The sequence below is a fragment of the Malaclemys terrapin genome, chromosome 5, assembly GCF_027887155.1.
Source record: "Malaclemys terrapin pileata isolate rMalTer1 chromosome 5, rMalTer1.hap1, whole genome shotgun sequence".
NCBI classification, from domain to species: domain Eukaryota; kingdom Metazoa; phylum Chordata; order Testudines; family Emydidae; genus Malaclemys; species Malaclemys terrapin.
Window position 1 is genome coordinate 49,579,446 of NC_071509.1, and position 858,247 is coordinate 50,437,692.

The window sequence follows — 858,247 nt, forward strand, 5'->3', positions numbered from 1 at the left end:
GTGTGTGTGTGTAATACACTACAAAACGACATCGTTGCACTGGCGCAAAACTCTAATGAAAACATGCTGCACCAGCATAAAAGCTTTATACCAATGCACCGTAATCTGATAACATACAGATGTGTGTTTCCTTGATTTAGAGAGGGCCTAAGTCATTTTATGAGAATCCATTGTAGCATAATAGGGTGACCAGACGGCAAGTATGAAAAATTGGAACGGGGGTGGGGGGGTAATGGGTGCCTATATAACACACAGCCCCAAATATCGGGACCATAAGCATCTTTATACTGGTATAAACTGTATCCACACTTGTATTGTATTTTCACTGTGCACAGCTAGGGCACTGTAGCACCATAGTGTAGCTGCTCCCAGCCATGGTAGAAAGGGTTTTTCCATTGATGCTGGTAATTCATCTCTTTGAGCAGCGGTAGCCAGGTTGACAGAAGAATTCTTTCATTGACGTAGAGTGTCTACAGTGGGGGTTAGGTTGGCATAGTTATGGCTTTGTGGAGGAGTGGGGGGGGTGAACTTTTCACAAACCTCCTGAGTGTGATAGTTATGTCAGCCTAACTTTAAGTGCAGACCAGGCCTAGAGCATTGCACTTATACAGTTAAGTGGTTAAAAAAAAAAAAATTGTGTAGATCAACCCTACAAGTTAATGTTTTTAATCAGTTTGAGTAAATGTCTCTTTCTTAACAGCTAAATGTTAGCACTTGGGATGTTACCACTTCACTTTTTTCATCCGTCAGCACTAAATTTCCCAAGCTATACATGACCTGAACTTTTAATTTTTTAAAAAATGTCTTTTAAAGCTATCTTTCTGGCCACCTTTATGTAGCATAAAAATGGGCACAATCCCTTTTTTTTAAATTCACTTTTAATTTTGATGTTTATTTTTTTTAATCTTGAGTACAAGCAAATCCTGATTGACTTGTGTTTTGATTTTTTTATATTCGTGTTTTCCAGAGCAAATTTTAATGTTGCTATAAATCTCCGAAAGTATAGAACCATAAAGGAAATGTTTAAAAAAAAAAAAAATATCTTAACAATAGCAGCATTAGCCAGTAATAAATCTTAAGACAAAAACTGTTTTGCAAACTGGTAAGTAAGTCATGCCCTTCATTTAATAGGTGTCTTTTCCGCATAGCAAGGTTTTTTTACTTTACGTAGTTTGACTGTTGTAAAAAGGTGAATCTGTGAAACTAGTCTCGGTACAGACAACCAGATCCTACCATTTGAATGGAGTTTGAGCACACACACCACCAGCCACTGTCATCTTTGTAACAGGGAGATGATAAAGTGTTTCACTATTTCTGATTACACTGTCCATAGTCCAGTTGTGCAAACAGTAGTGCTTTCAAGGGGTATAATAGGTGGCTTGCCCCTTAAAGATTAAAGGCCTGGGGTCAGCCAACCCTGATTACTGAAGAGGCACACCTGAGCAAGAATCCCAATTTTCCTCAATAAGAGCAGCGGGAAGCTGTAGAGTCCTCAGGTAGAAGTGTGGGTGGAGGGGAGTTCAGGAAACGAGAGAGTGAGAGGCCCCTGCAGGGAAGACGCTGAGACACGGGGGAGTTTCGATCTGTGACCAGATTGAGGCTGGAAGGAAGATTGTGTTTGATTTTGAACTTTAAGTTAACAGCCGTCCTGAGGATCTGGTTTATGTTACTGGACTTATGAAAACCTCTTTTTGAGTTCGAGGCACCAAGAGGAGAAACGGAGGTGAGGGACTGCTTGCAGGGCTGCTGTGAGCCCACCAGAGGGCACCTGGGAACTGGAAGGGCCACTCCATGACAAGGGGCTTGACATTAAAGCTAGGGAAAAAACGGGGTGTTAATGAGGCCGGTTTGCTAGTCAGATGTTCTCACTCCATCTATGATGTATGTGTCTTAAACATTAGTGTGAAGTTGAAAGGTTAGTTACACTGAAGCATTAGCTTTAACTTTGTGTTCTTGTACAAAGTGGAAAATAATCATTCACCTCAAGCATAGCTTTTCAGTAAAAATGCACTAACAGCCTCAGGCTATCATACAAGTTGATTCAAAGTCATCGTGAAAGTACAACTGTAACGTACAGGGGATGGAAGGCTTCATGGAATCTTTCTGTCTAGTTCTAGTTACGTTACAACTGATATTTTGCTCTCTGCACATTTACATTGTGCTGAAACTCTGCCTATTATTTGTCCATATCAATGCTAATCATTTTGAAATAATGTTATTGGAGAAATACTGATCTAAAGATATTCAGAGAAGATTATATGGCTTAGTAAGTTTTTTTTTTTTTTTTTAATTTCCCACTACAAAAATGTAATTTAATCCAAAATATTTGTAAGCAGTCACACTTCTTCATCTTCCTATTAATATTCTTTATTGGTAACACCCATGAGAAATATGGGTAAGTTGTAGAGACAGAACCTGAACAGACGGATACTGTGCTAAGAAAAGGCTAGCAGTAGTATGGTAAGCAACTTGTCACATGTATGCCAATATGGTTTCAGGGCTATTTGAAAAACACAATCACAAGAGAGTAGAGGTATCGCCTTGCCTCTAACTCCTTTCATTTGAACTGAGTCTCTGGCCAGAATAAAAACATGTTTATTTTAGATCACAGAAATTATTGGAAAATTGTTGTACATATTTGTTTAATATGAGTAGAAATAAACACATCTACCTAGTTGGTGCAGTGTTAATTCCATGTGGAGCTGTAGCTGTGATAGAAATGAAACAACAAATGTGTTTTATCATCTTAAAATGGGGATACAATTGTTAGATAATTCTGATTGTCAGTGTTATGACAATTCTCAGGAAAGGACTAATACATTGGAAGGAGGGAGTAAGTTTGACTCTTTAAAACCTACATACATTATTATGTGCACATATAGAGGGGGAAAAGCAGTATAAAAATACAATTATAAAATTACAAATATCATCTTTACATGGAATGTTGTGGCAGAAATTATTTGGGAAAAAAAAACTACTCCTCCTTTCTAATGCCACTTGGGATGCATACTTTCCTAACAAAGGTGATTATATTCAATGGGCTATATGGTGCCACCAGATTTTAAGCAGAACTCATTTATTTTACTGGGGAGTTCTGCTAGAAAACTGGTGGTAGGCTGAGGCCCAAGTAATCAATGAGGAAATAAGAAATTACCTTAATTATTATTTCTTGGCAGTGCTTACATATACATAGAATGGCTTTAAGTGTTCCAGTGCTTTACAATAAAATCAAAGCCAACTTTAAGTACATCTTTTGGTGAACAGAGACGGCAGGAGAGGCTGTTCATTTTATGACAGCATTTTTTCAATTTTTTTTCCTAATACTGAAAACAAAACTCCCTAAAAATCCTGTATTTCAGAACCCAGCTCCACTCTATTAAGGGCCAGAGCTTCAGATGGTTTATATCAATATGGTTCCTTTGACTTTAACTGAGCTACACCTGGTTACACCAGCTGAGGACCTGGTCCTACAGAGAAAGATGGAGCCTGGGCTACTGGAAGTTGTAATTTCCACACCTTTTTGCATTTGAGATTAGGATGTTGACAATCTATCTTATCTTGCATGAGTTAGATGTAGCCCTGAACTAGAGAAATTTGGATGCAGCTGTATTATTTAGAGGTTGGGGAGAGTTATTTTGCTGTCCCCTAAGCCCCTAATATACAATGAAACATACTGTCATGTCACTAGGTGAAACTGCAATGCAACAGTGACTTAAATATTAAGTGTTTTGGACTTTTAAACTACTTTTATGAATACAGTGACTGTTTCTATAGGACACTATCTGGTACAGGTTACATTAGGTTAATCAAAACAGAAGGTATTGAATTTTAGAGGTAAATGTTTCACTTAACAGTAGTCTGAACTATGTGACTTAATTGTAGTGTGACAGTATCTAAACCATCCACTTATCAGTTGCAAAGAACTACACATTCTCCCATGCTGGTTGTATTTCTGACAAGGCCCTGCTATGCTAACATGGGAGCAAACTCGAGGTAGCAGAGAAGGGCTAATTTTAATATAGACCTCAGTGTCATCTTTGAGAATGTATTGATTTTATTCTTCACTGCAAGAATTGTAGGCTAAAACTGTGTGTGCTACTGTTTATTTTTCCTAAAAAGTTTTATAGTTTTACTAAGTCTGTGCTACAGCTTAATTTAAATGTCTGAAAGGCAGAAGATTGGCTGATTCTTCCTTTAAGCCTTGTGTGGTGCTTGGAATGCACACAATACAGCTAAAGGAAAAGTCAAAAGGATTACAAAAATAGTATTGTGCCCCAATGTATCGCCAGGGGCAGAGAGTTTAATCAATTTATTTATGCTGCATTTTCCATACCTCCCCATCAACAACACAGAGCTTGCAACTTCTTCTTAAGTATCGTGATTGCACAATCTTCAATGTTTAAAGGCCATTGATCTTTGCCTCTTGTGTGTCAGCTTCTGGCATTAGTTTAGTAGAAAGGTGTGAATGTATATTTGTCTTTCAATCCATTCAGTGAAGTGTGACACATTGCTATAAACTCCAGGTCCCAAAACTTTGGAAAAGCAGACTGAGCCCCATGAGGTTAAACCAAACAATGTCCAGCGTCCTGCAGGCTGCTCACAAACGAGAGGTCCTCCACTGTCGCCCTGTAATGGGAGAGGGAAAAACACAACCTGTGGATGTTACAACCAATGCCATTATGGCTCAAGCTATATCTGAGTTTCTATAAAATCTGCTTTTCATGACTAATGCAGCTGTAAAAATAGGTTTTAGCTTATCTCTACAACAGCATACAAACTCAACTGCTAATATTTTGAAACCATGTCAATAAGGTTTGGTTGGCTGGTATGTTCATACAAAAAAATAAATATTCACACCAACTAAAGAAAAAAAATCAGCCTACTACTTAAAACACACTACTATTTAGAGGCTTTAAGCAGTAGCTCATAAGTAAGGCTATGTTTTAGTTTACTGCCCATGACCTGTCCATGACTTTTACTGACTAAACAAAAATCCATGGCCCGTGACCTGTCCATGACTTCTACTATGTAGCCCTGACTCAATCTGGGGAGGGCTGGCCTGGGGAGGCAGGTGCCAGCGGGCAGCCAAGGACCTGTACTGGGGGAAGGACATGGGGTGGCTGTGTGCCTGGGGGGAAATGGTGGGGCTGGCAGGCTCCCAACCTAGCTCCACACCTTGCCAGAAGCAGAGCCATCCCCCTCACTCAGCTCCTTGGTGGAGGTGTGGCCACGCAGCTCCACACGCTGACTCTGCCCAGTGTGCCGGCTTCACAGCTCCCATTGGCCAGGAACCGCAGCCAATGAGATCTGTAGGGGCGATGCCTGCAGGTGGAGACATCATGCAGAACTGCTTAGTCACACCTCTGCCTAGGAGCTGAGCAAAGGGCATGTTGCTGCTTCCCAGAGCCTGCCTCCCCCCTCCTACCATACCTAAACTCTGCTGATGCAACTGGGGCAGGGGCCAGGCACACCAGCCATTTTGGTGGTCATGGACAGTCACGGACTCTGTGACAAACTTGCATACAATCATAATCCATTTCAAAGTTGATTGTACCAATAGAAATAAATAATGGGTCAAAAATGTTTGAGTCCATTTCTAAATAACCACTATGAAAATTAATGTTACCTCTGTATCAGAACTAACCGCTAGTGCCTCTTGAAATACCATAGGTGCTTAGACTTTTATTTAAAAAAAATCTGCTTCATGTTTCTACTCAGAAAAAGGCCTACCATGCAAGAGTCCACAGTTCCAGACTCATACCCTGCACATAACATCCTGCTGGTGATGGTCTTCATGTCAAAGTATGACTGGCATTGTTCTAGGGAAATAATACGAACTTCTCCTTCTTGAAGTTTAAAAGGCACTGAAAAAAAATCTGTATTAAAGTATGCACGGTAATGTATAGAAATACTTGTATTCATTGCTAGTTGAGATTGCCTCATTCTTTTCTACTACAATAGGCTAAACTTAAAAATAGTAATGATAATAAAATTAGCTTTAAACGTGTATTTAATATAAGAAGAAAAGCTGCTTTCCCCCATCCCCACCAGTACAGACCACCATGGAAGGGGGGGAGCACGGGGGTAGTTTCATATACTCCCACAAGTAAGGATTCACATTTCTCAAGCTCACAGGACAGTGGAATATGGGTGGAGATTGGTCCACCTTCTATTCCAGAGTGGGTAAGCATTTTATATTGTGCCTCCAGCTAAATCAGACTTAGAGTTGACAGACTGGGAAGGGAGCCTTTAAAAGACATGTTATGGGATTTTTGAGAATGGGGGTTGGGAAGAAGGCATGATTAGGGAGCATATACTTGGGGCTCAAAAGCCATGTCCACAACAACATTGTCACCCTCATACTTGGTATAATAAACCCATCAAAGCTGATGGCGTTACTCTGGGGGTGTCTACGTGAGGGCTTCGTTCACGGCAAGCAGGGGTGTGACTCTAGCCTGCACACATGGTCTGTGTGCACCCTTCTCCTACACACTAAAAGTTCTCTAGTGGTCAGGAGCTGCTGAAAGTGCACTAGGAAACAGTGCATAGCAGCAGGATCCACACAGCCACTTAGTGTGTGGCGAGCTAGACTGGCCATGAACTAAATGCCTGTGTAGATGAGCCTCAGAGCGCTTATCAGAGGAGAGTAAGACCTATCACACCATTCATCCTGTTCCAAAGGGGCCAATGAAGGCTTGTTCCCTGCTGTAAATCTCTGCCGAAACTCAAAGGTGAAGGGAAACTGTTAAACTTAGAGTACAAAGTACTAATCACTATGCAATCAAGATGAACACCTTTGTTTTATGGTGCTTAGTAATCTGTAACTTTGAAAGTGATGTCATTGACAACATGACAGTTCTGGCCAGTAAAGAACACCACCACCACCACGTTTTGTCATTGTCCAATGGTATGAAAGATCATCACTGCATCATTAGGTCTGCTATCTTTAGACTAGGTGTATGCGGAAAGAATGGATTTGTTGTTAGCAAACAGACTACACCAGTCAGTGGCATTTAAGAGTTCAGGGCTTACCTCCTTCCCCTGCTAATGATTACAATAAATAAAAAAAGAGAAATATTTCCACATCACTGGTACTTAAGAGCCAGAGCAGCCAGAACATTTCCCCTATGCTCTGTGTCATGGGACCCTGGCCCTTACAATTAATAAAAACCTTTCTGGGCAGAAAAGAGGCACCCGGGGATTAGGTGGGAGGTGGGGTAAATAGTGGCACAAGGCCACAGCATGCTATAGAGAGTTTTGGTTTAAAAAAAATAAATCTTGGTTAGTCAAGCAACAAGCCAAGATTTGAGCCTGAAGCTTTGCACACAGCTAAGAACATTATCACCTTCTGATCATTTGACACACTCTCAACATAGCTTCAAATGCAGCTTAATCAAGTAACAGACTACAGACGCCTCCCCAGGTTACACAAACCCGACTTACACAAATCCGCACTTACAGAAAAAGTTCCATAAGCTTGAAATAAGAGGGTATTTTTGCGTAATGGTCGGGTATATGTTTCCGAGTTACGCAAGGCATTCTGGAACGGAACGCTTGCGCAAGTCGTGGAGCATCTGCATAGCCAGGATTTTCAGGCTATTTCCTTTGTAGAAGCTCCTGGATGGGCAGTACTCTTAAAAATCACATCATGTATGTAGCTGCTGAAATATGTATTTAGCAGCCTAACTTTAGGCTCCTGATTTTGACAAGCTAAGCTCTAGCCACAGGCATAGCCTTTTGTGAATACATACAGATTATGTATAAGTGGCCTAATAAGGCACAAGTATATAACTAGAGGAAGACACAGTGGTTTGCAATTGGAGCCAAGTAGTTGATCTGGTTAGTAGACGGTTAGATTGCTCTAAAGAGTCTGGAAAGCATTCATCTTACTTTTGTTGCCCATGTGTCCCCAGCCTGTGATGTAGCAGTAGGTATCTGGCTCAACCAACTGCTCCCTGCTGGGTAAGCAGACTGGCCTTACATAACTTGTCTCGTTGATATCTTCATTTAGTTCTACAATGCTGATATCATAGTCAACTACTGCTCTGTTATAGCGTGGATGCAAGATAATAGTCTTCACCAGTCGGGTCTGCATGAAGATTGATGGATGATCCAGATTGTTTATACCAAACACCACTTTCCAGACTGCAGCATTTTCTCTCCTTTATAAGAGGGGAAAAAATGTAAATTTTCTCCTATAGTTCTTTTATACACAGTTGTATAATTGAGGACTTCTGGATACCTTTCTGCAATGCACTGAAAACACAAGTGGTACTATATAATTAACAGAAATATTACTTTAAGAGGTTACACTAAAAATTAAGATCTAACCAAAACCACAAAATAATACTTTCTTTCCTTCAAATTTTCCACCCAAGGAACACAGGGCTAGATTCACCAAGGGACTTCAGGAGAGTGAGCCTGCAGAACGTCAAGTTTTGTGAGTTCCACTGTGCCTTAGCTGGATTCAGGGGGCCTGGGGCAAAGCAATTTTGGGGGCCCCTTCCATAAAAAAAAGTTGCAATACTAGAGAATACTATATTCTCGTGGGGGCCATGGCTGGATTTGTACATACCCACGAGTAAAAACTTACGCCCAAGTCCCCCATGTGAATCTAGGCCTCAGTGCTCAAACATTCATGAATTCACTCTTTCCTCACTCTTGTGATGTTAGAAAGTTTCATAGTTGTTATGTTATAGATGGATAAAGTGAAATACTGCAAGATTCAGATTTGCCCAAGGTCACAGAGGAAGCCTGTGGAAGAACTGAGCAAAGTCTCCTGACTCCCGTCCATGTATTTTAGCTGTAGTACTATCCGTCTCTTGATAGTTTGTGCAAAAGAAAGAACAATAATCTCAGGTTGCAATTAGGTCATGGCAAATTTTAGAAAACAATTCCTGAATAAAAATACCGAAAAAAGCAAAAGTTACAGAACCATAATTGGATGGGTGGTCACCAAATCACTAGTATAAAGTTATACCCAAAATAATCACTCATGTTTCCATTTTTGTGCAAACCACAAGAACAGTGCATATGCTGTTTTGAACATGAAGCACCACATTAGAACATAACTTAGATCAAATTGATGTGCCCCATCCCTGAGGTCTCCTATTATTTTTAAGAAGAGGCTGTATATATTTTAACTTTGGTGGAGGCTGGTCCTTCTGGGCTCCTGTAACGTGCCAAGTGCCCTCAATTCCTATTGCCATCAAGATGCTCAGTATCATTAGGACAGGGCTAGGAAATCCACTAATGTAGTCTTTTGCCTCTATCTTGCTTTGTCACTAAGCAATTGATTTCTATGTGCTACTCAAGCAACTCTGAATTTAACTTTGCAGCTCTTACGAGAGAGCTGTCCTTGTATTCAGCCACTAGCTAGTACCAAAAAAATCATCACATCACTTTGCTCTATGTGGAAATTATGAAAGTTTGGTCGCTCCAGCCTTAGGTGTTGGGCCCCAAGATGTCAAGTGTCAGCAACCTAAGGTTGAAGATCACATGTCAATTTGACGTTTAAGCATGACTGCCTAAGACTACGTTTCCATGATTGTATTTTTAAAAATTGTAGCCATCATTACTGACATTTGTGGATTTTTGCAGTTGAGGGAAGGGGAGGTAATAGTGTCGAGAGGACTGAACCAACATCATTGGAGCTGCATGCGAACCGCCATGTTAAAATGTGGGCTGTATTAGAGACTAAGAGTATTAAATCACATGATGAGAGCTAGTGGGAAGTCACAGGTTCTCTGACTTCCCTGTGGCTTTAAAAAAAAAAAAAGGAAGCATTTAGTATTTATATAGCTGGTTGAACATTGTTTTGTAAAGCTTGGCTGCCTTTATAGAGACTGTGGCAGAAAGAAGCTGTGAAAATGCGCTCTCTCAGCATTGTGGTTTTCTGATTGCCCTTGCTGACATTTCAGACTCTCTCTATCTCAACATAAGACCATGGCTTTCTGTATGACAACAAACCACAAGATATATTTATGTCTTACTGTGTCTTGTGGGAACAAAGCAAGGAAAGATTTTGAAAATGCAGAGCCAGGGGCAATGAAAAGTCAAAACATTCATATATTCTCAACAGAAAAGAAACCTTTAAATTTTAAATTGATCTTAGGCGTTTTCATGGGATTTATTGCAAAATAGACTCGACAAAACCCTAGGGTATACAATGAGGAAACACTAGCAATGGCAAGAACATGGACTAGATGCTTTATGAAGTCTCATCGCTATTGTCTATTAATATCTGAAAGCACGTTTGCTGTAATGTGCTCTGTGCGTGGCTGTAACACTTGTATACACATAATCACTGCATGCTGGCTGACTGTCTTTGCTAAAATGCCTCTAACTAATAAGTCTCAGGATAAAAATATATCATCTGTTAAGATCACTTTAAAATTCCTCTTTAATTGCTTCTTTTTTTTTTGATTGGCACAATTTAAAATATTTTTCCAGAGACCATCTTAATCCACAATACAACATCATAATGTCAAACAGATAAGGAGACAGACGGGGCTCTCCAATTTATGAAAGTATACTTTTAAAATGATTTAACAACATAAGACCTCGCATTTATAGTTTGGTGCCACTATAGGGTCAGAAGAGTGAGCATAACCTATTTCTTGTAATTTCACAGTGACAGATTCAAACAAGATATTGGTGTAGAAATTTACAAACCTTTTCATCCCAGCAATTTCAAATGGCCGGCATTTGGGATCCATTCTGGGACACAGAGTGTTCTTTTAAAGGAGCAACAGAGGGTCCTGTGGCACCTTTGAGACTAACAGAAGTACTGGGAGCATAAGCTTTCGTGGGTCAGAACCTCACTTCTTCAGATGCCACAGGACCCTCTGTTGCTTTTTACAGATTCAGACTAACACAGCTACCCCTCTGATACTTTTAAAGGAAACATTCTAGGTATACACTGATGCAATATAGATCTATCCAGGGACAAATGAACCATTCAAAAAGTCTAAGTGCTCTAGAAAGAAAACTTCCCCAAGCAGTTTCTCTCCTCACTCATCATTAACGGGTAATACCTCTCAACTGTCAAGTTCTAAATGGTGCAATATTGTTACTGAGGGCTCTAGGACGAAGCCCCGCCCTTCAACTCAGCTTACCAAAGAAGTTCTTCCAAAACTATAGAAAGAGTCCAGCAATCGATAAACAGCATTAAGAGGAAATTCTGTTGACTAGTGTTTGTCTCCCTTTAAAGGAAAAAAAATCAATTTATTGTAAGTTAGAAGTTACATTCTGGTCTTCCAGAGTCGGTTGTATGAGAAGAGAAGCTACTAACAGAAAAAAAAATGTATCAGGTAAGAAATTTCTCATTGTGCTGCATAGCGTCTTTCCTCATTCATCACAGAATCACAGAAATGGGAGAAGTGGAAAGAGGAATTTTAATTACTGTTACAGCAGAATAATAGGCAGAAATAGAACTTCCCTCTATATAAAAGCACAGCTTTGTAATTTGTTTAGGAGCCAATCCAGCAGCAACTTTCTAATAAAGGATGTCGCTACAGAGGAATGGAAACCTACTGTGTAAATGAGATGCTTTCTTTCCACAGTGCTACTAGGACCCACGTAAAGGGCAGCCTTGATGCCCTCCATGCATGGTTTCCCAGATGCCTAGCACAACAACTGGCTCAGGATTTTAACATCTTGCCCATAGCAACTATGAAGCTCTCAGACCCTGGCATTTAGAGTAAATGAGATGAACAGGATATGCCTGGTGTGTGTATCCCCGAGATGTCTTTAGATCTCTAGGACTGCACATGTATGCTGCATCCTTTCAAAGAAGTGTGGAAGCTTGGAACAAAACAAGAAAGGCCAGCCACAGGTTTGTCTAGTCTGGCCAGGCTGATCAATCTTGACGCCTAATGATACTTAGTTGTAGAGTCAGATACATCTGTATAAAGAATGCCACTAGCACTGACAGCAACTTTTCATGGTGCTTGGTTGCAGGATTTTGACCAGCCATCCAGCAGAAACTCTAATGAAGCTAAGATCGCCAGAACTTTCGGATTATTAATTGCATTAATTAGAGGCCAAGGTGGCATTGTGTTGGGCACTGTACAGAGGGAGCTTACTGTTTCCCTTCATACCAGAAATGAAACTTGACCACATCAATGATTGAAATTTTCTGGTTAAGTTTTGCCTAGATATCAAAATGTATCAATGAGGCGACAGAGAATTCCTGCTGAACTACACTTCTCTTCTGATGTGCAGGCTGTTAACTAGATGGTTCAGGTCAGGATGAAGGAGGTGTCCCTACTTCAAGAGATCTGTTCTTTTCCACAGATGCAGTGAAAGTTCCTTGACTGTCTATTCAGTCCAAACCAGTGGAGGGCTAGGATGACAACTTCAGCTCTTGTGTCTTCTTTACTGTACCCTTTATGTGAACTGTCTTTAAAAGCAGCAAATTCTTCTGACCAGGACATTATTTCAAATGCAACATAGAAATGTTGACCTCTGGCTACTTACTGGATTTGGAAGGGATACAAACATTCAAATTTAAGATCATAAACCAACTTCTAACTACCCAGGAGGAAGGTTCCTCTGGGGGCAAGTTGTTCTATAACTGTCCACTATGGGGTTTCTTGCATTTTCCTCTTGCAGCTGGTACTGACCATTAACAGAGGAAGTCCTGGCTGCTACGGTCTGACCAAATATGGGCATTCCTATATGTGTTTGTTCAGCCACTCTGCTGCTAGCCTGCTAGAGCTGTTAAAGTGAACTAAAAGGATATGTACTCTGAGATTTTGCAAAATTATGTAGCACAAGGTGTGAGCTTCAGAGAGCTGGATGCTTTCCTTTTGCTAAGTAAGGGACCATAAATCCTGAATAATCATCTCTTCCAAATATGCACCCCACCTTGCAACGCTTGCTTCTGTAGCAAGTATGCAAGGGTCTACAAGTGAAAACTGAGTAAGCTGTCAGCAAGTTGTTTGTACTTGCCCATAAAAGGGCATTCAGACATGATCCAAGAATGACACCTAATTTTGCACTGCATCAGATATATTATTCTACAACCTCAGAAGGAATCTCTGAAGGCACATTGTGTGAAATCGCATGCACAGGTTGATACTGATGCATAAACCAGTAAACCTAGTCAGCGAAGACAGTTAACTATAGTTGGCTGCTGGTAGGAAACAACTTTTGCAATGATCTTCGATCTTTGCAAATCTTCATCGTGGTGATAAAATTATGACCTGTGCTAGGCCTTTTTTGACTCTTCTTTTTTGACAGTTTTCTGTGTTGGGCTCAAAAAGCCATTCTTGATTTTGAACTGGTGCATTTGAATCCTTTCTAGGAGTTGGCAAGTTATGAGGGGTCTGTTTCTCTAAACAGGAACTGGATTGTGAAATTATCCATAAATACGTATAGATGGGTAACTACTAAATGCCATTTAAGACTTTGGGTGCAGAGGATGGATCAGAAGGCAGAGTCTTGTACATGAACTGTGAGCTGTCATACACCAATGCTCATTTTGTCTTTGTCATACTGAGGTTTATTGGTTTGTGAAGAAAAAAAATATCTAGGTCTTCCTTGGGAGCTTCTGTTCCAGATTATTTTCTCTGCTAATAGAAAAAGTCCCTTCTTCAGTACCCTGTTGGTGGTGACCAACAGATTGCTATGGTGGATTTCATAGAGATGGTTGAGGCCGCTCAGCATTCTCAGATATTAATTTCTCCAAAGTTTTCTATGGCCTCTCACGTATACATTTGACTGCACAAGGTATCTGTTTAGGATGAGTGATTGGTACTCATGGTGTAGCCATGGAGTTAGGAGCCAATGCTCATCCCAAATCACATCAAGAGTCAGGAAATATTGCAAAGAAATCATATTTTACATGCTGCTGCCAGAATTGACCAGAATATGAACCTGGGACCTCTGACATTCAAAGCAAAAATCACACCCCTAGATAGTAGCAAGCAAGAGGCTCATCAAGTTGGTTTTCCTTATAAAGGATAGGATCTGAATCACTCTTACAGTCTATAAGGGATCTTTTAGAAGGAAGCCCCTTTCTTATGGTTTGACTGTCTTTCACTGGTGCAGCTACTGCTGCACCAACTGTAGCTTCCCAAAGTTTATGGAATTTTCATCCATTTTTATATAACATTGTAGTTTAACATTTAGTTTTAACCAGAAATCCCCGTTCAGATCTTATGATGTTCTTAAAGCAGGCACATACTGGAAACTCTGTATCTAATTTTGCTTAAAGGGGAATATTTTATTATTATTAATGAATTCTTTGTGAGCCACTGGCTTGTTGCCCTGTGAGAGTCATGAGTTTTTTGGGTTTTGTTAGTTTTTTGTGGTGTGCATATGAGACTTCCCCTGGTTGTTGGGAGGAGGGAGGTAGCATGCTATTCATCCTGGCCTAGGGACCACTTGATTGAGATGGGCACTGGAACAAATATCCTGATTGGTGTTCTTTCGAAGGCTGGTGGGCTATTTCCGCAATCTACTGCCCACGCTGGCTATCACCCTGGTAATTACTTCAGGAGCAACCTAGTGTCACTCTCAGGCTTTACGCATTAAATCAGGAGTCATTTTGAACATGGGAGGGGATTTTTCATTTGTCTTGCTGTAATTGCATGATGGTTGAGCTGCATCGGAAATGGAGTCCTCTGGTTCCCCGTTCTGTCACATACTGCCTGAGATGCTCCTTATACTTTAGTATGGAGCCAGTCTATAGGGAGGGGGAAGGATAGAGAAAGACCCCCTTCCTACCTTTCAGACTGTGAGCCCTTTTCCCTGGCAGAATGAAGGTCTGCAGGCTGACAACCTGATAATCACAAATTCTCATTACACTACAGCCTGAGACAGGGCTTCTCTGCATGCCCAGACATGGCGTAGGATGGGGGGGCAGGGAACCTGATACAGCAAGACATGAGAAAGTCCTGTAGAGGACAAAAGCCCCAACAAACCCTCCCTCAGGGTGAGATGGCAAAGGAGAAAAGGTTCAAGCCCTGATTTTTACACCACTTGCTCATTAACAATATGAACTGTTGCCTTACAAAAGGGACACGTTGCTTTTGTCTTTTTAAAACCTGAAGTCTCGCTAAGATGTGAGGGGTTCTCTGTACGAATGATCATGCTCCAGGTGAGCCCTCCCGTGATGGAGTCATGGATTTGGATGGCAGATGAAGACCTGGCACACCTGTCTGGCTCAAAGCTCCACGGCCTGGCCATGCAAGTTGGCAACCTGGGGCAGAAGGCCATAGCTCTCCCTCTGAAGCCCCATGCTCTGGCAATGCAAGGGTGAGTGGCAGTAGGCCATATAGCTCACCCTTTGAGTTTCCTGAAAAGCTGCCTACAGTACCCTTTGGATGTGGCTCAACGCTTGCAGGGCTTCTCTGTTGCTGTGGTGGGAGGGAGAGAGAGCCTATTCAAAGGGTGCTGCACCGGAGGAACCAGAGGGATGGAGCCTCAATGTTCCAGTGATTCCTCACTTCAGGAAAGGGTAAGGAGAGCTAGAAGGTGAGATGAAATTGCTACTGCACAAAAATGAATACAAATTAGAGTTATAAAACAAAGTGGGGTCAGGAGAAACTGAGCCACCAGTTTGTTCTACTGCCAGAAGCAGAATTTCTGGTGGCCTGAGTTGAAGGGTGGCACTTTGTTCAGTGCTGTTGCTGGAGGCTCCAGGATTGTCTCCCAACTCCACAGGTGGTAGGCATCTCCCATTAGGGATGAATGAGCTGAGAAGCTGTGTAGCAGAAATGTACTTAGACTATATGAAGGGAAAAGCACTTTAACTAATGAAACACATTTTAATTCTCTTTAGAAACCTAATTAACAGGATTTGGTGCAAAACTGGAAGTAAGGTAATAAATTTCCACCCAAAATTCTGTTTAATCAAAATGATACCACAATTAGCATTAAACTGTCACCCATGTCTGGTGCCTGAGGTACATCAATGGTTCTTGTGCTTCAAACAGAAAATCCTTGTGGTATCAAATCTCAGATACTAGAAATTGCCACTCCATGGTAAGTGCTGGCTTTTTAATAATGACAGCCCTAGTGGAGATAGCGTAGTATTTCTCTATAGTTAGAAAAGGCGATAACTCCATCATCTCAGATACCACTGGGGCTAAGTGTCTATTTTATTTTTTCTGGTTAAACAGCTATCACTGTCCCCGTATTCTTGTGTTATTTTTATTCTGGCTCTCAGTGAGATGATTTATTAATCTATAGTTATATGTGACACATTAGTAAAATATCACAAATGAAAGGGATAGTTTTTTTATGACTTTCCTAGCTAAAAGTCAAAGCTTTCATCAACTTTAGGTATCAAAGTGAATATTAAAACTAGTCAAACCCTCAGCTGAAATCATTTAATAATATTCATTGTCTCTTTAGTCTCTAAAAAGAGATTTGTTGTTTTGACAAGATCACCTGCTGATTTTTTTTTAATATATATTTACGTGGAAGTTATTTGTCTAACTAGCCATTTGTAGGTCAACAGTAAAACTTGTCTCAGCTCTGCTCACCCCTCAAAGCAGTGTGCTACCGTCAAAACCCATTTGTTTGCAATCAAAACACAGCCACATATGTGCCCACTTGGTTCACTCTGCAGAGAGCACTGCCACGGCCACCGTCCTGGACGACTAGTCCTGCCGCCAAGGATCCTCTTGCTCATGCGAGCTGCAGGGCGACGGCCACAATCTAGCAAGAAATGTATGATACAGTGTGTTATTTACTGCCACAAAATTCAATGTGCATAGAATGTTCTCGAAATCTGCTCTGAAAAAAAGTATTGCAAGAGGGTTTCTCTATACGGAATGAAATTATGAAACTCATGAAATTGTGTCGCACCTATGGGAAGAATTTATAAAAACTCAACACACTGTGTTTGAATTCCATATACAATGAGCCAAATTCATCCCTCCTTTCACATCAGTGGACTGAGCCCAGAGATTAATTTGACCTATTTAGGTTCCCAAATAAGACAAATGGGGGGGGGTGCGCGAGCCAGACTAAGTTGGAAGAGTTTGGCTTTCTCGGAGAAGTAGAGCTACCGACTTAGCCTTGGGCAGGGGGGTTATTTGTATACCAGTCAATCACCAGCATGTTGCTGCTACCTGGCACTGGAGTAGCACATTGGAAAGCCTGTGCCCAGGCCCAAAAGCCCAAGCGTGGGATGTGCATCTAGCTGAAGGATATATACTATTTCTTTACTCATGGAAATTTCCAATGGAAAATAGCTATTTGCTCATACATAGCTTGCCAGTGCTGATTTATTTTTTTACAATGCCTATTTTAGTGCTCTGTCCATTCTAGTTTTAAATATCCACCACTTCCCTTGGAAACTATAGCATATTGTTATAAATTTCACTGACAAGAAGTTTTCCATCAACTTACTGGTCAGCTACACACCTTTTAAAAATATGTTCATCCCTTTCTTTTAGTTCTCCTTTTTAATTCTGGGATTGTAATGTGACAGGCTATTATAAATCGCTTGTTTTATTACTGCCCAATTTAGAGAATTGGCTGACATAGTATCAGTTTCTGGAATCCTTCCCCAGGGAAGGATATCCTGTTTTTGCATATATGTTGGAATTTAGCGATGAAGAAATAAATTAGTACAATGTTGATTTGTAACTATTAAATTCTTAGCACGTTCCCTCAAATAACTTCTGGGGACAAGGACTTTTGTGTTGCTTTAAAGTCCTCTATATGTACTACATGTAAGAGGCAAACAACCTTACCAAGTCCTACCAGATGATTTTTCTGGTAATAATAAACTGAGTAGTTTCCTGGATCTAGGTCATGCTTTATGATTAATCTGTCTCATCAGGCTAATATATTTATTCAAAATGTTCTTCAAGAAAGCTTTTCCGTTTTGTAGAACCTGACATCCATCTGAAGAATTGCTGTATTTTCAAACCACTTAAACTTGCACAATCCACTATGCATTTAGATTTAATCTGGAGTTTTCTCCTTTAAATTTCCCTATCCCCTTGACAGTCACAGCTACAAATGGATCACATACCACATCAGGAGCTTACTTATTATAGCGGTAGCAAAAGATGTTCCCAACAGCAACAAAAGTTTAATATAATTAAAACGGATATTGACAAGATTAGGGCAAACCAGGAAGTCATCCTTTGGTTCTGGGTCCATTTGCAAGACATTGGAAAGATGATGCTACCAGTACAAACAGTTAGTGATATAATTTCTGGGCCAGATTCTGTTTTCAGTCAGTCCAGAGTAAATCCAATAAAGTCAGTGAACTTACTCCAGACTCACTAATATCTCAGTCTGACCCTTTCTCATTAAATTCTATGGACCAAACCTTCATGTCTTTATTCAGGCAAATTTCCACAGAAGCCTGAGAGAGTCTTCCTAAGAAGCACTATAGAACATGCAGTACCTGTAACTATATCATCATACCAATTATGGACCAAGCCTGCTCCCTTTGAAATTAACTGTAAGACTCCCATTTAATTTTGCGAGGGCAGGAGCCAGCCTTAATCCAATACAATGGACAATTTCATCATCAAAAGGGGGAAAAAGATGATAACATTGGATGTAGTGAAAAAAAAGGGAAATAACAGGTGAACAAAAGTATATCAGATTTCAAAGGGAAATACACATTAAAGATTTGTTTTTGAGAAAGTATATTTCAACATATCAAAGACACATGCTTAAGAGTCCAAATAAAATGTTCTTCATATGTTGTTCCAGGAATTATATGTTTTTCTCTTACCTTTTTTGCTACAGAGAAGGGACACTTTACTTCTGCTTTGACATGACTGCCTAAGTGTTGAAACAATAACATGAAAAACATATTATTGACAATTTACATATCATATTATATCGGCTCAATATAAGAGCAATTGCATTTAAACACGGCAAAATCAATCCACGATACAATGAAACACCAGGAGTATTATATTGGGGCACCAGAAATTGCACTGGCTTCAAGTTTGTTTCTGAAGGCAGTTAAAGGTGTTATTTTAGATCTATATAAAGCCTTTATGAATCGAGTGCTGCATATCTTAGAGACTACCTCTTTCTTTATTAATTAACCCAACAGCTGAGATGCACTATCTGATAATTCCTAAATTCTGAAGGCAAATAAATCTCTGTGAAGTTCTCTTGGTTCTTCCAGGTAGGTGAAAGACTTTTGTTGACACTTGCTAGAAAATGTCTTTTAGATTAAACAGAATTTTTTGCCAAAAGAATTTTGGTCTTTTGATGAAAACCCAGAAAGTTTCCAAGGGAAACATTTATGCAACTGAAGAGTTCACATTTTTGTTGAAAGTTTTTGGGAGGGAGAGAATCATTTTCCTACCAGTTGTATGGATTCTACAGTTCATTTGCCTCCTTGCCTCACATAGTCCAAGGTCCACTGACTTCAATGGGATTACTCACACTAGGAGTCAAGTTATTCATGTGCATGGCTGACAGTGCCTGCAAACCATTAAACCCAGTTAATAAGTGAGACATCTTGAATAAGATGAAGTCTGAACAAGACATCAATTGCTATGAAGATCTCAGTATTTATTTACTATACGTATGGATTTGCTAAGAATGGAAGGCCAAAATATTGTTATCCATGTTTTTAATTTTTTTCTATGTGTCTTGAAGGATTGATGAGCACAATATACTAGTGCAAAAAAATATTATGAGAGGCTTTCTTAGATTTCAGTGGCAATACCACTTAAAATCTGGACAAGTTCTCAACCAAAACCGTATTAAAACATAAATCAAATTTGTTTTTCTCTTTTATATCAACCCATATAATTTTCAGGCCAGCAGAGAGATCAGGAATGTGGGCACATATGGAAATTAAAGAAAAATCAAATACAGGTCAAACTGCAGGAAAAATCCTTGTACTGAAAGAATGATAAATGTGTCCAGTGTTCTAAGAGGCAGTATTACACGCTGTTATAACATTGCATTGTACATAAGAACAGCCATACGGGTCAGAACAAAGGTCCATCTAGCCCAGTATCCTGTCTTCCGACAGTGGCCAATGCCAGGAGCCCCAGAGGGAATGAACAGAATATGTAATCATCAACTGATCCATTCCCTGTCACTCATTCCCAGCTTCTGGAAAACAGAGGCTAGGGACACCTCTCTGCCCATCCTGGCTAAGATGCCATTGATGGACCTATCCTCCATGAATTTATCTAGTTCTTTTTTGAACCCTGTTATAGTCTTTGCCTTCACAACATCCTCTGGCAAAGGGTTCTACAGGTTGACTGTGTATTGTGTGAAGAAATACTTCCTTTTGCTTGTTTTAAACCGGCTGCCTCTTAATTTCATTTGGTGACCCCTAGTTCTTGTGTTGTGAGAAGGAGTAAATAACACTTCTTTATCTTTATTACTAGATAGAGCAAAAAAGGAATGAAGCATACTAACTTATATTTATATTGTGCTTTTCATCCAGAAGGATCACAAAGTATTTTACAAACTTACTGTCACTTGCTGGTTTAAACTAGAGGAAATGGTGGATTCTCTGTAACATCAAGTCTTTAAATCAAGATTTGAGGACTTCAGTGGCTGAGCCAGAGGTCTATTACAAGAATGGGTAGGTGAAAGTCTGTGGCCTGTGATGTGCAGGAGGTCAGACTATATGATCATGATGGTCCCTTTTGGCCTTAAAATCTGAGTCTAATTTAAACTTATACACAAAATACTGTATAGAGTAAAATACCGTATACTAGTGGTTTTCAACCTGTGGTCTGTGGACCCCTGGGAATTTCCAAAGGGGTGTGGCACCTCCATTTGAAATTTTTAGGGGTCTACAAATGAAAAAAGGTTGAAAACCACTGGCCTATACCAGGCAAACCAATATTACACTATGGTGTAAGACAAAATAATAAATTCCCTTGCAACTATTTAGAAATTTAAGATTTTTTTTTTTTACATAAACAATTTTTTTTGTAATTCAACTGGGAATTTGGCTAGGCTACTGGAATTAACACTTCTGTTGAAAAATGCCATGGGCCCTACTCAAGCCACCAGTGGTCAGGAACTAAATTCTATATATCACTGGAAAGATGGAAGACCTCTAGCTGGCCATAATGGATGAATACACGAATAAATCCAGCTCTGAAGTAAACTGGCATAACCCCAGTGACATGAATGGAGTTAGAATCATAGAAGATTAGGGTTGGAAGAGACCTCAGGAGGTCATTTAGTCCAACCCCCTGATCAAAGCAGGACCAACACCAACTAAATCATCCCAGCCAGGACTTTGTCAAGCCAGGCCTTAAAAACCTCTAAGAATGAAGATTCTACCACCTACCTAGGTAACCCATTCCAATGCTTCATCACCCTGCTAGTGAAATTGTGTTTCCTAATATCCAACCTCGACCTCCCCTACTGCAACTTGAGACCATTACTCCTTGTTCTGTCATCTGCCACCACTTATAACAGCCTAGCGCCAGCCTCTTTGGAACCCCCCTTCAGGCAGTTGAAGGCTGATATCAAATCCCCCCTCACTCTTCTCTTCTGCAGACTAAATAAGCCCATTTTCCTCAGCCTCTCCTGTAATCCCCAGGTCTTTTCTGCAGAACTGCTGCTTAGCCAGTCGGTCCCCAGCCTGTAGCGGTGCATGGGATTCTTCTGTCCTAAGTGCAGGACTTTTGTTGAACCTCATCAGATTTCTTTTGGCCCAGTCCTCCAATTTGTCTAGGTCGCTCTGGACCCTATTCCTACCCTCCAGTGTATCTACCTCTTCCCCCAGTTTAGTGTCATCTGAAAACTTGCTGAGGATGCAATCCATCCCCATCATCCAGATCATTAATGAAGATGTTGAACAAAACCGGCCCCAGGACCGAGCCCTGGGGCACTCCCCTTGATACCGGCTGCCAACTAGACATCGAGCTGTTGATCACTACCTGTTGAGCCCGACAATCTAGCCAGCTTTCTATCCACCTTATAGTCCATTCATGCAATCCATACTTTTTTAACTTGCTGGCAAGAATACTGTGAGAGACTGTATCAAAAGCTTTGCTAAAGTCAAGATATATCACATCCACTGCTTTCCCCATATCCAAAGAGCCAGTTATCTCATCATAGAAGGCAATCAGGTTGGTTGTACCAGCTTACACCAAACACTGAATTTGGACCATAATACTTAAATATTTCAATGGTTTCTTAATTATGGTTACCACTTTCTAGCTAGCTATTCAATGTAACAGATAACTCAAACTTGAGAATGGGAGATGGGGGGAGAAGGGTGGATATTGTGCTCAGAATCCTACAACGAAAAACTCAACAGTGAACTGTTTGTAGTTCTGTTGATAAATATCCCCCATGGAAAACATGCAAACACTTTTTTAAAATAAGAGGAAATATTATTATTGCTCAAACCTGACTGGCCATACATTTACACAATCATTATTCTTTTCCGTGATTTCGGGCCAAATATTCAGCTGATTTACAAATCTGTTGAAATTAATGGGGTAGCCTGAAGTGTACGTTGTATAAAAATTGGTGTAAAAATCTATCCCGCTTTAGTCTGAACACAGATTGCAAAATTCTATTTTCAGACACTTGGCCAGTCTCAGTAATGTAACTGTTCTCCTTACATGTGTGAAACTCCTAGGGAAATTCCTAAAGCATTTCTATCTATGTAAGGAGTGCAGAATATCAGACTAGTCATATCCCTGAGAATAGATTTCCCCCCCCAAAATGTTCTGTCTCCTGGTCAAATAACCATCCTCCCCAAAGAGCAAAATATAGATGAATGTGTGCAAAGCTTGCACTCTGCTTTCATCCATTCAAAACATCTTTTTCCAGAAATATTGAAGCATTTGTTAGTTCTTGCCAAAGTTCTTGTCAGTCTAGTAAACTGGTGTCTGGTGCTTCTCTGTGAAAGCTATTAATATTAAGCTTGCAAGAGATCTAGAAAAGAGAATGGACTTATTCAGTAAATAATATATTTCTCTTTTTGGGTGCCACAGAGCTATTTTCCTTAACCATTCCTAATACATGACCAACCAGAGAAAGACACTTATTAGAGGAAGAAATAAACACATGTATTCAGTTTCATATCCCAGTTTGTCCCTTTGAGTGTGTATAGTTCTTACCCTACCCTCAACATAGTATACCAGAGGTAATCAATAGGCTGACCACAGGCCAAATCCGGACTGCCAGATGCTTTTGAACGAATCCTGAAATCATTATATTAACTTATTACCATTATTTTCTCTGGAGTCTGGACCTTGACTATGCCTTGACTGAAAAATTTGGACCTTGACAAAAAATAATTCACTATACCTGTAAAAAGCAACAGAGGGTCTTGTTGCACCTTTAAGACTAACAGATGTATTGGAGCATAAGCTTTCGTGGGTGAATACCCACTTCATCAGACGCAAGTCCACAAAAGCTTATGCTCCAGTACTTCTGTTAGTCTTAAAGGTGCCACAGGACCCTCTGTTGCTTTTTACAGATTCAGACCAACACGGCTACCCCTCTGATACTCGTCACTATACCTGGTATGCACCCACACAAACAGGGTTAGCATCCAAAACTCATTCCCACTTACTAGTTTCTCTTTTATTCATAACTTAAGGATAATAAAACATAAGCCTTATTCTAAGCTTCCTTCTGAGCTGGCTGTTTATAGGGTTTTTTCCTCCACATGACCATGTCTCATCTTCTTGTCCAGGGTTCAGACACACCCTTATTAGTTTGGTGCTAATGAGACCCATCCAATCTGCTTGCAAGGATGAGTCAGCAGAAAAGCCTTTTTGAATCTTGATGCAGGGTCTTAGAAATTGACACCTTGCCTCAATCAGTCTACTAAGATTCTGAATTAAGAATGGAAAGTTTGTTCTTACCCGTTAATTTTATTTCTAGAATGGTCCCATCTATAAATCCCTTACTATGGGAGCTTCCTCTTCTCCAGCCTGCATTGAAGGCAGTACAAGACCCTTGGGAAGTGGCTCAGAGGCTATGTTCCATCCCTTTCCACCTGACTACTTTCAAAATGATATACCAGGGGTCAGCAACCTTTCAGAAGTGGTGTGCCGAGTCTTCATTTATTCACTCTAATTTAAGGTTTCACGTGCCAGTAATACATTTTAACATTTTTAGAAGGTCTCTTTCTATAAGTCTATAATATATAACGAAACTATTGTTTTATGTAAAGTAAATAAGGTTTTTAAAATACCGTATTTTCCGGCGTATAAGACGACTGGGCGTATAAGACGACCCCCAACTTTTCCAGTTAAAATATAGAGTTTGGGATATACTCGCCGTATAAGACTACCCCTCTTCCAACGCACACCAAAAAAAAATTAAAAAAATATCAGATTTGATTTCAATATGGTAATTTTAATTCAAATGCTTATGACATGCAGGTACTTAGCAGGAAAACTGTCACTTATAAACGTAAGGCTGTTTGTCATCAAACATGTAAACATAAAACAGTGGAAGTGGATTAAACTTTTCCTAATTCACTCTAAAACTGAAAGGAAGGATAAGACAATAAACCCATGGGAGCTGCCATGCTGTTTGTTTTCTAAGCTGTCAACCAAACTGGAACTGATGATGATAGGAGGAAGATAACAAACAAGAGAGAGAGAGCAAGTGCCGGGCAAGTCCCTGGCGAGTTAGCAACGCCCATCATAACTGCAAGCTACGGTATTTTTACAGGTTTTGCTGGCGTGACAGTTTCCCTTTAAAAGCCTTCAAAATCCTCCTGTTCGTCATCTGATATCATAAGTACATCAATGACATCTTGTGATACATTTGTAAGGCAGTCATCGTATGGATCGAATTCCGTATCAGATGGTGTGGTCTCAGCTTCGGCTTCCTCTTCATCTTGCCACAAGTAGTCGTCTTCCATACCATCTAATGAATTTGATATGCCACACTTCTTGAAAGACTTGATTACTGTTTCTGCATCAATATCATTCCAGGCTTTTATGACAAACTTGCACAAAACATCCAACTGTGGAGCACGCATGTTTCCTCCTTTTGTGAACGACTTTTCGCCGCTAACCATCCATTCATTCCACTGTTCTTGAATGCGATCTTTAAATGGCTTGTTTAGGCACACATCCAGTGGCTGTACCAACGATGTCAATCCTGCAGGAATAACTGCCGCATCTGTGTTTAGTCTTGCAAGCATTTGCTTGGTGCTGGGAGTTAAATGAGCCCTGAACATATCCCACACCAGTAGACTACATTTTTGAATAAGTCCACCTGGTCGCCTGCTCCATACATTATCAAGCCATAGCTTTACCCCTTCTTCATCCATCCAGCCTTTTTCATTCACATGTATAAAACAACCAACAGGGAACTTGAATTTCGGCATTGTTTTTCTTTTAAAAATAATCATTGGTCTCAGTTTGGCGCCATCAGCTGTGCATCCTAGTACCACTGTAAAACTGGACTTCTCATGTCCTGTTGTTTTAATTAAAATTGTTTTTTCACCTGTTTGATGGACAGTTTTATTTCTAACCATATCAAAATTCATTGGAGTTTCATCCATATTTCCAATACTACTTAACGCATAGCCATGTTTAGTGCGCTGTTGTATTACGTATCGATGGAAACTATTTACTTTGCTATCAAGATCTGCAGGTAATTTTGGGGCAATTTTCATCCTTTGTCTCAGTACCCCTCTGTACTCAGTATGCCTTCCCATGAATCTAGTACACCAGGATACAGTGGCCTTAAATCTGTTGCTGTGATCTGGGTTAGATTTGGCCCACTGAAGTGCAAACAAATGTATTTTATTTCGTGTCACTACATAACCGTTTTGGCGATGCTCATTCACCATGTCTGCTACATGTTTTTCGAGTTCTGGCCAATGTGGAATGCCTCTTCTTAATGCACACTTACCCCTTGGCATACTCTTTAATGCTTTTTCATTTGCTTTCCAGTCCCGAACCATCTTTTCTGTTACTCCATATTGTCTTGCAGCAGCGCAGTTATTATGTTCCATGGCAAAGTTTACAACTTTAAGTTTGAAACTGGCTTCATATTTCTTTCTTCTTGCTGGTGGAGCCGTGATGGGGTTTTGACTGTTGGACATTTGTATACTGTACTGTATGTACTGGTGCTATACTGTATGAACAGGTACAGATACTGGTGCTGTACTGTATGTGGTACCCAGTATACAACAACCAGCCAATCACGGCAAGCGATGTACCTTACCGGCGATTGGCTGGTTGTTGTATACAAAGCCTGCTTGGATTGGTCAGCTCTCCCTGCCTGCCCAGCCCTCCCTGTCTCCAAGACTATCAGAGCGGTAGCGCAAACACGCCTCTTTCACCCGTCTGGCCCGCCCTTGTATCCTAGTACCTCCTTCTCTGCCTCTCAGATCTCGCACATGCGCGCCTGCGCCGCTTCACTGCAGTCCTCAGGAGCGAGATCTGAGAGGCAGAGAAGGAGGTACGGTAATAGGATACAAGGGCGGGCCAGACGGGTGAAAGAGGCGTGTTTTTCTGGGCACAGCGCCGCTCTATGTCTTTTTTCCATACCCCGGGCGTCCCGGACGCCTGCAGCTTGCTCCGCCCTTCACTTACACCTTCCCGGTGAGGCGCCCCCTCACCTCGTCATCGGGTGGGGATGCGGCCGCGGCCGTTTTTGAGCTCCCCCCACCATATGCGGCGACCGCAGATTCTCCAGTCCGGTTCGGAAGTTTCAGCACCCGCCCTATAAGACGACACCCGGCGTATAAGACGACCCCCGACTTTTGAGAAGATTTTCCTGGGTTAAAAAGTAGTCTTATACGCCAGAAAATACAGTATTTAAAAAGCTTCATTTAAAATGAAATTAAAATGCAGAGCCCCCCTGGACCGGTGGCCAGGACCCCAGGCAGTGTGAGTGCCACTGAAAATCAGCTCACCATAGGTTGCCTACCCCTGTGATAAAGAATTTAAATGCTAATAAGATTCTTGATAATAACTCTAAGAAACTAGCAATATGTCAGAGAGATGCTCCCTTTGATCAACATTCTGAGATCTTTGTTCTTGGTATTTACTCTAGACCCAAGCACTTGGAAGAGATTAGGCTGGTGAACAGGGACAGTTATGAGAAAGGAAAAGAGGTAAGAACAAATTTTCCAGTCTCAGGCATTGTCCTGTCTCCCAGTCCCCATTATGGGTAACTTTTCTTTAAGTAGGTGAACAAATGAACTGGAAATGAATGGGAAAGAATGTCAAAACACTATGAAACTATTCACAATAGATGAACAGAGGAAAGAAGAAGTAACTTAAGAGGACTACCTCCTTCAGTATTCTTCTGATGAATGAAGATGCTACTCGCTTTTGTGGTTCAAATTAATACTGTCGCCAGCTAGTAAAACTTTGCACATTTGAATAGGTGATTGCCTTTCAAATCTTTTCATATGAAGCCTTGGAGCCTTCTTTCCAGGTAACAGATACTTCTCTGGTTGAGTGTGCTGTGAACTTTTCCAGTGGTGTTCCTCAACGGGCTAGGTAAGCGTCTACAATAGATTTGCTTGCTTTGTCCAGCAATGGTAGTTTCAGATGAATTCCTGAGTTGAGACAATGTGATTTTTCTCCCAATTTACGGAAAAGTCATCACAGCCCTGGCTCAGCCACCTTATGAGGTTGCCCTAATTAGTATATCAGTCAGGAAGGCTTTACATATTATATAAAGGTGCCATTTCCCCCTGAAGGATGGTATGCTGAATATTTTCTGGGCTCTTCGGATAGCACTTGTAGAGAGTTTCTAGAACTCTACTGTCCAAAGTGATAAATAACCATTTGTTCTTTGAAACTATTCAGTCTCCTTCCTAACAAGCAGATAACCTCTTTTAGTCCTGAGCTCACTCAGCTGGGTTGAGGCTGCACAGGCTCTGGTACCTCCCGAAAAGGGACCGACAACCCAGAACTCTGCAGGGGAGACACGCCCCCTCTCTGGGGACCCAGGCTCCCTCACTCCGGGTGAGCTTGGGGACAAAAGGAACCGCAGGGAGGAAATGGACAGAAAAAAATGTAGCCAGCACCACCAGCAAAAAGCAGCTGCAGTCAGTACTTGTAGGCTCTGATGATGCTCTCTTTGTCCAAAAGTTTTTCACATTAGCCACCACCAATTAAACAGAGTCCATTACTGAATCCACCAAGATGTCCAAAACAAAAGATGCTGCTGAGAAAACCTTCTGCTGGGAACTTTAACTTCTGGTGTTTAGAATCTGTGGTCTCTGCAAAGTCCAGACTACAACAGTCCTAGCAAGGAAGGTGAGAGTGTTGCTGATGCCTTTGCCCTCTTGTCTCTTATGGACCTTCCCTATTGGTCAATAGAGACTTGCTTGAGCTGTTGTAAGAGTCTGTCAGAGTCTTTCCATCATTTGTCTGACCTCTCTTGCACTTGCCCTATTTACCTGCCTTGTGAGGCTGGCCTATTGAGTCTGCAGTCTTCTTCCCTGAGGGACAAGCTTCCACAGTCGGAGGGCTTGTAGGAGCACTGACCCGAGTCAGCAGGGAAAGAGGACATGCATCTGAAGAAGTGGGGGTTTTTTTACCCATGAAAGCTTATGCCCAAATAAATGTTAGTCTTTAAGGTGCCACCAGACTCCTCGTTGCTTTTGTGGATACAGACTAACACGGCTACCACTCTGATACAGGGAAAGAGGGAGGCTGTGATTCTGTGATTAAAAGCTTATTATGATAGTTACAGTCTACAAAATTACAATCAACCAGAAAATTAGATTCAGTGAAGAGGACCCAAAATGAGATTGAAGTTGTAAGAGACATTAGTCTCACTGTGGAATTTACATTACGTCATGCATAAGTATGTTTATGTGAACGCAAACACAGATACCTTTCTGCACTCAGAACACAAAACTCACTAATGGAAATACCATCCTTCATTGCTATAGTTCCATCCACCTCTCTGAAGCACATATGGAGCACACACTAGCTGTCCCTTACCCTTTCACTAGCAGGGCAGGTAACGTGGATGCATTTTTATTCTTCCAGTCAGAGTGCAGATTCAGCCACTTTTGATGGTGTAGTTGCTCATTTTCTCGTACAATTTTTGTTGCAGACGGCCCCCTGAAATGAATAAAAACAGTCCATGGATCTTCAAATATCTTTGACTCTCACTTTCCTGACATTACAGTTATGGGAGGGAAAGATGCTTTAGTACCTCCCCTTTATGCCAAAGTCAGGCAACTGAATGATACTCCAGATCTGCAGATGGTTGCGGGACAGGTTTTGGCCAAAGTCAGACCTACGCACATTTTATTATTATTCATGAAAAATGTTCTAACAAGTGGGAGTGGGAAATGGAAATGGCAAAAGTTCTCTGGTGGCAGAAAACATAAGCATTATTTCACATCTGCTTTATTCATTACCATTACATTTTGGTTATAATGCTCATAATCACATCCAAGCTTTTTCTTCCCATAAATTTCCCTTCCAAGCAATTTTCAGTTACCCACTATGTGTCTGTTTAGCTCATATTGCTTCCGCAAGATATAATCAGGAATGATGATCACAGTATGGATTGATTTTATTCATACTGATCAACAGAACCACTCAGACAGAGGAAAATTTCAGAACATATAAAAATAGAGTCTCTTAAATGAAAGTAACCGATAATCAGATTTGGCAGATTGGTAAGATTAATTCACCCCCCCCCTTTTTTTTCCCTGGTAAGTAAGACTTCCATCTCTCTCTTTGAAGCTCTTCATTGTAAGGTTACTTATACAAAGAATTGAGCCCTCAAGCACTTACTTGGTTCTAGATTCAGCAACTGCTTGGTCAAAAAATTATACATTTTTCTCCTGAATTAATTTGCACAAGATGCCATTTAAAAAAATGAAAAGATTTTTTTAAAATCATTTATGCATCAGACAAGCAGTTCAATTTAAGGAAACATCAGATCATTCTGCCCCAGAATACAAATAAATAAAAAAATTTGCAAATTCTCAAACATAACAGCAGGAAGATTCTTCATGGATTTGGATTTCAAAATATATGGTGAATATGTGCATTAACATGAAAACTGGGTAAAAGTAGTGATCATTTGTTAAATTTCATTTCATTTCAGGAGATTTTGCACTCTTGAAATATTGCTCTTCTGCAAAACATTTGGCAAAATTGGCTATTTTTATCTTAAAACCCTGCAAAAACACCCATTTCTGAATATTTGCTCTTGTGCTGGGAATTTGAAATGTGTTCCATATGTAGCTCTGCAGCATCAGTTCATTAACAAAATACCAGATCCTTAAGTCCAGCCAAACTGTACCAGGTACAGCTCAGGTACACTAAAGTTCGCCTTTATGCTCCCCTGATCTATATATTGGAGTGGTTCCCAAGCATAAGAAAGAGCAGATACTCTAGACTCTAGAGTCATTTACCCTACCTGTGATCATCTCCAGGAGGCTGAAAAAGCAGGCAGGAACTGACAAGGCATAGGGAAGCCTCCGTCATGTTCCGTTACCCCTGATCGCATGCCTCCTTCTCCAGTAGCAGAAAGGCAAGGCTACGTTCAGGCCTAGGTAACATCAAAGCACAGTGGGACTATGCAGCTCCATAACGATCTATATGACAGATACCCCAGGGCTAAAAGTTTTGCCCCTCCCAAAAAGGGGGACAGAGAGCTGAAATTAAGAGTGTATATATTTGAAAGAAAAGAAAAGAAAAGAATCTTAGGGGGACACACACACAAAGAAAATTGAATAATAATATGGAAGACACAGGAAAAAGAAAAATGTGTATGGGGGCTAGCTCCAGACATTACAAACTTTTAGATTTAGATTGACAAACTTTAAACTGATAAATAGATGTTACATCATCTGGCAAAAGCAAGTTTTTGTTTGCTTGAGTATTTAAAGAAGTCAAATAAATTTTGGAAGATTCATATGAGGTACCTAAAGCAGCTTTCTGTCTGGAGCTAAAGCAATGCAATGGACTACCACGGAAAATCTTTCAAAGCTGGTGAAACTAGAGGCGAAAACCCACCCAACTGTGATTTTACTAAGGTGGTGGCAAGGGTCCAGGGAAAATAAGTGGGAAGGAAAAATAAAACCCTGTTATTACTATTGTTATTTAAGTAGAACAGGAGTACTTGTGGCACCTTAGAGACTAACAAATTTATTAGAGCATAAGCTTTCGTGGACTACAGCCCACTTCTTCGGATGCTGTAGTCCACGAAAGCTTATGCTCTAATAAATTTGTTAGTCTCTAAGGTGCCACAAGTACTCCTGGTCTTCTTTTTGCGGATACAGACTAACACGGCAGTTACTCTGAAACCTGTTATTTAAGTGTTGACAATGTCCTTAGGAATGATGGTCCCGCTTCAGCAAAGTGCTCAAGCATGTGCTTAACTTTTAGCATGTATTTAAGTCCCATTGACTTAAGTGTCACTACGTACTGATTAGTTAGACATTGGAAAAGGGGGAAAAAACCGAGCACAGTGGAAGTTATGGCTAAAGAAAAATAGTTCTGTACATATTATTAAGGGTCTGATTGTGCCTTCCGCATGCACCCAAAACTCCCAGTAAAGTCAGTGGAAGATTTGGGTACATAAGAAATGCAGGATCTGCACTAAGAAGCACATGCTGACTGTGAAGATGAATGATGAACAATGTATTGTATTTCAAAAAAGTTCTGACCTTGTCTGAGCAATGGCTGTAAAAAGAAAACATGACGGATTCTCAGATTCTGCCAAGATGCCTTTAACCTTTCAATGAAACATTCAACTCTCAGACTTATATTTGTTCCCTCATCAAGATTTTTTTTTAAATGACAATCTAAAGCAATGATGACTCACTAAAGACACAGAAAAATCTGGTTTTCCTCAGCAGGAAAAACCTGCAGGAATGACTTTTTCAAGATTCTAAAAAGCTGTAACACATGAAGAGTTTTTAAAAAGTGTAAAAAAACCCAATACTGTTTTCCTTTAAACTGAAGTTAGACAAAAGTCATGGGTAGGTTTGGAAAAATACAGATATTCAGGGCTACTGCACAATTAATGAACCATAAACAAACTGATTCATAGTTTAATTGTATTTTTAACCATCTTACAGTTTCTAATGCTAGATTCCCCCCCTCCCCCAGGAAATCTGTTACTATTTGGGCCTTTCCTGGAAAACTAATTTGTTTTTCAGATCCATCCATTTGATCTACTACAGAAGTGTCCGTCATGTCCAAGACCACCCTTCTACTCAGAAGATTATACAGTCCCTAAGCTTGACAGCTAAGGAATCCTTTATGGGAGAAGAGAAGGATAACACTTAGTATAATTTAAAATAAATCACTTATCTAATGTTAAAAAAAATAAAATTCCTTCTAGTATTTTTTAAATTAGACATGTGGGAAATTATGTTAAATTATATATTATATACACACACACATGTAGTAGTAGAGAGTTTGGGGTTTTCTAATTCATATTGACCATCAGAAGCTTGGTAACCTGTAAAAATGTAAAGATAAAACTGAACTTCAATTACAGCATTTAACAGTCTGAGTCCAAGTTTTCAAGTCTGCTAAACAAAACAAATAGCTAGGAGAAACCTGGGAGTCTACATCTGTCCAGCAGACAACTGAAAATAGGTTGGAATGGTTGCACTAAATGATATTTTCAGATTTATACCTCTTCAGCCCAGCCATTATTTGTTATTATGTTAACAACTCTGCCTGTGTATCCTCTGAATAAGTTGCTGGTTTTGATATGTTTGAATTGCTATATGAAGGAAAGGGCATAGCTCATAAATGGCTCCAGACACCTCATGGTTTTCCTGTAAAGAATGATCTATTAACCATAAAAATTAACAATATGGTACATCATGTTCTATGTCAGCAGTGAGTTAGTTTGCCAGGTCTGCATCAACTAAAATCTGACAATAACCCAAATTCTGGATTCCAGCCAATGGAAGGAAGAATAAGAAAAAAAAATCAGGAAAAATGTCAAAGGGCCTAGAGATTGCACCTGCATCTTCCTCATAGGGCAGCACATGGCATTAGGCTATTTTAAAATCTGAGTTATATTACTTTTACAGTTGTTTAAAACAGGTAGCATCCATTGGTTAGCTTACTATACAAGTTGTTAATGATCAACTAAGCATGGTTTTTTGGCAATGGTTGTCAATGTTACCATATGGAAATACTCTCAGCAGGGCTGGCAGAATTAGAGACTCTGAGGTCCTATCCTTGGATTCTGTCCATTTCTCCTCTGGACATATTAAACTATTATCACTCCATGATCTACTAGCCAGCAGTAGTTGCTAATGAGCTCTTTTAAAACAGTTCTCACCTCATCAAATGAAGGCTCTTCTGCAGCAAAGAGCTTCTCCCTCCTGTGTCTGCTTATGGTAAACAGACACAGCTGTCTCCTTCTATTAATTTCCAGTATTTTCTCATTTCCCCTTCCATCTCCTCCAACAATGTTCACAAAAACATTTTGTCTAACATTTTTGATCTGTCTTCTTTGTATAAAGAATCTGCCATGAGCAACTTCTCCATTACTTCATAATTTTGTAGAATGGTGTTTTATCCATTGTGTGGCTTTCACCAAATATGTAATTTATAAAATACATAATTCAGAAATATGTATTTTAAAAAATGAACATCATCATACTGGTTGATGGATGCAAGCTTATATTACCACAGCGGGTCTCAAACTGTGGGTCGGGACCCCATTTTAATGGAGTCGTCAGGGCTGGTGTTAGACTTGCTGGGGCCCAGGGCTGGAGCCCGAGCCCCCCACCCTGGGCGGTGGGCCTAGGGCTGGGGCTTCGGCTTCAGCCCTAGGCAGTGGGGCTGGGGCTTCGGCTTCAGCCACGGGCAGTGGGGCTGAAGCCCTTTGGCTTTGGCTCCCCCACCCCCAAGAGCAATGGGGCTTGGCCGAGTTCAGGCTTCGGTCCCCCGTCCTGGGGTCATGTAGTAATTTTTGTTGTCAAAAGGGGGTCTTGGTGCAATGAAGTTTGAGAACTCCTGTATTACCCCCAAAATTGTGTGATCTTAATAAGGTAAAACAAACAGACTGTAGCTAGCCTGTGCTTTGTATTTATAAAAAGAAGTCATTCCAGATTATATTCTATAATAATATATCCATTCACCACCATTTAAAGGACACCATCAATTTGAATGCTCTGAAAGTGACTAAGTATTAAATCTAGTTCCTGAGCTCCCCCTCCACCCCTAACATTCCACAAAGCACTTCAGCATGTGCATAATTTTACTTATGAAATCAGTGGGAGTACTCACAAGTGTGCTTTGTGTGATCAGGGCCCTTTTAAATAGTAAGCCCTGATTGTTATTTCTCTCTCTTTTTCTTTTTGAGTTCTTTTAAAATATGTTTTTATCTGGGTTTTTCTCCTTGCTGATGTTTATAAGGACTTTTCAGATAGAAAGAAATAGATTATATAAGGAAAGCAGCAAAACTGACTACATACATACACACAAAGATTAAGATCCTCAGTACCCTTTCTGTCCTTTTTCACCCTTTAGGGCCATAAATGGGCCCTAATAACCCCAATTCCAGCTGGAGTAAAATTCCCAGTGTAGGCAATGCAGAAGTCAGCTGCGAGGCTAATTTCCGAGGAGCTTCTGGCAAACCTAGGCATAGTGGACAGGGCCAGGGACACAGTTTGGAGCAGGAGTAGCAAGGCACGACTGAGGTGGGGCCTGTGGTGGAGTTTCTGGGCAGCTCTGCAGCCCAGAGGCAGCCATAATACTTAGAGAGGCCCCTGTATCATGATCAATGGAAATGGAGTCAGAGTGCCCATGTTCCCTGCAGGGGCTGTTATTGACATGACAACAAGGGAACAGAGAATGAGTGGAGTTAGGCTGGAAGCAACTCAGCCACATGGCCAAAGCAGTGCACAAGGTTTAATAACGTTCCACTTCTTCAACTTAACCTGCTCGATTCAGCTTCACTCTTTGCTAACAAGAGAGCCCTCAAACTTGTGAGGGTGCAAAGATGGCCACTTAAGCCACTCCCACCTCCTGGCTGCAAGATCCACAGTGCACTTCTTACAGATGCAGCACAGAATTTCACCCATGGAATACAACCTGGACAAAGGAAGAAAATGGTTTCTTCCCTAACTTCTTTCAGGGTTAGTAATCTAATAAATTGGAAGTACCAAAACCACAGTATAACTTGTGACTGAAATTGCAAAATTTATTTTAAAAATTTGAAAATCTGTAAAAGAATAATAAGCATATGCAGTCATAAATAGGCTTGAAGTAATGCATGTTAGGTAGCATGTGAATACTCTACCATGTATCTATGTGTGTGTCTGTAAATAGATGTAGTGATACTATAACAATTCATGCTTTTAATTCCAGAAGTTGTAACTTTTTTCAGAAATTGTTTCCTTTCTAGTTAGTATTCAACTTGTTTTGCTAGTCTGATGCCTCAGGATACATATACTTGTGAAGAAGGAGGATGGTTCAATAGGTACAGTGCTAGGTTGGCCTCTGGGAGACTTAGGTTCAATTCTACCTCTGCTGCCAGGGCCGGCTCCAGGCACCAGCTTGCCAAGCAGGTGCTTGGGGCGGCCACTCCTGAGAGAGGTGGCATGTCCAGCTATTCAGCGGCAATTTGGTGGACGGTCCCTCACTCCTGCTCAGGGCGAAGGACCTCCCGCCGAATTGCCGCCGCAGATCGCGATCGCGGCTTTTTCTTTTTTTTTTTTTTTTGCACCACCTGGGGTGGCAAAAACCCTGGAGCCGGCCCTGTCTGCAGACTCCATGTGTGACCAAGGACAAGACACTTGGGCCCAGTTCTTGGGCTTATTATTCTTTTACAGATTTTCAAATTTTTAAAATAAGTTTTGCAATTTCAGTCACACGTTATACTGTGGTTTTGGTACTTCCAATTTATTAGAATTATTTTTTTCTCTGTTTAATAAAACAAATGTATGTTGATGAACTCTCTATGATCTTCACTCTAATATATTCCCAAGGATTTCATAAAATACACATGGACGTTGTGTGTTGAGTGTATTAGAGAAAGAGCAAACATATTTTACATTCTGTTGAGTGAGTTTTGAACACTAGGTTGAATTAATGAGTTGAAATACTGCAGTCTTCACATAGCATTTGATTTAATAGCTGTCCTGTTTATTCTTAGAGCAAATAATGTATGTTGGATTCAGATGTTCAAACTTCTTTTAATAGTAGATTATGTATCCCTTTTGATTTCCTTGATGTTTCTGAGGACTTGTCTACATGGTGGGATAATGCGCACTACAAGGTGTGATTTCTAAAGAGCACTGATGTGTGGTGCATTAATTGGTCTATGTAGACTCTGCTGGTGCATACTAAATGTTTCAAAATGTGCTAGGGAACATGTAGCAGTGCACATTACCCCACTGTGTAGACATGTCCTGAGCAGAAGAGATGCTGTCTCAACTCTTCGTTTTTCTAACTCAGACCTGGTTAGAAGACAATAATCAATGGTCAGCATAGTAGTTCAGATGAGAAATAAATTAGTTTGTTAGCCCACCAGCTAGATAGAGCACATATTATTCTTTTGTATTCCAAAGCAGGTTACTATAGTTTACCATAATGACATCTGCTATCTCGTCCTAGCATAGGAGGAGAAAGGGAGACTATTCCATGCAGTTTTCACAGAGTTGCTAAACAGAAATATTTGCTAGAAACTTGCTTTTGGCAGACTTCAACTTTGAATAGACCATGATTGTTTTATCACTGCCTGATCAGCAGATGTGGGTTTCCAAACACATGAGAATAACTTGACCAGCCCAATGTCAAGTGAAAACTATAACCATCTAGGCCTACTATTCTTACCATTCAGTAGAGAATGCCCATCTTTAGAAATGTACCAGCTGACCCTCATGCAGTGAGAAGGTTTCCAGTCCGCATGGAAGCATATGAACAATTGTTCACTTCATGTTTAACATTTTTTTCACATTAGGAAAAACATATGAACTTCAAAGAAAAAAAATACATTCCATCATTTGACCAGTGGACATTTTGCCAGACTACTTATCAAAGCTTTTGAGACAATGTTTTCATCGGTCTCGTAAGTGCAACATGTACAGTTTTCCATATCATATCATTATGTTGTGCTGTAACAAATTATGGAAAAAATACCATCAGCATGGAATTAATATTGACTGGCAGTCAGACAAATAGCCTGTGTTTAGTACAATAGGCAGAAACTGGGTTACTTTTTATGTTGCTCCAGCTACCAGAGGTCAAGTTTATTATACCTACATTTTCAAACTGACTTATGTTTTAGAATCTGTCATTTAGAAATGTTATTCATGTGTATTTGGAACCATTTGCTAAATTCATCTAACAGAACCACATTTCATTGTCATTAAATTCTATTCATTTGTTTGCGGCTAATTTAATTCTCAATAATTAAAACAAACAAACAAACAGATTCACAAGCAGTTAGAAAGACATTCCTTCTATGTTCTAAAGATTACAGAGCACTGGGACTTGTCATCTGGAAATTCACTACTAAATACAACTATGATTTCTATCTTGAACAACTGTACAGAGAAGAAAAGTACCATGTACTACTTTCCTCATAATTTCAGGCATAAGGTAACATAGGCTCACCTGAAGTATTATTAAACAAATTCTATATCTATATAACAAATGCTTTCTGTATAATGGCATCATACAGGTGGCATTTATTTGTTTATCTCTTTAAATTTATTCATGGTGGCAGGGAACGTAAATCACAAAATATTCCCTTTTTTAAAATCACTTTATGCTCTGGATTATTATGCATGTCCATGCACACGAAAAAGGTTTTGCTCAAGATGTTATTACCCTTAGAGCAGAATGTGACTATTGCATGGGAAAAACATTTTTCATCAATACTTTCTAGCCTTATATAATATATATTCTAACTTAATATATAATCCATCCGTCTGGAAATAAACAACCTACTGAAAACATGCCAAATATTATCAGTCTACTATTACAGGCTTTCTTGTTAGAGGCCATTTTATATCTAATAAATGATACAGGATGTCAATGGCAAACAGGTGAGGTATATGACTTGAAGTCTGATTTCAAAGTAATATGAAATCCTGAAAATATTACATCATCTAGTACCTCTCCCTGCCAATGCAGAAAACGTTCACATAAGTGATGTATTTACTGCCAACTGGCTTAAGGTCTAAAGAAGAATTAAATATGTTATAGTCGTTCAAATTCCTTCTTTCCACAACTGGTTCTGGTAAATGTATTGTGTTTCTCATTTTTCTCGAAGACCTCCTTCAAAGATGATTTATGCCATTATTGTGTTGGCTCCATCACTGTGTAATGAAAATAAGCAGAGAAAATGAAGCTTCAGATGACTGACAGAATTTTGCCTCAAGAGTAGGAAAAAAGAACCTGTCTCATGATTCTTTAGAAAACTGAAGCCATTAACATTTATTGTTACAGACAGGCACAAGCCACAAACATAGCTTCTGGATCTGAATTTCTCAACGTCTCTTACATGGTTACTCATCACGGCCAAAAAAGCTTTATTATGCATTCTACCCTTTTATAAAATAACTTTGAGAGGGCTGAAATTTTTGTCTCATATAGTCACTTAGAAGTGACAGAGTTAAATAATTACTTCTATAGGGAAACCCCACAGAATGGGGACAGAAATTAGAAATTTCCACTCACATTGTTTCAGTGTCATTTTCCCAATTGGGAAGAGGAGGTGTTCTTTGCCCTTCTTTGGAGAAGGGAAGTATGACTTTGCAAACTTACAAACATCCTGAGATCCATTGGGAAAATTCTGATTCAGGACCAGTCGGGCTAAACATTTTTAATGCCTGTCTTAGATAATTGTATATTAATCCTATACCAAGCTGTACTTCCTCTTTATCCAACTTCTTATTCTATCTGTGATTTATGATTCCATTAGAAAGGAGACTGGCACACTCTATTATGTCCAGAGCATTCTTTCTGCAATCTTTAGAGCTACAGAATTTCTGTTAACTCATTGGGGCTTGAGGAATGCATTTTTAACCATTGAAAAGTAGTTTCTCAAAAGTTTGATACAGTTTAGAAATAAATGGAGCCCTGTGTAAGCGGTCTGATTGCACACATTAAGCTGTAACTTAGGTTAACAATTCTGGCCACATGTGGTGCTCCATCAGTGAAAGAGCTGTCACTGACAAAAAAGCAAGTATAGGATTGGCACCACGAATGGTATTATTTGTGTCCCAGCTGACAGGTACATATCACTCTTACGGGTGCTAATTCTCTCTTTTTGTGATGGTTAGTTTTGATTGGACAATTAGGTCACATTCTTTCTGTTCCCATCAGATGCAAACACTCGTGTCTCAGAGTGCAAAATTTGCTTTCATGAAAATTTTCTAATATTTTCTTCAAAATCATTATTTTGTGTATATATCTGACAGTAAACTCATTCACTATAATGTTTGCAAAAAGTGAACACAAAAGGAGCATAAACACAGCCAAAGTAGAGTTGATGTTTTCATTTGGGAAAATATTCACAAAACACAAGCTTTAATCTAGGCTAGTGTAATTTTAAAAGAATCTTTGTGATTCAAATATTAATACACAATTTAGTATTATGAAAATATTGCATGATAACTGCTAATCCACCTAATACAATTGGGAAATATTCTTTTATTTCATTCACAGATAGTTTATTAATTTGAAAAAGTAGCTACTTTAAGAAATGGAACAAAGATGGCCTTTCACAAAGTACACATATTACTTATGAGCTTTACTATACTTAAGATTATTTTTGAAAACTTTCTGATTTATGTACATCTGCTCTGAACTTTCCCACATTTATCTTTTAGTGCCTGGTCTCCTCTTGCCACTCCTACACCTTTTTTGTTTTATCATTTCAAGTTTAGTCATATCACAACTTGTGTTTTATATTTTCTTATAGCTGGAAATCCTGATCTTGCAAAGACTTTATGCACTGTGAATAGTCCCTTCGACTTCAATGTGACTACTCACTCTGCAATAAGTTAAGCATGTGTATAAATCTTTAAGGGATTTGAACCACAGAATGAAAATGTTGATGTTTATGAGACAATACACAATAAGCATATACTGACATAAAAACAAAGAGTAACTGAATGATTAAAGAGTAGCATGTATACAGCAACAACCTAATTCCAATGCATATGAAGACCCTCAACTGCTTTTTCAAGAGAGTAAAAATACAGAGGGTAGGCCTGAATCTCCACTGCTTTGCACTTTGTTTAATCACTTAGCTGTGTGTAAACAGAGTACCAGTGTGGTTTGGTGTGTGCAGTGTAGTTGTAGCCATGTCAGTTCCAACTGACAAACTTTTTAATGGACCAACTTCTATTGGTGATAGAGTCAAGCTTTCAAGCCACACAGACCTCTTCCTCAGGTCTGGGAAAGGAACTTCCAGCATCACAGCAAAATGCAAGGTGTAACAGAGGTTTGGTCTACACTGGAGGGGGGGAAGGAATCGATCTAAGTTACGCAACTTCAGCTATGTGAATAACGTAGCTGAAGTCGACGTACTTAGATCTACTTACCACGGTGTCTTCACTGAGGTAAGTTGACGGCTGACGCTCTCCCGTCGACTCTGCCTGCGCCTCTCGCCCTGGTGGAGTACCGGAGTCGACGGGAGAGCGCTCGGCGGTCAATTTATCGCGTCTAGACTAGACACGATAAATCAACCCCCGCTGGATCAATAGTTGCCTGTCGATCCAGAAGGTAATGTAGACAAGCCCAGATTGTTTAACATAGATAGTTAGCACATACTGTAAGGGATCATTCAAGGTAGAGTGCCCCATTAATATTTGTAAGCGTGTAGGTGGGTGTGACTCTCCCTCGCTGTCAGTCTCTGAGGGAGACCACGCCCCTTTGCTGACACACTCCTGAAACCACAGTCTAAGTAAAGGGGGAAGTTAGCGGTCTCTGGCTCCAACCCTTAGGCAGGGTAACTGTGAGTGGTTCGGGGGAGGAGGAGGGGGCAGGCCCTCAGCCAAGGCAGGGCACCAAACAAACAGTTTAGAATGCCGGTAGGAGTTAGGAATCCAGCAAGAAATCTAGGGGGCTGGCAGAGGTGACCACCACCCCAGTCTGTCGTCCTGGCTCTGGTGGGCAACAGACAAACTCAGGCCTCTTGGCCTAAGGAGGGGGAATACTGCCATGCTGAGGGGAGTGGAGTGGCAGGGGTAGGGAGACACAGGCCCTCCCGACTCCACTGCATCCCAGGCTAGAGCCATAACAGTGGCAGAGTGGTCTGCCACTGGGTCAGCAGGGAATGTTGGAACGCTGCCTCCCCTCCCCAGCTTTGTCTCCCCTGCTGTGGGAGGTGGGGGGCTGGCATCTCCACTTGCTCCCTCCACATTGCACCCCACTTTTATTTTTTTTCCAAAAGTGGGCATCTGTCCCGTTTGCTCTTGCCAACTGATCAAGGCAGCAAGAGCAAACGGGACAAATGCCCACTTTTGGAAAAAAAAAAAAAAAGAGAGAAGGGACAGGGCTTAAAAAAGGGACTGTCCCAGTCAACACGGGACGTATGGTCACCCTAGCCTAGTGGACAGGCAGTCCAGATCAGCAGTCAAGAATTTATACAAAGGTTCGAAAGCCAGGAGATCCAATCCGAGGGGAAGAAACTTGGAGAAGTTAAGTATGAAGCTGACTGCAAAGAGTTACAAAGGGACCTCACTAAACTGGATGACTGGGCAACAAAATGGCAGATGAAATTCAATGTTGATAAGTGCAAAGTAATGCACATTGGAAAAGTAATCCCAACTAAACTTACAAAATGATGGGGTCTAAATTAGCTGTTACCACTCAAGAAAGATCTTGGAATCATCATGCATAGTTCTCTGAAAACATCTACCCAGTGTAAAGTAGTAGTCAAAAAAAAAAAAAAAAAAAAAAAACCCAACTATGCAATTATGAAATAGCAGACAAGGAGTTATTTGCCATCAAGGCTACATTTGAGAATTGGTGACACTACTTTGAGGGGGCCAAACATCCCATCCTAGTTTTAACTCACCATAAGAATCTAAAATATCTATGATCTGCCAAAGCTCTGAATCAGCATCAGTTGTGTTGGACCCTATTCTTTTCAAGATTTGATTTCATAATGATGTATCATCCAGGCAACATGAATGGCTAGGCTGATGGCCTCTGATGAAAAGGGGAATACTATACACTAACCCCAAAGAACTGCCACCTTACACATTAAATCCACACCATTTAATTTGTGGGTCTGTAGCCTCGGACTTCCTTACCATGCTTTGAGCAGCTCTCCCAAATGATCCTTTTTTAAACTCATAACCTCATCCAAGGAGGATCTCCCTAGTACCACCGCATGCCACTATTCCTGGGTCAATAACCTCCTCTATGTCAATGGCTCCCTCTACGACCCCAAAGGTTTCCCAAGATGGGAAGTGCTGTGCATACATCATGATACCCCTTAGGCAGGTGACTTTGGGCAATCCAAGACTCTGAGTTGTAGCCCACTTGTTCTGGTGGCCACAAATGCAGGATGACATTTGGTCCTACAACATCTGTGCTTGCACAAAACTCCTCTAGAGCAGGACTTTCGGCCTCCTGATGCCAATGTGGGATCCTTTCCTGGCCCTGGTCACATATTACCCCTGATTTTTATAATGGAATTACCCGAATCTGAAGGCCTAACATCATACTAACTGTCGTGGACCAACACACCAAAAAGGCCAATTTTGTACCATACACATGTGGAAACTACTGAATGCCTTCTAGTTACACATATCTTCTGCCGCCATGGCCTCCCAAAACATCTTGCCACAGACTGTGGCTTCCAGGTCATATCCAGGTTCTGGAAGGTTGGGTTTCCCTCCAAGATGTCCAGATCATGCATCCACCACACATCATCCTCAGATGGATGGCCAAACAGAAAAGGTCACCCAGATGCTTAAATAATAGATTGACAAGTAGGTAGGAGTGATGACTGTGTATTAGATATATAAGTAAAGCATGTCTGGAATGCAAAGCCTAGAGGCTGAGGACTGTAAGATTTTAGTTTAGCCATACTAGGTCATAGGCTTAAGAATGCTTGACATGAGTGGGTAACCTAGGAATAGCCATATGCTAGGAAGGTCAGAAGATGACTGTAAAAGATGGGCCAATAGGTGATGTTATGGAAAAATAGACCGCAATGTACTGTCAAAGACCACAAGACGCCTGATTGTAACATCATGGAATGTCCTGTTCTGACTGCAGGTTACCATGGACACATGTTGTGTGTAGATGCTAATGAGAATAAGGGGAACTAAGATAACAACCTATGAAAAACGGGGCACCCAAATATTCCTGGAGTGTGGAAGTACAGATAAGGAAAAGAGTGTTGAAACCTTCATGCATATGCACAGGGTGTTAAGTATGGTGAGAACAACAGTATAAAAGAGATTCCCTGGTTGGGTAAAAGTGGGAAGACCCCAAGGGAAGACCCACAGGAAATCCCAGCAGGAACCACCTCTACCCCCGGTTCAAGTTCAAGACCATGAGACATATCTCGTCTATGACAGCCTGGACTTCCAAATGCATAGAGGGCCCCTGTATTATCTGATCGATTGGGAGGGTTATTGGCCTGAAGATTGCTTTTGGGAGCCAGCTCATCATGTGCACACCCCTGCAAAAGTATGGACCTTCCACAGGAATCATTCAGAGAAGTCTGACCCCATGGATTACCCTAGGAGATGGGGTGGCATCAGGCACCACAGGTCTTGATCCCAGGCCTGGGCAGCTGCCAAGCAGGAGCCTTACTCTGTATACCATCATGTTGCAAGAGCTGATGAGGGAACTGCTGCTAATACCCCCTTCCCCCCACCAGAAGCTACACCTGCTGATTCAGTGGGGTCAGATGACTAACAGCAGATGGCTGATTGGACACTACTGATCATAAAGCTTCCTCTTCCTGTCCCATCTCTTGTCTGAGCAACTAGTTGCTAGGCTTGTTGCTGCCCAGACTGCTGAGACCAAGTCCCCACCTCCTTGCCTTGTTCCCTTTACCCATATTTGTCCCTATTCCTGTTACCACACCTTGTTCCCCATTGCTGATTCAAGCTGTGACCCTTGGCATGACTTCAGATTCTGACTCCCGCTTTGACCTCTGGTGTGACCATGACCCTGACCCTACTCCTGACTCTCACCAGTAGGTCAGACAGCTCACATTATGGGCCCTAACACCTTTCATATTCAAAATGCAGTTTTCTGTTAGTCCCCTAGACAGACCCTGACTAGATTATAGGCGCTCCTCACATCCAGCTTGGTGACTAACCAGGCCATTCTTAATTGGTCTATGAGCTCTGGGATCGGGGTAGTGTAACATTTTTGCATGGTAATTTTATTTAGGGCACAGTAGTCCACACACAGCCTTAAGGATCCACCCGTCTTTTTTATGAAAATGACAGGGGCTCTGACTGGCGAGGTGGACCATCAGATAAAACCCCTTTTAAAATTCTCATGCATACATTCTAAAAACAGAACTCCAGTGAACAAACTGAAATTACCATAGTTTTTCCCTTTCGTTTCATAAAGCTAACTGTTTGTTTTTTAGTCGCTGGGAACAAATATGGTATCAAATTTCTAAGCTATAATTAGTTTAAAAAATAATTATAAATTCAATTTACTTTCCAATACCTGGCTGAAAGGTTATCTTTTTAACTACCTCCTTTAATTACAGTTGTGTAGTATTTGTAAAGTGTCAGAATTTTAATGAGAGTTTGCTTTCCAAGAGTTCATAGAATTCCACTACCCTTTTCCTTTACTACCCCTTTTTGTACTAAGTTTAATTTTGCACAGGTCACACCAACAATAGTCACTATAGGCTCAACTAACTCTGCTGCCCCCATCACCCTCGGAAATTCATCAATGCTACAAACTACTGACCTTACCCTAAACCCATTTGATTGCAGGCCAGTTGGCTTAACTTTTCTTGCCACTCATCAGCACAAACATGGTAGTCAGTAGCTGACCTCTGAATAGTCAGGAATGCCAAAGAGCTTGCGTTTTTAGATAGGGTCACTGCAAAGAAAAAGAAAAAGAAAAGTAACTTAAGTATTTCTTCAGCAAGTTGGTATGCTATTTGCTACATTGTAAATATAAGAATACTTTCAAAAGTGTCCTCGAGTAATGCAAGATCCAGTTATTTTTTATCTCCTCTATACTTTATGAAGATTTAATTAAGAACATAAGAACATAAGAATGACCATACTGGGTCAGACCAAAAGTCCATCCAGCCCAGTATCCTGTCTACTGACAGTGGCCAATGCCAGGTGCCCCAGAGGGAGTGAACCTAACAGGTAAGGATCAAGTGATCTCTCTCCTGCCATCGATCTCCACCCTCTGACAAACAGAGGCTACGGACATCATTCCTTTCCCATCCTGGCTAATAGCCATTAACGGACTTAACCTCTTTTAAACCCTGTTATAGTCCTAGCCTTCACAACCTCCCCAGGCAAGGAGTTCCACAGGCTGACTGTGCGCTGTGTGAAGAAGAAGTTCCTTTTATTTGTTTTAAACCTGCTGCCCGTTAATTTCATTTGGTGGCCCTAGTTCTTATATTATGGGAACAAGTAAATAACTTTTCCTTATTCACTTTCTCCACATCACTCAAGATTTTATATACCTCTATCATATCCCCCCTTAGTCTCCTCTTTTCCAGGCTGAAAAGTCCTAGCCTCTTTAGTGTCTCCTCATCTGGGACCCATTCCAAACCCCTAATCATTTTAGTTGCTCTTCTTTGAATCTTTTCTAATGCCAGTATATCTTTTTTGAGATGAGGAGACCACATCTGTATGCAGTATTCAAGACGTGGGCATACCATGGATTTATATAAGGGCAATAAGATATTCTCCGTCTTATTCTCTATCCCTTTTTTAATGATTCCTAACATCCTGTTTGCTTTTTTGACTGCCGCTGCACACAATTCAAGAAGGAGGCAGCAGTGGCCATCAGAATGTAGGTAGTCCTAGACAAGACAATACGTAAGATAACAAACAAGAGAGACATCCTGAAGTTTAGCTCTAACCAAACCACTTTAATTCATCATTTGTTTATATGGGGCTAGAATGAGAACCTCTCTCATGTTGAGTAGTACCTTAGTCCACAAGTAGTCCAACTGAAATTTATGAGACCATTTGTGGGATAAGGTGCTGCTCAATATAAGAACAGTATCAGAATCTGGCCCTTGATAAATTTATATTGCTCCTATTATGACTATATCAGGTGTGTTTATAGAAATGAAAAACAATCAATAGCTATTGCCTACAAAAAAGACCATCCTCTGCTATTATCATCATCTCTTTCCCCAACCTGTTTATTGGTTTAATGTCTGCCTTTGTTTTGATCCTGCACAAGAAAGTTTCCAAATGGCCAAAAATGCATTGAGGTAAACTTAGATCCCCCTATATTGTTACAGTTTGTCACAGGAACTCTTGACAGAAGGTTTTTGTGTGCATTCCCCCCCCCAAATACATATTGTTTTTATTTAAACTTTGTACTTCTCACTTATTCTTGGATTTCATTCATCCTAACTTAGTTATTAAGCATTTTTCAGTCATACAACACTGCTTTTACCTCTCTATAAGAAAATTATATATTAATCTTTGATTCCTCCTTCTTGGTACTTCAAACTCATGTTTATATTTTGTCTCCACTGTCTAAGTAATTTTGATAGATGTGTGCCCAATGTATTTTCTCAGCATTATGAATAAAGAATATTTGTTTCTCTAAATAACAGGATATCTTTCTCTTTTACACTAAAAATGTCATAAAACATCCGATTTCTTTGTGGTACTGTATTACCTTCATACAGAGAAATAGATTAGCTTCAGTAGCACCACATATACAGTGCAGCCAATTGCTGTCTGGTGGAGTTAGGGTATATGGGCGAGGACACCACAACACACACACCCTGCTTCCTTCAAATATTGCTATTGCTTATGTGGGACCTACATAATTCTTACTCAAACAGTCATGCTTTGAGAACTCTTATTTTAATAACACATAAAAGCATGAGGCCTTTTTATGGGTGCTGGTACTGCAGGTGGGTAATAGTCAGGTTTCTCTGCTGACTGTCCCCTTTCTCACTTCCAGTCCATTCAAAATGGAGCTGCCAGGCTTATTTTCCTCTCAGCACCACTGAAGTCAATGGGAATTCTGACACTGAATTCAATGAGTACAGGATCAGGGCCCTAGTCATTCTGCCCAGGTCACTTCTATACTTCAGTTTCTTCATTGCCTCTCTGCCTTCTTTTACAGCAGTCTCAAGACTCTACTCCTCACTTCAGAAGCTCTCCACATTTCCATTCAGTCAACATCACTTCTCTCATCTTATCCCCTCCTGCATCTTGCAGTATCCATACACTTGCCATCTAACCCTTCCTCTTTCTCCTTTGCCCACTGTACAGTTTGTACTGACTTTCATGCTTTCCTGGAACAGGCTCCTAGTCCAAGTTCTTCCCAGTCCCACTTTGGAAAAATGTTATAAAAACTCAACTATTTCATTACATGTACAATCCACAACATCACTTCCAGCCAGTGGCACAGATGAGACTTACCACAGTTCCATTCATCTGAGTTGTCCATGCAGTCTAGCTGCCCATCGCACCACAGCTCACTTGGCACACAATCATGACTGGCACATTCAAGCTCATCCGCCTTGCAAAATGCTGCCGAGACAAACACAAATATTAAGATGATGATTTTAAAAATGACTATCATAAAAATGCACACTAAGATCTGATTGGGTAAAGGCATAGGGACAAGTTCAGAGCAGGTTTACAGAGCAGGGGGATAGAGTCAGCAGGCAGAAAAACTATTGGGGGTGAGGAGGACGACTCAGCTGGAGGGGATCTGTGGGAGGCCAGCAAAACCTCAGAGGTGGGAAATGGTGTCTGGAAATGGCATGGCCAGGGTACATGATTCAGTGCATCCTACCTACCGGGTTTCAACTTTGGTCCTATCATTATAGCATTGGAGTCCCTCACAAACTTTAGATGGAAACTTTTTGTTTCTCACTTTTTGCTGGATTGCATTAATCCTAACCCAGATAGTTATTCTGTGTTGATTAGACATTCATCCTTCACCCTGAGATACCTAAAATTCGCAAGTATTGTCATCGTCATTTCAGAGGTGGGAAACTGAAGCATGGAGTGGCTTGCTCAAGGTCACTGCAGCAGGGTGGTCACCCCGCTCCAGCCCTGAAGGGGTTAAAGCAGCCATGAAGAGGGCTGTGGCTAGAAAAAACTGGGCTGATTAGAGAAGCAGCCACAGCTGGGACCATGCCCTAATCAGGCCACGGCTGGCCCTATAAGAGGACTGAGGGCCAGAGGCTGTAAAGACACTCTCTCTCTAGCTTCCTTGAGAGAGAAGGACCTGGCTACCTGGGAAGCTGAGAAGGGTACCTAGGGTGGCGCAGTACTGGGGAAGGGCAGAGGGAGCTGGGGAGCTCCAGCCTAGCAAAGCCACAGGCTGCAGGCCAAGTTAAGGGACCACTAACGGGTACTGGGGCTGCAGGGGGGCAGCCCAGATATAGGCAGAGGCAGCTGGTCCAACCCCCCTGGCCAGTGATGAGTGGTTTGCAGACTGCAGTCTGCCCCAGTGAACGGGGGCTAGATGGGGACTGGCAGTAGCCACTGAGGCAAGGTGGGGATAGAGGGTTGGGGGTTCCCCTGGGTAGGGAGACCCAGATTGTGGGTTACTGCTGGGGTCAGAACCCTGAGGTAAAAGGCACCGGGGTCCGGGAGGGACACAGGGGCCAGCGGCAGGTAAGACACCGGCCTGCAGAGGGTGCTCTGGGCTGGAAGAGCTAATTCCCAGGATGACCAGCAGGAGGCGCCACACCGGTGCATTGTTGCTCCACTACAGTCACATAGATAGTTTGTGGCAGAGCCAGGACCTGAACTCAGGTCTCCTGAATTCCAGTCCAGTATCCACAAGATCATCCAATGTCAGTTTGTGCTCACGTACAGTCCCCATAGGATTTTACAGCTACCCCAGCCATCACAAAATCCCCAGGAAGGGCAGTCATGCAACATTACCAGCCCCACTTTATCAGGCTTTTCCCCTGGGGCCCCAGCGCAGGCTGACACAAGGAAGTATAATTAGCACCGTCATGCAGTAGCTTTAGTGACTCCAGATCTTAGTTCTCATTAATTTTTGTATATGTCTTATTAGTTTATAAAGTGTATTACTGTACAAATCAGGCATTTATTTACAACACTAAGATCCATGTTAACATACATAAAACAATCCACAATGAAAACCATAAAACTATATAAACTGATATTGTCTGCTGTGACATTAACAACCATGTGTCTTCAGGCCAGGAACAAAGTATGTAAACCCAGAAAAACAAGAAAACACACACACACGCACACGCATGTACAAAATCAAGAAAAAAATAAACCAAACAACCACGCCTTGCATCATGCCCTGAAGCTCTCTAACTCTGGCTCTGAAAGGCCTCCAAGGGGAACAAATTCCAGAGTTAGAGAGCCCTCAGCTGAGAAGCTCTATTGCCATTCCTGAATAATTCATCCCCAGGACTGACAGCAAGAGTAGAGAGGAAGGATAGTGCAATGGTTAGGGTGCTAGCCTGGGACTCAGGAGACCCAGATTCAGTTTCTTGAGGTCACAGACTTCTTATGTGACCTTTGGCAAGTCACTTAGTCTCTCTGTTCCTCAGTTCCTGTCTGTAAAATGCAAATAGTACCTCCCTATTTCACAGGGGCATTGTGAGTAAAAGTACATTAAAGATTGTGAGACATTATTCTACAGTTACGGGAACCATATAAGTAGCATAAGTACAGTACCCCAGCTGATCTGAAAAGCTGTAGTTTATTATGTAAAGGGAGTTGCTCTCAGTTATTCACATCTCAAAACATTCAGAGCTTTAGAGACCATCTTGACTTGTGTAATCTGTGCATTAGTTTATGGGTTACGCTGAGTCCAAAACTAGCTAATATGCGTTAAGATAAAATATAAGGGAGAAATGCAAGAAGCCAACAGGCCTAATCCTTTAAAATAGTAACTTAAGCAGTTAGCATAAGGATATGAACTTTGGCATAAGTAAATTGTTTAGCTTACTGTACGTTAGCAGTAACGCTAGGTCATAAAATGGCATAAGATATAATTTTGCAATAAATAATTTTGTTGAAATTTTGCAGAATGCTGATGGGTAACTGCAAAAAGTCAATTGATGCCAGTTTGGAGTATTTTGTGATAGGCACATTAGCAGATGCTTACCCACAGAATTATTATAGTAACCAATTGACATATATGCTAATGAGTTTGATATAATTAATATACTAATCCATAGATTAGAACAAGGAAACCCCAACATTATTAGGGTAAAACAGTTAGTTATGGGCAAAGGAGACTCTCATTCATTCTTATGAATATTCATGACAGTCATCAAACCCTACAATAGGCCTGACCATGAGGTAGGCTGACAAAACCTCGATCCTAGCAATCATTATTAAGGCTGTGAGTCTGTCATGGAGGTAACGGAAATCACAGATTCCATGACTTTCCGTGACCGCCATGATTTCTGCAGCAGCTGCACCCATGGCGCCCCTGCACCTACACCCCCTCACCCCAGAGCACCCACGGCCCCCTGCCCAAGTTTTAGTCAGGGTGGGTATTTTTAGTAAAAGTCATGGACAGGTCACAGGCCCATGAATTTTTGTTTACGGCCCGGGACCTGTCCATGACTTTTACTAAAAGTATCTATGACTAAAACATAGCCTTAATCATTATGCAAGCCAGAGAGAAGACAGCTGGTGGTCCATAGGTGTCCTGTCTCATTACTTCTAGGTCTCCAGAAGAATAGTTGTGAGTATATGCATGAGATGATACTGGATGTCAAATTATTATCGTATTATTCATACTGTCATCTGGACAGGAACATTTGTGTGTTAACTAACTTTAGTAATACAAATCTTAAAAGAGCAAAAGATCTTTTCCAGCCATACATGTCAGGGTTCCCAACTGAACAATAATCCTAATAATACTGGATCAGATCTTCGGACGAGAGCCTATCAAACCTCAATGTGTTAAGTTATTAATTGGGAATTCTTAAGTAATCAATCCACCATCAATAAATCAGGCAATACTTGCACCTGTAAGCATACAGGAAGCCAAAAAGAGATTTGAGCACTGATGCTGTTTTCTTCTAGAGAAGAGCAGCTGCATTCTGTATGGCAAAACATGTGCATTTACCCTACACAGGTGGTGCAGACACTGCCTCTTTAAGCATCTGCCCCTTCCAACAAGCATCACAGCTGGTCAGGAATTATATGTCAACTTGTTTTTTCAGCTGAAAATGTGGTTTCCACAATCAGAATGAAAACAAATGCTGAAATATCAGAATTTTCTGGGGGACTGAAATTCAGATTTTCAATGAGTTCTAATAGACACCATTCCTCTCTTTGGCAGATCAGATGGCAGAAGATGAGACCATAGAACTGGGTTTGATTAAAAACAGACGAAACAGAGAACCATCAACGTATACATTACATTGCAGCCAAAAACATTTCCCAATCTCCACTAATGACTTCACATACACATTGCAAGGATAAGCAACAAGATGGAAGCTTGTACAGCAGCTGCCACTCAATAGCTCCTCCTCCTTGTGGAAGCAGAGAAAAGAACTGACAGAAGGGAACTGCAATGCATGATGGTTGTTAGCAAGAGTCAGGCTTCGTTAGCAAGAGACAGTCTTTGTTAGCAAGAGTCAAGCTAGCTGTGACCCTGATAACCCTGATAACGCGAGATTTGTAGAAGTGAGGATTGTGTGAGGATTGTGTGAGACGGGTGAGAAAGAGCTGTGTAAGAAGTCATTGTGACCTCAGTATAGATAAGGTGTAGAAGACCTTGTGTAGATAAGGTATAGAAACTAATTGTATGTAGGCAAGAGTCAAAACAAGTAAGGAAATGAGATATCAAGATGGCCTATGTATAAACAAAATGCAGCTGTCCCTCATTATTTCTGTAATGAAAGGTATAAATGCTTGCTGTAATTAGTTACCAGAGAGAGACCTACTTGCTCTCTCCTCTGCACATGTGAGAGTTAATAATAAAGCCTCTGACTTGCTGTACCTAAACAAAATAGTGAGAACTCAGTTTTTCTCCGACAATTTGGGGGCTCGTCCGGGATGGCAACGCCCACTGAGGCAATGGCAGCTGCTACGGATCGTTCCCCTTCGAACCCCATGGCGCCACAATAGAGGTAAGAGACCTTTTGAAATCTCTATTGGGGTGTCGGAGGAGGACTGTCCGTGGGGCCGTCTGCCCCTGTTGGGCTCACGCCATCCGAACTCATTGACTGTGCAGCAAGGTCAGATGCTGAGCGGCGTAATAGGGGAATTGTTTGCCGCCCCCTGTAAGCATATGCTAGGTGCATAGGGTTTGCACCTGTATTGAGGAGTTGTTACTGCCTCAAGAGGGGTTTTTACCGCCTCAAGTGATGCATCAAGGTACTTGGGAATAGTACCTGGAGGTACTCAGGAGTAGTACCTGGTATAAGGCCTTGGTATGTTGGAGTGTGTGTGTGTGTGTGTGTGTGTGTGTGTGTGTGTGTACACAGTGTGAATTGAGTGTTACCGGAAGACGCCCAGAGTACTCTGCGAAGTCTTTTGGCTCGTGACCAGAACTACTCTAACGCAAGCCCGGTAACTAGAGGATCTTTTAGGAGATCCGACCCATGTAAGTTGACTCGGCCTGGCATCGTCCGGCGAGGAGGCTACCTGGGTCTAGGAGTGTGTGCACCCATCTTCCCTCCCCTTTTCCTCTTCGTGTGAGCCACTGACAGTCTGACCATCTCACTGGATGCAACAGAGTAAGCGGCGCTTTCTCTCTGAGATTAGCCGACGCTCTTTGCTGAAGGGAGGTGTAGGGGGTCATGGCTATCCTCGTTAGTCACTCCTGTGTGAATACCCTGTAGGGAGAGATCCTTAGTTTATGAGCCGCTAGCGCGGACAGGGCATCCTTCCCCTTTTGAGTGTGTGATTGGAAATGGGTGAGGGACAGTCTAAGTCTTCCCTCTCACCCCCTAAGGGTACCCCAGCTTATTTCATGTACGTACATTATGGTCCGAAAACCTGCAGGTATTTAAATAGTTGGAATCTTTACACGCGTGCTAATCCATCTAAACAATGTCCACTAGAAGGTACCTTTGATTTAGACAAACTTAAATACCTTAAAGAAACTCTGGCTTCACCAAAAGCCTCTGATACACAGTGGGAGCAATTTGTCTGTTGGTGGGAGGAAGCAACAAAGAGACTCCACGAGTCTCGAGTGCAGAGTCTAAAAGACTCCCAGGAAAAGTTAAAAGCTCAAGTGCAACATTTACAGCTTAAATGCAAGGCATCCAGCTGTCTTCCCCCTAGGGTGATTCCTTCAGCTCCTGTGTATCCTAATCCCGTTCAAGCAATTCCTTCTGCTCCCCTTTATCCCCAATTAGTTAGATCTGACCGTGAGGAGGAAACTGCTGAGGATATTTTAGATTTCTTCAGTAACATTCAGCAGCAGCAGCAGCCCATGCTGCCTCCTCCCCCTGCACAGCCTGGGTCTGCTAACGAATCTCACCCGGCAGTGCCAGTTTCACCACCGCATGTATCAGCTGCATACATTGTTCTCTCTTCCCCTGGGAGAGAAGCCTCCTCTTCACCACAAAGAGGTGATTCTGAGCCTCCCAGTAGCTCCCCTGATTCTAATCCCTCTGAGGAAAGTACCCGTTATCTTACTAGAAGTGTGGCACATGCACTCCAGGTTCCTTTAAGAGGCCTGGAACTATTTCTCAAATGCGTACTTTTCTTGGCATGACTGGGTACTGTAGACAATGGATTTTAGGCTATGCAACAATGATTAAACCCTTACAGGATCTGACTAAGTCAGGTACCCCTGAGCCTCTTCCTTGGTCTCCAGAGGCTGAACAAGCTTTTGTTGCTATCAAGCAAAGTCTGTCCAGTGCACCAGCCCTGGGACTTCCTGATTATGCTAAACCCTTCACTCTTTTCTGTCATGAGCGTAATGGGTTTGCTTTGGCTGTATTAACGCAAAGGCACGGAGACAAACACCGTCCCATTGCTTATTACAGTACTGCCCTAGATGCTGTGGCAGCTGGATTTCCCCCTTGCCTGCGTGCTGTAGCTGCAGCAGCTCTTGCTGTTCAGGTATCTGAATCTATTGTCTTAGGATCTCCTTTGATTGTTGCTGTTCCTCATGCTGTGGCTGCTCTCTTGTTAAAATCTAAGACACAGCATCTATCCACTTCTCGTCTTACAAAATATGAGCTTGTCTTGTTGTCTTCATCTCATATTACTTTGGCTCGTTGCCCTGTTCTAAATCCTGCCTCCTTGTTGCCTGGGCCCAAAGACGGAGACCCACATGACTGTGTGTCTGTGACATCGGTTCTCTCTCGTCCAAGAGATGATTTACTAGATGTGCCTTTGCAAAATCCTGATCTTATTTACTTTGTAGATGGTTCGTGCTTGCGAGATTCTAAGGGCAAATTGGTTGCTGGTTATGCTGTGTGTTCTGCACATGCTGTTATTGAAAGTGCTTTCCTTCCTTCTGTGTTTTCTGCTCAAGTGGCCGAACTTGTGGCTTTAACTCGAGCCTGCATTCTCGCTCAGGATCAAGCAGTTACAATCTATACAGACTCTCGTTATGCTTTTGGAGTGGTACATGATTATGGGTTGCTCTGGAAGTATAGAGGTTTTCTTACATCCACTGGTTCTCCTATTAAGAACAGTCTGTAGGTCTCTGCTCTTTTAGATGCCCTTTTATTGCCCAAAGCTATAGCTGTCGTGAAATGTACAGCTCACCAGACCCCTCATGATGAAGTTACCCGTGGAAATGCTTTGGCAGACTCTGCAGCCAAAGCAGCGGCCCTTTCTGCACCTCAGGCTGAATATACTTGTGCTTTGATTGAACAGCCTCCACTAGCCTCCCTTGAGGATCTGGCCAAGATCCAGGAAGCTGCACCGGCAGCTGAGAAACGTTTTTGGAGTGCTAATGGCTGTATTCTACACCCTGACCATCTTTGGCGTGCCCCAGCTGGTCTCCTGGTTGCACCGAAGATGCTAATGCCCTATCTTGCTCGTGTATACCATGGAATGGCTCACGTGAGCAAAGGGGGGATGGTTGCTGCAGTTAACCGAGATTGGTGTGCGTTCAGGTTCCCAGTCATTGCACATCACTGCTGTCAACAATGTGTGATTTGTCAGCAGCATAACATTGGTAAAGCTGTTAAAGTTAGGCAGGCAGCTCACCCTCCCCCTTGGGGACCTTTTGTAAATATTCAGATTGATTTTATTCAACTGTCTAAATGTTGTGGCTATGAATATGTATTGGTTTTGGTGGATGTATTTTCAAATTGGGTTGAAGCTTTTCCCTGCAGGAAAGCAGATGCCAGGACTGTTGTGAAACTTCTGCTTAAAGATTTTGTACCACGATTTGGCATCCCTGTGAGTATCAACAGTGACCGTGGAACTCATTTTACTGGACAGATTGTAAAGGAGTTATGTGCAGCTTTGCAGACTCAACACAACCTTCACTGTCCCCACCATCCGCAGTCTGCTGGGACAGTGGAACGCCAGAATGGAATTCTGAAAAATAAACTGGCCAAGATTTGTGCTGAAACAAACTTGAAGTGGCCAGATGCCCTTCCTCTGGCACTAATGAGTATGAGGGCCACTCCCAATCAAAAGACTGGACTCAGCCCTCATGAGATTCTGACAGGGCGCCCGATGAGACTACCAACTGCACCCCCACTAACCCTAGCTCAGATGGACATTCATTTAATGGATGACACAATGCTTAAGTATTGTCAGGCACTAATGAAATGTGTTAAGTCTTTCTATACACAGGTGAAAGAAGCACTACCCAAGGATCCTGTGCAGCCCTGCCACTCGCTGGAACCAGGAGACTGGGTCTACATAAAGGTCCATCAGCGAAAGACTGCCTTGGCTCCATGCTGGAAAGGCCCTTTCCAAGTCCTGTTAACCACTAACACTGCTGTGAAGTGCCAAGGACTGCCCACCTGGACCCATGCTTCGCACTGCAAAAAGACCCCTCTGCCTGGAGAGGATTCTCCAGCTGCTGATCAGCCTGTTTCTCCTGCTAGCTCTGCTGTGCCTCCTGGACAGCAGGGAAAGAGGACAAGGTGAAGTGCTAGTAACCTCTCCCTTGTCCACTGACAGATCTACTGTGCCTTTGAATTCTTTTACAGGAATCACACCAGTACAGGGTGAAGTGCTAGTAACCTCTCCCCTGTATTATGGTGAATCACAACTGCTTTTGAAGAAGAAAAGAAGAAACACTCGCTCTGCTGAAACCACCAAAGTCCAGAACTTTCTAACTACAAAAGACATTAAGAACTGGCCCTGGTGGAAGAAACGAAGTATTGTTTATTGGCAAGGAGGGAACTGTGGGGAACGTTCCTGGGAATGTGGGGTCCAGTGGTGGGGTGGATTCTTTCCAGGATCAGGGCTTTGTGCTTATGGACAGGTACCTTCAGGATGCACTGCCCTCCCTAATTGGCTTTCAGATGATAAATATCAAAAACGCCTTGCCACTACAAAGACTACACCTACCACTAGTCCCTTGACCCTTGCCACCACCACTGTAACTTATCCAGATACAAACAGTACTACACATTCCAATGATGAGAAATTGGGCCAACTAGAGAAGGCCATAGGCCTTGTTTCTGGAGCACAACTAACCCAGGTACAGGCTGGAGTTGGTGAGTTACATGTTATCTCCGCCCTTAGTTCTATGACCCAGAAGTTACTGACAGAGATGGTATTGAATATCATCCGAAGAAGTGAGGTTTTTACTCACGAAAGCTTATGCCCAAATAAATCTGTTAGTCTTTAAGGTGCCACCAGACTCTTTGTTGTTTTTGTAGATACAGACTAACACGGCTACCCCCTGATACTTGAATATCACTGAGGCTGGGAAGGCATTGCAGTGGGATCTAGCATGCTCAGAGATTCAGGATTTCTTGAATGACCAGCTAATGGCCATTCGGAATGATCTAGAGCACCAGGCTTGGCCCACTGCCCTTACAGACACGTCAGGAGTGCCATCTGACCTGTGGCCATGGAGACATACTTGGAAACTTTCTGGGTGGAAGTGTGGACGTTCTCAGTGCTCCTTCCAAGCATATGGACCGGTACAGGGGGTGTGGGCTCCCACATACCGTATCCTGCCAGGTCCATGGGGAGGATGCATATGGGATTGGGTAATTCATCGAGACATCTGGGAAATTAGACCACCTGGTATGCCCAATCGATTTTTAGTTAGTGCTCCTAGGATTACACCTAACATTTGGATGGGGTTAGATAACCTGTGGACATTCTGGCCATTAGAACCCCCACAGCTTCAGTGTACACGTAAACGGAAGCCAGGAGAAGTTGTCACTGTCTATGACTACGTTTGCTGGGAGGGTAGGGGACAAGGAACTACCCTGACAGGACACTTACTCTTCCAAGCTAATGATAGCTGTGTGTATGTTAATGACACCATATCACAAGACATACATTTTAATCTCACTACCACTGCAGACAATCATATCATTTACTGGCCTGCAGATAGAGTTTTTCAAGTAGCCCTTAGGTTCCAGATACCCTTTAATTGGACTAGCTTACTATCTGATAGATTTCAAAATTTGCTTTCATTGTTACCTGAGATTCAGAAAATCTCTGAGGTACAAGGGCAAATTCACATGCTTCAAAATGTATATCAAGTAGAAAAGTATGCCTTTCACACTGCTTATAGAGTATCTACCTTATGTACTAAATATGATGTATTGTGCTTTATGACAAAGGCTGTACAACAACCCCATTATAGTATTGCTATGGGAATGTTATTGCTTGTATTGTTATTAGTTAGTTTAGGATTATGTTATTGTTGTTGTAAAAGACGTAATAATAGTAATACCTTTCATGTTCATGCTAATCATGCATTATCATTGCATCCAATCAAAACCCCTAAGGTTGAAGCATCTAATTTAGAATCTGAAGTCCAGGACTTGATGCAAATAGAGATTTGAGAATGTTTGTTGTACTAGAAGTACAAAAGGGGGGGGTTGTGGAAGCAGAGAAAAGAACTGACAGAAGGGAACTGCAATGCATGATGGTTGTTAGCAAGAGTCAGGCTTCGTTAGCAAGAGACAGTCTTTGTTAGCAAGAGTCAAGCTAGCTGTGACCCTGATAACCCTGATAACGCGAGATTTGTAGAAGTGAGGATTGTGTGAGGATTGTGTGAGACGGGTGAGAAAGAGCTGTGTAAGAAGTCATTGTGACCTCAGTATAGATAAGGTGTAGAAGACCTTGTGTAGATAAGGTATAGAAACTAATTGTATGTAGGCAAGAGTCAAAACAAGTAAGGAAATGAGATATCAAGATGGCCTATGTATAAACAAAATGCAGCTGTCCCTCATTATTTCTGTAATGAAAGGTATAAATGCTTGCTGTAATTAGTTACCAGAGAGAGACCTACTTGCTCTCTCCTCTGCACATGTGAGAGTTAATAATAAAGCCTCTGACTTGCTGTACCTAAACAAAATAGTGAGAACTCAGTTTTTCTCCGACATCCTCCTCTTCCCATCCCACTGATAAGCTGTATACTATGAAAAGGAACTCATGTCAGTTCCTAGCTATCAGCTGAAGGAAGGAGGAATTTTTTAGTGGTTGCAGTATAGAACCATTACCCAGGCTCCAATGGGAGTCATTGGGGTATCCCTACACTCTTGTTTGCACTGCATGGGATACACTTGTATTCCCTCTTGCATTCATAGCCACCTTGGATATGGTGAGAAGGAAGAGACAATGGAAACATGGGAAGAAAGGAGCAAAGGGAGCAGGGGGAGAAACAAAAACCAAAAAGTCCTGGGATTGGGTAAGACAACTAGGAGTGAAGAAGATCCAAGCAGCCATAGGTTATATGAAAGGGAGTTAAGGGGCTTAGAGGAAGAGACAGCAGCCAAGGAGCTACAAATAAAAAAAAGCAGCCAAATGGACACATGCGGAAAGAGACCAGGCAAGGTGAGACAGGGTGAGGTGGAGATATGGAGCCACAGCAGTGAGAAGTGGAACCAAGGAGAGAGATTATAGGAGGGAGAACTTGGAGCAACAAGGCAAATGATAGGAAGCTAAGGGGAAGGGTGGCGCCTTTATGCCTTTAGGGGTCTGCTTCTACAGTTTGTCCAGTGCCCCCAAAATTCTAGATTCAGTCCTGACTATCACCCAGGTTAAGCACTTACAGCAGTTCTTTTCATCCACCTTGTCAGGACAATCTGGAAAGCCGTCACAGATCATGGCGTGCTGGATACACAGCTTGTTTGATGGACATTCCCAAAGACCCCTTTCTCCACAACCTGGACACAGAGAACAAGAGCTTTGAGATATTCCATTTTAACATTTACATGCAATTAGAGCTGTGTGAATGGCTGATTTTTCAGTTAGCTTGCAGTTCTGAGAAACAGGAAAAAAACTGGTTCAGGTCAAATTTAAACAATTTTTTTGAAATTTTAGGTGAATTGAAAAAGTTGGAAAAAAATTGTTTCAGGTGAAACTAAACATTTTGTTCAACCTGAAACTTGAATTGTCATTGGGTCAAAAAGAGAAAGCAAGTGAGAATGACTCTGTAACCCAGTGGTTAGGGCACTCAGCAGGGAGGGGGAACATTTGGGTTCCAGTCCCTGCTCCAGTGACTCTTCAAGGATTTTATACAAAGAAGAACAGCCTCAACAGGAGAAACTGATTTCAGAGGGGTAGCCTGTTAGTCTGTATCAGCAAAAGGAGTCCTTGTGGCACCTTAGAGACTAACACATTTATTTGGGCATAAGCTTTTGTGGGCTATAACCCATTTCATCAGATGCATGGAATAGAAAATACAGTAGGCAGATATAAATACACAGCACACGAAAAGATGGGAGTTGCCTTACCAAGTGGGGGGTCAGTGCTAATGAGGCCAATTCAGTTAGGGTGGATGTGGCCCATTCCCAACGGTTGACAAGAAGGGGTGAGTATCAACAAAGGGAAAATTATTTTTTGTAGTGATCCAGCCACTCCGAGTCTTTATTCAGGCCTAATTTGATGGTGTCAAGTTTGCAAATTAATTCCAGTTTTGCAGTTTCTGGAGAAACTGAGAGCGAGCTACTCCAGAATACCCTTAGCTGGGCACTCCTAGGAGACCAGGGTTCAAGTCCCTGCTCCAGAGTAGCAATTCAAACTTGGATCTGCCATATCCCAGATAAGTGCTGTAACCACTGAGCTAAAAAGTTATGAGACCACCTCCTTCTCCTGTTTTGTGAATGGTGCCTGAATCTCCTTAAGCATCTAGCCCCCAAAAATCTAAATGTTCCATTTTGATAAGGTCAAAACAAATCACTTTGACATTTCCAAACATTTTTCTTTTTTCATATTATCCAAAAAACCCTGCTGAAATCTACACAAATTCATGAAGTTTTGAATGTTGCCCCAGATCTACTTCCAATATCAGATCTCTATAAGGTGTTTTTTTCCTTAATGTTTCTGAAAAATTCAAGGTATGTTCAATTTTTAATATATATTTTAAAAAGTATCAAAAATAATCATTACTGATGAGGGAATAGAAGCAAATTGTCAAAGTAAACACTTATTCAAATAGGCATGAAATATATAATGTTCCATTGTTCTTTCTGATCAATTACTCTTACCTTATCCTTTGCTTATACTAGATCCATCAATTTAGGCCCTAATTCAGGAAAACATCAATACCAAACTACTTCTGATATACATCACTAAGGATATGTGAGTAGTTCTCATCCTGGATTCTGCACAATTTAATTTAAAAGTAAAGGGCTGTGTTCAAAATATCAACATTTTGCATACTCGTCTTTCAAAAATGGAAATACTATGAACTTGTTTCTTTTGGTAATCTCCATTAAATACCATGAATATTTTTTCTTGCAGTATTGATGTAAAAAGAGGCAGAGAACAGAATGAGAGGTGGAGAGGAGCTAGCCATATTGGGCATAAGTACATTTCCTTGCTTGCAGTAATCTAATATTTTACCACTGCATCAAGTGGTTACACAGATTCACCCTTGCCAACTATATGCGTCTACCTGAAAATTCATTATTATGCAACTAACACAGCCATTTTCTCCTCCAAGTGACATTATTCAGTTGCACTGGCTTCATAAAAAAATCAAGATGAACTCTTGTAAAACTGGGTCAGAGTTTTTTGATATGTTTCAGAGTGGTAGCCGTGTTAGTCTGTATCAGCAAAAAAGAACGAGGAGTACTAGTGGCACCTTAGAGACTAAAATTTATTTTGGCATTAGCTTTCCTGGGCTAAAACCCACTTCATCAGACGCATGCAGTGGAAAATACAGGGAGATTATATATATACACATACATACAGAGAACATGAAAAAATGGGGGTTGCCATACCAACTCTAACGAGACTAATCAATTAAGGTGGACTATTATCAGCAGGAGGAAAAAAAACTTTTGTAGTGATCATCAGGATGGCCCATTTCAGACGGTTGACAAGAAGGTGTGATTAACAGTAGGGGAAAAATTAGTATGGGGAAATAGTAGGCACCTTGTTTGTCAAATGGAGGAAATTAAGAATGGCATGATGTAGGCTTATAAAACATCTAGCTTTCCAATTTTATCTTTACAGTTTTCTGTAAATAATTATTAAAACTTCTCACTACAACATCAGAGTTTGGAAACAGTTCACTTTGATGAAGAAATGTCCTCATGCATCATTGACACAATAGTAACACAGGAGGTCATAATAATACATGATAAATAGAATTCCCTTGATTTTACTCTACTAATAGTTATTTAAATTAGATGGAGTTGTGGCTGCCTTTTTTAATCCATTCTATAGCCGATCACATTGGCTTTCATACTTTAAACTTAATCTGAGTTCAGATTCAGGTGACTGGCCCATGTGATCAAAACAAAAAATAAACAAACCTCGGTTCTGTGAGTTCCTACAGTACGAGTGGCTTGGATGGTATAGTACTATTAAACTTTTCCTGCGGCTGGAGTTCATGTAGTGCACTAGTTCAGCAAAGGAGAGCAGTTACTAAGTTAGCAAAAGGAAATGTAGCTTACACAGCGTCTATTTCCAAGGTGAACACATTTATGATTGAGTGAGAAAAGTCAGCTCACCTGGCTACAGAAATAATTTATTTGGGTTCCTCCATCAGTAATTGTAATGTAGTATACTGAATGCACATAGTACTCCACTTCATTTACATCTTACTTAATCAGCCACATTAGAACTGTTATGAATTGTACACAGAGGAATAATTGGCCTTCCTGAGAGGTCACGCATTACTGGGGAAGAATAAGCAATATTATGATGAACAAGTGTCAGGAATGAGGATTTGCAGCGGTGTCTGCCAAGTCTCCAGGCAGCCTATGAGCACAGGTGAGCAACAACAGGTCCACCTGATAGGCCACTTTGCCTGACTGGCCGAGAAAGTCAGCAAATCTACTTTTAAGCCCCACATCAGCAACTGATCACTGGCTCCTCAACGCATGCACCCATACCTGCTATCTTTTCTGTGGCTGCCCTGCTCCTAGTCTCACTCCAGCCTTGCTCCTGCCTTGTTCCCAGCCTTGCTCCTGTCCTGCCCAGTCCACTACAGCCCTGCTCGGTTCCTGACTCTGACTCCAACCACTAGGCTGACCACCCATGTCCCAGTTCATGACAACCAGAATGAGGCATTATTAATTTATCTTCATTTCTCATATTTAAACACCTTGGTGCTGACAGTTATCAATTGTTGAAATGGTTCCCGATGGGCCAAGGAGGCAATGGTGAAAGCCAGGTTATCATGCTCTGTGTTTGGCTCAGTGTAGGTTACAGATTCTATCCCAAATCAGAGCTAATATTTGGGTTGAAGGTGCCAATATCTCAGAAATCGATTTTGTGAAATTCCTGAATGCCCTTCCTCTGGTTGAATTCCCTCCTAAGTTACAGAAGTCCAGGGGGCAACACGTGTGTGAGTTACACTTCCCTGTACCAGAGGAGGGATAGCTTATGCATCGCTGTCCCAGGTAGGGCTTTTGTATCTTAGGAATATGTCCAAGGTCAAATTCAGAGGCTTTGTCTTCATTTTAAAGGCACTTAATGGTCTAGGCACAGGATACCTAAAAGATTGCCTGAAACTCCAGGATTGGGCCTATGCTTGGTATGTGGCTACTCAACACACATACCCACATCTGTGATCTCTCCTGTCCCTGTCCTGCTCCTTGGGACAATAGAGTTATCCACTGCAAGAATAAAGCTCATCTGTGCAGTGGCTAGAGCTTTCTTGGGAGCCAGAGCAAGGCTGCGAAACAAACTCTCACAGGTTCTAATACCCATCTCAAATATCACCACTTTCCATTCCAAGTACAAGGTGCAGCTCTTTGACCATGCCTTCCTAATAAATACATATAGCATAGCAGACATATATTGAATGAACAAAAAAAAAAAATGTTAAACCTCCCAAACCTCTCTGCTAATTTTCCCTTTGAGAGTGAAAAAGGAGGTGAATGCTAGTCCCATTGCTTAATGTACTTGTGGAAGGCACTCGGACAGCACGATGGTGAGGGGAGATATAAGAACCTGAATAGAACAGAATAAGTGACTTTAGCCTAAGAATCTAAGGGCTTGTCTGGACAAACAGTACATGGCAAGCTGGGCTGTAAACCTACTGTGCACTAGAGTGCGGTGTGGTAACTGTCTGTAGGGGATCCTGCTGCTGCATAATAAAAATTCTGTAGAACACTTTGATCTACTCCACTTTGAAATGGGAATAGGTCAATGCACACTAAGGAACTTTTAGTGCAGCGTAGCAGAGTCCACATGGACAGCTAGTATACAGCCTGCTAGTGCTCTGTAAGTTTACACCCCAGCTTCTGCTGCACTTACTGTTAGACAGGCCCAAAGTTATGCATCAGTCTGACTAAGCATTTACCACTAACTAAATATTTGTTCCCAGTTGCTATTGATTACTTTTAAAATTTGTACAATGTTTTGCTGTCAAGTGTCCTATGACTCCTGAGGACACTACATAAATGCATTAACACTGTTTATCTTTGAATGGAACAGAGGCACCCGTTAGAACAGAAATTCAGTGTGTATATTTCAACGACTCTGGCCATGGACATATAAACTATTTTTGCAGCAGAAGATTGAGAGTTCTATTCTGCATGCCAAATGTGTCGTTTTTGATGAGCATCTGTAGAATAAGGATTTTGCAATAACATGACTTTCTTAATTTAATGTTTATGAAAACATGCCTGTATTTATACAATCCCCATCTCAAATACTTCTTTTGATGGGAGAAGGGGATTGATGTACTATCTCACCTTTGTTCTCCTTAAAGTTATGTGTTAACTCATTGTCACTGATATATTCATTGTGCAATTCTTATTACTTGAGTCCTTAAAATTAAATGCCAGGACTTTTTTATCCCAGCTAAAATACTACAGTGAGAACTAGAGTTGCAGCAAACTGGAGAGGACAAAATGCTGATTTTGAAGGTTATGCTCCTTCACATCCACAATACTCCTGTTTGCCACCTTTCTGCTATTTACTGGCTATCCCCAGTGGAGTAAGGAAACTCTCAGATCTAGAGCAAAAGCCTGCAGAGCTGGTCCTAAGACAACCAAGCAATCCATCCAACCCCAAAGGGCATGTCAGAGCAGGGAAGGGCAGAAAGGGAGAGGGCATAGCTGGCACTGAGCACAGCTCTATTCTGCCAATTTTAAATTTGCAGATGGACTCTTACAGGCAGCCTAAGGGTTGTTCTAACTTACACTCGAGCCAGGGCAGCTTGAGAATGTGGGAGCTGTAAATGGCCCCCTTCATCCTGTGATGTGCAGATCTTGTCATAGGACATAAATGGACATAATCAGTCTGGTTGTCCTAACACGGTATCCACTACTGGTTGTTTATGGCATCTAAAATATACATTCTGTAAATACAGCTTGGTGAACTAATGGTACAAAAATCGGTGTGTTCTTTTCTTAAAAAAAAATAATAAATCCAATATATTCTGAGCTAGCCATTTACACAGGGAAAGTTCAATGATCTCTGAGTTTGTCCTACACACAAAGAATATGAATGAGCTAGAGACAGCAACTTCTAGAGCTCTAAAAGCACTGGCTGTTCTTCAGTAACATCATTACCCATGGTCAATGTAATGTCATTCTGACAGCTGTAATTTTCTAGCAGATGCAGCCTTCCATATTTATAGAGGCTGATAAGAATTCCGTTGATTGCTAGCAACATTTTGTCTAGACTAAAAAGAGAGAGATCTACTTAAGAAATTTGTTTTATGTATCAAAGCAATATTTCAGACCTTAAAGTCAAGGAGTATAAAATGACTCTAAAAGATAGTTAGCTATTAGTGTTCTCAGGAGTTAAAAGCAAGTGTCAATGACAATAATTTTGAAGGAAGGGCAACCAAAACAATTGTTAACTAACTAGAATTTTTTTCCAGGGGATTTTCTCATTGCTGCTCAGCCAAAGAACTTTCTCTACATTTAAGCAGTAAGAGTTGCTTTTCACCATGAAAAAACTCTGGAATGAAACTGAAAATAAAGTTTGCAGTTACAGTAACATGTAACATTTCACAGATTTTTCTTGAGGAAAAGGGGCTTATCTTTTGAACTTTCAGACTGTGCACTGAACAAAATGAGAGAGAGCAACAGTTATGTCCTCTGATACTCCAGCCATTTTCCATTAAATCAACTGACTCATTTCATTTATTTACCACAGTTGTCCTCGTCACTATCATCTTCACAGTCAGCCTGGCCATCACATCTTCTGGAGGCCAAGACACACCTTCCAGAACGGCACTTGAAGTGACTGGGTGAGCACTCTGTCAATGTCAGAAAACATAACACTTTCAGCAAACTGGAAAGCATTAATTATCACACAGTACTCGTTATTTATTATTATTATTTATCACTTTGACTGAGTTAAATGGGTAAAAGACAGGAACAGAAACCCTGTGAGATACTAAGTTGGAGCTATGCAGAAACAGAAACTATCCTAGACGAAAATACGGAGGATGGGGTGGGTTTGAATATACATCACTACTTTTCCACAGCCATCTCTTCACATACTGCCACCTCTCAAGTTTCGAAGCCTCACAACATTATTGACAGATATTGTTTAGATTGAGGGCACCGCTTTTCTAGTTATATTATCCACTGATGTTGTGTTGAACAGATAAAGGTAAACCATTCAGTGTGTTGATTTTATAACAGATAATATTTAGCAATTACATTGCCTTTTTTAAAATTCAGAGTCCTTAATAAGTATTCACCAATTAATCCTCACATCACAATGGCCAGAAAGGATTTTCAGAAGTGCCTTAGGGGAAAAAAGTACCATTGAAAGTCAATTTGGATTTTTGCTCCTAAGTCACTTAGGGCTAGATTCACAAAAGGATTTAGGTGCCTAACTGCCATTTTAGGTACTTAAGTCCAACATTTAGATGCAATTGAGATCCTTACAACCCCTGCTCAGCTGCCACCTAACCCTGGAGCCACCTAAAGTCCCTAGGTAGCTGAGTTTCCACCATTTAACTCCCCAAGGCACCTAGGTTTCCACTAGTGAGTATGCACACAGTTGCCTCAGTCTAGGCAGCTTGGCTCCTAACTCTGGCCTAAGTCCCAGTGGGATCCTCAAACAAGGGGTCCCTCTGCCTATCTTTCTGTGAACCCAATCCAGTAGAACTTCTCAGTTATACACTTATACACATACAAAGTTACAAATAAAACTCGTGACCTTAAGAAAATAGCAATGTTTTCCACTTTCTTTTAAACAAAAATAATTATGTTGACTATCACTGCTTGGGGATAAAGTCTGCTGTGAGTAAATTCATTTGAGTTCACTGGGCATGCCATCTTGGAGCAGTTCATTCTTGGATTCATCACGTACTGTAAGGTAGCTGTTTTGGGGAGGTTAAATGATTCAATACTGTAGTGTTTTTGCCAGCTATAGTTTAAGTGGGCAAATCACCTATATTCTGTAATCATTAATAGGACTCCGTGTCTGTCACGGAGGTTGCGGAAGTCATGGATTCCGTGACTTTCCGCGACCTCTGTGACTTCTGCAGAGGCCATTGTGGCTGACCCCAGGGCTGCCCAAGCAGCTGGTTCAGGGGCCAGCTGCTCAGCTGGTTCAGGGGCCAGCTGCTCAGCTGGCCCTGGGGACAGCCACACCACCGCAGCTGGAGCAGCTCTGCAGCCAGCCGCTCAGGCAGCCCTGCTGCCAGCTGCACCGGCTGCTAATGGCCCCCAACAGTGGTCCCCAGTGCGGCCGGAGCAGCCACTGCTCTGACAGCCACCAGCAGGGGAGCGGCTGGAGGGGTCCCCCAGGGTGCCCTCCCTGGGGCGGCTGGAGAAGCGGCCCCCCGGGGTGTCCTCCCTGCAGCAGTACTCCCTCCCCCCCCGCAGCAGCCTCCCCAAGATTTAGTCAGGGGTATTTATAGTCTAAGTCATGGACAGGTCACAGGCCGTGAATTTTTGTTTACTGCCCGTGACCTGTCCATGACTATTTACTAAAAATACCCATGACTAAATCGTAGCCTTAATCATTAAAATTTAAAAGGATCTCAAAGGCCTAATTTATTTTGCTGTAGTGTCCTTCCGAAATATTTATTATAGTATTTTAAACTTTCCAAGAAGGCTTGTCTTTCTAACTAACATTGGCAGCTGGTGCAAATCTTTCATTAAACAAATATGAAATATTAGCAGTGAGCCAGCCTAAGGATAACTTTGATAGCAGTGCTTTACTAAGCAATTAGGCTATTTATAAAGGAATAACTAACAGTATACATTTCTCTTTTGATTTGTTCTACAAGGGTGTCTAACCCATACTGTCAGTGACAAGATAATAAATGGACAGCCTGGTAGTCAGCCCAGTAGCCACATTCTATCTTACTAATTTAACTGAGATGTTCCTGAAAGGGACTTTAAAGGAGATGCTGAAAAAATGTGTGCACCCAATTTAACTCTGTAAACATTTCACAACTGTTTTTAAACATTAATTTAAAAATGTATCCAATTACATCCTACCACTCAAAACCAAAGTTTTTACTTCACACAGAGGAGGGATAGAAGTTAATTTATACACTGCAGATTAACACCACATTATTTTTCCTACAACTGGGGATTTTCACTAGGATTCCTTGCAGCAGAAGTTTGATTTTATTTCCCCTATATAGTACCTTCTATTAATGGATGATTATTTTACCCCACCAGATTGCTGCAGGGCATAGCTTAAGGCTGAATTTACTCTTATGTCTTCTAGCTTCTCAATATAAACTATTTTATTATTATTACATGATTTATGCATATCTTTCATGGTGATTTGGGCACACAGACATTGGTGCAGAGTGTAGAGTACAGGAAGTAATATGTTCTCACTGTCCTGGTCCACTCAGAAGACTGTCAGTCATATTCTGCACTAACCAGGCCAGTCCAGGTAGGGCATGTTGCATTATCCTAATCTAGAGAGAACAAAAGTGTGTACAAATGGAGTTTGGTCCATACTGTGAAGGTATAAAAAAAAGTGGATTTGCTCACTAATGCAATCTTAAAATCCAGGAAGCAACAAAGACTTTATAAGGCCTCCTGAATGTGAACCAAATTGGTGATCTGCAGATAAACACCTTGGATGCAGCTATACCCTTTGATGAACCATCAAATGCTTCCCTATCCAAGTCAGCATCCTATCTTTCTTATCTAGCTGGATTGTAAAACAACTGGCTTTAAACTTTCAGAGTAGCAGCTGTGTTAGTCTGTATCCGCAAAAAGAACAGGAGTACTTGTGGCACCTTAGAGACTGTGGAAGCAGAGAAAGAACTGACAGGAAGGGGATTGCAATGCATGACAGTTTGTTAGCAAGAGTCAGGCTAACTGTAAACCTAATAACGCAAGATTTGTAGAAGCGAGGAATGTGTGAGGCGAGTGGGAAAGAACTGTGTGAGAAGTTGTTGCGACCTTGTGTAGATAATATGGAATGTGGACTAAGAGTCTACATTAGTGAGCAAAACAAGATATCAGAATGACCTATGTATAAACAAAATGCAGCTGTTGCTCATTATTGTCTGTAACAAAAGGTATAAATGCTTGCTGTAATTGTTTACCTGTTGAGAGACCTGTTTAGCTCTCTCCCCCTATGCAATTGATAGAGAGAAAATAAAGTATCTGATTTGCTATACCCAAACAAAAAGTGAGAACTCTGTTATTCTCTGACAATTTGGGGGCTCGTCCGGGAGGGCAACGCCCACAGAAGCACCAGCAGCTGCTACGGATCGTTCCCCTTCGAACCCCATGGCGCCACAATAGAGGTAGGAGACCTTTTGAAATCTCTATTGGGGTGTCGGAGGAGGACTGTCCGTGGGGCTGTCTGTCCCTGTTGGGCTCACGCCATCCGAACTTATTGACTGTGCAGCAAGGTCAGATGCAGAGCGGTTCTGGGGAATTGTTTTGCCGCCCCCAATAAGGTAGTTGTATGCGGTTCTGGGGACCTGTTAGTTTGGCCGCCCCCATTATGCATATGAGAGATGCATAGGTATGCACCGGTGCAGAGGGGTTGTTATCGCCTCAAGAGGGGTTGTTACCGCCTCATAGTGTGTTGAGTCCGGACAGAGGGGTTGTTTACCGCCTCAAGAGGGGTTGTTACCGCCTCATAGTGTAGACGCATCGTGGTACTTGGGAATAGTACCTGGAAATAGAGGCCTGTGTGTGTGTGTGTGTGTGTGTGTGTGTGTGTGTGTGTGTGTGTGTGTGTGTGTGTACACCAGTGTGAATTGAGAGTTACCGGAAGATGCCCAGAGTACTCTGCGAAGTCTTTTGGCTCATGACCACAACTACTCTAATGCAAGCCCGGTAACTAGAGGATCTTTCAGGAGATCCGACCCACGGTGGGCTAACTCGGCCTGGCATCATCCGGCGAGGAGGCTACCTGGGTCTAGGAGTGTGTGAACCCATCTTCCCTCCCCTTTTCTTCTCTGTGTGAGCCACTGACAGTCTGATCATCTCACTGGATGCAACAGAGTAAGCGGCGCCGTCTTTCTGAGACTAGCCGACGCTCTTTGCTGAAGGGAGGTGTAGGAGGGTCGTGGCCATCCTCGTTAGCCTCTCCTATGTGAGTATCCTGTAGGGAGAGATCCTTAGTTTATGTGCTGCTAGTGCGGACAGGGCATCCTCCCTGTGTGTGTGATTGGAAAATGGGTGGGAGACAGTCTAAGCATTCCCTCTCACCCCCTAAGGGTACCCCATCTGATTTCATGTACGTACATTATGGTCCTAAAGCCTGCAGGTATTTAGAGAATTGGAATCATTACACGCGTCAAAATTCATCTAAACAATGCTCACTAGAAGGTACCTTCAATCTAGATAAGATCATACATCTCAGAGGAGCTTTTAATCACCAAAAAGCCTCTGACACACAATGGGAGCAATTTGTCTATTGAGGAAAGGAACGGGTTAATTTGAAATTCAGCTTGGTCCAGAGATAAAGAGAAAGTTAATCTGCGTTCAAGGTCAAGAATCAATGCAGACCAGGCTAAGTACAAAGCAAAACTGCTTTCGGCTCCAGCTGGCTGTGAAAAAAACATAGACAGAGTCAAACCAAAGGCAATACAAGTTACAGTGCTGAGATTACATTTGCAAAGCTTAACTGTCCAGTGAGATCCAACAGTCTGCCTTTGCAACCCTGGAGCCGGCGTGGTTTGGAGATGCTGAAGAAGCCTCCAGGCAGCTGGCCTGGACTGGAATCACTGAAAAGACGCCCCAGGAGACCCCAGGGTGTAAAAGAACTGCCCTCCCAAGAGAGGAAGCAAGTTGGAGATTGCACAGCACCTTCTCTGAATGTTATACACAGACATGGCCAGTCTGGACGTACGTGTGTGAGTATGACATTGTGCCTACTCTCAGCTGCAGTAAGTCTGAGAACCGGAGAGGGATTTAGCATTCCTCTCTCCACCCCGGTTGACCAGGAAGGGTGTCAGGTGGATCCACACCAGTCGTAGCAGGACTGGGCAATAGAGAAGTTGGAGTAATAGGAAGAGTTGTGTACTTGATAACTAGAATTGAGCAATTAAGAGCATAGATCATGAACCAGGCAGCAGCTCAACCCTACGCCCAGGGCAAGTTGCAAGCCTTGAGACAGGACTTCCAGGCAAAAAAGGAAGCACTGGCTAAGCAAGTACCGGTCCTTCAGGGACTTGTCAGAATTTAACCATTTGTGTTTGCATATGCTGTAACAGCAGTGTGTTTGCCACAAGAGAAAACTGAATAGTTAAATGCCAATGAGCCATGCATTTTGCCCAGGTGGCAAGCCTCATGAGGGAGGACTCGGGTAGCCTTGTGAGTAAGAATGTTTAAGGGAAGAGACCAGGAAGGGTGGGGCTAGTTGAGAAGCCCACCCTCCTAACTAAATTGGTAGTGAAAAAGCCGGTGCCCATGGAAGGGACGGTTCAGCGAGAAAAGCAGGATTGGGCCCAAGCGGGCAGGCAACAGATAGAGAGATTGGAAAACAGGTTGGAAACTTTGAGGGCATAGTGGAAGGAAAGGAGTAAGTAATTATAAGCATGGGGATTTCAAATCCCCAGGATAATAATTGGAATGGTAAAATGTGTGTAAGACAGAGTCTTTGTACCAAGGTGCAACGCTCTCCTTTCTTCTGCAGAATAAAGCAACTCTTCCTTATCCCTGTCTGGCTGTTATTGGCTCTCAGCTAGGTGGACCCGATATTTCGGTGACAGTTACTGGCAACTCCAGTTAATGAATTTCTGTCTTATACATTTGGGCATTAGGTGTGTGGACGGAACTGAGCCTCTCATTCGTAATTCCTCAGAGTGGAAGCCATCGCGTGCAATGAAGCTCTGAGGTCTAATTGGGATCCTTCTGTCCCGGTCCCCTATAGCGGTCAGTATTAGTAGAAATTCCTGTAATAAGATCTTATTAGGCCATAATTCCCTCTGTTCTCTGTGTAATTCTCTCTTAGAGTGTCAGCAGGCAGATGGGTGGGTCTCTGGTAAAACCCTCAAAGGATAGCCCTTTGAATTATATGTTAAGTAAATGGCCTTCAGAAAAGAATGTCGAAGAGATGCTTGTTGCAGCTTTGCACCCAGGATTGGCCAGCCCTGGGCACTGATTGGCCCGAATCCAGATCTTTTGACATTCCGACTTACTTAACTCCCTTGCGCCTGGTACAGGAAAACCAGGCACCGGGACAAATAGATTATTGGTTTTTGTGGGATCTGTGTTTTATAAGTTTGAGATGAATTGGTATTGTTTAAAGTTGCAAAAACCGAGAATACTTTTGCCAGACACAGGAAACTAGTGTTGTTTAATATGGTATTTTATGGCATTTAATCCTTAAGGTGACTTAATGCTTTACAAGATTTAAAATGTTTTAACTAAAGACCAAAGGTTATGGCTGCAGCAGGGTTGTCAAAGCCAGGAGAATAAAAGATTTGAATTTGTTTTTGGGTAACAAAATAGCAGATAAAAGATCTGGTAAACAGAGAGAAGGACAGTGCCCCTGGCTCTGTGTGGTCGAGCTGTCACTTTACTAGGGGTGCATGGAGGTTTTGTAAGCACAAAAGAAATAGTTACACCTTGTGTAAAAATTGATGTGGCTAGTGTTGTGGAAATTGAATTGTGGAGAGGATGTGCATTTTCCCCAGAATATGTGCACTGTGTATTGTAGTAAAGGTAAAAGAAATGCAAACCTACCAATATAGGTTGTGTTGTCTTTTTCAGATCACTGTGTGTTTGAAAGCAGACGTTAGAAGTAAAAGGCAATCAAAAGTCTGGGAAAGTTAATTGTGTCCCTTTTTAAGTAAGAATCTTTAAGCTGTGGATAGCTTTGGATCTGGAAGCAAGCCAGAAAGCATCCGTATTAATGCAATTTTCTAACTAATAAGGTAGAAGCCACTGAAACCTGGGCTGCCTATGAAACAAATACAAGGAAATATGGGGTAATTCTTCTGTTTTGTCTAAAATCAACAAGAGTATGTGTATATAAAGGAAATATTTTAAGCAATGATTGACTACCCAGAAGGGGTAGACCTCTGTTCTTTTGTCTTTCAGATCATCAGAGAAAACGGATGCCAGCTGAACAGCATTCAATGTACCATGTATTTACTGGCACAATAGGAATTATTTTTGTGTTCTATGTCCTGTCTTGTGGTGTTTGTCTTGTGGCCAGAATTGTTGGGTTTAATATTTTCATAAAAGACAGTCTAGTTCAAAATTAAATAGAAGGGTTAAATCAAAAAGCAGATACTTGTTTTATTCAACTTGGAATACAAAGTGTTTGGATAAATCAGGAAAATATGATATACTAAAGTCTGATACATTTGCTTAAGTAAGAAAAAGAAACTTCATTGGCCAGATTTTTTTAATTGAAAAATTGTTGTTAAAATTTGCATACCAATAGTCTTTGGAAGCAAGGACATGGAAGGTTAACCCACTCCCCATATTGCACATGGGCTCCTTCTGGCTACCTCAGATTTCTAGCCAGAAGGTGGGGAGGGAGGAAAGCTATTGGACACCAGAGGTTGTACCGAGTGGATTCCTCAAAAGTGGGTGTGCTTGTCCTGGTTTGTTGCTCCAAAGCTCTGTAATAAAGTTATTTTACTGGAAGGGTGTACATGGCATACATTGAGTAATAAGACTAATGTACTGTATAATGGCAATGTGTATGTGTTCATTGTTGGGAAAAGGTGTATGGGTGAAGAGTGGAAGTTTCCTTTGTAGGTTAAAAGAAGTCAAGAAGGGAAAAAGGAAAAAGAACAGAATGAGTTAACTGGAAAAAATAGCTAGCAAGCTCAGTCCAAATATAAGACGCTGGCCCCATCCAAGGACACTGCCCACAGCTAAGACTTGGCTGACAGCCAAGAAAAGGGGGGCCTGAATGTGCTCAAGCAACTATGAGATCTGCAAAACACTGCCAGGCATTAATAAAATGTGTTAGGTTTCTTTTCTCACAGATAAAAGAAGTGCTACCCAAAGACCCTAGCAGCCCTGCCGTTCATTGAAACAAGGAGACTGAGTCTATGTAAAGTCCATCAACAAAAGACTGCTTTGGCTCCACACTGGAAAGGCCCTTTCCAAGTCCTGTTAACCACCAACACCGCTGTGAAGTGCCAAGGACTGCCTACCTGGACCCATGCTTCTCACTGTTAAAAGATCCCTTCACCTCGGGAGGACTCTCTGACTGATAAGCCTTCTAGCTCTGCTGTGCCTTCTGGACAGCAGAAAAATGGAAAAAAAGACAAGGTGAAGTGCTAGTAACCTCTCCCTTGTCCACTGACAGACCTATTGTGCCTTTGGATTTTTCTAGAAGAAGCAAAACCATTACAGGGTGATGTGCTAGTAACCTCTCCCCTGTATAATGCTAAACCACACTGTTTCAGGAAAAGAGACGAAGGAACACTTGCTTCATTGAAACCACAAAGTCCAGGGATTCCTGCCTACAAGAGACATTTAGACCTGACCCTGGTGAAGAAACAAAGAATTATACACTGGCAGGAAGAAACTTGTGGGACCTATGCTTGGGAATGTGGTATTGATTGGATTTTGGGGTTTATTCTACAGGCTGCGCCCTGTGTTTTGGATAAGTCCTTCAGCATGTATTGCCCTCCCTAATTGGATTTTAAATTATAAGTACCAAAGGCACCTTGTTGCCATTGCCCCTGCCATCTCCTCCATTATACTATTACCCTTGTAACACATCCAAATACAGACAATGCCATATATTTGATAAAACCAATGGCCAAGGCCTTCACACTTTAGTGATTTATTTAAATATTGTTTGAAAAAAAATGTTTAAGGTTCAGGATATCCTATATAAGTGAACAATTGAATGGAAAAGAATGGATCCGTGGAGATAAAAATATATGATATCACTACCAGTGAACCCCAAGAATCTGTAATTGCAATTGATCGGTTCTATAGCGAATGTTCCTGGAATTTGCACTGTGTTAAATGAGAGAGGCCCTTATTGTTATTTGGTCACCCAATTAGTGAACAATTAAACGAATACCCAGAGTTTGTTTTGCCACTGGAAATTTTACCTGCATAGAAATTATTCCAGTGACTAATAATGTGACCTGTACCTTATTGCAATACACCCCTTCTTATGCCATTAATATCAATGCCTCCCGGAAGAACATAAAGGTGTTCAACCAACAGATGTGGTATAGTACTACACCAAAGAGAGATGTATTAGGATATCAATGGACTGTGATTAACACTACACTAGGGACTGTTAAATTTTCATTGCCCTTATCCAGTTTCCAGATTACCTCTACATACCCAAATTGCTCACAGGAGACTGCCATTAGATTAGCACAACAGAGGGCTTGGGTTATTTCTTCTAGAAAGAAGAGAGACTTGACCGGATCCCTATGGGATGGGGCCAATAGTGCAACAGCAGTTTGGAATATTTTTAAGAACCAAGAACATGATGAGAAATTGGGGCAACTAGAGAACGCCATTGGCCTTGTTTCTGGAGCACAACTAACCCAGGTGCAGGCTGGAGTTGGTGAGTTACATGTTATTTCTGCCCTTAGTTCTATGACCCAGAAGTTGCTGACAGAGATGGTATTGAATATCACTGAGGCTGGGAAGGCATTGCAGTGGGATCTAGCATGTTCAGAAATTCAGGATTTCCTGAATGACCAGCTAATGGCCATTCAGAATGATCTACAGCATCAGGCTTGGCCCACTGCCCTTACAGACACATCAGGAGTACCATCTGATCTGTGGCCATGGAGACATACTTGGAGACTTTCTGGGTGGAAGTGCAGATGTTCTCAGGGCTCCTTCCAAGCATATGGACCGGTTGGGAGCGGGTGGGCTCCCACATACCGAATCCTGCCGGGTCCATGGGGAGGATGCATGTGGGTAATTCACCGAGACATCTGGAAAATTAGACTACCTGGCATGCCCAATCGATTTTTAGTCAGTGCTCCTGGGATTACACCTGACATTTGGATAGGGTTAGGGAGTCAATGGACATTTTGGCTGTTTGAACCCCCACAGCTTCAGTGTATCCGTAAACTGAAGCCAGGAGCAGTTATTACTCTTCATGACTATGTTTGCTGGGAAGGTAGGGGACAAGGAACTACACTGACAGGACACTTACTTTTTCAAGCTAATGATAGCTGTGTGTATGTTAAAGCCACCACATTGCAAGACATACATTTTAATCTCATTACCACTGCAGGCAATCATATTATTTACTGGCCTGCAGATAGAATTTTGCAAGTAGCCCTTAGGTTCCAGATACCCTTTAATTGGACTAGTTTAGTACCTGATCGATTTCAAAATTTGCTTTCACTGTTACCAGAGGTTCAGAAAATCTCTGAAATACAAGGGCAAATTCACATACTTCAATATATATATCAAGTTGAAAAGTAAGCCTTCAAAAAAAAGTTAATAGAGTGTCCACCTTATGTACTAAGTATGATGTATTGTGTTTTATGACTAAAACTGTACAACAACCTCATCACATTATCGCTATGGGAATGTTATTGCTTGTGTTGTTGTTAGGAGTATGTTATTGTTGTTGTAAAGGACGAAATAATAGTAATACCTTTCATGTCCATGCTCATCATGCATTGTCGTTACATCCAATCAAAACCCCTAAGGTTAAAGCATCTGATGTAAAATCTGAATTCCAAAACTTAATGCAAATAGAGATTTAAGAATGTTTGTTGTACTAGTAGTACAAAAGCGGGGGTTGTGGAAGCAGAGAAAGAACTGACAGGAAGGGGATTGCAATGCATGACAGTTTGTTAGCAAGAGTCAGGCTAACTGTAACCCTAATAACGGAAGATTTGTAGAAGCGAGGAATGTGTGAGGCGAGTGGGAAAGAACTGTGTGAGAAGTTGTTGCGACCTTGTGTAGATAATGTGTAGATAATATGGAATGTAGACTAAGAGTCTACATTAGTGAGCAAAACAAGATATCAGAATGACCTATGTATAAACAAAATGCAGCTGTTGCTCATTATTGTCTGTAACAAAAGGTATAAATGCTTGCTGTAATTGTTTACCTGTTGAGAGACCTGTTTAGCTCTCTCCCTCTATGCAATTGATAGAGAGAAAATAAAGTATCTGATTTGCTATACCCAAACAAAAAGTGAGAACTCTGTTATTCTCCGACAATACTAACTAAATTTGTTAGTCTCTAAGGTGCCACAAGTACTCCTGTTCTTTTTGTGGCTCTCATCTGTGATTCAATCTCAATCAGACACCAGGAGACTGTGGAGACATCTACATCTTAGTCAAATGAAAGGGAGATTAAAGAGTTGAGGGTAATAAGCATATTGCTGATACTCTAGCTCATGTCACCTCACTATCACAGCAATTAGCAAAGACTGACAAAAAAATGAAAGGCAGGATGGAGTTGCCCAACTCCACAGCTGAGGCCCTTCAGTTTGGAGGAGCAACTGTACAAACCAGCCTCCCTCTCTTTATAGGGAATAAACAGAATCATTTAAAGGCAATTCCATTCATGTGTTCCAGACTCCTGATTTGCATCAACAATATTTGGTGAGCAATAGCATGGATGGGATCAAGACATCTGAGGTAGTCAGACGTTGTTGAAGTTGGCCTGATACAGTCCTTTCAGACCTTCCCCCAGAAGGAGAAAGAGAGCAGACAGTAGTTGGCAAGGACACTAACATCTGTAGAATTGGTTTCTTAAGCAAAGACTGGATCACAGCTTGTTTGTTTAGCATTGCCAAGATCTTGGCTCGCCCTTAGATAAACAGTAATGCTTCACAGCAGCAGGTTGGCAGGTCTGCAGGTAACTGGGCTCCTATGCAAATACAGGCAAGTGGGAGGTGTTTTGTTACCCAGATATCTCAAGTGTGGGTAATCAGAATAAGAGTAATTTTATCCTTCCCCAGAATAAAAGCTCTTCAATTTCTTAACAAAACTTTCTCCTAGATGTAAATAGATAATACGTAGTTGGAAGAAACAGAAATTCTCCCAAATCTGATTTTGAATCATTTGCACAGTATATTAGCCATACTGAGAGTTTAATTCACCTACTTGACATAATATAATTTCAAGTATGAAATGGGATCACTAACTTACGGCAAGCGACAAATTTATATTCAATATCCAATTATAAATAATCTAACTAGTAACCTTCCACATCCTCATCAGGTGTTAGGCAGGTTCGGTTGTCTGAGTTTTCTTCTGGGAACTGAGTGCAGTCTGTGTCTTCTGGCCACTGCAGGCCCACAATTCCAAGCACAGATTCACATCGTTCTTTGGAATGCTCACACAGCGTCCTGGAGGAATGAATTGGAGAGGGTGAGTAAAGACATAGGGTGGAAAAACATGTCATGACAGGTTACCAACAATTGCTGGAAACTAGCACTCCTAGCTGAGGATTTGAAGATAGGGGACGGGGGGAAGCTGTTAATCTTCCTTATATGACAGAAAACTTTTCTTACATGCATTTACTTTCCTTAGACTAAAAAAAAAATATATTAAAATGTTTCATCACTGCTGATATTTTTGTTAAGAAAATTATGGTAAGCAAACTATTACCTGAGTCATACCATAAAAGTCACAATAGCAATTGTAAAGTTTCTTACAAACACCCTTCACTCAGATGGAAATGACAGAGAAGCCTTTCTTAAAGCAAAAGATACTGAACTCCTTTCTATGCAGAGAGATCAGGGAAAGATATTCTTCTAGAAGAAATTCTTAAATGAATCAGTGTAACAATACTAATATTTCAGCTACACTGAGACCATCCTCCTGAAGGATGCCAAAGCACTTCACAAAGAGCGTACATACTGCACCAATGAAATATTGTCTCTTGTGATGTGGAGGGTAGCAGCCATAGCACATTGCATAACAACTAGCAGGGAAAAGAAATTTTTGACCAGGGACACTGGATCATATGCCTTATCTTACAAAGAAGTGCCATAGGAACTTTTAAAGTTCATAGAGAACAGGCAGGTTCTAGATTTTTAAGGTCTCTTCTCAGAGACCCACTCACAGGCTGTAGTACACTATCTACTGCACAGATGGTTGCAGGGCTGAATCAACCCTGCCTGTATTTGAACCTGTGGTTCCAGGCTGTCTAGGGATTTCATACCTGGAAAACAAAAGAGCAAAAGACTTCAGTGAATTTTGTAAAATTAAGATGGTTTGAGACAATGTGACCTAGTTTTGAGGGTGTGGTCACTTTAACCATCAACATTTGTATCAGTCTATAGAGGCAAGAAAATTGTGTTGATTTTGAATATTTATTTTCCATCATAGAAACATAGGAATTGCCACAGCAGATCAAATCAATAGTCCATCTAGACTAGTATCCTGTCTCTCAGGATGGTCAGTACCAAATACTTCAATTGAATGGAAAGAAAACCCATAATTGGAAATTTTGCAATAACTTGTCTATAGGCAAAGCTTCCTCCTAACCACAGGCAATTATTGACTGGCTTATGTCCTGTATCAGGGGCTGATATATCTATAAAAATTTTTATTCTAGCTGAGTAACTGCAGATGATATTCTTATATTCATGGAATGGTCCAGTCCTTTTTTGAATTTTACAAAGGTCTTTGTTTCAATTATATCTTTTTTCAGTGAGTTCCACAGGTTAATTGTGTATTGTGCAAAAAAGGGTTTTATTTTATCAGTTGTACATGTTGCCTTTCAACTTCAGTGAATGTACCCTTAGTTCTTATATTATGAGAAAGTTATTTAACAGGAAGGTCCAATTTACCTTCTCTATATTTTGTGTGCTTCTGTCACATCACCTCTAATTTGCTTCTTCTCTATACTAAACAGCACTGATCTTTTTAATCTTGGCTCATATATGGAAGTCATTCCATGTTACTAATTATTTTCATGGTCCTTTTCTGGACTTCTTCTCCTTCTGCTCTGTCACTTTTGAAAAGTAGTGACCAAAACTTAACATGCTGTTTAAACCAAGGTCATACATACTGCGCCAACAATGCATATACTGACATCATAATATTTTCAGTATTATTCTCAAATTTAATTTGGTTTTGGGGGCGAGTTTAAAAAAAAGGTTTGTTTTTGTTTCTGTGCCTGAACCTTTCATTTAAATAGTAAGAATGAAGTGTGTATGTATTTTAGAGGTATATGTGTGTACAGTGCATTCTGCAGAGAAAAGTTGCAAAATCAGTTGCCTGTGTGGCAAGAGCTGGAAACTAGAGTGGATAATGGCAGTTATCTTTTGTAAAGGCAAATGGCATCTGCATATTCTTTTTAGTTAGCCACAGAAAACTATTCAGCTATTTTACTTGTGACTGTAACAGGATTCACTTAGAATGAACTCTATTTCTGTGTCCACTTGAAATGAGGTACAGTGTACTATAAAGAGATTCATTTTATAAGAATGGTCTTGAATCAACTTGCTTTGTTATGGCTCAGCAGTATTCTGTTTCCTTTTAGATGTGCTTCTCCTCCAAACAAGCTTACTACTCTGTGTTGATTCAAATCACATTTGAACAGTTGACCTACATTGTTTTTTAGTTTGGCCTCAACATTCTGAATTCCAGAGTTTTCTGCTCTCCTTATTTTCTGATGACAGCCAGAGCCATGAAAACAATAAAGTAGATTTTAAAAGTTTTGGTCTAGTTTACTGAAACATCTGAGTAACTTGTGCCTTCAACATGTCCCTGCTCCTTCAACCTCACCCCTTCAAAAAACCAACCTTCTCTCGGAGGAGACAGTTTCCAATAATTGCCACAAGACATTCAGTTTTAATTTTGGGGGAATAAGTAAAATGCAGTTAACATGTCAAATAGATGTCTGAAGCCAATAACAGTGCAGATGTTAGCTCTTTGCAATATAGCAAGAAAAAACAGCACATGATTTAGAGGAACAATAATATTGCCTTTTGCTGTTCCAATAAAATGTCTTCCTTCTGGGGTACTGGATGGATTAGAGGCTTGGTAACAGAATACAGAGGCTTTTTTTTACTTCTAGGTCACTAGTTCAAACCTGGTCTTGGTTGTATTGACCAAGGTTGACATTTGCTGGCTATTTGGCAGTGTGTGTGAAATGAACTGGTGGTCTGAATCTTGTTCTTAGTTAATAGGCAACCACAACAAAGTGGAGACAAACTACCACACTAGTTTGACAGAGCCAACAGAAAGTCCAAGGAAGAAATGGGTAGCAGAGAACAAGGATGATGGTCACTGGCAAAGCAGTGAGGCAGCTCTCTCTATTTTGTATTAAATCAGGGACTTCAGTTTCCAGGATTTTCAATCTAGCACCTTCCATAAATATTAAACTCATTTAAAAGTAAACTGAAATAAAAGTGGTGTAACAAGACCCCAGAGGGCCTTCTTGCAAGAATAAGTAAGGGACCCCCTTCCCAATTCCACCCCCAACACCTCACCCACTGAGCTCCAACACTCCCTACTCACCCCATGCCATAGAAGCTAAATTGGAGTGAGTGGCATTGTGACCCCATTTGCCAGGTGAAGTGTCAGAGCATTGCACCACTTGCACCACTGTAGCTACGCCACTACGAAATATTTCCTTGATCTCTGCAAAATGCCATTAATTCAAATACAGGGGTGACACAGCACAAAATGATGAGAACATCTAAATGACATCAGTCGTGAGGAAATTTAGTCTTCCCAGAAATCTGTTGCTGCCAGCACATTCTTTATGCCACAGACCTGATTGATCAAACAATCAAAATCACTAGAAACTACTTGCAAATAAAAATAATGTAATCTCAAAATCTTGGAAGGGAAGCTCTGAATGTGGAGGGCTTGAAGGATCATGCCCTTTGTCACTGCAGAAGTGCTATGTACTGTTCAGTTAACAGGACCAGGGCTGATACTACAAATGCCTTATTAAAGGTGAGTCACATTGCAGAGAATTTGAAATCATACATGACAGATCAGTAAGTTGCCTCAATAATAGCCATCTTAATTTTCAAAAACTGGTTCAACATGTTCCCTTTACTATACGTGACCTTCTTCAAAGTCTTCTACACTAAAAATAAAGCATAATGATCAAAATAATAATGAAAAGGTGATAAATTAGGTGCTCTTCATAAAGCAGGGGCATATGTTATATACCTAGAAAACAGAAATAAAATTGCTGATCAGTATTACCTAGAATAGAAAACGGAGCTGAGTATCCCCAATGTCAATAAATCTTATATTCATCAGATGGGTATATGTTATAACAGATGTATGATTACAATGTGAATTTGAAATCCAAGGTTGTAAATTGCACTTGGACTTAGAAAGTTTATCGCAGGGAAAATTACATTAGCTGAATTTTGTTTAATGTTTACAGAAAAAGACAGGTCAAATACAAAGTGTATGCACTATTCAAACCAATTAATCACTAGTTTCAGAGTAATCACTGCTATCATTGAACAAGGGTGTGCTTAATTTGTAAAGGCTGAAGCAGATTCTAGGAAAATAGTCTATTCTTAGAATTTTCCAAGGGAAAGTAAATAAATAGTCTGCTTTTTAAGAGCTTCAGACAGCAATTAAATATTTAAAAATAGATAATTTATATTTCTGTCTCTTGCATTTACCCAAGTTAAATCACAGTCCACTAGGATGAATCCATTTCTTTATAGCTTCCAAATAATTTTTCTATTTCTATCTATTACTGTGTCCAAAGTTCTTCCTAAATCAGTATAATCTGTGAATCAATCAAATATAACAATTTACTACTTAGTCCATATTTTAATGGCAACACTTAACATTACAAATCCCAATGCTGATCCCTGTGGTAACTTCTCTTGATAAAAATAATTCTGTTTATGATCTAGGATAGGACAGAAAAACTCGAGACCTATATGAAAATAATTCTACTAACATTAGTTTTTTGTAAAGCTGTTTTTTTTTAAAACAACTGAAATTTTGTGACTAAAGCTAGTATTATTAAGCCCCTAATTTGCTAGGTAGACAAAGACAATCCCTCCCTGCCCTGAAGAGCAGTCAACCTAATTGTTGTCCCTTTATTTAAAAAAAAAAAAAAAAAAAAAAAAAAAACCCAACAACTATGCAACAATTAATTCTGGCTTTTAAAAACTGGGATGACTTTTAAAAAAAAGATTTTGGTTAACACACACGTGGACTATGTTTCAGCAGGTCACTTTAATAAGTCTTCCTGATCTGTTAGAGTTCGTCATTTAATTCGGTCTCTATACCATGTGCATTATTCTAACTTTCCAATTACAGTAGATTCCCATGTGGGAATTAAGCATATCAATTAGTGGTGCCTTATGAGTTTTCACTATGAATTATTATTAGCTTCCACTAGAAAATTGACAATGTTTCTTTGCCTAGTGATCAATTTGCCAACTTTAGAGGAATACCTCTAGATAGCCTCCCAGTGTTATAATGTAGGAAACCACAGGATACTGGTGTGCTCAAACAATTTTTACAGTGCTGGTGCTGAGAGCCTGTATATAATGGAAACCACTTCAAGCCAAAGGGTGTGGCAGCATCTCCAGCACTCCTAGTTCCAGCACATATGATAGGACACATACAGTAATTTTCAATACAGTCTTCTTTCAATAGAGACTTTAATATATTGGACCTTAGTGATATTTATTTAATAAGGAAACAGAAAAGTCCTTGCACTGATAGACTAAGAAGCATTTTAGTTTGTACATAAAAAACAATGGGGCAAAACTGGACTATATTTCTACAGTACTTGCTCTCCAATTTTGGAAAAGTGACCATCACATTCAAATATCGTCTTTCATTAGTTAATATTTGCTTTGAATATATAAAGCTTTCCATACGAGCTAAGCACTATTATGAATACTTGTATTTCTAGCTACACTCTTCGTTTGCTGTGTGTTTTTATACCCCTACTATTGGTGCAATTCTTATCTAATATCTAACAAAGGATTAGAGCAATAGAATATTTTATAACAGGAGTTCTCAAACTGGGGGTCAGGACCCCTCAGGGGGTTGCGAGGTTATTACGGGGGGGTCGCGAGCTGTCAACCTCCACCCCAAGCCCCGCTTTGCTCCAGCATTTATAATGGTGTTAAATATATTAAAAAGTGTTTTTAATTTATAAGAGGGTCGCACTCAGAGGCTTGCTATGTGAAAGGGATCATCAGTAAAAAAAGTTTGAGAGCCACTGATTTATAAGATTGTATATACATAGTTTAAAACAGAAAACATAATGGAATTGCTATTCTTTTACCTATGTCATTAAATATTTCAAAAACTACAAAAAATAATCACACATACATAAAGAAGTACACTCCTTTCACTTTGCAAAATATGGGCCCAATCCTGATCCTACTGAAGTCAAAAGCAAAACTTCTGCTGATTTCAATGGAAGCAGAGTTAGCCTTTAAGAAAGATACATATGGTGCTGAATGAAACTAGTCAAGAATCCAGTTAGGAAGCAATCACATTACCTGCAGGGTGGGATACGCTGATTCGTTTGAGGGTCACATTTTGGCACCAAGATTGTACAGGCAAAAAACATAAGGTACTTGTAGCAGTTAGTCTGAACCAAGGCTGGAAAAAGGGAAGATTCCCAGCTGATAGAGGCTTCCTTCTGAGTCCTATGGCCCAAGTAGTTTGGGTAGTTAGTATAGTTGTAAGGCAGGTTCATGCAGAGTTCCAGAGTAATTGGTTCACACTGACCTTTTGAAAGAAAAGAACATACATTCTGTAAAACAAGATGAAACCCAAAATAAATAATTACAAGATTCTGATTATTTAAACCGGTTATACTCTCTCTGGCCTCCTAAAGTAGGTCTTGTTTTACATAGCCCAAGGTGGCTTGCGGAGTTTCACCAAGTGACCATTAGCCTCTCTAATCTTTAATATAAAGATGTAGTTTATAATAACTACAGGTCCTTGAGTGGAGTGGTCCATATGAGATTAGTCACGTCAGCAAGGGAAGGAGACTTCGATCTCTACACAGCTAGTCAGTTAATCACAACCTTCATATTTATACTTACCAAGGTCTTTCTGTATCATAACTTTTGGACGCTCATTTATAAAAAGGAACAAATAAACTATTACATGAGCTAATTCTTTTCAGCTAATAACTCTTTAAACATCAAGAGTTTTTATATAGAACTATCAAAATACAGCAGATTGGAAAGCATTCCATCAACATTCCTCCCACTCCCAAATTAACAAGACTGTTTAACAGAATAAAGAATATTATTTCTATTACACTGTACCCTGAAGCCCCGATCAAGATAGTCCCATTGGACTAGGCACTGTACAAACACGTAGAAAGAGGCAGTCACTGCCCCCACAAGCTTACAGTTTAAGACAAGCAAATGTAATTAACAAAACAGGAAGATACATGGGGAGAGAACAAGGGTAACAAGTATGCACGGTTATGCAGGCTAGCTATATGTTTAATTAGCAGGTTTTGAGGGGTTTTATAACATAAATAGGGCTGGTCAGAGAATTATAAGTATTTCCCAAGAAAAACTGTTAAAGAAATGGAAAATCTGGACCTTAAAAAAAATATATTCATTTTATCAAAAGAAAAGGAAAAATATTTTAAAAATTAAAACAAATAATTCATTTTAATTCAATTTGATATTAAAGTTTTCATTTAGAATTGAATCAAAATTAACATTTTGTTTCATTTAAATGAATATTTTTTAAATGAAAATTTTCCAGGAAGAATTTTGTATCATTTGATACCCCATATTTCATTGGAAAAAAGTTTTGATTAGCTCTGTAAACAAACAAGATATGTTAATGATGTTAGTAATCTACGCTGGCCACATGCCTAGCCATTATCAGTTCACAGTTTACTGTAAGTATCATTATATAGGTGAGTCTTGAGGAGAGATTTGAAAGAAGATTCAGTAGTATCTGATAATCTTGCCTGACCTGACAGTTCCTAGTGCAACCTCCTTTAGCAGTCACCTCTCTAATACAAGAAAGACTCAGATGACAGTAGGAATTCCTGAGATCTAGTTTTGATCTGTGTCGGACCTTGACACACACTGTCTTGACACACTGCCTTCATTCAACTGTGTATGTTGTGCCATGCAATGTAGTGTAGGCAGATCCAATTTTGGAGCATGTTAGGTTGTCCATTATGACCTGACTTGGTTGTGCACTAGCACAAGTCAATAGTATTTCTAAATTCATAAATGCATACAGCTGAAACCATACTTATTGCCCTTGAAGTTAAGTTGTTTTCTAGCTGAATCTAGATGGGAATGAGTGGCAAAAAGTTGTTGGCTCCCATGTGGACACAGAATCCATAGGAATCTTAACAGGGAATTCTCTATTTTGTATTTAAATTATCAACTATAACATGTAGTAGATTTAGGGTTTTTTTTCCTCATCCTCAACTGCAAGTAAAACAAGTTTTATGTTTGGAAATTAAAACATAGCTCAGACTTAGAATTGACAGTAATTATGGCATAAAACCATGATGGAAACCTCTCAAGCCACCTTAGTCACATGATGTTAATGTGACAATACTGCCTGAAAATGTAAATATTTATAGCATGTATGGCAAGAATACTGAGAAAGGGTAAGGGGAGGTCAAATTCAATTCCAGATTCTCTTAATAGTGTGTGGTCTGGAATGAGATTATTTTGTGGAGTTGAGACCGATAAAAAGACCTGAAATTGATTTGCTTTGTGCACCTAGACTGCAAACTCTTGATTGCATAAAAGTATTTTTCTTGGGTTCTGAACAGCTTATTCATCTTACTGTTGAGTCTACATATTTAGTGCTTACTATCATTCATTCCCCCTCTAACTGCTTCACAGCTTAACTGATTCTTTGCACTATTGATCAACAGTATAACTGATAGACTCATGGAATAGAAGATTACTCATGACCAGTCACCTCTCATCTGTTGCTCTGTCCACCTCCATCTCTCTTCCATTTCTCACATTCACACATATAATCAGTTCATACACCTCCTCCGCCCCCCACCACATACACACAATCTTCTGCCTTTCTTCTTTGTCTCCAGCAACATCCACCCCAGCCCCCTTCCTTGCTCTCCTGCTGCTGCTTCTGGTATACCCCCTCCATCTATATCTTCACCTCCTGGTCCCTCCATCTCCTGGGTCTCTGAGAAACCTGATTCTTCACTTTCTGGCACTGCCTCTACCACTTCTCTTTCTTACAATGGTTTCTCCTCACACACATACATACACTGAATACACAACTGAATTTCTTCATATTGTTGAAATGTTTGCATTTATTTTCACAGTGCTCCTTTTTTTATGCATTGAAACAACGAGGAGTCTGGTGGCATCGTATTCATAGATTCTAGGACTGGAAGGGACCTCAAGAGGTCATCGAGTCCAGTCCCCTGCCTGCATTAAAGACTAACAGATTTATTTGGGCATAAGCTTTCGTGGGTAAAAAACCCCACTTCTTCAGATGCATGGAGTGAAAATTACAGATGCAGGCATAAATATACTGACGCATGAAGAGAAGCGAGATACCTTACAAATGGAGAACCAGTGTTAACAAGGCCAATTCAGTCAGGGTGGATGTGGTCCACTCCCCATCATTGATGAGGAGGTGTCAATACCAAAAGAGGGAAAATTGCTTTTATAGTGAGCCAGCCACTCCCAGTCCCTATTGAAGCCCAAATTAATGGTGTTAAATTTGCAAATGAATTGTAGCTCTGCAGTTTCTCTTTGAAGTCTGTTTTTGAAGTTTTTTTGTTGAAGGATGGCTACTTTTGAATCTGTTACTGAATGTCCAGGGAGATTGAAGTGTTCTCCTACTGGTTTTTGTATGTTACCATTCCTGATGTCTGATTTGTGTCCATTTATTCTTTTACGTAGAGACTGTCCGGTTTGGCCAGTGTACATGGCAGAGGGCATTGCTGGCACATAGAATCATAGAATATCAGGGTTGGAAGGGATCTCAGGAGATCATCTAGTCAGGGCCGGCTCTAGGCACCAGTAAAGCAAGCAGTTGCTTGGTGCGGCAAATTTGCAGGGGCGCAAGAATCCAGCATGGGAGCTGAGAACCAACAGGGGGCCCTGGGAGCTGCAGTTCCTTGGTTAGCTCCCTGCCTATAGAGCCAGCCCTGGAGCAGGGAAAGAACTACATTTCCCAGTATTCCCTCGGCCACAATTAACAGGAAAGCGAGGGGGAAGGAGTGTGGAACTGAAACCTCATGCTGCAGCTTGCTGTGAATGGTAGGGACAAAGTCAGCTCTAGGTTTTTTGCCGCCCCCCACCCCAGCCCTGGGCTCTCCCCGCACCCCCATGTTGCCCCAGCCCTGGACTCTCCCCTGCCCACACCCCCTGCTGCCCCAGCTCTGGCCCCCACCTGCACCCCCCTGCTGCCCCAGCCCTGGGCTCTCCCCCCACCTGCATCTCCTGCCCCCCCAGCCCTGGGCTCTTCTCCCCCCCACACATACCCGCAGCAAAAAACCTAGAGCCGTCCCTGCATCTAGTCCAACCCCCTGCTCAAAGCAGGACCAATCCCCAACTAAATCATCCCAGCCAGGGCTTTGTCAAGCCTGATCTTAAAAACCTATAAGGCCACATGATGGCATATATCACATTAGTGGATGTGCAGGTGAATGAGCCCCCGATGCTGTGGCTCATGTGGTTGGGTCCTCTGATTGTGTTGCTAGAGTAGATATGGGGACAGAGTAGGCAACAGGGTTTGTTACAGGGATTTGTTCCTGGGTTAGTGTTTCTGTGGTGTGGTGTGTAGTTGCTGATGTGGTGGTAGTTGCTGGCTTTTATGCAGTGAGATTTGGTATGAATTTGTGATTCTTCATTATGAAAGTCAGATGCACTAATATAGGTTGCAAATGCAAATACATGTAAACTTTCTAAGAATTTATATAATATAAATTTAATCTAGGCTGCAGGAGAGACCGATTGTCTTCTCGACATACATGTGTATTTCCTATTAATATTAATAGGATTTCTACTCATGTTTGGAAGAAATAGAAATTAAAACTAGAAAAGATCAATTAGATCAGCATTTTTCAAACTGGGGTCCATGGTCCCCAGTGATCAACTCCTCCTCTTTCCTCCCTCAACTCCTCCTCCTCCCTCCCAGTGCCTCCTGCACGCCAGGGAACAGCTGTTCCCCAGTGTGCAGGAGGCACTGGGAAGGAGGGGGAGGAGCGGGGAACAAGGTGCGCTCAGGGGAAGATGCGTAAAGAATGGGGAAGAGGAAGGGCAGGGGTGGAGCAGGGGCGGGAAGAGGTGAGACAGGGATGGGCCTGGGGGAAGAGGTGGAGTGGGGTCAGGGCCTGGGGATGAGCAGGAAGGGTTTGGGGTCCGCCAAAAATTTTAAATCAAAATAGGGGTCCTTGGGTTGCTAAAGTTTGAGAACCACTGAATTAGATCATGCAGTCCATCACCTAGTTGTTCAGTTCAGTTTTACAGGACTCTATTAATCATGGTGGACTGATTTAAATCAAAGCAATTTAAATTGTCAATCAAGTTTAAATCAGCAAGCTGGAAACATTGATTTAAATCATCAATTTAAATATTGTTTTGCATTTGTGCCTTTTAGTTATTTTTAGAGCTGTTAATTAATCACAGTTAACTCATGCGATTAACTCAAAAAAATTAATCACAATTAAAAAATTAATAGCGATTAATCGCACCATTAAACAATAAAATACCAACTGAAATTTATTAAATATTTTGGGATTTTTTTCTACATTTTCAAATATATTGATTTCTATTACAACAAAGAATACAAAGTGTACAGTGCTCACTTTGTATTATTTTTATTAGAAATACTTGCACTGTAAAAATGAGAAACAAAAGAAATAGGATTTTTCAATTCACCTCACACAAGTACCGTAGTGCAATCTCTTTATCATGAAAGTGTAACTTACAAATGTAGATTTTTTTTGTTACACACAAACAAAAGAATGTAAAACTTAGAGCCTACAAGTCCACTCAGTCTTACTTCTTGTTCAGCCAATCTCTAAGACAGACAAGTTTGTTTACATTTATAGGAGATGCTGCTGCCTGCTTCTTATTTACAATGTCACCTGAAAGTCAGAACACGCATTCGCATGGCACTTTTGTAGCGGTGTTGCAAAGTATTTATGTGCCAGATATGCTAAACATTTGTATGCTCCTTCATGCTTTGTCCACCATTCCAGAGGATATGCTTCCATGCTGATGATGCTCATTAAAAAATAATGCGTTAATTAAATTTGTGACTGAACTCCTTGGGGAAGAACTGTATGTCTTCGGCTCTGTTTTACCTACATTGTACCATATATTTCATGTTATAGTAGTCTCAGATGATGACCCAGCACGTTTGTTTTAAGAACACTTTCACTGCAGATTTGACAAAACACGAAGAAGATACCAATGTGAGATTTCTAAAAATAGCTACAGCACTTGACCCAAGGTTTAAGAATCAGAAGTGTTTTCCAAAATATGAGAGGGACGAGGTGTGGAACATGCTTTCAGAAGTCTTAAAATAGCAACACTCAGATGTGGAAACTACAGAACCACCAAAAAAAGAAAATCAACCGTCTGTTGGTGGCATCTGACTCAGATGATGAAAATGAACATGCATCGGGCCGCTCTGCTTTGGATTGTTATCGAGCAGAACCCATTATCAGCATGGATGCATGTCCTATGGAATGGTGATTGAAGAGGAAGAGACATGAATCTTTAGTGCATCTGGCATGTAAATATCTTGCAACATCGGCCTCAACACTGCCATGCAAACCCCTGCTCTCACTTTCAGGTGACACTGTAAACAAGAAGTGGGGAGCATTATCTCCTGCAAATTGTAACCAAATTTGTTTGTCTGAGCAATTGGCTGAAGTAGGACTCAGTGGACTTGTAGGCGCTAAAGTTTTACATTCTTTTGTTCTTCAATGCAGTTATTTTTTGTACATAATTCTACATTTGTAAGTTCAACTTTCATGATAAAGAGATTGCACTACAGTACTTGTATGAAGTGAACTGAAAAATACTATTTTTGTTTTTTACAGTGCAAATATTTGTAATAAAAAATAAATATAAAGTGAGCACTATACACTTTGTATTCTGTGTTGTAACTGAAATCAATATATTTGAAAATGTAGAAAACATCCAAAAATATTTAAATAAATGGCATTCCATTATTGTTTAACAGTGTGATTAATCGTGATTAATTTTTTTAATCGCTTGACAGCCCTTGTTATTTTCCTAAAGAATGGTTGATTCTCATTGATTGGTAACCATTAAATCATGTTGACTTGCACCTAAATAGAACCTTTATACTAAATTTGGTACTTATTTTTGCTAACTAGGAATTATACTATCTATACAGATTTATTTCAATAATTACATGACTTAATTTCTACATTTTTTATTGTTAGAACAGGGGTTCTCAAACTTCATCGCACCGCGACCCCCTTCTGACAACAAAAATTACTAAAGGACCACAGGAGGGGGGACCAAAGTCTGAGCCCTCCCAAGCCCCGCTACCCAAGGGCCAGGGGGGCAAACTCAAAGCCCCACTGCCCCAGGCCGGGGGCCCAAAGCCAAAGCCCAAGGGGCTTCAGCCCCAGGCAGGGGGCCTGTAAACTTAGTCCTGCCACCGACGGCTGAAGCTCTCAGGCTTGGGCTTTGGCCCTGGGCCCCAGCAAGTCTAAGCCAGACCTGGTGACCCCGTTAAAATGGGGTCATGACCCACTTTGGGGTCCCAACCCAAAGTTTGAGAACCTCTGATAGAAAATAGTGAATAATGCGTTTCGAATTTATTAAATGATTAAAATTTTGCTTGTGATTTGTGTCACACTCTTTGGATGGAAATTCAAATTGAATGACAAATGCTCAAAAGGAGCATTTTATTTTAATTAAATAAAACTACCTTAAATATTCTGGATACACAAGAAAAAAATCAAAACATGTTTTGCATTTAAAACTAAAAAAATTATTAAACAAAGGAAGTATTATATATAGTTAGTGAACGACCTGAATATTTCTGGGAACTATGTCCTTCAGGATTCTGGAACTAGTAGATCTCTTCCTCTTACGCCTACTTTTTAATCATAGATTAAAAAAAGAAAACAAGCTTTCCTGTTCTTTCAACTCCCAGTTGGTTTCTTAGCTTTGACTGAACTAGACATTGAACTGAACTAAGGCTAGGTCTACACTACCCGCCTGAATCGGCAGGTAGAAATCGATCTCGCGGGGATCGAATTATCGCGTCTCGTCGGGACGCAACAATCGATCCCCGAATCGACGCTCTTACTCCACCAGGGGAGGTGGGAGTAAGCACCGTCGACGGGGAGCCGCGGAGGTCGATTTTGCCGCCGTCCTCACAGCGGGGTAAGTCGGCTCGGATAGGTCGAATTCAGCTACGCTATTCGTGTAGCTGAATTTGCATATATTAAATCGACCCCCCCCCCCCCCGTAGTGAAGACCTGCCCTAATTGAATACACTGACATGAAGAAAATATTCTCTCTGCACCTGCAGAAGAAGCTACTGCTGTCAAAAGTTGGTTTAGCATTTCTGCACACTTTGGTTTGAGGTGCTTACCCAGTGACTTCCACCAGTTCAGTGGCTTCACTTTCTTTAAAACTTGGCAGCAAATATGTATTGTTATTATTTGTTTTATTTATTTATTGAAAAGATTTTAATAGATTATAAACGTAGGCCTCAAAATAGGATGTTAATTTCAAATTTAATTTTAAATAGGTTTATTTTTTCAAAATAAAATTGGCTTTAATTTAAATTTAAAAAATCTGATTTTTTTAAATCATTGATTTTTATTCACTCTGCTAGTAATAGAACCATATTATTTCCTTTTGAAGTATATTCTATAGTTTAATAGGAAATAAACCCTTATCTCTAAGCACAAACTAATGAGCAAGGGACAAATAATAAAATCCCTTGCATTTGTCATCTTAAGCCAAAATCTTATAGAAATATCATAGAAATGCAGGGATGAGAAAGACCTCGGGAGGTCACCTAGTCTAGCCTCCAGCACCAAGGCAGGACCAGGATAACTGTTAAAATATTTTTAAAATATACAATAAAAAATAATTTGCCTCATCCACTAACAAAATATTAGGCCCAGATCTGAATAAAAGCATTAATTATATTAGATATGAGGATGTCTGATATGACAGTAACATCTCCATCAGCTCCCTTCGAGACACTCTCAAAAGAAGCATCTAAGACAACTATACTGTCATTAAAAAGATGCCATGGCTACATTACAATGTCAGCCTAAATGGATTGGAAATTATGATGACCGGAGGGCATTCAGTCCATACTGAATGCTTTGAAATGTAGCCCCCTGCTCTCACTATTTTCCAAAGTTACTGGACAGACGTCAGTCATGTTTTACATGGGGATGATGCCTGTAACAGGTTATTCTTTAAAAATAAGTTTCTTTATGGTAAAACTGGTTAGAAATAAAGAAAAATACTTGATCAAAAATCATTTTTGCCCCCTTTAAAAATAAACCATTGTGCATATTCCAAAAATGTCTCATTGAGGCCAGCTACCTGTAGAATATGTTTCATCTTGATTAAATTTGAAATTGTCAGACTAGTAAACTCATAACCCAGAGTCTAAATCTAAAGCCCGAAACTCTTTCAGCAGTAGCATATGAAAGCTATAACATAACATACTTCTTATGATCAAAGAACAGCTGGGAAACAACGGCTCAAACTAATAATGTGCCTATTCTTAGGAAAACTATATCACTATAGCCAAATTCATCACAGCCCAAGTAAACAGACCTTTTGCAGGAGGACCTTTGATTGAGGAGATGGTCATCCCTCAAAGTCATGGAACACTGGCACTATTGCTACCAGCAGCAGCTGGAGAGAGCTGGGACAGACACCGCTGCAACAATGCTGCTGTGAGACAGCCCTTCTGATACCCCATGCACCATTAAACATAAAACTAAGACAACTTATCAATCATGCCAGATGCTACAAAGTCATAGCTGGCTAACACTGCGGTATGCTCCAAGCAATTCTGAAATAATTAATAAGATCCTTGGGAATGACATTCCCAAATCCCCCAGGCTTTTTCCTACATGATCTGCCAAAGTCAATATACTCACTTCAGGGCTAATTCTGTGAAGTGCTGAACATCCTTAACTCCCATTGTCTTCAATTAAATTAAGGGCACTCAATATCTTGAATAATCAAAGTGCATAGACTACACAAAATACGTTAGGGAGGGGGTGGAAGTTAACTACACTAAATCTAAGGTCTGATACCAATGGAAATCAATGATATGGAAATCATTACCACCTTCCCTCTGAGACTGGTTCCCAAGCACAGCCAAAGTGGTAGCCAGTCAATAGCTCATTTACAACTGAAATAATTCCAACCTGAATTTATAAATTTCCAAATTTTCTTTCATACCTGTTCAACTTACTCCTCAAAATGATTTTGCATCCTCCCAGTAAACAAATCACTGGTGGCGATAAATCAAAACAGTGGATGTGATATACCTTGACTTTAGCAAAGCTTTTGATACGGTCTTCCACAGTATTCTTGTCAGCAAGTTAAAGAAGTATGGGTTGGATGAATGAACTATAAGGTGGATAGAAAGCCGGCTAGATCATCAAGCTCAACGGGTAGTGATCAATGGCTCCATGTCTAGTTGGCAGCTGGTATCAAGCGGAGTGCCCCAAGGGTTGGTCCTGGGGCCGGTTTTGTTCAATATCTTCATTAATGATCTGGAGGATGGCGTGGATTGCACCCTCAGCAAGTTTGCAGATGACACTAAACTGGAAAGAGTGGTAGATACGCTGGAGGGTAGGGATAGGATACAGAGAGGCCTAGACAAATTAGAGGATTGGGCCAAAAGAAATCTGATGAAGTTCAACAAGGACAAGTGCAGAGTCCTGCATTTAGGACGGAAGAATCCCATGCACTGCTACAGACTAGGGACCGAGTGGCTAGGCAGCAGTTCTGCAGAAAAGGACCTAGAGGTTACAGTGGACGAGAAGCTGGATATGAGTCAACAGTGTGCCCTTGTTGCCAAGAAGGCAAATGGCATTTTGGGCTGTATAAGTAGGAGCATTGCCAGCAGATCGAGGGACGTGATCATTCCCCTCTATTTGGCATTGGTGAGACCTCATCTGGAGTACTGTGTCCAGTTTTGAGCCCCACACTACAAGGAGGATGTGGAAAAATTGGAAAGAGTCCAGCGGAGGGCAACAAAAATGATTAGCAGCCTAGAGCACATGATTTATGAGGAGATGCTGAGGGAACTGGGATTATTTAGTCTGCAGAAGAGAAGAATGAGGGGGGATTTGATAGCTGCTTTCAACTATCTGAAAGGAGGTTCCAAAGAGGATGGATCTAGACTGTTCTCAGTGGTAGCAGATGACAGAACGAGGAGTAATGGTCTCAAGTTGCAGTGGAGGAGGTTTAGGTTCGATATTAGGAAAAACTTTTTCACTAGGAGGGTGGTGAAGCACTGGAATGGATTATCTAGGGAGGTGGTGGAATCTCCTTCCTTAGAGGTTTTTAAGGTCAGGCTTGACAAAACCTTGGCTGGGATGATTTAGTTGGGGATTAGTCCTGCTTTGAGCAGGGGGTTGTACTGGATGAACTCCTGAGGTCCCTTCCAACCCTGATAATAAATAATAAATAATAATAAATTAATGGAGATATCCCATCTCCTAGAACTGGAAGGGACCTTGAAAGGTCATCAAGTCCAGCCCCCTGCCTTCACTAGCAGGACCAAGTACTGTTTTTGCCCCAGATCCTTAAGTGGCCCCCTCAAGGATTGAACTCACAACCCTGGGTTTAGCAGGCCAATGCTCAAACCACTGAGCTATCCCTCCCCCCCAGGCCATTCTATGATTCTCTGAAAACTTCCTATGAACAATCCACTCCTAGAGGGCACGCTCTCCACACTCTTCTCCCTTTCTTTTCCTCTCTCTAAAACTCCTCTTCAAACCATAGTACCCAATTGAACTCTTCTGTATGCATGCCTCACTTGGCCTATTTTAACATCTGTCCAGAGTCAATCTAAATATTGTATTATCCTTATGTTTGGCCACCTGTTAAGGTACATACTTGCCACATAAATAGGAAGAAAGCAAAGAAAGAAGAAGTGGGACCGCTGAAGTCTATTGCCGGAGAGGAGATTAAAGACAATCTAGGCATGGCGCAATATCTCAATGAATATTTTGCATCGGTGTTTAATGAGGCCAATGAAGGTATTGGGGATACTAGCACCACTACAGAGGGGCATTCGGGATGGGGGATTACCGTATTCGAGGTAGAAACAAAACTTGATTGCCTTAATGGGGCTAAGTCGGGAGGACCGGACGATCTTCATCCGAGAATATTGAAGGAATTGGCGCGGGAAATAGCAGGCCCGTTAGCGATAATATTTAACGAATCTGTAAACTCGGGGGTGGTCCCGTTAGACTGGAGAATAGCTAATGTGGTTCCTATTTTCAAGAAAGGGAAAAAAAATGATCCGGGTAACTACAGGCCTGTTAGTCTAACATCTGTAGTGTGCAAGGTGTTAGAGAAAATTCTGAAAGAGAAACTAGTTGAGGACCTGGAGGTTAGTGGCAATTGCGATAAATTACAACATGGTTTTACGAAGGGCAGATCGTGCCAAACGAATCTGATCTCCTTCTTTGAGAAAGTAACGGATTTATTAGATAAGGGAAATGCGGTGGACCTAATATACCTGGATTTCAGTAAAGCGTTTGATACTGTACCCCATGAGGAATTATTGGTTAAACTGAAAAACATGGGGATCGATATGAAAATCCAGAGGTGGATAAGGAATTGGTTAATGGGGAGAATGCAGCGGGTCGTATTAAAGGGTGAACTGTCGGGTTGGAGGGAGGTTACTAGTGGAGTGCCTCAAGGTTCGGTTTTGGGACCCATTTTATTTAATCTATTTATAACTGACCTCGGGACCGATTGCAGGAGTGGGCTGATAAAGTTTGCGGATGATACGAAGATGGGAGGCGTTGTAAATTCGGAGGAGGATAGGGATATCCTGCAGGGAGACTTGAATGAGCTTGTGAATTGGAGTATCAGAAATAGGATGAAATTTAATAGTAAAAAGTGTAAGGTAATGCATTTGGGGATGACTAATAACAATTTTAGTTACAAGATGGGGACGCATTGGTTAGAAGTAACGGAGGAGGAGAAGGACCTAGGGGTCCTCGTAGACCGCAGGATGACTATGAGTCGACAATGCGACGTGGCGGTGAAAAAAGCCAATGCTGTCTTGGGATGCATTAGGCGAGGTATATCTAGTAGGGATAAGGAGGTCCTGCTCCCGTTGTACAAGGCGCTGGTGAGACCTCACTTGGAGTACTGTGTGCAGTTCTGGTCTCCCATGTTTAAAAAAGATGAACTCAAACTGGAACGGGTGCAGAGAAGGGCCACTAGGATGATCAGAGGAATGGAAAACCTGTCGTATGAAAAGAGACTAGAGGAGCTTGGGTTGTTTAGTCTGACAAAGCGAAGGCTGAGGGGGGATATGATTGCTATCTTTAAATATATTAGAGGGATTAATACAAGGGAGGGAGAAGAATTATTCCAGCTTAGTACTAATGTGGATACGAGAACGAATGGATATAAACTGGCCGTGGGGAAGTTCAGGCTTGAAATTAGACGAAGGTTTTTGACCGTCAGAGGGGTGAAATATTGGAACGGCCTTCCGAGGGAAACGGTGGGGGCGACGGACCTGTCTGGTTTTAAGATTAAGTTAGATAAATTTATGGAGGGAATGGTTTAATGGTAAAACATAGTAGTCAAGGAAAACCAAACAATGGTAGGTAAATCGTATAATGGCTGACAGGGGTCAGGCTGGTGACTCTTGCCTATATGCTCGGGGTCTGACTGATCGCCATTTTTGGGGTCGGGAAGGAATTTTCCTCCAGGGCAGATTGGCCGAGCCTCTGGAGGTTTTTCGCCTTCCTCCGCAGCATGGGGCAGGGATCTCTAGCAGGAGGGTCTCTGCCGATTGAAGTCACCTAAAACAGGATTGGGGACTTCAACAGCAGAGTCCAGGGAAGGGGTAGGGACGGTTTTATGGCCTGCAGCATGCAGGGGGTCAGACTAGATGATCATAATGGTCCCTTCTGACCTTAAAGTCTATGAGATATACTAGACTGTATTTTGTCTAGGGAGACCTATGTTGATTCATGAGTCATACTCTTTACTTTGTTTCCTTTGTGCACATTTTAGTGTTCTTTAACTTTATTTAAACAAATTGCAACAATGAACACCCACACAGCAGAACAAAACAAAGAAAATATGCTGAGGAAAAAAATTAGGGTCGAATGTCAAAGATGTTAAAAAGTGCATGGCATCTTAGTCATGATTCAAGATAACAGATTTGTTTCTGGTTTGGCCTAACCAAGACCATTTCAACAACTTAACTGCTAGACTTGCAACCATTTGTCATCAAATTAAGCTGAAATGAAAAGATTCTTTCCTTCTGTATACTGTACCACATCTTCATAAATTCAATTACGGTGAAAGCTCTGGAAATGTACCCTGAGACAACAATGGCAGGAAATACATACTCTACTTACTACAGTTTGTCTGGCTATTGTTTATGTCACAGAAAGAAGAGGTGCCACAAGAATCAGGGCAGAAAGCATCAATACATCTCTGGTCCCCTTCCTGACATGGTGTTTGACCTGAAGAAAAAACAATAAAAGCTTGTTACTATAATGATTTAGTAGAGGAATAAAAGTGACAGTGTAGTGGTCAGAAGATACAGTTACAGATTAACAGACACAGACTAAAAGTGTTCCCAAGTTCATTAGATGGTATAGTAACAATCTGCTGTTAGACCACCAGAGTACTTGTCATTTTTAAGGTATTTTCTGTAGTGAGCATAGAGCCCCCCAGTATTTCCACTACTACAGCTGGACACCAGTGTTTAAAACATTTTTAAGGTGGAAAAAAACACATTGGTGTTTAACACAATTTCTCCCTTTTCTTTTCTTATCCCCAGGTTTAAATTAATATGTGAGAAAGTTTATATCTCAGATTCTGGGCTGTGCATGAGGAGTGCTTTCAGCCTGTCACATGGCTATTTGGGGAAGAGTATAAGAGGAATAAGAAGCTGGGTCAAAGGGGAATGGTATGTCCTCTCGCCTCCCGGCTGGTTAAAGCAGGGAAAGCCTGTGGGAATTATACCTCTGTATTTTTCAACTGATTTGCTTTTTGTTTTGTAGACAATAAAACAAAGGGCCTTAAAAGACTAATGCCTAAAGCTTTGTTTTCCTTCCTTGGCTAGTGAAGCTGCCCACCAGCCTGTAGAGCAGTGGTTCTCAACTTGTGTCCTGGGGGTCGTTTGTGGCCCAATTAGCTCACAACTGTGGCCTATCTGACATTCTCAGGGCCATACAGGTAGTATATATATTTTATGGATGTGGCCCATATAACACATAGAAAGCGGCATATGCAGCCCACAATGGTAAATAGGTTGGGAACCACTGCTATAGAGGTATATACAACAGCCAAATGCAGCAAAGCTTACGCCTCACCAGAAAGCTTCCGTGTTTGAAACTTTGGCCCATCCACATTTCCTCTCACAGAATACTATCCCTACTGCTCTACTATCTCTATTACTATCTATGTGCTGTATGACTCTGAGTCCTCCCCACCCAACTAAAATCTTTGCTAGGGTACAGCCAAGGCTGGCATTGAAAGTCATCTCCTTTATGTGGCTTTGGCTGTTTTGTAAAGTTATCTCAATTAACAGCTCTTGAACACAAAGACTCAAAAGTGTATAATGTTATCAGTCAGTCAAGTTTAAAATCATATTATTACAGTTGTCATTTGTACTGCAGTAGTGTCCATGGGCACCAGACACTGTGCAGGCACACAATAGAGACAAGACACTGTCACCAAAGAGCTCACAATCTAATTTATGTAGCTTAACACTGAGCTAGGTATATCAAGAGTATCTTTTCACTCTTTTGGTGACTTCACTTCATCTGAGGTATGGCAGAGGATGTATGTTTTACATCTTTACCACATTTGCTACAGTACAATATGGTATGCACATACAGGAACTAATAGATTTTTGGTCTTTTTATTTTACAAGAGCACTTGATCCTAAAATGAAACTCATAGGATAGGAAAAAATCTTTACAGACTTCCAAAATTGTCACAAATCTGGGCATTAAAACATATTTTTAAAGTCTTGCCACCACCACGTCTCAGCTACCTCCTATCAATCTCCCAAAGGGAGGTCCTTTCTCAAGTCCTTGGTATGCTACCATTTGTGGGTACAGTACAGATTCTTTCTAATCATAATACAATCCACATTGAATTCCTATAAACACAGTCTGTCATGTCTTTAGAAAGCATCAGACCCAGTTGTGATTACTTCCATATTGGATTTCTATTTTCACAGAATGAGACAGCATTAAGGTCATAATTACATTTCCTTAAGGTATGTAAGGAAGGTATGTTTTCTCATTCAGCAATATGGTAAGCCAATATTCATTTGAGGATTATATGGATGAAGTAGCAAGTTACTAACTGTTCTCCTTCTCATATCTATTCTGATGATATCACAAGTGTGCTACTACTGCTCAACTGTTTTTTGAAGCCAAACCAACATCCTAAATCATTTAAGAACTTCTCTGCCTCTCAGATGCATCCACACTCCTTTAATTTTGAAAAGATGAAAGAATGGTTACTTACCCTTCAGTAACTGTTGTTCTTCAAGATGCTGTAGTCGGTATGGATCCCACTCTAAGTGTACATGTACCTCATGTGCGCAAGCTCAGAATATTTTTAATAGTAATGTCTGTTAAGAAGCGGAGGTGGAGCACCCCTGGGAAAAAGCAAAAGTCAGCGCTTATGGGCAGGAAGTCATGTGATCCATACTGACTACATCTTGAAGAACCAAGAAGATCTGGTGTAATAATCGTTCTTTCTTTGAGTACATGTCACTGTGGATTCCACTGTAGGTGACTGGCAAGCAGTATCTTCTTCAGGTTGGTGAACATGAGGAGTATCAACATCATCAGTCAAATAGAGATTGGAGTACAGTCTCCCAAACTTATCATCTGCTCTAGCAGCCAAGTCCAGTGCATAATGTTTGACAAATGTGAGCAGTTTACTTCACGAGCAGCCCTGCAGAGTCTGGATACTGGCATGTTGCAGAGACATGCTGAGAATGCCGCTTGAGCTCTGATAAAATAAGCCCTAACTGTCAAAAGGGCATCAGCCAGTTGGCAGCACAGTGAGATACAATGTGTTATCCATTTTGAAAGTCTTTAGGATGAAGTGGCTTACCCTTTGGAGCAGCCAGCCGTAGTCACAAACTGACGTAAGGATTGTTTGAATGATTTGGTCCTGTCAGCATTGTATTGGAGTGCTCTGCATACGTCCAAGGTATGGAGCTTCTTCTCCCCTGGGATGGAATGTGGCTTTCGGAAAAACACAGGTATGTTGATGGAATTCTGAAACCATCTTGAGGAGGAATTTTGCATGAGGTTTCAGGACCATCTTATTGCTCTGAAATGAGGTGCATGTAGGTTCTGCCATGAGCCCCTGGAGCTCACTGGCTGAAGTGATGGCAACCAGGAAAACCGTTTTGAGAGGAAGATGGTGGATGGAACACTCCGAGAGGGACTTGAAGGGAGGCTCCATAAGTTTGTGAAGGACAGCACTGAACTCCCACATTGGAGCAGAGTCTCTAACCAGTGGGTAGGCATGCATAAGGCCATTAAGAAATTTGGATGCCATCAGATGGGAGAAGATCAAAAGTGACTATCAGTGGATGATATGCTGATATTGCAGCCAAATGAACCTTAACTCAACTGAATGAAAGTCCAGAGTGTTTTAATTCCAACAAGTAGTCCAGAATCTTTGGTATCAGATCCTGCACCAGGTGTAAGCCATGTTGGGCCATCCATATAGAGAATCTTTTCCATTTAGAGGAGTAAGTTTTCCTTGTGGATAGTGTCCTACTCCATGACAGTATTCCCTGAACATATGAGGAGTAGTCCCTTTCCATGATGCTCATCCAGTCAACATCCAGACCATCAGCTGCCAAACTTTGGGTGTAGATGGAATATTGAACCTTGATCTTGAGACAAGAGGTCTAGCCAATCCAGAAACCTAATTAGGGGTTGTGCAGACATCTGCATCAAATTCATCAGTCAGCACAGTCTCAGCCATAGAGAATGGGGTGAATCTTGCCTGGTCTCCTCTGGCTTTGGCAATCACCCTGGGGATTAGTGTGATCAGTGAGAAGGTGTAAAGAAAGCCCTGATTCTATCGCAGAAGGAAGGCATCCAGCAAAGATCGCTGGTTCATGACTCCTCTGGAATAGAAGTTTGGGTACTTGGTGGCAAACACCAGTTTCCCCACTGGTGGAATATTGAGTTGATGATGGATTCATCAGTGACTACTCATGGTTGGTAACAGATTGCTTGATGAGGAGGTCTGCCAGGTCACTGTTGTCTCCCAGAAGTTGCAGCTCTGTTGGATTTATGCTGCATGGGGAGCACCAGTTTGATAACATGATCACTAACTTGTGGGGGCTGGGGGAGCAGGGAGACAGGGAGCAGGCACCCCCTTGTTCGTTTAGATAGTATATTGTGGATGTATTGTCTGTCAGTATCTGCACTATTCAGTGTCACAGAACCAGGAGGAATGCCAGACATACCAGCCTGATGGTTCTGAGCTCTAAGATGTTTATCATAGTTTCATTTCTTCCAAGAACCAAACCCCTTGTATCTGCAGATTATCCTTGTGGACTTCCCAACCTTTACCAGATGGGTCCATGACTATTGGTCTGAATGGTGAAAGAGTCACAATGGCACCCCTTTCTGAATGGTGTCAGGAAGCAATCACCAGGTTAATGTCATAAGTGTGTGGAATGGAACCACAATAACTTGCTCATCTGATGCGTTGCAGGAAAGTACACTGAGCTGAGACAGAACTGTAGGGATCCCAGATGAAGGCTGGCAAAGTGTGTCATGTATGTACCTGTGGACATATACCTAATAATTCTGGGGTATAAATGCCCAAGGATCTGAATGTTGCCTCATCTTTTTGTACACTAAATAAATCTATGCCATCAAAAGGTAAGTCCTCAATTGTCACCTGGACCACCCTTGGTATTCCAGATGCCCAGCACATTGTGATTGTCACGGCCATAAAACAGACAGTTGTACAGGATTCATCCATTATCATTTGTAGCACTGTCTTGGTTATCATCTACCCCTCCTTGACTGTGTCTTTTACTTTTTCCCTCTATTTCTATGGGAGCCAAGACAGAAATGGGTCACCCTTTCCTACATCAAAAATCTGTTTTCATGAACAGTGCTTGACAATTCACTATGTGGAATTGGAGGGCTGCCTAGGAATAGACTTTCTGGACAAAAGTATCCAGCTTTTTGGTGTCCTTGTCTTGATGCCCTTGGTGGATCTGGTCTTCTCCTACACTACAGAGATGACGAGCAATCCCAGTATCAAATGGGCATAAAAATGCTAAAAGTCCTTAGGTGGGACCTAGTAGTGTTTTTCCACCTGCTTGGAGGTGGGGGGGAGTAAGACCAGGTATGCCACAGATACTTTGCTGGATCCAGAGAACCTTCAAAATACAAAGTACAGACTGAGGCAGTGTGATCTGTCTGGGTCAGTAGAGGGAGACAAAGTTATAGGACTAGCATGAGCTACTGAAAGCTTGCCAAAGGCACACTGGTGTGGGGGTACCAAAAGTTTAAACAAGATGTAGATAAGTATTTGAATGTGTGAAAGTTTAGCTGAACAGGCCCATGTCTACAAATCCTCTGATTCTCCCATTACCATTCTGAAATGGGGTATATGGAGACTATACTTTTATTTTAAAAGATCAGATGGTCAACTAGCACGGGAGCATGCCACGTCTTCCCGCAGGCTTGGTTAATTTCTGAACTGAACGCGCTCATTAACATTAAAAGTATAGGAATTTACTCTTTCAATTGTCTTAGAGAGACTTTCAGTGTGTCGCCTCCAGCCCCCACTAACATAATATTTGGCTTCACTGTAAACTGATTCTGCACCTGTGTGTACGACACAAGAATCCGCACAATTTGGGAGTTTCTTAAGCACATATTTGGTAGTATTACATGGGTTAGAGAGAAATTTCAATTGTAAGGGCCATTTTCTCACTATTTAAAAAAATTAGCGGGGGGGGGGAGTTTTCATGTTTGGGCTCTGCCTGGAATTGAGTTTTTGAAGAAAATTTGAGAAAATCCCTTCATCTAGTTTGGATCTGGTAAAACAGCCTATTCTCATGCTTTAGAATTCCAGTCATATTTCCTCAGACAGAGTTACAGCAGAAAAGACTGAAGATAGAAAGCTAAAGCTGGGCATAGTCCTAAGTGAGGACAAAAGTCATTGCAAGGATTGTTTTGGCAAAGCTATGACTCCTTGAAAACTGTTTACTGAGCATACAAGACAGATGCACACAGTTCCCCTATGCAAAGCTAGTTCAAAGACGGGACCAAAGAATCTACAAGTTCTCTTGGCTTTGATAGCAACGTTTGTAAGTTATGTAAAGTGACATTATAACAAAAGAATGTACAAGCTCGGATAGCAGAGGCAGCAGAATATGTGAAGCACACAGTCTGAGTAGGTCTCAGCTGCACCCTTAGGAAAAGCACAGGAAAGTCCTCTGGCTTTACAAAGTGCAGCTTATTTCTCTTTGTACAACAGCCAGTTCTGGAGTATGATGGAGCTGAGGCATGGCCCAACCTGTTCTGTATGCCCTGGGGCAGCAGGGAAGGAGTGGTCCCTGAACTCCCAAATGTATGGACAGGAATTCTGCCTGGCCCTTATGTGGACTGTGCAATGGGCAGAATAGCAATCTCCAGAGTATGCACCCTGATAAGAACCAGGCAGAACTTCAGTCCTAAGTGAATTTAGAGAGATGTTTTCCCAGTGGGAAATCTTTACAAGGTTGTCTAAATGAATGTCCCTGCTCTAAAGCAGATTGCTAAAAGTGTTTAACAGCATTTTGCTAAATATTTAGGGATAATGAACAGAAGAAGAAATTTTCTTATAATTTAAAGGCATTGCAGCTAAAGTGTTTAGATGGGAACACTAAGTTGTAAGCATATACTCAGAACATTGACTGTATAATAATGGCCCCTTCTCACTCTTGATCTGCTCCTTGTATCTTTGAGTCATATCTGGTCACTTTACTGACAGAAACAAAATTTTATTATTCTTAGTCCCACAGTGGCAAGAAAAACAATGAGTGAGAGAGAGAGAGCGCAAGAGAGACAGACATGCACCTGGATTCTATTGTACCTCATGCATCAATGTGTCAGCTAAATCATCTTGTACTAGCGATGAATAATTTAGGAGGCAGAAAGTAAGGTGGATGTGACAAGGCTACTTCGGAAAGGCATCTTTCAGAGGCTGCTAGAAACAGTACTATAGTTTCTAGCATATTCCACTCTCCTTTCTCAGCTCCCCTCCTTTCCCCTCTATTTTGCAACCTCTAACAGGAGAAGTAGAGGGACCTGGAAAGTACAGTATAAGGCTGGGGATGCAGAGAATGACAACAACAAAAATAGACACCAGAGAAGGGGAAATATGGAGGAGAGGAAATTGAACCTTGATTGGGGTTGCACAGATATAACTGAGGGCAACATTTGGCTCTGGGTTTTACATCTTCATATGACAGAAATGTAAAAACTATCCTGCTGTAGCTTTCACCAATGCAAGTTGTAAGATCTAACAATCTTGGTAGAGGAGAATGAATTGAAATTTCTCTGCTTTACTTCTTCATTTATTCTTTAGATGAGATGACTTAAAATAGCAATGGGAAGGGCCAGAGAACTTAATGGAGGAGGGAAAGGAACAGAAGAGTTGAAAAAGGCACCAGATGACCCCAGAGGAGAGTGGACTTATATGAAAGGATTTCCTTTTTTCCAAAGTGTGTCAGTTCTGTGTTCTGCCACTATTGCCAGTTGTGAGGATTTCATAGAATCATAGAATCATAGAACCATAGAATATCAGAGTTGGAAGGGACCTCAAGAGGTCATCTAGTCCAACCCCCTGCTCAAAGCAGGACCAATTCCCAGCTAAATCATCCCAGCCAGGGCTTTGTCAAGCCGGGCCTTAAAAACCTCCAAGGAAGGAGACTCCACCACCTCCCTAGGTAACGCATTCCAGTGTTTCACCACCCTCCTAGTGAAATAGTTTTTCCTGATATCCAACCTGGACCTCCCCCACTGCAACTTGAGACCATTGCTCCTTGTTCTGTCATCTGCCACCACTGAGAACAGCCGAGCTCCATCCTCTTTGGAACCCCCCTTCAGGTAGTTGAAGGCTGCTATCAAATCCCCCCTCATTCTTCTCTTCTGGAGACTAAACAATCCCAGTTCTCTCAGCCTCTCCTCATAAGTCATGTGCTCCAGACCCCTAATCATTTTTGTTGCCCTCCGCTGGACTCTTTCCAATTTTTCCACATCCTTCTTGTAGTGTGGGGACCAAAACTGGACACAGTATTCCAGATGAGGCCTCACCAATGTCGAATAAAGGGGAACGACACGTTCCTCGATCTGCTGGCAATGCCCCTACTTATACAGCCCAAAATGCCGTTAGCCTTCTTGGCAACAAGAGCACACTGTTGACTCATATCCAGCTTCTCGTCCACTGTGACCCCTAGGTCCTTTTCAGGAGAACTGCTACCTAGCCATTCGGTCCCTAGTCTGTAGCAGTGCATGGGATTCTTCCGTCCTAAGTGCAGGACTCTGCACTTGTCCTTGTTGAACCTCATCAGGTTTTTTTCTGCCCAATCCTCTAATTTGTCTAGGTCCCTCTGTATCCGATCCCTACCCTCTAGTGTATCTACCACGCCTCCTAGTTTAGTGTCATCTGCAAACTTGCTGAGAGTGCAGTCCACACCATCCTCCAGATCATTAATAAAGATATTAAACAAAACCGGCCCCAGGACCGACCCTTGGGGCACTCCACTTGAAACCGGCTGCCAACTAGACATGGAGCCATTGATCACTACCCGTTGAGCCCGACGATCTAGCCAGCTTTCTATCCACCTTACAGTCCATTCACAACATGCCTGTTTTTTTCCCTTAGTGAGCTTCCTACATTTAACCAGTAATTCAACAATGAGAACACAGTCTTTCTCTAATTCTCTGTTTTCAATCAGGAAAGTCTTTCCCCAGGATGTTCCTTGCCAACTGGCAATAACCACTAATGATATGTAAATGCCATTGTGCCATCCTAACCTCAGGGAAACTCTTAACAGTTGGGTTTATTGAAATACAGAGAATACTAGTATTTTTTAAAAAACTGATTAGTTATGAAACCAAATTCTAGAATGGCATTTCCATCTCTCTTTGCTTACCCTCAAGGTAGATTCTTCAGGAGTGGTTAAGAAAAAGTTCTGACTGTAATGTGGAGGGGCGGGGGGTGGGGGGGTACCTCTTGTGTGCCACTTAGGGGACAGACATCCTTATGTTCTTATTTCCCACAAGGAAGTTCCAGTACAGAGGGGTCATTGGGGATTGGTTGACTTACTGCAAAGAGAATGAAACACAGCATACCCTTATTTTCACTGCAATTATCTTCATCACTTCCATCTTTACAGTCATTATCCCCATCACACTGGAAAGCACTGGGAATGCACTGTCCATTTCTGCACTCCACCAGACCCTGACTGTAACATGCTGGGGAAACAAGAACACATTCCAATCATCCTACATGTCTACAGGTCTCTCATTTCTTTTAAACATATTTTTTGAAATAAATATTATTGGAGGGGCTGGCAGCAATGCTTAGAAAGGTAGCTGAACACTTACCATTATTATAAAGACCCTGTTTTCAGCTAACTTTTTCAAATTTTAACCATTTGGGCTGAAATTTTCCTTATCAGGTGTCTGGCTCAGGCTAAATTCGTCTGGAAATTTTCAGGCAAATGGTTTGGCTTTTTCTAAGAATGAGGCTAAGGAAAAATAAGTTTTTTTGCCCATGTTAAAAAATTGTTCAAAAATCTTCAGTGCCTGCATTCTTTGGAGCAGGGACTTGAATTTTGGCAGGGGGTGGGCTTTAGTTGTCTCTGAGCAAAAACATCCACATTTTGCCAAATTATAAGACTTTGTGGGGGGGGGGGGGAAACAGTTTACACATGATCAGTAGATTTTTGCAGATAAATTTTTGGAAGATTCTGTCTGCTCTGGGCTTTTCCTCAGCAGAACTTTCCATGTAATATCAGCTTTGGAATGATGACAGCTCTGCCTGGTCCAGTGTGGGTAGCTGAACGGAGAGCCTCTCTCTCCTGTGTGGTCAATGGGTATGGCTACACAGGGATAAAAAACCCACAGCTGGCCCAGGCCAGCTGACTTGGGCTCACAGGACTCAGAAATTTTTCAGCCCAGAGCCTATGTCCCTACTCCAAAATGCTTACAATTTAAGAAGGACAGTTGCAGTATTCCAATTGAAATGATAATGAACCAGAAGGAAACTACAATACATTTTGACAATCAGAAGGAAAGGTTAAGAACATAAGAACAGCCATACTGGATCAGATCAATGATCCACCTAATTCAGTATACTGTCTTCCAACAGTGGCCAATGCCAGGTGCTTCAGAAGGATTGAACAGAACATGTAATCATCAAATGATCCATCCCCATCACCCATTCCCAGTTTTTGGCAAACAGAGGCCTGGGACACTTCAGAACATGGTTTTGCATCCCTGCCAATCCCGACTAATAGTCATTGATGGAGATATCCTCCATGAACTTATCTAGCTCTTTTTTGAACTCAGTTATAGTCTTGGCCTTTATCACACCCTCTGGCAAAGAGTTGCACAGGTTGACTGTGTATTGTGTGAAGAAATACTTCCTTTTGTTTGTTTTAAACCTGCTGCCTATTAATTTCATGTGGTGACCCTTAGTTCTTGTGTTATAAGAAGGAGTAAATAACATTTCCTTATTTACTTTCTCCACACCAGTCATAATTTCATAGACCTCGATCATATCCCCCCCTTAGTTGTCTCTTTTCCAAGCTGAAAAGGCCCGGTCTTATTAATCTCTCCTCAGATGGAAACTATTCCATACCCCTAATCATTTTTGTTGCCCTTTCCTGTATCTTTTCCAATTCCAATACATCTTTTTTGACATGGAGTGACAACATTTGCATGCAGTATTCAAGATGTGGGGATACCATATAGAGGCAATATGATATTTTCTATCTTATTATATATCACTTTCCTAATGATTCTCAATATTGCTTTAGCTTTTTTGACTGCCACTACACACTAAGTGGAAGTTTTCAGATAACTACGCACAATCATAGAATCATAGAAAATTAGGGTTGGAAGAGACTTCAGGACGTCATCTAGTCCACTCCCCTGCTCAAAGCAGGACCAACACCAACTAAATCATCCCAGCCAGGGCTTTGTCAAGCTGGGCTTTAAAAACCTCTAAGGATGGAGATTTCACCACCTCCCTAGGTAACCCATTCCAGTGCTTCACCACCCTCCTAGTGAAATAGTTTTTCTTAATATCCAACCTAGACCTCCCCCACTGCAACTTCAGACCGTTGCTTCTTGTTCTGTCATCCGCCACCACTGAGAACAGCATAGGTCCATCCTCTTTGGAACCCCCTTCCAGGTAGTTGAAGGCTGCTATCAAATCCCCCCTCACTCTTCTCTTCTGCAGACTAAATAATCCCAGTTCCCTCAGACTCTCCTCATAAATCATGGGCCCCAGCCCCGTAATCATTTTTGTTTCCCTCTGCTGGATTCTCCCCAATTTGTCCACATCCTTTCTGTAGTGGAGGGCCCAAAACTGGATGCAGTACTCTAGATGTGGCCTCAGCAGTGCCAAACAGACTCCAAGATCTCTTTCTTTAGGGGTAACAGCTAATTTAGACCCCAGCATTTTATATGTATAGTTGGGATTATGTTTTCCAGTGTGCAGTATTTTGCATTTATCAATATTGAATTTAATTTGCCATTTTGTTGCCCAGTCACCCAATTTTGCAAGATCCCTTTGTAACTCTTTGCAGTCTGCTTTGGACTTGACTATCTTGAGTAGTTTTGTAATTGCAAATTTGTAACTGCAAATTTTGCCACCTCACTGTTTACCCCCTTTTTCAGATCATTTATGAATATGTTGAACAGTACTGGTCCCTGTACAGCCCCCTGGGGGACACCACTATTTACCTCTCTCCATTGTGAAAACTGACCATTTATTCCTACCCTTTGTTTACTATCTTTTAACAAGTTACTGATCCATGAGAGGACCTTCCCTCTTATCCTATGACAGCTTACTTTGCTTAAGAGCTTCTGGTGAGGGATCTTGTCAAAGGCTTTCTGAAAATCTAAGTACATTGCATCCACTGGATCACCCTTGTCTGCAAGCCCCCCTCAAAGAATTCTAGTAGACTGGTGAGGCATGATTTCCCTTTACAAAAATCATGTTGACTCTTCCACAACAAATTGTGTTCATCTATGTGTCTGATAATTCTGTTCTTTACTATAGTTTCAACCAATTTGCCTGGTACTGAAGTTAGGCTTACTGTCCTGTAATTGCCAGGATCACCTCTGAAGCCCATTTTTAAAAACTGGCATCACATTAGCTAACCTATAGTTTAACTATGTTTGCCACAGTATGTTACCTGCAAGGACATTTACCACTTACTAAGCTATATGAAATCAAATTCCCTTAAATTCTTGTCTTTCTAGCAATATTCCATCCTTAACATTTTTTTAAAACAATACTGATATGGAGACTAAAGAAATTAGGTAACTTACAGCAATTGACTTCATCTGACTTGTCTATACAATCATGGTCACCATCACATACCCAGTCTACCGTTATACATCTTCCATCTCCACATCGATGTTGCTTAAATGGATTGCAATCTGATGAAAAATTAGGAGAGAAAAGAAAGAGAAAAAAATTAATACCAATTGTGTAATTCCTATTTCTCTGCTTGACAATTCCGTGCTCTGAAAAGGTCATTATCATTACAACTTTGGCAATTTAGTGTTAGATTAACTACAGTACACAAGGTTACCATACCTGCAGTATTACTTAAACTATTTTATACTTATAGTAAATGCCTTAAACAAGGCAAAAACTGATGTAAAGTGAGGTCAGAATGCTGAGAAAGATGGAGCTTGCACCAGCTCTCTAGCCACTATTAGCATTAATTAGGTTCCTAGAGAAGGCCTAATTGGTCAGAGATGGGCCTGATTACTAGGCAGGGGTTAGGAAGTTGTAACCTGAAGAATTATTACACTTATAAGATTATGTATTGGGGAGCGACATGCACTTGTTACAGATAACTGGTTCTTTTCCTAGGCAGGTAATTAGAGTTAATTGAGAAGATGGTTATTTGGTGAAACACACAAAAACTTTATTTAATACAGACAAGTATAATTGACATAGTAGGAAAGGATCAATATACATAAATATAAGGATAAGATAAGTGCAGTAAAGTGGTTTCCTGTATTGTTCATACTTACAATCTTGCATGGTGCATATTCACAATTTATGGAGACCATTGAAAACCAAGATAGAAGGGAAAGTAAGTGGAGCCCATCAGAAGGGAGGTCCTGATTCAGATTACACCATCTCGGTGACGCAACAAACCCAAAGAAATGGGAACTGGGTGTAATATTTTATACCATTCCTTATGGTAAGAGTATGGATATATACCATATTTGATCCTTTACCCTAATTATTATAAGGTCAATAGCTGCCCCACCCACATGTAGCCTTTGGGGTGTCCGTAATTAAGCATCAAACATTAATATTAATGATTTATATACTTATTTCTTAATAATTCCTATATGTAAATGAGGTCTAACTGCGCACATACTCCATAGCAACCTCATTACCAAAGCCCCCTATGATGGGATTCCTGGAGTGAAACCTGGACTATGGGACCGCTGAGCCCTCCAAACCTACCAGCCTGAGCTGCTTCTCACATGGTCATGTTAATGTCAAGGTACAAGCCTCTGACAGGCACTGCATTTACACAGTCAGCCACAGGCAGGGGCACACCCAACTGACTTACATGAATGATCTCCCAGTCACTCATGAACCATCAGTAGGGAGGCTTCAGCCAATACCCCCCCCCCCCAAATTCCAGAACTGTGCTGTCTTGCACTGGTCAGAGCCTGGCCAATGTAAGCTCATTCCTTAATTCACTACTTCTTCATAGGAAAGTGGGCATGCACCAGCCTTTGTAACCTAAGTTGAGATTCCCCTAGCACTTCAACCAAAAACACACTGTTTTAGTAAAATATAAAATAGATGTATTAATTATAGAAAGTGAGTATAAGTAATAGGCATAGAGATCAAAGTTGGTTACCTAAGAACTAAAAATAGAAATAGTCTACATTCTAACTTTAACAGACTAAGCAAGATTTGAATCAAACAGTTTCTCACTCCACAGGCAGCTTACAGTTCCTCAAAACACAGGCGGGACTCCAATCCGGCCTGGGACCGGTATCCCTAGTTCCAAGTCTTTGTCTTCCATCTAGATGATCTTCTGGATGTTGAGACGGGAGGTGGGGGAGAAACCAAGTGATGATGTCACTCTCTCTCTTTCTATACCTTCTTCCAGATGCTAGAAAGATCCTTGCTGTGACATGGGGGTCAGGCAATCCCCATTGGTCAAGCAGTCTCCATTGAGTACATGCCTCTGTAAGGAGCCTCTGGGATAGTGAATTCTTTTTGGTGGGCCATCTACTCCTGTCTGGCTCTCCTTTGTTGCAACTGAAAGGCTGGCTGTGGGCATCTCTGAACCTTACAACATATTTCTGTAGCACATGTAGCAATACTTCATAACTTCACATACAATGATAGTACATACAAACCAACAGGGATTTTATTAATGTTCAATAAATCAAGAGTTTTAAAATGATACCTTGCTAGATATACAAAACATATCAACATATGGCAGTGGTGAATATGGGGGTTGCAGGGTGCTACGTTGAGGTGCAGAATGTCACACACACCCTTCTTGCAGATCTCTGTGGTGTACTGTAACCATTTGCGGTTACTTGTTTGTCTCCCAGAATGAGAGCGCAAAGTTTCTGACTTGGGTTTATTGCCTTAAATCTTTCACTTTTTAGCTACACTTCAGGCGTTAGTAGAATTCCTTGTGACGGGGTGTGACTCACCACTCTGGCGCCTCCTGTCAGCTGTTATGGGAATTAGCTCTTTTTGTCAGTGCACCCTCTTCTGGTGTTGCCTCGCTGCTGTCACTTCTGCTCTGTGACTCATGTCACTCCCAGGACCACGGCATGCTGTTCAGTGACACAGCCATCTGGCTGTGCCGCACTCTGTGCTCCCCACTTCCAGGGGTGTAGTCCAGCCACTTCTTCAGTGGCGAGTGGGGTTGCGGGGGACCCGGGCCCACCCATTACTCTGGGTCCAGACCCAGGGATGCTGTAGATGGCCACTGCTTCCGGAGCCCCCTCTGACTCCTCCATAGGTTTCCCTGGGCCACTTCCCTGCGGCCCAGCACCTTCTTTGCCCTTGCCTCAGAGCCACAGCCTGCAGCACACCAGGAGCTGCCTTTAGATCCCTGGGTCTCTGCCTGCAGTATTGCTGTCCAGAGTGCTTGCTGCCTTCAGCCTGCAAGGCACCCAGTCCACCTCACTCCTCAAACTCCAGGGAGGACTGAAGCTGCTCTGTTCTACAGCCCTTCTTATATGGGCCAACCCGGCCTTGATTGGCTGCTCATTGCAGTCCCTCTGATTGGCTGCATCCTGCGCAGCCTCCCCAGGGCTCTATTAACCCCTTAGATCTCAGTGTGGGGCAGGCGCCCCATCACATTCCTGCACAAAGCTTTCACCTAGTATAACAGATCTTTAACTCTAGCAACCTTAATAATCCATGTACTTATGTTCACCTATTTGCCCCCCATGCAAGTTTGAAGCTAATAAACAATACACCCCTGACACTCCTATAATGTCATTTTACCTCTAACAAGCATAAAATCACCCACAAGATGTAAGAGGGGACCATAGGTCATAAGCTCAAGTCAGGGGTTAATATTAATGAGCTAATTAACCCATGAGCAGGCAAGTGGTTAAAAAGGAGCACAGGAAAGAAGTGCTTGAGGAGGAAGGGGGAAGAGAGGAGGCTAAGAGAGCCTGACAAGGCAGCTCTTGGAGTAGAGACATCTCAGCCACTCACCCCTGGAAGAAAGGGCCAGAGAGCTGGAAAAGAGTGCAAGGATGTGGTTGCACTGATATGCACTGATGGAAGGACTGAGACACTGTAATTAAATTACATGCTGGTGTTCACAAGCAGGAAGGTCTCAGAGTGGTCTGTGTTGGTGGAAGAGGTGGAGGTACAGCAGCTGTGACCTGTCACAATGTTACCTAAGGCAACTGCCATGTTTCCAATAGTGACTACCATACTATAGACCAATATCTTTTTTCCTATTAAAGTAATTTGGATTTATATTAACAAATGGGAAATATCCTGGACAGAGAAACTAAGCAGCTAGCACATGTAATTTTGTGCTTTAGCCTCATATTTTAGCATATTATTTCATAGACAGTTCTGAATATGAAATTTAAGGTCAAGTACATCCATTTAATTTGCAATTCCTACATAGAGATGTCAGTATGATAAAGTATTTGTTCCCAAACTGAAATTCACAGATCACTCTCAAATTGTCTGCAGAACTGCATCTCTCCTAGCATATCAACATCTATTGAGAAATGATCTGTCCAATGGCCATGTGATGTGGGTAGAGTGAGTAGCTATGCTGAGGTCCCACAGAATTACTAAAACCCACTGGTTTGGTAATTTTTTTTTTTGTTTTGTTTTTGACATTTCACTCAATTTCTAATAGATCATATGACTGGAAGAAATAAAATATTTCTGAGGTAAGAGATGAAACTGAAAACTCAAATAGTATAAAAGGAATAGACTATAGTCTGGTTCCTCAGTGAAGTAATGCTAAGAGGACTGAAGAGACACCACCTTGGATGCCACCTATTTTAAAAGAGTCTTGGAGAAACTCCAACCAATGAAAGAATTGCTGGAATCGCTAGTGATCTCCAACAAGGATTTGGAAGACTCTGTGGCCAATATTGCAGAGAAAACAGTTCATGCTGAAGAAAGAATTTTGATGGCCAAAGATGCTGCATCACCAAAAAGAGGCCAAGGTAAAAGATTTTCAAAGAGATCTATCTGTCCCTATTGAAAGATAAGATAAAGGATTATGAACAGTGACATAAGGCACAGCAGAAGGCAATGATACTGTGTTTGTGGAAATGCTATTTCTTCCTATTACACACTCAGCTGAAGACATCAGTTGAGAGTTGGAATGAACACACCAAACACTGGTTCCCAGATAAACAAAGCATTCTTCAGAAGGCTAAAGCTCTTGCGGTCTTATCTATTATAGACATAGCTATTTATTTTGCCAGGCTTCTTGGTTAAGGTAGAGGGAAAATCTCTTTCTTCACTCCCACCATAAAATTGTTTAGAAGTAAAAAAAGATAGATCTGCATTGCATTATGGGATACATAATGATCCCACTAGCCTGCTAAGCTTTGGAAGAGGCCAAGAATTTTCCATAAGAAAACTCCAAGAAAAGACAGAAGTCTTAGCCTTATTTTGCCCTTTCATCATTCTGTTTCCTCAAGTAATGAAACTTTCTTTGTCGAACCCTTAGGAAAGGTTGAATATACAGAATACACTTGGTATAAAAGTTCTTGAGAGTATGTTAAAGATGAAGAAGAGAGAATGGGACACAACAAATCTGAGAGTAATCACTGTCAAACATTGTTTTTATGTCAGTGTTTTCTGTTATTATGCTATTAAGTTAGGAAGTTTAACTTGTTTCCATTTTTCTCAAAAATTATTACCAACCATGCTACACAACTGAGCACTTTAATGGGGCCAGGATTTCACTGTAAGGGCCTGATTCTACCAGCTTAGCTCACAAGGAGTAATACCTTACAGCACAAGTAGTCCCTTTGATAGATTCCAATGGAAGTACTTGAGGAATAAGGAAAAATCCACACCCCTGAGAGATGTAGTTATGCCAACCTAACCCACAGTGTAGACAGTGCTAGGTTGAAGGAAGAATTCTTCCATCATAGATTCATAGATTATAGGACTGGAAGGGACCTCGAGAGGTCATCGAGTCCAGTCCCCTGCCCGCATGGCAGGACCAAATACTGTCTAGACCATCCCTGATAGACATTTATCTAACCTACTCTTAAATATCTCCAGAGACGGAGATTCCACAACCTCCCTAGGCAATTTGTTCCAGTGTTTAACCACCCTGACAGTTAGGAACTTTTTCCTAATGTCCAACCTAGACCTCCCTTGCTGCAGTTTAAACCCATTGTTTCTGGTTCTATCCTTAGAGGCTAAGGTGAACAAGTTCTCTCCCTCCTCCTTATGACACCCTATTAGATACCTGAAAACTGCTATCATGTCCCCTCTCAGTCTTCTCTTTTCCAAACTAAACAAACCCAGTTCTTTCAGCCTTCCTTCATAGGTCATGTTCTCAAGACCTTTAATCATTCTTGTTGCTCTTCTTTGGACCCTTTCCAATTTCTCCACATCTTTTTTAAAATGCGGCGCCCAGAACTGGACACAATACTCCAGCTGAGGCCTAACCAGAGCAGAGTAGAGCGGAAGAAGGACTTCTCGTGTCTTGCTCACAACACACCTGTTAATGCATCCCAGAATCATGTTTGCTTTTTTTGCAACAGCATCACACTGTTGACTCATATTTAGCTTGTGGTCCACTATAACCCCTAGATCCCTTTCTGCCGTACTCCTTCCTAGACAGTCTTTTCCCATTCTGTATGTGTGAAATTGATTTTTCCTTCCTAAGTGGAGCACTTTGCATTTGTCTTTGTTAAACTTCATCCTGTTTACCTCAGCCCATTTCTCCAATTTGTCCAGATCATTTTGAATTATGACCCTGTCCTCCAAAGTAGTTGCAATCCCTCCCAGTTTGGTATCATCCGCAAACTTAATAAGCGTACTTTCTATGCCAATATCTAAGTCGTTGATGAAGATATTGAACAGAGCCGGTCCCAAAACAGACCCCTGCGGAACCCCACTCGTTACGCCTTTCCAGCAGGATTGGGAACCATTAATAACAACTCTCTGAGTACGGTTATCCAGCCAGTTATGCACCCACCTTATAGTAGCCCCATCTAATTTGTATTTGCCTAGTTTATCGATAAGAATATCATGCGAGACCGTATCAAATGCCTTACTAAAGTCTAGGTATACCACATCCACCGCTTCACCCTTATCCACAAGGCTCGTTATCCTATCAAAGAAAGCTATCAGATTGGTTTGACATGATTTGTTCTTCACAAATCCATGCTGGCTGTTCCCTATCACCTTACCACCTTCCAAGTGTTTGCAGATGATTTCCTTAATTACTTGCTCCATTATCTTCCCTGGCACAGAAGTTAAACTAACTGGTCTGTAGTTACCTGGGTTGTTTTTATTTCCCTTTTTATAGATGGGCACTATATTTGCCCTTTTCCAGTCTTCTGGAATCTCTCCTGTCTCCCATGACTTTCCAAAGATAATAGCTAGAGGCTCAGATACCTCCTCTATTAGCTCCTTGAGTATTCTAGGATGCATTTCATCAGGCCCGGGTGACTTGCAGGCATCTAACTTTTCTAAATGATTTTTAACTTGTTCTTTTTTTATTTTATCCGCTAAACCTACCCCCTTCCCATTAGCATTCACTATGTTAGGCATTCCTTCAGACTTCTCGGTGAAGACCGAAACAAAGAAGTCATTAAGCATCTCTGCCATTTCCAAGTTTCCTGTTACTGTTTCTCCCTCTTCACTAAGCAGTGGGCCTACCCTGTCTTTGGTCTTCCTCTTACTTCTAATGTATTGATAAAAAGTCTTCTTGTTTCCTTTTATTCCCGTAGCTAGTTTGAGCTCATTTTGTGCCTTTGCCTTTCTAATCTTGCCCCTGCATTCCTGTGTTGTTTGCCTATATTCATCCTTTGTAATCTGTCCTAGTTTCCATTTTTTATATGACTCCTTTTTATTTTTTAGATCGTGCAAGATCTCGTGGTTAAGCCAAGGTGGTCTTTTGCCACATTTTCTATCTTTCCTAACCAGCGGAATAGCTTGCTTTTGGGCCCTTAATAGCGTCCCTTTGAAAAACTGCCAACTCTCCTCAGTTGTTTTTCCCCTCAGTCTTGATTCCCATGGGACCTTACCCATCAGCTCTCTGAGCTTCCCAAAATCTGCCTTCCTGAAATCCATTGTCTCTATTTTGCTGTTCTCCCTTCTACCCTTCCTTAGAATTGCAAACTCTATGATTTCATGATCACTTTCACCCAGGCTGCCTTCTACTTTCACATTCTCAACGAGTTCCTCCCTATTTGTTAAAATCAAGTCTAGAACAGCTTCCCCCCTAGTAGCTTTTTCAACCTTCTGAAATAAAAAGTTGTCTCCAACATCAACCTAGCTATTGCCTCTAATGGATGTGGATTACTTATGCCAATAAGAGAACCCCTTCCGTCAGCATAGGAAGCGTCTACTCTGAAGTGCTAGAGCAGTGCAGCTGCAGTGGTTTAAGTGCAGACATACTCTAAGATCTCCTCTATACTTAACATTTTTTTTGAATAATCTTTTGGTTAGGGGTGTGATTTTTTTCTCCCAAAATAGTTATATCAGTAGAAAGGTGACTTATACCTGTATAGTTATTTCCCTTCCCCTAGCTATACCCTTGTAAAGCAACTGCATCTGGACTAGGGAGGTTAACTATACTTATCTTTGAAGCAGTACAGCTTTTTAGAGTAGACAAGTCCTTAAACTCATGTATAACTTTGCTCACATAAGAAATCCCACTGAAGTCTTCAAAATAGTAAATTCATCAGTCACATGAAGACTACTCACATGAAGAAAGCTATGCACAAGATTAAGTGCTTGCAGGATTGGGGCCTATTCACTGTGAGTAAAAGTGATCAGATTCAATGAAAAAAAAATTACAAGAAAAAATGGGTGGGACAGTTGTGGAGAGTTTTTGTTATCGCAGGTTACTAATGCCTATTGTCCATCAATGCAGCTATTACTGCCTATTACTCAAAACCGGCCTAACAGACTTGTGGTAGGCAAGATTGGAAGTATCCAGGGCAGTGAGGAGGAGATTACAATAACCAAGGCACAAGACAATAAACACTTGACCAAGCCGTAGGTAGTTTATATAGAGGAAAAAAGGTTGAATCTTAGGGACATTATATAGGATAAAGTAATATCAGGAAGACAAGATGTGATCAAAGTTGGATGGAATTTTTTTTCAGTTAAAAGGTTTTTAATAAAAAAGAGCTTTTGTCAAAAAAAATTTTCAATAAAATCTCATTTTTGATTAAATTTTTCATTTAAATATATTGAATAAAATTTTTAGAAAAAACATTTATTCAGTATTTTTGAAAATGTTTGTTTTGAAATTGTTAAAAAATGGACACCTTCTCTCCTCTCACTTTTCTGGGAGGTGAGAAGAAAATGAAAGTAAAAGCTAAAAAGGAACAGGTTTTTTTATTTTAACAAAAATATTATTTTTCATGTTTAATGGTAGCTCTTTCAGAGAGAAAGTAGAACTTTCACTTTGTTTAACTTTTTCTCTCTGGCAAAAATTGGAAAAATAAGGTTTTTCCGCACTAACTCTTTAAATTTTGCATCAGGAAACCATTATTTCCTGGTGGCAAAATTTCAAATGGGGACTTTTCCCCCCCATGAACATTTCTATGGTAAAAATCCCATTTTCAAGCCAACCATAGATGTAATGTGGATTGTGAGACCAAGAGGATCTGCCAAACAAGACATTGAAGAAGTGATCAGAGAGGTAGGAAGATAATTATCAGTGGAAAGAGCCTTGAAATTCAATGGAGATCAGGATTTAAAGAGCAGTGAATAGCTGATGGTCAAGGAGGACAAGTCTGTCCTGATGCTTATGCAGGAAGAGTTTAGTCATAATGCTCTGCTGGCACCAATGATATGCAGCATTTTTAGGTTCTATTTTATCTCATATGAGCTGCTGAATTATCTGGAAAACTGAAACATACCTTGAATAAGTTTACAATAAATAACAAAGTCAACATTTCTTCAATAAAATATGCACCTGATTTGTATAAAACATAAAAATTGTGTAAAAATATCATTTGCTGAAAAAGCATTGAATGATAGAATTCTCCAAATCTTTTAAATTAGTTATGAAGAGTCACAAACTTTAATCTGTGTTCACTTCCTTGCTAAATAAAGTGGAACACAGGGTATATTACTGTTTCTGATAAGTCTAAGGGAAAAGATTCTGTCAGTTTAGACAATGCTATTACATTAAAGCCTTTAGAAAAATGTAACACTCCCAATTACCACAGTTTTGTTCATCACTCAGGTCTCCACAATCATCATATCCATCACAAACAAAGGTGTAATTGAGGCATTTCCCAGTAGTACAACGGAACACATCATCACTGCAGTCTGCAAAACAAATATTTGTAAAGCACATCAACAAAACACTACATTGTGTTCTATGTTTACAGCACCACAACAGTGATAGAGCAAGTTAAACTACATTAATAGCTACACACAATAGCTATATTATAGTAGTAAACACACATATAAGCCAACAACTATATTGCATAAGCACATCAGTTCATTAGAATCCAATATGGATACTGAATATAAAAAGAAGGATCAAAGACTCTTTGTGGACCTTTTTGGCTGCAGCCAGGAAGAAAGTATTGGGACATGCCTTCCCCGGCCCACAAACCTGTCTGAGGCCAGAGCTCAGCACAACTCTGCACTCCAGTGCCAGGGCAGGATGCAGACCAGAAAGCACATGGAAAGATAGTGTGCAGCCCCAGCACTTCCCTGGTTACAGCCCCACAGACTTGCCTGTGGCCAGGGACTTTCTTCCTAAAAAAAAGTGGTAAGCGGCATGCCTGTTGCCAATATCCGAATCCAATTAATATTAAAGTCAATGGAACAGGATCGGTTCCCAGCAAAATGTTGCCATTAAATATATAAATAAATAAATTAATGGAGATATCCCATCTCCTAGAACTGGAAGGGACCTTGAAAGGTCATTGAGTCCAGCCCCCTGCCTTCACTAGCAGGACCAAGTACTGATTTTGCCCCAGATCCCCAAGTGGCCCCCTCAAGGATTGAACTCACAACCCTGGGTTTAGCAGGCCAATGCTCAAACCACTGAGCTATCCCTCCCCCCCAAAAATAATATATGGAGATATACCTCTCTCATAGAGCTGGAAGGGACCCTGAAAGGTCATTGAGTCCAGCCCCCTGCCTTCACTAGCAGGACCAAGTACTGATTTTGCCCCAGATCCCTAGGTGACCTCCTCAAGGATTGAACTCACAACCCTGGGTTTAGCAGGCCAATGCTCAAACCACTGAGCTATCCCTCCCCCCCATGAAAGATGTTAGTATACAGATTGCTATTAAGCAACAGCTACTGTATTTACCGCACAGAAAGTATGTTTCTTTGCCTCAAAATGGTGATAAGGTTAATTCTCAGTTCTTCCTACTATTCTCAGGAAATGCATTGGCCAAATCCTCCGAAACAGTGAAGTCCCTTTGCACCACACTGCACACACAACCTGGTCATTGATAAACATATATGTGGCTCAAGAAGGATTTCCAGCATAGGGAGATTCTCTGGTGATGAAAAGCCTGCATAAAGATTGCTACCCTACCTTCTCTGCCAGTGACTGGAGGAAAGTGTGTCTGGCTGGGAAACTCACGGGTTGTTCCAAAACCTGGCTATGGTTTCCGCCCCTTGTGGAATTGGTAGCAGAAGTAAATTGGCAGAAGCCTCAGGCTGCCCTAATATATGCCCAGGGACCAGCCCTGCATACCGTGACCCCAGAATCAGGCCTGATTTGTTCTGCACGTTCCTTGGCTGAAGACAAGGGTCTGGGCCTGCTGTATCTTTTTTAAGATACAACACATCTCTCCTGAAAGTTGGAGATTAGTGTAAGCACTGGAAATCTGCAAATGGAAAGATTGTGTTGGTTTGGTGGGCTGGATCAAGCGTTCACAAATCTTGCACATCACATCTGCCATTGTACTTATAATGTTATCAAGACATAGGTGAGCAAATTTTAACATTTTCCAAGGCATGACACAGTGCTTTGTGTGACAAGGCACTGCCTTTCTCTTGCAAGACTTAGTGCTTCCCCCTCTGGCGATGGTGGACCTGACGTAATCATCCCCTCTCAGGGCAGGGTTTGCCTTCCCTCTTCTGTGCTTCCTTAGTCCTATTTTCAGGGTAGGCCTGAGGATTGGCCTATGTGGTGATTCTCCACCAAACAAAAAGGAAACAGTCTCAAACAAAAAAAAACACCCAGAGGGGTAACTTTCGCTGCCTCCTCACTGGTGCAGGGTGTCATTCTGTTGGTTGCTCTGGGGTGTCAGTCCTTCCCCTAGCAGGCGCTCAGGTTTCCCCTAGGGGAAGGAACACAGCCTCTCATCCTGGAGCGGCTTATTTCCCTGCTGCTACTAGCCTGGCAGCAGCTTGTCTGTCTGCCTCTCTTCCCCTCTTCTCTGCCCAGAGGAGGGTTTTTTTAAAGGCCTCAGGCAGCCCTTAATTGGAATCACTTGTCCCTAATTGACCTGAGGTAACCCCTTCTCAGCTTATAGGGAAGAGAGCCTTTAACATTCTGGGGCTAACATATCGGCCTACCAAGACCCTCTTGCAGCCATCTGGCCTGACTTTGTCACACAGACATACACCCCTGCTCAACACCATGGGTTTGGGCTACTTGGGTCAAAAAACAGTGCACCCTTGACAGGCCATCAGCGTTGGTGATGTGTTGGTCCCTGACCTGTGTTGCACTCTGAAGTGGAAGGGTTGTAATGACAGGAACTATCTCGTTACCCTTGCATTTCTTTCTTTGGGTACGTCTTCACTTACCGGAGGGTCCGGCGGCAGGCAATCGATGTTCTGGGATCGATTTATCGCGTCTGGTTAAGACGCGATAAATCGATCCCGGATCGATCCCGGAAGTGCTCGCCGTCGACGCCGGTACTTCAGCTCGCCGAGAGGAGTATGCGTCATTGATGGGGGAGCCTTCCTGCCGCGTCTGGACCCGCGGTAAGTTCGGACTAAGGTACTTCGAATTCAGCTACGTTATTAACGTAGCTGAACTTGCGTACCTTAGTCCGAAGTGGGGGCTTAGTGGGGACCAGGCCTTTGTTCAGGTGCATCCATTTCAGGGGGGTATGGTTAGCGATGAGGATAAACCTCCATCCAAGTTGTATCGGAGGGTTTCCATGGCCCACCTTACTACAAGGCATTCCTTCTATACCACGGCATACCTTTGTTCTCTGGGCAGGAATTTCCTACTAAGGAATAAGATTGGGTGGTCTTTCTCTCTTACCATTTGAGAGAGCACGGCTCCCAACCTGACCTTGGAGTCATCCGTTTGCAGCAAGAACTCCTTCTAAAAGTTCAGGGATACTAGCACTGGATTACTGCAGAGAGTGGTCCTCAGATCTGTAAAAGCTTCCTCAGTTGTGCTGGTCTATTTCACTATGTCTAGGCCCCAGGTTTTTATTAGATCCATCAACTGGTATGCTCTGGTAGCAAAGTGGGGAATGAATCGCCTGTACTACCCAGCTATTCCCAGGAATGCTTTGACCTGTTTCTTCCAGATCAGTAGGGGGTTTTGTATCGCCTGTAATTGTTCAGTTGGGGCTTCACTATGCCCCTCCCAACTACGTACCTAAGGTATTTGGCTTCTGCTAGCCCTGTTGCACATTTGGAGGGATTCGCAGTGAGACCTGTCTTCCTCAGGTTATCCAATACTGCTTCCACCTTTTCTAGGTGTGTCTCCCAATCTGGGCTATGTATGATGACATCATCAAGGTAAGTGGCCGCATACTTGCCATGTGGAAGGTTGCGGGAGCCCCATGTAATCCAAAAGGGAGGACTGTGTACTGTACAATCCCTCTGATGTCGAAAAGGCATTTGCCAATAGCCTTTGGTCAGGTCAAAGGTGGACAAAAAATTAGCTTTTCCCAACCAGTCGATTAGCTCATCTATCCTAAGTATTGGGTACGCATCAAACTGGGACACCTCATTTAATTTTCGGAAGTCACTGCAGAATCTCATGCTGCCATCTGGCTTAGGTACCAGGACAACGGGACTAGACCATTGACTATGAGACTCCTCAATGACTCCCAGCTCCAGCATTCTCCCAACTTCAGTCCTGATCTCCTCCCTTTTTGCCTCTGGGATCCGGTATGTCTTAACATTCACCTTTACTCCAGGACATGTGATGATGTGGTCCCACCTGGCTTCTCTGAGAACACGTCATGGTTCCGTTCAATCATATTGATGACTTCTGCTCATTGTTCAGGGGTCAATTTAGGGGATATCCCTAACAGTCCCTGATGTTTGCTTTCTTGGGGTGATGTCTCTAGGATGACCAAATGAGCTTCCATGTCTTGCCAGGGTTTCAATAGGTTGACATGGTAGATCTGTTCCAGCTTCCGGTGATCAGGATGTCGAACCTTATAGTTGACTTCCCCAGTGGCTTCTGTTACTTCATATGGCCCCTGCCATCAGGCCAGGAGCTTGCTCTCAGCTGTGGGCTCCAGCACCATTACCCAATCTCCCGCCTGGAATTTCTGGGCTGTCGCTCGGCAATTTTAATAGGTCTATTGGGCCTCTTGTGCCTTCTCCATGTGTTTCCACATTATGGGGGACCTTTGGCTATCCTGTCCTTCATCTGCATCACATGCTCAATGATGCTTCGTCCCTTGTTAGGTTGTTCTTCCAAGCCCTCCTTAGCGATGACAGCTCAAAGGGGGAAAACCCAGTTGAAGTCTGGGGAACCTTCCTTATAGCAAACATCAGGTAAGGTGGTAAGATATCCCAATTTTTCCCATCCTGGCTCACCACTTTCTGTATCCTGTTCTTCAGTGTCCTATTAAAGCATTCAATGAAGCCATCGGTCTGTAGATGGTAGACTGACATTCTTAGGCCCCATACGTGGAGCATTGCACACAAGTCCTTCTTCAACTTTCACACAAAGGGGGTTCCTTGATCTATCAAGATCTCTCACCCTAGAGAAAATTTTGGTTAATTCCTTAGCTATCGCTTTGGACATTGTGTTTCATAGGGGTATGGCTTCTGGATATCAGGTGGCGTAGTCCAGAACAACGAGCACACTCTGATGGTCCCAGGCTGACTTCTCCAGTGGGCCTATCAGGTCCATGGCTATCCTCTTGAATGGGACTTTGATAATTGGCAGAGGTACTAAAGGGACCCTCAAGTGTGGTGGGGAGATATGCAATTGGAATTCTGGGCAGGAGGCGCAATATCATCGTACCTCCATATAAACTCTTGGCCAAAAGAATCTCTATAAGAGTCAATCAAGGGTCTTTTCTACCCCCAGATGTCTTCCGAATAAATGACTATGAGCTAGGTCCAACACTGCCCTGTGGTGCCTTCAAGTACCAAGAGCTGCTCCACCTCTTGCTCTTGCAGTCAGACTACTCTATATAATAGGTCCCTTTTTATCATGAAATGTGGCCCTGGGACTTCGGTTTTCCCCTCCACTGGGACCCCATTCACTTCAATTATCTGTTTTCTAATATTATTGTATAGCAGATCATTGGCATGATCCTTCCCAAAATTCTCAAATGAGGGTCCAATATGCCTAAATTCAAGGGGACCTACTTCTGTTTCTCTCTCAGGGTTGGACTCCATGGAATTGGGTCCAGCTTCTAACTTGTCGACTCTGCGTCGCCCCCTGCCAACTGGACACAATTTCTTCCCTACGAGTGCAGCCTTTTGGTTCTGGGCCAAGATCCTGGTTCCCAACCTCTTGTCTGCCCTCCTTTCTTGCCTAGTCTTCCAAGGCTTCCCAGTTGTAGAGAACAAGTCCTGGGCTAATTCACAGAAGACTGGGAGAGGGCTAGCTACTGGGTCCATTGTATTAATCCCAGGGTCACTACTCTCCTCTGACTCCTCTATGGGGAGTAGGCTTCCAAACCCTAAGAAGTCTCATCCTATAAGGACCGGATATGGGAATTTCGGGACCACCTCCACCATCACCCTTGTGGTATTCCCCTGGACCTCAATTTGTACAGGGATGGTTGGATAATAATTGACAGCACCATGTACACAGGTTATTCCAGTGCATTTGGCCCGAGACAACTGGTCCTGCCCCATGAGTTTCCTTGAGACCAGCATGACAGCACTTCTGGAGTCCACTAATTCAATCGTCTGTATGCCATTCATCCTAACTGGCCGTATATATCTATGGGGGGGCCATCGCGACTCCCACAAGGTTTATCAAGCCACAAAGATCTTCATGATACCCCAGATTGCACTGCATGGGCTCCTCCACATTAGGGCACTGGGCCACCATATGCCCCATTTCCCCACAAGCATAACATCTATATCCTACTCGAGGTATCCCTCTATTCTTTGGGCCAGTGGGCCTTACCACATGATCCTTTCTCCCCAGGTCCCCAAGTCCCTTTGCGGCTTCAGGCCACTCTTCAGCCTCTTCTCTCCCTCCTCCCCCCACCCCACCAATATAGTTCTCCTAGTGCTTCGGAAGCACAGGCCCTTGGAGTGGGGACTGGCCTCTTGACCCAGCGCATCTCTTCCCCGGTAGTCTGAGAAAGTTCTTTGGCCATTAAGTGTCTCTCTACAAGGGCAACTAATGCATCATAGGAGGAGGGGTCATTTTGGCTGACCCATCCTCATAGATTTGGCAGTAGTCCTCTCATGAACCTTTCCAAGACTATGACTTCCATAATTTTCTCCAGGTTGTGGATCTTGGGGCACAGCCACTTCCTCATCAGATGGATCAGGTCGAACAGGTGGGACCTCAGTGCTTTGCCATCCTGACACCTTCACTCATGGAACCTCTGAGCCCTTATAACTGTTGTCACCCCGGACCTCCCCAGAAGCTCAGCCTTCAGCTGGGGGTAAATGTAGCTGTTTCCATTGCCATGTCATAGTAGGCCTTCTGGGCCTCCCCACACAGGAAAGGGGCAAGGATGCTGGCCCACTGGTCTTGGGGCCAGACCTCACGTTGGGCCATTCTCTCGAAGGCAAGAAGATATGCCTCCACATCATCTTCCAATGTCATCTTCTGTAGGTAACTACTTGCCCTTAGGGACCGTGTCCCGTCATGACCATGCATCAGAATGGTCAGGGCCTTCAGCTGGTTCATGACCTCCTTCAGGATGGCTCAATCCTGGACTGCTGGCACATCAGCAGTTGATTCATACCGACTTCTATTGGGCAGCCATCTAGACCTTGGTAGTCTTTTGTTTTGCTGCCGTGGCCTGTACCAGTGCCCTCACTATGTCGTCCATTTTGGGGGTGGAAGTGATTTACCTTGCCCTGGGATGATTCGCCATGAAGTCTATCCCACTGCTAATACCACGTGTGGCAAGGCACCTCCTTTCTCTCGCCAGACTTAGCGCTTCCCCCTCTGGCAATGGTTGACCTGAGGTAAGCAGCCCCTCCCAGGGCAGGGTTTGCCTTCCCCCTCCTGTGCTCCCTTAGTCCTAATTTCAGGACTGAGGGTTGGCCTTTAGGGTGATCCTCCACCAAACAAAAAGGAAACAGTCTCATAAACAAACAAAAAACCCAGCGGGGGTACTTTTCACTGCCCCCTCACTGGTGCAGGGTGTTGTCCTGTTGATTGCCCTGAGGTGTTAGTCCTCCCCTTAGCAGGCACTCAGGTTTGGCTGTTTCCCCTATAGGAAGGAGCACAGCCTCTCATCCTGGAGTGGCTTATTTCTTTGCTGTCATTAGTCTGGCAACAGCTTCTCTCTCTCTCTTCCCCTCTTCTCTGCCCAGAGAAGGATTTTTTAAAGGCCTCAGGCAGCCCTTAATTGGAATCAGGTGTCCCTAATTGACGTGAGGTAATCCCTTCTCAGTGTGTAGGAAAAAGAGCCTTTAACATTCTGGGGCTAACATATCGGCCTTCCAAGACCCTTTTGCAGCTGTCCGGCCTGACTTTGTGTTATAGACCCAGAGCAGAGGGAGCTAGGGCTACATTATGAAAATCATTTTAACCTATTGTGAAACCGCATGTGCAAATCAATTTCTCATTGTATCCAATGATTTTCACAGCATAGAACTGTCCAATATTGTTCTCATGTATTATTCTCTGGGGCTCAGAAATTATAGCAATTGTGACTGCTCATCCTTACTCCCATCCTCACTTCCAGACCACCCAGGATCACTCTTGATTTTCAAGGGCCACAGCTAAACAAAGAGTAAGCTGTTTTGAAAATATGACCCCAAGTCTTTTACTGTAAGAACTTGTGGGCCTGATTCTGATCTTACTAGAATGATTTCAAAGGCATAACTCTTGGTTTACACTGGTGTGAGCTCAGAATTTGGTCCACTATTTTCTCTCCAAATGATCTACTAATACAGACATCCCCAAGTGGGTTTACTCTTTCTTTCCATGACTGTCCATTCTGTGGCAGATGGGACAAAGGACCCAGTAAACTAAGTTCCCTGTAAGCTGCATGGCTGCACAGCAGCATTCCTAGTGCCACTCAGGGAACCTGCCCGGGGACCTGCTGGGGCACCCTTCCCCCGGTCCCAAGTCTGCCACGACCAGGGTGCCTGGACCAACTGGGGTGCCCCTACCCTGGCCCAAACCAGCTGCAGCCAGGGCACCCCTACCTCGGCCGGGGCAGCCCTCCCATGGGCCAAACCTAGCCCCATCGTGGACTTGCTGCGGTGCTCCTCCCCCCGACCCAAACCCAGCCCAGCCCTGCCAGGGAAGGGGTGCCTATCCTGCAGCCCCAGCCCCAGAGCTATCACGGTGGGTAGAGGCACCTCTCCCCCACAGCCCAGGTGCTGTTGTGGGGAGAGAGGGCTGGGGGGAGTCCTCTCTCCCTGGCATAGCCCCAGAACACTCTCCTGCACCCCAAACCCCTCATCCCTGGCCCAACCCCAGAACCCACACTCTCAGCCGGAGCCCTCACCCCCTGCACCGAACCCCCTGCACCAGCCCTGAGCCCTTCATCCCCATCCCCACCCCAGAGCCCACACCCCCAGCCGGAGCCCTCACACCCCTGCACCCCAACCCTCTGCCCCAGCCCTGAGCCCCCTCCCACACTCCGAACCCCTCGGCCACACCCCCAATACATGAATTTTGTTATGTGTCACACATCACCTCCATATTAGTGGGAAAATTAGAGGGAACACTGCCAGTCAGTACTCTTGTGTTCAGTGTAAACACTTACTATCCTGCTTAATTCAGTGTTGTTCCACGTTGTTACAGTGTGAGACACTAAAGTACATAAAATTATTCACAATTAATTTTTTGGGGTAGCATAATTAACAACACCGTAACAGGTACATTGTTTTGTTTTGTCATATCTGATGGCAGTAGTAAATCAATGCTAGTACCTGCCAAACTGTAACTTAGAGATAAGTGTAGCGGTGCGGGACTCACCCCTGCGGCGCCTCCTGCTGGTCGTCTCCAGGAATTAGCTCTCCAGCTGTTGGAGCGCTCTCTGCAGGCCAGTGTCCCGCTACCGCTTGGCCCCCGTGTCCCTCCCAGGACCTGGTGCCCTGTTGTCTGGGGTGCTGCCCCCTGGCAGTAACCCCTCACAGCTCTGGGTCTCCCCCTCCCAGGGGACCCCCCACCCACTATCCCCACCTCGCCTCAGTATACGGCTACCACCAGTCTCTATCTAGCCCCCGTTCACTGGGGTAGACTGCAATATAAGCCACTCATCACAGGCAAAGGGGTTTGGACCTGCTGCCTCTGCCTACCCATGGACTGCCTCCTGCAACCCAGTACCTAATAGGCCTTACTAGGCCTGCAGCCTGGGGCTTTCCTAGGCCAGAGCTCCCCAGCTCCCTTGGCCTTTCCCCAGCCCTGTTCCACTCCAGATACCTGGTTAATCTCCCTGCAGCCAGGCCTTTCTCTCTCTGAACGCAGAGAAAGACTGCTTCTTGGCCTCTGGCTCACAGCCTTTTTATACAGGCCAGCTGACACTGATTGAGGCGTGAAAAGCTGCAGCTACTTCCCCAATCAGCCTAGCAGCTTTTAGAGTTGCAGCCCTCTCCATGGCTGCTTTCAAGCCCTTCCAGGCAGGAGCGGGTGTCCACCCCGCTACAATAAGTGATTGATTCATTGATAGAAAGGATACAGTTACACTGTTCTCTGGCCACCCAGCTCTGAAGGCAGTGCAGAAGTAAGGGCAACAATGTAACAAGGAAGATAAGAAACGTAATTACAGCCATACTGGGTCAGATCAATGGCCCATCTAACCCAGTATCCTGTCTTCTGACAGTGGCCATTGCCAGATGCTTCAGAGGGAATGAACAGAACAGGCAATCATTGAGTGATCCATCCTCTGTTGTCCAGTCCCAGTTACTGGCAGTCAGAAACTGGGGATACTCAGAGCAGGGGGGTTGCATTCCTCACCATCTTGGCTAATAGCTATTGATGGACCTATCCTACATGAACTTATCTAATTCTTTTTTGAGACTCGTTATACTTTTGACCTTCAGAACATAGCCAGGTAGAGTTCCACGGGTTGACTGTGCATTGTGTGAGGAAGTACCTCATGTTTGTTTTAAATGTACTGCCTATTCATTTAATTGGGTGACCCCACGTTTTTGTGTTATGTGAAGGGGTAAATAATACTTCTTTATTCACTTTCTCTATGCCATTCATGATTTTATAGAGCTATATCATATCCACCCTTAGTCGTCTCTGCTCTACGCTGAACAGTTCCAGTCTTTATAAAATCTCCTTGTATGGAAGCTGTTCTGTACCCCAAATCATTTTTGTTGCCCTTTTCTGTACTTCTTCCAATTATAACATACCTTTTTTGAGGTGGGACGACCAGAACTGCATTCAGTATTCAGTGTGGGCGTACCATGAATTTAGATAGTGTCATTATGCTATTTTCTGTTTTATTATCTACCCTTTTCCTAATGGTTCCTAACATTCTGTTAGCTTGTTTGACTGCCACTGCACATTGAGGAATTATTTTCAGGGAACTATCCACAATGACTCCAAAATCTCTTTCTTGAGTGGTAATAGTCATTTAGACCCATCATTTGGTATGTATAATTGGAATTATATTTTCCAATGTGCATTACTTTGCATTTATCAACAATAAGGTTCATCTACCATTTTGTTGCTCATGCACCCAGTTTTGTGAGATTCCTTTGTAACTCTTCACAATCAGCTTTGGATTAACTATCTTGAATAATTTTGCATAGTCAGAAAACTTTGCCACCTCACTGTTTACCCCTTTTTCCAGATCATTTATGACTATGTTGAACAGCACTAGTCCCAGTACAGATCAGTCGGGGACCCCACTATTTACCTTTCTCCACTGTGAAAACTGACTATTTATTCCTACCCTTTGTTTCCTGTCTTTTAACCAGTTACTGATCCATCAGAGGATCTTCCCTCTTAACCCATGACAGTTTACTTTGCTTAAGAGCCTTTGGCAAGGGACCTTGTCAAAGGCTTTCTGAAAGTCCAAGTACATTATATCCACTGGACCACCCTAGTCCACAAGTTTGTCGACCCCCTCAAAGCATTTTAATAGATTAGTGAGGCATGATTTCCCCTTACGAAAGCCATGTTGACGTTTTCCCAACATATTGTGTTCATCTATATGTCTGATATTTCTGTTCTTTACTATATTTTAACCAAGTTGCCGGGTACTGAAGTTAGGTTTACTGTCCTGTATTTGCCAGGATTGCCTCTGGAGCCTATTAAAAAAAAATCAGCATTACATTAGCTATCCACCAGTCATCTGGTTCAGAGGCTGATTTAAGTGATACGTTACATACCACAGTAGTAGTTCTGCAATTTCATATTTGAGTTCCTTCAGAACTCTTGAGTGAATACCATCTGGTCCTGCTGATTTATTACTGTTTAATTATCAATTTGTTCCAAAACATCCTCTATTGATGGGACAGTTCCTCAGCTCTGTCACCAAAAAAGAATGGCTCAGGTGTGGGAATCTGCCTCACATCCTCTGCAGTGAAGACCGATGCAAAGAATTCATTTAGCTTCTCCAAAAACAGAGTTAGTTCCTTTAGCACCTTACTGATCCAATAGCCCCACTGATTGGCAGGCTTCCTGCTCCTGATGTACTTCTCATCTTCCTGGTAGAGAGCTCCAAAGTAAATCTGCTAACCAAGGGAAGAGGAGAAAGTTCACCAAGATAAAGAAACTTTGATTCCTGGTAATCAGGGAGTGAAAAGGGCCAGAACTCCAGTAACCACTACACTCCCACACATATTGTTACATCATATGGTAACATCTGTTATTACTCTTTTTAGAAGATGAATATCCATCCCCAAACCCTTTGTCTTTGCACACAGGAGCCACATGAAGATAACTATAGCCCTTTTGCACTTATTTGCATGGAGAGAGGGGGTTGGAAATACTCATGGCACTGTTTGGGGGAAAAGAAAGGGTAGGGAGTTCATTAACATGAGCTCCTAAACCTTTAAGCAGTAACCAACCACATAGAGGGTGCAGGTCTCCTCTTCCCAACCTTAGACATGGGGCTTGACAGTCTTCAGGCTTGGCCTGACTGCTTTAGTATTAGCACTTCTGTTAACAGAACTAAGGGAGTGGTCTCAAATTTGGGAGAGCTTGGTAAATTTGTAGAGCTTCCCCAGGCTTAACAACCTTAATTTTAGACTATGGATATTAATCACTTCCTACCCCCACAAAAAGATTTGTTCTCTCTACTAATTTTGCATTATTTCAGAAGTTCACATCTGAACTTATGGCTTAAAGCCAAGCACTGTGTGTAAGAGAATGAAATAAAATAATCTCGCTGTCTTGAATTTTTCAGACCAGTGTATAAAAAAAAGAAAAGGAATGAAATGGCAAATTCCAAAACCATAAAACTAAATGAAAATATGTGATTTCTGTGTATGTTTCATATGAGCAGAACAGCACCCTGCTAGGTTTAAAATTCAAAACATTATTTGTCTTGAAACTGTATCAGCATGAACTACCCTGGCAAGCCTCTCTTTTCCCATCGGTATGTAACTCTGACTGTATCTATTTCTTATTATTCCTCATTGTAAACAAAACAAAGCTGTCTTTTCCCCATGGTGCCTCTTCTGACTAAGTTAACTGTTTGATCTGCATTCATGCCCTAATACATATTTACACTCATCCTTTCATAGCTACAAAAATGACATTTAGAGCATGGCACAGCTTGACAACAGCACTCTGAAACTTAGACAGTGTAATTTAAACAAAGGCACACAGATGTCTTTGCAAGGGCTGAAGTGAGTGAATATGCAAGTCTAAATGTCTTAACATTTTCATTAAGGTACTGGCAATAATATATTAGACAGCTACTTATTCTCATCGTTATATAAATCACACTTCATAACCTCCACTTGTAACTGGTAGAATTTAATTTTCATTAGGGATGGGCCAAGGCCAGTTTTCATAAAATAAGTATTAGTTGAACTTCAGTCCTGTTCCCAATCTCCATTAAACCCAAATCTTTTTTAAGTTTCATACCAGTTTGGTTAAGGCTGGTCAACCTTTCAGATTAACCAGCCCTTTGAACTCTATTAACGTACCTGTCCTTTCAATTTCACTATTCCAATACACACTCTTCTGTCTGTCAATTCTCCGTCTCACCCCTTAAAGATAATTGTAGGGGTTCCAGCAACTTCTGTGTCATTTGTTTTAAAATATGTTTGCATAATTTCATCAGATTTGTTTAGTAAAATTGGGGTCAAGGAATCTTAGATGCAGTATGACAAATTCTGCCTTCAGTTACATCCATCCACGTCAGTAGGGTTGCACAGTGTGTAAGTCAGTGCAGAAATTGCCCCATACTTGTAAACTTAGTAACTTCAAAGAAGTCTCTTACATTTCATGATTAAAATTGCCATATTAATCGTGTGTGTGTGTGTGTGTGTGTGTGTGTGTGTGTGTGTGTGTGTGTATATATAGAGTATCTGCCTGGAAAATAAAGAAACTACAGTCTCTCACATAAAACATGAAATGATCATTGCAAAGGGCTCATTGGATTCTGCCATTGTCTAGACTCTAAATAAAAAGAACAGGAGTACTTGTGGCACCTTAGAGACTAACAAATTTATTTGAGCATAAGCTTTCGTGGGCTACAGCCTACTTCATCAGATGCATGAAGTTAGTCTGTAAGGTGCCACAAGTACTCCAGTTCTTTTTGCAGATACAGACTAACACGGCTGCTACTCTGAAATCTAGACTCTAAATGTTACCTGAATAATTTATTTGGTGTATCAAAGGCGAGATAGGAGGAGTGTGTATCAGAAGGAGCTGAGGAGAGGAAAGGAAGATAATGTACTGTACAATTTAATACTGATAATTTATTGATGCAGGCCACTTAAAATGCTCTGGGATTCATCTCTTTAGTATCAGTAATTCTTTTTTTAACCTCTATTTCATGAGCCTGCATTTGCATTATAAATTATTTTAAAAAATAAAAGTATCTTGATTGGGGCCTTTGGATGTTACTGCAATACAAATAACAAAAGACATCTCAATGAGAGCTGCCATTTTACTGCTAATGTATTTCCCAGAAAGACATTCTGTGTTCTGACATAATCCACAATAATGGAAGTATTAACCAGTAGATTAATTCAGGAGAGGCTGAAGAACTCCCTAGTTGTTTTAAGGTAACTTTTATTACATACTAGAAAAGTTTGCATGGAAAATCTGTAAACATTCTTTGAACTAATAAAGAGTTCTATAATAAATAATAGATATTGACTGTGAAAATCACTAGCCTTCCCCATGCATTCAAATGCTGAGAAGCCCTTTCTTCGTTACAGACTATGGACTAAATCCCACTCACTTTCTTCATATGAGTAGTCCTCTTGAAGTCAATGACACTTTTCATGCAAGGAAGGAAAGCAGAATTTGTCTCCCTAGGGGGCCAGATCCTGCAACTCGGTCCACCTGAGCAGACACTTACACCCATGCAGAACAATGGTGCTGTATGCAGTTGCAGGAGTCCACCTGAGCAAATCCAGGTGTAGCCACAAGTTAGCAGACAAGCAAGATGGGTAGCTCCCTATTTCTTCAGCCATTTGGAATTATTATTTAATTTAACAAAACATTAGGAGAAAATAATGATTGTTTTGAACATTTAAAAAAAACTAGATGAAGTGATTACATAATTGTTTAAAAATAAGTATTTTGCTATACTTGTTTATCAACAATTTGACCTCCCCAGCTCTCACATGCTGGAGAAATCATAATGCTCTTATGCTTAAATCTAAAACAGACTAACAAAAATGTTTTCATTTAAATCACAAAACATATTCCTGAAAGTATTTCTTTTCATCTTCAATTTAATAACCATTCTGTCTTTACATAATCCCATATTTTTACTTCACTACAGCTGTGCCAGTTTACAACAGCAGAGTTTGGCCCTTTGAACCTAAGGGTAAGTCTACATTTGTACTAGCAGGTGCGATTCCCAGCTTGTGTAGACGTACCCATGCTGCTGTGTTTGAGATAGCACCTGCAAATAGCAGTGTGTCCACAGAGGCACACCGAGCATGTCCTCAGTGGGCAGGAGTGTCCCAGGCAGGATTGTATTTGGGGCAGCTAGCCTGAGCAGCCACCCATGCCACCGTAGAAGCATTGTTATTTTTAGGCGCTAGCTCAAACAAAGCTAGCATGGGTATGCGAGCTGGGAACCACACATCCCAGCTCAAATATAGATGTGCCCTAAATCAGTCCAGTGCCCTTAAAAGATACAATTAACTACATTTTAAAGTCTACTGATCTGAAACCGGATAGAGTTTGTTGGTTAATTAGTTTACAGACAGCCTTTTACATCATTTCAAAGAAAAAAAATCTTTTTTTTAGTTTTATGAAGTTATGTAGTGTCACTGTCTAGACACACTGAGGACTGATTTAATTACAGTACATCAAATCAATTTAAGTGAACTACTATACATCAACACGGTGTACAACCAAGAGAAAGCTACTTCCACAGCAAGTTATTCATCATTGTCACCACAGCCTCATTCTGTTCACACCAGAGAAAACACTCTGGACAAACACTCCTCCCCTGGGCCAGGAATAAATGAACAGGTTTAGAAAAGACTACCAAGACACTGATACTGCAAACCATTAAGCCTGTTGGTAACTTTGCTCACATGAATGATCTCATTGTCTTCAACAGGATTACTCTTGTCAGCAAAGTTATGCAAGTGCTTAATTGTTTGAAGGATCAGGATCCAAATTTGTTTCTCCACCTACATTACTAGAAGCCTTTGCTTCCACCTACTAATCTTCATACAACAGTACCATAGAAGTGAAGTTACACCAGTGTAAATGAGATCAGAGTTGAGCCAGAAGTTTAACAACTGGTTAAATTACTTAACATAGCCAGAACCTTATCACAGATTCTGTAGTTAAGTCTGCATCTGCTGTTCCATAAATCCCCTTTTTTCTCTCCAAAGGTTTACAGTTGTAGCATTAAAACAAACTTCATTCCAGATCAAACTTATTCAAGATCAAATAAAGTTTGGACACTGTTAAATTACACCAGTGTAAAAAGTTTCCCAGGTGTTGTTCTGGATTCTGCTAGATACAGGAATGCCACATATCAACATCAGTACTAAGTTAGTTTATGCAAACTAGTTTAAAGCACAGAAAGTTAGAGAAAAGCACATTTTCTTTTCCTCTCAGTTATCTTCTTAGACAGATCATCAATCATGTAATAATTCAACTGATCAACAACACATCAAAATATTTGGGGTAACTAGCACATTTCATTATTATGAAAGCACTGGCCTTGGTTCCAGTTACTGTCTTACACTTAAAGCAGGGATTGAAACACTTTATTATGTTTCAAGAACACTTTAGCAGCAGCTCAATGCACAGCAGTGGTCAAAAAGGCTAACAGAATGTTAGAAACTATTAGGAAATGGATAGAAAATAAGACTGAAAATATCATAATGCTACTATATAAATCCACAGTGCACACACACAATTAACCTGTGGAACTCATTGTCATGGGATGTTGTGCTGGCCAAAAGTGTAACTGAGTTCAAAAAAGAACTTCATAAGTTCACAGAGGATAAGTCTATCAATGGCTATTTGTTTTAATGTACTTCATATGTTAGAATTTCATATTGCTTTAAATATTGCTACATTGTATCACGTCTTTTATTTACCTGTTTTTATCTGGTGTATCCCATTTGCATTATCCCTGTTGATTTAATTGTTTATTGGTTTCTTTTTTCATTTTGGATATTTAAATAAATGTTTCTTTATTTCAAAGTCACATTCAATTATTTATTTGGTGACATCCTTTAGTGTATAGGGAAAACAATTCTTTGTAAAATGTAAGTGGTTACTCCTTGAGTGCAGTCTCATTAATAATCATAATCAATAATTCCATCTTTTGATTATCCTGTATTCATCATATGAGAAGCAATTAATTAGTTATTCCATGTAATTAATTGTTGGTTCTCCCAAATATCAAGTTTGATAATTGTTTGTTTTCTTTAGGTAATTTTATTTTAAAAATTACCTGGTGCCCAACCTCTTTCTATCCCACAGCACCCTGTGTCTGATCATGCTTTTGCCTCTCAGCATCAGAACAATGCAGACTCTTCAACCTACCCACATAGCTAAAACTCATTCAAATCCCACACATTAACTATATCTGAAGATTTGTTTTAGAATTAATAGTACTTTTTGCTGTTATTCTTCATAATTGAAAGTTTCTTATTCAGCAGGGGCTGACATATAATGTTCTTCCATTTCAAACTGGCTGCCGCTCTGTTATTGCTGTCCATGAGAGCAAGCCCCCAGCCTGCTCTTAGCTACTTATTCCAATAAGAGTAAAAGCGAAGCTGCCCTCAGGGAAGGCGTACTCAATGTCAGAATAGGAGACAATGCACAGTTAAGGCAACCAAATAACCTTAACTCTCCCTTGTGTGCCACTACGAAGGGAGAAAATAGAAAAAATCTGTGTCTTTAAAAATCAATTTATTTTAATCTAGCATTAGAAATACTGATGCACTAATCATATTTGTATGTTGATTGCACAGCATTATGCAAGTTAATGTTAAGGTTGCCTTAACTGCATTTCCATTCCTTCACATGTTTGGATTTCTTTTCACTTTAATCTTAATTCTGAATTTTCTGAGTTTGTAATGCTTGTTTTTTAATAATTACAACATCCCTGTAATGCTTAACTGTTAAATTACTTCTATGCCCTCAACCTTTCAATTGACTTTCAATAGAATATAGGCTCCTAAATCATGTAGGCACTTTTGAAAATGTTATTCTAAATTAAACTGGAGTCAATACTGAGGGTAAAAACATGACAGGTGTGGCAACCTATAGTCTCACTTCTATTGAGACCCATAGGAGATAGCAGCCATCACTTGCTTCTAATAGATTCCCAGATAAAAACTATGTGTAAAAATTTCCCAAAGCAGCTAAATTATTTGTGAATTTAAGTCCCATTAATTTATGGACTTCCAATGTGACTCAGAATCCTAACTCACTTAGGCACTTTTATGTATGTTACACATAGTTTCCCTCTGGGAATCCATAAGAGGCAAGGGACTTTCAAAAGTGAGCCCAAGCTACATAGTTCAGATCCTAATCCAGATCTAATCCAAAGTTTGGGAGTATTTGGATCCAGAGTTTTGATCTGACTCTCTGATAATTTTCCCTATACACCCACCATTTACTTATCCCCAAAACTGTCCCTCTTTCTTCCTATTTCACTGTTTTGTCTACTGTTCATTTTTTCAGAGTCTCTGAACATAGGGGTTAGTTTTAGAAAACAGATGTGTTTGAGCTTTGAAATATATTCTACAATGGAGAATGGAAATGACAAATGAAGAAACCTAATGGGCATATATATTCTCATTTTCCATGGCACCTCATAGTAAAATTTGTTTATAAAAGCCACATTCAGGGCTGGAGAAGAAACAACTTTCTAAGCAGATGATTTTGCATCTGCTGTAGAATCAAAACCAAGTACTAGAACAGTATACACTCAAAACTCGTAACCTGGTTATTTCTTTACAAAAATGGTCTTTATGGCAAGTTACTTATCAATTAAAAAAACAACAGCCCTCTGCTATAATACTTCCAACCGCCATAGGTCCTTGGAGAAATCTTAGCTGTTCAACTGCCAATAAAATCAAGCTTCTAAACATAAACTTTAAAAGGTCTACAAAGACATTCTGTAGTCAGGTTGGGCAAAGGCAAACATATTCTTAGGCACCTGAAAGAGAGGCCAGAAGTGAATATATGCACAAGCTACGCAAAGCTCTTATCCTGTTACAGTAGTTGACTTTTGTTTCTAGGCTCCCCTGAATGGACTCAGTATTCTGTCTAGACAAACACTATAAGGGTTTAAAGTAACATACTGCAATGTGCCTCATCGCTCCAGTCATCACAGTCATTGTAACCATTACATTGTAGTTTCCCGGGGATGCAGATTCCACTGGCACATAAGAAGCTCTCATCTCCTCCGCACAGCACTGGGAAGGGAAGGGAAAGGAAAAAACACAGGATAAGCTTTTCAGATTTTAAAAAATAACATTATAAGCAATATCTGTTTTGAACATGTGTCATCCATTAGAAGTGTATTCAAACAACAAACTCACGATTAATCAGTCTTAATTAGAGATGGGCTGGAAAAGTGGAATTCAGATGCATCCATATTGAAGATGGGCAACTGCTGATATGTTTAGGATGCATTTAGACCTGTTATTATGTTATATATTTTCACTGTAAGGCTTCTGTCCTTCAATATATATACTCTTCTTTGAGAGAGCTGTTTGGTTACTAGTATCGGGGGTAGCCGTGTTAGTCTGTATCCACAAACACAACAAGGAGTCCGGTGGCACCTTAAAGACTAACAGATTTATTTGGGCATAAGCTTTCGTAGGTAAAAAACCTCACTTCTTTAGATGTGAAGTGAGGTTTTTTACCCATGAAAGCTTATGCCCAAATAAATGTTAGTCTTTAAGGTGCCACCGGACTCCTTGTTGTTTGGTTGGTTACTGATAACCACTGACATATATTGATCAGAACCCTTGGAGAGAAGGCAAAGCACAGGTGCTGGATATTAGTCACACCTGCCAGGATAAACTCAACAAATTGCCGGGGAGCTACAGCCTAACTCCTGATGAGAAGGGTCAGGGATGCGGGTCCCAGCCCAAAGAGAGGTGACAGCTAGAGGCCTCTGACCTGAAAAGGCATTCCTTAAGCATTCCACAGAGGAGGGGGCCACAGGTGCAGTTATCCCAAAACTGACAATTATTATTTACTTTGCGGTAATGTCTAGAGGCCCCAATCAGGAGCCAATGTTCTTGGCATACCTAGATGCAGATCTGCACTGGAAAAGTGGAAGCAGTGCATTATGCATCCAGAGGACATTGAGAGACTAGTGAGCAGCAGTTCTTCCTACATCTTTAGAAAAGGTGTAGCAAATGTTCCCACCTATTGCTACCCTGCCAGCTATTACTACCTGCGACTACTAGGTTTAAATCCCATGGGGGAACTGGTTCCCTGACAGGCAGGAACACTTGAATTAGGTCTTTTGGAAACCTAATCACTATCAAATGAGAAGACTGTGTGATTCTCTGCCAGTGGGTCGTAAACTGAGATGGTTACCAAGTGATACTTGACAGAGCTGAGAGACAAATTCTTTCTTTTTAGCTCAAGTAACTAGTGAAGAATCTGCAGGATCGAGGAGTAATGTGGAATCAATGAGTTGTGGTGACACTAGTGGGAGAATCTCATCCATTTTGCCAGGTGAGTTTTTGTCTTCTACTTATTAGAAGAGCAAGACTGCTGCATTGATGACATCCATCCAGTCACCATCTATGAGGTGCAGGGACAGTAGATTTGGATGTAGGATTGGTTCTGGTTCTGAGACAGCAGGTCTGGGAGCAGAGGTAAGTCCTGGGATGGGATACTGACAGGTTCAATAGACCTGTGAACCAGAATTGTCTTTTCTTGCACCACTGTGACCACACGGCAGGAAGGGGTGCATGTAAAATAACTCCGCACCTATAGGGGAGGCACTTGCATTGCAAGATATAGGCAGTGCCAAAGCAGGCATCCGCCACAGGGTTCTGGCATGGTGCTCACTGACAGGGAGGGCTAGCTTTCCTGCAGAGGAACACTGACGTATATCCACCAACTTACATGTCTACTGCTTTACTTCCTCAACAGGGATTTGGAGGTCCTAGGCCATCCTTTTTAATAGGTTTTAGATAGCCTTGTAGTCAGACATTTCTGAGTCCAATGGTGGCATTACAGCAGCCTCATCTGGGACAAAGAGGAAAGGATTACCAATGCCGGAAGGTCTTCTCCTGGTGCCTGTTCTTCCATTCCTTCCTCTTTTGCTTGTGGCTATACTGGAACCCAGGGGAGGATATGGGGGGAGGGGCACTGTTAGGATTTCTTTGTGTGCAGTGCCATGGAGCAGATAGTCTTCTGGCGATATAGTTGCTCACTCACACCAAGATTGGTCTGAGCCAACTAGAGTCCCCAACAGGGCAACATGGGAATTGGTGGGTAAGAGCCTGGTGGTCAGGGTGTAGGGAATCATGAACGCAGGTTCTGTGGGTCCCAGTATCTCTCTTGTAAGAAATTTCTGGACTCTCTATAAGATGTTGAGGGCTGTGGTGAGAATCTGGGTGAGTGAAGATGCTGCTGGTATCAATCTTTCTCACCCTCTGAGTCTGAAGATAAAGCTGAAGAGAATGTATAACCCAGATCCGGGTGGTGCTTTGGCCTTTGGGCTGATGAAGCCATCCTAGTGGATAAAGTCAGAGCTGACTGTAGTGCTAAAGTTGACAGAAAAGGGGACTGTGGCTCCAGATGTGCCATCTGTGCAGGTCCATCAGTACAGATCACCTGAAGAATGCTGTGTGGGGTTGTATAGGTGAGCTGAAACCAAGTTTTCTCAGGGTAGTATCACAATCTTTGTCATGATGATGGTGCACTACCCCAATCAACCTGATTCAGGTGCTGAGAGAGTCAGTGCCAGGGCCAGTGAGACAGACGGTGCTGGGGTCAATGCCAAACCATTTCCCGAAGTCCCAGATTTCAGTGCCAGGCGTTTTGGTGCCATACAGTCAGAATTAGCCTGAGACCGAGATTTGGTGGGAACTGGGCTGGGCTGTGAAGTCTCACATGATGTTCACTACTGTGGGGTGGTTTTCCTTTTAGAGAAAGCCCTGGTAGGTGATCTACCTTTGGAACTTCTAGATGCTTGTGGTCTGTCTGAGGACGATGTTCTCATCATCGTTTGATCCGGGGCCCTTGAAGGCAATGAGCCTGTGCTCATGTTCTTGGATTGTGAAGGTCCAATGAGCCCAGTTCAGAAATGGGTCTCATGGATTTAGTCATTAGGAAGACCTGAAGGTGGGCCTCCCTGTCTTTCCTAGCCCAGGAGCTGAAGGAATTACAAATGGCACATTTACTGGGAATGTGCAATTCTCCTGGAGCAATAGAGACATTTTGAGTGTCCGCATGAAGCTGGAATAGTTCCCTTGCAGGAGTGGGAGCATTTGAACTCAGGAGAACTGGATGACACCATTCCCAGTGACAAGTAAAAATGCTAACAACTAAAGGTTGCAACAGGCAACGGGATGAATAAATTAGTAAAATGATAAACTAAATTGAACTGTAAAAAAAAAACAATTAGCTATGAAGTACAGATGAAAGGCTAACAGTCTTTTGGACAGTGAGGCTCTGTCCCTAAACTGGGAAGTGGTGAGAGGAACTGAATAATGGCAGGCACATCTCGCCCTTATGTGCCTTCTCAATGGAGCATGAGGACTGAAGAGTGCATGTCCTTAACTATTTTTTTTTAATGTGAGTTTGGGAGAAGGAGAACATGAATGGGGGGGGGGGAATTCTGGAGGGTTATGTACAGGGGGGAAAAAAACAGAAAATGAAGGAGGTAAATAAAAAGATGATAAGATTAAAATAATATAAATAATGGGAGAAGATTTAAGCCCTTAAGCTGACAACTCTGGCAATTTTTTCATGAGTCTCATAATATTTGAGGCTTTTCTTACAGTCTAAACTGTGAGTCAAATGATTATGTGAGAATCTCAACTTTCACGTAAAACAAAACAAATCTTCTAGCCCTATGGTTGCTTGAAAATTTGGGCATAGTGTAACCTAAAGATTCAAAAATTAGAGAGCAAATAAAAAGAACCAAACATTTATTTAAATTTTTATTCTTTTCAACCAATAATGATTTTTTTTTTGGAAGGCCTGAACTTTTTTGAATGCTTGTGGAGGCAATACTGTTCAAATTTCTTCTGTAAAATGAAGGAGGAAAGACATATGGGCATGTTCAGTATCAGCAGTTACAGCATTTCTTCCTTCTACCATCTCACGATAAGATTGTGCAGATTAAGGACAGCATGTGGCTGTCTCTGTTCCTGCTTTAAAATTCTCAATAGCTGCATTTTTCTAAAGTCAAATTAATATTTTCTGTACTTTTAAATAAAGTTTCTTGTGTGTTTCTCTTCAGTGGCTGCAGACCACTCTACAGAGCCAGCTATGGTAAAACAAGGAATGAATGTAATGCTGCATTTTCCACCTTTTGAACCTTATGCTTGAGCAAAGGTAGCAAAATATATTTTACAATTGCACAGCTAAGAAGTGCAGCTAATAAAAACTGTGTTGAAAAATTTTCATTACAGTTTTTTAAAATATATTTTTAATTCTTTATAAAGTAATAATAAATGTTTACATTGTGTGTGTTTTATGCAAAGTCAAATAAAGTAATTCAGAGGGGGGAAAAATTAATGTTACAAACTTTAGTAACATCCTGAGTTTCCCTGAGTGAAATTCACCTTTGCAGAGTGCCAGAACAATGCTAACACACCACTTAAAGTCCTGTAAATCACTAACAGTTCACATTTGTTATGGTAAGTTTGCTTCAGATTTTTGTTTTGTTTAAATAGAGTTTTATATTTCATAGAGCTTGAACTCAGAAGGGACCATGAGATCATCTAGTCTGATCTGTATATCATAATCATTACATTTACCAAAGTACTCCTATATTAAACCTAAATACTTTAGTTAGACCAGAACATTTCAGGGTGCAGGTAACTAAAGTGTGTGCCTCAGGCCAAGACCTCTGATAGCCCCATAAACAGCAGATGTACAGGTTATCTATAGGAAACGGAGAAACAGCTGAGTAATCTGTATTTTAGGCACGTTATAGGCAAAACGTCCATTGATTTCAATGGTGCACACTCAGACCTAAAGCCTATAAGTCCCACTTAATCCACTATAGGTACCCTTCTCTTTCTGCAAATTTTTGCAGACAAAATTTCATTTGCATGATTCTTTATGGAAAAAGTGGCAATTCAAATACATGCAGAGGGAGTTCATCATTTTCATTTATTTAAATGTTTATGAATACTTTTTGAAGTATTGGGGGCAGGGGTACGTAATATTTACCCAGCTCTTTGCTATTCTATCTAGTCAGAGTTATATTCAGTTCTTAGGGTCTGTGTTATACATTACATTAGCAAAAGAGGGGAGGGAAAATTTTATCTGGAAACATATGTAATCAAAATGTTGTTTTCCACAATGTTTCATCCATAACAGTTAGCCCAGCAATGCTGCTGTGTATTTTCATATTTACATATTTAAAGGAGAAGAGACTTATGATTTAACCCCTCTTGCTTGACTGATGTGTAGTACTTAAAAGACAATTGCTATGAATAGGGCCCTACCAAATTCACGGACCGTGAAATCTGGTCTCCCCCCATGAAATCTGGTCTTTTGTGTGCTTTTACCCTATACTATACAAATTTCATGGGAAGACCAGTGTTTCTCACAATGGGGATTCCTACCCAAAAGAGGGTTATGGGTGGGGGGGCTGCAAGGTTATTGTAGGGGAGTCGCAGTATTGCCACCCTTACTTCTGCGCTGCCTTCAGAGCTGGGTGGCCAGAGAACAGCAGCTGCTGGCCAGGTGCCCAAATCTGAAGGCAGTGCCCCATCAGCAGCAGAGTAGAAGTAAGGGTGGCAATACCATACCATGCCACCTTTTCTTCTGTGCTGCTGCCTTCAGAGTTGGGTAAGGACCCCATCAGTTACAACACTGTGAAATTTCAGATTTAAATATCTGAAATAATGAAATTTACTGTTTTTAAAATCCTATGACCATGACATTGACCAAAATGGACCATGAATTTGGTAGGGCCCTAGCTATGAATTATGAGGGCCAGATTTCTTTTTATTTGATCATGTTGCCAACTGTCATTTTTCAACAACTTTATTCAAGAACTGAAAGACTCTAATATATGCACTAAACTGGAGGAAATGATTTACGATACCCCAAATTAGGCTCCTGTCAGAAGAGTTCTTAAATTCACTGAAAAACAAAGCACTTTTGGCCTTCATTATTTACAGTTTCCTGTTAAACAACAACAAAATCACATTTAAAACTTAAGCATACATAAACTTGATCTAAAAATTGTGTGGCAGACATCTATCTTGCAATCAGAGGCACTAAACATAACTTGAATTTTCTAAAGTAGGGAGAGGATTCTTGGAACCTCCAATAGAAGATTAATTTGGTTTCTGCAGAAATGTTCATGCTTAGCACATACAAACAATTATAAAACAATTTGTTATTGTCCCAACCATAAGGAAATTTTAGCATGACAGTTGGCAATTAAACAATTGTTAATCTTCTGTTTAATAACTTTTGTTATTTCATCCCTGATATAAAGGTCACAAACATTTTTCACTTAAACATCTCAAAGCACTTTACAAAAAGATAGTGCTTTACAAAAGCATAGTGTTATTTTACATATGGGGAAACTAAGGCACAGAGGTAAAATGACTTGCCCAGGCCACATAGGGAATCAGTGGCAGTGTAAAGGGCGTTCATGGAAGTCCCTTGGTAAAATTTTACCCCCAAACTGAAGGAAAGGTTTTGGCAATTTCCCTGCTTCTGATGGAGTTCACCTGCTCATTCGATCCTTCTTCAGCATTGCTGTCAGATGCAAGAGCTATGAAAATGCTTCTGAAGAGCAGACACTTTTGATTTTGGAAAACCATATTGCACAGAACTGCAGATATTTTTTAAATATTTCTGGGGGAGCATACTCTTAGATCCCCTTGAGAAGTCCAGACCCCCTCATGGAGTCCTCAGACACGAACCTTCAAATTACATAAACTGTACACTGTTACCCTAACGATAAACTCATCAGTATACTTTTTGGGATCCAAGTATAAACTTTTTCAGGAAAGTAAAACTTTATACAGGTTTACTAAATTCTGCTTCCTTGCTTGGTTTTGGTTGAGAAAAATCTTAATTTTTTTAAAAAAATGAATGGATTCCCCAGTCTCTCACCCTTCTCACTGCAAACACATACTTGTCTGAAAGTTGGAGTATGGGGAGGTTTTTGTTCCTTGCACTGTACTTCTAATGTTTTATCCAGATTAACTTTAAATGTCTCAAATGATGGAGGTTCCACCTCTTCCTTTGAGATATTATTCCACAGTTTTATACATTATCTCACTGTCAGGATGTTTCCCCTGATATTTAGTCTAAGTTTTCTCTTTCTTAACATCAACCTATTACTCCTCATTATAACCCAATGTGCCACACTAAATACATAATTTTTCTCATTCCTTCATGCTTCAAATATTTGTAAACTGTTATCATATCCCAACTATACATACAAAAAGATGGGATCTCAATTACCCGTTACCCCTCAAGAAAGAGATCTTGGAGTCACTGTGGATAATTCTCTGAAAATATCCACTCAATGTGCAGCAGCAGTAAAAAAGCTAACAGAATGTTAGGAACCATTAGGAAAGGGATAGATAATAAAACAGAAAATATCATAATGCCACTGCATAAATTCATGGTATGCCCAGACCTTGAATACTGTATGCAGTTCTGGTCACCCCATCTCAAAAAAAAAAAAGGGATATATTAGAATTCGAAAAAGTACAGAGAACGGCAACAAAAATGATTTAAGGGTATGGAACAGCTTCCATATGAGGAAAGATTAAAAAGAATGGACTTTTTAGCTTAGAAAAGAGACAACTACAGGGTTGGGGGGGGGGGGATATGATAGAGGTCTATAAAATCAGAAATGGTGTGGAGAAAATGAATAAGGAAGAGTTATTTACTCCTTCATATAACACGAGAACCAGGAGTCACCCAATGAAATTAATAAGCAGCAGATTTAAAACAAACAAAAGGAAGTACTTCTTCACACAACACACAGTCAACCTGTGGAACTCATTGCCAGGGGATGTTGTGAAGGCCAAAAGTATAACAAGGCTCAAAAATAAATTAGATAAGTTCATGGAGGATAAGTTCATCAATGGCTATTAGCCAAGATGGTGAGGGATGCAACCTCATGGTCTGGGTGTCCCTAGCCTCTGATTGCCAGAAACTTCATCTTAGTGTATATGCAACATGCCTCAGGTGGCATGTGACAAGGATTCATCACCGAATTTGGTCTGCTGATTGGATCATTAGCTTCCCCGGCCCGGGCTGGGTACCAATAGGCAGTACAATGTGAATGCTGATCCATGCTTCCCTTACAGAAACTGGGACAGGACAACAGGGGATGGATCACTCAATGATTGCCTGTTCTGTTCATTCTCTTTGAAGTATCTGGCATTAGCCACTGTTGGAAGACAGAATATTGCCAGCTCTGCCTTCCCATTGCTTTATGGATATTCAGAAGAAGACACCTTGTACTCAAATTCCCATTTGGTGCTGAATCACTTGAATTCTGCTTCAGTGTACTGTATTCCATTGTCTGAGCATACCATGTCAGCTAAGCCATACCTTGCAAAATGCATCTTCTGTTTCCTGATCAGAGTTCTTGCCTAGGTATCCTCCAGATAGTCCACATCCTAGAAATTGGAATAGTAATCTACTGTGACCATGTAGTTTCTGCCATTATAAGTAAGCAAGTCTTTTCTAAGGGTCAGGCTGGGATTTCATGAGGCTGTAGAGTCTCCTTCTGTTATCCATCACTATACTCTTTGTACATCATGTGCTGCTTCATGCATGCTGTCAATTCAGCATCCATGCCTGCCCAGCAGATACTATCCCTGGCTCATCTCAGGCATCTGTCTGTCCTCAGATGTGAAGCATGTATCTATCTTCTAATGCCAGCTTTTAAATCTACTGGGATTACTGCTCGGTCCTCTTTAAACAAATACTGTCTTGCATACAAAGTTCATCCCTCACGTGGTAATAAGGGTCAATCTTCTGGGGCACAGCTGCTTGTGATCTGGACAACTCTAGAGTATGAACTGTTGTATTGCTTGTAGTATCCCAACCAGCTCAGCACTTTGTTGAATTGCCAGGAGCCTCCCATCAGAGGGATGGTAGCCTGTTGACAGACTTCTCCTGTTCCAAAGAGCCATCTTTATGGTACTATGGAAGGTCTGCCCTGCTCAGTATAATTGTCACCAGTAATGACTTCCCTGTGTAGTACCTTATCCTCAAATCCTAGTGCTGGAGTCTCAATAACATGCATTGTGGCCACTTGGGTACACTCAGAAGTGACGACTTTGTGATGCTTTCTGATGGCTTGTGAGCCGACTGCATGTCCACCTTGTGCCCAAAGGTGAACTGATGGAATTGTTCCATGCCAAAGAGCCCAGACAGTAGCTCCTTTTCTATCTGAGCATAACCCCTTTCTGTGTCTGTCATTGCTCTACTAGCAAATGCTATAGTCAGCTGGCTTTGTATCAGTGCTACTCCTAGACCTCTTTCTGAGGCATCACGCTGTAGCTCTAGCTGCTACACAGTGCTGTAGTACTGGTGCCTTACCTATGATTTTATTTTCTCTTTAAAATGCCTATTTTGGGGTCTGACTACTCATTGTGTGTTAATGGTCTCAAGGGTTCATAGGTTTCTGTGTGCACAGAATCCAGAAAGACAGGTGGTCATCCTTATAAATCGCTGGACTCCTTTCACATCCTTTGGTCTTCATATTTTCTTAATGATTCTGTAACTCAGGATTCATCTGGAGTCCCTCAGAAGTCAGTAGGTATCTGATGAATGGAACTTCAGTTCTCTTGAGGTCCAACTCATCTGCATTCAGCCTAATATTCTGCTCCCAGCACTTATTTAGGGGTGGTCACAGTTTGGTACCATGTTCCTGGATTGTCTCCCTTGTCATCTCTTCCTCTTCCAATAAGAAGGTCATCAGCTATAATCTTGATGCACGGGAATCCCTCTGGTGCCTAGTTTGGTTTACACTGGGGCCAGGCGGATGCATTTAGGCATCTGCCCCCAGAGCGATCTGCCAAAAAGTACGGCAAAAGGTGTCAGGCAGCTGGATGGCTCATCTAGCTCAATATGCCAGAACCCATTCTTGACATCACAAAAAGTGAACATTTCTGCCCTGGATAAATTGAGCAGTACATCCTCAGCCATTGGTAAGGGGTTTGGGGTGATTTCTTTTCAATGCTCTGTTCAGTGGTTTCGGGTCAGTGCAGATTCTCAGTTTACCTGAAAGTGTTCTCACTGCTACTTGACAGCTGATCTACTAAGTGCTAGTTTCAGCGAGTAGAATGATGCCTCTTCTTTACAGGCTTGCCAGTTCTTTCTTCAGTGGCTTCACCAGAGCACATGAAACTCTGTGTTTCAATAGTCTCATGAGCTGCATACAGGGGTCTATTTCTAACTTCAGCTTCCTCTCTAGCTGGCCATCTCCTTGAAAAATGTCCTTATATTCTGTTATTCTAGACAGAGCCCATGGTGATGGTTTTCCCTCTTCTTTCATGTTGAAGATATTCTGGTCTTTTACTGTGAAGAAATCCAAGGCTTGCAATGGCCTGTTGCCCAGCAATGGGTGGTACTGTGTGTCAATACCAAGCAATAATATCTGTTGTTTCATGGGCTTCTTATCAACAGTCTGCATTAGCCCACTCACCTCAGAATGGTTTTATTGTACATCACCAGCACTGGGTCACATTTCTCCAGTCTTATTATATTGCTGCTTATCAGTGTTTGTGAAGGGTTGGATCACAGAAACCCCCTTTGGGATTACCAGCTGATGTGCTGTGGCTACCTCTGAGTCTGTTTTCCCTGCCAGCTTAGTACTTCAGTGCCCTGCCTGGTTTGAGCCAGACACGCTTGCCTGCTGCAAACCCAGACCCAGGTCTGAACTACGTCCCTCAAAAGCTGCAGGCTTAACTGAAAACAGCTTAAGAAATGTTCCTGTCTCCAACACTCAGATGCACAGTTCCCAATGGAGTCCAAACCCCAAATAAATCTGTTTTACCCTGTATAAAGCTTATACAGGATAAACTCATAAATTGTTTACCCTCTATAACACTGATAGAGAGATATGAACAGCTGTCCCGTCCCCCCGACAGGTATTAATACATACTCTGGGTTAATTAATAAGTAAAAAGTGATTTTATTAAATATAAAAAGTAGTATTTAAGTGGTTCCAAGTAATAACAGACAGAACAAAGTGAATTACCAAGCAAAATAAAATAAAACAAGCAAGTCTACACCTAATACAGTAAGAAAATTGAATACAGATAAAACCTCACCCTCAGATGTTTCCATAAGCTTCTATCACAGACTGGATGCCTTCCTAGTCTGGGCACAGTCCTTTCCCTGGTACAGCCCTTGTTCCAGCTCAGGTGGTAGCTAGGGGATTTTTCATGATTGCATCACCCTTTGTACTGTCTCACCCCCTTATATATCTTTTGCACAAGGCGGGAATCCTTTGTCCCTTTCTGGGTTCCCATGTCTCCTTCTAAGTAGAAAAGCACCAGGTTAAAGATGGATTCCAGTTCAGGTGACATGATCACATGTCACTGTAAGACTTCAAGCCTTCATTCCTCCCAGCCTGACTCACAGGAAGGTCTGCAAGCAAACAGAGCCATCCACAGTCAATTGTCCTAGGCAATGGGAGCCATCAAAATTCCAAACCACCATTAATGGCCCACACTCTGCATAATTACAATAGGCCCTCAGAGTTATATTTCATATTTCTAGTTTCAGATACAAGAATGATACATACATACAAATAGGATGACCACACTCAGTAGATTATAAGCTTTGTAATGATACCTTAGAAGAGATCTTTTTTCATGAAGCATATTCCAGTTACATTATATTCACACTCATTAGCATATTTTCATAAAATCATATAGAGTGCAACATCACAGTGTTACTGGGATTTTTTCCAGCTGGCTCCACAATCCATCCGGAATCAAACTAGTCATAGATTTAATAGAATAGTTACAAATGTGGCAATTGAATGGCTGGCAGCCTTCTTCTGCAATGCATGTACATTGAGAGTCTTTGTGTCTACTAAAATCACACTGCAGACTTCCTCCTCTTCAATGGAAGTCTGTATGTTCTCCATCACAGCATACAAAACCGCTATTTTCTTCCTGAGCTAGCTATAGAATCAGGACAGAAAGTAGTTCTGTTTCCACCCCTTGCACTATTGCCACAAACTGAGCATTTTTGTTTCTGCCTTTCATGTTGCTTGCTACAGTATACACACTGAACCATGATATCTGCATTCTTTGGGTATGTCTACACTCTGAAGTTGTCAACAAAACTTTTGTCTTCCATGGGTACTTAAAAAAGACCCCCGTAAAAGATAAAAGTTTTGCTGACACAAGTGGCAGTGTGAATGTGGCTTTGTCGGCAGGAGCACTGCCGACAAAGTACTGACAAAAGTCAGTGTGTGTAAACACTCTTTAACGACAAGGCTGTGTCGACGCAGCCTCGTTGCTAAAAGCTGCGGAGTGTAGACAAGCCCCCGGACTATCCCTGTCTTGCTTGCTTCCCCTCCTTTAGCTCAAGCCTTGTACTTGTTCTGTACCAGTTATTGTTTTGATCTTTTCCCTGGAGAGTTTAGCTGCCCTTGCTACTTGAAGACACTTCTCTAGGGTTAGATCTGTTTCTCTCAAACACTCTCTCCTGCAAGTTGGAATCATGTGTCCCACAAAGTACCCTCTCTCTAATTAGGGAATCCTTAATGTCTCCAAAGTTATATGTGGAGGCCAGAGTTCCTAGCTCTGTAACTTAAGTATCTATTCCTTTCGTCTGCTTTTTAGTTTCAGGCAAAAAGCCCAGTATCTCTCTACAGTCTCATTCAGTCTAGGGCACAGTACTCAAACACCTTTATCAGCTGTTAAGAGTGTTTCAGACGTTAATTCTGCCAACAGTCTCTAGCTCACTTCTCATCTTTTTTCCCCAGTGAGATAGTGAAAAGTTTTACCTTCATTATTTCATCTTTATCCCTCCCATGGTCAGATCTGCATACACACTCAATTTTTGCTTCTGTGAGGCAAAGCCACAGCCAGACCAGGGTTGTTTGCTCAGCTGCCCCTCTAACAGAACGGAGAGGAACTCTGTGACTGTGCAGCTATTTCTGATCCTCCCTTAAGTCAAGTCTCCAGGCAGAGTTTCTCTGGGTCGTGTCCACTGGCTCCCTGGACACCTACGAGGAGGAGTGGGCACTGTCTGAGGTTCTAGATCCCTGCTTTTGACCCTGTGACCCTCACCTCCTGTTCCTGTTTTATCATTTGTGGTCCTGCAAAATTTCTTGAGCCCTGTGTCCAGTAGCTCCTCCCCTTAGGCTGGGGTTAGGGGCCTTTAGATGCGAGTCTGCTTGCACCCACCCAGCCCCAGAGCCTCAATAGGTATGCCTGCAACAGAGCCGCAGTGAGACATCACACAGGCATGCAGCAACAACTCAGCTGCACTGACTTACCCTTCCCACAAATCCTTCAGTGACTCAGCCTTCAGGCATGTGGCAGCAGCCTATCCCTGAGCACAGCCTGGGTCAGATGACCCCTAGCTCAGGTATTTTCCCAACCTCACCAAAGCTGCAAATCAGTCTGCTATACAACAGAACTACCTTCCCAGAAACCTTTCTGATGCCTCACAGTGTAACTGACTCTCTAGATTCAGTGGTTGCTCTTGATTCAGTTCCTGCCCCAGCCTTTCATGAGCCCTGTTCCATTCTTGTCCTTGCCATACCCTGATCTTGCCCCAGCCCTGTTACCGACCCACTCCAGTCTTGTCTCCATCTCCTGATCCTTTCAGACTCTGACCACCTGACTTCAACCTTTGGCCTACACTTGGACTCTGACTATAGTACTGATTTTGACTCATCTATGGACTCTGAGCTCGGTTCTGACCGCAGCCTGACTCTGGCCCTCGGTTTCAGTGCTACCTCTGGCCCGGTCCTGACCCTACATCCAGCTTTGACCTTTGCTCCAAACACTAAGACTGACTACCCAGAAACAACACCTGACAGCTTCCATGCTTGTACAAGGTTTTTTGTCTAGAAATCCAGCATTCCTGGTGATCTGAATTCCTCCATGCTGCCTCTTTAATCTGCTTCTAGGTGCTGGTTTGTTTGCCTGTTAATCACACTCTCTTTCTTGCTGTGCGTCTCACTAGACTGACCATTGTCACCATGTTTTATGTAGCACATACTGGGTAACGACATTAAGGACTACATGATTGTAAAATTTAACTGGTTCTTTATGAAAAAAAATGTACAGAGAAGTTGCAGCTAGTATTCTAGCCATGTGCATGCAGACTGACTTCCTTGTGCCCCCTCTAAACTCGTCTCTCCTGCAACCTGTGCTCCTCTCTCAAAGTTTCATGCAGTCTGCTACAACGGCTATCTTAAAGCAAGATACTCTTGTGGGTAGATGATCTTTTCATAAGGTTACTCTATATATGGTTTGTCACAGCATAGTGGTTTCCTAAAATAATATCTTTAAAAATCCTTGAAAGGATTTGTCACCTTTGGATTCAGAATTCTGTTAAATCTCTTCACAGCTGTAAATAAATACTACTTATGTGATGGATAGTTCCTTACATCCCACCTCAACAACTGTAACATTCTTCCCTCCGGCCTCCACATACATACACATTGCCTTCCTTCAATCCATACAAAATGCAGTTACCAAAGTCATCTACTTTGCCTATCAATTTGATCATGTCATTTCCCTCTCTGAATCACTCCACTAGTTCCCAATCCACCAGTGCGACAAATTTCTGCTTCTTATCACCATATTCATAACTCTGCTTATCCTCCCCTTGCCAAGATTCACATTGCCCCACTACTTTTCAATTCTAAAATGGCTCCTGACAATAGCCGTAAGTGGCTCATCCAAGTCTTCTTAAACCAGAAACCACCTTCTGGAACAATCTTCTAAAATACAATAGTACAACACAATAATGCACTATCATGATCTTTACCAGTAACACATGGTAACATATGCAGGACAATTAGACTTTCTTCTAATCCTTCTCCCCCCTAGATTAATTTTCAGTCAAATTAATATAGGATAGCTTTCCTTCATTTTTTATTATCCTAAAATAAAACACACTGAATATTGCACTGTATCAAATATTGTCATAAGCTTGTCAAAAATTCACCCCATTTAATAAAGCAAAGGGCTCCCATTCATATGAATGAAACAGGATTGTCAATTTCTGCTTTGGATGTTACTGTGGTGAAGCCACATGCCAAAGATCAAATTAATTATTATACTGAGCCATCTGGTATCCAGACAACTGGCTGCAACGTGTGATAAAAAGAAGTCTCTAAACATTTACAGGCTTATGAATGATGGGTTTAACATCTAGACTATCAAACAAAATTTTCAAACAACAACTAGGTATTTTATTATATATTTATATAATAGTATGCCTCTGCAAGTGAAAAACAGTTCTGAAAGTTCTTCAGGCATATTTTAATTGATGGAATAATGTGTTGTTAATTTAAAACGGTTGTTTAAAGTTTGCTGTCTATTAGGTGAAGTTTTGCAAGCAAGTCATTATGTGAAGATTTACAAACAGATATCCATGAACAAAAAAGCAATGTTTTATCTTACATAACACTAAGCTCAATAGACCTCCAAAATACATATTGTGAAATGAAAACACTTACTCTAAATAATTTTTTGCCCTAAACATAGATTGGAAAAATGAGCAAGAATTGATTTATAGCTATCATTTTTTACCAGTAGGCATGCATAAGTGCTACCCAGCAGAATAATTCAGAGAACATGGAAATAATTTAAAATAAGCAGCAGCTTCTTGCATGCTAAACAAACAGAAATTAAAATTAATGGTTCCTCAGAACTTCCAAACTCAACATTAAATCATATTAAGGGGCTAATACTGGCCTCTTTACCCTGAAACAAATCATACCCTACACAATAAAAACCTGTATTAGGGCCAGGAAACTTCATGAATTTTAACTTGTGTACTTTCCTACACATCATCCTGCTTGCCCTTCTTCCTCATTGTCATAGAGTGGTCAGAAGGAAACGTGGCCTGAAAAGGCCAATACAATATAGCTAATCACAGAGAGCTGTGAGCCAGAGGGAAACAAACCCAGTTACCATAATAGGAAGTGGTGCCCATTTTTGTACAAGTCCCCTTCACTTCAAGGATGTTTTGCAATGGGATGATTTCACCCATAGGCAAAATTGCCATTGGCTACAATGTGCGAGATGACTGAGTCAGGAAGAGCTAGATCAGGTGCTGAAGGCGCTCTAGCATAAATAGGCTTGGTAGAATTCATTTTTTTTTTTATAATTTCAACAGATAATATTGATGTTTATTTTTAAGCATCTTTTTAAATTTTTATCTATTTACATTTTCACAATTGTACAAAATTAGGGTTTTAAGGGTCTTTTAAATTTAATTTGAGGGAAATTATGGGGAGCATCAGACAATAATTATTTAATGACAGACGTAAAGATTCAAGAGGTTAATCATTAAAACACAAACTGTCAATGTCACATATTTAAATGTACAAAGCAAATATCCTTAAATCAAACTCTAATAAGTTCTCAAGCAATATTTTTCCTACTTGGCCTATCTGTAAATTTTGATTATCAATGAAAATACTTTTCATCAGTTGGTGTGTGTGTGTGCGTGTGTGTGTACAGTGACCAATATTTAGCAATAAAAATCAAATCCTTCCAAGCCTAAGCATAATGTTGTTCAGAATTAAAGTTAAAAACAAAAAACAGTTAAAAATTATAAGAATCTTGGAAAAAAATATACTCTACAGTTAAACATTTTGGTTAAATAGTGTCATAGAGTCAGCATTAATATCCACATAAGCTAGGGTGACCAGATGTCCCGATTTTATAGGGACAGTCCCGATTTTGGGGGCTTTTTCTTATATAACCTATTACTCCCCACCCCCGTCCTGATCTTTTACACTTACTATCTGGTCACCCTAACATAAGCAAATCATTAATTATTTGTACGATTTATTAATTTGTTGAAAAGTGTCATGTAACTGGTAATTGTTGTGATAAATATTCCATGCACTTTCAGTTTCTGGGGGAAAAAACATCACACCAAACCTTTTAATAACAAGTCTACTAGTTCTACAGTGTATTGAAGAAAAAAAACTTCATGTAAATTTATACTCTGGCACTTTATAATAATACATCAATGTGCTTTTAGAAGAGCTGGCCAAAAAATAATAAGCATTTTCTGCAAAAATATTTTGAAAGCAGCAATTCTTTTTTTTTCAAAAATTTCCAAGGAAGTTCTCAGTTTTTTGATGGGAAAAAGAAAAACAATATATTTAGTATTTGAAAACTGTGGTGGGATGGCTGCCCCAGACAGGGAGAAGAAGGGGATTAAAAGCAGCATCAGGGAGGCTGCGCAGAACCCACGAATGAAGAAAGGGCTTATTGAGCCCACCAATAGGGGGAAGGCTTGCTGAAGCAGCCAATTAGGGCCGGCGAGGGCCATATATAAAGGGCTGCTCAGCAGAGCAGAAGAGAGTCTCTCTCTGGAAGGCAAGGGAGGAGGACTAGCTGCCTGAAGAAGTGTCATAGGCCTGGTCTACACTACGGGTTTAGGTCGACTTTAGCAGCGTTAAACCGAATTAAGCCTGGACACGTCCACACAACGAGGCCCTTTCTTTCGAATTAAAGGGCCCTTTAAACCGGTTTCTTTACACCACCTCCGACGAGGGGATTAGCGATAAAACCGGCCTTTGCGGGTCGGAATTGGGGTAGTGTGGACGGAATTCGATGTTATTGGCCTCCGGGAGCTATCCCACAGTGCTTCATTGTGACCGCTCTGGACAGCGCTCTCAACTCAGATGCACTGACCAGGTAGACAGGAAAAGACCCGCGAAGGTTTGAATTTCATTTCCTGTTTGCCCAGCGTGGAGAGCACAGGTGACCACGCAGAGCTCATCAGCACAGGTAACCGTCATGGAGTCCTCCCAGGATCGCAAAAGAGCTCCAGCATGGACCGAACGGGAGGTACGAGATCTGCTCGCCATATGGGGAGATGAAGCAGTGATAGCTGAACTCTGTAGCAGTAAAAGAAATGGAAAAGTATTAGAAAAGATCTCCAAGGCCATGAAGGACCGAGGCCATAACAGGGACACACAGCAGTGCCGCGTGAAAATTAAGGAGCTAAGGCAAGCCTACCACAAAGCCAGAGAAGCAAACGGAAGGTCCGGGGCAGAGCCGCAAACTTGCCGCTACTACGCGGAGCTGCATGCGATCCTAGGGGGTGCAGCCACCACTACCCCAACCGTGTGCTATGACTCTCTCACTGGAGAAACACACAGGGAAGACGGTTCGGGGAACGAGGAAGATGACGATGGAGGTACTGTAGGTAGCTCACAGCAGCAAGGAAGCGGAGAAACCGGTTTCCCCAACAGCCAGGATATGTTTGTGACCCTGGACCTGGAACCAGTAACCCCCGAACTCACCCAAGACCCTCAGGGCACACAGGAGACCTCTGGTGAGTGTAACTTTGTAAATATTTGTAAACATTACAAAAAAAAAGCAAGCAAGTCTGTTAACGTGTATGGGGATGGAGCGGAAATCCTCCAGGGACATCTCCAGAAAGCTCTCCTGGTTGAAATGGGGTGATTTTATTAAGGGGGACATTCAGAGGCGCCCGTTCCTGCTCTTCTGACCAGAAATGTTCCCCGCTGTTAACCACGCGGTGGGGGGGAGGGGTGAAGTGATCATCCCAGAGAATCGTGTGTGTGTGTGGGGGTGGTTTACTTGTGTTTGTGCCGCATGTTAACCGGGAAACCGCAGCCCCCTCCTTTTACATTGAAACCCCATTTTAAATGGACAACCCAATTCATCCTTGATATGGGAAATGCGCTGCTGTTTGCAACCTTTCCCGCATGTTAAGAAGGTTAAAAAAGCCAAAACACTGTGGCCTACGATGGCTGCCTGCAAGCCGAAATATGCGACCTTGTAATGAAAGAGTGTACCCATTGTTCCCTAAAATGTGTCTTTTTTAACCACCTCTCCCTTCTCCTCCACCAGCTGCAAATGTTTCTCCCTCGCAGTGGCTCGTGAACATTAGAAAGAGAAAACGTAAGACGAGGGACGAGATGTTCACGGAGCTGCAGATGTCCGCCCAGGCTGATAGAGCACAGCAGAATGCGTGGAGGCAGTCAATGACGGAGATGAGAAAAGCCTAATATGAACGAGAGGAGAGGTGGCGGGCTGAATCGCGGGAAGAACAGAGCAAGTGGCGGGCTGAAGACGATAGGTGGCGTCAGCTTGCAGACAGACGGCAAGAGGCAATGCTCCGTCTGCTGGAGCATCAAAGTGATATGCTCGAGCGTATGGTTGAGTTGCAGGAAAGGCAGCAGGAGCAGAGACCGCCGCTACAGCCCCTGTGTAACCAACAGCCCTCCTCCCCAAGTTCCATAGCCTCCTCACCCAGACGCCCAAGAACACGGTGGGGGGGCCTCCGTCCACCCAGTCACTCCACCCCAGATGATCGCCAAAGCATCAGAAGGCTGGCCTTCAATAAGAGTTAAAGTTTTAAAATGCAGTGTGTCCTTTTCCATCCCTCCTCCTCCACCCATCCCAGGCTACCTTGGCAATTATCCCCCTACCTCTGTAAGGAACTAATAAAGAATGCATGAATGTGAAAAAACAATGACTTTATTGCCTCTGCAAGGGGGAGGGGAGGGTGGGGTGGTTGGTTTACAGGGAAGTAGAGTGAACCGGGTCGGGGGGGGGGGGGGGTTGCAGGGTTCATCAAGGAGAAACAAACAGAAGTTTCACACAGTAGCCTGGCCAGTCACAAAACTCGTTTTCAAAGCTTCTCTGATGCGCACCGCGCCCTGCTGTGCTCCTCTAACCGCCCTGGTGTCTGGCTGCGCGTAATCAGCGGCCAGGCGAGTTGCCTCAACCTCCCACCCCGCCATAAAGGTCTCCCCCTTACTCTCACAGATATTGTGGAGCGCACAGCAAGCAGCAATAACAATAGGGATATTCTTTTCGCTGAGGTCTGAGCGAGTCAGTAAGCTGCGCCAGCGCGCTTTTAAACGTCCAAATGCACATTCCACCACCATTCGGCACTTGCTCAGCCTGTAGTTGAACAGGTCCTGACTCCTGTCCAGGCTGCCTGTGTACGGCTTCATGAGCCATGGCATTAAGGGGTAGGCTGGGTCCCCAAGGATCACGATAGGCATTTCAACATCCCCAACGGTCACTTTCTGGTCCGAGAAGAAAGTCCCTTCCTCCAGCTTTCGAAACAGAGCAGAGTTCCTGAAGACGCGAGCATCATGTACCTTTCCCGGCCATCCCACGTTGATGTTGGTGAAACGTCCCTTGTGATCCACCAGGGCTTGCAGCAGCATTGAAAAGTACCCCTTGCGGTTTACGTAGTCGGTGGCTTGGTGCTCCGGTGACAAGATAGGGATATGGGTTCCGTCTATGGCCCCGCCACAGTTTGGGAATCCCATTTCAGCAAAACCATCCACTATTGACTGCACGTTGCCCAGAGTCACTACCCTTGCTATCACCAGGTCTTTCATTGCCCTGGCAAATTGGATCACAGCAGCCCCCACCGTAGATTTGCCCACTCCAAATTGATTCCCGACTGACCGGTAGCTGTCTGGCGTTGCAAGCTTCCACAGGGCTATCGCCACTCGCTTCTCAACTGTGAGGGCTGCTCTCATCTTGGTATTCTGGCGTTTCAGGGCAGGGGAAAGCAAGTCACAAAGTTCCATGAAAGTGGCCTTACGCATGCGAAAGTTTCGCAGCCACTGGGAATCGTCCCATACCTGCAGCACGATGCGATCCCACCAGTCTGTGCTTGTTTCCCGGGCCCAGAATCGGCGTTCCACGGTATCAACCTGCCCCAGTGACACCATGATTTCCACATTGCTGGGGCCTGTGCCTTGTGAGAGGTCTATGGCCATGTCAATTTCCTCATCACTCTCGTCGCCGTGCTGCAATCGCCTCCTCGCCTGGTCCGGGTTTCGCCTTGGCATGTTCTGGCTCTGCATATACTCCAGGACAATGCGCGTGGTGTTCATAGTGCTCATAATTGCCGCGGTGATCTGAGCGGGCTCCATGATCCCAGTGCTAGCTATGGCGCCTGGTCAGAAAAAAGGCGCGAAAGTAGTATCTGATGGACCAGGAGAAGGAGGGAGGGAGGGAGGGAGGGAGGGCCGAGTGACGACATGGCGTACAGGTACAGGAACAGGGAGAAACACAAACAACTGTCACACAGAATGGTCCCCCCAAAGATTAAACTGGAAACCCTGGGCTTAGCAGGCCGTTGATTTCACGGAGGAAGGGGAAGCAAATGAACCCAGAACAAATCTATTTTTTACATCTTAAGGTGGCAGCCGACGCTGCAGCATGAGTGACAGCCATACCAGTACGATGATGATGGGTACCAATCATAATATACCATCATCTGCCAAAAGGCAAGGGGCTGCTGCTGTGTAGCAATGCAGCCCCACGTCTGCCAGCCCCACGTCCGCCAGCACCCAGCATTGCCCTCGGCCTCTTCTGGGTGCTTAGCAGACAATATTGGGCAATTGGCAGAAAATAGTATATTATGACTGGTAACCGTCATCATCGAGACAGTAGCATGTCTGCCCAGGTGGCCATGATTGACAGCCACTCCAGTACGATGACGACGGGTACCAGTCATAATATACCATCGCCTGGAAGGGGCTGGTGCAATGCAGCCCTACGGCTGCCAGCCCCACGGCTATCACTCATGCTACACCGTCTACCGCCAAAAGGCAGTTAGCAGCTGCTGCTGTGTAGCAATGCAGTCCCACGTCTGCCGGCACCCAGAGGACATATGGTGACGGTGAGCTCAGCTGTGCTGAGCGGGCTCCATGTTGTCTGCACAGGTAACCCAGGTAAAAAGGCGCGAATCTATTGTCTGCCGTTGCTGTGACGGGGGAGGGAGGGGCCTGACGACATGTACCCAGAACCGCCCGCGACACTGTTTTGCATCATCCGGGCATTGGGATCTCAACCCAGAATTCAAAGAAAAGGCGCGAACCGCTTCTCGGCTCGAGCTGTGGCGCAAACGTAGTATCTGACGGCCTAGGGGAAGGAGGGAGGGGGGCCGAGTGACGACATGGCGTACAGGCACAGGGAATTAAAATAAAGAACGGTGGCTGTGCATCAGGGAGAGACACAAACAACTGTCACAGACTGGTCCCCCCCAAAGATTAAACTGAAAACCCTGGGTTTAGCAGGCCGTTGATTTGACGGAGGGAGGGGGAAGCAAATGAATACAGAGAAAATCTATTTTTTACATCTTAAGACGACGGTGCAGCGTGACTGATAGCCCTCGGCATCTTTCTGGGTGCTTGGCAGCAAATACGGGGCGGTGTATGACGATGGTCTTCAGGCCTATTGCACGAGCTGCTGCTCAGGGAAGACTCTGCTAATGTGCGATGACCCGACTTGTAATAGGCCGGCTAACATTCATAATACACCATTTACTGCCAAAAGGCAAGCCCCACGGCTGCCAGCACCCAGATCGCCGATGAAGGCTACCAGTCTACTGCACCGTCTACTGCCAAAAGGCAGTTAGCAGCTGCTGCTGTGTAGCAATGCAGTCCCACGTCTGCCGGCACCAAGAGGACATATGGTGACGGTGAGCTCAGCTGTGCTGAGCGGGCTCCATGTTGTCTGCACAGGTAACCCAGGTAACCCAGGTAAAAAGGCGCGAATCTATTGTCTGCCGTTGCTGTGACGGGGGAGGGAGGGGCCTGACGACATGTACCCAGAACCGCCCGCGACACTGTTTTGCATCATCCGGGCATTGGGATCTCAACCCAGAATTCCAAGGGGCGGCGGAGACTGCGGGAACTGTGGGATAGTTACCCATAGTGCAATGCTCCAGAAGTCGACGCTAGCCTCGTACTGTGGACGCGGTCTGCCGACTAGAGCACCTAGAGCATTTTATTGTGTGGACATACACAATCGGCTGTATACAACCGATTTCAATAAAACCGGCTTCTATAAATTCGAACTAATTTCGTAGTGTAGACATACCCATAGCTATAGCAGTGCTGGGCAGGGACAGCAGAGTGTGAGGGTGAGCTGCTGGCTGACCACTGCTAGGCTGGGGCCTCGCTACAAGAGCTGAGAGTGTGCTAGGGCTACGAGGCAAGCGGCCCAGGGAAAATAGGCAGCAGGTTGGAGGAGGGCAGTAGGTGGCTGCTGGCTATAGGGTCCCTGGGTCGGGAACCAGAGTAATGGGTGGACCTGCCCTCCCCCTGCTTGCACCCCACTTGCCAATGAGAGTGGCCGGTATCCAGACTGCAATTTGCCCCTGAGGCAAGGGGCTGGACCTTGAATTGCAGTTGGTTGCTGAGGCAACTGCTGTTGGTCCCCCCCGGAAGGAGGGGGGAGAAAGCAGAGTGGGGGCACAGCCGGAGGGCCATGTCCAGAAGAGGACACTGCAGTCTGGGGAGCGATGCGGGTCCAAAGAGTGGTGACAGCATTGACAGCAGGTGTGACATCATTAACTGGAGGCAGACTGGAAGGGCCGAGAGCTAATTCCCAGGATGGCCAGCAGGAGGCGCCACAGTGGTGAGTCCCATCCCATTACAAAAACCAAAACATTGTTGAGCTTTAGTATTCATTTTTCAAGGGTTTTTTTCTGACTCTCCCAGTTTTCCCTCTACTTTTCCTTTTTCCCCCACTCTTTCCTTTTTCCATTTCCAGTGACAAAATGGATAAAGGAAAAGGAGTGAAACAAAATAGGGAAAGAAAGGCATTTGGTTTTCACAAATACCTTCTTCTTGTGTTTTCTGCTAAAACCCAAAAACTGTGTTAAAAACAAAAATTCTCGAACCATTTAGTTTAATCAAAGACTAATTTTTGATGAAAAAAATGATTTGATGAAAATTGTTCTTCCAGCTCTGTTTTTGAGTGAGAACTGTAAGGCAGTTGGACCAAAACAACTCGATTTATCATAGTGTCAAAATGGAAGTTTAATTTTTTTTTCCTTTTGGAACAGTATTTTTGCCACAGGCATTTTCTTTATTATAGTTGCAGAGAATGCCAATGGATTAGTGCCAGAGAGCCTGGAGTTTCGCCATGGGGTTTCAAGTGAGCCACATTGACTTCGGTGGAAATGGTTCATCTCCTCTATGAGGAGATTCATGCCCCAGGAATTTGCAAAAAACTGTAAAACTTGAAATTCTAACTTTTTCTAGTGAGATTTGCAGCCAAATCTCTTCCAACATCGGGTGATTTGACTTAGTGTCAACAACGCAATAGTGTCTTATTCAACACATACAACAGATAATACAAACAAATATGACCTTACCATGCTTGCTAAGTTTTTCATAAACTACATTTTAGCAAAATGATCTATGTTATATCACAGCTGGGTCAGGGTTTGAACAGAGCATATTAGGTAATGAAGCGATAGGCTGACAGCTCCAAAACTATAAGAAAAAATAGTCGCTTCTCAGAATATTTAATACCCAAACAAATTTCATTGTGGAACACACATGGCAATCAAACTCTTTCATGCTATTCAAGAAATGCTAACATTCCTGCTAAAAACCCGGTGACTAATAAAAAAACCCGTCACAATTAGTATTGTCTTTTAAAATGAACTAATTACTAGAATATCAAAAGAAGAAATCAAAGAATCATAGAATATCAGGGTTGGAAGGGACCTCAAGAGGTCATCTAGTCCAACCCCCTGCTCAAAGCAGGACCAATTCCCAACTAAATCATCCCACCCAGGGCTTTGTCAAGCCAGGCCTCAAAAACCTCCAAGGAAGGAGACTCCACCACCTCCCTAGGTAACGCATTCCAGTGTTTCACCACCCTCCTAGTGAAATAGTGTTTCCTAATATCCAACCAGGACCTCCCCCACTGCAACTTGAGACCATTGCTCCTAGTTCTGTCATCAACCACCACTGAGAACAGCTGAGCTCCATCCTCTTTGGAACTCCCTTTCAGGTAGCTGAAAGCAGCTATCAAATCCCCCCTCATTCTTCTTTTCTGCGGACTAAACAATCCCAGTTCCCTCAGCCTCTCCTCATAAGTCATGTGCTCCAGACCCCTAATCATTTTTGTTGCCCTCCATTGGACTCTTTCCAATTTTTTCACATCCTTCTTGTAGTGTGGGGCCCAAAACTGGACACAGTATTCCAGATGAGGCCTCCCCAATGTCGAATAAAGGGGAACGATCACGTTCCTCGACTTGCTGGCAATGCCCCTACTTATACAGCCCAAAATGCTGTTAGCCTTCTTGGCAACAAGAGCACACTGTTGACTCATATCCAGCTTCTCATCCACTGTGACCCCTAGGTCCTTTTCTGCAGAACTGCTACCTAGCCATTCGGTCCCTAGTCTGTAGCAGTGCATAGGATTCTTCCGTCCTAAGTGCAGGACACTGCACTTGTCCTTGTTGAACCTCATCAGGGTTTTTTTGGCCCAATCCTCTAATTTGTCTAGGTCCCTCTGTATCCGATCCCTACTCTCTAGTGTATCTACCACGCCTCCTAGTTTAGTGTCATCTGCAAACTTGCTGAGAGTGCAGTCCACACCATCCTCCAGATCATTAATAAAGATATTAAACAAAAACGGCCCCAGGACCGACCCTTGGGGCACTCCGCTTGAAACCGGCTGCCAACTAGACATGGAGCCATTGATCACTACCCGTTGAGCCCGACGATCTAGCCAGCTTTCTATCCACCTTACAGTCCATTCATCCAGCCCATACTTCTTTAACTTGGCGGCAAGAATACTGTGGGAGACCGTATCAAAAGCTTTGCTAAAGTCAAGGAATAACACATCCACTGCTTTTCCCTCATCCACAGAGCCAGTTATCTCATCATAGAAGGCAATTAGGTTAGTCAGGCACGACTTCCCCTTCGTGAATCCATGCTGACTGTTCCTGATCACTTTCCTCTCCTCTAAATGTTTCATAATTGATTCCTTGAGGACCCGCTTCATGATTTTTCCAGGGACTGAGGTGAGGCTGACTGGCCTGTAGTTTCCCGGATCCTCCTTCTTCCCTTTTTTAAAGATGGGCACTACATTAGCCTTTTTCCAGTCATCTGGAACCTCCCCCGATCGCCATGAGTTTTCAAAAATAATGGCTAATGGCTCTGCAATCTCACCCGCCAACTCCTTTAAGCACCCTCGGATGCAGCGCATCCGGCCCCATGGACTTGTGCACGTCCAGTTTTTCTAAATAGTCCTGAACCACTTCTTTCTCCACAGAGGTCTGGTCACCTTCTCCCCATATTGTGCTGCCCAGTGCAGCAATCTGGGAGCTGACCTTGTTGAACATCTTGCCATTTTGAGTGAAAAACAGCACATTTTTCCATCTAGACATTTTTTCCTTTTACATTTGCTTCTTTATAAAATATTTTTTGAATTATTTTTATAGTCATAGTTCAGGGATAGTTAGAAAAATATAATTAAAATAATCATGTATTTTATCTGGTAACATTAAATTACACCTTATGTCCTTTTGTACTATAAACCTTTGTTAGTTAAAAAGGTCTACTGGGCAGCACAGTGTGGGGAGGAGGTTAAGGACTATTTAGAAAAGCTGGACATGCACAAGTTCATGGGTCCAGATCTAATGCATCCAAGGGTGCTGAGGAAGTTGGCTGATGTGATTGCAAAGCCATTGGCCATTATCTTTGAAAACTCCTGGTGATTGGGGGAGGTCCCAGACAATTGGAAAAAGGCAAATGTAGTGCCATCTCTAAAGAAGGGAAGAAGGAGAATCCAGGGAACTATAGACCAGCCAGCCTCACCTCAGTCCCTGGAAAAATCATGGAGCAGGTCCTCCAGGAATCCATTTTGAAGCATTTGCAGGAGAGGAAGGTGATCAGGAACAGTCAACATGGATTCACCAAGGGCAAGTCATGCCTGACCAACCTGATTGCGTTCTATGAGGAGATAACTGGCTCTGTGGATATGGGGAAAGCAGTGGACGTAATATATCTTGACTTTAGCAAAGCTTTTGATACGGTTTCCCACAGTATTCTTGCCAGCAAGTTAAAAAAGTATGGATTGGATGAATGGACTATAAGGTGGATAGAAAGCTGCCTAGATCATCGGGCTCAACAGGTAGCGATCAACAGCTCGATGTCTAGTTGAAAGCTGGTATGAAGCTGAGTGCCCCAGGGGTCTGTCCTGGGGCCAGTTTTGTTCAACATCTTCATTAATGATCCGGATGATGGGATGGATTGCACCCTCAGCAAGTTCATAGATGATACTAAGTTGGGGGGGAGAGGTAGATATGCTGGAGAGTAGGGATAGGGTCCAGAGTGACCTAGACAAATTGGAGGATTGGGCCAAAAGAAATCTGATGAGGTTCAACAGGGACAAGTGCAGGGTCCTGCACTTAGGATGGAAGAATTCCATGCACTGCTACAGGCTGGGGACTGACTGGCTAAGCGGCAGTTCTGCAGAAAAGGACCTGGGATTATAGTGGACGAGAAGTTGGATGAGTCAACAATGTGCCCTTGTTGCCAAAAAGGCTAACGACATATTGGGCTGCATTAGTAGGAGTACTGCCAGCAGATTGAGGGAAGTGATTATTCCCCTCTGTTCGGCACTCGTGAGGCCACATCTGGATTACTGTGTCCAGTTTTGGTCACCCCACTTACAGAAAGGATGAGGACAAATTGGAGAAAGTCCATCGGAGGGCTGGGGCACATGATTTATGAGGAGAGGCTGAGGGAACTGGGATTATTTAGTCTGCAGAAGAGAAGATTCAGGGAGAATTTGAGAGCAGCCTTCAACTACCTGAAGGAGGGTTCCAAAGAGGATGGACCTAGGATGTTCAAAGTGGTGGCAGATGACAGAACAAGGAGTAATAGTTTTAGGTTGCAGTGGGAGAGGTCTAGGTTGCATATTAGGAAAAACTATTTCACTAGGAGGTTGGTGACACACTGGAATGGGTTACCTAGGGAGGTGGAATCTCCATCTTAGAGGTTTTTAAGGCCCGGCTTGACAAAGCCCTGGCTGGGATGATTTAGTTGGGGTTGGACTAGATGACCTCCTGAGGTCTCTTCCAACCCTAATCTTCTATAATTCTATGATTCAATGGTGAATATTCTGAAAAAATAACTGTAAAGTGACCTTATGCATTAGAGATCAGCAGACAATACTACATAAGAAAAACTAGGCAAATCTAGGAGAGGCAGGAGGATTTTATGTTTAAGGCACTGTAGTGGCGCTCAAAAGTTGTATGTTCAGTTCCCCATTCTGTACACACTCTGGAGGAGTCATTTAATCTTTCAGGGCCTCTGTTCTCCTTCTGTATAATGGGGACAATACTCAGAGCTTAAATTCTCACCAAATAGTTCCCAAAGCCATGGGGCTTCAGCCTCGTGGGAGGCACCGGGGCTCGCCCGCAGGATGTGCCAAGGCTTGGACTTCTGCCCCGTGAGAGGTGCCGGGGCTCCTACGGGTTTGAAAATATTTACTGGAGCTCTGCTCTGAACAGCTCTGGCTGAATTGAAACCCCTCATAGAGGTGTTCTGAGGATAAAATCTGTCAGTGTATTGGGGTACTACAATGGTGAGCAACATTGGAAAGCCTATAAAGTTATTTTCATTCTGATGAAAAAAATTAAATTGAAGGTTTCTCCTGGGAACTGAGAAATATATTTCCAGTTAGGAAACATGAGGACAGCTCCCAATGGAAGATACCTAATTCAATGATAGTTGAGAGAAAAGCTGAGAGACAAGGTGTGCAAGGTGACCTGGAGGAGAACACTATGTAGCTCGAAAGCATGTCTCTTTCACCAACAGAAGTTGGTCCAATAATAGATATTGTCTCTCTAAATTCCTGGGACCAACAGGGCTACAACAACTCTATAAACAAAGAGAAAAGCTCTAAGATCAATCTTAATGGAAACAATATAATTGTTGTAGAACAAAACAATTAAAACTGCCCAATATGAATAATATATTTTGAAAGACTTCAATGGGCAGCCTTAAGAGATCAGTAGACCTGGTAATCATGTCTTGTACAGGATAAGGAGCCTTTAATGTGCTTAAGAAAGAAAAACTGGATTTCTGACAAGGAGCGGCATTGCCATGTAGGAATGCATTATATCTATTCTCCACAATTATTTTGATCAGCTGGCAAAACAATGGATGGATCTGATAAACTGTCCAGTGCTGGACCACCCACACAAGGAAGGTTGTGATTTTCAAAGGTGCCAGCCATCCACAGTTAGCATAGACTTCAACTGAAATTACAGGTGCTCAAGACCTCTGAAAATTAAGCCCTAGGTTTCCACTGTCTTGCAGCCCCGGGACACAGTTGCTCATCCTATTGTATTATTCCAGTATCAAAAAAGGTCTTCTACAGTACTTCCACTTGTTAAGAGCTAGTTGTTGACAGCAAGACATTATTTTTAAAGCCTACTTACACAATCTTGAAGCCCTGAATATTAAATCATCCTCCACAAGAAACAAATCAGTCTTAAAGTTAGTAAATCAACATACAAACTTGTATAGAAAAATGTGTTTGTGATAAAATGTATCTGAATAATTCAAAAATCTCTTCTACACATTCTCAGGTGCACTTCCCATACGGTCATATATCCTGGCCCCCACACTAGTCCCTGTGCTCTCTATTGAGGGGTAGAACATTGTATCAAAATTATGTAATGGGGTCACAGATACTGCAATCAGAGACATTTAATATAATATGACATCTGTCTTAATGAATGTCTATAGCTCCAAGTTCTGTGACAGCAAGATGACCAGAATACAAAAGACGTTAAAACACAGGTTTTGGACTCTATTGTGCTATTTTAACACAAACATTAGTAAGAGCTAGTACCACTGGGGAACACTGCAAGGTGCCTCTGAACAGCCACTAGTCAGTGCACTCCAGTACTCTCCTGTGAGGGCACACCTTTTTACTCCCTGCCTGACCAGCCAAGTTTGCTAGCTGGTGCATGTGGAAGAGCTTGGAGCTATAGTCCTACCGTCTCACTGCCCTTTTTGAGGCCCCATGCACCCCAAGGTAGTAGAGAGGGATGGAAGACTTCCCGCACTCTCCAAAGGCCTCTACAAGCAGCGAGGTAGCTCCTTACACCATCCCCCATCACTGTGCTTAATACTTTTATTTTCAAAATACTCCTGTAACCTTAGTTAGCATTAGCCCCATTTTACAGATGGGGAACTGAGGCACAGAGAGATTATGGCCAAGTTGTCAAAGTGCCCACTAATTTTGGGTGCCCAATTTGAAATGCCTAGGCCCTTATTTTTCAGAGTAATCAGGTTTTTTATATGTAGGCTTGGCAGAATTTGGTTTTTTATATATAGATATAATTTTGACAGATAATATTGATGTTTATTTTTAAACACTTTTTCCACTTTTATCTATTTAAATTTTAATGGTTGAGGGAAATTATGGGGAGGTCAGGCAATGGGGGCATCAGGCTGTAATTATTTAATGACTGTAGATATTGAAATAGAAAAAATTTAAATTTTATAATCATTTAAACAAACTGTCAACATCACATGTCAAAATATACTAAGTAAATTCCTTAAATCAAACTAAAAAGTTCTCAAGCATATTTTTTTCTACTTTGCCTGTTTGTAAATTTTGATTATTATAAATGGAAATATTTTTGTCGGTTTGTATGTGTACGGTGAAATTGACCTTTACCAACATTTACCAATACAAATCTAGTTGAATGGACTTCCTAAACAGTTTTGTTCTTTCAATGTAAAAAACTAGCGCTCTGCGGACAGCCAATGAGTGAAGCCTATGCCCTCTGCCGCTCAAGTGTGGCTTAGGATAGAACACTGGGAGGAATATGTCCTGGTTGATGTGAAGCTGGGAGACAACCTTTGGGAGAAAAGCTGGAGTGGCAAGGTAACTGGGGCTTTCACGGACATTTCCAGGAGAGATGTGTACCAGTTTTGGCAGGGCCAGGTTGGAGCTATCAACGTCACTGAAGGACCTACTGAGATGGTCCGCCAACTCGTTCTATACTCCCAGGAGGTACAATGCTTGCAGGTGTATCGAATGAGCTACACAAAAGTCCCACAGTTGATGGCTTCCTGGCACAGGGGAGAGGAGCGTGCATTCCCCTGTTTGTTGATATAGAACATCACCGTGGTGTTGTCTGTCATGACTGATACTGTGACAGACCAGACCAGTGGGGTACAGGAGTCTGGTAAAGGGCAAATATACTGGTCACTGGATGAGTAGTTTTCTGTTCCTTGAGTGACCAGAGAAGGGGCTGCACTAGAGTAATCAGGAACCTGCTAGAACCAGTTAAGGCAGGCAGGCTAATTAGGACACCTGGAGCCAATTAAGAAGAAGCTGCTAGAATCAATTAAGGCAGGCTCATCAGGGCACCTGGGTTTTAAAAGGAGCTCACTTCAGTTTGTAATGTGAGAAGCTGGGAGCAAGAGGCACAAGGAGTGGAGAGTGAGAGGGTGTGCTGCTGGAGGACTGAGGAGCACAAGCGTCATCAGATACCAGGAGGAAGGTCCTGTGGTGAGAATAAGGAAGGTGTTTGGAGGAGGCCATGGGGAAGTAGCCCAGGGAGTTGTAGCTGTCATGCAGCTGTTACAGGAGGCACTATAGACAGCTGCAGTCCACAGGGCCCTGGGCTGGAACCCAGAGTAGAGGGTGGGCACGGGTTCCCACCAAACCTCCCAATTGACCTGGACTGTGGGTTCTTCCAGAGGGGAAGGTCTCTGGGCTGTTCCCCAACCCACATGGTGAATCTCTGAGGCAAGAAAATCCACCAATAAGCGCAGGACCCACCAAGATAGAGGAGGAACTTTGTCACAATACACCTATACCGGTCAAGTGGGCTTGGAAAGTCTGGCATGCCAGATGCACTGCTCTCAGCTCTCTGACATTGATGTGGAGAGCGAATTCCTCCTGAGACCAGAGGCATTGTATCCTGAGGTCTCCCCGATATGCTCCGCAGCCCAAGGCTGACATGTCCGTCACTAGCAAGAGGGATGGCTGAGGACCCCTGCACACACTACCTGTGGGTCAAGCCACCACTGGAGGGAGTCGAGGACCAGGCGAGGCAGAGTCACTACCCTGTTCTAACTGTCCTGAGCCGGCCAATACACTGAGGCTAGCCACGATTGCAGAAGCCAGAGTCTGAACCTGGCGTGTTGCACATAGGTACAAGAGACCATGTATCCGAGAAGCTTCAGGCAATTCCTTGCTGTGCTGATGGGAAACTGCCTGAGACTTCAAATGGTGTCACCCAGGGCCAAAAGCTCCTTCTCATGGCAATTCCGTTAGACATCACTCAAGTAGCTGCATCAGCCCCATCCAGAGTGGCCTGCAACGAAGCTCGGGAAATGAGCTTGACTTCCTCCACCAGAGCCGAGAATTCAGCATGGGAGTCCTGCAGCAGCAGCTCTGTAAACTTTATCATTGTCTCACATGTACTGTAGCAGTACCTGCTGATAATGGTCTGCTGATTAGGGAGAGGCCTTGGTAGCCCTGGCGCTTGTTTTGGTTAGTAGCGTCCACGACCAAGGAATCGGGTGGAAGATGGGTATACAAGTGCTCATAGTCCCTGGATGGCACAAAATAGTGTCTTTCATTGCGCTTAGCCCTAGGGGGCAACGAAGCTGGGGTCTGTCACAAGGTTTTTGTGATGTTGGCAATGGTCTTTATGAGGGGTAGAGCAATACATACCAGTCCGGAAGGGGTGAGGATATCCACCATTGGATCTGTATCCTCCACTACCTCTTCTGCCTGAATGCCCAGGCCTTGGGCAACCCTCCTCAGCAATTGCTGTAGGACCCTGTTGTCCTCCAGGGCCAGGGCTACTGAAGTGCTCACCAGTGCTTTGACTGGAGAGGAGGAGGAAGAGACCCCCTCAAGAAGTGGTTGCTCCCTTTCCTCCACGCCCAAGGGGTCCCATGGCACTTGGGGATTCTGGGTGGGACCCAACACGAATGGTGCGGTGGCTCTCATGCTGGAGCTATATGCGTCGGTCCCGAGGCCACCGGTGCTGATGCCGGAACCGATGGTGTTGGGACTGTCGGTGCCAAGGCTGTTGGTGCTGAGGCTGTCAGCACTGATACCGCTGCAGCTGGCGTAGCTGACGCCAGTACTGCAGGGGTTGGGATGGTGGCATCAGGGACCGATGGAGCTACCCCCAATCCTGCCGATGCCGATGGTGCCAGAGTTGATATGAAAGTGGCTGAGGCCACTGACGCCACCCTGGCATGCGACCCTTCGCTCCATCCTTGGCCTTGGTGAAAGGTCCAGGGAATCCAAAAGGGCCACTGTGCCAAGGGCTGCCACTGTGTGCGCCACGGTGCCAGGTAAGGGTGCTGGTCTCGTGATGACCTGGACTGTCTATTTCTGCTCCCACAAGATCGATAGGAGTCCGACTCTGAGGCCTCTGAATAGGAGGACCACAGAGGAGTGGTACTTCGGGGCACCGAGGGTCCACGCTAAGGGCTTGGGGACCAACAAGGTTGCTGACCCTGTTCTGGCACCGGGTAGCAGTGCACCGGGGATGGAGACCGCCAGGCCATCATTGCGGGCTTTCCCCTTCACGGTGCCAGGGGAGTGACCGGTGCCTGCGGGCTACCACTCCCGTCTAGGTGGAGAGAACGGTGCCATGAGCTGGAGCACGTCCCGTGCTGCCTCAAACGCCTCCGGGGTCAACAGGAGGTGAAGTTGTCAGCTCGGCCTCAGCGAGCGAGAAGGGTCCGGACTCAACCGCCCTTCCATGAGAGCAGGAGTTGACGCGACCATATCTGGCAGCAAGGCTAAAGTAGTGTGGCCCAACTCGGGTCTCACAACGGTCAGCTCCTTGGGTTTAGCCAGGGAGGAATGACCCATCTTGGCCTACTCTTCTTCTGCGGCACCGGTGATTGAGACTGGTGCCTGCCTGCGGCATGTGAGCCACGAGTGGAGCCATGACCGTGCTGAGAGTCTTTGTCTTTACTCAGCACCGATCCCCATGCTGACGGTGCCAGGACACTGCATACCGAAGAAGAGGTACTCGGCACCAGGTCCGCCAATCCGGGGTCAGACTGAGGCCAGAGTGCCACTTCCATTAGTAGGATCTTCAGGTGCTTATCTCTATCTTTCAGTGTCTTGGGGCAAAATCCCCTACAGATCCTACAGCCGGGGTGGGCAAACTACAGCCCGCAGGCCACATCCAGCCCTCCAGCCGATTTAATTCAGCCCTTGAGCTCCTGCTGTGCACCCCTCCATTTGCCCTCTCCTCAATCTACAAAGCTATTATAGGAGAGGGGCACAGTGGATCCCTTCCACTTGGGCAGAGGAATAGGATGATGGTGGCCTAAAAAAACAAAGACGCGAGGGACTAGGGAAGCACAGAATGGAAACAAAAAGAGACAAGGAGTAGGAAAGCAGGAGAAAGGAGAGACACAAACGGCGGGGGTGGCATACGTGGGGAGAGAAAGAAATCAAGGGACATAATCAAGTATGAGTCACTGATGGAGAAAACTGCGCTTTGGGAACTCCTTAATTGTGAATATTGCCCTCAGCTTTCAGCTTCACATGACAGACCACAATCTCAAGAACTACTTTATCTCCCTCAGGGCAATATTTTACTATGTCATTCTTCCCCGCCACAAAATAGCAATATTATACATACACACACCATATCTTTCTCCCGCTCTCTGACTCTCACTATATAAAATTAATGCAAAGATGAAAAGAAACGATAATGTTTTCCTGATTTTAGACAATCTTTATCAGACAGTTTTTATTGTTGGATATACAAAACAAAGTCACAATTTTGAATAAGAAATACCTGCCCACAGCCAACTACTGCTAATCACTCTTGGTTTGAAAACAGTTCATTCCCTAAATTTATACTTTACATTTATGGGCCGGTGGCAGGGAGACAGATTGGCTGTCAGAGACAATAAAAATTTGAACCAGTTCAGTGGTTCCCAAACTGGGGTTTGTGAACCCTGGGGGTTCATGAAATGTTACTGGGGGTTCTCAGGAAAAAATTCCCTAATGGCAGAAAGAGCCATCCCTAGGGACCCCGGGCAGCCTGGGGCCAGCAGCCCGGAGCCCCTGGACTTCCAAGAGCTAAGCAGATCAAAGCAAGCATATCTATCACACTGAGGAGATTTACACTTCAAGAGTCCTTATAAGAAATGGAAAGGGAGGTGGATATTTTTTGCTGTTTTTAAAATTAAATAGGCAGCTAGTAGTTTTAAAAACAATATTATGAAGAACAAGTTTAAGCTTTGTTGTAACGTGCGTTGTTTGCCTGGACTGCTCAAGACCTGAATGCCTGTTTGTGTAGGAGGAACTCTTTGAGTTGGCTTCTTAAATACCTTCATTCTTTCACATCTGATACTCCTTGATGAAACATAGGAGCCTTGTCTTATAATAGGCTTATTCAAAGTGATACAAGCTGTGAAAGTGAGATCTTGCCGTTTTCATAATGTAATAAAAATACTGTAATGATAAATAATAATAATAATAGTAATAAATAGTGTGTAATAAACATGTCATAAAACAAATTTTATATTTCCAAGATCACTGCTTTTATAATTTATACTCAGGTAAAGGAGAAAATCCCTGGAAATATTCATTTTTAGGAGGAGGTTTGCGAGACTTCACATTTTAGTGAAAGGAGTTCACAGGTTATTAAAGTATGGGAACCACTGAACTAGTTCAATGTGGAAAGTAACTTGTTTCTACAGCTTTATGCACCTGCCATTATCTGGCACATCTTGGATATTTTCTGTTTAAAAATACTTTGGACTAAAAAGTGATTTTAGTATTGTCTGCAGTGCACATGACAAGATAATGTACAGTGCTATCAACTATCAAGAGGAAACTTGATGGAATAGTTCAAACTGGAAAAGAAAGCTCAAAGCACTAGCCTAAGACAATGTTTTTTACTGTATTGGGAAAACAGATCAGAAAGCTCTCTGCAGCCCCTCCCTGGAAGAGAGAGGAATGTCCGTAAACCAGTGGAAGGGCTACTCTGCTGAGTTTCCTGTGCCAGTGCTGAGAGGCTGGAAAGGCCAGAGGGCTAGGAAGCCTGAGGAGAGCAAGCCAGCAAAGGCTAGTGTGGTGTGAGGCATTGTGAGAGATGCTATTGCTGTACTGGGTGTGTTATATGTATTGTTTGGACTATGCTGGGAATTCCAGACTATGGTCGTGGAACTTTTATTATGATTTGTGCATGGGATTCTTGTAATAAATTAACTCTGCAGTGGATTTTAGATAGATAAGATACGATAACATACACACATGGAAAGTCTTAATGACTATTTCTGGGGTCTCTGAAAGAGGGAAACTGAGGCAGCTGCATTTGTTGTGCCACAGAAGGATGCTCCAGGTGGGGCTCTCCTATTTCACTACTGATGACCCTTAAAATGGCATTCAAGTATGTAACAGCTTTTTGAGTTTTGTAGGACTTTTGAATAGTATAAATGTACATACCCTTTGCTAAGCTTCTTAATGTGGAGTTCCTATTAAAAACTCCTTATCCAGATTAACATGTATTAAGGACTCCTGTGGTGTCATCTACAAACAGACTAAATAGCTCACTCCAATTATTGAGCTATGTAGCCCTTTCAGTCCCCTGAACATTGCTCAGAGTCCGTATTTGCACAGCAATTAATTTTGTGGTTTTGCCAAGAAGGGAGCTTATCTACGCTATCTGCAGTGGTTTTTTTGCTGGAGAACACTCCTGACCAGAAAAAATCTAATTAAAATACTGCATCCAGATAAGCATGCGGTGAAAAGTTCACAAAAATAAATCTCCTCTACACAGCAGTTAAAGTCTCCAAGTTACTTTTAATTACACAAGTTTCATGATATTTACCCATAAATCACTCACTTCCCTTAGAACTCAACTGATCTGCCTGCAAACATCTGTTATTAAAAGTAAGTCTGCACTGATTTACAAACAGACATATTCTACTTTCTATAACATTTCAGTTAACGAAATAACCGTAATGTGATGGCTGTCAGGTTACCCGACAGTATCATGTTTGGTCATCTAGGTCTCCAAGAACAGCAGCATAACCACAAGGAAGGCTAGGTGCTAACAGGAAATGTTAATGATTAGAATCTCCAGAAAGTGTTACAGCAGACAAGGTCCTCAGAATGGTCTAAACCAGGGGTAGGCAACCTATGGCAGGTCTCTTTAGAAGGTCTCTTTCTATAAGTCTATAATATATAACTAAACTATTGTTGTATGTAAAGTAAATAATTTTTTAAAAATGTTTAAGAAACTTCATTTAAAATTAAATTAAAATGCAGAGCTTTCGGCACGTGAGCTGATTTTCAGTGGCACTCACACTGCCCGGGTCCTGGCCACCGGTCTGGGGAGCTCTGCATTTTAATTTAATTTTAAATGAAGTTTCTTAAACATTTTAAAAACCTTATTTACTTTACATACAACAATAGTTTAGTTATATATTATAGACTTATAGAAAGAGACCTTCTAAAAATGTTAAAATGTGTCACTGGCACGTAAAACCTTAAATTAGAGTGAATAAATGAAGATTCGGCACACCACTTCTGAAAGGTTGCCAACCCCTGGTCTAAACAAAGAAGAATCTTCTGTCCATCGAATGAGCTAAGGAATCAGTCACCCTACTGAGTGTGAGGTATGTACATCACATCCCAGTGATGTGTCAGGCAGGCTGATTTTCAGACCCAGGCTTCCACTTGTGCATATGTAATTTTGTTCATAAATTCTTGATGAACTAACACCTGATGAGCATCTGAGGAGAAGACTAGGACTTGTAAGAAGAGGTGTGTTTTAAGGAGTGACGTAAGGAGGAAGAAGTGGAGGCATAACAAACAAGGTCAGGAAGGGATTCCTGGGGAGTCCAAATGGAAGGGGCACAGGTGCAGAAGTGGGAATGTAACACAAAGGGGGTGGTGAGTCAGGCAGGCTGGCGAAAGTAAATGGGGCAATGAGGGGAGAAGGAGGATACAAGAACAGAGTGGTAGGTAATGATAGCCACATTGTGCAGGGCCTTAAAAATGAGGACATGGAACTTGAATTGTATCTGGTGTGTGAGGGGAAGCGAGTGAAGGGATCTTAAGCGGGTTGGACGTGGTCAGAGCAGTGGGCTAGGAACATCATTTTTGTGGTAATATTTTGGATGGACTGAAGTGGGGGATGAGATGAGGGTTACTGAGGCTGGGGCTAGAAGGAGTCAAGGTGAGAAATAATCAGGGCCAGGGGAATGGAGAGAAACAGAAAATTTATGGAGGGAAAAAAACAGCAGTGTAGTTTCTGCACTGGGGTATGAGCCATGACTTTAGCCCACAGCTTTCACTCTAATAGAAGTGAAATTTTGATTGTAAGAAGATTTGCAATAAAACATGGGAGCAGGAAGAGTGTTTTGATCCAAAACCTACACTTTTTGAAATATCACAAAAACCCTACTTGGGGGAGGTGAAATCACCTGAGACAAAACTGCAAAAGTGTCCAGGAAAAATGTGGCTAACAACGTGACACAGTCCTACTGCTAATTACAAAAAAATTATTTTACTATCGCAATAAGCAGGATTTATCTGATCTTCCTGTACCATGTCAGCGGAGGGCCACTAGATACTACTATAATATAAATAAATAACAGTGTGACAGTCTAATGGAATATAGAATCTTTTACAATTACAAAGTAAAATTTTAAAAGTCCAAAAATGAACAACTGTTTTCCACCCAAGAAATGGCATATAATTCAGAAATGTTAAAATCTTGCCCACATCCTGTCATATGGGCCACTTGTGCGTCAGTTTTTAATAGTACAACAACAATAAACATAGAGCCTCTGCTGTGCAGCAAATGAATATACAGTACTCTCCCTTTGAGGTGAGTCAACTTTATTTTTGTTTTCCTGTAGGGCATTTAGGGGAGAAAACATAAAACAAATCAACAATTCCAACCACTGCCCTAGAATAACCTCAGAATTAAAATGCATTTATTGTGCTTTCAAAGTTAAATTTTTTTTTCAAAGCTTTGTGTGTTAGGGTAGCAATAGAACTACCACTGTCTCTGATCTGCATCTCATCTGTTGCGCTGATCAGCAGTAAAGCCACCCTCCACCATGTGAGCTAGTCTCTTTTAATGTCACACAATTTATATTTAGAAATGTTGTCTGTGCAATTATGGTGCAATTTTACAAATTATTTTCTAGCTACTGGCAAGAACATGTGACCAGAGGGTAATTTATTCTTGGGACTTACCTTTCCAAAGAATGTTGTTTAGAAGAGACAATGCAGAAATGAACCAACTACATGAAGACATAATATCGGTCAGCGTGGCAGGCAGAAGGCTTAGCACACCGGCAGCCTAACTGTTGTAATTTTTTTTAAGGCATTATGGCACAGGAGAGTTTTGAAGAGTTTTAAGGATCTGAAGGAGAATAATGAAGTTTGTACATTTACAGGAAACTCCTTGAAAGCATGAGGGGCAGCATGGGAGAAAGCAAAAAGAGGCAAGAGTTGACAGCTTGATTGCAAATGAGATATGATCGGTAGGGTGGGAATAGGCTATGAAGGGCCTTGAAAGTGAAAATAAATAATATATGTTTGGCACAATAAAGAAAGAAGTGGTGTGGTCAAAGTGACAAGCTAGGAAAAAAATCTTTACAGGAACATTCTGAATGGAGGAATGGGGCAAGATGGCATTTTGCCAGTCAAGATCAGAGAAAAGGATTTTGCAATAATCAAGAAATGAGAAGTTGAGAGCTAGGATGAGAATTTTAGCCATGTAGATGGATAAAAAAGGCTGCAACTTAAATGTGATTCTAAAAGAATTTGAAGACCTAGACTGAGGTCGGAATCAAAGATGATGCCCAGGTTATGGGCCTAAGTGGGAAGGATGGTCATGTGGTCTACAGTCCTCGAGAAAGGAGGTAGCAGGGAGGCCTTGGAGGGAGATTGAGCTTGATCTGATGGCTAGATATCTATGAGGATATGTCAGAGACAGGCTGAGATTTTAGTTTAGACAGAAGAGGACAGGTATGGAGTAGGGAGGCAGATCTGTGAGTCATCTGCATAGAGACAATAGGTGAATTTGTGTCTGCAAATGAGATTACCAAGAGATAAAGTCCAGGGAGAGAGGAGAAGGAAACCAAGCAGAGAACTCTGTGGAGGCCCCACAGAAAGCTAGAGGAGGATTGAGGAGGATCCTCCAAAGCACATGCTGAAGGAATAGTTAGAGAAGTAGGCGAGAACCCGGAGAGTCAGCAGCACAGAAACTAAGGGAGGACAAGATTTCATAAAGAGCATGGTTGATGGTGCTGACAGGTCAAGGAGAATGAAGATGGAGTACTGTTTCTGAGATCTGGCTAGGAAGAGGTCATTAGAGATTTTGGCATGGGAAGTTTCAATTGAGTGCAAAAAACAGCAGCAGGACTGTGGAGGGCTTGGGTTGGAACTGGAGGAGAGGAACTCCAGACAGTGGTTGTAGACAGTTTGCTCAATGAGCTTAGAGGGGAAATGGGAAGGGAGATGGGGCCATAGTTGGAGAGGCAAGAAGAGTGTGTGGGGGGGAGTTAAGATAGAAGAGACTAAAGCATGCTGTATTGTGAGAAGAAAGAGCCAGAGGAGAGTAAAAGGTAAAGGAGAAGAGTGCTAATTACTAGGCAGCAATGAAAGACTGGTATCAAGGAAGGATATACAAGATATATTAAGGGCTTATGTACATTACAAAATGTTAGTGTTTGAATACAACGATGACATGCTGAACATGATTATTCCTAGTCTACATTGACCACAAGGTCTGGTCAGCACTCTGTCAAAAAAAATTCATAATTCTCTTTGAGGCCACAGAAAGCAGCACACACAGAACCATAAACTTGAAAGCAAACTGACTCCATGATCCATATTGTAAGCTCATTTCTGTTGAAGTAATGCCTATGGGCCCCTGGATCCATTGTGCAAACACAACCCTACCCAGAAGAGATGACAGTCTAATTAAAATGTACAAATGGTGATGATTCAGAAATACAGCTTTCAACTAGACACCATGAAAGTGACGACTTAGCAGCAGCCACAACTTTGCAGCTACTGAGTGATTCCTCAGACAACCTTGATAGCCCATTCCAAAAATAAAGGACATTAATGAGAGAGAAACTTATGACTGATTGTTAGCATTAATGAACAACATTACTAAAAGCATGAAAAAGTAAAACCACAGTGTAATGAAGAGTACAGCAGCACCAACAGAAGGCAATAGACCAGTTCATAATGTATCAAATGTCTTCCCTGCTGTACTAGCTCTTGCTGCATTCACTCATTTAGTAACAAATGAGACCTGTTATACAATTACACTTCTTAAGCTCGTGTGCTCTGTAGGCTACCTGGTAATAGGACACTTCTCTACAGTTGTCCCTCATTGCAAATCATGGCCCTACTGGAATAAAGGGAGGATGTCACTCAGGTGCCTAATGAGCAAACGTGCTACACAATCTATGTTCTGCACATCGAATGAAAATTTCCCCCTTAAATATCTGGTAATTAAATTAAAAATCAATTAACTTCACACACATTTATGCAGTGAAAAGATGTCTTATGTACTATATTCCATGTGGGTAATTGGTCCTGTTTTGCCAGCTTACCTACTAAGATCCATTAATGGGTGTCACAGTTATCAAGGGCCTTGATCCCAGTAAATCTCTCTCGCAAAAGTTTTTAAAGCAGAAGTAAATAAATTATTAACATTTCTGTATACACCTTCTACATAGTTAACAGAATAGGACTAAAGTCCCACAGAAGTGGTCCAAGCAGACATGTGCAACCAGTATTTTAACAAGGGGCTTCCACAAACATTTTCCCGCTTAGTCTTTGTTAAACCCAATATGATGGGTCCGTGTGCTCTCGAATACTGAGGGGAGAGAGACTAGGAAATCCATTCACTTCTTTTCATTAAACAAACAAACAAACAAAGGTTTCTCCTGGCCATAACCAAAGGAGGAGGCAGCACCACTTTGCAAACCAACATATATTGTTTGGCACCTTGCCAGAAATGTTTAAGCTTGCATCCTGAAAACGATATTGACTGTAGGGATACTAACAGCATAATATTCATCTTTTGTCATTTGAAATGGAGTGAAGGTGAACAAGGCCTTTAAGAAGACCGGTCAGGATCCTCCCAATGGTGTTAGTTGTGACTGTTTAGAGTGGCCACTAGGGGGCAAAGAGCAAGGAGGCTGTGTAAATGGGAAATACAAAGACAGTCAGTAGTATAAGGACCCTACCATCAATCAAACCCTAACCCTGCCCCATTGACCCCTTAAGCCACGCCCCTTGACCCCTCCCACCCCTCACCGGAAGTCCCACCCTATGGGGATATTACTTCCAGGGTCAAGGTGCCACCTGACCGGAAGCAAGGTGTGTCATGTGACCCATCTAAGAACTCCTCCCATCACCCTCTACCAATCAGGAGGGGTTTCGTTCCGAAAGGACCGCCCCGAGAGGAGATTTTGACCAATCAGGGTGACTTCCGGGGCGGGGGTGACCAGTCCGGAAGTGGGTCATGTGACTCCTCTAAGAACTCCCACCACCACCATTTTGTACACTGCGGGTCCGAAGAGTGCACCAAATCCGAACTAGACTTGCTTAAAATAGCCCCTACACAGACCAGCATCAAGAAAAGCATCTACATCGAGTTGCTGCCTCTATCGGCCATTATGGAGTCTGCCCCCATTGACTTTTTTATAGCAGGGAATGGCATAGATTATATGGATTTAAACAACACGCTGCTGTGCCCGTGTTGCAAGATTGTAAAAGGAGACGGAACTGAACTCGCCATGGACGCTGAAGTGGGTCTGGTGAATTACCCTGTGGCCTCTATTTTCAGTCAATTGGATGTCACGCTGGGAGACCGCCTCATAAGCCAAAGCAACAACTGCTACTCTTACAGGGCCTTTATAGAATCGGTGCTCAATTACAGCGACGACACCCTTGCCATGCAATTTTCCGCCGGCCTGTATTACAAAGACACTGCTGGACAACATGAAGAAACAGAGTTGGATGGAGGGAATCTAGGGTTTGTGAGGCGTGCAAAGCTGACGGCCGAGAGCAGAACGGTAGAGCTGCTGGGCTATTTACACAGCGACCTGTTTTTTCAAGAAAAACTTTTCTTAAACAGAGTGGATGTGAAAATTAAACTGACGCACAGTAAAGACGCTTTCTGTTTAATGGGCAGTGTGGCTGAAGGCTTTAAACTGCGCATTGTATCAGCGTCCCTTTTTGTGAAGAAAGTACGGCTGGCCCCGGGAGTCCGTCTGGGGCACGTGGAGGCCCTGCTTACCGCTAATGCTAAATACCCCGTGGACCGTGTGGGAATGAAAGTGTTTAGCATCCCCGTGGGCAGCAGGGTCAGTAACCAGGAGAACCTGTTCTTGGGACAGTTACCCAAAATGCTTGTCCTAGGGTTTGTGGATAACGATGCCTTTAGCGGAAGTTACGCTAAAAATCCCTTTCATTTTAAACATTACGATATTAATTTTGTGGCCTTGTATGTGGATGGTGAACAGATACCGACCAAGCCTCTGCAACAGGACTTCGAGGCAGGACGCTGTGTGAGAGAATACATGAATTTGGTACAGACAGCTGGTAAACACATGAAAGATCGTTCTCTGTTAATCGACCGTAAGGAGTTTGCACAGGGTTACACCTTGTTTGCCTTTGACCTGTCTCCCGACCAGGAATGCACTGATCACTATTTCCTGATTAAAACCGGGAACCTGAGAGCAGAAATACGTTTTGGGAAGGCTTTTACGGTTACCGTCAATATGATTGTGTATGGGGTTTTTGACAATGTCATAGAAATAAATCAGAGGAGAAACGTTCTGTTTGACTACATGTGAACATGGACACCGTGCAGCTCTCACGTGTCTTATCAACGGACCCTTACACGAAAAATTTCAGAGTAACAGCCGTGTTAGTCTGTATCCGCAAAAAGAAGAACAGGAGTACTTGTGGCACCTTAGAGACTAACAAATTTATTAGAGCATAAGCTTTCGTGGACTACAGCCCACTTCTTCGGATGCATAGAAGAAGTGGGCTGTAGTCCACGAAAGCTTATGCTCTAATAAATTTGTTAGTCTCTAAGGTGCCACAAGTACTCCTGTTCTTCTCTTTACACGAAAAAGAATTTCTTAGATGTGTTCCCTTGCGATTGGCTCCCAGGAGGCAAGCTGTCTCAGAGACCCCTAGGCTTGGTGGTGAACATGCATCCACACAACCAACCGGGTGAACACTGGCTCGCCTTGTATCTGGCGGAGCGTAACTGTGGAGAGTTTTTTGACTCATATGGGCACCCCCCAAACAGTGTGGTGTTTCCTAAAAGCATTATGAAATTTTTAAACAAAAATGCCACAGACATGGTGTTTCACAATAGACAATTACAAGACCCACGCTCCGTCGCCTGCGGCTTTCACTACGTGTTTTTTTACATCATCGTAGCCAGGGTTTATCTTTTGATCGGATTTTAAAATGGTATTCTAACGACTTAGTGCAAAACGACCGGATGGTGATGAATTTTGTAAAAAAGAAAATGTAAATTCTTGGGCATGCCTAGCCTTGCTCAAATCATGTCTCAACAAGCCCAGACATGTGTATCTTGCAATGATTTTCATAGCCATGTTACCCAATAAAGCACCCCAGGTGAGGGGTTTAAAGACAATTGATGTTTGGTGGGTTTTAAAAAACAAACAAAAACAAAACAATTGAGGAAGAAGTACACAGATTTTTTTTTAAATTATAGAAATGTTTTATTTAAAGCAAAACATTACCAGGTTTTTTTTTTTAAATTTAGAATGTGAAAAACGTTACACAACTGAGCCATTCGGCTCTTTTATCCAATTTTCGTTTTTTAGACGGCAAAAAAGGGGTCACGGTTTCTTGATCCACCCCGGTGTCAGCAGTCAAGGCCTTGAAGCGTTCCAAAAGATCTCTGTTGGCCGCATTGCCCATGACGGAAGATGGTACGTTCAGTTCTGCCATGGCATTCATAAACACATCCCATCCTTTAGGTACATGTCTGCTAGGAACAGAGCGAGTCTGGGTGATGGCCCTGACTAAGTCGAGCATGTTAGAACCATTAACCACAAAACCTTTGTACACAAAAGACCCTTTATCGTTCCATGAAGAGAGATTTTTATCCTGGCCCAGCTTATTTAGCAATACTATTGCATTTTTCTTATAACGCTTATTTACGTTATCCAACACCTCCTGAGCAACAGAGTCTGAGTTCTTTGGTGTTTCTGGGGGTTTGGCAGTCACACTTTGTTCCTGTTCCAGTAGAAACAGACTTATTTTCCCTTTATCCGCATCGCTCTGCTTCACGTACATTAGGTACCTTTGAAGCACGGCGCTGTAAAGTTTAGCCTCTCTTCATGGAACGATAAAGGGTCTTTTGTGTACAAAGGTTTTGTGGTTAATGGTTCTAACATGCTCGACTTAGTCAGGGCCATCACCCAGACTCGCTCTGTTCCTAGCAGACATGTACCTAAAGGATGGGATGTGTTTATGAATGCCATGGCAGAACTGAACGTACCATCTTCCGTCATGGGCAATGCGGCCAACAGAGATCTTTTGGAACGCTTCAAGGCCTTGACTGCTGACACCGGGGTGGATCAAGAAACCGTGACCCCTTTTTTGCCGTCTAAAAAACGAAAATTGGATAAAAGAGCCGAATGGCTCAGTTGTGTAACGTTTTTCACATTCTAAATTTAAAAAAAAAAACCTGGTAATGTTTTGCTTTAAATAAAACATTTCTATAATTTAAAAAAAAATCTGTGTACTTCTTCCTCAATTGTTTTGTTTTTGTTTGTTTTTTAAAACCCACCAAACATCAATTGTCTTTAAACCCCTCACCTGGGGTGCTTTATTGGGTAACATGGCTATGAAAATCATTGCAAGATACACATGTCTGGGCTTGTTGAGACATGATTTGAGCAAGGCTAGGCATGCCCAAGAATTTACATTTTCTTTTTTACAAAATTCATCACCATCCGGTCGTTTTGCACTAAGTCGTTAGAATACCATTTTAAAATCCGATCAAAAGATAAACCCTGGCTACGATGATGTAAAAAAACACGTAGTGAAAGCCGCAGGCGACGGAGCGTGGGTCTTGTAATTGTCTATTGTGAAACACCATGTCTGTGGCATTTTTGTTTAAAAATTTCATAATGCTTTTAGGAAACACCACACTGTTTGGGGGGTGCCCATATGAGTCAAAAAACTCTCCACAGTTACGCTCCGCCAGATACAAGGCGAGCCAGTGTTCACCCGGTTGGTTGTGTGGATGCATGTTCACCACCAAGCCTAGGGGTCTCTGAGACAGCTTGCCTCCTGGGAGCCAATCGCAAGGGAACACATCTAAGAAATTCTTTTTCGTGTAAGGGTCCGTTGATAAGACACGTGAGAGCTGCACGGTGTCCATGTTCACATGTAGTCAAACAGAACGTTTCTCCTCTGATTTATTTCTATGACATTGTCAAAAACCCCATACACAATCATATTGACGGTAACCGTAAAAGCCTTCCCAAAACGTATTTCTGCTCTCAGGTTCCCGGTTTTAATCAGGAAATAGTGATCAGTGCATTCCTGGTCGGGAGACAGGTCAAAGGCAAACAAGGTGTAACCCTGTGCAAACTCCTTACGGTCGATTAACAGAGAACGATCTTTCATGTGTTTACCAGCTGTCTGTACCAAATTCATGTATTCTCTCACACAGCGTCCTGCCTCGAAGTCCTGTTGCAGAGGCTTGGTCGGTATCTGTTCACCATCCACATACAAGGCCACAAAATTAATATCGTAATGTTTAAAATGAAAGGGATTTTTAGCGTAACTTCCGCTAAAGGCATCGTTATCCACAAACCCTAGGACAAGCATTTTGGGTAACTGTCCCAAGAACAGGTTCTCCTGGTTACTGACCCTGCTGCCCACGGGGATGCTAAACACTTTCATTCCCACACGGTCCACGGGGTATTTAGCATTAGCGGTAAGCAGGGCCTCCACGTGCCCCAGACGGACTCCCGGGGCCAGCCGTACTTTCTTCACAAAAAGGGACGCTGATACAATGCGCAGTTTAAAGCCTTCAGCCACACTGCCCATTAAACAGAAAGCGTCTTTACTGTGCGTCAGTTTAATTTTCACATCCACTCTGTTTAAGAAAAGTTTTTCTTGAAAAAACAGGTCGCTGTGTAAATAGCCCAGCAGCTCTACCGTTCTGCTCTCGGCCGTCAGCTTTGCACGCCTCACAAACCCTAGATTCCCTCCATCCAACTCTGTTTCTTCATGTTGTCCAGCAGTGTCTTTGTAAAACAGGCCGGCGGAAAATTGCGTGGCGAGGGTGTTGTATATATTGTTTGGCACCTTGCCAGAAATGTTTAGGCTTGCATCCTGAAAACGATACTGACTGTAGGGATACTAACAGCATAATATTCATCTTTTGTCATTTGAAATGGAGTGAAGGTGAACAAGGCCTTTAAGAAGACCGGTCAGGATCCTCCCAGTGGTGTTAGTTGTGACTGTTTAGAGTGGCCACTAGGGGGCAAAGAGCAAGGAGGCTGTGTAAATGGGAAATACAAAGACAGTCTAAGACCATCTGGCGTTCACCCCACCATGGTGTGCTCCACATTGCTGTATTTGCAATAATGTTCAATGCTTGATAACAATCATTATTCTAAAATTCAGTGTCATTGTTTGACTGTCAAAATAAACTGCAGGATGTCAACAATAACCAGTGTCCCAGACAAAAACATCATTAAGCTGAGGTTAAAGCTGACAGTACATAGCAATAACATTAGAATAAAATTTAAAAATGCAGATATAGTTATCAAAAACACCAACCATTAGCAACCTAGGAAGTTCAAAGTTTAACAGAAAAGAAACCTAAACATTTGAAAGTGGGGAGCTCTCAGTCAGAGTTCCAGCTACATGAAGGTTTTGTCTGGAAATTGTCTTTTTTGGTCTGAGTTATTTTTACAATTTTGAACGTTCATTACTTGCATAGGGAAAAAGGAAGCACGATACCCTGTGGTACTCCTGAGCTTTGGAACTGGGAAAGACAACAGGAGAGGACTCTGTAGATCACTGGACATGAGGGGGAAAGCGGAGAGCAGGTAACTCTTGTAGCAATCAGGAGCTGCATGCTTCCGAGTTTCCATGAGTCAGCTCCCATTAGCCCTAGAGACACTAAACTTTGATTCCTGTTCCCACTCTCAGGTTGGCCTCCCTACAGACCTTCTAAAGTCCACAGGATGTGTTGCAAACAGAAGTCAGCAGGAGGAGTGGACCAGAAGTGCATTCTACTGAGGGCCACGACAACTTGTGCAGATTTTAACATGTCCGCAGGGAGGCAAATATGGGAACAGAAGCAGGAATCTAGGTGTGGAACCTGCAAGAGCAGTCGAGTCAGGGCGTTAGTGGGAAGATGACTTTGGGAAGCCAGGAGGGCTGTAAAACATACCAGGCCAGGGAAAAAGTGGCACAGAACAGGATCTCTTTGGGCCCTCTGAACAAGAGGGGAACTGGGAAATTTAGGATCTTCAAAGGGCTACAGGAGTCCTCCACGCATGAGGAAGTTGGAACCCAGCTGCACATGTTCAACTATGTAATCTGCAGGTGTTTGTGGCTGCTATCTTGCCAGCTGCTGCCTATTCAGGGTTGTATCTTGTATGGGTTTCACACACTGTATGAAGTACAGCACCATCTATATTCACTGTTGGTTCTAAAATAAACATTTTACAATCTAGACTATTTACTTAAGACATAATTCCAGGGCTCCCCTATAGGTTTCAAGCTTATAGACGCCAGCTCCTTGCATTCATTTTTACTTCTTATTTAAATTACCACATACTATTTATTCTTTCAAGTACACTATCACCAGCTTTGGCTAGTAAAAGCAAATAAGATATCAGGGAGGTGGAGGGAGAGCTAAAAAAAGGGAAAATAACTGAAGTATTTTCCTGGTTAGGGAGGTGCATTTTAGACCCACAAGAATGCTATTTAAATATTATTTTTTCCAAGTATGCAGACAAGGTAGTGGATAGGTTAGAGGGATCAAGTGGGAGGAAAGAGTGACAAAACTTGACCTTCACTCCCTTACTTACTCACAACTCATCTGTGAAACTAATGCAAATATTTTTTTAAAACCTCTGCAGATGAATTCCCAGAGCTCTTTATTTTTATATCAGCCAATTTCTCTTTCAGCCTTTAGTGGGCACATTCTGCATAATAATGGAAAATAGAAAAGAAAATGGGCTGCATAATGAGATGTTTGCCAGGCAATGAGAGAGTGCTAAGTGGCCTTGTCTTCAGTGATGCTTTCATTTCCCTACAAGACCTACCAGCGTCAGAAGTTGCTAACGTTTTTCAAAAACCCAGGTTCCCTTGTGACATTTGCAACTAAAAAAATTTTGATTTAAAACTCTCCTGTATTTCATTGGTGGCATTTAACAGCTGAGAAGCCATTTTGTCCTTTGACTGAAGTTATAGAGAACCATGAACTTATTGCATTGTGATATGCTTGCATTGTGTTGTTTTGGTCACAGTGGCATCTATATTTGACATTGTGTCTTTCAGACTGAAAAGTCTAAGTGCTACAGAGGCTGACACAAAGGCTACCCCTATGACAAATTTCAAGATCTTGCTCCAAAGCATGGGGGTCCTAGACTTTTCAGAGAAAAGGTCACCACATTTTATTATTTTATTACTTTTTCCTAGCCTTGTTCTTGGAAGTGGCTGTACTGTTTTGGCTGAAATTCTCCCCTCAAAATATTAGCTCCAGCATGCACACAACATGGAAAATTTCAGCACAAATGGTTAATGTTTGTCAAAACAACAACTTATATCAGGTTCTCATAAAGGGAAGCGTTGGGCTACCTTAACAACAGGCCGCACTACCAGCCTCATCTTATAATTACAATTTCATCCCCTGGAAGCTTTGATTTTGAAGGCTTTACCCAAAGATGCGTTATTAACAAAACCTAATAAATACAATTTGATGATTAAAACAGAGTAACATACGTTGTTTTCCTCTCTCTTGCCATGGCGAGAAACAGACCCTCGTGGTGTTGTCATTTTCAGTTCTGTTTTGGAACTGGGAGCATCTGAGGAACTCAGGCCACGAAGAATTCACCATCCCCAGAACTGGTTCACAACCTTCCTTTGCTGCCTCACAAAATGATCTACAGGGCAGGAGGCCTCGACTGGAGGAAAGAAAGAAAAAAGAAACAAAGAAATAATCTATTGTTTTACAAAATTATTTCTACTTTTTTCTCTATTTTTTTAATTTAAAATAAATCAACATTTTTGAGTAATTGTATGTTCAACAAAACTATGCAGAGTGATATGAAAGTGGATAAAATGATCTGGAACTAAGTCCTCATTATTCATCAAAGGTCCCATCTACACTGTCTTTTAAAATAACTTTAAATCCAAGTTAAATTCAAACCAATTTCTTACTCAGGCCAATCCCGTCCAAGCTGAGCAGCCAAAATATCCTACAAACCAGACTGGCAATGAAGATTAAACATGATTGAAAAAAACAGTGTAACAGGTTTAAAGAAATTGTACTTGCCTATTTTATTTTCTCACTCTGACATATATGTATGTATACACCTGCTTCCCTTTGGTCTTCCTTAGTCATACAGACACACACTCACACACATACATATAAATATATATATAAAATCAGAACAAGGGAAACATTACACTCATAAATATGAAACACCTCCAATAATGACCTAATTAGATTTTTCTATTTTTTCTATATATTAATACATTTATGAATGATCTGGAAAGGGAAGTGATCAGTGAGGTAGCAAAATTTGCAGAGGACACAAAATTTTTAAAATTAGTCAAGACTTGAGAAAACTGTGAGAAGCATCTGAGGGACCTAATCAAGCTACATGAAAGGGCAACATGATGGCAGATGAAATCCAGTGCTGACAAATACAAAATAATACATATGGGAAGAAATAATGTGAAGTGTTACTAGATTCTAAATTAGCATTAGCAGCTCAGGGAGATGTGGCTATCATTGTGGCCAGCTCGATGAAACTCTGCTCAGTGTGCAATAGTGGTCAAACAAACAAACAAACTGTATGAGGAACGGGATGGAGATTACTGAAAATGTGATAACACCATTATATAAAATAGAGGTATACCCTCATCTGGAATACTTTGTCCGATCTCAAAAAAGGCATATCAGCAACAATAGATTAAGTTTAGAGACAGGTGATAAGATAAACTCTGATATGATAAATGACTGAAAAAAACTGGCACTATTTATCTTACAGAGGATACAAACAAGAAAGGAAATGATGAATATATACAAAATAGTAAATGATATAGAGAAGGTAAATCAGGAATTCTATGCACCCTTCATTATAATTCCCGAACAAGGAGATTCAATTAAATTAAAAGTTGGCAAATTTAAAACTGATAAAAGAAATGTTTTTTCATACAACACAACTAGCTTACAGAACTCACTGCAAGATACCATTGAGGGCAAGAGTTTAACAGGATTCAGAAAAGGATTATTTATATGGATTAGAAGAATCTCAAATTATTAGAGTAAGGATTAAAAATAGTTCAGGGTTTTGAAGGGATATCAACTCTTTTGCTTGGGGAAATAAATCAGCTTCTAACTAATGGGGATTAGGAAGAAACTTTTCTTGCGGGCAGGCTATGCCATAACTCATTTCTTCAAGGTTTCTTGCACCTTCCTCTGAAGCAGCTGGTAGTGGCCAATGTCAAAGCCAAGAAACTGGACTAGCTGGACCACTGGTCTGATCCAATATGGTAATTTCTAGGAACCTATGAAATATCCTGGCTTTGGAGTATGATCTCAGACCTTTCCAGGGTTAAAAGCAGGTACTGTGTATACCGGTTGAGAGCTGGGAATCTTCACATTTCTATAACTCTAGTACCATAAGATGTCAGAAACTAAAGCTTATGCAATAGCTGGTATCAACCCAGAACTGAGTCTTGCTCATCCTCAGTCCCCAGGAAGGGAGTAATTTTTACAGGAGAAATTCCAAGTTTGTGGGAACAAGGAAACAGTTCTTTGACAGGCCAATTCAAATAAAAATGGCTCCTGCTCAAAGCCACTCCAGGGTTTGGAATATTAGAGTAACTTCTGGGGAGATGGCTTAGTAGGACATATCTGAATGGTTTGGGATGACCAGCATTCCTCCTGCATGTCTGTCATGAGTGAGCTATGAGCATATCCTAAACGCATGCTAGTAAAACCCTTATACCTCTCTATACCAACCATTCTAGTAGAAATAACCCCACAGCGATTTATAATGTACGTAATTGGGAGCGGTTATTTATCACTAAAGAACAAGTCCTGTCCTTTCCCCTAAAGCTGTGGAGGGTCCCCTGGAAGCGGAGGAAGTGCAGTTTCTCAGTGCAAGGTTGGGTTCCTGATTTGGCATCCGAAGAAGTGAGGTTTTTACTCACGAAAGCTTATGCCCAAATAAATCTGTTAGTCTTTAAGGTGCCACCAGACTCCTTGTTGTTTTTGTAGATACAGACTAACACGGCTACCCCCTGATTCCTGATTTGGGAACCCCTACTCATTAGGAGCTATCCGCATGGCAGAGTGCAGGATGTGGGGAAGGAGAGGGCCTGGCCAGACGATCTGCCACCATGCAGGTCCTCCACCCCACAGCATGGAGATCTAATTCAGCAGAGCCCCCAGGGAGGGGCTCTGCATATGCTCCAGGCCTGTGAGAGAGGATTCTTCCCTCTTGCTCATCTACTCACAACCCAGTCTGGCTACTCAGAGTGAGCACTGCAATAAGCGTTCAGCCCAAGTGACTACAGTTTGGAGACTATATAGGCCAAGATTTTCATGTCCATATGTATAGGCTCCTAAATAAGTGGCCTGATTTTCAGAGGTGCTGAGCACTCAGCAGCTCCTGCTGACTTCACTGTGTTTTCCTGTTTAGTGTATAAATGGGTTAACCGGTCAATAATAACAAAGTGATACTATGCTGGGGATCAAAAAGCTACAGTAGCTGTCAGATTACTAGTGGTGCAGGGAAGAAAGAGAATCAGCTCACATGTTTATGAGAATGAGCCTTCTATTTTATAAATATAAAAACTGTATTAGATCAAAATCACAGGAGCCTGAGATTTCAGTTTTCCCCCTTGTCCTATTGTGTTGACTAGTGTTTCTGAAATCAGTCTGATGGCATTTCTCTGCTTTAAACACTAATGAAGTATATGTACAGCCAGTACCCTTATCATGTTTACAGGGCATCCTGATTGACTGTGGAGCTGGAACTGGTGTTTAGAGATATGTTCTGGATATGGAACTGTGTAGAGATGCATAGCTCCCGAATCGCCAGTCCACAGGCGCGGCAAACTGCTCCCATGGCTACGAGGCAGGAGTGACCTTCAATCCAGCGTTTGTGTTTGGGAAACTTATTTGGCTGATTTGATTGTACCCTCGCAGCTGGTGTTCACGCGCTCAAGAGATGGGTTCGTTATCTTATGTGCATGTATACTGCCTGGCTCTTCTATGCGCAAGAATGTAACCACTAAGAAGAGTTGTAAACAAAGTAAGGAGAGAAATAAAAACCCCAGGAAAAGTTTTCCTGGGAGGCTTTTTGCAAGAGGCTTGTAAAGCTCTCTAGCTACCACAGACCTGGCGTTCTGTTTCCTTTCCTGCGTCGTCACCACAGCTGGTGACCCCGACGTGATACCCCTCTACTCACCGGCTGGATACGCCGAGCGCGCCCGCGGCTGTTTGCCGCCCCTTATTCGTGAGTATGGGGGGGAAACTTTCCAGTGCCCAGAAGGAGCACGCAAGAGAGTTACAAGAGATTATACGACAGCGATCATGTGTCGCTGTCCCGGTCGCTCATATTGAGGACCTCCTAAGGGAAATAGATCGCCAGTGCCCCTGGTATCCAGACTGCGGGTCATTGCAGCTTTTTGATTGGATACAGATTGGGATCACCTTGTATAGTAAACCCCGTGCCCCAGTTCAGTGCCTGCTGCTCTGGCAGCGTTGTAAGGAGGCACTGGAGGGGATCGGCCCCAACAGCCCCAAGCCGGTCCCCCTTTCGCCCCCAGGTGATGGGCCACCCCCCTCCTGCCCACAGCTGACCCTCCCTGCGCCGCCGCCCGTGGCGGCGCCCCCCTGCCTACCGGTCGGGCAGGGGGGCGCTGTCGCCGCGGCGGTGCGGCAAGCGCGTGAGGCCGGTCTCTTGACCGATGAGGAATCCAAGTGTGGGTTCGAGGCGTTTCCCGTCTCTTGGCGGGATAATGGAAATGGGGGGCAGATAGTGGACTGGGAGGCTCTCCCCTACTCAGTTCTGCGCGAGCTCCGCAAGGCAGTTCGTGAGACCGGGGTGCGGTCCACTTTCACCCTGGGGATCTTGGAAGGTGTGTCAAACGGTTACTTCTTGCTCCCCCAAGATTGGAAAGACATGTGTCGCATGGTGCTGTCTCCCGCGCAATACGTTGTGTGGGATAGCGAGTACCAGCGAGAGGCGCTTGCAGCAGCAGCGCAAGGTGGGGGGGCTTATCTTGCTGAGCAGTTATATGGCACAGGGCAGTTTTCGAGCATCCCCGAGCAGGCGGCGGGCACGCCCCGGGTAGCTTTTCCCATCATTGGCCAGTGTGTCCGTCGCGCGTTCCGCAGGGTCCCCGCTGCAGGCGAGTCCTCTAAGTCCTTTGCGGTTACTCGGCAGGGTGCCACCGAACCATTCCACCAGTTTATTGACCGCCTCCAAGAGGCAGTCCAGAGGCAGATTGATAACCCGCAAGCCCAGACTGAACTAATGATAAAATTGGCTTACGAAAATGCCAATGCAGACTGCCGCCGTGCCATGCAGGCAGTGGTCGGGCGCCCCGGGTATACCCTGGCAGAATTGCTGCAGGCGTGTGCTGACGTAGGCACTCAGACCCATCAGATGGCCCTGCTGGCAGCTGCCCTGCACAAGGGGCAGAAGCCTCAGGGGAACTGCTTTAACTGCCAGAAGCCCGGACATTTTTGGCGGGAGTGTCGGGCCCCTGCGGGGGGCATGTGTAAAAACAAACCCAAGCCCCGGACAGACCAGAGGCCCCGCACGCTGTGTCCGAAATGCAAAAAGGGCTACCATTGGGCTGCGCAGTGTCGCTTGGCCGGGGGTGACAGCCGGGTCTTGGCTGCTAACCGAGACAACCCCCCGGGAAACTAGTAGGCGGGCCTGCGACCAGCCCGAGACCCAAGGCCGCGCCCCTCTCCGTGCACGACGCCCCCGCCGCCACAAGGGGCAGTGCGGGGATTGACCTTGTTAATCAGGAAAATATGGATATCACTCTCCCCGGGGAGGTCCTCCTCATGCCGTCCCAGATTCAGGGCCCGCTGCCGGAGGGCATGGTGGGCCTTGTCCTACCCCGCTCGTCCGCCAGCAAGCAGGGCCTGTTTGTGGTGCCTGGGGTGGTGGATTCGGACTATGGTGGAATTATCCATGTTCAACTGTGGAGTCATCTCCCGAAACGGCTGTTTCAGGGAGATGCCTGGGCGCAACTCATACTTGTGCCCTACTCCCTTCCGGCAGGGGGAAGAAACGTTCCCCGAACCGGAGGCTTCGGGTCCACCGACCAGCGCACTATTCACCCACAAGTGGCAGCAGTTGTTAAAGACATTGGAGCACCCCAACCCAAACGCATTTACTGCCTCAACGATCAGCCGTTCGAGGGTGTTATCGACTCTGGGGCAGACATTACCGTCATTGCCGCTGCGCAGTGGCCCGCCCATTGGCCCACAGAGCAGGCTCCGGCAGTTTGGGGTGTGGGCGGGGCACAGGACTCACAACGAAGTGCCCGATGGTTGGAGGTTAGGGCGCCCCAAGGCATCCGCCGCGCCCGTATCCGGCCTATCATTCTCCCCGTCCACCTCAACCTGTGGGGCCGTGATTTATTGACACAGTTCACTGCCACCATCCATATCAATGATTAGGCATACGGCCCTCCCCCTCCGTTGGCTCACTGACGAACCCGTATGGGTTGCGCAGTGGCCGCTTCCTTTAGAAAAGCTGGAGGCCCTCCAGCACTTGGTTAATGACCAGCTGAAGGCAGGACGTTTGAAGGAGTCCACTAGCCCCTTTAATACCCCCGTGTTTGTGATTAAAAAGAAATCTGGCAAGTGGCGCCTCCTGCAGGACCTTCGCGCCATTAACAAAATTATACAGCCTATGGGTCCCCTGCAGTGTGGTACCCCTAATCCCAACCTTATTCCCTGTGATTACCGGTTATTTGTAATAGATTTAAAGGATTGTTTTTTTACCATCCCCTTGCACCCTGAGGACCGGGTGCACTTTGCCTTCACTGTTCCGGTTTTGAATCACTCCCAGCCCACTCCACGCTATCAGTGGAATGTGCTCCCTCAAGGCATGTTGAATAGCCCCACCTTGTGTCAGCATTTTGTTGCGCAGGCCCTACGGCCCTTCCGCGCAGCACACCCAGATGCCTTAATTTACCACTACATGGATGACATCCTGGTGGCTCACCCCGTCCTCCCTGATGACTGGCTGGACGAACTGCGCCACCAGCTTGCGGCGTGTGGCCTGGTTGTGGCACCGGACAAGATCCAGCGTCAGCCACCCTTTTTGTATCTTGGTCACCGCATGCTCCAGTCATATGCCCGTCCAGTTTGTCCCGAGTTGGTATTGCCCAACCCTCTTACGTTTGTACAGCTTCAACAGTTATTGGGGTCCCTTAATTGGATTCGTCCTTTTTGCCCTCTGACTACCTCCATGCTGTCCCCTCTTTTTTCTGGCCTTCGGCAGGGCCGTCTCCCCGGAGATATCATTCCCGTTTCCCAGGAACAGCGCCAAGCGGTCACCCTCATTAACCAGACCCTGGCCCAGGTGTGGGTCGACCGCCGAGAAAGGGAACAGCCCCTTTTTGCCATTTTGCTTCCCACACTCTCACAACCGACAGCTGTCCTCGCCCAGGAGGGGGCGGCAGCGCGTCTTCGTTTAATTGAATGGATTTATTTGACCCACTCCCCTCCGCATACTATTCAGACACTCCCTCAACAGGCCGCAGAGCTGATTTTTAAAGTGCGAGAACGGTCCCGTACCCTCTTGGGTTGGGACCCCGTTGCCATTATTGTCCCCATCCCGGCTAAAGACTGGGAACGCACTGTCTCTTGCAGTGCCACCCTCCAATTGTCTCTTGCTGACTATGTTGGGGAAGTTAAATATCACATTCCCCCTGACCCCCGTCTTTCATTCCTACAACAACGTTGCCTTCACCTCCGGCCGTCCTTGTCAACCGTCCCCATTAAGGATGCACTTACCCTTTTTACGGACGGCGGCCCAACACGAGGTGCGGTCAGCTGGCAGGTGCAAGGCACTTGGCAAGTCCGCTTTACCCTGCCTCAGCGCTCCCCACAGCGCGCAGAGTTGGCTGCTGTCATCCTGGCCTGCCGATGCTTCCAGGATGACCCTTTTAATTTGATTACTGACAGTCTTTATGTTACTAATGTTCTTAAGTCTCTTCCAGGTTCCTATGTGTCGCCCTCCTGTGATGACAATTTGTTGGCCCTTTTTCTTACCCTGCAACAGCTCCTTTCCTCCCGCTCTAGCCCACTGTTTGTGGCACACATTCGCAGTCACACCACACTACCGGGCCTATTAACAGAAGGCAACACGGTGGCCGACCAGGCGGTCAAATCGGTGGCCTCAATTTTTTCCTCCCCAATCGAAAGCCACGCCTTTTTTCATCAATCCGCCAAGGCCCTTGCCAAGCAGTTCACTCTCCCATTGTATCAGGCGCAGGCCATTGTTCGCCAGTGTGACCTTTGCGCTTCTCTCTCCAATAGCCCGGAGGTAGGGGTTAACCCTCGTGGAACCTCGGCCAACCAGCTCTGGCAAATGGATGTTACACATTTCCCTCCCTTTGCCCCCTGGCAGTATCTTCACGTGTGTGTAGATACCTTTTCCCATTATGTGTGGGTCACCCCCCAGAAGGGTGAGGCCTCTCGTCATGTTATTAATCACATGATTCGCGCTATGGCAATCATGGGTCACCCATCCCATCTTAAGACCGACAACGGCCCCGCCTACTGTAGCTCGGCCTTTGCCTCCTTCTGTACCACGTGGGACATTGTCCACACGTTTGGTATCCCGTATAACCCCACAGGCCAGGCCATTGTGGAACGAGCCAATCGTGCGCTCAAACAAGCCCTGGTCCGCCAAAAACAGAAAGGGGGGATTCCCGTAGGCCTTCCTCCCCGCCAGGAATGGCTGGCTGCAGTGCTTTTTACCCTGAATCATTTGAATTTGACTGACAACTACTCTGCAGCAGAATGTCATTTTCGCAGCTACCAGGCCTTGCCCCGCCCCTTTGTTAAATATCGCAAGGCCCCAGACCCTCAGTGGCATGGCCCAGTGCCCCTTATAACGTGGGGACGAGGGCATGCTGCCGTTTCTCTTCCTACAGGTCCGTTGTGGGTCCCGGCGCGTAACGTCCGCCCGTGGCACGGCGATGGCCTGGCACCAGGGACTATCGAACCCCATTCCACAGTTCAACCTACATCTGCAGGATCCCGAGCGTCCTCGCCAGCGCCCCCCGCGGGGGCCCCCGCAGCGCATAACCTGGGGACAGGTTAAAGCCCTTTCATTGCAGGCCGAGCAGCTGCGAGTGCAGCAGCAGCTAGAACCTACTGCAGAAAATTACCTTGTGACATTGTTAGCTTGCCTTAATGCTAATTCACTCCTTATTTTGTGTGTATTGGGGAGTTTCCTGTTGGCCCCTAGCTGCCAAGGCGAACCCCAGATGGAGCAGCGGCTGCAGTTTAACACCTGGGTCCACCTGGCAGAAGTATTAAATCAATCTGATTTCTGCCTGGCCGTTGCCCCGGAAATGCAAGGTCTGTTAAGTACCTGCCTTGTTCCTGTCTGTAAACCACCCAGCAACATCTGGGGTGTGAGACAGTGAAAGAAATGTGCTGTTTTAAGCTTGCTGATAATAGTTTTGTATGCAATAGCAAATTGATATGCTGAAATGCTATGCTTAAGTCATCCGCCAAGACGTTTTTCTTCCTTGGTAGGATTATATTTAGTTATAGCCACCCTTAGAGTGGATAAAAACCCTTTTATAGTATGGGGTCCTAGTTTTGATTTTTGGCGTTTTACTTTGCTGCTTTGTTTAATGTTTACCCAATCTAGTGGCATTGTGTATGCTACCCTGCGAGAGTGTTTTGTTTAAACACCGCATTTATAAAATAAAACAGGGGGAGATGTAGAGATGCATAGCTCCCGAATCGCCAGTCCACAGGCGCGGCAAACTGCTCCCATGGCTACGAGGCAGGAGTGACCTTCAATCCAGCGTTTGTGTTTGGGAAACTTATTTGGCTGATTTGATTGTACCCTCGCAGCTGGTGTTCACGCGCTCAAGAGATGGGTTCGTTATCTTATGTGCATGTATACTGCCTGGCTCTTCTATGCGCAAGAATGTAACCACTAAGAAGAGTTGTAAACAAAGTAAGGAGAGAAATAAAAACCCCAGGAAAAGTTTTCCTGGGAGGCTTTTTGCAAGAGGCTTGTAAAGCTCTCTAGCTACCACAGACCTGGCGTTCTGTTTCCTTTCCTGCGTCGTCACCACAGAACTGTCTTTAGAGATATGTTCCTAAGTCACGCTAAGGACTTTCACACATGCTAAATGCACTTTACACTCTGAAGTGCAGGAATTATCTCATATCTGAGATAAAGATCTGTATCTCTAAACTTGTCTCTTGTGGCACCCTGAGTGATTATCTGTAGTTGGCAGTTTGTTTGTTGCTTGGAAATAAGCACTTACATTCTAAAATAGTACCTTTCACCACGACTTTATGTCATGCTGAAGGCAGATAGTTTCGATAGCATGTAAAAGGTCTGGCTGAGTGCAGAAGAAAAAACAAATGGCTTCTGGATTCTTCTGTTGACAGTAAGAGCTGCTGGTTATTAATATTCTCTTGATGTTGCCAGCACACTGTTCTGGCAATTAAAGACTCGCTATCAGAACCAGTAAAACCACTTCAGATAAAGTCATTCAAAAAACACTTTTCCTGTTTTTTATGGAGCCTATTTTTGGAGGGAGAGAGAGAGTGAAAATATGAGAGGGAGCATGTGTGTATGAGGTCTTTCAGTGCCTGTCAATGTTTATCTGCAGAACAGGCCTAACAGTCCCTATCTCACTTCTGGGAATATGGCACGACAAAATTAATTAACAATTTCCTTCCAGGCACTTTTATTTTTTTTATCCCAAAATGCATGTATGGGTAATACAAATAGCTTGATAATAATTTAGAAATTACTAGGCTATTAAAGGACAATTGCATGGTGATTAAATAAACCAACAGAAAGTATGTGCTTATGAAAGGTTATATATGCCTGATCCTAAAAGGCTATTTATTTCTGGGCAAAATTATTTATACTTATGAAAAGGCTGTATATGCTTGATCAAAGTTACTTAGTGCTTATGAAAGGCTATGTACGCATGATCATGTGTGAGCAAAGTTACTCACATGAGTAGTCTCATAGACTTGCATCAGTAAGGGTTGAACAATTAAGTCCATAATGTGTGTGCATGTATATAGAAAATTCTAGAAGAAATAGTTTCATAGATGTTTAAAATGGTGGTGAAGTTACGTGAGGCTGAACCGTTCCAATATCTCAGCAATAAATGAGATGCCATATATCTAAAACAGAACTAGAGATTAATTTACTGAATTTAGCCATAATCTATATAGACTGATCTTTTAAAGTCCCAACTGGTCAAATTTAAGAAAATGTATAAATTACAATATACAACTACATTTGAATGGAAAGATGTAAGGGGCATAATTAATGAGACTACTGACTAATTCATTAACTATGAGCCACTCATTAGTCTGATAGAGCTCCTCTATTGGACTCAAGGCACAGTTAAAAGTCCATCTATTCTTTTAACCCAGGGGTGGCTAACATGTACATTGCCAAAGAGCCACAGTATTCCCTCAGCAGCCCTCCCATTAGCTCCCCCACCCCCCACCTGCCAGCAGCCCTGCTGATCAGCACCTCCCCATCCTTCCCCAAGCCTCCTGTGGCGAGCAGGAGGCTCTGGGGGGAGGGGGAGGAGCGAGGGCATGGCAGGCTCAGGGAAGGGGGAGGTAGGAGTGGGGGCCTTGGGGGAAGGGGGGAAGTAGGGGCAGGGCCTGTGGCAGAATTAGGGTTGAGCAGTGAGCACATCTCCCCCTCTCCCCCCGGCACATTGGAAAGTTGGCTCCTGTAGCTCCAGCCCTGGAATTGGTGCCTATGCAAGGAGCCACATATTAACTTCTGAAGAGCTGAATGCAGCTCTGCAGCCACAGGTTGGCCACCCCTGTTTTAACCTTTGCCTGGTGGGGTAATGGGAGGGTTATTTGTTATGTTTAACAATTCTATGGTTTGTGTCCATTTATTTTTAGTTAACACTGGCTAACTAATTTTGTATTGTTTTTAAGGTTTGTACAAACACAGTGACAAAGGAGAGTGACACATTTTTAAAAATATTTTTAAAAATAAAGTCCTCTGACAATCTCATATGAAAGGCATTACTGAAATGCATAGTGTCCCTATTTGATCTTAGCACTCACTGTCTAAATCTACAGTCCTCAAAATAATTTACAAATTGCTATGTTGCAGCACTCTGGCAGTTCTGCCATATATTTCTTCTAAGTGATGTGAAGAATGTGACATTAACCCTGTTAGATAGTGATGCGGCTATCCTAATCTTTGCAAATGTAACTACAACATATTGGCCCAAATTCATCACAGGTGCATAAGATTTACGGGGATTTACGCACACAAGATACATTAAAAGTTTCATGGGTAATTTTTTCAGGAAACTTGTATACATATAAATGGACTTATATCTTCTAAACCATGCATATGGAAAAAGTTCAGTATGAGGTCTTTCAGTGCCTTTCATTTGGTCATCTTATGCAATTCTAAGTCTAAATGTTACACTGCAGTATGCATGTACGGATAATACAAATATCTTGATAATAATTTAGAAATTACTATGCTTTTAAAGGAAAATTGCATGGTGATTAAATACACCAACAGAATGTATGGTCTCTAGAGATACCTTGACAAACTAGGAAATGGCAGGATTATCCAACAATTACTGTAATAATTGGCCCAGTTACAATATTCAGTCATTTGTGCACCATAAAAATAAATATTTTTGGACAGTGATCAAGTTTAGCATGGACATATTTGCTTAACCTCCTGAAGGATGAAAGGATGATTAAGCATTCCCATCTTGATTACTCTTTCTTTACGACTACTTAGAGACCAGGCTTTTTAAAATAAACAGGGAGTGCTGTTAGAATCTTTTCACAATTTATTTGGCACCAACACAGGACACAGAATAAGATTACACAGTTTTAGGGCCCAATTCTGCTCCCACTGCTCTACAAAAAAAACTCCCATTGAACATAGGTGAAGGTAATTACATTATTATGTGCCAGTTCTAACTTTGTGGTTTGTCTTCCCCAACCTTGAAATTCATATCTCAGTTATTTCTTTGTGAACCCCTTGTAATTGCCCCTCCATTGTGAATTGTGTGGCAACAGCAGGAAAAGGGCTTATTATCAAGGTAAACAGAGCTTCACATTAACTTTTTTTATTTCTGCAAGAGATGTTATGATAACTTCTATGGAAAAGAATATAGTTGCATTTCCTTACAATTATTTAAATTTTTCAAATCCAGCTACGGATTTATAATGTGGCATGTGCAAACAGGATTGCTTTTATACAAACTGGGAAAGAGGTAATTCAGTTTTCCCAACTAAATATTTTATGCTGAAATTTCAAGTACTTTTCCTTATCAAATACTTGACTGATTCACTTGGGGTCAATACTGTGACCTTCTGCCCAAAGGATGATTGTTTAGAACTTACTGAAGTAACAGACAGCTTTAGCATTTTTGGATGGACCTGTAAGAAACACTGTTTCCGTGTGCTATCCCTCCTCTCCATTGTGGTCACACCACTATGCACATGCTCACTGGCCTATGGACTTTAGAAGAGTCAATGAAATTATTATTTCAGACACCCCAAAAGTTAACAGACTTATTTGATACAAAAACTAGGGACAAGATCTTTGGGCAACCATCAGCCTCCTGCTGCAAATGTTGGTAACTTTATTATATTTTCAGGCAACAATTGTCCAAATAGGTTGGGGGTTTGGAGGACACCACAAATTGAGTAGTCAGAGGACCGTGTTTACATTCTGGTTAATTCTAGCACTAAGGTGTTCTATCACACCCATCACTTTAGTATCCATAGTGACAAATATCAGAGGGGTAGCCGTGTTAGTCTGAATCTGTAAAAAGCAACAAAGGGTCCTGTGGCACCTTAGAGACTAACAGAAGTATTGGGAGCATAAGCTTTTGTGGGTAAGAACCTCACTTCTTCAGATGCAAGTACAGAGTGACAAATGTTAGCTTTACACATTAATTAACAGTCATAATTAACACCCCTTATGAATTGTGTTAAGCATCTGGTCACAATTAACATTTTTAGTGAAGATAGGCAAAATTAGTATTAAACACCTCAGCTTTCTTTGTGTCAGCTTTCCTTCCCCATTAAGTAGTGAACCTACACTTTCCTTCAACTTTCTCTTGTTTCTAATGTGTTTTACAGAACCTCTTCCTATTGCCTTTTATGTCCCTTGCTAGGTGCAATTCATTTTGTGCCTTAGCCTTTCTGATTTTGTCCCTACATGCCTGCGCTATTCTTTTGTGACATACTGCTGTTTCAGAAATGCACCAAAGCACACTATGGAACTTTTAATGCAAAGCAGCAGGGTTCATATGACCATTTAGTGCATGTCAGGATAGAACCCTGTAGATTTACATCCTGGCATGCCACACACTAAATCACCAAATAGACAAGCCCTTGCTTCCTTACCTGAGTCAAAATCTAACCCCAAGTACATACATGAACTCAAATGCAAAGACTGTACTATGTGCACCCTACAAAAGACGTGGTGGGGACTCCACTGTTTGTTAGTTTGTTCCAACACTTACAACCTTTGGAAAGGCAAGAATTCACTCCAGAGGTGTTCCAACACACTGATCTACCCTGTCCCCTTTATTAGCACGTACAGAACTCCAGTGCCATTGTAAAGCACAGTCACTTAGTGGGAGTACAACATAAATACAAGATGCCTAAAAGGATTTCTACCTCCATCAATCATAAACAGTTTCCAGGGCCCCTCCAGCCTCTGCTCCTTTGTCCCAGATTAAGGTACTTTCTTCCCTTTGGGCTGTGTCCAATTCTCATGTGCAGTGCTGGCTCATAGGAACCAAACCTCAGGCAGCTCCATGGTCCTGTCCCCCTGCCCTGAGCTCAGACTCTGTTTGCTGTGTCTCTGCAGCAGCAGCATATGCCCTCTCCTGCAGGCCACCGAGTCCCTTCTTAAATGGTAATGTGACACTTCCCAGGGGTACTGAGGGTTGCGAGGCACCTCACCACCACCAGCCCAGTGAGAGAGCCTGTCTGTGATCAGCTCCCTGAAACCACCTGCCTCTGGAAACACAAACAGGCCTCGCTTTCTCTGTACAGTTTAGTATAAGTACATACCAACCCCCGAGTCCTTCAGGTGTCCCTCTGGAATGTTCAGCCCGTTCCACTCAACTCTCCCAGAACTCTCATATCCGCTGTTCCCAAAGCAACAGTACATACCAGCTTGTAAGATTGAACTCTGGATCACCACTTTGCTTAGCACAGCGCACTTAATTTTAAATGTATAGTGAAAACAAGAATATGTTTATCATCAAAGAAGTGATAGTGATAACCATTTGTTTAGAATATTTTTATGTATAAACAAAATCATAACATGCTTTCTAGAGACTAAATTTACCTAAAAAGGCATTCCTATATCTTCAACAAGATAGTTTATCACAAGTTTTTCCCCAGCCTTTTCGACCAGTTTGGTTGAGACCCCGTCTCACAAAATCAAGCCCCACAGGCAGCTTGTCCTCACAGACTGAAGGAATACCCAGTGGTTCCGCTGTACTCTAGATATAGTTTCGAACAGTCATTTTGTCTTACTCCTAAGCAGGATAAGTTCTGCTGTTTTTGTTTTTCCTCCATCCCCCATAATCTGTTGATTAGCATTTTGCTCAGACAGGACGTTCACTGTGAATGATACAATACTGAATTTGCATGTGACCAGAGTGAGATAAGCATGCCAAGTGTATGTAGATTACCTTTTGGTGAACCTGTCTTAACTCACAGACCCAGAGAACATAATTTTTAGTACATATACATAACTCTTCATATATTTTCCATGTATATATCTTACAATTATTACGTTGACCAGTGTGACACAGGCTTTCACTAGAGACCGTACATGACATTCTTTTGGTGAACCCAAGGGATCCCTGTATCTCTGTGTCCTCTGGCAGTTGGCATCAAGAGGGCCTTGGATCACAGTAATCCCATCTTCCAATCAGAAGAGGGCTGGCAGCAGGAACCAGAGGTCAGATTTCCAGCCAGTTCTCTAGCCAACTGGGAATCAGGGAGTGAGGGGGTACAGGTAGAGAGTACAACTTCTCCAGTCTACCTATCCCCAGCTGATCAGGGTTCTGGGGGCAAGGCCAGCCCTCACAGCACTGCTGCTCATCTGTGAAGTGGGGGCATCACCCAGATTATATATTGTATTCTAAAATTTAAAACATAATCCTTGACTGTATTTTTTATTCATATTATAAAGCAGCTATAATCAGAAGATCTTTATACCAAAAGTGAAATCCTACCTCCAGTGAAGTCAATGGGAGTTTTGCCATTGACTTGAGTGGAGCCAGGATTTTACACCAATTGTTTAATATTATTAGGGTGAACACTAGACTACAGTTAGAGAGGAAACTTGAGGACAGTTTGCATGAGTTTGATTCAGCAGTGTGAGCTTTCAATGGTCTGCTTGCCAGTGAAGCAGCAATGGCTTCTGATAGGCAGCTTTTTAAATGGTAAGCAATGGTGCAAAGAAATACACCATTGCCTTTGATGTCAACAAAGCCTTCTTGCAGCACTTTGCTCATCTCTATAATACACCTTTTGGAAAGGGAATTTCAGATATTGTACCTTTTCTCTTAGATCATTTGAATGTGTCTAATGAGTTGTCCTCAGATTTCTATAAATATCATAATGAGCCTTCTCCTAACAGTGTTGAACTGCAATTTCATTGCTACTGGAAAGGCCAGATAAAATAGTGGCAAAAAATGGCAGATTGTGTTCGGAAAAGCTTAGCTTTTTCTGTACCAAGTTCCAATACCATGCAATTCTTTTCTGAAATTAAGATGTCCATATCTAGGAAAAAGAGTGAGGATGCCTAAGGACTGCAATAAAGTACCGTATGATTTTTATGATAAAACTAGATTTTTTTTATGCAGCTGTGTGATACTATGTTTGACTTTTAAAACCATTTTAAAAAAATCAACATCTAATATATTTAAGTAGTTCATTAAAAATAATCAAAACCATTAATGAAACTGACTGGTAATGGCTTTTTGATAGCCATTTTTAAAAACAATCTAAAAGCATTGTTTTTATATTATATTAAGTTTATGCTAAAATGAGAATAAACCCCAGAATTGGAAAAAATAAACACAGGAAACATTATTTATGTCTATAAAACAAAGTATCAAATGGGTTGTTCTAGTTAGACTTTCATACACTATTTAATTTAACCCTATAGAACACCTATCCCATGGCCCACGAAGTTTTGGAATGTGTGTGTGAGTAATGGGGCAAATTGTAATTATTTAGTTTCTTTGGTTTCTTCTAAAGTGATAGAATATACAAAACTTTGTATGTAACACCACAGGAAAGGACCCAAGTTTTAATAGTCACCAACCTGTTGCGGGTGTGAAAAGGATCAGCTTATGGAATGTTCATATCTATCTCACTAAATGACTCAGTTCACTATTTTGGAACTGTACATGGTTTAAAAGGTTATTAGTGATAAACTAGGTGTTAGAAGAAACTAAGTACATTCTGGGACATCAGCTAAAAAGTGTGGGAACTCTCCAAAAATCCTTTTACCCGAACTACTGTACAACCTGAAACCATTCTTTTTTTATTACAATCTGCAAAAAGAGAAAATATGTTCAACTACTATTAAAGTTTTGCTATATAATAAAATATATTCATCCAACTATGTCTCTTCAATTGTTGACTCTGGTTGGCACAAGTCTGACAGGTTACATGATCCAGTGCTAATTCTGCACTAATTCTATCCTACTGCCTGTGAAAATCTAGGGAGGTATTCAGAGCTCAGGTGCAGTGTATGTTCCAACTGATTACACAAAATAAGTCTATTTCCCTCCCTTGTTTTAAGAACAATGGTTTGTTTATCTGAACTACAAATTCAAATGTTTAAACAAATCTTTAGACCAATCTTAACAGGGGGTTATTATGTTCCTTTCCTGATATGATGTGAATAATGGCTTTAATTCCTTAGAATAAACTCCCATTATTTATTACAGATGGCTTGATGCTGTTCTAAGTTATATAAAAATCATAGGTATCAGAGGGAGCAAGTGACCTATGATCCCTAGTTAACATACCAATTTGTAGATCAGAAACTACACATAATAAATTATATGTACTGTACACACTCAACAGTAAAATATTATACAATATTTGGGGGCTGCAAGCAACCAACCAACCAAGTGCAAGTTCATAAAATAAGCAATCTTTCTGATTTCCTTTTATGCCTCCCTCCCCTAACTCATGGGGGCAATGTTATGAAATGTTTTCAAAGGGATGTTTCCATGTCAAGATTGTATAATAAATGTTTTCCCCTGCTCAATAACAATACATCTCCATCCTCTCCCACAAGTCATCCCAAAACACACACACACTCTCCACTGTGGAAGGAAGGGCTTCTGTGATGTGGAAAAGCTTTCATGGATGATAACACACTGTGAAAATCTTTTAAGATCATAATAGAGTAGTGTCCTACTCCCTGAAAAGGGCAAACTAAGACAACTGGATACATAGTTTGCTGCCTACTGCTTTTAGTAAATGTCAGTATCCTCACACACTAGACCTACAAAATTATTTAACGCGCCCCCCACTGCCACTGCTGTTTTTCCCCTATACTATATAATCCAGAGAGTCTCCTTCAATCTAGTTTAAATTATTTTCAGCAATAGTTCTTCCATTTTTCTCCCAAGCAGTCCTGTATTTATGAATATAGATATACGTAAACTCTATTCTATGTTTTTTGTTTGCTTGTTTGTTTTGTTCAAGAGAATTCTCTCATGCTTTCTAGGTGATTATATAATCAGTGTCAGCAGAGACAAGATTTCCTTTCTTGATAAAAAAGTCCTGTGTCAAACATGGTAGTTTGCTAGTAAATGGCTGCTATACAAATACTCTGCTCCTTCCCCGAGATCACATAGGATAGCTTTCCTTTGTTCATTATAGTGGGCCACCAGTTTTGCTTCTGTCATTTTCAGTTTGCCTGACATTTTTAAATGTATTTGTCCTCTGTTCATTTAGATTGAGGATTCAGGCAATGTCATTTTCACAACATCATTTTACTATGGCAGTTTGTATGGCACTTGTCATAATATGTAAAGTAGTCCCATAACAACTGGTCACAATAATTGGTTTAGTACTATTTAACAGCTATCTTGGTCAGAAATTTTTGCTGGTTTTTAAATCTCTTTGTTTAAAAAGTGCATTAAGCCTCTCAACCATTCTATCTTCCTGTTGCCATACATAGGTTTTATGTTGGTGTAGTATTTATATTATGGTAGCATACAAAGGCCTAATTGGGATTGGGGTCCCATTGTGCTAGGTACTATAGAAACACAACAGCACCCCTGCTAGAAATCCTGACCTTGAAATAGCACATGGTCAGTTTTGACATTGTTGGGATTGACAATGATGGTGAATATTTTGTCTCGTGCAAGCAGTACAGCTCTGGCTGCATCTGATCTTACTTATTCTAGCATACAGTATTCTGAGTATTTATCAGTAATGCCCCTCTCCCTGAGAGCTCACTTCTAAAACAATAGAATCCTCATGTAATTATAATTACTGGGAATAAACTACTGGGAGGCAGTGTGGCCTAGTGGCTAGATCACTAGACTAGGTCTCAGGAGACCTGGGTTGTATTCTCGGCTCTGCCACTAGCCTGCTGGGTGACCTTGATTGAGTGACTTTATCTCCCTGTGTCTCAGTTTCCCAACTGTAAAAAGGGAATAATGATGCTTCCACAGTGCTTTGAAATCTACTCATGAAAAAGCACTATATAAGAGCTAGGTATTATCATTACTGTTCTGTAGTTTCTGAGTGAAATCATCATCATTTTGTCAGCAGTTTACAGTAGTCAGAACAGGTCTCTTAACTGTGTCTACAACTTCCCTAATTATTAAAGATTTTGCAGTTGCATTGATACCAATGTGATTGGCATGCTGATCCTCTGGTGATTACATTGTTTTGGTGGTTATGGAATGAGTGAAGTTGTCATCAGCTAGGCTGATCCTTCCAGGTCTACATTAAAATGGTAAGCGTCACGTTGTAGACCTCACCATTCAATTCTGGATAGCTCTTTGACTTTACAATAGCCAAACAGAGCTAATAGTGTTTGGTGATTAGTATCAATGGTGGGTAGGGCATCTTACACATATAGATGAAAGTGTTCACAACCTCACACTTCACCCTAAAGATTCTCGCGGTCTGAGAATTTTTGCTTTCAGCATTTGTCAGGATTTGATTTGAAAGGGCTATGACATGTTATTTATCAGCTAGATGAGCTTTCGTGAACCACAAGTGTACCTGAAAACTCAGAGAGGTATTATGACATGGTTATGTATTCAAAGATAGATTGTATGACTTTGATGCCTTAAAATATTTTCTTCCACATAAACAGCCTGTCATGTTTTGCAAGTGCTCAAAGTGAAGAAAGGGCAAAATTTAAGATGACTTGTGCAGTAAATGCACCATGCCAATAAATTACTAAATATCTGCAGTGTTGCTGTCTTGAGCAATCTTCTAAATTCTTTAACCTCTATTGTAGCTGGGCTGGCCACAGCTGTCTGGAAATGTATGACAGAACAATTTAAGCTGTTTAAAAAATAAAATCTGTCCTTATTTAATGTAAAGTGGTATGTCTTCAAGCATTTCAGGGCATTGAGTGCTTTACCATGTTCTTGGCAAATTGTTCTAAAGTATCAATAAACATACACTAATATGTACCTTACATATTATACATTGTTATACCTTACATTGTTCATTACACAACTATACATTATTGCAGTATAAATAGGTTTTCTACAAGATGGGTTGGCTCACATCTTACCTATCTAGTTTCTTGGCCACAGGACCCATGATGACCCCAAGTTTAGCAATCTTTGAGACAGGGATGGGATGGGTTCTGCTCACATTTACATGAAATATAAACCAATCTGAGTGCAGAATCAGGCTTACGGAATCATCCACAAACCTTTTCACAACCACTACAACAATCTCCCTCACTGCAGTAGACTTCATCCCACTATGGAACCAGAACATGGAATGACTGTTGCTCAAGATGCAGCTAACTGGAGCATCAAGCTTTGGGGATGGTATTGATAGCACACCGGCATTCCCAAAACTCAGAATATTCACTTATCAGAAGTTCTGGATACCCTAAAGGAGTCTCGACCCAAGTCTTGTGAATCAGACCCAGGCCCTTCCTTCTTGTGAAAGAGAGTCATGAACAACAGGTGTCACTCCTGACTGAAACAGCCAGTGCCTCATTCAGAGAAGGAATCTTCTCTTCCTCCTTCAGACACATAATAGTATGCCCAATACTGAAGAAACCTACCCTAGATATTTCGGTCTAGCCAACTACCCTGTGTCAAACCTCCCATTTCTGAGCAAGCTCATACAGAAGCTAGCAGAAAGGCGAACTACAAGTTCATCTAACTGAAACTAACTTTCTAGACCTGGCTCAGCCAGGATTTGGGCCAGGACGTGAAAGCAAAATCGCCTTAATTTTGAGGTATTTTTATTTGCCTTATGGGTTTTGATCCTTTTGAGTTCACTCAAGTTACATTTTCAAGCTTTTCTTCACAACTATAAGGGCTAGAAACTTGTCTTAAAAAAAAATCTGAGATTTTCATGTAACCACTTGACTCCAAGAGATGAAACACCAAATACCACAAAACTCTATAAAATTGCAAGAACTGGCACATAGGTAAATCAAAGGACATGTGTAAGTATTTGCAGGATCAGTGCCTTAGATTACAAGGTCCTTAGGGTAAGGACTACTGTGCCTTTTATTTGTCTGTAAAGTACCAAGCACGGTTTGGCCTCTATTGAGCAAACCATCCTTATTCAGCAAAGCACGGAAGTCTCATTAATTCGAAATGATTAAAATTAAACATGTGCTTATATATTTGCTCAATAGGGCTGGACTTAGGCAAGTGCTTAAATGCTTTGGTGACCAACACTGAATATTTATGCTTTGTATACATAAGTAGATAACGGTCTTAAAATAAAAATGATCTTAGACCCTGACCTGGGCAATACAATGAAAGTGATGCAGAGAAAACAATTCTCTAAAGATTCTATTAGCCATGATTAGTTTTAAGTAGTATTTCTCATTAACTGTCTTATTAAAAAATCCAAACAAAATCCACTAGGTTGTGAGCACTATGTACTTCTAACTTGCAGGGAATGACCAAGTCAGTGAACTCGTGCATGTCTTGTAAAATAAGACCCTCTGTAAACAGATGGTGCCATCTAATTCAATATGGGTTGTTTTTCATATTTTTAAAAGGGACATTGAAAAGATTTTAATTTACATTTTGTTATTATCCGCTTCGGGTGGGGTATGCCATGGGTTATGGTTGTTGTTTGTTTTTGAAGTTTAGTACTCCAGCACAGGACATTTTAAAACATTTTTAAATACTTACAAACAGAAAACAGAATTTTTTTTTTTTTGCTTTTACAAATGACAGAAGATAGATGAAGCCCAAGAACCAGAAAAATGGGAAGAAAACAAAAAGTACATTTCTCACAATCATGATACAGCAACTCTAAAAAATATGCTAAATTAATGACACATCTATACAAGATGACCAAGAATTAAAACAACCATTCTCTTCTATTAAGACCGAATTATCCTTAATTTCATAGCACCACAAAAATACATAATTTCAATTCCCTTCTGCTAGCTTTCCAAGAGTTTTTAACTGACCACAGCTGTTTCTACAGTGCACATTATTTCATAAATACTAGTACTTAATTTAAGGGCTTGTCCACATGGAGATTTACCGCATGGCAAGCCAGGGTATAAACCTACCACACACTAGTCTGCTGTGCACTTAGTCTCTATGTGGACCCTGCTGCCACATACTAAAAGTTTGACAGTGCACTGGTATGGAACATTTATTGTACAGTAGCAGGGTCCACAGAGAGACTTAGCATGCAGCAGGCTAATGCACTGTAGATTCATGTGCCAGTTTGCCACGCACTAAGTTTCTATGCAGACAAGCTCTTCGACAGTTTGACATGACAAAATGCTTTGTAGAGAGACAAGATGGGTGAGGTAATATGTTTTGTTGGACCAACTTCTATTGGTGAGAAAGACAAGCTTTCAAGCTTACACAGAGCTCTTCTTCAGGAAAGGTAATGGGAGCATCACAGTTAAATACAAAGTGGACTGATGACAGACATCCAACACAACAACAAAAAGTGGAACCAACTACAACAACTCCATAAACCACAGAACACCACCTCCAGGAGAAACCATGGCACCAGGACCCACCACATGGTCACTATACAACATCCCAACATCATCAATTTTTCAAGACTGTCCTCAACCAGAGCTGAAGTATCTGTACTCTCCAAAACACTGAATTTCTGCCTCACCACAGAACCTGATCATACTAGCATATTAACATGTGGAGAATTAGAAGAATTCTTCTATCAACTCCACCTCAAAGAATTCTTTCATAGTGAAGACACCACTCACAATTACCACCTCCCCAGGCAGTCATATGAAAAACAAATCATCTGTCTGAACACCCCACAGCAGATGAAACCACAGTCTTGATCATTACATTAATTACTTCAGAAAAACAAATGATTGTGAAATACTTAACATCACATGCATCATAATCTCTCCACCGTTGAGAGGACAGCTGAGAGGACAGTCCCTGAAACCCAGCCACAAGTAGTGATCAATGGCACCCTGTTTGTCTGCTGGTTTGTAGTCCTCACATGGGATTACTATATTAACAAGGCCAACCGACAACTCTCTGACACCTCCTACTATAAAGAACTCAAAGAACATCCTTCAACACAATTTATGCAGGAATTTCAGAATATCATCAAATCCTTCCCCAAACAACTCCAAGAGAAACTCTACAACCTCATCCCCATGAAACCACCCCAGAGACTTCCCAAGATACACAAACAAGGGAACCCAGACAGACCCATCATATATGGTCACAGCACTCTTATTGAAGGAATATCAGGACTCATAGAAACCATTCTCAAACAACTAACCACACAAAGGGCCAGCTTCCTCCAGGACACAACCGACTTCCTCCAGAAACTGCAACATTAACGCCTCCCTCAGAACACCATCCTTACCACCACGGATGCCACCTCCCTAAACACCAACATCCCTCACAATGACGGCATCCCTGCCTGCCTCAAATATTTACAAGCTAATGGACAACACTCCGATATCCATCTCAAACACATCACCAAACTCATCTATTTCATCCTCATCCATAATAATTTTACATTCAACAACAAACTCTTTGTCAAAGCCATGGGTACTAGAATCGCTCCCCAATATGCCAACTTCTTCATGGGTCATCTTGAAGAAGAATTTCTGGATAAATGCACCAGAAAACCAATGATATACCTGAGATACATCAATGATATTTTCATCCTTTGGAGAAACGACCTAACCCCACACAGATTTCCACCATAACCTCAACAACCACCATCCATCCATTAAACTCTCTCTAGAACACTCCCACACTATCATCAGCTTCCTGGACACCATAGTGAGTTTCAACAATGGAACCCTACAGACATCTCTATACAGGAAACCCACAGATCACCAAAACTACATTCACACATTCAGTAATCACTCCAAACACACCAAGAAATCTGTTATCTACAGCCAGGCGCTCAGATACCACAGAGGAGAAAGTCCGGGATATACACCTTAAAACACTTAAAACCAACTTCACCAAACAAGGACACTCCATCATAGAAGTAGATTGCATCATGGGATGGACTACCCAAACACCCTCAGAAAATCTGCTTTAACACAGAAATAAAACCCTCTCTGATCACACACCTCTAATTGTCACCTGACACCCCACATTGGAACCCATATGGGGTATCATTACATAACTATAACCCATACTCAATGGGGACCACATCCTGAAAGAAATCTTTCCTGAACTCTCTTTTCTGCCTTCACACGATCCCCCAACCTCTTCAATCTCATCATCTGAAGCAAGCTTCCCATAGACCAGTACACACCAACTCACAGCGACACCAAACCCTGGAAGAACAACAAATGCAAAACTTGCAGACATATCTCCACTGCTACAATGACCAACACCCCATACAAAAAACCTTTCAAAACTGGATCCTACAGATGCCTATCACAACATGTAGTCTACCTCATCCAGTACACTACATGCCCCAATAACAACAACTACGTGGGTAAAACAAGACTATCACTACACTCTCAAATGAACTCACACAGGAAAATGACAAAAGACAAAAAAAAGTATCACCTGTCAGTGAACACTTTTCACTGAACTCTCTCTACCTCTGACCTCTCAGTCCTTGTCCTCAAAGGAAACCAGCACAACACCTTCAAAAGATGAGCTTGGGAGCATAACTTTTTTACTTTGCAAGATACTAAACATCATGGACTAAATAGAGACACTGGATTTATGGCTTATTACAACAATCTATAGCCCACTTAATCGCCCTCCAACATTATTTTTCCTTTCTCCCCTATGACTGGAGAGATGTTAACAGGCCACTTCACCTTGCAAAGTCTTCTGAAATGTGTGTTAACTACTTATGTTAAACAATCTGTTCCACCTCGTATTTAGCTGTGACACTCTGAGTTCATTTCCCAGACCTGAAGAAGAGCCCCAGTGAGCTCAGAAGCTTGTCTCTTTCACCAACAGAAGTTGGTCCAATAAAAGATATTACCTCACCTGCCTAATTTCACTAATATCCTGGGACCAACACAGCTACAACACTGGATACAAAAATGCTTTGTGGAAAGTAGCTGATGAACAAAAGAAACCATGTTAATTCAGCTTCTTTATAATCTTAAAGGGAAATAATCTTTTTCAAATTAAAAAGACAAATTTGGTGGGGAAATATGTTTCTGTTCCTTCAGTGGGTATTGGATAAGGCCCTAAGTGAGTAAAGCAGATCGCCAGCATAGTGAATATGCAGGTTTTATTTGAGTGGGAAGATAATCTAGTGATTAAGACTCCGGATTTAGGAAATCTAGATTTAACGCCTAGTTCTGCCACAGACGTCCTGTATGACCAAGTCATATTGCATTGTATCTCAGTTTTTCATCTGTAAAAGAGGATACTACTACTTCCTCTCTTCCGTCCTCTGTCTGTATTGTCTATTTAGATTGTAAGCTCTTTAGGGCAGGGATTGTCTATTAGGATTGTTCAGTATTTGCATAGTGCCTAGCACAAGAGCCATGGTCTCAACTGTGGCCTTTAGGCACACGTATAATATAAATAATAGTAATTTCACAAGATTATTTGCAAATGCGGTTGATATACAAACGGCTATAGCATGTGAACTATATTACATACCTGGATGAACAGCTATATTAAGTATTACACACTGAGAGCACATTATGGCTATGGTTTATCATTTGCTCTGCCTGCCTATTAGTTTCTAGGTAGAATTGAAGTTGTTGGGTTTGATCTCCTAAGGCCTAAATAATTTGGGACCTACCTACATAAGAGACTGCCTGTCTCCTTGGGAGCTACTTCCACAGAGATCAGTGGAAGCACTTGAGCTATCAGTTCCTGGCTTAGAAGAATAGAGGAGGACCATTTACAAACAGAGAGGGGTCTTTCTCCATGGTGTTCCAAGGCCTGGTTGATTGCCATGGTAGATTCACAAACAAATGCAGGGTTGTGTGGAGGATCCATGATGCTAAGATCTTTCACAACTCAGTTCTATGTACTTTAATGAATAAAGGAGACTTTGCCCCCATGATCACTATGGACATTAATAGTGTGGAGATTACTCCGGTTATCCTGAAACACACATAATTTGCTTTTCTAGCTAATTAAGCAATTCACAGGGTACTTGAACAGAAGGAAGAAACTGTTTAAGTCAGTGGCCTCAATAGTTGCAGAATGACAGTGGAGCATGCATTTGGCCTCAAAATATACAGCTATACATCCACATCTTATCCCAGGAAGGAGGGATGGAGAATGGATTGTGAGCATTGCAGTCTCTTTTACGGGGTGGTAGAACTGGCACGTTGTGGCATTCTTTATTTTATCTTGTGATTGTAAAATCCTATAACTTATGCAAAATTTATTCATTTATTTATGAATATATACCATTCATCGCAGATTCTTTATGAATGAATTTAATGGTTTTGTTATTAAATAACAATTTTATATAACAACTACAAATAAACCTTTATTTAAAACAACAATGAAACACTGCAGTGGAGGGCACAACAAAACAATGTGGGTCGGGGGAGGTCTCCAGTTCACAGGTGAGAATATGCCTTGCCTCTGCATCTTCTTGTTCTTCTCTCTTCTGGTGTTGAGTGTTGGAGCTTGAAAGAGCTGGGCTTGCAGGTGCAATTGTTCTTGCTGCCCCGAGCTTGGGCCAGGGAGTGGACTGGCATCTGGGAGGATGGCTACAGGGGGACAGAGGGGAACACATGCTGCTGTTCCCAGTACTCTGTAGTGTCCAGAGGCTGCAGAACATGGCAATGCCCTGGTTGAGGGCACTACTTTGTCTGCAGCAAAGCATTCTGCATCTTTTTGCCTCCACGGGTTGCTTTTGCATGTCCCTGTCTTTCTCTACAGTGTCTTTTGCCATGGCAATGCTGTCTCTGGCTACTTCAACACTCTCTCTGGAGAGCTTCCTGTCTTTTTCCCTCTGAGACCCCAAATACAACCTCCAGCTCTCTCTGATGTTTTCAATTGGGGGGGGAGGAGGCGTGCTTCGGCAATGTGGTCTGCAAACATTTCATCCTGACTTCTCCCTTTCTTCCTCTTCAAGTTAGCCAGCCATTCAACTGTTGATGAAGACCGTGTCCTTAAGGGTCTGGCTGCTGCAGGTGCCATGGTTAGGAGAATAGGGGGAAAAACCAAGCAGTTATTGTTCATATTCCAGAGAGGCTAGGAGAGCATTTTTAAACATGTATTTCTCATTTTCCCTCCCTGAGATTCTGTCCAGACTTAAAGAGACCTCAGAGATGGTCAGTGGCATGTGCATGGGGGCTCGATTGGGAATTTATAGATGTGCAATATATGCTGTGTGGATTTGCAGTTGTGCCTTACAGGCTCCAGATGGTTGGGAATTATATTCCCAGTTTGGCTTTGCAATTTAGGCAGTGCCTTGGAGATGATTTTATGGCATCAGAGGGGCTAATAAGGGCCATCTGGAAGAGAGCGGGAGAGTAATCCCCTCTATCTCCTTTTTATGCTGCCCTGGCTCTCAATAATGTTACAGTGAAGCAGGTGACAAGGAGACAGAGAATAGTATTATTCCAAAAGGCAGAGGGCAAACCAGTGAGATATGCTGTGAAGTTATTCACCAAGATGGTCCCCCCAGAAGAGCTGCAGGAGTAGAAGGTAGTTGTGTGCTGTGCCAGAAGCAATGAGTGCAGCTATCCCACAGAATGTTTGGACCAAACCTCGGCTATTTCTTAGTCTTAGACATGCAGACATGCTGAAAGTCCACAGAAAAACAAATAACAGGCAATCAGTGCAGAACCATAACTGCTCCCATTCTTTTTCTATGTGAACCCATTAAAAGCCATTAAGAGCTGCATGGCTATGCTATCCCTAAGGTAAACTTCTTATCCTATATGAATGCATCTTACAGGTCATGTATAAATCAGCAGGGAGTGGTAGTCTTTGTTCCTTTATGGGCATGCAATGCCCATATCTACCTCATGTAAACTGAAAACACTAACCAAACTTTTTTTCCCTGTAACCACTGTCTCCATAACCTGTTGAATTTCATGCAAAACTGAATGTTTTCATTATCTGGATATGCTGCATGAGGGGAGATGAAGAGTGGTGGGGCAGAGGTTACAGCTGTGCCTTGCTGCTGGCTATTATTTTGAGCAGGCAGCTTTGTTTTGTTTGGGGAGGCGGGGGCATGCATTCACTGAGCAGGACAGATGCAGGGAGAGAAAAGGAAACTAGGTAGATTGGTATGTGCCTTCAGTGCCATGGGCTTGGAAACAGTTGATGGTTGGGCTTTTAGCAGGAGACAGAAGCAGACTGCCCGGCCAATCCAGCCACCATTTTGAAAACATGTACACGGGGGCCAAACAAATGAATGAGGACAGAACAGGCTGAGGGACGAAGGCAGGTGCTGCAGATTTGTAAAGGCTCCTAGCTCACATCTGCGGAACAGACATTAGCACAGCAGTATAGTATAATAATAAATTGTAAAGACAGAAACTTACGTGCTGATTTTCCATTGCCAGGATCTGCCTCCTCAGTCTCAGGCTGGGTTTCTGACTGGGAATCAGGCTGGCTTCCTACATGGCTACCCTTGGGGTCCTGAGTCCTGAAGAGATCCTGGCTTTCCAGGGAGAGCTCTTCACTGCCCAGCTCATGTTCCTCCTCTGGCAATTTTTGCTACTTATCTGCAGGAGAGGTCTGCAGGGGGCGGTCCACAGGGTCCACAACCTCCTTGGGTTTATAGTGGTGTAATTATTTAATATCCTGGGCAGCACCTCAAAAAATGGAAAGGTTATATTTCCATGGCCAGACTGTTTCCTGGCAACCCAGGTTTTAGTGTAAGTTCTCCTGAGATGTTTTCCCTTTATCTAGCACTGGATGGTGTTCTGCCCCCTGGCAACCCCTCGCAGACATCGGACTACCAATGTCCAAAGACACATCTTTATTGTGGTGGCTGTCTTGCTGCAATGCTGCTTCTCCCAGATGGCAAGGAGATCTAGGGTTTCAGCACAGCTCCAAGCAACTGCCAGAGCCATGTTGTGAAGGCTGCTGTAGTTCCAATATATTGGAATCCAGGAGCAAATGGTCCAATTCTGGCTCTTTGCCAGATTTTAAAAAGGGGAGGGGACATCTGGTCAACTTGACCCCAGAGCAGTGGAGGATACACAGGTAAACAGGTCAGTAACACGCTCGCAAAGCAATATGAGGTTGCAGTTGGAGGACTGCCAGATTAGTGCATGGCAGCATTGCATGCACAATGAACTAGACTGCACTAGCTCAATTAGCATGAAACGTAGTGCACTTTGAAATCGGACTCCAGAGTTCGCAATAAATACAGACTTAATGCACTCAAAGGGATTGTGTTGTGTGTACTCAGGCATTTTTTTCAAACCATACGAATGCCTTTTCTGCACTACCGTTTTGTCAGCACAAGGCAGCCTTTGTCGACAAAACAGTGGAGGTGTATACACAATGCTCCTCCCGCCGGCAAAACTCTCCTGCTTTGCCAACAAAATAAACCCACCTTGACAAGTATCAGAGGAGTAGCCATGTTGGTCTGTATCCACAAAAACAATGAGGAGTCCGGTGGCACCTTAAAGACTAACAGATTTATTTGGGCATAAGCCATCTGAAGAAGTGGGTTTTTTACCCATGAAAGTTTATGCCCAAATAAATCTATTAGTCTTTAAGGTGCCACCGGACTCCATCTTGACAAGAGGCATAGAGCTTTTTGCAGTAAAGTTAGATCGACAAAGCATCAGTATAGACACTGCATTCGTTACCCCGCGATAACTGGCCTCCAGGGATATCCCACAATGCTCACCATGACCGCTCTGCTCACTGTTTTGAACTCCCCATGCTTTGTATCCAGCTACGCTGGTATGCGCCTGTACCCTTTCAAAGACCAAGGAAGCTTTGAAGCTGCTCAGTGTAGAGAGCTCAAACAGCTACTGCCCAGCTGAGGATTCTGGCTCCTGGCAGCAAACGCATTCCTGCTTGGCCCTCAGGCAATGGGGTGGATCTCCTGGATCTGTGGGGAAAGGAGGCTGTGGGAGAACTCAGTGGGAATCACGGAATCAAAACATTAATGAGGAATCCTGTTCTCCGCAGCAATAGGATCGCAGTGGCAGGCAGGCATGGCAGACTCCTGCTGGGGGCAGAGGGAGGCAAGAGAAGAGACTTGTGCTGTGGTGCTATGCGAAGCCAGGGAGGGAGGCGGAGGCTGATGTCGGGGTGCCCTCCTCCCCTGCCAGTGTACTGGTCTCTGCTGAGCTGGGGTGGGGGGAGAGGGGGACACCAGCTGTCTGTGCACCAATTCTGCCTCAGGATTGGTTATTTCTGACAGCTGTCTGAACTTAAAGAGACAGCATGCTGACACACTCACTCTCCCCCAACACACACACTTCCCCAACTAGGGTGACCGGATACCAAGTGTGAAAAATCAGGAGGGGGTAGAGGGTAGTAGGTGCCTATATAAGCAAACGCCCCAAATATCGGGACTGTCCCTATAAAATCGTGACATCTGGTCACTCTATTCCCAACACATACACTGTGTCTCTCTCATATACACACTCCCCCCACACACGCTCTGTCTCTCTTTCTCACACACACCCTATCACACACTCTTCCCCCCCCCCCACACACACACACACTTCTGTGGGCTTCTCATGTTCGTGTTCAGCAATGTCAGTTTGGTCATATTACTGAGTGCAAACCCTTCTAAAGCACGCTGCAGTAAGTTGCACAGTGGGATAGCTTCTCACAGTGCACTGCTCTCTGTGTTGATGCAAGAGCTGCTATTGTGGATGCGCTCCACCAACACAAGGAGCATTGTGTGGACATACAACTGTGGTTTAATTACAGCAGTGTCTGTATGTTGGCCTAACTTGTGTCGACAAAACTCTGAAGCGTGGAAAAGGCCTAACTTAGGCCCTGTCTACACTGGCAAGTTTCTGCGCAGTAAAGCAACTTTCTGCGCTGTAACTCCCAAGGTGTACAAACTACCAAGCCACTTAGTGCACAGAAACTGCGCAGTTGTAGCGCTCTAAAAAAAAAAAAAAAAACCACCCCAACGAGAGGCGTACAGCTTTCTGCACTGGGGTACAGCACCGTGGTGGCAGTGTAGACACGGTGGTCAATTACAGTACTGCGATTGTCCTCCCAGAGGTGTCCCACAATGCCTGTTCTCGCCTCTTTGGTCATTGGTTTGAACTCTACTGCCCCGCCCTCAGGTGACCAACCATCATCCCCACCCCATAAATTTCTTTGGAATTTTGAAAGTCCCCTTCCTGTTTGCTCGGTGACACATGCAGTGGCCTCAGCGCATCTTTCCAGGTGGCCATGCTTGCTCCATGCACCAGGTGATCTCCCACTTGGAGCAATGTTGAGCTACTGGACCTTGTCAGCATTTCGGGAGAGGAAGCTGTCCAGTCCCAGCTGTGCTCCAGCCGTAGGAATTATGATACCTACGGACAGTTTTCACGATGCATGACAGAAAGGGGCCATGATCGGGACACACTGCAGTGCAGGGTCAAAGTGAAGGAGCTGCCCCATTAACAATAACTTTAACAGTAACTTTCCCGTGCCACTGTGCCATCACGCGGGGGCGGGTGAGTGGTGGAGAGAGACCATTGCTGCACAGAGGGGAGCCACATAGAGGCCAGGACAGAAGCAGCAGTCTTGATTCCCTGCCCTTGATTCCCTGCTGATCTCGGCAGTGAGATATCTTCCATAATGATCACATCCTGTGGAAAGTGTGGGGACAGGAATGATTATCAGGTCCCCCTCTACAGTGCTGGCTCTTCCAAAGAGCCACATGCCCAGTGTACAGCAGGGACTGGGAAGAGTGATTTCCCCTGCCCCTGCAGCTACTCACCATTTTGGGGGTCTTGTGGCTCGTGTGTGCTTGCCTGGGGTCAGCCAGTTAGTGACAGTTATGTGAGTACTGGCTGAGTTTTAAATCACTGAATCAGTGTTCTCTGTGTTGCAAACAATACTGCTTCAGTACAATGTTGTGTTTTAACTTCACAGAGATAACCTGGGGAGCCAGGTCTCCCTCTTTGTTATCAGCAGCTGATCAGCTGTGCAGAATTAGAGAGCGGCCAAGAAGAACTAAGGAGGATTTTCTGTGTGATGTTATGATGCAATCAGTTGCCGAGAAACAGGAATTGAAGGAGTGGCGGGACAGCGAGAAGAGGGACCGAAAGGAGAAAACGGCACACCAGAATGAAGCCACAGAATGGCTCTTAAAGATTATGGAGCACCAAGCAGACATGCTCCAGGCAATACTAGCTCTTCAAACGAAGCAGCTCCACGCCCGCCTGCCCTCCCCTGCCGCTACTGTCGCAAAACTCTTTCCCAGGCTCCCCCCAGACACTGCCAACACACCCTTATCAATCTCCTGGCTCCAGTCTATACTCGCAGCATTCCACTCCTCCCCCCTCACAGTCCAGCACTGTGGACTGCCACTACCCACTGCAGTCAACACCAACCCTCTGCAGTTTGGCCCTGCTGAAGTACAGCACCCACTGCATTATACTCCAAAGGAGAAGGTTGGATATGATCCCTGGACATACACAAATCTTCAGCCATCCCAGGTCCCCCCCTCCTCCTGTGACCTTCCCTTTTCCCTTCCCCCATCCCCCTCACTGCTGATGGGTTTTTTTGGTTTGACTCTCTCCTCCGGTTGTTGCTTTTTAATAAAAGAATTGTGTTGGTTTAAAAGCAATCCTTATTCTATTTATTGAAAGCAAAAAGAGGCCTGCAAAGCAACATACAATTATGTTAAGGCCCTTTCATGCATCATGTGCACCAATCACCTCCTAGCATTATAAGCATTGCAATCAGAGCATAGCAACAAATATTAGTGGCTTTTGGCTTCAGATTGCTGCCTCAAGGCATCCCTGATCCTTATGGCCCCGCGCTGCGCCCCTCTAATAGCCCTGGTCTCCGGCTGTTCAAACTCAGCCTCCATGCGCTGAGCCTCTGTGGTCCAGCCCTGAGTGAACCTTTCACCCTTCCCTTCACAAATATTATGGAGCATAAAGTACCCAGATATAAGCACAGGAATATAGTCTTCAGCCAGGTCCAGCTTCCCATAGGGGCAGCACCAGTGGGCTTTTAAACTGCCAAAAGCACACTCAACAGTCATGCTGCACTTGCTCAGCCTGTTGTTGAACTGCCCTTGCTGCTGTTAAGTTGCCCAGTGTATGGCTTCATAAGCCACGGCATTAAGAGGTGGGGGGGTCACACAGGATCACAATGGGCATTTCGACTTCCCCTATGGTGATCTTCTGGTCAGGGAAGAAAGTCCCTGCTTGCAGCTTCCTGAACAGGCCAGTGTTCTGAAAGATGCGTGTGTCATGTACCTTTCCAGACCAACCTGTGTTAATGTCTGTGAAATGCTCACGGTGATCAACAAGCACCTGGAAAACCATTGAGAAATACCCCTGGAGATTAATGTACTCAGTGGCTAGGAGGTCTGGTGCCAGAATTGTAATGTGCGTGCCATCTATCACCACTCCACAATTATGGAATCCCATTTGTGTAAAGCCATCCACAATGTCATGCACCTTGCCCAGAGTCACAGTCTTTCTGAGCAGGATATGATTAATGGCCCTGCACACGTCCGTCAACACGAGTCCAACGATCAACTTTCCCATGGCAAACTGGTTAGCAAGCAATTGGTAGCAGTCTGGAGTATCCAGCTTCCACAGTGCAATCGCCATACTCTTCTCCAACGGCAGGGCAGCTCTGATTCTCGGGTCCTTGCACCGCAGGGCTGGGACAAGCTCATCACACAGTCCCATGAATGTGGCTTTCCTCATGCGAAAGTTCTGCAGCCACTGCTCATCATCCCAGACGTGCATCACGATGTGATCCCACCACTCAGTGCTTGTTTCCCGAACCCAAAAGCAGCGTTCCACTGTGGTCAGCACCTCCGTGAATGTCACAAGCAATCTCATGTCGTAGCTACTACACCTGGCGAGATCAATGTCACACTCCTCTTGCCTTTGTAGTTTAAGGAATAACTCCACTGCCATTCGTAACACGTTGTTCAGAGTGAGCAGCATACTGGTCAACAGTTTGGGATCCATTCCTGCAGCCCGAAGAGGCAGGGCACGCAATACACAAACCATTGAAAGATGGTGCCAAATGCAGATGGAAGCACAGGGATTGCTGGGGATGCAAAGCAATGCATCATAGGGCACTGGGACAGGACCCAGGATGCCTCATGACCCCCTCCACCTTCCCACAACAGCAGAAGAGAAAGAGGTACTCTGTGGGATAGCTGCCCAGAGTGCAAAGCTCCGAATACCGCTGCAAGTGCTGCCAGTGTGAACACACTATTGCGCAGGCAGCTGACAGTGTGAACACACAACAGCAGTTTCCCTTAAACGCTCTCTGAGCATTGCTGTAACTCCCAGCGCTGTAACTCTGCCAGTGTAGACATGCTCTTAAGTTAGTGCAGGCTAAACCACCCATGTAGACAAGCCCCCAGTCTTACAGAAAGCTGTCTTCAGACAAAGAATAATGTGTGAATTTATTCTCCCTCCACTCCATCCACATCATTGAGTTACGAACTCTGCACCCCTCTCCCATCCCATTCACTTTCAGGAAGGGGTGTGAACTTCAAATCCTAAATGGAACATTTAAAGGTGACCTGAAAGATCAGATGTTGTTTGAGTTGGGTTTGTGCCCTTTTTCACTTCTTTATAACATTATAAAGAGGATCTTTTTTCTACTTGTTAAACCTTATCTGGAAAGTTAAACATAGTCATCCAGCAATACCAGGGAAGGCTTTTTGTTGGGGACAGAATGTCAGAGGTGTATACTGTGAACTCTCACTTCTTAACTGGAGGAACAGAAATGCTGAATCTTTAACTGAGACATCCTTTCACTCAAGCATTCATTAGGCAATTAAGTTAAAGAGGTGTTAACACAAACCAAAGAATTTTAAACACTATCAAAACATCTTATCCCTTCTCAACTGTTGGGCTTTCAGACTCTTGGCACAAAGACCTGAATTTCAAACGTAAAAAAACAGGAGTAAAAAAGTGGTTTGTGTTTTTGGTTTGTTTGTTTTTAGTGTAAAAAGAAAAACAAAAAACAATGTTGCAGACCTTCTGTATTGATCAGAAACAAAAAAGGCACCAACCTCTTTCCCCCTTTATGTCACTTTTAATTTTCAACATTATTAAACATGAATGATCTCATGAAGAAAAATCAGTGCAAAATTACATGAATGGGATATGAAAGTTGCATAATGAATGCATAATGAATTGTAAGAATCAGGACATGCTATTGTTGAAGTTCCTAAAACAGTATTAACTCTGCCCCTTTCCATACATGCTGCAAAATGTACACTATAAAATACACAAGACAAAAATATATTAGGCTTCCCTTACTATATCTTTTTCATTGATTGTGCTAATAAAGCAACCCCTGACTACATTACAGTTCTGTTCTAACTTGTGGCATAAATTATTCAAACTGTTATAGTGACACTAATTAATTTCTTCCCAGCAAAAAATACTAAGCTTGTTCTAACAGAAGAGCTTGAAGACAGTTTAGTTAGGCAGAAATGCTGGAGGAATAGCTTTGACTGGCAGGATTTTTGCAATGAGAAGGCCATAGGCTTAGCTAGGACTGTTTTGTTCTGATTAGATATGCAGTATTATGCTACAATTGGCTCTAACCACTGACTGATTTTAGTTCCCAAATACCTGTCATCACCATCACTGATGCACTCAGGAAGAGCAAGGCTACAGCCGAACAGCATGATGTGTTGATAACAGCTGAGGCGGTTGAGATAACTGAAGAACTTGAGGAACTTTTCCATTTCAATGCTTTTGACAATGGAAAGAACTGATGTTAGAGTGGTGTGGTTATATGGCAGCATTTGGCACTGGCTGTACGTGATATTTATGCAGGCACCTGTGAAATCAAAACAATTAAATTTAGCACATATGAATCAATTAAAACATTATATGGTGATAGTAAGTATCTGCTGAATTGAATAGTTAACATTAAACACTATCACTTCACAACATGAAAGAGGAGCATTTTCCTAGTGCTTGAAGAACCTGGAAAAGTTTCAAGTATCAGGGGGTAGCCGTGTTAGTCTGTATCCACAAAAACAACGAGTCCAGTGGCAACTTAAAGACTAACAGATTTATTTGGGCATAAGCCTTCGTGGGTAAAAAACCCACTTCTTCAGATGCATGGAGTAAAAATTACAGATGCAGGCATTATTATACTGACACATGAAGAGCGGGGAGTTACCTAACAAGTGGAGAACCAGTGTTGACAGGGCCAATTCAATCAGGGTGGATGTAGTCCATTCCCAATAATTGATGAGGCGGTGTCAATGCCAGGAGAGGGAAAGTTGCTTTTGTAGTGAGCCAGCCAACCCCAGTCCCTATTCAAGCCCAAATTAATGGTGTTAAATTTGCAAATGAATTTTAGTTCTGCAGTTTCTCTTTGAAGTCTGTTTCTGAAGTTTTTTTGTTCAAGTATAGCTACTTTTAAATCTGTTATAGAATCTGGAAAAGTTTGGGGTTTAGTTTGGATACTCAGCCAAAAGTTTGGCTTTCACATTTATCTAAACCTCTTGGTTCTTCCAAACTGGATTGGAAACTATACATAACAAGCTCCCTCACGAGTTTTATGTTAAAGTTAAGATAGACAGACCATGAGAATACCCTCTTGTGGTATTTTTACCTAAATGGCTCTATCTGAAAGAGCGAAGGAAGCAGAAGAGATCAATTAAGGCAAATTGGGTTCTGGATCCAACAAAATCTTGGGCCTACCACAAGCTTCCTCTGTCCTCTTTTTATTTTATCCAGATTAGTTCTCCCATTCCTATTTTTTCTGCAATATATTGAAGCTACTCAGAGGCCCCAGAAGACTCAGCAAAAATCAAGGGGTAAAATCTTGGCTCCATTGAGGTCAATGGCAAGACTCCCATTAACTTTACTTGGGCCACAATTTTGCCCAAGGATTTTTAAGATTTCCTCTCCTCTGCATACTGCTGATGAAAGGAAGAGTAAAACACTGACTTGAGGGAGGCATAGTACAGGTGAGCATTACACAAGCCTTCCCATACCACTGCACAGGAGTGCACAACACTCTTGATCTTCAGTTCCCTGTTAGTCCCATGCTGAGCACCTTTTGGTATATAGAGTGCCAAGTCTATTTGCAGAGCCAAATTTTTCAGAAGAATTTAGGGTCAGATTTTCAAGTGCACAAACGAAGGCAATTTTTCAGAAGAGCACATAAATAAAGGCCAGATTTTCAAAGGTGATCAGCACCCATTTGTTCCCATTGAGACACCTATGGACAGATTTTCAAAATCTATATTCAATATATTTAGCTCTTCTGAAAATCTGGTCACTTATTTTGGTGCCTATTTTGGGCACAAAAGTGAAATGCTTGCAAATGTACGGAAATTTTTTTAAAACATCATAACAGAGGCTCAAACTAAATGTATGTCACAAATTAAAAAAAAATATATCAAGAGGACCAAAAAATAAAAATAAAAATGCCACCATGGCTAACAAATGAAATTTGAAGAGCAACTATCAAAAGTCACAAAAACGAACAGCAAAACAAATTTTAAGCACATCAGAAGCTGGAAATTTTAAGCACATCAGAAGCTCCAATCAGTGGAGCCACTGGAGAATGGAGATGCTAAAGGAGTACTCAAGGCTGTTGTGGAGAGGCTAAATGAATTCTTTGCACCAGTCTTCACTGCAGAAGATATGAGGGAGATTCCCATACCTAAGTGACAAATCTGAGGAACTGTCCCAGACTGAGGTGTCAATAGAGGAGGTTTTGGAAGTCAGGTATGAAATTGCAGAACTACTAACTGTAGTATGTAACCTATTGTTAAATCAGCCTCTGTACCAGATGACTGGCAGATAACTAATGTAACACTGACTTTTAAAAAAGGCTCCAGAGGCTATCCTGGCAATTATATGCTGATAAGCCTAACTTCAGTACCACGCAAAGTGGTTGAAACTATAATAAAGAAGAGAATTATCAGACACACAAATGAATATAGTATGTTGAAGAAGAGTCATCATGGATTTTGTAAAGGGAAATCATGTCTCACTAATCTATTAGAATTTTTGAAGGGTTCAACAAACATGTGGACCAGGGTGATCCAGTGCATACCACATTCTTGGACTTTCAGAAGCCTTTGACATGGTCTCTTACCAAAGGCTCTTAAGCAAAGCAGGCAATCATAGGATAAAACGGAAAGTCATTTTATGGATCAGTAGCTGGTTAAAAGATAGGAAACAAACGGGTAGGAATAAATGGTCAGTTTTCAGAGTGTACAGAAATAAATAGCTGGGTCCCCTAAGAATCTGTACTGAGCAGTGTTCCTTCCAATTTTTTACATCCATGGGCAGAATGAATTTTGTTATGTGCACCAATATGGAGGTGATGTGTGGTGGGGGGGGCGAGGGGTTCGGAGTGTGGAAGGGGCTCAGGGCTGGGGCAGAGGGTTGGGGTGCAAGAGGACATGAGGGCTCTGGCTGGGGGTGAGGGCTCTGGAATGGGGCTGGGGATGAGGGTACTGAGGTGTGGGAGGGGGCTCCAGGCTAGGGCACAGGGTTGGGGTGTGAGGGGGATGAGGGCTCTGTTTGGGGATGTTGGCTCTGGGATGGGTCTGGGGATGAGGGGTTTGGCATGTGGGAGGGGGCTCAGGGTTGGAGCAGAGGGTTGGGGTGCAGGCTATGGGGTGGGGATGGGGATTAAGGGTTTGGGGTGCAGGTTGCCCCAGGGCTGCGGTGGGGAGAGAGAGGACTGCCCCCAGCCCTCTCTCACTGCAGCAGCTCAGTGCCAGGTGAAAGGTGCCTCTCCTCAGCTGCAGAAGCTCTGTCAGGGTGGGACTGGGCTGAGCCGGGCCAGGGAAGAGGCACCTCTCCCAGGCCACGGCAGTTCCAGCGGTGCTGGGTTGGGCCAGGCCGGAGGAGGAACTCCTCTCCCTGGTAGCTCTGGCTGGCCTGGGTTGGGCCATGCTGTGGGAGGAGCTCCTCTCCCCACCTGCGCAGCCCTCGCAGCGCAGCTTACAGGGAACTTGGGTACTGGGACCAGTGCTGTTCAACATATTCATAAATGATCTGGAAAAAGGGGTAGACAGTAAGGTGGCAAAGTTTTCTGAGGCCTGGTCTACACTAGGAGGTTATGTCGAATTTAGCAGCATTAAATCGAATTAACCCTGCACCCGTCCACACAACAAAGCTATTTAATTTGACATAGAGGCTCTTTAATTCGATTTCTGTACTCCTCCCCGACGAGGGGAGTAGTGCTAAATTCGACATGGCCATGTCAAATTAGGGTAGGTGTGGATGGAATTTGACGCTAATAGCTCCGGGAGCTATCCCACAGTGCACCATTCTGTTGACGCTCTGGACAGCAGTCCGAGCTCGGATGCTCTGACCAGCCACTCAGGAAAAGCCCCGGGAAAATTTGAATTCCTTTTCCTGGCTGGCCAGTTTGAATCTCATTTCCTGTTTGGACACCATGGCGAGCTCAGCAGCACTGGCAACGATGCAGAGCTCTTCAGCAGAGGTGACCATACAATCTCAGAATAGAAAGAGAGCCCCAGCATGGACTGATCGGGAAGTCTTGGATCTGATCGCTGTGAGGGGCGATGAGTGCTTTCGGAGGTGCGCTCTAAGAAACGGAATGCGAAGACCTACGAGAAGATCTCAAAAGCCATGACAGAGAGAGGATACAGCCGGGATGCAACGCAGTGCTGCGTGAAAATCAAGGAGCTGAGACAAGGGTACCAGAAGACCAAAGAGTCAAACGGACGCTCCGAATCCCAGCCCCAGACATGCCATTTCTACGAGGCACTGCATTCCATTCTAGGTGCGGCTGCCACCACTACCCCACCACTGACCGTGGACTCTGAGGATGGGATATTGTCGACGGCCGCTTCCTCGGAGATGTTAGCGGATGGGGAAGATGAGGAAGGAGATGAGGAAGACGAGGCAGTCGACAGCGCTTACAACGCTGATTTCCCCGACAGCCAGGATCTCTTCATCACCCTCACGGAGATCCCCTACCAACCCTCCCGAGGCATTAACCCGGACCCTGAATCAGGGGAAGGATCAGTCGGTAAGTGTTTTAAACATGTAAACATTTATTTTGAACAGAACAGGAATATTATCAATGGGTTTTTCATGATTAGTTTCCCCTAGGCACTTAATGTTTTAGTGCTTGGCAGTGCAACTACTGCAAAAGAATCTAACAATGTCCGGTTTATCATGATTAGTTTGCCTTAGGTGCTCTACTTTTTAGTCCTTTCCAGTGCAGCTACTGGAAAATAAGGTCTATATGTCCGGGGATAGAGCTGAAATCCTCATGGGACATCTCCACGAAGCTCTCCTGGAGGTAATTGGAAAGCCTTTGCATGAGATTCCTGGGGAGAGCGGCCTTATTGCATCCTCCGTGGTAGGAAACTTTTCTGTGCCAGGCTATCATCAAGTACTCTGGGATCATTGTCTCGCAGAGCATGGCGGCATACGGCCCTGGTTTTTGCTGGCTTTCACGCAGCACGCGGTCTCTCTGTGTGTCAGAAATCCTCATCAGAGTGATGTCGCTCATGGTGACCTGCTTTGAATTAGGGGAATGTTAGTATTGGGACTGATTGCCTGTTCCTTTACATAACTGAAACCGGCGGTTTACAGCCACGCGGTGGAGGCAGGACAGGGGCAGCATACAGGGATCTTTCCCGGGGACAGCCGTGAGGGGGTGGGATGGGGCAGAGTTCATGCTTGCTGGATTGCCGGCAGCAGGAACTGGCCAACGCTAGGAGCATTGCTTTGAACGTGAAAGGAGGGCACTGCTATAATTTAAGTTGTAAGCAGCCAAAAGTCTACGGCTTACCATGTGTCATAACTATAAAGGGAAGGGTAATAGCTGTCCTGTGTACGGTACTATAAATCCCTCCTGGCCAGAGACTCCAAAATCCTTTTCCCTGTAAAGGGTTAAGAAGCTCAGGTAACCTGGCTGGCATCTGACCTAAAGGACCAATAAGGGGACAAGATACTTTCAAATCTTGGGGGGGGAAGGCTTTTGTTTGTGTTCTTTGTTTGGGAGTGTGTTCGTTCTCGGGGACTGAGAGGGACCAGACATCAATCCAGGTTCTCCACATCTTTCTAAACAAGCCTCTCCTATTTCAAACTTGTAAGTAAATAGCCAGGCAAGGCGTGTTAGTTTTCCTTTGTTTTTCTCAACTTGTAAATGTACCTTTTACTAGAGTGTTTATCTTTGTTTGCTGTACTTTGAACCTGAGACTAGAGGGGAGTCCTCTGAGCTCTTTAAGTTTGATTACCCTGTAAGGTTGATTTCCATACTGATTTTACAGAGATGATTTTTACCTTTTTCTTTAATTAAAAACCTTCTTTTTAAGAACCTGATTGATTTTTTCCTTGTTTTAGATCCAAAGGGGTTTTGGATCTTGATTCACCAGGAGTTGGTGGGAGGAAGGAGGGGAATGGTTAATTTCCCCTTGTTTTAAATCCAAGGGGTTGGATTTGTTTTCACCAGGGATTTGGTGAAGGTTTTTCAAGGTTTCCCAGGGAGGGAATCCATTGAAAATGGTGGCAGCCGAACCAGAGCTAAGCTGGTAATTAAGCTTAGAAGTTTTTATGCAGGCCCCTACATTTGTACCCTAAAGTTCAAAGTGGGGATCTCAGTCCTGACATGGTGAATAGCGGTGGGATCATTTTAAACCCAAAAGCCAGTGAGATTTTTTTTTTCCTTCTAGCTGCTTGGAAAGCCGAGCTGGAAGTAGATAGATGCATATCTTATCTCTCCTTGCCTGAAGGCAGAGGTGTTAAGTTTTTTTTACAGGTCCTTTGTTAAGAGAAGAGTTCAATTAGCAAATGACTGGTAAAAGGTATTTACAAGCTGAATTGTTTTTTTTTCTTTTTACATCCTCCGGAGTAGCTAGTTAGAAAGTTACTGTTAACTCTGCAGCAGCCAGAGCTGAGAGCTTCCCAGTTTGTCAACTACAAAGGGGGTGACCCAGCACAAGAAAACAGGAAAATGACTACCAAAGAAGAAAAAGCCAAAGAGGAGGCCCACAAGAGAGAGATAGAGCTGAGAGACAGAGAGGAGAAAGCCAAAGAGGAGGCCCACAAGAGAGAGATGGAGCTAAAAGAAAGAGAAGAAAAAGCCAAAAAGGAGGCCCATGAAAGAGAGATGGAGCTGGAAAAAGCCAAAGAGGAGGCTCACAAGAGAACTATGGAGCTGAAAGAGAAAGAGATGGAGCTGAGAGAAAAAGAGATGGAGGAGAGAGAAAAAGAAAGGAAGCATGAACTGGAAGTAGCAAAGGCTAAGCAGGATGCACCAGCCAATGCTAACAACCCCCCTCCAGGTACCACTTCCCATCCCAGAAAATTCCCCATCTACAAGGCAGGCGATGATACTGAGGCCTTCTTAGAAAATTTTGAAAGGGCCTGCCTTGGATACAGCATCACTGCAGACCAGTACATGGTAGAGCTGAGGCCGCAGCTCAGTGGACCCTTAGCAGAGGTGGCGGCTGAAATGCCTAAGGAACACATGAACAGTTATGAACTTTTTAAAAACAAGGCCAGACTCAGAATGGGGCTAACACCCGAGCATGCCCGTCGGCGGTTCAGAGCCCTAAAGTGGAAACCGGATGTGTCATTTACCCGTCATGCCTACCACATTGACAAAAATTGTGATGCCTGGGTATCAGGAGCAAATGTTAAATCTCTGGAAGATCTGCTTTCCCTAGTAAAAATGGAGCAGTTTTTAGAGGGTGTTCCTGAGGAAATAGAAAGGTACATCCTAGATAGGAAGCCCAAAACTGTAACTGAGGCGGGGGAGATTGGAGCCCAGTGGGTGGAGGTGGCAGAAAAGAAAAAAACTAGTAGCAGTTGGAGCGAATATCAGAAGGGGCAAGCCGAAACAAAACCTTACCACCGGGGACAACCCAAGGCCCCACCCACATCCCAAGGGAAACCCCAGACGCCTTCTCACCCCACCACACCAGTCTCCACCAACCAACCTCGTCCCGGTGATACCTTAGCAGGGCGATGTTTTAAATGTAATGGACTGGGACATATAAAGGCTCACTGCCCCAAGAACCCCAACCGATTACAGTTCATTACACCCCAATCACACCAAAGATCCCCAAACCCAGATGCCTCTCTCATACCCTCGGAGCGAAGGGAAACCTTGAGAGTGGGCGGAAGGAAGGTTACCGCTTGGAGGGACACTGGGGCTCAAGTGTCAACTATCCACCAATCCCTAGTGGACCCCAAACTCATCAACCCAGAGGCTACAGTGACAATTCAACCCTTCGTGTCACAATCTGTAACCTTGCCTACAGCCACGTTGCATGTCCAGTACAAGGGCTGGTCAGGAATGTGGACTTTTGCAGTCTATGACAATTATCCCATTCCCATGCTGCTGGGGGAAGATTTGGCCAACCATGTGAAGGTAGCCAAGAGGGTGGGAATAGTCACCCGCAGCCAGGCTAAGCAAGCTTTCACCCCCATCCCTGTTCCTGAGCCATCCACCAGGGCCCCGTCTGTGTTACCGGAGACCCAGACAAAGGTGGTGGAACTGGATCCTCTGCCAACGACTGCAACAGCCGTAGTGGATCCAATCCCAGAGACCCAGCCAAAGCCAGTCCCAGAACCGGAACTGGCAACGCAACCAGCACCAGAACCATTGCCAGCCCTGAGTCCAGCCCTTGCAAACCCGTCTACAACTCCAACGCCAGAGGGCACCAGCGAGCCTGAACTGGCAGAAGCAGCAGATAACCCTACCCAAGAGGCTCAGCCAGAGCCTGAGATACCACATAGTGCACCAGCGGACAGCGGTTCACAGTCAATGGAAACAGCCCCAGCACCTGCATCGCTTCCAGAGGGACCAAGCCCCAGTCCACAGTCCAAGGAGGAACTGATGTCTCCAGCATCAAGGGAACAGTTCCAGGCTGAGCAGGAAGCAGATGACAGCCTTCAGAAAGCTTGGGCGGCGGCGCGGAGCACCCCACCGCCTCTCAGCTCTTCTAACCGATCCCGGTTTGTTGTAGAACAAGGACTTTTATACAAGGAGACTCTTTCTGGTGGGCACCAGGAAGACTGGCATCCTCAAAGGCAGTTGGTAGTTCCCACTAAGTATCGGGTAAAGCTCTTGAGCTTAGCCCATGATCATCCCAGTGGCCATTCTGGGGTGAACAGAACCAAAGACCGGTTGGGGAAGTCCTTCCACTGGGAGGGAATGGGCAAGGACGTTGCTAATTATGTCCGGTCTTGTGAGGTGTGCCAACGAGTGGGAAAACCCCAAGACCAGGTTAAAGCCCCTCTCCAGCCACTACCCATAATTGAGGTCCCATTTCAGCGCGTAGCTGTGGATATTCTGGGTCCTTTCCCAAAGAAGACACCCAGAGGAAAGCAGTACGTACTGACTTTCATGGATTTTGCTACCCGTTGGCCGGAAGCAGTACCCTTAAGCAACACCAGGGCTAAAAGTGTGTGCCAGGCATTAACAGACATTTTTGCCAGGGTAGGTTGGCCCTCCGACATCCTTACAGATTCAGGAACTAACTTCCTGGCAGGAACCATGGAAAACCTGTGGGAAGCTCATGGGGTGAATCACTTGGTTGCCACCCCTTACCACCATGAAACCAATGGCCTGGTGGAGAGGTTTAATGGAACTTTGGGGGCCATGATACGTAAATTTGTAAATGAACACTCCAATGATTGGGACCTAGTGTTGCAGCAGTTGCTTTTTGCCTACAGGGCTGTACCACATCCCAGTTTAGGGTTTTCACCATTTGAACTTGTGTATGGCCGTGAGGTTAAGGGGCCATTACAGTTGGTGAAGCAGCAATGGGAGGGGTTTACGCCTTCTCCAGGAACAAACATTCTAGACTTTGTAAGCAACCTACAAAACACCCTCCGACATTCTTTGGCCCTTGCTAAAGAAAACCTAAAGGATGCTCAGGAAGAGCAAAAGGCCTGGTATGATAAACATTCCAGAGAACGGTCCTTCAAAGTAGGAGACCAAGTCATGGTCTTAAAGGCAATCCAGGCCCATAAAATGGAAGCGTCGTGGGAAGGACCATTCACGGTCCAGGAGCGCCTAGGAGCTGTTAACTATCTCATAGCCTCCCCCACCTCCAACATAAAGCCTAAGGTATACCATGTTAATTCTCTTAAGCCCTTTTATTCCAGAGAATTAAACGTTTGCCAGTTTACCACCCAGGAAACAGATGACGCGGAGTGGCCTGAAGGTGTCTACTACGAAGGAAAAAAGGATGGTGGCGTGGAAGAGGTGAACCTCTCCATGACCCTTGGACGTCTGCAGCGACAGCAGATCAAGGAGCTGTGCACAAGCTTTGCACCAATTTTCTCAGCCACTCCAGGATGGACCGAACGGGCATACCACTCCATTGACACAGGTAATGCTCACCCTATTAGAACCCCACCCTACCGGGAGTCACCTCATGCCAAAACTGCTATACAAAGGGAGATCCAGGACATGCTACAGATGGGTATAATCCGCCCCTCTAAGAGTGCATGGGCCAGTGGTTCTAGTTCCCAAACCAGATGGGGAAATACGCTTTTGCGTGGACTACCGTAAGCTAAATGCTGTAACTCGTCCTGACAACTATCCAATGCCACGCACAGATGAGCTATTGGAGAAATTGGGACATGCCCAATTCATCTCTACTTTAGACTTAACCAAGGGGTACTGGCAAGTACCACTAGATGAACCCGCTAAGGAAAGGTCAGCCTTCGTCACCCAGGCAGGGGTGTATGAATTCAATGTACTCCCTTTCGGGTTGCGAAATGCACCCGCCACCTTCCAAAGACTTGTAGATGGTCTCCTAGCGGGATTGGGAGAATCTGCAGTTGCCTACCTCGATGATGTGGCCATTTTTTCTGATTCATGGGCAGAGCACATGGAGCACCTGGAAAAAGTTTTCGAGCGCATCCAGCAGGCAGGACTAACTGTTAAGGCTAAAAAGTGTCAAATAGGCCAAAACAGAGTGACTTACCTGGGGCACCAGGTGGGTCAAGGAACTATAAATCCCATACAGGCCAAAGTGGATGCTATCCAAAAGTGGCCGGTTCCAAAGTCTAAGAAACAGGTCCAATCCTTCTTAGGCTTGGCTGGATATTATAGGCGATTTGTACCCCACTACAGCCAAATCGCCGCCCCGCTGACAGACCTAACCAGAAAGAAACAGCCAAATGCAGTTCAGTGGACTAATGAGTGTCAAAAGGCCTTTAACCAGCTTAAGGCAACACTCATGTCTGACCCTGTGCTAAGGGCCCCAGACTTTGACAAACCGTTCCAAGTAACCACAGATGCGTCCGAGCGAGGCGTGGGAGCAGTTTTAATGCAGGAAGGACCGGATCAAGAATTCCATCCTGTCGTATTTCTCAGTAAGAAACTGTCTGAGCGGGAAAGCCATTGGTCAATCAGCGAAAAGGAATGCTATGCCATTGTGTATGCGCTGGAAAAGCTACGCCCATATGTTTGGGGACGGCGTTTCCAACTACAAACAGACCATGCTGCGCTACAGTGGCTTCATACCGCCAAGGGAAATAACAAAAAACTTCTTCGGTGGAGTTTAGCTCTCCAAGATTTTGATTTTGAAATACAACACATTTCGGGAGCTTCTAACAAAGTGGCTGATGCACTCTCCCGGGAAAGTTTCCCAGAGTTAACTGGTTAACAATTGTTTTTGGAATGAGACATATTGTTAGTTTTTATACAATCAGTAGTATGTCTAAAGGTACATGTGTCTTATTAACTCTGTTTTCTCCTAGAACTCCAGGAAGAAATCACAGCCAGTGTGGAACCAAACATCCAACACTATCTGTGATTTGGGGGGCGTGTCATAACTATAAAGGGAAGGGTAATAGCTGTCCTGTGTACAGTACTATAAATCCCTCCTGGCCAGAGACTCCAAAATCCTTTTCCCTGTAAAGGGTTAAGAAGCTCAGGTAACCTGGCTGGCATCTGACCTAAAGGACCAATAAGGGGACAAGATACTTTCAAATCTTGGGGGGGGAAGGCTTTTGTTTGTGTTCTTTGTTTGGGAGTGTGTTCGTTCTCGGGGACTGAGAGGGACCAGACATCAATCCAGGTTCTCCACATCTTTCTAAACAAGCCTCTCCTATTTCAAACTTGTAAGTAAATAGCCAGGCAAGGCGTGTTAGTTTTCCTTTGTTTTTCTCAACTTGTAAATGTACCTTTTACTAGAGTGTTTATCTTTGTTTGCTGTACTTTGAACCTGAGACTAGAGGGGAGTCCTCTGAGCTCTTTAAGTTTGATTACCCTGTAAGGTTGATTTCCATACTGATTTTACAGAGATGATTTTTACCTTTTTCTTTAATTAAAAACCTTCTTTTTAAGAACCTGATTAATTTTTTCCTTGTTTTAGATCCAAAGGGGTTTTGGATCTTGATTCACCAGGAGTTGGTGGGAGGAAGGAGGGGAAAGGTTAATTTCCCCTTGTTTTAAATCCAAGGGGTTGGATTTGTTTTCACCAGGGATTTGGTGAAGGTTTTTCAAGGTTTCCCAGGGAGGGAATCCATTGAAAATGGTGGCAGCCGAACCAGAGCTAAGCTGGTAATTAAGCTTAGAAGTTTTTATGCAGGCCCCTACATTTGTACCCTAAAGTTCAAAGTGGGGATCTCAGTCCTGACACCATGTCAGCCTGCTACCCGAATTCCGCTGTCCTGCCCCGCTTGTCTGATCTCCACTGCAAGATCCCAGGCACTGAATGCGAAGGCCAAAAATTCGACCATGTCCTGAGTGCGCATGTGATAGGTGCTGTGCATGGTCTTGCTCACAGAGAAAGACTATGTTCATTGTTCACAAAAATATATCTTTGTGAGGAATTCACTCCCTTTTTCCCATCCCACAGCTGCGACTGTCTCCTGACCTACCCCGGCATCCCCCTCCCAGAGGCTGGCTCAGATTAGGCGGAGAAAGAAAAGGACACGGGACGACATGTTCTCAGAATTTATGGGCTGCTCCCGAGCCGAGGTGGCCCAGCAGACCCAGTGGAGGGAGAACATGTCGCAATACCAGCGATCACACAGCGAACGGGAGGAGAGGTGGCGGCAGGAAGACCAGCAGGCGACTCAAACGCTGCTTGGACTAATGAGGGAGCAAACGGACATGCTCCGGCGCCTTGTGGATGTTCTGCAGGACCAGAGGCAGGAGGACAGAGCCCCGCTGCAGTCTCTCTCTAACCGCACCGCCCCCCCCCCCCGCCACAAAGTCCCATACCCCCCTCACCCAAAGTCCCAAGAAGGAGGGGCAGCAGGGGCCATGAAAACTGTCACTCCACACCTGCAGAATGCTCAAGTACCAGAAGGCTCTCATTCCCAAAAATTTGATAAGTCCTTTCCTTCCCGCCTCACCCAAGCCCCCGTCCCAGTTTCATCCCCTAACTGTGTAGTTGCCAATAAAAAACACATGTCTGTTAATTACTGTTTGCGTCATGTTCTTTTAGAGGAGAGTGTGTTTGAAGGGGGGGGAAGGGGGTTGGTAATTGGAGAGGACAGTCACCTTTACCAGGGTACAGACACGGTGGCAGGTTCAGCAGAAAGTCACACACACATTGCAGTCACTAGGCACCCTGGTCAGTCTGGGAGGTGGTTTTCATGTTCTGTGTGGGAAGGGGGGGCTATGTCACTTTGTGGCGGGGGAGGGCGGTTAGAGATCTTATGCAGCGGTCCTTAGCCTGGATCACAGAGCCACGCAGCAGGGGATCTGTAACCGTCCTCCCCCGCCACAAAGTCATACAGCCTCCACACACAGAGTCCCGAAAAGGAGGAGTGGCAGGCGCCGTTGAAACAATCAGTCCACCACTGCTCTAGGAGCAGGAGCCTGTCATTCCTCGAGTTTAGAAGCATTCTTTCCATCACTACGCCTGCTCCCCACTACAGTCTGCATCCCAGTTTCAACACTTTACCGCGAAATCCATAATAAAGAAAACGGTGTTCATTAAAGTTACATTTATTTTATTTTTAAACGTGTGTTGGAAGGGGGGGAACGGGGTGAATGGGGTATGTAACTGGAGAGAATAGTCAGCATTAACTGGGTAAAGAAACGGGGGCGGGTTCAGCTTCTCTTTAAACAAACTTAATAGTCACAGGTTACCCTGCTCACTGAGGAACCTAGCTTTCAAAGCCTCCCAGATGCACAGCACGTCCCGCTGGGCTCTTCTAATCGCACGGCTGTCTGGCTGGGCATAATCAGCAGCCAGGCTATTTGCCTCAACCTCCCACCCCGCCATAAAGGTCTCCCCCTTGCTCTCACAGAGATTGTGGAGCACACAGCAAGCTGCAATAACAATGGGGATATTAGTTTCGCTGAGATCAGAGCGAGTCAGTAAGCTTCTCCATCTCCCCTTCAGACGTCCAAAAGCACACTCCACCACCATTCTGCACTTGCTCAGCCGGTAGTTGAGTCCTTTTTCACTGTCCAGGGTGCCTGTATAGGGCTTCATGAGCCAGGGCATTAGCGGGTAGGCTGGGTCCCCGAGGATCACTATAGGCATCTCCACATCCCCAACAGTTATTTTGTGGTCCGGGAAGTAAATGCCTTCCTGCAGCCGTCTAAACAGACCAGAGTTCCTGAAAACACGAGCGTCATGAACCTTGCCCGGCCATCCGACGTTGATGTTTGTAAAACGTCCCCTATGGTCCACCAGTGCTTGCAGCACCATTGAAAAGTAGCCCTTTCTGTTAATGTACTGGCTGGCCTGGTGGTCCGGTGCCAGGATAGGGATGTGAGTTCCATCTATAGCCCCACCGCAGTTTGGGAATCCCATCGCAGCGAAGCCATCTATGATAACCTGCACATTTCCCAGGGTCACTACCTTTGACAGCAGTAGCTCAACGATTGCGTTGGCTACTTGCATCACAACAACCCCCACAGTAGATTTGCCCACGCCAAAGTGATTCGCGACTGACAGGTAGCTGTCTGGCGTTGCAAGCTTCCAGAGGGCTATGGCCACTTGCTTCCGGACAGTCAGGGCTGCTCGCATCCGGGTGTCCTTGGACTTCAGGGCAGGGGACAGCAACTCACAAAGTTCCAGGAAAGTTCCCTAACACATGCGAAAGTTTCGCAGCCACTGTGATTCATCCCAGACCTGCAGGACTATGCGGTCCCACCAGTCCGTGCTTATTTCCCGGGCCCAGAATCACCGTTCCACAGCATCAACATGACCCATTGCCACCATGATGTTCACGGCGCGGGGTCCCGTGCTTTGTGAGAGGTCTGTGCCCCTCTCAGACTTAATGTCCTCACCGCGCTGCCGTAGCCTCTTCGCCCGATTTCTCAGCATCTGACTCTGAAAAAGGTGGACGATAAGGTGCAAGGTGTTGACAAAGGCCATAACTGCAGCAATGATCGCAGTGGGCTCCATGCTCGCAGTGCTGTGGCGTCCGCGCTGTCACTCACCAGAAAAGTGCGCGAAGTGATTGCCCGCCGGCGCTTTCAGGGAGGGAGGGCGGGAGTGACGGTTCAATGACGACAGTTACCCAAAACCACCCTCGACACATTTTTTGCCCCAGCAGGCATTGGGGGCTCAACCCAGAATTCCAATGGGCAGCGAGAACTGCAGGAACTATGGGATAGCTGCCCACAGTGCACCACTTCCAATGTCGACGCTTGCCCCGTTAGTGTGGACTCACAAAGTCGAATTACTGTCCTTAGTGGGGATACACACGTTCGACTTTGTAATATCGGTTCCACAAATTCGATTTAAGTAGAATCGAACTACTCTCGTAGTGTAGACATACCCTGAGAATATAAAATTACTTAAGATAGTTAAGTTCAAAGCTGATTATGAAGAGTTACAAAGGGATCTCACAAAACTGTGTGACGGCAGTAAAACAGCAGATGAAATTCAATGTTGATAAATGCTAAATAATGTACACTGGAAAACATAAAACCAACTACACATACAAAATGATGGGGATCTAAATTAGCTGTTACCAATCAAAAAAGAGATCTTGGAGTCATTATGAATAGTTTTCTGAAAACATCTGCTCAATGTGCAGCGGCAGCCAAAAAAAGCTAATGTTAGGAACCATTAGGAAAGGGATAGTTAATAAGACAGACAATACAATAATGCCACTATATAAATCCATGGTATGCCCACACTTGAATATGCACTTGAATATGGGGCATGCAGTTCTGGCTGCCCCATCTCAAAAAAAGATATATTAGAATTGGAAAAGGTACACAGAAGGGCAACAAAAGTGATTAGGGGTATGGAACAGCTTTGATATGAGGAGAGATTAAAAACACAGAATGAAATGAAAAGCTCAGAACAAAGCATGTGAGACGTGGGGACAAAGTATTCTCTGTCAAGAAGATCCAGCTGTGGAACAATCTTCCAGAGGATATCAGGCGAATTCAGAGTCCGACCATCTTTAGAGAATGTTGCAAGGACTTCCTCTTTGAGAGAGTCTTTCCACCAGCAGTGACGCTCACAATTCAAACACCCCTTTTATTCTGAAATTCCTTCCACCTCCTCCATCCCTCCCCCTCAAAAGAAAAAGAAAAAAAGCCCTAGCCCAAGCAGGGAAAAGCGGAGACTTTATTAAGTCCACTAGGGACTTCACTCTTGCTATTAATTGTACATGAAAGGTGCTCAGATATTATGGTGATGGGTAACAGTATAAAACCCTAAAGTAGATAAGTGAATATTCGTTCGTAGATTCATACATTTTCCAAACTAGGACTGTGTTTTTCATGAGATTCATAGATTTTAAGGCCAGAAAACACCATTGTGATTATCTACCCTGGCCTCCTGCATAGCACAGGCCACTGGACTTCCATGAATGAATTCCTGGTTCAAGTCCAATACCTGTGGTTGAACTAGAGCATATCTATAACTAGAACATAGAGAAAAACATCCGATCTTGATTTTAAAATTTCCTGTGATGAAGAATCACCCACAATTCTTGGTAAGTTGTTCCAATGGTTAATTTTCCTCCCCGTTAAAAATGTGTGCCTCATATAGCTCCACAGAGATACGTAACAGTTTACAAAACAAATAAAGATGTTGTCTCTGCGCTGCGAAGGTTCAACTGTACCGTTAAGTAACAGCCCCTCCCTAATGGAAGTGTTGAGCCACCCTGCCCCATGAGGTGCTAAACAGTAATGATACAACTCCAGATATGATGTAATTAGTCAAACATCTAGCTTGGTGGTCAGCGCCACCGTACCAGACAGTTTAAGGTATTTTACTGAACATATGTAAAAGTATTTTGGACCACCTGAGAAGTGCCCCAATAGTCTATTAATCTTAGCCTGGCCTGGCTAATTGCTATTAGAATCTGGCTCCTTAATTTTACATTTCTTTAAAAAAATATTTTAATCTAATTTTAGAGAAGGACTTATTGAGCCTATCCTTCCACTAAAACAATAGTTTCTAGTAGAGAACTAATGAAAATATTAGGGAAAAACGTATAAACGCCTCTATTATTTTGAATATGTTCATTCTTATATTATCTTTTTGTATATACTTAAGTTTCTGTATTCATCAGATCCTTTCCTCAGTGAGCCCAGTTACACGTCTCAGCAGTGGTGTATGGCCCAACAGCCACTTTCAACTCAGTTTCTATTGCAAAAAATGATTTGGGGTTAAAAAGCACTGAATGAATTAAAATTAGGTGATGGGCCACGGACTGGTGCTAAACTACAGTCAAGGATTCAGAGCTCATCTGAGGAAGGCAGCCCCTTAAACCAGCTCCTAAGTCAATTATTTAAAGCAATGTGCAGTTCAAAGATGTCTGGCTACCTCTGGAAAACTGCACAGTTCTGAGGCCAGGCTGAGGGGAAACAGCAGCTTTCCTTTAAATTGCCACCAGGAGGAGCACTTGCCATTAAATATAAGGGGCAGAGAGATTTTACTTTTTCTTTTGGTAATGAAATATTCCAGCTGCACAGATGGTAGTCAACGCACAGCAGTGATATCACCCAAAAGGCCCAAATGGTTAGAAAGAATTTGACTTTGGATAATCAGTGTCCATACCAAACTCTGTTTATATCATACCTAGTTTGGTAGAATTTAAGGCAGTCAGGTTGGGGTGGGCAGGGAATCATATTTTTCAATTTCCAAAACATTTTAAATCTTCACATTTTTACTGGTTGAGGTTTTCAAGTACCTGTGGCTTTCCCACAACCATTATGATTCATTATTTCACTTGGCATGCTGCAGTTAGGTACTTGATCTAGTGGGTGGCCAAACAGAATTAAATCTCTCCACATATGCTACTGCTACTGACAAAGGGCTTGTCTACACTGGCAATTTACAGCGCTGCAACTTTCTCGCTCAGGGGTGTGAAAAAATACCCCCCTGAGCACTGCAAGTTTCAGCGCTGTAAAGTGCCAGTGTAAACAGTGCACTGGCGCTGGGAACTAGACCCCTCGTGGAGGTGGGTTTTTTAGAGTGCTGGGAGAGCTCTTTCCCAGCGCTGCACCGCGACCACACAAGGCATGCTAAACCACTGTTGTGGCAGCGCTTTAGCATTGCCAGTGTAGACTAGCCCTGAGTTATTATTTATTACTGATATTATAATAGTGCCCAAAGGTGCCCATAGGACTGAAGACCTATTTTTCAAGGTGTTGTACCAATAGAAAAGTATGGTCCCTGCTCCTAAGAACTTAAAAGAAAATGACTTCTGTTCTCAAACTGAGGCAGACAATGAGGGGGTGGAAGGAGAGAGAAAAAGAACCCTGTAAATCTGTTGGCCTTCAGCCACTTGAAATAATTTTTTCCCCTAAGGTCCAAATTTTGCCTTCAAACACCAGTAAGAAATACAATGTACACCTCCATCAGATACAGATTTTGTAAAGATTCTGATTCAGAAAAAGCACTACCAGACTGCATAGTGTTCTTCAGCTTCTCAAAGAACTAGAGAATGTTCTACAGGAATCTATGCTGGACTGGTAACAGCATGGACTCAATGAGTCTTCCCCATTTCTAATTTCTATGTGTACTGCTCCCTTCTTTGAAGCTACTCCAGTGTTTTGTCTAAGGAATTACTTTAGACCACAGTTTTGTAACGAATGTCAAGTAGTAGGAAATCCACTTAAACTCAGAAAAGAAAACATTTATTTAATCAGGAATTGGGACTTCAATAAAAAACATTATAATTGTTTTGTTTGGAAAAAACGTTTAGTAATAGGCAATAATTTTAAAACTAAAGGGGTAATTCAAAGTAATTAAATCAAAACTTCCTGCCGAGAAATAGCCACCAAATTAAATAAGAACATAGTGAACCCCAAAATTTATGAATAAATCCACCACTGAGTTGCCACAATAACAAATGACAAAACATGATATCACATATGAAGCCTAAATCCACTTTACAAACGCAAACTTTCAACATAATACCAGAATGTTAACAAAATACCTAAGTGAATCTGACTAACACTATGACATACCAATACCAAACACACTACAAACCAACAGGGCCAGCCCACAACATTTTGGCACCTGAGGCGGGGAGCCCAAATAATACCCCCATGTCCCCTCGCTTGGGCCAAAACTTTGAAAAGGCTCAATTCTGCCTTCTTCCTGTTCTACTCCTCTCATGGTACTGCTCTCTACTTATCCCAGTAAAGGAGAACTAACAACTTAAAATGCCTTGTTCAAAAATTTTAAGTGACGCTTAACTTTCAAACACCTGAACAGCAAATGTAACTTTTCTTGTCTGCATAGTAAACACTGGCATTTTCATCTGTTTGAATAATCAAAGTGGTGCTTTCCATACTGTCTTGGTTGCAAAGATTTGAACTGCTTCCTGCTGAAGGTCCACAGTCTGGGCCAGCTCATGCTCTATTGAGATGGTTGCAAGGCGACCAGCCTCTCCTGTGTCATTGTGGAGCATAGATGTGTTTTTATTAACTTCAGCTTGGAGAAGCTGCGTTCTCCACTGGCAACTATTACAGGAAGTGCTAGAAGTAAGCGCAGAGCAACAAAAGCATTTGGAAAGAGGGTGATCATCTTATTGGGGCACATATATTCCAGAACAGCCTTTGGGGTTGATCCTGCTGAAAAGGCTTTCAGTTCATCACCAAAATCACTCGCATCAATATCGTGCATGTCATCATGTGTCAACACTGTCTCTAGTGCCCTGCATTGCTGGTGTAGGTCTTCTTCGAGTATAGTGAGGAGTTTTGGAATATCATAGAACATCCCAAATATACTGCTGTGTTCCTTGAGCTGCATGAAACATTCTTCAACTGACTGTATTGCACAATCTAGCACCTGGTTAAATTTGAATTGTTTTTTGGGGTCTCTTATGGGATTATCCTGTGCTTCATAATCAAAATGTCGTCTTCTTCGGCGACTCTTGTATTCTTGAATGGGTGGGAAAATAGCTTCAGTGTGAAGTTCCTCTGCCAACTTCTGTGCACTCTTCAGAACATTTTGAAATCCCTCATCTGACTGGTAAGATTGTAGGTATGACTTTGCTTTGTCCATTTGTTCCATTGCTCCACATATATCAAGGTCAACACCTGGGAGTCTCTTGCTTACAACATTTATTTCAAACAGTATGTCATGCCATAACAATAAGACACACAGAAATTTGAAGTTATGTATGTTTCTGGTGATTTCATTTCCTTCTGTCACTGTTCTCCCACGTACAGTTCCTGTCACAGCATTATCCTCCATAATGGCACAACTATGGCATCATCTATCTTCCCAATTTGGTGTTTGATAGGCTTTATCGTCTCCACTCGACTTTCCCATCATGTGGCACTCAGTGGTTCAGTGTCAGAGCAGATGTTCCCAGATGTTGCTTCAAAATTTGCCATCGATGAGTTGATGCAGAGAAAAATATATAGATGCTTTGAATTACATTAAAAAATTCAGCAGCCTCACTAGAAGCTGATGCTGTATCACTGACCACCAAATTCAATGAATGAGAACTGCATGGGACAAAAAAAGCTTGAGGGTTTAACTCTTGGATCTGTGTCTGCACTCCTCGGTTCTTTCCCCTCATGTTGGCACCATTATTGTAGCCCTGACCTCTCATGTCAGCTATCGCAATTCCCAGGTCTTCCCTCTTTTTAAGAAGCACATTTGTCATACCAACTCCTGTAGTATCATCAATAAATTCTAGAAAATGCTCCTACTGGCTCCTACTACTTCAGGTGACTGTCTGTTCTCCTCAAGTTGGTTCAGGGAAGCAGCAGGAAACAGGAAGCTCCCTGAGAAGCTGGTGTTAATCAGTTCAGGCTCCCGGGGGCGCTAGAGAGGTACATAAGAGGTTCCTCCTCCTCTCTCTCCCTGCAGCTCCTGCTGCTTTCTGTTATTCCTTCTCACCTTTTCTCCTGCCTGCCTGTTATGTCTCTTGTGCCCTCCTTCCTCCAGCACAGCACTCCACCATCTCTGTGCATCTAGAGTAGAGAGAATACATATGCACCGGCAGCAGACACAATTTTCTACACTCTGGGTCCTAGTGGCGCCACCTTCCCCGCCCACAGTCTGGCACTTGAGGCAGCCACCTCAGTTCGCCTCCTGGTAAGGCCAGCCCTGCAAACCAATTGTAGAATGAACCAGAGATGGGAAAAAAATCAGGTATGGGTGCAGCAGGAGACTCGATCCAATAAGAACTTAAGAACAGCCATACTCGGTCAGACCAAAGGTCCATCTAGCCCACTACCCAGTCTTCTGATGGTGGACAATGTCTGGTGCCCCAGAGGGAATGAACAGAACAGGTAATCATGCAGCAGGACGCCCTCCAGTCCATGACTGCATGTCTCGGTGCTTACTAAAAGTGGGCTTATGCTGCAACATGTGCACGTTTTTCCAGTTCACCCAGCCCGTTCAACTATTTTGCAGTCATTCCATCTGCATGACATATGTCCATACACATTCAAGGGTTAAATTGTCTCCGTCAATAACCTGCACCGAGTCTGACTACCATACTCAATGCAGTCTTTAATGAGCGAGTCACACAGTTCTCCAAATTCACAGGATTGTGCTGCCAGTTTTAAATCAGTCCCATATTGATCTATACTTTCTTCTTCTGACTGACTTCTAGTGAAAAATTTGTGCCTCTCATGTGTGACATTTCTTCATGAGCCTCAAACTTATTCTTTCAGACTTGTGGTTTTTCTTTAGCTGTTGAATTGTCAAATTTAAAAGTGTTAAATACCTCTCTTGCTTCTTCACCTGCCACAAGATGAAATAATGTTGTTTGCAGCTGTTCATCTTTTTTGTTTGCACCACTCACAATGCTGTACAGCTCAAATCCTTGCTTTTACTTTCTCCAGTTTTCTGCTGTATTTCCTTCCTGGAGGCTTTAAGTCAGTCCATTTTTCAGATGTTTTCTACTCTCTTCTTACTTTTAGCTTTGTTCTGACACCATGTAATAGCTGTCGCCAAGCAGCTATTATACTATAAGAAAAGATACCGGAGACTTTAAATAATGGTAAACACTTAAGTTATTGTTGAGAACTGTAGAGATAGGTATTATTAGCTTGCCTGCCTGGCTCAAAGTGATGTAGCAAATGCAATGTGCTTCTGCTGATAGGACTCACTACATAATGATTTCCCCCATACAACATTATGAGTAACTTTGGTTTCTCCTCCAAAGTTCCTACTATCATTATAGACACTACACACTGCAGTGCAGCTGGGTTAGGACAGCTGAGTTGCACTGTTAGAGCTGCTGTCCTTCAGATGAGACATTAAAAGAGCAATTTTACTCTAAAAATTGAATGTGTACAGTTGGTGTGGTTCTGTGTTTATTGCATCTGACTGACTGTGCAAAAATTATGAGTTTTCTAATTGCCATCCTGCAAACATAACCTGGGATCTGAAAGTGAAACTGGGCTCTGTCCTCCTCTTGCATCTTTATCAGTAATAAAGATTCTGCAGGCCAAATTATGCCCTCGTTTACATCTGTAGAAATCCATTAAAGCTATTGGTGTGTGCCATTTTGTTCAGAGGCCTAGATCCTAATTGTAGTATTATGCTCCAAGTTGATAAGCAGCAAACAAACGTCAATCTTAGGTACACAATTGTAACAGAATAGAGAGTTGTAACAGTACACACAATTTGGCATGAAGGCTTTTTATTTCTGGTAATGATGCTTGAAAATGAAAGGACTTGGATTGACTTTCAAATCACAGGTGTAGTTTGTACGGGTGTCAGAAAAAATCATTTTTATTTCTAAACTCAGCAAATTTTCATGTAGTCATTAAGAGGCAAACAGGGCCTCACAATGCTGTTTTATAAAGTAACTTTTCAGCACAGAACTATACTTAAAGGGAAAAAAAGTCCCTGGATGAAATCCTGACCGCATTGAAATCAAGAGAGAAACTCCCATTGACTTCAATAGGGCCAAGATTTCAGCCCCCATCTTTGGAAGAGAAATGGGTCTGCAGCCTGAGCAGAACTCTCCCTAATGAATAGGAAGGACATGCAGCTCCAGTAGTGGCCCCAGCACTTCCTCACTGGACTTTACCACTTGAGTGTAACCCATGAGCAGCAGCCCATAAATCCCCTAGTATCTCCGGAACCCCAGAGGGACATATCTGCGGAACCCCAAATAGAGAAGAGGGTGTTTGTTCACCCTCCATAAAATGAAGCTCTACCACCATCATGGAGACAGGTTTCTCAGCCATGGTCTACACTGGGGGTGAGGGGCGTAGCTGAAGTCGGCGTATCTTAGGTTGACTTATCTGGCCGTGAGGATGGCAGTGAGTCGACCACTGCTGCTCCCACGTCGTCTCCGCTTCTGCCTCTTGCGAGCTAGTGTTCTGGAGTCGACGGGGAGCGCATTCGGGGATCGATTTAGCCGCATCTAAACGAGACGTGCTAAATCGATCCCCAATAGATCGATCTCTACCCACTGATCTGACGGGTAGTGAAGACCTGCCCTCAGTCTGAATCTTTAAAGTAACTTGAAAACCCCTCATACTTTCATTTTAAAAACTAAAACCTATCCAGCGCATCATCAAAGATCTACAACCTATCCTGAAAGATGATCCCTCACTCTCAGATCTTGGGAGACAGACCTGTCCTCGCTTACAGACAACCCCCCAACCTGAAGCAAATATTCACCAGCAACCACACATCACTGAACAAAAACACTGACCCAGGAACCTATCCTTGCAACAAAGCCCGATGCCAACTCTGTCCACATATCCTTTCAAGTGACATCATCATAGGACCTAATCACATCAGCCATGCCATCAGGGGCTTGTTCACCTGCACATCTACCAATGTGATATATGCCATCATGTGCCAGCAATGCCCCTCTGCCATGTACATTGGCCAAACCAGACAGTCGCTACGCAAAAGAATTAATGGACACAAATCTGACATCAAGAATCATAACATTAAAAAACCAGTAGGAGAACACTTTAACCTGTCTGGTCATTCAATGACAGACCTGCGGGTGGCAATTTTGCAATGGAAAAGCTTCAAAAACAGACTCCAACGAGAAACTGCTGGGCTAGAATTGATATGCACACTAGAGACAATCAACTTAGGCTTGAATAGAGACTGAGAATGGCTGAGCCATTACAAACATTGAATCTATCTCCCCATGCAAGTATTCTCACACTTCTTATCAAACTGTCTGTACTGGGCTATCTTGATTATCACTTCAAAAGTTTTTTTTCGCTTACTTAATTGGCCTCTCAGAGTTGGTAAGACAACTCCCACCTTTTCATGCTCTCTGTATGTGTATATTTCTCTCCTCAATATATGTTCCATTCTATGCATCCGAAGAAGTGGGCTGTAGCCCATGAAAGCTTATGCTCAAATAAATGTGTTAGTCTCTAAGGTGCCACAAGTACTCCTGTTCTTTTTGCGGATACAGACTAACACGGCTGCTACTCTGAAGACTACAGTTAGTAGTCCTGCAACTTCACATCTGAGTTCCTTCAGAACTCTTGGGTGAATACCATCAGGTCCTGGTGACTTATTACAGTTAGTTTATCAATTTGTCCCAAAACCTCCTCTAATGACACCTCAATCTAGGACAGTTCCTCAGATTTGTCACCTAAAAAGAATGGCTCAGATTTGGGACTATCCCTCACATCCTCAACCATGAAGACTGATGCAAAGAATTCATTTAGTTTCTCTGCAATGGCCTTATTGTCCTTGAGTGCTACTTTAGCATCTCAATCGCCCAGTGGCCCCACTGGTTGTTTAGCAGGCTTTCTGCTTCTGATATACTTAAAAAAAAAATTGCTATTACTTTTTGAGTCTTTGACTAGCTGTACTTCAAATTCTTTTTTGGCCTTCCTAATTATATTTTTACACTTCATTTACCAGAGTTTATGCTCCTTTCTATTTTCCTCACTAGGATTTAACTTCCACTTTTAAAAGGATGCCTTTTTGCCTCTCACTGCTTCTTTTACTTTGTTGTTTAGCCACAGTGGCTCTTTTTTGGTTCTCTTACTATGTTTTTTAATTTGGGGCATACATTTAAGTTGAGCCTCTATTATGGTGTTTTTCAAAAATTTCCATGCAGCTTGCAGGGATTTTACTTTTGGTGCTGTACTTTTGGTGTCTAGATCAACTGGGAGTATGACATTCTAGCTAGGGTCTGGTCTTTGAACAAAACTACTTTCCAAAATTCATTCTCTTAGTCCCAAATTATAGTACTTTGTTTGGATCTCTATGGTATCTTCTACATTTTTCATACCTGTCAACATAAAAGACAGCCAGCCCTCCTGGCCTATTTCCAGTCTGGAATTTCCCTTGATGCAGTCCATTTTGGACCAGATTCTCATTTCAGATGCCTGCTGCATAACTCAAGAAAAGCCCCTGCCGTGTGATTTTCTTGTGATATGCCACAATGCATGACACTTGTCTGAGATTAGACTGTATTATACTACCATCAGGGGGATCTGCAAACTGTTTTTCCCTTAATTAAAATAGCAGTATTTAGATCAACTATATTACAATGAAAGTGTACTCTATAAAAAAAATTCATACGGGCTTTGAGTTCAAAATAAGATGAGAGTTTTACATTCCAGAATTCTCAGAAACTGCAGCCTCACTTTCTTAACAAAAGAAATAATATATGGAAATATACCTATCTCATAGAACTGGAAGGGACCTTGAAAGGCCATTGAGTTCAATCCCCTGCCTTCACTAGCAGGACCAAGTACTGATTTTGCCCCAGATCCCTAAATGGCCCCCTCAAGAATTGAACTCACAACCCTAGGTTTAGCAAGCCAGTGCTGAAACCACTAAGCTATCCCTGCCCCCCAGAAAGAAGTTGGTTGCTGGGCTGAATGTCCAACTGATATTAAACTCTGAATACTTCAAAGAAGTTTTTCCTATATCTGCTCAAAATGTTCCTATGAAGATAATTTTTCACTTCCTCCATAACCTGTCTGGTTTGGTCAGTCATTGAAAGGGTACTGTAATTTCTTGATTACCTGTTCTGGTTTCCTCTATTATTTCCACTTCAGACTCTAGAAAATACTTGTCTTTCTGACATCTGTCCTGCATTTGCCATTGTAAAATAATGAGAAAAAGAATGCATTTAATTTCTGCAGCAATGTCAAGTGCTTTGGTGTTTAAATTATCCTTACCATCTGTTAGAGACCCCTGCTGCCTCCTTCCCAGGCTTCTCTTTTGTGATGTAAGTGGCGGGAATTTTTCTTTTTATAACTTAGCTTCTTATGTAAATATATTTCTTTTCATTCTCTATCTCTGCCTTTTCTATCAGTTCTTTTTTTAAGTCAACTTCATTTCTGTAATATTTGACAGTCCTCTTGTATCTTGAATAGGTCTCTTATTTTCCTTTACAGTTTATATATCCTGGTTCATACAATGAATAAAGTGACTGGTACTCATAATCCATGGACATATAATTTATCTTTCAATATTTTTCACTTCCATCACATTCCTTTTTTAATTTATTCAATTCAGATTTCACTCAACATTTCCTGCGGTTAAAAGGGACACAGTAATGTTTCAAATCACAATTAAAAAATTGCCTTACTTATACACATTAGATTATTATTCAAACACACATCACTTAAAAATAATCTAATTTACAATTTCCTCTTTATGCTGCAGATGGATTTTAACTTATTTAAATGATGTAATGAATGCCAGTTGTAACCAGGATATGCCTGGTCATCTTTAAGAAAGTAGCGTTCTTTAAAAGACAGGGGAATCCAGTAATTGTGAGCAGCACAAAATGCTACTGGTGCTCCCTGGATGAAGAGATCATCAACTTTAATTCATAAATAAATACCAATCATAATAAATAAGAAAACTTATTACTTTAACTGAATAGTGCTTCACAAACATTAATTTATTAATCTGAATACTCTGTGAGGCAGGCACATTACTGTTATCAAACCCACAAGACTCTTGATTTTCAAAGGTACTAAGCATCCACAATGCCCATGGACTTAAATTGCAGTTCTGGGTGCTCAGCACTTCTAAAAATATCAGTCCCGAGATTGCTCAAGTTGGGCACCCAAAACCAGAGGTCCCTGACTTAACAAAGGTTTCAGAGAAAATCAATGGTATACCTAAAACTTGAACAAGGAGATTCCCAGACCTGTATACAAATATCTAGACCACAAACTGCTTTTTAAAAACATTAATTGTACTATAAACCAAATTTTTCAACTTAGGTGTCTAAAGTTAGACATCAAAGTAATAGTGGCCTGATTTTCAGAAGTGCTGAGGACCAACAAATTCCACTGAAGTCAATGAGAGCTGTAGGCACTCAGCACCTTTGAAAATCAGATCACGTTTTAATATTAAGCAATCTAACTTTGGCCCCAGTTCAGGAAAGTATCCTTACCCAAGACAGCATTTTAGTATGTGCTTAAGTGCTGTTTTGAGTAGGGATCACTTTAGTCCATGCACAAGTGTTTTCCTGAACAGGCATCTTTCATGGTAGGCAGCTAAGTTTGAAAATCTTGGCCTATGTTATTTGCAGATATCTTGAAATGTAATGTGTGCGCCAACATGTAATATTAGGCAACATTTAGAAGAATAAGAGGTTCATGGAAGAGGTGACTGTAGCTGAACAGAGAGGACATTCCAAGCAGGTTCCAAATTCTGTGAGATTGTAGGAATGACTAAGTAATGTGGAAGATGATAAAGAAATACAACATCACTTTAGATAAATGCCTATGCATGATGACTGAATAATAACTGGGCACAGGAAAAGGCAGAGTTGTTGCAAAATCCTCACAAATCAATGACAACAATTCTTCTCATCAATTCTTCTACAGCAATTTAGACATATAAATACCACAACAAGGAAATAAGAATGTATTTAAGGGGGAAAGTCTCCTTTAGAAGAGAGGCTCACAAATATTTTCATAGTATGGACCATATCTCACTAGATTGTTATATAGACTTTCTTGTCTCCCATTTGTTATTGTGCAGATCACATCCCCTCCCACTCACAATTGCTTACATGGAAAAGTAATGGTGGAAAAGTACTGAATGTACGTTTCGCTTCCCTTAATGCGATTAACCAGCTAGAAACAGGGAGGCAGTGTAGTCTAAAGGCTATGATGGTGAACTGAGAGTCAGGAGACCTGAATTCAATTCTCCACTCTGCAATGGACCTATAGTGTGACCCGGGGAAAGTCTCTTCCCCTCTTGCCTGTTTATTTAGATTGTAATCTTTTCTGAGTGGAGACTGTGACTGAGCAGAGTGTGCCTAGCACAATGGGGGTCAAATCTTGGCTGGGGCCTCTAGGTGTAATACAGATAATACTGCTAGTAACAGTGAATTAGTGCCAGGTGGTTAACCAGCTCTCCATAGAACATCACCAAATACTGTGTGGACTTCTAATAGTCTGTGGACCACTGCTTTGGAATTCCTGACTTACAAAGAAAAAAACAAAAAAACAAAAACCATCTCACCTTAGAACTCTTCTCAGTATGGTTACAGCAATGTAAAAATACTTAATACATTAATAAAGATTTTCCAGCATTCACTTCAATATCTCTCAAAATATCATCTCATGATCACTCAGCATAAGCAGTGATGATGTTGCCCAAAATATTTTTTAGGATACTCTAATGGTTCTGCAAACAACACAGAGCTGTCCTTTCAAAACTGTTACTATCTGGAAAAATTGAGATAGGTGGTAGCCCTGTAACCAAAAGTAGTTAAGATATATTTACACTGCCCTAATGCCTTTCAGAGTGAAAACAACATGCTTAGGGATCCCAGGCTTGTGATAGTATAGCTTTTGCTGTCATGCTTCAGTAATTTACTAGAGAATCCAAAAGATCTGCAGCTTTCAGTGATGCAAAAAGGTAACAGATCTTCCATTGGCATACAATTGGCAAAAGGCTGCATTAAACCACAAAAGCATTAGAGTTATGATAGTTACCACTATCCTTTTTGCAAAGGATATAAAACCTATTGCTTCAGATTTTAAACCAATGCACACCTCATCCTCCTTAGGAGTGGGTCGGGGTAGTGTCTATCAGACTGTCCTTAGGCACTTAGGCACTGTCCTTAGATACCACTCCCTCCACCTCCCTGGACCACTTCCTACCACATCTCCACAGTGTCATGGTCTCCAGATTCCCTTGTGAGGGTAAATCCCCGGGAGTCCAACTCTCAGCGATTCGCTGGAGATAGCAGTTCATCAGTCTGGCCCCTGGGTTTTTTGGAGCCTCCCCCAGGTGAGACATTGTTGGCTCTTTTGTGGCAGGGAGGGTAACAATTGACTTGGCAGATTTTTTTTTTTTTTTTTTTTTTTTTTTTTTTTGAAGGGGGAATGTCACATATCTTGCTTGGAGAAAAGTTTCAAAAGCAGCAACTTATTAAAATTTGGGGAGCACATCACAAAGGCAGACACCTAGATGACTCAGTTTTTATGTGCAGAGTTTGTATGGTATTGTTACATGTGAGTAGGCTCTTCTGATACTTGGTATGGGTACGTTCCTTGAAGACTCGAATTATTTTGTTTTCATATTTTAGTTCAGGGCTGAGGTTTTATGCCTAATATTTTTTGTTCTTTTATATGTTGTGAGCAGATGATTCGTTAAACCTCATCTTTCCTCAAACCAATCCTGAGATTGGCTGATTTGAGCTGTTATTTGTTCCATACCTTGTATTTCGTCTAGTCACAGCCTAATTTTATTAGTCTTTAGTGTACTATATATGTAGATACATTTCCAAGAAACAAGTGATAAGATTCATTTCATTCTGTGTTTTTCTGAAGGAGCTGGGGGTCTATTTCCAGCATCACAGAAGGCTGGATTGAGTGTTGAAGGTATATTTGAAAGCTGTTGTGTGAGAAATTAAACTTTTTAAATACAAATGTGTTTGCTGAAGAAGAGACACAGATACTCAAATGCAATGCCTTACAAATGTGTTTCCAATAAATTAAAATGAGGACTGGGTTACATTAGTACAATTTAATTATTTAACTATACATGTGTTTTCATATTTTTATAGTCGGAATAACAAAGACAAATATTTGTTAACAATAAAGATTCACAGTAGAGAGATAAAGGCTACAAATAGGGAAGGAGTGAGCTATCTAAACAGAGTCTTGTTGGATTCCCAGTTACCAGTAGTTGGTCACCATTTACCAGTAGCCAAAGGTACTTTTTACAGTTATGTCCAAGAGGACATCATGACCTCTTTTTTGTGATGCAACCTTATCACCGTAATTCATGCCTTCCTTACCTCCAGACAACACTAATGTAATGTGCTCTACTTGGGATGGTACCTTAAATCTATTCAGAAACTAAATCTAGGGCAGAATGCAGCAGCCCACTTGGTAACTGGAGTACTGCAAGTACATTCAGTCTGGATGTTCTAATCTGCAATGTCTCCTTTGGATTTTCCAGGGGAAATTTAAGATTCTGGTTTTGATTTATAAACTCCTAAATGCCCTGAGGCTGACCAATCACCACTCCCTATGCCATAATTCCACAACTGAGTTCTATAGAAGCACTCAAGCTGGACCTCCACTGAAAAAAAACAAGAAGAGGTTGCTAACAGCAGTGTTTATGAAAGACCTTTTCCTTTGGAACATTCTTCCCACTGCCCCAAAATAATGTAGCCCAGATCTGTTGACCTTCAGGGCAAATGTTGTGATGCTGATGCTGACTTTCTTTTACATACTTTAAATTGTACTTCTAGGTACTTTGATATTTTCAAAAGTGCTCAGTGGTGGCCTAACTCTGCTCTGAATGAGCCTATGGTAAAACTCTCCTTGACTTCAGCAGGAACAGAGTTTTACCAATCCTGATTACTTTTGAAAATCCCACCCTTAATTATCAGAGGCATCTACAGTGTAAGGCAAGTACCCTTTCAATTGTATAAATATAAATCAAATGCAATAAATAAAATAAAAACAAACTGCAGTGTCCAATACTTCCCGGGGAGGAGAGGGGTTGGAAAAAATCACTTACAATCTCACTCAAGATAGAATTTATTAAATAACATCTCCTTTTATAAGCCATTGTAAATTTAAAATTAAAATCTCACATAACACACAGTTATGTGCACAACAATATGCAGGCATATCTGACAGGTACACACTAAGGTCCTGATCCTGCAAGCTTGTTAATGCAAACTGACCCTCTGCCCACATGGAGCCCCAATGAGGTCAATGGGGCTCTGTGCGGGCATAGCAATTACGAGGTTAGCAAACATATTAGTTTGCAAGATTGGGGATTAAACGTCTTGCAAATGTTTTGCAGGGTCGGATACTCTGTTCTTTCTAGTTTGTCACCTTATGCTTTACTGTAAAGAGAGACGCGCATAATTGTTTTGATCAAACAGTTTCTATCAGGATCATTTACTGTTTAGAATATATCTATGTTAATAGCAGATATCAAACTTAAAATCTATCAAGTATCAGGGGGTAGCCATGTTAGTCGGTATCTACAAAAAACAACAAGGAGTCTGGTGGCACCCTAAAGACGAACAGATTTATTTGGGCATAAGCTTTCGTGGGTAAAAACCTCACTTCTTCAGATACATCTGAAGGTTGAGGTTTTTACCCACGAAAGCTTATGCCCAAATAAATCTGTTCGTCTTTAGGGTGCCACCAAACTTAAAATGTGATTATGATAAAAAAAGTGGCAATTGGAAAACAATATTTTCTCACCTCCAAAGACCTGTGTGTAGTCTGGGTCCTAGCTATTTACTGACCAAAAAAGTGTTTAATATTTATCACTTGTTAGTGCCACAGAGCCAATTCAGCTCTGTCAGATAGTATGTTGGGCTCTCTTCTGGGTCTCATATCAACAACAGGAATTGTTAATTAAAGTTCTGTTTGCAGAATATTTATTATTGGTGATGTGCAAACTAAAGAGAATACAGCTTGGCTATCAGAGTTTGAGGAACTGGCCGTTAGGAAAACCTTCTTTTTACATGTAAATTGAGTAGCTTTAATCTGGATGTCATTGAGAAACAATAAATATGAAAAATTTTACACAGTCACTTTTCAGAGTAGAGCCACACTTAAATTGTGCAAATAATTTGCAGGCTGGAGGTTTGTAAAACTCAAAAAGAGTATTTCTGAATGCTCGTACTTCAACTACTCCAATCCAAACACAAAGTCTTTTTATTTCTTTAACGTCATTTGTCTAATAAGTAGAGACATCTTTCCTCAGTCTGGGCTTTTTTAGACCTTTACATGTTAGTTATGCTGATTACAGCAGATTACCATAAAATCAGGCCAAGACTGCTTTCAGTACAATTAAGCAGGCCCCCTTATTATATCTTATGCAATTATTCAGACATGCAAATTCTAATTATCCAATATCCCAAGACAAAGATTTTTTTAAGAGAATAGAACCATTTATTTTTTCATTTTTATCAATCATCATGACAAAGTTCATGTAAATAGATTTTGTGCCTGAGCTAGTAAGTTTTCATGATAATTTTGCAAGGCTCAATTTATTATTCAAGCTTCAGCTGCTTGAATAATAAATTGGCCAATTTATCATCACCTCAAATTTCCTGTTACCAAATTATTCTTATTTAAAATGTATTTACTTTTTATTTTGTTCTTGGACTTCAAAAGTTTTCAGTGAGAAAAGAAAGAAAATGTTAGAAACAGCAAGAGATTCAGATTGAAAGACATGACCTGTCTTTGCTGGTTACATGTGAATATTGTATTCTCCAGATAATTCTATGCAACATGACAGTAGTTCTGAACCATAAGTTGATGTATCAATACTAATACTTCAGGCTTTGTGCCTGATATTCTAGATTCTACCTTGGTACATTAATGATGAGTCTACGTCCACATCCTACTTTACTGGATGTGCTATAATCTACAATGGATCATGCAGAAGCATGAAGTAGACCAAGTCTGATTGTAAGTCACAGCATCCAGTTGCTAGAAGCAGGCACTAGCTAATAAAGCCAAGGGATACATCTAGTAATCTGGTATAAAGACCAAAAAAATAACCATACAACAAGACAACCCTAATCTACCTGGTACTCTAGCACAATAGCCACAAATACTCTTTACTGAAATAACCAGATAATTCATTTTACCTGTGTTTTTGAGAGAGAAAGAAAGAATGTGGCAAGTTTGAAAAGGAAATAATACGGTTCTCAGCCAATTAATTTACAGTACCACTAGCGTTCACTCCTGCCATTCCTAGGGAGTATCGTGCCACCCTTGGCATATTACTTCATACATAACCTCTTGGCCAGTTGATAGTTTATTATTTTGTCTATAAGCATCCGTTTAAACTATAAGCCACAAAACGTAAAAATGTACAACATATGCACAAGAAGGATCATTGGCTCAAGGCTGAAAAGGACTTGTGCTCTTTACATAAAAATTGGTGTTAAGGTGCTATGTCTATAATTTTAAATGCAAATAGATGACTCATAAAGGCAGGGGAAAACAACAGGTAAAAAACCCGCTTCGTTCTAACCTGGAAGTCTCCCACTCAGCAGCACAGCACAGTGCCAAAAAGCTGAAGAGTGTAGACACATGAGCAAGTGAAAATGTAATTGTGAGGGGGTGTATGCAATCATGTATTCATACTACTACATATAGTATTCATTCCAATGTACATCTGAGGCTGTTAAATATATTATACAGAGGATTGTTTCACTACTATGTATTTAGGTAGGTGATCATCTAGAAACTAGATAAGCACAATAAGGAGCATGAGTTTAGGGTGACCAGATGTCCCGACTTTATAGGGACAGTCCTGATTTTTGGGTCTTTTTCTTACATAAGCTCCTATTACCCCCTGTCCCGATTTTTCACATTTGCTGTCTGGTCACCCTACATGAGTTAGCACAATACTTGTAATGAATTAAAGTCACAAACTTAGTTGGAAGGACAATATATGATGGGACTGAAAACTTACTAAAATTTGTGCCCTGAATGTTGGATATTTATTTATTTTGTATACTTCTAATTGCCTATGAAGGGAAAAAGTTAAAGGGTAATAAGTCTCTTTTTCCTCTTAAACACAAACTGAAATGAAAGAGAAGGTTGTATTATTATTCCAAACTCTCTGTGAAGTTAACTTATTTGTAAAATGGAGGGCTGATACTTGACTGCCTCCTAAAGTAGAAGTACAAGACCTTGCTCAATAAGACATTATAAGCATCAGTGAGTAGAAGGGTGAAATGTGACCTCACAGGGCTAGTTTACACTGGCAACGCTAAAACGCTGCCGCCTTGTGTGCTCGCGGCGCAGCGCTGGGAGAGAGCTCTTAAAAAAAAAATCACCCCCATGAGGGGCGCGGCTCCCAGTGCTAGTGCACTGTCTACACTGGCTCTTTACAGTGCTGAAACTTGCTGCTCTGAGGGGGGTGTTTTTTCACACCCCTGAGCCAGAAAGTTACAGCACTGTAAATTGCCAGTGTAGATAAGCCCTATAGTCTCCTGGCTCCCAGCCCCTGTGCACCTTTACTTAGGCTAAAGGGTACTTTGATTCAGAAGACTCTTCCCCCCCCCCCCCCCCTCTGACTCACAGTGCTTCAGATCAGGGAGCCTGCTTCATCTGAACTGCAGAACATCCTACAAAATCTGATACACTTAAGAGCTCTCCTCCTCTCCCTCCCCCAGCAACATCAAAGTCTCCCTCCCTCCTTATAATATAGCTGCAACATATTTGTGTTTCAACAAAAAGTCAAAATAGCTCGAGGTAAAAAACATTTTTATTTTTATCTTGAAGAAACACTCTATGTCCTTTAAGATAAACCAACACATGTAAAAGTATTCTTTATTTCTATTTACTGTCAATTAGTGGATTAACAGAATACCACACAGAAGGTTTCTAAATTAAATGAATATACTTTGTTTGGACCTCTGGATTCTTTACAAGTTTCCCTGTTGCTATTTTTGTTCTTAGAAAACACTCACATGGACTATGCTTGACCTATGCCAGTGTCTTAAATCTATAGAGCACACTCCGTTTCCAAAACGACAAACCAGAAATACAGCCACATTAACTCAAACCTCTTTACCGGAAAAAACATATTTCTCCCCTTTCCTTCCAACACAGATGTAACTCAGAGTATTCCTTTACTAAACTACTTTAAAGGAATTTAATTTCCCTGTTCACTACCTTTATTTAAAAATTAATTTTCAGTCACCTGTTATTTAACAGAGAAGAAACCAAAACCTCTCTCAGTGAAAATCATCTTTTGTTTCAAAACCTCCCATCTATGGGATAAAAGTTAAAACTTGATGATAGTGGAAGATAGGTCACCTAAAACTATGTTAGAACAAAAATTACATCTAATGATAACAATTTTACTGTACTTGGTTTATAGCTGTGGCGACAACTAGGGAATGTTTACTACACAACATAGGCCAGTGATATGAATCAACCTAAGCAATAAACTTAGGAAATTTCATACAAAAAAACAATGTTAAGAGAACACTGAGGTTACCGCAAGGACATCAGAACCATTAAATATATGGAGGCACTATTTTAGTCAACTACTGAATGGTGAGCCAGTGGCCAATCCCCCAGATATAGAGGACAGAGACAATCTGTATGTCAAATGAGGGCTAATCACCAGAGTAGATGTAGAAATGGCCATTAATCAGTTAAAAATTGGAAAGGCACCAGGTCTGGACAACACATTGACAGTGGTTCTTAACATAGTCTACCATGTTCTGCTAGTCATTTGTATAGGCCTCTTACAAAAGATATAGGAAGAAGTAAAAATACCAAACAAATGGAAAAGGGTCTATAGAGTGAAACTGCCAAAGAAAGGAGAACTCAGTCAATGTAAAAGCTGGAGGGGCATTCCTATGCTGTCTATTCCAAGAAAGGTATTTACATGTATTATTCTATACAAAATAAAGAGAGTGGTAGATTCACAGTTACGACAAGAATAGGCAGAGTTCAGAAGGAGGAATCACATATAGATCAAATGATAATCTTATGTATCATCATAGAAATGTGGATCGAATTGCAATCACTACTTTATTTGAATTATATAGATTTCCAGAAAGCCTTTGACACAGTGGATGGAACAGTTTTATGGAAGTTGTTTTGCCACTATGGAATACCTCAGAAATATGTGAACATAGAGAGCTTTTATGAAAATATGACATGCCACGTTACACATAACAGCAAACTGACTAAACCATTCAAGGTTACTATGGGCATCAGGCAAGGATGTCTTTTGTCACCCATATCTTTTTACTGATAGTGGATTCGGTAATGAGAACTACCACAAAACCAAAGGGCATACAATGGACTTTAACACAAAAGTAAGAGGACCTAGATTTGCAGATGACATCAATTTACTATCCCATTCCCAGAGAGACATGCAAGCTAAAATTATCTCTCGGCTTATGCACAATTAGTAGGGTTGAAAATCAACATTGAGAAAACTAAAATAATGAGAATCAACCCATAACAAGAAACACCAATAACACTTTCTGAGACTGACAAAGAAGAGGTCCGATATTTCCCATAGCTTGGCAGCACTGTAAGTACAACAGATGGAACAGACAAAGGTTCTTTTATTGTTTTAATAAGTTTTCTCTGCATTGTTCTCACCTTAAGAATAAATGTATTTGCTTATAAAGAGCTATGTGCTCACTTGTAACTGCTGACAGTTATAGCTGTTCATAGCCCTGGGAAAGAAAGCAAAGTGTAGACTCTGTCCCATTTACTCTGGCTTGATGGGGACATCACAGTGTAGGCAGGGACCTGTGCAGGCTGCCAAAAACCCGGTCAGGAGTGAGAAAGATGCTGATCTCCACCCAAGAGAGGTGACAGGTCCAGATGGTCTAGATAATACTTAGTCATGCCATGAGTGCAGGGGACTGGACTAGATGACCTTTTGAGGTCCCTTCCAGTCCTATGATTCTATGACAGCAGAGGAGCCAGGAGCCTAGCGTGGGTGTCCTTGGTGGACCACGAGGGGGAAATATAGGTGCATTTGTTCTGAACTGTGACAACAGTGTGTAATATATTCCTAAAATTTACTCAAGAAGAGAAATCAGAGCTCCCAGCCATCCACCCCTTTTTTGTGTCATTGTAGGAGGAAAAAGGAAATAGGACTTGGAAATGTCTCTTTGGATTTAGCAAGGGCTTATCCTCTGTTATGCTGAAGAAGAGAAAAGCAGATAAAGAAATCCTCAGTGCTGAAGATATAAATCGTATCTCACATGAAAATTTTACACTAAGGGTTTTCTGATGTGACATTCTTAAATCACATCAGCTCAGCTTGAATAATACAACAATGATTAAAAATTTCAGATAAATCAGTATCGGATGTTACTACTTAACTAGCCACAGTGCCTGGCAGCAGAGTATGGCACGCAACATTATCCTCAAAATAACCAGTAGTATAAATCTTTCAGAAGCAGTTACCCCCCATGAGACACTGTCTCTCTTTCCCCAGTACAGAAGTTCTCAAAAACACCATGGCATTACTAATTGACTACCATTCTCATATCATTCTGGTTACCATTTCATCTCTGATGAAATCTGATAGCTGATTTATTCCAGTTCTGTGAAGATGCTATTGATCACCTGATACCACAAAGGTAAGACAGTGATATCAAAGTAAAGGGAAGCATTCAATGTTATTTTAATACTGTACCATTGTGTTTTAGAAAACTATGCAGGAATGATACCAATGAGTCCCTCCCCCATCCCGCCAAACTCTGCTAATAAGATTACCATAGTGTTACGGTATTGCACCAGTAGCTGCAGTCATAATGGTAAAACCTGACCACAATTATCTTCAATATTATTTGTTGTTGTTGATGATGATTATTTCTTTAGAGTCCCCACAAATGTGATAGAATATGTATTTGTAAAGAACCTATTAGCTTCAAATTGGGCAGGAATTTGTCCAATAAGATATGAAAAAATGTAACTTTACCATTAGGGCCCCTATTCAGCACTGTGCCTAATTTTAAGCATGTGAGTAGGCCCATTGACTTCAATGCAACTACTCATGCACTTTAAAGATTTAAACCATCTTTCTGAATTGGGGCCTAAACTGATTTTTTAAAATCACTGAAATATGAAAGAACTCAGTCTAAAACACGGGGTTAAAATCTGTATAACTCACTTTCAGACAAGATTCATAATTGTAGGACTGGAAGGGACCTCGAGAGGTCATTGAGTCCAGTCCCCTGCCCTCATGGCAGGACCAAATACTGTCTAGACCATCCCTGATAGACATTAACCTAACCTACTCTTAAATATCTCCAGAGATGGAGATTCCACAACCTCCCTAGGCAGTTTATTCCAGTGTTTAACCACCCTGACAGTTAGGAACTTTTTCCTAATGTCCAACCTAAACCTCCCTTGCTGCAGTTTAAGCCCACTGCTTCTTGTTCTATCTTTAGAGGCTAAGGTGATCAAGTTTTCTCCCTCCTCCTTATGACACCCTTTTAGATACCTGAAAACTGCTAATATGTCCCCTCTCAGTCTTCTCTTTTCCAAACTAAACAAACCCAATTATTTCAGCCTTCCTCCTCTATTAGCTCCTTGAATATTCTAGGATGCATTTCATCAGGCCCTGGTGACTTGCAGGCATTTAACTTTTCTAAGTGATTTTTAACTTGTTCTTTTTTATTTTGTCTGCTAAACCTACCCCCTTCCCATTAGCATTCACTAGGTTAGGCATTCCTTCAGACTTCTCGGTGAAGACCGAAACAAAGAAGTCATTAAGCATCTCTGCCATTTCCAAGTTTCCTGTTACTGTTTCTCCCTCTTCACTGAGCAATGGGCCTACCCTGTCTTTGGTCTTCCTCTTGCTTCTAATGTATTGATAAAAAGTCTTCTTGTTTCCTTTTATTCCCATAGCTAGTTTGAGCTCATTTTGTGCCTTTGCCTTTCTAATCTTCCCCTGCATTCCTGTGTTGTTTGCCTATATTCATCCTTTGTAATCTGTCCTAGTTTCCATTTTTTATATGACTCCTTTTTATTTTTTAGATCATGCAAGATCTCGTGGTTAAGCCAAGGTGGTCTTTTGCCACATTTTTTATCTTTCCTAACCAGCAGAATAACTTGCTTTTGGGCCCTTAATAGTGTCCCTTTGAAATACTGCCAACTCTCCTCAGTTGTTTTTCCCCTCAGTCTTGATTCCCATGGGACCTTACCTATCAGCTCTCTGAGCTTACCAAAATCCACCTTCCTGAAATCCATTGTTTCTATTTGGCTGTACTCCCTTCTACCCTTCCTTAGAATTTCAAACTCTATGATTTTGTGATCACTTTCACCCAAGCTGCCTTCTACTTTCAAATTCTCAATGAATTCCTCCCTATTCGTTAAAATCAAGTCTAGAACAGCTTCCCCCTAGTAGCTTTTTCAACCTTCTGAAATAAAAAGTTGCCTGCAATGCAGTCCAAGAATTTGTTGGATAGTCTGTGCAAACATGCAAAGCTATCACAATATGCAATATGTCAACCAAACAAACAGCAGTCTAAGTAAGAGTTACTTAACCACAAAGGAGGTTCGTGTCTCTTCCTCATCAGGGCTGACTATATATTCTGATAAATTGATTCCTTAATATATGGAGCCTGCATGATTAAAACTATCTAGAACTGACTTCTATTCCTGAGAATTCATGGGTTTGGGAAGTATTCCAATCACAATACCAACTGTATATTTTTTGTACTTTTTGTGTTATAATTAGTTATAGAGTCAAATAAAATATCGTCTTACTTTTTTTCAGATTCATTTCTTGTACAGCAGCTGGATGGATAGAACTTAACGTAGGTAGAGAGGATATCCTGTCTGTGGACCAACGAGTTTTCTCCTCTGTAGTGGCAAATGACCACGTATGGTCTTCAGGGGCTCTGGTCAAAATACCAACATCTGTAGTAGTGGGGTTGAATGGTGGGACTGGTGTAATAGGAGCCGAGGAATCTTCCTGTAAGGCCTGCCTAAACATGCTTAAGTTTTCATGCATTTGGTCAACATGGGATAAAGGGCTTTGGGTCCAGGATGATGGCAGCACTTTGAGATCCACTGTGGGAACCACATCCGAACCATTTTCAACATTTGGAAAAGGAATGTCAGATGTTCGAATGTTGCCACCAGCAGCTAGAAGGTCACTCCCATTTGAATAAAAACATGTTTTTTCTAATATACCTGGAAGAGAAAAAAAAAAAGTTCAACACTTACAATCAACACATTCACCAGGATTATTAGGAAGGACAGAAATTTAACCAAATAGTTTTTGAAGGCTATACTACTTCTAATACAATAATAGTTAAAATAATGTTGTGACACTGCATCCTATATCCTTCACAGTGATATTATGATGATATGATTATGACATAATTATGATGTATTTTATGCAAGATAGGTCATGTGAGGTGTCATTGGAAAAGTTATGATTTGCTGAATATGATTATCCTATTTGCATGCATGTATCACTTTTGTATCTGAAGTTATGAATATTGACTATGTATCTGTATTTTCAAATGTAGTTACACCTGGGTAACGCCCACTAGAAAAGATGTTTTCAGTCTAGATAGTGGGTGGGGAAGGGCCATTAGGAAAAAACAATAGGCCTCAGGAGAAGCTTATCTCCCATCTGGAGTACCTTCCTGAGAACGCTACAGTCAGCCTCCGAGTAACGGCTGCTATGACTCTACAAGGACATATGATGAGACCACATGTCTCTGGACTCCATCTTGGGATGTCAATATTTTTCCAGAGACTGGTCTGGAAACCAAGCTTTGGGAACAAAGGGTTCCCCCCACATGCAAAAGCTATATAAGGCAGGGAGTGACATCATCTGGTCTGTGTTCTTCACTCCTCACACAAGACGAATCTTGGAAACCCCTGAGGAACAAAGACTGAACTGGGGGAAGTGCTGGACCTAAGGTAAAGGGATTTTTAGCCTGTGAATGAAACAGCTGGGGATTCCAAACTGTAAAGCAACTTCAGCTTGCCCCTTAAGAATCTGCAGTCTGCCTGTATCATCTCTTAGGGTGAGACTTTGCTATTCATATCCAATCGATTTAGTATATCAAGCTTAGTTTGCATTTTTTGTTTATTTGCTAAGTAATCTGCTTTGATCTGTTTGCTATCACTTATAATCACTTAAAATCTTTTGTAGTTAATAAACTTGTTTTTACTTTATCTAAATCAGTGCGTTGAAGTGAAGTGTGTGGGAATCATAACTCGGGGCAAAGGTTGTTACAGATTCCTCTCCACCTTGAGGGACGGAGCTTACGTTTTACAGTTTTTTTAATGAGTTTATGCTGTACAGTTCCCTGTGCAGCACAAGACAGTATAATTTTGGGTTTATACTCCAGAGGAGGTGCGTACCTGAGGAGTTGGGAGTTGCCTTAGCTGTAGCCTTCCTATGCAGGGGCTGGTCAGAGAGCCTGCATGTAACTGCAGCTGGGTGTCTCCCTACCTGTATGTATGCTGGCAAAAGTGCAGGCTCGAGGGCTTTGCAGCTTGTCACAGCAGTACAGTGTGAGAGGGAGCCCAGGCTGGTGGGTCATGGGGCTTAGTGATACCCCAGTTCCAGATGGCACCCAGAGGAAACCCGTCAGAAATCTATTTTTACTTTTAAAAAGTTTCATAGGTTAGAGGTTTTAGTTCTATTCTAAGAATTTTCAAAAGGGCCACCAAGTAAAATGAAACCACAGCCAAATAAAAGCAACAACAAACATATTATTAATTTGCCACCCAACACAAATAAGTAGTCCTCACAAAACACAAACTAAAAACAATTTAGCCTTATCCAGAATGAAGTCACTGGGCTTTTCCCTTTTTTTTTTTTTTTTTTTTTTTTAGAACTGCGGAATAGAGTGGGAGCAGGTATGATGTGTAGTTGTTCTAGGCATTATTTTATTAACAAGAAATAATTTTCTTTCTATTGCATCACTACTAGTCTACACATTGCCAGCTGTATCTTTAGAAGGCTACTTTCCAGCTTCAGAGAAGATGATATATTTTTAACACAGTAACATTTAAAATGGAAAGTATTTTCTATGTATAGCATTATGCAATTTAAAGTTCAATGTTAAAAAATAGATTCAAGAATTATTTGGCTTCCTACTCTGGTGCTTAAGAAGATTTTTTTTTTTAATATATTTATATCTAGATTTCTAGACACTTGATAGACTGTATTTTATTGGTTTAGAGTAAAACAAACATATATTGTGTTTATCTGTATGTTTTTGACACTTACAAATTATTACTAGATACAAATCAAAATAGATATATAGCTGCTTTCTATCTTAACATTGTGATAACTCAGAAGATGACATGGTTCTATATGCTTCAGAAAATTCAACCCAAATGATAACATAGTCTGTGCTTAACCATGGCTGTTCATAAAGGTATTTAATTTCTTGTAGAACATGATGAAGAAATATGAATTACAGGAATAATTAACTTGCTGAAAATTATTACATTTAAAATGGGTACGGGCCCTTTGCCTAATAGTTTTGTTAGTTGATCAGGAGTTATATTTAAGGGCTATTTACACAGTGAATAAAACGCGCTATTCTGTACTGTAGTATATGAAACATATGGTAAATAGAAATTATTTTTGCTTCTAGTTAATCATTTAAGGGAGTATAATGACATAAATTTACTTGTAATAGCTAGACAGACAGATATATTCCATTACAAATAATTAAAGGGAGTTCCTCAGCACATAAACCATTTCATCAGCTGTTCTTAAACACCCCACTAGTAGAGATCAGTATTATTAATAGCCAACATTGTTGTTTTTTCACCAAATACTGGAATGTGACAGTGCCCAGCAGCAAATATTAAGCTGAAGTCTTAATTGTACACAGTTGCTTTTACTGTTCTGGTATGCTACAATTGCTAGGACTGCACTGCCTTTTTGAACACAGAACAACACTCTTTCTTGCTTTGAACTTCCCCAATTCAAAATGTTTCTACGTCAATAAAGAAAAGCAAACATGTAATAGTTGTGTTTAAGGCTATTGAAACTTGATGGGACTCTACCCTTATCATGAGTTTAAACACTTTTCTGGTATGCATTATTATATAAACAGAAAAGTACATGCAAAGAATGATTCTCTCTTTAGGGACTAAACATAAAAACACTACCACTCTTCTTAATCAACATCTAAAGCAAAAGTGTGGCTCGCTTCAGCCAGGTTCAAGATGGGAAGAAGAAACAATACACGATCTGCAGAGAGCACAAAGGTGGCTTAAAACCATTGTAGGCATAAATTGACCCTAACTCTGAGCTCAACTGTAAAAAGTATATAAATGTTCATAAATATCAAAATAACCTATTATAACAAATGTTAATAAAAGTACAACTCATCCACAAAAGCTGAATTAGGCCACACAAAAAGCCTACTAATATCACTCAGACTGTGTTAAAAGCTCGTTTAGCAAACAAGAAAATATAAGAAGAACAGGAGTACTTGTGGCACCTTAGAGACTAACAAATTTATTAGAGCATAAGCTCTTTTTGCGGATACAGACTAACACGGCTGCTACTCTGAAAGAAAATATAAGTATCAGCAGGGCCGGCTCCTATCACCCCAAGTGGCAGGGGAAAAAAAAAAAAAGCCACGATCGCGATCGATGGCAGCTCCACCACGCTGCTTTCTTCTTCGGTGGCAAGTCCATCCCTCCAAGAGGGACTAAGGGACCCGCCGCCAAAGACCCCGAGGTGCCGCCCCTACCCCTTGGCCGCCCCAAGCACCTGCTTGCTGGGCTGGTGCCAGCCCTGAGTATCAGAGGGGTAGCCGTGTTAGTCTTTATCCACAAAAACAACGAGGAGTCTGGTGGCACCTTAAAGACTAACAGATATATTTGGACATAAGCTTTCGTGGGTTAAAAACCCACTTCTTAAGATGCATGCATGCGTCCATGCATCTGAAGAAGTGAGGTTTTTTACCCAGGAAAGCTTATGCCCAACAATAATAAGTCCAACAATAATAAACCAAAATTGGAGTGTGAAATATTAAGCCTAGTTAGTAAACAAAATAATGAGGGAATGGGCTATTCCACCCACCCTCCCTTTTTGAGTCCTTAAATATAAAAACCTTGTGTAAGGTGACTATATTTCCCGAAGGGAAAACGGGACACTGCACTGGCCCAAGCTGTCTGTCCCGTTACACACACACACACACACAGCCACTCCTGTGCAGAGCTGGCCGGAGCTGCTCTCACATGTGGACACACACCTCTGATTAAGTTGGCAAGAGCACATGGGACAAATGCCCATTTTTGCCAAAAAACTCGGGACGGCTAGGACAGGGCTTAACAAAGGGACTGTCCCAGCCAAAGTGGGACATAACCTTGGGTGGAAAAATACAGAAAACAGTATGGAGGCTACTAACAGAAGCGTCAGCCTTATGACTACTGCCACCACTGTCTCTTGGGATTCTGGGCCTTTGTCAACCTAATCCTGAGTTGTCCTGACCAGACCAGGCCACAAAGTGGCACCAGTTGACACTGTCACCTCTACTGCCTCCAACTGAATCCCACACAACGTGGGATGACATGGGATCAGAGTTTAACAACAGCTCATCTCAACTAATTTCTTCTCTTTTACCCAAAAAGACAATTATTACTATCTTCAATACCATCTAAAAGACTGTCAAACACGGGGTTTTTTACCCTCTAAAATTCTCTCCAACTAAAAGGAAAAAAATATTGTTAAAATAAAAGTAATAATGTAATACTTTATATTTCAAATGTTTTAATTGTATTTCCTTCTTTTCTTTATCTTTAATAAGAAGTTAAAAGGGTTTTTAATAGCGTATTTGCTATAGTACTAAGCAGGCTAATGTCTCTTATGCCAAACTCCAGAGACCTTATTTAATGTTAGACAGCAACAAACTTATATTAATACCTTTAGGCTATATATTATATCTAAATAAAAACAATTCTCTCCACCCCACCCTCTCTGCTACGAGTTCTGTGGCACACCTCTTAGAGACACAGCACAGAATCTTACCCATAATATGTGTAATATTTTAGAATGCAGGGGTAAAAAAAAGCCATCTAAAATTGCAGTATCAAAGTTCTATTCTTTCCTGCAACTTTCTCCTGTCCCTGATTTTAAGGGAGCTGTGGTTTGGAGAAATTTGCTTGCTGTAGGTGTTTCACTGAGACACTTAAAATCTCCCAAATGTAGATCTTCTCAGCAGCAGTAACCCCTTTCTTGAGCCTTCTGGTCAGGCTAGACAGGAGAATGAATGTGCACTGATGTCATAGTTTGTGACAATACTAATACAGGTACTAATAAAAATCTTAGCAGATAGTACTAGGCATGCTCAAAAATTACTTGCAAGCATTTGTAGCTTTATTTGAATATTGTTTCCCAAAATGAAGCAAATCACTGACTCTCAATGGCTATGACCCTTCCATGTTTTAAGTTTCAAACTTATGCCACTTTTTATTCTACCCTTTAAAAATTAGAAGTGGGTTCTTTTTTCTTCCATTGGAAAAATGTAATTTTTGTTTTCAATCTCCTATAATTAAAACAATAGCGAAGAAGGTTTTGTTCTAACTCTACCTCCTGTTTCTTCCACAGCTTCAACCTCCCCTGCCTGCCAGTGCCCCCTCCCTCATGTTCCCCTCCCTCAGCATGGAATACCAAGAATGCAAAACTTCAGCCCAAAAGTTGAAAGTTTGAAAAACCTCTGACTACAAGAAAATGAGGGCATACATTATTAGTTATTTATATAACACTGAAAATGCTAGGTACATTATAGATATATTGCCAGACAAGTCCCTGTCCCAAAGAGATTTTAGTCTAAACATTATACCACACCAATGTTTGAAAAAGATAAGATTTTTTTTAACCTCTTACTCAATTGTCCCTATTATATTCCCATACAGCCTTATTTCACTCTTGGTTATAAACCAGAATTATACATATTTCCTATAATCTCTGGTGGCTTCAGTTTTTAAATCTTTTGTTGATTTCCCCTAACACTTGCACATTTAGCCAATGCTTTTCTCTTTCCTACATTAAAAATTTTAGTTTTAGATTTCCCTTCCCTAGTGAGAGTAACTCCCACCCTCTAGCCTCCCATCGTCCTACAGGCTGCATCACATAATATCATAAGAACAGCCATACTGGGTTAGACCAAAGGTCCATCCAACCCAGTATCCTGTACCCTACGTTCATCCCCAGCACAGAGGCTTTTCCAAATCTACTATGTCCTCAGACAATTGCTGCAGACTTCTTAAAGCCCTGTAAAAGTCCTTAGACTAAAATAAATCTTTCAAAGAGGGTAGAAAGGGGGCAAAGAAGGGAAGCTAAGAGGCTGGTGTCATTGTGGAGGCAGAGCCATGGCTTTTGGGATATTACCTATGTACTTCCATACTTTCAAATCTTTGGGCATATGCTAAATTTGAATTTCACAGGTTTCTAGCAGTTGTTTGTTTTTGGTTTTGTATAACTCCAGTGTTCTTGTAAAGATTTTAATCCCTAAATTACTGGTTTATACCCTCAAACTTTAACCTGATTTTACAGAAATGTTTTTTTGTCTAGGAACAACATTCCAGAAAGTCTAGCAGAACCAGTTAATTTCAAGGCTCATAAGAAAAAAGCACAATCCCAGATCCTCAAAAGTATTTAGGCGCATAACTCCCACTGTTTAGAGATCCCTTGAGGAGCTCATTCATGGGGTTCTAAAACAATAGTTTATACCTCTCCAAGGTACTTAGAGCTGTGTCTCTGCAAGGTCTTAAACCAGAGGTGGGCAAACTATGGCCCACAGGCCACATCCGGCCCGCAGGACCCTCCTGCCCGGCCACTGAGCTCCTGCCCTGGGAGGCTAGCCCCAGGTCCCTCCCCTGCTGTTCCCCCTCCCCCGCAGACTCAGTTCGCCCTGCCACTGGTGCAATGCTCTGGGCGGCGGGGCTGCAAGCTCCTGGGGCACCGCAGCTGCAGAGCCCGGGCCTAACCTGGTGCTCTGTGCTGCACGGTGGCATGGCTGGCTCCAGCCGCACGGTGCGGCTGCATGTCCTGCTGCTCTGGGCAGCGTGGCTGTAGCGCTGACAGCCACTGATGCTCCAGGCAGCATGGTAAGGGGGCAGGGAGCGGGGGCGGGGGTTGGATAAAGGGCAGAGAAGTTCAGGTGGTGGTCAGGGGGCAGGGGTGTGAATAGGGGTCGGGGCAGTCAGAGGATGGGGAATAGGGGGGTTGAATAGAGGCAGGGGTTCCAGGGGCAGTCAGGAAGGAGAGAGGGGGTTGGATGGGGCGGCAGGGGGCAGTCAGGGGCAGGGAGAAGGGGTGGTTGGATGGAGCAAGGGTCCTAGGGGGGCAGTCAGGAAGGAGAGCAGAGGTTGGATGGCAGGTCCGGGGGCTGTCAGGGGACAGGGAACGGGGGGGTTAGATGGGGCAGGAGTCCCGGGGGAGGCCATTGGGGGGCAAGAAGCGGGGAAGCGGGGGTCGGATGGGGCTGGGGTCCAGGCCATGCCTGGCTGTTTGGGGAGGCACAGCCTCCCCTAACCGGCCCTCCATACAATTTTGGAAACAGGATGCAGCCCTCAAGCCAAAACGTTTGCCCACCCCTGTCTTAAATAATATACTACAACATGCATTATATAAAAAAGATACACTATTGATTTCATTCATTTACATATGTGTGTTATATCAAAATACTCTGCAGACATGTCAGATTTGGCCATCATAACTGTGGCCAAATATCAAAGTTAATAAACGTATCTGTTTTGGATTTGCGTCTCAAACTACAATTAGAGATGACCAGATGATGGAAGCATACGGCATGCTGTCATTCAGTGTGTTCAGTATAAAAATGAGAGATGCGCGCCAAGCTCATTCAGTTCAGAGCAATACCATGCCAACAATTTTACTGATCATTTTCCAGTTTTTTGCTAGTGGAAAATTAATATTTTATTTAAAGATGTGCAACAGACAGTGATGAGATCTAAACAAAGATTCACATACTCTAAGCTAGAAGCCAAACAAAGAGGATTAAATGGCAATTTTGGCTGTGTGTAGTGAGGGTGACTTCTAGGCCATTTCTACAGCAGGAAAGGTCAGGCTAGTCTAAAAATGTGATCAAACAAAGCAAAGAGCCTAATGAAGAGTATGTAACAGATCAACCAGTTAGCGAGAGAACAAAATATTGGTTTATGATTAATTACAGAAATATTTTTAACCAGTTAGCAACTATCTACTGGTACCTCCTCAGCAGACTGGTCCTATTGTAGATACTGGAACTTATAGAGTTGGAGGTGGAAGGCAATTTGAATACAGGACTTTGATGTTTTGACAATTTGTGGTGGTCAAACCTACCAGGATAGGTGAACCACTGAATGTCACAGCTCATTCTAGCCCCTATCTCAACCAGGAGCTGACCCAGCACTGGGCCTGAGCCCTTTGAAATGATTAGGTAACTGTAATGTGCTAAGTGCTTAATTTGGGATATACATTGAGATCACTCATAAACTAAACCAATCGCAGAATGCAGTGGCTGGTTTACTATGCAGAGATTCTTATCAGGAGCACATTACAATTGTCCATGACCTGCACTCTTTGCAAACAGGCTTCTAGGGGGAATTCAAGGTGTTTGTTGTAAACCTGTAAAACCCTAAATAGTTGTATATTTTATGTATGTAAATAGAGCCCAAAGTGCTCCTCTGCAGCCTCAGAGGTGGGGGAGGAGGGCTTTGTCTGGGGGAAAAAAAAGCCTTTTCCCCTTTAAGGATTGCTGCATCCCCTCCCTTCCTCATGGGCTTGAGGAGGAGGAGGAGGATGGCACTCTGTGGCTGTTTGGTAGGACAGAAGAGTGCAACATAAGCCTATTTACTCCCACATACTGAGTGGGGAGGTCTTATAAGCCCTTCTGCCTGGTCAAGGGTGCCATTCTGTTCTAGGAAGAAAAGCTTCCCCCTTCTTCCCCTCTTGAAATTAGAGTAGGATCCAGTGTGGCAGCCTTGCTGTGGGTATTATGCTGATCACCTTTATGGGGCTAGGAAGGAATTTTGCCCTCAGTGCCAAACTGGCCTGGGAGTGGTAGGTTTTTTAACCTTCCTCTCAGCAGTGCAGGGAGCCAATGGGGTAGGTTCACTTGTAAAACTCATTTTGGCACAACTGGCAAAACTTGGCAGGTGCCCAGTTCAGGTCGTTCAGTAAGGGGTCTGTTTCCTTGATCAACTGGAATTGGAAGTGGATTCGGAGAAGGTATCCCCTAAAGAAGGTGGGAAATGGGGCAGGGGTCCTAATGTCTGGTACAGTGAGGAGACAACCCCATCTTCTCCACCCTCTTATCCCTTGTTCAAGGGGAGGGTGATGGGGAGCCTGAAATGGTGCTGGGACCAATTTATTGGAGTGGGGAGGATGATGGCAGCCATTCAGATTGCAATAGGAGGGATGACCTGCACTGAATGAGTTATTGCCCAATAGTTCTCAGATGTATTGTTTAATAAAGCTGTGCCCTTGCTAAACCACATTTCTGGTGTCTTGTCTTTCTGCCTGCATTGCCCAGGACAACATAGCATAGGTACCTATCGGGGCTTTTATAAACCTAAATAAATATAACTCTGACCTAAAGCCACCACTGCATCTCAGAAATCCGTCCGAAAGTCTGTAACCATGTTAATCAATCCCCTTGAACTGGCCACTGAGTGTTGCTTGACTGGCTACCCAGGAACAATACACATTTGCTGAATCCATGTCTCCACCATCACATCATGTTTGCACTCCAGCTTGCCACATTTTTTTTTTTTACTTCAAGTAAAAAAGGCAGGCAGTATCAGCCAGCACTGAAATAAGAGATATAGTTATGCTGCTAAACCATTGAATGCATTTCAATAAAAAAAATTTCTTTACTGGCAAAAAAAACAAAACAAAACAAAAAAACAAAACAAAAACAAAAACAAAAAAAGTACACAAGCAACTACAACCCTACCGTACTGTACACAATAAAAACAAAAAGTTATATAATGTGTTATCCGAACACACTTCTTTCTCTCTCATCATAGGTACGATTTAATTGCAGGCATGTCAACTTTGTTGTGAAGGTAACAAAGAACTAGCTTTTTTAAAATTGTTGCTCTCTAATAAATCATTAATTTGTTAATTCCATACCAAACATGCAGTTAATTAATGGATTGAATAACTAAAAAATTAAGTATAGCTGCAGATCTATCTTCAATGAAATAGGATTGTGGTTCTGAAATTATGTGTCTTTACAGTTAATAACAAAACACTTAGATTTTATTGGTTACGGGGAGGAGATTTTGTAGTCTGTTCAGAAAGTTTTATTGCTACTTGTAAATTAACTTTCTCCTGAAAATAGATATTAGGTTTATAAATTGGTGTGTGTTATGTAAGGGAGCAATATGTTGTGCCACTTAGAAATATTTAAATATATTTATTTCATACACACACACATATATATATTTAAAAACTTATCATTAAGTGCTTGTAAGAGTGACTATTGAAAACAATCAATATAATGTATGTCCAAGGCAGCAAGTATATCAAAAATTAATTTTCAAAGCCTCAAAAATTTCCTCCTAATTACTTTTTAATGAATTTTAAACAAACAATCAAAATCAGGTATTCTCTGCAACTGAAGCAGCATAGCAGAACTGAAAAAAAGCATAATTTACTTACAGTTTTAAGTGGATGTTCTAAGACATTTGTTTACATTCTAAAAGTAGACTGGACTGTGAGTTTATAGTGCTTATTTGTATCATCTTGTTAAAATACAAGTATATTTCAGCTTGCTTCTCTTTAGTTAAGACTAGTACTCACCTACAAAGGTAAGCAGGAACACCAATAGGAGGATGAGAGCACAGATGCATGGAATCAGTATTAGAAGCAAAAGTCGAAGGTATTTGGCAGAAGCCAGCTTCTGAGAGCAACCATCCCCCATATTATCTTCATCTGTTCCTAAGACCTGAAACACAGAAGAGTACAGTTTTATCATTCTGATGTAACTCAGTAACTCCAATGAGTTTATATTTCAAAACTACTGTTATCTGATACACATAACAGCAGAAATATATGCCATAAATATCTTTAGGTCATGAATGAAAGGTAATATAAAAATTTTAACTGGCCTGTCAACAAATAAGCAGTACACATAAGTTACATGTTTAGCTCATCCTTCAATGTGTCAGACTGCGTCCACCACTAGCATTTCAGAAACTTGTTTGCTGAACTTTTTAAATCGCTAGGCTGAGTGAAAGTCATTGCGTTTTGAGAGACCTAAAATAAATACGAAATTTTAAACAATAGCGGCTAAATTCTGCCCACCTTACCCAGATGTGTAGAAAGTAGTCCATTTAAAAAACAGTTATTAATGACTGCATAATTGACTTTATCTTTTCAAGGATATATTATTAAGGAATCTGTCAGTCTATTATAAATCCTGTTTTAAATAATAATACTCAGCTCTTAAGCACCATGATGCTTTTTCATCTTCAACACACTTTACAAACTGTAACTTATTTTTCCTCACAGCACATTCTGAAGCTGATAAATATTATTTCCACTTTACAAATGGGGACATGAAGGGCTAGGGAGCTTACGTTGAATTTTCTGAACTCGGTGGAACTACTCAATGTGCATAAAGTTAAACATGTGCAAAAGTATTTGAAGGATCAAGTTTCAGAATGCATGATGTACACAGAAAAAAGTCCTTATATGCCAGAACTGTATTCAGGCCTATGCTTCAATCTACTAGAAAAATACTATCCATTTTAAACAGAGACGAAACAAAATTATGAACATATGTTTAACAGGAAGAGTGGATTTGTTGTCATTCAATTTTTGTAAAAGTTGATACACAATCCCGGTTTTAAAAAAATTTTAAAGTCTACATTGGTTTTTGCTTGAAAGACTCTAGGGTGAACAATATGCATTTGATAAGGTCATAGGATGGTGAAGTTATTAATTTCAGACTGCGTCTCCCCTAAATCTGACTTATCAGTTGAGTGACATGAACAATTATCTAAGTTCTTTGTCAGGAAAATCAGTCATACTGAAGTTTGTCCCTTTTGCACTAGATAGAGGGAGACAGTGACAGGATACAAGAGTACAAATACACCCATTACCATGACAGCATCTTACCCCAAACACATGAAAAGGGACTTTGGGAAGCTAAAACCCATAACCTATGGCTGGGATCTTTGCCCACAATATAAATGCCAATGGTTAAGTGTTCTCCCACTGGTAGTTTCTGTTATAAATGTCTTTTTGTGGAGAACAGATTGTCTGACATAAACTGAAGTTTGACTGCTGCTTAAGAAACTGTTTCTTAACACAGAGGTCTTACTTATTTACCTCCTTGGCTTAGCCCTCCCTTTTATGGAGGTGGCCGAGAAGACTGTAGATGACAAGTATCTAGAATAGAATTCTTTGGCATCATCCCATCTGTCCGGTCCTAGAATGGCACAAACAATACTAGTGTGCAAGATGGATGCGAGACAACTCTCCATCCAGATAACATAGGAGCTGTCATCTGTTTTTGATACTATTGATTATGAGTTGCGGTTGACCCAACTGTATGGACAGGAGGAAATGACCAGGATTTAATTACTGTGATTCCATTTATTTCTTTTGAACATCATTGGGTAACGTTACTCATCTGCACTGAGAACCCTCCAGTATGGGATCCCACATAGATTTCTTGTGTCACTATTGCGTTCAATGTAAAGATAAAGTAACATTGAAAACTGATATGGCAGCACCATAGCCTGAGCTATTAGCAGTAACTCATGATACCCAAATATGCATTGCTACCTCTTCTTATCACAATTATTCAGTCTCAGCACAGTTGCATTGTCTGGCTCAGGTTGCAGGTCAAGCTACAGAGGGAGGAGATATTGCTTTCATGACAAGGAGAGCATTTGAAGCAGTCCACTTTGGGGCCAGGGTACTGCTAGCTTTTGATATGGTTTTCCCGAGTGAGCTGACAGGACTCCCAACTTAGAGGCCACAACAAACTGATTATGGAAACCAATGTTTTATCAGTTGTCAGGAGTACTTTTTTAACCCTCAAAATATTCAGAAGTTGCAATCTTATTTCTCGACTAAGACCAGAACTCAGGCTTTTGTGACCTCTCAGCTAAATTACTGCAATGCACTCTTTAGGTTGTAGCTACTGCACGGTATGCACAAGATTCTTCACCAATGAGAGTCCATGAGCAGAACTTGCTCCCTACCGTTCAGCAAGTGCACTTCAAAGTTAATCATTTCAGTTTTTAGGTCCCAGGCAAAGCCAATTGAAATCATCCTGGTTAATAACCCTTGATGAATACCTATTCTCCATGAACGTATTTAGTTCTTTTTTGAACCCTGTTATAGTTTTGGCCTTCACAATATCATCCCCTGGCAAAGAGGAAATAGTATTCCAATAGTAATAAAATCCTTCACTGCAGGCTATTCCAGGAGATAAAGGGCCTTCCCCGTATAGCTGACAATGGTGGGGACTATTGCCCAATCGCTAAAAATAACTGGCAGTCAGTGTAAATGCTGACTCATGGCAGTACCAAATGCTTGGCTTAAGAATAATGGAGATATGATATGAGATACCATAACAAAGTTTTGTAGTCATGTAAAGCACTGAGAAAACAGTCAGCAGTGTAGGACCATCAATTTCCTTTACTAATTTTCAATTTTCTTCCATGTGGGGAAAAGGAGATTTAACATTGGTCCTACATGAGATCTTAATTCTTTATTCTGTGCTGAGTGGCATATAATTGAGAATATGCAGCCACCATAGTAGAGTTGCCTGAAGAGTCATGTAAGGAGAGATCTAAAACATGTTATGACATACCTGTCTCGCCAGTGCAGACAGTGAACTTCCAAAAGCCCTTCACCATGTGTTCCTCAGTCTCTGTGAGAGACATTTTCCAAAGTGCTACTGACATAATTTATGTGAGCCATCTTATGCAAGAATCTGTGTACTAGAGATGTATCACATGAATCAGAAATATTTAAAAGCATGACCAGTAATGGTCAAAATGGTTATAAAGAAGATTTTACATGTTTTGGATTTAATAGTTTTTGTATCTATCTATAGTCAATACATATTTTAGATATTTTCTTTACTACAATTCAGTTGCTAAATGCAACCAAAATAAATCCTAACTATTTCACTGACAATCTACTTTCACAGATGTTAATGTGATATTAAGGAATTATTAGATATAAATTTGCATCCAATGACTGCTCAGGAATGGAATGCTGAATTGTGGAAGAGATGATTTTATAAAAGACCCTTTCGCTAGCATAGTGATAACAGCAAAGCAAATATTTATAAAACTAAAAGGACTGTTCTGTTTTTCCTATTGCAGAAGGAGTTCTTATTACTCAAGCAGAAACACTAGACTAACTTAACATTACCATCAGTGAGTCATCAGAAATAAACTCAGCAAATTTGTTTTCTTTCAGTTGAGCATCTTTATGTTTTTTACTCACCCACATCTATGGAAAATGTGAAATAACTAGAGGTTGTTCTGATGGAGGGCCATTCTCTATCACAAATGAGAACTTAAGGGTATTGATTAAAAAGACTGGGCCTTTTCAGCTTGGAAAAGAGACAACTAAGAGGAGATATGATAGGACTATAAAATCATGAATGATGCGGAGAAAGTGAATAAGGAAATGTTATTTACTCCTCCACATAACACAAGAACCAGGGGTCACTCAATTAAATTAACAGGCAGCAGGTTTAAAAACAAACAAAAGGAAGTACTTCTTCACACAACACACAGTCAACCTGTGGAACTTATTACCCAGGGATGGTGTGAAGGCCAAAACTATAACAGGGGTCAAAAAAGAATTAGATAAGTTTATGGAGGATAGGTCCATCAATGGTTATTAGCCAAGATGGCCAAGGATGCAACCCCATGTTCTGGGTACCCCTAACCTCTGACTGCCAAAAGCTGGGAGTGGATGACAGGGGATGGATCGCACAATAATTGCATGTTCTATTCATTCCATCTGAAGCACCTGGCATTGGCCACCGTCGGAAGACAAGATACTGAGCTAGATGGAGCATTGTCTGACCCAGTATGGCTGTTTTTATGTTCTTACGTCCTATAGAGCTAATTATAAAAGCATTCCACTTGCTATATTATAGAATCCCTGATGTCATTCTCTTCCCTGCCACCACCGAAACTTTGGTATGGGCTAGGAATTAGAATCATAGAATCAGAAGGTCAGAAGGAAATACAAGGGTCATCTAGTCTAACCCCATGCCAAGATGCAGGATTTGTTGTGTCTAAACCATCCAAGACAGATGGCTATCCAGCCTCCTTTTGAAAACCTCCAGCAAAAGAGCTTCCACGGCCTACCTAGGCAATCTAGTCAATTCATGCACCAATTCATGTTTGAGATAGTGTCCTAAAGTAATACTTTTGTCTACTTGATCCTCAAGAATAAATGCCACCCCATCACAACAGGGGAAAGGCAAACCCTGGAGTCCTGAGAGAAGGGGTCAAGGGAGGGGCAAGCTTGACTGCTCAGGGCCTTCCCACTCAGAATACACATGGAGATCCTGTCTTTAGCTAGGTTGAGGGAGGGAAAGAATTGATGGTCTTTCACACCATCCTCCCTTTATTTCTGTATGTGAAGCCTTCAGGGCATAAAGCAGTCATTCTGCTGCCATTGCTGCCTGCTACCCCACCCTTCCTGCCCTATAACGATGTATGATTTGAACTGTGTTTCTAGGCTGCGGTGGGGCTGATCAGTAGTTTCTGAGAATCAAGAAGGAATGTTTCCTTCAGGGCAAAATTGACAAGGTGTCCAATGGTTTTCTTCACCTTCCTTGCACCATCCTGGAGGCCTGGCTTTAAATTAATAAGGAGTAAAGATGGGAGATTTAAAAGCTGTACATTTATAAGTGCATTAGTAATTTCTTTTCAATTTGTGGCAAGTGTCCACTGATGTCAAGAGGCTAAAAGATAAACATGAGTAAGAGAGCCAAGAGATAATTATTGGAACATACTGGCCTTTAGAAAGACCTTAACTCTTCATATACTGAGCTACTCTTCATGTTTACCCTCATTCCCCCTTCTGAGAAAAGGGCGAGAAGCCTGGGGGATAGGCCAAATCCTAGCAGTGAGGACAAAGGGGGCTGACCCTGAATCTTCTTATTTGACAGGGAGAGCATTTAACACTACACTGGACCCTAGCTCAGTGATTTAAGCATTGGCCTACTAAACCCAGGGTTGTGAGTTCAATCCTTGTAGCAACCACTTAGGGATCTGGGGCAAAATCAGTACTTGGTCCTGCTAGGGAAGGCAGGGAGCTGGACGCGTTGACCTTCTCGAGTCCCTTCCAGCTCTATGAGATAGGTATATCTCAAATAAACACCTGGTGTTTGGTTTGATGTTTCTCCCCTCACTGCAGCTAATAAAGTTGCAGTCTTCCCTTTAAAATTCATCGCCATGTCTATGTTTATTTCTCCAGCATGTCCTGATCAAAATTATGTTGTTTAACTATTGCTAACCTGGTGGATAGGGTGTTGTAACAAGAATTAGTACTGTAAATGCCTCCTGTAGCATGTGAGTACATAAACTTCCCTGTATAAATAAGACAAATATAGAATCGTAATGACAACACCAGTCATAAAAAGTTGATTCAAGGAGGGTTTCTTTCAATTAAGTTATGGGCTCACTGGTAGTCTGAAAACTTAACCTTCATTTTGTGCGGTTATAAAAATCATTTTTCTTCAACATAATCAGTTTCCATACTAAAACAGGTGTCAGCTGTGAATATATAGCATGCTTAAAACATTAAACTGCAGGCTAAAACATTCTCTCCTACTGAACTGCTATTAACTGCTACTTAGCTGAGCTCCATTCTTCCTGTATTGATTGCGATAAAGGAAATAAAACTTGCAATAAGCATGAGCTAATTTTAATTCACTACAAGAAAAACCTAGTCTGATGATAGCCAAAACACTCCTTTAATCCCCACTGTACACAGCGCAGCTGGCTCTCTCAAGTGGGAGAGGCTCATTCTGACCCATTCTGTTACTTTGCCTGCTTCTGGTCTCAGCCAGCTGTGGACCAAATGTGAGGGACAATGCACAAGAAAGATACAGAATGGGGGACACCAAAAAATCAAAATGCCGTGGGGGTCATTCCTTCAGTTGAAATATTTTTCCTGTAACCTCAGTTTCAAAATTCTTTATTTCTGATGTAAATAATTTTCAACAAATTTGTTTGTCACAGAGGTAACTTTGGGACTATGATGAGTGACATTTGAGAGGTACAGTGTTCACTATGTGTTAGAGCAGGAGTGGGCAAAATCCGGCCCACCAGCCCTTTTAATCTGGCCCTCAAGCTCCCACTGGGGAATGGGGTCTGGGGCTTGCCCCACTCTGGCCTCCAGCCAGGGAGCAGGATCGGGGGCCGCTCCACGGGTTAGAACATATGTTCGACTTCGCCATCAATTTCCCATGCTTTGTCACTTCAAGATTACATTACTGCAATGTACACTACATGGGACTACACCCAGGGCTGGATTAAGACCTCTAGAGGCCTTAAACCCTGAAAAGATTATGGTGCCCCCCCATATTTAATTCAAAATGAAAACAATACTATACCGTAAAATAAAATTTTATTTTTCGAAATGACGCAAAACTTACATGTATGCTGAAATTAAAATAGCTTCTTTCTAGATTTTCTGATTGCAAAATTCTGAATAAGTTCATTGAAGCTGACTCGACAAGCATGTCCGCTTACATACACAATAGGGAAAGTGAATCAAGTCTGTCCTGACACATTGCTGTTCTCGGAGGGTTTTTTATTCTTTTCAGCTGAGAAAAAGAGTGTCCTGCGGAGCAGTTAGTAATCATCAATGTTAAAAAAATACGTAGTGCAATCTCTACATTTGGAAATACACATTGTATTCCGACTTTCAATATTGTGTCATGAAGATCAATGTGACTGAATTTCATTTTTCCTGTTTCATTAAACTTTGTGTGCATATAACAGTGGAACTGCCGTACTTCTCCACAGAGATTAATGTTCAAGTCAACAGGGTATGAGTCAACTAGCTGAATATTGTTCGTCAGATAAGTCCATATCGTTTACAAAAGAAAATCTACTTGATACTTCTTTGTACACTTCACCTCTCCTCTTCATATGAGCTTCAAGTGTATCAATTATAGCATAGTAAGTAGATATGCGAAATTTGTCTCTAGGATTCAATGCTGTTTCTGTTGCATTGTATCATTTGCTTGTTTTTTCCTGATTCGCTTGCGGGACTGGGCTTCTTTGTAGTTCGTATCAGGCAAGATATCTTTTGATACATCTTCAAATCTTTCGAAATCATTCCTCAAAGTGTGTAAGTGGTCTGCTGTAACAGTTTATCTTTGGAGAGTAAAAAGAAATTTTGAAACTACTAAGGGTGTGGGTGTGCACATGCACATAACTGTCTTATAATAAAGACTAGTACTGGATTCATAAGAAGAGAAAGAAAGGGAATCATATTATAATTATAATTTCCACTTAGTATTTAGAGGCTTCCTACAGAAAATCCAGTCTCTCGCATAAATATGAATTCATGATCTGTGAAAATATTTTAAGTCAGATAGAGGAGTTCTGTAGCACATAATTGTTAAGTAAGTTTACTTACCTCCCCTCTCTGTATGTTACCAATAATGAATATTAATCAAGACGTGGACGGGATGTGCATTTGACAATCTGAAAAGGTCTGTTGTCTGTGGAGGAAGCAACTGACAATGAAGAATATAATATAAAAATATACGAGGAGTCAGCCAGAGTAAAAGATCATCTGGTCGCAGTAATAAGCAATGGCCGAGCATGCATCCCAGTCCAAGAAAGGAGAAAGCAAATCACCAAAGAAAGACTTGAAAGACTTACACAGAAATCAGTGCACAGACAGTAGTGGAGAGAGATTGAATGCTTCCATGATTGAAGATTAATAAACTCATGGCTTATAGAAAGATACCTCAAAAAAAGAGATAGAGAGCCTCATGATGAGTGCACAAGAACAGTTCTTCAGGCTTAACTACTGTTGACACACAATTGACCAACAGAATTGTTCCCCAAACTGCAGAATGTGTTTTGAGAAGGAAGAAATGGTGGAGCATGTGCTGAGTGACTACAGGAGCCTGGCTGAGAGAGAATATATGAACAGAAACAATGAGGGCACCAAGTGTCTGAATTGGAGCCTCTGTGGGAAATATGGATTTAAACAAACCATACAGTATTATGACCTCAGAATTGTAAGTGCTATAGAGAATGAAGAGGCTAAGATTTTATGGGATCTGGCAACCGTCACAGACTGAATGGTGCAGGCAAATGGGCCAGACATAGTTGTGGAAAAGAAGACAAACAAGACTATGTTAATTGATATTGCCATACCAGCAGACAGAAACATCAAAAAGAAACAAGAAGAGAAGAGAGTGAAGTATGAAGAACTTTGCCATGAAGTGGAATGGCTGTGGAAAACTAGAAAAAAGACCATCCCTATGGGTGTGAAAGAGCAGCTCAAGAACACATTAGGTGTCAAGACATCACGATCAGTGACTTGCAGAAAACAGCATTCTTAGGCACCGTGAGAATTTTAAGACAAGTTAAAGGAGAATTTGAGCACCTAAAATGCTGGAATTCTGCAGAGGGTTTAACAAAATTCCTGACTACCCAAATCTTTGGAGTCCATTTGTGGTCAGGATTTATTGGTGACTCAAGGGAATAAATTTTAAACAGTAGTTTTCCCCTTTTTATGCTTAAAGATCTTGTATGTTCTGAGTATTAAAAAGGAAAAAAATATCCATGATGTAATACTGAGAGATAACAAAGATTTGGCCAGATACATATATGGATGGGAGACCTCCAAGGAAAAAAAGAAAAGAGAAGCCTGTAGAATATTTTTATGCACCAGATTATAGCTACTATTTTATCTCTTTGAACCTCTTCCAATATTTCTTATTAGCGGGGCTTGAAAAATCCACTCACCCCATCACCAGCAGAGTGGGAAGGTTTCCCTGAAGAACGTGGGAGTCTAAGTCATCCATTAATGCAGAAATTATGCCATTTAAAAAAAAAACTACCTACACCTTATGGTTGCAAAGATAAGCTTTCAAATGAGAACTGATTGTAAACTATTGCCCTGTCTTCCTGAATCTGGAGAGACAGCTCCAGTACCTTACCAGTTGTCCATACTTCTGCCTAGTAGATGCAGAGTAACATTAACAAGACTTTAGTCAGCTTCACTAATACTATTCAAAATTATGTAGGCAGCAGTGAAACTGTCAAGATTCATGTCACTTTTCTGCTTCTGCTCCTTGGGAATTTGATGAGCAGAGGCAAGTAGTAGAGCTATTAACACAAGAAAACAGAGTCTGGAGGCAAAAAGAAGTAGCAGAGATTTCTTAACACGCCCTTGCAGCAGCCAAGAGACTCCAGGCAAGAGACAGATTAGCATAGACCCTCCTCCATTTTGTGCAGCTAGGACAATTTGAAGGGAAAGAAGAGACAGCAAGTTTTCCTCTGCCCTTAGGATTACATCTTTAAACATATTAGAAACCAACCAGCTTGTGACCTTGAACCCCATAAGGCTTCATGGGAATATGCTTATGAATGTATATATGATATAACTGGAATATGTTTTATGCTACATATGCCATGTAACATATTTATGTAAAGGTTATGATCTACTGAATATATTCATCCTATCTCTATGCACGTGTCATTGTTGTATTCAAAATTATGAATATTGTCTGTGTATTTGCTTGATTTCTAAGTAGCCTTCAGCTTTTTGAGAAAGGAATGTGCAACTTAAGTGCCCAATCAAGAAACACTTAAAGGACAATGAATCCTGGAAGGCTCCAATCCACATAAGAAGTCTACCTGAGGACGTTCAGGGTAGCATGTAAACAATGGCTGTTGCCTGTAAACACTGAGTCATACATGGACATGTGACTTGCCCATGTGACTCCAAAACTCCATCTTCTTTCTCCACCCACAAGAGAAAGTCTATTTAAACTCCTGGAAGACCCCTTCATTTTGTCTTCAGCTGGCTCAAGAGATAGCCTCTCCACCCCCCCAAGGATACCTGAAAGAAACTGGAACAAAGGACAGTAACTACAGGTGGTCTGAGTGATTGCTGGACCCTGACTACAAGGAAACTAGTCTGTAAAAGGAAGCTTACTGGAACACCATGGAGGGCGAGATTTTGTCTGTATTCAATTTTCTTACTGCATTAGACTCAGACTTGCGTGTTTCATTTTATTTTGCTTGGTAATTCACTTTGTTCTGTCTGTTACTACTTGGAACCACTTAAATCCTACTTTCTGTATTTAATAAAATCACTTTTTACTTATTAATTAACCCAGAGTATGCATTAATACCTGGGGGGGGGGATGACAAACACCCGTACATATCTCTCTATCAGTGTTATAGAGAGCGAACAATTTATGAGTTTACAGATTTATTTGGGGTTTGGACCCCATTGGGAGTTGGGCATCTGAGTGTTAAAGACAGGAACACTTCTCAAGTTGCTTTCAGTTAAGTCTGCAGCTTTGGGGCACATGGTTCAGATCTTGGGTCTGTGTTGGAGCAGACTGGCGTGTCTGGCTCAATAAGACTGGAGGTGCTGGAGTCCTAAGCTGGCAGGGAAAGCAGGGGCAGAAGTAGTCTTGGCACATCAGTCGGCAGCCCCAAGGGGGTTTCTGTGATCCAACCCATCACAATATTAGACACCAACCAGCTAGCTATATGAATACAATAATTTATCATGTTTAAATTCAGGGAAATCCAACATCTCAAAGGAAAGATGGGTTGAACATTTGTCAGGAAGGGTAGGTGCAAGACTGTACTAAGAGGAAGAAATCATCTTTAGGGCATTTGTCCCTTAATACTTTATGGGTTTTTTTAAGAAGATATAAGAAAAATATGTAAGTACTACTCCCCCTGCCATAAAGTTTTGTTAATGCAAAATTAAAATTTAGGATTCAAGTATGACTTTTCTGAGTTGATACATTAGCTTTGCACTAATGATTTTTCTTTAGAGAGAATTATGAGACATTATTCTATGGGGATGGGGCGGGCAGTAGCAACATCTGCTGTCTAAAAGGAGTGCTCTTATTTAGAGTCAAAGTGACAGTTTTACTATCTCAAGGTAGAAGAATCCTTATTATAGCCCTCTTTCCATAGAGGAAAATGGAAGCATACAATGACACATATGTTGCTAACTCATTAACTGTAAAACTGAGATAGGTGAATAATTCACTTTTCATTAGTGATCCTCCATTCAGAAATATTTAGACCTTGATCATTTTGCTTCAGTGGAAGGACAAGAAAGAAAGGAAAGGAAGATTTTTAAACTACAAGGATACCTTGACAGAAGTAATTAAGAGAGGTGACTAGTGAGCAAATCTATTTTCTGGTTCATGAGTCAGGTAATAATGAACTGCTAAACGAAGCTCGAGGTTAAATGGTTAATAATGCACTTACGTTCTTGTAATTTTTTTAAAAATTGACACTTTGATATTATATTGAAGCCTTAATGTTGATAAAGGATCCCCAGGAGAAAAAACATCTGCCCAAAGTCACCTGAATGCCATTACAAGGCTTACAAGCCCATCAATATAAGTTTCCAGAAAAATTCAACAAATCAGTCTCTCAATAAACAAAGATCTTACTGCAGTTATGACTTGAGTCAGGAAGTAAAAAACTATCTGATTTGAATTTCATCCAGAGAAAACATTTTTTCCTGCCTTTCACACTTTCTCTGGGATCTACAAACAGCCCACACAAACCCCCTACCATATGATGAGGAGGAAGCAAAAGAAAACCATCTGGGCACTTAACCCTTCCACACCGCTATCAACCGAAAATCTAGATACTCTGATTTCATTGAAGTAGGGGGGTGTTAATAATTTCTGAACAGTTGGAATATGGTCTTCATCATGGCCTTTTACTTCAGCTTGGCATGCTTCAGATCTCTTATCTAAATGTACACCTATATTAATGCCAGTACAGAACAATTCAACAGCAACAGACCTGAACTGAAACACTTCAGTAATGTTTTTATGAATGATATGCATGTCAGCAACTTATTTGACTTGGTATTGCTACCCAGTGGATGTAGACGGGTTAAGAAGCTGCTCCTGGGTAAGAGTAGGAGATATGAGGTGCTTGTGTGTGTCACATAACTGTCTGGGGCGATACGAATGGGCCATTAAGAATTGGCTGCAACCAACACATATCAATGGACCATCTGGAAAGATAACAGGAACCCCATTGACTGAACAATTGAGACTTAGCAAGGCGAAGCTCCAGCAGGCGGAACTGGTAAACTCAGCATGGAATGCAGCAGGAGGACAATGGAACGAGAGATGACAGGAAGCAATGATAAGAACTGGCCTCCCAAAGACACAGAAGCTCTCATGTAGAAAGATAGACATGGAGCCAAGATGGTTTCATGGAGCCAAGATGGTTTCTACAGCAGGTTGGCTGGGTGAAGCCCTGACACTGGTCAGTCTGTACTGTCTTAACCTTTGCTTCTCTATGCTACCCTAAGGACCTCTCAATGCTGTATCCCAGTTGACTATTAAAACCTACTCTGTTTTGAAAATGCTGCCTGGTGTCTCTAAAAATATTTACTTGTCAAAGTGCACTGTCCCCTGAAGGGAGTCAATGGCTTTGAACAGGAGTCTACTTCAGTTGGACTTGCTGGGCAGAGCTCACCATGAGAACAGGAATGCTGGAGCATGGAACCTCAGTCTCTAAGGCATTGAGGCCACATGGCAGAGTGCAACCACTTGGGGGTTTGGGACACTGAAAGGATCCTCTCAAGGAATTGTTGAAAGGCTGGGCATAGTACAGATCCTGTGGATCTGTGACTGACGTTATATGATTAAAATATGACCATATTGATCCTTGTTGCAACCACTGTTATATATTTGCAGGAAATCTTGTACAAAGGTTGTCAATTGAGGTGTCTATGAAAAGGTTATGATTTGCTGGTTATGATTATGCTATGCGTATGTATGTATCATTTTTGAATTTGAAGTTATAAGTATTGGCTCTACATCTGGATTTCAAATGTTTGCTCCTAGGATACCACCCACAAAGTAGCTAGCCAGCACATCTTGGAAGGATTATTCAAATTAAGCGGCTCAAACACGTGGTTGACAATGGACCATGGGAGACTCCCATCTACACTGAGTGGACTGTCACGAAAACATATCTTCCTGCAGTGAATGAGAGAAATTGGGCATGAACATGTGACTTGCCCGTGTGACTCCAAACACCATCTCGTTGCTGTAATTTTCCACAGTAAGAACAACATGATGCCTTCCACATGGCAAAAGCTATAAAAGGCCCTAGAAACACCTCCATTTTGTCTTCAGTCCTGCTTCTTACCTCTGGGGGAACTTTGCTACAAACTGAAGATCTGAACAAAGGACTGAATGACCCATCCAAGCTGTGGATGTACTCCAGAGACTTGACTTAAGACAGCAGTTTATTCCATCACTGCTACAAGCCTGAACCAAGAACTTTGCCATTACTGTATGTAATTGATTCCTTTAACCAATTTTAACTCTCACCTTTCTTTCTATGAATAAACTGTTAGCTTTTAGATACTAAAGGATTGGCATCAGTGTGATTTTTGGGTAAGATCTAAGTTACATATTGAACTGGGTGTGTGGCTGGTCCTTTGTGATCAGAAGAACCTATTATTTGATGAGACTGGTTGTAAAGAACCACTCATCTCTGAATCCAGTGTTTTTGGTGGTAATATAAGAACTGGAATGCCTGAGGAAACTGCCTTTATGTTTTCTGATTAGCCAGTGTGGTGAAACAGGAGTTTACTTTTGTTGCTGGTTTGGTATATCCTATGGGGGATTAGTCACCAGTCTTGGAGTGTATCTGCCCTATTTCTCAGCAGTTGCCCTGAATTTGGCATCCTCAGTTGTGACCCACTGAGGCAGGATTACAGTGACACCCAATCATTGAAACTCAAATAGCGAGGAAAAAGAATGGTTACTTACTCTACAGCAAGAGGTTCTTCCAGAATGGAGTTGGAAAGTGGTTTAAACCCAGACTAATTTATTTGCTTGGGGTACAGATTAGAACCTGAGCTCTAATTTAACTCAGGCTGGAATTCACCCACTTTGCAGTGAGGACGTAGCCAAAATCACTTTGATGCTGATAGTCCTCCTATGCTTTTCCCACAATTTCTCCCAAAGAACAGACAAGTTCTCCTGCAACCGCCAGGGAAAGACTCCTAGAGCATCTCAACACAAAGAACCACGAGATATGCCCCCCGCAAACACATACAGATGATTGTAGAAATAGTGAGGACACTGGAACACAGGCTTGGGCTTTGCTGTCTGGACACACACCCAGATGAAGCTAACTCAGGATCTCAGACCTGGGTCCCAGTCACCCAGGTTAATTGTGCAGTGAAGACATACTGTTTGCATCACCTTGTCCAGATGGAATACTATACAAGGTGAACCCACAATGAGGACTTGGCTCTTTCCTATTCATCAAAGTAGAGCTATAGCCACTAAAAAGTAGTCTTCAGATAAGTGGTATAGAGCAGAGGTTCTCAGCCTCTCTCTTTCTGAAGGTCCCCCAACATGCTATAAAACTTCACAGTCCAGCTGTGCCACAACTACTGGTTTTCTGCATATAAAAGCCTGGGCCAGCATTAAGGAGTAGCAAGCAGGGCAATTGCCCAGGGCTGTACACCCCAGGGGCCCCCGCAAAGCTAAGTTGCTCAGGCTTTGGCTTCAGCCTCGTGTGGTGGGGCTCTGGGCTAGTCCTGCACAATGGAGCTTTGGCTTTCTGCCCCGCGAGTCTAACGCCAACCATGCTTGCAGGACCCCTTGGAACCTGCTCACAGCTGCCCAGCCGGTCCTGGACCCCTGGTTGAGAACTACTGGTATAGAGAAGTATCAGAGGGGTAGCCATGTTAATCTAGATCTGTAAAAAGCAACAGAGTGTCCTGTGGCACCTTTAAAACTAATAGATGTATTGGAGCATAAGCTTTCGTGGGTGAATACCCACTTCGGCTGCTAAAGGTTCAAATGGGGCTCCATGAAACCTGATAACATGACACTGAAGTCCCAGGCGGGTGGAATGTCCCAAACAAAAGGAGAGATGAATAAACGTCCCTGAGGAATGAAGCAACTGTTAGGTGTGAGAAGACTGTGTTTGTGCCCTCATCTTGAGAGTGGTCATCTTTCCTACCCTTTTCCTCTGAAAACTGGGTGGACAAAAGCTTAGATGCCCTTCCTGATTCAGAGGGCTACTTTCTAGAGAAAGAGCAAATCGTGGAGCTTGGGTGTCTGTTTCTTTCATGTTTGTCCATCAGAAAATAAATGGAAAAACAACAACACTTGGAAGGGAACTATGTGCTCACCTCCAGTATACCAAAAAGAGCTGTGTGTGTCTGGAAAGCTTGTCTCTCTCACCAAGTTGGTCCAATAAAAGATAATAGATCACCCACCTTGTCTCTCTGATATGTTTTTATGTGACAGTGACTCCATATTCAAACCCGTTCAGTTCACAAGTAAAAAGGAGGTTTTCCTCCCAATCTCCAGCTCCGCAAACTCAAGCTGGGATCCGAAAACGAACTCCGTCTCCTGCACACTCCCACCGTATTAAATGTTCTGCGATGGGCCCTTACCAAGTCGTCCCCGTGCTAATGCACAGCTGGAACCCAGCTCCCTCTCCCTTAGCTGTGCTGGCTCTGCAGGGCTAACGGGCGTCACAAGCGCTGGGCACTTACTTCGCTCCCCAAAGGCCCTGGAACACGCACAGGAGATCCCCCGTAACGCCAGGGGAGCCAACGGCGCTGCACCTGCCCAAGCGAGAGAAGCGGGGCACTCGGGGAGCAGACGCGGGAGGGAGCCGCGCGCTTTCCCACTCGGGCCCTTTTCCCACCACACCTGAGCTGCCCGGCTCGCTCGCCGCAGCGGCCCGTTGGCCCACGTGGAAAATCTGACCAGGTCCTGTAACCAATAGGGACCGCTCCCTGCAAACAAGCACCTGGGACTCCGGCCCCTTGGCACAGGGGTGCCGCAGCAGGAGGGGCCCTGGCGCCCCTGCTCGGCGCTAAGCTGGGGGCGCGCCCCGGGGTCTCGCCAGGGCAGCGGCTCCTGCCCGCTGGCGCTAGGACCTGCCGCGGCGCCGCTGCCCGACTACTTTATTTTTACCGCGGTATTTTAATCTGCAGTCAGACTTTCCACTGCCGGCCGCCCGAGTCAGGGGACCCGCTGCGCCCTCGGAATCTGACAGCTCGGCCGGGCCAGAGCTATTTATAGCCGGGGCTGCGGGCTCTGCATAGCTCCTGGCCCGGCTGTGGGAACCCGAGACTGTAGCGACCCGCCGGGGCCTTTGGCTGTGGCGGTCGGGGAATCCCCGCGGAAAGCCGCTGCGCGCCGCGCTGCCAGTCCCGCCAAGCGCTGGAGAGGCAGCCCCAGGGGAGCAGCTCACCGGCACCCGGAGCGTGGGTTTCAGGCGCAGGGTGCAACAGGGCAGCTCCCCTAGCCCCCCCATTTCTCCTTGCTGCCCCGCTCCAGGAAAGTGCACCCCAGTTCTCCGCTGTTCCTCCTGCCAGGCTCTGCGAAACGCTAACCTGCTAACCCAGGGCAGCTTAGATAGTTCCCATCACGGTCCTACTAGCAAGGCCTCTCAAAAAGATCTTGGAAGGTGACAGGGTCAAGGCTAGGAGGGCCAACCCATGGGACCCTTATTGAGGAGGCTACAACTGCCTGGATACCCCTCCTAAAAAGTTGAGGGCTTGTCTGAAATGGCCTTTATGAGGTTAGCTGACAGCTAGTAAGAAGATTGGTGCAGATTGAACTTTAGAGGCGTGATGGCCCTAATGGGGAAACTGCCAAATGGTACAAGGTGATATCATCCGCTTGACTTTCACCTGGGTTTCATAGTTGTGCTCCTTATGCCTGCTACTTACTAGAGTCATTTCTGTCTGGGGGAGGGACTTGTTTACTGGTTTGTTTGTTTGTTTTTTTGCCTTCCTCTGCTGCATGGGTCACTGGCAAGTTTAAACTAGTGTAAATGGTAAATTGTCTGTAACTTAAAGTTTTGAAGTCATGATTTGAGGACTTCAGTAACTCAGCTAGCAGATGTGAGTCTATTACAGGAGTGGGCTGGTGAGGTTCTCTGGCCTGCAATGTGTAGGAGGTCAGACTAGAGCATGATGGTCTCTGCTGGCCTTAAAGTCTGAGCCCTCCTGGATGAGCATGCAGTGAACTCGTAATGAATCTGTGATAATGTATTTTCTTGGAAACCAAAGTTTAGTCACATAAATAGTTTTATGTCTAAAGATGGTAACCTTGAATTTTTTCAAAACACCAGGCAGAATTTACATTGAAACTTCAAGTTTAATGATTGGGTGAGTGGCCACCTGGTAGTGTGTACACACTGCTGGAAACACAGGATGTATTCGGCATGAAGAATTTGTACTTTGCTGGGACCGGATCAGGCAATTCTGAATTTGCCTCCCTGCACTCTTGCAGTTCTTTCAAATCCCTGAATGGATCCACACCAAAAGTGCTCCTACCCAAGATTCCAATGCTATTCATTAAGTCTTCTAATCCTAATTGGAGGAGGACCCAGATCTCGGTACCCCTGGATTCTGCTAGCTGCCACAGTGTGTTGATATTTTCACTAAACCACAGACAAAGTAATAAAAAATGAAGCTGGTTGATTGATTTTATAATGTTAATTACAATCGTGAGGTTTCTCTCTACCTTAGTCCACGAGCCCATTTGTAGCTCTCAGTTTAGGCCAAATAAGCAATGATCAGATTATGTGCTTTGCTCCTCCTCTGGATGTTACTGTTCCCTGACTCCATATTTTGCAAAGTGCTAAGGGCTAAAACAATTATGTATATCCTTTTTAGCAGTAAAATGCATCCTACTATATTGATATAAGGCAGCATCTTTTTTAAATTGCTGAATCTCACCAGAGGCTTGACTTTCCAATCATATGTTGGGATATTATCAAACAGTAATATAGATATTTGTTAAATTTGTACTATAAATCTTGTATTTATATAGCACCCCACATCCTGAAAGATTACTAAGTGCCTTATTCTTTTGATTCCCTACACACGTAGTTATCCACCATAGATATGCAATTACCTGTGGGGTGGAATACACAAGCCACTCAGTGCCAATGAAGTTTTTAGGAGAGGAAATGAAGAATACTTTATTCAACTGAAGCTACAAAAGGGATTGGACTGAAAATCAATATCCCACTGGAAAAGAAATTGGAACACTAGATTTAGTACCCATATTATTGCTAAAAGTGTCATGAGATTTTATGTATATAGATCATAGAACATAAATCAAGAATCTGTTATACCTCCAGTGTCCAACAGATGGATGAAAAACAGACTGGCAAATTCCCAGAAAATGGTTCTATCAAATATTAACATAGTAGCATGAACACAGATTTTCTAGTCTGGAAAAGTGAATTTGGCCACTTCATTCCCCATCCTGCAACCTTTCTCGTGAGTAGCTGCACTGAAGTCAATAGAACTAAACATCTGAGTAAGAACCACTCATGTTAGCAAAGTCTGCAAGGCTGGGCTCTATCACTTTCCTTCAGAAAGAGAAGTTGGTCTGGAAGTGAGAAAACCCTTATAACATTCAATAATGCTGATTTTCAATAAGTCTTGCAACATCAGACATGTTCCAGAAGACTGGAAAAAAGCTGATGTTGTGCCAATATGTAAAGAGGGCAAATGAGATCATCTGGGTAATTATAGGCCCGTCAGTCTGACATCAATCCTGGCCAAGATAATGGAGAGGCTGATACAAGACTCAATTAATAAAGAATTAAAGGAGGGTAATATAATTAATGTTAATCAACATGGGTTTATGGAAAATAAATACTGTCAAACTAACTTTAAATCATTATGATGAGAATACAAATTTGGTTGATAAAGGTAAATAGTGTTGATGTAATATACTTAGACTTCTCGAAGGCATTTGACTTGGGACCGCATGACATTTTTGACTAAAAAAATAGAACAATATACAATTAACATGGTGCAAATTAAATGGATTAATAGATGGCTAACTGATAGGTCTCAAAATGTAGTTGTAAATGGGGAATCATCATTGAACGAGTGTGTGTCTAGTGGAGTCCCACGGGGATTGGTTGTGGGCCCTACACTGTTTAGCATTTTTATTAATGACCTGAAAGAAAACATAAATTCATCACTGTTAAAGTTTGCAGACGACACTGTGACATTCTGTACCTCAAAGCAACACCTGGGACTCCCATATTTACCTTGGTGATATATGTTTTGTACAAAGTATGCTTTGTGAGGTATCATTTTAAAAGTCTTGATCTGTTGTATATTAATATATTGTTGGATTGTTTTTGCTGTTGTATCTGGTGTTATGAAGTTTTGCTATGTGTTTGTTACTGAAATATGTTGTGAGGTTAAAAACAACCAAAACCAGCCTTTCAGGTACAACAACAAATAGGCCAAGCAGCATTGGTAGCCCATTGACGGAAATACACATACTCACAAGGATTACCCCAAGAACCGTGTACAATGGAAACCTCTCAGAGATAACACATACACAATGGAGACCGTTTGAATCATGTCACAGCAAAAGATCTTTCCAGCAAACTGGAAGAAGCTATAAAAGGGGGAAGCAACATCATCACTGGGCCTCACTCCCCCCACAACTAAACACCTGGAAACACTTTACGAACAAAGACTGAACTGGGGATGTAGTCCCAGGTGGGAAAGAAGTAATCCCAGGCTGTATATGGAAGATTGGTGGGCTGTTTGTACCATCAGAGTGAGACACTTCTTGATTCAAATCCTGTCTAGAGTATAGAACTTACAGTGTGATTTTATTTCTTATGGTAATCAACTTTGATCTGTATGCTATTACTTATAATCACTTAAAATTTATTTTTCTGTAGTTAATAAACCTGTTTTACATTTTTTACCTAAAAACAGTGTGTTGTTTGAAGTGTAAAGGAAATCTGCTCAGGGACAAGGGCTGGTGCATTGTCCTCTCCACATTGAGAAAGGGGCGGACTGAGTACTAACTTACACTGCTCAGGCTTTTGACCAGGGTAGGATGGTACAGATCTGGAGTCCTAGGCTACGGTGCTGGGGGAAGTTGGCTGGAGCCTCTCTGTTGTTAGTTCATGAGTGGCTAGGAGAAGCATTCATGTAACTGCAGCTGGGTGTGTCCCTGTTTGTGTAAGGCTGTGTGAGTGCAGGACCTGGAGGGGAATGCAGCTTGTCAGAGCATCACAGTGGGCGAGGGAGCCCAGGCTGGGGAGACAGAGGGCTCAGCAGTATCCCAGTTCCAGATTGCATCCTGGGAAAGTTCATCACAGACACAAAATTGGGAGAGGTAAATAATGAAGAGGACAGGTCACCAATACAGAGCAATCTGGATCACTTGGTAAGCTGGGGCAAGCAAACAATGTGCATTTTAATATGGCTAAATGTAAATGTTCTATATTTAGCAACAGAGAATAAAAGCCATACTTACAGGACGGGTGAATCTATCCTGGGATGCAGTGACTCAAAAAAATTTGGTAGTTGTGGATAATCAGCAGAACATGTGCGATGCTGTAGACAAAAGAGTTACTGCAATCCTGGGAAGCATAAACAGGAATCTCAAGTAGGAGTAGAAAGATTATTTTACCTCTCTATTTGGCACTTGTGTAACCACTGCTGAAATACTGTGTTCAGTTCTGGTGTCCACAATTCAAGAAGGATGTTGATAAAGTAGACAGAGTTCAGATAAGAGCCACAAGAATGATTAAAGGATTAGAAAACATGCCTGATGGCAGACTAGCAGGGTCTAGAATAACATGGGTGCCTGAAGCAATCTGCCTCCACTGACTTCCAAAATCTACTAAAGTATCCCCTCCCAAAAAAATAACCAAAAACAAGAGCACAGAATTGCAGAGGATGGATTCTCCAAGAAAATCTGAACATTTAAAAAGATACTTCACCAAGATAAGTGTTTCTGGCTCACAGCATGGAGAGATCTCTCACGCTTCAAGTGACACATGGCAGCCAAATCAGGCAGAAGTACCAGGGCTGAGGAAAATCAAATGGCTAACAAAGCAAACATTCTGTAGATGATAGCTCAGCTTAAGGCCATGAGAGATGATCTGACAACCAAACTTCTCACAGTACCGCATGACACTGATGGAGCAGAGAGAAAGAGAAAGAGCTTCATCTTAAAGTGGATTATGTAGAAAACAGATTGAGAAGACACAACAGTAGAATTAAGGGGCTGCCTGGAAATGCTGAAGGAGAAAACCCAATCTGGTTTGTAAAAACTTTAATTGTGGACCTGTTACATCCAAGCTCCCTGGAAGAAGTAAAAATGGAGAGAGCCCATAGGGTGCTGCTCCCCCTGCCTGCGCCTCATAAAAATACAGTAATAAAAACCCAGAAACCTAATTATGAAACCTCATAATTATCATCAGAAAAATTTAATTATGAAAAAGCCAGAGAGCACTCTAAGCTCATAGTCAAAGGCCACAAGCTGCAATTTTTTCCATGAACACTCTGTCCTAACTTTATAAAGGAGAAGAGAGCTGGGGGAAATTACAGCAGCACTCAGGAGGGCAGATATCTGCTGCAGATTGGTATTTCCATTTAAATTCTCAATCAGTTTCCAAAATCAGTATTATACAGTAAGAGACTTTAAGTAAGGAAAAAACACACTCCAATGACTTGGAATAGAAATCCAAACCGCAAATGTACAAAATGACTGTCCAGAGGGAGAACTCCAGATAAGTTTCTGAAAAATTCTTGGCAAATGGTGAAATACAGGAAAAAGAAGATAGGAAAAGACAAAAAATTCTAGCAACTGTATTGGCAATGGCAGAAGTAAAGCTGAACAAGAGAACTTGGATACCTGATGAGTAATCTAAAGACCAACCAGAAGTGACTTTCCGGGAGTCACCAGAAATTAACAGATGAACAGTAACTATGTTACTGTTATAAAGAAAATAGTATAAAATTTGCTTTAATTGCAGTGATCAATAATCGCTGTGTTCTGTATTTTAAAACATAGAGGAAATAAAGGACAATAACAGAGGAGGGGGAGAGGATGGAGGAGATTGGAGAAAACAGAAAGGGAATGGCAAGGAGCCTTTAGGGATTCTCTGTAAATTCTTCTCATAACTCAAATGACCAGACAGTAATCCATTCCTAAGGGCAAGGTCCCATAGGTAGAGATTGTACCTCATGTGGATTGCAAGAGAAGCAGGCCAAGTGTTCTTAGGGAGAGTTTAGGGTTCACAAAACACACTCATTTGGGGTTGTTTCACATATTATGTTGGTAATTCATTTGTGATTGGATTTAGGTCTAGTCTACACTACAAATTTATATCAGTATAACTACACCACTGAGAGGTGTGAAAAATCCAGTCTCCTGAGCAACATAGTTATACTGACCTAACTTCCCTCGTCCCCATGCTTCTCTCACTGACATATCTACTGCCCGTTGTCAGAGGTGGTAGGCTGGTGGAAGAGAGCTCTCCCGTCGGTGTAGAGTGTCTTCATTAAAGAGCTACATCAGTACAGACGCATCAGTGCAGCTGCACCAATGCAGCATTTTAAGTATTGATGTGCTGTTAGAGTAAGAGGAATGCAGGAGAAGGGAAGGAACTGGGAGATGGGGGGAGCGGACGTTTACAAGCAGAAACCAAGTTATATTCAGGTACACAGTCATGAATGCAACAAAAAAACAAGAAAGACATTGACAACACAAGGGTTCGTGCCATCAAGTAGCTAGAGAATCTCAATAATTTCAAGTTTTTCAATAAGCTAAATAATTACTCTCAATAGTTTTAAAGTGATATCTTTGTCAAAAGGCTAAATAATGTCATTAAAAAGGGGAAAAAATCTAGGTATCATTTATTTTTAAAAAACTTTCAGATTATTCAACTCCAAGAAACCCATTTTCAGGAAGAACAAATTATGGGCATGAAAAGTAACTGGTTTCAGCAGACATTTTTTTGCTTCAGCAAAAGAAAAGAGGAGGGGGTTTTACACTTGCTACACATGTGCCTTTTCATATTGAAGATCAATTTAAGGAGAAGGAGGGATGATTTATATTGTTGAAAAGCACAGTTGCTAGGTTAATAACAACACTGGACTTAGGCTATGCTCTCAACCAAAAGCTAAGTAAATAAGAATAAATACATAAATAAATATTAAGGACATCTTTAAAACACTGCAACACTTTGGGGAAGGGGAAACTATACTGGGAGGAGACTTCATTTGGACTGGGACAAATCTGATAAAAAAAGATAAGGGGGATACAGAAGCAGATGGAGCATTGATTTCGCTTTGCCAACAATGTGATCTGTCAGATTGCTGAAGAGAATTGTACTCAGGAGAAAAAGATTACACATTTTATTCACATCCTCATCAGTTATACACTAGAATAGACCTAATGTTAATATCTAAATCATTAATGAAGTAGAAAAGATCTGTGGAAATTGGCAACATTATATGGTCAGATCATGCTCCAGTGGAAGTAATATTGGATAACTGGGTTGACAAGCAACGCCTCTCAATTGAAAAAAAGAAATAGTTCAAGAAAAAATAGAACTAGAACAGGAGATTAAAAGTTACAAGATATTCACAAAAACACAAATTAAAAAAAATACTAACAATTAACTAATATTAGAGGGAAGTTGAATATGTTGCAGTAGAGATGCCACTGAAAAAGCCCGTGGGTATACAAAGCAGAAGTTTTATGAAAATAAAAATGATAGGGTATTGGCTCAAAAACTTAAAAGGATTCTACAGCAACGTATTATTTCACTCATAAAAACAATCAGCAAAAGATAGTTATACACCCTGATGCAATAAGTGCAACTTTTGCTGCTTATTATAAAAATCTCTATACCTCATAGCTCTGAAGTTATTCAAAAATATCTGGAAGTAGCAGGCTTGCCAAAGATAAGCAAAATTGATAAAGAAGCTTTAGATAAAGAAATAACAGAAAAAAAGCTTCTAGAGACAATAGCAAGTATAAAAAGTGGTAAAACTCCAGGACTCGATGGCTTTCCAGTTAAATTTTACAAGATATTTAAGGAGGTATTGGTGTGTATCTTTTGAAAGTATCAGAGGGGTAGCCGTGTTAATCTCCTGTTCTAGTTCTATTTTTTCTTGAACTCTTTATTTTTTTCAATTGAGAGGCGTTGCTTGTCTTGCATCTGAAGAAGTGAGGTTCTTACCCACGAAAGCTTATGCTCCCAATACTTCTGTTAGTCTCAAAGGTGCCACAGGACCCTCTGTTGCTTTTTATCTTTTGAAAGATACCTTCAATACTATTCTCTTAGGAATAAGTTCTGGAGGAACTTCCACACCCTATGAAAGAAGCTGCTGTGGTTGTCCTCCCTCAAGATGGAAAAAGTCCTTACCTTATGCAGCTCCTATAGGACCATATCACTTTTAAATCATGACATAAACATTTTAGCAAAAATACTAGCTAGCTGATCTTTGTCTTTGTTCTCAGCTTTTATAAATCCAGATCTAAGTGAATTAATTAAGGATAGACAAATGTCAGACCATATTTGGAGAGTACTTGTAATCATCCATAATGCCAGATCAAAATAAGATCCTTTTCTTATGTTAATACTAGATACAGAGAAAGCCTTTGATAGAATAGAGTGGAACTGTTCATGGCAGAGGGACATTGCTGGCAATGTACATTGGCCAAACCGGACAGTCTCTACGCAAAAGAATAAATGGACACAAATCAGACGTCAAGAATTAGAACATTCAAAAACCAGTCGGAGAACACTTCAACCTCACTGGTCACTGAATTACAGATCTCAAAGTCGCAATATTCCAACAAAAAATCTTCAGAAACAGACTGCAACGAGAAACTGCACAATTGGAATTAATTTGCAAACTAGACACCATTAAATTACGCTTGAATAAAGACTGGGAGCGGATGGATCATTACACAAAGTAAAACTGTTTTCCCAAACAAATTTTTCCCCTACTGTTACTCACACCTTCTTGTCAATGGTTGGAAATGGGCCATCCTGATTATCACTACAAAAGTTTTTTTTCTTCTGCTGATAATAGCTCACCTAATAGCTCACCTTAATTAATTACCCTCGTTACAGTTGGTATGGCAACACCCATTTTTTCATGTTCCCTGTGTATATATATTTTCCTACTGTATCTTCCACTGCATGCATCCAATGAAGTGGGTTTTAGCCCATGAAAGCTTATGCTCAAATAAATTTGTTAGTCTCTAAGGTGCCACAAGTACTCCTCATTCTTTTTGCTGTTACAGACTAACACTCTGAAACCAGAGGGACTAAGCAGGTATGTTCATTGTCCTCTTTATTTTTCCCACTGGCCATGAATCCTTTTGTGTAGAGGATAAGGAACAATGACTCCATCACAGGAATAAACCTTACAGGAATATATCAGAAAATAATGTTATATGCAGATGATATAATATGTCTATTTACACCAAATATTTCCCTAAAATTAGTTGCTAAAGAAATCCAGGACTTTGGGAAAGCATCTGGTTTTAAAGTAAAATATGCCAAACCTGAAATGCTAGTTATAAATTTGCCAGTTTCTGAAAAGTCACTCCTCCAGAAAACATTTGGGTACAAATAGGCAGCAACTACAATACCTTGGAATTCAAATCTCAAACAATCTAGAAGAGCTCTATGATTTAAATGTTAAACCACTACTTCAGCAAACGAACTAAGATCTGAATGCTGGGAGACGTATGAAATTTCTTGGTTGGGAAGGATAGCCACAATCAAAAGGAATATTCTGCCAAGGATATATTTTTTGTTTCAAAATTCTTCTATGATTATCCCAGATAAAATCCTAGCAGGAATACAGAGGATGTTGTTAGAATTTATATGGAACAAGAAAAGACCAAGCGTGAGTGCAGATATTTTGTACAGAACCATTAAACAGGGTAGACTAGCTGTTACAAATATTCTATGGTGCTATCAAGCCAGCCAGCTCAAAGCCGTAGTGCAGTTGGGGTGCTCTAACCCAGTCAAATACTGGATCTTTATTAGACAAGAAAATGGTAACAGTGTAAACATTGCTAGGCTACCATGAATTAATAAAATATAGTGCTCTCCAGAAATTTACACACATTCTTTAGCAAAGGCTAATCTATGGGTTTGGGACAGAACTAGAGATAAGATAAAATATTTTTCCTCGCCGATGACACTCATTGCAAATAATCCAGATATTAACCCAAATTGTGAACCAAAAAGCTGCAAACATTGGAAGAGCTATGGAATACACATGGTTGGCCAGCTATTCAGTACAGACAATTTTCTAATTTATTTAGAGATCAAAACTAACTTTAATTGGCCCACTCTCCCCTGATACCAGTACTTTCAGGTGAGAAGTTATGTTTCTCAACTTTCTGTAAAAGTGATGGTGTCTGGTCAATTAGGAAACAAAATAATTAATCTATTAATGTATTTATTTAATTAATTGATATCAGTCTTTGCAGACAGCTTTTCTAACAAAAAAAAGTCTCCATATATGACATACTGTGAAAAGGATGTGGATAGATAAATTACCCCAGAGAAATAGGGTTTGACCTGGAAAAGAGGACCAGCAACCTCAGTCTGTAGCATAATAAAAGAAAAATTCTTTAAGATATTGTTTCAGTGGTAGTCAGGGTAAAATATATAGAGAGATTGAATGTGGATAAAAGTCAGAGAAATTCTGAAACAAGAGATTTTATGCATATATGGTGGATATGCCTGGACATTAGAAAGTACTGGGATGTAATCCATAATGGTATTTTACAAATTATCCCTTGGTAATCCTTCTGGGGCTTCCTAGTGGAAATGGTCACTCAAGAGGAAATGAAGAATTAATCTCTCATATGCTAGTAGCTGCCTGACTATTGGTAGCCTCTCTCTGGAAAAAAAATAGTCCAACCATAGAGGAATAGTTCAATATTATGGGAGGTTTTGCTTATGGAAAAATTAACATACCAACTAGGTACCCACCAAAATGGAGAACAGATAGATATTTAGATATTTATATCTAGACCTTTTATTCGTTACTCACACAAAGTATACTCACCCGCAAAAAAGCCTCAGCACACCTGTCCAATTTTTTTAATATTAATATTTGATAGATGTGCCTGATCTGTTAAATATGTTTATATTGAAATGTCACTTAATAAAATCACTAGAAATTACATATTATAGGTGTTGTAATGATGCTCACTCTGTAATATGGTAACACCCTGTTAAATAGAAAGATCTGATGATGTATTCCTGTATAATGTCTCTTTAAACAAAAGCTTACTGTTGTAATGTTTGTTTTGATTCTAATATTTATATGGCAAGGATTTGTAAACTTGTTAAAACTTCCCAAATAAATGAATAGTTTTAAAAAGAAAAGAAAGGAAAACATGCAGTATAGTGATAGAACCCTGGAGTTCAATTTATATGCCTTAAGAAAGAGAAGGTTAAGGGATGACTTGATTTCAGTCTGTAAGTACTTATATAGGAAACAGATATTTAATAATGGGCTCTTCAGTCTAGCAGAGAAAGGTATAACACAATCCAATGGCTGGAAGATGAAGCTAGACAAATTCAAACAGGAAATAACTGCACGTATGTTTATCAGTGAGAGTAATTAACCATTGGAATAATTTACCACAGATCCTGGTGGATTCTCCATCACTGGTAATTTTTAAATCAAGATTGGATGCTTTTTCTAAAAGCTATGCTCTGGGAATTATTTTGGGGAAATTCTATGGCCTGTGTTATACAGAAGGTCAGACTAGATCAGTGGCTCTCAACCTTTCCAGACTATTGAACCCCTTTCAGAATTCTGATTTGTCTTACATACCCCCAAGTTTCACCTCACTTAAAAAACCCTACTTGCTTACAAAATCAGACATAAAAATGCAAAAAGTGTCTCAGCACACAATTACTGAAAAATTGTTTACTTTCTAATTTTTACCATATAATTATAAAATAAATCAATTGAAATATAAATATTGTACTTACATTTCAGTGTATAGTACAGGGGTGGCCAAACTTATTGACCCTCTGAGCCGCAAACAATAATTTTCATAACCTCGAGTGTTGGGTATACCTGCTGGGGCTCAGGGCTTCAGCCCTGTAGGGCTCACCTGCAGGGGCTTGGGGCTTCTGCCCTGCAGCAGGGTGGTGTGGCTTGAGGCTTCTGCTCCATAGGAGGCACCTGCCAAGGCTCAGGGCCCCAGCAGGTGCATCCGGCAGGCTGAGGCCCTGAGCCCTGCCAGAGGCCAGAAGCCCCGAGCTCCCCGCCCTACCAGTCTATTAGGCAGAGAAACAGGGGCATGGTGGGCTCTGGAAGCTGCATTTTAACTGTAAAAGAACCACATGTTGCTCATGAGCTGCAGTTTGGCCACTCCAGTATAGTATATAGAGCAGTATAAACAATCATTGTCTGTATGAAATTTTGTTTGTACTGACTTCGCTAGTGCTTTTTATGTAGCCTGTTGTAAAACTAGGCAATTATCTAGATGGTTGATGGTATCCTTTGGAAGACCTCTGCATACCCCCAGGGGTATGTGTACTTCTGGTTAGAACCACTGGACTAGATGATCACAGTGGTCTCTTCTGGCTTTGCAATCTACAACTTCTCTGCCCTGAGATCATAGAATCATCAAATATTAGGGTTGGAAGAGACATCAGGAGTCCAATCCCCTGCTCAAAGTGGGACCAACACCAACTAAATCATCCCAGCCAAGGCTTTGTCAAACTGGGCCATGAAAACCTCTAAGGATGGCAATTCCACCACCTCCCTAGGTAACCCACGCCAGTGCTTCACCACCCTCCTAGTGAAATAGTGTTTCCTAATATCCAACCTAGACCTCCCCCACTGCAGCTTGAGACCTTTGCTTCTTTTTCTGTCATCTGCCACCACTGAGAACAGTCTAGATCCATCCTCTTTGGAACCCCCCTTCAGGTAGTTGAAAGCAGCTATCAAATCCCCCCTCACTCTTCTCTTCTGCAGACTAAATAATCCCAGTTCCCTCAGCCTTTCCTCATAAGTCATGTGCCCATGCCCCCTAATAATTTCTGTTGCCCTCCGCTGGACTCCCTCCAATTTGTCCACATTCCTTTTGTAGTCGGGGGACCAAAACTGGACGCAATAATCCAGGTGTGGCCTCACCAGTGTCGAATAGAGGGGAATAATCACTTCCCTCGATCTGCTGGAAGTGCTCCTATTTATACAGCCCAATGTGACTAAAGGACCTGGATTTTAAATCAAGGGAGAATGGGAACAACTTAATATACGACAATATTTACAAACGTTTCAAATAATGGGCCGTGTTCATTATCGTGTTATATCGTATGCAGTGTATAACATGTTTTTAAAGTGTACTGAACGCTATTGCTGTACAGTGCCAAAATGTAAAGCCGGTGTTTTGAGGTACCTTCCTAGACATTGTGCAAGAAGCCATTAGCTACTTAGCTAGAAGTGAGTTTTGAAATGTTGTTCTCCCCCCCCCCCCCCCCCCCCCAGCAGGACTCACTCCTTCGTTGGGAGTTCCGGTCCTCTCCTTAGAGCAGGACATTATAACACCCAGTGGGGAGCAAGGCTCTGGACATCACACGCACACTGTTAAAGCTAATGCCCCAGTGGCATTACATCTTAGCTCGGTGCTAAGTCGGGAATCCTTTATAAATTTCCCTTGCTGCTCTTTAGGCAGCTCAAACGTTTATATTCACAACTTCCCCTTAAGCGCCCAGCAGCCCCTGACTTGGCGACCCTTCCTTCCCCGCGCCTTACCCCGAGAGTACCCCGAGTCTGGGGCAGGTGCAAGAGCTCCGAGACACGCCCGCTCTCCTAGTCTGGGGTCCAGGGTGCACCTGGGCGAGCGACATCGAGTTAACACTACGATTTTGCCCTGTCTACAGTAGGATTTTACAACGTGTTAGTTAACACGTGATCGCTGTCCCGTTGTCTCACTTTTTCCTAGCGTAGCCATGGCCCCAGCATTCTCCAGCCCAGGCAATGTGCCTAAAGGAGTGGGGACACCCGGACTCTGCACATCTTCTCATTTGTATTCATCACAACTGCGCTGTCCCCCAGAGTGCGATTAACTGCCCGATTTCGCCTTACATTTCACTCCCGTGTCTTCTGTGAGCCCGCAAGAGATGGGCGCCGCATGCTGCTCCGCGACAGGCAGGAAGAAAAGTACAAGTGTCGCTCTACCTCTGACCTTACTGCTGCCTAGTTCTGCCTCTCCCCTGCTTAGTCCTTGAGGAAGGGCAATAATCACATTGAAACTCACTCGGGAGAACTCGGAATGCAAACGCAGGAGAGCACTTGCTCCGCACACACATGGCCAGACAGGCTGAGCGAACCTGTTGCCCGCTGCACTCTGCATAACTTTTCTCAGCTCTCGCCAATCATCGGCCGCAAATGGATCCGATTAAAAACAAATGAATCCTCTTTGCTGTTCTCCTTGAGTCCGTGTGGCTAACAGAAGGCGGCGGGGCTGGCAACAGGAAGGTGACTGCGGATTTATCATTTGTATGGCAAGTCTTACACTGGACTTCTGCTAAACTTGTGGGCTCAGCCCCCGCCTGTCTCCAGGGCGTCAGTCCTGTCTGGGGTGAGTTAGATGCGGTGGTATTTTATTTCAGCCCTAAAGGGCATGGCTATTGGAACACATTCGTTTTGATCACTTCCCTGATTGCTAAGCGAGGCTGGGGACAGAACCACTGGCGGCATTTGTTGATTACACACCGTCCTCCCTTGACAATGAAAGGAAACGAAACGTTCCCTGGTTACATTAAAGGGCAGCAGGGCCGTTTCTCCTTGCCAATTATTCGCCACTGTAAATTGTTGTGCCATTGTGGTGTCTCGGCGGAGACAGGCTGAACTTTCTCGAGTGTCTAAATAACCTAAAAAAGAACAGGAGTACTTGTGGCACCTTAGAGACTAACAAATTTATTAGAGCATAAGCTTTCGTGGGCTACAGCCCACTTCTTCGGATGCATAGAATGGAACAGACAAGACTGACTCCCTGCAGACAGGAGAGGGCTGAGCCCACAAGTTTAGCAGAAGTCCAGTGTAAGACTTGCCATACAAATGATAAATCCGCAGTCACCTTCCTGTTCCCAGCCCCGCCGCCTTCTGTTAGCCACACGGGCTCAAGGAGAACAGCAAAGGGGATTCATTTGTTTTTAATCGGATCCATTTGTGGCCGATGATTGGCGAGAGCTGAGAAAAGTTATGCAGAGTGCAGCAGGCAACATGTTCCAAACTATGCATCCGAAGAAGTGGGATGTAGCCCACAAAAGCTTATGCTCAAATAAATGTGTTAGTCTCTAAGGTGCCACAAGTACTCCTCGTTTTTTTTGCAGCTACAGACTAACACAACTGCTACTCTGAAACCTAAATAACCTAAAGTTAAGTGCCCCTTAACAAAATATAAAGCGGGCGGTGGAAAGGCAGAGGGCGGCTACAGGTGCCGTGTAAAGTGCAGCGGCTCGGCCACCAGGCTGGACCTGCTCAAGAAGTTTCTCCTTTCCCCAGAGCGTTTCTCGAACACACACATCGGGCCCGAACGAGACACTTCGGTTTCTGCCCCGAAGGAATTATGGCCCCTTTAAAAGGGATCGTTTCTGCAAAGCTAAATCGGCGTGAGCTGGGTACTCTAACTGGAACCATGTGGATTCCTACCCTGTTGCCCCTCACCCCGGTCTGCGAGCGACTCAGCGAGGAGAGCGCCAGGCGCTGCCCAGACCTCTACGCTAGCAGAGCGGTGTTCTTGTCCCCGTTCCGCAGCGCATCTTGCGCGCCTCTGTGCGCGGTCCCCGCGGCTGGCAGCCGTTCTGGGGCTTACTTACTCATCCGGGAGGTGGAGACAACTCCATCGGGGACCGATGAGCTACGGCCCCAGCCCCGGGCACGCCAGGACCCTGTGGCCACCGCTGGTGCCAAGGGAAAGGACCCACGCGGTAGCTGCGTAGGGTGGCCGGGGAGCTGCGCTTGTCTTACCCGGTCAGTGGCGAGGACCTGGCGGTAACGCTCTTCTTCCGGAGGCAGGGCAGGGAACTGTTGCATCGAGAACATGCTCTGGCTGCTGCTCAGTCTTCTCCACCTTCCTCCCCCCACTTCTTTCTACATCTCACACGGACGTGCCACGACTGCCTGCCTCCCTCCCAAACACACAGGCTGGGCTCGGGGGGAGGGGGCTCCGCATTTTGTCTGCTCCCCCCGCTACCCTCTCCCACCCAATAATAATAAACCTCAACGAGCAAGCCACCATACCCCCCCTCCCCGCCCCTTTTGTTCTCAATGACTCGATTCCCTGGAACAGGCTGGCTGGGAGCCAACTTGCTTGTTAATTTCTCCCCGAACTCATCGTACTGGGAGAGTCAGGCTGATCGGCCCCAGTTTTTACCCCCATGGCAGATGACGTGCAAAGGGATCGAGGCTATGCCCGGCCACCACTAACAACTCGCTAGAGCCAAGGGACAGGGGCTGGTCACGGAGCTCACCCCACTTGTGTAGGTGATTTTCTGTCACTCTGACCTATCCTCGCCTTATCCGGGCTACAGGGGCTCCCCTGGAGAAAAATGACAGCACTCCTTGCCCCGACACCTTTTGGTTCCCTGCCAATAAAACGATCCTATCGCCCTACCAGGTTCTGCTGGCTGGCAGGTAGCCTTTCCGGGGGAGCCAGGTGCATAGTTCGCCCAGATGAGCTAGCCTCCATTCTTTCCCCGACTGATCCCAAAGGAAAGGGAAGGTTGGAATCTATACCTCCCCCAGCCCAGGTTCTGCTATTCATTTTATTCAGGCAAACTTGAATAGGAAGCCACTACTGGCTACAAAGACTATTTGGCTTCTGGGTTTTTTATTTTGTTTTAATGGTCCTGTCGCCGACAGTTTGATGCAGCAGGGATTACAAAGATCTTCTCACAGCAAGGGCTTTTACTCCTCTGTGCAAGGAAACATGAAAGGTGGGGAGATAATTGATGACCATATTTGATTAGACAGAATGCTGTGATCTATTTCTACAGACTCGTGGACAAAGTACACGCTGCCGCTCTGCAGCCTCCTGAGGGACTAGAGAAGAATGGGAATTAAGCCCCAGGGAAGTGCTGATTAAGACACCCTTTACATTCCCCGCCGAAGATGGTAGGTGGTGAAATTATCTGTGCACATTTAAAATTAATGATTGTCCTCTGAGCCCACGGACTACGTGAAACTGAGGCTAGAATTCTACAGAGAAATGGGTTGTTAGACGTTGCCAGTATAAAAGGAGAGCACAACCTGTTCAGGGGGAGAAGAAAGGTTGGAGGAATTGACTCCTGGGAGCTTGAAACAGGCCAGGAGCTTCCTTCACCCCTACCGAGACCTCCAATTCCAACGCGTTCAGGTACCTGAGCAAGATCCAACTCTTCACTTTATTTCCTAGGGGGTAAAAGTGCCAGGTTGCTGAAGGACTCAAAGTCCCGGAAGGGGGGAGAGCAAATCACAGGTGGATGATTTCATATACAGCCTTCCAGCCCATAGTCTAATCTCCAAAACCTAAGAAACATGTAAAAAAAAAATTAAAGATAGTGTGACAACTACCGTACCCGGGTCCTCAAAAACTGAAAGTGAGAGTCTCCACAGCTTGAGCTACAGAGCCAGCCGCTCAAGGTCAGAACTGTGCCAGACTAGCATCGCTGTGGATTAGGCACAGGGAGGAGCAACCTCACACACATTGACCAGTGATTACAATCCATATAAAATTTGCACATATTTTGATTGGTTCCCCTTCCCCTTGTACATTGCTTGTTGGCTCAGGCCCCAATCCTACATCTGAATCCATATAGAAGGACTCTTATAGCCAGATGAGGTCTCACTGAAGTCAGTGGGTCTCTGCAAAGTTCCCAGGGTCCACATGCATGCATCTGATTGCAAACCTGCAGCCAAAGATCAAGGCAGAGAGTTCCTGTGTGTGCGGACAATGCCTACTACATTGTGGATGCTACCAGAATATAAAAGGATTCAGTACTTTTCCAGGAGCTGCAGTCACCTTTCACTTAGAAAGGACACCATCTTGTGTAAGTAGATTATGAGACTATGCTTTAGCTCTACTTGCTAAAACAAATAAGCTTCTACTATTGTACTTTAAGAATGCTTTTTAGCACTAGTGCAATGTCACTGTAGTAATCAGAAAAAAGCGCGAATCTAGCTCCATCAACAACAAAACCCTAGACTTGAACCCTACTTCCATCACTGATCTCCACCCTGGCTCTCATTCCAGACACTACCCCATATTTTAGTGTAAAAGAGAGACCACCAAGGTACATAAACAACAAGAACATCTCACGATCTTATGCCAACCCATACTCTTCCCCAGCCCTCCAGTGTCATCATCCCTTGCTTTATGTCATGCCTAATTTACCTGCAAGCTCCTAGAGCAGGGACTGGCCATTTTGTTTCTCAAATGCCATGCACACCAAACTGTACATAAATGCTTCCAATCCAAATGCTATGGTCCAATCTTGCATTTTTCACTTGGACAAAATCCCCCTGGTAGAAAATTAAGAGTAGAACAAGTTGCTGCTACTCCACAAATAATAGCAAGTGTGTGGAATAAGAAACAGAGAAGCAAATGGTTTAAAAGACTTTGTGACTGCTGAATGTTTAACAGTAGACAGACACAGAACTAGCCTTTACATAGTGATTTTCTTGTTAATATTTTGTAAAGTATTTTAACTATTCCTCTCAAATGCCTAAGTTACAAAGAGGGTGAATAGTGTCGTTAACCCCATTTTACAGATAGGGAAACTGAAGCCCAGAGGTGAAGCCCACAGCAAGTCAGTAGTGGAGCCAGAATTAGAATTCAGGATCTCCTGACACCTCACCCCACTCACATTCTTTGCTGCCACTCCAGTTGCTGAAGCCTCTGTGAAAACTATCCACATTTTTATTGTAAGGTATGGGAGCCAGGGCAAACGTAAACTAAGTTCTGTTTCTAGCAGCTATTTTACTGAGACCACTACATTCCAGAAATTAATATATTAACAAAGTGTTCTGTTATTTTAACACTCCCCCCTCCCCATTGCTTTGCTTATTAGTGGTTTCCAGATCAGGAACATAACTTGCCATTTAGTCTGTCTTCACACTAACTAGATACCCACACACAGTTGCTGATATTAGTATATCAGTGGAAAGCAGAACTTGTTTCCCAATGGAATGAGCTGTATACATTTATATTACAGTGCACAATTTTTTAAACAGTATTACTGAGGATAGTGAAACAAGGGAATACATATTGTCTCCTAGCAAATTTGATTTACTAATATAGACAATTTCTCTTTGATTTTATTGTTCTCAACCATATGCCTTGGCTTCCACTGCCTGGCAGAGTGCAGAATCCTTTTGTTAAATTTATATTTATTGAAAGCAACTGGTTAATTTGGTTAGAGCCAAAATATAAAGACTAAAGTATATACTTGTATTTCAATGCAGCTAGAGGGAGAAATGTCTAAAGTAATGCATGAAAAGTAATTTAAGAGGAAGAGATTGGCATAAACAATAGTTGGGAGGGGGGGGGGAGAATAGCTCAGTGGTTTGAGCATTGGCCTGCTAAACCCAGGGTTGTGAGTTCAATCCTTGAGGGGGCCACTTAGGGTACATCTATACTTACCTCCAGGTTTGGCAGTAAGCAATTGATCTTCTGGGATCAATTTATTGTGTCTTGTCTAGATGCAATAAATCGATCCCAGAAGTGCTCACCGTCGACACCGGTACTCCTAGTACACAGAGTCGACGGGGGAGCCTTCCTGCCTGCCACGTGTGGACCCACGGTAAGTACCTTGTAGTTCAAATTAAGGTACTTTGACTTCAGCTACATTATTCAAGTAGCTGAAATTGCGTATCTTAGTTCGAACTGGGGGGTTAGCGTGGACCAGCCCTTAGAGATCTGGGGCAAAAATCTGTCTGGGGATTGGTCCTGCTTTGAGCAAGGGGTTGGACTATGACCTCCTGAGGTCCCTTCCAACCCTGATATTCTATGATTCTATGTCTGACCTCTGCCTGGGTATGCAGTCTTCTCCCAATCTATGCATCACAGAACAGAACAGCAGCCATACAAGAAGTGTAGTTCTTAGTCCAGTGGTTCTCAAACTATTGTACTGGTGACCCCTTTTACACAACAAGCCTCTGAGTGCAACTCCCCTTATAAATTAAAAACACTTGTTTATATATTTAACACTATTATAAATGGTGGAGGCAAAGCAGAGTTTGGAGTGGAGGTTGACTGCTCACAACCCCCTGAGGGGTCCTGACCCCCCCTTTGAAAACCCCTGTCTTAGGCTCTCTGGCACAAGAACTACTTCTGGCTATGAGTATTAGCCATCCCACAAGTGGTAGGAATTAGCTTTCTGTCCTCATCCCTGTCCCCCACCCCAGCAGCCAAACATAGCTAGAATCAGATAGGAGCACATTCACACACACTGTCTAAGAGTGGTGTATAAGCAGCACCCCACCAGGCATCATGGCAGAGGCATGCCTGTTGGAGCCCCTACTTGGAGTCCATGTTGGTACATTATCCAGTATAGGGTAGCATTTTAAAGATTCAATTCAGCCCATAAACTTTGTACAAAGAGTTTTAGTTTCTGTGTGTCTATGTAGTGATATTTTAACCTTGACTGTTTAATGCAGGAGGAATGATGGAATGTCTGTGCGACAATATTGCAATCCCATGCAATATCTTTGGGGACCATATTTTATTAAGGTTATGAATTGTCTATGTGTAAGGGGACTGGTGCCCCCTTACTAACATTCAGTGGGGGTGTTTTGGTTGGCTACCTCCCAGCACTAAAAGGGGAAGGGTCGATGGGAAATCAGGAGCCTGAGACTGACAGTCCCCAGGAACAATGGGGAGAGGCCAATGCTCCAGATCAGCCTGATTGACAGGGCGGGCAGGCTAATCAGGGAGTCAGGAGGCCAGGGGGGTCCCGGCCTCAGTGTGAACTGTAATGGCCTGAGTCAGACAGAGTGGGGCCGAGCTAAGTTGCTGGGAGCAGAGCTGCAGCCCCAAAGCCAGAGCACAGCCCACAGAGAGCAGAGCTGCCCTGGGGCAGAGCTGTAGCAACCAGAGCCAGAGGTGCCAGAGAAGCAGCCCAGGGAGCTGAAGGCAGAGCAGCAGCAGCCGCCGTGCTGAGGCAGAGTGGTGGAGCCGGAGCTGGGGCTGGAGCAGTCCGGAGCTGGGTGCGGTGAGCAGCTGGAGAGAGTGAGGGGGACCTTGAGCAGCAGGCCAAGCGCAGGGAGACGCCTCAGCCAAAAGGCTCTGCAGGCCAAACTTGAAGGGGGATCATAACCCTGTCAGGGTGGGGACAATGCTGGGGAAAAAGGGTCCTGCCACCTAGAGCCTGAGAGCGTGTGGCCACCGCCAGAGCAAGTGTCCAACCCGCAGCGTCTCTGCAGCACAGCCAGAGGCTGAGAAGGAGCCTGGGACCTACAAGGAACAGACTGAACTGCCCTGACATTCCAGAGACACTGTTTGTGACATTCCCTGCCACAGAGCGGGGTGATGTGTTTTCCTTTAACCTTCCCCATTTTTCCTTATTCTTTTTTTAAATTGTTAAATGACTTGTATTTGCTTTAAATTGTATGAAATGATCAGTGGGTCAGGGAGGTGCCCAGTGCAAAGAGAGTACCCTGGAGTGGGGACACCCTAGCCCCTGTCCTGGGTGACCACAGCAGGGTTGGAGGTTGAGCCCCCAGGAATCCTGGACCCAGCCTTGTCGGGGTTTACGAGGACTCTGCCAGACAGGAGAGTGGAAGGGGAGTCCTCAAGGGCAGGGAGGCCTCTGGGTAAAGGAAGTGGGAGCGAGGACTCAGATCCTTTCACTAGTCCACTTCACCAGGGTAGGGCAGAAGCCAGGAAAGTTCCCCACAATAGCGGGACCATTCCCCCGCTTACATATGTATCACCGTGGGCCAGGAACTGTGTACAACTCCAAGGAGGAGGGTTATCACAGCTCTGAAAGGTGCTAAACAGAGTGGCTTAGTGATTAACGCGTCTCACTCATGTTGCACACACCATCAGAGAAGTACCATCCCCTACGGAGGCTTGCATATAGTGGGTTTTCAGAGACCAACAGATACAGAAAGAGCATTTGGTATAAAAAGGCTGGGTTTAAACTGAGTCAGGGCCTTCTCTCTAATCCAGCAAATGGACCTTCTGTCCAAGGGAAGCCCCCAATCCTTCCAGAAGGGTTGGAAAGATTTTTGGCCTACTAGGGCCCCGTAACACTGAGTGACTCTAGTAAGCTTTTAGAATGCATATGGGAACTTTCTCTTTTATGTTTTCTCTGTAATGCTTTTTTTATGAATATGCTTGCTTAGAGATACATGGAAACTGGAACCCAGCCCCCCTAGACAGAGCAATGCATGGACCCTGGCCATTAGGCAGACTGGTTTGCTGGAGATACCACAGTGTAAGGCAGGGAGCTGTGCAGCCTTAAAACCCCTTGTCAAAAGAAAGTGGGACAAAGGTCCCTCCCCAAAGACAGGTAAAGGCTGGAGTCCCAAGATCTGATTGGGTGCTCCTGGAATGGACTACGGGGGCAGATACAGGTGCAGTTACTGTGAAACTATCTGTATTTAAGTTGGATGTATATTTGAATAAAGTGCATGGATAGGGAAAACAGGGCTGATATACCAACATGTTGGTCAAAGTGAGCTGAAGACCATTATTAACTCCCTCCCACATGATCTACTTGAGTGAACTCCCCCTCTTTCAGCTCTCACTTTTGCCAGTGCATTAAAATGAAGGAATATGAATAAATAATTGCAATATTAAAGCTGCCTACTTTATTGCTCTATCTCCATTCACCCCCCCCCCAGTTCCCCTCTTTTAGTTTTTGTTTAAGCAAAGTCAAATTAACTATAACAGTGATTGGATATTATAAAGGTTTGAGATGGAAAAGACAGATTAGGTCACGTTCTCTAACTTTGCAATAGTTCAGCATTGTTCTCTAGTCTACAGTAGATTGGACAAAGTCCTGGAGAATATAATTTTAAATGACAAGCAATGGAGCTACCACCACTTCACGTAGGAAAGTAATTCCACAGTTTAATAGATCTCAGTAAATTTTTTCCTAGAATAAATTTAATCTCCTTCCTCCTATTTATAGCGCAGGGACTGAAATGAATCTTCAGGAGGGACAAAGAAAAAATCAGGGAAGTAGCCATCAAAAAGGGGGATGTGATAAGTAGGAAATTAACAGAGTTTTTCCATTTTGATCCATCTCAAAGTTTACTGTTTAAGTAGCATACGCTCCTTTATTATATTACTACTTCAGAACAAACAAATGATCTAGATTTTATGCCACGTTTATTGTCTGGCAGAGTTTTTTTTACAGATGACTAAGGTATACAGTGCCATAATATGCTTGGTATTTTACAGATAAATGACAGGTCTCCTGCTGCCAAGGAGCTTACAATCTAAGGGCCCAATCCTCCAAGATGCTGAATGACCCCTGCAAGGTAACAGAGCACCTTTAACTCCTATTAATACTAGTGGGAGATGAGCACCCTTCAGGAGGTATTCAGATTTGGAAGATACTTTGTACTTAAATATATAGCTAAATATACTGTATTTTAAGATTGACAAGTATGTATACCAATCATGCATTTCCCTTCTAGTACTTATGTCACTTGTGCTGATATAGACTTTTCCATTCTTATTTTCTTTGCAAAATAAAATTAAGATTTGAATGTTTGTTCATTATGTTGTAATGTAGTAGAAACATACTATTTAAATGGTTGCAAATAACTAGCTTCAATATTTTTCCTATGCAAGTTATAAACAATTCAAGTATTGAGTAAATGATCATAAAAGTGTTATCTGCATGTTGTACTTCCAAATACTTTATTGCATCCATAAACAAGACTAACCTCCTCATCCAACATTAAAATGTAAGGAATCAAATGTATAAGATCACATAAGTGGAAGAGAAGAAAAGTTAGTAATCTGTTGCATTTAAGATGCTGATTGTTTTAACCCACTCACATTCCTTGATGCTAGGATTCTTGAATATTTAGATCAACAAGCACTGCTTGTAGTAAACATAGCAACTTTAAAGAGTGCAAATGACTAAGATGCTTTTCTGTGGTTGGATTATACATCACTACTTTTGATATTTTGTCTATTTTAAGTTCTCTCTTTCTCTCATACCAACAGATCAGGAGAGAATTTAGTCCCTTTAATAAGAGGATATGTCTTTTACATCTGAAAAGAAAGAATTTAGAAATGGCAATGTGTTTTCCTGCCAATCAAAATGATTAAGAAATACAAATATTTAACATGATCAATGAAGTAGACAGTATTTCCCTCCAATATTTTACATCAAGTTGATACAAAATAATCAAAGCAATCTACACAAAGCTTCTGATGCAAGAGCAGATCATTTTCACATGGTTTCTCTATTTGGAAAGATGGATTCCTTCTCTTTTAGCAACAGAAGTAGAGCTAAGCAGGCAGACACTTTACAATATATTTGTTTTAATGAAGAAATAGCCAACACAGTCAGAAAAAATGTGTTCAAGTAAGGCGAGAACTGCTTCAACAAAGCCCTGCTCACACTGACATGAACATTTCTGCTGAAACAGGTCCGCAACATACTACTTGACAACGGAACAGACTATTTTCATATATCCGTTTAAGGAAAATCTCCTCCTCTTTTCTCCTCGCTACATCAACAGGAGGATTACTTGGCATAAGTGTTCACAAAAAAATACTGTTTGCTCTCTGGCCTGAAGGAGCAAAGTCCACATTTATGGCATGGATTTGGAGTAAGTCTACTTATCACTAAAGGAATATATGAAAGCAGAAAAACAAAGTGGGTTTTTTCTTATACTGTAAAGGAAATTTGTTCAAGAAACAGATGTCACAAGACAGCACAGCTTTGAGAGCTCACTTCACTGTCAAGTGACTTCCCATGTGATCAGCACAAGTCTGCGATTCCATTAGGCTTTTTTTTTTTTTTTTAGGCACAGGAAAATTGAGGATTTGAAAAGTAACTATGTCGGACCCACTGTACTGTTTGTGATAGCGCCAGCAAAGTAAATAAATCTTCTGTGAGGAAAGCTGGCATTTCCACTGTGGAAAGTCCAAGTCTTCTAGACCATTTGAAGTTCTATATCAATAAAATGATGATTAAAGTTGCCGAAGGATGGACCTTCCTATTTTGTTTTGTATGATTATGATTTATCTAAATCAAAGAATAAAAACATTAACCTTTATTAACAGTGGCAGCTCAAGGCAATCTGCTGCCCTAGGCAACACTTCAGTGCACTGCCTTCACATCACTGAAACGTGACCAGGCCAAATCTGAGAAAGTGGTAGCGCAACCTAGGCTCACACCACCACTCAAATTTGGGCTGACTGTGTCCCATCATCACAGAGAAGCAGCTGGACTAAATCTTCCTTTCTAGGCCGCTGCCCAGAAATTTGCCATACTAGGCAGCTGCCTAGCTTGCCATACATAGAGCGGCCTCTGCTTATTAAAGTGGCAAAAATACTATGTTGATTTACTGCAAATATGGCTCAATTTAACCTCATTTGAGAAATGCCCCGGTATGCGGTACAACTACATTTAAAAAAAACTATGCTTAACATTGCAAAGTGGAGTTAATGAGAAATACAATATATTAAAAAAAGAGCTGGTGAAACTGGGCAGGATTGACTGCATGACCACATGCACTATACAACTTTAAACCATTCTACTTTGAATTCATCTTCTTGTGCTGTTGGCTAAGATTTAAAAGCTTCACATGCTTTTTGTTTTTCCCTCATGACATCCATTAAATATACAACTGAACTATGAACATGAAGTTCTATTATATACAGACTAACATTCTAGCAATAAGAGGTACCTAAAAGCCCAACAGAGATATTACAATAGATCAAATTATTTCAGTTGTTGTAAGCCATGAGCCACGCAAGCATCACAACAGCAACTCCACACACTGGCAGTACGATAAAATTCTTATATTTTTGCCACACCGATTGCTCAACTTCTACTTCATCCTTTCTTCTCTTGTTTTTTCGTCGTCCTTTTAACCTGTTCTCAAAAGCCTCTAGTTCAGCCTAGGTAGGACAGAAAACAAATATTTGACATGTTTTCAGCATTAAAAACTTGGAAATAATACATTTATATTTTAAATGTCAATTTATGACGACAAGTTAGTGGCTTACGAAATAGATCTATATACAATGGGGGTGGGGGTGGGTAGAGGGGTTGGTAGCACCACTTACTATTCAGATTGCCCCAAACTTCCCCTTTTAAGAACTTGTTGTCAGTTGCTTATAACACAGCTAAACTTTTACATATCAGATGTCTGCCTCATTGATTTTTTTTTTGGGGGGGGGGGGGGGGGGAAGGGAGAGGGGAGAAGGGGAATTTAAGCCAAAACTGTTCAGTCATTTCAGGGAAAGGAAAAATTCATGTTGTCCAGATTAAAGAATTCTTGAGGCCTCTTCTTTGAATAGCTCTGGAGCAGACCTGACATTTTACAGGGGGTGACCTTTGTGCCTTTTGCCATCTCTGTAAAAGAACGCTCAAATTTCTCCAAGTTATAAATTTGAAAAAAAGATCCTTTGGGGAAAAAAATAATCACAGTTCACACATGCTCAGTAGAGACTTTTCAGATTTTAATAGCTAAAAATCACTGAAGACTCCATCCTTGCTGAGCATACTCAAGCCTCTCGTAGCTCCTAGTGCTGACCAGACTGCACGTGCACCATCCCCACAAAGCAACTGCGCATGCTTCGGACCAGGCAAAGGTGAAGCCAGACTTTCCCTGTAATGGCTGCTCCAGGCCATGGTGGAGCTGGGCACCTGAACTGACAGCAGGTCAGTCTCTCCTCTGTTCTCAGTGACCCCGTTCCTGGCACCCCGGCAGCACAGAGGAGGACCAGCTGATTTGAATGCAAAGGGGACAAAAGCCAGATAGGGGGAAGGAAAGGAGCGTACTGGAACAAGGAATCTGAAACTGGAACTGGTTGGGCAAGGAAATTAGGACTAAGAGCTAGTGAGGCAAATGGGCAATGGGGTGGGGAGATAGTGAGATTAAAGCGGGAGCTCAGAAAGAGAAGGGAGACCAGGATTCAGATGCAGTGTGTATGCAAGGAGGGGCGGGGGGGAGAGAATGGGAGAACCCTGACAATGACCTGGATGTGGGAGGAGAACTGGGACTGGCTCGGCAAAGAGATTGGGACAAGGAGAGCGGGAAGACAGGGACAAGGAGCCATAAAGGGGGTGAGGGGAAAGAGAGATTGGATGAGGAGACTGGGGAGGGAGACTAGGTTTATGAGCCAGTGGGAGGGCAGACACACATCAGACAAGGAGCAGGAAGGGGAAGTGAAACTGGGATTCAGACAGCAAGGCCAGAGGGGGAGACTAGCATTGGTTAGGCAAGGAGACTGGGAGGAGATGCCTGAGGAATGGAGATTGGGAACGTGTAGGAAATGACAACAGGGCTGGGACAAAGAGTCAGAAGTATGGAAGAGACAGGCATAAGACAGGTTAGGTGAGAATGTGGGTAAGAAGGGGTCACACTTGGGATGACTGGACAGAAGAGTTTGTGCCCACCAAGGACACTCCCATCTAGAGCCTGGAATAGAACATTCCTTTGCTGTCAGCAAATATCTGAGAAACCCACTGGCAAAGTGTGTCATCCTCTTCTGCAGCTGGTCCACAGAGGATGACAATCTACTACTGCTAAGAGTTACTCCCTTAGCTTAAGTGACAGAGAGATGTGTGGTGGATCTACAGGTTCCAATCCTGCAAATGTCCTACATGGAAGTCAATATGATGCCACATGTTGGAATGTGTTTTTTCAGATTGTAGGTTTTTAAAAACCTACAAAATTACACACAAAATTTATGTTTAAAGAACATTAAGGTGGCAAAGTCAAGCACTCAAAAGTTAGGAAATGTCAGAATTAGGTTGCCGGTGGAAATCTGAATGTGGACCCCTTGTGCACATGCAGCATGAGACAATATTTAATTACATGACCACATACTATTTTTCCCCCCCACAGGACCCCAGCCTCATTCAGTGCACAGGATGGAGCTGCTCTAGGTAAAAATCAGGGATGTGTAGCAAAGGAAGCTGTTGTCTGTTGGGCCCCAGTCTCATTTTTTGCAGAGGTTGAAGGATGTATATTGAACGAGGTGGGGGTTGCAGGAACAGAAAGGAGGGTTGCACAGTTAAGAGCAATTGAATACTACCCTGGAGAATTGGATTCTATCCCTGCCTCTGCCACAGATTCCGTATGTGAGGCTAGTCAAGTCCCTTAAACAAAAACTTTTTAGTTTTTCCACACGTGGCTACTTACTCCATTCCTCATTTTCTAGGTGTCCAATTTGATTCCCTGTGGTCTGATTTTCAGATGTGCTAAGCACTCTCAGCTGCAACTTAAGTCATCAGGAGCTGTGGTTTGAACAAGTGCTATATAATGCTAAGTGCTCTGAATAATTGGGTTGTACGTGTCTAAAATGGGGCACCCAAACTTAGTGGAAACTTTTGACATTACTCTCTGTGCCTTGACTTCCCAATATGTATGGGTACAGAGCCACCCCCTCACCTACCAACGTGTTGTAAAGTTAATTAAACCGAAGGGCTGTACACTTTGTAGTTTCTCCGGGCTGAGCTCATTGCCCTCTATCGCCCCCCACCCCCCCCACAAGGTCTCTGTGCACAAGCCTCCCATCACCCTCTATTTCAGGGATACCCTGAAACCCCCACCTCCACATTGCAGGACCTGTGCACCCCCCTTCCCCTCTCCAGCATATGCATAGGCTTTGTGCACCCTCCATGTCCCTCTTCCCCCACACTACTGTCACCCACTTCCCTCCCATGCCAGGGAGGAGGTGTGCCATTATTCTTCCCATGCCCTCATCCCCTCCATTACAGGGTGTCTGTCCTCCCCAGCCCCGCCTTTCAGGGGTTTAATGCGATTCACATTGCCCTCATGCCAGGGTTCCAGTTCCCATCCTCCCACCATGCCAGGGGTTATACACACTTGCCCTTTCCCTCCTGCTCCTGCACCATTCTTATTTATTTTATTTCTGGGAGATAAATCATTCACACTGTCAAGTGTATTGGGAGGATGGGCAGAGCTGAGATGGGCTATTGTTATGCTGGAAAGTGTTAATGGGGTCAATAGCAAGGGTTCACAAACTTTTTGTTGCCATGACCCCATTTTAATGAAGTATTTCCTGCCAGGACCCTAGACAGCACGGAGGACACTATTATGAAGAGCAAAATGGCATCCTCAGCCCATTGTGGCCTCGCAAGCACTGTATACTGAGGTCACGCCAATCCCTATTGTGTGGAGGACACCTTTTTCCTCCATACAATGTGACCTTATACATATGGTGCATATGAGGTCATGCTTCATCCACTGTGATCTCACATTAACCATACACGCAAGGTCATTTTGTGCAGAGCAAAATGACATCTTCCATACATTAGGGTTTGCTGAGACCCCATTTGCTAATGGCCTGACCCTATTTGGGGCTGCGCTCCACAGTTTGGGAACTGCTGCGCTGTAGACAACTGCAGACCTGCATGAAGCTGATGGACCTGCTAACCAGATGCCAAAGGCGCCATTTGTCCCCTATTCCCCCCCTTCCAGTTTTCCTCACACATATACAAAAACCCGGGGGGGGAGGGATAGCTCAGTGGTTTGAGCATTGGCCTGCTAAACCCAGGGTTGTGAGTTCAATCCTTGAGATGCCACTTAGGGATTTGGGGCAAAATCAGTACTTGGTCCTGCTAGTGAAGGCAGGGGGCTGGACTTGATGACCTTTCAAGGTCCCTTCCAGTTCTAGGAGATGGGATATCTTTATTAATTATTATTATTAAAAGAATACTGCCCATTGATGCCTAAAATAGTCCGATAAATTTTGCGATTTAGCGGATGTTATGTTCAGAAGTTATGTTACTGGGGCATTTCTCTGAGTTGAGTGTGAAGACTTGTCTACACATGAAAATTAATTCAGAAAAAGGCAGTATGTAAATTTAAAGCAGATTTGCTATTCCTGATTAATTCTTGGGGTGGGGGGGATGCTCTAATTCCAGAGGCAGAGTGACTTGTTTATATTTTAGAATTGGAAAAGGTACAGAGACGAGAAAAAAAAAAGATAAAGGGTAGGAACCAGTTTCCATATAAGAAGAGATTAAAAAGACTGGAACTTGGAAAAGAGATGACTAAGTCGTCTATATAAATCATGACTGATGTTGAGTTAGGAAGTGTTATTTACTCCTTCATATAACGCAAGAACCAGGGGTCACCCAATGAAATTAATAGGCATCAGGTTTAAAAACAATCGAAAGGAAGTACTTCACACAACACACAATCAATGTGAGGAACTCGTTTCCAGAGGATATGGTAAAGGCCAAAATTATAAGGGTGTTCACAAAAAGAACTAGATAAGTGCATAGAGAATAGGTCATCAACGGTTATTAGCCAGGATGGGCAGAGATGGTGTCTCTAGCCTTTGTTGCCAGAAGCTGGGAGTGGATGATAGGGGATGGATCACTCAATGACTGCCTGTTCTGTTCATTCCCTCTGATGCATCTGGCATTGGCCACTGTCGGAAGACAGGATAGTGGGCTAAATGGACCATTGATCTCCCAGTATGGCCATTCTTATGTTTCAAATTAGCTTAATCAGAATGATGGTGTCCATGCATGGAGTTAATCAGGAATAGGTATTCTGGAATAACTCCCTATATAGCCAAGCCCTTAGACCTCACTTTGCTTAGCCAATTAATATTTACGAAGTACTGTGATTCTATAGTGATAGGCACCATAGAAAAGCCCACAAGGAAATTAATAATTTTATTGTTAGAGCTGGGTTTGACTAATGTACAGTAAATAAAGCCTACAGCCAAATGAGCAATGAGGTTAAAACAAAATATTGAATAGCAGCTGATTAAGTGAGCTCTATTCATCCTGCGTATTAAATGAGACTGGGATCCTGTAGAAAAAAATAGTATGGGATCATGTAATTAAAAATGGAATCATAATGCACACACACGAGGGACAAAGTAAGGTTGCATGAGCAACTATGAAACCTAACTTTTTAGGGCTTGATTTTTCATCCTTTCTAAAATGTTTTTTAAATCTCTTTTTTGAATACATAAAAACAAATTTAATTACCTCTCATCTGCAAGGTTTGAACCCTGAACCTCCAACACTGCAGCAAAAGACTACCACCACTTGCGCTACAGAACTAAATACATTAACTGACAGCTGCAGAAGTCTTAACGCAGAATGAGGGGTGGACAGCTGGATCTACAGGGTTGGGCAGCCCAGCCTGGCATTGCCCCCACGTGGGGGAAGAGAGCACTGAGGAACTCTGGCCCCATGTGGTGCCTCTGTGTTTGGAGTGGGAAGGAAGATAGGTTGCTGGATCCTGGTGCTGGATCTAAGGGTGGTCCTATGGTGAGGGCAGGGAACCTGACCAGGCTCTTCCCCACTCCACTGGGAAGATGGGGGATCCTCCCCTATGTGGTGTCCTCAAAGGGGCTTGGGCACTGGGGCCATGTGTTGTACACAGAACAGCTCTCTCCCACCCCGTCTCACTGCTGCTACAGTACAATCTGCTGCTGCCACTATTTTGGCATCAGCCCAACCTTAGATTTTTTTTGTTCAGTTATCTTGGAAGGCTACCAAAATTTTCCTGGGGTATGCGAACAAGAGAAGAGAAATTGCAATTTTAAACAATTTCTAGCTCCAAAAGCATGAGCAAGGTTTTGTGGAAGAAAGAAAAGGCACTTCTACAGCCTGAGTGCTATCAAGCCTGCTGCAAAATAATGGAGGTGTGAGACGTTCTCAAAGAATAGGTGCAAGAATATTTTATAAGTGTAAAGTGTTACGAGGGGTTGCTACATCAAGCATAGGCATTTATTTTAATAAAATATATACTTTTACCTTGTCAGAAGGAGAAAGCACAAACAGGCAATGTTTTATTGTACTACGAGGTCCCTAAGAAAATTGCAGCCTCTATTTAAATGCTTACAGGGTCTGTTTCTGCAACCAAAACTACATTTTCCTGAAGTTTATTTTTCATATTTTATAAAGGTTTGGCAAAATGTAAAAGAGCAATTACATACAAAAATACTAATTTAATACAATATTTAAGATATTTTAACTCATGAAACACGAATCATGAGTTAATCATTTATACATGATTTTGCACATACTTATAGATTTTTGGTGATGTGAGAGAACACTGTCTCTTACTATTATAAGTCACTCATAACATAGGCCTGAGTTCTTTGGGCCAGAATCCTTAACTGGTGTGAACAATCTTGGCCCTTAGCATCTGAAGACAACATACTACAAACCTTTAGCTATGCATAAATTAACAGATTTACCAAGAGAACTAAGGCTATGTCTACACTACAGATTATGTTGGCATAATTTATGTAACCCAGGGGTGTGAATAAATCACCCCCCTGCTAACCCCCGGAGCGATGCAAGTTATACTGACATAAGTGCCGGTGTGGACAGCACTACGTTGGTGGGAGAGCTTTTTCCGCCAGCATAGCTTCTGCCACTCACAGGGGCTGGAGCAGTTAAGCCGATGGGAGAACTCTTCCCCCCCACCCCACCCCGATCGGCTTAGAGTGGCTACTTTGGAGAGCTTACAGTGGGGCAGCTGTAAACTCTCTAGTGTAGCTATGCCCTAAGACTTAGGGAGAGGTGCTGGGGTCAGAGGAAGAAGAGTTGGTACCTGTTGCCTTCGCTTTTCTTCTTCAATAGCAGCTTTGGCTTCTGCCTCTTTTATCTGTTCAAACACATACAAAATAATGGGTAACTGACATTGTAAGATACTGATTATAGTATAAATTCTGTTTTCTTATTTCTCATAGGATCCTTTTGGCTTTTTACAGAACGAGCCATTATAAAAATACCAAAAAAGTGTTAACTTCCTTCTAGCTGAGCTTCTAATCTACTACTTAGATTGTAAGACACTCAGGGCAGAAACTGCATTATCGTATATATTTGAGAAGTATCTAGCACGTAATGGGTGCCTTTGGCTTATAAATAATAGTAGCATACTGTGACAATTTGGGAATCTGTCTATACAAATTATTAATTGTGTTTGATACTGGGGGCTTTGTACGTATCCGTGTCAGACTGCAAATTCCATTTTCAATGTGCAGCCTTTTGCCTTCTCTATTACTTGTTTGCCTCCATGCTGGACTGAAAATTCCAAAGGCTGGTGGCAAAAGAACAACAGAGTTGTAAAAATATGATGATCAGCTTTCCAAATGACAAACAGATCGGGGAGAGATTGCCGTGATTACAAAGTCAATTGGCAGGGCTCTCTGGTCACCTGCGGATGCTGGCATCGGGGTCACCTGACATGGGGGCTAAAAGTTATAAAAATGGGGGGAGCTGACTTTTCTGGGGCCTCTGGCCATTTTGTCTCAAGCTGAAGAGGAAAGAGAAGCATCCCAGCATGTAGATCCCCTACAGGAGGTAGGGGGCCCTGCCCAGTTCCCCCCACTCCCATGGGAAGGGTAAGCTAGTAAGAGGCATTGTGGTTAGGATGTTTGTCGTCTTCTAAAGGATCAAATGAAAGAGAAATGATGTTAGACTCTCGCAAGGTGTGCTAAATACTTTACAACTATCACGTTGCCCCCTGAGAGAGTTCACTGATAAAGCAGAAGGCTCAAACCTTGAAATGGGATTCTGCGAGAGGGTGTCTAAGTACAGGGGAGTCCGAATGGTCAGCAATGAACCTAAAGGGGCTAGGCAGCTGAGAAGCAGGTTTCAATTCTCAGGATGGTGACAAAGGATCAGCACCTTGTAGAGTGTGCCTATGGACCTCGACATTGGGGCAGTGATTGGACTCTGTTCAGGCCTGGAGGCTTAAAACATCTGGGGATCCAGTGACCCAGAGGCTTGGACTCCCTTCACAACAGTCTGGTGGGTGACCAGCAGGGGCACTCAACCAGATCTGACACATGCAACATTCAGCAGCTCTAAGTTCCTCAAAGATGTACTGAGTTTCCTGTTATACATATACTTCTGGAACAGCATTTCTCAGAATACTATAATGTAACAGTGAACTAGCAGCAAGTAGGAAAAATAAAACATTAAGTATATATAAAATGAAACTAATGCAAAGTCAGGCGTTAGCTTTAGCTCTTGGCAAAGTTTCTTGAAAGAAACAGCATTTCTAGATCTTTAATATTTTTAGCTATTGTATTACTCTGATAAAGTTACATTCAAAATCTGGTTAATAACCTGAAAGCAAGCACCATCTAGATCCAAATATTAACTTGAATAGATATTTCAATTATTATTTGCTTGCATTCTGAGAGTGATAATGTGCTAAACGTTGTCCACACAGACACGTCCCTGTCCCAAATAGCTCATAATGTTGAAGACAAAGTGGAACTCTCAGAAATTCACACTATATAGTACATCATGTACACGTTCATCACTGATGGCAATTTAATAAGCAGCCCAATAACCGTTGTAGATTTTCACATAGCCTTTTAAACTGTTGAGGCATGAAGCTTAAAAAGCTACAAAAATGGCTTACAGAATTAAGAACTGCAATAAACAAAATGCAAAGTGAAATTAATTTTAAAAAAGAAAGACTTGATTGGAAAAAAAATTTCAACCACATATACTTGTACCCAAAAAATATGGCGTGAGTAAGTGTACAAATACCAAGTATCTGATATTTTACTGCCACCTACTGGTAAGGCATCAGCTCTGAAAGATGAGTTAGCCATCCGTGATACAACACAGCTAATTGTCTGAATGAGAGCAGCAGAAAGACTGTTTCAAAATAGACTATTGTGGTTGATTTTGAACCAGGGGGAGAGGATTAACCAAAATGATCAGTGTATGTTCCACTGAGAAAATGAGATAGAGTAGATAGAATTTTTTTTTCTAAAAATAAGAATGTGCATTAAAAGAAATCTCAAACTACTCAGCAGTGCACATTCATTAGGCACTATTATACTGGCTTGTACAGGTAAAACGTCAGTGATTTCTAGAACCTGATATTCACCTTGTAACAGTGCAAGATTATTTCTTTTGTAAATGTCTGCAGTCCTAATCAAAATGCTACTCAGTCTTGATATGCTGCTCTGAACTGTAATTATGTGGAGTGTACATAATAGGAGTTAATTCTAATTTGTCATTATCAAGCCTTCACATGTTCCAGAATGTTGCCTAATAATAAGCACTTGTAGAACACTTTTCAACTTCAAAGCACAGAACACCACTCAATTCTGAGGCAAGTACTCAGTTATCCCATGCCCAAGGTGTCTGTGGCACCGTATGCAGTGAAACCTGGGAGTACTTAGCTACTAGTCTTATGTCCAATGCACTAGACAATTCTTCCTTGCGGATTACAACAAGATTGCAAAAAACAGCAGAGGGTGTACAGCCAATTTATGCTCACTTGCTAGTGATTAGAGTCTGAAAATTTCAGTTCTTAAACAGAAAAAGTCTAGTCCGAGACTGTTGAAATGACTCGCAAGATAACCGAAGTATTTTTCAGCTAGGCCACGAACATAAGTGACCAGATCGCTTGTTGCCATCTGATAGTTGTTCACCTGCTGGTGAATTAGTGGTTTCAGTCCAGTCTCTAGTGAATATGTGCCCACATCACTAAAATTACAATCACAAATTGTGGTCTTAGCAAAGGCGCCACGGACGGAACAAATAAATTCTCCTATTCCTAGTGACTGATTTTCTATAGGAAGGTGGAGGCATATTGATAGCATGAGAATGCTGGTATTACAACTATATGTGAGGACAAAGGATGTCAGTCTCCTTAAAAGTTGCAGTCACATTGCCAATTTATATAGAGACATTTTAATTGAAAAACACCTTTAGCTAATGAGACGTACAAAATCCTTCATTATACAGAGAATGGGCCAAATTCATCTGTAATTTACACTCGTATAAATCCAGAATAATTCCATTTGACTTTAGAGTTATTCCAGATTAAGGTCAGAATAAATGAGAGCCTAGTTTAGCCCAATGTATTTTCTACCAGCTATTGAGAAAGTTCTATGATTTCCCAAATAGAGCTATTCTAACTAACTGCAACAGGGTATACAGAAATCCACCATATGGCTACCTTGCACTGCTTTGGCCATTCACAGTTTCTGAGTTAAATTCATTCTCTGACATGACTGGAAATCAGTGGTAACATGTCTTGAGCAAGCGATGTTCCTGGGGGACAGTGCAGAAGTACCGCAGAATCAGAACTGAATAACTATATAGTTTGAGGATTTCAAGGGCATGTTCAGTTCCCATTCCACAAAAATACAAAACCTTCCCCTAACAATAGTATAAAAACGGGTCCTCCACAAGGTTAACTGTGTACAGACTGAAGCATTTTTCACTCCCCTCAAAGGCTTTGCCATAGTGGGGCACCATTTAGCCCATGAGACAGGCGGAGACACATGAGAAAAAATTACCGGAGTATTATTCTAGCATAACAAGTATAAGTTAGTGAACTTTTGGGTTAAGTATTAGCACTCTGTCTACAAATAATATAAAGAACTATTTTTCCACATTTATCCAGAACCAACAGTCTGAAGCAGCAGCTGTTAAACATGTACATTTGATTTGATTACATGATATTTCTTGCTGGTATTGTCTTGGAAAATAAATCTGTATTCATTTCTTGTTTCTGAAGCAGTGAGAATATATTATAACCACAAGAGAGACATTACCTCAGATACTTTCCGTTTCATTTCCTTACACAATGTGTCACATTCTAGTGAAACCTGGCCTTCTTGTACCTTGCTGCATTGTAATTCCTGTAGGTATGAATAAAAACTTCAAATTTAAAAATCACTTCTCTACATAAAGTATACAGTTTATTAATTTTCCAACATAAAAGATACGACAGATTTCTATTTGATAAAACATGCCCCAAATAATGTGTTTTATAAAATGGGAAAAAAAAGCTAATTCTAGACAGAACATTTTCAAGTCTATAATTTTATTTTTGAAATTCAGTGAAGATCAAAGTATCAATACAATTAATACCATGCAATGTGTTTTTTTTTAAATTAGTTGTGTTTCTATTTCACCATTTTCATTGTGCTCTCCACCCCTCACAGCCTCAGAGGTCGGGGGGGGGGAGGGGGGAGCTTTGTCTGGGCCAGCAAGGAAAAGAAAATCCTTGGCCCTTTTAAAGAATCACATCCTTAAGTGTAATGCAACTAGCAGCTTGAACATTTAGGTATAGACTGGGGTGTGAAAGAATTTACTCCACTCCATTTGAGAGCAGAGCTAGCCCCCTCACAATTTGACACTACAATCTTGGGTGTCATGGGTACACTCTGGGCTAGCATCAGAGACTTATTGAGTTGTTTATTGAGCAGCACACTTTGCAACAGGGTATCAGACTACCAGAAACAGTAGCAAGTTCTAGCTAGGCTATTGGAGGAATGAAATCTACCAGGGCTAATAAAGAGACAGAAGGGCAGATTCAGATGGGGCCTTTGGCATTTAGGGGTCTGCAATGGGTTAGGAGAGAGATTTGACAATCTGAATCTCAGTGTGTCAAAGAAACCAATTAAGGGCTGACAAGATAAGTCATTATACTTAGGGAGTGTTGGGAGGCTGGGATTTGGCCAACCAAAGCAGTATAAACTTGTTGTGCATGGAAGCTGCTAGTGCCAGGATGGTCTTCCCTCGCTGGAAAAGAAATTACCTCAGAAAAGAAAGTTTCAGTTCATGGTGATGTCAAAGAAGCTGTATTTTTGAGGTTCTCCTACTGAACTGGGATCCCATTTATTCAGGAATAGGAGCCAAATTGGGTATCAATGGTGGCATCCAAATGTAGAAACGGGTATGGAGACCCATCAGGGAGGCTATTCAGTGCACTGTATGCACTAAACACTTCCTATTTATTCTTTCCTTCACAAGAGTTGGTGATGGGATGTTTGGGCACAACACTGTGTATTTGACCATAGGTAGGTGGCCGGTTCCTGCTGTAAGTTCACTGCTGGGCCTCAGTGGTGAGGCAGCTCTGAGTTGGTCTGGGTGGAGAGGCATGCCCTGTTGCCAGCAGATGCCCTTGTAGGTCTGTTGGCTAGGGAAGGGCCACGTGAATGGATCAGTTTATTAATGATGGTCCCACCATATTTGCATTCAGCTTTACACAGAAACTTAGCTGTGCCAATGGATTTTTTATGTAATTAAATATACACTTCCCTGATCTCTGGTCAGAAAAATGTACTTTGTTTTTCTTTTATTTGAAATAGTTTTGAGTGAGACTTATATACTAGTCTCCCAGTGGAGTTATAAAAATCCAAGTGTATTTGAAACAGTTCATTGCAATATTACAATATTTGTAGGTTACAGAACAATTTTACATCTTCAACGCATCCTTTGATACTAAGGGCAAGATCCTCAGCTGACATAAGTGTTATAGCTTAATTAAAGTAATTGGATCTACTGTATACCAACTATTTACTCCAGTGATGATCCTGCCCTATGGATGCAGAGATAAAAAAAAAAAGGAAGTTTACAGCTACAATTCTCTCAAACTTACAGCACTGAATTTACCTTTTTCATTCTTTTGCATGGACATCTGAGTTTAACCTTCTGGTTGCAATTTTGAGGACAATCACCTGAATGGCAAATCTCTTTACATCGATGACCACAGGACAACTGAGAAACAAAGAGACCGATTCTCTGCAACTGGACTATAAAATGTTTCTATTTCAAACACAGCATTTAAACAGAAGAAAAGCCAGGAAAGCCCAATTAATGTATCAGTTTCCCACTCATGTAGTAACTAACTACATGAAGCAGGGAATGGGCGACAGGGGATGGATCACTTGATGATCACCTGTTGTGTTCATTCCCTCTGGGGCACTTGGCATTGGTCACTGTCAGAAGACAGGATACTGGGCTAGATGGACCTTTGGTCTGACCCAGTATGGCCATTCTTATGTTCTTAACTTGTTCATTAATATTTGCTTTTTATTTTGTTCACAGCATTTTTTAGTTCCCATTACTAGAAACTATGTAACATGCAAAGTATGATTTTTCTTTATGAACTTCATTTTCACAGTTCGATTGAAAAGAAAAAAAAAAAAGATCGTTATTTTAAATAGAAATTTTCAGTAAGTACAATATCCCCTTTAAAATGATACACACAACAACAATATACAACTCCAGCTATGTGTATTTTGGAGGGAATAAGGTTTGGAAGAAGGGGAAAAGGAGGGAAAGAAAAAATTAGAAGCTGTTGCTCTGCATTCCATACCTTCAAGTTATACTTCAAATGGGAGAGAACAAAAACAGAAGGAAATGGAAGTTTCTACTATTACATATTTTGTAAATGTTTTGATCCATAAACTGCACTATAGGGAAGCCAGATACACTACATCAAGGGGTTTTTTAGCCTCCTTTCAAATTCAGAAAATCTTAAGTGTGTGACTTGGAAAGACTATCCCATTTCTCGTCTTTGGGATATGGGGACTACAAACTTTTTTCCTATTATAAGTAGAAATCGTTTAAATAAGACTACAAAAACACAATTCAACTGCTTTTTTTTTTTAAATATTTTTATTATCCTACATGACAGACATTTTTTTAATGTTACCTATCCCTGTTCTTGTAGGTGCTCATTGAAGATTTCACTAATTTCTTACAACAGCATGGTGATTGTAATGAATTTAGGGATGCACCAAACCCTATGTTAGATATAAAACACGAGAGGACAGAGAAATTTTTCATTTAAGGTAAAGAACTTAGTATTTACATATATATGTAAAGGGATATGTGAAGCTTTTTTCACCCTCAACTGCTAAACATGTTTTCAATAACCTAAGCTGCTACTTAAAGGTAGCACATTTGATTAGGTGATTTATAAAGGAAGTTTAATTCCCAAAACTGTTCAAAAATTTATCTGGAGATGCTCGTAGTTTAAAGTAAACTTTCAGCTGTAGTCAAGCGATTTAATACACTCTGGAAAATGTCAGAAGAGCCACAATTATTTTAATATTTAGGATGTGTGTTTTTCACATTTACTGGTAACTGGAAGTTTATAACATATTACATGAATAAATCCACAAGAATAGAACGTTGCGTACTATTATAAAATAACCCAAATGAAGTACATTATAAGTTAGTAAATTCAGATTCATGAACTTAAAAGAAGTACTGATTAACTGATTTAACCAAAGAGTCCATAGATACAGAGTCCATGCTTCAATCACAGAATTTGCATGAACTTTAGATAGAAAGTTTGTTCACATACCTGCTCCTACTAGGTCTCAGACAAAATTTCTTTGTGCAAGTATGTAGCCCTAGCAATGTCTGTCATTATACTATTAATGTACCTATCTTTTTGAATGGAGTACAGTTGACATTATGCAACGGTGTTTGACTGTGTTTACCTGCTGGTGACCATAAAATTAGTCTTTTACAGGTTCTGACAAAGTTTCCTTGCACTGCTCAGTAGTGCAAGAGTGTCAAGGAAGAGCAGAAGGAACTGTGTTTGCCTCCAAGACAGAGAAATAAAATGTCAAAATATATCTAACAAACATTGCATGGCACAGCAATATTTTTAGCCCTATACTGCAGCTCTTACTCACATGAATAGTTCTGAAGTGAGTGAGATTACACACAAGTGCTACAGGACCAAGCTCCAACGCCTATAATGTTTTTTTCTTAAAAAGTCTCCCACTATTGCACTGCCTCCAGTGTAACCTCATGGTGGGACTGCTAGCGTAGACCACCTGCTTGCATTTTAATCAACATGAGCCAGGTTAGATAACAGTGGTAAAAAACCCTGTGCCTTCAATTTAAATTAGATCCCACTCTTGCTGCCGCCAAATTAGATCACCACTGGTGCAATTGTGGGAAATTTAAAAAAGCTTAGTGTATATACTCAGATCAAACAGGAATGCAATGTCTGCATTCCATTAGCTCCCTTTTACACTATGCAAATCACACTCCCAGTAGTCCATAGCAACTAGACCAAATGCTGCACCTATCTGACTAGGTAGTTGATAGATGCCAAACATTTTAAAGGAAAATCCTTTATTTAAAAACAAAACCCAAAACCAAATAAACCAAAAGCTACAAGAAAACACAAAATTCCAAAACTTCTTTCATCTGGGTACCAAGTTCAAATCCTGTTTTCAGCTTCATAAGGAGTGGAAGAAGGGCTACTGCAATTTGCTGCCTTAAGAGAGTGAGGCCATACCACCAGAGCGCTCGCCTATGGATTAGCAAACAAATCCAGATACTTGGAATTGAGGTGATCATTTTGGCTGGCTGACTCAAAATTTTTTCCTCAAGTGCATGATCTAACTATACTATGCATAGGTCAAGGTGGAGAGTGGGAGGAAGCAGCTGGTTGTTTTGCACAGGATCAGAGCACCTGAACTATCAGAGCTGGATGAAGGGATTTTTTAAAAAGGGATAGAATTTATCTATTGTATATTATACTAAAAATAAAGAAGATAAAGAAACTAGAGATAAAAAAGAACTAGTCCATCATGTGCATATTCCTGTCAGGGTCCCTCTGTGTATGCAAATCAACAGTAATCTGACTGAAACAGTTACCATTTTTGGGTGTTCACTGGTTTCCACAGTTCTAAGTGAACAGATGTTGTCTCTTAAAAAACAAAACCACCACTCCTGAATGGCACTCTTTTTGGCAGCCTCAGAGGCAGAGTACAAATGGAAACAAAGATATTCTTCCTTTCAACCCTAGTTGTAGGCCCTCAAGTTTAATGTTAAAGATCCATTAAGCAGGGCTATGTGGGAAAGCTTACATTCCTCCTGCCATGCCTTGTTGCGTGTGGCCTTTATCCCCGGGACATTCTTTCACAAGTACCGCATTCACTTTTTAAAAAAAAAGTACAGCAAGCCACCTAAATTGTCAATATTTTATGTTAAGACTCCAGTAATTAAACTATAGAAAGAGAAATTTTACAGCTGTGCATCAGCAGGTAAAAGTTAGAGCTACACCTCTACCCCGATACAACACGACCCGATATAACATGAATTTGGATATAACACAGTAAAGCAGCGCTCTGAGGGGCTGCGCACTCCGGTGGATCAAAGCAAGTTTGATACAACGCGGTTTCACCTATAATGCGGTAAGATTTTTTGGCTCCCGAGGACAGCGTTATATCGAGGTAGGGGTGTACTACAGGTTTTCAAGTATGACTTTTACCTTTACAGTGTTGGAACATTAAAATAAACTATGCCAAATCACAGGTCATGTATTGCTATTAAATTGAAAACCAATCTCCTTTGTAATAGTAAACTTTGATTACAGAGAACATGAGTACAATGAGTGATATGTTTAAGCAAAGATTAATATGAACATACGAACTTGGAAAAGTTTCTAAATTGCGAACACTTCCCCTTTAGAATTGTCCTAAACATTTACAAATGTGTTCTGCATAAGAATTTGAGTAGTCATTACTGATATATAATTTCCTTCCTCAGGATATTTGGTTTTACTGCCAAATAAAAAAAAGCACTTTAAAAATGTTTTAACTTTACTAGCATCAAAGCCTTTGCTATTCCCTAAAGCAGAAAGGACATCTGAAATAAAAGTACCACTTGTATCAGACTATGGAAGTCCTCTGAGTGGTTTGTATAACCGTAGCCAAAACACAACTATAAAACTTGGCAAAACTTCTACAGTTACTGCTATATCTTGTAAGCTACCAGTCTATGTAATTAAGGGTCTTTCACAATTCCCAATAGTAATATCAGACTTACAATTCAAATATTGCATGATACTGTCTATTACAAACTGCATCAATTCTCAAGAAAAAAAAAAAAAAAAAACAGTAGTGCCTAAAGGTACGACTTAAGAAATAAAAAACTTATTACATTTTAGAGAAGCAAATTTTTATTACTCTGGACTTTGGTGGAGGTTTTGTTACAGAGCAATGTGCAACAACAAGCGACAAGCTCACTAGGCATTTCCATACAAACACAGGGCCAGTCATTGGCACTTATATGAGGATTTTCTCTCACAATAAAAAGGAAAAATACATTTGGATAAAAGAAAACAAAATCAATTTAACATGGCATTGATTAACTTTTTGAGTTTGTCACAACAGTGTGCGAACTCATGGTGCAATGGTATTAATTACATATTATGGAGGCATTGTTTGCAGCACCATTAAGGTTTAACTGAGTTTCAAACTCTCCTTCAAAGAATCTTTCCATTTACCATTGGCCTTTTTTGTAAACCTAAACCATTCAGCTCCCACTATCCATATCAACATTCTAACCTGTGGCCTGTCTATTAAAATTTCTGGTCTCTGAAAGATCTCTCTGCCATGTTCAGTAGTAGATGGATTTGCTTTATATCATCAGTCTCTGATTTTCAAATTTACCTAAAATTCCTCTAATGGCTTTTGTGCTTGTCCAGGTCCTGCTTCCATATATTAGAATATTTTCATCTTGGTTCTTAAAAAAACCAAACTATTTGACAGACCTACTTTCAAAGCCTCCCACAATGTGCAGTCCTATCGGGCTGGTCTACACTAGGGGTGGGGAATCTATCTAAGATATGCAATTTCAGCTACGCGAATAGCGTAGCTGAAGTCCAAGTATCTTAGATCGAATTACCTGGGGTCCACACGGCGCAGAATCGATGGCCGCGACTCCCCCGTCGACTGCGCTACCGCCGCTCGCTCTGGTGGAGTTCCGGAGTCGACTGTGAGCGCGTTCGGGGATCGATATATCACGTCTTAACGAGACGCGATATATCGATCCCGGATAAATCGATTGCTACCTGCCTATACGGAGGGTAGTGAAGACGTACCCATCGATATCTCCTAATCTTTGAACAAGTCACTTAACCCTTGCCACAAGAGGGCCACAATTAGCTTGGTCTTTTCAGACTGCAAAAGGTAAATACACCTCTACCCTGATATAACGCTGTCCTCGGGAACCAAAAAAAAAAATCTTACAGGTGAAACCGCATTATATCAAACTTGCTTTGATCCGCCGGAGCACGCAGCCCCCTCCCCCTCCCAGAGAACTGCTTTACCGCATTATATCCTAATTTGTGTTATATCAGATCACGTTATATCGGGGTAGAGGTGTATGTTCTGAGCCTGTTGCTTTATATTTTGCACCTGTTTTACATATTCATATTTCCTTTAAGGTAGCAAGAGCTGCAGAAAGATTCTCTGGAAAATGGTAAGATATGACAGAGTGATAGGAATAAAAACAGACTAAGTTTTATTCAACTCCCATTTAAGTCAATGGCAGTCTTTTAATTAACTTTGCAAATTTGTGGCCTTCCCCAGTTCCAGTGAAGTAGACTGGACTAATCCAAAAAAGTTCTTAAAACAAAAAGAGCAATTTTAAACTGGATCCTAAAATACGTGGGGCCCCCCCAATAGAACTTTTAAGGTTGCAAGTTATGTGGTCTTGTTTCTTTTTGTGTGTGCAGCTGGGTCATTAAAGTCAGAGAAGTCAGTTACAATAGTCAAGATGAGATATGGAAGAGGTTTCAGAAGAGGTGGAGCTGAGGCACTGGATTATTCAGTAAATGTGGCAGATAGGTACATTAGCAGACAAGAGAAGGAAATTCCAGAACAAAGGATTCCAAGATTACAGAAGAGGCAAATGAAAACTGAGTTAAGTGGGTAGATGGAACGGATAAAATTGTGTTTGAGAATGCTCCTCTTGCCCCCAAAAAGCACTTTCAGATACCTAGCTGAAGGAAATTGTGATAAATCTACTTACAGTATTTACTTGTTCAAGATAAAGAGAGGCTGAACAGGAAAGAGCCATTAAAAGGCACACACATGGGCTGAAAGCAGCAGAGGGAAGGAAGGAAGGAAGAGGAAAACTAATTCTGAGCCTGGAAGGCTGGGTATGTGTTTCTTGTGAGCCTGGAAATGTTGGATGGGAGGATTCAGAGCTGTGGAGAGGTTCAGCAGGAAGAGTGGGATTCTCAGTCGGGGGTTATATATAAGTGTATCGTGTTTCTGAATAGGCTTGTTTGATGGGAGCTGAGGGAATTTGGAGCTTGAGCTGGCAGGGTTGTATGAAAGGAAATGGAGTTAACTGATGAATGAAGATTTGAGTGAATTGGGGGGTGTATGTAGGAGACAAAGGGAGTTTGTGGGGCCGAGGTAGATTGGAGAGGGACAGCCTGAGGCTAGGAGAAAACAGTGAAGGGTTGGTAGAGCGATAAATATTGTCCTCCCGTCCCCCTCCACACACTATCCTTTAATGTAAAAATGTGTCCCAGTTTTTCACTCAAGTGGGGAAAAGATTGCCCCTTCTTCTTACCCAACCTCTCCTCCTATCTCCCAATGGCTTCTCTGTAATCTCCCTGACTGCAGTATCCCTGTTTCTCATCTTGAAAATCCTACCTGCAGTTGGGAAGGGAAGGAAGAAATTGCTATTTGTAGCCCCTCCAGTTAATTTGGCACTAGCCTAAAGATAAAGATATGATAACCCAGAGAGAGGTGGTGGTGGACAGGAAACAGAAAAGAATAAATTGCTTCCTGGGAATGCCAAAGAAGAATCAAAAGGAAGCATTAATTTACCAATACAGCTTACCTCTTTTGGACACTGATTTTTGCAGGAACTGAGAAGATCCTTTTCTTTTAAGTCAGCACAAGTTATTTTTCTATTAAAAAAGAGAAAATGCTTAACAAAAGGCCAAATTAAAACTAATTCAATCAAGTACAGTTATGAACACAATTATATATTTTTGCACAGCAAAGAGAAATAGTTCAGCTGCCTGCATACTGTACACAAGAGAAACTGTCCCAAATAAAAATTATTTAAGAACAATTGACTTTCTGGACAACTCAGATCACCACTACCATTGTGCTGGCAATTTAATAAAGCAAACAGCTTCTTTTCACTGTCAAAGCTTAAAGCAATTGTTGATGCAGCTGACTGGGAACATTTAAATTTAAAGTGGGAAGTGTTTAAAGATATCCTATTGGATACCCAAAACATCCCGATTTGGCAGAGATGAAAAAAAGGTTAAAAGGATACGTGGAAACAACAACAACACACACATGAAGCTAAAGGAGTCAATGAAACATCAATGGCTAAGAAAGCTAAAGGCATTTTTTAAACATATTAAGTATCAGAAAAGCTCTGGTCAGGTCTAGGTCTATCACTAGATATAGATGGTGGAACAGTAGATGTTGATGTAGAAAAGGCAGAAATGTTTATAGATGTTTTTGCTCTATACGTGGAATGAAACAGGAAAATGTATCCATCCAATAGGATGTTGTGGATGGACCAGAAAGTTTACCATCTGTAACAAAGAATAATGTGAGGTAGCATTTGTTAAAATGAAACATTTTCAAAATCAACAGGCCCAGGTAACTTACACCCGAGAGTTTTAAAGGAACTAATGGAGAAGCTCTCTGAACTGCTAGTTAATTTTTTAACAAATCTTGGCAAACTGGGGCAATTACAAAGGAACGAAGGACTGCCAATGTAGTTCCAATATTTCAAAAGGGCAAAGAAGGATAACCCAAGGAACTACTGACTGGTTAGCCTGATGCCGATACCAAATAAAATAATGTAATGCTTTTTGGGGATTCTATTAACAAAGAATTAGAGGCTAAAAATATAATTAATGCCAGTTAGCATGGTTTCATACAAGGTATTTTTCAGAATTTTTTTTTTTTGTAAAGCACCCTTGGCCATAGACTTGGTTGATATAGGCAGCTGTGTTGATACAGTGCATCTGGATTTGTCCAAGGCATCTGACTTAGTACCACATGACATTTTGATAAAAAATTTGCACTGTAGGGAATTAACAGGGTACGCATTAGTGGATTAAAAACTAGCTCAGAGGGGTCCACCAGGGATTGATTCTTGGTACAACACTAATATTTTAATCAACAATCTAGATAATGACACAAAATCTTTGCTGATATTTGAAGATGACACAAAGATTGGTGGGGTAGCATATAATAGGTCACTGTTAGAGGGATCTGAATTGCTTGATTAAATGATCACAATCTAACAAAATGGGTTTTAATACAGCCAAATGCAAATTAATATATCTTGGGAACCAAGAACGCAGGTTATACCTATAGGATAGAAGATTGCCTTGGAAAGCAGTAACTCAGAGAAGGACTTAGGGACATCATAGATAAATTGCCTCAAAATGATGTTTCAGTATAAGGTTATGGCAAAAAAAGGGATAATGCAATCTTTAGCTGGATAAAAAAGGGAATATCAATTAGATGTAGAAAAGTGATCTTGCCTCTGTACAAAGCATTGGTAAGACCAACATCAAAACTGAACATAATATCAAGATACTGGAGAGAGTTCAAAGAAGGGGCCACAAAAATGATCCAGGGGGTTGAAAACAAACCTTTTAATGCGAGATTTAAAGAGCTCATCTCACTATCAACTGGTGTCTTTAAAATGAGATTAGATATAGTTTTAAAAGTTATGTTCAATTCAGCTTCTGGGAAAAATTCTGCAGCTTGTGTGCATGCACCTGGGCTGGGTATGGTGATCTCCTTCTATCCTTGGCACCTGAAACTGTGGATTCCTTGTTCATCCCATTCCTTCCTGGGCCACAGAACAGGCTTATCCACATTGCCCTCATCATAACTGTAATACTTGCAACTCTGAATTAATGTAATCACTATAATCAAATTTTACGTTTCGGCTGGTCACTTGCAGGGGTCAGGAAAGATTCCCTCCCCACCCCCAATGCACAATTGGATAGATTTATTCTTCATTTCCCCCTCCACCGAGTTTTCCTCTGAAGCATCAAAGCCTGGCCATAGCTGGAGACAGGACACTAGACATGCCAAATCAGTGATCTGAGGCAGTACTGAGAATCCGTTGTAAGTGCCTTGCTGGTGTGTCTTGCTCACCAGCTTCTAGTTATACTGATCACCAGATTTGTGGTTGAGAAGGAATTTTCCCCCAGGTCAGACTGGCAGGTAGCTTGGAGGGTTTTCATCTTCCTCTGCAGAATAAGGTGTAATTCACCTGCCAGGATCATCCAATATTTTTAAAACAGCTGGCTGAGGAGTTTACTGGAACATTATTGCTGATTTTCAATAATGCTTGGGGAAAAAAGCGTATGTGCCAATATTTAAAAAAAGAGTCAATGGAATGACACAGTTAGTTACAGCCCCATCAGCCTGACATCGATCCCACACAAAATAATGGAATGGCTGACATAGGACTCAATTACTAAAGAATTAGAGGGTAACATTAATAACCATCAGCAAAAGTTTATAGAAAATAGATCCTGTCAAATTAACAACAAGTTTGGTTGACAAAGTAACTAGTATTAATGTAACAGACTTCTGTAAGGCATTTGACTTGGATCACAAGACATTTTGATTAAAAAAACCTAGAATATAAAAACAACTAGGCACACATTAAATGACTTGAGAACTGGCTAACTGATAGGTCTCAAGGTGTAACTGTAAATGGGAAATTATCAGTGAGTGGATATGTTTCCAGGGGGGTCCATAAGAACATAAAAATAGCCATACTGGGTCAGACCAAAGGTCCATCTAGCCCAGTATCCTGTCTTCTGACATTGGCTAGTGCCAGGTGCCTGAGAGGGAATGAACAGAACAGGTAATCATCAAGTGATCCATCCTGTCGCCCATTCTGAGCTTCTGGCAAACAGAGACTAGGGACACTATTCCCACAGGGACTGGTTCTTGGCCCCTCACTATTTAACATTTTTATCAAAGAGAGAAAAAAATAATCAAAATAATTATTGATAAAGTTTGCAGATGACAAAGATTGGGGTAGTAGTAAATAATAATTAAGAGAACAGGTCACTGATAGAAAGCAATCCAGATTGCTCTGTAAACTGTGCACAAGCAAACAATGTGTGTTTTAATGCAGCCTCACATAAAAAGCATATCTAGGAACAAAACACAAGGCAATACTAACAGGACAGGGGATGCTATCCTGGGAATCAGTAACTGAACAAAACCTGGGAGGCTATGGTAGATAATCAGCTGAACCCACGTGCAATTCCAGGGCAATGCTGTCACCTAAAGGCTTATGCAATCCTTGGATGTACAACAGGGGAATATCAAGAGTAGAGAGGATATATTTGTAGACACAAAAACTAGACAGTAATCCACAAAAATGTTGATAAATAGGAGATGGTTGATGGAAGAGCCACAAGAATGATTAAAGGATTGAAAAACATGCTTTATAGTGATTGTTAAACTAAATTGATTGAGCTTCTGGAAATTAAGAGAAGGTTATTGTGTGACTTGATCACCGCCTATAAGTACCTATCAAGGGGAACAAAAATTTGATAAGGGGATCTTCAATCTAGGAGTGAAACATATAACAAGATCCAGTGACTGGAAGTTGGAGACACAAATTTGTACTAGGAATAAGGCACACATTTTTAACAATGAGGATAATTAACAATTTGAACAATCTGCGACGGATGTGATGAATTCTCCACAACTGGCAATTTTTTAAAATCGATACTGGATGTTTTTCTAAAATATAAGCTCTAGTTTAAACGGTAATTTGAGGAAGTTCCATAACCTGTATTATAGACTATAATCTATCAATTACAGCATTTTAATTGAAAAGATCTTTACGGAACCCAGTAAGTTTGTGTACTACATTCGTTCTAAAACTACTCAGGAGAATAAAGTCCATTTCTGGCATATGTTACCAAAAATTCAACTACATCCAGAAACCAATTATGCTCTTAAGACTGTTACTAGCGATAGTGAATCAGATCTGAATGGACAGAAAAACAGATGGAGATTTTTTTAGTGCTGCTTTTTCTGAGCCATCATCAATTGCGTAATCTTCAAATAAAAAGTTAGAAGACCCGACCAAGAGATACATTTTAAATGCCTCCTTCCAAGTAGTCATATTTCTTTAAGATTTGAATTCAAGCTTCCCCTTTATCTACTTACATGCATTCAATATACAGGTTTGTGAGTTTGCAGTGACACTTTATTTTAAGCATTTGGACACATGGCGGACATTGGTCAGGATGACAGGGCAAAACGCATGAGTGAGGACAGCCTGGTGGTCGCGGTTTGGTACACGCCTCCTCACACGGAGAACATTCTGGACTAGCCTAATAAAACAATACAAGAAAAATTATTGAACCGAACAGTTGTTTTGCTAACTTATCATTTTAGTGAAAAAAAAAAAAATCTATGAAGAACAAAGCTCCCTTTTTACAATGAGAGGTCTAAAACTAAATATTAAAATATGTTTTTAATAGAATGGAAGGAATGCCTGCAGTCAGTAGTCAAAGAGAGAGGCTCCTACTTTCCCTCCCAGACATAAAGAGGACCACTTACGGTTAATACTTTGAAAAACGGCCACTCAGCACTCCTATATTAAGTTTGCATGGTTAAAAGTAGTTAGTCAGGAAATGCCAAAGTTAAGACCGAATATACAAAACTTTAACTTTGCACCCCCAGTGTATATTCATCATGATGTGGTAATCTTATAACATACTACTTCTGAAATACATTATTTTTTCTACAACAGCTTTAAAATATACTTGCACTAATGTAAGTTTCATAATGGTCCAAAAACTACTGATTTAGTACCACGTTTTGAAGGCTGCTGAATACTGCCTCAGTTATGTACAAGTTACAAAGTCTACAAGAGCCGTGGTCTTATTCTCAGCCCTAGTCAACAAGGCAGATCACATACAGACTTCGCCGTTCTTTAGATGCTCATTTAGCCCTTGATTGTGCTATCAGATCCACATGGATGAGCAGACCTGACTGCACAGATGAGGCCTTAATGAACATAGCAAAATATGAACTGGAGTGTGATCATGTGTAGAAATAAGTCAGCCAAATTAAAGAATTTCCTAAAGAATCAGGTTGTGCATTGCTTCTCCAGGAAGACAAACTCCATGATGTTTTGACTGCAGGGCTGTTCAAAATAAGGTCATAAGATTTTTTTTATTCATTCATTCAATAAGGAAAATGCCATTTCCCTCCAATCTCTCTCATCCTGCTCACACATGAGCTGTTTTCACTAACGTTTAAAAGAAGTAGGCACCGCTGGGTAATGACTAAGCATGGAAAGCATCACCCCAAGAAGTGCACCTTCCAGTTACTCTTAATTTTCTGAAAGCAGGTTGTAAGGAAGGCTGTTATGCAACTTTAATGACAGTAGGTTAATGAATAGAACAGATATTTGTACAGTGCTTTTCACCTGCAAAGTACTGAACAAACTTTAACTTGATGCAGGAAGGAGTCATTGCTCAGAGATATCAGAAAAATAAAACTAACCAGGCTTTTATATTAAGCCTGTTGTTTTGTATCTGCCAAACAGCAGAGAGAAAGTCCTAGAAGGAAGGGGTTAAAAACTTTTTATTGAAAAAAAGTATTCAAAGCGAACGTGACAAATATGAATTATTGATATTCTGCACTTTTTGCATTTCTCCTGCCTCAAATAGCAGTTTAAGCAGCATTGGGATGGAAACCTATTATATAGCAGGCTGAAAAATTAGTACAACGGAATTATTATATGATTAAAGTATGCATTTCAGAACGAGGACAAAAAGACTCAATTCCACAGACACGGAGAATAATCCTTAAAAATCTTTTTTTGTCTGTTATTATAGTGAGGTTTAAATTTATTCCAGTAGGGTTATTTACGTAGCAAATTCTAATCTACATTAGCAGAGTCAAGGAAACAAGCACTATTTCCTTCAGTGGTTAAGATAAAGCTCATTACTGAACAGCTAGAGATGGGCACATAAAGCAACAGACAGTTTTACTTTCATTCAGACACTAAATGTGCCACTTTTTTCTTTTACATGATGATGACTTTAAAACATTTGTGGAATATAATAAACGGTTAATTTATATTTAACCTTCAGAATTCTATAATAGCATTTGATTGGGGTAAGAGTAACTTATTTACTTCTACTATTCTCTGAAGCCAATATCTTTAAGTTAGCCATCTGAATAAGCCTATCAACATGCCATCCAGAGAGCACTCCAAACCATACAATTTCCTACCTGCCTTCCTATCCAGTGGCAAGTAGATCTCAGGGAGGGGCCTATATCTCACCAGCTGAACTCAAAATTGAGTTGATGGTGAGTAATAAGGTGCTTTTTTTTCTCACCATCATCTCAATTTTGAGCTAGGCTACTGAGACATAAGCCTGATCTATACACACAATTTCAACTAAAGGGTGTTATTTTAGACCAGGGGTGGGCAAACTTTTTGGCCCGAGGGCCACATCTGGGTGGGGAAATTGCATGCAGGGCTATGAATGTAGGGCTGGGGCAGGGGGCTGGGGTGTGAGAGGGAGTGCAGGGTGTGGGAGGGGGAGCGGTTCGCAGGAAGGGGCTCAGGGCAAGGGGTTGGGGCGGAGGAAGAGGTGCAGAGGGGCTCAGGGCACAGGTGTAGAGTGTGCGAGGGGGCTTAGGGCAGGGGATTAGGGTGCAAGAAGGGTGCGGCAGGGGTTTGGGGTACAGGAGGGTTACAGGGTTTGGCAGGGAGCTCAGGGCAGGGGGTTGGGTGTGGGGTGCATGAGGGATTCGGGGTGCACGCTCCGGGGTGGCAGCGGCGCGCAGCAGGGCCAGGGCAGGCTCCCTGCCAGCCCTGACCCCACGCCGCTCCTGGAAGCGGCTGGCACCATGGGCCATAGTTTGCCCACCCCGGTTTTAGACTAAATTTATTTGCACTAGTGCAAAACACTACTCTTACAATCAGTTTAAACCTGGCATACGTTGGGGTTTACCTTATGCTGGTGAATTTGCAGTTGCAAGCTAAACAGCTGCATAACCAGTTTTGTACAGATATGAGGGTGTCCAAATAGGAGTTTACGCAGTTTTATCAGTTTTTTTTTTTTTTTAAACAGTTTTTAGTTAAATCACTGTAGCTTATGAGCACAGACAAGGCCCTATATAGATTGTTTCTTTCCAAACAGAAACATACAATTACAGATAAGTAATCTGTCCTCATTCCAAGAGGCAAGTACTATTGGAGTGTTCCACTTGTGAAGATTAAAATTTTACAGTGTGCCACAAAGGCATATAGTTAAGCTAGACCCAGAACAGAGAATAATTGAAGGAATAGAATAATAACCTTTATAATAATTTCTTATTTCTCATCTAAGATAAAACTAAGGCAGACAATTATTTATTGAAAACTTACAGGTATTCCACAAAACTAAGATTCCATTACCTCCATTGGCTCCTTGTTTTAGATTTACAATAAATTCTGCATACCTTCATCATTATTGCCTTTTGAAACTCCATCCCTCCCTTCTTTATCCATTTTAAATAAGTTCTGCTCCTTCCACTCCAACAGTTCTAAGCAAGATCACCAGTTTGTCTATGCCTCCCATATTCACACTTCTTCCATGCTGCTTCTTAAGTGTGGAATGATCTTCTTGTGTTTTGAGGAGAGTCTATGGGCTAACTCCTCTACCATGCTGCTGATGGAAAATGCAAATTTATAATGGCTAAGTAGATGGCCAGCAGGGATTGCTGATATTTATTATGTTTATACCTTATGATTTTAAAAAGCGAAGCAACTCAATATCATCTAGTTGTGCACAGCTAGCCTAGGCAACCATGTATTTTTTAGGGAATGGAATGAAGACAATGATTGTACACCAGCTTGTTGCATCTTGTCTTAATTTAAGTAGTAAGAACCAACACCTATTCTAAAGAGCTTGTAATGCGTTAGTACATTGCCTAGCACATCAGTGCCCCCAATCCAGAATGAGACTTTTGGATGCTACCATAACACAAATAAAATCAGTAATTGTGTAACATGGAATTAAAACAGGACATTCTATCCATAGGCGGCAGCATGAAAGAAGCTTGTGGGAGAAGTGGGAAAATCTATAATAAAACCTCAAATCATTGACTTGGTAGTGATAAAAATTTAGATGAAAAAGGTTCCACGCAGTTGGCCTTGTAGATCTCATGGAACGAGGTGACAAGTTGGTAGCCTCTAACTACCTCTTGTTCGGCACTGCTTCAAGAGTCTGTGGTGGCACTGCTTCAAGAGTCAACTGACAAACAAGTAATGTACTACTGAATAGCATCAATTTAGCCAAGAAAGATGATGGGTTTTTATAAGTCTGCCTCGGAGAAAACCCACGGGACATTTATGTCCAATTTACAGAGCATGAAGAAACCTATACTGGTAGGTGGGTTCAATGGTTCTGTTAGGATTAAGTTTTACAGTGAGTCCTCCTACCTCCTTATCCTGTTGGAGTATAAAATACACCTTTCAGAATTAAAGTTGTATTTTCTACCCCAACTGAATGCTGCTGAACTGGCCAAATTTCTAGCATGTCCATGAAAAGCCAAGATCTCTGGACTAATCACTGGATGTGAAACCCTTCTTGGTGAGCTGCCCAATTGAGGTTACGTGTACTGGAATTAACAGAACCTGTATCTGAAGAGCTTGGAAAGTTGTCTTTTCATACCCATGAACGGCTCAAAGGAACTGCTGAAACAGTCAGCCCCAAAACTTGAGCCTTTGTTCTAACTAGAATTTTACTCTGACTAAGTCAATAATCCTCTATTTGGAAGGCCCTAAAAATTGGAACTTGTTAATGTCCAAAATCAGCTTGATTGTAACATACTTTGTGAGGAAGGAACAGATCATCTAACAAACTGAAGTGTTCAATGAGAAAATTTCATGAGTGATTCCCAAATCAAGAAGGGAATGTGATCCTTTGTGAACTGAGACAATCAAGACGAACCTTTGCTACACCTCAGCAAAAGATTTACATTCTTCTCCATGCAGTATGAAGGTTCAAACACCTTTTCTTCCTCCAATTTCTGCAAGAGCACAGACCTTGTGAACCAGGGACCTCTGGAGCCAAATGGCAGAGGGCACAAGGAGTGCTTAGAGTTTTAAAGGGATCCCCTGCATTGGATATATGCATAATAATTTACTATGGGTGGCATCTACCAAGAGCCCACTGGCGTCATAATCACTGCAAAATATATGAACAGATAATGTCTAAGGAACTATGCATCTGTACTGAAAATTATGTTCCTAAGGCATATGAGTTAAGGCAGGTCACCAGAAGGTGACCAACATGCTCCTTTCAGGTAGGAGGGAAGAGATGCTCAGCTCTCCTCTGTCTGGTCACACATGTATTCACAACAGAGGCCTATCCACAGTCTGAGCCATATGCCAATCAAGAGATTGTGAAGTTGACAAGAAAGAGGCAAACAGGAAAAAGCAATTAGCATAGGGGCTTCCTGTTTAAGAGTAACAGCAATGTTTTAGGGGGGTATTGCTGGGGATGGTGTGTGTGTGTGGGGGGGCGGGGGAGTACAGGGAGACACCCTGAAGCTTTTCCACTGAGAGAAGCAGACAGCATGACTTGTCTCATGAATGGAAGATTACAGTCAAGCCTGGCTGTGAAATGCTGGAAGAACTTTGGAGGTAAGCATTAATTACATAAGTCTAGGTTTTAGAATGCATGTTATGATTTTATTTTATATGCAGCCATTTATTTCCAATATTTCTACCTGCTACCATTTGGAGCTCTTCCCTTTGTTAAATGGGCTTTTAAACTTATACAATAAACTTATTTAAGTTACACTATAAACTTATTTAAGTGCTGCAAGTTAAGTGGAGTGATGAGCTCAGTGGTAACTGGCAAGCAGGGGAGTACTGCTTCTTTGGGAGCAGCGAATCTGTGAATACTGCAAGTGTCCAGTGGGCACTCCAGTGGGACACTCGGAGGGCTCAGGGGTTGAAGTGTGCCCATCGCTAGCCTGCAGAGAGACAGCAAAGTCTGCATAGGCTCAGAGGGAAGTGTTTGTGTTGCCTGTGGCAAATTGAGTCAGAGCTGACCCACAGCAGACACAAACAAGGCTTCCTCACGCTAAGAGCTGGTGGTCGCAGGGTGCCTCACAAACCTAGGTAGACCCAGGAAGGACCACAGACTCTTAAATGAGATTAGGACAGACATAGTGACTTTAGTTGCCTTTACTGGCTACAGTAAATTTTGTTTCCAGTCCTGCTGGATCTGATCAGGTTTGGAGCGTGCCAGTTCTGATGACTAACCCCCCTTTTTGTACTATTACTACAGTGGTGTTAATGGACCACGTTCACCTTGAAAGGGCTCTGGTAATGTATGTTACCTACTTATGTTTAACAATCTGTTCCACCTAGTATTTAGCTGTGACACTTTGAATATTTTTCCCTGACCTGAAGAATTGGTATGTGTACGCTTTAAAGTTTGTGTCTCTTACCAACAGAATTTGGTCCAATAAAAGATCTTACCTCACCCACCTTGTCGACTCAAAACTAGGCAGTTCGTCATCCCTGCCCAATCTCTCATTTTTGTTTCATTGTAACTCCAGCAACTACTATCTTCTAACCCCTGGTTTAATGTACTCAAAAAACAATCAATCAATCTTATAGTGCAGGAATTTTTTTTAAATAGTCTCTAATGGTCTCTTAATGGATCTTAACATGTGGTCTCACTACTTTTTTTGTGTGGAAATCTCAGCTTTGTGGTTCTGCCATGTTTCTAGTGACGAGGTAGAACTGTTCTACTGTTAAAGGGTTTGCTGGCCTCCCGTACTGCAAGTTTGACTGGTGAACAATTTCTCCCCAACAGACTATAAGGGGGTTCGTGAACCCCTCTTACCTCACCCCTCAAGATAAACCTGGATTCCTCCCAACGCCACATCAGTAGGCAACACAACCCAGGAAGGGTTGTCATATTTGATTTTGGAGGAAGTTTATAAAAATACAAAAAGTGATACTAAAAGGAAAAACCCATTCTACATGACTACTTAGCTTTAAAAATGTTAAAACAGGAATAATACTGCTTAACATTTACAAAATAGCTAATTGACATTATCCCAATTTTAAAGATGAGGAAATGAAAACACAGAAAGGTTAAGTGATTCGCTAAAGGTCACCAAGTAAGTCACTGACAGAGCTGGAAACAGAACCTATGTTTCCTGATTGCAAATCTTGTGCTCTTGAGCCAAGAACAGACGAAAGAAAAATACAACCTCTAAAACTTACCTTTTGCCTGTCAGCATTACCATTTACTTTGGTAAATTTATGACATTCCTTCATGCAGGTATGATTCTGACAATCAAGCAGCCGTCCACAAAATCTTTTACATGAGTAGGGGCCCGCAGAGTGACATGGTAAAGGACTCACCTAAAAGGTTAAAAAAAACCAAAATATGGCATTAGCCTCATTATACAGAACTTTTGATGCTTCTGAACATCTTTGACAAATAACCTTAATTAACACAGTAAAATGAAAAGTTCAATTAAGTTTGTTTATGTACTTGATTTTATATTATACCTAAGTAAATAAAAAACTTTAACAAACTTGCTTTCTGAAAACAGCCGCTGAATAGCTGGAAAATAGACCATCAATTGCAGACTGGAGACTTTCAGTATGTTTTAGTAATACTTTGTATGTCTATTGTGTCCTTTGTTAGATATTCTCAAAGTGCTTTACAACTGTTAAAGAATTAAGCCTCACAATAACCCTGCGGAGACACAATGTATAGTGACCTTACTCAAAGTCCATTCCAGTTCTAGAATTAAGCTCCATAATCTCCCTACATATAGGATACATCATTGGATATATCTCAAACTCTAAGCTCTAAAACCAGAACTTTAAGCATATTCACTGTAACTCCAGGGAGAAACAGAACACAGAAAGGTGTCCAACATCAAACAGCACGTCAGTGATAGAACTAGAATTTTAACTTATTCACTCTCAGTTCCCATCCTTTAATTAATACACCATGTTCACATGCAAAATTTTTTTTGTGATGCTGTCACCCATCCATTAGGAATTGAAACTTGATAATTTCACAGAACACTGAATACAAATTTTGTCAGACTAGGATAACTTTCAGTAACTACTTACACTTTGGCTAGACTCCAACTGGGAAGTCAGGAGATGAAAGGCTCCAGATTGTTACCTACACACTGACACTTCCAAATATTTTGTGGGCCTTATGCAAAGTTCTGCCCCCACCCCATATAACTGGGATCTCTCCCCAACTCTCACATACACCTAATTTCTATAATAATTCATTTTTGTGGCTGCGTGGACTCTGGTGACAGCCCTTTCAGGGGCTGGGAAGACAGAAGATGGAACTGAAGAAAGATATCCTCATCAGGGAACCTGAGTAGTGCTCTGGCTGGCTATTTGGTTCTATGATTGTGGCATGGGACATATGGAAGAGAAATCTAAGGATGTTATTGCCAAATTACTCCACCTCTCCACAAAAGAGAATTGAAGCACAAGCTTTCGTGGGTGAATTCCCACTTCGTTGTATCTGATGAAGTGGGCATTCACCCACGAAAGCTTATGCTCCAATACATCTGTTAGTCTTAAAGGTGCCACAGGACTCTGTTGCTTTTTACAGATCCAGACTAACATGGCTACCCCTCTGATACTTGACACCTCTCCACAGTATCATGAGGAAACTGAAGCTCTCTCTGCTGGCTGAAGCATGAGCTATCTTCCCAAATACCTAGAAGTAGGAGACTCTTCTGGGGTTACAACAAAACAAAACAACACTTTAATTAACATTTTAAGTTACTTTATTTTCTTCTCCCATTTCACTTCCACTTCCTGACTTCAGGCAGCTATCAGTCATTTTGCTGTGAATGTCAGTGACAGATCAAAAGAGCATCTGCTGATGAGAGTGGAAGGTCACTTCTAGAAACTGATTAGGAACAAGAAAATGTGGCCTTCACCATTTCCCAGTACAGATCTACCAGAAGGAGACTGCAGAGGGATAGAGCTAAGAAGAGAGGAAGTACAAAATCTTCTAAATTTGAGCAGTTCATCCCAGTCTTTTCTGCATGAAAAGTGGTTTTGATATCAGCAACAGAACAACTTAAAGACCTTTCTGCAACTGGAAAGTGGAATTAAAACCAAAGACAAAAATATAGAGGAATTTTAAATACCAGAGATGGAGGGTTTAAGGAGTGGATGGACTGTTTGCTTTTGCTTTTAAAATTAGTATTTGATTACACTTAAATTTTAAATAGGTAATTAGGGAATAACTGTACTTTAGGCTAAAACTGAACCACATCTAAAAAAGGAGCTAGCATAGAAGAATGTACACACACGTCAGATTATATACCCATTGCATCAGAATTCAAAAATGAAATTAAAATTAAGAGAAAAACAAAATATTAGATCATAAAATCAGAACATAAAACCACCAAAATGGTTGTACCAAAAAACAGTCTGGCTGGCTGTTTTCCATACAGAAGGATGACAGTATGAATATCCCACTATACGGGGGGGGGGAAAAAAACGGTCTAGAATACCCATAATAGAAATCACTAAATCAAAGCAAAGTGGAATTCTTTTAAAATTACCTCTTAATATTTAACGAACTTAAGCAAATTAGTGAACTATGAGTATCTAGCATTGTAGATTAAAGCAACTTTTGCTAAAGTATTGTAGTATGTGCAGTAACCTAAATGAATACCTAATCATAATATGACAATTTAGAAAAGGTGACAAATTTAATCCTCTCACTTTCCTAAAAGACATTTGTTCAGCTGTCTGGACAAAGATACTCATCTACTGTCTTTAAACACTGTGTCAATGTACTAGATATTTATTTCTGCATGACTGATATAGGGACTATTCAAAATATTAATACAGCCAAACTGATTAACAAACTAAGCCTATTTAAAAACATTATCTGAAATTTCTAAACCAAGTCTGGAATGAAAATTAAAGCCTAAACCAGTTAGTGCTAGGAAGGATAATGCATTCTAAATACACAAAAAGTAAATGCTATTTGATACTCTATCTGATTAAGGCATACTTGGCTCTGTTTCCATCTGTAGCGTGAAGGTTCTAATTAATGCATCCCAGAAGAATTGACTTTGTTCAAACTTATTCATTTTCCAAATTTCAACCATCAAATGACCATAAGTCGATACATCTGTTGTTACAGCTACAAGAAATAAGTTTTCACACCAATCCAAAATTCAACGTAATCCATGAGACAAAAAATTTTCAGTTTAGATAGCAACTGTGATTTCTTAGGTTGTTTTATTACTAGACTATAACTTGATAATTAAAATTGGAATGCAGCCTTTTGGTTTCTATAAACCTGAAAATGAAAAGCTATCAATTGTTCTAAATATATATGAAGACTTTTTAAATTATGTAACTTCCTAGGGTTTTTAAGGGCGAAACTAAGAAAAAAAGTTACAGCACACACATTTATAGAAATTGTATTCAGTAATACTACATTGTAGCCCACAGGGAATCTCATTTTAATTCAAGTCTTGTTGAATCATACTTTTTATGCTTATAGTTTGCTACACGCATGTCACCTGGCCATAAAACTTATAACTCTGTTGTCCCAAAGTGGTGGATCATTTACAAGATATATACAAAAGATACCAATTCTATACACCCTACTTCTCAAAAAAATAAATAAATAAATAAATTAAAAAAAAACCACACACACCCAACAACAACACACCCCACACCCTTTCTGAAAGCTAATACAAAACAAGCAATTCTAGGGAAAGGATCTACACTACAATGTTTACAAGCACATCTAACACCTAAATAAATTAAAGTAAGTGCTCAATTCAAATCTTATATATGTAAACAAAATGAAGTCTATTTTTGATAGCATTAATATCTACTTCTTGAACTATTCTTCTCTAGCATCTCTTACATACTTATCTTCTTCAAGCATTCAGTGTTAAGAACACACAAATAGGATCCAAAATGTTTGTTTCATTCTTAGGGTATTTTTTTTTTTAAACTATCACACTACTTGAAAATCTCAGTAGTAAAGTATAAATGATAATATAGTAAAGCAAGTGTTGTAATGAATTTGTAAATGGTTTCTCTGACTGGCACTGCTAAATAACCTGAGCTCCTTTTGCTGGGTAGCTGCCAGTGTAGCAGCAGAATATTGCAGATATACATTAACAATGTATTTAAGATCTTAGAGGAATCCATGAAAATGTTTAATGTATGTTTATTTATGGTGCATATTACACAGATTTTCCAGATAAGGGCCTCCTTCCTTCTCTTTCTACCAGTCTAAAAGTTTAGGATATTGTTCATTTGATTCACGATACCGTAAAACTCAAGCAGGAAGAAAACTGCACTCTGCTGGCTGACAAAATACACAAGTTTTATCCACAAAAGTACATAGAGCAAATGCATACAAGCCACTAGGATTTAAAAAAATACTTCCACTACCATATATTCACAACAGTTTATATCAGCATAGGAGGAAGGGAAGGTAGAAAGTTCCCTTGTGTGCTGAATGCCACTCTTACGGTAGTCAAATGATTCGGGGGTGTGCACCATGTTAACCCATACACATTTTCACTCCATTTTCTCTATAGTACCCAGTATAGTATTTAAGTGCTTTAAGAAGCTATTTGCAGGTATCTTTAAGGAATAATTCTATGGAATTACTTTGTTTAATGAAAAATAAACTCAAAGATAGACTTTTTCCGTTGTTAAGGTGTAAATGTATGCACTTTCTCTCAATATAGATTTGAACCTAGCCATAAATTCTGTTTTCCTTCCATATAGGTATATAGAGGAAGATGATTAAAAGACATAACTGACATCAGGTCTTTAAACAGGCTCAAATTTTGTTCATGTATCAATCCATGAAATTTTAATGATACATCAAATCCTGACCATGATGAGAGATTGTTTTGGATTGAAATAAACTTTACTTATGATAAACCTACAAGTTTTAGCATTGAAAGTATTCCATACACAAAGACAAAAGGCTCTATATTTTGACAAAGATATGTGCTCATTATCTCCTCCCATCCATTCTTCACAACATGCATTTATCTTACATGATAGGCATGCTGCCTGAACAGTAATCTGCTGAAAAACCCACCCTAATTTCACATAGGTATTCAATGGGTTACTTAGATTACTGTATGGACTGCAGTAACAGTGCATTTGTTCTTACATTGTCTGCATAAGTGAACTATTATCTATAGTAGAGAGGAAATAAAAATCCAACAAATTTCCAGTCTATCATGTCAGGTTTATCTACATAATTTATTAGATTGTGTTTAGTTACTGTATATATGTTTGGGGAAGTTTTAGATTATGTATTTTTCTGTAGTGGGTATTTTAGAAGTCTATGTACCAGCCTTTAGAAGTCACATAGTCAAAGGGATGCAATAACATGCAGATTTCAAATATGGGCATGAGGGTTTATTTATGGCACACTTTTGGATTTCATGACAGAGTACAATTCACATGACTTAGTACTATAAATTTGTCTCAAAACCCCGAAATATCTCTAATGTGGGTAGGGCAGGGGGCGGAAGGATGACACTGTCCTGAAAGGGTCTGTGCCATAAGTAGTGACATACATAGAACACATTCCTATGCAGCAATGAGATATAAAAGGGACACAAGAATTCCAAAATCCAATGAGTGGGATTGTCCCAGCCGTGCAGGAAGGGAGGTAAAATGCAACAGATGTGATTTAATTAGGTGGCAATTTTATTAATATACCTCACCTGGAAAATATTCTGCAATCTGTCGTATAGCACAGGCCATCATTATTTCCTTAATCATTCCTACCTATTTGGAAGGACTGTTGTCAGCCTTCAGCCCTCACCCCTCCCAACCTAGTCCTTGCCCATTGTTGTGACCATACAACCACACCTTCATACAAGGGTAGGGGAGGCAATAGGAAAAGGGAGTTGTCTCCTTACTGTACCAGACATTAAGAGAGCCAACTCCCTTTCCCAGCTTCATTAGGGGATGTCTTTCCCCAAAGTCCATTTCCAACATCAGTTTTATGAGGGAACTGGACTTCCTACCTGCACTGGACTCTTGCTACCTGATAGGCTGAGACAACTTGACCTAACCTCATTACCTACCCCAGTACACACAATGGCCAATGGCCCACCTGAGCCAGCCTCTTCCAGTTGCCCTTGGCTTTGGAAACTGCCCCTTTTGCTCTCCTTGCATACCCCAAAGGCAGTAGGGGAACTTAAAGGAGCCATAACTCCTTTTCATCCTGCCGAGTGGACAAAACCCCACTAGACTGAGATTGCAATGAGTGCAGACTCATTGCGGTCTTTGAGAAATAGCTTAAAGTGGTTGAAGTAAAATAGGTAGAAAGCTTGAGAAACGGTTGAAGTAAAACAGGTAGAAAGAAGGTATGCATACATGATGATGAAAAGGAGACTACTCACCAAAGAAGAAATGATTTAGATCAACTTTGTGTAATTTTTGACCTATAAAATTATTGAGATCAGTAAAAATACCGATTTTGGTTACACACACCTAAGTCTCTCTCTACAGAAGACAATTTCTATAAAAAAAATTCTAATACTTTATAGAAAGCACATGTGAAGTGTATACCTTTTATCTAACTTCTGAAACTTTTCCTATTTTCTCCCCACTGACATTATGCATATACAGAACCATAAACCTAAATCCTGACACTCTCATACTTCTCAGGTTTCCATAGAGATGCATTAAATGACCAAGGAAAAAACACCAATTTCGTTTAAATCAAAGGAGACATACTGTACATATTTTTTTCATTTACACTACGGGACAATGTATACACAAGATTAGGACAGTTGTTTGCCAATATTAAATATTTACTTAGCCTTTTAAAGAGTACATACAACTTTGTAACATCTGACCTTCCATATTACTAGATAAGATGGGGTAGTTTCTACTTCAACATTCAAAACTAATTTGTAGATGCACTTACATGACATCTACAACATCAAGCCAATAGTACATGGTGTACCAAAACTCAGACACTCATTTTATATAAAAACATTCCAACATAAATTGGAAATATATTGAGGAAAGTGTGGGAGAAAAATGAGTTCTTACTTTGAGGTTGGTTGCAACATGCTAGAGGCAGCTTTATTTTCTTTAACATTTGCCAGGGGAGAGTACTTACGGGCAGGGGTTCCCCTCCTGAGGCAGGTCTCCATTAGATAAACAATTAAGGCAAGCATTTATACCTTTTGTGACATACAGTAGTGATCAACAACTGCATTTTGTTTATATATATTCATTTTTTTCCCACTTCTACAAAAGTTATATGGGAACAGTGAACATTTGATTTAAACATCTCATGGTTATGATTACAACAATTATGTGAATTATGAATCATAATGACAGCTAACAAATACATTTAACATCTCAATTGTCTAATTTAAAAGGGCTCTAAATTAGAATGTCACTGATATTACAAAAACTTATGACATTAGTGAAAAGTCTGCAATAAGCCTAACAACAAAACACCTGCTAATACTATCATTAAAATGTAGCTGTAATTTTAAATTAGTGAAAATTTAATTAGAAAAGTAATCCAAAAATCATTTACCACGTTTTATAACTGTCTCTATCTATTAAATGATTGTGAAAAATTAATTATCTTTTCCTCTAGAGTAAATGGACACGGAAAATCTCTACTTCTAGATTATAGAAGGCTGCATCAAATGACAACTTAATTGGCAGGATCTCTCATAGGAGAGTCTCCACCACACTGTCCAATCTTCCCACTCTACATCTAAATCACATAGTAGCATTACAGTTTACTGTCCCATATGCAATGCAAAGCCTCCATCCCTTCTGAGGAATAGTGTAATGATGGTAGCTACTGGGACAAGAAAATTTGATAGGGAGAGAGGGAACATTGCTTACATATAAGCCAAATGAAAAAAGGGAGTGAAATACTTAATGAAACAGACAACATGCAATTAAATACACTCACTAGTCCAAGAGCACTTCACCATTATAACCCATATAAAATGTAGTTTCAAAAGCCAAGAATTTAAACTTTGATTGAGCAATCTAAAATTCAACTGTTGTACATTTTCTAATACAGTGCTATAATACTGTCCTAATTAATGACAGCACTCAAATAAAAACACTTCATAGATTTTAATGCAACAAATACTTTTTGTAAGAATTAATCAAAACAAAATGATGCACAGTTCATATTTCACTTAAATGGTAATTTCTTTGTGACTCACCTCATGCTGCCCAAGACATTCCCTGAAAGAGGAAGAAAAAGAAAAAAAAAAGTGAGATAATTGCAAATAGCTGTACTCCTTAAATCCATAAGGCATCTGAAGCAGTATCAATGTTTTGCTGTGGGGAAGAATCAGTTATTAAAAAGGGAGAGCCAAATTCAGAGCCAAATGCTTAAAAACTAAGAAATGCCAGAATTAAGGTTGCTTGTGCCACCTGAATTTGTCCCCCTTGGGTGTATGCACTATATAATCACATACTACTTTTTCCACTGTAACCCTGCCTCATTCAGCACAGAGGATGGAGCCGCTCTAGGTAAAAAAAAATCATATTTGTATAGAAAAGGAGGCTGTTGTCTGTAGGACCCTGCCTCATTTGTTGCAGACGCTCGAAAGTGAGTAATGAAAGAGGCAGAAGACTACAGGAAGACAAAGGAAGGTTTCATGGTAAAGGCAGTTAAATGCTGCCCTGGAGAAATGGATTCTCTCCTGGCCTCTGTCACATATCTGATTGGGCTCCGCCCGCTGGCTACCCACCACCAAACTGCTATGAAGGAAATCCCAGTCTCTGGATCCCTGTGTGTTTTAAGCTTCCTGGGTCTCAGAAGGTTACAGCACTGTTTCCTCCCTTCATCCCCGTGGCACATTTCCTGCGCACTAATTCTCAGTCTGCTACTCCTTACTGGAAATGGAGTCCCTCAGCCCACCTGCCTTAGGCCCCAGGACCATGCTGGACCCCCAAGATACACCAACAGCTTGAAAACATACTCTCCCAGAATCCCACCAAATGCACAAGCCTTCTGGGTTATAGTTTAACTCTTGCTGGAGGCATGTTGTAGTTGTGTGTATGTTAAATGCTTCACACTTTGCACAAAAACTTACACATTATTTGCTCATACTCAGATGAAAAATATATGGATCTTTAAAAATTAACTACATGCATCTCCCTTCACTCTAGCTCACCCTTCCCTTGGGAGTTCTTTGGGGACCACCTGCTTTGGTGGTCCTCCAGTCCCCTTGCCTTAGCCAGGGCCTGCACTGGCTTCCATCATCTTGCACTAGTAAAAATGGCTGAAGAGAACCCTGAAGAGAGCAGTTCCTGTATTTTTATAACCTTCCTGTCCGTCAGGTGATTCCCAGGATGAGACTCCCCAGGTGATCACAGACCCCCTGCCAGGTAACTTCCAGATTACATCTCCCATAATAAACCAATTCCTGATGGGGATACAGTGTATTGTTTAGGGCTATTCCTTTTCAATGGAAGTGCACTTCAGATGTAATGATCTTCTATTGGCAGTACTGTCCCACTACCTTGTTGGAATTTCAGTCCAACATGGAGGTAAACAGACAATAGAGAAGGACAAAGAGGATGTACATTCAAAATGAAGTCAAAAGATACATACAGAAAGTTCATAATTCCACCCAGAACTAGAATTTATCTGTACTATCTTTTAAGTCATCAGAGCCTCTGCAACAGAGTTCCTATGTGATGCTAGTCAAGTCATTTAAACCAGACTTTTCACAGGTGGTCACAAATTCCTCATTTTGTGGGCAACTGACACAAGACACTGGATTCTGATTTGCAGAAGGGCCTGGCATTCACAGCTGCAAGTGAAGTCAATGGGAGCTGTCCTTTGAGCATGAAGTGCTATATAATGTTATGTACTCTGAAAAATAAATTCCTACGTGTATCAAATGGAGCACCCAAATTAGTGGGTATTTTTGATCTCTCTGTACCTCAGTCCCCGATCTGTAAAATCTTCTTTTAACATAGCTTTGTGCATTTGTTTATACAGATTTTAAAATCAGGCACTTATTTTACTCTTCCTATACAGCCCTTAGTGCATCAAGCAGACCATTCCAGGATGCTACCCATTGGCCACCAAAAGAAATTCCCTGCCTTATATTATGTTTCCACCAAAAATATAAGTCAGACAGCCTGCCTCAGTACAAATCCTTGTAAAATTCTGAAGCCTTCAAAAAGTGATGCCTTCCAACACATTATATAGCAATGTAAAATTTGATACAATTTCAAAGCAAAAACTTTTTATACTTACGTTGGTATAGGAACCTGACACGGGGGGCAAGGTAATGCAGTTTGAATAAAAGCTGGCTCAGATGGCTGTTCCCAGGGACCAGCAGGTTGGTGCTGAGAGCAAAACAAATACATTACTGTGTTTATATTATTATATTACAGATGCTCCCCGGGTTACGCAAACCCGACTTACACAAACCCATACTTACGGAAAAAGTTCTGCAAGTTCCATAAGCGTTTGGGGTTTTTTTGGTGTAATTGTCGGGTATACTTCCCCGACTTATGCAAAATTCGACTTACACAAGGCGTTTCGGAACAGAATGCTTGCGTAAATCGGGAAGCCTCTGTATATAAAAAACTGTAGCGACAACTGGAGCCATCTGTTTAGCTATAAATATCTATAATGCCTGGTAAGATCTTAGTTCTAACAGGTCTATTTTCCCCCAACTGAAGAAATTCTATTACTAGAACTAAGACATGAATGCAGTACATGCCTGTATAATCAATTCATTTTCTGGCATGGCTAAGAATAGGAGACTGAAGGCCAAGTGGCTTTATTATACCACAAGTCATGATTTCATTCCCTTATGTTTAACTTGAGGACAAGGACAAGTCAAAAATTAGTTTAACATTTAGAATGATTTTACAACAGAGGAAAGGTAAGTAAAATTAACAATACATTCTCACCTGCTCAAAATACTCTACTCCAGGACTATAATTACTTTGAAGTTCTTACTATACTTTGCACATGAAGTTTAAGGTCTGAAAGCTTCAACGTACAGTTTCCTATTTTGAAATGTACAATTTCCTATTTTGCTTCCCAATATGATAGTTTAGCAAATACCTGCAAGCTAACCATCACTTTTCATACAGAGGCAAATAAAAATTAAGTTGACTGCTGATATTAAAAACAAACAAGATATTAAATAAAATTGTTAACAAAAACTTAAAACATGGGGGAAGAGGAAAGAAAAGGAAGACTCTAGATTTACCTGTGGAAATACATGAAGAATCAATTATCAATTATGGCCAGGATAAAAAGCAATTAGATTTTAAACAAGGCAACTAGAAGCAGAACTTTAATTTCTCAGTTAAGCATCACGCAGCATATCTATCCCTAATTATTTACTCCTAGTAGCTATACTTTCCGACATAAAATCAGGGACAGAAGTGTTCCTCATTCTTCTTGTTAAGCAGAGTGCTAATACTTAATACATTTCTGGCTATCGTCTTACCAAGCCAGTTTGCTTCACAAGAGCTTCATCATGGCAAGAAGCAGGACACAAGTGACCGCACTTTAACACTTTCTGGCAGGACTGACGACATGCAGGGCAAGGGCCAAAGTGACAATTGTGTTTCTCTTGGCTGGGGTGATGGCAGGTTGGTGGCCGACTGAAGTAGAAAACCAAGAACAAATACAATATGAAACGTAATTGCAGTCATTAGATATATGCATTAATACAACCATAAAAAAAAATTGGGAGCAAATTTAATAATTTTAAATAAAACCCAGTTTAGCAGTGCTTTGATATGCCTATATAAAGCTACACACACACACACACACACACACACACACACACACACACACACACGTGTATTTCGCTAACTCAAAATGACCTTAACATAAAATGTCTGATTTGCCCATACTAGAGCAAACCACTGGTCCATCAAATCCATTAGCCACTTCAGGGGAAAGGTAAAAAAAGAAAATGTACCTAGCCAGTTATTAAAAACAAAAAAACCCTATGTATTAGGGAAATGCCTTCCTTCACCTTACACCTTGAGCATGATTAAAAATTTACACTGAGCTTAATAATCATAAAATTATCCAGCAATAATATTTGACTCTGACCCCCGTGGCAGTGAATTCCACAGGCCAACAAAACACTGCAGGGAAATGCTTCTTCCCACATGTTCCAAGATACACTAACCATTGTGGAACATCCATAACAATACAGACAGTCCAGCACATACAATGTTTTCCAGCTCCACCTATTAGGAAGCAAGGAGGTAAAGAATCTAACAAGACCCCAGTTTGTCCACTCTGTTCTTATATGGCCTCAAACTCTGTGGAAACCAAGCACCTCACAAAACAAAACAAAAACAAACAAAACAAAAACAAACAAACAAACCCTCAATGATTCATGAGTTCACCTCACAATCATTGGGAAGAATGATCTCCAATTTACAAATGGGCAACAGACATGGAGGGTTTACAGGAAATGAGAGCCAGGAACTGAATGCAGATTTCAATTGTAACTCAAGTACTCTAATCACCAATCTTCCTCTACCTTCCACTCCAATGTAGATACGGTCTACTCCTCACATTTTTGCAAACCAGTCGTTTGCTTTCATGGTTTCCCCTATCTTCTTCTCAGGACAACCTGCACCCAAAAGAAGAGACTTCAACAGCACCACCACCTCCTCTGCTGCCTACCAACGTAAGCAGCCCTACTGAGATCAGGTTGGCTCAGCTTCCACCTTTGCTTTAAGTGGAAAGTCAAACGTGGCACTTCTCAAGGACTTCAGCCACCTCTTCTCAGGACAGCTGAATGAGGTATTAACTTGAAAGTGTTATGCTCTTCTTGGGCACTTGAGCACTAGTACTTTCTCTCCATCCCTGTAGGCCCTCATGAATCATCAAAAAATTAAGATTTTCTGGATAAGAGAGACATTCAATCAGTTGCCATAGGCAATCGGGGTAGGTCAGCTCAGTATTTTATTTTCATTACTCTCTAAAGCACAGGAATATGAGGTTTTGCAGTTGCTTCCTGAACTTGTGCAAATGAAAGGTTTGGATGGAAGGCAAGGAGACCTAAGGCTATCTGTCTCACAGGAAAGTTTCCATTACTCAGCTGACCTTCAGGATACCTATCTTCATGTCCCCATCCACCTGGGCCAATGGAATGTTCTCCACTTCGCTTCAGACAAACACTACCATTTTGTCTGTCACTCTTCAGTCTGTTCTATATACGTTTTTTTACACCATCCTCTTCCCTGTAGCATCTAAGCATTTTCCAGTAGTGCACTATATCACATGACTAACATCTGTCACATGTGGTTTGTTCTCAATCTTCAGTTTTTCATCCATCCCCATGGAGCTTCACAAGAACCTGGCAATTCTAGTGGCCAATTTTGATCAGGCTAGGATATACTTGTTTTCCCCTCTCAAAGGCATTCTGATCAGAGCCCTGTTGAAGTGGTCACGGGCCAAGGTTCTGTAGTACCATGCAACCCAGGGCTTCCTAATCATTCAGGACAATTCACATTTGCTTCTTTCAGGCTCTTCTGATCCTGGACAGTAGAGTGGCAAATGAACACATTTCTCCAGATAGGCTTTAGGGCTCTACTGAAAAGACTTAAGACATGGAATAATCTGGTCAAAGCCTCTCTTTGTCTTCTGAACCACTTTGTAGCCTGTGGTGAGCTACATCCTGGGTTTATTTTCAGCATCTACAATACTTCCCTCTGGCCAGATGGCATTCTGCCTCTTCCTCCAAGTAATCCCTCTTTTCCACCAGCAGTCTCTTCCTTCCTTTCCAGTTGTTCCAATTTACCCCATAACATGGTGGACCCTTCTTTTGCTACCTAGTTTCTGACCATGGATACCAGTCCCAGGATAGGACTTGCACCAGGGTTCCCCCACACTGCAGTGGACTTGGTTCCTTCACAGAGACTGATCATCAGCTGACTTGAGCCTCAGACCATCTTAGCCCTTCAGACACAAAAGGTATTGTACTTTCACAAGTACCTTCTGATGCAGTCTAGCAACTGGGCTGAGCAAGCAGGGACCAAGTGCATGCCTATTTTCAGAATCCCTCTCCTGGATCTGAGCAGAGTGTCACTTCTGGTCATTTTGGGCAGGCTATTTGCAGGGGAAAATTGGAAGGGCAGTTCAGCTGACACCAACTGACAATCAGTGAATGGTATTTCAATACCTTCAGCTCCAAGCAAATATACTGCATCCTGGAATTTCAGTGATTGACTGTTGTAGAATAAACTGATCTAGCTTCCTTGCTCTCTGTACACTCAGGCCCTCGTGTATCTATGTTAATCTTTAGCCCAAAGTACTAGGCGAAGAGCCAAGATTCTGCTCCCCCGCAACCTTACTCCTCCCCCTCTCCCGAGTGCTTAAGGTGGTGAAGCAGGACAAATAAGATATGATACTGTTAGTCTTTTGGTGAGACAGACACCCCTGGTTTCAGGAGTTGATGAGCCTGCTGGCAGACTGGGTCAACCTTCGAATCGCATCAAATTATCATTTTCCCACTCTGCCAAAATCTACTTTTCCCAGACAGATAGACTTCACTTCCCAGATAAACAGGTTTATTTTTTGTCAGGTTTCTTTTTAAACAGGAACATTATTTTTGTCTCATTCACAAGCATTCAGTGAGGTGTGGCAATTATTTTGAGAGCTGTCATAAATCCATCATCACCAGACAGCATCTTCCTTGCCTATGAGGAAGTAAAACATCAGTGCTACAAACTGGTCAAAGATCAGTCTGCTAGTCATAGTCACTCCCCAGACTAGGAGTTGAAGACCCCATTTCAAACGTGTTTAAGACAGCAGTACAGTCTTCTCTACAAGTGGTAAAGTGCAGTCAATCTGGATCTGTCCATATCTGAGAATTGTTTCTTCAGACACAGTTCTTCACAGGGTAATAAGTTAAAATCTCGTCCATACGGTACTGCTAGTAAGTTTTCTGTGTGTCTGTGACTGTCCCTACTGCTGGAGTGAAAGAAGAGGGATGTACAAAAGAAAGTTACTTATTGGCAATTTCTTGTGTCACTGTCTCTCCCATCCTACATCTCACTCTCCTCCCATTAGAAGAGATGCTCCTTTATATACTTAAATCTCTTTCCTTCAGTTCTTTAACTCGCCTGAAGAAAGACCCTTTCTAAGAAGGCAGGACTGGGACCTTATTTATAGTTTGACAGATTCTTTACCTCTTTGAGGTAGAGCCATGACACTATGTCCTTGACTGTTCCATAATGTTAGAAGAGGACTGAAAAAAATAACCGCAAGCAAATAAAAAATAATGTTAAAGGAAAATTAACTTCATAGTGAGACAGTCAATCTGAATCTTTCTAACAACTCAATAGAACCATTAAACCATTATTTAAATATATATGTACTTAATTATTAAAACTGATTTTTTCCTTAAACAAAGATAGTTGACTAAATTGTTTTTAGTCCTATGCCACACAAAAAATCAAGCTATTAAGCTTTAAAACGAGCACATTAAAATCAATAAAATAAGTTTTCTATGGATTTCAGTGTGCGTTTTCCCCATCCCATACACTGAAATCAGTGGCCTTTGGGTATTTTTATATACAGATGTTTTAAAATGCCAGCTCTTTTGGCAAATGAAAAGATTTCCATAGTGCAAGGTTTAAGCCACTAAAACCATATTTCAATTGTAAAAATGAAAACAAGGCCTTTACTCCTCAACATCAACTACTTTGACCAGTTAAGAAGGAGAACTGTTGAGCTCCAAAGAGATGCAGTCCTCTGAGGACAGAAGAATAAGAGTCAGCCAACTAAAAGGGTAATCTGAGTTCAAGGGACACTGATGCAATCACCTGGTGTAGTTGAGTATACAACCAACCTTGGGAAGACAATGGTCTTACATACCCCAAATCTGACATAATGCATCCTTCACAGAAATAGTAGCATGCAAGTATTTAGATGAATTCAAATTCTTGAAGTCATCCAAAGAACTAGGAACCAATGTGCGTTTATAAGTCTTCTGTACCAACCTGCACAGCTTTTTGCATTTTGGAGGCTTGGTGCTACGTTCTCTGCCACAGGGTACTTTGAGAACAGTTTTACCGCAATTGCATAACACATCTACTGTCTCCGGACATGGGTAGCAACTACCTAAAACAAATACATGAACAGAGTGATAGTCAAAAATATCCCATTGCTTCTAGAAACAGTAATCATCACAATTCTGAATTTGGGAACCTTTTTGTACTAATCTGTCTGCTCTGAATTGTCTGAAGAAAAAAACTAATGTTACACTTGCATCTCGATTCAAAGTTTCAAGAACCAATTTGAAGGGACAATTTCAGACTTTGAAACAAATATTAAGTTTGATTGTTCTATAGTGATATAACTACCATCCAAATAAGAAAAGTTCAATTTGTAGATTTAAAATGCAAGGCAGTATTATCAATGCTAGACAAGTCACTTACATAATGCTATTTATATTTCACAGACTCTTATGAATGTGAAGACAGATTATAGCCTTTCATCAATTTCTAAAAGGTCAACATAAAGAAAATCAGATTTCTGACATTTATAAGATGCCATTTTGCAGCTTTTATCATGCTTGACAAAAATGCAAATTTGTAGCTTAACTGCACAGAGACTGATAAAATGCACCTATCTAATAAGTCTTTCTTCTTTTTAAATTATTCATATTAGGAAACACTAACATATTTCAAAATTAAAAAGGTATAGATCAGAGAAGGTTAAAATAACTTTTTTTTTTAGACTCTTCCATTCATTTTATTTATCAAATAACAAATGTAAAGTTTTACTGCGTGTGCCACTGCTGACATCAACTGCATTAGAAAGCAGACTCAGAGATAGAAAGGTTCAGGTTTCCACTCCATATCTGTAACTCTATTTTCTTGTTAAGTTTATGAAAAAATGTATAGTTTAAAACCATTAATGGGGATATAACTTTGTGGATAATCCTGGCTGTCTCAATGGTATCTGAGATGCAATATTTCTAGAATCAGTAGGCCTCTCACTGATAGCACAAATTGCCCAAAAAGGATATGCAAGTGTCCAGTTTTTAATAAGGGGTGTGTGCGCGTGCATTTTTTACTTATACTTATATATATATATATATATATATATATATATATATATATATATATATATATAAATAAAAATGCAATTATGTTAATGAAATAGACACCAATGTACTGTACTACCAGAGTAACATGTATTTTTATAAAAAATTAAAAGCTCTATGGCAAGACTACACCTCGGACTCTGGATAATGTGTGTACAACTTATTTAAATATTTGCATCAATGGGGACAACTACTGGCATTCCTAGAAAAAGGGAAGGGGCAGATATGAGATTTGACACATTTGGGACTTTCCACATTTTGCATTCCTATATTTAATACATACTTCAGAGGGTCATTCATATTTTCTGCCTACTTCTGTCACTTTTCAGCTGACAAATGCACCTTTACGTGAAGAACAGGCGATAGCCATTGTGCATGCAAAAGATTCTGGAACTGCCCTATCAGCTATGCAGCAGCAGAAACAGAGACACCCAAGTTAGCGATGAAAGGGACCAGTGCCATTTCCTTTGGGAAGGACATTTTTGCTAACTGTCAACAAAAGAGGTCAGCTAATGCACAAAAAGTACTTTGCCAAGGTTTGCAGCATTTTCTCATCTGTCTTGCACTCATTAAAACGGTGGTATTCCTGAGGTCAGTGCTCCTCCCTCTCTCAGTGCACAGAGCATCAAGAGTGTTAACTCTGCAGTTACTCTTGGATTCAGCACTACAATGTTTTTATAACTTAAAAGTGAAAATAAAGTTTACATGGGTTAGAGGAGGAAGAACAACATATATTAGGGGACAGTGTAAAAATGAAGGAAGGAAAGAAAACACTCATGAGGAATCACTCCTTGCTTAACACTACCTCTCTTGTTGGTGCTAGAAAACTGACCTGTTTAATAATTTGTTCCAGATCTTTCCAGGTCTCACAGGTCTATAATTTTCCAGGTCCTCTTTGTTCCCCTTTTTAAAGCTCGGTAGTATATTTGCCCTTCTCTAATTCTCTAGGAACTCACCTGTTCTCCCTGAGATCTCAAAGATAATTGTTAATGGTTCCATTATTGCCTCAGCTAGTTCCTTAAGTACTGTAGAATCAATTTTATCAGGCTCTGCCAATTTAAATACATCCACCTTAACTGAATATTTAACCTATTATTCCCCCCTATTTTGACTTGCTTTCCTTTCCCTTTGTTAATACATATTGTGTTAATTACCTAGTCACACTCTTAATTAACCTTTTTTTAAGTGAAAACTGAAGCAAAATGAACATTCTGATATTCTTTTACTCTGCAGTTATAAAGGTAATGATACTATGAAATAGCTTGCACTTGAATCATATATTTTTGCATTAAAACTTGAAGGCCTGATTTTAGATCAAGTTATTTTCAACTGAAAATGCTCTAAACCATTTTATTATCCTTCTCTGCATCCTGAACCAACAATTTTCTAATTACATGAATGTTATCTTGTTACCTTCAAACAAAAATGCATAGTTATGAGGCAAGAAATAAACAAAAGGCTGCTTAAAGTCTCCACACATTCCAAACCCTAAATGAATGACCTCCTGGTTCTTTATTCCCAACTCTCTTTGTTTATATTTCTATTTAACACTTCGAATAAGCCCGTGTTAAAAAACAATACACTATTAAAGCTGGAAACAAGATGCAACACTCCAAAAGGTCTCAAAATATACTTCGTATCAAAACAAAGCTTTCAATTTGTGACACAGAATAAGCTACAACAGCAACAGAGAAACCTACACAAATGATGCTAAAAGGAACAAGGTCCCACATAATGAAGCTATAAAATTAAAGTCTGGACAGCAAAGTGAGACCATGAACCTGAGTGTCTGCAAAATAAATTTATCATCTTTCAGCAAACATTATGGTCCCATCGCAGCCATTAATGCACCTCTTAATGTGCAAAGGAATGAATTAATTTAAGAAGTAATCTCACAACATTCCCTAATTCATACATTAAAGTAAACAACCAGTGTTTTAGCCATACAGAGAACAATAAAACTTTTATGACATTCCTGTAAAAATGTAAGGAGTTCAAAGGCTTTCTGTAATAAAGTAGACCGTTGTGGAAATATGTGTGTGTGTGTGTGTGTGTGTGTGTGTGTGTGTGTGTGTGTGTGTGTGTGTGTGTGTGTACACATTATATATATTTATTTTATTAACATCATTTAGAAGTTTGTGTATAAAATTTAGTGTATGAACATATATTAGTAAATCTAGATATGCCGTTTTAGCAATTACTAAGTTATAGTAAAGACATTAACATGTGACACTAGTGTGTTTATGGTGACTACGATACTATTTTCATAAATCAGAAATGGCATATGAATTTTATACTTATTTCACAGCACCTATAAATGATCAGATCTCGAAGTTTCGCTTCTGTCTCATGTGTTTTTCCCTGGGCATCCACATACTATGCGATGACAGCAGTAGAAAGTATAAAACGATAAAAACAACAAGGAGTCCAGTGGCACCTTAAAAAGACTAACAGATTTATTTGGGCATAAGCTTTCGTGGGTAAAAAACCACTTCTTCAGATGCGTGGAGGGAAAATTACAGATGTAGCCATTATATAATAACACATAATCCTAACTTCAGTACAAGGCAAACTGGTTGAAACCTATAGTAAAGAACAATTATCAGATACATAGATGAACACAATATGTGGAAGAGCAGTCAACGTGGCTTTTGTAAAGGAAAATCATTCCTCAACAATCTTTTAGAATTCTTTAAGGGGCGGTCAACAAGCATGTGGACAAGGGTGATCCAATGCATATAGCGTACTTAGATTTTCAAAAAGCCTTCGACAAATCCCTCTCCAAAGGATTCTAAGCAAAGTAAGCAATCATGGGATAAAAGGGAAGGTTCTCTCATGGATCAGTAAATGGTTAAAAAGACAGGGAACAAAGGGCAGGAATAAACGGTCAGTTTTTACAGTGGAGAGAGGTAAATAGTGGAAAGTATCAGGGGATAGCCGTGTTAGTCTGTATGCACAAAACCAACAAGGAGTCCGGTGGCACCTTAAAGACTAACAGATTTACCCACGAAAGCTTATGCCCAAATAAATCTGTTAGTCTTTAAGGTGCCACCGGACTTCTTGTTGGTTTTGTAAATAGTGGACTCCCTCAAGGATCTGTACTGGGACCAATGCTGTTCAACTTAGTCAAATGATCTGGAAAAAAGGGGTAAACAGTAAGGTGGCAAAGTTTTCTGACTATACAAAATTATTCAAAATAATTAAATCTGAAGCTAACTGCGAAGAGTTACAAAGGGATCGCACTACACTGAGTGACTGGGCAACTAATTGGCAGATGAAATTCAGTGCTGAAAAATGCAAAGTAATTCACATTGGAAAACTAAACTCAATTACACATACAAAATGATGGGATCCAAATTAGGTGTTACCACAAAAAAAACCCAAACAAAAACAAACAACAATGTTGGCGTAATCATGGCTAGTTCTCTGAAAATATCTGCTCAATGTGCAGTAGCAGTCAAAAAAGCTAATAGAATTTTAGGAACTATTAGGAAAGGGACAGATAAGAACAGAAATTATAATGCCACTATATAAATACATGGTATGTCCACACCTTGAATGTGCATCTCTGATCTCCCCTTCTCAAAAAAGATACATTAGAATTGGAAACAGTACAGAGAAGGACAACAAAAATGGTTAGAGGGACCGAACAGCTTCCATATTAAGCGAGATTAAAAAGACTGACTTTTCATCTTGAAAAAGAAAAGACTAAGAGCGGATATGAAAGAGATCTATAAAATCATGACTGGTATGGAGACAGTGAATAAGGAAGTGTTATTTACCCCTTCACATAATAAAAGAACCAAAGAAATTAATAGGCAAAAGGTTTAAAACAAACAAAAGGAAGTACTTCTTTACACAACATACAGTCAACCTGTGGATCTTGTTGCCAGGGGATGTTGTGAAGGCCAAAAGGGTAACTGCATTCAAAAAAGAATTAGATAAGTTCATGTAGGATAGGTCCATCAATGGCTATTAGCCAGGATGGTCAGGGACAATTCCATGCTCTGGGTGTCTGAGGGCAGGTCTACACTACAACTTTACACTGACGATGCTCTAGTGTGTCTGGTGACGACGCCCTAAGCTGACAGGAGAGAGATCTCCCATCGGCTAAATAACTCCACCTCCAAGAGAGACAGTAGCAATGTTGGAGGGAGAAATTCTACCGGCATAGTGCTGTCTACACGCAGAGTTAAAGTCAGTATCACTCAGGGTTGTAGATTTTGTCTACCCCTGAGCGATGTAGTTATACTGGAGTAAATACGTAGTGTAGACCAAGCCTAAGCCTTTGACTGCCAGAAGCTGGGAGTGGACAACAGGGGATGTACCACTTGATAAATAACCCTGTTCTGTTCATTTAAAGTATCTGGCACCAGTCATTGCTGGAAGGCAAGATGCTGGGCTGGATGGACCATTGGTCTGACCCAGTATGGCCAGTCTCATGTTTCTTTATAACTGGGATCTGGAGCTGGTGGAGGGCACTTTTCTTAGGTTCCTTTGTCATGTGTCTAGTAACTAGTTTTTATTTTTTCTAACCAGTAAAATACCAAAACACTCATCTTCTATCAAAATTAAAAAACACCCTGAGCCCTCTAGCATAGGGTTTCTCAACCCAGGGGTCAGGAACAAAAATGGGATCGCCCAGAATGTTTCAAAGGGTCACGTGGCAGCTCCTGTACCATGGGGATGGCGGGGCTTGCCTCCTGCTCCTGGCATTGCAATCTCTGGGAATCCAAGTGCCACTCACATTTAGCCCAGCTGTCATGACGACGGGAGTCCAGATAGGCCAAATTTGAGTGAGTAGCACTGCAACCTTATGAGCCAGATCACAACTCCACTCACAAATTTGGTCCAGTCAGGAGGACAGGGCCAAACCTAGAAAACACTGCAATCCCGCAGGTTGCAATGCCTGGAGCAGAGCCAAGCCCAGCCAGCCCCGCAGCACAGGAGCCGTAGGAGCTGCCACTGTGGGGTGAGTGCCAGGCAGGACTCAACCCCCGTTGGGGCGCAGGATCTGACTAAAACAACCCCCAGGCCTCCACCCCCAGACTATGTACTGGTTCGCAACAAGCCATAAACATTTACAAATGGGTCATGAGCCCCAAAAGGTTCATGAGCCACTGCATATTCTGTTTTAGAAACCACCAAACATGACCACATGAACAATATGTAGATGTAACTAGGCCTCACACACTGCATATTCAATAAACACAGTTACTTTGAAAGAAAAATTAACCTACAAAAGACCAAAACAGTTATTACGATAGGTATTCCCCTTCAGTGGAACTCTATCAAACAAAAGTTACCAGGTAAGAAACCCTGAGACTTGTCTGTCATTGTGCAAAATGAGAGAATCCAAATACCAGTTCCTTACTTGTCCCTACCCAAAGAGGCAGACAGACATCCAGGAAAGGGAGACAATTCTTCCAGGCAGTATGGTTGAAAAAAATCCCATTCTAGTGCCAACAGAAACAGTATTCCAACAAAAAGGCATCAATACAACTGGTATTTTTCAGCGTAGTCTTACCTCTGTGGCAAACCGAAGGACACTTGTGATTTCTACATCCTAAAGTCCGTCCACAGAGTTGATCACAAGGTGGACAGTTTCCAGAACAACACTATAAAATAAAAAGAAACATTCCACAGAACTGGCTATTTTAAAATTTCCAACGTATGTCATATTCTTTCAATGCCATTCATATGAGAGACAGTAGAAGTACAGAAACTGAGTGCTTGTAATAAAAAATACACTAGAAAGTCATTTGAAAGTGTCATTTCAATACATTAGCAAGATATAGACCTTCTAATAAAAAAGCCCACACCTATTCAGATGAATATCTAGAATACTTTTGCACATGGCTGACTTGTGAAGTCATTTTAGACTCAACTACTGTACAGTTTGCATGATTATGATTGTCATTAGCCTGGGTCTGGCCCAGCACTCTCCAAGTTCTGTTTTTCACCATCTCTGTGCCTGCAGCATAGGAATAACTGCTTACATGCTTCTGGGATGTGGTCCATTCATTGTGCTTATTCTCAAGTGTGTAATACTATCCATTTTGCCCAGTACACATGTATCAAGCAGAACAAATGAATGGACTCCAGGGCAAGAGACAGCAATCCCTCCCCCTTGCACCTGGGAAAGAGAACTAAAGAAAGAAGGGATAGGGGATTAGCAAAAGGAGCTTGGGCTTTTTTTTTGTTCAACTGAAAGATGGCAACTCTGTTCTCTTCACTATACCATAATTCGTAAAATGCTTTAAGAATGTGCCAGTCAAAACTAAAAACCCAACAGTTTTCTTTACTTCAGTACTACAAATTCAAAGTTTTAAAAAGTAAATCAATGAAATTTTTTTTTACATTTTGCCTGACGGATCTCTTTTTAATTTGGGCTCAAATACCCAAATGTGTAATTCGTATACATTACCAATGTGCCATGTTCTCCCACCCACATCAGCTTAAAAAAATGTCAATACTAAAATACCTCTTCTATTTCTGAAATATTTACTTGTAAGATTTAGAGGATAACTAGTTAAAAGCTAGGGAAAGGGCCCAAAGGAACTGGAACTCCCTGCTAACTACAACATTTACTCTGTTCTTCGTCTCTAGAAAAATAAGAGAACTTTAGGTCACCTAGTCTAACCCACTGCAAATTCAAGATCGCTCCTTACAATACATTTACTTGTGCTTTGTCTAGTCTAGTTTTTAAAACTGAACTGCAGAGCTGAAAAATGTCTGTACCTTCGTCATTTATTTATGATGCATATAGATAATCTTAAAGTTTTTCTTTTACTTTGAGGGATGAAGGGTTGTTTGTCTTTTACATTAGAAGTAAAGACGCAGCAGCTCATCTCTCTTTTGTTGGGAGAATGAAGGAAGGGGAAGGCTGCAGCTCACATGACAACTTTTTGTGACATCATTATTCAGGTCCTTCAACAAAAAGAGGAATTAGCCCCTGATATTTCCAATGTTAGAAAAAAGTTTTGAAGTGTCTGAGGCAGCCTTTGTATAGCATAAAGTAGCAGTGCAGACAGTAATTTTGCTCAGCAGACCATCTTTAAAATAAGTGTGATGGAAATAAAAAACAAACAAACCCCAGTTTGTAGACTCTTCGAGTCAGAAACTCCACCTTCCTATGTTTGTCTAACACCTCACATATCCTGGATACTACAATTGGACCACAGCTCTAAGGAGCCGAGAAGGCCTGGTCTACACTAGGAGGTTATGTCGAATTTAGCAGCGTTAATTCAAATTAACCTTGTACCCATCCACATGACGAAGCTATTTATTTCGACAGAGGTCTCTTTAAATCGATTTCTGTACTCCTCCCCGACGAGAGGAGTAGCGCTAAATTCGACATGGCCATGTCGAATTAGTGTTAGTGTGGACGGAATTTGACGCTAATAGCTCCAGGAGCTATCCCACAGTGCACCACTCTGTTGACGCTCTGGACAGCAGTCCGAGCTCGGATGCTCTGACCAGCCACACAGGAAAAGCCCTGGGAAAATTTGAATTCCCTTTCCTGTCTGGCCAGTTTGAATCTCATTTCCTCTTTGGACATCGTGGCGAGCTCAGCAGCACTGGCAACGATGAAGAGCTCTCCAGCAGAGGTGACCATGCAATCGCTGAATAGAAAGAGGGCCCCAGCATGGACTGATCGGGAAGTCTTGGATCTGATCGCTGTGTGGGGCGATGAGTTTGTGCTTTCGGAGCTGCGAACGAAAAGATGGAATGCGAAGATCTACAAGAAGATCTCAAAAGCCATGACGGAGAGAGGATACAGCCAGGATGCAACGCAGTGCCGCGTGAAAATCAAGGAGCTGAGACAAGGGTACCAGAAGATCAAAGAGTCAAACGGATGCTCCGGATCCCAGCCCCAGACATGCCATTTCTACGAGGCACTGTATTCCATTCTAGGTGTGGCCGCCACCACTACACCACCACTGTCCGTGGACTCTAACGATGGAGTATTGTCGACAGCCACTTCCTCGGAGCTGTTCGCAGACGGGGAAGATGAGGAAGGAGAGGAGGACGACGAGGCAGTCGACAGCACTTTCAACGCTGATTTCCCCGACAGCCAGGACCTCTTCATCACCCTCACAGAGATCCCCTACCAACCCTCCCAAGGCGGTAACCCGGACCGTGAATCGGGGAAACATCAGTAGGTAAGTGTTGTAAACATTTATTTTGAATAGAATAGGCATGGTATGTTAACAACGGGTTTTTAATTATTAGTTTGCCCTAGGCGCTTAACTTTTTAGTCCTTGCCAGTACAGCTACTGGAAAAGTCTGTTAACATGTCTGGGGATAGAGTAGAAATCTCCCAGGGACATCTCCACGAAGCTCTCCTGGAGGTAATGTGAAAGCCTTTGCATCAGGTTCCTGGGGAGAGCGGCCTTACTGCCTCCTCCATGGTAGGAAACTTTTCCGCGCCAGGCTAGCAGCAGGTACTCCGGGGTCATTGCCTGGCAAAGCATGGCGGCATACGGCCCTGGTGTTTGCTGGCATTCACGCAGCATGCGGTCTTTCTCTGCCTCCGTAATCCTCATCAGAGTAATATCACTCATGGTGACCTGCTTTGAATTAGGGGAATTTTAGTATGGGGACTGATTGCCTATTCCTTTAAATAACTGTAACTGGCGGCACACGGTGGGGGTGGGGAGGCGAACTGTTCCTGCTGAGCGGTTCGCTGGCAGCATGCAGGGATCTTTCCCGGGGACAGGAGCAGAGTTCATGCCGGCCGGATCGCCGGCAGCATGCAGGGATCTTTCCCGGGGACAGCCACCACGGGGGTGGGACAGGGGCAGAGTTCATGCTGGCCGGATCACCGGCACCAGGAACTGGTCAACACTAGGAGCATTGCTTGGAACGTGAAAGGAGGGCACTGCTGTAAATTAAGCTTTAAGCAGCCAAAAGTCTACGGCTTACCATGGCCGCCAGCTAGCAGAATTCCGGTGTCCGGCCCCGCTTGTGTGATCTGTACAGCAAGACCCCAGGCACTCAAGGTGAAGACAGAAAATTCGACCTTGTACTGAGTGCACACGTGATAGGTACTGTGCATGGTCTTGTTCACAGAGAAAGACTATATTCATTGTTTGCAAAATTTTATCTTTTTGAGGAATTCACTCCCTTTTTCCCATCCCACAGCTGCAAGTGTCTCCCGAGCTATCCCGGCATTCCCCTCCCAGAGGCTGGCGCAAATCAGGCGGCGAAAGAAGAGGACACGGGACGAGATGTTCTCAGAATTTATGGTCTGTTCCCGAGCCGAGGTGGCACAGCAGACCAAGTGGAGGGAGAACATGTCGCAATACCAACACTCACACAGCGAAAGGGAGGACAGGTGGCGGCAGGAAAACCAGCAGGCGACTCAAATGCTGCTTGGACTAATGAGGGAGCAAACGGACACGCTCCGGCGCCTTGTAGACGTTCTGCAGGACTGGAGGCAGGAGGACAGAGCCCCTCTGCATTCTATCTCTAATCACCCTCCTCCGCCACAAACTGCCGTCCCCCCTCTCACCTAAAGTCCCAAGAAGGAGGGGCGGCAGGGGCCCTGAAAAAAGTCACTCCACCCCTGCAGACTGCTCAAGTAACAGAAGGCTCTCATTCCCAAAGATTTGATATGTCCTTTCCTTCCCTGCAAATGCACCTCACCCAAGCCCCCATCCCAGTTTCATCCCCTAACTGTGTAGTTGCCAATAAAAAATAAGTTTCTGTTAACTATTGTTTCTGTCATGTTCTTTTAGAGGACAGTGTGTTTGAAGGGGGAAAAGGGGTTGGTAATAGGAGAGCACAGTCACCTTTACCAGGGTACAGATACGGGGGCAGGTTCAGCAGAAGGTCACACACACATTGCAGTCACTGGCACACTGGTCAGTCTGGGAGGTGGTTTTCATGTTCTGTGGGGGGGCTATGTGAGTTTGTGGCGGGGGAGGGCGGTTACAGATCTTATGCAGCGGTCCTTAGCCTGGATGACAGAGCCACACAGCAGGGGATCTGTAACCGCCCTCCCCCGCCACAAAGTCACAAAGCCACCACACACAGAGTCCTGAAAAGGAGGGGTGGCAGGCTCCGTTGAAACAACCAGTCCACCATTGCGGACCGCTCTAGGAGCAGGAGCCTGTCATTCCTCAAGTTTAGAAGCGTTCTTTCCATCACTACACCCACTCCCCACCACAGTCTGCATCCCAGTTTCAACCCTTTACTGCGAAATCCTTAATGAAGAGAACGGTGTTAATGAACAAAGTTTCATTTATTTTATTTTTAAAGATGTGTTGGAAGGGGGGGGAAAAGGGGTTGGTAACTGGAGAGGATAGTCAACATTAACTGGGTAAAGAACAGGGGGCAGGTTCAGCTTCTCTTTAAACAAACTTAATAGTCACAGGTTACCCTGCTCACTCTGGAACCTAGCTTTCAAAGCTTCCCGGAGGCACAGCGCGTCCCGCTGGGCTCTTCTAATCGCCCAGGTGTCTGGCTGGGCATAATCAACAGCCAGGCGATTTGCTTCAACCTCCCACACCGCCATAAACATCTCCCCCTTGCTCTCACAGAGATTGTGGAGCACACAGCAAGCTGCAATAGCAATGGGGATATTGGTTTCGCTGAGATCAGAGCGAGTCAGTACCTTCTCCATCTCCCCTTCAGACGTCCAAAAGCACACTCCACCACCATTCTGCACTTGCTCAGCCGGTAGTTGAAGAGTTCTTTTTCACTGTCCAGGGCACCTGTATAGGGATTCATGAGCCAGGGCATTAGCGGGTAGGCTGGGTCCCTGAGGATGACTATAGGCATCTCCACATGCCCAACATCATATGGACCCACGGAAAGGAGGCCCTTGAAGAATTCCACCTGGACTTCAACAATTTCCACCCTACCATCAACCTCAGCCTGGACCAGTTCACACAAGAGATCCACTTCCTGGACACTACAGTACAAATAAGTGATGGTCACAAACACCACCCTATACCGGAAACCTACTGACCGCTATACGTACCTACATGCCTCCAGCTTCCATCCAAGACACATCACACGATCCATTGTCTACAGCCAAGCCCTAAGATACAACCGAATTTGCTCCAACCCCTCAGACAGAGACAAACACCTACAAGATCTTTATCAAGCATTCGTAAAACTACAATACCCACCTGGGGAAGTGAGGAAACAGATTGACAGAGCAAGACGGGTACCCAGAAATCACCTACTACAGGACAGGCCCAACAAGGACAATAACAGAACACCACTGGCCATCACATACAGCCCCCAGCTAAAACCTCTCCAGCGCATTATCCACGATCTACAACCTATCCTGGAAAATGATCCCTCACTCTCACAGACCTTGGGAGGCAGGCCAGTCCTCGCTTACAGACAACCCCCCAACCTGAAGCAAATATTCACCAGCAACTACACACCACACCACAGAAACACCAACCCAGGAACCTATCCCTGTAGCAAACCTCGTTGCCTACTCTGTCCCCATATCTACTCTAGCAACAGCATCAGAGGACCCAACCACATCAGCCACACCATCAGGGGCTCATTCACCTGCACATCCACTAATGTCATATATGCCATCATGTGCCAGCAATGCCCCTCTGCCATGTACATTGGCCAAACCGGACAGTCCCTCCGCAAAAGAATAAATGGACACAAATTGGACATCAGGAATGGTAACATACACAAGCCAGTAAGCGAACACTTCAATCTCCCTGGACATTCTATTACAGATTTAAAAGTCACTATCATTGAACAAAAAAACTTCAGAAACAGACTTCAAAGAGAAACAGCAGAACTAAAATTCATTTGCAAACTCAACACCATTAATCTGGGCTTGAATAGGGACTGGGAGTGGCTGGCTCACTACAGAAGCAGCTTTTCCTCTCCTGGAATTGACACCTCCTCATCTATTATTGGGAGTGGACTACATCCACCCTGATTGAATTGGCCCTGTCAACACTGGTTCTCCACTTGTGAAGTAACTCCCTGCTCTCCATGTGTCAGTATATAATGCCTGCATCTGTAACTTTCACTCTATGCATCCGAAGAAGTGAGGTTTTTACTCACGAAAGCTTATGCCCAAATAAATCTGTTAGTCTTTAAGGTGCCACCAGACTCCTTGTTGTTTTTTTAACAGCTATTTTATGGTCCGGGAAGTAAATACCTTCCTGCAGCCGTCTAAACAGACCAGAGTTCCTGAAAACACGAGCGTCATGAACCTTGCCCGGCCATCCGACGTTGATGTTGGTAAAATGTCCCCTATGGTCCACCAGTGCTTGCAACACCATTGAAAAGTAGCCCTTTCGGTTAATGTACTGGCTGGCCTAGTGGGCCGGTCCCAGGATAGGGATGTGAGTTCCATCTATAGCCCCACCGCAGTTTGGGAATCCCATCGCAGCGAAGCCATCTATGATCACCTGCACGTTTCCCAGGGTCACTACCTTTGACAGCAGTAGCTCAACGATTGCGTTGGCTACTTGCATCACAGCAACCCCCATGGTAGATTTGCCCACTCCAAATTGATTGGCGACTGACCGGTAGCTGTCTGGCGTTGCAAGCTTTCAGAGGGCTATGGCTACTCGCTTCTGGACAGTCAGGGCTGCTCGCATCCGGGTGTCCTTGCACTTCAGGGCAGGGGACAGCAACTCACAAAGTTCCAGCAAAGTTTCCTTCCGCATCCGAAAGTTTCGCAGCCACTGTGATTCATCCCAGACCTGCAGCACTATGCGGTCCCACCAGTCCGTGCTTGTTTTCCGGGCCCAGAATCGCCGTTCCACAGCATCAACATGACCCATTGCCACCATGATGTCCACGGCGCGGGGTCCCGTGCTTTGCGAGAGGTCTGTGCCCTTCTCAGACTTAATGTCCTCACCGCGCTGCCGTAGCCTCCTTGCCCGATTTCTCAGCATCTGACTCTGAAAAAGGTGTATGATAAGATGCGAGGTGTTGACAACGGCCACAACTGCAGCGATGATCGCAGCGGGCTCCATGCTCGCGGTGCTGTGGCGTCCACGCTGTTAATCACCAGAAAAGTGCGCGAACTGATTGCCCGCCGACACTTTCACAGAGGAAAGGCAGGAGTGAGGGTTGAATGACGAGTTACCCAAAACCACCCTCGACACATTTTTTTGCCCCAGCAGGCATTAGGGGCTCGACCCAGAATTCCAATGGGCAGCAGGGACTGCGGGAACTGTGAGATAGCTACGCACAGTGCACCGCTTCCAATGTCGACGCTTGCCCCATTAGTGTGGACTCACAAAGCCGAATTACTGTCCTTAGTGTGGATACACACGTTCGATTTTGTAATATCAGTTCCACAAATTCGCTTTAAGTAAAATCGAACTACTCTCGTAGTGTAGACATACCCTAAGACTGCTGAAAAGAATCCCATAAAACAAAAATCAAGCCAGAAATTCACCCGTATACCTCAAAACACAGAGTCAATCTGGTCATTTTAGTTAAAAATGACTGACTGGCTGGGTCACTGAGATTGCCTACCAATTGTCCTCGGAAAGCTACTAAAAAGGGAAAAAATAAGGACTGCTTCTTCTCCCCCTAATATCCTATGGCTCACTTACTGCATTCAAGGACATTCTTAAAAAGAGGACAAACAACAAATAATGAACAGGAAGATACAATTTCAGACCCCTCACAGCCTTCCTCAGGTTCCACTTATGTATTTTGCTCTTTCCAAATACGAATGATACAGTGGAACAGTTATATACTTATTTGTAGCAGTCAAATCTTTAAAGAGAGAGTCAGTTCCCATTTGGGCCGAGGTGTTTGCCTTGGCATATGGAGGAACATTGGGAGTTTTAATTATAATAACGAAATAAGCAATAATCAGGCAAAACGCTACTTGGAGCCTCTTGGCTGACTATTAGTGCTCTCTCTACATAAAAAACTGGAAATTATGCTTCTATGCATATTTAATTTGGCCTCAGATCTACATATAGCACATGTAAGAGATGAGAATTTTGAGCAAAGGACGGCCTAAACTGATGTCTATAACCAAATTCTAGTACAGCTGCTTAGTGCCGCACCCACATACCCTGAACACAAACGTCAGGAGCAATGAATCTCTCTAACGGATGATTTGATGTGTAAGTGTGCTCCAATTGCAACAATAATTATATTTGGGAGTTTTCATGTCTAAGTTTACTAGATATGAAATTATTTCAGAGTTGAGCACAGAAACTTCTACAGCAAATTTTTGTGGTAATGATCCCACATGAGCATAGAATTCTTTTAACTCATACTGTAGATTTTTTCCATTTTGAAACTTTCCATTACATGAATCACACGAATTGAATACAAATAAAATTCTCTGAATGATCTCTGACAATTTTATTAGTAATGTGTACCTAGCCCACCAGTATTAAAAAAACTGTAAGAAAACCAGCACCTTGGAAAAGAATTAAACACGTTCTGTACCTACTAGCATTGCACAGAAGAGCCGAGATACAGTACAAAAGAAAAATCATTAAATGTGCTGCACGCTTTCACTACACACACCTCATTGTTTTCAGACATGAGTTCTTCCTTTATGTTAACAAAAGGAATACAGCTGGGTTAAGGTTTAGATAGGCTGTCACCCTGTTCTTTAATATGCAAGGAGGCTTGAGGGGGAGAGGGGAGGAGAAGAGGAGGAGACTATTTCTATTAACCTTTAGATGGAGATGTTCAAAGTCACAAAAGGGTAGTTTAGGCCTTGGCTACACTGGCGCCTCCCCCACCCCCCAAGCGCAGCGCTGCACAGCGCCAGTGTAATCAGCGCCTGCAGCGCTGCAAGCTATTCCCCTCGGAGAGGTGGAGTACTTACAGTGCTGCGAGAAAGCTCTCACAGCGCTGGTGGCGCGACTACACTCGTGCTTCACAACGCTGCTGCAGCAGCACTGTGAATTCTCAAGTGTAGCCAAGGCCTTAGGCACTGAAGTCCCAATGAAAGCAAAAGCTGATCTACTTGGTGAGTACTCCCTTAAAACTGACTAAGCTGCAAGATCTACTAGGTACCCTCTAAAAGGAACTTGTCAAGAGATTAGCGCCTCAGATCAACAACAAACACCTTCTGCAAAGGCTATAGATAATCTGAGACTTTTGAACAACTTGACTGTCAATTCAAACCTTCAAAAAGATATGTTGAAATAGAAGGGGAAAGCTATTTCGGAAAAATAGAGATAGTTAATATCAAAATATATTCCCAGCAGCATAGTTTAAGCAACCTCTATTCTTCAGTTTTGGAATTTGCCACAGACTCTACCCTATGCGGCAGATTCTGAGCTTTTATTTATTAATTAGCTAGCCCTTACAGTTGAAAGAAAGCCTTCCAAATGTGAAACAAAAGGTATGTTGATGCAATGCTACATTTGTACAACACGAATATAAATTGGACCAAAAACTGAAAAAGAGCCAAATTTAGAACATTAATGATTGCTGTGTAACTGTATTGTTAATACTTATTTTAACACTCACCTTTCTCTTGCATTGGTGCTTCTGGCAATCACGAATTTTAGTACACTTTGTCTCACAGAGATACGGTTTATGACATGGCATGCGTTTAGTATGCTTTCCACAACGACACTGCTTTTCAACTTCCTGGGGGGGGGGGGGGGAATAATGGCGACACATTATAGTTGGAAGCTAAAGAGTTTTCTACTAAGAACCATAAGGCAAACTGATTAACTTTATTACGTTATCATCCAGAGACCATACTGTGTTAGGCACTATACAAACATATGAGGACACTGTCCCTGCTCTGCACAGCTTACAACCCAAGCTTACCTGACTCTCTTTCCAACTGCCATACGTTAGCTAGTATCCCACAGGCATTGTACCTGAGATTATCTGAAGGCAATAACGGAAAGAGGATGGGGAGTAACCTTAAAGATCAATTGAGAGAGCATAAAAAGGACAGAGTGGAAGATGTCTGAGATGCTTACTCATGAGCAAACGAGGTTGCCATTACTGGCAGAGTGAAGAACACAGAAGAGTAGCCCAATAAGAATGAACAAGTATGAAGGGGCAGAGTTATGAAAGGCAGGAAGATGACAATTTTTTTTGCATAAGTAAAACAGTAATTGGAAAAACTCCCTTCCACCTCAGCACCCAAACAGAGGATACAGTCCCAACAGATTCTTTCCTGATGTCATGTCTTTTAAACTTAATTTAAAGAATGCAGTTCAACATAATCATTTATGACTAAGAGCCAGAACTGAATATTCTTTAAAAACCACAATGTGGGCCTTATGGTCTCTAGTTTTAGCAAAATGCCATGCACAGAACTATGGCACTGAGCTCAATACACAAATCACTTCTATGCTCTCTGAGCTGTAGTGCTGCACACAGATCAAGGGAGAGTAAATTAGTACCTTGGAATGCCCTCAACTGATATTGCTTCTGGTCTAGCAGAAGCACCAACAAGTGGCTCTGAGTGAGCCATGTCCAATTTGCCTTATCATAGACAGGACAGTTGTCGGGAAGGCACGCCTTCAATGGCAAGTTGGAGGGAAACCTCCTTCCAAATCACCATAAAAAGTGTTTTCAAGCCAACTTATCACTGGACACTCACTTATCATGAGTTTTAGACTGCACCCCAGATCTCCCGGTTGCACCAAATATAAAAGGGGCAACAAACGTACATCTTAGGTACTTATATAGCCTCCATTACTATAGTATCTGAGCACCTCACAATCTTTTCATGTATTCATCTTCACAACCCTCCAGGGTAATACTGTACTATTATCCACAATTTACAGATAGGGAATTGAGGCAGACAGACTAAGTGACTTGCACAAAATCTTTGGTGGAGCAGGGAACTGAACCTGGATCTCTAGGACCCAGGCCAATGCCCCTAATCACTGGACAGTCCTTCCTCTCGGTCATATTAGTTAAAAACATTACCTATTACGAATAGCTAGTTTAAAAAAAAATTATTAACCATTGTCATTTATGCAGGCTTTTTTTTTTTTTTTTTTTTTTCCCCTTCACATTTAAGTCAGCTTGGACTATATAAATAAAAAGTCAGTTTGACTTCTAAATTCTCATGCCTTGGGAAAAATGTTATTTGGGAATGCTTAAAAAAAAAGAATTCAACACTGGAAACTTACAAAAAATAAAGCCTTTTTGCCGCCCACATATTTTAAATTTTGGCCTAAAAATAGTTCTCAGTATCACTTTAGCAACTTTAGTGGCCTATTCATAGTGCTACAGTGGAAGATGTGCATTACCCACACAGGACTTCCAGTTAAGTTTGCTCAACTACCAGTTAAAACTTGCCTTTAGCATGACTTTTAGTAACTGGTTAGGTACCACACAGGTGTAATGCATTTTTCTGAACACATTTACCCAAAGAATCTGGTCTTAGATGGGTGCTTTTAGTGACAGATATGCCAGCTTCTTAGGAAGCAAAAAACTTTTATTACAGTTACAAAGTATTTAAAAGCTACATGTTGGAAGAGATTAAAACTAACCTGTCTACAAATTTCACAGAGACCTCGATGACAACGCTGTGAACACCTATGGATTCCACATTCAAGAACTTTGTCACAACTATCTCCACAAGTAGGTACATCTTCCGTACAAGGCAAAAAAAACACTAAATAAAAGAAAAAGATAGCACGGTGTACTAAAGAAAAACACACAAAGATACATCTAGATATGCAGTTGACAATTTGACCTGTATTTTCTAGCTTCACCCTCTGATTTTTAAAGAAACTCTACAGAAATTATACAAGTTTATTGAATTTAGTTAGCACCTCCATCATAAAATCATAGTTAAATTAAGTCAAATATCAAACTTGTAAAGAATCAAGCAAGAAAGTTATATATAACTTTCAGCTTTCATTGCTTATTGGAACCTGTTAAGTAACTGCACTGCGGAAGTAAGCCTTTGACAACCACTACTGAAAAAAAGGTTTATAAACCTGAGCTACAACATTCTCCTGTAAATTCATACTACTTGGGGCATGTTTGAATATTTGAAGTCTATTTCAGCAAATAAATGTGCCTCAAAGAGAGAAAAAATCCTTACTTGATTTCTCACATGGACAGGGCCTTTTCCCAGATCGAGGACATTCTCCACAGGGACCAGAGTGACAAACTTGTTCACATGTGTGATTACCACAAGGCAAAGTTCTCCCACACACCTTAAAGAAAAAAATAAAACTACAATAACTCAATAGCTGACAGTGAGCAATTTAACAAGATAAAAGGACGCAAAATCCAATGGGATTGTGAAGGAGAAGGGAGATTTTTCCTGAGCTTTGAAAGTATACTTAAGCTACCAATTAAAATCAGAGGTTATGCGCTGTTTTATGACAGCACTCATGTTTTGCTTTCTCTCAATTTAAGATTTTTACAATCTACAGTCTCAGTTGTAGCTCTGAGCCACAAATATTGTATCATTCTTAGAAAACTGATGAAGCTTTTCATAGTTCCTACTAGTAAATAAGCGAAGCTCTAGAGCACACAGTAAGCTATGTTTCATACTTTAAGATGGCAACAGATGTTTTACTCTCAAAAGAATCTAAAAGTTACTCAAAATGATGGGGACTGAAAGTAAAGTTTACTACTGTCATAAGCAAGCAGAATTCCAACATAGTCAACAAAGCTGCGAATACTAATGTCAGGAGTGAATTGGACCCATGTAACTGTATCAGTCTTCAAATGATCACTGCCTAGATTTGCGTGTGTATGTTTAAAAACACGTGCCTTAAAAAACAAAAAACCCTCTTAACATTTTTTAATTTTCCAGTATAGTAAGTAGTCCATTTTCTTTAAGATAAAGATAATCCAAAAAGCACGTCTGAAACATACCTGCTCACACTGCCAAAATGGACTTGCGCAAAGTCTTTCTGCTATTTGTCTACCACAGACACACCTTTGTTTACTGACTCGTGGGCAAGACTGACAATTTCCTAAAAATAAGTGATTAATATAGATTTAATTGTGAGGTGACAGAGGGAGAATTACAACAATAATTTTTTCCTTTTAATTAGTTCATACAGGCAAGCTTCAACTCTTAATAACTGATGCAAAACTACTCTCTGAACAATTTAGAAGATCAGGTCTACCTGGGTGACAAGGGTTCTCACAAGTGTGCTGTCCACATGGCAGTTTTCGACCACATGGCAGCTGACATGACCATTCTTTGGTACTGCACCTTCGCGGCACTGGTTTAGCCTTCTTACAGTAACAGGCTATTGCGACCATCTTTGGGCAAGGAGGGCAAGGACCTGAGAATGGTTAAAAGGAAACAATAAAATTAACATTTCATCACTGGCTCCAAAACTCATTTTATTCTCCTTTCATTAGTGTTCAATAACTAGCTTTTAATAATGAAATTTCCCACAAATATTCACTTTCTCCTATTTATTAAAGTTTTAAGTCCAGTGTCATAATTGATTTTAAGCTTGATAGTTTTCATGACTAATTGTTCACAATTAATCAATAGCATAGAAGGGACTTACCTGGGTGACAGAGCAATAGGCACTTATGCCCACATGGAGGTTTAAATTCCCTCTCACATACTTGGCCACATGAGTGATGTACTAGCCACGGGTCCAACTCTGGATCTTCTACCTTTCCACAGTAGCAGTAGTATCTAGTGGGAGTTTCAGATCGTTTGTACTCGAACCTACATTTTGGACTGACATAGGCAAAAAAAGAAAAAGGACAGTTTTACTAATTCTGTTTGGCAAAGCAACACAGACGTTAACAACAGATTTTTGTCCACCCTGGAAAAAAGCTGTATGATTTTTTTTTTTTTTTTAAAAAAAGAGGTGATACAATCATTTTATTTAGATTTTTTATTTTGATATTCAAATAATTTGTTTAAAAAATAAAGCTGCTTAAAAGAAAATCTAAATTTAATATAAAATGTGTTAAGGCCTAAATTTATAATCTCTTAAACCATTTAAATAAAAAATATGATGAATCTATTAGCTTCTATCAGAAACGTTATATAGGAAAGCAGCCTTTAACTCAAAGAAAGCATCAGAGAAAAAACACATCTGACTTTTGAGGTCAAGTTTCACAAATATGACAACAGGTCAGTCGAAGTAACTTAGGAGCCTGTCTCATTTCAGGAATTTACAGTCCAGTCACTTCTACTTAGGCATATTTGAAAATCTTCCCTGGCTAAACAGAAATAATCAGTTTTATTAACGGAACAGAGTGATTAACTATAGACAGTAAATTAATCATTTAGTTGTAAACATGAAATATATTTTGATAAGCATATGTATCCAAAACATTTAAGATTTCGTTTAATAAAAATAAATGTTATACGCTGGTGTGTGTTTAATTAAATTCCAGTTACCACCCTAATACCGCTTGATACAAATCATGAGCCAAAAGTTAATAAAGCAATTTTACATACCAAAATGTACAATTAAAAATCTGAAAATTGTAAGCTATATAACCACTTAAATAGATTCATATAGTTATAGTGTACCCTCCTAGGTAGCAAAAAGGTGTGTGAAATATAGTGTAAAGGCTCTATTTAACTGTAAATCAACATGCTGACCTATTGAGGTCCCTTCCAGTCCTACACTTCTATGATTCTATGTTTTAATGGTTATGTTAACCAATGAGAACGCACCTTTCTTTAGAAGATAATTGAAGTACAAATGGAAAAGTTGATTAAAATAAATTATTCAAATTGAGGCTAATCGCTGATTTAAAATAAATCCACACTGCTTTTTTGCAACTGTTTTAGTTAATAATGATATATCGGTAGTTAAATTTATAATACACCTCTACCCCGATATAACGCTGTCCTCAGGACCCAAAAAAAAAAAAAAAAAAAAAAAAAAAATCTTACCATGTTATATTGAACTTGCTTTGAGCCACCCGAGCGCGCAGCTCCACCCCCCCGGAGCGCTGCTTTACCGCATTATATCCGAATTCGTGCTATATTGGGTCGCGTTATATAGGGGTAGAGGTGTACATCAGGGTGGCTGCTACATACTAGTTTTTAAATGCACTATGACAAACTCTTCAGGCCCCCAGCTCCACAATACCTTTTCCATGAACAATTGTAAACTTGAGAGCATTTAGTATAGCAAACCTTTAGAATAATATTTTACACCTCAAGTAATATCCAAATACTAAAATGTTATTCCAAAACAGTCCTTGTAACAAAATTATTTCCTCTGCACAGGACCAAGAACAGTGACATTAAAAACTGGGAACTCTTACTGGATTAGACTCCTAAGCAGGGCTGGCTCTAGGATTTTTGCCGCCCCAAGCAAAAACAATTTTGGCCACCCCTCCCCTCCCCCCCCCATCCCACCCCTTTTTTTCTTACCTCACCCCCAGCCCCACCTCAACTCCGCCCCTTCCCCAAATCCCCAGCCCTGCCTCCTCCCCCCAGGCTCTCAAGCCTAGGAGGGAGGGAGGAAGAGGGAGAAGCAGCGCGTGCGCCGCGGCCACTCGGGGTCTCCCCCTCCCTCCCAGGCTCTCAAACCCGGGAGGGAGGGGGAGATCCCGAGTGGCCACGGTGCGCGAATCAGCTGTTTCGTGCACCGGCGGCAGCAGCGGAGGTGAGTTAGGGCGGCTGGGGCACAGTTTTAGGGGCGGCATGGCCCGCGCCAGAATGCCGCCCCTAAAAATGTGCTGCCCCAAGCACCAGCTTGTTTTGCTGGTGCCTAGAGCCGGCCCTGCTCCTAAGATATTCAAATCAAAACTTAGTGATGCTAATGCAATCTCTTGTAGACATATATTTTTAATGTAAGTTACAGTAGCCTAACAGCTGGGACTTGCTATAGCCAGTCCTTGAAAAGTATCAGTAGACTTAGGGACCAATGACAATTCACAGCCGCAAGGGCTATAAATAAATGTAACAGGTGGTATAAGATTATAAAGATCATATAATTTGATTACTACCTGGCTTGTTTCTCTCCCAGTTTCTAAATGGTATGTGTGATGTCCTGCCTCTTTAAATGGTGGGCACTCTGTACTCAGAGCAAAGCCTCACTTCTGCTTGCTACCAAAATAATGAAAGTCTCCACAGCAGACAGCTGTGTTTAAAATCAGTTCCCTCTTTGTCTAGCTCCTTCACGGCTTGGTCCAAATATAACATTGGAAACAAGGATCTTTTAACCCACAAGTGTCCAGTGCTCCCACTGACTGCCCAAGAAGGAAAAAAAGCAAATAAAGAACGTTTTCCTGTGGAAGAAAATGTACGGGAGGGCACGAAGTGCAATAGGAGAGAAGAGAAACGTTGATGAATTAGACAAAACCCGTGAATCATGGGTGATGTGCCTCAAACGATCTAAGCAATTTGTAGATTACAATTCCATTCTAGAAGGACAAGTTTCAATATTGCAGATAGTAATGGGTCTGAAGGCATACAGATTGCTGCGTGATTTCTTGTTTCCAATTCTGCCCAGAAATGCCATAATTACTGAAGAAACAAACATTTCTCTCCTGCCCCATTGATGATAGTAGAACGATATTGGGTCCATCAAGGAAGCGGAGAGCGAGCAGCACAGTTCATTGCTGCTCTTAAAAAAAAAAGTTATCAAAGTACTGTCAGTACCGACAAACATTAAGTTATGCCCTATGTGACCAATCGGTCTCTGGATTACGCAAAGATCGGATATGAAAGAAGTTACTGACTGTATCAGCGCTAGCATTCGGCTGTTGACATAGCTATTGCCATGGAAACTGCAGAGAAGGAGTCTCTGAAATTTAGGGTGAACCAAGAAGTACACCTCCTAAATTAGTGAGTCAGAGGACCACAAAATATACAGAATTTCCATGTGGCCATTGTATGCACACTATATACACTGAGAATTGCTAGGCACACCAGGTCATTTGCAGGAAGTGCCAGAAGAAAAGACACATTGTCATGACCAGTCACATAATTCAACGACCAGCAACACAGAGTAACCATCCATCCAAGAAGAGACCTATGAAGACTGAACCTAAGAAAAGACAGAAGTCAGAAATTAACGTGGAAAAAGACAAAGCTCTAGTGACATTCAGCAAGTCCTAGAACTGCACATGTTATCAGAACCTGAAGTAAGAGATGGCTCCTGGCTGAGGGAGTTCCTACAAATATGGAGCTTGATACTGGAGTGGCTGTCTCGAAAGATTTAAGACTTAATAGGAGAAAAGTTAATTCCAAAAGGGAAACTCCAGGTGAAAGTTCAACAAAATATACAAGGGTAACACAATTGATTGAAGGAAAGTATCCATGATTATTTGACAGAACTTGGCTTGAGAAGCTGAAATGTATCAAGGTCAAGGTCAAGATCACAAAACACCTTGAAACCTTCAAGGAATACTGTACAGTCACTCCAAAGTTTTTGAAAAAGGGCTTGGACAGATAAGCAACCTGTCAGTGAAGCTCACTGTTAAATCTGACATATAGTCAAAATATTGCAAGCCCAGAGTTGTGCCTTATGCTCTGAAGCCTCCTGTGGAAGCTGATGTGGATTGTCTAGTGAACATCGGAATCTTGTCACCAGTTTCATACACAGTCAGTGGCCTACACCTATTCTACCATTGATCAGGAAAGATGGCTCCATCCGAATTTGTGGAGATTTCAAAGTGAACCCAATTTTATGTCAAGTATCAGAGGGGTAGCCGTCTTAGTCTTAATCTGTAAAAAGCAACAGAGGGTCCTGTGACACCTTTAAGACTAACAGAAGTATTGGAGCATAAGCTTTCATGGGTAAAACCCTCACTTTTCAGATGCAAGTAATGGAAATTTCCAGAGGCAGGTATAAATCAGTATGGAGATAATGAGGTTAGTTCAATGAGGGAGGGTGAGGTGCTCTGCTAACAGTTGAAGTGTGAACACCAAGGGAGGAGAAACTGCTTCTGTAGTTGGATAGCCATTCACAGTCTTTGTTTAATCCTGATCTGATGATGTCAAATTTGCAAATGAACTGGAGCTCAGCAGTTTCTCTTTGGAGTCTGGTCCTGAAGTTTTTTTGCTGTAAGATGGCTACCTTTACATCTGCTATAGTGTGGCCAGGGAGGTTGAAGTGTTCTCCTACAGGTTTTTGTATATTGCCATTCCTGATATCTGACTTGTGTCCATTTATCCTCTTGCGTAGTGACTGTCCAGTTTGGCCAATGTACATAGCAAAGGGGCATTGCTGACACATGATGGCATATATAACATTGGTGGACGTGCAGGTGAATGAGCCGGTGATGGTGTAGCTGATCTGGTTAGGTCCTGTGATGGTGTTGCTGGTGTAAATATGTGGGCAGAGTTGGCATCGAGGTTTGTTACATGAGTTGGTTCCTGAGTTAGAGTTGTTGTGGTGCGGTGCGTGGTTGCTGGTGAGAATATGCTTAAGGTTGGCGGGTTGTCTGTGTGTGAGGACTGGCCTGCCTCCCAAGGTCTGTGAAAGTGAGGGATCATTGTCCAGGATGGGTTGTAGATCACTGATGATGCGTTGGAGAGGTTTAAGCTGAGGACTGTAGGTGATGGCCAGTGGAGTTCTGTTGGTTTCTTTTTGGGCCTGTCTTGTAGCAGGAGGCTTCTTGGTACATGCCTGGCTCTGTTGATTTGTTTCTTTATTTCCTTGTTTGGGTATCGTAGTTTTGAGAATGCTTGGTGAAGATCTTGTAGGTGTTGGTCTCTGTCTGAGGGGTTGGAGCAGATGCGGTTGTACCTCAGCGCTTGGCTGTAGATGATGGATCATGTGATGTGTCCGGGGTGGAAGCTGGAGGCATGAAGGTAGGCGTAGCGGTCGGTGGGTTTTCGGTATAGGGTGGTGTTAACGTGGCCATCGCTTATTTGTACTGTGGTATCTAGGAAGTGGACCTCCCGTGTAGATTGGTCCAGGCTGAGGTTGATCGTGGGGTGGAAGCTGTTGAAATCATAGTGGAATTTTTCCAGGGTCTCCTTCCCATGCGTCCAGATGATGAAGATGTCATCAATGTAGCATAGGTAGAGAAGGGGCGTGAGTGGACGAGAGCTGACGAAGCGTTGTTCCAGGTCAGCCATAAAAATGTTGGCATATTGTGGGGCCATGCGGGTGCCCATAGCAGTGCCACTGGTCTGGAGGTATATATTGTCACCAAATTTGAAATAATTGTGCATGAGGATAAAGTCACAGAGCTCAGCAACAAGTTGTGCTGTGTCGTCATCATCAGGGATACTGTTCCTGACAGCTTGTATTCCATCTGTGTGTGGGATGTTTGTGTAGAGAGCCTCTACATCCATGGTGGCTAGGATGGTGTTTTCTGGGAGGTCACCAATGCATTGTAGTTTTCTCAGGAAATCTGTGGTGTCACGGAGATAGCTGGGAGTGCTGATGGTGTAGGGTCTGAGTAGGGAGTCCACATATCCAGACAGTCCTTCAGTGAGAGTGCCATCTTACAGCAAAAAAACTTCAGGACCAGACTCCAAAGAGAAACTGCTGAGCTCCAGTTCATTTGCAAATTTGACACCATCAGATCAGGATTAAACAAAGGACTGTGAATGGCTATTCAACTACAGAAGCAGTTTCTCCTCCCTTGGTGTTCACATCTCAACTGCTAGCAGAGCACCTCACTCTCCCTGATTGAACTAATCTCATTATCTCCATACTGATTTATACCTGCCTCTGGAAATTTCCATTAGTTGCATCTGAAAAGTGAGATTTTTACCCACGAAAGCTTATGCTCCAATACTTCTGTTAGTCTTAAAGGTGCCACAGGACCCTCTGTTGCTTTTTACCAATTTTACGTGCAAACCAGTATCCACTACCTCCTATTGAAAATTTGTTTGCTACTCTTAGGAGAGGTCAGTGTTTCAGTAAATTGGATTGCTCGATGCATACCTACAAATAGAGAGTGATCTGGCATCTTGCAAATATCCCACAACACATGAAAAAGCTTATTTTGCCATATCAGGTTACCTTTTGGTGCCACATTGACACCTGTGCTGTTGCAGAAAGCTACGGATGAGATTTTGAAGGGACTGAATGGAGTTCAATGCTATTTGGACAACATCCTCATTACTGAAGGGATCAATTCTTCAAAATTTGGATGCTGTTTTGCAACATTTTGAAGACAATGAACCGAGAAAACATCAAGACAAGAGTTTTTCAAACCTTCAGTTGAATACCCTGGACATGTAATTGATGCCAGGGGCTTAAAGGAATCACCAGAGAAAGAGAAGGCAATTCTTCAAGTGCCACTGCCAGAGAGCATGTCCATTACATTCATTCTTAGGACTGCTTAACTACTATGGTAAATTTCTGCCTAATGTGGCAAGAGTGTTGGCACCTTTATATGAACTGCTATGAGAAAAATAAAAAGGAAATGGACTACAGAATGTGATTGTGCATTTAAGGAACCAAAGAAACTGACACCTTTCTACCATTGCAACTGGCTTATGATGCTTCACTATATGGAGTGGATGCATCTTTTTCACATTTTTCCTGATGGAAAGGAGTAATCAATTGCCTTCGCTCATGAACACTCACCACCCGAGACGAACTATACGCAACTAGAGCAAGAGGCTCTCAGCATTATCTTCAGAATTCTGAAGTTCCATACCTATCTGTATGGAAGATGTTTTACCTTGCTGATGGATATCACTCGTTTGTGTCAACATTTGGACTGAAACATGGAATTCCGTCAACAGTTGTGCTCATATGTAGGGTCCTACCAAATTCACTGTCATGAAAAACGCATCACAGACAGTGAAATCTGGTCTGTTGTGTACTTTTACCCTATACTATACAGATTGCACAGGAGAGACCATTGTTTCTCAAACTGGGGGTCCTGACCCAAAAGGGGGCCATGGGTGGGGTGGCAAGGTTATTGTAGGAGGATTGTGGTATTGCTACCCTTACTTCTGTGCTACCTTTAGAGCTGGGTGGCTGGAAAGAGGCGGCTTGATGAAGGACTTGTGATGAAGTAAGGGTGGTAATACCATACCGTGTCATCCTTACTTCTGCGCTGCTGCGGATGGCAGCACTGCCTTCCCAGTTGGGCTCCCGGCCAGCAGCCACCACTCTCTGGCTGCCCAACTCTTAAGACAGCACCACTACTACCAGCAGCGCAGATGTAAGGATGGCAATATTGCAATCCCTGCTACAATAACCTTGCGACCCCCCCAACCCACAGCCTCTTTTAGGTTAGGACCCCTATAGTTACAACGTGAAATTTCAGATTTAAATATCTGAAATCATGAAAATTACGATATAAAAAAATGACACTGGACCTCGGTTATGTTCAGAAGAATTTCAGAGGTTCCTAGCTTCAAATGGAATTCAGCATGTACATTCTGCTGCATACCATCCTGCTACAAACAGACTAATGGAACATTTTATATGGACATTTAAGCATGCTTAACATTTTGAGTCATCAGCAGGAACTGGACAATTTCTTGCTTGTCTACAGGAACTCACTGCAAACTACTACTTCGGGGACATCCACAACTCTTTCTTTGAAGTGATCTTTGTGTATCTATTGGGATCTGCTATGTCCTGATGTTGCCTCATGTGTAGTCAAGTCCAAGCTATGCAAATTGATCAACATGACAACTAGTCATCGTTCTTTTTTAAGTAGGAGATAGTGCAGAATCATAACTACGGCTGTGAAATGAAATGTATCCAGAGAACTTATAAAATATATGGGACCCATGTTGTTCGTGGTAAAACTATCCAGTGGTACTTTATGGAAATGATATATGGACATTGCAGCCTCGACAAGTACCATCAGCGTTCCACTAGACTTTTTTGTTCCTCTGATCAAAGCTCCTCCTGTTACAACTCCTAATTTTGATGACTTGTTGGAAGAATCCAGCTGATTCCTTACCACTGATTGTCCTGTGCAACAAGACCAACACTGCACCACCCATCGCCATGTTATCCTAATAGTGTGAAAACCAGTAGTGCGCCTGAATTTATCAGTTGTTTAACTAGTGAGTTACTATTCTGGGGCAGAATAAATCCCTTGCAACTTGAAATCATATGCCAGTCTATCCACAACTTTTAGTCTGGCTAACATAAAATACTATATAACCTAACGATAATATATATTTGGAAAGCATTTTAAACTAGTGTGGAGGAATGTGATATCCTGCCTCTTTAAACGGTTGGGCACACCGTACTCAGAGCAGAGCCTCAATTCCATTTGTTCCAGTTTGTTACCGGAATAATAAAAAGTTTCCACGGCAGATAGCGGTTTTGAAATCAGCTCTTCTGTGTCCATCTCCTTTACTACTGAGTCCAAAGCCAACAGTATAGAGCATTATTCCCTAAAAATTAGTGGTTTGTGATGCTATGTATGACTTATATCAGTTTAAAAAAGGAAGAATAATGAGAACATGATATAGGGCCTAATATCAAACCTGACATGGCTTGAAACAATTTGAACACAATACCAACTGTTTTCAGGATCAATACATTTTTTGAAGTATTGATATTAAATCATTATGGGATGGAGAAAACTGCATCATGGGACGTTGAAATCACATTCCCAGTCACCACCGTGAGACTTTGCCCCCCTTTACAAACCCTTGCATTGCAATCCTTCCCGAAAACATCCTGCGCTAGACGGTGGCAAGTTGCACAGTGGGATAGCTACCCATGATGCACTGCTCTCTGCATCAATGCAAGCGCTGGTAGTGAGGACGCGCACCAACACAAGGAGCGTAATATGGACATGCAAAAGCGATTAAATTACTGCAATGGCTGTATGTCAATATAACTTAGGTTGACTTATTTTTGTAGCGTAGCCTTGCCCTAAGACTAATATTTTACCAGCACAAAGACCACATCATTCAAGCCTTCCCCCCCACACCCCCGATAACAACTAACAGTTCAATCACTTATGAACTATTGCCAATATCTATTAATGGTTCACCATGGTCAAGTGAGAACTGAATTTCCTGACTTCGTTAAGTGTCACATTTCAGCCATAAGGCTTTACATCTTAAAGATAAAAAAAGCTATTATTTGGTTCAAAGAATTAATATAGTAGGTAACTGCACACAAAAACAAACGAGAAAGCCTTTTACATATATGGAATTATGCAGCTGAATAACTGTAGCCATTGTGCATTTATTCAAATGTGTAGATAGGTATACACAGTTTAAATATCCTGACAGGTAATGTACTGCTCTCTTTGACAATACATTGTTTCCACTTAAACATAATTGTTTTTCAATTAACCTCCATGCACCCCCTGCATTTTTCACTGGCAGTTATGCATATGCCAAGTCTGAATTTTAAAAACAAGTTAATTCACACGAGACTTAGGCAATACACTTACTGTTGCCTAGTGCTGCCTCAAACCCTTCCCATATGGAGGATAGCTAAACGTAAGCCATTAAAAACCAGAAAAAGCAGAGTTGAGATAAAGAACTTAAATGTTTGAAAACCTGGAAATAAAGAATTAATGTAACCCATTCACATAATCCCTTTCCAGCAACCTTAACTCTACCCTCCCTAGAGCTGGCAGTACTACTAATTATGGCTCTTCACAGTCTGTTCCATAATAAGCAGACAAATTACTAGCAGTGCCATTTCTGCTGGGTCCCAAAAGGATTGTATTCCATTATTTATCTGCATGCACGCCAAATGCCTTTCAACACAATATATGCAACTATCCCAAATGGTGGAGCGATTAGTTGCAGCAAGTTGCCAAAGTTGACATTGCCAGATATGGCAAGCGTCTCAAGGGATTGAGAATCCCTTGTTTCTGCACAGTTATGGAAGTTCTCCAAACAGAGAACCAGAATGGTGTATTCTTGCCAATGAGATTTTTAGCAGCCTGGTAGCACACGCAACAGAGCACCTCAGTGCTCACTTGAATTATGTGAAGGTTTCTCTCTCATGAGTATGGAAAGTGGTTGAGTACAGGGCAGGCACAGCTAACTCATGTTCACTAAGCTTGACTCAAAGATAATTTTTGCTTTAGTGAAGAGGCTGTGTAACTTTCTATTACAGTATTCATGGACCACATTCCCACTGTACTAAGTATTAATGGCACTTTTCATCAGCAGATCTCAAAGTGTTTCACAATCTTGTATGAAGAGGGCCATGTCTGTCACGGGAGAGCTGGCGGGTCGTTCAAAGAGGGTAATGTTAAGACTAACAGGTATGGGGGTGGTATTACAAAATTAAGGTACTTCCTGGGTTTCAAGAAGTTTACGTCTGCATTATCCTAACACTGCATTTCCTGCTTCTCAGGAGAGTTAAACATTTAGCCATCCTCCAACGTTCTGGAAGCGTGCAAAGCAGCACTAGGCGCCCTATCTCTACATTAAATTTTTGTTTTCCTCTCCCCCCACAGTGCATTTCTTTGGGGTTTTTGTTTTCGTTTTTTTAAGGGTCTGAAAGTGGCTGGGGCTGAATTACCTGCCCTGCCATCTGGGGGAAATCCCCACAGCCAATTAGAAGAAGCCTTTTAGCAAGGCGCAAGAGTTCTAGAGCCTGTGGATGTTAGGGTCTTGGACATTTTGGGGTGCCAGCGATTCCTGTGGAATGGGGCAGATGCAGTTAAGGAATGAGGCAACCTCTGCCTCTGATAACATTGTTCTGTATCACCAGAAAGGGAGTTACTCTTCAATGAGCTATGGACACTTCAATACACCCACATACAAGTTAGTAGGTACTAAATATAATGGCGGTTTTGTGTTTGAAATGTGTTTTAGAGCAGTGGTTTTCAACCCATGGGACTAAGTCTAAGGGGGTCTGTGAAAGGCTGTCATTACCACAGAACAGTGGTTTTCAACGTGGGGTCCGCAGACTATGCTTAAGATTTCCAAAGGGGTCCACACCTCCATTTGAAAATTTTTAGGGGCCTGCAAATGAAAAAAGGTTGAAAAACCATTGTTTTAGACTAGAGCATAACAAAAACTCTCCTTTCCTCTTATTCTTACAAAATGAGGAAAATTCTATTAAGCATAATTTTATCAAACTTTTAAGGCAAAAAATCTATACTTAGAAGAAGTCAAAATGTCAGTGAAAGGGTCACTTGAAAATAAGAAACATTAATTTGTAGTAGAGGAAGCACTGTCAGCCTGTGCAACAGCTGAGGTGGTTGCCAGGTAAGAAATTTTATATTTAACAAACATGTAAAGACAGGACAGCAAACCTGTGCCACTGCAGGTTAGCCATCTGTAGAATTTATCATATCACAGCTCATCTTTATTAGGTTTAGTGGGGTGAGAGGAGAGATTTTGAAGTTGATGAATAAACATTTTAACACTGACACTGCACCCCATATTCTTCATAGAGATTCTTCATAGCAACCTAGTGAGGAGGGCTTCAAACTAGGTTTGACGGGGGCAGGTGACCAAAGCCCACAGGTAAGTCAAAAACAGGGAGACCTGGAAGAAGGGTCAGAATCTGGGAGAAGCATGGGATGTTATAGCAGAAATAAGGGAGAGACAAGACAGAACTGGAGGGGGAAAATTAAATCAGTATCTTTGATGTCTGTATACTAATGCGAGAAATATGGGGAATAAGCAGGAAGAACTCGAAATGCTAGTAAATAAACAACTATGATATAGTTGTCATCACAGAGACTTGGTAGGATAATACACATGACTGGAAGATTGGTATAGAGGGGTACGGCTTTCTCAGAAAGGACAGGCAGGGAAAAGAGGGAGGAGGTGTTGCCTTATATTAAAAATGTATACACTTGGACTGAGGTTGAGATAGAAATAAGAGACAGACTTGTTGAAAGTCTCTGGGTAAGGATAAAGGGGGAAAAAACAAGGGTGATGTCATGGTAGGACAGACAACCAAACCAGGGAGAGGAGGTGGATGAGGCTTTTTTTAAACAACTAACAAAATCATCCACAGCACAGGACTTGTTGGTGATGGGGGACTTCAACTATTCAGACATCTGTTGGGAAAAACAACACAGCAGGGCAGAGAGTATCCAACAAGTTCTTGGAATGTATTGGAGACAATTTTTCATTTCAGAGGGTGGAGAAACTACTGGGAGGGGAGGCTGTTCTAGATTTGATTTTGACAAATAGGGAGGAACTGGTTGACATTTTGGAAGTGGAAGGCAACTTGGGTGAAAGTGATCATGAAACAATAGAGTTCATGATTCTAAGGAATGGTAGGAGGGAGAACAGCACAATAAAGATCATGGATTTCAAGAAGGCAGACTTTAGCAAACTCATGGAGTTGGTAGGTAAAAATCCCATGAGAAGCAAGTCTAAGGGGAAAGACAATTGAAGACAGTTGGCAGTTTTTCAAAGAGACATTATTAAAGGCACAAGAGCAAACTATCCTATCTTTCCTATGGAGGGGGAAGTATGACAAGAGACCACCATGGCTTAACCAGGAGATCTTCAATGATCTAAAACTCAAAAGGGGGGGGGGGGGGGGAGAGGGGTCCTACAAAAAGTAGAAACTGTTGAATTACAAAGGATGAATATAAACAAATAACACAAGTATGTAGAGACAAAATTAGAAAGGTCAAGGCACAAAATGAGATCAAACTAGCTAGGGACATAAAGAGTAACAAGAAAACATTCTACAAATACATTAGAAGCAAGAGGAAGACCAAGGATAGAGTAGGCCTGTTTCTCAACGAGGGGGGAAAGACAATGAAAATGGCAGAGGTGCTTAATGACTTTGTTTTTGATTTCACCAAGAAAGTTGGTGGTGATTGGAAGTCTAGCACAGTGAATGCCAGTGAAAATGAAATAGGATCAGAGTCTAAAATAGGGAAAGAACAAGTCAAAAATTACTTAGACAAGTTAGATGTCTTCAAATCACCAGGGCCTGATGAAATACATCCTAGAATATTCAGGGAGCTGACTGAGAAGATATCTGAGCCATTAGCAATTATCTTTGACAAGTCATGGAAGACGGGAGACATTCCAGAAGACTGGAAAAGGGCAAATATAGTGCCCGTCTATAAAAAAGGGAAATATGGACAACCCGGGAAATTACAGACCAGTCAGCTTAACTTCTGTATGTGGAAAGATAATGGAGCAAATTAAGAAATCAACTTGCAAACACTGGAAGATAATGAGGTGATAAGAACAAACGGCGTCAAACCAACCTAAGCTTTCTTTGACAGGGTAACAAGCCTTGTGGATAGTAGGGAAGCCATAGATGTGGTATATCTTGACTTTAGTAAGGCTTTTGATACTGTCTCGCATGACCTTCTCATAAACAAACTACAGAAATACAACCTAAATGGAGCTACTATAAGGTGGGTCCATAACTGGTTGGAAAATCATTCCTAGAGAGTAGTTATCAGTGGAAGGGAATAACGAGTGGGGTCCCACAGGGATCAGTTCTGGGTATCGTTCTGTTCAATATCTTCATCAATGATTTAGATAATGGCATAGAGAGTACACTTATAAAGTTTGCGGTCGATACCAAGCTGGGAGGGGTTGCAACAGCTTTGGAGGATAGGATTAAAATTCAAAATGATCTGGACAAACAGTCTGAAGTAAACAGGATGAAATTCAATAAGGACAAATGCTAAGTACTCCATTTAGGAAGGAACAATCAGTTGCACACATACAAAATGGGAAATGACTGCCTAGGAAGGAGTGCTGCAGAAAGGGATCTGGGGGTCATAGTGGATCACAAGCTAAATATGAGTCAACAGTGTAACACTGTTGCAAAAAAACAAAAATCATTCTTGGATGTATTGGCAGGAATACTGTAAGCAAGACAAGAAATAAACTCTTCCGCTCTACTCCGCGCTGATTAGGCCTCAATTGGAGTACTGAGTCCAGTTCTGGGCACCATATTTCAGGAAAGATGAGGACAAATTAGAGAAAATCCAGAGAAGAGCAACAAAAATGATTAAAGGTCTAGAAAACATGACCTATGAGGGAAAATAGAAAAAATTGGGTTTGTTTAGTCTGGAGAGGAGAAGACAGAGGGGACACGATAAGAGTTTTCAACTACATAAAAGACCGTTACAAGGAGGAGGGAGAAAAATTGTTCTTAACCTCTGAGGATAGGACAAGAAACAATGGGCTTAAATTGCAGCAAGGGAGGTTTAGGTTGGACATTAGGAAAAACTTCCTAATTGTCAGAAGTGGTTAAGTACTGGAATAAATTGCCTAGGGAGGTTGTGGAATCTCCATCATTGGGGATTTTTAAAAGCAGGTTGGACAAACACCTGTCAGGGATGGTCTAGACAATACTTAATCCTGATTTGAGTGCAGCGGAATGGACTAGATGACCTCTTGCGGTCCCTTCCCGTTTTATGTTTCTATGATTCTATATTATGATATGATTCTCACATAGTTATGATGCATTTTAGACAAGATAAGTCATGTGAGACATCACTGGAAAGGTTATGATTTCCAGAATATTAACATCCTATTTGTATGCCTGTATCATTTTTGTATCTGAAGTTATGAATATTGATTATGTCTCTGCATTTCAAATGTTGTTACACCTGGGGAACTCCCACTAGACAAGATGCTTTCAGTCTAGACAGAGGGTGAGGAATGGCCCATTAGGAAAGGCCTTAGGAGAAGCTTATCTCACACCTACGGAGCCTTCCTGAGAACACTAGAGACAGCCTCCGAGTAATGGCTGCTAGGACTCTGCAAGGACATGTAATGAGACCACGTCTCTAGACTCCATCTTGGGATGTCAGTGTTTTTCCACAGACCAGCCTGAGAACCATCCTACGCAAAAGCTATATAAGGGAGGGAGTGACATCATCTGGGGTTCTTCACTGCCCACACAAGACGACTCCTGGAAATACCTGAGGAACAAAGACTGAACTGAGGGAAGTGCTGGAGCCAAACTAAAGGGATTTTTAGCCTGTGAATGGAACACCTGGGGATTCCAAGCTGTAAGCAAGTGCAACTTGCCTCCTAGGAATCTGCAGCCTGCTTGTATCATCTCTTAGGGTGAGAATCTGCTTTTCATATCCAATCTATTTAGTATATTAAGCTTAGTTTGTGTTTTTTGTTTATTGGCTAGAAAATCAGCTTTGATCTGTTTGCTATCCCTTATAATCACTTAAAATTAGGGCTGTTGATTAATCGCAGCTAGCTCATGCGATTAATTAAAAAAATTAATTGTGATTAATCACAGTTTTAATTGCACTGTTAAACAATAGTATACCAATTAAAATTTATTAAATATTTTGGATGTTTTTCTACATTCATATATATTAAATTCTGTGTTATAATTGAAATCAAAAAGAGTATATTATTATTACAAATATTTCCACTGTAGAAATGATAAACAAAAGATAGTGTCTTTCAGTTCACCTCATACAAGTACTATAGTGCAATCTGTCATGAAAGTGCAACTTACAAATGTAGAAATTATTTTGTTACCTAACTGCACTCAAAACCAAAACAATGTAAAACTTCAGAACCTACAAGTCCACTCAGGCCTTGGCTACACTTGCAAGTTGCAGCGCTGTAAAGCCGCCCCCAGCACTGTAACTCATTCCCTGTCCACACTGGCAAGTCATTTGCAGCGCTGTATCTCCGTGACTGCAGCGCTGCATGTACTCCACGTCCCCGATAGGAATAGCGTGTATTGTGCTGCTGCTCCAGAGCCAGTGTGGCCACCCAATGCGCTGTGACTGGCCTCCAGAAGTATTCAGCAGTATCCCACAATGCCTGTACTAGCCACTCTGGTCATCAGTTCAAACTCTACTGCCCTGGCCTCATGTAACCAACCATGTGACCCACCCTTTACATTACCCGGAAATTTTAAAAATCCCCTTCCTGTTTGCTCAGCCCGGCATGGCGTGGAGTGCTATCAGCAAATCTTTCCAGGTGACCATGCCTCCATGCGCCAAGCGAGCCCCAGCATGGAGCAATGGCGAGTTGCTGGACCTCAGTGTTTGGGGGGAGGAAGCTGTCCAGTCCCAGCTGCGCTCCAGCCGTAGGAATTACGATACCTTCGGGAAGGTATCAAAGGACATAATGGAAAGGGGCCATGACCGGGATGCCCTGCAGTGCAGGATTAAAGTGAAGGAGCTGCGGAGTGCCTGATACAAAGCCCACAACGCGAACAGCCGCTCGGGTGCTCCCCCCGCGACCTGCCGATTCTACAAAGAGCTGGATGCGATACTTGGGGTTAACCCCACCTCCACTCCGAGCACCACCATGGACACTTCAGAGCCGGGGGGGGGCAGGAGCAGAAGGAGGAGGAAAACAGGAGTGATGGTGGTGGTCCGGATGGAGACACCCCGGAATCCCTGGAGCCATGCAGCCAGGAGCTCTTCTCGAGCCAGGAGGAAGGTAGCCAGTCGCAGCAGCAGGTACTTGGTGGAGGACAAACAGAAGAGCAGGTTCCTGGTAAGCGTTTTTTTTTTGGGGGGGGGGGGGGGGAGGATTTTTTCGGTGCGGGCTCTTTGGGAGAGGAGGGTTAGGCATGCATGCCTAGATGCGGAATAGTGCATTGATGTGGTTTATCACATCGCGGTAATCGGCCTCGGTAATCTCCTCAAATGTCTCATCCAGAACGTGTGCAATGCGCTTGCGCAGGTGTATCAGGAGAGCCACCATGGTCCTTGTCCCAGCCAGGCTAACGTGTCCGCACCACTGTGCCGCGAGGGGCGGGGGGACCATTGCTGCAGACAGGCAAGCTGCATATGGGCCAGGGCGGAAGCCGCATTGCAGTAGAAGACCCTCCCTTGCTTCCCAGGTCACCCTCAGCAGCGAGATATCGTCCAGGATGAACTCCTGTGGAAAATGTTGGGACAGTGTTCAGTGTAGGTGCCCCTTGAAGCTGTTGGCTCTCCCCAAGGCACAGAAACCCAGAGGACAGTGCAACCCTAAAACAATCAGTCCCCCTTACTCACCATTTTGAGGCTCCTGTGGGATATGTGCGCTCTGTTTCGGACGGGAAAATTATGCTATTGTGTAGACCCTGTGCAAATTCAGCCTCCAGGTGTTCAACCTCGGAGGTCCATGCCTGAGTAAAGCTTTCACCCTTCCCTTCATAAATATTATGGAGGGCACAGCATGCAGATATAACCGCGGGGATGCTGTTTTCGGCCAAGTCCAGCTTCCCATACAGAGATTGCCAGCGGCCCTTTAAACGGCCAAAGGCATACTCCAGAGTCATTCGGCACCGGCTCAGCCTGTAGTTGAACCGTTCCTTGCTGCTATCAAGGCTCCCGGTGTAGGCTTTCATGAGCCACGGCATTAACGGGTAAGCGGGATTTCCAAGGATCACAATGGGCATTTCGACTTCCCCTACCGTGATCTTCTGGTCTGGGAAAAAAGTTCCGGCCTGCATCTTCCTGAACAGTCAAGTCTTCCGAAAGATGCGTGTGTCATGCACCTTTCCAGGCCAGCCTGCGTTAATGTCAATGAAACGCCCACGGTGATCCACAAGCGCCTGGAGAACCATAGAGAAATACCCCTTCCGATTAACGTACTCAGATCCTAGGTGGCGTGGTACCAGAATAGGAATGTGCGTCCCATCTATCGCCCCTCCACAGTTAGGGAGCCCCATTTGTGCAAGTATCAGGGGGTAGCCGTGTTAGTCTGTATCTACAAAAACAACAAGGAGTCTGGTGGCACCTTAAAGACTAACAGATTTATTTGGGCATAAGCTTTCGTGAGTAAAAACCTCACTTCTTCGGATGCATAGAGAAGAAGTGAGGTTTTTACTCACGAAAGCTTATGCCCAAATAAATCTGTTAGTCTTTAAGGTGCCACCAGACTCCTTGTTCCATTTGTGCAAAGCCATCCACTATTTCCTGCACGTTACCCAGAGTCACGGTTCTTCTGAGTAGGATGCGATTAATGGCCCTGCAAACTTGCATCAACACGATTTCAACTGTCGACTTTCCCACTTCAAACTGGTTTGCGACCGACCGGTAGCTGTCTGGAGTTGCCAGCATCCAGATTGCAATAGCCACCCGCTTCTCCACTGGCAGGGCAGCTCTCAATCTCGTGTCCTTGTGCCACAGGGAGGGGGCGAGCTCCTCACACAGTCCCATGAAAGTGGCTTTTCTCATCCGAAAGTTCTGCAGCCACTGCTCGTCATCCCAAACTTCCATGACGATGTGATCCCACCACTCGGTGCTTGTTTCCCGAGCCCAAAAGCAGCGTTGCACGGTGCTGAGCATGTCCGTGAACGCCACAAGCAATTTTGTGTCGTACGCGTTACATGGCTCGATAGCATTGTTGGACTCCTCACTCTCACTTTGCATCTTAAGGAATAGTTGAACAGCCAAACGTGATGTGCTGGCAAGATAAGTCAGCATACGTCTCAGCAGTTCGGGCTCCATTTCCCGCAGACAACAGATCGCGTTGCACAGAAACCATTGAAAGATGGCGCCAAAGGTGGACGGGATTTCTGGGATGCGAAGCGATGCATCACGGGGTGTTGGGACAAGACCCAGAATGCCCGGGCCCCTTCCCACGGCGCCAGAATGGGAAGAGGTGCTCTGTGGGATAGCTGCCCATAATGCACCGCTCCCAATGGTGCAGCAAATGCTGCAAATGTGGCCACGACAGTGCGCTGGGCAGCAGTCAGTGTGGACAGACTGCAGCGCTTTCCCTACTCGGCTGTACGAAGTCAGTTTTAACACACAGTGCTGTACATCTGCAAGTGTAGCCGAGGCCTCAGTCCTACTTCTTGTTCAGCCAATCTCCAAGACAAACAAGTTTGTTTATATTTAAAGGAGATACTGTAAATAAGAGCGCTGCATTGTCACCAAAAAGTGAGAACAGGTATTTGCATGGCATTTTTATAGCCGGCATTGCATGGTATTTATGTGCCAGATACACTAAACATTCGTATGCCCCTTCATGCTTCGGCCACTATTCCAGAGGACATGCTTCCATGCTGATGACGCTCATTAAAAAAAATAATGTGTTAATTAAATTTGTGACTGAACTCCTTGGGGGGAGAATTGTCTGTCCTCTGCTCTGTTTTACCCACATTCTGCCAGATAGATCATGTTATAGCAGTCTCGGATAATGACCCAGCACATGTTCGTTTTAAGAACACTTTCACTGCAGATTCGACAAAACGTAAAGAAGGTACCAATGTGAGATTTCCAAAGATAGCTAGAGCACTCGACCCAAGAATTTGAAGTGCCTTCCAAATCAGATGGACGAGGTGTGGCACATGCTTTCAAAAGTCTTTAAAGAGCAACACTCCGATACAGAAACTACAGAACCTGAACCACCCAAAAAATACCCAACAACATCAACCTTCTGCTGGTGGCATCTGACTCAGATAATGAAAATGAACATGCGTCAGTCTGCACTACTTTGGATTGTTATTGAGCAGAACCCATCATCAGCATGGATGCATGTCCCCGGAAATGGTGGTTGAAGCATGAAAGGACATATGAACCTTTACTGCATCTGGCATGTAGCCTGCATCGCAAGATATTTACAACAGTGCCATGAGAATGCCTGTTCTCACTTTCACCTGGCATTGTAAACAAGAAGCAGGCAGCATTATCTCCTGCAAATGTAAACAAACTTGTGTGTCTGAGCAATTGGCTAAACAAGAAGCAGGACTGAGTGGACTTTCAGGCTCTATTTGTTTTGGTTTTGAATGCAGGTTTTTTGTAAATAATTCCACATTTTTAAGTTCAAGTTTCTTGATAAAGAGATCGAACTACAGTACTTGTATTAGGTGAACTGAAAAATACTATTGCTTTTTACAGTGCAAATACTGGTCATCAAAAATATAAAGTGAGTACAGTACACTTTGTATTTTGTGTTGTAATTGTAATCTATATTTGAAAATGTAGGAAACATCCAAAATATTTAAATAAATGGTATTCTATTATCTTTTAATCACAATTTTTTTAATCGCTTAAGATCTCTTTTGTAGTTAAACTTATTTTTGCTTTATCTAAACCAATGTGTGGAAATCATAACTCAAGGGCAAAAGCCTGTTGCATATTCCTCTCCACATTGAGGGAAGGAGCAAGTTTTATGAGCTTCCACTGTACGGTTCCCTGTGCAGCACAAGGTGGTACAATTTTGGGTTTATACTCCAGAGTGGGTGCGTGCCTGAGAAGCTGATAGTTGCCCTAGCTGTAGCCTTCCCATGCAAGGGCTGGTCAAAGAGCCTTGTTTAACTGGAGCTGGGTGTGCCCCTACCTGTATATATGCAGGTGAAAGTGCAGGCTGGAGAGGGCTTTGCAGCTTGTCACAGCAATACAGTGGAAAGGGGAGCCCAGGCTGGTGGGTTGGGAGGGCTCAGTGGTACACCAGTTCCAGGTGGCACTCCGGGGGGGGAACCCATCAAACACACATTTTAACCAAGGTAAAACATGAAATCTGTACAACAGTCAAGTTACTGTCTTCACATGTTGAAGTTTCAATGCAGTGATTTCTTTTTTTATGCTTCCTAAACACACACTGTGCCAGTGTGAACTTCAAACAAATTCATAGAACAATCAAGTATCAGAGGGGTAGCCGTGTTAGTCTGAATCTGTAAAAAGCAACAGAGGGTCCTGTGGCACCTTTAAGACTAACAGAAGTATTGGGAGCATAAGCTTTCGTGGGTAAGAACCTCACTTCTTCAGATGCAAGTAATGGAAATCTCCAGAGACAGGTATAAATCAGTATGGAGATAACGAGGTTAGTTCAGTCAGGGTTCAATCAGGGAGGGTGAGGTGCTCTGCTAGCTATCTTAACATCTGCTATACTTTAACACTTCAACATCACTGGCCACACAATAGCAGATGTTAAGGTAGCCATTTTACAGCAAAAAAACTTCAGGACCAGACTCCAAAGAGAAACTGCTGAGCTCCAGTTCATTTGCAAATTTGACACCATCAGATCAGGATTAAACAAAGACTGTGAATGGCTTTCCAACTACAGAAGCAGTTTCTCCTCCCTTGGTGTTCACACCTCAACTGCTAGCAGAGCACCTCACCCTCCCTGATTGAACTAACCTCGTTATCTCCATACTGATTTATACCTGCCTCTGGAGATTTCCATTACTTGCATCTGAAGAAGTGAAGTTCTTACCCACGAAAGCTTATGCTCCCAATACTTCTGTTAGTCTTAAAGGTGCCACAGGACCCTCTGTTGCTTTTCATAGAACAATGTGAAAGCAAGTACGGAGTGCACGTTTTCCAGTTACAAGTATGGTTTCTTTTTAAAGTGACTCTAGTTCTCACTTAGTCCTCAATCAAGGCATCTTTGTAAATGTAACATGAAAAGCTTACCAAGGCCATGGATAATCTTTCTTCCCAAAATCATCATCTGTCAAGGGAGAAGATATAAGAAAAAGGCTGTCCTTAGCCCACTTTTGGATGCATGGCATGTGAAATATACAGAAACATCCAGAACAGCTCCAGACCTAAAAGATAAACATAAAAGAAATGACTAGCACCTATTAAGCTTGCTTCTGACTAAATGAATGAAAAAACTAGTGTCTAAAAGGGATACCAACTTTAAATCTAGTCAATTAGAGGAGATAAAACTAGTTTCATATACTACATGTATTCCTGTATTCACCTGCCAATTTTGATGATTTTACTACTACAGCTTCATACTGCTGTAAATGTTGTTCTCTCTTCTATTGCTGTGTAAGTTTTTCCTGTTGCTTATGTGGGCATAATTACACAAAAGAAATACTGAAACATTTTTCCCCTCTCTAATCTTAGGTGTTATACGCAACAACAATAAGTCAAAGATTCATGTAGAAGTGTCAATTTTAATGTAGTGTCCCTTTTAAAGGGGGTACTTTCATAATTGACAAAGTTAAAAAAACAAGTAATTTATTGTGGCCAGTCTCCTTCTGTGCTCCCCTTGCCATTACTGAAGTTTTGTGTTCTTGGTCCTAGCTGTATTTCTTTGCTGATCCTGAAGCAAAGTCATAATCATATGCTCAGTACATCAGCCTGTGGCTGAGAATCAAGTGAAATAGAACAAATGCAGCTTTATGATTTCACAACAAGGTGAAATAGAAGGTGAGTTGGGAAGGAACATACTCTTTGTCTAAAAGAGAACTGGAAACCTGCAAACAGGATAAAAAGTTATGAAAACACCTCAATGGTGAATTTGTAGTCAGTCTTATATTTGAAAGATTACTATGAAAATTATCTCAAAGCAATATTATAAGCAAATATCTATAAAAATACACCCAATTTAGGGACACAAGCTCCACAGCATAGATGTGAATCAGGATCTATGTACATACATAAGTATGTATGCGTATGCGTATAAATCTTGTGCACTGCACAAGGAACACAAGGCTGTACACAGCTATGTCACAGCCCTTTAAGTTAAAATGTCCTTGTTTGCAAGTTTATAGTCTAACTTAGGATGTGACGCCCTTTAGGGCATGTCTACATAGCCCATCGCAGAAAGTCTCCCAGTCCAGGTCAGACTCAGGCTCGCACTACTGTGCTAAAAAAAAAAAAAAAAAAAACACACACACACACACACACACACACACACACACACACTGTACGCAGCGCTTTGATGTCATGGTTTCGGCTGGAACTCTAGGCCTGAAGTCTACCCCCTACCCAGGACTCAGCACCTAAGCTGCAACAGTATTTTTAGGGCGGTAACATGAGCCATACAAATCTGGTTCAGTGTGTTGCAGGAACGAGACATAATGGGGTAAGTGAAACAGCTGAAGATTTAAGTCTGAATTTCCCTTTTCTCTGGATTTACCCTTGGACATTTTAAAATGGAAGCAAGTTGTTTTATGTTTAGCCTGTGAAAGGCAAGAGAGAAAACATTTCCAATCTTCTGACTTAAAGTCAAAAGTTTGTTACCCCAGACCGACTAAGAAAGTTACTAATCGCTCAATAGCTAATTTCCAAAACTAACATTTATAAACAGTTGAGAAGTTTACTATATTTGAATTAAAATACTCAATGGAAAAAAATGTTAAGGATACAAGATGAGTAACAATGTGTTGATTTAAAAAACAAAAACAAAAAACCAAACAACTTTCATTCAAGCTTCCAAATGATTTTAGGTCTACCGGTAAGTGATGTCAACTGTCACAGGACAAATCAAATTAAAAAAAAAAAAAAAAAACACAGACCTTGACACATTAAAAATGTATTTCATTTGTAAGAACCAAAAGGTCTAATATATTAAAAAAAAAAAAAAAAAAAAAAAAAAAAAAATCACATACCATGTGTTGTACAAGGCTTCTGTGAACAAGTTAACGTCATCAGCTTTATTAGGTACATATAACAACTATCCACCATTAAAAAAAGTAAAGTTTTTCTGCACACTCCCTCTTTTGCAGCAAGATTTGTTATTGCAAACCAAGGGCATAGCCAGTCTGTTTCCCCTTACAATATTTACTACAGTGAAGTATCATGGGCCCCAATCATGTTCCTATTGAATTAAAAGGCATTTTTCCACTGACTTCACGGGGAGTAAGCTTTGGCTTGAGATATCTTGGGTCATGGAAAAATGTGGCTACGTGAAATAAAAAAAATGTGTGTGTGTGTGGGGGGGTCATTTTGGCTCTATTTATTCAACCATGCAGATCTCAATACCCAGACAAGCAAAATCCCATATTTTTCTCTCACTGTACCTTACTGACCCATTCTGCAATACTGTAGCTTAATTTTGGTTCCCCTTACTATATGATCTAACTGTAATACTCCCCTATTGCTGATTGTAACAATATCTTAACCAAGGTTCAACAATTGTATCCTTTTGAAGTGTAGATCCTACTGCTGCTACTTTTTGTATCTGTCACTTTCTAAAATTTTAAAATGTGATCCTTATATTTAGGCTTGGAAGGACTAAGTTTTTATTGATAAATATCAAGTCAATGTTGCTGTATACACACAAACCAATGAAAAAATATTTCCCTAGATAATCAAAATTTACAAAGTTAAGTAAAGTACCTGCTGAAAACTTTTAAAGCTATTTATTTTTTATGTTTTGACAAATTGACAATGTGTATTTTAACAGTTATAAAGCTTTACCTTTTTGAATCTCAATGTTATTAACTAAAGGTCTGACTGCCCTCCCCTAATTTCCTAAAACTGTGAAAATTTAAATAGTTAAAAATAAAAAATATAATTTTGATGGATAAAAATAAAAATATGTCAAGCTTACTTATACTGTACCATGACCACAGGTTTGACAGGACCCTCACAGAACAAAAACCAAAATTCAATACTACGATTTCAAGTTATGTATGCACAAGCTTTGATACTGCACAAACATGACAGTTAGCTGAAAAGTAAACTATAATTTTTATGTAGTATTTAGCACTCCTAAAACTTTCATATTAATCCTCAATACTCCAGTAAATCAGGCAAGTGTTCATATTTAAATATTTAACATTTGCTTGATAAGTATTAATAGAAAGCAATTTAGCTGGTTAATACCTTGAAGACTTATAAAATACCATGTAAAATACTTACAGCTTGGTTTCTCTTAACTGAAGCAATGCAAATCAAGCATGTCAAAGCCCCAGACTGAAATGCTTCATTCACATATTGTCTTGTGCGTTCTAGTTCACTTGCATCTCCATCTTTAATACACAAAAAACAGTCTTCTTGTAAACCATCAACAGTGTTTGACCCTCTATTTATATCTGAGCATTCAAAGATAAGCACTCACATTTAAAGATATTCAAGTGTTCATTTGTGCATTATTTCCAAGCACAAGTCAAAGAAAATGTCATGTTACTGTTTCATTGAGCTTAGAAGAGGGAAAAAAAAAAAAAAAAAAAAAATCACACTAATCAAGATTGCAAGTCTGTCCACCCAATTGGGTATAAATAGTCAACAGGTGCACAGGGATTTAGTTAGTTTCATTTCATTTCCATTCTTGGGACCGAATGGCTAAATCCTGCAGCCCTCCTCCTCACCTGTATCTCACCAGATCACTTCTTCCCCCCCAATCAAGTGGTGGCAAGTATACAAAAGTTGCTACTCCCAGCTTCACCCACCAACTTCTGCCTCAGATAGCACACCTCCCACTCCCCAGCTGCTACCTATCCATGCCCTACTAGTTCAAACACAGCCCTGCCTGATCAGTTCTGCCCTGTTACTCCGGTCATCCCCTCTCCTTCAATTTTCAGGACCTTGTCCATCACCACCATCCCCCTTCCCTCGCCCCACCAAATAAAACAAAAATGTAGGCATGAAAGAACTGAAGAACAGAAAAGGTCCAGATGCTATGTCTCCCATGCATGGGACTAGGTTACCCAAGTTGCAGGACCATAACAATTCAGCATAAGAAGTTGGGATACATGTAGGCATTTATTCTCTCTCCAAAAACAATACAAACCAATGAAAAACCACACAGCTCTGAAGCCTTATTTTGCAAACCTGAGACTTTTCTTCCCCATTTACCTAATCAGCCAGCCTCTCTCCTGAACTGTCTGGCCTGCTGTATAAATTGCATATACAATTGTGATAAAGTGCTAGCAGCAGCATCCTAATCAATTGCTGCAGCACAAAGACTGCTGCAAGCTCAGCTGTGAACAATTAAACACTTTCCATCGTGGGATTATGAGCACCTGGGTGGTAATACGGGCTAACGATGGCATTGGGAGGATATAAATAGAAGGAACAGGAAACAAGGGTGAGCTCAGAAGGGAAGCTCAGAGTGCGAGCTGTACTGAGGAAAGCTATACTGAAAGCTTCTGCTACACAATACCTACATGATGTTCTGTGCATTACAAAAAGCAGAAGAATAAAAGATACATGTCATGAAAGGAAAACAGCCTGAGAGTGTTTGTAACTGAAGTGACAGAAAGTCTAGATGGCACAGCACACCAGGTAGTGACAGAGATACCCTGTGACAAATCTTCTACCAATCTTGAACACCACAGAAAATGAAGTACTTAAAGTCATATGTTAAGAACATTACAATATCAGAATAAGTTATCTACCTCTAATTATCAAAGCTTTTAAATATAAGAGGATAGTGCAATGCTGCCAATCTTTTTATGCTACAAACCGAGAAGTCAATATATTAAAATATTTTACCAGTTTGATTAGTATAAATTGTGAATGTTTTGGCCAATATTTTTCCATGTTTTCCTTCAATATCTTCTTCTTCTTCAGAAGAGGAACTAAACTGGTCTTCAACAAACTTTTTTGCTGCCGCTTGATTAGCCTTCTTAATTTCATCAAATTTCTTCTGAGAAGATAATTCTGTATAAAAATACATTAAAATTAATGCCATATTAAATTCTGCAGATTCCACTGTCCTTTTCTAGTTTTTTTTTAAATGTAGTGTTCTCAATAACTATTCTCTCCTTACAGACAGTTCAGCATTTTAGTGTTTCTAATGCAGCACAAGTAAACATGACTTAAAAAAAAAAAATACTGTGCATCAGCATGAATGTTCACAGTTTTGGGAGTAGTTAATTGCATCTGATGGACCAGGATCACTATTTCAAAAGAAATATTAATCTAACCAAACAGACATGTGCTATAAAAGTATGCTGGCTAGACAGTACATACTGCTGCTCTAACTAAAGGCTATTAAAAACAGTATTTCTTTTTGTTGGGTCAGGCACATAAAATTTCACCATTTTTGTGAATAGTTTGCAATAGTGCATCTGCGCTACTTTGCGGAAACTTTGGAGGTACATTTAATCGTTTCAATTACTCTTATAATTGTGACTTTTGGGGCTCTCTCACCTGTTCAGTGCTTCACTACTGCAGTAATGGATCCATGCCACCACTTCATTTGACAACATTAAGTAGCCTCCACATTGTCATTTTAACAGATAATTTCTGACTATTGAGTATGATATAGAGGGAGACTGGATCTGCAGCTGGGACTCTACTGCAAAGTCTCACTTCTTTCCTTTGGAGAGAGACTAATGGTCTTGATAAATGCAATCTTGCCCCACTTATATTCATTCAGTATGCTACTGCAAAGATAATTTTCCTAACCCATTTCTTTAACCGTGTCACCTCTTTGTCTTTGCATCTCTCTACTGGCTCAACCTTTTTTATTGCAAAAAAACTTTACTCTGATCAACCGATGATACCAGCCTCCATCAGGCACTTGTTAAATTTTCAAACAAGAACTTCCATGCTTTCCCCTCTGAGGCACTTCACACTTGGGAGGATGTCCTCATCAGTGTTCCCTCTAATTTTTCCCACGCATGTGCGGAATGAATTTTATGTGCACCAATATGGAAGGGATGTATGACACATCACCTCCATATTGGTGCACATAACAAAACTCATGTGGTGGGGCTGAGGGGTTCAGAGTGTGGGAGGGGGGCTCAGGGCTGGGGCAGAGGGTTGGGGTGCAGGAGGATGAGGGCTCCAACTGGGGGTGTGGGCTCTGGGATGGGGCCAGGGATGAGGAGTTTGGGGTGCAGGCTGGCCGGGACTCCAGTGGGGAGAGAGGGACTCCCCCCTGCTCTCTCTCCCCGCCGCAACAGGTCCGTTCTGGGGCCAGCAGGGAGAGGCGCCTCTCCCTGCCATGGCAGGTTCGTGCTGGGGGGGGAGGCACCTCTCCCCATGGCAGCCCTGAACACCTGCCCAGGCTTAATAGGCAGCTGCGTGGCCACGCAGCTCAGAGGGAACTTAGGTCCCCATAACTATCTGCAAAGCTACCTCATATCATAGAATATCAGGGTTGGAAAGGACTTCAAGAGGTCATCTAGTCCAACCCCCTGCTCAAAGCAGGACCAATTCCCAACTAAATCATCCCAGCCAGGGCTTTGTCAAGCCGGGCCTTAAAAACCTCCAAGGAAGGAGACTCCACCACCTCTCTAGGTAACGCATTCCAGTGCTTCACCACCCTCCTAGTGAAATAGTGTTTCCTAATATCCAACCTAGACCTCCCCCACTGCAACTTGAGACCATTGCTCCTTGTTCTGTCATCTGCCACCACTGAGAACAGCCGAGCTCCATCCTCTTTGGAACCCGCCTTCAGGTAGTTGAAGGCTGCTATCAAATCCCCCCTCATTCTTCTCTTCTGGAGACTAAACAATCCCAGTTCCCTCAGCCTCTCCTCATAACTCATGTGCTCCAGACCCCTAATCATTTTTGTTGCCCTCCGCTGGACTCTTTCCAATTTTCCCACATCCTTCTTGTAGTGTAGGGCCCAAAACTGGACACAGTAGTCCAGATGAGGCCTCACCAATGTCGAATAAAGGGGAACGATCACGTTCCTCGATCTGCTGGCAATGCCCCTACTTACACAGCCCAAAATGCTGTTAGCCTTCTTGGCAACAAGAGCACACTGTTGATTCATATCCAGCTTCTCGTCCACTGTGACCCTTAGGTCTTTTTCTGCAGAACTGCTACCTAGCCATTCGGTCCCTAGTCTGTAGCATTGCATGGGATTCTTCCGTCCTAAGTGCAGGACTCTGCACTTGTCCTTATTGAACCTCATCAGGTTTTTTTTGGCCCAATCCTCTAATTTGTCTAGGTCCCTCTGTATCCGATCCCTACTCTCTAGTGTATCTACCACGCCTCCTAGTTTAGTGTCATCTGCAAACTTGCTGAGAGTGCAGTCCACACCATCCTTCATATCATTAATAAAGATATTAAACAAAACCGGCCCCAGGACCGACCCTTGGGGCACTCCGCTTGAAACCGGCTGCCAACTAGACATGGAGCCATTGATCACTACCCGTTGAGCCCGACGATCTAGCCAGCTTTCTATCCACCTTACAGTCCATTCATCCAGCCCATACTTCTTTAACTTGGCGGCAAGAATACTGTGGGAGACCGTATCAAAAGCTTTGCTATAGTCAAGGAATAACACATCCACTGCTTTCCCCTCATCCACAGAGCCAGTTATCTCATCATAGAAGGCAATTAGGTTAGTCAGGCATGACTTCCCCTTCGTGAATCCATGCTGACTGTTCCTGATCACTTTCCTCTCCTCTAAATGTTTCATAATTGATTCCTTGAGGACCTGCTCCATGATTTTTCCAGGGACTGAGGTGAGGCTGACTGGCGTGTAGTTCCCTGGATCCTCCTCCTTCCCTTTTTTAAAGATGGGCACTACATTAGCCTTTTTCCAGTCATCTGGGACCTCCCCCGATTGCCATGAGTTTTCAAAAATAATGGCTAATGACTCTGCAATCTCATCCGCCAACTCCTTTAGCACCCTCGGATGCAGCGCATCCGGCCCCATGGACTTGTGCACGTCCAGTTTTTCTAAATAGTCCTGAACCACTTCTTTCTCCACAGAGGGCTGGTCACCTTCTCCCCATATTGTGCTGCCCAGTGCAGCAGTCTGGGAGCTGACCTTGTTTGTGAAGACAGAGGCAAAAAAAGCATTGAGTACATTAGCTTTTTCCGCATCCTTGGTCACTAGGTTGCTTCCCTCATTCAGTAAGGGGCCCACACTTTCCTTGACTTTCTTCTTGTTGCTAACATACCTGAAGAAACCCTTCTTGTTACTCTTAACATCTCTTGCTAGCTGCAACTCCAAGTGTGATTTGGCCTTCCTGATTTCACTCCTGCATGCCTGAGCAATGTTTTTATACTCCTCCCTGGTCATTTGTCCAATCTTCCACTTCTTGTAAGCTTCTTTTTTGCGTTTAAGATCAGCAAGGATTTCACTGTTTAGCCAAGCTGGTCGCCTGCCATATTTACTATTCTTTCTACACATCGGGATGGTTTGTTCCTGCAACCGCAATAAGGATTCTTTAAAATACAGCCAGCTCTCCTGGACCCCTTTGCCCTTCATGTTATTCTCCCAGGGGATCCTGCCCAGCTGTTCCCTGAGGGAGTCAAAGTCTGCTTTTCTGAAGTCCAGGGTCCGTATTCTGCTGCTCTCCTTTCTTCCTTGTGTCAGGATCCTGAACTCGACCATCTCATGGTCACTGCCTCCCAGGTTCCCATCCACTTTTGCTTCCCCTACTAATTCTTTCCTGTTTGTGAGCAGCAGGTCAAGAAAAGCTCTGCTCCTAGTTGGTTCCTCCAGCACTTGCACCAGGAAATTGTCCCCTACACTTTCCTAAAACTTCCTGGATTGTCTGTGCACCGCTGTATTGCTCTCCCAACAGATATCAGGGTGATTAAAGTCTCCCATGAGCCCCAGGGCCTGTGATCTAGCAACTTCTGCTAGTTGCCAGAAGAAAGCCTTGTCCACCTCATCCCCCTGGTCTGGTGGTCTATAGCAGACTCCAACCACGACATCACCCTTGTTGCTCACACTTCTAAACTTTATCCAGAGACTCTCAGGTTTTTCTGCAGTTTCATACCGGAGCTCTGAGCAGTCATACTCCTCTCTTACATACAACTCAACTCCCCCACCTTTTCTGCCCTGCCTGTCCTTCCTGAACAGTTTATATCCATCCATGATAGTACTCCAGTCATGTGAGTTATCCCACCAAGTCTCTGTTATTCCAATCGCATCATAGTTCCCTGACTGTGCCAGGACTTCCAGTTCTCCCTGCTTGTTTCCCAGGCTTCTTGCATTTGTGTATAGGCACTTAAGATAACTCATCGATCGTCCCCCTTTCTCAGTATGAGACAGGAGTCCTCCCCTCTTGCGCTCTCCTGCTTGTGCTTCCTCCCAGGATCCCATTTCCCCATTTACCTCAGGGCTTTGGTCTCCTTCTCCCGGTGAACCTAGTTTAAAGCCCTCCTCACTAGGTTAGCCAGCCTGCTGGTGAAGATGCTCTTCCCTCTCTTCGTTAGATGGAGCCCGTCTCTGCCTAGCACTCCTCCTTCTTGGAACACCATCCCATGGTCGAAGAATCCAAAGCCGTCACTCCGACACCACCTGCGTAGCCATTCGTTGACTTCCACGATTCGACGGTCTCTACCCAGGCCTTTTCCTTGCACAGAGAGGATGGACGAGAACACCACTTGTGCCTCAAACTCCTTTATCCTTCTTCCCAGAGCCACGTAGTCTGCAGTGATCCGCTCAAGGTCATTCTTGGCAGTATCATTGGTGCCCACGTGGAGAAGCAGGAAGGGGTAGCGATCCGAGGGCTTGATGAGTCTCGGCAGTCTCTCCGTCACATCGTGTATCCTAGCTCCTGGCAAGCAGCAGACCTCTTGGTTTTCCCGGTCGGGGCGGCAGATAGATGACTCAGTCCACCTGAGGAGGGAGTCCCCGACCACCACCACCACCCTCCTCCTCCTCTTGGGAGTGGTGGTCGTGGAACCCCCATCCCTAGGACAGTGCATCTTTTGCCTTCCACTCCACCTTCATAACTCTCATCTGACATGATGCATACAAAAAGCTTGGTAATGGTTAGGGTGCTGATACACTGAGCCCACTGCCCATCCTGTCAACCAATACTGTGTCACTGTTCATATGTACTCCCTCAACTGTCTGTATCCACCTGTTATCCCTTAACTTATATTTAAATTGTAATCTCTTTGGGACAGGGACCATCTTTCTGTTGTTTGTACAGCACCTAGTACAATGGAATCCTAGTCCATGACTAGGGCTCCCAAGCACTTCAATAATATAAATGAATACAAATAAAATCACAACTTGTTAAGAGTCCAACAGAGGGTAGTAGCCATAAGATCAGATACTATAGAATTAGAGATGCAAAAACTTCTTAGGCCATTCATTTCATTCCCATGCCAAGTGCAAGTTTGTTCCCTACAATGTATTTATAAGTGCTTTAAAACTAGACTTAGCAGAAGTCTTCTTTGCTTTCCTTGAGAGACTATGCCATGACCCAACTCAGCTCAGTGTAAATAAAGAGGAGCTTACTAATAAAGAGAAGATGGGTGAGGTAATGTGTTTTATTGGACTACTTTCTATTGATGGAAGGGACAACCTTTTGAGATTCACAGAGCTTTTATTCAGATCTGGAGAAAGTAACCAGACTGTCACAGCTAAATACAAGGTAAAACAGAGTGTTAAGCATAAGGGGTTAAATATTTATTTATAAACTTTTCCATGGCCCTCATCAACATAGCAGCTCAGTATTTCACAAACAGCAAATGTATATCCACAATACTCCTGTGAGATACTGATAATCTCCATTTTACACACAGGAAATGGTGGCAGAAACTAGGGGCTAGATTATGGGGCCCTTGCCCACACTGGGGAGCACAGCACTTATTCACATGAGCAGCCCCACCAAAGTCAAAACCAGACTTCACATAAGATATTGCAGCCATCGTTTGGGAACAATCACTACTAGGGTGCACACTGTGATCCTTGCACAGAAAAGTGGGAAATCAACAGCGCACCTCAGGGGAGCGGGGGCTCACCAGCGTGGGCAAGGCAGGGACACCCTGGCACAGCTGGGAATTAATTCAGGCCTCCAGACCCGCAGTCCTGTGCTGTCGGGCACCTGTGGCTTGCGTGGCTGGGGCTTCAGGCCTGCTAACGAACCCCTTCTGCGTTGGCCCCAACCTGCCAATGCTGCTGCCCTATAAGCCGGGGCCGCCAGCGGCTCAGGGTGCCTGTGGAGCCTGCCGGAGAGCCCTCCGCCTGCCCTGGCTGGGCCGCCCCGGGGGATACTCACCACTGGCTCCCAGGGAGCTGCTGCCGGCGAGCGAGATACAGGCAGTGCCCCCTCCGCTCCCCCGGCCGGGCCCGAGCCCGGGCCGGACGGCGCCGCCGCCAGCTCCCCCGCGGGCACAGAGCCCGTTCCCGGCCTGGCCGCCGGCCCGGGCTCGGCCCCTGCCCCGGCCGGCCTGGCGCCACGCCGCCTCCATCCCTCCGGCCAAGCGAGAGAGGCGCCGAGCAGCCCCCTTCTCCGCCCGGCTCCCGGACTCGCCCGCCCGCCAGCCACCGGCTCAGCCACCCGGGCAGCGTCAGCAGCGGCAGACTAGCCCCGCCCCTTCTACCCGAGGCTCCGCCCCTTCCGCCCGCCCCGGCTGAACCGCCCCCCAGCTCCCGGGCTGCCGGCGGGCCCGAGCGCGCTCCGTCCACTTCTTTAATGCTGCCCCCATAGGGGCTACACGGGAGGCGTTTCAGACAGGGAGGAAGGCAAGAGAAATGATCACAGCTCTGGGGCCTGGTTATGTTTACTCATCTTTTATTGCGTTGCACGTAGCAAGGTCAACTGTAAATTAACAGTGTTGCGGTGTTTTTGTTCGTGTTATTTAATAAATAATTGAGTCCAAACTGCAATTTGCAAAATAATGTTCCAATTATATTGATATTTATTATCGTTCCTTTTTTATTGCTCATTTACCTGCTAGTTTGCAAAATTCAGTCATTCATAATAGGTCTCTGAATTAGTGCAAATTAGCGGGCACTATTACATTGTTTTAATTACACTTTATAAACTAAACTTCATAAGACTTCTCGTAATTAGGATCAAGGAATGTTAGAACTCGGTGTGCATAGTGTATAATATTCATTTGTTTTTGTTGTTCTGAACTTACTTTAGGTTATGACTAACAAAGGCCATAGCTACACGTGCAGATGTAGAGCGCTGTTAGTTAAACCTGCCTTCGTAGAGCGCAGTAGAGAAAGCGCTGCAGTCTGTCCACACTGACTGCTTCAAGCGCACTGGCATGGCCACATTTGCAGCACTTGCAGCGGCATTGGGAGTGGTGCATTATGGGCAGCTATCCCAGCATGCAAGTGACTGCAATGTGCTTTTCAAATGGGGGGTGGAGTGTGACAGGGAGTGTGTTGTGTGTATGTGGGGGGAGAGAGAGTGGGTTTTTGGGGTGCTGAGAGTATGTCAGCATGCTGTCTTGTAAGTTCAGACCCCCTTCTCCCTCCCACCCCCCGCCGCCTCTCACTCACTCAAAGCAAACAGTAAATGTTTGCTTTTTCTCGGAGCTGATATGCAGCCGGCTTCTCTGAAATGGAGCTCTGAAAGGGCATTTCTGCATTCCTGCAGCCGATTTCACAACAGTGACAAGAGTGGCCACTTGACTTAAGGGGATTATGGGATGTTTCTAGAGGCTGATCACAGCGCAGTAACGCAACATCTCGTTCACACTGGTGCCGCAGCGCTCCAGCGAGGGCACTGCAAACGTTATTCCACTCGCCGGGTGGACTACCAGCAGCGCTGTAGCTGCAGAGTCAGAGCACTCTACATGCCTTGCCAGTGTGGATGGGGAGTGAGCTAGGGCGCCTGGGGCTGCTTTATTGCGCTATAACTCGCAAGTGTAGCCAAGGCCAAAGGATCATCTTGTAAAGAGGCCTGATTGGATTCTTGTTTTTAGTTTTCTACAAGCAGCAAAATACATGTATAACCTCTTGGCAAGTAAATAGTAGATGTCTTTGGTTGGTAAGCGTGCTTGTATCTTCAGTGCTAATGTGTATTTACTTTTCTGATGCTGACTTTTTCTTGAAAGAAATTCCCTCATAAAGATATTACAGTAGAACCTCAGAGTTACGAACACCAGAGTTATAAACTGACTGGTCAATCGCACACCTCATCTGGAACCAGAAGTACGCAATCAGGTAGCAGCAAAGACAACAGAAATAAAGCAAAGATAGTACAGTACTGTGTTAAATGTAAACTACTAAAAAAACAGGGAAAGTTTAAAAAAAGGATTTGACAAGGTAAGGAAACTGTTTCTGTGCTTGTTTCATTTAAATTAAGATGGTTAAAAGCAGCATTTTTCTTCTGCATAGTAGAGTTTCAAAGCTGTATAAACGTTGGAATGAACAACCATAATGTTTTGTTCAGAGTTACAAACAACCTCCATTCCCGAGGTGTTCGTAACTCTGAGTTCTGCTGTACATATATATGTTGTTAATTCTTGTTGAGGCAATAAATGCACCCTTATCTATAAAGAGAGTAAGTTGGGGGAAAGGCATTGCTGTTTGGAGGTTTTTTTAAGTCTGTTTGGAAGGATTGTTAAAATAGGAATGACCCAAATTTAAGTATGAAAATTTGTTATGATTTTTTAATCGTCTTCAGACAGAATTATATGAATGTGAACGAAGAACCTTTAAGTTTGTGCCCACAGCCTCTACACAGGGGAGTTACAGCACAGCACTCTGGTGCTCACTGCTATTCACACCCTCAGAGCTTGAACTGCGGGGCTGTGTAGACATGCCCCAAGTCTCCATGTAGATAAGCCCTATAAGTAAAAGAATGAAAACTACTTACTGGAATAATTCAGGACATATGTGAAGAGGACAGAAAAAAAAAATCTTAAGTGTCAGGCCAGTAAGTCAGGGTGTTCTGAGTTATGGCTGGAAAAGAAGGGCCATACTGAACTGTTACGTTTAAACAGAGTAGATTACAATCTAGATAGAAACCCTGTACACAGTGCAGTCTTTGTCAGTTATAGTAAAGGAACTGGAAGAATTTTTAACCCAGGACAGAAAATCTTAAATAAAATTTGAAATAAAATGTAATTGTCTACAATGTCACTTAAGTATATACAATTTTTCATTATTTTAGATGTTTTACCTCTTTAATTCCACATGGCTTTGGTTTGAACATGTTATTTAATAAATAATTAGTCTATTGTGAGATTAAAATATCAACCACTATCCATACTCAGCAACTTCACTATAAGAATGTCTCAGAAGATTTTTACTTCACAAAACAGGAATTGAAGAATATGTTTGTAATCGATGGGATTTACTTCAATGACAAGTTCTTAAAAGTTGTTGCAATACTGTAGATATTTATTTCATACACCATAGATTTAATCTATTAAATACACAAGACTTCCTAACCATATTTGAATACATTTATGACTGACAGTTGCTTCACTCTTAATGGTAAATTCTGGAGATGAGAATTCTGAAACAAAACACTCCAGTTTTGCCAGGTTCTTTGAAATCCAAACCCACATTTGAATATAGTGGGGTCTGTGTCTAGAATGGACCAAACTAGAACCCAAATTGCTAAGTCCTGATCCTGCAAATACTGAAGCTAGTTCACAACTTGACTTATCTACAAAGTCCAATTGACTTCAGCAGAACTACTCACGGAAGTAGTGTTATGCATACACTTAAAATTTTGCAGAATTGAGGGATTTAGGATGTTCAGAAAATACAGCATGATTTACAAGAGCAACAGTGTCTTTAACATGAAACTTAAAACATTTTTTAAAATGTTGACAGATAAACAATGTGGAAGAATTTTAATATGATTGGGGTGTATACATAACCCCTACATTTTTATTTCAAAGTACTTACTTTGTCAGAAGAAAACTTTAAACATAGTTTTATTTTAGCAAATACATGCTTGTTAAAGTTAAAAAATTCAATATTTTACATTAGAAAACTTGTGTCTGTCTGAAATACACCAGCATATGATTTGGTGTTTCTATTAGAAATGCAGCATTTTGTTTTGGATTCAGTGATCTTTGGTTCAAGATTTCTATTGTCAAAAAATTTTGTTCACGTAACAACAGTGGCATCTAGTGGTCATTACTGATGTCACAGCCTGATGGGCCAATTAAAACAATCTAAAAATTGTGGTTATGACAATAGATCAGGGCTGGCCCACAACATTTTGGCACCTGAGGCAGGGAGCTCAAATGACGTCCCCATGTCCCCCTCAACACTGTCTCTAGTGCCCTGCCTTGCTGGTGTAGGTCTTCTTCAGGTATAGTGAGGAGTTTTGGAATATCATACAACATCCCAAATATACTGCTGTGTTCCTTGAGCTGCATGAAACGTTCTTCAACTGACTGTATTGCACAATCTAGCACCTGGTTAAAGAATTCAACGTTGAATTGTTGTTTGGGGTCTCTTACAGGATTATCCCGTGCCTCGTAATCAAAATGTCGTCTTCTTCGGTGGCTCTTGTATTCTTGAATGGGTGGGAAAATAGCTTCACTGTGAAGTTCCTCTGCCAACTTCTGTGCACTCTTCAGAACGTTTTGAAATCTCTCATCTGACCAGTAAGACCGTAGGTATGACTTTGCTTTGTCCAGTTGTTCCATTGCTCTAGATATATCAAGGTCAACACCTGGGAGTCTTTTGCTTACAACATTTATTTCAAACAGTATGTCATGCCACAACACTAAACCACACAGAAATGTGAAGTTATGTATGTTTCTGGTGATTCCATTTCCCTCTGCCACTGTTCTCCCATGTACAGTTCCTGTCATAGCATTATCCTCCATAATGGCAACTTGGCATCATCTATCTTCCCGATTTGGTGTTTGATAGGCTTTATCGCCTCCACTCGACTTTCCCATCATGTGGCACTCAGTGGTTTCAGTGTCAGAGAGGATGTTCCTAGATGTTGCTTCAAAAATTGTCATCGATGAGTTGATGCAGAGAAAAATACATAGATGCTTTGAATTACATTAAAAAATTCAGCAGCCTCACTAGAAGCTGATGCTGTATCACTGACCACCAAGTTCAATGAATGAGAACTGCATGGCACAAAAAAAGCTCAAGGGTTTAACTCTTGGATCCGGATCTGCACTCCTCTGTTCTTTCCTCTCATGTTGGCACCATTATTGTAGCCCTGACCTCTCATGTCAGCTTTCGCAATTCCTGTATCTTCCAGCTTTTTAAGAAGCAAATTTGTCATACCAGCTCCTGTAGTATCATCAATGTCAATAAATTCTAGAAAATGCTCTCTGACAGTCACCACTGCAGGGACATTTTCACTAGGTTCTGTTGTTATTACAAAATGCACCATTAAAGTCATTTGTTCCGTATGGCTGATGTCAGGCGTGCAGTCCAGAATAACAGAGTAATATCTTGCCGACTTCAGATCTGTCACAATCTTCTGTTTGACTTTTGTTGCCAATAACTGTATAATCTCATTATGAATTGTTTTTCCAAGGTAGTGGTGTGTGTGCATTTCTTGGGTTGTGACTCTTCTTAGATGCTCCTGGAGTACAACATCAAACTCAGCCATCAGCTCCACAATTTTAAGGAAGTTTCCATTGTTTGGTACATACAGCTGATCTGTAGTGCCACACAGTGCTAGGTTTTGGGTAGCAAGCATTCTCACAATGGCAATGAGTCTTTTCAGAACATTTTGCCAGTAAAGAGACTCTGGTGCAATCGTCTCTTGATGCTGATCATCTGTGGTGGCCTTTAACCTTAGTCTCATCTCAAGCTCTTTCCACCATGGAATGCTCTCTGGTGATTTGCTGCCTTCTCATGGCACGCCAAATTTCTAGCCAGATTTTTCCAGTCCTTTGTTCCTGTAGAACCCAATGTGGCTGAAACATTAGACTGGAAGAGTTTGCAACAAAAACAGTATGCAGCATTCTGGGTTTTTGAGTACATAAGCCATGGCATCTCCACTTTGTCACCATTGGGGATTTCACGACAGTAACGTGTTGGATGAAAACTTCTATTTTCATTGTCTTTGGGAAACATGAAGTTTTTCACTTGCTGTGGCCCATGCAGTACACAGAAGTCTCTCAGACTACTGCTCAAGTGAGTCCATAGTCCTGGATCATCTAGACTTAAGGAACTAAACTCAGCAGCAGCTGTTTCTTGCGCCTCCACCACACTCTTCTCTGATCTACACTTTTCTTCAAGAAGGTACATGGTTACATCCATTTGAGATGGAGATATGGATGCTGCAGTAGTTGCCAGGTCACCTGCACTCTGACTAACTGGAAGGTCAGGCATCTCCTCACCACTCACATCCTCACTGGGGCCGGAAGGTTCACTGTAAACATTTGTTTCTGTGTATCTCAGGAGAGCTCCTTCCTGCTTAGATAGAAAAGCTTCCTTTGTTTTCTTTCTTTTTCTGAATGCTGTCCCAGAGGGGCGTTTTCTTCTTTCACTCATGACTGCTGTTCTGTGCCAGCTGTAGTGGCTCTCAACACTCAATTGAAGGGGACAAATAAGCAGGGTGGTAGCTGGGCCTGAGAGAGGGAAGATATCAGCATCTTAAGGGCCTAACTGGCTCCTACTACTTCACGTGACTGCCTGTTCTCCTCAAGAGGGTTCAGGGAAGCAGCAGGAAACAGGAAGCTCCCTGAGAAGCTGGTGTTAATCAGTCCAGGCTCCTGGGGGTGCTAGAGGGGTACATAAGAGGCTCCTCCTCCTCTCTCTCCCTGTAGCTCCTGCTGCTTTCTGTTATTCCCTCTAACCTTTTCTCCTGCCTGCCTGTTATGTGTCTTGTGCCCTCCTTCCTCCAGCACAGCGCTCCACCATCTCTGTGCATCTAGAGCAGAGAGAATACATATGCACCAGCAGCAGACACAATTTTCTACACTCTGGGTCCTAGTGGCGCCTCCGGTCCCCGAGTCTGGCACCTGAGGCGGCCGCCTCAGTTTGCCTCATGGTAAGGCCAGCCCTCCAATAGATATCTACTTTTCTTTACTAAAACACATCAACACCATAACAGTGATATCTGGCAGCTGCTTTATGTTACTACCACTGAACCACAAATTGCCCTACTGTAGGTAACATCTCATACCCTTCTTCAAATTGTGAGTTTTGTTAATTAGACTCTTAGAGTAAGCCATTCAAGGCAGGGATAATCTGTTTCTGAAATGCTTGTACAGTGCCTAGCAAAATAGGACTTTGTCCTGTAAGTGCTGCAGCAATATAAATAATAAACTACATAATATTATTTTACTATAGGGTTTTTTTAAGGTTGCCAAGCCAAGCACTAAGAAGTTAGGAAATGCCAAAATTAAGATTGGTGAGGTAATATCTTTTATTGGACCAACTTCTGTTGGTGGAAGAGACAAACTTTCAGGCTTCACAGAGCTTCTTTTCAGGTCTGCAAAAGATAACCAGAGTGTCACAGCTAAATACATGGTGGGACAGCATGTTAATTAACACCTCTGCATTCATAGGACCAAACAAGGGTTAGTGGGTGACAATTATTGTAATGAGCTGTAAAATTATGGTGTCTTTGTTTAGACTATGATTTTTAGTGTCCAGCAAAGTTATGAATTTAAGTTCCCAGACATGTCTTTTAAAGGAGTTGTGCAGGTTTCCTTTGAGGACGAGGACTAATAGGTCAGAGATGAAGTGATTGCTTTGTGAAAAGTGTTTGCTCATGGCTGATATGTTATTTTTGTCTTTTATCATTTTTTCTATGAGTTAATTTGAGAGTGTAGTAATTGTCTGATTTCACCCACAGTTGTTTTTGGGGCATTTGATGCACTGGATGAGGTCCACCACAGGTTGTTATAGGCATGTATAGGACCCAGGGACCTTGAAAGGTGTGTTGTGGGAGGTATTGATCATTGTAGCTGTGGAAATATGTCTTTGGGTTTTACATCTATTGTACATCTACTGGCAGGGTGTGGTGCCCCTTTGAGTTGGTGTGTCCTGGTCTGTGGGGAGCTTGCTTCTGACAATGAGGTTGGTGAGGTTAGGGCTTGTTTAAAGGCCATATTACATTTATAGTATAACCACAGTTATGAACACTAGAGTTACAAACTGACCAGTTAACCACACACCTCCATTGGAACCAGAAATACACAATCAGGCAGCAGCAGAGACCAAAAAAAAAAAAAAATCCAAGTACAGTACTGTGTTAAACATAAACTACTGAGAAATAAAGGGAAACCAGCATTTTTCTTCTGCATAGTAAAGTTTCAAAGCTGTATTGAGTCAATGATCAGTTGCAAACGTTGGAATGAACAACCATAATGTTTTGTTCAGAGTTAGGAACATTTCAGAGTTATAAACAACCTCCATTCCCAAGGTGTTCGTAACTCTGAGGTTCTACGGTATACTTATGCAGATTTCAGATAAACATTTGGTAACATTTGTATTGGTTCTTTATTTATATAGTGAATGAGAAGAAAATTATAAAAAATTATAATATGCAGTACAACTTTGCATGACTATCAACATATTATAGTATGTAGATTAAATGCACTTGTTTTTACAACGTTACATAAAGGATAATATAAATAACCCATTAGCAAACATTTTATATTACCGATATTTATTATTTATTTTGCTTTAGGGCCTAACATATACCAGCTATTTTCAAAATACAGAGGAAATACAAATACACAGTCCTTGTCCTGAAGGGCATACAATTGTAAAAGACAAAATGATTGATAGGTTTATATTGTAACATTTTCACTGAGATTAAATATCAAGACACTAAATTTATGTATGTACTTCATAAATATAACTGCAAGCCAGGACTGAGTAGCATTTCCTAGCATGAAAACGATAATATTTATGCTCCTTTCTTATTCCTGAGTCTTCATCTTATTTTTTTCTTGACGTTTACTGTGTATGTGTATTGCCTAATAGGAAACAAGTGATGTTTCTTGACTAAGTAATACCTTATAATAAAGGGCCACATCATCAAAGATAAGAGTTGAGGGCACTCGGTACCTTGCAGGATTTATCTTTAACTGCTAGTGGCAGTCCCCAGTGTTTTATTCTAGTGTTGACACTCCAGATTTATTTATCTAATTCTTCTAAATCTGAGAATTCAAACTGCATAGTTGATTTCAGTATTTTCTCAACCTGTGTCAGTCGTTTTTTCAGTTTCTGCTGTGTGGCATCATACTCAGCCAACAGCCTGGCAAGCTTTGTTTGTAAGTTGTCCACTGCTCCTTCCATTTGAATGACCTTTTCTTCAATGTTTTTAGGGTCACTTCCTGTATTTGCAACATTTATATCCAGTAACCCATCCTTCAGCAAGATTTCCTTACCTTTCTCTTCCAGCAGGGCCTTTGCATCTGGGTACTCTATTAAAGCCTCCATGAGGTCATCTTTAGATAGACAAAATAAGTCTGAGTATCCAATGCTTCTAATGTTGGCTGTTCTTCGATTGCCAGCTTTGCTGCCTTTGATATTAAGGATGCTAATCTCCCCAAAGTAGCTGCCATCACTTAGAACCACAAATTGTGTAATTCCATCATCAGCTACTACAGCAAGTTTACCTTCTTTGATAATGTACATCTCTCGTCCAATGTCCCCCTTTCGGCAGATGTAATCTCCTGGACTGTAGACTTGAGGCTGCAGTTTCAAGACTAGTTCAACTAACAAGCCAGCTTCACAATCTGCAAAAATTCGAACTTTTTTTAATGTGTCCAAATGAACACTGATTGCAATCTCTGCTCTTAATTTATCTGGTAGATATTTTAAAACTTCTCGTTCATCCACTGCTTTTTTATTTGTCCACAAGTAGTCAAACCACTTAATAACTCTTTTTTCTATTTCTTTATTCACATTTCGAAAGTGCATATATTGCTTGATAGCATCAATCCTTCCTTGAAACTCTGCTCTGGCTGCATTCATATTGGAGATCATAGAACCAATGTTACCAACAATAGTAGCAAAGATCAACACCCCAACCAAGAAGTCAACAACCACAAAGAAGTACTCAGAATCCTTTACAGGAGGAGGTGTTTCCCCAATAGTGGTCAAGGTCAGCGTCGACCAGTAGAGGCTATATACATATTTTCTAGCCAGACGGGCAAATTCAGGATCAGAGGTGTTTGGATAGACCCATGTGTCTGTCCCAAATCCAATGGCTTTGGAGATAGAATAGTACACACACGCATTCCAGTGAATAATAATCACTATATACATGACAAGAGTGGAGATCCTGAAGATATTTGGATAGTTTGTCCTTGTTTCTGTTCGCTGGAAGAACTCAAACATACGAGATACTTTAAGTACTCTGTTTATTCTTAATTCTGGATAGTTCAGACCTAATTTAAAGTACAGTAGATCAGTTGGTATGACTGACAGTAGATCTAGTTTAAATTGTAAAGTTCCTGTATATTTCTGTTTAAGTTTAAGTTCTTCTTTCACCAACAGACCTTGCTCCAGGTAACCTAAAATAAAATATAAAATCTTTAAAATTCTTTGACTTTGACTTTTTTGTTGCTTTATCATCTATTGCATTCTGTTATATGTGAATGTCAAATTAATCTTTAAAATTATTTTGGTTATAGAGTTTCTGGCCATACATACTTTTCCATCTTTTTATCAAGATGCATAGTTTTAACAGCTATATATTTTAATTGGATTTTAACTTTAAGGCCCTATGTTGAATTTTTGTAGATAAGCAATCGGGGCCAAATCTTGGACCTAGACAACTTGATTAAGCAGAGCCATCTGTACTGCCTGGCCTGGCTGGGCTCCGTGGAGTCTTATGGAAATCCTGAGGGAGGAACCATCACCCATGGTGGAAGTGTCACACTTACAGCCTCCCAAGTCTACCCTCTTCCTGCTATGGTTTCTGCTGCCCTAGCACCTAGTAACCTTCATGGCCCTTGTGTGGGAGAGAGAGTTAGAGTGAGAACAGTGCTCATGCATGTGCATTCCATTCCTTGTTCACACACCCCACACCCACCAACTCTCCTCCTAGGGTAAAATTTGTAAAAATGGATGCATAAATATAATGAAACTAACTGGAGCTGCTGGGGGCTCATCACTCTTGAAAATCAGGCTTCTGATTTAGGTGCTTAAATATGGAATTAGGAACCTAGTTTTAACAACACATTTTTGAAAATCTTGATTCTAACTTGTACAGAGAGCAAGTGGATTCTCTGCCTTGTCCTGTACTATGTGGTTCTCAAGTTCAGCCAGCAAAGGTTGCAGCTGGCTTAAATGGTGGCAAGAGGTTTATATATTCCTTACTACTGCATAAATGGCTATGTTCATTACACCTGGGGTAAGGAGGTATAATTTTATGTTTCCTCCACCAATATGACCCCTTGCACACCAGGGATTCACCACAAAAGAGGGCAAATGGTTCCTCCTCCCTAGGGATTTTCTTCTGTTCTTTTAGAAAATGTTTACAGCTTGGATTACAAAGATATTTTAAAATTATAAAGATTTTATAAAATCTTATAACAAAGGAAAAAAAGATAAAAGTTCTAGCTTTAGTTTGATTGGGCAATATATATAGTTTGAGTATAGTTTCAGTGACTGGGGCTTTCTAGGAGTTTTGTCAGTGGCGTATACAAATCAGCACATCCCTGCCATACGTATAATGTTGTTCTCTATATACCACTTCACATTTCCTGCCAAAGCCCTGTTTTAGCATAAGCAGCTGGACACTGCCCTCCTTTTTCAGGCAAATTCCCGTTGAATTTCAATGGCAGTTGTGCCTAAAAGGGATTGCTGGATTGGTCCCTGCTTTATGCAACATTTAAATTAGGACACTAAGGTAGATTACAGATAAACTTATGTCTGATGTATAAAACATGATGAAGTACATCACAGAATATAAACAAGTGTGTGTGTCTGTGAAATATTTGAAGTGTGACTCTAAAACTGCAGAAATTATGTTTGCAATGGAGGGACTTCAGTTCCTTTCTGTTAGAAATCAGGATGACCTTGTATGTCAAGATATATTTCAGTGTGAAGTCATTCTGGCCTCCTTTATTGAGGGAAAATTGCCAGCAAGATACTTCTTTACTTCATCATTTCATAGATATAAAGTGTAACTGGAGAGTCAATTTAACCGGTCCATTCCAGGAGAGGGCCAATTCTTCTTTAATTGTTGCATTTGGCCCCTAAATCATATACTGATGGGCACCTTAAAGTCCTAACACAGATAAATGTAGATAACTAAACAGTGAGTACATCTACCTGTTCTTGTCCGTACAAACATATCAGCAATATAGATTATATCTGATATATAATCAAAAATGAGCCACATTCCTAAATGGTCGTTCTGAAGTTCATCAAAACAGGCTCTGGATCGGAAAAGAAAAAAAGTACACAATAGAAATAGTCCCAATGAGATCAGTAATTAATACAGTAAATATGCCATATATTCAGAGGCCCTACAATTTTTTTATGTGTTCTTTAAAGGATCTCTGTCATGCTTGATCAAACTTTGGAAAATGTAATATTTTTTATCAAAACTTTTATAACATAAAAACAAGTATTTACCAAGTATGTTTTAAAAGCTTTGTGGAAAAACCTGTTTTCAGATCTGCTTTCAGAAAATGTTTACAACTCAGATTATAAGGATCTTTTAAAATATTTAACTAAGAAAAATTAATTTGAGTAACTGTAGGTGGAGCTGATAGCTATGCCAATGGTTAAGGTTGCCTAACACTTTCCTTTATAAGATCCTGTTTTATGTTGCTTATAACTTTGCCAAACCTCAATTAATGTATATGCATTTCATTACCAGGGAGCGTAAGACTGATAAAATATTGAAGCATCAGACTGAAAAATATGATGAAATTAAGTTAATGAAAGTCCTTTATTGAACTGGACAAAAGACATGATGGAAAGAACTTTAGAGATTGTAAATAAATGTGTGCGATCTCTGCTATTGAGCCTAAGAGTCTGTAGACTGTATTCAATACCAGACTGAAAGGATAAACACAGTAAAAGTACTGGGTCAATACATTATTTTTATCCATTCTATCTGATAAAAACAAGGCTTTCCTTGTGGCAACCAGATATGAGGATTTCATTACTTTAATGGGGAAAGAGAGGATAGGGGAAAATGCACACTGTTATACATCACCTAGCAATGATCATGGTCCAGTTGTACATGACAGGTAATGTGATGCAAAACAGCCAGTAATAATACAAATTTCCTGATGGATCAATAACAAAAAGATCTTTCTTCTCCCTGAGCAGTAAGCAGAAAGGAAAGGGAATATTAGTGAGAAACTTATAAAAATGGAAATGGGTTTTAGGAACCACAAAAGATGTTCCATGGTTACTAACATATGCTGGTCATTTAGTTTAGTAGGCAGTTCATTTGTGTAAGAACACCCTTAAATTCAAATTAGCCTCCTTGCTGGAATTCCTGGATAAGAAACTAGTTGGTGAACATGATTTGGATACTAGAACCTAGGACACAAGGGAAATTAAATTGGCGGGCTTCAACACAAAGTCATAGTGACACATGTAGTTTCAACCTTTTTCAAAATAATCTGTTTCCCACCAAGTTCATTTTCTTCTTTGTAGAATAAATGAGACAAAGCATCTTTGCTTCATCTTCTCAGAAGGAAAATGGCTATGTGGCCATTAGTATTTGAATGCATTGAACAGATCATGCCTTCAGTATTAGGGAAGTCTAAGACTGGTTGTGAAAGATGAAACACTGCAAAGGATTGCAAAAGAAACTAAGGAACCTAGAACACTTCATTGCTTTACATTCTTCCCGGCCCCCAAAATTCTATTTATTTACAAAGTAAAATGCCTAAACATACTAATGTGACAGATTTTCGTTATTAATTTGCTTGGGCCCAGAGTTGATTAGGCTGGGACTACAGGATTTTTTGGGGGGAGGAGATGACGAGGCACACCACGTATTTGAATTTTAAAGCTTTATTGATAAAATAATAAAATAACAGCGGAGAGTTCTGGAAATGCTTTTATGTTATTTAAAGGAAGGAAGAAAGCATTAATGCCCCAAGCTTTAACCTACTTTTATATTTATACCACGCATAACCCAGACTGGCCAAGTCTAGGTGTAACGTTAGAAGAAGGGGGGAAGGGGTGGACGGGGAGTGCTGTCCTGGGCCCAGGTCATCCAAGAATCCGCTGTGTGTTCCGAATTGCTCCAGCTCTCAGGAGGGTTTTTAAGTCCTGGGTTTTTTTGGGGTGGTGTTATTTAGGGCCCTCTGTGCCTGGTGCTCTTTGTACCAGTCCCAATTGGCTTGCTGTGGCCTTTTTGGCTGCCCAAAACATACCGGCTCCAGGGACGCCCAGCACGGCGCCCCCCTCTTGTTGTTTTGTTTGTGTTTTTATACTTTGCTGGTTATTTTTTTTTTTTTTTGGTTGACCTTGCCGGTTTGCAGGTCTGGTCAGTAGGATTCTTCTTTCTTACAGCTGCTTGAAAAGTGTTTAAGCCCCTGTCTTTCTTGGCTCATAGTCAAGCCTTGGCTGTGAGCTGTGCCCCTGGGTGGGCGAGTGGGCAGGCTGGCTGGGGCCAGCTTTTATTTTTGGATTTAGCTATCTGGAGCGTTGAATTGATTTGTTTTTTGCCTTTTTTTATTTTATTTTTTGGGGGGCTTTTTGTACCTGCTAAAAAAACTTCCACTCACCACTCACACACCTTTGACCCTCCCCAAAATGCTTTGCAATGCTTGCAACAGCGTTAGCCACATACAATGCTAATTTGCCATCCTTGGGGACTCCCTAAGGGAGGGAGCCATTGGGGTGTGACACTAAGAGAAAAACAAGACTCTTTACATTGAAGGTGCTGTTAACTCGCTTTTGGATCCTAATATGAGTGGATGAGGCTGCTTTATTGTGGCCCCAGTGCATCCTTGCAGTGGGTTTTCACAAGGGTGGTGATTAAGTTTTATATGAAGTTCTGCATAGTTCCATCTTATCACCCCTCTTGTTCAATATTTGTGTGACATTACTGAGAGGGCTAATAAGGAGAAAAGGACTGCATGATATCCAGTATGCTGATGACATGCAGCTTTGTCACCATTTCATGTGACCAATTAAAATGCTCAATGAGCTTAGTATGTGTGTGAAATTGGAGCATGGATGACAGCTAGATGTTTGACATCCAGCCCAGTCAAGACTGAGGTGGTGCTATTCTTGTTGCTTCTCTCAAAAAGTATGTGGCAAGAATAGCTCTCCTTTTAATTTAGGGCACCTCTTCTACATGTTGGTTAGGTTTGCGATCGTCTGGCTGGATTTCCAACTGCTACTAGAAAATCAGGTAGCAGCAAAAGCCAAATCACATTTTTATCATTTCTGTACTCAGGAGAATGTGCCTGTTCCTTTTGGATGCAGTCCTTGTGACCGTCATCGCTGTCTTTATCATCTCAAGGTTGAATTACTGCACTGTACTTGATATCAGGTTATGCCTTAAAATCATCCAGAAGCTGAAGTTTGTGGAGAATACAGCAGCCTGTTTGGTCAGTGGAGGATCTCACTAGGAGCATAATCAGACAACAAGTGCTCCAATCTCTGCACTGGCTGTCTGTAGGGCTTCAGGTGAAGTTTCAGGAATTGGTTTTGACCAGTGAACATTTAGGTCTCAGGAGCTACCTACATGAGAGACCACTTCTCTTCTCAAATACCATAGCGGAGAACAGCAGAAGTGCCGGAGCTGAAGTCTGGTATTATAAATTGGGCTGCTGATGGGACATTCTCTGTGAGGGACCCACAGCTTTGGAATTTCACTCCCCACGTTGCTTCAGGAAAGCCTGAATCTGATGAGCTTCAGAGCATACCATAAAGCTCCTCTCTACTCCCCAGGTATTTGAAAAAAGGGTAATGCTGGACCGGAGGGGAAGGGAGTTTGAGTACTTAAGTTGCTTGGTTTGCTGGTGCTCAGTCATACTGAATTGCACTGCTTCACTTCAGTTCTGTTGCGATATTTTGATGCCTTTTAGGTGTATCGCTAGGTGCCCTTTTCAGCATTTGTATAAATCTAATTAATAGATAAATGTAAAACAATAAAGAGTCAGAGTGGCATTAGTAGCCACTTCCATAATAAGTATAATTGCACACTGTACCAGTTGCAGTTCCTGGAGGCATTTTGCCAGTGGAAAACACAAATGGATAAAATACCGTTTGAGGGTACTGCCACAGTGCACCCTAGAGCAGCATTTACCGCATCCTTTAATGGTGCAGTAGGTACTTCTCCCATCACTCACCCTGGTTGTCCAGCTACTGGTGAAAAGGAGCAAGAGTATAGCCATACTCCATCATGCCTCCTTTGGAATGTCTGGTAGTTCTCTTACTCTCCCTCAGGAGCACAAGCATCACAATTTTGGCTACCCCCTGCACAAATGAGCAAGTGGAGGTGCTCTCTTCCCCCTTTACACACTCACACAACAGTAGCCAGAAATTGGCTCAATTATTCTTTACACTACATGCAGAGAAATTTCAGTACATTCCTTAAATACAATACAACAGTAAAAACACATGCAAAGGTAAGTGATAACACAAAGTGGTAAAACGTACACAACAAAAATAAAACAGTTTTGCCAACCTATAAGAACTGTGTATAGGTTTGTATTTTCTGTGAATACTCTACCACCTTGACCTTTATTTCTGCCTTTCCTGAACAGCACATACCCTTCAATACCTGTATTCCAGTCATGACTACTATTCCATCATATTTCTGTTATCCCTATAATATCTGGTTTCACTTCCTGCACCAGTTGTTCTAGTTTTTCCATTTTGTTACCCAAGCTCCTTGCATTGGTGCACAGACATCTTAGTTGTTCCTGCTTAGCTTCACCCAGATTCCTCACCTGAGTAGGTACAGTCATTCTACTACTGGTATCGCCTATCTGACAATTAGCATAATTGGTATTGATACTGTCTTTCCTCTTAATATCCTACCCACTGGTGTTCCTTTCTCCACTCCTCTAGTCTTTCTTTCTTGATTTTTCCAATATTAGCCTTTGAAGGTTGGTCCAAAACTTCTGATAGTTTGTCCAATTTCAAGTCTAAACTCATTGATGGCCGGTTTATATCCATTTGTTCTTGTGCCAGCATTGGCCCTTAACTGAAATAGCTCCTTTCCCTCCCTGGCCTTTATCCATCTGATGTATTTATAAAGAGCAACCATATCTCCCCTCAGCCTTTGTTTTGTTAGGTTAAACATGCCAAACCCCTTAAGTCTTCTCTCATAAGGGAGGTTCTCCATCCCTCTGAACTTCCAAGTAGCCCTTCTCTGGACCTGTTCCACTTTGAATTAATCTTTCTTAAACATGGGAGACCAAAATTGTACACCGTATTCCAGATGAGGTCTTACCAGTCCCATGTATAATGGTAATAACATTTTCTTATCTTTCCTGGAAATATTTTCACTGATGCATCCTCAGATTGTATTAGCATTTTTCACGGCCACATCTCATTCATTGCTAATAGTCATCCTCTGATCAACTAGTACTCCCAGGTCTTCCAACTGATAGCAAAAATTCTTCTTGTTCCCCCCTAAGTGCATGACATTACAATTTGCACTATTAAACTTCATCTCATTTCTAATATTTCAGTTTTCAAGGTCATCCAAATCGTGTATGATATTCCAGTCCTCCTCCTATATTGGCAGTACCCCCCTACTTTATCTCATCTGCAATTTTTATTAGCACTTTCCCACTTTTTATTCATGAAAATGTTAAATAAAGTTGGACCCAAGACTGATCCTTAAGGAACGCCACTGGAAACCTCCTTCCTGTGTGACATTTCACCTTTTAGCATGACCTGTTGCAATCTTCCCTTTAACTAGTTCCTTACACCCCTTTTGATTCTTATATTAATGCCCATCTTCTCCAATTTAACTAATTTCCCCTGTGGAACTATATCATATGCTTTACTGAAATCCTGGTATATTAACCCTAGTCTACACTACGAGTTTAGGTCGAATTTAGCAGCGTTAGATCAATTTAACCCTGCACCCGTCTACATGACAATGCCATTTTTGTCAACTTAAAGGGCTCTTAAAATCAATTTCTGTACTCCTCCCGGACGAGGGGATTAGCTTTGAAAATCGACCCTGCTGGGTCGAATTTGGGGTAGTGTGGATGCAATTCGACGGTATTGGCCTCCGGGAGCTATCCCAGAGTGCTCCATTGTGACCGCTCTGGACAGCACTCTCAACTCAGATGCACTGGCCAGGTAGACAGGAAAAGCCCCGCGAACTTTTGAATTTCATTTCCTGTTTGGCCAGTGTAACGAGCTGATCAGCACAGATGACCATGCAGAGCTCATCAGCACAGGTGACCATGAAGTCCCAGAATCGCAAAAGAGCTCCAGCATGGACCGAACGGGGTACTGCATCTGATCGCTGTATGGGAAGACAAATCCGTGCTATCTGAACTCCATTCCAAAAGACAAAATGCCAGAATATTCGAAAAAATCTCCGAGGGCATGAAGGACAGAGGTTATAACAGGGACCCACTGCAGTGCCGCGTGAAGCCTACCAAGGAACCAGAGAGGCAAACGGCCACTCCGGGTCAGAGCCCCAGACATGCCGCTTCACTTGATGAGCTGCATGCCATTCTAGGGGGTTCCCCTACAACTACCCCATCCCTGTGCTTCCCTCCTTCCCCACCCCTCCCGGGCTACCTTGGCAGCTATCCCCCCATTTGTGTGACAAATTAATAAAGAATGACTATTGCCTTTGCAAGTGGAGATCAAAGGGGGGAGGGGAGGGTGGTTGGCTTACAGGGAAGTAGAGTGAACCAAGGGGGTCGGTTTTCATCAAGGAGAAACAAACAGAACTTTCACACCGTAGCCTGGCCAATCATGAAACTGGTTTTCAAAGCTTCTCTGATGCACAGTGCGCCCTGCTGTGCTCTAACCGCCCTGGTGTCTGGCTGCACGTAATCAGCAGCCAGGCGATTTGCCTCAACCTCCCACCCCACCATAAACGTCTCCCCCTTACTCTTACAGATATTGTGGAGCACACAGCAAGCAGTAATAACAATGGGAATATTGGTTTCACTGAGGTCTAACCGAGTCAGTAAACTACACCAGTGAGCTTTTAAATGTCCAAAGGCACATTCTACCACCATTATGCACTTGCTTAGCCTATAGTTGAACTGCTCCTTACTACTGTCCAGGCTTCATGAGCCATGGGAGCAAGGGGTAGGCTGGGGTAGGTGCGACCGCGTGGTGATGCCGAGTGAGAGAGCAGCCTGAGGCAGAAGCCTCCAGCTGGCATGATATTCCAGGCAGGACTGAATCTCCATTAGACGAAACTTAAAGAAGAGAATGACCTGGAGTCATTCCCATTTTTGTCCAGGCACCCCCGACCAACCTCACCAAGGCCGGCCAGGAGCACCCATGTCTGCCCAGGCACCCTCGACCAACCTAACCGAGGTTGGCCAGGAGCACCCATTGGGACGACGACGACGGATAGCAGTCATATTGCACTGTCTGCCGTCCGCAAGGCAAGGCAAGGGGATGCTGCTGTGTAGTACTGCACCTGCCAGCAGCACCCAGGAGACATACAGTGACAGTGAGCTGAGCGGGCTCCATGCTTGCTGTGGTATGTCATCTGCACGGGTAACCAAGGAAAAAAGGCAAGAAACAATTTTTTGCTGTTGCTTTCACGGAGGGAGTGGGGCCTGACGACATGTACCCAGAATCACCCGCGACAATGTTTTTGCCCCATCAGGCATTGGGAGCTCAACCCAGAATTCCAATGGGCGGCGGAGACTGCAGGAACTGTGGGATAGCTATCTCTGCAACGCTCTGAAAGTCGACGCTAGTCTCGGTACTGTGGACGCACACCGCTGACTTAATGCACTTAGTGGGGGACACAATCGACTGTATCAAATCGATTTCTAAAATATCGACTTCTATTAAATCGACCTAATTTTGTAGTGTAGACATACCCTAATAGATCTACTGCATGTGTCTCCGTGTACCAATATCTATTCACTCTTGAATTTAGTAATCGTAAAGTTATCAAGATTCTGAAAATACAGTACTGGGATATTTAGACTTTTAAACTAAAACAGGTTACCAAAATTTATATACTATATATTCAAATTTCATTTGATTTGAAATTACACCCTGCTGTTAAGTGGAACAGTAACACTCCGTCTTGCAGAAGGAGTGGTAACAGCTATGAAAATGGCTTGACTTAAGCAGATGGAAGAATTTAAATACATAAAGGGCTTGGTCTATACATAAGGGATTCTATACATGCAGTTTTGCTGATTAATTTCATGTATTGACATTCTTATTCTGGAATAAGAGTGCCTTGTCTCTGTTTAGCTCAACCCCTAAAAAGGAACAAGGCACACTTGGATGCTCCAGTTCTAGAATAAGGTTAGGTCTACACTAGCACTTTTGTCGGTCAGGGACATGGGCAAAGCTTCCCCTTGTGGAGGCTAGCACCCTGCCCCACATCTTTTGGCCAAGGCCACAGCCCCACTCGCTCCTCAGCCCCCTCGTGGCCCTGGCTGGTGTGGGCAGGGGAGTGGTTGAGAGCTCAGTCAGGGTCAGGAGGTGGGCTGAGAGCATAGAGCTCCTCCCTCATGGCCAGGGACCACAATGGCGGAGCTCCAAGCCCCTCCTCGATCCCATTCCTTCCCCTGCCGCCCTGTCCCTGTTCTACTCTCAGCCACTCCCCCATCCCACTCTGCCTCTTCCCCCCGAAGCCCTGCCCCCAGGTCACTCCTTTCCAAACACACCCTGCTGCAGCCCCAGGACCAGAAAAGCTCTGCGGCCGCAGCAGGGAATCAGATCTTCTCCAGCCCCAGGGCCATGGTGGGGAGAGATTTTTCCAGGGGCCTCAAATTGGCTGGGGCCTTGGGCATGGGCTCTATAGGCCCATGTGGTAATCTGCCCCTGCTCCCCCACCCCCGGTGGCACAAGGTTTGGGGAGATTTGGCCTACCCCAGCCTCCATTATGTGCTGCCCATGGTCAGGGGTGTGAAAAAACCACCCCCTAAGCAACATACATTTCACCAACAGAAGCGCCAATGTGGACAGCACTGTGTCGATAGGAGACACTCTCCCACCAACATAGCTACCGCCACTTGTTGGGGGGAATTTAATTATGCTGATAGAAGAGTTCTCTCCCCTCGGCATATAGCAGGCTACATGGGAGACATTATAGCAAAAAAGCCCACACCCCGACCAACAAAAGTTTTACTAAAGAAAAGCGCCAGTGTGGACAGCGCTATGTTGGCAAGAGATGCTCTCCCAATGACAAAGCTACCGCCCCCCATTGGGGTGTTTTATTTTGTTGGCAGGAGAGCTCTCTCCTATCGACAAGAAGCAACTATAATGGCGTGGCTGTACTGGCACAGCTGTGCCGCTATAAGGTACGCAGTGTAGACGTAAACCTAAGTGTGTCTTGTTCCTGTTTAGGATTTAAGCTTAACAGAGACAAGGCACTCTTATTCTAGAATAAGAGTGTTCACACATGGAATTAATCAGGAACAACTTCATGAACAGACAAGACCAAACAGTGCTCAGCATATTCACTTATCTAGGGCTAACATACACAACATGCTTGCAAAATACCCATGACTGGATTCAGTTGTACAGGCAAAGCAATCTTACTAGAAGAACATAGCACTATTCTGAAACCAAATTAAGAACACTTACTTCTCTTTCTTGTCTCTCTTCTTATGCTTATCTTTATTTCTGTGTTTTTCCTTGTTCTTTTGCATTTCTGTGTCCTTTTTCTTTTCCTTTTTACCATCAGACTTGCTGAAAAAATGGATTAAAATGTTATGGTTTTATAGAAAAACTAGAATGATAACTTGTAGAAGATTGTAAAGAAACTATGCAATATTATTGTCTTACCTCTTCTTTTCTTTTTTCTTTTTTTCTCTAAAAAGGAAACAATATCTCTGTGATAGGCTCTTGGGATACACAAACTAACTATTATTTCCACTATTTTCCCTGTTAAAATCAGTTGAGTTCTATAAGTCTAATATTATACTTAAGATTTTGGCCTTTGAATAAAACCTTTGTTTATAGTTTTCAACTATTTCCATTTTTACATAATTAAATAGGACACTACTAACTTGTGTTAGAAAAACATTTGCTGTGCATATAGTTCAGATGTACATGAAATTCCTTATTGGATTACTTGTATGATGCAATAATTTGCAAGGAAAGAACTAGGTATATTGCTTTTTATTTACTATTCTCTACAATACAAATAACTTTATAATGAAACTGTAGAGTACTTACTCATCTTTATTACTGTTGTTGTTAACATTGTACTGTGCAATGGCACTAGGTAGGTGCTGTTCCCTAAGAAACAGCAAAATAAAATAGTTACCGTATATATGCTGCATGACACTAAATAGGCTCGTAATGTAAAATAGTCCTTTAAAGTAAGATTTACAGCTGCATAAGTTAGTTAAGGTTGCCCAACTGGTTTGATAAGTTTAGAATGAAAATATTCACCAGTAAATATAGAGATGAAGAAAACCAGTGAAATGTTGATTATGTCTCTGTTTTCCTTTCTTGGAGTTTCAATACTTCTGAAAAGAAAAGGGGTGAAATCTTGGTGCCATTGAAGCCATGAGGAATTTTGCCATTGACTTCAGTGGAATCAGGATTTTACCATTGAGTTTACCCTGTTAAATGAATGACCACATGAATTTTGTTTTTAAACTGCAGGTGTCTTCATAGCCTCATAGGGTATTTCATGTTTAGACATTCAAACTGAACCATTTTTTTATGACTGAGTGAGCTGAATGCTCAAGTAGGGAATCTGGTTGTGTTGTTGAGGTGCCTGTGTTTTAAAACTAGGCCATGAACATTAATGTTCCACCTAATTGAAACAGATTTTATTGAAATTAAATAAAATAAAATTGTTTTGTGGCATAAAGTGAGATACAAAAAAATAAGCAGATAAAAATCCACATGAACAGGACCATATGGACACAGTCAAAGATTTGACATGTACCCCACACAAGAAGCACAAAACTCACATGATTTCTTCTGATATTTCATCACAGAGATTCTGATTATTACAATTATTGCTCCATCTTAGCTGTGGACCTTGAATTTTTTCCAAAAAAGAGTCTGAGGTTTGGCAGCCTTCATCGGAAATCCTCTTCTCCCAGTCTTTTAAGGTAACCAAAAAGTTGGGTATTCTAAAAATAGATAGAAATATTAGTTAAATATTTTAAAAAAGAAGCTTAATTTCTTTGTGGGGGGAAAAAAACCTTTGTAGGAAACCTAAATGTCACAGTGCGTTTGCACATATGCCACTTTCACTGTAGATTTCATTCACCAGGCAGAGTGAGGATGGTCGGCTTTGTACAAATCAGGCAGATCCAGAAGAGGAAGAACTGACAGATTGTGGAAGTGGGGAGTCACAATACCCCCATTCTTCCTGGCGCCTATAGGACAGGGAAAAATCACTGAATTCAGAGTGACAGCAAGAGATCAGCTAATAAGATTGCCCACACACATACACAGAAGAGAAAGTCACCAGCTGCAGGGGTGGGAACTGAAGAGCCCACACAAACTCCTTCACTTAGCTTTTAAGTAAAAGAGAATTTCATAACTTCCTCCCAGAAGCCAGGTTGATGGATGACACACTCCCAGTAAGCGGAGTCCTCCCCCATCTACCTCATTTACCAGTAAGAGGGGAAAGAGAGCCACAACATCTCGTTCCATCAGCAGAATGGATTTTTTGCCTTACCAGCACCCAGGGGAGCAGAGTGTGGAACAGTGTATTCTGCGGGTGGCACACTGGACTTACATCCTAAAACAAGCCCCCATTACAGAACTTCAAAGTCACGAACACCTCAGGAATGGAGGTTGTTTGTAACTCTGAACAAAATGTTACGGTTGTTCTTTCAAAAGTTTACAATTGAACATTTACTTAATACAGCTTTGAAACTTTACTATGCAAAAGAAAAAAAATGCTGTTTTTCCTTTTTTTTTTAGTAGGTTATGTTTAAGTACTGTATATGTACTGTACTGTATTTGCCTGGGGAGTGAGGAGGGAGGTGTCTCTGCTACTGCTTGCTTGTGTACTTCTGGTTCCAAATGAGGTGTGGTTGACTGGTCAGTTCGTAACTCTGGTGTTCATAACGCTGAGTTACTACTGTATCTCCAATATCTGTATCTGTTAGCCCTGTATTCTGAGGCAAGGTGTAAATTTTGTGACTGTATGAAATACATGGATAAACATTCTAATTGTTATTGAACTAAGTACAGTATAATGGTGTTGACTGTTGTTTTAATTTTTAATTCAGTGAACATTTTTGCATGCCATAGTAGTCAAATTTTTCCATGCCATAATAGTAGAATTTTATTCTTCCACACACCAAAGATACCAAGGAGCCTGGCACATAATATAGATCCAGTGTTGAATACATAGCACCCTTGCACTCAATATTATTAGCTTGAAGACTATCAGAGCAATGTTTCTCTCCAGTAATTTTACCACGTTGTGTTAAATGTTATATGGCAGGGGTTCTCAAACTGGGGTTGAGACCCCCTCAGAGGGTTGCGAGGTTATTACATGGGGGTCAACCTCCACCCCAAACCCCGCTTTGCCTCCAGCATTTATAACGGTGTTAAATATATTTTAAAGTATTTTTAATTTATAAGGGGGAGTCGCATTCAGAGGCTTACTGTGTGAAAGGGGTCACCAGTAAAAAAAGTTTGAGAGCCACTGTTATATGGCAACTAAAACAGAAAAGTTGAAAATAAATCTGTCAATAGTATATCAACTGAAGTTTAATTTTCTCCTTATATGAACAAATATTTTAAATTGATACTATCTAGTTTAGATATCAGTGACAGGATAGGCTTAGAGAAAACTAAATAGAGAGATCTGAGTATAGTTTCATTATTTCAGTTTTTAAATACTTTTCTTACAGGCTGAATACAAGTCAATTTAAAAAAAAAACTGATTTCTAAAAAATGTAAATTAATACATTTTTATTTTTCAAACACAACCTATTTAAAATTAAATTTGAAATTATCTCATCCTCTATTATGGCCTTAATTTATGAAAATCTGTTAAAGTTGTTAAAATTATATTTAAAAAAATCAAGCAGTACATGTTTGCTGCCAAAATTTTAAAGAAAGTCAAACCACTGAACTGATGAAAGTCACTGGTTAAGCACTGAAACCAAAGTTTGTTGAAGTGCTAAACCAGCTTTTGACTGCAATAGCCTCTTCTGCAAGTGCAAGGAGAACATTTTCGTCATTTCAGTTTATTCCACTAGTTCAGTTTAATGACTAGTTGAATCAAAGTTGAGAAATAGATTAGGAGTTGAAAAAGCAGGAAAGCTGCTTTTTCTCTTCCAAGCTATGAGGTGTGAGAGGATGAGCTATACCAGTTCTAAAATTGTGGAGGATTTGATGACCAGAAACAATTCAGTTCACAAACAGCAGATAATACTTCCTTTGTTTAATAAATCAGTTAGTTTTAAATGCAAAATATGTTTTGATAAACTTTTTATTATGTATCCAACATATTTAAGGTAGTTGGAGTTAGCTATCAAACCATTTTAAAATGGTTTTGTACATTTGTAATTGAATTATAATTTCTATCCAAATACAGCGTGATACAAATCACAAGTAAAAAAGAGTTAATCATCTAGTAAATAAGAAATGTCATTCATTATTTCTAATATAGTAAAAAATGCAAAAATTAAGGATCTGATGGTATGTTATGCTTTATAATTGCTTACATAAATTTGTTTAGATATAAAGTATCCTGGTTAGCAAAAAGAAGTATCAAACTTAGTGTAAAAGCTATATTTAGTTGCAAACTAAATATTATGTTTTAATAGTTACCAACCTGTCTTTCAGAAAATGAAGAAAGTTCAAATTCAAGACAAGATGAAAATTGATTTAAATCCAGATTTTCTTCTTGCTGATTAAAATCTGTGATTTAATTCACTTTGATTTAAATCAGTCCACACTGTTTTCTTAAATTGCATTGTTTGTAATTCTCACTTAAAAGCCTGAAAATAAGATTTCTTGTCCTATGAATTTTTTCCTTTTACAGTTGGAACACATTTTTCTTGTGTGTTTTCAGTGGGAAAAAATTGTGTTTTTCCTTATTTGTGTATCAGTATCACTGATAATAACAGTGATGTCAGCTCAACACAGCAATCCAGATTGCTTGTTTTTTTAATTTCCTTTGGTTAACTAGTGCTCCCTTTGTTGACTGGCTGATTCTGCTGTAAACAAAATATTTAAAAATCACAAGCCAAAATCCTCCCTGAAGCAACTCTCCTTATTAGAGAGAGGAAGGATGGACTTGTGCTTAAGGTACTGCATTATTAATTATTATTATTATTTATTTTATTTTATTTTATTATATTTTACTGTTTGTATTGCAATAGCACCTAGGTGCCCCAATCATAGTGCAGGACCACAGTGTGCTAAGCACTGTACAAACAAGAAAGACGGTCCCTGCCCCAAATCTTGGGACAAAATAAATAGGAGTTCAATTTCCAGTGCGATCACGGACTGACTTTGTGAGTTTGAGTGAGTCACTTAATCTCTCTGGTCCCCAACTTTCTACCAAACTTTGTCTGTCTTGTCTTTAGATTGTATACTCTTTTGGGGGTAGAGATGTGGGATATGTTGACCAGAGAGTAGAAGAGCTATTAGTGATGGGACAGAGACCATGAGGAAGACCCTGAAAAAGGTGGTTTGAGATGCTGAAGGAGGATATGAAGAAGGTTGGTGTCAGCTTGGAAGACATACTTGACAGAAATGTTTGGAAACAAAGAACAAGAGCGGCCAACCCCAATTGTTGAGAAAAAACAAAGGTGAAGAGACTCTTTGGGGCAGGGATTGTTTCTTACTAATGATGTGTATGTACGGTGCCTCATGCGATAGGGCCCTGATCTGGGTTGGGGATTCTAGGTGCTAATGCAATAATTATTGGTGTAATTAATTACCAGAAACAAATTTGGCACCATGCCATAGACTTCATATAACTAGTGATTATTGCTGAGAGTTTCTCAGTTGCTTAGATTATGTATATATGTCAAGTTTTAATTGTAAACTCAAGAATGTCCCCTTAAAATAGATATTTTAAACATGAGAAAGATTACCAAAATATCTCCACTAAACTTGTGTAAATAAATGGATACATGGATAGGTAAACACATAAATATGTAGGTACACTGTGCTAAACATGGATTCCTGGGATTTATCTCACCTCTGTAGCACTCTTTTCAGTGCCTGTGAGTTGTTTGTGGAAGAATAAGCACTGCAGCTGTCCCCATGCTCCTGTGTTTGTAATATGGATGAACTATCATACGCTTCAGCCAGAGACCTATAATTAAACAGTATGTACAATGAAGAAATTATCTATTGTACTTATAGCAACAATTCATAAATAGGTTTCAGAGTGGTAGCTGTGTTAGTCTGTATCAGCAAAAACAACGAGGGTTCCTTGTGGTACCTTAGAGACTAACAAATTTATTTGGGCATAAGCTTTTGTGGGCATAAGCTAAAACCCACTCCATCAGATGCATGAAGTGAAAAATACAGTAAGCAGTATATATATGAAAAGATGGGAGTTTTTTGTAGTAATTTTCCCTCTGCTGATACTCACACCTTTTTGTCAACTGTAGGAAATGGGTGACATCCACCTTGATTGCATTGACCTCATTAGCACTACAAAAGTAATCAACTGTTGAGAATATGCCATTTCCACCTTAATTGAATTGGCCTTGTTAGCATTGGCCCCCGACTTGGTAAGGCAACTTCCATCTTTTCATATATATACTGCTTACTGTATTTTCACTACATACATCTGATGAAGTGGGTTTTATCCCACAAAAGCTTACGCCCAAATAAATTTGTTAGTCTCTAAGGTGCCACAAGGACTCCTTGTTGTTTTTGCTAATTCATAAATAGTGGTCCCCAGGCATGATTTACTTATGTGTTTTATCTCTAAACCTTAAAGCTGCATTAACATTATTTCTTGGTATGGACTTTTGTTATTTGTTAAGCATTGAGAATGTGCTGGGAAAGCTACAAAACATAGAAGAACTTTCAGTACCTGTCCCCCACATAGTCCCTGATCTTGCAGAAATGTACAAATCTAAGGCCCCAACCTTGGAAAGTCAGTGGGACTACCCACATGTGTAAAGTTAAGCGCACACAAAATCTTTGCAGGGTTAGGGATTAAGTTACATATTTACATCAAGAGGAAAATGTACCCCTATATCAGTGTACACTGCTTGGTTATAGGATGGTCCTATGCAATTCATGGTGCATTCTTTAGTGAACTAGAAAGTGGATTTCAGAGGGAATAGCAGTTTTACCAAATTAATTTAACATGTCTGATGAATGCCCCTTACAGCCTGTTAATGGCAGCTCTGAGCACACATTTCTGGGTTTAGCACACTTTTCATTTAACTTTAAAATTCACCTGTTTTTTAAACCAGCCTCCAAAATTGCAGATACACCAGATGTTCACTTGTACATGCAAATTGTCTAGTTAGATATTCCTCAAGCAAAACTTGCATGCAAAATTTTGTGCTGAACACCTGTAACTCCCACTGAAATCGATAGGACTGGATTGGCTGCAGGTGCTCATCAGGCCACTTTTATTTAATTGTCTAAACTTAGATGCTTGACTTTAGGCACTCAGGTTTGAAAAACGTGGCCATAGTGACCAGCTTGTAAACAAACCATAGGCTACAATTTAACTTCAGTGGGAGCTCTGGGTGTTCAGCACCTCTGAATATCAGAATACTTTTTATTTAGAAGCCAAAACATGGATTGAGGAGTCTAAATTTGGACAGCCAAATATGAAAGTATTAGCCTATGAGCAGTCAGAATAAAAAGTTAATTCACTTTTTTTGCTATATGATCAATCATCTGAGTCACAGGATATTATTTCAGTTCCCTGCTTTGATGAACTAAGCTGTAGAAACCTTTAAAAAATCCTCTTTTCTGTGTGTAAAATTATCTACAAGCGTTTGTAACTGTGTGGTGGTTCTCTGCAAAAAATGGTCTTCCCAGTGTTTAATGCTCACAAATATTTATTCAGAATAGTATTTATCTTGCTTAGCTTTCAGTGGACTTTCTTGTGAATAAAAAGTGGCTCAGTTGAATGTCTACAAATAATCAGATAAAAAGGGTTGTGAATGCCAGCAAAGTGGGATGTACTCACAACTGTACTTTTTGCAGTATTGTCCCAACTCAAGGCATGAGACACTTTGCTGGATGGTGAAAACTTGGTAATGACTATTTTAGTGTATTTTTTGACAAGCTAAACTCATTTTTAAGGAAACCAAATAATTTGACTTACAAATATAGTCACATTTTACCTTATCCTAATTAATTACAATGGGCAATGTATCACAGGTAGGTTAAAAGCTAAACTTCTTATCAATGGAAGAGAGAAGACACCAAGACAGGGACAAACACCTGTCCCCGTCACTCCCATGCAAACTAATAAAAATTAAAAAATCCCAAAAGCAGAATTTGACCTACTTAGTGTACTTGACTTACCTCATGTTCCCATTCTCTATCCTTCCTACGCCCACATCAGCATCCTGTACTGCCGGCCTGGGAACATTTATATAGGAGTGATGGGTGTTAATCACACCAACCTTCATGGTCAGATTGGTACTCCTTGGGTGAGAAGGGAGGAATCATTTCAAAATGAAAAAAAGTACTTTTATACTTTTCTATACAAAAAGAAACCTCAGAATGCCTAACATCTGCATGTTACATGCTCTAGGGCAAAAAGTAGAAAATTGATCATAGAAATTAGAGAGATGAAATTTAAACATATCTCTCTTTGCTCCTGATTCAATCATTAAACATCTGGAAAATAGGAGGTGGAATCAGGGAAAAAAACCAACCCAGAATGTCTTCCATAATAGCAGAAAACACAATTGTGTGTTTTAAGAATGTTAAGCAAGGCTGCTTTTCAATGTAATTCTAGATATATGGATGTGATTTAAATGTATTATGTACAATTCAATAAAAACACATAGAACACAGGTTTCAGAGTGGTAGTCGTGTTAGTCTATATCAGCAAAAACAACGAGGAGTCCTTGTGGCACCTTAGAGACTAACAAATTTATTTGGGCATAAGCTTTCGTGGGCTAGAACCCGATGAAGTGAGTTCTAGCCCATGAAAGCTTATGCCCAAATAAATTTGTTAGTCTCTAAGGTGCCACAAGGACTCCTCATTGTTTTTACATAGAACACATTTTCTCTATTCACAATACTTGTATTACAGCATTAAAATCTAGCTCTATGTAATGTACCTGATTCTATAGTTCTTTACACATGTGTAGCTCTCCCAGAAGTCAGTGGAAGTTGTGTGTATGTCAGTAGTATGGCTTCAGGCTTAATATGTGACTTAATTTTTTTTCTATTTTTATTGGGGTATTATTAAGTATAAAATATGTCAAGTACTTCCCCTATTACAACAACAAATTGCAAAGGCACTCTAGCTGAAGCATACTGCTCTCATCCTCCCTCCCCTCTTCTTCCAGTTATTTTTCACAGCCACTTGTTGCATCTTGCCCTTGATTAGATTGCAAGCGTTTCAGGGCAAAGGCTGTGTCTTTCTATGTGTTTGTACAGCGCCTGGCACAAATGGGCCCTGCTCCTGAGTGATGCCTTTAGCTGTTGCTGCAATACAACTAAGAAGTAATAAAAATGATAAAATATGACTCTGTAAGATTAAAGGGATATGAGATTAGACTCTAGGTCTGAGTGCAAGCCACAAATTGCAAAACTGAATGCAGTTCAGCTCCCCAATGTACTATAACTTTAGAATAAATGTAATGGAGCTGATTCTCCTCTCACCCTGGTGTAATCAGGAATGCTTCTACTGAAGTCAGTGGAATTACACTAGTTTTAAACTGGTGTCAGTGGCAGGAGAATCAGGCCCAATATCTTTGCCTACTAAATATGTAGGGTGGAATCTCGGTCCTTTCAAAGCAAGCTTTGCCATTGATTTATTTCACTAGCAGCTGAGAGAGTTTGCTCTGTTGGGCCCTCTGGTGGTCCCCAGGAAGTCAACAGCAAAACTCCCAATTTAATGGGACCATGGTAGGGGCCCTCCATATGGAATCATTTAGGTTTTTCAAACATGGCCCATTATGTAGCTGAGTAAGAAAGGAAGGATGGTTTAGGGTAGTTAGGGTACTGGCCTGGAATTTGAGAGACCTAGGTTCAGTTCATTGCTCTGTCACAGACTTCCTGTGTGATCTTGGGCACAACACTTAGTCTCTCTGCCTCAGTTCCTCATCTGTTAAATGCATTTCCCTACCTCACAGGGTTGTGAGGATAAAATTATTAAAGATTGTGAAGCACTCCGATATAATGTTGATGGAGGCCATATAAGTACCTTAGATAGAGTACCATGCAGTCACATGAATAAGGGACCTGTGCCTGACATGAAGTTTCACACTCCAAACCCCTCGGTCCCAGTCCAGAGCCCCCTCCTGCACCCCAAACCCCTCACTCCTGGCCCCACCCCAAAGCCCACACCCACAGCTGCAGCCCGCACCCCCTCTTACACCCCAACTCCCTGCCCCAGCCCTGAGCCCGTTCCCACACTCCAAACCCTTTGGCCCCAGCCGAGAGACCCCTCCTGCACCCCAAACTCCTCATCCCCAGCCCCACCCCCAGCCGGAGCCCTCACCCCCTCATAAGAACAGAAGAATGACCATACTGGGTCAGACCAAAGGTCCATCCAGCCCAGTATCCTGTCTGCTGACAGTGGCCAATGCCAGGTGCCCCGGAGTGAACCTAACAAGTAATGATCAAGTGATCAAGAGAAGACTGAGAGGGGACATGATAGCAGTTTTCAGGTATCTAATAGGGTGTCATAAGGAGGAGGGAGAGAACTTGTTCACCTTAGCCTCTAAGGATAGAACCAGAAACAATGGGTTTAAACTGCAGCAAGGGAGGTCTAGGTTGGACATTAGGAAAAAGTTCCTAACTGTCAGGGTGGTTAAACACTGGAACAAATTGCCTAGGGAGGTTGTGGAATCTCCGTCTCTGGAGATATTTAAGAGTAGGTTAGATAAATGTCTATCAGGGATGGTCTAGACAGTATTTGGTCCTGCCATGCGGGCAGGGGACTGGACTCGATGACCTCTCGAGGTCCCTTCCAGTCCTATAATCTATGAATCTATGAATCTCTTTCCTGCCATCCATCTCCACCCTCTGACAAACAGAGGATAGGGACACCATTCCTTACCCATCCTGGCTAATAGCCATTAATGGACTTAACCTCCATGAATTTATCTAGTTCTCTTTTAAACCCTGTTATAGTCCTAGCCTTCACAACCTCCTCAGGCAAGGAGTTCCACAGGTTGACTGTGCGCTGTGCGAAGAAGAACTTCCTTTTATTTGTTTTAAACCTCCTGCCCATTAATTTCATTTGGTGGCCCCTAGTTCTTATATTATGGGAACAAGTAAATAACTTTTCCTTATTCACTTTCTCCACACCACTCATGATTTTATATACCTCTATCATACCCCCCCTTAGTCTCCTCTTTTCCAAGCTGAAAAGTCCTAGCCTCTTTAATCTCTCCTCATATGGGACCTGTTCCAAATCCCTAATCATTTTAGTTGCCCTTCTCTGTACCTTTTCTAGTGCCAGTATATCTTTTTTGAGACGAGGAGACCACATCTGTACACAGTATTCAAGATGTGGGCGTACCATGGATTTATGTAAGGACAATAAGATATTCTCCATCTTATTCTCTATCCCCTTTTTAATGATCCCCAACATCCTGTTTGCTTTTTTGACTGCAGCTGCACACTGTGTGGACATCTTCAGAGAACTATCCACAATGACTCCAAGATCTCTTTCCTGATTAGTTGTCACTAAATTAGCCCCCATCATATTGTATGTATAGTTGGGGTTATTTTTTCCAATGTGCATTACTTTACATTTATCCACATTAAATTACATTTGCCATTTTGTTGCCCAATCACTTAGTTTTGTGAGATCTTTTTGAAGTTCTTCACAGTCTGCTTTGGTTTTAATTATCTTAAGCAGTTTAGTATCGTCTGCAAACTTTGGCACCTCACTGTTTACCCCTTTCTCCAGATCATTTATGAATAAGCTGAATAGAATTAGTCCTAGGACTGACCCTTGGGAACACCACTAGTTACCTCTCTCCATTCTGAAAATTTACCATTTATTCCTACCCTTTGTTCCCTGTCTTTTAACCAGTTCTCAATCCATGAAAGGTTCTTACCTCTTATCCCATGACAACTTAATTTATGTAAGAGACTTTGGTGAGGGACCTTGTCAAAGGCTTTCTGGAAATCTAAGTACACTATGTCCACTGGATCCCCCTTGTCCACATGTTTGTTGACCCCTTCAAAGAACTCTAATAGATTAGAAAGACATGATTTCCCTTTAGAGAAACCATGTTGACTTTTGCCCAACAATTTATGTTCTTTTATGTGTCTGACAATTTTATTCTTTACTATTGTTTCAACTAATTTGCCTGATACTGATGTTAGACATACCAGTCTGCAATTGCCGGGATCACCTCTAGAGCCCTTTTTAAATACTGGCGTTACATTAGTTATCTTCCAGTCATTGGGTACAGAAGCCGATTTAAAGGACAGGTTACAAACCATAGTTAATAGTTCCGCAATTTCACATTTGAGTTCTTTCAGAACTCTTAGGTGAATGCCATCTGGTCCTGGTGACATGTTACTGTTAAGTTTATCAATTAATTCCAAAACCTCCTCTAATGACACTTCCATCTGTGACAATTCCTCAGATTTGTCACCTACAAAGGACGGCTTAGGTTTGGGAATCTCCCTCACATCCTCAACAGTGAAGACTGATGCAAAGAATTCATTTAGTTTCTCTGAAATGGCCTTATCGTCTTTGAGTGCTCCTTTAGCATCTTGATCGTCCAGGGGCCCCACTGGTTGTTTAGCAGGCTTTCTGCTTCTGATGTACTTAAAAAACATTTTGTTATTACCTTTTGAGTTTTTGGCTAGCTGTTCTTCACACTCCTTTTTGGCTTTTCTTACTAAATTTTTACACTTAATTTGGCAGTGTTTATGCTCCTTTCTATTTACCTCACTAGGATTTGACTTCCACTTTTTAAAAGATGCCTGTTTATCTCTCACTGCTTCTTTTACATGGTTGTTAAGCCATTATGGCTCTTTTTTAGTTCTTTTACTGTGTGTTTTAATTTGGGGTATACATTTAAGTTGGGCCTCTATTATAGTGTCTTTGAAAAGTGTCCATGCAGCTTGCAGGGATTTCACTCTAGTCATTGTACCTTTTAATTTCTGTTTAACTAACCTCCTCGTTTTTGCATAGTTCCCCTTTCTGAAATTAAATGCCACAGTGTTGGGCTGCTGAGGTGTTCTTCCCACCACAGGAATGTTAAATGTTATTATATTATGGTCACTATTTCCAAGCAGTCCTGTTATAGTTACCTCTTGGACCAGATCCCGTGCTCCACTCAGGACTAAATCGAGAATTGCCTCTACCCTTGTGGGTTCCTGTACCAGCTGCTCCAAGAAGCAGTTATGTAAAGTATCAAGAAATTTTGTCTCTGCATTTCATCCTGAGGTGACATGTACCCAGTCAATATGGGGATAATTGAAATACCTCACTATTATTCAGTTCTTTATTTTGATAACCTCTCTAATCTCCCTTAGCATTTCATAGTTACTATCACTGTCCTGGTCAGGTGGGCTTCCCACACACCAATCCCCTGCCCTGGCTCAGAGCCCCCTCCCGCACCCTGAACCACTCATTACTGACCCTAAACCAGAGCCCGCACCCCCAGCTGGAACCCTCACCTCCTCTCGCACCCCAACCTCCTGCCCCAGCCCAGTGAAAGTGAGTGAGGGTGGGGGAGAGTGAGCGACAGAGGGAGGGGGGGCTGGAGTGAGTGGGGGCAGGGCCTCGGAGAAGGGGCAGGGCAAGGGTGTTCTTTTTTTGTAATTAGAAAGTTGGCAAACCCCTAGTTCCACTGGTTCAGACTGTGGAGCAGCCACTCTGAGGCCTCTTCTTTCCCAGCCTGAAAGTTCTGATTAGGCTGGTGTGGAACTCCTATGCACAGAAGCGGAAAGGACTTGGCCCCCTATAGTTCCAAATTAGTGGGTCAGAATTTGAATCTCAGTAAAGAGTGCAGGATCAGGTTGTTTCTCCTATCTTCAAATTCTATTAGCATTAAAGAATATTTTTGATAATTTCAGAAGTTAAGGGCCACATTTTTAAACCCAGAAGCCCAAAATTGTCCTGTAGAAATGACAACACAACTGTCTGCCCATATGTGTCTGATCTGTGAGCATGGTATTTCTATTGAGCACTTGTGGGTCAAAATCCCTGCCCCTATTGAAGTTACGTTAAGCAAAATATTTTGGACTATATTAATTAGGTTAATGGATAGCTTTCCCTTATTCTCTAGCTACACCATTTTTGTTAAAATATCATATTAGCACAAACTATCATACTGATCGTTATCTTCTAGCCCATTCCACAACAGCAGATTATAATATTTAGGAACTTTGAATTTAAAGTAATGCAAATTAACTTTTGCTTTAGAAATATTTCACAATTATTATCATGTAATGGATTTCACAAATAATCTGACTTTATGTATTCTCTTTTTAAAAAGATAAGAGAGCTATGAAGAACAGCTAAATATCCAAACACTTACTGTTTTTTTAAAACTATTTTACCAGTGATAAGCCAAGAGCTTTAGGATGCAAGAAAACAAAATAGAGCATTATTCGTGTACAGAACTGTAATGAATGGAGGATTAGCAGCTCCATCTGCTGTGCTTTTTTACATTAGCCAGTTCTCACTTTCCTATTGGCACAATGGTCCAAATTTACCCCTGCTGTATCTACACTGACTTCAGGGATGTAGTGACTTCAATAGAGATACACCAAGGATTAATTTGGCCCAGTACGTCTATTTGCTTATTTTTAATTATTGAAGAACAACATACAAAATATTCAGTTATATTACATTAAATACTGTGTTGTTTCAAAATCTCTAGATTTTGCCCTCTAGAAAATAGGATAATCTAGAATAAAGCAAATTAAAAAGAATACTTAAGTGGGAAAAAGAAGACACTGATATTACTGTTGTCATAAGGTGCTTTGCTATTGTGGATGCTTACCTTGGTAATGTAATCTGCTCCTAGTAATGATTGCAGTCCTTTAAATTGTCAGCATTTCCACGCTGAATGTAAACAGCCACAATGAAAATCCAAACATAACCAACATTTCAGGAGATTAATTTCCTTATTGCTGAATTTCTTAAATGGGCAGTCTAATGATACTTCTCTGTATTATTCCAAGACAATGGCATGGTCATTAAACAAGGATTTCCTTGACCTAGTGCTGGATTTTGAGATTTAGAGACAGATGAAAGTGACTGTGACAGTCACCATTATCCCACACCTGAGCAGAAGCTTATGAATACTATGAATATGCATGGGATTTGACAAAGACTGTTGAACAATTCCTGTTCTGAAACTAAGGAAGATATTGGAAAAGTGTTACATAGCAATATTGTCTGGTGATATTTTTGTATTACTTTTATTGCAGATTCATACATTATTATTGTACTAGGGTTTTTCACTGGAATAGATATGGTTTACTGTTTATTCTTTCATATTTTCTCAAATAGCCTAGAATAATAATAATTACAGTTTTAGTCAATTTGGAAACTTCTCAGCCAAACTAATACAGCTTTGTAAGGGACTACAATGTTCCCATCATGATGCTTAAATACCTGTAAAATGTTTCATATATGTCTAGTTAAAAATGTTATTGTTTATAACATCTTTCTTGCCAATTCTAAGAAAAAATATTATTTTAGCTATCAGAGAGAGAAAAGCTATTAGTAGAAATCTCCTTGCTCTACCTTAGGTTTTGAAAAAAGACAAACTCATATAGAATTGTGTCAGAACATAAAACTGCAAAGAATTAATCACAAGCTGACAGGAAAGTATGATTTGTGGTTAAGGCACTGAGATAGATTGCAGGAGATTTGGTTCAGATTCTAGCTTTGCCATAGGTTTCCCTTCTGTCCTTCCCTTAGGGCTCAATTCACAATTTCCCCAAGGGCACTTTGGGTAAGTCTACACTCCAGTGTAAGTGGGACTTGAGTCATCGGGCCTGGGTAAGAGAACCCAGGACTTGAGCATCTACATTGATTCTTAACACTACATTAAGAATTTTCTAATCCAGGCTCGAACCTGGGGCTCTGGCATCATAGAATCATAGAAGATTAGGGTTGGAAGAGACCTCAGAAGGCATCTAGTCCAACCCCCTGGTCAAAGCAGGACCAACACCAACTAAATCATCCCAGCCATGGCTTTATCAAGCCGGGCCTTAAAAACCTCTAAGGATGGAGATTCCACCACCTCCCTAGGTAACCCATTCCAGTGCTTCACCACCCTCCTAGTGAAATCGTTTTTCCTAATATCCAATCTAGACCTCCCCCACTGCAACTTGTGACCATTGCTTCTTGTTCTGTCATCTGTCACCAATGAGAACAGTCTAGCTCCATCCTCTTTAGAATCCCCTTTCAGACAGTTGAAGGCTGCTATGAAATCCCCCCTCACTCTTCTCTTCTGCAGACTAAAAAAGCCCAGTTCCCTCAGCCTGTCCTCGTAAGTCATGTGCCCCAACACCCTAATAATTTTTGTTGCCCTCTGCTGGACTCTCTCCAATTTGCACACATCCTTTCTGTAGTGGGAGACCCAAAACTGGATGCAATACTCCAGATATGGCCTCATCAGTGCTGAATAGAGGGGAATAATCACTTACCTCACTCTGTTGGCAATGCTCCTACTAATGCAGCCCAATATGCCATTAACATCCACACTGCAGTACACAGACCCAACTCAAACCGATCAGATTCCAGGCTCCCTATGCCAGCTTGAAATGTGACTGCTGTAGCCCTTTGACCATGTTGCACTGTGGGAAAACTTGACTGTCCACCCAGCACATCAAAGGAAGTTTGAACAGCCCACCAACGCATCGTGCTGAGCTGTCATTTTGATCTGTGTGCACCCAGATACCAGAGCCAGCAACATGGAGGAGGCACCTTTTGAATAACTTTTTGCTTGAACTATCACTCCTGTGTCAGGAAACAGGCAGAGCTTTGATGAAATGCTGGTGGACATTTTGGTGGCATTTTCTGACCCAACAAAGGCACCTGACAGAGTGAGGGCAATCATCCTGGTCCAGAAGTGGGTTGCTGTAATCCTCTCAAAGCTGGCTATCCCAGACTGCTACACATCATTGCCAACCAGTTTGGTGTTGGAAAATTGACTGTAGGTAAAGTGGTGGCAGAGGTTTCTGAGGCAATCAGGTTTACCTCAAAGTGGTGGGCATAAAAGATATTCCTGACGTAACTGCTGGCTTTAAAAGAATGGGATTTCCAAACTGCACCGGCACCAGTGATGGGACTCATGTGCCCATAGTTTACCCTCTTCAAGGAGCACGAGTACAGATATACTCCCCTGTGGGGAGCTTGCTTCTGATTATGAGTTGGAAGGTTGTTTGAAGGCCAGATGAGGGGGTTCAGGAAAGATTTCTCTCAGAATGGGGTTCCCAGTGAGTATGGGTTGTAGTTGTTTGATGATACCCTGTATGGGTTGCAGTGTGGGGTGGTAGGTGACAACTAGGGATGTGTGGTCAGAGGGGGATTTATTTCTGTATTGAAGCAGGTTCTATCAGGGTGCTAACAGGCCACGTGACTTTCAATGGTCGCTTATAATATATGCTAACTACTCACGCTACTGTTAGGAAAATTCTGTGCCACTGTGCAATACAGAATTTGCACAGAATTAATGTTTTGCACAGAATTTCATTTTTTCTCCACAGAATTGGTGCCGCAAACTGCTGGCCACCACTAGGGGCTGCTGGACCAAGCAGAGCCCAGCTCTCCAGGTCGCAAATACAGGACACTGCTGGTAGAAGGGGGAGGGAGAGCTGGAGGGTTCTGGGCAGCTGCGGCTCTCAGCACACCTTGAAGGAAGGAGGCAGTGTGCAGGAAACTCCATACAAGCCCCGGACCCAGCATCAAGCTGTTTCTCTCTCTGGATCCCTGGACTATGGGGGTAGGAAGTGTGGGTGTGTGTACTTGTGGGCACCCCACAGCTGGGCTCTGGGGGGAGGGGTCTGGATGTCTGGGCTGGGGGGTGCCCCACAGCTGGACTCTGGATGGGAGGGGATGCAGGTGTCTGCACTGGGGGGATCCTGCAGCTGGGTTCTGAGGGATGGGGGTACAGGTGTCTGGGTGGGGGGTTTCCCGAAGCTGGGCTCTGGGGGTGTGTGTCTGAGACCAGAAAGGCAGAGTTTTCCCCCAAGATGCGCCCAGCAGGAATGCATGACATACCCAGACTGAGGCGCCCAACAAAAACAGAACAGAGAAACAGAAACTGGGTTGTCGTAGGGATTTCTTTAACTCTCTACTTCTGGGGGAATCTATTTTGTTGTCTTTATTGTTATTGACATACTTGCTGAAAGGTATTTTGAAATAAATTACCAAAATAATTCAAACTGGTATGATTATATTGTGTTATTTTGACAAATAAAATATGCAGAATTTTAAAATATTGGGCACAGAATTTTTAATATTTTGGTGCAGAATGCTCCCAGGAGTATTATGCTAAACTATCTGTTTGATTTTGTATGTAACTGTGATGCTCTGAATAACTTTCCCATACCTGAGGAAGAGCTCTGTGTAGCTCAAAAGCTTGTCTCTCTCACCAACAGAAGTTGGTTCAATAAAATATTATTCTCACCCACTTTGTCTCTGTAATATCCTGAAACCGACACGGCTACAATACTGCATTTACGAGAACATTGTAGCTATTAAAAACAAACAAAACAAAACACCACATATTAGAAACCCAGTAAAGTCATAGCTAACGTTATACCCAAATATGCAGATTCACAAAAGGCATCCAAAATATCAAATGAAATCAGATGCAAATCATATGCCAAATTTGGGCATATTTTTCAGGACATAATTTATTGTTGTTTCAGCAAGACTGAAAATTCAACTTGTATCAAGTTTAATGATTTTTCTTGAATCTTTTATTTAACGGCTTCTGTGCCCATATTATATAACGTGGTATTTTATTACTAAAAATATCAAATTTCATGTTGTTTTCATGTTGGTCCACAAGTACTGTGGACAAAATCTATATGTTTTATGTAGAGGAATTTTGAATTCCGTCTAAAATCCAATGGGGTTATATCTTAACTGAGATAGGGAAGGATCAGATTTGCTTTAAAACATGTGGTTCTGTTCTTGCAAACCCTTACTCCAGTGAGTAATTTTTATTCACGAGTGTTTCCATTGTAGTCAGTGGGATAACTCCAACTCTTATGGGTAAGGGTTTGCAGGATCAAGCCCTATGTTTGCTGAATGACTTGACAATAGGTACAGCTTTGCTCCCTTTTAAGTCAAAATCAGAAATCCCATTAATATCAGTGAAAGCTCAGTTAGTTCCAGTGTTTATACAAGGGTCAATATTTTCCCATAGGGATTTCTTACATTGTTTTGTATTTGAATCAAGTAACCTTGACTGATGGGAGGAAGATAGAAGCTCTGGATTATTGTTTTACTAGGCCTGCTTTAATCTATTTCCATATCTTGCTTTGTCAGCTCCTTTATAATTCTTTTCAATCCTATTAAGGCTGTCTCTATTTGCAAGCTCTCATTTACATGATACCTATACACAGGGCCGGCTCCAGGCACCAGCTTGCCAAGCAGGTGCTTGGGGCGGCCACTCCGGAGAGGCGCGGCATGTCCAGCTATTCGGCGGCAATTCGGCAGACGGTCCCTCACTCCCACTTGGAGCGAAGGACCTCCTGCTGAATTGCCGCTGCAGATCGCGATCGCAGCTTTTTTTTTTTTTTTTGCGCCGCTTGGGACGGCAAAAACCCTGGAGCCAGCCCTGCCTATACATATTTATTTATAAATCATTAGTTTTTGAAAGGAAGGGCTCTGCTTTGTAGTCACAAAGGAAATCAGAAATTTACTATGTTGTTGTTTTGTTATCTAGGTGGATAAATGCTTAGGTCTTGTCTACACTATAGGTATGTTTGTTTTTTGCAAATATTTCCCACCTTTTCCTAGTGCTGGTGCTGTTCCAACAATGGTAGGAGCACTAGTGTAGTAAAGGCTCCCACAGCTCCTAGCATTTTTAACCTTATATCATTTAGGCCTTCTCTGAGCAAGATTAGACAACATAAAGTTAAAACACAGGCAGCCTCAGAAGCATTGTCTATAGAATCACAATTGATTTGTTAAGGTGGCCAGGGTAATATCTGTAGCAAGAACAGGAATATTGATATACTACAGGCAGTCATATTTTTCAGCTCTGAGATAGTCACATCTTAAAGGATTTTTCATCTATTTATTCAGGGAACTCAATGAATGACCACAGAAAACTTGAATCTATGCCACGAACAAAACTGTCTCTTACTAAAAATAAGGGTTAATAAAGATGATTTTGTAATTTGTAGCACTGCATTTGTACATAAGATATAGAACAGAACTCAGTAATACTAGCTAATTCCTTCATTCCTTAGTCAGGAAAAAATTCCATTTAAAGTCAAATGGCAATTTTGACTGAATAACGTCTGCAGGGTTTAGTCCATTTTAAGACAACTAAAGTGTATTTGTAATTCACATAAAAACACTTTCAGCACACATACCATAAAGGGTTCTATTGAATTATTGGAATTTTTGTCTGACTAAATGAGAGCAGTAGTTAAATTTAAGGCCTCATGGGTCTAGAGCAGAGCTGCCAGGTAGCTGACACCCAGCAGTAACTGTAACCACCTTGTGCTTCACTGCTCATGACCCGCTGTGGAGACAAATCATAGGAAGTCCTGCCTCAAGGAGTTTGACAGGCAGCAGCCTCATGGCTCTTGATTCGTTTCCTGCCGTACATAAACACAATGGGTGTTCCAGAAAGTGTCCAGGTAAAAGTATGGATTTCCTGTAGCTGCTATGATCTTGGATTGATTTGGACTATGCCTCCTGACTTGGACTCTGAGCCTTGGTATTGACCCCAGCCTGGAACCAGACTAAGAATGCTGCCAGTACTCCCAGTCTCAGGTTTGCCCCTGCTCTGACCCTTCATCCTAAGTGCCCTTGCTAGGATCCTGACAGCAAACAAGATATAATGTGCACTTTCAAAAGGCTTCAGGATGATTCTCATTTTATTTGAATTGCACTGTAATTAATAGTCATAAAATATATTCTACTCCAGCCCCTCAGCTAATCCATTCCTAAAAGTTTTTTGGACCATCTTTTGCCTGCCCACCTTGCAACATGGCCAACGAACTACCATTTCCTTTTCTTCACATAGATGACAATTTTTTTCTGTTGCCAAATCCACATGCTGATACCCCTGCCTTTCAACATGATATCCAGCAGCACCTGCTCCATTCTTCTTTGGCTTGTCTCTAAGAGATTTTTCCATTTTCGAAGTCATCATATGAGTTTCTGCACCATAGGTGACAACAGACAAATGCAGATGTTGTATAATTTCTGCTTCAAGCTAAGTGGCATCCTTCCTATAAGAAACTATTTTAGTCTGCTGAATGACCTGCAGCCTGTGCTCATTCCTTCTACTTCTACTTCTTGGTCACTATCTCTGCAAACCATTTCTCCCAGATAGACATACTCTCCCATTTCTTCTGTTGCATTGCCTTATATTTAGATGTTAGGTATCTGTGCACCAGGTATATTTGATATGGGTCTTTGTCCTCTTGTGTTTCATATGCAGACCTATCTTCCTGCTTGTCTCATTGACCCCAGGGAGTATATCTCGAAGCTAACTGCAGTCTTTGCTAATAGAACAATACTATCTGCAAATTGCAGATTGTTCAATCATTTCCTGTTAATGTTTAGACTCTTGTCTGATCAGTCAAACTCTTTGAAGACTTTTAATACAGCCACAAACCAATATAATGTGGCCCTTCTGTACTCTTCTTCCAATTTGGAATGACTTTGAGCTGGACTAACAAATCAATATAAATATTAAGCAACTTGATGTAAGTGGTAGGCACACCTTGTCTCTGCCATGCTTGGAGAACAGTTAAAGGCTTTCTTGTAGTCCATGAAGGTGAGGTATAAGAGGGGTGATTATATTTTTAATTCTTCTGTGTCACTACACCCACTGTGAGCACATTCCATGACAGAATAGCTCACCTTGTTCTCTTGATTGATTTGCACCCAGTTGTACAATCTGTCAGTCAGTAATGACCTTCTTGACATCTTATATGCACATGACACGATAAAGCAATGCACTGGTTACCACTCTCCACATTGCAAGGACATCATTGCCCTTCTGACATTTAATGAACAATTGGACCAGTTCTAGTACTATCTTCCAGCAGTCAGTGTTTAAACCATGACTCAAAGTGGCTCTAGGGATTTACCCTTTTTTTATGGAGTTGAGCACAGCACTGACTTTTTCTAGGTGAACATCTGGCATTTTGGCAAGGTTTTCATCAGTGGCGTTCGAGGACTGAAATTGTCAATGTGGTTGTCTCTTTCTACACAGATTGTGATAAAACTGCTTCAGTATTTTATCAGTATCACATACCAATCCATCATCTTCAGTTTTCAGGCAGGCCACTTGATTTCAACTAGAACCAGCATCTTTCATGCCATTTTTAGTCCATTATAGTCTCCAGAGGCTTACAGTTCGTCATTCACAATACCCCTTGTCACCTACTCATCACTCTGATGCTACACATAGGAATTGGTTTGGAGGCTAAGGGCTTGTCTACACTTAAAACACTGCAGCAACAAATAAAACAAATAAAAGGAAGTTTAATGAGCAGCAGGTTTAAAACAAATAAAAGGAAGTTCTTCTTCACACAGCACACAGTCAACCTGTGGAACTCCTTGCCTGAGGAGGTTGTGAAGGCTAGGACTATAACAGAGTTTAAAAGGGAACTAAATAAATTCATGGAGGTTAAGTCCATTAATGGCTATTAGCCAGGAGGGTTAAGGAATGGTGTCCCTAGCCTCTGTTTGTCAGAGGGTGGAGATGGATGGCAAGAGAGAGATCACTTGATCATTACCTGTTAGGTTCACTCCCTCTGGGGCACCTGGCACTGGCCACTGTCGGCAGACAGGATACTGGGCTGGATGGACCTTTGGTTTGACCCAGTATGGCCATTCTTATGTTCGTAATGCAGGGATACTGCTGTTGTGTTTCAGTGAAGAGGCTATCTATGCCAACAGGAGAGTTTCTACCATCAGTGTAGGTACTCCACCTCCCCGAGAGGCAGTAGCAAGGTTAACAGGAAAATTCTGCCATCAACCTAGCACTGTCTACACCAGAATTAGTTTGGTTTGGGTGTGGATTTATTATACTCCTCAGTGACGTAGTTATCCCAACCTAATTTCCTAGTGTAGACAGGCCTGAGTCTCAAAAAATTCTTTTATTTTGTAATGTTTACAGGAAATAGATTGAATAAAATGTAATGAGGGACTGTTCTCATAATTCCAATCTCCTGAAATTATGAAGTTCTGCAAATATCACAAGAGGATCTGAACACAAAGATTTCCAAAATATACATAAACATCTGAAATTTTGTATATGTAACATCACTGTTTTTAATTGTAACTTCAGCCATGAATTTCCTGGACATTGCTGGGTTATGTTAGTCTATAAATGTTACTGAAACAGTGTTTTTTCTTTTAAAACTACTCTACCTATTAAGTGTATTTGATTATTAGTTTATTCATGTAACAATACATACAAAAGATGGTAGTTTTAAGCAAATTAATTCCTTCAGACACAATGATAAATAGGCTTGGAAGGATTAAATTTTTATCAATGTCAGTAACCCTTGATTTCACCGTACACACACAGACAAAAAATATTTCTATTGATAATCTTCTAAATCTAAAGATAGGTTCTCAAGCAGCATTTTTCTTATTTTACCTATTAGAGTACAAATCCAGTGATTTAGACTTTTGAATAAGGCTTGTTACAAATGGACAAATGAATAGTGAAAACAGGTATGATTTTAGGATATTTACCTTGTATATTTTGACATGAAGTTGATAATTTCTGTTAACGGTTTATAAAGCTTTAACATTTTGAATCTCAGTGTCTCCTGTCATTAAATAAATGTCTGGCCTCCCCCTTATTTCCTGCAACTTTGAACATTTGTTTTGGATAGATGTGGTGTGGGTGATGGCAGAACATAAACAAACTGAGAACAGACAAGAAACACTGAGGGGTGGTCTACACCGGTGGTTCTCAAACTTTTGTTCTGGTGCCTCCTTTCACATAGCAAGCCTCTGAGTGTGACCCCCCCTTATAAATTAAAAACATTTTTTAATATATTGAATACTATTATAAATGTTGGAGGCAAAGCGGGGTTTGGCGTGGAGGCTGACAGCTCGCAACCCCCCATGTAATAAACTCGTGACCCCCTCAAGGGTCCCAACCTTCAGTTTGAGGACCCCTGGTCTACACTGATAAGTTAGGTTGACCTAGCTACATGGCTCTGGGATGTGAAAAATTCACATCCTTGAGCAACATAATTAAGCCAACCTAACTCCCAGTATAGATCAACGGAAGAATTCTTCCTCCAACCTAGCTACCAACTCTTGAAGAGCTGGATTAAATACAGTGATGGGAGAACCCCTCCTATCACTGCACTGTCTACAGTGAAGCACTACAGTGGTGCAGTTGCAACTGTGCCACTGCAGTGTTTTTAGTGTAGACATAGCTGTGAGAGAAATAGCGAAAAGGAGTAGTTGAATGCACAGTGGCTGACCCTGGAAGAAACCTGGATGGTTGTTTTTGCATTAGGAGTGCAGGCTGAAGAGAGTGCTCACAGTTTTGTGCGCACAAAAAGTTGTTTCCTGCTATTTGATTCCTTCTGTGTTCAGAGACACAGGACTCTGAATATTCTTTGTAAATAAACAAAACTATTAAAGAAAATACCTGACTCTATCAATTTCTACTTCCAACTGGAACATCCACAGGGCCCTGAACTTTGAGTAGCCACTTACATGGGTGGCAGGTTTGTAGAAATTTTGGTGGTGCCCAGAACCCCCCCACCCCCCCACTCCGCCCCCCATCTGCCTAAGGCTCTGGGAGAGATTTTGGGTGGGGGGAGGAGGTCTGGGGTTCATAGGGTGACCAGATGAGGGGAAGAAAATATCGGGACACACGGGGGGTGGGGGAGGAGGTGCCCACCGGCAGAGCAAAACAAAAAACAAAAAAAAAACCAGTGCTGCCAGCGGATATCGGGACAAATTGCGTTCCGACCAAAGATCGGTCGGGACGTGGGACAGACACCGAAATATCTGGATGTCTGGTCACCTTAGGGGTGCAGGCCATGGGCTGGGGATTAGGGTGCAGGAGGGGTGCAGGGTGCAGGCTCTGGGATGGAGTTTGGGTGCTGGGTGCAGGCTTCGGGCCGGGGCAGGGGGTGGGTGTGCAGGAGGGGATGAGAGGTGCAGGCTCTGGGAGGGAGTTTGGGTACAGGCTCTGGGCTGGGGCAGGGGGTGGGTGTGCAGGAAGGGGTGAGGGGTGCAGGCTCTGGAACAGATTTGGGTGCAGGCTCTGGTCTGGGGTGGGGGTGTAGAAGGGGGTGAGGGGTGCAGGTTCTGGGAGGGAGTTTGGTAGCAGGAGGGAGTTTGGGGAGTTTGGGGGGGGTGTTAAGGGAGGGGGTGCAGGCTCTGGGAGGGAGTTTGGGGACAGGAGGGGGTGCGGGGTGAGGGCTGTGGGGCTGAGGATGAGGGGTTTGGAGTGTGGGAGGGGGCTCAGGGCTAGGGCAGAGGTTTGGGGTGTGGAGTGAGGGCTGTGGGGCTGTGGGGCTGAGGATGAGGGGTTCATGATGCAGAAGGGGGCTCAGGGTTGGGGCAGAGGATTAGGGTGCGGGGGGATGAGGGCTCTGGCTGGGGTTGAGGAGTTTGGGGCATTCGAGAGGCTCAGGGCTAGGGCAGAATGGCAGGGTAAGGGCAGCCTGCCCTGCCGTTAGTGAATGGGGGGCACTAGGACCCTGTGGCAGCAGTTGATGCCGGGAGCCGGCAGAGTAGAGTCAGCATGAGCTGCAGGCTCCAGGGGCTGGGGGAGGTGAGCGGGGGCAGCAAATAGGGACCAGGGGAGGCGAGTGGGTGCTGCAGGCGGGGGCAGGGCCGGGGGGAGAGACCCGGCCCCAAACATTGGTGGAGTCGGGCCCCTGGGCCCTGAATATTGGTGGAGCCCAGACACCACGGGTATATAGAACTCACCGCCCCTGGCCACTTAGGTCAAAAGGGGAAACCGTACTGTAATTCTAAATTTCCGTCTTTCAGCAAAGTTACTGTAATTAAAACTTGGGTCTGCAGTAACATCGGACAAAATTATTTCAGTATATTTTTAATTTATATGACTTTACCTTAAAGAAGCTTTAATTTAGTAAAGGATCATGGAACTTAATCTCATTACTACTATATTTAACTTTCTAGGTTGATTGCATTGAATAATCATGTCCAAGCCTTTAGACAATCAGGATAGATTCCAGTAAGATTAATCATCTTTATTTGAAAGATAATCACCATATATGATGTTGATATCAGTGAGGATATGCGAAAGAATATATACTCTAGCTAAAATAGCCTTGGGAATCTCTTTGACTTGCCAGGAATCCATCCTTCATTCTCTGTGTTAAAATAGTAGTAGAAAATTGTAGAAAAATTGTATGATATTATATTGCATTATTTGAGAAATAGTGTGTGATAATCTGAAAGACTGCATAATAATATATGCCCAAAAGATGTTCTGTTTATGACAGGGAGAGAGAGAAATTCTCAGTTAATGGAATAAAAATGTTAATTGCCTTTTATATGATGAAGCAAAGAAGTCCTGGAAGGCTTGTTTAGTTAAAATGTTCACAACTGATAGAAACCAAAACCCAGATTTTGTTCAATGGCAAATTGTTTTTAGTGTAGAAAAATACATTAGGTTTGTGGTGATATATTTATAAATAAAAGGAAAAGTTAAGATTGAAAAGGCAACAAAAGCCATTGAGCAAAGGAAATCATCAGATTTCAAAAGAAAGACAGATGATTTTTAGATACACAACAGTTAGTGAAGTAAAAGTAATACAAATGAAGTCACTGAGGGTATGTCTACACTACAAAATAAGGTCGATTTTATTTAAGTTGACATCGAGCATCCGATTTAAGCAAGTCAATTCTGCATGTCCCCACTATGCACATTGTATCGGCGGCACGCATCCTCATGAGCAGGGCTTGCATCAACTCACGGAGCGCTGCACTGTGGATAGCTAGCCCACAGTGTCTGGAGTCAAGAGAAATGTTGGGTTGGTCTTGCAATGCCTCATGGGACCAAAACATTTGCACAGGTGCTTATAGGAACATGGCATTAGCTTCCCACGATGCACTTACCTCCCTCCCTGAAATCAGCAGCAAACAAACCAAGCCTTTTTCGCACCTTTTTTCCTCAGCCTGGGTTACCCATGCCGACGCCATAGCACGGCAAGCATGGACGCTGCTCAGCTGTACACTGTTGTTGTGAGCATTACAAACACCTCACGCCTTATCTGGCAGTATTTGCTCAGCTGAAGCAGGAGCCGCCGTGCAGAATAGGGTAATGCCATGCAAGCAGCCCTGCTGGAAGCCATGGAGCAGAGCAACTTGCAGATTCTGGTGACAGTTGCGCATCACCTTGACGTGGTGGAGCGCCACTTCTGGGCCCAGGAAACAAGCACTGACTGGAGGGGCCACATAGTTATGCAGCTATGGGATGATGAGCAGTGGGTGCAGAACTTTCGAATGTGCAAGGCCACTTTCATGGAACTGCGTGAAGAGCTTTCCCCAGTTCTGAAGCACAGCGATACTAAAATGAGAGCTGCTCTGATAGTTGGGAAGCAAGGGGTGATAGCTCTATGGAAGCTTGCAATGCCAGACTGCTACCAGTGGGGAATCAATAATCAATTTGAAGTGGGTAAATCTACAGTGGGATCTGCTGTGATCAAGTTGCCAGGGCAATCAATAGACTTCTGTTAAGAAGGGCAGTGACTCTGGGAAACGTGCAGGACATAGTGGATGGTTTTGCCACAATGGGGTTCCCTAACTGCAGTGGGGTGATAGAACGCATATCCCTATCTTGGCACCAGACCACCTTGCCAAAGAGTACATAAATCAAAAGGGTACTTCTTAATGGTGTTGCAAGCACTGGTGGGTCACAGGGGCTGTTTCGCCGACAGCAACATGGGATGGTCGGGAAAAGTGCATGGCGTGCGCATCTTTAGGAACTCCGGTCTCTTCAGAAAGCTGCAAGCAGGAACTTTCTTTTCAAAGTGCAAAATAACCGTTGGTGACGTTGAAATGCCAATCGTGGTCCTAGGAGACCCAGCCTACCCCTTGCTCCCATGGCTCATGAAACCATACACAGGAAGCCTGGACAGCAGAAGGAGCGTTTCTACCATAGGTGGAGCAAGAGCAGAATGGTAGTGGAATGTGCCTTTGGAGTTTAAAAGCCCACTGGCATAGTTTGCTTACTAGGTTAGACCTCAGTGAAAGCAATATCCCCATTGTTGTTGCTGCTTGCTGTATGCTCCATAATAGCTGTGAAACAAAGGGAGAAAAGTTTCCGGCGGGGTGGGAGATGGAGGCAGATCTCCTGGCAGCCACTTTGGAGCAGCCAGACACCAAGGCAAAAAGAAGAGCACATCAAGGCTCGTTGCTTCTCCATGAGGTTTTGAAAACTAGTTTCATCAATGACCCACAGTAATGTGACATTTATGTGTTGTTCCTTACCTAGCTTGTCCCCTTCATTGCATGTACTCCCCTGTAAACTTTATCCCTGCTAACAGCTGTGTACTGAATGAATAAAGAGCCTTTTCTCCTCAATCTGTTAATTTTTATTATGCTCACAAACACTGAGAAAGAAAAGTAAGATAACTTGGGGCAAAAGAGCTGATAACACTTGTGTGTGGGGGGAGAAACAAGGACAGCTTGCTTACAATTGCACTGCAATAACAATCAAAGGTGTGAGAATGGGTGCCTTCTGGTCCTTGTACCCGCCCCTGGAGTTGAGTGCAAGGGATACCGGATTTCCTTCTCTCCCCTCCCCGCCACCCCCTGCCCCCGCATCCTAGGATGTCTGGGAGAGGAGGATGTGGAACTTGGCAATGATGGCAGCAGGTTCAGCATAAGCTGCAGCGGGACACCAGTGTCCAGCTGCCTTTCTTGGACTTCAGCCAGATGCCTCAACATGTCTGTTTGCTCCCTCATAATCTGCATCATCTCGTCCTGCGTGTCACACTCGTGTTCCCTACATGTTCTTCTGTCCTCGCGGTCATTGTGCAGGTTCTCCGACAGTGCAATCCTCCATGCGCTGAGCTCTGACTTGTCAGTCACAGAGGCACGCATAAACTCATTAAACATGTCCTCCCGAGACTTCTTTTTCCGCCTTCTAATCTGGGAATGTCTCTGACCCAGTGTGGAGGATGCACCTATGGACAAGGTTTCAGCTGCAAAGAATACAAAGTACAAGGGTAGCATTGACAGTGTGTATATTGTTTCTGGTGCAAGGTAAAATCTTTTTATAAAAGAAACACCCCTTAATGCACTTCCCTGCAAGCTACAATGTAAGCAGAACCGCAGGCTACTGCGAGAATTGGTTTGCTGCTCCAGCCATGGTGAGTCAGGCCATGAGGCATGGGCGAGAGGTCTTATGCTGCAGCTTTTGTTAAGACATCCTTGGGATCAATGGTTGCAACCTCAGCACAACCCCCTTTCCTATAGCAACCTGGATGGTACTTGAGGACAGGCACCAGCGTAAAGCCCCAAAAATAGTTTGATTGTTACAAAAGCGGCACGGGGTTGGGGTCCAAGAGAGACGAACAGGAAGCGTCACATACCCCCTTTATTTTTTAAATGCTGGCTGCAATACACAGTGATTCCTTCCAACCACAACCATGGCACATTCGGGAAAGTGTGGTTGTGTGACCCAGAATTCACCAAACAGGGGTGGATTATGTATCGAATTGCTTGCGGTTTAAGGGCTAGCATTTAAAACTTCCCATGTTTCCCCTAGGTGACCATATGCGATATCACTCTCCTGAGAGTAACAGAGGCAGCAAGGGAGCAGATGCTGCAAGTGTCTGGGTACAGATCTGATCCTTATGCTGCAATGCTGTGTGTTGCAATGATGCCAGAAGAGTTAATACTGGAGTGGCGCAGGAAAGTGTCCTACCGTGGTGGACGAAATAAGGCAGCTCTTCCCAGAAACCTTCTGCAAAGGATTGCAGAGTACCTCCATGAAAGCTTCCTAGAGATCTCGAGGGAGGATTCCCGGGCCATCCCCAGGCATATAAACAGTCTTTTTTGGAGAGCACCCTCTGCTTAGCTGCAGTGGCCGCCAATAACTTCTATCCCAATTTTTTAATTCAGATTCAACATTAAAAATAGTAACATGTAACCCCTACAGTTTGACTGAAAATGTGTATTCACCAGAAGTGCCATCCCTGGCATCACGCTCTGCCGACAATTGGTCCTGTGAGGGGATGGGCTCCAGAGTTAAAAAAAGTTCTTGGCTGTCAGGAAGAATGGATCTTCCACTTGCCTGCCATGCATTCTCCTCCTCCTCGTCAACAATGTCCTCCACTTTGTTGCCTGAGGTCACCCGGGGCTCCTGGGAGGTATTCATGGAGCGTTTTTGGGTAGTGGTGGGGTCACTGCCGAGAATCGTATGCAGCTCCTCATAGAAGCGGTATGTCTGTGGGGCAGAACTAGAGTGACTGTTCGCCTCCCTTGTACGCTTGCCGAAGCTCCTTTATTTTCACGTGGAATTGCTGTGTGTCCCTGGTGTAGCTCTTCTCTCCCATGCCCTGCACGATTTTGGCATAGATGTTAGCTTTTCTTCTGCCGATTCGGAGCTCTGCCTGCACAGACTCTTCTCCCCACACAGCAATAAGATCCATTACCTCCTGTGTGCTCCATGCTGGAGCGCGTTTGGGGCCTTGAGCATCCCTTGTCAGCTGTGCTGACAAACTCTTCACACCGATCAAACAGGAAATGAAAATTCAAAAGTTCCCGGAATTTTAACAGGGATGGCACTTCTGGTGAATACACATCGCAGTTGTTTCCTGTGTACCTGGCTGAAGTGTAGTGGAGTTGAAAGTGCTCTCCAGAGCGGTCACAGCGGAGCACTGTGGGACACCTCCTGGAGGTCAATTCAAGCAGAGTCAGGATGAGCTCTACCCTGACATCTGGTGGTGAATTATGGTGGGTGTGGCATGAGACAACAGCAACTGATAGTGGTTACTTTGGATGGGGTGGGATCCCCAGTTTCTCTGTTATTGGGGCAGGAGGAATAAAGTGTTGTTACCCTGTTAGCAGGGGTAAAGTTACTAAGAGCTGAGATCACTGAGTGCTGTGTTAACTAGTGCGGGAGCCTGAAGCTATGTTGCTAAGCGGCTGGTGGAGCAGTTTGCGGAGACGGCTGGAGGAGCAGCCAGCAGTGTGGAGCCTTGCGGGGATGGTTGGAGTGGCCCAAGGAACGGCAAGCAGAGCTGTTTGCAGAGATGTCTGGAGTGGCTCACAGGTTGGTGAGCGGAGCGGAGCCATTTGCAGGGACGGCTGGAGCGGCTCACAGGTTGGTGAGCAGAGCGGAGTGGAGCAGCTTGTGGAGCAGCTCGTAGAGCAGAGCAGTTTGTGGGACGGCAGGAAGTGGACTGGCTTGTGGTGAAGGCTGCGGCGGAACCCCACGGAGAGACGGTCGGTCGGCCTCGGATCACGTAAGGTGCCCCTTAACACCCTGTGTGCCCCCCCTTTTACTCTGGGGCTGCACTGACCAGGGACAGAGACTTTGGGGGTTGTTGGACTTTTGGGACTTTGGGTGGTTGCTGGGCCCAAGAGACTTTGGGGGTGTTGGACTTTGGGGACTCTGTGTGATTTTTGGGTTGCTGGATACAAGAACCAAAGGGAAAGGACACAGCCCAATTTGCTGGGGTGGGTCTTTTGCTCATGGTTTGTGTTAGGAATCCTGTTTGTGGTGTTTTTTCCCATTTAATGCTGATGTCGTTTACCTCATGTTATTAAACATTTTCTGCTACACTCAGACTCTGTGCTTGCAAGAGGGGAAGTATTGCCTCTTAGAGGCGCCCAGGGGGTGGTATGTAATTGTCCCAGGTCACTGGGTGGGGGCTCGAGCCGGTTTTGCATTGCATTATTGAAATGGAACCCCTAGATACAGAACCCGGCCCTTGTTGCTGCCAACTTAGATGTGCAGAAGGGTTACATACTGAAGTAAATGGAGCTACAACAATTTATACCAGTTGCTCTGGCACAAAATATATAAAATTATAACACAGTTAATAAATCACTATTATATGGCACTTTTCTTCTTGAATAGTTCCAAAGTCCGTCACAAGTACAGTACATATAGAATCACAAATACACTTACTCACACACACCTTTGCATGATAATACCATATACTATATGTCCTAAAATAATTTGTTAACATTAATTATGTCTTTCTGTAGCTCTGGATTTTTAGTTATGGATTTGTATTCATAGGATTTTTTTCTTAGAGACAGAAAAGTTTGAAATTATTGTTACAGCTGCTTCTGTGTGGCTTAATAAACACAAGGGACAACTGATCCAAAGATAAAGATACTATATAACATAGATAAAACATTCAATTCTGTAACTAAAAATAACCTATTCTCCCTGGGCTGCTGAAGGAGCAGCACATTGGGTGGTTTATATGGTAAGAGTCTAAAGAGGATGTCACTACGTAGCTCCTCCGGACTCTGATCCTGCTCTTGCAATGAGGAGCTCTCCCTATGCAGAACTTACTGACAGATCAGAGCCTAAAAATTTTTTGATGTACATGTTAATACACTGTCAAGAATGCTTGTTTCTGGTTTCAAAGTTAGAGAGAGATTTTTTTGTCTTAGCTACAACAGCTTCCTTTACTATTTTGGGGAAGTGAATTTATTTTTGTTCTTGCATGCCAACTATATCTTTTAGGAGGACTTATTTTGAAGTTATAGAACTAAAACTACCAAGATGAGCGTCTCCCATGACTTTCCAAAGATAATAGCTAAGAGGCTCAGATATCTCCTCTATCAGCTCCTTGAGTATTCTAGGAAGCACAGGGTTTGCTAGAATGTGATGCAATGCATCACGTGGCATTGGGACTGGACCAAGGATGCTCCGCAACCCCCTCCGCCTTCCCACAAGTCTTAGCGACAAAAGAGAAAGAGGTGGTCTCGGGATAACTACCCAGAGTGCACCACTCCAAATAGCACCGCAAGTGTGAACACGCTATTGTGCAGGCAGCTGTCAGTGTGAACTCAGAACAGTGGTTTTCCTTCTGCACTCTCTGAGCAGCATTGTAACTGTGGCCGCTGTAACTTTGCCAGTGTAGACGTGCCCTCAGTGACACAAATAAATTTGACTTCACTTTCATCAGTTCAAAACAAGAAAAACAAGATTTGGACTTCTGTTCTGAAACCATTAGGGAACAAAGCTAATATCGTCTTATGATTACATACAGCGAGAATAAAGACAGTGACTCACACTCAGGGTGTGTACATGCTGCACCCATTTTGCTCATTGGCATGTGCTGAAAATTCCTTTGGGGTGAAGAATTTCACCTGCATAGAGCCTGAGTAATCAAGCCACACACCCCAACAGAGAGGCAGGACCCAAGGCTGCAGCACACCTCCCATGTTATTACTGTTACAGCCAATGCAGCTACAGCCTCTCCATGCCAGTTGTGGGGGATGTTTTGTGGAAACTAAAGTCCCTCTCCAGTCTTAATCCCACCAAGGCCTGTGGTACCAGTCTGTGCAGAGCCAGAACACAGACTCTTTATTTGGTGTCCCAGAGGCCCGCAGGCCCTCTTTCTGCATGCTTGCTGTACCCTCATGTGTTCTATCCCATGTGAGGCTTAGGTTTCATAATGACTTATGTAAGGGGATTGTTAGCCCCTTACTAAAACTCAGTGGTTTGGGGTTTTTTTTTTTGGTTGGCTAGCTTCCAGTACCAAAAGGGGAAGGGTGGATGAAAAATCAGGACCCTGAGACTGACAGTCTCCAGGAACAATGGGGAGAGGCCAATGCTCCAGGTTAGCCTGATTGACAGGGTGGGCAGGCTAATGAGGAAGTCAGAGACCAGGGGGGTCCCATTCTCCATGTGAGCTGGAACTGCCTGGGACAGAGTGGGGCCAGCCGGAGCTAAGTAGAGAGCAGGAGCCCAAGCTGAGCTGGAGAGCAGGGCTACGTCAGCCAGAGGATCAGAGAAGCAGCCCAGGAAATACATCTGTGCTGGGAGAAGAGCCACAGAAGCAGCCCTGTGCTGGGAGGAGAACTGCAGCAACCAGAGCCAGAGGGGCCAGAAAAAGCAGCCCAGAGGGCTGGAGCCAGAGCAGCAGCAGTGCTGAGGCAGAGTGGAGCTGAGGCTGGAGCAGTCCGGAGCCAGGTGCGGTGAGCAGCTGGGGAGAGGGGCGGGGACCCTGGGCAGCAGGCCCAGTGCAGGGAGATGCCCCCAGCCAAGAGCCTTGCAGGCCAGACGTGGAGGGGGATCGTAACCCTGACAGGGGGGGCTGATGCTGAGAAAAAGGGTCCTGTTAGCTAGAGCCTGAATGCATGCGGCCACCGCCAGAGCAAGTGACTGACCGGCAGCATCCCTGCAGCACAGCCAGGGCTTGAGATGGAGGCCTGGAATGTGTGAAGAACAGACTGTGAACTTCCCTTACATTCCAGAGATGCTGGTTGTGATGTCCCTGAACCACAGAGCAGGGTTATGCATTTTCTTTTTACCTTTCCCATTTTTTCCTTATTTTTAAAAATAGATTGCTGTTTAATAAATTGTATTTGCTTTGAACTATATGTAATGATCCAGGGCCAGGGAAGTGTCCAATGCGGAGAGAGCACCCTGGAGTGGGGACACCCTAGCCCCTGCCCTAAGTGACCATGACAAAGTTGGGGGTCAAGCCCCCAGGAATCCTGGGCCCAGATTTGTTGGGGTTTTGAGGACTCTGTCACACCGAAGAGTGGAAGGGGAGCCCTTTCGCTAGATCATTGCACTGGGGTAGTGTATAAGCCAGGGAAGTTCCCCACAATAGCAGGACCAGTCCCCTGCTTACACTTACATGAAATTTAAGGTTATCAGTCTAAAATCCGCTACTGGAATCCTAATGATTTGGCCACCCACTCTCCTTGAAAGTGGCATCAGACCTGAAACCAGCAATAGCAAGCCCTGGGGTGAAATCCTGGCCACACAGATGTCAAGGGCAAAACGTCCATTGCTTTCCGTGGGGCTCGAATTTCCGCGGGGCTTTGAGGGATTGTAAATTGGGGCCTCACCCCGTTGGAAGCCTGCCCATTGCTGATAGAGGGGGCGGTGTGAGGAACTCAGGTCAGGTAAGAACATCCCGCTCAAGCTGGGGCCTGGGACCAAACTGTGTGTCCACCTCGGGACCCCTCCCAAACAACCCACGCTCCCGCCTGAGCGGGGAAAGGCGCCAGCATTTGCCCCTCTCCTCCTACAACCCTGCGGTGACGGGAAATTGCCCTCAGTGCAAGCTCCCCTTTGCCCTGGATTCCTCACGGTCCCGTCACTGTGACACCACAATGAGGCCGGCAGGGGTAGGGTGCTGGCGCCGGCCCCGGTCGCAGCCTCCGCACCTGAGCTGGGAGTGGCTGAGGGAGGTGGGGGGCGGTTGCCGGTGCAGCGCCGGGCGGGGCGGCCGGGATGAGGCTGTGAGGAGACGCTGCGCCCAGCACTCGGTGAGAGCCCAGCGGCATGGGGGAGCCCGTGATGGTACCAGCCCGGGAGCCCTGCCGCGCAGGTCAGTCACACCCGCCCGGGGGCTGTAGCTTGGGAGCGGGGCGCAGTGAAGGGCCGAGAGGGGCTGGGGTGTCTCTGGCTGGTGGCCCGGGGAGGAGGGCGCGCCCGGGTGGCACTGGCCTGAGGGAGGGCAGAGGGGCGCCCTGAGCGGGCAGATGGCTGGGGAGGCGGCGGGCGGGCGGGCTGTCTCGGGAGAGAGCAGCCTGTGGGGAGGCGATGGGGAGAAGAGCGCGGACAGCCAGGAAGAGGCGCTGCTGCGCGGAGTGGGGCCCGCCCTGGGATCTGTATCTCCACAGCAGTAGCGTACTGATGCTGGTGCGACTTTCCCGGGAACAGAGCAGCCAGCAAATGTAGTGGGGCGGATTGAGAAAGATCCTGCCTCTACATTCAGTAAGCAAGGCATACCACTATAAACACTCTCAGTGATACAGTCTGTGCCCACGGGAGTTACTGGTGCAAAAACTGTGCGTGGAGAAATCAAGAGTAGCTAATTTGAGGCTTACCTCTCAGCTGTTTTTGCAGTAGTCACATAATTTAAACAAGTATCAGAGGGGTAGCCCTGTTAGTCTGAATCTGTAAAAAGCAACAGAGGGTCCTGTGGCACCTTTGAGACTAACAGAAGTATTGGGAGCATAAGCTTTTGTGGGTAAGAACCTCACTTCTTGCATCTGAAGAAGTGAGGTTCTTACCCATGAAAGCTTATGCTCCCAATACTTCTGTTAGTCTCAAAGGTGCCACAGGACCCTCTGTTGCTTTTTACATAATTTAAATAGATTCTCCTCAATGTACACACACACACACACACACACACACACACACACACACACACACACACACACACACACACACACACACACACACACACACACACACACACACACACACACACACACACACACACACACACACACACACACACACACACACACACACCAGTAGTTAGCACAGAGAGAGGAGTAGTTAGCACCCTAGGTCTCTGATCCTGAGTGGGACTTTTGGTTGCTGCTGCAATACAATCATAAATACATTAAAGTGAAGTTCTTCCCTAGAAGATGACTGTAAGAATGTCACTTTCACAAATCTGCTCTCTGTGTATTAAAGCACCAAGAGGGTGACATTGTCTATTGGCTCAATTGACATGAGATTGGGTGAAAGTATCCACTGATACAGTACAATTTCTACAAATATGGAACATATAATTTTATTTAATATCTTAGGGCCTGATCTTACTATCCTTGGACCAAACTCCCAAAACTTCTGGAGGAGAGAATTATTTTACTGAACTAAAATATACTTAATAGGCTCTGCTGTATTGGGCAGTAACTTAGTATCTGGATAAAGCTGACCAAGTCAAGGGTATTCTGCTCCTTTCTCATCTCACCCTTGAGGTTGCCATTTAAAAAAAACGTATAAAAGTTAGCCCATTACAAGATGGCAACATCAGTGTTTCATTATATCAGAGCTGCAAGTGTTTAGTAACTAGTATGGAGAGAAGGATCTTGTACTGATACTGCCATAGAATGTTAGGCCACACCATCTCTGAGGGAAAGTTGGAACTATTTTTGGAAGCTCTTTAAAATTTCCAGGTTGGGCTTTGTACTCTTCATAAATACTACAGTATTTCAGCCTTATTCCCTGAACAAATGTTTTTTTAAACTGGCTTTTTAGCTTCAACTTTTCTTCCTATTAAAAAAAGAGTAGTTCTATTTGCCTTGCAATGTGCAAATATTATAAATCCTCCACACACACACCTTTTTTTTTTTTTTTACATAAAACAAGATGGTAAAGGAAGGAGTTGCATCACTTTTCTTGATCAAAGCTCAAGTAATGTTGAGTGGTTCCAACTGAATTGTGTCAACCAAAGTGAAAATTGCCAGAATTCATGGCCCTTGTCACTAAGGGAGAAATAAAATGGGGGGAAAGCAGAAAGATGACTTCACAGAGGATCCATCTCACCAAAGGTTGAACTGTGTAAGAATACTAATTTGAGGGTCCTGTGATATCTGCACAGTGAAATGAGTGAGGACTTGTGCTGTGAAAAGCTTAGATGGATTTCTTTGCATATTTGAAGGTGACCTGTAAAGTTGCAGGAGAAGAGGGAAATTGGGTTTGTACCCTACTTTTTCCATGATGTGTAAAAAGAGGCTTGCAAGATGTGTAGCAATGATTTAAAAATAATAAAACAACCTTAAAAGTATCAGAAATGCCAATCCATACTTCTCTTCTTTTAGGAGAACATATTGGATGACCTAGGGGTATGACTACACTAGAGCTGGAAGGCGTGAATTTGATCTCGAGGAGATATACCTAGGCTCACTGTGATCAAGCTAATATGCCAAAAACCGAGCACAGCTGAAGTAGTATCTGCAGCAGGAGGAGCTCGCTGCCCTGAGTTCATACCTATCTGAGATGCTAGGCGTGTACTTGGGGTGGCTAGCCTCACCCACCACTCATGCCACTGCAGCTGCACTCAATGGGCTTAAATTGCAGCAGTTTCAGGTTGGACATTAGAAAAAGCATCCTAAATGTATGTAATTTAAGCACTGGAACAAAATACCTAAAGAGGTTGTGGAAATCTGTCTTTGAAGGTTTTTAAGAATAGGTTAGCCAAACATCTGGCAGGGATGGTCTAGAGAATATTTAGTGTCTTAGTCCTGCCTCAATGCAGGGGCCTGGATTAGATGAGCGATGGAGGTTCCTTCCAGTCCTACATTTCTATGATTCTATGCAGTTACACAATTTTACAACTTGTCAAATCTGTAAGACCAGACAATAGAAAACCAGACACTACTACGTAGAAAGAACATGTTAGGGTCAGGGTAACAGTAATAAAGTAGGAGAAGACGTATTTGAATGGGAGTAGAACACTGGGGAGGGAAGGGAAAAGAGGACAAGATTAGTGGAATGGAGGTCTGGCATTTTTTAACTATTAGATACATTTGGATTTAAAAAAATGTTGAAAAAGTATGGGGTCTACAGTGATAAGATATTCTTTGTTTGGTTGCTAACTCAGACAGGTTCAAATACCACTGTTCTATTCTTGGGCATAAGCTCACTCTTCCATTTATGTAAAATCATGTGCTTGGTGATCATTGCAGCCCTCAAGAACCAGATTCTTTCTGGTGGAGTTAAACACAGGTTAGCAGGTAAATAACCTGGGATATGATTTTCAATTGAGGTTTGGCTGCTGAAGCCAAGCACCATTTTATTTTTTGTGGCTGCCTTTTTCCACAGCTTTCTGACAGTTGAAAAGTTGTCTAGCATATGCATCAGGGTTCCTCTTTCTTTGTTACAGTGCCAGCAAAGATCAGAGGATAAAGTCTTTCTTGTGCAACCTCTGTGGCATCCAGTACATTTTGAATAAAAATCTTTTGCTGTGTCAAGCATAGTTGGAGATTCACACAGACATTTTTAATATGTGGAATAAAAAGTGAGAAATAGTACAGAAAGATTTTTTTTTAAATGCCTCAGTTCTTCAAACGATTGCATGTATCCATTATGTGTGCATGTCTCATGGAGCAGTGCTGGAGAGTTTCCCCAGCAATACCTATAGGGTCGCTATGCCAGCACCCTAATATTCCTGGTGTTCTGAGCCAAGGGAATAAAAAGGCAGAGCTGTTCTGCCCATCCTTCAGTTCCTTCTTACCATCAGTGGTCAGAGCATGCTGTGAGGTCACTCCTTCTGTGACTATACCATTACAGTTTGTTGTTGCTAGTAGTACTTAGAAAGAAAAGGGGGTCCAAGGACCCAAAATGAATAAAACTTTCTTCCTACCTTCCTATTGTTCTGACTGTCAGTAATCAGTGGACTTCAGGCTCTGCCCAGCAGGGGAGCCTATCCCAAAGTCCCTTGGTTTCAAACCCTGCTCCAGGTGTCACAGGCTGATGCCTGTGAGTGACCCTCACTCCCACTGCTTGAAGTGGCTGGGTGAGGGTCACGTCATGCATAAGTGTTTGATTTGTAGGGGCTTCAAGACAAGAACTAAGGAGCAAAACGAAGAACACTTCAGGTACATCTTCAAGGAGGTTTGGTATCAGAACCCCCTCAGTCAGTTAGAGTTCCTCTTCCTCCATAAGGCTACAACCTGTGAAGAAACTGATTGGCCTCTTGGTAGAGTCCTCACTGAGCATTCAGATAGTGCTTTGCTGAGGCCATCTCATGTGATGTACATGTTGGCTTCCACACTGGGGCCTGCTGTACTGACAGCAATTTCAGGTCTGGTAGCATTTCCATTGTGCCTGCTGCCAACTCAGAGACCAATGGTAACTATTCCAACTCAGTGCATGGTACTGATAGCCAAGAACTCCCTGATGTTGGTGCCAGTACTGCAATAAGTCACAGTCCTAATCTCTGATGATGACACTCTATACCATTTCACTTGGGCCTTTGGAGTAATCCTACTCCTTCTCAGAGTTTGATGTGGGTGTGATGCTGGCAGACCAGGTGCCAGTTCATGCCAAGGCCCCTAGGCCTCATCTGAACACTGGCCAATACATAGCTGGAAACCAGTCTGACTCACCTGTGTGTTAGTATTATTAAAATAAGCATTAGATTTATAAAAATAGGTTTGGTATTTACAAAATGCTTGTAGGATGCTGCATATATTCATCTTACTTAATATATGTACCCAGGTGATAAGATTATATTAAGTGTTAGAGGTTTACAATGCAAATGGTATAACTTTCCAAACAGGAAAGCAGCATTAATTAATGTAAAGACTGGCTTTCTAGAGAAGGTGTTAGGCCTTGCACGCAAAAAGGTTCATTGAAGTGAAATGAGACATTGTGAAACAAAGAACACTTTGTTGATTGCTCCCCCCACAACCATGTAAAAGACATGCATGAGGACTCATCCCATCATCTTGAACTCTGCGAGGAGGGAATAAAAATCCCTGTCAAGAAGAAACTGGGTCTCTATACTGCTTGGACTTGGAGTGGGCAAGGTTTTTAAGTATAAGTAAAGGATCCCCAGCTGCTTAGCCGGAGTTAGCCCTAAAGGACATATAGCAGGATAAGGGTGTCTGAGATCCATTTTGGACCTTTGAATCTTGAACAAGTACATGAAGCAGCTATGGTTCTGTATGGTTTCCCTCACAACTGTTATCCCTTTGTTAGATCCGGGGAGATTGGAATGTTGCCCTCGACTTGAGGGATGTGTATTTCCATGTGATGATCCACCTAAGCCACAGAACCTTCCTAAAGTTTGTTGGACAACGAGACCATTTCCAGCTGACAGTTCTACTCTCTGGCCTATCATCCACACAGAGGGTTTTTTCCAATTGTGTGGCAGCCCACTTCTGCCACTGGTACACGCTTGGTGATGTGGGGTCACTCCCGTCAGCAGATGGAGGAAATTATCCAAACATGGTCTATTTACATGCTTAGGACTGGAGGCGAACAAAGAGAAATTGATCTTTGCACGCCATAGAGAAAATAATTTATTGGGGCAGTCCTGAATTCAACCTTAACCAGGGCTTTTCTAGTGCTACCAAGGTTACTATCTATACAAGGCCTCTGTGCTTCCTTCAAGGGACATCCCCAAACCTCAGTGAAGAACTGCCTCAGGATCCTGGGGCATATGGCAGTGTGCACTTATGGGACTCCTTGTCTGTATGCCAGGCTGCATCCCAGAGGGTTATGGATGTGGCTCAAGTTGGTGTAGCCCCTCAGGTACATCACTTGGACAGACTAGTATGTATCCAAGACATACATCCCTGAATTAGTGGATGAACCAAGACAGTGTTTGCAGGTGGGATCCCCTTCTCCCCACCCTTTCCCTCATGACTTTGGTAGCAGAGGCTTCAGTCATGGAGTGGGAAGTGTATCTGAGAGATCTGCAAGCTCAAGTCTTGTCCACTCAGGAGGCTGGGCTGTATATAAACATTTTAGAGTTACAGGCAATCACCACAGTGCACCATCAGTTTCTGTCTCATGTGCAGGGCAGAACTATCCGGGTACTTCCTGGATACCAACAGGACAGCAATGTTCTGTGCCAACAAGTTGGGGAGAGAGCAGTGGTGCCAGCAGGCAGTCAGGCTTTGGCACTTCTGCATCTGGAATTCCCTGACTCTCATCAGACCTACTGGTAGTTCAAAATTGATTAGTGGACCTGCTGAGCAGGTTGCTCAGCTTGGATCATGAACGGTATCTCAACATGGCTATTCAAAGATCAGTACTTCAAGTAGGGGGGAGCCCCAAGAGTGGACTTATTTGCAAACCTGTTAGAATAGGAAATACCCTCTTTTCTATTCTAGGGCAGCCATAACCCCAAATCCATCTTGGAAACGTTTCTCTTCCTCTGAGATAGGAGCCTGCTCTATGCCTACCATTCAGCGTTGCTGATTCCCAAGAGCATTTTTAAGCTGAAGCAAGAGGAAGGCAAAATGATATTAATTGCACCAGCATGGGCAAGGCAGCCATAGTTAGGCCACACCCTAAATTTTTCTCCAAAGTAGCATCAGATTTCTACCTCAACCAGTCAGTATATTACCAGTCTTCTGTCCAAAGCCACATGGTTATAAAGATTAACAAAAGCTCCACACTTTGGATGTTCACTGAGCCACTGGCCAGTTATCTAGATAGAATAGCCCTTTTGGGTCATTTCACAGCTGCTTGTCTCCTAAGTAGAAAGAATGATAGGGAATCCTGGAACAGCACAATGACTATCCATGTGGATCACCAGCAGTAATGTCATGTGCTTACAATATGAAGGGCATCGCACCACCTGAAAAGCACTCTGTACTTTCAGCCATTGTACTTTCAGCCATAGCACACTCAGCCACCACAGTGTTTGTGAGATATGTCCCTTTTGTGAACATCTGCAGAGTGGCACTATGGTCTTCAGTGTATGCTTGTGCTAAACATTATGCGTTTACCACCGCATCAAGAGAAGAAGCAACTGTAGGGAAAGCAGTCCTGTAGTCCCTCTTCTGATGAGACTCCTAGCCCCACTTCTATTGGAAACTGCTTGGGAGCCATCTGCTGTGATGGACATATGCAATCACTCGAAGAATTAAAAATGGTTACTCACCTCTCCATAATTCTTTTATTTGAGATGAGTTGCATATATCCATTACATGACCCACCCACCTTCTCCAATGCATCAGAGTCTTTCATCTAAGAGTCTGATAGGAAGGTACTGAGGGATGGGCAAAGTGGCTCTGCCCCTTTCTACCTTCAGGTTTGATAACAAGGGACACCAACGCACAGGCATAGCCGCCCCTATGGGTACTGCTAGGGAAAACTCTCTGGCACCAGTGCACAAGACATGCACACATGTAGTGTAATGAACAAATGCAACACATTCCTAGGAACAACAGTTGAGAGGTGAGAAACCATTTCTTCTTCAACTTTGTTCCACTTTTTTTTCCTGCCCTCATTGGTGCTTTTGTAGTAGTTTTAACAGTTTCCTACTTTGATTTGACCAGCTTGGATGTGCAGTGCTTACTGAGGCTGTGCTTCCCTTTACTGATAAAGAATGCCACTTCTGCTGATTGATATCAACCCACTGACTCTATTAAAAATGTTCTGACTTTTTTTACCTCCCAGCTGATTACTGTCTTTTTTTTTCTTAATTCAAAATAAAGAGCATTCTTTTTCAATGGCTTTTACTTTTTTCCATACAGCGTGTTCAAAGCTGTGGATCAAAATCCAGACAGCAAAAGGACCTGCCCAGCAGCCTTTGTTGGTTAGATACTGTATGTAGTTGTGAAACTGAATATTAAGAACCCAATCCTGAAAACCAGTGGTTTTCAACTTTTTTTCATTTGTGGACCACTAAAAATTTTTGAATGGAAGTGTGGACCCCTTTGGAAATCTTAGACATAGTCTGCAGACTCCCAGGGGTCTGTGAACCACAGGTTGAAAAACACTGTTGTAAACACTAATACTCAATGCTCAACTTTACATGTGAGTGCCCACATGTGTAAGCGTCTATAGGATTGGGATCTAAATTTGTATTCACTTCTCACAATGGCACTAAACCTTTAGTCTTGCATTGTTTTATGATTAAGTCATCACTTTCAACTTAACTAATATAAACATTACCTGTATCTGAATAAACAGATATTGGCAGTATACCTGACCTGTACAAAGTACAATAAACAATTGTATGTGGCAGTTAGCAGTCCATTTCCTGTATGTACAGGAAAAGGGTTGAAGAATGGATGAAAGGATAGAGGAATAGGAAAAGAAACTTATGTATGTGAGCAAATGAGGCCCCTCTCCTGAGTTATCTACCTCTTTCTCACCTTACAGGGATTTTTAAAGTTTTATTAAAAAAAAGTATCTATCCTGTTATTTTCACTTAGTCTATTTCTACATTTGTTGTTTTTTAAACTTGTTTTTTTTTTAAATCATGTTAATATCAGCACAAGTAAGTCATGTTATAATTAGCTCTAGCAAGCAATCTTACAAGCTGTAACATTCTTTTCCAATGGCTGAATTTTGATTTGTTGCCTGTAAGATGATGGAATATATTTTGTTTCTTTCCAAATTTCCTCTCTTACTTGTGATGTTATTCTAGTTTGATTTCCTTTTCCCATTTAGGCAAGTTAGGCATCAAACTGGTCATGTAAATCTAAAATCCTGTTTTTTGAACATAGGATTGTTAAATAACATTAATAAGGCTATTTTAATATGTTTAAACTCTACCAGCTTCTAAACAACAAGCAAATCTGATATACAAACTTCTGTTCAATCAATTTTAAAATTAAATAGTTAAATCCATAGACTTTCAGGTTGGTTGGCTTAAAAGAAAAAAAAAATCCTGATCTAGCCCAATTTGATGTTATGGTTCAAAAGGAGGGAAATGCTATTAATGATTCATAGTTTAAGGACAGAAGGGACCATTAGACCATCTAGTCTGGACTGTACATCACAGGGCATTAAATTTCACTCAATCAACCAGTATTGAGCCTGAAGGCTTGTTTGGCTAAAGTATAGCATATATTAGGTTAAAGCATATCTTCCAGAAAGGCATTCAGTCTTGATTAGAAGACATCAAGAGATGTATAATCCACCACTTACTTCCCTTGGTAGTTTGTTCCAATAGTTAATCATCCTCACCACTAAAAATTTGTGCCAAATTTCTTCTTTTAATTTGTCTGGCTTCATCTTCCAGCCATTGATTTTTGTTGTGTCTTTCTCTTCTAGATTAAAGTGACCTTTAGTACCCAGTATTTTCTCCCCATGTAGGTACTTATCGACTATAATCAACTCATTTCTCAACCTTCTTTATGGTAAACAGAACAGAATGAGCTCTTTAAGTCTCTTCTAGTAAGGCATATTGAATCATTTGGGTGGTTCTTTTCTACACCATCTCTAATTTTTCAACCTCCTTTTTAAAACGTGGACACCAGGGCCTAGATCCATAGAAGGACTTAAGCCAGGGGTCAGCAACCTTTCAGAAGTGGTAAGCTGAATCTTCATTTATTCACTCTAATTTAAGGTTTCGCGTGCCAGTAATACATTTTAACGTTTTTAAAAGATCTCTTTCTATAAGTGTATAATATATAACTAAACTACTGTTGTACGTAAAGTAAACAAGGTTTTTTAAATGTTTAAGATGCTTCATTTAAAATTAAATTAAAATGCAGAGCCCCCCGGACTGGTGGACCCAGGCAGTGTGAGTGCCATTGAAAATCAGGACCCAGGCAGTGCGAATGCCCAGGACCCAGGCAGTGTGAGTGCCATTGAAAATCAGCTCATGTGCCGCCTTCGGCACGTGTGCCATAGGTTGCCTACCCCTGACTTAAGCTGAGTGTCGCAGCACTTAACTTTTAGACACTTAAAAAAATCACAGGAATAACACGGCAATTCACAAAGCCTGAATGAAGCAGGCAGTCTCCCTATAAGTGAAGGGGGAGCGGCTTGTGCTACCACACTGAAAATAGCTGCGTAAACATTACAGTTTGGGCTCTGAAGCCTACCCTTCTCCCTAGAAGGGATTTGAACAGGGATCTGCCTGTTTTTAGCTTTCCTTATCAATTTTCTGCACTTCATAAATTCTAATTTATATTGATTGCTACCTATTTTTCTTTTTCACCACTTGTTATATCTTGGTTTTTTATTTCTAATTGCTGCCTTCACTTTGCCACTGAATCTGGATGGGCTTTTAGCCAAAGTTGTTCTCTCTTCATTATGGAATTGTGGCTTTTGGCATCTAATAAACTCTTCTTAAAGAACCCCCAATTTTTATCACATTTTTCTGTCTAATTTTTTTCTCACAATCAGTTTTGCTCATAATTTTCTTCAGCTTTGGGAAAGTAGCCAACTGATAAAATGACATAAATGAATACAATAACAATTGTGCTTTCTTCATCTAATTTAAAAGTTGAGAAGTGGGGAATAAATTGCTTAATTTCATTAAATCATAGTAAATTTTAGGTCTCTTACAAATTAAGCAAAAAGTGTTTCATTATAAACAGTCTAGCATTAATTTAAAGAGAAATGAATTAGCTAGATAACAGCTACTACACATTAGAATTTTATAATAGGATGAGCAAAAGTAATTTTCCATAATTTTGTATGAAAAATAAGGATCCATCAGCATAAAAATATCTCTGTTCTTTTAAAGAGGGATCTGCTAATGATACGCTCTCCTAGTTTAACATCTGCTGGAAGTTTTCAGCAGACTGGAAAATGATTAGTTCCTTGCCAGTATTGAACTATAGTGGATGTTTTTGTTCTTGGTCCTAGAAATGATTCACTGTTTGACATCAGCAAAGCAAAAGTAATATTTCTGTCTTGTATTTGATTTCTGAATGGTCAATAACAGATCAAATTTGAATTCTAATATAGCACTTACGTTAGGTGCACACTAATGTATGATCTTGACAAAGACGATCTGAAAAAAGTACCTTTCTAAAACAATATATAAAGCAAGCAGCTGCTAGGGTGACCAAGAGCACTGAAATAGAGCATGTGATACTCTTGAGCTTGTGTAGTACTGCTGATTCTTAAACCTGCGCAACTGTGGCTGATGCCAGTTTGAAAAGTAGGATTAACAGTTTGAACTAACTTGAGGCTAGTAGGTCAGGTAGTAAATGCTTAAACATTCATTAATATAACATGATTAGCTGAAATCTGAGAGCAATAAGATAACTTAAGGATGAAGTGGCAGCTTAACTCAGAAATTCTTTACTGTTGTCATGAGCTTTAAGTCAAAGCTTGATGCCTGTATTTATTTGTGAGGAGGCATATTGGTGGCAAATGCATATGGCTACTTTTTAAATGTCCAGTAGTGGGGACATTAAAGGAACTAGATGCTATTCAGAGGCCCATTTTAATGAATGTAAAATACTCCTTAAAAGAAGCTTATCAGTTGGATCTGGTAAGATTACTCCATTTGTCTGACTTTTTCCCCTTCAGTTTAATCTTCCTCCTTCCCACTGCCAGCATTAGATCACTAGCTGTGGGTAAAAGAATAGTGATGCATACTGTCACTGAGTCACTAAGAAATCATTTTTGATTTATATAGTAGCACTTCTTTTTGCACACATTTTTAAACTTAGATCAGAAATCATAACTGCCTTGATATTAATATCTATCTTCACAATTGCTCGCTGGCACATACTGTGATTCCAACTTCCCTTCATACACTTTATGATCTTACAAACTCAACAAAGGTTTGATTTGATAAATGAAAGACATTTTTCATGGTAGTCATTGAGAAGGAATAGTTTTGTAGGGATCCTCCTACACTGACCTAAGTGACTTAATATATTTTGAATGATTAAAAGTTCATTGTTAGATGGTATGAAAGTTGTTCATGGGTGGGAAACTAAAGAATCAACTGAAAACTGATACAGATAGATGTCATTCTGTTTGGGTAGGGAGTTCTTTTGACAATGGTATATTTCTTTTGAGCCTCTGCTAAAAAGAGAGTTTACTGTCCATTTATAGGTGCTTATACTATGTGCCTTTGTACCTAAACAGGGGTGTAGATATTGCTTCAGAATGGGGAGTAACCTGAGACACCCTTCAGTAAGGCCAACACTTATTAAAATTAGCAATTACACTTGATTACAGGTCAGGAGAGATCATCTGAACATCCACTCAGTGACGGTTCAAATAGGGATTTTTCTTTAATGGATCACAGACACTGTGCATCCTTAACATGTTCAGAGTTTTGTCTCATTATTTCACATTATCCAAAGTACCCAGTGGATGTCAATATTGCTTCTAACAAATACAGCTTGCTGTAAATGAACTGTATTTGGCATTCCAAAAATCTTTAAATCTTTAACAAATAAAATGGACTTAGCATCATTGTAAAAAGACAAAGTTATGGACCATGTGTGATTAGTACCTCTCCTTCCATCACTCTGCCACTCCCCGCCGCTCCCGCCCAAAATCCTGACCATTTGTAATTTTTCTTGTGGCTCTTGTTCCATACATTTACTTGGGAAAAAAAATAATAAAAAAACCCACCCCAAAATAAACTGGTGTTAAATTACCAGAAAACAAAATTAAAAAAACAGGGCTATCATTTCAGTCCTGTAGGGTATGTTTACACTGCAATTAGACACCCGCGGCTGGCCCCTGCCATCTGACTTGGGCTCACAGGACTAGGGCTAACAGGCTATTTAATTGAGGTGCAGACAGTCCGGCTCAGACTGCAGCTCTGGCTCTGGGATCCTCCCACCTCGCAGGGTCCTAGAGCCCTGACTGCAGCCCAAGCCTGAATGTCTATAGCACAGTTACACAACTCCTTAGCCTGAATCAGCTGGCATAGGCCAGATGCAGGTTTTTAATTGCAGTGTAGACATACCTGTAGTAGTTACCTGTGGAGTCGTCCTTACACCACCTGCTGGAGAACGTGATTGGCCAGCAACCTCCAGCCCTCCCCCATTCTTTTCCTAAGGGTGAAGCAAGTCAAGCTTCAATTAAACTTTTGTTAGTGGCCTGTTAGTGCCGAATCACCAGGTCACAATTTATTACAATTACTTTTATATATAAAATACCAATATGAGGACTAGATGGTTTTCTAAATGCTGTGTATCATGCTTTCTACATTTGTTTTTGTCGTGCATCTTACAGAGGAAAAGTCTTTTTTTTTTTTCCCCCTCACTCTGTTCCCCAGGTGCTGTTCTTTCTTTGGTTTGCCGTGACTCTTATGAAGCATGGTGCCAGATCATCAATGTGTCAGAAACACAGGCCCCTTTCTTTACCTATCCAGTCAACCATTCCAATGAAACAAACCTGAGTGTTTCCACATCTGCGGGAAGCAAATATAGGCTCTATGTGGGTGTGGCCCTGGCAATAAGTTCCAGTATTTTTGTTGGCTCCAGCTTTATACTGAAAAAGAAGGGCCTTCTGCAACTGGCTGACAAGGGAGTCACCAGAGCTGGTAAGAAATGTTTACTTGCTTATCTTTGACAGAAAGAATCAATCTATTTTTTTTTATCATAAACCAGCAAGTTCAAGGTTAAAGCCAACTGATGTTTTCAGTAGTTGACTACAGGTAATACTGGATTTAAGAACCTTTAGGGGGATGCAGATGGCAGTGGGTTTTATGTGTATCCAAGGTATTTCTAATGCATCCACCACAATAATATCTAGGTGCCAGATAAAAAGTTCTTTCTCTGCCCCACTCCCAAAAAAGATTTTTGCTGTTTCTTCTCTTTCAGTATGAGTGAGGGAAACACTTGAGTTATGATAATACGGTTATAAAAGTAGGTGTTTGAATACATGCCTAACTTGTGGATTTGCAGGATGTGGAATTAGAGCAGTCTGAAGAGAACTAAACTCTAGTTTTGTAAATTAAGAGCTATCAGGACAAGTCACTTCAAAATGAATATTAATAAAAACTTACTAGCTAACTTGCTGGCAATATTTTTAACAACTGTGTAGTACAGGAATTATCTCTACAGTAAGAGTGAGTTGGCCCATCAAAGTCAATAGGAATAGAATTAGACTAGTTTGAAGTGCTTTTGAAAATCTCACCATGCTGGTATTAGAATTATCACTTAAATCCTTTTTTGAAGGTTTTGAGTTTGTTTTGGTTTGCTATTTTTCTTTTGTTTGCAATGTTTCCTGCAAAATATAATACCTTACCATTCTGGATGTTCTCAGTATTTGAGGAAAAATGGATTTCCCAATATATAACTTGTTTGTATTTTGGATGAAAAAGCTTTGGATAGCTGTATCAACTTTACTTTTTATGTAAAAAAACAAGTTTTATGGAACTTTAAGCATGTTCCAGATGCATCTTGGTATAGATAGCTATGTAGGCTCTGATGTAGCAAATAACTTAATCATATGCTTTACTTTAAGCATATGAGTAATCCTAATTAATGAAGTCTTATTATCCCTTCATGCGTCTACTGAAAGTTCATGTTCAAGATACAGGACTTGAAATAATAGAATTTAATATTAAACAATTATATTTTTAAAAATAACTCAAAATTAGGTGTAGCTGACTCTCTCAATATCCCCTACAGACTGAGCATTGCACATGCAAATTTAACTATTTAAATTTGAATAAGTTTTATAATCTGTAGAATTTGAAATATTTATTACAAATCTGAATTTTGAAGCATCATTTTAACTTTTTTTTCTAATATTAAAAATTATTTTTTCAGGACAGGGTGGATATTCTTACTTGAAGGAATGGCTCTGGTGGGCAGGATTACTTTCAAGTGAGTTACAGTAAAAATGTTTCTACCTTTCTCTTGTAAACTACATCTAAAACAGAGCAATGTGTGTAACTTTAAAAGGGGTGTGTGGCAGGGAGGACTAGGTCTGGAGGCCCTTGCTAAAGGCGTCATGCCCTGCATCACCCTGCCCCAGAATAGAGCAGTGAGAAATCCTCCAGGCAGCCTAGAGTGGCTGCAGAAGAGTGGCCAATCAGAGGAGCTGCTGCAGCAACCAATAAGGGGCCAGAAGGGCCCTATATAAGACAAGCAGCAGAGAAGTTCACTTCTCCACTGAGGAGTGAAGACTGGGTGACTGGCTGGCTGGCTGGCTGGCTGAACAGAGCAGCAGTACTGTGGAGAGCTCACTGTGGAGAGCTCACAGCAGACAGGACTGAAGCCCAGGGAAGGTTTTTGAAGACTGTGTTCCTGGCTTGTGGGAAGAGCAGCAGGACCAGCGGAAGGTCAGTGCAGGCAGGCTGAAGCCCAGGGGGACTGAGCACAGTACCTGGCCAGGTCAGCAAGGATACCGAGATGGGCTCTGCTGGTCTGGTTGAAGACTGAGCCCAGGGAGGCCTGCTGAAACACCACCAGCTGCCTAAGAGCTGTGATCCCATATCAGGGCTGTGATAAGAACTCAGGACTGTGTACTCCAGGGGCGGGACAGTGTGCGCAGCTTGGCCGGAAGGCTGAGCTGCTGAAGACCAGCCGAGAGAACCAGTAGCTGGGGGGATGCTTATGTAAGACCAAAAAAAGAAAAAGCAGGCTTACACCTAACAGAAAGAAAGAGGGCCATCAACAAGAGGTTGATGCCCCCTGTGAAAAGGACAGTGATTGCAGGTATAGTAGCCAGAGAAAAGGGGCGCCCACAAGAGGTGCGTGCTGACCCTGTTACAGGGTGTTGAAATTTTTAATAAAAAGACTTCAAGGGAAAAAAGACCACCTTTTTCCCCTGCCAAAGACCTCTATGTCAAATTTCACTCTGGTACCCAGGATTCCCCAGCTTCATGAAGTACTCTTTTTGCTTTCCAAATCTCTTTTGCATCTTGAGGAATAAAGAGTTTTCTTTAGTGATAGTTGAGGTAACTTTGAGGCTTGTTTGACTTTTGTTCTCTTCCCTGCTGCCCCCAATTCTGTTAAACAAACGTAGGAATGCAAACTGGAATTGCATGGAAAGAGGAAAATAGCAGTACGTGGAAAAGCTCTCCTCCCTGCTACCATTACTGTTACATTTTAATATACCAATACAGTACTTTGAAAATTGTTCCTGTGTGTGCATTAACTCTGTAATATCTTTATTTTGGTTATATCCAGCAATAATTGGTAGATATATATAATTTTGAATACATTTGAACATTAGTGTAGATAATAAGAAATATTATTTTACTACCTACCTTTCTTGTTAAACATCTTATCTTCTGTCTAGTGCCCATCATCTTAACACTTCTAACAGTTTTTTTTTCCCTGTACTAATATTGTTTCTTTTCTAGTGGGAGTAGGGGAGGCTGCCAACTTTGCTGCCTATGCCTTTGCACCTGCAACCTTGGTTACCCCATTGGGTGCACTGAGTGTTCTTATAAGGTTAGTATGAGTCGAAAGCAGCCACTGAGCAGTGAGTCTCTTTACTATATGAGAAAATACTGTTTTTATTGCACAAGGAGTAGTTTTAAAAGAAAACTGTATGGCAAATCCAGGTCAAAATTTGGCTCATAAATTACAAGGCCAGAAGGGACCATTGGGATCATCTAGTCCAGTGGTTCTCAAACTTTTTTTTGCAGACCACTTGAAAATTGCTGAGGGTCTTGGCGGACCACTTAATAATCTTTCCAAATGTTGTTTGTACCGTTAGCTAACTATTGAAAAGTGTCTTGGATAAAAGCGCTATATTAAAAAAACTTAATAATAATTACTGTTTTTTTATTCTACAAATAAAAGCACACAACTCCTATTTTAATATCAGTAGTCTTACCTTTCTAATGCGATGGATGTGCCTTCTCTCCCCTGCCGCAGCAGCCCCTGAGCTGGGGCTGGGAAGGAGGGGGAGGTCTCTCCCCGGCAGTCGCAGCCCTAGAGCTGGGGAAAGTCACCTCTTTCTCTGGCCGCTGCAGCCCTGCATGTCCCAAATTCCCCCCCATCCCCTTTTCTCACCCCATTGCCCCTCCCACCTACCCCCTCATCCCGCCAAGGCCACCATGTCACCTTATATGTGTGTCTTTTCCAGGGTCCAGGCACCTAATTAGTGGAGCCGTGCAGGCGTGACTCGACTAGTTAGGTGGCCCTTCATTCTCTCACGTGCAGCCGCCCAGGTGTGCACCTTAGAGGGAACTATCCACAGACCACCCGAATGGAGCTTGCGGACCACTGGTGGTCCACATACCACAGTTTGAGAACCTCTGACTAGTCTGACTTCCTCTATAACACAGGCCATAGCACTCCTCCCGTATATTTCCTATAGCATGTTTTTTAGAAAAAACATCCAGTCTTGATTTTAAAATTGTCAGTGATGAAGAGTCCACCATGACTCTTGGTAAATTGTTCCAATGATTAATTACTCTCACTGTTAAAAATGTACACCTTATTTCCAGTCTGAATTTGTCTAGCTTCAACTTCCAGCCATGGGATTGTGCTATCTATACCTTTCTTTGCTAGATTGAAGAGCCTGTTATTAAATATTTATTCCCAGATACGTACTTATAGAGGATTAATCATGTCACCCCTGAGTCTTCTCTTTGTTAAACTAAATAGATTGAGCTCTCTGAGTCTGTCACTATAAGGCCCACTGTAATCAATCTCATGGTTCTTCTCAGAACCCTTGCTTTTCCCCTTTGTCTTCTGATAGAAATGATCCCTTTGTTTAACTGAATTTACCTTGAGTGGGGGAGAGAGAATAACAACTTTTTTTTTTTAAACAAAATAGATTTGTGCTTACCTATTGGCTTTCCAGCATCTGATAAACAATATTTCCAAATCACTGCACACTAGTGGTGTTAATAATGCTAGTACATATTGGTGGGAACGCTGTTAGGTTTTTGTTTCTCCACCCCAATTGTTTAATAATTATTTAATAACTGAAATGCTTTAAATATGTTTCTCCCTATTTTTTAGTTTTGACAAATAATAAATTTATTTAAAAATGAAATGTAAGATCTGTCACTTCAAAATATATTTCTAAAACTTTTTCCTTTTCATGTGGGGTTATTTTTTATTAAAGTAATATGCTCCTGTAGTTCCTTATCGAATCAGCTTAGGCAATGGAAAAAAAGGAAATTGGAGCTTTTTATTATGTTCATTAAAATTCATGTCTTTGCCATATGAAGAAATAAATAACTCCCAGTTACTTAAGCAAATACATAATCAAGGCTGTCCTTAGAGCACAGGAGATACTGATTGCAATTATGACAAATTCTCCCCCATCTGGTGGTGGCATCTTCATGGCATTTAGTGGCAAGGGCCAGAATTGGCCTATTGTCTTTAAATTTAGCTGAACACCTTTTAAATTCCTGAAGATATAGGATTATAAACAAGTTTTCAGTTAAAAGGCTGTAAATTCACTATTAAGAATAATTAAGCAGGATTGGTGTCTGCCCCAGGTGGATGCACAGAAGAGTCCAGTGGCAAGAGAAATCATTTCAGTGCAAACTTAACATGTAGTTTGCACTGGAAATGTCATGTGCACCCAAGTGATTCAGTAGATTGTTTTACTAACTTTCAGAGACTATATTTGTGAGGTCTCCAGAGCAGAATTTAAGGCTAGTTATCAGTGATCTAGAAGAAAATACAAAATCACTGCTGATAAGGAATGCACAAAGATTGATGGAGTAGTAAATAATGAAGACAGGGCAGTCATACAGAGCAATCTGGATCTTTCGATAAGCTTGGTACAAACAGAATGTGCTTTAATACAGCCAAATGCAAGATTATACATCTAGGAACAAAGAATGCAGGCCATACCTACAGAATGGGGAACTGAATCCTGGAAAGCAATGACTCTGAAAAAGATTTAGGTATCTTAGGCCATGTCTACACTACAGATGTCTGATAGCATCGCTACATCACTCAGCGGTGTGATCTCAGACCAACATAGCTGTGCCGGCAGAAGTCCCTAATATAAACACAGCTATATTGGCAAAGCTGTACTGTTACCTGTATAGTTTGTTTTGCTCAAGTGTAGAGGAGAAATATGCTTTTACTATATCAGAACAAAGCGCAGCTTTACCAGAATACCTTCATCCACATTAGGAGCACTTTGACAACATAAAATATAAAGAGCTAGTGCAATCCCAGTATGTGAAAACAAAGAAGTAATGAGTAGGGATGTGGCATTGGTAGACCAATACTAGAATACTGCATACAGTTCATATGTCCATGATTTAAAAGAGGTGAAAAAATTAGAGGGTGCTAAAAAGAGCCACAAAAATAATCTGAGGGCTGGAGAAAATGTGTTACAGTGAGAGGCTTAGAGCTCAATCTTTTTAGCTTATTCAAAGAAACTTGAGAGGTGAAAAAGAGAGACGGAAAGAAGAAATGGGACTGTTAAACACTGAGGACAGGGTGGATATTAAAGATAATCTAGGTCTGACCAACACCTAAATGAATACCATGCTTCGGTTTTTAAATAAGGGTAATGAGGAGCTGGGGGCAATGGCAGGATGGTTAATGGGAACAGGGATATAGGGGAAAAAATGCTCTGGAAAACTACAGGCCCATTAATATGACCTCAGTTGTATGCAAGGTCCCAGAACAAATTTTGAAAGATTAATTAAAGACATAGAGGTAAACAGTAATTGGGATGAAATACAACATGGTTTTACAAAAGTTAGATTGTGCCAGACCAATCTGATCTTTCTTTGAGAAGATAACGCATTTTTTAGTCAAAGGAAATGCAGTAGATCTAATCTACCTGCATTTCAGTAAAACATTTAATACAGTTCCACAGGGAAAATTATTAGTGAAATTGGAGAAGTTGGGGATTAATACTGAGAATCAAAAGTTGGATAAAGAACTGGTTAAAGGAGAGACTACAACAGGTCATGCTGAAAAGTGAACTTTCTGGCTGGAGGGAAGCTACTAGTGGAATTCCTCAAGGATCAGTGTTGGGGCCCACTATTATTTAACATTTTCATGAATGACCTTGACACAAAAAGTGGGAATGTGCTAATAAAATTTACAGATGACATGAAGTTGGGAGATAATGCCAGTATGGAGGAGGACTGCAATATCATACAAGAAGATTTTGATAACCTTGAAAACTGGAGAATTAGAAGTGGGATGAAGTTTAATTAGTGCAAAGTTCAAGGTTGTGCACTTATGGACTAACAACAAGAATTGTTGCTATAAACGGGATATATCAGTTGGAAGCAATAGAGGAGAAGAAAGAGCTAGGTGTATTGGTCGATCACAGGATGACTGTGAGCCGCCAATGTGATGTGGCCATGAAAAAGACTAATACAGTTTTAAGCTTTATTAGGCAAACTATTTCCAGTAGAGATAGGAACATGTTATTACCATTATACAAGGCACTGGTGAGACCTCATCTGGAATACTGTGTGCAATTCTGTTTTCCCCTGTTTAAAAAAGATTAATTCAAACTGGAACAGATGCAGAGAAGGGCTTCTTAGAAGATCAGAGGAATAGAGTACTTCTTCACACAATGCACAGTCAACCTGTGGAACTCTTTGCCAGAGGATGTTGTGAAGGCCAAGAATATAACAGGGTTAAAAAAAAAAACAACTAGATAAATTCCTGGAGGATCGGTCCATCAATGGCTATTAACTAGGATGGGCAGGGATGGTGTCCCTAGCCTCAGTTTACCAGAAGCTGGGAATGGGCGACAAGGGATAGATCACTTGATGATTACCTGTTCTGTTCATTCCCTCTGAATTGGCATTGGCCACTGTCAGAAGACCGGCTCCTGGGCTAGATGGACCTTTGGTCTGACCCAGTATGGCCATTCTTATGAACATCTCCCGTACAAAAACAACAAGGAGTCTGGTGGCACCTTAAAGACTAACAGATTTATTTGGGCATAAGCTTTCGTGAGTAAAAACCTCACTTCTTCGGATGCATCCGAAGAAGTGAGGTTTTTACTCACGAAAGCTTATGCCCAAATAAATCTGTTAGTCTTTAAGGTGCCACCAGACTCCTTGTTTTTGTAGATACAGACTAACACGGCTACCCCCTGATACTTGATCCCGTACAAAAGGAGACTTAATGAGCTTGGCTTGTTTAGCCTAACAAAACAAAGGCTGAGGGGAGATATGGTTGCTCTTTATAAATACATCAGTGGGATGAACACCCAGGAGGGAGAAGAGCTATTTCAGTTAAGGGCCAATGTTGGCACAAGAAGAAATGGATATAAGGTGGCCGTCAATAATTTTAGGCTTGAAATTAGACAAAGGTTACCATGAGAGAAATGAAGTTCTGAAACAGCCTTCCAAGTGCAGTAGTAAAGGCAAAAAAAAAAAAATGTTTCAAGACTGAGATTGATAAGTTTATGGAGGGGGTGGTATGATCAGGTTGCCTACAATGTCATATGGCCCGTATGTGACCGCTATTAGGACTATCTCCAATGGCCAGAGATGGGATACTAAATGGGGAGTGCTCTGAGTTACTACAGAGAATTCTTTCCCATGTCTCTGGTTGATGGGTCTCTCCCACATGCTCAGGATCACCATATTTGGGGTTGGGAAGGAATTTCCCCCCAAGTCAGATTGACAAAGCTCATAGGGCTTTTTTACCTTCCTCTGCACCATGGGAAACAGGTCATTTGCTGGTTTGAACTAGAATAAATGGTGGATTGTCTGTAATTTAAGTCCTAAATCAAGATTTGAGGACTTGAATAATTCAGCCAGAGGTTATGGGTTTATTACAGGAGTGGGTAGGTGAAGTTCTGTGGCCTGCAATGTGCAAGACGTCAGACTAGATTATCATGATGGTCCCTTTTGGTCTTAGTCTATGAGACTTGATTACAGGGAGAAAATATTGGTTACTAAAGGGCTCTTTAATTGATCAAAGAAAGGCATAACAAAAACCAATGGCTCAAAGTTAAAGCCAAACAAATTAAAATTAGAAATAAGTCACAAATTACACTGCTCTACAGCCAAAATGCTTCTGAAATAAATGTAGTCAAACTTTACTAATTCTGGGTCACTGAGAACAAAAATGATACTTAAAATTGTTGATTGGCTCTAGTTTTCAAGATATGCTATTGGGTCAGTATATACGACCCTTGACTTGGGAATGGCGGAGGATAAGTGAGTTATAAAGGGAAGGGATCTCAATTTAAACCAGAAATGACTAAAATACATCTTTGACTGGATCTATGAATAAATCTATGACTGGGTTTCGACAGTACTTGCTTTTTAGGCAAAACAATGATGATGCAATCTGAAGCTGGTATTGTGTCATACATGATATGAATTGCATCATGTTATTCCTAGAAGTCATGGATGATGCAATCATAACGAAGCTTACATCACTCTGCTGAACAAATTGCCCTATATCAGCTCTAGAAATCATACAGTGTCATGTTCACTTATTTGTCAGTGTTTGATTTTGCAAAGGGACACATTTCTGTTTAGCCAAAGTGAGCAGAGATGCCTCCTACTTGTGTGAACAGTGCAGATAACTTCTGCTATGTTTGTGGTGAAGTGACTTTTGAATCACAAAAGCGCAGTATAACCACGATGGTTAAGAAAGCCTATCACCTTTATTTTGGCTGCAAAATTGGAGATCAGGACAAGAGGTGGGCCCCACACATATGCTGCAACACTTGTCCAACAAATCTTCGCCAGTGGTTGAACAGGAAAAGGAAGTCGATGCCTTTTGCAGTGCCAATGATTTGGAGAGAGCCAACAGATCATACCAGCAATTGTTACTTCTGCATGGTGCCTCCAGTTGGGAAAGGTGTGTCAAAGAAGAAAAAGTGGACTGTGCATTATCCAAACATTCCATCAGCTATACGCCCAGTACCCCACGGAGAAGGACTGCCGGTTCCTGATGCACCAGAATCATTCTCACTTGAGACAGACGAGGAAGAGGATGAAACTTCTGGTCCTGAACCATCAATGTCACAGGACCCACATTTTCTCCCATCCTCCTCCTCTGAACCACACTTCATAACACAAGGTGAACTGAATGACCTTGTCTGGGATTTGGAACTACCCAAGAGTAAGGCAGAGCTGTTGGGCTCCAGACTACAGCAGTGGAATCTCCTGGCAGGTGATGTTAGGGTTTCCATGTTCCATGACCGTCAAAAGGATCTTGTCCCATTCTTCTTCATGGAAGGTGATCTTGTAGCCTGCAACAACATCGATGGTGTGATGGCAGCCCTCACATCGTTCACGATCCGGATGAGTGGAGACTGTTCATTGATTCATCGAAGACGAGTCTTAAAGCTGTTTTACTGCATAATGGCAATGTTTTGCCATCAATTCCAATTGGTCATGCAGTCCATATGAAGGAAAACTATGACAACATGGAACAACTTTTGAGGTGCATAAACTATGACCAATATCAGTGGCAGCTTTGTGGTGATTTGAAGGTTGTTGCTCTCTTGCTTGGTCTGCAGACTGGATACACAAAGTACTGCTGTTTTCTCTGTGAATGGGATAGTTGTGCAAGAGATTCCCACTACATCAAGAAAGATTGGTCACTCCGACAGTCATTGGAGCCTGGGAGGAAAAGTGTTCAGCATCCACCACTTGTTGAATCAAGGAAGATTTTGTTACCACCCTTACACATCAAGCTGGGTCTGATGAAGAACTTTGTCAAGGCCATTGACAAAACACAAGCAGCTTTCAAATACCTCCGTGGAAAATTTCCAAGGTTAAGTGAAGCGAAGATAAAGGAAGGTGTCTTTGTTGGTCCTCAGATTTGTGAACTTCTTTGAGATGATTCATTTGACCATGCACTGAGTGGCAAGGAAAAGACGGCATAGAAAGCCTTCCAGTTAGTGGTAATAAATTTTCTCGGAAACAACAAGGCAGACAACTGCAGGTTGTTGGTGGAAAACCTCCTCAAGGCATACAAAAGCCTTGGTTGCAACATGTCACTAAAGATACATTTTTTTTGCACTCTCATCTAGATTTTTTTCCACCGAACTGCGGAGCAGTGAGCAATGAGCACGGCGAGCGATTTCACCAGGACATTGCAACAATGGAGAAACGCTATCAGGGCAAATGGAGCCCATCAGTGCTTGCAGACTATTGCTGGACAGTGACAAGAGATGCTCCATTTAATGAATACAAGAGACAAGCCAAGAAGCGCCGAGTAGACACTGAATAGGACTAAACTATGTACAGAATAGTTTTTTGCCTTTTTGTTTCATAATAAATTTTATTTATATAACCCTTTTGCTGATTTTTAAAGTGTTACATAAACAGGACAGGTGAAATATTATCATGTAAAACAACCATAAACACATGAAAAGACCTAGGTTTACTATTTATGATTAAAACTCTACTATCTACACAATATACATAGACATAAAATGTAAAAACTTAATATCTTAGAAACAGTAGCCAATCAGTTGTTTTAATTGTCATATTTGAATTCAGCACATCAAAATACATAATAAATAGCACATTTTATCTCTGAAGCAGACGACTTCTCAAAAATTGTAGACCAGTGTTATCATCAGTGAGGATGATTAATCATTGGAAGAAGGTAGCTACCAAAGGTAGTAGTGGATTCTGCATGTCTTGATGTCTTCATATCCAGACTGGATGCCTTTCTGGAAGGTATGCTTTATTCAAAGCCAAATTACTTGAATCAGGGTAAGAATAAATGGGTGAAATTTAATGGCCTGTGATATATCAGAGATCGGACTAGATGATCAAATTGTTCCCTGTGGCCTTAAAATCTAGCAATTATTATATCCGTTTTCTTAGCTTCCAGTTTCTATATAGTCCCACGCGTCTCGATTTGCTTGTTTGCATTAGTGTGTTCATGAAACAAGTAGTTGTGTTCATGTAATACACATTTTGCAATTGTCTAATATTGTATCACTTCATCTAGTTATGATGATTCAAAATTGTATAACTAATTAATATATTGTAGTCTGCAACCATACCATTTTGGCCCATGATCCTGTTGGATCTGACAAGCTTAGAAGCATCAGGCTGTCAGTACTTGGATGGCAGACTCCAGGGAATATTTAAGTGATACAAGAAGTGATTAAGTAGGAGATGGTTTTCCTGCCAAATCAGTATCGTACTAGTTCCTCAGCATTGTGTTGGGAAGGCACTGTGGTGGTGGAAGAAGAGATCCTGGTCACTGGTAATCACATGAACGTTAAATGATCCCGTGGCACTTTATGTAAGAGTAGAGATGCTTGACTCTCTGACCTGGCCAGATTCCAATTCAGTTAATTACATTCCATTTACCTAAAATGTCCCCTTGCCATTTCAACTGGATCATATCACTTTCTGTCCAAATGTATTGTAAATGTCATTGTGCATGCACCGTTTCAGAAGTAGATACGATGATTTCTAGATGTATCTACATTTAAATACTGCACTTCATCACCATGTTATCTGACTGCATATAAATCTCTAACGTCATATGAGAGAGTTGAAATGCTTATCTGTATGTAAGCACTGGTATTTTGTATGTGTGATGTGTTAGATGCTAAAGTAGTATAATGATATTGTGCTGAAACAAAGCTAAATTTTAAAAAGTTGGCAGATGACTGGGTCACCAGTCTTGCTTGGATTACATGTGAAAATGACCTAGTTCTAACTCCAAATGGTTGCGGTCCAACAGGACTAAATCCTGTCTCCTACTCTACAATCCTATGTTTTCCTTGCCACACTAGCTCCAGCTTTCTAAACGTGGGGGCCATTGATTCTTTAAGTCTTTTGTTCTGGGGCTTGTGTTTCAGTAGGGCTTGTCTCTGGTAATTCATAGGTAACCAAAAGGAAAAATGACTGGAAAAACTAGAGCTCTGCTTGACACTGTAGTTTATGGGGAAGGATGTGGAGGGAAGAGTCAAGGCCTGTTGGAAAGCCGTAGAAAATGGGACAAGATTTATCTGACCTTTTTAGAATTAAAAAAAAGCTTTGGAAAAAAGTTGATGATTTGGCTGGTTTTTATTTACTCTTAGGTGGTTTCTTTATCCCCAATTCAAAACTTTTTTTTAATTAGTATCACTATACATAAAAGCATTATTACTATATTATAAAATAATTTGTGCAGCTGAACCTGTTACTTTTTTTTAATCCACAGTGCAATATTGTCTTCCTATTTTTTAAATGAAAAGCTGAATGTTCATGGGAAATTGGGCTGCATATTGAGCATTTTGGGGTCAACGGTGATGGTTATTCATGCCCCTGAAGAAGAGGAGGTCACTTCTTTAGATGAAATGGAAATAAAACTGAAAGATCCAGGTCTGTAACTTAAAACATCTGTCATTAATGAAAAAATGCCTCTCAATGTCTCTTACTTTCATAGATATAACAGCTAGTACTAGACTTGTCCATAAGTGAATAATTGGAGGGTTTTACTGGGTTATATGTTACCACCACCATCATCCCATTCACTTTCTCCTGAAGATGAAGTGGAATTTAATATCACTTTGGTGCTTTACTTTACTGTAGCATATCTTGAAGGCAAAAATCAGGCTGTGAATGTAAGCAAGCAAGACTTACTTGAAGCATCTTTACACTAGTATTTAAAAAATAAACAAAGAAAAATCAGTATTTACAAGAAAGCATGGCTACTCTGAATGCTGTGTCTGTTATCACATGAAGATCATGATAATACAGGCAGTCCTTGACTTTACGACGTTCGACTTACGAACGGCACTTACAACATTTCTGAACTGACACCCTGATTTGACTTATGACAATTGGTTTCGACTTTATGATGCTCAGTCCTGCAGTGGAGTGGGTTGCGGTTCCAAGTTATGATGATTCGACTTATGATGTAATTTTCAGGAACCAATTGTGTCAAGGACTGCCTGTGGTTTGTATTCTGTACTTAATTTCTTATTCGTTATGTGAGCCAGTTATGACAGCAGCCAGAGTTCTGTTCTGTTAGTGCTATGCTGTCAGCAGGGGAGTTACTACTATAATTACTATCCTCGCATTATCTATTTAAACAGAATAGCTAATATTTCTATATGCTTTCTTAAAAAAAAAATGGGAGCGTTGGAAAGACTTGAAGGGTCTAGTGGTCAGTCTCCAAAGGCTTTTCACTCTCCCTATCCCCTTCACTAGCTTTCTTGCGCCCAGTCCCAGGCAGCGGAGTCATTTTTGGGAGGTGGGGATGGGGAGGAATACTTGTCTTTGCTTTTCTCATCTACCCCTCTCTGGTGAGAGACCGTGAGAGAGAATCTAGGAAAGGGAGTGTGGTATTGGCATCTGTCCTGTCAATCAGTAATGCAGGATTTGAGAGTGGTGCTGTTTGTTCATGTGACCCCACTCCTACCATTACCAGTGGGTTGTTCTAGTGCTGCTTCAGCATGCCCCATAACTGCTGAGCAGCTTCTCTATTTAACAACTAAGCTACCTCCTTTGCATTCCCTAATGTTGTTCCACTGAGAAGTCCCTAGGGGACTGCCGCGCAGATGTCACAGCAAGGGTGGGTCTTATTCCTCTGTAGAGGCTGGATGCTCCTGGTAGCCCATTATCCCCCTCATCCTATACTTAATCCTTTTTTTTTTTTTTTTTACATAGACACATTTTTGGCCATGATTGACCTATGCAGAGTGCAAATCTACTCTGAAAATGAATTAGGTAAAATTCACTCGTCTGCTCACTTGAGTAATAGAAACAAATATTTAGGCCCAGATTTTAAAAAATGGATGCCAAAAGCCAGGCACCTGGGTTGATTTTCAAAGGAACTAACTGCCCAGCAGTTTCCATTGATATCAGTGGCGTAGTTGGGTGCTGGACCAACTTCAGACCAAAGGGAGCAATATCAGGCTTACACTGCTGAGGGGCAGTTACTGGCCAGATCATCTCTTAGGTGGTTTGGGCACCACAGACACTGCAGCCTGGTCTATCGCTATAGCAGTTGGTAATGCACAGGGCATCCAGTTGCCTAGTTTCTCCAGAGAAGTCTAGAATATGGTAGAGGATCTCCCGTTTGATGGACTGATGTTGTTCACAGAGAATATTGATTAATCATTGCATACCCTTAAAGACTCCAGGTCCACATTATGTTCGTTAGCCGTTTACATTCCTAGGAACAAAAGAAAATTCAGTACATCGCAAATGGATGGGATCTTTGAGCCAATGTAATTCTCTGCTTTTCAGAGACTGATTGAACCTTCAAGAAAGACATAGGTTCCAGAGAAAAAGATTCTCCAGCGCACCCAACACACGTTCGCAGCAGGCTTCATCTTCGAAGCACCAGTTTTGACGGGATAGTTGAGGATTCAGACCCTCCGCTCTCTTTAGCCTGTCAGCTGCAACATTTGCCCACTTCTCCACATTTGGAGACTAACTTTTCCATTTTTGACAAGTATAGGAACATACCACCTCAGATAGATGTGTGCTACACCATCCATTTTCCTTCCCTCCCTCACTCCTTCTAATCTCTCTCTCTCTCTCTCCATCCCTCTTCAGGGACCCCTCTCATGAGTTCTTACTAAGATAGGAAATACACTTATTTTTTCATCGAGGAGCAATAGAGCTGGTCCCCACTCAGCACAAGGGAAGGGGTCTCTACTTGACGTACTTCCTTTTGCCAAAAAAAAAAAAAAAAAAAGGGAGAGTGGAGACTAATCTTAGATTTAAGACTCCTGAACAAATCTCTGAAGTCTCAGAAGTTCAGGATGGTGACTCTAACAGCTATAATTCCTTCTCTAAATTCAGGGGATTAGTTTTCGGCCCTTGACCTTCAAGACACATATTTCCACATAGCAATACACACATCCCACAGAAGCTTCCTGCAATTTGTCATAGCCCAGGATCATTTTCGGTAACAGATACTCCTATTTGGTCTCTCCTCAGCTCCAAGAGCGTTTTCAAAGGCTTTGTCAGGAGTAGCTGCCTACCTATGTCATCAGTAGGGCCCTACCAAATTCATAGCCATGAAAAGTATGTCACGGACTGTGAAATTTGGTCTCCACTGTGAAATCTTATCTCTTGTGTACTTTTACCCTATAATATACACATTTCACAGGGGAGACCTGCATTTCTCAAACTGGGGGTCCCAACCTAAAGGGGGCTATGGCGGGTTGCAGGGTTATTGTAGGGGGGTCATGGTATTGCTACCCTTACTTCTGCACTGCCTTCAGAGCTGGGTGGCCAGAGAGTGGTGGCTGCTGGCCAAGGGCCCAGCTCTGCAGGCAGCAGCACAGACATAAGGATAGCAATACCATATCATGCAATCCTTACTTCTGTGTGGCTGTTGGTGGTGGTGCTGCCTTCCGAGCTGGGGTCCCAGCCAGCAGCTGCCACTTTCCGGCCACCCAGCGCTGAAGGCAGCGCCACCGCCAGCAGCAGGGCAGAAGTATGGATGGCAATACCATGAACCCCCATCAATAACCTTGGGACACCCCCACTACCCGCTTTTGGGTCAGGACCCCTACAGTTACAACACTGAAATTTCAGATTTAAATCTCTGAAATCACGATTTTTTTTTTTTTAATCCTAAGACTGTGAAATTGTTCAAAATGCATTGTGGGTAGGGCCCTAGTCATCAGGTAATTGTAGTATTCCTGTACCTCAATGACAGGCTGGCTAAGGGTTGGTCGTATCAGGAGGTGTTGACTACCCGACAGAAAGCACTTTCTCTGTTCTTAGACTTGAGACTTCAGTTGAATGTGGGAAAATCCACACTGATTCCCATACAGAACATACAATTTATAGGAGCATCCCTGGATTTCTTGGCATCCAGAGCCTTTCTTCCCATGGACAGATTCATAACACTATCAACCTTGTCAGAACTATTCAAGGGAACCCCCAGAGTTCAGTCAGAAACTGTCTTCAACTTGTAGGTCATATGGCAGCTTGCACATTTGTAATAGAACATGCTAGATGACACCTTCACTGTTTCCAGGGATGGCTCAGATCAGTTTACTTGCCAAACAGTCACAGCCTTGACAAAGAGGTGTCACTGTCTCAACAGGCGAAACACTCTCTAGACTAGTGGAAGATTCATCGCAGTGTAGGGATGGGAGTTCTTTTCCTCCAACTGATACCAATGGTAACCGTAACTACAGATCCATCTCTGTTAGGATGGGGAGCACATCTTGACACCCTAATGGTAAAGGGCAGATGGTTACCCCAAGAAACTACACTCCACATCAACCTGTTGGAGCTCAGAGCAGTCAGAAGTGCCTGCCTTCATTTTCTGCCTCTCATCAGACACTGGTCTGTCAGAGTCATGACAGACAATGTAGCCTGCCAGTTTTATATATATCATCAGGGAGGAGCAAGATCCCCTTCCTCTGCACCAATGCAATAAGGTTATGGAACTGGTGTATAAAATATTGCATACGAATTTTGGCAATGTGTCTTCTGGGTAGGTAAAATGTCAGAGCTGACACTCACATTTGTAATCTGGGAAAAAATACTGAGAGTTGGACTCCCAGATTCTTGCTGGCATATTTCAAACTTGGGGATTTCCAGAAGTGGACCTCTTTGCCACAGCTACACACACAAAATGCCATCATGTCTGTCTGAGGTGCGGGAGGGGTCAGGTTTCCGTTCCTTGTGGGATCCCTTCCTCCTCATTCGTATGAAGAATCTGTTTTATGTATTTCCCCTGATGCCTCTGATTCTCTGAAAAGTGAACAAACTCAGAGAGGAAAAGGCCAAAGTTATCCTACTAGCTCCAACATGGTTGAGGGAGGCATGATTTCCTTACCTGTTCAACCTAACCATTGTCCAGTGATAAATCTTCCAGTCACTCCTCAGGTCCTCTCCCAAGATGCCAGTCAACTGCTGCATCCCAATCTGAGCATGCTTTACCTCAAGACATGGCTTCTTGATTGTTTGTGGAGTTAGTCAGTCTGTTCTTCAGAAATACAGCAGATATTTCTAAAAAGTGGGAAAGATTCTACCAGTAATACTTACTTTCAAAAATGGAGATTTCTTCACTGATGCAAACTCCAGAAAGCTGTTCCTGAATCTGCCTCTCTTCCACTTGTCCTGGATTACCTGCTGCAACTAAAGAAAACAGGACTGTCAGTTCTCTTAATGTTTATTTGGCCACCTTAACAGATATTCATACCACAATTCTGTAGTGGTTTGTTCACATTACAACTTTAAGGTTCATGAAAGGTCTGAGGAAATCTGTTCCCACAAGTGAAACTTCCTGCCCCAGTCTGAAACCTTAATTTGGTTCTTAAAAATCTCATGAAATCTCCTTTTGAGCTGATGGCAACTTGCTCCTTACTGAATTTGTCTGTGACAACAGCCTTCTTAGTGTCTATTACATCAGCCTGCAGAGTCAGAGAAATTGCGGGGGCCTTAAGGTCAGACCCTTCTTTCACAATATTCTACAGGGACAAAGTTTCTTTATGACAACATCTCAGGTTCCTTCAAGTGTCTTCTATTCAAAGACTAATGAAATGAGTTTCTGGGTATTTGATTATTGCTTGTTTACAGTGTTGCCAGCATTCCACCTACTTCTGGTGTGTCATCTCACTCTACCAAGTCTATGACTCTACTGAAAAGTGTCCCCGTATCTGAAATCTGCACAGTTGCTACATGGTCCTCGGAACATATCTTTTCCAAGCATTATGCCTTGGTTCGATGCCTCTAGATCTGATGTGACAGTGCATTTCTTTCCTCCATTCTGGACTCAATTCTGAAGCTCTCTCCTCCTTGTGGGGTTACTGCTTGGGGATGACCTGAAATGAGATAACCATTGGAATGCTACTCAATGAAAAGAGAGCAATTGCTCCTTGTGCAATAATTGTAGTTCTTCGAGATGTGTGTCCCTATGGGTGCTCCACTTTCATCCTCCTTGCCCTGAGATTCAGTGGTAGTAAAGGGCAGTGTGCCTGCGCAGCCTATATTAGCCATGGTGTCAGATGCAAGGCTATCAGCAGTGCATGCAGAGGCCAAACTGATACTGCTAATGGAAAATCTCTAATCAAAGGCCTGTGTGGTACTTGTGCTACTGAATTGGAGCACCCACAGGGGGACCCATCTTGAAGAATTAAGTTACTGCACAAGGTGAGTAACACTTTATTAGTCCCTAAGTGCTTGACCTTGCACTTTGTGCTATTACATTTCATCCCATTTCTATTACTTCAGTCCCACGATCATCCAGTTCTTCCTGAATAGTATTCCAATCCTCCTCTATTTTGATGTCTCCCAACTTTGTGTCAACAGCAAATTTCATTAGCACACTCCTACTTTTTGTGCCAAGGTAATTTAATGAAAATATTAAGATCAGACCCAAGACTGATCCTTGAGGAACTGCATTAGTAACTTCCCTCCAGCCCAGTAGTTCTCTTTTTAACACAATCTGTTGTAATGTTCCCTTTAGCCAGTTTCTTACACACCTTACAATTCTTGAACTAATCCCCATCTTCTCTACCTTAACTAATAATTTATTGTGTGGTGCCATGTCAAATGCTTTGCTGAAGTCTTGATAGATTAGATCTAATCCATTTCCCTTGTCTAAAAAATCAATTATTTTATCAAAGAAAGAAATCAGGTAAGTCTGGCACAATCTACCTTTGGTAAACTAATGTTGCATTTTATTTGATTTTTTTTTCCCTTTACCTCCATATCTTATTTTTCTTTTCTTCAAAATTTGTTCTGAAGCTTGGCATACTACTCAGGTCTGTAGTTGCCTGGATCACTTTTTTCCTTTTCTTAAATATAGGTACTACATTTGTTGTTCTCCAATCATATGGTATTACCCTTGATTTTATAGGACTATTAAAAATCTTTGCTATCAGACTTGTAGTTTCATGTGCCTGTTGTTTTAGTATCCCGTGTTAGAGATTATACAGTTCTCTTGACTTGAGCACAATTTGTCACGTCCAGGACACCGATACTTCTGGGACTGACCACACTGGCCACGAGACCCCCCCAAAGCGCGGGGCCTGGAGCAGTTGTGTGTGCCTAGGAGCCCTGCGGCCCGCCCAGTAGATTTAAAAGGGCCAGGGCTCCTGGCTGCCGCTACCAAGGGACGTGATCATTCCCCTCTATTCGGCATTGGTGAGGACTCATCTGAAGTACTGTGTCCAGTTCTGAGCCCCACACTACAAGAAGGATGTGGAAAAATTGGGAAGAGTCCAACGGAGGGCAACAAAAATGATTAGGGGGCTGGAGCACATGATTTATGAGGAGAGGCTGAGGGAACTGGGATTATTTAGCCTGCAGAAGAGAAGAATGAGGGGGGATTTGATAACTGCTTTCAACTACCTGAAATGGGGTTCCAAAGAGGATGGATCTAGACTGTTCTCAGTGGTACCAGATGACAGAACAAGGAGTAATGGTCTCAAGTTGCAGTGGGGGAGGTTTAGGTTGGATATTAGGAAAAACTTTTTCACTAGGACGGTGGTGAAGCACTGGAATGGGTTACCTGGGAGTGGGGGTGGAATCACCTTCCTTAGAGGTTTTTAAAGTCAGGCTTGACAAAGCCCTGGCTGGGATGATTTAGTTGGGGATTGGTCCTGCTTTGAGCAGGGGGTTGGACTAGATGACCTCTTGAAGTCCCTTCCAACTCTGATATTCTATGATTCTAACTCTCCAAAATTTGTGGTACTAGGACTAGCATCTAGACTGAGTGGAGGTATTTTGGAATAATAAATACTATATAATAAACACAAGAAGTAGCTATCAGAACCCTGTTATATTCAAGCACCGCTGTGAAAAGGAGTAGGAGGACTTGACAGATTATAGTGTGGAAAGAAGGATTGCCCAGAGTGAGAGGTTGAAAAACTGAGACTATCAAGGCCAACCAAAAGTAATGAATTTGCTTCAGTGAAGTGAGCATCCCTTGGTTAGGCTAATGCAATGGAACCACCCGGGGGGCTGAGAAAGAGCACCAGTATCATTTTTATAGGGGTGTGTGTGTGTGTAAGCCTGATATAGTTCATTAGTTGTCTTTTAAATGGGCAAGTAAATGCATAACTTCATTTACAAATATAATACTTAATGCCTTCATGTAAGCATAAAGCAGGTTAGATTCTTATACCTAAATACTGGGCTAATTTCACTGTTTGAGTAAGTGGGTGCAACTCTATTGATTGCAGTGAAATTGTGCCACATGAATTTGTGCCAATGTTTATATTGCAGTTAGAAAAGCTATCTAACTTTTTGTACCTGACTGGATCTGATTTGAAACTGTATCTCGTTCATTGTGTGTAACTTCTTTTTCTCCTTCCCAAACAGTGTTTATTGCATTTGCTGTGGTTATAACTGTGGTCTCCCTGGTGCTGATCTTTGTTGTGGCTCCAAGGAAAGGTCAGACGAATATACTGGTCTACATATCAATTTGTTCAGTGATTGGTGCCTTCTCTGTATCATCTGTCAAGGGCCTCGGCATTGCCATTAAAGAAATACTGGAGCAGAAGCCAGTTTACCAACATCCGCTGGTTTATATTTTGGTGGGGACTTTAGTGCTGTCAGTCAGCACTCAGATCAACTATCTTAACAAAGCATTGGACATGTTTAATACATCTCTCGTGACACCTATTTATTATGTGTGTTTCACTACTACAGTTGTTACATGTTCCATCATCCTGTTTAAAGAATGGAATAGCATGGACCTGGGTGATATCATTGGCAGCCTCAGTGGATTCTTCACCATAATCATAGGCATTTTTCTTTTGCATGCTTTTAAAAGTACTAATATCACCCTGAAGCAATTGACATCCACAGCTATAAAAGAACCCGCATTGCCTCTGCATGGATATGATGCTCATCATTCTTTATTGGAGAACATGGAGAGCCCAACCTTGGCATATGAGGAGGACAATCCTTTGTTCAGACGAGGAAATGCACAGGGAGCTATTTGCCATTAAAATTTTGAAATGCAAACTAGATCCACCTATATCAATCAGAACTGGCTTTGCTTTTTTCCTGGGGGGGGGGGGAGGGGGGGGAGAAACATTTATGAAGTGAGATAAATGTTGGCAACAACACAGTGTGCTTGGAGAAATAGCTAAGTCACTGTGATGTTAGTTATTGATTACATACAACAGTTTTCCATTCAACGCCACGAATAGAAACCTGGCATTAAGACTATTTTTCATTGCCCATATTTCTGACAGTATATGAGTTTCCTCAGTCTACTTATTGTGGTTTTGTCAATTGAAATACTTTATTTTTTGGCTGAAGAATTGCAATATGTGCAATATATATTGATAAAGTGCAATTTTCCTTCATGATATGGGGTAGTAAACATTTATTAAGTGACAGGCACTTTATAAGTATTTTAATAAAGGCATTACTAGAAGAATATGATGACCATTTAAAAGATTGAAATGCTTAATATATTGTCAAGGTTAATGCATATATAACATTCAACTTTGAAGGCTATCAATTAGCAGATGTCCTGAAGAAAACACAGCCTTCTCCCATTAACAGTTCTATACTAAAACGTAATTTGTTTAAATGAGAACTTCATTTGTCAGTATTGAGCCCAGTACAGATATTTTGAAACTTATAAAAAGCATACTTTTGTAGCAGTTTTCTGATATCTTGTCTCTTCAAGATTTTTCTTTTTTCCTTTGTTAGTTCCTGTTTCTTGATGTTAAAGTCCAGTTCTTCTGAGTCTGGATGTTTTTCTATATAAAAGCTATTCATGGAGTTTTAAACTATTTCTAATGCACTATAGTGCTGACTGTGTATTAGGCAAAGGGAATACTATAATTTACCTTTACTGTATTGAGTGATCAAGAAGCATCAAATCATTGCATTAAGTGATTTGTCTAGCCCTTATTTTCTACAGCTACTTACTATTTGCCTCACAAATGTGTTAACTTCTTCAAAACTGTGTCTTGATGGCCTATTGCCTATGTTGTGAGAACCTCTAGGTCACAGTGTTGACCATGAAACCTATAAAAGACAGCTAATCTATGCACAGATGCTATTTTATTGCACAATTTCTATTTAACTTATTTGACACCTCTTTTCCTGCCATATTTTGAGCCATTAAGTGACTTCAGCTGTCAAATATGTAGGTCCAATAGACTAATATGGTCAAGTCCTATAGCTTCTCCTCAGCACAGCATCACTGCACAGCACGGCTCTCTTACTGAATTCCGAGCCTCTTCAGCAGGAGGTGATTTTAGGACTTAATCAATTCATGTTCCTGGCTCAAAAGGGATGTGCCAAACATGACTGTGTGTAACAAGGAAACACAAATCTTTTGCAATTTAGAGAATGAAATGTTGCTCTTTCTATTTTTATAAAGTAAGCCAGTGCTGTGAAGTGCACTTTAGTTTAGATGCATAAGAAAGTTGCTTTACTAACTTTGAAGAGTTCCTGACAAGAGGAAAATGGACTGCAATGTTTCACAAGTATTTGTATATCTGCATAACTTATAAGGTTGTGTATTTTATTTATTTTTTCATTTATTCTTAATGTGTCTTATTTGCTAATGATGCTCATTTCCCCTTATTATAACAATGTTTTGGAAACCACCAAAAACCAGACTAATAATGGTGTTCAGAACACTAGTTTAAAACCATTTTAATCCCAAGTTTTAAACTAAATATACCTTTTAGCTATATGTGAGTAGTTGGCACACATTGACACAAACTCTATCAGTTATAGCAATCATTTGCAGATTGCCTTTAAACCATCCTCCTGTGAGATGCTGGTTTGACTGAAGTGGTTTGTCTAGCTGTACTCCTCAGTAAGGTAAATACAGTATTACAGGAAATGTTGCTATCATAAGATCCTTTCTTGATTAAGAGTTCAAGAGCATAGACTGTTATGACTTCTTTTGAGAAGCATATGGAATAATGCTGGAATAGTTGCAGCAATGTTGCATGCAACAGGAAGAGACTTACAAAAATTCTTCTCACTTTTTAAATACGAGTGCTTCATATAGCTTTAGATGTTCTTCGGACATTCCCAATAATTAGCTGTACAGGGACTATTTGGGGTTTTATTAGTCAGGTGTGTAAGATCAAATTGTTCAGCACAAAAAGTGGGTAATATATGTTACTGTAAATTTACACCATTAACTTTAGAGAGTTTGGCCTTTTAATAAAAACTTGATTGCTTCTCAGTGGAAATTAATTATGCTGGTTACAGTGTAACGTTTAGGACAAAGTTGTATTTTTTTTTTTTTTTTAAGGAAGTCTATTGGCATGTTGCTTGCCTATGTTTTCATGTATAACTGTCATAGTAGTAGGTACAAATGGTTATTTGCATGAACAAATGCCCAGTTAGATATGTCTGTATATGTATTACTATTTTTAAATGAACTCATACTTGTACATTTTTGCATATGCACATGGGCTACCTATTTTTAAACCTGGCTCTGACAAAATCTGCTTGGTTGTAATAAGTATGAAAGAAGTCTTTCCTGATGAGCTTCTTAGTTTATATTCATACAAAGTTAACTTCCATAAAGAAAAATGGACGTAAAACTTGTTTTTCCTAAAGTATCAAAACCCCATAGTTAATGCTTATTTTCATTATGTCCAAGAACACTCTAGAATGTCAATAAAGGAAATAATTGTTTTTATTCTGAGATTTGATTCTTAAAATATTTTTGAATGAATTACTTAACTATAAGAGATTTTATATTTTTGTTGGAAATGTTTATATTTAGTGATTGCTTCCCTTGAAGGGTTTTTAAGTTTTAATTTGAGTATAAAGATATTCCACTGTTTTGTCTTGTAATAAAAAGTATATATTAATTATGTGCTAGATAATGTTTTCTTTAAGAGAAAATGCAGTAAAAATGTTTTGCAGCAAGGCACGTGTATAGTTTGGTAGGTTTTTTTGTTTGTTTGTTTTTTGTTAAAGGAACTTTCTTTCATCTTGTTTCTCATAGACAAGACAGCCAAAGTAAGATTATATTTTATATTTATTTATTTATTTTTGTGGGAACCATTTATGTGGTAAGGGAGGTTGGTGTATATAGGTGTAGGGATGAGGACGGTTCCAAGTTTTAAGGGAGCAGCACGGTATAAGGGGTGGAGAGAAAACGCCAAAGAAGGTATTGAAACTGCTTTCAGCACCAGATTAGACTGAGAGAGTTAGAAAATGAAACCAGGTCTGAGAAAAGCTGTGGATGAGATAAGGGTTTACTGTGGACTTTGCACAGCAGAAGACCAACAGTTGAAAGAGATTGAATGAATGATACAGAAGATGATGGACCAAAACAGGATAGAAACAGGACCAGATCACATCCCCAGACATCCACACATAGAGGGTTACCTCCTGTGTGTGGAGGTGGGGTCTCAGTTGCTTCCTTGGCACCGTATTCAGACTGTACATACACTCCATTCTGTGACGTCCTCTCTTCTTGGTCTGCAGTAGAAATAAAATGGAAATTCATGAGGTGGTAGCAATCATCATCCATTCTTTAACTCTGCAACTTGCTTGCTGCAATGGCATTAAGGGAATGGAATCTCTGCTCTTCGTACTACAAGATAGGCAAATAATACTACAAAAAGGATTGTATTCACAGAAGATGGCCTCAAATATTTCTTCTTTTAGTAACTTGATTTATTGGTGATAGTGAAGAAGGCCAAATATACTCTGCAAGGAAAGCAAGCTAGCTATTAGACAAACTGATACTTATATTTAGCAAGCTAATGCTATAAAATTCTATAATGCTATGGGGATAATTTGGGGGTGGCATGAGTAAGAAAGAGAAAAACAAAGCATGTCTAAATAGCATGTTGGCTAATGACCAGAGGAGGGTATGCTGGAGGTACAATGCCTTTAACTAAGCAGCAAATCTCAGATGATCCCTGTTAGGTCAAGGTAATTTTGTTGAAGTTATGTTATCATTTGCATGGAAAACATCTGAAAACTTAGCTAAGCAAAACACTAGAAATGCACCATGGGGAACAACCCAACATTAGCAGCAGATGGACTAGTGCAGTGGTTCTCAAACTTTTGTGCTGATGACCCCTTTCATGTAGCACGCCTCTGAGTGCGACCCCCCCCCTTATAAATTAAAAATACATTTTTATACAGCCGCCCCCCCCCCCTTACGCAATCGTTCCATTCCTGAAAGCCTTGCATAACTCGAATTTTGCATAAGTTGGAAATGTATACCTGTACGTTATGCAAAAATTTCTGCAATTCGAAAATCCTATTTTTGACTTATGGAACTTTTTCCATAAGTGTGAATTTGCTTAAGTCAGGTCTTGTGTAACCCGGGGAGCCTCTGTATATTAAACACCATTATAAACGCTGGAGGAAAAACGGGGTTTGGGCTGGAGGCTGACAGCTCATGACCCCCCCATGTAATAACCTTTTGACCCCCTGAGGGGTCCTGACCCCCAGTTTGAGAACCCCTGGACTAATGAGATGATCTAATAGGTCTTTCCCACCTCTGGCTTCTGTGATTCTTCTTTCCTGAGTTTTAAGTTGTTTTTCCTCAAATACCTAATACAATAAACATGAGAATGCTATTTATAAAGTAACATGAAGTGTTTTTGAGGGGTGGGATTAAAGAGTTCAAAAGGTGATACATTGGTTTGTGTCAGAATTTGAAAGGAGCCAGATATCACCTAGCTGTAAAATAATCTGTATACAAGGTATTCATAGTGCAATACAGTGCCAGGGTGCCAAATGCCAATTAACTAGTAAATTATATATCCAGCTACTGAATGATAGTGCAGACTTTGTTATTATTGACATAAAACTTGTTAGCTAAATATAACATATTTCATGATAAACATATTGGGTAAAATTTTCAAAAACACCTAGCTGGCACAGGGGCCTAAGTTTGGCTCCTAGGTCAGTTAGGCACTTTTGAAAATTTTATACATTATGGTTTAGTGCATTGCGTTGGGATTCACAGTAACTAATGTTTAAATGATCTACAGCTCCAAGGAAAATATACCCCTCTAGTTGATTATAGACTTTTTGAGGGAACTCAGATGTGTCAGACAGCACCGAGTGAGTAGAGATTGATTATATCCATGTAAATCAAAATGATAAAATATAACAAAATAAGGAAAATCAAATTTTAACATAAATTCTTGGTAATATTAGGAACTCCCTATGTCCTGTATGCTAAAGTTAACTAAATAATTGAGTCATCTGAGGCATGCAGTCTAATAGTAAGCTGTATCTGCCTTGTCAGAAAATAATGTCTAATGATTCTGATTTTTTGTCACGTAGATTCAATTTACTCTCTAAAATACTTTTCACTTGTTACCAGGCAACTATGAAAATACTGTACATATAAATATTAGATATTTACAACTGAGATATATTTTTCAATAGTAACTTTAAATGTAATTTTTCCAGCAAAGCCAACATAAAACTTGCATCCAAAATATTAGTACGCCTCCTATGTCCTCCTACCAGCCCTTTACTCATACTGTGAGTAATGCTAAATCGTTGAGTGTTCTTGTTTTGTAATTAGGCATTCTGTACATCGAAAAAATGAGATCTTTATTCACCCACACAACAGGGCTAGCAATACAGACTTTAGTCTTCTGTTTTCTAAGAGCTGATCTTTCTGTTAGTACCTGTTAGTAAATAGTAATACCTTTAAGTCTTTCTTTCTGTATATTTGATTAATTTATATGTATTAACTATTCTTTAGAATCTTTATCTTCAACAAAGAATATGTCTGAAGTCTAAGGCCCAAAACACTGGTCTTGACCAATGTGTAACCCTTTTCAGGAATTTATTCATTATGCTGTATTTAATAACTCTAGGGCACCTTCATGTCTGTAAAATTCTAGATATTCTTGGAAACCATCTCCTTAACATATATATAAAATGCTAACATTAGCATATATAGACTAGAGAAACGAATAAGAGATTATTGTTATAGCAGATGTTTTCTGTTGGAGAAGTCAACATGGAAGAATGATTGTGGGGTAAGAATGACCCACTGAGGGATATTAACTTGAAGAATTGTTAGTCCTGTCAGCTGTAAAAAATCATGCCTTCTCACGTGAGTCAGGTAAACTGAGACTGTATAGAAATGACACTACAACACATGTTTCTGGGAGAATATTCTTGGCAACTATGTTTCCTTTGTCTGAAACCCTCTATAAAGATAGTGATATGAAAACTTAGGTTGAGGGGAATGAAAACTGCACGTCCCTTCCAGATGCACATATCCAGCTCTTAGATACATTACCACCCTTTGTTGTCAGACTATTTCTATATTCTGTATGGTGCTGTCCTGGTCTCTGGTTAATAATTAGTTTAATAATAAATAAATTAAATAATTTCAATTGAGCCTGTTATTTTGACAATCTTGAGTCATTAACTCAAGATACGCAACACATTCAAAGATGGTCAATAGGAGTTGAGGTCACTCAACACCTTCCAGGATCAGGGCAATATATATTCATTCTAAAAAGAGAGGATTAAAAAACTTGATCTCTCCTTCACCTGCCTATTATTTTTAAATTTAAAGTTCAGTTTTTTATAAATCTTACCATAAAACTTGCTGATAAAACAGTTGGATATTGCTTTTGTATATTATCCAAAGGCACTTTAATTACACTTTGTAGAGTACAAGGACTAGGAAAGAGCATTTCTTCTGCTTAAGTTTACTCAATACAAAATATTGAGAATGATGAATCAGATTCAGCAGCCTGCTTTGCTAAATATGCAATGAAGTATGATTCAGAATGAGGCAACAACTTACTTTTTATTAGTACATACTGTAAAACTTGCTTCAGTAACTTATCATTCTATCATGCCAGGCTGGCTACTGCCTTTTATATTGTTACAATAACATTCACCAGCACAAGGACACACACATGGCATGGTGATGTGGCCCATGTAAGGACAGGATATGTATGGTTCCACTGACACACAGAACGAACACTGGTTAAATAACCACCAACGAAAGGTAAATGGCATTGTACACCTTTACCCTGATATAACACTGTCCTCAGGAGCTAAAAAAAATCTTACCATGTTATAGGTGAAACTGCATTATATTGAACTTGCTTTGATCTGCCGGAGCACGCAGCCCCGACCCCCTGGAGTGCTGCTTTACCGCGTTATATCCGAATTCGTGTTATATTGGGTCGCATTATATCGGGGTAGAGGTGTATCATGTTTGTGGGATGCATCTAGTGGGGGAGAGACATGTTAATCAAACTTGTAGATTATACTAAATGGAAGTTACTTCAAACATACGCACAGGCCACACACACACACACACACACACTTTTTTTTTAATTTTACCCTGAAAACTATGTGGTAAGCAACATATGTGGGATGGTGATTACAGATAAGTAACAAGGCGAGGTCCCTGACCCAAAGATCTTACAGTCTAAATCAAGTGGATATTTGACAGACAATGAGGAGGAGAGAGACAACAGAAAACCAAGAGGGAGGGAAAAACTGCTTTTGTTGGTAACACTGTTTACATGTAGAGCTGGGTTTTGAAGCTTTTCTTCTTACAGGTAAATTGTGGATGAAGATAACATAAGAATGGCCATACTGGGTCAGACCAAAAGTCCATCTAGCCCAGTATCCTGTCTTCTGACAGTGGCCAATGCCAGGTGCCCCAGAGGGAATGCACAGAACAGGTTATCATCAAGTGATCCATCCTCTGTCACCCACTCCCAGCTTCTGGCAAAGAGAGGCTAGGGATACCATAGTTGCTTTGCAATTCCCCGCCCCCCGCCTCCCTTTAATATACTTATGGGTAAGAGAAGAAGTAGAATGTTGTAACAAGTAATGATCAGAAGCTGAAAGAAATTAGTTGGAAGGGAGAGGGAGGATGGCACTTGATGAAAAGGACAGGTTTAGTTTATTCCAAGCATAGAGTGCAATGTGGAAAAGGCACAAAGTCATGAGCACAAGGAGGATATTAATGGAGCAGACTGGTGAGAGAAGGAGTTGGAGCATACAACACAAGAATAAAGCTAGAAGGATCCAAGATCTGATGTGTAAGCTGAAGTGGAGCTGTGTGAAGCCTTGATAATAAGGAGCTTGAACTTAATATGGAAGAAGTCAGGAAAGGGACTCCTAGAAAGGAATGACATGGTCTGAACAAAGAGAGAGAGAGAGAAACAGATGTCCAGTGAAGATAGGAATAATACCTAATATCCTGGGAAAAGTTTAGAAACATAGGCAGGCAATGACAAAAGGAGATTCCACTTGGGAAAATGCTTTGTGTGTATTTAGAGTAATATCTGCTCTCTTTCATGACAAATATAACACTACTTTCTCTGAGTGATTGCTGGGGGTGTTTGAAGATGCTCAATAGTTTGATATCTTAGAACATGTGATGTGAGAACCTGATTAGTAGGTAGAGTCTAGGTGAGGCAGTCAAAGATGCATTGTCTATGCAGGTTTAGTGTGTGCATTCATGATAGCCAGATCAGAATTTCAACTGTGTGATTTGCTAATGGTTGTGAAATTAATCTCTCTAAAAACAACAAAAAGAATAATTCTATTAGTTAATTTAGGCTCTATACGAAACTGAAAAAAATCCCTCTGAAGGGTCAGATTCTTCCAAATTATGCATGTTGAGTAATATCTTATGCTGTGAGACGTCTCATGGAAGAAAATGGGATGAGTTACTAAGGTACTACTCAACATGAATATGGGTTGCACAATCAGACCCTACATACTAGTTTCCCCATGAGGTCCTAACTATTTCAAGAGCTTTTTCTGGCTGGGACAGTGAAGGTGAAGGATTAAAGGCCAGAGCAACAAGAAATGCTGAAAGAATTGGACTCTACAGGAATGTGATAGTCATTTGGGGTAGGAGAGTAAAAATAATAATAATCTAAATTACTGCAACATCCTTCTGAGTGGCCTTCATACATGCAGTTGTGCCCACTCAGAATGCTGCTGCAAAGATCATTCTCATCTATGAGTGACTGCACATGTGCATTCCATTCTGGGAATCTGTGCACCCAGCACACAACTGACGGAAACTTTTTCCCTTGGCAGTACCCATTGGATGGCTTGAGTGCCCCCTGCTGCCCTGCACCAATGCATGAAGGTATAAAGCACAGAGCTGGCCCAGACCCCCTCTGTTCCTTCTTACTGCCCAGGACAGTCACTGGAACTTCTGTCAATTGCTAGAGCAGTTTTCTCTCAGCCTTTATGTACACAGTCTAGTTGTAGGCTAGTTAGCTTTAGTATGTAAAATCAAAACTTTTTTGTTTTTTCCTATTTTGGGGTTCTGTTGCCCATTCTAAGGCATGCCTCGATCACTGGTCTTCAAACCATGTGCTTCCTACTCAAACCCTATGCCTGTGAGCCACCCACATGGCAGTTATTTTAAGTGCCTAGGCACGGCACACATGAAGGACCAGTGCCAGATTTGTTGGGACTTCAAGCCCAGGATGAAAAAAGATAGGGAGGCTAGGCTGAAGTTCCTGCTAACGGAAGCAGTGCTAAGAGCACCCTCAGAATTGTCCTGGTCCGAGTTGGGGCCGAGTGCTGCAGTTTCAATCAGAAGCATGGCTTGAAGACTGTTAGAAGTCCCAGCTCTGGTTACCCTCGCCTGTGCTGAGGAAGTAGCATAAGCCTTCTACAAAGGCACCAACAAGAGGAAGATCTCCACCCCAAAAGTCAGGAAAGGTGGGAAAGGGGAGTCAAGTAGAGTGTAACCGAAATCGAGGCACTCCTCCAAATTAGTGTCTAAGACAGCACCATTACTCTGGTGCCAAAACAGGCATCATTGAGTCTGGTTCCAGAAATGGAACTGTCAATGTCAGTGGCTCTGCATCAAGCAGATATAATTTTGGTGCAACTATGCCAGAAGCGTTTATAGTGGCAAGGAATTTACTCTGTTTGTCAGTGCCAGTATTACTAATTGTACAGGAATTGGCTCCCTTGATACTGTCAACACCAACACTCAGGGGCGGCTCTATGTATTTTGCCGCCCCAAGCACGGGAGTCAGGCAGTTTTCAGTGGCATGCCTGCAGGAGGTCCGCTGGTAACGCAGATTCGGCGGCGTGCCTACGGGAGGTCCGCCGGTCCCGCGCCTTCGGCATACCCGCCGCTGAATTGCCGCCAAAGCCGCAGGACTGACGGACCTCCTGCAGGCATGCCGCCGAAGGCAGCCTGACTGCCGCCCTCACAGCGACCGGCAGGCCACCCCCACGGCTTGCCACTCCAGCACGTGCTTGGTGCGCTGGTGCCTGGAGCTGCCCCTGCCAACACTTGCAATGCAGCACTCAATACTGCACCAGCTGCCTACTTCCCGGACAGTCTACCCATTGGTACTGTCTAAGAGAAAAACAGCAATGATGGTGTGTCTCCAGCCATCATCAGGCTCTCAGAACTGGTCCCCAGCAGTTTATACCCGTGGTTGGCAGAAAGGGAGTCGTCTTCATCGGATTTTGAGATGGGATCATATGAGTCTCAACCTCTGAATAGGACCTGTGACTCCACACCTAGATCTTTCCTCTCCAGGTACCCTCGCAACTATACAATGGGATCTCCGAGCGGAATGTGGCCACGAGGTTACTGGGGTCTGGCCCCTTATCAGTGGCTCTTTTGTGTGGTGACGACGCAGGAAAGGAAACAGAACGCCAGGTCTGTGGTAGCTAGAGAGCTTTACAAGCCTCTTGCAAAAAGCCTCCCAGGAAAACTTTTCCTGGGGTTTTTATTTCTCTCCTTACTTTGTTTACAACTCTTCTTAGTGGTTACATTCTTGCGCATAGAAGAGCCAGGCAGTATACATGCACATAAGATAACGAACCCATCTCTTGAGCGCGTGAACACCAGCTGCGAGGGTACAATCAAATCAGCCAAATAAGTTTCCCAAACACAAACGCTGGATTGAAGGTCACTCCTGCCTCGTAGCCATGGGAGCAGTTTGCCGCGCCTGTGGACTGGCGATTCGGGAGCTATGCATCTCTACATCTCCCCCTGTTTTATTTTATAAATGCGGTGTTTAAACAAAACACTCTCGCAGGGTAGCATACACAATGCCACTAGATTGGGTATACATTAAACAAAGCAGCAAAGTAAAACGTCAAACATCAAAACTAGGACCCCATACTATAAAAGGGTCTTCATCCACTCTAAGGGTGGCTATAACTAAATATAATCCTACCAAGGAAGAAAAACGTCTTGGCGGATGACTTAAGCATAGCATTTCAGCATATCAATTTGCTATTGCATACAAAACTATTATCAGCAAGCTTAAAACAGCACATTTCTTTCACTGTCTCACACCCCAGATGTTGCTGGGTGGTTTACAGACAGGAACAAGGCAGGTACTTAACAGACCTTGCATTTCCGGGGCAACGGCCAGGCAGAAATCAGATTGATTTAATACTTCTGCCAGGTGGACCCAGGTGTTAAACTGCAGCCGCTGCTCCATCTGGGGTTCGCCTTGGCAGCTAGGGGCCAACAGGAAACTCCCCAATACACACAAAATAAGGAGTGAATTAGCATTAAGGCAAGCTAACAATGTCACAAGGTAATTTTCTGCGGTAGGTTCTAGCTGCTGCTGCACTCGCAGCTGCTCGGCCTGCAATGAAAGGGCTTTAACCTGTCCCCAGGTTATGCGCTGCGGGGGCCCCCGCGGGGGGCGCTGGCGAGGACGCTCGGGATCCTGCAGATGTAGGTTGAACTGTGGAATGGGGTTCGATAGTCCCTGGTGCCAGGCCATCGCCGTGCCACGGGCGGACGTTACGCGCCGGGACCCACAACGGACCTGTAGGAAGAGAAACGGCAGCATGCCCTCGTCCCCACGTTATAAGGGGCACTGGGCCATGCCACTGAGGGTCTGGGGCCTTGCGATATTTAACAAAGGGGCGGGGCAAGGCCTGGTAGCTGCGAAAATGACATTCTGCTGCAGAGTAGTTGTCAGTCAAATTCAAATGATTCAGGGTAAAAAGCATTGCAGCCAGCCATTCCTGGCGGGGAGGAAGGCCTACGGGAATCCCCCCTTTCTGTTTTTGGCGGACCAGGGCTTGTTTGAGCGCACGATTGGCTCGTTCCACAATGGCCTGGCCTGTGGGGTTATACGGGATACCAAACGTGTGGACAATGTCCCACGTGGTACAGAAGGAGGCAAAGGCCGAGCTACAGTAGGCGGGGCCGTTGTCGGTCTTAAGATGGGATGGGTGACCCATGATTGCCATAGCGCGAATCATGTGATTAATAACATGACGAGAGGCCTCACCCTTCTGGGGGGTGACCCACACAAAATGGGAAAAGATAGCTACACACACGTGAAGATACTGCCAGGGGGCAAAGGGAGGGAAATGTGTAACATCCATTTGCCAGAGCTGGTTGGCCGAGGTTCCACGAGGGTTAACCCCTACCTCCGGGCTATTGGAGAGAGAAGCGCAAAGGTCACACTGGCGAACAATGGCCTGCGCCTGATACAATGGGAGAGTGAACTGCTTGGCAAGGGCCTTGGCGGATTGATGAAAAAAGGCGTGGCTTTCGATTGGGGAGGAAAAAATTGAGGCCACCGATTTGACCGCCTGGTCGGCCACCGTGTTGCCTTCTGTTAATAGGCCCGGTAGTGTGGTGTGACTGCGAATGTGTGCCACAAACAGTGGGCTAGAGCGGGAGGAAAGGAGCTGTTGCAGGGTAAGAAAAAGGGCCAACAAATTGTCATCACAGGAGGGCGACACATAGGAACCTGGAAGAGACTTAAGAACATTAGTAACATAAAGACTGTCAGTAATCAAATTAAAAGGGTCATCCTGGAAGCATCGGCAGGCCAGGATGACAGCAGCCAACTCTGCGCGCTGTGGGGAGCGCTGAGGCAGGGTAAAGCGGACTTGCCAAGTGCCTTGCACCTGCCAGCTGACCGCACCTCGTGTTGGGCCGCCGTCCGTAAAAAGGGTAAGTGCATCCTTAATGGGGACGGTTGACAAGGACGGCCGGAGGTGAAGGCAACGTTGTTGTAGGAATGAAAGACGGGGGTCAGGGGGAATGTGATATTTAACTTCCCCAACATAGTCAGCAAGAGACAATTGGAGGGTGGCACTGCAAGAGACAGTGCGTTCCCAGTCTTTAGCCGGGATGGGGACAATAATGGCAACGGGGTCCCAACCCAAGAGGGTACGGGACCGTTCTCGCACTTTAAAAATCAGCTCTGCGGCCTGTTGAGGGAGTGTCTGAATAGTATGCGGAGGGGAGTGGGTCAAATAAATCCATTCAATTAAACGAAGACGCGCTGCCGCCCCCTCCTGGGCGAGGACAGCTGTCGGTTGTGAGAGTGTGGGAAGCAAAATGGCAAAAAGGGGCTGTTCCCTTTCTCGGCGGTCGACCCACACCTGGGCCAGGGTCTGGTTAATGAGGGTGACCGCTTGGCGCTGTTCCTGGGAAACGGGAATGATATCTCCGGGGAGACGGCCCTGCCGAAGGCCAGAAAAAAGAGGGGACAGCATGGAGGTAGTCAGAGGGCAAAAAGGACGAATCCAATTAAGGGACCCCAATAACTGTTGAAGCTGTACAAACGTAAGAGGGTTGGGCAATACCAACTCGGGACAAACTGGACGGGCATATGACTGGAGCATGCGGTGACCAAGATACAAAAAGGGTGGCTGACGCTGGATCTTGTCCGGTGCCACAACCAGGCCACACGCCGCAAGCTGGTGGCGCAGTTCGTCCAGCCAGTCATCAGGGAGGACGGGGTGAGCCACCAGGATGTCATCCATGTAGTGGTAAATTAAGGCATCTGGGTGTGCTGCGCGGAAGGGCCGTAGGGCCTGCGCAACAAAATGCTGACACAAGGTGGGGCTATTCAACATGCCTTGAGGGAGCACATTCCACTGATAGCGTGGAGTGGGCTGGGAGTGATTCAAAACCGGAACAGTGAAGGCAAAGTGCACCCGGTCCTCAGGGTGCAAGGGGATGGTAAAAAAACAATCCTTTAAATCTATTACAAATAACCGGTAATCACAGGGAATAAGGTTGGGATTAGGGGTACCACACTGCAGGGGACCCATAGGCTGTATAATTTTGTTAATGGCGCGAAGGTCCTGCAGGAGGCGCCACTTGCCAGATTTCTTTTTAATCACAAACACGGGGGTATTAAAGGGGCTAGTGGACTCCTCCAAACGTCCTGCCTTCAGCTGGTCATTAACCAAGTGCTGGAGGGCCTCCAGCTTTTCTAAAGGAAGCGGCCACTGCGCAACCCATACGGGTTCGTCAGTGAGCCAACGGAGGGGGAGGGCCGTATGCCTAATCATTGATATGGATGGTGGCAGTGAACTGTGTCAATAAATCACGGCCCCACAGGTTGAGGTGGACGGGGAGAATGATAGGCCGGATACGGGCGCGGCGGATGCCTTGGGGCGCCCTAACCTCCAACCATCGGGCACTTCGTTGTGAGTCCTGTGCCCCGCCCACACCCCAAACTGCCGGAGCCTGCTCTGTGGGCCAATGGGCGGGCCACTGCGCAGCGGCAATGACGGTAATGTCTGCCCCAGAGTCGATAACACCCTCGAACGGCTGATCGTTGAGGCAGTAAATGCGTTTGGGTTGGGGTGCTCCAATGTCTTTAACAACTGCTGCCACTTGTGGGTGAATAGTGCGCTGGTCGGTGGACCCGAAGCCTCCGGTTCGGGGAACGTTTCTTCCCCCTGCCGGAAGGGAGTAGGGCACAAGTATGAGTTGCGCCCAGGCATCTCCCTGAAACAGCCGTTTCGGGAGATGACTCCACAGTTGAACATGGATAATTCCACCATAGTCCGAATCCACCACCCCAGGCACCACAAACAGGCCCTGCTTGCTGGCGGACGAGCGGGGTAGGACAAGGCCCACCATGCCCTCCGGCAGCGGGCCCTGAATCTGGGACGGCATGAGGAGGACCTCCCCGGGGAGAGTGATATCCATATTTTCCTGATTAACAAGGTCAATCCCCGCACTGCCCCTTGTGGCGGCGGGGGCGTCGTGCACGGAGAGGGGCGCGGCCTTGGGTCTCGGGCTGGTCGCAGGCCCGCCTACTAGTTTCCCGGGGGGTTGTCTCGGTTAGCAGCCAAGACCCGGCTGTCACCCCCGGCCAAGCGACACTGCGCAGCCCAATGGTAGCCCTTTTTGCATTTCGGACACAGCGTGCGGGGCCTCTGGTCTGTCCGGGGCTTGGGTTTGTTTTTACACATGCCCCCCGCAGGGGCCCGACACTCCCGCCAAAAATGTCCGGGCTTCTGGCAGTTAAAGCAGTTCCCCTGAGGCTTCTGCCCCTTGTGCAGGGCAGCTGCCAGCAGGGCCATCTGATGGGTCTGAGTGCCTACGTCAGCACACGCCTGCAGCAATTCTGCCAGGGTATACCCGGGGCGCCCGACCACTGCCTGCATGGCACGGCGGCAGTCTGCATTGGCATTTTCGTAAGCCAATTTTATCATTAGTTCAGTCTGGGCTTGCGGGTTATCAATCTGCCTCTGGACTGCCTCTTGGAGGCGGTCAATAAACTGGTGGAATGGTTCGGTGGCACCCTGCCGAGTAACCGCAAAGGACTTAGAGGACTCGCCTGCAGCGGGGACCCTGCGGAACGCGCGACGGACACACTGGCCAATGATGGGAAAAGCTACCCGGGGCGTGCCCGCCGCCTGCTCGGGGATGCTCGAAAACTGCCCTGTGCCATATAACTGCTCAGCAAGATAAGCCCCCCCACCTTGCGCTGCTGCTGCAAGCGCCTCTCGCTGGTACTCGCTATCCCACACAACGTATTGCGCGGGAGACAGCACCATGCGACACATGTCTTTCCAATCTTGGGGGAGCAAGAAGTAACCGTTTGACACACCTTCCAAGATCCCCAGGGTGAAAGTGGACCGCACCCCGGTCTCACGAACTGCCTTGCGGAGCTCGCGCAGAACTGAGTAGGGGAGAGCCTCCCAGTCCACTATCTGCCCCCCATTTCCATTATCCCGCCAAGAGACGGGAAACGCCTCGAACCCACACTTGGATTCCTCATCGGTCAAGAGACCGGCCTCACGCGCTTGCCGCACCGCCGCGGCGACAGCGCCCCCCTGCCCGACCGGTAGGCAGGGGGGCGCCGCCACGGGCGGCGGCGCAGGGAGGGTCAGCTGTGGGCAGGAGGGGGGTGGCCCATCACCTGGGGGCAAAAGGGGGACCGGCTTGGGGCTGTTGGGGCCGATCCCCTCCAGTGCCTCCTTACAACGCTGCCAGAGCAGCAGGCACTGAACTGGGGCACGGGGTTTACTATACAAGGTGATCCCAATCTGTATCCAATCAAAAAGCTGCAATGACCCGCAGTCTGGATACCAGGGGCACTGGCGATCTATTTCCCTTAGGAGGTCCTCAATATGAGCGACCGGGACAGCGACACATGATCGCTGTCGTATAATCTCTTGTAACTCTCTTGCGTGCTCCTTCTGGGCACTGGAAAGTTTCCCCCCCATACTCACGAATAAGGGGTGGCTAACAGCCGCGGGCGCGCTCGGCGTATCCAGCCGGTGAGTAGAGGGGTATCACGTCGGGGTCACCAGCTGTGGTGACGACGCAGGAAAGGAAACAGAACGCCAGGTCTGTGGTAGCTAGAGAGCTTTACAAGCCTCTTGCAAAAAGCCTCCCAGGAAAACTTTTCCTGGGGTTTTTATTTCTCTCCTTACTTTGTTTACAACTCTTCTTAGTGGTTACATTCTTGCGCATAGAAGAGCCAGGCAGTATACATGCACATAAGATAACGAACCCATCTCTTGAGCGCGTGAACACCAGCTGCGAGGGTACAATCAAATCAGCCAAATAAGTTTCCCAAACACAAACGCTGGATTGAAGGTCACTCCTGCCTCGTAGCCATGGGAGCAGTTTGCCGCGCCTGTGGACTGGCGATTCGGGAGCTATGCATCTCTACACTTTTGGAACCACAAAGGGTTTCCCCCAGCTTCTAGATCTTCCCCTTGTCATTCCTACAAAGTGCCCTAGTCCAGATGGGGTGAGTCCTTGCATCAAGCTGCCCTGACTCCAGTGTCTGGTACTGGTCCCAGAGCTGAGCATCAGGAAGAAGCCTTCTGCAGAAGAGGTTCAACCACAACCAGTTTTATCTTCATCTTTGTCCTCTCTGGACAAGGTGGTTTCCTCTGAGACAAGATCACCCCCTCCTGACAACTACAAGATTTATCAGGAATTATTAAAGAGAGTGACTTTTTGGACTTGGGCATTCAGGTCAAGGAGGTCAGGGACTCCTCTCATTGCCTGAGGTCCTCCAGGGTCACTAGTGGTTGCAGTAGCTAACGAGAGGGTGCGCCGGAGGCATCATGCTGCGACCCCCAAATCAAAAGAGGCAAAAGAACTGGATTTATTTGGTAGAAAAGTTTATTCAACTGGGGGATTGCGGCTTAGAATTGCCAACCACCAGGCGCTACTGGGGCATTATGATTTTAATTTTGGGGGATCCCTTGAGAAATTCAAAGATCTGCTCCCTGAGAACGTGAGGCAGCAGTTCTGTTCACTGGCGAACAAGGGCAGATTAGTGGTGAGGACTTCGCTGCAGGGGGGGCTGGATGCTGCCAACTTGGCTGCCAGGACCCTGGCTTTTGCGGTCTCCACACATAGATCCTCACAGCTGCAGTCTTCCTTCAGAAGGATAATCAGCCTGTTTTTTCTAACAACATACAAGTAAGGTTTTTTGAAAGGTTTAGTCAAATTGTATCATTAGGTACATGACCCTGTTCTCCCATGGGACCTAAACTTAGTGTTGTCAAGCTTATGGTTCCTGCCGTTTGAGCCTTTGGCTACTTGCTGTCTGCTACATCTATCAAAGAAGGTGGCATTTTTGGTTCCCACCTTTCTGACAGAGGTGATGGCAAAGCTGCACATGTTAAAGTTTACCTGCACCCTCAGCCGAGGCTTATCCCAAAGGCAGTGTCCTCTTTCCATATCAACCAGCCAGTTTACTCACCTGTATTCTTCCCAAAACCACATTTGAGCTGGGAAGAGGAATGTTTGCACACTCTGGACGTCATAAAGAGCACTGGTGTTCTACCTTGACAGAAGCAGTTCCATAAGTCCTCTCAACTCTTTGTAGCAGTTGCATATAGAATGAAAGGACAATCAGTCTCTACTCAGATAATTTCTTCTTGGATAGCTTCAAGTATATGCATATCCTATGACCTGGCTAATGTCATGCCACCCAGCAGACTCACAGTTCATTTGATGAGATTGCAGTCAGCCTCTGTGCCTTTTCTGGCACATGTTCCAATGTCCTCTGTCTACGTGTTTGCTTCTCATTAAGCTGTCACTCAGGACTCAAGAGACAATGCTAGAGTTGAATGAATTGTCCTCCAGTCTTTATTTAGATAGACTCTGATCTGACCTCCTGATTCATGGCTTGTGAGTCACCAGGAGTGGACAGCACATGTGCAACCACTCAAAGAAGATAAACGGTTACTGAACTGTTCTGTAATTGTTATTTTTTGAGCTGTGTTGCACATGTCCATTTCATGACCCACCCTGCTATCCCTCTGCACTAGAGTTCTGGCAAGAAGGAACTGAAGGGGACTGGGGGCAGCTTTGTCCTTTATACCTGCACACAGTGGCACGTGGCCACAGAGGGCACTCGAGGCAGCCAATGGGTACCGCTGAGAGAAAAGGTTTATAACAACTGTGTGCTGGGAATACAGACACCAAGGGTGGAATGGACAAGAACAAATGGATATAAACTGGCCACCAGCAAATTTAGGCTTGAAATTAAATGGTGGTTTCTAACCATCAGAGAAATGAAGTTCTAGAACAGCCTTTGAAGGGGAGTTGTGGGGGCAAAAATCCTAATAAGTTTTGAGACTGAGCTTGATAAGTTTATTGAGAGGATGGTATGATGAGACTGCCTACAATGGCATATGGCCCATCCATGACTGCTATTAGCAAATATCTCCAATGTCCAGAGATGGGACACTAGATAGGTAAGACTCTGAGTTACTACAGAGAATTATTTTCCAGGTGTCTGGCTGGGGGGTCTCGCCCACATGCTCAGAGTCTAACTGATCACCATGTTTAGAGGTGGGAAGGATTGCAGATTGGCAGAGACACTGGGACTTTTTCACCTTCCTCTGCAACATGGAGCCCAGGTCACTTGCTGGTTTGTACAGGAGCAAATGGTGGATTCTCTGTAACTTGAAGTCTTCAAATTAAGATTTGAGGACTTCATTAACTCAGCTAGAGGTTATGGGCCTAATGCAGAAGTGGTTGAGTAGATCTGTGGCCTGCAATGTGCAGGATATCAGACTAAATGATCATGATAGTCCCTTGTGGCCTTAAAGTCTACAAGTCTATGCACAACACTTCTTGAAGAACAACAGTTATGGAAAAGGTTAGTAACTGTTTTTTCCTAGCCTGTTGCTATGACCCTATCACTCCTCTCTTTGAATCCCTCCACTGGCTCCCCCTTCTCTAGTGCATCATACATAAGCTGCTTGTATTTAGTTTCAAGTTCCTGCACAGTCAATTCCCATGCTACCTATCATCTCTCATTTGCTATCAAGGGGCCAATGCTTGCCTCTGATTGGGCCATAATACTCTACTGCCCACTTGTTAAATTTTCAAACAAGCACCTCAGTGCTTTATCCCAGGATGCCCCACACTCTTGTAAACATCCCCAAAACTACCTCATTATCCATCCAGCGACCAGGGGCTGTTAACAGAGAGTTTTGCAAGGGAGTTCTCCAGGTGAAGGAGGAGCAAATACAGCACCCTTGGGGTAAGTGGCTGTCTGTAGTGTGTGTTTGTGCTTGGGGGTTACTTGCTGTGTGTTGAGCTTGTGTTTGTCTGTCTGTTTGGTTGGTTGTTTGAAGGACCGTGTGCTGTGGCTGGCAGTTGGAAGCTGTGAGCTTCAAAGTAAGGTTGGAAAGCTAGAAGCCTCTGTTAATTGGCTGAGCCTTAGTCAGTGGGCAGGGCTATCAAGAAGGCCAGGGCTTTATAAAGCAGTGCACAAGCGACCAGGGGCTGCTAACAGGGAGTTTTGCAAGGGGAGTGGGAAGGGGGCAAGGTTCACTTGCTGTTCTTTAAAACCTGTAAACTAAACTACATTCAAAACTTCTTGATTTAAACAAAACCCCTTCATTAACTAGGTAGCTGCAGGAGACAATGCAGGCAGAAGCCCAACAGCAGAGTGGGGGCTATCCAGTTTATTGCACTGAGTGCAGCATGTATGAGGGATAGCTCAGTGATTTGAGCATTGGCCTCCTAAACCCTGGGTTGTGAGTTCAATCCTTGATGTGGCCATTTAGGGTACTGGGGTAAAAATCTGTCTGGCGATTGGCCCCTGCTTTGAGCAGGGGGTTGGACTAGATGGCCTCCTGAGGTACCTTCCAACCTTGATATTCTACAATCATCAAATCCCTCCTCCTCAAAACTCTCCTTTGCTGTGACACATATAAATACAAACTTGGCAACAGTTAGGTTGCTGGTATGCTAAGACCACTGCTTATCATCCTGACCAGTATTGTTTCCTTGTACTCCCCTGTCTGTCTATATCCAACTTTTATCTCTTGTCTTATTCTTAGATTGTAAATCCCTTGGACAGGGAAGGTTGTTTTGTTCTGTGTTTGTACAGCACCTAGCACAGTCAGTTCCTGCTCCATGACTAAGGCTGTTAGGCAGTATGGTAATACAAATAATTATTATTAATAATAATAATAATAATTAATACTTGGTCCAAAGCATGTTTTTTATATATCTATGTTGAACTGTAACTGAGTTTAAAAAAATTGTTGTTCTGTAGATGGGGGAGGCAAAACTCCCTTGAGCTCCATTATAATCTTCTTTATTACCACCTCACCTTAATGTACATACTCCTTATGGCCAAGAGGACCTTAACAGAAGAAACCCAAGATAACAGTAGTATATCATTGGGAGAGATTAGCTGTAACTAATAGATAGGTAAAGTTCAGCATAAGGGCAAAAGTTGTAGAATTATGATTTATTAGCTAGTAGTGCACCCATGAATAAGCCAGGGGTTATCAGCTTGTCCCATGAGTCACCCTGTATGTCTCCATCCCATGAGTAATTTTTGTGTCTGGACACAGGGCATCAGAACAAGGGCAGCTAGGGGGCTACGCCCCCCCACTTTTTACTTGCCGTAAGGGTGAGTAACGGGGGGAAAGGGTGGAGAGGAGTGAACAGGGGTCAGGGTCTTGGGAGGAAGAGCCGGCGTGGGAGCAGGGGCCTAGGGGGAAGGGGAAGCATGAGGGCGGGGCCTCGGGGAAAAGGGGCAGTGTGAGGACAGGGCCTCGGGAGGAAGGGGTGGTGCAGGGGACGAGGCCATGGTTTGGGTGACCGTGGCCCCCCACTTTTAGAGAGCTTCCGCTGCTCCTATGTGGACATTTCTATTCTCCCTGACACCCCCTCCCCCCCATGTCTTATCTTTTCTTCAACTTCTGCCCTATTAAAATCTGAAATCATTGTTAAGTGAAGGCATTGACTACTGAGGTAAGGACACACTAAGTTCTGTAAGGGTATGCGTTGATCAGGTTGTTGACTAATCCCAATTTAAAATCAAACTCTCTTCCAAATCTAGAGAAATCCTAAAAGGATATTACAGTGAGTAGAGAGTGGGGAGGTTGCATAGGCATACTATGTTTTTTCTGTATATTGTTTTATTGAGAATCAGAATTCAGAAGAATTCACTGAAAACTTGGTTTCATATTGGGATCTAAAAGAATGTTCAAGAAATTGTGCCATTTCTACACAAATCAAAATGATTCATTCCCCTATGTAACAATAATCATCCATGTATTTATTTCAAGTCTATATTTACTGCATGTTCTGTGTAAATGACAACCTGGATGAATAATAGTCATTTTCCACCTCCCCCAGTAGAGCTTTTACTATCGAATTAAATTTCCTGTTGTGTGATATCACCACAGGCAGGTCTTGGATGTTTAAACATCTGCATCTCTCTTACAGTAACTAGAGTTCCATTCAGCCTGTCAAACATGGTAGAAGATCTTATTTTCAAAGAAGGAGGGAAAAAACCTTTCTGATAAATACAGAGCAGACTGAATTTTCTTTCCTTTAAGACATCTCAATATAACTGTGAAATTGTCAACCCAGGAAGAAAAGGTGGACATTTACAACACGGAAATTTCAAAGGTATGAGAGAATATGTACATTTTTCATTTTAACTTTTTTCCATACTGCTTTTTCTTGAACCTTACTGGCTGATCAGTGCTTTTGCTTCCCAGGTTGCTTTGTAACTATGAACCATAAGAGAAATTAAGTTGCTAAATAATTTACCTTAATGAAACATATAGAAAAGATATTGAGCCAGAGTATATTTTCCCATGTTAGTTTCTACCATCTATGCTTGTCTGATTTCACTTTAAGTGGTGAAATATGAATAATTTTCTTAGGGTAATAAAAGCCATAAAATGCAAAAGTGAATCACTGACTTCCACTGTTGCGACCAGCCTGTGAGAAATCTCTGATGGCCATTCTTTGTATTAAAGTGGTATTCCTGCTTATAATCTTTAATTCATTGTGACACTCTTCTCAGGACACCAAGAACTGTAAGCCACTGTGTTACCCCTCTGCCTCATCAAGGGCAGGGCCGGCTCTGGCTTTTTGGCCGCCCCAAGCAAAAAAAAAAAAAAAAAAAAAACACCTGTGGCGCGGCCGGAGCTCAGGTGCAGGGGGACCGGCTAGCGGGGAGGAGGGGGAGGGAGCGGGCGGGAAAGAGAGAGAAGGGGGGCAGCCACGCGGCTCCTCCCGCCGCACTGCCTCCTGCTGCCTGCCGGGAGGGCTCCGCTCTGGTCGGCGGGGAGGGAAGGACGAGGACTGCCCTGCTGGGCTTGCTGCAGGGCGCTCCGGTCCTCCGCGCCGCCGCCCCCTACAGGGCGGCCGGAGCGGAACAAAAAAAAAAAAAAAGCGGCTGTGCCATCCTAGGATTGGACAGAATGCCGCCTCGAACAATCTGCCGCCCCAAGCATCAGCTTGCTCAGCTGGTGCCTGGAGCCGGCCCTGATCAAGGGAGAGCTTTGCTAGGGCTTGACTGTGTGTCATCTCCCTGACACACTAGTCTGTCTTCATTGCCAGCAAACTGCTTGTATGGTTACAAACAAAACAAAACATAATATGCTTTCTAGTGACTAAAACTTAATCTAAGCAAGTTACAATCTTTGCCTAAGCAGTTTTTTCACTTACATCAGGATACCAGCATCTCTAGCCCTCCAGGCTAAAAGATCCAACTTTCACAAACTCAGAGGGTGCTGTCCCCTTTGTTCCCTAAGTGATGGATTATCAGAATGTCTTTTCGTTCCCCTTATATTTCCCAAAGTCCATTGCCTTTGCCTCAAGAGCCAGAAAGACCTCCTCCCAGAGATTCAGACTTCAGTTTGTCCCCTGGTGTGATCACCAAGCTGCCACTAGTTAGCTTGATTGCTTTGTTACCTTATATGTGAATGTATTTTCATTGTCCTCTGGCTTACAAAGCTTGACCCCGACAAATGCATCCACATTCCTTTGCCTAAGGCAGGCCTGTTTATCAACTCTCTCCACAACATATTTTAGAAACATATTTGCAGCATACATACATAACCGTTTATATACTGTACGTACCCCAGCAAAATATGCATGACTAGCGTTTCATCAGTTTTCATAAAAGACCTTACTCAATACACATTTGTAGTACAATATTATTGTATTGTAATCAGTTAATTCAACTGCCTGTTTTTCCCCCTGGGGTGTCTGGACCCTGATTGTCCTCTCATCCATATCCATTTCACTACCATGAACCAATTGCATTTGTAGCTTTATATTATGTACTCTGGACTCACGTTATCTGGCAACTGCAACCCTCCTGTGATAAGATGTTGTTCCAAAACATTTCTTTTATAATGAATCCCCCTCCCCTGACAAAGGGGGCACTCAACAGACAAATTAAATATTCTACACTTAAAGCTTCATAAAACAGATACAATAGTAAAGAGTCAAAGGAAGTGATGACATAGCTGGGAACCATTAGTTATAGCAATCAATAGCCATTCCTTACATAGTTTGGACTCTGAGACAAATAGAGCTTTATCAAATGCTGTGATCTGGCTTTGAGTGCACCTATTATATTTCCATTTTGCCTATCCACTTTCATATGTCACCAGCTCCCGTTGAAAATAATGACTCTAATCTATGTAAGGCATATGTATTCAAGATCATATCTTTTGGTATGATATTGCCTTTTGTAACCTTTTGCATTCTGGCATTCATGCATAGGTTTAACTGCCCTGGAAGTAAGTTGCAGTGATGTCGTTGGTGTGACGTTGTGCAGTCTATATGGTTTTATAAAAACATGATAATAAGTGAATATATTGTAACTGGGATACTTTTATAAAGATTTGATAATAAGTGAATATAATGCAACTGGGATATGCTTCGTGCAAAGGTCTCTTGTAAGGTATCATTACAAAGCTCATAATCTACTGAGTGTGATCATCCTATTTGTAGAAATGTAGCACTCTTGTATCTAAAACTAGAAATATAAAAGATAACTCTGAGGGCCTATTGTAATTATGTGAAGTGTGGGCCATTAATGATGGTTTGGAATCTTGATGACTCCCGTTAACCAGGACCATTGTCTGCAGATGGCTGTGTTTACCTGTTAGTCTTCCTGTATATGTGTGTGCTGGCAAGTGGGCAATGAAGTCTTGCAATGACATGTGATCATGTCACCTGAACTGGAATCCATCTTTAACCTGGTGCTTTTCCAGTGGGGGAGCGGGGGTGGAAACCCAGAGGGACAAAGGGTTCCCGCCTTATGCAAAAGATATATAAAGGGGTGGAAGAGAACAAAGAGAGAGAGGAGCCATCATGAAGAATCCCCTAGCTATCACCTGAGCTGGAACAAGAGCTGTACCAGGGGAAAGAATTGTGCCCAGGCCTGGAAGGTGTCCAGTCTGAGAAAAAACTTACTGAAGCATCTCTGAGGGTGAGATTATCTGTATTCAGTTTGATTAGACATAGATTTGCGCATTTTATTTTATTTTGCTTGGTGACTTACTTTGTTCTGTCTGTTACTACTTGGAGCCACTTAAATCCTACTGTCTGTATTTAATAAAATCACTTTTTATTTAGTAATTTACTCAGAGTATGTATTAATACCTGGGGGAGCAAACAACTGTGCATATCTCTCTATCAGTGTTATAGAGGGTGAACAATTTAAGAGTTTGCCCTGCATAAGCTTTATGCAGGGTAAAACGGATTTATCTGGGTTTAGACCCCATTGGAAGTTGAGTATCTAAGTGCTAGAGACAAGCACACTTCTGTGAGCTGTTTTCAGGTAAACTTGCAGCTTTGGGGCAAGTGATTCAGACCCTGGGTCTGTGTTGGAGCAGACAGGAGTGTCTGGCTCAGCAAGACAGGGTGCTGGAGTCCTGAGCTGGCAGGAAAAACAGGAGCAGAGGTAGTCTTTGCACATTGGGTGGCAGCTCCCAAGGGGGTTTCTGTGATCCAGCCCGTCACAGTTGGGTTCTCATTCTCTCAGTTGTTCTTTGGTCCCTGTGTTACCATATTTGCCCGTTACTTTGGGGTATGCTCATTTATTCGGGTTACTCTTCTCGGGGCAGGATCTGTAATTCTATCAATGTACTGCTTGTGTCACTTGTGTTTTCATATGGAGCTCTAGGGATTTTTGTAGAGAAAATACAATGGTTCAAGGGAGAATGCTAGATTTGTTTATGGGTAAACTGATGACTCAAGGGTTTTCTTTAGGCTAGACAATAGGAGCTGATCACTCTTGGCTATGGGTGGTGTTTTCTTCCAGGGAGCTCACAGTGCAACTAGGATGCTTCAGTATTTTGGATATCAATCAAGGATTCATTACTAGAATTGGTCTGATAATTGCTGAGTTGGGTGTGGGCAGTGTAGCGGGGTGGTCACCCTGCTCCATCCAGAGGGGTTGAAAAATAGCCTTGGGAGGGGGCTGTGGCTGGAGAAAGTAGCTCTTAAGGCTGAGCTGATTGGGGGAAGTGGCTGCAGCTGGGGCCATGCCCCAAACAGACTCAACTGGCCCTATAAAGGCAGGGAAGCCAGGGGCAGGCAAACAGTTTCCCTCTGCTTGTTGAGGGAGAAGGGCCTGGCTGCTTCGACTCTGGGCAAGGTACCTAGAGTGGAGCAGGACTGGGGAAAGGCTAGATCAGCTGGGGAGCTCCAGCCTGGAGAACCCCCAGGCTGCAGGCCTTGATAAAGGCCAGGCCAGGTAGTAGGGCTACAGATGGGTAGCCTGGTGTAGGCAAAGGCAGCAGGTCCAAACCCCCCTTTGCCAGTGATGAATGGCATATACATTGCAGTCTGCCCCAGTGAGTGGGGGCTAGATGGTGACTGGCAGTAGCCATAATCTGAGGTGAAATGGGGATAGTGGGTGGGGGTTCCCCTGGGAGGGGAAGACCCAGAATTGTGGGGGTACTGCCAGGGGGCAGCACCCAGTTAAAGGGGCACCAGGGTCTGGTAGGGACATGGGAGCCAGCAGTAGTGGTGAGACACCAGCCTGAAGAGGGCGCTCCAAGGCTGGCAGAGCGAATTCCCTGGATGACCAGCAGGAGGTGCCACCGGGGTGAGTCTGCACATGCTTACAGCAAGCATAGGTTCATTAACATCTGGAGTGGAGATTCCCATGATGCAGTGTGTCCCTGCTTTTTCTGGTCCTTGAGTTCAGTGCAGTTCTCTGTTCTCTATTCTGTATGCAAATTGAGATGTCTTCCTGTCCCATCTTTCATGCAGATGAGGCTAGGGGACTTGTCTCTGTTCTTCCTTCTGTATGCTAATGGAGATGTCTTAATGTTGTCAACCTTGTCAGGAGGGGTCTAGGTGTGTCTCCCATCTGCCCTTCATTGCTCTCTGCAAGTCTTTTCTCTGATGCGTTTTGGTTTAAGCAGAGGCTGGGTGGGGGTGAGAGCTTTCATGAGTCAGACAGGCTGGATACTGCTCCCTGGTTCCCCAAGAACACAGAGCTGACTGGTATCACCTGATCCAACTCTCATTGAGTTAGGTTGTCACATATTATTTCTGAGAGGATGCTGCTGGATGCTCAGTAACTTTGAAAATTAAGTCACTTAGTTAGGTATCTAAATATGGACTTACGACCCCGTTTAAGTGCTTGCTTTTTTTCTTTTTAAGTCTTGCTCTAACACAAGTTTTCTCCAGCATGTAAGTATCCATTGCTCTGCAGCTTGTGAAATCAACTACAGTGCTGACATCTGAGTATGGCAGCTGGTTTTGCAACCTGTGGAGTGAGGGATGTCATCTTTTTGGAAAGCAGAACTAAGCCACAAATGTTCAATAACCTTTTGTTTGTTTTTGTGTTTTTTCCTCTCAGGGACACGAATTCTACCCAGGGAAAAGGAACCTGCTCTTCTGAATTATTCTGTGACTCTCTCTCTTGGCTGTATGGAGATGAATAACCTCTTTACGTGGTGCATGTGTGTCAAGGTAAGTGTGATGCAAATGGCTCCAGTCCAGCTCACTGCACATAAGAATGGCCATACTGGGTCAGACCAAAGGTCCATCTTGCCCAGTATCCTGTCTGCTGACATTGGTCAATGCCAGGTGTCCCAGAGGGAGTGAACAGAACAGGTAACTATCAACCCAGCTTCTGGCACAATCCATTCCAGAGTTTAGCTTTTTACTGATATGGACTATGGTAGGGCAGAGGGGTGTTTCTAAGACAACAGGAAAGCAATAGCACTTGTTAGTTCCTAATAAAAACAAACATTAAATAGTCTAACTGTGGCTCATAACAAAACATTGTAGTAGTGCTTGCTTTAAAGTGTGAATGTGACTGTTGGGGACTTTCCTGCATTAATGCCACAGCTTTTTTTTTTTCTTTTCTGTTTCATAAGTAAAACCACTAATGTATAAAGGAAGTAACTGGCAAAATACATCACCTTTAAAAGTGTTGTGTATATCTTTAATGTGAAAAGATGCTATAACATAACTGCTTACACAAAGGAGACAGCCATAGATGGATTAGCTAGCTTCTTCTGCCACAAAACATATGTGTTTTTTTTTCCATATATAATAGGTAGCAATAAGATGACATTGGTATCAAAGTAATACTAAATCTAAACCCAAGATGGGCATTAAATTGTATCTTTTGTATAACAGGGCAGCGTTTTTTTCATTAGCCAGCTAAGTGTTATAAATAGGTTATGGTATTTCTGTTCCCAGTGTCGAAATACATTTAGGTCTGTATTTAAAATGTATATTAGATAAATCACTTTAGGTGCATCTGCACAGAAATGTGTGTTGTATAACCTCTTAAAATATCAAATGTGTTTCTTCTTTCAGATAATTTCATCATCATAATTCTTTTAACATTAAGAATATCATCCTTACTTCAGCTTTGTGGGCGACCATTATACCTATCCTAATGAGTTTTACAGTCCTATACTGGCCCAGTTGGAACAGCATCTTGTCTGGTGTTTTGTGACAGAATTTTCACTAGGAGGAACTTGTACCTTTTTGAGCCATGACTTCCTGACCTTGCAGAGGCTAACACGATCTACAAACTATATCCTGTGTGTTGCATTGCCAGGGGATAGAGCCTTCTAGAGGTCAGTGTACCATTTTTCATACAATGGCCAGAGATGCTGTGTTTCCAGCCAGCAAGATGATTGACCTGGCTATGGTTATTTGGCTCATCAGCAGTGTCCTTTTTATCATATTAGCCATGGTACTGCTCTATGGGTGCCTTAGAATGTGGTGCAAGAAGTGTAAGAACACATCAAATGGTCCTGGGACTTCTGAACATATTAGTGGTCATGCAGGAAATGCCCATTCCTGGCATGGAGTTGACATTGGAACAACCCAAATCAATGAATTTCCTACATTAATTGTAACTGATATGTTTCCAGAGATTAAACCAGAGAGAGTCATTCATACACCACTGGGTGGAACAATGGTTCTGCTCTCCCACAGACAGGATGCTCATGAATTATAAGTCCTGCCCCTAAATGGTTCAGGATAACTATAAATATTTATACTCTATGAACTTGATTTTGAAACCTTATTATAGCCAATATCCTCTTAGTGTTTTCAGGGACCTGGAAATACCCCTCAACAATAGACTAGCATGTAAAGGCATATTTTTCAAAGGAGGACACAATGGGTATAGTTGCAAAAATATAGATGCACCCATCCCCCCCCCTCAAAATCCCATAAATTGACATGCAGATATACATAACTTCTACCCAAATACATTATGGAGGTGATGGCTATGACTCCATAGTTAGGACTGCATTCTAAAATGGGATATAAATTCATGGTTTTTTAATCTAAAAGTAGATGACCTATCTATGTGTAATTTTGCCCAAGGTCAGTTTTTATGCCCTTTGAATTTTCTGAGTAGCTTTTGTTTGGTTTTTCTTTATTATAATTAATAAAACTCTTGAAAATTGGGCTCTGGCTGAAATTTGTCTGTGGCATTTCTACTTCTCATTGTTGACTGACTTGTGTTGTGTGTTTTTGTTTTGTTTTTTAAAGTTTTATCTACACAAAACCTGTGAGAGAGGTGAATCCTGAGCAGATCTGGGGCAACTGGTGATGTTTCTTTAATTTGGATTTAAAGTGACTTTCAGCAATTACTAGTTATAGCTATGTATGTCCTCCCTCCCTCAGGAGCTAGACTTTCCCTACAGCATAAAAATTACCTAAGCATTCATGTGAAACTGCTGAGGGATTAAAATCTTCCCTGTCAGTAGCTGTAGTTATCCCTCATAGATCCATCCATATTGGGGCCCTACCAGTTTCAAACCCCAGATTTGTGCGGTTCCTGAGAGTCTCCATACTCCAATCTTCCACCCCAGCAGCTCAGAGATGGCAGCTGGGAGCCAGGTCCATTAAGTCCAACTGGGGTACAAGCCTGACCTCTAGTCTCTGACTGGGAGAGCGCCAAGGCTCCTGATGGTCTCACAGTCCTAGTTATGCCAAAACACTAAGTTGTCCAAACTGATAGTGTGGAGGAAATGAGTGTGTATGGTTAAGTGGTTTAACTTTGCATTCACTTGTTTTTGTGGGTTATGTCAAGTAGAATGTGTGGCAACCTTAACTACTTCCAAATTAAAGTTTTTGTATATTGAGAAGGTATATGAGTGAGAGATAAGTTAGTGGTCAGTAAGATACTGACAACACAACCTCTAGTATCTGTCACTTAACCGTGATAACTAGGGTAGGAGAGAGATTTATGTATTTCAGTAGTTTCTAGGAGACCCTGTTATGGACCAGGACCCCATTGTGGTAGGCACTATACAAACAGACTGTCCCTGTCCCAAGGATCTTAAGATCTGAGCCAACAGCTGGGTACAGGCAGAGTGGGTAGCGCAAGACAATACTGGTCAGCATGATAGGCAATGGTCTTGCTTTATCAGCTGTCTACCCATTGTTGTGTGTGTTATGGCTTTTGGGGGGTGGGATTGGTAGGCATCACAGCAAAGGGGGGTTTTAAGGAGGACAATGAGCTCTGTGGCTGTTTGTTTACAGGGAACTCTTCCCGTGCAAGAGGGGAAACATGGGAGAAACCAGGAAGGTCCCTAGTTGAAAATTTTAACAAGAGGACAATGAAAGCTAGTATCCGTTGGTATTCGCTGAAGGGAGGCAAGAACTGACATCATAATAGCATATGATGGGGGAAGGGATGGGTAAGAGAAGATGAGTAGTTGCTAAAATCACACACTGTAATTTGGTTATATTTATCTAAACTACTACCTTCTCTCCTCCAAAGTTTCAGGATAGGTGTGCCTTGATCAGCTCTCTGAGAAAATGATTGCAAGTTCATTGATTTGTGAACATGGGAGCCTCTCATATTAAAGTTAGCTTGGATTTGTTCTCTAATTTAACTGCTTCTAGCCCACTGCAGTCCAGCCACCTCATTTTGACCTTCCATGCCATATGTGGGCAAAGCTCAGGTGCTTCAGATGTAGTGAGCAGTTGTGCTGCACATGCCAATAAGTGGGGCCTTTGACTCTTCCCTTTGTGGTCACTTAGATGTAGATCAGTAATTTTCAACCTGTGCCCTCTGGGCATCTGCAGACCATGTCTAAGATTTCCAAAGGGGATTTCTAAACTTAACGTGGCTTTCCAGTACATCCTTAAAACTTATATTGCTAGCATTTTAAAAACTCACTTTACCTATTTTCATGAGCTAAACATAAATGCACAATTAAAGTAAAACAGAATAAATAAAGGGACTTGTAGTTGCATATGTGTGTTCTTCCTGTTTGCCGTGCTGGCTCTGTGCAGATACCGAACCCCCCGATCTCAATTGAACTGCCCAAAAAGACCACAGGCTCAGTTCTGTAGCAAAGGCACTCAGCCAAGTTTATTGCCAATGAAGCAGGGGCCTAGCTCCTTGGATCAATGTCTACAGTTACACTAGCACATGTATGCCTATGACAATGGACTCAGCTCAGTGAATGGCAGGACTTTCCATTCCCCCCTCAAGCAGACAAAGACTCCTCTTTTATACACTGATACAAACAAGTTACACGTTGCCCCTCCACCGTGGTTAATTACCACCCTTTACCTTGTACCGGTTGGTTCAATCAAAACATCTCTATCCATCACCCTGTCATCCTGCCCTTTTCTTTAAGAGGGGTCAGTGTGTTCTTGTGTCACCTTTGGAGAGTGTTTACACCATAAACCTGTATCGGGCTGTTCTGGCACTACTCTTCTAGAATGTATTTACGTGAATACTTAGTGTGTAGGAGTTCTTGTGTTTTTTGCAACACCAGCCCTATTCTTGCCAAGTTCCACTATTGGATAGTGAACCTGCAAAGCAAGCCTCTGCTTTGTAAGTGGGCAGGGCCTGAGTTGGCCTGATTCTTGCTAATTGTGCTTTATAGTAGCAGGGCTTGACTCTGTTTGGGCCTTATGCCTTACACAAGGCCTTTTTATACTAGGCCCTATGTCTCAGGCTCTCGCTTTCTACAACAATAGTCACCTTTTACCTTACTTTCCAATACTGAAAGGGTCTAAGGCCCACTAAGCAAACTACAGCTCAGCATAACAGAGAAACACACGTGGAAACATTTGAGCAATTTGTATGTATTCACTGTGTAGCAGTCACAAGCTCAACTCACAGCCCTCCCACTTCTTATCTTCTTTGCTTTCACAGTTGGGTGATGTCTCCTAGCTACATATTGGCATGCAGTAACAAACAACTTAGCAAAACCACTTCAATACGATCTCTTATAGAACTCCTCATGCAATTTGCAACATACTCGTATGCTTTGCACTATGGATATAATTTCTTTGTTGTGTTTATACAGCAACACCTGCTGAAAAGATTAACATGTCACTGGAGTGGGCAGAAGGATTGCAGTAATTAAACGGAAAACTTGCATCCATTGTGTTTTTTCAGGCACACTACTCTTTTCTCCTGACTGTAGTGTATTGTACCAATTTGTATTCAGACATACATTTGATATGGAATAAAATATGTACTAGGAGTCCATTCTAAGAGCAAACAGTGGTATAACTTGGTTAAAATTATTTTAAAAGGTTATATAAAGGAACAAGGAACTCTAGTTTCTCTTGAAACTGAGATGCTTTCACAGTGCAGCCAAAAGAACTGGCAACTTTCCAAAGGCGTACATGAAATAATTAAACATTTCCTCTTCCTCTTTGATATTTACATTCTTCAAATAACTGCAGGTAATCACATTGCTTAAAAATATTGCACACTATTATCATCAGTGGGAGTTACCCAGGCTTACGTCAGGGCTGAATTTAGTCCAAGGAATCTATCATTGGGCATAATTCCAAAAACTGACAATGTTTATTTTTATTTAGAATAAAAAGGTAAAACTGTAGGAGTCATGCAGCATGTTCTTCAATCAATATGTTTTAAATATTTTGTCTCCCTACAAGTTGCTGTAAAATACAAATATATACATTCAGCTATGTATAAATACATATGATTATATACGCAGTATGTGAGTTTAGTTTTCCTTTTCTCTAGTGCTCTTTCTCTTCTATATTATAAATTTAACAGATGGTACAGCTACAAACAATAAGCTTTTCTCACACTAACATTGGTCACCACAAATATACGATGTACAAGGAAAACAAAAGGTACCAGTGCAATTGTTGTTCACAGCAGAGTTCTAATTATAACAAGTATTGGTTACACGAATGGGACAGATAACTTATCTTTTTGCCATGATTTTGCAAAAAACTACTTATGCACCACAAATACAAAAAGGTTTCATTTTCCATCTCTTCAGCTTGTCCACTGGCATGCCACCGGGGGGGCAGGTTCAGTATAGCTGACTGAAGGAGGCTGTTAGTTAAGTATGCAGCTCCAAGAGGCAGAAGGGTGGCATGGGAAACACTGCCTCGGAGAAAGCAAAAACAAGCTTGCAGGAGATGGTGGTTGTTTTCTCGTGCTCCTAAGGCACACAAGCAGGCACATTCACCAGCTATGCAGCTCCTAAATTGTTCGAGTGGCATTCCATTCAGATGGCATGTAAGAGCTATTAGGATATCTGCCTCTTCCTGCATGCCTTCCCACCCCTCCTCTAAGAGAATGTATAGCACACAGGCAAATTAGGTTGTCTCCCTTTAATGACTGGTCTGCTAGATGACAAAAGCTTACTATTTCTACTATCTTAAGTTGCTCTTTAGACTCAAATGACAGAAGTCTGTGTTACAGTGCCTAAGGTCCTGTGTTCAAATGTGTATGATGACCTGTACAGTGACTTGAGGAAGAGCTCTCTGTAGCTCAAAAGCTTGTCTGTTTCACCAGCAGAAGTTGGTCCAATAAAAGATATTACCTCACTCACCTAGTCTTTCCAATACCCATATAGAAATCCATGATGGGTGCTCAAGTCTCTTTTGCTGCCACCTGTCCCCATTCCCCAATCTATGAGCCAGACCAATTATCAAATGATTTCTTAATCAATGGCATTGTTGCAGAATTTAGTGTAAATCTGCCATATAAAGCAGAAGGGTTTGTTGTGCAATTTAGACCTATGTGCCATGTACTAGAAGGAACCTTGGTTATTCCTCTCCAGCATAGACCTGATCATCATGAACCTGGTCTTGATTTGAACTAGCAACCTTGTGGCAAAAAGGTCAAGAGCCCATCACCGATCCCCTGAACTATCCATTTCCCCCAAAACACTAAAAATGTGATGAACCCTGAAAATAAAAACAGACTAACTGCACAGATTCCTCAATATTTACAGTGCTGCTGATGGCTATAACTAGCTAGGACTGTAAAAGACTGAGAATTACCACATGAGGGGCTTCATGCTATCTCTGCAATGAGAATACATATGTATAGAAAGTCTGATTATCCAGTCTCAGCTATATCTGTGAGTGTCTGAAGTAACTCAGCAAAAGCAGGGCGACCGTCAGGTTTCTGAAAAACAAAGCAGAGAGCAACTCTATAGTACAGGCTGATCTGACATAAGAAAAGACTTTTATAAGCAGACTACCCAGAACACTCTTACAACTTTTCTTTCTGCAAATGTACATGTGTATGTTTGTCATTTTAAGGAAAATCTTGGCTTTGTCATGTAAGTGTGTTAGCTGATTGGGGTGCTTTCTGAACAACAGCATCATGAGCATAGACACCTTTTAAATGTGAATCTAAGGGCAAGTCTACACTCAAGCTCTACATCAGCGCAACTACACCATGAGAGGTGGAAGCTATGTTGGCGGAAGAGTGTCTCCCACTGACATAACACCAGTGTGGACAGCGCTTAGGTCGATGTAACTTACGTCACTCAGTGGGGTGTATTTTTCACACCCCTGAGCGACTTAAGTTACAGTGACTTAAGCGCTAGTGTAGACCAACCCTAAGGTCTGTTTAGGTGATATTCATTTCAGCCCTGCATTGGGAGTTGTCTATAGCCACACCACCCTAATAGGGGCTCTGAGAAGCACTGTGCCTCAGAATCACAGGGTACATCCAGACTACCCGCCGGATCGGTGGGTAGCGATCAATCTATTGGGTATCGATATATTGCGTCTAGACGAGATGCGATATATCGATCCCCGAACGCGCTCCTGTCGACTCTGGAACTCCACCAGGGTGAGCAGCAGTAGCGGAGTTGATGGGGGAGCTGTGGCCGTCAATCCTGCGCCATGAGGATGGGACGTAAGTCGAAATAAGATACGTCGACTTCAGCTACGCTATTCCCGTAGCTGAAGTTGCGTATCTTACATCGACCCCCTCCCCCAGTGTAGACCAGGCCACAGTGTCTACCAGGGCTCTCTGGAATACTGTGCTCCCAGACTCAGAGCTATACCATTGCAAGGGATGGAGCATGTTTCCCAGCACAGTCAGCCAGCAAGCTCCATTGGCTGATATAGGGAAGGTAAAGATGGCATGTGGCTAGCATCCCAGGAGGCATCCCAGAAGAGAGCAAACTATGCATTTTCTGTTTAAATCCCTTAAGATATAGTAGCTTTAACTTAGAAGTACTGTAGCTATCCAACACCTAGAGCAGATATTTTATAAGCTGTTAGATACACATTAGAGAGGAGATGTGGGAAGGAAGGACAGAGCTACAGCATTAAGATTACACTGTTACTCATTTTAGGCATGTGCCTATTTAGATGGAAGAGTTAAAAGTACATCTAAAAAAGATTTTTATATATTTAAAATTATAGACTTCTGTCAGCAGCATGGGAAAAGTGGGTCTTACAGAGGGAGTCAAATTACGAGAGGTTAGTAGTTTAGTTGGCCATATTAGGAGGGAATTCCACGTAAGGAAGCAAGCCTAAAAAAAGGCACAGACAATTGTGGGAGAAGCAGATAAACATGGCATTAAGTCAGGAAACATTAGCAGAATAGAGGGGTGTGGAAGGGATGGAATAAGAGTAGAGCCAGGTTCTTTGCTGCCCTGCACCTTGTATAGTCATTCACACCTATGCAAAGTGAATGTAAAACACTACTAAATCAGAATGGTAGTTGTCTATGCTTTGTACTCACATAAATGACTGCACAAGGCACTGGACCACAGAGAACCATGCCCCAGGTTCAACATATAAGCTGGGAAATAGTTATATAAGGCCTTGATGATATGGAATAGGGAGAAGGGGATGGAGAAGGGAAAGATCATGGAGGGATTCAGACAGAGGGTCAGGTGATCAGATTGACTGGTGATTGATGTGATGTAAAGAATTATTTATATTTATTGGTTTTTAATAGTTAAAAGAAACAGAAGCTTCTAACCTTAGCCAGGATAGATGAAAAACACATCAAAGATTCTGAGGATATCACAAATGTAAAGTAGGTATTTAATTTCCCTGCTCTCAATGATTGTCTTTAACTACACATTTAGAATGAGGACCCTGGTGATGGAATATCAATATACAGAACAGGAAAATAAGAGAAACACACCTCATGCCAGCAGCTGTACATGACTTTGTACACAGTGAGTGATGCCAGATATGGTTGATAAAGTCTGTAACCTTCGGAAATCTCATGGACAACTTCAGAATTTGACTTATTTTCAAAAGGCATTTTGCCCTCTGTAAAAACTTCCCACATTAAAACTCCTAGGAATAATCCAGAAAATTAAATGTTCACAAAACTATTCCATAATATTAAGATGCATGAACACTAGAGATTTTGTGTCCTGGATAATACAGGAGACAACTGTACATCTGAACTGCATTGAGAGACAGGACTAGATCAATCCTCAGCTGATGTAAATGAGAATAGCTACATTGACTTCAATGTAGCTGCACCAATTTATAGCAGCTGTGGAGCTGTCCCAGTGACATGTTGATAAATTGGAGATGGGTCAGCGTGAGAATGACTAAAGAATTAGAAAGCATGACTTATAGTAATAGGCTCAAAAAGCTCCATCTATTTAGTTTAACAAAGAGAAGGTTAAGAGGTGACTTGACTACTGTCTATAAGATCTACCTGGGGAACAAATATTTAATAATGGGCTCTTCAGTCTAGCAGAGAAAGGTATAACATGATCTAATAGCTAGACATTGAAGCTAGACAAAGATGGGAAATAAGGCATACATTTTAAAAAGTTAAAGTAATTAATCATTGGAACAATTTACAAAGGGTTATGGTGGATTATCTGTCACTGACCATTTTTAAATCAAGATTGGATGTTTTTCTAAAAGATTGGCTCTACAAATTATTTTGGGAAAGATCTATGGCCTGTGTTACACAGGAGTTCAGACTAGATGATCATAATGGCCCCTTCTGGCCTGGGAATCTATGAATTTATGAGATGAATGTGGATTTTAATAAGTGAAGACTTCTGACTGTAAAGAATCCACATTGCAGTCATAAGCTAAGTTCAAGTAACAAGAGGTTTAGATAAAGCATTGTGGTCTGGTAGACAATGTTTTCTCTTAACAATGGAACTGTAGAACCATGGATCCTGTATAAACGCAGCAAATTTCAGCTCATGGAATTTCTTAGGAATCCTTCCATTGGGAGCCCTCAGTTTCCAACTTGTGGAAGGGGCTAGTTATTCCATCCCCTCAATTTTGGATCGTGGCCTCCTGCCTCCCTATCCCACCCAAGAAGCACTGCTTTATTCAAAATGGACAGTCTCTTGCAATTTAGACTAGATTGTTAATATGAAACTGACTCATTAAAACTCAAGATAGTTGTAACTGTGCAACAAATAATTTACTATAAAAGTTATGTGCTGCAGTTTTTATGAGCAAAGTGATGTGTTGCAAATTAGTTTAAACTGACGCACTCACCAAATGACCAGACATCAGACTTGCTGCTGTACTTGTTGAAATGAAAAACTTCAGGAGATGACCATTTGACTGGAAATTTGGCACCCGAAGAGCTGATATATTCATCATCTAGAACATATCTAAAGAAACCAGGTAACAATATATTTAATCTAAAGTATTGGGTAAATGCTTTAGGTGACATATCCTTAGATGATTTATGATTCTATAAAAAACACTTCCAGAAATAGTGTCCATATGGAAATACCTGTTACTTCTAAGAATTCCAGAGTGGATTAAAGACAAAGATTATGCATGACCAGTACTCACATTTTTTTTTAGATGTTGCCCTTCCCAGATCTCATTGATACCAGCTGCCATACCAGTGAGGCACATACTATGATTCTCCTAACACTTTATACCTGTTTTATAATAATAACTCCATTGTCTTTAATGGAGTTACATATGAGCATTGACCTGCTAAACCTAGGGTTGTGAGTTCAATCCTTGAAGGGGCAATTTGGGGATTTAGTTGGGGATTGATCCTGCTTTGAGCAGGGGGTTGGACTAGATGACCTCCTTAGGTCCCTTCCAACCCTGATATTCTATTATTCTATGATTTATAATTGCATAAATGAATGAAGAATCAGCTTCATAATCTGTAATCTGTGATTTCCTGCTGTCAAACCTCTGGATTAATTCAAACAAGATTCACTGTTAGCCATATGTGCTTAACTTTTCTGTCAGCAGAATTCTGCATGTTTACCGCCACAGCTAATTAAGTGTTCAGATACCACAGAGTTAAGTATGATGTAAATACCCAGATAGATTAGTGAGAAATACAGTAGCACTTTTTTGGTAATTGACTTTAAATAAAATGGTGAAAATCACTTAGAGAATAATGTATACCAAATCATATCATAGATTATATACACATAAGTCATGTGAGTAAAAAGCTTTATATTAAATGTGTGAATTGAATTGCACACGGACGTATGTGCCAATAGAGCCTACGACAGGGGTGGCCAACCTGTAGCTCCGGAGCCACATGCGGCTCTTCAGAAATTAATATGCAGCTCCTTGTATAGGCACCGACTCCAGGGCTGGAGCTACAGGCGCCAACTTGCCAGTGTGCCAGGGGGTGCTCACTGCTCAACCCCTGGCTCTGCCACAGGCCCTGCCCCCACTCTGCCTCTTCCCGCCCTCTCCCCTGAGCCTGCCGTGCCCTCGCTCCTCCCTCTCCCCCTCCCCCCGAGCCTCCTGCACGCCACAAAACAGTTGATCGGGAGGCATAGGCGCCGACTTCCCCTCCGCTCGGTGGTTGCTCGACCCCCTGGCCCCACCTCTGCACTGCCTCTTCCCACCCCTGCACTGCCCTTGTCCCTCCACCCCCATTCCACCCCTTCCCCAAAGTCACTGCCCCTGCCCTGCCTCTTCTCCGCCTCCTCCCCTGAGCGCACCACATCCCCACTTCTCCCTCTCCCTCCTGGAAAGTTCTAAGCACCGCCAAACAGCTGTTAGGTGGTGGTAGGGTTACCATATTTTGTGCCTCCTAATGGAGGACACTCCCGGGGGGGCCGGCCCCGCCCCCAGCCCCGCCCACGCCCCCGCCCCAACTCCGCCCCCTCCCAAAGTCTCCGCCCCCTCCCCTGCTTGAAGCCTGAAGCAGGTAAGGTAAGGTAAGGTAAGGGGCGGGGGAGGGAGAAGGAGGCGCGGCGCGGCCCAGGCTGGCCCCCGGCGGCTCCAGCCTGGGTCGGCTCGGGCCCTGGCCGACCACCCCCGGCGCACCCCCCGGCTCCCAGCCCCGCGGCCCGGCTCCCGGCTCCCCGACCCCGGCCCGGCTCCCAGCCCCGCGGCCCGGCTCCCGGCTCCCAGCCCCGCGGCCCGGCTCCCGGCTCCCCGACCCCGGCTCCCGGCTCCCAGCCCCGCGGCCCGGCTCCCGGCTCCCAGCCCCGCGGCCCGGCTCCCCGACCCCGGCCCGGCTCCCGGTTCCCAGCCCCGCGGCCCGGCTCCCGGCTCCCAGCCCCGCGGCCCGGCTCCCGGCTCCCCGGCCCGGCTCCCGGCCCGGCTCCCGGCTCCCCGACCCCGGCCCGGCTCCCCGACCCCGGCCCGGCTCCCGGCTCCCCGACCCCGGCCCGGCTCGGCTCCCAGCCCCGCAGGCCCGGCTCGGCTCCCAGCCCCGCGGGCCCGGCCCCGTGGGCCCGGACCGGCCCGGCACTGCGACCCTGGCCCGGCCTGGCCCCCGGCCCGGCTCCCGGCCGGGCACCATGCCCCCGGCCCCGCACAAAGAGGCCCCGGCCGAGCCTCCCGATTTTCCCGGACATGCCCGGCTTTGGGGGATTTCCCCCCGGACGGGGATTTGAGCCCCCAAAAGCTGGACATGTCCGGGAAAATCCGGACGTATGGTAACCCTAGGTGGTGGGGAGGGAGGCGGGAAGCGCTGGGAGGGAGGGAGAGGAGCGGGGATGTGGCACGCTCGGGAGCGGGGGCAAAGAGGTGAGGAGGGGGAGCTTGGCTGCCGATGGGTGTGGAGCACCCACTCCAGCCCCAGAGCACCCATGCAGTCGGCGCCTATGTCGGGAGGTGTGGAGAGGTGTGGCTGCCAGTGGGTGGGAGACACGGGGGGGTGGGGGAGCTGATGGGCAGCTGCTGACTTATTACTGTGGCTCTTTGGCAATCTACATTGGTAAATTCTGGCTCCTTCTCAGGCTCAGGTTGGCCACCCCTGGCCTATGAGATTCATCAGGAGAGGTGTAATTAAATTCCCCTGATTATGCAATACTTGAAGTAGTCCCGGTACTCTTTGCAAGCAAGATATGGTAAAGCTAACTGGCTTATTAGTGTAGATAAGGAAAATATGTTGAACCTACTGTTCTAAATGCTGTAACGTGTGCCTCTGGGAGCCCTGCAGTGCCAACTGGCAGAGGGTACACCATACTGTAACTCACATGAGGCCTAACACATTCTTTACCCCCAACATACCATTGTCATAATCTGTATCAAAAAGGTGTCAATTAAGTATCTCATGCAAACTGGTAACATGCTGATCCCAAAAATCATTGTGTACTGTATATATGGAGTACATACAAAGAGTTATGTGCTGAAAATATTTTCTTAAAATGTGTTTGGCAGGCAGGACATAAGCCAAGTCTGCCCTAGATAAAGGAATGTGTGTTTACTTGTCTGATCAGCTTGATGTCAGGCAAAAGACAATGAAAAGTGCATTTAAATATAAGGTAAACAAAGCCATCAAGCTAGGAAGTAGGGGCAATGACTGCATAATAATCACGATGGGGGATGGAGTCTGCATTTTCCCTGGCTCTTGAAACAGACAATGAACTTTGTGGTGAGATAAGGGGGGCAAAAGGGAGCAGCACCCTTGGAGCTCATGAGAAAAGTGGATCCTCTTGGCATTGAACAAATGGATATAAACTGGCTATCAGGAAGTTTAGACTTGAAATTAGACAAAGGTTTCTAACCATCAGAGGAGTGAAGTTCTGGAACCGCCTTCCAAGGGGAGTAGTGGGGGCAAAAGACATATCTGGCTTCAAGACTAAGCTTGATAAGTTTATGGAGGGGATGGTATGATGGGATAGCCTAATTTTGGCAATTAATTTGTCTTTGACTACTAGCGGTAAATATGCCGAATGGTTTGTGATGGGATGTTAGATGGGGTGGGATCTGAGTTACTACAGAGAATTCTTTCCTGAGTGTCTGGCTGGTGAGTCTTGCCCACATGCTCAGGGTTTAGCTGATCACCATATTTGGGGTCAGGAAGGAATTTTCCTCCAGGGCAGATTGGCAGAAGCTCCTCTCTACCCACCTTCCCTGCACCCCACAGACAGCCTTGCAGATGAGGCTTGAATGGGAACCTTTATGATGTGCGTGCAACAGCCCTTCCAGGTGTACTAGAAGGGTGATTCCCTCTAGACAAGCCCATAGGTGCTGTGCTAAGATTGTCTTAGCTTAGGGTTACCATATCTCATAAATAAAAAAAGAGGACCCTCCACGGGCCATGGCCCCGCCCATTTCCCCACCCTAGCCCCGCCCCAACTCCACCCCTTCCCCCACCCTAACTCCGCCCCCTCCTCCCTCCCACTCCCAGCCAGGGGGAAAGGGCTGCCCCAGTGCTACCAGCATCACGGTTTCCCGGGCAGCCCCCAGACCCTGCGCCCCCAGCTGGCGCTTCCCCAGCGCAGCTGGTGCCCGGGAGGGGAAGCGCCCAGCCGGGGGCGCAGGGTCTGGAGGCTGCCCAGCAAACCGTGAAGCCGGTAGCGCTCGGGCTTTGGGCAGCCCCCATGCCTCCGGACCCTGTGCCCCCAGCCGGGCACTTCCCCTCCCGGGCTCCGGCGGCTCTGTGTAACTTACACTGTATAAGTTACACAGAGCCGAAGAGGAGCAGAGCCCCCGCAGCTGGAGGCTCTGCTCCTCTTAGGCTCTGTTTAAGAGCCGGGCTGCCGGAGCGCTACCGGCTTTGGGCAGCCCCCGTGCCTCCGGACCCTGCGCCGCCGGAGCCCGGGAGGGGAAGTGCCCGGCTGGGGGCGCAGGGTCTGGAGGCACGGGGCTGCCCGAAGCCGGTAGCTCTCGGGCAGCCCAGTTCTTAAACAGAGCCTCCAGCAGCTGGGGCTCTGTGTAACTGACACTGTGTCAGTTACACAGAGCCCCGGTGGCTGGAGGCTTTTCTCCTCTTTGTCTCTGTGTAACTGACACTGGGTCAGTTACACAGAGCCCCGGTGGCTGGAGGCTTTTCTCCTCTTTGTCTCTGTGTAACTGACACTGGGTCAGTTACACAGAGCCCCGGGGGCTGGAGGCTCCAGCCGCCCCCGCTCTGTTTAAGAGCCGGGCTGCCCAAGCGCTACCGGCTTCGGGCTGCTCCGTGCCTCCAGACCCTGCGCCCCCAGCCGGGCACTTCCCCTCCCGGGCTCCGGCGGCGCAGGGTCTCCAGGCACGGGGCTGCCCGAAGCCGGTAGCGCTCGGGCAGCCCGGCTCTTAAATAGAGCCGCGGGGGCTGGAGCCTCCAGCTGCCGGGGCTGTGTGTAACTGACACAGTGTCAGTTACACAGAGCCGGGCTGCCTGAACGCTCCCGGCTTCGGGCAGCCCCGTGCCTGGAGACCCTGCGACGCCGGAGCCCGGGAGGGGAAGTGCCCGGCTGGGGGCGCAGGGTCTGGAGGCATAGGGGCTGCCCGAAGCTGGTAGCGCTCGGGCAGCCCGGCTCTTAAACAGAGCCGCCGGGACTGGAGCCTCCAGCCGCCAGGGCTGTGTGTAACTGACACAGTGTCAGTTACACAGAGCCCCAGCCGCTGGAGGCTCTGTTTAAGAGCCGGGCTGCCCGAGCGCTACCGGCTTCGGGCAGCCCCGTGCCTGGAGACCCTGCGCCCCCAGCCGGGCACTTCCCCTCCCGGGCTCCGGCGGCGCAGGGTCTCCAGGCACTGGGCTGCCCGAAGCCGGGAGCGTTCAGGCAGCCGGGCTCTTAAACAGAGCCGCCATTTTCCCGGACATGTTCCGCTTTTTGGCAATTCCCCCCGGACGGGGGTTTGACTGCCGAAAAGCCGGACATGTCCGGGAAAAAGAGGACGTATGGTAACCCTATCTTAGCTAGAAGCTTTTAGTATCAGACACTATGATAAACCCATATTTTAAAAGGGCCCTCAACCCAACCTTTGTGTGTGCCCAAATCTGTGCACAAACACAATTACATGCACTTTTCCAACACTAAACTGCATGAGCAGCTGAAAGATTATAATACCTGTGAGCAAAGTATTAATGCTTGAAGAATGCACATGCAGGGATCTATGTATGCACAAATAGAGGTAACTTTTAGAAAATGTGCTCCTTAGTGTGTGCACCAAAGTACAAGGGAATCAAAGAGATGAGAGACAATTCCATTGGCAGTACCTACATGCAAAATAACTGATACTGGCAGTTTTGCAAGCTAGGAGGTTAATTCAAGGCCTCATTATTGCTAGTTGAAAATATTCCCAGTGTAGTTAAGATTCAATACTGTTGTTATACACAATTGCTGCATACCTTGTCATTCCAAAGTCAGATATTTTAACTATGTTCTTGGCATTGACTAAACAGTTCCTTGCAGCCTGCAGGAAAATGAGAAAAACATATCTGAAATCTAACTAAAGCATCCTGAGAAAAATGCAACAGCTCGCTAGTACTTTACTCATGCAGTTTGCAGTGTTATTGTAGCCATGTTGGTCCCAGGATACCAGAGAGACTAAATTTTGTATTGAATACCCCCCACAACGCACCTTTCAATATCCATGGGTCCCACACATACCTATCACAACATGTGGTTTCTCTCATGCAGTGTACTAAATGCCACAATAACAACTGGGTGAAACCAGACAATCACTACGCTCTCAAACAAACTCACACAGAAAAATAATCAGAGACAAAAACTTCATATCACCTCTGGGTGAAAATTTTTCACAAAATGATCACTCCATATCTGACCTCTTTAGTCCTCGTCCTCAAAGGAAACCTTCACAACACCTCAAAAGACGAGCCTGGGAGCTTAAATTCATAACTTTGCTAGATATTAAAAATCATGGTCTTGATACAGACACGGGATTTGTGGCTTATTACAACAATCTGTATCCCACTAATCCCACATCTTTGGGATCACCTCTATGATTGTAAAGGTGTTAAGGGGCCACTTCACTATGGGTGGTCTCTTACAATATGTGTTAACCATTTTTGCTAAATAATCTGTTCTATCTTGTATTTAGCTGTGATACTTTGCGTACCTTTCCCAGACCTGAAGAAGAGCTCTGTATACTTGAAATCTTGTCTCTTTTCACCAACAGAAGTTGGTCCAATAAAAAAATATTATATCGCTTCTTTATCGTTCTTATTCATACAGTGTTTATCTGCTTAAATATTCCTCTAGATGTCTCACATCAAACAAAGCCAAACTAAAGCAAAGCTAAAACGGAGCCAAAATAGTTTTGGCAGGATGTTCTGATGTTACACTAAGATGTCTGTGTTGTAGCACAAGATCAGTTGATGATAAGGAGGTGTTAAGACAACACAGTATTTGGACATCACTCTTTGGCCTTGGCTACACTTGCAGCTGTACAGCGCTGTGAGGTAAACCTGTCTTCGTACAGCTGAGTAGGGAAAAGCGCTGCAGTCTGTCCACACTGACAGCTGCCAGCGCAATGGTGTGGCCACACTTGTAACATTTGCAGCTGTGTTGGGAGCGGTGCATTATGGGCAGCTATCCCAGCATTCATGTGGCTGCAACGTGCTTTTCAAAACGGGGGGGAGGGGTGGATTGTGACAGGGAGTGTGGGGGGAGAGAGAGTGCTTTTTGGAGCATGTCAGCTCTCTATTTTGCAAGTTCCGAACTCCCGGGCCCCCTGCTCATTCGTTTACTCACTCAAAGCAAGCTGCAAACTGTTTGCTTTTGTCTTCAGTACAAGCTTTGAAACTGGCACTTCCGCATTCCTGCAGCCGGTCACAACAATGGAGAGGATTGGCCACTTGACAAGGTGATTAGTACAGCGCTGCAAGCCAAGCGTTTACACTCACACCTGTGAGTCGTAGCCACTCCACTGCAGCTGTTATTCCTCTCGGAGATGTGGAGTACCTGCAGCGGTGTACCCAGGGAGATACAGTGCTGCAAATGCTCTGCCAGCGCTGGGGGAGGCTTTACAGCGCTGTAACTTGCAAGTGTAGCCAAGGCCTCAGATAACACTGTTACTTTCTCTCACTCTATTCAGTCACTAAGTGTTCTCTAACTCTTCTGGAATATCTTTTGTTTAAAGGAAGTTGTAATACAGCTGTGAATTTTCAACAGCAGCAATTGCCTACAGAACTTAAGAACATTTATAGCAAGCAGTTTAAATACATTAATTTATGCAGCACACCACACACATATGCACATTTTAAGGGTTAATACCTTAAACATAATGTTACAAAATCCACAAACCACAATAAAAATGAGTGAGCATCAGAAATGTTTCACTGTCAGAATACAACAATACAGATATATTAATCAAAATAACACACTGTTGGTCCATTGGATCCTGCAGTAGTTAAACAACACTTACAAAATATATTAGTGCCCATAAGGTGTAATGACATGTATTTTGTTACTGTCACTGCAAATTACAGAGGGCCTGCTGTACTTACTAAATCACGGTGAATAAATCTATTCCTTTCTAGATACTCCATCCCTTCGCAGACATCCTGACACATGCTTAATAGCATTTCTTTGTTAAGCCTCCCTTGTCTTTGCCGAAGGTAATTGAGCAGGCAGCCATTTTCCATGAACTCAGTCACTATGTAGAGAGGCTTGTACTGTATGCACACTCCATAAAGCTGTACCAGCTTTGGGTGGGATAATTTCCTGTTAACAAGGTGCATTTCAGTAACTAGACATTTGCCACTGACAAACAGTTAAAGCAGTTTTGATTATTAGGATGATACATTGTATTAAACTGCATTGGACATAGGACCAGTTATATCATCTACAGTAACTCCTCACTTAAAGTCATCCTGGTTAACGTCATTTGGCAGCTGCCTGCTTTGTCCACTGCTTGCAAGAAGAGCAGCCTGTTGCAGCTATCTGGTGGGGCTTGGAACCAGGGTGGACCGGCAGCCCTCCAATCAGCTCCCTGCACCCCTAAGTTTCCTGTGCAGCAGCTGCACAGCAGGCTAGCAATTGCCGGCAGTTCACCTGTCTCTCCCCCCCACTGCCATGTGCTGCTCCTGCCCTCTGCCTTGGAGCTGCTCCCCGAGACTCCTGCTTGCTGTGCAGGGGGGAGGGAAGGAAGAGGGAGGCTAATGTCAGGGTGTCCCCCTCCCACCTGCTCCTGTACCCTGCTTACCCTATCTTCCATAGAGCAGGGGGGACACATAACAGGGCTCAGGACGGAGGGAGCTTGCTGGCAGCAGCTGCAGTCTCAGCAAGCTGATCTAATTAACAAGGCAGTGTACTTAAGAGTAGGGTCAGCGTACTTAAAGGAGAAATGCGCATCTCTCTCTCTCACACACACACACACACACACGGTGTGTGTCTCTGTCTCTGTCTGCGATGCTGTCTCCCCTCCCTCCATTCCTGCTGCCTTGTTGAGTGTGAGAGTTAACCCTTGAGGGCTCAGCCAATTGCTAATTCATCATTTAGCAGCAAGGTATTCCCTGGGAAATATCCCACACTCTGACTCCTCCACCTCAACCAAGCTTCACAATCATCATCATTGTGTACCAGTATTAAATTGTTTGTTTAAAACTTATACTGTGTGTGTATATATATATATATACACACACACATACACACACACACACACACACACACACAGACTATATATATATATAAAAGTGTATATATATATATATATATATATATATATATATATATATATATATATATATATATATATATATATATATATAGTCTGTGTGTGTGTGTGTGTGTGTGTGTATGCGTGTGTATATATATACATATATATATATATATATACACTTTTGTCTGGTGAAAAAAATTTCCCTGGAACTTAACCCCCTCATTTACATTAATTCTTATGGGGGAAATTGGATTCACTTAACATCATTTCGCTTAAAGTCGCATTTTTCAGGAACATAACTACAACGTTAAGTAAGGAGTTACTGTACTACCATTTCTTAATTCAAATTCTTCCTTAAATCACCTATCTGTATGAATTCTTTCAGTGATAGTCCACTGAGAAATTAAATATAATAATCAGACACTGTATCCAGATTGGCCCTTTCAATTCCTTGTCTTCCCAAACTAGATTATGCCTGGCTTTGTGCAGTTGAATAGATAGAAAGGAGCAGCTATAAGTATACTTTCCCTACTCAGCCTTCAATTCAAAATGGGAGTGACCTAAAGATACAGTGTTTCACCCAGTGTACAATGTGTGTGTACTATGAAGTTAGTACAATTTTAATTATAAACTCATGGAGCATGGTCTGTGTTGTCTTCTGTGCATTGTACAATGTCAAGCACAACGATAATACTCATCAAATAATAAACCTTACGAAAACATCTTTGATTATATATGTTTTTTATTACATCTCAGTTTAACCCTTTCCACCAGGCACAAAACAGCCATTGTACTTACATCATGACTTTAGCTTCCTCAATGAAATCATCTTCAGACATTGCACCTTCATTGATTGCCTTAATGGCAACTTTGACAAGTGCTCTCCATTTACCCAGCTGAACGATTCCAAACTGGCCACGCCCAACTTCTTTCATGAAAGTCAGCTCAGATGGGTTTATCTTCCACTTCTCTGTGAAAGTGAGCTCAACATGTTATAATAGCATGGTGCATGCCAGCTGCCCTAACCCCTATTTATGGTGCAGGAAAAATGTCCCAGCCTCTGCAGTATATATACAGAACAAATAATCATTGTTTGTTAATATTATCCATCGCCTGTTATTCACTATGAAAATTTTCACCACACCTATTATTTGAGATATGGGATAATCACCTAACACAGGAATGTTGGGGCTTGAAGCTGGACAGATATTTAATTACCCACTACAACTGAGAACATCATGGGAGCACTTCAGTATGCGTTGTCCATCACTCTCATCCATCTCCAGACAGTGATGTGATAATATTGATTACCTGGCTCTATTGTAACATCCACAATGATTTTTGCCTTCCACAGGTAGTAGTTCTAGGAAATATATTAAATATATTAATTCCCAGCATACACTTTTGGAGGCACACATTCTGGATGTGTATTCACTAGCCAGGTGAACTTCATTTACTATCATATATAAACCAAAATTATTTGTATTGCTCTTTTATGCATGGTGAAATGCCACTCTTATTTCTAATAGTTGCATTGTTGGCAAGAACAGTCTTGATCACAATTAACATTAACATCAATTGTCTATATATTCAAATAGGCTCCAATGGCCCTTAAAAGGCTATGGAGTCTTAGGTCTTTGTTTACAAAATGTAAGAAAATTTAGAAGTAATGCTAGTAATGTGAATGAGACCATTCTTCTGAAATGATACATGCCCAATCAGGTATTTCACTGAGTTTTGGATCCTGAATAAGAAATGGATAATTCCTATTGGTGGACATGTGTTTTTTTTATATTAATTATTACAGAGATAATTTCTTTAGCATACCTGAGATACCAAGATGATGAGCATGATATAAAAACCTAGGAAGATACCTAAAACTCTACCAAAACAATACTTCAAACTTTACCATAACTAAATCCTGCCGTTGCTGGTAAACAACTTCCCATTGATCCAATTGGATGTCGGAGGCGGGTGATGAGACCTATGGGTGACAAAGTGATAATATTCTTTAGAACAATTATCCTGTTACCCTATGCATCCATCTTAGCTTCCTAAAACAAAACCTATTTTGTTTTCCACATTCTTACCCATTGAAGTTACTTTTTTCTATATTATTTACAACTTGTTCAGATGTAGCCCTGTTGAAAAGGCGTAACTGAGGGAAAAGCATACTCAGTCCTTGGATGAATAGGGTGAGAACACTGGCATTTTGCAGCCTGGCAGAGAAGTTAATAGGTAGGAGGACAAATACATTATACAGTTTCCAAAGGCCCATAGGATTTAGTTTGTTTATTATTAGTAGTAGTAATTATTAATTATTTTTATTACTGTAGCACTTTAGAGCCCTAGTGATGAATCAGGACCGCATTGTGCTAAGAGTTCTTCAAACACAGAACAAAAAGATCATCCCTGTTCCCAGGAACTTACACTCTAAATAAAAGACAAGAGGCAACAGATGGATATAGACTCAACCCCAGTTTTTGCACAGTACAAAACTACTGATTTAGCACAAGGGATAGGCTAAGAAATTGAACTTTTCTCATCAACATTTTGCAAACCTGTCTCTTTTTAAAAAGACAGAACTTGATTCCAGGAAAGGTTATTTCTGAGCTCTCAAAGTCGTATCTGCAATGAGCTTCCAATCATCATCAGTATTAAATCCTTATTTGCTTAGCTGCTGTTACCTGCTGCATTATGCTGGTGATACTGGATGAGTTCAGGAATGGATGGAAAGAGGTGCTTTTCTGCTACATAATACTGTTCTGAATGGTTTTGCTTAATTTGATAATGTCGGATATTTCCACTGTGGCTTCTGAAATCAACAAAACATCAGTTACTTGAAAATAAACCGTATTTTGATCAAATAAAGCTGTCTGATTTAAATAAATGTTATGGACAAGAATTACTATTACTATTACACAATAAGATCTATGGGAAGGAAATACAATTTTCCTGTTTAAAATTGCTTGGTAGAATTATGGTTGGGATAATGTTTCGGGAGGAAAAAACAGAGCTTATCTGAATACCTCTCTCACCTCTGGGGATGAGATCTATGGGCTCAGAGCTAAAGAAATCTATAAAATAAAGAAATAGAACTTTTGGGAGCCAGGGATGCTAGCCAAAAACTTCTCTGCTCCCTTTCCTCCATACAGCAGACGTCCCTTTTGTAACCATTCTACAGTCATTTACTAAAACCAGTGGTGGGAACCTGCGGCCCGTCAAGGTATTCCACTGGCGGGCCACCAGACAGTTTGTTTACATTTGCACAGCCGCCTGTAGCTCCTAGTGGCTGTGGTTCGCTGTTCCTGGCCAATGGGAGCAGCGGGAAGCGGCGCAGGCTTCAGGGACGTGCTGGCCGCCGCTTCCCGCAGCTCCCATTGGCCAGGAACGGCAAACTGTGGCCGCAGGGAACTGCAAGCAGCCGTGCAAATGTAAACAAGCTGTCTGACAGCCTGCCAGCAGATTACCCTGATGGGCTGCAAGTTGCCCACCACTGACTAAAACATTTTGACATCCTAGATGCCTCTGATGGCCAAATCATGGTACCTTGGAGACCAGAGTGATTTTTACTATTGACTCCAACAGGATTAGAATTTGTAACCTATATGAAAAATCAGCTACTATTCTATCTTATTTTAGTCTCCAAAACAATATATATCCTCTGAGATTGTACCTCTTCTTGCATTATGGGTGTAATAGATATAGGGAACACTTCCATAAATTCAGGTGCCACTGCCCATACCTAGGAGAGAGTGCAAATAGATTCAAATGCCCTATGTTTGCTGAAATCTTTATTCATTCTTTAATAAATTCCTTTCTCAATTCCTCCCCGCCCTTGTATCTCAACTCCTGTAATTTCTTCATCTGTGTTTTTCCTAAACCCCAATTTCCAAATTTCAGGGGGTCCAAATGCTGTGGTCACCCATACTACTCTGTCACTCCAGGAGAACGTGTGATGGCATCAGCCCCATTCACTGTCACTGGTGTCCTTGCATGATCCTTCCAGTTTCTCTGTGGCCCAAGCACTTCCCATCAAACCTGTATCTAGTGTACCACTACTTATCACTGTATCTATAGAAATTACCTGAATGATACACTAGGTAAACTATGTAATGCTCTAGTTTCCTTGCATCTATCTAGGCTTTTCTAATGATATCCATCACCAGGTATATGAGCACCTCCCAAAGAGTTAAAAAACTAATCCATAAAAAATGGTCCAAGTCCCAAATTTCCTCTCTATTTCCCCAAAGGCAGTCAAGAGACTTTTCATTTTATTTTAGTCTTTCTTTTATTTCTTCTCCCCATCCCTCTTTTTTCTTCATTGCTTTTTGCCCTGTTCCACCTCCTCTCGTCTTTACTGTTTTTTTTAATTATTAATTTTTCCAAATACAACCACTATACCAAAATTTCAGATTCATCATAATACACAAAGGAATTAAATGGGGTTAGGACAAAGGTGGGAGATGGGAAGCGTCATATCTATCTTCAGGGTTTACGTTACTCATAGACCTCTAAAAAGGCAGTCCAAATTGCTTTGAATTTTTTGGGCATTCCCTTTCTGTGGAATGCCAGTCATTTATTAGCTGTATCATCCATATTACAGAGACAGGCATCAATATTTGGTGGGGATCAACTTTTGCATTTTTCAAGGATTAATTTTTTAGTGACTAAAGCTGCACATTGGAACCATGCCGCCTTGTTACCAGGTAATCTCCAGGTATCAGGAATATATCCGAGAAAGAAATCCATTTTAGCATCCAATATCAAATTGGTCCTTTGACCCACCCCATACCAGAAATTCTTAATACAGTGGCACTTCCAAAACATATGAGCTAATGTATCACCAAAGGACTGCCAACAGCAGTCAGTATTTATGAGGTCTATTACCATTAGCCTATGTGGGGACCAGTATATTTGAAAAAGTGTCTTTTGGTGAATAAGCTGTAGTGTCATGTCTATAGTTGCTTTTTTAATATTAGATACAATTGTATTCCATTGGGTCAGAGATTGTTGTATATTGTCATATATCTGTTCCAAGCAGCTCTCAAATTATCATTCTTTAGCACAGTTTTTGGGGCCAGAAAATTGTAACAGGATACCGCTGGCCAAGTATATCCAGGATGTTTCCTTCAAAATAATAAACGTTCTGGAGGTTCTGGAACTCCCAATGCATCCAGTCCAAATAAATTTATAAGTCAATGCTTTATCAGGCCAAGCCAAATTGTTGCTGAAGAGCTACAAAGTGTTTAAATTTATCATTGTCAATTAGATTCAATACAGTCATAATTCCACTGTCCATCCAATCCGTCCACACAGATTTGCCACTAATTTTAAGGATAGGATAACTCTAGTAGGACTGGTTTCTACTGATTTTAGTTGTGGTTATGAGAGAGCCAAGTTGGAGAAATGAGGCTTACACTTTGTTTCAGAAATGCTGAAGCTAATGAGGATTCTGAGCTTTGGCAATACACTCCAAGTGTTAGTATGGGTCTAGTTATAGGGAGGGAGAGGAAGCATCTCCCCAACCCCAACTTTCAGATGGAATGGGGTGGCCAATAACTAGGGTTGCCAGGTGTCCGGTTTTCAACTGGCAATGCTGACTGGGCTGTTAAAAGTCTGGTCAGCAGCGCAGGGTGGCTAGGCAGGCCCCTGCCTGCCATGGCTCTGTGTGTCTCCCAGAAGCAGCGGCATGTCCCCCCTCCGTCTCCTACGCATGGGGACAACCAGAGGGCTCCACACGCTGCCTCCAATCCAAGTGCCTGCTCCCAGCCAATGGGATATGCAAGGGCGCTGCCTACGAATGGGGCAGAACTCCCTGACTGTGCCTCCACATAGGAGCCACACAGCAGGGACATGCTGCTGCTTCTGGGAGCTGCTTGAGGTAAGCACCGCCTGGCGCCTGCACCCCTGATCCCCTCCCACGCCCCAAGCCCTTGTCCCAGCCCTGATTCCCCTTCCACCCTCCAAACCCCTCAGCCCCAGCCCTGATCCCCCTCCTGCCCTCTGAACCCCTCGGTCTGAGCCCGGCGGATCCTCCTGCCCCCCAAACCCCTCATCCCCAGCCCCACCCCAGAGCCTGCATGGATCCCTCACCCCTCCCTCCAGGCCCCAACCCCTGCCCCAGTCCTGATCCCTCTTCTGGCCCCGAACCCATCTGTCCCAGCCTGGAGCACCCTCCAGCACCCCAAAGCCCTCATCCCCAGCCCAACACCAGAGCCCGCAGCCCCAGCTGGAGCCCTCACTCCCTCCTGCATCCCAACCTCCTGAGCCAGCCCAGTGAAAATGAGTGAGTGAGTGAGGGTGGGGAGAGTGAGCGACAGAGGGAGGGGGGATGGAGTGAGCGGGAGGCGGGGCCTCGGAGAAGGGGCAGGGCAAAGGTGTTCCGTTTTGTGCAAGTAGAAAGTGACCCCATTAAAATGAGGTTGCGACACACTTTGAGGTCCCAACCGACAGTTTGAGAACCCCTGGTCCATAGGGTTGCCACCTGTCTCGGTTTTCCTGGGATCATCCCTTTTTTTAGGTAGCTGTCCCAGGAAATCTGTAAGCCTTCCCAGGACATTAAAAGTCCTGGTTTTTATCAGTCACACACCCTCTGGTTCCCCAGTCCCTAGTGGCTGTAGTGAGGGGAACTGGGGGACAGTGATGCCTGTGTAGAAGGAGTTATCATTCCAGAGTGTCTGGGAGCTCCAGGAATCAGTGGCTCGGAATCATCGAGTGGGACAGGGGGAGTTTGGGGCTGGTGGTGCCTAGTCACCAACATGCAAGTACCTGCTATGGGGTTTGCCATAGGGTAAGAGTGGGGTAGATCCAGCCTGCTTGGCAAGGTTGGTGTCCTCAGGAACAGGAGCCCACAGGGGCTGGTGCCCTCTCCCATGGTGGGATGGGGAGACAGTGCCCGGGATTATATGTGGTGAGGTATGGGGGGCAGGTGAATGTGCCATTGTTTCATACCTCAGAGAACTGCAATTACAGCCTCCTGGCAGCAGGGGGCCCCTATGTCCTCCCTGCTGCTACTGCTATAGTTACTGCGCACCACCACTTTCCCTTCCTTGCCTAGGCCCTGTCCTTGCTGTCTCTGAGGGTTTGCCCAGCTGGAGCCAGCTTGCGGGGGCTTGAGGGATCAGCAGGACTGGAGCAGCAGCGACTGTCTCCCCTTCCTCCCCACAGGGTGGCAGGGACAAGTGAAGGGACACCTCTTTGGGGGTAGGGTGACCAGACAGCAAGTGTGAAAAATCGGGACGGGGGTGGGGGGTAATAGGAGCCTATATAAGAAAAAGACCCCAAAATCAGGACTGCCCCTATAAAATCATGACATCTGGTCACCCTATTTGGGGGACAGGCACAAATTGGGGTCACAGCTATGGAGGGGGCAGCCTCAAAGGGGAGGGCCGGATTATGCGGGAAACAGGCACTAGGGAGCAGCTATGAGGGGAATCTGTGTAAAGAGACAAGATGGCCTGGTTGAGGGGATGGGTAAGAGAGGCAGCGTGGGGAGAGGGTGAAGGAGAGGTTTGGGGTGAGGGAGGGAATGAGGCAAGTTTGGGGAAAGGAGAGATTAGGAGGTTCTTGGAGAGGAGAGGCTGGTGAGAGAGGGAGGAGGTAATGGAGGTGTTTGTGGGCAGCAGGAGAGGCTGAGGGGGATTTTCCATGAAGGGGAAGGAGGAGAGGTTGGAGATTTAGCAGGTCAGTGCGCACAGTGAAGACTGCTACAGCATGGCATGGAAGCCAGCCAGTCAAGGACTGCACCGTAGGAAGAGAGGCAAGAGGATGCTACAGTAAGTTTTGTTTGCTTATTGTTTTAATTGGATGGATGAAAGGGACTTATGCTGGAACCTCTTGGGTTTCAGAGAATGTGGGTGATCTTGTCGTGCTGCATGGGAACTTTTGCATCCACCACCCTCCTCCCCAACTTTTGGGACAAAATTACTCCATTGAGTATTAGTATTGGTATGTACCTATTAATTAACTGTAAGGATTGTAATTTGCAACAAGGTTTTCAGTATTCCTTATACACAGTATGGACAATGCTGTACAATATTGTACCGTACATGTATATTCTGCAGCAAGCAAGCCACTTTTCACAAAGTTTAGTCATTCAGAGCAGCAATCACTTACCCACTAGATCGCGAATAAACAGACATTGTGAGGGCTCCCTTTTGGCTTGAATCTCTGACCATAAATGCCCCTTCTTTGGACTGAAAAGCAATTCAGATTTAGTTTATCCTTTCTTTTGTGTTTGACAGAAAATTCACATAAGACATTCAGCTGTTTACAAAATACTGTTGAATATTTTATAAAGGGACCAAAGGAAGCTAAAGGTCAGGAGGTCAGAGTAAATGATCTGGTGGTTCCTTGTGGCCTTTAACTGTATGACTAAAAGAACAGTAACTTCTAAAATAAGGTAATGTACTTAACAATTGTAGGGTATTGTACAAATGCAGGTGAGATCTCTGTATCAGCAGGAAGCTAAGTACTTTTCTGAGAACACGTTAGAGTAAATATGAATATATAAATGCTGAGTCATTCACCTGTGTGTGGATCACTGTTGGGTGATTCCAAGGATATTACTTAATCCAAGAGAAGCTTTGGTGTCTTTTGACTGTTGGATACTGATGTTTAAACTGTTCAAACTTTACTAGCATGGTTTATGATATTAGAACACATGACTTACATAGTAACATAATATTCTAATGATCTCTACCTAACCTCCTAATTTCTACAGCGATAGAGCTATTTACTATTTCTAGTTATTGGGGTCTTCTTCCTACCTGGAGCTATTTCATTGCTTTATACTATTGAACTAAGTATACAAGCCTAGTGATATTGTATGTTAAGTTTGTAACACTGTGACTGAAGACTCCTTGTGCTATACTGTACATCTTCTTATACACTCAGTACACTAGATGAATGGCACAACTCCATGGATATAACTCGCTGCTATTCATTAAAATACAGGTGACTATCAGCGGTAAGTTGAAGATAACTCATATTTAACATCTTAAATATATTGAACATTTACTTTTAACCCAGTCCACTGTTTCTGTGAATGTTTATACTGCACTATGCTCGTATGCGATACAGACCCTTGAAACAACTTAAAGAATAAAGAGCTAAAACTTTATGGCTATTTGGCATTTGTTCAAGGCTCAAAATATAGTGGAACCACTGTGGTGCTTCGTGCTTCTGTTCAGGAGACCAGGAGCAGAAAGGCCACAAACCTGGGCAGCTCTCTTCTTATGAATGTGGAAGGGGAATTGTGGGTGGGACATCTGCATGGTAGAACTCTGGCTAGCTGGATTGTGACCTGTGTAAATCCTGTAGTCACAACCCTGTGTAGTAGGTTCCAGTAAGCTTTAGCTGTACAGTGTAGCTTAAGTAGTTTAGCTAAGACTAAATGACCTCCTGAGGTCCCTTCCAACCCTGATATTCTATGATTCTATGAAATGCTGTAGTCACAGCCATGCCATTGGCTGGAGGAGCAGAGTTAAATATCTGGCTTGGTTAACACAAAACTAAAGATAGGACACACAAATCTATAAATATTTGAAGGGTGAAAATGCCATGGCGACTAGGAATCATTTAGAGTGATTCATGGGATTATAACTTATAATAATGGAATGAAATTAAGAAACGGAAATGGAAAAATTAGACTGAATATCAGAAAAATTCTCAGAGTTAAATATATTAGAATACTCTCCCATGGGAAGTGCTGGAAGCTCCATGTTTGGAGCATTGAAAACTAAACCACACAAATCACTAGAAAATATACTGTAAAGACTGGATTATATAAATGCTGTTCCTTTTCCTCTTTAACATCTATAATTTTATGTATTTCTGTGCACTCCCTCTAGCTGAGTTGTATTTTACCCAATCCCTGTGTTGGCTCCTGAGCAAAACTCTGTTATTCTCTCTAAAACAGTAACAATTTGAAGTCATAGATACAGTTGTTTTTTATATTGACATGCACTTTTCTTCCCAAGGGTTTCACAACGCTTCACACAAAATATTAACATAGCACCAATAAAACACAATTGCCTATAGGCAGGACTAAGTGGGACACAACATGCTGTATGACAATAAGGGGAGTAGAAATTTTAGTTAAGGACACTGGGGCAAACCTCTACGTTAACTAAGAGAGTATGAGATTTTTAATGTTCATACTGTGCGGACAGATTTCAGTTTTTAAAGTCTCACCCAAAAGACACGCACAGTAAACTGCATAGAACTCAGTTTATCTAATATGGAAGGTAGAAGACCTAAACAGAACAAGTTCTAGGGAGTCTAAGTATTCCACACCTGATGTTTAGACCACCAAGACATCCCTTCATTTTAAAGTACTCTATTTTATGTACAGTTAGCTCTGGAGTTGATTGCCGAAATCTTCATGATGCATCTTGTAACACTGACAGAATAATTTAGATTGTGGGTAACTTTACTAACAATGAAAGTTTATTTATAAACCAACTGAATTACCTCCTGCCGTAGTAGAAGTTCTGCCTGATTTCTGGTTATGTTTTTACAGTACCACCTACAATAAATGACCAAGAAAAGACAGCTAAATTATGTTTTGATTTCAAACTATTTTAACAAAAATACTTATTGACTCTATTGTAATGAGCAACACTTCTTAACCATTATACTATTCCCAAACCAAAAACTTAGTTAATATAAAGCTAAGGTTGTAAACAAACAGATATTAATTTTAAACAACTTTATAAGACTATTTCAGTTATAACAATAACACAAACAAAAACAAGATATTTATGAATGAGGAAATTCAGAGCTAGGGTTAAAAAAACAATGAAAAGTGAAAATGTTAGAAAGTCATAGTTTAAAAAAATCAAAATGTCAGAAAGTCTGGAAATATTTAAAGTTCCACTACCAATTTTAACTCTGCTGTTTACTATCACTCAGCTCACCCTAACTAGTGAAAGAACCCCATTAGCTTCCTCATAAAACACGTGCTTCCTGTTTCATAGTTATATTTTTAAAATGTGCCCATCCCGTGTTCTGGATCTCACTCTCTAATTTATTTTTTAAAATTCCTACACAGTAACAATGTGAAAATGTGGTGGGTTCTTGCCCATGCCATAAGAGTTGTTAGAGGGTCTAGTCTTCTGCCTTTGATAAATTGGTGGGTTCATAATTTACAGTCCAGTGTATAGAATTTTGCTCATATAGTGTCTCATAATCAAATATGTGATGGGATCGTGGTTGGGGAAAGAGGGCAACTTTACTGGTATCAAGTCTAGCCCTATGATTTTCAATATTTTTTCCCATTTGTTGTAATTAAAGTTGAGATTAAGTAAAATCCTGGATATAAACACCCACAAGTTTGAGAAATTTTGCATTTACACTTGGTGTTTCAGGCCCATCTCTGGTTGGAATATTTGGGAATTTTACTCTTCCTCACCAGTCAATGAACCTTAAATATGTTGAAGTCAGTACTGGATAGTCATTGAAATGTACAAAACAGGAAAAGATCAGAGTATAATAGTATCTGGCTGTGAGCCCTCACAAATAGGAAACTTCCAGATTGTGAATCTTGACTTATGCAAACGGATGCAGTTATACTATTTATTGTATATGAGCTACCAGTGTTTATAACATTCTAGTCTCATAGCAAACAGCCATTGATTTGAATGGAGAAGAATCATGAAAACCGGAAGACAAATGGTGAATTCATTTTTAGGATGATGATTTATAAGAAAAAATAAGGGCCTTCATCCTGCAGTGGCAGTCATTACTGAGGCAAACTCCTGTTGACTTATAGTAAGGACTGAAAGAGCAGGCCCTAAAAATGTACAACCCTAACCAATTCTCAGGGAGGAGGCACAATAATCATTTTCAAGTGTACTTACTCATATGCTTCTAAATTATTTCGCTCGTTCTCAGTTACATAATTGCTGGGAATTAGGCCTTCATTACTAAAATAAATACAAATGAAAGATATAACACAATGTAAAGTATTAATGGGATTAAAATGTTAATGTTCCTTTCACTTAACAGGAGGGCAACTAACACTTTGGCCACATATCAAGTATGAGCTATGTTTCTGTGAATTCAGACAGTCATTGAAGGAAGACCCCAGGATTCTTCTTATCATTATTCTGGTGATTTTTCAAAGGACAGATGATGGGCAAATACTGTCTGTATGAATTGTTCAGTATGGGACTGTTCTCTGGAGAACCAGGAAGTGGGTGAATTTGTGTTGCCAGCTCTGCACAAGACCCACCAGGTGGCACTGAAGCCTAGATTTTACCTTTGAACGCATATGCATGGCAAATGCACACATTAGAAAGCAGAATGTGGCTCAAACCCTAGACTGAGTTGCATACAGGGCCGGTGCAAGGAAGTTTCACGCCCTAGGCGAAACTTCCACCTTGCACCCCCCCTCCAGCCCTGCGGCAGCTTCCCACCCGCCCTCCGCCCTGAGGTGCCCCTCCCCCAGCAGCTCCCCCCCCCGCCCTGAGGCGCCCCCCCGGCAGCAGCTCCCTCGCCCGGGAGCCGAGCGGCAGCTCCCCACCCCAGCTCACCTCTGCTCCGCCTCCTCCCCGAGCATGCCGCCCCCACTCTAATTCTCCTCCCAGGCTTGCGGCGCCAAACAGCTGATTGGCGCCGGAAGCCTGGGAGGTGAGAGAAGTGGAGCAGCGACGGCGTGCTCGGGGAGGGGGCATAGCAGAGGTGAGCTGGGATGGGAAGCCCTGCGGCAGCTCCCCCCCCGCCCTGAGGCACCCCCGCGACAGCTCCCCACCCCCCGGCCTGAGGAGCCGTGCGGTACCTCCCCACCCCAGCTCACCTCTGCTCCGCCTCCTCCCCAAGCACGCCGCCGCCGCTCTAATTCTCCTCCCAGGCTTGTGGCGCCAAACAGCTGATTGATATATATATGTGTGGGGGAGGGATAGCTCAGTGGTTTGAGCATTGGCCTGCTAAACCCAGGGTTGTGAGTTCAATCCTTGAGGGGGCCACTTAGGGATCTGGGGCAAAAATCAGTACTTGGTCCTGCTAGTGAAGGCAGGGGGCTGGACTCAATGATCTTTCAAGGTCCCTTCCAGTTCTAGGAGATGGGATATCTCCATTAATTTTATTATATTATATACACCTACATTTTAAATAATTGCTAATTATTTTAATTCCCACCTTCTAAAAGAACCAGTTGCACTCAAGGTTATTACATATGTCAGCGAGCTTGTCACTGTACAGTTCCTAGAGGAAGACATGGTCCCTGCTCCAACGGGTTTACAAACTAATTTGGACAGACATTGCAGTTCAGACGCACAGTACACCAGATGATTGTCTAATCTCTGAACAAGCCAAATTCTTTTATATGTATCTGGTGGATTATCACTGAGCCCCTAGGTGGAAGAAGTGTGTTTAAAGGAGGGATTTGAATTAGGAAGGGATGGTTATTTGGCACATAATAAAAAGCAGATATTCAAAAAATAAGGGGAGGTGGAAGTGTGGATGAAGACATTAAGTTGAGAGAAGGGGGACACAATGAAAGCATTACTGAGGGAAGATGGACCATAAGTGAAGTTCAGATCCAAACTTTTTTTAAAGTTCAGGGGTATTTGGATCTAGGATTTTGGTTCAGGCAGACCTAACTCTAAAAACAATATTTTACTGAATTACATACCCTTTCTACAATTCTGCCATCAGCTACAATGGTGCAACCCTAGTAACTTCAATATAAGATATCACTGTATGAAACTAGATGGGAAGATAGGCACAAGTGTGACTGAGAGCAGAAATTGGCTTAATTGCAGTACATCTATCTAGGTACTTATATGACTGTAGTTGCTATTTTATCTGAATGCCATTTCATCACACTCAACAACATTTCTTCTGATTCACTGTATTGTAAAAAACTTTAGAAATTAAGTATGAAGCACCAGATTTTCAAAAGAGCTCAGCACCCACAGGTCCTAAATGAAGTAGCCAGGTTTCCAGAACTACTCAGCACCCAGCAACTCACTCTCTTCTCAAAATCCCAAATGCTGCTCTTGTTTAGCCTGGCGTGTGTCTGTCTAGATTCTAGATTCCCATTATTCTCAATGGGAGATGCTGGGTGCTGAATGTTTTTCAAAAATCTGGCTGCTTCCTATAGATGCTTAACTGGGAGCTGAACACTTTAAAATCTGGCCCTAAAATATATTTATGCCTCTAATTTTTTTTTTTTTTTTTTAGGAAGAGAGATAGAAACAAATGGGTCCAAATATGCCTCCTCTCTTACCCATACTGGTCTCTTGCCTTCCACCAGTGAGGGTCATACTTCTCAAGGATAATGTATTCTTCTGATTTCCTGAGTGTTAAGTCACAGGGTCCTTTGGCAAAAAAATCATAGAGTGCAATGACTCTGATTTTCTCTTCATACTCTTCAGGGATCTGTGGGGGTAACGCTGGTAGTGGCTTCCTCTTTGATTGCTGAACAAATTCCCTGTGATGCTGTTGAGAGAAAAAAAATATCGTAATTGGTTTACATTTCTTTCCCTGCTTATTATTAGTATTATTATTAGTAGTAATATTTTATTTTATTTTTATTCTTATGTTGTCTCTGTGCCTGAAAGAAACTGATCACGATTCCTTCCCTCCCTATGCTTTATCATCCATTCAGTTGCATTTGCAAGAAGGCAACAGAGTACAGTTGATTGCACGTGGATAACTGTTACTCAAGCCAAAGTTACACTGACAAAATAAAGAAATAATATGCATATAATGTGACTGTAGCCAAAATAGAGCATTTCCCCCACCAACGTGCTTGCAGTTACATTAATGCGGTATGAATTCTGGGACAGCTCCTCAGCTAATGTAAATCAGAATAGCTCCATTGAAGTCAATTGAGTTACACTAGCTGGGTTTGGATAACATTGCATACATGCTTATCAGCAGGAATATAAACATTTTGTTTTGCATGAACATAGGGCCTGGTTTTGCGCTCGGTTACACTGTTGTAAAGTTGGGAGGAACTCATCAAAGTCAGTGGAGTTAGGCCAAATGAAAGTAAGACCATACTCAGGTCCTTCGTGTCTGGAAAAAATACATAACAATGTAAATCTTCTAAATCTTTGCACTCTTATTAAAATACTCTTTACAATATTTATATGACGTATGTATTACTGCAACTTTAAAGATTTAGCAGGGAGTAGTTACACTAGTGCAGTGGTTCTCAAATTTTTTTTTCACAGACCACTTGAAAATTGCTGAGGGTCTCAGCGGACCACTTAATGATCTTTCCAAATGTTATTTGTACCGTTAGCTAACTATTGTGAAGCACTTGGACAAAAGCGCTATATAAAAAAACCTTAATAATAATTAACATTTTTTGTTCTACAAATAAAAGCACACAACTCATATTTTAATATCAGTAGTCTTACCTTTCTACTGCGATGGATGTGCCCTCTCTCCCCCATCACAGCAGCCACAGAGGCTGGGAAGGAGGACCGTCTCTTCACAGCAGCTGGAATCCTGTAGCTGGGGAAAGTCGCCTCTTTCTCTGGCTGCCACAGCCCTGCACGTCCCAAATTCCCCCCACCTCCTCTATTCACCCCATTGCCCCCTCCCACCTACCCCCTATTTCCCCAAAGGCCACCACCTCACCTTACATGTGTGTCTTCTCCAGGGTCCAGGCATCTAATTAGTGGAGCCATGCCCTTCATTTTCTTGTGTGCGGCCACCCAGGCACGCACATTAGAGGGAACTATCCACATTTTTGAGAACCTCTGCACTAGTGCCTGCTCTGGCATATATTCAGTGTCTGGGCTTGGATATGTCACTTAACCTCTTTGTACTTCAGTTTCCTGAATCTGTATGAATTACTTACTCTGTGCTTTTGGGTAGACACATAGGAGAGCTGTTGTGACATTGAGTATCCAGCCATCAAGTCTACGTCATTGTCCAGGCTCAATTTTGTTCTCACTGCTCTAATTTTGGAGAATAAAAACAGTGTTTGTGAGAATATATATCACCAAACAGATTAGCTGTGGGGGAGGGAAAAGGTCTGTAAATTTTTACAAATTTCAGCAGATTTACTGAAAACTGAGGGATTTTAGAACCTTTTATATGTGACTAGTTTGAAAGCAAATGACTTATTTTGATTAGCTTAATTACTGGCAAGTTGAAGCTAAAATTTGATTTACCTTTTCTGCATTGAACAGCAGCAGCAGCAAAAAACAGACTGGATGGTGTGATCTGAAAACAAGAACATTTTCTATATTTTTAGTACTGTTTTTGGTTTACTGCATTGAAGTGTGTAATAGGTTCTCTGCCACGGACTTGCTGTGAGACTCTGGGCTAAGTCACTTGGGACCAGATTGTGGAACATTTACTCATAGGAATAGTCCAATTGAAACCAGTGGAACTACTTAAATGCGTGCTCGCCAGCATAAGGAAGGACTCCACAATTGAACCCCTAACCTTTCCGTGCCTCAGTTTCCTCATCTGTTGAAGTTATCAATGCTTTCCCACTTCTGTAAAGCACTTTGAGATCCACAGATGAAAAGCACTATACAGGTGATAAGTATTGTTCCTATTTACAGATGGATAAATTATTAACCACAGTGAGCAGTACAATAATAAAATGCTGATTAGACTATTTTTTCTTAATGAATACATAGCACCAGAAGAGCCTCTGATGTTATAAATGTCCTCTTGTGAGGTGTGAAAAATCTGCAGAACCAATCTAGCATCTGTACATATTTTTTATGTTGAGCTCCCTATTCATGTTTTACCTGTAATACAGTCTTGCTTGTAGTGTAGTCACCGTTCTTGGCTAGGATTTAAGAGAAACCCTGTGTGGTTATACTAGATTGTTTTAATCAGTGTGGAAGCTAGATATCCAAGGAGAGCTACAGATTCCTTCTGTATGCAGCCACCTTTATATCCTTCACAATTGAGTCCTGTCTCTTCTCTTCCACAGAGGACACTACATTCTTGTCATTAGAAGATGCTCTAAAGCCACATATTAGGTAGTGTCCTTCCCTTAGGACTGAGTATTTTTCCAAGTTTATCTTTCATGTATGTTCTTTTCAAAGTCACACTAATGTGTTCAGTTTTTTTTATTCCCTCTTCACCATTTTTGGTTTGTTATGACCCCCATCTAGGATGATGACACAATTTAAATGTGAGGGATTTGGATGAAATATTTCAGTGTAAGTAATAAGAAAATCCATTCTCTATGTAGTCTAAGTCTACATAAGAGAGGAAGTATAGTATAATGGTTAGCACATAGACTCTGAGTTAGAGCTCTGGAGTGTTAATCCTGGCTCTACCATGTTTTCACTGTGTGAGCATGGGCAAGTTACTTATACGTTAACCTCTCTCTGCTTCATTTTATCCATCTGTAAAATGGAAATAGGACATTGTAAGAATTAAGCAATGTTTGTAAAAGAGCTTTGGCATCTTTTGCTATATAATCTCAGTGCATATCATTATTATATGTCTTTCAGGTACAGAAGCCTTCAAAACAAGAGCTCAAATCTGATATCAAAAGAGTTAGTCATGCATTCCTATTTATCTTGTATCACAGCTACTATGTTTATGCAATTCCTCGTATACTGCTTGCAAATGAACAAGTGGAGAGAAGAGATCTAAAGAGGTCAGCTGCAGCAAGATAATTGACCTTTATTAGACCTAATTTCTGGATGGATGACACCTGGGGTGGGAGAGGGGCTTGAGCCAGGTTTCTTGGTTGGAGATTGCATGACCTTTAGGCAGCTGAAAGAGAAGGGAAAGTTAGGCAATTGACATATAGCTGGGTGTTCCCATAGCCACTAGGTTGTGGGTGGTTTAGGCAGCTGTTTTGGAAGTGGAGGAGCTGCTTGAGTTGGAGTCATTTTAAAGATGAGTATATGTTAGCATAGCACTGCAAGGAAGTTTACTAAGAATCTGTGTACCATAGCATTCAAAAGATTAAGTAGTCTTATTATACCTGGTGAATTATTTGACCAATAAAGATATATACAGTATTTAACAAATCTCACATTATAAAAAGGGAAAGAGAATGGCAAAGTTCAGGGAGATAAGATCAAAATTAGTTCTTAGTCAGAAGAGGAAGAAACCTGTGGCTTATGCTTGTTTTGCTTTGAAAAGTTACCAGTGAAGCTTGTGGGGGCAATTTGCCATAGACCATGACATCCTGTGAAGAGCCTACAGTGTGGGACTTTGACAAGCCCATTTTAATCACAAGATATCATAAACTGCTTGATAAAAGTTTCCAGTGACGGTTATGGAAAATATGAGGATTGGAAATGCCCAAACCAGCTGACATTAACTTTTTTTTTTAAAGAAGCCAGACTAAAAAAGCTATGTGCAGTGTGATAGGTTTGTTGCATTACTTTCAATTGTTCATGAAGCTATCACCTTGCCATTTAAAACTGTTGCTATTTATCTTTGACAGAACATGCTTTCTCCTACTGGTGCTTGCTGTAATTTCTAGTTTATTTACCATATTTTCCAGACAAGGTGCTATAAACAAGAAAAAAGAAAAGAGTGTTTGCAACTTGCAGTATCTTAATATCACTGGTCTATGTTTACCATCAAAAAGAGAAATTCAGAGGGAAAGTCTGAAATTGTATTGAATTAATTACTGGAATGGTGTTAGATGGCAGTGTGGCATTCCAGGTGCTGACTTTTGAATGAAGTGAACTGACATTTGTCCATTAGAGATATCAAGGTATTTATCATTACCCGAAGTGTTTCAGTTGGGGGCAGTGTTTGCCCCTGACTTAGATAGCATATTGCCACCATGCACCATTAAAGAGCTTCTACATTCCACCATAAAGGTGTCTACATTTCAGTGATGGGTCACGTAATCCCTGTATATCTCTTCCTTGCCTTAGTGCTGTGAGGCTCAATTAACATTTGTAAAATACTGACCAGAGATACTTAGATCAGGCTCTGTAGAACTTCAAAGTATTATTAAAACAACATTCTTAAGTACACTGAAGATCTGACTATAACCACAAATGCAAATGAATTAAGAGTTCAGGCTGGTTTGAGTAAAGGTGGAATATCAGCCCAGGAATTTTCTGCCTTCACTGAATTTCAAACTCTTTCTGTAAAGTATAGGCACTTTCCACACTTGAATCTACTTTGCTAGGTTAAAAGAAACCAGCAATAAATGAAATGTTTGTAATGCATTTTACATATATCCTAATCTTCTATTTACCAGCTAGTCTCTTATAGTGCTTAAGGAATCATAACAAACTATGTGCTGAATCAGTAATTAGAGTGTTTCATGGTATGCAGTGTAGGTCCCTATTCTGCACTCCTTACTTGGGCAAAACTTTTACTGAGTTCAGTGTTTTGACTGTTTGCCAGAAGCTGGGATTGGGTGAACTTGATGGTGATCTGTCTGTTCATTCCCTTTGGGGCATCTACCATTGGTCACTGTCAGAGGCTAGGATACTGTGCTTGATGGACCTTTGATCTGACCCAGTATGACCGTTCTTATCCCTGAAAAAGAGTGCAGAATATGACCCATAATCCAGTAACTGTGGCCTAGATTACCATCTCTTGCAGAGAAATGAGTGTGAAAGGTCTGAGAGGTAGGGTGGTTATGTGAGGTTTGCTGCCCTTCTTTCTTCTTCCTATCCTACCATGTCCTCCTCTAGCTCCATGGAGCTCACAGGGCGTGAGGTCCTAGGGAAGGGACATCCCCAGCTTTGTAGAGGCAGATATGTTTGCATGCATAGTTCCTGATTTGGCCCTCTCTCTCTCTCTCTCTCCCTTGCAGCACCACTTCTGAAGGAGTTGTTTTGTCCTTGCATTGATTCCCACTTTGACTGTTCAGTAGCAGCTGCAGAGTGACTCAATGGGAGTTAAAGCTGTGAGCTGTCTTATTGAAACACCATATTTCTGGTGGAAATCTGGCAAATCAGCCAGGGACAGCGTCATGAAAGAAGAAGTACTGTGAGAGTTCTTCAGAGACTACTGAGAGTTGCAGGTTTTAGGATTTGATTCAATGGGGCTAATTACACTTGGATACTTTGATTTAAACACTGGAATGCTATTGGGATATCCCAGGTGAAGGCCTATTCAGGTGGGCTGTGTAGGCCGTCACATCTTGCAAAGTTACTGGTGAGCCTGTTTACACAATACATGTGACACTTCTTTCTCATTCTGACCTCTTTGATTAGCGAATTTGCAGTTCACAGACCACAAAAGTGACAGAATAACTCATAGTGACTTTGCAGCCCCTATCAGGAAGAAAAGATGACCCATACCTGTACCTCTAAACTTTAGATTCTAAAGTACCCACCGCAAATGTCAAAGTGCTTGGCTCTCCGTGTGAATAACTTGATTAGACTTGCTCACATCATAATCTTGTACTAGCAAGACAGGAAGTTATATATACATATATATACACACAGAGCTGACTCCAAGTATTGTAGCAATGATTAATAAAGTGGTACAGGAAGCCTGCACTTCCTGACAGAAGCACATGCAGCATATTGCCTCACATAGACATCTCTACACTCTTTATTACTTATTTTTTTTAAAAAATCCCTCCATTCAAAAGAGAGAAGCCAGAACTCAAAGTGCAACAGAAAGAAAATTAACTTCATTTGGATACAAAAAGCCAAATTCTGTTTTCTTTAATGTACATGAGATACTTGAGAGAGAAAGAAGAAATTATCACAGAACTAAAAATTTAATGGTAACTGTGGTGCTTGCAGACCAGGTGCCAGCCTCTGCCAAGGCTTCTTGTCACGGGCAGGGTGAACCCCCGTTTTGGGGAGGCTAGCCTGCAAGCCCCATGCCTTCCACCCAAGGCCCTGCCCCCTCACACCAGACCCCTGAAATCCCCCTTCTACCTTGTAAAAGGAGAAGCCCTGACTCTGAGGGGTTCCCGCAACCAGAGGAGCCCTGGCCCGCCTGCCCCAGCCACACATTGTGCTGAGCCACTGCTGCCGACCCCCCTGACCCACTGCCCCCTCCCACCTCCTCTGACTGCCGGCCCCAGCCCTGGGCTGAGCCACCAGTCTCCCTGAGTGCCAGGCCAGCCCCAGGTGGAACTACCAGCTCCCCTGGCCCCCGAGTGCCTGCTGAGCCAAGCTGCCATCCCTCGGGCCAGGCCAAGCCGCCATCCCCTTAGTGCCAGCTCCTCCTACCCCTGAAGGCCCTGCCTCCCTGTCGAGCTGCCGGCTCCAGCACTCGGCAGAGCCTCGCCAGTCTGCTGGCTCTCTGCATCCCTCCTCACTCCCTGTCCAGAGGAGGAGGAGGGACACAGCAAGCAGCAGGGACCTTGAGGGTGTGTGGAGTGGAGGAGGCAGTGAGAGTCTTGGGGAGGGGCTGGGGCCAGGTGTCCGACAGCGGGTCAGTGGCAGCGCCAGGGAAGGCAAAGGCTTCCCTGGCCTAATGTACCTGCTGCCCATGCCTCTTGGCCTCAACTGCACACTGACAAATGCATAGCTGGAATTCAGTCTGGCTCTCTTTTGTTAGTATTGTTAAAATAGATATAGATTGATAAAAATGTGTTTAGAATTTATGAAATGCTTGTAGGTTGCTACGTACATTAATCTCACTTATAATTAAGGCTGTGAGTCTGTCACAGAGGTTGCGGAAGTCACGGATTCCATTACTTTCCACGATCTCCATGACTTCTGCAGCGGCCAGTTCTCTCTGCTCAGCTGCAGAAACATGAAAGGTGGGGTGGGCAAATTTCAACAAAATAAAGATATCTCAAATGGATGATGAATTGCCCATGAAGGAAAGGAAAGAACTGTTTAACTCCACTGTTCTGCCAGAGGAGAAAGCTGGTCAATGACGAAAGCAGAGAAAGAAAAATTCGCTGTCACTCAGAGAGCAATGGAAAGGCAAATGTGCAAGATATTGCTCCGTGATCACATACCGAATGAGGAGATCAGAAAGCGTACGGAGGTGACCGATGTAGTGCAGGCAATGTACGAGGCAAAGCAAAGATGGGCAAGTCACATAGTATGCAGGCAAGACAATAGGTGGACAACCCACACCAGTGATTGGATCCCCAGAGACCACAAGCAACCGCCGGGCAGACCGAAAACGCACTGGACCGATCCCATGACAAAACTCTTTGGCCAGAAATGAAAAGAATGTGCTTGCAACAAAATAGAATGGTGTGGCATCGACCTGCGTTCATGGAGGGATGGTCGAGGACAAGCCAGATAAAGATGACAAAAGTGATTTATAGTAGAAGTCATGGACAGGTCAGGGGTTGTGAATTTTTGTTATTGCCCATGACTTGTCCATGACTTTTACTAAAAATACCCATAACTAAATCATAAGCTTACTTATAATATCTGTATCCCATTTATAAGGTAATATTTCAGTGTTTGCTCTGTGACTGCAAAAGTGTTCTGAAATCACCAGTCAGAGGAGAAGCATGTCCAAGTGTGAAATACTAGTTTGCCAAAGGGAGTGTTATGTCTTGCCCACTAAGGAGGCTCATTGGAACCAAATGAACCGTTGTGAAGCATCAAAGAACAAAGCTTTGGTTGATCGCTCTCCCTCTGCACATACCCATGAAGAGGAGACATGCAGGTGAACTCATCTCATCAGTTTGAACCCTGGGGGAAGACTGTATGTCTATGCTGCTTGTACTTGGAGAGGGCAAGATTTCTAAGCATAAACAAGGGATTCCCAGTACCTGGCCTGGGTGAACCTTAGGAGTACTTATGGAGCTTGCATATTATAGCAGCTTCTATTACCTTTTGGAACCTAAGACTAGCTCATTTGTGTGTGTATGTTTACCTGCTTTAACCTTGTAAATAACTCTCATATTTCTTTTTCTTGGGTAATAAATGATTAGTTAATTTATTATAGGATTGGCTACAAGCGTTGTTTTTGGTGTAGGATCTAAAGTGCAAGTGATCTAGGGTAAGTGACTGGTCCTTTGGAACTGGGAATAACCTGAACATTGTTGTGATTTTTGATGTAAGGGACCATCTATCAGAAAGGCAAGCTTTACCTGGGTGGCAAGATAGGTTGGAGTACCCAAGAGGACTGTCTGTGACATCCTGTTAAGGCAGCTATAGGAGGAGGAGTTTACACTTGAAACTTGGTTGGTGAAATTTAAGTATCGAACTTACAACCAATTTGGGGTGTGTGCCCTGTTTCTCAATAGTGTGCACTGAGGTTGGTACTCACACTCCTGAGCCACTACAGACATCTTGACAGTAACTTAGGTACAGGTGATCATGACTTGATCATATTTATAATGTGCAAGCAGAATCAAGTCCACACCTGTGATACTGAGAGAGAGAGAGAGATACTTGGTGCTTTATAAGGGCCAGTTTCACAAGGCTGAAAACAATTATGAGCCAAATCAGCTGGGAGGAAGAATTTAATCAGAAAAATTTGAATGATAATTGGGAATTGTTTAGGAACATTTTCCTAGATGCCCAAAAAGCCACAATTGAGGAAGAAGGCCCTATTGATTAAAAATAGACATGGTTTAGAAAGGAAGTAAAGGTAATATATTACAAATGGAAGAAACAGACTTTCATAGTAATGAATATAAATCAGAAGGTAAGAATTATAGAAAATTTATAAGGGAAGCAAGGGGACACAGGGAGAAATCTATGGTCAACAGAGTAAAGGATAATATGAAGGAGTTTTTTAAGTATATGTAGAACAAAAAGAATCCTAACAATGGTCTTGGTCCATTACTAGATCAATATGGTAAAATTATTAATAATAATGCAGAAAAGGAAAAATGTTCCATAATATTTCTGTTCTGTATTTGGGGGAAAACAGATGATGTAATATCATATGATAACACTCTTTCCATTCCACTAATATCTCAGGAGGACGTTGCACAGCAGCTACTGAAGTTAGACATTTTAAAATTAGTGGGTCCAGATAACTTGTATCCAAGAGTTTTAAAAGAGCTAATGAGGAGATCATTGGCATATTAAAGATGATTTTCAATAAGTCTTGGAACATTGGAGAAAATTCAAAAGACTGGGAGAAAGCTAATGTTGTGCCAATATTTTAAAAGGGTAAACAGGATAACCCAGGTAATTACAGGCCTGTCCTTCTGCCATGGATCCCAGCTGATACAGGACTTGATTAATGAAAGGAGGGTAATATAATTTAATGTCAATCTCAACATAGTTTTATGGAAAATAGGTCCTGCCAAACTAACTTCATATATTTTTTGGTGAGATTACAAGTTTGGTTGTATAAGGTAATAGTGCTGATGTAATATACTTAGCCTTGTGTAAGGTATTTGACTTGGTACCACATGACATTTTGATTGAAAAACTAGAATGAAATAAAATTAACATGGCACACATTAAATGGATTAAAAACTGGCTAACTGACAGGTCTCAGAATGCAATTCTAAAGGAGGAATCATCATCAAACTGGTGTATTTCTAGTGGGGTCCTGCAGGGATCTGTTCTTGGCTCTACACTATTTAACATTTTTATTAATGATTTGGAAGAAAACAAATTAATTACTGATAAAGTTTGCCTCTGACACAAAAATTGGGGGAGTGGTAAATAATAAAGAGGATTGGTCACTGATACAGAGCAATCTGGATCTCTTGGTAAACTGCGCACAAACAGACATGCATTTTAGTATGGTTAAAGGTAAAGGTATGTATCTGGTAGCAAAGATTGTAGGCCATAATTAAGGCTAAGTTGTTGTCACGGATATTTTTAGTAAAAGTCATGGACAGGTCACGGGCAATAAACAAATTCACAGAAGCTTGTGACCTGTCTCAAACTTTCACTAAAAATATCCCTGACAAAAGGGGTAGGTGGGTTCAGCACCCACTGCTGCAGGGACTCCCAGGTCCCCCACTGCTACGGTGCGTGGGAGCTCCGGGGCCCTCCTACCCCATGGTAGGGTCTGCCCGCGGCAGCTGGGCAGCTGTGGAGTCCCCCCACCACCCAGGAGATGGGAGATGCGGGGGCAAGGCTGGCTTGGAACTCCAGCTCTGGGGCAGAAAAAGTCATGGAGGTCAATGGAAGTCACGGATTCCGTGACCTCCATGACATAATCATAGCCTTAGCCATAATTAAATGATGGGGGAACTCTATCCTGGGAAGCAGTGACTCTGAAAAAAATTTGAGGGCCATGGTGGATAATCAACTAAACATGAGCTCCCAGTATGACATTGTGCTCAAAAGGACTAAGGCAATCTTTGGATACAATCTCAAGTAGGAGTAAAGAGGTTATTTTACCGCTGCATTTGGCCGTAGTGTGACCACTGCTGGAATACTGTGTCCAATTCTGGTGTCAACAAGTCAAGGATGTTGATAAAATTGTAGGGTTCAGAAAGAAGAATGATTAAAGGATTAGAAAACATCCCTTATCATGATAGATTGAAGGAGTTCACTCTATTTAGCTTAACAAAGAGAAGGTTAAGTGACTTGATTACAGTCAATAAGTACTTACAGGGGGAACAAATATTTAATAATGCTCTCTTCAGTCTATCAGAGAAAGGTATAACTTGATCCAAAGGCTGGAAGTTGAAGCTAGACAAATTTGGAAATAAGGTGTACATTTTTAACAGAGTAATTAACCACTGGAACAACTTACCAAGTGTCATTGCAGATTTCTTCTCCATCAGTAACACTTTTTAAATCAGGATTAGATTTTTTTGAAAGAGATGCTTTAGGAATTATTTTGGGAAACTTCTATGGCCTGTGTTATACAGGAGGTCAGATTATATGATCACAACAGTGCCTTCTGGCCTTGGAATCTATGGATCTCTGAAATAGAATTTTGCCTATTGACTTCTATAGTTTAAACATTGTTTTTACACACTTTCTCCCTGAATTCATGTTGTGCGAGGGCATGAGCCAAACCCACTGAAGTCAATGCAGAGATTCTCATTGACTTCAGTGGGCTTTGCATCAGGCCCTTAATGGAGTAGCTTGCCCTTTGGAAAAACCCTTTGCATACACTAGAGGAGGTTGCTGAACAGTAATGATGATGCTCACCACATACACACTGTCTGCCTGCCTCCACCCTAGTTATGTGGTTCCATGATTTCACAGTTTTTATCATTAATTTTTGTTGATTTCAGTGGGAGTCTTGCCTCAGTAAGGAATTCAAGAGTTGGCCCTAAATGCATTTTCCAAAGGGAACATGTGTAGTAGCTGTTGAGGTTTAAAATATTATAACCCACAGACATAATGGGACAGGGCACTGGAAAGAAAATGCCCTTTACTCCTTTTGCTGTTAATACAAAGATGTATTTTTGTTTTCAATAAGTAGTTGTTTGGGAATATGTCTACATAAATCAGCTGTGGTGACAGCACACTTTTCAGTCCTTACTTCTCTGAATGGTGGGCTTTCATTTAAGCTACCAAAACATAGTCAATGATTTAAAATTTATGCCAGCTGAGGATCCGGCCCTTTGGCTTTAGAGCTTGTCATGCATTTTGTCTTTGGTGGTAATGGTAAGAATCTCATTTCTCCAGACATTTGGTAGTCTGAAACAAAGCTCCATATTGCTCCCAGATAAAATAATAATCTAACAATGGCAGGGAAATCACAAGGGGAAAGTCAACCAGTCTTATAGCTTGCCCTCTCCTCCCCAAAAATGGCTGGAAGGAAGACACCTGTCCTTAAAACAGTGACTAGTTATATGTTCTGCTGACTAGCTGACAAGTATAAATCAAACACCTGTGCAAAGCCTGAAAGCCATATTGACCAAAAGGTCTGTGAGACCCAGACTTAGGATTCAGTGATTTCTGAGGCACCATTTTGAAGATACCTGCAGAGATATAGGTGCAGGAGACATAATAAAGGGAAATGGGTAACCAAGAGTACCCTGAGTTATAGTTAGTTGACATGTTGAGCAGCTGCCATCATAGTAAACAATCCAGGAAAGGATCTATAACTGGTTCTAGCTATGCACAGCAGAAGAGTGGTGTGCTGGGTGCCAGAGGAAGGGAGGGGGAAGAAAAAGATGTGCCTGTGGAGAGGAGGAGTGGTGGGTTGCTTGAGGAGACGCTACAGAGACAGTTCTGTGAAAATTAAAGGTGGCATAATGAAAGTGCAGGAACCCTTTGATCTTTGAGATGCTCCCATTGCTGCTAAATTCTACACTGGAACTACAAGATTAAGACTATAGATGCTGCACAAAATTTTAGGGCCCAGGGTGCCCTTTAAATTGATATAGCTGCCCATATATGTGGCCAGTATATGCATAAGAATGTGTGCCACTTCCTTCCCATCTCCTAAATATAAATTGCTCTAATTAGAGTGGAATCTGTTAGCTAGACAAAACCAACAGCCAAGTTAGAAATGTATTTTTCTTATCACTTGTCTTTTATAATCTAATACTCAGAATTTTTTTTATTTTGTTTTGCCATTTCTGATAGAATGATGCTAAATGTTGATAATTAGTCTGATTCTAAGCAATCATGTTCTTGTACCAAACTCGGAACAACACTTTGTTTTTCAAGCAGCTTGAGTTGTGTACCAATTGTGTAAATTGGTACATTGAGGGATAGTCCGCCCACCTAACCTATCTTTGCTCATCAAAAACATCTCATTTGTGACATATAGAGTGCCCGACAATTGACTAGATATTGCTTGCCTTTTATCCAGACTGAAAAAAACTATAAAATCATGTCCTGTTGGAAATCAACAGTAAAGTTTGCTTCTAAAACTACATACTTTTTTTCAAACCAAATGTTGTTTTCCCACTAATAGAAAAATATTGAAATTCCTGAAGTTTTATCACTTAGCTCTTGATTGAGATGAATTCTTCATAATCGGAAAGTTTCCCTATAATTCTGTTAAATTCCCTGTCATGTCTATGCACGACACACTCTTAAGGACAGTCCTTTGGTTTCCGATCCTCTTGTGTTCCCCGTTTGTTGAGTTCACTAGTCCGTATGTTGGTAACAATAGTAGCTTTGCTGAAGCCATCATAGCAATTTTGTGAAGTAATTCGGAAAGTTAGCACCAACAATTTTAATATGCATATTAATATGACAATTTCAGAGCAGGATAATTGGAAAATATGGTGATATTTATGCAGCTCATTGCTAACTAGTGTACAAAACAGAACATAAAGCATAAAATACACGGCCCACTTTACTTACAGGTAGAAAGAATCATAGTTGATTGTCTGCTTGTTTTCAAATAAAAATTCAATCCTTTCTTCTTCAGTTGTTGTGTCGGTAACAGTAAAATCTCTCTAACTGAAATCCTACTTCAGAGAAGAGGTATGTTTTAGCAGAGGCAAAATTTAGCCCCACCTACTTTCCTGTTTTAAAAAAAAAAAATCAGAGGCTTGATACTAACCTCACATCAGAAGTATTTCCACTGAAGCCTTGTTCTTGTATCACATTTTGCTCTACAGCAGAATAACTGAAATCTAGATATCTAGTCTACTTTAAAAGAAGTCTGAAACTACAAAGAAGATCAGACATATACCAGAAAATTTGGTGCAATTCAGGCAGATTTTCTGTGCCTATTGTTATATGAAACTAAGTAATAACAATAAAAAGAGTAAGAAAGAAAGGAGTTTCTGAAGGGTGATTGAACTTGTCCAGGGAAAATTACAAGATAGCATTTACAGATTTCCCTTCTGAGTATTAAAAAGTTGAACAAAGCAATGGACTATAATGACAAGCTGACCCAATCCAAAATTAATAATTTGAAGCCTAGACTATATTTAAATCAAGTGTTTTGATGGAGGACAGCACTGGAATTCTATCTTTACTTTTTAGATAAACTTCAGTAAAAATACATATTTAAAAGTACATTAAAATAACATAACTTTGATTGCAAAGTCACAAATCAAAAATTAGGAAATGCCAGATTGTCAGTTTCTGATGAAACCTTAATTCTACTCCTTTGTGTCCATCCTTCGCACTGAATTTGGCAGGGATCCTGTGGGGAAAATAGTATGGGATCATGTAATTAAAGACTATCAAAACAAAAGCTGATCAAAATATAGAATTTCTGAGTTGCGGGAAATTTCGACATTTAAAAATTTCCTGCAAAATGGAAATTCCATACCATTTTCATTTAGAAAACCGACACATGGTGTTTCTGAACTGAATCACGGAAATATAGGGCTGGAAGGGACCTCGAGAGGTCATTTAGTCCAGCCCCTTGCGATGAGGCAGGACCAAATATACAAAGAGCATCCCTGGCAGGTGATTAACCACCCTCTTCTTAAACATCCCCAAAGATGGGGATTCCACAACCTCCCTAGTCCAGTCCTTAACTATCCTTATAGTTAAAGTTTTTCCTAATAGCCAATCTAAATCTGCCTTGTTGCAAATTAAGTCAAATACTTCTTGACCTATCTTCAGTGGAGAGCAATTGATCACTGTCCCCTTAACATATTTGAACACTGTTATTAGGTCTCCCCCTCGTCCTTCTTTTCTCAAAACTAAACATGGCCAGTTTTTGTAACCTTTTCTTACAGGTCAGGTTTTCTAAAAACTGTTATAGTTTTTGTTGCTGTCCTGTGGCCTCTCATCAGTTTGTCCATTATTTGGCTCTCCTCTGGATTCTCTTCCATTTGTCTAATTGTTTCTTTAATTGTGGCATCCAGAACCCGACACATTACTCCAGTTAAGGCCTTACCAGTGCCAAGTAGAACAGGACAACTACCTCTCATTTCTTACATATGACACTCCTGTTAATATACCCCAGCATGATATTATGAAATATTCTCCCAGGATCATGGCAGGTGCAAAATGAAATTGTTGTGATTCTTGTCAATTTTACAGTTGCTATTCAGTGGTGGACAGCCCTGAAACTATCAAGAGGAGTGTACATTTCAGTCAGCAGCTACCAGAGTCTGTGACTCCAGGGCTCTCCAGCGCCCAGGGCAGCTGTTCACTAGGCTGTGGGAGAGTACTGGAGTAGGCCACTCTGCCTGGTGGGGTAGCCCTGAAGTTGCAGACCCTGGAAGTCCTGGGGGTCCCTTGCCTTGAGACTGTCCATATGGCAAGGCTACCTCAGAGCAGTGGCTCCTAGAGGCCCTGTGGTTCATCAAAAGTGAATTGAACCAAACATGTTTTCACAGAACATTTCAGGTTCAACTGTTTGACATTGTCTGACAAATCCCCATTTTGCTGGAAATTCCCCAACAACTCTAATTCTGCACTAACTAAATCTAGCATTTCCCAACTTTCATATGCTTGACTTTGCACCCAAATAACTTTCTTTTAACTTGGTATTTTGTATGTAATTTCCTGGAGGTTTTATTTTTAAAAAAGGAAAATGGAATGTATTACTGTAACAACTCCCCTATCATGCATCATCAGAAGGGTCTGAGCCCTATAACAGAGTGATTTGTCTCCATGGGCTGGAGGTTTACAGGATGAGCTGCCTGAAAGGAATCGGGTGATTGCAGTTTAAAAGGAGTAGGACATTGTAGTGAAGAATGGGGGGGTGGGCAGTTTAGGAAGCTGTGACAGAGTCTGAAAGCTCTCTGTGTAGGGAACGGGACTGCAAAGCTCCGTAGGCAGGGAAGGCTGGGAGAACCCCATATCAAGTGGGGGGGAACTACAAAGGCCCCAGGCAGGAATGCTCAGCTTGGGAGAAGGAAGAGAAACCTTGGATTGTGTGGATTTATAAATTGACTTTGTTATGAGAGTTTTGAGTTTTATTTACAGTTTCTTTTATATTAATAAACCCAGTCCCTGAGGAGGGCTATTTTTGACCAAGAAAAAGCTTGATTTTAAGTTTATTTGAATAGTCCAAGAGGGGAAACTCAGGCATGCTGCCTGTAACATGACTGTTGGCCACAAGGGAGCGCATGAGATACAGTTTTCCCAGTTACAAGCTCCAAACCTTCAACACAGACTGCTACCACTTGACTATGTTAGCAGGCAGCACCCAAAGTATGTTATCCCTGGGAGAAGATGGCAACTGACACTGTGTGTTGGGTCTGGGACATTTACAAGGGCCTACTGAATACACTGTCTCTCTGTTCTGCCCTGAGAGTTGGGGGAGCTCCTGTCCCATGTGATGCCTCCATCACATGGGATGGAAGGGGGTGGATTTGGGATGTACGAGCAAGGCTGCCCAGAGGATTCAGGGGACCTGGGGCAAAGCAATTTTGGGGGCCCCTTCCATAAAAAAAAGTTACGACACTATAGTAACATGTATTTGGAAATGTAAAAAATAACCAGTGAAATACATTCAAAAATTAATTTTTAATAATTTGAAAATACACAAAATACATTATTTAAAAACATTAAATGCTTTAATGGTATGTATACATTTGCAATTACATAATGGGCTGTCACTGGGTGATGGTGATGGTTGGTGCCAATGGGCTGTCGCTGCCTGGGGGTGGCGCTGCTGTTGCCCAGGGCTGGATGGGGAGCTGGGCTCTGGGTCGGGGGGTGCCCGGCTCGGAGCTGAGGGTCTGGGCTGTGGGGGGATGTGGTCGGGGGGTGTCCGACTCAGAGGGGCTGGGCTTGGAGCTAGGGGTTAGGGCTGTGGGGGGAATGGGGTCAGGGGGGTGCCTGGCTCAGAGGGGCTCGGCTCAGAGCTGGGGATCAGGGCTGTGGGGGGGAGGGTCAGGGGGGTGTCCGGCTCAGAGGGGGTAGGCACGGAAGTAGGGGTCAGGGCTGTGGGGGGGATGGGGTGTCCGGCTCAGAGGGGCTTACCATGCTGCTTACACCCGCCTCCCCTCTCCCAGAGCCTCAGCGCGCCGCGTCCAGGAGCGGCCCTGGACAGCGCTGCAGCGGCGTGGTGGGGCCTGAGCTTCCGTCGCTCGGTCGCAGCCCCACCCCCTTACCAAGTGGCTCCAAGCGGCAGGAACTCAGGCCCCGCCCAAACCACGCAGCTGCAGCACTGTCCAGGGCTACTCCTAGACGCAGCATGCTGAGGCTCCGGGAGAGGGGGGAAGGCGGAGGTGGGGGGGAGCCTCCGACATTCTTGTGGGGGCCTGGGGTGAATTGCCCCACTTGTTCCCCCCTCCCCCCGGGTGGCCCTGTGTACGAGCCATGTGCTGGGGGTGGTTGCGGGGCGGGGTAAGCCCAGCTGCTACAGATGCTCTGGCAGGTTCCAGGTTTTTACAGTATAGCATGTGCTGCTGCTCCTACTTTGGTGGCTGTTTGGGGCTGGGTCTTTAGAATATTTGTGTTTGCTTATTAGTTTTTCATGTGGCTGTAATTTTTCTGTGCAATGCTAGCAAGAGAATCAAAGTGGTGTGTTTCAACAGTTCACAACTCAGTTAAACCTGAGTGGAATTTCATGGGTTAAAGAAAAGCCTCCTCTCCAGTCCAAAGACTTTCTCCTGGCTAAATTTAAGGCCAGCAGCAAACAATGGAGGGGCTAGAGTTTTTCCAAAAACAAACAAACAAATAAACAAAACAAAACAAGCTGCAAGAATCTTTTTATAAGTTAAGTGTGAGGCAACCTGTGGCGTTCCAGGCGGAGCGGATAAAGCACACGACCACTGTGGTTGCAAGCTGAATCCGAATTCTGTTTATTGCAAGCTTTCTTTTATAGTTTTTCTCAACATTACATAACACAATTAGGCTATAATAACACATCTACGGATTGGACAAGAAGGAGAATCATGTGTTTATCACATGTATAGCCCCACACCGATTGGTTCAACTGTTCCTTACATAAGGCCATGATTTGTTTACCTCATCTTATATAATACTAGACCACCAGGGGGCCTTACATAAGGCCATGATCATCTTATATAATCCTAGACCACCAGGGGGCCTTACATAAGGCCATGATCATCTTATTTAATCCTAGACCACCAGGGGGCCTTACATAAGGCCATGATCATCTTATATAATCCTAGACCACCAGGGGGCCTTACATAAGGCCATGTTTGTTTACCTGGCAAGTATCCCATCGTGACCCTTACCTCCTCATGGAACTTTTCATTAGGTTGGTGTAGGGATGATACATCCCCACACCTCCCCCCTTTTTCTTAAATAAGGCCTATAGGAGGGTCCAACTAACATTAGGACAATTACTAGCCACCTGACTACTTTTTTTTTGAACCTATAAAACTGACGACAGGTGACATTTATCAACTGGGAAATATATGGAGAACTATTAAAAAACATAACATTACATAAATACGAAAACCATTGGGGATCCGATGGGGTGGCCATGAACAAGCAAAAAGGGCTTTTTGGCCAGTTTGGTTCGCCCAGGTGATCCAAACATTTTGTCGTGGGTTAACAAAAGGTACAGAGTTTGGACATACAAAGACCCCTGCTCCTATAATAAGGAGTCTGAACAAACAGAAGCACAACATTATCAGGTGTCTAGGTTGTAGCAAACAACAAGTGCAAGTCCGGTGCCGCGGGGTCGTTGTTTGGCTTCTGCGTGGCGGCATGGTGTTCGGGTAGCATCTGCCGGAGGGATCTTATCCGGTGGTTTTTTCCTATATGTCCTTTTAAAGTTAGATAAGCCTGGCTCCGCCATTCTTTCCAACCTATTCCGCAACTGCTCACCCTGCCCCGGGAACTCCGCCCGGAACTCTGGGGTACAAACATCACTGGTGACAGGAAAGCCGGGCTGGTTTAGGGCTCGCAATGTGTGGGACTGCGGGGGATGGCTCTCACTGGCCAAATGGGAGAACTGATTCAGCATGTCCTGTAGCTGAAGGCCCTGTTTGTACATTCCCGTGTTTCTGCCCCCATTTCAACAAACGGGACAACGCGTCAGAGGGAAGCTTTTCTCCCCGCTTTTTAGCGATGCGTAATAAAAAATTATGCACCGTCTCCTTCTCTGCAGACAAAGCAGAGCCCATTTTATTAAAAGCAGCCGCTCACCTGTGAGCTCACGAACGTCTCTCTCGGACGACCAGGAGCCGGTATCCTCCGGTACCTCCTGCCGCGGCTGCCACCTCCGCCTTTTCTCACCGAACGCTTCAGTCGGCTGTGAGCTCACGAACGTCTCTCTCGGACGACCAGGAGCCGGTATCCTCCGGTACCTCCTGCCGCGGCTGCCATCTCCGCCTTTCCTCACCGAACGCTTCCGTTGGCTGTGAGCTCACGAACGTCTCTCTCGGACGACCAGGAGCCAGTATCCTCCGGTACCTCCTGCCGCGGCTGCCACCTCCGCCTTTTCTCAAACCATGTTCAGTTTTTGGTCGTGCTCCAGTTGACACTGAGCTTGGCAAACCATTTAAATCTTGGTACCCTGCCCTCTTATTCCCACAGATTCCCTTTATCTCTGTGAAGAAGGCCTGTCTCCACCTTAACAGGGCATGGCTGTTTGCGCTTTTTGGAAGAAGGAGTTCTGGAAGGAGAAGAGCCAGCACTGAGAGCCTTTTTAATATCTAAATTCAATTGTTCCAGTTTCTTCATGAGAGATGACATAGAGTCTGACCTCTCAGATCCTTTTTCTGGTTGGATCTGCTTTCTCTTTGCTTAGCTTCTGAGACAACACCTGTTGGGTCTACTGTCTGAGAACATTGATCCCTGCTCCACTGGCGGCTGTGTCTAGTATGATCTCTGCTAGCTCACTCTGGGCAAAGTCCTGGCTGCCTTGATGTCCAAGCCGAATCACGTCGGGGTCACCATTTGTGGGGTTCCATGCGGAGCCGATAAAGCACACGACCACTGTGGTTGCAAGCTGAATCCGAATTCTGTTTATTGCAAGCTTTCTTTTATAGTTTTTCTCAACATTACATAACACAATTAGGCTATAATAACACATCTACGGATTGGACAAGAAGGAGAATCATGTGTTTATCACATGTATAGCCCCACACCAATTGGTTCAACTGTTCCTTACATAAGGCCATGATTTGTTTACCTCATCTTATATAATACTAGACCACCAGGGGGCCTTACATAAGGCCATGATCATCTTATATAATCCTAGACCACCAGGGGGCCTTACATAAGGCCATGATCATCTTATTTAATCCTAGACCACCAGTGGGCCTTACATAAGGCCATGATCATCTTATATAATCCTAGACCACCAGGGGGCCTTACATAAGGCCATGTTTGTTTACCTGGCAAGTATCCCATCGTGACCCTTACCTCCTCATGGAACTTTTCATTAGGTTGGTGTAGGGATGATACATCCCCACAGCAACCCAAGTACAGGGTTCACTATCAACTTCCCCTGTAACTACATGGTTTGAAATGTAATTGACCATACTATTATTCTACATGGAAAACTCTCAGTGACTTCAATAGAAAAGACTGCTGCATTAGGCCCTAGTTAATAATCCCACCAATTTATCACCTTGTATGCATATTACACATAAGTTGCATGCGGGGACCTTTGGTGAGGGTTAAGGGAGCTCAGCCTTATATAGCAACCCTCACCCTTTTGCATGATCAGACCCATCATGCTTTTGTAAACCACATCCCACATCAGCTGTACATCTACTGTAATCCTTACTTTTATTCAATAAAATTTCTAAATATGTAATATTTCATAATGTGGCTCAGGGCTGTATGTACTATCTGTATTTAGCCTCTGATACTGAATCCTGCTGTAAGTAATTAACATACCTATCTAAAGATGTTCAGTCCTATACATCCCTGATGTAACTCCATGGATGTCAATAGTTATACCAGCAATATCTTTGGCCAATAAATCATTATCTGTCAATAAATCAATGACAAACTGTTGTTAAAGTTTCCAAACAATTAACATTTGGTTTATTATACACATACTGTAGTATGACATTTGCTATTAAGACTATAAAGCTTATTTCACAAATGTCCAGGGACAGAATGACAGAAAATCTGCCATTTTAACAGAATTCATAGTACATTTTCTTTCATCCACAGATGCCATATGCCACATTGTATGTGTAACATATAATATAGAGTAACTTGTTGTTCTTTAACATTTTCAGGAACAGAACACTTACATTTCATATAAATAAATGTGTACAGTATACATTTACAGTACATATGGTATATAAATTAGTTAATTGTTAATCAAAATCAATGTCTATAGTCCATTGAAAGTCAGCTGTCATGTATTGTGCATGCTGTTTATCGCTATGACTGGCCCCAGATGCTCTCTGGGTGAAAAATTCCCAAGAAACACTTCCTGGCATAAAATAAATTAGGGCTCAATCCTACAGTGAGGGCTTTGAGTGCTGCATTTGAGCCACTGGTCTAGGCTGTTGACCATGGTCCTTTGTTACACCCAAATGAGAGAAGTAAGCTGAGTGGAGTGGGTAAAACAGACTAATGGCATAGCAAGAATATTGGCCCCAGTATATGGCATAAAGCAGTGGTGGCAACCTGTGGCCTACGGGCCGCATGTGGCCCATCAGGATAATCCGCTGGTGGACCACCAGACAGTTTGTTTACATTTGCATGTCCACCCGCAGCTTCCAGTGGCCGAGGTTTGCCATTCCGGCCAACGGGAGCTGTGGGAGGTGGCAGTCAGCGCGGCCCGCAGGTTGCCCATCACTGGCATAAAGCATCAATCAACAGGCTGTGAGAAATAATATTTCAGGAGAACCTCTGGAAGCATTCCTATGGGAGAAGGTGGCCCTCACAAAATGACCTTGCTTTTAGTTTTTAAGCAAAGCTCTTAAGTATACAAGCAGCTCCTACTACTAACTGGCAGCAACAGTAAATGAAACTCATAAACATGGACACTATATACATCATTTGCATTTACTGGTTTGCACTTAAGTGTTTGTATTTTTGCCATATCCTATAATTTGCTCCATTCATCAATCCCGATTTTTCACTAACCCCATGATAACTCTTCAGAGAGGGCACAGGCATGGGCAGTGTGTAATGGAGGCTGGGGGAGGCTAAGCTCCCCCAATCCTCTGCTAATGCTCCCTGCTGCAGCCCCAGGACTGGGCTGTGGCAGGGCTCAGAGCTCCTCTGGGAGGCCCGGGGTCAGGGCTTGGCCCTGACCGGCCAGCCAGGGTTCAGGGTTCCTCCAGACTGCTCCGGGTGCCAGCAGGCCAACCCAGGCTCGGGGCTGTTCCGGGCACCAGCCAGGGTTCAGGGCTACGCTGGAAGACTGGTTGGTGAGAGCGAGGCATTGGATGGGGGCAGGCGGCAGGGGGCTAGCCTCTCTGAATGCAGGCACGGGCAGCCCATGTTGGTGAATATATTGTGCATGTTTCTTTATATTATGTGGAACTTTCTCCATGACTGCTGAGGAAATCCTAAGTGTTAATGCTTAGGCTCTCCACACTTTATTCAGCAACACTCAGAAGTTTGCAGGATCATGCTCTTAAAGAATAATGCCATGTCTCTTGAATGTTGATTCTTTGCTGTACTATAGAATTCTTGTGCCTCCGCTCCTCTTCTTCAGAAAGCATCTTCACTCTCCACTATCTCATCAATTATACGCAGCAAATCTTCAAATGTAGGGCGTCCCTCAGGTTTCTAGGAATTAAAATGCTTTGTTGTACTGCCAGTTACTAAAGTCACATCAGAAAGATTTTATTTTGCTGAAGCAATAATGTGTACAAAATAAAATAGCAGGAAAAATGTATGCATAAAAAGATAAAAATGTCATCAGATTTAAGCAGATCAGAGGCAGCAGAAAGAAACATGGCAGGTAAATTTCTATTAACCTAAAGTATTGCTAGGACATCTCATACCCGGTGAAGCCATAAAATGAGGTTGTATACTATTCTATTTCTTATTAATCTAAAATTAATTTAGAACCTCACACAATGCTGAAAATGTTATGCAGCATTATTTTTCTTAATAGATTTCTAGGTGGAAGAAGGTTATTGTGTTAATAAAGGAACTGCCATACTGAATCAGACCCAAGAGCCATCTAGGCCAGTGGCCTGTATCTGACAGTGGCCAGCACTAGATGCTTCAGAGGAAGGTGCCAGAAGCCTCTCATTAGGCAGAAGTGAGAATTTGTCCCTCCTTGTAAACCCTTTCGAGATTGGCTAAACTCTGCAGCATGAAATTTAACATCCCTTCTAAAATTTATGTTAGCCATAGCTATTGTAACTCTTGTTATCAATGTAAATATGCATCCATTTTTGAATGGATAAATTCTTGACCTCAACAAGAATCATGTGTCAATGAGTTCCACAGTCTAATCATATATTGTGTGAAAAAATATTTCCTTGTATCAGTTTTGAATTTACTACCTTTTATTTTCATTGAAGGTCTCCTTGTTCTTGTGTTATTAGACAGCAAAAACAGAAGATCTTGAACTACCTTTTTTATACCATGAATTATTTTATACCCAGCAAATCGACTGATTCTTTTATCAGGCTTCCTGACTCTGATATGCTTGAAGAATGTCTTGTCATTTTTAAAAATACCTTTGGCTAGTTGTTATTCAAAAGCATTTTGTTCGATGTTGCTGCCTCTGATCTCTTTCAATGTTATGCACTCAATATCCTTTTCTTGATCTGGAGGTTGTTAGTAGAGGCATACTAATATATTTATATTCTTACAGCTTGGGATTTGTATCCATAGATTCAACTGCATGGTCCTCTCATTTGATTCTATGGAATATTTTGGATTCAGCACTACTCCCTCACCACTTCAACCTTGTCTGTCTTTCTATATAGTTTATGGCTAACGCTGTGTTTTAGTCACAGGTATTTTTAGTAAAAGTCATGGACAGGTAACGGGCCATAAACAAAAATTCACGGGTCTGTGACCTGTCCATGACTTTTACTAAAAATGCCTGCTCTAACTAAAACTTGGGCAGGGGGCTGCGGGTGCTCTGGGGGGGACGACGCTCTGGGGGCGCCACAGGTGCTGGGAGAGGTGGCCTGGGACCCTGCTGGTGCTGGGTGGGTGGGGTGGGCTGCAGCATGCGGCCTGAGATGCCCGCTGGTACTGGGGGTGGGGGAAGCCGAGCCGTGGCACGCAACCCAGGACCCCTACTGGTGCTGTGGAGGTTTGGGGGCGCTAGTAGGGGCTTCCTACCCAGTTCCGCATCCCTGCAACTCCTAGCCAGCAGAGGCAGGGGCCAGGACAGGTGCTCCGCTGCTCCCATCACAAGCACCGCTGCCGCAGATCTCATTGGTTGAGAACTGCAGCCAATGGGAGCAGCAGGGGTGGGGCCTGCGGGTGCAGGCAGCTCGCGGAGTGGAGACCTCCACCACCTATGAGCTTCAGGGGGGCCAGGGAGCCTCCCACTCCAGGTAAGCGTTCCCCGTACACTCCCCAACCCCCTGCCCTAGCCCTGAGCCCCCACCCACACACCCAAACTGTTGCTGCTGGCACAGGGGCTGCCTGGCTCGGGCAGCCCCTGAGCCAGCACTAGCCACTGCAGAAGTCACTGAGGTCACAAAAAGTCACAGAATCTGTGACTGCCGTGACCACCTGGACAGACTCGCAGCCTTATTTATAGCCAGGAATTACAGGATCCCATTGATTTTTGTCATTCAACCATGTTTCTGTAATGCCTGATACATCAAGGTCCTCTTCTTCTGTGAAGTATCAGAGGGGTAGCCGTGTTAGTCTGAATCTGTAAAAAGCAACAGAGGATCCTGTGACACCTTTGAGACTAACAGAAGTATTGGGAGCATAAGCTTTCGTGGGTAAGAACCTCACTTCTTCAGATGCATCTGAAGAAGTGAGGTTCTTATCCACGAAAGCTTATGCTCCCAATATTTTTGTTAGTCTCAAAGGTGCCACAGGACCCTCTGTTGCTTCTTCTGTGAGGCATTCTAGTTCAACTATTTTTGCTTTTATGCTTTTTGCATTTGTGTATGTGGATTTTGTAATTTTTACCAGCTGCCTGTTAGTTAATTCCTGGCAATGACACTCTGCTGATTTCCCCTTTGGTCTTTTCCTGTCCCTGCTCTAGATCAATTATAAAGCAAAAGAGATCTTTTCCCCTAAGAAATAAACATGAAAAGTTGAGTGAGACAAATGGTGTCAGAAAGTCATTGGAGTAATACTAAACATTACCAAGTCACAGGGCCCAGTCCTGCTTTCAGTGAAGTCAATGGCAAAATTCATATGGATTTCAGTGGGAGCAGGATGGGGCCCATAGTCAATGAAAGAGGAAGTTTCCTGTTTGCATGGGTGGGCAATTTCAGGAATGTGTCTGATCAGTTGATGCAGAAGATCCCAACATATGGCTTTAGTGCCTTCAACAGCTCTTTGTGGGGCACCATATCTTTTGAACTACAACATTTAATTCTGCTGCTGTTTGTCATTTCTTCCTACTTTTCTCTCTATTCTCATTGGTACCATTATTGACCTGTTTTCACTTTTAGTTACCCTGCTCTCTATTAATAGCTGCACGTTAATTTTTTCTCGTCACTTTTTTCTTTTTATTTCCCTACCTGTGTAACAACCTCTGGGCATCTAACCACCTTGTTTATTTCAAAGTGCTCCCATGTGGTCACTCCAATACCCTCTCTCCATCCTCCATGTAAATCATGGCCACTAAAACCATCTTATTCTTATTCCCCATTTGATCTCTCCCTGTCACCCTTTCCTTTTGTCATCTTCCATTGGCTCCTTCTTTGACACTCCTCAAATTTTAAGACTCACCTTCAAGAATATACCAAGTTCCAATCTGGCCTAGATTTTTGATCTCATCTCTTATTATGTTCTGCCCCTGCTGATCCATCAACAATAGCAGTTTAACTGTCTTGTTCATTTTTCCCCCCACACCTTTCTCCATGTTTCTTTCCATAGTGCCTGTATGCACGGAATACCCTGCCTATTCTGATTCACCAAGACACTACTCTCTCCTCTTTGAGTTCCTCTGGAGGAAGGGTTACAAGGAGGGATCCTCAAGGCTACCTCATGGTTGAGCAGGGTGGCTTTTGAATAAAATGCAATCAGAATTTTACACTGATAATTAGGTGTGGTAACAAAACTCAGCTTTTGGGGGGTAAAGAAAGGACAGAAAAAGAAATATACCTCATGCCAGCACATCACCATCACTTCATACACATTCTTGGTAGCTAATTTTGGCCGATAGAGACGCTGTCCTTGGCTAACCATAGTTACCACTTCATAATTTGTATTTTTCTCAAAGGGCATTTTACCCTCAGTAAATACTTCCCACATTAGAACACCTGGAAAATGAAAGGCATGAATAGATTATCAAGTAAATAACAAATACTTCTTTAAAATACTTGTATACCACTAACTATGGATTTGGTTTTTTGAATGGTAAATGTGTTCAGTAAGGGCCCAATCCTGAAAAAGCTCAGTCCCCTAATTACCCAACAGGCCTAATTCACCTAACATCTGTGTAAATAAGAAGTAACTCCACTGACTTGAATGGAATTACATCAGTGGAAAACTGGGGCAAATGAGAGAAGGATCAGGACCAATGACTTCACTGAGCATCTCCTAGGAGGTTTGGATTCTCCTTTAACAATTGGACCCTAATTGCTTATTGGTGAATTGAAAAAAATAATTTTCTTATTTAATTGCTAAAGAGTGTCTTACCAAATGACCAGACATCTGATTTGCTGCTGAATCGGCTATAATTAAAAACCTCTGGGGGACACCACTTTACAGGAAATTTAGCACCTGAAGAGCTTGTGTACTGGTCATCAAGAACGTACCTAAAAAACAAAAGCATGTGATATTTCCAGTCTAATTCCGTTTCTGAAATCACCGTTTACGTCATGTTTGCTTGTATTTTTGCAGTCACATTGCCACCTAGTGGTTAGTGATTGTTAGTCTCACAAAGTGTATTTGAAAAAAAAACTTCAGTAATAGTACTAAGGTTTTATTTATACCTCTGTTAATTCTTCTCATTGTTGCACAGTCTTCCCTTGTAGTTATTAGTTTCATACTGTAGGTCGGGGTTCTCAAACTGGGGGTCGGGAACTGTCAGCCTCCCCCCAAACCACGCTTCACCTCCAGCATTTATAATAGTGTTAAATATTTTAGAAGTGTTTTTAATTTATAAGGGGGGTCACACTCAGAGGCTTGCTGTGTGAAAGGGGTCACCAATACAAAAGTTTGAGAACCACTGCTGTAAGTCATGTATGAATTACATTGTTACACTGAGGAAAAGAGCTATGTGAAAAATGCCAGTTTCTTACTCAACAGAGATCTGGTGCTCATGGGACAGTTTGTGTTCAGATATCATGTGGGTGCACAACTTGAGTAGATGGGAAGGGTGAAAGGAACCAGGCACAGTGCAGTTTGACAACAACTGGCACCATCAAAGTCCCTGTTCTCAGATTGCTTCCTCATAGTACCCCCACAGGGACCCATCAGTGGATCTGGCAAGAAGTGTAGAGAAACTCCAAGAGAAATTGTACCACCCTGTGGCACCGTGCCTCCCAGTATTCCTGCATCACCGTTTACTCAGATGACAGGCTATCTAGGGCCAGTGTGTCCTCTTTTCTTTATTTACAAAAATAATGTGTTACAACTGCTAACCCTGCAGTCTGACTACATCTACTGAAGACTAGGTTCTATCGTGCTTTGTGCATCATCAACACAATTTTCAGATTCTGTTTAGAGAAGATTGGGAAATGGGGAGAGCCAGAGATGTGAAGGTTTTCATTTTCTTCTGTTTTGTTTTCATGAACAAATGTCTAACTTTATTCCTTGTGATAGTGCAAGAAGAGAGAGCCCATCTTGACTTTCAGATCCCAGGGTGGGTTTATAGGGTTGGCAGTTAGAAAAATCATTTTGTGAATGCTAATTGAACACCTTTGATAAAGAAATCATTGAGGGTGACTAAATATAGAACCCACCACAACAGAATTTTGACAGAGGAAATTTCAGTGAATTTTAGGTTTTAAATGGGTGAGATTATACTAGATTATCCTAATGAGGGCAGATAAGGAGCAGGCAGGTTTCCTGATGAACAAATGTGTCGACTGGCATAAGGCAAAAAGGGACTTCTAAGGTACAGAAAGAGGAAGGGTAAAGTGGGGAAAGCTACACTGTTTCATGAACAACCGTTTTCATTTTCTGAATACAAAGTTGGTGATGACAGTAATAAACAGGTTTTTCTTCAACACTGGACATGGATGTCTTGTGACTTTTAAAAATAATATTGTAACCAATGCAAGCAAAATCCAATTGTCCAAATGTATCTGAGTTCTCATAATAACAATACTTTAAGGATTTCAAAACACTTTACAATCAATTATGGCCCATTATACCCATTGGTAAGAGGCCCAGTCTCCATAAGTGATGCACAGCAGAGGGTTGAGCCTAGTCTGTATATTCTGTTCAGAGCAGGGTGGAAGCTACAACTCCTTACTCCATCTATATGTAAGATGTGCTAAAGTGCCTGTCACCATAATACACCATAAAACAAACTGCATCATTTTGCTTTTCCTATTTTTTTAAAAAGTAAGAAAATATCACACTGCGACCACAAAATAAGTAAGTTTGAGAGGGAGAAATTTACAAAACCACTGGAAATCAGACAAGTTAGTTACCTGGAGAAAGAAATGTCATTTTTGTCTGTAATTTTAAAGTGATGTAATGTCTCAAGTGCAAGAACACATGTTATGCCAAATCCATTAAAAAACCATTGCAAATAAGTATGTCAAATTGGCTATACCTTGTCATTCCAAAATCAGACACTTTCACCACTCCTGACTCATTCACTAAACAGTTTCTGGCAGCCTGCAAAGGGAATAATTATGTAATTAATGATGAGGAAAATCAAAATAAGAACATGATTAGATGAAATTCTATTTATTGTTTATTGGGATAAATTCTACAATCACTATTCAGAAAACTCACATTGAATTTGATAGGAATTCTGCATGAATAATAACTGTACAATTTGGTCTGGTGTCGTGAAGCCCAATCATAATTTATAGTGAGAAAATAAACACAATGCTTGCATTCTTTGCATGTTCATTTTCTATATGTAGTGCATGAGCCTCTTTTCACTTATACTAGCACAAATCAAAGTCAGCTGAAATCAGTGGAGTTACACCAATATAAAATCAGAATTTGGCTCAGAAATTAGACACCTACTTGGTGACAAGATTTATCTGCTTATATTATTTATTACTTAATTTAACTGAAACTATGGGGGCTGAGTCTACTCTCCCTTACACCAGTGTAAAGCGGGAATAGTTCCTCTGAAGCAATGGAATTACATAGGTATAAACTCAGTGTGATGATCACAATCAGGCCCCCTGCTGTTTAGCATTTTGTTCATTTCTAGTGCATCAGAATGTTCTCAGGCCCTAGTCTCTTTTCCCACATGTTCTAACTCATTTCAGTGGTGTTGTACGTGATTTATGGGTATAAGTGAGAAGAGAATCAGACCCTAATATCTTAATGATATAGCAAAGTTCATCTTTCTGAGAAACACATAATTTTGTTGCCTCCAGTGAAAATTACCATTAGTATAGCTGTCCTTCATATTCATACAGCATACAACAAAGGAAGATCAACTCTAATGATCTGATTCTCCCTTTTATTAAAGCAAGCAATGTTTCAAATGAAACCATGACTTAGAGCAGTGGTTCTCAACCAGGGATACGTGTAACCCTGGGGATATGCAGAGGTTTTCCGGGGGCACATCAACTCATCTAGATATTTGCCTAGTTTTGCAACAGGCTACGTAAAAAGCACTAACAAAGTCAGTACAAACTAAAGTTTCATACAGACAACTTGTATATACAGTTCTATATACTATGCACTGAACTGCAAGTACAATATTTATATTCCAATTGATTTATTTTATAATGATATGGTAAAAATGAGAAAGTAAACAATTTTTCAGTAATAATGTAGTGACACTTCTGTATTTTTATGTCTGATTTTGTAAGCAAGTAGTTTTAAGTGAGGTGTAACTTGGGGGTATGCAAGACAAATCAGACTCTTGAAAGGGGTACAGTAGTCTGGAAAGGTTGAGAGCCACTGTTTTAGAGGAACAGTAGTATATTACTTATCTTAGACTCCTACATGTTATCTAAAACTGTCATATTAGAACCACTGTGTAAGATAGAGAGCTTTCAAGACCTCATCCCATTGCTCACCAAAGTAAATATTTTATTAAGATCAGTCACTAGGTCAATGATGAAAGAGACAAGATATAAATTCTTTAAGTGCTTACTTACTGAGACAGAGACATATTATAGAATGAGCAGGAGAAATTACTGTATGTGGTTAGTAAGAATTCTGAATAATGAAATTAATATATTATAAAGCATAATTTTCTGTGCAGAATTTACAATATAATAATTTTATTAAAACACTTAGGAGGTTTTTAATCCACTGCCCATGCAGATTCAATCATTCCTCCTTACCCCAGATGGGTCAATTTTGTGGATTTTGCTTAATATTAACACAACCAGTTAAACAATAGTATATATTTTTGAAAAAGTTATGAGTAACTGAAAAAGAGACATGTTTAGAATACAGTTTCTTACCCTTAACTATTAATGCATAAATCAGAAATGTAGTAAAGAGGCTTATATGATATTACCAGATCTCTGTGGATAAAGCTGTTTCTCTCCAAGTACTCCATCCCTTCACATACATCCTGGCACATTGTCAGCAGGATATCTTTATTAAAGTGTCCACGTTTTTGTCGAAGGTAATTCAGAAGGCACCCATGTTCCATGAACTCTGTCACTATGTAAATAGGCTTTTGCTGTGTGCAGACCCCATACAGCTGAACTAATTTAGGATGGGTTAGCTTCCTGAAAAGATTTAAAACATATAGTTATTGTACCTTTCATCCCTCCAAGAAGTTATACAGTAACTCCTCACTTAATTTTGTAGTTATGTTCCTGAAAAATGCTACTTTAAGCAAAACGATGTTAAGCGAATCCAATTTCCCCATAAGAATTAATGTAAATAGAGGGGGTTAGGTTCCAGGGAAATTTTTTTTACCACACACACACACACACACACACACACACACAAAATAAGTTTTAAACAAACAATTTAATACTATACAATGATGACTGTGAAGCTTGGTTGAGGTGGTGGAGTCAGACGGTGGAAGAGGATAAGATACTTCCCATGGAATGCCTTACTGCTAAATGATGAACTAGCACTTGGTTGAGCCCTCAAGGGTTAACACATTGTTATTAATGTAACCTCATACTCTACAAAGCAGCACAAATGGAGGGAGAGGAGACAGCATGGCAGAGAGAGACAGAGACATACAGCATGTATGTGAGTGAAAGACGCGTATTGCCCCTTTAAGTACGCTGACACCACTCTAAGTACACTGCCCTTTTAAGTAGATCAGCAAGTTGAGACAGCAGCTACTGCCAGCAAGCTCCCTCCATCCAGGGCCCTGTCATGTGTGCCCCTGCTCTATGGAGATGGGGTAAGCAGGGGGCAGGAGCAGGGGGGAGGGGACACCCTCACATTAGCACCCTTCTTCCCCTTTCCCCACTTCCCCCGCACAGCAAGCAGGAGGCTCCCAGAAGCAGCTCCAAGGCAGGGCAGGAGCAGCACATGGCAGTGGGGGAAGGGACAGCTGAACTGCCGGGCAACTGATAGCCTGCTGGGCGGCTGCTGCACAGGGAACTTAGGGGAGCAGGGAGCTGATAGGGGGACTGCTGGTCCACACTGGCTCCAAGCCCCCACCATACTCCAATGGGCTGCTCTTTCTGCAAGCAGTGGACAAAGCAGGCAGCTGCCAAACAACGTTATAATGGAGCATTGCACAACTTTAAACGAGTGTGTTCTCTAATTGATCAGCAACGTAACAATGAAACAACGTTAACCGGGATGACTTTAAGTGAGGAGTTACTGTATATATCTCACCTGGCTAGAATTTTTTATTTATAAAGAAGTGCATATGTACCAGAAACCTGTGCCCTGTGGTATATGTGCTAAGTATTATATAGCAACTCACATCATTACTTTAGCTTCTTCTATGAAGTCCTCCTCATACATTGCACCTTCTCGGATTGCTTTGATGGCCACTTTATATTGTGCCCTCCATTTGCCAAGACGCACCACTCCAAAGAGACCACTCCCCAATTCTCTCATGAAGGTCAACTCTGATGGATTAATTTCCCATTTCTCTATAAGAAAGAAAAAACAATGACTGTTAAATTATAATAGGGAACATATTAGATCTAAAGTGGAATTTTCAGAGGAATGTGTGAAGGAATGTGTGAAAATACTACTAGCAAATTTGGGGATTTAGGTGTACTTTAGAACCACTTTAAAAATCTTTGTATCTCATAAATCGTGAAACAGCCACAGCCTACAACAAACTTTTAACCAAGACAGAGGTTAAAATCAGACTCCGTTTTTTAAACTATTAATTAAATACTAGTCTGAAAGCCCAGGCTCTTGCATGGGTGTCATTCATAAAGTTGTGTGCTTAAAAAAGCTGAGAACTTACAAATTGGACAGTAACAGACTGAATCCAAGTGATGATTAAACCTGGTCATATTCTTTCATAGATTTCAAAGCCAGAATGGACCAGGGTGATCATTTAGCCTGATCTCCTGTATAGCACAGGCCACAGAACATCCCAAAAATAATCCCTAGAGAGCATCTTCTAGAACAAACATCCAATCTTGACTTTATAATTGCCAGTGATAGAGAATCCACTGTGACCCTTGATAAAGTGTTCCAATGTTTAATTACTCTCACCATTAAAAATGTACACCTTATTTCCAGTCTCAATTTGTCTAGCTTCAACTTCCAACCATAAGATCATGTTATGTCTTTTTCTACTAGATCAAAGAGCCCATTATTAAATATTGTAGATACTTATATCTCTATATAGCTACATATCCTCATGGAGATACTTATAGACTAAAATCAAGTCACTCCTTAATCTTAACTTTGTAAAACTAAATAAATTGAGCTCTTTGAGTCTGTCACTATAAGGTACATTTTCTAATCCCCTAACCATTCCTGTGGCACTTCTCTGAAACCTTTACAATTTATCAACATCCTTTTTGAATTGTGGGCACCAGACCTGGACACAGTGATGCAGCATCACTGCCAAATACAGAGGTAAAATAACCTCTCTACTCCTAATCGAGATTCCCATTTTTATGCATCCCAAGATTGCACTAGCTCTTCTGGCCATAGCATTATACTGGGAGCTTATATTCACCTGATTATCTACCACAACCCACACATTTTTTCAAAGTCACTGCTTCCCAGGATAGAGTCCTCTATTCTGTAAGCCTGGCCTACGTTCTTTGTTCCTAGAGGTATACATTTACATTTAGCCATTTTAAAATGCATATTGCTTGCTTGCACCCAGTGCACCTCAGTGTCCTCTTCATTATTTACCACTTGCTCAATTTTTGTGTCATCTGCAAACTTTATCAGTGATGATTTTGTGTTTTCTTCCAGGTTATAAATAAAGATGTTAAATAGCATAGGACCAAGAATTGATCCAAGTTGGACCCCACTGGAAACCAAGCAGCTTGATGATGATTCCCTATTTAGAGTTACATTTTCAGACCTATTAGACATCTATTTAATGTGTGCCATGTTAATTGTATACTGTTCTAGTTTATTAATCAAAATGTCATGTGATACCAGGGCCCCCACGAGACTGTCGGAGGTTCCTCCCCGCCTCCGCCTTCCCCCCTCTCCCGGAGCCTCAGCACGCCGTGTCTAGGAAAGGCCCTGGACAGCGCTGTAGCAGCATGGTTCGTGCGAGGCCTGAGCTCCCATCGCTCGGAGCGGTGTGGTAAGGGGGCGGGGCTGCGACCGAGCGGAGGGAGCTCAGGCCCCACTGGGAGCCACCACGCCGCTGCAGCACTGTCCAGGGCCGCTCCTGGACGTGGCGCGCTGAGGTTCTGAGAGAGGGAAGGCGGAGGTAAGCAACATGGTAAGTCCCTCTGAGCCGGACACCCCACCCCCCCACAGCCCTGACCCCTAGCTCCGAGCCCAGCCCCTCTGAGCTGGGCACCCCCTTGACCTCATCCCCCCCACAGCCCTAGCTCCGAGCCCAGCCCCTCTGAGCTGGGCACCTCCCCGACCCCATCCCCCCCACAGCCCTGACCTCTAATTCTGAGCCCAGCCCCTCTGAGCCGGACACCCCCCCGACCCCATCCTCCCCACAGCTCAGACCCTCAGCTCCGAGCCAGGCACTCCCCGACCCAGAGCCCAGCTCCCCACCCAGTCCTGGGCAAACGGCAGCGCCACCCCCAGGCAGCGACAGCCCATTGGCACCAACCATCACTATCACCCAGTGACAGCCCATTATGTAATTGCAAATGTATACATACCATTAAAACATTTAATGTTTTTAAATAATGTATTTTGTGTATTTTCAAATTATTAAAAAATAATTTTTGAATGTATTTCACTGGTTATTTTTTACATTTCCAAATACATGTTACTATAGTATTGCAACCTTTTTTTTTATGGAAGGGGCCCCCGAAATTGCTTTGCCCCAGACCCCCTGAATCCTCTGGGCAGCCCTGTGTGGTACCAAGTCAAACACCTTACAGAAGTCTACATATATTATGTCAACACTATTACCTTGTACAACCAAACCGTAATCTCATTAAAAAAAGATATCCCCTTAGCTTGACAGGTTTTATTTTCCATAAATCCATTCTAAACAAAAAGAGCTCTCAACTGTGCTTATAATGGTTTCCATCACTTCACACTGACTCAAACAAACATTCTAGGCTTTACAGTGATGTTTGAGGTTATTGTGTGTAGTGGTTGTGTTGTTGTGTTGATGGCTGCATTGATTTGTGTGTGGATTGTGTTACATTGGGAGAGTTGTGTGGATTTGTGGCAGATGAGGGGTGTGTGCTGAAGAGAGAGGCTCTGTGTGTTTGGGTTTATTATGTATGCTGGTTGTATTGTGTGGATGGTTGTTTTGATTTGTGGGGTGGTGCTGGGCAATGTGTTGATTTGTGCGGGTGGCAGTTGGGTACACAGCTGTGGCAATTGGACCAAGTAATCCACATAGTTTAGTCTCTTGAGGGCTGTAATATCTTGTTCTAATTTCAGTTGTTGGGTTTATTGTGTGGGTGCTGGGCACTGTGGTGATCTGTCATATACAGGAGGTCAGAGTAGGGATCTGGTGGTACCTTCTGGCCTTAAATTCTATGATCCTAATCCACCATCTGTGCAATCTCCCTAATACAACCAGTGAAACTGAGGCATGCAAATTAGTTGTAGAATAAGGATGGTGAACTGTTGAGTTACCTCTGATATCACAATGGTCTAAGATTTTTGGCATGGCATAGATGCAGAGCCATCCCTAGCTTCCCCCAAATTCCTGCCCCGCCTCTTCCCGCACCTGCTCCACCCCTTCCCCCAAGCCTCTGCCCTGCCTCTTTCCAGCTTCTGCCCTCTCCCACAAGCAACACCGAGAGCCGCGGGGTGGAGCGGGCTGGGTCGCTTGCTGCTGCCGGTGCCAGGCCCACCGCTAACCTCCTAGGCCACCCGGGACTTCGCATCCCAAAGCATGGGGCCCCCCAAAGCGTGGGGCCTGGGCCTGTTGTTCCAGTCCATCCTATGGACGGGATGGCTCTGCATAGATGTACTGTTTTAATTCATAAAGTCAAAGTGACTGAGAACTTAAAAATTGGATGGTAGCTGACTGCAAAATCCAGTGATGATTGAATCTGGTGGTATTCTGAACAAAAAGAACTCTCAACCATCCTTGTAGCTGCTTCTATTGTTTCAGACTGACTCTAAGATGTAACAGGCTTCAGAGTGATACAGAGTGCCAATCCTGGACTCCTATTATATAGATTGACATTGTATTATCACTTATATTAGACTTGAATCAGCAAACTGCCCTAATCTAAAATTTTGTCAATTCATCTAAGCATCATAAACTAGAGATGCACAGACTTAGATGTGCTAAGTATGAGCCAGATCATTCCATTCCATCCCATCCCACCCCACAGAAAGCCAAAACAAAATATGGGATGGCCAAATTTAAGTAGTGGAAAGAGCTTGAGGGCCTGCAAAGGAGGAAAGGGCATGGTCCTCTAACTATGCAGATCACAAGGCATCCATAAGGGCAATAGAGGGGGGCAATGAATTCTTGTGGAGGAACAGACCCTCCTACCACTTCCTTCAGGAGCAATGTAGTCCTTGCATTTACTGACACACCTGGATTCCAAATCTACTCTTCCTGTGAGGCTTTAAAGAATTAATCCAGACAGTCACAATATAAAATTAGAGATTTCCATCATTTTTAGTATATATTTTGTCAATTTAGATTTACACAATTTCACTTTCTAGGAAATTACTGTATATTTATGAAGGTGTGTTATTACCATAGCTGAACCCTGCAGTAGTTGGTGCAGGCTTCTTCTTTGGCGTCACTGGGTATCGCAACCGTGTAACAAGACCTAAAATTTGGAGAAAATTTATAAATGGAACATAGTCTACCCCAAAATAATGTTAGGCAGCAAGTCACTCATATTTTTATTGTGTATTATAATACCGGATAACCATGAGAATATAGTAGTCATAGTCATGTTGGTCCCAGGATTAGTGAGACAAATTGGGTGAGATAATATCTTTTATTAAACCAACTTGTGTTGGTGAAAGAAACAAGCTTTCGAGCTTACATAGAGCTCTTCTTCAGGTCTAGGAAAGGTACTTTGTGTCACAGGTAAATGCAAGTGGGGGACAGAATATATAAATAAATAAAAGTGAGACTATAGTGACAGTTCTTTCTTCTAGAAAAAAAAGAATTGAACTTATTCTTGATGTATTGTACATCTTTGCTTTGTCTTGAACACTTGATGATTACCTGTTCTGTTCATTCCCTCTGTGGCACTTGGAATTGGCCACTGTCAAAAGACAGGATACTGGGATAGATGGACCTTTGGTCTGACCTATTATGGATGTTCTTATGTTCTTAAACATTGAATCTGTCAGCATTCAGCCCCTCTGAAAATAAGAACTCTTAAATTTGGCCTACATGTTGTCTGTATTTTTTATTGCTAAAATAATGTACATTTAGCATCTAGAATAACACCACTGGCTGTTGAGGAGGGACTGCACCTACTGTAGCTCAAGTTGGAAAGATTTTCTAAAAGGTATAGTCTCATCAGTATGTTTGGTGATTAGTGCATGCAGCTCCCATTTATAATAACAAGAGTCACTCACATAAAATCCCTTTTATTCAAACTCCATTTTGACTAAATATTCTCCTAACACCTGGTTAGGAAAAGATAAAGACAGTAAATAAGTAAAGGATAAAATAGAGGGAACAATAACCAAGTAAATAATTTTTAAAAATGAACTAAAATTATGACAATAAATAAGAATCATTGTTATGTTTTGGAAGAGAGGAATTTGCACTTATCTTGCTTCCAGATTTATTAGTTTAGAATTATTTATATTCAAATAATGTAAGAAAATTTCCTCAGATAGTTCTCAGGGGATCCCAGGTCTCCTCAAATTTGATGTAAGCATCTTGAAAATATATCCTTTGAGATGGGATCAACCACTGTCTGGACTTGAGTGAAAGTCACTGCATTGTTTAATTTCTGTGCACTGGTCAATATCCTGGAGTGTGTGCTAAATGGCCAGTGGATTCTGTCTGCTAGCATAACCAGCTACAGTATCACCACAGTGCCAGCAGGATTGTCTGGTGCCATATGGCTGGTGTATAGGTTCCTAAACCACCCCTTCCTGAGTGCTGGCATAGAGGATGTTGCTGGGATATGTATATACCAATTCCCAACTGCCTATTCAGCACCTTGAATCTGTTAGTAGCCTGTGTTGGCTAAAGCCCTCAGGTTACTCTGCGGTACTAATATTGCACAGAGCAGAATCAGGATCAGGGGAATGCAAAGGTGAGCCTTTCAACATATTTGGAGACCCTCCATTGTCTTACCTGTCTGTCCCTAAACCTTAGCCCAGGATCTAGTCCACTGTGTAGTAAGTTAATGGAAGATATTGGATGGATTCAAAATTGAATGAAAAGAGAGTACAGTAAAAAGAAACAACTATATAATTCTGAACACTCCCTACTTATGAGGAGTTTGTTCAATGTGTAAAATTTAGAGGTTATTCATGAACTGGAAAGAAGAATTTTTTTAACAAACATTTTAGAGTGAAGCAATAAACAGGAAATTTTGTAAAAGGCAGTGTCCCATAGTCCCTTTAAAGGGCATTTATAGTCTGAAGAGAGACTATGTTAAGATGGCATCATCTTCCTATTCAATTTGCTTCTATTTAATTGACAGAAAAATCAGATTCATTTACCTGCTGCATTATGTTTATGATACTCAATTATCTCTGGAATGGTGTTAAAAAGATGTTTTTCTGCTAGATAGTATTGCTTTGGTGACGTCATTGTTTCTTTTATATGGTAGTGTCTTATTCCTGATGAACCTTCTCTAAAAAACAAGAATTAAAATATGATGGCATTTTTAGAAATGAATCCAGAAGAGAGGTACATGTTAAATAGGAAATGAAATCACCTATACATACATGGGGAGAGGGATAGCTCAGCGGTTTGAGCATTAGCCTGCTAAACCCAGGGTGAGTTCAATCCTTGAGGGGGCCATTTAGGGAACTGGGGTAAAAATCCTTCTGGGGATTGGTCCTGCTTTGAGCAGGCGGTTGGACTAGGTAACCTCCTGAGGTCCCTTCCAACCCTGATATTCTATGACTTTACTACTAAAAAAAAAAAGAAGAAAACAGCATATAAAACTGCATCTAGCCCTGTCAGATGGATAAGAAAGAACAAATGGCCACCTGCTTTGTCCCCCCATACAACAGATGGAAACAATCACTGTGGTCATGGAGCTCAAAGACTGCGTAAGGTTAGCACCCACAGTGGCAGTACTGTGTCCAGAGGAGGCGATGATGAGTGGGTTCACCCCTATGTATTGTTCAGTGTCACTGGTCCCTTGGTAAACTGATTAAAGCATGTGTACCCACTTCAAAGGTATCATTGGCTGTGCTCTACCTGAAGTTCCTAGAGGCACTGCAGTGCTTTTAAGTACAATGTGTCTCAGAGTCCCTTTTGGTGCAGTAGGAATTTGCACCACTTCCAAAGTGGGGCTTTGTCTTAAAGGCACTATTAAGGCTGTAAAATTTAGGCCAAAACTTCCAAGTTAGATACCTAAAGTTAACCACTTCAGCAAATGGTCCAATTTTAAGAGGTGCTGAGCACCTTCAACTTGCACTGATCCCAGTAGCAGTTGTGGGTGCTCAGCACCTCTGAAAATCAGGTTACACATTTAGCTGCCTAACTATGGATTCAGCGGGCTAATTTTAGGCATCCACCTTTTAAAATATTGGGCTTATTTCTTTGTTGAACAAATAAATCTCCTTTTTGTAACCTATGAGCTCGTGTATCTATGCAAATCAAATTCAAACAACAGACACTGTAATTAGTGGCAACAGTAACTTACCCTCCATATTTTGTATAAAGGGATACCGTATACAGACCCGGCTGACTAGAGTCCCTCACCACAAAACCACCTTCTTTATCCTGAAATCCAAGCACAATGACAATTTTAGGCTCCAAGCAATGTTATGCGGCCTTTCTTTTTTACTTGTGCTCGCTGATATTTGCATGAGTCAGAGTTAACTGATCATTTCATTTTTAATAAGAGGAGCTACCTTAAGAGAATTTCATTTGTTAACAATTTTGTGCTGGATTGATACAATAATACAAATACTTACCTCATCTCTGAGAAGTTGTTCTGCCTTACTTCTGTTCAGATTTCTGCAATACCATCTGAAAAAAAATTTCTAAACTCTTAAAGATATTAGCAATTAAAAAAAACTTTAATAAAACAAAGTGTTATGTAGTTACTAAGACAGGAAGTCAACAGAGTCAACATATTTTGCAGTACTTGAGGACAAGAACTGAATCTACTGAAATATAGTGAATTTACAAGAAGGTTCAGTCATTATTACATTGTGTAGTTTATCGACAGAACCGTTCTGAAATAAACTCAATAGGCTCTCACAAAAGCATGGAGCCCAATAAAGTTCAGGTAATATAACTCACTTTGCAACCAGAATACCAGTCAAATATGTGTATTAACAGCTGTCATTTCAGTGAAAGACCTTAAGCAACTGAAAATCTTAACTAAATCTTGAACAGGCTGTTTACACACCAATCATCTAGTTACTAATTGGGCTTATTAGTAAGGTATGAGTCTGTCGGTTAGATTTTGGAGGGTGACTGATCTATTCAGAGTGCACGTCAGGAGTGAATCAAAGTTTACCTTTGCACATCCCTGATCTTGGTGCTAGCTCAGTGCATAGCCAATCCTATGTGCTAGGTTAGAACAGCCAAAGGGCTGTTCAAATTTATGCCAGTTACCGATGGTCCACAGCAGTCAAAAACACAGCTGGGGATTGGCATGGTATCGCATGTTCCAACTATGCCCCCTTTCTCCTGCTACACTGGGGTTTGGGAAAAAGTAGCATACAAGCCCAGCCCCTACATCAGCTCTGCAACACTAGACAGTAATACTAGAAGGCCAAATTTCTAATAGCTCTCTCTTTTGCACGAGAGTAATGCTCCCTGAGCTGGTCAGAACCAGACTACAGCATGCAGGTGACAAGGTGCAAAGTGGTTGCACCAGAGAATTCAGCATGATTTCTTCCTATCTCGCCTTATTAATTTCATAGCACAGAGCAAGGCAAGACTCTCAACAAAAGTCTCAAAGATCAGGGAGTAATGTTGGAAAAGAATGAGTAACATCTAATAAAGATGAGAAAATGAATCCCTAAAGAATATCTGTCTGTGGCCAAAAAATAGAAATGTGAGTCATAAATAATTTGGACCAAAGTTTTGGAATTAATAATGTGGTTTTAAAAACTGCTTTACATATCTTTTCTTGCAGTTTGATTTTATTTAGTATGAGTTCATATGAAACATTAGTAAGTTTTTAATAGATCAGCACAGTAGTTTATGCCTGCTCTTGTTCATAACCTGATATTTTAAAACAAAATTTTAATTTGAAGAAACAGGCTTACAGAAGAGCTTCATAACTTCCATCCTTTCAAGTCTCTCATAAGAAGTTCATAATTACCCATATTGTTAGTAAAATGCTTGTTGTATTTCCAGTTGTTTATAGCTGATTAGCTGATTGAATGCACTAATGCTTAAACTGCACACTGATATCTCTTTTGTTCAAATTTGGACTTATTGTTCCAGATTCTCTGGTCATCTATATTCTCATTGTGCTGTTTATGTTCATTGCTTGGGTGCAGTGGAGAATAAAGGACCCTACTTTATTCTTTTATAGTCAGATTCCTTTCAGATGACCATGCCACTTCATATTAAAGATTCAAAACAGACTTATAACAGATGAAGTTCCTTAAATGTTTCCCTTGTTCTAGCAATACTTCTTTGCTGTTGCTCAAATTTGGACTCAAAAGTACATGCCTGAATCTCCTCTCATTTCCATCACTGTAAATCAAGATATTCACCACCGTGAAACAGTGATAGCAAAAGAAGAATCAGAAAAAAAATGTATTTCAAATCTTTTAAAAAGTTCCACTTCTGATCTTAGTTATGTAATCTATAAATTTATACAGATTTATTTTCTTATATATTCTTGCAATTGCTAAAGCTTAAGGTTTATTTTATCCTATTTCCCACTTTTATGCTAATATTCACTTACTCATACTGATCAAGGTTGTTGGACTTCTTTCCTGTTACATAGTTGCTTGGAATATATCCTGTGCTTCTAGAAAGAATAAGAGAAACATTGCGCCATAAACATTAATCATGATACAATCTGGGTAACAAGATACAGAAGCATGCTTAAAACAGTTCTTCACACTGCTAATTAGTAAAGGTCACCAGCACTCTTTTACCTTATCATTGACCAGTTCTAATTCTCATTATATAGAGGGTTGTGGTTTTTTTATCCTGACTCATCTTCCCTGAATCTAATGAGGCTACACTGTATGCAGAAGGGTCAAAGTTAAAATACTGAGCCGATCCACTCTTCCTGCAGAAAAAGCTGCAGGAGGGGACAAAATGAGAAACCCTATGCTTCCAGGCCAGCTTTGTGTTTGGTGGTCCTAACTCCATCCCTGGGGATATACTCTGACTGAGATTGTCAGGAGAATTCAGATGCCTGCTGTCCCCCAAAATATATCACCACAACAACCCTGCTGTCTTTCACTAACTCAAAATTATCTTGAACAATTTTCAATATTGAAGTGGTGAATGTTGGAGCATGAAGAATATCATTAAGACAATGTGAGATGTCTAAAACACCTTTAAAATAAATGGGAAAAGGTATGGGGGGTGTTTGATTTGTTTGTTTTTCTATAAAAATTAAAATTGAGTACTTTCTCGTTTAAAAACTCGGAAGTATAACAGGAAATTTACTCATAAAAGCCCCCAGCTCTGCAAACTGGTTTGTGCAGCGCCCCACTGGGTTTAATGGGATTCCATGTAGGCATAAAGGTCCATGAACATGGATCAGACTGTAGGATTGTGACTCAAAATCAGATCTGGACTGGCATAATCAATATAAATTACTGCACTAAGGAAATAGTCTTACTCAATAGTGCAGTGGGTGCATAAAGGATGGAAATGCGTCTCACCCATATTTATCTCTTGCTTTCCACCAATGAATGTCATTTTTTTCAATTATTGTATATTCTTCACCTCTCTCTAGTCTCAAATCATGAGACTCTGTGGGCTGAAAATCATACATTGCTACTACTATTTCCTCATCTTCATCTTCATCTTCATCTTCCTCAGCTGGCGGAACAGGTGGTGGAGGCCTTCGCTGAAAATGAGATAAAATTACTAGTATTCCATTCAGGCAAAGCAAAACACTCATTAAGACATTGAAGATGAAGGCCAGGTTAATTCTGAACTTATTCAATAACTAGTTAGTTGAACTTGCAAGGCACTACACTCAACTGGAAGGCATTTGGTTGTAACATCATAACTTTTGAATGCCAGAGCTGATCAATTCCAAAATGTGAGGGAAATGTTGTAGGCGTCAATGAGCAGAGCCCTGCTGATTTTGGGGAAAATTGGAAAATTTGAAGGGGGAAAATGGGAAACGTAGCCCCGGCCATCTATTCAGTACAGCCAAAGTTTCAAGCACTGCTGCAACTCTCTAGAGAGCAAAAAACTGGTTGAGTCACCCATTATACATCTCTCAGCATAACAATACCCCTATCTCAGTTCTTTTTATCCTCCCATTAGAGTTTAACCTGGGTTTAACCTCAGGTTCCCCAGTGACTTATCTTCCACACAGAAAGAAGAGAAAAAATAATGGTGGGAAAAGAAGGATTAGGGGAGATCCTGGCATTGGGTGAGGGGGAAATGGGGGGCACCCAACCACTATCATGATGGGAATGCAGGGGCATGAGGAAAGATGGAGCATACAGAGCTCCTGGTGTGAGAGGAAAGAAAGATGGGGGCAAGGGTAGAAGGGGGAAATAGGGGACTCTGGTATAAGGAGAGAGGAAATGGGGGGATACTGAGCCTTTGGCAGGAGAAGATTAAAGGACTCTGGCAGGGAGAGAAAGAGATGCACATCAAGCCCCTGGCATGGGATGGGGGGGAGAATGGAGGACCCTGGTATAGGGGGAATGGGGTACACACAGAACTCCTGGCATGGGGGGAAAAGGGAATGGATGGTACATAGAAGCTGTGGCATGGGGAGAAAGGAGGAATGGGGTGTGTGTAATGCAGAGTCCCTGGCATGAGGGAAGGCATAGGGCTTGCAGCAAGCCCCTGAAATTGTGGGGATGAGTGGGTGGCACACTGGGATCTCATGGGGGAGAATGGAGTGATGCAAGGATCCCCTGGTATGTGCAATAAACTCAGCCTAAAGAAACAACAAAGTGCGCAATTCCCTATTTATTAACAGACAGCTGAATAAGTAGGTGTCCTGTTATACAAGAGGGTTCTCTTTACACATATGGTATTGAACAGTTTAGGCAAATTTGTTAAGCATTTTACATACTGGCTTATTTTTTTAAATCATAGATTAACTATAAAAGGGCCCGATCTTATAAACATTTATCACCAACCATAATGCCTACTATGGCGAGTACTCTAATTCAAGTCAATAGGGCTACTCAAAGTAATAATCACTATGGGCCAATCCAAATCCCACTGTAATTAATAGAAAGTCCATTAATGTCAGTTTGAGCTGGATCAGGCTCTATGCCTGGCAGTGCTTGCAAGATTGGACCCTAATCCTTGAAAGAAACATATTATAGTGAACCTAAATACTGTATACAAAACCCTTCTCAGTCAATTGCAGTGAACTACACAATGTTCTGAAGATTCCACCTACCTTATTTTTATCTGGTATTGGAGAAGGTGATTTCCTTATGCCTAAAAGCAATGCAGTAGAAGTAACTATGTTACATTTATAAATATACTAATAAACAATAATATAAAAGATTTTAAAATTCAGACAAGATTTTTAACATCTTAACCAGCCCTCCAATTAGTACAAACTTTTAACTCATAGAAAACAAAAACAGCTCTGATAAAAAGCTCTGTAAACCCATACTTGGTAAGACAAAATGTACCGGTAAATGGAACTTAATGGAAAAGCACATGCCTGGCAGACCTAAAGACTGAATTCTATATCTATCCACAGAACATGTAAAGTCCGTCTCAGGAAAAAAATCATTAAGTTGACGTTAAAATTGTGAGTATATAGCAGTAATTTGAAGATAAAAACTAAAAGGAATTTCTTTTTAAAAGCCTAAAACACACCAAAAGAATATTCAAAATTAAATTTAAAAGATACTTCCTGCCTGCACAGCTTATGTGGTGAATAGGAGATGATCTCCGTCCTGATGACTTCAGGAGATACTCAGAGGCATGGGAAAAACTCTGTGCTTGAGCCCTTTTTTGTATATTTATGATATAGAGAGAAGGCTTGAAAAGATTTATGTCTGTTCGCTGTCGCTGCTCTTTCACCCAAAAAGAGGCATTTTTTTCTGTTTGTTTTTTACAGTAAAAACTCAAGTCCTATTTAGCTTGGAGGACTCCACTGTACATAGTCAAGGCAGGGATTACTATCTTCCTGTTTGTATAGTGCCTAGCAGAATCAGGCTGACCATGATCCTGATTGGGGCCTTTTGGTGCTACAGTTAGGGTTACCATTTGTCCGGATTCCCCCGGACATGTCCGGCTTTTTGAGCTAAAAATAGCGTCCGGGGGGAATCTGTAAATGTCCAGACTTCCCCGCCCCATGCAGAGCGCACGGCTAACAGGGCAGCCGGCCGGATGGTGTCACTTACATGGGGCTCCGACAGCCAGAGAGAGCACGTCCTCCGCCTCCCCTGCAGCAGAGCTCACTCCCTCCCTCCCTCCCTGCATTCGCAAATCGCCTCCGGCAGTTCGCACCAGCAGTCTGGAGCTCCTCCCCTGCTCCTCCTCCCCTGCCAGCCAGCCTGCCGGGACGAACGGCTCACAGAGACATTAGGCGAAGGCCAACAACAAGGGGGTCAGGGGGTCGGAAAAGGGGCAGGGAGGTTTTGGAGGGGGCAGTCAAGAGACGGGGGGGTGTCCGGGAGTTCGGGGGGGGAGCTTTCTGGGGGGGTGTGGATAAGGTTTTGGGCAGTCAGGGTACAGGTAGGAGGTAGAGTCCTGGGGGGCAGTTAGGGTGGGGGGGGTCTTAGGCAGGGGCAGTTAGGGGACAAGGAACAGGGAGGCTTAGGTAGGGGGTGCGGTTCTGGGGGGCAGTTAGGAGCAGGGGTCCCAGGAGGGGGCAGTCAGGGGACAAGGAGTGGGGGGAGGGTTGGGGGCTCTGAGGGGGGCGGAAAGTGGGAGGGGCAGGGGCAGGGCTAGGGCAGGACGGGGGCGGGGCTCCTCCTGTCCTCTTTTTTGCTTGCTGAAATATGGTAACCCTAGCTACAGTACAAATAATAAATAATCATAATTTATGAATCAGGCCTTAAACATTTCTAAATAGGTCTCACTGTTGCCATTTAAGGCCTAATAAGTCCACTGACTTCAGTTGGACTTAAGCACGTGCTTAAGTGCTTTCCTTAATATGGATGCTTTCCTGAATCAGGGTCTAAATTAATCCTATACATAAAGATGTAGTATTTACTATAGTTAGGGCCAGTTTGCATCTACACTGTTGTGCATTCAAAACCCATGATTTACATGTGCAAACAGCAACATGTATATGGAAATCAGAGTTCAGCTAGGCATAATTTGGGTTTGGACACACAAAGTCTAGTGTACACATTTATGGAAATTTTGTCCTATTTCCCTACATATATTGGTCCTGATTCTCTTCTTCTATCATTTTTACACTGGTGTAATTATACTGACTCCAATAGTTATTCTTCATTTACACTGGTATAAGTAATAAAAATACCAGGCTCATAGAATTGTAGGACTGGAAGGGACCTCAAGAGGTCATCTAGTCCAGTCCCCTGCACTCATGGCAGGACTAAGTATTATCTAGACCATCCCTGGCAGGTGTTTGTCTAACCTGCTCTTAAAAATCTGCGATGGAGATTCCAGTGCTTAGCCTCCCTGACAGTTAGGAAGTTTTTCTTAATGTCCAACCTAAACCCCCTTGCTGCATTTTAAGCCCATTGCTTCTTGTCATATCCTCTGAAGTTAAGGAGAACAATTTTTCTCCCTCCTCCTTGTAACAACCTTTTATGTACTTGAAAACTGTGATCACGTTTCCTTTCAATCTTCTCTTCTCCAGACTAAACAAACCCAATTTTTTCAGTCTTCCCTCACGGGTCACATTTTCTAGACTTTTAATCATTTCTGTTGCTCTTCTCTGGACTTTCTCCAATTAAAGTGGACTTTGTCCACATCTTTCCTGAAATGTGGCATCCAGAACTGGGCACAATACTCCAGTTGAGGCCTAATCAGCGTGGAGTAGACCAGGGCCGCCCACAGGGGCCCCCACAAGAATATAGTATTCTATAGTATTGCAACTTTTTTTTATGGAAGGGGCCCCCGAAATTGCTTTGCCCCAGGCCCCCTGAATCCTCTGGGCAGCCCTGGAGTAGACCAGAAGTCTCGTGTCTTGCTTACAACACTTCTGCTAATACATCCCAGAATAATGTTTGCTTTTTTTGCAACAATGTTACACTGTTCACTCATGATTTATTAGATTTGTTTAAGGAAGGTGCTCAGATACTATGATAATAAGGGTCATATAAGTATATAGACAAAATCAAGCTAAAATGATGAGATATGTTTTTCCTATGTACTTACTGTTTTCAAAAAGATTGTATTTTTCACAGCCAGGTGCTAATTTTTCTGTTTGTCTGCAACATTGATAAATTCCTTCTGTCCAGAATTTAGGATGATACTTTACCATTATATTACTATTTTTCTTTATTTCTATAAAAAGTAAATGGTAAATAGTATGAGTTCTAATAAAAATAATTTCATGTTATTAATTCATAAATACTATAACCCTTAACATAAGGGCATAATCAATACTACTTCTGGTACCTATTGCAATATTACTACTCTTGAGAGATTCATTACAAGTTAATATGGGTATCATACAGTCATAATGTAGGTGATAATTTCATCAAGCTACAGGATGACTTCTCCACAAGAATGCTTTTGGGCGCCCAGAGTATTGTTTAACAATTCACTTTAATGGAGCTAGGTGAAAGAGTCCAGCATTTTAGGGTAGCCTTATTATGAAGAGCATCAAAGTAACAGCATTGCCTATCTCAAGATTTCCTGACATGTGACACAGTGGTAATGCCACTGAGTGCATTATCTAATTAGCAAAGTATTGCTGCCTATAGTTTTTTCAAAGCTCTGAATCTGAGGGGTTCAGTTTCAGAAATGTACAGCCAGCAAACAGCCCAGAAGAAAGGCCAAACATGATGTAATGTGAGCTGCTCTCATAGGAACCTACTTTGTAGACTTAAGTCTGAACATAGTTAACCTGTGCCATCAATAGCTCTGTTTACCTTTAAAAATACAGCAATACATAATATTACTAATGTAATATTCTAACTCATGTCTGCTTTGACAGGGACACAGGGCAATTGGTGCACAGCAGTGATGGTCTCTCTGACAACATTCTGCAGAAGCTGATTTTTTCATCAGGCCTTTTAGACAAACTCCTAGATAGCCATATGTTTTACTGCGCCTGCAGTAATTGTGATTATAGTGCATGGAATGACAGACTTGAAAGCACAAAAGGAGCTGGGAACCTAATTCCCTATTTTAGGTGCCTAAGACCTGGTTTTGGCACCACTGTGATGCACAAAACCACCTGCCAAACCCTGTAGGCACCCAAACTCACTTGCTGCCTAAGTTTTTGTAGTAAAAGTTCCCTAGGCACCTATGTTTCTGCCTCTGGGCATACACACTGCTGCCTCCCACTAGGTATTCAGGCACCTTTCTCCCTGCCTGTGTCCAAGAGTGATTTACAAACCAGAGGAAGATAGGCTTTTCGTTTGGCCACCCAAGTCACATATGGGGTCCAATCCAGTATATATTTGAGAAGCCACCTGCTGGATTGGTCCCCTCAGGTGAGTTCACATAAAACAGCAGTGGAAGACCTCCTTCATATCTTTTAGCCCAGTGGTTAAGGTTCTCACCTGGGATGTGGGAGACCCCTGGTTCAAGTCCATGCTCCACCTGAGGGGAGTGGGTGGGAAGAAAAGGATTTGCCATCTCTAAGGGGAGTGCTTTAACCATTTGGCTACAGGATATTCTGATGAGAGACTTCATTAATCTCTCCAGTTGAAGCTGTTGCACTCTGGATAAATAATTAGAATGTCTGGAGCAGGGGGACTGGATCCTGGGTCTCACACCTGGTTGAGTGCGCTAACCACCAGACTGTAGAGTCCTTCTCATGCTTGTGCGTCCCAGTGCTCGTAGGTTTGTTTGTTTTTCCTCTCTCTCTCTCTCGTCATTTGGGCCAGCAAGTGAGAGAATGCACAAGCTCGTAAAAGGTCTCAAAGCGCCTTAGCAGTTTAAACTGATATCCAAACTACTCATATGGATCATATCACCTATCACCAAACTTGTCTGCTGCTGGATGAAAGAAGCAACTGTTAAATAGTGCACAGAAATGCTAAACAAAATTTAGGACCGGAAATTACGCATAATATCAGTGAGACTGCAAGGAGAAATTTGGATAGGCAAGATGTAACTGCCAAAGATAGAATGTGGGCCAACCTACCAGCGTTACCAAATCCTTTTCTTGCAAAAAGTAGCTGTGAGATCTTTAATGATCACAAGTGGTCAAAACTTCAGTTTTACAGATCATCCAAAAGATAGCACCTACAGTAGCACTGTGCTTCCTGATATCTTATTGAAGAATTGGTTCATTGTGATTCAGAGATAAGAATGCTATCCATTGAATCACAAATAGCACTTCCTACAGTAGCTGTTAATTAGAAGACTTACATGTTCTGACCCTTCTTAGCTTGTGATAAATGACAGGATTGTAGCATATATTCTTAATTTCTGCCCCCAGGGACTTTACAAGCTATCTTTTTGTTCTGTGTTTGTACAGAATGTAGCACAACAAGGTCCTGATCTGTCCCGGGCTCCCGGGTGCTACCTCAATATAAATAATTATGGCCCTACCAAATTCATAGCCATGAAAAATGTGTCACGATCATGAAATCTGATCTCCTTCATGCAATCTGGCTATTGTAGGGGAGGAGCAGGGCTGAGTGTACCCCAACCCGGGGCTTCTACCATGGGATGAGCTACAGTTGCTAGTCCCAGCCCAGGCTGGGGAGGGATGGGATTTCCTGTTTCCCTACAGAGGTTGCTCCTGGAGCCAGGTCAGACCCATCTTTGGGAACCTCTCCCGTTGCAGGAAGCTCCAGGGCTGCTGGATGGGAGCCCAGCTTTGAAGGCAGCGCAGAAGTGAGGGTGGTTGTCAGCCCCTGACCTGGGTGGAGACACTGCTGGGAAAACCTGGGCATATGGTAACCCATCCCCTCATACCCAGTGAGTGACCCTCACTTTTGCACTGCTGCTGGCAGTGGCACTGACTTTAGAGCTTGGCACCCAGCTCTGATGGCAGCACCCCTGCCAGCAGCAGCACAGAAGTAAGGGTGGCAATCCCATGACCCCCCTACAATAGCTTTGCAACACACCCACCCACGATCCCCTTTTGGATTGGGACCCCCACAGTTATAACACTGTGAAATTTCAGGTGTAAACATCTGAAATTGATTATTTTTACAATCCTATGACCACGAAATTTACCAAAATGGACCGTGAATTCGGTAAGGTCCTTCAGATAACAGACTGTAATATTACTAAGGGGGTACATTTGCAAGTCTTAGTCCAGGGTTTCTCAAATGAACCAGGGTTTCTTGTGAACCAAATTTAGGTTGCCAGAATGTGTCAAAGGATCACATAGGAAGCCTGGGGTGGGGGGGGGATCCTGCCCCCGAGGATGGAAGGTCCTGGGGACATGTAGGGGAGGTGATTGCAGAACTCACACTCACCATTCAGTGGCAGTTCCTGTGAATCTGATCCTGCAAGTCTGGCTGGGTTCAGCTCCCCCTCCAGGCACTGGGACCTGGTGCACAGGGTTGCAGGTCCTCTCAGGTTTATCCTAGTCGCCCTTTGTCATGATGACGGGAGACCAGCTGGGTCAAATTTCAGTGAGTGGTGTTGGGACCCCATGTGCCAGGTTGCAGTGCCACTCACACTTGACCTGGCTGGCCCCCCATTTGGGGCAGGGCCAAATCTGAGCTAAGCCACAACCCTGGAGGTCACAACACCCGGAGCAGGGAGCCACGCCCAGCCAGACCCACAGGACATGAGTCACAGAAGCTGCCATGGTGTACTTGTTTGGTATTAAATTATGTTAATACTAGTATTATTTTAATGTGCATTGTATATTGTGGCTAAGAAATATTTAATAAATCAGATTTTTTTGCACTAAAGCCATTTACAGGGTTGTGACAGGCCATCAAGGTTTATAAATGGATCCTGAGCCCAAAAAGGTTGAGAACCACAGTTTTAGTCAGTTGACCTTAATATTATTAATAACATAAGGATAATTTAAAGAATTTTAAAAAGGCAAATGTATGAAATATTGCCATTGAGTCCAACTCTCCTGAACAGCGCAAGATTATAGCTTTCACCAAAGGCATGAAACACAAGTTTTTCCTTGAAAAATGACAATAACCGGTTACATTTGAAGATGACAGAATTTCCTATGGAAATCAGCTCTCAAATCTGTTGAATAGACAGGGCCTGATCATTTTCTCCTCACACAAGTGTAAGTTTAATGCCCTCTTCTATTCATTCCCTCTCAAGCATCTTGCACCAGCCATCGCTGGAAGACAGGATACTGGTCCAGATGGACCACTGATCTGACCCAGTATGGCTATTCTTATGATTCTTACGTAAATCAGGAGTAACTATTAAAGTTAATGGATAAAGTTAAAGTTACACTAGTGTAAAATCAGCATAAGTGAGAGGAGAATAAGGCTCATAATATTTTACATTTATAAATATTTATATTTTCTGTACATGATCAGTGACATTAACTACATGGATAAGATGACTTATAGCTTGTGCAACATCATAGGGTCAAATTCTGCTTTCAATTACGACGGTGCGAATCAAGAATAATTCCAGTGATGTCATTGAGGTTACTTCATATTTACAGAGGCATGATTGAAGCAGAATGTTGTAGAGTATGCAGAGGTGAAAGTAAGCCGGTACGCCCCGGCACGGTGTACTGGCCCAGCTTCCCCAGGCGGCAATTTAAAGGGCCTGGGCTCCCAGCAGCGGCTGGAGCCCCAGGCCCTTTAAATTGCAGCCAGAGCCCCGCTGCCGGAGCCCTGCCGACGGCGGCTGGGAGCCCCTGGCCATTAAATCACTGCCGGAGCCCTGCCGACGCTACCTCAGGGCTCCGGCAGCAGGGCTCAGGTGGCGATTTAAAGGGCCCGGGGCTCCGGCCACTGCTACCACCCCTTTAAATCGCTGCCAGAGCCCTGCTGCCAGAGCCGGCGGCGATTTAAAGGGCCCGGGGCGGTAGTGGTGGCCAGAGCCCCGGGCCCTTTAAATCGCCGCCCGAGCCCCTCTGCTGGAGCCCCAGGGTAGGGGTGGCAGCCGGGACCCCTGGGGCTCCTTCGGCAATTTAAAGGGCCCGAGGCTCCGCTGCGGTGGGAGCCACTGGCCTTTTAAATCACCGCCCGAGCCCCCGGCCGCTGCTGCTACCCTAGGGTTCCGGCAGCAGGGCTCAGGCAGCGATTGAAATGGTTCCCAAGCCCCAGGGCTCCCAGCCACCTCTGCAACTGGTAGCTCCAGCAGTGATTTAAAGGGTCTGGGGCTCCCAGCCACCACTACTGCAGCTGGAGCCCAGGGCCCTTTAAATCTCGATTTAAAGGGCCGGGGGCTCTAAAGGTCCCGCTCCTTCCAGTTGAGGCCACGCCCCTTCCAGTTGAGACCCCCCCACAGCTCAGGACTCTGGCGTACCGGTAAGTCCTTTAAGTTACTTTCACCCCTGAGTGTATGATATAAACCAGTGCAGAATCTGTCCCAATACATATATAGGCCATTAAACAAAGAGCATACAAGTTTGTGCTTCATTTTTTCTAGTTCAAGCAATTGCCTTGCCTCTTAACGGCTTCACATATTAACCTTAAGAAGTTGTCTTTACCTTCTTTAAGATTCCTCACCCATTGATCCCTGCTGTGTGCACTGGGCGCAAAAATGTAAAGTGTATTAGCATCATATACAATCTGAAAATAAATCAAATGAAATATAAATAACATTTATATGGCAATAATTTTAAACTTGATTCTTAGTAAATACCATCTAGTGTAAAACAAATATTTCTTGGCTAATAGGCTCAGCAAAACTAACAAATCTGTATTCATCATCCAAAATAAGTGAAATGCAAAAAGCATAAATGGTGAAAAATTAGACTTAAAAATTCTTTCACTTTTAATAATCTAAATTGCTGTTGATAGGACAAATAAGGAATTTAAAAATATATGTTATAGTCACAGTCTTTCTTTAACCATTTGCTTGGCCATGTCTTTTGTTTTATTCTTCACCCTTGGGTTTTCTTTAAAAAAAAATTAACTAGTGTCGTATTGTAATCAGATGTCCATCTGTACATGTCACTTTACAACTTCTTATGATTCCATATTGCCCTAGATAACTTCTTCCACTGTCTTCTTCATCTGCATTGGCATTTTTTATCTTTCTTGCTTTCATTGGTAAAAAAGTAAGTATTACTGTTAGGCAGAAGAGGCCAGATTCTCAATTATACCAGTTAAAATCCAGAGTAATTTCACTAGGACTAAAACAACGAGGAGTCCGGTGGCACCTTAAAGACTAACAGATTTATTTGGGCATAAGCTGAGGAAGTGGGTTTTTACCCACGAAAGCTTATGCTCAAATAAATCTGTTAGTCTTTAAAGTGCCACCAGACTCCTCATTGTTTTTGTGGATACAGACTAACATGGCTACCCCTCTAATACTTCACTAGGATTTACACTGTTGCAAATGAGAGAGAATCTGACCCAAAATAATTTGTTTAAACTTTTCCTTTTCCCTTCTGAGCCCTTTCCTTCCATTGTGAAATTAAATGAAGTAAACAAACTTTTTGAATTATTCCAAAACATATGTTCAATTAAAAAACCTAAATGGACCTGATTCTCCCTGACACTAGTGTCAATTGGATTAGCTACACTGAAATTATTTAGAACAGGTGAAAGTGAAAGAGAAATCAGGCCCAGTATCTGAAGAAACTTCATTAAAGTCATCGGAAGCAAACTACAAGATAAATAACAAATATAAAATAACTGAGCTATGTTGAAAAACAGATTATTACATTTTAAATAAACCAAATGAACTTACCTGAAATGGATATTTATTTTGACAGGGAATAATGGCACCATCGTTCTTCACAATTTCAACACACTTGATTTTTGCAATATCAACAGATCCCTTTCTGTATTTTTTCTGTTTGAAAAGAACAAGCAAAAATCCCATATGTGATCCATTGTGGAGCAAAAGAGAAATGTGCTATAGGCTTGCAACACCAGAGATTATGTGCCTGTTGCGGGAGTGACTGAGGTTCTGTGGTTTGTGATGCACAGAAGGTCGGACTAGAGGACCATGGTGGTCCCTGGTGGCCTTAAAGTCTATGAGTCTGTAATCATGTACTCTTTAGGTCACATCATTTTTTTCATAGCCAGCTGTGTTGAAGAATATAAAATTTAAGGTTCTTTGCTTTAAATAATTTGATTCAAACTACTATAAAGAAAGCAAAGATGCACAGAGCAATTACAGTCTAGGTAGTGTCCATCTGAATATTTTTACAATCAGTGAACAGAACAGATGCAAAACTCTGTAGGTTAAACACCTGTAGTTTTATGATACTGTTATCTAAGGGCTTGTCTACATGAACATATCATTCACAGCAAATTGAAATGTAAATCTACCCCACTTTGAAACGTTAATAGATTGAAATACACTAGGCCTTTTAGGGTATGTCTACACTACGAAATTAGTTCGAATTTATAGAAGCCGGTTTTATTGAAATCGGTTGTATACAGCCGATTGTGTATGTCCACACAATAAAATGCTCTAGGTGCTCTAGTCGGCAGACCGCGTCCACAGTACGAGGCTAGCGTCGACTTCCGGAGCATTGCACTATGGGTAGCTATCCCACAGCTATCCCACAGTTCCCGCAGTCTCCGCCGCCCCTTGGAATTCTGGGTTGAGATCCCAATGCCCGGATGATGCAAAACAGTGTCGCGGGCGGTTCTGGGTACATGTCGTCAGGCCCCTCCCTCCCCCGTCACAGCAACGGCAGACAATAGATTCGCGCCTTTTTATCTGGGTTAGTTACCTGGGTTACCTGTGCAGACAACATGGAGCCCGCTCAGCACAGCTGAGCTCACCGTCACCATATATCCTCTTGGTGCCGGCAGACGTGGGACTGCATTGCTACACAGCAGCAGCTGCTAACTGCCTTTTGGCGGTAGACGGTGCAGTAGACTGGTAGCCTTCATCGGCGATCTGGGTGCTGGCAGCCGTGGGGCTTGCCTTTTGGCAGTAAATGGTGTATTATGACTGTTAGCCGGCCTATTACAAGTCGGGTCATCGCACATTAGCAGAGTCTTCCCTGAGCAGCAGCTCGTGCAATAGGCCTGAAGACCATCGTCATACACCACCCCGTATTTGCTGCCAAGCACCCAGAAAGATGCCGAGGGCTATCAGTCACACTGCACCGTCGTCTTAAGATGTAAAAAATAGATTTTCTCTGTATTCATTTGCTTCCCCCTCCCTCCGTCAAATCAACGGCCTGCTAAACCCAGGGTTTTCAGTTTAATCTTTGGGGGGGACCAGTCTGTGACAGTTGTTTGTGTCTCTCCCTGATGCACAGCCACCGTTCTTTATTTTAATTCCCTGTGCCTGTACGCCATGTCGTCACTCGGCCCCCCTCCCTCCTTCTCCTGGTCCATCAGATACTACTTTCGCGCCTTTTTTCTGACCAGGCGCCATAGCTAGCACTGGGATCATGGAGCCCGCTCAGATCACCGCGGCAATTATGAGCACTATGAACACCACGCGCATTGTCCTGGAGTATATGCAGAGCCAGAACATGCCAAGGCGAAACCCGGACCAGGCGAGGAGGCGATTGCAGCACGGCGACGAGAGTGATGAGGAAATTGACATGGCCATAGACCTCTCACAAGGCACAGGCCCCAGCAATGTGGAAATCATGGTGTCACTGGGGCAGGTTGATACCGTGGAACGCCGATTCTGGGCCCGGGAAACAAGCACAGACTGGTGGGATCGCATCGTGCTGCAGGTATGGGACGATTCCCAGTGGCTGCGAAACTTTCGCATGCGTAAGGCCACTTTCATGGAACTTTGTGACTTGCTTTCCCCTGCCCTGAAGCGCCAGAATACCAAGATGAGAGCAGCCCTCACAGTTGAGAAGCGAGTGGCGATAGCCCTGTGGAAGCTTGCAACGCCAGACAGCTACCGGTCAGTCGGGAATCAATTTGGAGTGGGCAAATCTACGGTGGGGGCTGCTGTGATCCAATTTGCCAGGGCAATGAAAGACCTGGTGATAGCAAGGGTAGTGACTCTGGGCAACGTGCAGTCAATAGTGGATGGTTTTGCTGAAATGGGATTCCCAAACTGTGGCGGGGCCATAGACGGAACCCATATCCCTATCTTGTCACCGGAGCACCAAGCCACCGACTACGTAAACCGCAAGGGGTACTTTTCAATGCTGCTGCAAGCCCTGGTGGATCACAAGGGACGTTTCACCAACATCAACGTGGGATGGCCGGGAAAGGTACATGATGCTCGCGTCTTCAGGAACTCTGCTCTGTTTCGAAAGCTGGAGGAAGGGACTTTCTTCCCGGACCAGAAAGTGACCATTGGGGATGTTGAAATGCCTATCGTGATCCTTGGGGACCCAGCCTACCCCTTAATGCCATGGCTCATGAAGCCGTACACAGGCAGCCTGGACAGGAGTCAGGACCTGTTCAACTACAGGCTGAGCAAGTGCCGAATGGTGGTGGAATGTGCATTTGGACGTTTAAAAGCGCGCTGGCGCAGCTTACTGACTCGCTCAGACCTCAGCGAAAAGAATATCCCTATTGTTATTGCTGCTTGCTGTGCGCTCCACAATATCTGTGAGAGTAAGGGGGAGACCTTTATGGCGGGGTGGGAGGTTGAGGCAACTCGCCTGGCCGCTGATTACGCGCAGCCAGACACCAGGGCGGTTAGAGGAGCACAGCAGGGCGCGGTGCGCATCAGAGAAGCTTTGAAAACGAGTTTTGTGACTGGCCAGGCTACTGTGTGAAACTTCTGTTTGTTTCTCCTTGATGAACCCTCCAACCCCCCCCCCCCCCCCGACCCGGTTCACTCTACTTCCCTGTAAACCAACCACCCCACCCCACCCTCCCCTCCCCCTTGCAGAGGCAATAAAGTCATTGTTTTTTCACATTCATGCATTCTTTATTAGTTCCTTACAGAGGTAGGGGGATAATTGCCAAGGTAGCCTGGGATGGGTGGGGGAGGAGGGATGGAAAAGGACACACTGCATTTTAAAACTTTAACTCTTATTGAAGCCCAGCCTTCTGATGCTTGGGCGATCATCTGGGGTGGAGTGACTGGGTGGACGGAGGCCCCCCCACCGTGTTCTTGGGCGTCTGGGTGAAGAGGCTATGGAACTTGGGGAGGAGGGCTGTTGGTTACACAGGGGCTGTAGCGGCGGTCTCTGCTCCTGCTGCCTTTCCTGCAACTCAACCATACGCTCGAGCATATCACTTTGATGCTCCAGCAGACGGAGCATTGCCTCTTGCCGTCTGTCTGCAAGCTGACGCCACCTATCGTCTTCAGCCCGCCACCTCTCCTCTCGTTCATGTTGGGCTTTTCTCATCTCCGACATTGACTGCCTCCACGCATTCTGCTGTGCTCTATCAGCCTGGGCGGACATCTGCAGCTCCGTGAACATCTCGTCCCTCGTCTTACGTTTTCTCTTTCTAATGTTCACGAGCCTCTGCGAAGGAGAAACATTTGCAGCTGGTGGAGGAGAAGGGAGAGGTGGTTAAAAAGGACACATTTTAGGGAACAATGGGTACACTCTTTCATTACAAGGTCGCATATTTCGGCTTGCAGGCAGCCATCGTAGGCCACAGTGTTTTGGCTTTTTTAACCTTCTTAACATGCGGGAAAGGTTGCAAACAGCAGCGCATTTCCCATATCAAGGATGAATTGGGTTGTCCATTTAAAATGGGGTTTCAATGTAAAAGGAGGGGGCTGCGGTTTCCCGGTTAACATGCGGCACAAACACAAGTAAACCACCCCCCCCCACACACACACACACGATTCTCTGGGATGATCACTTCACCCCTCCCCCCCACCGCGTGGTTAACAGCGGGGAACATTTCTGGTCAGAAGAGCAGGAACGGGCGCCTCTGAATGTCCCCCTTAATAAAATCACCCCATTTCAACCAGGAGAGCTTTCTGGAGATGTCCCTGGAGGATTTCCGCCCCATCCCCATACACGTTAACAGACTTGCTTGCTTTTTTTTTGTAATGTTTACAAATATTTACAAAGTTACACTCACCAGAGGTCTCCTGTGTGCCCTGAGGGTCTTGGGTGAGTTCGGGGGTTACTGGTTCCAGGTCCAGGGTCACAAACATATCCTGGCTGTTGGGGAAACCGGTTTCTCCGCTTCCTTGCTGCTGTGAGCTACCTACAGTACCTCCATCGTCATCTTCCTCGTTCCCCGAACCGTCTTCCCTGTGTGTTTCTCCAGTGAGAGAGTCATAGCACACGGTTGGGGTAGTGGTGGCTGCACCCCCTAGGATCGCATGCAGCTCCGCGTAGTAGCGGCAAGTTTGCGGCTCTGCCCCGGACCTTCCGTTTGCTTCTCTGGCTTTGTGGTAGGCTTGCCTTAGCTCCTTAATTTTCACGCGGCACTGCTGTGTGTCCCTGTTATGGCCTCGGTCCTTCATGGCCTTGGAGATCTTTTCTAATACTTTTCCATTTCTTTTACTGCTACGGAGTTCAGCTATCACTGCTTCATCTCCCCATATGGCGAGCAGATCTCGTACCTCCCGTTCGGTCCATGCTGGAGCTCTTTTGCGATCCTGGGAGGACTCCATGACGGTTACCTGTGCTGATGAGCTCTGCGTGGTCACCTGTGCTCTCCACGCTGGGCAAACAGGAAATGAAATTCAAACCTTCGCGGGTCTTTTCCTGTCTACCTGGTCAGTGCATCTGAGTTGAGAGCGCTGTCCAGAGCGGTCACAATGAAGCACTGTGGGATAGCTCCCGGAGGCCAATAACATCGAATTCCGTCCACACTACCCCAATTCCGACCCGCAAAGGCCGGTTTTATCGCTAATCCCCTCGTCGGAGGTGGTGTAAAGAAACCGGTTTAAAGGGCCCTTTAATTCGAAAGAAAGGGCCTCGTTGTGTGGACGTGTCCAGGCTTAATTCGGTTTAACGCTGCTAAAGTCGACCTAACCCCGTAGTGTAGACCAGGCCTTAGTGTGTGGCAGCAGGGTTCACAGGGATACTTTGTGTGTGGTGGGCTAATACAGAATAGATTTACATCCCAGTTTGCCATGAACTAAGTGTTGGTGTAGACAAGCCCACAGTGAAACAAAACTTCAAAGTTTTACTTTATTCTATAGCATTCTGTAAGACATTTGTTCAATAAACTAAAAGACACTACTTTCCAAGACTTCAACTCTCCAAAGCAAGAATATATATTTATGCTTTTTTGGAAGTTGTCTCCTTATAGCAGAACTATATACCAGGAGGGTCACTCTAGAAAAAAAGAGTCTCTGGGCTTAATTCTACTACTACAGTAAATTGTGAGTAGGTAACAGAGTTACACAAGTGTAAAACTGATGTAAAAGTAAGACTAGAATCTAGCCTCAGTACAAGTAGTTTAAGAAATATCTCTTATAGACCTGAGAGTATATACATATAAACTTGCTGTATCCTCAAACCTATTATGAACTGAAGAGAAAGAATTGGGCCACATGTCATTCTGGGAGGGGCAGAGATTTAGTTCTGTGTTTAGCTCATAGAGTCCTATAGCCTATAGCAGGGGTGGGCAAACTTTTTGGGCCGAGGGCCACATCTGGGTGGGGAAATCGTATGCAGGGCTGGGACAGGGACTTGGGGTGCGGGAGGGAGTGCGGAGTGTGGGAGGGGATGCGGTGTGCAGGAAGGGGCTCAGGGCAAGGGATTGGGGCAGAGGAGGGGTGCGGGGTATATGAGGGGACTCAGGGCAGCGGGTTGGTTGCACAGGGATGCAGCAGGGAGCTCAGGGCAGGGGATTGGGGTGCAGGATGTATGAGGAGGCTCAGGGCAGGGAGTTGGGGTGCAGGAGGGGTGCAAGGTGCAGGCAGGGGGCTTAGGGCAGGGAGTTGGGGGACTGGGTGCAGGAGGGGTTCGGGCTCTGGCCCGGTGCTGCTTACCTAAAGCGGCTCTGGGGTGGCAGCAGTGCACACTGGGGCCAGGGCAGGCTTCCTGCATGCCTACCCTGTCCCTGGTCCCGCACCACTCCAGGAAGCGCTGCGGCCCCTGGGGGAGGGGGACAGAGGGCTCCATGTGCACTGCCCTTGCCGCACCTCCAGGTATCTCCCCCAAAGCTCCCATTGGCTGTGGTTCCCTTTTCCCAGCCAACGGGAGCTGCGGGGGGCGGTGCCTAGAGGCAAGGGCAACGCACAGAGCCCTCTGCCCCCCCACCCGGGGGCCGCAGGGACTTGGTGCCGGCCCCTTCTGAGAGCAGCACGGGGCCCAAGGGGCCACAGGGGGCAATCCCGCGGGCCACATCCAAAGCCCTGAAGGGCCGTAGTTTGCCCTGGCCTATAGGAACTAGCAGCTGAAGAGCTTTCAGCACTTCCCACTACATCATGGTGTGCGTGGGTCATTCATTACCATGTATCTGAGCAGGCTTGGTTTATTCAGCTCACTAATTAAAATGGTGTAAACCAGGAACTATTTTAATGTGTATCTGTGCAGCACCCACCAAAGTGGCGGTACCTGATCTATTTGGAGTCTCTGGGTGTTATAGTCATCAAAATAATACATAGTTTTTGTGATGTAACTTTGTTAAAAGAATGTTAAGGTTGCAAAGTCAAACATTCAAAAGTTATGGAATGCCAAGGGTGCCTGTGCAGTCTTAATTCAGCCCCTTTGTTCATATGCATCATGACACAGTCTTTAATTACATAGTATCACATAGATCACATAGTATTTTCTCTACAGAACCCTTGCCTCGTTCAATGAATAAGTAGTTATTCAAAATATTTTTATCCTCCTCATTCAGTGTGTGGCTCCAGGCATTATTTACCACACACCATTCAAACCCTGAACCAAATGGAATATTATTAATAAAAGGCTGCGGAAAACTGCTTTTCCTGACTCAGAAGTCACCAAGAAATATGCCTAGGTGTACATAAAGATGACAGCAATTATCAAAGAGATGGCAAATGACGGTGTGAACTGCCTAGCAGAAAGCATGCATCATTCCTCGTTTATTCTAGCCACTGATGGCAGCAATGATGCAGGCATCAGCAAACTGCTCCCACTCATTATTCAACATTTTGATGACAGCAAAGGTAAAGTGATCACCTTGTTGCTGTACAGGTTGGGAATTAAAGCTTTTGAATTAAAATATGGAGGCCAGGAAAATTCCTGTGTTAAACAGTTTGACTTTTGGAAGTGACACTGCTTCTGTCATGATGGTGTCTTATGTCTTGCACAAGGGTATTGCAGCATTTACTTGAGAGCAACATTGTCTGTTTTTCTTGTGGGTTGCCCATATCACCTGGTGCACATCATGGCTGAGATAAGTGTGAAGTCCTCCCTGCCACCACAGATGAACTGATTGATATCTACTATTATATTGACAAGAGCACCAAGCATCACTGGGAGCTCATTTTGTCAGAAGCTGTCCTACGTAGAAGTCCATAAGATACTGAAGCACACAAGCACACACCGGCTGTCACTTGGCCTATGTCTGACTCGGCTCATCCAGCAGTAGGAACTATTAACTACATTCTTCCGACTGAAGCAGCTAAGTCCAAAGAAGTTCATTTATGCAGCACCAAGTGCAAATCTATGCCTGTCAATCTGCACCGTCCTCCTTTGCAGCAACATAAAACTGACACCGGTGCCAATAAGTTGTGTGCTAAGGTGACATGCCAACAAGACCAGACTATAAGTGACAATCTATTGAAAATCATGCAGAGCAGAGATCAGCAACATCAGCAAAAATCAATTAGGTGTAGCCACCACCAACAGCCAGTCATCAATGTCAAAACTGCCACAGCAAAACAAGGATCATCCAAAAAGATCATCACAATAGCAAGCCTACCAAGAAGGTTGCTGATGCCAAACATGACAAATTAACTAAACTGACATTGGACACCATCACTGTGCCAAAACAAACTGCAGAACTTGGCATTGAAAGTTTTTGTGATGATATAAGACACGTTTATTTTTTCACAAACTTTATTGCCTATTTTTCGACTACAGGATCCTGATCTTTGACAAACCTTACACATCAAATGCAAAAAGAGGAATCTCTGATTCAGATACCAAGACAACAGCTGTTCAGTCTTCTGAAAGAACTTCTTGTCAAATTACCAAGCCATTAGTGATTGTAGAAGCAAAGTGAAGTAGACTACAACCTCATTTCTAATCAGAAGGATGGCAAGGATATTATGACACATGATTTTATCAGAGACAACTCAGACTCTCAGCAGTCATCAAGTCCTGCTTCACCTTCAGAGAACACCGTGAGGCTAACAAACAGAGCCTTGGAGCCATTCTTCTAGTGAGTTCATCGGTAATACCGAGAGGTGGACACATACATAGTGCAGAAACTGCCACTGCTTGATCCTATACTACAACATGCAGAAGTAGCTAACGGTGAATTCAGGATGACGGCTACATACAATGATACTGCATTCTTCGTGCAGCAGCTTCCACCTCTGCTGAAGGATCAATTACAGCAAGACACAAAGCAGGAGCAGTTTGCTCGGTACCAGGTTGATAACATGCCATCATCTGTTCTGATGTGCATCAGTTGTGATAAACAGCAGCATACCATATTTCAGATAATGGACACTATGATGTTCTGGCCTGGATAATGAAAGTAACCCTTCCAATAACTAACAGGAACTCAGAAAGAGCATTTTCTCTTGTGCGCAAGAAACAAACTGAGCTCAGACCAAATCTTGGTGATAAAGGTTTGGAATCACTGATGATCACCAAAGTGGACATACTCGGTCAACCCTGCCAATTGAGAAATCCAGACAAGATAATCCTGTGAAAGGCCAAGCAAGCAACCTGTATGGTGCTTGCAAAGGGGTGGCCACTACTATGGTTGGACCTGGTCATCGCTATTGATGTTACTAAGTAAAAAGTTACTTCAGCTTGTATCACTTTTGTTATTACCGTGATATGCACAGAAGTGCCTCTAAAATGCACTGCAGCCTTTCAATGCACCTACCCGAGACTCCTATCTGTATTTGGCTTTGCACCTTTGGCACTTGCCACTGGTCCAAGAAAGTTCCCTAATTTTTTTCATAAACATCCCTAAAAGTCTCAGAGCAAGGCTGGCATTTTTGAATTCTCAAGTGTCCACTAATTTTGGTTGCCCAACATGAAACAACTAGGCATTAATTTTCCATAGTGCTTAACATTTTTATAACACATATATTCAAAAGACAGTGCCTACAGACTCCAGGTGCGGTTATGAGTGCTCAGCACTTCTGCAAATCTGGCCCCAAATGTCTCACATTTGGCACCCAGAAAATGAGGAACACACAATTAGTGGCCAACTGTAAACATTCTGATTTAAGGGGCTTGTCTAGCATAGAAACTTTGTGGCAGAGGCAGGGACAGAATCCAGTTCTCCAGGGTGTAATTAAATTTCCTTAACCATCAAACTATCCCTTCTCTTCCTGCTGTTCCCTGCCTCATTCACTACACACCTTCCAACTTCTACAAAAAATGATGCAGGGCTCATACCAAGTCTCATTTGTTGTACCACCCTGATTCATTCCCAGAGTACGATGCATCCTGTGCACTGACAGAGACGGGGTCCAGTAAAAAAAAATTGTTTTATCATATAATTAAATATTATGTTATGCATATGCACAAGGGGACCAAATTAAGGTTGCATGAGCAACCTTAGGTATGAATTTCCTAACTTTTGTGTGGTTGACTACCAACCTTAATGTACCAGTAGTTTATTATATGTAATTTCCCAATTTAAAACAAACAAACAAAAAAGAAAAACTGAAATTCTGTCATATGGAACTATTTTGATCCCCCTCTTGGGTCATCAGCAGGTTTGGATCTTTGTAATTAGCATCAAAGGTTTGTCTCTTTAAGTTCACTGCACAGATCTCTACCACTTGAGCTAACAGAGCAACTGGTAGTAGTAGTTTGGGGGACCACTGCTATGTGGATCAGGCAGTAATAGGAATGAGACACACACTGTTGCCAGAGGGTTTCACAGCTATTTGCTAACAGTAGAGGAAGGTAGAGACTCAGGACTCCTGGGTTCAATTCCAGATTCTGGAGAGGAATGTAATCTGGTAGTTACAGACACCTCTGTCCTCCACCCCTAATGCCCCCTGATTCTTGTCCCCTTCCCTTCTGCTCCTGCCCTCTTCCCCACACTCATTGTCTATATACCCCCCAGACTCCTCCCCACCCTCCCCTTTTGCTCCTGTCCAACCCCACCTGCTCCTGTCCCCCACTTTCTCCTGTCTCCTACTGCTCCTCCTTGCTTACGGTTACTGCCATCCCTCCCCCTCTGCTTCTTCCCATTCTCTAACTTCTGGAAGCCCCTTTCCTCATGTCCACATCCTCCCATTCTTCACCCCTCTGCATTCTAAATCAGGTTGGTTCCTCCTCATTGCTTGGGTGACAACAAGGAGGGCACTGAAAGGACAGGAGAGACAATTTCCCTGCTCTCAGTTCTGGTGCCCAGGACCACATTGGTCCAGAGTACCATTGCAGGAAAATTCCTGCTTAGTCCCTGCAGCCTTAGGTTGACCATTGAAGCATGCTAAGTTGCTCTATGGGGATGGTTTGCACATAGGAGCTGTGAGGGGCTGAAGCATGCTCAGTGCACACAGAATCTTCTCAGAATTTAGCAGCGAAACCCTAAGTCTCTATTGAGTATGTGCAAACTGAATTTTTTCAGGGGTCCATATCTTGGCCAAATTTGGATGTTTTTTCTTGGGAACAGCAAAAGGCACCAACCCTAGCAGAGAGTCCACACCTACAGCTAAATTTCAAGTCCCTGTTCCATAGCATGGAGGGGCTACAGCATCTAAAAAAATAATTCAGTTCATTTGTTAATATGAGCAAAACAACATATTTTCCCTAATTTCATTCTCAGAAATGGCTGAAACACTTTTGCTAAAACTTTCACAACAAATTCAGCCTGAGGCAGAAACCTGGCATGGAAAATTTCATCCTGAATAGTAAAAATTTGGCAAAATTATAAGCAACTGAAAACACAGTCTTTTAATGGAAAGTGTAAGGTAACCTTTACTTGAGGTGTCACTACCTGTACCACATATAATAAATGATAACTATAACAGTTATATACTCATGGAAAACCTGAATGTCTAAGACACTCTTTTAATACCCTGTTATTTTTAGCCTGCTAGCAGTTACAAAGAAAGCAGGCAGAGAAATTGTGTCTCAAAAGTTATGCTTCAGTGGTCAGGCATCAGGAAGAATGACAGGATGTTTAAGTCCAGATAAATCTATAAATATTCTACAACAAAGATAAACAAGTTTTTTTTCTCAACATTAAGAAAACGGAATTAGGTAATTAGTAATCTCAACTTTCAGTACAGAAAGGCAGATAGTGAAACTATTACTTTTTTTTTACTACAAAGCTGCCAGACTCCAGTGTCCTTTACAGTATTTAGAAATACTTTGCACTTAGCAAAACCTGGGATTTTTTTTTAAACCAGGAAGTTGTTTTTAAAAATTCTTTATTATTTATATCAGCATCCCACCTGCCCTCTCTGTCACTGAACTGTACTGTCCGTATGAACCCATATATTAGTGTGAATGACAAAAATAATGTGTTGAATCATGTAACACCTGGTACAGAAACAATCTCTGATAGATACTTTGTAATGGTCCCTTTTACAGGTTTTAACTGTACTACCAGTATTTCAGCTTGACAACTGACAGACCAGTCAAATTAGAATGTTAGGGCCTGAATCTGCAAACACTATAAGTCATAGTGTTCAAAATATTATGTAATTCTGGTGAAATAAGTGGGTTAGGTTGCCCCTCTAGATCTGTGTGTGCATGACCAGGCTCTTTGCATACACATCTCTTCGCTTTGAAAGAGAAGCTTAGCCAGGGCCCTGATACCATACACCTATTCTTCTGTACCCTGGAGAGGCCTCTCTGCCCTGTTGGGGTCTTGCTAGGGGTGTTTGGGTGACCTGGGTGAGAGGCTAGAAGGATATATAATGTTTTTCTTCTCTGGCCCCATGGAAATTCCTTGAAGAAGATGATACAGCCTGGGACTGCATTATCTTTTCCAGAACTCCCTCCCTTCTGTGAACTCCTTCACACCAATCTGGCACTCAATGGATGTGCAAAAGGAATGTAAATGATATGTCAATGCAACTGCAGCAGGATAAGTATCTAACTTCAGGGAGTAAGAGAAAACTGCCTCTGCAGATAAACATCTTACCTCACTACCTGTGCCACCTATAAAAATGGTTGTGTTTCCTGATTCACCACCTTTTACCCTTTCAGCATCTAGGTTACTCAGTTTTCACATCCGCTGTGTGCCAAACCAATCCAAGTAATTTGCACTGCTTTATCACTTGACCATTATTTAATGTTTTGGAGATGATAAAAACACCGGAAAAAAATTAAATGTTGGGAGTTAAATCTGAATTCCCTCCTCTCTGGCTCAAGATATTTCTTCAACAAGACTTATTAATTAATGGCCACCAACTTCCAAAGTGCAAGTTTGCTACTCTATTCCCCCTCAGCTTCGCAGACCACTAAACCTCTTTGTGGTGAAGTAGAAGAAAGTGACTTAATACAAATGCAGTAATTGGCTACTACACTTTATACCCCTCCCCACTTATGAAGCTCTCCTTTATAATGCTAGACTTCAGATACAGTCTCCTTAGCTTCTAGCCATGAGAACCCACTCATGAACATTCTTTTTCATACGTGACCCCCTATCTCAAAAGAAATGAAATTACTCTTTTAGAACATACATAAGAACATAAGAACGGCCATACTGGGTCAGGCCAAAGGTCCATCTAGCCCAGTATCCTGTCTACCGACACTGGCCAATGCCAGGTGCCTCAGAGGGAGTGAACCTAACAGGTAACGATCAAGTGATCTCTCTCCTGCCATCCATCTCCACCCTCTGACAAACAGAGTCTAGGGACACCATTCCTTACCCATCCTGGCTAATAGCCATTAATGGACTTAACCTCCATGAATTTATCCAGTTCTCTTTTAAACACCGTTATAGTCCTAGCCTTCACAACTTCCTCAGGTAAGGAGTTCCACAAGTTGACTGTGTGAAGAAGAACTTCCTTTTATTTGTTTTAAACCTGCTGCCTATTAATTTCATTTGGTGACCCCTAGTTCTTGTATTATGGGAATAAGTAAATAACTTTTCCTTATCTACTTTCTCCACCTCACTCATAATTTTATATACCTCTATCATATCCCCCCTTAGTCTCCTCTTTTCCAAGCTGAAAAGTCCTAGCCTCTTTAATCTCTCCTCAGATGGGACTCTCTCCAAACTCCTAATCATTTTAGTTGCCCTTCTCTGAACCTTTTCTAGTGCCAGTATATCTTTTTTGAGATGAGGAGACCACATCTGTACGCAGTATTCAAGATGTGGGTGTCCCATAGATTTATATAAGGGCAATAATATATTCTCCATCTTATTCTCTATCCCCTTTTTTAGTCAGTGCAACCCTCTAATTAGAAAACTATTTGAATAAAATCCCTTTAGAGATTGGCACAATTAATCCTATGTCCATTGAACTTTAATATTAAAACAGTAGCTTTATTTTAAAAAATTAAAGCTGCATATGGTGGTTGCTAAATGTAGAGAGCGCAATCTGTCTCCAGTTATAGCTAATGGCAAAACTCTCATTGAAGTCAGAGACTGCATGAGTAGCCCCACAGAATAAATCCCTTATAAATCATTGTTCATCTAGATCTAAATGGGAAACTTATTCTTAAAACTCTGCAGAGTTAAAGACAATATTAGACACCTTTTCCTTCCCTCCTGATAAGATAATGGACTTTCTGAAAAAGAGATATATTGTTCCATTAGTTTTTATGCAGAAGTTCCAATTAGCTTCAGGTGGGAGTTTTGATTAAAAATTAATACCATGATAAGGCCTCAGGACATGTTCTTATGCACTTCCTGAGACTCTCACACTGTAGCCCCAGGTTATAACCACGTTAGATGAAATCTTGATCCCTCTGAAATCAATAGCTTCAATAGGGCCAGAATTTAGCCCCCCTATAAGTTAAATTGGGAGCATTACCTCACGGCACCTTTGATCTCCCTTCTTTCTTCTATCATGCTTCCAGCCAAAAATTTTAAATCTTGACTAAACTTTGAAAGCTTTTATGAGGCTAAAGAAACTAACTGCTTTGACCACTGCATAAAACAAGAGAACAAGAATTCTAGGTCACATTGCTAATTTTCTCTCACCACAAAACTCAGCAACCTTCACCACAAAAATATCCTCCACCAGAATTCAGTCAGACCTTCTGACCTGCCTCTATCTAGTAGAGAGAACTCAAAGCATTCATGATTTTGCTGTTTTCCTGCTTATTTTCAGTTCTTGCAAAAATTATTAGTTTAATTAAAAACTTAATTTTAAGATAACCAAAAAATCCACTTTCTAACAAAATCAGAAATTCAAAGTAATATTTATATTTTTAGATTGTCAAGTCAAATCCAGCCTATCAAGGAAATGAGTGAAAAGTCACTGCCACCAAATGCTCATAGACCTAAGTATAATGAGTTTGTTGTTCTCAGTACGGTAACCTAATCATGGACACAAGTAGGTCCAATTCATCTAGTTTTAATTCTGTCATCTTCTATACGCAATAATTTCCACTTGATATTTTATCTGTATTGTACTGTTGGGGTGAGGGAAGTAAGCATTGCTGGTTAATGTTAGTCTGAGGAACTCAGCTGGGACAAACCATGCAGTTAAACTAGTCACAAAGTTTGCCTCAGAGGTATGAGAGAATCATTAGGCATATTAAATCAAGACATAAAGTGGACTCAAAGTAACTACCATTAGTGTGATAATGGTGAACTTTGTATTTTAGAGGACCCTTTTTGTAAATGGATAATCGCAGGGACCACTTAATATTCATTGCAGAGCTTGGTACAAGTGATGAGCCGAATAAAATTTATATTAGATTTGTAATAATTAGCAGAGCACTCAGAGGTTGGATATGGGCACTTTTTATGGCTCTAAATAAAAAGAAAATACAAATAAATATTACTCATGCACGTTAAAAATATTGATTTTCAAAAGAGTAGTTTTGAATAGCAAATGTGTTTTGTAACTTGGACTTAAAAAGTCAAACAGGCATAAGGGACAGATGCTTTCTGGGACATGTGATCAGGACACACTGAACTGATTATGTGAGAGAGGGGACTTTTTATTGCCGGGCTTTAGGCTGGACATTATTCAAAGGTTATCTAACCAAGTTTGGTGCCAGTCTAATGATACTCTTCATGGTCTAACATTTGCTCTATATCTTACATCATAATAAGACTGTTGTACTACTGTACATATACAATATCAGAGGGGTAGCCGTGTTAGTCTGGATCGGTAAAAAGCAACAAAGAGTCCTGCGGCACCTTATAGACTAACAGTTGTATTGGAGCATAAGCTTTCGCGGGTGAATACCCACTTCGTCAGACGCATGTACCCACGAAAGCTTATGCTCCAATACATCTGTTAGTCTATAAGGTGCCGCAGGACTCTTTGTTGCTTTGTACATATACTGTATCTCTGTCCAGTAAGATATAATGAGCTAAGATAATTATGGAGTAAAATATGATCTGCAAACATAGGTGACAGTAGTGAAACAAGTATCTCTCACTATTTTCAAGGCCTCTACCTCCACCATTGGGCCAACTTCCATCACATATAGTGGAATGATTGCTATCTGACTTGATTCCTCTAGGGCCAAAGAGACTACTACAGTTTCACCTAACTTCCTTTATGAAGTAGGATGAGAGTTCCTTCTAGTGTGAGGTCCAAAGGTCTGCAGCTGGCTAAGAACAGTCATGGTTTATTAGACTGTCAACTATCCAGAATAGTTCCACAGGTCAAGATTTAGCAGTTTCGATAGTGGAGGAAAGATAGGATTTCTCTGTTTCATTAGTGCAAGACTGCATGAATTCCTTTTGCTACAGTCTGTCAACTTCAGGAAGACATCTTCTGCCAGTTGAGCTCAAATTCTTCAACCCTTAGATTTCAATGATCAAAGGCCATCAGAAAACCATAGTAAGCTGTGGGACTGATGTGGAGGGAGTGATAATTTGGGAGCCAGTATGTGAATGGTTGTATTTTACCAGACCATCAATGCATGATTTGTGGCCTGGGCAAAATTCTTCAGCAGGGTGTTTTGGAAATCCACTGGGTACATGAATCTAGGTGACTTGGCCCTGTGAGTTGATCTATCTCTCCATTTATAAGACAGGAATATCATGACCTCTGCTTAAAGCTGATGATGGTTACACCAGGGTAAAGATCTAGTTCTTCTTCGAGTGCTTGTTCACATCGATTCCAATCAGGTGTGTGCATGAGCTGCGGGGGCAGCACTTGGGGCGGGGGCAACATGCAGAGCATGATCATCAGAAACTTTTTCCCTTAGCAGCTCCTGTCAGGTCGGCTAGGGAGCCCCCTGGAGTGGCACCTTCATGGCGCTCAATATATGACCCTGCCGACCCGACCTCCCTTCAGTACCTTCTTATCATCCGTTGGAACAGTGCTCAGCTTGCTCAGCAAGTGCTCCCTTAGCTTTCTTGTTAGATCTAGTTTGTGTTTAGTTTTATTAGAAGTTTATTGTATATAGTTAGTTAGATAGTAGGTGGGGAATGGGGTGCCTTCCCAATCCCTATCTCTTTCCTGGGCTCTGGGCCATGACACAAGCCCAAGACTTTAAGCCGTGCAGCGCTTGTAATAAGCCTATGGCCATAAGTGACCCCCACGACTCTTACTTAAAGTGGCTGGGGGAGGCGCACCAAACTGAAAGGTGCAGAATTTGTAAAACTGTTTGGCCAAGAACAAAGAAAGAGTATGACTTCCGCCTGAAACAGCTTTTAATGGAGTCCACTCTTCGCCGGCAACCGGCTGCAGAGTGCCAGGATCTGGCACCGAGCGCATCCGTATGGAGTGCTCCGGCATCTGTACGCAACATGGTGCTAAGGAAGGACTCTAGCACAAGAGACACTCGGCACTGGCGCTCTCCGGCACCGCAACCATGATCAACGGGCTGGCAACACTCAACTTCCCCAGTGCCGCACAAGCGACACAAGAAGGCCGAAAGGGGGCACTCACCGGCCCTGAAAGCAGCGGGTCAGTCAGGGGATGCACAAGGGCACCCTAGAAAGGACCCAATGCCAAGACAGTGCAAGTTGGTACTGTTGACTTCGGTACCCCAGACAGGAACATTGAGTCTGGCACACAGCAACTCTCCAGCGGGCCAGTGCCAGGTGGAGGTGATAGAGCCACCCTCCAACCTGGACACCTTTGAAGCCACCAGAGATTTGATAGCGATGACGGCGGCACAGCCCCCGGCTTTAAAGGACAAGCCTCCGGTACCGATGAGACCGGTACCGTCTAGAGCAGGGGTGGGCAAACTATGGCGTGGGTCCTCATCCGGCTCTTCAGACATTTTAATCCCTTGAGCTCCAACTGGGGAGCAGGGTCTGGGGTTTGCCCCGCTCCGGCTCTCCAGTCAGGGAGTGGGGTCGGGGGCTGGCTCTGCGCAGCTCCTGGAAGCAGTGGCATGTCCCCACTCCGGCTCCTACATGTAGGGGCAGCCAAGGGGCTCTGCATGTTGCCCCTGCCCCAAGTGCCGTCCCCGCAGCTCCCATTAGCTGTGAACCATGGCCAATGGGAGGTCCCTGTGGACAGGGCAACATGCAGAGCTGCCTGGCTGCGCCTCTTCATAGGAGCCAGAGGGGGGATGTGCCTCTGCCTCTGGGAGCTTCTTGAGGTAAATACCGCCTGGAGCCTATACCCCGACCTCCTTCCCACGCCCCAACCCCCTGCCCCAGCCCTGATTCCCCTCCTGCCCTCCAAACCCCTTGGTCCCAGCCCGGAGCACACTCCTGCACCCCAAACCCTCATCCCCAGCCCCACCCCAGAGCCCTCACCACCACCACCCGCACCCCAATGCCCTGCCCCAGGCCAGAGCCCCTTCCTGAACACTGAACTCCTAATTTCTGGACCCACCACAGAGCCCTCACCCCCCTCTCACTCCACCGCCCAATTTCATGAGCGTTGATGGCCTGCCATACAATTTCCATATCCAGATGTGGCCCTCGGACCAAAACGTTTGCCCACCCCAGGTCTAGAGGCAAGCCCACTATGATGCAGTGCTCCCAGTCCCCGGCTCAGCACCATCCCCAGCACCGCTCTTGCTTGCCCTCACCGCAGCACCACTCCCCAGCACCGTGGACACCCTGATCGCACTGCTGCTCTACCCTGATCTGATCACACAGAACCACGGTCGCCTCCTTCACCCGGACCTCCAGTCCCTCGATCTCCTGGCTTGGAAGTTTCATGGTTAAACCCAATGGGGCTCCAATGCACAGAATCGGTGAGGGAGGTGCTGCTTGGTAGCAGGAAACATTCCACCAGGGCCACTTACCTAGCTAAGTGGAAAAGGTTCTCGTGCTGGTGTGAGCAGCATAGAACACCTTCACTTCAGGCATCTATACCGTTCATCCTGGAGTATCTACTGCATCTGAAGCAGCAAGGTTTGGCGGGATCATCCATCAGGATACACCTCGTGGCCATCTCGGCGTTCCACCCGGGAGAGTTGGGGCGCTCAGTATTTGCCAACCCTATAGTGGGCCGTTTCCTGAAAGGCATGGAAAGGCTATATCCACAGTCCCGATTGCCAGTGCCTGCTTGGGATCTCAACCTGGTCCTCTCGAGGCTAACAGAGGCCCCATTCAAACCACTGACTACATGCTTCCTTCTGTATCTCTCGTGGAAGGTGGCATTCCTGGTTGCCACCACATCAGCCAGGAGGGTGTCCGAGTTAAAAGCGCTAACCTCCAACCCCCCGCATACACAGCCTTCCTTAAGGACAAAGTACAACTCAGGCTGCACCCAGCTTTCCTGCCCAAGGTGGTATCCCAATTCCACATTGGCCAAGACATTTTTCTACCAGTCTTCTATCCCAAGCCACATGCTAATGTGCAGGAGCAGAGGCTTCACTCACTAGATGTGCAGAGAGCACTAGCATTCTACACTGGGCGCACAAAGCCTTTCAGGAAGTCGAACCAACTGTTTGTAGCCGTGCAGACTGGATAAAGGGGCTTCCGGTCTCCTCACAACGCATTTCTTCCTGGATCACTGATTGCATGCATACCTGCTACAATCTCGCTAAGGTCCCAGCTCCAGCTATTACGGCCCACTCGGCACAAGCTCAAACCTCGTCCACCGCTTTCCTGGACCAGGTGCCCATCCAGGAGATCTGCAGAGCGGCAACCTGGTCTTCAGTGCACACGTTTACCACCCACTATGTCATCACCCAGCATGCTAGAGAGGACGCAGCTTTTGGCAGGGCAGTTCTCCAATCAGTGATTCCTTAACTCCAACCCCACCTCTGGGGGAGAGCTTGGGAGTCACCTGATTGAAATGGACATGAACAAGCACTCGAAGAAAAAACAGTTAATCATCTTCTTGTAACTGCTATTATTCACGATGTGTTGTTCACATTCATTCCAATACCCACCCTCCTTCCCCTGCGTCAGAGTAGCCAGCAAGAAGGAACTGAAGGGGGGTCAGGTCAGCAGGGTCATATATTGAGTGCCATGAAGGCATCACTCTAGGGGGCTCCCTAGCCAATCCAACATGAGCTGCTAAGGGTAAAAGTTTCCGACAACCGTGCACACGACACGCGCACACCTGATTGGAATGGATGTGAACAACACATCTCGAAGAACAACAGTTACAAGAAGGTGAGTAACCGTTTTTTACAATATCCCTGATGTCTTCCTCTGTCCTCTGGTGTCTGTGCCTTGTCGTGGCGGGACAGCTTGCATGCATGAACGATCCACAGAGTCTGTGTCGGCGGGGGCTTTCTGCTCCTGGTAGGTTTTTGGAACGTGTACGAAGCAGGAAAGCTAGCTCAGGTCACAGCAGAGATGAGACACTACAGCTTACACATCCTGGGTGTCAGCGAGAGCAGGTGGACCGGAACAGAAAGATTCAGCCTCAATAGAAACTTTGCTGTTTTCTGGATGGGATGATGGACAACACCATGAGGGTGTTGCCATCATTTTGAAGAAGGGAGTGGAGCATTCCCTGCTTGAATGGAAATCCATCAGCAGCAGACTTATGAGAGCCAGATGGAAAGGGAAACATAATAATATCACCCTGATTCAGTGTTATGCTCCGACAAATGACAGTGATGAAGAAGTAAAGGACAAATTCTACCTTGCACTAGAGGCAGAGTTAGAGAGAGTACCACGCCACGACCTAACTATCGTCATGGGAAACCTGAATGCCAAGTCGGTAAGGACAACACAAACAAAGACAGAGCAATGGGAAGACATAGGTGTGGCACTATGAATGAAAACGGAGAAAGGTCTCTTAATTTCTGTAATATGAATGACTTAGTCATTGGCGGAATCCTATTTAAACATCATGAAATTCACATGCTGACATGGTGTTCTCCAAATGGCAGAGATAAGAACCAGATTGACCATTCATGATCAATGGCAAATGGTGACGCTCACTGACAGATGTTAAATTGAGAAGGGGTGCAGATGTTGGTAGCGACCTCCTCCATCAAGCTAAAACTGAGAAGTGTGGGTCCACCGAACAAGGGACATAGACGTTATGATATTGACAAGCTAAAGTCCCTTGAAATACAGAAAGCCTTCATTCTCAGTTAAAGAACAGGTTTCAAGCACTTGCAGACCTTGATGAAGAGGAGGGGAATGCAGATGAGGAGATCAACAAGTGGGACAAAGTAACAGCAATTTATAAACAGAGCAGTGAAGCCTGTCTAGGCTACAGGCAGAAGAGATGGAAGGAGTGGATTACACCCAGCACATGGAACGCCATAGAAACCAGATGAGCCCCGAAAAAAAAAGTTTTAGACACAAAATCCCAGAAGCTAAAGGACGAATACCACGAGCAGTATAGCAAGGCACACCAGGGGGTCAAATGCCTTGTGAGAGCAGACAGATGGCATTATATTGATAATCTGGCAAAACAAGCAGAGGATGCAGCTGCTCGTAGTGAACAAGGAACCATCTACAAAATGATGCGGCTTACCAGTGGTAAACGGCAGACACCAACAAACACTCTCATCAGGAACAAACAAGGACACCTACTAACAACCAAAAAAGAACAAGAAATGCGCTGGACAGAACATTTCAAAGAATTGCTGAACAGGAAGCCACCTAAGGAGGAAGCAAACATCCAGGAGGCAGAAAAACACAGATACCCCAACTAAGGAAGAGATCATTCAACCAATCAAATCCTTAAAAAATTGGAAAGCTCCTGGCAAGGATAACTTGAATGCAGAATTGTTCAAGGTAAATCCTAAATTAGCAGCACCTATCCTGGTCCCTCTATTTACATCAGTCTGGGAAAGGGAAAAAGTGCCAAATGAATGGACCAATGGGGTTACAGTGAAGATCCCAAAGAAAGGAACTCTCAGTGACTGTAATAACTGGCGTGGTATCACACTTTTATCTATGCCAAGCAAAGTACTGTGTAAGATCATAGTCCAGCTTATATCAGAGACAGTTGATAGCGTTCTCAGAAAAGAGCAAGCTGGTTTTCAGAAAGGGAGTGGAGGCACAAACCAGATCTTCACTCTACAAAACATAATAGAAAAGTGCTTAGAATGGCAACGGCAACTCTACATAAATTTCATTGACTTTGAGAAGGCTTTTGATAGCATTCATGGGACCAGCCTATGGCGCATTCTGCAGGCATATGGAATTCCTTTTCATATAATCAATGTCATCAAAAGCTTCTATTTCAACTTTACATGCAGTGTTGATCACAGTGAGCTCAGTTTTGAAGTAAAAACAGGAGTACGTCAGGGGTCTGCAATCCTCTTCAACATTGCCATTGACTGGGCAATGTGGCGTACAACAGAAGACATGCCAAGAGGCATTTCAGCCAGCAAATTGGACTGAAAATCAACCGCAATAAGATAGATACCATGACCGTTAATATTGCCTCACCATCACCAGTATGGATAGAGGATTACGTTCTCACCAATGTAGAAACTTTCACATACTTGGGCAGCACCATCAGCCAGGGCAGTAGAACAAGCCAGGACATCCGTAACAAAATCAATAAAGCCAGGAACACCTTCAGGAGCTTAAATACAGTCTGGAAATCATCAATACCAAAACCAAATTCAAGATTTATCAGAGCTGCGTACTTTCAACACTATTTATTGTGCAGAATGCTGGGGAAATGAGAAAGTGTGACATGTCCAAACTGTCTTCATTCCATACAACTTGCCTCAGAAAAATCCTCCGTATCTTTTGGCCCAGAACAATCTCAAACCAAGATCTATTCACACAGTGCAGCCAACAGGATCTGAGCAGCATCATTGCCAGGAAGCATTGGAAATGGATTGGTCATGTGCTTAGGATGGAAACTGATGCTATCACCAGAGTAGCAATAAGATGGACACCTGAAGGCAAGCGAAAATGAAGCCTCCCCAAAATGCAAAATGCCAGACATGGTTCATATTTTCCTCTATATCATGAGTTTGGTTTACTGTCTTGCTCCCTGCACTGCTGGGGAATAGGGAAGATATCCAATTTAGGTGACTAATTCAATTTGCATACACTGAATGTGTGTAATATTTAGAGGCTAGAGTCAGATTGGGGCTATACAAATTCATATAAAGACACAATTCCTACCCTGGAAATCTAAGATGACAAGAAATGAGGAAGAGGGATACAATCAAACAAATACAGTTTTTATAAACATGAAATTGTCTCGTGGGTGAATAGTAGCAGATTTGGAACTTTTCAGTGGGTCATTTCCTTGTTGGAACAGAAACTGGTGATTCAGCAAATTTTCTTGTGTTATTTATTAGCTTACAAAATGTACAAAAGTTCTGCTTATCTTCAAAAGTATCAAAAAAACTGCACACAAGCCATTCCAGTTGCAAAAACCTCAACTAAGCCTCCATAAGTCCCTGTTGCCAGGAAGTAGCTCCATTCTCTCTCATCCTTGGTCTCTATCCCTTTGCTTTTAGTACTGTCTGTTCTCTCCTGCCTGAGCCCTGTACTTTACATCTGGGAAATCTCATAGCCATGATGTCACCAGCCTGTTTTCATATGGAGCTTGTGTTCCGAAAACTAAGCATGAACCTAGATCAGACTGACCTGAACACTAACCTTCCTTTTATACAGCATTCAGAAACCTCAGACAAGTTTGGCTATTCCCAGTATCCCCTGGAGCCAGCTTCTCTATTAAGGTGTGATCCTAACTCATTAAAATCAGCAAGAGTCTTTTCATTGGATTTCAGACTAGGCATTGGAAAAGGCCATGAGGTCCAGATCCTCAAAGGCATTTAGGCTTCTAACTACCCATTTTAAATACCTTTGAGATTTTGGTCCTAAATCCCTAATCAGATGAGTGCTTAAACCATGCAATCTCTTTAACAATCATCCAACTGTAGCCAGCCTGCTATGTGGCCTCTTTTTCATTTCCTTGCTTGTCAGTTTGTGTTAGTTATGCTGAATGTCTAGAAACCCTAAATGCTTCCAAATAAAAAAAATGTATATATTATTATAAATAGAGCAAAGGCCAACTAATCTCAAATTTCCCCTTCAGTTTGAAATGGCTGATAAAAATGAGAGTTTAAGATAAAAGATGACTGACAAAAAGTGATAGGATTTGCTAGAAGAACTCTAAGGGGTAAACAGCAAGAAAAAAATTGAGTGAAAGGAAGTGTTTAGGTTTCATCCTGTCCAACATAAAAGTGAGCATTCATTGCCACAGACAGAGAGCACAGTTGAATGAGAATGAAGGAGGCCAACTGCCAGGGTAAGAGAAAGGAAAAAAGGAGTATCTTCAGCATACCCGCCCTATTTTCTCAGCAGCAATGCTGATGCAATTTCCTAACCATTGCTACAGCATGATATCTGTAATTTATTCTTCCTGTAACTGAGAGATAGTCAGTCAAATGTAAACAGTCATACTCTTGCTACATTGTTGCAATCATATAAGGCGTTTAGGTAAGACTCTCTTTATACTGTGTCATGCATGACCTAACTTTTAGGTGCACCTTTACCTCTTGATTTCTCCAGCACATTTGTGCTAAATTCTGCAACAATTTGAAATGGATGCAGCTGCATGAAATAAACAACAAGGAAAACCCCAAGGATGTTTTAAATATATAAAATTACAATATGAATTTTTAGGAGGATTTCCAGAGTTTTCTTTTTGACTCTTTTTTTCCAAACCATGCACAGCCAACATTGGGAGGTTTTGCTGCAGAATGTATTTTTCCTCACTTAGGGTGAAACTCATCCCTGTGAAGACATGCATGTCAAGGCATATGTACCACTCTATGTCCCACTTAAGCCATTTTGAGTTCTGAAGTGGTCCCTTGTGCAGGCCATTTGCACAGGGATTAAATGTGCCTTATTCTCCTGCCAACATGGCACTGTCCACTCCAGCACTTCTGATGGTGTAATTTATGTTGCTCAGGGGATGTTTTTTTCACACCCAAGAGCAACATATGTTATACTGACAAAAGTAGTAGTGTACACATGGCCTTAGTATTAGCTTCAGCACATTCTTTTAGTTCAAGTCCAGTAAAGGCATTTGCATAGGTATTTTATATTGATGACTACTGAGATAGGGCATACAAACCCCAAACTCGACAGGAAGGGGCTATGACCTCAGACATCCCCACCACACCAGCTCAGATAGGGGCAGCCCTGGTGGGGTGGGCAGATGGTTTCTACCAGAGGGGCACAGTGGAGAACAAAGCTGTCTGAGATCTCCTGTGAACATAGCGTGATAGTACAAATGGCTGGATGCCCTGTGCAAGACAAGGCATATTAGAGAGACAAGGTGGGTGAGGGAATATCTTTTATTGGACAAACTTCTGTTGGTGAGAGAGACAAGCATTCGAGCTGCACAGAGCTCTTCTTCAGATCTGGGAAATGTACTCAGAGTGTCACAGCTAAATACAAGATGGGACAGATTGTTAACTCACATTTCAAGGAACTATTCAAGGTGAAGTGGCCTGTTAATATCCTTCAGTGGTAGGGGAAAAAAGGCAGTTGGGATGGGGGGTTGTTAGTGGGTTATAGATTGTTATAATAAACCATAAATCTAGTGTTTCTCTTCAGTCCATGATTTTTAGTGTCTACCAGTTATAAATTTAAGCTCCCAGGCTCATCTTTTGCAAATATTGAGCGGGTTTTCTTTGAGGATGAGGACTGAGACATCAGACATAGAATAACCACTTTGTAAAAAGTGTTCTTTTTTTGGTGTCTTTTTTCTTTTATCATTTTTCTGTGTGAATTCATTCATGGGCATAGTGATTGTCTGGTTTCACCCACATAGTTGTTATTGGGGCATTTTGCGCACTGGATGAGTACACCACATGCTGTGACAGGGATGTGTAAGACCCAGGGATCTTGAAAGGTGTGTTGTGAGGGGAGTTGATCATTGTAGCAGGAGAGATATGTCTACAGATTTTGCATCTGTTGTTCTGTAGGGTCTGGTGCTGCTTTGAGTTGATGTGTCCTAGCGTGTGGGGAGCTTGCTTTTGATGATGAATTGGAAAGGCTGGGGGGAGGTTGTTTGAAGGCCAGAAGGTGGGGTTCAGGAAAGATTTATTTCAGAATAGAGTCCTCATTGAGTATGAGTTGTAGTTTTTTGATACGCCATATGGGTTCCAGCATGGGATGGTTGTTGACAACTAGGGATGTGCAGTCGGGGTGGGGGTTATTTCTGTATTGAAGCAGGTTCTCTCGGGGTATTTAGGTGGTGGGTCTTGCCCACCTGCTCAGGATCTAACTGATCACCATATTTGGGATTGGGAAAGAATTTTCCCCTGGGTCAGTTTGGCAAAGACCCTGGGGCGGGGGAGTGGGGGTTGCCTTCCTCTGCACCATGGGGCACACATCCCTTGCAGGTTCAAACTACTGTAAATGGTTGATTCTCTGTAACTTAAAGTCTTTAAATCATGATTTGACGACTTCAGTAACTTACCCAGAGGTTAGGGGTCTAGGACAGGAGTGGGTAGGTAAGATTCTATGGCCTGCAATGTGCAGGACATCAGACTAGATCAGGGTTTCTCAAACTTCACTGCACCGCGACCACCTTCTGACAACAAAAATTACTACATTACCTCAGAAGGGGGAACTGAGCTCGCCCAAGCCCTGCTGCCCCGGGCGGGTGGGGAGGCAAAGCCAAAGCCCAAGGGCTGAAGCCCTAGGCAGGGGGCCTGTAACCAGAGTCCCACTGCCCAGGGCTGAAGCTGTTGGGTTTGAGCTTTGGCCCCGGGCAGTTGGGCTCGGGCTTTGGCCCCTGGCCCCAGCAAGTCTAAGCCAGACCCAGTGACCCCAATAAAACGGGGTCACGACCCACTTTGTGGTCCCAACCCACAGTTTGAGAACTGCTGGACTAGATGATATGGTGGTCCCTTCTGACCTTAAAGTCTATGATGCGATCTACTTCTCTGATGGAGTGTCCTTCTTTGGTAAAGGCAGTTTTGAGTGTGTTACAATATATATCCTGGACTGGTCTCTGAGCTGTGTGAATAAAGAGGTTTGACTGAGTGCTGAATGGGGAACACAGGGAGCATCAATGAAAGGACACATACTAATTGTCTTTGCTTTTAAGGCTCTTCAAATAATTCCTTCCTGCCTATCATTTCTTATTATGCTATTTAGACATAAATTCCTACCCTCACTTTACCAATAATGTCAGCCTTCATCACCCATTTGTTAAATGTTTAAATGAGCACCTTCATACTTTCTCGTATGCTGCCCCTCATTCATGGAAGGAGCTCCCTGTAAACAAACATCAAGCCTTGTTTCCCTCCTTCAAATGTTTCTCTTCCTTGAGGCCTACTGTTTGATGCCCTTTTGACCTGAGTGGCTAGCCAATATTTGGGGTTTTGCAGATTATTCCTGTTAAAAGGAGAAACTGACAATGGAGTCAGGTATTTCTTTGATGCAATCCTGTTTGTTTACCCAAATATCACAATATCCTGTTTCCCTGAACACAGAAGGAATCAAACAATAGGAGAATTTCTTTGCTCACAATTCCAAGCCTCTTTCTCTCCAGCACTCAGCCCAAAATCTCTCTCTCTTAGCTTTTCCTCTGCATCATGCTATAAGTGCTTCTGTGGAGGTCTCTGGGGCTTTCTTATTGCCTTCTTTCTCTGCTTCTGTTGTGTTTCTGCTACATTTCTCTCACATCCACACAGCTCCATCAAATAATACCTTGCCTCCTGCTTTTGCATTTAGCCCCCAGTCAAACCCCTCTGTCCACACAGCTCAGAGACCAGCCTTGGATGCATCCTATGTTTGGGCAGATAGTGTGACAGTGGCAGACCAGGTGCCAGCTGATGTCAAGGCCTCAGGCTTTACTGACAGATGCATAGCTGGAAACCAGTCTGATTTAACTGTGGGTTAATATAGTTAAAATAGAAATTAGTGTTATAAGAATTTGTTTAGACTTTATGGAAAGCTTGTAAATTGCTGCAGCAATTAATCTCACTTATAACTTCTATATCCCATGCTATAAAGTAGTGCTTAAGTGTTTGCTCTCTAACTGTAAAATGTTTGTTCTGAAACTATGTAATTAATCACATGAAAAACCCTTCACCAACTGTAAAATGCTGGATTCCTACAGAAAGTGTTATCTCTTGCCCATCAGGTAGGACTATTGAATCCAAATGGGTCATTGTGGAACGAAGGCTTTGTAGCCTTATAGCCCAGAAGAGGGTAAGTGCCCAAGCCCTTCTCCCATCACAGCTTGAATGCTGGGGTAAGGGAATAAAAATGCCTGTTAACGAGAATTTATTATTCTTTTGTTGTTTGAACTCTGAGAGGCGAGATTTTTAAGCATATGCCAGGAGTCCCCAACTGTTTTGCGTGAGTTAGCCCCTAAAGCATATACAGACTTTGCTTACTATAGAAATTTCTATTACCTTTTGAAACCTGACTATAACTCATTTGTGCATGTTATGCTTACCTGTTTTGACCCTGTAAATAACTATATCTTTTTCTTAATTAATAAGGTCTGGTCTATACTACAGAGTTAGGTTGAGACACGGCAGCTTACATTAACCTAACTATGGAAGTGTCTACACTTAAAATTTCACTTCCACCGATGTAACTGCCCTGCTATGCCAATTTAATAACTCCACCTCCATGAGCAGCGTAGAGTCAAGGTTGATGTAGTTAGGTCAACACCGTCTGCGCTGCTTATGTTGACTGTTACTGGCTTTCGGGAGCCATTCCACAGTGTCCCACATTGACAGTACAATCAATACAAGTGCTCCTGATGAGGACGGGCACCGGTGATAGAAGGAACAAAGTTTAGACATGCAAGAGCAATGTAATTTCTACGGCAGCTGTATGCCAACGTAATTTAGGTCAACTTAATTTTGTAGTGTGGACATGACCTAAATCCTTAGTTAGTTTATTATAGGCGTGGCTACAAGTATTAACTTTGGTGTTAGATCTACGGTGCAAGGTGACCTGGGGTAAGTGACTGGTCCTTTGGAACTGTGAGTAACTTGAATATTGTGTGATCTTTGGTGTAAAATGACCATCTATCACAGAATCAAGCTTGTCTGGGTGTCAAGATAGACTGGAATGCCCCAGGAGACTGTTTGTGACTCCATTGTGAGACTGTTACAGTGTTTTAGAAGTTCACACTTCTACTCCTAAGTATAGAACACACAACCAGTTTGGGTTTTTTGCCCTGCTTCTTGACAGTCTGCCCTGAGGTTGGCACTCCTGGTCGGTGGCCACTCCAGACAGTCCGACTGGTGGCTTCTATTGTTTCAGCTATCTTATTCCATAAAAGAGCTTAATTGCTTCTTACATTTATCCTGAACAAAGGGTGGCTGTTACACCCACCATCCTCCATGAGACTTTGCCCAACCCTTAGCATAATACCCATATGTCTCTCTGCTGTATTTACCTGTTGTCTCATCTTATATTTAGATTGTAAACTCTTCAGGACAGGGACTTCACAGATTACATAGCTGCTTGATTTTCTCATTCTCACACTGAATAGGAAGCTCTCTCAGTAGAATAATACTGATCTCTCTTATATAGAGCTGTTGCTGATACAGCAAACAGTTGGTCTCAAATTGTGAGCTGAAGAACATTTGCCTGTGGTTCAATCAGAGCTGGCTAGTCACATGCTGCTGGCTCCTGCTTGTTTCCAGCTACTAAATTGCAATAAAAGTAGTAAAAGTAAAGTAAATATTTTTCTAATATTTTTCTGTGGAAGCAATTACTGTGCGTTGTGTGAAAAAATACTTCCTTTTGTTTGTTTTAAACCTGCTGCCTATGAATTTCATTGGTTGACCCCTAGTTCTTGTGTTAGGAGAGGAGTAAATAACACTTCCTTATTTACTTTCTCCACACCACCCACTGCTATACTGTATTTTCAGGCCATCTGAAGAGGGATATATAGCAGTCAGTGAATCCAGCTGCAGTCTATAAAACATAATATAGTAACTATCTAGACCAGTGTTTCTCAAATGCAGCCACTAGGGCCGCATGCAGCCACTAGGAGCTTTTCTTGTGGCCACATCCTCCTGGGCAATGACTGGGAGGTGGGGGGGCAGCAAACCAGTGGTCCTTCCCCAAGAGGGTTTGGGCCCTGCCCCCTTCTGGAGCCACACATTCTGGAGGAGCAGGCAGCCAGTGAGTTCCCCACCTTCCCAGAGGTGGTGAGGCTTCAGCCCAGGGGTCACAGGCTCTGCTCATGGGGCTTCTGGCTCTGGACCCCAACCATGCCACAGCAGGTGTCAGCCCTCAGCTAACCTCGGCCCCCCCCCCCCTGCATCAATGGCCCCCCATTGCACCAGGCCCCCACTGTCTTCCTACCCATCTTTCCATCCAGGGCTTAGTTTATCCCCTGGCATGCGATGGTTGAATAAGTCTGCTGTGAAAATTGATATTTGTTAATAGTACTTTGCACAGCCTCCCAGCTAGCTAGTAAGTCTGTTGTGAAAAGTGATATTAACAAACATACAAATATTACTTTTTGCAGCAGCAGACTTACTAGCTAGCAAGTCTTTTTTTAAAAAAAGCAACCAAAAAGCAAAAGAAACAACAAACAAACAAAATCAAGAATGTGCAAAGCATCTTATTTGTGTTTCTAGTCTGTGTAGGTCCAGTAAAGAATAGACAACTGTACATTATTTTTATTATTGAGTCTTCAAAAAAAAAAAAAACAACTACATAAATAAATTACAAAGATTTGGTCATGTACAGGTGCATATTTATTTGTTTTTCCTAAAGTTAATTGAGTATTTTAGGAAAAATTGTCAAAGCAGCAAGCAGCAAGAGTTGGCGGCCGCACTCCGAGGTCACCAAAAAAATTTGCTGTGAGAACCCCTGACTTAGATTGAAACTTCAGCTCATGCAGAAAAGCATACATTCTGGTGAAATGAGGTATTAAAACTGAAAAATGTTCAATTTGACCTTGACATCAGTAAGTCCAGCTCCATTGAAGCGAAGTTCCTTCACTTATGCCAGGGCTGACTTTACCCAAAAGTATTTAATTCAATGTCAGCTGTGCCTCCACATTAATAAGATGCTCAAGAACAAGATTTGCTTTTACCCTGTTGTTCTATTACAGTCAGGAGCCCTGATTCAAAGGAAGGGCGTGTCCAGCTACCACAAGCCAAATTATTTTGCACTTAAATAAAAACTGGCCTGGGAATTTCCTGATTTGCTATTACTAACATATTTATTCAGTTATTTAAATAAAATAACAGCAAACAGTTAAGTAGAAAGGTCCCCTCCCTACAGAAAGTTTTACTGAATTCTTCACTGTCTTTTACTGTATCACGCTGATACACCTAGGAGATCTATTCCTCCTCTCTATTATTAGGGTAGGGGGAAGGGAGTTGCTTCTGTGTATATGAGCACCAAGTACTTAAAGGCTCACCAGTGCCCACCTTCTTATCATTGTAGAAAACTGATCAGGTAGCATCACAACTCCCAAACAGTGAACGCTATTTTTATTTATATGTACATGGAAACATTTCTATTGTTCACAGAATTGCTGATTCAGTATTGGCTAACTATTCTACCAGCATTTCCTTTCAACGTCTTCAAAATTTATTTCAGGTTTCCACCCTTATGGTTTCCCAGCAGAGTCAAACATTATGGAGTCTTCTTTAGTAGTGCCACTCTTAGGACTGATTGAGATTTGCACTTAGAGCAGAATTAAAATGCCTCTGTTTCACATCTTAATGACTGAATTTATTCTACAAATTTAACAGAAGAACACTTTAAAGGACAATTGCATTCCCCGTGTTATTTTGGGGGGAAATAGTTACTAACTTATGAAAAGGAAACATTTTTAAATGACCCCTATTTGAAACATATTGCTTGCCTCATGTGTTTTGGCTCCATACAGCTAAAGAACCACAGTCACCACAAACACCAAGCTACACACACACACACATCGAATCTAAGACCTACGCCACTTTTCAAATGTTGCACTTAAACACATTCACCGTAACTTAATTTAACTCCACAAAGACAAGTTATGAAACCATACAGGTTGTCACAAGCTACTTCTGCTCTCCAATGCTACCTCCTTTACTCGTTAGCTCTCCTGCTCCATATCACTTTATGGTTCTCATCTACTGCTCTTGACAACCCCACACCCTAAATTACTATAGCCTGGTGGTTAAGGTACCCACCTGGGAGGTGGGAGACCCAGTGCTCCAATGACTATTTATACAGAATGGAATAGCTTCAACGGAAGAGACTGAGAGCCCCACACCAGACTATATTCCTCATAGCTCACTGGTTCAAGCACTTTCCTGTGGTAGGAGACACCTATTAATATCCCCTCTCCTCCAAGGCAGAGGGGGGAAATTGAAACTGGAAATTGAACTGGGCTAAAAAGTTATAAAATAGGCAGTGACGCCCCTACCACCTACTAGTTTTGCAGGAGAGAGGGGTGTCTCCCTTATTCTCACAACAAACAACTTAGGCCCTAAGCCACCTGACTCAGAGTGGTGAGTTGTGGATCACAAGCAGAGGTAGGCAAATCCCTGAATTAGGTCCCTATTTCTGTAAGAGGGGCACAGCTTAGGACACACCCCTTTCCTGTGCATCTCCCATTAGCTAGCTTTGGTGGCTCCCTGCCTGCATGCTGGCTTTTGTGGATTGCATTCTTATGCATCTAACTCTCCCCTCTCACATTGTTCCTGAGATTTTTGAGGTGTCTGGAAGTTAAGCGTTGCAAAAGTCAGCACTGCAGTGTTTAAATCCCATTGTGAATCCTGGCCAAACAGCTTTTCAGATTTTATGCAATGCCTGTGGTGGAGGCAAAGGCAGCACTTTTTCCTTCATTGTTGTATCTGCAAAGTCATGATCAGCCATGGGTGCCAGAAGGCCCCCTTCCCCCCCAACCTGACCTTTCCACAGCCCTCAAGGAAGCCTCCCACCATCAGTCCAACTTCTCACAGAGCCCCGGTTCCTGCCCTTCTCCCATGCACACTCCTTCCCTTCCCTGCTGGAGAGCCCCTCACCACTGGTGACAGGTCTGCTTCCCAGACCAAGCTGGTCTCCAATGCCAAGAGGAGCCACCACCATGGTTTCCTCAGCTGGCAGGTGAGGGCCCAGTATGTGGCACAACGCACAATCTAGGCCCTGGCTGGCGCACTGCACAATACAGAGCAGGCTCTGGGTGCTAGCTGGGCTGTGTTGCTCTCCCTCCCAGCCATGAACAGGTCTGCCATTTCACATTTGAATAGGAGAGGGCAACTTTCAGCAGGGGCCCCCGCAAGCTCTTGGATTTTTTGAAGGTTAAGATATAAAAATTTGTCTGTTTCAGGAGCATTTGTTGTGATTATTTCCTGTATCACTCAGCTGTGCCTCCCACCTCCATACAGCCTCAAATCACCTGCAAGTGCCCTCACCCCATACTCACCTCAAATCACCTGGTAGTGCCCCCAACCCCTGTACTCACCCCCAAATCACCTAGCAATGCCCCCCACCGCTATACTCTACCTCAGTCACCAGGCAGTGCCCCTATACATCATATGGCAGCACGCCCATTGAGTAGCTCCCTCACCTGTCAATCACACATCCATACAGAGAGAGTAAGGGATGAAGGGGAGTCTTCATTCCACCCCCTCTTCCAAGTGCTCCCACTCACCAGCTGCAGGTGCACAGGGTTCACTGATTTACTTGTGCCTTCTCCCATCCAGAGCAGCAGTGTCTGACAGCACGGTGGGTCATTCACGGCTCTTCTATGAGAATAGGGCTCTGAAGCAACCCTGGAGTCCATTCAGAGCACCAGCAGACTGCCTGTCCTTCATGCTCAGGTGAGCCAGTAGACAGTTCATTTGCAACTCAGGGCTGCTCTTTGGAGGAGTAGCTGGCCACCCCCTCCGCACTACCTAACTGGCGTCCTTGGCTGTGAACATGCTCAGGTTTTTAAAAGGGGGGAGGGGTGTCATAACTATAAAGGGAAGGGTAACAGCCCTCCTGTGTACAATACTATAAAATCCCTCCTGGCCAGAGACTCCAAAATCCTTTTATCTGTAAAGGGTTAAGAAGCTCAGGTAACCTGGCTGACACCTAACCCAAAGGACCAATAAGGGGACAAGATACTTTCAAATCTTGGTGGGGGGAAAGGCTTTTGTTTGTGCTCTTTGTTTTGGGGGTTGTTCGCTCTTGGGACTGAGAGGGACCAGACATCAATCCACGCTCTCCAAATCTTCTGAACAAATCTCTCCTATTTCAAACTTGTAAGTAACAGCCAGGCAAGGCGTGTTAGGTTTATCTTTGTTTTCTCAACTTGTAAATGTTCCTTTTGCTAGAGTGTTTACCTCTGTTTGCTGTAGCTTTGAACTTAAGACTAGAGGGGGTTCCTCTGGGCTCTTTGAATCTGATTACCTTGTAAAGTTATTTTCCATTCTGATTTTACAGAGATTTTTACCTTTCTTTCTTTAATTAAAAGCCTTCTTTTTAAGAACCTGATTGATTTTTCCTTGTTTTAAGATCCAAGGGGTTTTGGATCGGTGTTCACCAGTGAATTGGTGGAGGAGTCTCTCAAGGCTACCCAAGGAAGGGAGTTAGCACTTGGTAGTGGTGGCAGCAAAACCAGATCTAAGCTAGTAGTTAAGCTTAGAACTTTACATGCAGGTCCCCATATCTGCACTCTAAAGTTCAGAGTGGCAAGTTCACTGTTTCACCACCACCATCTCCAGCGCCTATGTGATGAGCAGATCTGTGGAAAGTTTTCCATCTTTACAGATTAGATCAATCATCTTCCACTCTGATTGGCCACTTTTGCAATGTGAAAATTGACTGTAAGGATTCTTCCCAACACTGACACATTGTTCAACCCACAACAGCTTAGTTAGGTTTGGGGGATTTTAATCAGTCACTGATTGACTTGTGCGTCGTCTTGTTAGCACAATCCTGTAAGGCAGTCATGCGATCTTTCCAACACCCACACAATAATTTCACAGTATCTGAGCAATACAGCCAAAAATGGAAGTCATTTTAACCATAACAGAACCTCCTTCCTTTCTAACTAGTTCTTAAATTTCTCAGCACAACATATTGAGCTAAATTTATCCTTGGTATGTATCTCCATTGTTGAGATTTGTTTGTGTCCTCCTTTTACCCTGATTACCTTTTATAAAGCTCTTTGTTCTCCTTGTTTTCTCTAAAAGCAGGATACTTTGAAGAAATTAAACCTTTAAAGATCCTATCTGTTTACCAGGAACACTAAAATTCCCTGGGTACTATTCCTAAGTCTAGGGCTTTGCCCCAGTGTACTTAGCCAAAATTTTCCCTCCCCAAAGTTTCGTTCAGTATACTGTATGTGGTTTCCCTTTTTAAAAAACTGGCTGCTGAAGCTAATCTGCAAAACATTCCCTCTTTCCTGGTGATGCAGATTTGCTTTACTGATAAAGCAGTCGTGATATGATTAGTGTGTGAGTTAAGTTGGGGAGGGCTCTCTGGGAGCAGGAGCAGCTTTGGTAAGACAGTGCTTCGAATATGCTCCTCAGTGACCATCTCAATATTTTATTTATGGCAGGTCTGTAGACCACCCCCCCACCACCACCACCACCCCAACACACACACTTTAAGCACTGCATATCATCTCTGTTTCAACAGTATTTCACAGTGCATGCTTCTTCATTACTACTTTTACATTGTTACAGGACAGCAGAATCCAGATTCTGCCTTTCGTTGTTATAAATATATATAATATTCCCCTTGTTACCAGACATACTCCGTATCTAATTTTGTTTCTTTACCTACAGTCATGAACCACCCACCATTTCTCTTGTGCATATTAACTAATTGAGTCTATTTTAATGGATTGGCCCAGTTATTAAACTAAACTCAAGTCCTGGGCTCCTCATTCATTTTTTACTCAGTTATTCCTCAGGCAAACACCCACTGAGTCAGGATTTGAGGCCTCAGCTTCATTGGCTACATGGGCAGTTGTACGTGTGCATCCAGCAGCAGAAGATGGCCCAGAGTTCTTAAATATATCACATTTGATTGAGACTGGTACCACTGCAACTGAGCGGATAATGAGATATCATGGTATCCTCCTGATAATTTCCCAGTCTTACTCATCAATCTTAACTGTAAACATCAGCCCTAACCTACAGTTTAGCTAGGGTTACCATACGTCCAGATTTTCCCGGACATGTCCGGCTTTTTGGGCCTTAAATCCCCATCCAGGAGGAAATCCCAAAAAGCCGGGCATGTCTGGGAAAATAGGGAGGGAGGGGCCGGTGGTGCTCGTGGAGTGTCCTCCTTTTTTTAAATTAAAATATGGTAACCCTAGTTTAGCTCTATGCCATATCCATATCTATCCTTTATTAACAATGCCTAAAAATTCAACCACCGCACTTCAGCCACATAACTGATTGAGCAGAAACCCTTCAACTATTCTACTATAATACAGTAAAGAACCAGAGGCACTGGAACTACGTTAGTATTGAATCATCAGTTTTGTCTACCTGATCTAGTTCATAGATATACCATCAACTAACTTACTGCAGATAAAGATCTACAACCTCCGCCAGAAATCTAAAAAATAGACTCTCTTCCACTTCACTTATTCAGTGACACAAAGGACCACTAACATCAGTGTTTCAGAGAGGCCTTCATGTGTCAATCATTTTTATTTAACATACAGCAGAATTGTTAAAATGAAGTTACTGAAAAATATGTATCCTGTCTCTCCAAATTTAGTACCCAGAGAGAGAGAGAGAGAGAGAGAATGTAACATTGCTTCAGATAATACACGGAGTCAAATCAATGAAAGCCTAATTAGCATCCAAAAGAATTTCAGCCAAAAAAAAAAAAAAAGACAGATTCCTCAGGGTGGCAGTGAAAAGGTGTTAATTAATTTCACCTTTATTTTGAGCCAGAAGTTAATTGAGACAAGACATGCACTGTTAGGTAACCGTTCCAAGAAGATCTGAAACCAAAGCCATGTGCACAGAAAATGAAGAGATTAATCCACATCCCAAGACAAATACACCTGTGAACTCCATAGTCAATATAGTAATACAAGTATACATCTGGGCCTTGATCCTCCACTATGTCTAAGCTCTGCTCTCTAGTGGAGAGGGGTAGCTGCAGGGATCTGCTTGCAGCTCTCTGACCTTTGGCTGCATGCCCCAGTGGAAGTTAGAGCAGCAATGGCCCTACTCTAAATTCTGCAACTGGTGTAAACTTTCTAATACGCTATTATCCAGAGGAGGATCAGGCACAGTGGCACTCTGCTCCACCACATCCTGTTGTGCCCCTCCTTCCCCTTACACCCTGGATGGGGCAGCTAACACAGGAGGCAAGACAGCCACCTCGACCAACTTTCTGCAGGTGGAAGCACAGAAGCAATTCTCCACTGGCTATCTCCAGTCATTTAAGACTAGTTTCTGCTGCTTAAACTGCACAAAGTGGTCTTAGTGGAGCAGAGAATCCAGATGTTCATTTTGAGGATATTCTTGTCCATATCAGGTGTAGGCTGTCTGATAAAAATGATCCTAGAGCTCACTTGAGGGTGAGGGTCAGAGGATTTGTCTACGCTACAAAAATTACTTATTGCTGACCATAGCCGAATTAATGCAGACAATGGTTCAGCTACCAGAGTAGCAAAGCACAAGTTTGTGTTTTCCTTCATTTCAGTAACCATGATTAAATGAGTAGACCAATGTAAAGGAGAGCAAATTTGGCTCATCTTGTGTTCTTCACATCAAATGCGGTTTCTCCTGTGATACAGCAGGGCCAGGGAGCACTGGGAGAGGGGAGATATATAAGCCCTAGGCTAATTAAGGCGTGATTCCCTGTAGACTAGGAAAGGTTACTACAGGTTAATTGGAGCACCTGTAGTCAATTAAGGCCCTGTCAGGAACCTTATAAAATCCCCTACTTCGGGTGCAGGGGGAGAAGAAGAGAGGACTAGAGCTGTGTTGCTGAGAGTTGGCAGACCAGAGATCTAGAGGAAGGGAAACCCTGCCCCAGCTAGGCAGAAAGACTCCCTTCCCCAGTGTCAAGGACTGAGGATAATTCTACCCAAGGGGTAAGAAACCTGCAGGGGTTGAGAGGTACTGTGGCTCAGAGTGAGGGGCAAACCAGACTGCTTTCCTCCTACCATCTTCCTGGGTCCCAGGGCTAGCTTCAGGCACTGCGGGGCCCGATTCAAAAGATCTGCTGCTGAAGACAGTGGTGGGACTTCAGCGGCAGCTCAATTGGCTGCCGGTGCCTTTGGCAGCATGTCAGTGAAGGGTCCTTAGGGATGGTGCAAGGCCCTCTTAGGGTGAATTGCCCTAAAGCTAGCCCTGCTAGGCCCCTAACAGGGCCCTGGGTGCCCCAAGAGCAGGGGCAAGGGGCAGTATCCTAGCCCCCTGCCCCCACCAAGAAAAGCATAGGACCCAACATTGGCCATTTTGACACATTCCTTACATTTACATGAACTAAATTCAAAGGGAAGTTGAGCCTTCAGTTAAGGGGAAATGGTCTACATGGGGTTGTACAGTAGACAAGGCCACATGCAATTTTAATCCTGGCCTTTCTTAACTTTTTGAAAAATACTTGCTTTTGCAATCTCAATGTTCATTAATGTAGTCTTTTGTATATAACAATGCATAAAGCAAACAGTGTTGCTACTATGATGTAGCCTGACTGTATTCTCTGTCTTAGTGTATGCAACTGGTTCTTGTCTCTTTGGGTGTCTCTCTGCTACAGAGTTAGCCTGGGTATGAGCAGTCATACTGCAAAGTCATACCCAAATTACTGTTTTCCTCACTAGTGCTGCGCTCAGTGTGTGTTGCTAAGGTTCTGGGGGCATAATCCATGTTTCTTTGTGATTAACTCAAGTTCTTTCATGGTGAACTCTGAGAACCTGTCAGTCCTTCTGGGCAGAAAGTGGAAATTGTGGGAAGGCACTGGAGGAATATCTACTAGCTAAATCACTCAATGGCTTACTCAGTGAAAAGTGGACAGGTTACCAGCCTGAGCAAAGGCAGAAGCCAGGCTCTAACCCTTATCCTGAGCAGTGTCTGCTAGTCCAGATTGAAAGCACCACCTAACTCAGGTGAGAGGTTTTTGTGTGTGCATGGGGGGAGGAGAGGTTGGGGGAGCACTTGCATAAGCGCCTATACTAACTCTACAAGGAAGACATGTGAGAGCCTGGGACTCAACAGGGGTTGTAGCACTGCATAGTGTCTGTAGGAAATGGGGGTACTGTTAAACTACAGCAGGAAGTTTAAGCCTTTCTGACACAGTACTTGGGAGGCTGAGTATCATCCTAGTTTAAATACTTCTCAAAGTGATATTAAAATCATTTTATGGATTAACAGTTGACAGACTTGATTAGATCCTTGATTAAGTTTTGTTTTTGAATGGAGTGATCATTTGTCTCCATAAATCTGTGCTATCAGTCAGGGAAGTGATCAGTGATACCCATTCAGTAGCACCCACAACCATCACCCCTCCAGAACAGAAAAGCTTCAATATACTACAGGAAGAAAAGCAAGCATTTTTCTCAGAGAACAAAAGCAATGGAATATAAAACCTTATCTCCTACCTCTGCTCGACCTTCATAGTATGTCAACATTGATTCCGTAAGCACGAAAAGCCTCTCTTTGTAATTTAAGGGAGAAGTCCTTTTCTTCTGTTGTGATCTTTTAATCAGAATCTCCTCTAAGATAGGGTTCACATTCATTTCGGCCACTTGATATCTAGATTTCCAGCCATTGAATATCAAATCCTGTAAAGAGAGAGGGGAGTTGGGGGGGGGGGGGGGGAAGAGCTTTACTATACTAGATTAGATTTTTGGGTGAAACAGGCCTATAGATAGCCAAGGACTGTTTGTATTGTTCCATTGAAAAGGGAAGGTGCTCTTAAGCGAAGCTACCTGAAAACTTTGGAAAATATAACTCCGATCCAACATCCTGGAAATTAACACAAGCTAACTATTTGAACATTCCTGTCTAACACTGCTCAACTGAGGGGTACATTGGCATGTTGCCAGGAGACTGAGGGGCTGTACCTGACTGAGGAAAAAATTAAATTCATTGCTGCACCCCTCATCTTATGTAAGGATACTCTATTTTGATCCATGTAGTATCACATGCTTAGATCTACAGTCTCCATGAGACAATTCCATATTCACTGAGCATAGGCATGAGTTTTACTTTAACAGTCTCTGATGTATAGTCCAAGTTTTTAATCAGCCAAAACTGGTGTAAGAGATCATATGCACAGGATTGGTGTGTGCTAGAGGCCTTACTGATATTTGTCATCTCTAAATAACTTGCCATAAACCTTGAGAAATATTTCAGATAAATAGCCATTTAAAACTGTTGCACAATAAGAAGTTTATATGAATAACTTCCTTCCTACTGTAAGGCTGATCATGACCGTTTCAGCTGTTGGAAAACTTTCATGCTCATAACTTTATTTTTATAACTCTCTCATGGTTCATATTACTTTTAATAGATGTTGTGAGTTTAACACAAAACTATTGTTTAAAACCAAGTAAGAGGTAGGAATTCAAGATAGGGATACAAAGCAAAAGAAAAGTGGTACAATCCGTACCAATTTGTTCTGACATTTATTTTTAGATACACTGTCTACAAAAGGCCTCTTTGTGCACATGTGATTTTTGCATATAACTTGTATGCATAAATGGTAATATAAAAACTGAATATGCATCATGTTTTGAAAATTCACCTCAAATTATATTGGACAAGATTTTCAGAAATGATTAGTGATTTGGGGTGCGTAGCAGGGTGGTTACCCGGCTCCTGCCTGGAAGGGCTTAAAGCAGCCCTGGCAGAGGGCTGCAGCTCTAAAAGCTGGGCTGATTGGTGAAGTAGCCACACCTGTGGCTACTTCCCCAATCAGGCCACAGCTGGCCTGTATAAAAAGGCTGGGAGCCAGAGGCCAAAAAAGTCTCTCTGCACAGAGAGAGAGAGAAGGGCCTGGCTGCAGGGAGCTAAGACAAAGTACCTGAGTGGAGCAGGGCTGGGGAAAGGCTGAGGAGCTCCAGCCTGGAAAGCCCCAGGCTGTGGCCTAGTATTACCCCAAGGGGTACAGGGGGTTGCAGAGGGCAGCCCAGGGCTAGGCCACAGCAGCAGGTCCAAACACCTCTTGCCAGTGATGAGTGGTTTATACTGCAGTCTGCCCTAGGGAGCGGGGGCTAGTTGGTGACTGGCAGTGGCCTAGTACTGAGGCAAGGTGGGGATAGTGGGAAGGGGTTCCAGTGGGAGGGGGTTCCCCAGGGAGGGGAGACCCAGATCTGTGGGGTACTGCCAGGGGGCAGCATCCCAATAATAGGGGCACTGGGTCCTGGGAGGGATACGGGGGCCAGAAGAGGACTGATGGATCACTGGCCTGTAGAGAGGGTGCTCCAGATGCTGGATGAGCTGATTCCCCAAAGCAACCAGTAGGGGGTGCTGCAGGGGTGAGTCCACACCTTTACAGAGTACTTCAATTTTTGGGTGTCCAACCTTAAAGTGCCAAGTACCTGGTTCTTGTAATTAGGCCCCTTAAAAAAAAATTGCACCTAACAATTAAGGCACTCAGAATTACTAGTCACCTTTGAAAATCCTGGTCGGTGAACTCACACAGTCTTTATGTAGATATCAGACCTGTTTGCTAGTCTTGCCACTGTAATTGATACCAGTCAGATGGAGTTGAGACATTGAGGCTAGGGTTACCATATCTCATAAATAAAAAAAGAGGACCCTCCACGGGCCATGGCCCCGCCCATTTCCCCACCCCTAGCCCCGCCCCAACTCCGCCCCTTCCCCCACCCTAACTCCACCCCCTCCTCCCTCCCACTCCCAGCCAGGGGGAAAGGGCTGCCCCAGTGCTACCAGCATCACGGTTTCCCGGGCAGCCCCCAGACCCTGCGCCCCCAGCCGGCGCTTCCCCAGCGCAGCTGGTGCCCGGGAGGGGAAGCGCCCAGCTGGGGGCGCAGGGTCTGGAGGCTGCCCAGCAAACCGTGAAGCCGGTAGCGCTCTGGCTTTGGGCAGCCCCCATGCCTCCGGACCCTGTGCCCCCAGCCGGGCACTTCCCCTCCGGGGCTCTGGCGGCTCTGCGTAACTTACACTGTATAAGTTACACAGAGCCGAAGAGGAGCAGAGCCCCCGCAGCTGGAGGCTCTGCTCCTCTTAGGCTCTGTTTAAGAGCCGGGCTGCCCGAGAGCTACCGGCTTCGGGCAGCCCGGTGCCTCCGGACCCTGCGCCGCCGGAGCCCGGGAGGGGAAGTGCCCGGCTGGGGGCGCAGGGTCTCCAGGCACGGGGCTGCCCGAAGCCGGTAGCTCTCGGGCAACCCGGTTCTTAAACAGAGCGGGGGCGGCTGGAGCCTCCAGCCCCCGGGGCTCTGTGTAACTGACCCAGTGTCAGTTACACAGAGCCCCAGCCGCTGGAGGCTCTGTTTAAGAACCGGGCTGCCCGAGAGCTACCGGCTTCGGGCAGACCCTGCGCCCCCAGCCGGGCACTTCCCCAGCCGGGCACTTCCCCTCCCGGGCTCCGGCGGCGCAGGGTCTCCGGGCACGGGGCTGCCCGAAGCCGGTAGCGTTCAGGCAGCCGGGCTCTTAAACAGAGCCGCCATTTTCCCGGACGGGGGTTTGACTGCCGAAAAGCCGGACATGTCCGGGAAAAAGGACGTATGGTAACCCTAATTGAGGCCCCAACTTTTAGAGATATTGAACACTCAAGTTGAGCACCCCAAAGCTAAAGCACCCAATATTAGTGGACATGTTTGAAAATTTGGGCCAAAGTGTCTTGTGAAGACTAAGATTGAAAATGAGCTCTTACATGAGGCACTAGTGACTGAAAATGTCTAAGTTTGGAAAAAACAAGCTCTAGGCAAATACCAAAAGTTCCCCAAATCAACAAGTCTTCCCATTAATAAGAAAGGGAGTTCAGTGTCAAAGTCCATTAGCACATCATTGCACAATTGAATTTTTCAAAATTCATTCAGGAAATGTATGTTTGTCCTTCTAAATTCTTGGTAGACTATACAGATATAGCATGGATAAAATGACCACTCTCTCAATACTGTACTAAAAATATTCAAAAGCTACAAATCCTCAAATATTAGAATGAATTTTAAATAAAATGTGTGCTTTTTATGTCACTGACCACCTTCTTTTGCTTTAGTCTCCATCTAGACCCAAATGTTAATACCTTTTTAAAAATTGTTTAATGTTACATTTATGGTGACAGCAAGTGAAATTATAACCGTCACCTCTTCTACTAGTCTGGTCCTGTCACTGAGTGTCCCTTGTTTGTGCTACCTGCTCTTACCCCCCCCCCCCCCCCAAATACAGCTACCTGTTCACCTGCACCGAGATAGATTTGCTCACAGCAGCTATCCCATCCTCTCAAAGTACTGCATATTTGTGCATTGACTATCAAATTAGTCCAGGGTTTACATGTAAATTTAAAAGCTATGAAAAAGGTTAGAAATCATCTAGAAGATAAAAGTTGAAGTGATAATTGTATATTAAACATAGCTGACTAAAGAGTGACAAGAACTTTCTTCCCGCTTTCATGCATGCACAGGCATATATACACTTCATTTTGCTGATCATTTGATCAAACTGCTTTCCTGTGGTGATGAAAGATTGTTATAGCTAGTACTCTTATCTGCTCACATCACTTACTCAGGCACCAAATTTGGGGATCAGTTTGACACCTTTTTTTAAAAAGAGAAGATCAGGCATAGAGTGGATAGGGGAAGAATAGGTAAGAAAATACAAATTCTTCAATGATTTAAAAAAAGTGCTGACTGCAGTCCATCTTAAAATATTCCTGTCTAATTTCTTCCTCCCCTTCCCAATTTCAGTCTCTCACCTCCACTGTGTTGTCTGTTAAACCAATTTCTGTTCCAGATGGCAGCAGGTAAGTGATACTAATCAATATTTGCCTTGGTTTGTAATCCCATAATTCTAGTCTGATTGAAATGCTTAAAATGTACAGAGGTAGGTAAGACTAAAGCAAAACTGGGATTTCAAAACTGGTGATTCTAGAAAAATCTCACTTCACTGCTAGCCATCACTAAACTAAGGTAGTCCTAAACCACACAATACTTTTGATGAAGACAAAGCATTCTTTAAAAATCAGTCACTGTCAACACTGTGGAAACAATACCTGGTTGCTAGTGGTGGTTATTTACATAACACTGTTAAATGCACACCCCTATAATTAGGAACCAACTCCCCATTTCACATAATTCTAACACTACTATTTGAGGAGTTTAGCAGGATCTATTGCAGAATCTTTTGCTGATTACATAATACATTTTTCAGGCAGCAGGGGCTTTTTATCCACAACTTCGACTCTTAAAAATAAGTCAACATAACTAAACCCTCACACATTGTTCTGAAACTTTCCTTTTCAGAATAATAATAGTTCTTAGAGTCCAACACAATCTAACTTGCCTGTAAGGAACCAAAATATCAATATCTGTGCTTCATCACTACAGGTTTTGATTTGTCCTTCTGCAACTTCCTCCAAGCATTCTACTACTTAAATCATTATTTAGAAACTGAAACTGCCTTCCATTGACACATCACTCATCTTGTTCCAGCCAGTTGTGAGTTTCAGGTTGCCATCCTTCCAGATTTTCACAATACCTGTTGTCCAGGATCTGCCCCAGTTCTTGCAGGCCTATCTCACATGGTAGCAATTAGATTATAATTTGCAGAGTGGGTGAGTACCCACAGCTACTGTGGGAGCTGCAGTGGTCAGCACTTCTGAAAAATCAAGCCATTAATACCTTCCAACTTTATTTTAGGTGTCAGAACTTTGTCAATATGCAATGAGTCAACTTTACATGAGGCAGACATGCAAGTATACTGGCATAGCATCATAACATGCTTATTTGGTTCCTCATAACAAATACCACTAGGTAGTGTCATGTTATGAGTCAGAAGTAGAGCTGGTCCTGGAACCCAGATCTCCTACTCCAGTTCCCAATCACTGAATTGTAGTCTCTCATTGAAACAATTATTCTCTGTAAGCTTGGTGATGAAACCTAAAACATTCATACCAACTGAAGAAATGTTTTCCAGTTTTAATGTTTCGCTTGATAGGGAGAAGCATTTCAGAGTGGCTGTTCCAATAAATGGCAAGGGGATAAGGCATCCAAATCTGGCCTGCACCTTTTTACATCTAAATGTCCTACTGGATTTTCACTTCTTGATGAACCATACAGATGTTTGTGCATGATTAAGTCTGACAGAATGGTTTAGAAAAACAGTGGAAATAAGCCTTTCACCAACTATCTCAAATGTTAGCAGAAATGTTTGCCACAAATCTAAATGTAATTGGCTAGAATAGCAAAATAAAACCCAACTCAAAACTCTATTTTCCAAGTTTAGTTCTCCACCTCCATCTTGGGTATGATAACACTTACCTAGTAATTAATGTTCTGTGGCGCAAAGCCATTATGCTTAACTGATGGGCTCCCATACAGAAACTTTTTTTAATATATCTCCTCCTTCCATCCTGCACAACTGCTTCTCCAAGCTTTGCTTTGCCAGAGTCAGATAAATTGCTTGAAAGTCCCATCAGTCTGGGACTGCTATTGGTTCAGTGCTGTTAACAGGCTAAATAGTAGGTTTAGTAATTTATGTAAACTTCCCTGCTTCAATTTAAAGAATTGATTTGGTAGAGCATTTGGCTGGGTACAGTTTCATAACATGTACATGCTATCCATTCTGATCCCAAATCTACAACCCTTACTCTCATTGAGTAGTAGTTACTCATATGAGTAGCCAGAGTGGGATTAGTCCTGTGAGGGCCCAATTCTACAATCTTACTCATGAGTGATAGTTACTATGTTAGTTACGAGATGAAAAGCAGTAAACCTTCTACCTCTGTGCTCACTTTGTGCAAGTATATTGGATGAAACCTTTAAACAATCTATTAAAGGTAAATTTCATATAAATTACGGAAGTCTGTCATATGATTTCAAAAGTGGAAACAGAGGGGAAAATGCATAAAAGGGAGATTTTAAGTGTATTAATGCTACCAGAAAGGAGAAGTCAAAACACATTGGTTTGCTTTTGATGAAAGCTGAGACTCTGAAACTCCCACTCCTCTCTGGCATGTGCTAGTTTTATTTTAAACAGCAAAAATGTGACAAATTTTAAGATAGACTTCAAAACTGTACCGAAAGATGTGCAAAACCTCAATCTGTGAAAATGGGCCTGTGTAAATGCCCACAGTAGACATGGAATGCATTATTTGCTAGGGCAAATAATTGCACAAGCAAAATTTAAAGCTAGGAGACTAAATAATAGCATAGAGGCAAAGGGACATCTGGGTGAAAACTTTGCCTCTATCAGATTAGATCAGATGAGTGGGATTTCAGGGTGAAAGCCCCACTCTGTTCTTTGTGAGGGCAAAATACAAACCCACATTCCCAGGGGACTGGAGCATTAAGTTTTTCACAGCTACATGTTTGTTTTTAAGCTTGTGGTGAGCTATATACAGACTTGAGGAGATAAAGACATGCCTTTGAACGCCATGTAAGTACACTGGACACAGCAGGCCTGGTTCTGTTCTCATTTAATTCAGTGTAAATCCGGAATAACACCATTCAAGGCAATAGTCACAATCAAGTAAAAATAGCTCAAGATCAGATCCAGAGCCAAAGAGCTTTTTCAATTACCAGAGGGGATTAATGGCCAATAAAATTCTGAAAACTAGAGGTAGTATCTCTTAAATAGTCAGGCGGCATGGATGTTTCATCTTGTCAAACTGCACCAGAGATTCATCATATCCAGTATCCTGCCTCTTAATAGTGGCTTATATAATATTACATGCCTCCATAAAAGGTGAAATATAGCCACAATTCAGTGGGCAAATTGGGCAAAGTAATATGGAGGTTCCTTCTTGATCCCTGAAATTAAGAGTTTACACTTGTTAACATGAAATGATTCCTCTTATCTTAGCATGTCTAATTACAAATGGTCATAAATTTATCCAGACTTTGTTAATAAAGCCACAGCTCTTGACCTGGATCTCCTGCAATAGTGACTTCCCTAGGCTGACTACAAGTTATTCTTTCCTCTCAGTTCCCTAGTGTGCCTTCTTCACTTTGCCTCAAGGATGGAAAATACTTTGGGCTGAGAACTGACTTATTTTGTGCCTTCTGCAGCACAAAATTGTAACTTTTGTAGATTGTAACCTTTCAGGGAGGGACTGTCTCTTACTGTTTATATAATGCCTAGCACAATGGGGCCCCAATCTCACTTAGGTCTTCTAGAGATTTTCTTCATCAGTGGCCAGAATTATGTTACTATCAATTTGAGAGTTGGCAACACTAATCGTCACACCCACTTGAAGTGGGCAGGGGAGCTCAAAAATCAGGAGGCAGTTAAAAAAAAGTTTCATAAATGTCTAAATTTTTCAGGCACACTTATGATTTTAACTTTGGGGGTTGGCTTTACTCCTACAGTACCTATGTGTGTACTCTGTAATATTTGATTTTGCCAGATACAAACCCTCCCAAAGTATGGAAAAGTTTCAATCTGAATTTTGCAGCTTAGACCCACTTCTAATTAATACAAAGTATATTACAAACTCAACACCTTTTTGTCTACTAAAAACTAACTTTTTTGTGTAATGGGAAAATTGCTCATCTGGGACCCAGAAAACTCTAGACAGTTGGGCAGGGACTACCCAAGTAGAACCAAGACCAAAAACAGGTTTTCCATTTCAGGCCTGCAGCCTTAAGTAATTGGGACAGGAAGAGTTAAATTGCTGTGAGAATAGATGGGGCTGAGGCTCATTCACTTATTGGGCCCTGCTGACAGATATAAAAGGAAAGACAGACATTTGAACTAGTAAGATGGTTACAATTGTGGGTAAACTTTATTTGTTCATTCACAATCTGGGGGGGAGACTATTTATTTTGTTCTAGGACCTATTTTCATTATTGGCAAGAGGGGAGAGAGTGCTAGCACTAGCATGCATGTGTATGTGCATGAACTCACCCTGTAATGGCACTTTATTGACCTAGAGAAACATAAGATTATAGGGAGCAGAGTCCATTAATTCTACTGAGGGTAGAGCAGCCAGAATTTATCAGCTCTGCAATTCTGACCAGTTTAATCAACAGAATTGCTACCTCAGGGTTTCTTCTTGATCAAGAGAGCAGCACCACACAGGCTTAAAGTAGGTAACATTGAAATTTGGGAGGAGAACCTGGTGATCTTTGTAGCAAGTTCCTTTTTCTTGTATGCTGCTCTGGTGATCAAGAGCTAGAAAATGTCTATACTGATAAACTAGAGTCTGCCGTTTTTGTTCCTTTTAGGAATTCTAAAGCCTGTTTGCACAGTAGCAATTGGCCTACTGTTAAGTATTAATTCTTGTTGCACTCTTGTGAGGTAGGAAAGTTATTTCCTGTAACCTCTCCACAGCTGGCTCTCACTAATTTTATATTGACAAAGAACAAAAAGGTACAACTTAAATCTTTCTGTACGTTTTCAGGAAAAACACTATCTCAAATTGATATGGGGATGGAACTCTATTTGTAACACTTTTTTTTTAAATTCTTTCTACCAAAGGTAGACTGTTTGAATCATCTGTTTATTCAAGCCTGGTGAAACTTTAGCCCCTGATCTTAAGCCCTACTTCCTTCTCGTCATTAAACTATTTCTGTAAGCCAGCACTTAAAGAGCATAATCACTATCTTTCTACTTGTACAGAAATTGGACCACATCCCAAAATATTTTAAAAACCTCAGACCACATGCAATATCAAACTAGGAAAAGAATGCCATTGACACAGTGATAAAATGTCTCTTCAGTCAATTTTTCTGTATGACCGGCTTTTTCCTCTGTACCATCTATTCACCCTTCTAAATTGTTCACCTAGTTTGAGAGCACCAAATTTTGTGTCTATAACAGTAGCTACCTGGATCAAGTCCTGTTTTCCCAGTGCAAAGCTGTGACTAAGAGCTAAAGCAATACTTGGATGTATAAACAGGGGAATCTCAGGAATCAAGAGGTTCTTTTACCTCTTTATTTGGCACTGGTGTAAAAACAGTTCTGCTGTCAAATTCAAGAAGGCTGTTGATAAATTGGAGTAGTTCAGAGAAGAGCCACAAGAATAATTAAAGGATTGGAAAATATACCTGATAAAGACAGACTCCAGGGTCCAGATCCACAAAGGGCCTTAAGCTGAGCATTGCACTGTCTAATTTGAAGGTGCCTAGAAAATTACTGAAATAATGGGATTCACAAAGCCTGAGTTGGGCACATAGGCTCTCTACACAATGAAGGGGACAGGAGAAATAGGTGCCTGAGAAGGCAATCTACAAAAGCCAGTACCCAAGGAGATTATCTGCCTAAGCTAGCCCCTGGGGGGATATCTTACAAGAGGGGTGGGTCCTAAATCATACCTGTCTCTCAAAGATGGTCATGGCTGCAGGGAGGTGTCCATCTCTGCTACTGATCCAAAACCAGAAACCCTTCTCAGTCACAGGTGCCTAAGCTGTTTCTAGTGAGAATGAGTGAGATACCAACCTCATTCTACACAAAATGGCCAGAGGAGGAGTAGGTTGTGGTGCCTACCTTGTAACATTTAGCCCAGTGGTTAGAGCACTCAATGAGATTAGATCCAGAGTGATTCTACAGCCTGGTGGCTAGGGGACCCACCTAGTAGGTGGGAGGTCAGGGTCTAATCCCCCTTTCCTAATATCACTTAATTATTTATCCAAAGTGGAACAGCTTCAACAGGTGAGAGACCCACATGAAAATATCCCATAGTTCAGTAGTTAGAGCATTCTTCTGGAAGTGGGAAATCCCTGTTAAAATCAGACACAGAGCTATATTGAACCTGGGTGTCTCACATCCCAGGTGTGTGCTAAACCATGGGCTAAAAGTACTAAGGTGGGTGGTACTGTGTTGCCTCTTCCGGACAGATTTTAAATGGGGACCCAATTTGGTAGGCATACTCAGAGGCTATTTACCAGATCAAGATCTATGGGTCAGATAGATGTTCCTCTGCTTATCTGGCTTGAGGCTATCACAGGGCCTTAGGTGGGAGGTAGGCATCTGGATGCCTAGCATGAGGCGGCAGTGCACATGTCCAGAGGCAGAAACTTAGGTGCCTAGGGCACTTTCACAGCAAAAACTCAGGCAGCAAATAAATTTTAGGTGCCTACAGAGGTAGGCACCAGCCAAGAGTTTTGTGGATTGCACAATGGTGCTTAAAACTGGGACTTAGGTACCTAAATACCTTTGTGGATCTAGGCCTAGGAGTTCAATCTAATTAACCTAATCAAGTTACCCCACAATATTCTCCTTTGTCATAGTTTATAAGTACCTGCATGGGGGGACAAAAATTCTGTAAAAGTGTTCCTCAATCTAGCAGACAAAGGACTGGTTAGATCCAACAGCTGGAAGTTGAAACTAAATTAATTTAGACAAAGGTGCAAATTTTAGTGAGGCTAATTAACAATTGGAATAAATTACCAAAGGTTGTGGTAGATTTCCCCCACCCCACCCTCACTGGGGATTTTTTAAAATCTAGATTGGATTTTTTTCCAGAAGATAATACTCTAGTTCAAAAAATGAATTCAAGACAGTCCTATGGCCTGTGATTATGTAGGAAGTCAGGGCAGATCACAATGGCTTCTAGCCTTATAATCAATAAGTTCTTTAAAATAGCTGGATCTCCCATGCAGAATTATAAATCTGTTTAGACTCTGAATAACTAATCTAAAGTTTAGTTGTTTCAACCATTTACTAATGAAATATCATCCAGATGCATGGATGAAAAACAAGATAATGCCAGGAACTTCCCCTTCACACACAACTTGGTATAAATGTGTAAGAAGCAAGAAATGCAGAAGGACTTTTAAAATGACATTGAGAGAAATTTAAGGATTAATTCAGATGAAGATAAATATCTCTTCCCCCTCAACCAGAAAATATTTTTAGATAAAACTGATATTGCCTCAATCCAGTGTTCAAGAGCTAGTTTATTGACCTTGGCCCTAAAAGAATACCTGATGGGGGGTCATCTATGCCAAACAGAGTGCCCTTCCTCTTCTCCTCTCCCTCCCCCCAAGATTCATCTTTTCTCTCCAATTACCTAGATGGTTGGGTGATACAATATGATTATCATGGCAACTTCAGTAAGAATGTAGACAGGGTCTACATCCAAGAATTCCTCTCTAGGCCTCATTTCAATAGACCTCTCACTCTTTAGGGATTCTGCCATCCTGCTTTAGCAGGCTCTTCACTGTATTGGCTTCTACAGTGAGGAACTAATCTTCCTTGATATCCATCTCCATCCATCCCACCCTACTTTCAAGAAACCCCTGAAATTGCTTTTCTTTTCCAAATGCATGTTTTATTCTGACTGTCAGCCTGTATGTGTAGAACCTCCTTTTTCTCTACTCGTGTTGGAAAAAACAACCCTTACTGTTTTTCATGGTTTTAGTTTTGGATAAAGTCTTATATGGCATGGCATTTTTTTCTGCTCTTATTATCCTACTGTAAATTGTCTGAAAGGCTTAGCCTAAGGCAGAGGGTGACTGCCCAGCATGAAAGGGAGATATTCAAATACCAATCGCCACTATTTGGTTCCTGTTTTATCAAAAAAGACAAATGATATACACATTCCAGCTGACTCAGCTTTTGCACTCTACCAAATATAATTTTTCATTTTTATTTTTCTAAAATGTGTATAAAAACTGAGGGAGGAGGTAACAGGCTATGAGAATGATACCCTGAGTTGGAAATCTTATGATTTATTGAACAATAAAGTTTATAAAGTGTTTAGGCCAAATTCAGCATTGGTAAAGCAGGTGCAATTCTATGGACTTCCAGAGGGTTGTCCAATTACATAACCAATTAATTTGGCCCCAATGTATACAGGGCCAACTGGTATGAAGAAAATAGGGGCCAAATTTTGGTCCCTTTGTCAGTGGCAGCTCTGTCAATTACTTCAGTGGGATAAGGATCTGGTCTCTTGCATTACATGAAATACTACATGTAGCAGCATGCCATGGTTGTTGACAGCTTATACAATGTGAATCTATTGGACCACTTTGTCCATAGGTTTTAAGAGTTAAGTATATCCTGCGGTTTAGTTCTAGTATATAAACACCCCATGTTTGGGGAATACTTGGATCTACAGTTATTGCTTGTGCCCTTCTACATAGTAATGAAAATATTTATGCCACAGATGCAAACCATACAGCAGCTCTTAGTAAAGGCATGTGCATTCCTCAAAACATCCAGACAGGAAAATTAGGCCTTTTTCATCACAACAGCATTAACATGCCGTGTCAGAATATTACTGTGCTGACCATTTCAATATTTCTTCCATGTTATCTCATTTCTGCAGCAGAGCTAATTTGTGTTGCATGCTAATGTTGAAACCTTTGTACAAACAAATGCATGCTATAGCATTTTTAAACTAGACTTAAATTTCAGCAGTGAGAAAAGAAGGGGGACCAGAGAAAATAAAGGAAAACGAAAACAGCAAAACAAGACCTCACTAGCTAATAGAGGTTAGGCATCTTTTCACAATTGCTGTCTAGACAGTATGAAGTACAAAGTTGCATTTTCTTCTAAAAAGAAAATGTCTTGTATATTTGAGAGAAACACCTGTATAAAAATCATTTTACAGCTTATTGTGTTTACATGGTTTCATTTTATAAACCATGTACATTGACCAAACAAAACTACACACTTCAGTAATTTTTAATCATTTTTACTATAGATTTCAAAAAATAGGAAAAAAAATCATGTTTCCAAAAGATTCTACAGAGATGAAGTTAGTTCTTCATTACTTGATGATAAAATGACATCCCACCCCCTGAATACAATGTTGCAGGGCAAGACTGTTAATCAGTTCTTATTTCCTTTTTAAAGCCATTGTAAGCAACCATCCAAGCCTGCTTTCTTAAAGTAAATTAAATTCACAATACCCCAAAATATACCCAACAAATACACTATAACACAAGACACATGTCTAGTGATTGCTGAGAGTGTTGTAGTGAGACATTTAAAATTAATAAAATAGATAAAAATATTTCTTCTGTGCTATCCCAATTTGTGAAACTAGTGTTACCTTTATCAGAAACAGCAAACTCTTAATATTGCTGGCTTATGAGAGGCAGATAATTTACCTGTCCACCCTCTTCCACTGACTGGTGATACATAGATAGATATTAACTAACTTGTTTACTCCCTTGTCCTCCCCATGTTGGGTGTGCGGCGGGGGGGACGGGGGACGAAGCACACCAACAGCTAAAATGAACTGTTTCAGATGAATCGTTGCAGTATCTAGGTGCATTTTACATGGTATGAATTAGGACCAATTACCCCTTCCTTAGCCCTCCAGGGTATGGCTCAGCCATCAATCAGCCTTGGTATCACAGGTGCCCCAGGCCGGAAAGAGAAACTGCTAGGTAAGAGAAGCACAGGCTGGAAATTGCCTCGGCAGAACTATTTCTTCCTTGTTAGAGCAGCTCCCCCACGCCCGCCACGGGATTCAAACTGTCCGCTTCCCCCCACCTAAGCCCCTCACCTCGCTGCTCCCCTCCTGTACCAGCAGGTGGGAAAGGAGGAGCCGCCCAACCCAGCAGCGCTGCCCTTACCTGCGGTCGCGGCTTGAGGCGAGTGGTGCTGCTGAAAGAAGCTGAGCCCTGAAACTGCTGTTGCGGAGCGAGATTGCACTGAAGCCAAAGTCTAACCCTCCCGGGGGAAGGTCACCAATTAGACAGCTGCCCCCTTCTCTTCCTCCTCCCACTGCCCCGCCGGAGAGCAGAACCCGGCAGCCCAGCCCCCTAGTAGGGCTTATATACTTTCATTTTACAAGGCGGCTATGCTGAGAAAACGGAAGCCGCGAGTTTTTCTAGATCCTGCTCACAATGCAGCCTCCTCGGCCAAGTTTTCTGCTCTGCCCTTTGGATTTACTCACGAAACACCCGCTTCTTGAGGCTTGTGCAGAGAAATCTTACTGCACAGTGACAGGAGGGAGAACAGGGTTTAATGATTCGGGAGGTGCCTAGTGTCCCTGCATCTTCTCTAACCATTTTCCTCCCTCTGTCACCCATAAAACCAGTCTCTCCAATTATCGTGGAGTTTAGACGTGTCCTTGCTTATAGATCTCCAGTGCTGGCACGTGGAGGATGTCAAAACTGAGTTTGAAATGAGAGATATATATATATATAGGCCCAAATCAGGAAGTTTGGAAATAGAAGCAAACCCAGATCTGAACTTCCCCAACTTCTGAGGGTGTTGGAGTTCGGTTTTGGGTTTCAAGCCATTATAAACAGGTGCATAAGTCACAAAATTCGGAGCTGGATCCATACTCTCCCCCAAAGTCACTGGTTGGTTGGTTTGTTTGTTTTTGGATCTGGTTGACAATTTGGGATCACCTCTGTTTAAAATGTGAGCTTATATACCTTGTGAGGGGGCACACCCTTACTCTGCTGGGGAGAAGGCTAACAAGTTCCTCTGGGAACAGACAGTACTAACCAGACACCTGTAGGCTTGTGCTGCCTGGAGGGGAAAGCTTAAAAAGGGGGGGGGGAACCCCTTCCCTAGGCAGGTGTGGTGACTATAGTGAGATGATGGCTGATTACAAGGATTGAGCAGTAAGGAGAGTCTCTTACCTTGCATAAGATCAGCCATACTGGGTTGGACAAAAGGTCCATTTAGCCCAGTATCCTGTCTTCTGACAGTGGCCAATGCCAGGTGCCTCAGAGGGAATGAACTGAACAGGTAATCAAGTGATCCATCTCCTGTTGCCCATTCCCAGTTTCTGGCAAACAGGCTAAGGACACCTTGCTGTCCCAGAGACTGCGTGGATCAGGTACAAAGTTAAGGTAAATAAAAGGAGAGGCAGACTTTGACTTGTATCTAGGGTTAAATCAAGGTTAAACTCCAAAGGGGTGATGAAAAGACTGGCCACTTTTACTCTGATTCCTTCTCAAGGGAAGGAGTGGGGAAAGGACCTTTTCATTTTTATTTTGTTTGGAGAACCCCTTGTGTGCCGCAAATGGGAAGGACTATATAAGTAGCTCAGATTGTGGTGGTCTCTGAAGGATTCTGAGCCACTCACCATATGCCCCCAATTGTGTGTTTTCCAGGTCATGTTATAGATTTGGGTGGCAGGCAAGGGAAGGAGGAGTGGGGATATTGTACCAAACAGGACTTGTATGCAAGTGATAAGTCTGTCATTGGTCTGCTGTAAAAGTCTATTTATACACTCTAAAGCCACTTCTGCAGCTGCTGTTGAATTTCACCTCCCAGTTACTGCTTGTAAATGTTTCTATAGTGACTCACCACTCCCAGGTGTCACAGACCAACCACAGGAAGAAGGTACACCTAAAAACCTGTTCAAGGAAAACCCACCTTTTTTAGATCAGAAGTGGGCAAACTGCAGCCTGCAGGCCACATCGAGCCTGCAGGACCGTCCTTCCTGGCCCTTGAGCTCCCGGCTGGCAGGGCCGGCTTTAGGCCAATTCAACCAATTCCCCTGAATTGGGCCCTGCCCCTAAAAGGGCCCCATGCCCAAGCCCCGGTACGGTGTAATGGCAAGAGCTGGTGTGCTGTATCCGGGTGGCCCGGCTTTCCCAGGGGGCAATTTAAAGGGCCTGGGGCTCCCAGCAGGGGCTGGAGCCCCAGGCCCTTTAAATTGCCACCAGAGCCCCACTGCTGGAGGCCTGGGGTAGGGCTGCAAGGCTCTGGAGCCTATTTAAAAAGTCCGGGGCTCCCGTTGCTTCTACCATCCCAGCCCTTTAAATAGCCGCTGGAGCCCCGCCGCTTCCCCAGGGCTCCTGCGGCTATTTAAAGGGCCGTGGCGGTGGAAGCAGGGGAGCCCCGGGCCCTTTAAATAGCCCCTGAGCCCCAGGCTGCTGCTGCTACTCTGTAGGGGAGGGAGGAGGTGGGAGCACTTACCGTACAGGGTGGGCTGAAGCCAGACCACCCCGCACACCCCTGTCTCCAGTCAGCCCCGCACCCCTTGCCCTGCCTGCAGCCAGACCCTACCTCCAGCCAGCCCCATGTCCACTGTTGCCCTGCAGTTCCTAGGGCAGTAACCCTGCACATCTGCTTCAATGAGGGGGACAGGGAGCAGCTGGGACCCACACATGTGCACACTGGGTGACCAGACAGCATGTGTGAAAAATCAGGATGGGGGTGGGGGGGTAATAAGATCCTATATAAGAAAAAGACCCCAAAATCGGGACTGTCCCTATAAAATCGGGACATCTGGTCACCCTATCTCTGGGCAGCAGGGCTGCAAGCTCCTGCCAGGCAGCATGGCTGGAAGAGCCACCAGCCTGCCCCAGTGCTCTAGATTGCACAGCAGCATGGCTGGCTCTGGCCAGGTGGTGCAGCTGCCAGTCCTGGTGCTCTGATCAGCATGGTAAGGGGGTGGGGATAAGGGGCAGGGAGTCCTGGGGGGCAGACAGGAGACAAGGAGCAGGGGGCTGTTGGATAGGCATGGGAGTCCCAGGGGGGCCCGTTGGGGGGGCAGGGGTGTAGATAGGGGTCAGGGGACAGGGAGCAGGGGGGTTGGATAGGGGGTGGAGTTCCAGGGGGGCAGTTAGGGAGCAGGAAGTGGGAGGGGCAGAGCCCCCTGGCCGTGCACCTGTGTAGTAACCAGATGGGGGACAAACTGCTGATTCCAGGAGCTGTGTGGAGTGGGGCAAGCCCCTGACCCCAGCCCCCCGGCAGGAGCTTGAGGGCCAGATGCAGCCCCCGGGCCATAGTTTACCCACCCCTGGATTGGAGCCTTTGGTGTGGAACCTTATCAATGGCTTTCTAAAAGTCTATGTTATAGCCAATGGATCACCCTTGTCCACATTTGTTGACTTCTCTTCTCCCACCCCACCCCAAGAATTCTGATTGAGGCATGATTTCCCTTTATAAAAACCATATAGATAAACATAAGAGTCTGAATGTCTGATAATTCCCTTCTTTACTATAGTTTTAACCAATTTGCCTGGTACTGAAGTTAGACTTACTGGCCTATAATTACCAGGATCGTCTCTGGAGCCTTTTTTGTAAAAATTGGCATTACAATAGTTGTTCTCCAGTCACCCGCTACAGAGGCTGATTTAAGCAATAGATTACATATCAGTTGTTAATTCTACTATTTCACATTTGAGTTCCTTCAGAACTCTTGGGTGAATACTATGTGGTTCTGGTGATTTATCACTGCTTTAATTTATCAATTTGTTCCAAAACCTCTGATACCTCAATTTGGGACATTCCCACACCTGAGTCTCCACAGGCTCCCCATCCCAATCTTACTTCCTGGATCACTCTCCCAAGTTCCTTGTCCCTGTCACTACCAGTTCTTGCTTCACACTCTGGCTCCTCCTCAGATCTGTCTTCTGTCCCCCATCTCCTGCTTCCCCTACCACATGGGTTCCCAGTTGCAATCTCCTTGCCCAAACAAACCTCATCTCCACCCCTGGTTCCAGTCTCAGGCTCCACTCCTGGCTACCAGTACCAGTCTCCTTGCCCATCCACTGCAGATCTCTCCTCTCCTCTTCTTGCCCCTCCCACCACCTCATCCAATTCCCAGTTGTTTCTCTCTCTCCCCCCCTTCCCCTTCCTGGCTCCTTTTCCCAACCTATTCCCCTTCCCAGATCTGGCTTTTGTCCCCTCTGCATTCAAATCAGGCAGCTTCCTCCTCAATGCTGCCTGAACACAGGAAAGACAGGCTGTCTACTCTCAGTGCAGGACCCAGGACTTGGCCGAGCCCAGAGCTGCAGTTGCAGGGAAAGGCCTGTTCCAGCCCAGGCTGGAGCAGGCCCAGTGCAGATTGAATCTTCAAAAACTTTAGCTGCAAAAATCTGTGTCCTTTACTGACCATGTGTGCACTAACTTATTTTCAAAGGCTTAGAACTTGGCCAAATTTGGGTTGATTTTCATGGAAACGTCAGAAGCATCATGGAAACACCCACCCCTAACACAAAGGCAATGCCCCTATTAAATTTCAAGTCTCAGCTCCAACCCATGAGGGTTCTAGACTCTTTCAGCAAAAAGGTCACCAGAATTTTCCCCCTACCCCTGCTCCCAGGGGGAGAAGAGAATTGAAAAGTTTTGGCTGAAAGTTCTCAAAAGAATTCAGCCTGAGGCAAACACCCAGGAGAGAGACTTCAGCCTAAATTATTAAAGTTTGGCAAAGTTATAAACAACAGAAAACAGGATCTTATAGTAAAGTTGTGGGCAACCTTAATAGACAATGCTAGCAGCCCTACTTCTTACACCACTTTTTTTTTAATATACTTGTTCATATTATTTATAAGGTAAACTATCCCAATTTTTGCAGTCTCTTCTCCAGGGATAGCTTTTCCATGTCCCTTATCATGTTCCTTGCCCTCTGAACACTGTCAAATTCTTCAAAAGCCTTTTTGGAATGGGTGACCAGTATATCAGACAATATTTTAGATGAGGCTGCATCAGAGATTCAGAGAGACTGGTTCTTTCTTTCTTTCTGGAGTATAATCTATTCTTGGGGTCAGGGTTTTCCTGGGGGCTGGAGGACAGAGGTTTTTTAATTATTTAGCTCTTCTTTGGTTGCTGTCTTTAGCCCCTCTTTATCACTCATTACTTTTTTCTTTTTTTCATACTCCTTTCTCCCCTCCTACTTTTCACTTGTCCTTTCTTCTGCCCTCTCCTTTTATTCTTTATTAAGTATAACCACTCACAATGTTTGGTTTTTTTATATTTAAAAATACAATAGAATGGGTAAGGCAAAAAAGCTGTCATGGAAATATTGTCTCCTTAAAAGACAAAGGTTGACCTGGTCCTCCTCCTCATTGCAATATTGTCCCTAAAAACCTTCTGTTTGTTGAACTTCTGGGGCACACCAGGGAATAAAGGGATGCTGTCAACTTAAATTTGGCCCAAACTAGAACATTTGTAAAAGTGTGTGTGTCTGTGGGTTTTTTGTTTGTTTTTTTGTTTTTAGAAAACTCAGACCAATAAACTATATTTAATTCTAGTGAAAAGGAAAGTGGTTTTTAAACAAAGATTTCCCTGGAGTGTTTGGAACCTCCAAACTCCATCATTAAGAACCCCAAAGTGAAACACTAAACAAAAGCACCACTGATTTTTTTTTTTTCCATTGTGCTCTATTGTACTCTTTTCAATTCTCTTATCTTGGACACTTAGTGACACAAAAATTGGATTGTAAAATCTGCCTTCTCAAATTATATAAGGTGTTAATGGTAATTTAGGGGTTTAAAACACATGCAACCAGATTCTTGGTCCCACCATGGCTTCCTTGTGCCATTTTGGTGATGCATACCAACCATAAAGGCTTTTAAGTGAATCCCTGGGTGGCATAAAGCTGGCATAAGGAGACTACTATCAGCAATCTTGGGGAAAGGAGGCATCCTTACAGCCAGTGATCCCAGCTGTCCTCATGGCCCCTAGGAGCTGTGGGCAGCTGGGTGTGAGTTAGCCTTACGGTTAGAACTTATGGCCCAGAGCAGGACAATCCTTGGCCAAGCCCCAGCTTGGGGAAGAATAAAAGTGATGCCATCTTTACACCCTCCCCTCCCCCCCACACTCTTCTGTTGAGTCTATCTCAGCATGACCAGAGAATCTGGCCCATGACTTTTAATCATATAGTGTACTCTTAACTATGTCGCTTTTACTGAAGTTTTTTCATCTTTTTGTCATCTCCTGCACACCTCATCTCCAAAAATCCCAATGTGTGAATAAACTAAACAGATAATATCTTTATACATGAAAATCATGAAAGCCACCATTCTAGTGACAGGTGTTCAACAGTCAAGCCTAAAGCCACTACCTATCCCAAAAGTCTCTACAGCTACTGGTTCATTATGCTTCCCAGCTAAGACACAATATATCTCCTTCAGCAGCAATTTATAATGCTGCTTCACTACCTAATCAAGCTAGCCCCTTCCCACCATTTTGCTCCACTGATAATTCTTTATGGCAGTCAAGCTCACAGAAGTGATGCTGGCTCAATGCACCCCCAGCTGTTCTAATGTAAGGAGTAGGATGCAGATTAGAAGAATTTTGAATGGCTACCACTCCTCTCCCTTGCTACCATCTATGAAATAGAGTTCAGTCAAGGAAATCAAGAGGAGTTCATTAACTCTCTTTTAATGGCAGTTTGGGGTGAGGAAGAGATCAAGTTCTCTGTCAGATTAATGCCTCTTCTGTAACACATGAACACACACACACACACCATGCCCTAGAGCCTAGACAGTGATCTCACCACCTCCAGATTGGACACTGGGAACGTGCCTAACATCAATAGATCTGAAGATGGAGGATTGCTTTAGTCTTAAGACTATGAACCACAGAGCTCGTTCACATGATGTTCCAACCCCCATACCGTTCTGCAACTCTCTGGTGGAAAGTCTGTGACTGGCTCTTAGGAGATTAGCCCTAGGAACAATACTTTCCACATTTATTGTTAAAATGTCACTTTCATTACACTTCTCTTCATTAAATGCATGTGCTATAGATTTCAGATGCAGGATTCATATCCTGTAATACCTACTATTTTGTCTGAAGCCAGGTACATTTTACAAGGCCCTGATAATTTCTCTGAAATACTGTGAACAATTCTGGTTGCTTATGTTCAAGAGAGACTACTTTGAAACTGGAACAGGTGCAGGGAAGAGGAATGGAAAACACAGTAAGAGAGCCTGGCTTCTTTAGACTAGTAAAATGAAGGCTGAGAGGATATAATTGCTCTATATAAATACATCATGGGGGTGGGGGGTAAACACCAGGGCGAGAGAAGAGGTATTTAAGCTAAAGGACAATGGAAGGATAAGAACAAATGGGTATGGACTGACCATGAATAAACTTAGGTAGGAAATTAGAAGGTTTTTAATCATCAGAGGAGTATGAGTCTCTGGAGCAGCCTTCCACTAGGAGCAGCAGGGGCAAACAACTTAGCTGTGTTTCAGATGCACCTTGATAAGTTTATAAGCACTGATATGGGATGGCAGGGGACTGGACTCAATGACCCAGGAGGTCCTTTCCAGTACTACATTCCTATGTACATTAAAGCATATAAATTAATTAATAAATGAATATTAATTAATCTCTAATTCATTTTAGAGAGGATCAGAGATTATTGACAAAAGGCTACAAACAAGTGTTTAGCTCATTCATCATAACACAAAAATGTTTTTATTCTCAATGTTGGTTTTACATGCTCAAGACCAGCAGGGTATAAGTGTGCTCTGGAGATAGCATTGTTAACCAGGGCCGGCTCCAGGGTTTTGGCCGCGCCAAGCAGCCCCCCCCCAAAAAAACGCGATCGCGATCTGCGGCGGCAATTTGGCGGGAAGTCCTTTGCTCCCAGCGGGAGTGAGGGACCGTCCGCCAAATTGCCGCCGAATACCTGGATGTGCCACCCCTCTCCGGAGCGGCCGCCCCAAGCTCCTGCTTGCCAGGCTGGTGCCTGGAGCCGGCCCTGTTGTTAACATCAAGGGGAGAATAGTGTCTGGCATCACACTTCTGAACAGGCTACATATGTCACTGAAGTTGTGGTGACTGGCTCCAGAAGGAATCTCATCTAGTCATCCTCCACCAAAGAGTTGTCATTTGCCAAATAGGAAGTTTATGAGGGATCTGAAGACTGGCTGGGCTTAGCCAGAGTAGCAGACAAGGATGCCTTGCATTGTGCCCAAGGTATTTCTGGGTGTGTTGGCCTTGAAAGAAATGGGTTGGTAAAAAAAATCAGAGTAGTTGTTGCAGTACAACCTTGATTTGTTGTGATTGTTGATGGGAAGAGGCACATGGGGCTGAACATTGGACTTCCTCCAGATGATGAAGCAGAGCAGATCTGTTAAGAGGCTATTTTTTGGGGACATCATCTATAGTTAATTATAGTGTGTGTCTGATGATGGGGAGGCACTTTGATCAGCCAGCACAAAGATAAACTTCAGCCACTACCAAAAGGAAGTGAGTCCTGAGTGTCTTAATTGAGCCCAAGGATTTTTCTTTGTGGAATGAGTTGTGCATGCTCTGCTCAAAGATCCAGCACCTACTAGAGATCCAGCTTTAGTGCAGCATCAGTGGGCCAGAGCTGCAGAGACAGTGAGCTCAAGGTAAGAAGAGCAGCCATCCAATGATCCAACAAAAAACTCTGAGAACCTGCTGCCAGAGTAGGAGAGGCATCTCTTTAGCAGAGATGGCTAAACAGAACAATCAGATGGAACCACAAGAGCTTGGAAGATGTTTTTTACATCAGGAAGGTTTGAATTGTACCACCCAGAAGCAAGAGTGCCAAAGACTTTTCTCTGATTTGCCAAAAATAATCTATTTATGAAAAACAGAACCTTGCTCCTTGCTGTTTAAGGTGGGAAAGGCGCTGCCACTAACCAGCAAGATGATAGTTCAGAGAAGGAAGAGGAGAACTATCAGGTGGTATCCTCCTGTCAGATTTCAGGCCTCTCCATTTTCTATCAGGCTGACTTTTCAGCCTTTCAGCAATAACTGTTAACCCTCAGACAACTATGGGCCAAATTCTCTGCTGGGATGTAGAGTTATAACAGCAGAAAATTTGGCCTTGTATATCCAGAACCTACCTAGGAGTAATAAACCAAAGTCTTATTCTAGTACAAGGACAAGTAACTGAGAATGATTATACACCTAGATAACTATGTTAGGGATAAACTAACAAGGCTCCGTAAGGGACACTCATGGCCTACTGATGTAAGGATGGAAAGCCAGTGGAAATTATTTTATTTCAGGCCACATTTGGTCCTCAGATATTTGTGTGGAATTCCCACTAAAGTCAGTGGGATGGGTTCATGTATTTGAGTGCAGAATCTTCCCCTTAAACATTCAAAAGGCTTCAATAAAGTTTCCCACTAATGGCAGTGGGCTCGATTGTGCCCAGCCTGTGGCATAACCACATGACTATCCCTACCTGTCACTTATCCTCTTCTCTCCCCTACTCCTACTGTTTCTTTACTATACCAGCTTGTTGTATCTTCTCATAATTTAGATTGTTCACTCTGGGACAGGACTCTGTCCGAAGTACAGCAGGGCCATGATCTGACTGGGGCCTCTGCGTGCTACTGTAACTATTTTTATTTGTTAGTTTTGTTAATGTCTGTGGGGGCATGGAGCATAGGGATTGAAAGGAACCTTTATTCACCCACCCATTATACTTCCTGGGCAGGGACCAGCACAATCGTATGGGGGAGTGCAGGCAGTCTTTGCTGCCAGTGCTCCCGTAGGTACTAGCTACCAAAAAAGAGGGGACAGGAGAAGTAGGATATTGGGTTGCTCTGCACCAGCCAGCTTAGCTGACTGGGCATGTGCCATAGCACCTGAAAGGGTCATGGAGCTTCTTCTATAATATGCACGTTCCAGGAGTCTCCAGGACGAATTCTGCCTGAGTCACATTGCAGTGCAGCTCTCAGCACTCCTCTAGCATGGGCTGTGGCTTAGAAGCCACAAGCTTCCCTCCCCCCAACTTGGGACACATGGTAGTACATATTTTAAGAGTAAAGGCTTCTCGTGGTTTAAAAGCAGGTTTAGTGAGTCAGTCTTCAAGCTGATTCATTATCAGCTGGATAAAAATGTCCTTCATGGAATAATAGTGCACAGCTAGGCACATTAGGGGATAGATTCCAAGCTTAACTAAGCCAGTGTAAATCTGGAGTTACACCAGTGACTTTAGTGGAATTAACCAAATTTACAACAGTGCAATTGAGAGCAGAATTTGGACCAGGATGTGGTTTGCTTAAAAAGAAAATAAAACTGAAATCAAAGTGGTCAGAGAACAATTTTTGTCTTGTATACAAACTCAAGTGAAATGCTATATAGATTTGGCACACAACAGAAATGACTGATACACTGAATGTAACATTTTATTCTCAATAGGCTAAATTCTCTTATTTACATGGAGTTTGTATAAAGGTGCTACTCGGATGTAAATAGGAGGATAATTTGGTTTATTGTAATTAGGAGTGCCAAACCAAAACTCCAGATCTTAATACAAGCACAGAGTCTCATCTAAGCTACACTGGTGTGTATCTGAAATAATTTCATTGATGTTGCTCTGAATTTACATTGGTGTAACCATTCGGAATCTAGCTTTTAAAATCAGCACCTTAATATGGAGCTCATTATTTTTGGTTCATTTTGGCATAATTCTAAGGCTGTGAATGAAATCTGCATCTACCTTCTGTAAATCCCCTTGATAACATCAGACTTCATTCCAAAGCACTTTCAGATGTGACCTTCTTCCTTTCTGCACATGTCAGATTCTGATCTCAGTCATAATGATGAAAATCCAGAGTAACTCCCCTGTAATTAATGGAGATCAGAATCCAGTGCAATGTCCTTATTTTGATTCTCTTCCCTCATCCTAATAATTCTGTTTCTACTTTTTTATTTGCCAATCATTAGTTTTGTTGTTGTATTTTCAAAGGAGTTTAAATGGCATTTGTTTTTAAAAAATGCTTCATGCCCAAATGCAGTGTTCACTAATGTCCATTCTGCCATTTAAATAATGTTTTAAATAATTAGATGTGGCTGTAGAGCCAGCAGAAGGAACAAACCCACTTTGTAGGCCTAATTCATCCCGGGTGTAATTCCATTGTCTTCGGGGAAATTAAAAGGGATTAATTTTGTACCTCCCATAAAAAGTGGATACAGTCTGTGGCTGCAGGTGTTCTTGATGTAGATATTTTAAAAATTAAGGGCCAAATCCTCAGATCAGGTGTAGTCCTCCTTGTGTATTCAGTCATTTTAGAGATGAGGTAAAGGGGCAGCTGGGGATACTATTTTTAGAGGACTCCCCTGGTGGTATAAAACCAAAGTAACTGGTTTTGTACCACCTGTTCCATCCCCCCTGCTACTCTCCCCTAGTTCAGGATTCATGAATGTAGGTTAAACTCAACCCAAAGCTATTTTTGGAGGCTTCTATATTTCAGGTCCAACACTTGGTACAGTTCTTGTCTGGAATAACCAGCATCAGTTAGCTTTAATTGTAAACCATCTAGGGCAGAGATTGTCTCTTTTCTATGTTTATGCAGTGCCCAGCACAATAGGACCTACGTTCACTTGGGAACTACCATAATACAAATATTTAGAGTAATAATAATAAGAGAAATGGTAGCATTGTGCATATGTAGCCTCACCCATTCCAATAATGACTAACCCGGTCAGGGTATATTTTCAGAAGTATTTGGCCTACAACAAGTATGCCTAATATGTTTATACATACATATATGTATGTATAAACATGTATTATGTCTCTCCAAAGAAAGAGTTCAAACAGCATCTGCCTCAACACTTCAGAGAGATGGCAGCAGTGTTAACAAAATACATGGGTTCTGTTGTGGGCTTCGCTGGTAGCAACACTGGCAGTTAAGGCTGCAAAATGGCTTCCATTATAACCCGGAAATTTTCAGAGAACAGAGTTGGTAATGCAAAAGCAGCAAATGCTATTAAGCTGAAGGGTAGCTTAGATGTTTGATTCTTAGGAAATGCAAGTGTGCTGAGGGTAAAAACATGTTTTCTAAAAAATAAAACTCTTTGGAAAAGACCTAGAGCTTTCTAGAAGCTTTTCTTGTCAAAATGCTTATAAGAAAGGAAAAAGACTTCAAGAAATCCCTCATAATACATGTTCCAATATATAGACCTGTCATTGGTAACGTGACTAGAAATGGGACAGCCCATTACTAGCTAGCTTTGCCTTTGACTTGTAAACAATAGTAGGAACCTAGGCCACAGGAAATGGCTCACTCTTGCCAGCCTGCCACATTGTTTGAGCTGGGAATTCTTCTAGAAAAATGAACAGCAACATTCTTGGTTAAAAATAAGATTGTTTTTCCCCCTCCCGCTTTGAATTTTCCAGAGAGCAGTCATTTGGCACATTATTAAGATACATATAACAATACTTAGCTCTAATACCATGCTTTTCATTTTTAAGAGTGATGTACAACACTGGGACAGATCTAAAAAGACTGGTACTGGTAAGTGCAATCTCCCACTAGCAGGTACACATCTTCCTCATGTTCCAGTGAGGGGACTTACTGCCGGGCTGGGCAGCTTTAACTTGGTTCAAATTTATCCCTTGTATACCTCTGACTGCAGAGATTACACCAGAGATTATTTGGCTCCTTTTCATTTTATATGATACCCCCCTTACAGATATTGATTCTGACCTTCCACCAAGCAGCAGTGTCCTTTTTTCCTTTTTTCCTTTTAAAAATTGTTGATGTGCTCAAAAGTGTTTCAAACTGCATTTGTAAGCTAGATCTGGTTGAGCTGTATATATGCAGAGTACCCTAACAAGTCAGTTAGCATCAATTGGCTACTTCTGTGCTTAAAGTTAACCATATGCTTAAATTCTTTTCTAGATTAGGGTAAGTACCTTATAGGACTGAACCCACAGCTTGGACATGTCAGAGAAACATGTTCATACTTCAGATGATCAGAATAAAGCCCTTAGTTTCTAATCTATAATTCATCCAATTTTCAGCAGCATGCCTTGATTACTTGCTAAACATTATTATTTGTACAGTGCTAGAAATGCATTAGACACTTTGCAGGCCCCTGTCCAAAGAGCTTACAGTTAAAGAAAAATTTATAGAAATGAATGAGATGCAACAAAAAGCAGGCAAATGAGCTGTGAAGCACAGCATGTTTCTTCTTAGAGTGCTTGCTCATGTCAATTCCATTCTAGGTGTGTAGTTAGCCATTAACTTAAGTGTTAGGTTAGTTTGGTAGTTAGAGTCCTGGATGGGACTTCGCCCCAGAGCAGGGCCTACCCCTTTTCCCCCTGCTTTAAACCATGCTCGTCATGCAACAGACCGATGCCTATTAGTGACCCCCACAACAGCTGTGTGAAGTGCTTGGGGGGAGTCCCATAAAAATGACTAGTGCAGGATATGTAAGAACTTGTGCCCTAGAACCCAGAAGGAGCGGGATATCTGCTTGAGGGCCCTCCTTATGGAGGCTGCGCTTCGTCCTTCGTCAGAGCCCTCCTGTGTGGACTCCACTCCTACTTCGGCATCGGTGCGGAGCACACCGCCTGCACTGGGCCCTGCCCAGCACCATTCCCCCTCACTGGTGCCGAAGAAGTGGCAAAATAAGAAGGGTTCCCCAGTACCAGAGGGGAAGGGGGCTTCTGGCAAAGGGGCTATGTCAGGCCATGTGCCCATCCCAGAGCTTCACGGGGGGTACCACTGCAGTTGGAACCCCTAGCCCAGCCATCCATCTGACTCCCAGTGGCAGGGACCTCAGCTTCTTCTAGGGCCCTCATTACCTGAAGGGGCCCCAATGGCTAAAGAACAAGTAGACCGGCCAGCACTGCAGATGCCTGCCGGGTGCCGGACTCAGCTAAGACCCCTACATCCAAGGGCAAACCAGTCATGGGACCGTCCATAAGGGAGTGGAGCATCCTTGGTCCCCCGACCGCAGGCGTAGATCTCCATCACCACGGCCTAGTACCCTGGCACCACAACATCGGTCTCTGTTCAGAAGACCCAGGTCCCCGATGCCGCACTCTCTCCCTATGAGGCATGGGACACTGGAGTTGAGGCATGGGTCCCTGTATCCCCGGTACTGGTGAGCTTCCCACCAGAGATCACGACAGCACAGGTCACCATTGCCTAGATGGTCTTCCAGGCGTCAGTCCCCACCAGAGTGGGATCATTCCCAGTTGTGGCACCAGTTTCCACCTCCCTGGTACCGCTCATCGGCAGGCACTGATCCTCGCCCTCTTCGCATCAGTCACTGACAAGAGTCAGTCGGCAGATTCAGGCATCCATGGCTCTGCTCTGGTCACTAGGAGGGCAATGATCTGAGTCGGTGCAGGAGCTTAGCCCCTCACTGAGGAAGGGTGAATCACCGCCGGCCCACAAGGCCAGCGAGGCATCCACGAAGATGGTGTGGCAGTAGGGACAGTGGCCCGCTCAATGGCCTTATTGGAATCCCTGGGGCGTACTCGTGAGGCCAGTCCCATATTCCCACCAGTCTTCCCTGGCTGCCTCAGACAAGCCGCCTTCGGCACAAGAGTCGGAACACGGTGCTGAATCCAATGCGGGGGCAGCACAGCGGGCTCCAACACATAAGGGGCACTCCCCAGAGAGGGAAGAACCTGCCCCTCCCCCTACAGTGCAATCATCGTCTCTGGACAAAGCAGTGGCAGGCCCCTCCCAAACAGGCAGTTCCCCTGACGACTTCAAGGAGCACCAGACTCTCCTTAAAAGGGTGGCTGGCTACCAATTTGAACTTGAGATTGAGGAGGTGGCAGAGGAGTCAGACGACCTCTTTAATGTTATATCCTCCACCACCGCAGCCCGGATCGCACTGCCCGTCCACCCAGGGTCCTTAAGATTGTGAAGTTGCTGTGGCAGACCCCCTCTTCCATTCTGCCTACTTCTAAGAAGGTGGAAAAGAAGTACTACATCCATGCAAAGGGATTTGAATATTTGTACACGCACCCTCCAGTGCAGTCATTGACCATGTCTGCTGTTAATGAAAGGGACAGGCAGGGACAGGTGAGTGGCACGCTGAAAAAAAGATGCCAAGAGACTGGACTTGTTTGGCAGAAAAATTTATTCAATGGCCAGCCTACAATTTTGGGTGTCTAACCACCAGGTCCTGTTAGGCAAGTACAGTTTTAATCTGTGGGACTCCATTAGCAAATTCAAGGAGGCCCTCCCACAGGACTGAGCCCAGTAGCGTAGCTAATGGGGTGCAGGGGAAGCAGCCGCTTCCCCCGCCTTGCCAAAAGCGGCCGGGGGGGGGGGGGGGGCGCAGCATGTGTCCTGCAGCATGGCCCGGCAGCCGTGGCCGGAGAAGCAAGGGGGGGGGCGCAAGCTGGCGCCCTGCAGCGCGGCCGGCGGGCATGGCCGGAGGAGCAGGGGGGCACAGCATGCGGCCGGCAGCCGCAGCCAGAGAAGCGAGGGGGAGCGCAGGCTGGCAGCCCACAGCGCGGCCGGCAGCCATGGGGGGGGCGGCGGGTACAGCTGGAGGAGCGGGGCGGGCGTGGCCGGAGGAGCGAGGGGGCAGGGCCGGCTTTCGCCCCACGCCAAGAGGGCCCCGCAGCAGCTGTCCACCCCGCCCCAAGCTCACTTCCCCCTCCTCCCCTCCCCTGAACGCTCCTCCCCCTCCCCAGCTTCCTGCGAATCAAACGTTCACAGGAAGCCTGAAACAGGCAGACAGGCAGCAGGTAAGCTGGGGGGGCGGCGGAGGGCACGAGGAGGCACGGCCCAATCTGGCCCCCCTGGCCGAGCAGCTCCCTCCGGCGGCCGGCTCTGGCCCCAGCGGCGCTGGCCCGGCCCGGTTTGGCTTGGGCCCTGGGGCGCCGGCCCCGGTTCTGGCCGAGCACCCCCGGCCCCGGCAGCTCAGGCCCGGATCCAAGCCCCACGACCCCAGCCGGAGCATGGCCCGATTCCTGGGGGTGGGGCTTGCCAGAATTGGGCCCCGCTCTTGCTAAAACTGGCCCTGCAAGGGGGGGCACAGGCTGGTGCCCCGCAGCGTGGCCAGCAGCCATGGGGGGGCGGCAGGCACGGCCGGAGGAGCAGGGTGGGGCGCGCAGCATGGTGGCCAGCAGCCACGGCCGGAGGGGGAGGCCCACAGGGGTGGCACGGCAGGGCCGAAGGAGCCCTGGGGACGGAGGGGCGGTGCAGCCGGAGGAGGAGCCAAGGGGGCGTGGCCAGAGGAGGAGCCAAGGGGGGGGGCGCCTTTTTTATGTTTGCTCTTCCTCCTCTTAGAAGCTGGCTAAGCCACTGACTGAGCCCAGGAGTTCACCGCTTTAGTGTAGGAAGGCAAAGCGGTAATGAAAGGTGCCCTCCAGATGGTCTGGGATGCTACGGACTCGGCAGCCAGGGTTGTCGCCTCTGTGGTGGTAATGAGGCACAGCTCTTGGCTACAGTCCTCCAGATTATCCCAGGAGATGCCACCCATCATACAGGACCTCCCGTTTAAGGGAAGAGAGTTCTTCTCTGAGTTCATGGGTGCAAGGCTCCACAACTTTAAAGACTCTCGGGCCACGCTCTGCTCCTTGGGCCTTCATACCCCTCAGCAGGCTAGGAAGCCGTTCTCTCCTCCACCTCCCCAGTCTAGGTCCTGGGGGACTCCCCATCTGAGCAACTATAGGAAAAAGGACAGAAACAAAAGATTTAGCTGGCAACACCCTTCGTCTTCCCGTTAGTCTGCTCAGCCTGGGCATTCCAGAAACCAGGGAAGCCAGAAACAGGCATTTTGAGGGTGCACTTGAGGATAGCACCACAGTCACATCCCAAGATCCACCCTCCTACTCTTTCCTCAAATCTCTGTACCTCTTCCGGTTGGCCTGTTCTCGGCTGACCTCAGACTGTTGGGTGCTAGACATATCTTCAGGTTACATCCTGCAGTTCATGGCTGACCCACCCTCCTTCCCCGTCCCTCTTTAGGGACCCTTCTTGCGAACAACTCCTTGTTCAAGAGGTTGAGAACTCCTGCACCTGGCGGTGGTAGAGGAAGTTCCTCAGGACATGAAAGGAAAGGGGCTCTATTCCCACTACTTCCTAATCCCAAAAGCAAAAAGGGGTCTGTGATAAATGAGCAGGGGGATAGCTTCCTTTTTGGACATCCAGCCAGCCAGTTGGCTATGGAATCCCTCTTGGTGGCTGTTCTCTACTTGCTTTACCTGTAAAAGGTTAACAAGCCCAAAGGTAAAAGGAAAGGAGTGGGCACCTGACCAAAAGAGCCAATGGGAGGGCTAGAATGTTTTTAAATGGGGGGGAAACTTCCCCTTTGTGTGTGGTGGTATTCTCTGGGAAAGAGGAGAACAGGGAGCAGTTATGCTATGAGAAGCTTTAAGCCAAGTATGATCATAGATCATACCTAGAACTACTTATTTGGAACCCCCAAATGTGTAAGTAGATCAGGAATGTTTAGAAAGACGCTATTAGGTTTTTCTGTTTATTTCTTATGACTAGTGGACTCCTCTGTGCTAATCCTAGATGATTTTGTTTGCTTGTAATCTTTAAGATGAACCCCCCTCCTCCAAAGCTATTTTGGGTGCTTAATTTTTGAAATTGCTCTTTTAAAATCTAGCAAAAGCCTAAGTTCCAGATGTATCTCAATTTTTTTTAAATTATTTTTAAGAACAGGATTGGATTTTTGGTGTCCTAAATGGTTTGTGCATATATTGTTTAATTAGCTGATGGCAACAGCTAATTTCCTTTGTTTTCATTCTCAGTTCTTCCCCAGATGCGGGGCGAAAAGGCTTGAGGGTATCCCACAGGAAGGAATTCCCAAGTGCACCTTCCTGTGTTCCAAAAAAAGGGGTTTTGCATTTGGGTAGTGGCAGCGTTTACCAAGCCAACATCAGAAAAAAAGCTGTAACCTTGGGAGTTTAATACAAGCCTGGGGTGGCAAGTATTAATTATTAAAAGTCCTTGCGGGCCCCCACCTTCTGCACTCGAAGTGGCAGAGTTGGGAATCAGCCTTAACAGGGTCTCAGGACCATTCTGGACCTGCATCGCCTCAACAAGTCTCTCAAGAAGTTGAAGTTTCACATGGTCTCCCTGTCCTCCATCATCACATTCCTGAATCCGGCAGACTGGTACACCACCCTCTACTTGAAGGACGCATATTTCCATTTTCCCAGGACATAAATGGTTCCTCCATTTTTGTGTTGGGACAGCGCCATTTCCAATTCATGGTATTGCCATTCGGTCTCTCGTCAGTCCCAAGAGTGTTCACAAAGTGCATAGAGCCAGTGGCTGCTTACCTGAGGCATCGGTGTTCAAATTTACCCATACCTCGACAACTGGCTAATAAAGGACTGGTCCTGGGATCAGGTGTGGCAGCATCTCATTCTGGTTTGCTCTACCTGTTGTGCCCCAGGCTGTTAATAAATGAGAAAAAGTCTACCTTAGTTCCAGCACCGTGCCTAGAGTTCATTGGAGTGGTCCTCAACTCTATTCAGGCCAGAGCCTTCCTCCCCAAAACCTTGTTCCAAGCCCTGGTGGATCTGATCTCATGGAGGCAAGCTCATCCTCTCACCACAGCTCACACGTGCCTGCGGTTATTGGGCTACATGGCAGCCTGCACTTACATGGTCCAGCACGTGCAGCTCCACTTCAGGCCCCTGCAGGCATGGCTAATGTCAGTCTACGTCCCCAATAGACACAGCACGGACCATGTAGACAGGTGCAGAGGAGCATGTGGCTTGGACAGAGACATACCTTAGGGGAGGATCTATTAATGGAGATTCTCTGTGTCCTAGTAAAGAGGAGAGGACAGATGATAAAATATGGGTAGGCTCTGATGAGAAACAGTCAAATGAAAGAGAGGCCCATCCACTTACATCATGTAATGGCAGACAGCTAAAAAGTGGCAAGCTTTTAAAGGCATATATACAAATGCTAGAAGTCTAAATAATAAAACAGGTGAGCTAGAGTGCCTCATATTAAATGAGGATATTGATATAATAGGCATCACAGAAACTTGGTGGAATGAGGATAGACAATGGGACGCAGTAATACCAGGGTACAAAATATACTGAAAGGACCGAACAGGTTGTGCTGGTGGAGGAGTGGCACTATATGTGAAAGAGAGTGTAGAATCAAATGAAGTAAAAATCTTTAATGAACCAAACTGCACCATAGAATCTCTATGGATAGTAATTCCGTGCTCTAATAATAAGAATATAGCAGTAGGGATATATTACCAACCACCAGACAAGGATGGTGATAGTTACTGTGAAATACTCAGGGAGATTAGAGAGGCTATAAAAATAAAAAACTCAATAATAATAATAATAGGGGATTTCAATTATCCCCATATTGACTGGGTACATGTCGCCTCAGGACGGGATGCAGAGATAAAGTTTCTTGACACCTTAAATAACTGCTTCTTGGAGCAGCTAGTCCTGGAACCCACAATAGGAGAGGCAATCCTTGAATTAGGCCTAAGTGGAGCACAGGATCTGGTCTAAGAAGTGATTATAGCCAGACCACTTGGTAATAGTGACCATAATAGAATTAAATTTAACATCCCTGTGGTGGAGAAAACATCACAGCAGCCCAACACAGTAGCATTTAATTTCAGAAAGGGGAACTACACAAAAATGAGGAAGTTTAGTTAAACAGAAATTAAAATTGGTACAGTGCCCAAAGTGAAATCCCTGCAAGCTGCATGGAAACTTTTTCAAGACACCATAATAGAGGCTCAACTTAAATGTATACCTCAAATTAAAAAGCATAGTAAGAGAACCAAAAAAGTGCCACCGTGTCTAAACAAAGTAAAAGAAGCAGTGAGAGACAAAAAGGCATTCTTTAAAAAATGGAAGTTAAACCCTAGTGGGGAAAATAGAAAGGAGCATAAACTCTGGCAAATGAAGTATAAAAATATAATTAGGAAGGCAAAAAAAAAAATTGAAGAACAGCTAGCCAAAGACTCAAAAAGTAATAGCAAAACAAAATTAAGTACATAAGAAGCAGGAAGCCCGCTAAATAATCAGTGGGGCTACTGGGTGATAGAGATGCTAAAGGAGCACTCAAGGACAATAAGGCCATTGCAGAGAAACTAAATGAATTCTTTCATGGTTGAGGATGTGAGGGAGATTCCCAAACCTGAGCCTAAGATTTGTCACCTAAAAGGAATGGAAGTGTCCCAGCTTGCGATGTCATTAGAGGAGATTTTTGGACAAATTGATAAACTAAACAGTAATAAGTCACCTGGACCAGATGGTATTCACCCAAGAGTTCTGAAGGAATTGAAAAGTGAAATTGCAGAACTACTAACTGTGCTTTGTAACCTATCATTTAAATCCGCTTCTGTACCAAATGACTGGAGGATAGCTAATGTGAGGCCAATTTTTAAAAAGGACTCCAGATGTGATCCCAGCAATTACAGGCTGGTAAGCCTGACTTCAGTACCGGGCAAACTGGTTGAAACTATAGTAAAGAACAAAATTGTCAGACACATAGATGAACTTAATTTGCTGGGGAAGTGTCAACATGGTTTTTTTAAAGGGAAATCATGCCTCACCCATCTACTAGAATTCTGTAAGGGGGTCAACAAGCATGTGGACAGGGGGATCCAGTGGATATAGTGTATTTAGATTTTCAGAAAGCCTTTGACGAGGTTCCTTACCAAAAGCTCTTAAGCTAAGTAAGCTGTCATGGGATAAGAGGGAAGGTCCTCTCATGGATTGGTAACTGGTTAAAAGATAGGAAACAAAGGGTAGAAATAAATGGTCAGTTTTCACAAGGGAGAGAGGTAAATAGTGATGTCCCCCAGGGATCTGTACTGGGCCCAATCCTATTCGACATATTCATAAATGATCTGGAAAAAAGGGGTAAACAGTGAAGTAGCAAAATTTGCAGATGATACAAAACTACTCAAGATAGTTAAGTCCCAGGCAGACTGCAAAGAGCTACACAAGGATCTCTCAAAACTGGGTGACTGGGCAACAAAAGGGCAGATGAAATTCAGTGTTGATAAATGCAAAGTAATGCACATTGGAAAACATAATCCTATCTATACATATAAAATGATGGGGTCTAAATTAGCTGTTACCACTCAAGAAAGAGATCTTGGAGTCATTGAAGATAGTTTTCTGAAAACATCCACTCAATGTGCAGCGGCAGTCAAAAAAGCGAACAGAATGTTGGGAATCATTAAGAAAGGGATAAATAATAAGACAGAAAATATCATATGGCCTCTATATAAATCCATGGTACGCCCACATCTTGAATACTGTGTGCAGATGTGGTCACCCCATTTCAAAAAAGATATATTGGAATTGGAAAAGGTTCAGAAAAGGGCAACAAAAATGATTAGGGGTATGGAACTTCCGGTATATAAAAGATTAATAAGACTGGGACTTTTCAATTTGGAAAAGAGATGACTGGGGGGGATATGATTGAGTTCTATAAAATCATGACTGGTGTAGAGAAAGTAGATAAGGAAGTATTTGCTCTTCTCATAACACACAAACTAGGGGTCACCAAATGAAATTAATAGTCAGCAGGTTTAAAACAAAAGGAAGTATTTTTTCCACACAACGCACAGTCAACATGTGGAACTCCTTGCCAGAGGATGTTGTGAAGGCCAAGACTATCACAGGGTTCAAAAAAGAACTAGATAAATGTATGGAGGATAGGTCCATCAATGGCTATTAGTCAGGATGGGTAGGGATGGTGTCCTTAACTTCTGTTTGCCAGAAGCTGGGAATGGGTGACAGGGGATGGATCACTTGATGATTACCTGTTCTGTCCATTCCCTCTGGGGCACCTGGCAGTGGCCATTGTCGGAAGACAGGATACTGGGCTAGATGAACCATTGGTCTGACCCGGTATGGCCGTTCTTATGTAGTCAGAGTCCTGGACCACATACTGTCGTCACTCGCATGGTGACAGAATCCTGCATCAGTTTTGGAGGGAGTTCCATTCACAGCTCCATCCCCACTGGTGACCCTCAGCTCTGATGCCTCAGACCACGGGTGGGGAGCCCACTGGGCAATCTCAGCATGAAAGGTTATTGGTCGAGTCTCGATCGCTCCCTACACATCAATGTCAGGGAGCTCACAACAGTTCACCTGGCCTGCCAAGTCTTCTGACCTCACATAAAAGGCAGGGTGGTCGAGGTTCTGATGGATAATACAATGGTTATGTTCTATATAAACAATCAAGGCAGAGCCAGGTTGTCTGCCCTTTGCCAGGAAGCTCTCCAGCTCTGGGATTTATGTGTACAACACAACATCCATCTTGTAGCTGCACACCTCCCTGGGGCCAGGAACACTTTGGCAGATTACCTCAACAGGTCCTTCTTGTCTCACCATGAGTGGTCCCTCCATCCAGACATGGTCAGCATCATCTTCCAGATGTGGGGGATTCCCTAGGTGGACTTGTTCATGTCCAGGCAGAACAGGAAGTGCCACATTTTCTGTTTGATTCAGGGGATTGAAAGAGGCTCCCTGTTGGACACTTTTCTGCTCCCGTGGTTGAGGTTTCTGATCAGAAGTGGCACAGGGTTTTTGGCACCCTAGGCGGGGGTCCTTCTGCACTCCTGGTCATCGGCGGCAATTCTGCGGCGGGGGAGTCCTTCCACGCTCCTGGTCTTCGGGGCACTTCGGCGGCGGGTCCCGGAGCGAGTGAAGGACCCGCTGCAGAATTGCCACCAAAGACCCAGAGCGCGGAAGGACCCCCCGCCGCAGAATTGCCGCCCTCCCCAAATCCTGGTGCCCTAGGTGACTGCTTAGGTCACCTAAATGGAAGCGCCGGCCCTGGTTCTGATGTACCTTCCCTCCAGTGCCATTAATTCAGAGTCCTGATGAGGATCAAGCAGAACAGGGCGAAGGTGATCATCATAGTGCCGGGCTGGTCGAATCAGTACTGGTTCAGCATGCTGCTGGACCTCTCGGTGGCTGCTCCATTACAGCTACCACTCTGGCAAGATCTGCTGTCCCAAAACCACGGCAGTCTTCTGCATCCAAACCTGCCAGCACTGCACCTGACGGCTTGGCTGCTACATGGTTAAATACGGAGGAGCAGGAGTGCTCGGCCAGCGTCCAACAGGTCCGGTTGGGCAGCAGAAAGCCCTCTACCAGAGCGACCTACCTGGACAAATGAAAGCGGTTTGCTTGTTGGACCTCGACTAGAGGCATTTGGCCCAAGTGGGCCTCGCTGCAGTTATTCCTGGACTACCTTCTACATCTCAAGTTCCAAGGCCTGTCCCTTTCATCTATTAAGGTTCACTTGGTATCTCAGCCTTCCATTCGCCGCTCAATGGTAGGTCGGTTTTCGCCCAGGACATGACTGCCAAGTTCCTCAAGGGTCTCAAGCTCCCCTACCTGCACGTCAGGGACTCCATCCCTCCATGGGACCTGAATCTTGGGCTGTCACGGCTCACAGGACTCCCCTTCAAGCCTCTGGCTTCCTGCTCTCTCCTCCTCCTTTCCTGGAAGGTCACGTTCTTGGTTGCAATAACATCTGCCCGTAGGGTCTCTGAGATTAGGGCACTTACCTTGGAACCGCCCTATACAGTCTTTTACAAAAACAAGGTCCAACTGCAGCCACACCCAGCTTTCCTGCCCAAGATGGTCTCACAGTTTCATATGGGCCAGGACATTTACTTACCTGTCTTTCTTTCAAAGCTGCATAAGTCGGAGGAAGAGCGTAGGTTGCATTCCCTATAGGTCAAGAGGGCACTAGCCTTCTACATTGAAAGAACCAAGCCATTCCGCAGGTTGATGCAGGGAGTTTGTTGCGGTGGCTGACAGGATGAAAGGTTACTCAAAGAATTTCTTCTTGGATCACTGCCTGCATTCGCTGCTGCTAGGATCAGGCCAAGGTGCCCCCTCCTGCAATTGTAACTCCTGCAAGCCTCTTTGGCAGCTTTCCTAGCCCAAATTCCTATCCAGGACATCTGTAGGGCAGCCACCTGGTCATCCGTCCACACATTCACGTCTCATTACGCTCTTGCCCAGCAGGCCCAGGACAATGCTGGCTTCAGTAAAGCAGTGCCACAAGACCGTGAACTCCTAGCCCATCTCCGAGAATACTGCTTGTGAGTCACCTAGAATGGAATTGACATGACCAAGCACTTGAAGAAGAAAAAACAGTTACCTACCTTTCCGTAACTGTTCTTTGAGATGTGTTGCTCATGTCCATTCCATTACCCACCCTCCTGCCCTTATGTCGGAGTTGCTGGCAAGAAGGAACTGAGAAGGCATAGGGATGGCAGCGCCCAATATACCAGCGTATGAGCGCAGCGCTCAAGGGAGTGCCACAGCCGACCCTATGGATACAGCTAAGGCAAAAATCTCTGACAACTATGCACGTGGGTTCGCACACATCTAGAATGTTATGAACATGAGCAACACATCTTGAACAACAACACTTACGGAAAGGTAGGTAACTGGTTTTTCCTTAGTTAAGTTATTTATTTTGTTTTTTAAACTTTATGAACAGGTGTGTTTGGTTTTTTTTAAATCGCTCTTAATAAGATGAGGTTTTATTGGTAACATAGGTAAAGAAATATGCTTGTTTGCATGTGATTTGGAAGCTGATATTGTCTCTTCAGTCATTAAACAAACACAAGGGGTGTTCAATCATCCAATCATGAAGCAGAAACAATACCATAGGATTTTGGTGAACAGAGTCACCCATTATAAATAATAAATACGGAATAGTTACTGAGCAAGCCATAGTCTGAAGATTATTTGGCTAAGTTAAAACTTGAAGAAAGAGCAAAGAGTTCCCTAATCACAAAATGAGAGAAATTCATAATGAATATTGACTATATCAAATAGTTCAAACCATTACTGTATAAACCATCCAAACCTGCAGTTAGAATCCTGTCCCTCCAGACTAGAGGGAGCTGACTACTGGAGTTTCTCAAGGATCAGTCTTGGGGCCAGTCTTATTCAACATTTTTATGAATGATCTGGGCACAAAGAGTAGGAGTGTGCTAGTGAAATTTGCTGATGATACTAAGTTGGGAGGCAGTATCAATATAGAGGAGGCTCCGATTATTATATATGAAGATTGGAATGGCCTTGAAGACTGGAGTGACAGAAATGGGATGAAATTCATAGTACAGAGTGCAAGGCATACACTTAGGATTTAATAATAATTTCTGCTACAAGCTGAGACCTCATCACTTCCAACCAACAGAGAAGGAGAGAGACCTGGAGGTATGGGCTGACCAAATGATGACTTAGCCACCATTGTGATGCAGCTTTGAAAAAAGGCAAATGTGATCGCAGGATGTGTAGGCGAGGCATTTCCAGTAGAGATAAAGAAGTATTAACACCATTGTACAAGGCACTGGTAAGATCTCATTTGGAATACTGTGTACAGGTCTGGTCACCCATTTTCAAGTTAAAAATTAATTTAACCGGAGCACATGCAGAGAAGAGCTAGTAGGATAGTATGGGGAATGAAAAGCCTATCTTTTGAGAGAAGACCAGAAGACCTTGGCTTGTTTAGCCTAGAAAAAAGAAGGCTGAGATATTGTATGACTGCTCTCTGTAAAGACATTAGAGGGGTAAATACCAGGGAGAGAGAAGAGCTATTTAAGATAAAGGACAATGCTGGCACAAGAACAAATGGCCATAAACTGGCTACGAAAAAAAATCAGGCTGGAAATTAGATTTCTAACCATCAGAGGGATGAGGTTCTAGAGCAGCCTCCCAATAGGCATTTTGTGGCAAACCACTTACTTAGTTTTAAGAGAGGTAGACAAATTTGAGTGCAGTGGTATAATGTGCTTACTTGTGATAGAGGGGTGGAGGGTAGGACTTAACAGCCCCGGGGCTCACTTCTGGTTTATGTCTCCTGTCCCAAAAGCTCATGCTTCAGGGTTTCAGCTTGCTACTGATGGGGGTCAGGAAGGGATGTTCCCCTGCCCCAATGTATTCTATGAGGTTATTTTTTATCTTTCTTCCTCTGAAGCATCAGGGATGGCTGTGGCTGGAGATGGGACATTGGAGAGATAGGCCAGAGCTCTGAAGTACCATCGATCATTCTCTCACAAGTGCTTGACTGGCTGGTTATTATTGCTCACATACGAAGGGTTGTCCAACTCAGGGGTGGGCAAACTTCTTGGCCCAAGGGCCACATCTGGGTATGGAAATTGTATGGTGGGCCATGAATGCTCATGGAAGTGGGGGTGTGGGAGGGGGTGAGGGCTCTGGCTGGGGGTCCGGGCTCTGGGGTGGGGTTGGAGATGCAGGAGTGTGCTCCGGGTTGGGAGCAAGGGATTCGGAAGGTGAGAGGGGGATCAGGGCTGGGGCAGGGGGTTGAGGCGTGGGGGGGGGTCAGGGGTGCAGGCTCTGGGCAGCACTTACCTCAAGCAGCTCCCAGAAGCAGTGGCATGTCCCCGCTCAGCCTCCTACACAGAGGCTCGGCCAGGCATCTCTGTCTGCTGCCCCATCTGCAGGTACCGCCCAAACAGCAATTGGCCGCAGTTCCTGGCCAATAGGAGCTGCGGGGGCGGCTCTTGGGACTGGGCAGTGTGCAGAGCTCCCTGGATGCCCCTATGTGTAGGAGCAGGAAAGGGGATATGCCACTGCTTCTGGGAGCCGCGCGGAGCGAGGAAAGCCCCTGACCCTGCTCCCCGGTTGGAGCGCTGGAGTGGGGCAAGCCTCAGACCCCACTCCCCAGCGGGAGCTCGAGGGCTGGATTAAAACCTATGAATGGCCGGATGCGACCCCTAGGCCATAGTTTGCCCACGCCTGGTCTAACTGATCACCATATGCAGGGTCTGGAGTAAATTTTCTCTCAGGGCAAATTGGCAGTGTCACTGGAGACTTTTTGCCTTCCTCTGCAGTGTGTGTCACTTACCCATATAATCCAGGCACCTCTCATTTAATAATTTCCCTGATATTGTGGGGTCCTCAACTAAGTTCCCTGTAAGTTGCGCGGCCGCACTGCAGCCTATTTAGCACCACACAGGCACTCAGGGAACCCACCCAGCCAACCTGCTGGGAGAGGGGTAACCCTCCCCCGGCCCCAACCTAGCCCCGCCTCAACCTGCCATGGCCAAGGGAGGGGCACGCCATAGGCACTGAATTCCCTTCTAGCCAGGGGGTGCTCGACTCCCACCCCCGCTCCGCCTCTTCCCTGCTTCCTCCCCTAAGCGTGCCCCATCCCCAGTCCTCCTTTTCCCCCCGGAGCTTCCTACACACCGCAAAACAGCTGTTTGCTGCAGGCAGGAGGCGCTGGGAGGGAGGGGGAGGAGTTGGTCAGCAGGGCTGCAGATAGATGAGAGGCGCTGGGAGGTGGGGGAGCTTGGCTGCTGGTGAGTGCTGCTGAGCAGCACCCGCTAATTTTTCTCAGTGTTGCCACCTATGGGGGTGCCCCTCTCGCAGCCCCAACTTGGCTCTGGACCTGCCATGGCTGGGAAGCCACGCCCCTCCCCCCCCCGGCTTGAACCCAGCCCAGGCCTGGGGGAGAAGTGTTTATCCCGTGGCCCCAACCCCAGAGCTGCCACGGCGGGAGAGGCGTCTCTCGTCCCCCAACCCAGGTGCTGCTGCGGGGAGAGAGAGCTGAAGGGAGTCCTCTCTCCCTGCCATAGCCCCAGAGCACCATCCTGCACCCAAAACCCCCCATCCTCAGCCACACCCCAGAGCCCACACCCCTGTACCCCAACCCTCTGTCCTAGCCCTGAGCCCCCTCTCACACTCTGAACCTTCGGCCCCACACCAACCATATGAATTTTGTTATGTACACCAATGTGAAAGTGATGTGTCACAAACCAATTCCTGATTGGTGTACACAGGGCCGGTGGAAGGATGTTTCGCGCCCTAGGTGAAACTTCCACCTTGCACCCCCCCGTCCCTGAGCTCCCGCCCTGAGGCGCCCCCCCCGCCCCAGCTCACCCCTGCCCCACCTCCTCCCCAAGCACGCCATCACTGCTTCACTTCTCCCGCCTCGCAGGCTTGCAGTGCCAATCAGTTTAGGCGCCACAAGCCTGGAAGGCGGGAGAAGTGAAGCAGCCACAGCGTGCTCAGGGAGGAGGCAGGGCGGGGTGAGCTGGGGCGGGGAGTTCCCCTGCGTGCCGCCCCCCCCCGCTTGCTTCAGGCGGCCCTCCCCGCACTCCACTGCCCCAGCTCCCTCCGCCTAAATGCCGGCGGCGACCGGGGCAGCCGAAGATCTGGCCGCCGCGGTCGCTGCTGAAGAAAATGGAGCCCCACCAATCCTAGTGCCCTAGGCAACTGCCTAGGGCACCTAAATGGTTGCACCGTCCCTGGGTGTACATAACAAAATTCATTCCACATATGTGTGGGAAAAATTAGAGGGAACACTGGTAATCAAGCACTTGTGCACCTACTCCCTCCTGTTCTCTGCCTGTGGCACGTAATAGTCTAGTCTCCTGTGGACTGTAATACTTTGGTATCATTTTGTTTGTTGGGTTTACTGTGCAGGAGGTGGGTGGCGTTGTGATACTCAGGAGGTCAGATGCTCGTCTCTTCTGACCCTAAACTCTGACAAATAATAGGGAAGTCTGGCAAGACCTTTTTCTTCTGTCTTACCTGCCAACAACCACCAGAGGGCAAACTGCTAATAAAAAATGCTTTTATAATTAGATTGTTACCAAATATAGCCTATTGACAACTTTTAAGCAATATTTAACTATTTTGAAAGTGTGAAGAGGTAGCACATTCAGTTTTTGAATTCTTCTTAGTCTTCAAAATAAGCATGGTAGCTTTCTAGCCAAACCATTTTTATTATTCAGAGTTATCAGGGTCTAAAAAATAAGCCTCTTAATTGAATCTGTTTACAAGTTCTAGCTTTAACAATGCAGAGTCTATCCATAACTCAGTTTTCAATAATTTATACTTCATATTTTAACTAACACAAAATACAGCCTGCGGGCCGGATCTGGCCCATCAAGGCTTTGGATCCGGCAACTGGGATTGCCACCCCAGTAGCGTCATGGGGCTAAGGCAGGCTCCCCGGCCCCGTGCCGCTTCCCGAAGCGGGCAGCACCATGTCGCTATGGCCCCCGGGGGAGAGGGGACAGAGGGCCCTGCGCGCCACTCTCGCCTGCAGGCACCGCCCCCTGCAGCTCCCACTGGCCAGGAACAGGGAACCACAGCCAACGGGAGCTTTGGGGGAGGTACCCGCAGATAAAGGCAGCATGCGGAGCCCTCCGGCCCCCTCCCACCCGCTTCAGGGGCCTCAGGGATATGGCTCTGGCCACCTCTGGGAGCGGCGCGAGGCCAGGACATGTAGGAAGCGTGCCCCAGCCCTGCTGTGCGCCGCTGCCATCCCAGAGCTGCTCAAGGTAAGCGGTGCCAGGCCGGAGCCCGCATCCCGAACCCCTCCTGCACCCCAACCCCATGCTCTGAGCCCCCTGCCCTGAATCCCCGGCGCACCCCACAGCCTTCCTGCACCCTAACCCCCTGCCCAGAGCCCCCGCCGCACCCCACACCCCTCCTGCACCCCAACCCCCTGCCCAGAGCCCCCACCGCACCTCTCCTCCACTCCAACCCCCTGCCCAGAGCCCCTGCCACACCCCGCACTCCTTCTGCACCCCAGCCCCCTGCCCTGAGCCCTCAACCCCCTGCCCTTAGCTCCCGCTGCACCCCGCACCCCTCCTGCACCCCAACCCCCTGCCCTGAGCCCCTGCCACACCCCTCCTGTGACTCAACCCCTTGCCCTGAGCCCCTTCCCGCACCCCCTCCCACAGCCCGCACTCCCTCCCACACCCCAACCCCCTGCCCCAGCCCTACATTCATGGCCCTGCATGTAATTTCCCCACCCTCAGGCCAAAAAGTTTGTTCACCCCTGTTGTAAGACATCAAATCCAGACATTCAGGAATTTAGATTTAAGTGTTTTGATTTACCTGGCAAGCTCTTCAGTTTAATCATCTTATATTATAAAATCTCATGTCACACTTTCACTGATACAGAATGTGCATGACATGTAAACATTTTTCTGGTGGACATAAGCAGTATGGGACACATTAGCTTGTTCTTAAACCAATTTTCTGCCATCTGTAGCATCAAATGGGGTTTCTGATTAAAGTTTCCTTTCATCCTGTATGTCATTCAAGAGGACAGTTTTCTAATTATAGGACTATATAGAATATGTCCTATAATCTAATTTCTTACATTTCTCCCCAGATGTCTGGAAAGGTCCTCTAACTTTCACTGTCAGGTCAATCACGTGAGCAACTACAGATAGTAATTAATCTCTCTCCCATTCTGACTGATTATTTTAAAAAACACTATTGAACTTGATCTCCATTTAGCTTGAAGCAAATCAAACGAACTTGAGAGAAGTCATTACATAAAGAAAGAAGAGATTATAAAATGCATCTTATTTTTCTATTATCTTGTTGAGATAGTACTAATCCCTTTAATTCTTTTACTTTAGTTTGCAGGTAATACAAATGTCTTGCGTAGGCATCTTTCTCTAGTATTTACCAATCTGAGACCTAAATTCTTTCCTCTGTGTCTCTAAGGTGAGCAAATGGATGCATGTTTTTTTGTTTTTTTTGTTTTTTTTTGTAGCATCACACACCCTTGTCACTAGAAAAACACCTCTGAAGGATTGGTGATCTGTATGTAGGAAGTGGATGAAGGTGCATGCATGAGGGTAAACATGCGTCATTCCCAGAACAATCCCTTGTAGTTTCAATATAAAAGCTAATACTGTCCCAGTCGCTGTTAACATTTGTGTGCACCATGTACAGACTTTAGAACTTCCCTACCCCACACCCTGAGCATTGTTCTAGCAGAACAGCATGATTGAAGTTCAGAGACAGCATGCAAAAATGCAGCTGCTTCCTCTGAAAAATGAATCAGAATGGCTTCTGAGAATTCTTGACCTCATGTAGTAGCCTCTCAGACAATACAAATTGGCACCAATACTATATGGTTTATATGCCCAATTACAACATTCAATCCAGCTCAAAATTTTAAAAGTAAAATGAATTTTTCCTTACATTTTTGCAGTCACCCAAATAGTAAAAGTTTTAGCAAAAAAATTATTTGAAATCTTTAAGACTATTGTAAAATTGTTCCAATTTCTTGAGTACTTCACAAACCTGAAAGCAGTCAAAATTCTATGAAAGAAAATGTTGCTACAACTATTGCACCTAACTGTAGAGATAAGAGTGCAATATTTAACTGGTTTACTTTATGAAAATTAATCTAGTGCTCCTTATTATTATTTGTTGTGTGTATTACCATAGTATCTAGAACCCTATTGTACTGGGTACTGTATGAAGACAGAACAAAGACTGTCCCTGCCTCAGGGTCCTTACGATCTAATGAAAGAGGCTCAAACACAGTTCTGGAAACCGTATGCAGTGGTGGTGTAGTCATGTTGGTCCCTCTCTTACCCAAACAATGCATGAGCCGGTGCTGCCAGGAGTTGAGTTGTCGGTGGACTCATTTACACTCTGCCATACAGGAACAGACTGCCCATGTGCTGGGTTGCACCACTATGTGGCCCAGCCACCTCTCCTTCTGGATGGTCAGGCAGCCAGGGAAAATGTGATTGGTGTTGTGACTCTGTGTGCCAGGTCACAATGCTATTCACTAAAATTTGGCTTACTCACCCCTCCATCCGTACAGAGGTGCGGCTGGGTAAAATTTCAGTGGTGCTGTGACCATGCAGCTAGACTGATGCTCCAGACTACTCCATCAGTGATGTACTGATTTTAGTATGGGACCACTGCCATGCCCCTCCTTTCCACTACCTCTGCTCTGCAGCATGTGGAACTTTGAGCAAGTGCAAACAACTTGGTGTGGGTAAGGATGGACATTTGCCTGCCCTCCCAGTCTCTCCTCATTGGCACTACTGAGAGGGAGACCTATTGACTACAGTGGGAGTTGGATCAGGTCCTTATACATTACTGACTGTTACGAGTTCAGTACAAAAAGCACACAGGTGAGAGGATAGGGCACGGAAGGAAAGAAAGAATACTGTTAATAACAGTATGACTGTAGTGTGAAAGGGAACAGTCACTGGCACTGCCACCTACTGGTCAGACTGGAGGTTGTCTTCCTCCCAGGCCTTCCCTTTTCTCACTGTGTTTCTCCTGCTCTGTCCTTTTTAGTGACTCAGACCTCCAGCTGGGTTGCACGTTCAAGTTCTCCCATTTTGCGACACACAGAGTGAGTCCAATAATGTGGAAGTCTTCAGAAGTCAGCAGGGGCTTCAGGGCTTTCCCCTTGGATCAGTCTTGGGACCAGGACCCTTGCACCTTCAGGATCTTCCCTAACTAGATTTCCCCACTGAGGGATAGATTTCTGTCATTGTCTCCACTTTAGAAGTTAGTAGGAGGGCCCAACAGCCTACACCTAAGAGCTATAGCTTGGCAGGCTATGCAGTTGCCCCCCTGGATCACTTCCTACCAGTGGCCCTTCTTCCCACAGGGTAAAGTAAAGAACTGAACACAAAATTAAAGTTTGACTTTCAAAAGTCAGCATTCCCCCTGTGCAGGGTTGGCCAAGTCAGTATCTCTGAGCTTCAGACAGCAAGAGCGCCTGTGGTGCTCTTTCCAGAGTTCAGAAGTCAGATCAGGTCCTCTGTCTGCTTGTGTCTGAGCTACTCTGCTTCTTTTTTTTTAAGCTCTATCTCCACCTCGTGCAGGCTTTGCAGATATAGTGGGGCTTCTGTGCCCAGAGCAGATCTTTAATGCTGCCTTCTCTAGTGTGGCATTTGTATACCCCTTCAGAATGACATATCAAATGGAAAACCTTACCTGGCCTGCAGCTAGGAGGCCAGACAAGGAGTAACTTTCCCCAAGGAACAGATTATTTCCTATATAGAAATAATGAGTTAATAAAGAGGAAACAGAACAGCCCATTCTATGAAGTTCCCTATGTGGAATTCCCTCAGGCAAGGGAGATTCCCCCACCACCTATGAAACAAGCTGGCATTGTTCAATATCTTCATCAATGATTTAGATAATGGCATAGAGAGTACACTTATAAAGTTTGTGGGTGATACCAAGCTGGGAGGGGTTGCAAGTGCTTTGGAGGATAAGATTAAAATTCAAAATGATCTGGACAAACTGGAGAAATGGTCTGAAGTAAACAGGATGAAATTCAATAAGCACAAATGCAAAGTACTCCATTTAGGAAGGAGCAATCAGTTGCACACATACAAAATGGGAAATGACTGCCTAGGAAGGAATACTGCAGACAGGGATGTGGGGGTCATAGTGGACCACAAGCTAAATATGAGTCAACGGTATAATGCTGTTGCAAAAAAAGCGAACATCCTTCTGGGACGTATTAGAAGGAGTGTTGTAAGCAAGACACGAAAAGTAATTCTTCCTCTCTACTCTGCTCTGATTAGCCTCAACTGGAGTATTGTGTTCAGTTCTGGGTGCCACATTTCAGGAAAGATGTGGACAAATTGGAGAAAGTCCAGAGAAGAGCAACAAAAATGATTAAAGGCCTAGAAAACATGACCTATAAGGGAAGATTGAAAAAAAATTGGGTTTGTTTAGTCTGGAGAAGAGAAGACTGAGAGGGGACATAACAGTTTTCAAGTGTGTAAAAGGTTGTTACGAGGAGGAGGAAGAAAAATGTTTTTTCTTAACTTCTGAAGATAGAACAAGAAGCAATGGGCTTAATTTGCAGCAAGGGAGGTTTAGGGTATGTCTACACTACGAGAGTAGTTCGATTTTACTTAAAGCGAATTCGTGGAACCGATATTACAAAGTCGAACGTGTGTATCCACACTAAAGACAGTAATTCGACTTTGTGAGTCCACATAACGGGGCAAGCGTCGACATTGGAAGTGGTGCACTGTGGGCAGCTATCTCACAGTTCCCGCAGTCCCCACTGCCCATTGGAATTCTGGGTCAAGCCCCCAATGCCTGCTGGAGCAAAAAATGTGTCGAGGGTGGTTTTGGGTAACTGTCGTCATTCAACCGTCACTCCCGCCCTCCATCCGTGAAAGCGCCGGCGGGCAATCAGTTCGCCCACTTTTCTGGTGATTGACAGTGCGGACGCCACAGCACTGCGAGCATGGAGCCCGCTGCGATCATCGCTGCAGTTATGGCTGTTGTCAACACCTCGCACCTTATCATCCACCTTTTTCAGAGGCAGATGCTGAGAAATCGGGTGAGGAGGCTATGGCAGCGCGGTGAGGACATTAAGTCTGAAAAGGGCACAGACCTCTCGCAAAGCACAGGACCCCGCGCCGTGGACATCATGGTGGCAATGGGTCATGTTGATGGTGTGGAACGGCGATTCTGGGCCTGGGAAACAAGCACGGACTGGTGGGACCGCATAGTGCTGCAGGTCTGGGATGAATCACAGTGGCTGCGAAACTTTCGCATGCGGAAGGGAACTTTCCTGGAACTTTGTGAGTTGCTGTCCCCTGCCCTGAAGCGCAAGGACACCCGGATGCGAGCAGCCCTGACTGTCCGGAAGCGAGTGGCCATAGCCCTCTGGATGCTTGCAATGCCAGACAGCTACCAGTCAGTCGCGAATCACTTTGGAGTGGGCAAATCTACCGTGGGGGTTGCTGTGATGCAAGTAGCCAACGCAATCGTTGAGCTACTGCTCTCAAAGGTAGTGACCCTGGGAAACGTGCAGGTGATCATAGATGGCTTCGCTGCGATGGGATTCCCAAACTGCAGTGGGGCTACAGAGGGAACTCACATCCCTATCCTGGGACTGGCCCTCCAGGCCAGCCAGTACATTAACCGAAAGGGCTACTTTTCAATGGTGCTGCAAGTACTGGTGGACCATAGGGGACGTTTTACCAACATCAATGTCGGATGGCTGGGCAAAGTTCATGATGCTCGCATTTTCAGGAACTCTGGTCTGTTTAGACGGCTGCAGGAAGGTATTTACTTCCCGGACCACAAAGTAACTGTTGGGGATGTGGAGATGCCTATAGTCATCCTCGGGGACCCAGCCTACCCGCTAATGCCCTGGCTCATGAAGCCCTATACAGGCACCCTGGACAGTGAAAAAGAACTCTTCAACTACCGGCTGAGCAAGTGCAGAATGGTGGTGGAGTGTGCTTTTGGCCGTCTGAAGGGGAGATGGAGAAGCTTACTGACTCGCTCTGATCTCAGCGAAACCAATATCCCCATTGTTATTGCAGCTTGCTGTGTGCTCCACAATCTCTGTGAGAGCAAGGGGGAGACCTTTATGGCGGGGTGGGAGGTTGAGGCAAATCGCCTGGCTGCTGATTACACCCAGCCAGAGAAGCTGGGCGATTAGAAGAGCCCAGCGGGACGCGCTGTGCATCCGGGAAGCTTTGAAAGCTAGGTTCCAGAGTGAGCAGGGTAACCTGTGACTATTAAGTTTGTTTAAACAGAAGCTGAACCTGCCCCCGTTTCTTTACCCAGTTAATGTTGACTATCCTCTCCAGTTACCAACCCCCTCCCCCCTTCCCACACCTTTAAAAATAAAATAAATGAAACTTTGTTCATTAACACCATTTTCTTTATTAAGGATTTTGTGGTAAAGTGTTGAAACTGGGATGCAGACTGTGGTGGGGAGTGGGTGTAGTGATGGAAAGGACGCTTCTAAACTCGAGGAATGACAGGTTCCTGCTCCTAGAGCGGTCTGCAGTGGTGGACTGGTTGTTTCAACGGAGCCTGCCACCCCTCCTTTTCGGGACTCTGTGGGGGGGGGCTATGTGACTTTGTGGCGGGAGAGGGCGGTTACAGATCCCCTGCTGCGTGGCTCTGTGATCCAGGCTAAGGACCGCTGCATAAGATCTGTAACCGCCCTCCCCCGCCACAAACTCACATAGCCCCCCCACACAGAACATGAAAACCACCTCCCAGACTGACCAGGGTGCCTAGTGACTGCAATGTGTGTGTGACCTTCTGCTGAACCTGCCCCCGTGTCTGTACCCTGGTAAAGGTGACTGTCCTCTCCAATTACCAACCCCCTTCCCCCCCTTCAAACACACTCTCCTCTAAAAGAACATGATGGAACCAGTAATTAACATAAACTTATTTTTTATTAACAACTACACAGTTAGGGGATGAAACTGGGACGGGGGCTTGGGTAAGGTGCTTTTGGAGTGAAGGAGAGGACTTATCAAATCTTTGGGAATGAGAGCCTTCTGTTACTTGAGCAGTCTGCAGGGGTGGAGTGACTGTTTTCACGGCCCCTGCCGCCCCTCCTTCTTGGGACTTTGGGTGAGGGGGGGATGGGACTTTGTGGCAGGGGACGGCGGTTAGAGAGAGGATGCAGGGGGGCTCTGTCCTCCTGCCTCCGGTCCTGCAGAACATCTACAAGGCGCCGGAGCGTGTTTGTTCCCTCATTAGTCCAAGCAGCGTTTGAGTCGCCTGCTGGTCTTCCTGCCGCCACCTGTCCTCCCGTTCGCTGTGTGATCGCTGGTATTGCGACATGTTCTCCCTCCACTGGGTCTGCTGTGCCGCCTCGGCTCAGGAGCAGCCCATAAGTTCTGAGAACATCTCGTCCCGTGTCCTTCTCTTTCATCACCTGATCTGCGCCAGCCTCTGAGAGGGGGATGCCGGGGTAGCTTGGGAGACACTCGCAGCTGTGGGATGGGAAAAAGGGAGTGAATTCCTCAGAAAGATACAGTTTTGCGAACAATGAATATAGTCTTTCTCTGTGAACAAGACCATGCACAGCACCTATCACATGCACACTCAGTACAAGGTTGAATTTTCGGCCTTCCCATTGAGTGCCTGGGGTCTTGCTGTACAGATCACACAAGCGGGGCTGGACAACGGAATTCGGCTAGCAGGTGGACATGGTAAGCCGTAGACTTTTGGATGCTTAAATCTTAATTTATAGCAGTGCCCTCCTTTCACGTTCCAAGCAATGCTCCTAGCGTTGGCCAGTTCCTGCTGCCGGCAATCCGGCCAGCGTGAACTCGGCCCCTGTCCCACCCCACTAATGGCTGTCCCCAGGAAAGATCCCTCCATGCTGCCCCTGTCATGCCTCCACCGCGTGGCTGTAAACGGCCGGTTACAGTTATGTAAAGGAACAGGCAATCAGTCCCAATACTAACATTCCCCTAATTCAAAGCAGGTCACCATGAGTGATATCACTCTGATGAGGATTTCGGAGACAGAGAAAGACCGCATGCTGCGTGAATGCCAGCAAGCACCAGGGCCATATGCCGCCATACTTTGCGAGGCATTGATCCCGGAGTACTTGCTGCTAGCCTGGCGCGGAAAAGTTTCCTCCCATGGAGGACGCAATAAAGCCGCTTTCCCCAGGAACCTGATGCAAAGGCTTTCACAATACCTCCAGGAGACCTTCGTGGAGATGTCCCAGGAGGATTTCTGCTCTATCCCTGGACATATTGACAGAATTTTACAGTAGCTGCACTGGAAAGGACTAAAAACTAAAGCGCCTAAGTCAAACTAATCATGAAAAACCAGACATGTTAACAAACTTTTCCAGTAGCTGCACTGGCAAGGACTAGAAACTAAAGCGCCTAGGGCAAACTAATCATGAAAAACCCATTGTTAAGATACCATTCCTATTCTGTTCAAAATAAATGTTTAAAACACTTACCTACTGATGTTTCCTCTGATTCACGGTCTGGGTTACCGCCTTGGGAGGGTTGGTAGGGGATCTCCATGAGGGTGATGAAGAGATCCTCCTGGCTGTCGGGGAAATCAGCGTTGAAAGCGCTGTCGACTGCCTCATCCTCCTCATCTCCTTCCTCATCTTCCCCATCCGCGAACATCTCCGAGGAAGCGGTCGTCGACAATATCCCATCGTCAGAGTCCACGGACAGTGGTCGGGTAGTGGTGGCGGCCACACCTAGAATGGAATGCAGTGCCTCGTAGAAACGGCATGTGTGGGGCTGGGATCCGGAGCGTCCGTTTGACTCTTTGGTCTTCTGGTACCCTTGTCTCAGCTCCTTAATTTTCACCCGGCACTGCGTTGCATCCCGGCTGTATCCTCTCTCCGTCATGGCTTTGGAGAGCTTCTCATAGATCTTCGCATTCCGTTTTTTCTATTGCAGCTCCGAAAGCACGGACTCATCGCCCCACACAGTGATCAGATCCAAGACTTCCTGATCAGTCCGTGCTGGGGTCCTCTTTCTATTCTGCGATTGCATGGTCATCTCTGCTGGAGAGCTCTGCATCGTTGCCAGTGCTGCTGAGCTCGCCACGATGTCCAAACAGGAAATGAGATTGATTCAAACTGGCCAGACAGGAAAAGGAATTCAAATTTTCCCGGGGCTTTTCCTGTGTGGCTGGTCAGAGCATCCGAGCTCGGACTGCTGTCCAGAGCGTCAACAGAGTGGTGCACTGTGGGATAGCTCCCGGAGCTATTAGCGTCAAATTCCGTCCACACTAACCCTAATTTGACATGGCCATGTCGAATTTAGCGCTACTCCCCTCGTCGGGAAGGAGTACAGAAATCGATTTAAAGAGACCTCTATGTCGAAATAAATAGCTTCGTTGTGTGGACGGGTGCAGGGTTAATTGGAGTTAACGCTGCTAAATTCAACATAACCTCCTAGTGTAGACCAGGCCTTAGGTTGGACATTAGGAAAAACTTCCTAACTGTCAGGGTGGTTAAGCACTTGTGACAGACCCAGACCAGTGGGGTACAAGAGTCTGGTAGAGGGCAAATATACTGGTCACTGGATGAGTAGTTTACTGTTCCCTGAGTGACCAGAGCAGGGGCTGTACTAGAGTAATCTGGAACCTACTTGAACCAGTTAAGGCAGGCAGGCTAATTAGGACACCTGGAGCCAATTAAGAAGCTTCTAGAATCAATTAAGGCAGGCTAATCAGGGCACCTCGGTTTTAAAAAGGAGCTCACTTCAGTTTGTGGTGTGAGTGTGAGGATCTGGGAGAAAGAGGCACAAGGAGCTGAGAGTGAGAGGGTGTGCTGCTGGAGGACTGAGGAGCACAAGCGTTATCAGACACCAGGAGGAAGGTCCTGTGGTGAGACTAAGGAAGGTGTTTGGAGGAGGCCATGGGGAAGTAGCCCAGGGAGTTGTAGCTGTCATGCAGCTGTTACAGGAGGCACTATAGACAGCTGCAGTCCACAGGGCCCTGGGTTGGAACCCGGAGTAGAGGGTGGGTCCGGGTTCCCCCCAAACCTCCCAATTGACCTGGACTGTGGGTTCTTTCAGAGGGGAAGGTCTCTGGGCTATTCCCCAACCCACATGGTGAATCTTTGAGGCAAGAAAATCTGCCAATAAGCACAGGACCCACCAAGATAGAGGAGGAACTTTGTCACACACTGGAATAAATTGCATAGGCAGGTTGTGGAATCTTCATCATTGGGGATTTTTAAGAGCAGGTTAGACAAACACCTGTCAGGAATAGTCTAATAATTAGCCCTGCCATAACTGCAGGGGACTGGCCTAGATGACCTCTCGAGGTCCCTTCCAGTTCTATGATTCTATGATTGTCTTTCCAAACCACCATATCCCCCAATATCTCCTCAGGGGCCTTGTGGCTCCACAGCCATCTGGGCCACCCATGGCTCCAATGCAGTACAGCTCTGTTAGAGCCATGCTGTCAGGAACTCTTCTGCTGGCTGCTCCCCTGTCCTCTTCCCCTAAAGGCAGGTTCAACCGTCTGGAATCCCTGTGGAGCTGGTGGGAGTGACAATACAGATAATGTCCATCCCCCTGCTTTCCCTTCCCAGCCACACACATGAATCCCTGCTGAGTAGGTATGACAGGTTCGGTCACAGAGACCCCCTTGGGACTGTCACCTGACATGTTGAATTTACCTCTGATCCCATTTTCCCTGCCAGCTTGGGACTTCAGAACCCCGCCTTGTTGAGCCAGACATGCTAGCCTGCTGCAACACAGATCCAGGTCTGGTCCATGCCCCCAAAGCTGCAGACTTCAATTAAAAACTGCTCAGCACATCACCTATCTCCAGCACCCAGACACCCAGTTCCCAATGGGATTCAAACCCCAAATAAATTTGTTTTACTCTGTATAAAGCTTATACAGGATAAACTCATAAATTGTCCACCCACTATAACACTGATAGAGAGATATGCACAGCTGTTTGCTCCCCTAAGTATTAATCACTTATTCTGGGTTCATTAATAAACAAAAGTGATTTTAGTAAGTATAAAAAGTACAGACCGAACAAAGTAAGTCACCAAGCAAAATAAAGCAAAAACACGCAAGTCTAAGCGTAATACATTAAGAAACTGGTTACAGGTAAAATCTCGCCCTCAGAAATGTTCCAATAAGCTTCTTTCGCAGACTAGACTCTTTCCTAGTCTGGGCCCAATCCTTTCCCAGGTACAGTCCTTATTAGTTCCAGCTCAGGTGGTAAGTAGGGGTTTTCTCCTGACTGGCAGCCCCCTTTGTTCTGTTCCACCCCCTTTTATAGCTTTGGCACAAGGTGAGAATTTTTTGTCTCTCTGGATCCCCTCCTTCTAAATGGAAAAGCACCAGGTTTAAGATGGATTCCAGTATCAGGTGACATGTCATATTTCCTGTGAGACGTCATTCTTCATTACCTACAGGCTGGGCAGCACATACACCAGAAGGCTTGCAGGTAAATAAACCTATTCACAACCAATTGTCCTAGTCAATGGGAGCCATAAAGATTCTAAGCCACCATTAATGGCCCACACTTTGCATAATTACAATAGGACCTTAGATTTCAGAGGGGTAGCCATGTTAGTCTGTATCAGTAAAAACAACAAGGAGTCCTTGTGGCACCTTAGAGACTAACAAATTTATTTGGGCATAAGCTTTCATGGGATATAACCCACTTCATCAGATGCATAGAATGGAAAATACAGTAAGCAGGTATAAATATACAGCATATGATGGGGGTTGCCTTACCAAGTGGGGGGTCAGTGCTAATGAGGCCAATTCAATTAGGGTGGGCGTAGCCCATTCCCAACAATTGACAAGAAGGGATGAATATCAACAGAGGGAAAATTACTTTTTGTAGTGCTAAGGAGGCCAATTCAATCAAAGTGGATGTGGCCCATTCCCAGCAGTTGACAAGAAGGAGTGAGTATCAACAGAGAGAAAATTATTTTTTGTAGTGACCCAGCCACTCCCAGTCTTTATTCAGGCCTAATTTGATTGTGTCAAATTTGCAAATTAATTCCAGTTCTGCAGTTTTTCACTGAAGTTTGTTTTTGAAGTTTTTTTTGTTTGAAGAATGGCGACTTTTAAGTCTGTTATTGAGTGTCCAGGGAGATTTAAATTTAAATTAATGGAGATATCCCATCTCCTAGAACTGGAAGGGACCTTGAAAGGTCATCATGTCCAGCCCCCTGCCTTCACTAGCAGGACCAAGTATTGATTTTGCCCCAGATCCGTAAGTGGCCCCCTCAAGGATTGAACTCACAACCCTGGGTTTAGCAGGCCAATGCTCAAACCACTGAGCTATCCCTCCCCCGTGATAGAAGATGGAAGTGCTCTCCTACTGGTTTTTGAATGTTACAATTCTTGATGTCTGATTTGTGTCCATTTATTCTTTTGTGTAGAGACTGTCCGGTTTGGCCAATGTCCATGGCAGAGGGGCATTGCTGGCACATGATGGCCTATATCACATTGGTAGATGTGCAGGTGAATGAGCCCTTGATGGTGTGGTTGATGTGGTTGGGTCCTATGATGGTATCCCTGGAATAGCTATACGGACAGAGTTGGTTGGTTCCTGGGTTAGTGTTTCTGTTGTGTGGTGTGAAGTTGCTGCTGAGTATTTACTTCAGGTTGGGGGGCTGTCTGTAAACGAGGACTGGCCTGTCTCCCAAGGTCTGTGAGACTGAGGGATCGTATTCTTCATATGCCTAGTTTCAGATACAAGAATGATACATTCATACAAATAGGATGAACACACAGTAGATTATAAGCTTTGTAATGATACCTTACAAGCGACCTTTTGCATAAAGCATATTCCAGTTATATTATATTCACACTCATAAGCATACTTCCACAAAACATTATGGAGTGCAATGTCACAGTAGGTCCAGGGCGGAACTATCCTACTGGGTTATCTCCTCCACATCTAGGCCAAATAACAACTTGATTAGCCAGCAGAGAGTTCTACCACGCTGATTCACTGCCTCACATTCTAAAAATTACATAGGGCCAGATTTTCAAATGGGTGCTAGGTGCCTGTGAGCTGATATGCTAATGTGAAAGCATGTCCTCTGGTCAGATGGAGCATTGCACAAAGTCCACTCAGTGTGGCAGTCAGTCAGCTCCTCTTGCCTGAGTCCCTATGGTAGTCCCATTCTGAGCTATAAAGGTATTATTCTCAGTCCCACTGGGGTGTACAGGTTTCCCCTTATACTTGGCAGGACTAATTGGTCCTGGTCCTCAAGGGGTCTAGAAACCCTTTTGATTCTTAAGTCTGAGAGATCAGTAGCCCATCCACTCCATTGGGTTCCAGCTCAGGGCCCTTAAACTAGACAGGCAGAATCAAGCCTTAACAACTCCTCCTGCTGTGTCCTGAGCTCGTTCCTACCTCCCTTGTTTCTGTAGGCTTTTCCAGCGTGTACATCTGGTTATCCCGTCTCTGGGGTGTTGTCTCTGGGGGTATGTCTACATTGCAATTAAAAACCATAGCTGGCCTGTGCCCTCTGATGCTGGCTCACGGGGCTTAGGCTGTGAGGCTGTTTAATTGCAGTGTAGACATTCAGGCTTGGAATGGAGCCCAAGCTCTAGGACCCTGCGAGGTGGGAGGGTCCCAGAGGTTGGTCTGCAGCCCAAGCCAGTAGTCAAACAGCCCCTTAGCCCTGCGAGCCAGAGTCAGTGGACACAGGCCAGTCTAGGGTGACCAGACAGCAAATGTGAAAAATCTGGACGGGGATGGGGGTAATAGGAGCCTATATAAGGGCTGTCCCTATAAAATCGGGACATCTGGTCACCCTAGGCCAGTCGCAGGTGTCTAATTGCAATGTAGACTTATGCTGGGTGGCTTCTTGTCAGCTTGCTCATAGGACTTTCCTTTTCCAGCCTGCTTGCTTCTCTGGAAGCCATCCTTCCCCTCTGCTTCCCAGTTCTTTTATTCTCTCAGATGGTATGAGGCTGCCAGTCAGTGCTGACTGGTGGTTGCTGTGTTAACTCCTTGATTGCAAAGCCAGCATGGGGTCTGTACATCCCATGAGAGTGTCTAAAGCTGCATTTAGGCTAAGGCACCTAACTGCATCTTTAGGAGCTTAAATACCTTTAAAAATCTGGCCCGTAGTTCCTTATAATTTGGTAACTAGTAAGTGTTGTAATATGATTAACTTACAGGCTGATATTAATTGCATTTTTATGTTACTGTTGATTAAATGTTGAATTTACAACAATATTTTCTGTAACTCTCTTCTCTTACACTTTTTAATGGGAGTATTTAGGTGGGAGTTCCTTACTTGAAATCTCCTAATGATAGAAACCCTCCCTCAGAAATATATTCAGCCCATCACCAAAACCAATATAATCTAATTTCCAAAACTCACTGATGCCAAGAATATCTCATGCTCAAAATAAAAAATTTAAAAACAAAAGCAAGTTTTGTGATCGTGTTAATTTCATGACCATAAAGTCACAGTATAATCTGAGCATTGTATTACTGGTTTTGACTAAAATGGTATTATGACATGTTGTCACTAGGTGGTGCTTGGTTGCTTTTGCATTCTATTAACTTTTTTCCTGTGGAAACAGCTTACATAATACAAGTCTACGGAATTTAACACTGAAAAATCAGTAAAGTTGCATTATAATGAAGTCTGTAATATAATCACACACTATTCTCAAATACAACATCATACATTTTTCTACAAATTTAGATACATGTATACATTTTTATGACACCTTCTCTCCTAGGTTATAAATCCTAAGAATTTTGTCAGAATCAATGTATTGTACATTTTCTCTTCATTCAGTAGCATAGCTTTTATTGGGTACAGTTCAGGGGATTAGTTAAAAGTATGAAGTGAATTTAATTGGTGACCTAAAAATATGCTGGCATATATATCTTTAGTCTTCCCTTTTTATATACAAATTTCTCATGAGGTACAGAGTTGGAAGGTTTTTAAATGTAATTAACTGGGAATTTTCTTTGTCAACATATATGTAAATGCAACATTTCAAACTTCTAGTATGTTGAAAATAGTCTATTTTCAAGTACTGTATCTTATATTCATACAAGATCTGATGTCTCTTCCTGCTATTAAAGAAAATAAAGGAAACTTATCTTAAGAACCCTAATGAAAGCTCTTACTAGCAAATCAACTTCATTAAGAAAATGTGGGACAGAACTGTACTTAATATATTTGAAGACTCTTTGGAGTGTTATAAGAGGAGATTGCCTCATAAGGGTGGTGTCTTATACAGGTTTCCCTGTATATTACAACACCTGAAATCATTTTTGTACCCTACAAACAAGCCTATAAATCATTCTCTTCTTAACAACTGAACAGCTTTTCCCCAGTGATCTTATTTACTTTACTCCAACCATAACATTTGTCTTACGCTGCACTCGGAATGTCAGTAAATAATGATGGTAACTCCAAGATAAAACTGAAAAACTTTAATTTGTTGTGTGAACATACTCGTATACATATCAAATAAAAAAGGGAATTCTTATATAGGCTACTGAACAGTGAACTTTTTGAAGAATATATCTGAGAACTTTTAACTAGTCTTTTCCTTTGATCCAGAGCCTGGACACATAAAGAAGATGTATCTTAAAAATAATTTAATTACAAAGAACAATTCTTAAATTGTCATTGGTAAATTGTTTCTCAGTCACGAAGGGGCACTAGAATGATTGTTAATGGACTGTAAATGAAGACTTATAAAATTACTTCTTCTAAGACCAAAGATTCTAGAGCAAAAATGTTGAAGGTGCTAGATCCCACACTGGTGAGTTCTAGATACCACACTGGTGAGTTCTGTGCAAATACCTAGCGCGATTAAATAGGATACATGCTGGAATGAAAAATCATTGGACTAGTCAGCTTCATACCAATCTTTAAAAAGAATCATAAACCTTGGTGAATTTAATTCTACAGTGGATAAAGATTGGATTACTTTAATATGCTGGCAGTACGATGTGCCATGAATGCTAGTATCTATAGAAACCTTCATGGGCTCAGTAACAATAATATTTAACTACAATACTTTACAGTATGGCTGTATTCTAAACAGCTAGCTTACTTAATTAAAATCATAGTGTCTAGGAGCCCCAATCATGGAGCAGGACCTCACTGTGCTAAAAACATGCTTTAGCCCAAGGCCTAGATGCCTCCTACATAACTATATTAGACACGGTTGTGGCTGAACTATTAACATGGGTTTTGGGGGCGGTGGGGGGGTTGTTTGTGTGTTGTCTTTCTTTCTGGAAAAGAAAAAGCACATTAAAAACAAGTTAAAGAATTATATATTAGACTTGGTAGCTACTAGAGTTAAAACCTGGGCCAGCTTAACACACAGGCAAACTATGCACGTGCCAAGGACCCAAATTTGGGACCTAAAATGTTTTTTGTCATTTTTTTTACATATGTGGATTTGCACACAAACGGTAAACTTCACTTAAATACCACTCACACAGAGTTGGCCCAGTCACCCCTCCAGGTTGTGACTCCACGTGCCACATTGCAATACTGCTTACTCAAGTGAGAGAGTTTGTACACAAATCTGCACCAGTCAATGAGTGGGCAAAGATAGACCTCACGCACAGCTGAGCCTTATTTTCCTTGTCTCTGCTGGGAATGGCAGAGAGAAGGGCACTGGATAAATAAATGCTTCTTTCTCCAATAGCAGTAAGTGAGTAGGCTGGGATGGGAATTTACTGCAGTGGCACATGTGGGAGGGAACATCACATGATGGGTTAAGCTGGGCCTGGTTAAAACATACTTCCGTGCTCTAGCTCAGTTATGGAACACAGTTAAGGTTCTATCTACACTACTGATTGCTACCATATTATAATAAGATAAGAGGACCATAGTGTTGGAGCCAGGTCTCCCTCACATGACTATATTTGTAGTGTAGACAGTGCTATAATGTTCACCTAACACCTACAAAGGTGTTACATCATGAATTATGCACTGAACCCATTCACACTCCTACAAGGCCCCCTGCCATTGAAAGGATGAGTTTCATGTTAATTAAAGGGCAATCACTGAAACTGAATTTTTTCAGAGTTATCAAAACTCCAAGCCCAGACTCTCACCAATGAAATTTGGGTTTTCTCCTCATTGAAGAGGGCTGAGAAATCTCTTAAGAATGGTCAGCTGATTTGCATTGTTTACTTTTTTTGTTGAGATTAATTTAACAGCTTCAGAGTGGATTTTAGGAGAGAGGTCTCTGTTACTCCACTGTGTTAGCAACATTTGTATGTACTGTATAATGTAGTGACTCATACTTTCCATTTTATCAAGGGTTTTGCTAAACACTTGTGCATGTGCAAGAGCATGTATGGACATGTTGAACACCTCTTTCTGAAGTGTTGGGAGGCAACAATCAGGAAACAAAGCTTCTTCTAAATAACACCAGCTTCTCCAGCTTGAAGCTAAAAGCTAGTTAGAAATCTGTTAGAGCTGTACCAGCCTACATGTTCAAGGACTCTCCTAGGAGACATACTGCCACTGTGACTCCCTCACTCTGCCCTCCTGGGTGAGGAATGGAGTTGGAGCTCAGAATCCAGTTACTGTGAGTTCCATCAGAATTACAACTGCACTGAGCTACTGATGAAATGTGCAAACTACAGCAGGGTGCATGCCATGGAGAGCTGTTGTTCCTCCAGTGTCCCCCCTGCAGAACCCCAACCATGCTGTTCTTGTACAGAAGTGCTTCCACAATCTCTGGAACTCCAGAAGAGCAGGCTTTGGAAGCACCACTCTTTCATTGCATGTTTGAAGGCTTTTCTGATACATTTTGTCCCCTTCTTACAAGATAGTGGCAGAAAGCATGTATTCAAAATGCAACTGTTCAGAAATATCTGCAGCAGATTTTCACTTCACATGAAAATCCGCTCTTCCTGCTCCTGTGGCAAAGTGGAAAGGGTGTTTTGTTTTTTTGTTGTGTGTGTGTGTGTGTGTGTGTGTGTGTGTGTGTGTGTGTGTGTGTGTGTGTGTGTGTGTGTGTGTGCGCGCGCGTGTGTGTATTCAGGATAGATTGATTCTTAAAGGGCAAATTCTTGAATTTTGTTTGAGTTCAACTTTCTTTATTCACACCAGGAATAGTAAACTATTTATTTAGTTCTCAGTAAATGTTAACCGAATCCTTAAATTACTACTCTGTGGGTCCACTCCTCATGTAGTGGGCTTTGACTTTTTTTTGTTTACCAAAAGTTGATGGTCATTGCTTTTAACTTTCTATCTCTGAACTCCCTCACCTCTCCACTCTCACACTGTATTGTAACTATTACTATAATAATCTTAATTGTATATAACATTTTATCCAAGGATCCCAAAGCATTTTACAAATATTAATGAACCATCATTCTAGTACACTCTAGACTCATACCATAAATATTCTGAATTAGAATAAGGCTTTAAGGTTACCATATTTCAGCAAGCAAAAAAGAGGACGGGAGGAGCCCCGCCCTAGCCCCTCCCACTTCCTACCCCACCCAGAACCCCCAACCCTCCCCCCGTTCCTTGTCCCCTGACTGCCCCCTCCTGGGACCCCTGCCCCTAACTGCCCCCCAGGACTCCACCCCCTATCTAAGCCTCCCTGCCTCTTGTCCCCTGACTGCCCCAACCCTTATCCACACCCCCACCCCCAGAAAGACCCCTGGGACTCCCACGCCCCATCCAACCACTCCCCACCCCCTGACAGCCCCCCCCAAAATTCCCGACCCATCTAAACCCCTCTGCTCCCTGTCCCCTGACTGCTCCGATCCCTCTCCCCACCCCTGCCCCCTGACAGCTCCCCCCCAGAACTCCCAAACACCCCCCCCGCTCCTTGTCCCCTGACTGCCCCCTCCTGGGACCCCTGCTCCTAACTGCCCTCCAGAACCCCACCCCCTACCTAAGACTCCCTGTTCCTTGTCCCCTAACTGCCCCCTCCTAAGACCCCCCCCAACTGCCCCCCAGGACCCTACCCCCTACCTGTACCCTGACTGCCCAAAACTTTCTCCACTCCACCCAAAAAGCCCCCCCCAGAACTCCCGACCCCCCCCCGTTTCTTGACTGCCCCCTCCAGAACCTCCCTGCCCCTTCTCCTGCCCCCTGGCCCCCTTACCCTGCTGCTCAGAACATGGTGTTGGGCTCTGTGCGAGCTGGACACGTGGCTGCGCTCCCCAGCACAACACACAACCCGGTCCCTGGCCCTGCACAGTGCTGCCGGAGCGGGGCGCGGGGCTGCAGGGGAGGAGGAGCTGCCGGCTCAGAATGCAGGGAGGGGGGGAGGAGGAGCTCCTCTACAGCTGCTCCGGAGTCCAGCCCGTGACTTTCCTGCAGCCCTCCCAGCTGCTCGCTCTGCTCTGCCGGGGGAGGGGGGAAATCCCGGACATTTTGAGTGATTTACAAATTCCCCCTGACGCTATTTTTAGCACAAAAAGGAGGACATGTCCGGGTAAATCCGGACGAATGGTAACCCTAAATAAGGTCTTTGATATAGACTGATACAACATCAACTCCACTAAATTCCCCTTTTAGATTAAGGATGAATCCCAACTTCTATTCTTACACCCTTTATTCTATTGTTCAGATTTCCTTTGGATTGATATTTCCCATGTCTGATCTCAACCAAAACTGGGATTTTTTAAAAATGTGTGGAAAGTTTGAACAAAATTGATCCAGTTATTTAATTATGTAAATTGGAGAGGAAAATGCTTTCTCTTATGTTTCTAAGGAAATAATTTGTTTGGATAACTTAGAAATTGAAATGTCAGATTGTGCTTATTCTTATTGAGCAAGGAAAAACAATTCAAATTTGGAGAAAATCAGTTCAGCTTTAAAATAATAGACATTTTAAAGTCAGTAGTTTTGTGCACATTTTTTTTCTTTTCTTTTCTTTTGCAATGCATTGTTAAGAATGGATGCCTTTCTGCTAGATATGCTTTAGTCAATCACAAGTTATTGGGTTTAGTACAAATAGTCCAATAATAAAATGCAAGTTTTTGACAGTACCTTGTTTTAGGGTCCACACAAAGTTTGGTGTTTTGTATTTTGGATTATGAATTTCAACATGCTAAATTCAAAGAAACTGCCTAATGACACTTTGTTACTCCCGAGCATTTTGAAATATGGTCACTTATTACCACCTCCCTCTTGATTTAGAAGCCAGGTAACAGTGAAACCACTTCCATTGAATTTCAATTATTTTTTTAATGAAAACATCACACCAATATTTTGTTATGGAACATAATATATGTACCTCCTAGCTAATTATGTCCACATCAGTGTCTGTATTAGCAGTATACCTTCCCAGTATACCTTCTCCTCCCTCTAAGCTGGGACACAATGCATGTTTTTCTTGTATGCTCAGAGCATCTTCACTTAACAGATTCTTATGTATTAATTCATGAGAATTAATTTTCAAATAGTGGACAATATTGACATTAACAGATTATAAACCAAACACACAGTCAGCTTTGTTTTTCTTATAAGCTTCTCATTGTTCATTTTCTATACTAGCTATCACTACCTAGTTGTACTTTGTCGAGTCAAGGGTGGCTGCAGGGCCCATGGGCAGAGAAGCCATTTGTAAGAAGCTAGAGCTGTGCATCGATCCCTTAGACCTCCTCTAAGCACCGGGGCAATAGTAAACATCATCAGTGATAAAGTGGCACCACCATCAGTCACTTACAATTAGAATTCACCAAATGCAAAAATGTGAATGTACCTGGCCACTAGGGTAGTAGAGGCACTGACTGTGACAAAAGAGCACGACTAGGTTGTTCCAACAAAGGTATTTGACACTAACCTTATCTGTTCAAGAGTGATAAGCCTACAAGCAAGTTCACAAGAGGTTGATATCAAGAATATTTTGTCACGTGAGTTTGTTCCTGTACACTGATTGTGGTACAGGAACAAACTCACTGACAAAATCCCCTGATTGTGGAAACATGTGAATTGCTGAGGCAAATCTAACCTAAAGAAGCAGCTGCAGACAGTGTCAAGTATACATACTTCACAAGAAGTTACCTGAACAGTCATAGATGGTTCTGCAGTTCTTTGTATAATACATTGGCTAGTAAGTAGTATCATCAAGGAATTTGTGACCAATTTCGGAGACTACATTGAACACATGCTAGCAGCAGGTGATATATACCTTGTCTTCAGCACAAGAGTGTCACGAGACAGAACTGCAGGAGCAAGCAGAGTGCATCACTTGAGTACAAGTACACAGCTACCTCCAAAGAAAGTTGTCTTGATAGGTACTAGGACCGGCCACCAGGGCCAACTTTAGGGAAAATGGTGCCCTGGGCGAACTTGTATTTTGGCACCCTTTGTTTGAGTTTAAGTATGTAGTAGTATTAGTAAAGGTAATGGAAACTTTGCTTGAATAAGAACTGCAGCATCAATACCCAGATCACTATTCAACCCTGTATGAATACAGTCACAAAATAAGATGACAAATTGTATCAAAATGATATTTTTTTACAAAGTGATGGGACCATCAGTGCTTTCCCACTCACTTTCCATGTTCAAGCCAAATACTCAAAAAGCAAAACAAACACATCTGTGTGTGTGTGTGTGTGTCTTTGTTTTCTCAGAATGGAGAGTAGCTGACAACCCACCTTCTTCTTGAAACATCCCACTGACAGAGGTGATGTTTGGGAGAAGATAGGATTAAAATGCAAATCATTTGCTAGATAGCATCCTGGCATAAGTGAGTAACCCAGAATACACAATGTCCATCCTGCTCACAGGATCTCTAGCCAGGAACGGAAGCTCCTGAGTGAGGCTCTGTATATGTGCCCCAACAGACAGAGACAGGGGATCAAACCCCAAACATAGCATGAAACCCTTTCTTGGGCAGATTGTGGCAGCTTCGGACAGAGCTCTGTGGGCTCAGTCTCCGTTCCCCTTTGGTTATGTTGGTGTAGCTTGTCATGCCAAGACAGGATGAGTGAGTGGGGCTGTGCATGTGTCTACACACGTGCCTGTGTTTGTGTGTGTCCCTGTCTGTGAGGGTGATTGAAATGTGAAGTGTATGAGAGGGGCTGACCCAGCTACATGTGTGTCTGAGTGTCCACACATATAAACAGCACATCTCTCACACGCTTTCCCTGGCTCACTGGCTCTCTCCACCACCTGCAGTGGCGAGTGCTCCTGTGGCTGCGGCACGCTGACCATTACTTGGGCTGCCAGTGCTGGGGGGGGTGGGGAGGGGTGGGGGGGGCCGGCTTAGGGGGGGAGCTCCAGCTGCTGCTGTCTGCTGTGGCGACCTGAGTGCAGGAGCTGCAGCTGCTCCAGCACCAGCTGCTGCAGCTGCTGGGCTTGATGCCACCATTTTTTTGGTGCTTCCTGGTGCGGTGGCGGCTGCTGCTCCACTTGCACAGGAGGCCAGGCTCAGAAGCCAGCAAATTCGTCCTTGCACATGATAAGGGCGTCTGGCTTCCACTGCCTTCCTGCTGGGGCTGCTGTCCCCACTGTATCTCATAGTGTGAGAGGATGCTGCATGCTGGGCTCCCATTTTCCCACCACACTGGACAGAGACACACCAATGCAGACTCCACTGGGACTGCCAACCCGTTGGCATCCTGAGTTGCTGGGGGGCGAGAAGATGAAGGAAGTCAGGGGGAAAGAGAGCTGAAGGCTGGGGCCCGTTTTAGTGCATTAAGTTAAATGCACCAAGCCTCGCCCTCTTCACCATGACATCCTGGGCAATTGCCCACATCACCCACCAGTAAGGCTGGCCCTGCTGGCCATTAGCGTCTGGTACTGGTCACTGTCAGAAGACAGGATACTGGGCTAGATGGATCATTTCTCTGACCCAGTATGCCCATTCTTATGTTCTTATATACTGAAAAAAGAGACAGCTGATAGACATCATTTGTACAGAACTCATTCAAGACAAGAAGTTTCACCAACAACACACACAAAAGCATAGGCTAATCATCCCAGGTGGAGACAACACCCCAGTTGAAATACACCAGAGAGATGTGGTGATCAACCGAGAAGATATGGCCACCTCACATGAGGAAATTAACAACATCCTTGTACAACAACTAGTGATGGTTGCGAAAGAGAAAGTGGTGGGAATTCAGTATTATGAAATGACACTGATATATTTGCCTTACTCTTGCACCATTACCTTGAACAGGACTTAACATCCTTAGTGATTATGGAACCCAGTCCAAGAGAGAGAACTGTAATAGAAATCTGTGATACTGCAGAGCAACACCAAAACATTGTACCAGGCCTGTTAGCTGCCCAGGCGCTTTCAGGCTGTGATACACTCACTTTCTATTTTGGCCTCAGCAAAGGCACTGTGTTGAAGATACTGTCAGCTGAATACTTCCTCTCTCTGCTTTGTGACATCAGTGCCTAATGTTACTGAACGGGAAACCAAACTCATGGCTGCGTGCTATGGACAATCAAACTGTGCCACCAGGTCGGAAGCATGGCAGAAATCATGGACAATGAAAATGGGTAAAGATACCACATCAACACCGAAGCTCAGCTCCTTACCACCAACAACTGAAGCATTTATAGAAAATATAAAATGAGCACATCTTCAGGTATGTGCGTGGGAAAAGTGCCTTGGCTCTAGATGCACCACCACTTGATCTACTGCAGAATGGATAGATATGCGATGACAGTTCCTTCCAAGTATCAGAGGGGTAACTGTGTTAGTCTGGATCTGTAAAAGCAGCAGAGAGTCCTGTGGCACCTTATAGACTAACAGATGTTTTGGAGCATGCATTCGAAGAAGTGGGTATTCACCCACAAAAGCTCATACTCCAAAACATCTGTCAGTCTATAAGGTGCCACAGGACTCTTTGCTGCTTTTACAGTTCCTTCCAAGTCTCTGTTTCCAAAAACTGGACCACACAATGTCATGCTTTCTCCTCCAGATATTTTAAGTTAATTAAGTGCTCTTATGAGAATGATGCACCTTGTAAATCTATGAGCGGTGGGTGTAACTGTGCCAAACTGCCATATACCATATTTTGTGCATGCCAAGAAGGTGTGACCTGACAAAATCATCTTGAGCATTTGCAGATGAAAATGGCAATGACAAGAAATGACTTCTATTGTGAGGTAAGCCCTCAGCTGGAGTCAGGAGTGGCGCCACGGTTTTTGGCGCCCTAGGCGGGGGTCCTTCCGTACTCCGGGTCTTCGGCGGCAATTCTGTGGCGGGGGATGAGGGTGTCCTTCCGCGCTCCTGGTCTTCGGGGCACTTCGGCGGCGGGTCCCGGAGCGAGTGAAGGACCCACCGCAGAATTGCTGCCGAAGACCCGGAGGGCGGAAGGACCCCCCGCCGCCGAATTGCCGCCGAGGGTGGCAAAATGCTCCCCCCCCCCCGTAAATCCTGGCGCCCTAGGTGACTGCCTAGGTCTGCAATGACTCATCCCTTGGCTGGAGCCTGCGATGACTTATCTTTCAGGCATGCTGCAGCAATCAATCCATGAGCAAGGACTGGGCCAGATGACGCCCAGGAACAATTACTTAACCCCACAGGAAGAGCAGCAGCAAACCAGTCTGTGCAATGTCACCATTCAGCCCCTTCTGGTGTTGCAATTGCCCCAGGCTTACAGCCTGCTCTCACCATTTGCCCTACACTAATAATCAGCTAGACCTGCCTGAGCTGGCTCTGCCCCAGCATTGGTGAGTCACCTAGTGACAGCTCCCATAGACTGCTACACCTAGCTCTGGGTCCTAGATGGAGCTCCTGGGCACTTCAGCTCTGGAGGCGACAATCCTACTCCAGAGTCTCCAGAATCAAGTTGCCCAGCTGCAGCTGGAAAATGCCTTCCTCCAAGTGCCGGTTCAGACCCTGTGGGACAGGCTGCGGTAGCAACCCTGGAGCATGGTCTGAAAGTTCTATTGCCAGACTGGTTTGGTGACCAACAGAGGATTTGAAGGTTCATTAACCAATGCCACCTGCTGTTCATAATATGCCAGCCATGTACCTAAATTACCCGGCAAGCTTTGGACTAGGTGTCACCCCTTCTGAAATGGGTGGACCCAGTTCTTGGCCATTTTGAAGAATTCATCCAATACTTCTCGCTAGTTTTTCATTACACTAACAGAGCTCACAGCATCAAAGCTGCCTTGCAGTTCTTCATGCAGGGTTCATGGTCCATTTCTGCCTATGCAACCCACTTCCAGCATTTGGCCACTGACACTACCTAGAATGGGGGCAGCACAGATTTATCACTTTTGTTGAAGGCTGAATGATGCCATAAAAGATGAACTGGCTCCAGTTGACCATTCTCCCCTGCCAAGTTGTTTTCCTACCTGGAGCTCTGTATCTAAATTGATAACCAGCTACTCAAGCAACACCCGTAGAAGAGAAGGTCTAACACTGGTCCCTCAAGCACGCACTCTGCCCAGTCCTGCACAGAGCCCACTAAAATCAATGCCACTCAAAGACACCTCACAGATTGAGAGAAAGAGTGCCGGCAGGGCCGTCCCCAGCCCTTTTGGTGCCTTACGCAGCCCCTCCACAGGGGGGGCCCCAGGCTTTCGTGGGGGGAGGGCTGGCTTGGGGGAAACCGCCCCCCAGCATGAGCTGGTGGAGCGGAGCAGGTTGGGGCAAGGTCGTTCCACTTCCTGCCGCCCAGTGAGCACAGGGCAGGCCCGACTCCGCAGTCACGGGACGGCGGGAAGTGGAGTGACCCGGCCCCAGCCCGCTCTGCTCTGCTCCCCTGGCTCCCAGCCTTGGGGTTTGGAGGGCAGGGGGAACCGCCCCCCAGCAATCACTGGTGATGCGGCTGGGAGCCAGGGGAGCGGAGCAGGCCAGGGCCTGGTCGCTTCACTTACCGCCGCCGGTTAGTGCAGGCCCGCCCCCTACTGCAGTCCTTAGGGGAGTGGGGGAAGAGCAGGGGCGGGCGGGGGCAGAACAGGGGTGGGGGCTTTGGGGAAGGGGGTGGAGTGGGGGAGGGCTGGGGCGGAGCAGGGGAGGGAAGAGGCAGGGCTGGGGCTGGAGCAACACACAGCTGCGTAGAATACCAGGAAATTTGATGCCCCAAATTTCCTGGTGCCCTACACAGCTATGTACTTTGCATATGGGTAGGGCTGGCCCTGAGTGCTGGTATCGCAACGGCCTCTGGTTTTACTGCTGAAGGTGTGGCCCTTTTGTTTCACAGTGGCCCCACAAGTTCAACCCAGGCACGGTGCCAGGAAATGACCTTGTCCAGCCCCAATATAGGGGTCATGGCTGAATGCAACAAGGGGATTAGGTTTCCCAAATGGACCTTCTCTACTATCTGTGTGTGCTCCTGCACTGGTGGTCCCCTTTCAGCCCCATTTGCAAATCCAGCTGTGATGCCAGGCCACAGCCATACCTGAAGTAAGATGCACCTCGCTCACCTTGATTGACTCCGGGGCATCTAGTAACTTTATGGACTTGGACTTGGACTTTGCCCAAGCTAACTGCCTGCCCATACAGAGGAAGCTTGCCCCAGATTGATGAGAACATGGCCAAGGACTTCATCCGGCCTGTGGTCAGATGCTAACGGTGTGGTGCTCTGCTCTGTTCAATGTTGATAACAGTCGGCTGTGTGCGTGTTCCCTCTGTGTGCTGTCCCAGCTCTGCGCAGATAGCTGGCACAGCAGACCCCAAGAGAACCCCCAATGACCACAGACTCTGATAAGGTACGAAGGCACCCGGCCAGGTTTATTGTCAAACAAAGCACAGTAATAGTTCCCCGCCGACTCTACAGGACATACTACGAATATGTGCCCCCTTATTATGGGCCGGCTCAGTCAGTGGTGGGACACTCCACTACCCCCTAGGCTAGACAAAGACACCACCCCAGGGATACATTCTTATACACAGGTACAAACAAGTTACACATCACTCCTGATGTAGTGAGGTGCAACCCCTCTACGCAGCAAGGTACAACCCCTCTTAGCAGCAAAGTGCCGCCTCTCACCTTGTACATGTTGGTTCAAACAAAACAACTCTATCCATCATATTACCCTTTTGGCCCTGTCATTGGGATGGGTAAGCCTGTTCCTTGTTATCTGTGTGGAATGTACAAGTATGCGACTGTTCTGATATCTGGTGTCCAGTACCTTTTAGGTATGTATCTTTTTGCAGCATCAGCCCTTTCCTTGCCAGCTTCTGTGAGCAGGGCCTGCCTCTGGCTCACAGCTTAACTTTGCTTTATTTTAGCAAAGTCTCGACCATTACTTCAGTTCAGGCCTTAGGCCTCATACTGGGCCTCTGATATAAGGGTTTATGTTTCAGGGCCTCATCTTACTATACAGCCCTCCTCCTCCACTGCTGGAGCTCCCATCCTGTTTGGCAAGATGACGAATGGAACACTGTGCCTCTGTGTCAACTATTGGGCCTTGAACAACATTACATCAAAAAACAAGTACCCTCTCCCACTGGTCAATGAACTTCTGGAATGGGTTGATGCAGCTAAATTTTCACCAGGCTTGACCTCCATGGTGCATACAACCTAACTGCATGTAGGAGGACAACGACTCAAGACAGTTTTCCATACCTGATATGGCCACTGTGAATACCTCATTATGTCCTTTGGCCTCACTACTGACTACATTCCAACACTTCTTGAACAACATCTTCAAGAATATTCTAGACCAGTTTGTCATAATCTACTTGGACGATATTCTCATCTTATCTGAGAACCCAACTCTGCACAACCATCATGTCCTACAGGTACTGTTACACCTCAGGTAAGTAGCTTATATGCAAAACCTGAAAAGTGTGCATTTAAATGCACCTAGGTTATGTCATCTCACCTGATGGGATTAGTATGGAGCCCCAGAAGATCTCTGCCATCATAAACTAGGCCACACCAAAAGCCACCCATGACATCTAGTGCTTCCTGGGGTTCTCTAACTTCTATTGGTGGTTCATCAAAGCGTTTTCCTGAGTGGTATCCCCAATGACGCAAGGCCTCCAAAAGAAGTTTGCCTTTGGACACGAGAGGCCCAACTGACTTTTGAACAACTGGAAGAAGGTCTTCATCTCAGCACCCTTGTTAATGCACCCAGACGCATCCAAGTCTTTCGTTGTTGAGGCAGATGCATCTGATTGTGTAAATCTGGGCTGTGCTGTCACACCAGCAGGACATCTAGTATTCTCTACCCCTTAGCTTCCTGTAGGAAACACCCAGAGAACAAAACTACGAGATCTACGACAAGGAGCTGCTGGCCATCAAGGCTGCTTTTGAGGAGTGGCAACACCATCTGGAAGGCATATGCTTCTCTGTTCAAGTGTTCACTGATCACAAGAACTTGGATTACCTGCATTCCACAAAAGCCCTTAATCAACACCAGATCCAATGGTTCCTATTCTTGAGTTTACTCTACACTACTGGCCAGGGGACTGCAATGGCAAGCCCAACACACTTTCCCACAAAGGGGGGAGTACCTTGACATTGGGGAAAGACCATCAGAACCCTCCACTATCTTGAATCCCTGCCATTTTGCTAATGTGCAAGTGAATACTGACCTCCAGCTCTTGTGAGATCTTCGCTATGTAATGACACATTCACAGCAAAGTGGCTCAGTGCCAACATCAATCCAATAGTCTCTATTAAAAATGGGGTACTCTTGTTCAGAGACTGTGTTTATGTCCCAGAAGGTTCATCTTGCATCACGATTCTCCAACTGTGCCATGATTTACCCCTAGTCAGCCACTTTGGGGTGTGGAAGACAATAAAATTGATTTTGTTGTATTTCTGGTGGCCAACATTACATGCCTCTGTTAGGTCCTACATCAACTTTTGCAAGGTATGCTGCCGGATGAAGGTCCCCCGCATGAAACCCCTTGGAACCTTGGTCCCACTGCCTAGTCCTTCCCAACCCTGGGAGTCCCTATCAATGGACTTAATTGTAGACCTTCCTAATTCCCAGGATCACACAGCCATATTAATAGTCATGGATCTATCTAAAATGTCCTGCTTCATGACCTGTTGAAAGATCCCCACCATGGAAATGACAGCCCATTTGTTCTTCATTCACATCTTCAAGCTCCTCCAACATCAGTTCATCTCTCACTTCTGGCAAGTTATTCCACCTTTTGGATGTTGACTTGTGCCTCTCCACAGCATATTGTCCCCAAACAGATGGACCTTCAGAATGGGTGAAATCAAATTTTGGAGCAGTATCTGTGTTGTTTTATTAGTTAGCATCAGGATGACTGGGTCCAACTTCTACCCTTTGCAGAATTTGCTTATAAAAACTCTGATCATAAATCCACTCACCAGAGTCCTTTCTTTTCCAACTATGGTTTTCACTTCTGATTCCACCCATCCCTGCCACTGATTTTCCACATCCTTTCAGCCTCTGACCTGGTTAAACACCTCCACCACCTCCAGGAGAAACTGAAATCCTAGTTGGATACTATCAAGGAGGACTAAACACTTTGCTGACTTTCATCATGAAGTTGAACCTTTAGTTACTATTGGGGAAAAGGTATGGCTCTCCTCACAACATTTGGACACTTCTTGTGCCTCCTACAAACTCAGCTACCAGTACATTGGCCTCTTTCTGGTCATTCAGCAAACTAACCTTCCTTCAGCTGCCCCCCATGATGCAAGTGCACCGTATGTTTCATGTCTCCTTTTTGAAGAAGGACATGCCCAACTCGCTCCCTAGACCAATGCCTCTTCCCACTCTGGTCATGGTGCAGGGACAAGAGGAGTACCTCATAAGGCAAATTTTTGATTCCAAGGTTCTTTGGGAAAAGCTCCTATACCTTGTTGACTGGAAGGGGTATGACCCAGAAGAACACTTATGGTAACCAGCTAGTAACATCCATACTCCCAACCTACTACATGAGTTTCACTGATTCCATCCTGACAAGCCCAGTCTGAAGATGCCTGGGAGGTGTTCTTGAGGGGAAAGTACTGTGAGGTAAGCCCTCAGCTAGAGCCTGTGATAACTCATCCTTCAGGTATGCTGCAGCAGCCAATCCATGAACAACGACTGGGTCAAATGACCCCAGGGACAGGTACTTAATCCTACAGGAAAAGCAGTGAGCCAGCCATCACCATTCAGTTCCCTCTGCTTTGTGGTGTTACAGACTGCTCCAGGCTTCGAGCCTTCCCCTGTCCCTGACCCAGGCTTCTAGCCTGCTCTCACCAGTTGGCCTTACACCAGCATCCACCTGCTGGCTCTGCCCTGGCCTCAGGGAATCACCCAGTGATACCCAGACATGCATTACTCAGATTAGAACACTCAGCTATAGTTTTGAAGAAGAGAGAACACTAGTAATCATTTATAATGATTCCATAGTGAGGTATTTAGTTACAATTATTATTTTATTTATAATTTGTTGAATATTTTTCACATTAAAAAGAATGGTCACTGTATCAAATTAAAATTAACATCTGTGCTATACACCTAACCACCCTCCCCATATCCCTTATTATTCATACATGTATTATTGATTGATGTTTCAAATGTTAAATACATGTATTTCATGTATCAGAATTCTTCTGCCTTCATTCTGTATACTTCAAATAATGCAAACTCTTACTGATTTGGGGTGGTGAGAGAGGGATGAAATGTAGATATTTCAAAATGCTCAGCAGTGATAATGTCATCAGGTTGATTCTTAAAAGGTATGGTTTTAAGATATAGAATCCACATAAAAAAAAAACCCAACACCCTTGCATGGAACCTAAACCACAGTTGCTGAAGGACTAAGGGGTAACTGGGTTATACAGAAAGTCAGACTAGATCAGCAGTTCTCAAATTTCATTGCACCACAAGCCCCTTCTGACACCAAAAATTACTACATGACCCCAGGAGGGGGAGCCAAAGCTTGAGCCCCATCACCCTGGGCGGGGGGGGGGGGGGGGGAGGGGGGCAAAGCTGAAGCCCAAAGGCTTCAGCCCCAAGAAGGGGGCTGTAACCTGAGCCCCGCCATCCAGGACTGAAGCCCTCAGACTTTGGCCCCTGGCGGTGGGGCTCGAGCTTTGGTGGTGGGGCTCGAGCTTTGGCTTGGCCCTGGGCGGTAGGGCTCAGGCTTCGATTTCTTGGCTTGGGCTTTGGCCCCAGGCGGTAAAGCTCAGGTTTCAGCTTTGGCCCCGGGCCCCAGCAAGTCTAACACCAGACCTGGTTACCCCATTAAAACAGGGTTGCGACCCACTTTGGGGTCCTGACCCACAGTTGAGAACCCCTGGACTAGATAATCTAATGGTCCCTTCTGGACTTAAAAACTGAGTCTATTAAAGCTGTGGTTCTCAGCTTTTCCAGACTACTGAACCCCTTTTAGGAGTCGGATTTGTCTTATGTAACCCCCCCAAGTTTCATCTCACTTAAAAACTAATTGCTTACAAAATCAGACATAAAAATATAAAAGTGTCACAGCACACTATTACTGAAAAGTTGTTTACTTTCTCATTTTGTCTGTATGAAATTTTAGTTTGTTCTGACTTCACTAGTGTTTTTTATGTACCTTGTTATAAAACTAGGCAAATGTCTAGATGAGTTGATGTGCCCTCTTGAAGACCTCTCTGTACCCCCAGGGGTACATGTACCCCTGGTTGAGAACAACTGTATTAAAGTATCCAATGAGGGGGCCGTTCAGTTGGTGTCACCAAAGGCATAATTTGACCTGCACAAACTTTATTATTGATGATGATGTGCAAGAATGAAAGAACTCATTCTGGCTCCCAGATTCCAAGCTGAGTTTGCAGAGCAGATAGTTAGCAAAACTATATTTTTTACTTGTAAACAGAACTTTTTATCTGGGAATCATAAAGATAAAATAAATATGACACCTTACTTTGCCATTTTTAGAGAGTTGCTTTTTAGAGTAGAATTGCACTTCAAATTCCTTAAAATATGTAGGTAGAGGTAGTGATAAAGGCATGTGTGAGATCTATAATCAGCTGCCCAATCTTTAACTGGTTGCCCAAGTATATCATCCCTGCTAAGCCATAAAGATAACCATAGGCACACCAAAAATAAAAAGGGACCATGTGATCACTATGTTTCAACACAACAGTGCATAGAGTTTAATCTACATTTGATTGAAAACAGCCTTTCTTGCTGCATTAAATTACATCATTCCAAATGACTGTTAAGATGCTCCATTCAAGGGTGGGAAAGAGTGTTAGGGACAAACCCAGATCTGTTCTCCGTGGCTGTGGTGGGTCCATTTGTGGAAGTGGGTGCTGGATGTGGGGGAACTATAGCCAGGGACAAACAGTGGGGATTGGAGGATTCACACAATGGTGGATCCTCCTGCCAACCCTTCTCAGTGGGGTGCTGCCTAAGTGCACCATATAGGCAACATCAGCCATTGGATAGAGTAGACTGCAGAACAGTTACAGAGCTGCTGTGTAGTCTGGGATGGGGGAAGACATTTTGCTCTTGGGCATCTCCTCTCTGTGTAATACTCTGATATATTATTAATTTTTTGGAAAGGTGGGGTTGGATGGAGTTCCCTTTAAGGCCTGTCAGTGCCACTCCTTCATGTGCTGGAGAGAGATGATTGAGCAACTTGAAACACTCTGTCCTCTCTTTCCTTAACTTTGATTCCTCTCCTGATATTCTCTTCTCTGTTTCCTGTATCTTTTCCCCCTCAGTTTCTTTCTCTTGCCTCTCTCCTCTTTTCTAGCTTCTTATTCCTGTGGTCTTCCATCTCCTACTACTATTGTCAAAGATATATAAAACAAATTAGAAATATGTTATTAATGTTTGTATTGTAGTTTGGTACAGAGGCCTTAGTCAGGACTGGGTTCTAATTGTACTAGCACTTTAGAAACACATATGGAGACATGGTTCCTGCCTTGAAGAGCCTATAGTCAAAAGCTTCAGTCTCTGTGGAGCCACATGGATCTCTGCCCTTGCAGAGCTCCATTGAAGTTAATTGGGCTGTGCATAGGCACAAGGGTACACCTGTGCAGATCAAATTTCAGGATCAAGACTTTAGTAGATGAGTTCATTCAAAGGATGGAGGATACAATGGAATTTTTAGAGAAACCCCTCTTTTTACTGTTTTAGGCCCTGATTTTGCAACAGACGATATGAGTTTGGACCTCTGTTCCCATGCGGAGCCCCACTGAAATCAGTAGTCTTGGGGCCTAATCCAAACCCAATTAAAAGACTCCTGTTGACTTTTATGGGCTCTGAATCAGGTCTTTAAAGAGCAAGAATGACCTATAACTTTGTATTCTTTAAACTGAACAAGAACCTGAAAATGGGAACTTCTGGTATTATGCCTTTGACAATCAGGTAGAGAGCAGTGCACTGTGATGGCTAACCCACTGCACAACTCACCACCTTCTGCAGCTAGGAGTTGTGGGAAGGTGGAGTGGATCACAGAGCATCATGGGTACGGGCTCAATGTCCCATGATGCAGTTTTTTCTGTCCCATCATTCCATGGATTCCTGACTCTTTCGTGCCATTTTTCAATGGCCCTTGTTTACTATGCACCAGCCATCTCTGCCTGAAAGGATGTATCCTGCCTGCACTGCTCTCTACTGTTGCGGTCATTGTTATGAACACAACACGGCTGATCATGCTGTATATCATGAGCTCCGAATCTGAACAGGAATCAGTGGTGTCTGCTCTGCTGCGTGCCATGGAAAGAAACAACTCCAGATTACTTTTGGCATTCATGGAGCAGCTGCACATAGTGGACCGTCGCTATTGGGCTCTGGAAACAAGCACTGAGTGGTGGTATTGCATCATTATGCAGATATGAGATGACAAGCAGTGGCTGCAAAACTTACAGATATGCAAAGCCACCTTCTTGGAACTGTGTGCAGAGCTTGTCCCAGCACTGCAGCGCAAGGACACCAAAATGAGAGCTGCCCTCTTGGTGGAGAAGCACGTGGCAATCACTGTGTGGAAGCTGGCAACTCCAGACTGCTACAGGTCAGTCGCAATCAGTTTGGAGTCAGGAAGTCCACCGTTGAGGTTGCATTCATGCAAGTGTGCAGGGCCATTAATCGTATCTTGCTACGAAGGACTGTGACTCTTGTAAATGCGTGTGAAATAGTAGATTCCCTAACTGTGGCAGGGCGATAGATGGCATGCATATCCCAATTTTGGCCATGGACCATCTTATGATGGAGTACATCAATAGAAAGGGGGCACTTCTCTATGGTATTGCAGGTGCTTATGGATCACCGGTAGCATAGCAGGGGCTATGGAAATGATACAAGGAAATATGTCCTCAGCACAAGGGTCGTTTCACTGATATCAACACAGGGTGATCAGGGAAGGTACATGATGCTGTGATGTTTCATTCCATATTCTTTATAAAAATATGCTTATGATATGAATATGACATAACTGAGATGTACTTTATGCAAGATGGGTCTTGTAAAATATTGGAAAGGTTATACTTTACTAAATGTGATTATCCAATTTGTATGCCTGTATCATTTCTGTATCTGACGTTAGGAATATTGACTATGTATCTGTATTTCAATTATGCTACTTTGTGTGATGCCCACTGCTATCACTTCAGGTACAACAATGGAAAAGCCAGACAGGGCTGACGGCCCCTCAGTAAGGACAATGGACTATGAAAAGGCTGTGCAGATGCTCCATGCTGCCACTGACTCATGGATGCTACAGAGTCAGGTGGTCTTGTCACCTGATACTAAACATTATCTGGGACTTCTTCTAACTTTCCACTGGGAGGGAAGGGCCTCAGGCCGGGCCTCTGATACCAAAGGTTATCTCTCAGGGCCTCATCTTACTACAGTAGTCTGCAAATCTGCCAATTGCCACTGTGTATTAATTCCAGCAGCAACCACCACGTGTAGGAAATAAAGATTGATTATCTTTGACAGAGTATTTTTTTATTAAATAACAATAAGCACAAAGAAAATGCTTGGTTGAAAGGGATATAACACTGAAGCGTGCTCTCCTGATGGAGGCTCTCATAGCTGTGTGTAACTCCAGCTATCATTTGGAAGCTGTGATCAGGGACTGCAGCATCTCTGTTTGCTCCTCCATCACTTTTATCATCTGCTCCTGGACCACTAAAATTCACTCCTGCCTATCTATTTTAAAATTTTCATTAGCTGACTCTCTCCACGCCCTTTGTTCTCGCTCTGTGGTGACAGAGGATTGGAGCACCTCCCAAAACATGTCCTCCTTGCTCCTCCTCAGTAGCTTCCTTAGCTGGTGGAGGTGCTCTGCTGGTGTGTAGGCGGTTCCCACATTTGCAGAAGCACAAGAAACAATAAACAGAAGCATGATTGTTAGTGCACTCACCACATCTAATCATAAAATAGCCCTCTTTCTCACTGTCCTTGGGCAAGCATACAGTTCAGCAAATGCTCTAAACATGGTGAGTCTGGCCGGGAGGCAGGGAGAGGGTTTGAAGATGGAGCAAAGGGTCATGGTGGATTTTTTTAAGGGGATCACTGCAAGCAACTAGGGACAATATTGTAAATTCTGCCACCATTTTCCAAAGGCGGGGTCATTGAAGCCAATATCGCACTCCTGAGGGTGAGTAAGGATGAAAGGGTGCATCTTCTACATGTGTGTGGCCTCAGAGCAGGTCGCCTGTATGATGCTTTGGTCCCTGCACAAGTGATTGCTGATTGGTGCGGGGAAGTTTCCTACAATGGGGGAAGGAACAAACCAGCTTTGCCAAGGAACCTTTGGCAGAGGATGAGCGAGTACCTCCAAGAAAGTTTCCTAGAGATCTCTCTGGAGGATTCTCATTGCATTAACACACTGTCCTGGTCCACTGTGTACCTGCACAGGAGCATGGAAAACAGATGCAGACTCAGCTACTCTTTGTATAGGGTTACCATATGTCCGTTTTTTCCCGGACATGTCCGGCTTTTTGGTAATCAAACTCCTGTCCGGGGGGAATTTCCAAAAAGCCGAACATGTCTGGGAAAAATACTCCCTGGCTTACCTTAGAGTGGGCTCTGGGGGCTGCTGTGCTCCCTGACTCCTGGGCTCTGTAAGAGCCGAGCTGCCCGAGCGCTACCGGCTTCGGGCAGCCCCCATGCCTCCGGACCCTGCGCCGCCAGCTGGGCACTTCCGCTCCCGGGCTCTGGGGGCACAGGGTCCAGAGGCATGGGGGCTGCCCAAAGCCGGTAGCGCTCGGGCAGCTCGGCGCTTACAGAGCCCAGGAGTTCAGGGAGCACAGCAGCCGCCGGAGCCCGGGAGGGGAAGTGCCCGGCCGGGGGCGCAGGGTCCGGAGGCATGGGGGCTGCCCGAAGCCCGAGCGCTACCAGCTTCACGGTTTGCCGGGCAGCCTCCAGACCCTGCGCCCCCAGCTGGGCACTTCCCCACCCGGGCTCCAGCTGCGCTGGGGAAGCGCCGGCCGGGGGCGTAGGGTCTGGGGGCTGCCTGGCAAACCGTTAAGCCGGTAGCGCTCAGGCAGCCCTTTTCGCGTGGCTGGGAGGGAGGAGGGGGAATGTGCGCGCTCAGGGGAGGGGGCGGAGTTAGGGTGGGGACTTTGGGGGAAGGGGCGGAGTTGGGGTGGGGCCGTGGGTGGGAAAGAGGCGGGGCCAGGGCCCCGTGGAGTGTCCTCTTTTTTTATTTTTTAAATATCGTAACCCTATCTTTGTACATTTCTATCCCTTAACCCACTTCTAGCATATAACAAAGCAAAGGACAGCTCTACCTCATGTAATCAAGCAGCATCAACTCAAAATGTTCACTTACCAGAGGTCCCCTTTCCTGCATCATGCGCGTCACAGACAGAGCACTAGGACTGGCTTGAACCCTCTGCCATTGAGAAGAAATCCTGGCTCATCACAGTACCAGATGAACCAGTTGTCTGTTCCATCTCATCCTGCAACCTACTTCTTCTTCCACCACTTCGTCCTTGGGGTTGAGTCCACTGGCCGCTATCTCCAGCCCTGCTGAAGTATTCATGGGGCTCTTGGCGATGGAGGTAGGATCGGGTTGCCACCGAGGATGGATGGTGTCCAGGTCCTAATAGAAACGGCAGCTCTTTGGCACAGCACCAGACCAATTGTTTAACTCCTCTGCCTTCTGGTACACCTGCCTCAGCTCCTTGATCTTCGCACAGCACTGATTGATATCCTGTTTGTAGCCCTTATCCATCATGCCATAAGAAATCTGACCATAAGTATCAAAGTTCCTACAGCTGGAGTGGAGCTGGGACTGCACAGTCTCCTCTCCCTACAGACCCATCAGATTGAACAACTCTGGTGTGCTCCAGGCAGGAGAGCTTTTACTGCGTGGAGCTGCCATGGTCAGCTGGAAAGATGCAATGTTAGCTGTCCACACTAAGCAAACAAAGTGGAATTTCAAAAATTCCCTGTCCTTTAAAGAGGGAGGAGCAGATGCCTGTCTGCAGGGCAGCAGAGTTCAAACTGCTGACCAGAGCAGTCAGGCTGGGCATTGTGGGACACCTCCTGGGAGCCATTTATGATAACATAACCAAGCGGAGTGTCTACATTGATACTTTGTCAATCTAAATTTGCCACAAAATGCTCTATGCCTCTTGTTTTGGTGGTTTTATTGTCGGCAAAGCAGGATAGTTTTGTCCTAAATAAAGATGAAAGATGATTTAATTAGTGGTGCCTTGGGATGGGATGAGGCAGCATTTCCCAAAGCACTGGAAGAGTACTATCATGCCACAGTGCATGTTCGGATGATGGGATAATGCTACTCACTGACACCAAATGATGAGTATGGTTTAGCAAATGGGGACAGGGAAAAAATGTGTGGTAAAGGGAACATTCCCGTCCTTGGGTGTGGAACTGAGTTACACAGACTACTGCCAAAGTTACCTCCAGTGCGTATTTTACTTACTCATTTACACCAATACACTTTTCTTTTTCTCTTAATAAAGATTTGTTTTCTATACGACCTCAGTGCTTTGGGGAAGGTGGCAAGTACTGTGTGATCCCAACAATTCTGGGTGGGGGCTCAAGCCCGTCGCGTTTGTTAGTTTTAAAACGGGCCAGTTGCTGTTTGACCTCGACCCTTGCTGCTGTGGCCGCCCCCCGGCAGAAGGGTCACAGGGGTAGGCAGAACCGCTGCGCAGGGAGGCAGCCGTGCCAGCGAAGGGACGGGGGCACTAATGAGGTGCAGCAACAACGGCCATTCCTTGGGAATAGGGGGATTTAAGCGCCTCCATCGGCTGCCGGGCGGGCCTGGGCTCTGACAGCGGCAGGAGCCGGAGCTGATCCGGGGGCCGTTGTCTCGGGGTCCCACCTCCACTGCCCAAGGCTCCGCGGGCGGCTGTCAGCCCCGCTCGGGGGCAGCAGGGGCGGCGGCTACGGGCCATGGCCCCACTGTGAGCTCAGCCCCTGCCATTGTACCGCCTCCCTCCTGCGTCACTAGCCCCTTGCCTACGCTGCACTTCCGGGAACGCGAGCCTCGCTCCGGGCCCAAGCTCCGCCCCCTGGATACGCTCTGTCCCGAACCCGGCCGGATGCCGGGCGCGTGCGTGACGCCCGGCTGGGGGCGGGGCGCAAGGCAAGATGGCGCCGCCGGCCGGATGTGTGTATCTCCCTCCCACCGCGGGCCGCCGGCGCAGCTGACGAGGCGGCGGCTCCACTCTAGTCCGGGCCCAGCCCCGGCGCAGTCACAGCGGCGGCGCCTCCTCCAGGCCCGGCCATGTAGAGGGGGGCCCTGGTTGCTTCCCCTCATCCCGGAGACGTGAGCGGCCCCTGAGGCAGCCAGCCCCGCGCGTGAGCGAGCCGGCGGCCGGGCGGAGGGTCCCGCCGCCATGGAGGACATTAACTCCAACGTGAACGCGGACGCGGAGGTGCGGAAGCTGCAGGAGCTGGTGAAGAAGCTGGAGAAGCAGAACGAGCAGCTCCGCAGCCGCTCCGGGGCCCCCGCCAGCCCCAAGCGCCTCCCCAGTGGCAGCGGCGCCGCCACCCCTTCCCCGCGGGGGGACCTGCCGCTGGGACTGGAGAGCCGCTGCCTTAGTCCCAGGGCCGGGGCCCGGCAGCCGCCCGCCGAGGAGACGCGAGGCGGGTCGGCGGCCGCAGCGGCCGGGGAAGGGAGCAGCTTCCTGGACGAAGTGGAGCCTCTGAGGCCCGACGAGCTGGAGCGCTTGGCCAGCTACGAGGAGGACGAGACAGGCTGGTGAGCGGGTAGGGGGCGGCCCTGGTCGCTGTGTCCTGGGCTGTGCCGCCAGATGCTGGGCATCCGGGGGCCCGGGCTCTCCAGCTCCCGGGCACGGGCCGGGGACGAGCGCGCCGTAGGTGGCAGCCCTCCCTGGATCCAGCGCTGCTCAGGGACAAGGTGCGGGGATCTGAGAGGGGCTATTTGTTTATTAAACACGGGCTAATGTAGGCGTCGTTCTTCCCTGACGGTCTGAAGGCAGCCTCGCCCTCTGAGGCTGGAGGGGAGAGGCTTACTCCGTTTGAGTCAGTAACACATAGAAAACTCTTTGCTCTCAGGGGCAGACTTTAAAACTGCCTGGTGAATCCCAGGTGAGTCTCTTAGCAGAGGCTGTACACCTCTATCTAGCCCTGGAAAAAGTGGTGTAGGGGGTCATCCAGGTTCTCAGTGGAGATGGAGGCTGTTAATGTTTGTGGGTCAGAAACAACAAGGAGTCTGGTGGCACCTTAAAGACTAACAGGTTTATTTGGGCATAAGCTTTCGTGGGTAAAAACCTCACTTTTTACCCACGAAAGCTTATGCCCAAATAAATCTTAGTCTTTAAGGTGCCACCAGACTCCTTGTTGTTTTTGTAGATACAGATTAACATGGCTGTCCCCTGATATTTGACGCCATGTGGGTCAGAAGAGTATCTCATCCATTCTTGAAAACCACAGAGTTGGTAAATCAATGTATGTGTCCAGAAACTTACTGCAGTGATCCACTAAGGGTATGTCCACACAGCAAAGAAAAATCAGCATCTGGCCTGTGCCCACTGACTCAGGCTGTGGGGGTGTTTCACTGCTCTGTAGACTTGTAGGCTCAGGCTGGAGCCTGAGCTGTGGGACCCTCCGACCTCACAGGGTACTAGAGTTCAGCTCCAGCACAGAGTTAAGGTTACCTGTCAATAACTTGTGCTCTTCCAGAACATTGAGTTGAGCAAAACTCAGGGAAAACCAGGAAATACAGAGTTAAGGTAAATGTTCACGCAGCTTTAACTCTGCCCTTGGAGCTGGCAGTAGCAAACAGAAATTATTGCATGCTCTCTAGTCGCTTTGTTTTAGATGTAGCTGTACTGAGTGGTGAGGGCAATAGGTGTGGTAGGTTGTTAGAAATCTGTTTTGATATGAGGTTATCAGGGAATTAATTTGAAGTGTGTCAAAGTGCTGTGATTGTGATATGAAGAGATCTGGGTCTGAATCCCCCCACGAGTGTGATCAAAGGAAGGAGGTGCATGCATATCTTGGGGTTCTAGTTTGTATCCTTTCAGTACAAAATTGTGTAGGCTGTGTCATAGCAGGCACTGCAGTGGTCTTATGGGTACTTGTGAGATGGGATGTGAAAGCAGTCTGTGGATTTAATGATGGGTAGGGAAAAATACACTTTTAGGTAGTATCCTATGTGGAAGTGAGAAGGCGCTTTAAAAGGATATGAAGTGCTTATTAAAGTTTACAAGTATGGTATTCTATCAATGGAGTAGGCACAGTGTTTGAGTGTAGGGGAGGTGCAGGTAATGTAGTGAGAAGGCAGAGTTTGAGAATGTGTAATGGGTGTATTGGAGCATTGCTCATAGGGCGCCTAGTTAAGGTTGCACGAGCATTTATCTTAACTCCGTATTTTTTAGTTTTCAGAAGTTTGAGTTTTGCTGAACTCAGTGTTCTGGAAGGGTATAAGCTCACCAGGCAACCTTAACTCTGTTACCAGACTTCTTCGCCATTTCAGTTTAAAAAACTAGAAAATTAAATAAAATGTTTGTTAGTAGGAGTTAGTGACCATTTAGGCAATTATAGTTCTCACCAGAGTTTGCAGTTAATATGCTCCTGTAGCTAGGTGGTAATAAAAATACCTAAGTTTTATGTAGTGTTTTTCATCAGATCTCAAAGAACTTCACATCATTATCCCCATTTTACAGGTGGGAAACTGTGGCACAGAGGTGTGGTGACTTACCAGAGGTCACCCAGCAGGCCAGTGGCAGAGCTAGTAATAGTCCCCGTCCAGTGGCCTTTCCACCAGGCTTCACAGTTGCTATATGATTCCTAAGTGCGCCTCACCCCTCCCATGCATTTCGTTATCAAGAAACATCATGCTTTTAAATTTTTGCAATGTATAGTTGCTAACAGGGTCAGTGAGAGAAATCTTATCCATGGTCTCTCCCCCCAAAATCTTGACAGTTTTATAACCTAGTGGTTTTAGTAACGTTAAGCTTGTGAGAGAAGATTGGTGTCTCTCCCCTCCATTCCCTGCAACATGTACCTCTTCCCCACCCGTCAACACTTCCAATTCATCCTCCTCTTCCTGTCCCATTAAGCCACTAGTTTACATTCAGAACACATCAGCAGCCTATAGCAGACTCAGAGAGCTTTTAAGTTAACCATTCATCTCAATGAGATGTTCTCAGCTGAAAGAGAACATCCAAAGGAGACCTAGCTGGCGAGTATCGTAGGCATGGGAAGGCTTTGCCTTCCCAAACAGCCTGATGTCCCCCCATCCAAGCTCCACCCCTGGGCCCCTTCCTGCCTCCTGTTCCTTGGGGCAGGCAGGCTGGGGGCCGCTGGGCCTGCTCTGGCCACGCTGCCTACTCAGTGCTTGTGACCGGAGTGGCTCCGGCCCGCTGCTTGCCCGGCCGCCCAGCGCTGAGGCTGGCAGGTTGGTCGAGGGGGGACAGATGGCCGGGGGTTGGGTGCGGCCCGGGGAGGGCGGGACTGTGCTGCCTGGCTCTCTGGTGATCAGGAGCTGGGACCGCGTTTCCCAGCTCTCTGGCACTCTGGATCCGTGGGGTTGGGGCTGTGCTGTCCGTCTCTCTGGCGCTCCGGGGCTGGGACCGTGCTGCCTGGCTCTCCAGCGCTCTGGGGGCACTAGCCTGGGGCAGGGGCCAGCAGCCACAGTGTGTGTTAGGTGGGCTGGTGGCGCTGGGCTCTGGTGGGCGTGGAAAGAGCGGGGCCTCGGGCGGAAGGGGTGGGGTTGGCGGCTAGCCTCCCCAAGCCACGGTTTCACCCACCACCCATGAAAGGAGATGAATACAGTATGAAACAATAGCTTGTGATATGTGAACTGCTCCATTCCTTTTAGTGGGGGTTCTCCCCCCACCCACCCAGTGCTGTTAGTGTGTATGCATCACGCATGTCTTTTCTCTACTCCGCATGCCAGTATCAACAGTGTGTTCTTGATGCTTTCTCTGAGCATTCTTGTTCTAAGTTCCCCACCCAGAGAAGCAGGGGTTTTCCAGATCCTGTCTCACGTGGTAGGGTGTACAGAGGGGTTCAGACCCCCTTAGAAATACAAGAGATCCAGGATCCCAGCTCTGTGGGGGGAGGGGGCAGTAGGGAGTGGGGCTTAGACCTGCCCAGGAAGGCAAGCTCCCCCACAGCTCATGAGGGGGGTAGAGAAGAGAGGCTTAGACCTCCCCAGGGAGAGGCTCAGACATTTTAGATCCTCGGAAGTGCACACATGGGGAGAACGTGGGGCAGACAAGTGACCTGCCCTATTCTCCACCAGTCCCTCTTCCACATATGCGTCACCTCCCTGATCATCCATCCCCATTTAGTCCCTTCCCTCAATCCGTTGCTGCATCCTCAAACCCCTCTGCCCATTTTCCTTCCTTCACCCTCTAAAATGTCCTGCCCCTGCCAGCAAACATTTGCATGTCTAATGTTTTTCACAAGAATACTTTGATTGCATTTCCCCCAAAATTAAAAACAAAAAACACGAAAAACCCCACCAGATTTTAGCAATATGCCTTGTGATCTTTTCCAGATTTCTTCCCATAGTAGGACTCAAACTAACACTGGTTGGGTGTATAAGGTTAAAAGGTACTGCTTAGTCTGTTGAGCCCGTCCAGCTGGTGTGGAACATTGAAGACTAACAGTCCTGTTAACTCCTCTGTCTGCACATGCTCAGTGTAATCCAATTGGCATACCACCAAGCACTTCAAAGGCTACTGCTCCAAACAGATAAAGTCTTTGGCTAATAATTAGTAATTTGATTTTCCCCAGTGGTCTGTTGGATGGCATGCACTCTGGCTTGGTAACTCTCAACTGTTTTTGAGCTCCAGCTGTAAGGATCTCAGCCCTGCTTTGATCTCTATTTGTGATCAAAAATTTGTTGCCAGAATATGTGACTAGAAGTTAAACTGGTTTTTGTCATTTTTTGGAGTGGGGGGGTGTATTTCAGGAATCCCTTCTTCAAATGGCCCCAAATTTGGATCACTGACCAAACCTGATCCCTCATGAGGCACACAAAATTTCAAGGCAATCTGAGAAACCATATTGATTTTTAGAGCTCGTAGAACAGTTGAACTTTCAACAGAAAGCTGTCTTAACCTTAACTTAGCAGAAGTGCCATTCCAGTATAATTTAGAGTAACTAGCTTCCACAGGGCAATTGCCTGTCTCTTATGCAATAATCAGAGCTCTGATCCGTCTGTTCCAGAAGAGACCTTTCTTGCTGAGTGTTCACCCTGGTCTTTATTTTGAGAAAAGGACTTGGAAATAGCACTGATACCTGGGGATTTACGGGAGTTTTCATAGGGAATTATGGGAATTGTACTGTGCTCATAGAAGTCCTTTTGAAGTCTCCCACAAGCCACTGCTTCAGGGAGCAGTGTTAGGAACAGTGGGGCTAGGTACTCAGGAAGCAGTGCAACTGCAACAGAGTAGTACAGCGCAAGCATGGACATGAAGCAAAGCTGCAACCAGAATAGCATGGCTAGTGTGGGCTCAGTGCACCAGTGGCCTAAGGTAGCATTAGCCTGCAAATTCATCTACCAATGTTTTTTTTTCTATGATTAGATTCTGTGATTATAAAAACACTAACTAGATGAAAAATTGAAGTGAGACCCCCTACTTAGATACAAGTACACTCAGTCAAGAGTAGTCTTGAGAGTGCTCCTTGTGCCTGAGCTGTTTTATGGGTACTCAGAGAACATGCCCGCACTTCACTGAAGGTCCTGCCATTGATTTGGAATACCCCAATAAAATATAGAAAGCGTGGTCTGGTGCAGCTGCCTTGCACTGATCATATACCTGGAACATGATACACTAGGTTAATTTAATAAGCTTGAATTGGGTTGAGGATACACTTAAGTTAATTGTAGTCTCACAGTTTTTGAGTGGGTCAGGGCTTGTTTACAGGGTAGGGTAATGTGCTCGGGGAGATGGGGGGGGATGTCTGCCTTCTAAAGCACACAAATGTGTTGTGCATTAATTGGCCTGTGTAGACCCTGCTGGTGTGCACTAGTGGTTCCCTAGTTTGCTTTAACATAGTATTGTTTCAAACAGCACTGTGTTAAAGCACATCAGTAGGGCCTATAGGGACCAATTAATGTGCAACAGGTTAGTGTGCTTAGGCTATGTCTACACTACCACTTTTGTCAGGAGTGTGAAAAAACACACCCCTTACAGACATAAATTTCACCAACAAAAGCACCAGTGTGGACTGTGCTATCTTGGTGGGAGACACTCTGCATAGGTTCAAAAAAGAACTAGATAAGTTCATGGAGGATAGGTCCATCAATGGCAATTAGCCAGGATGGGCAGGGATGGTGTCCTTAGCGCCTGTTTGCCAGAAGCTGGGAATGGGCAATGGGATGGATCACTTGATGATTACCTGTTCTGTGCATTCCCTCTGGGGTACCTGGCATTGGCCACTGTCTGAAGACAGGATATTGGGCTAGATGGACCTTTGTTCTGCCCCAATATGGCCATTCTCATGTTTTTATAGTTTGTTGGAGGTGGTTTAATTATGCCGGTGGGAGAGCCCTCTCATGTAGAAAAGTCCTATAATGCACTTTGCCAATCTGTAGTCCATTTGGATTAAGGCAGGATCTGTTTCTAGCAATTCATGTCCAGTCAGTGAAGTCAGGCTTCTTATTAGTCAATGAGGTTACTGCTATACTTGGATCTGATATAGAAGACAAATATTCAGATGTCCTCTCTATAATTATGACATTCCAATTTGTATGGCCTAAGCTCCCTTTGGCACTAGCATTATGATTTGGAAATTTAAAATTGGTGTCAGAATGAATCATGAAGGGAAGTTTAGGCTTGAAATTAGATGAAGGTTTCTGACCGTCAGAGGGGTGAAATATTGGAACAGCCTTCCGAGGGAAACGGTGGGGGCGAAGGACCTGTCTGGTTTTAAGATTAAGCTAGATAAGTTTATGGAGGGAATGGTTTAATGGGATAACATGATTTTAATCAAATGAACAGGTGCCATTGCTGGTAAATAATATCAATGGCCAATGAGGGTCTGGCTGGAGAGTCTTGCCTACATGCTTGGGGTTCTACTGATCGCCATATTTGGGGTCGGGAAGGAATTTTCCTCCAGGGTAGATTGGCAGAGGCCCTGGAGGTTTTTCGCCTTCTTCCGCAGTATGGGGCAGGGGTCGCTAGCTGGAGGATTCTCTGCTACTTGAAGTCTCTAAACCACAGGATTTGGGGACTTCAACAGCAGAGTCAAGGGAAAGGGTTGGGACGGCTTTGTGGCCTGCATCATGCGGGAGGTCAGACTAGATGATCATAATGGTCCCTTCTGACCTTAAAGTCTATGAGAAGCATGTTGGACAACTTCACTGGATGTAGAGCCCCAGTTTCCTTAGGGATCAAATGGAATCTTTGAGACATAAGACTGTAAACCAGTTCAGTGCCTGATAGTGCTATCCATTCAGTTGCTCAAAATCTAATTATACCAGTATGATCTTGAACCAGTTGTTAAATTCTTTCTTGCTTCTCACAATTTCTGCATTGTGACCTATTAAAAGACAAACTGCTGTTTATCAGATTATATGTGGTACACTAAAGGAACCTGAATTTGCCTTGACATGAAGTATCTATTTCAGAGGGATTTTTTTTTCAAATTCAGATAATGGCTTATCAAACCATAGTTGTAATAAGGTAGGAAGAAGTACTTGTGACTTCCTACTGGGGGGAGGGATAGCTCAGTGGTTTGAGCATTGGACTGCTAAACCCAGGGTTGTGAGTTCAATCCTTGAGGGGACCATTTAGGGATCTGGGACAAAAATCTGTATGGGGATTGGTCCTGCTTTGAGCAGGGGGTTGGACTAGATGACCTCCTGAGGTCACTTCCAGCCCTGATATTCTATGATTCTATGACAGCTGGTATTAGAGGGTTACAATAGTTGCTTTCAATTTTCCAGATTAAAGGAGTAGTACCACCAAGTAACTATATTACATGGGGCTTCTTAATTAAATATTATAACTTTGTTAGGAGTAAAATAAATGTGTGGAGACTGTAGCAAGAATCTTGAGTAAAAGCAATTTCCTGTTTTTCTCTTTAAGTTCTTCAACTGCACCCATCCATTAGTATCTAAATGCATTGGATGTTTATATATCGTGAAATTATCAATGTGCTGTCCAGTCCATAATGTAATTTTTCAATAGAATTTTTCCCTATTGCCTTAATTATAGAATTCTTAATATGCATTTCACACTCCTATACAGTTTGAGCACTCTTAGGTCAGCTTGCATTGGTTCTTATTCTTTTTTTGAGTAGATTTAGAGCTTTCTTTCTAGACCAGTAGTTAAGCAGATGATCTCCTTGAGGAGCCCATATCCGTGTTTAAATAAATTCATGGAAACCTTTCATAGCTTTTTCTTTTCATTTCCATGAAAGTAGTTGTAATATCTCCTTAGCTAAGAGATTAAGCCTAGTATAAGCTGTATACTTTTCATTATGGGGAAAAATATTGATTTCACCTGCTTTTCTGCAATAATCAGGTAACTTTTGTGGGTTTCTTAAAACTTTACATTCAAAAGTACTACTGACTTATTGACATCTACAGAAGACTTTTTAAATATGCAGCAGCAGCTCTGTTTTTGGTAAACTTCAGTTTCTGCTACAACTTCAATAGATGTTTCCCAGCTTTTTTTCTGTCAGTACACTTGAGTAAACTGACATGCTTAGATTTATTTCCATAACTAAAATACAGTTCTCATGGGATTGTTACTTCATATTCTGCCTAGAGCATGTTCCCTCCCATAGGTTTTATTTTACTACATAGAACTTGAACTGCCGGTACCTGATCTCCCTGCAGCTTTTGACACTGTTTATTGTGCTCACCTCTTCTAAATCTTGTCCTCAGTTGGCTTTCACAATACTGTCCTGTGTGGGAGGGGGCTGTGGGTTGGGGTACAGGAGGGGATGAGTGCTCTGGGGTGGGCTGGAGATGAGGGGTTCAGGGTGCGGGAGGGGGCTCTGGGCTGGGGCAAGGGGTTGGGATGCAAGGGGGGGTGAGGGCTCTGGGCTGGGCCGGGGGTGAGGGGTTTGGGATGCAATTTGGGGACTCCAGGTTTGGGGGGCTTAGGGCTGGGGCAGGAGGTTGATATGCAGGGGGTGTGAAGGCTCTGGACTGGGGGGGCGCTGGGGATGAGGACTCTGGGGTGCAAGAGGGGGGTTCAGGTTTGGGGGGGCTAAAGGCTGGGGCAGAGGGTTGGGGTGCGGGCTTACCTCGCGCGGCTCCCAGTCAGCGGTGCAGCGGGGCTAAGGCAGGTTCCCTGCCTGTCCTGACATCATGTATGTACGCTGGAAGCGGCCACCAGGTCTGATGCTAGTAGGCAGGGAGAGACGGGACAGGAAGCTGGGAGTAGAGGTTGTATTACCTCTGTATTTGGGACTAGTGTGACTGCTGCTGGAATATTATGTCCAGTTTGGTGTCTACAGTTCAAGAAGGATGTTGATAATTTGGAGAGGATTCAGAGAAGAGCCATGAGAATGATTAAATAATTAGAAAACATGCCTTATAGTGATAGACTTAAGGAGCTCAATCTATTTAGCTTAACAAAGAGATGGTTAAGGGGTGACTTGATTATAGTCTATAAGTACATGCAAGGGGAACATGTATTTAATAATGGGTTTTTCAGTGTAGCAGAGAAAAGTATAACACAATCCGATGGCTGGAAGTTGTAGCTAGACAAATTCAGATCGGAAGTCAAGCGTAAATGTTTAACAGTGAGAGTAATTAACCATTGGAATAATTTACTAAGGGTCATGGTGAATTTTCCATCACTGACAATTTTTAAATCAGGATTGGATGTGTTTCTAAAAGCTATCCTCTAGGACAGTGGTTCCCAAACTGGGGTTCACAAAATGTTACAGGGGTTCTTGGGGGGGGAAAAATTCCCTAATGGTGAACAGAGCTGTCCCTAGGGACCCTGGGCAGCACGGGGCCAGCAGCCTGGAGCCCCCGGACTTCCAAGAGCAAAGCAGATCAAAGCAAGCATGGCTAGCACACCGAGGAGATTTAAACTTCAAGACTCCTTATAAGAAATGGAAAGGGCGGTGGATATTTTTTGCTGATTTTAAAATTAAATAGGCAGCTTGTACTGTTTTTAAAATTATGAAGAACAAGTTTAAGCTTTGTTGTAACGTGCGTTGTTTGACGGGACTGCTCAAGACCTGAATGCTTGTGGAAGGAGGAACTCTGAGTTGGCTTCTTAAATACCTTCATGCTGTTTCACATCTGAATCTCCTTGATGAAACATAGGAGCTTTGTCTTATAACAGGCTTATTCAAAGTGATACAAGCGACGAAAGTGAGATCTTGGAAGAGTGTTGCCATTTTCATAATGTAATACAAATATCGTAATGATAAATAATTAATAATAAATAGTGTGTAATAAGCATGTCATAAAAACAAATGTGTTATTTCCAAGATCACTGCTTTTATAATTTATACTCGGGTAAAGGAAAAAATCCCTGAAAATATTCATTTTTAGGAGGGGGTTCACAAGACTTGACATTTTAGTGAAAGGGGTTCACAGGTTATTAAAGTTTGGGAACCACTGCTCTAGGAATTATTTTGGGGAAGTTCTATGGCCTGTGTTATGCAGAAGGTCAGACTAGATCGGGGTCGGCAATCTTTCAGGAGTGGTGTGCCGAGTCTTCATTTATCACTCTGATTTAAGGTTTTGAGTGCCAGTAATGCATTTTAATGTTTTTAGAAGGTCTCTTTCTATAAGTCTATAATATGTAACTAAACTATTGTTGTAAGTAAAGTAAATTTTTTTTAAATGTTTAAGAAGCTTCATTTAAAATTAAATTAAAATGCAGAGCCCCCTGGACCGGTGGCCAGGACTTGGGCAGTGTGAGTGCCACTGAAAATCAGATCGTGTGTCGGCTTCAGCACGCGTGCTGTAGGTTGCCTACCCCTGGACTAGATGATCAGTGGTCCCTTCTGGCCTTAGAATCTATGGAAATTGGCTGAAGCATGTTGACAAAGTGGCAAAGAGCTTGTGATATTTATTAAGGCCACAATGTCTTTACATTTACAGTGATTATGCCCAGGGAAGGGATGTATCAGATATTAAACTGAATGGTAGTAGTACACAGTTCATGGCAATCAGAGCTGTGATTAGAGCACAAGAGTCCTTTGTTCTATGTCCTATGCTGTGCTGCTTCAGATTATATTGAGCTGCCCTTTCTTATGGGCAGAGTGTGTGCAAGCTGCTCAGCTGTCTAGAAGAGAATTATAGCAGCTGTAGTGCTGCCAGTGGTTCCTCCACCCCTAATGACCACTGATCTGAGGCCCTCAACTAAAAAAAAAAAAAAAAACCTTTTGCCAATGCCTTTGTTTACAGAACTAGAAGACTGCTCTAGTGGATAGTATGAATCATCTGTAAGGATACCATATAGTCATGGAGGTGATGGATTCTGTGACTTTAATGAAGGTCTGTGACTTCTTTGGCTTCAGCTCCAGCAGCTGGGGCTGTCAGCCCTTGCAGTGGTCAGCCCTCTCAAATCCCCCACCCCACCGTTATTTTTAATAAAAGTTACGGACGGGTTGCAGGCTTCTGTGAAGTTTTGTTTATTGCCCGCGACCTGTTTGTGACTTTTTCTAAAAATAATCATGACAAAATCTTAACCTTAATCACTGTTACCTTTAGGAAGAATCAGGGATAAACTCTTAACCCCAGCTAGAGTTTAGAAACTCACATTTTAACTCACATTTATTTCTTTCACAAGGAAAAGGGTTTAGTCTTTTTATTTTTTTTTCCCCTCCCCTAAAGCCCTTATTTTCTCAGCCCGTATCTGCAGGGCTTGCAAGCCTCAAATCTTGTCTCTAAACATAGAATCTTTGCTCAGGAATTAACTTATTTAGACTTACAGTAATGTTTATGTAATAGCTTGTCACTATCACCTGAATTGTCCCAGTCTCCACAGCATCAAGTTGTGATGTCGCAAGATTGATATTAGATGGAGAGCAACTTTGATTTCATAGGTCTTTCCTTTGGTAATTGTAGGATTAATCTACTGACAGTGATTATGCCCAGAGAAGGCATGTATCAGATATTAAACTGAATGGTGGTGGTATACAGATCATGGCCATATGAGAGACATTCCTTTATGATCTTTCATCTGGTAAAGAAATATAGTGTCTTAGTTCCTTCATCTGTAAGTTTAAACCACTCCACCAGGATGCTGAACTTTTAGTAAATGAAATGTAAGTTTTGACTTCCAGTATTCCGGTATTAATTAAAATTAAACATTGACTAGAATCATGAACAAAATAATTCAGGAGACCAAAAGAGCTCCTAAAATAGAATATAAAATGGTCCAAGTAGTACTTAGCTGCAAAAAGAACCCTCCTTTGGTATTGCCAATTGAGTATTTAGAATCTCAGAAACTAGCAGAACAGTCAAATCAGTTTTTGTATTCTCTCTCTATTTTGCAGTATACCTGTTTATGTAAATGTGGTAAATAACATCACTTCATAGGAAAGGGACCTAGTACTACTTCCCCCCCCCCATTTATGAAAAACTTGTAGATAACACTATGATGCTTAGCCTATTGTATATGAAAAAACAATTAAAACATCTCTTAGGGAGAAGTGGCTTAAAGCATGCTTTAAAAAAAAAATGGTCTGCGCATTCATTAGTGAGGGTCTTTTGTACCCTTCCCTTTCTCCCCCAAATCTAGTCCCTTCAGAAGGTCCATGTAGGGAATGTCAATTTCTTTGTAAAGTTCATCAGCTCTATTCAACCAAATTTTTAAACCTTGGCTGAGGAAGAGTCAGTTAGTTTTTCTCTTCTGCTAGAGCTATGGAAAGTAATTACTGTGTTGCTGATGTAATTGGCCCAAAGGAAATAGGAATTTTTGACCATCTGTTTTGTATAGAAGAGTGGCTAACTTAGCTGTCATATGTTCCTAAACTACAATACTTAAGTTGGAATCCTGTTTAGTTGGAATTTAAAGGCTATCATTAGATAAATAGTTGATGGTAATGCAAGTCCTTATTCTGTTATTTATTTCTGTGCGCATGTATTTAGAGCTCTTGCAGCAGCAAAAGCTAGAGTTAAGGTTGCAAGTTGGCTTCTATCGATATCCTGTAATTCATAACTTTCTCTTTTCTTTAGGACTAAAACTTTCAAAGTTTGGATTTAACCTAAAGATGAGATGATGTCTGATTTAAATCTTCACTATTCAGGGTATATGTGTGGGGAAATATCATTTTCCCTTAAGAATTTTTTTTTGCGGGGGGGGGGGGGGGGTTAGAAGAATACTCAGATGGCTGAACTTAAAAATTCAAACTTGTGGTTAGTCCTCAGTGAAGAATAGTTTCAGCTTCAGTTCAGAAAGATGTTAAGATTTGTTTATATAAAAGCATAACTGAACATTGTTTTACGTGAAAGGGCACTACAATATTTTATACTTTAGCTATTTACCTTTGGTACCATGGTGCCCAATTTTATAGCCTCAGTACTTGGTTATTCCTGTGGTTACCAGTTGCTGCAGCTTAATGTATGCAGATGTATAAAAGCAGCTCCACATCTCCGTGATGCTTTCTTTCCTTTCTCTTAAAGTTAATGCCACTTTAAGGCCAAAACCATAAATGCATAAATCAGGATTTCCATATCACAATTAATATGCCCACATTACTAAACCTGGTCTGAAGATAGATTTTTTTTTTCTTTAAAATAACTGGCAAATGTGTTTTCGGTTTTTAGAAGACTTGAAAATTTGATCTAGTTATAAAATGGCATAATTTGTATGCAATTCTTTGTACACTAAGTGGGTATAAAAAGTAACTGCCTCTGATTTTCAGATAACAGTAGAAATTGGTGGGAGCTATAGGTGCTTAGCATATCTGAAAATCAAATCCAGTAGATCTGTATGTTATCAACTGAGCTTCCACTATGTAATATGAATTTCACTTTCTATGCTACAGACTTTTTCTGGCATTGCTATGTTGGTCATGGGTGTGAAGAGGTGTGATCTTGGACTAACACAGCTGTGCTGGCAAATGCACCTAGAGTAGACACAGCTATACTGGGAAAATTGCACTTTTGCCAGTATAGCTCATCTTGCTTGGAGGGTGGGAATGGGGTTGGGGTTGGAAAAAAACAATAGAAGTACAGTTTTGCTGGTATAAGCCACGTCTACACTAGGAGCACTTTGGTAGTGTAGTTAGCAAAGCACTCCTAGAGTAGACCTGTCCTAGGTTTGTCAGATACCTCTTTTACACCACTTTAAGGGGCAATGTAATTACTTACCTCAATTTTTAAAAATTCTTCCTGCTTATTTTTTTTGGAAGCTAGATAACTTTCCTCAGCTTTATTTGTATGTTGGTTGTGATTGTAGTGGCTGTGCTCTTGGGTATTGGATGATTCTTTCTTTGGAGTATTTGGAAGAAGGATGATGAGAAGAACACCACATTGACTTTATGAATGAACAAAGTAAATGTGCAGTTTGTCTACCAATGTTGATGTGTGCTCCCATTTTGGTAGCTGAGAACAAAAATTGCATAGTACCTAGTATTTTCTTAAAATGCCCACTTACCTAACATCATATAATTTTTCCTCTCTTAGGTTATATACGTCACCAAAGAAGAAACTGACTCCAGTGCAGAAATCTGTTAGTCCATTAGTTTGGTGCAGGCAGGTACTCGATTATCCAAGTCCTGATATTGAATGTGCTAAAAAATCACTGATCCACAGGCTTGAACAGATAATGTCAGGTGAGTTCATGCATCAGCACGTGTGTTGACGTTGTGTTTTACATTTTAACATCAAACCTTGTTTTAGAATAAATATACATTATATTCTGTCAGTGATTTGAGGGTTGGAGGAGTTTCTTCAATCTTAAGATTTTGTTACGTTTCTCAGATGGCAATTCACTCTACCTACGATTTGGGCCAGATAAATAGAAGAAAGGAGGAAGCAATAGACCACGTGAATCATGATTCCAGTAGTTTATGCCTCCTGAGTAGTGATATTTTGGCCAGTTTCTGCTTCTTTTCAAGACATAAATCTTTTTTTTTTTTTTTTTTTTGAAGTCCAGCTGCTTAATCTAGAATTTGTCTGCTGCCTTAGTTAGAAGTCTAAACTCTTGATGGAAGAACAGAACTATCTGGCTGATAAACTGTGCATTTGCCCTTAATACATTTAGATATGCATTAGCTCTGTGCTAAATCAGCTGGGGATTTTTTGTTTTGTTTTTTGTTCTTGGCTAAGGAGATGGAGACTGAGGTTAGTTAATAATTTTGGGACACTGAATGGATTTTTCAGTAGATTTGGGATCTTGGTTATTCCTTTCCAAGATGATAGAGACTAATGTCTTAAAGATATAGTTGGCCCTGAGATAAAGGAGCCACTTAACACTCAAAACTGCAGCTAATGACTGAGTGCCTGGTCCTGTGAAATGCTGATGAGGTCCCCCCTCACAACTCCTGTTGATGTCCTAGTGGGAGTTAGGTACTTAATACCTAGCTGCCTGATTCTGTCTTTAGTTCTCTCTTCTTTGCCAAATAGCACTTCCTTTCCATAATCCTTGACACTTATTTGCAACCTTTAATTCTCTCCTATACGCCTCCTTTCTCTTCTATCTCCATGTGGGATTTTGCTGACTTTTAAATGAAGTATCAACAAGATCTACTGTTAGAAAGAAAGGTAGATCACAACCTTTCCTCCTGCCCCCTCAACTTCATGCCCTCCCACTTATGAAGTTTAAACTCTCCCCTTCCCTCTCCCCTCAACCTTTCTTTCCACTGACTTCTTCAAATTAAAGTTCTTGTCTCTACCAACCTCAAAAAATCCTCATCCATTATTGCACCTGCTGCTCATCTCTTTCTGACTCTATATCTCTAAGCAGACTGAATGTACCATTCCCTAGAGTTGCCATGTTCCTCCTCTTGAACGCCACCCTGGATCCCCTCTAGCCTGATTTCTGCTCTCTTGATTTCATTTTGACTTCTTTCTGGCTAAAAACTCAAGGGCCTGATTTTCATTTTGGCTTCTCTGCTGCATTTTACAATCAGGCACACCCTCCTTCCTGATATCAAGTCCTCTTTAGGCTTTTATGACTCCTTGTTTGCTTCCTACCCTTGAAGTTCTAATGTCTCTTGGTGGGCCGTTGCTCTTGTCTCCCATTCTGAGACCTACAGAGCTTTTTCCTCAGCTACTGTCTGTTACTCTTTTATACCCTTTATCTGGGGCAGTCTGATCTGTCTGTTTTTCAACTACCATCTTAACACTAACTCACAAATCTACCTTTCCATTCTGGACAGTCTTCTTCCACTACATCCCACATTTCAGCCCCTCTCTCTGACATATCCTTCTGAATGTGTTGCTGTTAACTTAAACTTTGTGACAAAAAATAACTTTCCTCAGTTCTCCACATTCTGTCACCACTATCCCCATTACTGTCTTTAATATGAAAGTCTTGTTTCACCCCCTCCCTCTTTCCTGCCCTTCACATATACTATCTTGCTTTTTAGCTCAAATATTCATCTTAACAGTTTAGGAAAACTATTTCTTTTGGTAATTTAGTGCATATCTTGTGGAAGGCCTCCTAGACTGAAATACAAAGATTAGACTGAAATCCTGAACACTGAATTGTGCCCAGATATCACTGGGATCTCTGAACTTGTGCTATTGCATATCATGGATCCAAATTCAAGGAGTTTGCAAGAAACTACATATTTCGGTTAAACTGAATGTAGGGGGCTAAATTCAGCCAGGAATAAGCAACCACAATTCCATTGTCCAGGTCTTGAAAATCCCCCTTGCCAGTGCTAAGCAGTTTTCCTGTGAAAGTACCATCAGCTACTACAGAATTTAAGCTTTCATTTAAAAACATAAAATTCTAGCCCTTCTTGTGTGCATGAACCAAATATGAAACAAGCATTAAACCTACAAGTGTTGTCAAGCTAAGTACAAAGACAGGCAGTTCTGCTGTTCAAGTCTTGCTGAGTTTAGGAGAGTGAAAACTAATCAGAACCCTGCAGGTAGCAGTGAAATTCAAAAGAATCATGTCAGTTTCACTTAGCTGATCGGGGGAACAATGATCAGCAGTAGGGACTTGCACTAGAGCAGTGGTTTTCAACCTTTTTTATTTGCGGATCCCTAAGAAATTTCCCTTTGAGGACCCCTTGGGAAATTTTAAACATAGTCCACGGACTCCTGGATTGAAAACCACTGCACTAGAGCTATTCACTGGAGAGCATTGCTTAAAAATAGAAACTGGAAGAGTTACAGTAATGAAGACATTTACCCTTCAGCTAAGCCAGAAAGTGACTGAGCAGTAGGATAGCAGAAAACTCCATCACAGTGTGCAGGAATCTGGGAGAAGAATAGTATGGCCTCTCTCCTCCCAGCTCACCTGGAGGTTCTTGAGTGGATAGGGAAAACATAATATGTTCCTCCCTCCAGCAGTCAAAGGTGTTTGGGGGAAAATGAGGGTCATCAAGTTTCAGGCAACTCCTAGTTCTAGAGGCTATAAAAGATGAAGAACCCCCTGAAGTAAGATTCAGGGAATCCCAGTATCTGCTCTTTTCTTAGTAGCTAGAGTGGGCTTCCCTATTTTAGGCCTCTGTATGACTAATTACATAGCATCTAAATGCTTTACAAACTTGAAGGTATTTAGCCTCAAACATCCCTGTGAGGTAAGTAATTACTATTATTCTAATCCTACAAAGGGAACTGAGGCACGGACTAAGTGAGATTTGATCCTGGATCTCCCAAGTCCCAGGCTAGCATCTTAACGACTGGACCATTTTTGGTGTTGTCCTAAATATTGGGGTGTTCTCGTTTTATGTCTGTGGCTAATGGTATGTTCAGGTCCTGTGTATAGATGTCAACTGCTGTTGGGTTAGGCAGAAGAAAGATTAATATAATTTAGAAAAGTGTGGTAAATTTGTGTGGAGAGGAAAGGAAAAACAGGAAATGTAGGGAAATATGTGGGGAAGAATATTTTTGTATATATATCTTAAGAAAAGAGAGAGAGATGGAGGGAGAGAAGGAAGAGGCGCTGAAGACTCTATAGGAGATAACTATAAGAAAAGTGAATTAAATCAGGAAGGGGAAAAAATGTAAACCTCCCCAAAAGATGAATGTAATAGTAATATTTTATCTTCCTGATTGCAGTCTCATTTTATATGTATGTGAAATTATAGGCAGGACTGTTAGTACCACCTATTACTAATATTGCACAACACTTCCCAAAACCTTAACTTTGCCACACTTTGATCTTAAATTTTCCATTCTGGGTATCTGCCTCTAGCTAAAATTTTGAAATTTGGCGTGGTGGTGGCCTTTGTATCAGGGATATGCCTTTTGTCATCCCCATGAAAATCCAAGTATATTTGTTCAAGTTACATACCTTTGACAAATGTCAGTTCACATTTGCTAAATAGAGACTTTTCTGATTTTAGCAACTACAATCTCTGCAAATTCTATCCTCACTGAGCATACTTGAGCCCCTCACAGCTCCTAGTGCTTACTGGATTGTGCATGTTCCATCCCCACAGAGTAATTGAGCATGCTTCCTTCAGTGCAGGGCTATAGGGGCACAGCTGGAGTTTTCCTGTTCACAGCAATTCTGGGCTGGGATAGGACCTGTCACTGGTACTGAGAGCAGGAAGCCTGTATCTGCTGTGTGATCAGTGACCCCTTCTCTTCTCCCCCTCTTCCACCCCTTGCTGGCACCTTGGCAGCATGAAGGATGAAGTTGGATTTAATGCAGAGGGGGACAAAAGCTGAACTAGGGAGACAGAAAGGATTAGATGGGGACAAGTAGTCTAAGACTGGGACTTGACAGGGAATTGGGGGGAGAGACACTGGGACTGACTGGACAAAAAGACTGGGACAGGAGGCGGGGCTGGGGAGAAAAATTCTGGGAGCTGGTGTGGGAGGGAATGGTGACTGGGATACTCTAGACGATGGGACTGGGTTTAGGAGCCAGTGGAAAGGAAGAGAGACAGGTTTTACAAGGAGCTGGGATTAGAAACCAGTGTGGGAGAGGGAAGATAGATCTGACAAGGAGCTGAGGTGCAGTGGGGGAACTAGGATTGGCTGGGCAAAGTGATTAGGACAAGGAGCCAGGGACTGGAGAGTCAGGTTGGATCAGTGGCCTGGGGAAGGAACCAGAGGAGAGGGGAGATAGATTGGACAAGAAGCCAGGAGTGGGAACTGGACTGGCTGAGCAAGGACTGGGGACATGGAGTTGGGACAGAAAGGGAAGCTTGGGACTCAGAGAGCCCAGAGAGGGAGACTTGGCTTGACTGAGCAGGGAGACTGGGATGAGACATTTGGAGGAGTGGAGTTGGTGACTGGGCAGGGGATTGTGACAATGAGCTAGTTGCGAGGAAGGGTCAGGGACTGGTTGCAGGTAATGGAGCAGAAGAGTCTGTGTCCAGTAGAGCACACTCCCCTCCAGACCCTGGAATGGAACCCAAGGTTGCTGAATCTCACCATGCCTTGGCTGTCAGCAAATACCTGCGAAACTCACAGGTACAGTGGGTCTTATCTCCTTCTAGTCTAGTAGCCATGTTATGTGTGGTGGACCTAAGGGTTCTAACTCTGCTGCTGATCCAGATAGGGGTCAATATGGTGCCACAAGTTGGAATTTATTAAAAATTCCATTTGCTTTTTAAAAAAACCTAGGAAATTGCGCACACAGTATGTTTAAAGAACATTATAATAAAGTTTCAAAATCAAGAACTCAAAAGTTAGGAAATGCTAGAATTAAGGCTGCTTGTGGAACTTTAAATCAGCCCCCTTGGGCACATGTAATTAAAGACTATCATAATACATGATTACATGTACCTAGCATGGACGACTTCTGCCCAAACAGTTCATTTGATCAAGTGATAAGCAACTGAAAATGGTTTTAAAATGGAAAGTGTTAAGCAGCCTCAGTAGGCAGTGCTACTAGCCCCACCTATACTATATAATATATATAATGTGAAATCGTGTATCCCTACATTGTGTATTAAACATATTGTGATTTTTTTTTTAATTAAAAAATGGCTGGGGAGTCTGTGGTGTATGTTTCAAGGGTGTTTCACTGTTGGGTTTCTACATGACTGTAGTGCATGAGTGTCACCTGCTTGGTCTTCTCTCGTGAAACAGTATTCTGTTTAAAGTATTCTGTCATTACTTTGCTCATAAAAATGGGTTATGCGGGTAGAGTAGAAAGGCTATCCAGGTGTCCTTACATCATCATTTTCATGTAAACCAAAACAGTCCTGGTGGGATTAATTTAAGACTACTAAATGATTTCTTGAGCCTCTCAAACTAGGAAGTGAAACGGATTCTATTTTAAAAAACTTGAGTCAGTGCCTGATAACAGAATGCTGGCATCTATTTGCATTTATAAAAACCTATTGCTTTTGCCTTTTTTTTTGTTTGTTTGAAAAAATGTCCCAAAACAAAAAGGGGCAGGGATGAGAGGTGGTATGGCAGTTTGGTGACAAGGGATGCAACTTAAATTGTGTTTTCATTGTGAAATCTTTGGGGCAGTCTGTCAGTTTTGTACAGTGCTGGGTATGTTGTCCATGCTTAAATATTTGGCATAAAAAGCAAGACTAGTATATGGTTCCTTATGTTGCACAAATCACTCTGGATATATGCATAACAACTATTACCACGTCACTCATGGAATGGAAAACCCATTTTTGAGTTAAGCATTGGACTTGTTTGGGGCCAGCTTTACACTTAATGACAGATTTTATTTCTGGTCAGTTTGAATTACTACTGAAGCTGCCAGAATAAGTTTGCCAGACGTGATTTTCATTAAATTAAAAAGTTCTGGATTTCAGAAAGGTTGGCCATGATTCTGAAAACTGATACATTAAAAAAAATTAGCTTAGGCATGAAATGCTAACGTACTTGAAAAAATCCTGTTGGGAATCTCATGATTTTTGCCAGAAGACAGGCGTAGATCAATTTGTTAATGTTACCTATCAAAAGTAGTTACTGTACATAGATTATGTATGTTTCCAAATGCAGACTTTTTTCTTTTCCTTGGGAGACAGGGATGGGGGAAGACTATACATTGTTCTCGGGAATATTCTGAAAGTTCATGTGGAGCGGTATTGTTCACCTGGATAAATTGTGACATGTATTAACAAGGAATTATAGGTGGGTCTGGTAGCACTGCTTATTAAGATGACCAGACTCTTCCCATTATAAAAAACTGTTTTCATTGTAACAAGAATACTTAGCATTATATAGCACTTTATATGTTCAAACCACAGTTCCCAAGGCTTCATATCAGTTGCAGCTTTGAGTGCTCAGCCCTTCTGCATATGAGACCTCAATTACTCAAGTCATGAACCAGAACATTGAGGAACACACTGTGAAAAGTTTTAAGTGACTTGCTCAGTATTGCCTAGGAACTCTGGCAGAGGTAACAGTAGAATCCAGATTCTCATTGTGGCATTCAGCTACTTTAGCCATGAGATCATCCTTTATCTTCCTGCAGCCCCGTTTTATTCACTGACACCTTCCAACTTCTACAGCCAATGAAGCAGGGGCCCTACAGACAAGTTTCCTTCACTATCCAACCCTGAGTTATCTCCAGAGTAGGTTCATCCTGTACACCAGAGTTCCTTAGAGTGTGGGGCATGGAGGACCATTCAGGTGGGGGGGCACGGCTGGTGCCCAGCCCAACCCCCACATGGGCTGTAGGGGACCACCACCCAACTCTGCTCCTGGCCCTGGCCCCAGTTGCCAGCCCCGCACCCAGGGTCCCCTTACCCCTGTCCATGACCCTCCCCCGGCCCCAAGCTCCTACCTATGGCCTGGGGGTAGGAGGTAGTGCAGACAGAGATAAGAGGGGGCATGACCCTGAAAATTTTGGTGACCACTGCTGTATATAGAATGAGAGATTCTGTGGAAAGAATAGTATGTGACTATATAATTAGACTGTATCATAATCCATATGCGCAAGAAGGCCGAATTAAGATTGCACAGACACTCTTAATTTTGGCATTTCTTAATTTTTGAGCTCTTGATTTTGCAATCTAAACATTCTTTTAATATATCTTTGTGTGTGTATACAGTGTATATATATGTTTTAATACAGAGCAGGCCTGTTTTTACTATTTTGGCCTTTTACAGATGAACGGGGGATTGGGTTCACCTTTTTTTTTAACACACAAGTGGTGGGCACTGTTTCTTTTGGCATGAGGATCAAGGTTCAGTTGGAACATAAAGGAGATCAGTTTTTACACTTGGATCGGGGAGATTCAATATCAAGAGAACTCTGGTCCATCTTATCAGAAGATTATCTGCTTAGAATTCCAGATGCTGTTCTAAATTAGATGCATTTTGTAATACAACTGCATTCGTTCTGTTCTAAACACTGTATTCTGTGAACTTGTATAAATAGACTGGAAATATCGTAAAGATATTCTATTAAATTGGCCACCCTAATTCTGTAATCTCTTAAGTGATATTTGGCACTATTGTGATGTAAACTTTTAAGAATACAAACTTTCTGTCCTCGCACCTATTCTGAATACAACTGACAGTTTATGCATTTTAAAAACTTGAATGCTATTTTAATCCTGTGGCACCAGGTGTGGAAAACCCTTACTGAGTCTCTTGTAGCACCTCCTAACTTAAAAAGACATTGAGTAAAAGGAATTAAACAAGTCCGGGTCAAGCAGTTCAGTGCATTAGAGCAGAGGGTCAGCCCTTTGCCCAGGTCCTTCATCACCACTGCTGTATTAGTATATTGATCACAGCCTTCTTTCTGCCTTTCACAGTTTCAGCAACAGCAGAATGCTACAGTTAGATCTTTGAGGAACATGAGGACTTTTACCTATGCCTTTTAAAAAAATCCCATATTTTTCAAGATTTTCATGTCTGTATAACTGTACTAGGATCTCACAAGTCAGCACATTGCGGGGGCCATCCTTGAATGTTTTGCAGTGCATATATATAGATTTTTTTTTAAAAAAACTGATTGTAACCTTTCTTTGGCAAGAGTGCATAACTCCTAGTAGCCAGCTTAATTGCAGTTAAACTTAATTTAAAACTACGCATGATGAGACGCTCTTCACCTGCTATACTGTGCAAAATGAACACTTTAAGAAAGTTGATAATTCAGTTGTACTATGAGATAGAATACCTTCAATAGTCAAGGAGCTAGCTTTAAGAAGGGAAGTCAAATTTTGCCTTTTTTCCCTTGGAGTTTTCATTCATAGTGTAGTACAGGGGTCGGCAACCTATGGCACGCATGCCAAAGATGGCACGCGAGCTGATTTTTAATGGCATGCTGCTGCCTGCCCGAGTCCTGAGGACACACAGCCAGTGAGGGGCAGAGCCCGCATCGCCCCAGAAAGGAGCCACCTCCTTTCTGGGGAGGAGGCGCCCGGCCGCGGCCATGGATTGGTACTTGCTCGGAGGAGCGGAGAGCCCTGCGGCCCGGCAGCGCTGAGTTCACCGTAGGTGTGGGCGGGCGGGAATCAGTGATGGCCAGAGAGCCCTGGAGCGAGGAGCTCACATACCGCGGGGTCATGTGCCGCCTGGAGCGCCTCCTCCAGACACAGCCAGAGGGGGAGACTCTCGCCGGGGGACACTAGTTGCGCTCGTGCGGTGCGCCACGGGGCCCCGAGTGGGTGAGCCAGCTGGGGACCGCAGGAGTGGCGGGAGCCCTCTGCCCTGACACCCCCCCCCACATCCCCACCCAGCCCTCTGCCCTGATCCCTGCAGTCCCGCACACACCCCAGGTCCCTGCCCTGAGCCCTGTACCCCGCTCACACACACCCAGCCCTGACTCTGGCACCCCCACACATACCCAGTTCCCCCCCGCCTTGACTCTTGCACCCCTCCACATACCCAGCGCCCCCTCACCCTATGCACCCCCCATATCCTGACTCTTGCCCCCCCATCCTCACCCTGAGCACCAAACAGGAGCTCCTGCGCCCCCCCCAACATTCCCACCTGCACTCCTCGCCCCAAATGGGAGCTGCCCAGGTAAGTGCCCCACACCCAAATCTCCTGCCCCAACCCTGAGGTTCCCTACCTCATTCTAGCTCCTGGCCAGACCCTTCACCCCCAGCCCTGTGCTCAGTGCACTCCCACCCTCAGCTCAGTGCAGAGAGAGGAAGAGAATGGGCCAGAACCAGGGAGAAGGTAGGTACCCACTGTATGTGGGCAGGGCCGGGACCCCAGACCAGCAGTGGGCTGAGCGGGTCTGGCAGCCAGCATCCCGACTGGCAGGAGCTGGCAGATGGAACCCCTGAGCGGCACTGGGCTGTGGGGTCCCAGCCACCGGCCCCGCACAGCCCGCTGCCGGCCTAGGTGAACAGAACCCCAGACCAGCAGCGGGCTGAGCGGGCCGGCGGCGTAAGATCAACATTTTAATTTAATTTTAAATGAAGCTTCTTAAACATTTTGAAAATGTTTATTTTACAATACAACAATAATTTAGTTATATAATATATAGACTTATAGAGAGAGACCTTCTAAAAAACATTAAAATGTATTACCGGCACGCAAAACCTTAAATCAGAGTGAATAAATGAAGACTCGGCACACAACTTCTGAAAGGTTGCCGACCCCTGTTGTAGTAAGATGAGTTAAGTTAGAAGATTAATTTCCTAATCAAAGTGTAATGCATGTATTCAACTACAAATAGACTACCTTTTTTAAGCGGACACACTTGAACAGGTATAATAGATCAATCTGAAGTAATCATAGCTCTGGGATGTTTACGTCCTGTTTTTCAGTGACCTGAGATGTAGTGCTATCTAAGTAGTTAAGTATACTGTGAACTTAATCTGAAAACAATATACCCCGTATATATTCATTCATTAGCCCATTCGTTTATAAGCCGACTCCACAAGATGGTTAGGTAAAAATAGCAAAAACTGTATGACTCTTTCATAAGCCAACCCTGTATTTCAAGGGTTGGCAAACTTTGGCTCCCAGCCGTCAGGGTAAGCTGCTGGTGGGTTGGGATGTTTTGTTTAGCTCGAGCGTCTGCAGGCATGGAGCCCCGCAGCTCCCTGTGGCCTGCAGCTCCCATTGGCTGGGAACAGCGAACTGCGGCCACATGGAACTGAGGGGCTCCATACCTGCCGACGCTCCAAGTAAACAAAACGACAGTGTATTAGATATTCAATTAAATGATTCCATAGAGTTTAAAATAATCTTATTTTGATGTAGACCCGTTTATAAGCTGACCCACGCTCTTTGATGCATCACATTTTTACCAAAAATATTCGGCTTATGAATGAGTATATACGGTAACCTTGGAGCCACTCAAGATCCAAACTGAAAAAATTAGGCTAAAAAGCAGGGACATAAGAAATGTCCTAATAAGAACTGCTAGGTTGTGGAATAACCTTGCAACAGTAGAGGTGGAGCCCAATTGACTGGACAAAATATTAAAAACAATAGCAAATACACAGAAGTGAACAATCCTGCACTACTGGGAGGAAAAACTCTATTGTACTCGTCCAAAATATACTCGTCCACTATAAGCTACAGCAGGTTCAGCAGCTAATGTAGGCTAACTATAGTGTGATAACTTTGATACATTAAACATTTATTTGCCCTCATGAGCAGAGAGAGTTTCTGAAGCAAGAATAATAGCTTATAAAATTTTGCTATTTGAACAGATATTGATCACAAATAAGCAACCATTTGACCTCTCTGAATGAGGCATTTCACCCCGAAATATTACGTTCCTCTTACACCAACATACAAAACCCAGAGGAAGTAACGCTGGCAGCAAGGACAGTTTACTCTTAATTAAACAATGTTTCTGTGTAAATTTTGCTGCTGTAGCAGTGCACTTCAATTATTTCAATAAAGAATCTGTCACTTACCCCTGGTTATATTGTTTCTGATACCGAGGTATAATAGTAGTATATCTTCACCATTCAGCTTTATCTGAAGCTTTTTCTTTTGTGCAAAATAAATAAATATTCAGATAGACTTGAGCAGTACTAAGAACGGTGTTTTGTTTAGGGTTTTTTTTTTTTTTTTACAGTAAAACATCTGGGAGTTAACGTGTTAGTTTTTTAGGTATACACGGTGCCACGAAACTCTGGAGACCTCATTTGAATAATTGTGAATCATCTTGCTTTTCAACCAAACTATTTGCAGTTTTATGATCTTTCGAGATTTGAGTGACACTTGTGTCACCACAGCCTTATTTTGTCATTCTTCTGTAGCATGAAGGTACTTTAAGCCTCAGGTAGGGTAGAGGTCTTCATGGATGACAATTTAGTGGCAGTTCTGTAATGTGGGTCATGCAAATACTACTTTTTAAAATATTCTGTGTACACTTCTGAAGTGCTTTGAATTGTAGTCAAGTCACTTTGAATCCTAGACAAAGGTAGACTTGATTGAAGAATTTCCCTTTAGATCAGATGATGATATTGTGTTTAAGAAGTAATGACACCACTAGGGGAGACAAAGAGCTGTGGTGTCTCAATGTGCATACAGTTTGCAACTGTACATCTTTCATCATACCCAGATGGTTTCATTAATATACAATCCGAGTGACTAGCTAAGGCAGGGATGGGCAAACTATGGCCCTGGGGCTGCATCTGGCCCTCCAGATGTTTTAATCCAGCCCTCGAGCTCCCGCTGGGTAGTGGGGCTTACCCTGCGCTCCAGCCAGGGAGTGGGGTCGGGCGCTTGCCCTGCTCCGCACAGCTCCTGGAAGCAGCGGCATGCCCCTCCTCCGGCTCCTATACGGAGGAGCAGCCAGGTAGCTTTTCATGCTGCCCCTGCAGCTCCCATTGGCCAGGAACTGCGGCCAATGGGAGCTGCAGGGGCAGTGCCTGTGGATGGGGCAGGCACAGAGCTGTCTGGCTGTGCCTCTGCATAGGAGCTGGATGGGGGACATGCTGCTGCTTCTGGGAGCTGCTTGAGGTAAGTGCCACCCGAAGCCTGCACCCCTGACCCCCTTCCGCGCCCCGACCCCCTGCCCCAGCCCTGATCCCCCTGCTGCCCTCAAACCCCTCGCTCCTAGCCCAGAGCACACTCCTCAATCCCAACCCCTCATCCCCAGAGCCCGCACCCCCAGCTGGAGCCCGCACACACCCCCGCACCCCAACCCCCAATTTTGTGAGCATTCATGACCTGCCATACAATTTCCATACCCAGATGTGACCCTCGGGCCAAAAAGTTTGCCCACCCCTGAGCTAAGGGCTTGTATAAGAGTTAGCTGGATGAGGCTCAACTAGAATGAGAATAGAAGGTTATTCTGGTAGGCTTCCATTGACTCCTTTGACTGAGGTATCCTATTACTCACTTTACTTCTGAAGGTCTTATTATATACGTGCAACTGGTTTTTTGGATGTTGAGGGCAACAGCTGTAGAGCAAAGACCAAGAGCGCTTTTCCTGTTTGTACTTTGGAAAGAAAAAGGTCACAATTTTCTTGTCAATGCGAGCATGTTTTGGCAGCCAGAACTTTGTCCTTCCCAAGTGCATCATGAATTGTATATGGTTGCTTCAGAAGCCTGCTTAACTAGTACCAAATGCAGTTGCCCTCTTGCTTAGCAGCCCTCTTTGCATGGATATGTGCCATGGCTTCCATTTTGCTTGTGTGCAATTCAAGTTGGTTCACCTTAACGTTTTCTGTCCTGAGTACCTTAGAGACTGCTTTTATATTGGTTACTATAGCAGTTAACAATAGCCAAGGTGCTTGAGCCTGTCCTGTAAAAAGGGGGAAGCCTAGAGTCTGGTATTTTATGGAAGAGTTTGCTTCACTTTTCCTTTCCACCCCCACAGTCTGAGCTATAGGGCACTCTACAAGGCTTATCTACTGGTCTTTAGAAGCGGAGGTGAGTTAAGTGGTGTGGATTTAGTACTATTGAGTTGGGTGAGGAAAACTTGTTAGGGGTTATTGTTCTCTCATTTTTTGGGTGTATTTTTTATGATTGTATGTGTCTGGAACCTAAGATAGGCACTTCTTGTAAACCTAAAAACACAATGTTTTTCTGGTGACTGAATTGTTTTACTTGAATTGCCTAGTAACATAATCATGTTGAATTACTTTAAATACTACTGTATCTATGTTGATCTTCACCAACTCCTTCAATGTGGCTTTTTTCCCCCTTTTCATACAGTCCTCAAGAGACCGTGTTTGTACAGTAACCCTTTCAGTGCGGTCAGTTACACAAGCCCTTATAGTCCAAATGCTAGCAGCCCCTACAGCAGTGGTTTCAACTCGCCTTCCTCAACACCAGTGAAACCCCCTTTAGTGAAACAGCTCGTATTTCCTGGTAGCTCAGGTAAGTTTCTGTTCTAAAAACATTGTGTGCTCTTGAGTTGTGGGTTGGACTAGTAAGGAGTTAAAGCTTATGTGGATAAGAAAAGATAATATACTGTACTAACAACTTGAGTTTCAGTAGGAAGCCTGCATCATATGTAAGATACTAACTTTATAGGAAAAGTATTTGGCCAGCTTATTTTGGTATGAGGTATAGTTATGCTGTTTCCCTCTGGGTCTTTTCTGTACTAGTCAAGTACCGTTACATGGACAAATAATGCATGTAACTTAATTGTATGGATATGAGTCATATTGCATTTATTAAAAGGTTTAGTGCAGCTTTTTGGAATGTATGTTTATAATGGTTATCTGCACTAATATGGCTGCAAAGCCTACAATTCTCTTATGCACTGAGGCACTGGTATAGGCAGCATCAGTGCAGGTGGTGTAGAATCTTGTGGTACCCTATAATCTTGGTGTGAAGTAAGTGTGTGCGTGTGTATGAAAGATATGTCGTGAAACTGCAGTCTGACACGCACACAATAACCTTTGACATTTTTTTGCCTTTATCTTTGGCTTTTTGACTGTCAGTTTCTCTGGGACATCAGCAGACCTATTGGAGAATGGGGAAGACATCGGAAATGTGAAAGACTTTCTAGCAGCTTGTACAGTTCGGCAAATGTTGATTAATAGAACAACTTTAAACAAATAGTATTGGTTACTGGATGTATAAAAAAAGATTTTTTACCTAAGTTACATAAGTATTAAATTCCAGTTACATATTTAAGATTGTAAGTTAACACGTTGCATATGCAGTTATCAGCAAATCTCTTGACGTTTACCTCTTGAAAATAAAATCTCTTAAAGTTTATAAAGTCATAGATTCTAAGACCAGCAAGGACCCCTGTAATAATGTAGTGTGCTCTCCTGTATAACACAGGCCATAGGACTTCCCCAAAATAATTCTGGTTTAAACTAGAGCACATCTTTTAGAAAAACATCCAATTTTGTGGAGAATCCACCACAATGCTTGAAAATGGTTTCAATGGTTTATTACCCTCACTGCTTTAAAAAAAGCCTTATTCCCTGTCTGAATTTGTCTAGTGAATTAGTTGTTTTGATAGATAGTGGGACATCCAGTCTTTCATCCACTAGTAGCCACCGAACTACTATGGAAAAACTAGTAGCTACTGAGCAATTGAAATACACTGCAGTGTATTTTGTGGGTTTTACTTTAATTTCTTTATTCTTGTACAGGTCATTTTAAAAGTTCAGCAGATAGAAATCCTTCACTAAGCCCACAGTCCTCTATAGACAGTGAATTAAGTGCTTCAGAAATGGATGAAGACTCTATTGGATCAAATTACAAGCTAACTAATGTCACAGATGTGCAAATTCTAGCTCGGATGCAGGAGGAAAGTAAGTATTTTGCATACTGAAAGGCAACTCTTCTTTGATTACATAATTCCTTTAAACTTCAGCTGCAGACATTTTTAACTTTTTTACGCAGCAATGGGGGAAGAATGGTAGAGGAGCGAGCAGGAGTTGCTGAGACTTATCAAATAGATGGCCCTAATGGTAAAGTTAGAGCAATGAACTACTACATGGGAAAACCAGGTTTGAAATGGTCCCCCAAACTTGTACTTTGGGCAGAAGTCCTTAAAAGGTGGGTGAGGCATTGCACACTAAGTTGTTGGAGGGGATGGGGATGGAAAATAGGTATAGGTTTTATGCAGTTCTGCAAACTGTGGCACTTTCTGTAACATGACTGGCTGATCCTTTTGCCTTCTGGTTAGAGGAGGATAAAGTTGCTGTAAGGAGTTGGATTTAGAGGTAAGGGGCAAAAGAAATACAGGCAGACAGGAGAGGCAAATTGATAGCCCACAGTGGACTTTTTTTAAATGCTAGTTGGACTCCCCTATTATCCTAAGTCCCTTCTTCAGGGGACAAGTACTGCTTTAGCATGCATCTGGCTTGGTGAGCTCAGTACTCAAAGCCTGGAGAATAAATTCTTTTGTTTGTCCACAGAACAGGTACAGATGTGAAAAGCAGTCATGCACTTGATGTAGTTTTGATGTAGCCTTTGTTCAGCCTTTTGTCTATTTTGTTTTTAGCTTCTGTGGAGATTGCCAAAGGTGCTAATTATCATGGTTACTAATCTACCAGAATAGTTCTCAAACTGGCTTGTGGCCCACTTGCTGGTGGTCTACGTATAAAGCTGGCTGATCACACAGGTCTTACTTCCAGTTGCTTATTAGTGCTGTTAGTAAGAAATACATTTAATATTCTTCCTAATATTATTTTTCTAGGTAAGTAATTGCTGTAGTTGTCAGTGTTATGATGCAGATATAAGGGGGAGGTGAGCAACCAAAAATATAAGATGTGGTCCACACTATGGAAAAAAAACAAGATTGAGGAACCCGTCACAGGAAAGGGACAGAGATCAGCTCCTTATTTCACATAGGCTACCAACTATCAGATAACTTTGTTGGTACAGATCTGGGATGAAATGGAATCCTCAAATAAGAGGAACTAGGATTTGCTAAATATGACTTTGAACTTGGGGTCGGTATTTGTATACATCATCTATATAGTAGTATCCATTTCTAGTCTAAGATAATCTGTAAACAACGTTCTTACTGTTGTCAGGTCTCCGGCAGGAGTATGCAGCCACTACTTCTCGACGTAGTTCTGGTTCCTCTTGCAATTCTACAAGACGAGGTACGTTTAGTGATCAGGAACTTGATGCACAGAGCTTAGAGGATGAAGAAGACAGTACACATCATGCAGTGCATCCAGCTGTTAAGTTCTCACCATCGCCACGCAACTCACCATGGCCCTCACCAAAGCAGTCTCCCAGGAATTCTCCTCGTTCTCGATCACCTGCTCGAGGTCTGGAATATAACAGAGTGTCACCCCAGCCTATGATTAGCCGCTTACAGCAACCTCGTCTTTCGCTTCAAGGCCATCCTACGGACTTACAGACTAGCAATGTCAAAAGTGAAGGTAAAGAGCTTTGTCTCAATTGTGTGCACTGAGCACTAATGTAGTAGTATAGTGTTGTAAATAAATGTAGAGCTCGGTTTGCAATGTGAGTGATCAATAACTTGTGGCAAACCAGGTAAACCTAAGCTATCCAAAAAAAAAATACAAAGGCTCATGGATACCAATGGGACTTGAGAGCTCTCACACTTGTATTTTTTACTTCAATCCAGTGACATGAGGGATTATATACCTATTTCCTGCATCTGACTGACTGTATTTCTTCTAAATCAGGATGGCCCAGTGAACAGCCACTCATCCTGATAAAACAGCTGTCCTCCCACTCCCATCTAAAGCACTTCTCACTTGGATGAACTCCAGCATTACTTGGGTTGGGGACATATGGAGCAGCTAATGAGTTCTGTCCTAATCCCTGCAGAGCATAGAAGCTCCACAGGGACAAATAACCAAGGTGCTGCGATACTTTAGTGGATGTGGTATTAAAACCTAGCTAGAATCCCCAGAACAGGGAAATGCCATGTGTTGGGAAGGGAAGGTCTTTCCAGTCCTTCTATTCAACAAGTTGGCAGGGGTGTGAGTATGGGCATTCCCTGAAGATGACCGTCTCAAACTATGGCCCTGTTAAATTGAGTCTAATGTACAGACAAAAGATACTTACTTAGGTTATGTCTACACTGTGCACCCTACAACAGCACAGCTGTGCCGCTGCAGCCACACTGCTGTAAGGTGCACAGTGTAGCCACTCTCTGTTGCCAGGAAAGAGCTCTCCTGGCGACAAAATAAAACCACCCCCAACAATGGGCAGTAGCATTGTCGACAGGAGAGTGGCTCCTGCTGACGAAGCGCTGTCCACACCGGTGCTTTTCGGCATTAAAACTTTTGGTGTTAGGGGTGTGTTTGTTTTATTTTTTCACGTCGCTGAGTGACAGAAGTTTTAACGATGAAAATGCCAGTGTAGAAATGACCTTAGAAAGCTGTTAATTGTTTAAAATGCAGATTGGAAACCTATGTAAGAATATGCACTTTTGTGTAATGTGTTTAATGGCTTGGACTTTAGTTTTTGAATTTTAAAGATCCCATGGTGCTCTTTGCAAAAACACAAGTGTTAGCCCTGGCATCTTGGCACAAATTCCATTCTGGATAATTGTGCCTAGCTAAAACTATATGCAGTTTCAGTTAGTGTCTTGTCAAAATAAACTGTACTGTTAAGTAACGACCATGTTTCACCTCAGATGATTGCACTTCAGTAGTAGGTGGAATGAATCTTTTTTTTTTTTTTTTAATTTATATATATATATATATATAATATATATATATTGGAAACTAATTATATAATACTTTTTCAAAAACTGTTACTTAGGCATAAATTGATGGGAAAAATTACTATGGTCAAACATTGTGTAATATATAGTACAAAAAATCATAGGTTCACAATGCAGATAATCTGAGTTTCAAAATCAGCTATATTTCTGACTTGCACACAGCAAAATTGCTAAGTATTTGGGAAGAAAATACATGCAGAATATTTCATACGTGAGGCATAAGAAAATAATTATGTAATCTGTAGAACAGTAGAATGGTCTAAATAGTATTTAGTTTTTAATTTGCAGTGCAGTTTTATACAGCAAAATTAATTTTCAGGTCAGTTTTTGAAGAAAGTCAGTTATGTTGTCAGTCTTCTGCATCAGATTGTATGTTGTGTCTTTGTATTGTTTTTTTTATACAGAAAAACTAAGGCGTAGTCTTCCAAACCTGTCCAGGACATCTAACATCCATGCTGAGTCTGTGAAAAACAGCAGAAGTGATTCAAATTTTCAAGTGCCAAATGGAGGAATACCTCGCATTCAACCTCAGGCTTCAGCCAGTAAGTATCTTTACAGTGATGTTGTAAACCCATATTTGGAATTAGATTGAAAGCAGTAACATGTGTTTACATTTTCATGGTAAAGAGAACCATTTCAGAAAGAACTACACATAACATTAGCCTTGATGTTTAGTCAAGTCTGAGATCAGGTTATATATAAATGCCGAATCTGACAGGAAAAAAAACCCAGGTTGTTTCCAAGGTTAGCACTTCTCTTCCATTAAAATTATGTATGTGCCTACTATTGTCCAAGTTATTTTTCATAACTTCTTAATATTTTCCTCACCCTCTTGAAGTTTCCACAAAAACTTGAAATTGAAGAGATTTCCCCTCTTTTTCCCTTAATTGTGTGTGAGATTGCTTGTAATTGTTGAAATGCGGCATTAGTGCTGTATTTTCCTCCATAAAATGAATACTGGTGAAGAATTACATGAACTTTGAACTGATGAGAGAACATCAGTTGTTACTTGTATACAAAATATGACGGTCCCTTTTTAAAAATGATATATTTAATATTTTGGTATATTCTGGTACATGTGTTTAGTATACATACACTTAAGACTAGAGTACTGTGGAAACCATTTTTATTTACTATAATTAGAGAACTTGTACAGTGCTACTTTGTACTGTTGCATTTTCTTTTCAAGATTTTATGAAAACTAACTTTCTGGTTTTCTTCACCTTTTAATTATATTGCAGTACACAAAAATGAGGTAAATATGGTTTTTAAAGGATGCTGAAAGCTGATCTGAAATTACATCTATTTGTCTTGTTTTGGCTGTCATTTATCTCTCTTCCTCTGCCCTATCAGATGGGTCTCTTCTTTGTAAGCCAGTGAAGTAATGAAATGCAGGATATCAAAAATGCAAAAATCCATGCTCAAATAAAGGATTCTTGCAAGTTTCAATAAGTTTCAAGTAAAGGGTGAAATGACTTTCAAATCCCCATTATGTGCACATACATTACTGTCAAGCAAAACCAACCTAATGCTCTGCGTTAGTTGTGGGAGGGTCATTAAGCTATGAACTGCAAGATTAGATTTTTATTCATATTGCAGGCCTCTCCTTAAAGGACTTACTACTTTAAAAAACAAAACAAAAGCAAATGTATTTTAAGGTGTAAGTCTAACAGTTCTGTACCTGTATCTGTTTAATCTTCAAATATTCATTCACAATTGGATGCTTCTACGATAATGTGATGACCATCTTTGTCTAAGCATTAAAGGTTTAATTTGTAGATTTTTAGTGTGTGAAATTCTAAAGGAAGGAAAACATGATCAAATGATTAAGGAAGAAAACATGAATTGTTATTTCAAGTTTGTTAGGCAATAAAACATTATTAGATACAAGCTTCTGAAATATGTGGTGTATATCCTTACTGGATTAATAGTTTGACTTAAAACTATTAAAGCAAGAAACTCAGTTGAAGAACTACTTCCACTGTCAGACAAACTATATATAAAATCCCATTAAAGTATATATTATCACACTGGTCTACAGTAAGTTAAAAAACAATTTGATAGCAGCTCTCCTAAGGGAATATTTCAGTGGTAGTTTTAATTGCTTAAGAACGTTCCATATTTGTAAGAATTTAAAACAAAAGGAGGGTTTTAGCAAACCCATATGGGTTACTTGGGGGCAAAAATATTAATATTGAGCAAACTTGAAGGAAAGACTATATAAAACTTACTTGGCCAGGACACTTCTGATTGTTCACTATACAAGAGTTAAACTTTTCACAGCCTAGCTTGTACTGCTTAATCCTGCCATGAAGTCATAATATTGTGACTTCATGTTTAGCATGGTAATTAGACTGTAGGATTCAAAGTAATGGATGCCCTTGTTTAAACAGTGTCATTAATTAACAGACAGATAAGAATTACGGAAATCGTTAGATGAATTTTTTATATCCAATACTTGAACATTTTTTCAAAGCACAAAAGTCCATGTAGATTAACTGGATTTATATAAATTGGATTTAATGAATAAAGCCCAGACTTTTACCTCTTACAGTTTCCTGGCTCTTGTTGATGTTAGATCCTTGCTACTGAATATACAAACCAATGTTGTTGTTTTTTAAAAGATTTAGAATGTGAAGTAAATCTATTTAGGATGGTCTTGTGTGTGTACATACAAACATCCAGTTTTAAGTATTGAGTTCCTGGAATTCTGATCATTTCTGTATTTGAACTTCCATTTTTTCCCCATTGAGTTTGTATTAAACTGTTTCACTTTGGACAATTGCCACTGTTAAATTGTTGCAAAGTTTGTCATGTTCTATGAATATGTTTTCCTGTAGCAAGGACTTCTTGGGTTTTGAGATCCAAATCTTTCACTTGCTGGTCTTGCATGAGCTTAACCTTGCAAGGTTGCTACATTTCAATCTAAGGTCATTGCTTTTTTCTTGTTAAAGGCTGCTGTTCACTAGCTAATGTACATGCTCTGCTATGGCTGCATTACTGAATGTGCTGTGGATGCTGGCAATTGAAAATTAGTTGGGAATGCAGTAGGATCTCTATATTGGCAACTACTCAGATATGTGATATGTTTGTTGAACAGGCAACTTTAGAGATGTGTAAGTGGAAGAAATGTACTTCCATACATGATCTTCCGTATGTGTAGTTGTACTGGGTATAAAGACAGTTACTCTGATAAATTCTTAACTGTAATCCAACTGAAAAATTATTTTCAAACAGTCTGATGCAGTCTAGTGTAAAGTCACCACTTAATCAGTCCATCTATAAGTAGTGTATTAGTTTCTATTTAAAACTGGCTAAATTACACATTCCTATTTGTAGCTATTTAAAACTCCCGAGTGATATCTAAAAAATCACTTTGTGAATGTAGATAAACTATGGAAGGAGTGTCTCTTCTTACTAGGTCTTAACTATCCATATTGTAATACTTAAGTTCCATATATCAAAGAACAAGCTCTTGCAAATATCTTTGGACCTTGGATTTTCAAATATTGTATAACTGCAGGAACAGAGTCACACATTCCTTTAGAGTTTGTCTCCCAAACCATGCAAACCTCTGAAAAGCTATTGGGAAAACTTTTAGGGGGAGCTTCCAGATAGAGGACAGATACTTCTATTAAATCAAGTACATAATACATATCCTTGCACTTATATCAATGTATTAAAATTCAAATGTACTAGGTGAAATCCTAAAAGTGGAGTTAAACACACTTGGCTGTTGTTAATTCAGTGTGCAGCATCTACAGCTTAGTTGCCTACTTATCCTTTGATAAAGTGGCTGAAATCATAAATGGCTATGGTGAAGCTCTGTAGCACGCACAGAGGATAAAAAGAAAAATCAAACATTCTGATGCAAACAATGGCCTACATTACTATAGTTTTTGTTGATTTGGAATATTGCTTTAAAACTATTTGTTAGAAATCTGCATTGCACTTAAAAAGTGTGCCATCTGTGGCAGAGTACATTTAATAGTATTCGTAGCATTTTACAAGTAGCATAATTGTAGGTGTAAGCTTTAAAGTTCAACTTTATGTAACCAAAACTGATAGAAATAGATGAAATATCTTAAATATTTGCATTGGATATTATATCAGATTACATTCTGCATATTCACCTAAGGGAAACTGCTTGTTTCCTCAGCTTTGCTCCCCTCCAACGCCTGAAATTCTTTTCAGTGATACTAGTGCCGATAATTATGTAGTTAAATAATCTTCATGGAGTATATCAGAGAATTTGATCTGTAAATGGGACATCTGTTTTAAAATCTTACATATTGATCCACTAACCTCACTTGCAAATGAAATGTAAGTATCATGATAGAAAAAATCACTTAAAAACTTCAATTCTAGTACCAGATCTTAATTCAAATCAGACAGTTAAACAAGATCAGAGAATCAGCAAAATTAATGGGTGGCTTCCGTACCCAAATATAAATAGGTTGAATAGTATATTAGGACATGGATTGGAAAAATAAATCTGCCTTTTAAATTCATTCTTGAGAAACTTTCTTCTAGAGCACACAAGAAGCTGCTGCTCTTGTCTTTGAGTGGTGTTATACAGCACAATGAGACAAAGTAAATGTGACTGAATCTATAAGAAACCAGTAGGCAGAGGCATAGATAAACGTGATGGGCTAGTGGTCTGTTACAGTTTAATTCCTAGATATGATTGTTTGGAAGCTTTTGTTCATTTCTACAATTAGAACAGTTGTGTGCTTTGTGATATCTTTTATCGCTTTTCTTGTTTGTGTAAATGGGGGTACATTGTATAAAAATGTTTTACAACCTAGAAATTAAGTTCAGCAAAGATTCCCAGTGAGTTTGTACGTCAGAAGCGGTGATGAAACCGTGTAGAGGTTGTGTATGTGCGTGTGAAGCTACACGCTTCTATCACAGAATGGGGTTCAGACTGGTTAGGCTCTAGCTCAGGCGTAGGCAACCTATGGCACGTGTGCCGAAGGCGGCATGCGAGCTGATTTTCAGTGGCACTCACGTTGCCCAAGTCCTTGCCACTGGTCTGGGGGGGCTCTGCATTTTAATTTAATTTTAAATGAAGCTTCTTAAACATTTTAAAAGCCTTATTTACTTTACATACAACAATAGTTTAGTTATATATTATAGACTTATAGAAAGACCTTCTAAAAACGTTAAAATGTATTACTGGAATGCGAAACCTTAAATTAGAGTGAATAAATGAAGACTGGGCACAGCACTTCTGAAAGGTTGCTGACCCCTGCTCTAGCTGGTACAAAGTATCACCACTGTTCTTTGAATTTATGAATTACAGAGCTAGCACCTTGTGTTATATTTATGAGCACTTCATTATTTTTTACTATTTTATGAAAGAATAGCAATTCTGAGTAAACATTTTTTATTATAGCATTTAAGACCAAGGCAAGAAGACATGTTAGCCAGCCATAAATTGAGATGAGGAAAATTATGCAATTTTCTGTTCTCTTCCTCCCTACTCAAAGAGCTATTGTAGATTTTGAAGTGGAAGAGGGCCCATGGAGATAATCTTACATTATGATTGAATATGAATGATTGTAAAGTTGGAGAAGTTAAAAGTATTTAAAAAATGTTACTAAGGTGCTAATTTTTTCCCCCATCAAAGTGCCACCAATTCTGGTGTTTGACTTGATGGAGAGTGCTGTGGGGCTTGGTGGGCAGGACAGGCTTGTATTCATATCTATCCTCCATCAGGGGTTATGCCAAGGATGGTAACTTAGGTCTGATCTACACCATTTTAGTACTGGTATAACTGTCAGGTAGGTATGTGTTTCTCCCACGCCCCCCAGTAGTTACACTGATACAATTCCTAGTGTGGATGTAGTTATACCAATGTAAAGTTGCTATATACTGGTATAGCTTATTCCCATTCCTATATTACTTATACTGGTATAAGAACTTTGGTATAATTGCCGTACACACTGGGGACATTATACACTTCACACCAGTACACTGTAAATGGTGCAATTTTTGTGTGTAGACAAGGCCTTAGGTTTCAGTAGAGTCTACACCCAGCTAGTGAAGATTGCTGTGAGAGTATACTGAATCTCTGAATTCCTGGCATGTTCCTTCCTGCCAAGCATCTGCTGCTCCTAGAACTTTGCTGGCTGGCTGTTGGCAAATGGTAGGTTACAGGGACCCTTTAAGGTACTAACACAGGGGCGAGCAGACTTTTTGGCCTGAGGGCCGCCTCAGGTTTTGTAAATTATATGGAGGGCCGGTTAGGGGAGGGGGTCATGGCCCGGCCCCCACCTCCTATCTGCCCCCTCCCAACCACCCCCCAGGACTCCTGCCCCATCCAACCCCCCCGTTCCCTGACGGCCCCTCTGGGACCCCTGCCCCATCCCCACACACCCTTTCCCTGTCCCCTGACTGCCCCTGGAACCCCTGTGTCTGACTATCCCCTGCCACCCCATCCACCCCCTCTCCTTCCTGACTGCCCCCCGGGACTCCTGCCCCCATTCAACCTCCTGTTCCCCCCCCCAACCACCATCCACATCCCCGCCCCCTGACCACCACCCTGAACTCCCCTGCCCTCTATCCAATCCCCCTTGCTCCCTGCCCCCTTACTGCACTGCCTGGAGCACCGGTGGCTGGCGGTGCTACGGCCATCCCGCCCGGCTGGACTCGGGCCATGCTGCCGCCGCCGCCACCAGTTAGGCTGGGCTCTGCAGCTGCCCTACCCCATGAGCTCACAGCCCTGCCACCCAGAGCATTGGGCGGGCAGCAGAGTGAGTGAGCTGAGGCTGCAGGGGAGGGGACAGCAGAGCAGGGGCCGGGGTCTAGCCTCCTGGGCCAGGAGCTTGGGGGCTGGGCAGGACGGTCCCGCAGGCTGGATGTGGCCCACGGGCCGTAGTTTGCCCACCCCTGCACAAACAGGACTAGTTTTTTTTGCTGAGATCTATTCTTGCAGAAGCCAGCAAAGCCCAATAATTCTGGAACATATATAAATTTGATGGCTGGCAATCCTGAATTTGATTGATTATTAGCTTGCATACATTTTTGTAAGTTTGAGCGGAAAGTCACCTTTTCTGAAAGTTTCTCTGCTTTAAAAGGAAAATTAACCTTGTTTTTTATCAAGTTAAATCTGACAGTCAGTCTTAGTTTCCATCTTTACTTTATATCTAATCTTGCACTGAGATTGCTGTGGCATGTTAGCTGGTGGCTTGTTCTCCCTTTGGTGTGTGTATTTTGCCTTCCTGGGTTTTTAGCCCTGCAAGAAACTTCTTTACTATTAAGGAATTTGTGCATTTTGCACCACAAAGTTTTTGACACTGTCCCTTTACAACCTTTTAATGCAGCAAGCACCACTTTAAAACAGAACACTTCACTTCTTCTTATAGAGCCATAACAGCTTTTGAAAACTGTTATTCACTTTACTAGCTGCTTGTTCCCTGATGCTTCACAAGCAGATGTGGTTCTATATCCCAAGTGAATTGAGTTGTTGTCTTTCTAGACAAATATAACACTTCTTATCTTTCAACAGCTATGCAAAGGCAGAAAAAATTGCCTCGTGCTGCCTTCAAAACCAAACAGTTTCTTCAAACTCCATCTACAAAAGGAGGTAACTAACTTACAGCCTCTTACCAAGTTCCAGCAAAACTCCGAAAACTGTTCACCTGTGTTAAATCTTATACCTTTAATTTAACAAATACAAACAATTACATGTAGAGACTAACAGTAAATTGAGTTTAATATATCAATATAGCACAATCCTGTCTTGTCTGCTGTGGGCAGAAAGGTTTCTTGAGACATGATTCAAAGACTTATGACTTCAAACATAAGAAATAAATAAAAAAAAAAAAATCAGTTCTGGATTAGCAAAGCTGATTTCTGAAGCCATATTCATTAAGGCTGCATTCATGAGATTAATTTTTAACACTGCGTTGTGTATTTTTTTTTAATTTCTCTTCTCCCTTTGCATTAGAAAAATGTCAACAATCATGACTGAAAAATTGTTGCCTTACATGTCTGTTAGAAATAGATGCTAGCCAATTAGTTACTCCTGAAAAAGTTCAAGTGTAGCAGCAATTTTTCTTAAGATATGTTGCAAAAATAACAATTATATGTTTTTAGTCAGAAAATAGTCTAGAAAATATTAGTATAGTAGCTCTGGTTGTTTATGCTATTAATGGCTCAAGTACATTCTTGCCAGAAGAATCAAAATTTAAACTTAAATCCGACTGGACCAAACTTAATATCTGAGCCCTAATTAGTTGTTTTAAATTCTGGTGGGCTTGTACAAGACACTATCATCTCACTATGAAGGTATAACCAAAACATATATTTATTAAAGTGCAGTTGATTCTGTTGTCTCTATTAAAGTGCTGAAGATCCTAGTGCAAGACCATGCTTCACCTTAAAATTAAGTACATTAGAGAAGTCTCTATTGTAAAGTCACTTATTTTATATCAGTGACTGGAATTTTTTCATACCAAATACTCAATTGATCTTAAAACATATCTCTGACAATTAATAGTCAATGCACAACTTAAAGCCACTAACAAGTTACATCATTGTATGCAGGAAGTTTTACTGTCTTCTGCCTTCCCCTTATTAATAGCACTTTCATCAACCTAATAAAATAAAATTTGTTCCAGATTCTTGTGGTTAATCATAAATATGTCTAACTGATCTGTTCAGAACATTTCCTAGCAACAGGGCCAGCTCTAGGATTTTTGCTGCCCAAAGCAAAAACAATTCTCCCCCCCCCCCCCGTTCTTTAATTACCCCAGCCCCGCCTCAACTCCGCCCCTTCCCCAAATCCCCAGCCCTTCCTCCTCCCCCCAGGCTCTCAAGCCTGGGAGGGAGGGGGAGAAGCAGCGCCCACGCCACGGCCACTCGGAGTCTTTCCCCCCCCCCCCCCAGGTTTGAGAGCCTGGGAGGGAGGGGGAGACCCTGAGCCGCTGCTGCATGCGAAACAGCTGATTCGCTTGAGAGCCTGGGAGGGAGGGCGAGTAGTGGCACGCGAATCAGCTGTTTCGCGCGCCGTGGCAGCAGCAGCGGAGGTGAGCTAGGGCGGCCGGGGCACATTTTTAGGGGTGGCATTTTGGCGCTGGCCATGCCGCCCCTAAAAATGTGCTGCCCCAAGCACCAGCTTGTTTTGCTGGTGCCTAGAGCCGGCCCTGCCTAGCAATATCAGGAATTTCACTCAATCTTGAGGATAACTAAAGAACTGAACTCTTTTTGCGAGACCTCTTTAGTCAGTCACCTGGATTGGAATAAAACTGCCAATGTTTCCTGAACAAAAAATTTTAATGCAGTCTTTCTGGCTAGCCATTTCCTTCTAGTCCTAATTCTGGATACTTCCCAGATTTTCTAGAGAGAACTGGACAGAATACTTATCAATCTGGAAATGTTGGAACCTGTAGAGGAATTTAGTAGCTTCTCTTGCTTGGGGTTTGAAGTGGTTTCTTTTAATTAGACTGTCAAAAATAAAATTCTAAAGCCCAAAGTTTAAAACACTCTAAAGTTTGTTATGCTGTCTTAGCATTCTAGGATCTTCATGAAAAGAGATCAAAACTATCTTCCATTTTGGTCTATAGATTTTTTTTTCAAGTAGTGTCCCTATAGGTACTTCACTGTATCTGTAACTGCGCCTCTGGTCAGAGACTTTAGATAGCAGTGTCCATTCAGCCCACACGTGCGCTGGGTCCCTCCCTCATGGTCTGCTTCAAGGCTGCATGAGGGAACCCCTCAGTTCCTTCCTTTGGCCTCAAACTGAGGGAGCAGTTGTCCCTTCCTTATCTGCATAAGTAGTAGTTGTTTTGGGTTCTTTTGTTCTTAATAGTTAGTGTTTCATTACCCCATTGCTTTAAAAAAAAGAAAGGGATCTTTAGTTTGTTTTTACCCTTTTTTGGAGGATCCTCCCCTTTCTTCCCTCAGGGTGTTTAGAAATCATTCTAACTACTTTCAGTTAAAAAAAGAAAAAAAGAATAGGAAGAAAAAGAACATCTCTTCTGTATTTTTCACAGGAGAGCTGGGCATTTTCTCTAACTTGAAGAGGTGCCTTTCCTGCAAGGAGTTGATTCCAGTAACAGACACACACTCTCACTGTGTCTGAGGTAGTCCCATTTCCCTCAGAAGTGCTCCCTCTGCCAGCAGCTAAAGGCAAGGTTTCGTAAAAACTGGGAGCTGAAGTGAAAACTCCTCCTTATGAAAAAGGCACTTCAGCCAAGAGGGGACTCCGGTGCCAACCCTGGCTCATCCCCAGAGCCTTCTACTTCAAAAGGGTAGAGTTGTGAAAAAACCCGCAGACTCCCCCCTGTAAAGGCTCGAGCTCGACAAAAAGGGCTCCAAGCCATTGACCAGCCAGAGGGGTTCCCCAGCATGATCGGCCACTATGGCACCCAGAGGATGTCATTTTCATGGCCTCTCGCTGTGGCCTGCTGTCACAATACAAGGGACCTCCCCAGTTCCTTCAAGCTGACCTGCAATCATGGTATGGACTTCCTTGGGCACCCCCACCACCCTTGCCCTTACCTCCCTAATGGCCTTATTGGGATCCTTTTGTGATGTACACAACCTACGTATTGAGGGCATACAGTGTCTTTCAGAGAGAGTTCACCAGATGGTCCCCTATAGCATCACTGTCCAGAGCTCCTGAGCCAGAGGTGGAGGAAACTTTTGAAGACCAGGAAAAAAAGGCTCAAAGGGGAAGCTCCCCCCGCAAACTTCTCCTCATCTTTCCCAGATGAGTCTGTAATGCCTCCCCCTCCATCACTAGGTGATGATTTTAAGAACTTTCAGGATCTTACCAAGAGAATGGCAGATGAGCTGCAAATTCCCCTGTAGGAGATAACCGACATGCATCACAAGCTGATGGATATTCTCCATACTGTCTCCTTGTCCAAAGTTGCCCTCCCAATTAATGAGGTGATTCTAGATCCTGCCAAAGTCATCTGGCCAGACACCAGCCTCCATCGCATCAACCTGCAAGAGAGCCAACAAGAAGTACTACATACCTCCCCAAAAGGCAAGCTTTGTTTCAACATCCACAACCCAACTCGATTGTAGTAGATGCGGTTAATGCACACAGCAAACATCATCATGCCAAGTCGACCCCATTCAATTGGGATTGGAAGAAGCTAGATCTCTTTGGGAGGAAGGCGTATTCGTTGGTGACATTGCAGCTTAGAGTCACAAACTACCAAGCTGTCAGGACCAAATATGGTTTTATTAATGATGGAAAACGCAATGAGTTTGTGGAACATCTGTCAGAGGCACAAAAGGAGCAGTTTCAGGCCCTTGTCAGAGAGGGCCGTTTAGTAGCTAGAACTGTGATAAAGATACTGGACGTGGCCGATACAGCAGCCCGCTTGGTCTCTAAGGCGGTGATAATAAGGTTGTCTTCCTGGTTACACCTTTCAGGGTTGCCCAAAGAGCTGCAATCAATGGTGGAAGATCTCCCATTTGAAGGGCCCAAGCTCTTGGCGGACAGACAGACTCCACTCTCCACACCCTGAAGGATTCCTGGGCCACATTACACTCCCTGAGAACCTACACTGCGGGACAAAAGAGAAGATACAGCTCTCAAGTACATCACAGGTCACAACCTCTTCAGTACCACCCTCACAGTGCTATTTTGAATTGTAGCGCAAAAGGCCCAGAATACAAAAGTGGAAGCAGTCAGCACCCCAATCAGTGTCCCTTCACCTCTTCTCTGCTGAGCACTTTTGACAGTTTGGTTGAGGGTCCAAACAGTTATTCCTTGCAGTATCAGCTGCTTTCTATGCACCTGTCACATCCCTTCAGAAGTCTCTTGGCCCTCTTTCACAACAGTTGGAAGAATATCACCTCCGACAGATGGGTCTTGGAGATTATTTTGAAGGGTTACGCCATTCAATTCACATTCCTCCCTCACTCCCACCTCCCTTCCCAGTCCCTCTTCAGGGACCCTTTGTGACAGGTTGGGTTACAGAAACCCCCTTGGGACTGTCACCTGATGTCACCTGAGACTACAGCAATAGATAGCCTCGAGACAGACCATGAGGGCGGGACAGTGCATGTGCGGGCTGAACTGCTACCTAAAATCTCTGTTTAGAAGTGCAGGGGCACAGATACACCTAGAGTGGAGCACCCATAGGGAGAGACATCTCGAAGAACCATCGTTATTGCACAAAATGAGTAACTTCCTCATCCCAGAATGTCACTTATTTTAATAACTGTTTAGGAAGTTTTAACAGATGTATAAATCATTGTCATGTAAATATCAGAACAGAGCAATCATTACAACAGTGAGCTTATTTGTTGTTTCTCTAAACATTTACTAACAGTAAAACACTTTTTATCACTTTTCTGATTTTCTGTACTTCAAAGGTCTTAAAAGGACAATCTGTTCTGGAAATATTTTTACTGCTACTGGTATTTCAAAGTGCATAACACAACTGTAATATCTCTTTGTGCAAGGATGATCTCAGTGCGTTATACAGAATAAAACCAACACCCCTGTGAAATAGCCAAGAAATTGTATTTAACAGTTAAACTGAAGTAGTTTATACAACTTATTCAAGATCACATAGCAAGCCAGTGATAGCCAGAACCCAGATTCCTGACTGTTCCTATTCTAACCAGGTGACCACACTCTGTTCTTTCATACTGATCAGAATCTCTTCACATCAAATTCTTATGATATGTTGATCTTTGCCTCTATGGACTAGATTCAATTTTCTGGAGTGTATATAACACTGAGTGTCTTTCATCTGACTTCAGCATGACTTAGACAATTTTACCCTCACAATATCCCAGTGAGATAGGCAATTATCCCCATTTTACAGAAGGAGAAACTGAATCCCAAACTAAATGACTTATCTAATGTCATACAAAAAGTCTGTGGCAGAACGGGAATTAAAAGCATGTCTCCTTACGCCCAGACTGGAGTGGCTTCATCCTTGTGCTGTAGCTAGAATTTCTAATCATATCTTTTTAAAGGAATGAAGTTACTTATATGTAAGTAGAGTTCTCAAACACTTTCTCATTTTGTTTAATTCAACTGCTTGTGTTAGTGGTGTGTGTGTATATATAGCACTTGAATTGTATATGCCCCACCATTGTACAACAAGCAAGTCTTATTAATTAATCCACGAGTTTACTCCTTTGTTCTTCTGTCTTCAGGGAACTCTGCTTACAGGTAAGTCTCCTTTCTAATCTAAAGATGCCAAATGGACTTTTATTAAATATTGTTCAAAAGTGTTCTCTAGGCAAAGTACTTTTGCTACATAGAACAGAACTATTAGGCCATCTGCCAATAATTATGTCATGCTGGCTGTGGTTTGGAGTTAATCAAAGAATGAATGATTTAAACAAAGTACTTTGCCTTGTTAAGAACCTTTGCTCTCAAAACAAATACAACTGTTAAAAATAAGTGGACAGTGTGGTGCTGTGGTGACTGAAGTATTTTATGAATTCATAGCTCTGACTGGAACCCTATTCATAATATTGTAGTTCAGAAGAAAACTGACTTTGGGGAATTGGGATGTTTACATTATTTTATTGGCTACATATCTCTACTGGAAACTTGCAAACGATCTCTAATTATGTCATATTCTTAAGAATGTTACTACTTTACAAGTCCCATATTTTGCCTAGAAACCCTCTTCCCTTTGTGCCTGCAGGAGAGTATCTCAAACATCATAACAGACCAAAACTAAAGGCCATTTAGTGTGATGTAAGAGCAATGATCCTTGGCTGGTTTAAAACCGTGTAGTCAAGGTGGTGACTGTGATGTCATATACATGTTCTACACCTAGATGAGATCTATCAAAGATTGTAGGAAAGTTTTATGTTTAAACTATTGCATGACTTAGACCTTTTGCAATTTCAGTAACACCCTTAAGTTACTAGCAGTATTTCATCTTTAAAAACATAAGAATGGCCGTACTGGGTCAGACCAAAGGTCCATCTAGCCCAGTATCCTGTCTACTGACAGTGGCCAATGCCAGGAGCCACAGAGGGAGTGAACCTAACAGGTAATGATCAAGTGATCTCTCTCCTGCCATCCATCTCCACCCTCTGACAAACAGAGTCTAAGGACACCATTCCTTATCCATCGTGGCTAATAGCCACTAATGGACTTAACCTCCATGAATTTATCCAGTTCTCTTTTAAACGCTGTTATAGTCCTAGCCTTCACAACCTCCTCAGGTAAGGCGTTCCACACGTTGACTGTGCGCTGTGTGAAGAAGAACTTCCTTTTATTTGTTTTAAACCTGCTGCCTATTAATGTCATTTGGTGACCACTAGTTCTTGTATTATAGGAATAAGTAAATAACTTTTCTTTATCTACTTTCTCCATATCACTCATGATTTTATATACCTCTCATATCCCCCCTTAGTCTCCTCTTTTCCAAGCTGAAAAGTCCTAGCCTCTTTAATCTCTCCTCATATGGGACCCTCTCCAAACCCCTAATCATTTTAGTTGCCCTTCTCTGAACCTTTTCTAGTGCCAGTATATCTTTTTTGAGATGAAGAGACCATATCTGTACGCGGTATTCAAGATGTGGGCGTACCATCGATTTATATAAGGGCAATAATATATTCTCCGTCTTATTCTCTATCCCCTTTTTAATGATTCCTAACATCCTGTTTGCTTTTTTGACTGCCGTTGCACACTGCATGGACGTCTTCAGAGAACTATCCACTATGACTCCAAGATCTTTTTCCTGATTTGTTGTAGCTAAATTAGCCCCCATCATATTGTATATAGAGTTGGAGTTATTTTTTCCAATGTGCATTACTTTACATTTATCTGCATTAAATTTCATTTGCCATTTTGTTGCCCAATCACTTAGTTTTGTGAGATCTTTTTGTAGTTCTTCACAGTCTGCTTTGGTCTTAACTATCTTGAGCAGTTTAGTATCATCTGCAAACTTAGTCACCTCACTTTTTACCCCTTGCTCCAGATCATTTATGAATAAGTTGAATAGGATTGGTCCTAGGACAGACCCTTAGGGAACACCACTAGTTACCCCTCTCCATTCTGAGAATTTACCATTAATTCCTACCCTTCGTTCCCTGTCTTTTAACCAGTTCTCAATCCATGAAAGGACCTTCCCTTTTATCCCATGAAAACTTAATTTACGTAAGAGCCTTTGGTGAGGAACCTTGTCAAAGGCTTTCTGGAAATCTTAAGTACACTATGTCCACTGGATCCCCCTTGTCCACATGTTTGTTGACCTCTTCAAAGAACTCTAATAGATTAGTAAGACATGATTTCCCTTTAGAGAAACAATGTTGACTTTTGCCCAACAATTTATGTTCTTCTATGTGTCTGACAATTTTATTCTTTACTTTTGTTTCGACTAATTTGCCCAGTACCGACGTTAGACTTACCGGTCTGTAATTGCCAGGATCACCTCTAGAGCCCTTTTTAAATATTGGCGTTACATTAGCTATCTTCCAGTCGTTGGGTACAGAAGCCGATTTAAAGGACAGGTTACAAACCCTAGTTAATAGTTCCGCAATTTCACATTCGAGTTCTTTCAGAACTTTTGGGTGAATGCCATCTGGTCCTGGTGACTTCTTAATGTTAAGTTTATCAATTAATTCCAAAACCTCCTCTTGTGACACTTCAATCTGTGACAGTTCCTCAGATTTGTCACCTACAAAAGCCAGCTCAGGTTTGGGAATCTCCCTAACATCCTCAGCCATGAAGACTGAAGCAAAGAATTCATTTAGTTTCTCTGCAATGACTTTATCATCTTTAAGCGCTCTTTTTCTATCTCTATCATCGAGGGGCCCCACTGGTTGTTTAGCAGGCTTCCTGCTTCTGATGTACTTAAAAAACATTTTATTACCTTTTGAGTTTTTGGCTAGCAGTTCTTCAAACTCCTCTTTGGCTTTTCTTATTACATTTTTACACTTAATTTGGCAGTGTTTATGTTCCTTTCTATTTACCTTGCTAGGATTTGACTTCCACTTTTTAAAGGAAGTCTTTTTATCGCTCACTGCTTCTTTTACATGGTTAAGCCACGGTGGCTCTTTTTTAGTTTTTTTTACCGTGTTTCTTAATTTGGGGTATACATTTAAGTTGGGCCTCTATTATGGCGTCTTTAAAAAGCGCCCATGCAGCTTGCAGGGATTTCCCTTTAGTCATTGTACCTTTTAATTTCTGTTTAACTAACCCCCTCATTTTTGCATAGTTCCCCTTTTTGAAATTAAATGCCACAGTGTTGGGCTGTTGAGATGTTCTTCCCACAACAGGGATGTTAAATGTTGTTATATTATGGTCACTATTTCCAAGCGGTCCTGTTGTTATTACCTCTTGGACCAGCTCCTGCGCTCCACTCCGGACTAAATCTAGAGTTGCCTCTCCCCTTGTGGGTTCCCGTACCAGCTGCTCCATGAAGCAGTCATTTAAAGTATCGAGAAATTTTGTCTCTGCATTTCGTCCTGACGTGACATGTACCCAGTCAATATGGGGATAATTGAAATCCCCCAATATTATTGAGTTCTTAATTTTAATAGCCTAATTTCCCTTAGCATTTCATCGTCACTATCACTGTCCTGGTCAGGTGGTCGCTAATAGATCCCTAATGTTATATTCTTATTAGAGCATGAAATTACTATCCATAGAGATTCTGTGGAACATGTGGATTCACTTAGGATTTTTACTTCATTTGATTCTACATTTTCTTTCACATATAGTGCCACTCCTTCCCCCCCCCCCCCCCCCCCCCCCCCCCCCCGCACGACCTGTTCTATCCTTCCGATATATTTTGTACCCCGGAATGATTGTGTCCCATTGATTGTCGTCAGTCCACCAGGTTTCTGTGATGTCTATTATATCAATATCCTTCTTTATCACGAGGCACTTTAGTTCACCCATCTTATTATTTAGACTTCTAACATTTGTGTATAAGCACTTTTAAATACTTGTCACTGTTTTTATTCGTTAAAGCCTAATCCTCCAGATTTGTGCCCCTCCTTGGGTCCATGTAGAATGTTGCTGCTAAAATAATCTTCCTGTCAACTCATTCTGTCCACAGCATACTTTTTTTTTTCCTTTGAATCCCCCTTCTGGCTTCTTCTTCTCCACTGATCAGTTATAATCTGTTCCTTGCCTTTAAGGCTGTACATGATGTAGCCCCTTCTCTGTTTATCTGCTCTTGTAGCTTATTGCATTGTCCATATCTAATTATTCTAGCCTCCACCACTTGTTTGTCAACTTCTTGCATAAGCAGCTTCATGCTTTATTCCAAGGGTGGGCAAACTATGGCCTGCGGGCCACATTCTGCCTGTGGGACCGTCCTGCCCGGCCCCCGAGCTCCTGGCCCGGGAGGCTCGCCCCTGGCCTCTCCCCTGCTGTCCCCCTTCCCCCGCAGCCTCAGCTCGCTCGCTCTGCCGCCGGCGCAATGCTCTGGGCAGCGGGGCTGTGAGCTCCTGGGGCAGTGCAGCTGCAGAGCCCGGCCTTACCCGGTGCTCCAGGCAGCATGGTAAGGGAGCACGGAGCAGCGGGGGTTGGATAGAGGGCATGGGAGTTTGGGGTGGTGGTCAGGGGCGGGAGTGTGGATGGGGGCGGGGTGGTCGGGGGGGGAATAGGGGGTTGAATGGGGGCAGGGGTACCAGGGGGGGCAGTCAGTAAGGAGGGGGCAGCAGGGGGCAGTCAAGGAAATGGAAACTAGGACAGATTACAAAGGATGAATATAGGCAAACAACACAGGAATGCAGGGGCAAGATTAGAAAGGCAAAGGCACAAAATGAGCTCAAACTAGCTACGGGAATAAAAGGAAACAAGAAGACTTTTTATCAATATATTAGAAGCAAGAGGAAGACCAAAGACAGGGTAGGCCCACTGCTTAGTGAAGAGGGAGAAACAGTAACAGGAAACTTGGAAATGGCAGAGATGCTTAATGACTTCTTTGTTTCGGTCTTCACCGAGAAGTCTGAAGGAATGCCTAACATAGTGAATACTATTGGGAAGGGGGTAGGTTTAGCGGATAAAATAAAAAAAGAACAAGTTAAAAATCACTTAGAAAAGTTAGATGCCTGCAAGTCACCCGGGCCTGATGAAATGCATCCTAGAATACTCAAGGAGCTAATAGAGGAGGTATCTGAGCCTCTAGCTATTATCTTTGGAAAGTCATGGGAGACGGGAGAGATTCCAGAAGACTGGAAAAGGGCAAATATAGTGCCCATCTATAAAAAGGGAAATAAAAACAACCCAGGTAACTACAGACCAGTTAGTTTAACTTCTGTGCCAGGGAAGATAATGGAGCAAGTAATTAAGGAAATCATCTGCCAACACTTGGAAGGTGGTAAGGTGATAGGGAATAGCCAGCATGGATTTGTGAAGAACAAATCATGTCAAACCAATCTGATAGCTTTCTTTGATAGGATAACGAGCCTTGTGGATAAGGGTGAAGCGGTGGATGTGGTATATCTAGACTTTAGTAAGGCATTTGATACGGTCTCGCATGATATTCTTATCGATAAACTAGGCAAATACAAATTAGATGGGGCTACTATAAGGTGGGTGCATAACTGGCTGGATAACCGTACTCAGAGAGTTGTTATTAATGGTTCCCAATCCTGCTGGAAAGGCGTAACGAGTGGGGTACCGCAGGGGTCTGTTTTGGGACCGGCTCTGTTCAATATCTTCATCAACGACTTAGATATTGGCATAGAAAGTACGCTTATTAAGTTTGCGGATGATACCAAACTGGGAGGGATTGCAACTGCTTTGGAGGACAGGGTCATAATTCAAAATGATCTGGACAAATTGGAGAAATGGTCTGAGTTAAACAGGATGAAGTTTAACAAAGACAAATGCAAAGTGCTCCACTTAGGAAGGAAAAATCAATTTCACACATACAGAATGGGAAAAGACTGTCTAGGAAGGAGTACGGCAGAAAGGGATCTAGGGGTTATAGTGGACCACAAGCTAAATATGAGTCAACAGTGTGATGCTGTTGCAAAAAAAGCAAACATGATTCTGGGATGCATTAACAGGTGTGTTGTGAGCAAGACACGAGAAGTCATTCTTCCGCTCTACTCTGCTCTGGTTAGGCCTCAGCTGGAGTATTGTGTCCAGTTCTGGGCGCCGCATTTTAAAAAAGATGTGGAGAAATTGGAAAGGGTCCAGAGAAGAGCAACAAGAATGATTAAAGGTCTTGAGAACATGACCTATGAAGGAAGGCTGAAAGAACTGGGTTTGTTTAGTTTGGAAAAGAGAAGACTGAGAGGGGACATGATAGCAGTTTTCAGGTATCTAAAAGGGTGTCATAAGGAGGAGGGAGAGAACTTGTTCACCTTAGCCTCTAAGGATAGAACCAGAAACAATGGGTTTAAACTGCAGCAAGGGAGGTCTAGGTTGGACATTAGGAAAAAGTTCCTAACTGTCAGGGTGGTTAAACACTGGAACAAATTGCCTAGGGAGGTTGTGGAATCTCCGTCTCTGGAGATATTTAAGAGTAGGTTAGATAAATGTCTATTAGGGATGGTCTAGGCAGTATTTGGTCCTGCCATGCGGGCAGGGGACTGGACTCGATGACCTCTCGAGGTCCCTTCCAGTCCTATAATCTATGAATCTATGAAAGGTCAGGGGTTCCAGGGGCAGTCAGGGGACAGGGAGAAGGGGTGGTTAAACACTGGAATAAACTGCCTAGGGAGATTGTAGAATCTCCATTTCTGGAGCTATTTAAGAGCAGGTTAGATGGTCTAAACAGTATTTGGTCCTGCCATGAGGGAAGGGGACTGGACTCAATGACCTCTCGAGGTCCCTTCCAGCCCTAGAATCTATGAATGGGGGAGGGGTCCTGGGGGGGACCATCAGGAATGAGAGGAGAGGTTGGATGGGGCGGCAAGGGTCCATGGGCAGTTAATAGGATAGGGAGCGGAGGAGTGTGGATGGGGCAGGGGACCCGGGAGGGTGGGGGCAGATAGGAGGTGGGGGCCGGGCCACAACCCCCTCCCCTAACCGGCCCTCCATACAATTTCCAAAACCTGATGCAGCCCTCAGCCCAAAAAGTTTGCCCACCCTTGCTTTATTCCCTGCTATCCCTTCCTGATCAAGAGAGCCACTATTTGCTGCTTCAGATCCCTCCTCAAGACCCACTTCTGCTATGTCTATGGAAAATGGCCAGTCTGGAGGCCAGTGGAAATATGGAGATCATATTTTTGTGTGCCTTTAATACTGTATTAAATATAGGTTTCAGGGTAGCAGCCGTGTTAGTCTGTATCCTCAAAAAGAACAGGAGTACTTGTGGCACCTTAGAGACTAACGAATTTATTAGAGCATAAGCTTTCGTGGGCTACAACCCACTTCTTCGGATGCATATAGAGTGAAACATATATTGAGGAGATATATATACACACATACAGAGAGCATGAACAGGTGGGAGTTGTCTTACCAACTCTGAGAGGCCAATTAAGTAAGAGAAAAAAAACTTTTGAAGTGATAATCAAGATAGCTCAGTACAGACAGTTTGATAAGAAGCAAGTGTGAGAATACTTACAAGGGGAGATAGATTCAATGTTTGTAATGGCTCAGCCATTCCCAGTCCTTATTTAATCCTGAGTTGATTGTGTCTAGTTTGCATATCAATTCCAGCTCAGCAGTCTCTCGTTGGAGTCTGTTTTTGAAGTTTCTGTTTTAAGATAGCCACCCGCAGGTCTGTCATCCGAAGAAGTGGGTTGTAGCCCACGAAAGCTTATGCTCTAATAAATTTGTTAGTCTCTAAGGTGCCACAATTACTCCTGTATTAAATATAGTTCATAAACAGCAACTTGCAACCTACTAATTGTGTATCTAACGAATTTGCAACCCTATGCCCCTATTTTTATTCTAGTCGTTCCCTCACTCTGCTTTACCTTCTTTGTTTGAATTGTCAAGTATTGCCTTAAAGAGAGATTAATAAACTCTGTAGGGTAGGAACTATCTCCTTCAAGTTTGTACTGCATCTATCACAATGGGGAGCCAACCATGATTGTGACCTCCAGCAGATACAAATGATGACAAATTGGTATGGTATATTCACTTGTTGAACACCAAATTCACGATAGCTATAGTCATTTGTTGAACACTAATTTTACTATTGTATTTTTCTGAATAAATTTAATCTAATTTCCTGTGTCTACCTTATCACTGAATCCACCTTAAAAAGGTGATAAGCTAGTTTTAAGGCTAGTGGAATTCTATCAAGATCTCAAGGAAATAATTTGGTTCAAATATTCTGTTTTACTTTTTTTAACAATATTAAGGCTAAATAAATAAGACTGTTCTATTAATGGCTTTTAATATTTTATTTGGAGAATAAAGTTTAAGATGTATTGTACTGGTGGCACACTAATGCACTACTAAGAATGATTTACATGCATCAATGACACTGGTAATTTAAATATTCTTTAGTTAGTATCTTTCTATAGATAAGACAGATGACAAAAAAATATTGCTAAATGTCTAAAATGTCAGCAACATACTATTTAGTGTCATACGATGCACAAGGGAACTCCTGTTAGGGTAACTCCCATTATACTAGAAGTTTCAGGGAGAATACTCCCTTTTAACACACATCAGAAAAGCAAGTTAACAGATGTTAATACTGTCTACACTACAGCTATGCTGGCATAGCCCCTTAGTATAGGCTACTGACAGAAGGAACACCACCTCCCAACTTTGTTAGCTATGTTGACAGAAGCACTCTTCTGCTGGCATAGCTGTTCCTCCACTGGAGGTTTTGTCAGTCTGGGTTTGGGTGTTTTCATACCCTTCACTAACGTTACTATGAGAACATGAGTTTAAGTTTAGACCAAGCCACTGTGTGTAAACTTTATGAAGCTTCTTGAACACCAAGAGAAATAAGGCATAAAAGTATTGCATGTCTAAATGGTTAAGTGAAACAAACTGCAAATGGGACTTCCTTGGGCTTGAAGATTTTCCCAGGAAAAGTTTGATAAATATCTTGTTGGGAGGAAGGCTGTTAATCATAGTTTTCTATCTGTATTTTAACTAAATGCTCTAGTATATTCACTTTTAGGCTCATGTTCTTATGTTTATGGTAGCTCAGACTTTAACATTATCAAATCATTATGCTTGGTCTTAGTCTGTGATTAACGGACTGAGTTAAGAGGCGAGGCTTAAGAGTAACCTTTAGGATCCTTGGATTTTTTTCTTAGCAAAGTCTCATTGCATCAAAATCAGTATACAGAATTAGAAATGCAGGTGTAACTAACCTTCAGCGATAGTACAGCAACCTGGTGTCTTCAGAACTTCCATTTAGCAATGTGCCTTTTTAAAACTTTCTCACTGAGGAGTGCAACTCTTCCATTTATACGAATCTGAAGCAACTGTGAGTTGTCCTAAATTTATTCTTGACAGATGCTTCTATTTCAAATATTGTTTTGAACAGAATACTCTTGCAAAAGTAACCTAACATAGGTACAAAATCTTTCTTGGCATTTACCATGATTGATATAGAGAACAGTCTTGTTCATGAATCCAAAATATAAACTGTTAACGCAAGGTGAATGGAGTTACAGGCCTGGGATGTCAAGATCTTTAAGTACTACACTTAGGAAGGAAAAATCAAATGCACAAATAAAGAATTTAAATAACTCACTAGGCAGCAGTACTGCAGAAAAGGATAGTGGATCACAAATTGAATGAGTCAACAGTATGATGTTCCCCCTCCCCCCAAAGTGTCATTCTGGACTGTATTAACAAAAGTGTCATTTGTAAGACACAAGTGATAATTGTTCTGCTTTACTTGGCACTCTGTCCACTTTTGGGCACCATACTTTAAGAAAGATGTGAACTAATTGGAGGAGAATCCAGAGGACAGCAACAAAAATTGAGGTTTGGAAAACCTAACCGATGAGGACAGCTTGAAAGAATTGGTCATATTTAGTCTAAAGAAGAGAAGACTGAGGGAGGACAAGTCTTCAAATATGTTCTCCATGCCAAATGAAGGAAGAAGTATTAATTGGCTTAGGTTGCAAGAAGGAAAATGTAGGGTTGGATATTAGAAAAAATTCTCTAAGTATAAGGATAGTAAAGCACTGGAACAGTTACCTGGGGAAGGTTTGGAATGCCCATCCTTCTAGCATTTTAAGAACAGGTTAGACAAGCATCTGTCATGGATGGTCTATATCTACTTAATGCTGCCTCAGCATGAGGAGATGAACTAGATCCAGGGGTTCTCAACCTTTTTTTCTTTCTGATTCCCCCCCCAACGTGCTATAAAAATTCCATGACCTGTCTGTGCCATGACAACTGTTTTTCTCCATATAAAAGCCAGGGCCAGCGTAAAGGGATAGCAAGCAGGACAATTGCCCGGCGTCCCAGGACACAGGGGGACTTGTGAAGCTAAGTTGCTCAGGCTTCAGCCTCAGGTGGTGGGGCTTTGGCTTTCTGCCCTGGGCCCCAGCAAGTCTAATGCCGGCCCTGCTTGGTGGACCCCCTGAAACTTGCTCGTGGCCCCCCTGTGGGCCCTGGACCCCTGGTTAAGAACCACTGAACTAGATGACCTCTTGAGGCCCTGTCCAAGGCTACATTTCTATAATTCTACAATTTCTAAAAATTGCAGAAATTACTTGATACTAGCAGGTTATCTGACCTCCCCTTCTCCATGCTGTTTTATTGGCTACATTCCAGTACATGTACTATTTTGTTGCATTTACCTTTTCCATGTGAAAATGTTCATTCCCTTTTATTAAACGGTCACTCATAGCCATAACTCAACATTACTTCTAGTGAAAGTGATTGATTATTTTGTGTATGTCATTTTTCAGTACCTTCTCCAAGTAAATTCCGGCCCCCTGCAGCACCATCACCTCTGGCTCTCCGACAGCCACTGAAAGCATTTAGTAACCATGGACCTGGTTCTGCTGCTGCTCCTCCAGAAGCTACACAACTGACACACAGCAGTTCTTCACCAGGACCTCTTGCAGCTCAGAATTCAGGCTCTCCAAGCCCTGCCAGCAGTATCAACAGTACTACTCTTACCAGACCAGCAGGGACAACGGGGGTGAGGAGTGGCTTGCCCAGACCTAGTGCCCCTTCTGCTGGGGGCATACCAGTGCCTCGCAGCAAACTTGCACAGCCTGTTCGCAGGTGAGTAATCTGAGGGGGGATTTTAAGTTCTGTATTCAGAACTAACACTTTCCTTAACACTTCTTTTGTACCTTGTACATTACCACAAAAAACTAGAGTAACTATTAACTTTAAAAAAGAATAGGAACATATAAAGATAACCCAGGCCTACTGTATTAAAATCTGCACAGTCCATTCTCCTGTCAAAATAAATACTTCCTTCCACCCCTGCAAAAAGAGCTTGTATCAGATGTAAAGCTAATAGTATACTTGGATTGTATTATTGAATGTAGTGTAGAACTAAAGTTCTTTAATTTTAAGTGAGTATTTATCCCCACAGACAGACCCACACATTAAAGGTGCATGCACTAGACAATTACTTTAAGAAATGAGTAAAGAAGAAAAAGACAAATTTAAAAGCAGTGTTCAAGTTTAAAAGATAAATCTTTTGGTGCATACTGCTAAACAAAAAATTTTGATTTGTTAAACAATTCACATAAATCATGTGAAATACATTAAGATGTCAATAATGATGCTCATAAAGTAGTTCAGTCCTTATTCACAGTAGAATAAAAAAACAGGTAAGAAGTTCTGTTTACTATTATATAAGTTCAGATGCCAATCTTAGCTAAATGTTTGAATAGAAACAATAATGTGTTCAGAGACTTGTATTCTGTTCCAAGTTATCAACTGTCGAGCCTTAAAAGGAATGGGCAAGCTATGCAGATTTTATTAATACTTGGCTCTTTTATGGAGCCTTTCTTAAATCATCTCAAAGTGCTATACAAACAGCGGAAACCTGAGGTACCAAGAGGAAGTAATTGCCCAAGTTTTCACAAAGGTCAGTGGCAGAATTGGAACAAGAACTGAGATCTCAACTTGTAAGTCCATTGTCCTCCCCAACAGGCCACACTGCCTTAAGTGAAATACTGTAGTGATTTAAAAACGACAAGGAGTCCTTGTGGCACCTTAGAGACTAACAAATTTATTTGGGCATAAGCTTTCGTGGGCTAGAGTTCTTAGTCTCTAAGGTGCCACAAGGACTCCTCGTTGTTTTTGCTGATACAGACTAGCACGGCTACCATTCTGAAACCTGTAGTGATTTAGATATTTAGGAAGAGGAACACATCTCAACTGTTTTTGCTTATTTCTAAAATCTGTCGTCAAGGTGCACAAGTCTCCTCACATACGCGTTAGAAAATAATTTAACTGTAGCTGTCATACTGAAAATACATTTCTGCCACTGGGTACAATGAAAGTGCAGTGTCAGACAGTGTTAGTCTGTCTTTTTTATTTATTTAACAATCTTAAAATGTAATAAAAGGCTGCCTTATTTCTGATTGCAAACTCTTAATACTAGTCTTAGAAGTCTCCTCTTAATGGTTCAATCACTATCGCATAACTGATCTCACTTTACAGCAAGATGTCCTTCCCCATTACCAAATCAAATGTTTATTTTATCTAAACTTTACAATTATTTTAGTGTTTTTATGGCGAGAAGGTGATTTTCTTTTTGAAATTTTGTATTACTGGGCTGAACAAAATGGATGGAGTTGTCCTTTCATCAATAAGGATTTGCCTGCTTTACTGTAAAATAAATGCATGTCATCAGATCGGATTCATAGTTCTGCAATGTGTAGTTTTATGAAGTCCTCTACATTTAACCATTTACATATGACTAAACATTTTATTAAAAACATAAGTTGTCAAAATATAAAATGTTAAACCTTGAACTTAGTATTTATTTTTTTAAGTGCAGTGTAATACAGTGATGCTTCTGAAACAAAATGGTTAAAGCATATAGTTTAGTTTTCAAGAAAAAATAATTTACTTATGTTAAATTCATGTATGTTAATGATTTGCAGCTTGAACAAATTAAGTGCAAACCAAACTGAAATAAATCTCATTTTATTTTAGATCATTACCAGCTCCTAAAAGCTATGGCAACATAAAAGACGAGAGTTGGAAAGATGGCTGCTACTGAACTGCAAAGCTTAAAAATGCAAAGTTCACTGGTTAATGGACACTCCTTCACCAAGCTAAAAGACAGCTTGATATGCAGACTGTTCAGATGTGACTTTCAGGATTTGTAAAATCCCAGACCTCTGTCTTTAATTAGCACAAACTGGCAGAGATTTTAAAGCAGCACTTTAATGACATTTAACATCATATATTTGGTGATCATACAATCTTTTACATGGAATTGCTGTCATTTCTAGGGTTTTTTGTTTTTTTTTCTTGCTTGCTAAAAATTGTATCAATTTGAGCATTTATGACAATGGCCAATGTTTGGACAAAAAAAACCTAACAAATGCCAAAGAAATGCCCATCTTGAAAAACAGCAAGTAAAATAGCAAACTCCAATTGTTCAAAACTTCATATTCAGGCATCTAATTCAGCGGAATGATTCATTGGTAAATATGTACTATTTAAACATTAGCATGTTATCAGAGCCAAAGTTCTGATTGCGGATCACTACAGTGCTAATGAAACACCCACTTAAAACAATTGTAGAAAGTTCTGGTTGGAAAAAGTGGTACATATATCCTTCAGAAAGAATCCAGCAGTTCTCTCTGGAGGTATCCTAGAGTTGGTAAATAATAGTCATGGCATTGTTTTATCATTAAAGGTTTGGGTGTAGCAGACATACACACATTCAGATGGTGTAGGTTGCATCCTTTTTGTTTGTTTGACACATCAATTTTATGTGCTCTTATATTTTGATTGCCAAAAGGGCTTAGTATCAGTTGTACAATCTTTCTAAACCTTATAGTTCCTGGCTCAGGAAAGATGGCCTTTGCTATACTACCACACTTTTAGCACACTGCTAACTATTTAAGGAAACCTTTTTTTATAGCAGGTTTCCTTAAAAAGGAAAGAGCAGCTAGTAGTAACCATTTGTTCTAATATCACACCACAATGCTTATAGCCTGGAACACAATTGTATATGCTAATAGTTAATGAGAAGGAAAGACAACTATGCACTTGTAACATACAAATTGTAAGGAAATGAGTTGTACTGTTGATGCCAAATGATATTCATTTAAGTAATGTTTCATGGTATGAGGAAGTTTTCTGTATCCTACTTTTTACTTTTATCCATTTCTTAGATTGGTTTATTTTAAATTGTAAATATTTTTGCAGATGATATTGCCCATGTTAGTGTTTTAACTATGTACTTTGCCTTACATATCTGTATCTTACCTTGTTTGGTGACAGAGTATGAAATCTGCTACATATGTTTACAAACTATTAAATTCCTCTAGTGGCTCTCAGACTTACCTATTGACATTTACGTTGTTTTCACCTATTCTTATTAGCAATCTTGCTAACATTTTACTCAGTGGAAAAATTCTTTCTTACAATTAACATACAGACTGCTTTTTCTGTTCTATTTTGGAAGATTTGTAATATAAAGGTTTAAAACTAAAAATGTGTTGGGAGAGTCAGTTAAACAGGGAGTACTGTTTTTTGTGTGTAGAATTTTTCAGTACAAGATTTCTGGATGCGTCGTTTGCAGCAATGGCTAACATGATGGTATCTTTTGTACAATGACTGGAGAACACTAAAAGCTTTACGCTGGATTGGATGGTAGGTAGCTTTTAATCCCATTAGTTACCAGCACTTTGAAGTGTAAGTGCATTTTGACTCCCACCACTAAGAGGATAATTGATCCTGGAATTCCAGAGAACTCTGGACTTTTGGACCAGTGTTAACATTACTGGATGAAAAGCCATGCAACACTACTTGAGATGGGAAAAGCCAAATAGAAAGTTTTAGGGACTAGACTGCAACTATGACTACTCAAGCAGCTGCAAGCACAATTTGTATCAATAATGAAAAGACTTCATACCATAGTGACTAAGCTCTCTCAAGTGTGACTGCTCTCTGAAGTCAGGGCATCAAATATACTGTAATTCAGTAGGAAAACTGCAGCAGGGGTTATAAAAGAGCTACCGTGCACTATTCGACCAGTACATGCTACTGATCTAGCCTTCAGTCATTTGCTGGCATAGAAAACGTATTTCAGTTAGTGGTATCTCTGGTAACTACTATAAGAAACAGAAGATTGGATCAAAACTATCCAGCCTCACTAACAAAGCCCAAACATTTGTTTAAAATGTTACAAAGCAATGCTGCAGTCTTCAGTAAAAGAGAAGGGATTTTAATTGGTGATTTTTATTATGAAAATATTGAATTGACTTTTTTTAGTTTTGAAAATCATCTGAATTTTCTGAAGATATTCAGGTTAATTTTTTAAATAAAGGCTGCATCAGAGTATTGTGTACATTATTTATTTTTTTAAATTCCAGCAATTACCTTCATCACTGGTTGAAGGTATGTTGTGCTTAAGTTACATAAGCATCCTTTTATCTGCTGTTCTACTCCCACAGAAATATAGCTAATAATTTCCCGAAGAGAGAAACAATCTGTTTACTAGGAAGCCTTTGTGCAGTACCAGTTTCTCAATATCAGGAAATCCTAGATCTTTCTGTGTTTAGAGATTCAGATATATTGCGGAAGTGTGGAAATACGGATTTGATAAACTAGTGCCTATGATTTACTTATGTTTGATATAGTAGTAAGGGTTTTATGAATGTGGATTATTTTTTGTGCCAACATCGGAATTGTCATATGTATGTAGGCAGAAAGACTTGAATTCTGCTTCCAAAGTTATTTAATTTTTCTGTGTTTGAATGTTTTTGTAAGTGTTAATAAAAGTGTAAAAAATGGAAAAATATAAATATTCTTACCACAAAGCACTTTTCTTGTGGATCATTTTTCTATAAAACCTATTTGTTTGAAAGTTTCAACTCTCTAGAGAGCATTCTAGAAGTGTATGAAGTTGCCAAACTCTGGAAATCAGTTTTTTTAAATTGGGGATTGTTAATAGTTTACTTTCTTAAAAATTAACTTTAGATTTCAGTGGCTCAGTAACTAGTCCTATTGCTTATTGGCTCTCTTAATTAATGTGTTGAGTCTAATTGGTTACATATTTGGCCCCAGTTCTGTTCATCTGTGGTTTTAGTACAGAAGATTGAAATTAGACTTCTATTAAATATGAAGGCCTCTGATTTTGATTTTATACATTGTCCTTTCAGATCCCATGAAACTGGATTCAGATATTTATCCAGCCTGAATTGTGCACATGCATGTGCAGATCCAGATAAATGATCTGGAAAAAGGTGAGGTGGCAAAATTTGCAGATGATACAAAATTACTGAAGATAGTTAAGACCCAGGCAGACTGCAAAGAGCTACACAAGGATCTCTCAAAACTGGGTGACTGGGCAACAAAATGGCAGATGAAATTTAATGTTGATAAATGCAAAGTAATGCACATTGGAAAACATCATCCTAACTATACATATAAAATGATGGGGTCTAAATTAGCTGTTACCACTCAAGAAAGAGATTTTGGAGTCATTGTGGATAATTCTCTGAAAACATCCACTCAATGTGCAGTGGTAGTCAAAAAAGCAAATGGAATGCTGGGAATCATTAAGAAAGGGATAGATAATAAGACCAAAAATATCATGTATATCATCAATAACAGGATGTTAGGAATCATTAAAAACGGGATAGAGAATAAGACAGAGTATCTTATTGCCCTTATATAAATTGAAGGTATGCCCACATCTTGAATACTGCGTACAGATGATGTCTCCTCATCTCAAAAAAGATATACTGGCATTAGAAAAGGTTCAGAGAAGGGCAACTAAAATGATTAGGGGTTTGAAACGGGTCCCATTTGAGGAGAGATTTAAGAGGTTAGGACTTTTCAGCTTGGAAAAGAGGAGACTAAGTGGGGATATGATTTTATATACCTCTATCATGAGTGATGTGGAGAAAGTAAATAAGGAAAAGTTATTTACTTGTTCCCATAATACAAGAACTAGGGGCCACAAAATGAAATTAATGGGCAGCAGGTTTAAAACAAAGTATTTCTTCACACAGCGCACACTCAACTTGTGGAACTCCTTGCCTGAGGAGGTTGTGAAGGCTAGGATTATAACGGCGTTTAAAAGAGAACTGGATAAATTCATGGAGGCCAAGTCCATTAATGGCTATTAGCCAGGATGGATAAGGAATGGTGTCCCTAGCCTCTGTCAGAGGGTGGAGATGAATGGCAGGACAGAGATCACTTGATCATTACGTGTTAGGTTCACTTGCTCTGGGGTACCTGGCATTGGCCACTGTGGGCAGACAGGATACTGGAATAGATGGACCTTTGGTTTGACCCATTATGGCTGTTCTTATGTAATGTTCTTATGTTACCTCTATATAAATCCATGGTACGCCCACATTTTGAATACTGTGTGCAGATGTGGTCACCCCATCTCAGAAAAGATATATTGGAATTGGAAAAGGTTCAGAAAAGGGCAACAAAAATGATTAGGGTATGGAATGGCTTCCGTATGAGGCCAGATTAATAAAACTTTTTCAGCTTGGAAAAGAGATGGCTCAGGGGAGATATGATTGAGGTCTATAAAATCATGATTGGTGTAGAAAAAGTAACACAAGAACTAGGGGTCACCAAATTAAATTAATAGGCAGCAGGTTTAAAACAAATAAAAGGAAGTATTTCTTCACACAAAGCACAGTCAACCTGTGGAACTCCTTGCCAGAGGATGTGAAGGCAAGACCACAACAGGGTTCAAAAAAGAACTAGATAAATTCATAGAGGATAGGTCCGTCAATAGCTATTACCTAGGATGGGCAGGGATAGTGTCCCTAGCCTCTGTTTGCCAGAAGCTGGGAATGAGGGCCACTAGATGGATCACTTGACTACCTGTTCTGTTCATTCCCTCTGGGGCACCTGGCACTGGCCACTGTGAGAAGACAGGATACTGGGCTAGATGGACCTTTGGTCTGACCCAGTAAGGCCATTCTTATGTTCTTATATTCTTCAATACATAGTGTGCCCTTAATTTTCACTGTTGAATTGGCAGTAAAACTGTAGCTAGTGAACTTCCTTGAATAGTTCAGGTTGGCAAAAGATATTTCCAAGTTGTGGAAGCCAGTAGCTTTTTATTTAACCAGGTCCAAATTACATTAGAATTCTAAATGTATGGAATCTTATGCACCAAGAGATGACTGGCCAGGAGCTAACATTTATAAACCCAGAAAGTACATTAATTTGTATCTTTGCTTCTTGTACCAAACAATCCTTTCTAATAAAATATGTATAGTAAAAGACCAAATTCTGCAGCAAAGTTAATTTACTGATATCCAGTTAATACCCTTAATTCTCATCCCACCCACAACTAAACACGATTGCTCATTTGAAAATACTCATTCTGGAGCAAAAAGACTGAATTGGGTGGTATCTGGTGAAAAATGCCAAATTCCATCACAGCACAGCCATTATAGCCAAAGTGCTCTGAGTACCATGACTGGGGCAGTTCACATCTCTCAGAGCTGTTTCAGGCTCTTTGCCGTTGCAGGGAATAAATTCACATCCAGTCAACATTTTAGAGATTATTTTGAACCATAAAACTGGAAACTTAATTTTAAAAAATGAAAGTGGGTGCTCTGGATCACAATTCCAAAAATCTAACATGCTGTCAAACAAAACAAAACAAAAAACCCCACACCTTCTACTTAGTGGGGTATTGTGCTAGATTTAAGAAACTGAAAGATAAAAATCAAGGACTTTGTTAAAACTGGACAGGTAATTGAATACCTCTCCCACTTTTATCTGATCTGTGTTCTGTAACTTATGTATATAAACTATCCATGGTTACCTTAATCCAGTATTTAGATACTGCATGGTGAAATACAAAAACACAGTAGAGAAAACTACAGAAACAAGTTAATCTCTTATTTGAGGGGAATCATGGTAATTCCACACTTCCAGTATTTACACTTATCTCCAAAACAGAGTACTGCTATTTAGTTGAACAGCAAGGAGGAGGCTGTATCCCATCCCTGTTATAGCGCCTCTGACTCCTCATCAGTAAAGGCATTCTAAAATGGTTACTGTCCATTTCTCATTTTTTACAAATGAAAGTGGGTGTCTCTCTATTTTTCCATAGAGTTGACCTCTTCCTGCATCTTATCAAGAAGCTAAAGTCAATACTGAGACTGACTTTACAGTTTCAGGATTGACTTTACAGAGTAACTAATTGTGACACCAAAAGAAGACTGAGTTCTCCAGTTATCTGGTCCTCTCTTGAAACTAGTATTTTTTAAATTCAAATATCACTAACACCGTGACAAATGCAAGGACATGGGGGACACATGCAAAGTAAAAGGTTTCTATAGCTTTTCTCATCTTATTGTGAGTGGCTTTGTCACAAAAATATAATCAAATTACAGCTTACACTCTTTGGTTCCAGCTTCCTTTTCATTCTGCACTGCAAGCATGAGGCAGAAACACTGAGGTAAATTTTTGGGGATTTTATTGAGTACAACAGACTAAAAATATAATCAAGCTGTCGTTTCCCCCTTCTAACCATAAATGTTGGGACTTGACGCCTGGGAATGTAGATTTATTACCTTCCAAGTTGACTCTGATTATTATTTTTTTCCTTCAGCAAACTACAAGGTGGGGCATAACTGTGCTTGGACCACATTCAAAGTGTTTAAGTTGAGTGCTCACTTCTTAAGGAAATAGGCACTTCATACCTTCTTTTCTGGCAAGTATGTTGCAACAGGAGTCTATATTCTTGACTTTTGTTTTTCCTTCAGTGGGAGTTTCTGTTGGTCAAGCTGGATGGTCATACAGAGTCAAGATGGAGGAGGGAAGTGATGGGCTTTTTAAATTCTGTTTGAAAATTCTACATTAGTTTTCCTAATCTAGCGGTTTATATTTCCTAAAACAATGGTCCTTCCCTGTGTTTTATAACTTAGATATATAACCTCCTTCATGGTTAGCCTTGATTCTAAAGGAAGGTTCTGTGCTAGGTATTGAAACACTGACAACAATTCAACTTTATGGCCAACTATCAGGTGTGAATGAAGTATGGGATAATCCAAAAGATGTAAACATTGGACCTATTTATAAATTTATTTTTGAATATGTTAAAATGTAAATGTTAAAAGTAAGAGGTTGACACTTCTTCCACTCTATCGGGTTGCTTTTATTTAAAGTTAGAGGGCAAAGAATTTTCAGCTACTCTAATTTGAGCACCTACTGCACACTTATACCAGGGTAATATTTAACATGTTCCTATACAAAAAGCTCATCCAATGCTAGAGTGACATCTGCTGGTAGCATAGAAGTAATCTCTTGTCAAGAGGACATGTCTCATTCAGCTTTGGCTAGATCAGGGGTTCTTAAACTTGGGGTTGTGACCCTCTCCGGGGGTCATGAAGTTATTACGTGGTGGGGAGTCATGAACTGTCAGCCTCCACCACAAACCCCGCTTCACCTCCAGCATTTATAATAGTGTTAACTATTTTTAAAAGTATTTTAAATTTCTAAGTGGGGGTCTCACTCAGAGGCTTGCTGTGTGAAAGGGGTCACCAATACAAAAGTTTGAGAACCATTGGTCTAGATGGACTAGGTTTAAGGCTAGACATCACTGTGACCCAAAAAAGCTTATTCATCCCTCAATCTTGCTGAATTCAGTATTTTCCCTGTCTATCCTCAACCCATATTTAATGGCATTTTCAAACCCAACAAAAGTTTCAGTACTGAATTTGAAGGCTTAGCTCAAGTTGCTACTACAATCTATTTATCAAATACTAAAATTTCATAATCAAATTCTAACTTCATCTTTTCTCCTTTCCTCTCCTCTCCCCACAAAAGCTTTGTGAAAAGAAACTACCATCACGCTACAATGCTACAATTTAGAGTTCAGCAGAGAAAAACATCCTCTTCTTTCTTCCCACTTCACTATTCAAGGATAGTGAAACGTATCTATTGACTGAGCTTTACAGGTTGGATGTCCAAGCCATCAAGTGACACCGTTGGTTTGAAATCAGTTTTCCTTTTTCTGATGAACCCCACCAAGACTTATTTTAAGGTGTTTTTTATTTGCTTTGTCATGGGGCCTATGTGGCATTTTATAGAGGTAGCAGCTACTCCACCACCCACTGTTGACAGATGTTGGGGTTGATCTGAGACCGCTTATTGAATATTTGCAGCTGTTCTGCATTATCTACAGGATGTTCTATCTACCACCCAGGGATGTGGAGAAAGGACTTGAACTTGGGTCTCCCACCGTGTGTGTGTGTGTGTGTGTGTAGAGTGCGGGGGGCGGCTCCAGGCACCAGCCAAGCAAGCTGGTGCTTGGGGCGGCAGATTGTTCGAGGTGGCATTCCGCCCAATCCTAGGGTGGCACGGCCGCTTTTTATTTATTTATTTTTTGTTCCGTTCTGGCTGCCCTGTAGGGGGCGGCGGTGCGGAGGACGGGAGCGCCCTACAGCAAGCCCGCAGGGCAGCCCACGTCCTTCTCTCCCAGCTGACCAGAGTGGTGCGGAGCTTCCCGGCAGGCGGTGCAACGGTCGGGGCCACATGGCAGCCCCCCGCTGAAGCCCTGGCTGCTCCCCTTCTCCCCCTCCCCCCCCGCTAGCCGGGGAACGTCTGCAGCGCAGGGAGTCCCCCTGCACCCTGGCTCCAGCCACACCGCAGGTTTTTTTTTTTTTTTGCTTTGCTTTGCCGTTCTGGCTGCCCCGGGTTGTTTTTTTTATATACTATACAGATTTCATGGGGGAGACCAGTGTTTCTCAAATTGGGGATCCTGACCCAACAGAGAGTTGCAGGGGGCTAGCATGGTTATTTTAGGGGGCTTGCAGTATTGCCACCCTTACTTCTGTGCTGCCTTCAGAGCTGGGTGGCCAGAGAGTGGAAAATGCTGACTGATGGCCCAGCTCTGCAGGTAGCAGCACAGGAATAATGGTGGCAATACCATACCCTGCCATCCTTACATCTGTGCTGTGCTGGCGGCGGTTCCCAGCCAGCAGCCATTGTTCTCTGGCTGCCCAGCTCTGAAGGCAGCGCTGCTGACAGCAGCAGTGCAGAAAGTAAGGGTAGTGGTACTGCAACCCCCCATACAATAACCTTGTGAGCCTCCACAACTCTTTTTTGAGTCAAGACCCCTACAATTACAACATTGTGAAATTTCAGATTTAAATAGCTGAAATCATGAAATTTACAATTTTTAAAATCCTATGACTGTGAAATTGACCAAAATGTACCGTAAATCTGGTAGGGCCCTAAGCATGATTCAACAAACCCTATCTCAGCTCCATCCAAAGGAAGCATCACCTTCATACTGGCCTTACCAGCTTTAGAGGCGAAGGTGTGGCCCAAATCAGATACACACAACAGAGTTATGTGTTTCCATTTACTGGCACCTGCTCCAGCATCTCTGAAAATGTGAACAAGGGCAGAAAGTACATTTAAATAAGGCAGATTACGGTCTCCTCGCTTCCATAGTTCAGGAATGATAAACTCTTTGTCCTTGATGAAACACTGAAATATTTGTACTGGCAAGGAAAAGTGTCCAGGCCACTGCAGGTGCCTCCAATAAGGCCCTTGATTGTGGTGCTCTTTATGCTCATATCCATATTTCCTTTTCTTAGAACAAGAGTCGCCTCTGCACCTCATCCTGATTTCCCTCACTCCCCCTGCACTATCTTGGTTGCTTCCTAATCATTCCCTATAAGCAACTTGAGGACTTAGGCTCAGCATTGCAGCACCTATTTTTTAGGGACCCTGCCACTCAGTGGAATTCACACCCATGAATTAGGCTTCCAGGTTCCCTTTATGGTGCAAGGGGGGGATTAAGTACCTATGGCTATGTCTACACTACAAGTTCTACAGCAGCACAGCTGCAGCTATGCCACTGTAGTGTGGAGACTGCCTGCATTGATGGAAGGGGCTTTTCCACTGATGTAGTTAATCCACCTCTCTGAAAGGCAGTAGCTAGGTGGGCAGAAGAATTCTTCCAGGTGCATCTATACTAGGGATTAGGTCAACCTAAATACAGCGCGAGAGTGCTAGGTCAATCTAATTTTTAGGTGTAGATCACATCTAAGAATGGGATTCACAGAAGCTAGCAAGCTAAGCAGGGAGCTGCCTAAACTATCCAGTAGCAAATGCTAAGGAGAGGGGTGGGCCTTAAGCCCAAGTAAATGCACTAGCCCCACTAGGCTATTGACTAATTTTTTCTCTCTCTGGCCCATAGGTGGTGATAGTAAGGTGAGGGCTACTGGAAAAGAGGCTTGTAGTGGACTGAGTCTGCTGGAATGTCTAGCTAGTTTAGGTGTACACAATACAAACACTTTCCTCTGTAGTTTTGTCCTCCTTGGCTTTATGCAGATGGGAGAGAAATTTAGCTCTAAGGGTTCCTTATTTATTTTTACTACTTAAACACATCCCCTTCCCATTTCCCCACTTGCACCCTTTTCTTCACTTGTCTCTTTTGAAAGATGAAGTCTTATTAAGCATGGGTAAACCTGTTGGTAAAAGAAAAGGTGGCAGCAGATCACCCCTCAGCTCTTTACTCACTCAAATCCTAACCTCTCTGCCTCAAGATCTTTTGGTAGACCATTTCCCTCTGAGGTAACTCACTCAAACCCTCAGCTGATAGCCAATGCGTTCCATTGGGTTTGTTTACTCCTTGAGGTATGCATGTACATTACAGTCACATGTAGGGAACATGGCCAATGTCACACACTGTTGTTGTTGCCACCATTATGAACTGACTAATTTTAAAAATAATTAAGATGACCTTGAGTCTCTCTTGCTTTTTTGGCAGATGCCTTGATATCAGTGTTCGTACTATAGCTGCACACATGTGACATGTTCCTCTACAGAAGAAAAGAAGGCCAGCCTGACTCCTACCAGCACGTCACATTTTAAGCCCACACCTGCCGTGTCCTTCCTCTGCAGGGAACACTTGGATGTGGACTAAGAGTTATCTGGGATTGCTGATAACATACAAGAAAAAAAATCACTAATGCATAAGCTGCACTAATGACTCAGTATACAGGGAATACTGCAGAAACAATGGAAAGGAAATATGGTCCAGTGTTTAGGGACCACTATCTTGGGTGACCTAGATTTAATTCACTGCTCTGCAACAGTTGTCCTGTGTGAGCTTGGTCAAATCACTTAGTGGCTCTCTGCCTCAGTTCTCCATCTGTAAAATGGGTATAACCGCACTTCCCTACCTGACAAGGGTGTTGTGAAGCTAAATGCATTAAAGATTGTGAGGTGCACAGATTAAAAAAAAAATCTAGTAAATAAGAATACTATCACCAATGGAAAAACTGTTACTGTATCAAAATGTTATGAATGGCTAGCAGTAATTGCCAATGATTAGTGCAGAAGCTACAGGAAGAGACTTTGAGCCCCCTCTCATGCATGAGACAAAGTATTACATCATATGTGTGAGTATAATGGAGACAGAAACAGATAAAATGAAGCTCCATGAGATTATAATTGCTAGTCTCAATTTGGCTGTATACTTCATGGGAGCTAACATGCTGTGTGCTAACCAAACACCCGTCTGGAACTGCTGTATAATTTTGTCTTGCAGGGGGCTGGCAATATTGGCCTTATCTTGCAAAGAGATTTGCACATGTAGCTTTGCAGCATCCCATTGAGGTCCACAGGAATAAGGGCCCTTGTGGCCAGGCCTTTATGGAGGCCCTAGATTGTAAATTAACTATATCAATAAGGTTTAGCATTAAGACACTCGGATACCATGGTGAGGCATGTGATATTTAAAAAAAAAAAACAGTTGGGGCTAGATTCACAATGCATAGGCGTGGCAATGCTCAGTATCATCATGCCTAACGTTTAGGCTCCTGGAAAGTCATTGGGATTCACAGAGGCTGAGTTAGGCTTGCTATACAATGAATGGAGGAAGTTGGATACCTCAGAATGGGCTTCACAAAAGCCAGGATGCTAGGTGACACCTTGCATAAGCTAGCCAATGGGAGATGCCAAGCTGAAGAGTATTGGCTAAGCCTCACCCTTGCCTCAGTGATAGGTGCCTAAGTCCAGGCTGCTGGGAGGTGCCTCCTGCCACTTTGGAGTCCCAGCTGCAAACCCTCTCCTGGCAGTAGGCACTTATGTTGTTTTATAACAAGAAGCCAGTGGGGCAGGGTGTTGAAACTGTTCCACTGTGACTAAATAATGTCACATTATGCCACAGTGAGAAAAACCTGAGCATGAGAATGACTTGGTTGGGGGGAAGACCATAAGCCAGGGCCCCTGCACCCGTTACTTTAAAAAATTATTTATCCAAAGTGGAACAGCTGTAACTGGAGACTGAGGGAGCCCCACAACAGAGAGAGCTGGCGGATTACAGTTCAAATCCCTTCCCTTCTCCCCCTCGCACCTCAGGTGGAGGGGTATTTGAATTGCAGTGCAGGGTCTCCCACAGCCCAAGTGAGTACACGAACCCCTGGTCCTCCTCCTCCTCCTCCTCTGGCATTCTATGTAAACTCACCTAGAAGGGCCCGATCCAGTTAGCGAGGGCTGAGGCTGCTTACAATATCAGGCCCTGCTGGTGAGTTACATGGAGCAATGCCTATATTTCCCTGGTTCTTGCAGTGCTCTGGGGCTTAGGTGCCTGGATGCCAGCTGTGCTGCTGCAGAGTGCATGTTCAGAGGCAGAAATATTTGTGGCTAGGGAACTTTTTATGGAAAAAAAATAGGCACTGAGAGAGTTTAGGCATCTACAGTATTCAGGAACAGCTGATTCTGGGATACAGGTGCCTAAAGTGGCAGTTAGGCATCTAAGGCCTAGCTTCACTAAAGGACTTAGGTAAGATGTATTGAGCTTCCTTGCCCTCCAATTACAGTCCTATATACTAGTTTCTCCCATTTCCTTAACGTTATCTTTTTCAATCTCCTATATTTTAACGTGTTCTTTTTTACCTTTGTTCTCTTTAGTTTAACTTTTGTATAATGTATGTGCACATGCATGGGAACAAAAAACGGTTACTAACCTTCATAACTATTGTTCTTTGAGATGTGATGCTCATGTCCATTACATGTTAGGTGTGCGCGCACCACGGCACTGTTGCTGGAGATTTTCCCCACAGTGGTAGCCGTAGAGTCGGCTCTAGTGCCCCCTGGAGCCCCATGCCCATGCACTGGTATAAGGGGCGCCACCAGCCCTGCGCCCTTCCAGTTCCTTCTTGCTGTCAACACCAATGGTGGGGTAGGAGGATAGGTCATGGAATGGACATGAGCAACACATCTCAAAGAACAACAGTTATGGAAGGTTAGTAATGTTTTTTTTCTTCTTTGAGTGCTTGCTCATATCCATTCCATGTTAGGTGACTCCCAAGCAGTGCCCTTGGAGGTGGGCTAGGAGTTCACAGATGTGCTGATTGCAACACAACTCTCCCACAACTGGCATCATCTTGAGCCTGTTGGGTGATGGCATAGTGGGACGTGAAGGTGTGAATCAACGACCACATTGCTGCCCCACAGATGTCCTGGATGGATATCTGCGCCAGGAACACTGCTGAGGACACTTGCGCTTTTGTAGAATGGTCTTTCGTGATAGCTGGAGGTGGGACCTTCGCCTGTTCATAGCATGCCTGGATGCAGGCTGTGATCCAGGATGAGATCCTCTGGGATGACACTGGGAGTTCTTTCACTCTATCCGCTAGAGTGATGAAAAGCTGTGTCGACTTGTGGAAGGGCCTAGTCCTCTCAATACAGAAGGCCAGGACCCTTCTAACATCTAAAGAATGTGAACGCCTTTCCTCATCCATGCTGTGAGGCTTTGGAAAGAAGACAGGCAGAAAGATGTGTTGGTTAATATGAAATGGTGACATCACCTTTGGTAGGAAGGCTGGGTAGGGGCACAGCTGGACCTTATCTTTAAAGAACACAGTATAAGGAGGCTCTGAGGTCAGTGCTTGAAGTTCTGAAACTATCCTGGCTGAAGTAATTGCCACCCTGAAAGCAACCTTCCATGAGAGGAGCAGTAGAGAGCAATATGCCAAGGGCTTGAAGGGGGATCCCATGAGCCTGGATAAAACTAGGTTTAAGTCCCACGGCAGATTGGGTCGTGAACCTGCAGATAAAGTCTTTCCAACCCTTTGATGAACCTACTTGTCATTTCATAGGCAAAGAGTGATCTGCCCTTGAGCAGAGGATGGAAGGCTGGGATGGCAACCAATACCGATAACAGCACCAGACCTTGGTATGTCAGATGAAGTAAATATTCTAAGATGGACTGCAGGGAAACTTGAGCCAGGCCAAGGTTCTGGTCAGCTGCCCAGTAAGTGAAACGCTTCCCCTTAGCCAGGTAGGTAGCCCCACTTGAGGGTTTTCTGCTACTTAGCAAGACCTGTTGGACCTGCTCCAAACTGCCCCAGTCCTCAGGATTTAGACATGCAGCAGCCATGCTGTCAGGTGCAGGCAGACGAGGTTCGGATGAAGAAGTCATCCGTGATCCTGCAAGATCAGGTTTGGCTTGAGTGGGAGCGCCAACAGGGCTGCAAATGCAAGATACAGAAGCATGCCGAACCAGTGCTGACAAGGCCAAGCTGGAGCAATCATGATAACCTCTGCCCTGTCCCTCTTGATCTTCAGGAGGACCTTCTGAATCGGTGAATTGGAGGGAAAGTGTACAGCAGGTCGTCGGTCCATGACAGCAAGAAGGCGTTGGATAGGGAGCCTTTGTCTTGATCATGCCTAGAACAAAACTGAGGACATTTCCTGTTCTGTGTAATGGCAAACAGGTCCACCTGGGGAGTTTCCCACCTCTGGAAGGTGACACTGGCAACCTCTAGGTGGAGAGACCACCCATGGCAAGAGGAAAAGGACCTGCTGAAGTGATCCACCAGCACATTCCAATCCCCGAGGAAATGTGATTCTTCCAGGTGAATGGAATGCTTCACACAGAAGTCCCAGAGCCCAAGGGCTTCCTGGCAGAGGGACACAGAGCGAGCCCCTCTTTGCTTGTTGACATAGAAAATTGACTCCCTGTTGTCCATCAAGACCTACATGAACTTGCCTGAGAGTTGGGAAAGGAACACCTTGCAGGCCAAGTATATTGCAGTGAGTTCCTTTACATTTATATACAGGGATAGTTCTTCCTGTGACCAGAGACCTTGGGTCCTCAGGTTGCCGAGGTGGGCACCCCACCCCAGGTTCCATGCATCTGACACCAAAGTCACTGTGGGGTCACAAAGGGTACCCCAGCCAGCACCGAGTCTGGGTCTAACCACCACGTCAGGGATGCCAGAACCGGCGATGGGATGGTGAGAATCGAGTCCAAGTTGTGTCTGCTCAGGCAGTAGACCAACGTGAGCCACAACTGAAGTGGCCTGAGGTGCAGCTGTGCATACAGTACCACACAGGTAAATGCCACCATGTGACCTAGCAGCCATAGACACACATGGGCGGTTGTCAATAGGTGAGCTATGACCTAGGTGATTAGGTCCACCATAGCTCTGAACCTGGTCCTCGGGAAGAAGGCCTGGGCCTGAGAGGCATCAAGTACTACCCCTATAAATTCTAATCTTTGCACCAGGATCAACATCAATTTCTGCTCATTTATTAAGAGGCCCAGTGCCCAACAGGTGAGTCGTACTACACTGACGCTGTGCTGAACTTGAGTTCACGAGTGGCACTTGATCAGCTAATTGTCAAGGTACAGGTAAATCTATATGCCTCAGCGCCTGAGGTGGGCTGCGACTACTGCCATGCACTTTGTGAAAATTCACAGCGCCACCTACAGGCTGAAGGGAAGTGCTGTAAATTGACAGTGGTTCTGGCCCACCACAAACCTGAGGAATCTCCTGTGTCCATGGAAGATGAAGATGTGGAAATATGAGTCCTTTAAATCCAAGGCAGCATACCGGTCTCCTGGATCCAAGCAGGGGATTATGGAGGCCAGGGAGACCATGCGGAACCTCAACGTTTTGAGATACTTGTTGAGGTGATGCAGGTCTAGGAGGGGTCGTAGGCCCCCTTTTGCCATGAGGATCAGGAAATAACAAGAGTAGAATCGCTTCCCTCTCTCTTCTGAGGGAACTACCTTCACAGCCCTCACCTGCAGGACGGTTTGCACCTCCTGGATGAGAAGTTGCTCGTGAGAAGGGTCCATGAAGAGGGATGGGAAAGGGGGATAAGGTGTAGGTATAGACAAAAATTGAAGCATGTACCCCTCTGCTATGGTACTGAGTACGTAACGGTCTGATGTGATTGATGACCATGCAGGGAGGTAGGGTGAAAGGCCATCTGAAACCAAAAAGGGGGATGGATCTGGGAGCCAGACTGGTAAGTCATCCCCGAGTGTGCTTTCAAAAGGCCTGCGTGTTTCCGCTCAGGAACTGACTTGTGCCCTGCTGAGATGTGGAAGAGGAAGGCTGGCCCTGATGGTGTTTATAACCTTTCTCTTTTCTTCTATAGGGCTTATATCTGGGGTGCCCTGAGGATCTGGGCAGCAGTTGCAGTCTAAAGTGTCTCCTTAAGGCCGACGGTGTGTAGAGGCCTAAGGATTGCAGCGTAGCCCTGGAGTCCATGAGGCCAAGCAGCTTGATGCTTGCATGTTCAAAGAACAGCGAGGCCCCCTCAAAGGGGAGATCTTGTACCAACTGCTGAACCTTATGGGAGAGTCCCGATAATTGGAGCCACAAACTACGTCTCATGGCGACCACCGACACCATTGTCGTGGCCACTGAGTATGCCGCATCCAAGGCGGCCTGGCATGAGATTCTGGCCACTGCTTTCCCTTCCACCATGATGGCCAGGAATTCCTGCTTTGACTCTTGACATAGGGAGTCCTTAAACTTAGCCATTGAGTTCCAGACATTAAAATGCCTGCTGGCGGGAGATACGAAGTTTTAGGCTGGCTGTTAAATAAACCTTCCTACCAAATAAACTGAGCCCTTTAGTATCCTTATTTTGTGGTGTGGTGCTTCCCTGTCCCTGCCTGTCCCACTTGTTAGCAGCAGAGACCACCAGCAACCCCAGGGGAGAGTGGGAATACATGTATTCAAACCCTTTCGCCGGAATATAGTACTTGGATGTTGGGGGCAGAGATGATGGGGTCTGCCATAGTGCCGTAACCAACTTCACCACCCCATCATATACTGGCAAGGCCATTCTGAAGGGGGCTGCTGCAGCCAAAATACTGAATATGCTGTCCGTGGGCTCCTTTAGCTCCTCCGTCTCCAAACCCAGGTTTGTAGCAACTCATTTAAGGAGCTCTTGGTGAAACCTGAAGTCTTCCAGCAGCAACAAATTAGGGGGACCTGTGACCATCTCATCTGGGGATGAAGAAGAGGCAGCCACTGCTACCAGAGGATCTGGTTCCTCCATTTCCATCGGGGCAGCCTCTACCGGAGGTGGCAATGGGGTCTTGGCACCGGTGTCGGAATCCGAGCCAGGATCCGGAACTGGTTTGGGTGAGGCTGCAGCCTGCCTCTCGGAGACTGCAGAAGATGAGGGCTGAGAATATGGCCCAGGTACCGGCGGGCATCCACACGGGTTTCGTATCGGCCACTGCCCCTGAGGCCATGCGCTCACCACTGGCCCGCCACTGAAATCTGGTGCGTAGGCTGGATGATAGTGCCTCCTCAGAGGAGGGATGGAGTCCAATGAAGACTTCCTGCCCGAAGGCCAAGACTATGATGGGAGGTCGGAGAGCAGTGCCTAGGATGGAAGATACATGTCGCGGCGACTGACGCTTTGGAACTGGAGACCAGTGCTGGAGCGCTGGAGATCGGTGCTGGGCAGCCGGGGACTGGCATTGGAGACCAGTTCTGGGTCAGGACCACTGTGGAGGGCCCATGGCAGGCTTCCCTCTGGAGGCTGGAGGGGGCCAACTTTGATGGCTCCGAGGGAACAGGCGGGTGGTCCCATGGGGTGAGTGGCACCGGAAGGGCCATGAGGACCCTTCCTGCCTGAAACACCTCCAGTGTGGAGGGGGCTCTCAAATGTAAAGTGCTCCAGCCACTCCCAGGAGTGGGTGGTGACTCCCAAATCGGGCTCGGCACTGCGGATGGACATGCTGCCGCCCCGAATGCAGCTCTGGAGAGGACAAGTGGCCTGGCATGGGTCTTGCCTCGTCAGCCCCTCCCCTCTGGTCCCTCTTCAGCACCGGGGAGCACCCTTTCAGTGCACTGCTTCTTGTGCCGTTTTCTCAGCACTGGGAATGGAGAATGGTGCCGGGGAGGGGGGCAGGGGGAATGGTGCCAGAGGAGCACTGCACACCAGAGCCAACGTGCTCAGTGCCAAATCTGAGCAGCTCGGCTCTGAGTGCAGCTTCCATTATCAGGGCCTTCAAACCAATGTCCCTGTCCTTTTGGGTTCATGGCCTGAAGCCTAGCAGATTTTTATACCTGTCCTTGATGTGAGCTTCCCCAAATCTCTTTAGGCAGGTTGAATGAGGGTTGCTCACTGGCATGAGCTTATTGCAGGCAGCACATGGTTTGAATCCTGGGGACCGGAGCATGCCCTGTCCCTGGGACACGTCACCTGATGGGACCATTATCTAACTTCACTAACTATATCTAACACTAACTACTTACAAAAAACAGTCAAATTCAACCACTGGAGAAGGCTTGCAAATGCAAGAGAGAAAGTTGTTCCAGCAACTGTCATGGCGTTAAGAAGGAACTGGTAGCGCGTGAGGCCGGCAGTGCCCCTTATATTGGCACATGGACGTGGGGCTCCAGGGCGAGCTAGAGCCAGCCCTATGGATACCACTGGGAGGGGAAATCTCCGGCAACAATGCACACAGTGTACACACACCTAACATGGAATGGATGTGAGCAAGCACGCGAAGCTATATATCTCCTCAATATATGTTCCATTCTATATGCATCCGAAGAAGTGGGCTGTAGTCCACGAAAGCTTATGCTCTAATAAATTTGTTAGTCTCTAAGGTGCCACAAGTACTCCTGTTCTTCTAAAATACAATGCCCTATTTCAAACACTGGAGGCAGCCCTTGTGTCCTCAGTTTTTCACTCTATTTAATAATTCAGTTACATGTTCTGATTCATTTCACATTTTCAAAGAATTAGATGGTATTGTCTGGAATGTACACAACATTTTTCATATTCATCAAAATAATATGATGATTTAACATCTGCATTAATGTTAGACATGCTCCATTATAAAGGTTTGGTTTTGATCTTGAATGAGTGAGGGAACATGCAGCACTATACAGTATCCCAGGGGGGAAAAATCACCTATTACACTCACACATATAATGTATGACCTCATTCCATGCATGTGAGGGTGTCAAAGGTCTTAATATTTCTTTCTGCAGCTATAGCACTAATCATTAATGTTGACTCATAGCCATCCATAACATTTTGATATATTAACAGCTTAACTTCCATTGCTAATGGGATTCTTATTTGATTTTCTAGATTTTAGTTAAGGTCTGGGACAGGGACTGTGTCATTTTTATGAATGGGGAAAGTGCCATGCAGACTTGTGGAGCTATATTTGTAACATCACCATCACATGTCAGGATGAAATGTTTTATTACCTTATTGAGCTCGTTATCAGTTTGATTCAAACCATCTGAAACATGAAATTCAATATTTGAGAAAGAATTCTGAATAGTTTTTTTTTTTAATGCTCTGCATAATACAGAACCACAGGAGTGAAAGAACTACAGGATTAGGTCAGTCCAAGGGACAAATCCCCCTCCGCCCCCCGCAGGTCATCTTGAATAATATGGCTGGGTCTACACTACCTGCCTGAATCGGCGGGTAAAAATCGACCTCCTGGGGATTGATTTATCGCGTCCTGACAATCGATCCCCAAATCGACGCTCTTACTCCACCAGCGGAGGTGGGAGTAAGCGCCGTCGATGGGAAGCCGCAGAGGTCGATTTTGCCGCCGTCCTCACAGTGGGGTAAGTCGGCTGCGATACGTCGAATTCAGCTACGCTATTCACGTAGCTGAATTTGTGTATCTTAAATCGACTCCCCCCTGTAGTGTAGATGTAGCCTATGTGAGGGGGAGGGATCAGGATCTGAAGATGCTGCACAAGTGCTTGTGTTGAGTCTAGCTCAATGGGGTGTGGGGTGGTGGGAAATTGAGAGTGAGCCACTAGGTGAGCTCTGTCAGTTGTGTGTGTGTAGGGTGGGAGCACAAGTAGTACAGAAATTGCTTCAGCTCTGAGGCTGGAGCAACAGCTGCAGAGGGACACTATTCCTGCTCTCCAGCTTGAGGGGACTGTTCCCCTTGAAGGCACAGCTTGGCCTCATGAGCTTTTCACCCAGGGAAGGATTTGGGCCTAAGAACAAATTGCTCTTAAATAAGAAGATACATTAAATTGGTCTGGAGAGGCTTAGTTAGTGATGTGCACTGTCATGTAACTACCTTGTGTCACTCCACAGCAATCCCTTGATAGAAATGAAGTACTCCAAAGGGAACCCTGGCCAATCCTCTTCAAACTGGGGGATTAAGAAAGATGTATGTAACAGGAGGACATGAGGACAGGCAAAATGGAAGATCCTTGAGGGCTCCAATAGAAATGCAGAGGCTTCTTCTCCCTAGGAAACCTCATTATGATTTGTATTATAGTGGTGCCAAAAAAAAAAAAAAAAATCAAGATTGGGACCCCAATGTACTAGGTGCTACACAAACACCCAATAAGAGACAAACAGCTTACAAGCCCCAAACAGCTTACAAGCCAATTAGACATAGAATGAGAGAGATAATTATTATCATCTCCATTTTAAAGCTGAGTCACAGATTAGCTGACTTGCCCACAGTCACACACAAAGCCTGTGGCAGAGCTATATACTGAACCCAGATATCCAGAGTTCTAGCCCAAAACCTTAACCACAAGACCAACTTTATTTGGCCCTATGTGGACATAAGTGGCCACCCCTAAAAGTCATTCTTTAGGTCAATGACACTATCATTGGGATCCCTTAGTCACAAAAACTGGGCCAGTCCTGAGAGTTGTGTTTCCTCTACTACACAACAGCCCTAGAGTCAATTCCCAGATCTGGTCTCCGTCTCTTGCTTTTTGAGCCAGGAGAAGCACCAAAATAGTGCTGAAATTCTAGGTGGGAACAAATGCCTTAAATCTCCATAAAAAAGTATGAGTCCTACTTAAGTAGAGCATTTAAGATGAAGAAGTAAGACTTTTCTTACTTACAGAAACTATAGAATCATAGAATATCAGAGTTGGAAGGGACCTCAAGAGGTCATCTAGTCCAACCCCCTGCTCAAAGCAGGACCAATTCCCAGCTAAATCATCCCAGCCAGGGCTTTGTCAAGCCGGGCCTTAAAAACCTCCAAGGAAGGAGACTCCACCACCTCCCTAGGTAACGCATTCCAGTGTTTCACCACCCTCCTAGTGAAATAGTTTTTCCTGATATCCAAGAGTGGGCACGACCTGTGAGTCCATGACACGGCTCCCAGGTGTCCCTCCACCTCCCCTCAGCGAATCCCCCCAGGTATCCCTCCACCCCCCTCAGTGAATCCCCTTCCCAGGTATCCCTCCACCCCCCTCAGTGAATCCCCCTCCCAGGTATCCCTCCACCCCCCTCAGTGAATCCTCCCCCCCAGGTATCCCTCCACCCCCCTCAGAGAATCCCCTCCCCCCCAGGTATCCCTCCACCTCCCCTCAGTGAATCCTCCCCCCCAGGTATCCCTCCACCCCCCTCAGTGAATCCCCTCCCCCCAGGTATCCCTCTACCTCCCCTCACTGAATCCCCCCCCCACCCCGGCATACCACCACCTCCCCCCCAGTGGTGTCTGAGGTGGTGATCGGGGTCCTGGAGCTGGGGTCAGAACTGGCTGCAGGAATCTAGCCGGGGTAGGTTGCTGGCTGGATGCCCGCTTAGAGCAGCCTTCAGCGACGAGCTGAGGGTGTTTGCAGACCCTACAGGGTGATGTGGTGGTGTCTGTCCTGGCTGGGCAAAAACAGGGCAGCCTGGGGCCAGACAGCAGGCCACAGATTCAAAGGCACCAGCTCTGGCTCCCTCCTAAACCCATAGCCCTCATGAAGATGCTGTGGAGGATTGGACTCTTACACCCGTCGCTGACAGCCTCCCGGGACTGGCTTTATTAGTGTAACACCAACAGACCCTGGTCATCCGGGGGGTGGGATCGAACCTGGGGCCTCGGGAGCCTAGTGCATGAGCCAAAAGCCAACTGGCCCTTACCTAAGGCTATAGAGTGTATGTTTCTCTCCCCCCTCCCCTTGGGGGGGGGCACCACTAGATAGGACAGAGCACCACACCCAGGAAGTGTGTGGGTTACATTAGTTTAGGACCTCAAGCCAGAGAAGGATGAAATGGGCTACAGGCTGCCTCCCTCGCTGATCCAGCTACTATCAATAGACTAATTTTAATGTAGGCATTGTTTTATGAGGCATAGCAAAATAACAATGTTTCAGTGGAAACGTATATTACACTCTTCACCATGATGTCTAAGTATTTAGTTCCCTAGCTGGGGAGTTCGTTATCTAAATTCCTGCAACTCTCCCCTCCCCACCACGACCACGCACACGGGGGCGGGGGGGGGGGGGTAGGGAGAGAGGGACCCTAATCTGTTCCCTTAGAAGTCAATGCAAGTTTTGCCACTGACTTTAGTGGGAGCAAGCCTGAACCTCTATTAGATAATGGAAACTATTCACTACATAGTAAATCCTTGCAACATGAATCAGATTCTTTTAAAGACCTTGAGTTTGTTGACACTTGGCAAAGACTTCACTCTGTTGATAGAGATTATTCACAGTTCTGCCTTGCCCATATTTCACACTCAAGAATACAGATAATCTTTTTGGATAAAATAAAGTTAATAATAATGTCCCTGATGCTTTGACCTCTTATCTACTATTATCTCATACTGGGCAAAGGTAACAATCGCTTTGTCTAGGAGACACTGAAAAGTTCCTAAAAGGTGGCAGCTTCATATATCTTTATTCTGATCCCTCTTTTTCTGAATTCTTTCATTCTGAAATATGGGTTGTTTTTTTACTCCTCCCGCCGCATGTGACCTCAACTAACAATGTAGGGCATGATCTCTCACTACACTTTTTGTTTAGTTAACTAATAAAATCAAGTACAAAGTTTCTTGCTAACTACTAGTTTAAAAACTCTTCACAAAAATTAATGTTTCTTCCCAAACTATTAGGATTTCATGGATTTGACTCAGTTGCACTATCAATGTTAAATATACTTCTGCAATCCTCAGATGGTTCTGTCCTCCAAGTACACATTTGCAGCCGGAAAATGCCAGCAAAATTAAAGTTAATAAAATGCAGGCTCAGTTCACATCACTTGGACAATATCTAAGCTGTTAAATTGTCTGTTCACAGATCTCTGAACTGGACATTTTCAGTAAAATGCTGCTATTGCTCATGCCAGTGGCCTTCATTATTGTCAGCGCCCAGAGTTCAACAAACATAAGCCATGCCTCCCAAATTCACGTAACTGTCTTTAAAATCCATGAGATTTTTAAAAAATAAAAACATTGAGTTATTTTTCTCTTTTGTTTTTTGAGCCTTTAAATGCACTTGGGCCATGTTTTCAAGCTTTTCTCCACAACTTTACGGGCTAGAAACTTACCTGTGTTTTTAAATGAAATCTGAGATTCCCATATCATCACAAGATTCCTTAAGATAGGGCTTTATGAAAAACACCAAATATTGCAAGACTTGTGATAAAAATCACAAGAGTTGGCAAATTGAGTCTCATTTCCTATATCTTAAAGCATCTATAAATGAATAATTCCAGACATTTTCTAGGGTATATCCAATACCCAGCCCATCAAGTATTCAGAGCTCAGATCCAAATTATTGAATTATATCTTAGATGAAATCTTATGACCAAGTTATAGTTCTGTCTTCCCCTTGATGGGCTAGTCCTACTCCTCCTTCTTTCTTCCAGGCACACTAGTGTTCTATGGGCAGCTCTACACTACTACTTTACATTGGCACAGCTGCCTCGATGCTCTAAACCAGGGATCGACAATCTTTGGTATGTATCAGGGGGTAGCCGTGTTAGTCTGTATCTACAAAAACAACAAAGAGTCTGGTGGCACCTTAAAGACTAACAGATTTATTTGGGCATAAGCTTTCGTGAGTATAAATCCGAAGAAGTGAGGTTTATACTCACGAAAGCTTATGCCCAAATAAATCTGTTAGTCTTTAAGGTGCCACCAGACTCTTTGTAATCTTTGGTATGCGGCTTGCCAGGGTAAGCACCCTGGCTGGCCATGCCGGTTTGTTTACCTGTTGCGTCTGCAGGTTCGGCCGATCGCGGCTCCCACTGGCCACAGTTCGCTGCTCCAGGCCAGTGGGGGCTGCAGGAAGAAGCGCGGGCCGAATGATGTGCTGGCCATGGCTTATCCGGTTCGCTTACCCTGGTGAGCCGCGTGCCAAAGGTTGCCGATCCCTACTCTAAACTGTTGAGAGAGAGCTCTCTTGGCTTAATAACTCCACCTCCATGAGAAGTGGTAGCTACGTCGGAGGGAGAAGCTCTTTAGCCAACTTAGCGCTGTTTACAAGGGGCAGGGGGTCGGTATAACTATGTTGCTCAGGGTGTGGATTTTTCACACTTGAGTGTAGGGTTGCCAATTCTCATTTCTGGAGGTTTCATCATAGAACATAATATTTAATTAAAGATTAATCTCTAATTCCTGGAGACTCAGGACAATGCTGGCAACCCTACCTGAGCAATGCAGATATACAAGTTTAGACCAAGCCTCAGACCGAAGGCATCCAGTTCTTTCCAGGCTTAAAACAGAGTGACACTCCCTATCCTAGTACAGTCTACCCTTTGTAGCCTTTTATCTCTTTTTTCATACTTGCTTATTTCTTACAGCTGTAGTATCCCCCCTTCAGGCTTGATAGTCATAGCAGACACTGCAGGGGAGAACTGACTGCAGTACTTATCTGCAAGCCAGATATTTAAATAATTCCTGTGCTGAACCAGAGTTGAAGGTTGGCATATCCTATCACATGCATCAAACATCCATATATGGGGTACTTTTTCAATATCCGAAGAGGACAAATAGTTGATACTGTTATTCTGTTATTAAACCCTGAAAGATTTTAATCTTCCCTGTCACAAATCCAAAATGTTTAAAATATCTAGTGAATTGGTAATATCTAAAATAGATACATTAGATCCTGCAATAAATTCCACAGGAGTGTGTAACCCCCATTGACTTCGGTGAAGGTTCTTGCAGGGTCAGGGATCCATCCATGTGGACCTCTTTACAGGATCAAGGCTTTAGCGTCTTTCTCTGTCACTGATTGTTCTAGTCACATCACTCTTCAACTGGGAATGTGTGATGCACATGATGCTGCATGATTCACAGATTTTAAGGCCAGAAGAGAGTACTATGATCATCTAGTCCAGAGGTGGGCAAACTACGGCCCGCGGGCCACATCTGGTCCACTGGACCCTCTTGCCCGGCCCCTGAACTCCTGGCCCGGAAGGCTTACCCCCTGCCCCTCCCCTGCTGTGCCCCCTCTCCTGCAGCCTCAGCTCACTGTGCCGCAGACGCAATGCTCTGGGAGGCAGGGCTGTGAGCTCCTGGGGCAACGCAGCTGCAGAGCCCAGCCTGATCTGTGCTCTGTGCTGCGCAGTGCATGGCTGGCTCCAGCCTGGCGGCACGGCTGCCTGTCTAGTGCTCTGGGCGGCATGGCTGTAGTGCCGCCAGCCATCGGTGCTCCAGGCAGTGCGGTAAGGGGGCAGGGAGCAGGGGGGGTTGGATAGAGGGCAGGGGAGTTCCGGGGCTGGTCAGGGGGCCGGGGTTGGGTAGGGCAGGAGTCCCGTGAGGGCCGTCAGCGGGGAGAAGCAGGGAGGGTCGGGCCACGCCTGGCTGTTTGGGGAAGCACAGCCTCCCCATACCGGCCCCCCATACAATTTCGGAAACCCTCAGGCCAAAAAGTTTGCCCGCCCCTGATCTAGTCTGATCTCCTACTTAATACAGGCCACTGGATTTCACCCAGTAATTCCTGCATCAAGTCCAAAAACTTCTGGCTGAGCTAGAACATATCTTTCAGAATGACATCCAATCTCAATTTGAAGACTTCAGTAATGGAGAATCCACCACATCCCTTGGAAAGTTGTTCCAATGGTTAATTACCCTTATGCGCCTTATTTCTAGTCTGAATTTGTCTAGTTTCAGCTTCCACCCATTGGATTTCATTATGCCTTTCACTGCTAGATTAAAAAGCCCCCTACTACTAGAAATCTTCTCCCCATTTAGGTACTTATAGACCATGACCAAGTCTCTTCTTAACCTTGTCTTGAATAAACCAAACAGATTGATCATCTTTATTCTCACTCTGTAAGGCAGCTTTTCCAGACCTCAGACCATTCTGACAGATTTTTTATGAACTATTACCAGTTTGTCAACATTCTTCTTTAAAGTGTAGGAACCAGAACTGGACACAGTGTTCCAGTCATGGACTTATTAATACCATGTACAGTGGTCATATCGCCTCCCTACTCCTAAGTAGCATTCCTCCACTTCTACATCCAAAAGGAATGGAAATGTTTTGTTTAATAATAGGAACAGTCTTATATTCTCAGATATATTAAGGGACACTCATGACGCTGTTCACCAGGCTTCATCTTTGTTGCCTACAAGCCTGGCTTCCCTCCTCTACTCACCAGAGCAGAGCAACATCAACTACAGGTTGACAACTCTGGCTAAGGTTTTGGACTCTCTCATCTGGAGGACAAAACTGGAGAAAGTTCGGGTGGGGATTCCTTTCCTCACAAGACAAACCACGAAACATATAACAGCTCAATGCCTGATTCACAAATACGAAGGAGGCATCACAGCAATACTCTCTGCTACTCCAGACACGATTATCTGGCATAACCATCTGAATGTAAAATTATAGTTGTTGCTCTACATTTACATCAGCCATACAAAGAAGAAGAAAATCATCAGAACCAATGTCAGAACCATCAGACCTATACCCTTACATGTCATCTTCTCCTGCTGAGAAGATTTATTCGATTCCTAAGTTCTCAGTGCCCATGTCTGCAGGCTCTCCTGACTTTGATGGGGGCAGGAAGGGAGTCTTTCTCTTTTGGGCAGTTTTTGATGGAACTGTCCTTATATCTATGAGAGTGTCCCTTACTCTTATGGGAAGCCCTCTCCTTAGACTTAGCAGTCTTAGCTTCTGTTTCTGAGCTCGTGCTTGGAGGGGCACTACCTGCTTGCTGAGAGTGGGGTACATGAGGTCCCTGGCCCAGATCTGACTGGGGTCTCATTGCCTTCTCCGTCAGATATTTTCTAAGTCTCAGTTCCCAACCCTCACGAGTTCTGGGGGGAAAGTAGCAGCAGATGCTCTACTTGGCAGACATGTGAGCCTCATGCAGATAGTAAAGGCAGCATTGACATTTGTTACTCACAGAAAAAGAGCAAGGGCAGGACACATAGTTTCTGAACCTAGGCCCATGGGCATAATCCCAGACTTCTTTGGGGGGGGGGGAAATTTCCCTGGATGGAGAAGAAAAGGGGGAAAACACTATCTAACTATACTATGATAGACTATACTGTAAAATATTAAAAACTAACACATACTATATATTTACAGCAATAATGCAGTACAAAGGAGCTGAGAACACTGAAAATTCTGATTCAGACTATGTGGCAGTACGAAGGAACTGGAGAGGCGTCGGCCCACACCACCCTTTATACCCCCCAGTTCAGAGCACAAGGAGAGCAACAGTACACGTGTGGGCCAATGGACACTGCTTGTGAAATAGTTCTGGACTCAGGTGCATGATGCACATGTGTACTCACATGTGGAATACACCTAGAGACCATCACTTGAAGAAGAATGGGTATTTCTGCTTCAATCCTCTAGTTAAGGACTGAAGCAGAAATTAAGGGTATACAAACTCAATATGCTCTCCTTGACTCTGGTGATGGGAAAGCTTTTCTGATCTTAGATTCAAAATCAAGAGGATTGTTTAGGTAATTTGGAAATATCCTGGTTTGTCACATTTTGATAGGTCTATATAAAACATATGAGTGTCTATTAAGACTATATCATTAAGAGGATGCCATTTAAAACATTAACTATATATCTATTTAAGATGTTCAAGTTCCATATTTACTTGTTCTCACCTTCCCTAGTTTTTTTTGAAAACTTTTTTCCTAATGAAACATTTACAATACGTACTGACATGACTATTTTGAAGGGTTTTTTTTAATTTTGTTTATTCATTAATTGATTTGATGTTATCTGATTTTTAATTAGATTTTAAAATCATTGGGGCAGGGACTATATTTTTGTACTATGTCTGTACAGCACCTACACAATGTGGTCCTGGACCATGACTGGGACTCCTAGATGTTATCAAAATACAAGTAAATAACAACAAAATATATTTTAAATAGCCTAATTAATGAGGCTCTATAAAATATATATTGGCTTCACAGACACGTTATATTTACTTATTTTTCTGATGAGGGAACACCATTAGCAATCATCTCCTTTAATGCAGAAAAAGCGTCTGGTTGAAGGGTCTGGTGTTACTTTCTCTAGGGGGTTTCTTTCATTTCCTGGTTTAAATTATTATACCGTATGATGAAACAGATGCAGCTATAGCTACTACTAAATCCACTTCTACATCTTTTAAATTTAAGCTGGGCCACTGAACAAAATAACCTTTGCCTCATTTACTCTGATTTGGCACTTTTCTGGCAGTACAATAAACACAGATTTTAAAGGTATGAAAGTAAGCCAGTATGAGACAAAAGAACTTCTCAAGGACCATGACCTGTCCATATTTATCACTGAGTTTTCTGTACTGTCAATCCATAATGTATTGCAGTTAACACATTAATTTGGTTTACTATCATCTTATAGCTATATAAATGGGATTTAGTCAGAGCTAGTACCCAGTACCTGGTATATATTAAAGCTTGATTTACTTCAATGTAATTTGAAATGGTTTCCTAAAGGCTTACAACATCCATGAATGTGTCTATCCTCTAAACTGTCATTAATTTCAGTTTAGGCCCTTTCAGCTCATTCATTTACTTGTATTTAGATAGATGGATGCTTCCCTTCTACCTATGGGGTACAATTAATACCTTAGAAAGAAATATTGTTCCTCAGGTCCTTTCACTTATTTTCCATTCTTTTTCTTCTTTTATTGCTGGACTGCCTTATGTATTTACAACAGTTCTTCAGAGAAACAGCAACCTTTCCCCCATCACACACATACACTTCTGTCTCTCAAAAATTTTCCTCCTTTTCAAAGGCAAGAGTTTCAATTTCCCAATCTTCTCTATTATCACATGCCATTTCCTTTTCTGGGCCCATCCTTGATTCCTGATGTACCCAAATGTCTCCTCAATTTCAACAGACGTTTAGTATGGTGATGGAATGAAGGAGTGAACCCTTCCACCTTACTGCATACTTTGGACTGATACCTCTCCTAAAGAGACAGTGGTGTTGTTTATTGGAAAAAAGGTTGCCTCAGTCAAGTCTCTCTTTCATTTACATGTAACACTCATTATAAAGAGAATTATGCCAAATATTTATATTGTATTGGATAACAGATTGACTTTTAAAACTGAGTTTATTTCTTCAGAAGCAGGCAGTGATGTGAAGAGAGATGAGACTGACTGAATGTACCACTATTTTTTGGTTCTCCTGGACTGACAGAGGCATTGCTCATTACCTCATATATTTTATGAAGAATTTTCATCCTTATCCATTTGATAACTCAGTTCTAAATTATGGATTAGATCAAAAGCTATCAAAGAAGATAATTTTAAAGCTGATGTTATTTCTATTAAAGTTGATTTAAACAGCTCTAGCATCAAACATCTGAGATGTCTTTTAAAGGGCAATATGAAATGCTAACTCCCCCAAGCCACTTCTTAATTTCTGAAAAATATTCTTGATGTATCCTTTGCGCACGTATTACTAATAACTGTTAATACAATGCTAAAGGTACAACTGTCTCAACATTTGCCATCTGGCAACTAAAGTGTAGGAGTATTCTATATGTCACCCTGAAACCAGATAGATTCACTTCATGGAGCAGAGGCTTTTTCATCCTGTGCTGATTACTGACATACCCCTTCATTTCATTTTTTTAAAGTTGTGGAAACATAAGGCATTAAAATCCTACAGGCTCAATGCTGCTCCCAATTAATTCAATGGGAATTTGGCTATGGACTTGGAAGGATTATGCAGTTCTAAGCATTTGAGGCTAAATTATAACATGTTGGAACATTGGCACTTGGATCACAGTGTTCTCATTTGTTGATTAATGGTCTTCATCATAAAGAAAAATACTGAGCAGTGGATGTGCATTCATTATTATTTCTACTGTTTATTACTTGTATAGTGCCAGCAGAATACTAGGTGCTTTATAGCAAGGTAGGACAGCAAGATCCCTGCCCTAAAGAGTTTACAGTCTAAATAGACAATGTACAAACAAAGGAAGGGACAATGTGGCTAAGCAGAGAAGTTAGAACACCTTTTTAGTTATACAAGTTGTGTCTTAAGTTTTCCCCTTCTCCCACAACCTTTTTAATTAAATTGCATCTAAAGCTTATGAATGTCAGGACATTTCTCTGTAGGGGGAAATAAGGACAGACCAGAGTCAGATAGGTCTGTTGGAAGAGGTGCAGTTTGCAAGAGGAACTTGAAGGAGAAGAGGATAGAGGCATGGTGGGTTGGGTAAGAGATGAGGGTGCCAGGAAAAGAGATGATGTTGAAGTGAGCCTGGGAGAGGCAAGAGGGGGAAGAATATGAAGGGATGGTTAGTCTTGCCACTGGGACACGGTGAAAGAGGGAAGGGAAGGGGAGAAGGAGTTTTGGGAAAGCCAGATTATGTGAGTTTGAAAGAGAGGACAAGGAGCTTGAGTTTGAGGATGGAGGCAAGGGGAAGCCAACAAAGGGATTTGAGGATGAGCTAGGGTTGATTGGAACAACAAGCTAAGCAGATGATTTCTGTAGCAGCAGCATCTTGGATTAATTGAAGAGGGGAGAGATGGGACTCCAAAAAGGAGAAGGATGCAGTTCTGGAGACAATTAGGCAGCAGGGCAACTATTTAAAAAAAGGGCTGCAAGTAGCAAGAATGCATATTTTGAAGCTGTGTTATGGAAATGTTAACAGTAAAATGTTGGGATAGGTGTACTGGTGTCCTGCTTTCCCCTTCCAGCGGTTGTATGTGCAATTAGGTCTGTGGATTAGGGTATTGGTGGTGGGATAAGAAAAACAGGCAGATTTTGGAGATTTATATAGGAAGAGCCAGCAGGATTGAACTGCAGAGTCAATATGAGGGGAGAAAAAAGAGGAGTAAAAAAGTTACACATAGGTTGGAAACCTTTGGGCTCAGAGAACTATGGAGTTGCCAGTGGTAATGGAGAAGGGCAAGAGCAGAAGTTTAGGGGGAGAGAGTAATTTAGATGTAGCCAGTCTGCTACAGAACTGGCTGGACAGTTGGGGATAGGTTATTTAACGAGAAAAGGCATGGAACTAACCAAGAGTGTGTCCCTTATCACCTGATCACTTTGCTTCTCTGTTGTATCTCTTTCCACAACTATCTGTCTGTTTTTGCCTTTTAGAGTGTACACTCTTTGGGGCAGGGGCCATGTCTTCCTATGTATTTGAGCAGCACCTGCTTTATGTGAGCAATAGAAGGCTATTTTAGGAATAATTGGTGCTATCTAATGGCACTGCTCCAGGTTTTAGTACTTCATCCTGTCTCAAGTACAGATTCTCATTCTTGCTTATTCTGGGCTAGATTTGGATTTTAATTATGTCAGTGTAAATCCAGATTAACTTCTTTGGGCTTGTCTATACTGCGATGTTGTTGACAAACCTTTTGCCTTTCACAGGTACTTAAAAAAGCCCCCTCACAAAAGACAAAAGTTTTGCCGATGCAAGTGGCAGTGTGAACGCAGCTTTGTTGGCAGGAGTGCTCTCCTGCTGACAAAGCTACTGCTGCTTGCGGGCTGAAAGTATTTTGTCGTCACTTTTGCCGGCTCACAGTGTTTGTCGGCTTTGTCAGCTCACAGTGTTCACACATGCTGACTTTTAGCAGCAAGGCTGTGTTGACACAGCCTTGTTGCTAAAAGCTGCTTAGTGTAGACAAGCCCTTTGACTTCAGTATTGCTAACCCTGTGTAAGTACCTAAGAGTCAAAATACGCTCCGTTACATGCAAAATTAACTAATTAAAACTCTAGCTGCTTGAGTCTGATGCACAAGTTGTAAAGTGACAAATTGATAACAACTAACACTTTGTGTTCACCATTTCATCATCAATTTGGGCTAGATGGCAATGCAAAGTAAAGTCACTTCTCACACTGCTGTCTGTGAGAGAGGGGCATGAATCAAATAGATTTATAATTCATGAAAGGAAAGCACCACCAGCTACAGAGGCAATCATGAAAGAATGCCCCAAACAGTTTTCTTTCAGCAACACATGTGCTCTGCTACACTGTATTCCGCTTTCCTGTAAACCAGAAGAGTAATCTCATACTCACAAAGATAATCTAGGCTAAAGCCACAAATAATAATGGGACACATGCTACCTCTACACAGGTTCTACCATGTAGGGGACTGGAAAGTGTAGCTTTCTACTCATCGAGTTTTGTCCCAATACATTTTTGGGGGACAGGGTTTATTCCCCTAACAATGTAGATTTCAGTACATCTACAGGAGGCCGGGCCTCTGCATAGCACACTGGGCTTCCTCTTTCCTATGGCAGAACAGCTCACTTTCTGGATACAGCAAAACTCTACCTCAGATGTGGCTTGCAGTTGTGTATGGGATTGTACTGCTAGTCTGGCAACCAGCATCATGTGGACAAGTTTCCACAGCAAACAGAATTCTGCCCAGATGACAGGGAAACATGTCTTAGGGAACAGTAGTTCTATGGCTCATCTCCCTCCCCACCCCTGGGCTAGGTCCCTTAAACGATCATAGCCCAACCCCCAATTTTGGTGCATTTTGGTACTCTCCACATAGCAGAGAATAGCATATGTCCCAACTAAACAAAGTAACCGAACAAGAGATGTTTACATACAAAAGAGGGTTTATTGGTTGATAAGGGCAATTAGCAGAAACCCAATTTAAGTGTATAAGATCATGTTTCCCATATAGGATCTTTAATGAGTGTGATGCCTGCTTATGGACTATGTTTATTTAAGAGTCCTACCAAAGTTTTTGGATAGAATGAAAAATAGTTTTTCAGGGTGCAAGATTGCCAATTCTATTTCTTACATTGTCTTGAATTTGGATTTTATTTCTATTTAGAACTAAATAGAAATTAAGATCTAAAATATCTAAAGATGTGTGGCTGAAAATGACTGTTTTCGTGGCCCTTGGTGATGTCAGTCTGACAACCGCGTTTTGTCCCAGTGTTTGTAAAGAACACCACCTCCTGAAGAAGTCATCACCAGCAGAACAGGTAAAAGTGACAACAAGCTAACAGAATGCAGATGTCTCTCAAGGATCATCCCCCACAGGCCTGTCACCTGTCAAGACCTTCTCCTCCTCTCCCAACCTCCAGCATGAGACTATAAATCAGCTCACTCTGGCATGTAGCATCAGATCCACATGGAGTCAGAGAATTACTGAGTGGTCAATGCTGACCACCTATAGCAGCTCAGTTTCCCCACCACCTGCAGATTCCAGCAGAAAATACAATAAAGAGGTTAGATAGTGGGAGGAAACAGAAAAGGGACGAGAGTGGGGAAAGTACAGTTTTCTCTCACCCACATGCTCTTTAATATGTCCTAGTTTTCAAGTTGAAATGGCAGAAAGGTGGTGAAGGGAAAGTGGGCATCCTTTGCTTTCTCATTCCCTCTCCACCTATCTGTCTTAGGGTTTTCTATAGTTCTTGTCATCATAGTAACTAAGTGTTTAGATACAATGGTGATGTATGCTATAAGAAACCCTAAGAACCCCTCTTGCCAACACTCTCCTGTGTACACCTCACTAATGGCCACCATAACCAAGTCCTGCCACAACCATGTGATAGGTGTTGAACAAAAGTGCAGTCCAAAAACTCAGGGGTAAAACCCAATTTCCAAGAATGTCCATATTTAAATGTAAAGTGGAAACCTAGTGGCATATGCGCAACAACCAAAATTTTGTGTTGTTCTTAGAACACATAAGATGCTTTCAGTGTTCAGTGTGAGAATCAAGTGACCCAAAGAGCCTTCCACCCAGATCTCTCACTTGTTAATACAATATGCTAACATCTGAGTAACTGGCAAATGTTGTTTAGCGTGTTTCTGGTGGTATACTCAACCTTCATTAAAAGGCTCTCCTTTCTCGGATATCAAGTCTCTGTATTTTTGTTTTAAGTTACATTAAGAAAAGACACACACTTCCCTATGCCTGAAAAATTTCAATACCATGGATGGTGTTATAAAGTGGATTTATGTCATTTACATTCTGCTATGGAATTCAAACCCCACTGAAGAAAAATGCAGTCAGTACCATGGCTGGCAGGTATCATAGGCCGGGGGAGGCTATGCTTCCCCAAACAGCCTGGCACAGCCCTGTCCATGCTCCACCCCCAGACCTCCTCCTGCAGTTCCTCTGTGGCCCAGGCTGGCTGCCGCCTGGGGCGCTGGAACCACGCCACTCGACTCTCCAGGACTGGGGGTGGTCCTCAGGGGGTGAGGTCTCAGGCACTGGAACTGCACTGCCTGCCCGGTGCTCTGGGGCTGCCGGCGGCCCAGGGCAGGTCCGGGGCCACAGGAGGGAGTGCTCTGGGCTCCTGCGGGGGATGGGGGCAGAAGTGGAGGGGGAGGAGAGGGCTTTGGGCAGAAGGGGAGGGGCCAGGGCTAGCCTCCCACAATGGCCAGTTAACTAGCTGCCCATGGTCAGTACCACTTATAAAAAACTGCACCTACTTTACAGCACTGAATTTACAAAATAGTATTTCCAGGGCATCATTTTGCCCCACAATTTTCAAATAGGATTTTTTCCAGTTTATAAGTATTAGTTTAAAAACCACATATCCATTTAGAGAACATGTACCAATGTTTTTTAGGGTCCAATGGCCAATTTGTCACTCCCTGTAAAAGAGGTCAGTCAGTGTCATCTTCTCCCCTGAAAGAAGATGGATAATTCATGTATCTAGCTTACATACTAATACAGTTGTTGTGATATGAAACCCTGAAGCAATTTAAAGAGGCAATGCCACACAGAAAGTACAAAGTCTGGATAGGCCTTACTGTACCTTCTAGATACACCTCTACCTCGATATAACGTGACCCGATATAACACGAATTCAGATATAATGCGGTAAGGCAGTGCTCTGGGGAGGGGCGGGGCTGCACACTCCGGTGGACCAAAGCAAGTTCGATATAATGCGGTTTCACCTATAACGCGGTAAGATTTTTTGGCTCCCGAGGACAGCGTTATATTGAGGTAGAGGTGTATAAGAATACTTTTCAATTGCTACAAATGGTGCCAATGCTGACTGCATAGGGAATTAACAAAACACAAGTTAAATTCAGATCTGGCCTAAGTAACTCGGTTTGTCTACATCAAAGTCAATGGTATGGCTCCTGTTTAAACCAGAATTAAATTTGGATCTTAGTTCTTAAAGTAGCTGGTATAAATTTTAAGAAATATCTTCTGTTTATTTGTTACAATACACCAGAACCCTCTTACTGCTAGATCATGTTTTTTCCATAAGCTGAAGTTCTCAGTAACTGGAACTGGAATCAACACAATGTAAGGCACTGAAACAATTTGAGATTTTCATTCTTCTTCAATGTTAACAGAGTTGTCATTATATCCCAAGTTCACTGTAAGTGGGTTGCACTATAATTAATTGTAAAGATCATGATGCAAAAATATCTTTCTATGAACACGCCTGGTTTTAGGAGTCATGTTCATAGATAAGAAGGGAAGTTCTCTTCTGCTCTCTTCACTGCCTACTTGATAACCAGCCTGCCTTTGCTCTTTGTGTAACTTATATTCTGCTCATAGGTGCCAGAAGAGAAACTGTATAATGGGGTTACTAAAAAAATAGAGTTATAATAAGTGAGGAAGGAATGTGGTGTGAGTATATAGATAGAATGTGAAGGGTAAAAATGAGAAAGACACAGTATATACTAAATTTGTGAGCAACCTAAACACACTAAATATTTTTCAGTACAAGTAGATTTGCAAATTATTTAGTTTCCAACAATTCTGATGGCTCTCAAGGCCAACCTTTGAAAAACAAGGCTTTTCAGTATTGTCCCATCTAAAAGCATATATTGCCTTGTTTTACCAACAAATTAAATCACTGTCTGGACTGGGTTGTAGCTGTTTATTTAACACATATGATATGACCCATCCTCTCTCCCTATGCTATCCTCAACTAAATGCCCAGGAAAAGAAAATAGAATAAAACCATTCACAATGGTATTACTGTATGGCCAAGTTACTACACTGTATACATTACTTTGTCACTAAACCCTGGTGGTATACAAAACCCGAAAAACTTTTACATTTATCCCATAATTTGGTAATTATGGATTTAACAAATGGATGGTACTTTATTGTTTCTATTGAGTCACTAGTAGTGTCTACTGGAATATTAGGGGTTGGTTGTTGGCCTAGCCGTGTACTTCTTTAAGAGCAGAAAAGCAGTGAACGTCTCCACTGAGACAAGTAGTGCAATCTGAAATGTTGGAATGTAAGGGTAGGTCTACACTACCCGGTAGTTCGGCGGCAAGCAAATTGAACTTCTGAGTTCGACTTATCGCGTCTTGTCTGGACGAGATAAGTCGAACCCAGAAGTGCTCGCCGTCGACTGCGGTACTCCAGCTCGGCGAGAGGAGTACCGCGAAGTCGACGGGGGATCCTGCCTGCCGCATCTGGACCGAGGTAAGTTCGAACTAAGGTACTTCGAACTTCAGCTACGTTATTCACGTAGCTGAAGTTGCGTACCTTAGTTCAAATTGGTGGGTTAGTGTAGACCTGCCCTAAGGCTCAATTGGCCTCCCATTTTACTTTGGGTTTTCAATTTTTGTGGAGGTGCTCCTTTAACAGTTTTGGACTGCCAGACAGGAAATTTCACAGGAGGCCCCAGGACTTTGATGTCCTGGAAGACTCATTCAATGACAGACTGGGGACAGATTCCAACTAGCTGTGGAACTATATCCCAGGTGGAAAGAGGACCAGGGCCCAAGAGAATTTAAGATGCACAAACTTGGGGTGGGTGGAGGTGAAGACTATTGCTGGAGAAGTGTAGGACCAGATAGCACAGGAAGTGGGGATTTAAGTAGCTTGGGGCCTGGCTTTAGCTGCCCTCTATCCACTCTTGTGTTGGAATTTTGTGCCCCACCACATTATGCATTATGAGGTGTGATCTGAGACACCCCATAGTGCACAGCACAGTAGTGCACTAAATTTAAAAACAAAACGCAACAAAGGAGAGGGCACCTCATGTGATAGGCCAATCTCTGAGGCAGCTGGTCCCACCAGAGAACCACAACATGAAGCATGGACAGTGGCACGTCCAAACCTTTTATGTAACAGAAGAATCCTTATCCCTGAGGCACTCTGAGTGGCAGTGGACAAAACATGAACCATCACCACCCAGACCACCCTCAGAGGCTCCTCTTCTCTCCTTTCCTGCATGACCTTGTCTCTCAAGTCCTACTTGTCTTTTAATATGGCATTCAGTTTTTTAAAGAAACAGACAACATAAAATAATGAATAAATATTAAAAAATAAGATATGGGAAAGGTGGCAATTTTTAACACAATTTTAAAACCCAAATGACGCCAGTAAATTAGAACAACTCTGGAAAATTAGATTTTTCCTGTATATGTTGCTTGAGTGATGCGTAAGAGAGATCCTCACATACCGATGAAATCCTGGCCCCATTGGGTATGTGTACACAGGAATTAAAGACTTGCAACTGGCCTGAACCAGCTGACCCGGGCCAGCTACGGCCGTGCCATGGTTCTTCTATTACAGTGTAGACATACCCATTGAGATCAATGCCAAAACTCCCATTGACTTCAATGGGCCCAGAATGTCACCCACTACATTTAGAAACCTTCATCCACTTAAATGGAATAGACAGGATAGGCCCCTGTCCCCTTCTGGCTGGTGTGCTGTCACCTGCATAGCATACAAACTGATTTTCAATGTCATATAAACTGCTTTTACTAACAGAGTTTTTTGAGTGTCTAGCAAGGATCTCTCCTCCAGGCAAATCAAGAATAATGTCATAAAATCTGTATAGTATTCATCTCTACTCTATAGATTCCAGGGTTATTCTGAAAATTACATTGTGAGGCTCCAGTTTGGAAAGCAAGAGTGGGAGTGAGCACCTATTCTAGATCCATGCAGCAGCAGAAAACCGTGTAATTTATTGCCATTAATTAAATCACATAGTTTCTTGGTTAAACATAGTTGGTTCTTTGCTCATTATTGAAGCCCATCATCAGCAGAAAGTGGCTCTAATTTGACCTGGCTAAAGAGCTTTTCATCATTCCTCACCCATGCCACAGCTTTTACTCAAGTACATTCTTTCCATTAGTGGGAATGACCTTGAACCTCCCTTGAATGTATCAATGGTAAAGCTGACATTGCTCACTTAGGACAACATTGTGATGATTAGCTCATTTTGCTTTAGGATGCTGAGCGAGATTAAGCACCAAAAATCAGAAAATAATATTAATATTTAATAGTAGATTTTTGTTGTTTTTGTCATGAGCATGCGTGGAGTGAAACTGAAATGTGTCTGCTCATAGTCCATCCCTCCAAAAATCCCCTGTCAAGCCTTTATCAGTTGAAAATATTTGTTAGACTTCTTTGGGGGGGGAAATAGCAGACAAAGGTGACCCAGTGAATACCACTTGCTTCTCTTTTCAAGTCTTTCACAAGAGACTACCAGACGAAATAACCGTAGCAAGGGGTTTGTGTTTGTTTTTCCACTAGACCTGCAATAAAACATTTTTTATTATTGGTTGACTGCTGACAGCGAGCTTGGCACCATAACAGACACAAAGGAAGACATGGACCCTGCCTGGAGTAGCTTCTTAACAGGATGTCTGTCTATGCCTGTGGGTTAAGTGTGTGACTGAATGCACCCTTTATAAAGCAGACACAAGACACACTGAATACAAAAAAGCAAGCCTTCTTGTGTAAGAGACAGAGGAAATCTAATGTAGTGTGAGTATACTAGATGCAGTGTGTCTAACTGTAGGTGCTATGTTGTGTAGGGCAGATTAATTCAATGTGTGTAAATGAGGGCTGTTGTGCTTGGCTGTAAGTGGAGGTGTCTAGGGGGTGGGGAGGAAGGTCTGAGGAGGGCTAAAATGTGCCAGTGCTTCAGCCCGGTGACTGACTGACAGTCTCCTCAGCCGCTTCACTGCCTATCAGTCCCCACCTTGTGGGGCCTCCCGGCTCCTCCAGTGCTTGGGCAGGCGATAGGGACCTGGCAGTTTCTGACTAGATGCTCAGCCGCTGACTGCCAGGCGTGCACAGCCATGGACAGCTCCTGGGTGGAGAACGGGACTCTTGCCCCCTTCGCTTCGCTCTCCCCGGAGCCCGAGAACAGCAGCAGCGGCAGCCCCAGCCCCTCCAGCCGGGTGCCGCAGGCAGGCACGGGGCCGGGGGGCAGCCCACAGTTCTGGGACACCCCTCTGAACCAGGGTTTGAGCGTGTTCGTGGGGCTGGCGCTGTGCATCACCATGCTGGGCTTGGGCTGCACCGTGGAGCTGAGCCAGCTCGGGGGGCAGCTGCGGCGGCCGGTGGGGGTGCTGCTGGCGCTGCTCTGCCAGTTCGTGCTCATGCCCCTGCTGGCCTTCCTGCTGGCGCTGCTCTTCGCCCTGGACGAGGTGGCAGCGGTGGCCGTGCTACTGTGCGGCTGCTGCCCTGGGGGGAACCTCTCCAACATCATGTCCCTGCTGGTCAACGGAGACATGAACCTCAGGTACCCAACCCGCCGGGGCCGCTGCCTCCGCGGGGCGCCGGGCTCATCTCCCTCCCCGGCGGGGCAGGCGTCGCTCCTGGTCGGAGTAAAGGACCCAGAGAAGGTGGCCTGAACCCCACTGGGAGAGGGAGGCAGCCGGGGGACTCGATGTGCCGTGGGCGCTGCGGGAGGTGGGGGATGTGCCGGGGGTCAGTAGCCGTGTGGGGTGTGTGGATGTGCCGGGGGTGAGGGGGGGGGATGTGGAAGTGCCGGGGGGGCGTGGGAGGAGGAAGGGGGTGTGTGGAAGTGCCGGGGGTGGGGTGGGAGGAAGGGGTGTGTGGAAGTGCCGGGAGTGGGGTGGGAGGAAGGGGGAATGTGGAAGTGCCGGGGGTGGGGTGGGAAGAAGGGGAAATGTGGAAGTGCCGGGGGTGGGGTGGGAGGAAGGGGGAATGTGGAAGTGCCGGGGGTGGGGTGGGAGGAAGGGGGAATGTGGAAGTGCCGGGGGTAGGGAGAGGAAGGGGGTGTGTGGAAGTGCCGGGGGTGGGGTGGGAGGAAGGGGAAATGTGGAAGTGCCGGGGGTGGGGTGGGAGGAAGGGGGAATGTGGAAGTGCCGGGGGTAGGGAGAGGAAGGGTGTGTGTGGAAGTGCCGGGGGTGGGGTGGGAGGAAGGGGAAATGTGGAAGTGCCGGGGGTGGGGTGGGATGAAGGGGAAATGTGGAAGTGCCGGGGGTAGGGAGAGGAAGGGGGTGTGTGGAAGTGCCGGGGGTGGGGTGGGAGGAAGGGGAAATGTGGAAGTGCCGGGGGTCAGTAGCAGTGCGGGGGGTGTGGATGTGCCGGACTGGGGGACGTGTGGAAGTGCCGGGGTGTGGGTGGGTGTGGACTGTGCGTGCTGCGGGAGGACTGTCGGGTTTATGGTTGTTTAAAATATTTGCTATTTTATAATCAGGTCTGTACCAGCCTTTGCTGCCCCTGTTCCGGGGCGCGGCCCGTGGGTACCGGGACAGAGAAGCCGGTTTCACGATCTCATCAGGGGAATTTTGGGGGGGGGGGGGACGACAAAAGGACGCTGAGCTCTTGCGCTGTTGTCTCCCGCGCTGGCTGCGCGCCTCTGGGAGATGCGAGGAGCCCAACTCGTGCTGAGCACTTGCAATTATTATCTGTTTGTGCTCCACGACCCCCTAAGGCAGGCAGGTTTTACATACAAAAATATAATCTTCCTTTCACAGAAAAACACAGCAGGCAATACCCCGCCCCCCCAACCCATATTCAGGCCAATATCCGAGCATCTCCAGCTGCTCGGTAACTGAAGGGAAATTCTTGCAATCAAACAGCTACTTGCGCCCTGGGCGACTCTTGTCCGAGCTCTTGTGCCTCGTTACACTAAATGGATTTGTATCGCCAGCTCTTACTAGAGCCTGGGGCGGGATTGTCCCCCCGCCCTAGCAGCTGATGGAAGAGCGGCTCGTGCTGACCCGCTGCCTGTTGTTCTGTCCCCTCCCTCCTGCAGTATTATCATGACCGCCTCCTCCACCCTGCTGGCCCTGCTGCTGATGCCCCTGTGCCTGTGGATATATAGCCGCGCCTGGATCAACACGCCTCTGGTGCAGCTGTTGCCCCTGGGGGCCGTGAGTCTGACCCTATGCAGCACTTTGCTCCCCATCGGCGTAGGAGTTTTCATCCGCTACAAGTACACACGGGTCGCCGATCTCTTGCTCAAGGTAACAACAGCTGCGTCGGGTCCCGCTTCTACATACACCGAGGTGCCCCTAGGGAGCTCCTTCTCGCTGGGGTGGTCATAGGGGTGTGGGGAAGGGCTCTGCTTCTCGGAGCCGCACTATGGGCGCTGCTGCTTCAGGATATAGAATGTACATGGTCTAGTTAAAGGATAAGAAAAGATGCACGTGGGGGAAGATTTAACAGATCTACAATAAAGAGCCGGGTAAAGCTTGCTAAACTGCATAAATATTGCCCTACGTCGTGAGTACTAAAGAGTAGAGGAGCCAGCATGGAGAGGAACGTGCATGGTATCTGTTTCATCAGGACTGCATGTCAGTGTAGAAGAAACTGAGCACTTCCGTGTATTGTATTGATATCACTCAAATCATAGGATTAAGGCTCATCACATAAACTCGTGTAAACCCCCAGGACTTATTCCGAATTCTAAACAGAATCTCCTTTTTTCCAAAGAGGAAGTATAAGCGCCCATTGTGGTCAACTAGTAATAAAATACTGCCCGTGCGTGGCTGTTTTCTGTAAAACAGTTACAGACAGGATTAGAGTTGACTACAAGTAACTTTTTGTTAAAAAAAAAAAATGCTCTCTTACAAAAACCAAAGGATAAATCAATATTTCCCTACAGTAACACTAAATAAAAGGTAGGCAGACAATGCCATTTCTTCAATGCAACAAGAGCAGATCAAACCACAAAATAAATGCTCAATATATTTCTAATTATGAGACAACATTGCTAAGCATGTGCTTTAAATAAATAACGTTATAATATAATCAGGTCCTATATCCACATTAGAACTAGTAGCTTCAGGCCCACATGCAATAAAATCAGTAAATTCCTAACAAAAATAGTAACACGTACAACTATCTTAATTTGGAATAATTAAAACAAAAAGATAACAGTTACTGTTTTCTAAATTATTTCTTTGTTTGGAAATATACACATTTTCAATAAGCATTTTTCATCAATCGTGGCACAACCAATTTCTATATTTCTGACTAAACCTTCATCATGCAAGTAATTTGTATGGAAGTCACTAAGAAAAATAACATTAAAGTACGTTTATGTGCATGTTATTTGAAAATAATTTCGAAGGTTCAACAAAATAAGCAAAGGTACCAGTATTACACCCAGTGTTTTAGGGAAGGATGAGGACAAATAAAAAAATGGTCTTACTGAACAACAGAAATGTACAATCTTATTACCTTTAACTAATATTATTACGTGCAACAAAGGGAAAGAGAAAGGTTTGAGGAAAGGGAATTCATGGGGATAGAAAAGTGAAAGCATGCTGTGGAGACTACTAACCATAATTGAAGAGAATTACCTGATTGAAGTACTATTACAAAAGCCTTTAAACATATATTTATGTTGAAAGCAACAATAGTGAAATTAATATTTCTGTTAATCAAAAAACAAAACATTAAAGTTAAAAATTAAGGTAAACTTTCAAGCAAAACATGCTCGAAGGTAAAGTAAAGCCACTCAGCACACAACCAGTTAATACTGCAAAAATCACTCAATGGTTGCAGCGTGCACAGAATACACTAAACTAAAAAGACCCAAACTCTGGGCCCAATCTTACACCAATTGAAGTAAATTATATAACTGCCATTGAATTCAATGGGATCAGACCTTACTTCAGAACTGGTACCATCCTTTTTAACTGTCAGTTTGGATGGTTTATATCTCCTTTAGGCTTAAACTTGACATACACATTGTTAGGCAAGATCAAATGTCTTTAAATAGTTTATCCAATTTACACTTTTAAAGTAATATTTTAAAGTATTATAGCAAAAATAAGACTTAGCTTCATTTTCTTTTTAAATGAAAATTTACACACATTAATGCAGATTGTTACTGTCTTTCTGAGAAAGTATCCCGAACAAGTTATACTGTTAAAAACTAATTAAGAGACAGATTTTTCCCCACCCTTATTCACCTTGGGCCTGATTCAAAGTCCACTGAAATTTTAGATCAGGTCCAAGGTAAGAAAGGGTAGCAGAATCTGTCCATCAATGGATAGGTTACAATAAGCTCTATGTTAGAAATGCTAAGGGTATGACAAACTCCCGGGAATTTGGAATTAAGCAGAGTGGTCTTTTTCAATGTCTGTCAATAACATTTAGTCTGTTCACTATTCATATAAGGAAAAGCTTCTGCTGTAACTGCTACAATAAAATGTGCTGATTTTTAAAACAAATATATAGTTTAAACACTATTTTAATAATTGTGTATTTAATTAATTTGCTTTTAAACCACTCTAATGTAAGTTTTCCCTTCTTTTTTCTCTGACATATCTGATTGTGATTATTCATTATTGTTAGGTTTCCTTGTGGTCCCTTTTAGTGACTTTGGTGCTTCTTTTCATTCTGACTGGCACTATGTTGGGACCTGAGTTGCTGGCAAGTATCCCTGCGTCTGTCTACATAGTAGCAATCTTGATGCCCTTAGCGGGCTATGCCTCAGGATATGGCTTAGCTACTTTATTTCACCTGCCACCTCATTGCAAGAGGACAGTGTCCTTGGAAACAGGATGTCAAAATGTCCAGCTCTGCACGGCTATACTGAAACTAACTTTTCCACCACACCTCATAGGAAGTATGTATATGTTTCCCTTGCTTTATGCACTTTTCCAGGCTGCAGAAGCAGGGATTTTTGTGTTAGTGTACAAGATGTACGGAAGAGATACCTATAAACAAGATCCCCTAAATGAAGATGATGACACAGATATTTCTTACAAGAAACTGAAAGAGGAGGAAATGGCAGATACCTCATACGGCACAGTGACTACAGAAGAACGCAATTCTATTCTGATGGAGCCTGCACAGACTGCACTGTAGATGGACAACAGAGCATCAGAAGGGGACGCTTGAGTTACAGTAATATTATATGGTATTTGCGATATGTTTTGGGAACTAGTAAAACAGGCAGCTGGGGTACTGACCAGCTTCCATAACCCACCCATCTACTCCCAGTGTATAAAATGATCATACGTTTACTATTGTGCCAGTTGCGAATATTTTCCCCCACATATAGCCTTATATGTACAAAAATCAATGTGATACAAGGAGATAAGTCTACATCTTCATACGAAGAAGCTCTTTGGTGAATTAAGTAAGGCAGGGAGCCTTACTTAATGAATGAAGCATTTTGTCGGAAAGGGTTAATTTGTGATGTGAACAAACGAGCAAATTAGATTATATTTGTAAAGTGTCGTTCAATTTCATGCATCCCATTAGTTGTAAAAAACATCCTGTCTATTGTTCTGATGATAAATGCGTGGAAAAGATGAATTAATGCTGTATTAATCACTAATTAAAATCCCTCCAAAGATAACTAAAAATTAAAAGGAAGTGCAAGTAACGGTCTAGTTTATCTAGCGATGTATCTAGCAGCGATTTATCTGCAGGGAAGGTAAATCCTCCCTTCTTAAACTTCCTGGTCCCTGGCTCTTATGTTTAGTAGCAGCCAAGGAATTCATGCGTTCCTTCCTCCTTCACAGATTCAGCCATAAGTGCTGGAACTGGGGGTGCTCCCGCACCCCCTGGCTTGAAGTGGTTTCCATCATACACAGGGTTTACAGTTTGGTTGAAGGCTGTCAGCAGCCCCGCTAAACGCATTGTTCCAGCGCCCCTGGATTCCCCCGCATGTTGTTTCCGTCACCGACACCGCGTTATTACTCTTTGTCTGCGGCACACAGCCTCTTGCTTCTCCCGTGGGAATATCACCAATCAATCAATGTACCGGGTCCGCTCAAAAGAAAACGCTCCATAGCCTCCGGCTAAACCCCTCAGCTCACATGAGCGCGGCACAGACTCTAGGGCCCCCACACGGCGAGTGTAACTCAGGTGACAGAGAAAGGGAGACTCAGGACATTTAAGAGACAGAGAGAACCCAGGAGGGTTGTACCAATAAGGGGTTTACTTGCTTCAAAGACCTGCCTGAAGCTTTGCGTCCCCGCCGCCGCGGTTGCCCGGTGGCTCCCCTCCCACCTCTGCTATGTTCCTTGGACCCCGGGCTTAGCCCGCTCTTCCCATCCACTTGCTTTCCTCGCGGGCTTCCCGGGACAGCGATCCCCACCAGGGAATCCGCGGCGAGGTGGTTCATTACCCCTCCGCCAATGGCAGCAGCCCCGCTCAGGTGGCTGGCTGGGTGGGGGAGGAGGGACGTACACCTGGGCCTGCCCTACCCCAGGGCGGGCTATTTAAAGCAGCCCCCGCAGGCCCAACTACTGGGGCAGGCGCTATGGCGGACGAGGCTATGGATAGTTACCTGTACTCAGCCTACACCCCCTACTCCTATCGCTACCAGCCGCCCAAGGGCAAAGGGCCTCCGGGCGCCTGGCGGCAGCGGGGCACCTACTTCTCGAGCTATGGGGACACAGCGGCGGCGGCCGCGGCCGAGTACTTCGATAACTACCAGCGGGCGCAGCTGAAGGCGATCCTGTCCCAGGTGAACCCCAGCCTGACGCCGCGGCTCCGCAAGGCCAACACCAAGGAGGTAGGGGTGCAGGTGAACCCGCGGCAGGACGCCTCGGTGCAGTGCTCGCTGGGGCCCCGCACCCTGCTTCTGCGGCGGCGGCCGGCCCCTGGGCTGCCCTCGCTGCGGCCCCGCGAGCAGGAGCAGGGCAGCCCCGCCACCACCAGCGGCCGGCCCGTGCGCTTCCCCAGGACCATCGCCGTGTACTCGCCCATGGCGTCCCGCAGACTCACCACCTTCCTGGAGGAGCCCGAGCCCGAGGACCCGGGGCAGGAGGCGGCCGAGGAGGAGCCGGAGGAGGCGGCCGCCGAGGAAGAGGAGCAGCAGAGCACTGAGGCGGCCGCCGTGCGGGCCAGCTGGGAGCAGCCCCCGGGGAGCAGCGTGGAGCCGCAGGAGCCGCGGCCGCCCCAACAGCAGGAGGTGGCGGAGGAGGAGGCGGCAGCTGCCCCGCGGCAGGAAGGCCCGCTGGAGGCCCCCGAGCCCCAGGCGGGGCAGCCCCAGGCCGCAGCCCCTCAGGAGCCGGGGCAGGGCAAGACCCGCCTGCGCTTCCAGGTGAGGGCCGGGCAGGTCGGGTCACCGCGTGCGGCTGCGGGACAGGGGGTGGCGGGAAGCCCGGGGGCGGGGCCTCAGGTGACTAGCCCTGGAGCCCACGCGATTCTCTGTGGTGGGGTCACTGCTTGCACGGTGGCCAGTAGGGCCTAGGGTGCGGGAGCTGAGCAGGCCTGGCATGGCTGGGGGCTGGCTCCCTGCCTGTGGCTGAGTAACCCTTGTTCCCCCTAGTTTCTGGAGCAGAAGTACGGCTACTACCACTGCAAGGACTGCAACATCCGTTGGGAGAGCGCCTATGTGTGGTGTGTGCAGGGCACCAACAAGGTAGGCCTGGTGTCCCTGGGGTTGCCCCTCTGCCCCTAGGCTCTGACTGCCACTGACCCGCCTTCCCCCTTCCTCCAGGTCTACTTCAGGCAGTTCTGCCGGACATGTCAGAAATCCTATAACCCCTACCGTGTGGAGGACATCACCTGCCAGGTGAGCACTGCCCCCTCGGGCTAGCTAGTGCACTGGGGAGCCCTGTAACTTGGCCTACCTCAGGGAGGTGGTTTGTGGGGCCTTCACCACCATTCCTTCCAGTAAGCCTGGGAACTCCAGCTGTGCTCTAGCACCACAAGTGTCAGCAGCCTCACTCCTGCTCAGTGCAGGGAGGCTATAATCTAAACTACTGTAGCTAATGCTGCTCCCTCCCCTAAGCTTGCAGATCTTTCCTGTCTTGCCTGTATCATTGCAGTTCAAGTACTTTCTCCTCCAACATCCTTGCTTCTTTCTAGAGCTGTAAGCAGACCAGATGCACCTGCCCTGTGAAAGTGCGCCATGTGGACCCCAAGAGACCCCATCGTCAAGATCTCTGTGGGAGATGCAAAGGCAAACGTCTTTCCTGTGATAGTACATTTAGTTTCAAATATATTATTTGACTGGGATACTTCTTGTTTAAAGGATCCTAGTGTAAAATTGCAATCAAAGCAGTTTTTTTCTTTTGAAAGAATATATAATATGGTGGGATATGGCTGGGCAAACCTACAAATAAAGGTATGGCGAAGCACTGTTATAACAGATAAGGCATGCTCATGTCTACCTTCTTTGAGTATGGAAGTTGCAACACTTACATTAGGAATGGGGGAGAAGGCTGTCATACAAGGAAGAGTATGCCTGTGGCTGACATATTGTTATGGTGACAACATCTAGCAGTTTCTGCTTCTGGAAGAGGCAGACATGCTTTCCTAGTGACCTCCCTATGCTTCAGGGAGACATCTCTGGGAAGTGACTTAGGTAGCTGAGTCTCAAACAGATTACTGGTGTAAACTACCTCTATTGCTCTATGTAAAGCATCCATCTCATTTAACACAAGAATGAAAATCCAATGGCATCCTTCCACAATACAGGCAAATATTAATGTAGGATTGCAATTTAACTAAATGTCCTACAGTCACTTACCAATGTAGGAGTACATAAACATACACAACTTTCTTCCCATCAATCACTTTAACATCTGAAAGTTAGCAATTCTTGACTAGGCAGAGGGTTAGTCCAATCGTGAAACAAAATGTGTATAATCCTAGGCTTGAGCTGAAGACTAGTAGCTAGTTTAGTTGTAGAAATGGCTATCACTAATCTGAATACTTCCAGGGACTGTTGTAGCACTACCTTTAATGCAACCCCTTAATCTAAAAGGGGTATGTCCTCCAGGTGTGCATAGCTGTAAAGGGGAGAGGATAAAATGAAACAGCTGTTGCTAATAGACTAAAGATTTTCAGTGTCTGTTTTTTAATGTTTTGATCAATTTGTAATTGATACAGATCATTGTGGCTATCAATAACTATCATGGCTGCATTTTTCACTTATGGAGCCTACTGTGAAATAGCTTACTTTATTAGCTAATCTGATAGTGACTGTTAATTTTCTCTACCTGTATATTTTTCAAACTGTAGACCAAAATCTTCTGTTTCCAAGAGTCAGTAATGTATAATTTTTTGTGAAACTCTCCTTTAAAGATAACACATTGCTAATAACCAGCTTTCTTTTTGACTTGATACACCCCAACATTTATTTATCGACTGCAACACTATTACCATGAGGAAGGGTGGTATTATGTAGCAATTTCAGAAGGAAGTTGTTATAAAAGGAAACTGTTGCATAATTTTAAACGTCTTCCTTACTGACCCACAGCCAGTATCCTAAGATGGAAAACACAAGATAGGGCTGTCTGTAACTTCTGGAGGTGCCTTTAAACTCTGCCTGTACCTATCACATATCCACAGTGCTTGGCTTCTGCCTGCTTGCATGTGATCCTCCCCTTCTCGAACTGAAGAAAGTCCTTGAGGTATAGGAGAGGATTTGTGGCACAGACATGAACTGGAACCACAGTATGAGTAAGCAGAACCAGGGAATTGCTGTCTCCCAATCCCACAATAGCACAGTACTGGCCTGAAGTAGCTGCTGCTGTAAGCTATGTGGACCCTCTGTAGGAACCAGCACTTATTGGGAAAGGTACTCATTTATTAGCAGTAAACATCAATTTCTTATCAAATGTTGCATCCTACTTAAAAGACTACTCTCTATAATTACCTCTAATTAGTTGGATGTATGGAATGTAGCTTATCAGCCACTGGATGAAAACTATAGTGTTTTCTCCACTGCCCCCTTCCACTGTTCATCAAGCTTGGGGTCAGATTCCTAGGCAACAGTGCTACTGTAGACTTTCTTATATATTAAACTCCCAATATTTTTTAAAAAGCGTTTTTTGGAAAGACCAAACATAATCTTTCTTAAATAAGGTCTTTTATTAATTAAACTTAGTATGTCTATCTAGTAATGTAGGGCCTTCTGCAGGCAGTTACTATAAAGTGCTTCATACTTGCCTAAAAGTTCACTAGATCTGCCACTCTCTTCTCTCCCTTCCCCAGTGAAGATGGGAAAGGGCACACTACATAAGAATGGAAACCAGTTTTTTTTTCCTTACAGTAAAGGTATTCTTGGAGATAAGAATTGCTGCATTTAGTTATGTACAGAATTCTAATCTACATCTATTAATGGGAACCTTTTAAAATGTTTGCCATATAATACCATGTAAAGCAGTTGGGTAGACTCAACCTTTAACTAAAGTAAGGATAATCAGTTTGTAAAACAGGACATGGATTTTCTAATTTCAAATGATGTAATGTGTATACATTACTCCTCCTTGCTATTTTGTTTGCAGTATATTCTTCATCAGTTTGTATTCTGCAGCTTGTAGGATGACCTCCTACATCCCTCTTCTTCCCCTTCACAAACTTGTTTCTAGGTATGCAGTTAAATGCTACAGCTAGAATTGCAGTGGTGACCAACTAGCTTTTAAATACCCTTCTGACCTAGTTGCAGTGACCCAGATTCAGTGTTTTAGCACAGATTTGTTCCCAGCATAAATATAATTTGTTTTGCCTCTTCCTATTATCCATTTCTGTCCAACAGTGTGTTTGGAAATGTAGGCAACTTTACTGCCTGTGCTGAGTATGTGGGGTATTTTCCACATTTGAGTTCTGGGATTAATATTTGGTCCTGGAGTCTATCACAGAACATTAGAGCCATTTTTGAATGTGGAGACCTATTTATAAATTTAGGATGTTGAATTATTTTGCTGGGTCCTAATGCACAAAAACCAAACAGCTCAGCAATCCTAATTCTGGGGCAATCTAAAGTGGTATCTGAAAAATGACACGTTGAGGTTCATAGACCTATACACTGCCAAATTGATTCCTCTGATGGGATGGATGGAGCTGAAGCCCCAGCTCTATGCTTGGGGCTTGATGTTTGATACTATTAGATTAGTGGGGATAAGGAATGGCTGATCAAGTCCCTTTTTTTGGGGGTGGGGGGTGGGGATGGTTGAAGCTTGTCTTGTCAGAGCATCAGTCACTCTGGCTAACAATTACTAAAGCTTCGTGAAGGTTGACTACTATTGGTCCAAGACTCATAGATGCAGTATTGGAAGTGTACCTATCCATCCCTCACATCCTACTACTTGGTGTGGTTAGAAACACTCCTAGAAGAGAGCTGAATCGCAACACCTAAGGTAAATAAGGCTAGAACTTTTCAAGAACTGGACCCTGTAGGAGGGGAGAGGATACTTTGTTTGCCATACAAGGAGGAATTCAATAAGATTGCCCTGCCAGCTGGGGATTTAGCTTGCCCTTCCTGATCACTCTACTGCTTCACCAGCAAGGATTTGAAAAGGACCAGACTGCTCTGGGAGCATGTTCTTGGAGACTGAAGGAAGTGGAGATGTCCAGCTCAACAGGTAACCTTTAATAGACCTCCAAATTGACTTGTTTTTTTGGGTAACTTCTGTGAAAGTGATGGAAATTCTAGCTCCGAATTTGGGTGCAGGAGAAATGTGGTTGCTTTAGTCCACTTAAGACTCCCAGTGAGGAAGTATGATGCAATAGCAGCTAGTATGCTAAACATATCCCAGATAAGGGATACATAGTACCAATATTTTGGTAATAGGAAAGAGGAAGAGTGACTTGTCCTTTGTCCAGTTCATATTCAATAAATGCAGGGGATAGCTTAAAATTGTAGGGAAATGATATAATTTATCTATTCTCCCTTAAGCAATTTTCTGTCATTTGTCTATATCCCTTTCCATTACCCATTAAAGTTATTGCTCATCTTCCCGCCTACCAGTTTAACAAATTGTAATTGTTAGACTATGAACTGAACCAAACAGCACAGAAAAAATGTAAATCCCCTTCCCTTTCAAAACCTGAAAGTCCAGATGTGACATGAAGTGTAAATGTAGACTACAGATGGACTGCTTATGCATGTGAATAGTGTGTTGGCTTGCATCTCTGGGTATCCACTGATGGAGAGGCCATAACGCAAGGGGAAGACTCGATGGAAAGATGTGAGTTGCTGTATTGGGGGAAAGTGCAGCAGTAGTGGTGTTCATATGCAAGGACAAACGACCATGCCTCCAGCATGGCAGCAAGCTTACATGTGGTTGTCCAGCTACTGCTTTTTCTGCTGCCTTATTTCCCTTTTACTCTGGTTTTGGTGCCCTTTTGTCTTTTCCCTCCATCTCTCCTACTCTTCCCTTCCCAATGCTATTTCAAATTCTTGGAAGGACATGCTTGTCCCTGTCTTTCCTCATGTTGACTGTCCTGAGATTTTCCTCTTCTTCTCCCCCCCCTCCACCCCTGTCTGGTTTTTTTTTTTTCTCCTCTTCCTACAAATGATCTGAGACACTGACTACTGGCCACTTATGTCTAAAGTGAGGGTTGTAGAGTGCCAGTGTGAAAAGATGAGTCTTTAAATATGTTTGCTGGGGAGTCTGCTGTATATTAGAATTTGGCTTAATCACATCAATATGTGGAATGAGGGAAAACTTCTTTTCCCAAATCCATTAATGGGCTGTGCCTTCTCTGCACAGATTGGAGAGGTAGTCCACGTTTCCATCAAATAGATATGGCCAAACCTTTAGAAATACTTATTACTAACTCCTTCAACTCATACCTATGTACATAATTACAATTTTGACCCATGTAGTTATAGACCTGTCAGCTCAACATTGATCCCAGGTAAGACAATGGAGCAGCTGATATTGGACTCTATCAATAAGGAATTACAGGAGGGTTACATAATTTAATGCAAATCAACATGGGTTTATGGGAAAATAGATCTCTTCCAACTTATGAGATTACACTATTACCTTTATCAATACTTATAAATGTAATATACTTAACCTTTAAGGTGTTTGACTTTGTATGACATGACACTGATTAAAATACTAGAAAGATATAAAGTTAACATGACACCCAGTTTTTAAATCCATTTAATGTATCTGAGTGGTCTCAAAATGTAAAACAAATGGGAAATTGTCATCAAGTGAGTGTTTCCAAGATTGATCCTGGGGCCTTGCATTCTAATGGTTTCTAATCAATGATGTGTAAGAAACCACAAAGTATACAAATGACCCACAAAATGGGGCAGTGGTAAATAACAAAAGATCATGGATTCAGTGCAATCTTGATCACTTGGTAAACAGCACAACTGTGCATTAATATGGTTAAATGTATACCTCTAGGAACAAAGAATGTAGGTCATGCTTGCAGGCAGGGGAACTCTATCCTCCACAACCCATGAATCTTTTTCCAGTTTACCATTTTTCAGGAACATCACCTGACCATGAGCTTCCAATGTGATGCTGTGGCCAAAAGAGCTAACATGTTCCTGGGATGCCTAAACAGGTATCTAGTAGGAGTAGATAGATGAGTCTACTTTTGGAAGACTGTATCCACTTCTAGTTCCCACAATTCAAGAATGTTGATAAAGTGGAGAGGGTTCAGAGAAGAGGCATGAGTGGTTAAAGGATTAGAAAACATACCTGGTGGTGGTGGTCTCTTTCTTTGAGACTAAAGGGTTATTTGACTACAGTTTAAGTATCCACATAAGGAACAAATATTTATTAAGGCACTCTTCAGCCTATCGGAGAAAGGTATAAAATGATCCCATGACTGAAAATTGGAGCAAGACAAATTAAAAATGGAAATAAGGCAAATTTGACAGTGAGGGTAATTAACCACTAGAAAATTTACCAAGGGTCTTGGTGGAGTCTCCCTCACTGCCAATTTTTAAATCAAGATCAGATGTTTTTTCTAGAAGATATTTTCTACAAATTATTTTGGTGAAGTTCTAGGGCCTGTTTCCGACAAGATGATCACAGTGGTCCCTTCTGGCCTTGGAATCTGTATTTTGTACAAGTAATAAAGAATTGTTTGACATATCAGAAAGGATGTGTTAGACTGAGGGAAAAGTTCCATGCTAGAAAGGAAATGATCAGCTAACAAATTTTCCCTTCTGGCTCCTGACCGTGCATATCTAAGATGGAGAGCACTATGGAAAATAGTGGGAAGAGAGATCAGAGAGAAATTGCCCACATTTTTCCTGACCGGGACTGCGGAAATAACATTTTCTTTAGAGACTACTAAATAAAACACCTTTCTCCCAAAGGAGACCTCTCCAGAGGAGAACAAGCCAATCTTGGGCAACTTAATGACCGTATTAAAAGGACAATATAGACAACTTCTCGATTTCTTTTAAGGTGACTGATGCTCCTTCAGACCAAAGAGCTACATTGGACTGCATTAAATGAACCTTGGAACCTGCACACCCAATACAGTGTATGCATTTCTAACACCATCTTATCCATCTGGCTATGGATAAGTTGTCTTGTTTGAGACATTTTGGATGGAAAAATAAGTGTGCTGATTTTTCTGAAGCAATCCATGTGTTTGAGGTATATCTTCATTGCTCTGGGGACAATGAATAGTGCATCGGAAAACTTTTCCGTCCTGGAACAGTAGACTTGATCAGAAGGGGAAGACTGTGGGATATGGAAAAAGTACATTTTCCCCCAGTTACCTAAGAATCAGATCTTTGTAAGACTACCTTGTTGTTAAAGATGCAGTAGTGTAGAGTAGTGTTATGGACCTCAGGATGATCAAGTTCTGTGACAATCCTAGAACTGGAAGGCACAGAAAGACGTCTGCTGCTTCTAATTTTCTTCACTCTGAAGGGATACTTTATATACAGAGACTTCAAAATTTACCTGTATGCAATTCATAATTTCACTACATAAAAATTAAATGATTGCCACGAGGAAGGCATAGAGAGCTGCAGTTGTCATCACTCTGCTTTTGAAAACAGCTGCTTCTGCCATATCCTCCTACATCACTTCAGGTACTGCATCATTGATGAGGAAAGAGATTGGCTCTTAATATAGTTTGAGAAGTGGGCTGGCTGGATGTTGCTTCACTACAGGGGCTGGTAGTAGTCAGGTAAATGCTATAAATAGGGAGCAGTAGAGTGGGG

General features: G+C 42.9%; 10 protein-coding genes across 22 annotated transcripts; 5 read left to right on the forward strand and 5 right to left on the reverse strand.

Annotated features, from left to right (window-relative positions):
- Window positions 1-2,579: 2,579 nt before the first annotated feature.
- Window positions 2,580-309,561, reverse strand: CORIN (corin, serine peptidase). 8 transcript variants are annotated; one of them, XM_054029070.1, is made up of 22 exons: window positions 309,480-309,561; window positions 275,629-275,773; window positions 264,588-265,016; window positions 225,146-225,356; window positions 189,231-189,412; window positions 139,317-139,430; window positions 120,263-120,370; window positions 110,668-110,778; window positions 107,455-107,577; window positions 98,452-98,559; window positions 84,368-84,599; window positions 78,108-78,253; window positions 65,688-65,795; window positions 59,176-59,289; window positions 47,462-47,572; window positions 44,795-44,924; window positions 28,878-29,000; window positions 18,716-18,765; window positions 16,497-16,671; window positions 7,891-8,162; window positions 5,731-5,876; window positions 2,580-4,626 (listed from the first exon to the last, which is right to left on the reverse strand). In XM_054029070.1, exons 2-22 carry the CDS (start codon window positions 275,747-275,749, stop codon window positions 4,444-4,446), a joined length of 3,297 nt encoding a protein of 1,098 aa, XP_053885045.1. In that variant the 5' UTR covers window positions 275,750-275,773; window positions 309,480-309,561; the 3' UTR covers window positions 2,580-4,443. The 8 variants fall into 8 exon arrangements, with proteins under 8 accessions (XP_053885045.1, XP_053885043.1, XP_053885042.1 ...); XM_054029068.1 differs by lacking the exon at window positions 309,480-309,561 and adding an exon at window positions 307,891-308,093 and having other exon boundaries at window positions 5,731-5,864; XM_054029067.1 differs by lacking the exon at window positions 309,480-309,561 and adding an exon at window positions 307,891-308,093.
- LOC128837706 (uncharacterized) lies at window positions 70,626-78,090 on the forward strand. Of its 3 annotated transcripts, none has more exons than XM_054029078.1 (2): window positions 70,626-70,841; window positions 73,935-78,090. In XM_054029078.1, exon 2 carries the CDS (start codon window positions 75,139-75,141, stop codon window positions 76,366-76,368), a length of 1,230 nt encoding a protein of 409 aa, XP_053885053.1. In that variant the 5' UTR covers window positions 70,626-70,841; window positions 73,935-75,138; the 3' UTR covers window positions 76,369-78,090. The 3 variants fall into 3 exon arrangements, with proteins under 3 accessions (XP_053885053.1, XP_053885055.1, XP_053885054.1); XM_054029080.1 differs by having other exon boundaries at window positions 70,626-70,833; XM_054029079.1 differs by lacking the exon at window positions 70,626-70,841 and adding an exon at window positions 70,904-71,862.
- Window positions 309,562-315,159: 5,598 nt separating the features above from the next.
- NFXL1 (nuclear transcription factor, X-box binding like 1) lies at window positions 315,160-418,369 on the reverse strand. Of its 2 annotated transcripts, XM_054029076.1 has the most exons (22): window positions 418,099-418,369; window positions 411,659-411,826; window positions 410,084-410,193; window positions 406,898-407,031; window positions 385,282-385,460; window positions 384,886-385,047; window positions 384,629-384,729; window positions 383,844-383,958; window positions 383,284-383,408; window positions 381,287-381,409; window positions 371,352-371,442; window positions 364,716-364,836; window positions 360,191-360,347; window positions 358,978-359,069; window positions 356,924-356,945; window positions 348,927-349,067; window positions 341,837-342,003; window positions 337,488-337,557; window positions 330,486-330,590; window positions 328,640-328,726; window positions 324,658-324,711; window positions 315,160-317,995 (listed from the first exon to the last, which is right to left on the reverse strand). In XM_054029076.1, exons 1-22 carry the CDS (start codon window positions 418,289-418,291, stop codon window positions 317,822-317,824), a joined length of 2,691 nt encoding a protein of 896 aa, XP_053885051.1. In that variant the 5' UTR covers window positions 418,292-418,369; the 3' UTR covers window positions 315,160-317,821. The 2 variants fall into 2 exon arrangements, with proteins under 2 accessions (XP_053885051.1, XP_053885052.1); XM_054029077.1 differs by lacking the exons at window positions 328,640-328,726; window positions 330,486-330,590.
- An 8,503-nt stretch (window positions 418,370-426,872) lies between these two features.
- On the reverse strand, window positions 426,873-447,418 carry CNGA1 (cyclic nucleotide gated channel subunit alpha 1). Its single transcript, XM_054030549.1, has 9 exons — window positions 447,312-447,418; window positions 445,003-445,119; window positions 440,789-440,953; window positions 440,040-440,102; window positions 439,647-439,673; window positions 439,446-439,550; window positions 430,918-431,025; window positions 430,023-430,129; window positions 426,873-428,257 (listed from the first exon to the last, which is right to left on the reverse strand). The coding sequence occupies exons 1-9, from the start codon at window positions 447,416-447,418 to the stop codon at window positions 426,873-426,875; spliced, it is 2,184 nt and encodes a 727-aa protein (XP_053886524.1).
- A 27,153-nt stretch (window positions 447,419-474,571) lies between these two features.
- NIPAL1 (NIPA like domain containing 1) lies at window positions 474,572-509,285 on the forward strand. The gene is made up of 6 exons (XM_054028874.1): window positions 474,572-474,656; window positions 487,740-488,006; window positions 489,241-489,297; window positions 490,782-490,872; window positions 500,518-500,678; window positions 508,602-509,285. The coding sequence occupies exons 1-6, from the start codon at window positions 474,611-474,613 to the stop codon at window positions 509,231-509,233; spliced, it is 1,254 nt and encodes a 417-aa protein (XP_053884849.1). The 5' UTR covers window positions 474,572-474,610; the 3' UTR covers window positions 509,234-509,285.
- A 31,364-nt stretch (window positions 509,286-540,649) lies between these two features.
- Window positions 540,650-584,764, reverse strand: TXK (TXK tyrosine kinase). The gene is made up of 15 exons (XM_054028948.1): window positions 584,292-584,764; window positions 572,379-572,430; window positions 572,063-572,162; window positions 570,476-570,687; window positions 568,104-568,169; window positions 566,716-566,770; window positions 564,358-564,437; window positions 558,927-559,054; window positions 558,149-558,223; window positions 557,038-557,209; window positions 555,086-555,302; window positions 552,965-553,029; window positions 546,961-547,079; window positions 545,621-545,778; window positions 540,650-543,631 (listed from the first exon to the last, which is right to left on the reverse strand). Exons 1-15 carry the CDS (start codon window positions 584,305-584,307, stop codon window positions 543,563-543,565), a joined length of 1,584 nt encoding a protein of 527 aa, XP_053884923.1. The 5' UTR covers window positions 584,308-584,764; the 3' UTR covers window positions 540,650-543,562.
- A 7,034-nt stretch (window positions 584,765-591,798) lies between these two features.
- On the reverse strand, window positions 591,799-678,256 carry TEC (tec protein tyrosine kinase). Of its 2 annotated transcripts, none has more exons than XM_054030492.1 (18): window positions 678,099-678,256; window positions 664,042-664,224; window positions 624,796-624,900; window positions 623,588-623,669; window positions 618,187-618,315; window positions 615,275-615,315; window positions 613,557-613,744; window positions 612,620-612,685; window positions 610,662-610,716; window positions 610,388-610,467; window positions 609,231-609,364; window positions 607,286-607,360; window positions 602,911-603,082; window positions 601,522-601,738; window positions 599,635-599,699; window positions 597,546-597,664; window positions 597,009-597,166; window positions 591,799-593,531 (listed from the first exon to the last, which is right to left on the reverse strand). In XM_054030492.1, exons 2-18 carry the CDS (start codon window positions 664,177-664,179, stop codon window positions 593,454-593,456), a joined length of 1,902 nt encoding a protein of 633 aa, XP_053886467.1. In that variant the 5' UTR covers window positions 664,180-664,224; window positions 678,099-678,256; the 3' UTR covers window positions 591,799-593,453. The 2 variants fall into 2 exon arrangements, with proteins under 2 accessions (XP_053886467.1, XP_053886468.1); XM_054030493.1 differs by lacking the exon at window positions 678,099-678,256 and adding an exon at window positions 677,824-677,844.
- Window positions 678,257-745,515: 67,259 nt separating this feature from the next.
- SLAIN2 (SLAIN motif family member 2) lies at window positions 745,516-806,597 on the forward strand. Of its 2 annotated transcripts, XM_054029867.1 has the most exons (9): window positions 745,516-745,968; window positions 759,805-759,953; window positions 773,314-773,478; window positions 774,714-774,875; window positions 776,106-776,462; window positions 778,186-778,323; window positions 785,295-785,372; window positions 801,536-801,857; window positions 803,754-806,597. In XM_054029867.1, exons 1-9 carry the CDS (start codon window positions 745,604-745,606, stop codon window positions 803,818-803,820), a joined length of 1,803 nt encoding a protein of 600 aa, XP_053885842.1. In that variant the 5' UTR covers window positions 745,516-745,603; the 3' UTR covers window positions 803,821-806,597. The 2 variants fall into 2 exon arrangements, with proteins under 2 accessions (XP_053885842.1, XP_053885843.1); XM_054029868.1 differs by lacking the exon at window positions 785,295-785,372.
- Window positions 806,598-843,181: 36,584 nt separating this feature from the next.
- SLC10A4 (solute carrier family 10 member 4) lies at window positions 843,182-848,728 on the forward strand. The gene is made up of 3 exons (XM_054030539.1): window positions 843,182-843,658; window positions 845,144-845,354; window positions 847,696-848,728. The coding sequence occupies exons 1-3, from the start codon at window positions 843,213-843,215 to the stop codon at window positions 848,209-848,211; spliced, it is 1,173 nt and encodes a 390-aa protein (XP_053886514.1). The 5' UTR covers window positions 843,182-843,212; the 3' UTR covers window positions 848,212-848,728.
- Window positions 848,729-849,616: 888 nt separating this feature from the next.
- On the forward strand, window positions 849,617-851,433 carry ZAR1 (zygote arrest 1). The gene is made up of 4 exons (XM_054030747.1): window positions 849,617-850,402; window positions 850,631-850,723; window positions 850,802-850,876; window positions 851,173-851,433. The coding sequence occupies exons 1-4, from the start codon at window positions 849,617-849,619 to the stop codon at window positions 851,314-851,316; spliced, it is 1,098 nt and encodes a 365-aa protein (XP_053886722.1). The 3' UTR covers window positions 851,317-851,433.
- Window positions 851,434-858,247: the final 6,814 nt, after the last annotated feature.

What these genes read in the sequence shown, in the direction of transcription:
- LOC128837706 (XM_054029078.1), top strand. Translation starts at nt 75,139, where the DNA reads ATGTGGTATAGTACTACACCAAAGAGAGATGTATTAGGATATCAATGG.
- CORIN (XM_054029067.1), bottom strand. Translation starts at nt 307,965, where the DNA reads ATGTTCTCGATGCAACAGTTCCCTGCCCTGCCTCCGGAAGAAGAGCGT. An exon ending in AGGTCCTCGCCACTGACCGG is followed by an intron (nt 275,774 to 307,890) that starts GTAAGACAAGCG and finishes TCTGTGTTTCAG; the next exon opens with GTCTTAGGAACAGATGAAGA. An exon ending in GTTCCTGCTTACCTTTGTAG is followed by an intron (nt 265,017 to 275,628) that starts GTGAGTACTAGT and finishes TTTCTCTTCCAG; the next exon opens with GTATATTAGAAAAAACATGT.
- NFXL1 (XM_054029076.1), bottom strand. Translation starts at nt 418,291, where the DNA reads ATGGAGGCGGCGTGGCGCCAGGCCGGCCGGGGCAGGGGCCGAGCCCGG. An exon ending in TGAGAACCCTTGTCACCCAG is followed by an intron (nt 384,730 to 384,885) that starts GTAGACCTGATC and finishes ACTTATTTTTAG; the next exon opens with GAAATTGTCAGTCTTGCCCA. An exon ending in GTAATGCTGACAGGCAAAAG is followed by an intron (nt 342,004 to 348,926) that starts GTAAGTTTTAGA and finishes TTGTTTTATTAG; the next exon opens with GCTAGTCCAGAATGTTCTCC.
- CNGA1 (XM_054030549.1), bottom strand. Translation starts at nt 447,418, where the DNA reads ATGAAGGTTGGTGTGATTAACACCCATCACTCCTATATAAATGTTCCC. An exon ending in GAAATATCAGAAGAAATCAT is followed by an intron (nt 440,103 to 440,788) that starts GTGAGTTTTGTG and finishes GCTGTTTCTTAG; the next exon opens with GGAACAGCACCTACCTAGTG. An exon ending in AAGAAAAAAGAAAAGAAGAG is followed by an intron (nt 439,551 to 439,646) that starts GTAAGACAATAA and finishes CCATTTTTTCAG; the next exon opens with CAAGTCTGATGGTAAAAAGG.
- NIPAL1 (XM_054028874.1), top strand. Translation starts at nt 474,611, where the DNA reads ATGGGGGAGCCCGTGATGGTACCAGCCCGGGAGCCCTGCCGCGCAG. An exon ending in CAAGGGAGTCACCAGAGCTG is followed by an intron (nt 488,007 to 489,240) that starts GTAAGAAATGTT and finishes TTATTTTTTCAG; the next exon opens with GACAGGGTGGATATTCTTAC. An exon ending in GCACTGAGTGTTCTTATAAG is followed by an intron (nt 490,873 to 500,517) that starts GTTAGTATGAGT and finishes TTTAATCCACAG; the next exon opens with TGCAATATTGTCTTCCTATT.
- TXK (XM_054028948.1), bottom strand. An exon ending in TGTCTACCCAAAAGCACAGA is followed by an intron (nt 570,688 to 572,062) that starts GTAAGTAATTCA and finishes TTCTCTCAACAG; the next exon opens with CATCACAGGGAATTTGTTCA. An exon ending in AACGGCAGGATTTAGTTATG is followed by an intron (nt 557,210 to 558,148) that starts GTAAAGTTTGAA and finishes TCACTTTCACAG; the next exon opens with AGAAGTGGAAGATAAACCCA.
- TEC (XM_054030492.1), bottom strand. Translation starts at nt 664,179, where the DNA reads ATGAATGTGAACCCTATCTTAGAGGAGATTCTGATTAAAAGATCACAA. An exon ending in ATACAATCTTTTTGAAAACA is followed by an intron (nt 615,316 to 618,186) that starts GTAAGTACATAG and finishes CATTGCTTTTAG; the next exon opens with GCATAAGGAAATCACCTTCT. An exon ending in CAATACCAGATAAAAATAAG is followed by an intron (nt 613,745 to 615,274) that starts GTAGGTGGAATC and finishes TCTCATTTTCAG; the next exon opens with CGAAGGCCTCCACCACCTGT.
- SLAIN2 (XM_054029867.1), top strand. Translation starts at nt 745,604, where the DNA reads ATGGAGGACATTAACTCCAACGTGAACGCGGACGCGGAGGTGCGGAAG. An exon ending in AGCTCGGATGCAGGAGGAAA is followed by an intron (nt 774,876 to 776,105) that starts GTAAGTATTTTG and finishes TACTGTTGTCAG; the next exon opens with GTCTCCGGCAGGAGTATGCA. An exon ending in TCAACCTCAGGCTTCAGCCA is followed by an intron (nt 778,324 to 785,294) that starts GTAAGTATCTTT and finishes ATCTTTCAACAG; the next exon opens with CTATGCAAAGGCAGAAAAAA.
- SLC10A4 (XM_054030539.1), top strand. Translation starts at nt 843,213, where the DNA reads ATGGACAGCTCCTGGGTGGAGAACGGGACTCTTGCCCCCTTCGCTTCG. An exon ending in AACGGAGACATGAACCTCAG is followed by an intron (nt 843,659 to 845,143) that starts GTACCCAACCCG and finishes TCCCTCCTGCAG; the next exon opens with TATTATCATGACCGCCTCCT. An exon ending in TCGCCGATCTCTTGCTCAAG is followed by an intron (nt 845,355 to 847,695) that starts GTAACAACAGCT and finishes CATTATTGTTAG; the next exon opens with GTTTCCTTGTGGTCCCTTTT.
- ZAR1 (XM_054030747.1), top strand. Translation starts at nt 849,617, where the DNA reads ATGGCGGACGAGGCTATGGATAGTTACCTGTACTCAGCCTACACCCCC. An exon ending in GTGTGCAGGGCACCAACAAG is followed by an intron (nt 850,724 to 850,801) that starts GTAGGCCTGGTG and finishes CCCTTCCTCCAG; the next exon opens with GTCTACTTCAGGCAGTTCTG. An exon ending in TGGAGGACATCACCTGCCAG is followed by an intron (nt 850,877 to 851,172) that starts GTGAGCACTGCC and finishes GCTTCTTTCTAG; the next exon opens with AGCTGTAAGCAGACCAGATG.